The following is an 868225-nucleotide window of genomic DNA, read 5'->3' on the forward strand; positions in this document are numbered from 1 at the left end:
GGCCCAGTCCAGTTGAAGTCCAGTTCAGACTTGAACCGAACCAGTCCAGCCAGTTTTATGCACACCCCTAGTGGCAGCAAGCACGAATTGTCCCCTTTACTAAGCAGGCTCTGCCCTGGTTTGTATTTGAATGGGAGACTACATGTGAGCACTGTAAGATATTCCCCTTAGGGGATGGGGTGCTCTGGGAAGAGCATCTGCATGTTGCATGCAGAAGGTTCCAAGTTCCCTTCCTGACATCTCCAAGACAGAGCTGAGAGAGACTCCTACTTGCAAACTTGGAGAAGCCACTGCCAGTTTGTGTAGACAATACTGAGCTAGCTGGACCAATGGTCTGATATAAGGCAGCTTCCTATTTTCTTATCTTCCTAGCTTTATTCTACATGCCTGACATGTTTCAAGAATGTCCTCTTCTTCAGAGGCAAATATATTTTTATTTTCTTATTGGAAATTATATCCTGCAGGATATATCTATCACTATCACTGGCTTGAAAAGCTCAGGTGATTGGAATAGTCTGTTTGACAAAATACAACTTCAGGCCCCGAAACCCCACACTAGCACTTGATTATGAAGCCAGAGGTTTCCGGTTCGAATCCCCGCTGATATGTTTCCCGGATTATGTTTCCCAGATTATGGGAAAGACCTATATTGGGCAGCAGCAATATAGGAAGATGCTGAAAGGCATCATCTCATCCTGCATGGGAGACGGCAGTGGTAAACCCCTCTTGTATTCTACCAAAGATAACTACAGGGCTGTATGGTCGCCAGGAGTTGAAACCGACTCGACGGCACACTTTACAACATTATTAGCTGGCAAGTATCTTACAAATGCAGTGGATATATCTCATATATAAATTTTGGGAAGATATAGAGAGCGCCTTTTTCTGTATGATCCCCATCACATGTTGAAGTAATTTGGAGAGGTCCGTCTCCAGTTACTACCGGTATGTCTGGTGTTGACTCAGAACTGGGCCTTCTCTGTAGCTCCTCCTAGCTTTTGGAATACACTCCCGAAAGATATCTGCAGTTTAGGCTCAGTTGTTGGCCTTTAGGGAGCCCTAAAAACGTACTTGTTTGGCCTGGCCTTCCAAGGTTTTTAAATTGTTTTTAAGTATTTTAATTGGTTTTAAAGGCTTTTGAATTATTTTAAAATTATTTTTATATTGTTTTAAGCAGTGTGTTTGTTTTTATGTCTTTTTAAACTTGTTGTGCACCGCCCAGAGCCTTTGGATCGGTAGGTCTATAAATGTAATAAATAAATAAATTAATAAATAATAAAATAAGGAAATATATAAGAAGAATGATTGGCCTTGAACTTCAAATGCAACCTAAAGTAAGGTTTCGGAGTTAGCTGATGCAATTCTCAAGCAATAGAAAATAATGGTATCTAATTTATTAACAGAATTGTAGAATCCAGAGGAAGGACCAGCGGTATGTAAGGAAAAGACAGTAGAGCTGAATCAGGAATATTAACAGTTCAATGAGACAGACATTATGTACATGGAGGCAAGTGCAGTCTGCCTTTAGTGCTCTTGCTGCTGACTGTTTGTTAGCCCTGCCTCTACTCCAGGACTGAAATAAAGGTAACTAAAGCACCACAAGCATCAAGATTAGCAATTACTAAAAAATTGAGACATAATTGACTACCTTCCTGTAATGAACTGGTTAATAAATTACAGAATATAGCACAAACATTTACAGAATCAGTCAAGCTAAGGGATGGATTACCAAAAAAATCAGTATATTTTAAACAATGGCAAACTGTTATTGAATATCGGAAGGCAAATATAACATAATATCAACATGTATAAATGTACAATTTTAAGTGTACTCCTCTCTCTCTCTCTCTCTCTCTCTCTCTCTCCCCCTCATGTGATGGCATACTGTATCTTTGTTTTATTAGAATTTTTGAAATGTGATTGATTTTATATATATATATATATATATATATATATATATATATATATATATAACACAATAAATGTTTGGTGGAGTGGGGGAGAGAACCAACACTGTTATGAATTATTATTGAGATAGACATCCTACTTCTAATATGATAGCTCCTGAAACGGTTCAGCAAAAATGCAACTGTACCAGAGAAGTATTTATTTATTTATTTTTACATTTATATCCCGCTCTTCCTCCATTGAGCCCAGAGCGGTGTACTACATACTTGAGTTTCTCCTCACAACAACCCTATGAAGTAGGTTAGGCTGAAAGAGAAGTGACTGGCCCAGAGTCACCCAGCTAGTTTCATGGCTGAATGGGGATTTGAACTTGGGTCTCCCCGGTCCTAGTCCTAGTCCAGCACTCTAACCACTACACCACACTGGCTCACATCATATTGTTCCTAGATTTCTAAGAAAAGATGAGATGCTACCAATGAGAGGAGAGTAATGTTGAAGAGCCTTTGAAAAGTCCTTAATAGGGACATTAAACTAGTGTTTCTGTTCAGGGGCAGCACAGGCAACCATTTACTTCCTAGGAGGAAGTTTTTAAAAAGCACCAGCAGCTTTGAAGGGTTTTTGTGAGTGCCACTTGCAGGTGGTCTAATTAGTCAGGATTGCCAACTCCATTAAGCTCTTATAGAATATTACTGTGTCATTCGACTTAAATCCCTTCCCTAGGAAATGTCCCAGTTGGGCAGGATTCCCCAGTTGTGTGCATGCTGAATAAAGCTTTAGCCCCAAACCTCAGAGCGTTTGGCTAGCACAAGTTCTATTGCTACCTGCTTCCCTTTAGTTTTTTAGTTCCCATAGTTCTGAAGGGAGCGTGCATCTGTTTTTCCTATTAGGTTTATGAAGCTATGGGAAGGGGGCGGGGCTGGGACTATAAGAGGGAGAAGTACCCATACCCCAACAGGTTGGCCTGATGCATATCATTCAAACTTTCATGGAAATAATGTTTGCTCTTCTGATTATTGTAGCTCTATGACAAATTCCAGATTCTGTGTTGAAGATACAGGAACCCAGGCTGGTGTAATCAGTAGTGAAGTAGGTAGTAGAAATGGTGGAGGAGTCATCTCATTTCCATGCTACTGTCCCTTGAGGTCAGAAGAATGTTAATAACTGGAAAGAGGATACACCGCTAGGAGACATCCTAAATCTCTATTGTTACCTTGTCCATTCACTGAATGTGGGAATTATATATATAATCAGAAGGTGGCTTTTAACACTGTTACTGAGAAGTCACTTAGTGGTACTTAGTTATACAGCATTGTAAGAAAAAAACAACATCCATATATTCTGAGGTCCACCCCCACCCACCCCCCTTTCTTATTTCTCTTAGAACGTTGACATAAGTAGGTGATGAAAGGGGAGTAGGTAAACTTCAGACTACAAAGTAGGGAACTGATGAATAGGCTCTGCCAGGTCAAGGCACAGATGAGGGAATGAATGTTAAATATATTGGCACTTTGTTCCAGCAGTTCCTTGGGTATGCTGTTTAAAAGCGACCGGTCTCAGCCTTCAGCCAGGAATGGGTCCCAGAGAATTTAATCAATCAAAGCAAAAACTTCCATTGACTTCTGTCAACCCCATGTTTCAGGGTTTTCACCATATTGCTCATTTGCCTAGTTTGTAACATGAAGATGGCTGCACTAGTGGGTAATGTTTCCCACATGGAGGAAGCAGGGCACACAAGGAGGCAGATGTGGGGACTGGTTTTTCAATGTTTGTAGCAGGCAGAAACAAATCAAAATCTGACAATCATTTCCACGTTTTAAAAAAGCACAGATGTACACTTGTGTATACAAAAATATAATATGAAAATCAAATAGTCTATACGGATGCCATAAGTGAAATTAGGCATTAAGGTCAGCTAATGCTTCAGTTAAATCAACTGCAGAATATGCTTTCAAAGCATAGATTATATTATCTGTTGCACATGGAAAGTCTCATATAGAATCTATTGAAATTAATGGCACTTTTATCTTGACCTTTCCATCCCATGAATTGCCATTTGACTTGCTCTGAGAAACATGTAAACCTCTTAAGTGCAGTTAAGTAGGAAAAAGTTGTCTGGAATGCAGGGCATGTATGTAGTATCTCAACTTTAGGATGCAGGAAATAAACTATATTGAGAAAATAGAAATGTGGACTAACTAGTTGGTGGCGGGAGGAATGAAAACATTTACTCACTCTCTCTTCCCACTGTAGCCCTCAGCCATGAATGTTATGTGCCTGTATAGAACCAGATTTTCTTCTTCTTCTTTAGTTGCTTCTCCTATTAGAGGTTAGCTATTATTAAGGCTACTTGTTCTTTTTGCATTTCTAAATAGTGACGCAGTGCTTCTACCATATCAGTCTCTAAGGTTTCTTGACCATGATGTTTTCCTTGTTCCTGCCCTTCTCCTGCCCTCGATCTTTCCTTGCAATATTAATTAATTAATTGCAGCGACAATATCTCTGTCTCATCACATGCCCCCAATATTCTAGTTTCCTTTCTTTTATTGTTCTTAAAATTTCCTTATTTTTATTAGGGATGTGCATGAACCAGTCCAAAGGCCATGCAAGAGGTCTGCGACGCCAGTGGTGGTCTCCCTTTAAGGGTGGGGGGTTGTACTTACCTTTCCCAGCGTGTTCCCCCCACCAGCGTCAGCAGGAGGGGTAAGTGCAACCCCCCCACCCTTAAAGGGAGACCCCTGCCGGCATCGAACCACACCTCCGCGGTTCCATGCACATCACTAATTTTTATTCATTCTTTGCTGAACTTCTAAATTGGTGCCTCTATCTACACAGGATATTTTCTACATTTTTCTATACATCCGTGTTTTCAAATGCCTCAAGCCTTTGAAACATGGCTTTGGTGAGCGTCCAACTTTCCATTCCATAAAGCAAGACCCAGATCTAGAAAACAATAATTTCAAAGCTGAACATGAAAGACTTGTGTGTGCAACAGAAGACAGCTATGATTTTATGAGGGGGAGGGTGTTCTTGCCCTATATGCATCATTTGCATTACCACCAGCTCTAATTTTCTCAAAGAATTTATTTATTGTTCTCACCATCTCCTGCTGTCATTTTTTAAATTTCCCATCTGTGAGATCCATCTGGCCTTGGCTAATAAAACCAAGAAGTAGTATGGAAGACTGAAAAAAGGTGACACCACTAAATAACCCTTAGACTTGCACTGAATTTCAGGCTACTTTTAGATAGCTTTCTTCCTGGGCCAGGTCCATTCTTTAGCTTTGTAGAACAGGAGCCACTTCTGTGTAGTCCACTCCCACTCTGCTCCAGTAATGGAACATTTGGTGTTGCTGCTGTCGAGGAAGAAAGGCCTAACCTGTAGAGCAGCCCAGTCTGCGGAAATCAACAGACAGAGCTTTTCATGTCATGAAGAGAAGCATTAACTCTTGCTAATATCTACAGATCTTGTTAAAGGCATGGGAGCAGGAGCTATAACAAAACATTGGCAACCTAGGTATGAAAACAAGAAACACTTGAGATGTGGGAGACCTAAGGAAGTGCCTATATCATAGATAACACACAAATTGTACACCAGGCAAAGATCAAATAGATTGTACTCCATTCTAACTAGAATTGCCATCTCTCCCTCTCTGCCCTGCCCCTAACAGGGCTCCATTATCTTTACATAGGGTTTCATAGGAAGTTGCTTTATACCAAGTCAGAACATTGGTCCATTTAGCTCAGTATAGTCTACACTGATTGGAAACAGCTCTCCAGGGTTTCAGACAAGCATTTCGCAGCCCTACCTGGATATGCCAGGGATTGAACCTAGCACGTTCTGCATGCAAAGCAGATGCTCTTCCACTGAACTACAGTCCTTCCCCTAAAAAGAATCCGATTCTCTCCCTCACCCCCATGTTTCACAAATGGTCACATAGGAAGCTGGCTTATACCAGGTCAGAGCTCAGTTCCATTTAACTTGGTATTTTCTACCCAGTCACTGAGTCAGTGGCAGCCAGTGAGGGTGATGCTGGGGGGGGGGCGATGGCGGGAGGTACCCTTGAAAAGTGATTGCTGGAGGTCATTTAAATGGCCAGCAATGCCTTAGTGATCATGCAAATGGCCTCTGTGCATGCGCAGAGGTCAGTTGAGTGCCAGAGCTGCAGCTGGGGAGCATGATTGTGTACAAGGTGGAAGCTGGGTCAGATGGTTTTTCCTGCACTCCCAGTTAAATGCTGGGAAAAGAATATTGGTAGTGCGTGCCCGTCTGATCCAGCTCCCACCTTGCACACAATAATGTTCCTTTCCTCCTACCTTGATCTTGAAGTTTACACAATTGCCAATTAGAAGTGTGCCCAGCTCTTCTACCCCGGCTGGGAGCTCCTCCTACCCAGATTTCAATTGTGTGAAGTAAGTAGCCTAATGTTTTTTTTTTAAAAAAAATTACAATTTTAAATAATGATAGTGATTTTAGTTGACATCCATGTACTATTATTTCCATTGCTAAAAGTTTTTAGGGTAATTGAAAATAAAAAGTTTATCAAAAACAAAAAATTAGTGCTTACCAGCTGAGCACTTATAAGTGTTTGTATTTTTAGCCTACTTCCCAGTAGGCTTATGAGATCACCTGGCATTCCGTGTGTGTGTGTGTGTGTGTGTGTGTCCCCCACCCCAGCTTCCTATGTTCCTATTACACACAGGGACACCTCAACAGTGTATTTTGTGATGATGTCATCCACCTCAATTCAAAATGGTGGATGCAGGGATGTTTGAAGCACAGGTGGGCTAATTTGTGAACTGCCTAACCGATTCAGACCATATTTAGTCCAGTTGTAGAGATAGTGAAAGTAAATTAGGCAGATTAGTTCTTACTAGAACAACTTGTTTAAAAGGCTGTGTTTGATCTGCTGCCCAATTAATCAGATCACGTTTTTAGTCAAGTACCCTTTTAGATAATTTGAGACTTCTAGATTTGCTATTAAGATAACAACTGGGAAACATACATCTTTCTATAGCACAGGGGCTCCCAAGTGTGGAACTCCAGACTACAATTCCCATGATCCTCAACCACAATAGTCTCACCCATTGTGACAGGGAATTTGTAGTCCAAAACATCTGGGGAATGAAGGTTGGGAACCCTTCCTATAGCATATAGCCAATCCTTGGACAGGATATTTGGAAAGGATTTAGCAACATAGTTTGGAAGAAAGGCAATATGAATTCTCAGATTATAGGAATATGACTGCCTATTGGCTAAGGTGGATATTTTCATGATTTGCAGATAATTAAACATCTGGGCTGCTTCACATATTGTGGTTTTTGGCGCGCACCTAAGATTTAAGTACATGCTTAAAAATGTAACATGTCAATGTGACTAACATGTTTGCAACATGTTAAGGGTATTCACACAACTGGGAGGCGGGGTGGGTGGGCAGGCGGGGGGAAAGACTGCATTAAACTTTATTTTCCCCAGACAAGTCCTCAACGTTGGTGGAAAGCGTGGACCATGATCCCACATGATCTGCTCTGCAACACACAGTGCAGATCTCCAGAGACCAAGATTTTATTTATTTATTTTTATTTTTACATTTCTATACCGCCTTTCGTTAAAAGAAAACCCCAAGGCGGTTGGGATTGATGATGTGTCCCAGTCCCTAGATGATGTGTCCCAGTCCCTATGTATCCCATAATGCACCATACGATGAGCACAGTGCACTGGGGGATACCCCCATGAGACGGGCACTCTAGGCATCCTTTTCTGTGTATGTTCGGGCTGCAAGCAGCCTGAGCACACACATGATCCCAGCACTGGGGTTAAGGGTGCACTCATACCTTTAACCTTGGCTAAAAGACAGGCTTAAAAGTGGGGTTAGGCAGGTGGGCAGCGCCGGGATTTGCGCAGATCTTGGTGCTGCACATAAGCAGCCTAACACAGGCTCAGCTGCCCTAACCTGGGTTAGGGTGCTCGTGAGAGCCTTCATATCATAATGGTACACTCAGCAAGGAGCCAAGAACATGGACTGAATTGTTGTTGCGTAACATGTAAAATGGGCCTTAGAGGTAAGGGGGGGGAGGGTCGACTTTTTCTGCTGCCGTTTCCCCCCCCCCCTTCTTAGCAACCAGCAACATCTGTCCAAGACAGGTGGATGCAGTAAATCTCACAGTGTTGTTATATATTATTTATCTCACAGTGTTGGTCTATAGAATTTATATACTGATGTGCAACTCTCACCAAGTGAGAAGTCCTGCTGACATCAAGCTGAACCTCCCAAATATCAAGTTCTATCATGGCAATTAAATGCGGACATCTTCAAAAGATGCACATGTGCACTATTAAAACGATCCAATTACCACTAAGTGGCTTAAAAACGTTATACTATGTAAAAGGTATGAAGGGAATTGTTATCTGAATATTAACAACTTCCATTTGTAGCTCCATTCATTTTTAATGTGCTTTAAAGCATCTAATTGCCTCTTTGTAGAGAAACAGTTTTACTATTGCCATTTACTCAGTGGCAGCCATTTGCTATAATGGTGGTGCCAGTTCAGAGTCTTCCTGGCTTGCAGTATCATTTATTACATTTGTATTCCTCCATAGAACAGAACAGTATTTGGACTCACAGCAAGCCTATGAGGTAGGTGGAAGATGGAGGTCTACTTATGCCCACTTCATGGCTAAAGAGTGATTTTAATTTGTGCTTCCCACATGCAGTCCAACACAGTCTTTTGTTAAACAGTGGTCAGCAACTAGATTGGCCAAATGGATAATCTATGACCAAGCACAGAAAAGTAGAGTCAGGTTTAAGGCTGAGAAGATTTCCACATTTCTGTTCCATTATTATTTATGTGGTTCATTGTGCTCCAAGTTCTACTCCTCCTGAATTCAGGATTAACGATGAGAATTTCTAACGTTAACTTCAAAGTTGGAGAATGTGCATTGGGAGCAAAATTTATTTTTTGTTACTAATATATATATTCCATAATTTAGCATTCAAAATTATACCATATTCAAAAAACAATAACACATTGATTTACCCTTGTCTTCCTCATTAATTGCCACTATTCACTCAGATCATACGTGCAGTTTATACCCATATCCACTACACAAATAAATAACTCCAATATCAATGCCCACCCAAAACAAAGTGTTCGCAGTGTTTTAGCAATGCACAATTGCACTTTGGTAGAACACTACAGAAAAATGTCTTGATAAAGTCATACTTAAGATTACTTTTTACAGTGTGTTGTATTCTATCTAGTTATATTTTATGTTTTGTTGTTGAGAAGTTTGTCGCAGTGGGGATCCTTTAGAGAGTGTGGTGGGTGGGGTGGAGTCAGAAAGGGAAAGGGAGAGGAAGGAGAAGGAGAAAAATGGAGTTGTTTGTGAATAAACTCTTAGTTAAATTTGCACAAGATTACTTTGTGTTTTTGAGGGAAGCAGCTATAAAACATAGTGTTTTATTAAGCGCTGCAAAAAAGCAATCTTGCTCTGGTGATATGCATGATTGTATCAAGATTTTTTCCCTACAGTATTTTATCCGTGTGCATTTGTGCGTTTATGTGCAATTATGTAGATTTGTGTACTAATAAAATCTTGCAAAGAAGTAAACATGCTGTGATTGTGCATATAGTTGCATCATTATTCTTTTTGTGTATGTGTGTCATGTTTTACACATGTGCATAGGTAGTGGAGAGAGGAGCATTTTTTAAATGCTCGGGTCCTTTGCCAACAACTTTGCATTCTTCTGACTCCCTAGATCAGGGAAAAATCTAGACTTGGGTCTCGCAGAGGCCATTTGAGCATGTACGGTGGCCATTTTTGTTTTCAGCAGCCTTTTTTTTTAAATTTAAAAAAATGGCTGCCACACATGCTCAAATGGTCCCTGCGAGATCCTATGCCTTGCCAGGCCTCGCAGAGGGCTATTGTGCATCTGCAGCAATCTCCAAAATCGCCGCAGCACTGATCTTTGTAGGCTCAAACAGGCCTGACAATCAGCCTGGGATGGGCTGCGGCGGTGATCTAAGAGACCAGCGGGGGGAGGGGAAACCTTTACACACACACACACCTGCAGCCTTTAGGAAGCCCCCCGAAGGGGCTACAGGTTGTTGTTGTTTTTTAAAATCCACGAATTTGGGAGGGAGTGGGGGGCATCATAGCACTGGCGCCCCCCCAGTGGCACCTAGGGCATGTGCCCTAGTTTCGCCTATGAATGGCCCCAAGGAGGGACTTCTTCTTCTATGTTGTGTGTCTCTACTGCACTACAGCTCCAGTGTGCAGCCAGCAAGCTCTCGCCACACCAGGAAACTTATGCTTCCCCTATATGCACACCACTGTGGAGGAGAGGCTAATGTTGAACTGTGGAGAAGGGGTGTGCCCCCCGTGGGCCCCCCCCCTGAGATTAAAATGCACCACTTGCTCAATGGGATTCTGTGATCCAAAGGTTATTGATGTTTGAACTGCGTGGAAAGTTACTCTGTGGGAAAGGGTTCTGTGGTGGTTTCCCTCCCCCTTGAAAATGAAAAGAAAATGCACCATTTTTTCCATAGGATCCTGTGATCCAGTCAGAGGAAGGCTGGTGTTTGAACTGTGTGGGGAAAGGGGTGTGTGAGTTGTATTTATTCTCAAATTATCCTGTTTTAGCAACCCTTGCATATATTATACCAATAAGCATATGTATATTTTGTGTGCTCTTTTAATGCAAAGTGGGGACTTTTTTGGTGAACAGTACCGACCATTACCAATTGTTTTGGTAACAGATTTTGAGGCTTTTCTCATGATCCGTGAGAAGAGCCTCAAGGGGGGTTATGGGGAGAGCGGGCTTAGCCCACTCTCCCCACAGACGAGCAGCAGTCTGCTCTGGGCAGCTGCAGCAGCCACCCACATGACTGCCAGCTCCATCATGGAGCCAGCTGGGGAGTTCGGGGGCTGCACGGCCCCTGGAAGCTCCAGCATGCCCTGTGCAAGCACACAGGGCATGCTGGAGAGACCCCCGAGCCAGGAGGCTGCTTTTGAGCCTCTCAGCCAGGGGTCTACTCATGACTTGGAGTCTACTCTACTCAGAGTTGCACCGCGGCAACACACGAGTGAAAAAAACAGGTTTGCTGAGCACTCGCTCCGCAAACCTGGTTGAAGCGCAGGGGCACTGTAGTGGGTTACCCAGTGGTTCACACGATGGGAGAAAATTGGGCTAGCCTCTGCTAGCCCGATTTTCTCCCATTGTGTGAATAGCCTCTTTGACTAGTTTCACCACTTGGACCTGCTACCCCTAGGAAACTGTTCCTTATTTAGGAATAAGACGTAGTGTTTCTTTTCAAGTTAATATGGGGCGGGGGGGGGACCTTTCTTTGGAAAGCAGTCTTCAGCCCTTTGGGCGAGATAGCAGACTGCTGTGTGGGAGGAACTACACCTCCCATGAAGATTTGGAGCCAAAACTTCATCTTCCCTGCAGCCAGTCCTGTAAAGGTGTGGCTCATTCCTAGAAAGACTCTTAAGTCCCTGAAGGGTGTAAAATAGCGTATGGCTGTGTACTGTCATCATGTCGTCTACCAGCAAAATCAGGCAGCCTCCAGCAAAAAAAGGCAGACAACTGCATAAATATTGTGAAGAATGGGGGCAGGAGTTCTGTTGGTTGTATAAAGTGCCTTATAATGCTTTGAAAGCTCATTGCAGTGTGTGTAATAGCAACTTCTCAATTTTGCACGGTGGAGTGTGTGATGATGTGTGTGATCATATTAATCTCCTTATTCTGGAGCTCCCTGAGTGACAAGCCTAATGGAAAATTCTAATGCATTGATTCTACTTTGAAATTAAGACAAATTCATTCAGAACTCCAGAAAACAGCGAATTAAGATAAGAATTTTCCAAGCACCCCATCACTCCATGCCAAGTTTCTTCCACATTTCCCCATGCAATCTGGAATTAATTTAGATAGTGCTCAGTGGCCCCCCCCTCAGGTTGACTTGTGGCTTTAAAAAAAACTTGAACCACACCCTCCTATTTGCTTCAGTATTGATCTAAAGCTTTTAGATCAATACTTACTGTTCTTTCAATCCAGATTTTAAGAGCCAGGGTTGAAAACTCTGGGCTGTAGCCCAAAATTGTGGCAATAATTAGTTCTACAAAACAGCTTCAAAATATAATCGACTCACTAAATGTTGCAGTAGTGATAATTGTGTCAGGTCCTGATGATGTTGGACCAACTTCTTTAGTAACCATTAAAAAATGTAATCAGATGTCATCCTGGTCTTCTGGAAGAAGATGGCATACCCCTTCATTTTACAAAGATGGATACTTGCCCCCATCTCTCTCTCTCTCTCTCTCTCTCTCACACACACACACACACACACACACCATGTTGGTTATGGCTGACTGCTGAATACCAAAGCTGAGCTACACAAGAAAAACATTGCAAGGAAACAGAAGGCAAAACCAAACAAGGCAGTTCAAACACAGGAAAGCACTAACTCTAGTAAGTCTACATAATAAAATATTTGGGAACACATTGTGCTCAGTGTTCGCACACGCCAGAATGACTTAATTTTCACTAAGCTTTTAAATTCAGTTTGCAGACTGAGAAGACCATGTGATAAACACAAGAAGGATGGGAGAATGCAGGGATGTGTCGTTTTATATGTACACAAAGAAATAGTTCCGGTTGTTAGCAGGACTGATAATGCCTCTAGAATTCTCTCAGAGCTTTGCTGCTCTTGTGAGTCATTTCAGATTTATCTGTCTGATGCCCCTATTAAAGTTGGTGCATAATTGTAGCTGAGGTAGACTAGGAACCCACTATCAGGGCTATTTTGATGAATTCCTTTCCCTGAAATGAAATAAAAATTCGCTCAGAATGTAACCTTGAAACCCAAATGCAGCCCAGAATATTCTGAAGGGAGTTAACAAGCAAAGAAAGATGGCAAAAAGATGTGTAATTTCTTTTTGGAAAAGGAATGGAGAATCTAGCTTGTCATTTCTGGTACGGACAAAATATTGAGCTAGGAAGCTTTTCGAAGGTGATTAAGAGCTGGCAATGACATTCTGCAAAAGGAATGAAAAAGCATGGAAGGTAGCCAAAAAAGGGGGTGGGATCAGAGCAGAACCAGCAGGTTGTGAGCCTCCTAACTAGGCACAGTAGTGGCCTGGTATTCATAAAGTGGGATTTAAAACGTGATATTTTGAACTCAGTAACTGCCTTGACAGGGTAGAGGCAGTGACAGGGACAGGATGCATAGATTATACCTTTTGTGTGTGGAGGGATAGATTTACAGCGCTTCATTTGATTCCCCCCGCCTCTCTTTTTACTAGGCAGCAGATTCCTTTGTTGTTTCAACATGATCTGGATTAATCTCGGACATGCACATTGTTCCTGAGAAAAGAGAACACGCTGACTGGAGACTGGAGGGGTGGATTAGATTAGTGAAGGAACTGTTTATTGAGGGGTGCCACTTTTTAACCATCTTGCTCCTGTATAACAGTAGCATGACACTCAGTAATGTAGCAGGTGCAAACTTTTCCCACTTGCATCCATGCCAAGAAAAGATTCACTGGTAAGGTATATAATTACGAAGCCAGTGATGCATTATAATGTTTAACATAGGGAGGATGCATGTTGATGTTTAGCACAATAGAACAAGGTCATTCACACAATCAAAAACTGTGTTCTACTCAGGTTTGGGAGCTGTGTATGCTCCCAGTTTTTGGTTGTGTGGAAGCAAGGTTGCTTCCATACAATCACGTCTACCCACATTTCCCTTTAACCTTGCTTCCACACAACCAAAAACTGGAAGCACACACAGAGCTCCCAACCATGGGTAGAACACAGTGAGGTTATTCACACAATCGAAAACTGAGGCTATTCTCACGACCAGCAAAAACAGGGCTTGAGGTCTGAAGGCGGGGTTAGCACTCCCGTGTGAAACCTTGGCAAGCTCTCAAACAGGGCTCTGTCAAAAGAGGGTCACCCAGTTCCCAGCCCCTCCTCTAAAACCAGGTTCAGCAAGTAGAGGAGGTTGCCTACCCCCTCCCAGTGCTCGTGTAGAGCCACGGGAAGGCTCCCTTCCCTTCTCTTCACCAGGATACCATACAGCCTGGATACCAGAGTGCCCTGCAAAGCAAGCAGAATGTTTGGGGAAAGCCTGGCCAGCCACAGCTATCGGCATCACTCGTTCTAACTTTCTTAAAGTGACAGGCACATTACAAATGAGCCCAAGGGAAAATATGAACATAGGAAGCTGTCTTCCACTGAGTCAGACCATTGGTCCATCTAGCTTAGTACTGTCTACACAGACTGGCAGTGGCTTCCCGAGGCTCTCAGGCAGGATTCCCGCTCAGACCGACTTGGAGATGCCAGGCAGGGAGCTCACCTGTGGCATCGCACCCCTGCAATGCTCTTGCTTGCTCTCGTTGTCCCCGCAATGCTCTTGCTCTCTTTCGTCACCCCCGCAATGCTCTCGCTCCCTCTCGTCACCCCCGCAATGCTCTCATTCACTCTCGTCACCCCGCAACGCTCTTGTTCGCTCTCGTCGCCCTTGCAACGCTTTCGCTTGCTCTCACAGCCCCTGCAATGCTCTCGCACAATCTCACCACCCCCACTATGCACTCACCCCCACTCGCCCCCCCGCAAGTCTCTCCCCCCCCGCAAGTCTCTCCCCCCCCGCTCATGCTCTCTGTCCTCCGTCTTTCTATCTATCTCTGTCTCACAGTCCTTGCTTCCCCCTGCCACTGCCAGAGACTGTCACCTGCTCGCCTGACAGCCTCCGAGCTCCCTGCACCCTGCTGCTTCACGGTGCAGCTCAGCCAACTGTCTGCCACCTGCAGCCCCCAGAGCCAACTGTCCAGCTCCCGAAGCTGTCCCCAGCTTCCGAGATCCCTGCTGCTTCACAGTGCCCCAAACCAACTGTCAAACTGCTTTCCAGCCGCCCCGCAGGGCGCATGGCCCATCTAGAAGAATTAATAATATAGAATATCCCACTCTTCCTCCAAGAAGCCCAGAGCAGTGTACTACATTCACAAATTCCTCCTCACAACAACCCTGTGAAGTAGGTCAGGCTGAGAGTGAAGTGACTGGCCCTGAGTCATCCAGCAAGTATCATGGCTGGATGACCCATTCACCCACTCGCACATGCATGCATGTGTGACTTGCATGCTTCCACAAAAAACATAACATTAGCATTTGATTCCATCCTTTAGAGAAACTACATGCAGGGCCCTCGGAAAGTTGAAAGGATTTGATGTGGTGCGCTATTAATCTAAACCAGTGTGGTGCAGTGGTTAGAGTGTTAGACTAGGACCGGGCAGACCTGAGTTCAAATCCCCATTCAGCCATGTAACTCATTGGGTGACTCTGGGCCAGTCACATATCTCTCTGCCTTACCAACCTAACAGGGTTGTTGTGAGGACAAACATAACCATGTACACCGCTCTGGGCTTCTTGAAGGAAGAGCGGGATTGAAATGTAATAAATAAATAAGTAAATAAATAAATCATTTGTGGTTTTTTTTTTTTTTTTTTTTTTTTAGGAACAAAGGTTTTTTTTACCAGTTTGTTGTGATTTGGAATTGCTCGAGCTGTTTATATACTATTGACATGCGGTGAGCTCATTCACATAATCACATCTAAAAAAGGACATTGTAGAACTGGAAAAAGTGCAGAAGAGGGCAACCAAGTTGATCAGGGGCCTAGAGCACCTTTCTTATGAGGCAAGGCTACAACACCTGAGGCTTTTTAGTTTAGAAAAAAGACTGCGGGGAGACATTGTAGAGGTCTATAAAATCATGCATAGTGTGGAGAAAGTGGATAGAGAGACATTCTTCTCCCTCTCCCATAACACTAGAAACAGGGGTCATCCCATGAAATTGATTGGCAGGAAATCTAGGACCAACAAACAGAAGTACTTTTTCACATAATGCATAATCAGCTTGTGGAATTCTCTGCCACGAGATGTGGTGACAGCCAACAACCTGGATGGCTTTAAGAGGGGTTTGGATAACTTCATGGAGGAGAGGTCTATCAATGGCTACTAGTCGGAGGGTTATAGGCCACCTCCTGTCTCAAAGGCAGGATGCCTCTGCGTACCAGTTGCAGGGGAGTAACAGCAGGAGAGAGGGCATGCCCTCAACTCCTGCCTGTGGCTTCCAGTGGCATCTGGTGGGCCACTGTGTGAAACAGGATGCTGGACTGGATGGGCCTTGGGCCTGATTCAGCAGGGCTCCTCTTATATTCTTAAGAGGCTATTCTCATGTTAACCCTATCCGAGGCTAGGGAAGCCCAGCCTGGTTTAGGCTGCGTGTGAGAACTGCTGGGATCGGGCCTGATCCTGTCGGGGTAGTGCCTCCTAGCCCCACTTTGAAACTCTGCTTGTAGCCAGGGTTAAAGGCTTGAGCAAGCTCTTAACCTGGGCTCCAGGATCATGCGTTTGCTGGGGCTATGTTCAGCCCCAACGGACACACAGACAGGTGCCGTGAGTGCTCATCTCCTGGAGACTCCCCCGATGCATCCCGCATATCGCATGGAAGCAAGGTAGGAGGAAAACCTGGATAGCTTTTCCTCCTACCTTGCTTCCACACAATCACTTCTACCAAGGTTTTCCTCTTACCTTGCTGCCACAAAACCAAAAATTGGGAGCACACACAGCTCCCAAACCCAGACAGAACACAGTTTTTGATTGTGTGAATGACCTCCTGTGGCTTATTTCCTAATAGTATATAAGCATCAATAAGTATATGCACTGTATGATTTGCTCTTACAAGGCATCTGATAGTAAAGGTAAAGTGTGCCGTTGAGTCAGTGTCGACTCCTGGTGACCACAGAGCCCTGTGGTTGTCTTTTGGTAAAATACAGGAGGGGTTTACTATTGCCATCTCCCGCTCAGTATGAGATGATGCCTTTCAGCATCTTCCTATATCGCTGCTGCCTGATATAAGTGTTTGCCATAGTCTGGGAAACATACCAGCAGGGAGTCGAACCGGCAACCTCTGGCTTGCTAGAAAAGTCATTTCCCCACTGCACCATTAGGTACATGGCTCTTATACATTTGTTCTTACTTGGCATCTGATATTACAAGTTCAAAGAAAGGCTTTTCTCTATAATAGAGAAATAATCATATTTTTCTATTATAAAGAAAAGCCTTTCTTTGAACTTGTAATATTAAACTTCTGCCAACTCCTTTTCTCATGATCAGTTCCTTGCCTAGTACCTAGCCTGTGCTGACTTTCAGCTGTTCCCAGCCTGTGCCAAGCTGGCTGTGTACTCACACCACTAGGTGCTAATTTCAATTGTTGGGATGCCATTGTATAACCCACATCCATGCTGGTTTGCCTTCCTGTGCAAAATGTTGGATTTTGCATGTGGAGAAGCTGAATGGACCCAACTGGCTTGGCCTAGAAATACAGGTCTTACCGAACAGCTGCAAAGCAACAGTGGGGAGTACAATTTGAAAAAAATGTTCTGCAAATGTGAGGAGGAATTCTTAAACTCTCCCAGGGGCAGAGCCACCATTGGGCCAATGGGTTCAAAGAACCCGGGCCACGCCCAATCAGGGGCCACGTCTTGTTGCCCCCCCCCCTTTGGGAGCTAAACTAAGGCTGGCGCTGCGTTTGCAGTGCCAGCCAAGAGCGGCTCTTCCCTGCTAAGGCCCCCCCCCCCGCGTGGCCCCTTCGGAAGTTAAACTAAGGCTGGCCTGCTTTCACAGTGCAGCCAGGCCAGAGCCAGTTCACGCCCCCCACTCCCCCTTCTAATGCTGGGGCACGGCTAGCCCCACGTCTGATGTCAAATGCAGGGGGCAGGGTCAGCAGGGCCGCCGCCATGGCCACATACAGGCCGCCGGTGGTCCCACTCTGTGCCTGACCTCTCCCCTTTCCCCCTGCAACTGTAGCCGCTCATCATCCCCCCAGCCCCAGAGATTCTGCACATATGGGCCTGGAATCAGAGCAAAGGTGATGAATGGAGAAAGGGTTAAACTTCCCCTTGCAGTATAGAAGAGATAAGTTAACAGCTCTTGCCCACAAATATTATTTGCTTGCTTGTTTGCTTAAGTACCACTAACATCTGTTATACAAGAGTATATAAATATGGTATAAATACTATAACATTGCATGTATTAAATTGCACTGTTAATAAACATTCCCCATAGCTGAAATTATATATACATACTTATACATATATGAGCACATATATATACACACACACACACTTACTTATTACTTAACTACTGTTTATATATCACTTTTCAATGAAAATGTTTTCAAAGAGGTTTATCATTATTAATATTTAATTATAATATTATTATTCTATTATATTATTTTATAATATAATATAATTAATTATTATTAATATTTAATTACTCATTATTAATATTTAATCGTTATTAATGTTCCCTGCCTCCCAAAGGAGTCACAGTCTAAAAAGAAACACAACGGAAACAGGGCCCATTGCTCTCCCCTGCTTAATACAAAGAGAATAACCACTTTGAACGGTGCTTCTTTGTCTAGGTAGCAGGGGACTTTTGTGTGTGTGTGTACGCTCACTCACACATGCATGCATGTGTGACTTGCATGCTACCACAAAAAATGAGCAGGGGGAGGTCTGCATTAGAGCTGATGTAAAGATTCTCACTGAATAATTTTTGGCCTAGAATTCTGGATGGAGGGCAAAGTTTGTTGGCAACAAAACTGGAGGCAGCTTGGCGGGGGGGGGGCAGAGAAATTCTGAGAATGTTTGCAGGACAGCTTACTATTGGCTGGAAGCAGATGGATGTCCTTTTTTCTTTTAATTTTTTCCTGCTTCTTCTGTAGTGGCAGCAGCAGCAATGGTAATATGGAACTTTCCTCAGAACTGGCTGCCATGAACTTTATTTCACAATGTCCCATGAATGAAGCTATGTCATGATATAATATTATTCTGAGGGGGCTTCTGGGGGGAAAATAGCACTGTCAGTGAACTGAGAAATCACAATTTTTGTGTTGTTAAAAAGCAGTATATACATTTTTTATTCTATAATTATTCTCTTGTTTACATAGTCAGACAGGTGTTATTGACTGGTTTGTTTTATCCAGACATCGAGTCCTTCCCAAGGACCTGGGATGCCAGAATTTTATTGTCAATGTTATTGCTGTTGTTATAGATATCGTCGCAGAATATAGGCTGTTCCCAGTAAAGCTGCTTTTTGTAATTGGCTGATGGTGATTTCTGTGGCCCCTATGGTGTTGAGGTGCTCTTCAAGGTCTTTTGGAACTGCACCCAGGGCGCCAATTACCACTGGGATTATTTTGGTTTTATTCTGCCACAGCCTTTCAACTTCAATTTGTAGATCTTTGTATTTGGTGATTTTTTCTATTTCTTTTTCTTCTATTCTGCTATCCCCTGGTATTGCTATGTCGATTATTTTGACTTGTTATATCTGGTGTATTGCAGATGTTTGTCTGTTTGTAGTCGGAAGTCCCATAATATTTTTAGGTCTTCAATTTCTTCAACTTTTTCAATTTTATGCTCCCACCAATTTTTGGCTACAGGTAGCTTGTATTTTTTGCAGATGTTCCAGTGTATCATCCTTGCTACCTTGTCATGCCTTTGTTTGTAGTCAGTCTGTGCAATCTTTTTACAACAGCTGATTAGGTGGTCCACGGTTTCATCTGCTTCTTTACAAAGGCGGCACTTGCTGTTTTTTGTTGATTTTTTGACTTTTGCTCTTATTGCATTTGTTCTTAGTGCCTGTTCTTGTGCAGCCAGTATTAAACCCTCTGTTTCTTTCTTCAAGTTGCCATTCTTAAGCCATTGCCAGGTCTTGGTGATGTCTGATTTTCCACTTATATTGTGCAAATATTGACCATGCAGTGGCTTATTTTTCCATTTTTCTGCTCGGTTCTTGACTTGTTCTTTCTTGTAGGCCTGCTTTGTTTCATTGGTGTTGAATAGTTTCACATTATTGACCAAGTGTGCTGCATTAATAATGAACAGAGGGAAAATAACAAAAACAGATGGAATAGAACTGCCCAATCGAAGCAACATCAAGAACTGCCCAATGGAAGCAACATCAAGAACGTGGAAGAGAAAGAACATTATACTTGGGCATTCTCCAGGCTGATAACATCGCACACACTGAAGTTAAAAGAAAAATTGGAAGTGAATACATCAGGAGAGTTAGAAAAATCCTCAAGTCCAAACTCAATGGCGGGAACACCATACAAGCCATAAACACCTGGGCTATACCTGTTAACAGATACACTGCAGGAATAATAGACTGGACCCAGGCAGAGCTAGAGACGCTAGATCATAAGACCAGGGAAATCATGACCATCAATCATGCTCTGCACCCCCACAGTGATGTCGATAGGCTACACCTCCCTCGCAGCTCAGGTGGAAGAGGAATGCTGCAAGTCCATCAAACAGTAGAGGAGGAGAAAAGAGGCCTTGAAGAATATATAAAGGACAGTGAAGAAGAAGAAGATTATTATTATTTTAAACAGTCAGACAGGTGTTATTGACTGGTTTGTTTTATCCACACATCGAGTCCTTCCCAAGGACCTGGGATGCCAGAATTTTATTGTCAATGTTGTTGCTGTTGTTATAGATATCGTCACAGAATATAGGCTGTTCCCAGTAAAGCTTCTTTTTGTAACTGGCTGATGGTGATTTCTGTGGCCCCTATGGTGTTGAGGTGCTCTTCAAGGTCTTTTGGAACTGCACCCAGGGCGCCAATTACCACTGGGATTATTTTGGTCTTTTTCTGCCACAGCCTTTCAATTTCAATTTGTAGATCTTTGTATTTGGTGATTTTTTCTATTTCTTTTTCTTCTATTCTGCTATCCCCTGGTATTGCTATGTCGATTATTTTGACTTGTTTTTCTTTCTTCTCGACTTGTTGTTATTGTTATTGTTATTGTTATTATATCCCCCCAACCTACTGAAATAACCTCATTTTCCACTGTTTGCTAATGTGTTGGAGAAAATGGGAGGGTGCCTTTCAGATTAGTCTTCTGGAGCCCCTCTTGATAAAATGCCTGTGCCTATTCTTGTTCTTTGCCTATATCACCAGGTTTTCTCTTTCCACTACTGCCACTGATGGCTGAGTTTGAGATAGCCTCCCAGAGCTACTGCTGATGTGGGCAAGGTGTCAAACTGACTTCCAACAAAGCTTGACAGTGAGATCCTTGACTTTTGTTGTTGTTGTTCAGCAATGAGGAAGCACAGAGGGCAAATATTGCCTTTTCATCTGTGCGTTCAAGTGTAATATTTATTCTTTCCATATATGGTAGTAATATCAGGAAAGAAATGTTCACTGTCTATTTTCAGTGTTATATTAGGGAGGAACGGTAACAGGTTTTGGAGAGTCTAGAAACTGAAGGTTTCCATTCCTTAAGCAAAAAGTACAGAAACAATGGCTGCATTCAGCTAACCACAGTTAAACTTGTGGATAACGACAATTAAACTTGGCTGAAGTTATACCTCAATTATGCCTGAATGCACAGAAACACAGTTACATTCTGAAAGCAATCTCCAGTTTGCCTCGCCAAACTCCAATTTGAACCTTCAGTTATCTCTGAAGTTCACCACCAACAAGTGTGGTTTTGCTGCTGAAGTGTTATGTCCGACTCCTGGTACAGCTATAACCATGATTTTGTGCCAATTTTCAAACCGAAATCACAGACAGTAGCGTAGACCCGAGGACATGGCTGTTCCATGCTTTTGGCACTTCTTGCTGGCAGACCCTTGGAAAACCAGTCCCGCCCTCTCAGGTATGCAGCTATGGAGTTGCCATGGAGTTGGCAACAAGGATGCCACCACATCCCATGGCAGGCTTTCCATCCTCTCAAGAGGGACATTCCCTCTTACCACTCTCTCCCTTGCTGTCCTCAACCCCAGCAAGTGGTAGGGCAAGGACACAAGATGACAGGACGGGCACTAGGTGCTTTGCTCCCCAAGAAGGGAGCAGCAATGATTATGTTCACAAGCACAAACTCTTCAGTTGGGAACACAAGCAGGGCACCCCATCACAGTGCCAGGAGGAGAGCAAATGCCTAGTGGGTAAAGCGGACCCAGGGCCAAGTATAAAAGGCAGAGCCAAGCAGAGAAGCTGGAGCAGCCAAGTTCTTCTTCTTTTTCAGAGATAGGTTGGGGAAGGGGGACCCAGCCTCTTCCCTAGGTGGGGGATATCTCCCTTGTCTTGCTCATGAGAAGAACCATCTGTTAGGACTAAGTGCAAATGCATGGGATGGCATCCCCATTGTATGGAAAATGGACATCACCATGATGTCCGAGCCTGTTATCCCACAAACTGCTCTCTCACAAGAGTGGCAGACTAATGAGAGCGAAGGAGGATGCTCAATACAGGAAAGCGGCTGAGACGGGCACTTGGGTGAGTGCTCTCCTGGTCTCAGTGACTGCTGCCAAGCTGCTGTCAAACCCTGCACCCTGCCAGTCCACATGTGGGGATGTTCACCCCTGCCCACAGCCCCAAAAGGCAAGGCCAATGTCCCAGTCCAGCTGGAAACTGGGACTCTCCTCTCCCGGGAATCCCCACTCCGGGAGATCTGCATATGGCTCCACGCTGGACACAGACCAGGAAATTTGAATGGGTTTAACAGTCTGTGCCTGACCCCTGTGTCTACATCATCCACGAAAGCAGGTATGCCTTGGCAAAGGACCTCCTCATGGCAGGGATAGCCAGCAGGAGCAGGGCATCCCCTCTCCGTCTGGGGAGCAAATATTTGGGGGGGGGGGGTGACACTCCTGTCCAGGTTTGAGGGGCTGCCACAGGCAGGGATTCTGGAGTGTTCAAGTTCTAGCTTTCTCACAGAAAGGCCAGGGAAGGAGAGCCCAGACCCTTCCTATTGGGGGCTTGTGTGCAGTCCCTAGGTTTACTCATGAGCAGGGCTGGGCAGCTGGATCAGAAACATTCCACCATTTGAAAGGAGTCTTCCTTTGTGATGAGGATGGTTACAGACCCAGGGTGACCCGTCTGCTCAAGAGAGTGCCAGGCCATGGGGACACCCCCACACAACCCAAGAGAACCAGCAGAGAGGAGGGGAGAGAATTGCCAAGCAAATTCAGACATGATGCCAGACAGCAAAACATCCCCTTCTCCCATGGACAGCCCTCTTACGAAAGTGTAGGGCCACAGGGGCTCTAAATAGAGAGGGGATGCTAACCCGCTCAACAGCAAGCTGCCAGACAGTGGATTTCGAATGGGGCTGTATGGACTGCTTTGCTGGGGTCACCCTTCACAACACCTTCCCTGGTTATGGTGGGACAGACAGCGTCCTTTGCACTCCCCCATCTGCATATCCCATAATAGCAAATGTAGATTAAATGGTTCCAGATAGCTAGATAAAGTATAACATTTCTTTTAATTCTTTTTGTTGTTGTTTAAAGTTAAATGTTGAAGGGAAATGTTTTCATCCCTAGATCTGGTCCCCAAATTCTCCTATTCTAAGCGCATTCTATTGGTTGTAATTGAAGGACTACCAGGCGCTTTCCAGATTAGACCCTCTAACGGGGTCCCGTCGGATCTATGAAGTGTGCTTCCACACTTTCTGCATTGTGACACCGCAGTCCCTACATGGACAGCAGGGTGCCATTCACATTGCCAGTGCCTTGTCTTGAATTTGATCACTATGATAGAGAGCTAAGACCTCGTTCATCTGGCGTAAGGAAGTTGCTGTTTTTTCGGGTTGTTCGTTGCTGCAATACTGCTTCCCCTGCTGTTCACATTTTCAATGTGTCTTGTCTGAACAGAGGCATTTTGCTGCTGTTGAGCAGCTTGTCTTGTCGCCCAGGAGAGCTGACTAAGTATACTATACACATTACCCAGAGGATACTAAGTAAATTCATAGTTGTTCCTCCTGCCTATTCATTCTGCCTGAGGAGATATGAGAAGTCAAACTTTTGCAAGCTCTCATTATCAGATGCTAACAGAAGGATCCACTTTTTATGTGTTTTCAGTCCCTGACTTTGGCTGCAGATTGCCTGAATCAGACCTATATACCAAACAGTGGTCTTCGTAAGATCAAGCAAACTGGGATGAGTCAAGGGGAAAACTATGGGGTGTTGATTTAAAAAAAGAGAGGCAATGAAGAAAACACTAATGGTGTTTTCATACATGAGACATATTAAAGCAGCTCTTGCTTCAGTGACTTTGAAACAAGACTGAAAAAATCTACACCGACCAGAATGTTAATCCATATTACAAATGTCTCTCCTCCAAAAACCTCTCCTTTCATATCTTCTTCTGCATTAACACTCAGAGAGACCTAAAGCAAACTCACATATGAAAGCAGTTGTGTTCATTTGTCTCGATTCGCATCAGTTCCGTATCACTGAAATATGGATCAGTCCACAAGAATCACCTGATACTGTTTTCGTGGGATTGTGCCACTTCAGAATGCTGGAGGGGAATTAGGTTTTATTGTTCCCATACCTATCAATAGAATGCAAACACGTCAGAAAGAATGGTTCATACCTACCCTTCCACCTGTATGTTTTCTGTATGCAGTGAGGGTGGTATTGAAAGGATCATCCACTTATCCTCCATTTACATTTCAAAGTGTAGGTGGAGGGCAGAGGCGCTATTACTCCTGGACTTCGGGGCTGAGGTGCAGGGCCTCCACCGCCCCTGGGGCCCCCAAAATCCTTTTTAGTCTCTCCTGGGTGATGTGGTCACCCAACCGAGCATGATGGTGTTTAATTTGCAGGGGAGGGGGTGCTTCCAAAGGCCTTTAGATCCAGGCTCCAAAATTACCTAGGTGCACCTCTGGTGGAGGGTGATACCCTATGATTCTCTATGATTCTGTACATCGGCTTTATATAACAGACTGTGAAACAATTAGGCTTGCTTCACACACATACAGGTATAATCAGCACTTGCTGACTACAACATCAATTAATAACTTGCATAACATCACTGCACGTCCATCAGAAGTACGATATCACAGGCAGAATGATCTGATCACCTCAAACACAATGCTTTTCAGTAAAATCAGTTCATATGTTTTGCTTCCAGTCATGGAATTTTCTCTCATCTATTAATAAGTGAACCAACCCATGTGAACATGAGAGAAATGTTATATAAATTGTCTTCTGGATACATTCAGCCCATCACTCACCCAGCTGAAAATAAATGTCTTTCTACAAGAATAGCACAAAATACTAAAGAATAGAAATATATATATTTTCCCCTTGATTAAAGAACAGAAAAGGCAACTTCTTTACTATATCAGGAAATAAAATGTCACAGGCTCTTATAGTAATAGCCCACCTGAGAAGTTTGGATATTCATGTGGAAAATTAGCTTAGGTAGGACTGAGTTGTCAGCATCTGAAAATCCCACATGTTCAGTGAGATTTCTACTACTGGATTTATCCCAAAGCTCATTCTTTTTTATTTTTAAGCATATATTATTGATTGATTGAATGATTGAATGATTGATATACCACTTGGCTCTAAAGGCTCTAGGTGGTTCACAAAGAAAGATATATCCCACATCTCTCCAAGAGGATTTAAAGCAGCCCACAATAAAAATCAAAGGGAAGAGACCCAAAATAGAAAAAAAAATAAAGTGATTTTAAAACACCTACCACATCCATTTATTCACACACACACACACACACACACACACACACACACACACACACACACACAATGGAAATAACCCTGTCAACAGTTATGGGTTTTACTAAAACATCTGAAGAAAGACACCTTGTGTGCAAATATATACAAAGCATAAATATATTTGGAATGAAAAGAGTGTGTAATTTTAAAGAATTGAGAGTCTAGGCAGGCCTGCTGAACCTAGCCCCCCCCCAGCTGTTTTTGGACTACAACCTCCATAATCCTCAGCCACAGTGGCCAATAGCCAGGAATTATGGACGTTGTAGGCCAACATCTGCAGGAGGGCTGAAATTGAGCAGCTCTGGTCCAGGGTCAAATCCAGAAAGCATCTTCTGATATGAAACATTCTTGTCTCTTTTAGGATAGGGTGGGGGTTCCTAAGAGGGTTCTTGAAGGGCTCCCAGCGGGCTCTCAGAGCCCTCCTGTCCCAATGCTGCAGTCACACTGGTTATCCTTTGCTGAGGATTACCAGCTTGAAGCCGATGTGTCCTCAGTGATGTGTCCACTGCAGAAGGGGAGGGAAGAGGATGAAAACCCTCCTTCTCTGCTGCAGAGAAGCTTGGCTGGCTATGTGCTGAAGGTCAACATACCCCTCCTCTCAGGCTCACCGATAGACTTCAGAAAATTAGCACTGAGTACTCCCATCAGCATTAAAAGGACAAGTAAGTTTGTCCTATTAATATTGATGGGAGTACTCATGAGTAACTTAGCCTGGATGTAAGCCAGTGACCTGCGCTGAATGGATATTTCCCACACTCAGTTGTTGGAAATGTACTCAGAGGCAGTGGTTCATTCATTGCAAATCCTAAAAAGCAAAAAGCTGCTGAACACATGAGAATGAGGCCCCAAATGATTTCCTCAGCCATTAGTAGGTAGTGAGTCACTGCACAATCATTTCCATTTCATGTGAGCCGTTTATATCCATATTCCCAACTCTTAAGATTTCATCATCAGAGATTTTAGAGTATTAGATGCTGCTCATAAAGGTTATCAAAATACTGTATGTGCGAATAGGCACTTGCTTTTTCAAAGAAGTACATTTCAACACCTCCTTGAAAAGCTGTGAACTATGTTCCAATTGTCAACTGAAGGCTTAGTACATCAGAAAGCAATACTATTTCTGAGTATTTCCATGTCTGAGATACATTGCCTTGGTTTTGTAGTGCTGCTTGTATATTTTAAAGTTTAGCACAGAGAAGAAAGTGAAGTTTGTACTTTATCCACCCACACATGAAGACAAACATGTTCAAGAATGGCAACTGTGCCATTAAGAATGGAAGATTCATTTAAATATTGGATAAGACAATAGTGGGAGCAATCAAAGAACATTATTATTATTATTTATTTACACAGTCAGACAGGTGTTATTGACTGGTTTGTTTTATCCAGACATCGAGTCCTTCCCAAGGACCTGGGATGGCTGAATTTTATTATCAATGTTCTTGCTGTTATGATAGATATCGTTACAGAATATAGGCTGTTCCCAGTAAAGTTGCTTTTTGTAATTGGCTTATGGTGATTTCTGTGGCTCCAATGGTGTTGAGGTGCTCTTCAAGTTGTTTTGGAATTGCAGCTAGGGCGCCAATTACGACTGGGATTATTTTGGTCTTTTTCTGCAACAGCCTTTCAATTTCAATTTGTAGATCTTTGCATTTGGTGATTTTCTCTAATTCTTTTTCTTCTATTCTGCTATCCCCTGGTATTGCTATGTCGATTATTTTAACTTGTTTTTCTTTCTTCTCAACTACAGTTATATCTGGTGTATTGTGTGGCAGATGTTTGTCTGTTTGTAGTCGGAAGTCCCAAAATATTTTTACATCTTTATTTTCGACAACTTTTTCAATTTTATGGTCCTACCAATTTTTAGCTACAGGTAGCTTGTATTTTTTGCAGATGTTCCAGTGTATCATCTCTGCTAACTTGTCATGCCTTTGTTTGGAGTCTGTCTGTGCGATCTTTTGACAACAGCTGATTAGGTGGTCCACTGTTTCATCTGCTTCCTTACAAAGGAGGCACTTGCTGTTTGTTGTTGACTTTTTGACTTTTGCTCTTATTGCATTTATTCTTAGTGCCTGTTCTTGTGCAGCCAGTATTAAACCCTCTGTTTCTTTCTTCAAGTTCCCATTCGTAAGCCATTTCCAAGTTGTTGTTGTTGTTGTTGTTATATTTTATTATATGCTTTATGTATAAGCAATTAACCACCCCTCAAGCTCCTATGATGGAAGACCGGTATTGCACTGGTTCCAGGGGAGGAGGCAAGCAGGGGTGTAGCAAGGTTGGAGTGGGCCCAGAGACAAGATTTTAAAATGGGCCCCCCTCACTGAAGCTCAGCTCATGAAGTAAAGAAATCTTAAATGAGGCTGAATAGTGGTCATTTTGTAAATTGTGGACGATGCAAGTCATTGAATGGTACTAGAGAAAGACATGCTGTTCTGGTAGCTCCAGGTCTTCACAGTCACATCAGTTTCGGAGGATGAATACAACTGAAGGAGGCCTGGGCGGGTGTGCGTCTGGGGGAGTCAGTCATGTGACTTACCTCTGGGGGGGGCCCCCAAGACAGTGGGCCTCTAGGCAACTGTCTCCCCTTGCCCTATTATAGTTACGCCCCTGGAGGCAAGGGAACTAGAGAAAACATTGCCATGTTGACTGGTTCCTAGCAACTGTCATTCTGCAGCTGTCTTCCCCTACTTGTCTAGATCAATTTTTAAAATAGCAGCCATAGTTGCAGTGAAGGGGGTTAAGAGATCAGCCTTTCGCAGTAGCAGAGTGAGGAGGCAATGGAGTGAAATAGGAAAATGTGCATGCATAGTAGAGGCCTCCATCAGAGGGTGTGCTAGAAGCATGGGAGTGGTAGGAATCCTGAAGTTCCTGAACTATGATTTATTCTTAATGATGCAGTTGTGTGCCACTGGAAGCATGCGTGTACAGGATTCAGTTTCTGGTAGTTCGCAATAGTATGCCAAAGGTAATATCCAACACATGACCCACTTCACATGAGGCAAGGTTTATCAATAGGTATCACATACTGACCTCTCTCAAGACCTTATGTTCTTATAGGTGCGGAGACAGCCAATAACCTGGATGGGTTTAAGAGGGGTTTGGATAACTTCATGGAGGAGAGGTTTATCAACGGCTACTAGTCGGAGGGCTAGAGGTCACCTCCAAGCTCAGAGGCAGGTTGCCTCTGAGTACCAGTTGTAGGGGAGTAACAGCAGGAGAGAGGGCATGCCCTCAACTCCTGCCTGTAGGCTTTCAGCAGCATCTGGTGGGCCACTGTATGAAACAGCATGCTTGACTAGATGAGCCCGAACCATCAGGGCTGTTCTTATGTTCTTAACACATCCTGAGTTCTCAGACTGCAGTTCCCTTGTCTATCAAGATACTTGGCATCTTTGAAAAATTAGGGATCTCTTTGCCAGATATAATAAAAATGCATTATGACAATATTCCTGGCTTCTATAAAGATTTTCAATATGGATGTTTCACTTGAGCCAAGAGGAAGATGTTATTTATGAATTAAAGAAAGGAAATAGGATCCAGATAATGGTAATAGAACTCCTGTTTTGCTTTCTGCTTAAGTCAATTACATAGAGTGGAGGTAGGGATAGGCTCAGAACTACCAATTAAAAATGATTGATCAAGAACATCATTCAACGTTAGCAAGAAAATGACCTGTTTGTCTCTTTCTATCTGTAAGTATTCTTTAATATCCTCCTACATGCATCTGTTTATTTGAAACTCCACCCACATACTGATGTCCATGGAATTGGCAAGTCTCTTTGAAGTCAAAGAAAAAATGATGTCATACACACAAGAAACTACTAGGCATATAAATATGAATGGGGTCCTTCATGGAAAATGCAAGCAGAGATCAGTATATTTAATTAAATCAATTTTTTTTTAGACATGCATTTTGGGAAATCATAGATTCTACAGTCATTTAAAAGATTATAGGTAAGTAGATGAGTCTGGATGCAGTGTACACAATTACATGGGAATTAGTTCAGTTGAATTATGTGGGGCTTTCTTCTGCATAAACATGCATGGAAGCATGTCAAGGACCCCTTCCATAAGCACAATTCGCCTTCCATGAACGGAAGGAGCTCTGTTCATAAAGACATAAGTTAGAATACAACCTGAATGGCTCTAGTTTTGGGGGATGGCAAGAGAATGATTCCTTAAAAAAAAAAAAAAGCTCTCATCATCCCCCGCCACAGTGGACAATGGTCAGGGATGATGGAAGTTGTAGTCCAAGATCTGCAGGAGGGCCAAAGTTGTGCAGCCCTGATCTATGATATCTTAGAGAACTATGCTGTTCACTCCTTATGTAAACCTGTCCACTCATTATGAAAACCTTGGACACTGTATGCTAGAACAACACCAATGGGAGTAAGTAACGTGTAAGTCCCACCCCCATACTGGGTGCCCAGCATTCTTAATCAGGGTAGGATCCTTTACTGAGTATAGTGTTTTTCTCTGCAGGCAAATGCTCTAGTGTGGCGAATAGGGTTGTGGTTTAAGAACACAGCACCCATGAGAGCATGCTGGTAACCACTCCCCCAAGTACAGCATCCAGTTTTTATAATATGTGAAAAGGACTTGTATGATGCTCTGATGTGTAAACATTTGCTCCCTTTAAAATAAACATTTATTCTGAAGTTTCCAGCTGTGGCAAAGGCACACCACGGCACAGTTCTCTTACATATAAGATCTTATGGAGAGATCTGGTTAGGGTTGCCTCCGGCTCATTCGGTGGCGACTTAGGACTGGGCTTTCTCTGTGGCTGCCCCAAGGCTTTGGAAAATGTTCCCTGTTGAAATAAGAGCATCTCCTTCTCTGTTTGTTTTCAGGAAGACCCTCAAGACATACCTGTTTTCGCAGCCTTTTAACTGGATTTAATTTTAATAACCTGTTCTGTGAGATTTGTGGAATTTTAATCTGTTTTTACTCTTTTATGTTGTGCTTTAAATTTTGTACACTGCCTAGAGATGTACGTATCAGGAGGTATAAAAATATGATAAATAAATAAATAAAATATAATAGATTGTGGCCCATTATCACAAATGTTCAGCCTCCACAGTTTTCATAACAAGTGAACGGAGCTGCAGTCACATCCAGATCCAGCAAGGGAAACAGTTTTCCACATACAGATCAATCTTCTAGAGTTCCCTTGCAGATGCAGAAAGGTGTTGCGGGGTTAAAAGAAACATATGAGCACTGATTAATAAATGATCAGTGGTGCTGTTCAACATGTTGTTGCTGGGAAAGGGTTCTGAATCCAGCCACCCCTTTCTCCTAAGATGTGATAAGCACTGTCAGTGCTGTCAGCAACAATAACCTGTTCATCAAAGGAGATTCTTGTATGTGGCAAGGAGCCTGCAGACTGCTGCTGCACATGAGTATTTCTGGATCAGGGCTTTAGTTCTTAGTTCTATTCCTCTGTGCTTCATGTCAGGTTTGGGGTTGTTTCATTGGAGTGTGTGTGTGTGTGTGATGCAGTTTTATGAAAACTGAGATTGCATTGACACCATGATGATTGAGTTACTAGCATCTATCTCTCTGTGCTCGCCTTCCCCTGCAACTTCTAAATAATAAAAAATAGCAGGCATTGCTTCCTTCTCATATTGGCTCTTTCTTCACCCTCAGCATATAGAACTGGTGAGCTGGTTGGTGATATTGGTGCCCCTAAAGAATGAAATCATGGGTGTCGGTGGGAGGCAAGGGGCAGTTGCGCCTCCCCCATCTAGCCAGTTCCATTGAATTCAATGGGGCTTACTCCAAGGTAAGTGTGGGGACATCCATGAATGAGATTGCAACACACCACATCCTATAAACAATGTAAAACACAGGTCAAGCCTGGTGATCTGAACTGAATTCTTGCCGTGTCAGAGCATAGAGAGAACTAACCCACCACATCACTACCACATCAGAATGACTGTGTAAATTGGCTCTGCTCCTTCCCCATGATGCCGAAGACTGGGCTACATATGAACATAGCCATCTGAAGGCTGCTTGAAATAGTCTCCATGCAGCAGCTATGCGCAGTGGTCATAGTATATCGGCACAGCTAGTCATGCTGATTTCCAGAATTGCATGGAGCGTTTCCAGACCATCACAAACTGTATACAACTCTCTCTTTTTGCCCTTGGGTCATGCAGACAGGGCGATCTGTGCTGCGCCTGCTATGGGCCCCTTCTGGGCCATTCATTCAGGCAGGGGGACAGTATGGGATATGTTCAGTGCCTAAGGGTCTGCATAGTCCAGATGTTCTAAATAAGTCTGTCCAGATGTTCTTAAATTCTGTGGTGTGTGTGTGTGTCCAAAGTCCTCTTCCGCCCACCAGCAAGGCTGTTCTCTAAATGTTCTGTGGACATGAGGACAGAGAGATGTAGCACCATGTCACATGTTTTGATATATGAAATCAGGGGTCTCTGACTGGAACAGATATAGCATTGTGAGCCATGATGGGCTGTCATGTTAGTCAGTCAGAATCCTCTCTGCTCTTGCAGTTGTAGCATCACACAGAGAGCAGCCATGGGCCGTCTACTGATTTCAAGGGGAGTGTGTGAACTTACCATCAGAGGTGGTCCTTCCATGAGGCAGAGTGAGGTGGCTAGCTCAGGCACAGCCACAGAGAGTGGAAGAGTGGGCAGTGAGTGCCAGTCCACCACCACCAAGGCTGCTACTCCATAGGCCTCCTTACCACCTGCTGCCACCTTTCCACATCCCACTGGGTCATACTGTTCCCCTGTCACCATGGCATGGCTTAGGAACACACAGCTTGAGCTTGCATGCCTCAACTGACTCAGCAGCATGGCCTGAGAGTGCTACTGAGCAACCCCTGCAAAAGGGGAAGGTATCATATTGTCTGCCTTGGACCATCTCTATTGCCTGGCCTCTTTTGCAGGCATAACACTATGCAGTGCAGGAAATGGGAACAAACCCCGATTTTCAGTTGTCCCTCACCACATCCCACTCTGCCCATTGCTTGCCCCATGCATTGGTGGTGCTCCACCAGCAGAAGGACAGCTAGCATGGTGTAGTGGTTAGAGTATTGGATTAGGGCTGCGGAGAAACAAGTTCAACTTCCCATTGAACTATGAAACACACTCAGTGAGGTCAGTCACACAATCAAAAACTTTGTTCTATCCAGGTTTGGGAGCTGTGTGTGCTCCCAATTTTTGGTTGTGTGGAAGCAAGGTAGCAGGAAAACCTGGGTAGCTTCTCTTCCTACCTTCCTTCCATACATTCACTTCTACCTAGGTTTTCCTCTTACCTTGCTTCCACACATCACAAAATTGGGAGCACACACAGCTCTCAAAACTGGATAGGACATAGTTTTTGATTGTCTGAATGACTGTCTCTGTGTGAGCCTTTTATCTCTCAACCTAACCTACCTCACAGGGTTGTTGTGAGGATACACAGAGAGTATACCATTTTGGCCTCCTTGTAGAAAGAGTGGAATATAAATGTAAATCAAAAATATACTAGCAAAACATTTTTTTTCCAATGTAGTGTTCAACTTCTCCAGCATAAGGGCATTTAGTTATCCTTTTTCACCCAGTAGGTGTGACTTAAAGAAAAGACTGCTCTGTCAGTTCCATTTCATGGGAAATATATCTGCTATTCATATAATATTGCAGCCATTTGAGATTTACAAGTAGGCAAATGTTCCATCTCTGCCTTTCCAATACAGTGGAAAGGTAAAGAAATGAAAAGCTCCAACTTGCCTTTGCCAAATGAATCCACATGTACAGATAGCAGCAGGTCACACATATTTCCTGAAGCAGTCAGGAAAGTGTTATTGGGAACCTGGAATGTATCGTGCTGTGAGCATGATGGTATCTGTAACTGGACCACCCAACATCCTGTTCTCAGAGCTGACCCTTTTCCAACTCTCATTTAACTCAAAGAGATTTATTTAGCTCTTTTCATTATATAATGAAAGAAGCTGTTGGGCCTGGCACTGTATCAAAGTGGAAGTCAGAATGAAAGTGAAAATCTGCTATCTGAATAGCAGGATTTGCATGTTTCTCAGGAAAGTCAGTTGTTCAAAAGTATCCTTTTGCAGGATTACAAGTGCAGATCACCCCTTCAAAATGCTCTTCAAGCTCATAACTGCGTCAAAAGTTGTTTTAATAAGACCAGCAGGCCAGTCAGCTTCACCTTCTGGTGAATGTTAAGAAGACTCTCACTGTGTTTTATATATGCTGATGAATTCCTTGCTCTCTGCCAAGAGCTTGCAGGTGCTCAAAGAGAGTACTGGTGAAGTGACCTTGAAAGGCATAGGGGAGGAGCAATGGGGAGAAATGGTGACATGCAGAAACAGACCTAGACTGTCTGGAAAGGAGCCAGTTCTGAATCTCAGTGCTTCCAAAGCCTGCTGAAGCCTTAGTATCCAGATGGGTCTAGCAACCCAAAAAGAGATTCAGGGTTTAAAAACAAAAAAAGAAAGAAAGAAAAGACAGATGGCCAAGATATGCTTTGAAGAGTAACCTTGTTTTCTGAGCATTTTAAGCTGGTCTGCCAAATTACACACACACACACACACACACACACACACACACACACACACCAAGCACAGGCACACACACACACACACACACACACCAGACACAAAGGCATCCCTTTGAAATTCTGCCTCTAAATCTCTGTTCAAGGTTCCTTAGTTTGGTCAGGGGCGTAGCAAGATTGGAGTGGGCCCAGAGATAAGATTATAAAATGCCCCCCCTCATAGAAGCTCAGCTCATGAAGTAAAGAAATCTTCTTAAATGAGGCGGAATAATGGTAACAAAAAGCATTTTGTGTGTGTGTGTGTGTGTGTGTGTGTTTGTGTATATGCCATATATACCTATATGCCACAATAGAACATCATCCTAAATTATTTTTTAAAGGTTTTGTAAATTGTGGATGATGCAAGTCATTTAATGGTACTAGAGAACGACATGCTGTTCTGGTAGCTCCAGGTCTTAACACTAACATCCATTTTGGAGGATGAATAACACTGAAGGAAGCCTGGGCGGGTGTGCAGCTGGGGGAGTCAGTCATGTGACTTGCCTCTGCCCCCCCTGCAAGGCAGTGGGCCCCCAGACAACTGTCTCCCCTTGCCCTATCATAGTTATACCTCTGAGTTTGGTCCGTTTACCGATGCCCAATTCAGCTCGCCTCTCACAAGAATCCATTTGTGCATCCATAATTGTTCCCATTATCTCCTAAGTCTGGCAGGCTAACAGGACTCTGGTTAAAAGCAAACATAGCATCGGCAGGTGTGCTGCTTCGAACTGCAGCCACTCAAAAATTCTATCAATAGGAGGGCAAAGTTAGATCATCATGTGCTTTCAGAAACAGAACAAAAAGTCACAGAAAACAAAACAAGAGTCTCTTTAAAAATGGAAGCTGGGAGAAAAGGATAATTGTACAGTGGGAATATATCATGTCAAATTTCTCATTCAAAGCAAACTTATAGGTGTCTACTATTGATGACTCAGTCTTTGTTTTTTAATGATCGGTTTTATAAGTGTCCCTAAGGGTCATATGAGCATATCCTTTCTTCTGAGAGGATGCAGACATCTCTGCATATATGTGAATGGGAAAGAATACAAAATGCTGGGTGTGAGAGTGTGCGGACACACATTTTTTTTAGTAGCACACTGGCACATGCAAAATAAGTAGGGGTGTGTTCGAACAGTTCGTGTAGTCTCCCTGCGGCGGGGCAGGGGGTGCCTTTAAAGGACAGGTAAGGTGCTCCTTACCTGGCCACCCCCTCCCCGCTGCTTTTCCCCCACTGGTCCTCAGGTTTGAGACACACAGGGCTGCAGCATTCCTTCCTGGAGCCCCAACTGGTTTCGGCACACACATGGCCAGCGCGGGTGTGCACAGCCATGTGCATGGCAACACCGATTGGGGATGTGGGAAGGAATGCTGCAGCCCCGCACATCTCTTTCAAACTCAAGTGCTGGCAGGGGGAAAGCAGCAGGGAGGGGGCAAACAGGTAAGGAGAGCCTTATCTCTTCTTTAAAGGCACACCCTCCCTGCTGCCCATCGAACTGGCTCGAACGCCAACATTCAATAAGCCGTATGGCCCCCTAGACTTAAATATTTTTCCCACCCCAATGAAAACATAGAGCTTTTTCCAACAACCTGTGTGACTGTAGTTAGAGGATTGGCTATGATCACCAAGCCAGGTGCAGTGCCACAGAACATGATGTGAAAACCTGCACTTCACTAACAATTGTAGTCCTGCTGCCACGGTTAACGAGGATTAAAATATGACCACCAGCTACGATCGGATCTTATTTGCCAATCTTAGTTTAAACCTAGTTTAATTGCAGTGACCGGGACCATGATTGTTTGTAAAGCAAGCATTCTCATGTCATACTTCGCAGGAGCATGCCTGGCTCAGTTATCATAGTTAACTCTTTAACTATTATTCCTCAGGTCATGAGAAAGTGCCCATAATCTGTCTCTTATCTCCTTGAATGCAGATACCCTTATTAACTTTTGGTGAAGATCTCCAGCAGTAGTCCGATAACTAATTTTATTTTTAAATGCATAGATTGATCCATTTAATCACTCAAAGATTTGAATGAAAAAGGCAGACTTTACTCCCTCTTTGATAAAAGTCAAACAAGGCAAATAAGGATATATATAATTAATTATCTTAAACATATCCGTCGCTAATCCCATGTGTGGCAGCTCTCGTGAGAGTTCGGAAAGATGCTGGATAGTGATGGGGATGGGTGGCGGGGTGGGGGGGAGAAAATGGCGGCAGCCAGCCAGCAGGCCAGGAGTTAAATAATAATAATAATAATAATAATAATAATAATAATAATAATAATAATAATAACAACATGGTAATGGCTTAAGAATGGCAACTTGAAGAAAGAAACAGAGGGTTTAATACTGGCTGCACAAGAACAGGCACTAAGAACAAATGCAATAAGAGCAAAAGTAGAAAAGTCAACAACAAACAGCAAGTGCCTCCTTTGTAAAGAAGCAGATGAAACAGTGGACCACCTAATCAGCTGTTGTAAGAAGATCGCACAGACTGACTACAAACAAAAGCATGACAAGGTAGCAGGGATGATACACTGTAACATCTGCAAAAAATACAAGCTACCTGTAGCCAAAAATTGGTAGGACCATAAAATTGAAAAAGTTGAAGAAAATGAAGATGTAAAAATATTATGGGACTTCTTACTACAAACAGACAAACATCTGCCACACAATACACCAGATATCACTGTAGTCGAGAAGCAAGAAAAACAAGTTAAAATAATCGAGATAGCAATACCAGGGGATAGCAGAATAGAAGAAAAAGAAATAGAAAAAATCACAAAATACAAAGACCTACAAATTGAAATTGAAAGGCTGTTGCAGAAAAAGACCAAAATAATCCCAGTCGTAATTGGCGCCCTGGCTGCAATTCCAAAACAACTTGAAGGGCACCTCAACACCATAGGGGCCACAGAAATCACCATAAGCCAATTACAAAAAGCAACTTTACTGGGAACAGTCTATTTTCTGCGACGACATCTAGAACAACAGCAAGAACATTGACAATAATATTCAGCCATCCCAGGTCCTTGGGAAGGACTCAATGTCTGGATAAAACAAACCAGTCAATAACACCTGTCTGACTCTGTAAATAAATAAATAAATAATAAAAAAGTGGTATTTCTGGCTTTGGGTTTTTTTAAAAAATGTTTGTTTGCTTGTTTTTACAATTCTTGGCAAGGGCGATTTCGTGTGGGTGGGTGTTTTTTGCGAGGTGGATAACAGAGGGCTACAGAACCTCCCAATTGATCAGGGGCATAACTATCATAGGGCAAGGGGAGACAGTTGTCTGGGGGCCCACTGCCTTGGGGGGGCCCCAGAAGCAAGTCACATGACTGACCCCCCAGCCGCGCACCCACCCAGGCTTTCAGAATGTCTCCCATATCTTTTGTATCTTCATAAAAGGTCCTAGTGGTTCCTCTTTCTTTGCATTGCATGAAACAGTCATCATAACAGCACTGAAACTCTTAGCTCTCTCCTCACAATTGTTTTGTAGCAAAAGTAGAATTCTATATCCAGTCAGTCTCCATGGTAACTTTATTTCTTATTAAATGGGAAAGGAAATGACATAATTAACTTACGTGACCTCTTGCTTGCCAAAGAGTTCAGCTGTACCTTTGGTGGCAATGTTGCATGCTTGAAGATGCTATTCTTTTTTGATTAATTTTTTTCATTACTGTTCAGCCTAAAAACACTAGCAGCCCTGTGCAAGGAGGGAAAAGGTATATCAAGAGAGAATGCTACATAGGGTATATTCTGCCCTTTTGAGGATCCTTTTAGAGCTTCTCTCAACATTCACATATATAAAAAAATTATTTTACCTTGGCTCTGTGGGAAAGCCCATTATATTCATCATGTTTGGTTTATAGAGATCGAAGTGGTAGGCTTCCAGCAATGATATGTGATGTGAAACAGTTGTGCTGCTTGAATGTCCTCATAGGAAATAAGAAGCGTTTTTGCACTCAACAGAAAAACTAAGACAAAAATCACCTAGCTTATCTTTTAAAAATATGACACAAGCCCCACTTGGATTGGATTGTGCCTATAAACAGCTATAAAAACAGCCCTACATGAATACATCCAGTATGGGTGGATGAGAGAGAGCTATCTCCTTCACCCCACTGATTTTAGAGGTGGGGTCACATAGGCATATGCCTGTAGGAACCTATAGTCATATGCAACATTTAGGCATTGGATCAAATGTGCTCCCCAGGCCTCAGCACTCACTGAATTCACTCATTTGATTTTTGCATTTCTGTGAACAGGACTTACACCGGATGAAAAACCTTGCATATCCAATAATAAACATCCACTCTTTTTGTTTCTGAACTTGCTTATTGAGCTAATTAAAGATGAAGTTAAAACTGTATCTGTTCTGCCACTTGCATCTTTAATTGACTATCCAGAAACAAGACCTCCTGACCTCCCATACAGTTTGTTGCTTTACATGGTTTTAACATATTCCCTCTCAAGGTAATTCCAGGCAGAAAATGTCTCCAGTGCTGAGTAGTCAAGTTTAGTGCCCCTGAGACACACACAAACGCATGCTGATCTCTGCTAATCCAAATGGAAGACCTGGGGATTGGGAAAGTCAGCAAGCACAGATGGTGCAGTTCAAATAATAGATTATGGTGGGATTCTTGTGTGGAATCATAGGAAGCTGCCATATACTGAGTCAGACCATTGGTCCATCTAGGGCAGTATTGTCTACACAGACTGGCAGCAGCTTCTCCAAGGTTGCAGGCAGGAATCTCTCTCATCCCTATCTTGGAGATGCCAGGGAGGAACTTGGAACCTTCTGCATGCAAGCATGCAGATGCTCTTCCCAGAGTGGCCCTATTCCCTAAGGGGAATATCTTACGGTGCTCACATGCAGTCTCCCATTCAAATGCAACGAGGGTAGACCCTGCTTAGCAAAGGGGGCAATTTATGCTTACTACCACAAGACCAGCTCTCCTCCCATCTCAGTGTGACCTGGTTGTCTCTTTTTACTTTTGCCCTCTTAAGTGACTCTTGACTTGCTTCACAGACTGTCCCCAGAGTCTCCCTTCGTTTCTCCTTACTTGTCCCACCCGAGGCTGTTAGAGAGTGTTACAGATGAACTGGTTCTGTTATGCAGCTAAGTGGTGAATGTGCCAGAGCCACAAGGGAGGCAGGAACATCAAAAAATGGTGAATTAGGAGGTAGGTTCATCCGAATTGAACAAGGAAGGACAAATGTCCCTGGGCCAGGGGAGTAGGGTCCATTCGACAAGGGGGTGCAATTGCACCCAGGCCCAGACAGTCAAGACTCACAGACCCATGGCCAGGGTATGACATTGCCTCCAAACGTTTCTCTCCCCACTCCACCGCTCCACCTGCGTGACTCCGAATCACAGCCAGAGAGCTGTTTTTCTTTTCTCAGACAGGAGGATGGTTAAACCCGCCAGGGGCGTAGCTAGCCCGCCGGTGGCCCGTGTGCGGCCGCGGCGGGCGCCCCGATAGCCCCACCCCACCCCCTGTGTCTGATGTCAGACGCAGGGGATAGCCACGCCCCCGCATCTGACGTCAGACGCGGGGGCGTGGTCTGGCTCCCGAATGGAGCCTTGAGCCTCCATTTGGGAGAAGCAGCTTAACTGCTGAAGGGGCCGCGCAGCCGCTTCGACAGTTAGACAAAGGCTGGTGCTGCGTTCGCAGCCCAGCCCAGCCCAGGAGCGGCTCTTCCCTGCAGGGAAGAGACGCTTCTGGGCTGCTTTGCGAACGCAGCACCAGTCTTAGCTCCAGAAGGGGCCACACGGCTCCTTCTGGAGCTAGTTAGGCTGGCGCTGCATTCGCAGCGGCAGCCAGGAGCGACTCTTCCCTGCCTTTGCAGGGAAGAGCCACTCCTGGCTGGTGCTGCGAACACAGCACCAGCCTTTGTTTAGCTCCTGAAGGGGCTGCACGGCCCCCGCTCAGGAGCTAAACTACCACCCCCACGTCTGACTTCAGACGCGGGGGGCATGTCAAGGCCGTGAATGGTGGCTCCTGATTGGGCACGGCACGGGTTCTTTGAACCCGTTCGCCCAATTATAGCTCCACCCCTGAAACCAGACCAGGGATTGGTCTTCCTTCCTTTAGTTGTGCTCCTCCCCTACTTGGCAATTCAATGCAGAGTAGGTGAGGGAGCAGGAAGGGAGCATGATGGCCACAAGGAGAGCTGGAAAGGAAAGTTACACAAACAAACAATCCTTATCTGGTTTTTCTGGGAATGTGATTTCTTCCTTCAGAAGCCAATGTGTGTTTGTCTCCTTCCCACATTCAAGAACTGTGTGTGCGAGAGGGATCTCGTTCCCAACTGAAAGCCTCACTCGGTGTGTCTCTTCCCTATCCCTTGTTTGTGCTTGTGTGAGAGATTTTTAACTTTTAAAAAATGATTTAAAATGACTGAGTTCTTCCCAATAAGCCCTTACCCATGTGAACTTCCCCCTCGGAACTTGCAATGAGTTGCTTTTCTCACTGTGGAAAGGGAGGCAGAAAGTAAGAGAGCAAGTGGAGTGGGGTTTATTGGCTGGTCTGTGGTGGTGGTGGTGGTGGTTGTGAAATATATATTCAATTGTTTTTTCAACCAAACAAGTTCTCAAAACGGTATACACAGCAGAGAGAGATTGAGATTCTTTTAAACTTAAAAAAAAAAAAATTCAAAGCAGCACAACAAGGTGCCAAATGTAAGCCGAAACTATTCTAATACAAACTTGTAATAAACACTCCCGACCCCAATAGTATACCTTCTTGTGAGGAAATTAGTCACTACAAAATGTATTAAAAGCTTTAAAAATAATAAGAGGGAAGAAAAAACTCTCTAACAACATAAATCTTTCTCTGTTTTTCCCCTACCTTTTGGTTTATTAAGTGCTGCTTGTTGGGCTTGAAGACTGCTTGTAGCCTTAATCTGGTTGTGTGTGTGTGTGTTGTGTTTATGTGTGTGTGTGTGTGTGTGGTGTGTGTGTGAGTGAGAGCGAGAGTGAGCGAGCACAAATGGGCAAATAGGGATAGGAACATTGCTAGGGGTTGTATACATGCATATATCAGGTCACAGTAATAGGCATATGTTAAATATGTTCCTGAGCTAGGAGAATCTGTGTGCAGAAGTATGTGTGTGAAAGTATGCATATATGAAGAAGGTGTAATATTATATGTATAGAAGGGAAAGAAATGGACATGCTAAGAATCTTGTTTGCATCATGTCCTTACACAGTTTTTCTGCAAAGAAATATATGGGGAGGGGGGAACAAAGAAGATGGGGAGTAAGGGGGCCCATCTTCACTTTTTGTCCCCGGGCCCACTCCAACCTTCCTATGCCCTTACCTTGGGCCCCAGCTGCAACAGCCTTTGCTTGGGGATTATGGGAGTTGTAGTCAACAACATCTGGTAATCCCTGTTAGAGGAAACACTGGAGGGAGGCTCACTGGCTGGGTGACAACTGAAGCAGTGGCCCATCTTCACTTTTTGGGCCAGGGCCCACTCCAACCCTGCTGTGCCCCTGAGTAGGGTCTACCAGGAATACTGTGCAGCTGGAGATCAGTAGCTGAGATCATAAGATGAGAGCCCTATAATACAGCCTTTGCCAGGAAAGGATTCTGCTTTTGCAGTGCAACTGCAAACACTCACAAAGCAATTACTAAGATCCAGAGTAAATTAATCATGACTAAGCACCATTGAAATAAACAGGGGGGCACATAAGTCATGACTAACTTAGGGCTCATGACTTTCAATGGGACTTAGTCATGCGATTATGAACCCAGTGATCATGTAAATGGGCCTGCAGAATCTCAAGAATGTGGGCCAAGGCGCAAGATATACTGCCAGATCTAATAACTGATTATCAGTCATAAATGTAAAGAAACACATCAGCATCATTTTTGCTTGCGTGCAAATATTCTTCAGATTCTAAAAAAATCCATTCTAATAACTTGTCTGGCTCCTGCCTCCCTTGGCAATTGTAAATAGGATGAACCAGCACAAGCTGCAGTAACAGTGGTCCAGTGCTTATGATAATGTGCAGGAATAATTAACATTCAGTTCAATGAGGGAAATGGTTCCTGAAGTCAGAATGATGACTCAGCAGGCTGAGGAACATGAAGTTTCAGTGTTTGGCATCTGTATGATATCTGTTAGGTTATACATTGCAATTACATTAATGGGGAGATTCTAAGTGTTGATACAGCATGCGAGATCAAATCAGCATTGCTTTCTCTCAGGAACAACTCAAAACAAGATTGCTCTTCCAAATACACCTAGTTTAAAACTATGGCCTGCGAGATAGTACAAGAAAATGTTTCCATCTAGGAAAGACAAACAAAATTATTGTAGGCAAGTCTCTAATGCTAGCAGAGTGGTTTAGTTATGACCGGGCACCTGCAAATTCACTGGCCAGTTTGCAGGGGCAAGCGGCCCCAGCCCTTTGGCAATCAGGACAAGACCACACAAATCTCTTTAATCTCATCTCCAATCCCATTTTTGAGAAGGTAAGACACAGAAGGAGTTTCTTTTGAGTGGTAGGAAAGGAAGGAACTCCTCCATAAATCCACTGGGGTTTTTAAGGTACTTAGGCAGTGACGACTGATGCGGGCTCCACCGAGGAGGTGGCGGGAGGCACCTTTAAGTGTAAATTAGTAGGTGCTTACCTCCCGTATCACCATACCTCAAAGCTCTTCTCAGCAGTGGTGTGCCGCCCAGCACCTCAGGTGGCAGAGGCCATTTGCATGGGAAGTAAATGGCCTCCATGCATGTGCAGAGGCCAGCTGAGTGGTGGAGTCAATCCACTGCCGCAGCAGGTGTGGGGTGGTGCGCCGCTGCTGAGAAGAGCTTTCAGTTGCAGAGGTGCAGGAGGTAAGCACCTAGAAATTTACATTTAAAGGTTAATTAATTTACATGTAAAGGGAAATCCCACCCCCTGCCCCCAGCGGCACTCACACAAGCCACAACTGGATGTTGCAAAAATTCCAAGCATTATTATGCAAACCTTCATGGCGTTTGCCTCTATGTGTCTGTGGCTGTGTTCTGCAGTGAGGAGAAGGGCCGTCAAACATGATGAAAGGCTTTCTTTTCTTTGCTGAGTTCACCTGTGGCTTTTCTTTCTGTTAAGTTCATGCCTTGCCATGTCTGCTTTAAAAGGATCTCAGGTTTCAGTTGTAATTAGGAGGGTGGGGTAAAGTGGGTCTTTGCCCTGAGTGAAAACTAGGTAGGGCTTCATAATGTCCATGAAATATCTTATTTCTGTTATGCAAACAGTGTGGAATAATGTAAAGTTGTGGAATGCACTCCTGGCAGAAATCCGTAATCTGAGTTCATTGTTGGCCTCCAGGAGAGCCCTTAAAACCTATCTGTTTGGCCTGGCCTTCCAGGGTTTTAAAACTATTTTTAAACTGTAAATGTTTGGCCTGAAATGTTTTCCAGGGTTTTTAAAAAAACTGTTTTAATTGTTTGTTTGTTTGTTTGTTTGTTACATTCATAAACCGCCCCATCCAGAAGCTCTGGGCGGTGTACAACAACATTTAAAAAGACATAAAACCCACAATTAAAACAATGCTCATACCAAAGAAGGCGCTCTCTAAGGTAACCTGGACCCAAGCCATTCAAGGCTTTAAAGGTAATAACCAGCACTTTGTATTTTGCCTGGAAACATATCGGCAGCCAGTGCAGCTGTTTTAAGACAGGCATAATATGTTCTGGTTACCCCAGAAACCAATCTGGCTGCTGTATTTTGAACTAACTGAAGTTTCCGAAATACGTACAAAGGCAGCCCCACGTAGAGCACGTAGAGCCTGGAGGTTTCGGTTGGTTTTATGTTGTATTTATAGTGGTTTTATGTTGTTTTTATAGTTTCTGATTTTAACTGTTAATTGATTTTAGTTTTTTTCAATTTTAATGTAAAACGTCCTGAGCCACTTTTGGAAGGGCGGTATAGAAATCAGATCAAATGAATGAATGAACGAACGAATGAATGAGTTATATCCATATGTTTTCAAGATAGCAAATGAAAAGCCCGTCTCAGATTTGATCAGTCGCACAGTGAGGGCAGAGTGGAGCCACTGTAGCTTCTCATGAACCTTATGCTTCCAGCCTAACACAGTAATGCTCATTCAGCCACTGAATAGTGCTGGTGCCAGAGGAGAAAATGGGAGGCATGTGACAGAGAACAGCAGCCACCTCCAGGCTTATTCCACCACAGCTTCTCAGCAAGGATTATCTGAGCACTGGGAACTTGGAATTTCAGCAATACTACCCTTAAGGTTTCACAGAAACGGGACTGGACAAGGCTAAGTGCAATGCTCACATACAACCAGTGCAAAGGGATGGATGGGCACTCCAAACATAAAGGGTACAGCACTAAAAACAACAAAATGTGTTTTATATGAACATAAGTTAATTATAAATTGAGCTATAGACCATGCTGTTCCTGGCAATTTTGACATACCCAAAAATAAAAATAAAAATGACTTTAATTATTATTTTCATTTGAGAATCAAAACCTTATTCCACAACGGCTGAAGAATGAAATCCATGCTGAGTATTTGATTTTTCTGAAAATTCCACAGTCCTGATGGTTTGTAGTCCTATCTCCAGTCTAAAGAGAAAACATGATCATACCAACAGAGCAACTTGATTGTCAGTTTGGAATAGACAATATCAATTTTATTTTTAAAGATCTAGGAGTTCATGCTGTGTTGCAGATTTAAAATGAGTGTATTGATAACTGAGGACAAGAGTTGCTCAATTTTGCACTACATTGGAATTCAAATTACCATAACCCTTCGCATAGAAGAGGATGGATTTTGGCCACTTAATGCTTTATTATTTTGATTCTGCCTCATAAGAACAGCCCTGCTGGATCAGGCCCAAGGCATCCTGTTTCACACAGTGGCCAGCATCCTGTTTCAGCATCCAGCATCCTGTTTCACACAGTGGCCCACCAGATGCCGCTGGGAAGCCCACAGGCAGGAGCTGAGGGCATGCTAACTCTCCTGCTGTCACACCCCTGCAACTGGTATTCAGAGGCATCCTGCCTCTGAGGCTGGCAGTGGCCTATAGGCCTCAAACTAGTAGCTGTTGATAGACCTCTCCTACATAAAGTTATCCAACCCCCTCTTAAAGCCGTCCAGGTTTGCTTTATGGAGAGTAATGGAAGAATAAGTAATGGGAGGATGAAAAGTAAGATATTTTGCTGCCTGAAATGAAGGACAATACAATCACCTCCATCTGCAAGGACTCTCAGGCCTTACTGCCTGAGGCAGTGGCAGCAGCATGCAACCAACAACCTCACCACCAAGCTAGGTAAACTGGGAGGATGAAGAGTATATGAACAAATTGGGGGAAAATTGAATCTGTGTGTGTGTGTCTATCTATCTATCTATCTATCTATCTATCTATCTATCTATCTACACATATATTAAGCTGTGTCCATCAGATTGTTTTATTCAGTGATATTGCACATGTACAAAGCAAATGGAGTAAAATGGTTTTGAAATCTCCTGCTTTTGTTGTCCTGCTAAACCAGGAAAGGAATAATTAAAGATTACATAAGCTTTGACACCTTTAAAAGCAGTTGAATAGTTGCTGATTACAGCAGACTCAGTTCTATCTTATTTGCCATACTAAGTAATATCTTTGTTACTAAGAAACCATCATTGCATTATATACAAAATGGAATATTACAGTGCCCATTTATTTTATAAACATTTGGCTTTTATAAGTGAGGCTTGCTTAAGCTTGCTTAAGGGATTTCTCTTAAAATAGTGTTATAATAAAACCCCATGGAAGGTGCCACATAAATAACTCAGGGAGGAGGGTCTCACGATTGGTGAGACCCACCATAATGGGCTTAGCCCGCTCTCCCCACAGACGATCCCTGCTGCAGCCCTGGGTGGCCTGATCAACCGCCAAAAGGCTGCCAGCTCTGTCACGGAGCCGGCGGGGGCTTGGGAGTTCGGGGGCTGCGTGGCCCCCGGAAGTTCCAGCATGCTCTGCATGAGCGCGCAGAGCATGCTGGAGAGACCCCCGAGCTGGGAGGTTGCGGTTTAGCCTCTTGGTCTGGGGTCTCCTCGTGAGTTGCTGCAGCATGGAGCTGCACTGCAGCAACAGACGATCCGGAAACCCTGGTTAGTGGAGCACTGGCTCCACTAACCTGGGCTAAGGGGAGGGCTTCGCAAGCAAGTTACCCACTTGTAAACCACCGAGCTCACCTGCCGGCCTGGTAGTTTACATGACCAGCTAGGCTAGGCTAGGCTCTCTCCTAGCCCAAGTTTTGCTGGTCATGAGAATAGCCTCTAGGAGTGATCCAGTCCCTATCCTAGGTACTCAGAAGGGATGGTACACAGGAGCGGCCCAAGACATTTTGCTGCCTGAGATGAAGGACAATACAATCACCTCCACCTGTGGAGACTCTCAGGCCTTACTGCCTGAGGTAGTGGCGGCAGCATGCAACCTCACCAACAAGCTAGGCCGTGGCGGTAACCCTCATGGGGGGCTGGGAAGAGGGGAAGGAAGAGGAACATCTCAGTGAGGTGAGGGATAAGCGAGCTGGGGTGGAGGGAAGAACTGCCTGCCCCAGTGGAGTGAGGAAGAGTGATGGTAGCAGTGAAGTGGCACCCACGGTGGTGGGTGTTGGCACTTGCCAACCTCTGCACCTCTTCTAATGCCTGCCTCGCCCTGCCTCATGGAAAGGCCACCCTTCTGTATATTAACATACATACTTGCAGCCAGGAACATGCAGCCGTGCATATTGATTGATTGATTGATTGATTGATTGATTGATTTCTATACAGCCCTTCCAAAAATGGCTCAGGGTGCTTTACACAGAGGAACAATAAATAAATAAATAAATAAGATGGATCCCTGTCCCCAAAGGGCTCACAATCTAAAAGAAACATAAGATAGACACCAGCAACAGTCACTGGAGGTACTGTGCTGGGGGTGGATATCTGCCATCATCCAGCTTCTGTCTGTAGCACCAGTGTAGAGCTCCCCGTCGCCATGCTGTGCCTGTGCCAATCTGTGCTAAGGATTTTGTGGGAGGGATTAATGATACTTGTATACAGGAAATCACCTTAAACTGAGCCAAACCATTGGTTCAAATAGCTCAGTGTTTACACTGACACTTCTAGCCTAGGTGGGGGAGGCTCTGTGCCAATAATACTGTGCCTCAGAGAAACTGTGCCCAACTCCCATTGGCAGTGCTCGGAGATGGGCGCTGCTGCTCTCACACACAATATCACTGGTACAGAGCGTCCTCTACCCGTGCTAGGAGCGGCACAGTGGTGAGTGCTGAGGTGCTAACAAGCCCACATGCCTCTTAAGTACATAACTTGCTGCATTGTCTGTAAGCCATCAGATGGAATCCAGTCTTCAGCATATGTAATAATGGGTTGGGGGCTTGGGCCCAAATCCTTCTGTTATGGAGTCCAGAAGTAGGGCTGTCTGTGTACTCGCTTGGCACCCCTACAGAGGTGCCTAGCCTGACTGGACCTGTGTTTGAGAGGAAGTCGAGGAAGGGGAAAATGTTTGACACCAGGGGCGTAGCAAGGTGGGAGTGGGCCCAGAGACAAGATTTTAAAATGTACCCCCCCCCCCGCTGAGGCTCAGCTCATGAAGTAAAGAAATCTTAAATGAGGCTGAATAGTGGTAACAAAAAGCAGAGTAAAATTTATCTGTATCTATATCTATATCTCCTATGTGCCACAATAGAACATCATCCTAAATTATTTTTTTAAGGGTTTTGTAAATTGTGGACGATGCAAGTCATTTAATGGTACTACAGAAAGACATGCTGTTCTGGTAGTTCCAGGTCTTAACACTCACATCAATTTCGGAAAATGAATACAACTGAAGGAAGCCCAGGCAGATGCGTGGCTGGGGGAATCAATCATGTGACTTGCCTCTGGGGAGCCCCCAAGTCAGTGGGCCCCCAGACAACTGTCTCCCCTTGCCCTCTTATAGTTACGCCCCTGTTTGACATGGATGCTAAGAGCAGCCTAGAGAGTCAGGCAAGGAAGGAAGCATCTTCACGTCCTCTTATCCCCATAAGAGTCCGCACAAGGCTCCTCAACACCCCCAAACAAACCCCCACACATAGCACCCTGAAGCATTTCTGAGACCCCAAACTAAGGCAGCCAGTAAGGCTTTCCTTATTTTGAAGCACTTGGTTGCATTTTTCACCTAGGTATTAAAGCCATTCAGTTATTATCTCTCTGGATCCTTCTAAGCCTGAGTGACTTAGCCTAAGCAACCTCCTAAAACCTAGTTATTGAAATAAGTCCATCTTTATGTCTAGCTCCTCTGACTCCATTGTTTATTGTTCTCAGCTAGAAGCTTCCACAGGAAACTATTAACCCAGAAGCCTCACTTTTACATGCAGCCCTCACTTCCAGAATTATCTTTCTTCTCCTATAAAACAGCCAGTTGCCAGAAAGCCTCAAATTGTTCAGTCTTTGATCCTTCCCAAAGACTGTTGCCCCTCTACGTTTTCCACCACCACACCCCAGCTTCATCACAGAGAACCTGGCTTCCTCCTCCTTCACTTTGGATAGGTCAATAGGGAGCCTTCTCCTCTTTACTCAGCTCCTGGGAATGCAGCCCCATTTGTGAAAAGCTTCAGCCTGCGCTAGTGTCCCAGCCTGGCTGGGAATGCATCTCACTGCCTTTTGAGGCATGGAAAGGTGCTCCAAACCAGCCTGGAAACCCAACGCTGGCTGAAGTGCCTTGGCTGCGTGGCCCCGTTTCTGCATATGGCCATGCCTCCGGCATCTGATGCCACATCCCAGTCAACCCTCATCTTTTGTTGCCTGCAGCAATCCACTTCCCTCCTCACACTCTTTGGCTCTTCCCAATCCACTTCCCTCCTCACACTCTTTGGCTCTTCCCAATCCACTTCCCTCCTCACACTCTTTGGCTCTCAAAATTCCCCCATCATTAGCATAAAATCCCTAGGTAAAAGAAGCTGTTTCCCTTTCCTTAGCCAATTTCTTCAGATTGGTCTCTCTCTGCTTTCTTCACTTTCCCCCTCTGTTCTTTCCACTGCTAGATCTCTGGATTGGCCCTTCCCTCCTTTTCTCACCCAGACTTATTTGGACCTCTTTCCTTCTTACTCTTGTTATTTCCAACTGGGCCCTCCCTCCTCCTCTGCCCAAACTCTGTCAGGTTTCCTCTCCTTTTCACTCCTGGTGCTCCTAACCAGGCCCACCTTCCTTCTTCACCTGATCTCCCTCAGGCTTCGTGCCTGCCTTTCCCCCTATCTCTGTGCCAGTCCCCTAGACCAGGGTTTATTAACCTTGCGCCCCCAGATGTTGTTGGACTACAACTCCCAGAATCCCCAGCCACAAAGGCCATGTCTGGGGATTCTAGGAGTTGTAGTCCAACAACATCTGGGGGCCCAAGGTTAAGAAACCCTGCCAAGGTAAGACACTAACTCTGCCTTCTTCATTTGCTCGAATTCTCTTGGGGCTGGCTCCTGCATCTGTTGGTTCCAAACCTGCTTCTCTCCCTCTTTCCCCCCACCCATCTGGGAGGCCCCTTAGGGGCTGCTAGGTCTCTCAGTTCTCCTGCTTCTGTTTGTCTTTTGTATGATGGTTGCTTTTTATTTGTGTGTTTTATGGTTTTTACTGTTTAACCAATTTTTTAGGTTTTAATTGTGATTTTTTATGGAGTTTTATTGTATTTTAGTTTTTGTAAACCACCTTGAGATGCCTTATGAAAGGCGGTATAAAAACTGAACAATCAATCAATATCTGGAGTAATGTGCTCTGCATACACTTTATTTATGTTTACATTTATCTTTTCCTCCAAGAGCCCAGAGCACATGTACATAATTATGTTTATCCTCAAAACAACCCTGTGAGGTAGGTTAGGCTGAGAGATAAGTGACTGGCCCAGAGTCACCAAGAGAGTTTCATGGCTGAATGGAAACTTGGGCATCCCCAGTCTATTCAACACTCCAATCATGACACCATGCTGGCTTTTTACTACCCGCTTTCCATCTATAACATGCTTGTAGTCAGAATTGTATGCCATGCCCCCTTGGGTTGCTTGGCTATGCTCCCTACACATTCACAGGCATGTCCCTCTTTTCATCAGTTAAATGTTGGAGGGCATGTAGTCTGCAGAGATATAGTATACAATCATATAAAAGGAATGTCCATGATTCAGTCTCTAGTCAATGAGGTAATTCCCAAAGCTTTGTTTGTTTATCTTTCTTCCTTTCAGAATGGCCACATTCACATGTAAAGAAGAGCTGTGGGTCCAATGGATCCTCAGTTTTGCCCCCCCCCCACCGCTCTCCTGTTTGTATTCAGACAAAATGGAGAGCATCCTCCCTGTAGTGACCACAGAGAGGAGGGGGAACTGGCTGTGCAGGCTATCTCCTTGCTTGAAGGACAGCCTGCACTGCCAATCACACAGGGAGACAGGAAGGAGCTTCCTCCCTCAACATCAGTCTGGCTGAATGCAGCCTCCAGTGCTACATCTGGACTCAATGGAGGCTAAGTGGACCCTTGCTTTTGAGCAGCAAAACTCACTACAAACTGAGGGTTCAAATTGGATACTCCAGAGTGAAACCTCGGGTCGCAGAAGGGATAGGACAGGAGTTGCACATGTTCAGACATAACGGTAAGGTAACCTCAAGCCCCTGCAACTCCAGTTCCTCATTATGTGCCAATGTGTCCTCTCTCTCTTTAATATAAAAAACCTGGGGGGAAATCTAGCCTTGGATTCAGGTAAATACAGTATGTCAGCCACTTCCATTGCAATATCACTTTGCAAAGTTGGAAGTAACTATAGCAATCCAGGATACAGCTTCGTATTTTTTATTTTTTAAAAAAAATCCGAAGTCTTTTATCATTACATGGGTATGTACAAAGTACCTTCCATTCTAAATCTTAACCAGCTACCAATGGCTCTCAGATCAAAGGAATGCTCCCCACCACCACTGCAGCCCTGAACAATGTTCTTAGTACACAATTTGATAAATCTTATAAAAATGTATATACATACACTTGGTATGTATCTTTTGAGTAAACACTGAAAATTTGGATTTAGATTAAGCAGCGAGTGTGTGTTTCTTTACATATTAAAATCTTATATTTACTTTAAAAAAACATAAATTCCAGAGTGGAAATGCAACTGCTTCCTATTATCTGCATGGAGCTAAACAAAACCTCTGCTCTCAGCTTATTAAACAAAATGTCATACTCGTATTTCAACCATGAGAAAAAATCACTGTTAATGATAGCAAGTCAGGGGCTTGGCAGCACACTGAATCCGCACCCCCCCATGGTTTTTGCTATACATCCTGTGTCAAGGGTCTTGCCCTGTGTGTTTACATCATACAGTAAGCTCTTCTAGACAGATAAGGACCTGTAATTTCAGCCGCACTAGGGGCTGATTCATATAGTCATTTTTTGCTTTGCCTGCAGCTTGGGCACATATATCAATTATGGTTTCTACATTGCAACCCAGACATCATCCCTCTGCCTTTATTTATTTGTTTATTTATTTATTTTGCATATTTTATACCTTACGTCTCTGGGCATTTTACAAAGATTAGAAAGTAAAACATTAATTGAAAACAAAAACAAAAATTTAAAAGGAAGAAATTTAAAACAATTTAAAATTTTAAAACAATATTCTAAAAACAACATTAAAACAATCAAAACAAAACAATCAAAACAAAACAATATATCAACACTTTAACAATACTCGTATCACCAGTGGGAGCAGATGCCATCACTGGATCTCCCACATCATTCCATCCCAGGTCTCAGCACTCAGACTCCTCCCATATCTGCTGTAAGGTAAAACACCACTTCATTAAACAGATGGCAGAGATAGGTGAGCAATGAGTCCCAGGAGAAATGGGACAGGAGCCACAGTGATGGAAGCCTCCACACTGCTTGTATAATCCCTTTTGTTAACTGATTGGAATTATTTAAAAACAGTATCATTCCACTGTTTGTTCATTCCTATCATTGTGCTCATTGAATTTCATTGAGGTGAGACCACATAAGAGATAAACCAGTTCTTTATGAATCTAGGAGTTTTAAGTAATCCAAATCTGAAAGATAATAAGGAGTCTTCAATATGTTCATAGGCTACAATCATACACCCATTTATTCATTCATAAATCCTGTTGAATTAGATGGGATTTACCCATAGGAACATAGGAAACTGCCTTATACTGAGTCAGATCATTGGTCCATCTAGGGCAGTATTGTCTACACAGACTGGCAGTGGCTTCTCCAAGGATACAGGCAGGAGTCTCTCTCAGCCCTATCTTGGAGATGCCAGGGAGGGAACTTGGAACCTTCTGCATGCAAGAACACAGGTACTCTTCCCAAAGTGGCCCCATCCCCTAAGGAGGATATCTTACAATGCTCACACATGTAGTCTCCCATTCAAATGCAAACCAGGGCAGACCTGCTTAGCAAAGGGGACAATTCATGCTTAGTACCACCAGACCAACTTTCCTCCCAAGAAGGTTTCTTGGCAGCAGTGGGATTCGAATCCACACCATCTACATGACTGGTGCCTAAATCCAGCACCTTAGACCACTTGGCCATGCTACCACTCAGTTACCTATGTGTAACTGAATCTGAACACTTGTTCATTTTCTTATTTCAGTATATAAAAATATCCATAGAAGTACTGGATATCCTGATACTACAACGTATCGGAGGTGGTGGGTGGGATATATTCATCTATGACTGCTGATTGCAGATGCTCAGTGGAATTAAGGAACTCTGACTTTCAGATAGTCGTGACAGAAACATTCAGAATATTATCACATACTAAAGACTTCCCCTTTCAGTTTTCAAGTCATTTTCTCTCTGCTTTTGACTGTAAAAGATATGCTAGCACAATTGGTGCACCATAATAGAAAGTTGTCAGGATACTGCATTGTCTGAGTTGTGTTCATGCCAGAAATAATGCTAGACTCCAGTCTCCTTGGTTGCCTTGATTGGCATTTTTATAAGGAGTTTTTTCAAGTGAAAAATAGATATTATTCTGGTGGTGCAGGTTTAGTTGCACAATTTCTGATTACTGTATTAGATTTCTGATTACTAGCTGACCGGGCGCATAGCATCTGCGCCCCTAGTTCTCCCTGGCTGCCCTGCCTTCAGCCCCTTCTCCCTAACTCTTCCCCCAGGTGTCTCTAACCACCACCCACCCTCTCGCTTCTCTCCCCCCCTCTCCCCGCTTGTGGTTTCTGTCCGGCTTGCTGGCCCGTTTGCTCCTGCTGCTGCTTCCTCACACTGGCAGCACGCATTGCCCGCCATGGCTGGTCCCGCCGCCGTCCGCCCACCCATCCGCCATTTCCCTGGGCAGCAGCTCAACAGTGAGTCTCATGAATCCTGCCATCCTGCCGCGCGTGAGCTCCACCGCCCAGCCAATCCAGCGCTTCGGCTTCCCAGCCAATCCGCTGGGTTGCCAGGACGCATCCCCACAGAGGCACGGCTACGGGGATTAATAATATAGATTAGAAGCAGTACTGGCAACAGCTATTGATATGTAGAGTTTTTAGCTTGAATAAACTTGAGCACAGGCTTGATTAGCAGCTTAAAAATGGTAGGCCATGTTGTGCTGCTTCAGTCTAGAAATGTTTTGCTGTTATTGTGCTGAGAAGTGGTAAACAAGTAGTTATCAAATTTCAATAGAAGCAGAAAAACAAGTCAGCACAACATCCTGTACATTGACGTAGTACATACATTCTTTGGGGCCTGGGCTGAAAAATACGTAAGCAGGGGAGATCCAATCAGACAGCAGTAAACAACTATCATCATTAAAGGGTATACAAATAATTGTATTCGATAGTACAGGGTCCTCAGAGTTCTCTAGAAGTCTGGGCACCTTCAGTTGGCTGGATATCCCTGGTTTGCTGCCTATTTCTCTGACTGTGGTGAGTTCTGAAATAAAGCCTTGCAAATTTGTAAGATACTTATCTTTCTTCCCAATTTCTGAAAAAGCATTGCTTGACAGTAGCACACCTAGTGACTATTATGAAATTTTGCCTAGATTGAATCTATTCTTATTTCATGCGTTTCACTTTGAGCATTGGCCACTGCTCAGGTGAACCATCTGATCTAATTTTAATTAAATTAAATACTCTTACACTGGAAATAAATAGTTTCAAACAAACAAAATACAGAATTGAATAGAGGGTTGTTTCATACAAAAACAAGAATGAATGGTGTCAGCTGCCTTGGCAATTTCTTGCCCCAAATCAGCCATGACATCTCTCATAGAATACGAAATATCATTATCGGGAGACTGATTGTGAATAAATGAGAAAACATATTCTGCCTATTTCATATAGCGGAGACTCTTATCCAACCTTTTACAATACAATCTCACAACTAGACTACTGCTAAATTGTCAAAACCCAGCTTAACAGTATACCCATAGGAAAAAGTGCTGCAGCCTGCCATAAACGCTTATCTCATTCCTCCAATAATGTCATCTGCCATCAGATTGGAGTCTTCCTCTTATTTTTTTTCCATTGTCCATCACATCAGACACAAACTACTTGCCAGCTTTTGAAACAATCTCCCTTGCTTGCTTCTGCTCTGTTTATAGTCAAGTTCTCGTTTGCTTAGAATGCAGTGGACAACCACTTTATTTGTTATGTCATTTTCACTTCAAATATTTGCAGTATAGTTCAGATTTAATAAATTCCAAAGATCTGTGTGGAGCCCCAGTGTTCCACATTACAGGGAGAATCTGCCCATAAGTACAGAGTTTGTCTCTGCAGATACAAATGCTATAACCATGACAAGTGGGAGGGTGGAGTCATGTTAGTGTATCAGTGCAGAGGCAGGTTTGCAGGCACATTCCTAAGGATGCTGTACCTGACTGCAGCATCCCTAGATACAATAGCAACTAAACAGGACTCTCTAGTCACTGACTGAATTGTCATGCCTAGAACTTGATCACCTTTGTGTTCCAGCTTATTCACCAATATTATTAACATACCTGCCCTCATCTTGAGCCCTTGGGAATTCCCCACTCTGAAGACCTCTTGCCTTCTGTTTTCTTTTGTCCAAAATCCCTATAGCTAAGCCAAACACCCAGGACACAGTGTGCTTTGAAATGTGAGACTGCTGCATATCCTCTGACTGCTACTGCTCTGGAAATTCCAGTTAAGCATATGCCTTTTCTGCTCACCCCTGCTCTTCAAATCTGATTGCAGCACACAGGATGTCCAACCCTCACTTCGACCCTGGTACCAGCCTAGTACCTAGAAGCTTTGGACTCCTGGATTTAGCTTCCTGCCCAGCAGTCTTGGTTTATTATTATTTATTTAAAACATCTTCTTCACCATGAGCCCCATCACCTGTTGAGATCATCTGGAGAGGTTCCTCTGTGGTTGCCACCGGCTTGTCTGGTGGCTACTTGGGGACGAAGCCTTCTTTGTTGCTGCCCCTGGGCTTTGGAATGTGCTCCCTGTTGAAATAAGAGCACTGGTGCTGTCTCTGGAAACTTTAAAAGTCACTGAAGACATATCTGTTCACCCGGGCTTTTAATTAGATTTATAGTTTTAATAGTTTTAATGTTAGGTTTTAAATTATTTTAATGTTTTAATCATTTTAATTTTGTTTAACTTGTATTGTTTTTATTGTACACTGCCCAGGGATGCAGGTTTTGGGTGGTGTATAAATATATGTTAAATAAATGAATACATACATAAATAAAGTATTTATATCCTGTCCCTCCAGCACACTGCTGAAATATAAACAAAAACACACAAAATCAATGATAAAAGAATACAAACGTAAAAGACAATAAAATACAACAAACCATTCTAAAACACAATAAAAGACAGAGCAGATAATATTAGACAAGTAGAAGAGCAGCCAGGTTTAAGATGAAATGACAGCCACAGCCAGTCTTTAAAAGCTTCTTTTGAAAAGGAATGTTTTTAAGTTCTTTTAAAAACCAAACAAAGAGGGAGACTGACAAAGCCTTTCTGGGAAGGCATTCCAAGGACGGGGGTGTGGGTGGATGGCTACTACTGAGAAAGCCCTGGTTGCTGCCTCCTCTCCTGAGACATGTGAACAGAAGGCTTTACCACAGCATGAAAGTTGGATCTCTAGCCAATATTTGCCCATCCCTCTGAGCTGACCAAGGGGAGGTATAAACTGTTCTCTTTCCTTCTTCTCTTCTGCCTTCCCTCCTCCATGCTACCTTTAACCATTATGAACTAGCTGTCATTTTTTGAAACAGACCGATATTTTGGTTAGAAAAATTAAATACTGAATTCTTAACAGCTTCATAATAAATTTTGCAGCACAGTTCAAGAGGATAATCTTCTGTGTTTGCTCCACTGAAGTGAATGGAGCCTTCCCTCTGAATTGCACCTTCTGTCAATAAACATTACTATGCTATAGAACAACAGAATCTTTCACAAGTTTGACTTTCTGCTCCTCCTTAGCAAGCTTTATTTCCTGCCCTCTTAACAAACTGTACTAATTCAGTTTACAAATGGAAACTTGGCAGGTTACTAATAAATAATTCTCATGGATTATAGACATTCAGTGGTTAGCAAACACAAGAAGTAATTTGCGACATTGCTCTTTGCTTGTCTTTCAAATATACAGTTCCAAGCACAGCCTTCATATACAGAAAATGTTCTTTCAACATCTTTAAGCTTCATTTTCTGGAGAGTTTCCGGTGACATCAACAGTGTTCTACTAATATAACTGGGTGAGCATTTTAAAACCAGCAAAGTTCCTTTCAGTATCATTCTATTTCCCATGAGGGCAGAAGTGTGAGAGGGAGGGACTTGCTAAAAATTGTTATAATAGTATTATGGCATGTGTTTATTGCATAAATATTGGGGGTCTTCAGACCATACATATCGGGGGTCTTCAGACCAAGGGCTAACCACATGGATAACCTATGCAGGTTGACAACACAAAGGGAGACAAGGCAGGCTTCTAATAAACAATAATATATTTTATTAATGGGTATACTTGTGAATTCAGACAAAGCAAAGAGAAATAATACCTTAAATTCAAATGTTAATTAATGGAAGCTATGCATGCATTTCGAACCACAGAGTTCTTGTGGATGGAACTCCTACTGGTATGAGTTGTTCAAACTATTGTGGAAGCTAGGAGGATGGAATCAGGGGAATCCTAGAGTGGGTAATTTGAGTGGGTTGGAAAGGTCAATAGGAGAAGGAAAGTATTTTTAGAGTAACAGTATTAGCTACAAATCAGTGACTGAGATGGGACCAACAGGAGGAAATAGTCAAAGGTAGGAATGTGAAGTAACAACAGGTTTTAGGGGTTGGGGGGAGAGAAAATAAGGAAGTTTATTGAGAGTTTGGCACAATTGTGGCCTGCACAAATGGATGTTGGATAGTTATGAATATACAGCACCTGGTTGTGTTGTGGCTGGCCCAAGGGAAAAGCCATATTTGGTTGAACCTTGTCACATAAGCTGTGACTAGTAAGTCAGGACAAAGACTTGTGACAGCAAGGCACAACTGGGCTAACTGGTAAAAAGGGGCTCTTTAGCTCCAACTCTTTCAATGAAAGACAGACAGAGGGACAGTGGGATAGGGAAAATGAATCCAACACAGTCTGTAGTGGTTTTATTATATACTCACTCCCCCCCCCCCATACAATCACTGCAATGTTGCTGGGAATGCCAACTGTACTGCCAGACAATCTGGAGGCCAGGACAACATGTCCTGGGCTCTGGATATCCCACAATGCACTACACGGCATGCACGATGGGATTCCCCCAGGAGATGGGCACTCTAGACGCCCATCTCTGTGTCTGCTGGGGCTCAACAACGCCCCAGTAAACACATGATCCTGGAGCCCAGGTGAAGGGCTTGCTCGAGCCTTTAACCCCAGCGAAAAGTTGGGTTAAAAAGCCAGGCAAGACAGCGCTGCCCCTCTGGGATTGGGCCCATTCATTCATTCATTCATTCATTCAAAAATGGCTCAGGATGGTTTACACAGAGAAAGAATAAATAAATAGGATGGATCCCTGTCCCCAAAGGGCTCACAATCTAAAAATAAACATAAGATAGACACCAGCAACAGTCACTGGAGGTACTGTGCTGGGGGTGGATAGAGCCAGTTACTCTCCACCTGCTAAATAAAGTGAATCACCATGTTAAAAGGTGCCTCTTTGCCAAGTTAGCAGGGGTTCTCACATGCAGCCTAACCATACTGGGCTTCCCTAGCCTGGCTTAGGCTGCGCATGAGAATAGCCTCAGGGTCCAGTACCCTGGTTCTTATTCCTTAAACTGTGCCTTGTTAGACAAAGAGATGTCTAAAATACTTCTTGTTTTGTACAACCAGATCTATTGGGATGGGCAGGCTGGAGGAAGTCATGTGTTTTTGCCTTGGACAACAGGTAATTTTGTTTCCTCTGCCCAAGACACTGATTAGGTTAGTCCCTTTCAATGATTAAACATACTGAGGCCAGGATTTGGCCTGATTCTGGTGGGGCAGTGCTGCCTAGCCCAGCTTTTACCCTGGCTTTTGCTGAGGTTAAAGCAGGGCTGCTCAACTTCGGCCCTCCTGCAGATGTTGGCCTACAGCTCCCATAACCCCTGGCTATTGGCCACTGTGGCTGGGGATTTTTGGAATTGTAGTCCAAAAACAGCTTGGGGGTGCCTAAGTTGAGCAGGCCTGGGTTAAAGGCTCAAGCAAGCCCTTAACCCGGGCTCCCGGATTGTGTGTTTGCTGGGGCTGTGTTCAGTCCCAGCGGACACAAAAATGGGTGCCTAGAGCACTTGTCTCCTGTGGGAATCCCCCAATGCACCGCACACACCACGTGGTGCATTGTGGGATATCTGGAGGCTGGGATGAATTGTCCCAGCCTCTGGAGCTCCACGCTGTACCACATGGCATGGATCATCCAGGAATGTGGTCTACATTCCCGGTAACATTCCTGTGATCATCTTGGGTGTGTGTGTGTGTGTGTGTGTGTGTGAGGTGGGCCAGCCTTCTCCCCCACCCACCCACCCGGGCATGTGAATGGCCCCACAGCATATGTGTTAGGAATGTCATAAACCTGAATGGAGTTGTTTCCACAGGTAGAAGAAAGACATTCTGGCTATAGCAAAGACATTTGGCTGAAGGTTGAGGAGGTAAACCAAAAGGATAACTGAAATGAGTTCAGTTAATTATACTCTAATTCTCTTATAGTAAAGATATATAGATTAATTATCATAAACTAATTTCATACGTGATTACTTCTACCAGAATAAGCTACACTGAATTCAGTAGAATATCCCTATGTCCATAACAGGTGAATGAGAAAATATTCTGAGAGTTCCATCAGGTCATAACTAATTATATCCTTGCACAAGAAGAAGAGCTATGATATAATAAATTTGTTCAGAATTAGATGCTATGCATTCCTGAGGTTAGCAGAATGAAATTTATCTACAAGTCCCAACTTTGTTGTAAGATATTATGGGAAACTTAGTTATTAGCTGACATCTTGACTAAATTTACCCAGCCAGTCAGTAGATTTATTGTGGTCAATATGACAAAACAGAATGTGAACAGTGAACAATCCATCATTGTTTTTAAATTGTTTTAAAGTTTTAATTTTGTTTTAGCTGTGCTGTTTTATTGTGGACTGCCTGGAGATGGGAGTTTGGGGTGGTATATAAATATGCTAAATAAATAAATAAACACAAGATATAGCAAAATAATCAATAATGAAATTATATACACACAAAGACATCAGAAGCCCAAGATACTCCTACCACAACCCCAGAACAATCCATCCATTAAGATCTGTTGACCATTTTCTTCCTAATTCTTACCACAACTGACAAGGTCATCCCAGAAATTTTATCTAATTAAATTTAGCAGTGGGGTGGGAGCGGTTTTGAGGTTAGACACGAGCCTCACAACCCAGATTTCCCCGCTGCTGCCCTGCTACAGCTGGTCGTGAGCACAACCTTAGTGTGTAGAAGCAAGGTAGGAGGAAAAGCTACCTAGGTTTTCCTCCTACCTTGCTTCCACATAATCACTTCTGCCCAGGTTTTCCTCTTACCTTGCTTCCACACAACCAAAAATTGTGTGAGGGACCATCCAGGGACTTTTTTGTATGGGGATTATATAAGTGTGAAAAGAAAAGGAAAAGGAAAAGAATTGGGAGCACAAACAGCTCCCAAACCTGGGTAGAACACAGTTTTTGATTGTGTGAATGACCTCATTATTTATGCAAAGGATTATATTTCAGTAGGTGGGACTCTGTGGGGGAAGAGGATACTTGCTGCATTGTTCTCTGGCCTGGTTTTGGCCATATTCAAAATCAAACTACAACAAATAGTGGTTAGTTCATATAAAGCATAATAGCTATCTTCTTTAAACAAAGGAGCTTATATCTTTTGGCAAGTATACCTAGTTCATTATAATTTAATTGCTTCTAAGAAACAGCATCCAAAGGGCTGGTTCAGATGTCACACAGAATCACAATCAAAAACATCTCCCAAGTTTGGGAATGTGTGCTTCCTTCTCCTCTGCAAGCCTCCCAGAATTCTATTTCTAATTTAGGTTCAAAACAAACCAGGATTGGTCATGATGTCCAAACTGACAGAAACACAGGAGCATAGGAAGCTCCTCCTACCGAGTCAGACCATTGGTGCATCTAGCTCAGTATTGTCAACACAGACTGGAAGCATGCAAAAAGGGAATTGTTGTACAGTTGTATCTTTCCAATTTTCAGAGCTGAATACATAGGGGATCAGGAGGACGAAGTCCTCCAGTACCCCAACAATGCATTGCATGGGAAGCCAAGATACTTCCTGAAGCAATGCTGCAGCTCCTGGCTTCCTGGACACTCTTTAACTGGCACTCTGTGGTCCTCAGGGAGCTGGGCTGCTGGGAGCAGCAGAACACAGATGGGGCTTTGGCCCTTTAACCTTAGTTAAAGGGTAGGCTAAAAAACAGGGTAGCCCTGCTTTGGAGCAGTAGGGTGGGAGTGGGTTCTAAGCCTCACAACCAGGTTCTGAGCCTCACAACTGGATGTAGCCAGTGTGCATGCATGATTTGCGCACGCGCACCAGTTACTTCCGGTCCGATGCTGACCAGGGCGGCAAGGAGGTATGCTGCTGCCCCGTGCCAGTGGTTTTGCAGACAGCACCAGCAGGGGAAATGCAGCAGTGGGAGTGAGCACCCTCCCTGCTTCTTAAAGCTGAACTCTGAACTCTGGACCTCCAAACCGGTCTGGTGGTCCAGAAAGGACCACCGAACCAGTTCGTGCACATCCCTATCATCTGCGGAGAGGTAAGCACTTTAGGGCTTCCTCCCCACTAACCCACTTGCCCTTTCTCACTGCTCATGAGAAAGGGCTCCAGAAAACAATCTGAAGTGATCCATTGTGCAGTGCTATAGCCTAAGGTGCAAAAACATTCCTTCCATGAATGAACGACACTTTCCACATGGACCGCTGGATCCAACCTTATGTTTTAGGTGCATATTGAAGTGGGAAGGAATTGCCTTGACCCCAATAGACCATTTAGCAGCATTTCACATAATTAACTGTGAGGATTCCATATGACATGACTGCAGAATTTGGGGAGGGGTTTCAAATGATTTCATTCCCGACAGGGCAACTCCAGAGCATGTGATGGCTGTCTTTCCACTACCTTCCCAGCAGGGCTGATGCATCTCCTATGGCTCCCCAACAACCTTCCTATCCCCTACCACTGACACCACTCCAGGGGACCTTTGCAATGTTTGGAGTGTCCCCTGAATCCCCCAAAAGCAGTTCCCACAAAAAATGGACTCAGTTTCAGAAAAGAAAGAACAAATCAAGCATTTATTTATTATTTACTACATTTATATCTTGCTTTTAGGGACGTAGGGATATAGGAAGCTGCCATATACTGAGTCAGACCATTAGTCTATCTAGCTCAGTATTGTCTTCACAGAATGGCAGTGGCTTCTCCAAGGTGGCAGGCAGGAATCTCAGCCCTATCTTGGAGAAGCCACGGAGGGAACTTGGAACATTCTACTCTTCCCAGAGCAGCTCCATCCCCTGAGGGGAATATCTTCCAGTGCTCACACTTCTAGTCTCCCATTCATATGCAACCCGAGCAGACCCTGCTTAGCTAAGGGGACAAGTCATGCTTGCTACCACAAGACTAGCTCTCCTCTTCCTCCAAGGAACCCTGTGTGGTATACATGATTATATTTATTCTCACAACAACCCTGTGAGCGAGCTTAGACAGAGAGAGAAGTGACGGGCCGAAAGTCAACCAGTGAGTTTCATGGCTAAACAGGGATTTGAACTCTGGGCTCCTTGATACTAGTCTAACACTCTAACCATATGCCACAGCATGCATATTTGCTTCCACATTTCTTGGTTGCATGGAGGATTTTACAAGGAGACTTGTCCAGAAGATCATCTGGCTGAAGAGGCAAGCCCTTTTAAAACTGAAAACCAGCTGGCTCATTTCACCAGGTGCTCAGCTACAATAAATACAACAAAACACTCTCAAAACACTTCCAGATATAGTCACACAGGCTATAATTGGAAATAACAGTCTCTGTGTGAGTAGAGTATATTTCAGTTTTTAAAAGCTTAGATTGTACAAAACTCATTCAGTGTTTGCATTTCCAACATTAACATCTCAACATCTGTCAGATGGCCTCTCTGAAATGCAAGATCGAAAAATAAAAAGATAACTTTAGATTGGTTTTAAGTTTAGAATCTCTGACATATGCACCTGTTTACAATTTGAGCTATAGATTTTGAAGACTAATCGTGAACAAAATTTTGATTGATTTATTAATTATATCAGTGTGATTGTCAGATGCAAGCTCAAATGGCCAGCTATGCAGACCAGGCACATAGTGTGGATTACAATGAGGCTGTGCATCTCAGCAGCCCAACCCAGGCTAGGCAACCCAACCTGGAGCGTGCAGCACCAGGATCAAGGCCGACTCCAGTGCTGCCTCCCCGCTAAGCCCAGAAATTTACCCCAGGTTGTAACCTGGGTTAGAGGCTGCAAGCATGTCCTCTAACCCAGGTTCAGGATTGTGTGTATGCTTGGGATGCACACAGCCCAAGCATACACAGAGTCAGGTGCCTAGAGCACCCACCTCACAGGGGAATCCCTAAATGCACCGTGCTGCATGCATGGTGCATTTAGGGATTCCTGGAGGCCAGGACTCATTTTCCCAGCCTCCAGAGATCTGCACTGCTAGGAGCAGTGTGGATCATGTGGGCACGCAAACAGTGCATCCCACACAACAAACGAGATCGTCTGGGGGGTAAGTTAAGCTGGATGTTGCCTTTCCCCCCGCGCCCTCCCTGCCTGCCAAAAATAGTCGTGTGCATGGCCTTAACGTGTTGCTATTCTCAGCACAGCTAGCAATCCAAGAACCCATGTGAAATAATACAAAATCAGGCCTTTGTCCTTTATGTGGATTCAAGAGGACCATACCCAAATTATTTAATGTGTCCTAAATATCAAAAGCAAAAAAATTAACAAGAGAAGTATATAAGAATTGAAGAGTCATTTTAGAAAATAAAGATCTATCCTATCTAACTAAAGTCATTTCCTTTTGAAAGCAGTGGGGCTTTAGTTAGTGCAATCAATTTGTTCCTTTGACTTCAGTGGGACAAAACTATGGCTCCATGACTACATTTAGCTAGACTGAGGAAAAACCTTTCTATGCAGTTTGAAAATGATCTTTCCAAATTTAATTTGAAGAAATGTGGCCTTGCAGAAAATTAGAAAAAACTTTAAAGATACAAACACTTTGAAATCTAATACCAGAATATACATCCGACATTTTGACCCCAATTTAAATCCAGGTTGGAGCGGGGGGAAGGTGTCCCAGATATCAAAAGCTTGGGAAGCACTAGTGTAAAGCTTGGTGTGAAGGCCAATCTTAATTGCACTTTGAAGAAGAAGCTGAAAATCTCAGAACGGAAATTCATTAGGAATCCCAGATGGTTCCCAGAGATTTTCTGTGCATTGTGCCTTAGATAAAGGGGTTCAATTGGACTATTACTTGTACATGTTGATACAAGTTGTTCAATGAATCTGACCTTTTTATGTTACACTATGTCTCTTGGTTCTTTTTCCCAGGTGCACCCTCTCTACTAGCTGTACAGCCTCTTTTTCATGCTTGTTAAAGGGCTTTTTCTGGCAAGGAAATCCTGATATTGACTACAGTGGCTGTATGATTAGGACCTTTATTAACAACGCTGTGTCCAAAATTGTATTATTTGTCCTGCTGCTCTTGCAAGCAATTTACCATTGCTGATCTAAAAATATAGTCCTAAAATAATATTGGCTTATTCATACAAAGAAGATTATTCACACTTTGTCACCCAGTTACACTGTGTAAAATGTTTCAGTATAGTTATAACTTAAAGAGGCACTTCACACGACTACTGTGAAGTGCCTTGATGAGTTCTGTGGGGAGAGCAGGTTTAACTCTCATGCTGGGAGCCCTGGGCGGCCAGATTGGCCACCCACACTGCTACCGGCTCCGTCATGGCTGCAGGGATCGGGGGCCACCTGTCCCCCAGAAGTCCCAGAATGCCCTGCATACTTGCTTGCAGCCTCCCAGTCAGGGGTCTACTCATGTGTTGCTGTGTGCCATGGTGGAACACAAGCAATAAAATGAGGTTAACGGAGTTCTTGCTCCATTAACCTCATTTAAGGGGAGGGTGAATTAGGCAGCCTAGCCGCTTGGGAACCACTGGGCTCACCGCGAGCCCAGTGGTTCCCACAATCGGTAGAAAGCGGGCTAGGCTCCTTTAGCCTGCTTTCTCCCAATTGTGGGGAAAGCTGCAAAGTGTATTGTTGGGGAGGGGATGAACGGCTAAAGCAAGCATGCCACTCTGTAAAACATCACCAGCTATCAGCAAGTCTGCAACACCTCGACAAAGAACAGCCAGGAAAAACACTCTTTCTAAATATTTTGTTCTTCCGCCTGTACTTGAAATAAAACTACAAAATACAAAGCCACAGAGTCAGTGCTGATTCAGAGTATTTCAGAAGTGTGACATTTTCATAGCAAGTTTAACTTTTCAAATGCAATTGTGCAGGTAGAAAAGTACTTACTGGGATTGTCTTGGAAAGTATATGGCCGTATTCACACGTAACGGCAAACCACCGGTAGCCGAAGCTGAGGTTAATTTTTTAACCATGAATTGCATTGCAGGTGTTTGTCCAACCATAGCTCGGCAACCTCCAGTTTCAGGGCAGGGGAGCCACTTCTGCCTCTTGGCCCACCAAAGCTGCATCTCAGCAAGCTTCATCGTGTTCACGTTGCCAGACTGTGGGCAAGGTGTTGGAACATCTGCAAGGCAGCAGTCATTGGCCACAATCCTTAAGGGGTGTGCTGAGCACAATCGTGCCTTTTCAGAATGGTCAGACTCCTTGTACTCGGCAGGGAAAAGGCATTTAAATCCCTTTAAATGACATTTAAACCCTTCTCCTGACAGCAATTGCACCGCCATATCATAAAAGCCCTATAGCAAAACAGTCCGGCACAAACACAATTACTGGCAACTGGGGAATGGAGAGGGGCACTATTTTTCTGTTACTCCTGGAAGGGATCATGATTACTTCCTTGGAGGGAATATGTATATAAGGGAGGGCAAAGGATCCTGGGGTTGGGTTCACTGTGACGAAGGATGCTTTTGCAATGGCAGGTCCAGTCAAAGCGGTCCAGAAACATCCAAGCACACTCCTGCCCCATGCCAGCTTGCCAGACAGGGATTAGCCTTCTAATGAGAGGGCCAGTCCACTGAGGAGGACCAGAGGCTTGGTGAGTTTCAGGCTGCCATTGCTCTCATGAAGTGAGGCGTTCAAATCAAGGGGGCCCCATTTGTGCAGGGCCGCTGTTCTCTATGTAAATAATATACTGTAACTTGTACACTCTGACCCCCTCCTCTTGTTCCATGTGTCCAGGCAGTCCCAGGTGGGCAGACTAGGGAAACACCAAGACCGGGTATAGATCTTTACTCTCATTCAGATCTCCTGGGTTTGGACCAGCGGTGAGGCGTATGCAGATCGGCTGCCATGGGGAATCATGAGTGAGGAGAGCCCTGTTTATCAGAGATCCCAAGAACGTAGGGTGACTGTTGCAGGCTAAACCAAACATGGACATGTACCAACGGACTACTGGACTGGCAGAAGGACTGCTTGGACTGCTTCTTTGAGACAGTCATCAGAACAGGGAAAGGTGTTGCAGTGGTACCTGTCCTCAGGCTTGCTAGTGTTGAGTAACCAAGTTGGGTAGCAGCTGCCGTCCAACCTGTATATGTCTCCATGGCCTTTCACTCTTATGAGAGAGTGGTCCACTCCGGAACAGCATCCGACATCATCACACAGGAAGAATCTCTTCTCTGACTGGAGGCAATACTGCTCCTGCTAGATGGTTCTTCTCATGAGTAACACCAGAGACAGCATGCTTCTACCCAAGGGGAAGGGGCTCAGACCTTGCCAGAAGAACCATTCAAGAACTGATTGGTGGGGTTGCCTTTTCAACCAAACTCTTGGTGTTGCTGCCTTGCCATATGTTATCTTTGCAGTGGTCTCATCAGGTTGCCCAGTTTATGGTGCCACCGTGACTGCATGTGCTTGTGAACATACCACTTTATCAATTCATTTTTGAAGACTAAAACATATAGTGCCTGTCTTACCATTGTTTCATGATTGCCAGAGGGGTGGAACAGGAGACACTGTTGGAAGCGGGCGTTCCCCAGTGTGACTTTTCACTCTGACAGGCTTAGAAGCTTAGGATGGGCTCAAATGGCATCCCTGTTGCCGGGCAATGGCTTGAGGAGCATGGAGACAGAGAGGTGGGGCAAGTGCTCGAAGAGGCTGCCAGCGACAAGTGAGGTAGGTGTGGAGCAGGTGAATTCCTGGTTGGATCTGAGGTTCCCTCTCTATGATTTCGATTCCAGAAACAACACAAAACCCCAGTTATGGCAGCATCTGCATTCGGACATAATGCTGCCGCCTTCAAATCTCAGGTTCGAGCAGCGAAACTTACTACATACTGAAGGTTCAAACTGGAGTTTGGTGAGGAAAACCACAGGTTGGTTTTGCCATGAAATTGCAGTTTCGCGACATTTGCATCACATCTTTCCTTCACTGAAATATTTAGCTGCAACCGTACATTTTTAGTGACAGGGCAAATAGTAGCTTCAGGGAGTAAACCTTCTTCCCCTTTGCTGTGGTGCAGATTTCCCACTGGTTCCATGGCTGCTATTTTCAGACATTTTGAAGATTCAGAGACAGATTATCTTCTGCATTCCATTTACTGAGAAACACCACAAGAAAGGCGCATTGCCATAATCCCCTGGTTGGTTGTAGGCTTCCCATGAGCCCTGGGGAATGGGATGCTAAACAGACAGGCCTCTGGTTTGATCCAGCAGGACTACTCTTATATAGTTTTTACCCTCAGGATAAACTTGTGAACTAGTTTGTTGTGAAACTTGTGAAGATTATGTGAGATGGCCTGACCTTTTACAGAGGGTTGTCATGTATGCTAATACTTGCAGTTTTCCAAAGAAACATTACCTATCAGATGCTATCTTTAGTAAAATTAATGTATACTTGTTTTTTCTATACTATTTATGCCGAAGTGCACAAAAGAAAATATTACAAAAGCAACAGAATCCACAAAGAATTCAATTCAGCCCAGGAACACACACTTAGGTTTTAAGGGATTATTACTTCAAAATTTAGAATATTTTAAAATGCAATTATAAAATAAAAACCATTTTCAGCCTTCTAGCTTCTGTATACACAGGTGTGGTTTTTTTTGGCATCTACAGAATTTAACAACTGGGATGAGAAGAGAACTTGTTCTATACCAGCAGTTCCCAACTTTTATCAAACCAACATTTTTTTGGAGGGTTTCTCTTGTTAATTTGAGCTTTATGAAAATTCTCAGCAACTTAGAACAATGGAATACATGCCCTGCATACCCCCTGCCCCATTTGGGAGACCCATGTGTGCTAAACACTGACCTTTTAGAAGACACTCAAATGAGGTCAGCTAATGAGTTGCAGTAGGTAGTTGCCTCAGGCAACAGATTTGTACACATGAACAAGGCAACTGGAGGCACCCAGTTTGGTGACCTACCACCTGTTGTTGCTTAAGCCCGAAGCTCTTGAGCCAATGCTTGCAATCTTTGGCACATGAGAAAAGGACAAGGGACTGCTGGGAACAACCTCTCTCATTTGTCTATATTCCTTGCAAAGGCGCCATGGGACATATTCAGTCCTTGCAAGTCTGTACAAGAATGCATGCAAGGATGAGAAGCTAGTCATAGGAACATAGGAAGCTGCCATAAACCTTTTATGATATCATTAGGTTAACATTTGTCTTTGTAGACATATAGGAAACAATAAAAGATGGCCCTTGCAAGAACATATGATACAGTTTCTAAACCCGATACGTGCACACAATTCCTGATATTAATTCAACTTTTTGTTTAGCATGACATTTGCTTCTTTCTTCCTATATTGTCCAGTTATTTAAAAGAAAGCACCATGAACTCAAGACATTGTGGTCTGTATTTGAGCTGTGATTTGTCTTCATCCTGTGGCGCTTGAATTACTCGTGCAGCAGCATTTATGCTGCATACCAACCTTGAAAACTGTTTTGATGCTTGAACTGCTGGCTGCTACTTACTGATAGTCTATATCCATATTTTGGTCTGCTCTTGATTTAGATTTCCTTCTGTAAGGAACAACTACACATTCAAACACTAGTCTTGGTGACATGCTGGAGGCCAAAATGTGACAGAATGAGCTATAAGTCATTGTGGACTACTTACTACATGCTGTGAGTGAAGATGGAACAGTAAGGCCAAGAAAATAGTTGTGCCGTTTTTATTGCAGCTCATCTAAAGGTTTTCCCATTTTGTACTGAACCTTCACAGAAGATAAAAAATACCCTGTCTGGGTGGGATTGCAAAGCATGTTTGTTTACTTGTAGGTGTGCAGGTATCTTTTGTTACCACCTTTTACAAGCAGAACACAACACAAAACTGAAAGAAAATAAGGCTGTTTTGTTAAAGGAAAAAGTTGTTATTTGCTTCATTTCCTTTTTAGCCACCTCATCGATTTTCAGACTTAAAGGCATTAAACATGTAGTTTAAAAGAGAGGGTGTATCGTTCTAGTTCAGCAAGTCCTTGTATTTCAGCTTTTGCCACTTGCAAAGGGCCATTACAGATATGAAAACAAAATAAAAGCATAAAAACCTTTACATATCCAAAACATTTCACCATTGTAAACAGAGACTTTTTTCAAACTATAGATCTCAAGAAGTAGAATATCTTAACAGCAGCAACACCATTTCTTCTAGATTCTAACTAGTGGTGTTGCTAAGTCTCCATCTTAGAAAAGGAATTTCTGTGCATCATGAAGCTCTGATTACAGCTAATAACTTCTCCAGAACTTACCTCTTTACTTGATTTAAATGCATTTTCTTCAGTAAATTATGTTGGTAACATAACATTATGTATGAGAAATGATAAAAGATTATAGTGAATTTCCAGCAAAGCTGCACTACCTATAATTTCACTTAAAGGCTTTGAAATTACACGAGGCGGAAAATATTTTATAAGTGCAACGAGGCCTGATATGAGAAACAAGTAAGCCTGGAACTGATGATTGTTTTTCCCAACTGGAACTAAGAAATTACCAGGACAAAGAGACCAACTGGCAAGGAGTGGCCTGCAGAAAGTTACATTGCCTATTCTTGTGTTGGCAACAGAAAGGAAGGAAGCATGTGGAACATCTAGGCAAGGTGTAGCTAAGAGCAATATGAATAGGCCAGGGTAGGTCCTAATACTGCTTTACGAATGGGGCTTCTAGACAGAGAGGTTATTCACATGTGCATGCAAAACTGGGCTAAGGGAGCCCAGCCCAGTTTTGCACACAAGTGTAAACTGCCAGGATCGGGCCCGATCCTGGTGGTAACATGGCAGCAAACCCGCCTTTGAAGCCACAGGGTTAAGGCAGCGAGCGCCCTCCTAACCCCATTTTGGCAATTGTGTGCCAACTGCGGCTGCTTGCAGCTGTGGCTGGCACACTCGTGGGGGAGGGGATCCCAATAACATTCCGTGCACTTGTGCAGTGCATTATTTGAGCTCTGGGGGCGGAGGAACATGTGGCAGAGCTTCCCTGCACCCCGACCCCCAGAGCTACCAGCAGGAGCCAGTGCTCGTCTGGGCGGGCAATCTGCCTGCCCAAGGAGGGACAGCTGCTCATCTGTGGGGAGGGTGAGTGCAACCCGCTCTCCCTGCAGACTGCCTCAGAGTCCTTCTCACTGATCATGAGAAGAGCTCCAGAGACTTTTGGCCATTTGAATGGTTGCAATCAGAGCCATTGGGATAGGAACAACATTAAGACACCTGTTCGATTAGCCATCCAAATGGTATAGTATAGCCCAACATCTGGAAGGGCCCAAAGTGAAAGCAGCAAATGGAGCAGAGCCTCTATTGCGTTTTCTCCGAGTCCGGGGATGATCTTCCGGAAGAGGTTTGTGGAGGAAAAACAATTTGAGGCTGCATATGAGATAAGCACCTACTGTCCTGAGGAAGCACATTAGCTGACTCCCAACAATCCCGTCCTTGCATTTACTGAAAGCAGGAGGAAGGCAGTAGTGGGATCATGCCTACTAGCCACAGCTTCTGTGCCCACATGTTCAGCATTAGTTTGCAAAGGGCAGTAATGAATGCAGGGAACATTCCTCCAAGTGACTTTTGGTTCTAGCTGGCCAGGTTGGATGTGTGAGTGACTGGGACCATGGCTAGCAGGTACACTGACACCAGGCTCAGCCCGCCACCACAGCCCCCCTAGCCCTGTCCCCTGCGTCAGCATCTGACACAGAGAGCGGTTGGCCATGCCCCCTGTGTCTGATGTTAGATGTGAGGGGCGTGGTTTAGCTCCCAAACAGAGAGCTAAATCCAGTCAGCCTTTAAAAGGCAGGGAGAGCCACTCCAGCCATGCTGCAGATGCAGCACTGGCCGATTTAGCTCCCAAATGGTAGTTTCAAAACTACCACAAAACACAGCATAAGCCTATTAAAGCAGTACATTTGCTAACTGAGCAGAGAGGCACCTTTAAAATTGGTGATGATCTTTATTTAGCAGTGGGGAGAGCAACTGGCCCTATCCATCCCCAGCACAGCGCCCTCCAGTGACTGTTGCTGGTGTCTCTCTTATGATTCTTTTTGGATTGTGAGCCCTTTGGGGGCAGGGATCCGTCCATTCATTCATTTATTCATTCTCTATGTACACTGCTTTGGGAACTTTTGTTGAAAAGCAGCAGCAGTAGTAGTGGTAGTAGTAGTGCATAGAGTTCAATCTTGTGTCCCAAATGCTTGGGAAACAAAAGTGTTCAGCTGGCACCTAAAGGATGGCAAATTGGGCACCAGGTGCATACATTTGGGGAAATCATGCCATAACCAGTGTGACAACAGAAGAGACTGAGTCATTGTGGTGTTTTTGGTTAATCCATTCATTGATCCAGGCTAGCTTTTGATAAATGATAAGAGGGAAACACTGGACCGGGTCTCACGATCAGTGAGACCCAGTTTGGGGCAGTGAGTGGGGAGAGTGTGCTAAGCCTGCTCTCCCCGCAGATGAGCGGGGAGGGAGCCCTGGGTGGCCGGATCGGCCGCCCACACAGTTGCCGGCTCTGTGATGGAGCTGGTGAGATCCCTGGTGCCGGGAGGCGGATTTTTGCCTCCCCTCTGGGGGTATCCTTGTGAGTAGCCACAGCGTAGAGCCACGGTGCGGCTACTCACAGTCAGAAAGCTTGGGTTTGTGGAGCGCTTGCTCTGCAAACCCCAGCTTTAGCGAGGACTACTTGAGCAGGTTGCCCACTCGTAAACCACCGGGCTCGCCTGCGCGCCCAGTGGTTTACACAATCAACAAAAATCGGGCTAGGTACTCCTAGTCCAATTTTTGTTGATCGTGAGAAAAGCCCCACTCTTTAGGAATGCAGATATAGCTCTTTAGAAATGGAAATTGAGCTGGCTTGCCTAACTGCAGGAAGAAATCTCTTTTAAGTTCTAGTTACAAAAGTAAAACCTCTGTGTTTCCTTGAGTTGACTTTTTAAAACAATATTAGTCTGCTTGCTTAAGGTTTTCGCTGGTTAAAACCCGATGCATGTGCTGGAAAAAAGGGAAGAAATCTGTTAGTGTATACAAATGCTCCCAGTCTAGGACACGAGGTTTTGAAGGCAACATTGTGTTCCTACCCAAGGAGCGCGCTCTCTCTTTCTCCCTCCACATTGGCTAGAAGGAAAACACGGAGGCATACAATATGAACCAGCACCAAAAGAAAATCCAAGAGCAGAGGGGAGGAGCTGCTTCTCTCATGCTGCGAGTGTAATTCGAAGTGGCTTTGCTAAACATTTACCCCGAGAGTTTTATCTGCTGTGCGTAAAAGCCCCTGGTGGAAATTCGGAATTGAGCTTTCTCTATAGCACACACACACACCCCCCAAACTATTAGGCTCACTTGAAGTTTTGGCAAAACTGATCTCAGTAAAGTTCTGGATGATTCACTGGTTGAGTAGCAACGCTTCCATTATTGAATCAAGAAACTCAAATTTATTTTCTTATACAGGAAAGGGAGGTATGGTTATAGATTTTATGTATCTTCAGAGTTCCTGATTGTGGACTTCTAATGCTATATACTGCTGCTGGTCTGGCAATTAACAAACAACTAGCCTAGTAAGCTTTGTTAAGGCTCAGTTTAACTTTCTCATTGTTCACCCAGGCTTTTAATTAGAAACTGGGGCTATTCTTACAATCACAAAAATCGGGCTAGGAAATCCTAGCCCGATTTTTGTGATCGTAAGAACCACCAGGCTCGCAGCCGAGCCCGGTGGTTCTGGAGTAGCTAACCCACTCCTGTAGCCCACCCCTTAGCCCCGGTTTGCGGAGCGAGCACTCCGCAAACTCGGGCTATCTGCTCATGAGTAGCCGCGGTGCGGCTCCATGCCGCGGCTACTCATGAGTAGACCCCCAGCCAGGAGGCTTAAAAGCAGCCTCCCAGTTTGGGGGTCTCCCCAGTATGCCCTGCATGCTCACGCAGGGCATACTGGGGCTGCTGGGGGCCCCCGCTGTCTCTGTCTCGGAGCCGGCCATTGTGTGGGCGGCCAATCCGGCTGCCCAGGGCTCCCTGCCCACTCGTGAGCGGGGAGAGCAGGCTTAGCCCGCTCTTCCCATTCACCGCTAGGAACCAGATCTCACTGATCGTGAGACCCGGTCCACTGTTTCAATTGTATTTTTAATAGTTTTAACATTTTAAATTTTAACCTTTTCATTTGTTATTTTTATTGTTTTGTTGTAAATCGCCCAGAAACTTGTGTTTGGGGTGGTATAGAAACGTGTTAAATAAATAGATTAAATAAATAACCCAGTAATCCCACTAGTATTTTTTATTCACAATCCTTTCATTTCATTCATAGCCCTGTTTTGCCTTGCTTAAGTATTCCAAAATGATGTAACTTCCATGAATATTATTACCTCAGAGCTGTCCTAAAGCCAAGTAAAGCTAATTTGATACATTCCAGTGTGGCTATGACAGAAAGGAGGGCAAAACCTCCAAGGGCTCCTCTGGTCACTTATTCAAAAAGCTATTCGGGGTGCTCTTTGTATCTTCTGACTTAAGGATCTAATATATATATACCAACAGCAATTGTGAAAGTCAATGGGTTTATGCGGGGCAGGCAGGGATGACTCAAAGGGGTAGCAGGTGCTCTCTACCAGGTATTTCCTGCTCCCCCTTTGGACTGGAACTTTACAGCAAAGTGTCAGTCAATACAATCATAGTATATTATGTTCCTATATCTTGAATTAATTATTTTTAAAAGCTCCAGTTGTTTAAAGAAGCCTCATCCACTCACTCCTCTACCCCTTTCACTTTCTGTACTGAAGGAGAAGTCCAGGAAGAGATCTAGTCTTGTGGTAGCAACTAGCAAGCATGACTTGTCCCCTTAGCTAAGCAGGGTCTGTCTTGTTCGCATACGAAAGGGAGACTAGAAGTGTAAGCACTATAAGATATTCCCCTCAGGGGATGGAGCCACTCAGGGAAGAACATCTAGGCTCCAAGTTCCTTCCCTGGCATCTCCAAGATAGTGGTGAGAGAGATTCATGCCTGCAACCTTGGAGAAGCTGCTGCCAGTCTGTGTAGACAGTATTGAGCGAGATGGACCTATGGTCTGACTCAGTATATGGCAGCTTCCTATGTCCCTATGTTCCGATGTCAGTCATCTAGAAACATAGGAAGCTGGCATCTACTGAGTCAGACCATAGGTTCATCTAGCTCTGTATTGTCTTCACAGACTGGCAGCGGCTTCTCCAAGGTTGCTGGCAGGAATCTCTCTCAGCACTATCTTGGAGATGCCAGGGAGGGAACTTGGAACCTTCTGCTCTTCCCACAGCGGCTCCATCCCATAAGAGGAATATCTTACAGTGCTCACACATCAAGTCTCCCATTCATATGCAACCAGGGCAGACCCTGCTTAGCTAAGGGGACAAGTCATTCTTGCTACCACAAGACCAGCAGTCCAGCTGGATAGGTAGGAGATAATAAGGGTATTCACACGAACAGCCTAACCCAGACCAGGGCAGCCCTGCCTGGGTTAGGTTGCATGTGTGAAGTGCCTGGAATGAGGCCGCTCCCGGTGCTGCACTCACAACAAGGCTCACTTTCAAACTCAGACTTTAGCCAAGAGTAAGCAAACCTGTGGTTCACTTAACCTTGGATGGCAAACATCTGGGCAATCACCGCCAAATTAAACAGCTCCCCCTGGCCCGTTGCCATTTCCAGCAGTGAGCCAGGAAGGAGAGGCTTTGCAAAGCATGGCAGTTGCTCTAATGAGAGGAGCCACCCCGCTTGTGCCCTGGGGCACCCTGAGATGTGGGAGGGGAGAAGTCCTCCCTCTCCCAGTGTCTCCCTTTGCCACACCACTCGGAGGGGAGACTGCTCAGGGAAGGCAAGCAAGCTTCTGCCTTCCCTGCAGCCTGCCTGCCCTCCCTGGCAAGGTCCTGTGCACAATCTCCTAGAAGGTGATTAAAGTAAGTATTTAAGGTATAGCCAAATCTTCAGTCCCTTAATCACATTGTTTGGTCCCCCTTTGCTTCCTCTGGTTAGATTCTCTAGAGTCACTCCTGGGAGCAGGGGAGCAGAGGGAATAAATATATTACTACCAAGGTAATAATGGTCATGGCTATATAAGGATGCTCCAAATGTATTTTGTATGGTGGTGCTCTTCCAGAACACTTCATGGAAGTATAACCAAACACAAAACAAAACACCCCTAGGGTCATCCCAAAAGGAAGTTCACTTCTGTGACTGTGAGAGAAGGAAGAAGAGCAGGATGGCTCCCAAAGCAACAGAAGGCTACTTAAAATTATAGCTGTGCATTTATTTTCATTTTCATTCACAGGGCATTTAATGTGGCATGCAGCCCAATCCTATGTTAACAGTTCAGTGGAATTCATAGGATAGCTGCTTTAAGGACACTATGCAGGTTCTAAGTAAAGCTCTCTCACCACTTAGAACACATTTCAATGACCACTGTGAAGACATAGCCCACCAGTACCTGGCTGGATTCAGACGTACACTATAACCGCAGTTAGTTGTGAGCAATGTTACAATTCCTAACTCCAATTCCTAACGGGCGGCAGGGAGAAACCCACATTTGCTAGAATGGGATATGCCGATGGGGGAGGACAAAGGATGCTGTGGGTGGGTGGGGTCTGTCCTGCCATGATGAGGGAAGATGTTTCAAAGGGAGACCCTGGTAGAGCGCTCCAGCCAGACCCATTACAAAGCCGCTGTTTGCTGCCCAGTGGGCTCACCCTCTCATGAGAGGGCCAGTCTATTGGGGATATGCCTGTGCCTGCTAAGGTGCTATACCCACCCACGGACTGTGAGCTCATGACCTGAGCTGCCCACTTAACCACCAGGGAATCCAAAATCTCTTTGTGCCCTGTCCACCCCCAGCACAGTACCTCCAGTGACTGTTGCTAGTGTCTATTTTGTGTTTCTTTTTAGATTGTGAGCCCTTTGGGGACAGGGATCCATCTTATTTATTTGTTGTTTCTCTGCATAAACTGCCCTGAGCCATTTTTGGAAGGGTGGTGACCTCGCTACTTCTCTCTCCCTAAATCCCTCTGAAGACTTGTGTGCACCCCAGAGGACATCCCCACACCCTATATGCACCATAGCCTGGCTGCATGCATGGCCATGGGGTCAGCCAACGGGACAGTACATTCACTCGGGTTTTTAAAATCCGGGGTCTGGTCTGTCTGTGTGCCATATGCAGATATGGAGAATTGTGGGAGAGGGCACTTTCCTTTGCTCCTTTGACCCTGGGGCAGCTGGGTTGCCTGCAGGGGCAGCTGGTGATGGTGCACCTGTGCATAGGTGCAAAGGGCCAGACAGAGGGCTGGTTTCTGATGCACTCGACCACTGTCCCTGGGAACAGGAGAGCAGGAATTCCCCTGCACAACACTTCCCAACACACAGCAACATAGCTCTATTTGGAGCACAATGTCCTTAAACTGAATGCATATCTACTGTGGGGTGGGCAGGGGGAGAGCCGGGAGAGGATAGATGGGAGAGGTGAGCCCCCATTCCCTAGCCACCCCTGGAAAGCCGGGTGGCCATTCCAGGGCGATGGCAGGAGTACATGTGGACACATGGACGGGGGTGGGGGGCAGGGCAGCAGGCAGGGGGCACTGCTTCACAGAAGTCCCCAAGACAAGTAATGTGGTCTCTGGGTAGCACTCCCTATTGCAGTGACCCAGAAGCCATCCTTGCTCTATTCAGAGCACCCATGGCTTGACATTCTAGTGAGGGAGGTGTCAGATGGAAAAGGAGATGTTTTACCATCTGGCATCATTACAGATTTGTCTAGGGAATTTGCTTCTCTCCTCTCCACTCTGATGGTCCATCTCATGAGCTGTCTGGGGCTGTCCCTGTGGCCTTTCACTCTCATGCCTAGCCACTGAGCCCTGGGTTGGGTGGCTGGATCCCTGAAGAAGGATCTCAGTTGACCGGAGACTGTCCTTAGTGACTGGTCCTTATTATGAGCAAGCCTTTGGGGGCATGAACCCCCACAAGGGGAAGGGGCTGTGCCCTTCCTGTCATGACCCAGGCCACACGGGGGCCCATTACGCATGTGCAGCAGTCTCCAAAATGGCCACTGTGATGGGGGTGAGACCCAGAATGAGCAGAAGAGTGCCTGAACTGGGCGAGGTGCCTCCGGAGGGCCCCACCCCATGACCACGCTAGCAACTCCTGGAGGCAGTAAGTGACTAAAAATCAAATTTATTTTATTTGCGAACACCCCCAAACAGCTGGGGGTGTTTGATGTAGCGCTGAACCAAACCGGGGGATGTTTGGTCCAGTGTTGGACTGTCGAACCGGTTTGAGGTTGAACCTGTTTGACCTCAAACCTGTTTGCAAACCCCTACGCCAGGCTGTGTCCACTTTTTCATGCCACTGTCCAGATCAGTTCTTATTCCGAACCATCCAGCTTGCCTAACCGCCATAGGAAGATGGCCCCACAGAGGGCCCCTTCATATGGGCACCTCTCCCTCCACCAGTCCCTGCAATCCTCCTGCTTCCAATCATGCTCTCTCAGAGGATGAGTCTCTGCTGCCCTCCCCGGAGTCCTGAGATCCCATCATCCAGATCAGGTGAAGGTGGCCATTTGCCTGGCAACTATTATTATTATTATTATTATTATTATTATTATTATTATTATTATTATTATTTTACATTTATATCCCGCTCTTCCTCCAAGGAGCCCTGAGCGGTGTACTACATACTTGAATTTCTCTTTCACAACAACCATGTGAAGTAGGTTAGGCTGAGAGAGAAGTGACTGGCCCAGAGTCACCCAGCTAGTTTCATGGCTGAATGGGAATTTGAACTCGGGTCTCCCCGGTCCTAGTCCAGCACTCTAACCACTACACTACGCTGGCTCTCGCTAGGCTCAAACTATCTCTTTCTTAAACTATCTCTTTCTTAAATCTAAGCCCCTACCTCTCTTGCAGGACTCTTTCTCTTGCCTGCCTGGGAACTTATACAATTAAACTTTAAGCTAAAACACCTCATAATAGTAGATTTATCTGGAGACGTATTTTTAATAGCTTTAATCAAACAATTCTCTTTTCCGTATCTCCCTCCCTCAAGTAAATATCTTTTTTTTTAATTATCACCTTGTCTCAATCCAGTCATTTCTTGAGTCCAAACATTTGCACAAATTAAAACTGGTGGAGCTGACCACCTTTAAGAGCTAATTCCCCCACAAAGCCCAAACATTGGGGTGCTGACCAAACATCCCAGGGCAGTTCCATTAATAGCTGGTACTGCTTTTTTCTAAAAGCAAAATGTTTGCTTTTATGCTTTAGTGATATATTGGCCAGCTCTACTTTAAGTATTAAGTGAGCTTATCCTGCAGCGTCTTTGTTGTATTTCAATTCTGTACCTATAATCTTCATATATTTGTTTATTTGTTTAGAAATGTATAGCTCACATTTTGATTTGTATTCTCTAAGCAGCTAATCTACTATGTCTCATACTCACATGATGATTGCATTATAAACATCACAATTCTAGTGAGTGTTTACATGACTGTGTCACAAAAACTGAAAACTAGATGGTTCTTCCTAGAGCTGTATTATTTTTAATTCATGGATCAATTATGCTTTTTCATATAAAATATAAAATAAAAGGATCACACTACTTTTAATATGAAGCACATTACTGCCTACATATTTATATGATTCATAACATTATGCCAGATGGCTATAAGAAATACTTGCAGGAAGAAAACTTCAGACGTGTTGCCTTCAGTGTGGTTATGCCCAAGCAACTCTATGTTCAGGGAACTGACTAGGAAAGTTATTTAAAAATATGTTTTAGTTTTTTGAAAATATATACAACACTAGATATTTAGAAGAACTCTGTAAGATACGATAAAATATCCAAGAACTTTGATTATAACAGTGGCCAGCCAGATGCTTCTTGCCCGGGAAATTCACAAGAAGATCACAGAAAGTGATGTCCTTCCCCCCCTGTTTGTCTTCAGAACCTAGGAACATAGGAAGCTGCCATATACTAAGACAGACCATTGGTCCATCTAGCTCAGTATTGTCTTCACAAACTGGAAGCCGCTTCTCCAAGGTTGCAGGCAGGAATCTCTCTCAGCCCTATCTTGGAGAAGCCAGGGAGGGAAAAACTTCTGCTCTTCCCAGAGCGGCTCCATCCACTGAGGGGAACATCTTGCAGTGCTCACACTTCTAGTCTCCCTTTCATATGCAACCAGGGCAGACCCTGCTTAGCTAAGGGGACAGGTCATGCTTGCTCCCACAAGACCAGCTCTCCTCTCCTAGGATGGAATGTATTCCCTCAGGGTGAAATGATGAGGTTATACACACAATCAGAAACTGAGGCTTTCCACACAAGCAGTGTGGAGAGCTGGATGGGGTTAGGTGGGGAGAGTGGGCCAAGCCCACTCTCCCTGCACACAAGCACACAAGGAGCCCTGGGTAGCCAGTAGCCAGTAGGGCCTGCGGGGATTGGGGGCTGCCTGGTTCCCGAAAGTCCCAGGATGCCCCGCGCAAGTGTGCAGGGCATCCTGGGTAGACCCACGAGACCAGGAGGCTTGTTTTAGCCTCCCAGCAGGGGTCTCCTCATGAGTCACAGTGTTGCAGAGCCATGCCGTGGTGACTCATGATTACCAAAATGGGGTTAGCAGAGCGCTTGCTCCGCTAACTTCATTTTAAGTGTGCGTGGGGGGGACATATGAGGGCTAACTGCTGGGAGCCACATGACTTCTGGTGGTAAACTGCAGTAAAGCAGGCTGGGCTACCTTAGCCCACTTTCGTGCGATCGTGAGAATAGCCTTACTGTGTTCTACCCAGGTTTTGGAGCTGTCTGTGCTCCCAATTTTTGGTTGTGTGGAAGCAAGATAGAAGGAAAACCTGGGTAGAAGTGATTGTGTGGAAGCAAGGTAGGAGGAAAACCTGGGTAGCTTTTCCTCCTACCTTGCTTGCACACAATCACTTTTACCCAGGTTTTTCTCTTATTTTGCTTCCACACAACCAAAAATTGGGAGCACACACAGCTCCAAAACCTGGGTAGAACACAGTGGGGCTATTCTCATGATCAGCAAAAAGCGGGTTAGCAGAACCTAGCCCAATTTTTGCTGATCGTGAGAACCACCAGGCTCGGCTGTGAGCCTGGTGTTTCTAGAGCAGGTAACCTGCTCATGTACCCCTCCCCTAAGCCCGGGTTTGTGGAGCGAGCGCTCCGCAAACCTGGGCTATCTGATTGTGAGTAGGCGCGGCTCCGTGTCGCAGCTACTTGTGAGTAGACCCCCGTAGGGGAGGCGAAAAGTCGCTTCCAGGGGTCTCCCCAGTATGCCCTGCATGCCCGCGCAGAGCATAGTGGAGCTTCCGGGGGCTGCGCGCCTCCCGAGCTCCCCAGCCCCCGCCAGTTCCATCATGGAGCCAGCAATCATGTGGGCGGCCAATTGTGTGGGCTCCCGCTGCGATCGTCTGCGGGGAGAACAGGCTTAGCCCGCTCTCCCTGCAATAGTGGCAAAAACGGGTCTCACTGATTGTGAGACCCGCTTCAGTTAGGCTATTCTCACAATGGGGTAAAACTGGGCTAAAGAAGCCCAGCCCGCTTTTTCCCCATGGTGAGAACCAGCGGCTCGTGAGCAAGCCCGCTGGTTCTCTGGAAGCTAGCCTGCCAAAGTAGCCCTCCCCTTGTGCTCCACTAACCTGGGTTTTTTGATCGTGTGCTGCCATGGTGCAATTCCGTGCCATAGCGACACACGAGGAGACCCCTGCTGGGAGGCTGCAAGCAGGGGTTCAGAGGTCTCTCCCCGCTTGCGCGGGGCAACCTGGAACTTCCAGGGGCCATGTGGCCCCCAATCCCCACCACCCATTGACTCTGTAACAGAGCTGGCAGTCATGTGGGCAGCCGATCCGGCCACACAGCTATGAGCAGTTGATCGTCTGCAGAGAGAGCGAGCTAAGCCTGCTCTCCCCGCAGAACCCCCTTTGGCACGTCACACCGATCGTGTGAAGCACCTCTGTTGCTGATTGTGTGAATGGCCTCTATATGAGATATTAAGCCTGTTAAGAGGGAGACTTAAAAAGTGAAGCTATTCACACGATTGCAGAAATTTGGGCTAGCCTCCGCTAGCCCGATTTTCTGCAACTGTGAGAACCACCAGGCTCGGCTCGGAGCCCGGTGGTTCTTGAGCGGGTAACCCGCTCAAGTAGCCCGCCCATAAAACCGGATTTGCAGAGCCAGCGCTCCGCAAACACAGTTTTTTTTAATTGTGAGTAGCCGCGGTATGGCTCTGTGCCACTGCTACTCATGAGGAGACCCCCAGAGGGGAGGCAAAAAGCCGCCTCCCGGCTCCGGGGGTCTCATCAGCATGCCCTGCATGCTTGCATGCTCGATCGGCCCCATGCCTGATCGTCAGCATGCCTGATGGTCTCCCGCTCCCCCCAGCCCCCGTTGGCTCTGTCACGAAGCCGGCAATTGTGTGGGTGGCCAATCCAGCCGCCCAGGACTCCCGCCCTGCTTGTGTGCAGGGAAAGCGGGCTTAGCCTGCTCTCCCTGCTCACTCTCGCAAACCGGATCTCACTGATTGTGAGACCCAGCTCAGTGTCTCTTTCCACAAAGAGCAGCTCCTGGGCAGATGTGGACTAGGGTCATCCACACGAGAGCTGAACTGGGACAGCTGTGCAAGGAGAAGGGTAGTTAATATTTTCCTGCTGAAAATCACCCCCCAAAGTGGCTATTTGCCCCAAAATGGGCATGAAAGAGGCACAGAGGGAACTGGCTATATTTATGTTAATTCCTGAGTTAATGCCCCCCTTCCCATACCATAGTCCTGGTTAGCATTGTGCTCCTGCCTTTTTTTTTTGGCTGCTTTTTGTGGTGGAGACATTTCTGGTTTTAACTTTAATCAGTTTTAGCATCTCTTTAATGGCAAACTTAACATAATCTGTAGTCTGGCTTTGAAGATGTGGTTAGTGTTGGACTAGGACTGGGGAGACGGGGCTAACAGGACAGGTCTACCAATGGCTACTAGTCTGAGGGCTATAGGTTATTTCCAGCCTCAGAGGCAAGCTACCTCTAAATATCATTGCAGGGCAGTAGCAGTAGCAGAGCAGGCATGCGCTCAGCTCTTGCCTGTGGGCTTCCCAGAGGCATCTTGTAGGCTACTGTGTGAGACACGATGCTTCACTAGATGGGCCTTGGGCCTGATCCAACAGGGCTTTTCTTATGTTCTTATGAGACCATGTTCAAACCTTCCATTCAGCCATGAAACTCACTGACTCTGGACCAATCACTTTTTAGCCTAACCTACCTTACATGATTGTTGTGAGGATAAACACAATAATATACAACACTCTGGGTTTCTTGGAGGAAGAGTGGGCTATAGATTTAAATAAATAAATTTAAAATAGTGACAATCACCCTAGATTTGACAATTGTTTCACTTCATGCATTATGTTTTTATTTTGTCTATCCTGTACCTAATGTCAACCAGTTTGATCCTGGTGACCTGGATGTTATGTTAGATAAATGTCGTATTAGCAGAGAGGGAGCAAAAAATCCCCATATAAATTAAAAAAAACCCCTCTATTTACTTTCTCTATGCCTTCCATAATTTATAAACTTCTATGCCTCCTCATAATAAGCCTTTTTTCCTTTTCCTTTTTTAAAGCCCCAAACCACTTTAACATTTCCTCACAGGTAAGGTACTCCATCTTTTTAGTTGTGTGGGTTTTCAAGGGAGAGTGTGTTAAACCAGCAGTTTCAACGGAAGCTTGAAAAAAAGCTGGGAAATTGGTCCTTATACAATTCGATCACTCCAATGTATGTCTTTCCTATTGGAATTCTTGAGTACTTACACAGAAAGGCAGAGGCAAAAAAGCAGTTTTAACGTAAATGTATTGTTTATAAAATTGTGTATAACTTTAGATACATTTATTTCCAAAGTGTTATGATGCTGGATTTGGAGTGTCTGTATAAAATTAATGAAAATCCATGTTTTGCCCCATAGAGGTGACCGATATCCATGATTGTTTTTTACAGAAGACTATGGAGAAGTATCTGAGCTGCAATTTAATGGTAGATTTGGAAGGATGCCGCGTCAAAACTATGCAGACCTATGGTTTTTATGCCACGGTGGTGCCCCAAAGTGCTGGATGATCCACGTTTCTTACAGTACAGTCCTGGGGGCACCTAGCTTAAGAGTGACGTAATTGTGGATTTGGGGGACTCCAGATAAAAACCATGAAGATCCAACCACAGCCAGATCATTGTTTTCACGCCAGAAAACGCTGATTCGCAGTTTATTTTTTACAATGAAAACCATGGATATGGGCTGTTACTTATGGGGAGGCTGGCATTCAAAGTTAAGGGCACCCTTACAGACCCGATTCTTTCCGCTGCCGCCGACCCAGCAATCCGCGCGTTTGGCAAGCAGCTGGATCCAGAGACGTAACCCTCCCGCAGGCAAGCGAGAGGAGAGGCTGCTCCGCCCGCCCAATTCCTCGCTTAGGGCCACACACAGCAAGCAAGGTGGCATTAGCGGGCTCTCTTATCGACACCTTTGCCCAAGTCGTCTCCTCCTCCTCCCGCCGTTGCTGTGTCGACAGGGAGAGGTTGGGATGGCTGTCGCGTGTGGGGAAGCAAAGAAGCTGCGCGTTTTATAAGGCCCCCCCCTTAGCAGCCGTCCGGCTCTGGGCCCCTCACGCCCAGACGAGGGAGAGAGAGGAAGCGGCAGTGGCTCGCTTACTCAACCGGCAAGCAGCAGCAGCAGCAGCAGCAGCATCCACACCTCGCCTGCCTTTTGGGGAGTGAGAGGAAGGAGGGGAAAAGGGGCTGCTGGGGGAGCTCGGCCACTCCCCCTACGGGCTCCGCAGCGCAGGCGCCCTGGCGGCTACCGCAGGCAGGGGGCGGCAACATGGCGGAGTGAGCGGCGGCGGCGGCGGCGGCGGCGGCTTTGGCTGCACAACAACAGCGGGGGCTGCGCGGGGCAGGCTTCCGAGTTCCCGTCGCTTTCTGCACTCCGCGCCTCCTCGGCCGGCTGGCGGGCTCGGCGCGCTCCCGGTCGCTGCTTGAGGGGAGCGGGCGAGGAGCAGCAGCTTCGGCTAACGGGGCAGCAGCGCCCATAATAATCCCTCATTATAGAGCCGAGTGGGGGAGCGGCTGCGGCTCCCGGGACGGTCCTTCGGCGGCGGCGGCGGCGGCTCGGGTCCGCTCCTTGCGGCCCCGCCGGGCGCTGCTGCGGTGTTGCCGCTGCGGCGGATGCGCAGCTCCTCGGCCAGGGCGGAGCGCGGCGGCAGCGGCAGGTACTGTTGGCAGCAGCAGCAGCAGCAGCAGCAGCCAGGGCTAGATGGCGAGCGAGAAGCCGGTGTCGGGGCCGGAGCCGCAGCCTGCTGGGCTCATCGCTGTCGGGGCCAGCAGCAGCGGCGGAGTCGGCGGCGGCGGCGCTGGGGGAGCAGCCACAGCCAGCGCAGCAGTAGCGGTCGCAGCTACAACGACGGGAGGCAGCGGAGGAGGCGGCAGCGGCGGCAGCAGCAGCAGCAGCGGTTCGGCGGCCGTGATGGGGGAGCTGAGGGCGTCGGGCTCCGGGTCTGTCGTGCTGCCGGCGGGGATGATTAATCCGTCCGTGCCCATCCGCAACATCCGCATGAAATTCGCCGTCTTGATCGGGCTCATCCAAGTCGGGGAGGTCAGCAACCGCGACATCGTGGAGACGGTGTTGAACCTGGTAAGGGGGACACGTCCTTCGCCCACGCCACCTGCCGCCGCTCCAGAGAGCTCTGGGGACGGGCAGCCTCTCCTCCGGGGAGGAAGATGCGGGCCCCTCGGGCATCCTCCCCGGCTCTGGAGACTCCTTTGCGCCTTTTCTCCTCCGCACATCCGCTCGTCGCTGGCTCTAGAGGTCCCCAACTACTCTTGGGTCCTCAACGGCTCAGTCGCCCTCTAGCCCACTCTTATGTTTTCTCGCCCCCCATTTTGGTTCTGGTGTTCCTTTTCCTCCGGAGATGTTCCCCTTTACATCCTCTTCCCCGGCACAGAAACTCGGGGGAGGGGCTCTTTCCCTGAGCTACTTTGTCATTTGCCATTAGCCCTGGGAGGTCTCCCTTCATCTTCTGCTGATCCTTGGAGAGCTCCTTAAATCCCTCTGTGTGTGCTCTGTCTTCCTTAACACGCTCTTGTCCCCTCTCCCACTCATAGCATCCTTGGCACCTCCTTCCTCTCCCCCCCACCGCAGATTTCTCACAGCTACCCACTGACCCTTTCCAAGGCCTGAAGCATGCAAATGCCTCACCTCCGGAAGTGACACCTTTTTGTTTTTACTGTGAATCAGTGGTCAGTTTTCTGCCATCAGTGACCTTTCCTTTGTAGAAAGGGTTGCCTCCTCATGCCTTTTTTGTGCAAGCTCCCTTCAAGCCATTGTCATCCACACTTATGACCTCTGTGATTGACACTCACTCCATCCCTATTGGCTCTGTTTAGTTGCTTTTCTTGGTTTGTCCCTGAATGTGTGGAACACTGTTCTCTCACATTTTTTTTAAAAAAGAAAGTGTTCCTATTCTTTGTTTCTTCCAAGTGCCACCTTCCGAAGAAGTGGATTTAATTTTATTCATTATTCTTGTAAGCAGTTCTTAACTTTAGGTGTTCATAGGTAGCTGTATAGTCTTGTGACTGAAGTTGGCTTCCAGGAAGAGGGATTTGATAGTACATCTATTTTTATTGTATAAGATTAAAGAACAGCCCCAGATGGCATCTTTCCTTTGTGGCTGAAATGTGTGAATGATTTAACCCTATTACCTTTCAGCCAGTTGGGTTTGACATGTTGGAGAGATGTTGTGTCTTGCAATCTGTTGATAGGGGTGGGCTTCTGTTACTTCGTCATTGCATTGAGTGGCTCATTTGCCTTATTTATTGTTTGAAATAGCGTTCTTGCCCACACTTCAACTCTAAATGTTGCTGATTCTTCCTTCACCCCTCGATGTTTTATACATGGGGAAAGCAACATTTTATGTTAGTTGAATGTAACTCTGTAATCAATTCATAGTGTCAAAGAGTTACAGCAGAGCTGTATGGCAGTGTTTTAGTACTACCTACTAAAGGCTGGGAAATTTACAGAAGCCAGATGAGAGGAAAAAATGGGATCTGGAAATGAATCACTTCCAATTATGTGCGATTTGTTGCCTCTCCTGAATGCAAGATTTGCTGCGGCAAAGCTGATGAAACAGCTGAATGAATGGGAATAGAGTATCCTATTTTGGGGGTAGAGTTGGTAGCAAAGCTATTGCATGGCAGATGACTAAAAATGCTTTTGTAACTAAAAGTTTTAACCTATGTTAGTTTTGTAGTAAAAGCAGGCACTGAAATAAAGTTACACTGATATGATATACCATTTTGTTATCTGGTAAATATTTACATATGACCTAGCTTTTTAGAATGGCAGAACTGCTGCAAACTGTCAGAGATGGGTTGTTTGATATATGTCACTTTATGGACACTGGTAGCTTCACAAGAGCACTCATTCAAAGCTTGATCAGTTCCTCAACTTTCACACCAAAACTGTTCTTTTAATAAACATTTGTTGTTTGTTGTATTTTGGTAGTTGTATTTAAGGTAATGCTCACATGTTTAAATGTAGCAGTGGAAAAAAGTTGTATTTAAAAATATTTCTTTAAGCATCTTCAAAAAGATTATCCCTAAAAGCAAACAACTTAATCCATTTCCTGGACTTTCTTTTGTTACCATCTATTGTTTTGGTAATTAAAGAAACTTAAACCTCTGGGAACCTGTTGATGTATCAGGAAATACTGTCTGCTTGTCATTAGGCTTGTGGGTCTATACATTTACAACAAGAAATATGTAAATTATTATAAATATGTAAAATATATTCCAGATTTACTCCCATTATGGATTTTGTTGTTGAAATGCACATGCTTGTCTGTGTCTTCAGCACTATCCAGGGGATATGTTTCCAGTAAGTTAGGAGGAGCAGGAATTCAGAAGCAGCTGTGGTAACAGTGCTTTCTGTACTAGCATTAGTGCACAAGTATGGAATGGCATAAGAAAGAAAACTAGGAAAAGATTGTGTAGTCTCCCCCCCCCCATCTTTTGTTACAGCAGATACCCTACTGAGAACATATGCTGCTTTATATCAGAATGAAAGCTAACTCCCTCGCAAGGAAAACACATTAAAGTAAAATTATAAAGGTCTATTTCCAACTATCACAAAATGTCATTTGCTGCTGCATTATTGATTCCAGTTTCATGTAGTTAATGTTAAATTTAATCATTTATATTTGTATAGGGGAAGGAGGCAAGATAGGTAGAAGCCTAAGGACTGGAAAGGCTTAGACTATGAATAGGTATTCTGAAGTTGTAGTGTGAATGGACAGCAATTGAATTGCTGTCCTACATGGTTCCTTTCTGGATTTTTGGAAGATTGTGAGGTCATGTACACAGTCAAAAACTGTGTACCTGGGTTTGGGAACTGTATGTGCTTCTAACTTTCAGTTGTGTGGAAGCAAGCAAACCTGAGTATCTTGTTTCTACACAACTGAAAACTGGGAGAACACACAGCTCCCAAACCTGGGTAGAACACAGTTTTTGATTGTGTGAAGGACCTCTCTATGTGTTTGACTGAGAATCATGTCTTAAATTATCCTACTGATTTCACTGTACTCCAGAATTAATGATATGCAGTGTTTTTGTTGAAGTAGGTATTAGATCAGTCATCCAAAATTTGGGCTTGTGAGAGCTCATAAGTAGCTTTTGAAGCTCATCTGTTTGTGAAAAAATGGCTATTGCTGAATGAATGGGAAATGCAATCTAACAACTTGGAAGCTATGTTTATGAACTGTGTTATCATAATGTCAGATAACCTGGAGGTTAAAAGAACAAAAATTAACACCTCCATATAAAACACTTTCAAATTTCACTGAAATCAGTATTGGTAAGTGTGCTTAGAATAACACACCTACATTTTAATTGCTCTGTGTACTTAAAACTCTCCACACAAAGCCCTAGATACATATTGCATTTGCACTACATACCCAAACTTCATTTGAAGATCTGTGAAAAAATGTTGCTCATCTATTGGGTGTTGGAGTTGAAAATAATATATTAGGTATTCATGTTCAAATGTCTATAAATATCTGAATGTATTCTTTATTTATGGTCAAATCTAGGCAGATGTTTTAATTGCTATTAAACACAATGTTTGCCCATGTCCTAAGTTTTTCAAGTTACAAACTAAACTTGGCCTGGTATTGTCGATTCTGAATAGCACACTTGTGTTTAAATGAGTGACTTAACTGCAACAGATATGGAAGCAAGAGCCTGTGCATTTTGTAGTCACTGTTTTTGTTTTTAAGATAGGAAAATCTGCCCACTTAAATGTGTGTACAGTTGATTGTGCCATTTAATGCTGGGTCCTTTTTTTGGTTGCTCAGGTTCAAAAAGTTAAGCATGAATCTGCAATTAGATTGTTTTGTACAAAATATTTTGTAATTGGTATTGATTTGGTGGTCTTATGGAGCTGTGAGGTCAGAAGTTTTGACAGGACGGGATTAAGTCTAGAATAGGGTTACATTTAGGTCAAATGAAGAACATCAGACAACAAACTTGTAACTTCCTTCCTGGCTCTGATTAAAGTTTAGATGACTGTTAGCCTTTGGACATATCATTTTGCTCTTAGCACTTGTCAATTCTAGGTTAGAAGGAATGGGAATCAAGTCTTTAGCTGTTGCTATGAAACTTTAACATACAGGTTTAAGGTGGATCCAGTGGCAAGTTTAAGGTGGATCCAGTGGGACCTGGCCCATGGTCATTTCAATTAAAGGAAATGGAGAAATTTAAAAGAATACTTTACAGTCCAGAAAAGATGAACCCCTCTATAGTGTGAGGGAGTTGATCAGTAGTTCACTGAATCATTGATCTCATCAATCATTAGTTGAATAATTGATCTCCAAAACTGACACAGCACAAGAGATAGGCAGCTGTCTACATGTGGTTGGGCATTTAATCTCTTGGCCTGAATTCATTCTTACATGAACATAACAAGAATAGTCCTTCTGGATCAGGCCAAGGCCCTTCTAATTGAGCATCCCATTTCCCATGGTTTCAAACCAGATACCTCTGGAAAGCCCACCTGTAGGAAATGAAGATGTTCTCTTCTTCAGAGCCCCTGGTGGCGCAGTGGTAAAACTGCCGCCCTGTAACCAGAAGGTTACAAGTTCGATCCTGACCAGGGGCTCAAGGTTGACTCAGCCTTCCATCCTTCCGAGGTCGGTAAAATGAGTACCCAGAATGTTGGGGGCAATATGCTAAAATCATTGTAAACCGCTTAGAGAGCTCCGGCTATAGAGCGGTATATAAATGTAAGTGCTATTGCTATTGCTATTCTCCTTTACTGCTGTTGCCCCACTGCCACAGGCATCTGAATCTGGAAGTAGTATATAGCTCTCAGGAGGAGTAACCGTTGATAGACTATTTTCCATGAGAATCTAGTCCTCTTTTAAAGTCATCAAAGCTAGTGAACATCACCACATCTTGTGGCAGCAGATTCCTTTAATTAGGTGTTGCACGAAGAAGTTCTGTCCTAAATCTCCTACCACTTTGTTGGTTGACCCCAGTTTTAGTGTTTTGAGAGAGGGAGTATCCTTTTTCTCCGCACTATACATAATTCTATGAGCCTCAATCATGTCCCCCAATTCCTACACTAAAAAACCTGAAATGCTGAAGCCTTTCCTAATTAGTAGAGTGCTCCAGTTTCCTGATCATTGTACTTGCCCTCTTCAGTAACTTTTCTGTTGAGATGTGGCAACTGGAACTGCACTCAGTATTTCAAATGTGACCACACCATAAAAGTGTATAAGGGCAGTGTATAATCCCTGCCATGGATTTGCCTTCTTCACAGCAGCTGCTCATTGAGTTTACATTTTCATTGAGCTGTCCACCATAACCCCAAGGTCACCACAGTTCAGCCTCAGACCTCATCAGTATATATGTGGAGTTGGAATTTTTTACTCCAATGTGTATCACTTCACACTTGTTTATAGTCAACTTCATTTGCCTTTTTGTTGCCTATTCATCCTGTTTGGATAGATCCTTTTGGAGCTCTTCACAGTTAGTTTTGGTTTTTACCACCCTGAATAGTTGGATATCATCTGCAAACCTGGCCAGTTTGCTGCTTATCCTGAACTCCAGGTCATTTATGAACAAGATAAAAAGCACCAATCCCAGTATAGATCCTTTCCTTGTTTACTTGTATCATTTTAATTAGGACTAGTTCAAACAAGGTAGACATTTGTAACTTGTGAATATGGCAGTTATAGACAACTTGCATTGATGCTTTGATTGCAGTGGTTGTAAAATGTATTATTACAAGGAAAGGGAAGACAACCAATACAGTTTCTTGGGGATCCCACTTTTTACTTCCATCCATGGTGAAAATTGTCTGCTTTTTCCAGTTCTGCTTCCTGTTCTTTAAGCAGTTACCAGTTCATAAGTGGGCTTGTGCTCTTATTTCATGGCTGCTAAGTTTATTCAGAAGTCTTCGGTGAGGGATTTTATAAAAAAGATTTTGCAAGTCCAAGTATACAAATTCAACCGGATTGCTATATCCATGTTCTTGTTGTCAAAGAACTCTAAAAGGATAGTGAGGCATGCTGTTTCTCCTTCAGCAAGGCTTGTTCTTCTATATGATTAACAAATTTATCTTTCAATTATGTTTTCCATTGATTAAAATGGGATTAATCTAAGAGAAGCTCATGTCCTCAATAACAGTTTTCTGCTGCACATTGTGAAAATCAGTTCACAACTAGAATGGTAGTTATTCCAGAACAGGTCCATATTTTGCCAACCCACTAGACGGGCATCAAAGGCTAAGCTCCCCTTTCTTTAGATATCCCTTCACTTGCTAGAGCACCTTTCTTATGAGGCAAGGCTACAACACCTGGTGATATTTAGTTTAGAAAAAAGACGACTGTGGGGAGACATGATAGAGGCCTTTAAAATCATGCATGGTGTGGAGAAAGTGGATAGAGAGAAATTTGTCTCCCTCTCATGTAACACTAGAACCAGGGGGTCATCCCATGAAATTGATTGCCAGGAAATTTAGGACCAGCAAACGGAGGTACTTTTTCACACAACTCATAATCAACTTGTGGAATTCTCCGCCACAAGATGTGGTGACAGCCAACAACCTGGATGGCTTTGAGAAGGGTTTGGACAACTTCATGGAGGAGAGGCCTATCAACGGCTAGTAGTCAGAGGGCTATAGGCCACCTCCAGCCTCAAAGGCAGGATGCCTCTGAGTACCAGTTGCAGGGGAGTAACAGCAAGAGAGAGGGCATGCCCTCAACTCCTGCCTGTAGGCTTCCAGTGGCATCTGGTGGGCCACTGTGTGAAACAGGATGCTGGACTAGATGGGCCTTGGGCCTGATCCAGCAGGGCTCTTCTTATGTTCTTACGTTCTTATGTTCTTGCTCTTGTGCTAACACTTGGCAGAAACAGCACCTCTTTTCCCTTGTACCCTTTCCCACAAATATACTAGTAAACCGCCCTGAGCCATTTTGGAAGGGCGGTATATAAATCAATCAATCAATCAATCAATCAATCAATCAAATAAATAAATAAATAAATAAAGCTTCATCCAGTGATAGGAACCCCTCATTTCCTGGAATCATGTATGCTCTGCTTTAAATAAATAAATAAAAATAAAAATGGTTTATATAGGAAAAGGAGTGAGCAGATTATTTCCTATCCCAAAGTAGGCCATACTCTAAAAGCAATATACACTGACATTCACATATATTTTTATTAGTTAGTACAGAATGATATGCTTTTTAAAAACTTCTCCAGAATTTTATTTGTATTTTTACACCAGCTTCCTCCAAGAAGCTGAGGACAGCATATGTCGTAATCTTTTTCCTCCTATTTTTTCACAACTCCTCTTTGAAGCAGGTTGTTCTGAGGAGACTGGCCAAATATTACAAAAGTGATCAGAATGACAGAGTGGAGACTGGACCTCACCCTAGTTTGTTCTTAGTCTCAGGGCAGCACACATCATAGTCTTCTCCTCCCACTCCCCCCCCCCCAACAAATCTGTGGAGTAGAAACTGGCCAAAGATTATCAAGTGAATGGAGATTTGACCTGGTCCTGGTCTGGTTCTCATCTGCGGTGTTAACCACTACACCACACTGGTCCTCATGAAAAGAGAGGCAGCAAGTAAATGAGAAAATGAAAGAGAAGAGGGTGGTGATAGCATAATCAACATTGCTTAACAGGTCTGCTGTTGGGTTGTGCATTTTTTTCCCTGTTTTGTTTTTGGCCCAAATCTGAAACACCTCCATTTTGTTCTTTTTTCGAAATTGCAAAATCCAAACCCGAAATGTTTTGGATTTTTAAAAAATGGCCCTGGGGCAAAACTAGTGGGTGGGGGTGGTAGTGCCCAATGGGTGGAAGCTACCACCCAAATTTCAGAGGAATTGGGCAAAGGGCTGATTTGTGGTGGATTTTTGAAGTTTAAGATTTTTCCCATAGGGAATAATGGAGGTTTCAGCAAAAGTATAGCTTCACATTGGGGGGAAGGGGGTGGCCCAGAGAAGAGTAGGGTGGGTGGCAGTGCCCAGTAGGGGCAAGGAAGCTGCCAGAATTATTTCAAAGGAATTGGTTAGTGGGCTGATTTTTAAAGATTTAATTGAGTTTATGTGTCTTTAAGGTTCTTCCCCATGGGGAATGATGGAGGTTTCAGCAGCCCCATAACTGCACGTGGTGGGCACTGCAGTGGTCCAGAGTGAGTGGTGGTGTAGAGCACATAGGGTGCCAACCACTCCCATGGGTTGCTGGGTTCTGTTGTTTCTGAGATATTTTGATGTAGATTCTCTGGTAACATATGAGAGTGGATTCATGGTTTGTTGTTGAAAATCCCATATGCTACCAGAGAATCTGTACTCAGAACACCTCAGAAACAACAGAACACAGCACCCCATGGGTTAGCAACCCATGGGGTAGTTGGCACCTTATGTGCACTACACCACCACTCGCTCTGGACCACTCCGGTGCCCCCAAGTGGAGTTACGGGGCTGCTGAAACCTCCATTATTTCCTATTGGGAAAAATCTTAAAGATGCATAAACTTCAATGAATCACAAATAATCAGCCTTTTGCCCAATTCCCTTGGAATCTGGGTTGTGGCAGCCTGGCAGACACCCATTGGGGCACTACCACCCCACCCACACTTCTACCCCTGAATCCATTCCCAGACTGGCATGCAGTAGCCATAGCAGGCTGGGCTCAGGCTGGCAAAAAAGCAGGCATAGGCAATGGCATGGCATCATAACAACTTGAGGCATGCAATGCTGCAAACTATTTCTCTCTCTCTCTCTTCAATGAGGCAGAAAGGTAGAATGGTGACTACGAAATTGCTGAATGAATTGAAACCCTCTCCTTGAACTCCCGCCCCCTGACCCTTCCCCTGGTCAATGTGGGGTCAGTAAAGAGTGGCAAGAGGCAAAAGAGCCAATGGGGAACAAGGAGGGAATCTTCAGCTGGTCAGCCCATGCTTTAGGTCACCGATCAGAAGGCTAGAAGGGCGGGAAATTCAAAGAGATGTCAAACACAAAATGGAGACTGACTCAGAGATTGCCACAAAATAGAGGTCTGAAACAACAAAACGTTTTGTAGCCGAAACAGGGTTGTTTGTTTTGTATACAAAACTTTTGTATCTGGAAAATGGGTGTTTTGTTTTGTCTACAAAACACCCAAAATGGGCTGTTTTGGGTACAAAACGTTTTGTATCCGAAACGTTTTGCACATCCCTAGTCCGCTGCCTGTTTCCACAAACTAGATATTTTTCAGTAAGAAAGGGGCCACAAAACATCTTTGTCCAGCAACTGCCATCTGCCCCTTTCCCAATTGCCACAACAGAGGTGAGAATCTTCTTCCCCCAAGTTGCCAGGTCTTTCCTTTTCTGTCAAATATGAAAAAGGTGAAAGCCCTTTCAGTTTCTGTCAAATATGAGATGCCAGCTCATCCTTCTCCTAGTCATCCCTCACATTGTGGTAGATTCTGGAGGAAATTGAAGCATCTTGAGTCTTTCAGTGCTTTGGACTTTTCTCACTGCCTTGAACTAAGTGAGTTATGTCTTACTTGCTATCAGATGTTGTACAAAGCCAGATATAATGAGAGACAAACTACTTCTGACTTCCTCCAAAGACCGATGACATGACACAGGATTTGGAAGTGGTGATGATAGGAAAGTAATGGTTGGCTACTGAGCCTGCAAAAATTTGCCAAACCTGACTGAGTGCCCCTTTTGTCACCTGTTGTCTTTATGCCTTCAGTGTATGTGAGTAATTTGAAATGGGTGCTGAAATTAAGTATTGTTGATTATCTCTCTAAAACAGCGCAAATCTGTCAAGCATCCATATGTCACAGAACTAACATGTACTGGTTAGTATGTATGCTATTGGTCTTCTAGGAACATAGGAAGCTGCCATATACTGAATCAGACCATAGGTCCATCTCGCTCAGTATTGTCTACACAGACTGGCAGTGGCTTCTCCAAGGTTGCAGGCAGGAATCTCTCTCAGCCCTATCTTGGAGAAGCCAGGGAAGGAACTTGGAGCCTAGATGCTTTTCCCAGAGTGGCTCCATCCCCTAAGGATCTTACATCTTACAGTGCTCTTATAGTGCATCTTACAGTGCTCACACTTCTCTAGGAAGTACCAGCCATCATAGTAATTAGTTTCTTGGGCCAGGCAGTTACCAGAATTGGAAGTTTGTTGCTTTAGAGGTGGGTCTTCTGCGGGTCCCAGTCACCCTTCTCCCCTGCAAGCCATAAAGGTCAACATAACTCTTAGGTTATGTAATTGCCATTTGCAGAAAAGGTGATACGTGGAATTTGTTTGCTAGTTTTTACATGCTTTGAAAAATGTTCATTGGCCAAAATGAAAATTTCTTTAACCACAGGAAGCTATTACTTTTTATTAGAGGCTCTGATACTGCTGATGAAATCCGCTGATGACTCATGAGGAATAGCTGATTTCATTACTTATCCAAGATGTATAGAAAACACAGTATCTTCTGAAATAACTTGAGTGACTAATTGACCATTTTGTGACTGATTGCTGAATTTCTAATAACTTTGCATTTTTATAAAATAGTGCACATGCCCAAAAGGAAGTAGAGCCTGTGCACACTGTGTTCTAGACCCAGAAGATCCTGTTTATTAGTCAGGGTTGTCACTGTCTCCTATCATGTATATGTTTTTGCTTAGTGGCCAAGCTCTGTCTAAATTGTCATGTGGATTACATCCTCCCCCTTGGACTGTCAATACTTCTTGCTCAGTGTGTAACTAAAAAGAAACACAACATTCCACATTTCACAAAGAAAAATATTCTTACTGTTGTGTTTTTAACTTTGATGTTTATGTATAAGAAATTAAGCTTGAGCAGAGAAGCGTCCAGTCTTAGCAAATGGTACAACATTAATTTTAAGTTTCAGTTTTAAGTGCCTTTTCCAGAAGCAGCCACTTAATATGCTATATCTGACCAAGAACTGAACCATGGAGCATGAATAAGAAGTGACAAGTCCTATCTAAATTACTGAGGATGTATGCATGCAACATGAATTCTATTTGACAATCTCTTCAAAAGTTGCTTGAAATGTTCAGTTTCTTCTAAAAATGAAACCCTAATTCTTGTGTGGAAAATTGGCAATCCATAAGAAAATGAATATATTAAAATGTGTTTAAAAGTCAACAAGGCAAGTTTCACGCATCATGGAAAATACCATGACAGCAAAGAAATCTTGTTTATATTCATGTGGGAGCAAAATAATTTTGGGGTTTGTTTGTTAGTATTTGCAATGAAATTTCATATTTAAAGCTCTTTGGGATAGCTTGTGATTCATAGATTATGTTGTTCTAAAACTGAGCATATGCCACAGGATATTATTTCACACTGGCTGGCAAGATGCGCAATGTTACAGAGCTGTAAAGCTGTGTTCTGGGGCTGCTTTGCGCATGCATCACGTTAGCCTATTAATCTCTGATGCTGTTGTATGTGAACCAGCCAAATACCTTGGGCTTAATTGGGAGTGATGTACGGGACCTGTTGCAAGATGTCAGTGTCATGGAATCTTTGGGGAGAAGTGACCATAGTGCTATCCATTTGAGCATATATGCATGTGGAGACTTGCTTAGGAAGTTCTACATAGACACCTTGGACTTCAGAACAGGAAACTTCTCTAAAATGAGGGGACTGGTATCAATCAATTCCTTTGTTACGATCACAGACCAGCACAAGGGGACTGGTAAAAAGAAAGCTGAAAGTAAAAATTAGCAGGATCTGTCTTGCTCCAGAAAACATGGAGTTTATATAGAAAGCACAATAATAGAAGCTCAGCTAGAATGTATACCAAAAGGGAGGAAAAGAACCACCAAATCCAGGAGGATACCAGTGTTGCTAATGGGTAGAGAAGCTATAATAGGCAAGAAGACTTCCTTAAGGAAATAGAAGTTCTTCCCAAATAAAGAGAACAGAAAGAAACACAAACTCTGGGAAAAGAAATGCAAAGAGACAAGAAGGGGAACATATAGCTAAAGGCATCAAGGACAATACTAAAAACTTATTTAACTACATCAGAAGCACGAAACCTGCCAGGGAAGGTAGTTAGACTGTGAGATAATAATGGAGTGAAAGGGGTTAAGGAACATATGGAGATTGCAGAGAAGCTGAATGAGTTTTATTTATGTATTTATAATTATAAACCACCTCACACCTAAATCTCAAGGCTGTTTACTCAATTTAAAACAATAAATAAAGCCCTAAGCCATTTTTGGAAGGGCGGGGTAGAAATCAATCAAATAAATAAATAAATAATAAAACTCAATACAAACAATTTAAACAGTTTTAAAATCATAAACATTTTAAATGTTTATGAGTCACATTTGTTCACCCAGTCTTTTAATTGGATTTATAATTTTCATAGTTTTTCATGTTTGGTTTTAAATAATTTTAATGTTTTAATCATTTTAAATTTTGTTTGATTTGTATTGTTTTTGTTGGAATGCAGGTGTTCTTCTGCCCAGAGACACAGGTTTTGGGTTGTATATAAATATGTTAAATAAAATAAATAAATAGTTTTAGCAAAAGGCCTGAATTCAAATGTTAAATAGCTGATCTCCTAGGAGAAATACGTAACTTATCCCTACAATCAGGCTCTGTACCAGAGGAGTGGAAAGTAGCCAGTGTGTGTCTTGGAGATCCTCACCTGAAGCTGAATGCACATTACTACTTGCTTCAATTCTTTCCTACGCAGAGGAGGGCTGCCATGTCTGGTTGGCCTTCTGTTTGGCTGGATCGCCTAACTGTCAGTGAATTTGAGCAAATGATTGCTGTCTTGTCTTTATACTTGGTCAATCCTTCAATCTGAACACAAAGTATTAGGTGCAGTGCAAAATCCATCATGAATCTCCATCTATATATATATTTCTCCTGGGTGTGCCCAGGAGAAATGCGTCCCGGCAGCCCAGCTGATTGGCTGGGCTGCAGGGGCGCCTGATTGGTCCTGGCGGCACAACCCAGGAGAACCAGCGGGCCAGGAGTGTGGGCGGCCATGGTGGCGCGGAGCCGAGGTGGCGGGCCCGGCCGGGCGAGGCGGCAGCGGGCCCAGGCGGAGCCGAGCCAGCGGCTTGCGGGCCCGGCCCGGCCGCGGAGGCAAGGCAGCGGGCCATGCGGCAGCGGCGGGCCCGGCCCAGCTGAGGGGAGGCCGGCGGCGGCGGTGGCGGGCCCGGCCGCGGGGAGGCCGGCTGCGGCAGCGGCGGCGGCGGGCCCAGCCGTGGGGAGGCCGGCGGCGGCGGGCCGGGCGCGGGGAGGCCAGAGGCGGCGGCGGTGAGCCCGGCCTGGCCTGGCCGTGGGGAGGCCAGAGGCGGTGGCGGCGGCGGGCCCGCTTGAGGCACAGATGCTCTGTGCCCGGGCCCACTAGTATGTGTTAATAGTTAAACTGCATACATCTGGCTCTCATGCCAAAGCACATCTTCATTTCAAGGGAAAACCACCCAATAAATCTTATCAAGAAGGAACTGTCTGTTTGTCCTTGCTACAAACATTTCAGGAGGTTAATAACCAAACTCTGCAAACAGCTGCTGTAATTCTTGAGGTGCTTTTCCTGGTTGGGGTCTGAGAAGGGAAGAAGAGGCAATGGGTGTTTCAGGAGATGGCAGCCTAAAACAATTGGTTGCCAGTTTTACCTATCGTGCTGCAAACTAAGCATAATGAAGAAAGCCGTTTCAACAATATATGTGACAAGCATAACAAACTAGGAATGTAATCTATTGTAAGCCAGCCAGGAAGGATGAACATGAGATATACATTAATGCAACAACAGGATGACTTCCTTAGGGGAACACCAGCTAAACATTTACTGTTCTTTGGGTAGATATTTACACACGTGGACAAATTACCCTTCCATGAAAAAAGAACCCACAATTGTCTCTGAAATAATTTGAAACTGACAAATGTAATTGGCACCCATCATTGTTTGTTCCGCATTTAACAAAATTCAGACTGTGCTTTTGAGTTTTGATGCAACAGAATATTTCAAATAATAACACAAATGAAATTGGCATGGACAAAAATGATGGAACCCTTAACCTAATATTTTGTTGCACAACCTTTAGAGGCAATCACTGCAAACAAGTGATTCCTGTAGCTCTCAGCGAGACTTCTGCACTTGTCAACAGGCAGTTTGGCCCACTCTTTCTGAGCAAACTGCTCCAGCTGGGTCAGGTTTGACGGGTGGCTTCTCCAGACTGCATGTTTCAGTTCTTTCCATAGGTGTTCAATAGGATTCAAATCAGGGCTCATAGAAGGCCACTTCAGAATAGTCCAATATTTTGTTCTTAGCCATTCTTGGGTGCTTTTAGCTGTGTGTTTTGGGTCATTATCCTGTTGGAGGATCTGTGACCTGCCACTTAGACAGAGCTTTCTGCCACTGGGCAGTACGTTTCACTCCAGAATGTCTTGATAGTGTTGCTATTCCATTGTTCCCTGCACAGACTCAAGACACCCCATGCCAGACTCAGCAAAGCAGCCCCAAAACATAACTGAGCCTCCTCCATGTTTCACAGTAGGTATGATGTTCTTTTCTTTGAAAGCTTCATTTTTTCATCTGTGGACATAGAGCTGATGTGACTTGCCAAAAAACTCCAGTTTTGTCTCATCTGTCCAAAGGACATTCTCCCAGAAGCATTGTGGCTTGTCAATATGCATTTTAGCAAATTCCAGTCTGGCTTTTTAATGACAAAACTGGAGCGGAATAAACAACAATGGGTGCCAATTACTTTTGTCAGTTTCAAGTTATTTCAGAGACAATTGTGGGTTCTTCTTTTTTTCGTGGAGGGGTACCAACACATTTGTCCACGTATGTACTATTCTTCTGGTACCTTTGGGCACTTTGGGGTAAGTAATTCCCTGTGTGGCAGTTTACTAAGAGTTCAGCATGCCCTATGACCAGAGAGTTTCTGATAAGAAAGTTTAAAATAAATGCAGGCTTAATCTTTAGTTCTTGGTTCTTTAGTTCTGATATAGAGGATATGTTATGGTCAAAACACCTTGGGCTTGATCCAGCAGGTCTGTTCTTATGTTCTTATGAATCTTTTTGGCCTTAGTTCTCTAAAAGAAAGACAAGGCAAACATTAAGAGCAGAATCATATCATTTCAAAGTAGGTATACTTGACAAACTGTATGCTTAAATTCTTTTTTTAAACATTCATGTGGCCATCATTAGTGTTCCTCTTATGCGATGAGTTAATATGAATAATCTTGACATCAAAAATATCAAAGTTAAATAAAGGCACCCCCTTATTAAACTTGTGGCTCACAGCACCCCCTACATTTCAAAGTTTTTTATACGTCTTTTTAAAAAGAAAAGTATTGCTTCTTTACCTTAGTCAGTTTTTTTACATGTATGTTTACTCTTATTTATATGGCTTCATCGATGTTAAAGGGTTTTGCATATGGTTGCCCATAAACTTGTCTGGAAATGTGTTATATAGCTTATTTGTATTTGTCACCTAGCACTCTACTCTCAGGCTGTGAACTGAACAGTACAAGTTCACTGATGGTCATCACTAGCAGAATGCATTTCTGCTGTAGCTTCAATCCATTATTCTTAAATGGTCTCCTTTTGCCCTTAGTTTGGGGCGGGGGTGCTGTTTCCATGCAAGGGTTCCCTACTTGTGAATTTCTTGAGAGGCTTTCAGGTGGTTGTTTGAAATGTTTCCGTGATTAGTGAATTGACTAGTGTCTGGCTGACTAAAATACCCATTTGTTATCAGCTTAACAAATTGTTGCCTTTTCTTAAATTTAAAAGCAGTGTTAGGGGAAACATGGTGATCTGGTGCTTAGGATTTTTTGTTTGTTAGCTAGGCCTGTTTTAAGGCAGCCTTGATTTTTACACAGCAGCAGCACTTGAGAAAAAGCATTTAAATAATATTACAAGTTTGTGTGTCAAGAAATTTGGCGGCAGGGAAAGAAGAAGCATGAATAGACATTGTGTATGTTCTTTAAACTTTTAATTAGATTTGGTTTTTATGTTCCAAATTAATATTTTTGTGTCACTGTTTTGTAGTTTTATATTGTTTTAAATGTTTTGTAAACTGTCTTGAGATTGTTTTAACAATAAATAGGTGATAGAAATAAACTGGGACAGAAAATGGAAAGCATAAATGAGATTCATTGTGGTAGAGTTCAGAGAACTGAAGAAGAAAATAAAGTTAATTAGGACAGGAAAGGGGGGAAAATGATGAATATGAAGGAACTCTAGCACTGAGAGGCAGCTTGTCTCATCCTGCAGACAAGGGCTCACAAGGTCCGGAAAGGGGCAAAGCAAGCTGGGTTGCAGTACTATGGACAGCTCCTTGGGACAAGTTGTTCCAACAGCAGTCAGGTATGACAGCTCTTAAATACCTTTTGAACTCAGGCTGCCATTCCTGGACTACATCTACCGGTCTAGAGAGTGGAGTGAAGCCTTAAAGGAGCAGCATTCTGACTCAGAGCCTAGTACTCCTCTTCTCTGTCTGATTCTGCCTAGCCTTCTGGCATGCAAATATCAAGGAGTGCAAATATGTGGGAGGGCTAGCTCCTTAGGAGGCTCAGGTTCTGAGGATGCCACTTGGGTGTGGACAGGGCTCAGGACCTGATGGCCCTGTTTTGGAAGGCTCTAGCTCTGGAACATTCTCAAGCACTGGCCCAGGACTGGGTCCAGTTCTGGTCCTGCATCCTCAGGGTCAGACTCTACTACTGAGTTACTAGGGCAGGAGTCATGAGAAGAGGCAGGCAATGCTTTTATGATCTGAGAGCCTGTGATCTAATGGAAAATAGTACAGAAAAGACTTGTAGGCTTCAGAATGATCTGGTGCATCTTTAGTCAGATATGAGGCTGCCTCATCCAATGGAAGTTATTTGTAAGTCAGTTTACATACTTAAATAGAATGTAGCCTTGAAGCCATAGAGTTTACATCTTCTCTGTTGAACTTCATCTGGTTGATTTTGACCCAGTATTCAAGCCTGTCCTGATTGGATTGAATCTTGATACTGTCAAGATTTGAGGCACTGTTTTGAGAGTATGTGATCTTCTATTAATAGGTCTAAACAGCAGGAACTACTAGATTTTTGTGGTTAAGGCAGCTGTCTGTCTGCACAGATTCATCATAAGTTTTTAATGGTGAAAAACAGTGATTTCCTAAACCAGTTCTCATCAGTTTAGTTACTAATAGACATGTTATTTTCCAACCATGACATCATTTAACTATCAGATTTCTAGACTATAAGAGGCAAGATACCCATATTTTAACCACAGAGTCTAATATTTTGTATTGATCATAATCAAAAGCATAATATCTCTGCTTGAGACTCTGGAAGTACTTTGCACACAGGTTCCTTTAGCACTTCCAGTTGATGTAGTGATACTGCCAAAAAAGCCATTCCCACCACCTATCAAGTTTATAAATCTAATTCTAGACTATTGGCTGCACAGAACCTCCTTCAGCAGAAAAGACAGTATAAACTCCTGCTGGCTCGTAAGAAAAGAGACTCCATGAAAGATGCCTGGATATGTCTCATACAGGTTATTATATCGAAAGATTCTGCCATGTTTTAGCATCTTACAAAGCACTCTCCCAGCTATGCTGCAAATCCCTTGGATTGTCACATCCACCCAGTAATCTGGGAGAAATACTTTCATGACCTTTACAAAGACCCTGCTGCTGATTGTGGAAGCCCTGTCTGTGCTATTGAGGATACTCCAGCATGGGCTCCTGTTTCATCTTCGGAGATCCACAGTCTAGTTGCCTAATTAAGATCGGGAAAGACTCCAGGGGAGGAACTTATCTGCTGGAGGCTGTAAAAAATAATCTGGACTGGTGGGCCCCTATTCTGGCATCGCTCTTCACCTATATTAATATGAAGGGCTGGATCCCCAAAGACTGTCTCCATATTTAAAAAGGGCAGGAAGGATGACCCTGCCAATTATAGACCCATTAGTTTGCTCAGTACTATAAGTACATTTTACACGAGACACCTATACATGGAATTTAGGGACTGGCTGGAACAGGAAAATCTACTTGCTGAAGAACAAGTGGACTTCAGAGAACTTTGCTCTACCATCAGTCAGTGCCTAGTTCTTTAGCAACTCATTGGGAAATACTCCTCCTGCAATGCAACCTCTCTTTATGCTGCCTTCATTGATCTTAAGGCAGCATTTGATTCCATTTCACATGTCAAACGATGGGAGAAGTTGGACGCCTCCTCCATGGACCGCCATCTGCTACATCGTGCATGTAGACACATCACTTAAGGTGAGGTGTGGCTCCCAAGGTCACCTCTCAAGAGCTGTCACTACTCAGAAGGGCATCAAGCAAGGATGCTTACTGGCCCCACTTCTCTTCAACTTTTACATTAACTCCATGGTGGGCCAGTTCAGCAACCCAGACTTCCACCTTCCAACTGGGCCCCTTCCCCAACTTTGTGACTCTGGAACTTGTGCAGTCTCAATTCCTGCAGGCAGTGCTCCAAGTACCTAGACATGTCTCCAGTGCCACCTTGCGCGGTGGAGGCAGATTGAAACTACTGAGCATGTCATCCTCCACTGTTTGCTCTATAGAGATATTCGTGCCTCCCTCATTCTTCCATTGCTATGCAAGTACCCAGGACAGTTGAGCCAATTTTATAGCTCCTTGCTGCTTTCTGACATTAACCCAGCCATCACATGCAGGGTTGCCGTTTCTGTGTGGCAGCAACCAGCATTCATCGCCAGATGGTAGATCCTGAGTCCTATCAGCCTTAGTCTGACCCCTGGTGACTCAGAGTGGGCTCCACTCTACTCATTCAATACTATCAATAGTATTATTACTTAGTTTTTAATGCATTTTGTTTATTTTATGTCTTTTAATCTTTTTAATATCCTTTTAAACCCCCCTTTATGCCCCCTTGCCTTTTATGCCTTTTCAAGGTTTTTATGCCCTCATGCCTCTTGTGTACTTTCTATTATTTTTATTACCATATGTTTTAATATCTAATCACTCCTTGTGTGTTATGCTGGTCTGTGACCGTAATAAAGATTGGTGATGAATTGAGATAGTGCAACATGTGTTTTTGTGCAGTAGATGTTGTTTAGTTCTTTTACTTATGCCCCATTAAAATCAATAGGATGATTTGTTACACAGATTAGCCAGAGAAATGCAAAAGCTGACTGTAAAATTTATTTCTCTTCTAGGGATGTGCACGGAACCGGATTGCCTAGTTTGGTTTGAGTCTGGATCAGACTTGAACCTGACTGGACCAGTTTGGTCTGGCACCCCCTCAACCCCCCCTCCCACCAGTTCGGTCTGGTCTGGGGGCAGTTTACGAGCATTTTTTGTTTACATTAATAATTTTTTTTAACCTTCTCCCCTTTGGGGAAGATCTTCGAGGCGGGGAGGGGGGTCAGTGGAGTCCCCCCCCCCGCTGGCCTCCATTATCAACCCTTTCGGCTGGTTGTGCTGGTTCCTTGGCACATTCGGGCCTCCGTAGTTCGGCATGGTGGCCGTTTTTTATGCCGCCGCACATACGCAAATGGCCTCTGAGAGTCCTGGCATGACCCAGGGACTCGCAGAGGCCATCTGCGCATGCACATTTTCAAAAATGGCCAACTACAGAGGCCTGAGGGGGTGATAACAAAGAATCGGCTGGAGGGGGTGATAACGAAGGCCAGACGGGGGAGGGGGAACCCCCGTGGACTCCCCTGCCACCTCAAGGATCTTGCTGATTTCATGGACTAGTTAATATGATGGACATCCATCTTCTATATATTTAATTCTCTAAGGCAGGGCTTCTCAACGTGTGGGTCCCCAGATGTTATTGGACTTCAGCTCCCATAATCCCCAGCCCCAGTGGCCTTTGGTTGGGAATTATGGGAGTTGAAGTCTAATTACATCTGGGGACCCACCGGTTGAGAAGCCCTGCTCTAAGGCATACCTGTGGCTAATCCCATGCGTGGCAGCTCTTGCGAGATTTTGGAAAGCTGCTGTATAGGCTAGCCACGGGATGGGTGAGAGGAAAAAAATGGTGGCAGTTGCAGTGGCTGGCCAGCAGGCGGGGGCAGGGAGGAACGGCGCAGATAAAACAGCAGAGATGGGCAGAAGGTGGAGGTGGGGATGGACAGGGGAAGGAGATGGCACCGGTGGGTGACAAAATGGTGACGGTGGGTGGGGGAGTGACAGACGACAAACTAGAGGCACAGATGCTCTGCGCCCAGCCCAGCTAGTTCTTTATATTTGTTCATCGATCAGCTGTTATCCAGCCTTCGTGTAGCCATCTTATTTGGGGAGACCTGTGTTTCCAAGTGGAATTGTGATGCAACCAATGGCAATCCCAACATCTAGCAGAACATCTAGCAGTCTAAAAAGAGTTACTGACCACCTGATGGTTTTATGTTTGCAGATGGTCATGTGGATTAAATGGACCAGGTTATCCACCTCACCTTTTTTATCCTCTCTAATAAAACGCTTGGTGTCCGTCCGTGGACGGACACCAAGCGTGCGTTCGTGCCTCGACTGTTCTGCGCGTGCGCGGAGCGCACGCTCAGAACAGTCCAAGGGAGACACGACCGCCAGCACCCGGCGGCCATCTTGGGCGGCCAGAAGTGGCCGCCCGAAGAAGCCGGATAAGCTGCGGCGGGGGACACTGGCCGAGGCGGCGGCAAAGCTGCTGCCTCGGCCAGAGGACGCGGCGCGGCCAAGGCGGCGGCGGAGCCATGGCCGCGCCGCCGAAGCCGGGCGGGGGGAGGAGGCGGCGGGGGAAGCCGGCCGAGGCGGCGGCAGAGCCGCCACCGAGGCCTGGCGCCGCCGCCACAGCCGGGCGGCTTGGGGCCCTTGCCTGGCCGGGGAGACCGGCCGCAGCATAGAGGCTGGCGGCGGCGCCGCCACAGCCGATATCCACCTTCCCGCCCTCCCAGCTGCCCGACTTACCCTTCCCCGCACCCCCCCCAAAGGAATAAGGGCCTCCGCGGCCGCCGGAACTGCCCTCCCGCCCTCCCAGCTGCCCGAGCCCTACTCACCCGAGTCAGCCCGCAAGAGCCGGGCGAAGTGCAAGCATGTTTTCAAAAGGTCCAGAGAGGAGCTCGCGGACAGAGCTCCTCTCTGTGCTAAGTCTCTTCCCGACAGTTCGGGAAGAGACTTAGCACAGAGAGGAGCTCTGTTTGCGAGCTCCTCTCTGGACCTTTTGAAAACATGCTTGAACTTCGCCCGGCTCTTGCGGGCAGACTCGGGTGAGTAGGGCTCGGGCAGCTGGGAGGGCGGGAGGGCAGTTCCGGCGGCCGCGGAGGCCCTTATTCCTTTGGGGGAGGGTGCGGGGAAGGGTAAGTCGGGCAGCTGGGAGGGCGGGAGGGCGGTTATCGGCCCCTTCCCTTCCTAGCGCCCGTTATTCAACGGGCTAAAATTTACTTGTTTGATATAATCCAGAAGGATGTCCAGTTTCCTGTGCTTCTCACTCACTAATTTGTCATGGTCATGGTTGGCCATCAGTTTATTACCAAGAAAACCAGAATTGGTATGAACGGACATATTCTGGGAAAGAAAGAATACTCAGTGGAAGAGTATCTGCTTTGCATGCAGAATACTCCAAGTTCGGTCCCTGGCACCACCAAGTAGGGCTGGGAAATAGCTGTCTGAAACTGTAGAGTGCCCCTGCCAGTCATTGCAGATTAGGAGTGGGCAGACTTAAGGATCCTAGGAGCTACTTTTTATTTTTTTGCCAGAGCCTTGGGAGCTACAAGCATGAAATAGTGGCTTGTGGAGGCAAAGCCAATTGCAAAATGACAGCTTGTACAAAAATTTACATGGGCAGAATAAGGGATTTTCAATATCAAAGCCCCCAATTACAGGAGAATTTTGCTGCAGGATAGGGAGGAGCTGCAGGATAGGGAGGAGAGGGAGGAAAGAAAGGCTGCTTTGCAGGAAAAGAAACTGGAGATAAATTAGTGGGAGAGAAAGTAAAAACAACCTTGATCACTCAAAAAGGAAGAGAAACAAAGCAGCAATGCCCCCACTTAGCTAACCTATCAGATTTGCAGTACTGCCTGGAAGGTAGTACTGGGGAACTTATTTGAAATAGTTATTGAGGCATTTGGGCTTGCTTTTCCCTCCTTTCCCTAAAGGAGGGAGAAGCAAGCCCAAATGCCTCAATAACTATTTCAAATAAGTTCCCCAGCTACCTAATGTCTGCCCCTAGTGCACACAATACTGAGCTAGATGGATAAAGCAGTTTTCTGTTTTAACTGTGAACTTGCATGCATCCTGAACTACAGTTGAAAATTCTGTCAAATATTTCCAAGCAGTTGTATAAGCAGAAATTGCATTGGGGCAACAAGTTACCCCAGTCATTAAAAGCCCATCATGCCCAGGATACAAAATTACCCAGGGAACCTTTTCATCGACAGAGACCAAATCATTTAGGGTAACTACATTATATTTGGGGTTATTGAATGCTGGGGTTACCAGTGACAGTGTCCTGAAATAACATTACAGAATTAAAAACCTTAGTTATACACAAAGTGTTCAGTTTAACTACAGAGTTACTATGATCTCCATTGAAGGTTTCGCAATGGGGTACCTATAGGGATTTGTTATGTTTTCAAGAAAAGGAATGTAAGTTAAAAAGTTTAATTGAAGTACAACATTTGGTTAGTGACTGGTTTCAGTACCATCAGCTAAATGAAGTTTATAAGAAGGATCTTAAAGTTGGATTTGAGGATCAGATGTCGAGATTTGAGAAGGAGCTGTGTGAAAAGGATGAAAAATTAGTTTCTAAAATGTATAAGCTCTTGCTTTTGGAGGAGACAAGAGATGAAGTGGTTAAAATGACTATGGTAAAATGGGCTCAAGATGTGGGGTATAATATAGAAATGGCAGCCTGGGAAAAATTATGGAAAACTGATTTAAAGTTCACTGCATGCTATGTTTTAAAAGAAAATTATTATAAAATGATGTATAGGTGGTATTTGACACCTAAAAAACTGGCATTAATGTATAAAAATGTTTCATACAAATGTTGGAAATGTGGACACTCTGAAGGAACTTTTTTTAATATGTGGTGGACTTGTAGGAAGGCTAAGGCCTTTTGCGACATGATATATAATGAGCTAAAGAAAATTTTCAAAATGACATTTCCTAAGAAGCCAGAATCCTTCCTGCTGGGAATAACGCAAGGAGTGTTTTCTACAACCAACTTAACATTCTTTATGTACGCTACCACGGCGGCCAGAATAATATATGCACAGAAATGGAAGAGTAATGAACTGCCTTCAAAAGAAGATTGGCTGATAAAAATTTTGGAATATGTGGAGATGGCAAAACTTACAGTACTGATAAGAGACCAAAATTTGGAATGCTTTAAAGAAGATTGGAAACCATTCTTATTATACTTAAATAACTACTTTCCTAATATTGATTTTACAACAGGGTTTGAAATTTAGTAATATTAGCAGGTTGGGTAGATCAAAATCGAGTTTGTAAGGTTTAGATATATGTTTTGAATTATTATCAGGGTGGATTTAAACTGATTTAAATCACGATTTAAATCACTAGCAGGGTGGATAAAAATAAAAAAAATCTGATTTTAATTAAAAAATCCAATTTAAATAAAAAAAATCAGATTTTTGTGATTTAAATCAGATTTTTGTGATTTAAATCAGATTTTTTTGATTTAAATCAGATTTTTTTTATTTTTATCCACCCTGCTAGTGATTTAAATCGTGATTTAAATCGTGATTTAAATCAGTTTGATTTAAATCAAATCCACCCTGATTATTATTATAGGAAGGGTTAATTCTATAGTTGGTGATTCACGAGGAGGTGTGAGCGGGAAGTCAATATTTGTTTAATGTGTTGTGAACGTTAAGATATTGTTAAAATCAATTAAAAAAATTTAAACAGATGATCTCCATTGAAGGTTAACATCTTAAAATATGTACCCTGGATTACAGGGTATTGATTTCCTTAGAGCCTGTCTGTCTCTGCTTCCCTACCTTCCTATATTTTAACTTCTAATTGTTAATTAGAATTCTGTTAAACTCTCCTCTCATTCTATTGCACGCTAGCATGACCAAGAAACGGAACTACCATTGCATTATGCTTATAGGAGCAGGCTTAATTTCTAGTAGTTGGGATTACAAGGGAGCAGATTAACCCGCCTTAACTTTCTTCCGTTGGCATGGGGGAAAGAATGTTTGTTCTTGTGGACAGTGCTGTAATTAGGGCAAAACCCACCAACCATCTCCCATATGAGGAAATTTCCACCTGCAGCAGAGGTTTCCTCACTGCAGCACTCCTGCACATGTTTGCCTACAACTGCCATCATCCTTGGCTACTGGCCATTGTTATTGGGGATGATGGGTGTGGTAGTCTAGCAGTAGCTGGAGGGCTGCAGTTTGAGTTCCCTGACCTACAGGGACCTACATTGGAGAGCATTGTATGTCCGGTTATATTCTGCAAGTACTTGCACATATACAAATAGATCTTTGTAATATATCTACTTTATCTCACCCATTCACCCACATTGAATGGAACCTACATTCCTGGATTCCCCCCCTTTTTTTGTTCTAGTGTGATCCAGAAATGGAATCCAGTGCAAGACTGTAGATGATTTGTTGCAATCAACAAAATTGATTGAAGGTGTAAGACCCACTCCCTACAAGGAACTTGATTTACCAAAGTCAGAAGTTGGCCAGCTTTTCCCAGTGTATTCTAGACTATAAGATGCTGATTCCCATAATATGTCATCATGTGCATATCCTCTAATGACTTTCCCTTTCCAGGGAGGCTCACATGACACCAAACCTGTCTTTTTGGTTCTTTCTTCACTCAGGCCTTTCAGAATGTTATCTAGTTGGTTTTAATATTGTGAACAATTTTTTTATGTAGAGCAGGGGTGGGGAACCTTGGCCCTCCAGCTGTTGTTGAACTACAACTCCCATCATCCCCAGCCACAATTATTGTGGCTGGGGATGGTAGTAGTTCAAAAACAGCTGGAGGGCCAAGGTTCCCCACCCCTGATGTAGAGAGTGCCAACTTTGCAGTATGAACTTTCATTGCAGACAGCAAACTGCTGAACCTGATTCAGATTCCTATAGTAAGTCCCTCACTCAGCTGCTTTCTACTGGGCTCAAAAGCTCACAGCTTTTTATCTGATTCTGTCCCACAATTCAAGCTGCTTTTCCTTCTAGTTAAAGAACATCTCCTTTCAAAGGCAGAGAGAGAAATTTTCAGTCACTTGCTGTTATTCAGGTAACATCATCTGACTATTAGCAGCCAGTTTAACATAGTATGGTTACCCAGCAGTTATAGCAATATGTAATCAGTTATGCTGTGGTTCATAAGTTTTTAGATGAAGACCATAATCTAGATAATTGCACAACTTAGTTCTGTATTCTTACATCTTTAGGGATTAGGACTAATTCTGCAATCCAAGATGTTTCTCATGCTGAATGAGAAACCACTTCTCAAAAATGAGGGAGTTTCATCCAAGTACTACAAGAGAAAGAATAAGTTGTTCTGGTAATAATGAATGTGCCTGCTTTCCTTTCACTATAATCTTAATTGATAATTTACCATTTTCTCAAGTTAGCCCACTTCTGCCTTAAACGTTCACACATCTGCCATCTTGAATTGGGATGAATGGCGTCATAACAAACTACACTGTTGAGGTGTTCCTATGTGTCACTCACTACAACTGTACCAAATTTGATTCAGATTGATTAGGAGGCCCACAAGTTAGCCCACTTGTGCCTCAATCGTTCACGTGTCCACAATCTTGAAACAGGGTGGAAGACAACATTACAAACTATGTGCGTAAGCCATCCCTCTGTGTCCCTGCATTTGTAGCAAATTTGGTTCAAATTGGTTAGGCACTTTACACGTTAGCCCACTTGTGCCTCAACTTTTGACGCATTTGTCATCTTGTGGATGGATGACAACATCACAAACTATGCCACTGAGGTGTCCCTATGTGTCCTTACAACTGTACCAAATATTCTCCAAATTGGTTCCCCCTTGCATTTCAAATGTTCACACATCCACCATCTTGAATCAGGGTAGATGATGACATTACAAACTACGCTCTTGAGTCGACCCTATGTGTCCCTACAGCTGTAGCAAATTTGGTTCAAATTGTTTCAAATTTAGTTAGACAGTTCATAAATTAGATTAGTTACGCCTCAAACTTTCATGCATCTGCCATCTTGAATCAGGGTGGATGACATCATTACAGGCTACAGCACTGAGGTGTCCCTATGTGTCACTCTCTACAACTGTACCAAATTTGGTTCAGATTGGTTAGATGGTCCACAAGTTAGCCCACTTGTGCCTCAAGTGTTTACTCATCCACCATCTTGAATTGGGATGGATGACATCACAGACTATGCTGTTGAGGTGTCACTACATGTTCCTACAGCTATACCCAATTTGATTCAAATTGGTCCAATCATTGTGAAGTTGAGGGGTGGGGGACACATTTACACACACAGAGAATGCCAGGTGATCTCCTATGCTTATTTTCCTTAAAGAAAGTAGGCTAAAACAACAACAATGTGGAAGGTGCACTGGACTTGGCAAAGCCTGGGATTAAAATAACTCCTAGTATTCTTTTTAGCATTCTTTGTATCATTGCAGATAAGGCCTATAATGAGCATAGTTTTGATATACCAATTGGCACGCTGACATTCTAACAGATGGGCATGAGTGTTTCAGTGAGAGAATTATATCCTCACATAGAGTTTAGACTGAGGGCATGATCTCCAGCTGAGAACTGAAACAGCTGTCTTTCCCAGCCTTCTGTCTCTATAGTTAAAGAACTGTGCTATGGCTAATCCATCAGTGGGATTAAATTTGTGAAATAAAAAAACCACCAATCCATGGACACCTGTTTGCCTCATTTTAATAGCTTGCATAAAAGTTCCTAATGGCTCAACATGAAATCTTTTTTCATTAACTGAAAACTTTGAGATGTCCAGAATACTTTCAGGTATTGTTAATGGTTGCATCAGGGTGTTCTTGAGGCATCCCCAGAACTTTGAAATGTTCATGAATCCATATTTGTGATTAAAACTTGACAGAGTGTTGAAGTATTGTGTAATGTTTTAGGATGAGGTCTGCCTGATGAGAAGACTGCAGTGATTCTGTTTTGGACCATGGTTATCATCATTCATGCCCTCCTAACCTTAAATGTAAAGTTATTGATGTGCGGTTCCATATTTCCATTTCAGAAACATAGTAAGAGCTGTATTTTACTGTTGGTAGCTTTGCATAAGAGCTGGTAAGAGAGTGAGGATATTCCATTTGTTTTGTCTAACTGGATTTTATTGGAAGTCTCAAATAGGTTTAATTTGCTAGCCACTGAAAGCTTTTTGGATATGAAAGACTAACTGGCTTTTTGCTTTAGCCACTTTTTGGCTAAAGAGTGATGTGATACTATAAACAAAATAAAACTGATCTTTGTATGTGACAAAGCTAGAAACTAAAAAGTCTCTATGTTATGTCAATGACTTATATGTTGGTAGAGACCATTTAAAAGTTGTTTTTTGTTTGATTAGTGTTTTGCCATTACATGTGGGATCGTTATCAGACTGAATTCTTATAATTTTTGTCCACCACTAATAGGAATCTACAGAACATGTTTTAAATTATCAACTTATGTGTAACCAGCTTTGAGAAAACTTATAATAAACCTTCATTGATGGAGGAAAGGAATAAACTAGAAAATCTTATTTGGAAAAATGGGGAAATAATTTCATTTGCCATTCTAAGTTATATGAATATGAAGTTTTTATATGGAGGTGACTATTTGTTAAGGGTTATACTGTAAGTAATTTTGACTAAAATATTTTTAATCTTGTAGTTTTATACTGTATTGGCAAACTCCATGAACCTTTAATCTAATGCAAATCTAATGAATTTCCTATTAGGACTTTCCTTTTTAGTTATTTAACTTGTAACTTAGTGGCCATGCTCCAATGCATGGGACTTTAAATATAAAGTTTGATCAGCAGCCAAATGAAAATGGTAGATAAATCCTATCTGTAGTTTATACATGGAGAACAAACTGAGTATCCATGTTACTAGGCATTCTTGCAACCATCTATCTGTATAGTTTTCAAAAAATTACATGTGGAAAGGCCTTTCTAATGGAGGCGCATGCACTCCCTCCCCCACTTAAATAGTTGTACTAATTAAATCTCAGGATACTTTCAAGTATCATTAATGGTTGCATGGGTGTCCTTGATAAATTCCCACTTGAGTAATTATATTGTCTATGCAAACTCCCCCCTCAGGTTCTTTGCCAATGTTGGAATCTTCCTTTATTATCTTTAAGAAAGTGTGGAGTATTGCAAATTGCTTAAAGTAGTTGCTGAATTCCTGTTATGATTGTGAAGTGTATTTATGCAGTATAAGTAATATCTCAAATGGATTGTGGGGAGGCAGGCAACTCTGAGAGTCCCAAGTGAACAGAATGTTCAAAGTCTAGACTACTACTACTACTACTATTAACAACATATGACTGTTGAGCTGCAGCATATGATTTATTCACATAAGCAGGATACGAAATAACACCATCCACCTAAATACCTGATTGTAATGCTTTAAAACTTTGAAAAATATCAACACTGCACATAATTGTATTCCCCCCCCCAGTACAATCTTTAAGTCAGTACACATGAATTTAGGTTTAATAACTTTCATAAATTTACAAAATATAGCATTTTTCTGAATAATTTAAATTTTTGAATAATTTTAAAATTGTATTTGTTCAATTTTGTTATAAAATGAGTTGACATTTGAGTTCCTAACGTTTTGGGATAGCCATTTTAGTCACTTGCAAAGAAAACATCAGAGTGTCTTGTGTAGAGGTGTGCATGGACCGTTTGTGGTGGCTTGGTACAAATTGGGACTGAACTGCCACTCTGCAAACTGGTTCAGCTGGATGGCTAGCTGGCCTGGTTGAACTGGTTTGTAGTAGTTTGAGACTGAACCACTCAAATCGTCCTGGTTCGCAGTGGACCAGTTTGGCTCCCTGTCCCAAAAGGCTCACAATCTAAAAAGAAATATAAGATGGACACCAGCAACAGTCACTGGAGGTTACTGTGCTGGGGCTGGATATGGCCAGTTGCTCTGCCCCTGCTCATTAAAGATAACCAACACTTTAAAAAGGTCCTCTTTGCCCAGTTAGCAGGGATTTATCTGAATCCAAGACTAGGCTTTTTCCAATTTTTTTTAATATTAGAAATTGGGAGGTCATCTTAATTTCAGACTCCTGTTCCTTTTGAGTAAATGCAGGTGCAACCTCTACTTTTTAAGGGAGTCATCTTAAATTCAGTGTCTTCAATTTGGGTAAACATGGCATATCTTGTATTGCATTGTAATGTAATGTGAAGGGAACTGTTGGCTTGATTCAAACCTGAACCAATAGAATCAGATTTCTTGATTAAACTCAGGAAGCTTATGCTATGCTAAATGTGTAGGTCTTTGAGGTGCCACAAAACTCTGAGTTCTTAAATGTGCATTATCTTACCGATAAGAGAGTGGAAAGCAATGCAAGTCTGTTATGTTCTCAGTGTTTTATGTAGACCTCATGTGATTTGTTACCTTTGACTCTTCTTCAACTCAGGGAAGGTACTAAAGTGCAATTTTAGGGATCTGTACCAAGATTTATTTTCTAAACTGCTCGAACATAAGAGCAGAGATCAGATTTCCGTGGTATTTTAGCATGTTTACACCTTATTTTACAGTGTTGATACTTTCCTTGAATGTTGACCTGAGTTCAGGATGGATACAAATAAATGATTTAGGATTTTAAATCAACTTGTTTTCATGTTCTAAAATAACTTGATTTAAATTGAAATCTGCATTTAGTATAATATGTTGAGTATGTATATACTTACAGTATTTCAAGACGATTGAGTGAAATGCTGCTTTACTATGTTAGACCATGTAGAAACAGGACTTATGGCTAAGCATTACATTAAAAGTGTGCTGTTGTACATATCTACTCAAAGGTTCCATGGAGCTTAGTGAGAATTATTCCTAGGTTAGTGTGTATAGGATTGTGGGCTTCTTACTGGATCCAGGGCTAGTAGGTCCCAGTGTGGTGACAATGCTCTGTAATCAGGACTCTGGTGATCATTTCTGTCAGCATGTCATCTGTAGAGTCCATTTGATGATTTGTACTCTGATTTAATGTTTTCAGATTACCCAAACAGCATGGACAGGGGCTGCTGATGTCTAGCATGTATGATGAGCTGGAGAGATGGGTGGGGATCTTCCTACAGATGCACATCAGTCCCCACACCTTTCCCAGCTCCATGGTTGGGACTTGGGAGGAAGGCTGGGGGTGTTTCATACACTGTTCTGCTGAGCACTGCAAGCACTTTGGTGGCACAGGGCCAAGCAAGCCACCCCACATCCTTTTCAGCTCTATAAATCTAGAGAGGGGTGTGTGTGTGTGTGTGTGTGTGTGTGTGTGTGTGTGTTGGGGTGGTGGTGTCTGTTGATTGCAATACCTGGAGTTAGGGGTTTGCACAAAACCGGCAAACCTGGTTCAGTTTGAGTAGAACCAGATTTGAACTAGGTCCAGTCTGGTTGTGTGCATACTAGAGCTTGGCCTGGTCCAGCCTGAGTCCAAACCAGTTTTGGCCTGACTTGCGCGGGGGGGGGGAAGGACAAAAAAGGCGTGCTTATCACCCTTGCCAGGGCTTCAGGGGGTGCTGCTGTGGGGTGTGTGTGTGTCCTGAGGTCTCCCCTCCCCCCAGCCATTTTTGTCCTGTTATAGGCCTTTCTGCACTGGCGGTAGCCGTTATGGAGGCTGCCACACATGCACACTAACCATCTGCATGTCACCGGCTTGTCTGGTAATGAATCAAAGGTGAGCCTTCTCTGTATTTCCTCCAGAATGGTGGAACACACTTCCTGCTGAGATTAGAGCTGCTCCATCCCTGTTGGCTTTTAGGAAACTACTAAAGACACATCCTCCAGCCAGGCATTTTAGCTATCTAGTAGTTTTTATGGGCAGCTATTTAAATTTGAACTTTTATAAGTTTTAATTGTGTTAATTTTTGTTGGTTTGTTTAAAGACAACCACAGGGCTCTGTGGTCACCAGGGGTTGACACTGACTTGACGGTACCTTTACCTTTTATTGTTGTAAACCACTTAGAGAGTTTGGTAGTGGGCGGTATACACATATGCTAGATAGATAAATAAATAAATAAAAATAACACAGAACAATTATATAATGCAAAAAGGAGATGGGTGTGGGGAAGAATGGATGGCACAGCTGGTATCACTGGTGAGCATTTTCTACATGTCTGTTAAAATTGGCTGAGCTTATTCAGCCCCTGGTGGAATGGGGCTCTCTAGAGCAGAGATGTTAGGTTTCTGGAAACTTTTGATCTGGAAAATTTTCCCGTGCAAATTTGTCTCATTTACATTAAAATTCTCAGGAATTTTTGCTTAGCAAATTTTCCTGATGCCCCAAACAGATTTTGCATGTTATTTGACCTATATATTTAGTAAACAAAGCTCACCAGATTAACTTCCCACGCAGTATGTCAAAGCTTTTCAAGTCAAACTGAAATATTTGATGGGTGTGCGTGTGATAAATAAATATACTTAATATGGTTGAAAAGTTCTATTAAAACAAATTTAAATCCTTATTTGGAAATAAATTATTTTTATTGAAATACTTGTGAAATGTAAATACAAGACACAATTGTATGTACTTAGATTGTTTAAATGTAAACAAGAAAAATGAAGTCTCTGAGAACTATTGACACTCATTTAGTACACTCAGAGATCTGTGCATAATATGCTATAATTGTCCATCATCCACTTCAACAGAGTTTAAGTTTCCTCCACTGTGATCATTTTTTGCACCTCCATTTGCACTGTTATTATTGGCAGCATCGCTGACGCTACATAGTAGTCTTATTTGAGAACCAGATTGAGCCAAATCTGAACTACTTGAATCACATCCTCTTTTGTTGCACAATGGTTTTACGAGTGAGTATATATGCAGGGGCAACTCACCATCATGCTGCATCTTCTTTACAATAGAGATGTGCACAAACTGTGGTTCGAGCACTTTTGGGGACTGGGGACCGGGAATTTACTTGCTCTCCATCACCCCATGAAGCTTCCTGTTGGGGCAGCATGCACCCCAATAATCCCTGTGCAACCCAAGCGTAAAAACAGCACCCATGCATGCACAGGCACCATGTGTGCTGGTGCCATGTGGGGGGTTATTGGGATGTGTGCTGCCCCAGTATGAAGCTGCATGTGCTGCCCCAGTATGAAGCTGTAAGGACCTGCTCTCCTTTTTCTTAAAGTTCTTGTTCCCAAAAAGTGCTCGGATGTGGTTCGTGCACATCTCTACTTTACAAATTGTGTTTATGACTGATTCTATCGAAGCAAGTTATTCTGAGAAACAGAAACTAACCTAGCAGTATATTCATTTGTGAATATATTCCTTGTTTGTCTTGAATGAATCAAAAGGCTTCCATTTCTGTTTAGAAGAAGTTCCTGTTGGTGGAATGCTTAGCATCCTTAGAACAATCCTGGCTAACAATTGGTGTTACAGTAACACTTCCATCATGTGAGAGGAGAAGACACATTGAGCTAGTTCACATGTACAACTTAATTGTAATGCTAACAGTGATTGTAACAGCAGTACGTCCGAATGTGAAAAACTGCTGTTAAGCCTCAAAAGTTAACTCCAAGTTTCCTCGACTAACTCCAGTTTGTATCCGAGATCTTTCCAGTGGTTCACCACCAATAGCAGTGCTTATGGCCGCCAAAGTTGCACATTCAAACCCAGAACTGGCATTAAGCACCTCTGTCTGACAGCAATCACCTCTGAGTTTGAGCCCCAAGCCATACATCCTTCCTTCTCTTCTCTTTTCTGCCTGACAACAGCAACGTGTGCCGTGAAATTTAAAGAGACACAAACACAAACCTCCTAATAATTACTGCTTCAAGGCTTTGTAAAGTCTATTTTTCCCCAGTAAAGTAAAATCAAAAGCAAGCCACACTTCTGCAGCTGCAATCCTCTGCACATTTACTTAAAAGGAAGCCCATTGCACTGACCCATTTACTTCTGTGCAGTCCCATTTGTTTACTGCAAGGCAACGGAGCAGTCCAGGGCAAGGAGAGAGAGAACTGTCACTTTATTTATTATTTATTTTATTTATTTAACATATTTTTATACCGCCCAAAACTTACATCTCTGGGTGGTTTACAACAAGATTTTTAAAAAGTAAAACATTAATTAAAAACAAACAAATTTAAAACACAATTTAAAATTTTAAAACAATATTCTAAAAACAACATTAAAACAATCAAAACAATATCATTTAAAAGCCTGGGTGAACAGATACATCTTTAAAGACTTTTAAAAAGTTGTCAGAGATGAGGAGGCTCTTATTTCACTAGGGAGCACATTCCAAAGCCTCGGGGCTGCAATGGAGAAGGCTCATCCTTGAGTAGCCACCAGGCGAGTCGGTGGCAAATGCAGACGGATCTCTCCTGATGATCTCAATGGGCGGTGGGTTTCATGAAGAAGAAGACGTTCTCTTAAATACCCAGGGCCCAAGCTGTTATGGGCTTTATAGGTTATGACCAAAACCTTGTATTTTGTCTGGAAACATATCGGCAGCCAGTGTAACTCCTTCAATACAGGAGTAATATGGTCTCTCCTAGATGACCCAGAGACCAGCCTGGCTGCCACATTCTGGACCAGCTGTAGTTTCCAGACTATGTACAAGAGCAGCGCCACATAGAGTGCATTGCAGTAATCCAGTTTGGAGGTTACCAGCAGATTAACCACTGTTTTGAGGTCATCTATCTCAAGAAACGGACGCAACTTAAGAGGAAGCCCACTGAACTGAATCATTTACTTCTGAGTCATCCCAGAAAACTGGGATGACTCTGTTCTCAAAACTCTGAAAAACAGCTACTATTTCATGACACCCATGCCCTTCTCAGCCACAGCCTGTTTTGGATCTTACCTTGAAGTTTCAGGCTTTAAAGGGGCTCCTCTCTCCTTCAGCCAAACTTAGGCTAACGTGAGTTGTATGTCTGCAGCACGAATTGCTTTTAGTGATTTTAACTCCAGTTAGTGCTAATTGCCTACAAAGCACAAAGAAAAGCCTGAATAGCACTATATCTTTCCAGGTTGTGGAGTAGATGATGTCTGATGCCGAACACAAATGTCTCAAATAAGCAATAATGTCTGAAGTGGCATTGGTGGCATAGATAATGGGTTGCAACATCTATTATATTAATTCTCGTCTTACTTTAATTATGAAAGGTTTTGTATGGATTTTGCAACTTATATTACTCTTTAAAGCTACAGGTTTTTGGTTTCATATGTGTGTAGATAAAAGTTTCTGCATCCAGAATAGACTGTACAGATTTGTATCTTAAAGAGAAGTTCAAGTGTTTGTTAAGGAATAAAGAAGGTAGACAAGAATTTTGAGTGTGTTGTTCAGATCTTGAGATTTCATTCTGGAGGTTCTCTCCAAACATGTGGCATCTTTATGTAGTATGCCTTTATTCAGTTTGGCTGGCAGGTGAGTGTGGAGAGTGCTTCAGCTACTGAACACTGTGCTCTTTAGTGCAGGGTTCCAGCTCCAAGCATAGGATATTTAATCATCCACATCTGGATGACTGTATCCATCCTACATCACCAGCATTGTTGTAGTAGTCTCTGTTTTGATATGTATATTTTGGTATATCTGACTCCAATACAATCATTCAAAAAATCCCTTTCCACATTTGTGCCCCACTTTGGCCATGTTTGCACTACAAGATAATTTCCTTCTGTTTTATGATGCTGTTTGTTAATAGTACTTAGAGTGCATTTGTATATAGCTGACAGCTGGTTTGTATGCTTCTGGTGTATTCAGGTCCACAGGGGTTATTCTGGGGCAAATGAGTTATTCCTTTGAATGCATGGTGGGCATGTTGTTCAGAAATGGTTGTACTATACTTTCAAATATTACAGCATATCTTAAAGGGATGTGAATCCCCAAAATACATCTGTGTTAAAAGTAATGTGAGAACTGACATTGATTGATTGATTGATTAAGTGCCTTCAAGTCGGTGTCAGCTCTTAGCAACCACATAGATCAGTGTTTCTCAACCTTTTTGGAGTCAAGGACCGCTAAATTCGTCATGCAGAGTTTCAAGGACCGCTACATTTTTTGTGTGCAGTTTCTAGTCCCAGACCAGCAGTTAGCAAAGGGGTTTCAAGTTTATCTATTAGCACAGGAGTTCACAGGTGTTCATCACTCAAATGTCCTGATGGGCCAAAACTGACCGTGACTTGGCTCATGGGGGCCGAGGTCAATTTTTAGGGTGCTGATTATTAAAATAACACTTAATCAATCAATTAAATCAAAGTGAAATTAATGAAAATGAATTTAATCAATATTAAACTTTTGAAGTTCTGGCTCAAAAGGGGGGAGGGAGGAAAGGATGAGACATCATGGCTCCCTGGCACCTGAGATTTGTCCAGTCCAGATTTAACATTACCATATTTTAAAAATAGGTTGCAACCTTACACTCCATTCTTCCAGTTCTGTCTTTTCTTACTCCTCATCTATCTATTTTGCATATAAACATGCAGGCAGGAACTTGTGTCAAGTTCCTGTATACATAATATCTTGCTTCTTAAATGCATAAAAATAGTAATTTAATATTGCTTTTAAAATAGTACTCTCTCTTACACACACACAGTACTCCCCCTCCAGCTTTCCTCCTCTCTTCATTTGGTAATCACTGCCCTTGCTCTCCTTAGCAAATGGGACAATGCATGTTTGCTACCATAAAACCAACTTATCAACTTAATTGATAGGAAGCTTAAAACATGACATCTCATATCATACTGGAAGTCTGTAAACAAACGTCATCCAAAAAACCTCCAAGCAGTACACTCAGAACTAAAACACTCATTACCTTGAAAAGGTAATGTTATGGTAATGAACTTTACACATCAATATGGCATCCACATTAGGAAAGTAAACCACAGGGAATGGGGTGGGAGATTTAACCCTTCATACCACACATTCATATATATCCAGGTTTTTACAACTGTGATGATTTTTAGGCAGAGGTTTAAGGGAGGGGGGGAGTACTATGTACTCACACATGAATGGGAAGACTTTTAGTGGGTCTCTTCTTCATCCTTCTTTCCCTCCTTCTCTCTCCTCTATTCACTATTTCATACCTTGCTACACCCAGCCCCCTCTCCATCCCCTTTCTCGTGATCTCTTTTTTCCACTGGTTTTCTCAGTTCACACACATTGCACTAGTTCTCTCTCCTGCCTGCATGTTTGCTTTTAAAAATCCCAGTTTATGTTAGCTTCATCCCCTTTTTGGTAAGTCAGTAGCTCACCTTAGCCACCCCTTTCTTCATCTCCCTCATCCCCCCCTCATTTTATTTCTCAGTTCACACAGATTGTACTTGTTCTCTCCTGTATGCTTGCTTTTAAAAATCCCATTTTATTTGATCTTCATCCCCTTTTGTTGAGTCAGTACATGATCAGCCCGCCCCTCACCCCCACCCCTTTCATTCCTCTTATCTTTCCCTTCTTTTTTCATTTGATCAGCACTGTTGCTTACTTTTGTTTGTTTTCTTATCTTTTGCCTGCCTGCCTTCCTCTGTTCCTCCTCTGTAGTAGTTCAGAACAGAGTTTATGCATGCAGCACTCCAGCCAAGCCAAGCACTCCCTCTCACTCGCCCTGCTACCTGCCTCCTGTGTGTTTCACCGGCTGCATACCAGTGATGTCACTCGCTCTCACTATCTCCTCTCATCAAAGAGACTGGAGAGATTAGCTGGGAGTGAGAAAAGGCTGTCTGGGACTCTGGAGAAAGACAGAGCCCTGCAGCGAAGGCTGCCTGGTTAAAGATTAGCTCCAGGGAGCTAATCTCCAGGGTGTTAAAGGACTGGCATGCTTGAAAAGGAGGGGGTGTTAAAGGACCGGCACTCAACCCCCTGGGGACCGGCAGTGGTCCGGGGACGGGCGGTTGAGAAACTGTGACAGAGATCATTTCTCTCCAGGATGATTTGTCTTCAGCTTGGCCTTTTAGGTCTCTCAGTGGTGCATTCATTGCTGTCATATCGAGTCCATCCACCTTGCTGCTGGTTGTCCTCTTCTTCTTTTTCTTTCAACTTTCCCCAGCATTATGGACTTCTCGAGGGAGCTGGGTCTTCGCATAATAAGTCCAAAATATGATAGTTTGAGCCTGGTCATTTGTGTTTCAAGTGAAAATTCTGGATTGATTTGTTCTATGATCCATTTGCTTCGTTTCCTGGCTGTCCATGGTATCCTCAAAAGTCTTCTCCAGTGCCGAAGTTCAAAAGCTTCAATACTTTTTCTGTCTTGCTTCTTCAAAGTCCAGCTTTCACATCCCTAGAGTGTCATGGGAAAAACCATTGTCCAAAGGATTCTAATCTTTGTAGGTATAGACATGTTACGGCATCTAAATATCCTTTCCAAGGCCTTCATTGCAGTCCTACCAAGTGCTGGTCTGCAGCGTATTTCTTGACTACTGGATCTTTTACTGTTGATGGTCAATCCTAAAAGGCAGAAGCTATCTACCACTTCAGTGTCTTCATTATCAGTTCTGAGACTGGTTGCTGTACCCATTGTCATTAGTATAGTATTCTTTACATTTAGTCATAGTCCCATTTTTTCACTGTGGAGAACTGACTTTACTGCAGATAAAAGTAGATTGGAGATGCTGACACTTTTAAAGTTCATTTTTGTGAAAAGAAAAAATACATTGATCATTACTCTTAGAATAGCAATACAGTCATAGTGGACTTATTTTTAATCTTTTTAAAAGATTCTAATTTGAGCTCTACACTGTATCTCCTGAATTTGTCATACTTACATGTAACTTCTTCCTGCTATGGGGCACTGGGACCTACAGTTTTGAATACAGCATTGCTCTACTCTGTACTAACAATAATTGCTGTCTGTGTTTTTGTATCTCATTTTGTTAGTGCTTTTGAATAAGGTTCCAGTTTCTTTCATTTTCATTTTATAAATATGCCAAAAGTCTGAAATGCTAAGTGTCAGAATAATATATTTGTACTAGAATACTCCACATGCCATTGCAGCATTGAAGCCTAGATTAGTTCCCAACTTTGGATTCTCAGATGTTGTTGGACTACAACTCCCATCATCCCCAGCCACAATGGCTAAAGCTCTAGTCCAGCATCTGGGGAACCAAAACTTTCTAGTCCAACATCTGGGGACCCCAAATTGGGAACCCCTGGATTAGATAATTAATTGAAATTTATGCAGTCATATACATGTTCCATCATAGCTGTACTGCATTAATAACTGGATTCTCCTTCCAAATTATGTGTATTGTGGTATTCTAAAATCCTGCTGCTAGATGTAGTAATAGTTCCTGTTCCTTATCATGTGATCTCAGACATCTCAGGAGAGTTGCATCAGCATGCTGAGGGATTTCGGGCATTATTTGCTTAAACAATAGAATGAACATAGATGCTTTTCAACCCTTTCTCCTGTTTTCATATTTCAGTATTTCTGTTTTTATATAGTGGAATATTATTTTATGTTAAACTGTTTTGCCAAGTTTTATGCTTCCAGAAAAGAAGTATCTGAAACTTGTTTCCAATTCATTCATGCTGCTACAGAAATAGGCTTAGTACACACTGGCTAATGTTTATCCACTATCCTGTGGTAATTTTGATAATTGATACCAACACTACAAAAGCAGAAGCTCCCCTGTGTAGACACCACATATAATACCATAAATAAGAGTCCCAGGTTCACAGTGATTGATATTCTTGAGCTCTGACTTGCTTGGTGCTGTAAGTCACAAGACATGCATTGAATGTTAAGGCCCAGATTTATTTATTTTGTTTACTTTAAGGGTTTCTTATATCTGTGTTACGACCCTGTTTGTCAGGAAGTGTTCATAAGGAGCTGATATAGAGGCTAAGATTGAGCTGTGAATCTAGACTTGCCTAGTTATAATTTGGCCATGAGCTTGCTAGGTGGCATTTGACAAGACATGCCTAGTCAGGCACAAATCCCTAGCTCTGATATGATGATGATGATGATGATTGATGATGATACTTAGTTATTTTACAGAGTCATTGTACGGATTACACCAAGGTAATACATGTGAAGTTTTTTGGACACTCAAAAAGCACTATTAATGTTAAAGTATTTTTAAGAAAGAGTTTTACATGTTTGCTTATCCTAATTCAGATGATTAATCTTAATCTATTCATTAGGCATCAGTACCTCTGAAGTTATGTAATAGTTTTTAAACTATTAACTACTTGATTTTATATAGACTTATATTGCTGCCCTTTCTGTGAAACTCTGTTGGTGTGTGTGCAAAGTTCCCCCTTTATGTTGAGTGCCTGCCTTTACATACAAATTCCCTGTTGCCTGTTTGCCCTTTAACACTGATGAACTCACAGTTCAAAAGCCAGAAGGATGGTATACCTATTCCCATGTAGCTTAATTTGTGAGCAGTGTTGCCTTGCTATAAGGCATATATAACTCTGATGCTGTGCTGGTTACTGTGCTAGTTGGGATCCTGTCATCCAGTGTGACTGGCTAGGATGAAGTGGTCATCAGTGACTAGGGGTGTGCAATTCGGATTTTCTGTGTTTTGATTTGTAACCAAATTGAAACATCCCTCATTCGATTTGGATCCAAATCTGACCCATCCAAATCACCCCAAATTCGATTCGGATCCGAATCGCGACTGATCCGAATCGAATCGATTCAGGTTTTGGATCTGTCCTATTAATTTCCCCAGATTCCCAGCTTTCATTTTAAAAAAAAGCTAAGCTCTAGCCCTTATAGAAGTGGAGTTATGGAGCAAAATGTGTGGTCACTATTTTTTAAGTGTCCAGATTCTTTGGTGTATAATAACTTTCACTCAATGAATCCTTATGAGGATTCATTACACACCTTCATTTCTTCTATTCATTTTGACTGTCTCTTTTAGACAGTGCCAATTGTCAACTGCCATGTGCCAACTACACCCCACTCCTACCCACAAGGCAGTGAGGTACTACTCAGTTTAAGTTAAGTGTCTAATGGGTAGAGGCTACCACCCAAATTGCAGAGGAATTGGACAGAGGGCTGATTTTTGGTGAATTGTTGAAGGTTTAGTGTCTTTGAGGCAGATTTGGGGCATAAAGTGGGATCTGGGGTGGAAGAGTGTGGTGAGGTGGTAGTGCCTAATGGGTGGAGGCTACCACCCAAATTATTATTATTATTACATTTATATCCCGCTCTTCCTCCAAGGAGCCCAGAGCGGTGTACTACATACTTGAGTTTCTCTTTCACAACAACCCTGTGAAGTAGGTTAGGCTGAGAGAGAAGTGACTGGCCCAGAGTCACCCAGCTAGTTTCATGGCTGAATGAGGATTTGAACTCGGGTCTCCCCGGTCCTAGTCCAGCACTCTAACCACTACACCACGCTGGTTCTCTAATTGCAGAGGGATTGGGCAAAGGGCTAGTTTTTGGTGAATAGGTGAAGGTTTAGTGTTTTTGAGGCAGATTTGGGGCATAAAATGGTATCTGGGGTGGAAGAGTGTGGTGAGGTGGTAGTGCCTAATGGGTGGAGGTTACCACCCAAATTGCAAAGGGATTGGGCAAAGGGCTGGTTTTTGGTGAATAGTTGAAGTTTACTCATCTTTAAGGTTTTTCCCTATAAGGTATAATGAAGGTTTCAGCAGCCCCATAAGTGCACTTGGAGGGGACTGGGGTGGCCCAGAGTGAGTGGTGGTGTAGTGCACATAGGGTGCCAGCCACTCCCATGGGGTTGCTAACCCATGGGGTACAGGGTTCTGTTGTTTCTGAGGTGGTTTGAGTGTAGATTCTATGGTAGCAAATGAGAGTAGATTCATGGTTTGTATTGAAAATCTCATTTGCTACCAGAGACTCTACTCTCAGAACACCACAGAAACAACAGAACCCTGAACCCCATGGGCTAGAAACCCATGGGGGTGCTGGCACCCTCTGTTCACTACACCACCACTCACTCTGGGCCACCTCAGCACCCCAGCACCTCCTCAGCACCTCAGCACAGTTATGGAGCTGCTGAAACCTACATGATTTCCTATGGAAAACTTCAACAATTCACCAAAAACCAGCCCTTTGCCCAATCCCTCTGCAATTTGGGTAGTAGCCTCTACCCATTAGGCACAACTTAAACTGAGTAGTACCTCACTGCCTTGCAGGTGGAAGTGGGGTGTAGTTGGCACATGGCAGTTGACAATTGGCACTGTCTAAAAGAGACAGTCAAAATGAATAGAAGAAATAAAGGTGTGTAATGAATCCTCATAAGGTGTGTAATGAATCCTCATAATTTATCCCTGAAATCGGGCTCTGTACCAGAGGACTGGAGAGTAGCAAATGTAACACCGATTTTCAAGAAGGGATCCAGGGGCGATCCGGGAAATTACAGGCCGGTTAGCCTAACGTCCATTCCGGGCAAATTGATGGAAAGCATCCTCAAGGATAAAATTGTAAAGCACCTAGAAGAACAGGCCCTGCTGTGAGTGAGCCAGCATGGCTTCCGCAAAGGTAAATCTTGCCTCACCAACCTTTTGGACTTCTTTGAGAGTGTCAACGAGTGTGTGGATCAAGGTGATCCAGTTGACATAGTCTACCTGGAATTCCAAAAAGCTTTTGACAAAGTTCCTCGTCAAAGACTCCTGAGGAAACTTAGCGGTCATGGGATAAGGGGACAAGTACATGTGTGGATTGCTACCTGGTTGAAAGACAGGAAACAGAGGGTAGGTATAAATGGAGAGTTTTCACAATGGAGGGAAGTAAGAAGGGGGGTCCCCCAGGGATCTGTACTGGGACCAGTGCTTTTTAATTTATTCATAAATGATCTAGAAGCTGGGGTAAGCAGCGATGTGGCCAAATTTGCAGATGATACCAAACTCTTCCGGGTAGTGAAATCCTAAACAGATTGTGAGCAGCTCCAAAAGGATCTCTCCAAACTGGGGGAGTGGGCGACAAAATGGCAAATGCGGTTCAATGTTAGCAAGTGTAAAGTGATGCACATTGGAACGAAAACCTCCAACTTCAAGTATACGCTGATGGGATCCGAGCTGTCGGTGACGGACCAGGAGAGGGATCTTGGGGTTGTGGTTGACAGCTCGTTGAAAGTGTCGACTCAATGTGCGGCAGCTGTGAAAAAGGCAAATTCCATGCTAGGGATCATTAGAAAGGGGATTGAAAATAAAACGGCTAACATTATAATGCCCTTATACAAAACTATGGTGCGACCACACTTGGAGTACTGCGTACAGTTCTGGTCACCACATCTTAAAAAGGACATTGTTGAACTGGAGAAGGTACAGAAGAGGGCAACCAAGATGATCAGGGGCCTAGAGCACCTTTCTTATGAGGCAAGACTACAACACTTGGGGCTTTTTAGTTTAGAAAAAAGACGTCTGCGGGGAAACATGATAGAGGTCTATAAAATCATGCATGGCATGGAGAAAGTGGAGAGAGAGAGATTCTTTTCCCTCTCACACAACACTAGAACCAGGGGTCACTCCATGAAATTGATTGCCAGGAGGTCTAGGACCAACAAACGGAAGTACTTTTTCCACACAATGCGTGATCCACTTGTGGAACTCTCTGCCACAGGATGTGGTGACAGCCAACAACCTGGATGGCTTTAAGAGGGGTTTGGATGACTTCATGGAGGAGAGTTCTATCAATGGCTACTAGTCAGAGGGCTGTGGGCCACCTCCAGCCTCAAGGGCAGGGTGCCTCTGAGTACCAGTTGCAGGGGAATAATGGCAGGAGATTGGGCACGCCCTCAACTCCTGTCTGTGGCTTCCAGTGGCATCTGGTGGGCCACTGTGTGAAACAGGATGCTGGACTAGATGGGCCGTGGGCCTGATCCAGCAGGGCTTTTCTTATGTTCTTATAAGGATTCATTGAGTGAAAGTTATTATACACCAAAGAATCCGAACACTTGAAAAATAGTGACCACACATTTTGCTCCATAGCTCCACTTCTATAAGGGCTAGAGCTTAGCTTTTTTTTTTTAATGAAAGCTGGGAATCTGGGGAAATTAATAGGACAGATCCGAAACCCGAATCGATTCGAATCGAATCAGCTGCAATTCGATTTGTACCCGAATCTAGCCAATGGACCACGGGGTGATTCGTTTTGTCTCCGAATCACCCGAATCAGCTAGATTCGCGTACAAATCGATTTGTATCCGAATCGATTCGCACATCCCTATCAGTGACTGGATATGTCAATTTTATTATTTGTTTGTTAACATTTTTATTCTTTTTGGTCTAGAAAAGATCCCAAAGTAGCTAACATTCCAATTTAAAACAACAGATAATTATTCAGGATGGTGAAAACTCAAGTAGAGATCTGAGAAGAAACCTCCAAACTGGATGAAAGGGCAATAAATGACGGCTGAGTGATACACAGTAAAAGTGATACACAGTGGAGGAAAATAAAAACCACTACCTTCACATGTATACTGATAGGATATCATTATATATCAGAGTGTTTCTCCTCTTGATCCTCAAACACATCACAGCACTCTGCCTGGGGATGGGGAGTAGCAAACAAGAAGGAATTTAAGCAGTATCCCTCCTGACCAGTGCTTCTCCCCTATATGTTGGGGACCAGCCACACATTGGTAGCAGATGTTGTTGTTGTTGTTGTTGTTGTTGTTATTAATTATTTTGATTTCTATACTGCCCTTCCAAAAATGGCTCAGGGTGGTTTACACAGAGAATAAATAAATAAGATGGCTCCCTGTCCCCAAAGGGCTCACATTCTAAAACAAAACATAAGATAGACACCAGCAACAGTCACTGGAAGTACTGTGCTTGGGGTGGATAGGGCCAGTTACTCTCCCCCTGCTAAATAAAGAGAATCACCACAGTAAAAGGTGCCTCTTTGCCCAGTTAGCAGGGGTGTAGATATGGGGTTGGAAATCTTGTGTGTGCTGTCAAACATGCCACAAATACCAACAAGGGTTGCATGGGAGATGTAAGGAAGGTAAGTGAGATATCAGCAAACTAGCATTCATATTAGGATATGTGGTACATATTTTGAGTTGACTGAATACTGAGATCAGCAGGATTGCATTTCCATAGTTTGCCTGCAAACCATGGTTTGAACGGAGTTTGTGTTCCTGGTTGGTGGGCAAACTATGAGTTGTGCAAACAGTAGTTTTCCTGATTTTGATGTCGTAGCAAACTCTGGTCTGCTGCTAAATTGTGAGGACACAGTGCAAATACTGTGTGTAAATGCAGGACTTGTTCACATAGCAACAAGCCCTTTGGGATGTGCATGAATCACGATTTGAAGAGTGACTCACAACATAAATACCTGGCACCTTTAAAAGGAAGGAGAGCTGGTCCATACTTGCTCCTCCACTGCTCACCTGCAGTTTTCTGTTCAGGTGGCATGTCCCCCAGTTGCCATAGTGTGCCAGTGGTGCTCTCCCCGGCTGCCCTCACGTGACAGCAGCATGTACGGCGGACCTTTGTGTGGTCAGCAATCATGCTGACCATGCAAATGGCCTCCGTGAAAATTGTTGTTGATGCGGCTGGGCAGAGCATCACTGGTGTGCTAGAGCAGCTGGAATGCACACCCCCTGGACAGGAAGCTGTGGGTGAATGGCGGAGGAGCAGATATGGACCTGCTCTCCTCCCTTTTAAAGGTGCTGAGAGTGTGTTGTGCACATCTCTACAAGCCATAGTTTGGCACTACATCTGAACTGACACTCTCTCTCCACATGAGTATTCTGCACATGAGTATAATGAAAAGGTGTGTGCCTAGGATTTATGCAATAATATTCAGCACTATTAATTATTTTAGTTTATTTTAAAGTGAGTGTGCAATTGCAATAACTGAAATGGCTACTAGCTTCCCTGAAAACATCTGTTCTGTCTACTATGCAATGGTAGCAGCAGACTGCAGTGGTTCCATACTGAGAACTAGGGATGTGCCAATGATGCTGTATGAGCCAACGTCAACCACATTTTTGACCAAGTACACCTTGCAATGGATGCAGATTGCAGAGCAGTGAGTGAAACACAAATTAGTTTCAAGACCAGACATGGAGCTCAATACAGCAATCACCAATAAATATTTTTATACACACACACACACACACACACACACACACACACACACACACAGCTGCCACTATCCATTTCTCTCCACAACACTATCTCACAAACAAAACAAACCACAACTCAAGAAAGGCAGGCATCCAATTTCTGCCTTTGTCAGTCTGAGATCCAGCAAAACCAGATAGTTATAGCAACAATAGCACAGTATATTATAATCAGTGCTGAAAGAAGAGAACTACAAAATCAAACCTTCCTTCCTCCTGCCCTGATGTATCCTCTTCTTTAAGAGAGGCACACTGTCATCCAGGCAGTTTGGGATGACACAGATTATTTAGATCCTTTCCAGACTGGTTTTCGGGTGGACTTATGGGGTTGAGACTGCCTTGGTTGGCCTGATAGATGATCTCTAATTGGCGATCGAAAGAGGGAGTTTGACTCTGCTGATCCTTTTGGATCTCTCGGCGGCTTTTGATACCATTAGCCATGGTATCCTTCTGGGTCACGTGAAGGAGGTGGGATTGGGTGGCACTGTTTTACAGTGGTTCTGTTCCTACCTCTCTGGCAGATTCTAGATGGTGTCACTTGGAGACTATTGCTCTGAAAGATGATAGCTAAAGTGTGGGGTTCCAAAAGGCTCCATACAGTCTCCAATGCATCTACATGAAACCCCTGGGAGAGATCGTCAGGAAGTTTGGTCTGGGATGCTATCAATATGTGGATGACACCCAGATCTATTTCTTTATACGAACTTCTTCAGGAAATGGCATGACCCTCCTAAATGCCTGGCTGGAGGCGATATTGGGCTGGATTAGGGATAACAGGCTGAAGTTGAATCCAAACAAGATGGAGGTACTGTCCGTAGGGGGTCAGGATCTGAGAGATGGTTTAGATTTGCCTGTTCTGGATGAGGTTACGCTCCACCTAAAAGATCAGGTTCGTAGTCTGGGAGTGCTCCCGGATCCTAAACTCTCCCTGGTCTTTCAGGTTGAGGCTGTGGCCAGGAGTGCTTTTTATCAGCTTCAGTTTATATGCCAGATACGTCCATTCTTGGAGACTAGTAACTAGGCTTGAGCCCATTGTAGAGGTCTCCAAGGCCATTTCGGCGTTTTGGCAGCAGCAGGGTTGTTCCATTAAGGGCGGGGGATTTAGTCACAAAATGGGGGCCAGGGCCCCAGATCTTCTAAGTATCTAGTAGCACCCCTACTTCATAAGATATATTACTACAGTGTCTTTGGTTAACTTAACTGAGGATTTCATTATGAGCAGTCACAGAGATAAAACCTTTTAATAATTTAAAAAAAAACACCAGACTTCAGATACATTAAATAATGAGCTCAATGTGGCAACTGAGCATAACAGCATAAAGAGAACCTGGAATTGAGACTCTCTGTTAGGTCTCCTTGAAATTCAGTATTGGCTCGTCAGGTCTTTATCAGAAATTTAGCACTAGAATACCCCTGCTTAGTAAAAGCTCTTCAGAAAACACACACCTATATGGAATTTTATGAACATTTTTTCCCCTTTGAAGTACTCATTCATGATGTTCTGTACAACTGTAAAATACATAAAAACAGTAATCATCATTTCATAAGTCTTAGGACATTTCTCAATTTGCTCAAGTGCCATAACCATTTCCTTATTTCTTGTACTGGCTGTCCACAAGGCAAAGGAGAGGTCCAAGAGAGGAAGCTAACTCAAAGTTGGTCAGAAACACACTAAGTCCTAAAGTGCTTCTGAACCTGGAATACCCCTCCTGGGTTTGGCTTACATACCTGAAAAGGTGCAGCCTTAAAGAGGCAGCCTTCTGAAGTCTGACACTGCTCTATTATCTGTGCTGATGGGGGTTGCCTGTAAAGAATACGGAAGTCATGCAGTGCATGCAGCAGAGGACTGTTTAGAGTAACAGTGTGCCTTGCTCGTAAGGCAGCTCAGAGAAACCAGGGCACTCAATAATTGATCTGGGGCATGTGCCCTAGTGGCCTAGGATTGTCAGTGCCTCTGTTATGAAGCAAGCTTTTGCCCATGATGTTCAGAGGCTATTGAGGAGCTGCTTGTTTATCTCCTGTTTGGTCTACTTTATAAAGCTCCTTCAGAGGAGTTGTTGGTTCCCCTTTAGTCAGAATGGTGGGTGGGTCACCAGTGTATAAGATGACATATTTATTACATTTGTATGGCTAAATATGTAATTTTAAATGGGTTCAGTTTCCTGTGTTATACTTAGACAGGATTTTGTAGGAAGAATATAGCGGATTGTAGGAGTGATTATTAGAATAGCTACGAATTATAAGAATATCTGTTTTCCCCCACCTCCAGAGGCGTATCTAGGGAAAATAGCGCCTAGGGCAAGCACTGAAATTGCACCCACCCCCACCCCTCGTCGAAACATCTGACACCCATCTTTCAGATAACTTTACCATAATATCAGACTCCAGAGACCTTGGAGATCTGCTGCGAGTCAGAGCAGGTAGTACTGGGCTAGATGGAGAAATGATCAGACTCCACAGGAGCCAACTCATTACGAAATAGCTTGCAGTTCTTCCCCAACCTGCAGCTGGCCCTTCCACCAATGTGCCTAACAGTTGGAGTTTTGTCTTCCAGATACCTGGCACTCTTAAAAAAACTCAAGCAAGGGGTAAGAACTAAGGGGAAAGACCAGTACAAGATTGTTTTAAAACTGCAGCAGCCAACGACCATAGTCCATCATCAAAAACCATCAAAGACTCCTGTGACTGATATCCTAAAGACTAAAAAACCCATTGCCTCCTAAGCTCTCACAGGCTAGAAAGCCCCCCAAAAGACAGATCTGACAAATTGCACTCCGCCAGACCCCCAAAACATCTGCCACCAATCTGTTTTTCTCAGGGCACCAATCCAGCCCAAGCTGAAGTGCTTTTGGAAAGTCCCATTCATTTCCAGGACAGGAGAGAGAGGCAGTCATAACATTTACTCTACTTCCCTACTAAAATCAATAAGGACTCATGGATGCTTTCCCCCCTACGGGATCCTTTGGGCAAGCAAGCTCTCACTCCTACCACAGTCAAACTGCAACTATACATGCTTACTCAAGAGTAAGCCTTCCCGATCTCAAGGGGCTTGCCGCTTGCTTCTTGGCAAAGCTGTTCATTTTCAAATGAATCTCAGACGTGAATGCCCCTGACAAGTTTTCCCCATCCCAACGCACATGGGGCCGCAGAAGGATCTTTTGCAAAAGAGAATTAGGGGGCAGGGTGTGTGTGTGTGCCTTTTGTATCATGAAAAAAAAAAGTAGGTTCTTGCATCACCAATTTTTAAAAGAAAATTCTGCATTCCTCCTCTTCCCGTCTCTAGGGTCTTTGGAAAGAAATGCTGCTGTTTGTTTACAAACACAGAGAAGAGCCCCCACCCTGCAGGCAAAATGTACAAAATGTACATTTGTACGAAATGTACGAAATACTGCAGTTGGTGGGTGAAAGGAAATGGGTGTAAACAGCCTGCGCTGTGGCTGTGTGTTGTTTGCTTTATTTTTTATTGATTTTTGCCCTAAGGAATTGGCTGCACACTCAGAGAGGCTTCTCACCCGGTAGCTTTTGAAATCTGCAATCTAAAGTGCACTGCACAGTTAGGAGCCTCATTGAAGCCTGTGAGGTTTACTTCTCAGTAAACATTTCTAAGCAGTAAACGTTTCTAAGCAGTAAAGTAGGCTCTCAGGGGCTCCAACAAGGCTTCCTCCATAGGGAGCAAGGACGAATAGTTGCTCTCAAGTTAGTCCACTGACAGTGATCCTCCGTGAAACCTAATCTGGTGCATAATAATTACTACTCACAAGTAACTGAGGAAATGGGACTGGCTTCCAAGGAAATGCGCCCATGGATAGCAGTCTGCAGCACTGTGCACATCTGAGTTCCCTGCTGACCCTCCGAGGACACTTTTTTAATTTTATCCACATACATTTGGGGGGAAGGGGAGAAGGATTGGAAGATTCATGTGCAAGGGTTGAGGGGTGCTTGCTCACTCAGCTCTCTCTCACACACGACACCCCCCCCCATAGAGAGATTTTGAAAATTACTTAATTTTGGAGTCACTTTGTATGTGTTGTACGAAGAATGAATGCAGCAGCAGGGCAGGCAGTGGTGAAACAGCAGCAGCACCGCACGAATGCAAGGTACGCCCCCAATGGCTGCTTACTGCCCCTCCTGCCCCCTCAATCTCCATGTGCTGCTGAGAATTGGCATGAGGGCGGTCACAGTGGCCTAATCAGATGCCTAATCGCCCCCCCCCGGCTACTAGCCCCTGCCCCCAGCGAGCACTTGCCTTTTATTTCAGGGAGTGTTTGCTGCCTGAAAGTGTCTATTCCCCTTTCTCTCTCTCCAGATGCTTTCAGGCAGCAAGCGTGCCCTGAAATGAGGCTGAAGGGCTCACTCTGGCTCTTTCGAGCTCGAGGCCATGCCCCCTCTGCATGTGATGTCATCATGTGACACATCACATGCAAACAGGGCATGGCCTCAAGCTCTAAAGAGCTGGAGCGAGCTCTTCAGTCCCATTTCAGGGCAGGCTTGCTGCCTGAAAGCATCTATTTTCCCTTTCTCTCCCTCTCTAGAGGAAGAGAAAGGGGAATAGACACTTTCAGGCAGCAAACGCTCCCTGAAATAAAAGGCAAGTGCTCGCTGGGGGCGGGGGTGCTGTGCACATGCTCTCCTGGGAGAGTGCCTGCCCGCCGGTGCTCAGACTCAGAGTGAGTCACTGTGTTGGGGGTGTGGGGGCCAGGCGCGGCGGTAGCCGTTTTAAAAAAATTGTGGTGGTTGGGAGCAGGGAGGGTGGGGCATGGCAGGCATTTTGTTCCCCCCTGCGATGGCGCCTAGGGCATGTGCCCTGCCTGCCCCACCCTCATACATACATACATACTTTATTTATGGTCTTTGACCAAAAAAGAAATAAAAATCTTTACATAGTTAAAAGGAAAAATATTAATAGAAAGTCAGTTACACATAAATGGCTAGCAGCTTTTGATTAATAATAATTACATGTAAAAATAAAATAAAATAACGGCATTGGAAAGGTGTAAGTGTATAGGCATAATTTAAAATTTACAGTAAGAAACCCAAAGCTGTATTCTATTCTTTTGAAGTTCTTAATCTGGTTGACCACATAACAGAATTTAGCCACAACGTATGAAATAGTTGCATCTTTATCTGCTAAAAAATATGCTACAACAAGATCCTCAGGTTGTCCCCTCATATCATTTAACAGTGGGCTGATTAATTGAGATCTCAAGTTTTGGTATATTGAACACTTTAAAAGTATGTGGGCCATGGTTTCGATCGCCTCTCCACAGGGGCATTTCCGTTCTTCATATAAATAGCTTGAAATACTTCCCGTACAGCATTGTAGATTGGAAAGCACTGAACCTAGCCCTGGAGAAGGCCCATCTGAATTTACTCAAAGTGATCATAAATAAATACGTTGCTGGGGCAAGATCCATCTTAGCATATACTTGTTTATAAAAAGATGGTAAACAAGCCTTCTCTTCCTGGATGTCTATATCGACCAATCTCTGTCGTACTAGACTGATGAAGGCTGCATAGAGGGGTGTTTTCCTCTTATGCACGTACCTTTCTATTAAGTGTTGTAATACGATGCAGTGATCCATTACTGACCTACCAGCAGTAAACCCTGACTGTTCCGGTTCTATAATACCCTCCTGATCCATCCACTCACACAGCTTGATACATAAGTGTTTTGCATACAATACTTATTACGCTGAGCAAACTTATTGGTCTATAATTCCCTGGGTCATCCCGTGTTCCTTTTTTGTGTATTGGGACAACAATGGCAAGACCCCAATCTTCAGGGATGTGAGCCGTTTGATCTATATATGTAAATAGTTCTGCCAGAATAGGGGCCCACCAGTCTGTATTAGACAGCAAGAGATCAGGGGGGATATAATCATAGCCAGGCAATTTCCCTCTCTTCAGCTGTGCAATTAAACATTTTATTTCATGGATTGTGACCGGGGGCCAGAGAGGTAAGGATGTCGGTGAAATCTCTAGCAATGGGAGTGATGGTGGTTCATTATAAAGTGCCATAAAATAGGTCTCCCATTGTGCAGCCGAGATTGGAGATTGTATATTGTAGGGATGTGCACGGTCCGGAGAAGTCCGGACCGGCACCGAAGGGGGGCCTTGTTTTTAGGGCGGGGAGGGCTTGCTTAGCCCTCCCGCCTCCTTGCCCCCGCCAGCGCCCGTATTTAACATTATAGGGGCGCTGGAAACCAGCCGCCCCCCCCCCGCCGCCGCCACCGCCGCCGCCGCGAAATCACTCTTAAAAACATCCAGCCCTCCCTCCCTCCCAGCTAGCTGCCCGCCCGCCCCCCACCCACCCACCCACCCAGTCGCTCACCCGGTCGGTAGATACTAAGCGAGAGGAGCTCCGGCACAGAGCTCCTCTCGCTAGGAAGGCCTCCGGGAGAATGGTGGCTTGCGCACGCGCGCATGCGCGCGCCGCAAACCACACCGTTCTCCGGAGGCCTGGTCTACCCGCCGGGAAAGGGCCGGGTAGACCGGGCCTCCGATCGCTGGGTAGACCGGGCCTCCGGCGATCGGAGGCCCGGTCTACCCAGCGATCGGAGGCCCGGTCTACCCGGCCCTTTCCCGGCGGGTAGACTGGGCCTCTGGAGAACGGCGTGGTTTGCGGCGTGCGCATGCGCGCGCGCGCAAGCCACCATTCTCCCGGAGGCCTTCCTAGCGAGAGGAGCTCTGTGCCGGAGCTCCTCTCGCTTAGTATCTACCGACCGGGTGAGCGACTGGGTGGGTGGGTGGGTGGGGGGGCGGGCGGGCAGCTAGCTGGGAGGGAGGGAGGGCTGGATGTTTTTAAGAGTGATTTCGCGGCGGCGGCGGCGGCGGCTGGTTTCCAGCGCCCCTATAATGTTAAATACGGGCGCTGGCGGGGGCAAGGAGGCGGGAGGGCTAAGCAAGCCCTCCCCGCCCTTAAAGATATACCCCCCACCCGGACCCGAACCAGCCCAGTCCGAACCGGTCCGGCAGTTCGGCCATTCTTTGGAATGGCCGCCGGACCGGTTCGGGCACACCACTAGTATATTGGCCTGCCCCACCCACCCTCATTACGCCCCTGCCCACCTCCTTTTCTTTTTTGCTTTTGGTGTTAATCTGTAATTATTGAATATAATACATATTTGTGTATGTTCTAGGTTACATTATTAATGCTTTTAATCTTGTACACTTACATATGTGGGAGGGAGAAGGGAAACTGCCCAAACACCCTCTGAGTGATATGCAGCCAAGCTCATCTAGATTTTTCTTTCATGTATTTTTGATGTACTACAGAATCTGTGCTTTTGAAAGGCATAAACCATTCTTCATTTTTGTACGCTCATTTCCAAATTTCCTGGCTTAGAATAAGATTTTCCCCTCTGTACAATATTTCTTCATTGAATTTGAATGAATTTACAAGTTCTTCGAGGCTTTCTCGTGGATGAATCAAATTAAAATGCATGTGCATTTTCAGTGTACTGAAAGGACATTACCTACATGCTACATACTATTAATTTTGTTGCTGTATTGTTTTTCTATGAGGTCAATGTTCAGCTTGTGCTGAAGTTGGCAGATCATTTGCTTGTGCTCTTGTTTGGTGAAAGCTGGTGTTCACTATGCCTGAGCAAGCTCATTTCTTTGAATTTGGCATGGTGGTGATCAACCTTGTCCATTTTTAATTAATTGTATAAAAGAATCCTGTACCTAAGAAGGATGCTTGTTTATTTGATAGCGTCATAAGAACAAACCTACTGAATCAGGCCCAAGGCCTATCTAGTCTAGTATCCTGTTTCACACAGTGGCCCATCGGATGCCTCTGAGAAGCCCACAGTCAGGTGATAAGGGCTTGCCCTCTCTCCTGCGGTTGCTCCCCTGCAACTGGTATTTAGCAGCATCTTGCCTTTGAAACTGGAGGTAGCCACCAGACTAGTAGCCATTGATAGACCTGTCCTCCATGACTTTGTATAAGTCTTTTTTAAAGCCATCCAAGCTAGGGGCCACACTGTATCCTATGGCAGAGAATTCCATAGGTTCATTATGTGTGGAAAAAGTACTTCCTTTTGTCAGTCCTTCAGTTTCATGGGCTGACCCCTGTTTCCAGTGTTGTGAGAGAGGGAGAAAAAGTTTTCTGTCCACTCTTTGTAGTTGTGTATAATTTTGTACACCCCATCATATCTCTCTGTAGTTGCACTGTTCTCCCTCTGCTCCTCATAGGCTTGTGTCTGCTTGCGACGTTACCTGGATTCCCTGTGCTTCAAATGCCCTTCTTAGACTAAAAACATAGAGTAATAAAAGTTGTCTTGCACTTCTGTTTATGCTACCACCACACAGATTGACTAGGTGGTGTTTTTATTAGCTTATGGTGATGGCTAGGCGTGTAGGTATAGGTGGAAAAGAGGCTTCACCACACTATGTAAAAATAAAATTACTAAAGTTTTTATTTAAAAGTATGATTCATGGCCTCAGAGTATCCATGCTTTACTTGGTTACAAGTATGACTTTGAAACTGGTATTTGATGGCTTGACAGTCACCGATATGCTTGGCGATTATAGGGTTTCTTAAGGGTTTCTTATAGATGGTATAGGCAAACCTCGCTATCCGCAGATCTGACATCTGTGGTTCCGTGTATCTGCGATTGGGTAATTGACACCCAACCTCAGCATATGCAAGGGTGAAAGGGTTAAATTCTGTGTATCTGCGGGTTCAGGGTGGCCACCATTTTGAGGACAAGAGCCATCTTGTGGCTCATTTGCAAGGTTTTTTAAAAATACAATTTTTCAACCAGAAAATGAGGTATTGGGCCTTTTGGGTGGCATTGCTGGACATCTGGAGACCCATAGAACATGTTACAGCACTTTGTTTCTGTTACTACTCAAGATTTCAGCCATTTTTTAGCCTCTTTCCCCCTCCAGGAACCTAACCTCTCCAAGTCCCATTGATGCAATGTCTCATTATCTTCAGTTCAGTTATTCATGGTTGTAATGGAGAATGGAACTCCTGCTGATAACGGGGTTCACCTGTATGCTTGAATATTACTGGACTATGTTTCCCTTGATGTTTCAGATGGAGGCTTTAACAGACTAACTTGTTTACTTTCTTTATACCTTTATGCTTTTATTTCAAGCTCTTTCTTTACTTTAAATAAAGAGCAGACCAAATTCCCTTTCTCCCACACTCCTCCCTGAAGTCCTAAGGTGAATTAGATTCCTCAGAACACTCCCTATGTATGTGCACTTCAGATCTTCCATCCTTAACTGACTTTTGTTTACAACTTAACAGAGAGACTATTAGCTGTTCTACTCCTCCTGACCTTAGCTAGCTAATCCTGTTCCTCTCTTTCTATTCAGAGTTTAACTCAAAAGCCAGCAGGACATTAACTTCTTCTGACTTCTCTTCTTGTGAGTCTTACCCAAAAACTCTCTAACCCTCTTATGACAAAGCATGTTAAATGTCATCTCCTCCCCAACATTCCAAAAAGGATTTCCTGAGCAATTCAGGGGCTGTTCTACTAAAAGGTCCTAGGTGCACGCCTTACACTTTGTTAATTATTTAGTATCCACACTATCCTTACCAAAACTTTATACAGAAACAAACCAGAGCTTCTCACACAGCTATTACAAACCTTATACAAAGTAAACATATTCATTTGTCCACATTGCTTCATGGGATACAAAGGCTATGTGGTACGTGGATCTGGATTATATCTTCCATTTTAAATATCAAGGATGACATAACTGAAAAGGCCACCATTTCATCACAACTGGATGTTACAGAAAGACAGCTCTGAGTTGTTTTTCAGAGGTGAAACTTTTCCATTAATGTGCTGTCATGGATGAACATTCAAAAATGTCAGTTGCATACATGGCTCCTTATCTTACGGGCCTCTATAATGAATAGCATTTTTCTAGAGAAGCAGCACATTTTTCTGTCTAAGCAGGAAGAAAGACCTATGAGGACTTGACTTTTTCTGATATGTGCTGGATAGATCAAAGTCATCACTCTAATTGAATGAAAGTACAGTGGCAGGAGCTAAACATGGTCAAATTGGAATTTTAAAAAAATATTTTGTTTCTGCATAAGAAACTCAATAAACCCTTGTATTTTGAATAATGCAGTTATGCTTAATTGCTCCTTGGCAGAAATCCATGCGTGTTTGTGTATCTATTTATAGTAATCTTGCACCCTTGGGATTCTGTAGTCCTAAACAGTAGGCCACTAACACTTCTATACATTTTGAGAGGGTTTTTTTTAATTTGGTGTATCAGACCTTCTGCAGCTTGGGTGATACACCCACTTGATAAAGTTGGGGACTTTTCTGAGTCTTTGAGCTTCAGGAATGTATAAGAATGTACAGTTGTTGATTAGTTTTTTGTGTTCTGTGTTGCTTAGTGTGAAGGCCATCCTGAAGAACTAGCGGATTAGCAACTTGGGCAACAAAATGAGAGATCTGGATGGGTCAGATTAAAAACTGGAAATTGTTTTTCTCCTGTATCTACTGCTATCAGGCAATGTAGATTAAAGGTCTCTGTGCTTGATATTAGTCCTATCAAGCACAGAGCACTGATTAAAAAGGCTTAATAAATTTTATTTTTAATTTTGAAAAGACTTAGCTTGAACCCTTCAACCTGAACAATTGCAGACCTGTTTCTAACCTCCCCTTTTTGAGCAACGTGATAGAGCGTGTGGTAGCATCTCAGCTTCAGAGTGTCTTGGATGATACGGACTATCTAGGTCCCTTTCATTCTGGCTTCCATCCTGGATTTGGGACTGAAACTGCCTTCGTTGCCCTTGTGGATAACCTATGCCTGGAGCGTGACAAGGGGAATGTGTCCTGCTGGTTCTGCTTTACCTCTCAGCAGCGTTAGATACCATTGACCATGGTAACCTTCTGGACCGTGTCTCGAGTATGGGAATTGGAGGCACTGCTTTTGAATGGCTTTGGTCCTTTCTTGGGGGGAGGGTCCAGAAGGTAGTGCTGGAGTACTACTGTTCGACTCCTTGGCCATTGGCTTGTGGGGTCCTGCAGGGGTTCAGTCTTGTCCCCCATGCTGTTCAACATCTACATGAAACCACTGGGAGAAGTCATCTGGATACATGGACTGCATTGTCAGCAAAATGCGGATGACACTCAGTTCTATCTCTCTTTATCACCTCATTCTAGGGAGGCAGTGGGTGATGTAAATTGGGACTTGGAGGCTGTGATGAGCTGGATGTGGGATGGTAAATTGAGATTGAATCCGGACAAGACAGAGATGCTGTTGGTCAGTAGGAGAGCCAGTTGGAATGAAGGGATCCGACCGCTTCTGGATGGGATTGCACTTTCCTTGAAAGAGCAAGTGCACAGCTTGGGAGTACTGCAGGACCTGGCTCTGCTTTTGGAAGCTCAGGTGGAGGTGGTGGCCAGGAATGCTTTTGCTCAGCTTTGGCTAGTGTGTCAGCTGTGCCCCTTTCTTGAGAAGGCAAATCTGGCCACAGTTACCCACAACCTAGTCGTGGCTGGATTACTGCAATGTGCTTTATGTGGGACTGTCCTTGAAGAATATTTGGAAACTGCAGCTAATGCAAAATGTGGAAGCTAGGATTGAATCCAGAGCTGCCCATTGGGATCATATTACACCCATTCTGAAAGAGCTGCACTGGCTACCAATTTGTTTCTGGGTCCAATTCAAAGTCCTGATTTTGACCTTAAATGGTTTGGGCGCTGGATATCTGAAGGACCACCTGTTCCCAAGGGTTTCTGCCCATTTGCCAAGATCATCAGATTGGGCTCTGCTCCACATGCCGACAGTGGGAGAGGCTTGGTTGTCGAGCACTTGGGGCAGGGACTTCTCAGTCGTTGCCTCCAGACCTTGGAATGCTCTCCTGGCTGGCATCTGTTCCTCAGTCTCCTTGATAGTTTTTAGGAAAAAAGTAAAGATGTGGCTCTTCACCCAGGCTTTTGAATGGAAGTATTGTTTTTACTGCTGCTGCTTTGTGTTTTATGTATTTTTTTAAAAATGGGTTATTAAATTTTTCATATAATAACCCATATAAATTTAACAATAAATAATAGTCACTAAAGAATTTGCATAATTAGACAATATTCCATCAGTCATAAAAATAAAAAAAAATAAGATTGATATTGAAGGAGGAATGTGTGATGTAGAAGAGAAGGATTTTATTGTGGTGCTGTTTGAACTGCCATAGAAGTTGCTAGTTATTTCAATTTATTTACATTTATCTAAATGCTATTTAAGTTACTAAAGTTATCTTGTATGCTAACATTTATCTTGTATGCTAACATTTATCATAACAGAGCTTTTTTGGGTCAGAGTTTTTGTGTGAATATTGCTGTTGGTGACCCTAAGTGCGGCTTCCAGAGTCATTGTTTTTTAGGCCTTTGTGCTGTTTTGGCCAAAGCTGAATACTCTGCCTAATTCCATGCCACCATATGGAGATGACTCTTCTCAACATGCAGTGCTGTGCTTAGCACTGGTGGGAATCCATAAAGGGAAAAAGAATTCTCTTGAGCCTTAGCACCATTTTGAAAGGTGTCCATGGAGTGTTGGGTATAGTCCTTTCCCATGCTCTGCCCACAGAGCTCTTTGGAGTAAGTGCTGGGAAGAATGACACTTCCCAGCACTCCATGCACACCTTTGCAGATGTTATGGGGTGCTGTTTTTCTTAAAAGACTTCCCCCTCTCCCAGCACTGCAAAATGTACAGGACTGTGTGGAGGTCATTGTGGTGGGAAATGTCTCTTGCATTTTTTGCCAAAGTGCCCCCCACCCCGGCCCCTGGAAAGGTCGTTCACTGCATTAAATTCTCACGTGTGCATACATTCACCATTTGAATTCAGGGTAATAGGATCGGGTACAAATATATTTAGTGTACCTTGAGCAGTCTCTCTGTGACTATGATGTAAACTGTGCATGCTGATTGAGAGTGGTATTTTGTTTCAGCAACGTTGTTACGATGTTGCTGAAACCGAACACTGCTCTCAGCCAGCATTCAATATTTACATCTGATCATGTTACCCTGAATTCAAATTGTTTTGAGAGCATGCACAAGAGGTATACCAAATAGTATATCAGTGCATCATTGCAAGGGCCACTAGCTGCTATAGCCAGCCCTGCCCTGTCTGTGGCATGATGTCAGAGTGATTGTGTGGATATAATTAGACAAAGAGGGTTGGGCAGCTCAGTTTGGGAACAGGAGTAGGGACAGGGAGTGATTCAGAACACAGCAAGCTAGAGGTATTCCAGGCACAACAAAAGCACTATATTGGTCAGCTTTACATATCCAGTATGTTTTGCATTTTGACCTTTTTAAAAAAGTGATTAAGAGAAAGCAGATGGTATACCAGTATTCAGGGAATTATAGAATGTGTGTCTAGCTGTTCTCTAGTACAGATTTATGTGTCTTTATAGCTATGATATCCATGTGTATAATTGTTCGGAGAGGCATGTTTTACAATTAAGTGTAGATAACTTCTGGAGCAGGAAAAATAGCAACTACTTTGTATTAACCAAAGTTAATGGAGGGTAAGGTGCCTCCATGCTTGAAGGAGGCAATAATTAGACCATTTCTTAAGAAGCCTTCCCTAGCTCCCTCGGCGATAGATAATTATAGGCCAATCTCTAATCTCCCTTGGTTGGGCAAGGTGATCGAAAGGGTGGTGGCTGACCAGCTCCAGGTGTCTCGCCCTCGATCTCAGATAGCGAGGAGGAAGGGGAAGCTGACAGCCTTTCAGCCGATGCAGGGGTGCCTGAGGGGCAGAACCCGGCTGTCAGTTCCCAAGAGACAGCTGAGGAAGGTCTGGCTGATGTTTCAGAGCAGGCACAGCAGTCAGAGGCAGCAGATACAGTGATGGACAGACTAGAAGATGAGCTATGCAGGCAACCCCCACAGACTCCACAGCAAAGGCGTGTCACAAGGCGAAGAGAACAGCTGGAAAGTATCAGGAGGAGTAGACGCCCCTTGCAGAGGGCTGATAAACCTTGAATCCCTGAGAGTTATCAGCTTGGACTATAAAGCACGTCAACAGCTTTCTGTTAGCCGCTGGAAGACAACATTTGTCAACCTTCGTGTCAACAGCTTTCAGCCCAAGCCAGATATAGAGAACTATTCCGAGCCGTGTTTCGCTTCTGCAGCCCAGTTTGTTTTGTGGACTGTCTTCCTCGACTTCCCTTCTGGGAGGCCAGATTGCTGACACCAAGTGGTTTTGGAGGAAACTGTTTATCTAGACCCATTTCAAACTGGCTTTAGAGCAGGCTATGGGGTTGAGACAGCCTTGGTTGGCCTGATGGATGACCTATACCGGGGAATCAACAGAGGAAGTGTGACTCTGTTGGTTCTCTTGGATCTCTCGGCGGCGTTCGATACCATCGACCATGGTATCCTTCTGGGTCGCCTGGCGGAGTTGAGAATAGGAGGCACTGTTCTGCAGTGGTTCCGCCCCTATCTCTCGGGCAGATCCCAGATAGTGGAGCTTGGTGACAGTTGCTCTGCTCAACGAGAGCAGTTATATGGAGTCCCTCAGGGCTTCATTCTCTCACGAATGGTTTTCAATATTTACATGAAACCGCTGGGTGAGGTCATCAGGAGATTTATTTTATTATTTGTATTATTTTATTTTATTATTATTTTATTATTTATTATTTTATTATAATTTTATTATATTATTATTTATTTATTTATTTATTTATTTTATTTTATTTCTTGTTTACACAGTCAGACAGGTGTTATTGACTGGTTTGTTTTATTCAGACATCGAGTCCTTCCCAAGGACCTGGGATGGCTGAATTTTATTGTCAGTTGTTATAGATATCGTCGCAGAACATAGGCTGTTCCCAGTAAAGCTGCTTTTTGTAATTGGCTGATGGTGATTTATGTGGCCCCTATGGTGTTGAGGTGCTCTTCAAGGTCGTTTGGAACTGCATCCAGGGCGCCAATTACCACTGGGATTATTTGGGTCTTTTTCTGCCACAGCCTTTCAATTTCAGTTTGTAGATCTTTGTATTTGGTGATTTTTTCTATTTCTTTTTCTTCTATTCTGCTATCCCCTGGTATTGCTATGTTGATTATTTTGACTTGTTTTTCTTTCTTCTCTGCTACAGTTATATCTGGTGTATTGTGTGGCAGATGTTTGTCTGTTTGTAGTCGGAAGTCCCATAATATTTTTACATCTTCATTTTCTTCAACTTTTTCAATTTGATGGTCCCACCAATGTTTGGCTACAGGTAGCTTGTATTTTTTGCAGATGTTCCAGTGTATCATCCCAGCTACTTTGTCATGCCTTTGTTTGTAGTCAGTCTGTGCGATCTTTTGACAACAGCTGATTAGGTGGTCCACGGTTTCATCTGCTTCTTTACAAAGGCGGCACTTGCTGTTTGTTGTTGACTTTTCAACTTTTGCTCTTATTGCATTTGTTCTTAGTGCCTGTTCTTGTGCAGCCAATATTAGACCCTCTGTTTCTTTCTTCAAGTTGCCATTCTTAAGCCATTGCCAGGTCTTGGTGATGTCTGATTTTCCACTTATATTGTGCAAATATTGACCATGCAGGGGCTTCTTTTTCCATTTTTCTGCTCGGTTCTTGACTTGTTCTTTCTTGTAGGCCTGCTTTCTTTCATTGGTGTTGAATAGTTTTGCGTTATTGACCATTTTAAGTGCATCTTCTTCACTGTCCTTTCTATATTCTGCAAGACCTCTTTTCTCCTCCTCTACTGTTTGATGGACTTGCAGCATTCCTCTTCCACCTGAGCTGCGAGGGAGGTAGAGCCTATCTACACCACTGCGGGGGTGCAGAGCATGATTGATGGTCATGATTTTCCTGGTCTTACGATCTAGCGTCTCTAGCTCTGCCTGGGTCCAGTCTATTATTCCTGCAGTGTATCTGATAACAGGTATAGCCTAGGTGTTTATGGCTTGTATGGTGTTCCCGCCATTGAGTTTGGACTTGAGGATTTTTCTAACTCTCCTGATGTATTCACTTCCAATTTTTCTTTTAACTTCAGTGTGTGCAGTGTTATCAGCCTGGAGAATGCCCAAGTATTTGTAATGTTCTTTCTCTTCCAAGTTCTTGATGTTGTTTCCATTGGGCAGTTCTATTCCTTCTGTTTTTGTTATTTTTCCTCTTTTCATTATTAATGCAGCACACTTGTCTAGTCCAAACTCCATTGCTATATCGCCACTAAATATACGGACAGTGTTTAGCAGTGATTCGATATCTGACTGGGACTTTCCATACAAGTTCAGATCGGCCATGGAGAGCAGATGGTTTATTTTACTTGATGTTTTAGATGTTTGGTATCCGAGGCCTGTTTTGTTTAGTACTTGTGAAAGTGGGGTCATGGTGATTACAAACAACAGAGGGGATAGTGAGTCCCCTTGGAAAAGGCCTCTTCTAATGCTAACCTGCCCAAGTGTCTCGCCATTGATTGTTAACTGTGTATTCCACATGTTCATTGCTTTTTAAAATAAATATCTGAATGTTTTTGCTGACACCAATTGTTTCTAAACATTTTTAGTATCCATGTGTGAGGCAATGAATCGAAGGCCTTCTTGTAGTTGATCCATGCAACACTTAGATTTGTTTTTCTTCTCTTGCCATTTTCTAAAATCATTTTGTCCATCAGCAGCTGGTCTTTTGTGCCTCTGTTGTTCGGCCAATTTCCTTTCTGTTCAACTGGAAGCTGTTTGTTAGTTAATAAGTGTTGCATCACTTCATCTGCTATTATTCTAGTTAATAATTTCAACATAGTTGGCAGGCAGGTGATCGGTCTATAATTACTTGGAACTGCACCTTTTGCTGGGTCTTTCATTATGAGATGAGTTTTCCAAGTTATTAGCCATTGTTCAACATCACCTCCTTGCAAAATATGATTGAACTGTTTTGATAGTTGTTTATGGAAGCTTGTTGGGTGTTTAAGCCAAAAGCCATGCAGTTCATCGTCGCCTGGCTCAGTCAAAGTTTTAATTTTCTTTTCTCTTTCACTTATTAATTCTGGTGTTATTATTAGATCTTGCATTTGTTGGTTACATTTTTCAACCTCTTTCACCCAGCCTGCTTTTTATTATAATGTATTATTATAATTTATATTTTATTATAATTATAATCATATTTTATTAAAATTTTATATTTTATTATAATTATAATAAAAATATTATTTAATAATGATGATGATGATGATGATAATAATAATAATAATTATTATTATTATTATTACATTTATATCCCGCTCTTCCTCTAAGGAGCCCAGAGTACTACATACTTGAGTTTCTCTTTCACAACAACCCTGTGAAGTAGGTTAGGCTGAGAGAGAAGTGACTGGCCCAGAGTCACCCAGCTAGTTTCATGGCTGAATGGGGATTTGAACTCGGGTCTCCCTGGTCCTAGTCCAGCATTCTAACCACTACACCATGATGGATTTGGTGCTGGGTGTTATCAGTATGCTTATGACACCCAAATCTACTTCTCTCTTTCATCTGCTTCATCCGGAAATGGCATTCGTTCCCTAAATACCTGCCTACAGGCAGTAATGGGCTGGATGAGGGATAACAAATGGAAGCTGAATCCAAGCAAGATGGAGGTGCTCATTTTAGGTGCTCAGAATCTGAGGGATGAGTTAGACCTCCCTGTGCTGGATGGGGTTACACTCCCCCAGAAAGAGGAGGTATGCAGCTTGGGGGTACTCCTGGACCCAGGCCTCACCCTGGTATCTAAGGTGGAGGCCAGGGCCAGGAGTGCTTTCTATCAGCTTTGGCTGATTCAACAGCTGCGCCCATTCCTTGAAGAGGATGACCTCAAAACAGTGGTGCATCAGCTGCTAACCTCCCGGCTCAACTACAGCAATGCGCTCCAGGTGGGGCTGCCTTTGTATGTAGTCCGGAAACTTCAGTTAGTTCAAAATGCGGCAGCAAGGCTGGTCTCCGGGTCAACCCAGAGAGACCATATTATGCCTGTTTTGAAACAGCTGTACTGGCTGCCGATATGTTTCCGAGCAAAATACAAAGTGCTGGTTTTTACCTTTAAAGCCCTGAATGGCTTATGTCCAGGTTACCTTAGAGAGCGCCTTCTTCGGTCTGATCCCCACCGCACGCTAAGATCATCTGAGGAGGTCTGGCTCCAGTTGCCACCAGCTTGTCTGGTTGCGACCCAGAGGCAGGCCTTCTCTGTAGCCGCTCCTAGACTGTGGAATGCGCTCCCTGGAGACATCTGTAATTTGAATTCTTTATTGGCATTTAGGAGAGCCCTAAAGACCTACCTGTTTGGCCTGGTCTTCCAGTGCTCTTAAATTGTTTTAAAGGGTCTGTGATGTTTGTGAACCGCCCTGAGCTATTTTGTAAGGGCAGTCTAAAAATTGAACAAACAAACAAACCAACCAACCAAAATTCAGTATTGCTATTAAGTCTGTGCTTTGGAATGTTTGACCTTCCCCACTATTCTGAACAATTGTTATGATGACCCAGGGTGTGTTGTTACCACTGAGTCAGAAAAATCAAATAGTACCCCAACAGGTAAAAATATAATTAACAACTTGCTGCCATTCATATTGAATATGCCATTCATATTTCCTAAAATCTGTCATCTGAGGTAGTTGCCTCAACTCAACTACATGGTAAAGCCGGCAAAGTTATTTCCCTTCTTGCATTCTCAAAATGTGAGAGGAAAGTGTTCAGAATGGGCTATAATTAATATCTTCAGAATGTGTGAAGATCAGGTACAAGTCCAGAATAAGTGTGTTCCATAGAAGCTCTCTTGAGTCTTGCTTAGTAAATGTCTCAAGGCTGGTTCACACACTACATGACAGTAAATGCCTATTTGCCTCCAGATGTGCACCATTTCTGGAGCTGTGGCTTACTCAGACCATGCACCTTAAACATATGTACACCTAGTTAGGGGTCCATGGCCGGTACATCAACTCAGGCTATGTGGGGGGAATTACTCAACTGTTACAGGAACCCTTTCCCTTTTGCAGTCAGCTGCAGTAGCTCAGCTTGACCTCCACAAAACTAGCAACCATGACTAATTCTGGATAGATCTGAATGGTGAAATGTCACCTTAAGGCACCCCTGGGGAGGGGGCAATTGAAGTCAAGAGGCAAGGATTTCGCAAAAGAAAGAAAAGTTTTATTGCAAGAAATGCAGTAACTTGGCCTCTAGAATTGGTTGCATTAGTGCAGTTTGAAAGCTGTTCCTAGAAAGAGAAGGGGGAAGCAGGTGATGGTGCAGTTAAGCCACTTGTGGGGAAAACGAAAGTAAGATATTAGTGTGTTCCGCTATAACTGAGGCAAAGAAAGGGATGCATCTCAGGCAGGGAGATCTGGGTTCCATGCCACAGATAAGGCCTTCACTATGGGGGCAAGGCAACTTCAAGGCTGTTAGACTGTCACCTTGATCCAAAAGTTCAAATATCTGGACGCTGGGCCAGCACTGGGTTCCAGTCTGACCATGAGCATTGTGGCACAAGCCAAGTTTAAGGAGGAACAGGGATGGATGCAAATCATGTGCTCTGTGGGAGGTTCCAGAGCAGTACTGGGCAAAGTGTCCGCCAGCAGTCACACATCTAGAATCAGTTCAATTATAGGAGTGGTATGATGGAATGGAATGGAAGCAAACAAAAGGACATTGGGTCTCCTGAGTGTAAAATGTTAGAAACTTGGAACAGTAGAGAATAGGTATGTTAATATCTTGTTTTGAGTGTCAGGGGAGCTATAATGGGTGACTTGGGCAGGAACACAAAAATGGCAGGTATGCCAGTTCAGGCAGTGGCTGGAAGCTGCTCATTGCATTAGGGTGTGGTTGGATGGTCCATTGGAATATTTCCATTGTTCCTGGATGCTTACTTGCTCAGTTGGTAGTTTAGTCTCATCAAAAATGCAAAAGCACTGGGTGCTGTTCCTGTCTGTCTTAGGCTCAAAGCACAATACTCCTGCCTACATGACTGTCTCACTTGCTTGAAATGGAGGCCAATTCTCAAAGCACAAACTCCATTTCACTTAGTAATTTGCTACACTAAAATGGAGGATAAATTCCAAGGTGGGATAGCAGGGAGTCATCTGGCAACAATATAATGTGGAAAATAGGTGTCTTTTCTGCATGTATATATTATAGTTTTAAAATATATTAGCAAACACACAGTTAACATGTTGGCCTTCTCTCACATCTGACCATAGTAAAGATAACAAACCTGCAGTCTTTGTGTGTGTGGGGTGGGTGGGGAGGGGCTCCTTCTCTGCATGCATTTTCAAAATGCAAATTAGACCACCAGAAGCAGACCTGGTAAAACTAGCTTCATGTTCAAGTGTGTTCAGTAAGGATTTAGTAATTTAGGTACTTTTTCTGCATCTTGTCAAAATGTAATTAGCAAGTAATCTAACATTTGTATTTTGTTCTGTTTTTCAGCTGGTTGGTGGAGAATTCGATCTAGAGATGAATTTTATAATCCAGGATGCAGAAAGTATAACTTGCATGTCAGAACTTCTAGAGCACTGTGATGTAACATGTCAAGCAGAAATCTGGAGTATGTTCACCGCCATCCTTCGTAAAAGTGTCCGCAATTTACAGACCAGCACAGAAGTCGGTTTAATTGAACAAGTGCTACTGAAGATGAGTACTGTGGATGATATGATTGCAGGTATAAACCACCTAATTGATGAGCATAAATATTTTGGAACTGGATAGTTACCGGTAATCTACATTTTCTGTATTTATGGAGGAGGGATGGAATGAAGACAGAGGAATGGATCCTCCTAAGCAATTAGCAAACAATTGCTTCATTAATTTTATCAGCCATGTTCTTAGTGTCATACAAATGTCAAAGGGTTTGCAGTTAATATAATTGTGTGTGCTTTGAAGAAATATAGTTATATTAATTTTTAGATCCCTTTCTTGAGTATCTTTTTTTTTTAAAGCAAGGATTTCAGAAGTCCCACCATGTCTTTTAAGTAGCAAGCATGACTTGTCCCCTTAGCAAAGCAGGGTCCGCCCTGGTTGCATATGAATGGGAGACTAGAAGTGTGAGCTCTGTAAGACATTCCTCTTAGGGGATGAAGCCGCTTTGGGAAGAGCATCTAGATCCCAAGTTCCCTCCCTGACAGCATCTCCAAGATAGGGCTGAGAGAGATTCCTGCCTGCACCCTTGGAGAAGCTGCTGCCAACCTGTGTCGTCAATAATGAGCTAGATAGACTTAGGGTTCGACTCAGTATGTGGCAACTTCCTCTTAGAGGAGAGCTGGTCTTGTGGTAGCAAGCATGACTTGTCTCCTTAGCTAAGCAGGGTCTGCCCTGGTTGCACATGAAAGGGAGACGTGATGTGTGAGCACTGTAAGATATTCCCCTTAGGGGATAGAGCCGCTCTGGGAAGAGCAGAAAGTTCCAAGTTCCCTCCCTGGCAGCATCTCCAAGATAGGGCTGAAAGATTCCTGCCTGCAACCTTGGAGAAGCTGCTGCTGTTGTCTGTGAAGACAATACTGAGTTAGATAGACCAATGGTCTGATTCAGTATATGACAGCTTCCTATGTTCCTAAGTATAAAATTAATTGTATTTAATTGGAGAGAACGCTTGCCAACTAAAAAACCTTTTTCTGGAAGTTTGTCTTGTGCCAGTGTTCTCAAGACTTTGAGTCACCTTTCCAAATTAAACATAAATAAAATAAAAATGAGAGGGGTATTTGCATGTTCTTTCTTGAATGAAGTAGAACATGGAGCCTTTTTTCTTTTTTCACTTTCATTCTACAAGGTGTTGGTTCCTCTGCTGGTGATTTTTACTGTGGACATACTCTAGCGCGATCATGTATTCGGCAGAAAATATTGCAGCTTTAGCTGAGTTGGAATTGGAGTTTTGTAGTCTGGCCCCACAGGGTGAAGGAAGTTTCTGGAGCAGGGGTTGGGAGGGAGCAAGGACAATGTTTTCCTTGCTCATTTCCCCCAGCTTTGCTATCTATCTACACATGGCGAAGCAGGGAGGGAGGGAGCTGGTTACCAGACCCAAAATGGAATATGTTGCTGCTCTGCCCTGGAGCTGGTCCAGGAGATTGGGGAAGCAGCCAAGCAGGGAAAGGGGCGGCAGGGAGGTATCCTGCCTCCTGATTTCTAAAGGAAAAGGAACCGAGCGGGGAAGGGGGCGGCTGGGAGGTATCCTGCCACCTGATTTCTAAAGTAAATATGGCGCCGGAGTTGGGAAAGTGCGGGAGGAGTAAGTAAACCCTCCCCCTGCCCTTAATGGAACCCCCCACCCCAGTGTTGGACTGCAGCTCCGCGATTCCGTGCACACCCCTAATTAGAGGCTACCATATCTGTGGGAGATATTAGCTTCTTATTCCAGATATTGTCCAGGCCATCTGCAGAGGAATCTTTTATATCTGTGGATTTAAATCAGTTGAATTGCCAGAGATTTCCAGTAATTAATTGGATTGACCAGTCTCTCGGAGCATACCATCCTAATAGGAAACAAAATCATTCTTGGTCTCCATAGTTTATCTCCGGATGGATCAGTTTCTCACTGATTTGATCAGTTGTGTGTAGTATTGGAGAGGTGTGTGTGTGTGTGTGTGTGTGTGTGTGTGTGTGTAGTAAAGATTGATTAAACAAGTTTTTTGCCAATTCTATGAAATCACCTTTGACAACTTTGGGGGCTTGAAAGATGTAATAAGTAGCAATTCTAACTTCATATAGAAGGATGTACAATTTAGCTTATTGTAAAGTTAACTTCAAGGCTGATTCTGCTAAGTACTAACATACATTTTTCCTTGAAATAAAGAAGAAATTATAGAAGAAATAGTGGGTTGTACATCAGTTCATCTATCTCTGACAACATGGAGAGACTGCAACTCAGTGGCCGATTGCATGCTTTTGTATGTGACTTGTGGCAAACGACATGCTTCATTTATCTCCTGGTATTTCCAGTGAAAAGGATATTTAATAGCCTTCAAAGCCTCTTGTCTGAGATCTTGGATAGCCACTGCCAGTTAAAGTACACTAGACAGAGCAAAGAGCAGCAATATATTTCTATGCCCATGACACACTTTTATTAGCTAAGATTTTATTATGATCATAACTGAACCCTGCTAACTTGGCAAAGAGGCACCTTTTAACGTGGTGCTTCTCTTTTATTTAGCAGGGGGAGAGTAACTGGCCCTATCCACCCCCAGCACAGTATCTCCAGTGACTGTTGCTGGTGTCTATCTTAAAACATCTTATGCAGTTTTCAGTTAGACTCCTTAAAGCAAGAAGTTTGCTTTGTGGCTTAGTCATTTAAAAGAAGGCTAATAAACACCAATGAAAACTCAGTGCTATTCATTTTTGCACATGAAGGTAGTACTGAGTGGAGAACATTGTTCAGATATCTTTGTTTTAATAGCTGATACAGCTTGTACTTGTGAACTGATACTTTGACAAAAATTGGAACAAGAGGTAGAGTAATTTTATTTTCCTTTGAAGATCTTCTCGTTGATATGTTGGGGGTTCTTGCCAGCTACAGCATCACTGTCAAGGAGTTGAAGCTTTTGTTCAGCATGCTTCGTGGTGAAAGTGGAATCTGGGTAAGCTGTAGCAAACAAAAATATATTTAGGATTTTCTTTGTCCATAGAGTTGTGTGAAGTTAAAAGTTTTGTTTTTACTAAACATTTTTTTTAGTTTATAATAAAATAACTTTGTTATGTAAGAGCCCCTGGTGGCGCAGTGGTAAAACTGCCGCCCTGTAACCAGAAGGTTACAAGTTCGATCCTGACCAGGGGCTCAAGGTTGACTCAGCCTTCCATCCTTCCGAGGTCGGTAAAATGAGTACCCAGAATGTTGGGGGGCAATATGCTAAATCATTGTAAACCGCTTAGAGAGCTTCCAGCTATAGAGCGGTATATAAATGTAAGTGCTATTGCTATTGCTATTGCTATGTATGTTATTAACTATGTATATACCTCCCAATACATTTATCTCTGGGGGGTGTACATAATTTGCAACAAATATAAAAACAATTACAGTGGTCCCTCGACTTACGAACTACTCGACATAAGTATTTTTCGAGTTACAAACGGCAGTTTTAGATCCAGTTTTAGATGCGGTTTTTTCGACTTACAAATTTTTAGATGGGGTTTCCTCGACTTACGAATTTTACATGCGGTTTCCTTGACTTGCCTGCCTGTTTACTGCCTGTTTATTCTTGAAAAGAAATGTTCCTGTGCAGTTTGCAAGCCTTACTGGGGGTCTGGGTCTTTTTTCTAGGCTCCGGAACGCATTAATCCGTTCCCAATGCATTCCTATGGGAAACCGCTTTTCGACTTACGAACTTTTCGACTTACAAATGTGCATTCGGAACGGATTAATTTCGTAAGTAGAGGGACCACTGTAAAACAATTTCATAGAATAAAGAGTTAAAACAATTTCATGAGATAAAAACTGTTAAAACTAATTTCAGTTAAAAGCCTGAGAAAAGAGGTGTCTTGAGAGTCTACCTAAAAACAACCAGAGGTGGAGATTTTGACAGGGAGCAGATTTCCTTATTTTGACAGGGAGCATATTCCATAGCCCCGGGGCAGCCACAGAGAAAGCCCAGTCCCAAGTCACTACCAAACAAGCCAGTGGCAACCATAACCGGACCTCCTCAGATTATCTTAATAGGCGGCAGGCAGGGTTCATGACAAAGAAGGCACTCTCTTAAGTACTCTGGACCCAAGCCATTGAGGGCTCTATAGGTAATAACCAGCATGCTGTATTTTGCTCAGAAATATAGCAGTAGCTGGTGCAGTTCTTTTAAAATCAATGTTATGTGGTCCCTTTGGATTGTCCTAGAGACGGGTCTGGCTGCCGCATTCTGTATCAATGGTAGTTTCCAAACTATGTACAAAGGCCTGCTCTACATAGAGTATATTACAGTAGTTAGAGTACTACATAGAGTATATTACAGTAGTGGAGGTTACCAGCATATGTACTACTGTTTTAAATCTCCAGCTGATGTATCGACTGAAGCTGATGAAATGTGCTCCTAGCCAGTGCTTCAGCCTGAGAAAACAGAGTGTTTTGGATCCAGGAGCACTCCCAAGCTATGTAGCTGACCTTCCATGGGAGTGTAACCCCATCCAGAACAGGCAGATCTAAACCATCTCTTGGGTCCCGACACCCCGCAGTCAGTACCTCCATCTTACTTGGATTCAGCTTCAGTTTGCTATTCCTCATCCAGCCCATTATCACCTCCAAGCAGGCATTTAGGGAATTTATGCAATTTTCTGATGAGGTCAATGTGGAGAAATAGATTTGAATGTCATCAGCATATTGATAACACCCTGTACCAAAACTCCTGATGATCTCTCCCAGCAGTTTCATGTAGATGTTAAAGAGCATTGGAGGCAGTATGGAGCCTTGTGGAACTCCATACTTTAGTTCTCTCTTTGCAAAGTAGCAGTCTCCAAGTGGCACTATCTGGAATCTACCAGAGAGGTAGGAATGAAACCACTGTAAAACAGTGCCACCCAATCCTGACTCCCTCAGGGGATCCAAAAGGATACCATGGTCAATAGTATCGAAAGGATCTAATTTATAGCTTTATTTTAAAGGTTACTTCAAAATTAATTGTGATATTGGGGAAACTAGCCAGTAGCTACATGTAGTACAAAGATTATCATTAATAAGTGGTTATATTTTACAGTTCTACAATGTTGTTGTTTTGACAGCCTAGACATGCAGTCAAGCTGTTGTCAGTCCTTAATCAGATGCCACAGAGACATGGTCCTGACACTTTTTTCAACTTCCCAGGCTGCAGTGCTGCAGTAAGTTTTAAGCAATACTTCTTTTTAAAGTAAAAATATAAATATCTGTCTACTGGTTAAATTGACTTTGAAGAAATAAGTTTGTGTAATGTTTCTTTCCATCTATGGTAATTACTCTTTTCTGTACTTTAATATGAGATATAGATGGTTTTAATACATTTTCCATATCTATCTATCTTTCTTTCTTTGTTTCTTTCTCTGTCTATCTATCTATCTATCTATCTATCTATCTGTCTATCTATTTAATATTTGTATCCCACCCTTCATCCAAGGAGCCTAGAGTAGTGTGCATGGTTATGCTTATCCTCACAACAACCCTGTGAGGTAGGTTAGGCTGAGGGATAAGTGAGTGGTCCAGAGACATCCATTGAGTTTCATGGCTGGATGGGGGTTTGAACTTGGTTCTTCCAGGTCCCAGTCCAGCACTCTAACCTCTACTCCACACTAGAGCCCATTGCTAACTAGAACTGCTTATGATTCCATTATTTTGTTAGGATTCCATTTGATTTTTTAGGGCTGTGTGATGCTTTTATATTATTATTATTTGGATCTGAATCGAAGTGGGGTGCTTCAGGCAGATCTACTTTGATTGAGACTCCAATCAGCAGCTATCTTAATTAGGCTGATTAAAAAGAAAAGCAAAACTGCCCCAAACACCTTGCTTTGGTTGAAATAAAATTTAGAACTTTGAAGGTTTTTCTTCTTCTTCTCAGTGTGATGTCAAAAGGGAGAAAGAAAAACATTGGTGTCCCTGCACAGACAGCACTGCACCAATTGGTCTGCAGTTTGGCCAGCAGCATACCCTCAGAAGGGGCTATCACCTCTGTCATTTTCACTCCATTCTGCTAAGAACTGAAAAAGTTATAGCTCATTATGATCTTGAAGTATCATTTCTGAATTGGGTCAACCAAAGTGCAATGTCTGATCTAAACAGTAAATCAGATTGGCATTTCGCTCCCCCACCTTTGAAACCCCAAAGTGCCTTCCAAATTGAATCTTTTCTCAATCCAAAGGCCTGCTATGTATAGTGTTTACAGTGCATACAAAAGTGAGAATTTGGGAAGTGGAAAAAGTCAAGCACTAATGTTGGTGTGAGATTAAAAGTTTCATCTGTCCCCTTAACTCCACAGAGCTTATGGGGTGGATTGTGATAGTGGGCAGGTTGGAGTTGTAAATAACTTCATTTTATAAAACAATGTTGAAATGCAGTATAACACATGTTTGTTTTTTACTTCTTATGTAGGCAATTGCATTGCCTCCTATTGCCAAGTGGCCTTATCAGAATGGGTTTACGCTTAACACCTGGTTTCGCATGGATCCATTGAACAATATTAATGTAGATAAGGATAAACCGTATCTCTATTGGTAAGTAGCATCAACATTTTAAGCATAATTCTAAAGGGTTCTTTAAAGAATAAAAATGATGTTTTAATGACTACATTTTGTTAAGTGCTTACTTCTGTGAGTGTTACAGAAGGCTACTAGGACCAAATAAAAATTTAGGGCTCTTAAGATATTGTGGACAGCTTGTGAAAGAATACTTGAAAATAGAAAGTTCCCTGTATTCTTATTTTTATCTCCCATCCTAGAATTCTGTATAATAAATACATTATGTATATAATTTGACTTTTGAGCAAGTAGTTTGGACAGATTATCCCCCTGCCCCCTTAAAAGTGTATCATTTAAAACAATAGGGCTGAGAAATGAAGAATTACTAATGAAGTGATAACTGGTAGAATGTGGCCTGGACCTGGCCTGTCCAGAATTTGATCTGTTCCCAATTTAGCTTACCAAATTTTAATCAAGGTATAGTGTAATGTGTCTTTTAATGTATTTAAAAGTATATTTCAATATATATTTCATATATCTGACCAGTAGGTCAGTTTGTTGTCAGACTTAGCTACTGTTCACAGGAGTAGCCCTACCCAGGCAGAGCTGCTCATGTGGAGCTCTGTGAGCGGCCCGATCCTTGCACTGACCTGCTGGGTAGCCCAGGTCATTGATGCGGGCTTTTATGGAGGTAGACAGGCGCGAGCATGCTCTTCCATCCCAGTCCCTGGTTGTTTGGCTGCTTGGGCTGCCTGCTTTGGGAAATCCCCCAGTGCACTGTGCTCTTTGCACAGTGCATTGTGGGATAAAGGAGGCCGCAGCCTGCTCTCTCTCTACTGCCTCACCAGGCCGAAGCCATTGCATGCTGCTTGAGTGGGCACACGGCAGCTCAGGAGGGGCACTCGTTGGGTGGGGGAAGGCAGGACGGCTCCAATTGTTCCCCCAGGCCGGGTAAGCTTTGGTTGTGTGCACAACCTTTTATTTTGTCTGTCTGAATTTTCCTTGTGAATTCCCCTCCCTCCAACCCCCAAGGACCATTGCTCAAGATCCATTGCGCAGGATCACATGAAATCAAACCCTTTGGAGCAGTGATTAGGGCTTGGAGATACTGCTCCTGCTGAATAACGCTGACATATTCAGATACTTCAGTTAAATATTTAGGGTGTACCTAAAATGTTTTTCATGTATATCCACAATATGCTTGCAAATGTGAGCTAGGTGTGCTAGGAGCTGGAAATTAATGGTAGGCTGTGGCTCCTTGACAAGTCTACACTCTCTGCAAATCAGAGAATTATTGCAAAGTAATTATATATGAAGTGGTCCTGAGTCAGGACAGTTTGAATCCCAGTTATTTTAAGGATGAAGAGTTGTCTTTTTATTCAGTACTAAAAATATTCATGGTTGTCCCCAGTAGAGTTCTCTGTGAGGCAGGCAAGAGGGCAGCTGACCTACAGAAGATGGGCTTTCAGAATGGTTTGGAGCATGGCTAGATATTTCGTATAAAAATAGAATTATTCTGTAAAACACTTTGTGCAAGCCCATCTTCCTTCTCCCACTTTTCTTTGTGGCATGCCACTTACTATACTTTCAACTGTCGCCCTCTCACGTTCTCCATAACTCACTACTTCAAAGTGCTTCTGGACTTCTATAGTCCGCTTTTTCCCTGTGATTTTTGCTATTCCATCTTTATCCTTTAGTAAGCCTTATCTTATCTCCCATCCTTTGTTCTTTTGATCTCCTATTGTAAACCACCTAGGCAGAGGCAATCTTGCTGTGTTCTGAAGAGCACTCAGCATTCTGTAGGTGCCAAAATGTTTATAGTGGTGGGAGTAAAACTGCATTGTGAACCAACCAGAAAGATACAGGCTGTGGCATCAGATATTGTTGGTGTATAGGGCAATTGCTTGCCAGTTGCAGGTATAAATCTTTACAAGACGTCTTCACACTTGGCATTTTCCGTGTTTGGATAGGAGAGAAGTATAAACCCATGTACACAGATATGTGAAAATCGCTGTAGCTTTCAAGGCTGTATTTTATTGATTGATTGATTGATTGATTGATTGCTTTATTGCTTTATTTATTTATTTAATATATTTTTATACCGCACAAAACCTAAGTTCTCTGGGCAGTTTACAAGACCAGCATACTATATATGCAGTCAAAAAGATGCTTGTATAATTTTCATACAAAGAGGTGCATTTTTTTCCTTATGCCTATGCAAGGGGAAAGGTATATGAAGCAGCTCTTAGTATTGATACTGGCTGTTTCCTTTTGGGTCCTGCTTATTTTGACATACAGCAATTCTTCAGAAGTTGACAGTTTGATTTAATTAGAGATTTGCTGCATGTCCTGGAGTGAGATTGTTCCAAAGTCTGGAAATATTTCAAAGCAGAGTGTCAGTTTTCTGCAGCATCTTTTGAGGTGAACAGAGGACATGGTTCTGCTTCCATTCAATGGAGTTAATTCTAACATGAAGGAATATTCACCAAAAGCTCAATCACTAGATGATCAGAGATGGCAGACTTGATATTTAAAAGGTTAGTTAGAGTTGCAGTTCAAGTAAATCTGGCCATTCTTTTTCTTCTTTTTTAAAAAGACCCAGTCATTAGTATTTGGTTTAGCACAGTTTGTGGCATCAAAGATAAAAGAAAAGAAAAACTTCATTTAGACACCTAAAAACCAAGAAAGTGCTGAGGAAGTTTGGAGTGCTTTCTTTCCCCCTTGTGTGTTGGGAAAACATGATATTCCATTTGTTACTTAGATAGCTTATACATATGTGTTTTGCTAAACTTGCAGAGCATTTTTTGTGTGTGCTTTGGTGCACAGTGTATTGGTAACTTGAATGACACAACTTTCTTGTTATATGCAAACTTACTTTGCAAAAATGTTTTACAGTTTTGCATGAAGTGTAACAAAATGAAGAACTATATACAGAACCAAAAAAAATGTGTTTGTAGTTCAGATAATCTGGAAAAAGCAGTAGATGAATTTTTGTTTTGCTGTTTAACAGCTTTGTGTTGTATCCTAACTACTTATAGTGTGAGCAGAAATTCCACTTGTGCGAGGGAGAAGGATTCATTTTCTTCATTCCCTGTGCCCTCTGGAGCCCCCAGTAATCTGCTCCTGAAGATTGGTGGACCCTCTGCAGCAGGCTGGCATGTGGGGCCTGCAGTGGGAAGTGGGATTAGTGGGGGTGAATAGCCCCTCCCCTTCACATAAATAGAACTTTCATTCTTAATATGAGTGCTTGGGACACAACCTTTTGAGTGTGTATATATGGAGAAAAGTAATAACAAATGTTAAATGTAATGTCCTGAATTCATCTTATACAACAGAACTTAATATGAAATATTTAACTGAGTCAAATAGATATTTTTTAAACAAAGGTGGAAAATACTTTAAACACACATCTTTGTTGTGATCTAGTGCACAATCATACCATTGGGTGGTATGCCTACGCAGTAGCCTCATGGATGGAATCCTCAAACGCCTCGTGGTGGCACTCCAGCCCTGCCCATCAAGCTCAGTGTGACTGTTATATTTGGAGCACCCAGTGCTCAGTTCCTTTTTGACTGCCGTTGTGTTGTCCTCGTCAGGGTATCATTTCTCAGCTGGCTTGTTTGTTTCTGTGAGACAAAGCAAAAGTTGTGAATTCATAGTTTGACTTTGGACTAGACTGGTTAATTCTCTGTATTAGGTTCTGGTGAGGCAGGAATATTGGACTAATTCTCGGACTGGCTAACGACCCCCCTTTACCCCCCCAGTGGACGTTAACACATATTTTAAGAAGTGTGGGGTGTGTGGTACAAAATTACCAATTACTACTCGTCACAATATCAGCTTTATTTGTTGGGGAGAGAACCATAACACGAGTGTTTGTGAAATTTGATCTCGTTTTTTTCGACAAACTAAAAAGTGTAGAAGGCTTCATCTGAGAGCTGTCCTATACAAACAGGCTCTCTGTCAACTGATCCCAATGTTGAAGTCTCCTTCATTGATGTCTGCACCCGGTGGGTGACTGCAGCAAATTCTCTGTTGTTGGTGACTGCAGCAAATTATCTGACAAGATCAGATGACTCAACGTCAAAGTATACTTTGAAGGGGTCTGCTCTTACCACTTCATCAACACCTGGTTTCAAAGGTAGTGAGGCTCTTCTCAACATAGATTAGTCCAAAACACAGGCAAGAGATACTGCATGAGCACTACCCAGCTATGTTTAAACACCCACATGATGTCAACAAGGATAGATCTTCAGGGGACCAGTCAAAGAAACACAAAATTAAGAGGAAGTGCCCAGATTCTGGTCATTCCTTGCCTTCTTCCCCGTTGTAGAAGAGGAGGCGTTTGTCATCGTTGGACCATTCAGTGTCGACAACGGAAGCAAGGGCTAATACTCCTTCGCCCAGCTCTTTTGAATGTGTAGAATTCCATATAAAGGGTACAGAAAATGCAGGTTAATTAAGCAGGTCAAGCTGCAGGGTCCTGAACCACAAATGGGAGTCAATTGGAAATATTGACTTACATTCATGGAATGGGGTCAACCAAATGTAGACCTGTTTGTGACAGAATGGAATTTTCCCACTCAGAAGTGGAAAGATTTCTTTCATTTAAGGATTAAATGATTTGTCTCCACCAGATAGGAAACCAGTAGAACAATGGAGTTTGTCTTCAGCACTTCTGACTTTGACAGAAAGTCCCTTTGAACCACTACTGTCAAATTGAATTCCTTTAAAATTACTTTTGATGAAGACCGCATTTTTTATTGTAATTACTATGGTCCATAGAATTAATGCAGTAACGGCTCTGCGTTCAGACTTGCCACTTATACAGTTTTATCTTGATAAGGTAGTCCAAGACCAGATATGTGTTTTACAATAAAAGCTGTAACATACTTGCATATCGGGATCTACCAACCTTCTTCAAGGATCTGTCAGCGATGCTGGAGAGGTCATTTCATTCCCTTGATGTCAGAAGAAACCTTCTTTATTACCTGAATAAAATAAAATCTTTTAGAAAAGACACTCAACTATTCATATCATACAAGGGAAGAAATATTGGCAACACATTTTCAAGATGACTCACTGATTGATGGATCTAATTGCTATTGCTTACCAAAAAACCAGGGAATTGAACCTCCAAAAACATTTTAAATGAGTTCTTTGTGGATAAAAAAAAATCTCTCGTATTCAGGCTGACTTAGATTCAGACTCCACAATTATTGCAGTATATAATGTGGAGATTCCAGCAACTCCACTTATGTGGTTAAGCAACTATAGGCCTGTCTCCAGTTGTCTGTGGCTGGGCAAGGTAACTGAGAAGCTGGTGTCCTCCCAGCTTCAGGCAGTCTTGGAGGAAACTGATTTATCTAGACCCATTTTGAACTGGCTTTCAGACAGGCTATGGGGTGTGACTCTGTTGGTCCTTTTGGATCTCTTGGTGGCTTTCAATACTATTGACCATGGTATCCTTCTGCAGCATCTGAGGGGATTGTGGGAGGGAGGCACTGCTTTGCAATGGTTCCACTCCTACCTCTCAGGCAGATTCCGAATGATGTCCTTTGGAGACTATTGTTCAAAACCTGAACTTCCATATGGTGTTCCTCAGGGCTCCATATTGTCTCAATGTTGTTTTAACATCTCCATGAAACCTCTGGGAGAGATCATCAGGAGATTTGGTGCAGGGTGTTATCAGTATGCTGGGAGAGATCATCAAGAGCAGGCATAATCTCCCTAAATGCCTGTCTGGAGGCAATGATGGGCTGGATGAGCAGAGACTGAATCCAGATAAGGAGTTACTTACTGTGTGGAGTTGGAACGCGGGAGACAATTTTGACTTGCCGGTTCTGGATGGGGTCACACTTCCCCAGAAGGAACAGATACGCTGTCTGGTTGTGTTTCTGGATCCAAACCTCTCCCTGGCATCCCAGGTTGAGGCAGTGGTCAGAGATGCTTTCTATCAGCTATCAGTACACCAGCTGTGTCTGTTTCTTCAGATAAACATTATCAGAACAGTGGTACATCTGCTGGTAGCCTCCAGGCTTTACTACTGCAATGCACTCTTTGTAGAGCTGCCTTTGTACATAGTTTGGGAACTGCAGTTGGTTCAGAATGTGGCAGCCATGTTGGTCTCTGGGTCTTCTTGGAGAGACCATATTACTTCTGTATTGAAAGAGCTACACTGGCTGCTGATGTTTCTGGGCAAAATAGAAGATGCTGGTTATAACCTATAAAGCCCTAAACAGCTTAGGCCCTGGGTATTTAAGAGAACCTTGTCTTTGCCATGAACCTCACTGCCCATTAAGATCATCTGGAGAGGTTAGTCTGCAGTTCCCACTAGCTCGTTGCTGCCCCAGGGCTTTGAAATGCATGCCTTGCTGAAATAAGAGCGCCTCTCTCCCGATCTCTGACAACTTTTAAAAAGGCAGTTAAGACACAGTTGTTCACCCAGGCTTTCAATTAGATTAACATTTTTTAACATGTTGAATTTTAAATTATTTTAATGTTTTAATTTGTATTGTTTTTATTGTAACAATACCCAGAGACATAAGTTTTGGGTGTTATATAAAATTGTTAATCTATCAGTCAGTCAGTCCAATAAAGCTCACTCCACCAGAACAGTTGACATTTCACTTGCAAACTTATCAGGCAAACCAGCAGCTGAAGTCTGCAAAGCAACTTCTTAGTCTTCCGATCAACCTTTTATAGACACTATACCTTAGACATACATTATGTGGCGAAGGCGAATTTTGGGAAGGCAGTACTTAAGAGTGCTGCAGTGACATTCCTACATCCAACTCCAAGAGTGTAGCTTGTTAATAACCCAATAGTGTGATTGTACACCAGATCATGACAAAGATAAAGAGGTTGCTTACCTTTTTAACTGCTGATCTTTGAGTGATCCATGTATATTCACACAGCCCTCCTACCCGTTCCCGCTGAAGTAATTTACTTTGTCAGTCTCACTTACCTCAACACTTTGGAAGGACTGCTCAACACAGCTGTGTAGTTATCCAGGAACCAAGCATTGGGCACTTCAACTGCTGAATATAATAATCACACTGAGCTCGATGGCTAGAGCTGGAGTGACATGAGGAGCTTGACAATTCCCTTCATGAGGGTACTGCGCAGGCACACTATTCAATACTGTGAATGTACACGGATCACACTAAGATCAGTAGTTACAGGTAAGCAACATGTTGTTTTCCTCTGTAAGACTTACTTGATATGAGGTATTGCAAAATGTTTTTATTACAAAATAAGGTTGCAGAAGAAATTGGATGATTTCAGAATAGATGGAAAATTAACCACTCTCTCCTTTGTGAAGAATCAGATTTACTTTGTTTTTAATTATTTCTTGGCAAGATTTGCCAGGATATTGGACTAGGATCATGTGGTTCACATCCTTCCTCTGCCATGAAGTGACCAGTTTTTACTGACAAGTCACCAAAATTTGGCTTTTGTCTGCTAAAGTGAATAGTAGCAATGTAGTTCAGAAGTGGTTACGAGGGCGAACAGTATAAAGAGAGAGCTTTGCTATGTGCATTAAAAGTTAGAGCTTTACGTAAAACATTTTTTGAACAGAAGTGTTGCATTATGTACAGAAAAAAAGACTGTTCAACTCTTCCAGTATTTCAAGTTTTAGTAAACAGCTAAGCAGCTATCGGCCATTTGGAAGATTTTGCTGTGTTTATTGATTGCAATAATAAGTCAAGCTGTATTGATTTTAATGCATGAATGGTCACTTTCAACTCTATTTTTTTTAAAAAAAAATCTAAAATAGATGTAAAATTAACTCCTTGATCTTGATCGTTCCTAGTAAGCTGTATTTCTAGATCATGAGAACTTCCTCTGAGTACTTTTTTAAAGTTCTCTTTATTATTTCAGCTTTCGTACTAGCAAAGGTGTTGGGTACTCTGCTCACTTTGTTGGCAACTGCTTAATAGTCACATCACTGAAGTCAAAAGGCAAAGGTTTTCAACACTGTGTGAAATACGATTTTCAGCCACGCAAGGTAAGCACAAAATACTTATATGATGAATGGCAAAGTGTAATCAGACACCCCCACCATCCATCCAGCTTTTTATAATTGTGATTATACTCATAAAGATAATAATTTTCTTTGTGCAGTTGTACATTAACTGTTCTTGAGATGATTGTTGTATTCTTAATTTTCTGAACTGTTCTAGAAAAAAAGCACTATAAGCTAATTATTTGCATAATGTATATAGTCGGTTACATGTTAGAAAATGTTTCCTATTAAAATAAGTGTTTGCATTATTTTGGGGCTTTTCTACAATAAAATTTTAAATTGGTAGAAAAGGTAAAACAAAACAGTTTCTCATTCAGATTTAAATAGTTTTTGTAGATATTACAATAGCATGAATATATCTCTCATTTGCTACAATAGCATGCATGGTTAGAAGAGCTCATCTGATCTCCCGGTTTACACTGTACAGGCACAAGATCTTGCAGAACCACCCTAAAGAAATGCTGAGGAAGTTTTAAGTTCTGGAACCCGTTCAAAATCTTATTTCAGAACTCACTGGCAGGATTCTGATATAACATAAACTATGGTTTGTTCTTATGAGCCTTGGACTCATCCCCTCTCCCCTTCACATGTGACAGGAAGAAAATGAAAGCTTCTTTTTGCAGTTTGTAACAAGCATATTCCTTGTTTGGATGAAATGCAAACCGGGAACAGTATTTTTTCCCTTCCCTTGTTTATGAGCCTAAGGTTTATGCTATCTTCTGCTAATAATATCAACCCATGGTGAGTTGTTACATCTGAACCTAGCCATTTCGCCCTTCAACCTAACTTCCAGTATTGTTGGGAGATATTTAACATTAATCCTAAAATTTTTACAAATAGGAAAATACAGATATCGGTGCCTGGAATTAGTGCCTTTCTGAAGAAGAATGATTTCTTATGCTAGAATTCATAATGCTTCTCAGGGTGTTAGTTGTATGTCTGTATTTGCTGTTCAGTGACATTTCCAGACTTCAGAAGAATGCAGGGGGGAAATAGTTAAAGGCAGTCTGTAAACAGGATTATCAAAGTCCCACCACTTTTTGGATTATATTGTGGAAAACTTTAAAATGTCAAGGATGTAGAATATAAGGCATATAATGAGGTCTAAATGAATTTTAATATTTCTTTTTCTACAAAGGGTATTGTTCCAAAGAATAATGTAGGCCTTTACAAACAAACCTGGAAACAGAAGGTCAGCTACCTTTCAGTGACACCCCCACCCCCCCTGGATAAAATAGGGCCATGATGAATAACTTCAAATATAAATCTACAACTCATTAAATATGGAGAATTGTTTAACTTCACTATGAGGTGAAAAACTATGACTGTTGTGTAAGAAGCTCAGGATGTGTATAATGGATATTAGGCTGCGATTAAGGATTCAGTTGGCATCACATCTCTTGTGATGCCAACTGAATGAAGTTTGATATTAGAATTACAGTACCTTTTACAAAAAATAAATCACAATCTTGCAATGCATCCATAAGTTACTAGTCTAGTTGTCCTTACAGACTCTTAGCTGCCTCATCTTGAATTTCAGTAAGAGCTCATAGGAATTTGAAACATGTTTCTTGTCCGGATATTACTTTTCAGCATTTACTTCAGATGTTTATTTTCCTGTTTCTGAAATTTGGAAATGTTCAGTTGTGTTGAATATGAGTCATTGAGAGAGATGCTGCAAAGCTTGTGCTTCTGTTGTTCCTAGATCAACTTTTTGTACTGGAGGAACATGGGTCCAGTACTTTGAGAGCTCCTGTGAGGGCCTCCAGTACATTAGGTTCTTCAGGAGACAATGTGCTCTGAGTGTCTGTCTCCTGCAAAGTAGCAAAAGAGAGTATAAGGAGCAGTATATTAACAGGCAGCAGCCTTGGGAAACATATGCATACAAAATATATGCATTTAGTAAAGAAGTGCAAATCTATTCAAGAGAATCGATTCAAGCTCGAATCAGGCAGTTTCAAGTTATTCAAACTCTGATAGAATCAACCTTATAAGAAAGGGCCAGATTCGAGTTCAAAGCGAATCACCACTGATTTGAGCACCATTTTGTCTCCATGTTTTCCCCTTGCTGATTGGTTTCTTCCAATTGGATTGCTTCTTGATTGGCTTGTTACCATACAAATCAAGTGTTGTCATTGGCAACTGTGCCCCCATTGGCTGGCAGCAAGCAGGAAGGAGGGATTTTCAAAATGTATTTAAGAGGCCTGCTTGGAGGCAGAGAGACAGCAATTTTGTGCCTCAAGAGAGGAGAAAGATCAGAGAGAGACTGCAGCAGCTCAGCACTGGTGGTGGCCTGTGGCTTATCTGGTTTTTCTTTCCTTGCAAACCCAGCTGCTTATTTTATTTCTAAATTTTTAGTCTAATTTCCAGTAGGCTTAGGAGATCACCCGGCATTCTGTGTGTGTGTCCCCCCCACCCCCCACATCAACTTCGCAGTGCCTGGACCAATATGAACCAAATTGGGTAGAGTTGTAGGGGCAGATAAGGGTACCTCAAGGGCATATTTGTGATGATGTCATCCACCCCATTCAAGATGGCAGACGCATGAGCATTTGAGGTGTAAGTGGGCAATCTTATGAACTACCTAACTGATTTGAACCAAATTTGCTACAGCTGTAGGGACATATAGGGACAGCTTAAGGGTGTAGTTTGTAATGATGTCATCCACCCTGATTCAAGATGGCAGATTCATGAACATTTGAGGCACAAGTGGGAACCTATTTGGACCAAATTTGGTACAGTCAGGGACGTAACTATAATAGGGCAAGGGGAGACAGTTGTCTGGGGGCCCACTGCCTTGGGGGGGGGAGAAGCAAATTACATGACTGACTCCCCCAGGCGTGCACCCACTCGGGCTTCCTTCAGTTGTATTCATCCTCCGAAATTGATGTGACTGTTAAGACCTGGAGCTACCAGAACAGCATGTCTTTCTCTAGTACCATTAAATGACTTGCATCGTCCACAATTTACAAAACCCTTTAAAAAATAATTTAGGATGATGATCTATTGTGGTACATAGGTTATATTTTACTATGCTTTTTGTTACCACTATTCAGCCCCATTTAAGATTTCTTTACATCATGAGCTGAGCTTCAGTGAGCGGGGGTGCATTTTAAAATCTTGTCTCTGGGCCCATTCCAACCTTGCTACGCCCCTGGGTACAGTTGTTGGGATACCTGATGTTGTCCATTCCAATTCAAGATGGCAGACACATGGATGTTTGAGGCGCAAGTGGACTAACTTGTGAACTGCCTAACCCATTTGGACCAAATTTAGTCTAGTTGTAGAGGACAGTGAAAGGAAAGTAGGCAGATTAATTCTTACTAAACAATTTATTTTTCATTTGTATCAGCAGCCCCAGTGGCTTTAGCTAGGCTCTGCTGCTTTGAATTTTTTCTTCTTCTGTGGATTTCTTCTTGTTTGTATCCAGCCCTCAGCAGCTTTAATAACTGAGGTGATGTGCTGATTCCCCCCCCCACCTCTTTTGCTGTTCCAAGCTGCACTTTTGCTGCTGCCATTGCACTTCACTTTTTTTGTGGTTTTTTTGGTTGCTGTGTTGACATGTGTCTGGAACCTAACCTGCCAGACTCTCTCTGCTTCTCTTCCCCCCCCCCCGAGGGTTTTCTGTTTTGATTTTTGGGTGGGTGGGTGCCTGACTGGTGCCCACTTGCCTTCCCCCCAGCTGTTGAGTCTACTTGGCCCAAGAGTGCCTCTGAGAGAAAACGTGGCAGACTCCAGCCAAAGATGCTGGAAGCCCCAGGCGAAGATGCCAGAAAGTGAACCCCCACGCTGCCTTGGTCAGGATAGAATTCTTTAATAGGGCCTAGTTTGGGGAAGGGACTAGGTGGTGGCAGCAGGAATGTAGGACAGGAGGGGTGGGCTTGTGATAGAGAGGTCACAGGAGTTCCTTGCTCTTTGTCTTCTCTTTGACTTGCCCCATTGTTGCTTGCTGCCCTGCAAACCCTCACCCATAAAGCCTCCTTATTTATTTGGGGGGATTTGATTTTTCTTGCTTTAGACCAGGGAGGGGGAGGTTGATGCTGTTGGTTGTCGGTGATGGCAAGAGTGGCCTACTGCCCAAGTCATCTGCAGTGCTGCATGGGCTCACCTATCCGGAGGAGCCTGGTTCTGCAGCACAGCCGTCTGAGGCAGCTGAGGTAGAATAGGTGTGTGTTGTGTGTGTGCGTTCCTCCCCATCAGGGAAGAAGCTCTTGCTATGACAGTGGAGGAGGAGGTATCATCGGCTGCTAGCCCAGCCAGATCAATTTCTCCATCGCCCGCCCCAATCCCCGTTGGCAGTGAGACCGCCCCTCCCCCCACATCTGAAACTGAGGAGGAGCAGGAAGTGCTTCCTCTTCCTGGGCCTTGGGCTGAGGGTGGTGGTATTGAGGGTGGTGGTATTGGTGGCCCCCAGAACCAGCAGCTCCATTACCACCATCACCGAAACAATCACGGTGACCCACACCATGCTACCTGCATCCACTGCGGGACACAGGTCAACAGCAGTAAGGACCCTGAGCATCTTATGATGTTGGTGATGCTGCAGCACCTGTTATGGCATCACCTGGGAGTACTTGGACCTGTTGGCAGCAATAGGCCAGCAAAAGTATAGAAATCAAATGGATGGATGGATGGATGGATGAATGAATGAATGAATGACCTGGTATGTGCTTTAGTGGCAAGCTATGCTAAGTAGTGGCAAGCTCCCTCTAAGTAATTAGAAGTGGCAAGCTACTACTCATGTTCACAACACATAGTGGCAAGCTCCCTCTAAGGTGCACATGTGAGCGGGCGCACAGAAAACTGCAGTCCTCCATGCAGCTGTCTTTAGCAGCTGCACAGTCTCCTCCTCCCCCTCCTTGCTCCAAGCTTTGCTCCTCTGCTCCCTCCACCTCCAGCTCACTTCCCTGGTAGCCGGAGGCAGAAGGAAATGTGGTGCACCTCCGCTGTCATCCCTTCCCTACCCCATTCCCAGCAGATCTCCCTGCCCCAACTGGCAGCCACCCCTGGGATGTCCCATCCTGAAGAGGCAGGGCTGTGGGAGGGAGGTGGCAGTGGCTCCTTTCTTACTGATGCCTCTTTCTTAGACTCTGGAATGCTCTCCTGGTGGCTATTCGCTCCTCAGTCTCCATCACATTTTTAGAAAGTGTTTGAAATCTTGGCTTTTTACCCAGGCTTTTATATGATTATCTCTGCTGCTGTTTCCTTGTATTTTGTATCATTTTATGTTTGTATTTTAAATATTTTTAGTCAGATCCATGTTTTTATATTTTAGCTTATCTTCATAATTGTGTATTTTTTTTTATAGTCTTGTTTTAATTTCTGTGTGAACCGCCTTGGGATTGTTTTAATGAAAGGCAGCATATAAATTTAACAATAAATAAAATAAATCTCTAAGCCTTGGAATCCAAAATGGCCATGAGGGGAAGGGGAGGTGGAGGGCAAAGGGGCTGCCTGCTGCCAGGGCTCCATTTAGGCCCCTGATTTACACCCACTAAGTATTCCCAGTCACTCATTGTGCACATCAGGGGGAGGAGGTCACCGCCTGGTGGGATCTATACTGGGACTGGTGCTTTTTAATTTATTCATAAATGATCTAGAAGTAGGGGTAAGCAGTGAGGTGGCCAAATTTGCAGATGACACCAAACTACTTAGGGTAGAGAAATTCAAAACAGATTGTGAGGAGCTCCAAAAGGATCTCTCCAAACTGGGTCAGTGTGTGAGAAAGTGGCAAATGCAGTTCAGTGTTGGCAAGTGTTAAGTGATGCACATTGGAATGAAAAACCCCAACTTCAAGTATACGCTGATGGGATCTGAGCTATCAGTGACTGATCAGGAGAAGGATCTTGGGGCTGTGTTGGACAGTTTGTTGAAAGTGCCAACTCAGTGTGCAGCAGCTGTGAAAAAGGCTAATTCCATGCTAGGGATCATTAGGAAGGAGATTGAAAATAAAACTGCTAATATTATAATGCTTTATACAAAACTATGGTGCAACCACATTTGGTGTACTGCATACAATTCTCGTCATCACATCTAAAGAAGGACATTGTAGAACTGGAAAAGGTGCAGAAGAAGGCAACCAAGATGATCAGGGGCCTAGAGCACCTTTCTTATGAGGCAAGGCTACAACATCTGGGGCTTTTCAGTTTAGAAAAAAGACAACTGCGGGGAGATATGATAGAGGTCTATAAAATCATGCATTGTGTGGAGAAAGTGGCTAGAGAGAAATTTTTCTCCCTCTCACATAACACTAGAACCAGTGGTCATCCTATTATGATTGCCAGGAAATTTAGGACCAACAAATGGAAGTACTTTTTCACACAAGGCATAATCAACTTGTGGAATTCTCTGCCACAAGATGTGGTGACAGCCAACAACTTGGATGGCTTTAAGAGGGGTTTGAATAATTTCATGGAGGAGAGATCTATCAATGGCTACAAGTCAGAGGGCTGTGGGCCACCTCCAGCCTCAAAGGCAGGATGCCTCTGAGTACCAGTTGCAGGGGAGTAACAGCAGGAGAGAGGACATGCCCTCAACTCCTGCTGTAGGCTTCTAGTGGCATCTGGTGGGCCACTGTGTGAAATAGGATGCTGGACTAAATCGGGCTGTTCTTATGACAGGCTCCAAGAATAGGCCCTTCCCCCACTGCTGTGTTAACTCTTGGAAGTTAACCATCCCCAACTGTTACGTTCCAAATCGATCAGATTGGGGAAATTGGCACTCTTGTACAAGCAAGAGAACCCATTCTCCGCACTCTGACCATGGCAATACCCCTGTTGGAAATGACAGGTGCATGTGCACCTTTACAATGCCATCAGGGTGCATGTGTGCCTGTTGCGGTTTCCAATCGGCTAACGTGGTGTTGGCAGGGGAAAAGGTGCCTATGGCCATTTCCAATAAGCTAATGTGGTGGCGGCAGCGAGAAAGATGGTCGATTCCATTGTCCTTGCTATATTCTTTAGTGGTTTTCACACATTACTCCGGGTAAGACAAAGTAGTTTCCTTTGTGGAGGAAAAAAATCAAAGCCCAATCTATATCATGACTCAAAGTTTGCATATCAATACATCCTTTAGAATATTTTATGAACAATATCTTTAAACTCCAGTGAATAACTGGCTGGCTATGGTTGCATTTTTAAATGGTTGGAAGGGAAATTCAGTTGGATTCTTGATCAAATTTAGATCTGTTTGAAGTTCATCAATCTCTAAATCAAAATTAATTACATGGATCTTCATTACCAGGAATACATTGTATAACTTTTGGTTTGAACTTAAGAACCCAGAGTCTTAAATCCAAAACACTTCCTTAAATATCATAAGGGTTTTATCTTTGCACATCTTTATAAAGTATATTTCTTCGATGTGGTCTTTTACACTAATGGGCTATGCACCTGTGCAGAGACCTCATTGGAACCTAACAAGCTCAATTCTCCTGCCTTGGGCAGGGACCCCACCCCCAGCTGCCATATGCAGCTGCAACACTCCTCATCCCCTCAGTCTTTCTTCATCCGCGCTTCAGTACATATCGTGGAATCTGCAGCTCGACGACAAGTAGGACTGATCTATCCCCTTATTGTTTTCTCCCTGCTTCTTTGTTCTCTTCCTTAATTTATTTATCTCTTCGCATAGTTAGTGGTTTTTTCTTGGCGTCTTGTTTTCTTATGGTCTTCTTTCAGAGCTCCGATCCCAGCGAAGATGGACCATGGTGGCCGGCTGGCCTTTGGTGTTTATGCCAGGAACAACGAATTTTTAAAAGTGCGTTTGGTGCGGATAGAAGATCCCTTCCCTCGATACTCATACCGAGTGTCTCTTGTGTTTGGGGGAATCCCACATTGTTGAGACCTGCCTTCAGTCAAAAATTAACGAAGCAGGCTCGCAAGAATAGGGCTTCTCACCAGCACACAGCCCTGTGGGACTTGGCTCTCCATTCTTCGGAAGCCCTTTCATTAAAGTGATCCGCGAAAATAGCTTCATCTGTGACAACGGAGCGCTTTGTATCTGCTCCGGTAGAGGCCGAGATTCCGAGCTCGGTACCGGTATCAACGCCCCCTGTGGTTGTCCCTTCAACTATGTTGAGTGAGCAGATGCGTGCAGAAGATCCTGCGGGCAATTGTGGTATCAAAATCGCCTTCGGTCTCTGTGACTTCGATGCCTAAAAACAAAAAGAAGTTGAAGTCGCATCATCATGATCTGCCAGCAGGTCAACATCTTTCCCCAATACCTAAGTGGAAGACTGCCCCATCGGCCCCTGACTTGGAGGCCCCTGTGACCAAGAAATCTAGGATTGATCCTGCATGTCCAGCTCTGAAACCTTCGGTACCAGCCAGACCTACCTCGCCCGATGAGGAGGACTCATTGAATTTAGTACCCACCCGAGTTCGGTCGAGCAGGGAGCGCTTTATACTATCGGATGAACCCAGCTACGCCTCATTGGGCAGGGAAGCATATTCTTCTAGGCGTCATTCACCCCTTCAGAGTCTCCAGGACCACATTCCTCTTAGCGACCACAGCTATCGCTGGGACTCAGTAGAGTTCAAGAGTATTGCTGGAGTACAAGCAAGATCGGGACTGGGACTGTCATGACTCTGTCTGCTCAGATTGCTATCGATCATTAGAGCACTGATCTCCCTCGGTGGTGGTTGAGCCTTCTTATGCACCTTGGCACTGAGTCTCTGGATCATATGGACAGTATCCAGCAGACTATCATTTGAACTATTCCAACTTTGGAAGGCCCAGATACGGCCCCCGTTATTTGGAGGCTCCCTCTTATGAGACACACGGCACTGTAAGGGGATGGCGGCAAACACTGTCTCACTTGGAAGAGAGGCTGCATTCCCACTTGCCCCAGCATCCCCCCCGCCCCCCGGGACTGTACCAAGTGTCACGAACTGCCCCCTTCGACTCTGCTGCAACAGACGGCTGTCCTTATCCCGGTGCAACCAGCGGAGATACCTGCTTCGATACTGAGCGAACCAGCTACCAAGCCAGTCTCTCCAGAAGAATTGATGCCCTTAGATCAGGACTGTCTGGTTCCTCCTGAATCGGAGGATGATAGTGATACCAGCTCGCATGAGTCGGACTGTGCTTCACAATGTTTGTCCCCTCTTGATATCCAGTCGGATCCAGACCAATCTCCCCGTGTGAGGACCTCAAACTCTACTCAGCTTACATGACACATATGGATTCAGCCCTGGATATTAGCCTCGGTACCCAGCAGAAAGGAGAACCGGATCCGCTGTTCAGCATGATCGATTCAGAAGCCAAGATACCGGCTGCACTACCCCTCAGTTCGGCATTACTGAAGATCATGAAGGGCTATTGGAAGAAACTGGTGACTCTTTCTCAACCTAATTGGCACCTGGAAAACTTCTACAAAGTACAGTTACAGGACAATACGGCCTTTTTAAAAAACCACCCCGCACCAAATTCGATCATGGTGGAGGCATCTTTGCTATGCTCCACGGGCCACCGCCAGTTAGCACCCAGTGACAGAGAAGGGAGAAAATTGGACTCCTTTGGGAGATGACTTTATTCAGCTTCAGCCCTCCACTTAAGAGTGGCTAATTATCAGGTGTATAATGCAAGATATAACCACTTTTTGAGGGGGAAAGGTGGGCCCGTTTTTGGATCTCTTACTTCAGGACAAGAGAGATCCGGCCAAGGCGTTCTTTCGAGAGGCTATTCAGGTGGCCAAACAGGAGCTGTACTCAGCCAGGCACGCAGCTGAGTGCGCAGCCAAAGTCATGGCCACAACTGTGGCACTTAGATGGCATGCCTGCCTGTGTTCATTGGGGTTGAACTATGAGGTCCATGCTAGGGTTGAGGACCTGCCCTTCGAGGGCTCCAGCCTGTTGGCAGAAGAAAAGGATGACAAGCTCCAGAAGGTGCAGAAGTTGAAAAGCACAGCACATTTGATGTTCTACCCATCCCTGAAAATGAACCCACAGAAGACTTCCAGGTGGTCACCGTATCAGCAACACAAGGCCCTGTCTCAACAGCACTTTCCATCCAAGCATTCCTTTTGGAGCAACAAATTCCAGCCCAAGTTCAAGTCTGGTTCACAGTCAAGCAAACCTTCCTTCCAAAAGCAATGCCTGGGTTCTTCTCAGAAGAAGCAATGACTCAGGGTGCTTCTGGACTCGCCTAGCCCCATTTTCCGACAACTGGGACAGAGTGAATACGGATCAGTGGGTTCTTACAGTTACACGTTTGGGCTATGCCCTAGAGTTCGATGGCACGCTGCCCGTGTCCGGCATTGTGAGTACTCTATCTACTCCAGAGTTGGATCAAGAGGTCACCAAGCTCCTATTAAAAGATGCAATTGAGAAGGTTGCCAATCTGGACAGTCCCGGTTTCTACTCCCGGTATTTTATAGTGCCAAAACCAGACAGAGGTCGGAGAACTATACTGGATCTCAGGGCCATGAACAGGCATCTGTTGTACAAAACATTTCAGATGCTATCGATACCGACCATCATGTCAATCTTGGTCTCTTTGGACTTAAAAGATGCATATTACCATGTCCCAATTAACCCTCGGCATTGGCTCTTCTTGCGCTTCCAGATAGGGGGGATCCCCTATGAATTCAAAGCTTTGCCGTTCAGTCTTATGACGGCACTGAGGGTTTTTACGAAATGCCTCGCCCCTGTGGTGGCTTTCCAGCAGGGGAGAGGGTTGCAGGTGCTGCCATACTGAGATGATTGGCTCATCATGGCAAGCACCAGGTGGGTGATTCTGAAGGCCCTAGAGTTCATGGTGGACACCCTGAAGGGTTTAGGTTTCCAAATCAATTTTGAGAAATTTCAGTTGGAACCCACCAGCAGGATACAGTTCATAGGGCTGATATTCGATACAGCCTTGGAGAACGTCTTTCTTCCTGACATCCGTATATGTACTTTCAAGAGGCTGGCCATTAATTTCCTGGCAGGAGGTCCACAATCTCTGTACTCAGTACAACACCTGTTGGGTCATGTGGCAGCCACCACATACGTATTGCCACAGACATGTCATCGCATGCAGATTATCCAGAGATGGTTTTTGGATGTGTTCGATCCCCTTCGGGATCCAGGCCATCTAGAATGCACTCCTCCTCTATGAGTACAGGCGACGGCAGAATGTGGACTCAGTTCCAACAACTAAACTTCACTGCCCCCCCTTTGGACTCCCAGTTCCTGTTGGGTGATCATGATGGACGCCTCGGAGCTCGGGTGGGGAGCGCACTTGGAAGGGCTGCTCCTGTTCCCCAGGGAGCACTCCCATCACATCAGTTATTTGGAGCTGTTGGCCATTTTCAATGCCCTCAAGGGCTTCCTGCCTATGATCAGGGTCCACTTGGTGACCATACAAACAGACAATACGATGGCAAAAGCCTTTGTCAACTGAGGGAAGGATGTCTTTGAGGAGTCTTCTGCTTCTGTCTCTGGACCTTTGGCATTGGTGCATGACACATGCGGTGTCACCCCAGGTGGTTCATATACAGGGCTCCTTGAATGTTCAAGTGGACACCCTGAGCAGAATGAAGGTGGTCTCCCACGAGTGGGTGTTGAACCGCAGTGTTCTCAGAAACATTTGTGAAATGGGCTGTTCCCACTCTGGACCTCTTTGCCTCCCAGGGCAATGCTCAATGTGCTCAGTATTGCTCCGGGGGAGGGATAGGCGAGGACTCTCTGGGCGATGCCTCTGTATTATCTTGGGCAGGTCCTCTCTTATATGTGTTTTCCCCATTTCCCCTTCTTCCGAAGGTCCTGAGCATACTACGGGCAGATTGACTAAAGGCCATTCTGATAGCCCCATGGTGGCCCAGGCAGCCATGGTTTCTGACCTTGAGCTGCTTGGCAGTAGACTAGATATGACTGCTGGCCTTACCAGACCTGCTGTCACAGGAGGAGGATCGGGTGTTCTACCTGGATGTTCAGACTCTCCATCTAACGGCATGGAAGGTCTTGCCAACTTCCCGTTGAGACTTAAGGAAGTTTTGGTGGCTGCCAGGAAGCAGTCCACGCACAAGGCTTATGATCACAAGTGGACTCGTTTCTGTTTGTTCGCTTCCCTACATGGGTTTGATGCATGTAATCCATCTGTACAAGATATATGTAATTATCTGTTGTCACTCCAGGAGTCTGGATTAAAGCTTTCCTCCCTTAAGGTGTATTTAGTGGCCGTTGTGGCACATTCTCCTCCTGGCCAGACTTCTTGATTTAAAGACCCAGTAATTAAGTTTCCTAAAAGGTTTAATGAATGTGTTCCCAGATGAATCTGTCATGTCGCCTGACCTGTCAGTGGTGTTGGCTGGTCTGCTGCAAACACGGTTTGAGCCTTTGGCCTCAATTGATCCTCATCTTCTCACCTGGAAGGTCGCATTTTTGGTGGCTATTACCTCCGTCAGGAGAGTCAGTGAGTTCAGAGCCCTGAAGGTTGACTAGCCGTATCTGCAGTTCCATAAGAACAAAGTCGTGCTTAGGCCAGATGTCCAGTTTCTGCTCAAGGTGGTATCTGTGTTTCACTGCTTGTCCCTGCTCACTTTGCCCGTGTTTTTCCCAGATCCTTCTACAGATGCTGAAAGGAGGTTACACCATTTGGACATTCAAAGTGCATTATCCTTCTACTAGAGGGCTGCTGAGTGGAGGAAGTCCCCTGCCTTGTTTGTTTTATACGATGGACCACGTAAAGGTCTATGTAAAGTTTTAGCCCAATCCATGTCTAGGTGGATTGTGTCCACAATTGAGCTTTGTTACTCATAAATAGTTGCCTGCGACAGTTAAGGCACATTCTGTTAGGTCTGTGGCGGCCTCCATAGCCTTTGATCGTGCAGTTGCCTTGGACGCTATATTCCAGGCAGCTACCTGGGCCTCGCCACATTTATTTATACATCAGCTGAGCCCATTTCTCGAGATCAGTGACATCAAAACAGTGGTACATCTGTTGGTAACTTCCAGACTTGACTTCTGTAATGCGCTCTACATGGGGCTGCCTTTGTGCGTAGTCCAGAAACTTCCGTTGGTTCAGAATGCAGCAGGCAGGTTGGTCTCTGGGTCATCTTGGAGAGACCACGTTACTCCTTTACTGATGGAACTACACTGGCTGCCAATAGGTTTCCGGACAAAATACGAAGTGCTAGTTATAACTTATAAAGTCCTAAATGGCTTAGGCCCTGGGTATTTAAGAGAATGTTGTCTTCACTAAGAGCCCCACTGCCCATTGAGGTTATCTGAGGAGGCCCGTCTCCAGTTACCGCCAACTCGTTTGGTGGCTACATAGAGACAGGCCTTCTCGGTCACTGCCCCAAGATTGTGGCATGCGCTCCTTGCTGAGATACAATCCTCTCCATCTCTGGCAATTTTCAAAAAAACACCTGAAAACCCATCTTTTTGCCCAAGCTTTCTCAGCTTCCTAAATTTTTTAAGGTTTTAATCTCTGGTTTATTTTTAAATTGCTAAATTGTTTTAAGTTTTTTGTATGTTTTTAACTTGTTTTATGCTATTGTTAACCGCCCAGAAACTAACATTTGGGGCAGTGTACAAATTAGATAAATAAATAAATAAAAATTATACAATGATGTCAGAGCATGAAATGATGCTGTGTTTGGCAGGAGTGTCCTGCAGTCAGTTTTCAGTTGATATGTTTGTTTATGAAATAAACATTTCTGGCAGATTATATATTGCTTCTGTTTCTTCCTTCCTCCTTGGTTGCTAGCTTGTTATGTGCCCATTAGCGTAAAAGACAGAGACCACATTGAAGAACTACAGGTTACTCACCTGTAACGTTGGTTCTTTTAGTGGTCATCTGTCCTTTTACATGCCCGACCATCCTCCCTGCGGGGTTCACTGAAGCTTGGCTCTGTGACTGAGTGGATGAGGAGTGGAGCAGCCACATATGGTGGCTGGGGTTGGGGTCCCCGCCCCAAGCAGGAGAATTGAGGTTGTTAGATTCCGACAAGGTCTCTGCGCAGGCGCATAGCCCATTAATGTAAAAGGACAGATGACCACTAGAAGAACCAATGTTGCAGGTGAGTAACCTGTAGGTATGCTGCAGAATATATAAAGTGTTGATTTTCAGAGGCTTTTGAAGATTCTTTCTTTAAAAAAAATAGAAGAGATAAAAACTAGTTTAATTTCTTCAACTGAAGCAAGCAGTGAAATAAGACATTGTTTTTGCAGGGCTGTTCATCCTTTGAAAGTATGGTCAGCAAGTATGTTCATCCTTTGAAAGTCTTCAGGGGACAAGATGTTTGATGCATTCTATACTTTAAAGCCTCTAGCAGGAAAAATTAGTCCAGAATCTGTTTCTTGTCAGGGGTGGGGTGGGCTGAGGAGAAAGTGAGACTGCGTGTAACCATTCAGTCTTCAAAAGACCGTAATAGAAAATTGTGGGTTTTTTAAACAGTATTTCCCTTCCATATCATTCTTTCAAATTTACACACTGAAAAAAAGTTGGAGTTTAATCAGTTCAAGAAGTATATATTGTTGCATGCAACTGACTTCATATGAAAGATACAAATGATTTTTGTGTGTGGTGGAATATGAAGCAATATTTACTGAGGACTGACTTTGAGATATCAATATATGTTATAATGTGTGTGTCTGTGGTTACATAAAACATATATCTTGTTCTTGCATGGCTATTACAGTGGTCGCCCATATAAGTAACTGACCAGTTCTACAGCTGCATATCCTTTAAAAAATATTATTATTAAATAATATTAAAACAAATTATGATCCTCCTGATATTGCAACATTTTAAAATGGGTTAATGTCATTAGTTGAATCTTTTCAAGTAAGGTTCTACATTACCTAAATTTTTTAATTATACTTACATTATTTTATAGTGAAAGAAAGTAGTGATGTGCCTGGACCGGTCCAGCACGCATGTTCTCGTTAGTAATCGGGGAGGCAGGATACCTCCCTGCCGCCCCTTTCCCCACTTGGCTGCAAAAGGCTTCAAGAAGCCTTTTGCTCGTGCACAGTTGTCGCATGCGCTTCACGTCTCCGCGACGTGCGTGTGCATGTCACGGAGATGTGAAGCATGTGCATGACGTGCGCACGTGCAAAAGGCTTCTTGAAGCCTTTTGCAGCCAAGCGGGGAAAGGGGCGGCAGGGAGATATCCTGCCACCCCGATTACTAACGTGAATACGCGTGCCAGAGGGGGGAAAGCGGTGAGAGGAGTAAATAAACCCTCCCCTGCCCTTAAAGGAACCCCCCACCCCAATCCATCCGAACCCCAAACTGCCCATGTCCGGACCGGTCCGGAGGCCTGTAGAATGGCCTCCGGACCGGTCCAGGCACATAACTACTTTCTCCGCTGTTCCGTGCACACCCCTGAAAGCAAGTATGGCCGCTGTTTCAATGAATCGATTTGAGTATTTTGCAATTCTATTTGAGCTCAAATCAGATAGCAAAATCTGATTTGTGCACATCTCTAGTAAACAGCCTTTGCACTTTGAATATAGCATTTCTATATAGTATTCAGTGTTCTGTAGAAATATATTATGAATATGTATGTTCTAGAATGATTTCACTTTCAAATGCATTGCCGAAGAAGAACCCATGTGATAAATGCTTGTGCCAGGCTTTAGGAATACTGTCTGTTCAGGGACAGACAGTAAATAAATTGTAGCTGGGGCTCATGGGAGTTGTAGTTCAGCAGTGGTTTGGGAACCACTGGGCTAATGGTTACAATGGTTAAACTCCAATCATCTTTTAAGCACACTCAGTGAGGAATTTCACTTAAAAAAAAACCAAACCAGATTGCCAGACCCTATTGCAAACTATTTTTGAAACACCCCTCAATTTCTATATCTGTTTGTGGGTCTCCTGCAGGAGAAAATTTCTGTAGTAGAGAGATTATTACAGGACAACTTCCTTTTGGGATAGCATTTTCAAGAAAATGCTATTACATTGTATAAGTAATAAAAGGTGATTTTTAAGATTCGTAACATTGTTCCATGTTTAATAATATGTTTACCTTTGCTTTTTAGTGGTACATGATTAGCATTGTACACATCTACAATCGCTGGAGAAACAGTGAAATTCGCTGTTACGTTAATGGTCAGCTAGTATCCTATGGTGACATGGCTTGGCACGTGAACACAAATGATGTATGTTTATTTCTCTTTATTATACTCCTAAATATAAGTAGAGAGCTATTCATAATTTAATTGCCTTCCAGAAATTTGCTCTGAAGTCTAGAGACTATATGTTCATTAGATAACTTGGTGCAATGGAGATGGATCTGTTGGGGCAACATCCCTTTTCATGGCCAAATGGTCCTGAAGGCGGAAGATCCATGATCAGATCTCCTAATTGTTTCTATTTTTACTTTAATATTACAGTACCACCGTTGGGGGCCCCTGTTTTGATCAAAGCAGGAGTACTGAGGAGGGGAGAGTTGATATTTCTGCCACACCATTTTCCAGTTTAAATTATCTTACAAAAAGCTGTTGTTTGTCCCCTTGAATGTCTACAGGTTATTTCCGTTTTTGTTGGCTGCTTAATATATGAAACAAGAAAGAATGTTAACTTTAATAAAGTTTCTGTTAATTAATTTTCAGTTCAGTTATTTGACCATGAGATGTAAAGTTCAAATACTTATACAGAGTGTCTGCTGTATATTGTAATTTATTCTATATACAAACTAGTTACTTTTCAAAGCTGAAAGTGAAACAAAACATTGACATTGGAGAATTCGTAAAAAAGAAAGAATTAGGGATGTGCGATTCAGAAACCGAATCATGGCACATACATTTAAAATGAAGGGATTACACATCCACATTAACATGGAGGAAAGAAGGTCCATACCTGCTGCTCCTCTACTTTACACCACTTTTGTAATCTCAGTGCTCCCCCCAGCTATGATCATGTGCTGGCAGGGCATCGCCTCAGTGTGACACTGGCACATACATGGCCACTGCACATGCATGGGGGCCATGTGTGTTCTGGCGTTGTGCAGGGGCAGGTGGGAAATGCTCTGCCAGCACATGAGCATAGCTGGGGGATTGCTGTGGTTACGAAAGTGGCGGCGAGCGGAGGAGGAGCATGTATGGACCTACTCTCCTCTGTGTTAAAGGGGATGTGTAATCCCTCTGTTTTAAAGGGATATGCCATGATTCAGTTCCTGAATCATGTTTTGTGCACATCGCTATAAAGTATGTTCGTGTGAGAAAATTCAGATTTTTGACTTTCCTTCTGTTCTTTAATTTCATGTTCTTCATCACTCTTATAAAATAGTTTTTTTTCCCCCATACAGAGCTATGATAAATGTTTTCTGGGATCATCTGAAACAGCGGATGCCAATAGAGTGTTTTGTGGTCAACTTGGAGCAGTCTATGTATTCACTGAAGCTCTAAATCCAGCACAGATATTTGCAATACATCAGTTAGGACCTGGATATAAGGTAATAGCTGATAAAATTTTAATTTTAGAAATGAATTGTCTTGAATATATAACACAATTAAATAACTCTTCAGAAGTGTGTTTAAATTGTGACTGCATTTATGTAATACAGTCATATCTTGCCAAGCATGGTTTTACCAACCTCAGTTTTGAGTATATGTGAATGAGAAATTGGGACAGGTCTTGCCAACTGTGACCTGAGTATCCGTGTTTGGTGAGATTTTTTAGTGATTTTGGAGGGGTTTCAGCTATTTGCGGGCGGTTCAGAGGTTTGATCTGCTCATTCCTCTTGCTGACCCTTGCTGAACCTGCTGTCCCTTGCCAATTTAAAATGCCTTTGAATTAATTTGGGGGGGTGGGTGTCAAAAAATGTCCAGGGATTCGATCTGCTCATTCTTCTTGGTGACTCTTGGAGATATTACAAGATTTTTTGAGATTTTTAGCTATTTGTTTTGTATTCCCCCCCCCCCCCTTTATTTTTTGGTCTTTTTTGTGGCCATGGTTCCCCTAACCCTCTGTTTCCTACAGACTTTAATGCCTTGGCAACTGCGAATTTGCCAACGGTGAGGTTTTGACAGAATGGAACCTTGGTGGTTGGCGAGGGGTGACTGCATACAATGCATTATGTAGATCCACCCCAATACTGAAACATTGCACCCAAGGATATCAAATAAATACGTATACTAAGCAAAAGTGATAGAATACTGGAACTAATCCACAGTGGGTAGATTATATTCTTCTAGTAACAGCAATAATCAACTGAGTTGCAGAACATGTCCACTTGTGCATGTAAAAACATTCTAGAGGGCACTTTTTAGGAAAACTTGGGAAGGGTGAAAGATTAAGGAAAATTATGTATGCACAATATTTATTTTATTCTGTTTATATTCTGCATTTTCACTGGCATTTTGGTAACAATCTTATGGCCCCAAACAATTTACTACTATACACTAGAGGCAAGTACCCCTTCTCTCTTTACCGGTTACACTGAGCTCCTCTCTCAGAGATTTTGTTTCCACTGCCATGTTTGGGAAGGTAACAAATAGCAGGAGTCCCTTCTGAACTGTGGGAAAGACTTCTGCTGTACCTTAACATCTCCATTTCCCAGTACAAATAACAGAGCACCCTGTCTCTCTCCGAAGCCTTCTTCATTTCCTGGAGGACTCGGGTGGGGCCAGGGAAGAAAGCAGATTAGTGGCAAAGGCAAATGTTGACTTGTGTGCAGCTGTTACATGTGGACCCCTGAGAATCATTGTATGGAAAATGATTCTCAAAAGAAAATTGAAAACTGCCCACTGTCTGCTGCTGGCTCGATGATCTTTAATGGCTGCAGCAGTCGTGATGACATTCTTAATACTTTTTAAAATGTATACTAAATTTTAAAATGTATACTAAATTTAAAACAGTGTAATGAATAATTTGTGTTGTGAAGTGAGTGTATTTAAAATGATACATTTTGTTTCATATATTCACTTAGATACTTCTAACTTCTTTGTTCATGCCAGATGTTTTGTCTTCTACTATCAGATATTGTAACACACTGAGTAATAAATAAAGCCGTGGTAGTTGCAGAAGATAAATATTTTTCCTTGAGTGCTCTGTCAAGGAAAAAAAATTACCAAAAAATAAGGTTATGAATCACAATGCATTTTATGGAGATGATTTCTGATCTTTATAAGCTAGGATCTAGTGAAGTGTTCAGCTAGTTCTGCTCATCCAGATGAGGTTTCAATTTTTTTCTTTTCTCAAGGTCTTCCCTACTGCATGACAAACTGCTTTTGAAGCTGAAAGGAGTTTCAGAAATTGTTTGTGTAATGGCATGGGGTGTCAGCTATTCATAGATTAAATAGTAATAAATCCTACTGGACATAAGCAAACTCTGGGCCAACCTTGAGTAACTCTTTGCATCTCAGTCAAAGATTCTTAAAAATTTTGGAAGTTGGAAAAAAATTTTTTTTAACATTTCTGTTAGCAAATGGAGCTTGGGGGTGCATGTTGTTTTTCGAAAAATGGAATATAATAAGCAAAAGATACTGCTATATTTATCAGGGATGTGTGGTAGAAGCCCTAACTGCTTAAAAAGAATTCATATGTGTATCTAGAACTCCCTGTTTCCTTGCAAAAACTGGCGTATGTGTGTATCCCCCCTCCCCCGCTTTAGATGTATACATTGCACAGCCCTCCTGGCGCTGTGTCAGGGTGACCATTCCTACTGTACAGTGCTATGCCAGTTGTGACTCCTTTAAGGGAAAGTCAGCCTGCTTGGAAGAGGTCCCAGCACCATCTTGGAAGGCTTGCATGGAGTGCTGGAAAGTGGAAAGTGCTTATTTGCAGCACTTCCATATAAGGAATATGCTGAGAACCCCCACTGCCCACCCCTACCCCTGGTGCTAGGACAAGCACAGCTCTTTATGGAGGCTAATGTGGTGCTTTCAAACTGTAGGTTCTTTTTTGCCAAAGGGTCTCTTGCTTGAAAAATAGTGAAGATCACTGGTTTAGATGATGATGATGGGAACTGGACCTATTCTATTTTGAAGTTTCTGTGAGCACAAGGATGTATTAAACTGCAATGACCGCTTGTACAGAAATATGTAGTATCTTTGGTTACATTCTTGTGAGTCTCTTATTGTATGGATGAAAAGCTGTATCCAGCTCTATATTGTTCCCACAGAAGTCCCATTGGAATGAAGAAGATTTGTGCAGTTGGGATGTGCACAAAATGGATTTTGCATTTTGTTTCAAGCTCGAAACAAAACACAGATGGCCAAAACGTTTTCTCAGAACAGCAGTGAAAGTGGTCAAAACAAAAATCAAAATGTTTCGAGTGTGTTGGCCATAGGGAACAATGGAGAAACTCAAAACACCCCATTGTTCCCCATGGGTAGCTCTTAGGGACACCAAAGTGGGTTGGGTGGTATGGCATGATGGGTGGATCCTATGGCAGTGTGGGGGAAAGGTTAAAATTTTGTTAAAAATCGCTCACTTGCCCATTTATTTTGTAGGTTGGGTGGTAGGTAGCACAGTGCCTTGAAAAACACTGTGGAAACACAAAGTAAAAGGCAATCTGTCTCAACAGAACAACAGAACATTTCAAACACAGCCCCAAAATGGCCAAAAAAGAATCAATGAACCAGAATCCACTGTCAGCCACAGTGCTTGTGGCTCATAGAGCATCATTGGCACAAGTTGCTCTCTCACACACAATTATGATTCCTTACATTACTTTCTAGAATTGCAGCAGCTGCCACAGCAGCATCCTTAGCAGCAAGCATAGCCATAAGCTCAACTAGAGCAACTTCAGCCACATTTTGACTGAGTATACATTGCAGAGCAGACAAGAACAGTGAGTGAAGCACAAGGTAGTCCCAAGGCCAGACATGGAACTTATCACAGCAGTCACCAAGAAGTCTCTCTCTCTCTCGCATACGCATACACCCCTACCTACCTACAACTGACCATTTCTCACCACAACACTATCTCACAAACAAAACAAACCACAGCTCAAGGAAGGCAGGAACCCAAGTTATGCCTTTGTCAGTCTGAGATCTAGCAAAACCAGATAGTTATAGCAGGAATAGCACAACATATTATATTCAGTGCTGAGAAAATCACAAAACCAAATCTTCCTTCCTTTTTTTCCTTATGTCTCCTCTTCAAGAGAGGCACACTATAAGCGCTATCTGTGCCTCCCAGTCCCTGTGAATGAAAATAACTCCTTTTGAGCTCCCTACCCCCCCCCCCCCCAGCTAATGGGGGCACAGTTGCCCATTACAACATGTGCGCTATGTAACAAGCCAACCAAGAAACAAGTGGATCAGAAGCCAATCAGAAGCCAGTGCCAGAAAACCAATCAGCAAGGGAAAAACAGGTCTCCAAATTGGCACTCGAAATGTTTCAAATAAAAACGAGGTTGTTTTGTTCCAAGCTCGAAACAGGCCCTTTTTAAAAGCGTGTTTTGTTTCAAGCTCTAAACTCTCAAAATGGCCCATTTCAAGTCAAAACGTTTTGATGTCGAAATATTTTGCACATCCCTATTGTGCAGCTGCAATGCTTAGTGGCCTTTGTCCTAAATTGCTAGACCTTTAAAAAACAACGTATACTATGTATAGTTAAAACACATTTGACTGTGCCACAAAGGAATACATGCAGCTACATATAGATGAAAAATAATTTGTAGATTTTTCTGCATATTTTGTATGTATGTTTTTTTCGGACAGTTTTTCATTACATTATTAATTCAATTATATCATTAGTGCTTGTTCTCCACATTTTTTATGATTTGTTGCAGTAATTGCATGCATTCCAAATCTTGCTTCTCCCCCCAGAGTACCTTCAAATTTAAATCTGAAAGTGATATACACCTTGCTGAGCACCACAAACAGGTCCTGTATGATGGGAAACTTGCAAGTAGTATTGCCTTTACGTACAATGCTAAGGCTACTGACGCTCAGCTATGCCTTGAATCCTCACCAAAGGAAAACCCTTCAATTTTTGTACATTCCCCACACGCTCTTATGCTTCAGGTTTGTGTTGATTGATTTTATGCTTTATTAATGTCTATAAACCTTAAATGTTGCCAAGTTTTAATTGAGTCTTTTAACATGACGGTTTTTATAACTACTTAATTTGTGTAATTTGATTCCTTTGTGTTTTTAAATAACCCTTGGCATTCATCATTTTATGATTTATTTATTATTATAATTAGTGATCTTGGTTGTGGTAATTATTCCCTTTAAACAGTAATTGTTTTGGGTTTTGTGGCAGGATATGTGTATTTGGGAACGTATATTCTGAACTGAGCTTGTCAAATCTGTATGATCTGTCATAGTAAAAAAAGGTTTCCCGGGGTATGATGAAATGTATTATATGAGCATATGAAACCAGGGGAATGCAGTACCTTACATAGCATCCTACAGTGTTTCTATGTCTGTGTATTGGTTTTACAGATTGCAAGGATCAAATTGCCCCCAACTTTGTTGGGTTGGTTCAGATGCCATATGGAGCTAAGAATATACCTTGGCCTCTGCATGGCATCTCTAGGGCTCAAAAGAATTCTCAATAGAATTCTACTTTTAATTGTACTAGAAACAAGCCAGAATCAGTTGTGATTTTCTGAACCAAATTGGCTTTTTCTAACCAGAGGTCTTAAAATAAACATTTATCTTAACCTGACTACAATAATTGGGTTCAGATTGTGGTTTAAGACTTCTGGTTAGTATTATTCTGGTTATATTTAAACCAGGATTGGTTGGTTTGCATAATGTTGATCCTGATTTTCATTTTTAAGCATTAATTCCATTAAGCAATTATTTGTTTTTAAATTGAAGTAAATGGAACTTGAGCATGCTTAACTTTGACTGGATCATATCTGTTTTTTAAAATATGCTCTTTACAGTTGTACCACTACATCTTAACCCATATACAGTGTCTGACAACCTAACACAATGGCAGGAAGACTTATCCATACTGCTGAAAGCATTTTTATCTGTGCAGCTGTGGCCATGCCATGGTGGTGATTGTAGTGAAATTTCATCAATCTCTGTTTTCCTCCAGAAATGCTCTGCACCACCAGAATATATGTCCTGGAGAGTTGCGCAGCCCTCTCAGAAGCAGGACACTCCTGAGGAAAGCAGAAATTGGTGAAATTGCCCTTGCGCTGTGTGCCCAAACCTGTTGCACTGTTGAAGCTCTCCACAGTGTGGATGCATCTTTCTGGTGTGATGCTACTGCTGTATTAGTTAGCATGTCAGCCTTTTATATTGGAGCGCTAGTGTTATGAATGTGGGATACAAACTGAACTGAATTTTCCCTTTTGACTTAGGATGTGAAAGCTATCGTGACTCATTCAATCCACAGTGCAATTCATTCAATAGGAGGAATCCAAGTTCTTTTCCCTCTCTTTGCCCAATTAGACAATCGGCAACTACATGATAGTCAAGTAGAAACGACTGTCTGGTATGTTTGTTTTCAGAAAATATTTATTAGCAAAACTTATTAACTGAAGTTGTTATAAACTTGTATCAGATGTAATGTATGTGTTGGAGAGCCTTTTCTGACTGTACTATGTACTGTCTTTTCTCCTTCTGCCCCCTTCTCCCATGTTATCTATATTGTGATGAGGAAATAGCCTGCAACCATAAAATTTGAGGGACGCAAAATGTACATTGCAGAATATAAAATATTAAAGTCAAATGAAACCTTCATTTAACTATTTCATATTTGTATTATAAAATATTGTGCAACTGAACTCATTTTATTCTATTAATTAAATTATAATCCATAAATAAAAATATTTGAAAGATTAGTTCCTTGTGACATGTACTGAATTGCGAGAAAATTAATCATCAAACATTTCCTAGCCTGACCTGTAAATCTAACTTCTATCCAGAAATGGTAGAAACAGAATACTAAGAGTAATTACTGGAGGCATTTGTGGTTTTTTAGATTTACTGGTAAATGCCAAAACATGTATTAGAATGTTTGTTTTGGAGACTTATGGCTAGCTAGTGATCCCTTCAGTAAACTTGAATCAAAGTTGTTCATTTATCAGTGGCACTCTGATGGTTTCAATTTAGTGGTAACATTTTAAGTTTTTATGAACATCAACATTAACCAACGCTGACTTAGGCTAGTTTAGTTGGTTTCATTGGTGTTGTTCTCAAATTTGTAGACTTCCCAAAACTTACATTTCTGGGTGGTTTGCAACATAAAACACATTAAAAATGAGAACCTTAAATCAGTTTAAAACCACAGTCAAGTTAAAAAGCTTGGGTGAAAAAATGAATCTTTAGGAACTTTTTAAAAGTTGTCAAAGATGGGGATGCTTATCACAGCATATACACTTTTCAGATTTGTATGGTATAGCTGAGACACCTAGAATAGTTTATTAACTAGAATTGTAGCTGTGCTTAAATAGATACGTAGCTACTCAAAATCCTACAAATGAATATTGATATTAAGGGAACAAGAAGAATTCCAAGAACTGCCTCTAGTTGTCTTCTCACTGTATTCATTAAAAATGCTCTTTTGGATTGGAACGAGCTATCCTTCATGGGCTTTCAAAAGGCAGAGGGTTTAGCATCTGGCTAAATTAACGGTGGTTGAAGTCTGCTGAGATTTCTTTTTTATGACAAGGTCAGATAGATAGAACTTGCAGCCAAAGTCTTCTCTTGCTGTTTGTGGCAACTCTGTCTAAGAAGTTTCCCTTCCCCTGACGAGCCAAGAAACGTAATGGTTCCATCATTCCAGTTTCAACAGCTGCTTCTGTTAGAGGCTATTCTTTCCTCCTCTCTTCACATGGGTAGGCCTTTTTAAAGCTTTTTTAATTTAGGAGAGTCTGCCAATATAGTTGGTCCTTTCCATTGAGTTTTGTTGGTGGTCTAATAGTGATCTCTTTCCATTGGAGTGAGACTTGTATGTGTATGAACGATTGGTTTGTTGCTTAGATGAGTGTTCTGCTGTTTGAGAAGTACAGGAGAACCTTCATATTCATGGGGTTCTGTTCCCCACAATGGGATCATGGAGCTTAGGTTCTCGGAAGCCCACAGATTGCCCCCCAAATGGGGGGGGGGTTTAAAGGGCAAAATAAAGTACCCTACTGTGCTCTTTGGGCCTCCAGTGATCCAACAGTGCCTCCCAGAAGTCAGAAATAGTCCTTTTAGAAGTATTTTTCCACAGGGTTTATTGAGTAAATAAGTCACAAAATGATGGCCAGAAATGACCTCATGGTAATTTCCAGCTGCATCCGACCCATGGATATGCAGAATTAACCCCCTGTGGGCTGGGTTTTTTACACATATGCTGAGGTCAAATGTCAGTGACCCGACCACAGATATGCTAAACTGCAGATGGTGGATCTGCATATAGCGAGCTCCACCTATATAGATATCATTGGATAGTTTAATTACAAATAACTTATTTTCCTCCTAAGAGATATCAGTAGATTTCTCCTGATCTGTTATTTAGTGCAGGGCTTGACAAATCCCAGGTGCCAGAGGAGAGCTGGTCTTGTGGTAGCAAGCATGACTTGTCCCCTTAGCTAAGCAGGGTCCACCCTGGTTGCATATGAATGAGAGACTAGAAGTGTGAGCACTGTGAGATATTCCCCTCAGGAGATGAAGCTGCTCTGGGAAGAGCAGAAGGTTTCAAGTTCCCTCCCTGGCATCTCCAAGATAGGGCTGAGAGAGATTCCTGCCTGCAACCTTGGAGAAGCCACTGCCAGTCTGTGTAGACAATACTGAGCTAGATAGACCAGTGGTCTGACTCAGTATATGGCCGCTTCCTATGTTCCTATGTAACTGTGACACTTAGACTAGGATAGTCAGAGGTATAGATACTTAATACAATCTTTTTGTCCCAGGCAGCCCTCTTTATGTTCTTAGTATGTTACTTGTAAAGGGGATAAGAAAAGCCTGTTTACCCCACCCCCCACTCCATGTCTGTCACTGTCTGGTGGTGGTGGTGATGGTGTTGTTTTTATTATTATTAATAATAATAATTTCAAGAGTTCATTGTCTGGCTCCTAAATTTTTGGATTGGTTCCTAGATCCAAAGAAAATGTGTCAAGGCATGAGCTAATAACCCCTTAGATTTTCACAGGCTTTAGCCTTGTTTACTTCAACATTCTTCAAATTAAATGTTTTTGTTTTTGTTTCCTTATGTGAGTGTTTGCATACAAGTCAATAGTTTTGCCTTCAAACCTCTGATTTATCATGCATTTGCTAGACATGCAAGTGTAGAAATGGTTATAGAATTCAATATTCCACCTTTCCCAGTTCTAATTTGTTCTTTTCGTATAGGTCTGATATCATGACCACTTTCAAGTGTCATTTTGAATGGGTTGGCTTCAAGTTGGTATCAGTGTTTCCTCTAAGGCGTGCACATGTGTGTGTGCTCACTTTTTTTATTATGTCCGCTCAGTTAATTTTAGATCCTGCTTGGGTTGAATCAGGAAGGCCTCATTCTTAATGCATGTGCACACATATTGCCTTGATGCTGCTGTCCAGAACAAAACTCATTCCATGCAGAAATTAGAGAGAACATTGGTTGGTATCCAGCTCCCACCTGGGCTGGAGGGCATAGAGTTCTGCCAGAGAGTATAAAGTAAGATTGCAGTTAAGGCAACCAGGGTGCTGCTGCTGCTTCTGTTGCACTAATTGAAAAAATATTACATGTTGGGAGTTATTTAAACATTTCATGGTGCTTGCTTTAAAATGTTACTCTTTTTGTTTCAAGCTTTGAAAAAAGACTTCTTGCGGTGATTTCATATTAACCTAATTACTACAAGGGTATTTCTGAGACTGAATGAACTTTTTGTATGCTAGACCTGTGGCATTAACACTTGTGTTGTAAATTGAGAACTACTTTGAGCACTCAGAGTAGGGCCTCCAAAGAAGATCTTAAGATCCGAGTCGGGACATATAGGGCAAGGCAGGCAACCCAGTCCCAAACCATTTAGGGCTTTAAAGGTTAAAACCAGCATTTTGAATTGGGCCCAGAAATGGACTGGGAGCCAGTGCAGCTGACAAAGCACTGGCGTGATATGATCAAAACACACAGACACAGTTAATAATCTTGCAGCCCTGTATTGTACTTACTATTTTGTACCAGCTGCAGATTCCAGACTGTTTTCAAATGGCAGGCCATCATCCAAAGGTAGCCCATATACAACACATTGCAGAAATCTAAGTGAGAGGTTATCAGAGCCTGAGTAACTGTGGCCAAGCTATCTCTGTCCAGGTATGGTCACAGTTGGCGTATCAGCTCAGGCCACTTGAGCATCTAGCAATAATGCTAGATTGATGTTCACCCCCAGGCTGCAAATCTGGTCCTTCAGGGGGAGTGCAACCCCATCTAGACCAGTCTGAACATTGTTCATGCAGGCAGAGGAATCACCATCCAACAGTACTTCTGTCTTGTCTGGATTGAGTCTTTATCTCTTTACCTGCATCCAGGCACAGATTGAGGACAGTCACCACCTCACCTGTATCTGATGAAAAAGAGAGGTAGAACTGAGTGTCACCCGCATACTGATAACACCTCAGGCCAAATCTCCAGATGAACTCTCCCAGCGGTTTCAGTTGATGTTAAACAGCATAGGGGAAATAATGGAACCCTGTGGAACCCCAAAGCACAACTTCCAAGAGGTTGAGCAGTAATCCCCCAACACTACCTTTTGGAAACTGGCTTTGAGGCAGGAGTGAAACAGCCTCCAAGCAGTGCCTCTCACACCCAATTTGTCCAGTGCGTCCAAAAGGATACCATGGTCAATGGTACTGAACGCCACTGAGAGGTCCAAGAGAATTAACCATGTTGCGCTCCCCCTGTCTCCCTCTCTCTTGATAGAGGTCGCCCTTTTGGAGACAAAAGCAGTTTCTTTTCCAAAGCCAGGCCTGAAGCCTGACTGAAATTGATCTAGATAATCTGTTTCCTCCAAGAGTGTCTGTTGCTGGTCAGCTATTACACACTCAAGCCCAGTAAGGGAATATTGGCTACAGGCCTATATAGTAATGATATAGCTTATAGTATATATAGCTTATAGTATATAGCTATATAGTAATGATATAGCTTATAGTAATGATCTTGGAGGAGGGAGGATTAGGGTTGCAGGTGTTGCATTCTGTGAAGTTAATAAACATATCTGCCTTTACTAAACATATCTCCCTTTACTAAGAGTGTTTCTTTAGATCTCAGTAGTGCCGATGGTGGGAGTAGAAGTAGTTCTTGTATTGGGAAAATCACCAAAAAATCCAATTTGTTACAGACTTTTGATTCTAAACCAGCTGCTCATTATTGTCCTAAAACCTTCAATCTACTACCCAAATATGAATTGTTATTCTGCAACTTTAAGATAGTGTCAAGGCAGAGAAATAAATGTAAAGATATATAGGATTAGCTCAAGAGTTGCTGTCCACATATAGAAGACATCTTCTATTTATGAAAGAGCTGCTGAACACTTTTAGCTAGTATGTGCTGGCATAGGCACACTAGCCCCCAGACCTTGGGGACCCGGTCCGGTCCTCCAAGGTCCAGGGGCCTCCAGCAGCCAACCCACGCCTGCCAAACCTCCGCTGTTTTTTAAAAATTATTATTATTATTGTTACCATGGCTGTGGGGGGAGTAAAGCAGTCCTTCTCCCTCTCCTCCCCCCAGCAGGGGAGAGACCGGAGCGATGGTCACATCCATTGGGGCCATCATCTTTAACAAACTGTGAGGCGCGCCTGTGCAGTTTAGAGATCGTCGCAAGCCCATGACATCACAGGCTTGCGACGATCTCAGTTGTGCAGGCACACCTTGGAGTTTGTTCAAGACATTGGCCCGAGTGGAAGGGGCCAACATTGCTCCAGTCCCTGCGGCCGCCAGGGGGAGGGGGTTAGAAGGGAGAAGGACTACTCCGCTCCCCCCACCCCCAGAGTCACCCCTCTGCTGCAGTAAGAATTAAAAAAACAAAAAACAAAACAGCAGAGGTTTGGTGGGGCGGGCCCCCCAAAGGTTGTTTTTTTGTGGGGGGGGGCCTCGCAGCTGGGCCCAGATTACCTTGGTATGCCCTTGTGTGTTGGGGAAAAAAGCGAAACTAAATCCAAATAGGTTCTTTCATTTGTACAAATAGAAGTGATGTGGACTTTCAAGTCTATCACCTCACCTACTTCCTTATATGAGTGCACATGTTCTCCTGTGCTATCCCCTGCTCCTGGAAACTGCATATGGTGCTACCCCCTTTTGAGTCCCTCCTATTTTTTTATGGGCTCTTTGCTTTATGCTGTTAAAGCTCAGTTGCAGTTAGGAATGAGGGTTATGTCTGTAGAATGGTATTTGCATATGTTCTTTCGCTACTTCTTGTCCCTCTCTCCGTTTCCTACTGCTTATTCTAGATTGTAAGTTCCTTGAGAACGGAGACTTGGCTATGCCATTTGTGTAAGTGTTTGCTGAACAGCAATTGGGCTTTTTTGTTCTGTGCTCAGTTATTTGCATCCATTCTATTATTATTATATAATTAGATTTGTCAAAGTCCTTCTAGTTATTAGGAAGGAGAATGATATTGAAACCTGTTCAACAAGGATTTTTACATAAGAAGAGATCAGATCAGGCCGAGACCTGTCTAGTCTAGTATCCTGTTTCGTACAGTGGCCCACCAGATGCCTCTAGGAAGCCCACAAGCAGAAGATGAATTTGCCGACATTGCTCATCTGCAGCTGTAATTCTGAACTTGGACATAGCATGCACCTATCATGGCTAGTAATAATCAAAAGAAAGAATTGTATAATTCCCTTTTAAAGCCATCTAAGCTAATGGCCATTACCATATCTTGTGGCAGTGAATTCCATAGATTAATTATACACTGTGTGAAGAAATACTTTCTTTGTCTATCTTAAATCTCTTGCCAATCAGTTTTATTCAGTTCCTCTTGGTTTTGGTGTTGTTGAATGAGCGGGATACTAAGCATGAAGCCTTTTTGTCATGTTGAAGTAGTCAAGTTGAACATAATTTTGATATTTTAGTTGTAGGCTGGGAGCAGTAGAGTGTCCTGATTCTAGGAGTAGTAAAGTTACTCTCATTTAAATATTTGGCCATTTCCATGATGATCATTTTATCCTGGGGTACTTTTGAAAAAAATTGCCAGATCCACAATTTGTGCCAGAGATTATCAAAAGTAAGCCACAACGATTGTAATACTGCTAATTAGAAGTGGCAGAAAATCTAAAAGTGGGGTGTTTCGGAATCTCAGTTGCATTATGAGCCATTCCCAAATCCTGTCTGAAGGCCGGGCCCAGCTCCTAATGAGTTACCTCCCTGTTAGTCTCCCCTATTTTCCTAACCACCTTACCCTTGGGAAAAGCTTGGCTGGTGAAAGACCTTGAGGGCCTCATTCTTAAGGTCTGAACAGTTCTGTACATGTTCTGTTTCAGTCTAGCAAGGCATTTCCTGCCTACAGCAGTACTCCCTGCTTCCAGTTTATTCTATGAAAATAAATTTAATTGTTGGAAGAGTAGCAGGAACATCTGAGGGTTAGCTCCCCTGATCTTTCTGTTTAAAGACTTTGTTGGAAATCTCTTGCAAAGATCCCAGGTTTTTCTGAGAGTTCTCAAAGAGCTTGGAAAATGTTAATTACACGTCGAGGTTGTGGGGAGCTTGTCTGTCACTACTACTTGTGAACAGGCTCATGTAGCATTTGTTTATTGTTACTACTTTACAAACATACTATTATTTTCTAGATGGGACATGGTATAGAGGAGATATAGGAATGGGCTGAAGTATCCTTTTATATTTGCCTTTGTGTCTAGGGGAATTGGAAATAGGCAGCAATGGAAAGAAATTTTGTATGGCAGTGCACAGCATTTTGCAAGTGTAATGTGAACCCTGCAGCAGTCCGATGCAGTTTAGTTTCTGGTAAGTTGAATTCTGTTTGAAAAATCATCTTGAAAGATGACCTTCTCATACATGTTAATTCCCCTCTGTTCAAGAAGTAACCTATTTAAAAAGGTTTAAGTGGAATAAGTTTAAGTCCTGAAAGTCCTCTTACTTGGAATGGCCACATGGGGGTGGATCTACACTTTGTCATGTGATCTCTTAGAATTTTGGTTAGAGCTTGCCTGACTAGTGCTTGTAGAATGTTTTGCATATTGAGAAGTAGGTTAGGAATGAAGAAAAAAGAATCCTGAATCCAGTACAACTGATGGATGATCTTGAATAGTTCAGTGGCTCTTTCTGAATACTAAAATAGGGGCTGTGTTCACGGAAAAACTCATAAGTTTAATTCATGTTCCTTTAAAGAGTCCTGAACTGAAATATAAATGCTGCAATGCTTTTGAAACTCAAGTCAGGCATGTATTATATCCATTCCATGGTGCCTTTTCTCTCTCCTCAAATTACCCTCAAAAGCTTTCTTTTTGAGAAACACATTATGATCCCCAACTAAAATGAAGACTTTCTATATGCCACCATACTTGCTCATATTCAGCCCTACTATTCTTATCTTTCCCTTTCCCTTTGGTCTTCCCTCCTGTCAGAATTTAGGTTGCAAGTTTTGTGTGTTTGTGTGTGTCTTTGTCTTTGTTGATATTACTTTGGAAAGGACCATGTAAATTGCTGCAGTAGTCATGATAATAACCATTCATAGATTATGATCATGATCAAGTGGTGATCATGCTTAGATGGATCCAGGTGTGTCTCCTTTTTATTTCTGTACAATAAAAACTATCTTCATAAATGTTTTTATAAACAAATCTTCCCTATTTGACATCTGTGTGCTGTCCAATAGTGTATTTACTTTAGAAATAGCTAATATTTAGAGCTGAAATTGAAATGATTTAATTTGATCTTTTTGGGGGGGGAGGTTGCAAAAATCCTACAATTTGTTTCATTTGACAGATTTCAGAGAACATAATTACATTTGGAGGCCCCTACACTTTGAAATTAATTTTTCAGGTGTTGATGTTTTCAGGTGTTGGAGCAGAGTAGAAAAAGAGTGTGTGTCGGGGAGAGAGTGATATAAAATTAACAGATGATGAACATTGTAGAGAGTACATATAAGGAACCTTTCCTATTTTCTAATACAACTCTTCCTGATACTTTACAATTGCATATGCATAATTAACTTACAGAATTCATGACTATATGACTCTAAAAAAGGATTAGACACATTCATGCTTAATACATCTATCAGCTGTGATTAGCCATGACAGCTAAATGGAACCTCTGTGTTCAGAGACTTGTTGTTCTGAGTACCCCGTGCAGAAAATAAACAGCTATGACCATTACTTTCATGCTCTGTTAGTGGGCTTTCCAGAGGCATCTGCTGATTGACTCCAAAGGTGACTTGCTTGGGCAGAAAGGTATTTCTGCTCAAACAAATCTGCAGTGGGAAGGAAAAGGTGATAAAGCCCTATTACATGAGAACAGCTCCACTCATACTTCCCTGGATCCAACCTAGCATGCGGGATTTGATGCAAGTCATTTCTTTGTCTTATGCTATCATGATTGTTGATATGTGTTACTGAGTCGATGTTTGTGTTTATGGTTTAGTTTATTGTATTTAACGTAGCTTTTGGTTCTGTGCTCATTGCAGAGACTGTGGTGTAATGTATTTTAAATAAATGACTTGACAAAGGTAATATAGTTGATTGATACAAAAACTGAGATTAGAAATTAGGATTCCTGAAAGCTAGTTCAATTTATATTGTGATTTCTATTTTTGTATAGATAATAGAATTTGATGCAGCATTTATGTGATAGAAAAGTTTCAGGAGAAACTAATGTGGAAAAGATCACAGTTACAAATAAGAGTATGAACAAGAGTTGTAAAGTACTTGTATAACTGGGAAAATGAAATAAATGTCCAGTTAAACACTTGACTTCTGTGAAAATGTATAAAATTTAAAGATTGATGGCTTGATGAATAACAATACAAACATAAAGTTGCTCCAAGAAAAAATAGGAACTCTGAACTCTGTACATTTTCTTAACAATATTCATAACATATTACCTATTCCTTAGTCTCCCTGTACTAGCATTGCACAAATAATGGAGAACTAGAAGTGATACTTTCTGTCAGCATTGGTTAGGAATGCATTATTTAGGATTTCTATTAATTGTGTGTTAGGGATGTCATGTTTAGGAGTTCTGTTAAACATAAAGGCCTGTTTTGTGTTCCCCTGTGGGTTGCAGGTGGCAACTCTGGAGTGTGTGTGTGTGTGTGTGAGAGAGAGAGAGAGAGAGAGAGAGAGATTTAAATCAAGAAACTGATGCAGGGGGAAGGGTTCTTTTCCCTCTCCCCCAGCTACATTTAGCCCTTTTTTCTTTTCTTTTCTCCCTCCCTCCCCCGGCAAAGATTGATCTGATAGTGGCTCTCTTGCTATCTTGTCAGGTTCAACTAAGGGCACAACCAGTCTCTCAGGGTTGAAGTGAGGATTAAATTGGGAGAAATTTGTATTCTACTCCAAGCTCCTTGGAAAATGGGCAGGATAGAAAATGTAATAATGAAATAGTATTGTTGTTTTTATTAGCCTACACTTATGAGATCACCCAAGTGTGTGTGTGTCCCTATCAACTTCGAAATGCCTGGATCGATTTGGACCAAATTTGGTACAGTTGTAGGGACACATAGGGACACCTCAACGTTGTAGTCTGTGATTATGGCATCCACCCCAGTTCAAGATGACAGAAATGTGAATGTTGGAGGTATAACTAGGCTAACTTGTGAACTGCCTAACTGCTTTGAACCAGATTTGTTATAGTTGTAAGGACACATAGGGACACCTCAGTGGCGTAATTTGTGATGATGTCATCCAGCCCAGTTCAAGATGACGGATGTGTGACTGTTTGAGGCAGAAGTGGGTCAACTTGTGAAGATGGTAATTATTAAGATTATAGTGAAAGGAAAGTAGGCAGATCAGTTCTTACCAGGACTTCTTGTATTTTATATTGGTTTTGTAGAATACCCAGAGGTGGGATACAAATTCTGCAAATATATTGTGTATCATTGTTTTTTAAAGAGCAAATGGGTGTGGTGGGGGAAACTGATACATTATTAGCCATCTCTCCATTATTCCATTGTCTTGCTTACACAGGCCTCGGTATCACTGTGAATATTTACATTGGCTGAGATGTTGTGTAATACATATGTACACTTACATATCCTTGGGCACACATTGATATATGTATTTTTGTAAGACAATCAAACATACAAACATGGTGTGCCAATTCAGCTTTCCTATGAGAATCTGTATTTTTAGAATTGTAATTTGAGAATGCAGCCCACCCACCCATGCACACACACTAGTATAGATTGGTTGATTTAAACAAATTTTTTCAAGATATGTTCATTTCCAAGGGAACATCTCAGTTATCTTACTTATCCTGTAAAATAAGGATTTTAAAGGTGAGGGGGATGAAATCCATATATAACTAATAAACATCTTACATTGACTTTTTATAGTCACATAAGATAATGTTTATTGGTGGCAGTGCACATTTTATAGAAAGCCAGTTTATTTTTTATATATATATTTAGTTTGTTTCCATAAATATGCATATCGATGCTTATTTGTGGAAACTTGCGGTGGAGAGAACCTTGTAATTATACATCCAAACATGTCTCAATTTTAAAGGGAAAAAGCTCTTGGAAAATACTAATGCATTCCATTTTCAATAGAAGTTCACTTATTTAAATATGCTTGTCAGTCTTTCGTTTCCACTGTAATACTTTTTTCTTTTTGCATTAGCCAAGGCTCAATACCATTATATGCTTTCTATTGCTTTTAGATAATTATTTTTCCCATGGTATTCCAGCCATCAGTCACTCTTGGATTAGAATAAACCTTTTCTTATAAGCTTTAGTTTGGATTTTTCTAAATCGAGTTCCTTTTGAAATTTGAATTTATTTTTCTTCCAAATTCACCTAAATCTCTCTGTTGCTTTGACTGTCAGGCCCATGCCTCAGGTTTGCATGTGCCCTTCTCTCTTTGCCTGCTCCAGCTTACTGCCCCCACCACTGAGGGGGCTGAGGCAAACCAAAGTTTGCTGTACATCCGAATCATATGAACTAATGTTTGCACAAACAAGTATAGGAAACCAAAATATGGTTTATGATGGTTTGCCATTCCAAATGTAAATAAAAACTATGGTTTGCCTCAACCAGAAAGGGGATGGAGGGGATGGGGATGGAGTAGCCAATGGCTTTGCCATTTCATATAAACCAAGCCACAGAGTACCCTTCCTGCTAATGGCAGACTATTGCCTTCTCTCTCCCACCTCTCTGCCAGCTGTAAACATGACACTGATTCTTGTTCCATGCCATTTTACATTTGACAGAATTGACTTGTCAGATCTCGATTCCTGTGCTTTATCCCCATTCTGTATTAACCAATTCTTAGTCTAATTCTTCTTATTACCTCTGGTGAGATTATACAGAATGATCTCCAAGCAGGATTTTTTTGTGGGCGAAGTAGCAGTGGCTAGAAACTAGACATAACTAATGTTCTGGAGTTAAATTCGTATAAACTATTTGCTTGGATGTCTGCAGCATGATGTATTTAAGTGGACCATTTAAATCTGAAGCAGTACTGGTCAAAATGGATATTGACCAGGATGAATCAATTTGAGTGTGATTGTAATATTGCAAAATAGTCAAAAGAGTGCCTCTTGCAGGATGTTTTGCTGAAGTTTTGTTCTGATTGTAGTAACATAACAAACATAACTTAAATCCAGAATACTTTAAATCTGATTGGTGCTTGTGCTTTAAATGCAGTGCTACCCTTTTGGCTTTCCTGGTGGAACTTCTTAAGAGCTCAGTAGCCATGCAAGAACAAATGCTGGGGGGAAAAGGATTCTTAGTTATTGGCTATCTTCTTGAAAAGGTAAGTAGTACTAATGTTAGTAGTACAGGTGAGTCTTGTTTCCCATGGGGGTTCCGTTCTCATCTACAGCCTTGGATAATGGAACCGCGGATAACAAGACATTGAGGCAATGGGAATGAAGGTGAATTAGATGGGGAAAGAGCCTTTTAAAAGCTTAGAAAGGCAGAGATTAAAGTAGTAACATACCGTGCTATGTTGCACACATCACCAGATGTCCAGCATTGTCCCTCCGAGCTCCATTTATGCCATTTTCCTGCAAAAAATAATGAGGGGGGGCTGTTTTCCAAGAAAGAGCCACAAAATGGCTTCTTTCAGCAAAATTACCTTGGAGGTCATTTCCAGCTAGCTACCTAGATATGCAGATTTTAACCCTTTTAAAACCACATATACCAAAGTTGGGTCTTCATTGCCTAACTGTGGATATGCAAAACCACGTGTGTTTGAACTGTGTGTGACAAGATCCACCTGTACTATCTTAATTGAATGTCAAGATGGCTTCAAATGCAAGAATTAATGCTTTTGCTGAACTAATCTGTATAACATTCAGCATAATATATGTAATTCTCTGCCATGGGATGTGGTGATGGTTGCCAACTTGGATTACTATAAATGGGGCTTAGACAAATTCATGGAGAACAGGTCCAACAATGGCTACTTGATGGTTATAAACTACCTCCAGGTTCAGAGGCAGGATGTCTCTAAATACCAGTTGCAGGGGAGCAACAGCAGGAGAGGGGGCATGCTTTCCCTTTGCCTGTCCAGGATGCTGGACTAGATAGGCATTGGGCCTGATCCAGCAGGGCTGTTCTTATGTTGTTATATCTTGGCACCTAGCAAGTGGAGCTCCATTCTGCCAGAGACCTAGCTGGCTCTTTCATCTGTCACTAGTTAGAAACATATTTATTTATATTTATTCTGTCAAGCTTCTTAAAGTTCTGTAGGTTTTAATGCTGTTTGCGACTCTCCTTCAGTTGCTGAATTGATGAATGGGCAACTCATCAATTTGGGCTGTTCCTGTTAGTTTTAACTGAGCTAATGTTTTTTATTATGGGATTATTCACCACTGTAAATGCCTTTAGACTGGAAGGGAAAGATGTGCTATAACTTTTTTTTTTTAAAGCAGACAATATGTTTTAATTTTATCTTTTATCCTCCCCCACCAGTCATCCAGAATTCATATAACAAGAGCTGTGCTGGAACAATTCTTGTCTTTTGCAAAATATCTGGATGGACTCTCACATGGAGCACCTTTACTAAAGCAATTATGTGATCATATCCTTTTCAACCCTGCTATTTGGATACATACCCCTGCAAAGGTCAGTGTGCTGTTTGTAAGTAAGTAAGTAAATAAATAAATAAATATACTCACTCAGTACTGTGTACCTCCAAAGGTACAATGTAGTATATATTGCTACTAAACTAAACTTGCTTTATACCGCTTGTTTTAATCAACACCCCAAGTTGGTGTTAAAATAAGCAAATGTTTTAACTTTATATTTTCACCATTGTCTCACCAAACCTGTGTAATGAAGATATAAAAATATTTTAAAATACCTATTCTGGGATAGCTACATTTTATAAAATTCAGTATAAGCACAATATATGTAAAGGTTCTTGGCAATGACTGACTTGCTGTCTCTTAGGGATTTCCAGGGTACTGATTTTTTAGCTAGAAAGCTGCAAATTGGTACATGTGTTGCCCAACTGGTTACTAGAAAACTTTAATTACTTGAAAATTCTGAAAATCGTACATTTGCATATAGTGGGCAACATCCAGACTGTTACTCATGACCGAGCCCCAATAAAATTAATGAGAGTTGTTAGTCATGACTATTCTCATTGATTTCAGTGTTGCTTAGTCATGGAATAGGTCTCAGTGTTGCCCACAGGCCTCAAAATGGGAAATAAAAACTATTCTGCAAAAGAATGAAGATATCCTGGAAAGCTAAGATTTGGTACATATGACCCTAGTTACAAGAAAAGTCTGAAAGGGGAGCATTTTTATATTTTACTAATCAAACATGTAACAAAACATTTTCCTCACAGTAGGAGCTTGCATCCCAGAATGTAGTGCTGTGGGTGTTTTGTTCCATCACCACATTTGTATCCAGCTCAAACTAGGATACATAATCCAAGTTGAATTTACGAGTGTATATTGGACCTCGCTGTGTAACTCATGGGTATTTCAGAATTGTCAGAGTACTCCAACAATAAGTGCAATGCTGAAATTGATACATATGCAGTACAAGAAACAATATTCTTCTGAGATTCACAGCAATGGTATCATTCAAACGTAATGCTAAACCATGATTTGACATTATGAGCAATCTTGAGCCTTGAGCTTGCATGCTTCCTTCCCTTCTCCCTTTCTCTGTGCATACTCAGAAACAGAGCACATCAGAAGTTTCTATTCTTGGATTGCAGTAAATTACACTTCCTGTTTTTGTCCAAACCTGGCAAATCATGGTTTGTATAAACCAAAGTGTTTGGGGTTACGTCTGAATTCAGCCAAAGTCTTGCACTAGTACTCCAGCAGGCAACAAACTAAGGCACACCTCTGATACAATACAGCATATGGTATTTTCACTTTCCCCAGTCCAAATCTTATGGAAATAGAGAGAGTTCCAGTTCCAGCCAGGAATGCAAGTTTGGTGAGCTGTAGAGTCAGAGCTGGGAGACAACTGTTGCCCACTCAAAGTCCCAGACCAAATAGGAAACCTCTTATAGCTCTTCCTGCTAGGGATGTGCACGGAACCAGCAGGCCTGGTTCGGTTCGAGTCTGGACCAGACTCAAACCCAACCGGGCCAGTTCAGTCCGGCACCCTGTTGAAACCCCCCCCCAGTTCGGTTCGGTTCGGTTCGGAGGGGGGGGGTGTTGAATGTTTTGCAGTTGTCGGTTTTTAAAAAAATTATTTTTTGTTTTTACCTTGTACTCCCCTTGGGGGAGTTCCTAGAGGCGGCTGGGGGTCTGCAGAGGTCCCCCCCTGCCGGCTTTACTTATGCCCCCCTCCAGCCAGCTTGCCCACTATTCAGCTGCTTTTCAGCCTCCTTCTGGCACCGGGCTGCATGCAGCCATTTTGGGCGTGCCTGCATGATTGGGCTCTGCAGTCTGCATGGACCGGAATGGATTGCTATGAACAAGCCCCAGGAGCGCATTTGAAAGCAGACTGTAGTAGGGTTTCCTTTGGTGTCTAGGCACTCAACAGGTTCATGTAGGGAAACACTGGTAGCTGGTGGGGGAGGGGCAACCTCCACGGACCCGCCGCCACCTCCAGGAACTCCCCTGAGGGAAGTACAAGGTAAAAACAAAAAAAATTTAAAAAACATTTTTTAAATTTTCGGTTTGGGGGTGGGGTTAGCAAACTTCGGGGGTGGTTTTGTCCGGTTTGGGATGAATGGCAATGGGGTTCAGTTTGACCTCGAGCCATCGAACCCCTCGAACCAAAACCATGTACCGGTTTGCACATCCCTACTTCCTGCATAGGAGAACCAGTGACCAACCTGGGTAGGTAGAATGCTTTGCTGTGCAAGATGCTCCAGCTTACGGTCCTGGTGCCTCATTATATGGGTTCATGGTGCTGTGTAATCTAGCTGTCCCTACCCATATGCTCACAAATACCTTGACTCAAAATGTGAGGGGGGGGAATGTGCTACAATTGAGGGCTCTGGGGTTTCTTCCTTGTACATAAACATGGCTTGGTTTGTGGGGAATGCTTGTTTTTTTTAACCATTCAAAGTTAGAATATATTTATTTTTGCACAATGGATTTACTTGGGGGTTTATTATAGAAACAAAGGAATTTGATATTCATTACGCAAAGAGAACAGAAATCAAATCAGTACACTTGAGAATAGAAATAAAATCTCTCTCTCCTTCATTTATGTTTTACAGTCTGTTATACAATCTGTTTTTCACTTAACATTAATATTGGGAATTGGGTTATCTGGTTCATGATCCATTGAATCCATTAGAAATGGGTTCTGCACCTGCACTGAAGCCTATTGGTGTGGGCCACCATGGCTCCTCTCAGTGCTTGCGCCTTGCCCCAAGTGACTCGCAGAAGGAAGCGCCAGCACTTACAGTGAGGGAAATAAGTATTTGATCCCCTGCTGATTTGTCCGTTTGCCCTCTGACACAGAAATGACCAGGCTATAATTGGAATGGTAGGTTTATTGTAGCTGTGAGAGACAGAATAACAACAAACAAACCCTCAAAAGCCCAGTGCCCAAAAGTCAGTGATGGATTTACATTGTAGTGAGGGAAATAAGTATTCGATCCCCTATCAACCAGCAAGATTTCAGGCTCCCAGCTGTCTTTTCACCATATGCAGGTGACAAACTGAGATGAGGAACACCCTCTGTAAGGGAGTGCTCCTAATCCCAGCTTGTTACAGTACCTGTATAAAAGACACCTGTCCATAGAAGCAAGCAATCTCTCAGCTTCCAAACTCACCACCATGCCCAAGACCAAAGAGCTGTCGAAGGATGTCAGGGACAAGGTTGTAGACCTGCACAAGGCTGGACTGCGCTACAAGACTATCGCCAAGCAGCTTGGTGAGAAGGTGACTACAGTTGGCACGATAACTCGCAAATGGAAGAAACACAAAATAACTGTCAATCTCCCTCGGTCTGGGGCTCCATGCAAGATCTCACCTCATGGAGTTGCAATGATCATGAGAACGGTGACAAAGCAGCCCAGAACTACACGGGGGGAACTTGTCAATGATCTCAGGGCAGCTGGAACCATAGTCACCAAGAAAACAATTGGTAACACACTACGCCGTGAAGGACTGAAATCTTGCAGTGCCCGCAAGGTCCCCCTGCTCAAGGCAGCACGTGTACAGGCCCGTCTGCAGTTTGCCAATGCACATCTGAATGATCCAGAGGAGAACTGGGCGAAAGTGTTGTGGTCAGATGAGACCAAAATTGAGCTCTTTGGCATCAACTCAACTTGCCGTGTGTGGAGGAGGAGGAATGCTGCCTATGAGCCCAAGAACACCATCCCCACTGTCAAACATGGAGGTGGACACATGATGCTTTGGGGGTGTTTTTCTGCTAAGGGGACAGGACACCTTCACCGCATCGAAGGGACAATGGACGGGACCATGTACCGTCAGATCTTGGGTAAGCACCTCCTTCCCTCAGCCAGGGCATTGAGAATGGGTCGTGGATGGGTATTCCAGCATGACAATGACCCAAAACACACAGCCAAGGCAACAAAGGAGTGGCTCAAGAAGAAGCACATGAAGGTCCTGGAGTGGCCCAGCCAGTCTCCAGACCTTAATCCCATAGAAAATCTGTGGAGGGAGCTGAAGGTTCGGGTTGCCAAACATCAGCCTCGAAACCTTTCTGACTTGGAGAGGATCTGCAAAGAGGAGTGGGACAACATCCCTCCTGGGTTGTGTGCAAACCTGGTGGCCAACTACAAGAAACGTCTGACCTCTGTGATTGCCAACAAGGGTTTTGCCACCAAGTACTAAGACATCTTTTGTGAAGGGATCATTTCCCTCACTACAATGCAAATCCATCGCTGACTTTTGGGCACTGGGCTTTTGAGGGTTTGTTTGTTATTATTCTGTCTCTCACAGCTACAATAAACCTACCATTCCAATTATAGCCTGGTCATTTCTGTGTCAGAGGGCAAACAGACAAAATCAGCAGGGGATCAAATACTTATTTCCCTCACTGTAAGTTCCTTTGCGACCACTGTAGTGATTGGTTCCTCGGTCACTGTGGCTCCTTCGTATTAGTTCCTTTTTCTTTGTGAGTTCTTGAAAGAGAAAAATATTTATCGGACTGATTAATTGGCTATTGCACTTTGGATTGCTTAAGACTATGTTTTGACTTGTTAATGGACTAACTGAGATGACGGATTACTTGGCTAACTGCCATCGGAACAACTGATGATGGATATGGATAACCCTAAATGGTCAGACAAAAAATAGGACAAAAAACTTTTAAAAGTTGTACTGCATGTAATGCTTAGCTGCCCTCTCAAGATGGGCATGACTTGTGCTTAATATTCCTTGGAGAAGCCCACCAAACTACTTCATGTAGAGTTTGCCAGTCTTTCTCAAAGCAAACCATCGTAATAGGGAGCTTCATTTCTGGGCTGCAGTTTATGATGATGTCTTGAGCCGCCCGGGTCCATCTAAGGAGTGGGCAAAATTGTCTTCTAAACCATCTGGCTCAAGTGCTGAGACTTCAGTGCAGTCTAAACCCTCGAGACCTGTGTTTAAGTCTACCAAACTGCCAGAGAGGCATGGAGACAAAATGATGGAAGCATCAGAGTCTGCCAAAAAGAAGAAGAAAGTGTTGACATCAGGGATACTCATTCTCCTTCATCGGCACAAGATGTTGTAATAATGTCGGTGATGAGACCGCTGACACCGAGCTCTTCAGCTCCAGAACTGTCTACATCGACGCAGCTAGCCTCGACTTCAGCAATGAACAAATCGACATCAAGGGTGACTTCGACAGCATCGACATCAAGAGAGTCGACGTAGATGCATTCAACTACTGTGCTGCCTTAGACACCGAATCCTACTCTCTCCATATCAAGGCCTGTGTCAGCTCAGAGAATGGCCTTTCTTTCCCCAGCACAGACACCAATGAAATCTCCATCTATACGGACAGTGAAAGAGCTACCCTTGATGCTCAACATGCCGATTTTGATGGAAACAGTGACCCCACGTTGTCAGATTCTGATCACGTTCGGGACTGAAGATGCTGACTCAGCGGATGCAGAAGGTGATGGAACTTTGGACCGCAACACAGCACAATCTTTGCTTTCTACATTGGATTCCAATAATACTACCCCTTCAACCTTTAGGGCATTCCCACAGTCTGCAGAGCATAAATCCCATTCATTGCCTTGAGCTCTGTCAGACCCATCTGCTTTTCAACAATATCCAACTTTGTGCTATGCACTTACTGTTGCGCATCTGTCTACTACAATTAGTTGACATACCAGCGGCTTCTTGCACCATACACCTTCCACTACCAACCGTGTGGTTTTGCCCAGGATTCTCTGAGGCTAGCGTATGGTTATCAGGAAGACAGGTCATGGAAGTCCATGTTTGGGAGACAATCCACTGAAAACTGCATACTCCCAGGCTCTTCGGGTGTGGACACTGGCTGCAGGTAATGCTTCTGTGCCTGAGATAGGAAGGTTGTAACTGCTGTGGCAGGTACTCAAACCCAGATGGAGCTGCCTCTCCATCTGCCTAAACTCGTGATGACATCTAAACAAACTCAGACAAGAGTGAGACAACAGACATTGTCTGCTGTACAGATTGATCCTCCAGAGCCTGAGGCTTCCATTCCCTGGAAATTACCTGCATGGGATTATGAGCCAGACACCTCTCCAGCCGCTTCTGGGAGTTATAATGGCGCTTTTGATTTTTAGTCGGATACAGAGACAGTTGACCCAGATCCCTCTCTTGACATTGTGGCACCTTCATATGTATCCCCATCTGAGGAAATGAAGGCCTACCATGTTCAATTTAAAATATATGGCAGAGGCATTGGGACGTAAAAAAAGACAGCTGCTGTCATTGATCCCATGTACAACTTTATGGCCAAGGCAATGTTGGTGCAACCAGTTGCCTTACCTCTACTGCTAGTAATTTCAAAGGTGGCACAGCGTGCGTGGGAAGTGCCACATACATTCACACCTATGTCGAAGAGATTGGAAGGTCTTTACAGTGTGCAAGAAGCTGAAAATACATACCTATTGAAACATCTGATACCCAATTCACTTGTTATACTGTGCTACCTCCTCCAGATCCGGAGCAGACGACACATGAGTCCTGCAGATAAAGAGGGCAGAATGTTAGACATACTTGAGAGAAAAATCTACTCCGCTGCATGCTTATCAGTAAAAATAGCCAATTACTCAGCCTGTATGGCCAAATACAATCATTGTCTGGGATATCTTGGAGCAAGAAATGGACAATCTTACTCCAGAGGAGTTCAAAGTGAGTTTCAAAAAAACCATGAGAAAATCAGCAGCTGTGACACTACTACTACTACTAAGTATGACTAAGCACCTTTCTCAATCTCAGTCCAGGTGAGTGACCACATCAATCACATTAAGGCGTCATTCATGGCTCATTTCGGCCTCCTTTCAATATGACATGAAAGATAAGATTGAAGGGCTACCATTTGATGGAAAGGGTTTGTTCTCAGAACAGATGGACTAGACTATGGAAAAACTTAAAGAAGTTCACAGTGAATAATTTTATGTCCACATCCACGTCCTACAGTACTACAAAATTCAAATCTTATAACAGGCCACATTCCAGTTATAAGCAGCATGACCACAGGGATTTCAGAAAGTCTTTCCAGCCATACAATAAAAAGCATTACCAATCCAAAAATAAAAAAACAGCCAGGGCCAGTGTGATAAACAAGTGGAAGCTCAGAAGCAGCATATTTTGAGGTCAACAACAGCCCAACACACCATTTATCTACAGGGGACTCTAGCCCAGTTCAAACATCAGCCTACCCCAACAACGTAGCTTTGAGGGTAACTGCCTGTGACACCTGCATGCATCCTGATAACACCTTGGTGGCCCCAACAGCCATGGTTTCCATAGCTACTCAGATTGTCCAATCACACATACAGAGGCTTCCGCAGTGCCCAGATCTACTGTCACAGGAAGGAAGGCAGGTGCTGCACCCAGAGTTGCCCATGCTGAGACTTAACAGCCTGGAGAATAGGCTTTTAAAAAAGATCTTGCTTAACCAAAGAAAGCCTTCAACTAGAAAGAAATATGCAAGTAAATGGAAGTGGTTCAGTTGCTATGCAACTTCGAAAGGCTTCCACCCTTTGAAAGCCACAGTGCGCCAGAGCCTGTTATATCTGACTATACTAAAGACCTCCCTGCTTTCTAATGTCTCCATTAAAGTACACCTAGCAGCTACCTCAGCTAAACAGTGGGGCTGGGTTGAAAAGACTGTATTCTCTTACCCCAGCTGCAAGAGCTTCTTGAAAGGTCTCGCCAACCTATATCCGCTGGCTCATCAGCCACTGGAAAAGTGGAGTATATATTTCTGCTCTTACAGTTGCCCCTTTTGAGCCTCTGGCTACCGCTAATCTGAAACTGATCTCCCTTATGACCACCTTTTAAGTGGCAATTACAACTGCCCACAGGTTGAGTGAGCTAACAGCCTTGAGGATGGATGTACCTTACATACGCTTTTCCCCAGATAAGGTTTTACTACACCCTGATATCACATTTTTGCCAAAGGTTGTGACCGATTTCCACATAAACCAAGATATTGTGGTACCTGGAGTGCTAAAGAGCACTCCAACAACTTCTCTTGAAAAGGCCCTTGACACTTCTCTTCTACCGTTCAAGAATAAAGATGATTAGAAAGATGGAAAGATAGTTTTATCCTACAGAGGAAAATCACAAGGCCAGGCTTTATCCAGACAAAGGTTATCCTACTGGCTGGTAGAACTTATCCTTATGACATACAAGTTGCAAAACGTGTAGTCACCAAAATCCATAAAAACGCACTCAACTAGGGAATACAGCGCTTCAGCTGCTCATCTGTCAGACATATCATTCAAGGACATCTGTAAGGTTGCAACCTAGTCTTCAGAGTTGCCCCCCATAAAGCACTATGCCGTTGACTTGTGCTCTGCAGTGGAGGTGAATTTTGGGAAAGGAGTTCTTAAGAGTGTTACAGTGACTACTGCTTCCGCCCCCTAAAGGAGCTAACTAAACACCCATTTCTAATGGAGTCAACGGATCATGAACCAGATAAACAGGTTGCTCACCTGTAATTTATGATCTGGTAGTGATCCATTGACATCCATTAGACTCTCCTGAACCTTCACTCTGCAGTACTGTACAAGTCTACATCATAGAACTCACATGCTACTATAAAGATGATAGCTATTACAAAGATGATAAAAGATTATGCTCTGGCAGTCATCCAGGAACTGGAGTGCTGGTGCTTCCTCCTGCTTTAAGAGAGGAGCTGTAGTAGTCCACACCGATAGTCTTTAGTGTAGGGGCAGAACCCATTTCTAATGTATGTCAACAGATCACTACTGGATCATAAGTTATAAGTGAGCAACCGGGTTTTTTTCATCTTAATACATTCTGCTTATAATGTTCTTCAGGTGCAACTGTCACTGTATACATATTTGTCCGCTGAATTCATTGGCACTGCTACAATCTACACTACGATAAGAAGAGTAGGAACAGTATTACAGCTAATGCACACACTGAAATACTACTACTGGGTGGTTAATCCTGCGGATAGCAGTGGCATTACTCCTAAAGGTTTGGGTAAGCAGAGTCTAATTAGTGATACTAATGAAGTTTGCAAATAATTGAATTGTAATACAAATTTTCATTGCTTGTGTTGGCACACTTGTTCAGGCCTGTGTCGGCTGTCATGATCTGTGATGATGCTTTTACTCAAGTTGGGGCAATTAGCTTCAGAGGCCTATGGATCCTAATGGATTCCTGACAACTCTGGGAGATTTTCCTGTTGAGAGAGTGGGCAATCCTGTTGATGCCCTTGTCTTCCTCCGGTATGAAGAGATGGATTGGGCAATTGACACAGTCACAACTAGGCATCCTCTCCCGACCCGCTGAGTCCAAGTGACTCCCTGGTATACAGGTGAGTTGCTGACAGTGAAGCAGGCTGTTAGACAGCTTGAGCATCATTGGTGGAAAACTCAGAATGAATGTGACCGAGCTTAGACCAGAGCAGACCAGACAAAGGGACTATGACTCTGTTGATTCTCCTGGACCTCTCAGTGGCTTTCAATACAATAAACAAATAAGCTGAGAGTTAATCTAGATAAGATGGAAGTGTTCTGGGTTGGTACAACTGATCATCTGAATAGTGAGGTAAATCTGGTCTTGGATGGGGTTACACTCCCCTGAAAGACAAAGTCTGCAGCTTGGGGATGCTTCTGAACCCAACACTGTTTTGGAGGCATAGGTGGCAGTGGTGTGCATAGGTGCCCTTTACCAGCTATGGCTGGTATGCCAGCTGCGACCTTACTTGGAGAAGTCAGACCTGATCTCAGTCACTCATGCTTTGGTGACATCCACATTACATTTGAGCTACTATTTGTTTTTCATTTATTTCAGAAGGTCCTCGGCCATCACAAAAAGAAATCATATCACTACGAGCATTCATGCTTTTGTTTTTGAAACAGCTTATCTTGAAGGTAAAATTTCAGTATACTAGTGATTACCAGTAAAGAAATGTGAAGATATGACATGGGCATAAATAATGCTATGATGCAAGAATATATTTTATAATTGTTTACTAGTATAAGTGTACCTGCTTTTAATATATAACAAGATAGCAGATTATTGTATATTGAGTGAAGTGAATGTGTATTTTATTTTCTAAATTTGTGATTAATTTTCATTTCTGCTTAGTTAAAAGTGGAAAATTTTTCTGAGCTAAACAGTATTTTTAAATATATAAAGCAAGTAATGCATTCAAAAATCTAAACATCTTCAAAATCAGGAATAGTTTTTTAAAAATGTTTTTAAATTGTTTTGTATTGCATGGGGGGTGGAATTGTGGTTTGATGTGTGTTATGTGTTTTTATTGGATGTTTTAGTGTGTTGTGAGAACAATTTGTTATGGGGCAGCTAACAAAGTTTATTATTACTATTATATATTTTTATTTTGGAATCTATCAGTTTTCATTTATAGATGTTATTAACTACTTTTTCTTAATTAGAGATGTGCACGAATAGGATTTTGGGCTTGAATCAAATTGCAAAATACTTGAATCAATTTGTCAAAATAGCAACCATTGTTGGGTGTTCCAATGAATAAATTCAAATCTGTTTGTTGTTCAGCCATAGGGAACAATGGTGAACTCAAATCACCCCATTGTTCCCCATCGGTAGGTCCCAGGGTCACCAGAGTGGGTTGGGTGGTGTGGCTTGATGGGTGCCAGCTACCACCCATCTCACAAAAGAAATGGGAAAGCGGGTGATTAATTTTTTTCCTTTACTCTTTCCCCCAAACCCTCATAGGATCCCGTGGGGGTTCTGAGGAAAGGTTAACATTTTTTTTAAAATTGCCCACTTTTGTGGGTTGTGTGGTAGGTGGTGGCGCCCATCATGCTGCACCACCTAACACACGTTGGGGTCCCTAGGACCTACCCGGGGGGGGGGGGATGGGGTGTTTTGCATTCCCCATTGTTCCCTATGGGCAAAACAAGCAGAGTGCACAAATTTTGTAACCCTGCCTTAAAAAACATTGTAGAACAGAAGCACACAGTTCCTCCCAACAGAGAACACCACATTTTGCCAAACACACAGTGCAAAAATGGCCAAAAAAAATCACTGACGCAGAATTTACTGCTAGCCACAGTGCTTGCACTGCAGTAACATCATTGGTACAAATTGCTTTCATGCACAATTATGACTGTTTCCTTCAGCATTGCAACAGCTGCCACAGCAGCATCTTCAGCAGCTAGCTAGCATAGCCATAAGCCCACCTAGAACAATGTTTTCAGGCACATTTTGACTGATTACACCTTGCAAAACAGTTTTCAGAGCAGACCAGAGCAGTGAGTGAAGCACAAGTTAGTCTCAAGGCCAGATATGGAGCTCATCACAGCAATCACCAAAGAATATTACGTACACATGCACACATACCCCTGAGCTGCCAGTCCATTTCTCTCCAGAATGCGTTCTCACAAACAGACTGAACCACAACTCAAGAAAGGCAGGTAGGCACCCAAGTTCTGTCTTTGTCAATCTGGGATCCAGCAAAACCAGATAGTTAATAATATAGCAGCAATAGCACAGCGTATTATACTCGGTGCTGAGAAAATAAAACCACAAAATCATATTTTCCTCGATTCCTTTCTTCCTCCTCAACTGATTTATCTTCTTCAAGGGCACACAGAGAGCTCTTTCTGCCTTCCCGGGCCCTTTGAAAACATTTTGAAATTCCTCCATTTTTTGTTCCCCCTCTTCCTAGCAAATGCAAGCGCAGTTGCCCATAACAACACTTGATTTGTATTATAACAAGCCTATCAAGCAGCAAGGAGATCTCAAGCCAATTGGAAACTTGTGCCAGAAAACCAATCAGCAAGGGGGGAAAGCCCACCAGAATGGTACTCGGATCACTCAAATCTATTAGAACTTGAATCTGATTAGATTCAAACTCGAATCAGGCCCTTTATAGTAAGGGCAATTTGATTCAAGTTCAAGTAACTTGAATTGGCCTTATTCAAGCTCAGATCAATTCAAACTGTATTGATTTGCACATCTCTAGTCTTAATTATCCATGCAACTATACAGTGTGCCCTGAACTTAGAACAATGTCTGACATTTGGAGTGGTAACTGTCCAAAAATTGGGATGTTGGTTTAGATTGAACTTGTGGCTTGGTTCTTTGTCACTCATGGATACAGAGTCCCCAGTAACCGTGATATTGTTGTGTAGCCCTTACAAGTTGCATAAAGGGAAGCAGCTTAGGGGTCAGCTCCACTTCCAGTGTGGAAGCCTCACTTTTACCTTTCCTTGGTATTGGAACACTTATTCTTTATCCTGTGAATCACCATGTCTGTATAAATGGTGATGACTAAATCAAAAGATCACAAGTAATTCTTATTTTGTTATATAATATAAAAAATAAATCCCCTCCCTTTTTTTATAAAAAAGTCATTTTCAAGAATTAAGTCTTTATTGTAAATATTATAGTCTGTGTCTCTACTTGTTTTCCTCTATAATAAAATCTTAGTAATTCTTTTTATAGTGTAAAATGGAGGAAGATTCATAGCTGAATAATAGAGCACATGTTTTGCATGCAGAATGTCTGTGGTTCAATCTCTGGAATCTCCAGTGCAAAGGTTCTTGGGTAGTGGTACAGACCAATGCCAGAGACTTTGGAGAGCTGCTGCCAATCAAAGTATACAATACTGGAATAGATGGGCCAGTGATGTGACTTTGTATAATTTATGGCAGTGTTCTTTTTTTTTTTTTTTAAAGCATTTTCTGTTAGTTATGATGAAATCTTGTGTAAGATTTTAATTTGCTCAGAGTGTAATAAAGATAAATCCATTTATCTAGGATCGAGGAGTCAAAGAAGATGAACTACAAAGTATATTAAATTACTTGCTAACAATGCACGAGGTAGGTTTGTACAATTCTAATTGCAATCTTTTAACCCTAATTGATTGTATTAATGTCATGGAAAAATTATTTCTCTAATGTTATCTTGTGTCATGTAGGATGAAAATATTCATGATGTTCTTCAGCTGCTAGTGGCTTTAATGTCTGAACATCCAGCATCTATGATACCTGCTTTTGATCAACGGAATGGGATACGGTAAGATTAAGTGAAAATAATAATCTTCTAGCTCTCCTTTCATGTAAATAAAATTACTTTTTCTTATGTTCACGTTACTTTTTAACAAAAATTTCTTAAAGCAATTCATATAGTAAAAAGAATGAGAAAATGGTTCCCCATCCTAAAAGTCCCTGTCATCTTAAAAAAATACAAGAGAGACACGAGTGACTAATGGTGTGCACGAACCAACATTTGTAGTTCGGTTTGAATTTGGATCAAATTCGAACAGAACCGCTGGTCCATGAACCGGTTCAGTTGAACCGTCAGGCCAGTCCGGTCCATTCAACCGAACCAGTTCAGCAGTTTGGGGGGCTATGCTTGTAAAGGGGGATCCAGTTAGGATTCCCCTTTACAAGCAAAGGGGTAGGGGGATCCTTGAAAAGTCTTCTAAAGGATAGCTGGGCAGTGTGGGGGATGGCAGCGAGTAGGCACCTTTAAAAATAGATTAAGGTTCTTATTGGCCCAGCATTGGTAGCCGCTGCTCCTCAAAGCCCCCCTGGCGCAGCCCAAGCACATGGCGCTCTCTCCAGTCACCCCCCCCCCATGCGGTGGTGTGGTTCCAGACTCCATGCATCTGCAGAGTTGGTAGTTATAATGCATTCTGCATATGTAATAAAGAATTTGAAATGGTAAACTTTTAAAATAAACACCATAATGCCATATTTTCTACTTAAGATATTATGCAGTACATCATGTATAAATAAGCACTAGGTGACATCCAGACCTACGGCACAGCAGTGGGAAACACACAGGAGGGCAGTGGAGGTAGCAAGAATCTGGACAGTGGCAAGCAGCTGGGGAGGGCAGGGTGTCTGTGCTTACTGCCTAGTTGTGCAGTTGTGGTAAATGGGTGCCAATTACTTAATATGCAGGTAGTACTTAGGAATAATGGAACATAGGAAGCTGCCATATACTGAGTCATACTATTGGTCCATCTAGCTCAGTATTGTCTACACAGACTGGCAGCAGCTTCTCCAAGGTTGCAGGCAGGAATCTCTCTCAGCCCTATCTTGGAAAAGCCAGGGAGGGAACTTGGATCCTTCTGCTCTTCCCAGAGCGGCTCCATCCCCTGAGGAGAGTATCTTGCAGTGCTCATACTTCTAGTCTCCCTTTCATATGTAACCAGGGCAAACCCTGCTTAGCCAAGTGGACAAGTCATGCTTGCTACCACAAGACTTGCTACCACAAGACCATTGGGTAAATAAAACCTCTATTTGTATATTAAAAAGTATGGAATCCTAAAAGACATTTGTCTGAATTTACCTGTACTTTAGAAAAACATATTTTTAAAAGGTGATTAACTTTGGAAATCTGTTTTGCCCTTCTTTTTCTAACTCATCCAGAGTGATTTATAAATTACTAGCTTCCAAAAGTGAAAGCATCTGGGTGCAGGCTCTGAAGGTGCTAGGATATTTTCTCAAACATCTGGGTCATAAGTAAGTGTGCTATTTTACTTGCTTTACTTGTTATACAAGCTCCAATGTAAATTTTAAATTTGTTATGAAAGTTTGTTAGTTTAAAAACATAAAACAGCCAATTCACTTGTAAATGTTGATAGATGTAGTTTAACCCTTGGAAGATCACTGCCTGTACTGTATTAATTCAGTTTTGGAGTAAAAATATCCCAAATTATTTAGAAATTTTTATACCTAGGGGATTGCATTAAGCATAACACCAACTGCAGTGCAAAAAACACTTTTACTACTAATATTTTCTACAAAAGAAGTTGAACAAAGAAGTCTTTGGGGCCAGTAATACTCTATTGTGTTAATTTCACCACTAGTACAAAAATGGTTTGGGGTTATAATTACTCCATCTTTTTAAAAACTCTATAAGGACATTATAGCATGAGCATCTTGGAAAAAACCATAACGTCAGTTGTAACAAATTTAACATAACTTTCACACTTAAACGCAGTTGTCATACTGTGTAACTTGGCATACAAATAGTTGACTGCAAACACAGTGCTCCAATGCTTTCTGAATACCTTTGTGTGTACACAGATTTCATTTCCCCTTTGTCTTCAGATGCATTCAAGTTACTAACTTCCCAAAATCTCATTTAGATATATTCTCCAAGGATATCTTAGCAAGTTCTTCTCTAGCAAGCTGTTCTACCATGCTTATTTTGCTTGTCAAAAGCGAAATAGAGATGGAAGAGTAGCATTGACAGCAGCAGGGATACGGAAGAAGCATCCAGCCCACCTGTATGTATATCTGTGACTTACTGGAGAATAAGTTGTGGATTCTGTTTCTTTGAATAAGCTTTGACATGCCCATTCCAATGCATGTCAAGATAGTTTTTATTCTTCAGCCTAAGTGGCTTCAAAAGCCTGCTGAAGGCTTTATAGCGGAAATCAAATTTCATCTAGATGCTTTGCCTCGAAATAATATTTATGTAAACAAGTTGTAAGTGGCCTCTGATGGCTCTTGATTAAGAGGTTCTATTTTTCGTTCTTAAATAGGGCACAGTCTACCCCAATACTGTCAGAAGGTTGAATCTGTCTCAAATTAAAGCCTTATTTGTTTTAAATATATACATAGACTATTTCATGTGTAGTTTGTAAATTGGAAGAATCTTCATATGTTTGAAAGGTCTTCAACAGTAAATGGTACTTAAATATTGCTAATTGCTATGGTGCTTAAATAAGGCTAATTGCTATCTACTGTTGAGCTAAATCTGTTCAACAATGTGTGGTAAATTTTCTATTTGTGTTTTTCCTCTAGGCGAAAAGTTGAAATCATGCATACTCACAGTCTGTTTACTCTTCTCGGAGAGAGGTTGATGTTGCATACGAATACTGTGACCATTACAACTTATAACACACTTTATGAGGTACACTTCACTAAAATCTTAAGTAATATCCCATGTAAAATAATTATTAGAAATGGTGACTTCTTTAAATTTTTATTTTCAGTCCAAGTGCCACTATTAGAGCTTCAACAATAAAATGTTTCTTTTGAATTCAACACCAGTTTATAACTTTTTCAATGCATCGTGAAGAAATAAGACTGATCCTTTGTGTCTAGAAATGTTATACATTTGTAATTTATGTAATTATTTGTATAAAGAATCAGGACACTTAGGAGGCATCCTGGATTTATCTTAAGCCTATCTACTCATTATCTTGAGTCCATGTGTGTTGTCATAGATAAAATGATTAACATCTCATCTGAAATGCAATGCAAGATGTATACATTGGGAAGTGAAGACATTGGTGCTGTTACACATCTTGCAGTACTTCAAGCCTGAGGCTCGGATCTGTATATCAGCTATAGTCGGTTCAGTCAGCAATGTAATTTTGAGGGAAAAATGCTTAAATCTCATTCAAAATCTGTTTTTCTCCTTCTTCTTCTCAGTATATCATGAGAAGAATATGAGGCCTTCAAAGTATTCGTTTGATTCGATATTATTAGAGATGTATGGGTGATTAAGTAATTTGCAAGTACCAAATTTTCAAGCACTGTCACTGAATTTATTTGTGTTAGAATTTTCTTGGTAGAGGGGATTGCCTGTCCTTGCTGATCCCACGGTTGACAGCTAATGGGCTTGTGACTTCTCCAGTCCAATCCCTGCACTGGAAAAAAAACTCCTTTAACCATTTAATATATTTAGAGGTCTTTAGATTACCATAAAGAGGTACAAAACTGTGTACACAACACTTTACAAAGAATGAGAGAACATATCCCTGCTCTGAATGGCTTGCAATCTCATTATTAACCCAAGAGAGATAACAGAGAAAGGAGAAGGAAATCAAACCATGGTAAATTGGTTACATTTCAGTTACACAGACTTATGTTTAGTTTCATTAGAGAACTGAGGTCAAACCCCTCATGTAAAATGTGGCTTTTGAGAAGGAATTAAAAGTAAGAGAGAAGGCATCATGAAGACATTTTGAGGAATACTGTAGATAAATTTAAGTTCAACAAGAAATGTGTATTCTTTACATCCACCCAGTCTAGAAGTGGAGCCCTAAACAGTGATTCCACATGCAATTTGGTGCAAAACAAGTTCTTGTGAGCATATCCTAAGGATTAATTGTCAAAAGAGAAAAATCAGCTGTGAGTAAAATAATACACAAGTAAGCATTGAAGTGGACATGTACTAGGGACTGCTTTAGCTATCCTACCTTTGTACCTTACCTTTGCTCCAAGAAGTATGAGATCAGGTCCAACATTTTATTATTGGTTCTATATTATGGAGGATTTGACTCTTTACAGCTGTTTGAAATTGTTTTTGTGTCTTAATTACTTATCTGTTGTATTTTTATATTTGTTTCTATTAATGTATACTACTTTGTTTTGTCTTGTGAACGAAAAGCAGTGTTATACTATAAAACAAATACACGACATTGTCCATTTTATCTTACAACAGTCTATTCTTGTGAGGTAGGTTAGATTGAGGGTAACTGGCCAAATGTCAAGGTGAGTGAGGATTCAAATCAAGGCCTAGTGTTTTAGCTGCTATACTACATCTGTCCAATTTTAATTTATCCATATCTTATCTGGAGTAAAATAAATGTGGGTCGAGAGGGAGAAGGAAAATTAATCGTTTTGTTTTTTAGATCTTGACGGAACAAGTGTGTACACAAGTTGTTCATAAACCACACCCAGAGCCAGATTCTACAGTGAAAATTCAAAATCCAAGTAAGCAATTCCTTTGAAAATTTGAGTGTATTTAACTGGTAGCCCACAGGCTGTAGCAGATCACCTAAGGCATGCTGTTTGGACAAAAAACCCTGCTCTGTTCTAATGGAAGGAAAGATAGATACTAGGAATGTGTGAATAAGATGAGAATTCCTCCTCCTGTCCTCTCTCACTTCTTGATTTCCTTCTGTCTTAGCTTTCTATTCTTTTCCTCCCTATAAGGAAAAGAGGAGAGACTGTTAAGCATGAGGTGGTGGTTTTTTTAAGCTTTTCCCTTTTCACCATGTGCTCTGGCCTTGTCTTCCATTCAGAATAAGCCAAAGAAAGCTTACACAATGCAACTGCTCTGCCCTCCCCTAAAGTCTCATCTGAGGGATGGGGATGAAATAGAGCTTGTTGAACTTGGGTTAAAATCTGTTGTTTCCTAATGCTCACTGATTGTTTATCCATTGTAGTGTTATAAGTTTTAGAAGCAGCCAGCTTTGTGCAGCTTTTCAGTGGCTAGGACAATGAGGGGAGCAAGGAAATTTAGTGTCTTTGTTGTCTGGTTATTCATACATTTATCTAGTAGTATATTATAACTAGTAGTATATTTGCTCTTTTACAGTGATTCTTAAGGTGGTGGCAACTCTGTTAAAGAATTCTACACCAAGTGCAGAACTGATGGAAGTTCGGCGTTTGTTTTTATCAGATATGATAAAACTTTTCAGCAATAGCCGTGAAAATAGAAGGTATGTTAAGAATACTTTTAATAATGCAAGCTGTGCTTTATGTCAGAAGATCATAGGTATTTGCATAAGATACAAATACCTATGACCTATTACCACTTCAAGGCTAAGCTTTCTAAAGATATTTCTGCGTAATCTCATTTTTACACAATCTCTCACTGAATATAATGAAAGATTATGGTGCAGTCTAGACTTCTAATATTTCTTGTGTCTGGTTAATTTTTTAAACATACTTTCACTTCCTGTCTTTCTTGTGAGAAGATAATCTCATTAAAAAAGTAACCTTCCTGTGATTTTTGTCCACTTAATCTCTTGTGATGTCCCTCACCCCAGCCGTTGTCCTGCACCTTGTCCTTTCATTACTGAAGTCTTTTTTTTACACTTTTCCAACATAGATACCTTACTAATTTCTTCTTCTGATGTCTTTGAGTGATGGATTGTGGGTTGTTTTTCACCTTTCATAACCTTGACTACATTATCTCATGGATTTGTCTTATATTATTATTATTATATTATTATTATTATTATTATTACATTTATATCCCGCTCTTCCTCCAAGGAGCCCAGAGCGGTGTACTACATACTTGAGTTTCTCTTTCACAACAATCCTGTGATGTAGGTTAGGCTGAGAGATGCGTGACTGGCCCAGAGTCACCCAGCTAGTTTTATGGCTGAATGGGGATTTGAACTCGGGTCTCCCCGGTCCTAGTCCAGCACTCTAACCACTATACCACGCTGGCTCTCTATACCACGCTGGCTCTCTATTATATTCTCTCAGTGTCTCATTTTTTCCTCCATAGGTTCAGAATTATTTGTATGTGAGTTCTGGGATGCATAGCTATGGTTGTGTACATTCAGCATTATTGCTACTTTTAAAAGTAATCCAGAATGGTTGTTAGGGTATTTTGGATGATTTTTTTTTTTGAAGCCAATAAAAGAAATTATGAGTTCTACCCATACTTGCATCCCAAAAGTTACATGGTTTTGCTGTCTGAAAGGTGCATTGATTGATTATCTGGAATTTGTACTATCCTTGCTGACACGTCACTAGATTATGTATTGTCTCCTTTTGGAAGTCTTCTGATATGCCATCATTGTTTGCTTGATAAAGGTGTATATTGGATATAGTGTTATTAATGAAGGTTAACATAATGTAGATGAGCAGAAGAAAATGAAGTTGTAGATACATTTTTTAAAAACACTGTATTTGACTTATTTATTTATTTATAGCCTGACTCAAAAGGCTTTCATCATTAGAATGTTGAAATATTTATTATTAGACTGTAAAATGTAATATTCATATGCCTTATTTACTCTTTTAAAATCTGTATGAAAATGGTTTGTTCTTGATTTTTTAAATTGTCAATCCTCATTAAGACTTAACAAAACCAAAGTGCAAACGCATGGGGAAAGTGCAAAGATTTGTAATATAATGGTAAGAACCAAACAAAACAAGAATTAAAAAGAAACATAAGCAGTAATATAATAATTATATTTCAATTCATATTTAGAATGAAATATTGACGCCATCCTGAATTAAATACATTACTGCTGTCCTTGCGCTTAGAAATGCCATGTGATCATATTATAATTTATTTATTTTTTAGATGTTTACTTCAGTGTTCAGTATGGCAGGACTGGATGTTTTCTCTGGGATATATTAACCCTAAGAATGCTGAAGAACAGAAAATTACAGAGATGGTGTACAATATCTTCCGCATTCTTTTGTACCATGCAATCAAGTATGAGTGGGGAGGATGGAGGGTCTGGGTTGATACTCTTTCCATAGCCCATTCTAAGGTAAGCATTCGTTTTGAGCTTCAGTTTAGCTACTATCCTATTAACCAACATAACTCCATAGATAAAACTTAGTGCCATCTTGTGGATAGCATGCAGTGTGACATGTTATCACTTTGCTTGGATTGTTTTCCCTGTAGCCTTTTCGTCAGCTATATTTTTGATACCAGTTAAAACTATCAGTATTGGTTTTTCTCTTGAAATTGTAATGTGCTTGTATTAAGGTCACCTATGAAGCTCACAAGGAATATCTAGCAAAAATGTATGAGGAGTATCAAAGGCAAGAGGAAGAGAATATAAAGAAGGGGAAAAAGGGGAATGTAAGCACTATCTCAGGCCTTTCGTCTCAGACAACTGGAGCAAAAGGTGGATTGGAGATTCGTGAAATTGAAGACCTTTCCCAAAGCCAAAGCCCAGAAAGTGAAACGGACTACCCTGTCAGTACAGATACACGGGATTTACTTATTGCAACAAAAGTCTCTGATGATGTGCTTGGAAGCTCAGATAGACCAGGGGGTGGTGTGCATGTTGAAGTTCATGATCTCTTGGTTGACATAAAAGCAGAAAAGGTAGAAGCCACTGAAGTAAAGTTGGATGATATGGATCTATCTCCAGAGACTTTGGTAACGAGAGAAAATGGTGCCCTTGTGGAAGTAGAATCGTTGTTAGACAATGTGTATAGTGCTGCAGTCGAAAAACTTCAGAACAATGTTCATGGCAGTGTTGGCATAATTAAAAAAAGTGAAGAGAAGGACAATGGCCCCTTAATAACACTGGCTGATGAGAAAGATGAACCTTCTAACAATACCTCATTTCTTTTTGATAAAATACCCAGCCAGGAGGAGAAGCTCCTCCCTGAACTTTCTAGTAATCACATTACTATTGCAAATATGCAAGAGACTCAAATACACCTTGGTGTGAATGATGACCTGGGACTTCTTGCTCATATGACTGGCAGTGCTGACATAGCATGTAGTTCAAGTGTAATAGAGGACAAGGATTTCAAAATTCATACCTCTGTGGATGCAATGGCCACCCTTTCTGAGAGAGAGCTGGCTTCATCATCCAAAGGATTAGAATATGCTGAAATGACTGCTACAACCCTTGAAACTGAGCCTTCTGGTGGTAAAACTGTACCAAATGTAGATGCAGGGAGTATCATATCGGATACAGAAAGATCTGATGATGGGAAAGAAGTAGGGAAAGAGATAAGAAAAATTCAAACCACCACTACAACCCAAGTAAGTTTACACACTGTAATTGTTATTGTACTAATATATATTATACTGTATGTACCTAAAATTTGCTCCTGTATTTTAGATACAGTCTATTTAGTCAGCTTTTATCAAATCGGGGCGGGGGGGGGATGTTGTATTCTGCATAAAGTACTTGGCTGCTATTCCTAGCAGGTTAAAAAAAGAAGTGCAAGCAAGAAAATGATCTCTGTAAAAATTCCTCCAGTAATCCAATGATTAAAGATATTTTACTGACTCAAGGAGGTGGCTTTATATGACTCTTTGGTCCCCAAATGTAATGGGGAAATATACTTCACAAATAATCTGTAAAGTATTGGACAAAAATTAGGAAGGTAGCTGTCATCAAATCCTCTCAGTTAAAGGAGTTGACAAAAGTGGAATAATTCTACCATTATAGTTTATAATAGATATTTGTTAGAGAGAATTTCTTTGTAGAGAATTACTTCCTGAGAACATGTGGCTAATGCACAGGATCCATTTGGGACTTTATCTGTTACAAGGGGTTTTTTGGGGTGCTACCCCACCCCTCTGGGACCAGAAAGGGTGTTATAAAGTAGGCAGATTTGTTCCAAGACAAAAGGACCCAGCAGTATTCCAATCATGACTTTTTATTAAAAATAAGAGGAGGAAAAGTACATAACATGTGGGGTGTTCCCACATGACAGAATACACATGTGTCAACTTGTGTGTCAAAACATTGATTTTCTAGTTTTACCCTTTTCATGAATAAAAACCATAACTGCTACTAAACTGATGTGGATTCTTACATAGCAACTATAAATAGATTCTTTGATGTTAATAAACAGTGTTTAGACTCTGATGTTAACTTAAATGGAAGTAGAAGAACCAAGTGGGTTGTTTGTAGTGCCTGAGAGGCTTGGGGCTTGGGGCCTAGGAAAAGTCGGGGAGAACCAGTTACCTTGAACTCTATGGAAGGGCCTGAGTCTAGCAGGGATATGTATATGAAGGCAGGCAAAAGATTTTGAGTTTGTTCTGGTTCATTGGTTCTCCATGACCAAAGATGCACTTAGGCAACCTGGACTGAGAAGTCATGGAAAGCCAACTTATACTCGGGCTCAAGTTGGCTTGATAGCTGGATACCACCATTCTCATGAGAGGGTTCATTCATGGGAGAAGGGGCATCATGAAGCATTCCCAACTCTCATGAGATGCATCACTTCAGCTGCTAGGCCCCCCCACCCCACTTCTGGTTTACGATAGAATTCACACCCCTTCCCCAACAAAACCAGTTGAAAGGTAGAACACAAAAAATACAAACCAAAGGTCAAATCCTAACGTATGCCCACTAGTCTAGTCCTCTTTGTGTTCGTGCACTCAGTCGCACGCTTGCTCACTCACTCTCTAACACACACTCATTCATGTATGGGGTGGTCTGGGGGAAGGGAAATAACAGTAGTAGAGGTACAACATTTCCCAGAGAAAAGGAAAGGATGGGGTGCCGAATCTCCTGACATACCTGCTGGATGAATAGGCTGGTGTATAGTCACCTAGGTCTGGGAAGTGAGTTTTTGAGGGGGCCCTTTTTATAGGACAAAATCATGTGTATGAAGAATTCAAAAGGATTCTTATTCATTTACTAGCTGCATAATGGATTAAGATTACTGGTAGGAGATATGTAAACGTGCCAACCTTGGTGCCAGGCAAGTGAGGAGCTGCCAGGTGGATTGGAAGGGGGCCCCTTCCATGTACCTAAGGACAGGCAATCCCAAGAGATCTGGGTTAATTAGCCTTTGATGGGCTTTTGGGGAAAGTCTGGAAGGGATGCAATTACAATGTGTTACTGAGCAAACAGAGATGGGCTGTGGGGATTCTGATACATCCGTCTCAGAAGGATTTGGGAGATTTTGATGCGGAAAGTCAATTTCATGATATCAGGCTCTCACAGCATGATGCTTAAGAAATTCTAGGCTTGTGGCCAGGTCCCTTGCATGGTGACTTTTCCAGTTTCTCCCTTGCCCACACATACATGCATCTCTCCTGGTATTTAAAATACAGGTCCTCCATGTTATGCACCGTGTGACGGGGTACAAGAGGGGTTCCCAGGAGTCCCAAAACAGTGACTCCCCCTAACATAACTAGAAGATAAAGTCCCCCCCCCCATGGGGGGGACCCAGTGCTGAGCCCAGTGCTCCATTTCGAGCTTCCCAAAGCCAGCCTAGCAGTTCTTTTCCCTACTTAATTCATTTAGACATAGTAGGTGGGTGTAACAGTGTTGAGATCCAGAATACTGCTGCGCTGACACAAGGGTGGAGGAATGTGATGTTTGCTGATCTCCCCTTCCCTCTGAGGCCCAAAAGAGATAGATAATAGGGTTACGGGATTCTGTTCACATGACTCGCTTTGAGAGTTTCGTGACCAATAAAAACCAATTACTCCCCACACTGCAGACTACCCATAATAAATTCCCACTGTCAAGGTTAGGCATAGCCTTCCTTCTTTCAGTCTGACCCCCCAAAAGATGGAAAATCGGGTTCTGAAAGAGCTCATTTTGTGGCTGTCCCTGATTGATTGATTACTTTATTTACAGTCAATGACCAAAAGAGAGATATACAGTAGTAAATGACATAAAATAGCATAAAATCCTTAAAATAAACGTATACATATACCTAAAAATGGCAGTTTTAAAATACATTCATAAGTTTGAGACTCTTATTTTAAAAACCACATTGTAGTACTTAGCAACTATTCTGGAAATTACTGCATCTTCATCGGCTAATAAATACTTTACAAGGAAATCCCCGGTTTTTCCCTTCAAATTATTTAGCAGGGGATTAATTAAGTGCTGTCTTGCATCCTGGTAAAGTGGGCACTTTAATAGAATATGGGCCATTGACTCGATCTCCGGGCCGCAAGGACATATGCACTTTTCGTAGGGCAGTTTGTTATACTTCCCGTATAAAAGCGCTGATGGGAAGGCATTAAAGCTCGCCCTAGAGCTGTCCCTGACTACCACATCTTTGACTTACATACATATTCCACTCCGTTAGAAAACTTGCTCTTCTCTGCCTGACTAAAAGTTATCTTAACATTAATTTTAACTAGTAGTTTACTGTGAGCATACACCATGTATTATATAGCAATAGCAATAGCAATAGCACTTACATTTATATACCGCTCTATAGCTGGAAGCTCTCTAAGCGGTTTACAATGATTTAGCATATTGCCCCCAACATTCTGGGTACTCATTTTACCGACCTCGGAAGGATGGAAGGCTGAGTCAACCTTGAGCCCCTGGTCAGGATCGATCTTGCAACCTTCTGGTTACAGAGCAGCAGTTTTACCACTGCGCCACCAGTGTATTAAGTATTATATGCCATAATACTTAATGCCATTTAATGTAGTAGTATGCTACTAGGGAGAATGCTGTCTCTTCTTTTAAATAGGCATTGTTGTCCAAATGCTCACCATGTTTTAACGTACATGGGCAAAGCTTTCTTCTCTGGCTGCCAGGCAAATTTTTCTAGCTGACATTTGAGCCTCACACATGGAGACTAAAGAAGCTCTTCATTATTATTGCTTTCAGTGCTAAGAGGTGTAGCAACCTCACTTCCTGTTTGATACATACATAAAAAGAAGCTACTGTTTATAATAGTTACTCTACTTTGCTCTTGGTGATAGCTTTTTCTTCCCTTTTCATCTCCTATCTGCCTCCAATTACAATAAGGAAGTCAGGAATGTGTTTTCTGACCCTTTCAAGTATTCCATATAGTGGCAAGTTTGGATCCTCTGTAGTTAGCCTGCTGTTCAATAGATATATTATCATAATTCAAACGAGTCTCTATTACACTGGCTGTTACATTTTAAATTGTTTAGGTCTATTTACCATGTTAAAATATTGAATTTCTGTAGAAGAAATAACTGTCTGAATTATATAAAGAGAATGCAAGTGCAATTTATGTAAAGTTTATAATTGCCATTTATGGAAAGTTAATTCAACTTTCAAATGTTACTCCACTTGATTGGGTTGATGATAAATGTTCCCTTGGTTTAAGAAATTTAAGCCAATTTATTTTTATTGCATTCAGAGTATTCACAGATAAAAAATCCATAGATCCTTATGTCAATGCATCCCCTCCAAGATTCTGCTCCCAAGCATCTTGAGCAGACTACCACTCTTTTTCTTAGGAAATTAATCTAATTATTAGATTTTGCTTAATATTGAATAATTGCCTGGTAATTATCAGTGCCACCTCATCATCTGTGTACCTGATGGTTCTTTCTCCTTTCTTTAAAAAGCAAATGTAATTATTACTTTGAGAGCAAAACAATATACAGTGATATGATGAGCCAGAAATATCATATGTTAACATTACATCATTCAACAGCAAAACATAGCTGTCAGAATGCCTACTCCAGACAGTTGCTCAGAACTAGATATTTTACCTCTAGCTGGAACTGTGCTAAAATTTGGCTGTAAGGTACTGATGTGTCTAGAAATAAAACTAGTTCAGATTAACTCTGAACAGGCAAAGTGCTGTGTCAGTTCTTTAGGCCATTCAAGTTTTAATTGAGAAAATGCTTCCCTTTCAAAACAACAACACTCAGTAGGACTATCATTTAGCTAGCTAGCTAGCTAGCTTCTATATTAGGGTATGGTTGCTTATTTAATAATAAGCATATTATTGTAATATGCTTATTATATTATAATTATATGAGTGTGTAATATAGAGTGGAGTGCTTTGTTTAGTTTATGTATAAATATTCAATTTTTATCATTTTTAGAACAAGCAAAACCATTTTAATGGGTGAAATACTAAAAGAAAAGAAAAAGGCAACATAATCTGTTAAAAGCCCCAGTTTATTGACCTTGCAAAAGTGGAGTTCGTTGGTTGTTCTAAAGAAAGCCCTTCACTAAGCCAGCTGTACCCAATTAATTATTTATGCCTTCCTCATGTAGGCTGCAAGCATGCATCCTATTTTGATCTGCTTACAGTTCAAGAAGTCATTTCAGAAGCAGAGTACTACTAACAACTCTCTCAAGCAGTAGACATCCTTATTAGTGAATGAAACCAAGTCCACTGTCTTCAAACATGGAAACTAAGGACTCTTTTTTTTCAAAAAACAAAACAAAACTATGTTCTTCACACAAGCTGTCTTCACTTTCCTTGCAATAGTACATTTTACAACTACTGTTATCAAAGGCACTGCTGCAAGCCATATCTATGATTGCCCTATTCACGTGTTACATTTGATTACATGAATGCAAAGAATGAAATTCAGTGTGTGCACTAGTTCTAACTAAAATGATACATGTCAATAGGGAAATGATATTTATTGGGACTGGTGTTTTTTAACTTGCCTGTAAAAAAAATCTGCAATTAGGGGTAAGCAGCATAGTAGTGAGGTTTTGGAGCTAATACCAAACCATTCAGGGTAGTGCAGTTGATTTAATGAAAATTAATTGCGAAGATTAAAAAGGAGTTCTCCAAACTTGGTGAATTGGCAGTGGTAAATGCAATTTAATGTAAATAAATGTAAAGCGAATGGGGCAAAAAACCTCAACTTCACATGCACATTGATGGGGTCTGAACTGTTGGTGACTAACCAGGAAAGAGATCTTGGGATCATCCTTACCCATAAAAGCCTTGGGCGTGCGTCCGTGCCGCCCGTGTCTTTTTCGCCCGATCTGGGCATGCGCGGAGCGCATGCCCAGATCGGGCGAAAAAGATACGGCCGCCCAGAGACGGGCGGCCATGTTGGACCAGGCGGTGGCCGCGGCGGAGCGACTGGCTCCGATGGCGGCCGCCGCCGTTACGGCGAGAGGGCCGGGAGGAGCAGAAGCGGCGGGCCAAGGAGAAGCGGCCGCCGCCAACGGCAGGAGGAGAGTGTGGCCGAGGCGGCGGCGGAGCCACGGCCTCGGCCAAAGGTAGTTGTGGCCGCGGTGGGGCGACTGGCCCCGTTGGCGGCGGCTGCGACGCCACCGAGAGTGCGGGTGAGGCGGTGGCGGGGCGACTAGCCCCGATGGCGGCCGCGGCCTCAGCAAGAGGTGGCAGTAGCTCCCCTTAAGGCTAGCGCCCGTTATTACAACGGGCTAAAAATTACTAGTGGTGGATAAGCAACAAAGTAGCTAAGTTCGAAGACGATACCAAACTCTTCAGGGTAGTGAAAATGCAGACCCAGTGTGCAGCAGCTGTGAAAAGGGCAAATTCCATGCTACGGATCATTAGCGATTGGAAATAAAACTGTTTGTGCTCTTATACAAATCTGTGATGTGGTCATATTTAGAATGTTGGGTTATTAGTAGTGTTATTGTTGTCTAACCACACTCAGGACGACTGCACAGGTGCAGATGACATCACCGGAACCTTCTTAGAGCTAAAAGATTTTCGTCAGTAGCCCCTTTGCCCTTAGCAGTACTTGGCACCCTTGCCTGTCATTTCCCCCTCAGTCTTTCTCTGACCACCACAGTAGCAACATCAGAGAACCTTCTGTCACTTGACACATGAGAGGGCATTAAAAACCACCCTTTTTTCACTTTTCATTTAACGTTTGTTCTCACTTTCTATCCACTTGTTTTTTCCTGTCAGTCAGTTTTGCATTTGCTTTTTGATCAGTCCCTCCCCGCCATCACCGCTTGCAGCCTGCCTATCTATCTATCTATCTATCGATCTATCTATCTATCTATCTATCTATCTATCTATCTATCTATCTATCTATCATCGCAGCCTATGTTCTGCGATGATATCTATAATAACAGCAACAACATTGATAATAAAATTCAGCCATCCCAGGTCCTTGGGAAGGACTCAATGTCTGGTAAAACAATCCAGTCAGTAACACCTGTGTAAATAAATAATAATATCAAGGCTGTATGGCACATAATACGCACTTCCTCCTGGAGAAACAGAGCCATTTGTTAATCAGTTACAAGCCGACTAGAGAGAAGCAGGAATGACTTTCCTTTCCGAGGGCCTCCAGGTCACTAAACAGCTACACTCCACGCGCCGTGAGGAGGATTGCAGTTCATGTAGTTTATAGCAGCAGCTGTAGCTTTATGTAGAGATGCCTGACTGAAGTCTACTTCCTTCACTCTGGAAGTGAAGTTGCATATTAAAGATCTTCCCTTTTGATGGGGAGAACCTTTATGGAAAAGAGACAGACACCTTAGACTGCACAAGATGAGGACAACAGCAAAGTCAATGGGCCTGCAGCCTTACCAACAGTGCCCACCTAAGCACCGTCTACGGTCATCCCAATTCAGTCAGAAACTGGCCTACCAAGCGTTCTGCACACAAGATCAAAGGCAGAACAGATACCAAACCTACAATTCCTTTCAGAAGCCCACAGTGCAATTTTCAAGACCAAACACCAAGCCCAAACCTGCTTACTCCAAACACACCTGACAAGGCATGGTGTGGCTCCACATTACAACGGATCACTGTCTGCTAACCATTGTATGGATGGGATATGCCATAGAGCACAAGGAACTTCCACCATTCTCCATAATTCAGTATACAGATCCTATCCCAGTCTTCATGCAAGAGATGTGCAATTTGTTAGAGAAGGGAGCCATTCAGATCATTTGTAGCAACACCCTTCCAGGTTTTTACTCCCAATACTTCACCATCGCCAAACAGAGTGGTGGGCTTCGGCCCATTTTGGACCTGAGAGGCCTCAACGAATACATCTGTTACTGCTGCTTCCTCAAGGTCAACACATCCTGCAGCTCCTCTTCCAAAATGACGATTTGCATCATAGACCTAAAGGATGTGTATTTCAATATCTCCATCTACCATGTTCACAGGAATTATTTATGCGTCTGCATAGGGGACAAGGTCTATCAATATACGATGTTGCCATTCGGCCTCTCCACTGACCCATGGGTTTTTATAAAATGTATAGCTGAGGTGGTACCTCAGCTATATACCACTGTTGGTACTTATACCAACAGTACTTGTACCAACAGTCCATTCGATTGTTCCTGTCCCTGGACAACTGGCTCCTGGTGGCCCAAACAGAAGAAGACCTTTGGTGCCATACTGCTACGGCCCTACATTTGCTTAAAAAAAAACACCCAAAAAACTTAGACTGTAGGTAAACTGGGAAAAGTCGAAACTGACCCCCACAAGTTCCATAGATTTCATTGGAGCCATCATAGACTCCCACACCGTGCTAGCAACCCTGCCAGAGTGCAGGTTCAACGACAGAGAGATGGCACATCACCTCTTATCATCAGGAGTCCATACGGCATGCTATATTAAAAAACTGCTGGGTTTTATGGCCTCAACAATGGCCATCTTGCCTCTAGCATGTCTGTGTATGTGCCTCCTGCAGATGGTTTCTCTCCATTTTTCCACCTGCAGGTGCACCATCCAGGAGAGACATTTGTGATACCCAACAAACCAAAACAAGCCATCCACTGGTGGGTGAAAAAAAGCGACCTGCAGGAAGGCCACCCATTTGTGGACAAACTGCTAGAGGTCACACTGACATCAGATACTTCCAACTCAGGATGGGGGGGCTCATTGCAGGGGTTGCAGCATATCTGGCTACTGGTCTGGTCATGAAAACACTCTCACATCAATTACCTGGAACTGTTAGTGACATGGAAGGCCATGAGTGCATTCTTGCCCCTTTTCTTGGGCAGATTGGGGTTGGTCTTGACAGAAAATGTGACAGCCAAGGCCTACTTGAACCACCAAAGCGACACTCACTCCATAATACTGAATTGCCTCTCCGTTTCTGTTTGGAACTGGTGCCTCCAATGCAGTATCTGCCCATCAGCAACTTGCAATGCTATCGTTTGGTGGCTATGTAAAGACGGGGTCTTCTCTGTCACTGCCCCGGCTGGAATGCACTCCTTGCTGAGATGAGAGCCTCCCCATCTCGGACAACTTTGAAATTGTCATTATAGACTTACCATTTCATCCAAGCTTTTAAATTTAATTGTGTCTTTAAATTGTTTTGAGGTTTTTATGTTTGTTTTTGGTTTGATTTTATGTTGTTGTAAGCCACCCAGAGACGGACGTTTGGGATGGCATACAAATCAGATAGATAGATAGATAGATAGCAGGAAAACAAAATGTGTGGGCAAACTCTCAATTGCAAGGACTGCTCAGACTCCCACGACTGGTCCCTGGACCAGAAGATTGTGTAAGACCTATTCCAGAAATGGGGTCGGCCAACAGTAGATCTTTTGCTGTGTGAGCAAACACCTACTGTGCCCAGTGGTGCAGTCATGGCAGCCACAACCTGGAGTTCCTAGGGGATGCCTTCCTGCTCCCCGGACATCAGTACTTCTCTATATGTTTTCTCTGATTCCTCTCATACCAAGAGTACTGAGGAAGATATGGATGGAGAACTCAGATTTTATACTGATTGTGCCATAGTGGCTCCACCAAACATGGTTTGCCATCCTCCTGTCACTTAGGGGGAACACAATATGCACCTCTGCCAAATATACCCGATCTACTCACCAGAAAATGGGATGATACTCCACCTAGACATAGAGTATTTCCACCTGACAGCATGGCGGATCTTTCTGAAGTAATAGAGGACTGGTTGGTCTTGTAGGTCATCAAAGCATCCAGGATGCCATCAACCTGAGCATCCTATAAAGCGAAATTGAAATGCTTCACTGTCTTCATAGAGGCTAGACAAGTATGTCCAAAAAGGACTTGGTGAGTTTATATTGACTTACATATTGCACTTGAAAAAGTCAGGTCTATCTGTTGCCTCACTAAAGGTTCATCTGGCAGCTGTTGCAGCCAATTCCATTCTTGTTTGGATTTTTTCAAAGGAACTGGCCCACTGTTTCTTTAAGGGCCTCCTTTGTATCCCCCCAAGCCCAGGTTAGCTCCCCCTTGGGCACCCTAAACTAGTACTTTCCTTATTAATGTACAAGCTGTTTGAGCCAATGGCTGCATGTCCTATCTGTTACCTTACCTTTAAGACTGCCTTTCTCCTCGCCATCATGTTCGCTGACTGCATGTCAGGTCAGAGCTCCGAGCTTTGTGCACTGATCTGCCATACATCTCATTCCAGCAGGATAATGTGCTTCTTCGGCTAGTTGCCACCTACTTCCCCAAGGCAGTATCCCAATATCACATCTCCCAGAACATCTGCTAGACTTAGAGAGCAACTGGCACAACCTGGACATAAAGTGTACATTGCCTTTCTACCTACACCGGACACAAGTCTACAGACAGTCAACTTCCCTCTTCATCTGCTTCGCTAGCCCTAAAAAAGGGAAACAGGTGTCTTGCCAATGCCTGTCAGCCTGGATTACATCCACAATAAAGCTTGTATATGTGCTGCCAAAAGAGACCCACCTAATACCATGCGTGCCCATTCTACAAGGGCCATGGCCGTGTACACCGTCTTCCTCCGTGGGGTAACCTGGAGGCTATCTGTAAGGTGGCAACTTGGAATGGACCACCATCATTCATCTGGCACTATGCCCTTGATGTCCAGTCCCATGATCACTCGCAGTTCGGAGCAGCAGTCCTTGACTCAGTTTTACAGTAGGAGCACCGCAGATACCCGCTTCCCACCATCCAGGTCACTAATACCTTGTTAGTCTCCTGTGGTTGGACAGTTGGACCACTACTGAGAAACTCAGGTTACTTACCTGTAACAGTAGTTCTCGTAGTGGTCCATTGTCCAGTCACATGACCCTCCCTCCTCCCCACTGCAGTGGTCACCTGTATAGTACTATGCGGCGGTCAGGGACTGAGGGGAAAATAGTGGGTAAGTGTGCCAAGTACTGCTGAGGTGGGCGGGGCTTCCACCAACAATCTTTTAGCTCTAGAAGGTTAGAGTGATGTTATCTGCACCTGCACAGAGCTCCTGAGTGTGATTGGACAATGGACCATTATGAGAACTACTGTTAAAGGTAAGTAACCTTACTTTTTGGTTGCTGTATCTCAGAAAGGATTCTGTAGAGTTGGAAAAGGTGCAGAAGGAGGAAGCATAAATTATCAGGGGGATGAAGCGCCTTTCTTGCAATGAAGGGCTACAGCATTTGAGGCTTGTTTGTTTGCAGGGGGAAGCCTAAGGGCAGACATGGTTGAGGCATGTAGAATTATGCATGTTGAGGAGAAAGTGAACAGAGAGAGCTTTTTCTCCCTGATCCACAACACTAAAACTAGGGAATTTTACAACTTATTTATTGATTACATTTATAGATCTTCTAACATCTTAATCTCAAGGCTGTGTACACAACTTAAAACAATAAATAAAACTCAATAGCAATTAAAACAATTTTAAAACCCTAACTTTAAAAAAAAGTTTTAACAAAGGCACTAAAAAGTAGGTTAGCAAAAGGCATGAAAAAACAGGTGTGCCTTGAGTGATTTTCTTGAGGCAGAAAATGAAGGCCAGAGAAGGAGAAGCTCTTATATTGATAAGGAAGCACATTCCAATGCCCTGTGGGGCCACAGAGAAGGCCCAGTCCCACGTCGCCACCAAACGAGCTGGTGGCAGCCATAACCGAATTTCCCCTTGAGCTCATAATAAGTCGTAGGGTTCATGACAAAGAAGGTGGTCTCTTAAATACCCTGGACTCAAGCCCTTAAGGACTTTATAGGTAAAAACCAGCACTGTGCATTTTGCTCAGAAACATATTGGTAGCCAGTGCAGTTCTTTTAAAATTGGTGTTATATGGTCTCTTGGGGATACACCAATATATACTATTTCTTTTTCTCATGGTCTTGGCTTGTATGATAAAAGTTTTGATGATGATGACTGGCAGGATATTTAGGATGGACAAAAGGAAAAAAGTTAAACAGTTTTGTCATGTGTGCAGAGGAGAAACTCAAATGAACATCCCTCACATGCAATTAGAGGATGTGCCAAGCACACATTGAGGCAGGCGCATTCTCACTGCAGCCCCAACATTTCCCTGTGTGCTGGTCACTCTTCATCTGAACTGATCCCTTGTCTTTCCCATCAACTCCTGCCACATAAAATAATAGTCTCCCTCTCCAAAGAGAAGGAAGGTTATAGGAATTTATTAAGATTGAAATGTCATTTAACTTCCTATTTAGTGTTCATAAAACTAAATGTATTTTCTTAACTGCAGAGTTTGGGTAATTCTTAATTCTTCTGTATTCTTTGCTCCATATGTAAAGGTAAAAGGGAAAGTGTGCCATCAAGTCGATTTCAACTCCCGGTGCCCACAGAGCCTCTTTTGGTAGGATACAGGAGGGGTTTACCATTGCCGCCTCCTGCGCAGTATGAGATGATGCCTTTCAGCATCTTCCTGTATTACTGCTGCCCGATATAGTACCAGCAGGGATTTGAACTGGCAACCTTCTGCTTGTTAGTCAAGCATTTCACCACTCCATATGTAGTGACATTAAAAATATTTTTTAAGAGGTATAATAAACTATGAGGAAGTAGAACAAAATTACCTATGTAAGGATAGCTGTAGACTTGCTCATTTGTACCATATCTTTATGAACTATGCCAGATTTTTCATTGCACATTTTAAAAAGATACAAATGTAATTTGCTGCTTACTTAGGCTGTGCAAGGTCGGTCTATTACACAACAGGATAGAGACTTGCGCGTTGACTTGGGATTTCGAGGGATGCCAATGACAGAAGAGCAGAGGCGACAGTTCAGTCCAGGTCCACGAACAACCATGTTTCGCATTCCAGAGTTTAAATGGTCCCCAATGCACCAGAGGCTACTGACAGATTTGCTCTTTGCTTTGGAAACTGATGTGCATGTTTGGAGAAGGTAGGCTGCCATTGGTTCTTTTACATCATTGTTTACTAGCACAGGGAAACCACTGGACGTTAATTGTGCTGGGTAGCTAAGCCTACTACTGTGAATGCTGCTATATATTTTTATATTAGACTTGAGTGGGTGACATGCTTCGAACCATTTATCAAGAGAGAATGCTCTTTAATATGAAGGTGATAAGGTACTTCATGGTTAGTAAAATAGGAGTTTTAAGAACAATGTGATGCATGCCAAACAAACCTTTCCTAGCTTTTATTACATGACCTTTCTTAGCTAGCTTTCTTCTCCTCACTTAACTGATTTGCATCAAAGAGACATTGGAAGCGAAGTTACTCATGAACATCCATCCCCCTTAACACAATACATCCTAAGACTTATTTATTTTTGTCAATTAGAAAGTTGGTTAACCAGCCATTTTTGTATTAATCAAACAATCCTTTAATCCCTGTGCTTGTTCCATTGGTTTATTTGCAATTGTTGGGGGATTTGCATCTCCTTCACCTGTTGCAATGTATGTTCTAGAGATTGTATATACAAATCATTTCTATGAGGAGGAATGTCTAAGTATTCCAATGAAAGGACTCCTGTCATTTCATTTCATGTTCTGGCTATGCCTAAAAAGTGTTAGGTTTTGAGGTGACTTTGTAATTGCTTAGTCAGTGTCAAATTATACTCTCCCTCTCTCTATTTATAATGATAACAGCATGATAGTGCTCATATCTGAATCATGTAGCCCTTGCCATGGTGACTCATGCCCTTGTCACCTCTAATTTAGTCTACTGTAATGCACTCTCTGAAGTGTCTTGCATTCAAAGTGTCTTCTAGACACTTTGGAAACTACAGGTTGTACAGAACACAATGGTGAGGGTCTTAGATGAGTGCTGGATGCTTGAACCATATCACTGTGTAATGCCTCAGTTGCACTGGCTATCAGTGTGCTTCTGGGCAAAGATATGCAGAACATTTCAATATCAAAACATTCTGACTCAAAACAGGCCATTTTGAGTGCTTTGAATGCAAAACAGTTCGAATGAAGGTCTGGTTTTGAGCTTGGAATGGAATGACCTTGTTCCAAGTCTGATCATTTTGAGTGATCCAAGCAACATTTTGAAGGCCTGTTTTTCTCTTGTTGGCTGGTTTTGGCACTGGTTTCCAGTTGGCTTGCAGTCTTCTTGATTCTTGGTTGGCTTTTTGACATTGCTTCACTTTGGCTTCTGCCCTCTGGAATTCTCTTCACCCTGAAATACAGAGGCTCCCCTAAAGCCGCACCCCCCCCCGCAACCTGGGCATGCCTTCTTTTATTAAATGTGTAGCCTGTCAACAGTTTGATTTAAAAAAAAAAACACCTTTTGTGTCTTTAGACAGGTTGTAGAAATACTGGTTTTACTATTTTTCATTTCATTTCATTTAAATACTGCCTAATACGGATGGTTCAAAAAGGTTCACAATAAAATAAAATATTCTATTCACACAAAAAATTCTATTGTTTACAATAGTTAAAAGTATTTTAACTTTTGTAAGCCACCTCGAATTCCTTGGCAGGGTATAAATTCTTAAATAAAATAAAATAAAAATGTTAATATCCAATTTGAATCAGGATAATAGGGGGAGGAATATTTAAGAAGCTGTTGATTCTGAAACTTCTGGTGTGCCCCAGCTGGGGTCTAAAAATGTACCTGGCAGGTTACTAGTGGTAACACATCTTTTGTTCAAGCAGCATATGAGAAGGGTGGTGGGTTTTCAGAGTCACTGTGGTGACAGGTCCCTCCTCCTCTAAGTCTGAGAAGGATGGCAACTCATCACTGTGGATGTACTTGCTTTAGATACACTCAGAGAGCAGCAAGTCTCCAAAGGTCAGCATAATGTTAGAGATAAGAAGTCTCCCTCAATATGAGAAAATGACAGCTGTCTTGCCTCTTGTATTGTGCTCTGTATACCAAGTCCAGACAAAGTTTGTGGTCCCAGCTACACTTTTGCAGCTTTAATCTTCTCCTAAATTGCAACTCTAAAAGTAAAATAAATATACAGCATATCTTAAATTCTGCCCTGCCAACATACAAGTTGGAGAGAAGGAAGCAGGATGACTCTAGAATTTCAGACATGCCTGTATCTGATATGTCAGTAAACATGGGTATATAAATCCTTCCCATGTTCCTTTGTGTTTGAGTGCACACACAAGTTGCTCCCATTTATTACAATTATAGCATGAAATCTGGCCTCCAGGGTGGAATCCATTTCATTTAGTGAAACTGGAAGTTACATTGGACATTATGTGTGAAGGATCAGTGTGAGTTTAACATTTTAATTGTCACAGAAGTACTGAATGTTAATCCTTAATATAGGCTTGTAATAATCTCTTCTAAGTCACCAAGAAGGACATTCCAAAAATTGTTCTGTTTTTTTCTCCTTTCCAGCAAAAGATATGACACTAGTAGGGAATGTATGTGCAGACAAGCAAGTTAAAAAAAAACACCCCAAACTTCTGTGGGATAGTATTATAAATGTCAACTTAGTTCAGTAGTGTTTGGTTTGGGTTTTTTGACATTCACAAATCTTTCAGTTGATTTTGATCTTTGTATTAGCAATCTACTTTAAGTGTTTTCTAACACTTGTTCTGTTTGCTTTTTTTCTAGCCATTCTACAAAGTCTGTTATGGACTTTGTCAATAGCAATGAAAATATTATTTTTGTACATAATACTATCCATCTCATTTCTCAAATGGTAGACAACATTATTATTGCTTGTGGAGGAATTCTGCCATTGTTGTCTGCAGCAACATCCCCAACTGTAAGTACAATATTTCCATCTAGCGGGCAAGTTAAAAATTGCATGTCAGTAACAACATGGCAAATGCATTGTTTTTATTACACTACCTCAGACAGAATTCTGCATTTTTTAAAAGTATTGTAAATGTGTGAACTAAGTTTTTAAATTTGTGTAGATGATACTGTATTAAATGAATAATATATGATTGATTGATTGATTTAAAAATCAGTGCAATTGTTTTCCACTAAATGAGAAAATTAACAGCTTTTAAAGATTGGCCACAAAATTATGCTTCCTAATGCCTGTGTTGTAGCAGAATGTTGTTGTCAGACTTTCACTTCTTCATAGATAATAGTGGACTTTAAATTTCATTGGGAAGAAGTCATATGAATTATTTTCATGTGTGTTGCACAGTTGCTTCTATTAGGTTTGAATCCGAACCACTTCAGTATAGAACTGGTTCAGTTCATGGGTTCAGGGTTGAGCCAAACCACCCCTGGTTTGGCTCAACTCCAGTCCAAACACACACCCCCCAAGATTCTTTTCCCTTTCCCCTTTTAACTTACTTCCTCCGGGGGGCTTCTCCAGGGTGGCAGGGGAAGTCCGTGGAGGTTCCCACCCGCCGACCTTCCTTTTTGTAAAAATCAACCCAGGCCAAAATGGCCACCATGTTGGGAAATAGGCCCAGAAAGGGCCGAAGATGCCCGAACCAGGTGATTTTTACAAAAAGGAAGGCCAGTGGTGGTGGGGACCTCCAAGGATTGCCCACCACCACCTCGGAGCAGCCCCCTGGAGGGAGTAAGTTTTTTAAAAGGGGGAAAGATTTTTTTAAAAAATGTCTGAGCCCCTGAACTGAACCAAATGGGGGGGGGTTCCTATGGGGGTAGCAAAACCAAACTGGCCTGGTCCAGGTACAGTTCGAACTTGAACCGAAGTGGGCCAGGTGGTTTTGTGCACACCCCTAGTTTCTATCCCTTTTAATGAAGGCAGTGGGTGCACATTTGCTGGCTTTATAGAGAACTATATCATTGGTAATCACTGTAACTCTCTTTTTTTTTAAAGTGGGGAAAAACCCCTCACTTTAAACACACACACACACACACACACACACACACACACACACACACACACACCCAAAACCACCCCAAAACCCATAGAGGAAGTAGCACACATTAGGAAAAACAAGTTGCAGCTTTAATTTAAAAAGGAATTCAATGTTAGGCATGTTTTTCAAACCAAAGTGTATAGACCCTAACTGCCATTCAGTGTAAATTACTCATGAATATTCCCATCAAAGTTAATGGGACAAGTTAATCTTGACTGGCTGTATGCAATTAATGGGACTACTCATGAGCAATTTAGTCTGGATATCAGCCATTGAGATGCCCCATGTGGAATTCTTCTGATGCATGCAATATAAAACAGGCATAATTTGGATTCCTTGACTAATTGCTACGTTGTGACACTGATGACATTCTAGAACTCCTGAACATTCAATTTACCGCTAATTGTTACATGATTTATTTCTAATGTTTTACCCAATATTACATTAAACTGTAACTGGTATCCAAACAGGTGTATGGTTGGTTAGGAATATGCAAGTTTTGTTTTGTTTATAATTTCATTATGTCATTTGTCAAAATCTCATTTGTTCTGTTCCTCTTTACTATTTCACTTGTTTCTGAAGCTCCCAGTCATTTTTATTAAGGAGGGCACTTTTACACAGTAGCAGCGGTGGCCTTTTTCTTCTTTACTTGTTTTACACTTTTTCAACAGGCTGCAGTAGTGGTACAGATCCTTTCCCAGTTTCCCTTTTGGCTCCAAATGCCCTGGATGACCTAGGGTTTCAGTTCTGGGGCATTCTGTAGATAAAATGAAATACCACAACACTTTTGTAGTGTCTGCTAATTTCCCCCACAATGTCTTTGAACAACTCTGTGTTCTCAGGGGCACTGGAAAAACAGTTACCAGGAGAGATTACCTTTGCCACTGACATGTCTATTTAAAGCATAAAAATATTAACAAAAACAAGGAACCTTACTACTACTGTACTGAGGTATGCACACACACCCTTAAAGAAAGTGAATGGAGTTCTGAACAAAATGGCATGTGCCATTAATTTCATGTGGACCTCTGTTCAGATTCCTGCAGATACTCATTTCAGAACAAATAATTAAAAAATGAACTGAATTTGGCTGATTCAGTTTTTAAAAATTTGTTCCTAAATGGAGGAATACCTGCCGGTTAGCTTCATGCATGCAGCAGGGTTCCAGATGCCTTTACTCCCTGTAGCAGCTTCTGGTACTGCACACTAAAAAGCATTCCTAAAATATGAGGGTATTCACAAATATTGTCCAGTATAGAATGCTCTTGTGCGGGGAGGGTGGAAGGTAATAAGCTTCACAAGATGCATACAACTCCTTGTGCAAACCTAAAAGGTCCCTAGCTCGTGTATGTTACATAATGCATTATAAATGTCTTGTAATAAGGTGGGGGGTCCATCTATCAGCAACACACACATAAGATACCATAGTTATGATAAAGTATTATTAAAAGTCTTTCCCTTTAGCAAAATGTGATACTGTTTACAATTTTATTTGAAAAACTTTATCATATAAGGGGGAAAAGGTCATTAAGATGAGTTTATTGAAATAGCTTTATTTCTGGCCTGATCAATACTGGATAGATCTTATACATTTCTCCTGGCTTGATGTTTATATTTGGGTTCTCCACACGTGCCCTTTGCTTTTATCTTTAACCTTGCTACTAATTACTTTCTGGTCATCCTTGTGTAGGGATAACAGTTACATATGCATTCAGGTCTTAGTCACTTCATAAAAGAAGTCTTCCTCAAATGTTGCCTCTTTTCTTAAGCAAATTCTTCTTTTTTTAACAAACTGCGCTTCAGAAAAAGCAAGAACTAGTTTCTGTATTTGAGAGAGAGAGTCTAATATTTGGGGGAAAGGAATACTTGAGCAGTCTATAGTTTGTATTTCTATAAAGGATGGCATTTTCTATTCCATTTTTGCAGACAAGCAATATTATATCTTTTTAAAGAAGAGGATTGAGTGTGAGCTGGTGTTTTCCAATGAAGCACAGGTTTTTCATGCTCAATAAGAGGAAGAAAAATTATATTGACCTTTTAAGCTGCCTTGTCAGTCAAGGGTATGATCAATATTTCTGGCAATAAAAAGATAAGCTTGTTTGTTAGGCCCTGTGCATAACACCTGGGAATGTCATACATTCCTAAGAAACATACCTTTGCAGTAAAGATACACAGCCAGAGGGATGGCTATCTAGAAGTGAGCAGATGTTTTTTCTTAATCATGACTTTGTATCAGGTATTGTGATAGTTGAATTTTAAATTTTAAGCTAACAGTTGGTATAGAATAGGGAGCAAAAAAGTGCTCATGAAACAGTGTGGAAGTATATCATTTAGTTTTGTTTTCAGAATAGTGGCTGGAATTGAGAGAACTACTTCAGCAGTACCCAGGAGGATTTTTGACTCACTCTTGTTTCTTGAGCAGTATATGTCCCTTGTCCATGCTGATCATACACGGCTTCTAAACAGTCACTTGAGTTTCAGACGTGGTTTGCCAACTAAGTCCAAAACTTTATCGAGCATACCGAACTAGTTACACAGTTCTTTGGGTCTTGGCTTTTAAAATGTCGCTTAAAATGTAGAAATATTCCAGTGTACCCACAACTGCTACTTTGATAATGAATGTTATATGATAACCATGTAGCATTTTCAGCCAAAGTTAACTTCCTAGTAATGCAGCTGATCTGTGAATGGTCTGCTATGGTGCTTTTTCTTTGCAGTAAGGGGAATGCTCTGTGGAAAATTATTCATGCCTACTGTAAAGGTCGGATCATAAAGCTGGAGGAGCTTTTAGGCCATCTAGTCTGTCCCTTGCATAATGCAGGAAATCCAGAGCTTAACGATCCCCAACATATGGTTGTGTAGTGTTTGCTTGAAGATTTCCAGCAAAGGAGAGACCACCGCCCCACTACATAATTGGTTCAATTGTTAAACTGTTCTTATGGCTAAGAATGTTCTCCGTATGTTCAACCAAAATCTACCCTATTCTAACTTACACCCATTAGATTTAGTCTTGTATTCTGGGCCAGAAAAGAACAACTCGTTGCCTCTTCTGTGTGACAGCTGTTCAGGTATTTGAAGAATGCTATAATGTCTCTCCTCGGTCTTCTCTTTTTCAGTCTAAACATACCGAGTTCCTTCAACCTTTCCTCACAGGACTTCTTTTCCAAACCCCTAATCATCTGTGTTGTCCTTCTCCAAACCTGTTTCAGTTTGTCTACATCCTTCTTAACATACAGTGCCCAGAGCTGTATATAGTACTCCAAGTGAAGTCTGCCTAATGCGGAATAAAGTAGAACTATTAATTTTTATTACTTGGAAATGATAGTTCTGTAGTGCAGGGTAAATTTGTGTTAGCCTTTTTTGCACTGCTGACTTGTGCTCAGCTTATAATGGATTACAATTTTGAGATTCTTTTCACATATGCTACTGCCAAGCCAGGTATCAACCATCCTGTACCTGTGTATTTTAGGGATTTTTGTTTTTTGTTGCTTTTTGACTAAGTGTCAAATTTTGCATTAGCTCTGTTGAATTTTATGTTGTTAATTTCCCTCCATTATTCCATTCTGTCAAGGTCATTTTGAATTTTATTTTTGTATTCTGAAGTGTTAACTATCCTAGTTTTGTGTCACCTGTAAATCTAAAGAGGATTCCTTCCACCCATTCTTCTAACTCACCAATAAAAATGTTCTTGAAGAGTCCAGTCCAGAGGCACCACACTGGAAACCTCCATCTGGTTTGATGAGAAGCCATTAATGGCTTCTTTTCTGTACTCTTTAAGTACAGTTTTTCAGCCATTTGTGAACCTACCTGGTGATATTATCTAACCTACATTTTACAACTTACTAACACAAATATCATGAGGAACTTTGTCAAATGCTTCACTGAAACCAAGTTTAAATGACTTCCAAAGCATTCCCACTATTCACTAAGGTAGTACCTGATCAGAAAAAGAGATAAGAGTCTGGCAAGATGATTACAGATTGTACTTTCCACAGACTGTTCCAGTATCATCTATTATATTAATTCTCCTGGTTGTGCCTTGGAATGTGCATCCCAGCACCCAGCTGATTGGCTGGGTGGCAGACGGGCCTGATTGGCTGAGGCGCACCCAGGAGGATTGGTCGCCGCAGCAGTGGCAGGCCTGGCCGCAGAGGCCAGAGGCAGTGGCAGGCCCAGCCCAGCCACGGAGGCAAGGCCCGGGGGGGAGTGGAAGGTGGGGGAGGAGGTAACCGCCGGCCCCAAAGCGTGCACAGATGCTCTGTGCGGGGTTGGCTAGTTCTTAGTATTAAACTCAAAGGGACAAATCTGTAGTTTCTTGGATCCCTCCCCCACCACCCTTTTCAGGTAGGGACACTTCATCTATTCTCCAGAATTTTTCAAAGATGGCAGACAGAGGTTCAGAGAAGACAAACAATTTATTTTAGTAGCCTAGGATGCCTTGAACTTACTTAAGGTAGTTCCTGACCAACGCCTAATCAGTCTTGAACTGCAATTCTGACCATGCTTTTGTGAGGCTGCCCTTTGGGCAGAAAAGAAGCAAAGCTGGATTTGAGATGATGTACTTTCTCTTCATCACATATTAACATTTCCCCTGTCTCACTAAGCAGCAGGCCTACTGTTTGTTCCCTCTTCCCATAACTTTGGACATACCTAAAAAAATGCCCCTTTTGCATCTTTCACCAGCCTCAGCTCATTCTAAACTTTAGTTTCCCTGACATAACCTCTGCAAATCTGGGCTGCTTTTTTGTAGTCTTCTGTGGTGATCCAGAGCAGCCAGTCTGGGTGGGTGGGTAGCGGGAGGCACCTTTAAGTATAAATTAGAAGGTACTTACCTCCACTCTGGCAGCACCTGCAAGCTGCTCTGAGCTTCAGCATGCTGCCCAGCACTCCCTGCGGTGGGGGATCAGCTCCATGGAGCTGACCCTCTGCCGGCAGACAGCTGAGTGGCAGAGCCAATTCCCTGCCATGGAGAGTGTTGGATGGTGCAATTCAGCTTGGAGCAGCTTGCAGGTACTGCCAGAGCGGAGGTAAGCACCTTCTAATTTACGCTTAAAGATGCCTCTCGCCACTGCCCACCCCCCGGAGGTGCCCCATCGGTCATCTATATCCATATCTATATCTATAAATCTTTTAAGCTAATCATTAAGCTTTTAGTATAAATATATTGGCTTTTTTAGATGCTTACTATTTTTGTTTCTCAGTTTTGAGCAACAGCTGAAGTACACTGGACTTTTCAAAATGTTTCAGATGATGTTTTGAAAAGTAGCAAAATATCACCACACTGTTGACTAATCTAGTTTGTCTTAGATACTGGCTCCTTCTTGATAATCACTTGGCATGTTTCCAGTTCATCTATATATACTGTAGCACTACATGCCTTAGGAATATGAAGCAGGTCTGGGCCTTTTGCCACATGTGTGCATAGCAAAATGACTGTTTGCATTTGTCATGTGTGAACATATATAATGGAAACACAGACATAAAAGTTTCATGTTTCTCCATAAAAGTGATATCCACTCAGACAATGTGGTGTTGCCATTAAAAAATAGAAATGTTCAGAAACTGTTAACGGCACAACAGGAGATCGTTCATTAAGATGTACAGTACATCCTCACAAAGCATGCCATTGACACTGAACATGTGAAAAAGCAGGTATAGTTGTAGAAGAAAACTAGAAGAATAGATGATAAAGTTTCTCTTTCACTCAGTAAGATGTCCATTTGTCACATTTTTACACCACTCTTCCTCAGGACAGCAAATATAAATATACTATCTCATATACAATAATATACAATCTCAAAATCTAAAACCTTAAGAAGTAATAGCAAACCATTGAAGCCTTGATATTTGGCGAATGTCTCAGTTTCAAAATGTCTAGAAACGTACAGTTTTGATGCTTCATATACTTCATGTTACTCTAAGAGAAGACTCATGTCTGAAGAACTAAAGAGTTTTTGGTCATACATACTCATGCTTTGTCAGATGTTCACAAACACAGTGCTGAACTTGTGTTTCTGTATTCAGTTTTGATTATCCAGTTACTAGCTATTTATATAACTACTCTGTAATTTAATCCTAAATGGTCTACATATTTCTTGTATATCTAAGAGGTGTTATTGAATTGCATAGGTCAAATGATAATATTTGTAATCTGAAATTTAGATAGCATGTTTTCTTTTTTAAAATGAAATGATCAATTAAGTATATTATTTTAGGATATTAGTTTCAACTTTGCATTGTATTTCATTTGACTGTAACATTTCTTTTTCTTTTTGTTGTTATCCGTTGTCTGCTTTGTCTATTGCATGTCCAGGGTTCTAAGGTTAGTATTACTGCTACAAGTTTCAGTTCCTAGCTCTTAGAACTGTTGCATTTGTGCACTTTTCAGTTTTTCAGCCCTTTTCTAGAATGGAGTAAATAATATTTTATGAGGATTATTAACTTGTTTCAAAATGTTTTATATTGTAACCTAAACATATTGGCTTGGTTCAGAAATAACACCTTCAAAAAGGACACCAGATGCAGTACATTGAATTAGCTATATCATGATGTGGAATGACACTTTGCATCACCATTATGCTGCATGTTTTCTATTTTTGGAGGCACTCTATAGGGGATTGGCACACCTCAAACTACAATACTGTTTACCAGGGCTCCTCAAATTCGGCCCTCCTGCAGATGTTGGCTTACAATTCCCATAATTCCTTGGTATTCACCACTCTGGCTGGGGATTATGTTAGTCCAAAAACAGCTGGGGGGCCAAATTGAGCAGGCCTGCTGTGTATGTAATTTTTCTACCACATGTGGAAGAGAATTTCTGAATAAGGCAATTGGCTAAGTTAAAATACTATTATTTCAAGGAAATATCCATTCAGGGATAGAATAGCCAAGGCTCTAGTTGAAGAAATATCAAGGATAAATGGGAGAGCTGGTCTGGTGGTAGCAAGCATGACTTGTCCCCTTAGCTAAGCAGGGTCCACCCTGGTTGCATATGAATGGGAGACTAGAAGTGTGAGCATTGTAAGATATTCCCCTCAGGGGATGGAGCCGCTCTGGGGAGAGCAGAAGGTTCCAAGTTCCCTCCCTGGCTTTTCAAAGATAGGGCTGAGAGAGATTCCTGTCTGCAACCTTGGAGAAACTGCTGTCAGTCTGCGAAGACAACACTGAGCTAGATAGACCAATTGTGTGACTCAGTATATGGCAGCTTCCTTGTTCCTAACAGCTCTGGCTGTTGATAGGTAACTGAATTACAGATTATTATTTGGATCATTCCTGTTTACATTGTAAAATACTTATTTTTGTGTCCAGTGGCCAACATCCAGACTAATGTGTGCGATTCAACATGGTTTTTGGCATATACCCATTTTCAGATGCCTGTACCTATCAAAAATATGTTGATGGACCCTGACATATTGTCAGAAGGCACCTGTTGACTGGAGAATCTTCTTGTCCCAGTGTGGCATTAATTTGAATGTTGACTACTGTTTACATGGTTTTATGAAAGGCATGCACAGAATTAACATCAGAGCATAGCCAAAGGACTCAGGAGAGTTTTGCCACTATCATTACCACTACTACCATCCCTCCATAGACACCTATCACTTCTAGGAGAGGGCATTGAAAGGACATGAAATTGTATGTTGGGTTGAGAGAATGTATCCTGATCACTAAGGCAACCATGCTGATTTTCCGTAGCCTTCATCCACCTTTATTTGTACCAGAATGTGGATATATGTCTGAATGTGCATCCCATTTAAAGTTTTGTATTGGATAGACAACATAAATCCAGATGTGCATCCAGGGTGCTCCCTGTCACCTTGTGCTGCACTGCTTTGATACTTCTGCACAGCCCTGTTATCAAGGAAGCATGGTTGCCTCTGTTATGGGAATGTTTCTTGGCCCTGCTGTATCAATTTAAGCCAAAGGGAGAGTACTAACTTATTTTTAATTCAGTAATGTTCATTATGTAGTCCACTCTGATTTTTCTATGGGACACCATAACATCATTGCATTCCCCTACATGATCTGCAATCACTAGGGGAAGAAGAGGGACTGGTGCTCCATGGCACTGGAGTAGCAGCAGAGGGGTAAAAGCAATTGCTAAGAATACCAATGAAAAAGGTACTGTTTGGGAGGAGTTTCAGGGGAGTTAATGCTTTTCAAAAGCTTGCCTTGAAAAATTCTGAGACTGGAAATGTGGCATAGCCCTAATTAACATATGAAATTTGTCCTGTTGGTGAATTGTTTAATTAACTGGACAAAAATTGGAACACTCCCTAAAAGTTGACTTATTTTTAAAATGAGAAAAAAATATCCTTGTAAATTTCTTTATCAAAATAAATATCTTAAGTTTTGTGTGTTGACACTAACTGTGTCACACATGTGGGAAATAATGTGTTTTTGATACACAATTAGGGCAAATGTATTTGGACTTAGTTATGATATAATATTGGTTACTTTTATAGCTCTATATGAATTGGAGCATTATTGTTTATACAATCTACAACATGTCTGTTTTAGGCATATAATGAAGCTAATGTATTTTTATTGGAGTGCTAGCAAATTTAATTGCTGAAACTCACAGCAAATTGTTCTTTAAAGTTATCTTATGATTTTGGGAACATGGATGGATTTTCCAGTCATGAGAGCAGTAGGCCTTTGTGTCAGAATGTCAGATTCCAACAAATGGATACCATTCACACAGAGGCCAGCTTAACACAGTACATGCCATTTCTAGTGCTGGGGAGCCTCTTCTGCATAAATGTCCAGGAAGTCATGTGGGGACATTTGGGAACTATAGTTCCTCCAAGCACTTTCCCTAAACTTCAGCTGGGCACACTGGGGTTGTAGGTCTCTGTGAGCATTGGGGAGGTGGCGGTTATATTTGTTGAAATCACACATTCTGACATACAGGCCTAGTGAACAGGATTTTAGATTTCTGTGTTCTGCTCACAAGTTCACCCTAGCTAAGTTATAGTTCTACTTTAGTTGTAACTTCATCCGTACATCACTGTGAAGACTCATTGGATGAATTACATGAGAGACTTGTGGCAACTTAAAGATTAACAAGTTTATTGTGGCACAGGCTTTCTTGCACCAGGGCACATTTTGTCATATATATAAGAATTGCTGTAGTCTAAACACTGGACTGTATTGTCAATTGTGGCTTTGCCAAGACATTGCCATGCTGGAAATAGTTGTCTTTGTTTCTCTGGGTACTCTGGCAAGTAAAATGAACAGCATTTTGTGTAATATCCACATATTATAAAGAATGGTTTTACCAGTATTTTGCAGAGATGGAGAAAAAAGTCTCTGTTTCATGTGGGCTATGTTGTATTATGCTCCTAGTACCCCAGTGATACAGAAAGATATAGCAGCTCTGTGAGTCCCTCTTATCCTCTTGTGTTACTATCTTTAATGTGAACAATTTTAAATAAAGACACAAAGGAGAATCCTTTCTGCACCCATATTACCATACTCAGTGGTTTGGTTCAGACATAACATGAAACCATGGTTTGTACTGATCATAGTTAAGAACCCTGACCATTATTTTTGCTTCCAAATATGCTATGATTTAGAGCTGCTTGTCTCTTGTTTCCCATCTGCTCAGGACTCTGCTTCACAAGGTCATAAGTTCTCTCCTATTGTCATGGTGCAGCAGCCTCTTGAGGTGGAGTAATAACTCTAACTCTGGTTTATCAGTGGTTTGTGAATTCAAACATCATGTTAAACATGTTAGCACAAACTGTAGTTTGGAAACCAACTTCAACCAGTGGGTTCAGATCATGGTATTTCATCCCAAAATTAAACCATGGTGGTTTGACTGGTACAGGTTTATACAAACTAACCACAGTTATATGAAATAGACCATAGCTCTGTGTTATGCTTGAACCATAGCTCATTTAAATAGCATTAAATGTTTAGTATATTTAGTATATTTTCTGATGTAGGGATTTCATATTGCCTAATGTAGCATGCAAGTATGAATTCATCTCTTCTCATGCTCATTACTATACTATTTTCAATTTCTTCAAAGACAAATGGTGTAGAGGAAATAGAATCATTTTTGTACATTTTATCCATTGACATGTATGATAGATTTAGAAGTCTAATGTGATAATTTTCTTTTAAAGACTGAATTGGAGAATATTGAAGTAACTCAGGGTATGTCGGCAGAGACAGCAGTGACTTTCCTCAGCCGCTTGATGGCCATGGTTGATGTACTAGTATTTGCCAGCTCACTAAATTTTAGTGAAATTGAAGCTGAAAAAAACATGTCTTCTGGAGGCTTAATGCGGCAGTGCCTAAGGCTTGGTAAGTTGCTTGCTCAGTGCATTAATTAATTACTTACAAATCAATGAAATAAGGTGACAGTAAAAAAATACACGTGGAAGCTGACCTGGTTTTCACTCTCATAGAATATTAAAGCTCATTAACATGGCAAAGCTTTTTCTACAAAAATATATTAAAGGAACAGTATATTTAGATATGTTCTCATATTAAATATTTGAGTTCTAGAATAAAATGCTAATGAAGAACAAAATGTGAATGAAGGGAAACGAACTTTGTTTCTCAGTTGTCTAGGGATTTGCTTCTGCTAAGGACTGCCTCCACAGATCCCCACCTTGGAGGAAGTCATTTTCTCTAGCAATTTGAGTTTCCAAAAAACTGGAAGCCAGTAACAACTGAAAATATCTACACATTCTCTTTCACGCCACAATTAACTTTTCCCATGGCAGTTAGCAGTCATTTGTTCCTCACATCTACACTGCAGAATCATTTATAGTCCCTGCTTTTTATGTCATGTTAGTTTATAGTTTTTGAAGAAAACTGAATTCTGCTCATTTGAAAATAGGGCCAATCAAAGAGAGCTAGGAGAACATGTATTTCTCTTGGAAGTAGGACTCTTTGGGCTATTGCTGGAATGTTTTATTCTGTTACACATACTGTTTCTAAATGTGGAACAACTTTAGCATACACCAACAGAAGCTGGGATGATGACTTTGAAAGGAAGAAAATGTATTATACACTATGAGAAAAGGAGGCAAAAGGTGTTGGGTTAAAATTGGGCTTGATTATAGCTTATATTTATAATGTATGTTTTATATCTATTTGAGTACTACTTATTCTGGTAAACTCATAATGATAAAAGAAAGCAAGTTTTGATGAAATTCCAAATAATCCATAAAATCCTACTTCCTGCATCCGCAATTAACAAACTATAAAATAAATTAATGGCCCTATTTAATAATTAGAATTTGTACTCTGCTTTTCACTTTCAAAGAAGACTCAAAGCAGCTAAGAGTATAAGCAAAAACAGTAAATATAAAAATATAAGCAACAAAGAGAACTCACAATATATAAAAGCAGCATTAAAAATAGCAATATAAGCAATCCATATTATACAAACAAATTAGAAGTACAGCCAGCTGGTCAACTAGAAAACTCAGAGAACATACAAGCTGATATATCCCCCGCCCCCGGTAACAAAATATGCTGTCACCCACACCCATAAAAGGGCTAGCCCCCAGTTTAATCAAAGAAAATAATTTGATTCTCAAATAATTTATTTATTATTTATTTATTTGTTCAATTTTTAGAACACCCTTACAACATAGCTCAGGCCAGTTCACAAATATAATATTATAATATAATAAATAATAAGTTTCATGAAAGCAAATAAGAATTATTCAGGCAGGAAACTGATTAACTTTGCACTATAAAGATTTTTTTTAAGTAGGAGGTCTTAAAAAAAAAAAGATGATTCTTAAATGATGTAAGAGACAGCCAAAGGAAGTGGTAGCAGCTGAAGAATCTGTAAAGGTGAAGTGTGCTGTCAGGTTGGTGTCGACTCCTGGTGACCACAGAGCCTTGTGGTTGTCCTTGGTAGAATACAGGAGGAGTTTCGTATCTTCCTATATTGCTGCTGCCTAATATAGTTGTTTCCCATAGTCTGGGAAACATACCAGTGGGGATTCGAACCAGCAACCTCTGGCTTGCTAGTCAAGTCATTTCCCTTTAGCAGTCTCCAAATCTGGTTTATGCATTCCTTTCAAGTAATGATGGTGGCAGTCTCCTGAATCATGCTCTAAAATGAACTTCAGGGGCCATTAAAGACTATCTCACAAGAGAGGCAAACTTTATAAGTTCCCGAAACAATTTCTAGCCTGGATTAAAATCTGAGCAGAAGATGATAAGCTGACTTTCCTCACCCTCTGTTTAATGTAATGAAGTTCTCTAGTACTGTTACATTAAGTGGAAGATGAATTCAGGTGCAGCAAAAAAACTGAGGAAGTAGGGAGAAAAGCCAGTTCCCTGTGGGGGGAATTGCAGGAGATTGCTCCTTCCCTACTGTTTTCCCCCAGTGCATCTTTATTCCCCCTCTTAGTGATGAAACTAGGCTAAGATCCATTACATTAAGCAGGAGAAAATTAAAGAGGCAGGTCATGTTTGGGGGTCTTCAGTAGGCTCAGAAAAATGATCCATGATCTTCTTTCCCCCTCATCCCCAGAAGATCTTGGGTCATCTCTGAGTGAATCCAAGGAGGCCTTGGGAAAGCTCCCCCAATCTCCTAAAGAGATGATGTGCATACACCTGACAGTGCCTTTTGCTATTATGTTTTGATATGGCTACATTCACATCACTATTCTCCTTTAGCCCCTATTTTTGGCTCTGTGTCACATACTATTATCAATATTAAAATGACATCCTCTTCTCCTGACAATATCTTTTCCTCTCTCCATTTCATGCATGCTTTATGAAGCTTCTTAATATTGTCAGACTGTTGGCCCATCGAACTCGGAATAGTGTACTTTGACTAGTAACAGCTCTCCAAAACCTCAGACGTCCTTCCCAGCCCTGTGACTGCTACCATTTTAACTGAAGACACCAGAGTTATAACTTTAGGCCCTTTGTGCGCAAACCATATGCTACACCACTGAGCTATGTCTGCTCACCTACAGACAGTGCCCTTTGTTTCCTTTACCTTGATGCTCCCTGCTTCTTCCTAATGCCTTGTAATCAGGCATCCCACTCTATTTTTCAGGCTTTATCCTTCTCAAAACTTAAAAATCACTTTATTTTCTCCTTGCTTGCTCTTTCTCGGCCATCTGAATTTCTTAGGCCTCATCATACAATTTATGTATCAGTTATCACATTTGCTCAGAAGTTTGATTGTTGCCACACTCTGTCACTGTGCTTTTGGCTGATGTGGGGGGATTAGCTTTAATGGGGTTCAAATGTGCAAACATTTTGTAAGTGATTGGAAAGCTGATCATGAGAAAGGCAAGGCCAGAGTTAGAGTACCCAGAATGTGAGCAATGGACTAAAGGCAGATTTCCTTGAAAACAAAAAGTTAAGTTTATTAAAGAACAAATATACAAGAAAATAGGTAGTTAATGACTTTTCGGGGAAGTATTATTTACTTGGCAGAAGTAAATAATTTAAAAGATGCTGGACCTTAAGTAGAGTACCAAATTCCAGTGGAAAGGAATTTGAGAGGATCCTAATGTAGAGAAATGGGGGAAAGAGATGCTGGGATGATGGAAAAAGTGAGAGACATCTCAAACAAATACTTATTTGAAGTCATCTCCGTAGCTGGCGTGTGATAATAGTAAGGCTATTGTTTTCCTTCTCTGGGTGAAAGAAGGTGGATAGGTGTTCTGATGATGGAAGGGACTGAGAAGTCTGGGCAGTTCAGAGACACGAGTGTGAATCACTCACTGGCCCACTTCAGAAGAACCTCAGTGATGGAAGTTGCAGAGAAGGGACCAAGTCAGCAAGACTTCTTGTGCAGTGAAAAGGCAACTTGGACTTATGCTACCAGTTGTCCCAACATTAAGCTAAAACCTGGGACACAAGAAGGAGTCCAGGAGGATCACAAAAAGCATAAATGCTTGGAGGTTCGCTTGCACACAGATGGAGGGGATTTGAGTACAAGCACTCATTGGACTGGAAAAGAGGTCTTCTTTAAAACATTTTCCTGCCTTCAAGGCAGGGTTAGGTCCATGTCCATAATGGAAATGACCCTTAGTGACCCCAAACAAAAGGTTTGATTAACCTAAGGCTCATGATACTCTCAATTCTATTCAGGACAAAAGGCAGTCAAGTAGCTCCTCTCAGTTCAAGTTCTTGCATTTCTAATGAACAGCAATTCCCTGCCGCGAGCCCCCCCTGCCACCATGAGGCCCCTCCACCGATCTTACCAGTAATTCTAGTCGCCATGTGCGTTACCGGAATGTGTGTGAATTGAGCAGGCACACCCCTCCCCGTCCCGTGGCAGCGGGCAGAGCAGGAGCACCCGCTGGGCCTGGCTGTTCAGCCCAACTGCCCTTGAGAACTGCGAGAATAGAGGCTTTATTCAAACTTTGCATGCATGCTGGAACACCTCGCATTTCTCAAGGGCCACTGGGCCGAATGGCCAGGCCCAGCAGCTGCTCCCACTTTGCCTGCTGCCACCGTGTGTGTGTGGGGGGGGGGGGGTGCCTGCTTGACCCCCAGCCACACACATGGCAGCTAGAATTACTGGCAAGATTGGCAGTTAGGCCTCGTGGCAATGGTGGCAAAGACTGCCCCCCCGACCTTGAAGGCCACAGATCAAGGCACCAAGGTCTGGGGGTAAGAACGCCTCTGCACATGATTAAGAAATGAGTAAAATGTTGACATTATTTTATTCTAATCACAAATAGTTGCTATAGTAAAATTCAGCTTTTTAAAACATTATAGTAAATATGGTGACTTATTAGGACAGATTGTGGCCTCAAATTTTGGCCTGATTATATTATTTCATGGTGGCTTTTTATTAATGCATAAGAAGATGGATACTCAGTAAATTCTTAAATTTTTTTAGTTTGTTGTGTCGCTGTACGAAACTGTTTGGAATGTCGACAACGACAGAGAGAGAGAGTAAACAAATCTTCACTAATCAGCAGTAAAACTCAGGAGACACTTCAAGGTATAAGTGCAACTACTACAGCAAAGGTAAGCTATGTTTCTGTTTAATGCATAAAATACTGTTACATGCTATAAGTGGGCAGATAATAATTCAAACACTGTCATCTAGTATAAGAAAGTAAGCCCGTCTTTACAATTGAAAAAGCTCTTCCTCCTGTTCAGGAAGCAGGTTCAGTCTTCCAATTTCACCAGAGGAAGGTTCCATTCTGTCCTGTATTGTGGTTAGTCAGTATTGAAGCATTTTAGGGACCTACTTTATTTTTATTTTTCTTGGAGTCTGTAAGCAGGGTATAAGAAAAGTTAATGAAGTGTCCGAAAACAGTAAAAGACCTAGTGTGATTTTTAACAAAGCGGGTAGAGAGGGAGCAGGTTAGTGATGTGCACAGAACCTGCCAGCCTAGTTTGGTTCAAATCCGTAACGGAGTCAAACTGCCCCCGGGTGGCTAGCATGATGGTTCAATGCCATACTTGTAAAGAGGAATTCAGCAAGGATTCCCTTTTACAAATAAAGGGCTGCTGAGGGTGGGGGATTGAGGGGAAAATTTGCCATTTTACCTTTTAAAAAATGCAGCTGTACGGTGGGGTGGTGGCAATGGCAGCAAGGGGGAGGTTCCACCCCACCTTTATAAACAGCCACTGTGCGTGGCGGGATGAAGTGACAGCGGGCACAGTGGCTGGAAGGTGGGGCAGGGAGGATGGTGAGAGCTCATTGCACCTCCTCTCATGCCCCCCGATTGACAGCTCAGACTGGTCTGCAACTGGCTTTGGGCCTTTCTGCGTACGTAGCTCAAGGGCAACCTGGCTTGCACATCCCTAGAGCAGGTATGGACCTGCTCTCCTCAGTGTTAAAGGGTATGTGCAAGCCCTCGGTTTAAAAGAGATTGTGCTGTGATTCGGGTGCCAAATTGTGTATCGAGAAGATTCCTAACACTTTCCTCGTGGAAAATCAGCATTATTAATGACCTTATATGTCGGGATCAGCCCAAAGCGTCCCGGCACCTCTTTGGAGAGGCGCCAAAATGCTTTGGCTCCCTGGTGCTGAAACGTTTTGGCGCAGGGTTCCATTAAGAGGAGGTGGGCAGGTCCTACCTGCCCATCCCCCCAAGCCCCTGCCGACCCACCGCTGTGCTATTGTGATGGAAAGACTTCAGTGCAAGAAGCAGCTTGTGCCGCTTGCTCCTGTAAATTGCCATGCGGCGGTGACGGGATGCATCCCTGGTATCCCTCGTGGAGCGCTGGCACTTAAATGGCACGAGGGATGCCGGGGACACATCCCATCGCTACGGCACTACATTTTAGAGGAGCAAGTGGCACAAGCTGCCACTTGCATGGAAGTCTTTCTGTCACAATAGCACTGCAGCGGGCTGGCAGGGGCTTGGAGGACAGGCAGGTAGGATCTGCCCATCTCATTTCTTAAGGGAACCCCGTGTTGCCCTTGGATGTGCAGTGAAGCAATTTGGTGCACATCCCCACTTATATGGTAAATTTGAATCGTAGTAAATTTGAATCTGAGAAAGATCTTCCACTGCTCTTGGACATACATGATGTCAATTTGGAATTATTGATCTGACTGAATGTTAAAATCTGTTGGGAACAATAACAGTTAAAACATGATGATTACACTCAGAATTTTTCCTAAAAGTACAACAAAAAATTATGTAAACCTTTTCTCAGGTTTATTCTATTGTAAAAAGTAGTGCATTCAGCTAATTTCAGTGGTAGGATTGTTCATTCAAAATTTGTTATCTGAGGCTGATCGAGAAGTATGACTTTATTTTGGACCAACCAACCAACCAGTTCGTGTGTGTGTGTGTGCGCGCGCACACACACACACACACACACACAAATTGGTTGGTTGGTTACACACACACAAACACACACACACATATCTCACATGCTCACTCTCACTCGCTCACTCAACTCTCTCCTATTCACACTCCTACCTATCTACCCTGTTATATAGGTGTTGAAAAATCTTATTTGTGTAACCTTTTGAAAGGCAGGTGAAGCTCTTGGTCTTTAACAAGCACGTCTGAGATGCATTTACGGCATTTTGAACATTTGTTTTATGTTACTAGTGTTACTGGTCTTATCCTGCCATTCCATGTCCAAGGAGCATGAGCAGTGTGCATGGCTTCTCTTTTTGTCATCACAATAACCCTCTGAAGTAGGCTAGGCAAAGAGATTGTCACTGGCCCAAGATCATCTAGTAAATTTTTGTGTGACAAAAAGGGAGTTTGAACCAGAGTCTCACCATTCTAAATCCAACCTTCTAATCACTTCACGTCAAGCCCGCTCTCCTGGCAGACGACCAGACGTTGAGCCTTGGGCGGCGGGATCAGCTGCCAACATGACTACCAGCTCTGTCATGGAGCCGGTAGGGCTCAGAGGCTGCTTGGAAGTCCCAGGATGCCTTGCGTCAGTGTGTGGGGCATCCTGGGGAGACCTCCCCTGATGCCAAGAGGCTTATTTTAGCCTCCCGGTTGGGGGTCTCCTCACAACTCACAATCAAAGACATGGGGTTAGTGGAGCACTCGCTAATGCTAACCTCAATTAAGGGGAGGGCTACTTTGACAGCCTAGCCGCTGTTGAACCACTGGGCTTACCCACAAGCCCGGTGGTTCTCATGATGGATGAAAACCGGACTGGGCTCCCTTAGCCCATTTTTCCTCCATCGTGTGAATAGCCTCAGTATGTGATGCTGTGTGTGTTGAAGTTCTTTATCAACCAGCTTTTAAAGTCCACTGCATCAGCACACTACAGGAATAGTAACTTTAATTTTATTAGAATAAAAGAGCCACTTGACATTATTGGTAGATAGACTGTTTGTATGTTCCTGACTTGGGCACAGAATACATTAGTGCAGTTCTAGTAATCATGAATTTATTTACAGAGCCACATTTTATTTGCATATTAAATATAGGGCATATTAAAATCAGCTGAGACATAAAGTGTGTGTTTGTTAGATATATTAAAAAACTGTTTTGGGTCTGTAGCTTTCTGAAACTGTTTAACTATTGTGTGTTTAGACTCCATTGGAAAATGTTCCTGGTAACCTATCTCCTATAAAAGATCCTGATAGACTTCTTCAAGATGTTGACATTAATCGTCTGCGAGCAGTTGTGTTTCGTGATGTGGTGAGTACTAATGAGTGGCAGCTTTTTCTTAAAGCATGCAATATGCCAAGGCACTTTTTCACAATACATTTTCCTTAAAATAGTAATTATGCACATATGTATTCACTTTTTTGAAATACAAGTTGCATGGTGGCCTTCAGTTCACCATGCAAGATTGTACGATTTAGCAAGGGAATAGCATAAACAGGTTGTTTTATTTTAAAGACGGCAGGTCACTATTTTGTTCTCTTATCTGAAACCAGTGCTTTGGACCTCATTATCTTGGTGAGTTGGATCTCATTATCTGCAGGGGTTCTGTTCCCACAAATTACCATGAGTAACTAAACCGTGGATAATGAATAATTGAGTCTATAGAAATGTGGAGGCTAGGTTCCCAGACTCTTAAAAACACACACCAAAACAGGCCATATAAAATGCCCTACCATGCTCCATGGATCTCCTGGCATCCAGCAGTGCCCCCGAAATGTCCAAAATGACACCCTAAATTGTGGATTTCCCCCTCTTTTTTGCTGAAATAAGCCACAAAATGGCTCCCATGGACAAAATGGCGGCTGGAAGTGACCTCCGCAGTAATTTCTGGCCATTTAGGAACCGTGGATACATGGATTTTAACCCTTTTGTATCCATGGATATTGAAATTGGGTGTCAATTAGACACCCATGAATACATGAAACTGCGGATATAGAATCTGTGTATAACGAGGTTCTCCTGTATTTAGTAGAATGTATTCGTTTCATCTGCTAAATTTACTATGGTACTCACTTAAAGTCTCAAACAGCCATAGGAGTATTTGAATTTTTAGGTGGCTTCATCACTTTTAACTCAAGATATCTAACAATTTAAAACTATGAAATACAACTAAAATACCGTCCATTTCTCTACAACCACCAATACGTGTTTTAGGTCTGAGCTTGAAATGATTTTCCAGATAGTGAATAAACTCACATTCTCCCCCCACCCATGCACCCCCACACACATACCCATATACCCTGCCACAAAAGCAGGAATTCCAGAGCACAAGATCAGCCATTGAGAATGGGTCTCCTTTTTATATTTGATGCATATTGAACATTATAAGCTTGGTTACAGTAATAGTAGTGGGACAAAATGCCAGAAGCAGTACTAATTAGAAGTCGATATTTATTTAATTCTTTATAGATGAAAACCAACATGTTGAATTGTGTCTGAGAAATACAGCAGATCCTATACCAGTAATGCAATGTGGGGTTTAGTGACACAATTCTATTAAACAAGCAGGTTATGTTCTTCAATAGTGGCAATCTCAAATTGTTATAAAGTTCCACAGATTTCATTCCAACAGTATTAAGACTGTAACCAGTTCTGAAATGAACTGCAAAGATCTGAAGCTTTTTCACCTGATTGTTGACAGAAGAAGCATCCATTGTTGCAATTTCAGGAGTACTAAAGTGGCCGAACCCCATCTGAGATGGACATCTCAAGCTCTTTTAGTCCAAAGTCTGCAAATACTGCTAACCACCATTAGGTATAGGCCGGGACCAGTCCGGAGGCCATTGAAAAAGCCTCCGGACCAGTCCGGACCTGGGCGGTCCGGTTCAGGGGGGGTAGGTTTAAGAGCGGCGGGAGGGTTTACTTACCACTCCCACCACTTTCCCGCTCTGGCGCCGTAACGCTAAGAGTAATTGGGGCGGCAGGATACCTCCCTGCCACCCCTTCCCCGATGTTGCTGGAAAAAACTCCCAGCAGTCCTTTGCACGCGCGCACATCATGCACATGCTTCACATCTCTGTGACGTGTGCACGCGCAAAGGACTGCTGGGAGTTTTTCCCAGCAACATCGGGAAAGGGGCGGCAGGGACTGATCCTGCCGCCTCAATTACTCTTAGCATTACGGCGCCAGAGCAGGAAAGCGGCGGGAGGGGTAAGTAAACCCTCCCGCCGCTCTTAAAGCTACCCCCCACCCCATTGCCGGACTGCAGTTGGTGGCTCCGTGCACACCCCTAACCACCATCATTACAGTCCTGTAAAACATTTTATTTTTATTTTATGCTATGCTAACAAGTGAACCTTGTTATCCACGCAGATTCCGTTCTCCACTCCAACTGTGGATAATGAGGCATTGTGGCAAGTTCCTGTTGGCTGGAGAAAGGGGCAAAAAATTGTTTTAAAATGGCCTCAAAGAAGAAATAATCTAAGTGCCTACTGTGCTCTGCAGGTCTCCAGCTGTCCAGGAATGTAGCCCACCCAGTCCCAAATCCGTCATTTCCCCACAAAAGATTGTGGGAAAGTTTGTTTTTTAAAAAATGAGTCATAAAAATGGGTTGTAAAAATAAGTCACGAGAGCCAGCTTAGCGTAGTAGTTAGAGTGCTGGACTAGGACCGGGGAGACCCGAGTTCAAATCCCCATTCAGCCATGAGACTTGCTGGGTGACTCTGGGCCAGTCACTTCTCTCTCAGCCTACCCTACTTCACAGGGTTGTTGTGAGGAGAAACTTAAGTATGTAGTACACCGCTCTGGGCTCCTTGGAGGAAGAGTGGGATATAAATGTTAACAACAATAACAATAACAACAACAATAATTCAAGCTACCTGTGGCCAAAAATTGGTGGGACCATAAAATTGAAAAAGTTGTAGAAAATGAAGATGCAAAAATATTATGGGATTTCCAACTACAAAAAGACAAACATCTGCCACACAATACACCAGATATAACTGTAGTCGAGAAGAAAGAAAAACAGGTTAAAATAATCGGCATAGCAATACCAGGGGATAGCAGAATAGAAGAAAAAGAAATAGAAAAAATCACAAAATACAAAGATCTACAAATTGAAATTGAAAGGCTGTGGCAGAAGAAGACCAAAATAATCCCAGTTGAATCCCAGTTGGCACCCTAGGTGCAATTCCAAAAGACCTTGAAGAGCACCTCAACACCATAGGGGCCACAGAAATCACCATTGGCCAATTACAAAAAGCAACTTTACTGGGAACAGCCTATATTCTACGACGATATCTATAATAACAACAACAATATTGATAATAAAATTCAGCCATCCCAGGTCTTTGGGAAGGACTCGATGTCTGGATAAAACAAACCGGTCAATAACACCTGTCTGTGTAAATAAGAAATAATAATAAATGTCTGTTTGACAAAATGCTGGCCAGAAATGACCTCAGAGGTCATTTCCAGCCACCCCAAAACCACGGATGTGTGGAAATTAACTCTTTTCTTTCCGCATACGCTAAGGTTGTGTGTCAATCACCCAACCGCGGATACGTGGAACTGTGAATGTCAGGTCTGCGAATAGTGGGCCTTTCCTGTATTATAATTTAGTTTTTCTGCTAAATATACCCCAAAGTAGCATAAAACATAAAACACTATTTTTTAAAAAATAAAGTGCCCTAACATAACCACTAAAAATCTCATAGCAGCTGTAAAGTATAATCACTCTGGCTTGAGCCACAACAAAATCTTTGTATCTGCCTTGCATGGATGCAGGAATCTGATAGCTAGATGACATTAAAGCTAGTCATGTGCACGGACCGGTTCGGAGGCCATTCTGAAGGCCTCCAGACCGGTCCGGACACGGGGTGGTTTTGGTTTGGGAAGAATGGCTGGGGGGTTCCAAAAAGAATAGGGGGGGCTTTACTTAACCCTCCCAACAACCGCGCCGTATTTCCCCGAGTAATCGGGCGGCAGGATAGCTCCCTGCCGCCCCCTTCAAAGTCCTGCTCGGCTGGCGGCCGCCCACAAGAAGACCCGTGCCGTTCAAACAGATCCATCGTGAAGCAGATCCATCGTTAAGAAGATCCATCGTTAAGAAGATCCGTTCCGTGTAGTTCCCCGCTTGCAAGAAGTCAAGACTGGCAAAGGGGAAGGGCACGGCAAGGCAGTTCTCCCGCCGCCCTCTCTTGCAACTTGGAATGGGAGGGGTTCTTGACTTCTTGCAAGCGGGGAACTACATGGAGCGGATCTTCTTACCGATGGATCTTCTTAACGATGGATCTGCTTCACGATGGGTCTGTTTGAACGGCACGGGTCTTCTTGTGGGCGGCTGCCAGCCGAGCAGGACTTTGAAGGGGGCGCCAGGGAGCTATCCTGCCGCCCTATTACTCGGGGAAATACGGCGCAGTTGTTGGGAGGGTTAAGTAAAGCCCCCCCTATTCTTTTTGGAACCCCCCACCCCAGTGCTGGACCGCAGCTCTGCGGTTCCGTGCACACCCCTAATTAAAGCTGCAAGCATTTATATGCTCCACATCCTTGTAGATGGTAGAATATTTGGGAATAGCTGGATGAGATGGCAACATTGAATTGATTCCTGGCCAGCTATGATCTGGACTTCTCTCTCCTTTTATGGAAATGGTTTTCATCTGAACTTTTAAATGTTTTGCCACTTGGGATTTGATTTATAATTATCCGATATTCTGAAAGACTTCAAATATTTCTGTTTAAATTTTATTAGAAGATTATAAAAACTACATATAAATAGCTTCCAAAAAAGATCTTTAGAATATTTATTACTACTAGCTGGCCCTGCGCAGAACATCTGCGTGCTAGGATTTTATTACTCTCCTTAAAGTCCTGCCACAGCCCCTGCTTTATTGCTCAGTGTCAGACATCCCCTCTCCTCCCATCCACCACTTGCCGCCACCCTAGTTGCAGCCAACCCTCTTCTCCCCATCACCACTTGCAGCCACCCCCTCTCCTCCACCCCTTCGCTCTCTCAGCTCACCCAACCACCGCTCACTCTCTCAGCTCCAACCACTGGCCTCTGACACCCTACCAAGTCTCCCCATGAGGAGGATAGCCAAGCTGGGGTGGGAGAGAGGGCGCTCCATGCAGGCCGGATGGGAAGCCCCGGCTTGGCCGTCCTCCTTGCGAGGAGACTCGGCAAGGCATCAGAGGCTGGCTGTTGGAGTTGAGTGACTGAGTGAGTGATGCTGCTGCTCTTTCTTCAGTCCTCGTGCTCTTCCTCGGCAGCAGTTGCCCCTCCATCCACTCCTCAGCCTCCTCCTCCGTGCCTTCTCTCTCTCTCTCTCTCTCTCTCTCTCTCTCTCTCTCTCTCTCTCTCTCTCTCTCTCTCTCTCTCTCTCTCTCTCATCATGGATTTGTGCCACAGAATTTATTACATAACTCTTAAGACTTTTAAAGAAGATAATATTCTCCTTGAATATATGAAACACTTATTATTAGGAGACTTCCTTAGTTATAGTATTGCATTCCTTTTAATACTTCTTTATTCTTGTTTGTTCATTATTTTGATCACCTTCAGTGTTTCATTCGATCAACTTAGTTACATCTAATAAAACTGTCCCAGTATTAATTTCTCTCCCCACCCCGTTGAACCTATTTTCTTTATATCCTTTTTTGCTTTCCCTTAAACCTCTAGAAATGGCCAACATGTAACTTACAAGGGCATGATTGGGGAGTGGTTCCTTTGTTGGATTGTTTGAAATTCTTGCACTCATCAATCTGCAGCAAGTGCTCCTGGAACCAGTGGATCTGGATAGTGATCCGTTGCACTCATAAGACTGGGTACTGTGCCTGCACAGGACCATTTGAGCAAAATTGACAGGCTCCCCACCCCTTGCACATGGTGCACTTCCTCAGTTTGGACAGGCTAGGGGTTTCTTTTCAGTTCCTTTCTGACCACCATTGTGACAGCACCTTGGACAGTGAGCTCTTTGGATTGAAACAGTTTCGGTGCAGACAAGATAAAAATTATCTCAATTATTGCTTTTTTATCTGACTCGGGATGTGAGACCAGGTTATTCTTTTGACATTTACATTTATTCAGATCGAACAGACTGTTGGATGACTTTACTTGGTTCAGACTTGGAACAGACTCACTACTGTTGGGTATTCTTGTTATTTCCTTTAACTGTAGATAAGAAAATGACTTTTAAACATCGGCTCCTCTGCACTGCCAAGCTCCTCTTGGCAGATGACCACAAACTTGATTTACTTTGTTTGGGGGAGGAACGTAACATCTCCACTTGTAAGATCTGTCCTACATTCTCCCTTCAGACCTGGAAAAATAGAGCCCTTGGTCTGTGGGCCACCCTTTATGATGACACGCTGTACCCCGATACACTGATACCCAGGTCTACTGTTGGTGCTCCTGTACCTTTGACATCAGGTACAGTATCAAAGCTTGGTGTCAAAGTTGGTGTAGGGATCTGCCGTTGCGCAGTTTAAAACCTCAACATGAACTTCCTCAACGTCTATCACTGACATGTTTAAGGCACAGAAGCCGCCCTCTGACTCGTCCCATCGTAAGCAGCACAAGTCTTGACATTGAGGAACCGAAGCTGAAGGGGCTCACCCTGCCAAGAAGCATCAGAATAAGAGTGCCAAGATGGGGCACAAAGAGACTGCCATTGCTTCGCGGTCTACGCCTTCTCCAGCGCCTCTTCAGTCAACTCTGTTGGCTTCCTGATCTTGTCCATTGACACCAGAGATTGTAGAACTCAACTTTTCCATGCCCGTGACTTGGCGCACTAATTCGGCCTTGACATGGATGACTGCTTGACACCGTGAGTGCTCCCTATCGCCCACTATGATACCAAATCAATCTCCGTCTCCAGCCACTCCCTGTGCACAGCATGCTCTCTGCTCTTCGTTTCCCCCCTGTCTCTTTCAGCGTTGATTCTGAGGATGATGATCTGGAGGCCAGCTTGGGACCTGGTGATGCCCAGTGCCTCTTAAATAAGTTGGATTCCACTGAGAGCACCTCAGCAGCATCAACCTTCTACGTCTTCCTTAGCCATGGTCTCGACACCAAAGCAGATGGAGCGGCACTCTCAATACCGAGGACTCCAGGAACTTCACCTTCTTGGGCCCATCTCTCTACTTATTCCACACCTTTGGCTTTCTAGTCTGTCCAGTCGATGCAGAAAGGCCACATCCATGGAAATTCCCAATTGACTATTTTGCCATACAGGGCTGGGTGCACAGAGGCTGTTGGGAAGATGTCTCGCAGGGACAGTGCTGCTCTTCTGGACTTCCGTTGGATTTCCAAGAGTATAAACTCTGGAAGGCCTGTTGCCAGTTATTGGCATTGATGGTGCCTATAGCCATTCAAGTGACACCTCCACTGGAACTACCTAAACCTGTTGCTACTATGGTCTCAATGTTGACTCAAGTCACACTGCTGCCAGTGCCTACTGCAGCCGGGTTCTCGATGTCGACCCAAGTTATGCCACCGAGAAATAATGATGCCTTGGTACCAAAATGCCTAATTCAGCTTGCTTGCACTTCCACACAGTCTGTGGAAATACCTAAGCCACGTCCTCAAAAAAGTCAACCCACCCAGATGGTGTTCCTTGATACCACTTCATCTACTGCTCAGACCGTCTCCAAAAAGAAAGCTTTCTCCCTTTGGGCCACGAACCATAATCTTAACAGATGACTATGACTCCGATTTTTCTTCTACTGGCACAAGTTCCTCTGAACAGCCTGATGACCCCGCTCCCCACCGCTCAAGGTAGTGCCAAGTGACAATGTGTCTTCTAACGAGGAGATGAGTTCCTATCACCGACAGATTTCTGCGATGGCCTCTGCTCTTGGATTGGAATTGAAGAAACAAACTCGAGGTGGATGGCACTGTCTAAGTTCTTTAACTCAGTGGCTACCACGTAACCAGTGCACCTCTCTATGCTGCCTGTGATCTCCAAGGTTGCAAAGTCTGTATGGAAACTCTCCAAACCTCTGCTCCTACCTCCAAGCGTTTGGAAAACTTGTACAGAATTTAAGAGGAACACCATGACCTTTTATTAAAACACCTTTCTCCACACTCTGTCATTGTGGATTGCGCCTCTTCCTCTAAAACCGTCAGGTGACATGCCACACCAGGAGATAAAGGGGGGTCAAAAGTCCTAGGTTGAAACATCTACTCTACTGCCTGCCTGGCTGTGAAAATTGTGATTACACTGCATGTTTTGCAACATATGCTCCCTCCCTCTGAGATCAATTTGTTCAGGAACAGGTGGACCTCTTTGCCTGAAGAATTTCTGGCCAATCTCAATGACATCAATTCCAAGGTTATCCTCCTGACTAGACAGCACTTGAGTAACATCAAGCATCTGGCAGAGACTGAGTCTCAGGCTATAGTAACTCTTGCTACTTTGCGGAGGCACGCTTGGCTTCGCTCCACCATGCTTCAACCAGACATGGAAGATTGTGTAGAGAACTTACCTTTCAGTGGGAAAGGTCTCTTCTGTGAAACCACGGACACCACCATAGAGTCCATCAAGGAATAGAAATTTACAGCTAAGACCTTTTTGGCTCCTTCTCAGACACATAACTCTAAATACCTCTAATAGGGTAGAAGACAATATTCCTACAAGCAGATGGACTGGAGAGATTTCTGAAAGCAGTATCAGTGCTTCAACAGGAAGCCCTTTAACCAGAAGTCCAGGGCCTTGCAAGGCACCCACCCGAAGACTTCTGACCTGGGCAAACAACACCTTTGATCCTGAGGTCAGTCCACCAAATCCCCTCATCCAGGAGTCACCACCATTGACTCCCCTATGACCTTTCATCTTAGCCACCTCCAGCATCAGGGTGGTAAGTCATGCCTTCTCATGGCGCAACATAACATCAGACTGCTGAGTCCTTCATATAGTCCAGATGGGCTACACGATAGAATTCATGACCCTGCCTTTGTTCAACAGGATCAAATACATGCCTGCGTTCTCACTGCTGATGGAAGAAGTCTAGACTCGCTTGGACAAGGAGTGATATCGCCTGTTTGGTGGACAGATCAGTGCTGGGGGTTTTACTCTTGCTACTTCCAGGTCCCAAAGAGGGGCGGGGGCCTATGGCCAATCATGAACCTACGGTGGCTGAACCACCATGTGGATATGCACATGTTTCACATGGTGATGTTGCAGAACATTCTTCCTCTCCTCCATGGGGAGGAGTGCTTCACAACATTGGATCTCCAAGATGCGTAGTTTCATATCCGTATCCAGCACAATCACAGACAATACCTCGGATTCAAGGTGGGGCACCGAATCTACCAGTACGTGTTCCCATTTGGTCTGGCGACGGTACCTCATATATTTACAGAGTGCATGGCCATGATCATAGCGCACCTCTGGTCACAAGAGTTGACAATTTTCTCGTAGCTAAACAACTGGCTTCTAACAGGAATGGAGGAGAAATCAGTTAGCTTCGCAGGTCATGACAGTCCTGAACTTACTCGAGGACCTGGGCATCCAGATCAACTGGACAAAGTCCAAACTCTATGAAGTGCATACACTATATAGGAGCCATTCTTGATATGGAAGCGCAGCAGGCATTTCTGCCCAAGGAGCACTTCTTGCACATCAAGACCCTGATAACCACCTTCATGGCACAACCAAGACAGAAGTTTCACGGGATACAGAAGCAAGTGGACCTCATGGCATCATGCAACTTCACTGTGCACTACACCAAACTCTGTCTCAGACATCTTCAGCTATGGTTTATTTCAGTTTTCCAGCAAAACATGGGCAGCATCCAGATGCTGTTAACAGTTCCTTACCCAATCGTGCTTTCTCTCCAATGATGGACAAAAGAAGTCAACCTTTTGTTGGGAATTCCCTTCCGGGTGCCCCAACTGTCTGTCTGGGTCACAACAGATGTTTCCCTACAAAGTTTTGCAAGAATCTTAAAGCTTAGGGTCTCTGTTCTCCAAATCAGTGCCAAATGCACATCAACCTTTTAGAACTGCTGGCAGTTTTCCAGGTGCTCAAGTCATTCCAACTGTTTCTGACAGGCCAGGTGGTCCAAATTAGCCTGGACAATACTATGGCAATCACATATCTAAATCACCAGGGAGGGACTGTCTCCCACTCCCTTTACATGATAAGTTTGCATTTGGAACTGGGCCATAGCACAGCAGATAACCATGACCTCATTCCATATCAAAGATGTGGAGAACACCTTAGTGGATCATCTCAGTAGGTCAGAACTCTTTCTGCAGCAGCACGAATGGGAGATCAATCTGCAATACCTCCAACCACTGTTCAGGTTCTGGGGGACCCCAGAAATCAACTTATTCCTGAAACTATTGATCCATTGCAGTCATAAGACGCTCCTTCTGGCCCTGCTGCAGTATGTGAAGTGACAAAACATATGTTTTCAGAGTGTAAGACACAGCATCTAACCACTGGGAGAGATCATCAGGAGATTTGGTGCAGGGTGCTATCAGTATGCTGATGACACTCAAATCTATTTCTCCATGTCAGCATCATTGGGAGAGGGCATAACCTCCCTAAATGCCTGCCTGGAGGTGGTGATGGGCTAGATGAAGGATAACAAACTGAGACTGAATCCAGATAAGACAGAGGTACTCATTGTGCCGGGTTGGAACTCGGGAGATGGGTTTGATCTGCCTGTTCTCTATGGGAGTCACACTTCCCCGGAAGGAGCAGATACAAAGTCTGGGGGTGATTCTGGACCCAAGCCTCCCTGGTGTCCTATGAGGCAGAAGGCATTTCTGACCACTATCAGCTATGGCTGATATGCCAGCTGCGTTCATTGCTTGAGATAAACGACCTCAGAACAGTAGTACATATGCTGGTAACCTCCAGACTGGATTACTGCAATGCACTCTCTGTGGGGCTAACCTTGTATGTAGTCCGGAAACTACAGTTGGTCCAGAATGCGGCAGCCGCCGATACGTTTCCGGGCAAAATACAAGGTCTTGGTTATAACCTATAAAGCCCTAAACAGCTTGGGCCCTGGGTATTTAAGAGAAAGTTTTCTTCATCATGAACCCCACTGCCCATTGAGATCATCTCTGACAGTTTTTAAAAAGTCTTTAAAGACACATCTGTTCATCCTGGCTTTTAATTAAATATTAAAACATTTAATCCTGTTTTAAAATATTTTAAAATTTTAAAATTGTTGTAATATTTTAACCTTTTTGTTGTTATTTTGTTTGAACTAATGTTTTACTTTTTCTGTTTTTACTTTGTTGTAAACCACTCAAAGACGTAAGTTTTGGGCAGTATAAAAATATGTTAAATAAATGATTATATCCAAAATGTCGGCCCTTCAGGATCTGAGGAGAAAACCCTAACCAGCCCAAACTGAGGAAGTGCACCCCATGCAGGGGGCGGGGCTAAGTGCTTCGAGGAGCTAGTCAATTCTGCCCAAATGGTCCTGTGCAAGTGCAGTACCCACTCTTATGACTGCAACGGAATAGCACCAGCTTTGAGACAGTGTAAAAGATCACAAAATCAAGCCCCTGTCTGAAAAGGTTAACAAATAGTTATAAGAGATTGTTGTTATATAAAACACCTAAGCCTAACCTTACAAAACTTATGGTCAGCTTATGACTTATGTTTGGTCTAGACCCAAACAGTGCAGTTCTGCTAATACTGAATGAATGTTCATCTTTGTATAATGACATATGTAGACTGCACACTTTTCTTTGATACTTCACCTTCCAATACCTTTCTTTCTCAGCATTCTTTCTCAGTCTTCCACACTACAAATATCTTACCACGTTCCTATCCAATTGTCTCTTTTTTCTCCTTAACTACAAACATCTTTAAAATACATCATTTTTGGAGGAAAATACCCCCAGTATCTTCAGTTTGATTCCATGACCTGCAACTGTTTCATATATCTTATGCAATATTGAATCACTCCATCATAGCCCAGTGGAGGAGAAATACACCTCCCCACCCACCACATGCAACTGTCATCAATTGCTCTACTTTGCTATACCCCAGAGGAAGTGCTAGTGGGGATGAAGAAGAATACAAAATGAGACCTGATGTGGAAGAGCCCTCAGTGAGGGCTGCTAAATATGGTTGTTCTAGTAATTTGTTGTGAGCTGCCTTTAAAACCTATTTCAAGATAGTGTACAAATGCTTCAAATAAATGGATCTGTGCTGGATCAAAGGATCCAGTGGATCATGCATCTCATTTCCAATAGTGATGTGATTTGTCCCTGGGTAGATGAAAAGCAGAGCATCAAGACAACTACGATTTTCTCCAGGCAGCTGTATTCAGAGGCCTACTGGCTCTGAGCATGGAAGAATCCACTGCCATGGCTAATAGTCACTGATAGACTAATCCTCCATGAACCTTCTGTCTTCTTGGTCTATGCAATCATGCTGCTGTTGGCTTTCGTATCTGTGCCAGTACCCAGATTGGGAAACTTCTAGAGCTTTATCTCAACTTTATTCATTTTAAAGCAAGCCATGCCCCACAAGCATTGCCCACCTGTAGCAGCTACTTGATGAGAAGCCTTCTCTCTTAAATCAGGATTTTCTTCCTTTCTAAGATTATTTGCTTTTCCTCCTTACTTTCTTTTTCCTTGTATTTTTTTCTTATCTTTTTATTGTACTTTTGTTGTTGTTCTTTCTATTTTGCATTTATATTTCATTGCATTCTCCCCCACCCCCCATATTGTATTATCCTGTCTGTCCCACTCTAGCTGTGACCAAGGGCTTATGGCATAAAAGCTTTTTCAAAAAGTGTGTGTTTTGTGGGGGCAAGCTCTCAACTTCAGATGAACATGATACATGTCTCTTGCAACTGGGAGGAGGACATAAAGCAGAGACTTGTCAGCATTGCCAAAATGTACAAGGCAAGTGTGTCAGAATCTATCTTCATGATTACTGTCTCTTTTATGGGGGCGGGGGAATCTCTCTATGATCCTGATTCTTTGGCCAGCGACAAGAAGCTTAGTGCTAGACCAAATTCTAATGTCTCTGCCAGTTCCCCTTGAACCCCTGCTATGCTAGAGTAAGAAAATATGAAACCTCTTGCCTTGGTCACAGGACAATCTTCATTGAGCCCAAGTGAGAAGACAAAATTTGTTCCTCAACAACTAAGTGGTGCCTCCGTACCAATAGTACCACCTCTAAATTTTTATTTGATTCTGACAGCCACACAACTAAAAGGAACTTTTCCTAATATTAAAGCCTCTAAAAAGCAGAAATCTCCTCTATGGGAGAAGTGTTGGAAGATTTAAAAAAGAAAAGAGAAAAGACAGGCCCAGAAATCAACTTTGAGAATGAAGACTTCAGATTGGCCAAATAGCTGATCCATACTTCTTACCACACGACTGACCGTGAACCTGAAGTAAGCCTCTTCATAGATTGAGTAGGTTGTGGCAATGGTCAAGACCATTTGCAGCTAAACAATCTTTTCAGCAATCTTGAAATAAATTCCTTTTGGCAGCAGAGGTACCAGTCTAGCAGAGAAAGCAATCCTTCTCATGGAGATTGGCATGCGTCACTCCTATGGGGGCGGGCAATGCTTAGGTATGGCTTATGCCAAAAAATTATTGAGTTTAAATTCTAGACAGTTCTGAATTGAGATACTGCACAGGCACAAAAAAACCCAGCAGTGTGATTGCACAAATGACCAATGGAAGAATTACAATTACAGGTAAGAAACTTGCCTGTTTCATATCATTCCTGCTTCATAAAACCCTTAAGGCAGGGATCCTCAACGTTGGGCCCCCAGATGTTCTTGGACTTCAACTCCTATAATCCCCAGGCCCAGTGGCCTTTGGGTGGGGATTATGGGAGTTGAAGTCCAAGAACATCTGGGGGCCCAACATTGAGGATCCCTGCCTTAATGGACATTATTACTTATTTCCAACCTCAGTCAGAATTACTCTGAGGGAATGTCTCCTTGTATATATTTTTATACCCAATCTCTCTCTGTACAGAACTGATTCTCAGATAGCCTTGAGAATATGCTGGATGAACTACATCTCAGGAAATAGAAAATTTGCGAAACATACTGCATATTTTGTATTTTAATTATATTCTGCCATCTTTTACACAGGATGATAGCAAACAAGCTCAGTTCTTAGCCTTGGCTGTGGTCTACTTCATTTCTGTGTTGATGGTCTCCAAGTATCGGGATATACTTGAACCTCAGCGAGAAACTGCAAGATCTGGAAGTCAGGCAGGTAGAAATATCAGGCAAGAAATAAATTCACCGACAAGTACAGGTACCTCTGTTTTTCAGTTTGTTGCATAATTTTTGGAGAGTAATAGAATAAAATAAAAGTCTGAATGACACTTATTCGCCTATTGTGTTTGTGACTGTTTTATTTCTTGCAACTGCTTTGAAAATATTTCTGCTTTCTCCATCCAGAGCCAGGTTCTCATTCCTAGCATGGCTTGGTCTTTGTCCTGAGCAATAGGAGGCTTAAAACTGTTGCAGGATACAGACATAAGACAGTACAGATGACCAGTTGCTTGACTGTAAAGGGGATAGAGGCAAACTGATTAGGGCACTTTCCTGTCTTGGTTCATTTCAGCTCAGATTTTTTATCAGTTTCTCTAGTCCTTTGTGTTCGAGTGGTTGCCAGCTAGTGTTTTTTATACTGATGCAGGACTTAGCTTGGACACAATCCATCCCCTTTTATCATAGGTGAATATGTAGTATGCTAATGGAAAACTCTAGGTACTTTTCTAATGGGAAGCTCTAGGGCAGGGTTTCTTAACCTTGGGCCCCCAGATGTTGTTGGACTACAACTCCCAGAATCCCCAGCCACAAAGGCCATGTCTGGGGATTCTGGGAGTTGTAGTCCAACAACATCTGGAGGCCCAAGGTTAAGAAACCCTGCTCTAGGGCAGAGACTCGGCAAGACAGAATTTGCCTGTTCTCACTTGAGCCCTGTGCAAAGCAAAACATCACCCAGCAGCAATTTGTAATATACAAAGATGGGGCATCTTCCCCACTGTGTCAATAGCCAGTATCAGGTTGCACAAAAAACATGGCGCAGATCCTGTGTTTCCAGCACGGAACACCCATTAGAAGGTGGAATAAGCAGACAGGCTATCTAATCAGCTGTTAATAAATTAACGTCTCTTCTATGTTGTGTGTACCTTTGATTGAATCAATCCGATTCAATACCCCTGCTAACCTGGCAAAGAGGCACCTTTTAATGTGGTGATTCTCTTTATCTAGCAGGGGGAGAGTAACTGGCCCTATCCACCCTCAGTGCAATACCTCCAGTGACTGTTGCTGCTGTATATCTTGTGTTTCTTTTTAGATTGTGAGCCCTTTGGGGGCAGGGATCCATCTTACTTATTTATTATTTACTTATTATATTATTATTTTATTATTATTATTTGTAAACCGCCCTGAGCCATTTTTGGAAGGGTAGTATAGAAATCAAATGAATGAATGAATATTCATTTTAAATAAGTAGTATGACATTTTGGATTTTGGGAGGCCCCTGAAGATCTATTTGCACAATGCAGGAGTTTATAAAAGACAATACCCTTTTTGTTAACAGTGGGTTGCCATCCAGAAACATAGAGGCCTTTCTTGCCTCCCTGACAAAGATGAAACAAGGTTTCAAGTGTTTTTGATTGTTGATTAGTTAAGGGATTTCTGTTGGCAAGGGGAACAGAATCAAATCAATTCAAATGCCTAATGAAACAAAAATGCATTTATTATGCACTGAAAGTGCAATAAAGAGGAGACGAGACAAGTCTCAGGGGGCAGGGAGTTCCATAATATCAGGGCATGATCCAAAAAGACCTTTCACATGTCTCACCCAGATGGATTTCTGAAAGTAAAGGAACACAGAGCAGGCCTCTAATGATGAATAAAGTAGGTGGACAGATTCATATGGGGAGTCTTAGTCCTCTAAATATCTTGGTCCCAAACCATTAAGGGTTTTAAAGTGAAGCCTGGAAACAAACTGATAGCCAGTGCAGATGAACCAAATGGGAGTCACATGCTCTCAGGCATGGGCCTCAAAAGGATGCTTCCAGTTTCATTCTGTACCACTTGAGGTTTCAGATCACTTGTCAAAGGGTAGCACATGTGGAGTGTTTTGCAATAATGCAAATCTATGAGACTGAGGTATGTGTAACGTGTGATAAGAAGTCAGACCTGCCTTATCTAAGAAGAAACTGGCTGCACCATTCAAAGTTGTGCCAAGGCATTTCTGATACTCTGGGAACAAAGCTGGGTCCAAGAGCACTACCAAACTCTGAATCTTATATTTCAAGAAAAGTACTACAACCAGAGCAAATACATACTCAGAACTATAGTCTTGTTGGCCTATAAGGCATCTAGGGTTTCATCTCTGGAAGTTGTAATGGCTTGCTTTGCTGGTTTGAAGCTTCCAGTCTAACTGCCAAGCTAGATGAGAGATTACTGGGAGCTTTCATCCTTGGGCCAAATAAGTACGGTCTCAGTCCAGGTTAAATCCCTAACCATGTCATAGTCCGCTGGATTGGGAGGCCCTGCACCTTCTGTTTAGATTAAGGTGTGTGTGTGTGTGTGTGTGTGTACAGATACAGTGTTGTGAGTAATGCCACATGACACTATTATTTATTTATTTATTTATTTGATTTGATTTATATACCGCCCTTCCAAAAGGGCTCAGGGCGGTTCACAGCATGATAAAAACAAAACAATTAAAAACTATTTAAACACAATAAAACCAATAAAACAGCTAAAAGCCCTGAAAATCAGGGCAACAATTTAAAACAGTTAATCATTTAAAACCTTAGAAGGCCGAGCCAAAGAGGTAGGTTTTAAGGGCTCTCCTGTAGGACGGCAATGATCCCTAATTACGAATTTCTGCCGGGAGTGCATTCCACAGCCCAGGAGCAGCCACAGAGAAGGCCCGCCTCTGTGTTGCCACCAGACGAACCAGTGTCAACTGGAGACGGACCTCCTCAGATGATCTTAAGGTGCGGTGGGGATCATATAAAAGAAGGCGCTCTCTTATCTTAGATAACTCGGACCTAAGCTGTTCAGAGCTTTAAAGGTAATAACCAGCACTTTGTATTTTGCCCGGAAACATATCGGCAGCCAGTGTAGCTGTTTCAAAACAGGCATAATATGGTCTTTCCGGGTTGCCCAGAAACCAACCTGGCTGCCGCATTCTGAACTAACTGAAGTTTCCGGACTACGTACAAAGGCAGCCCCACGTGGAGCTCATTGCAGTAGTCGAGCTGGGAGGTTAGCAGCTGATGCACCACTGTTTTGAGGTCATCCTCTCCAAGGAACGGGTGCAGCTGTTGAATCAGCCAAAGCTGATAGAAAGCACTCCTGGCCATGGCCCCCACCTGAGATACCAGGGTGAGGCCTGGGTCCAGGAATACTCCCAAGCTGCGCACCTGCTCCTTTTGGGGGAGTGTAACCCCATCCAGCACAGGGAGAACTAACTCATCCCTCAGATTCTGAGCCCCCACAATGAGCACCTCCGTCTTGCTTGGATTCAGTTTCAATTTGTTCTCCCTCATCCAGCCCATTACTGCCTGTAGGCAGGCATTTAGAGAATGAGTGCCATTTCCTGAAGATGAAAAGAAGTAGATTTGGGTGTCATCAGCATACTGATAACACCCAGCACCAAATCTCCTGATGACCTCACCCAGCGGTTTCATGTGGATATTAAAAAGCATTGGTGACAGAATGGAGCCCTGGGGGACTCCATATAGCAGCTCCCGTTTTGAGGAGCAACTGTCACCAAGCTCCACCATCTGGAATCTACCCGAGAGATAGGAGCGGAACCACTGCAAAGCCACTAAGACTGGAAGGAAATTTGCAAGGTAACTGCTTGGTTTCTGTACAGTCATTACAAAGCATGCTGATTACTAGGGTTTTGTAGAAGCTGCATTTAGTTGCAGCAATTGCAGGGAACCTGGATACTTAAGTATACTACAAACTTAAGTATGTGGTACACCGCTCTGGGCTCCTTGGAGGAAGAGCAGGATATAAATGTAATAATAATAATAATAATAATAATAATAATAATAATAATAAAGTCAGCTCTGCTCTGGATTACTTTGCATTATATTTATTTAGAAGCTAATGTGGATTCTTACCTGTCCTGTTAAATCTTTCTCCAGTTGCAGTCTCCTGTCCACTCAGAGTAAGGACACTCTGTAGGGCACAATATAGATTTTCTTAAGACAGCATGGAATGATTGTGTTATGATGGATTCTTGTTCTGTGAACCATGAAAGTAAGACCAGATTTTGATGGCAAAGGTTTTAATTTTGTTTCAGTATTAATTAAGAAAAACAAACTGCAAAGAATTAGGTCCATGGCTCTGCCCCTTAGTTTTGTAGATGTGATAGTCTGCCTCCTATAGCCAGCAACTGTGGGGCCAAACCATCCTAGGAGTGACTCTCAGCTTATGGAAGAGAAAGAAGATTTTCTGGTAAGAATTTATACTCCTGCTTTGATTTGGATATTTGAACAAACCTTAAATGCATATAGGGTCTGTGTCATTTATTTCATTTTATGCATTAATTCAATTTTGCATTCCTTCAAAGAAGATGCTTCTTCAGATTGCAAGTCATGCGAAATGTAAACCTATCAGTAAAACAAACACAAAAAAGGTCACATTTTTGTATCGAGAACACGTTTACATGTCTAATTTTTAAAAAAGTTTCTATAGTAGGCAAATACAGGTGTTTATCTAGGGCAGGGATTCTCAACGTTGCGTCCCCAGATGTTATTGGGCTTCAACTCCTGTAATCCCCAACCAAAGACCACTGTGGCTGGGGATTATGGGAGCTGAAGTCCAATAACATCTGGGGACCCAACGTTGAGAATCCCTGATCTAGGTCAACCTCCAGGCTAGTTAGCCATGAATAAGCACCACTGAAATCAATGAGACGAGTTAGTCGTGAGCTGAAGTTCCATTTCAGTGGGATCTAGGCATCGCCTGGATATTGCCCCTATTTTTTTCCCCTGATGCCGGAAATGTTTTGAAAAGCTATTTATTGCAATGGATATTTTAATATCTTTCTGTCTTGCTCACATATGATAGTGTAGAAATTCCTATGGAAGTCAAATATATAAGAGTTGGCTTTTATGTCTTTAGGGGTTTTTTTTTACCCCCTTAGTTATTTTAAACTAAGTATTTTATTATTTTCAGTTACTACATATACATTAACAGATTTTCCTGGAATAAGTTCAAAGATAAGATTAGTGCGAAGACACTAGTGCAGACATTTATGGCATGATTATTTGCTCTATTTAAAAATACCTGTGCTTCAGTCTTGCAGTCAAAGAAGCTGTCAATTTCATACTAAGATTATTTCTTCATTTTCTACATTATTAGTCTAACAATCATGGCTTTTAAAGGTTCTTCTGAATGTATTTATGGCTATGCCATGTGCATGTTGTTTAGAAAAAGAGTCAAATTTATGAGTGTTCTTAATATACATATTGTTTCACCTACCTATTTATTTGCAGGCATATATTTTTGAACTTCTCATTTTTCCTGTTGTTTATATTGTGAAAGCTTTTGATTTTATAATAAAATTACCACTTCATATAACTAAACTTGAGGTTATTTCTTTTATTCAAATGTCCATATTATGAACTATTACTTATTGTGTATTCTAAGCAAAACCTTGCCTTAACTATTTTAATAACACATACTCAAACCTCTTATCCTCATGGATAACCCTAATTTCTAGGGTTCCAGATTCAAGAAATCTTATGAGCTGTAGTCATTATTTGATTGATTAGATATACATAGATGTGTGTATGGATAAAGCAATACTTCCGAAGAAGTAATCTTCCCTTGTTCATATATGATGGTCACACATGTTGAGGCCATCACCATCTTTGAAGAAGCATTTTCTTATATTTAGAAGATGAGAGAATGCCTCTTCTGAGATGAGGGATAGTACCTACAGTTTGGTTTGAGAGAGAGAGAAAATACAATCTGCTGCCCAGTTAATCAGTACACTTTATAGTCAATTAAAATATTTTAATTGATTTAATTTAACTGATTAATTGACTAAATATTGCAGCCTTCCTAACTTGTGTTTATATTAAATCTGTTTTTCTCATTCATGTATTATGCCACAATGCTGGTATAGCAAACTGCTGGTTTCACTTAACTATTCCAACTGTGCTTGTCTTGTGTATGTATGCCTGTCTTTCCCTTTAAATGTTTCTGAGATGTGTTATTTGCAGGTATGTTTCCTATCCCTTGATTTCTCCCTGAGAAATGCATTGTTGGTGCCATGTCTGCATGTTTCCATGAGATAGGATTTCTGTCATGGATCCACAGTGGACCAAGCCACAGGCAATAAGTAGCTGGCTCACAAATGACTCCATGATTTTCTCCACAGTTGTGGTCATACCATCTATCCCACACCCAAGTTTGAACCATGGATTCCTTGCCAAGTTAATCCCTGAACAGAGCTTTACCCACTCATTTTACAAAGGTAATAATATTAACATAACCTCCTACCTTTTTGGATATACTTATTTCATGTCATGTAATTCAAAACCTTACTCTCTCACACACCTGTTTGATAAATAAGAACATGTTTTGGGTTGCACAGAAATCAGACTTACCTGGTAATGATACCTTTTTATTGAAATATCTTTGCCTAGCTGTATTTACCTTCTGAGATACCTTATTCACTGAGGTATCTTGTTTAGTGACATACTGCAGTAGTTAATAAAAGTATAATGCTGTACAATGAGATACATAAACTATAAAATGTTTTATTTAAGTCCTTTTCTTTTTACAGCATTATATTTTAAAAGAACCTTTCAAAAATCATTCTATAGGACAAAGAAGAGATATAGTATCCTTTCCCCTCATCTTTTTAGCTTTTTCATCTTTTAAGGGTTTTTTAAGCTAAAGTTCTTTATTCAGTACGTATGTGATATGGAATCATTTATTTTAGATTAGAGCATACTCTTTTCATTTGGACAAGGAGGGTGATCTAGCAAGGGTTATTTTCATTCCTGAGATAGTCCTCCAAAGCTGAAAATGTATCAGCAGCAGGGAAGGAGTCACCCTCTTCTTACCTATCCTTTAGCAATAAAACAGAATGTGCACGGTTTTCTTTGTGCTGCTTCTTTTCTTTAGTATTCACAATAGAGTGATGTTTTTCATCACTCCCTTCTGATCATACAACATTGCAGGCATCTAACAATCCAGTTTTTCTACTCTCTTCTCTCCCCGCACCACTTTTTAAAAATAGATATTTTAGATTAATCTTGGTTTTTACCCTACCTGTAAGCTAGAAAGGCTCTCAAAGCAACTAAGGTTAAAAAAACAAGTAAATCATACCTTTTGCTTACTTGTAATCTCTTTTCCACTATAAAAGAGAGGGCTGCTTCTGCAAGGACTTGAGTGGTCTTCCATCAGACCAGGTGAGGGAAGAGGGGGAAGATTAAGACAAGAAAGGAAGCTTATACACTGAAGGGTCAGTAATGGCTCCCTGCCAGCACCTCTTGGAAGCAGAAAATCTAGCCACCAATGCATGTGGTGCAAATAGATGCTTATATATGGAAATTCAGGCAGTGGGTCTCAGCCATAAGAAGCAGGGTAGAGAGCTGTCCTAGGTATGATAGACTTTTAGATAGGAGGCTTCCTACAGTGGTGGTCTTGACAAGTGGTATGTCTTGACTAACAGTGTTCAGGATAGACTCTTAAGACATGGGTGTGATGCTGATCTGCCTAGCTATCCAGGATTTCTGGTCGATTTATTTCAGAGCTCTTGTATTCAGATAAAGACCTGAATTACATTAGACATAGTTCAACAGAAGTTCTTTTCACCGGCAAGCATGCCAAAATCCAGCATGCTACTCCAAAGATTATGGAGACTCAGCAAGTGGATCTAATGGCACTAGTCACAGGGAATCATGATAACTTATTTAAAATCACATTTTAATTCCAGAAAGAATTTGTCAATTAACTGCATTTTAAGATGTGTTCCTTTCAGTGGTGTGTAGTCAAGAAGGATTAAGATGATAGTGCTTCTGCTAGATCCCAACAGACACAAGTGACTGGAGATCTGTGACACTCTGTGAATTAAGAGTGTACATATTGCACTGGCATCTACGTGAATCTGTGGCCACTTGTTTCTATTACAGAACAGGACAGGGCAAAGCTTATTAGTAAAGAGCATGCTTTACATCTAGAGGGACCCAGCTCGATTTTCAGTAACTCCAATTAAGAGTTGATCAGGTACCAACACTAGGAAGAACTACTGTCTCAGATCTAAAAAGCTGCTAATGTTCATAGTAGACAGTATCAGTCTATAAGAACCACTGGTGAGGCAGCTTTCATATATTCACAAACTGAACCCTTCCCAAAATCCTAGTATGGCACCAACATTTGATCTTGGAAATATTTTCCAGCGCACTTTCCATGGGCCTAATTTTATGCTACCATAATTTTTATTTTTTTATTTTATTTTATTTTTACATTTATATCCCGCTCTTCCTCCAAGGAGCCCAGAGCGATGAAACATTTGCAAATTGCCAGGTTCATATGTAATTCAGGGGTAATTAAGTAGTATGTAATTAATATGTAATGTAATGTAATTAATATATGTAATTAAGTAGTAATTTGTACATATTTGCAATAGAAAGAAATTATTGATTCTCTGAGCATAATATTGCCTGCCCAGTGCTTCCACCTAATCCTGAAGTTCTTGTATCTTGAGCTTTCTGAAAAAGAAGAATGTTGCAAGTTAAATCTGGGCAAGAAGACCCTAACAGAGTTATTGCTAGAAACTACTAGGGACACTGGAAATTCTATCAGAGGGACTGATCATGCTACAGAATTATTTATTCACTTACTTGTGACACATCAGTCCTTGTCCTCTTCCATACTCCAAGGAACTTAAAGTGCCACATAGTATTTGAAATGCATGAAAACCATACAAGTTGAAAGTAAAGTAGTCTATACCATCAACAGTGAATTTAAATCCTGATGATGACAGGAAACATCTGCAAAGCCTAGGATATTCCACAAGGAGATTGAACTTCTAATGGCCTCACCCTCTGGTCAACCATGAGAAGAAAGAGACAACTTTGTATCTTCTTGTAAGGTGGTGTTACAAACAAGATTTATTTATTTCGAGATGCATATCCTGTCTTTTTTCAATTAAACTCAAGCTGGCTAGCAAGAAAAAAATTAAATTAAATTAAATACAGCAGTAGACAACAGCAATAAACATGTTTTAAAACTCAGTTTATAAATTGCCAGGGAATATACCACACAAAGATCAGATGACAGGGAATTATGGAGAGAAGGGGCTATCTTTGAGAAGGTTAGTTTGTGCATTCCACCAATTAAACCTCAGAAGAGAATACTTTCACAACCTTCTCTTTCCTCCAGAAAAAGGTGGAATAAAACCTTACCACTAGCATGCTAAATCACAGCAGACTTAGGTACTGTCAGTGGTCAAATGTTGGGCTTCCTTGTATGCAAAGATCTTTTACAAATCCTCAAAATTGACACCATTGGTTGTATGTTTTTTTCTGCTGGAGCTGAATATAAGTTGCTTTGGAATTTTTAAAATTTCCGCTTACTGGCTAGTAAATAAGTAACTGCTTGTAACAGCTTACAGTGACAATCTAAGATCCTGTGTATATTTAGCTAGTGGTTTTTTTTTTTTTTTAATTGACCTGATTTTGATTCGATTTGGTGCCCATAGGTTCTAGGGTGATAATACATTTGAATGCAGGTTCTATAAATTCCATCTAGGGAGATAATACATTAGAATATAATATATATTTTAAAAACCCTATTGATCTTCATGAGCTTCTCATTGAATAATAGGCCACTGATGTTATATCTGCTGCACTATTTGGGCTAAAAGCAAAGCTGAAATAAGCAGCCTGGAGGTTCTCAGTAAAGTAGCAATGATACAAAAGTTCTTTCTATAATCTCCTCCTTTTTGGCTGAAACTTTTCTAAGAGTGGAAACATTGCAGTTATCACCTGTACCTTTGTAACTTAACACATTAATTACTGCAATACGCTACTTGGGGCTGGTCTTGAAGTCAGGTAAGAAATTACAAAGGAGGCAGAATGCAGCAACTCCCATGTTCAAAGAATCTTGTAACAACGTTGTTGGCTACCTACAATTAAGTGGACTGGTTATCATCTAAAAAGTTGTAAATGGCCCAAGGTTAGTTCTCAGGGAGTGCCTCTTTCCCTGTGAACACACCCTTCTCTTCTGCTGGCATCCAAAGGCGTCTCTTGAGCGGGTTATACTCGTCCACCTGGCTCACAAAAGGCAGGACTATGTAAATGAGTTAGTGTTTAATAGCCTGATGAGTATAGCCCCACCCAGTTCTTTTAGTCCTGCACGGCTCCAAGGCAGTTCTTTTTTCAGCTCTTCCTTGCTAATTAATCCTCCCTTTCTCTTTCACTTTTCCAGTCTCCTCTCCTCCTGTTTTTTCCTTTTGTCCTCCAGTCCTGCCTGCTTTGTTTATTATCTCCTTTTATATGTTAGAAGAAGAAAAACAACCTCATCTATGTTTAGTTGTTTGTTCTTTCCTTCCCTCCTCCCTCTCTAGCCCGGCTGGGCAGTTTTCAGCACTTTTCTTTCCCTTCTTGCTTGGACCATGCCCATGTTAGGGTGTCGAAGGGGAAATTGCAAGCAGGCCTTCCTAGGGCTATCCAGGCAGCCAGCAAGCTGCCCCAGAGGCCACAGAGCCAAGCTTGCCGAGGAGGAGGGGAGAGCCCAGAGCAGAGCATGTGCCCCACTCAACAGTTGATGGATGGTGCTCTGAACCTTCCACTTGCTCAATTGGGCATTTTTTTGGCAGGGAGGCGAGCCAAGCCCTGAACATGCTCCCTCCCAGCACCTGCTCCCCGGGCCAAGTGCCCTTGAAAAAGAAGAACTGCTGTTCTCACCCACTCACCAAAGCCTTGCAGAGTATGCAGCTGCTGTGCCCGACCTCCCGCCAGCTCTGATGGCCTCCATAAGTGGCCAGAAGAGCACTCCAGTGGAAAAATGCTGGAACATCTCCCAGCACGCGGTGGCAACAGGGAACGCAGGAACGGAGCAGCAAAGGCCTCCACCACTACCCGAACACCAGGAGTACTTCTGCGGGAGCTGGCGCAAGTGGTGAGCTCAGCCCATGCTGGGTCTATGATTTAATCCCCCCCACCAACAAAGGCCCTCAGGGGGATCCATCCCTTGTCAATCCACTCCAGTGCAATAGTCTTTTGACCAAATGCCCTCTGATATGCCACCTACCTGGTGCTCCTGGTTTTGAGGATATTTTGGTGCATTCTTTTGAGCATTATTATAAACAATGATCGAAATTTTTTAAGAGAGGAAGCGGCCTAGCAGAGACCCTTCCTTTTCCTCCAGCACTTTGTCTTCTGCTTCTGAGAATGCAAAGGAAAAGTGCACACACATTAAAAAGGCCAAAAAAAGGGGGGGGGAGGGGAGTCTAAGTCAAAACAGGGGAAAAGGTGCTCACTCTTGTGAAATCTCAGACCATGACGTACCAGACCCCATGGGGACTATGCCCAGAATGCCAGTGGGACCACCAGGCGGGACTCCTCAGAACCCTCCAAATAAACCTCCATCTTCTCCGGTACCTGTTATTCCTTTGGATGCAGACCCTATACCAAGGGGAGACACCCCAGAAAATCCTGGGGATCTCTTGGGGGGGGGCTGACCCTGACCACCCAGATAAAGTGGGGGAGTGGTCAGATGGGCAAGAAACAGAGGGTGTGGAATCCCCCAGAGACTTTTTCAGTCATTGGATTTTGTCCCATTACTGTCCAAGACCATACATACATTGGGCTTGGCCCAGCCTATCCCTCAGGAATCCCAGCCCGAGTAAAAGGGGCCTAAATCAAACAATACAATGCTTCCAATCCCTAAGCACTTCATTGAGTCTGAAAAAGGGAATGGACCTTTTCCACATCTAATAGGAAGGCTGTGGCAATAGCAAATAATTGTATTTGCTCTTTACTGTTTTAGTGGTTTGTTTTAATTGTAAACCGCCCTGAGCCATTTTGGAAGGGTGGTATACAAATCAAATAAATAATAATCAATAATAATGATAATATTCCTTTCAGCAAGAGGGGAGAGAGAATTTTTATTCCCCCCCCCCCAAACAGATGTTCCAGTGGTCCAGATGATTTTCTTGCTTGGTCATCTCCAGGGATGGGGAGTCTGCACTCAGAGACCCTGCAGACAAACAAATGGAAGGGGCCATGAAAAAGTCACATGAATCCTCTGCCTTAGTGATGAGAACTTTGACAGCTTCCTCTATGATAGCCTAAGCATCTCTCATATGGCTGGATGACCTGATCCAAGACCCCATCTGGGATCCCACCCTTTTGAGACAAATCCTGCTAAAATTACATGACACAGGCGTTTATATCTTATTCCACCCTAGGCAATATTAGATTTGCATTAAGGGCAGGAACTGCTTCAGTTCTGGGCAGTCGAAACCTGTGGTTAAAATATTGGCAGGTGGACACGACCTCTAAGGCCCATCTTACTGCTGTGCCCTTTGATGGGGAAAAGATTTTTTGGGATACAGCCTTAAAGGATCTCCTTGTTGAATCAAAAGATAAGAAAAAGGTGGTGCCCTCTTCAACGCGTAAACAGGATCACACACAGGGGAGGTGTTTTTTCCAACCCTTTTGCTCCTTTCGATCTTCCTTCACTGGCAGAGATAGGGGTTTCAGGTCCTAACGAACCTTCTGGAACAGGTCCAGGGCCTCCAGATGGGTTTGGAAACAGGGCAGTCTTTGCAGCCCAGAATAAGCAAGCCAAACAGCAATCCTGCCAAAGTGCCCCTGGGTGGTCGCCTCTCCTCTCTCTTTCACATCTGGGAGGGCACCACCTCAGACCGTTGGGTACTCGATGTCATCAAGAGGGGTTACTACATAGCACTATCCAAAAATCCTTCTCGCCACTTCCTCCCCACACCAACCTCCCGCCTCCCCTCCAAACACAAGGGTCTCAAGGAGGCAATCCAGCACCTTATATCGATAGAGGCAATAGTACTAGTGCCAGCAGAACAACAGTGAGCAGGAATATATTCCATTATCTTCACAGAGCCCAGGGAAAAATAAAAAATGGCTCCCTGTGGGCAGTTCTTGCCCTAAAATACCTCAACCGCTTCATGAAAAATAGAAAGTTCCAAATGGATTCACTCAGGTTGATTGTGGAAGCCCTATACCATCTCAGCTTTCTAGCCTCAATAGACCTCCAGGAGGCTTATCTGCACATCCCGATTCACCAAGACAGTCGCCCTCTGCTCTGCTTCCTCTGCACAGGAAGGCACTACCAATACAGGGCACTATCTTTTGGCCTATCCTCAGCCCCTCACATATTCACAAAGGCCCTGGCACCAGTTGTAGTACATCTCCAAGTCATAGGATATTTGCTTACCTGGAAGACTTGTTGGTCCAATTTCTTTCCCTACAGTCTGCCCTGAAGGACCTCAACACCACACTAAAGTCAACAGAGAGAAAAGCCAGTTACACCCATCACACCAACTGCTCCATCTGGACATAGTAATAGACACACAAAGGGACAAGCTCTTCCTAACTCCAGAGTGCAGGACCACCCTAGAGATGTAACTCCATCAAGCCCTGGTAAGGAAATCCCTGCCATTGCTCTCCTTATCCAGGATCCTGGGACTGATGGTGACAACCTTGGAATCCATGGGCACGTTCCATGGGCACGTTTCCACCTGAGGCCTTTGCAGTGGTTTCTGCTTCCCTATCACTCAGAAATTGCCGTGAAATCCCAACAGATGGGTGACCCTTCCATCCCCAATACTGCACTCCCTGAGATTGGACTACACCTCCACACCTCTCCATGGGAAAGGAGTTTCTGGACCCTCCTTGGGTCATTGTCACCATGCATGCAAGTGAGCACAGGTGGGGCACCTACATGGATCAGTTCAAGAAATGTGGTCAGCCACTGAAAAACAAGACAGCATCAACTGGCTGGAACTCAGGGCAATACAGATGGCACTTCTGGCATTCCAACACAGTCCACAATTAACATGTGCTGATCCGCACAGACAACGCCATGGCAAAAGTGTATGTAAACTGCTGGGGGGAGAACCAGGTCAAAGTCTCTCCAGGCGGAAGCAGTTTTCCTGTTCCTGTGGACTGAACAACAGCAGCAGCAGCAGCTGCTGCTGCTACTACTACTACTACTACTACTACAAAGTTCCCAAAGCGGTTTACATAGAAAATTAATTAATTGAATTAATATGATGGCTCCCTGTCCCAAAGAACTCACAAGCAAAAAAATAAACATAAGATATACACCAGCAACAGCCACCATTGGGATGCTGTGCTGGGGTTGGATAGGGCCAGTTGCTCCCCCACTGCTAAACAAAAGAGAATCACCACTTTTAAAAGGTGCCTCTTTGCTCAGTTAGCAGGGGACAGCAGCTGGTGTCCATTACTGCACAACACACAACGCACAAGGCGATCTGAACACGGTGGCAGACTGGCTCAGCATGAGGGAAATTCTCCCAGGAGAATAGACTGAACCTGGAGACCTTCCAGTTGATATTAAACCACTTTGGAAAGCCGTCAGTGGACCTGTTTGCAACTCCAGCCAATGCCCAGGTACAATGTTTCTTCACTAGGTTCCCCTGCCCGCAAACTGAAGCAGTGGATGTTCTGTCATCTCCATAGCTGGCAGATCTTCTCTATATATGCTTTCCCACCGACACTACTCCTCGCCAGGCTTCTGCAACGAGTGAAGCTCCTCAGGGCACAGGTCATCCTGGTGGCACCGTTCTGGCCTCGAAGACCCTGGTTTTCAGACATCCAAAACCTGGCAGCAGCAGATCACCTGATATTACTGGTCATGGTGGATCTTTTTCAGCAGGGCCCAGTTCAGCACCCAGATCCCAGCTGGTTACAGCTAGCTGCCTGGAGACTGAATGTCGGCTCCTGAAACAACATGGCTACTCTTCCAAAATGCTTGACACAATGCTGGTCTCCAGATGCTCCTCCACGAACAGGATCTATCAGCACTCTAGGGCATTCTTCAGATGGTCTATGAAGCATGAGGTTCCTAAGGGGGCGGCTACTATGAAACATCTACAATTCTTTCAGGATGGTCTGGACTGGGGCCTTTCTGCAAACACCTTGAAATGGCAGGCCACCTTCCTGGTGGGACTTAACTCAGGGGGATCAAAACATTCCAGGCTGCATCACCCACACTTTGAGTGCTTCCTCAGGGGTCAACAATGATTCCCCCCCACCCCAGCAGTGCACCAATTCCTTACCTGGAATTTTCGTACGATCCTAAAGGCCCTCCAGGGTTCCCCATTTGAGCCAATTCAATCTATCCCTTTACGTCTTCTGCCCCTAAAACTTGCCTTTTTGATAGCTGTAACTTCGGAACACAGGGTGTCTGAACTTCAGGCACGTTCAGTCCTTAAGAACCTTTGCATATTTCCTGAAAACTTTGTGAAGCTCATCTCTGATCCTTTTTTCTGCCCCAAGGTAGCCTCTCATTTTCACTTGTCACAGGATGTAATTTTGCCTTCCTTTTGCCCAAAGCCGGTACATCCGATGGAAAAGGCTTGGCACAGATTGAGTGTCTGTAGGTCCTTGAAGGCGTACATTAAACGCACAAAGCACATTCAGTCTACTGAGTCCTTGTTCATATACTTTTTGCCTCGGAACATGGGCCACGCTGTTACCCCTACCATGAGAGCTCGGTGACCCAAGGCGTGCATAACCCTGGCATATGAAACACAGAGACTTAGGGCCCCCACTAATGTATTTGCCCATTCTATCAGGACCAGCACCCTTCAGCTGCATTCTCCATGAATGCTCCGGTCTGGGACATCTGCAGGCTGGCTACCTGGAGATCTCCATCTACTTTTACCAGGCACTATAAATTGGATTCCTTCGGCTCTGCTCAGGCAGCATTTGGGAGGTGGGTACTCCAGCAGATCCTTCCATCAGAGTAGGTGGAGGTCCTCCCCCACCAGTTGGCCTGAGGGCTGTGGTATGTTCCCCACTCAAGAGATGCCCTTAGATGTTAGCAGCAGAGAATGGGGCATTGGTTCATTTACCGTGAAGGCTTCTTCTTGCTGCTGCATCCAAGGGTGTCTCGACCCACCCTTCAGCACCTGTGCCTATTCCGCAGGGACCTTAGGGGAGTATTGCTGATTTAGCTGGCTGCAGTACAAGAAACATACTGGTTGTTTCCCCTTTTTGTTTGTTCTCTGGACAAACTTTCATTTTTTACTACTCTCTTCCTACAGAATAGTTAGTTGGATGTGTGTGTGTGTTTTAGGAGTGTTGGAATTTTTGAGTATGTTTTACCTCTGTTAGATATGTGTTTTTTATTCTTCACAGTACTCTTGGCTATCTTGGCCTAAAAGAACTGGGTGGGGCTATACTCATCTGGCTGTTAAACACTCTAACTCATTTACATAGTCCTGCCTTTAGTGAACCATGTGGACGAGTATAACCCACTCAAGAGATGCTCTTGGATGCAGCATCAAGAAGAAGCCTTCACGGTAAGTGGACCAATGCTCCAATTATTTAAAATGTCCTTATTACATAGACCTGTAATCTCCTGTGTATGAGGCATTGAGGTCAATTTTGGCTGCTCCCTCTCTTCCCCTTCCCATAAAATCCTTTCCTTAATCTCCCAGAGATTGTTTCTTTTCTCTCTGTATGTGCTGCTAAAACCCTTGTTTATACTCTGGCCAACTGTTGTCTAGACTACTTTAACCTTGTTTGCCTTCACTCCACCTCTACTCTCTCCTCACAGCTCAGAATGCTTCTACTTTCTTTCATCCCTGTTACTATCCCACATGTTGTGCAGCATAATGTGGGCAGTTGTGAACCACTCGCACTGCTGCAGGTTTTGTGCTTTTGCACAAGAGTGCAAATGGTTAAAATAGCGTTCTCATACTCCAGGAGTGCTTCTGATTGGAAACAATGAAAATAGCGCTTCCAGAGTTTGGGCACATCAAGTATTTGTGCTCTTGCACAAAAGTGAAAGATAGCTGTCAGTCGCTGCCATAGTGTGAGCACCTCAGAACCACCTATATTATACTGTGCAACATGTGGGCCACTGTTATTAGGACATGTCTTACCTTGTCATGCAAGAATTCTGTACAATCACTTGTCATACTCACTCTGGTGACTGCCTCTCCCATCTCTGGTGAGTAGAATGAATCGTTCAGTCAAGGAACCAATAATGATGGGCCTCAACAGGCAGGTAGTTTACTATCTGATTGGATCCATAACACAAATTATTATGATGCAGAAAACTGGCCAGGTTTTTGGAGCTGGGACCAATTATCTTTGCTAATCAGAGCTAGCATGGATTCCAGGCCGAGAGAGAGAGAGAGAGAGAGAGAGAGAGAGCACATGCCCTGTAATTGGAAGAGCATGCAGATGAGAGAGGTGGACAGGGGGAAGGAAAGGTATGATGCAGAACAGAACTGGCTTTCTCTCTCAATTTCTTTGGAGCTTCTAGGTCAGAATGAGTCTTTAGAAGAATAGAGCAAGCATTTAGAAATTGTAACAGTTCTTTGCTCTTTAGTGTGTTAGAGATGCAAAGGTTGCTTTGTAGCTGACAAGAGCATTTGTTAAGCGCATCTCAGTGTGTGTTATAGGCCAAGCCTATGATGCTCATTTAAAAGTTAGTCCCAATGATTTAAATAAAGCTTACACCCAGGTGTGTTTTTGAAAAGCTGCAATCTTAGAAAAATATCACAAGATGTCAGTTTGCCATCAGGAACAATAGACAGTATGGAAGTGGGTGATCTCATACGCTTATTTTCCTTAAGGAAACGGCACTAAAAATAAAACCCAGCGTATAGCTCGTCCAAACCTGTAAGCAGAAAGTGTGTGTTTTAGCTTGGAAAAACTGCAAAATAGATTGTAAGATCTGAGCTACCAAAAAACCAACAACTTTAGGATGCCACAAAACTCTTCCTTTTTGGACTATGAATTAAAATAAGCACCTTATTTGCTAAAATATGTACTTACTATACATGTTGGAGTTTGCTGCAAAACATTTAATGTTTATAATATTTGAACTTTAAATATAATTGCTTAATTTCAAAGTGGGAATATTAGCCTTAGAAAGGAGAAAACAGTAGAAAATTGCAGATTAGCAGTAAATAAAAAGATTTTAAGTGGTGTGTGTGTGTATGTGTTTCTGTACACCTAGAGAAAGCCTGAATGATCAGTTTTAAAAAGGCATATAATACTGCTTCAGTGTCTTGGTGGAACCCTAGGGGAGTGTGTGGAAATTATGCTTGAAGGACAGACGGTATGTATGTGTTTGGGAGACTGTTTGATACTGGGACAGGGGATGTGAGGGATAGATCAATGCTTGGCTAGTAAGCCAGGCTTGTTCACATCATGGCCATCTGCCATGATCTTCCTTAATGCCTTGACTTTCCTCAAAGTGATTATTTGAAATCTACTTCTTTACCAAATCTATTCTTGAACTATTCTAGCCTCTCTTTGCCACTACGGTATCTCCAGCTGTCATGTGATTCCCTCAGTTAATCCTCAATGCTTTATTTCTTGGCAATTCCTGCCTACTTTTGCTTCCCTTTCTTTTTCAACAATTGTAGATTGTATTTTTCTGGCAGGAGACATGTTACTTCTGTGTTGTTCACAATGCCTGGCATACTGATGGTGCTACATAAGCATTATAATCCATCTGCTCAATTATAGCTACACCCCTGTGTTCTGGCCTTTATTATAACCCAGGGTAAACTGTTTTACACAGCACTGTACTTAACAGGGGCATAGCCACCATTGTGCAAACAGGTTCAAAGAACCCGGGCCACCAAAGGCAGGGGCCGCTGAAGCTGCCAGGCATGTGTGGCTCGAGCTCCAGAAGAGCCCTGAACAAACCCCCCAGCCCATGCCCAGGTGACTAGGAGCCCTGAGCGAGCGCTTGTCCATCCTCTTCAGACAGTGTTTTGTCCAGGCACGTGACTCACGCTCAAAGTGGGTGTGGCGAGCTCTGAAGAGCCTGAGAGAGCCCTTCCCTGTCATTTCAGTCAGCGGTTGCTGCCTGAAAGCATCTATTCTCCCTTTCTCTCCATCTCTGGAGAGAGAGAAAGGGGAATAGATGCTTCCAGGCAACAAATGCTGCCTGAAAAGGATGGGCAAGTGCTCGCTCCTGAGTGGGGAGGGAATTTCTCTTGGGGCTCAGACACACCCCGTGCACATGACATCATGCGCACGGGACATCGTCAGGCGGGCCACTGGGCGGGGCTGGACCCAGGCCACGGTTCAGCTGGCTCCGCTCATGGTACTTAAACAGGACAATTATCTGTATTTGCCAGGATCAGGGACTGTTTATTCCTTGAATATATTAAAGAGGCAACAAGGCAAAGTTTGGTAATTTGACAATATATGGAAAAGCTGTAAAAATGATAAATCAGATAGCATTAAAAAAAACCCCAGAAAATGAAAAATTGATTCATCATTCCTTTCAGTCTTTTTCATAAAGATATTTTGGGCAGTATAGAAATGTATTCAATGAATGAATGAATGAATGAATGAATGAATGAATAACATATTGGGGTTCTAGTGTTTTTAATGAAGCTTTGTTAAACTACACCATTACAAATTAACTGATAGGATTGTTTCAAGAAAACAATTACTTGAATTTTTTGTAAACCCATTTATGTTTGTTATTTACTGAATATATTTGCATCTCGCCTTTTCTTCATGGAGCACAGGAATCTGGACTTCTTCATTATCAGTCATTTGTTGCCCCATAGCACTGAATTAAGAGATACTGCTGTTCAGTTAAATGCTAAGTCAGTGATGAGTTCACAAACACCCACTCTGAGTACACTGGTAATTCCTGTACATGCAAGATTAACATCATACAATTTTGCTGCATTAGGAATGAGTATTCTATAGGTAGTCTTAATTTCATGCAATCTAAATGACTATAACTTTGGTAGTTTAATGTCCCACCTGCTGGCCACACCAGGATTTGCTTCCAAGTAAACATACTTAGGATTGGGCTGAAAGAGTGTTGATGATTGATCATCCTGTTACGATGGTATGACCTTAACAGCAGAACTGTGAGTCAGGCTAATAGCCAGTTGTTGTAATAATGTTAATTGTGCCATAGAATTAGAACTCTCTTTAAATGTTTACCATTGTCATCCCTCTATTGTTACGTTGTCATTGTGGATGTTTTATTGAATTTAAAGTAAAATTCATTTTCAAATTGTTTTTCTTGATTGACAAAGTACAAATGTTGGGCAATGCAGTGCCTATTGTTAAAACTCATGTTGAGCAATGCAGTGCCTATTGTTAAGGTCTTGAGTAAGACCAATTTCAAAGATTCTGAGATGAAGCCGCTTTCTTTGAAAATGTATTTTTGTTTAGCCAAGTTTAAAAGGTTAAACTACTAAGCACTTGATTTTATAACACTTTCCCTGTTTTTTCAGCACACAGAATAAGCAGCAAAACACTTCATAACTTTTGACTAAGTTGGTCAGTCAGTCAAAGGCTACATTAAGGCTATTCAGGTAGCTTACCAGGCAAAAATAACTGAATGTACTTCACAAATCAAGTAAAATAAAGCATACTAAGAGAGGAGCGTGACAAATGATGTCACTTCAGATACAGTATCATTTATTCAACTAAATGCATTACTTTTCCCTTGGTGTAATAAATGAACTCTTCAGTTATAATGAAAAAAGAGTGAGGAGGAGGCATTTGGTATCCAACCTCTTACTCCTGGACAAGGTTAAAATCACTAAGTTTAGCAATGCTCCTTCCTTTTCTACAGACAAGTCAGTGCTACAATAAACTGAGGTTGCTGAAAATTTAAAAGCCTACTGTCAAAGTTTTTTTTTTTTTAAACCCAGACAGATGTAATTGATTATCATTTTGCTGCTGCCCATCTTTATATACTTAAATAAAAAGAAAGCTGAAATTGATTTTGTGCTAAAAATTTACGGCCAAAAATGATACATATCATGCAGTAGAGGCAATATATATTTGGAGCTGGAATTGTGAAGTTGTAACCCATTCCTACAAGGCTGGAGAGAGGAAAAAAGGGGTTTCCTAGCAACCTGGGAAAGGGAAGAAGACTTCTTGCATGTTGTATGAGCATCTGTCATGTGATCATTCAGTATGCCCAGGTGTTGCAGAATGGAGGGCCCATGCTCTATGGCAGGATACACATTCACATCAGTATAGTGGAGTAAAGGCTCAGAGCAGAGAAGCCTCCACAAGTTCCATATCACAAGAATGTTGAAGAGGAGGGGAGAATAATTGAGGAAAGCAGGGGTAGAATGGAAGGGACTTAGATTGTAATAAGTCCCAGACACACACTCCTTTTCTTTTTTTCTTTTTCGAGTCAGAAGATCCAATGTAATGATTCTACCTACCAAGCTATTGATTCTCCCTATGGGACATCTGCCTGGAAAGCCATACTTAGAGTATTACATTGAACATTTTTAGTTATTTGCTAAATCACTTGTTCTTTCTTTAATCTTATTCAGCTAAACTGATTTATTACTCTGTTTTAGCCCACTTGTTAAGCCAGCAAATAAGTATTTATCTATACTTATGAGTCTTTGCAGAAATGAAGTGTCCTGAAAAAAACACCCCTGTGGAACTTTACCCTAAATATTGACTGGAAATCTGCATTTTTGAAAAACTGTGATCATTCAGAGCTGATGTAACATATTGGTTTAAGGCAATGAGCTGGGAAGCCCCGAATGCAAATTTCATCCCAGTTGCAAACAAGGGTTAGCCTTGGGCAGGTCACTATTCTCCTGACCTCCCACTTCCCATCTGCAATGTGTGGATGAAAACAGGGGACCATCTTACAAGACTTCTTGCAAAGATAAGTGATTAAACACAAGAAAAGTATTATATGATTATTTTTATTCTTAAAATATATTTTAACTAGCTGAACCGGCGCACAGCATCTGCGCCGCTAGTCTCTCCTCGCCGCTTCCTCCCTTCCTTCCACCCGTCTGCTCCCCATCATTTTCACCTGCTGGCCGCCTCCTCTGCCAGGGCCCACCACCTCCTCCTCACCCACCGCCTGCCTCCTCCATTGCTCTCCCCCAGTTGCTGTGCCAGCCTCCGCCCGGCCATTTTTGGGAGCCCGCCACTGCCCACCCACCCAGCCGGGCTCCTCTCGGCAGCGCGGCTCAGCCTCCCGCCTCCTCCTCTCCTCTCGCCACCCTTGCTAGCTGGCCCCCAACCACTGGAGCAGCTCTCCCTCCGGACTCCTCCAACCCCCAAATGATGTTTCCCTCAGTCTCGAACTCTCGCAGCATGTCGTGAGAGTACCGCTGCCAAATCCTGGGCACTCATGCTGGCTAACAGAATTTAATTCATCCATAATTTGAATTCTTTATTGGAATTTAGGAGAGCCCTAAAGACCTACCTGTTTGGCCTGGCCTTCCCGTGCTCTTAAATTGTTTTAAAGGGTCTTTGATGTTTGTGAACCGCCCTGAGCTACCTAGGTACCAGACAGGGACCTTTCCCAGTCCTCCTGCTTGGTGATGCCAGGGATTCAACCTGGGACCTTCTGCATGCAAAGAATGTGCTCAAACACTTCCCCTAGTATTCAGGGTTTAACCTTAACCAAACATTAAATCCTAATTGTTCAATTTTGCTAAAGTTCTACAACAAACCAATGTGACATTGTGGTTAGAATATTGGACTTAGACAGGGAGACACACTTTCAAATTGCCACTCAGCTACAAAGTTTACTCAATGATTCTGACTCTGTGTTTGTCTGAGACTCAGCTACTTCACAGGGTGGTTGTGGGAATAAAGAACGAGAAACTGAGCAATGTGATTCAAGGCATATATCTTAGAACTAAATTTAATTGAAATATGTTTAGATGAATGATGCTGAGTTCTTGTTTTACAAATCATATCTTTAGTCGTTGGTATTACTATAACTTTAATAGTTGGTATTAGGTTGGTGTCAATCCCTGTTGACAGTTGCACAGCGGTAAGTTGCATATATTTCACTGAATTCCCTGGGCTGGATTGGAGCCACTTTGAAATTTAAATATTTTGGAATTGAGAGAAAGCTTCATTTCCCCCCACATCAATTATGTAACAATACTGACCCACATGTTGTACTGTGTTATGTGAGCATTCCCAATCAGTCCGTGCTCCTGCAGACATCTAAGGAAGTGCCAGTGGTCTTGTGCAAATGCATAAATTCTTAAAATTGTGCATCAGCATTGCTTTTCTGCTTTAAATTGTTACATACATCTCACAGTATATGAATTGGAAGGAGTGATCTGTGTTCTGATGCACACAGGTCTGCTGCCATCACTAAGCTAGCTCCTTGGCTTGGCTGGTAAAATGTTTAGTCTACCATTCTAACAGCACTAACAGCTTTGTGGTAAGCATGTTGTATACCTAATGTATAACTGTGGTTTCTTTCTTTTTATCTAGTAGTTGTAGTGAAACTCCCAAATAATAACTCCTATGACTTCAATTATAGTGCTTTTATAAATACACTGGCTGACATGTGCTGTGTAACACAGATAGTTCAGAACCTCCCGTGCTGCCACAGGTGTCTAAAACATTGCAGGTGTACAATCACAGTTGTGCAAAACTATGTCCATTATTTCCATTGCATGTAGTTGTGTGCAAAGGCTAAAAACTTGTTTAAAATTGCCTGCTTGCCCATTTCTTTTATGGGATGGGTGGTAGGTAGCACCCATTGTGCCCTACCAAAAATGGCTAAAAAAGAATCACTGACCCAGGATCCACTGCCAAACCACAGTGCCTGCGCTGCAGTAACATCTCATTGACAGAAGTTGCTCTCTCGCACACAATTATGACTCATCACGTTACTTCCTAGCCGGAAGTATATCTAGGGTAGGGCAGGCAGGGCACATGCCCCGGGCACTGCTTGAAGGTTATTTTTTTTAAAAAAAAGATAGCCGCCGAAAACAAAATGGCCATTGTACATGCTCAAATGGCCTCTGTGAGGCCCTAGGCCATGCCAGGCCTCGCAGAGGCCTTTTGAGCATGCCTGGTGGCCATTTTGTTTTCAGCAGCCATTTTAAAAAATATTGTAAAAAATTGCCACTGCACATGCTCAAATGGTCCCTGAGAGGCCCTAGATAACAGCGGGGGAAGGGGAAACCTTTGCAGACCCCCCACTTTAGGAGTGGCCTTTAGGAAGCCCCCCGAAGGGGCTACAGGTTAAAAAAAATTAAAGCAATTTTAATATAATGTAAGTCACTGTACACATATTCAGTTTGGCACTATGTACAGAGAATCAGGGCTTGTGAACACTTAGCTGAAGCTTATGAGCTAGGATTATATTAATTTGCTCTTACTTTGCTTCTTGTGATAAGTGAGTTAAATGTGATGTCTTAATAATATGGCTATTAATGGTGAGTTTGTCTTTGAATCAGTGTGAAATCCTTAGAATTAAGGCCCACTGGGAGTTTCTTGCTCTCTTTCTCTCATTTTAACTGTCTTTCTGAAATACTAGAATATATTCCAAGCAGTAACACAGTTTACTCTGCATATCCTTTAATTATTTTCGGCGTATCTGGGAATAGTCAAATTCTCCATTTATTTTTAAAACGTATGTAATAGTGACGCTACAATGCATAGTAGAGAATTAGACAAGCACTTCTGTTTAGCAATAGCACTTAGCAATAGCACTTACATTTATATACCGCTCTATAGCCGGAGCTCTCTAAGCGGTTTACAATGATTTAGCATATTGCCCCCAACATTCTGGGTACTCATTTTACCGACCTCGGAAGGATGGAAGGCTGAGTCAACCTTGAGCCCCTGGTCAGGATCAAACTTGTAACCTTCTGGTTACAGGGCAGCAGTTTTACCACTGCGCCACCAGGGGTTTAGTTTTCCAAGTACACCTCCACATAGTATTTGGGTATTACATGAGCCCCAGCATACTATAAGGGCTCTCTCTGCCTCCCAGTCCATTTGAATACATTTTGAATTTGGAATTCAAATTTGGAATTCCCTCCACTCTCCCTCCCTTTCAGCCAATGGGGCCACAGTTGCCCATTACAACACTTCATTTGTATGATAACAAGCCGGCCAAGAAGAAAGGAAATCAGAAGCCAGTGCCAGAAAAAACAATCAGCAAGGGAAAAACAGGTCTCCAAAATGGCACTCAGAACATGGATACACTTAGATCTAAATGGGATTGTTCTGCTCTGAACTCAAAACAGGCCCTTTATTTAAAGGAAGTTCTGTTTTGAGCTCAAAATGCCCTGTTATGAGTTGTAGCATTTTGCCATCAAAAAGTTCTGCCCATCCGTAGCAGGCACTTGTGAACCACCTACATACATTATGCTGCACAATGTCAGCCACATTTTTTGAAAACCAGAACTCGTGTTCATAGATTGAATTGTAGTTACTGTTAGTTTTTTAAAATCTAATCTTATCCTTATGGCATTGAAAAGATTAAAATATATGTTTATAAATAACTCTTCCTGAATAATCTAAATTATCTGGGAGAGTGCTTCCTTCTGCATGATCTCCACTGCACATTAAGATAATCGGGAGAGGTCTATCTCCATATACCGCCAGTTTGCCTGGCGGTGACTCGGGAGTGGGCCTTCTCTGTAGTCACTCCTAGGCTGTGGAATGTGCTCCCTATAGACATTCATGGTTTAGCATCTTTACCAGCTTCAAAAGAGCACTTAAGACACATTTTTTTTAGCCAGGCTTTTAATAATCTCTGAATTTTTTAAATTTGTAATTGCTGTTTAGATGTTTTTTAAATTGCTAAATGTGTTAAATTTCTTAATTCCTTGTCTTTGTTTTTGTGAACTGCCTGCAGCCCTTGGAGTCAGGCAGTATATAAATAAATAAATAAATACACACATTAGATTATTATCTCCCTAAAATATACCAGCACAATATTTCCATTCTTAGCATCTACAAAAGCTTGTAAAAAAAGCAACTGATTTGTTGCAAAAATCAGTTACAAGCATTGATAAAGGGTTAAATTTGAATATCTACAGGTTGTGGATGGCCAGTACGAACCTCCAAGGTCATTTCCACCCACCATTTTGAGAAGAAACATTTTGTGCCCCCCCTTTTTAATCGAACACTATTTTTCTTGGGGAAATGGCACAGTTTGGGCTTGGGGGGCATTGCTTGAGCCTCTAAGAACCTAACCCCAGCTCCCGGTTTCCCATTGATTCAATGACTCAATCCACGTTGTAGAGGAGAACGGAACTCCCCCACAGATACCAGAGTTCACCTGTACTTTAGAAATGGGAACAACTTCATCTCCAGAAAGTTTAGAAACTATTTGAAAGAGATGCAACATAATTTGCATAACTTAGTACAGCAGTTGTATTTAAAAATTTGCTATTTGTTACAAAGCCAGCACTTTGTAAGAGAAATACTAGGATTGTCACTGAATTCTGCAAAAAGCTGAATTTTGCTCAGACTCCGTAATTTTTGTAAATTTGAATATTTTTTTGAAACAGGCTTCTTGGCCTCTTGGCTAAGATCGAGTGTGTGTCTGTCCTGAAACACTTTAACCAGAATTTCAAGCATCACAAAGGTGACAGAGGACAAAAGTGACAGTGCTTTCTTTAGTTCTGCTGCTTTCCAAAGAAAGTCAGAGTTTCCAGGATGGGAGTGGATGGACTCTGCTAACAGGCTAGATGTCTCAATCCATGAGAGCAGGGGCTGTCCTTGGAGAGCCCTGGCTGTGTGCGGGGCCTGGGGCAAATCAGCCAGTGCAGGGCCCCCTTCTAATTAATTCTAATAGGGGTTAAAAGAGCGGGGCCCAGGGCATTTGCCCTGGTTGCTATGCCCTAAGGACAGCCCTGCATGAGAGTGCTGATTCCTTCAAGTACTGAGACAAACTGATGATGTGACTGGACTAGGCTGGCTACTAAGAAGCTTTGGCATATAGTGGTTAGAGTGCTGGACTAGGACCGGGGAGACCCGAGTTCAAATCCCCATTCAGCCATGAGACTTGCTGGATGACATTGGGCCAGTCACTTCTCTCTCAGCCTAACCTAGTTGTGAGGAGAAACTTAAGTATGTAGCACACTGCTCTGGGCTCCTTGGAGGAAGAGCAGATATAAAATGGAAATAATAATAATATAACTGTGGCTTCATATCTCAGACTGAGTCAATCTCTGTCATCTCTTCCTAGTCTCCATCATTCTTTATGGAGCAGAACTATTTATGCATATGTCATGTGAACCAAAGTAGGTAGCTAGCGCACCAGATCATGAGCCTTTTAAAACCGAACTTATAAATGCCCTTTCTTGTTGCTCAACAACTGACGAGAGTTAGAGAGAGACTAAAGTTAGAGAGAGAGAGGTGAGGCTCAACTACATACAAACAAAATAGACTGCTGGCATCTTAAAGTCAACTTCTCCTTTTTGCAATCCTTGAAAGGGCCTAGATACAGTAGGCACTTATTAAGCATTGCACTCCCATATCTGCTTTGGTTTCAGCAGCAGGGGTGAGGGGGCAATGTCAGAAAATATATCTGGCATTGAACATGATTGCCATGGGAATCTGGGAGAGGGGATGAAGGACAGTTAAAGATGGACCACGTGAGTGTGGCTCTTCAGTGCATAGTAGAAAGAGGCCTCCGTGAATGCATCTGCAAAATTGCCTATCTCAATTTCTATTAATAACATTGATATAGCCATATTGATTTCCACACACAACTGTGTTTTAACATTTCTTTTGCAGATACTCCAGCTGTATTTCCAGATAATATCAAAGAAAAAGAAACTCCAACACCAGTTGAAGATATTCAGCTGGAAAGCTCAATTCCTCATACGGACTCTGGAATTGGAGAGGAACAGATGCCCAGTATCTTGAATGGAACAGACTTAGAAACGAGTGCTGGCCCTGATGCTATGAGTGAACTGTTGTCTACTTTGTCTTCTGAAGTGAAGAAATCTCAGGAAAGCTTGACAGAGAGTCCCAGTGATATCCTGAAACCTGCATCCTCAATATCAAGTATCAGCCAAAGCAAGGGCATCAATGTCAAGGAAATCTTGAAAAGTCTAGTGGCAGCTCCTGTTGAGATTGCAGAATGTGGCCCTGATCCAATCCCCTACCCTGACCCTGCACTGAAGAGAGAAGCTCAGCCTATCCTCCCAATGCAGTATCACTCCTTTGACAGGTATATGGCACAGTTGGTTTACTATTTAGTATCATATTAATTAATCTTGTCACTTGAACATATAGATTGTCTGTGAGATATTGATAAAGAGCATGCCATGAAAATACAGCTGCTTTATATCCATTTGCGCTGCCTTAGTATAAGCGGACCATATTGTTTATAGAAAATGTCTCTGGATTGAATTTTGTCTTCTAGCAGCAAATAAAAGTATAATTAGTATTCAGAGAACAGATCTGCTTTACAAAGCTATAACCTTTCTCAGTGTAAAACAATGCTTTTCATCCTGAAATACTTCTGTAACAGAAAACAGATAGACTCAGCAAAATTACTCAGTATTTCCAGTGTCAACTCTTTTAATTTGACTGCCTTTTAGTATGCTTTTTTACCCATCCCACACTTTATGAGAAAAATGAAAACAACCACCATCACCCCCGCCCCAAGTTTGTTTCTACCTAAATTCATTGTGGTCATTTGAAGAACAGTGAACTTGTTTGGCTAAAGTAGGCTAAATTGGAACAGCTACAACTAGAGAGACCATGTTAAGAAGTATAACTGATATGTTCCTAAGAAAAGCAAAGTTACTTTTGTTTTCCAACTTCAAACCTGTGGAAGCAGTCACATTCAAACTATCATGGCAAAACTAGATGTTCTACAGTGAGCCCCCCCCCCCATTAAGATCACATTATGGGTTGTTAGATCATAGTCTAAGTAAATATTGTTCATCAAGTTTTATAATATTAGGTTCCATATAAATAATTATGGTGAAATATATTTAGCTCCAATACAATACTGGAAAGTTGGAGAGAGACTAAATTGTATAATTAACACCACCATATATGATTGGATATCTAACCAGTCCATATTATCATTTGCTTAATTTAATGTGGTTTATTTTCTGAACCAGGCAATTTGGGGTGAGCACTAATGTCCCCAAATGTTTTGGCATCTCTCTAGGGTTAGATTACCTTTATTGCTAGTGGTGGCAGCATCTAATTTACTGAAAATGCCATTCCTCTATGGGTAGTGTGGGATCAGTACATCAAGAGCTGCTTCTTTTCCTGGCAGTTGGCTTTACAAGCTTCCTTTCCAAAAATAGGCCGGGGGAGGGTAGAAAATGGCAGCCAGTAGGAGCCAGCCCTGGTAAAAGCAGCAATACCGTCAGTTCTGATTCTTCTGCTACTCACAAAGGCTTGCATTTTCAGTAAAGTTCAAAGGACACCACTGCCGTTGTTGCCTACAGTAAAGGTAAGCTGCTTGAATGCTGTAATTTTCAGCAGTTTGTGCCCCCCTTCACTTAACTGAACACCTGCCCCCATTTTCATCACCCAGGAGAGTGGTGGTGAAAATGCGGAGGGGGGGGTATTGGGTTGAGCACTAGTCCATACCAGTCATATGATGCCAATGGGGTATATTATTTCTTGTTGTATGGAATGGGGAATTATAGTAAGAAAAGGTCCATTTTATGCATCTCTTTTGGTTTTGTGAAATGTGGGCGAATTAATAAGCTGTGAACACTGAATCTTCAGCAAAGCATTTATCTGGTTCAGGGGCATAACAAAGCTGGAGTAGGCCCAAAGACAAAATTTTAAAATGGGCCCCTCACTGATACACACACACTTCACAATACACTCACACTCACATCCCCATTATGCCAGCTTCTCTAGAAAACTCCACTCCCTCGTTTTAACCCTGTCCCTCCACCCTCCCATGGGGAAGAGTGCTCCCGGCTCAGAGTTGCTTCTGCAGACAAGGATTTTGCTGCATGCATGCAGCCTTTGCTCCAAACTTGGGGTTGGCTTTTCCACGGCACCGAAGCTCTGCGGGTGTTGGGGAGTCATGTGACTTGCCTCTGGGGGGCCCCTAGGCAGCCGCCTCCCCTTGCCTAATGGTAGTTACGCCCCTGATCTGGTTGCATACACGAAGACCCCCTTCACCATACCATCCTAAAGCAACTGAGCAGTGATGTGAAAACAAGGTTCAGCAATAAGAAACTGTAGATCTAAAAAAGATCTTTAAGAAGAGAGATTCTGTATTTAATAGAAAAGAAATACAAAAGGAGATAAAAGCCCAATTGATTGATTTAAGTGCCATCAAGTAGATGTCAACTCTTAGCGACCACATAGATTCTCTCCAGGATGATTTGTCTTCAGCGTGGCCTTTAAGGTCTCTCAGTAGTGCATTCATTACTGTTGTAAAAGCCCAGTACCAACTATAAAACCAAATACTATGGAAAAGGTGCCAAAGACAGAAGCAAAATGGGGCGGGGGTTGAAGTGCGCACTGAGAAATTCACATGTCACTATAGCAAAGAAGCCAGAAGATGGTGATACCCACAGTCTCTTATGTCTGTACATGAATGCAATTTATGGGAAACAAACAGAAGGAACTAGAAATCCTAACACTGGAAGGCAAATATGATCTAATAGATATCACTGAAACTTGGTGGAATGAGACTCATGATTAGAGCATTGTGCTTGAAGGGTATAACTTGTTCAAAACAAATGGACTCAACAGAAAGGGACAAGGGAGTTGCATTGTTTGAAAATAATGTATATGCTTGTACAGAAATCCATGAATCTGAGCATGGAAGCCTAGCTGAGAGTGGGTAGAAATAAAAGGTGAGGGCGAGGGAAAGTAATACCACCATGGGAATTTACTACAGATCATAGGGCCAAGTGGCAGTCATGGACGTTACTGTCCTTAGGCAGATTACCAAATTTTCAGAAGCAGGCATTAATCGTATTGGGGACTTTAACTATCCTGACATCAGCTGGAAATCTAATTTGAGTGAGCGATCCAATAAGATCTTAACTCCCAACCCTAGGTGACAACTTAACCTTTCAGAAGGTGGAATCAACAGGTCAGCCACCAACAAGGGAGATGGGTAGAAGTGAAAGTTGGGACGGGGGAAACCATGAGGGAAAATTACTGTGCTATCTTGGAATTCATATCAAGGAGAAGAAAAACTTCAGGAAGTCAAGACATATACCTGGATTTCAGGAAGGTGGACTTTAATGAGTTGAAAGAAAAAACTAATAGGGTACCATGGCTAAAAATCCTAAAGGTAAAATAAGAAGGAAGGATGGGATATGCTGAAATGTGAATACTCAAGGTACAATCACAAAAAATTCCCATGAAAAGGGGAAATGGGAGACTTCTCGAGAAACTAGCGTGGATGCCCAAAGAAATCTGAAGCAAAAACAAGGCATATAGGAAATGGAGGGAGAGGCATGTAACCAAGGTAGAAAACAAAAGGCTGGTCCTGAACTTGTAGGGATGGTGTGAGAAAAACTAAGGCTCAGATTGAGCTGAGGATTGTGAAGGGTGCCAGAAACAATAAAAAGGAGTTTGCTGAATTTGTCCAGGACAAGAGACAAGACAAAAAAGTGATAGGTCTGTTGCCTGGAGAAAATGGTGCATTGGTAACAGGTGACAGGCAAAGCTGCTTAGTGCCTATTTTGCATCTGTTTTCTCCAACAAGGCAAAACCGGCTCAGCCGTGCAAAAGATGCACATATAAAGGCGGGAAATGTACCTCAAGAGAGGTAAAGAGCTGGCAAGAGAACACTTAGCTGCCATAAGAGTGTAAGTCTCCAGTTCAAGATGAATTACATCCCTGGGTACTGAAGAAAATTTTGCAGACATGGTCTCAGAATCACTGTCTAATCTTGAAGAACTCATGGAGAACATGTGAATTACTGAAACTCTGGAGACAAGCAAATATCCCTGTCTTCAAAAGGTGGCGGGGAGGAGCCAGGAAACTACAGACCTGGCAAGATCCTAAAACAGATTATTAAACTGTCCTTGAGCACTTAGAAAAGAATCTCATAATTAGTAGGAGCCAGCACGGCTTTGTCAAAAACAAGTCATGACTAATCTCATCTCCTTATTTGACAGAGTTACTAGCTGGTAGATCATAGGCATGCTGTAGACATAGTGTATCTTAATCTGCAAAGCATTTGACATAAGTCCCTCCATGATATCCTTGTTGACAAGTTGGCTAGATGATGCTACTGTTGGGTGGATTCACAGCTGGTTGAACAACCATCTCTCTCTCTCTCTCTCTCTCTCTCTCTCTCTCTCAATTTTATACTACCTGATATGTAAATCTCTAGGCAGTGTACAGATGCCAACATTAAAATCACAGGTTAAAATACATTAAACACAATAAAAACAATATAAAACAAATTATTACAATTATTAAAATTCTAATTAAAAGCCTGAGAGAACAGGAAAGTCGTGAGGGTCTTCCTGAAAGCAAAAAGAGAAGGAGATGCTCTTATTTCAGCAGGGAGCATATTCCAAAGCCCTGGGGCAGCCACAGAGAAAGCCTGGTCCCAAGTAGCCACCAGATGAGCTGGTGGCAACCGTAACCGGACCTCTCCAGAAGATTGTAAAAGGCGGGAGGGTTTATAACAAAGGAGGCGCTCTCTTAAATAACCTGATCCCAAGCCATTAAGAGTTGTATAGGTAATAACCAGCACTTTGTATTTCACCCAGAAATATATTGGCAGCCAGTGCAGTTCTTTCAAAACGGGTGTTATGTGGTCCCTTCGTGTTGTTCCAGAGACGAATCTGGCTGCCACATTCTGTACCAATTGTAGCTTCTGGACTATGTACAAAGGCAGCCCCACATAGAGTGCATTCAAGAAGTCAAGTCTGGAGGTTACCAGCATATGTACCACTGTTTTATGGTCATTCACCTCTAGAAATGGGCGTAGCTGACATATCAGCCAAAGCTGATAAAAAGTGCTCCTGGACACTGCCTCAACCTGAGAAGCCAGGGAAAACTTTGAGTCCAGGAGCACTCCTAAGCTACATACCTGATCTTTTAGGGGGAGTTTAACCCCATCCAGAACAGGCAGGTTTAAATCATCTCTCAGGTCCTGACCCCCACAGTCAGTACCTCAGTCTTATTTGGATTCAACTTGAGTTTGTTATCCCTCATCCAGCCCATTACCACCTCCAAGCAGGCATTTAGGGAAGATATGCCATTTCCTGATGAGGTCGACGGAGAAGTAAATCTGAGTTTCATCAGAATATTGATAACACCCAGCACCAAACCTCCTGATAATCTCTCCCAGTGTTTTCATGTCGATGTTAAAGAGCATTGGAGACATTATGGAGCCTTGTGGAACTCCATACATTAGTTCTCGCTTTGCGAGCAACAGTCTCCAAGTGACACCATTTGGAATCTACCAGAGAGGTAGGAGTGGAACCACTGTAAAACAGTGCCACCCAAGCCCACCCCTCTCAGGCGGTCCAGAAGGATACCATGGTCGATGGTATCAAAAGCTGCAGAGAGATCCAAGAGGATCAGCAGAGTCACACTCCCTCTGTCAATAGCCAATTGGAGATCATCCATAAGGCCAACCAAGGTAATCTTGAGCCCATAGCCCACACGAAAGCCAATTTGATATGTCTAGATAATCTGTATCATCCAGAACTGCATGGAGTTCAGAAGCCACCACCCACTCAATCACTTTGCCCAACCATGTAAGGTTAGAAACAGGTCTGTTATTAGCTAACTCTGAGGGATCCAGTGAAGATTTCTTCAAAGGTGGTCTAATAAAAGCCTCCTTAAGACAAGGAGGCATCCTGCCCTCCCTCAGAGAAGCATTTATAATATTTACCAGACCCTCTCTGATAATATAATTATCATATGAGATAAGCCACGTTGGGCAAGGGTCAAGAGAACAGGTTGTAGGGCTCACAGTCCGAAGCAGTCTGTCTGCTTCCTCAGGAGTCACAAACTGAAAATGATCCAAACTAATCCCATAAGAAGAGTTGCTGGATACCTCCACAGAAGACCCTGCAATAACTGTGGAATCCAGCTTGGCCCGAATGTGAGAAATTTTATCCACAGAAAAGTCGCTAAAAATGTCAAAGCAAGAAACGGATGGTTCCAAGTTTAAATTCAAGGGGGGAGAGTACATACTAGCCCCCTCACAACCCTCATCAATTAGTGTGAATATGGAAATAACAAATAAAGAAACTTTACCCCTATGGGAATCCAGGGGTAAGGTTCCTTACTCCAAAAAAAAGGGGGGGGGTTTAAAAAAAAAGCAGGAAGGGAGCAGAAATAAGGGTAGAAAGCATAGTACTTTATTCTCCAGGTTTCCAAGAATGCTCCCCCAACCCCCCATTCCTCTTATTGTTTAATTTTTTAAAACAAAAAAGAACCACAAAATGGCACTGTGCTTCAAAATGGCGGCTGGTAATGACATCAGAAGTCATTTTTGGCCACTCAGGAATCGTGGATAGGCAAAAATTGCCTATATTTCATGCACTGGATAAAGGAACGGAGTTTCTAAGACCCATCATCAGATACATGAAACCACAATCTGTGAAACTGCAGATAACAAAGGTCTCCTGTAATCTTCTTTGTTTTGCACAGCTAGCTCTCTAAAACTTTGTGATTTTTCTTTTTATATGAGGTTTTTTGTTGTTGAGATCTACAGTGATCTACAGTAGCCATCATCTTAGTACAGGATGAAACAATTGGACAAATGCTTTTTTGCTGGTCCAATGTTCATTTCTTGCCAAGGAGGTCATTTCTTACCATAAAGTGAAATTGATCTGAGACACTACCTTAGGTCTCTATCTGTTTCACAAGTTGGAGCCAGGTTTTCAATCCAGGATCTCTTCTCTGGGCCTTGCCACCTCTTGTTTGTGCATAGCTACAGTTATAACTGTAATAGTAGAGAAGGGTTATAATCATTAGTTGCAACCTATGTATACTTAAAGAGATATTCAAAATGTGTGAAAGACTCTTAGTGCAGTATTAATTTTGCATGTTTCTACATGCTTGCAAGTTTCTTATGGATTTTATGGATATTTCTAATGTTCAATATTGCAGTTTGTTATACCATGTAGTACTATGTTTGTGTAAGTATTTTAATGCCTATTTTATTTCAATTTGTAACAAATTGTATAAGAAAAGTTTACTTGAATTTCCAAATTCACCTAGAAAATAAATACTTCTTAATCACAAAAAATAATATTTTTTAAAAGTGGAAGAATAAATGATACAATCTCACAATACTGTCCTATAAGACATGTAGCTCATTTTTAAAACATGCAGAATTATAAATGAAACGTAAAAGCAGAAAACATGTTTCAACACATCTTATGAAATAGGTCTTCTGTGTAGTTAATGTATTCAGCAGTTCAAGTACTATCGAATGTAAATGATGAGGTGATATTGATGAAAGGAGGGATTGAGGTCTCGGGGGGCGCTGATGACGGATTGAACAGAAGCGCCCTTGCACTGCACGTAACTCAAGTCTGTCGTCTTCACTACTCAAAGCCATAATGGAAGGTGGCAGTCTGAAATGAGTTGCCACGGCAAAGAGTATTATTTTTGAAATGCTTTCACACAAATCACTAGGCCCTGCATACAACTTAGTTTCATGCTTTAATGTCATCAGGAGGCACAAATTGGTGTGTCTAATTGTTTGCCACCTGCCAGCAAAATGAGCTGCCAGCTAGCCAGACGGGTTTGATTGTCCGTCAGCCGTTCAATAGATTGAGAGTGACAACATCAAAAATGTCACTTCAAACTCTGAAGCTTTGAGCAGCTTTTCAGAGACCTCTTCCCCACAAGTGCTTCTGGACAACTGCATTTTTCAATCAGTTTCAATATATTGCTGCCTTCTGCCTCATCTGTCTTAAGGTAGCTGTAATTACATTATGAGCTGTATAAACAGATTTCTCAGGCCCTGGAGTCTGGACTGAGTAAGTTATGACTCATCTTAACATCAAACTGAATTTCTTGAAAATAATATGCAGGTGATACCAGTAGAAGTATAAGATGAGGGGTTATTTGTGCTAGACTTGCAATTGTTCTAGAGTGAACATGACAAATAACTTTGTATTCTCTAAATCTGACCAAAAACCCTGCCCAGAACATTTGTGCTAAAAAATTTGACGTCTCTTTTCTGGCGACATCCCATTTTGAGTGGAGTTTATTTACAAGCAAGTACACATACATAATGCATGCATACATACATACATACATACATACATACATACATAGTATTACCACATCCCTGTAAAATTGTGAAACTTTGTGAGATTTGAAATTTCCTGTCTATGGATCATTGCAGGGTATTTACTCAGTACTGTGAGAACATTATTATGTTCTCACATAATAGAAGTGTGAGAACATTCAAGTTTGAGAACATTCTATTAAAATAATTCTTCTTTTTGACAAAATAGCACTGCAGTAGCTACAAATAATAATTTTTAAAAGGCTAAAGTATGATCTAAAATGGTGATCACCAAAGTGTTTTAAAGTGTTAATTTTAATTAATTTTTCTTAATTCATCCCTCCCCATCATTCCTCAAATTGCATTGTAGACTCTGAATTAAATAAGGACTTTGGTTTAGGTCAAATACTGTCCAGAGGAGAGCACAGTAAAATTTAGCATGTGATATTCAGAGACAGTCTCCCTTTCACCATTTCTTGCATTAAACCCCTGAAGTGCTGCTTAAGCTCCAGGGAGTTCTTAAAAGGGGGGGAGAGAAGGGGGAGAAGCTGCTTGTAGTGTATGTGCTAGCCTCTAGATGCCGTAAATGTCAGTTTATTTGAGTATTTAAGAGCTGCAGAATTTGCTGTATGTTTGAAATAAAGGTGCATTTGTATTTTAAGTAGGAACTTGATAGGATGTAATTTTCACTGTACTGATGTAAAAGTCATTTTAAATCAACTGCGTTGAGGGCACCAGTCGGCCTGACTCTGAATTTATTTAAGGTTTTAATCTCTCAATGTATTATTTTTCCTAAATATATTTTTGAGAGTGCAAATGAAATAAGTAAATGAATGATAGATGTGCCTCTACCACATAGCAAAGAGCATTTTAAACCCTGAAGATTTCCAAAAGCCTTTTGAATTGGTGGGGTCAGGAGATAAAAAAGCTCAATGCACAAGCCTGTCTGTCCATCTAAATCTTTGGATTGTGGTCATCATATATTCAGCTCTTTGCAAAATACATAAATGACTCCAAATGCTTGTATTATTTAGCAGGGGAAGAGTAACTGGCCCTATCCACCCCCAGCACAGTACCTCCAGTGACTGTTGCTGGTGTTTCTTTTAAATTGTGAGCCCTTTGGGGACGGGGATCCATCTTATTTATGTATTATTTCTCTCTGTAAACTGCCCTGAGCCATTTTTGGAAGGGTGGTATAGAAATCAAATAAATAAATAAATAGTAATAATAATAATCTAATCGAATTTTAAATGGCTCAGTTTAAATACTACTTTGACCTCTTATTTCCCATTGATATATTTTTTTTTATTTTGTTTGATTTTAAAACAGTAGGATGCTCTGGCATCATCAAAAGATGTCTTACTATTTATCCTCCCCACTGACTTCCTATACTTTGTTATTTATGGTTTACATTTTTCCTGAAACTCTTTTTAACTCTCTGTTGCTGAATATATTTGCACTGACTATTTTAACTAATACAGATAGTTTAGCTCTGTTAGCGGTCATTGAATCATCACTAAGTATGTCTGCTGTGATATGGAACACCTCTGATGCCATAATGATTTAGAATGGGATACCAGAAGATGTGCAATTCAAAAACCAAACAGATGTTCGAAATTCTGGCAGCCTTATGAGATCAAAGACCTGGCTTGAAAGCTTGCTTTTCAGACAGTGGTCTTTAACATCTGATAGACACCACCCCGCAAACACAAACAGTGAAACATCCAAATCTAGACTGTCTTTTCCATATATTTTGGAATCTGAACGGATTACTCATAAACCTTATTCACTATTGCAGGTCAGCCATACATGGACATCTTCCTTTAATGGCTTTTATTTAGCAATGAATTTTCAGATTTAAGATTTATGAAGACATTTTGTGTTCTTCTCATGGCCTTGGTACTTTTGCATCAGAAAAGGTGTCTCCTTTTTTGTGAGCTCTTGATAGTTATATAGAACCTCAGATGCTTGCTTTGTCTTTTCTTTTTCTTTTTTGTCTGTCCTCAGTTGACAAATCATGATGCTCTATTTTTTTAAAAGTCTAGTATATTTCTCTGATTTATTCTATTAAATTTATGATGGTTTTTAAATACTACTCCATTGTTCGGAAATATTCAAAGTTAATGTTATTAGAGCTCTTTGAAACACATTTATCTGGAAGTATCTGACTTTGGTTATTTTGACCAGATCCAATTGATTTTGATTCCTACTACTACTACTGTTATGAATATTTGTATACTACTTTTCAATAAAAGTTCTCAAAGCAGTTTACATAGAAAAATAGCTAAGGTGGTTCTCTGTCTCAAAAGGACTCAAAATCTAAAAGAACATTGGATAGACACCAGCAGCAACCATTGGAGAGATTATTTTCTGGGCAAAATACAAGGTTTTTGTTATAACCTATAAATCCCTAAACAGCTTTGGCCCTGGGTATTTAAGAGAATGTCTTCTTTGCTATGAACCACATCACCCACTGAGATCATCTGGATAGGTTCATCTGCAGTTGCCACCAGCTCATCTGGTGGCTACTTGGGGATAGGCCTTCTCCATTGCTGCCCCAAGACTTTGGAACAAATAAATAAGAATTATGCTGAAATAAGAGCCTCCCTATCTCTTACAACTTTTTAAAAGGCAGTCAAGACTCATTTGTTCACCCAGGCTTTTAATTAGATATTGTTTTAATTGTGTTTTTAATAGTTTTAATGTTTTAAATTTTAATTGTTGAAATGTTTTAATCTTTTTATCTGTTGTTTTTATTGTTTTGTTGTAAACCGCCCAGAGACTTGGGTTTTGGGCAGTATACAAATGTGTTAAATAAAGAAACAAACAAACAAATAAAATTATGTACTGGGTTTGGATAGGGGCTGCATAAGGGCATTTGTTCTCCCCCTGCTAAATAAGAGGGTCACCATTTTTAAAACTGCCCTGCTCAGTTAGCAAGGATTAGACTTTCCTCGGAATAAGCATGCATAGGATTATGGCCTAGTAGACTTCTGGTGTTTTCAAAATGAAGAAATCAAATCTGATGAATAAAGGGATTTTTTTGTTTTGACCAATATGAAGAAATGAACTCCATAAGATTTAATAACCAAATTACATTGATATAGTTACTGCTGTGGTTTTGTCTTAGAATTAAATGCAAACCACATTTCTAGAAAAGGTTGAGTGGTGAAAGAAAACATGAGGTTCTGGAAATTTTGAAAGGATGGTAATCTTTGAAGTTTATTTTCTATGGATTGATATACCATCTACAACTTGCATCTCTAAAAGGTTTACATCCTAAAACAACATAAATTATTTAAAACAATAAATTTAAAGGATAAATTTCTTTATCCTTGCCATTTATTGTATATGGGTAGAGGGACATTTCAAAAGTGGAAAGTCTCTACCCTCTGCCATGGTGCAGGAAGTCCTGATTCACAGTTGAGCCTCCATGCTGAAGCAATATTTGGAGACCTTCCCTTAGATGCCCCTGCTTTCAGATGTGAGGAGGGTAGAGGCTGAGAGAGGGACTTCTCAGTAGTGTACCACTTGTAGGATTATCACCCCAGAACACTTGCCTGGCACCTAATTTATTATTCTTCAGGTGCCAAGAAAAGGCCTCTTTGTTCTCTATGGCCTTTGGGAAACATTTGATCTGTAGCCGCGCCCTGCAAGCATGGAGCACACTGGGTATCTTTGGTTGTTTGACTCAGTTTCTTTCTGTCCAAACTAGTGTGCACTTCCTCAGGGATTCGCTCCTTCGTCCACAGTTCCTGGGGGGGGGGGGCAGTTGTATTCTTGGCTCTTTGGACTTTTGGACTGTCTTTTGACCTCAGTTTTGCCCACCATTTTAGATTTGTTTGCCTCCAGTCTGATGGCCTCAAGAAAAACTTTTAAAAGGTGTTCCTCGTGCTGCTGCACTGTCACCTTGTCTGATCGGCACTTGTGCCTTCTTTGCCTAGGGGAGGACCACATTGTCAAGTCCTGTAAAATGTGTCTTTCCTTTTCAAAACAGACCTGAAGAAGTCAGGTCATCCATTTGAGGGCTGCACTGTACAGAACCACCTTGCACCCACCAACCCCGATGCCATCGTCAATGTTGATGCTTTTGAAGCACAGATCTGCTTACAAGACTCCATCCCAGTCCTTCTCAGGTGCTTTCAGGAAGCCACAGGACCTCCCTAAAGAGTTCCACCATAAGCACCATAAGAAGAGAAAGCACAAGGAGACCAATGCTTCTACACTCCTGAAATGCCAAAAGATGTATTTCGTGTCGATGTCAACACCACCTTCAACTGCTTTGACATTGACCAAACCAGCTTCTCCTTTGCCACTTTCAGGTCCGGCTTTGACATCACCCTCAACTTCGACATCAACAACTGTCGAGCATCACTCCTTGTCCGTGAAGTCTTCTGTGTCACTGAGTCTGTTGCCCTCATTAATATCGTCAGCGCCATCCAAGTATTCTGTTCACACTAATAATTGTCTTCTCCACAGATCGCCAAGAGGTCTTCATTCGTGCCACTGTCAACATCAGGTTACTTGCCAACATTGACATCATTGTTTGCTCCCCTGACTTCAATGTTGGTTTCTACCATCCATCCTTCTCCACGTTCGACTTTGCTACCACCATCGTTCATTGTTGATTAGACCCTTCGACCTTCCTCGACTTTGACTTCGCTGGCCTTCGGCACTGATTTTATGTCAATATTGACAGTGTAGAAAGATTTCCCACCAATTCTGAACTCCGGCTCTGTCTTGGATTCTCCTTTGACTGCATCTGGTTCTACTTTCAAGTGACTTTTGCTACAGAGACTTGACATCAAGGACAAGTCCGACACTGGGATACCACAAGTACCCAGGACATTGACTGTTTCTCCAGCCAGGACTGCCCTGCTGGTTCTCCTTCTCATCTTCCATCTCAATGGAAGGAGTCCTACAGTTTTTTGTTACTGGCTTATTCTCCTTATAGTAGGAAATTGATGCTCTCCTGGCGCTCTTGACCAAGGTTACATCTGTCGACTGGGAATATTTCGGGACCTGATGTATGCTCCCTCGCCTTCTCTTCCCTGTGCTTATGAGGAGTATCAGCTCTGGAAGTTGAAGAAGTTGAGGTCCTCTACTATATCTCAAGGACAGTCTTCTTGCTCTTCTCCATTCAAGCACCTCATGGATCCTTCTCTTGTTCCTCAGCCTCCATTATCTCAATCGGCAGTTCCACTTCCTCCAACTCATATTCCTTTTCCAGCTGAGCACCTTGCTTGTACCATTATCATTTCAGGATGTCCCCTCTGTCCCTGACAGGCACTTCTCAAATGAGGATTATGTTTCAACCTCGGAGTCTGATGGCATCTGAGTTTCTGTCACAGAAACTCACTCAGGCACTTCACCTGATGATATTGTTCCAAACTTCCCTTCAGATTCTCTTGCTTCGTCTCCGAGATGGCTAAATTTCTTGGGCTGGAGCTGAAGTCGCCTATTAAGTTGCCTATAAGCGAACCAGTATACAACTTCATGTCTTTTACCTGTTTTTGTACACCTGCAGCTTTATAACAGTCCTGGTCAATTCGGTGAAGTTTGCTTGGGAGGCTCCTTTTTCTTCTGTGTTTATCTCTCATAGACTGGAAAAATGTTATAGAGTGTTTAGTGACCAGCCACTCCTCCTCCCCTAAACCAGAAGTGAACCCTGTCCTGACTGACAGGCTGGTGAACTCCAGGGTTCAGCCTATCAGCACACCAGGTGGGTTGGACCTAGAGAGCCATGAGGAGGAAGAGAAGGTTCCTTTGTTAGAAGGAGCAGGCTGGGACTGCAAAGGATGACATGCAGCCATAAAGGCTGCAGGAGAATGTCCCTTCAGCAGGTCCTGGGGAAGCCAGGTTGGGCAGGAAGCTTGAATTCCAGGATTTCATGAGTTCAGGACAAAGGAAGCCAGGGCTTTTGGCTTCGGGAAGTACTCTAAGGAAAAATTCATTTAGTCAGACTCGAATGACTTTTGTTTTCTTTCATGTGTTTTGTATATCCCCGAAACTGTCTAGGATTGTTTACCTGTAATGTAAGTAGTCTAAGAAATGCTGGCCTGTACCCATCCAGCCAGGGCATTGCAAAAGACTCTGTAAGCTTTTAAAGGTGCTTTTGTATTTTTCTGCATCCTTGTTCCTAGCAACTGGGGTGCTTTTTGAAGTATTATTGTAACCACTGAGTATTTTTACCTGTAACTAAAATCTGAGGAAGCTTCAGACCAAAGCAGTCTGTAGCATTTGAGTAAAGTCCCCCCCCTTTTGTTCTTTGCATTTTACAAGCCCCTCTGAGTGGATTTTTGACTCAGAAAAGGGGGGGCTGGAAGGGGTTCTCATTATGATGAACACATGCCTCAGACAGTCAACAATCTACCATTTTTCTCACCACGTGTAGGCTTATATGTGAGAGGATTTTTGAGTGTTTTTCCCATAGCAAAAGAAGCGTTTCCCTGGGATTTCCTCCGCAAGCCCAGGGAGGGTCACTCTGAGATGAAAATGGGGTGGTGGTGGCAGCCATTTTTGAAACTACCAGAAGTACAGGAAGGTTTAGGGGAAAGCCTTGCTAGGGAAGCACAGAGGGGATGATTCAGCATTTTTCTTCCTCTCGTGTGCGCTTTCTCTGAGACAAAGACTTTAATTCACTACAGAGTGCAAGAGGAGGACTGTAAATTTTTATTCAAACCCCCCCCACACCTGACTCAGTGGTGTGCACTCTCCTCTAAATCTGGAAAGAAACATTTGGCTCCTGTCGATAAGGAGGGTAGGAAGTTGGATTCTGTGGGATGCAAGAACTATTCAATTTCTTCCCTCTGCATGAAGCTCTCCAACTACATGGCCCATACAGCCAAATTCCATTATTCTGTCTTGGAGAGTTTCAAAACTGATATGAAGAATGCTGCTGCATCACTGCAATCTTAGTTTAATGAGCTTCTCTCAAAGTCTGCGGATATAACCCACCAGTCTCTCAGAATGACTAAACATCTCACCGAGACTGAATCCTGTATGCTGACAATGTCGTTTAACTGCACAGACATTCCTGGCTCCATTCGCTCTCCCTCCAGCAGGATACGTGGGACAAAACTGAAGATTTGCCCTTTGACTAAGGTCATTTCAGCACCGAAACAGGCAATGTCATGGAGCGTATGAAAAACATGTTTACTGCCAGAACTAATAATGAAGAGATTATTGTTGTTCTTTCCCTCAAAGGCAACCATTCTTTCAATGTGCAAAACAAAATCCAAAGCCAAGAGGCCCAGACACCTCTAAACAGAACCTTTGACTCCTTCGTAACCTTGCCCATTGCTCTCACTATGTCCTCTGTCTGGCTTGTCCTCTACTTAGCACCCTGGCATCTTATCACCTCTGACACCTGGGTGCTAAGTATTGTCTCCACTGGCTATGCCATGGAGTTTCTCAATTTACCTCCCTTCCTGGGAATAAAATATACCCCCCAGGATTCCTACACTTCTAGTGGAGGTACAAGAACTCTTATCCAAAGGAGTGATGGAACCAGTCTCACCAGAAACCCAATGGGCAAGGTTCTACTCCTGATACTTTCAAGTTCCGAAAAGGGATGGTGGACTATGTCCTATTCTGAACCTATGCTCTCTGAAAAAGTTTATACACACCAGGAGGTTTCGGATGCTGACAGTGCAGCAACTTCTTCTCCTACTATCTGGAGAATTGTGGTTTGCCACTCTAGACCTGAAGGATGCCTATTTTCACATCACCAGTTTGGAACATTATTTACTCCTTCCACACCAGTTTGACCCAGACCTTGCAATCTTGCAATCTTACAGCACCTCTTAGGCCTAATGGCTTCTTGCACATCATTGATGAATTATGCCAGACTGCATTTGTATTGCCTACAACTATGGCTGCTATCTGTGTTCAAACCGAATGTAGACAACCAGGGTCTACAACTACTGATTCCAGGGATGCTTCCCCTTTGATAGATGTAGTAGAAACTTAATTTTATCTAGAGTAGCTCCCATGGAAGACAGGCCACGTGTGTCATATTTTTGCTAACTTTAAATTGGAATATGTTGTGCAGGTATATCTGATTGGAATTCGTAAAAACAAGCTTCCTTCACCCACAAATATTTTAGTAGTCCCTTCAGTATCCAGGGAGGCACAGCACAGACCCACATTGGTCTGCCCAGATGCTGAATTTGTAAAAAAAGCTTTCCTCCAGGTTTCCCTGCCCTCAATGCTGAGGCAAGTGGTGACTAAGGAGAGGATATTTTTGGTTGTGGCATCCATTTATGGAATGTTGTTCCCAGGGAAGCTCTCCTGATGCCTACTCTGATATCTTTTTTATGCCAGGTGAAAACCTATCTATTTCCACTGACCTTTAAAATTATTTTTAAAAACAACTGAAAATGCACTTTTTAAAAGAGGCTTTTTAATGTTTCGCCTGTTGCTTATATCTGGTAGGTTCTTTAGTTTTTATAATTCTCAGTTTTTAGCTTTTTAAGTAACTTTTAATTTGAAGTGTAAAAAACTGTAGTTCTGATTGTGGTATTAGCTTGGATTTTTGATTGATTGATTGATTGATTAAGTGCCGTCAAGTTGGTGTCGACTCTTAGCGACCACATAGATAGATTCTCTCCAGGATGAACTGTCTTCAACTTGGCCTTTAAGGTCTCTCAGTGGTGCCTTCATTGCTGTTGTAATCGAGTCCATCCACCTTGCTGCTGGTTGTCCTCTTCTTCTCCTTCCTTCAACTTGTCCCAGCATTATGGATTTCTCAAGGGAGCTAGATCTTCACATAATGTGTCCGAAATATGATAGTTAGAGCCTGGTCATTTGTGTCCCGAGTGAAAATTCTGGATTGATTTCTTCTATGATCCATTTGTTTGTTTACCTGGCTGTCCATGGTATCCTCAAAAGTCTTCTTCAGCACTAAAGTTCAAAAGCATCAATGCTTTTTCTGTCTTGTTTCTTCAAAGTCCAGCTTTTGCATCCATAGAGTGTCATGGGGAAAACCATTGTATGGACTATTCTACTCTTTGTAGGTGTAGACACGTCATGGCATCTAAATATCCTTTGCAAGGACTTCATTGTTGCCCTACCAAGTGCTAGTCTGTGGTGTATTTGGATATTTAACTTTAACTTAATTTGGTTAATTTTAACATATCTTTTTAATAAATGCTGTGACCCGCTCCGAGCGCTAGTGTACTGGAGGGATGGGGTATAAATATTTTAAATAAATAAATAAAATTTTGAATAGTTTTATCTGCTGTTTGTTTTCTAGTTTTGTTTATGGTTGTATTTGGATTTTTTTTTTAAAAAAAAATTATTTCAGTTGTGAGGTGGCCTAGAAACACTTAATGTTAGAGGCTGGGATATATGTCTATTAAGGAATAGCCACACCCCATAAGTGTGTTACCTAGCAATCAGGGCTGAGTAGTACAAATGTTTTTTCCCTATGAGGTAGGGTAGCTCTCTGCAGCTCCTGGCTCTGTCTACTGAATTATTTGCTATATGTGTGTTTAAAAGTTCCTCTTGGTTTTGGGTCTGGTGTTCTTTTTGTGCTGATTAGACTTTTTGTAACAGTCTAGGCATCTTTGAATCAATTTTGTACAAATACATTTGTACCCGAATCTAGCTGATTTGGGTGATTTGCGACAGAGCAAATTGTCCCTGTGGTCCGTTGGCTAGATTTGGGTCCAAATTGAATTGTGCCTGATTCGATTCAAAATTTGAATTGCTGCTATCATTTCCCCCAGATTCCTAGCTTTCATTTTTTTTAAAAGCTCTAGCTCTAGCCCTTGTAGAAGTGGAGTTATGGAGAAAAATGTGTGGTCACTATTTTTCAAGTGTTTGGATTCTTTGGTGTATAATAACTTTTCCTCAGTGAATCCCTATGAGGATTCATTACACATCTTCATTTCTTCTATTCATTTTGAGTGCCAACTGTCAACTACTATGTGCCAACTATACCCCCCTCCCTCCCACAAGGCGTCAGGTACTACTCAGTTTATGTTTTAGGAATTTTTTCAAGTGTTTAGACTACTAACCCTAAAGAGTCTAAACAGCTCAAAATTCCTAAAATATAAACTCAGTACCGTGTGGGTTGGGGGGTAGTTGACATAGGGGATGCCACTAATTCTCCACTTGCAAAGCAGTGAGGTCAAAATGAACAGAAAAAATGAAGATGTGTAATGAAGACACAAAAAGATCTCAACACTTCAAAAATTCCTAAAAAATAAACTGTTTATTTCATTAAATCATTAAATATCAATCAAGTGCTCCACTGCCTTGAAATTTGAGTGGTAGGTGGCACGCATGGGGACCTACCCACCACCCAATTCTGGTGCCCCTAGGACCTTTACAAGTGGTCCAAATTAATCAAGATCTGAATTAAATTCAAATCAGATCTGGGGTGATTTGGGGGGACAGATTTGGACACAAAACAAATCGGGTGATTCGATTTGGGCACAAATTGAATAAAAATAAATAAATTTTTACATATCCCTATAACAGTCTGACCTGTTTTATAGCAAGCATCCATTGTGTGTAGTATTTTGAAATCCCACTACTGTAGAGTGAATGCATGTTATGGAATAATATTTGTAGTATAAAGGGTAAATCTCCTCTAGGAGAAGGGCTTGATGATGTCATTTGACCAATATTCACCTAAAATAGTTTGATAAGGGTGGGTATTGTACATAAAACGATGTAATCCAATTTTGAAAGAAAATGTCTGTGAAGGAAAAATTTGAGAGTACAGGCTGAATGTTTATGGCTACAATCCAGGTAATACTTTAAGGATAGCTGAGGGGTTTCACTTTGCTAGTGGAACTTCTAAATAGTGGAGCCAGTGTGGTGTAGTGGTTAGGGTGCTGGACTAGGACCGGGAAGACCCGAGTTCAAATTCGCATTCAGCCATGATAGTAGCTGGGTGACTCTGGGCCGGTCACTTCTCTTTCAGCCTAACCTACTTCACAGGGTTGTTGTGAGGAGAAACTCAAGTATGTAGTACACTGCTCTGGGCTCCTTGGAGGAAGAGCGGGATATAAATACATAACAACAACAACAACAACTTCAGTGCGTGTGGCATTCTCCAGGCAGATAACATCGCACACACTGAAGTTAAAAGAAAAAGTGGAAGTGAATACATCAGGAGAGCTAGAAAAATCCTAAAGTCCAAACTCAATGGCAGGAAAACCATACAAGCCATAACCACCTGGGCTATACCTATTATCAGATACACTGCAGGGATAATAGACTGGACCCAGGCAGAGCTAGAGGCACTAGATCGTAAGACTAGGAAAATAATGACCATCTATCATGCTCTGCACCCCCGCAGTGATGTAGATAGGCTATACCTCCCTCGCAGCTGAGGTGGAAGAGAAATGCTGCAAGTCCATCAAACAGTCAAGGAGGAGAAAAGAGGCCTTGAAGAATATAGAAAGGACAGTGAAGAAGATGCACTTAAAATGGTCAAGAACGAGAAACTATTCAACACCAATGAAACAGAGCAGGCCTACAAGAAAGAACAAGTCACGAACCGAGCAGAAAAATGGAAAAATAAGCCACTGCATGGTCAATATTTGCATAATATAACTGGAAAATCAGACATCACCAAGACCTGGCAATGGCTTAAGAATGGCAACTTGAAGAAAGAAACGGAGAGTTTAATACTGGCTGCACAAGAACAAGCACTAAGAACAAATGAGCAAAAGTCGAAAAATCCACCACAAACAGCAAGTGCCGCCTTTGTAAAGAAGCAGATGAAACAGTGGACCACCTAATCAGCTGCTGTAAAAAGATTGCACAGGCTGACCACAAAAAAAGGCATGACGAGGTAGCAGGGATGATACACTGGAACATCTGCAAAAAATACAAGCTACCTGTAGTCAAAGATTGGTGGGGCCATAAAATTGAGAAAGTTGTAGAAAATGAAGATGCAAAAATATTATGGGACTTCCGACTACAAACAGAGAAGCATCTGCCACACAATACACAAGATATAACTGTAGTTGAGAAAAAAGAAAAACAAGTTAAAATAATCAACATAGCAATACCAGGGGATAGCAGAATAGAAGAAAAAGAATTAGAAAAAATGACAAAATACAAAGATCTACAAATTGAAATGGAAAGGCTGTGGCAGAATAAGACCAAAATAATCCCAGTGGTAATTGGCACCCTAGGTGCAATTTCAAAAGAACTTGAAGAGCACCTCAAAACCACAGGGGCCACAGAAATCACCATCAGCCAATTACAAAAAGCAACTTTACTGAGCACAGTCTATATTTTGGGACGATATCTATAACAACAACAAGAACAATATTGATAACAAAATTCTGACATCCCCAGTCCTTGGGAAGGACTCAATGTTTGGATAAAACAAACCAGTCAATAACACCTGCCTGACTGTGTAAACAAGACATAAAAGTGATGGTGATGATGATGATGATGATGATGATGATGATGATGATGATGATGATAATAGGTTTCATCTGCAGGTTTCATCTGCTTCTTTACACAAACAGCAAGTGCCGCCTTTGTAAAGAAGCAGATGAAACAGTGGACCACCTAATCAGCTGCTGTAAAAAGATTGCACAGGCTGACCACAAAAAAAGGCATGACGAGGTAGCAGGGATGATACACTGGAACATCTGCAAAAAAGACAAGCTACCTGCAGCCAAAAATTGGTGGGACCATCAAATTGAAAAAGTTGTAGAAAATGAAGATGTAAAAATATTATGGGACTTCCAATTACAAACAGACAAACATTTGCTACACAATACACCAGATATAACTGTAGTCAAGAGGAAAGAAAAACAAGTGAAAATAATCGACATAGCAATACCAGGTGATAGCAGAATAGAAGAAAAAGAAATAGAAAAAATCACCAAATACAAAGATCTACAAATTGAAATTGAAAGGCTGTGGCAGAAAAAGACCCAAATAATCCCAGTGGTAATTGGCGCCCTGGGTGCAATTCCAAAAGATCTTGAAGAGCACCATAGGGGCCACAGAAATCACCATCAGCCAGTTACAAAAAGCAACTTTACTGGGAACATCCTATATTCTGTGACGATGTAACAGCAACATATAACAACATATAACTATATACACTATAGTTATATAGTGACTATAACAACAGCAACAACATTGACAATAAAATTCAGCCATCTCAGGTCCTTGGGAAGGACTCGATGTCTGGATAAAACAAACCAGTCAATAACACCTGTCCGACTGTGCAAACAATAACAACAATAATAATAAATAAAAAGATTGCACAGACTGACTACAAACAAAGGCATGACAAAGTAGCAGGGATGATACACTGGAACATCTGCAAAAATTACAAGCTACTTGTAGCCAAACATTGGTGGGACCATCAAATTGAAAAAGTTGAAGAAAATGAAGATGTAAAAATATTATGGGACTTCCAACTACAAACAGACAAACATCTGCCACACAATACACCAGATATCACTGTAGTTGAGAAGAAAGAAAAACAAGTTAAAATAATCAACATAGCAACACCAGGAGATAGCAGAATAGAAGAAAAAGAAATAGAAAAAATCACAAAATACAAAGATCTACAAACTGAAATTGAAAGGCTGTGGCAGAAGAAGACCAACATAATCCCAGTGGTAATTGGCACCCTAGGTGTAATTCCAAAACAACTTGAAGAGCACCTCAACACCATAGGGGCCACAGAAATCACCATCAGCCAATTACAAAAAGCAACTTTACTGGGAACAGCCTATATTCTGTGACGATATTAATAATAATAATAGCAACAACATTGATAATAAAATTCAGCCATCTCAGGTCCTTGGGAAGGACTCAATGTCTGGATAAAACAAACCAGTCAATAACACCTGTCTGTGTAAACAACAACTACAACTACAGTAATAATAATAATAATAATAATAATAATAATAATAATAATAAATAACAACAACAACAATAAACTCTATTTGTTGGCTCCCCCCACTTGTGACACATCCCAAACTGCTTAAAAGTCCACTGTGTTTCATGAGAAGCTCTTTTAGCAAAGCGGATTAGTCAAAAGCATCACTGGAAGGGAGTTATGTGATTTTTTTGAACTGCAGTTTAAGTGAATTAGTTTTATGTAACATTTTATATCTACACATTATTGAAGATTTCCTACACCTTTAAAGGTCTCTGCCTGTTCTCCCCTGCGTGCTTCTGTTTGCTCTCATGCCTGGAAATCTCTCCCAGAAGAACTATGTTGTATCACTTTTGTCTTTTCAGATTTCTCATCAAAACTCACTATTTCCTTGAAGCCATTCATTGGACTACTTAGTGCTTCTTTCCTTCCCAGAGCACCTTATATATGTGCAGCAGAGGCAAGGTGCCAAATGCTGCCGCACCCTTGTGTGCACCATCCTTCCCAGAGGCGTATCTAGGGAAAATAGCGCCTAGGGCAAGCATTGAAATTGCGCCTCCTGTCCAAACATGACACCCATCTTTCAGATAACTTTTTACTATAATATCAGCTGAAAAATACAAGTCTGAAGGTCACATACAAGTCATATATCTGAATATGTGTACAGCGACTTATATTATATTATTATTTAAAAAAACACCTGTAACCCCTTTGGGGGGCTTCATAAAGGCCATGGGGGGGTCTTCAAAGGTTCTCCCTCCCCCCTGCTGGCCTCTAGGACCTTACAGGGACCATTTGAGCATGTGTGGTGGCCATATAAAAAAAATTAAATGTCAGCTGAAAACAAAATGGCCACCACACATGCTCAAATGGCCTCTGTGAGGCCTGGTATGGCCTAGGGCCTCACAGAGGCCATTTGAGCATGCAAGGTGGCCATTTTGTTTTCGGCAGCCTTTAAAAATTTCTTTAAAATATTTTAAGTAATGGCGCCCCCCTTCAAGTGGCGCCCGGGGCACGTGACCTGCCTGCCCCACCCTAGATACACCCCTGGTCCTTCCCCCTTTCCCCCCTATTTTATGAGAGGGTGGGAGGACATCCTATTACCTTGCTGGTACTCCAATAATCTGCTGTCTGAGGGGACCACCATATTTTCATATTTCATACTTCCACCTTGTCTTGTCAAAAGGCCACTTCTGTCATCTTTCCTTCCCTGTTTTTCATCTCCTCTTCTCCTCTGTTGAATTACGTTCTGTCAAAATTTACACTGGGGCAAAGCCGTGTGTGTGTGTGTGATGCGTAAACCAACACGTGCTATAGTGGTAGTGGTGGTACTACTAATACTTAATAATACTTTGCTGCTGCAAATTTGTGTTGGTTGCATCAATACTATCTAAATGGTGACTATTATGCTTCAATGCTGACTGATCTTCCATTAATATGAGCAAAATTAACATAATGTTGCTTATTGTGAAGGTAACCTCATGATTTAGGAATTTCAAGTTATATGTATTTTTAGACCCCCCCACCCCGAAGAACTTTATTTATTTAACTTATGTCTGTAGCACCCAAAACTTGCCTCTTTGAGTGGTTTACATTAAAATCAATTAAACAATTAAAATCAATTAAAACCCAACATTTAAAGTATTAAAACTATAAATCTATTTAAAAGCCTGGGTGGATAAATATGTCTTCAGTGCCTTTTTAAAAGTTGCCAGAGATGGGGAGGCTCTTATTTCAACAGGGAGCACATTCCAAAGCCCAGGGGCAGCAACGGAGAAGGCCTCTCCCTGAGTAGCCGCTAGACGAGGTGGTGGCAACTACAGACTAATCTCTCCAGATGATCTTAACTGGCAATGGGGCTCATGGTGAGGAAGGCATTCTCTTAAATACCCAGGGCCTAAGCTGTTTAAGGCTTTAAAGGTTATGACCAGCACCTTGTATTTTGTCTTAAAACTTATTGGCAGCCAGTGTAGCTCTTTCTACACAGGAGTAATATGGTCTCTCCTGGATGACCCAGAGACCAACCTGGCTGCCACATTCTGTACCAACTGCAGTTTCCAGATTACATACAAAGCCAGCCCCACATAGAACGCATTGCAGTAGTCCAGCTTGGAGGTTACCAGCATATGTACCACCATTCTGAGGTTGATCTCAGCTGGCGTATCAGCCAAAGCTGACAGAAAGCACCTCTGGCCACCGCTTCAACCTGGGACACCAGGGAGAGTTCAGATCCAGAAGCACCCCCAGATTGCCTACCTGTTCTCTCTGGGAGTGCGTGATCCCATCCAGAACTGGCAGATCAAAATAGTCTCCTGAGTTTTGACCCCGCACAATAAGTATCTCCGTCTTATCTGGATTCAGCCTCAGTTTGTTATCCCTCATCCAGCCCATCACTGCCTCCAGGCAGGCATTTAGGGAGGTTATGTATTCATAATTCCAATGCTTATGTCTTGAGATGATGTTATGTTCTTTCAGGAGCAGAGATTTCAACTTATCTCAGAGAAAGTAGACACTCATTGCCATAAACATTAAATGGACATTTCTCCCCCATCCAATGTGGGAAAAGACACCATTACCATACTCACCTTTTCTGATTTTTTGCTGTTTCCTTCCACTACAGAAGTGTTGTAGTACCGGTGAAGAAACCTCCTCCTGGAAGCCTAGCTGTGACCACAGTTGGAGCTGCCACAACTGGAGGTGGACTCCCACCGAGTAGCACACCTAATATATTTGCTGCAACAGGAGCTACACCAAAAAGTATGATTAATACAACAGGTATTGTCTTTAGATATTTTTGTGAACCTTGTGTTTCTTTCTTTCTTTCTTTCTTTCTTTTGTGGCGGGGGGTGGAGAGGTGGTTTGTGTTTGGGGTTTTTTTGGTTTCAAGTATATGTGTAATAAAAACCTACAAGCAATCTCATTCTCCCACAATGCCCAGGGGGACAAATCAGAGAGATTGTCCCATCAAGACCATTCTGTTAAGGAGGTGGATTACATTTTATATTATCCCTGTTTTATCATAAACAAGTAACCAATTTAGTCATAAAGATGGGAATGCTGTGGGTCTCTAGAAACTGTTTATTGTGGCATGGGATGTATCTCTTGCCTCTTAAGATGCCTTAACAATTCTTTTTTTAAAAAAAACAACTGAATTTATGTAAGTTGTTTTATGCCTTAATCCACCTGAATAGATAATCACATTTTCCCATCTTAGAAAGTTTACCAAAATAACTGTATCATAAATATGTGTGCAGTATGGGCTTTCTAGATCTTTAATAACAGAATTGCTAATAAAGGGCACCGTACATGTATTTCATTACAACTGTGGATGATTGCTTGTTCTATGGTCTTTGCTATGTGATAAATTATATTGTTTGCTTTCACGTCTTTCCATTTCCCCTGTACGTGTTCTATGTCAGTTGCAAACATATGCCTTCAATGGTTCCTATAGTAATTTTATCTTGCTTTGGATGGGTTTTCATAGTACATCCATATGCTGTCCAGTTTATAATATTTCTCAATCATTTATACTTCGATCTATGGATAATTTTGTGCAATATGCTCAAGAGGCAAGATTTCACTCAGGTAATTTGAAGACACTAGATGTCTCCCAAATCCTTCTTTCTGTTTCCAGCAGTATTATATGATATTGCAAATATTTTGTAGGACCTAAAGAAATAAATATACTTTAAAAAGTCCACATTATTACTGAGGTTTTGTGGGTGAATGTTTGAAACCCATTTGGAGTAATAGATTGTTGTAGGTTAACTTTTTGCCTTGTTTTTTTCAGTTTAGAGTGATTTTTCTGTCTCAGGGTTTTGGTTTTGTTTTAATCTCCCATGTCAATCACTACATGATCATTAGAAAGATGTGCAGTACACTTTTAGGCATCTTTATTCATAAGTTCCCACTGTGTTCAGTTTAGTCAAATGTGGTAGGGATTGCAGCCCTTTAAAATAAAAATGTGTAAATGTTTATAATGCCATGTTAATCACATAGTCACTACTAGTTAACTATCCAAGATGAAGAGAGATAATAAAATGAAAATGTTTAGAGTACTTTCTGTCTGAATATATTATTTTTAAAGAATTTTTAGGTCATACAGTGGGAAGTCTTGTGTTAGACTGTGATGTGTTCAGTTTTTGTCTCTTTTTATTTTGTTACATGTGAGATATTTGGGGTGGGGGGGACCAGTATGTTTCAGAGTGGTTGGAAAATACATATATTTACTTTAAGAAAGTGTGAAGTTGACACATTGTTTTTCAGACTGAATGTACTCTATTTTGGGGATAGGTGCAGTGGACTCAGGATCTTCATCGTCATCGTCATCATCTAGTTTTGTGAATGGTGCTACAAGTAAGAACCTCCCTGCTGTTCAAACCGTTGCACCAATGCCAGAAGATTCAGCTGAAAACATGAGGTATACTTTAGTCTAGAGATGGAAGGAAGGTGGTCCAAGACCCATTTTCTAGTGGAACACCAAATACCTGCTAGCTGTAGGGTTCTTTCAAAGAGTATAGAACTAAGTGGGTTTTGTGCTATCTAGCAAGACCCTTTGTATATTCTTAAGCATTGATCTGTATTTAGTAATACAGATTAGACTGACTGGCCTTAACTGTTAAGCAATTCTTAATGCACATAATTGCTTTGGAAATTTAAAACACATTGGACCATGGAGGAGTCTGCTAAAAATAGGTAAGATAGGGTTGACATCAGCCCAACTGTGGCAGTCCTTTGCTCAAACACCTGTATTTTATCCTTGTGCATTATTATGTAAAAGTGGTACTGTGTAATAATAATGTCAATATTGTATAGGAAATTAAACTATAAATTATATAATATATAAATTATTTTCTAAATTTAGAAAAACAGGAGTTTCACAAATTCCTCAAGCAAGAACAATTAATTAGCCTCCGCTCGCCCAATTTTCTACCATCGTGAGAACCACCGGGCTCAGCTGCAAGCCCAGTGGTTCTTAAGCGGGTCACCCGCTTAAGTACCCCTGCCCTAAGCCCAGGTTAGTGGAGCGAGCACTCCACTAACCCGGGTTTTCCGATCGTGAGTTGCCGCACAATGGCAACTCATGAGTAGACCCCTGACCGGTAGGCTGAAAAGCAGCCTCCCAGCTCGGAGGTCTCTCCAGCATGCCCTGAGCACTCGCACAGGGCATACTGGAGTTTCCGGGGGCTGCATGGCCCCTGCTCCTCCCAGCCCCTGCTGGTTCCGTAATGGAGCTGGCAGTCATGTGGGCGGCTGCTTCGGCCGCCCGGAGCAGACTGCTGCTCGTATGTGGGAAGACTGGGCTAAGCCCGCTCTCCCCGCTAACCCTCCCCAGGCTCTTCTCACTAATTTTGAGAAGAGCTTCATAGTATCATTACATGTATAGCAATCTTTTTAAAAGATACAAAAGAAATACTGGCTTGGATTCAGAGAACTGCAAGCAGCACGCCACTTGTGGAACATTGCTTTCCTGCCTTCTCCTGCTTCCCGAAGCTCCCAGTACCCCCTGAAAAGCTAATCCTAACTGTTGTCAATAGTGTGATGTACAGTGAAGGGAACTGTCAATGGATGGGGGAAGTCAGTAGAAATCTCGCCTTTCCCTTGCATGAGTGGAAATGCCATTCAGCTCATGCAAAAGCTAATTAGGATCCAACTCATTATCCTTAAAGTTAAACTGTGATTGCCTTAAAGATGAATCTGGAATATGGATGAAAATTGTAGAATCAAAGTAGCAAAAACCATACCACTATTGAACTGACAAAAAAGGGAAAATAGTAGCTTTCTGCTCATCATCAAAAAGGTCTCACTCAAATTCCAGTCTGGCAAAAACTCCTCCACTGATGTTTTGGCAGTGGTTTCCAGGGAATAATTAATTCTACATCTTGTAGTGCCTACAACAAGGAACAAAACTGATTCAAAAAACCTATACATGAAATATTGTTTTTAATGTAAACTCTTTTCTAAGGCATATTCTGCAATTTGCATTGCAGAAAATGTTCCAGACTGTGGGGAGGGGGAGTTTTAAAGAACATTTCCCCATGTTGCTTGTAAGGCTATTTCTTAAAGACAAAGAATTAAATGAAGTTATAGTTATCTTCAATACATAGATGGTTATCACAAAGGTCAATTGTTGCTGAGGATAGGATTCAAGGCAAGAACTTAAGTCATACAAAGGTTAAATATTTATGATGATTTTCCTGATGACTGAACCATGGATCATGTTACCTAGATCAATTACAGAACCTTCTTCATTAGATACTAGTAACAGGAATCAGTGTAAACATTTTTCTACAGTGGTTTCAGTATAGTGAATCCCACTTCTTTGCACAGGGGGTTGGACTCCATGACCTTTTCTTAGAAGTTCTGTAATTGTATGATGTCTTGTACGCAGCAAGTGATCTATTTTTTTCTTAACAATAAATCCTAGCGAACACCTTAGGTTTAAGGGTAATTTTAATAGCTACGATATAGAGAGAGATTCATCTCTGCAGCACCTTTTATTTAGTCTCAAAGGAAGTGGGAAAAGTAGGTGATGTGGGGCAGATGGTTAGCTTTCCCCTGAGATATTCTGTATAAAAGTATTCTTGTTAAAAGCTGCTCCTGATTCTTGATAGCCCATCAGATTTGATAAAGCCCATCCATCTCAGCCTTGTATTTGTAAAAACATAAGCAAATTGGATGCCTACTTTTGTCCTTGCTTGCTTTTCTATCTAGAAACCAGTTGATTTTTTGTTTTGTTTTTTTAAATGGTCAGAGTTGCATTACAGGCGTTTCTTCAGTTCTCTTCAAGTTTCTTTTTCTATCTGCTGCTTTTGGCTATGCAAGTAATTCTATTGCTTAGGGAATACTTGACTGATTCCTTTCTTGTGACTGTTGGAGTGCATTTATTTAAACATTAATTGCAGAAGTGAAGATGTTTATGCGTGCTTCCTCTGTGATCAAGAGGAACCATCCTGAAGGAGTTTCCTCTTCCTATGGCCTCTATATTTGCAGAGTTACATTTAGTTTAAGCAGCAAAATAAGCAGTTCCTAATTCACAGATTTTAAAAGCCTTTCCATGTCTCCAGAGATGCATTAAATCTGTTGTACAATATATTGTCAGCAAAAATCTCTTGTCTACAAGAGGAAGAGTTAAGTAATCTTCATATTTTATTTTTGTTAATGCCAGTTTTAGAATAAGAACATGCATACAATTTTAAAATAATGTATGCCAAAATTCAGAATAATTCTTTGTTCTCTGCTGCTGTTTTGTGCACTTCTGGTTTAAAAAAGTAGAGAGAGCACTACTGTGAAAAGAAGTGCTGCAACATAGAAACATAGGAAGCTGCCATATACTGAGTCAGACCAGTATTGTCTACCCAGACTGGCAGTGGCTTCTCCAAGGTTGCTGCCAGGAATCTCTCTCAGCCCTATCTTGGAGATGCCAGGAAGGGAATTTGGAACCTTTTGCTCTTCCCAGAGCAGCCCCATCCCCTAAGGGGAATATTTTACAGTGCTCACATATAGCCTCACATTCATATGCAACCAGGGCAGACCCAGTTTAGCTAAGGGGACAAGTCATGCTTGCTACCGCAAGACCAGCTTTCCTCCTTCCAACAGAAAACCAAATGCCAGAACCAGCCAGTTGTATATATGTGCTTTTAATCTGTCCCCACTGAAAGGTAATGGAAGATGTCCAGTGAGAACAAAGAATAGAAGTTTTATCTCTCTTCACTCAGTTGGGTACACTGCACATATCTTCTCATACATCATGATAGCGTCTGAGCTTGCCCAGAGGAGAGTAACGAAGGTTTTCTTTGATAATGTCTCGAAGTAAATGTTTGGTCAATCTATTTTGGGGGGTGGGGAAATAGCCTCTTAAGTAGTGTGCCTACTCGGCAAATAGCAAACCCCTGGAAAGCAAGATAAAGTTGTTGTTTAGAAACAATGCCAGAGTTTCCTTTTGTTTGTTCTGGTGTGACGCCGCAATAAGCATGGCTTGAGCTCTTTTCCTTTACCACACACTGTGGACCAGTCCTACTACATGAGTGCCCAATCACATTGATGCCTGGTTTGGTGGTGGTGGTTTTAGAGGCCCTGTGTTACTTAACAATCTGCTTTTGAAATGGAAGGTACTTGCTAAAGCAGATTGTAATGTAATGGACATTTTCTATTCAAAGGGAAACAATAAACATCCTGGCTGAGCGTACCGTTATTTGGATTCTAGTCTCTTAAATATGCAAGGTTGCAAAATAGCTCACTACTTCATTTGCAACAGTTGCTGCCATATCAAATTAATATTTCTTCCATCAGTACAGGTAAGATAGTAGCTATGCAGGAAATTCCACTATTATAATTGACAACAGGAAGAAAGAATAATCCTGCCCCTTTCGTTGCCAGTACATGCTGTGGAGGGAAACAAATCAGGACATCACCCCTTGCACTTTCGGTTACACTAGTGCTTTTGTACTCATTGACCAAAACATTGGAAAGACAGAGGAAGCCGACTAAGCAGCTGTGTGGAATACTCGCTGTTCATAAGCAAACATGCCACACTCCCATCCTTTGGTTTTTAAAGAGGCAATTGGCTTCTTTTTGACATTAGAATTACACAAATTCATTAAAAGTTGTGATAAGCTCCTTTATTGATGGTAGAAAATTTCTAATCTCATGAATGTACAAAATCCTAGACCCTGAGCATACAAGATAGGATTCAACTATGTAGTGAACAGCACTCTGCCATTCCTAAATGTCCAGGCCAATCCTAAATGGGTCAAATCTATGTGAGTCCTTCAAAAAATAACTAGAAAGACTGTCCATTGGTTGTCTTATGTAGGTAGCTCTGACTGGTGTTTAGCTGTTTTAATCAAAGAAACTTTTTTGTGGCCTGTGGTTCAGTGCATCAAGAAAACATTTTTTTAATGAGTTTGAATTGATGGAAGACAGCTTATGGGTAGTGTTAATTTAAATAGATACTTTTATTTTAAAATGGGGGAACCACATGACAGTAGGCATTTTTGCCATTATTAATATCTTTTTTACAATTATTAATTTAAACAAATACTACTACTTGTGCTACTGAGAAATGAGCCGAAATGTGTCCCTTTCCAAGTTGGCCAACATGATCTTTTGGAAAAAATAGTAAGGCCATGATTTAATAATGTGTTAAATGCTTGATTTTATTTTGAATTTGGGATCTGCCTAGAAGAGGTGGAATAGGACTAAAATTTTAAATAAATAAAATGTTGTTGGTCTCATTAATTATTCTTTACATCCCACTCAATTTAGAACAATATTGCTTGCTAATATTTGTGTAGTTCATCACAGTGGGGGAGGGGTGGTGGGAATCCTAGCCAGGCAAAAATAATCCTGGCTGTGGTTTGTAAGGGAATGGCTTAGAATACTCACAAGAATATAAACCGAAAGCTTTCTTTTATATGCTGCATAAATAAATGATTTTATGGATAATGCAACACAAGATTTGAAAGGTAACTTGGGGAAAACAGTAGCTTGCTATGTAACTTGCAGAAAACAAATTTATGTTAATGTATTTATTAGAAACTGTGAAGTGCTCTGAAAGCTTGAGCAAGAACTATGGGTTGATTTTAAAACACTTCTAAGCCATTGAAGATATTTAAACCAATGCAACTTCTTAGCTATTTAATAAGAGGTGAGATGTTTTTTAAGAAGAGGTGAGATGGTTGTACTCTTTAAAATAAAGGAAAATGAAAATACTGGAAAAGCTGGATGTCCCTGAATCTTTTGTAAATCTAGAAGACAGTATTGCTGTTTGAGGTGCTGCTAACTGCCCCTGCCCCCCCCCAAAAAAAACCCCACATTTAATTTAAAAGATAACATTAGACATGGGTAGTACATTCTACTCTGGCATGAGCCAATCCTGACCTTTCTACTAGAGAAGTGTTCTACTTTTGGCTGCATTTTGATTCAAGATTCTGCCCTTGGAATGCAGTAGTGGCAGTGGTTTGCATGAACTTTCCTAGCCAAATACTGTTGGTTTTTTCCTAGTGTAAGCTGCCAACTCACTGCAGTTGGAGCTACAATAATCTTCTGAACACATGCTAGGAAAAAAGGTCGGTATTTTAATCTATGCCTACAATCCAAAATACATTTAATGGGAATTAGGCCCTAAAGAACTCAGTGGCACTTACTTCTGAAAACAATATGGCTAGAATGGAGCTGAAAATATCTTATTGGAGTAGGGCTCACAGGATTCCTGTGGCAAGCCAAGAAGTTGGGTTAAATGTTTAAAATGTTTGGGTTGCATTCCAAAAAAGATAGGTATAACCAAGTTCCCTTGAAATGAATGGAAATCAAGTTTTCATAATTAATTTGTCACATTGATTTCATGAATTATAATTAATTTAGACATGACTAACTTTCTTTGGATATAATCCTTTATAATAAATCCATCAGTAGGAAGTACAAACATATTTTGCATGAATCTACAAGCAGTTAGATAATATCCTTTTGACATCCTTTAAAAATTGAAAATAATAACGGAAAATAAATCAATTCCTATATTATAGATAACATATTATGGTACAGGAGACTGACAGTTTTGATACCATACTAATGATATGGTATCATTGAGAGGAGAGCTGGTCTTGTGATAACAAGCATGACTTAGCTTGTTAGCTAAGCAGAGTCTGCCCTGGTTGCATATGAATGTGAGACTAGAAGTGTAATCACTGTAAGATATTCCCTTCAGAGGGTGGAGCGCTCTGGGAAGAGCAGAAGATTTCAAGTTCCCTCCCTGGCTTCTCCAAGATAGGGCTGAGAGAGATTCCTGCCTGCAACCTTGGAGAAGCCGCTGCCAGTCTGTGAAGACAATACTGGGCTAGATAGACCAATGGTCTGACTCAGTATATGGCAGCTTCCTATGTTCCTAATTATGCTGTACTAACTAAATTATACTTTTAATCACTGTTATCGAACTATTCTATAGTTTGCAGAGTTTTATTGTAAATCATCAATATTATTGTTATTATTATTATTATTATTATTATTATTATTATTAATTCGATTTCTTTGAATTAATGGCTTCCAAAATGACTCAGGGTGGTTTACACAGAGAAATATCAAACAAATAAGATGGATCCCTGTCCTCAAAGGGCTCACAATATGAAAAGAAACATAAGATAGACACCAGCAATAGTCACTGGAGGTACTGTGCTGGGGGTGGGTAGGGCCAGTTACTCTCCCCCTGCTAAATAAAGAGAATCACCACGGTAAAAGGTGCCTCTTTGCCCAGTTAGCAGGGGCAGTATGTTGTTGCATTGTAATTTGTACTGTTTGCTTCTCTGGCCCAAATGTACTTTGTTTTCAACAGCATCACTGCAAAGCTTGAAAGAGCATTGGAAAAAGTGGCCCCACTCCTTCGTGAAATCTTTGTGGACTTTGCCCCTTTCCTGTCTCGAACACTTTTGGGTAGTCATGGACAAGAGCTACTAATAGAAGGTAATAATTTATTTATATTTATTGGCCGGCATTCAGATGTGTTAAATCTGTGCTGTGCTAGCACAGCAAGATTTTTGGTTGGGGGTCAGGGGCAGCATTTGGCAACCCCCTTATTCCTTTGCAGTTGCCTATGCCTCCTGAAAATATGTTTTCAGAAGGCACAGCTGTCTGCAGAAGTAAGGAGAAATCATGCCTCACCATACATAACATCAAACCCACATGCCTCACCATACACAACAACATTCACCCATTAGCCTAAATGTCAGCCATTTGATACGTTAGATTATTCTTAATGTAGGATAAGAACAAATGCAAGTGTGACCATGGACCAATTTTTCAACTTCAGCAGAACTTGTATGTAGTAACTGACACTGATAAATTAAGGAGTGTATATTTTTTACAGTAGTGTGTGAGAGAGGAAACCCTTTATGCAAGTATACCTAAAACTTTTGTCCAGTAATAAAATGGCAGTAGTTTTGCATCCAAAGTTCTTTTTTTGTGGGGGGGGTTGTTTTGTTTGTTGTATTGCTTCTACTGACCATTATACAGTATATCCATGCCTGGTGGATCTGAACTTTTGAAGCTAAGCAAGTTACTTCTGTTGCATCTTTGACTTGTATATCAGACCATTAAATAAATAGTTAGTTTAATGGTACCTGCTCTGTTCAATAAAGAAAAAAAATAAAGTTACTCCCTATGCGGAATTAAGGTTAGATGTGCATTTCAAAATGCACAATATTGAAGAAATGCTTCAAATGAACAAAATATTGCATAACGTTTGCACTGCTGTTGCCTTGCAATAAAGAATAAACATTTGACAGACTTTTCAATGTATACTTAACAAATAACCATCCACCTATTGGCATGGAAGTAATGCAACTTCTTAGCAATTTAATAAGATGTCAGATGGTTGTACTCATTAAAAGAAAAGAAAATGAAAATACTGGAAATGTTGGCTGTCCTGAATCTTTCTTAAATTTTCTATTGCCCAGCATTAAATTTTGTTTATGAGTGCAAAAGGTGGAATTTATAGGCTGGAATAAAAATATCTTCTTCAGCTTGCATCAGGGGCTTACATGAGCAATTGATAATATGTGAAAATTGAATTGTTACACCAGAAAATTAAAACAGTAACATTCAGTTTCCAGTTTTCTTTAGTTCAGAGACTCTGGGTGGATCGTTCATCCTAAATTTCACAGAGATTTCTCAATGGATTTCCCTAAAACAGCAACACCTTTTGAACCTCTTTTTGCATAAAAAATAATTTACCTTGCTTTTAGTTTGTTGGATTATGACCTTGCACTTCATGTGCAGAAGTTCCTTATGCTCAAGGAAAGGAAGGAAAGATTGTGCTCAAGGAACACATTCTTTGATGAGTGGATGGGGTTCCTCCATGAACTGAAGAAGCCTTTGAACAAGGTTAGGATCCAATATATGTTGCACAAAAACAGATTTTATGTTGTAATAATTTTAGGGTTTTTAAAATATAAAAATACATTAATTATAGAAAGTTTTTAAAGTGGTAAATTATTTTAATAAGTTGAGTCACTTTTCTCACTTAAAAATTGATTTCTTCTGTTTTTTATTTTCACTTATCCTGCTGCGGTATTTCAAAATAAGTGGAGATTATTTTTGTTGCCTGATACAAGGAGAAGCTGCCCATTAAGGCAGAAATGAGGTCCTCAGCTCTGTATTATTGCCTATTGCTAATGTGGAGGCTGGATTACATTTACAGAAAACAATTGCTAGGAAGGAAGAGGGCAAAAACAGACTCATGGGCATTTGACCTGTAAATGCTTACCTTTGCACATTCATTTTCTTGACAAACACAGGTTAGTAAAAGTGTGAGGTCATTCACACAATCAAAGGTTTGGGAGCTGTGTGTGCTCCCAGTTTTCAGTTGTGTGCAAGCACAATAGGAGGAAGACCTGGGCAGAAGTGATTGTGTGGAAGCAAGGTAGGAGGAAAACCTAGGTAGCATTTCCTCCTACCTTGCTTCCACACAGTCACTTCTATCAGGTTTTCCTCCTACTTTGCATGCACACAATTGAAAATTGGGAGCACACACTGCTCACAGCACACACAAATTGAGAGTATTGCACAGTTTTTGATTGTGTGGATGGTCATTTTTGTGTGAATGATCATTTTTGTGTTTGCCAAAGCAAACTCTAGTGCCACCCTTAGATACTGATTCAGGTATCCTTAATTTCCAGTGCTTAATTTTTTATTATTTAACCTCATCAAAATAAGGTTAAAAAGTAAACATGTGCCCAGTGTTCAAAACTAGGCCCATATTAATATTGGATTGTATCCCTGCATTCTTATCTCGCTCTTGCAATTGTTTTCTGCTCTTATACATTGTTCTGTAGGGATGTGCATAAAACCGGTTCTCCCGGTTCGGTTCGGGTCCGGACCGGGCCCGGACCGGACCGGGGAGGTTCGGTTCTGGTTTTGCCGGACCACCCCCCCGGTCCGGTTCGGTTTCGAACCGGTTCGGATCCGAACCGAACCGGTTCGGATCACAAAAAGTGGCTGGTTTTGAAGGGGACATTGTGTTCTACCTGTCACCCAAATTTCAAGTCGATTGGACCTTCCTCTGATTTTTTACAAAAAAATTTTTAAAAATTAATTCTTGCCCATAACTCACATTGTGGAGCCCTTAGGGGCAAAAAAGCTGGGGTGGGTGGTAGCCACCCATGGGTGTCCTCCACCCCAAAAATCCCAAGGCAATTGGTTGCTCCTAGTATTATTGGTGAATTTTTGAAGAAAATTTTTTTTCCATTGCCTAGAATGGGGGTTTGGGGCTGCCCCAGACCCGCCTCTGTGGGGTGGCAGCACCCCCAAAGTGGGTCCGGGGCCATGGCAAAAATGCCCTCAGTCCCTCCCTGCAATCCCCGTAGAGATAGGAGTGATGGTTCTGTTGTTTTTCTGAGGTGTTCTGAGTGTAGATTCTATGATAGCTAATGAGATTTCCAATGAGACACCATGAATCCACTCTCATTTGCTATCACAGAATCCACACTCACTCAGAACACCTCAGAAAAACAACAGAACCATCACTCCTATCTCTACGGGGATTGCTGGGAGGGACTGAGGGCATTTTTGCCATGGCCCCGGACCCACTTTGGCGGTGCTGCCACCCCACAGAGGCGGGTCTGGGGCAGCCCCGAACCCCCATTCTAGCCAATGGAAAAAAAATTTTTCTTCAGAAATTCACCAATAATACTAGGAGCAACCCAACAATTGCCACCCCATCTTTTTGGCCCCTCTCTCTGGGCGCCCTAACACGTAACACCTAGTCAGTCCATCTTAATGCCAACCTACTACCACCACTCCTATCCAAGCAAGTAAGAGGAGGACACTCAGAGAGACAACACCCACTCTCTGATCTAACAAAAAGGCCACTGCTGTGCTGCCTGCCAGCACAACAGCAGCAGCGGAGCAGCACACTAAGCACAAGAGCAGCACACAGAGAGAAGAAGCAGGAGGCAGAGCAGCAGAGCAGCAGACCTGCCGCTCTGCATGATGGGTGACGTGATGCCCAAAGAAACCACCGCCTCACTCAGTGCCTGCCACTGACTAGGCCCGACAGACAGAAGCCAGCCAACCTGCTCTGCTCTGCTCTGCTCTGATGCTCCCCATGGATGATGCACACACACCCTACATCTGCATCCCAATGACCAGACCAGACCAGACCAAGTGCGCAGAGTCAGCACAGGCCAGCAGCCACCAGCCCAGAAACAACAACAGCTACTACTGCTACCACCACAACCAGTGTTGCCGCTACAATAACATTCCCAGTCCAGTCACGCACGCCACAGCCTGAGCCTAGCACACAGCCAACAGCTGCTGCCAGCCAGTGCCTGGCAAGCCCAGCCAACATGAGGAGGAGAGAGCTAACAAGTAGACGGCGCACGCACATCACCAACCCATCACGACGGCGCAACTGCAAGGGGAGAGGGCACAATTACAGGCAGGAGGAGGAGGAGGAGGCAAGGCAATCCTAGCACAGATTTGAAAGTTTAAAATCCACCAGGACATCTTCTAGAATCTAGACTTCTGTTTTTTCTACCACCAGCTGTAGTGTCTAGTTAGTCAGTGTGCTGTGCAGCTGAGCTGAGCTGAGCTGAGCTGCATGTGAGGAAGGGTGATTGTAGCTAGTTCTTTAGTTTCAGCAGACTGAGCATTGAGCATGGGCAGTGGCCTTGGGAAGCAACACAATTACACGACACTCACCTGCTGCTGCTGGTTCTAGAAGTTGCCTCTTCTCGTCTTCACCTCTTCGTGTGTGTGTGTGTGTGTGCAGTGAGTGCATGCCTTTTGCCTTGCTGGAAAGAAATGCTTCTCTGGTCCACCACCACATATCTGCTCAAGGACACAGAGGCCCAAGGCAGAGGTGGTGGTGGCACCAGTGTGAGTGCATGTGTGCTGGTGGTGTTTGCCACCACAGGTGTTTTGTGTGTGTATGTGTGCGCTGCTAGCTAGGAGGGGGGAGGGAGGCAGGGAGGGAGGCAGGGAGGCAGGGGGGAGGAAAGGGGAGGGGGAGAGGGATGTAGAGGGGATTGAAGGGGGGAGGGTCCGGCTCAGAGTTGGTCAGCCACATATTTGTGCACACACGTGCTCACGTGTGTGCTTCGGTGGGAGAGACCAGACTCTCATCATCTGCCAGACCGGGGTTGGGGGCAGGTGAGGCGGTGGTGGGCTGGGAGGGAGGATGGAAGGTGGTGAAGAGGAAGGGGAGAGGATGAGAGGGGAAGGATGGAGGGAGGCATGGGGGGGAGGAAAAAAAAATGTAGACAGACACACACCACACTACACACAGAAAGCATCCACACACAGAGACAGTGCTAGGCATCCATTCACACAGACAGACAGACAGACACACAACAGGAAGAGACAGACTGAGCCTGCACCACACACACACACACAGACCCAATTCCCCCCCTGCACAGTTATCAATCAATATGTTGTGTTGGCAGCCAGTTCATTGCTATTCTGATGGTTTTGGGTTTTTTGCCATCAGCCAACATCAACAGTGACCACAATCAAGATGAACATAAGATGATAATAATTCATTCGTTTCATTTCAAAAAATCACCCAATCATTTTCTCCATGTAAACCAAGCCCCCCACACATGATTTCTGGTGACATTTTCAATAAAATCAATTCATTTGGCATTCATCATTTTGTTCTCCCTTTGTCACCTTTTTTTCTTTCTTTTGCATAATTTTGAGGCTTGATTTTGACATGGGGTTTTTAAAGAAAAAATTATTTACATGTTTATTTACTAGTATTTACATATCTACACTGCATTTTTGAACGTATACCCGCCGCTGCCGCTAAGTCTAGTACTCCGTGGGCTGTGCTACTTTGGGGGGGGTGTGCCGTGCCCACGCCAGGTCCCCAAATGCTGACAGGTGGATAGATAAAGGGCCTGTGCTGGTCAGCATTGGGTTTCTTTTTAGGTGGGCGTGGGCATTGTAAACATCTGGCCAGTCGCAGCACTACAACAACTACTACAACTGCATCTCTGTGTGGGCACACTACACGCTGCGACTGGCTGGCACGGCTCAGCATCTGTCACGTCAGCTCAGCTAGAGGTGGAAGGGGGGAGGGTAGGGATAAGCAGAGGTCGAGCCAGGCAGGTGACCAACCATGGGGCAACCCACGGTAATCACTCGCCCGTCTCAAACTGCAGCTTGGGGTAGCCCAACAGGGGGAGGTTCACCTTAAGGAAGACCAGCTGCTCCACCAGACCAGGGTCCAAGCGGGAGCGAGAGGGTGTCACCACGTCCCCGGCACGTGAAAACACCCGCTCGCTCTGGACACTGGTTGGGGGGCAGGAGAGGAGGCGCACAGCCACCACCGCCAGGTCTGGCCAGACTTGGCGGCGGCTCGCCCAGAACTGTGCGCAGTCCATGCCGTCTCCCTCCACAGGCTCCTCCAAGTACTGCGCAACGCATTGCTCAGCACTGGAGGGGGGCCTGGCAGGTCGAGCCTCCCGCATACCAGGCATGGCGCCATAGCAGAACCGCTGAAACCACTGGGCGGATCTCGAGTCGGTAGCAAATGGCTGCTGCGATGGCGCCGCCTGGGATGCCGCGCTGCTGGACTGGGAAGAGGGAGGGGAAGGGGAAGCTGACGCCGGCTGGCCGCCCATGCTGCTGCTGGGTGCGGGTTGGGCCGCGAGGGCTGCCCCCGCACCACTACCACTACCAACACCCTGGTCTCTGCGGGCCCTAGCGGCCTCCTCCTCCCTAACCTTCTCGACCAGGATGCCCTTCCACCTGGGCAAGTCGTCGGCACTCACGGCATTGCCCTTGAGGGCTGGGTGACAGAGACAAGCGAGGACATACTCCTCCCTGTCTCCCAGCACATCAACGAGCCGCTTGTCAACCCCAGACCTCAGCCTCCCAGCCAGAGCACGACCCTCTGGCGTGGTCAGAGAGATATGGAGTCCACCCATCAGCTTCTCGAGACCAACAGCTGTGGGCAGCGCCTGGCTCAAGGGAGTGGTGTCGCCACACAAGCCCTTCGTGGCAAGCTGGAAGGGCTCGAGTGCCGACACCGCCTCGGACATCTGCTTCCACTCTGCGTTTGAGAAGTCGCAGACATCCAAGGACTCGTCCCTCGCCAGGGCGACAAGGGCTCTCTCCTGCTCCAACAGGCGCTGGAACAGGAGGAAGGTGGAGTTCCACCGCGTCTCCACATCCGTAGGGATGAGATGGCGAGGAAGGCCAAGGTCATCCTGCTTCTGGCGAAGCAGTCTCCTGGACTTCTCGCTGCGGTGGAAGTGGGCGGCCAGCTTGCGGGACTTATCCACAAGCGTGGCCGTGGCAGCAACAGCAGCTGCGATGGGGCGGGCCCCCTTCTCCTGGGACGCCTTCAGCTCCTTAAGGCCAAGGGCGTCCCTGACGGTCAGATGGAGCGTGTGTGCCATACACCGTATGTTCACACAGTCCATGACTGTCTCGACAGCGGCGGTAACGTTGGCTCCATTGTCGGTGACAATGAAGCCGCGGGAGAGGTGTGGACACCCGCCAATCCACTCCTCTATCTGGCGGTCGAGTACGGCCGCCACCTCCTCCGCGGTGTGCCTCGTGTCCATCGTCTCCACGTGCAGGACGGCCCACCTGTGCCGTAGTGCAGCGGGAGCCGCGCCGGACCCGGAAGCATCGCCCGCGGAGGTCCCCTCACTCTCCGGTCCCCACCAGTGGGCAGTGAGGGCCAGGAAAGAAGCGTGCATCCCACTGACACTGGTCCAGAGGTCAGTCGTGAAATGCACGCTTGTCCCGGCCGGAGCTGCACGCAGCTCGGCTGACACGAGCTCCCTGCACCGGCGGTACAGGGAGGGGACCACGTTCCGGCTGAACGTCGTCCTTGAGGGGATGACTTATTCGGGAGCCAGGTATTGGAGAATACGGCGGAAGCCGTTGTTCTCGACCACCTGAAACGGCTGGTCATCGGTGGAAATCATCTCCCCTATGAGGCGGGTGAGGTGATGATGGTCCACGCGAACAATACGCTGGCTGCCCGAGGACTGCGTCCACCGCTGGACGGGCAGTGTAGCCTGCCTGCTGGCTGGCACACTGCCGCTGCCCGCCCTAGTGGCAGATGCACAAGGCGCACTAGCGCTGCCAGCCTGTCCCCTGAGACCTGGGTGGTGACGCTCTAGGTGTCTCCACAAAGGCGTCGTACCCAGGTGCGCAGGGTCCCTTCCACAGCTGACAAGCATCCTGCAGTGGACACAGCGGGCGTGGAATGGGTCATCTTGAGGGACCTCAAAATGCACCCATGCACCACTGCCCTTGGCCTCCTGCGCCCTGGGCGCCGTCCTAGGCCGTTTCTCGCAGGGTGGCTGCAGTCCTAGGGGGGGGGCGGCCGCCGCTGCCTGCCCACTGCTGCCACCCAACCCGCCCCTTCCACCCTCCACAGCGGAGGAAGGGCCCAGCTCAACTGGCATCGGAGAGGCAGGCCTCTCCTCCACCACCTCGCCAGACCGCTCCCCACCAGAGTGTCGGGCTTCACGAGGGGGGGCCCCACTGAGCGGCGAAAGGATAGGGGGAAGGGGCCCCAGAGGGAGGGAGAACCTGGCTGCATCGCTGCCAGCCGCACGGTCCTCACCGCCCTCTACCTGCTCTTCCAACTCCACAGTCTCCTCCACCTCAACAACTGGCGGTAGCTCAGCAGCACCTGGTGCCGCCGGCGAGGAGGGACCCGCCACAGCCCTAACGGTGCCTCTGCCTCTGCCGCGATTGGCGGCAGCAGGCGTGGGGAACTGAATCCTGCGCACCAAAGATGGGGCTGGAGCAAAGAATTCTCCAATGGGGAGAACTGGGGTGTCCTCAGGCTCCCCGCGTCCTCTCCCTCCCCATGCCGCAGGCGCACCCCGCACCTGGCCTCTCCCACCTCTGCCTGCCAGCCTTGAGCGAGCCCTGCCCGCCACACGGCGCTCAGACATGCTGCTAGGTCAGAAGGAGGGAGACTTTAGGAGGAAGGCCAGACAGGGTCAGAAAAATAATTTGGAGGGGCTTAGGGGCCAAAAAAAAGGCAGCTGATTTGGAGGCGGCGGGGGGGAAGTTTGTTTTCAAAAAAGGAAGCCAATTGGGGGGAAAGGAAGACTTTTTGATATGGGGGGGGGAAGCCAATCGAAGTGAGGGGGAGGGTGTCCTTTTTGAATTTGGGAGTCAACCACCAAGCCAATTGGGGAGATGGGTCTGGGAGGGGTTTTTTTTAGAAAAATAGGGGGTTAAAGGGTGGAACCCCGGTGTGGGAGGGTGGCACGGGCAGTTGGGTGGAGTAGTTGTGGTGTGGGTGGCAAGTTTTTAGCTTTTTTTGGGGGGGAGAGTGGATGGGGGGAGGGCACAGCACCTACCGGGGGTGGGGGAGGGATGCAGTCAACGCTTGGGAACCTGCAGATCAAAGGAGGAAACCCTTATTTAGTGAACTGGAACACAAAGTGTGGGTTCTGGGGGGTGGTTCTCAAGTAATGCTCCTGTGGGGGGAGCATCAAACTCAATGCAGCCTATTTAGTGACTCTAAATTGCACACAACCAAAACCAGAACCCAGTCACACCAACACAGAGGTTGAACCCACCCACTCTGTGACTCTGCCTGCCCAATGCCATGGCAAGCAAGCAGCAGCAAACACTTGATGGCAGCCTCATGGATTGAACATCATGATCATCATCATACGTGTTGGCCCAGCATGTAGTGGCAGCATCAGAGCCCAGCCAGGACCCCACTCAGACTGCCCCAGAGGCAAGGAAGCACTCTGGCATGGCATGGGCCCAGCATGTAGTGGCAGCATCAGAGCCCAGCCAGGACCCCACTCAGACTGCCCCAGAGGCAAGGAAGCACTCTGGCATGGCATGGGCCCAGCATGTAGTGGCAGCATCAGAGCCCAGCCAGGACCCCACTCAGACTGCCCCAGAGGCAAGGAAGCACTCTGGCATGGCATGGGCCCAGCATGTAGTGGCAGCATCGCATCAGAACCCTGGACCCCACTCAGACTGCCCCAGAGGCAAGGAAGCACTCTGGAAGGCACCTGTTCAAAAACCACCTGCAAGACGCATGCAATGCAACGCAACACACAGCAGCAATTTCTTTACTGGGCATGGGCATGAAGACACAAGTTTTACAACAGTACATCTCCTCTCCAAGGTTCCCTCCCTCCTCCCCACACCCAAATGCATTTCAGAATAGGGGTGTCCCTATTTAAAACCGCCAGCTAGGGAGAGAAAGGGGCAACAAAAGGTGCACAATCGCACACGCACTAACCCCTCTTCTTCCGGTCCTTCTCCTGCCGCTCACTGCTGGTCACGGATTCGCCGCCGCCAGCCAGCCACCCTGGGCTGAGACACAGCAGGGCGGCCGCACGAGGCACACAGGCAACCGGGGTAGTTCAACAACGATGGAGGGGCAGAAGTGAGGAGACAACACTATTTGTGTCGCTCAACTCACCCCCAAGCAGAGACAAAATCAACCAAAAACTATAAAAAGAAAAAAAAAACCGATGGCAGCCGCCAGGTGGGTAGGCTACTGTGTGCGGCTGCAGCTGTGGGAGAGGAGGTGGAAAGTGAATGGGAGCAGAGAGAGAAAAGACTAAGAGAGAGAGAAAAGAGAGGGGGGGCAGGGACAAAGAGAAAGAGAGGAGAGAGAGAGAAAAGAAAGAGAGAGAGAGGAGAAAGAGAGATGATAGAGAGAAAGAGGAGAGAGGAGAGAGGAGAAGCGCAGCGCAGCAGGGAGGGGGGATTCAGGTGTGGGGGGAGGACACAGCAGTAGCAGCGGTCCAAAGAGGTGGGGGGAGCAGAGAGGGTGTGTGTGGTTGGGGGCTAGTGTGTGGCAGGGGGCCTGGGGTAAGTGGAGAGAGTCGGGGGCAAGGAGAAAAAGAGGTGGGGTGGGGGGAGCAGAGAGGGTGTGTGTGGTTGGGGCTAGTGTGTGGCAGGGGGCCTGGGGTAAGTGGAGAGAGTCGGGGGCAAGGAGGAAAAGAGGTGGGGTGGGGGGAGCAGAGAGGGTGTGTGTGGTTGGGGCTAGTGTGTGGCAGGGGGCCTGGGGTAAGTGGAGAGAGTCGGGGGCAAGGAGGAAAAGAGGTGGGGTGGGGGGAGCAGAGAGGGTGTGTGTGGTTGGGGCTAGTGTGTGGCAGGGGGCCTGGGGTAAGTGGAGAGAGTCGGGGGCAAGGAGGAAAAGAGGTGGGGTGGGGGGAGCAGAGAGGGTGTGTGTGGTTGGGGCTAGTGTGTGGCAGGGGGCCTGGGGTAAGTGGAGAGAGTCGGGGGCAAGGAGAAAAAGAGGTGGGGTGGGGGGAGCAGAGAGGGTGTGTGTGGTTGGGGCTAGTGTGTGGCAGGGGGCCTGGGGTAAGTGGAGAGAGTCAGGGGCAAGGAGGAAAAGAGGTGGGGTGGGGGGAGCAGAGAGGGTGTGTGTGGTTGGGGGCTAGTGTGTGGCAGGGGGCCTGGGGTAAGTGGAGAGAGTCAGGGGCAAGGAGGAAAAGAGGTGGGGTGGGGGGAGCAGAGAGGGTGTGTGTGGTTGGGGCTAGTGTGTGGCAGGGGGCCTGGGGTGAGTGGAGAGAGTCAGGGGCAAGGAGGAAAAGAGGTGGGGTGGGGGGAGCAGAGAGGGTGTGTGTGGTTGGGGGCTAGTGTGTGGCAGAGGGGTGTTGGGGGGAAGGGGAGGGGGCAACAACAAACAGCAAAGGAGAAACTGGAACAACTCGGGCAGCAGCAGCGATTAGGCTGGATGGGGTGGTTGGGGGAGGAGCTTGGCCTGGGCTAGGGTCTGGGAGGAGGGAGGGTGGGGGGGGCAGGCAGGGGGGGGAGGAGGAGGAGGAGGGTAGCAAAATATATAAAGCAATATATATCAAGAGAACACAAGCCAGAAGTTTAAAAAAAAATGAAAAGAAAGACTATAACCAGCAGAAAAAACTTGGGGGTGGGGGTGTGGGGAGGGGGAACCAAACACAGACTCTGAGGGGGGCCACTAAGTGAACAGAGACAATTAAACCACAATTGCTGCAAATTAATAATAGCAAATGAATAAGTGGAACCAAGCAAAGAAAACTGGACTCTGTTTGGCAGCAGCAAACTTGGGAGAAGGCTGGATGGGGTGGGGTTGGGGTGGGGTGTGGTTGGACTTGGAGGGGCAAGTTTGGAGCAGGGAACCAAAACTGATTATATGGGACAACAAGAAACAACAACAGAATCCTCTGGGGGTGGGGGGGAGGGATTCAGGGAACCAACTCGCAGGGCAGCAGCAGTCAGCAGAAACAAACAAAATGGTACAATTTAAGCAAAACCAGCAAGCAATATATAAATGAAACCAATGGAATGCAATGTGAAAATCAAAAAGTTGGACAAAAACAAGGCAGGACAAAGAGCAATAATTAATGGAAGAAGATTTAAAGCAATGAGGATGCAGTGGGTGAGAGTGGGGGAGGGGGAGGGTAGGCCCAAAGGATGAGAAGGGAAAGGGGGGGGAGGGGGGAGAAAAGCAGACAGACAAGGAACAGGGAAAATTGGGGGAAATTAAGAAGAAAGTAAAGTGAAGTAACACACAGTATACAGACAAGAGACAGACAGAGAGAGGAGACACACAGAGAGTCACAAAGGGCAGGTGGACAAAGGATTAGACAGAGAGCACACACAGAGAGACACAGGACACAGTCAGGACTCACAGAGACACCAGAGCAGCCAGCAAAGGGCAAGCAGGTCTCAGAGATGATCCCACAACTGCAGCCAAGAGAAGTTTCCAGAGAAGAGGCTTGGGTTTATATAGGTTTGAAATTCCCTCCTTTGGGAGCCCCCACCTTTGCACTCCCCCCACGGCCAACAGGGTGCCAGCTCTCAACAGTGCAACAGCCAAGCAGCCTACCAGACCAAAGGACTCATTCTGGCCAATCAAGGATCAATAGCGCAGCCATTACAATGCCTGGAAATAGCATCACAAAATGGATGCAAGGAGGAGCAATAGTTTCGGGAAGGAGACACAAAATGGAGGACACACTTGGAACTTTAAAGAGACACTCCAGAGACTCAATTTCATTCCCGAACCGGTTCGGGAAACCCGAGCCGGTTCGGTACTGAACTGGCTCGAATTCGGTCCGGCTCGGTCCCCGGAAGGGCCCGATTCGGTCCGGGATCGAGCCGCCGGATCCGGACCGGTTCGGACGAACCGGTCCGGATCCGAACCGAACCGCACATCCCTATTGTTCTGTAATGCTGATAGGTTTCAGTGATGCTTTCTAAGTACAGTGAAATTGATGTGGCTTTAGAGCCCATGGAAGAACACGGAGCGGCCATTCTTAAGGGACTTTCTTTGTTGTCATTCAATTTCAATCACACCCTTGGTCCAAGAAGCTTAGGTCAGCATCCAATTTTATCTTCCCCCATCCATTTTATTCTCACCAACAACCCTAAAAGGAAACTTAGGCTGGAAAGATAGTAACTAGCTAGCCTACAGTCATCCAGTGAGCATCATAGTTGAGTGGGGATTGAATTTAAGTTTTCCTGCTTCTAGTCCAATATTCTAGCCACCACATCAGTGCTCATTTAATACATTACCTTCATACAAAGTGTAATCTGAGTGTAGAAAAATACACTAAAATTTCAAAATTTGAGGAATTTTGCTTTTTCCTCATCTGCATCAATATCACCTATGAGTACCTAAGTGGCCCATCTATTCCTCAGGGGTAGGAGAGTAGAGGAATGTCTTTGTCTTTACAGAGAGTGCAAAATAGCTTCCTTCCCTCCAAAAGTCCTTTTTGCTTGCAGAAATATATCCCTGAGGGTTGTTGAAGGGAGGGAAAGAAACAATTGCTTCCAACTCCCGCTCGGCCCACACTCGGCTGTGGAACAAGGCTTTGCCTCAGTTGTGCTGCAGCTTCTCTGTGAGGGTGCAGCCTTCTGCTCTCCTATGGCTGTGTAACTTGTGGGAGGTGCCCTCCCATAAAATTCCTAGGTACTAGATGTTAGTGTCAATATAAGTGCAAATCAAGGCCTTTTGTACACAACCACCCTGCTCATGGTGACAGCATTTCTCTTTCCCCCTATGACTGCTCTCGGCTTATGTCAAATAACTAGTCTCACTCAGCAGGAAGGCAACTTTCAACCCTTCACTAAACCATCACCCATTGAGATCATCCCGAGAGGTTTGTCTCAGGTTGCCACCATCTTGCCTGGTGGCCACACGGGGATGGGCCTTCTCTGTTGCTGCCCAGAGACTGTAGAATGTGCTCCCTACTGAAATATGAGCCTCTGCATCTCTGAAAACCTTTTAAAAGCACTTGAAAACTTATCTCTTCACACAAGATTTTAAATCTGACTCTGGTTTTAAATTGTTTGCAAGTTTTTATTTTTCTGTGTTTTAACCTGTTTTATGTCACTGTAAACTGCCCAGACATGAAGGCTTGGGGTGGTGTACAATTTTTTTTAAAAATAAACTTTTATTCAGTTTTTCACAACATAAGATACACACACGCACACACCAAAGAGAAAAAAGGAAAGAAAGAAACCACCAAACAAACAAAAAACAAGAGGACTTCCATCTCATCATTTGAATAAGTATCAGTTACAATACCCAAGCCTTGCCTTGTAATTTAATCGTTCTCCCCCTGATAAATCATACGAAAGTCAGCTCTAGGGTACAAATTTGATAAATAAATAAACACACATTGGGGCCATTCACATGAGCTACCGGGCAGGCAGTGGGGGGGAGCTTCCCAAACCTTGCATTCCCCCCAGACAATACTTTGCTGCTTTGTGGGAGTGCACTCCATGCTCCCACCCGATTAACCCTGCTCCATGCAGTGCAGAGAAGGGTGGAGGTCCCAGCCTCCAAGAAACTCAAAGTGCAGTGAATGGGGCAGTGGCAAGCGCAGTGCATGTGGGACTCCCCAGGGGACAGACATTCTAGGCACCCATCTCTGTGTCAGCACGAGGCAGCTCACACTGACACATGACAAGAGGATAAGGACACATTTAACCCTTAAAACCCGGGCTGCAGTGATGGGTTTACACAGCAGCAGCACTGGGATCCGTGGAGATCTTGGTGGTTTTCACAGGTAGGCTTGGCTTCTTAGGCCTGGGCTTGGCTGCTCGCAAGAACAGCCTTATTGAAGATATGCAGTGGTATGCAGGATGTATGTCTACATAATGGCAAACATCTATAGTATTTCTTTGTTATTTACCAATCATATTTATTTGCCGCCTGATCTATGTATCTCTAGGCGGTGTACAAAGTTTTAAAAAACCACAGCAAATGTAACATATAAAACAATTAATATTCACCAATCTCAGAAGATAAAAACACATTAACGGTAACCCGGACCTAACCACAGCAAATGTAACATATAAAACAATTAATATTCACCAATCTCAGAAGATAAAAACACATTAATGGTAACCCGGACCTAAGCCCTGAATGGCTTTGATCCAGGTTACCTTAGAGAGTGCCTTCTTCAGCATGACCCCACGGCACGTTAAGGTCATCTGAGGAGGTCCGTCTCCAGTTACCACCGGTTCATCTGGTGGCGACTCAGAGGTGGGCCTTCTCTGTACTGTAGCTGCTCCTGGGCTGTAGAATGCACTCCTGGAAGAAGTCCATAGCTTGAGTTCATTGTTGGCCTTCAGGAGAGCCTTAAAACCCATCTGTTTGGCTTGGCCTTCCAGGGTTTTTAAACAGTTTAAAATGTTTTAATTGTTCATGATTTTAAGCTTTTGTAATGATTGTTTTTAAAGGACTGATTCACAGGTTTTCTTTTTGCTGCTGTGCACCGCCCAGAGCTATTTAGATGGGCCAGTATATAAATGTAATGAATTTCAGAAGATAAAAACACATTAATGGTAACCTGTTATAATATATTTATTATAAATGTAATTAAAAATAGTATTTAAAATTTCAGTTAAAAGCCTGAGAAAACAGGTACGTCTTGAAGGTTTACCTAAAAGCAAACAGAGAAGGAGATCCTCTTAATTCAATAGGCAGCATATTCCAGAGCTTCAGGGCATCCGCAGAGTTGGCCTGGTCCCGGGTCGCCACCAAATGAGCTGGTGGCAACTGTAACTGGACCTCTCCAAATGATCTTAATAGGCGACAGGGTTCATGACAAGAAGGCAGTCTCTTAAGTACCCTGGACCCAAGCCGTTGAGGGCTTTTTTAATTTATTTATTTATTTATTTAATTTTTACATTTTTATATAAGAAACATTTCAGCAGGCAGTGCAATTCTTTTAGAATTGGTTTAATGTGGTCTATTTGGGTTGACCATAGACTATTCTGTCTGCAGCTTTCTGTACCTGTAGTAGTTTCTGGACTACATACAAAGGCAGCCCCACATAGAGTGCATTACAGTAGTCAAGCCTAGAGATTACCAGCATATGCACCACTGTTTTAAGGTCAGTTACCTCCAGAAATGGATGTAGCTGACATATCAACTGAAGCTGATAAAAAGTGCTCCTGGCTACTGCCTCAACCTGAGAAACCAGAAATAGTTTGGGATCCAGGAGCACTCACAGGCTATGTACCTGATTTCTCAGGGGAAGTGTAACCCCATCCAGAACAGGCAGGTCTAAACCATCTCTTGGGTCCCAACTCCCTACAGTCAGTACCTCCGTCTTATTTGGATTCAACTTCAGTTTGTTATCCCTCATTCAGCCCATTACTGCCTCCAGGCAGGCATTTAGGGAAGTTATGCTATGCCCTGATGAAGTTGGTATGGATAAATAGATCTGGGTGTCATCAGCATATTGATTATACCCTACACCAAACTTCCTGATGATTGCTCCCAGCGGTTTCATGTAGATATTAAAGAGCATTGGAGACAGTATGGAGCCTTGTGGAACTTGACACTTTAGCTCTTGCTTTGCAGAGCAACAGTGTCCAAGTAACACCATCTGGAATCTACCCGAGAGGTAGGAAAGCAACAACTGTAAAACAGTGCCACCCAAGCCCACCTCCCTCAAGCGACCGAGTAAGATACCATGGTTGATAATATCGAAAGCCGACAAGAGATCATACTCCTTCTGTTGATACCCATTTGGAGATCATCCATGAAGCTGACCAAGGCGTTCTCAACCTCATAACTCACTCAAAAGCCAGTTTGAAATGGGTCTAGATAATCTGTATCATTCAAAACTGACTGGAGCTGAGATGCCACCACCTACTCAGTCACTTTGCCCAACCATGGAAGATTAGAAACAGGTCTGTAATTAGCCAACTCTGAGGGATCCAATGCAGGTTTCTTCAAATAAGGTCTAATAATAACCTCCTTAAGACATCCTGCCCTCCCTTAGAGAAGCATTTATAATATTTATCAGACCCTCTCTGGTAATACGATTACCAGATGAAATAAGCCAAGTTGGTCAGGGGTCAAGAGAGCAGGTTGTAGGACGCAGAGTCTGCAGCAGTTGGTCCACATCCTCAGAAGTCACAAACTGAAAGTGATCCAATCTAATCCTATAAGAGGAGTTACTGGACACATCTACAATAGGCCCTGCAATAACTGTGGAATCCAGTTCAGCCCGAATACAAGAGATTTTATCTGCAAAAAAGTCATTAAAGACATCACAGTGAATGAATGATGGTTCCAAGTTCAAATCCAAGGACGAGGTGGCATAAACTAGCCCCCTCACAACCCTAGACAACTCAGTTGGATGTGAATTTGTGGAAGCAATGTGGGCAGGAAAGAACCGCTTCTTTGCTGCCCACACTGCCAGAACATAGATCTTCTAATATGCTCTGTGCTGTGATCTGTTGGATTTGTGCCATGTCTTCTTCCACTAGCACTCTAGTTGTCTACCTCACTGCTTCATCTCCCTTGGTTCTTCTGAATATCATGAGGCTAATTTTGAAGCAGGTCGGAGAGGACACTTTGGAGCAATTGTGTCTACCACTCTAGTGAGTTCATTATTCCATGTTTGCACTAGAGCATCGGTAGAATCACTAGCAGAGCAAACTCCAAACCCTTCCAAGGCTTCTTGGAATCCTGTTGGATCTAATAACCTTCTCAGGCAGATCAGCCTAATGGGTCCTTCACCTTTGCAGAGGTGGGTTGTGATTGCAAGTCCTACCGTAACCAGATGGTGATCCGTCCATGACAATGGGAAGATGACAGGAGTCCCCACCCACGGAACACCACCCTGATCAGAGCATCATGTGCTGATCCAGAAACCAACTGGGATAAGCCCATAGATGTCATGGCCGTTATGAACTCCTGAGCCGCTCCTGATAACATGGTCCCAAAACAAACATTGAAGCCCCCAACAAGAACAACCAGGGCCAATGCCAACTCAGCAAACAGGTCCAATACACATAGTATGTGTGTCTCATTTATGCCAACTTCCTGTTCAGTAGCTTTAAGGCAGGTTTATAACATGTCATACTTTATAGAACTGTGTTGCACAAATGCAAAGAAATATGTAATTACTGAAATCAGCTTCTTAAAAAAAAATACATATGACATTAGGATTCCGCTCTTCTGAGAATGCCTATTTCAAGCACTTCAAGTTTTCATGCTACATGCACAGCAGTTCTTATTAAAGCACTTTACTACTTCAGGAGGTTTAGAGTAGTTCACTTTATATGAGATCTTACAAATCAACAAACAAGTCAGTATCTTTCTGGCCATTGTTAATGTAACCTCTTGGTTCAATTTAAGTTTACATGGGTAACTGATATCAGTCATATTTTTTAATGTTCAACCAGTGTTATCTGCTGCAATTAGCATCTGTCACCACATCATGTATAAAGGTAAAGTTGTGCTGTCAAGGTGGTATCAATTCCTGGCAACCACAGGGCCCTGTGGTTTTCTTTGGTAGAATACAGGAGGGGTTTACCATTGCCTCCTCCTGCGCAGTATGAGATGATGCCTTTCAGCATCTTCCTAGATCGCTGCTGCCCGATATAGGTGTTTCTCATAGTCTGGGAGACATACCAGCAGGGATTCGAACCAGCAACCTCTTGCTCTCTAAGCAAGTTACTTCCCCGCTGTGCCATTAGGTGGCTACATCATGTATATTAATTCCTACATGTATATTAATTCCTAAATTCCAACATTTGTCACAAGTTGTGACAAATGTTGAAACTTATGAAATGAGGAGGATGGCTGTATAGAGATACAGGGGTCTTGTTGTTTTCCCCCCCTTGTTAAATGTGTGTCTTTCCACAAATTTCTCTTTATTTCCGTAAAGTTAGTTTTACATATCTCTGCTGTTTGTATCCTGCATAGTTCATATCTGAAGTGCAGAAATTGTTCTCCCAGGGAGATATTTATTTATTATGTGCCTTTTATACTGTTAAGTACTACTGAATGTGTACTTTTGACCAAAACAACAACTTTTGAATAAAAATGGTAGATATGATCAGAAATAAGGTTAATAAGGAAATTTTATTGTTCTAATTTTTATTAGTAGTATGTTTCCAATATTGTTAAAAAAATTAATTTATTATTATTTAAACTGTTTTAATCATATATACTCTATTTACTGCTGTATAACTGTAATCTTTTTCTTTTGTTTTGGCTTGTGGCCGTAACATTAAAGATTCTATCATTCTATCATGATCAGAAAAACATAAAAACAATATATATAAAAGCCATCAGACCAAGAACAAATTGGTGCCAGATGGGGAATATATACAGATGTTTATACAAATTCTTGTTATCTTTTGGCAAATACATGTTCATTTGAAGCAATGGCTCTTTATGTTTTAATTAATTAATTAAATTAAATTATTTTTATACCACCCAAAACGCAAGAGTGCATTTGGGATGCTGGGAAATGGGAGTGGGGCTACTACAAATGGGAGGTGAAAAAGAATAACCAGCTTTCCCCCACAATGTTACCAAGAGAAAAGTTACTTGAATACAACAAAAAAGAAAAGATACAAGTCCACTTGTTATAATTTACAGCTCTTAGTCCTATATATTTAAAAACATCATAAAAGAACTACAACCCATTATCGAGACTGATCCCTGTCTCAAAGAATCTATAGAGAGTGTGCTATTAGTGTCATACAGACAACTGTCTAATCAGAAGCTCACACTAAGAAACAGCAAATGCACCCTATCAAATATGGCACCAGACCACACAACAACAGATGCCAGCTATGCCCTTTCATCAGTACAAACAATTCTGTATATGGATCCAGTGGTACCATCTACCATATGCAAGGCTCATACACATGAGCATCAATAAATATGGTATTTCTAATATATTGTACCAGATGCTCATCAGCCATTTTGTACAGAGCAAACAGGTCTATCCCTTAGGCAAAGACTGAATGAACAGAAATCCAACATTAGAAGTAAGATTACCAAGAAACCTCTCAGTGAGTATTTTAACATGCATGGGTCACAGTGTCATGGACTTGAGTGTCTGTACTGAAAAATATTCACCCTTGTAATTGTATGGACTGGGAAGTAGTAGAAAAGGAACTTATCAGGAAACTTACTTATATTAGACAAAGATTAAATAGACACTCTGGTTTCCTCTCACCCCGTAAGGATTGTACTAGATGTATTTTAACCTCTTTCCCTTTAACAATCATTTCCATGTTCTGATTTCAACTGCCTATTTTTCCTGTGTTTCTCCAGTAACAACTCATCATCTAAGCAAGTAGCTTGTCACCCATGAAAGCTTATCCTATATTAAACCATCTTATAATCCTCTTTGTTAGTCTCTGACTGCTACCTATATCTTTACAAGCATTTCACAACTTTTCCAGTTTCTCACCTCCTTCTCTGAAGTTGTTAGTCAATCTGCATATTGACGCTGACACAGAATTTTTTAAATAAACATTTTAAAATCTCATCTATAAAGGGGATAGGTCCATTAATGTGTATTAGTCATTATAGTTAAAAATTGAACTTCCAGGTTCATAGACAGTATGCTTATGATTAGCAAATACTGGGGCTGAACAGCAGGGGTTGGGTATATCCATCAAGCCCAAATTGTCAGCTTGCTTTTGGGCTTCAGGCTGGCAATACAAACAGTGAGGACTTAAAGGTCCTTTGGTCTGATCCCCCATGGCAATTTTAATGTTCTTAACCCTAGAGATACTGAGAAGCTACAGGAAAAGTGTATTAAGTACATTAGAGTGAGAATATCTCTAGGGCTCCAGCTATACATCAGACTATATGACAGTCAGACACTGGTCCTGGCTGGATTGTGACAAAGTAGTGTTTCGATTATTACCTCAATTTTTAACTTAACCGTCTTTGGAAGAAGATATGAAGCCTCCTAGAACACTGTCAGCAATTACTGCTAGTAATGATAATGAGTTTTATTACAAATTTCGCAGCAGACATATATGTTATCAGTTGCATACTGGTCCCCTCGTAAGCAGAAGCAAGACATGGATTCTGTTTACTGCGAGTATTCTCCATAGCTGAATGGATTTGATAGATCAGTTCTTCAGGGTTTGTCTTTGTTACTTGATGCTGACAAAAGAGATGTTTGCTGAAAAGGCATACCAGAATATGGCTCTTCAGCTTCTTTATTCTCTGGAATATGGAATGCTTCCTATAGGGAACATCTTGTTCAGTTAAATGTACCTGAAGAAGTGCCACATTACATTAAGTATGCCAGCAGTCTGATCCTGGGCATGATTGAATGTGAATGGTGAAAGGTTAAAGAGATGTTCACAATAGACATTTACATGCTTGCATTCCAGTGGAAGCAGTGTTCAGGGTCATGACAATTTCCATGCCATTTAGCAGAAGAAGCTGTTTGGCAGAGGAGACAGGAAGTATGCTGCCTAGGAGAAACTAAAGAGGAGTTGCTAAAACAGGACCCTCCCCCACCCTCGCATTTTGGCCATAGTACAATATGTTTTTAACATTTGTCCTCTTTCAATTAGTCTAGAATGTCTACAGTACATAGTAGTAAACTTCAGCGATTCATAGTAAGATGAATGATTATTCATATTTGAATAATCAGAAATAAGCTCTAATCTTGGGATAATCTAAAACTTCAAAAATAGTGTGTCTTCGCTTCTTACTGTATGTCTATTTTAAATTACTCAGATTTTTCAAGCTCAACATGTTTGTGATTGACTTCCAGCGCATTAAGAAATGAGAGTCCCAAGCAGGCACAGAGGGAGGCCAGAGGCGGGCCGGGTTCTGCCACCGCCATGGCCCTCGTAGCCCTGTTCCCTGCATGTGTCATGACGTGTGGCCCCGTTTTGGACTTAGATTGGCCAGCGCTGCATTCACAGTGTGGCTGGAGCTACTCTGCCTTTTAAAGGCTGGGAGAGCCGCTCCTGGCTGCACTGCAAAACCACGCCCCCAGCATCTGATGTCAAACGCGGCAGGCATGAATGGGGCATGAGGCACCGCCCCTGAGGGGCGGCGACCTGGGTTCTTTGAACCCGTCTGCTTAATGGTGGCTCCGCCCTGGTCCTAAACTGATATTGGGAAATGTGTAAGATCAAACATTTTGAGAGGGGGAAGACTGAAGAATCACATCACTTCTGAATTAATAGGTATTTTTTTGTTTATTTATTATATTATTGGGATCACCCCAAACCTCAGTCTTTGGGTGTTTTACAACAACATAAAACAAATTAAAACAGACATAAAAACCTTAAAACGATTTAAAACAAATCTAGTTGAAAAGCTTGGGGGAGGGATGTGTCTTTAAAGACTTCTTCAACGTTGTCAGAGATGGGGAGGCTCTTATTTCAGCAGGGAGTGCATTCTTGGGGCAGCAACAGAGAAGGCCCATCCCTCTGTAGCAGGGGCAAGCTGATGGCAGCTGCTTTACTGAGAGAGTTACACTGGCAGCCAATAGGCTTCTGGGCAAAATACAAAGTGCTAGTTATAACTTATATGGCTTAGGCCCTGGGTATCTAAGAGAACATCTTCTTCATTATGAGCCCCACCACCCATTGAGGTAGTCCGGAGTGATCCATCTCCAGTTGCTGCCGGCTCAGCTGGTGGCCACACGGGGACGGGCTGCCCCGAGACTGTGGAATGCACTCCCTACTGAGATACGATCCTTCCCTTCTCTGACAATTTTTAAAAAGCATTTGAAAACCCACCTCTTCACCCAAGCTTTTTCAGTTCTTTAAAATTTTAATGTTTTAATTTGTGGGTGGTTTTTAAATGGTTAAATTGTTTTAAGTTTTTAATATGTTTTAACTTGTTTTATGCTATTGTTAACTGCTCAGAGATGAAAGTTTGGGGCGGTGTACAAATTTGATTAATAATAAATAATTAAACTGCAGGCAAACCTCTCTGGATGATCTCAAAGGGCGATGGGGCTCATGGTGAAGAAGATGTTCTCTTAAATATATGCCATTCATTTTGTTATGGATGTTAATGGGGTGTATGCTTTCTGTTCCAGCTTACACCTATCAATTTTCATGATCAGGCTACATTTAAGAGCTCGGATATCTTGACAAGGCTGACCATTTAAGTTGCCTATATAATAGAAAAGAACTAGTGAAAAAATTAGAATAATATAGCTTTGAAAAACACTAGCCTTTAAAACCCTATGGCAAGGGAGTACATGGAAATGAAAAGGTTTAAGAAAAAATACTTCTATATGCAATTGTATCACTGATGAAAATATTCTAAGTTGCATGCACATCTTTATGTCTAGCCAATGAGAAAAATGTTCCACAATATCAATGAGTGAATTTTTTTTTAATCAGTTGTTGAGATATACATATTTTGGCTGAGTTATTTTCCAGAATATTTCCCCTTCGTTCTTCTGGAACAGAGAGAGAACTACCAGTGCAGAAAAGGGAACAGAAATCTTCTTAGATAACCCCACCTTTAATTTGTAAGTCTTCTCTCTAGCAGGGTTTTGGCAATTTACAGTCTATGGTAGGCCATATAAAGCCTGTTGTGGCCTATTTCAGGTGAGAGTGGATTTCCTGCAATGCAGTGTGCAGAACTATCTGTTGTGGTCCATTAGGTTTGGGGGTATTTTTTAAAATCTTCCAATCAAAACTAAAAATAATGCATGCATTGTGGATTAATGGCATTACACTGCCTGCAAGGTGGAGCTTGTCCCTTGAAAGGCAACTGTATCTCTTGAATGTGGCTTAAATGGTGTCATAGTGGCCCAGACCACAGTACAAAGGAGGCATGAACAGTTAGATCTTCAGACTGATGTTCATCTGTGCTCTATAGAAGAAACAAGGAAAAGTAAAGTAGCTGTCCTTCCACTGCTTGATGGTAGGCTTCATCCAAAATATAGTTATGTTGATTCCAAGGCTCTGTCACATTGAGCATTTTTTGCTAGTGCATTACTGTAAAATAAATGTCAACATGATGTACAGTGTTCCAGGACTGGAATATTCCATGCCAGGACTGCTGCGAACATGCAGGCAGCCCGGTCGCTGTTAAGAATGAGTGCAAGCACCCATTGAGATAAATGAGAATAATTACAGTAGCACTGCTTGTGCCGCTCCTCATTCTTAACTGCAGTGGAGGCTGCCTATGCATCTGCAGCAGCAGCGGCATGGAATGTTCTGGCTCCAGAACACTGCGCACCAAGATAGCCATCAAAATTAAATCCATTTCGTAAATGCTAGAAATTAAATGTGTCCCTGTTTCAAACACTTAAGGTCTTTTCAAAACATTTCAACAAAGAGGCAGCAAAGAAGTCATATTGTTCCAATCACGAATAGTTTATGCTTTTCTGCTTCTTTGGAAAGTCAAAACTCCTCCAGTAAAAAGAATGTACAGTTACTATTTACAGTTGAATACAAACCAAATTCACAGCACATGAGAGGGGATCCTGAGGAACGTGTGTGCCTGTGTCTGATCCAGCCTGCTGGTTCAAGCTGGCAGTCACTCAGTGTACAGGCAACATCCCTTTGTAAGATGGTGGGAGAAGGCCCTAGAGGATCTGATTCCCAACAGGGATATTTTGTTTGCCAATCCACCACTACATATTTTTGTTATTACATATTTAATTATGCCTAAGACTTTGTTGTTGGAATAATGTTAGAAATAAAGCAATGACACTTTCATTTAACACGTATGATCTGAATAACTTCCACCTTAAGACCAACAGAAAAGAGAAGGCATTTTGTTTTTCACACTAATGTTACAATTGATTCCAGTTCCAATAAAGTTTTAGGTTAACATAAAATGAAATTGTTGAAAGAAAATACTACCCAAAGTTGATAAAGTCCAGATGAAATGGTGATGATATCCATTTAGACTCTTGCACACACTGTATTAATAAAAAAAAATCTAAACTGTGATCTGCTTTCATAAAGGTATTTTAAATGGATTTTATCAACCTTCTTGGTATGTACTGAGACACAGAAGCTTCACTGGCATCAGATTGATTTAATATCACAAGTAAAAATTAAAATATTGTTAGAGGAAGATTAGGATTAACCTATTTAAAAGTGAAAGAAAAGGGAGGGGGGTTATATTATTATTATTATTATTATTATTTATTTGATTTCTATACCACCCTTCCAAAAATGGCTCAGGGCAGTTTACACAGAAATAATAAATACATAAGATGGATCTCTGTCCCCAAAGGGCTCACATTCTAAAAGAAACATAAGACAGACACCAGCAACAGTCACTGGAGGTACTGTGCTTGGGGTGAATAGGGCCAGTTACTCTCCCCCTGCTAAATAAAGAGAAATACCACGTTAAAAGGTGCCTCTTTGCCAAGTTAGCAGGGGAATTGTGTCAGCATTAATTTATCCATGAATCAATATCATTGTTCATATATGAGTGACCCTGAGGTTCATGTGCTGGACAATGTCCACATCGACATCCATGTGTTAGCAAGATAAAAGCCAACTTTTCCAATCACTTGTCATTAGATGCTCTGCCTAAGAATTCAGAAAGCAAAGTGCTATAACTAGTTGAAATTTGGCTCACTTGACATAAGATGCTTGGAAGATCATTATGGCCCCCGGCCCTATATAACAAGCCTATTGATAGGTACTGTCCAAATGGTTGGAAAATGGCTGAAAATCATATATTTTTAAGTCTACCAAAGCAGAAAAGAAAACCAGATGGAGGCAAGAAGATAGCAGAGTCCTAAAAGGGAAAGAAAATAGCATACTTGAAGTGAACTAAAATTAATCCTTTGCATCAGTGTTCACCTCAGGAGTTTCTTTTCAGAGAGTGGATATGAAGAATTGTGACAAAGGATAATGTGCTAGAACTAAATGGCAAATTGAAAAATAACAAGTTCCCATGGCCAGATGACATTCAACTAGAAGACCTCAGTTGTGAACTGTTAAATGTGTATCTTACGACCCCAATAAAAAACTGTTCAACAGGAATTAAAGGTGACTCGTATAACAGCAATCAATCAATCAATCAATCAAATAAATAAATAAATAAAAATTAAATCCAAGAATATTTATCAAACTAACCTATTAAACATAATAGAAAGCCTCCGAGCCAGGTTTAGGAAGCGAGTGCTTGGTTGTAAAGAGCTTAGATTACCATAACATAAAACACAGTGGAACAGAGAGAACTGCTGTGATATAGTTATCCCAGAATACAAACTCTATTAAAAAAAAGATGGTGATGTATAATTTGAGGTGGTGTAGCTTTGTAATTCAAAGAGGGCATAACAATAAACTAGAACTCCTAGGAGGAACAGACGTCTCTACAGTAGCACTTTGGGTTATTAATATCAGGCCCAAAATGTAATTTCGTATTGAATGCATAGTATTGTTCCCCCTCCTCAAAATACTGAAGCTGATCTTGAGAAGGAGGAAGAAATCAGGGAGACATCTAAAAGGAGAACGTGCTAAAATCAGAGCAGCATCTAAAATAGAGCATACTAAAATCATGGGTGACTTAACCCTCATAGAGGGTAAGGGTCGCTTTGATTCAGACTGAACCAGCCATCTGCTGACTCAGATCTGAACTGAACTTTTGATGGTCAAATCAGGCAGAATCACTTGAATATTGGTCACTGGAGCTTTGCATGTACACATGTGCAATGCACACAAAGCCTTAGCATGTCTGTAATGAAGCAGCCTGGAAGGCTGCAGTTCGCATAACAGTGGGATGAGAGAGAACAGGAGTGCTTGGTCATTTTTGTGCCCTGCCATGTTTCCATTTTTCTGCTCAAAATTGTCCACCTCAACTGCATTTCCCCTTACAGGGGAAATATTTAATGTGCCAGAGTGTTCCTGAGAAGGTTCCTTAGGTTATAATCCTTGGGATTATAATGTGGGTTATAATGAGGAAGGCAAGAAAGGATGCACCCAGAACAGGAAGCTCTTGTCCTCAGCTCCTGAAAAGACCAACAGCCTGAGACAACATTTTATTAACATTCTGTAATTTGCTTCTTTTAATATTGTAAACCGCTTTGGGTGCCTTTGTCAAGGCAGAAAGGCAGTATAAAAATGTAGTAAATAAATTACCATCGTCCTAGTGTAATGAAATGTATGCATAGGTGAAACGAAGTATGGGCATTTCTCATATGATCAGAAAGGCTTGAAACCTTGTGATTTTACAGCACCCTTCTCCTACATCCTCAGCATTACCTCAGCTGCTTCACTGAACAAAGTTAAGCAATGTACATAATTTTCTGCCCAAACCTGTGTTATTGCATTTTGTGTTGATCTCAGTAGAATATGCACAGTAGGCCTGTGAAGGTGGACAAAGACACAACCAATACACTTTCCTCAGTCTTATCGACCAATCTTACACACAACATATATCCTAACTGAATTTGTTCTAATATATTGGTTAAAAAAAATTGTTCAAGTATTTGTACTAATTGTTTTATTCTGAAGTTGCCCTTTGTCAAGAACAACCCCAATAATTCGTGAAAGAATTATTTGTTTCCCCATACTAGCCGTCGGAAAGTGATGCATGCTCCCAAGGCAGTAGAATATACATCAAATATTCAGCTGCCCTTGCCTATCTGGTTCCCTCCTTAGGAATGACACATTGCCTTCATTGTGTCTATGTTCTTGTGTGAAGCTTTTCACCAGAACATTCTGGTTATGCTACATTTGAATAATTCATCAAGGTTGTGTTTGTGCGTGTGTATGACTGTGTATATGTTACCCCGCTAACTGGCAAAGGGGCACCTTTTAATGTGGTTATTCTCTTTATTTAGGGTTAGGGTTAGTACCTCCAGTGGCTGTTGCTGGTGTCTATCTGATGTTTATTTTTTGGATTGTGAGCCCTTTGGAGACATGGATCCATCTTATATATTTATTATTTTTCTGTGTATACTGATTTTTGGAAGGGCGGTATAGAAAGTGAATTATTATTATTATTATTATTATTATTATTAACAACAACAACAACAACGAGAAACTATTCAACACCAATGAAACAAAGCAGGCCTACAAGAAAGAACAAGTCAAGAACCGAGCAGAAAGATGGAGAAATAAGCCCCTGCATGGTCAATATTTGCACAATATAAGTGGAAAATCAGACATCACCAAGACCTGGCAATGGCTTAAGAATGGCAACTTGAAGAAAGAAACAGAGGGTTTAATACTGGCTGCACAAGAACAGGCACTAAGAACAAATGCAATAAGAGCAAAAGTCGAAAAATCCACAACAGCAAGTGCCGCCTTTGTAAAGAAGCAAATGAAACAGTGGACCACCTGATCAGCTGTTGTAAGAAGATCGCACAGACTGACTACAAACAAAGGCATGACAAGGTAGCAGGGATGATACACTGGAACATCTGCAAAAAATACAAGCTACCTATAGCCAAGAATTGGTGGGACCATAAAATTGAAAAAGTTGAAGAAAATGAAGATGTAAAAATATTATGGGACTTCCGACTACAAACAGACAAACATCTGCCACACAATACACCAGATATCACTGTAGTCAAGAAGAAAGAAAAACAAGTCAAAATAATCGACATAGCAATACCAGGGGATAGCAGAATAGAAGAAAAAGAAATCAAAAAAATTACCAGATACAAAGATCTACAAATTGAAATTGAAAGGCTGTGGCAGAAAAAGACCAAAATAATCCCAGTGGTAATTGGCGCCCTGGGTGCAGTCCCAAAAGACCTTGAAGAGCACCTCAACACCATAGGGGCCACAGAAATGACCATCAGCCAATTACAAAAAGAAGCTTTACTGGGAACAGCCTATATTTTGCGACTATATCTATAATAACCAACAGTATTGATGATAAAATTCAGCCATCCCAGGTCCTTGGGAAGGACTCGATGTCTGGATAAAACAAACCAGTCAATAACACCTGTCTGACTGTGTAAACAAGAAATTAAAAACAAGAAATAATAATAATAAACAAGAAATAATAATAATTAATAATAATAAGCAATTACAAAAAGCAACTTTACTGGCAACAGCCTATATTCTGCAACAATATCTATAATAATAACAGCAACAATATTGATAATAAAATTCAGCCATCCCAGGTCCTTGGAACTGACTCAATGTCTTGGTAAAACAAACCAGTCAATAACACCTATCTTACTGTGTAAACAACAACGACAACAACAATAATAATAAATGAATATGGAAGCATCAGGCAGTGTGAACTGGATTCAGATTCCTACCGCTTATCTCTTTCACTTTGTACCCTGTTTAATTTAGCACTTATCCTTCAGTATTTTATCCTGCAGTTCCTCCTGGCATTCTCCCTTAGGACCTTGCTTTCTCCGTTTCCCATTTTTCATACTCCCCTTGTCTGGGCCTTGTTTTGTTCTTACATTTAAACTTACTGTCCTGTCTCTTTCCTTGAGCATAAATGATTTCTGGAAGTTTATACAGCCCTTAAAGTCTGGGCAGACAAAATCTTCACAGGTTGGGAACTCCTGCTCTAGACTAACCACCGTACTTGTCAGTGATCGTTCCATCACCAATTACTCTGGATCTTTTTTAAACTGCAAAAATGTGAACAAACATCTATTTACTTCACATATTTAAACTCCCTATGTTGTCAGTTGCTGTTTTACTCTTCCTCATCCTTTATTTATCCTCCCTTAAACCCCTTCTGTATTCTGCCGAAGACAACCACAGGGCTCCAGGAGTCGACACCGACTCAATGGCACACTTTTCTTTATATTTGTATCTTGCTCACCTGAAGCCATCCTTTGGGCATATCATGTTGGGTACCACAGTACAATACCTAGCAGGTCATTGGGCTTGGCACACAGAATTAAGGAAAGCATCCAGGAAGCAGGAATATGTAAGGAAGCCATCAAGATTCTGGAATCTCCATTATAATTCAGAGATCTCCTTCCTCCTAACCTGTTTACTGATGCAAGCATGAGGTTCCATAAGAAAACTGAGACACTGTGTTTGGGAAGCTGTGACATTGGGAGAGAGTTCCCAAAAGCCTCAGCCTAAAAAAAGAAGGCAAAGGCTCTGCATTGAAAGAGTCATTTTCATTTAAGCATTAACAGCCAGTAGAGCAATTCTGTTTTCTATTTGTATGTTTGAAAATGTCAAGCTACCAATAACAAGCTAGACCATGCTACAGATTTCACAATATTGCCAGGCAACAACAGATTCTGCAGGATCCTATGTTCATAAGTTATATGTGCTCATATGAGTGATCTAAATTTATTATTTATTTATTTATTTATTTATTTATTTATCATATTTTTATACTGCCTGATGTAAATCTCTAGATGATGTCACAGATGCCAACATTACAATCACAGGTTAAAATACATAAAACACAATAAAAACAATATAAAACAAATTATTACAATTATTAAAATTCTAATTAAAAGCTTGAGAGAGCAGGAAAGTCTTGAGGGTCTTCCTGAAAGCAAAAAGAGAAGGAGATGCTCTTATTTCAGCAGGGAGCATATTCCAAAGCCCTGGGGCAGCCACAGAGAAAGCCTAGTCCCGAATAGCCAACAGACGAGCTGGTGACAACCATAACTGGACCTCTCCAGAAGATTGTAAAAGGCGGGATGGTTCATGACAAAGGAGGCGCTCTCTTAAATAATCTGGTCCCAAGCCGTTAAGGGCTTTATAGGTAATAACCAGTACTTCATATTTCACCCAGAATAGAAACATATTGGCAGCCAGTGCAGTTCTTTCAAAACCAGTCTTATATGGTCCCTTCCTGTTGTCCCAGAGACCAATCTGGCTGCCACATTCTGTACCAATTGTAGTTTCTGGACTAGTTTCTGGAAAGGCAGCCCCATATAGAGCACATTACAGTAGTCAAGTCTGGAGAAATAACAGGACTAGTGTGACATCAGAGGAGGGACTTGGCGCAAGAGGGTGGACCAGATGATGGAGAGGAATTGCAGCATCATGACAAGGAGGCTGGACTGTAAAAAGAGTCCAAGATTAGAGATGAATAGCAGGGTCTTGTAGTAGTAGTAGTAGTTAAAATGATGGTGCTAATTATGGGCGATTTAACTGTATTTTCTTCTATTTAGCTCTTTTTTGTCAGATGTCTAATAGTTGATGATGTTTGCAGGTGATAAATGTCACATTAATCTTTTGATCCTCCAGCACTTGAGCAAGAGAAAAGCTAATCAATTACAGCAATTGTCTCTTTAAATGAGATTTTTACATCTACCTCTTATTTCATTAATTAACTGTCTGCTTGTAAATCTGATAGAGTGGAATTCTAGTGGCTTCCTACAGCTTGTTCTGTCTTACAGTACAATAAGATGGGGTTGTTAGCAAAGTGGGCACAAAAGAGTATTTATCCATTACCTGCAATAAATATACTTATGATTGTGTCGGTGCACTTTTGTCTCCAATAGCTCTTTGTTCATGCCTATTTGAATCAATTTCCTCATTCATCATATTTATCCAAAACTAAAGCTACACATAATGATTTTTGCTCAATTAATTCTATTTGATTTCCAAAAAGAATCTCAGTTTTTGTATATTAAAACATATTCAGTTTGGTTATAACCATCCTATTTAAAGTTCAAATATTAATTGCTGTCTAGATAATAGCTGACACTAAGCAAACTAAACATTAACTACATCTGGGACTTTCAGCACTACTTTCCTTTAAGAGAACCTTCTGTTCTGAAATAGCAAATGCATTTTGGCAATGCTTTGAAATGTTCTCCTAAGTTATGTGTGTTTAATAAGGATGCTACCTTATTTTAACAAAGTATGTTAAATTAATTTAAAACATCTTAAATCTCATTGGCATCTAAAAAGATATGGAGAAATGGGTGTTTTCCATTCACTATAAATAGAGACATGCTTTCCTTTTGGGGAAGATAAAATTGAATGCAACTGCAGGAAAATATTTTGGCACCCCATATATTTGATTCTGTCGTCTAGCAATAATGTTTAGCATGCTGTCGTGAATGTGAACATATTTTATTAATACATATTCATAATGAAATTTTGGAATTTAATATATCATACATTAAAAGATGTTGCTCACTCACTTGAGATTTTGAAATTAAAATACTTGCATATGATTGGAAACTAGAAATTTGGTAAATTTGTAGTCCAGAAAATTTTGATTGCTAGAAACCTCTCTGTGTGGGGCATTGTGTCTCCCCAAAAATGGGATAATTAAGTGTACTGTGGAATTGTTAAGGTACTTTAATGCTAGATACCAAGCTTCAGTTGTCTACATATGTCGCAAAAGGTACTCTGATCACACAAAAAAGTCTGAAAACCACACTTTTTAACACATCCAACAGTCTAAACTTCAGGGATAGCATTTACTTTACGTTAGAGACCAGCACAGACTGAACTGTACATGGAGGTGGAATGCCTGTTTCCATTGTCCCTTCACACACTTTAATCCGCCTTCGGAAGATTTCCAGTTAGCATCCAGGAATGTGTACCTGTTTGGCTGACATTTGTAGGTTTGAGGGAATCTTTATGGGCATGAATGCATCCTAAATAGCTACACTGCTTTCCTACTATCTGGAAAGTTGAAACTTGCTACACAGATGACACAAGACACTCTTCTTATTAGGAAAATGTGAAAATAAGGTGTTTTGTATACATCTTGGGCACGAAAGTATCAGCTGTATCCATGCTACTTTGAAAACTGGCATTTAGGATATATGTAGCAGAAGATACTTAATTATCAGAAATATAATCACAATGAATCATTTTTATATCTAACAGTAAATGCAATGCATGAAGTTGACTTAATAATAGGCCAGGACAAGCTTGCAACCCTTTGCATGTATATTTGGGAGTAAATCACATTGAATTCCTTGGTACGCTTGTTCCTGGGTGAACGTGCATAGGATCAGGTCACCAGCTGATATCCTGATTTCTCACTGATTCATATTATTGTGAAGGAATATTTGCTAGAACGTAGGAAGCTGCCTTATACCAAGTCAGACCATTAGTCAATCTAACTCAGTGTTGTTTATGCAGACTGACTGCAGCTTCTCCAAGGTTACAGGCAGGAGTCTCTCCCAGCCCTAACTTGGAGATGCCAAGGAGGGAACTTCGAATCTTCTGCATGCAAGCATGCAGATGCTCTTTCCACAGTGGCCCCATCCCCAAGGGGAATGTCTTACAGTGTTCACACATGTAGTCTCCCATTGAAGTGCAAACCTGTTTAGCAAAGAGGACAATTCATGCTCACTTCCACCAAAATATGAAGCCATTTCTTTTGGCAGTTTTTAATTCATTCTGAATCATTCCATTTTAAAAACAAATTTTATTATTACTGATATATAAAATAAATCTCTGTGTTCATTTTTGTTTCAGGCCTAGTTTGCATGAAATCAAGCACTTCAGTGGTCGAACTTGTTATGCTTCTTTGTTCACAGGTAAGATTACTCCTGGCTCTGAGTGATTTTGTTTGTTAATTTTAAGTAAAATGAAATTACATGTGCAGGTGTTCTTGCACCTGCACATATAAGCGGTTCTACTTGTTGCTGACACATGCAATGTAATATTTTGCAAGCTGACACTTTTAGAAGATAATGACCTTTATTTTGTTCATATATATTTGTGTGTTTTAAACTTATGACATTTACAGTATGTTTTTAATAGTTCATGATAAGCTTTAATAGAAGCAATTTAGTAACCAATACACTAGTAGCTACATGGATGCTAAAATTAGTAGTACTCATCTTCACTTGATGCTCATGAATTCAACATTTTACATTCTTCTTAATGGGCTGTAAGTTAATTTTCTAGTTGTGTAGTTATTTTGCCAGTATTGCTTCTGCAGACTACATTCCAAGCCAGTTATGCATGTTTTGATATGAGATTGTATACGATTAACATACAATTTTAGTGCGGTCTGATATCTGAAATCTTATGCAATTAACAAATTGACTTCATATGACACAGTATATTGTTGCATCCTGAATATGGGGAAAATGTAACCGGGAGCTGTGCAACTAGCCTATAACAGGATACCCCAGAAACCAAGGGTGGGAAGAGGACGCCCAAGGTTGTGGGTGGTGAAGGTATATTATTGTGGGATCAGCATAACACATGCTCCGTATAAACAGAGATATGGACATGAGATTTTGCTGTAGCTCTAAATGGAGGTTAAAAAATTCTGAATCATTGTATTCAAGGATAAAATGTCTTTTTATCTCTCTCTCTTTCTAACCAAATTAGTATATTTTGGTATACTCCAAATAGTCTAGTATCTTCCCTCCTGAAATCATTTTTGTAACATAAATATTCTGAAGAAATTTGTACACCCAAAGTGATGTTTAAAGTAGACATGTCTGTCTGCACTAAATAAAATGCATTAATCTTCACTGCAAAATTGCTCTTAATTTTGGAGTCAACTCAGATGTCTGTTTTTCTCTTGGATTTTAATATCCAACATGCCTACGAATGGTTAAAATGTTTCAATACTGCTCATAGTTAAAAGTCAGTACTAATTACAACTAGTTCTAGATATTTGCCCTACTTACCTGCTGTATAGTGGTCCATGGGCTGCATTTCTTCACTTTCATCCTACAAGGAAAGAAGTCCTTTTTTTTTTCTTGCTGTAGGACTGGATATTAATAAGGGAAAGACTAAAGGAGAAGCATCCCTGTCAGGAATCCTCATGGGGGTGTTCTGCAGAGAGCTTGAAAAAATGTGATACCTAGTGGTTAAATCCTGGATTCAAGGGTAAATTCAAAATATCCATTAGAGCACTAACTTCTCTTTCAGACGGCTCTTAGGCAGATTCTTAAGTGAAGAAATAACTTACAATACCTTCTTCCATGGCCTTTGTTTTAACTGCAGCTCTCAAGGATAAAGAGGAATGCAGCATTAGGGTCTAGTGTGTTTTGATGGCCTCATCATCTAATCATAGGTTTAACATTACTCATTTGCTGGCTCCAGGAATTCCTGCCATTAAGGACTCTAGAGATGTAACTTACCTCAAATATTGATTGAGGAAAGGAGTGAGAAATTTAAGCTGCTTTGCTATTTTTTCCTTTTCTTTTAGGCATCATAGCAAGGCTTTGCAACAAACTCAGATACATTATGTTCATTTTATGATTTTGAAAGGCAAAGGTAGTTGGCCTGAGACATATTCCCCTTTGTACCCCCACCCACAGAGATTTTGTTTGTAATTTCATTTCATACAAACAACATTTCAATACTCAGAATATCAAACATTTACCCTTTCAGTTCAGAAATGTATACTCCATAATATTTCAGAAATCTCTTATGGTTCTCTCTGCTAATTTTCCTTGCCATTTAAAAATGTAATATAAAAAATGTGTAGAAGGCAATATGTCTATTTTATGTTTTGTAAGGGAGCATGAAATGTTTGTTTCTTCTTATTAGGTATCCTGATGCCTTTATATCATGCTCCTCAATAGTCTAAAGTTAGCTTTGTGGTTTATTATGACTGTTATGATTTTTGAATTTCACTCTATGATGGTCAGGAGAATTGCCGTAGAAAAACAAAATCCAGATAATATACAGTGGTACAACAGAGTTTAAATTAGTTAAATTAGAAAAGCAAGAAAAGAAAAATCTGACAAACTCCACAGTGGTGATCTAAAATGCCTTTCCCCTAAACCAATTGCTTGCCTGGTTTCTACATAATTTAATCCCAGTACCCTACAACCTGAGTCACCTTAAGTGGCGCAGAGGGGAAATGCTTGACTAACAAGCAGAAGGTTGCCGGTTTGAATCCCCGCTGGTATGTTTCCCAGACTACCTGTACTGGGCAGCAGCAATATAGGAAGATGCTGAAAGGCATCAGCTCATACAGGAGGAGGCAATGGTAAACCTCTCCTGTATTCTACCAAAAGAAAACCACAGGGCTCTGTGGGTGCCTTTCGACTTGACGGCACACTTTACCCTACAATCTAGCTTCCTGTCTGATATCCCATTTTTGTATAAGGAGTAATCTGTGGAGTAGCTGATCATTATAATACATAGGACCACTTAGATTATCCAAATTGTGGGCCAGGTATGTGGCTAATCCTGGAAGCAAGCTGGTCCACATTGCCTAGAGAGGAGTTTGTTAGGAGGCAGGATTGGTACTCATTCCCAGTAAGTTGGAGAGGTTCTGCCCTTATGAAAGGGAGTGTCTAAAACACTCTGACATTCCAGATTGTAGATAATCGGCATAGATACTAAATACTGTAGTTTGTGTATGTAACTTCCAGGGCTGCAGGCACAGGTTATCAACTCACTATGCAATATTTGTAAATTAAGTATTAAAAAAATAGGAATACAATCCAATCAAAATTAAGCCCTTCTATCTATCTATCTATCTATCTATCTATCTATCTATCTATCTATCTATCTATTTAAGCCCCATTGATTTCAATGGAGCAGTTAAACATGCATTTATGTTGTGAATAATGGGATTTTAAAAGTTTTCAGCTTTGGCTTGACCATGACTGAAGTAAATTAAGGAGAACATAAGAACAGCCCTGCTGGATCAGGCCCAAGGCCCATCTAGTCCAGCATCCTGTTTCGTACAGTGGCCCACCAGATGCCGCTGGAAACCACAGACAGGAGTTGAGGGCGTGCCCTCTCACCTGCCATTACTCCCCTGCAACTGGTACTTAGAGGCATCCTGCCTTTGAGGCTGGAGGTGGCCCAAGGCCTCCGACTAGTAGCCATTGATAGACCTCTCCTCCATGAAGTCATCCAGACCCCTCTTAAAGCCATCCAGGTTGTTGGCCGTCACCACATCCTGTGGCAGAGAGTTCCACAAGTGGATCACGCGTTGTGTGAAAAAGTACTTCCGTTTGTTGATCCTAGACCTCCTGGCAATCAATTTCATGGAGTGACCCCTGGTTCTAGTGTTGTGTGAGAGGGAAAAGAATTTCTCTCTATCCACTTTCTCCACACCATGCATGATTTTATAGACCTCTATCATGTCTCCCCGCAGTCATCTTTTTTCTAAACTAAAAAGCCCCAGGTGTTGTAGTCTTGCCTCATAAGAAAGGTGCTCTAGGCCTCTGATCATCTTGGTTGCCCTCTTCTGTACCTTCTCCAGTTCAACAATGTCCTTTTTAAGATGTGGTGACCAGAATTGTACGCAGTACTCCAAGTGTGGACACACCATAGTTTTGTATAAGGGCATTATAATGTTAGCCGTTTTATTTTCAATTCCCTTCCTAATGATCCCTGGCATGGAATTTGCCTTTTTCACAGCTGCCGCACATTGAGTCAACACTTTCAACGAGCTGTCCACCACAACCCCAAGATCCCTCTCCTGGTCTGTCACCGACAGCTCGGATCCCATCAGCATATACTTGAAGTTGGGGTTTTTCATCCCAATGTGCATCACTTTACACTTGCTAACATTGAATCACATTTGCCATTTTGTCGCCCACTCCCCCAGTTTGGAGAGATCCTTTTGGAGCTGCTCACAATCCGTTTTGGATTTCACTACCCGAAAGAGTTTGGTATCATCTGCAAATCTGGCCACCTCACTGCTTACCCCTGCTTCTAGATCATTTATGAATAAATTTAAAAGCAGCGGTCCCAGTACAGATCCCTGGGGGACCCCACTTCTTACTTCCCTCCATTGTGAAAACTCTCCATTGATACCTACCCTCTGTTTCCTGCCTTTCAAACAGTTAGCAATCCACACATGTACTTGTCCCCTTATCCCATGACCGCTAAGTTTCCTCAGAAGTCTTTGATGAGGAACTTTGTCAAAGGCTTTTTGAAAGTCCAGGTATACTATGTCCTTTCTATAGAGTACTAAATGAGGGTGGATTCATTTTCAATGATGAACAATGAACCCACTCTCATTTGCTACCAGAGAATCTACACTCAGAACTCCTCAGAAACAACCAAACCCAGTACCCCATGGGCTTGTGGGTATGGGGGTGGTTGGCACCCTATGTGTACTATGCCACCACTCGCTCTGGGCCACTCTGGTGTCCCCCAAGTGGAGTTATGGGGCTGCTGAAATCCTCATTATTCTCTATGGGGGGGAAGCTTAAAGACGCACAAACTTCAGAAATTATTTAAAAATCACCCCTTTGCTCAATTTCTTTGAAATATGGGTGATAGCAGGTACAGGGGTGTAAGAAGGTTGGAGTGGGCCCGGAGACAAGATTTTAAAATGGGGCCCCCCTCACTGAAGCTCAGCTCATGAAGTAAAGAAATCTTAAATGAGGCTGAATACTGGTAACAAAAAGTATGTATGTATACGTGTGTGTGTGTGTGTGTATGCATCTATCTATCTATCTATCTGTCTGTCTATCTATCTATCTATCTATCTATCTCCTATGTGCCACAATAGAACATCATCCTAAATTATTTTTTTAAAGGTTTTGTAAATTGTGGACAATGCAAGTCATTTAATGGTACTGGAGAAAGACATGCTGTTCTGGTAGCTCCAGGTCTTAACAGTCACATCAATTTCGGAGGATGAATATAACTGAAGGAAACCCAGGCAGGTGTGCGGCTGGGGGAGTCAGTCATGTGACTTGCCTCTGGGGGGGCCCCCAAGGCAGTGGGCCCCCAGACAACTGTCTTCCCTTGCCCTATTATAGTTACGCCCCTGAGCAGGTACCCATTGGGGCACTACCACCTGACCCACTCTTCTTCCCTGAAGTTCCTTTTCTGCCCTGAATTTGCCCCAAAGTCAAGCAAACTTCAAAAATTCTTTAAAAATAAATGCTTTGCCCAATTACTCTGAAACCTGGGTGGTAGAGGCACCCATTGGGGCACTACCACCCGACCCACTCTTCTGCCTCAAATCTGCCCCAAAGACATGCAAACTTCAGAAAGTATTTAAAAATCAACCCTTTGCCCAATCACTCTGAAACCTGGTTGGTAGCAGTCCATTGGGGCACTACCACCCGACCTACTGTGGCACTTCTAGGAGGCACCCACAGGCAGAAATGGGCACTGTCTGTCCCCATTGTCCCATAGAGTGAATGCAGCACACATCAACAACAGCAGAGCTTTGCAAAGAACAAGGTTTTCAAAGGTCACACACATCTACTGTGTCACTCACCACATCCACTGTGTCCCACCATCCCCCTCCCACAGAAATGCAATTGATCTACACACAACAGTGTAGAAACATATTTATATTTCTGTTTTAATTGTTGTTGGTTTTAATGGCTTCTGTTTTAATTGTAAACCGCCCTGAGCCTTTTTGGAAGGGCGGTATAAAAATCAAATGAATGAATGAATGAATGAACAGTGTGAAACAACAACAATGAAAGCACTGCCCCATGCACCACCTCCCAATTCAGGGTAACAGCAGCAGCCAGCAACAAGCAAGCAAGCAAGTGTGATATCACAGATGCAGCAGACTGATGCAGCAGACTAGGGCCAACAACAGCATCAAATGTGCCATGCCCTCCCTTCCCCCAAGCATTTTTCATCCACAAGCAACAGACACAGCTACATCTGTGGCACTTGGCCATAAAAGTGTGTTAAGTAAGGAAGGATGCAAAACAACATTCTGCCAGTGGAACAGCGAGGTTTGACCCCCCCCCCCCGATACAAGCAGAAGAGTGATGATGACAATAATAGCAATAGCAATAGCACTTGCATTTATATACCGCTCTATAGCCCGAGCTCTCTAAGCGGTTTACAATGATTTTAGCATATTGCCCCCAAAATTCTGGGTACTCATTTTACCGACCTCGGAAGGATGGAAGGCTGAGTCAACCTTGAGCCCCTGGTCAGGATCGAACTTGTAACCTTCTGGTGCAATTTTTGGTGCATTTTTTTTTTTTTTTTTTACATTTCTGCAATGGATCGGAGCCTGTGCCACCAGCACAAACTATTGTAGAAGCAAGCAATCTAGTCTGAATAAAAATGGTGATGATGATGCTAGAAGTCACAATAAGACCCAATCTTCATTGCAAATAAGTCCAGAGAGAGAGAGAGAGAGAGAGAACCTGTTCGGTGCCCAAAATACAGGCACAACAACAAATCATCCAAGGCATTTGAGTTGCATAATATATATACTGCTAGACTTGAGATTATGTAAGGGGGAAGCATAGTATACCTGTGCTCTGCGAAAGGATTAGTGGGTTTAGGTTTAATTTTTGCCATGGCCTCAGATTGCTGCAGTTGGAGGTGGGGGGTAAATGGGAGCAGGGAGGAGGCTAGAGTCTGTGCCATCCTGCTCACTCAGAGCCTGTAAGCTGCTGGGCAGGGAATATTAATACTGATGCATTATGGGCACAGAGGGCTGGAGGACAGGCTTCTATTTTTTAAAAAAATGCCCAAAAAACCCCGAACTTTGGAATGGGGAAAAAAGACAGAATTGTTTTTTAAAATCATGAGGCTATGCTACCCTTCTAACCACCTACTAGTACTAACTAATGGAGATTCCTCCCACAGACATAATCCATGTTTAAACTTCTTCTAAACTAAACACACAACTTCTTAAATTCAATTGCAAGCCAAAATCTTCCCCCAAACAGGAAAAAACCCCAAGAACACACAATTCCAGAAGTGTGTGTGTGTGTGTGTGTGTGTGTGTGTGTGAGAGAGAGAGAGAGAGAGATATTGGGTACTCACTCAGTCTAGGGCTTCACCCACATTGTGTGTCCAGTTGTCCAATTCTGTGGTCTGGTCTGTGAGTCTACTCTTTCTTCTTCAATCCTCTTCTTCTTCAATCTTCAGATTTGGGCGGGGGGGCGGGCTGGGGCAAAAGCCTGAAAATCTGTGGAGTGTCTGGCTGGCCAGGTGGCCAGTGGCCACAGGTGCTGGGGCTGGTGGCTGGCACAGACACAGCAGGCACAGGCAGGCAGCAATTCTCTCAGCAGCAGGAAGAGGGTGAAAAAAGAATTCTCTTCTTCTTATGAACAAAAAAGCAATGCAACAGATAATCCATTCCCAGTCTGGCATGCAGCAGGTGCAGGCAGGCTGGGTGGCAAGGCAGGCTGGGCTCAGACTGGCAAGGCAGAAGGCAATAGGCAAAGCAAAGCTATCTCGCTCTCTTTTCTCCCACGAGGCAGAAAGGCAGAATGGTGGCTGCTACCTCTTTAAATCTCATTGGAAATCCCTCCTTGAACTCCCCCCACCCTTGCCCCTTCTTCAGCCCTTCCCCTGGCCAATGTGGTGTCAGTCAGGAGTGGCAAGAGCCAAAAGAGCCAATCTGGAACCAGGAGGGAATCGTCAGCAGAGCAGCCCATGCTTTTGTTCACCAATCTGAAGCTTGGAAGGGCAGGAAATTCAAATCGACGTCAAACACAAAATGGAGACTACATGGAGATCATCACAAAATGGAGGTCCAAAACAACAAAACATTCAGCTCCAAAATTCGGGCAATTTGTTTTGGACCCAAATCTTTCCGGGCTTGTAGAGGGGCAATTTTTTTTTAATACAAATCACCCGAAACAGGCAGATTCTGGTACAGATTGTTCTGTACCCGAATCATTTCGCACATCCCTAGTTTCTATTAATACTCTGTCAAAATACTTAAAAAATAATAATCTGCTGACTTTTAAAACAGGCACATTTTAAACAAATTAAATTGTTTTAATCACTTTAACACTGTTAACTGGGCAAAGAGGCACCTTTTACCGTGGTGATTCTCTTTATTTACCAGGGAGAGAGTAACTGGCCCTATCCACCTCCAGCACAGTACCTCCAGTGACTGTTGCTGGTGTCTATCTGATGTTTATTTTTTGGATTGTGAGCCCTTTGGAGACAGGGATCCATCTTATATATTTATTATTTTTCTGTGTAAATTGGTTTTTGGAAGGGCGGTATAGAAATCGAATTCATCATCATCATCATCATCATCATCATCATCAATTAATTGATTAACTAGTTATTTGCCTAGAAGTTCAACCCAACCGCCTTGGGGCTATTTTTTAATGAAAGGCGGTATAAAAATGCAAAAATTAAATAAATAAATAAATAAATAAACAAACAAACAAACCCTAGATGTAAACTTTGTAACTAACTTAGGTGGGGAAGAAAGCTAGTAGCAAAGTACAGAACTAGGAATCAAATGAATATGAATATAGTTTGTGGAAACAAATGTCTCTAAAACTGAAGCATTCATTCTTACCTTTACCATTAAAACATTCATTTCCTATTGCTGTTTTGAGGTCTCCTGGTGTTATATGTGTGTTTGGGGTTTTTTATTTTATTTTGTGGCACAGGTTAAGCAATGTTTGGAGAACATAAGCAGTTTTGATTGTTTGCTCAAAATTAATTACGTTTGCAGTCTGCTGCAGAAGGTTGAAGTGTGTATCATCAAAAAGATAGATGATTGAAAAGGTTTATGAAAAGATTTTGTTTGCATAAACTAGGGTAACAGTAGACACTGAAAAAGGAAAGGGAAATGCAAAGTTTGTTTTCCTTTCATTTGCTACAGCAAATTAGATGCTTTTATGCTCTTTATGTTGGAAATTCCATGTTAACGACTACAGATTAGCAAGGATGTCAGAATTTTTTTCTTATCTGAGCTCCTGAATAAACTTAACATTGCCAGCGGCTCATGTCCAAGGTATGGTCTAAATTTACATGAAATATCACATTACAAACGTCTGAAGGTACATGTCATGGCTAATTCAGTTCATATGGGCAGGTTTTTAGACTCCGAAGGATATGCAATCAAGTCTGTTCCCCCAGAGGAATTTGGGCTTTGTGAAAAATACGTTTTAAGCTTTAGAGGAACTCCTATAGGGATACTGCATTATTTGGCACTGAGAAACGGCTGTTGTTTCTTTGCATTTTTGTTGCTATTGTTCCTTTTTAAAAATACCAATCCTTTATTTTTTGCTAACATTGTGCATTTCACAAATATGAACTTGTAGTTAAGATTAGATTGATTTTGCTTATTGCATTTACAGTGCTCCAATTCCCCCACCCCAGAATATTCATTATATATATATAATCAGTGCATTTGGATGGTTAATTTTTTGGTGGTTGGCCGGGCAGGATTAAGATCTTGTTTTTGACTAGAGTTGTCCTTTATTACGTAGTCTTTGTTCCCTATAGCCTAGTTTTACATGTCACAGCTGTGATACTGTTTTGTGACAGATTTCTCAAATAAACCTTGAAGCTTTTTCTTAAAGTTTGATTTTTCTTTTTACTATAGATGTTTCTTTTGATACAGAGCAGATTTGGTTTTCAGTAATATTGCCTTTCTTTTCTCTATTTTTTTCTATTTAAAATAGCTTTTAACTTTTTCCAGATTGCTATAAAAGTTTCCTCTTCAGAATACTGAATACGTAAGAATACAGAAAACTGAATTGTGCTATTAAATATTATTTTCCCCCATTAACGTTTAACGTGTTCTTCTGATTAGCCAAAAGGGATTCACTATGGTGATGTAAGTTTGATGACGCCCATAATCTTGAGATCTTGAATGAAGGCTTTTTAAATAAAGAACCAGGACTAAAGTGGGAAAAGCCCTGTTCTTATCACCTTTCCTTAGGAACATGTTTACTTTTGAACATTATACACTGAATACATGATCACCCCAGAGGCATTTACTTGGGGATTGATGAAGAGGGATTTGACTTGTTACAAGCAAAAATGATTTCTTTATAGTTAACAGATATGAGTCCCTTGGAGACTCTCATAGGGAGGAGAACATAGCAGAACTCCAGTCCTGTTCCTAAATAAATAGATTTTGGAATGGTGTTTTTACAAGAAACTGTGGTTAATATGTACTTGAAAGAAGTATACAAGTAAAAGAAAACTATGTCTTAAATAGTGAGACTTTAAATATTGATACTTAAGTAATGTCTGCCTCTTTCACATGTTTTTGTTAACCTTGACAAATGAAGAGTAACTGCTGCATTATGAAAATTTATCTTCTAAAATGAGTAATCCACCTAAGCTTAGAAAGAAATAGATTGCCAAAAGCCATCAGAAACAGACTAGCTGAAGTCCTCATGCAGTGCTAATATACAAATGTACATATACAGGGCTAGTTTTCACATGGGCATCTGAACTCAGACTTTGAACTATTAAGGCAGCAGTTTGGGTGCTCCTGAATCTGGCGTTGCTCCTGGATTCCAGGAGGAGAGGTAGCTAAGAGTGGGTTTGGTTTTTGATAGTAGGGATGTGCTTCAGAACATATGAAGCTGGACAAGGCACACCACCCCTTTGGAATTGCACAAAAGCAACTACTTGTAGCAGGCGTTCAGATACCTCCCCAAACACTTAAAGAGGCACCCCCCTCACCAAACTTAATAACTCTCATGCTCAGCCTTACTTTAGAAAAGCAAACATTGAATAAAGTGTGAGTGTGAATTCCATGTATCACTCCTTACTGTTGCACTCCAAAGTGGTTCCAAGGTCAACAGTCAACCTAAATCCATTGCAGTTTGGGGTCGCTCTGTGCAACTTGTGCAGATTTCACATTTTGTGGCTTTCCATGTGTGCTGTTGGTTGTACTGGTGAGCAAAAGTTGGTGGAATAGGGCAAATTTTGACAATACTATCAAATACTATCAATTGACACTACTATCAAATAAGCAAAGTTCCTCTCCCCCCCCCAAAAAGAAAAATCCATAAAATAATAATCTTCCACCAGTTTATATAAGACTAGGGCTAGTGAGTGGAATAACCACCAACCACACTCCTCCAGTTCCAGGCCTACTGGCCTGTGGCCTATGCTGATCTCTAAAGTAGATATCAAATGGATGGATGGCAAATGGCTGTGCTGTTCTTCCTATCTGCTCTGCTTGGGTACGGAGGAAGACCGAGGGCCAAAACAGCCTGGGAGGGAGGGAGTGCTTTTGGAAAAGCCCAAGCTAACTACGCAGAAGACCCTTGAAAGGGCTACACTTCTCCATGCTCCCCACGTGCTTTCCTAGCTGCCACTGGCACAGTATGGGGCTTCCCACAAGGAGACCTGCACCACACTGGAAGCGTGCTGTAGTGCAGGAAGATGCATGCAGTGCAAGTGGCCACCTCCACACAGTTCCAAAGGAATGGTGTGCATTGTTCAGCTTTGGAAGTTTACAGTCCTACTTTTACAGTCCTACTTTTTAGCAGCTTAGGCTGGTATGCCAAGTACACCCTTTCTTTTCTTTGTTTTCTTTTCTTTTTTTGGATAGTGATGACTTAGCCATGGTAATTCATTCTCTAGATTGCAATTCAAAACACACTTGATAGGAAGTCAGCTCCATTGAACTTACTTCTGAGGAAACATGAATAGAATTGTTTTCTTAGTGACATCCAAATTAGATTTCTGTAACAGGCTCAGACATGAGGCTGCCTTTGAAGATTGTTCAGAAACAGCTGGTTCAGAATGCAGTCCAGAATGGTGATGGTCCATGAGGTGGCACAGCAGACATATGATGCCAGTTTTGGCACAGCTACAATGGCTACCAGTTAACTTCCAGGCCAGTTCAAAGCACTATTTTTCATATTTAAAAGCCCTCTACCATCTGGGCCCGACATAAATTGAGGACCACCTTCTCTCAATGGCACCGAGGTTATGGAAGTCCTTTCCTGTGCAACTTTGTCCCACCCTTTTTTGTTCCTGATTTTTAGGTGTTAGGTTAAAGTGGCTCTTAATCTGTTTAAAGGGAACTCTTTGTTTTTGTATCTGCTGGTTTTTAAAGAATTTTGGATTTTACTGAGTATTGATTGAAGTGTTAATTATTTTAAATTTTTGTAAGCTGCTTTGAAGACCCTTTCAGACAATACAGGATAAGAATGTTTTAATAAATTGATGATGAATAATATCCTGCCACATATTTAACCCCAGGGAGCTAAGGACATTTGGATGACACAAACAGAAGTGCAATGGACTGATGTAAAAGTCTTGTATAATTTACCATTTCAGTAAATATAATGTAACTAATATAGAGTGAAGTGGCAGGAGGTTTATGAAAGACTTAGCCAATACCCAAGGCAAATGGGTATTGGAGAAAAATAAAAATAAATACATTCTTAAACAGAAAAAAGGTTTATTCATGGGAAAGCAGTCAAGTATATAAAAACTGGATCCAGCAGATTCCAGGGTATATGATCCATGAGTGGTTTGACTTAACTGTTCAAGAACTCAAATAGTTCTAGTGCAGGGGTTCCCAATCTATGGCACTTCAGATGTTCAACAACATCTGGAGTACCACAGATTGGGAACCCCTGTTCTAGCAAAAGGAAGCTGCTGTTCCTTCTAGTAGCTAAACTGTATTCAGCCAGAAAGCTGAATCAGTCTAAGGTTATTCCATTATTTATGTGTTGGCTGAATAAATGGGGCCTGTGTTGACTCGCCAGAATATGGTGGCACAAAGATAAACTAAACCAGTTGATTTAGAAGTCTGGTTCCCATTGATGTGGATTCATTCAATAAACAAACTTCCCAACCCACTAACTACAACATACATTTACTTATCATAATGGGCTACACGTAGCCTGTGGGAGTGGGCATGCTTGGAAACAGATACTTCTCACAACCATAACTCTTTTTGGGAGAGGGAAGGATGTGTGCGTTCTATTTTTCATTACTTTAGTTTTTGTAATCATAAATAAATTCTACTCCACATAGCTCTGTGGTGGAACACATTCTTTACATGCAGAATCATTGATCTTGAGTAATGGGGTTGAAAGTGTTGTTACTTCCAACAACTCCGTAGTTCTGAACTATGGAGAGGGATTGTCGCTCAATAGTGGAACACATGTTTTGCATGCAGAAGGCCCCAGGTTCAATCCCTGGCATCTTCAGGAAGGCTGGGAAATATCTGTCTGAAACCCTGGAGAGTGGTTGCTAGTCAGTGAAGACAATACTGAGCTAGATGGACCAATGGTCTGACTCAGTACAAAGTACCTCTTTGTTCTTCCAGTGTTAGTCTCCATTTTGTCTCTCCAGAGATAGCTGTTAGTTTTGGTCTCTCTCTTCAGCCATGAGCTACAGCTGGAATTAAGCTGCATGATTTTTCACATTTGTTTGTAACATTTTCTTTAAATAAATCATTGTAGTTCTTCAATCCTCTATAATAAAGAGCTAAAGCGTGATCCTGTGTCTTTCTTTGGCCTGTGTCTTTCGGCCCGTGTCTTTCTCGGCTGTTCTGGGCCTGCGCGGAGCGCAAGCCCAGAACGTCTGAGAAAGATACGGCCGCAGGGACACGGTGGCCATTTTGCAAAGAGCGGGGATCAAAGAATGGGCTATGGGGAGGGCACAGGCAGCAGCATGGAGAACGGGAGGGCAGAGGCGGCTGCGAGGGGACCGGGAGGGCAGAGGGGCAGCAGGGGGAATGGAGAAAAAAACGGCGGCCATGTTGCAAAGAGCGGGGATCAAATAACGGGCTACGGGGAGGGCAGAGGCGGCAGCTGCGGGCCCAGCCCAGCCGATAAAAAGGAGGAAGAGAATCGATGACTTAGGCGTGCGAACTGGATGCTGACTCCCCCGCCTCACTTCAATGTGTGTTGCTCAGCAGCAGGAAAGAGAAGCAGGCAGAACTCAGCGAAAGCGCCGCGCCTGCCTGCCTGCCACACACGTGTGCGTAAAGGCGGCCGGACACAATGCTTCCCCTGCTGGCTGCACTGAGCAGGACGGGACGGCCGCCGTGCCTTCTTCGCTCCCCACAACTTCCTGCCCGCCTCTTCTAGCCAGAGAGCCCGAGCAGCTTCCCCTAGCTCAGCCCGCAGAGGCAGTCGGGCTCCTCCTGCAGCTGCGTTCGCAAGCAGGGAGTCCCCGGGTCCAGGCAGGGCGGCATCAGCTGAGTGGCCACCATGGGGCCACCGGAGCAGGCACTTTAGCTGCGCCTGGAGCAGCACCGCTACAGCGTGTCCGGGCGCTCGCTGCTGGAGCGCTCGCTGCAGCTCTACTGGGCCTGGCTGGTGGAGTGCAGTCCAGGCGCTTCAGCTGCGCCAAGCTCAGGGGCTCCGGGGGGGGGGCGGCGCAGGATGCTGCTGCTGCGAGCGCTGCTTCTTCGTCCTCCTCCTGCAGCTGCAGTGCCTCCGCCCACCTGCCCGCCTCCTGGGCCGTATCCCGACCATGTCTGTGTGGCGGACGGAGCGAATGGAGCCCGGTAGCCCGTCTGAGCGCCAGGAAGGGTGGCTGGCTGGGCTCAGCTCGGCTGCCGCAGACAAGACTGCGCTGGCAGCTGGAAGCTCTGCTCTTCACCCGTCTACCCACAGAAGAAGCCCACCTTGCCTTCGCCGCTCTCTCCCCTCCTGCCTCAGGCCCGAGGAGGAGGCCCGGTCCAGGCCAGCCTCCTGCCGCCCCACGCAGGAGGGAGCCCGCAGGCAAGAGCGGAGCTTGAGAGGCAAAAGAAACAAGGAGGGAGAGAGGGAAAGTAGGAAAGAGAGGAGAAAGGAAAGAAGGAAGAAGAAAGAAAAAGGAGAAAGGAATGAGGGAGAAGGACAAAAAAAAGACAGAAGGGAGGGAGGAGCAGCCAGCCCCAAAGCGCAAGCCCCTTAAAGAAATAAAAGAGGAAAAGAGAAAGAAAACAGAAAGATGGGAGTGAGAAGAGGTGGAAGAAAGGAAGGAAAGGAGAGAGAAGGAGAGGGAGAGAGAAGGAAGGAGAGGAGTGAAAGAGAGAAAGAAAAAGAAAAAATGAAAGGAGGGCGAAGGAGAGAGGGAGAAGGAATAAAGGAGACAACAACAACAAAAAAAGGTACTAGCGCCCGTTATTTTAACAGGCTTAAAAATACTAGTACTAAAGAACTTTCTCAAGACCTCTTGCTTTGCTACTTTCTTGCCAAACTGGTTTTGCTTTGCTAATTTGGTGACTGAACTGCCATTTCCCCCCTACAGATGTCAGTCAGAGGAGACAATACTGGGCAAGAAGAGCTAACATACAAAGACTACTTTGTACGTTCTAGGAGAAAAATCAATCAAGGTTTATGGGGTAGTGTTACAGTAGATACTACTGTAATACAGTTTATACTGGAACTGAATAATCACCCTAAGGTGGTGGGGGGGATACTTCTCCTGGAGGCACAGTAGGTGCTGGAGCAGGGAGCAGAAGGACATCTGTCAAGAACAGAGCAGAGAAACTCAATGCTTTTCTAATTATCACTGCGGGGTGGCAAGTGGTGGTGCTGCTGGAGGTAGCAGCACAGCTCCTATGAATATTTATATACCTCTGTGAAGGTGATGCTATATGGGGTGTGCTGGGGCCCTGTGGTTGGTGGGAAGTGCAGGTGTCCTAGTATGTGTTGGATTGTCTACAGCCACTGGAGGATAGGTTGGAGTCTGAAGTCAGGTCTGAGAGGACTCAGCAGAGAACAAGGAGTGGGTATCAGAGCAAGGACATCAGACCAGAAACAGCAGTGTGAAAGCAAGTTGATAGTAGACATTAGGGATGTACAAAGCTGTTCAAGTGCTCAGAAAGAAAACTGTTACTAGCTTTAAAACTGACCGATACTTTCTGAAACATATTAAAGAAGTCAAAATAATGAAACTAGTTAACATAAATAGTTATGAAAATTGGATTATGATTAAAATTAAAAGAATTGAAGTTTTAACCTTGGCAATTAACATATTCTAATTGAAGCTAAATTAAAGCTCAGTCCGCCATTTAGTAGTCTTGTGTGGATTTTTTGTTAATACTTAGTTAAATGGGATTTCAGTTCTCCTTCATAGTGGAAAATGTATTAAAGGATATTTATTAGAACTAATAATAATGTTATTAACTGGATTAAAATATTTATTAAAATAGAGAGAATCCATTTTAGTTCTGGTTCGTCACATTCCGATGTTGCTTTGTAGAATCTTGTGGCTGTTTTACATATGATATTTTTTTCATTACAGAGACATCAGTTTTGTACACTTTCATGTAAGAATACATAAGTTGGGGTGTGTAAAGGCTTCGTGATCTGTATTTTCATGGCACATGAACACTTGAGCCATATGCCATACCTCTTTACTGTGCAAGCCCTCCCCCTTAACTTCTTGGTGATGGAAGAGTGCAGAGGAACAGAAGTGGTCAAGGAAGCTTGCCCCATTTCCCTTGCAAAAGTCACTCTCACTCGATACACTGGAAAACCCTGTGTTTTCAACCAAACAAAACTGTTGCTTTTAACAATTGAAATATATAAAAGAAAACATTTTAAAATTCCAATTTAAATTACATTGAGCTGGCACAGTCTGTCTAGAGAGCGCTTGAACTCCACAGTCGAGGGACAAGTCAAAGATTGACAAATAAGTAGAATAAGTTCAGTAAAGGCAACACGAAGGTAGTGCTCAAAAAGCAGTATTTGATTATCATTACTGTCAGTTCTGAAAGTTGTAACCCTTCTCATGACTGGTCTAGATACCCATCCCCAGAGGCTGAATACCCACCCCCAGAGGAGAGGGAGAGGGAGAGGGCTTCTTGAAAGTTGTCCCCTCCTCTGATCCCTGAGTAACTTTCTCTTGGGGCTCCCAGCAGCAGCAGCCCTCCACTATGCCTGAGATAAGGCCATCTCTGGCTCATTCCCAATAGGCAGCTGGCAACTCCGCAGGGCATCCTTGTTTGACCCTACACTGGGTCCCTGTCTTTGCTTTCCTCTTGTTTCCCTTTCCTCTCCAAGAATCCCTTTTTATTGAGAGGTGGTACAAACTCATCAGTGTGTGTTACATAAATATAAACTGATGAGAAGATAATATACTTTATAAATTGTTTGAAGAAAACTTGAGCAAATTATTTCTTACCCTGTATTGTCAAAGCTACATTTATAAAAGAAAATATGGCACTTCAATAATGGTAAAATTGTGACAGTTCTTCTTTTATGGGTTTATTGTACACAAAACTTGGTATATTCTAACAAAATTAAAATGAAAGCAAAGAGGCAGTTTGGGAGGTTCTGTCTGTTAGCAATACTGTAAGAGGAGCAACATATAATACAGGAAGAATCTGATGTATTGTGTTTATGTTTGTATGCCTAGCTTATTGCCAGAATGCTGAGGGGGAGGGAGCTCATTTCCTTGTGAAAAATCCCTCTGCCCATCCCTCTTATCCATCAGTGAGGAGAGCAGGGTGAGAGCAACTATCTCGATCCAACTCCAGCACAGCATCCATCCAGTGGCTGTTGCTGGTGTCTACCTTATATTTCTTTTTAGATTGTGACTCCTTTTGGGACAGGGAAACATCTTTATTTTTTTTTCCTACATAAACTGCTCTTGAGAAATTTTGTTGAAAAGTGGAATATAAATATTTGTAGTAGTAGTAGATAGGACTGAACATGACTGAACACTGCCAAAAACTCTAGAATAAATTCTGAATTCTCGAATCCAACTCAGACTTCATTACAGTCTGATATCTCGGTTAAAACTTGTCCACATGCTCAAAGGCTGTGTGTTGTTCTGAAATCCTCTGTGCATGTGTAGAAGGCCAAGCATATCACAAGCAGCAACAGTCGTCTTCTCTGATATGGCATAGTGATGCCTTCCCACCAAATCACCAGTGAAGTTACATCAAGACTGGAAGCCCTCACACTGCAGCCAAGAAGTACAGGACCAGTTCTTCCAAGAAAATGTTCCTCCCCAACCAGAATTCTAAAATGTGGCCCATTTGGGGAGGGATTTGACATCACGTTTTCTTAAACATAGATATTAGCAATTGGCATATTCGTTGGCATATAATTTGCTGTCAGAATATTAGTAACATTGGCAATGGTGGTTTAAGAAATAGGGAATAATTTGAAATAAGATCTGAAAACATCAAGCATGTGGTTATAAGATCGTTTATTTCTCATTCTCTGAGAGAGATTAGAAACCATAGTTGGAAGCAACAGCACCTATTTTAGAAGTTGCAGTAGAGGCTAGGTGAGCACAAAATAATCATTTATTATGCCATTGCCAATGGATATAATTACAGAAGGGCACATTTTTTGATATGAAGAATGACATGACATTTATGAGAGAGACCATAGCTCAGAGGTAGAATGCATGTGTTGCGTGTAGAATATTCCAGGTTAAACACTAACATCTTCATTTAAAAGGAACAGGGAACTGGTCAACTGAAGGACTCCTGCCTCCGTTCATGGGGAGCTGTTCCCAGTCAGAGTGCAGTCTAGACAATAGTGGGCGTGATGGATCAATGGTTTTACTTGATATAAGGTGGCTTTGTATGACATTGACACTACATACTAGATGTTGTGACAATAGGCCCATTCACACTGTTCAACAATCATATGAGTGTACAGTGTACCCAGGTACAGATCTGTACACAGGTACAGTCATTCACAAATTATGTTGAATGAAGGCACAGAAGTATGCTTCCTATCTGTACATGCATTTGAAGGGTCTGTATTCAGGTTCACTTTTAAAATGAACACAGTTACAGTCAAACACATGTACGAGTATACAGACATCTACAGACTCAAAAAGCATAATATCTGAATCGGGCTTCAGCTGCTGTAGTAACCTAATATAGTATTAAAGAGAGCCATAATTTAATCTAGTTCTGAAATTATCCCATAGCTCTGCTACCAAAATAATCTCTAAATGGACTGTGTGATTTAAGAACTAATTCTGAGCTGTTTGCCAGTTAAATGCCTTGCTTTTAACAGTAACTGGTCATTAAAACAATTTTTTTACTGATAGGTGTTAAATCAGTGCTCTAATATTTTGGCAACATACAGTTTACACACGTGTGTATACATAGTTACAGTGGAATGAAAGAACAGAGGCTTTATAAGACAGAGCATATGGAAGCCAGAGGAACCCATATAAAATACTGATGAAATAATCTTTATTCATCACAATGAAATACAGGCATGCTTTCAGAAATAATTGCTACTTTTAAAAAAGGTGTTTTATTCTTTCCCTTTAGGAATGGCAGAATTCTATTCAGAAGAATGCAGGACTTGCTTTTATTGAGCTCATCAATGAAGGAAGGTAATTAATTTTAAAGCTTTTGGACAAGTAGTCATTTTGTATCTAATTCCATTGGGTGATAATACTTTCACCATCTGCTCTAGGAGGACTTGAGGAAAAACTGTTTTAATTAAGCAGTTTTACTGCAGAGAAGCTTTGCATGAGGAATAATAATTTGTTAATGCATAATAAATGTTGAACTAAACATTTATTATATGAAAACACCTATGCAAAGGTTTGAAGTTTTTCTGGGATTTGAGCAACAATCTTACTTTAGCAGCAAGGGGTTTTTTTTGCAGATAGAATCTAAGAAACCCAATCTGCAATTCCATCTGTCACTCCATCTGCTTTGGAGTACCCTGTTCATAGTATAATAAAGTGTGTGTGTGCACTAATGAAGGAGCACCATTTTTATCATAATTCCCAGTGCTAGTTTGAGATACTTCAATATCAGATAGGTACTTTACATATGCTGGTTAGTTGTGAAAACAGCTGAGAATTTGAGTGCGATCCAGTTCAATTATTTTTGCCTTTGAATTCCTGGAATGTGGCATGCACTCCCAACTAATACCATAGACATTTTAATGTTAGTACTAGTGAAGAGTATTTTGCATTTTACAAGAGGGGCAATTTTTATTTATTTTTATTTTGTTAAATTGACAGAGCTATTTAAGGCAGAGAAAGCCATTATCTACTTATACTATTTAAACTGACCTGTTGCATTTAATAGCCTTTTAAACCTGGATTTTCAGGGCTATTTGTAAAATTGAAGAAAACCCTTACTACACTTCAGAAGTTTATTGTTAGTTTCTGGTTTACCACTTGATCTTTTATTCGATGTTGAGGATGTGAGATGAAGAGTGATGCAAAATAATATCTCAAATTTATTTGCTTTGAAAATTTATTACCCATTTTTCACAATAAAACTCCCAGTGTGGTATATGGCAAAACATGAAAGTAAAACAATAAAATAAAATCACACAATCCATAAACGTGATACAGTTGTGTCGTAAAATCATGGAAGATATTGATGAAGCCTACTGTGCTCAAGAAACACATTGATTTGCCATTGTGATAATTTTGTGTCAGTATATTATATAATATATTCCGATTTCATCTAGAGTAAAATCTGTATATTTAGTCATGTTTTGTAAACTTACATACTTGGAACATGCAGCATAAATTTCTTGGTACCATTTTGTGTGAAAAGGTAGGAAGTGCATATTACAGTCTACCCAAATACATTGCTTATGTTTATGGATCTGTTGTAATCTTGGTGGCAAAGGTCAATGACCACACTGGGACTGTAATATAGTCTAGAGTATTTGGACATAGCAGCACAACATAACACTAACTAAGCAAATAAACCAAGAAAACTCTACTCTTCCTTATGTTCTAGAATATACTCAACACTTTTAACATTTGTAGCCTGAAGATCCTTTTGCATAATTTTCAGTTTGCCATGGTATTGCCCAATTATGAGATCAGATATCTTGGTACATTGGTGCTGTTAAGTACTCAGTTCCTGATTATGGATGCTAATAATGGTCTGATCAATAACTTTTCAGACAAAATGTTGCTCCTTTTGTTGATGTGAACATGGATGAATGAACACACAGTCTCTGTAATCACATTTTTTCTATTATGTATATTTGCTAAACATACATATCAGAACATGTGCTTTATATGCATTGCTAAAACACTAGTTTTCTGTATTGAGGTTTGGATTTTGTCCTGATGGCAAAGAGGAAATTGTTATAAATATTTATTCTACTTAATAGCGAAAGTTTTGAATGCAGTTCATCAATCATAGCTAGAGAATGCAATTGTGCAGTTGTCAACAATTAACAGGACATAAACAGTTGATGAATGTGCAGTAGAATTAAAATGCTCCCTTGAACAGCCTGAAATTATAAACTGGATCATTTAAAGGAATCTAACAAAGGAGCTTTATAATTAAAACAAAGCAAGGTTAATGGAATGTAAAATTGCATATAATTGCTATGCAGTTATGATTGAATTTTAAGTTGTGAATTGAAAAAGAGTGCAAACGGATTTGTGAATTGGATTTGAAATTCCATTTCTAGTTGGTTTATCTTCCTTTTTTAAAAAAATTGATGCTAGCTATATTATCAAAATCATTGAAAAATCTGGCATTTGGTTTACAAAATACATTTTTTTCATTAAAGGGCTGAGTTTTGATATGTGGTTTCACACATACTATGCTGATCAAAAAACAGCTTTGCTAGGTTTTTAAGTATGTTAAATGTATAAAGTCCGTGCTGCAATACTATGGCCAAGATCCAAAGAGCTAATTGACATGTGCCCAAGCTGTCTAGCATGCCCAACAGCATTTTTTAAACTTTTATTCTTGAACAGCAGGAACCCATGTCATTTCTCAAACTGCATATGAACCCATCAACCCCTCTTTCAAAAGAAGTTTGCCATTTGGCCCAGGGGTTGAGAGACACTAGTCCAGACTTCCTTGGGTTCATGGAATACATTGCATGGTTTGTTGCTCAGGCCTAGATATCTATAATGCAGCCAAGACTTAACATTTGTTTGATTTCCTAAAAGCAAACTGCAGTAACCAGATTGTTAGAATCTGGTTTGGCCAGATCAGTTCAAACTGGATTTGAACTGACCCAGTCCAGTTCCATGTCTCCCCAAACTGGGTCCAATCTGACCATCGGACCGGGCTGAACCAGTTTGGGGTATATACTTGTAAAGGGGAACCCAGTGAGAATTCCTCTTTACATGTACAGGGGGTGGGGGACCCTTTCAGGGATAAGGAGCAGCCAGGCGGGGGCAGTGAACAAGTAAGTAAGCTGCTTACTTGGCTGGTGCAGCTGCCTGAACTGCCGCTCGCCTTCCTGGCAGCCCGAAGCAGCACCCCCGCTTCTTTTACTGAGCCACTGGCTCAGTGGCAGCTTGGATCTGGCCCCCGCACATGCACGGAGGCCATTTCCGTGGTGCCTGTGCGGAGGTAAGGAAAGTTAAGAATAAACCATTGTAATTAACTTTGTACTAGAAATGATGCTCTTGAACAAAATTGTCCTAGAAATATTGTGCTAGTACAAAGCATTGACTTGTACAGTACTAGAAATATGAGATTTGCGCCCATCAGCCTCATCATGGGATATATCCCAAACCTTTTGCTTTAGCAAAAGGGAAAATAAATTATATTACATATGCTGCCTAGGTAACCAAATGTTTGTTAGAACTAGACTAAACTAGAGCTCTAAAGTGGCATCTGAGATAACAGCACTGGCTGGACTCTATGGCAAACTTGGCCATTTAGGAATCTGCATCAGCAGGAGGAGAAAAAAATGAAGACCTGCTTAAAATTATGGGCTGACATCCAGATTAACCCTGCGCTGATGCACCAGGGTTTTCTGTCATGTGAGTTAAAAAGGGCTATCTCCATTTTTCTCTACAGCTGCCTGTGCCTCCCAAAGCTATTTCCCTGAGAGTTCCCCGACCAGATACCCTTCCCTCTTAGATTTGGATGGCCTCTACATTCTTGATAGATTATCATGGTGCTAAAACATTTTTATTCAGGCAGGTATTTGCCCTGACTTGATGGTTAGATGTTAATGGTTTCACAGCTGTGCTATGTTTTCTAATTTGATATTGTGATTTAATGTAAATTCTGTTTTACTGTTTGATGTTTTCATTATTTTAATAGTTTGCCATTTTGACTGTACTATGGAAAAGTGTGCTATAAAGTCTGTAAAAGAAACATTAAGATGCTTCAAATATACTGAGTGAATTGCCAATTCCTGCTCAAGAGAATAAAAATACACTGTAGGGATGATATGGCAGCCATGGACAAATCACAGCACTAGTATGTCTTACAAGAGGCTCCCTTCTTAACATTCTATCAGACTTGGAGCAGACTACATATTACATAGAAACATATGTAATGAAGCCCAGACAGCAACTTTTTCTGAACAAAATTTGATTTGGAAGGAACCCACTTTGAATGAAGCAGTGGCAGAGATTTCTTACCCCTTTCTCACTTGTTGTTTTTCCATGTCAAATCACTCACCCCAGTTGCTTTTCCCTCTCGTAGGTTTCCAGATATGTGCAAACATGCATCTGGAACCCTGTAGTAGATGGGGGGAGTAGCTGGGGATAGAAATTTGGAGCCAGCAGGGACAGGGTAAATCTTGGAGAACCCCTCATGGAGTTTGCAGTGCTGCTGCTTTGAATGGCCCTCATCCAGCCCTCCCTGATTAAACAGAATGCAACTGAGTGGACAGTAGTTGACATTTATATTTTTTGTGCCTGCCCATCTGTGGCCAACGTGGTCCATTTGATACCAGAGCACAGATTATGGAAAAGGAAGCTTCTAGTAGAAAATAATACTTTTCTTGAAGTTGAGAAATTTTTCCAGAAATGTCTGCCTTTGAAGAACAGATATACAAAGGCAGGATTTTCAAAGCACTCGTCACTTGCTTAAATCTGCTTCTGCTAAAGTCTGTGATAACATATTTATTGTGTTCACTTGGATCAGACTCTTAAGCCAGTATTAAGCACTTATCCAGAGAGAGAGAGAGAGAGAGAGAGTATGTGTGTATGAGGGATGGGGGAAGAAGAGATGATTGCAATCCTGCTCAGCTTTATATGACTCCCCCCACCCAAGTTCAAATCATTAGTTAATAACAATGGATATCAAATAGTCAATTTTTTTAAAGGTATCTTGTGTGCATAATATATTAGTGGCTGCGTCCCAGGACAGATACCAAATAAAACATTTGTTTATAAACCACCCCTGCTTAATTATGCAGTTTGATACTGTGATAAGCCAATATACAATTTCTATTGGTGGTAGATTTTTTTCTTGAATTTACAGAGCAATTTATTATCAAGTAATTATTTTTCTTTAAAACAAGCATATTCAGCTTAAAAGACATTGCATTGAATGTATGAAAAAATTGCCAAGACTGAAATTACTTAACCATTTTCCCCCCAACTCCAGGTTATTGTGTCATGCAATGAAAGACCACATAGTTCGTGTTGCGAATGAGGCAGAGTTTATTTTGAATAGGCAAAGAGCTGAAGATGTACACAAACATGCAGAATTTGAGGTAAGCCTGGCAGCTGACGAATCCTTGCTTTTCTGTTTTCACTCAGCTATCACCTACACTTTCACCCCATAAAATATGGATTTTTAAAAGAGAAATTAGACAGTGGGCATTTCAAAAGCAATATTTTAAAGTGTCGGTAACTGTCAGGCATAAGGAGCTCATTTATTATTATTTTTTCATCCTTTCACTAAAACCCATGAAATTATTTATAGCTTGCCAAGCTTCCTTTATCAGCAGGCCTATTCTCTTGCTGTAGCTATTTTTAAATACACAGTGGTGTTTTGTATTACCAATGCAAGTGACCAGTGCAATTACTTTTTCATAGTGAAGAGGTTTTTGGAAAAAGGTGACATTACAGGAATAATAGCAGTGTTGGATTTAAAGCAAATTGACAAGTCCTAGAATTTTATTTTTACTGCTTTTTAACATAAGCTGAATAAATACTTAACTTTAATAAGAGGACGGGTGGCACTTCAAGGACATAAACTTACATTTTACATTATCCAGTTCATATTGTATATACTGTATATTGGGAATGGACATAGTTTGAATATGTTAACTTGGAGCTGGATGCGTCTTCTCATGTTAATGTAAACAATCTTTTTTTAAAATCTGGGCCTGTTTAGGCATTACATCCTGGAGAGAATTCTCAGCCTGATAACTAGTCTGGGCACCCCTTACCCCTCCCCTTTATTGAGGTAAATAGTTATAATTAACTGGGCTGTACCACAATTGTTTCTTTATATTTGTATTTAACCTTTGCATATCATTCAAGGGACTAAAAGCTGGGTAACAAGATATAAAAATAATCAAATTAACAGCAATTTAAAAGGGAAAACAGATGTTAAAACATAAACCATAAAAACATTAGAGAAAAAAACCCAGCAGGAAACTCAGGGAACAATCAATCAATAAAAAGTTAGGTGGGAGAGGGGAAAAACATTTTTACTGTCTGCTTAAAAACCAGCAAGGCCTGTCAGGCTCTATGGAAAAGGAAGTTCCACAGTCTAGGTGCCACTACCAAGATGGCCTTGTTCTGTAAGCCCACCAACTGCACTTCTGAAAATAATGAGGGACACTTGGTCTGATTACTGAGCAAGTACATCTATGTGGGATAATGTGATTTTTCAAATATTCCGGTCCCAAGCTGAGCAGGACTGTATAGGTAATAATCAATACTTGGAATTGTGCCTAGAAATGTACTGGGAGCCAGTGTAGACTGAACACCACCAGAAAAACATGCTGCATTTTGTACCAGTTGAAGTTCTAGCAGTTAGGTACTATTGGCACACCTGCCAAAGCTGGGCAAATGTGCTCCTGGCCACAGCTGCAACCTGGGCCTAAATGTTCTTATGGACAATAGAACATAGCATACATATGCTACACTTTGCTCCCACTGGTGGAAGGTTCTACACATATTATTTTAAAAATTGAGAGGTATGCTTGTAACAAGAACACATCATAAAGGATAGGAAAAGGAACACATAAAAAGAGATGTATGTGTGCAAAAAACCTCAAAAAACAAGCAAGCACCATTGTATGCTTTGTAGTATCTGACCTCATGCATGGAGAAAAAGTATTTGTGGAATTAGAAAATAAGTAGAGTATAGAGTTGTCTATACATACATTTTGATTATCTATTTCTTTTTAACATTGAAATAATTATGTTTAGACCATCTGTGTGTATGTGTTAGCCAGAATCCAACCGCATAACTAGTTGTGCAATACTAGTTAGAGTTCTTGTGCCATGTTCTTGGGCAAACTATTTTTGAAACTAAGTATGATGTAGAATGGCTGTCTGCTGTTCAAAGGAAAAAAGTAAAAAGATTTCATGGTGAAGTATCTTCATTTTTATTCGTTGACAACTTTGAGGGGACGTTTATTATAGTGTTACTGTATGAAATGTTTAAACTAGGTCTACTTTGATTCAAAATCCAGGCAAGTGACTCCATGGCAAATATTTCTAATTTTACTTCTTAGGTCAGGTAGGCAATGTGTGACTCTTCGGAAGTTGCTGAACTACAACTCTTTATCAGCCCCAGCTGTAATAAATTCTGGCTAGGGGTAATGGGAGGAGTTGTCAGCAAAATCTGGAGAGCCACACATTAGGGATGTGCACAGAACCAGCAGGGGCTGCTTCGACGGCTGTGGGGGGGCGGCTTTAAGGCTGGGGTTGGGTGCAACCCCCCGCCGCATTTCCCCCGCTGGTGTGCAAGTCCATAAGAGCCCATCGGGGTGGCATCGTACCTCCCCACTGCCCTGTTCCGCCATTTACTGGATGTAGCCAAAAGTAGGAAGTGCATCTGCGTGCGTTGCTCAAGCGACACATAAAAGGGCCTCCGAACTGGTTTATTTACATCCCTATCGCACATTACCTACCCCTGGCTTAGGTATTACAATTTTGAAAAATGCTTTTAAAAGCCATTTATATAGGTGGCTTACAGCACAAGCCTCTTTATGCTTACTTGGTAGTATGTTCCACTGTACTCAGTGGGGTTTACTCCCAGGTAGCATAGCACACTGGCTTGCTATACCTGAAGGAACAGGTATATTAATATATATTATTAATTCAGTATCCAAAAACCTTCAGTTCAAAATGAGAGTTAAGCTGGTTTCCATTTTCACTCATGCCCTAAAAAGAATGGAAATTACAAGTTAAGGTGCCCATCTCAACATTCACACCATATAAGATGTAAACTTTGTATCTAAACCCGAGAGATGGTTTAGATCTGCCTGTTCTGGATGGGGTTACACTCCCCCTGAAAGATCAGGTACGTAGCTTGGAAGTGCTCCTGGACCCAAAACTCTCCCTGGTTTCTCAGTTTGAGGTGGTGGCCAGGAGTTTCGGCTGATATGTCAGCTACGTCCATTTCTAGAGGCAAATGACCTTAAAACAGTGGTACATATTGTGGTAATCTCCATGCTTGACTACTGTAATGCACTCTACGTGGGGCTGCCTTTGTATGTAGTCCAGAAACTACAATTGGTACAGAATGTGGCAGCCAGCGTGGTCTCCTGGACAACATGGAGGGACCACATAACACCAGTTTTGAAAGAACTACACTGGCTGAGGATATGTTTCCAGGTGAAATACAAAGTGCTGGTTATTACCTATAAAGCCTTTAATGGCTTAAGTCCAGGCAATTTAAGAGGGTGCCTCCTTTGTCATAAACCCTGTCACCCATTACGATCTTCTGAAAAGGTCCGGTTACTGATGCCACTGGCTCATTTGATGGTGGCCCATGACCGGGCTTCTCTGTGGCTGCCCCAGGCCTTTGGAATATGCTCCCTACTGAAATAAGAGCATATCCTTCTCTGTTTGTTTTTAGGAAGAACCTCAAGACTCTCCTGTTTTCACAGGCTTTTAATTAGAATTAGTTTTAATAATTGTTAAAACCTGTTTTAATAACTATTTATTGTATTGTTTTTATTGTCATTTATTGACTTTAGAATATTTTAAATTTTGTACACCACCTAAAGATGTACTTATCAGACGGTATAGAAATATGATAAATGAATAAATATCAGCTGGTATATGATGATGGTGTTAGAAATGAGGCTCCATGCACCCACACTTTGCCTTGGTCTTTCAGATGGATATTAGGCTGGGGAGGGATGCATCCAGGCAGACATTTAACAGGTACAGTTTCCCTAATCTCTCCCTAGAGATGCCCTTAATGAATTTCTGCCTGAGGCATCTCTGATCAAGGCAATGTGTGGGTGAATGGAGCCTCATTTCTAAAGCTGTAATCATATACCAGACTGTACAAAGTCTTTTGTACAGAAGGAGGTTCCAACCTCAAATTAGTATGTTAAGGGATGCCAAAGGACAGATAGTAACTGATTCAGAGAAGATCAAACAGAGATGGTACTGAAAATCTGTACAGCAGGGATGTCAACATCCAAGATACTCTAGAAGATATTCCCTACTTGCAAGAACCTCTGGTACGGAAAGATGAAATTAGATCGGCACTCTGGTCATTACCAAGTTGGAAGATTACAGAAATTGATGGAATAGCTACAGAAATATGGCAGGCAGCAGAAGAACAATCAATCAAGGCTCTAACCAAATTATGCCAGCAAATCTGGAGAATGAAACAATGGCCAACAGATTGAAAGAGGTCAGTCTACATACCCATACCAAAGAAAGGAGACTTGACAGATTGCACAAACCATCGCACAATATGCTTAATTTCACATGCTAACAAAATAATGCTCAGGATCATCCAAAGCATATTACATCCCTACATGGAAAGGGAAATGCCAGATGTTCAAGCTGGTTTAATAAAAGGTCAAGGAACAAGAGACATTATTGATGATGCACGCTAGATAATTGAGAAAGCCAAGAATACCAAGAAGAAGTCAATATGTGCTTTATTGACTACAGGAAAGCGTTTGATTGCATCAACCATGTCAAGTTGTGGAATACCCTTAGGAAAATGGGTGTCCTAGAACATCTCATGGTTCTCATGAGAAAACTATACACAGGACAGGAAGCCACAGTCCAGTCAGAACATTGTGAAACAGACTGGTTACAGATTGGAAAAGGAATAAGACAAGGCTGTATACTTTCCATTATTTATTCAATTTATATGCTGAACATATACTGAGAGAAGCTGGAGTGGAAGAAGATGAGCGTGGTTTTAAAGTTGGAGGAAAAAACATCAATCACATGTGCTACGCTGATGACACCACTCTGATAGCTGAGAATGCGGATGATCTGCAAGCTCTAGTAATGAAAGTCAAGGAGCACAGTGAAAACTAATGACAATGGGTACAGCAACCAGCCTCAGAATCGATAATGAAGACACTGAAGTGGTGGATAGCTTCTGCCTTCTAGGATTGACCATCAACAGTAAAGGATCCAGCAGTCAAGAAATACGCCCAGACTAACACTTTGTAGGATTTCAATGAAGGCCATGAAAAGGATATTTAGATTCTCTGACGTGTCTATGCCTACAGAGATTAGAATCGTTCAGACAATGGTTCTTCCTGTGACACTCTGTGGATGTGAAAGCTAGACTTTGAAGAAGCAAGATAGAAAAAGTTTTGATGCTTTTGAACTTTGGTGCTGGAGAAGACTTTTGAGGATACCATGGACAGCCAGGAAAACAAACAAAAGGGCCATTTGAACAAATCAATCCAAAATTTTCATTTGAGGCACAAATGACCAGGCTCAAACTATTATACTTTGGACATATTATGCAAAACCCAGCTCCCTTGAGAAGTCAATAGAAGCTTGAGAAAGGTTGAAGGAAAGAGAAGAGGATGACCAGCAGTAAGGTGGATTGACTTGATTATGACAGAAATAAATGCACCACTGAGAGCCCTTAAAGGACAAGTTGAAAACAGGTCATCCTGGAGAGAATCTATCGATGTGGTTGCTAAGAGTTGACACTGACTTGACAGCAGTTAATCAGTCACAAAGTCTTTACCACTTATATGGCCTGGAAGCTAAGATGGACACCTTAACTTGCAGTTTCCATTCTTTTTACAGCATGAATGAAAATGTAAAGCAGGTTAATCTCATTTTAAACCGAAGGTTTTTGAATTACTGAATTTCCAGTGTTTTAAAAAGGGAAATCTGATTAGACACAATGAGGACGAGCTTACCTAGACCCAGGCGCGTAACAACGATAGGGCAAGGGGAGACAGTTGTCTGGGGGCCCCACTGCCTGGAGGGGCCCCCCAGAGGCACCTCACGTGACTCCCCATTGCCCCCTGCCCAGCCCCAAGGCTCCTCAGCCACTTGCCCTGTTCGCCGTATCTCCAGCTTGTTCTCCTGGCCGGCAATCGAGGGAGCAGACAAGCTGCAAAGAGCTCCTTTTCTCCCGCCTCTCAGCTGATCGGCGGGTGGGCGGGGCTTCCACGGAGGTCTGGTGTAGGCCTCTGTGAAGCCTGAACTCCAGTAGGGCCCAAGCCAGCCAGGAAGGAGGAGGCAGCCAGAGAGGCCTCCACTGTTCTCTGCAGCAGAAGACCCCCTGCTGCCAGGTAGAGTGTGAACTCCTTTTTGTGGTTACCTTCCCCACCCCCACCCCCACCCGGATATATAGGGATCTGCTTGCCATAGGGCTTTGATATGGGGGGGGGGGGACTGAGAAGTCTCTGAATATTTATTTTTAAACAGCTTGGAAAATTTGCTGGCTTAAAAAAAACTATCTAAAAGGTCCTATAAGTGGCTTGTTTCATGGCAGAAAATTACAAAAACTTCTGGAAGAAACAGTATTATATTTATTTTATTCATTCATTTATAAATGCACTTATGTTCAAGTTGTTTTGCAACCCAGAAGGTCTGAGTGAGAACTGTGAAGCATGCCTTCTGCTTTTATTTTATTTTATTTTTCTTGTGTGTGAACTGCTCCCCAATAACTTGCAGGGACTTCAGGGTAAATCTGGCCAACATGTGAATGCAGCACCTCCATTCCAGAGGAGATGTGTGTTAAAGGGCTTTAAAAGCCTCCTGTGAAAAACCTCCTGGAATCAAACTTGACTGAATTTGTTCAGAATTCTGAGAAAACAAACATAGGCTCACCCTGCATGGTTGAAAGTCTCCTTGGCTAATCTGCAGCAAGGGGCCCATTTTAATCATTCATCTTTCTAGTGTGTTCTAGGCATTAAAAGTAAAACAAATGTATAGTACTCAATGTATATCACTATATATTGTGACGTGTGTGTGTGTGTATTCAGTGAAATGTATTTCCAGGCAGCATACTTATTTTGGAATATCAGACTTAAATCCTTGGGGGCCTGGGGTGTGTGGAGGCCCTGGACTTTGAGTGGGGGGGCCCCATTTTAAAATCTTGTCTCTGGGCCCACTCCAACCTTGCTACGCCCCTGCCTAGACCACAAGATAGAACTTTCAACTAAGACGAAGTCATACTTCCCTGCAACATCTGAAAAAAATACAAGTAAATTAATTAGTGGATTCAGTAATAGTGACAGTGTGATCCCACCTCATGATTATACAACAGTGAATAAGGACACAGCAAGAAGCAGATAATTTGTATTCACACCACACACACACACAACAACAACAATGATGACTAAAAATATGGGTTCATTTCCCATAATCTTCACAGTTCTGATTGATTTAATTTCATTCAGGATGGTATTATCAGCAAAATATTGTAAATTCACCGGCACAGGCACACACAGGCCCAATCAACTGGGCTGGGACAAGGCACACACTGGAACGGGTGAGGGGCACATGCCAGAAGGCACTGGTGGGTAGGAGTGGTGGCAGCAGCTGACAGGAAAGTTGGCTGCTGTCTGCACATGCATCACCATCTGAGTGTCAGAGACAGCTGGAGGGGCAGAGCGGAGGAGGACACAGCTACACTGGGCCAGTGCTGGAGCGCAGCCCTGAAGGGATTGAGTGGCCATCAGGCAGGAGGAGCAGGGTCGGGACAGCTGGAGGGGCAGAGCAGTGAATCACCCACCATGTTTGTTGTAGGCAGCACTGTGGGCACTGTAGTTTCAAACCTGCTGCTGCATAGACCCCGTTTGCACTAAAAATGCCTTTTTCTGCCCTTTAAATCCCAACTCTGAGGGTCAGTTTTAAATTAACAATCAGGTAGGTCCTGGGGGGATATACAAAAGGCACTTTTCTGACATCCAGTCTGAAGGCTGAAATTGTGCAAATGGACTACAACGTCATTTAAATAGCACCACTTCAGTCCGAAAAAAATGCCGCCAGCTCTTTAAACCCCTGTTCAAAAGAGAAGAACTTTAAACTGCTCTATTTAAGCCATTTTCCAACGGATCATCACCAGATTTGCAGGGCAGATGTCTCTTTTTGCCTAGGGAATGTGTGCTAATGGCCAGGCAGATAGGACATTTTTTAAAAAAGCAATAGAATGTTCAGGGCTTATAATGGTGAGATGTTGGAAACATTCTCTAGCTTAACTATACTGATATGTAGTATACATATCGCATATGTATATTAATATATTGCAGGGTGTTCACACAGGATTGAAGCTAGGGAAAGGGCATATTCTGTGGAATAGGGTTGTTTTTTAAAAAAAATAATAATTTAAATAGCTCCTTAAACTATACTTTGCTATAATATTTTTGTTCTTTTCAATGTAGATTGACAACAGATATTTATGTCTTATATTTTCTTTCTCCGTACATATAACCTTTACTTCATTTTTGTCAGCCCAGACAGTAGTCACTTGTCATATGGGATTGCAACAAATGTATTACCAAGCATATTCTGGATATTTTGAGTCTAGATAAAAAAAATCACATTTACAATTAAGTATATGTCAGAGTGAAGTTTCATATGACTTCAAGAGTAAATAACATTTGATATTTATCAGAGCATCATGCAGTAAACTAAGATGACAGTAGAAGATTGAGTTATCTGCCCTTTGAAGAATTTGTTGTGGTATAGGATCTGTCAGAACCCTAGACAAAATGGGAATATTCAATTAACTTTCAGCTACAGTTAGCAAATACAATTTAGAATATTAACCAAATTCCCTTAAGGGGAAACTTTAAGCTGGTTTTCTAATAAGCAAACCAAGACCTTTGCAAGCATTCCATTTTTCAAATTTTATTGTTACTTTAATATGTAAAAATATGGGTTTGGGGATGGAAAATATACCATCTTTAATTTAAAGCAGTAACAGGTATTAAGAACAGGATCTAATGAATCACAGACAGAGATTCCATGTGTACTCCTGTTTTTCTAAGCCATCTTGCCACCTTTCCACCATGGCCTTTGTGCCCACAGTAAAGCTGTTCCAGAAGGCCAGGAGGACTCTCCAGATGTAGTAAGGGCACTCATACAATTTTGAAGACTGGAGACTGTATTTTAGACACTGATGATCTTGCATTTGTGCCGAATACCTGCATTCATTCTGCATGCTATTTTAAAATAATGCCTATCAATAAGGCTTATCCCTCCCATTGCTCTACGATCCTGATCCTCATCCCCCTGCCCCATAGCTGAATACTAAAAAGCACAAATACAGGGCCAAACTGTGTACCTAAAACAATATTTAGTTTTGCCTTAGGTCTGAGTTCAAATCCATCCTAAGCCATGGAACTCTCTTGTGATCAGTCACTATAGCCCTTTTTAGACATTATATTGTACATACAGAGGCGTATCTAGGGAAAATAACGCCTAGGGCAAGCACTGAAATTGCACCCCCTGTCCAAACATCCAACACCCATCGTTCAGATAACTTTACCATAATATCAGCTCAAAAATAGAAATATTTCAAAAACTATTTAGCAGTGGACGTAGCCGGACCAAAAAATGCTGGAAAACTACAAAATTCAGTATGTTGGGGCTCATGAAATAGCCAAATACTATGTGGAGGTGTACTTGGAAAACTAAACAGAAGTGCCTAATTCTCTACTATGCATTGTAGCATCACTATTACATACGTTTTAAAAATAAATGGAGAATTTGGCTTTTCCCAGATACTCTGAAAATAATTAAAGGATATGCAGAGTAAATGGTGTCACTGCTTGGAGTATAGTCTAGTATTTCAGAAAGACAGTTAAAATGAGAGAAACAGAACAAGAAACTCCCAGTGGCCTTAATACTAAGGATTTCACACTGATTCAAAGACAAACTCACCATTAGTAGCCATATTATTAAGACATCACATTTAACTCACTTATCACAAGAAGCAAAGTAAGAGCAAATGAATACAATCCTAGCTCATAAGCTTCAGCTCAGTATTCACAAGCCCTGATTCTCTGTACATAGTGCCAAACTGAATATGTGTACAGTGACTTATATTATATTAATTTAAAAAAAAAAAAACCTATAGTCCCTTCGGGGAGCCTTCCTAAAGGCTGTGGGGGGTGTCTGTAAAGACACCCCCCCATCGCTGGCCTCTTAATTCACAGCCGCAGCCCATCCTGGGCTGATTGTCAGGCCTGTTTGGGCCTGCAAAGATCAGCGTGGTGGCCATTTTGGAGACTGCGACACATGCTCAAATGGCCTCTGCGAGGCCTGGCAAGGCCTAGGGCCTCGTAGGGACCATTTGAGCATGTGTGGTGGCAATTTTGTTTTCGGTGGCCATTTTTAATTTTTTTTTTAATTTTTGAAAATGGCGCCCCCTTCAAGTGGCATCTGGGGCATGTGCCCTTCCTGCCCCACCCTAGATATGCCCCTGTGCACATATAGATATCTGTATACATTTATATGTTTTTGTGTGAATGACTATATGTGTATTCAGTTTAAAAGTGACCCAGGTATAGGCCCCTTAAAATTCAAGACACAGATCAAATGTATATTTCTGTACATGCGTTCAACTTTTAAAAATGTGAATAACTGTACTTATGTACAGATCTGTATGTACCTTCACTGTGCACAAATTGTATGTGCATTGAACATAATAGGGCTTCTTTCGGAGTCTAATCTACTTCAAGGGTGTACAGATCTGTATGTACCTACCCCACGTGGTTGTGGGGACCACATGGAAAGGAGGGGAAAATAATGTTTGCTATCCAGAGCTTCTTGGGGGAAGGATGGAATTACAGTGTCACAAATAAAAGTGTCAAAAGTTAATATTTGAATACTATATTAGTTATGAAAGTACTGAAAATCTGTGAGAATGTGGTATAAACATATCTATAGGAACTATTGCTTTATAAATGTTATTGAAAAAGTCCAATTATTCTAGAAGTGCTGTTTCACAGTTAACATCCATTCGTTGTGTTAGCCTCTATAATTGCTCAGGATGAAAAATGAAAATTTGATTTAACTGTCCAATGAGCTGATGAAATATTAACCTCATTACTGAAGAAGATCATTGTACTAATTGGTGCTTCTTGGTACAAGAAGATAAATTGAAAAATGAATTAACCCTATAATGTCTATTCTTCTAGAAAAAAATAAATCATGCCTAACCTGGCCTATATAAAAAGAGCTGCTTGGGTTTTTTGTTTGTTTGTTTTAAGGACACCCTAGGAAAAAATATTATAAATTGTAATATGAAACTAGAAGGGATTCAATCCAAATGTATAAGGGCCTCTACTGCAGCATTTCCCCTCCTTAATAAATATGCTTCTTGGACTATAATGCAACCCCTAATTTATTGTGGCTCTGCACTACAAGAAACCTTCCTTTAGTGCTTGTGCAAAAGTTCACAGAAAAGTGCTCAGATAGTTACTCCTTTTACTCTAAACTACACTTTGGATCCAATCTAGTGTCTCCATACTTCAGTATCCAGAAAACTCCAAGTTTACAAACTTGAATATGAAATTAGATTACAGCATGCAAACACTGTAGGCCTCCTGTCTTTACCTGATATAGTGCCTGTGTTTTAATCACAGCTACATAATAAAAATTCATATATCTGTACAAAATACTAAAAGAACTTTATGTATATATTTAATTCATTTATACCCCACTTTCAGTTGTTGTTTTTAAATAGTGGCTTGCAACACATGTTAGAATAAAAAAAAAAGTAAAGTACACCATTCAAATTTTAATAAAATTTTAGTAATTTAACATTAATAAATTAATTTTTTGTTACAACTGGAAACTAGATTACAGTTCAGGGTCACAGGATTCATGACCACAACCCAAATAATTACATGAGTAGCTTTACATGCTCATGGGGTCTTGTGTCTTATGAACAGCAAGCTATCAGGTTGTAACAGAGCAAGCCATTTATTAAAATCAGAGTTTCAAAAGCAACTTGTCAAATTGTAAGTAGTCCAAGAAAAAGAAGTAAAAAGGCCTGCTGTGTGTGCACAACTCTTAGAGTGGTGCCTGAAATTTCTCTCTGGACTACGACCAATATCATTGCTCACAGTATTTATAGTCTCCAAAGGTCCCTGTTTTCTGGGAACTGTCCCTCATAAATCACGATCTCTATTTTCTCCTTATGTTTGCCTCTTGAGGGTGCCTCGGTGTTTTTCATGGGTTTTCTTAGTTGTCATTCTTAAGGATTCAGCTCATTCACCATAATTTCTAGAACTGAATCTCAAAGTACAGTAGATGGGTTGGTGCGTCGTGTCCCTAGTGCACCTGCATGTAAATGGTTGTACAATACTGAAGTGTGCCTCAGTATTGTACAACCATATGCATGCAGGTGCACTCAGGACACGACGCGTCCACCCATCTACTGTACTTTGAGATTCAGTTCTAGAAATATAGAAACTCTGTATGCAGTGCACAGCATATAGTGTGGGTGGGATCCAGTCTTCAGCAATTGGTAATAGTGGATCGGGGGCTTGGGTAGTAATTCCTGAGCCAAGCATTGGTTGTTGCAAGTGTATATCTTTTAATCTGTAAAATCTTGGAAGGGATGGGCTTGGCTCGTCTGCTTTGTTAATCTGGAATAATATGCTCCACATGCAATGTATTAACTACTTTCCATTTGTGGCATAGTCAGAGCAGTCAGAATTGACTACTTTCAGGTTGCTTGGTCACACCCCCTAAACTGTCACAGGCAAGTCCCTATTTTAACCAGTGAAATGTTGTAGGATATGAATAGTATAATATTATTTGGCAATTTAGATTCAAAGAATGTAATGTATTGACTACAGTTAGTATTGTAACTGTACAGTCAGTACAGGAGAACCTCATTATTCGTGGTTCCGCATATCTGCGGGGTGTCTCATTAACAACCTTTTTCAGTATCCGCTGATACAAAGGAGTTAAAACCGATGTATCTTTGGGTGTTAGAGGGCCGGAAGTGACTGTGGAGGTCACTTGCGCATGCCATTTTTTCTTGGGGTTGCCTCCTTTCCTTACAAAATGACTCTTTCCCTTGCAAAAATGGACCTTTTTTACTTTCCCCCAAAAATTTTTGTGGTTTTATTTAAAATAATAATAATTTTTGGTGGGGTATTTTGGCTCATTCCTGGGCACATTGGGGGATTCCTGCCAACATACAGACCCCACAGAGCATGCCACAGTAAGTCAGGTTATTTTGCCATTATTTGGATGTTTCCCCCATTTCCCCTCCATCCTGGAGCCTAACCCCACTTTCCCATAGCAATAATGACCCATTACTCATGGTTCTGTTACTTGCGACAGTAGCCGAGGAATGGAACCCCCATGAGTAACAAGATTATCTTGTATATTGTATTGCAGTTCCAATGTGTGCTGAGAATATGCATACATATCAGAGTTTTGCCTTTCTTCTGTAAGTTCTAACGGGAAAGCATAGTCAATTTTAATACAAAGGTATGGGAAAGGGTGGGGTGATCATTGTAATAAAAAGCAAATCAGCTATTGATGAGGAAGGCATTGCATAACTTGTTGGTTGACTAGCATAATTTTGAACTGCATTCCAGGTTACAGTATTTTCAGTCCAGTTTCTGGCTGAGAAATGCTACATGATGCATAGGCTTTGCTGTGTCTTCTGAATTTAGTCTAAGGCTGAGTGCATAATAGAAGGCAGTACTAGTGCTAGTAGCTGATATACAGAACAAGGATGCTCCAGGGAAGCATGCAGTGTAACAACAGAACTCCCAACTGCACCAATACAGTGGGGAAACCACAATTTTTGACAGCTTCCCTCCCCCAGGAAGCCCTTTGTGTCACCTGAAAATATATCCCTGAGGGATGCACAACTATCAAGGACATATTTCTAGGTGGCAAAGAGAGCTTCCTAGGGAAGGGAAGGGCATAAAAAACTGCTGCTTCCCTCTATTTCAATGCAGTTAGTTGGGAAGTTCTATTAGACTGTTCTCTCACCACACGCGTGCATCCTTGCTCTGTATGACAGCCACTGACTGAAAACACGTTATATGTACTTGTCATCCATTTATAATTCCTCCTCCTATATTAATGAGAGGCATAGGAAGAGGTCTGGAGCCTGTTGTACTTCAGTCATGAGGCAAAGCAGCTTGCTCAATCTCTGGAAATCCTTGCAGTATTCAGATAGAAATAAAGCAGCAATCTCTTTTACGAAGCAGTTGTAAATGGCTAGATGGGAGAACCTTTCCTTCCCCTTGGTGTTTAAAGCTTTATTTAACTGGTTGCGGAGTGAGAGTGAGAAGAGATCCCTGAACTTCCGTTTTCCTTCAAAGAAAAAGTCAGTGGTTGCAAAGGGACTAAGATAATTTGGAATCACATGACATCTACCTTAATTTATTAAATAGCAATCCTTTATTAAGTTATTTTTAATTAGATAATCATTTTTAAAATCATCTACTTAGGGTTTTGTGGTTTTGTTTTGACTAACAATGTCCTCCACCACAAAATAGTTGGCTATTGATATATTTAAAGCAAGTACTCTGCATGAATATGGTTTAATAAATGTTTTGTCACAAGAGACAAAATATTGGGGGAAAATATAAGTTAAGTATTTGAAAATGAGGGCCAGGAGAGGGGAATTTACATTTGAAAGGAATTTGAGCAGTGCTAGAGCACAAGAACCTGCTGACAGATCCAAGAGTTGCTTTGGGGAGCCTTCTGAAGTAGTGTAGGATGCGGTGGGGTGAGTTGGCAGAAATCACGGACCCTGCCTTGTGCGACTAGAAGTGTCTTCCACTCACAGTATGCTCCCTTTGAATCCAACCCAGAGTGTGTCATCACATCTGTCTATGAACTGGTTTATGTGGTGTTTTTAATTTAGTAGTAGATTAATTCAGTTAAGCAAGTATTGTCATTTTGCTCAATTTATGCATATGATGTAATGAATGCTAGAAATACCATTAGCAATGCTCATAGGGAAAATGTAAGCAAGTATCAATCTTAAACTACTTTCCAAAACTATCAACTGAAACAATAAGCAAACCTTTCCTTTCTAGTCACAGTGTGCCCAATATGCTGCCGACAGAAGAGAGGAGGAAAAGATGTGTGACCACCTTATCAGTGCTGCCAAGCATCGAGATCATGTTACTGCAAATCAGCTGAAACAGAAAATACTGAATATCTTAACTAATAAGCATGGTGCTTGGGGAGCTGTCTCACATAGGTATGTTGTTAATCATCATAACATAATTATATGCTTCTGATCTAATATTTTAAATGGATCTGTCATGTATTTATAGTGAGCATTCAAAACTGTAAGGTGATTCACCAAAATCCATTCGTGATCATACCGCTCATCATATGTCATAAGCATAGTCTAGTGACTGAATTAGATCTTACGTTTAGGTTGTCTGCTATCAAATAAAGAATCTGTTGTCAGGGGCTGACATCTGCACTTCAGTATCCCTCCTTTCAGGTTTTGGTTTTTTAAAAAGTTTCTTGTCTGTATGGCAGTGGGGAAAAACCTGAGCTGTATCTAAAAGCCAAAGGGCTCACCAGGAGGTGGATATTCCATTATGTGTTGTTTGCTATCTCCGTATCCTTGCCTTTTCATTTCACACCCAATTTTGTAAAAAAAACAAAAGCAAAAAATCACTCCCAAAACATTTAATCCTAGAAGCAGAATAAATTATATAAAATAAGCAGATATATATCTTTCTCTCTTTTTGATCACATAAGTTTGAGTTTCCTTAGAGTCAAGGAACCATCTGTGTTGAGTTAGTAGATAGCAAGCATGTTAGTATGAAGTAGAATCTAGATTTAACACTTCAATTTCTTAGTTTGTAAATTTGATCATTTTTATTCGCCAATTTCCCTTTGTTCCTCCTTTCCCTTTTCTTATTGTGTCACGTATTTTAAATTGTAATACTTCGGGGAGGATATTTGCTTTGTATGTGCTTGTACGATGCTTAGTAGATTTCAGATGCTATAAAACCCAATAGATGAGCAGAGTGCAGAATAGACGCTTCTCAGCATTTGTCAAATAGGGAAGCAGCTTTAATTCTAGAAGTTGACCCCTAGAAAAGAAGTTGATATATGTTTAACCAAATTCAGGTCTGACAAACATGAGTTGTGCTCTATGGTACTGTGAATGGCAAGCCATCCCCTGCCTCAGCATCCCCCAAATTCATTCTGCAAGGTAAAATTGTGAGATCCTTTCAATTGGCCATTCTTATATTTTTAAATTATATATGGAAGGGGAAACTATACTCTAAACAGAGCAACAACACAAATGGTTATAAAGTCAAATATATAAAATAAACCTTATACAACCTACTGCTAGTCTGAAATACTTCCTAGTGTGCAACTTATTGGCGGGAATGCTTTGTCATTACTGAGACTTGCAAAAGACTATGCTGCTCAACTCAGGCCAGTAAATAAGTTTCCTAACCAGAATTCCTGATTTATTGAGAAGTGTCATACTCTTTGTGGGCCCCTTGTGTCTTCCGGGGTTGTTGGTTTTGGGGGGTTTTGTGGTTTTTTTAAGCTAGAATTATTTTTGAGAACCTTATAACTCTATTTGGGGGAAGTGCTACTGAAAACACAACTTCCCCTAAAAGTTTCTTGTGGTTTATGTAGTTGTAATTCAAATAATTTATTAGCAGTAACAGTTCAGCTCTAAAATATTGGACTCTACATTATACTCACAACAATATAAACTATGTTTAATTTTGATTAGGGTTAGAAATATAGACAGAACTGGGTATAATCTACTCACAAACTATCCAGTTTTCCATCTATGGTTAATGCTGAGATTATGGCCACCTTGTGGTCGTCTCATGGTTCTAGAAACTGACAGCTCATTGTACCACAAGTTCAAATGAAAGAAATGCTGAATACCATACATAAAAGTCATCTGGGAATTGAGCAATATACAAGGAGGATTGAAGAAACTGTTTATGGTCAAGCATGTGTGATCAAATTGAAGATTTGATGCTCATACCAAATATGTCAAAGCTTCAGAAATAGGTTGGGGTGTGTGTGTGTGTGTGTGTGTGTGTGTGTGTGTGAGAGAGAGAGAGAGAGAGAGAGAGAGAGAGAGAGAGAGATGTGATAATAGTAGGAACCAAAACATTCTGAAAGTGGCACATAGAGGGAAGCAGTTCAGGGGGACTGCAGCAGAGAACTGAAATGCCAGGTAGCTGCCATTTTCAGCTCAGTTACAGTAAGACATAGTATGTGTTTATCCCACATTCAGTCTCCTGTGGCAGACAAAATTTGTAGCAGTAAACGTTAAACAGAAATCATACGGACATTTTGTGCATAGGATAGGGAAACACTGCAGGTATATTTAAGAATTGTAATTTAATCCAGAACTAGTATAGCAAGCCAAAATGACTGTTATCATCATGTATTATATACCTTCCAACTGCCTGATTTACCCAGGACAGCCATGAATTCCCACCACATTTCCTGGCTCATGACCACGCAATGGAAAATCCTGATTTCCACCACCCCCACTCCCTTCAGAGAGTCATCTGTGTCTGAGAAACAGCTTTGATGGAGGAGACTGTCGCAGAGGATCATCTCTCTGCAGGGAATTAATTTCTTTAATTTATATAATATATCCCTGCAGAAAAGGGTCAAATTATTTAACAGAGCACTGACTCTGTCAAATAATTTGACCAGGAGCTGGTCTTGTAGTAGCAAGCAAGACTTGTCACCTTAGCTAAGTAGGGTCTGCTCTGGTTGCATAAGAATGGGAGACTAGAAGTGTGAGCACTGTAAGATATTCCCCTTAGGGGATGGGGCCACTCTGGGAAGAGCAGAAGGTTCCAAGTTCCCTCCCTAGCATCTCCAAGATAGGGCTGAGAGAGATTCCTGCCTGCAACCTTGGAGAAGCCACTGCTACTCTGGGTAGACACTACTGAGCTAGAGGGACCTACCTGTATGGTCTGACTCAGTATATGGCAGCTTCCTATGTTCCTATGACTTTGCTTTTCTGAGATCAGATGGTTTCTTTGGCTTCTTGCCATCTACCTATGCACAGTATGCCTGCCTGGTAGTGGTGGGTGGGGTGGTAAAAAAATTAATGTTTAACTGGGAGGGGGGATTTTTTGCACTTCATGCAACACATTGACCCTATTTCTCATTCTGAAATGTTGGCAGGCATGGTATTAATAGATTGGGAGACTGCACAGTTGAAGTGGCTCAGTTCTAACCAGGTTGAAAATCTTCAACAAAATGTTATTACTTCTTCTTGCAGTTAGTTGTTAATATTTTGCTTTCTATAAAAATAAGTTCAGGAAATTGGTTTACAAAGCAAAGAAAATAAGAATATTTGCTGTTCCAAAGCAGTTCACAATCTGAAACATGATCAGGCCTAATCTTAAATCTCTTCACTGACAATAAAAAGTAGAATTATTGTAAAATCCACTAGCATATTTCAGTGGTATGTCATGTTCTTAATATCGTGCACTGGCACAATGGGGGAGAGGCTGTTTTTGCTCTTCTCCTTTTCCCTCTGAAGCCCACTGTGCCCCCCAAAAATATTTCCCTGAGATTTTATACAATATTTGTGAATTTTCTGACAAAGCAAGAATGTTGTTACAAATACAGATGGCCCTCATTATCCACAGGGGTTCCATTCTTGCCAATTTCTGCAGATAATGGAACTGCAAATAACAAGACCTTAAGTCAATGGTAATGGGGGGGCGGGTAGGTTCCTGGAGGACCAAAAAAAAAAGCGATAAAAAAGCAGAAATTGGAGAAATAGTGGAGTGTGCCATCCTCTGCAGGTCCAACAATGCCCCCGAAACCCCTAATTCAGTTGTTTTCCACACAAAAAATCAAGGGAATTGTTTTTTAAACAAAGGAGCCACTAAATGGGTCCGTTTAACAGCAGCACTCCCTCCGCCCCGCAGCTATTACCGTGACGCCAGCAGCACTCTCCCAAACTGCTCTCGTGCGACATCAGCAGCACACGGCAATACAACGGAGCTACTTCAGAGGAGTTCAGTTGAAGTATGCTAGGCTGTACCATCATGGCTTGTAATACTTAAGCAACAGTTCTTGTCATGGATAGTGCATAGATGATGAAGAGATGCTCCCTCCCCCTTTCTAGGAAGGACTAACAAACACTCAGAATAAAGTTTTGACATCTGTGCTGAACATTTTGAAGGCAAGCACTTTGAAAAGGACCACTTTCCCCAAACTGAGCAAAATCCTGGGAAAACAAAACAAACATTTATACCAACTCTGTTCCCCCTACGCCCACCCACACCCTAAAAGTAGTACCAGTACGAGGATGGACTCAGTGCTTTTCATAACAGTTAAATACTCCTCTTCAATCCAAATATATATGGAAGCACAAATACTGAATGTAGAATACTCACAATTGATTGTTAAGGGGCTGGTTCAGATTATCAGGGGTGTTTCACAGCAGATTATCAAGGGTGTCACAGTGATAACGTCAGGACCACTGGCATGAATGCACCTACCCCAATGTCAACAAGGATGTGCTGGCATGATCGAGGCACATCCTTTACTTGTGTGAGAGTGGTTTATATAGGGGTTTCCTGCACATGTAGAGGGGCGATTTCAATAATTACCCTTCTCACGTGAATAATCCTTGAGTGATATCGGGGTAGGGGGCTACGTTCACACCAGTGGCCTTGACATTATTCTGTGTAGGGCTCTTGTAAATCTGGATATGTGCACTTAGAGGAGAATGGCTAAAAAGAAGTGATTAGAGGCAGCCTAGCTGAAAGGAAAGGAAGTACAGATCAAGGAAGAACAGTCTACTCTAAGTGAACAGAAAGACACAAGAAATAAAACCAGAAGTCAAGCTATCCTAAGCAGGACAAGATGCTGAATGTGGGGGGAAAGCTGTCAAATAAAACATCAGATGAAACACATTCTGGCAGATGAAAAGAGAAAATAAAATCTGAAGTAACAGGAATTATTCTAGCACAAAAGGAGAGTTTAAGTAAATCCCAGCTAAAAGTGAAACTGAGTGTTGAATGGAAAGCATGAGACATAAGACTATAGAAAAGAATGGGAAGTAGTAGGAGAGATCATGAAGGAAAGCAATAGGAGAGCACATGAGCTCCGTGAACAAAGAGCAGAATTCAAATGTTAACTTTAAAAACAAAAACAAAAAACCACAACACTGTAGGCTACCTATATAGAAGGCATTTACAGTCCTACATTTGAGCAAGACCATAAGATGTGACTATGGCACAGTGGAAACAATATTGGTATGTTAGAAACAATGAGAGTAGTACTTCACAACTGTCCAGAAGCTCATTTATGTCATTGCACAACTGCTCTTTTATAGTAGTGAAATAATACTGCAATGATTACAAAATAAAATTGAATTTGATGGTATGATTCAGTACAGAGAAGTAGGTAATGAAAAGGTGTGCCCGACCCTGTGAGTCAAGGCAGATTTTTTAATTATTATTTTTACATTTTATATCCCGCTCTTCCTCCAAGGAGCCCAGAGCATGTACTACATACTGAAGTTTCTCCTCACAACAACCCTGTAAAGTAGGTTAGGCTGAGAGAGAAGTGACTGGCCCAGAGTCACCCAGCAAGTATTTGGCTGAATGGGGATTTGAACTCGAGTCTCCCCGGTCCTAGTCCAGCACTCTAACCACTATACCACGATGGCTACTAAGGATAGGGCCCTCTCTTACTTTTGGAGTTCCCATCTCATATCATTTGTCTGGCACCTACTTTCAAGTGACAGGTGAAAATCTTGGGAATAATCAGACTAAATTAGTCATGACTAAGCCCTATTGAAATTAATGGGACTTAAGTGAGTTATAACTAACTTGTCTCATGGACTTAAGTAGTGCTTAATTAGGACTAACAAGTCTGGATGTTGGATTTACAAATGTTGCATTTATTTACCATATGTTGCATGTTACCAAAAGGTAAAATGCTTACTTGGCATTTGGCAGACCTTAGATAGGAACTACTTTATTTTGCTGCGGTTAAATTTTATTCTTTGTGGCTGAGCCTTGTTTTTTATTTTAATAATGACTACTGTCTTTTTAGTCTACTTTCCAGTAGGCTTATGAGATCACCCAGCATTCTGTATATGTGTTTGTGTGTCCATGTGCCTTTGCAATACCTGGACCAATATGAACCAAATTGGGTACAATTGTATAGACATATAGGGACACCTCAACAGTGCAGTTTGTGATTATGTATCCACCTCAATAGTCATGTGCACGGACCGGTTTGGAGGCCATTCTAAAGGCCTCCAGACCGGTCTGGACACGGGGTGGTTTTGGTTCGGGAGGATGGGGTGGGGGGTTCCAATAAGGAATAGGGGGGCTTTAGTTAACCCTCCCAACTACCGCACCGTATTTCACTGAGTAATCGGGCGGCAGGATAGCTCCCTGCCACCCCCTTCAAAGTCCCGCTCGGCTGGTGGCCGCCCCCAAGAAGACCCGCGCCGTTCCAATAACACCCACCCGTGCCGCTCCTGAGGTGATTCCGAAGATCCGCGCCAAGATCCTGAAGTGTAGACCCCTGCCCTGCCGTGAAGACCCCTGCCCTGCAAAAGCCCTCCCATTGCAAAATGGCGGCGGGAGAACTCCCCTGCCGTGCCCTTCCCCTTTGCCGGTCTGGCTGCAAATGGCTTCTAAGAAGCATTTCGCGCATGCGCAAAAGGCTTCTTAGAAGCCATTTGCAGCCAGACCGGCAAAGGGGAAGGGCACGGCAGGGGAGTTCTCCCGCCGCCCTTTTGCAATGGGAGGGCTTTTGCAGGGCAGGGGTCTTCACAGCAGGGCAGGGGTCTACACTTCAGGATCTTGGTGCGGATCTTCGGAATCACCTCAGGAGCGGCACGGGTGGGTGTTATTGGAACGGCGCAGGTCTTCTTGGGGACGGCCGCCAGCCGAGCGGGACTTGGAAGGGGGCGGCAGGGAGCTATCCTGCCGCCCGATTACTCAGTGAAATACGGCGCGGTAGTTGGGAGGGTTAACTAAAGCCCCCCTATCCTTTTTGGAACCCCCCACCCCAGTGCCGGACCGGTTCCATGCACACCCCTACACCTCAATCCAAGATGGCGGACGTGTGAACATTCAAGGCGCAAGTGGGCTAACTTGTGGACTGTCTAACCAATTCGAACCTAGGAACACATAGGGACATCTCAATGGTGTAATTTTGTAATGATGCCATCCTCCCCGACCCAATATGGCAGATGCATAAACATGAGAGGCGCAGAAGGGCTAACTTGTGGACCACCTAACCGATTTGAACCAAATTTGGTACAGTTATAGTGGGTGACACACAGGGACACCTCAGTGGTGTGGCTTGTGATGGTGTCATCCACCCCCATTCAAGATGATGGACACATGAACATTTGAGATGCAATTGGGCTAACTTGTGAACCACCTAATTGATTTGGACCAAATTTGTTACAGGTGTGGGGACACATAGGGACAGCTCAAGGGCATACTTTGACATGATGTCATTCACCCTGATTCAAGATGGCAGACACATGAACATTTGAGGTGCAAGTGGGAGCCAAATTGGACCAAATTTGGTACAGTTGTAGGGACACATATGGACACCTCAAACACATAGTTTGTGATGATGTCATCCACCCCAATTCAAGATGGCAGATGCATAAATGTTTGAGGTACAAATGGGCTAACTTGTGAACTGCCTAACTGATTTGGAACAAATTTAGTCCAGTTGAAGGGATAGCCGAAGGATAGTAGGCAGATTACTAGAGAAACTTTAAAAAAAAATTTTTTTTAGATAAGTTGCAAGCCTAAATATGTTGTAAGCTACCATGGGAAGTGTAGTATTAAGATTTTAAATAAATATAGTGTTTGGTATAAAAGAAGATAGGAAGCTTATTAAACATATCTCCTCTCTGTTGCTAAAAGGTACTTTATTTTGTGATAGTTTTCTTGGTAAACAGAAATGTTGCTAAAGTGTGCTAGGACAATAACCTGATTCAGATGTTTACTGGAGGCTGTACTAAAGTACAACCTCCCAAAAAAAGCCCCAGAAGTCCTGCTTAGCACATCAATAACTTATTTCCCATAATGCTATGCTTTTGGGGAGGCGAGGAGGGAGAGAGAAAGCGAAACTAGTAATGAAAAAATGGGGTTCTGGCATGGGATGGATTCCCCTTTTGGTGCTTTCTGATCCCTAGGCATCTCCCTTTTGATATTTCTGGCAATAACACAGGCCTTGGGTACGCTGTAAACTCCATTGCCCAGGGGTGTTGTATTTTGAAGTTGGCTGTCATGGTTGTTTTGTAGCAGACTATTTATGTTTATGGTGCTTTAAGTTACTCAGTAAAACACTTTCGAATATTCAGAAAATGGCTGTTTACTGTCATCACTGCTGACTTAATCTGTGACCTTGGCATGATAGTCCTCCCATAAAACTCCTTATGGGTATTTCAGTAAAATAGATGCTCTTCAGATTACAATGATGGCTTCGGCTTCAGGAATATTTACTATTTATCATTGTATTTGTTTTGTTTTCAAATGTGATCCAGCTTTTAAATCAAAATTTCCAAAGCGGCTTACAAACTAAATAATGAAACTAAAATACATCAGCAACAAATGCAAAGGGAACTAGTGGGAAATCCTGAAAGCAAGACAAAATAGCAGTTTTCTTTTTTATATGTTCATCACTGTTGGACTGTTGTCTGCAGTTGATTTTTGTTTAGATTTGAAAGAGCAAGAAAGCTCAGCTCAATTTAACATAAATGGTATTAAAATGGTTAGGAATATTTGCAATTAATTTTGGGATGGATTTTGAATGATATATCTGAATGTACTTTCAAAAATAATAATTTTTAAAAAAAACCAACCAGAAAAGAAGAGGGAGAGGTACCAAGTCATTTGACTTTTTAAAAAACAAAATTATATTCTGAATTACTTTCAGCTTAGTTGCTGCAATTATTACAAATATTTTAACATCAGTATTATTTCTGGATGTATATATTTTATATTGGTTTCTTTCAAACAGTTGCATTTTTTTGCTTGATATATTTCCATGAAATGTAGAAAGTTGTCAAGAAGTTGTGATGGTTTTTCAGTTATTTACCAACAATCAGCTATGTTTGAGACTTAGAATATTAAGATCAGACAGGCTTTATCAAGGGACGTCAGATTGCGGACCCTATACATTGTATTTTAAACTGTATGAATTACTCTAGGGGGGTGGGAGTCTCTGCTGGCTATTCTTACTTTAGATATTTTTAAAGCCTTTGACCATCTACAATGGACTTACTTAATTAAATTAGTTGAGAAATTACAAATGGGTACAGGATTTGTCAACATTACTAAACAACTTTAATGTAAATCTTTCCCAATAATTCGCATGAACTCTTGTGATTCTAAACACTTTAGCATATTAAGAGGCACAAAACAAGGTTGTCCCCTTTCCCCTTTATTATTTATACTCTCTATCGAGCCTTTGGCTCAAGCCATCAGACATAACTTGATAATTAAGGGCCTTATTATAAAAGATGTAGAGCATAAAATTAATCAATATGCAGATGATATCACATTAATTTTGACGGACCCTTTGAGATCTATCTTTGCCATACAAGAAGAGTTGGAAAGATATGAGCAAATTGTTGGTTTGAAAATAAATTTGACTAAGTCAGAGCTTTTGTGTTCCAAAATGGGTTCTAAATCTCAAGATTGTTTGGCAAAATCCTTAGGGGTTTCTAAAATTTCTTAAGTTATTCGATATTTAAGGGTATTTATACATTGAAAGGTGCCTCTTTGCCAAGTTAGCAGGGGTTAAGGGCCATCTATCTATAGGTAGATGGCAAAAGATTTTAAACCTTTTTATTTTTGCTGGGAAAAGATCTAGATTTTGTAACAATGTATTATATAGGAAAGTACAGCAGGGTGGTATCGGAGTTCCAAATTTAATGGCCTTCTATGAAGCTTCACATCTAAGGGATATTCTGTGGTTAATAGTAAACCCGGAAGCTTAATACTGGGTGAAGATGGAGGTTCCTGAAGAACATCTCGGTAATATTAACAACTTAGTATTGATATTTGAATTTATTAAGAGTTCTAAATCTGTTATAAATCCATTTTTAAGAACCACTTTTAAGATCTGGGGGAAATGGCATAAAAATTTTGCCCTCCCCCCCATTTCCCCTTGTTATCAATTTGTAGTCATCCTAAATTTCCAACTTTAGACTCACCCTCTAGATTACTTGGTGTCTTTGGAGGTGTTGCAAATAGATTAAAGGATTTTTATTATTTGGATAAGCCAATTGATTTAGAACCAATTCGGGATAAGTTTATGAATAAGCATTAATCTTGGTTAAATTTCCTTTAGTTTCAGTCCTTTATTTTACATCCTGATATAGTTAAGCAGGCTAATAGGAATTTGACTATGTTTGAGGAATTAATACTAAAGGCTTCAGAAGTTTCTAAGGGATTTATTTCTGGATTATATGAGATTCTAATAATTCAAACATCTGATCCATTAATTGGCCTTAAATTGGCCTGGGAAAATGACCCACAACAAACTATTAGCGACTCACAATGGAATGGAATACTGAAATGGAAGCCAGTGTTTCCCAAATTAGGGAGAATTTTGTTAAGCTCTTTCACAGGTGGTTTTTGACTCTTTCTAGATTATTCCACATGAATAAGAGTTTGTCCCCGCTATGCTGGAATGGCTGTGGAAATAGGGGAACATACTTCCATTTATGGTGGTCTTGTCCCAGTATTTTCTGCTTTGGGGCAGTGGTATTTTTAGAAATGGGTAAAATTACACAACAGAGGTTAGATATGAGACCAGAGTTGGCTCTATTAAATGTATTTTTGGGAGCTAACTTGGCATTATTATCTAAGGATCTTATAGTTTTCATGTTAACTGCAGCTAGATTATCCATTGCATAATACTGGAACGTCTTTGACATCTTGCTGTCAGTCTATGTGGCATATTGCCATATCTGAATAACTGACCCATATTATTCATCTTCGAGCGGGTCAAGTTAATTCTAACTATTTTTTCATGATACGGTCAGATTCTATTCTGTTCACAAATCAAGATAATTTTAGTCATTCTCCTCCATCTAATAATTTACATATCTGGAAGGATGGTTAATGGCTGTCCTTATGTATCAGTTTTACTATTCATGTTTATGTATTGTCTTATTAAATAAAAATTAAAAACATTTTTTTTAAAAAAAATGGAAGGGTGGAGGGGAGAAATACCTGAACAATATGGCACTGTTACACTAATATAGAGAGCAGTTTGCATAAATGGTTTGTATTTCAACATCTTATTTACTGAGGCTGTTCTCACGAGCAGCCAAGACTGAGCTAGGGCATCTAAGCCTGGGCTTGGCTGTTCATGAGAACTGGTGGGAGCCAAGTGGCTCCCACTGGCACAGCAGTGGCAAACCCGCCTATGGAGCCTGCCAGTTAGCTGACGTTAAGGGTGCAAGTGCACCCTTAGCACAGGCTAACTGCTCATGTGCAAGCAACAGCTGCTCCCAGCTGGCGCTGGCACAGGAACAGGCTCCCAGCCATCACCGGGGGATCCCCATAATGCACCGCACACTCACACACTGCATTCTGGGCTTTCTGGGGACCGGGGCCATGCATCCCAACCTTTGCACTTCCTGGGGCAGCAGTGGATCATCTGGGCACATAAGCCACGCACCCTAACCTGCTCAGACCCGGCAGCTGGATTGCCTGTGGGGAAGGCGAGCTTTTGCTGTTTTCCCCACTGTCCACCTTCAAGTCCTCTCATGTGATCGTGATAAAGGGCTGACTATTTATTTATTTAAAATATTTCTATTCTGCCCCTCTAGCAAATTGCTTCTTGGGGTGCCTTGCAATAATAAAAATAAAGAGAAAACAATAAAGCAAATAATAATAGTAATAAACTAATAATAATAATAATAATAATAATAATAATAATAATAGACAAACATCTGCCACACAATACACCAGATATAACTGTAGTCGAGAAGAAAGAAAAACAAGTCAAAATAATCGACATAGCAATACCAGGGGATAGCAGAATAGAAGAAAAAGAAATAGAAAAAAAATCACCAAACACAAAGATCTACAAATTGAAATTGAAAGGCTGTGGCAGAAAAAGACCCAAATAATCCCAGTGGTAATTGGCGCCCTTGGTGCAGTTCCAAAAGACCTTGAAGAGCACCTCAGCACCATAGGGGCCACAGAAATCACCATCAGCCAATTACAAAAAGCAGCTTTACTGGGAACAGCCTATATTCTGCGATGATATCTATAACAGCAGCAACAACATTGACAATAAAATTCAGCCCTCCCAGGTCCTTGGGAAGGACTCGATGTCAGGATAAAACAAACCAGTCAATAACACCTGTCTGACGGTGTGAATAAATAATAATAATAATAATAAATTAATTAATTAATAAACCAAATATAAGAACAAAACAGCAAAATAAAATATAAGTACAAAAAGCTGGTCCTCAGCCCAAAGAGTAGTGTAACTTAAGGCAAGAGAAGGAAAAGAGGAACCAGGGGAAAACTGTTACATATTAAGATTTCTATCACTGGGTTTGGGAATTTAAAAAGAACAACAATTAGGAGAATCACAAGGAACTTCTGTTACCCCATTTATGGAATAGCCTCCCCAGTGAGGTTCACCTGGCTTCATCACTTTGTCCTTTTAGATGCCAGGTGAAGACCTTTTTGTTCATTCAGGCCTTTTAAATTTTAAACTTTCTCTTTCTTAAAAGATTTTTTTTTAAAGTCTTTTAAACAGTTTTTATTGTATTTTCTTTTTTTTTCCCTCCCCATTTTTTGTCTGTTAGGATTTAATGTGCTGTGTGTTTTTATCTCATATTTTAATGTGGTGCTGCAAGCTTCTCAGAGAACAATTTTTAATAGGGTGGCTAACAAATACTGTTGTGTTGGGCACCAGCCCTGATTCGCATTCTGCCTATGCTCTGGAGCTAGAGCTGCAAATGGAGACTGGCCACAACCTCACTCTGTTCTTTGGAATGGCAGGCTTGTATGATCCGGAGGAACAAGAGAAAGGAAGGATAGACATGCTCATATAGTTGTTGTTAAAAATTTTATACCGCCCTTCCAAAAGGCTCAGGGCGGTTAAATGTGCTTTATTAAAGAATAATCAATCATTAAAATTAACCGTGCAATCAAACAGGTCATTCGTGCTTCCAGTGTAATGTAGTGCAGTTTCTTAACTAGCATATGTGTTGGCTGCATGTATGGTCAGTGTTATCTGACTAATACACTTAACAAGGACAGAGGAAACCAGAAAGGAAGAGGGGGAGAAGGGGGAATTCTAGGAATGGGTAGCAGAGTACCTGCAGTTAGTGGGAATAATGGGAATTAGGAGGAAAAGGCTGTGGGAGTCTCATATTATCGGATCTTGAAGTGTCAAGGGCATATCTGCTGCTGGTGAATCGGAGCTGACAGTCTTCACATAAACATGTTGAATGCTGATGGAAGAGCAGACAAAGATAGCCTCGCTTCCTTGGCAGGCAGGAAAAAGTGCCAACAATCTTTTGTCTACCAAAAGAACTTCCGCCTTGCTATGCAGCTCAGCAGCAAGCTCTGGCAGGGTCACCAAGCCAGTGAGGCGCAAGCCGAATCCCAGGTAGACGCAGTGCAGGTAGCCAAATCCCCAGGCAGCCTAACCTCTCTCTGCCTGGTGGTGGAGTCTTTTATATCTCTTGGATCTTCTTGAGCTGAACATGGAATCTTCCTTCAAGATATCCCTGTCTGTCATAGAACTCCCAAATTTTCAATAACTTGTCTTTAGGCAACTTCACACTCATGACAGTTTGCTTTGCCAAACCTTGGCATGCAGGATGTTGAGGGCCATCTCTTCGACCTGGGTACTCTGGTATCAGGAATACAGTTTTCTGAATGTTCCCAAACAATTCTGTTTTCCCACTGCTTCTGATCTGCCACTGCTGGCTAGGCAGATTTCTGGCGCCTTTGTGCCTTTGCCCCAAGGATGTTAGGATGACTTTATGGCAGTCATAGAAATTTCCATAGGCAGCAATCAAACATTTACCTTAGAAGGACAGAATTGCTTCTGCCTCTCTCAAAGTCATAAACCAGTGAAGACAACTGACAGGATAGCCTGCCTGTTTGCATAGGGTTACCCAGCTCACTCAGACCCAGAGACTTCTGAAATCAGGAAATTCCTTAATGCTGTGCCAGTATCCAAAATGGGCCAACTCGGGTCCTCTAGGCGAGAAAAGCAGGACCAAGGATCAGGACCTTGGGTCTAACAGTTGTTGTTGTTGTTGTGGCTGCTGCTGCTGCTGTGGTTGTTGTTTGCTCTTCCCATCTATAAGACTGTTATAACAGACATGACAGGAAAGCTTAAAATGTGTGCATTTTAATAAGGGGCCATCATGGAAGCTGCCACTGTGAGCAAAGGGTTTATGAGAACATATAGAAAATTGTGTGGTGGATATAACATGAAAGGGGAAGAGACTTGAAAATGAAGATGATAAATATGAGTTTCAGATTTTTGTAAAAAGCACTATGGTGCTGGAAAGGGGGAAAGTAAAGAAAGTTAACAAGCCAAAATGGCCCCTTGACAGGCAAACCTCGTTACTCACAGGGGTTCTGTTCCTCACCTACCATGAGTAACAAGGCCTTATGCCTATGGGAAAAGGGGTGTTAGGTTTCAGAATTTATTTATTTATTATATATTTAGTATATTTATATACCGCCCCATACAAAAAAGCCCCTGGGCGGTTCACAATATAAAACCATTAAAACATTAACTTAATTAAAACAATTTAAAATACAATAAAAACTCTAAAACTGAAGCTTTAAAACTATAAACTACAAGCCTGACTAAACAGTTATGTTTTTCGGTCCTTCTAAAAAACATTCAGAGAAGGGGAAACACTAATTTCGTTAGGAAGCACGTTCCAGAGTCCCAGGGCACTCTAGAAAAGGCCCGGTTTCGAGTTGCCACCAACCAAACCAGTGGCAACCGCAATCAGACCTCCTCAGATGATTTTTAACAGGTGATGGGCTTGATGAAGAAGAAGGCACTCTCTTAGAATGGACCAAAAAGGTGCAAAGAAGGGCAAAACCCGCAAAAATAATGGAAAGTGTTTACTGTACTATGCTCCCATGTACTCAAGAATGCCCCACAACCTGCAGAATGCCCCCTACACCAGGAAAAATTGCAGGGGGATTTTTTTTTTTTTAAAGAAATGAGCCAGTAAATGGCTCCTCCATCTCTTCCTGGGTGCCTTCTGACAAAATAGTGGCCAGAAGTGACTTCCGTGGTAACTTCCGGGCCTTTAGGAGCCATGAATACATAGATTTAAACCCTTTAGTATCTGCAGATAATGAAAATGGGTGTCAGTTAGACACCCGTGAATATGCGGAACCATGAATAATGAGGTTCTACTGTATATTGGAAATTTAATTGTACATTATGGACAAAATAAAACCAAATTTTGTTTTCCACAAACAAGCAAAGCATGTGTGTTATGGAATATGTTTATTTAATGGCTAAGGCAGTATGTGAAATTAAACAGGCTTATGCTGAGTGGTTTGTATTGTTCACAATAAACTGTTACAGTAGTTGTGTAGGTGTGCTAGTATGCTCCTCAGTGCTAGCTCCAAGCAGTTTGTCACTATAGCTGGTGTATGGTACAGAGCGCAAGCCTGATCCACTGCATTTGTGATGGCATCTCATAATTTACCTGAATTTAACGCCCAGGGAAATGATGCAGGTGTCTTAATCTTCTATAAGTCAAAGGTCAGAATGCACACCCAGTGCGCCATCGACATTGCCACCCCTTACCTTCATGTCATTGTGTTACACACGTGCTGTACTATATGTCTGTAAGAAATGTTTAATCAGTGTCCAGTCTCTGTGTGCTATATGTAAAGTGCAGGTTTTACATTTGTTTCCACCTGCTCTAACATGCACAACTACTTGCTGTGCTATGGTGTGTGTGTGTGTGTGTGTGTGTGTGAGAGAGAGAGAGAGAGAGAGAGAGAGAGAGAGAGAGAGAAGCGGGGGAGGGGGGGAACCTGGTAATGTGATTATAGCATAGGCATTAAATAGTTCTTAATCTGCGTAGTTTTTAGTAGTGCTTGACTTCAGGTTAATGTGTCAAGAGTTGCTGTAGTATTATAAAGTAGTAAATCTCATTTGCTTTAGTGACAAACTGTGAGATTTGGAGGTGAGGGGCGGGGAGAGAGAGACAGACCTCTGGTGTAGCCTGGAAAAGAGGAGTTAAGGATTTGTAGAAAGCAGTTCATGCAGCATCTCAAAAGCTTGTGAGCAGTTCCATATTGAACTATGGACCCACAGATCTATCAAAATAAATTGACTGAGCCCAGTCAGAAGAGAACAGCCACAAGCATGGTGCTGTACAGTATGTCAATCAAAAGCAAAATTGAATCTGCTACTTTCTTTTCAGATTTAGATCAAGATAACTGTCATCACTATGAGTGTGGAAAATTATGGAGGGTCTGTAATAATAATATGACTGAACTAATTATGGGAGACTTCTTTAGGAAAAAAACAATGCTTTCCATCATAAGTTTTCAAACTGATGTAAAACACAGAAGTGGCTTAAAAGTGTGAAACGTATTTGTCATCCAAGAACAATTTATTTATTGTTTCTCTTTGTAAACCACCCTGAGCTATTTTTGGAAGGGCAGTATAGAAATCGAAATAATAATAATAATAACTTGGATTAAAGGTAGTCTATTAAGTTAACCATTAGGTTCTTCAGGTGAAGCCCTGCTACAGATTTCATTCAGTCTTAAATGGACTTGGAGCAGGATCTCATGGATAGGAAGAAGTAGTAACTCAGCTTCGTTTTTCCTCCCGAAGGGAAACTTGCCAAGGTCTGCTATTACAATAAGAGGGCAAAGCCTTCCTTCTTTCAACAGGGTTTTATGGAATCATTGGCTGACCTTTTTTTTAAAGTCATAAATGCTGCAGTGCTATTTTAATTAATACTGTTTTATGGAATTATTTTGTTCACTTTATGGACCTGTAAGCCATGTTGAGCTTTACAAAGAATGGTGAAAGCAAGGTATAAAAAATATAAACAAATTAATGCTGTTCTGCTTTACCATATACATTTAACTGATAGGTTTCTCCTTGGGTTCAATATAACAACAAAAACAAAAAAATTAAGCTGAATATTGTAAGATTAACAGATTTTGAGTTGACTGCAAATATCACAATTGAATGTCTTCACTATAATCAATTGGTAGGATTACAACTAAATTAATCCTGACTATGCACCATTGAAATAAATGAGATGTGACTCACTTTAGTTCTATTAAGTTTAGTGCGACTTAGTCATGACCAGTGTTCTCTCTATTTTTTTTCGTCTGTGTGTGGAATGAGTTTTGTTCTGGGCAGCAGTATCAAGGCAGTGTGTGTGCATGTGCATTCAGAATGGGGCTGTCCCGATTCAACCTGAGTGGGATCTAAAATTAACTGAGTGGACATCCAAAAACTTGTGAGTGTGCACACCTTAGAGGGAACACTAGTCATGACTAACTTAGTCTGGAACTTGCACTGTGAAGATGTAGTTGCTACTGACATACCCAATGTCAAGGAATAAATTCAAGGTTTTCTACACTAAAGAACAAATGGAGTCTTCCAAAGTGTAACTGAGACAAAACCAAGATAATTGGATAAATTGAGCTCACACTAGGCGATGCCAGAATCAAAGCATTAAAAGAGACCCAGTAGAACATGTATTCTGACATAATTAGTTCTATCTAAAACATCTCAAAATTATGCTAGTCTAAAATTCGCTTGAAAACTTTCAGGGAAGAGTCTTCTTCTTTCTGTTTTTAATTCCCACATTCCAACCAGGCTTTCCCATCTGTCTACGGGGTGCAGCTACAGCAGCCTCAGTCTGTCACATAAAAATTCCTTTAACCTTTTACCTCCTGTGCATATTTTCATAGCAGTATAATAAGATTATAGTATAGGTAAAGTGTGCCGTCGGGTCGGTGTTGATTCCTGGCAACCACAGAGCCCTGTGGTTGTCTTTGGTAGATTACAGGAGGGATTCACCATTGCCATCTTCCGCGCAGTGTGTGATGATGCCTTTCAGCATCTTTCCTATATTGCTGCTGCCCAATATAGGAGTTTCCCATAGTCTGGGAAACATACCAGCAGGGATTCAAACCACCAATTTCTGGCTTGCTAATCAAGTCATTTCCCCACTGTGCCATTAGGTGGCTTGCTAGATTATAGCGTACCCAGCTCCATAATATTAAAATACATATATACAACACCTGGAAGCAAACAATACTGTATTGAAAGAAATACAAAACATCACAGTTCTTGCCAGAGTGCCCCCTTTGTTCTCTCCGATAAAGTCTTTTCTTCTCTAATAAGACAAAGTGTAGGAACTCAGTCCAAGGAGGAACATGAGTATAAGCTGGAGCAACCAGCCTATACTTGCTGCAGGTATAGTCTGTGATGCTTTCAGGCAAGAAAACAAACATAGCACACACATTGCTGGTCACTACTATAAAGCCCCCACTGTCTATCTTCTTACCTCTAGTTCACATCATAACCTCTGCGTCTGCTGATGGAATGGCCTTTGCTTCTTCCTTCATGTTTCATATACTGGGTTAGATCAATTGATTGTTGAAGAAAGGGGAGTCATGTCTCTTCAGTAATGATAGGAAAGCAATATGAAGATAAAAGTTGCATTGTTTGGATTGTTAGCCTTTAGTAAACAATTGTTACCAGATTCTCATTATTTTACTTAGCTTACATGAATTGTATGTATAAGTTTGTTTAAACCATTATATCCCACCTTTCCTAAATTGTCTGGATTACAGAAATAAATAAAATATACAATTTTTAAAAATCCACAAGATGGCAACAAATAATAAAACTGTGTACAAACAGAATATTAAAAATATTACATTACCTCATCTCACCATTACAGTCCGGCAGGCAGAGTGCTGGACTGATATCTGGAAATTTTTGGTTAGAATCTCGGTCAAGTAAGATTATGGTCAGTTTCTAAATTTATGCATGCACTGACGTTGAAGGTAGAGTACAGTCATTTAAAGTATATTTTGTGATGATCATTTCTTTTATCAGTAGTGTTCCTTAGACTTTAGTTCCTCAGTTCCTCTTGCATCTATTCTCAAACTGTGATTTTGGTTAGGGTCAACTGATTTTTCAAGATTACATCTTGAACTCATCAGATGCTTTGCATATTTTAGCACTGGCAGAATTTTAACCAGTGCTGGCCAACGTTCCTTCTAATTTTTCCCCCACCTCTGTGCAGAATGAGTTTTATTCTGGGCAGCAGTATCAAGGCAGTGTGTGTGCACGTGCATTCAGAGTGGAGCCTTCCTGATTCAACCTGAAATGAACTGAGCAGACATTTAAAAATAAAATAAGATCTGTGAGCATGAGCACATGCACACACTTTAGAAGGAACACTGGTGCTGGCTAGTGAAAGCAGTTCATTAGTAAGAACTGCTGGCACTGCTCTAAGATCAGCTCTAAGAACTGATTGAAGGGGGACAGAATTTATTAACAGAATGTAGCAGTAGAGCCAAGCAGTGCTTTAGTGAGCACCCTGCACCATTGTTGACTGTGCAGCTGATGCTAACAGCCTGTCCAAGGGGGAGATCCAGGCAGCAACTGTATACTTGCATTGTGCTCATTGGGGCACCTACCTCTGCTGATGCCTCCCATCAGTTTCTGATAAGGAAAGGAATTCCTTACCCCCTTTCATCAGATGACTGTAGAAATAATTGAACAGTTGCATACATTAAATCCCATTTTGTAGTCGTTTACCAGCCCCTAATTTGTTTGGTTTTCCCTAAAGTGCTTACAAGTTTTGCATCTAAAGATTTCTTTCATGGAAGGTTCTGAGATTAGTAATGGGTACTCCTGGATACCTTTGGGGAGGGGGGCCAGGTTGGGCAAATTATAATACTGAAAAGTTTGAAAACTCTATGATAGCAATAGACACAGAACAAAACACAATGCATTATTTTCATGATCTATGTGCTGTGCGGCAGCAGCTGAGCTTCACACTGTTTTCAATGCTACATTAACTTTTCCATTAATGCTGGTGCTGTAAAATATTAAGCCCTTAAGCAATATAAATCTGCTGTCTAGTTTTTGTTGCTTGGTAAATTTGCTATAGTTGCTTGATAGAGCCACCATTATGCTTTCTATTAGAAGGTGGCTTTCCTTTTTGTTTTGACATGACAATAGTAGTGCCTGTAGGAAAGGTGTCATTAGCATCTTCGGTATAAACTGAATCCAATGTCCTTTGATTAAGCTCTGCAGACTGAGAAGAACTGGCTTCATGAACTCATACACTGACCACTGTTAAATTATTTTGATCTGGGAAATCTTATCACTAACCACATGGCTGTAGCTATAACTGAACAAGGGGAGGGGGCAAATGTCCCTGTGCCCTTGAGGGACAGGGGGCCCGCTAGCTGAGCAATACCTTGCTTTTTACTCTCCCCCTCCTGCCTCTCTAAAGAAGATCTGGGGAGACAAGGACCCTTCTTCACTTTTTGTCCCAGGGCCTACTCCAACTTTTCTCCACCCCGATACTGATCATACATTACAGTACCCATTCGGGGTTCTAGAAATATGCACTTACCACATGGGTGGTAAGCCCTGCTAACTTGGCAAAGAGGCACCTTTTAACATGGTGATGCTCTTTATTGAGCAGGCGGGAGAGTAACTGGCCCTATCCACCCCCAGCACAGTACTTCCAGTGACTGTTGCTGGTGTCTATCTGATGTTTCTTTTTAGAATGTGAGCCCTTTGGGGACAGGGTGCCATTTTATTTGTTTGTTATTTCTCTGTGTAAACCACCCTGAACCATTTTTGGAAGGGCGGTATAGAAATCGAATAAACAACAAACAACAACAACTTACAGATACCCACTACGGCTGCAATTTAAGAATACTGCTGCTTAGTTTTTTCTACATTTCCCATGGAAGGATGGTCAATGCCAGCAATGAGGCTCATGGAAGCCCTTTGCCAAAGTACCTTTGTGGGCCCCCTTAGCAGCAGGAGGTATGTAGCCATCCTCTTTGTCATCCCCTGCCCCTAGAATGTGATGCCCCTGCCCTCCTCATTGTATCACTGGACAGTCACTGGGTCACCAGTGCAGCTGCCAATTAGCCATTTGGACTCCTCAACCACTAGAATAAGCCCTCGTAAAGGATTGCCCTGGCACTAACAGCAGCAGCTTGGAGCACTTTTAACAGCCATGCTGGCAGCTGCTATATTTTTATACCAGGGCCTCAGGGATTGTCCATGGTCCCTTTAGCCCTGGACCAGTGCCCAAATTGGCCATCCAACACCAGCGCTGTACCCAACTATCGTTAAGCCTAAACTGTCTCCCTTCCTCACCTGCTTTTACAATTGGAAGTCCTCTATCTCTGTCCTAATGCCTTCATGCTGGTTAAATGCTCTTCTGCCTCCTTCTATTACTACTATTATGAAAAAAAGATGTGATTTGATATGTGAAGAACTGGTTTTTATACCAAGTCTAAGTAATGCCCTTTGGCCATGACATAACTCTAGATTATGCTCTCGGTGGTATTTTCAGTCAGCAGTAGTTTGCACTGAATTAGAAAAAGGGAAATAATTTGTCTTCATTGATGTAAATGTTGCTGCTACTCAGGAGAAATAGAGGGACATGGAATGGTGTGGTGTTATTTGGAGTCTTGAAGGGGCCTGGCAGCAAAGAGCCAGCATAGAGAGACAAGAAATCACCCACTCGGGTCAGAGACAGCATAGCTTAGTGTTAGAGTGTTGGACAAGGACCAGGAAAACCTGAGTTCGAATCCCCATTCAACCATGAAACTCACTGGGTGACTCTGGGCCAGTCATTTATCTCTCAGCCTAACCTACCTCACAGGGTTGTTGTGAGGATAAAAATAAGCATGTACACTGCTCTGAGCTCCTCAGAGGAAGAGTGGGATATAAATGTTATAAATTAATAAATAAAAATAAAATAAGCTCCACATTGGTGAACATAATAAGTGGTTGGAATCTAATTGAGATTTTCTGAAGAGGAATTAAGCTGAGCTGGGAATCCTGGCTGGTAACATCTAGTGGGCATTGCTATGATAACATCACTGTGGGAGTGGTGAGGCAGAAACTCAAGGACATGGTGTTTGGGAAGAGGAAAGTACATATTAATATTTTGCTGAGGGTGCCAAAATGACCCTTAGGGTTGAACTCCATGCTGCTATGACAGTATTGTATGTTGGCACAAAAGGAAAAAAGGTGAGGGACTTATCTATCTTTGGGATCTCTGCCAAATGGGATCTCTTTTCAAAGAGGTGTGCTTGACTCAAATTGTGTCGGTTACCATACATTTGTACTGTATTTGCAAAAGTGCTTGAAGAATTTATTTTTACCTAAGATAAATGGGAATCCTATAAAAATATAAACAAAGAAAGAACAGTTGCTCAGATAGCTTTAGTATTTAGCTGGACAGTACCCCTCTGGAGTGTAATATGGTTATTGTGCATTATGGTGCATGTAATCTGTAAACCAGATATCATTTCTTGTATGAATAAAGTGAATAGGCCATGTGTGGACAAGCAACCTAGAAAAAATCAAAAAAAGGAGGAGAATGCAGTGGCTCCCTTCTGCCAGTTAGGACTCCTGAAGAGGAGTCTTCAGGAGTCTGATAGGGAAATCCTGTGCATAACAGCACTGGCACTGCATGCACAACATATCAGCCTCATTTTTTTTTAAAGAGAAAAAAGCCCCAGGCTCCCAAATTAGCAAGGACCAAGGGTTGCCTCTGTATTCTGTTCTCCTGCTGCCAGTAAATATTGGTAGCAGAAAGCAACATACAGGCATGAGTCCTCAACCAGCCAGGACTAAAGGAATCCACGCTTCTGTCACCTGCTGGTTCAGGCACCATAAATTTAAAATAGATGTGCATTCAAATTCACATCAATTTGTGGATGCTATCTGTGATCCATTACTTTCAAAGGAATACATGCCTAGATACACATCCAAGTACACTTTTCTCTGAAAGCAATGCAATACACACATGGATGAACATTTGGATGTGCTTCTGATTTATGCCCACAGTTCCTGATCAAGCAACTGATATAATGCATGAGAATCTCTTTCTGTGTACAAATCTCTTTAGTAGGATCATGGCAAGAAAGTGTTGGTGGGTGGAAAGGGAGGATAGAAATAAGACAAATCCTCTTCCTTTTTTGCTTTGACCTAGTTGTTTTTGCAGGATGTTTTTGTGGGTCCTCATTTGGTTGTTTGGTTGTTTGTTTATTACATTTCTATACCTTCCCAAATGCAAGTTCTCTGAATGGTTATTATCACAAAATGGTATTATCACAAAATAAAGGCCGGCAAAGGGGAAAATGTGTGCAGACGATCGGCTAAGTTGTGGATGGTAAATAAAAGAATAATAATTTAGTTAGATTTAGTCAAGTTGCTAGGTTAAAACTGGGAAACTTTTCGTTTAAAATGCAATAAACAATGTGTCATTTTTAGACATGTTATGTTTTATATGAATCCTATATAAAACATCAATATCTGTATTCAAAATTTTAAATGAACCAATCCTATGTTACTGTGTACTGTTTGCCAGTAATAATTTTCTCTGTCATCTAAAACGTATTTCACTAGGACTTTTCAATACCTTTTGTTGAATGAAACAAAGTTTATGAAATAAATTTCAAGATTATTTTCAGCAAAGCTGGTGATATATGTTCTCTTACTGAGGTTATATCAGAAAATCAATATTTGTAAAATTGGAACAGTATAGGTTTGTATTGATCTATGTGGCTAAATCAAAACTAAAGGCTTTGTAACAGCTTTCTTAGACAGCCAGCTACCTAGTAGTGGCAAACTATCAATTTTTGCTTTCTACTGATAAATCAGCTTGAAAATTGGATGTCAAATTTTTTCAGTGAAGTAGTGATTTTTTTCATGCCCTTTAACCTTTCCTTATATATTAGATTGGTTTATAAGGCTGAGCTCTACCTTCTGTAGTCAGTTGCCTTCTGTAGTCAGTTGTGTGTGGTGGGGTGGGGGGGTGACGAAAGAAGGAATAAGATTTTTTCAAACAATTCAAAAGTTCTTAAAACTAAATTTTATTACTCTTCTTGTGTTTCCTAGTAGACTTGAAGAATAAATATTTCCAGATTTAAAAAAAACTTTATTTTTCACATAGGTCTCTTGATCCCTGCTCCTTCAAATAAGTTCAAAAAATCTCCCATCTTTTAACCTTCCAGGAGTCATTTGCTTGCATAAAGGAGATTTAAGATTTTGACTTAAAGTATTGGTTTCTTCATCTGTTTTGTTTTTTTTAAACATTTGCCACCACTATTTACCTACCAATCACAATTGCTCAGTAAGAGTTTAGTTTGTATGAGTGTATGTTTGGTTTTCTTTTCTTTTTTCTTTTTTATAATACAACAGATGGTAAATGTAATATACTATGTTATATGCTCTAAAAAAGCTATAAAGCTGTTGACTATAAGGAATACAGACTTGCTCTGAATTTAATGTTATAGTCTTTGATGACATTTGACAGTACTATACCTTTATACTTGTTATTCCAAACCATAAGTTAACTCAAGAGAGAGTCCTGATTGTAAAGTTTTCTGAGATATAATTACTTCTTGGTTGAGAAAAATGTGGTGTATATTGATCTCGATGAAAGCATTTCAGAAGCAGTTTCCGTTGGCTAACAGTGAGTGTCAGCTATGATAAATTGTAGGGGTTTGCATAGGCCATTTTGTGCAGTTCTGTCCAAATTCAGGTCTGCAAACTGGTTACATCAGACCAACTGCTGGCCCGGTCCATTCGACCGAACCAGCTTGAACCAGTTCAGTGGTTTGTGCTGCTATGTAAAGGGGAATTCTTTCAAAAATATTTATAAAGGACTAGCCACTGAGGGCAGCACTGGGGGGCTGGGGCATGAGAAACCTGTAAAAGTAAATGCCAAGGTGCTTACCTGCAGCGGTACCAAGCACTGTTGCTTCCCCCAATCAGCAGCCTCTGTGGCCATGTAGCATGCATGGAGACCATTTGCGTGGCCACGCATGCACAGAGGCCAGGTGAGTGCGGAGATGCGCTGCCTGCTGGCTGGGAGGAGCACCACTGCTTGGTACTGCTGCCAGTAACCACCTTAGCATTTACTTTTACAGGTGCTTCTCACCGCCTGCCCTCCACTCCCAGTACCACGGTCACCGGCAAGCCCTTTAAAAAGAATTTTTAAATAATTTCCCTTTACAAGCAGAAGGGAATCCTCACTACTTAAAGGGAATTCCCCTTTACGTAGCAGCACGAACCGGGCTCAATTGGGCTCTATCATGGACTGCCCCCCCCTTTCCTGAAGGCTGGTCCAGTTTGTGATCAAACCTAGGAACCAGCCTGGTTCGCAGTAGACCAGTTCAGTTCTGAACTGTTTGTGCACACTCCTAATAAATGACAACATTCTGGATCAGTATAGTTACTAATTTGTGGTGAAATGCACCGTTTGTACTTTTCTCCACATCTACTTTCCCCTATCAAGGGACTACCAGAGTCTTCCTCTGAAGGAAGACTCTGATTTACTGAACTAATGATTTACTGAACTAATCACTCTCTTTATCAAATAAAATCTTTTTCAGTAGTGTGGTTTTAAGTATAATTAAGTGAATTGCTTTATTTTGAATTTGTGAATACAGGGAAACCTCATTATCCACAGATTTGAGTATCTGCAGTCAATTAAAAGACACCCAACCTCGGCATACATGGGGGGCGGGGAGACACATGGAAACCTCGTATATCCGCAGCTTGAGGGTGGCTGGGAATGACCATGGAGGTCATTTCTGGCTGCCATTTTGTTTCTCAGACAAATTGGTTTCTGATCCTGGGACACAGAGTGACTCGGGAGGGAGCAGCAAAGCATGGTGAGGAGCTTCCCCCCATGTCCCCCCCCCCATCTGGCAGATTTACGGCAATTTGGGGCAATTTTCCCGATGACCAGAAACCTAACCTCCATGATCTTATACCTTTATATTTATATACCTTTATACCTCCAATGTATACCTTTAATACCTTTATATGATCTTATACCTTTATATTTATATACCTTTATACCTTCAATGCCTTTATATTTACGGTTTACATATTCGTGGTTGTAGCTGGGAACTGAAACCCCGCAAATATCGAGGTCGAATTCACGCCAAAGTCTGTGTGAGATATTGGGGAGCACTTCACACATTATTCAGGTTTTTCATTGTGTGTTAGAGCCTAGTCCAATTTATGTCTGGGGCAAATTCAAACTCGCAGTAAACTTGCGGTAAAGCCTTCTGTCTTGGAAAGCTCCTGGTACACAAATACAATAGCACTGTATCAGTTTTTACACTCAATAGCCCCAGAGCCATAAAGAATACAAGCTAAAATCCAAATACATAGAAAAATGAAAGCCACAGTATCCATTTACATCATAATACCTTTCATTTATATCTATGCGAGTAACGTTGTCCTGTGAAAATAACTCCCAACAAATGCCTTACATTTTATAGGACTACTGATGGTTACAGCTACTACTTCCCCATCAAATTTACTGAAGAACAGGCCTATTATTGTCTTGCTTGTTTCTAAAAGCCATTGTTTGTGTCTAATTCTAAATCAATGACTACTCACATACATGTTCAGATATTTACCAGGAATAGCATCTAGTCTACTGCCAATTGTTTCCACTGTTAATTTTTTCTGATGTTTAACTTAACTTAGCTTCAGGCTATAGCTCTTTCCCCTGTTATTAGCTGACTGAATAATTTAGTTCATTTATATTGTTACCAGGATATTTATAGACTATACCATGACCCCATGTCTCACTACTTATAATCTGTCTAAATTTAGCTGATTTAGTCATTTTCATAAATCACCCTTCATTTTAAGTAGGCATTTGGTTGCTCTTGGTATATTATCCATGTTTGTTCTCTTAGGCTGTTTGATACAGTGTTGTAAGGAGTCCTTCACATTCATAGCTTCAATTTTTAAATATATGTTTATGTGTGCATTAAAGTATGTGGGATTTTGTGGAAGCAAGGAGGAATTATCACACTTCAGCTGTACTGCTTTTCAAAAACAAATACTGTATAACTAAGCCAGTTTCTATTAGAGCTGACACAGGTTTTATGAAAACTGGGAGCAGAGACATTTGTTCAAGTGACTGTGTTGTGGTATGAGTATAGAATTCCCCATCAAAAGAGCCACCTTGAATGTTATACAAAAGTGACAAAATACTAATTGCAGAAAGATGTGGACTGTGGATAATTAATATATAAAGTCTTAGTATCACCAGATTATTCTGACCAGAAAATTGTAATTATTAAACATGAGTATTGTTGGCCAAATGGGCAGGCAAGCATTTTTCTGAGGAGAAAAATAGGCTAAAACTAAACAAGGCTTTTCTCACACGCAGCCAAACCCAGGCTGGGCTCATGGAAGGAAGATAGCCACAAGTCTGCTTAAGGAGTCTTGGCTAGTCTGTGGAGAAGTTAGTTTTGTATGACAGGATTTCATTGGAAAATATTTTGCCCCTCAAGAAGGCTTCGGCCGATACGCATTGGGTGCAATAAACAATTTCACAGCACCATGGGACTTTGGCCTCCCCTTTTTCTGCATCAGCACCACCTAGCCTGACCTTTAGCCTGGGTTAATGCTGCCAGAGTGCCATTAACCCAGCCTCCAGGATCGTGTGTCTCTTTGGGCTACATTCAGCCTGAGGAGTCACAGAGACAAGTGCTTAGAGCACCCGTGTCCTTTGGGAATCCCCAAAAGCACCGCACACAGTGCATTCTGGGATACCTGGAGGCCAGGACGCATCGTCCTGATCTCTGGAGATCAGGCTGTGTGGGAGCGCAGTCAGTACTCCCAGCAAGTATTTTTCGTTCGTCTGGGGGGAAGGACTGCTCAGCCTTCCACCCCCCTCATCGGCTCCCCTGCCCACCCAGACATGTGAGTAGCTCCAACATCTAAAAAACTTTAACTGTTTTAAAGACTGTGTTTTTTCCAGGCTAATAATGATGATTAATAGACCTCTAAAAACATAAGAGCACAATTGAAACCAATGAAACAAGCTAGTCATGACTAACTGAAGTCCCATTAATTTCAATGGGACTTTGTCATAACTAACTTAGTTTGGATGCTGCCCATGGAGTTTTAATACAAGAATTACTACATTTTGAAAGGAAAGGCATGAGAGAGCATTGATAACATTTGTTTATAAGCAGAAAAAAGGGGCAGGGAATCAATCCCTGAGTACAAGAAAAACAAATTAATTCAAGGCCACCCTAGAACAGCTTTCTGTCATATTTGGGTGGGCTTATTTGGAGAGAGTGGGCTTTCTTTGGAAACAGTGTTATGTTTGAATTTTCCCATTCCCCAGAAGTCCTAGAAGCAATTGTTTGGTGGCATGATCTTTGTTGGGCTTGCATTGTTGTTGTTGTTGTGTTTTTAAAAATAGTTGCTTTTGAGTTCATTTATATAGATTTATAACGTAGTTTTCTCTCTCTTCCTTGCTATTGTTGTGATCGTAACAGAAGAAGTGTTCTATTTTTGAGGATGATTGGCATTTATATTTTGATAGTGTTATCTTATCACTAGCCACTTTGAGGTTTCTTTTGAAAATAACAGCAGGATATAAATGAAATGAAATTGAAGCAAAAAAATCCAATGGGTACACCTTTTGACCTATGCTCTTCCTCAGGGACGCTTGTACAAATAGCACAGTATTTGAACCTTTATTTCTGTCAATGGACAAAGACACCAGCTTCTCCATTTACTAGTAACCTTATCAAACAAACATAAGCCCTCTTCAGACGTTGTCAGCATGAGTAGCACTCACACTTACAGCGGGGAAAGTGGGGAGGAAGTCCTGCTGACTCACTGTCACCCCTGCCCTCCCAGCAAACATACTCACTGTGATGCTTGTGTGAAGGGGGAGGCATCGTAAGCGTGTTCTCCGACAATTCTGTGAGCAGTAGTCTCGATCACTCTGAAGACGGATATGTTCAGCAGACAAACTGAGAAAATAAAGAGGAAGAGAAGAACCTTGGTGGGTCTACCTGATAGGACTACTACCAAAACATTGCTTACAACACCATAGCAAGCAGCCCAAGGCGACAGTAGAAAATATGTCAATATGCAATCAAAAGCCTACAAAGAAATAAAGGGTGCTTTCTGAATATGCTATATTCATAGAATGTTCTACTGTTTCTGTTTTTACAGTTTTCCTCGTTCTATTTTTACAGTGTTTGAGGTAATATTTTATTTGTTAATTAGATTTGTCCCCTGCTTTTCAGCCTATAAAATGCAGTCTTTGCTGTACTTAAATTCTGTTCAATATGATATTTGATAGAACTGTGCAGTAGCACATTAGGTATTTGACATTATAATGACGTTTCCACATTTTAAACTATATAGGAATATAACCTCATTTTAATTTAATTGTGAGCCACAAAGGAAAATAAAAGTATTTGAACAAAATTAAAATTGTGTATTTAACTAGCAACTGGTCCATTTGTAAAAGGAACCACTTTATCTATTCTCTTTTTTTCCTTTACAAAATCCAATAAACTGCTATTATATTCCTTTTAAATGGTTCCATTACTAGGATTCTATAACCAACTAATCTCATGATAATTATAAGAAATGCCTATAATCAAAGCAGGAACCATTTAAAATAGGACGAAAGACTGTTTTCCATCAAACACATTGTTGTTCTGTGACCTTTAGAGCATTAAGCTACATCATACGCTACTACCTAGAACTACAATGTAGCTTTTCCAACTTAGCTTGTTCAAATAAAAATAAGTGGTTTAGATCAATGGAAATGTGGATTGACATATTAAGAGGGTTTTTCCAACCTTTCTACAAAGTAGGAAGAATTAAATGGATAATGACACTAGCTTCTTATTGAGTGCAAAATCTATGGAGTTTAGATTGCAAGCCTTGTAATTTGGTTAGAATGTAAAGATTGCTTTGAAAAGAAGATGTATATTAGAAAATTCTGTCTAAATGAGCTGCACATACCACTGCTAAGCTTTAGAAAAGTATTGTTTTCCTTAACACACAAACTGGTATTGTATTCAGATGAACAAACAATCATTTCCAGAGATCATTTAAGTAACTGAAGGCTGATAAAATTACGGGAAATGACTATATGTGATCAGAATGGCTTTCATCTGCATTTTGTTAGACCAAGCATTGATTTCACTTTTCAGCTGTGAACAGCAAGAGGCCAGCTGTGGCCAAAGGAGAGAGCATGCAGTGAATTAGGGTCACAATAGAGGCTGAGCTGTCAGAAAACACAACACTTTAATGATTAGAGCTTGGCAAAAAACCTTCATGTTACAAATGTTTGCAAATTATATATCCAGTGGGTTCACAAACTGTCAAAATTAGTGGATTTAACTTATGGCATAATTAAACCTTTGAACTATAGTTAAGTAAGTAAACAGAATTATAAGAAACAAACAAACCAAGGCACATATAACTTCAAGGCAAATACAACAACATTTTGCTTAGTATTCCCAGATGTGTTAAAGAGCAATTTATGGAAGTATTTTTAAAAGCAAATTCCCATTCTGAAAGCTTTCACAATCAGTGAAACTAACCTTTACCTTCACAGCTGTCCTAAAATGTTCTAAAACTATTGCCATATATTACTTAGCAAACGCTCATTACTCAAAGGCTATATTATACTACTGGTGAACAGAAACAAATCCATTGTTAGCAATCTGATGCAAAATTTCTACCAAAATACTAAATATAGCTTGGGAAGTGGGAAAGAAATATAATTGTATTAGTTTGCAGATTACCAGTGCAGTCTAATTCTTCTTTCTAATAGCATGTTTATTATTTTTGCTTTACATATACAAATGAATTATTTCCAACTATTTCATTTAAAATATATTGTCCCCATCATCTACAGCTTGAGGCAACTCTGCACATATTCAAAATCTAACAGAAATGGTCAGAAATAATAAAATATAAATTTTAAGTAATAGCCATACAAATTCTAGGTCACATTCTAATATAATTACTGCAACCAACAAAAATGTCAGCTCAGTCCTCACTCCCCAAATAACTATATACATGAATGTTCTTGCAGAACCTCCAAAGCTTCAGCAAGGTAGTTCAACATTTCATGTATTTTGAAAGTTCATTTCAAGCCTTGGAATAAACTGCAGAAAATACTCTACTCTTTTCTCCTGCATCTCCTGGGTGCTGGTACATGGAGCAATTCTGTACTTGTAGATCTGAACTGATGGGTAGCAGGGAAGAAGGGCTTCATAAAGGACAGAAATAATATCTTGGGGTATTTGAGTCCTAGACCATTCATATGGGTTACCTTTGAGGATGATCGGAAAGCTACAACGGGTCCAGAATGCAGCAGCTCACCTCCTCTTGTTTGCCAGAAAATATGACAGGGTAACACCTCTCCTGCAGTCATTACACTGGTTGCCTATTCGCTTCCAAGTTCAATTTAAGGTCCTGGTTCTCACCTTCAAAGCCTTGCGGGGCTTGGTGCCTGTCTACCTACAACCCGCCTCGCCCATCCAGTTACATCCCATCCGGTTAGATAATCTCAGATGGCCCTCTTGTCGGTCCCCGATTTCTGAGAGGTTTGGGGCTCTCAGACCTGCGAAAGGGCTTTTTCAGTTGCTGCTCCACTTCTTTGGAACTTTCTTCTCCTCTTTTAGCCCCTTCCTTACTGATCTTCAAATCTCTATAGAAGACTTTTCTTTTTCGCCAGGCTTTTACCCTGTAGTTTACCTATTTGTTTTTTGTTAGTTACTTTAGTTTTTAATTTAGAATGTAATTTTTAATGTTGCCTTGTTTGCGTGTTTTTGTGCACCGCCCGGAGTCTTCGGAGTGGGTGGTATATTAAATGTTTCAAATAAATAAATAAATAAATAAATAAATAAATAAATTCTTTCATTTTAGTTGCAGAGGCATTCTTACCCCCAGACCTTGGGGCCATGGTCCATGGCCTCCTGAGTCTGGTGGGGCCTCCAAATGTCCTGGGGGGCCTCCTACTGCCCCGCCACTGCCCACACTCGCCACACCAGTAGTGTCATTTTTGCCACTACCCTGTGCGGAGCCGAGGAGTGGGGGGTGAGCCGAGCAGGCTCAGCCTCCCCCGTGGTAGCAGTGGCCAGCAGTGGGCGCAGCGGCTGGTGGGCCCGTCCATCTGGTCCTTGAGCACACCTCTGCAGAGTGGGAGTATCAAGCATTGCAAGCCCATTAGAGGGGGGGCCTCCGAAGCCCTTCAGGTCTGGGTGCCAAAATTACCTAGGTGCACCCCTGTTTAGTTGTTTTTGCTTCAAATATCAGCATCAGCACCTTTAACTTGGCCTGGAAACTCCTAGTTAGCTTGTGCCATCATAATACAAATTCAATGTGTTGCTCTTTTTCTACTGTAGTAAGAAGATGGGACATGGCATTCTGCAGATTCTTTTCAAGGGTAGCTCAAAGCTATGTTACAGTCAATGATCCAAGAGGTTACAAAGATATGAATAACTGTAGCGAGATTTTCCTTTTGACTTTGTAGCACCGCATTAACAATATAAATAAATATTCATCAATGATACTTATTTTTGAACAGGAAATATATCCTAAGGATTTCTTTTAAATTACATTCTAAAATTTATTTTTCAATGTCCTGTTAACCTTGAGACCTAGATGGCCTCAGGTTTGCTGAGTTTTTAATGAAGATTCACTTCTTTCAATCATAGCCTTAGGTTGTGTTGTTTTATTTACTTGGAATGAAGCAACATGGGCATCTGGACTTTTGCTTGCAGTTTCTGCCAGTGCTGTTCCCACTGAATGCTTGAGTGACACCACTCAGAACACTAGCTTTTCAGCATTGGAAACTACAGCACCATAAACACCAAATAAATCTCTGTCTATATATGTCATTCTCTTGAGAGTGCACATATGTATTTTTAAGATCATAGTTTACTTACATATTCATATTTTTCTGCTGTTAAATTTTTCTTTCAAATGTTTTTTGAAATTTATCCTCATCAGGAATTCTAAATATCCTGTCATAATAAATACTGTAAGCTGATTCTATCTCAGTTTCATCTCCTGTCTTGTTCGCAAACTGTGGTTAGAAGAAGCCAGGATCTGTCACGTTCAGACAAGTACAACAAACCCCACCCTGTTCTAAGCCAACAACAGAAGTAGAAAACTTCCTTCCTTTGCTCATGAGCAATCATCTTGCCAAACTATGATTAAACCATGGATAGCATTATATCTGAACCAGACCACTCTCTTAAGAAGCTATAACACTCAATGCAGAACAATAAAACGGACTCAGTTAAGTCAATTTTAAAAGACTTAGTTTTTATTTTATCAATAACATTGGAAAACATCCAAAAAGGCCAAACAACTTTTTTTAAATATATGAGCACAACTCATATTGAACCTTCAGTGTAGGCAAATGCTTTTCTTTTTTCCATTTTGTTTAATGTTTTGGGTGGCAAAACATTTTTTAAAATAATACATTTATATCCCACTCTTCCTCCAAGGAGTACAGAGCATTGTACATGGGTACATTTATTATTGGCTATTTTGTGTAGGGTCACATTCCACATATAAATTATAGATACTGTAATCTTTTTATTATAGGGTTATGTAGGACAAAGGCCTGAATAGATTGAGCACTGTGTACAGTAGCTCTCTTGGAAAAGAAAGGAGTCCTCTATTTTGGACCAATGAACATTAGCCAAGTTAGCCCCTGCTAACTTGGCAAAGAGACACCTATTAACGTGGTGATTCTCTTTATTTAGCAGGGGGAGAGTAACTGGCCCTATCCACCCCCAGCACAGTACCTCCAGTGACTGTTGCTGGTGTCTATCTTATGTTTCTTTTTGATTGTGAGCCTTTTGGGGACAGGGATCCATCTTATTTATTTATTATTTCTCTGTGTAAACTGCCCTGAGCTGTTTTTGGAAGGGCGGTATAGAAATCAAACAAACAAACATAGCAGCATGGATAGGAATCGCAAGGTCAGAGTTCAAAATATCTTTATTCAGAATCTATTAGTTTGACCTTTAGCAAAGATTCTCCTAAATCTTCATACACTATCAATAATGAGCAGAAAATGTTGTACACTTACTGACAGTTATGTGCTTTAAACAGAGCATAGAGAGGCACTAGACAAAACTAAATTGCTTGCTTGTAAACCAACAGATGAAAAGTTAAATGGTGCCATTAATAATGACAAAGTTACATGTCTACTTTGATTTTTTTAATGTGCAGAGAGAATATTATTTTAAATGGAATTTCAGCTATATGGCTAATATTTGTATCTACTAAAGTATCTTTCTTATTATTCTGATGTCATTTCTTCATGTTTTGTAGGACTGCTCACTACATTATGATTAGTAGTATTTGTATACATTCTAGCCATTTGATGGAAATCTTTTGATTTTCTCATTTCCCTGTATAGTGTTCCATTCCTTACCCCGCTGCCTGCTGTCAACTCCTAAGCGGTTTTGTATGACCAGAGAGGAGGAAGCTATTCACACAATGGGAGGAAATCAGGCTAGTGGAGGCTAGCCCAATTTCTTCCCATTGTGTGAACCACCGGGCTCGGCTGCAAGCCTGGTGGTTGCTAAGCGGGTAACCCACTGAAGAACCCCTGCGCTTAAACCAGGTTTGTGGAGCGAGCGCTCTGCAAATCCGTGTTGTTGGTTTTTTTACTCATGTGTTGCTGTGGCATGGCTCTGTGCCACAGCAACTCATGAGTAGACCCCCAACTGGGAGGTTGAAAAGCAGCCTCCCAGCTCGGGAGGTCTCTCCAGCATGCCCTGCGCACTTGCGCAGGGCATGCTGGAGCTTCTGGGGGCCACACAGCCCCTGAACTCCCCAGCCCCGGCCAGCTCCATGACTGAGCCGGCAGTCATGTGGGCAGGCACTGTGGTCGGCCACAGCAGACTGCTGCTCATTTGCGGGGAGAGTGGGCTAAGCCCGCTCTCCCCACTAACCCCCTAGAGGCTATTCTCACTAATTGTGAGAAGAGCCCCGAGAGTTATCTTCATGAAACTGAGAGAAAGGGGGAGGTAGACATTATGTTGAGGAAAACTGTAACCTTTCACCTGAAAGAAAACTGATCCCCCCCCCAATATTCCATACTAGGGAGTGCAGTAGAGAAGACTTTGGGTACCTTTTGAGAGCAGCAAACCAATCATCTATCTCTGCCCATATCTGTTTGCATGATTATTTTCATGGGAAAGTAGGTGGATATGTGGCTCTAGGGGTGGAATATTGCTGAGTGGGACTGAAGGGGAGGAAGCAGGGGTCTGCATTAAGAAAGCAGAGACTGCAACAGACCGAGGGATTCAGGTAAATGGCTGGAAGAAGTAGGCATTAGACAACCTAGCAGATTTGGTGTAGAAGAAGAATGCAATGTTGGACAGAGGAGTACTGAATTTATACAAATTGTGAGATAAAATTGTTCAGAATAATAATGGATAATTAAGGAGATAAAGTTCTTGACTTCTATCGCAAACATAGAGTCTATGACAAAAATGAGCAAATCTCATAAATTTTGAAGTTGGTAACTAGTGCTTACAGAAGTTGGGCCACTTTCACCTATGAAAGAAGGCCATGCTTCTAGCTATGATTTGGAAAGAATATACAGAAATGCGTGTTCTATATAACTTGAAAGTGTATTATTCTACCAGTACAGCTGGTTCAATGAAATATGTGAATATTTTTAAATCCTTTAATTCTTGTGAGACTGTTTATAACAAAAATGCTTGTTACTAATGTGACACATGAAGCTACCTAATACTGAGTTAGGCCACTGGTCCATCAAACCCAGTATTGTCTACTTGCTGATTGGCAGCAGTTTTACCATTGCCAGAAAAATGTTTCTTGGTCTTTCTAGCCCTTCTGTCTGAGATTCCTTTTAAGTGAAAATGTGGTGAAATTGAATGAGGACCTACTACATGCAAAACACACACTTTGCTTCTGAACTATGGCCCTTGCCCAATTCTGTGAGAAAGTGTACAATAATCCTTTCTCCCCATACTTTCTCCATTGTTTTCTTATAGTCAGGGGTGCCCTTTCATGGGGCAAAGTGAGGTGATCACCTCAGGTGGTGGATTATTTGGGCCCCACCAGGACAACATGCCCTCTCACTGCCAGTGCCACTGAAACAGCTCTTTGGGACTAATCTGACCCTTGCCAGCTTTGAGAAGAGTATCTCCTCACACTCCTTCCAAAGCTTGCAAGCAGTACAAGGAGACAATCTGAGGCTGCTGGCAAACCTTACAAGGGTTGGTTTTGAAAAGGGGCTGGCTCCACCAGGGGAGCAAGTCAAGGCAGCCTTTGTCACCTCACCTCAGGCGCTGCAAGGTCTTGGGCCACCCCTACGTATAAAGATAAAGTGTGCAGTCCAGTCGGTGTTGACTCCTGTCTACACCCCAATTTATAGGCACCTGTTGGTTTTAGGTGGCTACATCCCAACTTATAGTCCGCACATATTACAGCAAATTTGGTGGGAGACAGCACTTAACAATGGCTTACAACTGCAAACTCAAAATGAACTAACATTTTCACAGTGAGAGTTGTAGATTTGCAGTAGTAAAGGCTGCCTTTTGTATGATGATTTTTCTGCACTGGAAACATATACGTTTCTTGTGGATTTTTATTTAGGTACAGGTCATCAGACATCACATCCATGTCCAGTGTTACTTTAGACTATCCTCAACCTATGCACTGATCTTTAACATTGTGATTTCCCTGTACATCTGTTAGCAATATTCTCCTTTCCAATGTGTCTCATCCATATTTTAAGAGGAGATATATCTGCCTAGAGAGATTTCTGTGTTCAGGTCTTTTTCTTGTGGCAAAGTTCAGTCTTCATCTTTTGAACAGTGGCAGTTTGAGCAGTTCTGCCTCTTTACATTTCCTTAATGTTTATACTCCAGTAAATGTTAACAGCTTTCAGTAGCTTTCATTCCTTTTGAGGATAAAATGTGTGTGGGGGTTTTAAACTCACAATGGCACTCACTTTTTATCAGTATCTCAGTTATTGAAAAGTGAATGGTTTAACATCTCACTAGAAGTTTATTATTTTGTAACTGGTTTGTGGAAGATTTTTTAAAATTATACAATTTACTCCTGAGGTTTAGAAAAGTTTAGTAGTTTCTTCAGATTGTTGTCTTCTCTGGCTGGTATAAATATCCTGTTTTAGGCACTGACTTTTTCTCATCACAGTATATTTTGCTGTGATATTCCATTTGCTAAACTTCAAGACCTTTAAATATCACTTACTATATTTACCCAAATATAAGACAACTCTGAATTTAAGACGACCCTCTTAAAAAATATAGGTTATAGTTGCACTGACCCAAAAGGAAGAGAACCCTGAATTTTAAGACAACCCCACAATTTTTAACATGAAAGAACTTAGGAAAAAATCTAGTCTTGGATTCAGGTAAATACAGTACTTTCCAGGTATTATATACATGTAGAACTCTAAACATTTTGAACTATCCTGGCTCTATCCAGTCATAGAACAATATGTAGAACAATAGCACACTGGTGTGATGTGATGTGACCATGTGAAAAGAATAATTGCTGAAATATATTAAGAATAATAGGAAATGTCCCTGGGCCCATGGGGTGGTGATAGCCAGCTCGATGACAGCTTGTTCTTTGCTTGCCCTTTCATTCCTCTCGAAAGAAAATGGGGAAGGGGCCCATCTTCACTTTTTGTCCTTCAGCCCACTCCAACCTTGCTGCTACTCTGGTGAAATCCTAAGCAAGCTTACTTGGAAGTGAGTTTTACGTAATTCAGTTACTTTTCTGAGATTGCAGTGATCTAATCAGTGATCATGCATATGAGCAAAACTGAGGATTACTAAATCAGCTATCAGGATATCAGATTTCCCCAAAATCATGCTGGATCTTAACTGTGGCTGTAACAAAGTTAATCAAGAAAGATTATTTCAAAGTACAGTGGGCAGCATCTAGTCTAATTAGTCATGATTAAGCACCATTGAAATCAGTAAGACAAGTTAGTCATGATTACCAGTCATGACTAACTTAAGACCCATTAGTCATGACTGACAATGACTGCCTGGATGCTGCCTAGTAGTTTTAATTTATGTACCATAAGCTATAGAAGAGGTAAAATGCATTATAGGAATCAGGGAAGGTAGAATAAAGAGCTAGACTGGCATTCTCCAACCACTAGTACAAGTGAAAAGCCAATGATTAGTCTATGAATAAACTGTGTTTTATTCCACACAAGTGTATTTGTATACTTTGTTCATACTGTGCAATCCTATGCAGGTTTACTTAAAAGTATCTCCCACTGACTTACATGATGCACATTCTCCCATCGACCGAAAGGACCCCTTGGTGCTGCTGTGCAAGATCAAAGGCAGCCCCAACGGTACAGCAATGGGGCTGCTATGAAATGACTAAAAACCGCTTCTGGGCAGCAGCAAAGCACTCCTTCCATTATTTCCCTCTGGATTTGCTTCCAAGGCAGTGTGCATAGGATTGTGGTCTTAGTATTCTACTCATTAGAGGAAGGGGCCCATCTTCACTTTTTGTCCTTTAAGCATCTGACAGAAAAAGTAGCATGTTAATTTTTCTACTAATATTTGCTCCCAAATAATTCATTTTAACATACAATGCAGCAAAATGCAAGTGGTGGAGCACCATCCATGCTCTTGCATGTGTCTAAACCCAGTCTGCACTGCTGCGGAACAGCCCTGTTTTGCTGTGACTTAAAGTTGTGCAAGTGCAATTTTGTGATGCACTGTCCATCTGAAATAATGGACATCACATTACACAACTGTGCTTGCACAGCTTTAAGTCACAGCAGCATTGGTGCGGTTCAGCCACCCATTTCCCTGCACTGTATGTCAGTGAATATTTGTTGGTTCTTGAGAAAATATGTGGTTGTAAACATAAGAATGCTACAGATATTCTTATTTAAATTGGGAATTTGCAGGTTCAGGAACTTGCAGGTTTTCAGTTTGTGGAAGCATAAATAGCAGAGAGAATGAACTTTACTCTGAGATGTTTTCACCAACAATGTGTTGGTCACTCTATATAACAAAAGTTGACATTCATAAGATAGATCTAAAATTATTAGAGGCTTAGGGAATCTGCATACTGAGATTATCCAGGTAGAGTTGCATTCAAAATGAATACTTGTCCTCATTCTAGATGATTTGTATGTTTTAAAAATAGTATAAATGTATAAATACTATATTGAATGTAATATAGAATAGTATGAATGTAGAAATATTATATAGAACATAATTACCTGGTGGGACTTTCAGTATATCACTGAAACAAAGAGAATGGTAAGAATTAAAGGCTTATATGGATGAGATTTGCCTTGATAAGACTGGATAATTATTCTGAAGGAATATTAAATCCTCATGCTTCAGTGCATAAGACAACTGCTAACTGATGTAGGTTAAGTGCAGCCTATCCCTGGTGTGACATTTATTCCATAAATGTCAACTACAAAGTTTCTTGCACCTTCGTTGAAAACATCTGGATCTTGCCTGTTTTCAGACTGACCTAACTGATCCAGCTGTCTGGTCAAATATCTCACTTTCCTTTGTGTAAGATACAAGTGCCATACACTTTAAGTATTTCATTATCAGCAACAGATTTAGCTTTTTGCAATGTGGGTTTCAGAAAAACTGATATAATTCATTTTCACAAAGGAAGAGGAATAGACAGACATTTTCTTAGAGGAACTTCCCATTTTCCCAATTGCATGTCAACACCTGTAAACCTTCTGCCAACAACAGGTTTCGTGATCAGATTCTCACATGCAACTATATACACTAATGTAATGAACAATTAAGGACCAGGGCATGTTTCAGATTACAAACATGGTTCTTTTAAAGAGAAACTATTAAAATTGCTAGATTTTTGTTTCAGACTTTTTTTGTTTTAGGCTTTAAAGTTTGATAAAATAATGACATTCTTTGTCTTTAATTAAACTTTCTTTTCCTTAGTTTCTTTCCATATCAAAGGGATCTTCCTAGGTATATATAAATTTAATTGGGCTAGATGCATGCAACTATTCCTATCCCTGCCAGTGTTTGACTTCTGTTGAATATCTGATGTACATTGCTCACTGCTAAGAGTGTGTGAATAGGCACAGAGCCTCTGCAAGCTCCTGTAATGGGGAGGAGGATTTGAGAGTGCTGGGAAGGGGCACTAGGCTTGCCCCAAATGCTAAATTGGGAAGTGGGGCCCAGTCTCCCCTCTCACAACCAAAGAAATCCCCAAAGAATCATAGAGCACAACATATTCATTGTAGCAATGGAATGCTTGCAGGACGATTCTAAAAGGAGGTGATTCTGTCAGTCAACAAGGTACAGCCAATAACCTTGGAAGTTTGAGGGAGAGAATTTCATTCTGACAAAGCCCTCCTAACCCTACATATCATCTTCCTGTGACCCATCTATGCTCTATTCTGTCCATTCCTCGCCCATATAATGCATGAAATTTCAGATCTAGTGTGAAATATTTGTTGTGGATTCAAAAATGTACCTCTTCAGAATTATTCACCTTATAATTCTGAAGAGGTACACATCAGTCTATGTTTCCGAGTATGGGAAACACCTATATCGGGCAGCAGTGATATAAGAAGATGCTGAAAGACATCATCTCATACTGTGTGGGAGGAGGGAATGGTAAACCCCTCCTGTATTCTACCAAAGACAACCACAGGGCTCTGTGGTTGCCAGGCGTCAACACTGACTCAACGGCACACTTTACCTTTACACACCAGGAGCTTTCCCAGACAGCCGGCTTTACTGCATGTTTACTGAGAGGCTTTACTGCGAGTTCCAAGTTTTCCTCCCAAAAAAGATGCAAAAAGTGAATTTTTTTAAACCCCAGATATGTATCAGGCTACACTCCAATGTGCAATAAAAAATCCGCATTGTGTGTGAAGTGCTCCCTGAGAGCTCGCAGGGACTTGGGGTAAATTTGACCAGTATGTGAAAGCACCTCCTCCATCTCAGAGGGGATGCAAACTAAAATCTGGATGTGAAAAACTTCCTGGACTGGACAGAAAGAGCACACAGCCCCATGAGGAAGCAGACAGAGAAAATGAGAGGAGATTTTGATATTTATTTACAAGATGTAATTTTAAACTAGTGGGCCTGGGCGCAGAGCATCTGTGCCTATAGTTGGGCCCAGATGTCCCTCCCATGCTGCCGCCGTCTCACCCCAGGGGGCCAGGGCCAGGCCGTTTCCACCTTGCTGTCCTCCTCCACCCGTCCTCCTCCCGCCACCCATTGTCCTCTCATCCTCCTCCTCAGAGCACTGCTGCTGCCTCCCTCCGTCTCACCACTCCTTAGGGTGGCGGGGCTTCGCCCACCACCCGTCCTCCTCCCACTGCCCTTTGCCCTCATCCAACCGCCTCCTGGCGCATGCTGCGCCAACCACCCTTGCATGTGTCACCCCCTCTGGGCCCGCCATTGGTCGCAGCTGCAGCGGGAGCAGAGCTTGCCGCATCTCCATTTATCCCTTCTACAGGAATTAATTATATAGATTTTTTTTTAATCATTCCATTCTCCATGGAGTATGCAGATGTTGAACTAGATCTGGATGTAGGCTGTGCTCATAGTGGGGTTGCAGGAGTGGACATTTGGCTCATATGCTCTCCATTTAATTTAAAATGAATGTAGATCCACACTTTAAATATTTAAAGTGAACTAGGATCCACACTTGTAATCTCTTCTACAAGTAACTTTGTTCTTTTGGAATCCAGGTAAAGATCTTTTCTCTTCACTCAGGCTTTTTAAAATTGATTTTTTTTAAAAGTTGCAACATGTTCTGTCTTGTATTTTCTATTTTCTATTGTAATGTGTTTGTTTTGTGTCATGTGTTTTAATTGGATGTTTTTACTGTTGTGTTGTTGTGAGCCTCCCAGAGAACAATATATTACGGGGCTGCTAACAAACAAAGTTGTGTTTATTGCTGCTGTTGTTAATGTTACTAAAGGAGAACTAATGTTGTGAGCACAAACTAGTTACAAATAATTGTGTACATAGGTTCCACTTAACCATGAAGTTTGTCTGATGGGGGAAGAGTGTGTGAACCTGAGACTGACTCCTGTACTCCCACTGTGTGTATAATCTGCACACTGAGGCCATCTGTGAAATAGCCCACAGATGTTACACTTTCCTTATCCCAAAGTCTTATAATCTAAGACAAACAGCTAAACGTTGAAGAAAAAGGGCGTATCAGGAATAAACTAAGTTTAACTGATACCAGAAAGTGTAGAAAGAGGTGTGAGATGCTTATACTTTTGAGGTGGCATTGAATAGTTAATATCCCAAGTATCATGCTTCTCCTCCTATGCCCATTGAGAATATATAGGCTGCAGTATAATAAACAACAAGGAATGTCTTTGATTTTACCTGCCACACGCATTCTTGGCTACTTTGTTCGTATTTATTCCAAATACAACATGGGCATGGTTTAAAACTGGAAAGTTTTGTAAGATTTACTCAGTTCACCATTGCTAATATCTTGAGTTATTCAGAATTATGCAAATACTTAACTGTGTAGAGTAATAGTTGTAGCTGCTGTTACTCAATGAGGCAGTCTTGCACAGCATGGTGACCAGCACATTCTCATTCAATGTCTGATATAGTTAATGTTTGACAGTCTTGACGCATCAAAGATGATCAATAATCCACTGATTCCTAATCCTTGGCTATAGACTCTGAAGCACATCATTTCTATCTTGTCTTGAAAGCATAGGTTTATGTCATTGAAAGCAATGACACAAACTGACAGTTTTCCCTCCCTTCCACACATCAAAGTGTGCAAGGGGCTGAAGGCAACTGGCTCAGGACTGTGTTGCTCTGAGCTGCTCCTGGCAAACTGAAGAGAAACACTTCCCCAAAACAAATATGTACCCTTAAAATTAAACGGAAATCTTTTTTTTTTAAGGGAAAAATCTGCAATGAGAGGTGAGTTACAGGGTTTGGACCATCTGGTTTAGAGAGAGGACAATGTAGATAATCCCAAATTAAGGAACATTTACTTCCTTGGGTTTTTAAAAAAAATTAATATGTTTATATCCTGCTTTTCATTAAAACTCAGAGCAGCTTTCAAATAAAATATAAACCCAAAATATACAGCAAAACATTGTCATAAAAAATAGACAGAAAGCAACAGACAGTAAAAGACAGAAAAGCAGAAGCTAAAAACATAGATACTAGGAAACATAATTTAAAGGGAAAGTGAGAGAGGGGCCATTCAGATCTCTTTAGTAAGGAAGATCTTCTAAGAGAGATCTGAATGACCCACTCTCCGTTTACATTACGTTTCCCCATAACTGTAGGGGAAGAAGATCCTACCAAGATCCAAGAAGATCCTACCCATAGTACCTATTAAACAAATCTCAGGTAATGGTGGGCCAAAGAACAGGGCCTCAGTGGCAGATCTCTCAGTATGATATGTCCTTACAGTAAGTGGATCCTAGGTTTGTAAAAGGTCTTAAACATTCAAACTAGAACTTTTGTTTGGACCCCAAAGCAAACTGGCAGCCGTTAGTTGACACAGGATAGGTGTAATATACTTCTGCAGTTTGCCCCCACTAACCTGCCTGCAGCATTATGAACCAATTGAAGCTTCAAACCATTATCCAAGGCAGTTCCATGAAGAGAGCATTGCTGTAGTCTCATCTGGATGTAACCAGCACATTAATAACTGTGGCCAGATCTAATTCAGATAGGAATACAGCTGTCACACTAGCCTAAGCTGGTAGAATGCATTCCTGGACACAGAAGTCACCTGGGCATCCAGGAGTATCCCCCATGTTTTGTGCTTTCTCTTTCTGATGGAGTGCAATTCAAAACAGATTGAACTTCTCCACCCGGCACATCAGTATTTCCTACCCATATAACTTCGGCCTTGTCTGGATTTAGCTTCAGCTTGTTTGCCTTATCCACGCCCAAACTGCCTCCAAGCACTTGTTCAGGGTTTTCTCTACTTCTCTAGGTTTAGATGGCTGAAATAAAAGGTAGAGCTGTCGTCTGCATACTGATGACACTTCGTCCCAAACCTCCAGATGACCTCACTGATTTCATTTAGATGTTGAAGAATGTGGGGAACAGGACGGATCTTGTGGTACCTCATGACACATCCCCCAGATCCAGATTCTCTGGACTTAATTTGTCACCACCCATGCCCGAATCTTGCCCAAGAATTGTGAGTTAGAGACTGGGATACTGTTATTCAGATCCCCTTGGTTCACTTCAGGTTTTATTTTATTTTTTACTTGACTAGCAAGCCAGAAGTTGCTGGTTCGAATCCCCACTGATGTGTTTCCCAGACTATGGGAAACACCTATATCGGGCAGCAGCAATACAGGAAGATGCTGAAAGGCATCATCTCATACTGCCCAGGAGATGGCAATGGAAAACTACTCCAGTATCCTACCAAAGACAACCACAAGGCTCTGTGGTTGTCAGGAGTCGACACCGACTCGATAGCACAGTTAACTTTTCATGAGCCCCAGCATACTGAAATTGGTAGTTTTCCAGCATTTTTTGGTCTGGCTATATCCACTGCTAAATAGTTTTTGAAATATTACAAGATTAATGACCTTAACTTGTATTTTTCAGCTGATATAATGGTAAAGTTATCTGAAAGATGAGTGTCAGATGTTTGGATGGGGGCAGGGCGCAATTTCATTGCTTGCCCTAGGCACTATTTTCCCTAGATATGCTTCTGTGTGCCTCCAAAACACACATTTACGCAGAAGAACTATATGTTACATAGAGAATATAGAAGAATTGATAGATTCTGTTCATTTTGATACAAATATTCTTGAAGAGCAATTGAAAGTTCAAGCCTATACTAACTGGTTAAAAACCTGGGGATGAGGAGGAAGCAAATGAATTGATACTTTTGAAATTATGCTGTTTATACTAAGATGTAGGGGGATGAAGTAAAATTCTTGGAGTCTGATATGAATTGATTTTTTAAAAGTAAAATGGAGAATATTACATAGATATACATAATTGCTATTTTTTCCCCTTAATCATGTTACGCATTTCAGAGATATTCTGTATTTTTATTTTTACTTTGGTATGTGTGTGTGTGTAGGGGGGCCTCCTTGTTTAAAAGGGTAAAAAAGGGTGGGGGGGGGGTTACATCAACTGATGATAATAGAATCATGTGTTACAATCTCCTGCCCTAATTTTAAAGCAGGGCTTTTCTGCACAGATGGCTAAATAACACCCAATAAGCAACTTTTGGGTTTGAGAGGGGTTAAACTGTTAGGAACAATTTACACAATCCGCAATGGTGGATTGTGACCAGGGATGTAGTTGCAAATTCAGAAGTGCAGGCGCTCTCCATGTCAGCCCCCTGGCCGTGCCCACCCCAACAGCAGAGATGCAGAGAGGTACTGGAGCTCCATCCCTGCGCATCCCCCACTCCACTCCACTCCTGATTGTGATTGAACCAGGGGCAGGATCAGGAAAGTGGGCAGAACTGGCAGAGATAGCAGGGAGGAGTATGGCTGTGCACATGCCCGCTACGCACAGTAGCTTGCCGTGCACGAATTTGTGTGAAAACCAAGAGAGCCAAATTTCTGCTTAACAACATACAGAACTGGCCAAAACAAACAAACAAGTGTGTTGACACTTGATTATTCAGTTGCTGAGTTACAATCCTGCAACTGATAGCTACATCTGAATTACTGTCACCCCAAATCCGACTTGGCTCCTTGCAAACAGCGATGGTGGTAAAGGCTACATATCAGTGTTAACTTCTACGTAAAAGTTATATACAACTTGGGTGGAACTATATGTTATGAGGTAAAACAGGGTTCCCAACTCTTTATTTCCTTTGTAATGGTGATAGGGCCAATGACTGAATGCCATTTACTATATACTAAGCAGTTTTGTGTATTTCTCCCCTTCACTGATAGCGGGGGTTTAAAGCTATTCCATATTATCTATCACAATGCTATTGAAATTGTAGATAAAATAATTGGTGGTGGTGTTCATATCATTATTATTGAGGTTCTTGACAAACCCATATTTAGTAAAGAAATTCAGTTTAATGAGAAATGAATGCATGCATTTGCATTTTCAGTTGAATATGGATTAACAATGGTTTCTGAATCATTCTGTGAAACTTTAATATTGGTTCTGAATGCAAAACAGGCAATGTAACATGAAGATGGCCATGGTTGTTAATGGCTTGTTTTAGCTGGGAGCTATAAAATCATCCAAAGACTCTGTTGGTGTTGGAATAATAATTTACCTAGACAATTACCACATGGTGGAATTTTTTGCAGCTCTAATTCAGTGTTATTAATAATGAATAAAACTGCAATTTTCTCAGGTTGCTGGGGGCAATGGGGAATTATTTCAATGAATATTTCAGCACATTATTTTAATCATAGTTCCACAAAATTCAAGTGGGCAATATTTTATACTTTTAAGTTTAGTCTGCTAAGGGACCATAGTCATTAAATTGCAAACTATTTGCTCTTAGGTCCACTCTATGATTTACAATCCTTTTTAAAAACACTGTAAAAGAAAGCAAGCTGTGTCATTAATACTTGTAATTTGATGCTGCATTTGTTAATGGGCTTGCTCTGATTAATGTTTTTAGCGGTAGGCAGAGCATTTTGAGACAGGGAGGCTGAATCCTTGAATGCCTAAATGCAACGAAAGAAGCATTTGAATACTAAACATTTTAATAATATATAGTTTTGCTTTAATATCAAGAAGGTGCTTACAGAATCATCCCCCTTCTAATAAAAGGCACATAAAGATTATGTATGCCAGTTGGGTAGACACTGATCTTTATTTTTGTTTGTTTCCTTAGCCAACTGCATGATTTCTGGCGCTTAGATTATTGGGAAGATGACCTGCGCCGACGGAGACGGTTTGTTCGCAATGCTTTTGGCTCCACCCATTCTGATGCCTTGCTCAAAGCTGCTGTGGAATATGGTCAGTATTTATTAGACAGTATTCACCCACTGTCTAAAAAGTATTTTTGTCTTATTTGTTTTCTAATACTGAGAACCATCTCATCTCTCTCTCTCTCTCTCTCTCTCTCTCTCTCTCTCTCTCTCATATTTCCATACTATCTTGGCTTTGCATCAAAGATAACAGTAGCTGGTTGCAATACTTCCTTAGAATTGCCTGGCTTTGGCCTGGCTCTGAGGCAGGCTGCAGTTAGGGTGGGGTCCAACTGCAGAGCAGGTGGCTGTGGATCTGAGGCAGCTGATGTGGTTAAGACAGGTTAGGGTCCAGAGTCAAATGGGCTCGACAAGGATCAGAAGGGCGGGAGGCAGAAGACGTTGTTGTGGATGGCCGAATAGTTTATGCAGGCAAGGCAAGTCTGTACAGTTGCTCATTCAAGTGATGATGTTCAGACTGAGGAGCCAAACCTGGATAACCTGTTGTTTAAGGACTGAAGAGCTGCAGTACCACATCTGGCCATTATATGGGTGGTCTGCACTGCAGCAGAGATCAGGCTGATAATTCCCTTTCTCTCTTGGAGCTGCTGTGGTGATGCAGGCAGCAAGGCGCCTGAGCCCTGCTACCAGAGTCCTTGCCTTGAAACTCCAGTAACTTACAAGATCCTACTGATCCCTAGGAAGGATTTTTATTTTATCTAGATTGAAACAGGGCTGTGAATATGACAACTACTTAGGTAAAACGGGATGGGACTTAGAGTGCAGGAACAATCCAATTGCCTAAGGGAAAAAGTTCTGAGCACTTTATTGAATATAGTATCCATAATGGGGTTTTTGTGTGCAAGTTAATTTAAAGGACGCTTCCTGTTGCGTGTTAGGATGATAGGAATAGCAAGAGAAAATAAAAGGAGCGGAAGTGATGCATGCTGGGAGAAAGAAGCAAGCCTTCCATGAAGCAAAGTGAGGCAGTCACCACATGCTGTGGATTATTGGGGCATCAGCAAGGTGGCAAGATGCCCCACACCACCTCATCTGCCTCCTCTCTGCCCTCCCACACTAGAGTGGCTTCTTACAAGCAGTAGCCACAGCATGGCAAAGAGCGGCTGCAAGATGGTTCACTCCTCCTCCGTCTCCGCCTCCTCCTTTGCAGTGGTGGCACCCACTGCTGCCTGCTTTGGGGCACACACTCCCCTTCACCTTCTCTGCCTCCTCCCTCATGTGATGCTGAGCTGGTTATGAAAAGTGGGAGGAAACAGAAGAAGTAATGAGGATCAAGCAAGTAGAGTACTCTACTGCCCTGTTGTTTTTGAGAAATGTTTTGCAGCTCTACTCTGCAGTTAGCTTTAATTGCATCTTCATGGGCCTTTTCCCCTGAGTAACCAAATCTTTAAAACTCATATATATGGTGAGCTACCATTTTGGCAAGAAAAAAAGATGCAGTTGCCACCCTGTGGGGTGCAATTCAACCAAACCTAAGTACTTTAAAGTCCCATTGTTCTTACTGCAAGATATAATGAAGTATTCTGCAATCTGTATGCCCCAAATTGTGCAGGATAGTGAAATTTATGCAAATTCATCCGCTTTGCATAAATGTTCATGCTTTGTGATTTCTTAGTTGAACAATTTGTGGGCAGCATATATTTATATATTTTAAGTGAAGAATGGAAAAACGCAGAGGAAGTAAAGTAAGCCTGCAAAACAATGGACACATGAAGTTGGAGCGATAGGAAAAGCTAGATACCTCTGGCTAATAGAAGCAATACAAATACTACGGATATTTATATATTCAAACAGAAGAAATGCCAGCCACTGGCTACCAAAATCCCTATCATTAAAGTCCAGGCTTTTTTCTGCAACTACAAAAAGGGGTTTTATTTTGCTTCTTATGCAAATTAAGAATCTCAGGGTTCTGCAGAAGCCACAATACTGTATTCCAGTTCAATGCCATATTCCATGCTTCATGAACTTATTACTGCTAGATACATAGAACAGCTAGATACACAGAGCCAGGGGTGTAACTATAATAGGGCAAGGGGAGACAGTTGTCTGGGGGCCCACTGCCTTGGGGGGGCCCCAGAGGCAAGTCACATGACTGACTCCCCCAGGCACGCACCTGCCCGGGCTTCCTTCAGTTGTATTCATCCTCCAAAATTGATGTAAGTGTTAAGACCTGGAGCTACCAGAACAGCATGTCTTTCTCTAGTACCATTAAATGACTTGCACCGTCCACAATTAACAACACCTTTAAAAAAATAATTTAGGAAGTTGTTCTGTTGTGGCACATAGGGTGTGTGTGTGTGTGTGTGTGTGTGTGTGTGTATGTATAATATATAAAATTTTCACTATGCTTTTTGTTACCGCTATTCAGCCTTATTAAAGATTTCTTTAGTTCATGAGCTGAGCTTCAGTGAGGGGGGGCATTTTAAAATCTTGTCTCTGGGCCCACTCCAACCTTGCTATGCCCCTGCACAGAGCATTTACATTAACTTGTTGTAAATTATCTCATGTTAAGGGTTTTATGTATTACAGTCTTAGGCTCCCTCACCTGGTAGGATGGGACCCAAAGTGAGTTGTGAACAATGTACGATGGTACAACCCTCATTTTCTACAAAAGGGGAAAGAGAGGGTAAAGCAGAAAGATGCCCAGCATATAGTTACACAAGGGGGGGAAGTATAGTGGGTCCCATCTAGCAGATTTGCATTAAAGGTGAGTCCTGGTCTGAAATCACTGAAGAGTGCTGGTCTAGACGGTGCAGTCAAAGTACATGGTTTCTTGACAGTTATAGTATCTGACAAGATCTTGCTCTTAGGAGCTTACAGCCTTAGACTAAGCAAAGGTGGCGGGAGCAAGAAGGATGATGTGGAGGGCATGGCTTCATAGCTGCATAAATAAGTGTGCTTACTAAAGTCTAGGAGCCCTCAAGCAAAGAAGGGCACAGAGCTTGCCCTGGGAAATAGCAGAATTAAAAGGAATACAAAATTCAAAACAGCCCCCATCTAGCATAATTAGGTTTCTTTTGCCTGTTACTGCATTTGAATACAAAGGAAAATGAAAGTGACATGCATGAGGAGAAATGTAGGTTGTGTTATCATTGGTTATGTTTCAGATCACAGCAGAAGGAAGCTACCTTGTATGCAGGACTAAAGTAAATGTTTCTGAAGCTTTCAGTATCAAAATTAATGACAGCATTCTAGAGGAATTTAAAAGGGCTTGCACTGAGATTAAACCCCACAAATTTTACCTTGATGTACATTTTTGAGGCTTGTGCTTATGGATTTTAATATTAACACTTTTAGTTGACCTTACTGTATAAGAAAACATCCTTAACACTGATGTTATTTTTATGCCTCTTGGTGATACTAATGAGTTGAATAATTTATGAGGTTGTCATGTGAAAAGGATTTGGTGCAGTTTGATGTATTTTCAGCCTCTGGTGCTGGAATGTGATTAATAAAGAGCTGGAGGCACAGCATTTATTTTTTTAAAAAAAAAATGTGGAGCTTTACTTTCATTAGGGATTTGTCATCTGTGTTGTTTTGGTAATTTTTATATCAGTCTAGTATAATAGCAAAATTACTCATAGTTTTTAGATTGAAAATTACTTCAGAGCAGTTGGATATTTTTTTAAAAAATGTTTGTTTCAATTTACAGATGGTAGTTCATTGGCCTCAAACATATTTTTAGTGGAGAATGAAAGAAAGGTGTTTGTGTGTGTGTGTCTGACTTCCAGTTGTGTCATAAATACTACTTTGGGTATCCGTAACAGTGGAAAACATCTTAGTAGTTTTTTGTTATCTATGTTGACTGTCAGTTATCATTTAGGAGTTTGCACATAAATATTGCAGCAAAGGAATGTTTAGGCAAAGCCTAAGCCAGCAAGCTCCTCTGTGTCTACGATCAAAGGCATCAGCTTAAATAGGTCTGATCAGGCATTGCAGACGAGGGCAGGCAGCTTCAGCCGAGCAAAAAACACAGAGCAAAGATGACAAAATTAATCAGTCATTTCTTTGGCAATAAATAATAAGATATGCTGAGGTCTGCAGATGAGAGAATTTCTAGGTTCTTTGGAGATGTGCTTGCTTAACACCTGATTTATCTCGAGCTTGCACAGCCATCAAGATATGACCTTGATGAATAAAAGAGCACACTCTAACTAATCTAGACTTAAATTGGTATTGATAGCCGATGCTTGGATACAGTAATAATATGATCAAGGAGTAGGGAAGTCGAGAACGGTGAATATGTTTGTGGCTTTTGCACCAGTTAACAGTGGAGTAGTGTCGGGTGTTCCTAGTGAGCCAAAACATAAGTGCGTGCGCACACACACACACACACACACACACACACACACACACTCTGTTACCAAAGTTATTCAGATTACTTGAGAGACTGTTAACCAAAAGGAATTAGAACTTGTTATATTTCTTCATTCATCTGATTCTTTGCTTTGTAAAATGTATCTTATTAAATATTTCCACAGCAACATTGTGCAACAGTTTAATTGCTGGCAGTTTAGCACAGAGAGTGATTTTTTAATATTAAGTATTTTCTTAAGTTTATGGCACAGGGTTGTGTATTAAGACATGCTTTCCCGAAAGCAACTATTTTATGTTTTAATAGTATGCTTCTGTTAATGTTGGCTTCTAAAATCTGGCAAAGTCAGAATCAGCCTGAATCATGTGAGAGCTGCTTACATTAAATGACTGACAATGTGAAGCTCTACATACATTTGACTGTTTTGAATATCATGTGGAACTTGGGTTAGAGCTGGGTTCTGTATGAGGTCCCTAAGCCTTGGGAATGCGTACTCCCCCGCCACCATCCCATCACAAGCACCTGCTTCTTATCTAGGTTAAAATAAGCCGAGATTTGCCTTGTCATCTGAATCCACCAATCTTGGCTTATTCTAACCTACTTGCTTCAAATAACCCAATTTTGGTGCCAAGGTTTGAAGTAAGTTACAGATCTGGATCGTGACCCATTGCATTCGTAATGAATGGGTTCAGTGCCTGTGCAGGAATCTCGCAGATAGATTGACTAGCTCCTTGTGATACGCCCTCTGTCCTGCACGTTCTCTGTGCTTCTGTTATTTTCAGTAGTTGGGGCGTCCTCTTACTCTGTTTCTATCTGACCACCTAAATGTCAACACCTTGTTCTCTAGCTTCTTGATGCAAATAGATTATTTACGTTCAAAGTGAAAATTACTTTTAAACTTTGTTTTTGTTTTTTACCTTTGGACTGCTAAAATGACAATTTTTAAGCTTATTGGACTAAAATTAGGTGAAAGGGAAAATCAAGGGCGGGCTGCAGGCTTGCCAGGCGGTGTGACACTAACTCAAAATGGCATCAAAACCTACAGCAAAAACAATATTCAAACACTGTGTTGAATGGGGAGCAAAGTTGCCGTCGATGGACAACCACAACACGTTTACTGTGCTTAAGAGAGCAACATAAACATTACCTGTCATTGATATGTAAAATTTGTTGCTCGTTCTCCAAACAAACTCAGAAGAATCAAGCACTTCAACTTCAAGCAGCATTATATGATGAAGCACTTCAGTCTCCGATGTGGAGACCGGCTTGCCCGTCAACATCAGGATTGATGTCGAGCATGGTATCGAGCGCAAAGGAAACACCTCAGGTGGATCCTGCAAATGTGCATGTCTAAAATCACCAAAGAACCAGAATTCAAACATCCTGAAACAGTGTTGAAGAAACACCACAGGCATAAAAGGCACGGGCACTCTTCAGGGGAAGGAGAAGAGGGAGGCTGTGAGCCAGTGTGGTGTAGTGGTTAGAGTGCTGGACTAGGACCAGGGAGACCCGAGTTCAAATCCCCATTCAACCATGGTACTAGCTGGGTGACTCGGCCAGTCACTTCTCTCTCAGCCTAACCTACTTCACAGGGTTGTTGTGAGGAGAAACTCAAGTATGTAGTACACCGCTCTGGGCTCCTTGGAGGAAGAGCGGGATATAAAATGTAAAAATAATAATAATAATAATAATAATAATAATTATTATTATTATTATTATTATTATTATTCTCCGCCAAAGAAACACCATTGCAAAACAGGAGTCCTCAGTAGTGACAGCAGTATAGAATAGGGGCACAATGGCTACAATGTCAGTGTCAAGGTCAACATCAAAGAACATAAAAACCTCTGCTAGCATCTATGAGACAGATAAAAGAAAGATGTCACTGCTATCCCCAACACATACACTGATATAATCTCCATCCACAGTTACATCACAGCATAACTATGATGGGGAGATTATGTGGGGTTTGGAGAAGAGACTGCAGAACAGGATGAAGACATCTCCTTAAACCCCAAGATGGCAACTACGTTGTTGGCAAGGTTAGAATAGTCAAATAGCATGCTATTGGAATCCACTTCTCAAGGCTTTCTGAGTGGAGGACTCAACATCGAACACAATACCGAATAGGGGTCCCTCTTGGTACCGAAAACACCATAAATGTCACCAATAAGGGTACTGCCTACAGCATCGAACCCAATATGACTAATGTCTCCTCTGAGACATTCTGAGGATCATGCAGGGGTTTCAAGACTCATTTCTATTTTCTCCAGAACAATAGCAAGTTATGCTCCATTAACATGGACATCACCACTACAATATGTGGACACGCAAGGTTTGACACCATCAGAACCATCTACAAACATACAACACAAATAACCCATTCTTGTGGGTTTAAACACAGCCCAACAGTCTTATACCCAGCTGATTATACAGATTATCAAGTATGGAAACCCCAACAAAGAAATCAGTGCAAAGTACAACAAGGAGCACAATTACAGGTCTGTACACCATCGGTGCCAATCTATTTACCATCAACAGTGCAGGCTGTAACATGCTTGCCAAACGAAGTCACCACAGACACAACCTGTGTAACCAGTACAACCTTCAGCTCCACAACCAAAGGTGCCTTCTCAACCATGGAAACTAGTGAGAAAGAAATCATCTCCTGCAGTGCCTCCAGTGAACAATGATGATGAGGGAGATGGTTACATTATGGATTCCACAGAGACAGATTATGGCGAAGGAGATTATCCTGCTGACCCACCAGCAGAAGTACTACCAAAGACTTCGCTATCACCCTCAGAGGAACTAAAAGCCTATCCTGCTCAGATAAGAGACATGGCTGAGGCATTGGGCTTAGCATTAAAAGAGCCAGAGGTAGATCCTACAATATGATGGCTAAAGCAGGAGCATCACACCCAGTGGTGCTTCCCATGCTGCCTGTTATTACTAAGGCAGCACAGTTGGCATGGGAGGCATCTACAGACATCTACAGCAACATCAAAAAGATTAGAAGGATTATATAGAATTCAGTTATATATAGAATAGTTATATCAATAACCTGCACTACGGTGATGACACCACTCTGATAGCTGAGAATGCGGATGATCTGCAAGCTCTAGTAATGAAAGTCAAGGAGCACAGTGAAAAAATGGGACTACGACTAAATGTAAAGAAGACTAAATTAATGACAACGGGTGCAGTAACCAGCCTCAAAATTGATAATGAAGACATTGAAGTGGTGGATAGCTTCTGCCTTTCAGGATCAACCATCAACAATAAAGGATCCAGCAGTCAAGAAATACGCCACAGACTAGCACGGTAGGGTTGCAATGAAGGCCTTGGAAAGGATATTTAGATGTTGTGACTTGTCTATACCTACAAAGATTATAATCATTCAGACAATGGTTTTTCCTGTGACACCCTATGGATGCTGAAGTTGGATTTTGAAGAAGCAAGATAGAAAAAGTATTGACACTTTTGAACTTTTCCTTGAAAAGGGAGAAAAATAGATGTGTTAGGAAGAAAGATGTATGCCACCTCAAGTCTATCTATAAAGATTGCAAATTATGCTTCATATCTTGTGAGGTAGGGACATTAGTTATGGGGTATACTTTTCTAGGATTCTACCTCAGTGTCACCAAAGGAATTTCAGGATAGGTTTGCACAGACCTATGAAAAAACAACAGCTGTTATGAGACAACTGCGCAGCACATTTAAACACTTAGCAGAGACTGAATCAAGAGCCATGATGACAGCAGTAACACTATGCTGCCATGCATGGTTGCAATCCACCAACTTGAAGCAAGACATGCGATATCGGGTAGAGCGTATGCCATATGATGGGAAAGGGCTGTTCTCAGAAAAAACTGACTCAACAATGGAGTCTTGGGAAAACTCAAAATACACGGCAAAGACTTTTATGGCATCCGCAGCCTCAAATACTACGGCATCCCATTATCGGTCATATGGCCGACAACAGCAGCATTCCACATTTAGGCATCAGGAAAGAAAGGATTTCAGAAGGCAATACCACCCCTATCAAAGGAACAAGAGTTTTTGGACAAAAACAGAAGAGGCAGACTACTAAACCTAATAGGGACCAGAATAAACAGACTCTTTGATGGGCAGATCCATCCACTGCAATTAAAACTAAAGACACTAGTAACATCTCCCAGAGCACACAACATCAGCTTTGTGGTTGCCAACGATTCCATCAAGTTGGCAAGTCATGCTCAAGAATGGCACTATATAACACCAGACTAGCAGGTGCTAAAGATTATAGCAGTAGAGTTTATTTTATTTTATTTATTTAAAAGATTTCTATAGCACCCAAAACTTGCTTCTCTGGGCGGTTTAAAAATTTTTTTAAAACATTAAATCAATTAACAATTAAAATCATTTAAAAGATTAAAAACATTTAAAGCTCAGTATTAAAATTATTTAAAACTATACATCTAATTAAAAGCCTGGGTGAATATGTGTGTCTTCAGTGCCTTTTTTAAAGTTGCCAGAGATGAGGAGGCTCTTATTTCAACAGGGAGCTCATTCCAAAGTCCAGGGTCTGCAACAGAGAAGGCCCATTCCCAAGTAGCTGCCAGGTGAGTTGGTGGCAGCTGCAGGCGAACCTCTCCAGATGATCTTAGCAGGTGGTGAGGCTCATGGCGAAGAAGACATTCTCTTAAATACCCAGGGCCTAAGATGTTTAGGACTTTATAGGTAATGACCAACACTTTGTATTTTGCCTGGAAATGTATCGGTAGCCAGTGCAGTTTCCTTCAACACAGGAGTAATATGGTCTCTCCTAGATAACCCAGAGACCAACCTGGCTGCCACATTCTGAACCAAATGCAGTTTCCGGACTACATACAAAGGCAGCCCCACATAGAGTGCATTGCAGTAATCCAGCCTATAGGTTACCAGCAGATGTACCACTGTTTTGAGGTCATTCATTTCAAGAAAGAGACACAGCTGGCATATCAGCCGAAGCTGATAAAAAGCACCTCTGGCCACCGCCTCAACCTGGGACACCAGGGAGAGGTTCGGATCCAGAAGCACCCCAGACTGCGTATTTGTTCCTTCCGGGGGAGTGTAACGCCATCCAGAACTGGTAGATCAAAATCGTCTCGCAAGTTTTGACCCCGCACAATAATTATCTCCGTCTTATCTGGATTCAGCCTCAGTTTGTTATCCCTCACCTAGTCTCCAGGCAGGCATTTAGGGAGGTTATGCCTTCTCCTGATGAAGTTGACATGGAGAAAAAGATTTGGGTGTCATCAGCTTATTGATAACACCCTGCACTAAATCCCCTGATGATCTCTCCCAGCAGTTTCATGTAGATGTTAAATAACATTGGAAACAAGTTCAAATTTGGAAGAACAACAGTCTCCAAGAGACACCATCTGGAATCTGCCCATGAGGTAGGAGCGGAACCACTGCAAAGCAGTGCATCCCACCCCCAATCCCCTCAGATACTGCTCACGTGCAGGACTCAGTTAGGGTTCTTTGGGCAATGCATTTCAACACATATGGAACAAGGGACTTCTTTACTTATTCCCACCACAACCATTAATAAATCAGATACTGGCACAAATACTGAGAGACAATACATCAGAAATTCTCGTAACTCCATGGTGGCCCAGACAACCATGGTTTGCACCACTTCTCAGGCTCTCGAGGGGGGTCTACCACAGATTTCAACTCTGAATGGACCTACTGGCCCAGGACAGAGGGGCTGTACATCACCCAGTAACAAAAACTCTATGGATAACAAGAAAAAATTACTACAATAAATGGAAAAGGTTCAAGTTGTATGCTAAACAACTTGTATTTTCCCCACATTGAGACACGTCTTGCTTTATATGACAACCTTGAAAATAAAGGGGTTGGCGAATGTGTCTTATCAAGGTACATTTGGCAGCTATTTCTTCAGAACACAAGGGATGGGAAGGTGCAACAGTATTCCCCCACGCAGATTGTGAGGAGTTCTTAAAGGGACTAAACAACTTGTATCCACCAGTTAAAAAACTAGTGGAGCAATGGAGCTTATCACTTATATTGTCATCACTAACAGAACATCCATTTGAACCAATTAAAAAAATGCATCTTTGCAACTGAAAACATTGAAAATAGTTTTCTTAATTGCAATTACTACTGCAAGGCGTGTGAGCGAACTGACTGCGCTGAGAGCAGACAGACCATACACTCAGTTTTATCTGCATAAAGTAGTAATGTACATGGATCCACAATTCTGGCCAAAAGTGCTGACAGAATTCATTTAAATTTAGATATAACACTACCTACCTTCTTCCAAAACCCAGAAATGCCTTTAGATGTAGCACTACATTCCTTGGATGCATGGCGTACATCCGGAAGCCACAAAAGACATGAGAAAAACAAACAGATATTCATTGCATATAAGGGAAAGACCAAAAGACAACTGATATTGAGACAAAGACTGGCCCAGTGGTTAGTGCAACTGATTGTGTTAGCATATAAATAACAGGGGAAGGATCCCCCATGTACCATTTGGGCTAACTTCTGCAGCTCATCTATCAGGAATATCAATGCTTGATATCCATAAAGCTGCCACATGGTCATCTCAGCAGCCATTCATAAAGCATTATGCCATTGACCTGCGATTGGCAAAAGAAGCAGGCTTCGGGAGGAGTGTGTTAAAGCAGGTGTTGCCATAGCTTCAGGGGCTACTGTGCCCACTACTGGTTGAGAATCTGGCTAATCACCCATTCATTGTGAATGCAATGCATCACAATCCAGATAAACAAGTTGCTCACCTGTAACTGATGATCTGGTAGTGATCCGTTGTATTCATAAGACCCACCTTAACCTCCTCACAACATACTTACCTTACAAGGATACTAAAAGATCATCAATACATGGCAGTCTGCAAGAAACTGAGTTAAGAGGATGCCCCAACTGCCAAAAATAATGGAAGTACAGAGCACATACAGGGCAGAGGGGACATCACGAGGAGCTAGTCAATCTATCCATGAAGTTCCTGCACAGGTGCAGAACCCATTCATTATGAATACAACAAATCATTACCAGATCATCAGTGACAGGTGATCAACCTGTTTCTCTCTGGTTATTTGTAGCATGAAGACTCAAGCAATCCAACTTGTTTGTTTGTTTATTCAGTTTCTATACCGCCCTCCCAAAATGGCTCAAGGCGGTTTACAAAACAATTAAAATCAAATTAACAGTTAAAAACAGAGATTATAAAACACTATAAAATAATTTGGTTTTGTTTTATGGATTCAAACTTGGATGCCCAGTTTGAAATGGGCATCAAAATAAATAAATTAATTAAAATAAATAATTGATAAATAAAATAATAATTATAATAATATGGGAAGAGGAAGTGTGCATTCCTGAGATTCAGGGATGTCACACAGAGCCCAGCTCTAACCAAGGTTCTTCATGACATCTGAACCAGCCTAGTATTTTATGCTGCAATCCCCCATATGGTTGTAGTGAGAGATGGTTGACTTTATATATGTGAAGGGCCTCAGGTTTGCATTTTGGCAAGCTTATAGGACAGGGTTGCACAACCCGGGCCCTCCTGCAAGTTGGACTACAACTCCAGTCATCCCTGGCTCTTGGCCACTGTGGTTGTGAATGATGAGAGTTGTAGTCCAACAGCTGGAATTTCATAGCTATGAGGCAGCCACCAAGAATTTGACTGAACATGGCATGTGGCTTATACAACCAAGAAGGCACAGTTCAAGGGCCAGTCAGTCTTTATTATGGTCTTTGACCAATATCAAAACATCTAAAACAATATAAAATTTTAAACATAGCCATATTAATAACATAACTGTACACTGGATCTAGCAATTAGCGAGCAGGGTGCGACGAACTCATATTGCAGAACAACAGAATTTTGCAACTGTCTGTGTGATTGACAAATTCACATCTATTAGCAAATATTTGATGTAGAATTCGTCCGATCAACCTGGCATATTATGTAAAAGAGGGTCACTTAATCTTTGCCTAAGATCTATATAAAAGACACACCGCAGGAGCACATGTGCAACTGACTCAATTTCATCAGAGTTACAGGGGCAATATCTCTGCTCAACTGGAATTCTACTACCTCTACCAGCCAGAAGTTCTAAAGGGAGGGCATTCATGCGGGCCCTCGAGAAAGCCCATCTATGTTTAGGGACAGTAAGGAGGAATAGATAATCTGCTGGCTGAGTTCTCATCCCACCACTGAGCAGGCGGAATGACCTAGATGTCCTTGACAGGTCTTTCTGAATATCCCAGATCCTTCATTTAACACCCAATTTCCAATCTCAGAGTGTCATTAGAAATACATTTGAGGGTCAGAAATGATGTTTTTAAGAACCTGGCTTGGACCCACTCCAGGAGAGAATAGTTAACATAAGGTCCTAGCTGTGCTCCTTATAACTTTTGAGCCATCGACTTTGCCTTGAATAAGTTGATAGCAGACGGAATGAACATCTCTCCTTGCCAACTTCTCAGTGGAAGCTGAGAGTTGCGGATGCACTTCTCTGTGCCTGAGCAGCAGCAAAACTGATTTGGCGGTCTTCATCCCAGATTCCTGAAATACGACCCCCCAAATAATTGAAACATTTAACCTTCTCTATATCGTGATTGTCCATTTATATTTTTTCCTCCTATTGGAGAAGGCCAAGATTTTAGTGTTCTGATAATTAATATCCAGTTGCTCTTCCTTGCAATAAAGGGCTAAGACTTTAAGAGATCGTCTTATCCCCACTTGTGACTGGGACTAAATGACTGCATCATCTGCATATAAAAGGACAGGAAGCCATCTGTCTGCCAACTTTGGGACGTGTATATCTAAGCCCTGCAGGCACTTGATTAAAGAGTTTACATAGATATTGAAGGACCCCACTCCCCAGATGTCCTAATAGGCCTAGATAACTGGCCCTGCTGGTTGCATCTCACTCTAAGGCTTGTATTGTCATACAATTTGATCAGCAGCAGCAAGAGCCCTCTTATCAATCAAGGTGCTACGGAGCCTGGACCATAGGCATACTCTAGAAATTGACTCAAACACTGCTTTAAAATCTATGAATGCAACAAATAAGATTTAGGGGATCTTGTATCTTTCTCAACTAAATGTTCTATGACCAGATAGTGGTCAATTTATTTCAATTTCAATTTCTATACCGCCCTTCCAAAAATGGCTCAGGGTGGTTTACACAGATTGTGAGCTGTGTAAATAAATAAGATGGATCCCTGACCCCAAAGAGCTCACAATATAAAATGAAACATAAGATAGACACCAGCAACAGTCACTGGAGGTACTGTGCTGGGGGTGGATAGGGCCAGTTACTCTCCCCCTGCTAAATAAAGAGAATCACCACGTTAAAAGGTGCCTCTTTGCCAAGTTAGCAGGGGTTGCAATTGTAGAATGCCCTGGTGTAAAACCTGCCTGTTCATCTTCCAGGAATTCCTCCTCTGTTCAAGGATAATGATGGAACATGAAAACTAAAGTTGTCCTTGCGATATATCCATCCCACCATTTTTGCTTTGGTGCTTCAACCAAAAAAATTGTGCCTTTATTTATTTGATAAGCTAAATTCCAACACTGGTAGCATGCAGAGCAAGGTTTCTCAGCTGATCAACAATGCAAGGAGATTCATACACGAGAGCATGATTTAACAGAATTAACAGAGCATGATTCAATTCAAAACAGCTAGCATGTATGCAATATCTGAGGAAGCACTGTCTTTTTCTGAGATGGGGATCAGTTCTTTTGGTTTTTTGTGGGTGAGGAATGAAAATGTCCAGTCTCCATGACCATTTGTAATGAATATAGGATTCCAAAAACTGAAAGCTAACAAATCACCAGGGCCAGATGGTATCCATTGAAGAGTCCTCAAAGAACTCAAATGTGAAATTGCCGACCTCCTTGCTGAAATATTTAACTTATCCCTGAAATCGGGCTCTGTACCAGAGGACTGGAGAGTTGCAAATGTAACACCGATTTTCAAAAAGGGATCCAGGGGCGATCCGGGAAATTACAGGCCGGTTAGCCTAACGTCCGTTCCAGGCAAATTGATGGAAAGCATCCTCAAGGATAAAATTGTAAAGCACCTAGAAGAACAAGCCCTGCTGGGAGTGAGCCAGCATGGCTTTCGCAAAGGTAAATCTTGCCTCACCAACCTTTTGGAGTTCTTTGAGAGTGTCAACGAGTGTGTAGATCAAGGTGATCCAGTTGACATAGTCTACCAGGACTTCCAAAAAGCTTTTGACAAAGTTCCTCATCAAAGACTCCTGAGGAAACTTAGTGGACATTGGATAAGGGGACAAGTACATGTGTGGATTGCTAACTGGTTGAAAGACAGGAAACAGAGGGTAGGTATAAATGGAGAGTTTTCACAATGGAGGGAAGTAAGAAGTGGGGTCCCCCAGGGATCTGTACTGGGACCGGTGCTTTTTAATTTATTCATAAATTATAAATTATAAATGATCTAGAAGCAGGGGTAAGCAGCGATGTGGCCAAATTTGCAGATGATACCAAACTCTTTTGGGTAGTAAAATCCAAAACGGATTGTGAGCAGCTCCAAAAGGATCTCTCCAAACTGGGGGAGTGGGCGACAAAATGGCAAATGAGGTTCAATGTTAGCAAGTTTAAAGTGATGCACATTGGGAAGAAAATCCCTAACTTCAAGTATATGCTGATGGGATCCGAGCTGTTGGTGACAGACCAGGAGAGGGATCTTGGGGTCATGGTGGACAGCTCGTTGAAAGTGTCGACTCAATGTGCGGCAGCTGTGAAAAAGGCAAATTCCATGCTAGGGATCATTAGGAAGGGGATTGAAAATAAAACGGCTAACATTATAATGCCCTTATACAAAACTATGGTGCGACTACACTTGGAGTACTGCGTACAATTCTGGTCACCACATCTTAAAAAGGACATTGTTGAACTGGAGAAGGTACAGAAGAGGGCAACCAAGATGATCAGAGGCCTAGAGCACCTTTCTTATGAGGCAAGACTACAACACCTGGGGCTTTTTAGTTTAGAAAAAAGATGACTGCAGGGTGACATGATAAGAGGTCTATAAAATCATGCATGGTGTGGAGAAAGTGGAGAGAAATTCTTTTCCCTCTCACACAACACTAGAACCAGGGGTCACTCCATGAAATTGATTGCCAGGAGGTCTAGGACCAAGAAACGGAAGTACTTTTTCACACAATGCATGATCCACTTGTGGAACTCTCTGCCACAGGATGTGGTGACAGCCAACAACCTGGATGGCTTTAAGAGGGGTTTGGATGACTTCATGGAAGAAAGGTCTATCAATGGCTACTAGTCAGAGGGCTGTGGGCCACCTCCAGCCTCAAAGGCAGGATGCCTCTGAGTACCAGTTGCAGGGTAGTAATGGCAGGAGAGAGGGCACACCCTCAACTCCTGTCTGTGGCTTCCAGCGGTATCTGGCGGGCCACTGTGCGAAACAGGATGCTGGACTAGATGGGCGTTGGGCCTAATCCAGCAGGGCTGTTCTTATGTTCTTATGTTCAAATTGAAATGAACATAATCCGTACCACCCAATATCCTTGACAGAATGGGTTGGATCTCAAGAAGCACATGGAGCTTTCCCACCTCTCTTTCCCACTATAGCCCTATATGTACCATCTCCAGTATCCAGTTTTGAGGCTTGGGGAACTTCCAGAACAATGAGGGATGGGATAGAGGAGCTTCAGTGTTCAAGAGAGAATTCATAGAAATCAGTGGAGCTGCCTTGAGCAAGCAGAAGTGCCTTTCTGCTCTCACAAACCACCTCTGGACCCCATCCAATATGTTCTCTGTTGTTGTTTTTTAAGGGAAATTCCACATTCCCATAGCAAACAGAGAGAATGCCACCATCTCTTTATCAATTTCAACTAATCACCTGCTCATGCCTTTGCAGTCTTGTGACTTACAATTTAAGTCTGTAATGCTTATTCAAGAACATTACAAGATTGGAAAACAAATATGAATTGCTTTGATCAGCAGTCTATCTGAAATGCCTAAACAAAAGCATTACCATCAATACATGTGTCTTACAGAGTTTCTTGTTAGTGAGTGGAGTGATTTTTTACTAAGTTGCATTACATTCTTTATTTTATTTTCAAATGTAACACATGCACAAAGAAAATGAGAATCATAAAGACCATAACTTCATAACATTCTTTCTCTATTTCATGTTGAACTTTAACTTTTATATAAGTATAAGATGACAATATATTTCTGGAACTTTTAAAGAGCAGCATCCGCTTCATGGACAGAAATTATGTAGATACTAATCTAGATATTACAGTAATGAGCTCTCTAAAAATGTGTATTCAGTGGTAAAGGGCTTCCAGATGTCATCAAATAACTCCCCTCTGTTCTTCAGTCTAAATGTGATGATCTCAGAGGAAGCAATGTAAGAGAGGCATGTAAACCATTCTGCTTCACTAAAAGACCATTGTCTTTCCAGTTTTTCATTTTTTTTGCTGCTTTTGCTCCAAGTATCAACAAAGTCTTCATTTTAACTCTAAATCTGTCAAATTAATTTAAATTCACTATTGCAGTACAGTATCTTTTTTAGCAACAAATATACATTTGTTACTCTAAGCCAGGACTTCACAACCTCAGCCGTCCTGCAGCTGTTGGACTACAGCTCCCATCATCCTGGACTATTGGCCACTGGGGATGATGGGAGTTGTAGTCCAACAGCTGCAGGATAGCTGAGGTTGTGCAGCCCTACTCTAAGTATGAGGTGTTATTCTCTTCTGACAATAGCACACTTTCCAAGTATCCAAAGCACGATACTGTGTATGTGGAAGAATACAAGTTCTTGCCCCAAAATGAAAATAAATTACTGTTGTGATTGGTATGTGAGATGTTCTTGTGCAAATAACACAGGCACCCATTGGATTTTTCCTTTGGAAAAGTAAGTAATGAATATTATATCTTCCTTCTCCTGATGCCAGCACCATAGAGTGAGTGAGCATGTAGATAGATATAGATATAGCCCTAAGAAATTGTAGTCTTTGGAGTGCTTATCCATTTCTCTTATTGCCATGTCATTTTGTGGACTTTAAACCTTCCTGCTTTCATTGCTGGAGCACACATCCATTCTGGTTTTAACGGGAAGAGGATGAGAAAATAATGGTACAGCTAGATCCATTAGATTGCAGGAAATTGGGGGCCTTTTCTCTGATTCTGGTAGCTGTTCTCATGAACAACAGCTTAACTAGGGCTATCGACATGGTCACTCCATAATTGTATTGCTACATATCCTCTTGCTTTATTAATGACCTGAGATTAATGAATTTGAAATGGAGATGAGACACCAAAGACGGCTAGTTGTGACGGTGGCAGTGCCCCCCCTCCCAAAAGAGTTTATGCTGCCATTATGTCTGCAATATTATCCAGTGAAACTTTTATCTGTGATAAATGGCCTTCAATTAAAACACCAGAAACAAATATTCAGGGGAGGCATAAAAGGCAAAAGTGCATTTCTAAGGTGGCAAACCTTTTCCCACACATCAGGTCAAATTTTATTTACGGTCTTAGACCAAAACATTTTCCCACATGTTTTTTTCTCTCTTTCAGATATCTTATATTTTACGTTAACTCTCCCATCCCTAACATTTTCTTTCACTTTAAGTTCTACTAAGTTAGATGGCATTAGAAGTTGTCTCTCCCACCAGCTCTGTGATCGATGAAACTGAACCCAGGGTGAATGGCTTTTTATAGACTGAAAAAGAAAAGCACTCAGTATTTTCAAGTGTCTTTCCTTCAAGTAACTGTGGGGTGGAGGGGAGAGAAGGAATTGGTCTGGAGATGCTTGCTCCTCTCACCCACTTATGATGGCTAGGTGGTCTTCAGCCTGCGATGGAAGTATCTTTTCCCCGCTCTGGTGAATTTGCAATCTACTTTGCAAGCAAAATTGTTTAAATTCACTTCAGTTCAAATGACCAATTATAATACATAATCAGAACAGGAGGCTTGCTAGATCATCTTGCACATCCACAGTATACTATCACATTGAAAGTGCTAAAGTCATATTCCAAATTTAATCACATATAGCAGCTTTTTAATTGCATTTCGGTTGACATATTTTATAAGTAACTTCATTGGTAATAAAATTTAATAAGCTTTTATCTACAAGCAAGAATGAGGTTGCTATAAAATCAAATTTTTTGAACTAGTATTTGGAGGTGTAGGGGGAGTGCTATGAAAATCAAATTGTGAAAACACATTGCCTGGCTTTGAAAGTCCGTACACTCTATTAGCAAACCTGTCAGTATAAAAAGTGCATTCCATTTCCACCTCTTGCTCTAATAACCTTTTCTGTGTTACTCACAGACAGTTCACATAATCAGAGTATATTGTCAGCTTACTGGAGTTGGGGAAGCATGAAATGAAAATCACGTTAATATTGATCCAATTCTCTTTCTTGCAAGTGTCCTTGATGTCCTTTTCCACTGAGCAGTAGCTATTTGTTTTATTTAGGGAAATAACTCCGTTATGACAATTCTTTGTAAACTGTATCCAAGCATAATTACTATTAATATAGTTTTTACTGCTTTTATATTCTCATTTTAAGTGTTCTGGAATATGAGCACTAAATCACAAGTGATCGCTTGGAGTGATCACCTCTTTATTTACTAGACTGTGCTATATAATGAATGTCTGCAACTTGAGACAAGATGTTAACTAATGAAAGAGATGTACAATATGGGTCAAATTATCTGGACGTACCACTCATGAGATTTCCATTGATAAATGCAGCTTACAGGGTCAGATGTCATTGCTCTGTTTGACCGTTACAGTACTGAATTTTCTTAAGTACCTCACCTTTGAAAGTGAAGATAACAGCCAGTATTTGGCATTTTTATTAGGGAATAAACTGAAGATTAAATTTTCTTTAGACTAAATGGAATCAAATATATATTGTTGGATTTTGGAAGCAAAAAGCACTATTGCTATTCTATTTTTAGAGTATGTCTTAACTTTAGGGCTGTTTTTGTTTTAATCTTTATATTATATGGCACCCAATGGTTTTAGGCATGTAACAATCCTTTCTGTTTTACTAGAATTTGAATTTAGAATACATGTTTTCTTCTTAATATTCCCCCTCTTGTTTTCTGTAAGGTTCTTTTCTAAGCTTTGAAAAACATCAAACTGCTTTTGGCAGTTCATTAAGAGACAGGATTCCATTGAAGGATGTGGACCTTATGGGCCTCTAGAAAGATAAATTCTGTATGAACCTGAACATTTTCAGAGTCTGTGATTGTTAAAACAGAGGTCCAATTGCAGATTTCATTTGGGGCTCAAAGGCCCATTCTTGGCTATATTTGAGATTAAATTGAGGGGGAAAGTGTGCATTCATAAAATATACTGCAGACCTTTTTATTAGGGCTGTTTCAACAATAAATCTTACTCAGTTTTCTGAGTTTTGATCAATTTGCATATGCATAAAACCAAAATTAATGCAAATATTTAGCAGCAGAAATAAATACGAGTAATAATTCATTCAAATTTTAAAGAATGTATTGTCCTCTTGATATGCACCTTTCACTTTGTTGTGTACTTTTGCCATATTGTGTAGATGGTTTCAGACTACTTTGATACAGAGAGAGGAAATTCCACCGAGTACTAAAAGTGGCCAGATAGATGCTTCCGAAAAATGTCCAAGCTTTATGCTGGTGCAAGTCCAACTGTAGATTTTGTGCACCTTCAATCATTAAGTTATCCACAGGACTCCTTCCTCTCCCATCACTAGCCTTTTTAAATTACCTTCCCATTTGCAGTCCACCACAGGAAGTGGAGTATGAATTTCGCACTTCTTTGAGCACCATCAGTATGATGCTGCAGGGGCCTCTGGAACAATTTCTCATTTCCTGGCAGTGGAAGAAAACTATTTTCCACTCCTTTGACACTAGCAATGGTAAATACACACACCAAAGAGTTGCATTCTGTTCCTTCCCAGAGGCACTTTTTCCATTGGGAACTGGGAGATCACTCCAGAGGCCCCTGTGACATTACAGTGCAATTTGTGGCAACCTGCCAGTTCTCAGAGGGAGCAGCTCTAGAACAGGAGGAGCATCAACTTCTCTGAATTCCCTAAAGCACTGCCCATACTGGCTTGGCTCTAAAACAATAGTGTCAAAAGAGCCTTTGAGCTGTAAACAGTTGAAGTGAGAGCAGTTCCTGATTAACTGGAATTATAATTGTAATCAGTCCACAGAAAATTAATTGATTGATATTGCCACACAAGTTAATATACCCCATCATAACTATCATCCACACAGGACACTCACTTCCCACACTGGAGGGGCGGGCTATAAATATTTCAAATAAATAATAATAATATATAACCATATTGGGAGAGGTGGGATCTAAAATGCAAGTGGGGAGCAAATGATGCTGATGCCCCACACCTTCCTAATGGTGTGTCTGTATTTAACACTTCTGATGCGCAGGCACTGTCCATCCTAAACAAATGTACTAACTTAAATGTACACAGAAGTAAAGCTGATATGCAAAACAGAGAGGTAGTAATTGTCCCCTAGCCTAAGGAATCTTAAGTATTCTTAAGACAATGCACCCAATGTAGTGGAGAGTGAAGACTTTCTTCATATTTATAAGGCAGAAAATCAAGAAGTCACACTCAGTACAGCCTGGGATGTATGGAGACTTCTGGTGTTGTTTAGGTTAACAGGGTGAGTGTATTACTAAGCATACTGCTTAGAAGATCAATAGTCAAGATCTTAACAGAGACCCAGCTGAACTACTTAAACATGTGTCATGTCTATCCATGTCCAAGCAGGCTATCCAGGAACAAATCCCCAACCTTGTCAAGACAAGCCTCAGAGGTTTAAAACACCACCTATGGCACAGCTGATTATGACTCCAAACAGCCCTCCTGGTGGTGTCTTTACACTGAGTCATAGGGCACTTGCCAGCATAGGACTTCCTCAGTAACTGGCCCCTCATCATTGGCCAGTTCAGCTTTTAATAACCCACAACAGTTCTGGCAAATCTCGCGAGATCTCGGCCTGAAACGAGATCTTGTTCCGAGATCTCACGAAAGCTCCAGCTTACTTAAACTCTCAGCTCCATCACCACATTGGGGCACTCTTCTCTGCTGTGGCCGTTTTGACTTGCGATCACCCCCATTAAGCCCATCATTTGCTACAAGTTCGGGTGGCAGGCGGGGCACACAAAACACTGGCCGGGCTCTCCCCATATTTGGGGTATGTTTCCCTGCTTTTTCCCACCCCACAATTGCCATTCCATGACAAACATATAAATACTGTTGGTAGAAATTGTATAAAATAAAAGATTGTCAATCCAGTCAAGCTCTTGCTTCCTTGGTATTTCTGTCTGTTAACTGGTCAGTGTTAGGGCTGTGGCTGGCTGACTGAGAGACAGAAGATCCAGCAGCTCAAAAGGCATTTAGCAAGACCCAACTTTGGACAGGGCTCAGCAAAGTATCAAGTAAGATGAGGCAAGCCAGAGCTCCCAGGTGCAGCAAGGCAATGCAGAGCCTGAGGAGAGGTTCCGTTATAGGAATCATAAGAACATAAGAATAGCACTGCTGGATCAGGCCCAAGCCCATCTAGTCTTGTATCTTGTTTCACACAGTGGCCCACCAGATACCTCTGGGAAGCCGAAAGGCAAGAGGTGAAGGCATGCCCTCTCTCCTGCTGTTGCTGCTGCTGCTGCTGCTCCCCTGCAACTGGTATTTAGAGTCATCTTGCTCTGAGGTTGGAGGTGGCCAATAGCCCTCAGTCTAGAAGCCATTGATAAATCTGTCCTCTATGAATTTCTCTCTCTTAAAGCCATCCTGGCTGGTGGCCATCACCACATCCTGTGGCAGAGAATTCCACAGATGGATTATGTGCTTTATGGAAAAGTAATTCCATTTGTCAGTCCTAAATTCCTGGCTTTCAATTTCATAGGATGACCCCTGGTTCTAGTGTTATGAGAGAGGGAGAAAAATCTCTCTCTCTCCACTCTCTCCATACTATACATAATTTTATAGACCCCTATCATGTCTCCCCTTAGTCATCTTAGCTAAGCCATCTTTTTCTAAGTTAAAAAGCCCAAGGTGTTTTAGCCTTGCCTTGTAAGGAAGGTGTTCTAGGCTCCTGATAATCTCAGTTGCCCTCTTCTGCACTTTTTCTATTTCTACAATGTCCCTTTTGAGGTTTGGTGACCAAAACTGTACACAGTATTCCAAATGTGTGCTGCGCCATAGATTTCTATAAGGGCAATATCTGCAGTTTTATTTTCAATCCTTTTCCTAACATTTCCGAGCATGAAATTCACCTTTTTCACAACTATTGTACACTGAGTTGATACTTTCAACGAGCTGTCCACCGCAACTCCAAGATCCCTCTACTGGTCAGTCACTGTGACTAAGTCACTACGTTCAGTCACTACGCTCAGACCCCATCAGTGAAGTTGGGGTTTTGTTGCCCCAATATGCATCACTTTACACTTATTTACATTGAAACACATTTGCCTTTTTGTTGCCTGCTCACCCAGTTTGGAGAGATTCTTTTGGAGCTCCTCACAATCTGTTTTGAATTTCATTAGCCTGTTTGAATTTCACTAGTTTGGTGTCATCTGCAAATTTGGTCACCTCACTGCTTAGCCCAGCTTCTAGATGATTTATGAATAAATTAAAATGTGCTGGTCCCAGTTCAGACCCCCGGGGGACCCCGCTTCTTATTTCTCTCCATTTAGAGAACTGTCCATTTATTCCTACCCTTATTCCTGTCCTTATACAGAGCCCCTGGTGGTGCAGTGGTAAAACTGCCGCCCTGTAACCAGAAGGTTACAAGTTCGATCCTGACCAGGGGCTCAAGGTTGACCCATCCTTCCGAGGTCGGTAAAATGAGTACCCAGAATGTTGGGGGCAATATGCTACATCATTGTAAACCGCTTAGAGAGCTCCGGCTATAGAGCGGTATATAAGTGTAAGTGCTATTGCTGTTGCTATTGCTATTCAACCAGTTACAAATCTACACATGAACCTGTCCCCTTATCCCAGACCTGCACAACATAAGGCCCTGGAGCTGGATCCAGCCCACAAGAACGTTTTTAGTGCCCCCCCCCGGGAGGAATAGCCTACAGTATCGTAGGAGCTGGAAACTGCCTTATAGCGCCATTCTATGCACGTTTACTCAGAAATACGTCCCACAGTGTGCCCAGTGAAGCTTACTCCCAAAGCATGACTAGGATTGCAACATGAAAGTGGCAGTGATTTAGGGAGAGGAGAGACCAGTCATTTGAGGCTGCCATGCACTCCAGGTGCTCCACTGACTCGACTGGGAAAAGGCCTACTTTCTGTCCAATATGCTTAGAAAGGATATTTTAAACAATACTTTAAATAATAATTTTAACGTAATAATTAATGTGCTGAAAATTGACTTTGGAACCCATGCACTAAGTCATGGATGGTTCTGGCCCACAGGGGCATTTGAGTTGTGCGGCCCTGCCTTATCCTATGGCTGCTAAGTGTCCTCAAGAGCCTTTGATGAGGAACTTTGTCAAAAACCTTTTGAAAGCCCAAGTATACTATGTCAACCGAATCACTTTTATCTATATGCCTGTTGACACTCTCAAAGAACTCCAAAAGGTTAGTGAGGCAAAATGTACCTTTGCCATAATTGTTCTCCTTCAGCAGAGCTAGTTTTTCCTATGTTTTTTATCCTTGAGAATGTTTTCCATCAATTTCCCCAGCACAGACATTAATAATAGGAACATAGGAAGCTGCCTTCTACCAAGTCAGACCATTGGTCCATCTCGCTCAATATTGTCTACACAGACTGGCTGCAGCTTCTCCAAGGTTGCAGGCAGGAATCTCTCTCAGCCTTATCTTGGAGAAGCCAGGGAGGGAACTTGAAACCTTCTGCTCTTCCCAGAGCAGCTCCATCCCCTAAGGGGAATATCTTACAGTGCTCACACTTCTGGTCTACCATTCATATGCAACCAGGGCAGACCCTGCCTAGCTAAGGGGACAAGTCTACCACAAGACCAGCTCTCCTCTCCATAGAGAGAATCCATAGAGCAGCACAGAGCATCCATAGAGCAGCTTCTATGGCTGACAATGTACATAGAAGTACAATGTACTTCTATGGCTGACAATGAGTGAGAAACCCAGCCTGAAGCAGCAGTTTTATAAGGCCAGTAGGGCCCCTGTTGGCTGGCTAGATCATGTGATCTAACAAGCTGCTGTATACCTTTCAGCCATTATCAGGGTAGTGCAGGAAGGATCTTCTGCCTGTGAGCTACCCTGAAAGATAGAAAGTAAGGCACCTGGACTCGGCTGCCAGGTTGAGCCTACTGGTTCTACATGCATCTTTTAAATAGCTAGCTCTCCAACTGTAGTAATTTTATGCTTAACTTACAATACTAAATATTAATTTTCATCAACAACATTAATTCTGATTAGGGAAGAAGCATAAAGGTTGCATTGTGTTCCTTGCTCTCATTTAATAAATACGTTATCTCTTAAGAGTGATGTAATTAGTACCATTAACTATAAAACTAAAATAGAGAGTTAAGACATTATACTAAAAAGTAACACAGGCTAAGATACTTAAAGTAAGAAGAAACATTGTATAAGTGTCCAGGAGAGTAGAACTTCACAAAAACATCTTTATTCTCTAAAAGATTTTTTAAATTAAGTGCAGCATTTTATTGTGAAGCAGACAGACTTTACTTATGTCAAAACACTCTTTTAGGAGCCACATAAAGCTGTAAAAGACGGTATATGAAAAGGCATTCTTTAAGAAAAGAAATCACCATCCCATGAAGCTGATTTCCAGATGTTTGGAAACATTAGAATTTCCTGTCAGTACATTTAGGTAACACTAAAATGAGTTAACTTTCCATTCTGCCAGCCCTCTTCAAAGATGAAAGAGAACTCTCTGCATAAATTGCCTTATCTATAATTCACTGAAGTAAGCTGTGGAATGAACTCTGAAAGAAGCAGAACTCTCCCTTGGCTTGTATCATGGCTTCTAAGCAAACTTTACTTTTATTTCCACTCTATCTTTAAAATGAAATTAGTGACCTTAAAAGTTTGATGGATGTTAATGAGTGATGATGTTGAGTGGTTTGTTTGAAACTGAGTTATATGTTTTGAATTTTTATTTTTATTTTTTACTTTTACTCTTCAGAAGTGAACCCATGTCTAAAATCAGCCACATTATGAGTACGCATTTATTTAAGTAGCCTTGAACTGACTATGGACACAGCAGGTTATCTTTGAAGCTTAGCTTGCATACCTAGTACCAGCTGTGACCTGCAGAATCCAAAAGAGAATTTACAAGTTTAAATGAAATTTGAGAGGAAAATACGGATGTTATCAAAATAAATTTTGACACGCCAAATGCCATTTTCAAAAGTCTCTGTTTTTATATTTCATGGTTCATGCTGTTTCATTGTGTTTTGTGTATATATAGAGAGAATACTCTTTATAATGAAGCACTGCTTATTCTACTGAATAAGTGTCCCAGTTCCTTGTGATTTCACTGGCTTAATGCAAATCTGTATCTTGGTCTATCTGCTACTTCTAGGTCATTCATTGAGTAGAATTTGTGTATGTTTCAGTGAGAAGAAAGCAACCCAACAGCTATTTCCTATTCCCTTTAAAAGCTAAATAGACAAACCTTGGAAGGGACTTGAATAAATTCCAGTTAATGATATTATGCCCTTGATTTATTTCCAGTGATGATAGTTATTGTATAGTACCATTTCTCCATTGTATCAGATGCATATAACTTAGGAAATTGAGACGTATGTTTTGGGTGGTATAAAAATATGTTAAATAAAAATAATAAATAATTGTGGTTTTAACAATGTAGACTTACGGTACTGATGAACAAAAATAGGCCTGTGAAGAATGGATAAAAAGATGGTCTCTCCTACAAACAACAGCTTAACTAAATTATAATTATATAGGGGGGGTCATTTTAGTCTTGGGGAAAATGTCAGTGTACAACTACTGTTTCCCAAAGAGGGTCTTGTACTAGATCCATAGACCTCCGTGCCATGACACTAATGAAAGTGATTTGTGAATTTCCATCCAGTTCAGGTTTCAAACAGGAAACTGCAGTGTCCTTACCTAAAGTCCTATATACAAGTATGTAGGTCAAAGTTTTAAAGGTGGAATAAAATATGAGAACCTGCATCTGCAAACACTTTAATGTACCAATCATAACTTTGAAAAAAACACTTAGTCAATTGATTAATGTTCTTATCTCTGTTTTAATAATTGCTTGTGTTACACATAATGGGTGTGCTTCCTTTTATGCTCTGTTCTCAAGCTTCAGTCTTTCGGGTTGCTCCTGATCAGACTATAGTTAGAGGTTTCACCAGTGTAACACCAGACTATAGCCAGGGATTCACCAACTTCAGGGGTTAGACTGTATCACCAGCAGTGCTGGACTGTAGCTACGGACTTCGCCAACCACCCCAGTTAGACTATAGCCACAGCGTTCTTCAATGAGACATTAGGCTAGAAGTAATGACTAAGCTGATCCCAAACGACTGGTCTCAGTCCTCGTGCCTTGGGCTGTCGGATTTATCTACGCCCTTTGGGGAGGCTTGCCAAGTACCAAGAAAGGTTGCCTGCAGGACCTTGCCAGCTAGATGATTGGGCTAGAGCCACCACCTGGAGTGCTCAAAGGGTTTACTCCCTCTGGGGAGGTTTACCTACCTTTTTGCATTGTTCCTATCAGGTGTTAGGCTTGCTTCCTCTGGGGAGATTTATCTACCCAGCCCAATTCTTTGGAACTCCGCAATCTGGTATGTAGCAATACTAGAATTAGACAGGATCTTCCCAGTAGACCTGTGAGGAGACACAAGAAACCAAACCCAAGTTGTCTTTTGTAATTTTACTTGAGGAAATAGATTTGGTGAGGTATCCAAAAGGTCCTGGCAAACGAAGCTAATATAAAAAGGTAAAGTTGTGCCATTGAGTCAGTGTCAACTCCTGCAACCACAGAGTCATGTGGTTTTCTTTGGTATAGTACAGGAGTAGTTTACCATTGCCTTCTCCCGCACAGTATGAGATGATGCCTTTCAGCATCTTCCTATATTGCTTCTGCCTGATATAGGTGTTTCCCATAGTCTGGGAAACATACCAGTGGGGATTCGAACCAGCAACCTCTTGCTCCCTAGGCAAGTTACTTCCCCACTGCACCATTAGGTGGCTAAAGCTAATTTACCTAACTCTAGTAACCTGCTTGTATTAGGTGGCTAAAGCTAATTTACCTAACTCTAGTAACCTGCTTGTATTAGAGTTAGGTAAAGCTAACTCTAATACAGGCAGGTTACCTAGCAAGGGAAGGGAAAGGAGATAGGGAGCAGGTAATGTTTGTTACCAAGGTGCAGGGAAACCTTAAATGGCCAGTCCAAAGTTTCTCCCAGCAATTACAGAGAAGATGGGGTGCAGATGATGGGGTGCGGAGATGCTGCTGCATTGGAGAGGGAGAAAACGCATCTTCTGGACCTGCCCTCTGAAATTTGGTTCTGGGTTTTTCTGGTTTGATACTGTTCTTGGCCCTTGATTGCTGTTGGGGTCAGCCCTCACATCCAATTGCCAGCTGTCTGGGCTTGGGTCTTCAGATGTTCTTTAGATGTTCTCCTCTCCCCCTCTTATTCTGTCAGCATACACAGCCTCTTATATTCTGCAACTGAGACATTCAAAATAAGTTGTTTTCACTTTTTCTTAACTAAGTTTTCGGCTCTGGCGGCTATTCACTAATTGTTAAACAGTCATCTCTTTTCCTTTGGTCACAAAGTCTTTATCAGCCTTTCAAAATGGGGATTTGAGGAAAGAAGAGACAGGGTCAAGATTACAATTATGCTAAGTTGCTATATAGAATACATATGCCATGTGTCTTGAATGAAATACAGCAGTACATATATCCTAAGTACAAGGTTTCAGAATGTAAAAGCTCATTATTTCTTAGTCTGTGGATGAGGCTGATACATAAAGGTGGCTAACAAAATATCTGGGACCTTGCTAATCTAGCACTCTTGTCACAGTTCCACCCAGCAAGGCCATTTATAAATCTGTCAGCACGTTCCATGTCTGGTGCCCTTGGCATAGCTTCTGTAGCCACTGATATAGTAGTTCTGCTATTTTTGCCTTTGAAATGTATAGAAAAGAGCTGCAAGAGTGAAATGGTTAGCCAAGAAAATATAACAGGAGCAAGGGTTCAGTACAACAGAATGGCAGAATAGCCAGGAAGACTAGGGGTTCATATCATTTGGCTTGCGATCTGAAATAAATATCTACCAAAAGATCAACACCATAATTTCACCAGCACACACAGGATATGTGCACACAAGCATATTTAAAGAATATGCTTATGTGCTTTGTTAAATATGTAAGAAGGCTGGCATCTGCATTCTTAACATGTTTCACAGAAATAAGTTCAGTTGTAATGTATTAGAATCAGTATGTAATAAGGATGTGCAAAACATTTTGAAATGGAAATGTTTTGAATCAAAACAGGCCGTTTCGAGTGTTTGAGCTTGAAACAACATGCCCTTCAAATAAATGGCCTGTTTTGAGCGCAAAATAAACCAACCCTGTTTCAACTGAAATGTTTCAACATTTTGAGCGCCATTTTGGAAGCCAGTTTTTCCCTTGCTGATAGGTTTTCTGGCACAGGCTTCTGATTGGCTTGTACTCTCCTTGCTTCTTGGCTTGTTGTCATACAAATCAAGTATTGTCATGGGCAAATGTGCCTCCAATGGATGGATGGAAGGAGAAGGGAATAGGGAACACAAAGGGAGGGAATTTCAAAATGTATGGGAGTGGAAGGCAGAGAGAGCACATATGCCTCTCTTGAAAAGGATACATCCGGAGAAGAGGAAGGTAGGTTTGGTTTTGTGGTTTTCTTTTCTCAGCACCGAATATGATATGCTGAATTATTGCTGCTATAACTTGCATAACTTGCGTGCCTGCCTTCCTTGAGCTGTGGTTTGTTTTGTTTTTGAGATAATGTTGTGGTGAGAAATGGACAGTGGTCTGTGTGTGTCTGTGTGAGTTCCATCTCTGGCCTTGAGACTAACTTGTGCTTCACTCGCTGCTCTGGTGTTCTGCAATCTGCATTCATTACAAGGTGCATTCAGTCAAAAATGTGCCTGAAGTTGCTCTAGTTGAGCTTATGGCTCTGCTTGCTGCTAAGTAAGGGTGCTGCTGTGGCAGCTGTTGCAATGCTAGGAAGTAAGAAGTCATAACTGTGTGAGAGAGAGGAACTTGTGCCATGATGTTACTGCAGTGCAGGCACTGTGGGTCAGTGATTAAGTTTTGGCTGATGCTTCTCCTGTTTCATCAGTACTTTGTTAGTCAGGATGTCAGCCAGTGAAAGGACAAAAGTCTTAGGGCATTCGCGGAATCTATGATAACCAGGAGACAATATTCTTGGCCATATTCCTTCATAACAGACAAATACTAAAATAAAATAATTTTATCATGGATGCCTAATTGTTCCGAGGCTGTCACATTTTGGCACCAGTAATTTGGCTCATGTTTTACCATAATATTATAGTGGCACACATAGATAGTGTGGTATAAAAATGTTAACATAAGCATACTTATGATTCTTGCCTTGGTATTCTTATTCTGTGCTAGCAATGCTAACAATACTACATTTAGTTTAATGCCAAATATAAATATAATTGTGCCTATGTATTTCTTAAGAGAAACTGAAAATATTCAGTCTGTATCTTTTCTTTTGAGATCTTTAAAAAACCATTCAGGAATATGTAATTAGAACATCTGTGACAGATCTGTTCTTAACATATTTCGTATTGCAGAATCTAAAGAGATCTGGTGGTCTGTGGAACTTGCTTGTTAATTTTCTGATGAATGGGTAGTGAGGCCAAGAAGTGCACTCAGTACAGCATGTCTTCTGAAGATAGATGATCTCAAATAAATTCTATTCCCAATCAATTTTTGATTTGTTAGGTGTTAAACCACTTCTTTGTAAGGATAGTGTTTATAAGCCTTGTAATGAGACAGCCCTCTGAGACATTACCTCTTCTTTCTGTAATTTTGATAAATGGAACTCTAATTCATAAAGGATACAGTGATTGAAGGGCAACTTTCGGTCTCCCACACTTTCATTTAGATAAATGCTCAGTATATTGTGGCAAACTGAGGTATACTCGACTGAGTGATAAATTTAAAGGATAGCCGAGCCAAGAGCTTCTGTCAAAGCAGGGTAGCCCAGGTTGTTACATTTCTTTTAGATAAATGTATATTTAATATTGTAAAACAAAATTGATTTCAGAAAGATTTATCTAAACCATTGATCTGCATATTTGCCAGATTTACCGACATGTCTATTGCAATATACTTTTTTTGCAGATGCATTGTCAGATTGCTATAGCAAGATAACTACCTGCATTATTATGGGCTAGTAAAACCAGCTTAGAGTCCAGCCTTCTGATTTAAAGTTTTTTTCAGCCTTTATAATATCTTGAGCACACCTTTGTTCTCCATACAAACACAACCCGGTGCATGAAAAGTATTTAAAAGCCTGTTTTGACATTTATTTTTATTTAAAATTTGCATTTCTTAAGAGCAACAGTAAGTCATTGCTTGTATTTTCTTTTGAAATCTTTTAAAAACAATTCAGGAATATATAATTAGAACATCTGTGACAGATCTGATTTTATCAAAGTTTGTACCTTTGCAACGATTCCATTTATTTCTAAATGTGTACTGGAAGCTAAGATTGAGCAAAGCCCAAATAACATTTTACAATATTTTTAACATGTTTATAGGCACTGAAGAAGATGTAGTAAAGTCAAAGAAAACTTTCCGAAGTCAAGCCGTGGTCAATCAGAACGCTGAAACTGAGCTTATGCTAGAAGGGGATGATGATGCTGTTAGTCTGCTCCAAGAGAAGGAAATTGACAATCTTGCAGGTAAAAATCCTGTGTTTATTATTAGTTTAATGTAAATACATGATATGTAAAATTTGAACTGATTTTGAAAACAATTATCTGTCCGCTATACTGGCATTTATTTTAAGATTGGGGGGAGTAGTGTCATTATGGAAGCATTTACAAAGTTCAGCAATTATCTCATTTATCTCCAAACAGCTTCATAAAGTATAGTCAGTATCACTGGATTAATGTGATGACTCGCATCCAAATTCAATTTGCCACCTTTTGCATCACACTGGCATCCAGCACCAAAAACGAAAATGCTCTAGAGGATGGTTTATTGAAAATAAATTAGACATAGCAGAGGGTTTTACTGTGAAAAAAAGAAACAAAATATATGAAGTATTAACTAGCCTCCTTCAATGTGAAAATGTCTTTATGTACACAACCTTGTAATTTTTAAGATTGTTTTAAAAACATTCCCCACTGGAATCAGAAGAGCACCTGTTGAGATTTTGTATTAAGTGCACTCACAAAGAACAATTCCAAGTAATAACTAATAAATGAAATAGTTCCATGGTAAGATGCTGCATCTGAGTTATAACAGGTCACCCTGTTAAACTCTGTATTCTATTTCTCGGGCTAGATAAGAAAGGAAGGGAAACACATGCACTATAGGTCCTTGTTTCTCATAGGTTGTCTACAGATTCAGCTGGCCTTCCAAATATTTCCAACTGGTCTGCCCATTCTCTTTGATTTTGTCTCCCTCTCATAACACTGAATGCCCTTTTGTGTGTCTATACTGCTCCTGGGGGAAGCCAGCACTACAGCTCTGGATTCTGTGTCACTTAAATAATTCTGTAAGGTCATTCACACAATCAAAAACTGTGTTCTACCTGGGTTTGGGAGCCTTCTGTGCTCCCAATTTTTGGTTGTGTGGAAGCAAGTTAAGAGGAATACCTATGTAGAAGTGATTATGTGAAAGCAAGGTAGGAGGAAAAGCTACCCAGGTTTTCCTCCTACCTTGCTTCCACACAACCTAAAATTGGGAGCCCACAGGTAGAACACAGTTTTTGACTGTGTGAATGACCCCTGTGTGTATTACAGTATTACTGAACTTAGCTTGTCACGTGTTTACTCTTTATGATAATGAAAGAGGAAACTGTGTAACCAGTAATAAGAAATGTTGGGCATCTTCAGTGTAGGAGCTTGCCATGAATCTGAGGTTCTTTTCTTCTGACTATGTCTCATATTTAGCATATAATTATACCTTCTCCTTTTGAAGAAGGCTAGTCACTGTGAAAACATTCTGCCCTCCTACCATTTTTCTACATAGGAAAACAAAAAGAAATGTTATCCGCATCAGAGCATGGAGTAGAGCACCATGGCTCTCCAGCAGATGTTGAATTATGATGCCTATCAACCCAGCCACAATTTATTATGGATAGGGAATTGTAGTTCAGTAACAGCTGAATAGCCAAGGTTGTCTATCCCTCCATCAGCGCAAAAACTGTTGTGCTAACTAGTTGTGCAGTACTTGCAGTTGTGCAACAGTAGCACAACTGCAGCATACCCCATTTTTTTCAATGGGGATGTTGGCCCAAGAGCACTATTGCACAATTCTGCAGAACCCTTTTTTGGGGAGCAACTAAGCTAACTTCTTGACCTAGTGCAGATTTGCTCACTCTGTGAGTGGTTTATTACTCTGGATTTTAGACACTATTTTCCAGGTCTTCAGGATTGAACTGTCCCCAGTCTAAGCAACTATTGGTAGATAAACAATAGATAAATCAAAAGCTACATGTGTTCATAAATGTCACTTTAACCAGAGTTCAGTTCTAGCACATCAAACAGCACTAAAATAAATAGTTATATTGAAAAAAGAAATCTCTTTTCATTAAAGTAGTATGGTTGAGAAGATATCCCTCATCTCTCTGTCTTCTTTTACACATTCAGTAACACACTTTATTTCATGATTATTACTCTGGTCAATACTTCATTCTTCCAGTTAATCTAGAAGAGTTTTAGAACAATTCTTAGTGCCTCCCAGAGTGCAGTTGAATGAATTAAGCTGAAGATACTTGACAGTTGTTCAAGATCAAAAGGAAGCTTTCTGCCGTTCTGGTCATTTTAAAGGAATAACCTTTATGCCTATATATTTTATTGCAATCAGGTTTTAGTCTTTTCTCTCAAACTGAATTTTCATGCATGTACTGAAAAAGGCCATGCACAATGTGTGAAAGAAGTCACAAAAGTGACAGTATAAATGCTTAAGAATGTTCTGATACTTTAATATAGAATAACAGTGGAAACAATATTAGATTAACTGTCTTGCATAATATTTATTTAATTATCTGATTTGGGGTAAATGTCTATGCCATGGTTTATTTTAGGCAAATAAAGATTTGCTAGTTTATGGTTTATGAAGATGCATTATGAATATTTTGAACCAAAAAAGAAATAGATCATACACAACTGTCAAAGCTGCCGTCTGATCTGGCATCATGCAATATTCTGTTAGCCCAGAAAATATTGTGTAAAATTACATGGTTGTGCTTCTTGAAATTTGCAGTGGCAAAAATTACATATTGGGATTAATCAGTAGGGGTGTGTGTGTGTGTGTGTGTGTGTGTGTGTGTGTGTGTGTGTGTGTTAAGGAACTGCTAGGAGCATATAATTGTCTTCATAACCAATGCAAAATTTGCATATGTTGGTTTGGTTTCATTTCCCAAGAGATGAACTCAGTAATGACCCTGAGTCTGGGTGCCCAAACTGCCTTGATCTTAAGGGCATTTTAGGTCACTATCCTATTTCAGTTAATGTTCCCCAACAGCCATGGCATGACTCATATAAAAGGAATTGCCAAAGTTCTTAAGAGCTTCATGCAAAAAGGCCATACAGCTTCTTCTTAGGAACATAGGAAACTGCCATATACTGAGTCAGACCATTGGTCTATGTAGCTCAGTATTGTCTTCACAGACTGGCAGCAGGTTCTCCAAGGTTGCAGGCACCAATCTCTCTCAGCCCTATCTTGGAGAAGCCAGGGAGGGAACTTGAAACCTTCTGCTCTTCCCAGAGCGGCTCCACCCCCTGAGGGGAATATCTTGCAGTGCTCACACATCAAGTCTCCCATTCATATGCAACCAGGGCAGTCCCTGCTTAGCTATGGGGACAAGTCATGCTTGCTACCACAAGACCAGCTCTCCTCTCCAACTTCTTCTCTCGCCAACATTTCCTTCACATTTGTGTTGTTGAGATCTTCCATCTTACTCCTACCCACAAGCCAGTGGCAGCTGCTGGCACTTGGGATGGGGTGGACACTAGGCAGGGCAGGTGAAGGGTGTGGCCAGAGGTAGTAAGAGGTGAGGCCAATTGTGGGTGGTGTTGGAGGTGGAGCCAGTTGTGGGTGGCACTGGAGGCATAGCCAGGACTAGGCAGGTACCTTAGTAGTAACGAGCAAAGCCAACTAACTTTTGCTTTCCCCGCTTCCTCCTCCTGTGGAAAAAACAACAACAACAACACTGGGGCTGGGGAGTTGTAGTTTGAGAACCACTGCCATAAGCAAAAAGGAGCCTGCAAACACTAGATTTTTAGCATAATGTATTATATGAGGAACAAAGTGAAATCAATAAGCCACGTGTGACCACGTGTCAGCTGTAGGAGGCTGAGCCACATAATACCATAAGTTCCTTAGAAACCACCAAAGAAAAACATTTTGGTGATGCCTTAAACATCATGTTCCCTTTTGCCATGAAGTCAGCAAGCAGCACAAGGAAAATGATAATCAAAGAAGTCAATTTTTAATTTAAAACAGTTAAGATATTGTTGTAGAGTATTGGACTAAGGAGACCCAAGTTCAAATCCCCATTCAGCTATGAAACACACTGGGTTTCAGGGGCCATCACCTTTCTCTCAGTCTAACCTACCCCACAGGGCTATTGTGAGGATAAACATTAAAAAACAAAACAAAAACCATACACATCACTCAGGTTTCCTTGGATGGGAAGTTGGATATAAATCTAAATAGCTCATCAGCAGGCTCTGCTTGCTTGATCATGTACATATCATGTCACAAAAAAACAAAAGCCCAGAAATGCAGGTTTACCCAACATGTGCACCATCTCCTCTAATCTACTGTTAAAGGAACAAAAGGAGACATAACACCCACAGGGAAAAGGGGAAGCACAAGCAAGGTTGTGGGTCCCCAACACTCCTCTTCTTACACCACTCCCTGCCTGCCTTGGATGCCTGCCTCTCACCAGCCTCTCAGCCCCAATGGTGCAGCTAGGTTTTTGCAGCATCTAGTCTAGAATTCCAATATAGAAGTTTTATTTTAAAAAGGAAGAAGCAGCTATGTTGTTGGTAGTAGAGCAACTAAATTATTCTAGGGCACCCATAGATTTATTCTAGGGTGTCCACAACTATTCCCTACATCGAAGGAAGGAAGGAAGGAGAGGCAAGTGAAAGAAAGACAGGAGAGAGAAAATAAAATAATAGAAAGGAGGGAGGGAGGGAGGGAGGGAGGGAAAGAGAGAAAAAGATGGATGAGTAGAAGGAGGGAGTGAAGGAGGAAGAAAGGAAAGAAGGAGAAAAAGAAGAGAAAGACAAGTGGAAGGAGGGAAAGAGAGCAAGAGAAGAGGAAGGAAGGAGGGAGAGGGGAGAGGAGGAAAGAGAGACAGACAAGGGGAAAGAAGAAAAGAGCCAGCCCGCTAGCAAGCCCAGTGCAGCACAGTTTCCTTTTTGCAAAGCAAACTGCCTCATTTTGGCTGGCCAGCCTGCATACCATCCTCACCCCATCCTGTGGCGCTGGCCCAAGCCTGCCTGGGATGGATTCTCTTCTGGTGGTGGAGGCCCTTCGAACCCAGTCAGAGCAGAGTGCAAGGACTGACTGAGTACCCTGACCACACTCCATAGCCTCCACCTCAGCCTCCCTCCCTCCCTCCCATGCCAGCTGCACCAAGGCAACAGGCCAACAGAGCGAGCGCTCTGCACTCTTGCCAAACTGCTTCCACCTTGGCCTGCTGGCCAGCCCCCATCCCACTTCTCCCCCTGTGCTGCAGCACCAGCAAGGGCCCAAGCCTGCCTAGGAATCTGGGATGTGCTCTCTTTCTCCTGCTGGCTGGGGGCCTGCTGAACCCACCACATGGAGGCAAAGGCTGAGCACTCAACACGTGCTCCATCATGACGCATGAGATGTTTGCATTCAGAGAGAGGCAGCTGCATCACACATTCTCTGCTGCAGCACCTGCAGCCTGCACAGACCCCGGCTCCGAGGCAGCATTGCCCCCAGCATCAGCCAGCAGTAGCAGTTGAGGTGACTGCAGCACCTGTCTCACTGTTTTGTGAAATGAGTGAAATTCATGTTTTAAAGTTTTAAAGTTTTTTTAAAAAACCAAATAAACAAAGACCCAGAAACTCTTCCAGACCAGAGCACTTAGGAATCCCCTATCTCGAACTCCATCCCCCACTTCTGATTAGCACAAAATTAAATAAGCATCATTTTTAAAAAATATTTATTTATTTAACATATTTTTAAATCGTATTTTTATACCGCCCGAAACTTACGTCTCTGGGTGGTTTACAACGAAATAAAAACAGAAAGTAAAACATTAGTTAAAACAAAAACAAAAAGTTTAACACATTACAACAATTAAAAAACAGCATTAAAACCATTAAAATTAATTTTCATTGATGTTAATTAAATTAAGATCAATCATCAACCATGTTTTCACAGCACAGCACAAGAAGGAACACCAACACAACATGGTCTCTCTCATTCACATGGGGCTTCTTGTTCCCTTCTAGACCCATTCAAAAATTGATTGCCTGCAGGCGTTCCTGCTTGGTGGGCAAGTAAATCAGTCATAGCTAAACCTTTCTTAGGAGTCCCCACTGCCACAAGCTCCTCAAACCCCTCCAATGACCATCCTTTCTCCTCCCACTTCCTCCATTTCGCCCCCACCATTTTGCCGTGCTGGATCAGGCCCAAGGCCCGTCTAGTCCAGCATCCTGTTTCGCACAGTGGCCCACCAGATGCCGTTGGAAGCCACAGGCAGGAGTTGAGGGCATGCCCTCTCTCCTGCTGTGACTCTCCCACAACTGGTACTCAGAGGCATCCTGCCTTTGAGGCTGGAAGTGGCCTGTAGCCCTCTGACTAGTAGCCGATCATAGACCTTTCCTCCATGAAGTTATCCAAACCCCTCTTAAAGCCATCCAGGTTGTTGACTGTCACCAGATCTTGTGGCTCCCATTCCTTTCTCCCATTCCCTGTCTTCAGTTGTGATCCCTGGGTAGTGGCAATGTACTACTACTCAGTCCTGCAGTTTTTGCAGCTCTTGCTTCTGCCTCCCAGGCTCCCAACTTGCTATTTTGCATCTGGCACACGTAATGGGAAAGGCCAAACTTCTAGGGTCCATGTACACTGTGGGCTTTCTGGTCACTTTCAGGGATCCCAGTTTGACTACTTTTTATGCAGAACTAAAGTACATAGGAATGTTTGCCTTTACTTTAAAGAGTTAGGATTTCAGCCACACATATTCCTATTACAGTTAAATGGTCTTTAGAATCTGATAAATGTTTTTAAGTTTTTAAGAGCAGCAGTGTAGCTGGCTAATGAAGTATGGTCAGTTTTTAAAAGAACTTTTGTTTGTCATTGTCTTGTTTCATAATGATAAAAGTTTCACAATTTTCTATTTCAGTTATAGCACCTAAATTTCTTCCCAGACTGTTCATTTCACGAGGCAAGTGGCAGTTTTGTATATCTAAAACTGTGAATCAGCAGTATCTCAGCTGACACAATTGTAGCAAATTGATCATTATTAACTCTTCGGTGTTAGTCATTTTATTTATTTATTTGTTTGTTTTATTAATGAATTTAACAAAATTATATACGATTGTCATTAAATTTTTAACAATAATAGTACTAACTTGTACATATTGAGGATGTGTTCCCCCACCCCACCCCATGATAAAAGTGTGCTTCTAATGTGCAATGGGCCTTTACTGGTAGATTGTATTGAGATAATAATAAGCATAAAGGCTTTTTGTTGATTTTCATATTGGGTTAAAGATTCACTAAATAACGAGTAACATCTGTGATAAATGTGGTGACCAGTGTACTACCACAAAAGATATCTCTAAAGAACAGAGGTGTGCTCCCAGTCCCTGCAGCAGATTCAGAAGTATCTATCAAGGCAATCCATAGAACATATGGGAACTTATAAGAATAGCCCTGCTGGATCAGGCCCAAGGCTTATCTAGTCCTGTTTCACACAGTGGGCCATCAGATGCCTTTGAGAAGCCCACAGCAAGAGGTGAGGGCATGCACTCTCTCTTGCTGTTGCTCCCCTGCAGCTGGCATTTATAGGCAACTTATCTCTGAGACTGGAGGTATCTATTAGGGATGTGCAAAAAATTTTGGGCACAGATCGATCTGTGCCCGAAATGAGCAATTTCGGGTGATTCGGGGCCGAACTGAATCACCCCCGATGTCCCCCGATATTTTTCGGGGCCGGGCCGAATCACCCAAATTTCGGGGCCGAAAAATTCGGGTGATTTGGCTCATGGCCGATTTTGGGGGATTTTTTGAAGTTTTAGTGACTTTGGGGAAGTTCGGGGGCATAGAATGTGATCTGGGCAAAAAGAGTGGGGTGGGGTGGTAGTGCCTAGTGGGTGCAGGCTACCACCCCAATTTCAGGGGGATTGGGCAAAGGGGTGATTTTTGGGGAATTTCTGAATTTTTTGTGTCTTTGGGGCAGAAAGTGGGGCTGGGGCAGAAGAGTGGGGTGGGGTGGTAGTGCCTAATTGGTGGAGGCTACCACCCCAATTTCAGGGGGATTGGGCAGAGGGTTGATTTTTTGGGAATTTTTGAAGTTTTTGTGTCTTTGGGGCAGATTGGGGGCAGAAAGTGGATCTGCCCCAAAAGAGTGGGGTGGGCTGGTAGATAGTGCCTAATGGGTGGAGGCTACCACCCGTCCCCAATTTCAGAGTGATTGGCCAGAGGGCTGGATTTTGTTGATTTTCTGAGGTTCTTCTTCATAAAGTGCTTTGTGGTAGATTGATTCATTCATCATATTCATAGTAAATGCAAGTGTGAAAAAGTGAAAGTGGGATCATGAGAGTTCTTTAATTGAAAAAAATCTCATTTGCTTTCATTGAATGAGAATTCACACCTCAGAAAATAAGGGAATAACATCCCTTCAGAAAAACTTCTGAGGTGTGAATTCTCATTCAATGATAGCAAATGAGATTTTTTTCAATTAAAGAACTCTCATGACCCCACTTTCACTTTTTCACACTTGCATTTACTATGAATATGATGAATGAATCAATCTACCACAAAGCACTTTATGAAGAAGAACCTCAGAAAATCAACAAAATCCAGCCCTCTGGCCAATCACTCTGACCACTGAGAGAAATACTGTTTCCACTGAACCCCAAACACTAAGCACATTTACTGCTGGAATATCCATTGTACAAAAGGCCAGTTGGTGAGCCTGAGAGGTAGCACCTTGCCCAAGACTGCAACCTGTGTTCAAGGCAAAGCAGTGGCGTCTGGATGCCAAACACCAACCACCCTGAATCACTACTACTTTGAAAAATGTATGACCGTCCTTGTTTGCCTCAGTTCTGTGAATTCATCTCCTCCCCCAACTTCCCATGCATACAAAGAAAATTCAGGCAGTTTCGCAAAGCACTGCCATAGACATTACTTCTTCACACAGTTGGTACTTCCCCTAGGAATTCACTGCCACAAGGTGTGGTGATGGCCAATGATTTAAGATGCTTTATTTTTAAAAAGGCTTAGGTAAGTTCCTGGAGATTTGGAGGTTGGTATAGCACAAGCACCCATATATAGCACCCATAATAGCTAAATGGAACCTCCATATTGAGAGGCAATATACTTCTAAATACCAGATGCTGAGGCAAACAGAAAAAACCTAGCCCCTCCATAGTTCCTCTGAGCTTCCAGAGGAATCTGTATGGCCCAGGTCCTGAACATTCATTCCTCCCTGATAAATTTTTCTTTCAGCTTCACCCTACCTCCATCACCCCAAATTGCTGTTTTCCTAATCACCAGCCCTGGCTCCCCCAGTGGTCTTTAACCCATGCAATTTGTTCTCCCATTTTTTTCATTCTGCTCAGATTCAAATGCCAGGAGTAGATCTCCCATTCATTCGTCTCCTGTGCCATCTTAATGAATCTGTACAATATTATGTTTCTTATATGGATCAGATTTTGGAAGGGGCAGGAGGTGGACTATTTTGAGGAGCAGTTGGCATATTTTTGAAGGGGTTTGTGGGGGTTTTAGGAGCAGCAGTGGTGGTGGTCTATTTTTCGCCTCTCCTCTCCTCTCCTCTCCTCTCCTCTCCTCTCTATACCTCCTGACTCCAAAGGCTCACAAAAATAAATACAATAAAGACAAAATAAAACAAACTCTTAAAACAACAATGTAAAACAATTTTAAAACATTCAAAGATTACTAAAAGTCACACTAAAAATGTGTCTTAAGGGTTCTTTTAAAGGCTGGTAAAGATGTTAAACCATGGATGTCTATAGGGAGCACATTCCACAGCCCCGGAGCGACTATAGAGAAGGCCCACTCCTGAGTCGCCGCCAGATGAGCTGGCAGCATCTGGAGATGGATCTCCCTTGATGACCTTAATGTGTCTCCCTGATAACTCAGTAACTTTGTTGAGAGTGCTGGAGCATTTCTTGGAGGCTGCCTTAAAACATACACACATGCCACTGGAATTATGCTTTGTCAAAACGTCATTCCAGGGGCCATTCTGGATTTTTTTTTTAAAGTGCAGCTACCAAGGTGCAGTCATGGAGAACAGCTACTACCCTGTTCTTAAAGCTAATAAAACCTCCACCACCGCTTCCAATGTGAGCTTCCTTTTATCTCCCAGGACTTTTTTTTTTTAATCCTCCAAATCAAAATGCCCTCCAGTTTGCTGCCTGTGAATGAATTGATGTATGGGCAGTGTGAGGTGGTGGTGGATTTTGGAACAACCCTATGGACAGTTTTGTTCAGTAAGCAGCCATCCACCAGTTCTCTGCTTCGACCACTCATCCCTTCTCAATGGTGCCACAGTACAGGTGCTGTGCCGATGCCAATGTAGCATTTAAGTAACGTTCTGTAGGGTCAAGCAAGCAGTGCATCCTTTCTCTGCTCTTACATTGGCACATCCTTTGAACTTCAAAAAAGAAATCTGGGTTTTGAAAAATAAAATTGTGCCAGTCACACAAATAGATGTTGATCTTTAAGCATTTTTCCCATTTCCAAAGCTGCAAGTGAGTGTGCTGTGCAAACTAAGTAAGCAGAAGCTGCAGTTGGCTCTGCAGCTGAACAGAGGCTCCTTCTCAAAGCAATTCTAAAACTCTAGAGCCAGCGTGGTGTAGTGGCTAGAGTGCTGGACTAGGACTGGGGAGACCCGAGTTCAAATCCCCATTCAGCCATGAAACTAGCTGGGTGACTCTGGGCCAGTCACTTCTCTCTCAGGCAGAGGCGTATCTAGGGAAAATAGCGCCTAGGGCAAGCACTGAAATTGCGCTCCCTGTCCAAACATCTGGCACTCATCTTTCAGATAACTTTACAATAATATCAGCTGAAAAATATAAGTCAAGCTCGTTAATCTTTTAATCTTTCAAAAAATATTTAGCAGTGGATGTAGCCAGACCAAAAAATGCTGGAAAACTACGAATTTCAGTATGCTGGGGCTCATGAAATACCCAAATACTATGTGGAGGTATACTTGGAAAACTAAGCAGAAGTGCCTGTCTAATTCTCTACTATGCATTGTAGCATAGCTATTACGTAATTTTTTAAAATAAATGGAGAATTTGACTTTTCCCAGATACTCTGAAAATAATTAAAGAATATGCAGAGTAAACTGTGTCACTACTTGGAATATATTCTAGAAAGACAGTTAAAATGAAAGAAAGAGAGCAAGAAACTCCCAGTGGGCCTTAATACTAAGGATTTCACACTGATTCAAAGACAAACTCACCATTAATAGCCATATTATTAAGACATCACATTTAACTCACTTATCACAAGAAGCAAAGTAAGAGCAAATGAATACAATCCTAGCTCATAAGCTTCAGCTCAGTATTCACAAGCCCTGATTCTCTGTACTTAGTGCCAAACTAAATATGTGTACAGTGACTTATATTATATTCTTTTTTTAAAAAAAATTACCTGTAGCCCTTCAGGGGGGGCTTCCTAAAGGCCATGTGTGGGGGTCTGCAAATGTTCCCCCTCCCCCCACTGGCCTCAAGGGCTTTGCAGGGACCATTTGAGTATCTGCGGTGGCTGTTTTTAAAAATAATTTTTTTTAAAAAAATGGCCGCTGATAACAAAATGGCCACCGCACATGCTCAAATGGCCTCTGCAAGGCCTGGCATGGCCTAGGGCCTCACAGAGGCCATTTGAGCATGCACGGTGGCCATTTTGTTTTCAGCAGCCATTTTTAATTTTTTTAATTTTTAAGACTAGCACCCCCCTTCAAGTGGCACCCGGGGCACGTGCCCTGCCTGCCCCACCCTAGATACTCCCATGCTCTCAGCCTAACCTACTTCACAAGGTTGTTGTGAGGAGAAACCTAAGTATGTAGTACACTGCTCTGGGCTCCTTGGAGGAAGAGCGGGATATAAAATGTAAAATAAATAAATAAAATGGTTCACATTTTTTAAAAAAACAATGCTTTTCAAAATCTATCCTTTAATTGACTGTGAGCTAGGTCTTTCCTTTCCTAGGTCAAGGAAAGTTTACTACTGAAATGTGTCCTGGTTTTTTTTAAATTATTATTATTTTAAGTAAAAAGGTTTGGCAACCATTAGTTTGGAAGATATCCTGCTATGGAAAGTTTCCATTTGTATATCAACCCTAAAAACCTTGTGAATGCAACAACAAAACTGTGGCTTTTCTGTTTCAATCTAGTATTGCTCAGGGTAGCATGGTGTGATGTGCACTCCTCCCAGCTTGCAATGATAGTACTTAAGCTGACAGGTTCTTCCAATACTATGGAGCTCCCTCCTTTCTTCCTGACTACCAGCTCCAAGGCAAGGAGGAAGCTGCAATAATAGCTCATTACACTAGTGTGATAATTGCCCATCCTGATAGTACATGGAGAACTGTGGAGAGAGCAGGAGATATGTGACTACTCCCAAATAATTTTAAAAGTGACTTAAATGTCAATATAGTAATATGATTTTTCTCTCTCTCTAAGGATTTCCATACCTCTCTGTCCCTTGGACACAGGACAGGATTTTGCAATCGTAGCAACTTAAATTTAAGAATCAAAGAACTCTATATTTAAAAATGTAGAGTCACACTGGGGTTTTCCTGAATCCTCTATAGCCTCTTGCACCTCCTTAAAAGGCACTTCTGAGGTTCTTGAGGGGACTCTTCAAGATTACATGTGCTGTGGCATGGGGCTAACATGGCAGCCCCATGTGGTAAAATTGGTGGAAATCAGCTTGTTCATGGAAGTGGTGGCCTTTGGGTGCAAGCCAAAGAATGAACAATAAATCACAAAAATTCACCATGGACAACATCCAGACCTTTGGCAGAATGGTGCTCTGTCGGTGGAAGCTCCTTCCAGAAGCAGAAGGAGCTTCCAGCAATGCTGCACTGCTCCCCCAAAGGTTTGGATGTGGCCAAATGTAAAATAGTTTAACAAATATCAGCTAGCTTATAATTTCAGCCTCTCTCTCCTCCCCAATTAAGACAGCTCCTCCTGTTGACAGCCAGTCAAGATGAGAAATTTCTGCAAGCTGATAAATTTCAGAGAACATGCAATTTTATAACTGTGAGACACAACCTCTTAGAATACCTTGCTACATGCACTTTGCTATCTAGACTGTGCATGGACAACATAGTCAGGAGTGGATTCTTGATTGCTTGCAGAGATAGTGACAAAGATAGGTGGAGGCTCTTTCTAGCATGTAAAGCCCAAACTCAATAATATCAAAATATATGTATTTCAGACATACAGTTGCAGATATGAAGAGCTCACATTTGTGTATATCACTGCTTTTTCCTTTTAAAATATGTGTTAGGAGGAAAGAATGGGATCTCTCTTTTATACAGTCTAACTTCATGTGATGGGCAAATGGACACAAAATAGGCACTCTAGTACTTTCCAGAAGGAAACTTTTGGAGAAGAAAAGCAGTATAGGAGAGTGTTTCGCCTTTTCCCCTCATTCAGTTTTTCCCATTCATATCCTTCCAAAAGGGTTGAAAATCTGCATTTGGTGGGGGAAATGCACATTTTGAGCTCTGCAGAAGAAAAGAAAACTGCTTCTTCACTCTCAATTTTTATCTTCCAAAGCCGCTTTTCCTTTTTAAATGGTTGATATTCTCAAATGTTTGCTATCACGTGTGATTAGCCCTTCAATGTAAATGGGAAAAGTAACCATTTGTACACCTGTGTCTCTTTCTTGTCTGAGATGATTTGTATGTATTTGAATGTTGGTATCATACTAGCATTCAGATACAAATAATTAGTTAGAAATGTTCCCTAGATGTAGAAACTGCAACAGAAGTGAATGGGAAGGCAGATCTAGAAGGGAATACCTTGTAAAATATAGTGGAAAGAACGGAGAGACAAATGACTGGTACTTTCCACTAAAAGTTTTTCAGGTACAGAGTCAGACTGAAATCCTGTGCACATGTACCCAGGAGTAAGCCTCACTGAACATAATGGGATTTGCTTTTAAGTAAAATATACGTGATTCTGTTCTCAGCCTCTGAAGATGGAAACACAGATAATACTTTTGTCCAGTATTTTTTTCTTTTTCATGTTATATTTCAGATAGATAGACAGACAGACAGAACAAAAGTATAGGTGCCAATTGTATTAAACTGCAAATATTAGCATTTATGTCACATTTTTACTTTATATAACCCCAAGTAGTTTAGCCTGTGACCCTTCTATTTATGCAAACACTGTTTTATTATATGATTAAAACTAAATGGTAGTCCAGAACAATGTGGGATGTATCAGGAGAATAGTTTTAGGATGACAAAGTGTTCATACCTTGGTGTTCTTTCTCCCAGGGCAGTAGAAAACAGGGGTTTGACAGTAAAAGTGATCCCTAGGAAGTGCCATGCCAATCCTGGCAAGCAAATGGATAGTTGTACACACTTTCCCCAAGTACTTCATATCAGGGTGGCTCTTCCAACTCCTATTTGAACCACTTCATAGATTACTTAGGAGCCACGTTCATGCTTTCTGTTTATAGTAGGAAGTATTGTTGGAACCTCTATGCCACATAAAGTATGAACCAGCTCTTTAAAAACTGCAGGAGGGAATTTTGTTGGTCTGGGGACAGTCCTCATCCTCAAATTCCAAGTTCATCTGCTGAACATAATAGTGGAGAGTGTATGTCCAAATACCCCACAGTGAATTTTATTTCCATGCTTTAGGCTGGCTAGAGCTTAATTTATCCCCAAACAGTAGTGAAGCCGCACCAGTTTAAAATGAAAAGAGAAGCCGACAGTATATAGGACAATCAGTAATCTCTACCAATATCTATATCTGTAGATAGATGTAGTAAATTCTACTATGGATAATCTGCAGAAGATCACTGCTTACTACCATACAGCACGTGAAATGGGCTTTCAAATATACCAGCACATTTAGGACTGCTTCATGTAACAACAGCACCTTAGCTCCATCTGCAGTCCCACAGGCAGTCATGAGTGTAAGCTGTAAAACCTGGATCCAGATTTGATTGACAAGCAAACTGCTGTTTTCTGCCCCAGCCTTAGCTCATCTATCCTCACTTACCAAATGTTTTTAATAAGTATATGGTTTTTTTAATTCATTTCTAATGGCTATACAGAGTGCACAGCCAAAGCAAAACATTGAGGACAAAGGAACAAATCTAGAATCTTTTAGCAAATTCTGTATCTAAAACCATCCCAATCTCTGTGCCAGATGCAGATGATTAAAAGTAGTCTTGGCCATTGCTGATACATGATCACCTGGCATCAGATGAGAGGGGCTTTTAACTTTGTCCACAACCATGTTAAATCCATGTGAACTGTTAGATTTTAGCACAGTTCAAAAGCATTGTTCAGACTTTATCTTCACTAGAGAGCAAGAACCCACATTTTTCACAATGTCGTGGGGAGAAACCATAGTGTATGTTCACTCTGCAGGATGGTTTAAGTTGTTTTAATAGACAAATCATTGAGTTTGCTGTAGGAAAGAAATCCTCACAGTTGACTAAAAGAAGCACAACTCAGTAGATGTCCTGGAGTATATGTTCCAACTTTTTCAGTAAGATAAGTATATACAGGGGAAATGTTTCCTCTGTAAACATGGAGAAAACGCATAAATAAGAAAAATAAAATGCTCCTGGATTTACATATGAGTTATTCTTGAAACTGGGGCTACCCGTATGCCATTTGGTAGACTTTGTCATATCAGGTTAAGCAGTATTTTTGTACATTTTAAAGATCATTGTATCACTGATTTCAATTTTTAATTGTTGTTCATCATTTTATTATTAAAGCATATTATTTTTTACTTATAATACTAGTGGCAAGAACTGGGCTGCTGGTATTGTTTATTTCTTGCTTTGGCAAAGGCGAATGAAAAGAAGTTCTTGAAGTCCTACATTTCAACCATTATGCAAAGGGTCAAATATATTTAATATTCTATTTTACAGTCTTGACAGTATGGTAACTTGGTAAAACCATTAAATACCCTTTATTTTACACTTAAGAACAAAAAGGGAATTTTTGGCATATACATTCTTAATTTCTGTGGCAGGTATTTTATAAATGTTACTTTACAGTTAGCTAACTTTAACGTTCGCAAATGTTACCTCATTTCTGTAGTGGACATTTTTCTTTAAATTATACTGTGGCTCAGTTGACATGGCAAGAGGGTACTCAAGATCATTAAGTAGTTTATGGACTGCAATCATATAAGGCGTTCATATTTGATCATGTAAAATAGCCATAGTTTTACAACCTGCACTGAACACTAGTCATCTCCTTTTACTTTTAGAATATGACAGAATTCCAAAAAATTCTCCTGCTTTAAGTTCAAGTTTAACAGTAGTAAAAATAAAAGAGGATAATCCAATTCTTCTTGGACATGGAAAAAAATTTATAAGCTCAATAGAGCCCTATTTTCCCCATCTGCGTGTTCACAAAAAATGCAAAGAGATGTTAGTGGGGATGGAGCTCTGTGCATATTTTCTACATCTCATTGAGCCCTCACTTCCCCCCACCTCAAACAAGTTACTGATGCACGGGAGTATGAGGGACCTGTGCTAAGCACATGGCAGGGAGGATGCTGAATGGACACTGAAAGCACACATTCCATTGTAATGCACACCCATGTGCATGTGTAAGTGAAGGAAACAGGAAATGCAGCTCTGAGCCTATAGCAATATTTTCTGTATAGATGCTGCACCTGTAGTGGACTGGATTCTATTCTGGGTGGCTACATATTGCAGAATATGCTAAAGCTACTGAGACTTTGGTACATGCTCACCAACACCATCTTTTCGTTCTCACCTTTCTAATTACTGCACTTCACAATAACACCAGTAAAGAATCTTTCTGGTTATGTGTAAATTTACATTCTCAAAATTACTTAGAACTTCCTTGAGAATCCAATCCTATTGCTTCAAGTTAAGTGTGCTTGGAAGGGTTTAGAACACCATCTTCAGTAGGTATCCCATCTGAAAATGGTACATCATTTCTAAAATGGCATTTGGGGAAAATTATCCTCTTTTTAAAAATAGGATTTTTGAATTTTAATTGTTCTAATTGTATGATTTTAACACATTTTAATATGGTAATTTGGGAAAATATGTACCATTTCAGAGGTACTGTGTTGTTGAAGGGATTTATATTTTTTCCTAATTTCTCATGTTTTAGAGTTAATAAATACTTTGGAAATTGTAGTGTTCTTCAGAAACTACCTTCTATGCTGTCTTACTTTTGTTGTATTTCAGTTAAACCTGCTATCAGATTCTTAGTTTAACTTATTAAAGTTATTTTAGCTATTCATTGTTTTATTGTCTTATATTGATTTTTATATAGCAGTTGGTCAAATTTTAAAACTGACAAAACTGTTATGGTGGATTAAAAAGTGTAAAACACTAAAAAAAAAAAGTTTGAAAAGTTCAATAGTAAGAGCATCTAGAAATCCCATATTTCAGTGCAAAAATTTTGTTTGCTTTTTAATGTTCTGAAAACTTCCACTCAGGATGTAAAAGTTCCAGCAGCTATATAAAGCTGTGTTAATCATCTAGCATCAAAAGGGGAGTGACCCAGCAAGCACTGCTCCTGTGCCATCTCCATTTCCATTCAGGGGGACTTGAGCGATTGGACCCCAAGTCCACTGTCTTATTGAAGTCTGGTAAATACTATGAGTTGTAGGATTCACCCAGCAGTAGGATTTTGGTCTTCTCAGGAGCGATTTTTTAAAATAAAAATTTCCCATAAATAATAAAACTGTATGTTGTCAGTTGTATTGTAAATTCCAATACTACTACTACTACTACTACTACTGATTCTGATTCTGATTCTTCTTCTTCTTCTTCTTCCTGGTGAGAAAAGTTTAAATTTGAATACTGTTCAGATCCTTACAAGTGGGAATTTATTTGAAAGGCTCAACCCTGGAGCTGAAATGCCAGTGGCTGTTTCTTTTGTCGATCTGTTGGTTGTTTGGAGGGCAATAACTCCCAACAGGTCAGTGGGACTTCTGCCCCGAACTGCAGCCTTAGTTTAGTACACTGCATTGGGAAATGCTCACCGGGGTTGAATGGGGCTTGCGCTGGAGACTTTCCCTCTGCATTATGCTCTTAAGTAATATGGATTTGTAAAAATGCCATTTCCATTGACCTTCCTTTATATCAGTTGCCCTTCGAAATGGAGATCACATGTTTTTCCGAGGCGGCAGCCTCCAACTAGGTAACTTCTCCGTCCGACCGGATTGGTGTTGTCTGATGATGCTGCCGATAAGACGACGCGGTGCAGGCCAGCGCGGGGTCTGTCGCCTTTCCGTGGCTCGCTCGGTCTCTTCGGGGCTGGTGACGCCCTAAAAGGACCCTGGCTCCGCAGTCCAAGTGCTGCCAGCCGCTGCCCTGGGTCTTTGTTCTGCAGGCGGCGGACAACAAAGCGGCCTCTCCTCCTCGGCACAAGTCGCCGCAAGTGGAGCCGAGCGGGGCGCAGGTGGGAGCATCTTTCGCGCCTCTGGAGCTAAACGAGAGATTTCGCACGGCGGTCCCCAGCTGAATGTAAAGTGGCTCCTAGTTCCCCGCGCAGCGCTCAAGCGTGTGCTGCTGAGGAGATGGCTCCTGCTCTTCTTTTCTGCGCTGGCGAAAAGGGGTGCTCGGAAGAACAGCCCGCTTCCCCAGTGGTGACAGGTCTGCGCTGGCCAAAATCGGCGGCGCTGGCGCTGTCTAGAAAGGGCTCCCATCCCGCCCGCTCCTTCGGGGCGTCAGGTGTGCGCTGCGCTTTTGTCTCGGCCGCCGTTTGGAAACCGAGCCCGCGCTGCCCTTCTATCTCGGGGCCATATGGAGAAGCTGCGCTATTTTGATTGTCTTGTGTAAACATTTTAACATCGGGTCCTTAGAATCCAGAGCCGATCCCAAAGGGGATTAACGCATAATCCTCTCGCTCTATAGCTGTAGTGGATTAATTTCGTATTCTCTCAGTGGCTGGTTTGCTCCCTGAAGGCTCTAACAAAAAGACTCCGCGCTCCTTAAATGCGCCGTGGTATTGGGAGTTGTAATTGGAGATTTCCAAAGGACAAGTGTAAAAATGACACACTATTAAGACTGAACGTTTCATTCTGTGCCTTTTCAAAGAGGGACACAGAGGGGAGAGAGGAGGCTTCAGAGTCTGAGTGGCGGGGGGGGGGGAGAGATGACATTTTCCATCCACGGTTACTTCCAGGTTATGGGGAAACCCTCTACAACATCCCTCTGGTGGGCTCACTGTCCTCACCCCACCAGGAGCAGCGGCGTGTTCCCCCCTTCCCCCCCCCCCCGGTCGCCGATGTCTCCTCTTAGAGACATACTGATGCGAACTGGACCCAGCAAGCTACGGAGGAGGGAGGCGGCTGCAGGAGTAGTGGTGGCTGACCTGCAAGGAGCTGCCACTGCGCCCTCCTCTTGTTTGTTCTCTCCTGGCCCAGTTCTCCTGCTGTGCCACCCAGGGAAGTGGGGGCAGGCCGGGCCAACTGTGCACTCGCTCTCGGGTTTTCTGAGTAGCCTTGCTGGCCTCTCGTCTGCGGGCTAGAGGCGTTGACACATTCTTCCTCTGCGTTGCATGGTCGTGGGAACCGGGTACAACAAGCCCAGTCTTGGCACACACACCCCTCGGCTCGGTTGAGAGCGAGCGAGCAGGCAGCTCCTTGAAGGAGCGCTTGCCACCTACTCTGGCTCCTCCTGCTGCCTTTGACCGTCTCTGTAAGGCACCTCTCCCTGGGAGAAGGCTGGCGAGTCATCAGAGGCGGGTGGCTCCTTCTTGCGCCCCACTCTCTTGCGGATATATGCCGGTGAGGGAGCCCTCTCTCTGAGATTTTCTTGAGAGAATCTCTAAGGATTCACTTTCATTAACCCTCCTAAGCAGCAGGAGAGCACCCCGCTTTCTCCCCTTGTGTGAAAACATGTTAATGGAAACATCCTTACAAAGCTGTTCTTTTGGGGGTAGCTGGATTTGCGTCGATCTAACGTGCATTAGGTTTCACAAGGTCGTTCGGTCAAATCATTTGAAAGTAGGAGGGGTACGTGCGTGCCCTGGAAGCAGAAACGCGCCCCGTTTATATTTAATTTCAGTGGCAGCTTTAGGAATCAAATTCTGTTCATCGTCGCCAGTGTCCCTTCTCTTTCGCCCCCCTGCACGCCTGCTGCTGCCACACAAAAGATTTAGCCGTCCTCTTGCGAAAAAGCTTTCTTGTTAAAGGCTTTGGCCTTCTGACCACGGAGCACCAGCCGCCGCCGCCTCGTTTTTATTTTGCCCATATAACACGCGAGGAACTGGGAAGGTAATTGGGTTAACTACCTGATCTTCCTTCTGGGAACGAGGAGCGAGGCCCACTAAACGCCTCCTATAATGATAGACTATCAAGCGCGGCTCCCGATTTGCATCATCTTTAGCGCCCTTTTATTTCAGCACAGAGGCCTGTAAAGCCATCGCACTGGCAGAGCGGGGAGGCGAGGCGCACCTACAAAGGGTTAAAGAGGAGAGGGAGAGGGACTGGGGCGGTTGCCGGGGGGCGGGTGGAGCAGGGCAGGGAGCTGCTGTCTGGAGAGATCCTCTTGCCATTAAACACAAAGGAGAGGGGCCTTGGGAATCGAAACCCAAATCCACTTGTAATCACACGGAAGAATCGCGCATAATTACTTGAGCAACCTAGATTAAGATTGATGAGCCTTTAAAGCGCCGTTTCGGATCGATCCCCTGCCCTGAGCAGGAGCCCGGCCTATGCGCCGGCCGGCCTCGCGACGCGCCACGACATTGCCCTGCCAAAGTCGGGGTGGGTTGCAGGGGGGGTGGGAGAGAGATGGAGGCAACGCGGGGAGCGAGCCCGGCGCATGTGATCCCGATCAGCTGACTGGGGTCAAGAGGCCAGGCTGGCCTATTAGGCGAGGGAAAAACAAGAAAATGAAAGAAAATAGAGTTTGTATCAATATTATCCAGCCCCTGGTGGGCTTGCTTGAAAGCTGTCAAAGGCAGCAAGCGGAGCGTTTCTTGGGGCTGTGCGGAGAGGGGAGCGGCGGTGCCGGCAGCTGCAGGGCTGGGGAGGAAGTTAACGTTGCAATAATGCCTGAGACGCCACGTCTGGCGAATAGACGGGCTGATGCGGGCTAAGTGGGGAGTGGGAAGTCGGGCCTCTGGCATCTGCTGCTGCTGCTGCTGCTGCTGCTACGTGGGGTGGGGGTAAATCGAGGCCTGGCCGCCCAAGTGCCGCCTGGGTTTACCGCAAGCCGGCTAGCTCGCCCATCAGCTCCCCCAGCATCCTTCCACACTGCGAAGAAGCCGAGGAAGCGGCTGGAAATTCACCAGTCGAAGCACAGGCAGCCACTTACACGAGAGAGACCTAGTTTGTACAGAACATTTTACAAGCTTGGAATGAGCCTCTTTCCTTCCCCGCCCCCACCGCTACCAAGCAATGAACAGCCTCAGTTGGTTTGGATCGTTTGGTAGACTGGGGCTGTAAGATGTCTTGTTTGTCCCGCTTTTAAAACGTGGCGTCAACGTATTATCTGCATTCAAGTATCTTAGATGTGTATCTAAATATTCATTCACACCACGATCTTTGCCTTTACATCCCATTATTTTCAGTTTATGTGTTGTATGTACTCTGCGTAGGCCGTGGAATGGAATTTCCAAGAAATTCATCTAGGATCTGAGTGAAAAGCCTTCCAGATCCAATATGCTGCTGGCAGATCCTGATCCTAAATACCACCATACCTGGCTCTAAAGATGCAATCCAAGGTGGTTTACTAGGTGGTAAGCCCCACTGCACGCAGTGGGGCTTACTTCCGAGTAAACATGTATAGGATTATACCACACGACACGTTCCATTATTAGAAATACATCCCAATTGGTTTGGAGATCTACTTGCAATTGTGCGTGCTAGAGTTGTAATGCTATGCACATTTACTTGGGAGTAAGCCTTACTGAACTAAGTGGAATACACCTCTGAGTAATAGTGCTTACAGGCCAAGTCTGTGCATGCTTACTCCCAGGCAAATGTGAAAATCCGAAGCCCTAGGATCGCTCTGTAATATTTTGTTGGGAATATGTGGTCTTTTGCATTGAGATATTAAAGATTAGAAATCGGATATCGCAAGAGGAGGATAACCAAGAGAGGTTATCTCTGATGTCTTCCTAGTGAACCAAAATAGTTTATTTAAAATCGTCTCTATTCATGTACAATGTGGGACGCTTCCTTACATTACAGACGGAACACTTTCTTTTGTATTGGATGCCTCGCAGGGGATTTTATGTTGTGGGAAACAAAGCAACAACCTGAATAACAACAATATTAAAATGAAATGAAATATATTCGGTATCTTTAATGTCTAATTTGTATTGTAACCTGACCATTCGATACAGTAAAGAAACGCCCAAATAAATGTTCTTGTAAGTCGCCCTGATCTTCAGCGGAACTGATTTCCTGAACCTGCCTTAGATTGCGCCTCAAGAATCGTGTTGTGAAAATAAGCGCCCTCCAAGCCAGCTGGTCCTCACCTATTTAGGCTGCATTGCAATTCTATGGCCATTGACTGAACTCAGTGGCACATTGGGTCCGGCAGAGGAGATATTTTCACCTTTTAGACCGATTATCACCCCACCCCCCAAACTACCAAATTTCCCAAACCAGATCTCCCTGACTTTGGCATAAAGTGGAATCTTAACGAAATCTTTCACAGCCTCGGTCCTTCGGTTGGCTTTGGTTTGAAGGAGCTATGAAATGCCCGCTTCTCCTCTGGACTCCAAAAACGGCAGTTTTAGGCTGAAGTAACGCCCGTCCTTCAGGGAACCCGCTCCTTTGTGAGGCGCTCTCCTTTCCCCGTCTACTTGCAGCGCCGGGCACTTGGAGGAGGTCACTCCCAAAAGTCCAGAGTTCCAAAGGGCAAACAGGCAGGTCTACCCTAGGCGAGTTGCCCGACCCGTTGCCTCATCCTGATGCCACCCCTGTTGTCTTCCAGGCCCTGTGGTCCTCAGCACGCCGGCTCAGCTCATCGCTCCAGTGGTGGTGGCCAAAGGGACTCTCTCCATCACCACGACTGAGATCTACTTCGAGGTGGACGAAGATGACCCGGCCTTCAAGAAGATCGACCCCAAAGTGAGTACACAGGCTCCACAGGGGAGTTGAGGCGGGCGGGGGGAGGTTACTTTAACAGGGAATGGTGGGATGTTAGGAACTGTCTGGAAACCCCCTGAGCGACCCTCCCCCGCTCCTCCCCTTTGCTCTGAGCAGTTGCTATTTTATTAAAAAGCCCAGCGCGTTAATGATGTGAAATCCGCTATTACTCCAGCGTTCGGTTTGTAACAATCTCCCCCCCCCCCGCCTTGAAGGCCTTTGTATGAACGTGGGCAGATTTAGCAGTTAAGCCAATTGCTCTGAAATCCCTCGAGGTAATGGCGGGCCCACACTCCAGCCTTCTTCCTCGGGCACCGCACTGCAGGGGGCTTTCTCTTGAGCGGAGTTAAGCACAATAGTTCAGTACCTGGGGTGCTTTTTTGAGGGGTGCGGTTGATATGGCACAACCGGACTTGTATTTGGAGACGAAGGAAGGCCCATTTTCGAGGGGTGGGAAAACGTCATGTAGGCCTGAGCAGGAGAGATGGGGTGTTAGAAAACGCGGAATCTGCCTTTCTGTCTTTCCTTAACCTATATATTATATAAACAAAAAGGCCTCTCATTCATTTGAAACCAAACATTTTAGGCTTCTGCAACACACCTTTATCAACAGAAATCATATCATTTCGATTCTATTGTTGCCTTGGCTGTCATGGGAAGGTGAGGGAGAGACATGTTAAAGTCACATCCATGTGATTTTAATGTAGCCATAATTGAGAGTGATTTTATCACTACACACACGTAAATATACCATAATTGTGACGTTTCTAGATTGGGACGATCTGCTTGTTTCCCCCTTCATTCTTGACCGGAAGATCGGGATTTAGTGTGCCACCCTGATTTATTTATTTATTTATTTATTTAAGTGGAGTTGGCAACATGGCGACTCTAACGGTTTTTCTACAGCAAGTCCAATGGTAGGCAGAGGAGTTCCTAAAATAGTTGAAGTTTAACGTCGTTACCTGGCCGATTTCAGCTTCTCCTAGCCCCTCCATACTAGCCCGAACTTCTGCCCTTTGGCGTCTAATAGCATCCGGAAGGAATTGCCTACTGCTAGGAAAGGGCATAACTGGAGCTCTGACGGATGCGCCCCATTTGTTCTGGCTGGGTGTTTCGCGAGCCAGGCGCTCGTTTCCCCCCAAATACAACTGGCAACAGCCTTATCGCAAAGCCAGTGTTGATTAGGGCAAAGGTAACCTTATTCACCTTAGAATTGTTGGCTTGAGCTCTGCAACCTATAAATTTTGCAGCTTTCCCTCCCTTCTCCTCCTGAAGCGTTAATTTTCTTCCAAAGTAGGCTTACTCTGCAGTCGTGACTTGGGCTCCGCTCAAAACCTGCCGCGTCAACCTGGTCCAGTAAATCTTTGAAAAGTAGATTTATTTTCTGATGGTTGTAAAAATGTTACTCGGTTAATTACCACACACTGGAGTGTGGCAGTTGTTGATGGCCTCCAGGACCCAATTTTTAGCATATGTGGCAATGACATATGTATGTATGTATTCTCTTAAGCAAACTACTTTAACAGGGGAATAGAAAAAGCTGCAAATGTTTCCAGAATCTAGCAGATTTAGAATGGTTTGCAGAATAAAGCACCAACCCAAACGGAATCCAGCACTGAAACGCTTGACTAATATTTATTTTACTTTATTTATTAGCTTGTAATTAAATAAAATCAGCAACAGAAATGTAAATCTAGGTCACAAAAAGTAATTATCCAGTGTATTTCAAGTGCATTTTTCAAATATATAATTCCAATATTCACAATTATATAAGCAAAATCCAAATTTCTTCTGAATATATTTAAATAACATTTCAAGTATATTTATGGAATGTTAGAAATAGAACAAGCAATATATTTGAAACAAAAATGTAAACTTTTAAGTTTAGACACTTCAAAAGACAATTAACAAAAGTACCATGATAAAATCTACCTTTTTAAATGGTATCTTCTTGAGCAGAAAATGTCTTGAAGTATCCAAAATGGCATTTAACTTCTGTTCACCAAATCACAAAACACTAACATCCACAATTTCAAAGACAATGTGAGATCACAATATTCCAAACAAATTAAAAATGTACATGGGGGAAACAGTTGTGGGTTTGTTTGTTCAGATGGCAAATCCAGATCAGCTTTTACGCACAGAGAAGTTTACATAAAAAATACCGGCCTTGTTATAATCCATTGGTCTGGTTTCTAGGCAGAGTGGTCACAATCAGGCTAAATTACAGCCGATATTGCATTTCCCCAGGTGATAATCATACACTTTTTCAGACAGGATGTTCAGATTGTGATACAGACAAGAGTCATAATACTTGCTGTTGGTTTTGTGTGCGTGTGCGTGTGTCTGTGTGCGTGGACGGCCTCTTTCTTGAACGTGGGACGCTGTTTCCATTGCCGGGTGACGATACTTGACTTTCTCAACAGAATCCTCGGAGCAGGAGAGTTGAATAGTTTTAAGACCGCCCGTTCATCGCCTTCTAAAGTTTTTCCAAACTTTTGGGGTTGGTGAGTATTTCCCTCGCCAGCCGCCACGTTTGTTTGGCCGCATTTTCTAGGGCCGAATGAGGTTTGCCCTGGAAGAGGTCTAAATTGGGCAAGAAGTAATGCGGACATCGCCTGCACTGCAGGCAGGAGATGAGCTGCAGCAAAATCCCGTTGAGGCGGTCGCCCAGGCAAGACTCGTCCCAGTCCGACTCCCGGGGATGCTTCTCACACTCGTACGAAACCAGAGTCTTCATGTGGTAATTGTTGAGGGGTTGCCCAGGTAGCTCCAGGTGGCGGTCCCGCAACGTCTTGAGGATCGAGAGGCACTTCTTTCGGCAGCCGCCCATCTGCAGCCTGTTCTCGGCTTCGGCGAACTGCAAGACCCAGGCGTCGCTCTCGGCCGAGCTCTGCTTGCCCGCCAGCGAATGGCACTCCTTCGACAGGAGGTTGAAGCCTTCGGCTTTGACCTCGGCGACGCGGTTGGGTCCCGGCCAGGGGATGTGGGGCAGGGGCCAGTGGGCAGCGCTCCTGGGCCAGATCCCGGTGCACTTAAACGCCGGCGTGATCTGCACCACGTATCTGTCCCGGATGCGCAGTTTCACCTCGCTGGTGTCCGCCACCATTTTCACCACATCTCGGTAGCTGCATTTGTCCACGGCTTGGGCCACCAGAGTCTGAAACCGCGATCGGATTTTGCGGGCCGAGAGGTAGCCCGAGGCCGTGATGAACTCCACCCAGAGGGACATGCTCCTCTTGCGCCCGTCGCTCAACTTGAGCACCGCGCAGCCGGGCAAAGAGCCGTCGTCCACGAAGTTGAAGACGCCCATCTGGTTCAGATAAAGGACCACCTCGAACTCGGTGGGCGAGATGACCTCCAGGCCCTCGTAGCGGTTGTCCATCTCGTTCAGAGAGCTGATGAAACGCGGCTCCTGCACCTCCACTTCCTTGAGCACGTCCGACACCACTTTGCAGACTTCTCGGATAGTTTTCGCGATGGCCGCTTTCCTGGCTTGGCATTTCTCGTTGTAGTATTTATTCAGATGGTACACCAGCTTGGCCTGGGCCGCGATCATGTTAGGGCAGAGATCCGGATTGTAGACCGGAGTCTCGCAGTAGGCTGTGGGATCCAATGCGGCTGCTAAGGCTGGAGCCAACTTCAGAGGAGAAACAGGCTGCTTTACACTCGAAAACGTAACCAGAGGCTTGGGAAAGGCTCTGGACTGCTGCCGCCGCTGCCGCTGCTCCGCTCCTCCTCAGATGCGTTCTCTTCTTTCAGGCTGCTGGATGAGATCTGTGGGTCTTAACAAAAAAAAAAAAAACACCAAAAAAAAAAAAAGCCCCACCACTGATTTTTTTTTTAAAGAATCCTTCAGTGAGCGGTAAGAAGCATTGAGATCTGTAGGGTTTTGTTTTGCTTTGTTTTAATCAAAGTTTGAACCCAGATACAGCACGGCTCCCAGTAGTCAAAATAATAACACCTCTGGGTATGTATTTATTTATGTTTCTCCTGGAGTAGCCACTGTATGTGCAAGGTTGTTAGACGGTGGGGAAAGTGCTGGGTCTCTCTCTCTCTCTGTCTCAGTGTGTGTATATGTCAGAAGAAGCTGGCTGTTGGTTTGTATAAGAGCCCAGATGCACTCGTGTGGAAATTATAAAGGCAGGGCCAGGCGGGCGGGCGGCCAATCGCCACTGGGCTCGTCACGGCAGCCTCCTTCAGCTCCAGCCCGGTTAATTAATCCCTCTCTTGGAGATAGAGAGAGAAACACACTAACTAAAGGTAGGGGGCTGATGGCAGAAAACCACCGGCCAGGCCACCTACCCATTTGGGAATCGAGCCGGATCTGTTGGCTTAGGTGCGACACACTGACGTTGGGAAAGGGAAGGACCTCGCCCAACTCTCGACTCTGTCTTCAGGCACCCAGAGCCCGTGCATGGCGCAAAACGGGACTGCAAGTGTCAGTAACCGGCATCCTTCGACTGGCGACCTGGAGAGGCACTTCGCTCTTGGGGAAAGAAAGGGGAGAGACCTCTCTTTTCAAAACTTGGCTTCAGCTGGCGCTGCCTGCTAGGCGTTGGGGGGACGACGATGCCTGCAGGGCAGGAGTTTCTCTCTCGTTAACCGGCTAGTCTAGTGTTAGGAACAACATCACCGCTCGTGTGACAGAAAATATCAGGAGAAGCCTCCTCCTCCCTCTTCCTTCCCCCTCCTTCTCCCCAATTAAATAGCAGGAAGGGCGATCTGACGGGTCTTAATCGATTGGATGCAAATGTTTCTGATTTCTACCTGGCTTCTTAGATTGGTAGCAGATGAATGAAGTATCCAGTCGGCGACCGGCTTTGACAGTTTTCCGGATTACGTTTCCGGAGCCCTGCAGCTGGTGGTCAGCCTCAATTGTACTTGCTAGTAATTAGTCGCATTGTTGCCTTTTCTATGTCACACACGTGTTACAAAGGTATCGAGCAGCATACGCCGCCTTTCTCAGCCTTCCTCCAAAATAAATGTCTGTTGGTCCGAAACCAGAAGTTTCATTTTCTCGTGGACTGCATTTGCTATTTGGATGCTTTTGTTTTGCTTTGGATAAGTGGGCTCCCGGGACGCAGGAAGGGGGAGAGGGAGAGTGGGCAGAGAAATCGCAGATGCTGGCAGGCAGCGCTCAGTCCATGCGGACGTTCCATAGTAGGCTTCGCAAGTGGGACCGAGATCACCTCCAGTGCCTTCAGCAGAGCTGCTCGTGGTACTGACCTTACAGCAAGAAACCCTCCCTCCCGCTCCGCTCCCTCGTCTTCTTTTACTCGGAGGACAAAGCACAGCTCAGAATTGTAGGAAAACCCTGCAGGAGCTTTGCCTTGAGTGACTTCAGAGAGCGCCTAAGATCATCTTTAGTTTTAAAATTGATCGGGTGTCACCCAGAGAGAGTTAAACGGGCTTTAGTTCATTCTCAATCCACGCGATTTATGCCTCGATCCTAAAGAAATGATTTGGACCTGCGTTCCCTTGGAATCAGTGGGGCTTTCTTACAAATTATGTGCTTTAAGATTGCAAACCGATGCACACTTCGCTGGGAGGAAGTCCCATTCAACACAATGGGACTTACTTCCGAGTAAACATGCATAGGATTGCGGGGTATGTGTGTATTCTTGAACCAATTTGTTTAATACAGCATTTTCTCCCTAAAATTCCAAATCGCCTTTCACACGGATTCCAAGCACACGACTTCTATACGAACGTTTTAGGATTCGGCTGCCCACATTTTCGGTGCAATAATTAAACGTATTTATAGCTATCACTTTGTCCTAAACACGTTTGATTGGAAGGAAGTCCCTTAGTTTCAGTGAGGCTTTGCTGCTGCGAGGAGGTGTGTTTAGGGTTGCAGTCTGAGATGTTTAGGATCGCGCAGTTCAAGAGTGGAAGCTCTGTTGTGTCGAGTTGGGGCTTGAAAACAACTTCATAGTTATTGATGTTTTGGCTGGATTGTGTGTGTGTGTGTGTGTGTAATATCTGTTAACCCGAAAGCGCTGAAAGTATAGGAATCAGGCCGCCCACGGTGCGCTCAGTGCTTGAGCGTGTGGAGCCCGCGCGCATATCCACGCGCGCCCCTGTACGTGGGGTTTCCGACTGGCTAGGCGTGAGCTGAGAGGGGACAAACTTTCGGTTCCTCGATCCAGTGGGCATTACCCTCTGTCAGCGCCCTCCGCTAGCAACTACGGTATGCCTAGGCGAGGATCGTAAACGGCATCCCGCCCAGGCATATCCAGGCAGCAGTCCTGCGCGCTCCAGCTGTTTTGCTGGATGTGCCCATCTTTCCTGGACGCGGCCTGGCCTGTCCTTGGCTGCAAAAGGGCTCGCAAAGCTGCGCAGGAAGAAGAGCAGCAGGCGAGCAGCGAGCCGCCCCCTCGAGACGGGCCTGCGCTGCCTGCCGTTGACGTCAGGAGAGCACCGCGCAGCCCCCGCACTGCGGCCCAGACTGCCCAGGCCCGCCGACAGGTGGAGGCGCGCGCGAAGATCGCGCCGCGTGGGCCTGGAGGGGACGCCGTTCTCTTCCCTCACAGCCGGCCCTCTGGCCGCGCAGCTCCCGCCTCCCTTCGCACAGGGAGATGGCTTTTGCTCTCCAGCCACAGCCCGGTGGGCTGCGTGGCGAGGCAGGGTGTGGCGTTGCCTTCTCCCTCGCTCCGGCCCGCGCACGCTTTGGGCCAAGATGATGGGGGACTTGAAGCCTGTGGGGGACGGGGGAGGGGCGGGTTCTGAAGCTTCAGTCCCGTTTCGAGGCCCCCGGGACTGCTGCAGAGAGGCCGCCTGGTCCTGGTCCCGCTGAAGCCAGTGGCCATTCCAAGGGCTCTCGCGGCGGCGCTTTGGCCTATTTTAACACGTCCGCAGCTGAAAAGCTCCTGCCTCGACACACGAGCTTAGTTGACAGCAGCACAGAATGCATTCCTATCAAGCCGTCTAATGTGTGGCAGCCTTGATACCTCGAAACACAGCGGAGAGGCCGCTGAACACGCCCGACTGAGGAATCCCCCAGGCTGCTCTCCACCTCCTTCAGACAAAAGCGCCTTCACTCCGCCATCCTTGCGTCCTAGTGGCTGAGACGCCCCAGACAGCAGAGAGCCCTAGAAGTTCTGTTTCGTTTCCTTCCATGAAAGGAAGGCGCAGGCCTAAACACAGGATTAGAAAGAAGTCCCACTCAGTGGGAGTTACTTCTGAGTAAATATGGTTCAAGTGGGCTCTAACTTAGATGAATTATCAGTTGCACTTCTTAGATGCAAATCTTGCAAGTAGAATATTTACAGTAAGTACATTATTATAGCTGAGACAACAATTGCAGTGATTCATAGGCCTGACCAATTGGAGTAGTAAGATTTTGGCATGCCTAAGGCCTCAGTTGTCTGCACAGTTAACTTGAAAGTCAGTTTTGTTGCACTCAGTGGAGTGAATAGGACAGGGCACCATTTCCCACTGATTGGGATTCAGCCAGGTTAAATCAGTTTTTTACAGGCTTGTAGAGGATTGCTATTCTCATAGTGAAAAACCTTTTTGGTTTTTAATTAATTCAATAATTGGCACAGTATCAAGATAAAAGTCTTGAACTGAAATTTATGAACAATATAAAATTTATAGATGAAAGGAAATAATTTAGGGAATATTTAACTATTTTAAGTATTGAATGATATAAAATAAGCTACAGAGTTTAGATCTCTAGCTTTAAAATTAATGTAAAGTTTCAAACATCTTAGAAAATATTAAGGCTTTAATTTTGTTTGTTTTTGAAAGCTTTTTAGCATCCATTGGTAGTAGGAATGCTTTGAAACTGGTACAGTTCAGTGTGAATTTGGTAATTTATTTATTTTTTAAAGAAAACAGCCTGGAAGCTAGTCAGATGTGCTTGGATGTATGCTGAGTTTAATGCTATTGAACCCAAACTGATATGAATTCCAACAGTGCCTCTCTTTAATTAGGTTGTGGATTGGGCTGAATGTTAAGAACTTGCTTTTTGAAATTCATGTTCATAAAATAGTCTTATGTTAGGCAAAAAGATGCAAACTAAGACGCTTGTTTGAGGGTGGTTATGCTTCTGTCTTGAAAAATGTTTTTATTGAATTCTGATACCAGTTGAAAGCCATTTTCAGATTTAAACTTCGAGTTATACAGTTTTATTGGAAGCATAATACTTAAATAATCTAATCAAAATTATAATTGATAATTTTTTATGTAAGGAACTGAAGGTACAGGAAAGACTGAAATTGGACTGCCTTCAGTTTTCCTCTTGTTGTTTAGACCTGCCCACATTTACATCTTTGAAAACAACAACAACCCACAGTTCAAAGACATTCATATAAAATATTTTGTGCAAAATTATTTTATTATGCCAGAAGTCTATCTCAGTTTAAAAAAATGTATTCATACAAATATTTTGTGTTCCAATAAACCTTTTCAAAAATCACTAATATCGTCATAGTTAGTGGGGAAAGTGTTGATTGGTTAGAATAAATACAATTGCTTAAATGCTTAAACTTATATCCCATTTACTTACTGTGTAATTGTGATTCTAGACACTGCTATTCATGAGTTTAGTTTTATTTTTTAATATCTGTCTATAGCACTAGGGAGATGGATTATGAAGTGGGTTTTATTAAATTATTTATCCCTGCTGGTGGAATGGGTTTGAAGGCTCATTGAATATATCTGATATTCTCACGCTTCCCCCCCCCACACACCTTTTCATAACACATCATCTTGCCAGCCAAAATGCATTTCCTTTTTGCATTAGAGAAATTAAACTCATATATTTATTGAGGGTTCACTTTTATTGTCATTTTTATAAAATAAAAAGTCTTTAGTGTCTTCCAGTGTAATAGATGGTAACTTAAAGTTGTATTTCTTTGAATTGTTGCGGCTTTTTCAAAATGAGAAATAAGTAAAAGAAGAAAAGCAAATTTAAAAGGCTAATCTGAATAGCTTCTACAAAGCTTTTTTATGTTTAACTTCCACAGATGGAACACTTTATCTGCAGATAATATGCATTATTACATTACAGATGACTCATATATATGTTTGTATATTTGGTGTTTTGAAGCAGTTTAGGATTGCTTGGAAAGGGATATCAAAAGAGAAGATCCATTATGCTCCTGTGTACATTAATGTTATGAATTCACACTATACAGTTACAGACTTCATTCCACCTCAGGGCTTTCTACATGTGCACTCTAGAAAGAGCTCTGACTGCTCCCCTCTCCCCACCTCCAACTATTAAGGTATTGCAAACTTTTTAGCACTGCCACTCAGTTTTGAAAAAAGTGATCTGAGCTGTCTTCAAAGTGAACATGTAGATTGTGTTTGCAGTTCAGTTAGGGAGAGGGTGCTTTAGTTGCATGCCTGCCACCTGCACTCTGGCTGAGAAATGCCCTCACACCTTTGTGCCTCAGTCCCAGTACTGTAATTATGCATATGGAGGAGAGGTCTATCATCAGCTACTAGTCAGAGGGCTACAGGCCACCTCCAGCCTCAAAGGCAGGATGCCTCTGAGTACCAGTTGTGGGGGAGTAACAGCAGGAGAGAGGGCATGCTCTCAACTCCTGCCTGTAGCTTCCAGCGGTATCTGGTGGGCCACTGTGTGAAACAGGATGCTGGACTAGATGGGCCTTGGGCCTGATCCCACAGGGCTGTTCTTATGTTCTTATGCTAGCTATTGCCTTCCCTCCTCCTTTACCTCCCCCAAGTTGTGTGGACCATCCAGCCTGGCTGAAGATGGGGGGCGGGCGGAATCAGCCTGTATTTCTGCAGCAGATGGGGGTTGGAGAAGAGAATGTTGCTCTCCAACTTCCTCTCCCTGAATATTTGAAATGCAGCTTCTTTCAAACATGTCAAGGATTGGGTATAAGTCCTTTCCCCAGATACACAATCTAGTGCTATGATTCTTAGGAAGCAGTAATTAAACCACCACAAGGAAAATGCACATTTAGACAAAATTCAGGAATTCGTGTCACTTTCAACTCAAGTATGTGTGAACAGCGGTTCATAACCAAAGAACCAAGCTACTTCTTTCCCCTTGGGCTAGCTGTGTGACTGCACCAAATAAAACAAGATATTCAGTATATTTCCAAAACAATATACTAGATACTGCTGTTATGAACATTTGGGAACAGCCACTAAGATTTTTGAGGGTTTTTTTTTTAAAAAAAAACCTCTTATGTGGAATAATTACTTTTAAAAAGATAAATGCACTTTTTTTTTTTTTGCACAAAAACAGGTTGTATTGTGATGCTGAATAAAAGAAGAACAAAATGGGGAAATGCATTGGCTTATTTGTTAGGTTTATTTCTGTATCAACAACTGTATCAAAAGCAAACATTTCCCAGCTTGCCAGATTTTAGTTAAGCAGTCCAACAGTGACATTTTAAGAATCCTACTTTGAGAATGCTCTTTTTTCGCCCCTGAATCCAGAATGGACTGTGGAATCAGAAGGGATTAGCTTCTTTTAATCTACTACATCTGTAGTGGGTCATCCAACAGAACTCTCATTACTGTTTTCTGTTGTATATGATTAAGCAACTAAAATATTCAATACTGACCTTGAAAATAAATCAGCATGTGTTGGATAAACAGCTTTGAAAGCTTAAAGTAATCTCTCCTATAAACAAGATTTCTAAAATGTATTGCTTTAGTGGAGTGAAGATAATTACTAGAAGTGGACATAAGTAAAAATGCAGCCGGATATTAAAATAAATATAAGTGCATATATTATCAGATCAGAGTTATTCAGACTGTTAGTCTGATCTGCAGCCCAAGCTAGTTATGTTAAAGTGTTCATAGTTAAATAGATTTTGATTTAACTTTAAACATATTTATTTGGAAGTAAGTCCCATTGATTTCTGTTTAATTTGCCTCTAAGTAAGGGCAGCTCTAACATGCATTTGTCACAGTTGAAGACATTATATTCCTGCATACTATTCTACAAAAACCCATGTGTGCACATGAGTTTTTCTTTCAGTAGTATGTATCTTCAGGGTGCTACCACAAAAATTTAGAAAAGCAAGTTTCAAATGTATGTATGATACTGAGCACTTTGCAGGACTTTTTTTCTTATTGTACAACCAGACACAAAATGTGCAATTCTTTAACAAATGGGTCCGGGTGGCAGCGGGGGTGGGGTGGGGAGTGTAGTTCTAAAAGAACATTGGTTTAGTTCAAAAATGCAAAGTGGATTTTTTGCAAAAGTGATATTACTGTATGTTAGATGATATTAAAAATGACTAATGATAATGAGAAAAGTGATATGAGTAGTTCAGGCTCCTCTAGAACCCAGACCCTGATCAAGCGTGCCCATTTCTCCTCCCGCTTCCAACGGTACTTCCTTCAGACTCCACTGCTACACCCCACAGAGTCTTCACCAAGGAATACAACACTCTTCTGCAATAGTGCTGTGAAATTTCCAGTTCTGAGGATTCCGCCCCCCCCCCACTCTATGTGGGCTTCTGAATGTCATGGATTCCATGCAACAAAGTTTGTGTGCATAGTTAAGAAAAATGCATAGATGTATGTTGTAGCAGCACATGCTGCACACACGAATTTTAAATTTTCCTTTAAAAAAGCCTTTTTTAAAAGGCACTTTGCATGCAACTCACTTAGCATCTAAACCTCACAGCTTCAAATATATGTATACATGCAAAACCACAATTTTAAGCATAGCTACTTGAGAATAAATCTAGTGCTACTGAAGTCAACTGGCCTAAGTGCACAGTACAAAGGAAGATAGTTGTCAGTCAAGTCCCTTTGAAATCGATGTCATATTTGCAGTTATACCTCATCGAAATCCTTAGGGTATATAGTGTAGATATCTTCCTTCTGATATGCCCCCTTCAGTTTAATAGTGCTGTGGCTCAATCTTCTGTGATGACAGCTGATGCAGAATGTGTCAGTTTGTCCTTTGATATAAGGCAAAGGAAATTGGGAACATACAAGACTGGTATCACAGTAGTTAGTAATAGCAGACTCATAGTACAGTAACACTGATATCCTTATAGTTTGTGGTTCTAATTAAAGATGCTGATGCTGCCCTTAAAACCCTAACCTGTGAGACCTGCATACCTGAGAGAAATACCCCTTTTATGAAGTCCCCACCTGTTAAGATTGGCTGCAGTGGCTTGTCTGCTGTTGACACTTCAGTGGTGTGAGAGAAGGGCTTTTCAGCATAAACCTTGGAGTCCAAATCTGTGGAACTCCCTCTGCAACGAAGGCCACCATTAGCAAATCTTTGTGGTCATCCACTAGGCAAGTGATGGCACTAAGATTAAGCAAGTTTTTTGTAACCTGGACTTCTGTTTCTTGGTTTGTACATAGCTAGGCACTAGCATTATGTATATGTTAGTGTTGTAATTCTTAGGGGGTTTTTAATTTTAATTTTCTCTTTTGTAAAGCCACCTTGGCTTTCTTGTGTGAGAGGCAGGGCCTATGTTTAAGAAAGAAAGCAATGTTATTAATATACATACTTACCACTTTTTAAAAGGGCAAAGACTCAATTAACTCTGCAAATTGTTCAGTTTGCCCAGGCTTCCTTTAGAGTTGTTATCTTGAATAGCATCTCCACCACACCCATATGTGCATGACATAATTCTTTTGAAACACAAGAGAGCTTCAAATAAAGTTTTTTGTATGGCATGAGGGGAGTTCAGCTGTTAAAAGGGGGGGGGGAAACACATTCCACATGGAGACTATAAGCTAAAGTGCCTGTCTAGATCCTAGCCTAGATTTTTAGCATTGTCTAACAAAGACAAATACTATGATTTTCATTAAAGCCGAACAAAAATCCTCATAAATTAGCCTTAATATTTCTTATCTAAAATCTTCTAATTTACAAAAAATGGCTGAATATTACATTATAGTCATACAGCATCCGGGTTTTACGTGCACAACCATTTCTGACTGGTTGAAAAAATTGAATTGTTATGAAGAAACTTAAGTTTTGCAGTACAAAATACACAAATTTTTGTTTTCAGACACTTACATAATTGCAATTCTTACTTAATTGCAATTCTCACTTAAGACAGTAAATAGTAGTACTTTATAACTGAAGTGTTATAAAGTTTCAAAGCAAATTCAGTAGACAGTTTAAAGCAAATTCAAAAGCACTACGTCTAGTCACCTCCATACTGCTGCATCTCATGGGCATCAACAAATCTGGTAAACCTCCTCTGGGCTGCAGATGCCTCAAGGTTTCAAAGTACAGTAGTGACAACTCCCATTTTGAACAAGAGTGCCCCAGAGTTTGTGATGTTTGGTTCCACCTGGGAGGAGTTGTAACTTCTTCAAGTAGTTGCAACAGCACTAGAAAGTGTTGCATGGTTCCTGGACATCAGAGATAGGCTTGGGACTTGATGGATATTGGCTACCGTCACTGGCACTAGCAAGGGGGATTATCGCTGCAACACATACTCTGTGCTGGCATTGCAGAGTTTGGGTAGAAACTAATATTAAAAGAGCAGCTTTATTTTAGTGACTTTACTATACAGTGGTCTAGTATTTTTTCCATTAAAATCAAAAGAAAGGGACTAAAATTTAACAATCCCTATCTGTTATCCAATAACAAAGATTCAATATTTAAAGTCTCAATATTAGGATGTATACTCTTTGTAAGAAAAAACATAACAAGTATGTGGCCTGTGTGTTCCCTAAAAACTATTTTTGCAGCTCAATCCTCTTCATATTTGTTTAGAAGTTCCACTTTAATTCAATGCCTTCCCTAGTAAATGCACTTAGGATCATAGTCTTAGGTTGCAATCTTATGTATACCTACTGAAGAGTAAACTCCATTGAACATAATGGGGAATTCCAAGTAAATATGAATAATATTACAGTGTTTATGTTCTGAATTCTTGTATTTCTGGACTTCAGTTACATTCATGGCATAATTGCTTACATTACTGTAAATTACACCTGTACCAGTTTGATGCAGGATGTCAGATTTATAAAACAGGTATCCACATTTCATCCTTAAATGTGTCTTTCCTCATAATGGTTGGTAGCAGAAACTGTTTTGAGAATTTTGAATCTCTACAATGTGTGCTTTGACACTATTATAAAATGCATCCCTTCTGAAACAAAACTATAAGCATATTCTTAAAATATATATTTCAGATGCTTACTTTCAATCAGAAGATTCTTTAATCATTCAAATAGCTAATACTCAGCATTAAAACTCAAACTCTTCCTGAATGGCATTTTAAATCAGCTGATCAAAAATATGGAAGGTAATCTTCTCCCGCTTCTTTTGCCTGACTGGATGAAGCAGCTGTCCACATTGTATTTTAGTGTGTCAGGATAATGCACAAGTGGACTTGAGGCAGTTGGTTACCTGGACATCAAGAAATTTGACACTAGTTCCAAGAATCTGAAACATGTATTTAGGATGGCATCTAAAGAACTGATACTTTCTCCTAAGAATCTGAGGCTAAGATCTAGGAATTTCTTGCCCTAGTCCTGCACATGAGCATTCTGCAAAATATTAATCAGTTCTTAAAGGTCATCAGTATTTGAATGTCCTACTTATTAGGAACTTCATGATAATATAGTTACTGAATTATTATGATCCAAGCTACAGCATATCATGCTTCCTTTTGCAGGTCCTTTCTTTTCTGCTTTGTGCTGGATAAAATTCACTGTGTCTCTTTGTGATCTGTAGAGTCATACCGTTTCCCACTCTTTCACCTCCTTTTCTCTGTCTCTATTTAAATATTTATTTACTTATTTATTTATTTATTTATTTGGTATTTTAAATTTTTTTTATTTTTGTGTAGATAAACCTTGAAAATTACAGTACACTATTAGAACACACTGCAGATGTTGGAAGGGTGCTCTTGGCTGAACCATTTTTGTCTGGTCATCTGAAGAATTGTGTCAACCTGAAGTTACAAAGAATTCGGTCTAACAAGTAACTGACACTTTAAAGCAAGGCTGGATAGCATTTACCCCCAAAATTCTTAAAGAACTCAGATGTGAAATTTATAAATGATTGAAGTACTATACAGCGAAAATCAGCCTCCTCACAAAAATACTTGAAAGTGATGAATGTAACAAATGATTATTTCTTTTAAGAAAAAGAAATTACAGGCATGTCAGCCTAAACTCTTCCAGGCAAATTAGTGGAAAGCATCACTAAAGCTAGAATGGTTTAGAATATATGACAGACCTTATTGTGGAAAATCAGATGGCTTCTACAAAGGGAAGCTTTGTCTCTCTAACTTTTTAGGGACACATCCCAGTTGTTTTTGTTCTATATGTCCAGAACAACTGAAAAAAATCTGCACCTCACTCCTATAGTATCCTTAATTAAGCTTGATTTGGAAGAGGGGGCTAATGGGAAAGTAAGTATCCTTTGAATGAAATACTTTACTTGCAATAATTATCAGGCGGTCTGTCAAGTGGCAGGCCAGAGTGTGCATACTCGCATGTGTACATCTGCTAGTGAGGAAAGGTTCCAACTAGCCATTGAATACAACAGTCTACAGCTCTTTCCCACAAGTAGATTGCAGGGTACAGACTGCAGTCTTTCCTCTGGAGCTGATTTGCTCATGGAGAAAATGTTCAGTTGCTGTTTCATGTTGCACATGTGCAAAGAATAGCACAGAATCTTACTGGGGCAAGGAATGACACATACCTCTCCTTGTCCCAGAAACAGTGCAGTGCAGGCACAGCCTTCAAATTCTTTGAGGTATGAGTGAAACACTCATTTCCCCAGAGAAGATTAAGCAGACTTGGATTTTTAAGAGGCCTGAAAACAAAGCCTTCACCAATGGCTCCCTAAGGGATAACGTGTCATTTTAATTATCCCATCTTTAAAAGAAAGAAAGACATAGTTGAGTTGAAGAAGATACAGAATAAAACACTTGAAATGATCAGGGATATAGAGAATCTTCCTCATTAAGAATGACATTAAAAGTTGGGATTTTAAAGGCAGAAACCTTTTTTTTTTTTTAAATTAAAGGTAAAGGGACATGCCTGGATGGATGGGTGGGTGGGTGGATGGGTGGTGGGTAAGAAGGAAGCCGACTGAATTATCTCTTTTACAAAACAGTAAAGCTAGGGGTCACGTAATAAAATTCATTGGCAAAAGGTACAGGACAAACAGCAATACAATTAGCTGAATTCATTGTCATCAAATGTTATGATAGCCACCAGCATAGAAAAGGTTTAAGTACATTAGTGGGGCTAGTTCACCTTCTGTTATGATAGCTATGAATTGAACCTCTATGTTCAGAAGCAGCATATTTCTGTTTACCAGGTGCTGGAGAGGAGCACTGAACAAACAATTGCTTGAGGACTTCATGGAGGATGTTTGGTTGACCACTGCTGGAGATGGTGCTGATTTAAATGGACTTTTGGGTTGCCCTAGTCTAGTAGGACAGCTCTTAAGTTAATATCTGTTTTGTTGCTGTTGGAATAGGGTTCTTGGAGTAGGGGCTCTGTTACTTCTGAATAGCACTTAGCATTATGTTAATGCTAAATTCACGCTTTGTAGCAGTATACTGTAATATATGATGCCCCCATCTTAATGTGGCTCTGCATCGTCAGCAAAATGGAACTTGGAGCACTACAGCCAATATTCCTGATATTTGGTGTAGCATGCTAGCCAGTTTTAATTGAATGACCCATAGATCAGGAAGAGTTCCCCCATCCTAAAAAAGAAAAGAAAAGAAAGAAACCTGTTGAAGATAATTCATAAATATTAATTCTGAAAAATAATATTTGACCAATGACTATACCACAGTGAGTTATTTTGTTTAAGCCAGAGTTAAACCTGATTATCATTTTGAACCTTCTTGCCACATTTGCATTCTTACTGTACACTAAATACAGTATTGTCTATTGCAGATGTCATATTACAAAGAGTAATTCAAGAAAATTGCCTCAAAAAATCATCACACCACTAACAAACACACCCTGCTGCTGTATAGTGTTATAGATACAGGTGGCCCTCATTATCCATGGTCCCAGCACCCACAGTTTTGCATATCTGTGGTTGGGTCATAGAGACCCAGTTTCTTTATTCATGTGGAGAAAATGGAGATACTTTCACCTATCCACGGTTCTTGAATGGCCAGAAATGAGTTCTGGTGTCATTTCCTGCCGCCATTATGTAGTGCTAAGCCATTTTGTGGCTCTTTTCTGGGGAGGAACCTACAACCACCCCTATAAAAAAAGAGAACAAAAATAAGAGGATTTGGAAGGCATTGCTGGAGAGCAAGGTACTGTGCTTAGTTCTGCTTCCTCCTGCTTTTTCTTGTGATTTTCAGACTCACACACTTTTCAGTGTGTGATTATCAGTGTGTTTAGGAATGTTAGGAACCCCAGTCCCCATAGGGTTAAGTCCTCTTTATTTGTAGTTTCATTATCTGTGGAAATAGGCAGGAACTGAAACCCTGTGAATAAAGAGGGTCTCCTGTATGTTCTGTATGGTAGTTTCCCCCCTTCAGTAGAAGGTGGCTTTTTAAAATGTGGTGAATACCCCATTTTATGTTCTTTTGGAAAAGCGTGATATATGCGCAGGTCACAAACTAATACTACAATATGAATGTAACATGCAATGAACACACTCACTTTTTGTAAGAAGAGTTGCTTTAATTAGATTTTATTTATTAGAATTGCCAAGTTAATTTCTAGTGTATTAAGAGGTCATGCTAGATCTGTCAACTACAGTGAAAATATAGTTTAGAAAGTTTTAACAATGCATTAAAAAAGTATCTGTGGTCAAGGGAGTAGCAATAGTAGAACCAGGTCTGCAAAAGAGACAATGAGACAATGTGAATTCATAATACATAATAAAATAGGAAAAGGCACCAAAAGGCAGAGTTTCAAATACAAAAATCAAAGTTACTGTTAGGTATAGATATACCTGTCCTGAATAAATTTCATGGCCATAACTCCTGTGGCTTCAGTAGTGATCTTTTCTCTTCCATGACAGAGAAATCAGCACAACTAGAAGAAAATGCTTGTGTGAGTGTGGAAATATTTTCTCCCATTGTGGGAATAGGAAACTTTAACTGAAATTTGAAGCAAATCTGGGGGTTCCTTCTTTGGCAAAACATCAGAGGAATTTCAATGGAAATCACAAATGTTTTGATAAGTCTATCAAATTTTGACCGGGCAGTTTTGCACATTCCTAATTTGGAAATTCTGTGTGTATGGTGCTCATGGTTAGGAGCTAGTGCACTGATGAGAGAAATGTAATTTTCAGAAATATTTGCTATTTTATAAAGCAAGCAAGCCTGTTTATATATTTATATATAAGTGTGCTTGAACATTACAAATGTTATAATTATAAAAGGAAAAACTGGTTCAAATTATATAGTATAATCAGTTGATAGAGTTCATTAAAAAGTCATCCTCACAAGAGATATTTTTGTTCATTTCTTAACCATTTTTCATGTTCTTTGTTTATATCTATATATAAAATGGTTTCTGCTTTAACTTTATAAACTTATTATTTATGGCCAGTTATGGGTGTGTGTGTGTGTGAAAGTACACCCATTCTAACAAACAGCAGAAAAATAATTCATCATGTTGTGATGAATTCTTCTTTTGCCATTTGTTCAAATCCGTATACATTTCTTTTTAGGATTGATAATAAATAATTAGTTGATAAAGTTAAAGCAGACTCACTCTGGTGTATTTTAAGACTATAACGTGGTGTCACTGTAATAGTTTTGAAGCAATTTTACCTGTGAATGTGCTCCAGGAATTCTTAAGTTACCTTTTTAAGCAGAGTACAAAACAGGAAGTTGACTATATCATTTATTTTAGACTTCCTTGGTAATTGCAAGAGAAATTTCAGGCCAAGTTTGTCCATGTTTACAGGCCTATTAGTAGAAAAGTTATTGCTAAGTAAATAATACTGAACAATTTTCATTAACTATTCTACCATATACACATTCTCTCTCCTGCAAATCATTTTTCAAATATATCAAAGGCTTTCTTGGTACCCTACATATTTTTTTAATAACCCTGTAAAACGAAACAGTTAATAAATACAGACTTCTCATTGGCAGTAGGAAGTATATGTAAGTAATATCACATTTGCTAGGTTGTGCCTCAGTGTTTGCAATTTTCAGCTGCACCTCGAGAGATTGTCCCTCACCAATGTAAAAGAACAGAACATATGACGGACACAGTTGCCTCATTGTACTCATTAAACATGTTCATTATTGGTGGCATTATTAGTTTTTAACAGTGAGGATAAACCTTCAGTAATTTATTTTACCCAAGCAGCAGTGTATTTTACCACTATTTGGTATATTCATTTCTACTTTCTAATTTTTGCGCAATATTTCTAATACTTGTTTTGATGGAGTAGATGTAGGATATTTTTTAGACTAAATGTATTATTGACCTAATTTGCACTTTATAGGCAAATGGCATATCTCAATGGAGGAAAAGACTTTCCCCAACAAACTCAGTTCTTCATTTGTTTTGCTCACCATGCCGCATTAGCAGTTTTCCCTTGTGTCCATCTGCCAGTGTACAATTTAGCCACGGGCATCTGCAGACCTTGTGGTGATCAGTATTGCAGGCAAAAGCCATATGTGTTTAAATAATAATAATAATAAAACCCCTCTTTATTTCATTTGCTGTTTTAACTGGATGGGTAACTTTTGTGCCTTAAGTCAGAGCAAGAGAAAATACAGAAATAATTAATTGCCTCTATTCTTGAGGCAGTTTCATTTTGCCTTTCCAATATGGAATGCTTGTCAGCTTTCCTGATAAATGACTGCATGTATTTGCATAGATTTTACATTAACAGAAAAATTAGTTTGTTTGTAAAAAAGTAGTTTACATAATAATGCAAGTGCAGTATTATGAATTATGCTTATAAACCTAGGAGAGGAAACTGTAAAAGCCTGTGCACTGAAACAAAATCAAGTTTTTAATAAAAAGGTTAAATCCTATAACCTCTTATTTTTACCTTCTTTATATTTCTTTTTGGAAGCGATTGTGTTTGAGAGCTTTATAGTCAACTGATTCTACACATTCCTAGGGCCTGGAACTGTTTTTGTTTGTTTGTTTTTAAGTGCCACATATATATTCCTTAAACTCATTTTGGAAAGATCTGTGGGTTGTTTTTAATATTATTTACATCAGCTAATTTTTTATTTAGATGTCTTAATAGAAAACTGCAGTTAGGTTTATGGGCCCTTTCTATCAGGGACCTGGGTGGGAGGGCCCGCGAAGAGGAGGGCTACAGAAGCTTACCTCCCCTGCAGATAACCAGGTCCTACAGGGCGTAGCAAGATTGGAGTGGGCCCAGAGACAAGATTTTAAAATGCCCCCCCCCCACTGATGCTCAGCTCATGAAGTAAAGAAATCTTAAATGAGGCTGAATAGTGATAACAAAAAGCATAGTAAAATTATATATATATATATATATACACACATACATACACACACATACATACATACACACACACACATACATACACACACCTATGTGCCACAATAGAACATCATCCTAAATTATTTTTTAAAAGGTTTTGAAAATTGTGGACGATGCAAGTCATTTAATGGTACTACAGAAAGACATGCTGTTCTGGTAGCTTCAGGTCTTAACACTCACATCAGTTTTGGAGGATGAATACAACTGAAGGAAGCCCGGGTGGGTGTGCGGCTGGGGGAATCAGACAACTGTCTCCCCTTGCCCTATCATAGTTATGCCCTTGAGGTCCTAGTTGCTGGGTGAGCAGATCATGTGCCCAGATGATCCACTGCTGCCCCAAGCAGCGCAGAGTTGCAGGCACCGGGAGACATCATCCCAGCCCCCAGGAATCCCACAATGCACTGCGTGAGTGCACAGTGCATTGTGGGTATCCCCGTGGTGACGGGCAAACGCCCCACAGTTTGACTGGTGGGGCAAATGCCCCTCCAGCTGAAAGTAGTCAGTGCTGACACATGGTCAGTTAAGCAGGGTTAAGGGAGCGCCCGCTCCCTTAATCTCGTTTAACAGCCGTTTTTCATAGCTGGGTCCACTACCAGGAGCGACGCAGCTCCTGGCAGTTCTCACAGGCAGCAAAGTCCGGACTTGGCTCCTTAGCCCTGTCTTGGCTGCTCATGAGAATAGCCTCACTGTCTGCTTGTAAAGTCAATATTAAGAACTTATTTTAAGTTTCTAATCACACTGCTGGTCTGATGCTAACCTGACGCTTTCTTTAAGAGCTTTCAGTTACTGCGTTATCATTTCACAGGTCCATGACAATAAAATATTTTTATTCTCCTGAAGATTATAATGTGTCCCTTTAACACGTTCTCACTGTTGTTTTGAAATCAACTGAAAATTGGCATTTAGTCACAAGTTATCTTTATTTTATTAAAGCATTTTGCATGTAAAAGTGCATTGCCTTCTTGTGAAATAAGGTCCAGTCATTTTGCAGGGGCAACCATTGCTTGTTTAGCTTGCATCTTGCGGCCCAAGGCAAATGCTATTTATGTCACATCAGGGTGTTATTGTACTACAGAAAATGCAGATGTATTCAGGGCTATTGCCTCATGCTGTACTTCAAAATATCTTGTTGCTTATGAAACATGCTTTACCTAATGGCAAGTTAAAGGAAGAGAGTACCTTTGCCACTTCTTGAATCTGGGACACCCTGGGTACCAGCTGTCACAGCTCAGCTAATGATGACAAATACCCCTCTCTATGCATATTGCCGAGTTTGCAGGCTGCTACGAAAGGCAGCCAGATTACCTTTCCTCAGATAGTAACTTAACCTTTTAAACTCAAGTGTCAGAATGAAATTATTAGCTGGGATATTTTCAATAACTATTTATCCCCCCCCCCCTTTTAAGTGTATACAAGAATATATTCACAAATAGTTCACGTTCCTGTTGTGTTATAAGGATAGGAATTTGACGAGATTGTGCCTGTAAGCAGTAAATGCACTTTGCTAGCATGCATTCTTAAAGTGACCTTGGATAGAGCCTATCTGTACTGTCTGAAATAAACACGGAGGACTACATTTATACCCCCACTGGTATCAGAGAGCCTCACAGCCACCTTGCATTCACAGATGTGACTGGTACAGAATTTTGCCTGAAGTTTTAAAATAATCTTCTGGTTTTGTCGGACGTTAATACTGTGACCATGTCTGGGAGCATTCAGTTGTCTAATCCAAATTTCATTTATTTGTCTGAACTTAGCCTTAGGTCTCGGTTCAACAAGGTCTTTAAAATTTCCCTAGTGCAATATGTCTGAATGCCCAAAATCAATTCTGCTGAGTTAGAGGGGTTAAGATTAGAGTTTCAAGGGTAATTATTTTGTCTGTGTGCTCTTAATGGAAACTTTCAAATGAGAAAAGTTTCGGCAAATATGTTTTGCATATATTGAAACATATGCATTTTTGCTATGCAACAGCTCTCTGTTATGAATTCCTACATGAAAGGTTTTCATACAGTAATTGAAAATATAGGAGGTTTTGGAATTGAAGTCTGTTTACTGTGTTGGAGAGTAAAAGGGCTTTTTCAGCAAGAATGGATTTTATTTAAGGAAACAGGTTACATATTCTAACCTGGTTTAATGGGATACTTTAGTGATGTCATTCACATAATCAAAAACTCTATTCTACCTGGGTTTGGGAGCTGTGTGTGCTGCCAATTTTTGGTTGTGTGGAAACAAAGTAAAAGGAAAACCTGGGTAGAAGTGATTGTGTGGAAGCAAGATAGGAAGAAAAGCTACCCAGGATTTCCTCCTGCCTTACTTCCACACAATCACTTTGAGTCGACCCAGGTTTTCCTCCTACCTTGCTTCCACACAATCACTTCTAGCCAGGTTTTCTCCTACCTTGCTTCCACACAATCATTTCTATCCAGGTTTTCCTCCTACCTTTCTTCCACACAACCAAAAATTGGGAGCACACATAGCTCCCAAACCTGTGTAGAACACAGTGAAGCTATTCTCATGATCAGTGGAAAGCGGTTGCTTAGCCTGCTTCCCACTGATCGTGAGACTCACCGGGCTCACAGCTGAGCCCAGTTGAGTCAAAGCGGGTCACCCACTTAAGTAGCCCTCCCTAAGCCCAGGTTAGCAGGCTGAGCGCTCCGCTAACCCAGACTTTCCAATCATGAGTTGCTGCGGCGTGGCTCCATGCCACAGCAACTCATGAGTAGACCCCCGACTGGGAGGCTGAAAAGCAGCCTCCCAGCTTGGGGGTCTCTCCAGCGTGCCCTGCGCACTTGTGCAAGGCATGCTGGAGCTGTCGGGGGCCACGTGGCCCCCGATCCTCACAGCCCCTGCCAGCTCCATAACGGAGCCGCAGTCGTGTGGGCAGCCGCTTCAGCCGCCCAGAGAAGACTGCCTACTCATGTGAGGGAAGAGTGGGCTAAGCCCGCTCTCTTTGCTAACCCTCCCCAGGCTCTTCTCACTGATTGTGAAAAAAGTGTGTGTGTGTGTGTGTGTGTGTGTGTGTGTGTGAGAGAGAGAGAGAGAGAGAGAGAGAGAGAGAGAACGCGCGCGAGCGCGTGCATTTGGGATTTGTCAAGGCCCAGATTTTGACAGACATCCAGACCATGGATTAATATCACTTTATTAATTCTACCAAAGACCTAAGATTCATTAGGGTTTACAGCTGGTTATTGATCAAGCCTGCCAACAGCCCAATTTTGCCCCATCGTGTGAATAGCCTCAGTCAGTATATCCTTATTGTTGTGAGATTTGTCTGCACTCCTCCTGCCTTTCCACAAGAAGGTCATTTACCTCTTCAGGGAGGCTTTGAGACACAGGGGATCCTCCATGGCCTTTGGCATCATAGTAGGTGGAACAAACATGTTGCACAGCCTTCAAGACTGAAGGTCTGCCCAGAAGTGCATCTACCAAGCTGGAGGTTTTGGCTTTGGAGTTGCTATACTTGGTAGGGCAGGACAGAGCCCTGTATCTGCTATGGCTGATTTCAGAAGGATGGAAGGACAGAAACTTGAGTCTGCTTGGCTCCCATTACCCTTTGCAAAACCTCCCAGTCGGCCACATCTTCACTAATTGTGTTTTCTAGAGTGTCTTTGCTGTTAGACCACAGTGAATCTGGGGAAGAAAGGAGTAAACCCCTTTGTCCCAGAAGAGTTACTCTATTTGGAGCTTGATTGCTTTTGTGTAGGAAAAGAAGATCTGGGAAACTGCCAAACCCACATACTTTAAATGGCAAGTATTACCAGAATTGTGATACTTCCCAATGCATAGTTTTAAGAGCTCTGAACCATAAGTGATATCTGTGGAACTGGGTAAGCTGTGTGAATGGTAAGTAAGCAGAAAGTTACTTAAGAATATTATGGATTCTGGGGACAAAATCATTAAAACTATCAAGAATAGTAGGCATGCTAAAACCAGACAATGGAGGAGGAGGAGGAGGAGTACATTGGAATGTGATATAGAAATTAAATAGGAATGTGGTATTTTATTTTTTTTAAATTTATTTATCACATTTGTACACCACCCCAAACCTTTGTCTCTGGGTGGTTAACAATAGCATAAAACAAGTTAAAATATATACAAAAACTTAAAACAATTTAACAATTTAAAAATCTTCCACAAATTAAAACCTTAAAATTTTAAGGAACTGAAAAAGCTTGGGTGAAGAGGTGGGTTTTCAAATGCCGTTAAAAATACTGGGCAGGATTGTGTAGCAGACAGCTGAGCTACAAAAGATATAACTCATGTTCTATGGAGAGTTTGCGGCCTGATCATGGAGGTACATATAGGAATTTCTACCAATTGGGAATAAAGCACAAATAGCCAGTTAGAAACAAGACATGTTAGTTGTGCATCAAAGAATGCCATCTCAAAGGTTGACCAGAGGTTCCATCCTCCAGAGCAACATAGAGGTTCCATCCTCTAAAATGACACAAATTAATCTGAATCCTAATATTTTGTCCTAGCATACACATTAATAGCCCATGATCTTAGTCCCTGATTTAGATGGAACTTCTTGAGTAATTACAATTAGCACAGGCTGAAATTCTGTTGAGTAAGTCAGGAGGGACTTTTTAATTAAGTTGTAATACATTCAAGGGTATCACAAAGTTAACAGAATGTTTGTATATTTCATGAATGTGGACAAACATTATTGTTCTGATGAAGCATATGTATTGTAGTCTAATGGTTTCCTTTTGTAGTCAGATTTTAAAACATAAAATTTAGCAATTAATTTTTGTGTAAAAACCTCACAAGCCGCAGGTGTTCTACGACATATTATTTTATGCAACAGTTACACTGTCTGGGATGTAAAAAGAGCAAAGAGTGTAGTGTTTTGTTCACAGCTTTCTGCCGTTTGTTGCTTGAATAGATACCAATGGCGAAACAAAAGAAGCATTTTCATGTTTGGATTTGCCCCATCTGTGTGATCTGGTGGTTTATGCAGGAGGAGGTTTTATCACATGAATCCAAATGCACAAGCCAGTTGTTTTATGGACTCCTTTCTGTGCTTGAAGGAGTTTATAAGTTGCCTGCTCTATTGTGTGTCACTTCCAGCTGACATGTGTGCATTGTGCTGAGCATATTTGGGGTGTAATTACAACTAATGAAGCCTGGAACACAGCTTGTTCACTGAGTAATTTATTCGTCTCTTGTCTGATTCTTTGAAATTGCTGTAAGATTGTTATATGATGCACAATATTTTGGACATGCCTGGGGGTGTCTGACACTATTTGGTTTCCTTAGGCACATGAGTCAACTTAATTTTTAGAATCTCAACAACTAATTATGAGAATCAGTTTGCTGGACAGGCATTTTTAAAAAAAGAATACAGAGACATAAGAGTGCATGAAAGTTCAATTTACTGGGAAATTGTGTTTATAATTTAATCATGCGGAGGACACTTGATTAATTTTTAAAATAAACTTATGTCTCATCTTTAAATTCGAATTCACAAAGTAGCTCACAACATAGTCAAAATAACAACATACAAATGATAAACAACAAAGCACCACAAAAAACAGTTAAGGAGCAACAATCGAAAGACCCATCAATATAGCAATTAAAAAGCCTTCCAGAATAAAAAGGTCTTCAGCCTTCACCTACAAATGGACAGAGAGGACCAGTCTTATCTTCCTGGGAGAAGGAAGTTCTCAAATAATGATGCCATCACTGAAAAGGCCCTGTCTGTGATACCTACCAACTGGACTTCTGCTACAGATAGGCCAGAGAGCAAGGGTTCAGCATTGATCTCAAGGCACAGGTATGTTCATATGGGTGAAGGTGGTCTTTCAGGTAGTTTTGTTTCCAGACTGTCTAGGACTTTCAAAATCGCCCTTCAGCTGCTCAGAAGCAATTGGAGCAAAAGTGTTGTAATATGCTCTGACTGCTGACCTCCCACTAGCATTCTGGCCTTCGGATGTAATATAAGTGGAAGGTTCCAAACTTCAAAGGCAGCCCCATATGGAAAGCATTGCAGTACTCCCTCCCAGTGGTAACCAGTGCATATACAACTGAGGCCACTTTTGCCATTTTCAGATAGTTGTAGTTGATTTGCCAGCTGAAATTGGAAAAAGGCGCTCCTGGCCACAACAGTTATCTGGACATTCATGGACAATACTGTCACAGATTGCATATGTGCTCTTTCAGGGAGAGTACAAAACAGACCAAATATAGGGACATAGGCAGCTGCCATAGACTGAGTCAGACCACTGGTCCATCTAGCTCAGTATTGTCTACACAGACTGGCAGCAGCTTCTCCAAGGTTGCAGGCAGGAATCTCCCAGAGCAGCCCCATCCCCCCAATGGGGAATATCTTACAGAGCTCACACATGGAGTCTCCCATTAAAGTGCAACCAGGGTGGACTCTGCTTAACAAAAGGGACAATTTGCTTGCTACCACAAGACTAGCTCTCTCCCAGAGTGGTAGATTTCCCCCATCCAATAGAACGTCCACTTTATCTGGATTAAGTTTCAGCCTATTTGCTCTCATCCAAACCAGAGCCTCCCTTGAACACTGGTTTAGGGTTGCCATTGCCTCCCTGGGTCAGAGGTTGGAAACAAGTTGTGCTGCATGTCACCCGCATATTGCCACCTCAGCCCAAACCTCCAGATGAATTCTGCCAGCAGTTTCATGTAGATGTTGAAAAGCATGGGATATAAGATGGAACCCTGAGTTCTCATAGGCTAAATGCCATGGAATAGAACAGTAGTTACCCAGCAGCACCTTCTGGAACTGACCAGCTACTGCAAAAATAGTATCCCTCAGTTCCATCCCAACAAGGTAACCTAGAAGGATACTATGGCCAATCACACAAAAGTCACTGAGAGGTCCAAGAGAATCAATAGGTTTGCATTTCCCCACTACATCTTCCAGTACAGGTTATCCACCATGGCAACTAAGATAATTTCAATCCCAAAACCAGGTTAGAAAATAGACTGGAACAGATATAATTGATTTCATCCAGAGATATCTGGAGTTCAGCTGTTAACACTTGCTCAAAAACCTTGCCCAAATTGCTTCAGTTGAGGGAGGGATTCTGGGTTTTTAAAAGGAGAAAATGCACCACCCTTTCTTCAAGAGAGGCATTAATCATCTCCAACACCCAAATTCACCTGGTACTCTAAATTTAGGCTAGCAGCTTTAATTAGCCAGGATGGGCGAAAGTCCAGAACAGTCGTGGGCCTTAAACTTTTAAGCAGTTCATCCACACCCTCAGGTGTAACAAACTGAAAAATATCCTAGTATGTTGAACAGGCAGAACACTAGTTACATCTGCCACCAACCCTGCTATAACTATGAAGTCTAAGTTGGAGTTTATGCAAGAGATTTTTATCTACAAAATATATTGAAACTTGGAAAGGTGAGAAATAATAGATGGCAGTCATTAATCTCTAAATAGTGGGCAGAAGAACCTATAATTCCAGAGGAGCAGCCATATTATTCTCAAAAAAGACAGAGTGCTGTAGTATTAGTGACTGACAAAGCTAGAGTATGGAGCTATTCCCATGATCACTGGAAAGTGGGCTAAGGGTCCAGTGGTCGTGGGAACCACCGGGCTCTCAGGCGAGCCCAGTGCTCCCAAGGCAGCTAACCCTCCTAAACCACCCTCCCCTTAAATGAGGTTAACAGAGCGAGCACTCTGTTAACCTCATTTCTTTGCTCGTGTGTCCCCACGGTGTGTGTTGACACATGAATAGACCCCCGGTCAGGAGGCTGCACGCAGCCTCCTGGGCTCGGGGGTCTCTCCAGGATGCCCCACATGCTCGCGTGGAGCATCCTGGAATGGATCCCCGCAGACCCTGCCAGCTCTGTGACAGAGCCAGCAGTTGTGTGGGCGGCCAATTCAGCCACCTAGCTATGAGCGGCTGCTCATCTGTGGGGAGAGTGGGCAAAGCCCACTCTCCCCACAGAACCTCATCGGGCACTTCACACGTGTCGTCTGAAGCTCCTCTATTACTTCAAAAGCTTATGCCACAATCAATCAGTAGGTCTTAAAGGAAATTGAAAGTAAAAATGATCATATTAGCTACTAATTCAGTGATATATTATACCAATGAGTTTTTGAAATACTTAGCTCACTCACACAATCAAAAACTCTGTTCTACCGGGGTTTGAGAGCTGTGTGTGATCCCAATTTTCAGTTGTGTGGAAGCAAGGTAAGAAGAAAACCTGGGTTGAAGTGATTGTGTGGAAGCAAGGCAGGAGGAAAAGCCACCCAAGTTTTCCCTCCTATCTTGCTTCCACACAACCAAAAATTGGGAGCACACAGAGCTCCCAAACCCAGGGAGAACACAGTTTTTGATTTTGTGAATGACCTCAATATATTTTAAAGAGTTCTTGGACTTTTTAAAAATATGAAGCTTCAGCATCTTAGATCTGTCAATTAATTCACATAATAGAGATAGTGAAAACATGAACAAAATTGGAAATACTTTGTTTTGTGTAATGACCTCTCAGTTACACAGTTATAGAGTTTTGTTTTCTTATCTTTCTTATTCTCTAAATGATCAGTGATATTGTTCTTGGTCTGAAATCTGAACTAGTTTTTGTTCACACTTGCCAAACAATTATGATAGATTTTCACTTTGTGGGATAAGACTCAAGTTACCTACTTAAACAGGTGTCTAAAACAGGGAAGTACTCAAGGTGGTTATATTACAGGTGATTCAGTAAATCAGTATTATATAATAATCATCAAAGATTCAGTTCAGTAAGCACTAGGTAACTGACCATTTCATTTTACAGCAAAAACATAGTTTATAATTTTCTATAACTTTAAGGAGATATTTAACATTTGTGTGATTCTGTTTTAAAGCATCTGATGTATGTTAATTGAACTGTGATGCCATTTGAAATCACTAAAATGTATTTTTATTAGCACAACATAATATCTTTGGTGGTTTTAAATGGTTTCAACTCTCTTGGGGTACTCTGTTAAAGTACCGCAATTACTGCCTGTAACATGGTATTCTTTCAGATCTGTTTTTGTTTAGTTTGTCAGCTAAACAAAGTATCAAGCATTCTAATAAAATCTCTGGATATTCCATATTGAAGAATTCACAATCAATGGCAGTGGATGTCACAAATAGTATTAATTTTAATTGCTTTTAAAGAAAAAGCACAGTTTGTAGCTTTATATACCTTTCAGTATAGTTGAATATATTGGTTTATGCCAGGATGATTGGGCTACCACTTAGGATGCATGGAAAGACTGAAGGTCTCCGCATCCACCCACCCCCACACATCTTAGGTCATTGTGAAGATTGTGCAAACACAGAGCTGTAACCACCTTCAAAAGACCACATTGTAATCTTCCCTGGAGATATGAAGCAATGCATTTAACACCAAACCACTTAGTTGAAAATAGCAGTGAAATAAATATTCAACAACTCTTTGCTGAGAACCCCTGCAAAGAATGGAATTCCTCCACAACCTCAAATATGTGATGGTCATAAAGCAAAATGGAACCTTCCCAATGATCAGTTTAAACCTTCTGATTATCAGCTCAGACTGAACACCATTATTACTATGTTGTACAAATACTAGTATATGGAATCCAAGGTCCAATCTTGTGACTAAAATTGTGATTAAATTCTGAAAGAAGATAATTCATCCATTTGAAGAAGTAAAATTTTTGGATCTTTTGTACATTAGTAGTGCAGTCTCAAAAATCTATAGCCCTTGGTAGGGAAGATTATGAGTTAAGAAAAGAGGAAGGATTGTGTTCATGTTATAGTGACGTGGATTTGGTTTCAGGAGAAGTGTCCTAAACATAGGATCATTTTGCTAATTTAATAAGTTGGCCTTTGAAAGTGAAAAAAAATCACCTTTCTTAGAACTTTCTAGAAAAAGATGGATAAAATTCAAGAAGCATAATGAGGCTGTTCACACGAGTGTGAAAAACTGAGCTAAGGGAGCCCAGCCCAGTTTTGCACACTTGTGTGAACCACCGGGATCAGGCTCGATCCCAGTGGCTACACGGCAGTAAACCTGCCTAATTAGCCACCCAGTTAAATGAGGTTAAGGGAGTGAGTGCTCCCGTAACTCCATTTTTTTAATTGTGTGGCCGTGGCTGGCACACTTGAGGGAGGGAGGATCCCAGTAATGCACCGTACACTTGCACAGTGCATTATTGGGGCTCCGGGTGGGCAACATGAAGTGGCGCGTCCTGGCACCCTGACCCTGGGAGCTGCAGTGGGAGCCACTGCCCGTCTGGGCGGGTGATCCACCCACCCACGGACTTACAAGAGATCATCTGCGGGGAAGGTATGTTTAAACCTCCTTTCCTAGAGACTGCCTGCGAGCTCTTCTCACGGATCATGAGAAGAGCTCTAATGTTGGCATAGTGAGATTCTTATCACAGCCCACTTGGGGATGGTTTTTGTGATGATTAGAACATGTGGTGGACCAAATAATTACTCCATGTGTATTGATTCATATGACCACCAAAGATCTTTTCTCAAGCTCTACATAGATTGCTAGTATCATCCACTTGTTACTCTGCAGCCTCCATGTCTGTGTGAAATTTGAATTTTTAATTAGAATGTTTCTTTAAAAAATCTCTCAGATTTATTATTAAAAGCTTGACTGTTGGCAGGCTTGATCAATAACCAGCTGTAAACCCTAATGAATCTTAGGTCTTTGGTAGAATTAATGAAGTGATATTAATCCATGGTCTGGATGTCTGTCAAAATCTGGGCCTTGACAAATCCCAAATGCGCTCTCTCTCTCTCTCTCTCTCTCACACACACACACACACACACACCACGTTTTAATTGGAGTTGCATGCAGTGATAGCTTCACTAGATGGGATCCAGAGAACCATCATGAGATCCTATGTTTCGGGGGGCATAGGAAATAAATGAATAAATACATCACAAACAGAAACCCAATTATACAGTGGGGTTTTTCTGCACCCTCTTGCACCTGCCAACCCTCAAAAAGCCACTCATGAGGGCCAGGGGACTCTCCAGAACAGCATAAGATTGGTATAGAGGAGCTGTAGCTAAAGAAGGAATTAACAGAAATAGCCCCCTCCCTTGTGTGATCAGAAATGCCTTTTGCTCTTTAAAGGGGTTCTCTGGATCCACTGTGTGTTTGTTTTGTGTAACCATAGTAGTACAATTGTTACTTCTCTTAGGCCTTTTGAATTAGTGGTTTGTTTTGGCTGGGAGGTTTCACTTTTGTCCCACGCATTGAAAATACATATTTTTACTTATAAGCACAATGGAAACACATCGAGCAGTTTAGTTACTATTTCTGACCTTAGCTCTTGTTCATTAAATCATGTTAATTAGGAGCCAGTCATAATGGCATGTAAGAGACTTGTACTGGGGAAAATAGGCTTGCTGTGGTCTCAAGTCAGAGTCATGCCACTTTGTCTCAAACAAGAGAAAGTGGATGTTATGCTCTGTGCTGTGCTTTTTGCAGAAAGCAGAGTATTTACCTGGTTGAAATTCAAATTGTTTTATTATGGTGTCAATTCTTTGGTTTTGGCAGCACTTCTAAAGTGCCTGTACACAAAAGGACTACCACAAGGAATGAATGCAAGTGTTGACACCACCTAACAAGCAGGGATTATATGTTTACAGAAGAAGTAATATGATAGGTCAAGTATAAGAGGCACTTCTCAAGAGCACTTCACCACATAATGAGTGACTGACTAGAAAGTGCGGAGCTGCCACTCTTGGGCTCCGCTTCGGAGCTGATGCCTGCCTCTCTCCTCCAAAGCCCTCTTGATCATGTTCAGCTGCTCTGTTCTCATGTGGGGAATAATAGTAGAGTAAAGCTGCTTTTCTGTCTCATTTTTCTTGCTAATTTACACATTCAAGCCATTTTTTGTTTGCTATCCTTATTTGCTATTCCCTTTTGTCAAGGCACTGTTCTCTTTTTTGCCTCAGGCCTAGGAACTAATTTGAGCTTCTATAATTACTTCATGTTTTACACCTGTCTGCATATCATGCACTCCTTGTCTCTGTATTTAAGCTGCATATTTCCTTGCAAATAATAAAAAAGTCTAGTTTTTGCAGAGGAGGAATCCTTAGGTTCCCTGCACCCCCTTTCTCTTCCTGCAGAAGAAACACAATTAAACTACTGAGATGTTTTCAGCAATGCAGCTGACCTTTGGGGTTCATGAAAGACGAATGAATGCTGCTTGTTCAGACAGTTTGTGTTAAGACATTGTGGAGCAAAGAGCTTTAAGCTTTATTCCTCTTGAATGAAGCCGTGGTTGTAATCATTTTAAAATAATTAAGATGCTGAACGCACTAGTATCATTCCACAGGGTTTGCTGTACAGCTGCACTTCTACTTTAATAACAGCTTATTAAATTTGGGTCAAACACACTCCAAAGAGTTCCACAATGAAGAAGCTGTTCAAAAAGTTACCTTTAAAAAAAAAAGGCAACTGATTAGATTTTAACTTAAGTGACAGCTGCAGTTGATTGCTTGTTCTTTGGTATCCTGCAGCCAAAGTGGAGGCCTTTTGTAAATTGGTCTTCGTTTGGCAAAAGCATTCTTAAATAATCCAGGGTTGCTTTCCTCTCAGAGCCAGCCTCAATCCAATTAGGAGTTTAACAAGGGTCAAATTAAGGAGACTTTGCACTTCATGTTTGCATCATTAGCCATAAGACTGTTTTCTGTGTGCATGACTGTCAAGGGGCTGGGGGGAGGAAAGGCTGCAAGATGGGATAGATACAAAGCTGTCATCCACCATGTGGTGCATCCTTTAACTGAATGGAGGCACAGCAGGCTAGGAACAACATTTCCAGTTGTCTTTTGGGTCTGTTGTCTTGTAGGTTTCAGCTGGTACGTAGTTGTTTGGAGGTTACAGGTGCGAGCCAGAGCTGATGAAGAAGTGTGTGCTCTACGCCTACTCATTTCTCTCCTGGTAGCCTATTGTTATTGGACAAATGACTGGGAAGACATGAAGTTAGAAATCTCTTGAGAATTCATTATTTTTGACGAGATGACAACTTCCCAGCTTCCTTGTTCTCGTCGTTCATGCTGTTTCCTGGCATTTTTTTTTAAAAAAACATTTTTCTACACGTTAAGGGTATCATACAATCCAAACTTTTAAAATAACAGTAGTTTGAGATCTTGGGGAGATACACTGATAGGATCCAGACTGATTCAGATTATGCATTTAATTGGGCCAACAGCATTCGTAGCATAGGGAAGATGCATGCAGTCAGAACAGCCATCTTACACTTTTATCTGGTAGTAATTTTTGTCTCTGAATAATGGCTTTGCTTGTTCGTGTTTTTCCCAAAAGTGCAAGTGAAATTCCTAACATTGTCATGGGGAGGGAAGGGGGAATGGATAAGACCCTGTTTTCACAGAAGATTATTCTTAACAACAACAAAAAACCTCCTGCTAATCAGTGTTTAGATGTGTGGGATATTGCCAGAGAACTATTGCCGTATCTCCTTAGCAAATGCTTTGTGCTGCTATATACAAAGTAACGATTTATCTAAAAATAACACTTTCATTGTTCCTCCCCCCCCTAAACCCATTAATAGGTACTTTAGTATCATGCGAGTTTTCATAGTTTAATCCCCTTTTCAAAAGCTTTTCAGAATAAAAGCTCTAAATGGTCCTCAGTATTAATTTGATGTGACTTCTGTACAATATGGTTTGAAATTCTCCAAAGCACATATTCTGCGGCTTACTCTTTTCCAGTGGAGCTGTGTGTAGACAACGCCAGCTAAATGTTTAATAGAGTCTCTGCTGCAAGCCTTTCTTCCCAGTCAGATTGCTATTCAGATTGCTATTCATATAATTTATTTACATGAATTAATCTAAAATAGATTAATATAAGTAAATTATATTTTAAAATTCTCAATTTATCAGTTGCCACTTGAAATTCGGTTGAATGTTTGCTACAAAGTTAGCACCCATACTAAAAAAACGAAAAGAAAAAAAAGCACACAAGCAAACTTATTTGAGATCTTTGCATATGTATGACATGCAGATCTTTGTATCTTTGTATACAGAACAAGCTGGTGCTATGTCCACATGTATCTTTAAATAGTATCGATTTATTCATTCATCCCGGCAATTATCCAAAGTGATAAAAATAATTTTTAGCTTGACATGTTAACATTTCTTCCTGAAATGCAGCAATTTTCTATTATCTCAACGCTATCCAACCTCACCTTTTCTTTTGCATCTATGTTTGTTTTGTTGAGAGTTGATTTCAAAAAGTTCGCAGTCAGCACATCATTATAGCATCTACAAGAGAAGCAACTACGAGAGAAGGTGTTTCCTGATTAATGTGTCTCAACACTTTTAGTCCAGTTAGTGTGTCTGGAGAATTCGGTCAGTTTGAGTAAATGAGTGCTATTTAGTGACAGTTTCATAAGGCAAACTATTCTATTTCTAATCACTCAAAGTGAATCTTTCAATAGAAGATAAGACTGAGAAAGTTCTAGATTTGAACTGTGTCACTTACCTTAAAATGTTCATAGTGATCATGGACATTTTTAGGATGTTGTTGCTCTGTGGATTTTGTGGGTACAGACATCTTGCTAATAAAGAAAGCTTGCACTACAGAAACTGCTATGAGGACCAAATAATGCATTTCTAGATAGTCCTCTTGAGGAAGAAAGGCATTCTATCAAGTTTTCACATCTGAGCATTCATTTTACAAAAGTTTGCTTTTTCTTTGTTTCCCTGAGCACAGAGTTCTTCTGTCAATGTACAGAACTACCCACAGAATTCTGTTAAAATAGCAGAAATGTAGGTTAGCAAATGATGTGAATCATAGCAGCATATTATCTAAAAATATCACTTTGTTTCAACCTGTGCTGCAGCATTCTTAGTAAGATTTTATTACTGTTGTTACTGTTGTTGTTAAATTTGTATGCCACCTTTCATTAAAACAATCCCAAGGTGGTTCACACAGAAAATTTAAAACAAGACTATAAAAATTGTATAATTTTTATACAATTAAAAGATTAGGCTAGAATATAAAAACATAGATCTGACTAAACAAAGTGCACATGTAAAGAGAGGTTGTGAAGATGTGACTGGCACCTGCATTGAGCTCTCCCAGTCTCTCTATGTGTGTATTGTTGCACAAGCAGACAAAATGTTCCCGCTGTGCCCATGCTTTGAAAGAGAGGAAACAGATCACTGAGAACCAGCAATGTGTTTCCTCTCTTCCAGAGCACCTTGAGAGTACAGGTGGAGCGGGAGAGTTTCATCTGCTTGCACAACAGCAAGAGGGACTGGGGGAATTATGAATGGGCCCCAGTTGGGTCCCTCCAGTTCCCCTTTAGTGTGCGCTTCATGTGCAGAGTATCAGCAAATGATATTTTAAGGCTTAATTTTTTTAATGTCCTGTTTGATTCCAGTTCAGGCACCCTTGTCTATGAATATGATGAATATTTATATCTTGCTTTTCAACAACAGTTCCCCAAGTGGTTTACATAGACAAATATAAATATTGCCTCAATATTTTTCCTCAATATTTTGGGTCAATATTGGGTCAATATTTTGCCTCAATATTTTGGGTCAAAACTTCCCTCCTATCCTGAAGAAAAAGAGGACTGTGTCAGTTCCTATGTTGGAGGCCCCATTGGCCAAGAAGCCTAAGTTGGACTCAGTAAGGGCTTTGTGCCCCCCCCCCCGCCAGTACCAAAGTCGTCAGTTTCCGTTTGGCCTAGCTCACCGTAGCCTGGGGACTCCTTTGCCTTGGCGCCTGATAGTACACGCACGAGCGGAGAACTGTCAGTGACAACAGACTAACCTGGATACACTTCTTCTGAGGAGGAGATGTATTCACTGGACAAGCCCACAGAAGACGTGTCATTGCTGCCTCGGCGTCATTCGCCCCCTTGGCGACACCAGGAGAGTTTCTCTCCTAGGGATCGGAGTTCCTGTTAGGACTCGGATGATCGCTGCTCTGATTATAGACAAGATTGGGACCGTCATGAGTCTGGGCATGCGGATCAGTACTGTATGACGGACTGCCGCTCCCCCTTGGATGAGGTTGAGCCCTTCTCTTATGGCACTTGGTGCCGGGACTTGGGAGCCTATCGATGATACCAGGAGGACTATCGCTTGGACTACTCAGACTGCGCTAGACCCCGATATGGCTCTTGATACCAGGAAAGTCCTGCATATGGGAGACCCAGAACTGTTCGGGACTGGTGTGAGTCCCCCTCACACTTGGAAGGAAGGCCTCGCTCCAGATCCCCACAATACTCCTCTTGAGAGCGGCCTGAGAGGCGCGATTTGTCTTCTGCAACTTGGGTCACACAACAGGTATCACAGCCTGCCCAGGTACTGCTGACGGAGCCTGCAGCCTCTATACCAAACGTTGTGGGAAACAAGATGGACTCCCCTATGGTTTTGACAGCCTTGGCCCAAGATTCTTTGGCACTTCCTGAATTGGACTATGAGTGCGATCCTAGCTCCCTGGGATCAGAAGTTGCTTCCCCTGGTTTGTCCATGCTAGACATACAGTCGGACTCGAAGCCTGTTTCTCCATTGGAGTATTATAAACAGTACTGTGTGTCTGTGGCCCGCATGGCTTCTGCCCTGGGTGTGAGCCTCGGTACACAGCAGAAAGGGGAATTGGACCCTTTGTTTAGCCTTACTGATGCGGAGGCCAAGGTTCTGGCTGCTTTGCCCTTGAACCCAGCATTGCTGGGGGTCATGCGAGGCCATTGGAAAAAGCCAGACACTCTTTCTCAGCCCAATAGGTGCTTGGAGAACTTTTATAGAGTACAACTGCAGGATGATTCAGCTTTCCTAAAGAATCATCTGACCCCAAATTCTATTGTCATTGAGGCCTCTCTACAGAAGGCTAGAGGTCAAAGCCAGTCGGCTCCGGGTAACAAGGAGGGCAGAAAATTAGATTCCTTTGGGAGGCAGCTTTATTCGGCCTCTGCTCTTCACCTAAGGGTGGCCAACTATCAGGCCTACAATGCCCACTATAGCCACTTTCTGTGGGAGAAGATGGCTCCCTTTTGGGACCTATTACCGCAGGACAAACGCTATCCTGCTAAGGCGTTTCTCTGTGAGGCGATGCAGGTGGCGAAACCAGAGCTCTATTCAGCTAGACACTTGGTAGAGTGCGCAGCCAAGGTAATGGCCACATCTGTGGCTCTCAGGAGGCATGCCTGGCTGCGTTCCTCGGGTCTGACTTATGAGGCCCATATCAGGGTTGAGGACCTCTGCCTTGAAGGTTGCAGCCTCTTTGTGGGACAGACAGACGACATGCTCCAAAAGATCCAGAAGTTGAGGAGCGTGGTGAGGTCCATGTCTTATTTGTTCCTCAGCACCTAAACCGCAGAAGTCTTTCAGGTGGTCCCCATATCAACAGCAGAAGGCCCCCTCTCAGCAGCAAGCTTCGTCTGAGCACTCCTTTCATGGCAACAGGTTCCAGTTCCGATACAAGTTGGACCTCCAGCCTAGTAAGTCGCCCAAATACCTTTCCAAAGAAACAGTGGCTCAGCACACTTTCGGACTCGTCTGGCCCCATTTGCGGCAAGCTGGGACAAGGTGACCATGGACCAGTGTGTTCTCACAGTAGTACATTTGGTCTATGCTCTTGAGTTCAGTGGGACGCTACCCATGTCTGGGGTCGTGACTATTCCATATACTCTGGAATCGGACCAGGAGGTCTCCACTCTCCTGTCAAAAGATGTGATAGAGAGAGTCCCCAATCCAGAGAGTCCCAGTTTCCATTCCAGGTACTTCATTGTGCCAAAACCAGATGACGGTCAGTGTCCAATACTGGACCTCAGGGCCTTGAACAGGCACCTGGTGTACAAACGTTTCTGCATGCTTTCGATACCGATTATACTGACCATCCTGGAAAAGGACATGCGGATGGTCTCCCTAGACTTGAAGGACATGTATTATCATGTCTCGATACGCCCTCAGCATCAGTGCTTCCTGCGCTTCCAGATAAGGGGGATCCCCTATCAATTCATAGCCTTGCCATTTGGTCTCATGATGGTGCCAAGGGTTTTTACAAAATGCCTGGACCCAGTGATGGCTTTCCTGCAGGAACGAGGGTTACAGGTACTGCCTTAATTAGACGATTGGCTCATTCTGGCGAGCACCAGGTGAGCGGTCTTCAATGCCCTTGAGTCGGTCATGGATACCCTGCAGGTTCTGGGCTTCCAGATCAATTTCGAGAAATCTCAGCTGGAACTGACCCATAGGATACAATTTATAGGGCTGATCTTCGATACAGCCTTGGAGGAGGTCTTCCTCCCAGATGCCCGTATACATACTCTCAGGAGGCTGGCTGCCATTTTTCTAGCCGGGGGCCCACAGACTCTGCGCTCAGTGCAGCGCTTGTTGGGGCACATGGCTGCCACCACTTACGTGCTCCCCCAAGTGTGCCTTCGAATGCGCATCATTCAAAGGTGGTTCTTGGATGTATTCGATCCCCTTTGGGATCCAGCTAGTTTGGAGCGCACACCCCCTCAGTCGGTGCGGGAGACTGTGGCATGGTGGGCCGAAATTTACCATCTGAACATCGCCCCTTTCCAGGGTTCCTGGTCACGTTGGGTGATTAAGACTGACATGTTGGAGCTCGGTTGGGGGATGCACTTGGATGGATTTCGCCTGAGTGGACATTGGTCCCCCAGGGAAAGGACCTGGCACATCAATTATTGGGAGTTGTTGGCCATATTTCATGCACTCAAGGGGTTCTTGCCCATGATTGGGGTTGCTCGGTGATGATACAGATGGCCTATACAATGGCAAAAGCCTACGTCAATCGTCAGGGTGGCACGTCCTCAAGGAGCCTTCTGTTCCTGTCACTGGACCTTTGGCACGGGTGCATGGCACATGCGGTGTATAAACAAAAACTATTGGACATGGAATGGCAACAGGAGCTAAGCAAGGCCCCTAAATGACTTAAATTATGGAAACATGCTCTTAGCACTAAGCCAGCTGATTACTGTCAAGCCCTAATAGTCTCTAAATATTGTGGAGCATGTGCGTTAGCCCGCTTTGATGTGCTGCCCTCAGCAGTGTTATATGGCAGATATGGTGGGATTCCCTACTCTGAAGGCTACTGCCCTTGTAGCACACAGGCCATAGAGGATGTGGGTCATGTTTTATTATATGGTAACTTTTACAGAGATTTGCGTGAATCATTAATTTTACCTTTGATTAAGGATTTATCAGGCAGAGGAGATGAAGCATACATTTTATTTCTTTTATCAGATCACCAAACCCATGTTACTCACAATGTGGCTAAATTTTGCTTAATAGCAATGAATATACACCAACAACTAATGACCACTGTAGTGGAATAATTTATCATGCCACTGTGTGTTCGTAAAGCTATATTGTTGCTATGCTGTATGTGTATGATATTGTGTTTTTCTGCTTGCTTCTGTACTGGTCAAAGACCGTAATAAAGCCTATCTATCTATCTATCACATGCGGTGTCTAGTGGTGTGCTTGGTTTTGGTCCGGCCCCATTGGAAAGACCGCTGGACTGGTCCGGAGGTCCGGCGAGGGGGGGGACGACACTGTGACTTTAAGCAGGGGGGTGGTAGTACTTACCCCACCCCGCTGCTCTTCCCCTTCCGGCGCTCGTCCGTTGAAAAATTTTCTTGGGGCGGCAGAGTTCCCCCTGCCACCCCTGCCCCCGTCGTTGTTTGTATTAGGCTGAAAAGAGATGAGTGCTCATGGCGCAAATGCGCCCCGCGCGGTGCGCGCACCTCTGACGCGGCTGCGTGCGCACCGCATACGTCACAGTGACGTATGCAGTGTGCGCGCGGCAGCATCAGAGACGAGTGCATGTGCCACGCAGGGCGCATGTGCACCGCGAGCGCTCGTCTCTTTTCAGCCTAATACAAACAACGACAGGAGCAGGGGCAGCAGGGGGAACTCTGCCGCCCCAAGAAAATTTTTCAACAGACGAGCACCGGAGGGGGAAGAGCGGCGGGGTGGGGTAAGTACTACCACCCCCCCGCTTAAAGCCACAGTCCCGCCCCCGCCGGACCGGGGGGGGGACTCCGGAACATGCACACCCCTAGCGGTGTCACCTCATGCGACCTACATCCAGGGTTCCCTGAATGCCCAGGTGGACACATTGAGCAGGTTGATGACGGTCTCCCACGAGTGGACCTTGGACCACAGGGTTCTCAGGTACCTGTTTGTAAAATGAGGTGTTCCAATTCTGGATCATTTGCTTCCCGGGACAATGCTCAATGTCCCCTCTGTTGCTCCAGGGGAAGGCAAGGCGAGGGCTTGCTAGGTGATGCCTTCGTCTTATCATGACAGGCCCTCTGATGTACATGTTCCCTCTGTTTCCCCTCATTACGAGGGTCCTGCGCAAACTGAGGGTGGATCATGCCAGGGCCATGCTGATAGCCCCATGGTGGCCCAGGAGGCCTTGGTTTCTGACCCTGAGGTGGCTGGCAGTGGCTTGGATGCGCTTCCTTGCCCTTCCAAACCTGTTGTCATGGGAGGAGAGACGGGTGCTCCACCTGGATGTTTGGCCCCTGCACCTGACGGCCTGGAGGGTCATGCCGCCTTCCTGCTAAGACTCAGGGGCATTTTGCTTGTGGCCAGGAAGCAGTCCACTAGATAAAATCCTATGGCCATAAGTGGACTCACTTTTGCTCATTTGCTTCTCTGCATGGGTTTGATGCGTTTAACCCCTCTGTGTAGAATGTCTGTGCATATCTGCTCTCTCTTAAAGAGTCTGGTTTGAAACTCTCGTCCCTTAGGGTCCATTTGGCTGCCATTGTGGCGCATTCCGGAACAACCCAGATTTCTTGGTTAAAGGATCCATTAATTAAAAGCTTCCTGAAAGGTTTGTCCCATGTTTTTCCGGACAACCCTGTTATGTCTCCGGCCTGGGTCCTGTCTGTAGTTTTGTCCAGGTTGCTACGGCCTCCCTTTGAGCCTTTGGCTTCAATTGACCCGTCTCCTGACCTGGAAGGTTGCCTTTCTGGTGGCCGTTACCTCCACTAGGAGGGTGAGTGAATTGCGGGCCCTGAGGGTTGACCCGCCATACCACCAGTTTCACAAGGACAAGGTTGTGCTCAGGCCAGATGTCCAATTCCTTCCTAAGGTAGTCCCTATGTTTCAACATTCCTTGCCACTCACTTTACCTGTGTTTTTCCAAAACCCTTCCTCGGATGCAGAGCACAGGTTACATTGTTTGGACATTAGAAGGGTGTTATCCTTCTGTGTCTAGAGATCTGCTGAGTGGAGAAAAACTCCTTCCCTGTTTGTTCTATGTGATGGGCCCTGTAAAGGTCCTCAAGTGTCTGCCCAATCCATGTCTAGATGGATAGTCTCTGCAATTGAGCTTTACTATCAACTGGTTCATAAGCAGTTGCCTACAACCATTAAGGTGCACTCAGTTAGGTCCATGGTGGCCTCTGTTGCCTTTGCTCATGTGGTCCCCTTGAATGCTATCTGCCAGGCACTTACTTGGGCTTCACCCCACTTGTTTATCTGTCATTATTGCTATTGATGCCAGGGCACGGAATGATGCTGTGTTTGGCAGGAGTGTCCTGCAGTCCATTTTCAGTTGATGTACCTGTTTCTGAAATAAATACTTCTGGCAGAATACACATTGCTTCTATTTCTTCCCTCCTCCTTGGGTGCTAGCTTGTTATGCACCCATTTGTGTAAAAGACAGAGACCACGTCGAAGAACTACAGGTTGCTTACCTATAACTTTGGTTCTTCTAGTGGTCATCTGTCCTTTTACACACCCTCCTGTCCTCCTTGCAGAGTCTCCTGAAGCCAGACTCCGTGACTGAGGGGATGAGGAGTGGCGCAACCACATATAGCAGCTGGGGGCGGGGTTCTCGCCCAAAGCAGGAGAATCGAGCTTGTTAGGTTCTGACGAGGTCTCTGAGCAGGTGAATAGCCCATTTATATAAAGGACAGATGACCACTAGAAGAACCAAAGTTACAGTAAGCAACCTGTAGTTCTCATGTTTCCACTTGCACAAGAAGAAGATTCCCTTTGAATTAGTTTCACTTTTCTTATGCTATACTATAGCATGAAATGTAAAATAGCCTTCTGTGAGCAGAAACTTTGGTTCCAATCTTTTGCTTTTCCTAAAGCTACAAGAATAAAGAAAATAATGAACTCAACCCACAACTTATTTATGTTTATGGAGGATAATCTAAAATAGGACATAATTGCACAAGGTTTTCTTCATATTGAATAATGTTTTTAGAAAGGCATGCAAATAAGGGATAGCTTTTGGTCTTTTGGCAGCTTGCCAGCACTGAACTTAGTTTTGAAAATAATATTCCCTACTGACAGAATTTTTATACAGTCATAAGGGGGAAGATAGTGATATGGTGTGAAGTTGAACTATGTCATTTTCAGTGTGGAATATTCATTTGTAATCTGGGGTTAGTGTCATATATTTCTGCGTACATAAATGACAAAGTATATTAATGGAGTCACTTATGTTTAATAATTTACCATTGTGAAATTATTGTATAATTCTGAAATTTAGAAGCTATATAGCCTGCAGCATTGCATTGGCATCATCATACATTTTTCTAACATTTATATTTTGCAAATGAAAATGCAAGGTTTTGTTAGCTATGAGGATCCTACAGTCATGTACTTTGGGAGTAGATATGTTTATTTGATTGAAATGACAGGACTGGCCAAAAAGTGGCTTTGTCATGATAACCTTTGTATAAAATTGATCATCCAGTTATATATAATTACCAAACCATTTAAAAAATTCTTTTTTCAAGAGTGATCTACTTTTGTATGTGTGTGAGAGAATAGAATTTAGATCTGGATTGACAGCCCTGAAAACTAAAGGGCTTTTATTTATGCATGAGCACTAGCAAGACGGGCTTTCTCACTCTGGCCTGTTGATATGCCTCACTCTTGCTTGACCTGAAAGACCTCATAGTCTGCCCTAGGGATGAAAGCCTAGTATATGATCTATTCATTTAAGCTGCAATCCTGAACTCAATTACACAAGCTTAAGTCCCACTGTATTCAATGGAATTTAAGAGTTCATCCAGACCAGTACTCTTGTCATACTTCACTTCACTTTACTATTGCCCATTCACTGTCTTGAACAAATATATGCATGTTTCCTGTACATATGTACTTCCTACACCTAGAGTTGTGGGTTTGGGATTATAATTTTATTATTTGTAGATGCTAAATTAGCCCAGCTGTATTTATTTATCTGGTATTTATCTTGATAAATTTGATCCAATTGGCCAAAAGAAAAGCAGAGGTGAATTTTGAGAAACAATCATAAACAATCCACTATTAAAAAAATCAATCTATTACAGTATCTAGATCCAAGGAATCGATTTGGTTTACAGAGGTATTTTCAGTGAACAGAAAGTGAATCCAAGCCTAAAGTCTCTTGACTGCCTTGAACCTGAAAAGGACCTGAACCCTTCAACACAAAAATTAGCAACTGGTTCAATAAGTGATACATAAATACAAATAACTGAGCACTTAGAAATTTCTGTGGAGGAGTAGGAGCCTCTCTGCTCTAGCTGTATTTGGCGAAAATGTATTTCCCAGTGAGTCATTTAAAAAGAAGAAGAGGGGGAACAAAATAAACTGGTTGGCAATGCCTAGGATGGACAGTCTCCTAGAGCCCCAGACGCTTACCCACCACAGGCTGTTTTCCAGTAACAATGCCTCAGGGTGAGGATTCTTGTGTTTCTTTGGCACTAAAGTTCCTCCTTGCTGCCATACTACCACTTACTCTAAGCAGGTTATGTTTTCTTTTCTTTCTTTTTTTACAAGAGGTGGAGCTTTTTGAAAGAAAACGGAGTTTTCAGGATCAGTTTCCTGGATCCTTACTACTTTTTTACTTTCCTGGATCCTTGCTATTTTCTTTTCCCCTGCTAACTGACCAAAGAGGCACCCTTTAAAAGTGGTGATTCTCTTTATTTAGCAGGGCAGGGGGAGCAAATTTATTTAGCAAATGGCCCTGTCCACCCCTAGCACAGCATCTCTCCAGTGGCTGTTGCTGGTGTCTATCTTATATTTCTTTTTTTAGATTGTGTGCCCTTTGGGAACAGGGAGCCAGTTTGTTTGTTCGTTCATTTGTTTATATCTATGTAAACCACTTTGGAAACCTTTTTTGAAAAGCAGTATATAAATTTCTGTCAATTTTTTTGTGTCTTGATATTGCACTTTCGTGTTGAAGAAGCTGTTTACTTTGTCTATACCATATAGTTCAATACAGTTAGTACAGGGTTAAGGAAGAATCACAATTCCTTAACTGTAGCTCTCTTAAGCAAAACTTCATAATGGTAAACAGCTGTAGTAGGAGCATACACAGGACTAGCTCCAGGTCTGAGACGGCCTTGAAGAAATTCTCTTTCCAGGGACAGTCCTATGTCGTGGGTCTCATGTAGGTAGGCCCTGGTGAGCTTACCAGATGGCAAGTCCTGGAGCTGCTGCTGCTGTGCAGCTGCAAAACTGGTGATGGTGGCAGGAGCACTTATTTTAGGGTTGGCACAGCTGGAGATGCTATTTTAATTCCCCCACAGGGTCCCAGAGCCTGGTGCAGTGCTGTTCTGGATCCTGAGTATAGGGAAAGGAAGCTTTAAAACATCAACATTGATTTCAGATTTTCTTTTCTTACAGATTTAAATAAATTATAGGGTGTTTTTTAAAATATTCTGGACAAAATGTATCTAAACTGATTCAAAATAGACACAGAGTGTCTAAACCTACACTGAACCGCTGTTTAAGATTAGAGTCTATATTGGAACTGCACCATAAAGTTGCACCAAGAGCAAGCATGGTGTAGTGGTTAGAGTGCTGGACTAAGACCGGGAAGACCTAAGTTCAAATCCCCATTCAGACATGATACTTGCTGGGTGACTCTGGGCCAGTCACTTCTCTCCCAGCCTAACCTACTTCACAGGGTTGTTGTGAGGAGAACTTAAGTATGTAGTACACTGCTCGGGGCTCCTTGGAGGAAGAGCAGGATATATAATTAAGAAAGAAAGAAAGAAAGTTGAAAAACACTGATCAATCTGAACTGGAAATGAACCCAAATTTTGAATGGGCTGACTTCCAGCTTAGGAGCTCCTTGTTCATTAGAACCTTTCCCCAGTAATATTAATGTTAATCAATGAGAGCAGGTATGGTGTAATGACTAGAATGTTAGATCAAGAACGGCGAGATTTGCTCAAATCCCTACTCAGACATAAAGTTCACTTGATGAAACCAAATACTATCTCTCAGTTGAATCTAATCCACAGAGCTCTTGTGAGGATGAAACAGGTTGAGAAAGGCCATGAATGCTGCCCTGAGCTCTGTTGAGAAAGGGCAGGATGAGATCTTTGTGCAGAATACATTAGGAACATAGGTAAACAAGAAGCTGCCTTATACTATTATCTATCCAGCTCAGTATTGTGGACAATGACTGGCAGTGGCTCTCCAAGGTTTCAGGCAGGAATCTCTCCCAGCAGTACCTAGAGATGCAAGAAAGTGAGCCTGGGATCTTCTGTCTGAAAGCCTGCAGATGGTCTTCCACTGAGTAATGGCCCCATCTCCTAAGGGGAATATCTTACAATGTTCCCATGTAGTCACCCATTCAAATGCAAACCAAGGTGGGCCCTGCTAAGTAAAAGGGACAATTCATACTTGCTACCACAAGGGTAGCATGGAGGAAAGTGTTGCTTTCTTTTCTGAAAGGATAAATGCTCACTCTACAGTCCTAGGACTGCTATCAATGCTTGATGAGCTTACTAGAGGTGCGCATGAATCATTTTTTGTGACTTGACCTTGAATTAAGTCACAAAAATTTGAACTGATTCATCAAACCAGCCAGTCATTGCCAGCCAGTTCGAAGAATTGAACCAAAAATATGCAGAAAATTTGTGATTTACCCATAGGGAACAATGGGAAACTCGATTCAACCCATTGTTCCCCATGAGTAGGTCCTAAGGACACTCAAGTGGGTTGGGTAGTAGGGCATGATGAGTGCTACCTACCACCCAACCCACAAAAGAAGCGGACGATTTAAAAAAATACTTTCACAAAAAAACCATGAGATCCTATTAATTACCTGCTTGCCCATTTCATGTGTGTGGGGGCGGGGCAGGGGGGGAGTTAGCACCTATCACATCACACCACCCAACCCACTTTGGTGTCCCTAGGGCCTACCCATGAGGAACAATGGGATAATTCAAGTTTCCTATTGTTCCTCATGGTCAAAACAAGCAGAGTGCAGTGCACAAAATTTGTAACCCTGCCTTGAAAAAAACAACAACACAGCAGAACAGAAACAGAGAGAGTCCCTCCCAACACATTTTGCCAAACACAGTCCAAAGTTGGGCAAAAGAGAATCACTGGCCCAGCTACAATCCCTGTGCTGCAGTAACATCATTGGCACAAATTGCTCACACACACACAGTTATGTCTCAGTCCTTACTTGCAACAGTTGCCACAGGACAGCAGCACCCTTAGCAGCCAGCAAGCATAGCCATAAGCTCAACTACAGCAACATCTCTTCAGTCACATTTTGACTGAGTAAGTACACCATGCAATGCAGATTGCAAAGCAGAGCACAAGTTACTCTCAAAGCTAGATGGAGCTCATCTCACAGCAATCACCAAGAAAATGCCAAACACACACACACACACACACACACACACACACACACACACACACACACAGATATCAGCTGCCACTGTCCATTTCTTGGCACAACACCATCTCACAAACAGACCAAACCAAAACCACAACTCAAGGAAGACAGGCAGGCACCTAAGTTATGTCTTTGTTAATCTGAGATCCAGCAAAACCAGATAGTTAGTTGTTAGAGCAGCAATAGGTAGCACAGCATTATACTCAGTGTTGAGTAATAAAAACCAGAAAATCAAACCTTCCTTGATACCTTCCTCCGCTCCTGATGTAAGAGCTCTCCTCTCTCTCTGCCTCCTAGTCTTTTTGAATATATTTTAAAATCCCCTCCTTTTTTGTTCTTTGTCAATCTGAGATCCAGCAAAACATTTATAGGAGCAACAGGTAGCACAACATATAGTGCTGAGAAAAGAAAACCACAAAATCAAGCCTTCCTTCCTCCTTTCCTGAGGTTTCCTCTTCTTTATAAGGGCTCTCTCTCTCTCTCTCTCTCTCTCTCTGCCTGCCTCCCAGTCTCTTTGAATACATTTTGAAATTTCCCCCAAAAGTGTTCACTCTCTCTCCCCAGTCAACGTAGGCACAGTTGCCCATACCAACATTTTATTTGAATGACAGCAAGCCAGCCAAGAAGCACAGAGATCTCAGGCCAATCAGAAGCCAGTGCCAGAAAACCAATCAACCAAGGGGGAAAGGCCTGCCAAAAATACTGTTCAAATCATGCGAATCAATTTATGTAGAATTGGGGCTGATTCAATTCAACCTCGAATCAGTCCCTTCATTTAAGGGGCAATTCGATTCACAGTCGAATCTGCAAATGGTCTCCAATTCTGCGTGACTCGATTGGCTCACGAATAAATAGCACATCCCTAGCCTTTACCTCCATCTACATAAGTTCCAGTCAAACCCATTGGTATTCCTATCTCTCCATTATGAGGAATATCCTCTTGATTTGGGGGCTGCATGGGCAGGGCCAAGGTAGGTGTCAGGAAGAAAAAGAGGAATTGCAGGCTTCAGTTATAGCTGGACCCCCCTGGGAGTATGCTGTGTTGGCTTACATTCAATTATGTTTCGTAGGCTGTGTTTCATTGCCTGTGACTTGGTTTTGTCTTAGCTACGTGAGTATCACTGGGGAATTTATACCTCTTCGTAGTCTGCTGCATTGGAAGCTAAGAAGTACATTGATCCCAGACAAGGAAATTTGCATCATAGTAGGTCTTCACTATGTGGGCTTGGCTAGGAGCTCAGTCCAAATGTTTCCAAGGTATAAAAGTGCCACAAAGGCACCAAGTTCTGAGTTGGCTGATGCACATGCCAGCAACCAAATCCACATCTTCATGGTGTGTTGCCACTGCCTTGATTAGGATGTCAACCGGTGTCTCTGATCATTCCCTTAATTTAATAGCCTATGCTTAGAGTGAGTCCAGAAGCACTCAAGGCTTTTGCATAAATGACAAGGTTTCTGCATTATCAGTAGCTCATTACCTGTTCACCATCATTATTTTGGTCCCCCTTTCCTCTGTGTAGACTTTCCCCATGTATCTCCCAAGGGGCAAAGTAGAAGAAGCACCCTGCTGAGTTCCTTGAGAAATATGGCAGGTAAAGATAATCCCTCTGCCCCATCCCCTGAGAAATATGGCAGGTTAAGATAATCTCTTTTCCTTTCTATACCCTTTCCTTCTCCTACCACAATGATTAATGAGTCCCCATTAGAATAAGTGCTTGCCTGCACCTTTTTTTAGCAGGGCTTATTAAAGTAGGAATTAAAAAAGCCAAATGTACAGATGTTGAATATCCAATATTTAAGTGTAGTATTGGTTTAATGCACACTTTGCAACTGTAAGGCTAGATGTCACACAACCCGAGAATATAACAAAAATTAATAATGTCCACCAGTGCTTGGAAACTCCCTAATCCCATGTATACTGTTTATTTGCTGATTTTGGCAGGTTGTATATTAGGCTTGAGAGTAGAGAAACACCTTACCTAATGTTTTAAAAGTGTTTTTTAAATCTTCAGTTTATATATTTGTGTATAGACCACCGATTAAGTGGGTAGAAAAATAACAGAAAAGTGTAAAGTAACCTACCAGTCAATAGCAAGTGAGAACAAAATGTATGATAGGACAGCAGACAAACTGAATTTTGCTTGTATTGAGTTTAAGATCTATCCATTTTATTTAAGCATAGAACTCAGCTTTTGTCTCTGAAGTAGGCCTGTTTAATTTGTGACCCACAAAGCTTAACACAATTTTCTAGCTATGTATTATGGCCTTCCAGGCACTCTCCCTACATTCTCCCAGAGAGGCAGCACAACTAAGAAATGTATTAAACCCTGGCCGGCCTGCCAAATATGGTTGGTGGGCTGGGTTAAGCATAGTGAGTCACAAGTAGTGCTGGCCTGCTCTAATTTCTAGCAATCACAATATGAGCAACACACATGTCCTCTTGTATGATCAGTTTTGACACTGCTGGCCACCTGTTTGGGGGGATTGAATCCAGACCTTCCTCTTTCCCTCAGGTGAAGATCATTCTCAAAGCTGGCTGTGCCAGCCATCTGTTCAGTGGGTACATGTGTGTGAATTTTTATGCATACCATGTATCTTTGATTTGGATCAGCAATTATTCATACACTGCATGTTTTTCAAAATGAAATATTCACAAATATGATAAAATACACCTACCCATTAAAACAGATATGAAGCGGAGTTTAAGTTGTTAACTACCTAAATAGAACAAGTATTTAGTGATCAAGAGACTCTGTTAGCAATACAATTGTTTTGAATGTCTTATATTTTATTTAAGGTTTAAGTAGTCATTTTTCAGTCTAAAAAATTGTTACCTTTTCAGAGATTTTAGAAGACAAGTTTGGTTAAAAATCTAAATAAATATATGTGTGACAATGTCTTTCATTGCTGTCTTTATCTTATTCAGAATACTATAACTTGCCAACAATTTATACAGATATCAACTCAAAGGAAGGAAAAACATAAAATCACAGTCACAAATAATATTTTCCCCAAAATGATAAGAAACTGGACAGAAGGTACTGTGGCTGAAAAGGCCACATAACTGTTAATTAACACATCACAGTGATAGATTCATATTGTGTAGAAAAATGAGAGAATCATGTAAAATAAAGTATAGACTGTAACGAAGTCACACAGATATAGAATACTGACTTTTAGTTATTTTTCTCTATATATATTCAACCCCTTTCTGTTTCTTTAACTGGAAAAAAAATCTGGAAAGCAATTTCCTTCCTCCATTTCTGGGCCGTGTTTTTCAGGCCCCCCAAAAGCAGATTTTAATTTTATATCAAAGAAACCCTTGAGGTGGAAAGTTAGGGGAGAATACATGGGTTTGTAGCAGACAAAATGTCGCTTGCATTTTGCTGCTCAGTAGTTTGATATACTCATTTGCTGATGTGAAATGACGAGGGCTTAGAAAGCAAGGTTTTGTTTTTTAGCTGTCTGTAGACCTAGTGGGGCCTTACAGAACCCAGTCAGCAGGTCATTAACTCTGGAGAAAACAGCTTGCATTAATATGCTCTAATCCAGTATAATTAGTCAAATTACTGCACGCCGACCGGCTTGTCATGTGTTGTCAGATTTGGCATGCACGCTGGATAGCCTTGGTCCCTCTGGAATGCCACCCTGAATCAAGGCAAACTGCTTGCTTGTAGTATTGCTGATCTCTTGATGAGGAGAGGAAAGCAAACCAAATCAGTAATAATCTATCTATCTATCTATCTATCTATCTCTTATTTTTGAATAACATAGGAATAGTGCACCAAGAACAATTTGACTGATAATGTTCTTGTTACTACTCCATATCTAATAGACCGAGCAATCTCCTGTAACTCTATGAGATTAGCATTCATAAAAAGATTTGCAATAAATAATTACAAGAGGATCAACTACAAATTACTTACCATGCTATGACATAGATTACCAAACTACTAGTGTGTACGCGCATGCACATGCATGAACTTGTTTTTCTGGAAGGGAAGGGGAGGAGGTTATTAAACTATAAAAGAGCTATATTAGCATAAATTCACAAGAGCTCTTGTTCTGGCGGCATGATAAAAACCTGTGTTACCTTCGCATTAACACTGAATTGCTTGTTGTGCTTTTGGCAATGACAGATAAGTCAGTGTAATTCCCCATCGCAACGGAAATGATGCTCCAGATTCCAAACGCATCCTCAAGATGTCACTGACAATAATCTTCAAAGAACGGCCAGTGAAAGTGGGCTGTATGTTTGCAGGATGATATACTGCAAATGACAGGAAGAATTATGTGAGTGAAGACGAATCTGTAACATATTATTAAGCAATTTCACGAGAATAACAGGGATAAAAGGATAATGGATGAGGGTGTCATTATTACCTTCATGTAGAGGGAAAGCAAAAGCAAAGGTAGAAAGACAAGATTAATTGAGGAAGGGTGAAGCATTCATTGCTCATCAGCTCTTTTGTACTCTGTGCTCCTGAAATTCCAGACAAAAAAAAATTGCCCAGAGCTGCGTTTTAATGCAGCTGGCAAGAGGGAGCAGAAAACTGACAGGGCACTTTTTAGACACCACTCAGTTTCTCTAAGCCTACTCCTGCAGCAGTATCATAAAGCTATTTGTAGGCTTTTTCTTTGTTGTAAATCTCCTGCTTTAAATAGACTTCCATACAAAACACCTTTATATGTGGTATGTTGGAGGGCGGAGGGGGGGAGTGGTTTGCTTATTGTTTCTTTGAATAGGTAACTCCAAGATCTTAGTTAATCTTAGAAGAGTCACTCCTGACCTAAAGGTAGTTTGGGTTCCATAATACTAATGCTAATAGCATTTGAAATGCAAGAATTTAAATTAGGTAGTCAACCTTCTGTGGATCAGCCCTAGGAATGATTCTGTATGGATGACAACATGTTTCAGCCACTGAAGAGTTATAAGGCATGTGGCTCTATGTATGGTTCCTCATTATTTTTTTTTAACGAGTCACTATTGTCAGCTATAACAAAAAGCTCAAACCAGGGAAGTTACTCCTTCTTTTTAACTCAAGGAGTCCAGCCAAATCTGGCCTGAAGAACTTCAAAACCAATTTAGAGGGTTTTATTTTTCAGTGAACTAGACTTGAACTCAAATGTAAAATCTCTCAGTTGCCTTGAACCTCAACCAGAATTAAATCTCACAATAAAAAGAGATGGATGTCATTTTATAATAAGTGGCTCATTAATAAGATATTTCAGTAATCAAGCAATTCTTTTGGGATAGTAGGAACAGATCTCTGTGCTCTAATTCTAGAGAGAGAGAGAGATTCCAAGGAAACCTTTGGAGAAAGAGGAACAAAATAGCCCAGATCCAAATGACAGACTTCTCTCTGAGAGAAGGTGTAGTGTAGTGACTAATAGACTGCACTATATATTAGAACTTTTCTGGTTCAAATCTCACCTCTTTCTTAATCTCACTTATGGAAGCATCTCAGCTTTGGCTCCCTAGCTTCAGTATGGGGATAAGATAATACTTGACCTTACAGATTTGCTGTAAAGATTACAAGGACAATTGTTTTATAACAGCTTCCCTCATAAACACAAAGCAATCTTATGTTTGATTAAGTAAAGCTAAAGTGTGCCATCGAGTTGGTGTCGACTCCTGGTGATCACAGAACACTGTGGTTGTCTTTGGTAGAATACAGGAGGGGGTTACCATTGCCATCTCCTGCTCAGTATGAGATGATGCCTTTCAGCATCTTTCCCTATATCGCTGCTGCCCAATATAGGTGTTTCCCATAGTCCCATAGTCTGGGAAACCATGGGGGTAACTACTCTTTATTCATAAATAACTCAATTTTTTCTCCTCCTCCCTTCTCTCCCTTTCTGACTCCACCCCTGACACTTTCTACAGGATCCCCACAGGGACAAACTTCTAATTAACAAAACATAAAATCTTGTTAGATAGAATACAGTGATAATACATATAAAGAGCTTTGAGAACTCAAAAAGTATACTACTACTACTACTACTAATAATAATAATAATAATAATGTGGCCCCTATGGCGTTGAGGTGAATTCCAAAACACCTTGAAGAGCATCTCAACACCATAGGGGCCACAGAAATCACCATCAGCCAATTACAAAAAGCAACTTTACTGGGAACAGCCTATATTCTGCAACGATATCTATAATAATAACAGCAACAATTCTGATAATAAAATTCAGCCATCCCAGGTACTTGGGAAGGACTCAATGTCTGAATAAAACAAACCAGTCAATAACACCTGTCTGACTGTGATGATGATGATAACAACAACAACAACAACCTCATAAATAATGTTGTATTTTGAGAAGCTTTGTTGAGCTTATCTGTTGTTATCTGCCTTGTACATTTGTTGGAAAGGCGGGATATAAATACTTTAAATAAATGACTTAGGCTCCTGTGTCATCTTAGTGGTTATATTCATAGATTCTCATATGAGCACCCAAAGAATTCTGTGCAATTCCACAGCTTGCAAGATTTCCTCTTCCAACTGCAGCTTCTCATGCTACATCAGATGCTATTCTGGTGAGTTCCCTGACTTTCAGGAACAGCTTTTTGGACTGCATGGAGGCTGCACTAGGAAAAGGCACTTCTGAAGTCCTCATGCACACACTGAATTCCCCTGTATAGACTTTTTGGATCCTAGCCAGCTTCTTTAAAAAATAAGTAATCTTAGTTAACTGTTCATTTTATGAGAAATAAATCTCAAGCCCAAGAGTCTGATATTATCTGCACGAAATGCATCATTACTAGTGGTTGAAGCAATTATGAAACTCACAAAGAAAGAAAGAAAAAATAGTGTCTGAATGAATACTCGGCTAGGTAGAGCATTGGGAATATAATGGCACTTGATGTGGTAATCTAGGCAGGGCTACTTTCCCATTCTATAGGATACTTTGTGTTCCAGAAACATCTTCACACGTTTTTGTCCTGAAGCAAAGCATTTAAATAATGTTCTCTTGCTCCACCCCATCTCTAAACTCCGAACTAGAGCTTTAAAAACAAAGTGATGGAAATGGAACTGCTTTTGTAATGCTGCCCAAAACAACTGCTTCATGGTATGAGTACGCTTGCGGAATCATCTGTTTGAGAATAGGTCTGTAATCGTTTAGGCAGGTATTGTCTTCATGTGCTTGTTTTCCACCTTCACAGCAGGGACATATCTTCTTCTACCTGACACTTTAACATACAATATATATAAAGGCAATACAATTTGAAATTATAACTTCAAAATGAGAATTTCATAGTCCCATTGTATGATGGCTCTAAAGGTACACTTACTTTTATTGTGTTGGTGGTAGCTAAGTAAAATGAAGGTAGCATTCTCAACAGATTATAAAGTAGAGATTAATGTTAACTTTGGGTAGTAGAAACCCAATTGCTTACTATAATGGGGAAAAAAGGTTAATATTTTAAAGCAAGGCTAAAGGTTGACAGGAGAAAAATTGAATTTGTTTGCAAAAAGAAATTTGTTTCTTTAAGTGAAAATTGGGGTCACAAGGTCAGAGCTTTCTTTGCTTCTAGATGAATGAAATGAATTGAATAATGCCACTGTAAGACAGCAATATGTAAGCTAATGACAAAGCAGTACATTAGAAGTTTAAATACAGATACTACTAGAAAATTATACGGTACATATAAATGATATTTTAGCGAGTTTTTTTTAATATGTGTGATTCATCTTTCAAATAGAAGATTAAATAACTTTTTCATTCATTTGTGGTTACTAATATTCCTTTGTTACCATCTTATTTTCAATTAATGGATTTTATTATCCATTAGGAGAAAAGAACCCTGCTGAAGGCTACTTCTGATGGTCAAATCCATCACAACTCAGTTAACGGACAGATTCTGTGGTCCATAATATCCAAAAGCAATATAGGCCATCAAAATAACACATAAAGGACACAATCCAACCAGAAATTAAGCATGCTTAAGCCAATTGGTTTCAGTGGGCTTAAGCATGCTTAACTCTGTGTTGGACTGCAGCCAAAGAGAGCACCGCTATCCTAATTCAACACAAAGATATAAGCAGACAGGTTCTGAAACAGTGTGGAGAAGCTTTAATTGTATCAGTGACCTGCAACAAAATTCTCTCATGCATGCAATCTGTTTTGAAAAGATTTGAACACACACACAAAATAGGGACATAAGAACAGCCCTGGTGAATCAGGCCCAAGGCCTATATAGTCCAGCATCCTGTTTCACACAATGGCCCACCAGATGTCTCTGGGAAACCCACAGGCATGAGCCTAGGGCATGCCCTCTCTCTTGCTGTTGCTCCCCTGCAACTGGTATTTAGAAGCATCTTGCCTCTTGAGCTGGAGGTGACCTATAGCCCTCAGACTAGTAAGCATTGATAGACCCGTCCTCTGTGAATTTCTCTAAGCCCTTCTTAAAGCCATCCAGGCTGGTGGCTGTCACCACATTTTGTGGCAGAGAATTCCACAGGTTAATTATGCATAATGTGAAAAAGTACTTCTTTTTGTCAGTCCTAATTTTCTGGGCATTTTCATGAGATGACCTCTGGTTCTAATGTAATGAGAGAGGGAGAAAAATTGCTCTATCCCCTCTCTCCACACCATGTATCATTTTATAGACCTCTATAATGTCACCCATCAATCATCTTTTTTCTAAACTAAAAGTGTTGGGTGTTGGAGCCTTGCCTCATAAGGAAGGTGCTTTAGGCCCCTGATCATCTTGGTTGCCCTCTTCTGCACCTTCTCCAGGTCCATAATGTCCTTTTTGAGGTATGATAACCAGAACTGTACAAAGTACTCCAAATGTGGCTGCACCATAGATTTGTATAAAGGCATTATGGTATTAGCAGTTTTATTTTCAATCCCCCTCCTAATGATTCTAAGCATGGAATTGGCCTTTTTCACAGCTGCCACACATTTTGTTGACTCTTTCAACGAGCTATCCACCATGACCCCATGATCTCTCTCTTGGTTGGTTACTGACAATTCAAACCAGGGATTCTCAATGTTGGGTCCCCAGAAGTTATTGAACTTCAACTCCCATAATCCCCAACCAACAGCCACTGGGCCTGGGTATTATGGGAGTTGAAGTCCAATAACACCTGGGGACGCAACGTGAGAATCCCTGGTTCAGACCCCATCAGCATATATGTGAAGTTGGGGCTTTTTACACCAATATATGCATCACTTTACAGTTGCTAATACTGAACCGCATCTGCCATTTTGTCACCCACTCCCCCAGTTTGGAGAGATCCTTTTGGAGCTCTTCGCAATCTATTTTGGATTTCACTACCCTAAATAGTTTGGTGTCATCTGCAAATTTGGTCACCTCGCTGTTTATCCCAACTTCTAGATAACTTATGAATAAACTAAAAAGCACTGGTCCCAGTAGAGATCCCCGGGGGACCTCATTTTTGAGAAGTTTCCACTTCTGAAATTCAAGTGTCTGTGTTAATTATTCTTCTGTGTTGGCGATTCTCTTCTTGCATAAATGCTGAATTTGATCAGACTATGGTCACTGTTCCCTAAAGGTTCCACAACAGTGACATCTCTCACCAGGTCCTATGCACTGCTCAGGATTAAGTCCAAGGTCGCCTTCTCTCTGGTTTGTTCTGTGACAAACTTTTCTAGGGCACAGTTGTTTAGCATATCTAGAAATTTGGCCTCTTCCTCATTACTTGAATGTGAATTTTCCCAATCTATGTGTGGGTAATTGAAGTCACCCATTATTACAGCTTTGTCTCTGACGCCTCCCTAATTTGCTTCTGCAACTCTCAGTCACTGTCAGCATTTTGATCAAGAGGGTGATAGCATGCTCCTAGTAGCACATTTCTTTCAGGCCTTGTACTGTCACCCACAGATTTCTGTGGAGGATTCTGGTCTTCCTAGTTTTTCTAGCTTGTTAGATTCTATCCCTTCTATAACACACAGTGCTACTCCACCCCAAATTCACCCCTCCTTGTCCTTTCTATAGAGTTTATATCCAGGAATAACAGTGTCCCACTGGTTGTCACTGTCCCACCATCTTCCCATTACGCCCACTATATCTATGTTTTCATTAGCAACCAAGCACTCCAGCTTGCCCATCTTGGCTCAGAAGCTTCTTGCATTGCCATATAAGCACCTATACATTGAATCTCTTACCTGGTGTATGCTGTCTTTCTTATGGCCATTTCATCTCTTTGACCTTAGAGGTCAAAGCTCTAAGATGGTTTTTGACCATCTCTTAGAGGAGAGCTGGTCTTGTGGTAGCAAGCATGACTTGTCCCCTTAGCTAAGCAGGGTCCACCCTGGTTGCATATGAAAGGGAGACTAGAAGTGTGAGCACTGTAAGATATTCCCCTCAGGGGGTGGAGCCACTCTGGGAAGAGCATCTAGGTTCCAAGTTTCCTCCCTGGCTTCTCCAAGATAGGGCTGACACACATTCCTGCCTGCAACTGTGGAGAAGCCGCTGCTAGTCTGTGAAGACAATACTGAGCTAGATAGACGAATGGTCTGACTTAGTATATGGCGGCTTCCTATATTCCTATGTTCCTATGACTTGCTAGCACATCCTTCTGTGTGCTCATTACTTGATTCTACTCTGTCCCCTTCTGGTTTATCTGAAGCATTTACACCCTCACACCTTATGGGATGGCATTTAATGAATCAGATATTGCCCAGCTCCTGTAAGCTATCCCCAAAGTGTCATTTTAAAAGCTGCTCTGTGACCTTTTTCATTTGAAGTGCCTTCAGTCTGGTTCCACCTTAGTTCAAGTCCCAGTGCCTAACAAATCTAAACTACTCCTCCCAGCACCACCGTCTTATCCACATATTGAGACTCCTCAACTCTGCCTGTCTCACTGGCCCTGCGCATGGAGCAGGTAGCATTTCTGAGAATGCTGCCTTGGGGATCCTGGGCTTCAGTATGCCACCTAGCAGCCTAAATTTTGTTTCCAGGACCTCCCAACTACATTTCCCAACACCGTTGGTGCTGATGAACACTACAACAGCTGGCTCTTCCCCAGCACTGCCTGGAAGCCTATCTTGACATTGCGTGACATCCACTAAGTTGTCTGATTTGCCAGGCAGTCAACTCACCGTGTAGTCTACTCGCAGGTCACAGTCCCATCTCTCCATATCCTAGTGATTGAATCACTCACTACCAGGAGGAATCTACCCCCTGAAGGAGTATGTCCTGTGTGAACTCCACAGAAGGGAGTTCTGTGTGAACTCCTGTGTGAATTCCTGTGTGAACTCCTTCTAAGGGAGCATTTCCATATTCCTCAGATTGATGTCGTCCTTTCCCAAGACCTCAATTCTCCATGACAGCCAAGTAGCCATTAGTCTGGGAGTGGGATGCCTCTATCATATTCCTGAAGGTCTCGTCCATGTATGTATGTATGTATGTATTTATTCAATTATTATACTGCTCTTCCAAAATGGCTCAGGGCGGTTTACAATTAAAACAGAAATATAAATATAAACACCAATTAACAATTAAAACATCTTAAAAAACAATTAAACAATCAGAACAATTAAAACCCTGAAAAACAGGTTACAGCATTAAAACAATTAAAACTAATTAAAAACCCTGGAAGGCCAGGCCAAACAGATAGGTTTTAAGGGCTCTCCTGAAGGTCAATAAAGAATTCAGATTGTGGATTTCTGCTGGGAGTGCATTCCACAGCCCAGGAACAGCTACAGAGAAGGCCCACCTCTGAGTCTCCACCAAACAAACCAGTGGTAACTGGAGACGGACTTCTTCAGATGACCTTAACGTGCGGTGGGGATCATGTAGAAGAAGGCGCTCTCTAAGATAACTCAGACCCAAGCCGTTCAGGGCTTTAAAGATAATAACCAGCACTTTGTATTTTGCCTGGAAACATATCGGCAGCCAGTGTAACAGTTTCAAAACAGGCAAAATATGGTCTCTCCAGGTTGCCCCAGAGAATCTGGCTGCCACATTCTGAACTAACTGAAGTTTCCGGACTACGTACAAAGGCAGCCCCACGTAGAGAGCGTTGCAATAGTCAGGCCGGGAGGTTAGCAGCTGATGCACCACTGTTTTGAGGTCATCCTCTTGAAGGAATGGGCGCAGCTATCAAATCAGCCAAAGCTGATAGAAAGCACTCCTGGCCGTGACCTCCACCTGAGATACCAGGGTGAGGCCTGGGTCCAGGAGTACTCCCAAGCTGCACATCTGCTCCTTCTGGAGGAGTGTAACCCCATCCAGCACAGGAAGATCTAACACACCTCTCAGATTCTGAGTCCCCACAATGAGCACCTCCATCTTGCTTGGATTCAGCTTCAATTTGTTATCCCTCAGCCAGCCCATTACTGTCTGTAGGCAAGCATTTAGAGAATGAGTGCCATTTCCTGAAGATGAAAAGGAGAAGTAGATTTGGGTGTCATCAGCATGCCGATAACATCCAGCACGAAACCTCCTGATGACCTCACCCAGCGGTTTCATGTAGATATTAAAAAGTATTGGTGACAGAATGGAGCCCTGAGGGACTCCATATAACAGCTTCCATTTTGAGGAGCAACTGTCACCAAGCTCCACCATCTGGAATCTACCCAAGAGATAGGAGCAGAACCCCTGCAAGGCAGTGTCCCCTGTCCCCAACTCCCCCAGGTGATCCAGAAGGATACCATGGTCGATGGTATTGAACGCTGCCGAGAGATCCAGAAGAACCGGTAGAGTCACACTCCCTCTGTTGATTCCCTGGTAAAGATCATCCATCAGGCCGACCAAGGCTGTCTCAACCCCATAGCCAGCTCTAAAGCCAGTTTGAAATGGGTCTAGATAATTAGTTTCCTCCAAGACTGCCTGGAGCTGATCGGCCACCACCCTCTCAATCACCTTGCCCAACTAAGGGAGATTGGAGATTGGCCTGTAACTATCCATCGCTGAGAGGTCCAGGGAAGTCTTCTTTAAAAGTGGTCTAACCATTGCCTCCTTCAAAGGAGGCACCCTACCCTCCCTCAGTGATGCATTTATGGTATTAACTAGGCCACCTCCAAGAATCTCCCTGCTAGATAGAAGCAGCCGAGTTGGGCAAGGATTCAGAGAACAGGTAGTAGGCTGCATCACCCCAAGCAGCTTGTCCACATCCTCAGGAGTAACAGATTGAAACTGATCCTATCTAATACTGCAAGAGGGGTATTGCAATTGCAAAAACAGTGGAGTCCAAGTCCAAAAATAGGAGATCTTATTTGCAAAAAAACCCATTAAAGGCATCACAGCAGAGCAACTCCAGGGACTCACTGGAAGTAGAAAGAGCAGAAACTAAACTCCTCACAATCCGGGATAGCTCCACCGAGTGTGAACCTGCAGCCGCAATGTGCGCAGACCAGAATCTCTTTTTCACTGCACACACCACCACCACACAAGTCCTCAAATGGGTCACATGCTGAATCCTGTCAAATTTGAACTGGGTTCTCCTCCACTTGCACTTTAGTAGCCTACCCAACCACTTCATGTACCTATCTGACTCTCTGAGCTTCTAAAGATCAGCCACCTTGGCTTTGAGGGAACAAACCTGTTCCCTGAGAGGCAGGAGCTCCTTGCACCAATTACACACCCGTGACTTCTGACCATCAAGCAGATAGTCATACATGCAGCAATCTGTGCACTGGGAAGCACCCCCCTCCCCTGCTGGCTTTCTACTTTCATGACTGGTTTTGCTGGCTGTTTAGAATATTTATGGATCGTTTGTTTGGAAGTTAGGTTTTAGCTGAAGTTCTCAGCTATTCAACAGTTTAAACTTTCTTTCCTGAGAATATAAAAGAGGAAGTAGTACTAACCTTCTCTTCCCATTCGACTCCATGTGATCAACAGGGGCTCCTTTCAAGCTCTCCCACACACTTCCCCAATAAACTCCATGCAAAACTCCTATGACACCTGTTGCTAAATCTTGTCCGCTAAGCTCTGATACACTCCCTGGCCACCTCCCCTTATGTAGAGAGTAGGCTTCAAACTGAGGCAACTAGGCTCAACAGGAATGTGCCCCCTCCCACCAGGTGTGACTCACCTCAGTCCTAGCTGGTGCCTCCCATTCTCTCTGCCCAGGCAAAAGAGAGAGTGAAACTGAAAGCCAAACAGCCACCAAAAGAAGCCCTGGCAAAAACCAAAACAAACTCTGGCAAAAAACCCCATAAACAAAACAACAAACAAACCACAGGCACACACACTGAGACGTCTCCCCTAAATAAATACCAGCCCCTCAAAATCTTCCCTCTTCTCCTGTTTCTTTGTTTTAAGAAGAAAAAAGTTTTTTTTAAGGTCTTCTCAAGACTGCTTCTCTTCCCAAGATTTTAAGAAAAATGCATTTTCCTATGTGCATGCATATTATTATCATTATTCATATATTTCATTTATATTCCACCTCTCTTTCATTATGAAGCTAAAGATGGCACATCTTGAATTCCCAAACAGTCTCCTAACCTAGCACTTACTAAACTTAGACCGACCCTAAGACAAACCCTTTTCATTATGGAGCCAGTGTGGTGTAGTGGTTAGAGTGTTGAACTAGGACCGGGGACACCTGAGTTCAAATCCCCATTCAGCCATGAAACTCACTGGGTGACTCTGGGCCAGTCACATGTCTCTCCATCTAACCAACCTTACAGGGTTATTGTAAGGATAAACATAACCATGTACTCCTTGGAGGAAGAGCGGGATATAAATGTAAAAACAAACAAACAAACAAATAGTGTCTTTGGGCTGTGTTAGACCCATATACAAACTTCCTCTCTCAATTATCATCACATCCATGATTCCTATTATTTTCTGAGGTTGACTCAATAGGGATTTCCTGATGAAGCTGCACTGTGGCAGTATGTTTGTGTCATGCATAGCCTGCCCACTCCATGTTCTCATGGTGAAATAAACTCTCAGTCTGCTATTATATATCATGGTGTGCACACTTTTTCCTACATAGCAATTATCTTTTTGTAGGGTAAATGGCACACATGAAGTAGCCCTCAATATTGTCACCTTTCAGATAGTAATAATGATTGTGAATAGTGTTATCTCTGTCTTGCCTTTGATAGTAAATTCTCAACCAGCCATAATCATAAACTACTTTAATTATAAGCAGTTATTCAATTTTGCTTCAATTGACAGGAATCATACATGGTTTTTGTACTACAAAAGTAAATTGTTTTCCATTTGGATTTGTAGCACATTTCTGACAAAGTTTTGAGCACTTTGTTTTCCTCTTATTTCCTCTATTCAAATTGCTTTGAATTATCTTCTGTTAACTTGGTTTATATATTTTGCAGATCTTCGTGCTCCAGCTCATGTAACTATTAAAGTAGGCTATTGCCTGTGAACGCTTATGTCACATAAACCCATTAGTAAGATGCAGCCCCATTTGCCACAGACTATCTTGGGTACCCTTCTCAGAATTTTCCTTCTCTTGTTTTCACCAAATGATAACCTGGGAATTTACAACTATAAAATAAAGAAGGAAAATTGAATAGGCTTATATTTTATTTATGATGAAGTGGCCTACGAACAGGTTTGAACACCAGGCAGTTCAAAGGCAGGGGGGATAACTTTAAAGGCAGGGGAGGGTGCATTTACCCCCCCCACGTCTCCCCAACTGACACTCTCTTAAAAAATGGCTTAGTGGGGTGGCAGTGTACCTCCTTGCTGCCCCGTTTGCCTGTGCATGTGTGCTCATTGATCACATGAGCACACACATCATGCTCACTTGTGCACACCTTGGGGGTGTGCGCAACATGCATACACACACACACACGCCGATGTGTACACAGGCTACTTCCGGTCTGAGGAGTGGGCAGGGTGGCAGGGAGGTATACTGCCGCTCCACCAGAATGGTTTTTAAGCGAACACTGGTGGGGGAAATGTGGGGGGGGGGGAGTGCACCCTCCCCTGCCCTTAGGGTTATCCCCCCCACCTTTGGACTGGCCCCCACCAGTTCCGTGAACATTCCTACCAGTAGCAAGTGAGGCAAGGCTGAGGCTGGATGATGCAAAGCAAATGTGTTCTGTTGCTCAAATGAGCGACATTGCTCGGAGTGAGGAACCAAGCCTAAACAAGCAGGTCTATGGACAGCCAGGCCCTTTTTAGTTCTTCTGATCACCTGGTCGGAAGAGCTGCAGTACTGCTTCTAGCCATTAGATCTGGGTGCTGCTGCAGTGCAGCACAGATCAGGCAGTTAATTCCTTCTGCCTGGGAGCTGCTATGGTGGCACAGCCAAGGTGCCTGAGACCTGCTGCCAGGTCCCTGGATTGAGACCCTCAGCACCTTATAAAAGCCTTGTTATCATACTTTCTAACTCAAGAATATTGTGCTTGGACCTGAAAACAGTTATCAAGCTGTTTTCTACCCTTAAAAGATACAGAGAAGCTTATATATGCTAGAAAGCAACTCTTTGGAAATGGGTATTAATATCTGATCAGGTATGCAAAGCACATGAACCAGCTGTTCTAATATATTTCATTAGTATCATTTCCTTGTTTGTGTTATCTACATTTCCCTAGAATCATAGAAATATTTGGAGCAAAGGGGCCATTACATCCAAGTCCCTGTCAATAGCAGGAATTGCAGTAGCAGGAATCTCAGGAATCTTGACTGTTGACTATGTGCCCTTGGCTCATTGATATATGGCTGGAAAATGACCTTCAGTCAATTTTTCTTCCTCAGGGACTGAATCTACTTCAGCTAATCCAACCAAATATAGGTCTCACCTTCCATGCCCCTTGATAGAGAATCTAGCACCCAGGAGACATTCTCCTGGGCCAACTTTCTAGCAACAGAATTGTTGTAATCTTCTGTCTAAATCTCTTTGCCTGCAACTTGAACCCATTATTTCTTGGCTCATCCAAAATAGACAAAAACATTAATTAACCCTGCCCCCGTCTTCCTTAAAAACAGCTCTTAATGTCTTTGAAAACAATCAGCCAATCCCCACTCAATTTTCACTTTTCCCAGCTAAGCAAACCCAAATTTTACTTCATGTCATATTCTGCAATATCTGATAATTTTTGTCCCCACCGCTTTTAAGTTCTCCCCATTTCTCCATGACTTTCTTGAAGTGTGGTAACCTGAACTGACTGTTCAGTACTGATTGTACCACAGAAAGAACCCTCAATGCATTGATCTCTGCTCACTTTAAACTAATGTTAAAGACACCACCACTGGAGGGCATGACCAGAGGGTACATCATCAATGGGGTATAGCTGGCCAGCATGCCCACTTTCACCTCCTGTGTTTGATGAAAGCAGGGGAGAATATGGTGTCAAAAGATTTAGTAAATATCACTTTCGTATAAAAAGGTATTAAATCTGTTTTGTGTTATATTTTTTCTTTTGATTTATGCTAAGGACCTTCATTCATTCATTCAAAATATTTATGCCCTTCCCCTCCAGTACAGTGCTGTTCGGGGTGACTTACAACATTTAATAAAATAGATACAATATAAAACAATAAAATTTAAGAAAATTTAAAACATTAAAAGACCAGGCTAAAATCACATTTAAAAGTTACAAATTAAAAGTTATAAATAAAAGCAAAACCCTAAGAAACCTTCGAGATATAAGCAACAGATGAAATATTAAAAAGCCTCTCTAAAAAGATGTGTCTTCAATGGTTTCTTAAAAACACTGAAGGAAGGAATATGGTTCAAATATGTCTACATAAACTTTTTATATGTTTAGAATCTTTCTTACTACAAGCTGACCCCGCACAGAGCATCTGTTCGCTCTTTGGGGCCGGCTACCTCTCCCCTACCCCCTCCTGCCCCAGCTTCCGGCCAGGCCAAGTGGATGGCCGGGTCCGCCGTCACTGCCTTGTATCCGCGGCCGGGCCAGGCCAGGCCCCCCGCCACCACAACCGCGCTGCTGGGCCGGGCCACCCCCGCCGCTGCCGCTTCACATCTGCGGCCGGGCTGCTCCGCCCGGGCCCGCTGCCGGCCGAGGACTGCTGCTCCACCCGGGCCCACCACCGGCCGGGACCTGCTGCTCCGCCCGGACCCGCCGCCGCCTCGCCTCACCCGGCCTCGTCCGCCGCCACCTCGCCCACCCGGGCCCGCTGCCTCGGCTCTGCGGACGGGCTTGTGGCCACCATGGCCGCCCACAGCCTGGCCCGCCGCTGGTTGAGTTCTCCTGGGTGCGCCTTAGCCAATCAGGCGCCTCCGCAGCCCAGCCAATCAGCTGGGCTTCCGGGACGCACGTTCTAAAGGCACACCCAGGAGAATTATATATATAGATTGAAGTGAGTCTGACTGTATTTCCACTCATCTTCCCATCCTTCCTCCTTTTTTAAAGGAAGGCACCACAGTAAAAACAGGATATTTCCCAGTCTTCTGGGCCTACCCCCATTTCTACTATTTCTTAAGGAATAAAAAGCTATGCAATATTTCAGCCCATTCTTTGAGCAGGCTAAAATGTAAGATATCAGATCTCATTGTTCTCTAGGCTCTCAGAGGATAATTATGCACAGTGAATTATGTGAGGATTCTCTCTGTGTGAAAATTGTATTTAATTATTATGTATCTGATATTATGCATTGATGTTTACAGGTGAAACTCGGAAAATTAGAATATCGTGCAAAAGTCCATTAATTTCAGTAATGCAAATTAAAAGGTGAAACTGATATATGAGACAGACGCATTACATGCAAAGTGAGATAAGTCAAGCCTTAATTTGTTATAATTGTGATGATCATGGCGTACAGCTCATGAAAACCCCAAATCCACAATCTCAGAAAATTAGAATATTACATGGAACCAAGAAGACAAGGATTAAAGAATAGAACAATATCAGACCTCTGAAAAGTATAAGCATGCATATGTATTCAGTACTTGGTTTGGGCCCCTTTTGCAGCAATTACTGCCTCAATGCGGCGTGGCATGGATGCTATCAGCCTGTGGCACTGATGAGGTATTATGGAAGACCAGGATGCTTCATTAGTGGCCTTCAGCAATTCTGCATTGTTTGGTCTCATGTCTCTCATCCTTCTCTTGGCAATGCCCCATAGATTCTCTATGGGGTCAGGTCAGGCGGGTTTGCTGGCCAATCAAGCACAGTACACTGTATACTTTTCAGAGGTCCGATATTGTTCTATTCGTCAATCCTTGTCTTCTTGGTTCCATGTAATATTCTAATTTTCTGAGATTGTGGATTTGGGGTTTTCATGAGCTGTACGCCATGATCATCACAATTATAACAAATTAAGGCTTGACTTATCTCGCTTTGCATGTAATGTGTCTGTCTCATATATCAGTTTCACCTTTTAATTTGCTTTACTGAAATTAATGGACTTTTGCACGATATTCTAATTTTCCGAGTTTCACCTGTATATTCTTTTTTCCAGGGTTTGTAGTTATGTGAGATACAGGGGCGTAACTACCATTAGGCAAGGGGAGGCAGTCATCTTGGGGCCCCACTGCCTCAAGGGGCCCCCCAGAGGCACATCACATGACTCCCCACACGCCCATGTTGCACCCCCTATGCAATTGTCCCACTGAAGAAAAAAGACTGATCCAAATATTGTACCTGTCTTTCCTCCCCCAGCAGGGCTAATAACAGGTTGAAAGGGTGTGTGTGGATTTTTATTGGGAAATTGAAATGGGACAAAGGGTTAACATCCCTCCCACCACTAGCACCACAGCTCTGATATCCCCGCCCCTCCACTTGGCTGCTTTAAGGGAGCAAAATGATTGGGAGCTCCCTTCACAGATCTCATATGTTGCACTTGTTTGACCCTTATTCAACCAATTATAGCCTTCCTTCCTAATATTGCAAATATTTACAAGGAAGTCACACTGGGCTGAGGTAATATGGTGAATATTGATTTAGTAATATTTAGGGTTAGCATTTAGTTCTTAGTATTGTCTGGCAGGACAGGCTCAATATTTTAGAAATATAATTTATTATTATTATTAACGTTTTATATCCCGCTCTTCCTCCAAGGAGCGCAGAGCAGTGTACTACGTACTTAGGTTTCTTCTCACAACAGCCCTGTGAAGTAGGTTAGGCTGAGAGAAAAGTGACTGGCCCAGAGTCACCCAGCTTGTTTCATGGCTCCCCGGTCCTAGTCCAGCACTCTAACCATTACACCACGCTGGCTGGCTTTTATAATTACATGCGGAGATTTTGCAAGGCTGTTGCTTAGTAAAGCATAATTTTCTTCATTTTTTTTCCAGAAATGGGCTTTGTAATATAAAAATAACTGTTAGAGATGTGCTCGAACTGGTTTGACACCTCCTTAGGGAAGCACTGAACTGGCTTGGGCACCCACATCCAGATTGGCAGGTCTTCCACCACCCCACTGCTTTTCCGGACTCGGTGCTCTCTTTCCAAAAGGCCGTGTGCTGCTGCGGTGCTGCTCCCAGCAACCTGCATGCAGTGTCGGTACACACATACAGGGGCGTAGCAAGGTTGGAGTGGGCCCAGAGACAAGATTTTAAAATGGGCCCCCCCCGAAAGTCCAGGGCCTCCGCACACCCCAGGCCCCCAAGGATTTAAGTCTGATATTCCAAAATAAGTATGCTGCCTGCAAATACATTTCACTGAATACACACACACACACATCACAATATATAGTGATATACACTGAGTACTATACATTTGTATTACTTTTAATGCCTAGAACACACTAGAAAGATGAATTATTAAAATGGGCCCCTCGCTGCAGATTAGCAAAGGAGACTTTCAACCATGCAGGGTGAGCCTATGTTTGTTTTCCCAGAATTCTGAACAACTTCAGTCAAGTTTGATTCCAGTAGGTTTTTCACAGGAGGCTTTTAAAGCCCTTTAAGACACATCTCCTCTGGAATGGAGGTGCTGCATTCACATGTTGGCCAGATTTACCCTGAAGTCCCTGCAAGTTATTGGGGAGCAGTTCACACACAAGAAAAATAAAATAAAAGCACCACACATGCTTCACAGTTCTCACTCAGACCTTCTGGGTTGCAAAACAACTTGAACATAAGTGCATTTATAAATGAATGAATGAATAAATAAAATTAATAAAATACTGTTCCAGAAGTTTTTGCAATTTTCTGCCATGAAACAAGCCACGTATAGGACTTTTTAGATAGTTTTTTTTAAGTCAGCAAATTTTCCAAGCTGTTTCAAAATAAATATCCAGAGACTTCTCGGTCCCTCCCCCCCCCATCCAAGCCCTATGGCAAGCAGATCCCTATATATGGGGGGGGGGCGGGAAAGGTAACCACAAAAAGGAGTTCACACTCTACCTGGCAAATGCTGGTCTGGGTTAAGCAGGGCAGCAAAGGGTCTTCTGCTGCAGAGAACACTCTGGCTGCCTCCTCCTTCCTGGCTGGCTTGGGCCCTACTGGAGTTCAGGCTTCACTGCGGCCTACACGGAGGCCTGGAAGCCCCGCCCACCCGCCGATCAGCTGAGAGGCGGGAGAAAAGGAGCTCTTTGCAGCTTGCCTGCTGCTTCGATTGCGGGCCAGCAGAACAAGCAGGAGAGACGGCGAAGAGGGCAAGTGGCTGAGGAGCCTTGGGGCTGGGCAGGGGGCAATGGGGAGTCACATGAGGTGCCCCTGGGGTGCCCCTCCAGGCAGTGGGGCCCCCAGACAACTGTCTCCCCTTGCCCTATCATTGTTACGCGCCTGCACACATAGCTGCCACGCCTGCACGGTGGCCGTGTGCATACTGATGCCACATGCAGGCTGCTGGGGGCAGCGCTGCAGCCAATGTGCGGCCTATTGGAAACCGAGTGTTGCTCCAGGAGAAATGGTGGGGCGGCAGAGGAGCAGGTAAGGACCTGTTTACTTGGTTTTTAAAGGAACCAATTCCCACCCCACCCACGGCTGCCCAAGCCAGTTTGGACACATCCCTTATCACTGTTTAGGATTGATTTTTTAATAGGAATCTTTGTAGCCTGCACAATGAGTTAAGACTGTTGATGAGACATGTACCTCTCTCCTTTTTTAACTAAACCAAATGTTCAGTTATCTAGAGAAGCTCTAGATGTGTGGTGGAGGGTGGTATATACTCCAGTATAACCCGCTCAGAAAAGCCATAATTAGGGTAGAACCATGTGTGACTTCCTGATAAATCATAATGCCTTATTTTTCTTCGAAAGAAATAATTTAAATGGAATTCAGTGGGAAATGCTGGACTTTTCGTTAGCTTAGAATAATTGGTGGTCACTTATTCATATCTCTCTCTATATTATATAGAGACCGAATGTATATAGGCTATTATGTTAGTCAGCCTCTGCAGCTCAGTTAGTAAAGACCGATCAAGACCCTGTTAATATGAACTAGCATGAAAAACATGTACTGATAGCTTCCTTTTAAAATTCTGTCTGCAGAACAATATGTAATTGAACCAAATAGCATTGTTTCCATCTCCAGCCCCCCACCCCCCCGCCCTTCCTTGAGCCCATCTTTTCAGGCTCAAAGCATGAAAAGTTATTTTCTGGTGGTGTGATTAGATTGGGGCTGAACTCTCCAGCTGGCAGGCCTGTCTGTGACTGGCGGCGGCCTGTCCCCAGTGCTTGTCATTTCCTGACATGCCTGACAGGATGGGGACAGCAGCCCCAGACAGGTTCATTAGATGGTGTTTTCTACAGCTGGGTTTAAAATAAAATAAAATAAAATAAAATAAAATAAAATAAAATAAATAAGGCCATGCGTTGCCAAGGCCCAAGCTGTAGGGTTCTTTCTTGTTGGTTTAAACCTAGGCCTTGTTTTGACAAATTTTGATCTGTGCACTTTTTAGATTTTCTGACACATTTTTGTTTCCCTCCCCTTTGGCCTGCACTTTGTGCTCCCTGCCTTGTTGCTGCTTCAAAATCCTAACACAGCCTCCCCCAAGAGAGCAAGGAGCATGCTTACCCAGGGCTTTAAAGAAAAATAGAGCCATACAGTAAACTAACAATAATTGTTCATTTCCATGGTGATCAGCACAGTGACAGGGGGAAGAAAACCTTGGGACTCTCAGTAAGCCAATTACAAGAAGAAGTCGTGAGTTTTTTATGGTGCCAGAAACATGCCATTTACATGAGAACATATCATTACTAGCAATCGACTCTGTCAAATGTATTACTCTGTGGTGCTGCCAGAAATATAAACTGTCTTCATAACTGTATTTTGCTGTGCCAGAGTTGTTGTTGTTTTAATTTTAACAATCTTTACAATTATATAACAAAATTATATGATAGAGGAATAGTTATTTAGGATTGGTCATGGTATACATTTAGAAGAATTATTTCTTCACCATATTTATAGCCCACTCTGTTCTGTTGATAGTATGATGATTATTTCATGTGATGAGCATCATCTTGTGCTGAATAACGTGATTGCCTGACCTGAGGCTCTGGAACAGGGTAGGATATAAACTCAAATAAGTAAACACATGTTGAAAGCCTATATTTTCACAAAGGGCACATTGAAATATATATAAATGGAGCTAAACTCTGTTAATATCATACTTTTCATGCAACTGAAGAAAGGAATTCCCATTTTATATATTCACATGGAAGTAAAGTCTTCTATATTTATTAAATAACTGAATAACCCCATATTGAAATACTGTGCCTAGTAATTATTCTAATCATGTTAAACTAGTAATTAGAAAGTAATTATTGACTTCTTCAATTTACTGACTACTGGCTATTGCCTATATACTACTTTCAGTGCTGATCCTTAGAGAGAGTCTATTAATTTTGAATATTTTAAGTAGTGGAAGAATGTCCACATGCAAAATGCTTGTCTAATTACAGGGTTGCTATCAAGACACAAATGAAATTCTTTACTGGAATCATTTACTTTGCTTCTCTCCGCCAAGCTGCTTGGCATATTACAGTACAGCCTTTTATGTTAGTTGCATTTAATGGCTTGTGGTATATCCAGTGCAGCTGAAAGCCAACCCCTTCATTCATAGAAATCTGAGCACTTACCTTTCCTTTGTATTGTTAGTTACTGCTGCTTTAGTTTGTGGTCTCTATGACAACTGTTTAAATTGGGATGGGCAACTTGTCATCTAGAGTATTACCGAAAGAAAAGTGTTAGAGAGCACACAGTCCCATAGATAGAGCATTTCAATATAATCCAATTTTAATTGAGCTCCAGAGACTTTGATGTGCTGCAGAAGGTTGGGAGAGAGCTATTCCAGAGAGAAATTAAAGCAGCCCAGCAAGGCTCACTACTCCAGACTGTCACCATTTTAAATAAGCATTAGCATCAGACTTAACCTTCCCCTATGGAACATCTCTTTCAGCCTTTTCCTGCTTTTTTGCCATATGTTACAAAGGCAAAGGCACTTTCATCTTTCTATATACATTTTTATACCCTCTTGATTAGGTTTGAAAGGCATGTACTGGACTTGAGATGCTTCAGAGGCTGTCTCTTGGACCTTGCTTTGCAGTTCATAAAAAGAAATAGAAGGCAGGAAAGGGATTAGTTTGCAATTGTCATCTGGTATGTGTTGGATTTTCTCCTTAAGGCTGCTGTGAAATCAACCCAGCCTGATGCTAAAAAGTTAAAGATTATATATTACATTTTATTTTATTTTTTTAGCTTGGGCTTAAGAATTTTTTGTTCCTGTGAGTATGTGGATGCTAGTTTATTTGAGAATAGGATTCTTTGTGCATGTCAAATAAGGAAACCATCTTTAGCCATATGCACAATACCCTTATGTTTGCCAACAGTGTATAGGCAGAGAATAGCCACAGGGGAAAGGCAATCAGCAATGAGACTGGTACTGACTAATAATAGTTGAAGATAAGGAACATAGGCTCTCTAATAGATCATAAACATTGAAAGAAGTTTCTGTTAATTCGAATAATAGTTTTTATTACATTGCCTTAGGCCCAGTGCTTCCATTACTAGTATTAATTATAGCTCTGTGTGCAGTATTAGATAAGACAAAATGCAGCTGCTTTAGTTATTGGGTCTGAACTCCCAAACCTGCTCATAACATGCACTATGCAATCTTCAAGATTTGGAAGGCACACAGATGCAGAAACTCCAAAAGGGGGGAATGAGGGGGGATGTTTAAGATCAGTAGTGCATAAGATGATGCTTTATTCTGATCTCTATTTGTTAACATATGGCAGAATATGCAAACAAGTATAAATAGTGGAAACCAACATTTGTACTCTTTGTTAATTTATTCATATTTCTGGGCCACCCTGTCCCCTGAAAGGCTTAGAATGGATAACAGTTATAATATTGTAATGAGTCCTAAGATGACAGTAGACATAGTGATGAAAGTGGAAGGATGAGTTTGGCCCCTCCCTCTGCTTGGTAAGGCTTGACACCCTCTTGTGACAGCATTAGTGGTGTTATTCTCACACACAGGCAGAGGAACAACATTACATTTCAGTGGTTAAGGTTATAGTAATAAAGGGGCTTCCTGGATGCGTGCCTTGTAGCACCACCCAATCATTGCTCCCTGCTTTGAGTTGTAAGTGGAATTCCATCACTACTTCCACACCGGCATCTTTTTGTGCATTTTTATAGCACTGTGTTCCATCCACACTAGTAGGTGGTCCATAGATGATGTGACTGACCCTCTTCCCACTTTTGCTCCTGTGATTATGTCGTAGCTGGGCATGTGAGATACAGCAGGTAGTCCTGTGTGCATTTCAGCAAGGAATTTTTTTTTGGGGGGGGGGGATGATTTGTGCCCTGTAGACAGTATTGATCCACAGCTGCTTTGATGTCCCCCATCACTCCTGCCCAAATAATCTTAACATGGGTGATAATGCAGTATTATCAGTCAGTTGATACAACATTGTCACAAAACAATTTTGGGTTTTAAAAATAGGACAATGGTATGGTCTCTCCCTGCCCCTGCCCCCGCCCCCCACAAATCTTCTGCTGATGGCAGTCAGGAAGCAAAGGAAATGGAATCATGTCCTCTGGCATAGATATGTAGAAGTGTGATGATGGGGCTCAGTCCCCACTTCACAATGTCACACATCAAAGCCACTCCAAAAAAACAGAATAGTAGCACTAGCAGGAGTTAGGAACATAGGAAACTGCCATATACTGAGTCAGACCATTGGTCTATCTAGCTCAGTATTGTCTTCACAGACTGGCAGCGACTTCTCCAAGGTTGCAGGCAGGAATCTCTCTCAGCCCTATCTTGGAGAAGCCAGGGAGGGAACTTGAAACCTGCTCTTCCCAGAGCGGCTCCATCCCCTGAGGGGAATATCTTGCAGTGTTCACACATCAAGTCTCCCATTCAGATGCAACCAGGGCAGACCCTGCTTAGCTATGGGGACAAGTCATGCTTGCTACCACAAGACCAGCTCTCCTATCCTTGAGACCAGCTCTCCTCTCCTTCGAGTTTACCCATGCAGTCATTGTACAGCTTACCACTGTTCTTCTTTTTGTTTTTAAGTCAGATTTTCTGTATTAATAAATGTGACTATTTAAATGCAGGGCTGTACAGGTTGACAATGGATGGATGACAATGTCATGTGAACCTCCCATCAAGAGTGAGCTAACAAAGTATGACAGTCCTCAACTAAGCTCCTCATCTGGAAGTAAAAATGGTGACAAAAATGAAGGTGCCCTGTATCCCCTGGCTAAATGAGCTTCTGGGAGTTGGTGGCTTCCAGGAAGCCACTTCAGTGGACATGACTTGCAAAGACATGCTACAGGTGTCCTCTCATCTTAGTCTGAGGTGCCTTTCAGCTCTATGAGTCATCTTTTTTAAGTGGTTTACAGACAGTTCTAGTCACCTTAAGTGGTGCAGTGGGGAAATGCTTGACTAATAAGCAGACGGTTGCTGGTTCACATCCCCACTGGTACTATATAGGGCAGCAGCAATATAGGAAGATGCTGAAAGGTGTCATACTGCGCAGGAGGAGGCAATGGCAAACCCCTCCTCTGTTCCACCAAAGAAAACCACAGGGCTCTGTGGGCACCAGGAGTCAAAATTGACTTGATAGCGCGTGCGCGCGCGCACACACACACACACACACAGAGTTCTGCCTGCTGGAGCCAGCAGGGGCTAGGGGGAGCGGGGGCCATGTGGCCCCTGGAAGCCCCTGGAAGCCCTGCGCAAGCACGAAAGGGCATATTAGGGAGACCCCCCGGAGCCAGGAGGTGGCTTTTTGCCTCCCGGTCAGGGGTCTACTCACGAGTTGCCGCGGTGCGGAGCCACGCCGCGGCTACTCACAATCAGGGAGCCCAGTTTTGCGAAGCACTCGCTCTGCTACCCCGGGCTAAGGGCAGGGGCACTTAGGCGGGTTACCCGCCTAGGAACCACCGGGCTCGCAGCCGAGCCCAGTGGTTCCTACGATCGGGAAAAATCGGGCTAGGCTTTCCTAGCCCGATTTTTCCCGATTGTGGGAATAGCCCCAGAGACTGACATCCTGACTAGCAAAGTATATACACCTCAAGGGACTGCAGGGGTGCGACAGGAGACCACCACCCCACAACTCCCCCTTTCCCCCTGTGTGCCCATGATTGCCCAAGAACCATTAGATATCTGAGTGCTGCTCGTGCTCTGCAAGGACTCTGCAACGTCAGAAACACGTTGCTGAGGATCAGTGCCATGTTTCCAATCTTGCCGAACCCTTCCAGAGTGCAAGCAGCTCCCAGAAGTCTAGTGGCTCTTGCACAACAATGTGTGTGCAGGGGGAAAGAGGGAGTTGTGTGAGATCTCATCGTGCCCCTGCAGTCTATCAAAGCACACACACTTCCTAAGGATGTCAATCAGTGCATCCAAATGCAATGTATTTCTTGAATTGCTGAATTTATTGACTGCACAGAAGTCCACAGTTGCTAGTTTATGTGCAGTTCAGTTCACATTTATTTGTGTAAAATCACAACTGATCGGAAACAAAACTAAATGAATCGCAACAATTGTTATGTTTGATTTAAAATATTATAAAATCAAGGCAAAAGAAGCAGAATGATCATGATTATCTCCAATACAGGGAACTACATTAGACTGCATATAGTGTGTCTGCTTTGAAATGATACACCTGAAAATAAATTTGTCCTGTCTGTCTATCTATCTGTCTATCTATCTGTCTATCTGTCTATCTATCTATCTATCTATCTATCTATCTATCTGTCTGTCTGTCTGTCTGTCTGTCTGTCTGTCTAGCAGCTTTGTATACTGCCTTACCCAGATAGCTCTAGGCAGTTTGCAAATAAGTTCAATACAGTAGATGATTCCCACCCCCCTGATCAGACAGAAGGAAACACACTTTTTAAAAATCTGATATCCTAGAATGGGCAAAGACACCAGTAAAAATCCTTCTCTGGGAGCTTTATACAGGGGCCAATTCAACTGACCAATATCCTTCTCCTCTCCTTGATCGCACATCTAAAGGTGCTATAGTTAATGTACAGATATACATACTACAGAACTGAATATTTTGTGCTGCCCTCTCATGTTATCTCATTGGCATGAGAATTGCTTCCCTGTGGCTGTTTAAAGTGGATTTGCGATCCTGGGTTAAAGGAAACCCTGCTTAACATTAATCATGGTTAAAGTCAGTGCCAATGTTTCCCTTAATGGCAGTTAAGCAGGAAGAGGAGAATTAAGTCAAGAGGAAGCATGCGTTCCTGAGATGCTCCAATTTCTTAACTATGGTTAAGGGGAATGAGTATTACATCTGCACCAGCACATAACATTTGAAGGAATTAAAGATGATATAATCAAACCCCTTGTCACAGGGTAGAGACATCCAACCACCAGCGCCCTATCAATCTCTTTGTCTAATCCAGCCCACAATGTAGCATGATGTACAGGGAGCAAGTACAATGAAGAAAGATGCCTACAAGGAGAGTAGTTCAAGATTGCTTTCAAGTCTAAACACTGCAAGAGAAAGCAAAACAGAAAACCCAGGGTCATTGCCAGTCTGACCTGGGGAAAATTCCTTCCTGATACCAAGTATGGCAATTAAACCTTGAGCTGCTATTCAGTTTATATGGTCTTGCTTTCAAGCTAAATATGTTTTCCCCCTTTTAAAAAGGAATTCCAATGTTTATTATTTCCCTGTCTTAAACAAATGAATACGATTTTCACCATCTATGTTTAAGAATGCTGCCACATTTTATCTGCCTATTATGCATTTATGTGGATGTTTCCATATATATATATATATATATATATATATATATATATATATATATATATATAATGCATAACATGAAGAGGTGTATTCCGCACACATTTTATGGAAAGAGAAAATATGTGCCATTTTAAAAAAATTCTGGATCAGCTCTTTTCATTGTTAATATTTGTAGTTTATTCCCTCATTTCTCAACTTTTAAAATGTGTTATATTTTTATTCATTAGTGCACAGTATTTAATTACTTATATAAACTACACTGCATGTCAAGAAATATTCACATCTAACATATCTCTGGATTTTGGTGCTTATCTGCAGCAACAAGGTATTTTTCAGTTGAATTTCTAAGGCTGTTTGCTGTTGTGATATGCAGAATACCATGCACTCCTAGATCTACATTCTTAGCATTTAAAGTCCTTTGGTGTGTGTCTAATTTATTCTAAGGATGTCAAATACTTAGTTTTAACCAAAAAGGAAAAAAACCAAAACACCTTATATATAAGTGAAAAGTTCCTTTTTAAAAAATTACCACAAGTTTTGCATACAGGTATGTGGTATTAAGTTATCATATATCAAAGGAAACAAAAAATCTATCAAAGCATATTGTGAGGTGACATGATCAGTGTGTAATTACAATCACAGGAGAAGATATCTGATGCTAGAAAACTCCTTAATCTAGCAGACAAAGGCCTTGCAAGACCCAGTGACTAGATAGTTAGTTCACTCTGAAATAAGCCACATAGATCAACAACAGTAAGGTCCCTTTACAACAACAACAGTCCCTTTCGGCTGCCCTGTCGGCTCTCAGGCCTCGGGGAGTAATTCCAACTCCCCACTGAACTTAGCCATGCTCCTTTGTAATGCCAGGTCACTACAAAATAAGATCGAAATCAACCACCCAGGGACTTTTTTGTATGGAGCAGTATATAAATGTACTTAAAAAAAAAAAAAAATCCATGATTTGATCATGGATGAAGGACCCGACCTGGCTTTATAACTGAGACCTGGTTAGGGGAGGCTAGTGGTCCTGTGTGGGTCCAATGTCTTTTCCCCAGGGTACTCTGTTGCTGAGTAGGGGTGGTGGAGAGGCTGTGGTCCATAAAAATAACATCTCCTTTACCAGGATCCCTGTGAGAGAATTGACTTATATTGAGTATGTGTACCTTAGGTTGGGGACTCAGACTGGGGATTCTGTTGGGGTACCAGAATGGTCTGCCCGAGAAGGCTGAAGAAGGATAGGAGTCCAAAGGGCCTTGAAGAGTTGGTTCTGCTTGTGATTCTGCCAATGCCCTGGTGGATACCCTGGAACAGGGAACTTGCCAGGGCAAGAGACACAATTGCTTCTAAGCATCCTTTCTGACCCACTTCAAAGTTAGTTCCATGGTATATGGAAGAGCTACAGGAGCTGAAGCAGCAAGGTAGACAACAGGAGCACAAATGGAGGAGAACTCATCTTGAATTTGATAAGATGCAGAATGGAGCCCATTTGAAGGCCTATACTGTGGCAATATGTGCAACAAGGAAGCAATTTTATCCTGTGTATAAGCAAGCAATTTTATCCTGTGTATAAGCATCTGCAAGTTCTCATCCAGCAGAGCTGTTCTGGATTGTTAGGGGTTTAATTTAAAATCCCTAACAAAACTGTTTCAAATCTGTTTCCAGAAACATGTCTCACTGTGATGCATTCAATGGGTTCTATGCAGATGAAATATCTCACATTTGGGCTGATCTGAACTCCAATATTTCTGCAGTGCCAGTTAGGAAGGTGTCCAGCAATCCATCTTGCAAAATAGATTGGCTCAGTTTCAGTTTGTGACACTGGAGGATGTGGACAAGCTTCTTGGAATGGCATGGCCTACCACCTATTCTTTGGATCCTTGCCCAACAGGGCTGATTTAATCTTGCAGGGAGATTGTTGCAACTAGCCTAGTTGATATTAATACCTTACCCATAGTGGGCAGAATGCCACCTTGTTTGAAGGAGGCAATGGTTAGACCTCTTCTTAAGAAGTCCACTCTGGAACCCCTGGTGATGGATAATTATAGGCCAGTTTCCAACCTCCCATGGTTGGGTAAGATGATAGAGAGGGTGGTGGCTGACCAGCTCCAAGCGGTCTTGGAGGAAACTGATTATTTAAACTAGCTTTAAGGCATGCTGTGGGGTTGAGATGGCCTTGGTCGTCCTGCTAGGAACATAGGAAGCTGCCTAATACCAAAGCAGATCATTGGTCCATCTAGCTCAGTATTGTCTAGAATCTAGACAATACTGAGCTAGATGGACCAATGATCTGCCTTGGTATAAGGTAGCTTCCTATGTTCCTTCCAGTCCCTTTAGGATATTTAACTGATTATTCATATGACAGTTCTTCATAGTTTTGGCAGGCAGTTAGCTTTTAATTTGTGATTAAAATTAAAATTTAATTTGTGATATGTTTTCTGTCCAGCAAACATAGAGGAGAGGGGGGAAATGATAATATACCACAGCGTAATTATTCCCTAGAATATCAAGGGAAAATAACTTGCAAACATGTCTTAAATTAAATTGACTTCTACTAGTAGCACCAAAATCAGCTATCAATACATCTTCTTTTATATATCTATATAGGTTCTTGCTTATACAGAAGGCCTTCATGGAAAATGGATGTTCAGCGAAATTCGAGCTGTTTTCTCAAGACGTTACCTTCTTCAGAATACAGCCTTGGAGGTGTTCATGGCAAACAGAAGTATGTTTAATTATTTTACTTATTTAAAGTATTTCTTCATGCAAGGTTTAAAAGAATATTGGTCATGCTGGAAAATGGCATCCTAATTTGGACAGTTTTCCTGTCCAGTTACTAAATTGGACTACATTTTTGTTTCCAAGCAGAAGAAACCTGTAGACTTGGGCCCCCGAGGAGGAAAGGGACTGGTAAATAGCTGTACAAGTAAAGCTCACCAAGAAAATCCCACTCTGCAATTATCACTTGCCCATGTGTTACACAGCCTTAGGAAAGTGGAGCAAGAGATCTGCTCTATCAAGCTCCTACCTGTGCTCAAGACTTGCCTCACAGTGCAGCATGTGGGGAGGGGGATGAAAATGTGATTTTTATTGCCAGAAATATGTCTGTAAGGGCTGAGCATCTCTCAAGGACATATTCCTGGCAATGATAAGGGCATTTTGAAGAGCTAAAGTTCAGTCTCTCGCAAAATGACGATTCCAGATACAGGCCTAAGCTTAGCCTTTTGGGCTCTTAGTGCTGGTCCCAATTCAACCGGGGTGTCCACCACAATATGTCCCTAAGGGCTGAGCATCTCTCAAGGACATATTCCTGGCAATGATAAGGGCTTTTTCAGGAAGGGAAGGGAAGTAAAAATTGTGTCCTCAACCCCTTCCCCGTGTATCGGGCACAGCTAGTTTACTAGTTCCTTGCAAAGATGAAAACCTTGCTCTGCCCCCCTAAACCTGTATAACACATGGGCCACTTCAAGTAATACAATAATTATTGTACAGACGATGATTTTATTGGCAGAAGTTTCCCTGTGATTGAGCCTTAAATAATGACAACATGTGCTACTCCTTGTGCATTCAGGGGCGTAGCAAGGTTGGAGTGGGCTCAGAGACAAGATTTTAAAATGCCCCCCCCCTCCACTGAAGCTCAGCTTATGAAGTAAAGAAATCTTAAATGAGGCTGAATAGTGGTAACAAAAAGCGTGTGTGTGTGTGTGTGTGTGTATCCTATGTGCCACAATAGTTCATCCTAAATTATTTTTTTAAAGGTTTTGTAACTTGTGAACGATGCAAGTCATTCAGTGGTACTAGAGAAAGACATGCTGTTCTGGTAGCTCCAGGTCTTAACACCCACATCAATTCTGGAGGATGAATACAACTGAAGGAAGCCTGGGCGGGTGCGCAGTTGGGGGAGTCAGTCATGTGATTTACCTCTGGGGAGCAACTGTCTCCCCTTGCCCTATTATAGTTACGCCCCTGTGTGCATTATTCACAACTAGGGAAACTCAGGTTTAAATTTCCTCTCGTCCATGAAGCTCACTGGATGACCTTGGGCCTGTTATACTCTCTCAGCCTAATCTATATCACATGCTTGTTGTGAGGGTGCCGGTGGGGGAGGAAGAACCATTTATGCCATTCTGAGTCCTTAGAAGAAGGACTCATATATGTCTCATAAATACATAGTTGCTCATAAACACATATGTCTCATAAATACATAGAACAAAACATTTCCACCAAATGAAATCAAATAACAAATTCCTTCCCCCGCTCCTAATGCCAAACACCCACCTGTACTCATGCAACATTCCGTTTTGTACCAAATAAGGATAATCCAACCAGGTCACCATAAAAGAATATTAAAATGATAATGTAATTCCCCTTCTTAATAGCATTCCTGGTGAGTTTTGAAGCACCTGGCAAGAATTCTGTCCACTGAAAAGTTAAACAGCTGCATTTTTTCCTTTCTTCCAGAAAATGGATTCTCTTGGAACATAGGATAATTAGGGATATGCAAACAGTTCAAGGGGGTTCGGTTCTATGTCTAACCAGTTGAGTTCAACGGTTCTGGGGTCAAACTGAAACCCGCCCCCCCATTCGGTCCGACCTTGTACTGAAACACACACACCTCGACGTTTCGGGGGGTTCGTGATTTTATTATTTTTTTTGTAATTTTTTTTTACCTTTTGCCCCTTCAGGGGGCTTCCTCTAGGCGGAGGTTTGTGAAGGTTCCCCCTCCCCCTGCTGGCCTTGTTCAACACTGCTACGGCCCATTTTAGCCCCTTTCCCAGCTCATTCTGGCCTCCGTATGTTGCTGTGACAGCCATTTTTTCCGCCGCCGCACATGCACAAATGGCCGCTGCAAGACCTGTCATGGCCCAGGGCCTCACAGAGGCCATTTGCACCTGCGTGGTGGCCATTTTTTAAAAAATGGCACAGTGGCCATTTTCTCCGCCACCACGCATGCACAAATGGCCTCTGTGAGACTGGAGAAAATGGCCACCACGCCAACATACGGAGGCCAGAACGAGCTGGAAAAGGGGCTAAAACAGGCCACAGCGGTGATGAACAAGGTCAACACAGGGAGGGGAAAGGGGAGGGGGAACCTTCACGGACCCAGCCCCCCATGGCCCAGAGGAAGCCCCTCGAACCAGACTGGGGTGGGGGTTCTCAGGGGTGCTGGACCGAACTGGTCCAGTCAGGTTCGAGTCCGGTCTGGACTTGAACCGAACTGGGCCAGCCGATTCCGTGCACATCCCTAGGGATATCTCCTGGTTGTATGCAGGGGCTCCAAGTGTGGGCACTGAATTCCAAATCAGCAGGGCTTTCTCATTCTGTTCAGTGTGAACAGACCTTTGCCCAGCATGGAAGTGAATGGGGAAACCCCTGCTTTCATAGAGCTTTTCAAATGCATCAGATCTCCACTGAGCTTTGAATCAGCACTTGAAACAGAAACAAATACCCATAGAGTCATGGTTCATAGGTTAAGCTTGTAGTCAGATTACCTCTTTTTCTTCATATATTCTTCATATATTTTTGACTGGATATTCTGCAATCATACACAAAAAATCTCTTGGCACTTGAGTCATTTTCTAATTTTTGAATTCCTTTTGTATTACAGCCTCCGTAATGTTCAATTTCCCTGACCAAGCAACAGTCAAAAAAGTTGTGTACAGCTTACCTCGTGTTGGAGTGGGAACCAGCTATGGTTTGCCACAAGCAAGGTAATGTAATATACTTTAATTTCTGTTTCTTTATAGCTTATATATATATAGCTGTTATAGCTTTATTCAGAGTGGAGCCCCACAAGATTGCCATGTGATAATTACGCATGAAAGCATGATTATGTGGAACATCTATCATGTGTCATAGACACAGAACCATTGTATTACATTCAAGTAGTACCATTTAAGAGCTTGTGGCTGTCATGTGAATTCACTCTCAGGTGACTTCTTCCTTGGGAATAGTTCATTCAGTTGCGATTGTTAAACAGGATTATTGCTAGGTGTTCTGGCATTGTTATCAGTTTGGAATTAACAGAGCAGATTTTAAAGTTAGTTGTTTGTTGAGCTCTAGGCAGTGTACAAAATGTAAAACAATATTAAAAAGTGTGTGGGTGGGTGGGGGGAACAGATTAAAAGTCCACAACACAATAAAACCGTCTCATAAAACAAGTTATTAAAACAAAGTATTAAAATTAATAATTATATTAATTATTATATAATTATATACAAATAATTATAATTAAGTTACTTATATAATATGATGACTGGCTGACTGCCAGAGCATCCATTGGGGGTCACAGGGGAGCTGCATTCCCACACAGTGAGGCTGTTCTTAAATCCTCTAGATTGTTGTCAAGCAGCAGAACATGCACACAGGAGCAATTTTTGCAAGTGCTTTGGGGCTGCACGACCCAAAGGGACATCTTTTTGGAAGGCAAAGAGCACTTACCGGGGTAAGGGAGAGCATCAGAAATTGCTGCTCCCTCCCCTTGTACACAGCCACTCAGCAACATTTAGGCTGAGTTAAGAGCAGCCTCTCTATGCTGATGACTGCTCTGGATGTCAGCCACTATGTTTTAAACCAGGGGTGGGGAACCTTGGCCCTCTAGCTGTTTTTGAACTACAATTCCCACCATCCCCAGTAATTGTGGCTGGAGATGATGGGAGTTGTAGTTCAAAAACAGCTGGAGGGCCAAGGTTCCCCACCCCATTTCAAACAGTGTATTAAGAGAATCCCAAACCAGCCCGCCATCATCAGTATTGTATGTTAGGATGTTACAGTGGCAATAATTGTGTAAATTGTTAGGTAATACATGACACATTGTGAACTTTTTATTGTTTTAATTGTTACCCTGCTTGCTTGAATCCATGTCCTATACATGTCTACAGCTATGCCTTGAGTGCTGGTTAGAGTGCTGGACTAGGACCGGGGAGACTCGAGTTCAAATCCCCATTCAGCCATGATACTAGCTGGGTGACTCTGGGCCAGTCACTTCTCTCTTAGCCTAACCTACTTCACAGGGTTGTTGTGAGGAGAAACTCAAGTATGTAGTACACCGCTCTGGGCTCCTTGGAGGAAGAGCAGGATATAAATGTAAATAATAATAATAATAATAAACTAAGCAGAGGGGGGAATTGCTCAGGATGCTAGAGGAAGACCTTTCCCTATCATAGCTAACTCTGCTAGTTGGGGAAGCATGTGGCTATCTGCCCTGTAGACTGTGCCCAGAATTACTATCTTTAGTTAATTACTATCTTTAGAATAACTAATTTAGACAGTCAGAGGCAGTGAGTTTGAAAAGACAATAAATAAGGTTTATTTGGTAGAAGCACAATGCAGAACTCGGGTATTTGGTAATAATAATGGATGCAGGACTGAAGGCTGCTAAACAGGGAGGAAGAAAGAGAGGGAAGAGGCTTGAAAAGCCTTGTGGTTGGCTACAAAATCAAAAGTGGGAAATTCAGTAGGAAGGTAGAGAGAGAAGTGATAGCAAACGATACCCTTCCTAAAATCTGTTGCCTTGAGTGCAGTGCCAAAGGAGTGGCTCTTCTCAGGTTGTGCCCTTCTTTCGGTCCCTGGTCTTAGAGAGGTCCATAGTACTAGGACCCATGGAAGGGTCTTCTCTGTTGCTGCCCCCCTGCTCTGGAACTCACCACCACCACCAATTCAGTCTGCCTCCTCCCTTTCAGCCTTTAAATCTTTATGGAAGACATTTCTTTCTGCCAGGTGTTTGCCCTTTAATTTAAATTTTTGTTTTTTGTTTTAATCTTGGATGCTGTTCTTGCCTTGTACATCGCCCTGAGTCTGTGGATTGGGCAGTATATTAAATCTTTTCATACATACATACATACATAACTCATCTGGCAAGTCCGAAGGCCTTATCTGTGAAGATGCTGTCAAAGTGGGAGCCAAAGAGGCAGTGGGGTGCCAGATTGTGATTGGGCTCCAAGGACTGGTGCTTACCCAAAACCTACAGGTGAAACTCGGAAAATTAGAATATCGTGCAGAAGTCCATTAATTTCAGTAATGCAAATTAAAAGGTGAAACTGATATATGAGACAGACGCATTACATGCAAAGCGAGATAAGTCAAGCCTTAATTTGTTATAATTGTGATGATCATGGCGTACAGCTCATGAAAACCCCAAATCCACAATCTCAGAAAATTAGAATATTACATGGAATCAAGAAGACAAGGATTGAAGAATAGAACAATATCGGACCTCTGAAAAGTATAAGCATGCATATGTATTCAGTACTTGGTTTGGGCCCCTTTTGCAGCAATTACTGCCTCAATGCGGCGTGGCATGGATGCTATCAGCCTGTGGCACTGATGAGGTATTATGGAAGACCAGGATGCTTCATTAGTGGCCTTCAGCAATTCTGCATTGTTTGGTCTCATGTCTCTCATCCTTCTCTTGGCAATGCCCCATAGATTCTCTATGGGGTCAGGTCAGGCGAGTTTGCTGGCCAATCAAGCACAGTACACTGTATACTTTTCAGAGGTCCAATATTGTTCTATTCTTCAATCCTTGTCTTCTTGGTTCCATGTAATATTCTAATTTCCTGAGATTGTGGATTTGGGGTTTTCATGAGCTGTACGCCATGATCATCACAATTATAACAAATTAAGGCTTGACTTATCTCGCTTTGCATGTAATGCATCTGTCTCATATATCAGTTTCACCTTTTAATTTGCATTACTGAAATTAATGGACTTCTGCACGATATTCTAATTTTCTGAGTTTCACCTGTAGTTTCAAAACTAGGAGAACACACCAGCACAGTGCTTTTGTGTTATATTACTAAACATAGGAAGCTATCACCAGCACAGTGACCCAACTCCAGTGATTCTGTGAGAGACCAAGGGAGATCCAAGGCAGTCTTGGGCCCACCAACATGTCCACTCAAGGAATCGCCCAAGGATTGTGATTTCATTTCAAGGTTGTGACTCAGCAGTCGTCACAGTGATTCAGTTTAAAGGGTGAAGGGGGTTTGAGGGCAAACACAGGCAGCTGGCCAGGCAAGGCTTCAAGAACAGTAGTGGGCAGACATAGGCATTGGCACACCAAATTTAATTGCCCACATAAGAAGCCACAATATGGGGTTTTGCTTCTGGGAACTTCTACCAAGTTTAAGAAAAGAAAAGTATAAGAAAAGAAGGGTTGCAAATCTTTATTGTGGGGAGTGGGGGGCTGAGGGAGATGTCACACCCATTTTGAAAGAGCTGCACTGGCTACCAGTTTGTTTCCGGGTCCAATTCAAGGTGCTAGTTTTGACCTTTAAAGACCTTAATGGTTTGGGCCCGGGATACCTGAGGAACCACCTGCTCCCAAGAGTTGCTGCCTGCTTGACAAGGTCATCTGAGGGGGCTCTGCTCCAGGTGCCGACAATGAGGGAGGCTTGGCTGTCGTGCATGCGGGACAGGGCCTTCTCTGTTGCTGCCCCCAGACTCTGGAATGCTCTCCCGGTGGCTATTTGTTCCTCGGTCTCCATCACAGTTTTTAGAAAGCGTGTTAAATCTTGGCTTTTTACCCAGGCTTTTATATGATTGTCTCTACTGCTGCTTCTTTGTATTTTGTCCAGTTCTTATGCTTGTATTTTAAATCTTTTTAGTCAGACTTGTTTTATTTTTTAGCTTAATATTTTAATTGTGTCATTTTTATAGTCTTGTTTTTAATTTTTGTGTGAACCGCCTTGGGATTGTTTTAATGAAAGGCGGTATACACATTTAACAATAAATAAAAAATAAAAATAAATGTATGTTTGTGGAGGTTGCTATTCAGCAACCAAATGACTATTCAGATAGAGCACCAAAGAAAAGGGCTCTGGTATGCCAAATTTAATTACTTGTCTTGGTGCTTGCCTTGATTGCATCTTAGGGTGTGGTTACTCAGTCTCTTTGGACATGCCTTCTGTCCTAAAGCCTCTTCCTGTTTGCCTTAAAGGGAAATGCAGCATCATTAAGAATACTAATAGTGCAGGGTATGTATGGTCCCACTTCCCAGGCTGTTTGCACAGACTCTTGGTTGCAAGATTTTTCTTGAACCTAAAATGGATGCATCCACGTAAATGTTATATGCGGGTGACTGCTTGCTGATGCCTACTGTCAGCTGAACAAAAAATGTATGAAGGGGAAATGGCTGGAATATATAGATAGAACTTTGTCTCCGGATTTTGTTGCATGGAAAAAACACACCCCATAAAGGTAGATAATACAGTGGTATAGATCTTTGTTAGTTGGAAGAGATTTTCTTAACTCTCTTAACTCATGGGACACAGTTCACCAACCAATGTTCCCCACTGTCCCATTGAAATGTATGCCACTTGCAGTGGTGCCTTAAGGTTGTGCTTTGAATTGGCCTGCTCATCCGATCCAATTTGGCCAATTTTGTATCAGTTCTGACTGAGTAAATCTGATCCAATGCCAAGTTGTCTGATAGGCTCTGCACTGGATTGAACTGGAGGCCTTACTGAGGATGTTTTTTTCTTTCTTTTGCTAAAGAAATCTGCTGTCTTTGTGGGCTGCAGCAGTGGCATTTAAAAGCACCGTTTTTCTCCTTGGCAGCCATTCCATAATGGCCTGAGGAAGGAAGCAGCATCATGTTCTGTTCTTTCCCTGTGGCATACTTTCCCTGGTGCATTACTACAGTATGGCTATCCCCCCCCGCCCCCCACAAGTAATGTACAGGGGGAAAGGTGCAATGCCAGGACACTGTTTCCTTCCTTGGGCATTATGAGACAGCTGCCAGGGAGAAACTTGGTGCTTGTAAAAGCTGCTGCTGCTACCCACAGAGGCATTAGTTTTTCTTCAGTAAAAGAAAGAAAAACCATACTGCATTGCCACCAAGTAAGACCCCCAAGCCCTCTAGGCCCGTGCATCAAATCAGTCCATTGCTACCCACATTATTGGACTGATTGAATTCATTCAGTGGTTGACTGCTGTGCGGTGAAGTTCTGCACTTAGACTGGGATTGGAACCACTGGTCAGTTCTCACAGACAGCCTTTTGGCACATAAGTGCTTGAGGAATTCCTTGGTCTGCTGAGATGCTGCCCTTCTCTAAAAATAAATATAACATTTCCATATATACTTTTATGGCAGCATATCCAAAAGGTAGTATGACTTGATCAAAGCTGGGCAGATTTAGCAAAACACCATAGCGTTGTGTCCTTCCTACATTATCTGAAACATGCAGGCATGGAACCAATTTACTGTGCATAATTTATTTGACTCTGCCACAGTAATTCACACACTCTGAATTTCTTCAGCTATCCTACCAGTAGGGAGCTTTCTGAAGAGATTTGTTTTGCAACATGTTCCATCAAAACAGAGGTTAGCATACAACAGTAAAATTCCATAAAAGATGCAAACCATGCCTAGAAATAAGTAGGTTGCCCCAATTCTTTTCTGTTCTGAACTGAGCAACGTTATCTACTCTACAACTATCTAATCCACATCCACATTAAATTTATATATACACACATACAGTATTTTACAGTACTGTTTTACTGTATAAAATAGCTTTATTTTATTAATGGGGGGGGTCTCTTGTGAGTGCATGCACTTGCACATGCCTTAGAGGGAACACGGCTTCAACCCAATCCACAGCCATGGAATAGTCTTGTGGAACTCACAGAGACAAGTTCCCTACAGAGGCCAATGTGTGTTGTGCAGTAGTCTTATATAGCATTTTGTTGCACTGGTGTGTAAAGACCGAAAATATGCATTTATAAGTTATTGTTTTACACAAAGATAAGTACATTTTTAACCTATCTCACCAGAAATCTGTATCCACAGCTATGCTTATATGCATTCTGTTTAAAAGGCCTCTTCTTGACAACTGGTTTACGAATTCCACAAATAATGCCACACACCTCAGTTCCAAATACGTATGAACAAGCATTTGAACATACACTTTCAGCTGGCCACTTGCAACAGTATTCAACAAGCATTAGTTTAATCCTCATCTGGATTTGGGGGTGGATTCCCACCCCCATCGGCGTAAAGGTACATAAACAAGCAAGCCGCTGAACTCTCAGCTAGGGATGTGCGAAATGTTTCGGATACAAAACATTTTGTACCCCAAACAGCCTGTTTCGGGTGTTTTGTAGACAAAACAAAACACCCATTTTCCAGATCAAAAAGTTTTGTATATGAAACAAAACATCCGTGTTTCGGCTACAAAACGTTTTGTTGTTTCGGACCTCCATTTTGTGGTGATCTCTGAGTCAGTCTCCATTTTGTGTTTGACATCTCTTTGAATTTCCCACCCTTCCAGCCTTCTGATCAGTGACCTAAATCATGGGCTGACCGGCTGACAATTCCCTCCTTATTCCCCATTGGCTCTTTTGCTTCTTGCCACTCTTTACTGACCCCACATTGGCCAGGGGAAGGGTTGCTAACCCATGGGGTGCTGGGTTCTGTTGTTTCTGTGGTGTTCTGAGTGTAGATTCTCTGGTAGCATATGAGAGTGGGTTCTTGTTTCTCACTGAAAATCTCATATGCTACCAGAGAATCTACAACGAACACCTCAGAAACACAAAACCCAGTACCCCAAGGGCTTTTGGGTATGGAGGTGGTTGGCACCCTATGTGCACTACACAACCCCTCGCTCTGAGAAACCCCAGTGCCCCCCAAGTGGAATTATGGGGCTGCTGAAACCTCCATTATTCCCTATGGGATAAATCTTAAAACACACGTAAACTTCAACAATTCACAAAAGATCAGCCCTTTGCCCAATGGAGAAGAGAACTGGTCTTGTGGTTGAGCATGACTTGTCTCCATAGCTAAGCAGGATCTGCCCTGGTTGCATATGAATGGGAAACTTGATGTGTGAGCACTGCAAGATATTCCCCTCAGGGGATGAAGCCGCTCTGGGAAGAGCAGAAGGTTTCAAGTTCCCTCCCTGGCTTCTCCAAGATAGGGCTGAGAGAGATTGGTGCCTGCAACCTTGGAGAAGCTGCTGCCAGTCTGTGAAGACAATACTGAGCTAGATAGACCAATGGTCTGACTCAGTATATGACAGTTTCCTATGTTCCTAAATCTTTTGAGATAATTCTCAATTAGCCCCCATTGGTCATTACCACCTACCACACTCCTCTCTGGGTCATCCCTTCCCCTTGATTTGAAGTGATACATTTGCTGGAATCTCCATTATTCCCTATGGGAAAATTCTTAAAGATGTGTAAACTTAAAAAATTCACAAAAAATCAGCCCTTTGCCTAATTCCTTTGACATTTGGGTGGTAGCTTCCACCCATTGGACACTACCACCACCACCCACTCTTTTTGCCCTGGGACCCTTTTTAAAAATCCAAATCAATTCAGATTCAGAAAATTCGGCTACAAAACAAAACAGGGCTGATTCGGATTCAGAAAATTTGGGTACAAAATAAAACGGGGGTGTTTTGATTCGGATACAAATCGAAACAAGAAAATTAAAAAATGCACACCCCTACTCTCAGCTATGCTCTTGTTGTCACACTCTTACCTACACTCTGGTACACGATATATCCGCAGTGATGGCCCCTCACTACTAATGATATTTATCTTATTAATAAAAATATGACACAGCTTAGGAAACTACCCCAAAATGAATAGGCTCCCTGTGTTGGGGTGGTGACTATCCCATTCCCATGTTAAGCCCTTTGGAGGTTCCGCTCCCACTGCCGACCTTCCCCAGTATCATAACAGCCCAGTTTGGGCAGTTTTCAGCCCATTCCAGGCCTCTGTGTTCATCATCATCATCATCATCATCATCAATTTTATTACAGCCACTGGCCAGCAAAAATAGAAGTAACAAATATGTCCAATACAACAATCAATAAAACAAGATACAATCACTCATAATAAATTACTTAAAAACTATAAACAGCTCTCGCAATTAAGCGCTTAATTGGGACCTTAACCTAATGGCAATATAGAAAAATTTAGCTACAATTTTTGTAAAGGGCCTCTGTGTTGTTGTTGTGGCCATTTTGGAGGCCGCTGTGCATGCACAATGGACACCTGCATGACCGGGGTGTCCTGGTCTTGAACTGAACTAGACAAACCCCCAGAAGCACATGTAGAGGAGTAATTAAGATGAGCATCCCTCTCTCACAGTTGAAGGATGTGCAAAGAGCGCATTGGCACATCTGCCAGTGACATCAGGGCAAGTTTGTTCTTACCATGGACCTGATGTTCTCATGTGCGCAGGGCAATGTTCGTCTGAACCTACCCTCAGAGAATTGTGGTGGGGGATAATGTTTTCCTGAATGTATAGCTGGCAGAGGCTCTCCTGAGCAAGTGGTTGATGTGTATAGGCACTATGAGACACCAGAAGCCAGACATACCCCCAGAGATTCAACCACATTCACAAAGGAAAGCATTGTAATCTGTGTTTGGTTTCGAAGGACAGAAGACATTATCAGTGTGTGTACTCAGGAACTCTGTGCCCAGGACAGCTGACTAGGAACCAACCAAAAGATGAGATTATTGTGGGTGGCTGGCCTGTAGAATGCACTTGACCAGGTCCCAGATTGCCTTCAGGTCAGTCACAGGGTGTCCTTTCAGCTGAAATGCTGAGAACTGAGATCCTGAAGTATGGATCCTCATTAGTGTGGGGTTTGTTCATTTTTCTTAGCTGAGAACTCACATTGTCAGTGAGCCATGCATGGTACAGGGTGCCATCCTTGAAGTGTGGGAGTCACTACTTCACTTCCCTGGAGTGAAATATTAAATTATTGTGGGTTCTTTGGCCTGCAAAATTTGGGGGGCATCCAATGTAACCAATGGAACTACTTGGGAGTAGGAGGTCCTCCTCATGTGTATAAAAAAATCATGACTCCGGATGAGGCTTAACATGCCCAGCAGTTCCAGATTTATGGTCTTTCATTTCAAGCATCGTTCACACTGCCCTTTGATTTCTGTAACTTGTTAGCATTTTATCTGAAGTCTGTATCTGGACACATACTTATTGAGATTGGCCAGTGCCATGCAGAGTGACTCAATTATTTCATGTATCTTGGATGGAATATATATGAAACCAGAGATGCCATTTTTGGTTTTGCAGCCCACTTTGTTAGCTGAAACTCAGTTTGCATTTGGTTTGAGGAAAGTAGTACAGTATTTCAGCCTGCTTAGGTGCTAAAGCTGATCTATAACTTACTTAAAAGAAACCATAACATTAAGAATTATTTCTAGCTGCCAGGGAAACATAGGTCAGTCTACTGATTTTCTTCCTTATAAGTGAAATAGAGATTAAAATACTTTAATGTGTGGCTGTAAATTAAGTTAAATAGCATCATATTGTTATTAAATTTGTGAGATATACAATAACTCCTTTACAAAACGTCCACGTTTTTGGTGTGGGCATTATAAAGTATTTGGAATGTCCTCCATTTATAGAATTCACTTAAACTAGGCAACGACTTTACATCTAAATTAAGAAGTAGATTTTTTTACATTGCAAGTAGGGATGTGCAAAAATTCATTTTTTCTATTCAATTCGTACCTGAATTGAATCACCCCTGATTTGTTTTGGATCCGAATCTGCACACCCGAATCACCCCAGATTCGGTGTGCACCCCAATTTTCTGAATCTGAATAGATTTGGAAGGAAGCGGGGGGGGGGTTCCAGGTGCAAAAGAGTGGGGGTGGGAGTAATGCCCAAAGGGTGGAAGCTACCACCCAAATTTCAAAGAGATTGAAATTTTTAAAGGGGTGATTTTTAAAGAATTTTTGAAGTTGGCATGTCTTTAAGCTTTTCCTCATAGGGAATAATGGGGATTTCAGCAGCCTTATAGCTCCGCATGGGGGCACCAGGGTGGCCCAGAGCGGGTTGTGGTGGGTGGCAGTGCCCAATGGGTACAAGGAAGCTACCACTCATAGTTCAAAGAAATTGGGCAAAGAGGTGTTTTTAAATAATCTTTTGAAGTCGGTATGTCTTTGTGGCAGATTCAGGGCAGATAAGGGGTTTCGGAGGTAGAAGAGTGGGTCAGGTGGTAGTGCCCCAATGAGTGCTTGCTACCACCCAGATTTCAAATAAATTGGTGAAAGGGGTGATTTTTAATCTCCCCCCTGAACTTTGTGGGTCTTTACACTTCCCCCCATAGGGAATAATGGAGATTTCAGCAGCCCCATAATTCCATGTGGGGGCCACCAGGGTGGCCCAGAGCAGGTTGCGGTGTAGTGCACATAGGGTGCCAACAAACCCACAAGCCTATGGGGCACTGGGTTTTATTGTTTTCAATGTCTGAGGTCTCAGAACACCTCAGACATTGAAAACAACAAAACCCAGTGCCCCCACGGGCTTGTCATTCTGGGGGTGTTTGGCACCCTATGTGCACTACACCACTACCCACTTTGGGCCACCCTGGTGTCCCCTAAGTGGAGCTATGGGGCTGCTGAAATTCCCCATTATTTCCTAAGGGGGAAGCTTTAAAAATGCACAAACTTCAGAAAAAAGTTAAAAAGCACCCCTTTCCCCAATTTCTAGCTTCCACCCATTGGGCACCACCAACCAACCCACTTTGGCCACAAAATGGAGGTCCGAATCTCCAAATTTTTTGGATCAGAATCTGGGGTGATTTGTTTTGTCTCCTCATTCTGAGGAGATACCATTGTCTTTTCATTCTGTTTCAACTGCCTGGCTGGCTAAAAATAGTCGGTAGCATCAGATCCATAGAGGTTTCTCTAGGGCAGCATGATTTGCACAAAATGGCACTGCTCTAAATACACCTCACCCACCTCTCCAAGAGTCTAGCACCATAGACTCATTATTGTACTCCTCAACCAGCCCACATCTTCCACAAGACAGAACTGATATAGAGAAACATGGCCCATGCTTCTAGGATATTGGCACCATAGTTTTTCTCCTCAAGCCAGGTAGATAAAGAGTGAAGAGCAGGAAACAAGGAGGTTGGGAGCAAGCACTGCCGGCCAGTCACGTACTGAAGAGAGTGAGGGAAGTGAGCAGGAAGAGCAGGAGTGGGAGGGGACTTGGGAGCAAGCAGGTGAGCATAAGGGAATGGAAAAGAGGACAGAGGAGGGAAATGGGATATTTTAGTTGGAAGAAGCATTTGGAACTTAGATAGACAAGACAAAAGAGTACAGAAACACTTCAGATTCTGGGGCTCAGCTTTGACACCATTGTAGCCCTGATCACACCTTCACCAGCCAATTACAGAATCCTGCATGAGCATGCCCCCATTTCATATTCACAAGCTTTACTGTCTAATGGAATCCCATTGTATTGATTTTTATTTCCCAAGATTAGTAGCTGAGAAGAGTAGTTGAGAAGTTATGAAGGGAATCCACACTGGGAATGGGGGTGGACTGGTATCAGAATATTCATGTTATAATAATTGTATGTATAATATCAAGTTTCTAGTAACAATAATGTTTTTTAAAATCAGAAATAGAGTGTTTTTCAATACTAGCACAAAAAATGAGTAAATAATCTAGAGTCTGATAATGTTATTAATAAGTTGGCTCTGAAGCATCAATTTAGAAGTAAAGCCCAGAATAATTGGGAGGTTTTTCCACTTAATTCCTAGGCGAATTTCTCTGGCCACTCCCCGCCAACTTTATAAATCATCCAACATGACTCAGCGGTGGCAGAGAAGGGAGATTTCCAATTTTGAATACTTGATGTTTCTCAATACTATAGCAGGTAAGTCTGTCTCTTTAATCCTTCATAATATGTTTATGTTTGTCAAAATCCTGAGTACCATGACTTGATAGAATACACTTATCCCTCTGGAATTCAGCTTCAGCTCTATGATAGATTCTGAAAAACTCACATTAAATTTTATCGGAAAATGCACTAGCTATCACCCAGGCTTTAGATTTATTTATTGTGTTGGTGGTTGTTCTTTGCTCTCCTTCTGCCATTTCCTCTGCTGACAGCTTTGTCTGAAGCTTTATTAGAGTCAACAAACCATTGCCAGTGTGTGTGTCTGGAAATAATAATGGGAAAATGTAATTTTGCTACTTCGTCATTCTTAGCAACAGGAACTAGACAGCAAAATAACAGTAGTATTCTGCCTAATACAGATGTCACCTGGGTGGTGTTATGATTAAACTCCGTCTTACTTGTTTTAGGAATTTGAACTGGAATGTATGAGATTAAGTATTTAAAATTAGACCTAAGATTCATAACCTACCTATGTGTATGAATACAAAAAGTGAATTTTACTGGTGCTTGTCATTAATTAATGAGTGCTATATATAGTAATTTCTTCATTCAGATGTGCTTGAAATGTATGGCTTCAAGATTTTTTTTAGAATTTTTTTACTGTTAGTATATCATTAATGCAGCATACAAAATAACATCAATAAATAGCCATATGTTTTATCAAATGAAAGGAAACTCAGCTGAATGTCCACTGAGCTTTAGTTGGACAGAAAAAGAAAAACCTGGACGTCTAAAGCCAGTCCAAGCATGCTGATTATTTTATGTACTGAGATCAATGAAAAGGTGGTAATGTGTAGGCCTCAGCCAGGCAAACATATACAAACCAATTGTATTGCAGCTTGAAAATCAGTCATTACGATTAATTTGTTTATCTGTGGTGGACCAATTTATTACAGTACTAATACAATACGATATGCAACCATGAATCCCATTTAATGAATTTTCACGAAGATAGTGGATCATGTGTTATGATACAACCATATTCACTTTCTTTTGACAGTGTTCTGTTAATACTTTTAATCACAATAATGGCTAACATTGATGTAGTGCTTTAGAGTGTTTAAAGAGCTTCACGTACATAATCTTAGTAATCCTTACAATAACCTTGTTTAAGTGGAGGGCTAAAGCTAAGAGTTAGTGACTTGCTTGAGGCCACTCAGTGAGCACATGGCTAATACAAAATTTGAACCGCTTGACTTTTTATTTTTTTAACTTTCATTTTATTTTATTTGACTCACGTTAAAGGGTTCCTTCTTAGAGAGGTTTTCCACCTTTAAAAAGGTGGAAGGAAGAGAAATGAAGAGAATGGAAGGGCATGAGAAAAGAATAGGTAAAATGACACCATAAAGTATGGTTATTCTGGAAATGTTTTAAAGGATAATCCTCTTCAGGCATTGTGTTGTATGTATATTCAAGCGTCTATATGAATGTGCATATTTTTGTGTGAATGTTGTGCATGCATTCATTTAAAAAGTGAACCAGGGTTCAGGTCCCTCAAATGCATAGTACAGATAGGAAGTATACTGCCATACATTATTTTATTTTATTTTATTTTATTTCTATACCGCCCTTCCAAAAATGGCTCAGGGTGGTTTACATTAAAATAAAAACATTTAAAATCAATTAACAGTTAAAATCAAAAACTATAAAAACAATACAAAACCAATTAATAATTAAAAGATTTAAAACAGTTTTAAAACCCTGGAAAACCAGGCCAAATATGTACAGTTTAAAGGCAGTTTAAAAAACCCTGGAAGGCCAGGCCAGACAGATAGGTCTTAAGGGCTCTCCTGAAGGCCAATAATGAATTCAGAGTATAGATTTCTGCAGGGAGTGCATTCACAGCCCAGGAGCAGCTACAGAGAAGGCCCGCCTTTGAGTTGCCACCAGACGTGCCGGTGGTAACTGAAGATGGACCTCCTCAGATGACCTTAACGTGCGGTGGGGATCATGTAGGATACATGTGTTTGACATGTGTTAATAATGGTGTGTACATACAGATCTATAAATGTGTGCACTGTACATAGATTGTACGTGCATTGAGCATAACATGTGAATGGAGCTAATGCGTGTTTTTCATCTGGAAATCTCTGCAGAAAAAGCTTAAACAATTGAAATATTTTATTTATTTATTTATTTATTTATTTAACATATTTTTATACCGCCCAACACTTACGTCTCTGGGCGGTTTACAACAAGATAAAAACAACATTAAAACATTAGTTAAAAACAAAAACAAGAAATTTAAAATATGACAATTAAAAATTTTTTAAACAATATTCTAAAACAACATTAAAAACAATCAAAACAGTATCAGTTTTGATACTGTCATTAACAGTAACAGACACAGTTGGCAGTGCAGGCAGCTTCCTGGAGCAGCAAAATTCCAGGGGATCCAGGCTAACTGGAAAGATCCTCTGAGGGAGCACAGTTCTCCCCGCCCTCAAAAAAAACACCTTTGGGTTAACATAGTCAGACATGGGGAGAATCGTGCTTCTATTTTCTCGATTGCAGCCCCTTTCACCTTGTTCCATCCTGACAGTGTAGCAAAGTGAGAGTTTGTTCACTTCAGAACAAGGAAAACGGAACGGGTAAACACAATTGCTTCTACCACATACAAAATGCAGGGTTGTGGGAAGGATTCATTTTTAACTCTGGCAGCAAAAGGGCTTGTGGAAATAGGGAGCTTGCTGCAGGCATGGGAAGAAAATGTATATATTTATTATTTATTTGTAAGATCCATATGCCACTCTTCCACAACAGCACTCAGCACAGCTAAATCAAGTACAATTAAAAACAACTAAAAAAACTATTTTCACAAAAAACAGAGACACAGATGATAATTCCAGCAGAAAACAATTCTAAACGGCCTGGGCAAGTAAAAATGTCTGTATCTGGCACCAGACAGCATATAGGGATGATGTCAGGAGACTTGCTTGGAAAGCGTGTTTAGCAGCTGGAGTGCAGTGCACAACAGAAAAGGGCTGTTTCCATTCTTTGGATCTTTCTGTTTTGGGATCACTTCAGAAAGTAGGGGAGACTCAGAGGAAGGCCTCACTCGTGGGCATGCACATGTGGAAAAATGTGACATTTTGAGTAGCCTCACCTCAAACCTTTAAAGGTTAACACTAGCATTATGAAAGGTGTGAAATAGATGTGGGAGATTATGCTTGCTTAGTACAGAGAGAGCGCTGTTCGTATGTTACCTCAGCTACCTATTCTGTGCATTTATTATTAGCATAAGCTTCCTTTGGTGGGAAATGCTCTGAAATGAGAAATTACTGCACATAAAAGCTGATCTGTGCTTCTCCATACTCCCTCCTTTGGCTGCTCACAGACGTAGACTACACATGTGAGTTGTTAAATATAAAAGAGGTAAATATACTGAGGTAATACATGAAATGACACAAAAGAAGAAGAGAAATGATTGTCAAGGAGTTTAGAAGATCCTTTAAAACAACATTAAATTGTTTACATTTTATCATATTAGAATATTTAAGGCCATGTTGATTTCATATTGTCATCAATTAGGGTTGCCATATTCTGGCTTTCCAAATCTGTGTGCCTAATTTGCATATCATGTAAATTGGCTTGAAAATGGGTTAACAGCTTGATTCACAAGCTCTTGCCCTGACCAGGGCTTCCCCCCACCTCCTGAGCATGTCTTCCAGGAGCTTGCCTCCGCCCAGGGGGAAGAAAAGATCTCGCAACAGCCCTGCTAACAAGAGTCCGGACAATGGCAGTGGAGGACGCATGGGAAAGAAGAAACAAACTAAGCTCAATTCCTTCCTCCCCCTATCAGAGGCAACAGCGGGAGATGCATACGCTGTGAGTACCAAGAATAGATTTATGGCTCTAGGCTCGGAAGCTCCGTCCCACCCCCACCCCACCCCCCAGATAAAGAGGCCTTATCATGCAAGCTGGCTATTAAGCAAGATACACCCAAGCTGTCTTGGAGGGTTGCTCTTAGTAGCTCCCTAGATCGAAGAGATAGGTGCCCAACACTTACCAGCCATGCATCCTGTCCCTCATCTGATCCAGTCACCCAGCAACTTAGTGATATCTACATTATCTCAGCAGAAAGTTTGATAGCCATTCTCAGCTGGATAAACAATTTTAATGAAAAACTGGACAGTCTGAGGCAAGCTTTTGAGCAATTTGTAGCCCAGGAACATCAAGGGATTAAAAACTCCTCGAAGTGTGCCGTCACTGTCCCCTGACCAGCCCCTTCCTTCACTTCTGTCTCCACTTCTTCACATAAGATGATCCTAGATTCTTGGGAAATAATAGCCAAACAAACTTCCATCGTGGGCTTCAAAACAATAAATGTGTCCTTGAAATTCCTCGCAGTGCTCGTCATAGATGGACAAACCACAAGGGGATTACTCGCTCTTTGTCCTACTTGTCAACCACCAAACCAGATTGGCTTAATCTCCTACTTCTTGCTGCCTGCTAGCCCACACCGCAGAAAGCTATTTTTAACCTTCCAAAATGCAGTACTGGTGACAAAACTGACATGCCAGCCAGGTCGCTTGCTCTTTTATGGTTACCAACTTATTCGTGTTTTTGCAGACCCTGTAATTAGAGATCTAATCTCTAAGCAAGAGAGTAATAGTCCTACCATAAAACCCACCAACTCTAAGGACAATAAATCTCCTAGCTGTGACAAAGACAAGCAAGCTGCTACCATTCTGACTGGGGATTTTCAACTGCATAAAGCCATCTAGGATGAACTAAGTCACCTAAAAATCACCTGTTTAGAGCAAAAAAACCCCACCCTGTTGGCTCCAGCTTTGCATTCAGGACACGGGAAGAGCACCACACTTACAGACTCAGACTCTGATATGGATATCCAACCCCAAAAAGCACTCACAAACCACTCCAGCTACCCAGCCCCCAAAATATGCCACGCTTCTGCTATACACACCAAGAGTAAAAGAAAACTGTCAGTACATCTGGCAGATTTATGCTCTAGCTCTGAGAGTGGTCGTGAAACAGATGATGTAGAAGGACCTCTCAACAAGCTCATCATCAACTAGAGTGACTGGCCCTCTAGACCTTGTGGGTTAGCCCTGCAGACATCTGGCATCACAGATACTGTGAAATCCTCTTCTCACATTGCAGTCCCACTCCTGGAATATGCCCAGGAGGAACCCACCCTGGGGGGCAGAGTGCACATGCCCCACAACAGCCCTCAAGAACCCTCTCTCACACCTGCAAACCTCCCAAGTAATGAAGTAGGTGAAGAACTGCTGCCAGGGACTACTACCTCGCAAGAACCACGCCCTGGAATGCTATTTGCCAGTGACCCACTCTTTGACAAGGTCACTGTGCTGTTGATCTCAAATAACTCGTATGTGAAAGCCTCCCCAGGGGAGGGTCCCCATGCCCCACCCATCATCTCCACAACCTGAGGAGCCACAAACCATCTTAGATGCCCCTGAGAGTATGACGTGCCCCCAGCTCCATTTGACCCCCAACTTGAGCCACGATCAACTGGAGGGCTATGCTCCTTCGGGGCAGTCATCTCCTCAGAAGCAACAACAGGTGCATACACCCCTGGAAGTAGGCCGATTGTCAGAGGTAGGGGCCCTCACACTGCCCCCATCAAGCCAGCCCCTCTCTGTAACCGCAAAGGACACCAGCACACAAGGCATGGGCCCAGGATCTCTCCTTGACACCAACCTCTGACACCTTTAACATGCTAACCCCTCCAGCAGGCTCGACTATGTCACAGGGACTTCTAACCCAACCTACAGAGATTTCCTCCCAGGGAGGTCTGATGGTCATAGAGGTGGGTGTCCAGGAACTTGAAAGTGCTCCACCTGCTATCTCTCTCAAGACCTGTCGACATCTCAAGATCCCTCCACACAACCACCACTTTACAGCTCTACACAATGCCATCAAGTAGACTAGCGTAAAGTTGGCCTTTTAATGTGGAATGTGGCCGGGTGGAATTCCTCTGTTATGGACTCATCCTTCAGAGCCTATCTCACTTGCCACAATATTATTCTGATCCAGGAAACCTGGACATCTGGGGAGATATTACTCAATGGCTTTCACTCTTATACAGTTGGAGTTCTACCAGGGGCAGGCCGTGGCAGATGCAAAGGTGGCCTGGGTGTGCTTGTTGCTACCTCTCTACACGCATCCTCGAAGCTGCTTCTACCCCTCAAACAATATGCTATGGCAGTTTTGATTCAATTCAGCCGCTGCAATCTGCTGATAATTAACCTCTATCTCTCTCTGCAATGGAGGAAGCCTCAGGTCAGATCAATGTGGACTGAACTTGATAACTATGAAGTAGATCTCCTCCTCGCTATTCCTAATGCATTTGTGGTGATGGGTGGTGATTTAAACACTAGGCTGGACCCTGATTACCCTACTTTATACACTCAACAGAGGGCTTATCCACCCAATCCCAAGGCAGACAGGCTCCCTCTTATCCATCTTTCAAAGGACCAAAGGTCAAATTATGCAGGTCTCTGCTTGAGTCTAATGACCACCAGACTTAATCTCTTCATTCTGAACGGCCCGCTTGAAAATGACCATTCTGCCGAGTTCACCTATCTGGCCGGTTCTAGAATGAGCTTGATTGACTACTTTATCACCTCAGGGAACCTGCTCCCTCTGGTGATAGGCTTCATTCCTTCCTTATAAATGGAGCTACATGGGAAGAACAGCTAGAGCCATTCCCAACCCACCCATCCCCTTTGCACCAGCAGATCTACTTATAGGAAAGTTCTGCAACCACAGGTTACAGTTGTAATCCTCCCATTGACATATCTTCTTTTGATCTGAAGGATGGCTGCAACAGTGGCATAATGCCAAGGCTGACTCATCCACAAAACAGACTGAGGAAGTAGCCTCAGATGACAGATTAGCAGGGTCTCTGGGGACTGTCACCTGCAGCTGTCTACTATCACGCTTCCTTATCCTCTTCTCCCCACATTTGCTGACTTTAAAAAGGAAGAGGGGAACAGGGAAGAAGGAGTGGTGTCACACAACTTCTCCTAAGAGACACTGTCGCCCACCACTCCTCTCCTCCATACTTCCTCTTCTGCCCCATCCCCTTCTTATTTTCCAAATTCAGAGAGTGCAAGAGGAGGAGAAGGCACGATAGTGGCAGACAGCAGAGATGCTGCTCCTGTGTAAGGGGTGCAGCATTTTCCCCATCTCGACACCCCATCTCAAGCACTGGCCCATCTTGGGTCAACCTTGCATAATGCCATTCTTCCTCAGAGACTGATTGGGGAGAAAGGAGGAAAACAGGGTTTATCTCCCTCCTGCCCACTTGCCTTTGATGCAGATGGCAGCTGCATCAAACATCCCGTGGCTAAGGGTCAGTATTTCTCAAGCTGCCTGTTCAAACATCTTGAGGAACATCATGGGGCAAGCAAGATAATCTTTAACAAGCAACTGAATTTCCCACAACCAAGCCTGCAAGTGAAGCACTAAACAAAAGTTGAAGCATCAGGATTCGGTGTGAACCAGTCATTCTCTGCTGCTGAATGAGGACATCTCACATGGGTTATCCTTCCCACATGCTACAGAGGGCAGGAAAAATCAATTAAGGAAAGTCTTTAAGAGGCCTGCAAGGATAGCCCATCCAAGTTCAGTTTGTCCTGCACCAGCTCCAGAGAAGGTCTCCCTTGGTTCTTCTACCTAAGTTTTCCCTCCATTTGTTTGTTCTCTTACCGTCTAGCCTGTCCCTTCTAATTTCTTGGAATCTCCTTCTTGTTTTTCCCCATTCCTTTCTCCATTGTCTTCTTCCCTTGCTGTGCTCGCTTTTGCAAAAAACAAAAACAAAACAGCTTTATTTTGCCTTTCCTTATCCCCCTCCTCTCCTCCCCCGCCCCTTCGATGGAGCATTCAGGGAGCAACATGCAGCACATTTTCCTTCCAAAAGGAAATAAGACATTTAGTTTTAAGCCTGATGGTAGGCCCCAACACCACCAGGTGCTGGTGCATGCTACCTGTTTTGGCTCACCATGCACCTCTAGGTCCTTGCCAGAGTTGTGCGATGAGGGCCTGGGTACTACTGACCCCAGGGAAGGACCTTCAGGTCATCTGCCAAGAGAAGGCAAGCACACTGGAAAGCGAAAATGCTCCCAAATGCCAACATCACTGGAGGCTAGCCACAATTCTGAAATTGTGCCCGTGCCCCTCGATACTGTTGCAGAAGCCCCACAGGGCCTACAAAACACTTGTCCCTGCGCTGCACAACTGGACGCACCACATGGCAACCATGCAGACCAAGAAGCAGGCAGTAAACAAGGAGCCTCCTACAGGCAGGCCTTCTGGATGGTGGGTTGTGTGATCCCAGAGCAGGTGCAGAGGGCCCCTTCAGAAGGGAGCAAACATCCATTACAGCTTCCAGGCCTTTCTGCTCCAGTGGTGCTACTCTCCCCTGCAGAGATCAGGAGGCCAGCCACCCAGCAGTGGCAATGGGGATCTGCCAGTGCCTGTACAGCCTACGCAGCCAGCAATCCCTACACCAACTGAGGATGAAGGTACAGTTGCTCCAGCTGAACCAGCTGCACCAAAAGCAGCGAGACTGGAGCCCTGTAGTCCCAATTCCCCCGACCACCCCCAGGGGCCTCAAGAGCCAGTGTTGCCCAACTTTCCTGGGGAGCTACTAGTGGCCTGGTAATCTTGGATTAAGAGAATGCTTACTTAATCCCTCCAACAACATGCCAAGCATAACTCCTCTAAAAAACCACTCTTAAGCCAGGGAGGTTTCTTCCTCATCCTCTTCTGAGTCATCTTCCTCATTTGATTCTGATAATCCTCCTAAAAAGACAAGGAAGACGTATAAAAGCATAAGAAATCACAAAAATAAAAAATGTCAACCCCACCCCCCGCCAAGGAACAGGCTAAACACAAAAGGAACCGGGCTTCCTCATCTCAGTCCTCAACGATTTCTGATTATAACTCCCTTGATCCACACCTGGCGAGGCCAGCTGAACCACTGTTGCCCCCAACACCCAGTGACCCTATTGATACCTCTGTGGATGTTCTAGACAACCCTGAACTGCAAGCAGATTCAAGGGAAGAAGAGGAATGGTCTGATGACCAAGCCGCTGAACCTTCCTTAAAGTCACACAGACTATTCCTATCTGATTCCTTTCCCCATCTGTTTCAAAAGGCCATACATACACGGGGGCTCTAGCAAATGCAATCCCAAGAACATGATCTATTGTTTCCTTTCCCCGAGAGTTTTTGTGAGACAGTGAAACATGCATGGCAGTCCCCATCCACTTCCCAAAAGACTACCCCACTTGCAAATAAATTTTACAGCTTTGTTCCCACAGCCTTAGCTATGTTTCAGATTCCACCAGTCAATGCTTCCATGGTGGCTTTGACATTGGCGGCTTGGGCATTGACAAATGGCATTTGACAATACCATTCTACATTGTGATGGGGACTCAACTAGGGATGTGCAAATTGATTCAGGTACACATTGATTTGTACCCAAATTCAGCTGATTCGGGTGATTTGGAGACAAAACAAATTACCCCTGTGGTCCATTGGCTAGATTCGGGTACAAATCGAATTGCGCCTGATTCAGTTTGAATCGACTCGAGATTCAGATCCCTCCTATTAATTTTTCCAGATTCCCAGCTTTCATTAGAAAAAAAAAGCTAAGCTCTAGCCCTTGTAGAAGTGGAGTTATGGAGCAAAATGTGTGCTCACTATTTTTTCAAGTGTTTGGATTCTTTGGTGTATAATAACTTTTCCTCAATGAATCCCCATGAGGATTCATTACATACCTTCATTTCTTCTTTTCATTTTGATTGTCTTTTCGACAGTGCCAACTGTCAACTGCCATGTGCCAACTACACCGCACTCCCTCCCGCAAGGCAGTGGGGTACTACTCAGTTTATGTTCTGGGATTTTTTTCAAATGTTTAAGCTCTTTGTATTTTGTTTATGTTCTAGGATTCCACCCCCCCCAAGTGTTTAAGCTCTCTGTCTAATAACCTTTCCTCATAATGAATCCCTATGAGGATTCATTACACACCAAAGAGTCTAAACACCTCAAAAATTCCTAAAATATAAACTGAGTACCCAGCAGCTTGTGGGGTAGTTGGAACATGGGATCTCACTAATTCCCCATCCCCACCTGCAAAGCAGTGGGGTCAAAATGAATAGAAGAAATGAAGGTGTGTAATGAAGACACCAAAGAATCTAAACACTTCAAAAATACCTAAAAATAAACTGAGTACCCCAGTGTGTGTGTGTGTGTGTGTGTGTGTGTGTGTGTGTGTGTGTGTGTAGCTGGCACATGGCAGTTGACAGTTTGCACTGTCCAATGATAGTCAAAATGAAGAGAGAAGAAATGAAGGCGTATAATGAATCTTCATAGGGATTCATTATGAGGAAAAGTTATTAGACACCAAAGTATCTAAACTTTTCAATATTCCTAAAAATTAAAATTACCCCACTGCCTTGCAGGTGGGTGTGGGTGTGGGGTGTAGTTGGCACATGGCAGTTGACAGTTGTCACTGTCCAGTCACAGACAAAATGAACGGAAGAAATGAAGGTGTGCAATGAATCCTCATAAGGATTCATTATGAGGAAAAGTTATCATACACCAAAGAATCCAAACACTTGAAAAATAATGACTGCACATTTTGCTCCATAACTCCACTTCTACAAGGGCTAGAGCTTAGGTTTTTTGTTTGTTTGTTTGTTTGTTTGTTTTAAATGAAAGCTGGGGATCTGTTTTAAAGTTAGGATATGGCAACTTCGAATCCCCATTGTTTCCTATAACAGAAATGTTCAAAATCAGTAAAAACTAAAATAATTCATTAAAATCAACCAAGTGTTCCACTGCCTTGAAATTTGGATGGTAGGTGGCACCCATAGGGACCTACCCACCAACCAAATTTGTTGCCCCTAGGACTTTTTTAAGTGGTCCAAATTGGTCCAAATCCAAATCGAACCAAAGCAAATACAAATCAAATCTGGGGTGATTTGGAGGGGGTAGATTTGGATACAAAACAAATCAGGGGTGATTTGTTTGGGGCACAAATAGAATCAAAAAAATCGATTTGTGCACACCCCTAGACTCAACACTGAAAGACCCCATGGAGAAAAAACTAGAATCCCAGCTGAAAGAAGGGCATAAAACTGCTTCTTTCTCCATTCATGCCTCCTCAGCAGCCTCCGTTATGGCATGTGTGTCCCTTCTCTGGACAGATGAGTTTCTACAGTCACCACCAGCAGATGCACTTCACCCAAGACAGATCTGCTTAAAATAGAGAAGGCCCAAGCCTTCATTGTAGATACAACACTGGAATCTGTGAGGTTTGTTTCACGATCCACAGCATCCATGTTGGTGGCCAAATGGGCATTATGAAGCTCTGGCAAGTTGACACTGCATCATGCAACAACCTTGCTGCAGTTCTGTATACATCCTCCAAGCTCTTTGGGGACGAGGTGTTGCAAGACGTCCTTGTGGATACTAAGGATGAGAAGAAGGCTCTCCATTCAGCACCACACAGAGAGGACAGGTACCCACCATGAAATTTTCTTCAACCCTTTTGTTCCAACTTCAGATCCAGGGACAGGGACCCAAGACAGGACCTCCCAGTTTGGAACAAGCAGCACACCTTACCAGAACCCAAACCTAAACAGGTCTCCTGACTCATCACCTCAGGGCATGGGAAGCTGACTGTCCTACTTCTTCCACCCCTGGGAGGCCTCCATTTCAGACAAATGGGCTCTGGACACCATTCTCTGTGGAATTGATTGCTCACTCCAGTGACCGTTTCCTCCCCACACTTCAGTCCTGGTCTCCTAGGAATCACAGTGACTTCCTCCTTGAAATACGCCATCTACTGGACATCTCAGCAATAAAGCCAGTTTACCAAAGGGGAAGGGCATCTATATATATAATTCTCCTGGGTGTGCCTGTAGAACGTGCATCCCGGCAGCCCAGCTGATTGGCTGGGCTGCGGGGGCGCCTGATTGGGTAAGGCGCACCCAGGAGAATTGCCTGGCCGGGCGGCTGCGGAGGCAAGGCGGCGGGCCCGGCGGCGGCGGCGGGGGCACGCTCGGCGTGGTGGCGGGGGCACTCTCGGCCTGGCAGCGGCGGGGGCACTCTCGGCCCAGCCGCAGCGACGGCGGTGGGAGCACTCTCGGCCCGGCCGCAGCGGCGGGGCCACTCCCGGCGGCGGTACTCTCGGCCCGGACGCCCACCCGTGGTGGTACTCTAGGGGGGTGTGGAGGGAGGAGGAGGCGGTGGCATGGTGGGGGGGGTGAGGCGGAGGGAGCCGGCGGCAGCGGCATGGCTGGCTCTGCCCCCAGTCCCTAAGACAGCGGGGAACAGCTGTGTCCAGCTAGAGGCGCAGATGTTCTGCGCCCGGGCCCACTAGTATACTCTATTTTGCTTATTGTGCCCCCAAAAGACGGTTCCTTAAGGGCCGTCCTTGATCTAAAGTTCCTCAACAAATGGGTAAAGTGCAAGAAGTTCTGTATGGAGACACTCTGCTCCATCGCTGAGGCGCTATATCACTCAGACCACTTGGCCTCGGTGGACTTAACAGAGGTGTACCTGCACATACCTATCCACCTGACAAGCAGCCACCTACTTCAATCCAGATATGCCAGACAACACTATCAATACAAGGCCCTATCAATTCAGGCTCTCCTCAATTCCAAGGATTTTCACCAGAATCCTTGCATCCTTGATGGTACACCTATGGCTTCGAAAGATATGAATATTTGCAATCTTTGATGACTTCCTGATCCAGTCTCCATCCAAAAAAACTGCAGGATCAAATCTCCAAGTCAGTTTTTGCACCCTCACAGAACACAGGTTTCTTGCCAACAGGACAAAGAGTTGCTTACACCCCTCAGTGCAGATACAGCACCTAGGGGTACTGATAGACACTATCCAGAATCTCCTATTCCTTCCGCAGGATTACATCCTAAAGTTAGAGACCCTCATCCAACAGATTTCCATGAAGTGTATGGTACCACTCCTCCTGCTGGAACAACTGCTTGACCTCATGGTTGTGTCCTTGGAAGTGGTACCCTGGGCACCTTCTTACAACCTCTCCTCCTGCACCATCATGTTTTGATCAGGACCGACAACATCACAGCCAAGGCACACATGAACTGTCAAGGTGGGACCCGTTCAAAATCACTCCATGAGGAAGTGACCCTGCTTCTTCAGTGGGCAGAGACTCACCTCTCATCACTCGTAGCCTGGACCACCAGGTCAACTGGCTCAGCAGACAGGAACTCCACCTGGCGGAATGGAGCCCAAACCAGCTAACATTCGAACTTCTTTCCCAGGAGCTGGGCCATCCCCAGGTGGACCTGTTTGCATACCCAGTCAACAAGAAACTTCCCCTGTTCTTTGCCAAGTTCCCTTGCGTAGGGGCAGAGGCAAGAGCACTATTGATGCCATGGCCCAGTTAACTCCTGTACACATTTCCACTGGTTCCAGACTTCAGCCGTCTACTTCGTTGGATTTGCCTGCTCAGAGCCTGGGTGATCTTAATGGGTCTCTACTGGCCATGCTGGCTGTGGTTCCCAGGTTGTATGGTTGTATGAGTCCCTTGTTTCTCCCGGTGTCTCCTCAGCCAGGGGCAGTACTAACCCACAATCCAGTATGGTTCAGGCTTGCCACCAGGCAACTGAATACAGCATCCTGAAACACCACAGCTATGCTTTCAGGGTCCTCAGCACCATACTGGCTTCCAGCTGGTCTTCTATCAACAGAATATACAAGTCTTTCTGAGTTGGTGCCAGAAATGCAGACTGGTGGTCAACCAGTGTGGCATACCTAAATTCTTGCTGTTCCTTCAAGACGGTCTGGACAAGGGCCTCAGGGTGAATACTATCAAATGTCATGCGGCTGCGCTGGCCAATCTACCCTTTCACTCCAAGAACCGAGGTTTGCACTTGCATCCTCACCTCAAACGATTCTGCAGGGCACAGCTCTATCTTCACTTCTGACTGTTCACAGATTCCCCTCCTGAGATTTTCACAAAGTTGTCAGAGTACTTCATACCCCATCTTTTGAATCTCTTGGCTCGGTTTCACTATGGATCCTATCATTCAAACTGGTGTTCCTGGTGGTGATCATGTCGGCTCGAAGAATTTCTGAATTGCAGACACTCTCTTCCAATGCTAACTTCTCTATTTTCTCCTCTGATGTGGTCAGATTAATTCCTGACCCTTCTTTCCTGCCTAAAGTAGCATCCATTTTCCATCCCTCTCAAGTGCTTCCATCCTTCTGTTCCTATCCAATTCACCCTAAAGAAAGGGAATGGCATACATTGGATGTACGCCGCTGCCTGAAGACTTATCTGTCTAGGACAGCCTCCTTCAGATCCACAAGCTTTTTTCATCTCCTTCCTACCATGTTCCATGGGCCAGCGGGTCTCATCTGCTGCCATCACAAGGTGGATAAAGGACTGTATCGCTCTGGTGTACATCCTGGCATACCAGGACTTGCCTCCTGGTACCTGGTGTACCAAAACCTGCTTCTTCCTCTCAAGTTGACTGCTCACTCCATGAGATCAGCTGCCACTTCCACTGCCTTCTCTACAAACGCACCTTTGAAGGAAAACGGCATAGCGGGCACATGATAATCCCCATCCACATTTACCAGACACTATAAATTGGACATTCATAGGTTCTCCCAGGCCACCTTCAGCAGATGTGTACTTCAGTATGTTCTTCCGCCCCAGCAGCCAGTGACACCCTTGCCCAGGTATGTTTCAGCTGTGGCATGTCCCACATGAGATGTCCTCACCCAGCAGCAGAGAAAGGAGCATTGGTCACTTACCGTGAAGGCTTCTTCTTGTTGCTAGATTTGAGGAGATCTCGACCCACCCATCTGGGCATCCCTGGCTACTGGTTTGATCTTTATTCTGTTATTCTATCTTTATGTTTATCTTTTTTCTGAATCTTGACTTGGCTAAACTGAATTGGGAGTGGCTATCCTTCCAGGCCTCTTAAAGAGTTTCCTTAATTGATTTGTCCTGTGCTCTGGAGCATGTGAGAAGGCTAACTCACATGAGATATCCTCGAATCCAGCATTAAGAAGAAGCCTTCGTGGTAAGTGACCAACGTTCCTTTATCAGGATTTATTCTGGAAAACAAGCCCTTGCAAATACTACTTATAGAGCCATTACCATCCTTATGAACCCTTCTAAATATTCATACAGCCACTACACCTTTGTACAATTTGTTTGCCTATGTAAATTTTTATTTTGCCTGAGTTAATGTCATCATCATCTTCCATTTCTGACATGGAAGGTTATAATAGAGCAGATTTAAACCTGCACTGAGTGAGTTCAGTAGAAGTTATTGATGTGTAAATGAGATGCATCACATGAGTATTCTAGTCTATTTACATGACTCAAAGCAGGATAGGAATAAAACATCACAACATCAATTTAATGAGCTTTCAGGTACTAATTATTATTGCTCCTTGTCCAGAATCTACCTTGCTTGACAGAGTTGTGAGTGTCTTCTCCAATGAACTACAAGCTCCCTGTTGCCTTTTCTGAATTTGGGAATGAAAATTTGGGCAGAAATGAAAATGTGGTACAGCCATACCAGCCTCAAAGCACCTACAGCATTATTTAAAAAACACTCCAGAGCGTTATAGATTTGCAAATATCCCTCAGGTATCTCTGTCATTTAAAAATAATTCACTAAATCACAGAAATGCAAAAACATAGTCATGCATTTAAAAAACCAACAACAAACCAGTGATGGTTTCCTTAAATCAAGTTAATGCAACAGTTCCATCACTTCCCTAACTGTGTCTGCACTTTGGAATCAAAACTGTCCTTCTGAGTCTCAGAACTCTTGTCTTGACAAGCATACTCAGTTGCTTTCTCACCACTTCGTTCCGCTCCTAAGGTCTTCACCTCTTCTCTGCCCCTCTTGTCACTGGACATATTTCATCATGTTTACAGCTCTGTGTGGTTTTTTTCCAAAGGTAAACATGGCACTTCACTACTTATCAGTCAGGCTAAGTTTTATACTCTCTCAGCTCCTGGTTTCTGTCTTCATTTTGTAGACGTAAGACTTCCTGACTGGAATGTTTTTATAAATTATTCTTGCTGTGCTCCAGTCTGAGGGATCTCCTGATTTATAGGAAAGAAGAGGAGACATCATTCCTTTAACTGATTCAACTTCCAATGGGAAAGCTGAGTTAGTCTGAAGCAACAAAAACAGCCAAGTGTCTAGTGATATCTTAAAAACTAACCCATTTTTTGGTAGCACACATTTTTTTGTGAACCACAGTGTCACATTTCACCCTAGAGAGTGAAAGATAATATCAAATACGAACAGAAACTACCTTATTCAGAGCAGCAAGAAATATATTATCACTTTAAATATTATACAAAATAGTTTAAAAAACATCAGGTGGGGGGAAATGGAAGAGCCAGGTTGTTGAAGTTAATATTCACAATTAAGTCTAATTGCAAGACTTGAGTCTGTATGTTATCTGATTATTCATGTCACATACCAGAATATATTTAAAATAAATGCATTTAAAAAGCAATACACCTAATACGTCAAAACTTTGAATGATAAAGGAGAATAAATGTCATTACAGTCTTTGTTGAAAATGATGTGTTATAACAGATAGAAGGAATTTGTGAGCTGCAAATATTTAACATGTAAAAACCTTAATTAGCAAAAAGGAATATTCACATATACAGTTGGCTGAAAATCATATGCTGTGAAGGATGGGGGATATTCCTTTTTTTGGTTTAGGATGGGAAGTATTCGTAACATGTTAGTGGAAAATTGACATATTCAGGTAATGAATTCAGCATCACTTCTTCCCCCTCCTTCCCCCCCCTCCTGTTTAGCATTTTCCACTTTTTTACTCTGTGATGTACAAGCCCTCACTGGTTAATTATGTATATATTTAGCTACTGCATGTGTTGGGCTTATTATTGTCATCTAATTAGATGTAACTCGAACTGCTTGCTTCTAGAAAAACCATTAAAAATTCTTTCCTAATGACCTAGAGATGACAAAATGTCTGTAAAGTGTGAAGAAGCAGACAAGCACAGGAACATCGCTTTTAAAGAGTGTTAATCCAGATGCTGCAATCATCTAATTAAACAATATTTTGCTGTCATTAACATTTTCACCAAGGAATTGCAGTTATAATTTCTTTGTCAGCTGTCTCTATATCATTTTACCTTCAAAACTAAAGTGCCATATAAAAACATTAAATTGGATGGTTTAATTAAAAAGTTATTTTTAATGAAGAAGCATATTCAGTATTTCTGAGATCTCATTTTCTATGCCTCAGTTTTATTGTTCAAGTAGATTAGTGTCATAGGCGTGCAATATTTAAGCCTACTTGGAAGAAAATCTGCTCCCACATACACCATTAAGAGCATGCATTTCTGCAGTTCTATGTTTTGCTAAAAAAAATAAAGGTGAATGCTCTTGTGTACAAGCAGCCATGGACTGTGTGGCAAAAGTTAATTGTCTTCTTATGTCTCAACCAGACAGTGCCTTTTTGCACTTCTGGTAGGCTCAGTGATGCAGCCTACAACTGGGAGTGTACAGAAGCTCCTGAGGAAAAGCCATTTCCTTTTATCATGACACAAACACACAGGGGAATGTGAGAAGCAAGCTGTGCGGATTTCTTTGCCTGCACCTGTTCCTTTCAATGAAAGAGACTGCTGGAGGTTAGGGTAATCTGCCCATCTGAACTTCAAAATATCAAGAGGGCTAAAATGGTTATAGGAGATTCAGGCATGCCCCCTCTCCTACCTTTGCTCCCCTGAAACTGGTTACATCATATAAGGGTACAAGGTAAATCAAGGTCAATTCAGGTCCTTTCAGTCCAGAAACCTGTGATTTTATGACACAAGCATCTAAAATATTATGTTAAAAAACTCAGGGTTGCTGCACATGTGGGGTACGTATAAAAATAGACCAGCAGTGGAAGATAAAGGTAAAGTTTTCCAGTAAAGGGTTTGTGGACTGGATTTCCTATAATCACCTCGGCAATGCTAAGATACTACCACCCCTGCTAACTTGGCAAAGAGGCATGTTTTAACGTGGTGATTCTCTTTATGTAGCAGGGGGAGAGTAACTGGCCCTTTCCACCCCCAGCACAGTACCTCCAGTGACTGTTGCTGGTGCCTATCTTATTTTTCTTTTAGATTGTGAGCCCTTTGGGGACAGGGAGCCATCTTATTTATTTGTTATTTCTCTGTGTAAACTGCCCTGAGCCATTTTTGGAAGGGCAGTATAGAAATCGAATTAATATATTAATGAATATATTATTTCTTGTTTACACAGTCAGACAGGTGTTATTGACTGGTTTGTTTTATCCAGACATCGAGTCCTTCCCAAGGACCTGGGATGCCAGAATTTTATTGTCAATTGTTATAGATATTGTCGCAGAATACAGGCTGTTCCCAGTAAAGCTGCTTTTTGTAATTGGCTGATGGTGATTTCTGTGGCCCCTATGGTGTTGAGGTGCTCTTCAAGGTCTTTTGGAACTGCACCCAGGGCGCCAATTACCACTGGGATTATTTGGGTCTTTTTCTGCCACAGCCTTTCAATTTCAGTTTGTAGATCTTTGTATTTCGTGATTTTTTCTATTTCTTTTTCTTCTATTCTGCTATCCCCTGGTATTGCTATGTCGATTATTTTGACTTGTTTTTCTTTCTTCTCTGCTACAGTTATATCTGGTGTATTTTGTGGCAGATGTTTGTCTGTTTGTAGTCGGAAGTCCCAGAATATTTTTACATCTTCATTTTCTACAACTTTTTCAATTTGATGGTCCCACCAATCTTTGGCTACAGGTAGCTTGTATTTTTTGCAGATGTTCCAGTGTATCATCCCTGCTACTTTGTCATGCCTTTGTTTGTAGTCAGTCTGTGCGATCTTTTTACAACAGCAGATTAGGTGGTCCATGGTTTCAACTGCTTCTTTACAAAGGCGGCACTTGCTGTTTGTTCTTGACTTTTCGACTTTTGCTCTTATTGCATTTGTTCTTAGTGCCTGTTCTTGTGCAGCCAGTATTAAACCCTCTGTTTCTTTCTTCAAGTTGCCGTTCTTAAGCCATTGCCAGGTCTTGCTGAGGTCTGATTTTCCACTTATATTGTGCAAATATTGACCATGCAGTGGATTATTTTTCCATATTTCTGCTCGGTTCTTGACTTGTTCTTTCTTGTAGGCCTGCTTTGTTTCATTGGTGTTGAATAGTTTCGCATTATTGATGATTTTAAGTGCATCTTCTTCACTGTCCTTGATATATTCTTCAAGGCCTCTTTTCTCCTCCTCTACTGTTTGATGGACTTGCAGCATTCCTCTTCCACCTGAGCTGCGAGGGAGGTATAGCCTATCCACATCACTGCGGGGGTGCAGAGCATGATTGATGGTCATGATTTTCCTGGTCTTATGATCTAGCGTCTCTAGCTCTGCCTGGGTCCAGTCTATTATTCCTGCAGTGTATCTGATAATAGGTATAGCCCAGGTGTTTATGGCGTGTATGGTGTTCCCGCCATTGATTTTGGATTTGAGAATTTTTCTAACTCTCCTGATGTATTCACTTCCAATTTTTCTTTTAACCTCAGTGTGTGCGATGTTATCAGCCTGGAGAATGCCCAAGTATTTGTAAGGTTCTTTCTCTTCCAGGTTCTTGATCTTGCTTCCGTTGGACAGTTCTATTCCTTCTGTCTTTCTTATTTTCCCTCTGTTCATTATTAATGCAGCACACTTGTCTAGTCCAAACTCAATTGCTATGTGGCTACTGAATATACGGACAGTGTTTAGCAGTGATTCGATTTCTGACTGGGACTTTCCATACAACTTCAGATCGTCCATGTACAGCAGATGGTTGATTTGACTTGATGTTTTAGATGTTTGGTATCCGAGGCCTGTTTTGTTTAGTATTTGTGAAAGTGGGGTCATGGCGATTACAAACAACAGAGGGGATAGTGAGTCCCCTTGGAAAATGCCTCTTCTAATGCTAACCTGTCCAAGTGTCTCGCCATTGATTGTTAACTGTGTACTCCACATGTTCATTGCTTTTTATATAAATATCTGAATGTTTTTGCTGACACCAGTTGTTTCTAAACATTTTAGTATCCATGTGTGAGGCAATGAATCAAAGGCTTTCTTGTAGTCAATCCATACAACACTTAGATTTGTTTTTCTTCTCTTGCAATTTTCTAAAATCATTTTGTCAATCAGCAGCTGGTCTTTTGTGCCTCTGGTGTTCGGGCAATTTCCTTTCTGTTCAACTGGAAGCTGTTTGTTAGTTAATAATTGTTGCATCACTTCATCTGCTATTATTCCAGTTAATGATTTGAACATGGTTGGCAGACAGGTGATTGGTCTATAATTACTTGGAACTGCACCTTTTGCTGGGTCTTTCATGATGAGATGAGTTTTCCCAGTTGTTAGCCATTGTTCAATATCACCTCCTTGTTTATGAAGGCTTGTTAGGTGTTTAAGCCAAAAGCCATGCAGTTCATCGTCGCCTGGAGCAGTCCAATTTTTAATTTTCTTTGCTTTTCACTTATTAATTCTGGTGTTATTATTAGATCTTGCATTTGTTGGTTACATTTTTTGACCTCTTTCATCCAGCCTGCTTTTTTATTATAATCTATTGGATTGTCTCATAATTTCCCCCAGAATTGCACTGTTTCTTCTTTATTTGGTGTTTCTACGTTTCTTGCAGTTTCTCCTTCTATGCTTTGGTAGAAACGTCTCTGATTCGACTGGAATTGGAGATTCTGCCTGTGTTGTGTAATTCTGGCTTCATATCTGCTAATCTTCTTTGACACTGCTGTTATTTTTTGCTTTATTATTTCCAGGACTTCTCTAATTTTCCTTGAATCTAGGTGGTATTTTTGGATCAGATACTGTTTGGTGTTTTCATTCTTCAGCTTCTTGTCTTTCATATCTTTCAATTTACTAGCATCTGATCTAAGCCTGGAGATTTTATTTTCTAATCTAATCTTCCATTTAGGTGATGTACTACTTTCTTTTTTACAGGTCCATTGATCTTATATCCGAGCTCTTATTGTTGTTGTTGATGATGTTATTATTATTATTATTATTATTATTATTATTATTATTATTACTAAGATATAAACATAATGGGTAAGGCAGACCTGCATAGCTTGTGGCTCATAAAGCTGGTACTTTATGATGTTCTGTATTTGCTGCTTCCCAGGATTGCAAAAATTGCTAGGTGCCTGAGAGAGGTCAGGCCACAATACAGGGGTAGTGGACTGCCCCAAAACTCGTGGTTCACATGTTGTTTTGGGATAAGGCCCAAGTCTGGGATAAATATCTAATCTATCTTCTCTCTATATATTTATCTAAGGCATACCCGTCACTAATCCCATGTGTGGCAGCTCTTGCGAATGTTCGCGAGCAAGCTGTCGGTAGGGGGAGAAAAAAGTTGTGGTGGTGACGGACAGGCTTGCGGGCAATGTGGGAAAGATGTCAGGAGGGAGAAAATGGCAGCAATGTTGGTGGGCGGGGAATAAAACGGTGGTGGCGGGTGGGGAGGGAAAGAAAATGGCGGTGAGCAGGCGGGCGGGGGAGAACTATTTATTATTTATTTATTTAATAATATTTATTTATTAGCTAAACTTATTTTAGTTTATTTATTCGATAAACTTGAGGTGCAGATGCTCTGCACCCTGCCCAGCTAGTCTATATAAATAATTATCCTGGGTGTGCCCAGGAAAAATGCATCCCGGCAGCCCAGCTGATTGGCTGGGCTGCGGGGGCGCCTGATTGGTCCTGGCGGCACACCCAGGAGAACGGCGGCAGTGGCCATGGCCGCTGGTGGGCCTGGCCTGGCAGCAATGGGGACAGGCCGAGGCGCCGGGCCTGGCCGGGCGAGGTGAGGCGGCGGCGGGGGAAGCCGGACGAGGCGGCGGCGGGTCCAGGCAGGCGGAGGAGGAGGCGGGGGAAGCCGGAGGAGGCGGCGGACCCAGGGGAAGCCGGAGGAGGTGGCGGGCCCGGCTGGAGGAGGCAGCGGGGGAAGCCGGGCGAGGCGGTGGCGGGCCCGGCCGGAGCCGCAGGCGGCAGTGGTGGGCCCGGGCAGAGCCCAACTAGAGGCACAGATGCTCTGTGCCCGGGCCCACTAGTATTAAATAATACGCATCAGATGTTCCCACTGCACAGCTTTGTACTGTTCACTTTTTTGTGAATAACATTTTGGAATGCTGACTTCTGAAGTGCAGTTCACTGGACCTAACAGGATAGAATGAATAAATGAATGGTGGGAGTGGGGAGGAAGCAGGATCACAATGGTGGGCCCAAACTCCTGATTGCCATGAGTCCATCAGCTCTTCTACACACAGCCATACACACAATTTGTCCACATGTAGACAGTCTCCACACACTTGGAGACCCCAGGCTCCTGACAGTACAAGAGAGTCTACAAGTGTACTGAAGGCCCAATGAACACATGGAGTTTGTTTGCATGAACAGGGCTTCAGTTGAATATAGTTGGCAGCCTGTGTATCCCTAAAGTTTTGTACAGCGATTTTGCTCCAACAGATGATACTCAAAATATTATGCCACTGATGCAGAGAAAAAATATTGTTTGATTCGTACCTGCTATTCAGCTGTAAAATTATTACACTTAATAACCATTTCATATTAATTAATAATTATTACTCTTAATAACCATTTCAATATTCTCTTATCTTTATCAGGACGCACATATAATGATCTAAACCAATACCCTGTATTTCCATGGGTGTTAACAAATTATGAATCAGAGGAGTTGGACCTAACCCTTCCGGGAAACTTTAGAGATCTTTCAAAGGTATGTTCCAACCATTTGTTTTTTAGCAATGTTTGTTTGTTTGTTTGTTTGGTGGGGGGGGGGAGGAATTAAGGAAAAGGCTGTCTTTCTTAGAAAAACAGTCGTGTTATGTTGTTACTAAGTAACTGGTCCTAGATATGAACTCCGAAATGTAGGGTCATATTGAAAGACCCCCTGCAAGCCACATAAGACCATTGCACATTTATTGCTGATTAGGGCATCTGTTTTAATAGGCCCTTAGGGAGCTCTGCTCCAAATTCCAAGAAGAATTCAAGACAAGAATTCAAAGGCATTTCTGGACTTTGCAGAATGGTAGCTTTTTATTAGGAGAGGAGAGCTGGTCTTATGGTAGCAAGCATGACTTGTCCCCTTAGCTAAGCAGGGTCTGCCCTGGTTGCATATGAATGGGAGACTTGATGTGTGTGCACTGTAAGGTATTTCCCTCAAGGGATGGAGCTGTTCTGAGAAGCACATCTAGGTTCCAAGTACCCTCCCTGGCTTCTCCAAGATAGGGCTGAGAGAGATTTCTGCCTGCAACCTTGGAGAAACTGCTGCCAGTCTGTTTGGTCGATACTGAGCTAGATAGACCAATGGTCTGACTCAGAATATGGCAGCTTCCTATGTTCCTAAGTTCCTATTCTGTATTTGGACAGCCTAAATGAAGATGCTATGGTTCACAAAAATTAAAATACAGTAGAAACTGCATTTAGCAGGCCAGAAATATAGATGCTGAAGAAGAGGAATAACATGTGATCAAAAATGCAGGCATGGGTGGGAATATAGGAGCCAATGTGACTTCAGTGTTGGACTAAGAGACCTGGCTTCAAATCCCCACTCAGCCCTGAAGCTCACTGGATGATCTTGGGATAATCACCCTCTCTCCATCTAACTTAACTCACAGGGCTGTTGTGAGGGTAAAATGAAGAGGAGAACCCATGTATGCCACCCTAATCCCTCTGGAGGAAGGACAGGATAAGACACATAAAATATCCTCCTGCCCTGCCCAAATGAGCTCTCTTTCAGCTCAGCTTGCTACAAATGGCAGGCGACTTTTAAAGCCTACAGTATGTTAAATGCTTATGCTGGACACTGAGGTCATTCACATGACCAGGCCAGGCCAGTGGAAGGGCGGGGCGGGGGAGGCTGGTTGTACTCACTTTTCCCTGAGATGAGCACTGGACTCCTGCTGGAAGTGCAGACCATGCTACCAGATTATTTGTGCTGTGTCCTGCAATCAGCTCTGGAGGCAGGGATGATGCATCTTGGCCTCCAGATATCCCACAATGCCCCATGCGACATGCACAATGTGGCATGCACAATGGATCAGACTAGGTGCCTGACTCTCTGTGTCTGCTGGGGCCTCAGCTAACACACTATCCCAGAGCCCTTAACCCTGGCTAAGAGATGTGTTTCAAAGTGGGGCTAGGTGGCGCTGCCCCGCCAGAACCAGGCCTGATCTTGGCATTTGTCACATACAGCTTAACCCAGGCTAGGCTTCCCTAGCTGAGGTTAGGATGCACATGAGAATAGCCTCACTGTCTTGCAAAGAAACAGCATTATGGGTGTAGGAGTAGATTGTCTTAACTGTTTTTTATTTGGCTGTTACATTGATCAAAGACCGAAATAATGACTATGCCTATGCATTATGGGTGAATCAAAGGATCCATAATAATATGGATTTGTTAGAAACACTTTTGTAGAGACTCATATTTTTGAGGGACTTTCTTACAGCACACAAAAATGTTAAAAACCAAGAAGGGGGGTGGGAAGATTCTCCTTATAGAAACAGATCACCTGATATGGTGCCCTAACTGTATCCCTAAATGTGGTTTCATGCATTTTTATAAGTTAACGAGGCATGTCTAACCTTATAATTGAGTGGGAAACCTATTAAAAGTAGATAGGTGTAACAGGAAATGGTTTGTAAATGTATGAGTCAGCTGTGACTCATTGAATTTATGCTTGTGAAGGTGTGCTTGACTACTTTACTATTCATAGTGATGTTTCTTTTAAAGAATAGTCTCCAAAGTTCTTACCATTTGTAATATGTTGCATTTACTGAAAAGTCCCATACAGTTTCCAGTTTGGATGAGAGAGAGAGAGAGAGAGAGAGAGAGAGAGAGAGAGAGAGAGAGAGAGAGAGATCTGGTGGTATATAAATATGATAGATAGATAGACAGATAGATAGATAACCTTGTTGGATCAGCCTCAAGGTCTGTTTAGTCCAGCATCCTGTTCCTCACAATAGTGCACTAGATGCCTCTGAAAGCCTACAAGCAGGAGATTAAGGCATGCCCCCTTTCCTGCCTTTGCTCCCCTGCAAGTGGTTGCATCCTATAAGTGTACAATGTAGATCAAGTTCAATTCAGGTCCTTTCAGACCAGAAATTTGTGATTTTATGAAACAAATATGTAAAATATTCTGTTAAAAAACTTAGGGTTGCTGTACATATATAAATAGCCCGGCAATGGGAAATACAGGTATTTTCCAGTTAAAGGTTTGTGGATTGGATTTCCTATAATCTTTCCATATAGAGACACCTATATTTAAGATCATTCAAGCCACCACTTGAATGACCTTAAATGACCTTAAGATCTTTCAAGCCACCACTATGGCCATAGATCTTTCAAGCCACCACTATGGCCATAGTGGTGGCATCATCTACCAGGAATTACAGCCTTTTTCATTATAGCACTAGTGCTGTGAAACTCTCTCCAGTGAGATCCAACTCTCTCCAGTAAGATCCAACTCAACAGATGATCTTTGTGATGATCCAGTAACCTTCACTACATGGGTTATGCACCTGCACAGTAGCCCCATGGAAGGATTTTCAGGCTTTCTGAAGTGGTCTGTAGCTCCACCTTTGCACACCAAGCGTGCTTGGTATCTTCAGCATCAGAGCACCTTTTTGCTCAGTTCCTTCTCGACCGCCACTGTGTGTGCTGCTTCTCTCAGGATTCACTCCTCAGTCATGTTTGGTTCCTGAATGTAAATAATATTCCATAGTTTAGATTCTACTGTTTCTTTGACTACAGTTTGCCTTAACTTTACTCTTTGCCTTAGAATTTGAATTAGTTTCCTTGGTGTTTGTACTGATGGATGCCAAAAAGCAGTTTAAGAGGTATTCTTCGTGCTGCAGGACACTACCCTTGTCCAACAAGCACGATCTTTGCTTGCTTTGTATTGCAGAAGACCATATAGTCCAAACCCTCAAAATTTGCTTATCTTTTCCAAAGCAAACTAGGAAAAAAGCAGAGAATTGCATTTAAGAGCTGCTTTGCATGAACAAGCACTGCGCACTCTGACCCCAATGCCATGGTCCCCATTACCAATGATATCAACACCGTCTAACCTTTAACAAACTAAATCACAGTTGGTTTTGGCAACTTCCCTAGCTAAGACCTCTAAAGACCCTCCAAGCCACTCTAAACATCAGAAGACTTTGTCAGCATCAATGCCGACACCATCAACTTCGATGTCAATGTCCTTCCACAGGCCAATACCAATAGTTCAGAAAGAGAAGCATCTGAATCCATTGACATGGGTTTTTACATCACCTATGCCGCACAGGGAGTGAACCCCCTCACCTTCTGTGGTTCAAGTTATTCCCTCAATCCAATGTCAATTCCCTTCTTCTTCACCAGAGATAAATGAGGTCAGTTCTACTGATCCCCGATCTCTTCAGTATCGCATATTCCAGCATTTATACTGACAATGACTCCAGCAACAAGTTTGATGTTGACTGCAACTGCTGCTCCCTCTATGGAACAAACTTCAATGTCATTGATATGGACACCGATGCTGACCAAACCTATGCCTGACTCAGGAAGGCAACCACTTGGTTCCTCAAATGTCTCTGCATCAACTGATTTTAATCTCAACTTTCCTTCCACGCCATCAATGTTAAAGGAGTTTTCTATTCTTCAAGAAATAGGCTATCTCCTGAGATCTCCACATGGATCAACATTTAAGAGTTTTTCTTTGCATGGCCTTGATGTCGAAGATGATATTGGTGCCAGTGCTCTGACTATCCCTAAAACACCATTGTCATGATCAGCTAGAGTGACATCTGCTTGTTTTCCATCTTATTTTCTGAATCACCCTTGGAAAGAAAGATACCATCTCCCCTCCTATAGAAGGAGGATGGACTATTGGAGCTCACCAGGTTATCTTGATCCAGGCTATATTAGGAGGATAGGGAGATTCAAAGATCCTTTCTATATGTCTTCGCCTTCACTACCTTACCAGTATGAAGAGTTTAAACTATGGAAACAGAGTAAGATGAACTCCTCTTTCAATTCACAATCACAAGCCTTGTCTAAAGGGTATGACTCATCTTTCAAGAGGCCACTGGCCCCACCTCCGCTTCCTCAACTGCCTACAGAGCAGATGAGGGAGACGTCCCACCCTTCCTCTTCAAATCTGCAGGTTATTTCTTCCGCCACTATTCAGGAAAAATCTCCTGTTCCTGAAAAAGAAAAATCAGATGATGAATATAAATCCATGTCTGACTCAGATGATGATTCTGCGCACATAGAAAACCCATTAGACCTTTCGCCTGATGAAAATGTTCCAAAGAACCCATCTGATTCTCTCACAGGGGAAACAATATCTCATTGAATCTAAATTGCTGAAAAGGCCAAAGTTCTTGGCTTGGAAGTGAAATCTCTGGTGCCAGAGGTTACAGACCCTATCTATGACTTTATTTCTTCTTCTTGTACCTCTCATCCTGCAGCCCTCCCTATGCTGCCAGTATTAGTAAGCTCAGTGAAGCCAGTATGGGGTGCATCATCTTCTTTGACTCCTAGAAATGCCTTGAAAATGTCTACAGGGTGCAAGAAAAAGATTGCATATTTCTCTTCAAACATCCCATGCCTAATTCCTTGGTGTAGATTGTGCCATGGGAAATAGATCTGGACAGAAGCACTCTGCCCACATAGAAAAGGAGGGCAGGAAGTTGGACTCTGTAGGGTCAAAAGGAAGAGGACATCAAAGATGCTCCAGAAACAATTACCCCTGAAACCACTCTATTCATGAGGATAAAATACACCCATGCAACTTCTACTTTATTAGCAGAAGTGCAGGAACTTCCGGGGAAAGGGGAAGTAGAACCTGTCTCTAAGAAAAAACAAGGGAGGGGGTTCTATTCAAGTTATTTCCAAGTCCCAAAGAGATATGGTGGTCTCCACCCTATTCTGGACTTGCATTTCCTCAATGACTTTATTCACTTTATTCACTATGAAATAAAGTTCATTTCACCTCAGGGGATCAAGCTTACCAATACACAGTTCTCCTATTTGGCCTCTTGACAGCACTTCAAGTCTTTATGGAATGTATGAGCGGTGTTGTTACCCATTTAAGAACCTAGGGTATTTAATAGTTTTTCCATACCTAGATGTCTGGTTGGTGACTTCGACTAACAAAGACTCCCTATGCAATCAGATCAAAATCTATCCTTTCACTTCTGGAAAACCTAGGCATCCAGGTAAAATGGAAAAAGTCCAACCTTCAATCACATAATTCAGTACTCTCCATAGGCACCATTTTGGACACCCAAGCAAAATGGGCCTTCCTTCCAGAGGAAAGAAGACTCAATTATATGCTTAATCTTCTCGTTCAGAGCCAACCTAAAGCAAAGGGCAAGGACCATCCAAAGACTTTTAGGTTTGATGGCATCTTTTACCACCACCATGAGATATTCCAGACTCTGGATGAGACAGCTCCAAATGGTGGTTTCTGTCGGTGTTCAAACCGAATATAGACAGCCAACATTTGTGGCTTCTGAATCCTCAAACAGTCCTAGACTTGCACTCCTGGTAGACTCTTCCAGAGAACCTTGCAATGGGCATTCCCTTTCAACCTCCTTCTCCAGTGATTACTGTAACAGACATGTCTCCCAAAGGATTGGGTGCCCATTGTGCTGGACTCTATGTGCAGAGCCTGTGGAACCAGCCAACTCTACTTATAAATTTCCTGGAGCGCCTGGCTCAAATAGTGCTCAAATCCTTCTAGTGCTCAAATCCTTCTTCCACAACTCAGAAACCAAATGGTTCAAATTCTTTTGGACAGCACCACAACCATTGCTTACATCAAACAACAAGAAGGAACAGTCTCTAGATCCCTGTGCAACCTAGCTATCCAACTTTGGGACTGGAGTATACATCACCAAGTATACCCTCTGGCTCTGTGCATAAATGGCACTGACAACGCCCTTGCAGACAATCTGAACAAAAAAACAGATTCCCCCCATCAGCACAAATGGGAAATCAATCAAGTCGTATCTCTGATCTCTTTCTTTGTTGGAAAACTCACCAGGAAGACCTCTTTGCATCAAGACCTCAAGACCAAGCATGGGGAAGGGGTCTCAGGGGGATTCTATCTCTTTCCTCCCTTCCCTCTACTATCCAGAGTACTCAGTTAAGTGCATCATACATGGTGGCAGAGGCAACCTTGGTTCTCTCTCCTAGGACTATCCCAAGGATTCCATCACAGCCTTCAAACCCTGAACTTGACTGTGTGGAAGTTTAATTAAGGGAAGGGAAGGGAAGGGTGACTGTGTGGAAGTTTAATTTCTAGACAATATCCTATTGCATGAAAGGAAGGCTTCCAAGAGATGAAACTATGACTGTAAATGGAAAAGATTTGCCAATTACACCAAGACCAAAGATTATAATCCCTTATAAGCCTCTATATGACAAGTCCTCCTGTTTCTTACTTCTGAAACACTTGGGCCTTTCCAGTTCATCTATTAAAGTCCATATGGTGGCCCTATCTGCAGTTCATGCAGACTGAGATGCTAAATCACTATTCTCTCAACTGGACTGCAAAAGGTTGCTTAAGAGAATCAACAATTTCTTCCCACCGATTAGAAAATCAATTGAACCTCGGAGTCTCTAAAGACTAAAGACTTTAGAAAGACTCATAGACTCTTTATTGACTTCAGGGGCATGGGCAGGGGCCAACCAATCTCTACACAGAGACTTTCTCATTGGCTTGTTCAGCTTATTTTTACTTGTTACAGGAAACAAGGTGTGCAACCTCCAAACATGGTTCATGCTCATTCTACCAGAGCCATGGCTACCTCTGCTGTTCACTTATCAAGGATAGGTTTTACTGACATCTGTAAGGCTGCCACTTGATCCTCCAACTTACCTTTTATTAAACATTGTGCCTTAGACATCTGAACTGTGGCTGAGGCCAACTTTGGGCAGACTGTACTAAAGGAAGTTCTTTAAGAAACATCCTTCAGCCTTCCTCCTCCTACGGATTGCTCATTGTTCACCCATGTTATGAAGGATACCAGATCACCACAAAGATAAACAAGTTGCTTACCTGTAACAAGTGATCGTTTGGTGATCCAGTATCATTCACAACACCTGCTCGACCTCCCAGCTTATTGGATGTTTCTGCTAATGTACTTATTTAATCATTCAGCTGAAGAAGTTCAGTCTTCACAGCAGTTGATCAGGAACTGAGCAAAAGGGTGCTCTGCCACCAAAGATAATGAGTGTGCTTGCCACAAGAAGGGCAAAGCTACAGGTGCTTCGGGAAGCTTGAAATCCCTTCCATGGAGCTACTGAGCAGGCATATAACTCACATTGTGAATTACACCAGATCACCAAAAGTTCACCTGATAGAGTAAGCAACCTGTTATTGATGTAGATCAATATATACCTCAGTTGAGATAAGCTCACTACTAGTGCTGTTTCATGCTATTAAAATGTCTGTGATGTTATGAGATTAGGCCATGTCATGTAGCATGTGAGCCTGCTGTTCACACATTCAAAATCCCCTTGGATGCATGGAATTGGATACATGGGATGGGTTCAGAAGTCACATGGAACCATGGTTAAATCTTGGTTCTGTGCTACATCTCCAAGCATGGGCAAGAGAAGGGAGTGTTCGCTTCCCTTCTCTTGCCCATGCAAGTGTTGGTAGAATTGCATGACTTCAGAACTGATTGACCTTTGTTTATTCTAATCGAAGTGCTTGAAACAACCCCAATCTAAACCCAAGGTCTGAAGTGGGTTTCATATCATTGCAAGCACTTTGGATAGAATAAACCCAAGGTCAGTCAGGTTCTGACACAACAACCAACCTTGGTTTGTTTCTAACTGCAATCTGAAGTAGAATTCTTCCTGTTTGTGCACAAATGGAAGGAAGGGAGGTGGTTGTGTGAATACCTGAAACTCAGAGACATTGAGGCAAGTCTCACGATCAGTGAGATTTGCTGAAATGAGGTCAGCGGGGAGAGCGGGCTTAGCCCTGGATGGCTGGATCGGCCACCCACATGACTGCTGTCTCCATCACGGAGCCGGCGGGGGCCTGGAGCCGCATGGCCCCCAGAAGTTCCAGGATGCCCCGCGTGAGCGCATGGAGCATACTGGAGAGACCCCTGAGCCCGGGAGGCTGCTTGCAGCCTCCCAGTTGGGGGTCTTCTCGTGTGTTACCACAGTGTGGAGCCATGCCACGGCCGTATACGATTAAGAAATGGGGTTAGTGGAGTGCTCGCTCCGCTAACCTCGTTTAAGGGGAGGGGCATTCAAGTAGTTTACCCACTTTGGAGAAACCAGGCTCGCCTGCAAGCCCGGTGGTTCTCATGGTTGGCTGAAATTGAGCTAGGCTCCCTTAGCCTGATTTTGGCCTATCGTGAGAATCGCCTCACTGAATGGAACCAAATTTAACATTGGTTCTGCATGGTATCTGAATCCACCCAGAATTTTTGGGCCTTGTCCATCACATATTACTAGAGGGAATTGTTAATTCTGAATTAACAGCTAATTAACTGGTAAAAGGTAGCAACTTGATTTATTGTCTGATATTTTTGCCAGATATTAATTTTAACTACTCGCTGTCAGTTTTACCTCTTTGTTTCAGCTAATGAATGCAGTGACGGATCAGGCTACTGACAAATGTTTTAACAGTCATTTGCAACTTTTGGCAGTTTAGTTTAAAGGAGTAATTCATTGTTAAAACTCAACAGTGAATTTTAAAATGTCCATCGACATTTTAAAACTCTACTAGTATTTACTAATCTGTGCTGACTAATTAACAAGATCAAATAAGGAATTCCCTTTCCTTTTTCCCCTCTAGGAAGTGACCTGTAATGGTACTTTTAGAGTAGACAATCCCCCCACCTGCTGTAAATAGTCAAAATAGCTCCAGTAATAGATCTTTCAGACATTAAGGACTTGAAAACTGGACAATACATAAGGCATTTCATTGTCACTGTAAAGAAAGAGCATAATGAGGGCTCCCCCCCAATATATCCAATTGTCCACTTTAAGCAGCAATGTTATTATTGGACAATTAATGCACTGTATTTTCTTTTTAATCAAACATTTGTCATAGTCCCCTCTTTCATATTTAATTATGCATTTTAACTGGAAGTTCAAAAAGCAAGGCACAGTGGCAGTCAAGCTGCTCTATCAGTAAGACATTTCAGGCTTCTCAAGTTTTATTCAAGACATACACAAGGTCAAAGGTTATATTTATTGTTTGACAAGTTGAAAAGCTAATGAAAAAGGCTGTCATAGATACATAGATTATCTCTGCACTAACAAACAATCAGGTGATCTGCTTATTTTCACCTTGATTGGATCTTCCTGTCAAAATATCACTAAGCAGTCATACAAGAAATATTTTTCGCATTATTTACTGCAATGTAGATTGCCTTTAAGAGTAGTTCTTTAATGTGGTTTTCTTGTGTAAAATTATATAATGCTTACTAAGGTGCAGTGAGTACATGACTTTGACATGCTGTATTGTCCCTGCTCATTTAAGTGTAAATGGGATTTCCTCCCCACCCCTTTACTTCCAGTTATGCACCCTGCTAAATAAAGCAGTTCCATCACCAACTGGGGAGTCCAACTAATATTGACATACATCAAAACACATCATACACGCCCATCCGCCAAAGGGAATTTTTTTTTTGGTTAATGTACAAGCTGCTTGACTGGCAGCTGATAGTAAGCATAACCACTTTCTTAAATTACTGTGCCATTTTTTTTAAAAGGAAGCGATAATGCCTCAAGGTTTATAAATGTAATAACACAGATGAATTCATGGAAGTGTGAATTTTTCAAACAAGCAATTCTTAACATGACCAAATGTTTCTGGTTAAGCAACAGTCTTTGGCGACAGCAATGTTGGAGCCTTTTCTGTTTATTTTTTAAATATGCTTTTGTCTTTAATGGAAAAATGTCTGTCTAAGCCAATGTTTTTTGTTTTTTTTAAAATGTAGCTGATTATTGCATTGGGCGATGTTTCAGTGTCAAAACGTATGAGTGCGTTGTGCTGCAAAAGCACATGTTAACTTACTAGCTATAAAGTGAGTGGAAATCTCCTGCTAAAATATTTGCTTGTTACCAAGATACAGTGTTGAATGGTACAATAATTGGCTAGAAGTCCCCAAAAAGGAACATTTGATTGGATGAATGAGTACAGGATCTATTTGGCTTATATATGTTTGAAAGCAGACATTGCAGACTGAAGTGAAGGCAAATCAAGGGGGCACCTTTCTTGTGAGTGGCCAGAGTTAACTCACTTGTCACTGCTGGTAACAGAATGCTGAATTAGATGCACTATGGCTTCACCTGATTCTTCTAGAAATCAGCCAGTTAAATTGCAGATAAACCAGTAAAACATAGCCTTTATATTTCTCAGCAGAGGATGGAAAAATTAGAATGCCTGTGAAAGTGGAATATAAGAGAGTAAATAACAGTCATGTCATATCACCTTGGAAGTCCCTGCTCCGCCCCCAGAATAAAGCAACTAACTATGCTAGTTTCAACTGCAGTGTGGTACACAGCATGATGAGGCTATTCACACACACATGCAAAATTGGGCTAAGAGAGCTCAGCCCAGTTTGGCATACCTGTGTGAACCAGTACCACAGTGGCAATCCTGCCTACGAATGAGGTTACAGGAGCGAGCGCTCCCTTAACCTCCTTTTCCAGATAGTCTATCAGCTGTGGCTGCAAGCACCTGCAGCGACAGACTCCGGGGCTGGGGCAGGATATCCCCATAATGCACTGCACACTCACGTGGTGCATTATTTGAGTTCCAGGGAGCGGGGCGACACATCCTGGCTCCCTGACCCTCTGAGCTGCCAGCAGAAGACAGTGCTTGTTTGGGCAGGCAGTCCACCTGCCCAGGAACATTGCGAGGATCGTCTGAAGGGAAGTAAGCACTTTCAGGCTTCCTCCCCACAAAAATGGGTAGCGCTTTCTCACTGGTCGTGAGAAAGGGCTCATAAAATTACTAACCATGGTTAGCTTAAACCAGAGTTTGCAAGCCTGTTTCTAACAATGGTTACATAGAGTTTCTAAAATATACTATTAAATTGACTGTTCCTTTCTCATAGTAATTTTACAATGGAAAAGCAACAGTCTATTTAATAGTGGAGTTATTCCCACGATCTGCAAAAATCGGGTTAGGAGAGCCTAGCCCAATTTTTGCAGATTGTCAGAACCACCGGGCTCAGCTGCGAGCCCGGTGGTTCTAGAGTGGGTAACCCTCTCAAGAACCCCTGCCTCAAAACCAGGTTTGCGGAGCGAGCACTCCACAAACCTGGTTTTCTGGATCATGAGCAGCCGCGCCACAGCTTTGCGCTGTACCTACTCATGAGTAGACCCCTGGAGGGGAGGCAAAAAGCCGCCTCCTGACTCCAGGGGTCTCCCCAGTATGCCCTGCGCGCTCGCACAGGGCATACTGGGGCTTCCGGGGGCCGCACAGCCCCTGAGCTCCCCAGGCCCCGCCAGCTCCATCACGGAGCCAGCAATCCTGTGGGCAGCTGATCTGGCCGCCCAGGGCTCCCTCTGCACTCATCTGCAGGGAGAGCAGGCTTAGCCCACTCTCCCTGCAGTTTGGGAAAAAGCGGGTCTCACGGATCGTGAGACACGACTCAGTATATTTTAGAAACTCTATGTAACCATGGTTAGAAACAGGCTTGCAAACTCTGATTTAAGCTAACCATAGTTATTTATTTAAACACTGATATGCCACTTTTTCAAAGGTCTGAAGTGGTTTACATAATAAAAGAAAAGCCATTGTAGAATCAAAACAGCCACAGCAACCTCCACAGAGAAAAATCACTTTTCACCAAGGTAAGTGTTAACATCAGTGTGCAGATATAATGCTGTGTTATAGTTAGTTACAAAAAAAGGAAGAGAGATTCACATATAAGAGGTCAGGAAGAAATAGGGGGAGGCACTCCCAGTTTTCTGACCATGGTTGGGGCATACCTGCACACTCGGTGGCCTGTGTAGTCAATCACTGTCCCAGTTAGGCAGTACTAACAAAAGGGTTATGGAACTAACAGTGGGTTATGTTCTGCTTGTTGTTTCACAAGTAGTACAGGCTGAGAATGGGTATGTATTTTTGTATGATAAAAGACTGAATTCAGTCTCCCATAATGATTTTTAATTTGGGCCTCTAACTAAATCTACATATATGATTAAGCAAATAGTAACCTTGTCCCTTGTAATAGCAGTCAGCACTAGATAGCAGGCAGCTATAAAATGAGCTACTTCAAACTATGGGGCCTTTACACATTTATAGTGGTTCCTGTGAGTTTACCTTGTGTATTCCCTTGATTTCATGTATTGTTCATTAGAAGTTGCCCAATTGTACCCAAATTAGTTGAAAAATAAATATTCACATATCTCCTTTGGATGCATTGCAGTTGACATGTCTAACAGTTTAGTCTGTGCTAGGAACCACTGTTTCCAATTACATTATCATCAAAATACCATCCTCTGTATTTTCATGTCTTTGACCTCCTAAGAAATTTTCCCAGACACAGCCTAGTCTTCTTTTGTTTTGGTCCAGCCACTTCTTCTAGCCTGTAGAAGAGTTGTGAATCTGAAAGCTCTCTCTCCCCACCCCATATTTCAGATTTGCCCATTAACAGATATAAACTCTGCTGGGCAGTTTTGTGGTATTGGGCAGCGGGAAGGGATTTTACATGATTAATGAATTTCTGCATAATTGAGAAATTAAGTCTTAAAATGAGATTGTTGTAAAACTGGGTAATTACAAATCAACATTTTTTATATATTGCCAACTCTAGGACTTATAGTAAAATGTAGTAGGAGATAAAACGCATTGTACTTAATGAAGATAATGAAACAAAAGAAATGTATTCAAAATATACACAATACCTAATCTGCCTGTTACCATGGGAGGAAATGAACAACCAAGCTGGGATATCTCACATTTATTTGAATTAGGAATTCTACTTGACCCCTGCAAGATTAAACCTTCTTTCAGGTCTGGAGGTAAATCTCCACTATATTAAGACAGAAAAACCCCAAGATATAATTCAATTTCTATACACTTTTTACCAAATGCAATTAAGGAAATTGTGTAATATCTGCATGGCCTTTTTAAAACCCCAAGAGGCCTGGAGGCAGAATCTTCATTTGAGGGCCCACCACCACTTCTCACTTTATCCTGTATCAGTGTAATTTTTTCTCAGTTTGGGGAAGAGAAATAAGCTAGATATACATATTAGGGCTGCACAGCACTGCTGGATCTGACATTGGACATGTCAAGAAATGGTGGATTAATTATGGTGCAACTTTCCTAGGGTCCTACTGTATAGGAAATGTTGGAATGAAATCTCTATTGTGTCAGATTTTGGTCAGAATTGTAAACATAAGAACAGCGCAAGGCCCATCTAGTCCAGCATCCTGTTTCATACAGTGGCCCACCAGATGCCACTGGAAGCCACAGGCAGGAGTTGAGGGCATGCCATCTCTCCTGCGGTTACTCCCCTGCTACTGGTACTCAGAGGCATCCTGTCCCTGAGGCCGAAGATGGCCTTTAGCCCTCCAACTAGTAGCCAATGACAGACCTCCTCCATGAAGTCATCCAAACTCCTTTTAAAGCCATCCAGGTTGTTGGCTGTCACCATATCTTGTGGCAGAGAATTCTACAAGTAGTTCCATTTGTTGGTCCTAGATTTCCTGGCAGACAATTTCAGGGGATGACCCCTGGTTCTAGTGTTATGTGAGAGGGAGAAGAATTTATCTCTATCCACTTTCTCCACTCCATGCATGATTTTATAGACCTCTATCATGTCTCCCTGCAGTCATCTTTTTTCTAAACTAAAAATCCCCCGGTGTTGTAACCTTGCTTCATAAGAAAGGTGCTCTAGGCTCTAAGCCTGATCATCTTGGTTGCCCTCTTCTGCACCTTTTCCAGTTCTACAATGCCCTTTTTTAGATGTTGTGACCAGAATAGTACGCAGTACTCCAGGTATGGCCGCACCATAGTTTTGTATAAGGGCATTATAATATTAGCAGTTTTATTTTCAAGCCACTTCCTAATCATCCCTGGCATGGAATTGGCCTTTTTCATAGCTGCCGCACATTGAGTCGACACTTTCAACGAACTGTCCACCACGACTCCAAGATCCCTCTCCTGGTCAGTCACCGACAGCTCAGATCCCATCAGCATATACTTGAAGTTGGGGTTCTTCATCCCAATGTGCATCACTTTACACTTGCCAACACTGAACAGCATTTGCCACTTTGTTGTCCATTCACCCAGTTTGGAGAGATCCTTTTGGAGCTGCTCACAATCCGTTTTGGATTTCACTACCTAGAAGAGTTTGGTATCATCTACAAATTCGGCCACCTTGCTGCTTACCCATACTTCTAGATCATTTATGAATAAATTAAAAAACACCGGTCCCAGTACAGATCCCTGGGGACCCCACTTCTTTCTTCCCTCAATTGTGAAAACTCTCCATTTATACCTACCCTCTGTTTCCTGTCTTTCAACCAGTTAGCAATCAATACTTGTACTTGTCCCCTTATCCCATGACTGCTAAGTTTCCTCAGGAGTCTTTGATGAGGAACTTTGTCAAAAGCTTTTTGGAAGTCCAGGTATACTATGTCAACTGAATCACCTTGATCCACACACTCGTTGACAATCTCAAAGAAGTCCAAAAGGTTTGTTGGATCTGTCTGAATTTAAAAGAGCTGTTTGGGGGCTTCTAGAAGCCAAACAAACTATTGACATAACAATTGCCTTTTTTGGAACAGATTGGGGGCAGGGCCACCAAGGCAAGGAGGTAATCACAGGGCTTCTTTTGAGGGACACAGATCCCTATCTTATCTTACTCAACTGCCAGTCTTATCCTTTTGCTCACAATCTCTGTGGAAAGATACCTTCCCTTCCCTTCCCTTCACTTCCCTTCCCTTCCCTTCCCACTTGGATTACCAGTTTTATGACCCATGCCTTAAAAATAATAATAATTAAAAAGCAATTGGTGGGCCGGCATGCTTCAAACTATACACACTGAATGGTGTAGCCATGCAATACCACCATAGGAGATTTCACAATGTTCTGCCCAGCCATTCTGGAGTTATGAGGTGCCCCAAAGGGGCTTCTACTCATTTAATATGACAGCAAGGAGAAATTTCCTTCAAATAAGGCATGATTGCTGATCACAGTCAGAATGGGGGTTTCAGTTCCTGCATTTTTGTTAACATTGTGCCATGAAACAAAGAGGTTATGGCATTTTTAACAAGTGTTTAGAACTTTAAAAAAAAATTATAAAAAATCAGTGAGTTGACTAATCTCCTTCAAAGCCCAAACACTTAATACTATCATCATTTATTAGCATCATGAGAAGCCCGAGAACAATGTGTTAGGGGAGCTGATTCAGTTGCCACACCCTCCAGCCACACTATCAGCCAAGCTAGGAGAGGGCAACAATGTAATGGGCCATATGTTGATTAAATTTAGAGGTCAAACAAGAGAGCCACCATTGCCCATTGAAGTCAATGGTTCAGTAAATGGAGTGGCAAACATACTGAGCAGCCAACCACACACCCAAGAGGGATGCAGGCTCGCAGTCTCCATGGCACTCATCATCACATGGATGCTTCCTACTGATAACAGGCAAAGCTCCCTACATCCTGAGCACTGTGACAGAGCAGCTGTGACTAACCCCCACTGGTAATTTTGGGTCACAGCTGCGCTGATGCAGCTCTTAGGATGCACAGAGGTTCCCCTGTCCTTGGATACGACCATCCACATGATGATGACTGCTACAGAGCCAGTGAGCCCACATCCCTCTTGGATGCATGTCTGTCTGCACAGTATGTTAGCCAATTCATGGATAAACCCAAAATACTGATTTATTTTAACTGATTAGTTATACTGCCTTGAATGAAAAGGATCAATCTGATAATCAAATACTGATCCATACTTTGAATGCCCACCCCTGTTCAGATGTGGGACCCGCAATTGCCCCCTTTCTCCCCCTCCTAAAAAAAAAAAAGATCCTCCTGAATCTTAGGCTTTAGATATTTTGCTTTAAAAAATTTTAATATTGTAAAGGTGCCATTCAAATAAGGGTTTTTAAGGAATGTCATAGTTTCTACTAGAACAATAGTGACATAGTCTGTAGGGAAGAAAGCTCCCACCAACTGTAGCAAAATGATTGAAAATGTTCTGTCCTCTTGTTGACAAACATGGAATGTGCTGACATATAATTAACACATTGTGTTTTCTAAAACAATGAGTTCTTAGCTGTATTAGAAATGCAGAAGTACCAGAACAATACACTTTATTCTGCACATCACAAAGGCAATATCATGGAGCAAGTTGGATAGTACTCTATGCACAAGGAAAACCCAGGTGACTAGCAAGAAGGTTAAGTTCTTCTGAACCTCACTTGAGAGTCTGGCACATTATTTTCTGGATCTAACCTGCTCAGACCAGGACAGGGACAGAACAATAAAGGATATTTGTGTCCCATTACAAGCTTAGTTACAGTATAAGTCTCCTTACTCAACAATCCTGATATCTAATTCTTCTGTTAAACACTAGCTAGAATGTAATTGGGGTTATTCCAGTGTAACATTTAGCATGCTAGAGTCATCATCATGTATACACCAACATAATAATGTTTTGTTAGAACTGAGATAAGTGTTAGAAGCATTTCTAGGCACAATGCACATGAACTGAGGTGTATGCACCACTGTGTATTATATTCACCATCTTCTCCTTTATTTATTTATATTTTATACTGCCCTTTGTCCGAAGAACCCAAAGAGGTTAACAACAATATAAAAACAGTAATAACTCTTCAATAAAAGCAAACTACTAAAATAAAAACATAGCTACATTAAAAAGAGAGACGGGGCCACTCATTGGCTGAACTCATTGGCTGAATTGGGTGGTAGTTATTTCCACCTCATTTGTCTGTTGCCTATATTATTATTTCTTGTTTACACAGTCAGACAGGTGTTATTGACTGGTTTGTTTTATCCAGACATCAAGTCCTCCCCAAGGACTTGGGATGGCTGAATTTTATCATCAATACTGTTGGTTATTATAGATATCATCGCAAAATATAGGCTGTTCCCAGTCCAAGTTACTTTTTGTAATTGACTGATGTTGATTTCTGTGGCTATTATAATATAATATATATATATATATATATATATATATATATATATATATATATATATATAAATTATTTTACATTTATATCCTGCTCTTCCTCAAAGGAGCCCAGAGCAGTGTACTACATACTTAAGTTTCTCCTCACAACAACCCTGTGAAGTAGGTTAGGCTGAGAGAGAAGTGGCTGGCCCAGAGTCACCCAGCAAGTATCATGGCTGAATGGGGATTTGAACTTGGCTTTCCCAGTCCTAGTCCAGCACTCTAACCACTACACCATGCTGACTCTCAGAATCTCTATTGAATTTCATCCTACCACTACAAAGACTAGTATTTAAGGTGATAAATGCCTCCTTGTCTTTTTAGAGGAGGTCATCCATGAAGTGAAGCACACCTTTCCTTGAATCCAGCTACAACTCATAGGATCCTCTGCCAAAGTTGTGTGGCTGGCCCATGGAAATCATCCAAGGAACCATCTTCTGGATGCTAAATGTTAAATGGGAACTGTTGCTTAAGCACAGTTCTAAATCTAATACATAACTTAGAGCTATTCTAGTACAGGGGGTTAGGCTATCTCTTCCACTCTCTACATGTCTGGCCTGACACAGCTGTAGTATGTTTTTTGTTGTTATTTAAAGGTACCATTGCTTTCTATATGTGAATCTGTTTTAGAGGTCATGAAACTGAGAGGGAAGGAAACAAGTTACTCTTTTCTGCAGGGCTATGTACCATCAAAGACAGGAGTAAAACTCTCATCTCATAATTCCCATCCCTGCTGTGATCACTAGACAACATTCCTTTCCTGTCAAGACTAATCACAAACATATTTAAAATAAAATGTTGGTTTGTTCTTCCAAACTCTTATACTAACCTCAAATGCTATTCTGACTTGCTCTAGTGAATGCTATCATCAGCCTCCAGTAGATGAAAACTTCAAAATCCTATCACACCAATTAATGACGATGTTGCAGTTCGTCAAATCAGTTGGAAGGCCAGTGACCTCCCCCCCCCCGCCCCCAGAATGAATAATTCTAGGAAATGCATAAATATATAAATTAAAGGTAGCACATAGAGTCCAAGAATCCAGGACTACTTTTGCCATACACAATGCTTCTGTAAAAGACTGAAAAGGTTGAGTAGCCAATGAAACCTGAGTCAAATGAAAAATGTAAATATTTATTTTATTGTTGTTCCAGTAGTTGGGAAGATGCCTGGAAAAGATTAAGAAATGGGTCATGCTTTCCTTTCAAGAATGTTTTGTGAGGTCTTGCAGTGCAATCTGCATCAGATAAACTTGATCCTGAGGGATTACTAAGATATTTTACACACATGAGAAAACTATTAGCATACCCTTGACACAGCAAAGTATTAAACAATCAGAATGTTTAGGGAAACCAAAATCTTGATATAACATTGACCTAAGCTATAATTACCCACAAGATCGAACTCTTCTACAATAGGGGACATTAGCTAAGATTTTGAATTGTGAAATATAGATGATTATTTTCATATTGAATCAGCCATTTGCCACATAAGAACTCAAATGAAACAATGGATGAAATAAATATTTTACTCAATCTCAAAACAGATTTTATTCATCTATTTTATGGCATTCATGTTGGCTTAGGTTGGTATTATACAAACATTTGCCTGTCAGGAAGTTAAAACAACCTGACTGGGGAAGGAGATGGAATTATACAAACAGTATATAATGGGGTATAACTACCCCAAGCCAAGTTCCAATGCAGTTTGTTAGACTTCCTTAGCAATGCTCTATTTGCATATAAGCTGAATTGGATCACACTATGGCCACTTATTCCCCAATTCTACAACTCCTACCAGGTCCTGGGCACCACTCAGGATCAAGGTCACTGTCTTTCTGGTTGGTTCCATGACCAGCTGTTTTAAGGCACAGTCATTTAGCATGTCTAGAAATTTGGCCTCTCTGTCAATACCCACATGTAAATTTGCCCAGTCTGTGTGAGGGTAATTGAAGTCACCCCCTATTACAGCTCTATCTCTCTTTGACACCTCTTTGATTTTCTTCCCCGACTCCAGCTCATTCTCAGCATTTTGATTTGGAGGGTGATAGCACGTCTCTAGTAACACATTTCCTTTCAGTCCTCATATTGTCGCCCATAATGATTCTGTGGAGGACTCTGGTCCCCCCATTTTATTTATTTATTTATTTATTTATTTGTTTGTTTGTTTGTTTGTTTCCTATCACATTTTTATACAGCTCAAAACGCAAGTTCTCTGGGCAGTTTACAAGACAATAAAAAGCCTGGGTGAACAAATACGTCTTGACTGCCCTTTTAAAAGTTGTAAGAGATGGGGAGGCTCTTATTTCAGCAGGAAGTGTGTTCCAAAGCCTTGGGGCAGCAATGGAGAAGGCCTGTCCCCTGAGTAGCCACCAGATGAGCTGGTGGCAACTGTAGACGAACCTCTCCAGATGATCTCAATAGGCAGTGTGGTTCATAGCAAAGAAAACATTCTCTTAAATACCCAGGCCCTAAGCTGTTTAGGGCTTTATAGGTTATAACCAAAACCTTGTACTTTGCCTGGAAACATATTGGCGGCCCGTGTAGATCTTTTAAGATGAGAGTGATATGGTCTCTCCGAAATGACCCAGAAACCAACCTGGCTGCTGCATTCTGGACTAACTGCAGTTTCTGGTCTACGTACAAAGGCAGCCCCACATAGAGCGCATTGCAGTAGTCAAGTCTGGAGTACCTCAACCTGGGACACCAGGTAGAGTTTTGTATCCAGAAGCACCCCCAGACTGCGTACCTGTTCCTTCTGGGGAAGTGTGATCCCATCCAGAACAGGCAGATCAAAACCATCTCCCAAGTTCTGACCTCACACAATAAGTACCTCCGTCTTATCTGGATTCAGTCTCAGCTTGTTACCTCTCATCCAGCCCATCACTGCCTCCAGGTAGATATTTAGGGAGGTTATGCCTTCTCCTGATGACATTGACATGGAGAAATAGATTTGGGTATCATCAGCATACTGATAACACCCTGCACCAAATCTCCTGATGATCTCTCCCAGCGGTTTCATGTAGATGTTAAACAACATCGGAGAGAATACAGAGCCCTGAGGGACACCATACCAACGTTCAGTTTTTGAAGAACAACAGTCCCCAAGAGACACTATCTGGAATCTGCCTGAGAGGTAGTAGTGGAACCACTGCAAAGCAGTGCTTCCCACCCCCAACCCTTCAGACGCTCCAGAAGGATACTGTGGTTGATAGTATTGAAAGCTGCTGAGAGGTCCAGAAGAACCAACAGAGTCACACTTCCTCTGTCAATTCCCAATTGGAGATCATCCATTAGGCCGACCAAGGCAGTCTCCATCCCATAGCCCACCCGAAAGCCGGTCTGAAACAGGTGTAGATAATCAGTTTCATCCAAGACTGTCTGGAGTTGGGAGACCACCCCCCTCTCAATTACCTTGCTCAGCCATTGAAGGTTGGAGACAGGCCTATAGTTGCTCAACTCTGAGGGAATCCAGGGCAGGCTTCTTCAGAAGTGGTCCAATAATTGCCTCCTTAAGACAAGGAGGTATCCTGCCTTTCCTCAGAGAAGCATTTATGATCTCTACCAGGCCCTTTACAGCAACCTTCCTACCAGATAGTATTAGCCATGTTGGGCAAGGGTCAAGAGAACCTGTGGTAGGCCACATCGTTCCAAGCAGCTTGTCCACATCCTCACGAGTCACAAAGTGAAAATGATTCAGCCTAACCACATAAGAAGAGTCGCTGGACACCTCCGATTCAGACACTGCAGTAATTGCGGAGTTTGAATCCAAGTCAGCCTGAATATGAGATATTTTATCTATAAAGAAATCATTAAACACATCACAGCTGGTAATAGATGATTCCAAATTCTGATTCAAGGGAGGAGGGGCACTCACTAGCCCTCTCTCAACCGTGGACAACTCCACCGGACGTGAACTTGCTGATGCAATACAGGCCGAAAAGAATCGCTTCTTTGCCGCCCTTATTGACAGAGCATAGATCTTCAAATGTGCTCTATGTTGTAATCTGTCAGATTCAAGTCTAGTCTTCCTCCACTTGTGCTCCAGTTGTCTACCTTGCCGCTTCACCCCGCCCCCCATAGTTCTTCCGTATACCAAGGGGCCAATTTTGAAGCAGATCAGAGAGGACGCTTAGGTGCGATCATGTCTATGATCATGGAAGATATATAAATGTATTAGATAGATAGACAGACAGACAGACAGACAGATAGATAGACATGCATACGCCAAGTCTCTTACCTGCTGTTGGCATGAGCTATCTCCCTTACCATCATTTGAACTTTTTGACCAATTGTCATGTGTTTATTTCTGATCTGCTCCTGATTCTACTCTGTCCCCTTCTAGTTTATCCAAAACATTTGCACCCTTGCACCTTAGGGGACCTTGCACCTTAGGGGACTTTGCTGAACCAGGTACCGCCCATTTCCTGTCAGCAATCTCCCAAGCGTCATTTTAAAAGCTGCTTTGCGACCTTTTTTATTTTAAGCACCAGCAGTCTGGTTCCTTCTTGGTCCAAGTATAGCCTGTCCCTTTTCTGTAGGATTTGCCCCAAAATGTATCCCAGTGCCTAACAAATCTAAGCTCCTCCTCATGGCACCACTGTCTCATCCACACATTGAGATCCCTCAACTGTCTTGGTGGAACAGATAGCACGTGGAACAGATAGCACTTCAGAGAATGCTACCCTGAGGGTCCTGGACTTCAATATGCTACCTAGCAACCTAAATTTGGCTTCCAGGACTTCCCGGCTGCATTTCCCAACATAGTTGGTGCTGATGTGCACCATGACAGCTGACTCCTCCCCAGCACTGCCTAACAATCTATCTAGATGCCACGTCATCTCTCCAACCTACTGTCATAAATCTCTTAGCTCAGCTAATCCAATAGGATTTACAACCCCTTCAGCTCACCCCCTGTGAGTTAAACAGAAAGTAGCAGTGAAGCTGCACGAAGGAAAATGAAAGACTCACAAAGAAACATAGTAGTAAACGAATAAAGTCCCCTGAACTGAACTAGGTACCCCCCTCTACAATAACTGAGTAATATCTGAAAAGAAAGCAACAGAGCAAGGAATGAATAGAACAAAGGACAGCAGAGCAAGGAATTTACAGAACAAGAAACAACAGAGCAGGAAAGAACAGAACAAGGGCAAACTGGAACTTGAAAGGTTGAGGAATTCTAAATAGGAACACGGTCTAAATAGGAACGCGGTAAGTGAAAGTTGCTAACAGCAATCTGTGCAACTAACAGACTGCTTAATATAGGGCTCAAGATAACTGGCAGCCAATCAGGCTTTCCTGAGTCAGCACTTCTACTTCTTCTCCTGTGATATCCTGCGCCTGCGTGTCTCCCACTGAGCCTTTCTCTTGAGACATCTTCTCAAGACAAGTGAAATCCCCGACTCCTCCTGATCAGCCTCCTCAGCTCTCATGTCTGGCAGCTGTCCTGATTCCTCAGCTCCAGAGTGTGTTCTCTCTGTCAAATCCTGTTGCTGTGCCTCAGAGCCTGCACTCCCAACCGAGTCCTCCCATTCCTCCTCTGACTCTTCTGAATCAGAGGTCTGAGCCATGACACCTTCACGCGAAGAAGGCAGGTCACCGTGCAGTCCACACAGAGGCGTAACTAGGGAAAATAGCGCCTAGGGCAAGCACAGAAATTGCGACCCTGTCCAAACAGGAATGATGGGACTTGTAGTCAACAATATCTGGAAATCCCTGTTAAAAGGAACACTGTACCATCTAGACATGGTTGTTGATCAAAACCTGAAAACATGAGCCATCTCTGTAAAAGACTTAGAACAACAGTCAGGAGTTATGTGAGGATTCCAAGTGTCATTTTCTCTGTCTCATCTCATTCTTTTTAAAAAACATGACTTTGTCCTAGAGGATCACCTGCCCAAATAGCCACTAGCAAAATAGGGAAAGAAGAAGGTGGGGGGGGGGGGCATAAACCAGTGAATGATTCCTGCCAGCCTTTGTCTTATGATGACTGTTGGCTCATGATGGGGTATACCGTATTTTATGGACTATAAGACTCACTTTTTCCCTCGAAAAATATCCGCCAAAATTCAGGTGCGTCATATGTTTACACAGTTTAATATGTTAAAACTCTGAAAAACTGGATTAAAATTAAGGTGCGTCTTATAGTCCGTAGCGTCTTATAGTCCGTAAAATACGGTATGTGCATTCACCACACCAGTGCTTACTTTGACACCAAGAGGGAGGAGGATACATTAGTTTGCCACACTAGACAGAGGCATTTGCAACAGGAGCAGATAGCCAAGTTCTGCCAGGGCCAAAACCAGCCCCTGCCAGACTAAGAAATCATTGTAATTTGCCCCTTCCTGTCACAAGCAGCTTGCTGTTCTTTTATTATTGACTCTAACTCTCAAATATCCCAGTCATGGATGGAAAATTCAGGGTCAATTTACAAGAGACACATTTTCTACATGGAAGTTTCTTCTGTGCAGGTGTTGTGCAGAAACCCATGTGTAGTGACCGCCAGGGGCATAGCAAGGTTGGAATGGGCCAAGATGAGATTTTAAAATGGGCCCCCAGCCCCTCAAAGTCCAGGGCCTCCACACACCCCAGGCCCCCAAGGATTTAAGTCTGATATTTCAAAATAAGTGTGCTGCCTGGAAATACATTTCACTGAATACACACATGCACACTTCACAGTATATACAGTAGTGATATACATTGAGTACTATATATTTGTGCTTCTTTTAATGCCTAGAACACACTAGCAATGCTAATTATTGAAATGGCCCCCTCGCTGCAGATTAGCCAAGGAGACTTACAACCATGCAGGATGAGCCTATGTTTGTTTTCTCAGATTTCTGAACAAATTCAGTAAAGTTTGATTCCAGGAGGTTTTTCACACGAGGCTTTTAAAGCCCTTTAACATACATCTCCTCTGGAATGGAGGTGCTGCATTCACATGTTGGCCAGATTTACCCTGAAGTCCCTGCAAGTTATTGGAGAGCAGTTCACACACAAGAAAAATAAAATAAAAGCACAACACATGCTTCACAGTTCTCACTCAGACCTTCTGGGTTGCAAAACAACTTGAACATAAGTGCATTTATGAATGAATGAATGAATGAAAGAATGAATGAATGAATGAATAAGTATTTGTTCCAGAAGTGCTTGTAATTTTCTGACATGACACAAGCCACTTATAGGCCTTTTTAGATAGTTTTTGTTTTTAAAGCCAGCACATTTTTCAGTCTGTTTTAAATTAAATATTCAGAGACATCTCAGTCTTGCCCCAACCCCCATATCAAAGCCCTATGGCAAGCAGATCCCTATATTGGGCGGGGGGGGGGTAACCACAAAAAGGAATTCACAGCCTACCTGGCAAAGGCTCTACTGGATGGTCTGGGCAGAGGGTCTGCTGCAGGAAACTCTGTCAGCCTCTTTCCTGGCTTCCTGCCTCCCTTGGGGCCTGCTGAGTTCAGGCTTCAGGGAGGCCTACTCGGAGGCCTCTCTGGAAGCCCCACCCACCCACCAATCAGCTGAGAGGCGGGGAGAGAAGAGCTCTGCAGTTTGTAGGCTGCTCCGATCCTAGGCCGGAGCTGGAGGCAAGTGGCTGAGGGGGTGGGGCTGGGCAGGTGGGCAATGGGGTGGCAGGAACTGGCGTGGCGCCCCCACCTCAGTGGTGCCTAGGGCACGTGCCCTGCCTGCCCCCCCAAGTTCCGCCTATGAGTCCACACATGGGTCACAAACCCATCTCTCTATGCCCCTAATGATCACCCACTACTAGGAGGCCACCAACTGCCAGAGAATTATCCTTTGCAAGACGAAATGGGTGCATCACCCAAATACGGGGTCCCTTCTAAGGGATCATTTCCCTCTTTCACAGACTGATGTCCTCCTTCCCTGTGACCTTCATTCTCCATGACAGCAGAGGATCTGTCAGCCTGGGAGTAGAATGCCTCTATCATATCCCTGAGGGTCTCATCCAGATACTTCTCTGCCTCCCTGAGCTTCCCCAGGTCAGCCATCTTGGCTTCAAGGGAATGAGCTTCTTCCCTGAGTACCAGGAACTCTTTGAATCAAGCAAATACCAATGACTTCTGCACCTCAGGCAGACAGTTCTACATGGAACACTCCACGCAATACAATGGGAAGTACCATCTCCCCTGCTGGCATTGTACCTTCATGACTGGTTTTATTGGCTATTTAGAATACACAGAGCTTGTTTACTTGTAAGTTAGATTTTAGCTGCAGTTGTCAGCTAAATAAAGGTTTTAAGCTCTGTCCTCCAAGAAAATCACAGCTTGTAATTTTTGAATTCAAATACAGCTTGTAATTCAAGCTGTAATTCATGCTAAAAATTATAGCATGAGGATAAGTATAATTATTACTACTACTAATAATAATAATAATAATAATTCAATTTCTATACCACCCTTCCAAAAATGGCTCAAGGTGGTTTACACAGAGAAATAATAAATAAATAAGATTGTTCCCTGTCCCCAAAGGGCTCACAATCTAAAAAGAAACATCAGATAGACACCAGCAACAGTCACTGGAGGTACTGTGCTGGGGTGGACAGGGTTACTTACTCTCCCCCTGCTAAATAAAGAGAATCACCACATTAAAAGGTGCCTCTTTGCCAAGTTAGCAGGGGATTAATTAGCAAGTACTCACCTTCTCCTTATTAGCAAGTACTCACAAGTTAGCAAGTACTCACCTTCTCTTCATGTTGGGTGTCTCCTTTGTGTTAAACGGGGACCACTTGTGTACCTCCCGGCACAGTTCCACATTAAACTACACACAAAAGTCCTTTTATATTTGTTAGCAACTCCTATTCACAAAGCACCAGCTAGCAAATATCCCCACAGGTCTGAGCCTTGTCTTCTCAAGAGTTGCTTCCAAACTGAGCCACCACAGGAATTTGGCCCCTTCCACAAGCTGCATGACTCATCTACTAATCCCCACCTACAGTCTCTCTAGGCACAACTGAAACTGAAAATGCCCTGTCAAAAACAAACCCCTAGCAAGCCAAAAATCAAGCCCCAGAAAGGACTAGCCCTAACAAACTTACTTGGTCTTTTCCCCCTTGCTTTCTTGTTTGTTTGTTTGCTGCTTGCTTCTTTAGGAAAGAAAACAAAAGTTTGCTGCGTCCCCTGGTCTGAGCCTTATCTTCTCAAGAGTTGTGAGCCACCACATAATGTACCCACTACTCAGAACCACTACATAAGATAATTGAGAGAGTGTCCTTTGTAGTCAAACGTGTACATTTGCTGGCACATCCTGTCTTTAAAATGAAGGAGGAAAGTTTAGCTGTAAAATGAAGAGCTACAGCCTGGAGTACGGTCACACGCCTTTCTGCCAGCTTCCCTGGACATTTCTATCATCCCACCCAGCAGAGAGGCCTACACCCAAGGCCAAATATTTTGAAACTAGGGCAGACATTTCCTTTGGCTTTCTTCTCTTGCAAAGTTTCTTTCTTTCCAGATTACTTCTCAGTGCAAACTGTATATATTTCACATCAAGACTACAAAGTAACTAAAGACAGATTGCTTGCAGGCCCTCTGCATGGACAGTGGGAGGGGAGGGCTTGTATTTCTACAGAGCAGTTTCAGGTTTTTTGTGGAGAAAGTATGGGAATTTTTTTATTCCAATGCATTACATTAGCTATGGATTATACAGGGTGCAGCACCCTGCCACGAAAGAGTGGTGTGTGTGTGTGTGTGTGTGTGTTGGTTCTGTGTAACTCCAAACTGTGTCCTGGCTTCTACCAAGCTCTCAGGGGCTCCTTTGCCTACTAAGAATTGCGTCAACAATGCAGCAACAAGCCTCCCTTTGGGAATAATGGGAGGCTCATCACTGAAGTGATGATGTGATTATTAGTACTGGTGGAGTCTCTGCAAACTTATTAGCAGCATGGTTGTGGTATGGACTCACATGGAGCCAGTCTGTGCACTCTGCTTTTCCACTGGCAACTCACTAAGCGGTATGTAAGCCCCCAATAGCAAATTCAATAGAATGCTGGGGTAATGTTGTGTTTTTGTTTACAGAACAAAAAACTGTAAATGGTAAGTAGGTCTTCTGGAACATTGGCTGATATACTGTGCAGTGTCACACACATGGCAAAGTTGTGCACATTACAAAAATTAAGCAAATGGAATTTAGTGACAGTGCACACTGTCACGCAACACAGTCTGTGTCATTTTTGCACTTGTGGAGCAGTGCTCTTGCACAACTGCGTGGACATTATGTTCCACCACCACCTCTGCACAGCTGACATTTGCCTAAAAGGTTTAAGTTTTAGAGCCATTTCTGTGTGAATCCTACAAAGAACAGTGCGCCTGGGGTAGGATTTTACCCCATTTGTCAGGATGATGAACTATGTACTCCACAAAGAAATGCATACTAACATATTTATAGGTCTTGCTTTTACTGTACAAGAGAGAACACTATAAAAATAATAAGATAAAACAATTATTTTATGATATAGTTGTTCTAAAAATAATAAATATGGCCACCAGCATGGATGGCTTTAGAAGGGGCATAGATAAATTCATGGTGGACAGGTCTATCAATGGCTCCTAGTCTTGATGGTTATAAACCACCTTCAGTCTCAGAGGCAGGATGCCTCTAAATACCAGTTACAGGTTAGCAACAGTAGGAGACCAGGCATGCCTTCATTCAGTGTTCCCTTTAAGGCATGTGCATATGCACATGGTCACAAGTTTTTTGATGTCTCCTCGGTTAATTTTAGATCCTGCTCAGATTGAATCAGGAAGGCCCCACTCTGAATGCACATGCACACACACTGCCTTGATACTGCCAATCAGAACAAAACCCATTTCGCACACAGATGAAAATAAATTAGAGAGAACACTGACTTCATTTCTTACCTGTGGGCTTCCCAGAGGTATCTGCTGGGCTACTGTATGAAACAGGCTGCTTGACTAGATAGGCCTTGGGCCTGATCCGGCAGGGCTGTTCTTATGTTCTTATTCAACCTACTTGTCTGCTAAAGCAGCAGAAATTAGTTCAAAACAAAGACAACACAAATGGGAAGGGCTGAAGAAAAGAAGCTTCCTTGGTGAAAAAAGAGTGGGTATGCTAATTTTTGTCATGTGGGACGAATAAGTGAGACGGTTGTTGGTAGGAAACTAAAGTAGGTGGACCCTTGATGAGCCAATCAATCAGAGGCAAGATTAGATTTGACTGCAACTGGATGCCATTGAAAGTGTACCTTTCACTTCTATTGTCCTGGTTGTTCGAGTGCCTGGTGAGGCAACTTCACATTAAATACAAAATGGGTAAATGGTTCCCATCACTACTTAACTATGTGAAAGTCTTATCTATAAAAAATAGATCCTTTGATCCAAAATGGGGCTGCTGTGGCATCAATATCCATATGGGCAAAAGCATGGGAGAAGATTTTACCACAAAGAAGGCCTTGAGTTACATCCCAGCCATGTAGACAGTACTGAGCTAGATGAATCAATGCTCTGACTCAAATTACGACAGAAGCAAATAGAGTTTTCATAAGTCTAGTAAAAGTTCTTGGAGGAACAGGTCCCTATCAAGCCAGCTTAACGTATTTAGATGCGTGTTCTCCTGTTTGCTTCATACAGAAGTACCCTGCAATAGCTGTAGCAAGGGCTGGGAGAAATCAAATTTTCCCATTCTTTGCCAGATAAGCCCAAAATGGGTTTCCTATTCTCTCCTCCTTTCCCCCTCTTAAGAAAGTTGCTTTCAGTGAACATGATTGTGTTTGGAAGTAGCTGCTGTCTTTCCAAACTATGCACGTTTGCAAGAATTTCTGCTTAAGATCACCAAACACCATAAGCTCTTCTGTGTAAAATCTTTTCATCATGAAATGTGCATTACAAAGTACTCTGCTTGAACAGAAGTCACATTTCATTAGCTGTGCCATTATAGTGAATGACAAGTGCAATGTTACTTTGGTTTGAAAGCATTTGAAATGCAGGTTTAGAAGTATACTCCTGGAAGAATATTGCTGAATAAACCGGGAAACCTTTTTTCCCCTCCTGCTTTAAGATTATTTTGAAGATTTGCAGATGTGTACCACATACATTTTTCAGTTTTTAAAAGAAGTCATATGTTTAGTAACTCAAGCCTCTGAAATGAAATTCCCACTCCCATCCTGAACAGTCTAAGCAGATTACCATAACATAGAATGATTTATTAACATTTGGTTGTTGAATGTCTTATATTGTGAATCTTTATTAGTGGATGCAGAATAAAAGTGTGATATAGCCTTCCAAAGCTTTTGTCTCTCCAGCAGTTTATAAAGTTATGCATTTTTATTTTCTTTACAGCCCATCGGTGCTTTGAACCCAAAGAGAGCAGTCTTTTATGCAGAGCGCTATGAGACATGGGAAGATGATCAGACTCCACCTTATCATTATAACACTCATTATTCAACATCTGCTTGTACATTATCCTGGCTTGTTCGCATTGTAAGTATTTTTGCCTCTTGTTTATCACTTGATACTTTCACCTATAATGCCATATCCACTATTTGCTTCTATAATATGTGGTCATTGTGAATGCACAACAATATAGAAATCTTCATTTACATAGTAGTTGCTACTGTAGCCACTTGGACGGGTGTTTTTTTGTTTTTTTTTTAGTTAATGATGCCAGAACTGAAATGCAGGGGGTCAAGTAGGTCAAATCACTAATTTGACAATTCAGTCTAAAGAACACTCATCCTCGCATGATAATATATCCAGTGTGAACGAGCAATGCAGTATGCCTAATTATTATTATTTTAAATCAGAAAGATGGGTGAAAACCTTTAAAAAGTCTCTTGGATGAAAAGAATTAAAAACAAAAGCAGCGATATTTCAAATAATTGACAGAATTCTAAGCAATTTCAAGCTTAATGGAAAATGAACACATTTCAACAACAATGTCAGTATTTGATTTGAGTCTTTACCCTAGGAAAGCCTTACTGAGTAAAGATGTAAAGAAAAAAGTTGATTTCTTCATAAGATTTCAGTCAGTGTAGTAACTAAAACAGTGGGCTTGGAGGTGGCGGGGGGGGGGGGGTTGGGGAGAGAGTTCCGCTCCCCAGACAACTGTGACTATTAGGGTACAACAAGAAAAGATGCTACAGAGCCATCAGCAGCAGACCCTGCATTTTTTAAAAAGTTAAAAACAGAATGGCGCGATTCTCACTGCCAGGGGCTACGGTCCCAATTTTTGTTGGTCGTAAGAACCACTGGGCTCGCAGCCAAGCCCGGTGGTTCTTGAGTGGGTAACCTGCTCGAGAACCCCTGCTAAAAAGCAGGTTTGCGGAGCGAGTGCTCCAGCAAACCTGCTTTTTAGGCTCGTGAGTAGCTGCAGCGTGGCTTCGCACCATGCTTACTCATGAGTAGACCCCCGGCCAGGAGGCGAAAAGCCGCCTCCCGGCTCGGGGGTCTCCCCAGCACACTGGGGCTTGCGGGGGCCACCCGGCCCCCGCTCCCCGCTCCCCCCACCCCCCGCCAGCTCCGTCATAGAGCCAACCATTGTGTGGGCGGCCGATCCAGCTGCCCAGGGCTCTCTTCCCGCTCAGCACCAGAAACCGGTTCTCACTGCTCGTGAGACCCGGTCCAGTGTGGGAGTTCCTGAATCAGATTAAGGGAACAGCGCTGCATGAGGAAAGTTAACTCTTTCCCCCAGTGCCAGTATCCTAATCTAAATTGCAGTGGATCTTTAGGGCATGGGTCTGCATGATTTAGACTGGGAAAACACTTCAGAAGAAAGGCTTAACCTCCCTCTCTGTACTCTGGCCACTGATCTAATTCACCCTCCCACACTTGCTACTAACTTTTAAAAAGTATGTAAGATCCTGATCATGACGCTCCCACATTACCTCTAGTTTGACTTTATTATATATTATTGGCAAGTTACTGCCTCTCAGCCAAGCCTACTTCACATGCTTGTTCTGAGACTAAACCCCAATTCTGTTCTCCTTGGTAGAAGATAGGAATCAAATCCAATAAATACATAGTCAATATATAATACACTGAGGCTATGCACATGATGGGGCGAAATTGGGCTAGCGGAGGCTAGCCCGATTTCGCCCCATTGTGTGAACCACCAGGCTCGGCTGCAAGCCTGGTGGTTCCTAGGCGGGTAACCCGCCTAAGTACCCCTGCCCTAAAACCAGGTTTACGGAGCGAGCGCTCCGCAAACCTGGTTTTAATAATTGTGAGTAGCCGCGGCACAGCTCCGCGCCGCAGCTACTCATGAGTAGACCCCCAGAGGGGAGGTGAAAAGGTCTCACCAGCATGCCCTGCGCACTTGCGCAGGGCATACTGGAGCTTCCGGAGGCCGACCGCTCCCCGCTCCCCGTAGCCCCTGGCAGCAATCGTGTGGTTGGCCAATCCAGCTGCCAAGGGCTCCCGCTCAGCTTGCTCTCCCCGCTCAGCTCACCAAACCGGGTCCCACCAATCGTGAGACCCCGCTCATTGTCTTTCTTACATTGTCTTTCTTACCTGAGCCACCTAATGGAGCAGTGGGGAAATGACTTGACTTGCAAGCCAGAGGTTGCAAGTTTGAATCCCCTCTGGAAACACGTATATCAGGCAGCAGCACTATAAGAAGGCATCTTCTCATACTGCACGGGAGGAGGCAATGGTAAACCCCTCCTGTATTCTACCAAAGACAGCCACAGGGCTCTGTGGTCACCAGGAGTCGACACTGACTTGACAGCACACTTTACCTTTACTTTTCTTAGAGATGGTGGGGTGGGGGCAGAATGTACAATATATATTGATAACTGCTTATACAGAATACAGTTTGTGAGCCTAAGTGTTCTTTTGAATTATAAATTGTAATCTGAGGTAGCAGAAGAGTATTTCTTTTATTTAGGACAATACTAATCAAAGTAAAGTCAAGTTACAAAGTTTTATGATGAAGGACGTCACAAACATATTTGCTAGAATCAAATATTGGTCTCTGCTTTCTAACTCAGGATTGCAATATGAGGTGCTTAATGATTGCCTGAATGCTCTGGATCGTGTTATTTGCTTTTGGCATAATCAGGATTTTGAACCAGAAAGACCAATGACCTTTAAAATCATGGAAGGTTATCTTTTTAGTATAGTCAGTTACATAACTTTACATGGTTGCCAACCATTGTTCAAGGGTAAAATATTGAATTGTATTGTGCTCAGACCAATAACCATCTTCTGCATCTATCTGTCTGTGTTGTATGTTATTTAAATGAACGCCTTTGTTTGTTTATTTGTTTGTTTGTTTGTTTGTTTGTTTGTTGTGCCACTGACTCCAACAACTTTAGGCGGTTCACAAAAACAACCACAGAAATAACAACATAAAACAAACTATTAAAAACAGCCATTTAGAAATGTAAAACATTCAGAGATTACTTTTACACCATGTGTGGTGATAAGTACTGTTCAGACATATGTATAATATATTTTTCTAAACCAAATTGTGTGATATATAATGAGTTAATCACAAAACTTGTTTTCAACATAGTTTTCACTCACAAGTGCAACAGAATGCACATTATATCTGACTGATAGAAAAGTAGTTTGGATTTTTTAAAGACTGAATGTATATCTGCATTTTCAGTCATATAGGCTATGAGGTCTGTAAGAGACAGAGATGTTTTAGCTTAGAATCTCCTCTAAGAGGTTTTCTATAGTTTATGACCCACTGCATGCCTTCCGGCTTCTGCCTTGACTGCACCATCAGCCTGTCAGTCCTGACACTTAAAGGCTTGATATGATGACCCCAGATATTGATTAAAAAGCAGTTCTTATATTTTAGTTATTAGGATATAGTTTTAAATGAATGTGAGTAGGTTAGTTCATGTTGCAATCACACATTCTGTCTTTAAAAAAATGGACATGCCACTTCTAGAAATTGAACGTGTAGTTGTGATCACTGTGAGATATGGTAATTCTCCTCTGATGTCTTTATTTTGATATGGTTAAGCTTTCAAAATTCATTCTTCTTTCGGACCAAGCCTACCCATGTGAGCAACCTGAGTGGTTGCTGGGCCTGGCAGTATCTTCAGCGGTGGCAATTAACCAGCTTGCAATCTTAGAAGTGCACCCAAGAATCCTTTACACACAATCTCAGAGTTGCAGCCCAACATTCATGCATTGTTGCAAGGGAACCTGGGTCACACATCACTGCCTGGCAGCAAAATTTCTGCGGCTGCCTCTAGATTTTCACAGTGGTAAAGCAGGATGTTACCATTATTTTGTGCAATTTTGCAGAGCGTGTTGATCCTGGGATTACACAATTGTCCAGTGCAATCCTAATATCTTTTAGGGCAATGGCCCCATACAGTTGTAGGTAACAGAACCATTTTTCATATTGTTCAGCACACTTCAGGTGTCTCTCTTTAGACAAACAGCATTTCCTTCAAACTACCATGTACCTTTTAAAACACATTATCAGGAAAATTATGAAGGCTGCTTTGCTCCCCTCTACTGCTGGCAAGACTTCTCCCTGACAGCTGCTCCCCAACTGTTGGTCCCAAATGGAACCAGTTTGAAACCCCCTTTCAACATGAGCTCCTTTGGAGCTTTCCACTTGGCACTGGAGTTCTCTGACAGCTCTTTGCACACTTCACAAGTACAAACACCTATTGCTCATATATATCTTTACATGAACTATAGTACTATATAATATGGTATAACATTTTAAAAATTAGAGCACATTATAGAAGGAAGTACTGTGTGCATGTTTATATGCTTATAAAATTATTTTAAATAATGCAGAGGCTATGTGCTAAATGTAGATGAGCTGAAGCATCACTGTTAAGGATTAAAAAAAATCCCAAAGAGAGACACCATAGGTTAGTATAATGGAGCACCCTGCAGTGTTCAACTATTAAAGGCTTAATCCTTGACTATGAATTTTCTTGCTTTTTGTGTTTGTCTCAGACTCTTAAATAATATTGTCATGGAATTTAGGATTATGCTTTAACTATGCTTTAACATAATTTAGTATAATTACATTTTTCTGACTTAAAAAAAAATAATCCCCACTTGCTTCTGATTTTAGAATCACAGCTTCAACCAAAACAGACTACAAGAATAAATAAACATGTAGAGGATTTTTTTAAAAAGAGCTTTCAAACCCCCAAGTTATTTTTATTCCTACTAATAAATTTAAGATTTTTCAGTATCAGCAAGACCGATTATTTAAAGCATCCCTTTTGCTCCGTATACATGATGACTGACAGCCTAATGAAGCTCTTGCAGAGAGATACTGTGCTAGCGCAATGCTTTTGTGCAAGAATCCTTGCGCTTATTCTGGAGCTTGTGTTCCAGACTAACGTTGCTACATCAAGCAAGCTTGTGTTTGGACAATATTGTGCAACTTCTCATTTGTTTTAAATGGAACGTTTGTGCAATTGCACAAACCTTGGGGGGGTGGGTTAGCGCAACTATGCAATCTTCATGGGCTAGTGCAACTTTGTTCATTATGCAAGCACTTCATTGGTAGGATATCAGCCACTGCGTTCTTTTTAATTGAAGGGAACCATAATTAAAACATCAAGCACCACTAACGTGATGCATTTTTTTGCTATATAGATATTTGTCTAATTAATTATGGGTGGTTTTGGAGACCATGTGATAAAGGAGAAGGATTTGTGTCTGCTCTTCCAATGTATGAAAGACTGTTGCTGTCCTGTAAGCCAGGCAGCTTATTTACCAGGCAGCAATAGTCTTTATTAAATTGGAGGAGGGGTGCACATTTCCCCCCTCTACCCATGGCCTCCATAGTCTAAGCCCTTTTATTGAATATAGCAATAGCAATAGCACTTACATTTATATACTGCTTTATAGCCGGAGCTCTCTAAGCGGTTTACAATGATTTAGCATATTGCCCCCAACATTCTGGGTACTCATTTTACCTACCTCGGAAGGATGGAAGGCTGAGTCAACCTTGAGCCCCTGGTCAGGATTGAACTTGTAACCTTCTGGTTACAGGGCAGCAGTTTTACCACTGCGCCACCAGGGGCTCTTTATAAGACTCAGCAACTGAATATATTGACGATCTCACTACATAAGCCACACACAGGAACAGGCATTGTGAATTCCCCCCCAACCCATCACTAGCTGCGATGTACTTATGGGCCACTTCATGCATTATATAGAGGAATATGCTTGTGTCAGGGTGCCCCAACAGTTCCCCTGGTGGTGGGGATGGCAGCACACCCAGAGCATGCCACCTCAACTCCAGAATCTCACCAGAGAGCTGATTGGGTGAAGATAGGCAATGACAGATGGCTGGGAGGCCAGGGAAAGGCTCAGGATGTCCAAAAACCAAGATCTCACAAGGGTTAGAAATCCAGTGCGATGGGATTTCATCCTCTTGTGAAAACTGTGAAGTCTGTCGAGGACTGTTTAAAGACAAGACCCGTGATGGGATAGGCATGGAGGCAGCAGTAGGACTTAGGGGTGTGCAAACAGGTTTGAATTTGAACCGGTTCCGTTTGAAGGTTTGAACTCGAACCAAACAGAGCATTGAATTGGCAATGCCGGTCCGAGTTCAAACCAAACAGAGCCTGGTACTATTCAGACAGGTTTGAACTGGTATGAAGTGGTTTGAGCCTCCAAAACTGGGTTGGGTAGTAGGCACCCATGGGTGCCAACTACCACCCAAACCCCAAAGCAATTGGATACTCCTATAATATTTAATGTTTTAAATGGATTTTTCCCATAGGGTATAATGGGGACTTGGACTGGCCCATTATTCCCTATTCAGAGCACCTAGGGGCACAAAGCCGGGTTAGGTCTATCACCCACCAAACTCCAAAGCAATCAGACACTCATGTGATTATTAATGATTTTTTAAAGATTTTTTCAATTTTTGCATTTTTGCAATTAAAGTCACACACTGTCCATTCATTGCATTGAAACAAGCTAAAATCTTTTTAAAAATTCTTTTAAAAAAACACCCATAAACCCCACCAATTTGGGGCTTCCTGGGGGAGTTCTGGCTCAACCTGCCATGCCTACCACCCACCCCAGTTTTGTGCCCCTAGGTGCTCCACATAGGGAATAATGAGTTGGTTCAAATCCCCATTATACCCTATGTAGAACCTTTTAGAACCGGTTCGAATTGGGTTCAAATTCGAACTGAATCATGGGGGGTGTTCAAGCAAAACCAAAACCAAACCTATCCACCATGGTTCGAAGCTGGTTAGTATTTCAGTAGGTACCACCCTAGTAGGGGTGTGCACAGAACCGGCAGTTCAAGTGCATTGAACCTTTTGTCTCTACTGAAATATGTACACAGCAATTTTGCCTCTATGAACGTGCTTTGCATTGCACTGCATTGCTCATATGATAAATAAATCTTTTGAACCTTTTTGGGTGACTCTGGGCCACTTCTCTCTCAGCCTAAGCTACTTCACAGGGTTGTTGTGAGGAGAAACCTAAGTATGTAGTACACCGCTCTGGGCTTTTTGGAGGAAGAGCGGGATATAAAATGTAAAAAATAAATAAAATAATAAATAACATTCAGTAACATTATTTAAACATTCTCATAACCGTAGCTAGTAACTACACATAGTTGTCAATTTATTTGCAAACCACACTTGAAAATATCTGACAATTTTTAAAATACATTTGAACAATTTAGTGCATATCGTATATACCTACATTGATTTACCATGAAATAAAATTCTCTGCCCAGAACCAGGCTGCTCAGACACAATTGTGTTCCATGTTACTCCATATTTGGCATTATGTTTCAAACTCATCATACTTTCCAGACTATACAATTTCTTCAACTATAGCTGCCAAATATTGTATTTTGGGTACAAGTTTCCTTTTTTTTTTTTTAATGACCACTTGTGTGATTAACAGAACTTAACAGCTCCCAAAGTATTTAATCTAATGACGCAAAGCATTGTAATTACCCTGTTCTCATCACCCAAGAATTGTTGATATTAGAAATGCTCTGGAGTACATCACTATGAATTCATCCATATAACTGAACACATTAAATGCTGATATGAATCTGTTCCCCCTGTTTTATTCTAAGAATGTGATTCAGTAGATATTAAAGAGTTACTGGCTAAAACAATGAATGTGATATAAACATAAGGTTAATTTTGAATTCAGTTAATGCATCTTGGTTTGGTGGATTCTGCAAGCAGAGTAAGAATAGTCTACTGGGAGTATGAGAATTAATTTGGATAACATGAATAAAACTGTTCAGATTTTTGGCATGGACATATCAAGATATATGCCATCACTGATGCTAAGTATAAGTATATCCTATGGTGTTAATTGGTGGGGGAGATGGAGAAGGAGAAAAGCCTGAAGCCACCGTATTAACACTTTCTCTTCTTGTTGAGAAAAAAAATTACATTAAGCATTATTTCTGTATTTCAGAGAGAGTCAGGACATCTGCTCCCTTTAAAGCTATTGCAAGAAGGGAATTTTAATCTGTAATAGCCAAAATTTGATCGAGGCTTGCATATCAATTCCAGCCCATCACTGGCCATCTCCTTTTCCTCCTCCTCAACATATTTATATACCACTTTTCAATAAGTTCTCAAACTGGTTTGCCTAGAAAAATAATAAATAAAATAAAATAAAGCTCCCTGTTCCAAAAGGGCTCATAATCTAAAAATAAGCATGAGGTAGACACTAGCAGTGAGATGAACATCGTTTTAAAATATGCTGCTTTACTCAGTTTGCAGGGGTCTGCACAATTGCTAACATACTTTTTTAAATTAAATTTTTATTAATTTTAACAATATCTTAACATTCACAACATATTGAACAAATATGGACTTCCCGCTCACACCTCCTCATGAATCACCAACTATAAAATTAACCCTTGCTATAATAATAATTCAAAAAATAGATCTAAACCTTACAAACACGATTTTGATCTACCCAACCTGCTAATATTACTAGATTTCAAACCCTGTTGTAAAATCAATATTAGGAAAATAGTTCTTTAAATATAATAAGAATGGTTTCCAATCTTCTTTAAAGCATTCTAAATTTTGGTCTCTTATCAGTACTGTAAGTTTTGCCATCTCCGCATATTCCAAACTTTTTATCAACCAATCTTCTTTTGAAGGCAGTTCATTACTCTTCCATTTCTGTGCATATATTATTCTGGCCGCTGTGGTAGCGTATATAAAGAATGTTAAATTAGTTGTAGAAAACACTCCTTGCGTTATTCCCAGCAGGAAGGATTCTGGCTTCTTAGGAAATGTCATTTTAAATATTTTCTTTAACTCATTATATATCATGTCCCAAAAGGCCTTAGCCTTCCTACAAGTCCACCACATATGAAAAAAGATTCCTTCAGAGTGTCCACATTTCCAACATTTGTTTGAAACATTTTTATACATTAATGCCAAACAATTGCTAACATATTGAGCCCTTTTTCACAATTAGTGAGAAGGGCTTGAGGGCGGGCGGTGGGGGAAGGCTGCTCAAACTTACCTTCCCCACAGACGATCTATCAGTCCTTGCTGGGCATGCTCCCTGTGCACCTAGACAATCCTCCGCTGGCCCAGGCAGTGTGAAGGGTCCAGACCCTGGAAATCCCATGATGCACCCGTGCAAGAGTGCAATGCATTGTGGGTATCTCAGCAGTGATGTGTGGTCACTGCTACAGCACCAGCTAAAAGCAGCCTGCACAGTACACACTAAAAAAGACGGGGCTAACGGAGCGTTCGCTCCCTTAACCTTGTTTAGGAGGCTGGGTCTGCAAGCAGGTTTGCCACCAAAGCACCACCAGGATCAGCCGCAATCCTGCTGGCTCTTACGAGCAGCCAAGAATGGGCTTGGCTGCCTTAGCCCATCCTTGGCTTCATGTGAGAACAGCCTCATTGTGTCACCCCTTTCATATTCTCAACCCTCATACTATTCTGCATGCCAGAGTTACCTGCCACGCCTCTCCCATTGGCAGCCCTTGAAGTGAAGAGCAGTGCTCATATGATCAGGCTGAAACAGGTCCTTGCAGTTTAAAAAACAAAAAACTGGTAATTGCCATATGTAAGGTTTCATGGTAATTCAGCTTCAGTGTGTGATTGTTTACTAATTGTACAAAACTATCTTATTTAGCATATAATACAAAATATGCCGCTCCATGCTAATATTAAAATGCATTTAACGACATAGTTTGATTCATGATCCAGCCACATTTAAGCATTCTCAAGTAGCTTTGACTAGGCAAATTGAGCACTTATTTACATCTCTGCCATTGGAACCAAGGGACTAAAAGTGCTTGACTTTAACTGGAACATTTATTTTATTAGTAACTGTCCTGGATTGGGCACATATCTACTACTATGACTATGAAGGGAAGTAAGAAGTGATGTCCCCCAAGGGACTGTTTAACTTATTCATAAGTGTTCTAGAAGTTGGGGTAATCAGCAAAGTGGCCAGATTTGCAGATGACACTAAACTATTTAGGGTAGTGAAATCCAAAAGAAATTGTGAGGAGTTCCAAAAGGATCTCACCAAACTCAGTGAGCAGGCAACAAAATGGCAGATGCAGTTCAATGTAAGTAAGTGTAAAGTGATGCACATTGGGGAAAATACAAACAAACACCCAACTTCACAAAAATCCACTTTTTGCATCATTGGGTGGGGGGGCGTTAAATCCGAACTCTCAGTAAAGCCACGCTGTCTGGAAATGCTCCACGAGAGAGATCTTGGGGTTATGGTGGACAGCTCGTTGAAAGTGTTGATTCAGTGAGCAGCTGCTGTGAAAAAGGCATATTCCATGCTAGGAATCATTAGGAAAGGGATTTAAAATAAAAATGCTAATATTATAATGCCCTTATACAAATCCATGGTGCAGCCACATCTGGCGTACTGCATGCAGTTCTGGTCACCGTATTTTAAGAAGGACATTGCAGAACTGGAAAAGGTGTAAAAGAGGGCAATCAAGATGACCAGGGGCCTGGAGCACCTTCCTTATGAGGCAAGGCTACAGCATCTGGGGCTTTTTAGGCTGGAAAATAGGTGACTATGGGGAGACATGATAGAGGTGTATAAAATTCTGCATGGAGTAGAGAGAATGGTCAGAGATAAATTTTTCTCCCTCTCTCACAACACTAGAACCAGGGATCATCCCATGAAATTGAAGGCTGGGAATTTTAGGACCAACAAAAGGAAGTACTTTTTCGCACAGAGCATAATTAATCTATGGAATTTTCTGCCACAGGATGTAGTGATGGCCAGAAGCTTGGATGGCTTTAAAAGGAGATTAGACAAATTCACAGAGGACAGGTCTATCTGGTGGCTATAGGTTACTTCCAGCCTCAGAGACAAGATGCCTCTAAATACCAGTTGCAGGGGAGTAACAGCAAGAGAGAGGGCATGCCCCTACCTCTTGCCTGCGGGCTTCTCAGGGGCATCTGGTGGGCCACTGTGTGAAACAGAATGCTTGAATGGATGGGCCTTGGGCCAGATCCAGCAGAGCTGTTCTTATGTTCTTACTCCTATTGCTGCTGCTATACTACAATATGTAATTCATATTTCTGTTATTAGAATCTCTAGCTATATTTCACATGCAAGAAAATATTCCAGAAGTTCCCCAAATTAAAATTATTTTGTAGTCTATCCAATATATGAAACATAAATAGTCTCTGGAATGTTTTGGACATCACGCGTAAATGAATTGTACTCCTCCAGTCTCTTGATGACAGCATTCTCATGTAGACCCAACACATTATATTGTTGTAATTCTTCCACTCCAGGATTTAGATGCTTTTGGTCTGTATTATAATTCATTAATAGTGGTAGTTGCATGAAGAGACTGAAGACATATTTATTCACCCAGGCTTTTAATTAGATTTATAGTTTTAATATTTTAATGGGTTTTTAAAATGAGTTTAATGTTGATAATTTTAATGTTTGAATTATTTTAATTGTTTAATTGATTTCAATGAGTTAAAGAAAATATTTAAAATGACGTTTCCTAAGAGGCCAGAATCCTTCCTGCTGGGAATAATACAAGGTGCAATTTCTACAACTAATTCAATGTTTTTTATGTACGCTTCTACGGCGGCTAGAATTATATATGCACAGAAATGGAAGAGTAATGAACTGCCTTCAAAAGAAGATTGGCTGATTAAAATTTTGGAATATGCGGAGATGGCAAAACTTACAACACTAATAAGAGACCAAAATTTGGAATGCTTCAAAGAAGATTGGAAACCATTCTTGTTGTATCTAAAGAATTATTTTCCTACTATAGACTTTACAGCAGGGTTCGGACTTTAGTAAAAAAAACTGCAGGTTGGGTAGATTAGCTGTGTTTGTAAGGGTTTAAATTTATGTTTTGAACTATTATTATAGCAAGGGTAAACTTTATAGCTGATGATTCACGAAGAGATGTGTGCGGGAAGTCCACTTTTGTCTATTTGTAATCAATGACAATATTATTATTGTTAAAATTAATAAAAATTGAATTTGGAAAAAAAAATTGTTTAATTGATTTAATGTTTAAATGATTTTAACTGTAAACCACCCAGGTTGTGGGCAGTATAAAAATATGTTGGAAGGATCGATGGATGGATGGATAGACAGATAGATAAGCAATGTATTAATGTGAAATGTTAATTAATTCTTTATTAATTCCTTCATTAATTTAAAGCATTAAATCTAGACTGCACTCAGATTAGTGAGTTGTTATATAATCCCTTCACTTGTTACATGTGTCTCGTTTTTTTGGGGGGTGTTTTTTTGGTTGTAGGAGCCTTTTACAACCTTCTTCCTCAATGCAAATGATGGAAAATTTGATCATCCAGATCGAACCTTCTCTTCAGTGGCAAGATCATGGAGAACTAGCCAAAGAGACACTTCAGATGTGAAGGTAGGGTTAAAGTTTTATGTTTGTACATGCAAAAAACCCCACACCAAAAAACCTGAGTAACTGTCAGATGATAAGTTACCATTGGCTCATGTGCATTTCTTACGTTTTGTTTCACATATGAACAAAGGGGAAGGTTGTATCATTACTTTAAAGAGGCAGATTTTATACACTGTAGGAAACAAAGACTCTTCCAATATTCGAGTGCTTAAAACGTCTTTTGTTCCTGCAAAGAAATCTATTCTAATTTAAATCAAATAATCACAAGATAGAGAAAAGCCCAATAAATTGTTCTTCCCTGCTGTTAACTCAATATTTGGCCCATTCCATAAAAACTGCAAGATTGGATTTGACCTTAAAGTGTCATATTGTTATAGCTCGCTGAGCTCTGGCTTTGCATTGCCTGGGGCAATTAATAAAGCATTAATGACAAGACACATTTAAAATGTATGCTTTTCTGTAAGCCTTAGCTTTTACTTCACTGTGCCTGGGGATATTATGCAACAGTACACATCAGATTGAACCAATATCTACACAATACATAGAAACAGCCGGAGAGCAGGTTAATTTCACAATTGTTATTATGCACCCATTGTTGTATATAAATGTTTTTGTGTGTTTACATGGGACTTTATGAAAGTGAACCCTATGTTCATGCTTTATTTTAACAAATAAGATAATTTCCTGCTTATCAATTAGCATAGTATTTCCAGACTGCATTAAACATTAGTAGTGTGATCTTTTTGATTTTAAATCTTCCATTATTGTGTTTTGCTTTTGTACACACACATATATGGAATTAATGTTGCATTATTCTCAAGGAATTGCCTGGGATCTGAAACGGAAGAAGATATTTGAAGTTACTACTTTGTATTTATCCTAGACCTCTTTTTGTCTTTTTAAAATGCACATTCCTAGAGCCTTCTTTTATAGGTACTTATGATCTCAAAATCAATTTATACTTATGTTACTAGGAGTTACATTATTTATATATTGAATTTTTGCTCTGACTTAGGAGGGAGAAATAATTGGTTGAACAAAGAAAAGGTAAACTTAAGAACTGTTACTAGGTCCTTGTATGATTTGGATTCCATTGGAAATCAATGTCATTTGATATATATAATCAGCATTACAGAGAAAGGCATGCTTTTGGCTAGGGAAGCATCAACATGAGCTTACACATTAAATAATTCACATTTTTCTCCAAATGAAAAATAATGGATACTTTTTATGGTTATATCTTCTGTTGCAAAGGAAAAGCACAGTGTAGCATCCCAATCCACTAGGGCAGAATTCCCAGGACTGCACAGCCCTCAAGCACATATTCCTGAAGTCAAGAAGTCCTTTTGTGGGGAGGAGAAAGTATTAAAAATCACTCGCCACTCCCCACATTTCCCTGCTTGGCAGCATGCTGGTCAAAGCTGTGAAGAGGAGACTTCTACCAATGCAGCTCTTGTTACACAATTCTAACACTGAACAGAATGTCAAACAGCAATATTTGTTTGCCAGTCTTATGTTTCAGTTAGACTCCCTCTAGATATATAAAGTACATATTAACTTGAACTGTTCAAATAGCTAGGTCACTTTGCCAGGCCATATTGATGCAGTTACAGTGTGCGAGTTGATTTAATATTAAGTAATATTTCAAGAATACTAGAAGTGCTCCAAATCAGTCTGTATCTTTGTGATCTATGTGTTATAGTTCTTTAGTACATTAGCATACTAATCGTGTAGGGTAATACACCGTATAAACTGAAATAAATACTTTACATTTATATTATTTTGTTTTTGTATATATTATTAATTTTGTATATATTATTGGCTCTCATTAATTTCTATTTGATTTTTGTCAACATCCGTGCTGTCCAGATGCTACACAGAACCTTGGTGTAAACATTGGCTTACATGTTCTGCAGCGTAATGTGGGTGCTGCCAGATCTGCCTCCTCTACTCTACAAACATGGCAACACTTCTCCTCCTCTACAAACATGGCAACACTTCTGCACAAGAGGGCAGTACCACTAGCACTGGTGCAATTGCACTACTTCCATTATTCCCATAGAAGTAACATGCAACATGTGACCACACAAGGGTGCTGTACTGTGATCACACAAGGGTGACAGTACAAGGGTACTGTCCTCTTGCATTGCAGTGTCTCCACATGTCTTACAGCCCCATGGTGACGTGGGCAGGTCTGTCACTGCCCACATTACACTGTGATGTTTTTCAGCACCTGTTGACTTTCTTCACTCTCCACTTGGTGGTGGTCGTTACTATTTTAAGCACCAGCAGTCTTGCTCTGTAGTTTTCCAAAGATGGATGAATGCTTATTCATTTTATGGGAAACCAAAATTATATAGATAGATTTGCCCCGATGCTTCAGTTCCCTCTGCTGAAGAGAAAAAACTTTTTAATACTGGAAAACCATTTGTTTCTAGTGCACCAACATGGCACACCAGGTGATAATGTAATTCTGCCCATGCAGAGTATTCACAAGCTAAAGTTGCACAAGAAGATACTCAGAATTACTGTGTTATGACCTGTGGTCACAACAATAAACATATTACTTACTTACTCGGAATTACGTTTTTATTTCCCTACGTCAGTTAGGAGATGATAGACAGATGTTATCTATGAACATAAAGAATTTGCAATTCTGTCTATCTATCTATCTATCTATCTATCTATCTATCTATCTATCTATCTATCTATCTATCTATTAAAAGAATTATATACCACCTTCAGTGCTGGAGGAACCCCAAGGCACATAATAAATTCATGTAATAGAATATAATTGATATTTACATATTGATGTCCATCAGAAATTGCTTGAACGTGTTTTTTTCTTCTCTTCAGCATATATTTTCTTTCATTTTCAGCGTATATTTTCTTTCATTTTCACATTATGAAATAATGAAAACAAAGCTTCTGGCTGCTTGATAGAACACAACCATCAGTTGGCCCTTGATAATACCCAGTGGATTGTGGCATAAGGTTTTCAAAAACAAGCATTCCCTTAGCATAATATAAACAAAGGCTACATAATGCCATGTTAGACAGATTAGCACATTAACATACGAAGCTGCCATATACTGAGACAACCCATTGGTTCATCTGGCTCTGAATGGTCTACACTGACTGGCAATGGCTCACCAGGGTTTTGAAACAAGGTTCTTGCCCCAGCCCTACCTAGAAATGCCAGTGATTGAATTGGGACCTTCTGCATGTGAAACATGTGCTCTGCCACTGAGCTAGAGCCCTTCCCCATAACACAGTAGTATACAAAGGAGACCTGTGGATAAAAACATGTATTTGTCATTGTACTTTTTAAACGTTGGCTTTTACTTCTAGTAATCAATGAAAAATGAATAATAGTAGAGTGATCCTTCTGCAAGCTGACCGATTGAAAATGACTACAACTTATCCATTTCATTTTTCACATTTCCTACTGTTCCTACTGCTCCCTTTTTATTTCCCTTTTCAATTTGTGTAATTCTGGCACCCAAAGAATGCAGCGTTCAAAAACTAATTTCCTTGAATGCCTCTCATACATACTATATTGCTCTTGGACAAGAGTGTTCAGATGTCAGAAAAGGTAGCTATGACAAAATGTCATTAAGGTGACATATTGTAAATTAATACAGTTAATGGAGGTCCTTATAACTCAATGAACCTCATAAGGTGATTGTGGAAATTAATGGCTACCAGGGGATCAGCCTTTTGTGGGGTGGGGTGGGGGAAAAGAAAAGTAACAGGTAAAGGTAGAAGGATATGGCAGTTTTAAAACCTTGCAGTGAATTATATTAGAAAAATGAAAATGTCTGTAGGGGGTGTGATTTCAGAGGTAGGCCATAAAATGGTGTACTGCTAGCAAAACTTATTAAACTGAAATGTCAGATTGGAGGCTTATGGTATACAATTATGTTAGTGTTAATAGTGGTATTCTATTACACCGAGATGTACTTTTAAAGTTTCATTTTTCAGCAGCTTCAGTTTATTCCAAGCTTATAAATTAGGAAATATGTTTTGGCATTCCCCCCACCCCACCTCCCCGTACAAAGACATAACACATGTAATACTATTAACAATACCTTTGGGTTTTCGCAGAGCTATTAAAATAAACTAGAGATCATATTTAAAGACATAAAATGTATGTTATAATATTCTTTTTTGTCCTTTTAAAACTCCCTGGTAGCTTTGTTGCATTGGTGTTTTTTTTTTTATTTCAGAAAAAAATAAAGAGCACTAAACCACTAAGACCACATGAAAGGTAGTTGCTTATTAAGTAGTAAAAATCGTAGCTATCTGACCAGATAGCAGACTAAAGTGGGAGGAAGAGGTATCATGTGAAAAGTCACAACACATTATTAGGTGGTCAAGAACTTTAGATTGTTCTGTTTGGTATAACTTTAATAATAAACTAGCCAACCCCCACAGAGCATCTGTGTGCTCGTTGGGGCTGGCTATTCCCTTCTCTCTCCTGCCCCACTCTTCCTCCCTCCCTTCTGCCCCACACTCTCGCCTCTCTTCCCCTCCCTCCCACTCCACTCTCTCTTGCCCTCCCTCCCCCTCCCACCCCTCTCTCACCCTCCCCGCCCTCTCACCCTCCTGCCCCAGTCTGTCCTGCCCTCCCTCGCCTCCCCCTGCTCCTCTCTCCTGCCCTCCCCCTGCCCCACTCCCCCTTGCCCTCCCCTCCCCCTACCCCACTCCCTCTTGTCCCTCTCCCCCCTGCCCCCTCCCTCTTGCCCTCCCCCTTGCCCTACTCCCTCTTGCCCTCCCACTGCCCCCTCCCTCTTGCCCTCCCCTCCCCCCTGCCCCACTCCCTCTTGCCCTCCCCTCCCCCTTTCCTTCCCCCTGCATTTTTAAAAGTTCTACTTACCGGGCCACCGCCGCTCCTCCTCCTCCTGTGCGGTAAACAGGAAAGTCCCGCCACCCGGTTCCCTACCACCCCAGTCTCCCAAGGGCTCCTCCTGGCCTCGGCGGCCGGTCATGGCACCACCTGGCCGAGAGCCGCCTCCGCGGCCTGTTCTGCCAGCGGGCCCGCCACAACAAGCACCGCCTCCGCGGCCTGCCGTGCCCGCTGCCGCCGCTTGCCAATCTTTGCAGCCGGCCACAGGCCAGCCACCTCTCCCCACACCCCTACCTTCTGCCCCAGTATCAGGGCCCACTGCCGCCCACCCGCCGCCTCGGCCCTTGGCTGGGCCCGCCACCACTTCACCACAGCCGGGCCCACGGCCACCACCTGTCATCAAGCCGGGCCCGCCAGCGGCCCTGGCTCACAGCCGGCCAATTCTCCTCCTCCTGGGTGTGCCAGCCAATCCGGCGCCTCTGCAGCCCAGCCAATCAGCTGGGCTGCTGGGACGCATTTTCCCTGGCACACCCAGGAGAAATATATAGAGAGAGATGGTGCATTTCACTGGAACTTTGAAATTATCCCTTGACATGATTCAACCAAATTGAAGCACTTCAAAATCTGGAGTTATTGACTTCTTAATGACTTCAGCCTTAGATTTGTAACCAAGGACTGAAGTTGGCTTGACCAGGTTGGTAAAAATTCGGTAACTCTTTCCCTGATCCACCTCAGACGTCACACCCAATGGGAGCACAGGCTCCTAGGGAACCTTTGGTTTCTGCCTTACTGATTTGGCAGCGGTCATATGAAACCACCCATTGAAAGATATTTATTTGTAAGGTTCTTTCAGTAAATGCTTTAGAGAAAGATGGGTTATAATGAAATAGAAATAAGAAATTAAATCTTCCTATGTAGTGTGCAGTACATGCTGGCTTATCTTGATTTATGTGGATTCATGACACTTGTGATTACATGAAAAATAAGGTTTTGTTCCTGAATTTTGGGGGGCATTTTTGAAAAATTAAAGGTTTTGCACAAACCTTTAATTTGAATTAAACCCTTAATTAAAGGTATTAAACGTTAGTACCTCACTGAGGAAGGGCAGGATGTCACCTTGCTTGAGTGAGGCAGTGTTTAGATCTCCTCTTAAGAAGTCCACTCTGGCTCCCCTGATGATGGATAATTATAGGACAGTCACCAAACTCCCATGGTTGAGTAAGAGTATGGTGGCTGACCAGCTCCAAGCAGTCTTGGAGGAAATTGATTATCTAGACCCAATTCAAACAGGCTTTAGGGCAGGCTATGGGGTTGAGATGGTCTTGAGATGGCCTTAGTTGGCCTGATGGATGACCTTTGCCAATGAATTGACAGAGGGAGTGTGACTTTGCTAGTTCTTTTGGATATCTCAGTGGCTTTTGATACTACCAACCATGATATGCTTCTGGGTTGCCTAAGGGATTTGGGGATAGGAGGCACTGTTTTACAGTGGTTCTGCTCCTATGTCTCAGGAAGATTTCAGATGGTCAAGCTTGGTGACAGTTGCTCTTCAAAACAGGAGCAACATTCTCCCACAGGGAACCCCTCAGGGCTCCATTCTGTTACCAATGCCTTTTATTTATTGTGTTTAACACATTTGTATACCACCCAAAAATCAAGTCTCTGAGCAGTTTACAACAAAACAATGAAAACAACAAATAAAAAGGTTAAATCATTACAATAATCTAAAATTTAAAACATTAAAACTATTAAAAACACAATTAAAATATCTAATTAAAAACCTGGGTGAACAAATGCATCTTGACTGCCTCTTTAAAAGTTGTAAGTGATGGGGAGGCTCTTATTTCAGTAGGAAGTATATTCTAAAGCCTCGGGATAGCAACGGAGAAGGCCCGTCCCTGAGTAGCCACCAAACGAGCCGGTGGCAACTGCAGACGAACCTCTTCAAATGATCTCAACGGGCAGTGTGGTTCATAGTGAAGAACGTATTCTCTTAAATACCCAAGGCCCAAGCTGTTTAGGGCTTTATAGGTTATAACAAAAACCTTGTACTTTGCCTGGAAATTTATTGGCAGCCAGTGTAGATCTTTTAAGATAGGAGTGATATGGTCTCTCAAAGATGACCCAGAGACCAACCTGGCTGCCGCATTTTGGACCAACTGCAGTTTCCAGACTACGTATAAAGGCAGCCCCACATAGAGCGCATTGCAGTAATCAAGTCTGGAGGTGACCAGCAGTAGTACTACTGTTCTGAGGTCGTTTATCTTGTTGCAATCTGTCGGATTTGAGTCGAGTCTTCCTTCACTTGCACTCTAGTTGTCTATCTTGCTGCTTCAGCCCCAATAATTCTTTTATATACCACTTTTGAAACAGGTCAGAGAGAATGCTTAGGAGTGATCATGTCTACTGCCCTGGTGAGTTTGCTGTTCTAGTTCTCCACCAGGGCATCTACAGGATCACCAGCAGAACCAAGACTTCTTGGAACCCTATTGGATCCAATAACCTTCTCGGTTATTCTAATGGGCCCCTCACCCCTGTGAAGGTGGGGTGTGACTGTGAGTACAACCTTAACCAGATGGTGGTCCGTCCATGACAATGGGGAAATCATGGAGTCCCCACCCATGGAACACCACCCTGATCAGAGTGAAAGACCAGATCAAGCGTGTGACCAGCAATGTGCGTTGGTCCCGAGAACCTTTGGGATAGGCTCATAGTTGTCATCGCTGCTATGAACTCCTGAGCCAGCCCAGACAAATTGGTCCAAAAGTGGACAGTGAAGTCCCCCAGCACCACAAGCCTGGGGGACTCCTACACCAAACCCGAGATCAAGTCCATCAGCTCAGTTTGCGATCCGGGATCGGGACTCCTCAGTTGCTGCCCCTGGGTTGTGGAACACACTCCTCATGGATATAAGAAGGTTATTTTTCTTGGAGACCTTCAGGAGAGCCTTAAGGACCCTCTTTTTTTTCCCTTTTTTTTTTTGCCTGGCTTTTTATGATATCTAGTTTTTATTTTAATTTTAATCTGGTTTAAATATTTTCTGGGTTTAATTGTTTTATTATGTGGTTTTGATTTTAATGTAAACTTCCCTGAACCACTTTAGGAAGGGTGGTATATAAGTTGAATGAATGAATGAGTTGCCTTCACAAAATTATGCAGTCATTCAACCAGGAGTAAGTCCCTGGAACACAGTGTTTTCAAATAGGTTTTCATAGTATTGGGCTTTTAGCCTTCATAGATGATATGTTTTAAAGATATGGCTTTTACTGTACTTTTCATACCAGTTACTTAAATAATAAGAAACTGCTGAGAACTGGGAGGAAGTGTGGAGCTTCATTCTTATCTTTAAAAGGACATAACACAGAGTTCTAGGCACATAAGAGAGAAGGAGAAAACATCGGAGTCAAGGTAAAAGGACAGAGAGTGGGGGGAGAAAGATGGATGATGTGAGGTGAAAGGGTCATAGAATCGGAAGCCATGGAAGGCAGTAAAGGCAGGATTAGGCGGGAGAGGGAATAAACAGATGAACAATAGTGGAATGCTTGTCATAGAGGGAAAGGGTTCAGAAAAAAGCACCACTGTTTAGAAAAATCAAATTAACATGTGGAGAGGTGAATCACAGTGAGCCAAGCACCAAAATCAGAGAAAAAAGTAGTGCAATGTGAGCAGTAGATTACATCAACATGAAAGTGGGGAGGGGAGATAAAGGCATGGAATGAACTTTAGAGGAAAGAGGGAATGTGAGAAGGGGTTGGAAAGTAGGGATGTGCACACAACTGGTTTGGCCTGTTTGGTTCAAATTCAAACTCAATTCAAACCAGCTTTGAATAGCTTTGGTAGCTTTGGTTTTGGTTTTGCTCAAAGCCCCCTTTGGTTTGTTTCGAATCCAAACTTGGACCAGTTCCAAAAGGTTCAACATAGGGTATGGTATAATGAGGAGTCGAACTGGCCCATTATTCCCTATGCAGAGTACATGGGGGCACAAAAACTGGGGTGAGTGGTAGGCACCCAGGGGTGCCTACCACCCACTGAACCCCAAAGCAATCAGACACTCCGGCGTTTTAAATGATTGTTTGAAGATTTTCCCAATTTTTGCACTTTTCCCATAGGGAATAATGAGGATTGAGGATGCCCCAACTGCCCCCCTGGGGGATGCCTAGGCACCAAAGTGGGTTTGGGTGCAAGGCAGGTATAGCCACAACTCCCCTCAGGAGCACCAAGCCAGTGGGCTCCATCATTTATTTTTTATAAGTTTTAAAAAAGATTTTAGCATGTTTCAATGTAATGAACAGTGTGTAACCTTAATTTCTGTGAACTCTGAGTTCAGAGTTCATAGCAATTAAGGTCACACACTGTTCTACTTATGAATGGGGAAGGAGGGACTCCTATTCATTGCATTGATCCCCCTCCCCCCCAACCCCATTAAATATTTCAGGAGTGTCCATTTGCTTTGGGGTTTGGATGGTAGTTGGCACCCATGGGTACCTACCACCCCAACCCAGTTTTGGAGGCTTGAACCTTCAAACTGATTCAAATAGAACCAGGCTCTGTTTGGTTCAAACTTGGACCGGCATTGCCAATTGAATGCCTGGTCTGGTTCAAGTTCGAACCTTTGAACTGAATAGGTTCAAATTTGAACCAGTTTGAATTCGAACCTGTTTGCACATTCCTAGTGGAAAGGGGGCAAGAAGTCACATAAACTAAATAGAGCATCACCATATCAGGACAGGGAGAAGTAACAAGGACTTGTTTCCCAATGGAAAGCAGAGATTCTAACTCAAAGTGAGATCTGTGTTTCAGTGAAGGCTGAGAGAGATTGTTGATTAAGGCAGATGTTGGAGAGGAGAAGCATTCATGAAAGGCACAAAAAGCCAAGACCAGCCCCATCCAAAGGAAGTGTGAAACTATATGTAAAACCTGAGGCAGGATATTTGGTGGGATCTGGAGAGGAGAGCTGGTCTTGTGATAGTAAGCATGACTTGTCCCCCTAGCAAAGCAGGGTCCGCCCTGGTTGCATTTGAATGGGAGACTAGGGATGTGTGGAGCGGTCCCAAGGTTCGGGGTTTGGGATCAAACCGAACCACCACCATCCCGGTTCTGTCAGGACCAGAACCGAACCTCCGGACAGTTCATGGATTTTTTTTTTAAAATTAAATTAATATAAAAGTACCTTTAGCCCCTTCGGGGGGCTTCCTGTATGCCATGGGGGGGAGGTTCACGAGGGTTCCTCTGCCCCCGCCGGCCTTTGAAATAACTGCCGTGGCCTGGGAATCTCAGCATTTTTGGCCCGTTCGGGCCTCTGTAGTAAGCAGCGGTGGCCATGTTGGCTGCTGCTGCGCATGTGTAATCGGCCTCTGTGAGGCCTGGCATGGTCCACAGCCTTGCAGAGGTCATTTGCGCAAGCATGGCAAAATGGCCACCGTGCATGCGCAAATGACCTCTGTGAGGCTGTGGGCCATGCCAGGCCTCACAGAGGCCATTTATGCATGCGCAGCGGCAGCCAACATAGCCACCGCCGCTTACTACAGAGGCCGGAACGGGCCAAAAATGCTCAGATTCCCAGGCCGCAGCAGTGATTTCAGAGGACCCCCCCCCACACACACGGCATACAGGAAGACCCCCAAAGGGGCTAAAGGTACTTTTATATTATTATTTTTTTAAATTTAAAAATCTGTGAACTGTCTGGACCCAGACCAGACCAGGGGGGGTTCGATGGGGGCCGGGCCGGACTTGGCCGGTCTGGTTCAAGTCCGGCCTAGCTGCTTCTGTGCACACCCCTATGGGATACCACATCTGAGCACTGTAAGATATTCTCCTCAGGGAATGGAGCCACTCTGGGAAGAGCAGAAGGTTTCAAGTTCCCTCTTTGGCATCTCCAAGATAGGGCTGAGAGAGATTGCTGCCTACAACCTCGGAGAAGCTGCTGCCAGTCTGTGAAGACAATACTGAGCTAGATAGACCAATGGTCTGACTCAGTATACAGCAGCTTCCTATGTTCCTGTATCTCACTTGTGCACCACTCAAGAATAAAGTGTCCTGTTCTGATCTTACACTAGGGAGGCTGATCTACAGGAAAACTCAGAGAGCGCACGTTAATCTGGCAGTCCTCCAGCTCCAGTTGAGCCCTCATATGTCTCCTGGCAAGCTCCACTCATCTACCACTTACCTGATGTGTTCTCTGCATCAGCAAGTGGGCACAGAAGGGCCATAGGCTTCTGTTTTGTTCCTTGTGCGAGGGGTGACATAGAAGAGGCTATCTCTAGGGGTTTGGGTTCAGGTTCCCAGGGCTTCTCTCTGCCTGTTTAATCCTTGCTGCAGAGGCCTGGATCATGAACCTAAGCAACTGGTGTCAATGGCAGAGATTTGCTTAGCTCTTTCCCATCCGAATTTCAACCCCTTGCTTGAGGTCAGCACCATGACAAAGAAGTGGAATGGCTTCTACTTCAGTGAGAGCACCTCACTTTCACCAGAATATTCTGATATGCTGTGGAGGAAAACAGGGCTCAGCCCAGTCCTTTTGTTAAGAGAGCAGAAACTGTGATGGCCACTTCCTCCTTTCCTAGGTAGCAGATAACCCTGAAAGCTCCCTCTTATTTTGCTGTCTGCCCACCACCGTCTTCTCTACTGGCTGGAGAGGAGGTGGTATTATTTTCCTTCCCAAGAACCTTGTGTGAAATGAAAAGATCAAGCACTCACCCTCAGGGGCGTAGCAAGGTTGGAGTGGGCCCAGAGACAAGATTTTAAAATGCCCCCCTGCCCCCCACTGAAGAGATAGAGAGATAAGTTTATTGACCAGCAAAACCACTCAAAACCACTCAAACCACTCATTGACCAGCAAAACCACTCAAACTCAACTCATGAAATAAAGAAATCTTAAATGAGGCTGAATAGTTGTAACAAAAAGCATGTCTCTATCTATCTATCTATCTCTCCTGTGTGCCACAATAGAACATCATCCTAAATTATTTTTTTTAAGGTTTTGTAAATTGTGGACAATGCAAGTCATTTAATGGTACTAGAGGAAGACATGCTGTTCTGGTAGCTCCAGGTCTTAACACTCACATCAATTTCGGAGGATGAATACAACTGAAGGAAGCCTGGGCGGGTGTGCGGCTGGGGGAGTCAGTCATGTGACTTGCCTCTGGGGGCCCCCCAAGGCAGTGGGCCCCCAGACAACTGTCTCCCCTTGCCCTGTTATAGTTACGCCACTGCTCACCCTTCCACTGCCTGACCTTGAGATTACCCAGAAAGATTACCCTTCCTTCCATGGTGTACCTTTTGGGCCAAGGGTGGTAATGGCTATCCTTTCGCTTTGCAAAGGATTCCTGAAACTCTTCTCTTGTCGGACAGCTACATAAACATCACAGAAATCACCTTTGCTGTTTCTTCTCTTCCATAGGCTGGAAGACGAAGAGGTAAAAGAGGCAGAAGTAGCAGCTGACTTTTTTGCCTCAAAGCAGTGAAAAAGCCCAGACCGGCTATTTTGAAAGAGAGAGTAGGAATGAAGTGGGGATTAGCAGGGTCATTATGGGGAGCGGGGAACTGGGTTGCGAGATGGGAATTAAGAGATTAAAGAGGAAATAAAGAGACAAACCAAACTGATGAGTGCAGGAGCCATTAAGTAGTCACTTGGATCAGGAAGGCAGGTAATAAAGCATTGGGGTCAGGGCTGGAATATGTGGTTATAACGTTTGTGACAAAACATTAGAGGGAAGCATGGATTATAGGAAGGTTTCCCCAATACAAATCAGCTGTATTGTTATGGAAACCAATGAAGTAGCTAGGCAACGAAAATGCTTCAAACTAATGTAGTAGGAGTGTCACTTGTTAAAATCCTTTCAGACATGACTACGGTTTAAGGTGGTGTATAGTCAGTCACCACAGTACAGCTATCACTAGTCAGCATCATTATTTGCCATCTAGTGGGATGTTTTCTTCAAGTGGGAGAAGTCTTGTGCATGTCTAGTTTCCACAGGTGGGGAAACTGGAAGACTGGTGAGCTAGGCAATCTTATGTATCAAAAGAGAATGTAAAAATATGAACATCTAAAGGATAAAAACATACTACAAGCAACACTTTTCTATGAAAATAATGCATTTCTGAATACTACTGAAGTTATTTAGAGAAGGACATCTAAGGAATTTTCTTTGTAGTAGGCTAGTAGTGGGATGGCTTCTGGATTTATTAATATATAATTTGCTTCTTCCACTACAGGAGTTAATTCCAGAGTTTTACTACCTACCAGAAATGTTTGTCAACAGTAATGGATATAACCTAGGAGTCAGAGAAGATGAAGTGGTTGTAAATGACGTGGAGCTTCCTCCTTGGGCAAAGAAGCCTGAAGATTTTGTTCGGATCAATAGGATGGTAAGATATATTTTGGTTAAGTTTGAGTAACAAGTTGAGTACGTAATTTAACAAGCTGATTTATCTAGTGTTTTTGGCATCCTAGATGAAGTTTGCCTTTTGGGCCTCCCCGCTAGCTGAAAAGTGTGGAACCGCAGCTTTAACTTGAAATGTGTGGGCTGTTCTTTCACTGGGCCAACTAGTGAATGACCAGCCCATGCTAGTTTGGAGATACAGTGGGAGAAGGAAAAGAATTGAGGAGCTTGGAGCCTGCCCAGCACCCACCCTTCCTCTGTTGCCTCTGTGTCCCTGCCCTCAGCAGTGCAGGCCCTGCAATTCCATGGACCAGCCGAACTCTATATCTTTTTGAGAGGCAGCTTTTAATTGTACTGTGCGGAGCTTCCCTCCACAATCAATCAGGCCCAACCACAGCCAAGCCAACCATCACATGCCCCACTTCCTGTTTTGGGTCCAGGCACTTGAGAAACCAAGATGGAGGCTTCCGCTTGAGCAACCACAGCAGTAAGAGAGCAGAAAAGGCATGGAGGAGGCAGGCACATAGCATGCTGAGGTGGCGGGGGGAGGAGGAGGAAAGCAAACCAGACATGCTACGAGGCAGGCCCTGCTTTCTTGGCTTCTACCCAGGGAGCTGTGGTGCCCCCCAAGAACTGGTGCCCTTGGTGACTGTCTGGGTCTGCCTAGTGGATGGGCCTGCCCTGAATCACGGGCTTTTCATTTCTGCAAGGCAACGCTTGAAAATGTAAGGGGGTAAAGCAGACCAAGTGTGTGGTTGAGATTGTATCCGTCCTTACTGTGTTCACTGTTATGCCATGGATTTTTCATAGGCTTTTCTTGAACGAGGGCTCATAATGTAATTGTGATAGTGTGTTGATGGGAGACTGCTAGGTGTCCTGTGTAAGCTACTCTGAGCTTTAAAGGGGGAAGAGCAGGATATTATTTATTTATTTACTTATTAAAAGTATTCCTGTTTTGCCTTTCCATTTAAAAAAATACTCAAGGCAGCTTACAGTATAAATTACAGATATACAGTAAATAAAATGGTTCTTTGCTCCCTCGAAAGAAGCCTTTTAAGAGCCCAGCCCACCAAAATGGTATGGATTTCCTTAAGCACCAAAAACATATAGAAGTGTGAAAGACCTTGTAGGGAGAATAAGCAGTGTCTTACACATTTGTGCAGTGGTGCTGATCTAAGGGAGGAGAGCTGGTCTTGTGGAAGTAAGCATGACTTGCCCCCTTTGCTAAGCAGGGTCTACTCTGGTTTGCATTTGAATGGGAAACTACATGTGTAAGCACTGTAAAATATTCCCTTAAGGGGGATGGGGCTGCTCTTGGAAGAGCACCTGTGTGCTTGTGCATGCAGAAGTTCCAAATTCCCTCCCTGGCATCTCCAAGACAGGACCAAGAGAGACTCCTGCCTGCAACCTTGGAGAAACTGCTGCCAGTCTGAATCCAGATCATGGATTCTCAATGTTGGGTCCCCAGATGTTATTGGACTTCAACTCCCATAATCCCTAGCCCCAGTGGCCTTTGGTTGGGGATTATGGGAGTTGAAGTCCAGTAACATCTGGGGGTCCAACTTTGAGAATGCCTGGTGTAGACAATACTGAGCTAGATGGACCAATGGCCTGACTTGGTAGAAGGCAGCTTCCTATGTTCCTGTGTAATTGTTGCATTGTAATTGTTGCATGTGTGATGCAGCACTGCATTCCACTTTGCTCTGTGCACAATCTCAAAATGGTGCATTACTCTCATGTTTATTGAATTTCATCTATGATACATATCAGTTTGAAGATTATGTCTGATATCCAGACTAATGCTGTGCTTGGTGCCACAGGGGCAGGGCAGTTTTCAACTATTTCCCCTTCCCACATGGGACATATTTTCAGGAGGCACAGTGGGGTTCAGAGGGAAGGAGAGATCAGGGAACATCACCCCTCCCCTGTTGCTCCTCCAGTGCAGCGTTACTCTGGATGTCAGCATATACTTCTGACTGAAAGATCTAAATGCTGATCTAAAGCTAGGATAACCCCTCATTTAAAGAAGCAAATTTATTTATTTCAAAATTATTAAATATTAGTTGTTAAATTATAATACTATTATTAAAATGGTAAATATTATAAGGGATGGTGTGCTGATGCCTCTTGAGGCCCAGAGGTCTTGTACATGGGGCAGGGTCTACTCAGTAATTGCCTGGCTGGCCACCATTAGTCCAGGGCTTGAAATCTCCATGGCTGGCAAGCAGGGGCATAGCAAGGGCAGAGAGCACCCATGTTTAATGCATGAACATGGGTGGCCCCTCTGCCTTCCATGGTGCAGTCCTGCCCCCAGTGGCATGGGCCTCCCTCCCTTCACCAGGTAGGAGCATGGCAATAGGGTAGCATTGAGAGCAAGCGAGTGGGTGGGCAGCGGCAGCACTGGCTGGCTGGTCCCCGGGTGTGTGTGTGTGGGGGGGGCAAGGCAGCCCTGGAGACAAGGCAGTGCGTGTTCTTTGGATGCATCCACCCAATTATTGCTCTGCACCTGCTGGCAAGTCTGTTGTCGTTCCCACAGGCAGTTCCTGACAGGCTGTGTGAACCGCAATCTCTGAATGACCTCTCCTAGTAGTTTCATGTAGACATTAAAAAACAGGGGAATCCTCTGGCATCCCATAAGGCAAAGGCGATGGGGTAAAGCAGTAGATGTCTAGACTACCTTCTAGGATCAACTCTCCAGGAAGGATTAAAGCCACCATAGTGTGGTGCTCCAACTCTAGTCCTTTTACCAGATTTAGTCACCAGATTTAAGCTTCCAGGCAGCTTAAAACATGATTGAATGCTTTTTATAATTTATTCTCAGTTTCAACAAGGGTGGCTTCAGCATATAGATCTTCCCCCCTAGACTGTCTCACCCTGTGCCTGTTGCAAACAGAATCTGGGATTGATGGACTGTTGGGTCTTATAGTCATGAAGACACTTCTTATGTTCCTAGCATTTAGAAAGCATTATACAAATTCGAGGAGAGGTCTATCTACAGCTGTTAGCCATGAAGCTAAACATAACTTCCAGTTTCACAGGCAGTCTCTCTTTTAATTGGGATGTGGAAAAGCTATCTGAGAAAATTCTTTGATATTTTCCTTGGAAGGAAACCTGACATTCTCTTTCAAATTTCAGTTTCCACACTAGTAGAAACATATAGGATAGTTTAATTTCTCCACTGTTCAACGTTAAAAATATGACTGTTTCATAATTCCTTGGCTTGGAATTCATAATGATTGACTTAAAAACAAAGCTAACATTATGACCCTGAATATCTTCTCTAGCTCAGATTTGATGGTTTAGAGTGTTTAGTGTTGACCAAAACACTGGCTGCTCTTCCCATTCACCATGCATTTTGGGTGTTTAGCTGCATTTGAGTGTTTCTGACAAAAAGGAATCCCTTAACTGCTCAACTTTGTGTCCTGCTTGGAGACAAACAACTATCAAAAAGCATTCTCAACTACTAGGTGGCGGTGGCAATAGTGGTTACACAGAATGGTTGCTATTGTTGCTATCTAAGAGAGCGCCTTCTTCTACATGATCCCCACCGCACGTTAAGGTCATTGGAGGAGGTCCGTCTCCAGTTGCCACCAGTTTGTCTGGTGGTGACGCAGAGGCAGGCCATTTCTGTAGCTGCTCCTGGGCTGTGGAATGCACTCCCGGCAGAAATTCATAATTTGAGATCATTGCTGTCCTTCAGGAGAGCCCTGTCCTTCGGGAGAGCCCTTCGGGAGTTTGGCCTGGCCTTACAGGGTTTTAAATGATTGACTGTTTTAAACTGTTTTAAATTGTTGCCCTGATTTCCAGGGTTTTTAGCTGTTTAATTGGTTTTATTGTGTTTGTTAATTTGTTTTAATTTTTTTTTTTTTACTATGCTGTAAACCGCCCTGAGCCATTTTGGAAGGGCAGTATACAAATCTAATAAACAAACAAACAAACAAAGAAACAAACAAATAAATAAATTTAAATAAAATAGCTTATCCAATTCTGCTCAGGATGCTTTACATAAAAATGATACAGCAACCTCCCAACTGAAGCCATTTTCAAAGACGGAAAGGGATACATCTCCACCTGGAGATGTCAGAGATTGAACTGGGGAACTTTTGCATGGAAAGGATGTGCTTGACCATTGAGATACAGCCTCATCTAGGGATATGCATGAGTCAGTTTGGCACCTCCTCTGGCAAGCACCAAACCAGATCGGGCGCTGGCATTTGAACCAGTTTGGCAGGACGGGGAGTGGTTTCCTTAAAAAGCAGGTAAGGAGCTCTTTACCTGCTCATCCCCACCCTGCCGTTTTTCCGACAGCACTGCCTGTTCTCTAAAAGGCCGCGTGCAGCTACGGCACTGTACCCTGCAGCCTCTGTGTGGTGTCGGCACGCACATGGCATGTGCAATGGCCATATGAGTGCCAATACTACATGGCAGCTGCAGGAAACAGGGCCACAGCTACACATGGCCTTTTGGAGAGCAGCAGTAGCGGCCAGTGAGGGCGCTGGTGGAGGGCCAGCGAGAGGCACCTTTAAGAGTAAAAGAACTGGTGCTTACCTCCACTCTCACCACACCTGAACGCTGCTGGGAGAAGCAGCACGCCACCCAGCACCCCCCCCCCCCGCGGCAGGAGATTACCTTCACACCACCACAGGCAGGAGATCGGCTCTGTGGAAGCCAAGTGAGTGGCAGAGGTAATCCCCCACCGCAGGGGGTGCTGGGCAGCACACTTCTTCCCTGAGCAGCATTTAGGTGCGGCAAGAGCGGAGGTAAGCACCAATGCTTTTACACTTAAAGATGCCTCTCGCCACCCCTCTACCAGCACCCTCACCAGCCGCTACTGGAGAGCCAGTACCACCACTGGAAAAGCAGCGGGCCTTACCTGCTTTTTAAGGGAACTGCACCTCACCCCTCCAGCAGCTGCCTGAGCCATTCACGCATATCCCTAGCCTCGTCCCCTAATATAAATACTATAACAAAATATAAACACTTTTAAAAAGATTCAGGAGGACCTCGTTAATCGCGAGTCCAGCACTCGCTGTTTCTCGTATCTGCAGTCAGGTAATTAGCACCCAACCTTGATACACGAAAAAGGGGAGAGGGTTAAACTCGCATATCCGCAGGTCGGGAGTGGCCGGAAATGACCTTGGAGGTCATTTCTGTCTGCCATTTTGTGTTTGGGAGCTATTTTACAGCTCACAGTTGAAAAAATGGGGCAAAATCAGCTTTTTTTGCCCCTGTGGATGCCCTGGACTAATCTGCAGCATGGTAGGGCACTTTGGGGGGTGATTTGGGGGGAAGAAAAGGGGCAAACCCCACAATTTTCAGCCAATTTTTGGCCCCGCGGATGCCCTGGATTACTCTGCAGCATGGTAAGGCACCTTTGGAGGTGATGGGGGGGGGGGGGGGGCAAAAAGCAAGATTTTTGGCCAATTTGGGGCCATTCTGGGCAGTCCAGGAACCAACCTAACCCCCAATTCCCATAGCCCTAATGCCCATTATTTGTGGATTCACTATCCTCAGCCCCCCCATGAAACAGAACCCCCACAAATAACAGGGTTTTCCTGTATAGTGCACTTAATCGAATGTTCACCCAAACCATTTGGAATCTTCATTTGGATTCTCTGTAATTTTGCAGATCATCACATGTGAAAAATAGCACATTTTGACTATTACTGACTTAGTACTACCCCATATAAACTAATAGTGTATATATCAGTACATAAATCTTTATCTGCAACCTGTTTATGCATCCACAGAGGTTATATATAACAGAAGCACTTCCGTCATTGCATGATCAATGACTCCCATCTCATTTAGGATTAACCAGGTATTTGACATTTTGCTGCCAAGTAAATGGGAGAGTATTTTGTGTTTTATAAATATTTGTTCTGAGAGAGAAATAGCCTTTCATTGAAAGAAATGCCTGTGAAAATTGGTCTCATTAGAAAGGCTGGAGAAGTGATTAAGTTGGGTAACTTTTAGGAGATGTTTTAGTAGATTTTAAGAACATTCAATTTATACATCACTGATTGTTGGCCCAGTTTAATTTATCCATAGCAAGCTAGACTGATTACTACTGACATGCCCATGAAACATTAATAAAGCATTGTGTTCAATGCTAACATGATTATGGTCTGACCTCAGTGATGTCACAGAGGACAGAAGCAGTAAGTGTCCCTGCTAACATTACCCTAATGCTGGGCTCATCAATCATAATCTAACAGTTTACGAGAGAGAGAGAGAGAGAGAGAGAGAGAGAGAGAGAGAGAGAGAGCCATCTGCAGATGTGCCTTTGTGGTCTTGCTGAGATTTTTGATCCCAGCAGACTTGAGGTGGTCCTGAGAGCCAGAAATAGAGCACATTCAGCCAGCAAACCAAGCATGTTAAATTGAGGCAAGAAACTGTAGCACACTGAAGCACAGTCTGTATAACAAGCATTCTGTAATTTGAAGATGTGAACTGCCGTAATCCAAGATTAGCGTTGATAACATTTTGATTATTCAGCAGCACACCCATTATGGTGCATTGCAAATAATAGTGCTGAATGAAATAATGACATTTCAGCAACATTTTTGGATTAGAAGGAGCTTAAGCTTTTTGCTTCAGTGACTTGTACGTTTGCTTCATAATCCATGCTTCATAATAGTACTTATTTTTTATTGGCACGCTAGATATGCTCATTCAGGTACCTGTTTTATGGTTGTTTTAAACTATTGTGGATGTTAGGCTTTTATTCTTTTACTGTAAGCCACTCTGAGCAGGGGTGGGATATAATTATTAAATAAATAAAGTGTGCTGTTGAGTCAGTGTCATTTGGTAGAATAGAGGAGGGGTTTACCATTGCCTCCTCCCATGCAGTGCTCCCTTTCAGCATCTTCTGTATCGCTGATGCCCAATATAGGTGTTTCCCATAGTCTGGGAAACATACCATCGAGGATTTGAACCGGCAACCTCTGGCTTGCTAGTCAAGTCATTTTCCCACTGCGCCCATGTCCCACATATTCTGCCTTTTTGTTTGCCATACAACGAACTTGAACAGTACAGCTTGGAAGCATAAAGTCATAGTGGTTTTAAAGGAAGAGCAATGGCAACCCATACTGTTGCACTGGTATTAAATAAGAGATTGATTTGACGACGTCTCATCACACATACATACTGTACATATTTGACATTTATATACCTCTTTTCAACAAAAGTTCCCAAAATGGCTTACATAAGATAAAATAAAAATAAAATAAAATCACCCACATGAGGCTGCTACGTTAGCTTACTAACCTCCAATGCTTTTGGTTTCTGTATGGTTTGAAAGCTCAGAGATTAGCAGGTGTATTGCACCAGAACAATCATGACCCCTGTCCTGAGCAGTAGATCAGAATTCAATTCTGCAGAGGAGTCAGGTCAGAAGGAACAGCCCTGCCCATAGTCCCAGGCCCTTCAAGCCAGAACCTGGGCTGAAGCCTAGTGAAGAGGTCCTGGAGCCTCCAAAGTTGGAAATGTGGTGGTTAAAACCCCTCAGTCTGAGCTCAAGCAACTTGAAGAACTAGTCCTTTCCACAATAAGAATCTCACTTGAGTCTGCACACCAGCACTAGCAACAGATCAGGAGATATGGGGTGGAATGGAGAAGGAATGCAAGACTAAGTCAGAGGACTGCCTCTTTCTCTTTAAGTACTCCCCAGACAGGAAGGGAGAACCTGGGAGAGGTAGTCTGAGCCTGTAGGGATTTAAGGCCTCAGTGCCCCTCTATTGTTTATCAGAGCACATTAATTATTTGGAGCTCTCCATGGTTCTGCAACTCTGACCTATCTTGCAAATCTTGCTGCACATCAGACACTTTGTGGGCCTCTTCACTTTCATGACAGGAGCACAAGGACCAAAACTGGCCCATGCTCAATAAACAGCTCCCCTAACTTTCTTCAGGTCACTGTTTAGGTTCCATAGAGTGTGAATTCCATGGGTGTAAGTGAGAGCATGGAGTGGGAGAATAACCCTTCCTTACACCACAATCCTTGTGCATAGTCACCTAGAAGTAAGTCCCACTGTGTTCAGTGAGGCTTACTCACAGGTAAGTGTGTTTTGGCTAGGCTACACAATCATCCAGGTCTATGCAAGCTAAGTGGCCCCACCTCAGTCTTACTGCTATGTTCTTCTGCTTCCAGCTGTCTCTGATCTTGTTCAGTAAGAAAAAAATGTGAAGATGAACAATTGAAAGAGCTTACTGGCGACTAGTTTTTCTAACAGCCATAGTTCTATTTATTTAGTAGAGAACCAGGCTTGTAGTTTGCAAGCATTCCTTCTGCAGCACAAAATGACCATGCACTCCTTGCTAGTTGATGTCTAGAAGAGTGTATGTATTTAGAAAAAATTACAGGCAAATCTCGCCATTTGCAGACCTGGGTTCCACATATCCGCAGTCAACTAATGTGAGCCCAAGCCCACTGTTCCATAGTTCACCTTGAATCCACAGAAATGGAAAGAATTGCATCAGTTAAAATTCCCATCCAAAGTCAAAATACATTATGGGAGATGATAGATAGATAGATAGATAGATAGATAGATAGATAGATAGATAGATAGATAGATAGATAGATAGATAGATAGATGCATTTCAAGCTTGTAAGGCTCTTCATAAAGTATAATTAGAAAGCATTATATTAATAACAGGGGGTGGGGGGTAGCTGTATATACTTAATATACTTAAATGCTAAGGTGTTTCATGAGCGAAGAAGAGCATGCAGTTCAACCAGGCCATCAAGAGATTGGCTGTTAGGGCCTACTCTGTGTTGGTGATGGCAGTGGATAGATCTTGCTTCTCTACCACCATTGCATTTGTTTAATCAGACTCCGGAGCTTTTCTCAGTGGCAAAACAATTGTTACATACTGCTTCCATGGGAAATCAGCAGGAGAGCCAAAGTTGTGCAGTCCTGTTCTAGATCCAGCTGTGCTCCTGCAAGCTCAGGTGGAACATAGGAAGCTGCCTTATATTGAGTGAGACCATTCATCCATCTTGGTCAGTGTTGTCTACATAGAGTGGTAGCAGCTTCTCTCAAGGTTACAGAAGGAGACTCTCTCAGCCCTATCTTGGAAATGCCAGGGAGGGAACTTGGAACTTTCCACATGCAAGCATACAAATGCTTATCTATAGCTCCATCTTGTAATGCCAGCTGAATTAGCTCCTAATGCCCTGAGAATGTAGATCTGGCCACTATCACTTTGTTGCTGGTTAGATTATTGCAATGTGCTCTGTGTGAGGCTGCCTCTGAAGAGTATATTTGGAGCCAAAACTGGCACAGAATGCTGCTGCCAAGTTAGCATATTTTTTATCATTTGTGTGCTGCCCAATCGAATAGTCATAGGCAGTTTACAACAATTAAAAAAGATGTTTGTTGGCTATCAGTTTGGCTTCTGTTTCTGGATACAATCCAAAGGTGCTAGTTGTTATCAGTAAACCCTTAAGTGGTGTTTGGGATCTAGATAATTTAAGAACTGCCTGCTCTCATGTGAGTCTACCCTTCCATTAGTTCATAAATCAACATACAACATTCAAGGTGCAAATGATCAAACTCTGTTTTATGCAAACTGAAAGTAAGAACTTAACGTCTCAAGAAGTCGATTGTAACTGGTTTTGGTAAGGGTTGGGTTTTGGTAAGGGTGATTACTGTTTTAGCAATCTAGTTTTCTTTCTAATCTTCAGTTTAATTGGTAGCACTATTTTTCAAAAGCTTGCCAGCTAAATTCACTCCATATAGACATACTGAAGGCTCTATTTTCACTGATAAGCTGGACCCAAGACAATTTTATTGTTGTGTTCTAAATAATTTCCATCTGAAGCCTCGGTAGGTTCATGTTCTATGTATAGAATAGTTAATAAAAAGCATTTGAAAATTGGGAAAAATGGCTGAGACAGGAATAAAAGATAAGAGTTCAAAATCTTGCTGCCCACTACTCACCTAAGCTTCTCTGTTGTGATATGAATAACTGGATAATATTGGTTCTGTTTAAAATTCCATATAAAAGTTTAAAGATTGTCCTATAATAAATCATATGTTTTACATATACAACTACTGTATATAGAAGCAGAAAAGCTATATATTGCCAGTATGAAACAACACAAATGGTTTTAACCTGCTGTTGGAAGCCGCAGTGTTCCAGCTTGGTTAATCTGACATTATAGGGTTTATGATTATTTAGTAGGGATGTGCACAAATTGATTTTTTTAAATTTAAATTGTGCCTGAATCGAATCACCCCTGTTTTGTGTCCAAATCTGCACCCCCAAATCAACCCAGATTCGATATGGATTTTATTTTATTTTTATTTTTATTGATTCAGGCCACTTATAAAGGCCCTAGGGGCACCAGATTTGGGTGGTGGGTAGGTCCCCATGGGTGCCACCTGCCACCCAAATTTCAACTTCGTGAGGCACTTGGTTGATTTTTAATTATTTTATTTAGTTTTTACTGATTTTGTATATTTCTGCTATAGGAAATAATTGGGATTTGAAGTCACCCTATCCTAACCCTAACATGGATCCCCAGCTTTAATTTTTTCTTTAAAAAAAAGCTAAGCTCTAGCGCTTGTAGAAGTGGAGTTATTGAGCAAAATGTGCGGTCACTATTTTTCAAGTATTTGGATTCTTTGGCATATAATAATTTCCCCTCATAATGAATCCCTATGAGGATTCATTGCACACCTTCGATTCTTCTGCTCATTTTGATTGTCATTGGACAGTGCCAGCTGTCAACTGCCATGTGCCAACTACACCCCCCCCACACACACACACACCTGCAAGGCAGTGGGGTACTCAGTTTAATTTTTTTAGGAATATTGAAGTGTTTAGATTCTTTGGTGTCTAATAACTTTTCCTCATAATGAATCCCTATGAAGATTCATAATACACCTTCATTTCTTCTGTTCATTTTGACTGTCATTGGACAGTGCCAACTGTCAACTACCAGGTGTCAACTACACCCACCCCACCCCACACACACACTGGGGTACTCACTTCATTTTTTTAAGGAATTTTTGAGGTGTTTAGTTTCTTTGGTGTATTCATTACACATCTTCATTTCTTCTGTTCATTTTGATCCCACTGCTTTGCAAGTGGGGGTGGGGAATTAGTGGCATCCCATGTGCTAACTACCCCCCAACCCCCAAGCCACTGGGTACTCAGTTTATATTTTAGGAATTTTTGAGGTGTTTAGAATCTTTGGTGTGAAATGATTCCTCATAGGGATTCATTATGAGGAAAGCTTATTAGACACCAAAGAGTCTAAATAGTTGAAACAATTCCTAGAACATAAACGGAGTAATACCCCACTGCCTTGTGGGTGGGAGGGGGGTGTAGTAGGCACATGGCAGTTGACAGTTGGCACTGTCCAAAAGACAGTCAAAATGAATAGAAGAAATGAAGGTGTGTAATGAATCCTCATAGAGAGTCATTGAGAAAAAGTTATTATACACCAAAGAATCCAAACACTTGAAAAATAGTGACCACACATTTTGTTCCATAACTCCACTTCTACAAGGGCTAGAGCTTAGCTGCTTTTTTAAAAAAAGAAAGCTGGGAATCTGGGGTAATTAATAGGAGGAATCCGAATCTTGAATATATTCAAATTGAATCTGGCGCAATTCGATTTGGACGATTTGGACGCAATTCGATTTGGATTTGAATCTTGCCCGTGGACCACAGGGGTGATTTGTTCTGTCTCCAAATCACTCCAGCTAGATTTGGGTCCAAATTGATTCGCACATCTCTATTATTTAGTCCCATTGATTCAATTGGCTAGTTTTGACAAATATTTTGATGTAATGCAGATTAAAAGTGCTAGGACATACTGTTGGCTGCTTTTGAAGAATTGTATGCAGAAAGTAAGAATCTGCATCCTTTTTTTCCCCAATTCAATTTTTATTAATTTTAACAATAATCTTATACTTAACATTCACAACAGATAAACAAATATGGACTTCCCGCTCACACCTCTTCGTCAGCTATAAAATTTACCCTTGCTATAATAATAATTCAAAACATAAATTTAAACCTTACAAACATGATTTTAATCTACCCAACCTGCAATTATTACTAGATTTCAAACCCTGCTGTAAGATCCATAGTAGGAAAATAGTTCTTTAGATACAACAAGAATAGTTTCCAATCTTCTTTAAAGCATTCTAAATTTTGGTCTCTTATCAATTTTGTAAGTTTTGCCATCTCCGCATATTCCAAACTTTTTATCAGCCAATCTTCTTTTGAAGGCAGTTCATTACTCTTCCATTTCTGTGCATATATTATTCTGGCCGCCGTAGAAGCACATGAAACATGTTAAATTAATTGTAGAAATTACTCCTTGTGTTATTCCCAGGAGGAAGGATTCTGGCTTCTTAGGGAATGTCATTTTAAATATTTTCTTTTAATTCATTATATATCATATCCCAATAGGCCTTGGCCTTCCTACAGGTCCACCACATATGGAAAAAAGTACCTTCAGAGTGTCCACATTTCCAACATTTGTTTGAAACATTTTTATACATTAATGCCAATTTTTTTGGAGTCAAATACCATCTATACATCATTTTATAATAATTTTCTTTTAAAGCATAACATACAGTAAATTTTAAATCAGTTTTCCATAATTTCTCCCAGGCTGCCATTTCTATATTACACCCCACATCTTGAGCCCACTTTACCATGGTCGTTTTAACTACTTCATCTCTTGTCTCCTCCAGAAGTAAAAGCTTATACATTTTAGAAACTAATTTTTCATCATTTTCACATAATTCCTTCTCAAATCTCGACATCTGGTCCTCAAATCCAACTTTAAGATCCTTCTGATATATTTCATTTAACTGGTGGTACTGAAACCAATCTCTAACATAATTTTGTACTTCAGTTAAACTTTTTAGCTTACAATCCTTTTCTTGAAAATATAACAGATCCCTGTAAGTAGCTCATTGCGATTGCATATTTACTTCTTTACGTGTTAGAGCTTCAATCGGGGATACCCATAATGGAGTTTTAGGTTCCAACCATTTTTTATATTTTAACCACACCCTCATTAGACTCCTTCTTACATAGTGATTCAAAAAGTCTTTATGTATTTTACTTTTTTCATACCACAAATATGAATGCCATCCAAACCTTCTATCAAATCCTTCCAAATCAAAGAACCTGCATCCTTCAAAAGAATGCGTTAGTTTTAAACCATCTTAATGTTAATGGTAGGAAAGATAAACATATATTAAATAAATAAATACAGAAAATATTTTCTGTATATTCAGAAGTATTTCACAGTTACATTTTTCCCCATTTTTTTTCTCATTTAACTTGAATCATACAGAATAGATTGGGAGAAATGTTTTTTTCTTTCCCTTCTGAGCATAAAAATGTATCAAAAATATTGTGGAACAAAATTTGTTTGACAATGTTTGGCTTGATGATTAAACCTATCATTATTTCTGCACTTGAAGAGGAAATTTAATAAGGTTTCAATTTAAATATGTTCCTAAGTAAATCTTGTATTGCCTTATAATTTGAATTGCAAGGCTTTGGGAGAACATTAATTCCATACAATGATTTACTTATCTAGTTATTTATTTAAATACTTATATCCACCTTTCTTACACAATTGAAATCTATGGCAGCTAGCAAGAATTAATAAGGCCAGTGTAAAATTTCAGAACATATAAAATATAATTAATGAAAATATTTTCTGATAACACACCTAAAAAGAATCCAATCTTTAAAAAACAGCAGGACATGTCAGCAACTGTTCTAACATGACATGTGATGACTTTTTTTTTTTAAGAAACAAGAAAAGATATTGATGGAAATACTAAGTCTTGCATCCAAAGAACCATGAGTGGATGGAGAAAATGTGCTAGTGCTTTCCCATGAACTCCAGGGCAAACTGGCAAAAGACTTCTTGCCAGGGGCTTAGTCACCGTTGTGCCAACTGGTTCAAAAAACCCAGGCCACCAATGAAAAGGGCCACTCCAGAGGAGCCCAGAGCGAACTCCCCCTTCCCATGCCCGGGCTGCCGAGAGCCCGGGTGATCTCTCCATCGGTTATTTCAGGCAGCACCATCTGCTCAATAGGACATTTTCCCCTTCCTTTCCCTCTCTGACGAGCGGAGAGCTCACTCAGGCTCTAGGCAGCCCAGGCCACGCCCCCTTTGCAGATGACATCAGCTCTCAGCTCGTCATTTCAGGCAGAGCTGGCTGCCCGATAGGATGTTTTCCCCTTTCTCTCCAGGGAAAGAGGAAAACATCCTATTGGGCAGCCAGTGCTGCCTGAAATAACAGGTGGAGAGTTTGCTCAGGCTCTTGGTAGCCCGGGAGGGAGGGAAGAGTTCTCTCTGGGGTCCTCTGGAGCCCGAGCCATGCTTCCATGCATGTGATGTCACACGCACGGGCGTATGTGGAGGAGGCCACTGAGCGGGGCCGGACCCAGGCCACTGTTTGGCTGGCTCCATGGCTACTTCTTGCAGTGCAGTGCCATAGTGCATCAGGGTTATGAAAAATGTAGTGAATAAGAAAAATACATACATACAAGTCTTATGCAGGACCCTGTGCAAAAAGAAGAAATGCTCTGGATTAGTGGTCACTTTTATCACTCAGCATGTTTCCACTAGGTTGGAAAAAGCCCTCCAGTAAGCCCAAAGTATTTTCCACTAGTAAAAAAGCACCTTTGGGGCAAAGCATAAACTGGCATGGAAATGAGAAATAAAATATATTTTGTGACCCTCGTAACTCTCAATTTCATTTCTAGGCTCTGGAAAGTGAGTTTGTATCATGTCAACTTCACCAGTGGATTGATCTTATATTTGGCTACAAGCAACGAGGACCAGAAGCAGTACGGGCACTTAATGTTTTCCACTACCTAACATATGAAGGCTCTGTTAACCTTGACAGCATCACTGATCCTGTGCTCAGAGAGGTAGGTGTTTCTACCCCTGCCCCAACTTTTAAGCACTACCGAATGTAAATATAAAAGGCTTTCAATTATAAAAGACAAGATACCTCAAGACCAGTTGCAGGGGAACAACAGCAGGAGAGAGGGCATGCCCTCACCTCTTGCCTGTGGCCTTCTCAGAGTCATCTGGTGGGCCACTGTGGAAAACAGCTTGCTGGACTAGATAGGCCTGATCCATCAGGGCTGTTCTTATACATTCTTCATATTTCTTTCACCTCTAGCTTTATTCAGAACATGGCCTTTGTTATCCTTCAAAAGGAAAGGCGACTATGCCAAATATGTATATACATCTCGGCATTTCTTCCCGGGCTACCGAGAGCCTGAGCAAATAAGATAAATTACTTTTAATTACTTGGTAGTCTACATGTTACAGACTAATAGCCAACATCCAAAAGAAAAGTGGAAATAAATGTGGATGCTCACTGAGGCTTTAGACTGGAATTTTTTTAAAAGCAGCTATCATGCTTCATGACATGGCAGCTGACATCCTGACTAACAAAGTGAGAACATAGTACCAGGAGCTGTATCCTCACAGCTGGAGGCTTGCCAGCAGTAGAGCACATGTGGGGCGCAGGGAGTTATTTTTGCTGATCTCCCCTGCCTCCGGAAGTGTTCTGTGCCCTCTAGATATATGTCCCTGAAAGCTGCAAAACCCTCAGGGACATAATTCTGAAAGTCACAGAGCTCTTCTGGAGGCCAGGGAAATCAGAGAAAATTACTACCCCCTCCTAGCATATGCTTGTTCTGCTGCTGGAGAAGCCTCCAGCTGCAACAATGTAACCTCCTTGTTCTGTGTCCTTGTTCTGTTGCTCTGGATATCAGCCAGTATTTAACCTGAGAATACTTTCAAAGTAAGTTTATGATATGAGATGAAGTCCTCATTCCAAAGGAGTGTGTGTGTGTGTGTGTGTGTGAGAGAGAGAGAGAGAGGGGGGGGGGATGCATTATTGGCTAGAAGAGCTTTACTTTTTTCCAATGTGCATATGTAATATATTATATTTGTATTATTTATGAAATGAGATTTGGGTTTGTTGTTCAGTCAAATGTTCATGGAACAAAACAATGGAGAAGCAATAAGGAAAAAAGAAATTAGTTTCTTTGTGTTAGCATTTGTTAGGATTATTTTAAAATATTTATTTTATACATGAGTTACATTATTTTTCCATGTGTCATTTCCAATCTTGTCAACTCCTCTTAGTAAAATAACTATTAAAAGATTACTGTTATAAGTATTAAAGCATTATATAAAATGATTCAATTTGGCTGAAAAGTATGAAGATGCAACAGCTGCTAGATGGGTGTTACTGTGGCGAAGCTACATACACAAGCTTCCATGCCCCATGATATCTGCCATCTGTTGTATGCAAAACAAGTAATAATTTATACATTGCCAGGCAATTGAATACTTGTGGCATTTTTTGCTTAAATCTTGGAAGCTGAAAATGTATCGATTGTTAAATAGCCGCATCCAGAATAATGCTTTAATCCATGTTAATGTTTGTATAACATTGTTAGTGTTAATACGTTTCTAAATACCATGTGATGTTAGAATCCAATCTCATAGTAATAGAAGAACTGCATGAACCACAGCTATTTCTGTGCAGTCTTTGGGGAAATGTGGGGAGAAATGTTTGCTCTTTCACTTTTATGTAATATTTTCCCGCTTGTTTCATGTACAGATTAGCTTTTTCTCTCAGCCTCCCTGATAACCAACAAATCCTAAGTCAGCTGCTATCCTTTAAGAATACTGTGCTATCCTTTGGATGTTTATGCTACTTTTATTATTCATTTATTACTATTTTTTAATGCTGAGGCTAAAATGTTGTTCAATGTATAATACAAAATTATATCTATCTCTATTAGTTCTTCAAAGGAGGATTATAAAAAGGCCTGCACATTAGAGCTACTGGTTTTTATTATTTTTAATATATAGTTTTGCTTCATAATTTACAAACAAAATCAGATACTGCTCAGAGAAGTGAGTTTGGGATCAAATACAAATATAATCGGGCAGCAGTGATATGCGGAGAGGCATCATTTCATGCTGTGCAGGAGATGACAATGGTATATCCCTCTTGTATTGTACCAAAGACAACCACAGGGCTCTGTGGTCACCAGGAGTCAACACTGACTCGACGGCACAATTTAGCTTTGCCTTACTGTCATAACAATCTGGAAACACCTGAATGATAACATTATATCTTCTCCCTTCCCGCTTAAGCTCACTCTACCTCCCAAAAATGCCCCCCTGAGGACTGTGTGATCTTCAGGGACATAATTCTGGGAGGCACAATGCAGAAAGGGTTAACCAAGAAAATCACCACAGTGCTGTGTTATTCTGAATGTCAGCCAGCATTTTTAAACCAACCTTTGTTTGTTTGCATCTGGTAGCAAATGATGAAACTAATGGCTTACAGGAGCATAATACAGGTGCAACTCATGCAGTAATTAATTAATTATATACAGGTGTTGTGTTTGTGTGATTGATTTATCCGTAGCTGACCAACAAATCCTAAGTCAGCTGCTATCCTTTAAGTATACTATGCCATCCTTTGGATGTCTATGCTACTTTTATTATTCATTTATTACATTTTTATTCCACTCCTCTTCCAAGGAAGTCAGTGTGGTGTTCATGGTCCTTCCCATGTTGTCCTCAAACAACCCCTTGTTTCTCAGCCATTTAAGTGAAAGGCCATCGTATATCTTGTGGTGATAAATCAATAGAATGATTATGGCCTGCGTGAAAGGTTATGTACATCCTAGATCAGTTCTGTTGGATGACACCTTGTTCAAGTGTTGTGATAGAGGGAGAAAAATATTTCTCTATCCATTTGCTCCAAATAATGCATAATTTTATAAGACTCAATCATGTCCTACAACCCCCATTTTCACTTTTTTTCTAAACAAAAAACCTTCAAACACTATAGCCTTTCCTTGTAAGGAAAGTACTCTGTACCCTGGATCATTTTGGTTGCCTTCTTCTGCCCTTTTTCCAGCCATACAATATCCTTTTTGAGATGAGGCAACCAGAACTATACACAATCTTCCAAAGGTGGCCACATTATAGATTTGTTTATGGGCCTGCTAATATTAATAGTTTTATTTTCAATCACTTTCCTAATAGTCACCTACATGGGCTCTGACTTTTTTTTACAGCTGTTGCACACTGGGATGACATTTTCATTGAGCTATCCTCCATGATCCCAAGATCTCTTTCCTGAGTAGTCACTAACAGCTGAAACTCCAGAAAATATATGTGAAGGAATTCTTTTTTGCCCCCAGGTGCATCACTTTACATTTATGTTCAGTGAACCACACTTGCCATTTTGTTGTCCATTCCCCCAGTTTAGAGAGATGCCTTTAGAGCTCTTCACAATCCATTTGGTTTTCAACACCCTGAATTGTTTGGTATCATCTGCAAATTAGCACACCTTGCGGCTTACCCCAATTTCTAGATCATTTGTAAACCAGTTTCAAATGTCCCAGTTCAAATCCTTGGGGGATTTCACTTCTTACTTTTCTCCACTGTGAAAATATGCATGTGCATTCTTTTACAAAATAAAATTTCATGGAGATCCCAATGTATACAGAGCACATTTATTTATTTATTTATTTATTTATTTATTTATTTATTTATTTATTTATTTGATATACCACCCACTCCGAAGACTCTGGGCGGTGTACAAAAATATGCAAAACAAGACAGCGTTAAAATTACTTTCTAAATATAACTAAAGTAACTAACAGGGGGTGGGGGGTAGAATAGATTAACTAAAGGGTAAAAGCCTGGCAAAAAAGAAAGGAAAGGTCTTCAGTAAGGATTTAAAAATTGACAAGGAAGGAGCTATATCAGTTCACACATATCTCTCATAGGCCAGATTAATTCGTATGTTTCAATGTATTTATTGTTATCAGTAGGAGAAGCATCACATTTTGAATGCAACACTGGTTGCAAGCAGAGTCACTTCTTAATCAGCTGGCATCGCTGCCTTTATTCTGCATATGTCAAAACTTTGTAGTGTAATTCAATAGTGCATGGGGAAAATCTAACTATTGTCAAACATTTAAAAAAATGGAATGTTGCTAGCTTAGTCTCAGTATATAATATTTGCAGGCATGAATATATTGTAGAGGTTCTTTTTTTTAAAAACTGAGAAATTTAGTAAAGTAAAAGCTAAATTTTAATGAACAGCTCAAGGATATTGATTCATTTTTCCTTGACAGGTGAAATCATGGTTGCAGCACTAACCACAGCAATTATGGCATTAAAATGTCAAGAAATTAGAGGTCAGAATAACAGATAATTTTCTTCCTTGTGTCAGATTAAAAATTGACATTCTTTGACAGCACAGGATCTCTAGCTGAGAAAATTATGACAGCTTAACTCATCTTGCACTTGTAAAGCAGTAATTGATAATGAACTTTACCATGACAGCCTTCTCCTGTGGAGAAACATGACAGAACATCTCTGGTACAAAGCCTGTATCTCTTTTTAATATGTAAACAGCGGTTATATTGGACACTAGATGTTATTTGGAATTGTCTTTACTGTTGGTGTACATCATAATCCAAACCTATTCTTCTAGACTACTTTGGCTGTCTTTGGAGAGCTTATGATAAGACTGCTAATTCATAGAACAATGGCACATTTAAAAGTTACTGCTCCAAAACGCTTTCTTTCCCATGATTTTATTTGAATATAGATACCATAGAATACAAAGTAACTGTGGCAACACTTACTCTCTTTCATGAGCTTTGTATAGTTCCACATATGAAAATTGGTTGGTACAGAATTGTCTGGATTGTCTGGAGCTATTTTAACCCTCCTGGTTTGAAAGTAAAATTTCTAAACATGTTCAGATTATTTGGAGCCTCCTCTACAACATGAAATATATATGAGACACTGACGGGGGCTCATTTTTTTTCTTGCTGGTTACCTGTTTTATAAAACTCCATTTTTATAAATCAGACTCCAAGAGATTGGGTCCCATTTTGTGAAAAGTAACTTTCATAAAAGGTGCGCCTATTCTTACAGTGCATAAATTGTTTGGGTTTCCCCCGCTAAAAAACCAGACATGACATCTGTTTACACTAAAATAATTTAATACAGTGATGTCAATATATCAGTAATAGTTTATTACTCCAGTGCAAGCTAAAATTAAAGTGCTTAAATGGCAATAGTTTGTTTGATGCCTCAAATCTAATTAAATTTGTCAGATTCACCATTGAAAACAGATTTTTTTTGTATATGCTTACAAGTTAGTATTTCAAGTGCACTATTTTTTTTTACTTATTCGTATTTTAAATATTTGTCAGGCCCTCATCTATGTTTGTTAGATGCAGTCTGTTTATTCTTAGTAATGTTTTTAAAAGCTAGTGAAGGATTATATTGGACAATTGATCTTTTGTACACTCCTTCAAAAGCTGTCCTTTTCATTTTCAGTTATATGAATTAAAGGACTGTGCTGTACAATTTCAAATCATGGTATACGCAGATTCAGTAAAAATGTTTTTTCAAGCCAAAGGTGTACTTTTACACATATTCAGGAACTAAACATTATTTATTTATGCCACAATTTCCCAGGAAAATCTCTTGCACACTCCGAACTGAAATCAGGCTATTGCAGAGCTCCTATAATGGCTTCCTAAATGGCAGGAAGAATACCCTTTCTTACTTGTTTCATGCAGCTTCCTGTCAAAAGACCTGATCATACTGGTAACACACATGGCCAATTGGGGAGGAGGGGGGCAGAAATCTGTAAATGAATAGCATTTGACAGTTGATTTCTATGACCATCTCCTAAACCTTAAAAGCTGGTTTCACTGTCAGCTAGCAGAGCATATGGCCTATGCAATATTTATTTCTTTTGAAGGTGTTTGATATCCAGCATATTTAAATTTTTTTAAGTGGCATCACGATGTTTTGGCCTTGATGTTTTCCGTTAGCTTCATTTCTGGATTTTAGTTTTTAGATTTTATTTTCTTCTCTTATCTCTTTCTTTGATCTGACAGGAATAACAAATCATCCCTCAGGATCTGCAATAGTGAAATATGCCCACAGGAAGCATCGTTTTTTACTTTTCCTTCCCCTTGCTGAAAACTCTGTGGTGCTACAGAGAGTTGACATGATAGGGCTGTCAAGACCCAACAAGACAGATATATCTTTAACGAAATAGATGGAACACTAGCCTTCCATAGTGGCTAGCAAGGCCTCAAAGATGCATGTGGGGGGAAACAGCAGTTATTCAAAAAGGCAATATAAGAATATTGTGATAAAACCAAGTGTTATGTTCATCGTTTATCTGAAAAAAGTCACTTCCCCCCCACACATTGGACTTTATTTGTATGTGCTCACTTTCATTCCTACCAATATCCTTTGATTAAATTTTACCAATAATATGAAATGTTCTTAATTGCTCATATGCTTGCATACACAGAGGACTGGATTTCTCTCTAGGGGTAGTTCTATTGAGTATTATGGATGGTTGTGAAATATTTGGATTGCATTCTAGCCTAGTCTAAAACTAACCTTTGTTTAAAAAAAATGCATGCCCATCATTCAGCCTTAGATATCAGTCAGAACTAGGAATGTGCAGAACATTTTGACTGTGAAATGTTTCAACTTGAAATGGGCCATTTTGAGAATTTTGAGCTCAAAATAGAACACCTTCTAAAGAAAGGACCTGTTTCGATCTCAGAGCAGAACAATCCCATTTCAGTCGAAACACTTTGATGTTTTGAGTGCCATTTTGGTGGCCTGTTTTTTCCCTTGCTGATTGATTTTCTGGCACTGGCTTCTGTTTGGCTTGTGATATTCTTGCTTCTTGGTCAGCTTGTAATAGAAATCAAGAGTTGTCATGGGCAACTGTGCCCCCATTGGCTGGGAGGAGGGCGGGGGAACACAAAAGGAGGGAATTTCAAAATATATTCGCAGGGACTGGGAGGCAGAGAGAGCACTTATACCTCACTTGAAGAGGATACATCAGGAGAGGAGGAAGGTAGGTTTGATTTTGTGGGGTTTTTCTCTCAGCACTGAGTATAATATGCTGTACTGTTGCTACTAAAACTGTCTGGTTTGGCTGGTCTCAGATTGACAAAGGCTGGTCTCAGATTGACAAAGGATCTGTTTGTGAGAATAGTATTGTGGTGAGAAATGGGCAGTGGCAGCTGTGTGTATGTATGTACGTGTGTGTGTGTGTGTGTGTGTGAAATATTTCTTGGTGATTGCTGTGATGAACTCCATGTCTGGCCTTGGGACTAACTTGTGCTTCACTCACTGCTCTGGTCTGCTCTGCAATCTGCATTGCAAGGTGTATTCAGTCAAAATGTGGCTGAAGTTGCTCTAGTTGAGCTTATGGCTCTGCTTGCTGCTAAATAAGAGTGCTGCTGTGGCAGCTGTTGCAATGCTAGGAAGTAACATAAGGAGCCATAATTGGTGAGAGAGCAACTTGTGCCAGTGATGTTAGTGTAGTGCAGGCACTGTGGCTGGCAGTGGATTCTGGGCCAGTTATTCTTTTTTGGCCATTTTTGGACTGTGTTTGAAATGTGTGTTCTGTGTTGGGAGGGACAGATTCCCTTTTATGGTGTGCTTCTGCAGTATTTTTCAAGGCAGTTTGCAAAATGCATTGCAAATTGCAATGCAAAACTTGTGTCCAGTACACTCTGTGAGTGCAGCTTGTTCCAGCTATAGGGAACAATGGGGAAATTTGAAATACCCCATTGTTCCCCATGGGTACCTCCTAGAGACACCAAAATGGGTTGTGTGGTAAGGCATGATGAGTGCTATCTACCACCCAGCCCACAAAAGAAATCAGCAAGTGGGCAATTTTAAACATTTTTTTAACCTTTCCTCCAAACCCCCATAGGATTTTCTTATTTGGTCTCTTTATTACCTGGTTGTTCAATTAGCGAGAGAATCGTGTTAATTGTGTTTCTGTTTCTTTGGCTGGAATAGCATATGCAGGCTAGGAAACAAATTATCCTGACAGTAGTCTGTGCTCCCTCTCCTTGAATATGGAGGGGGCTAATCACATATTGTAACTAGGATACATCATCTCTGTTTTCCTCACCTCATTCATTGTTGAAGACAGGTTAGCCATAGCCTAGAAGATCAGGAAGCCTCCCAGAGCCCTCCTTTGTAGTGCAGATCAAATCCATACTAGTAGTATGAATCAGCAAGTGGCCTATTTTAGGTCACAGTTACCATCTTGGGCCAGCCAAGTACAGCAGTATTAATCATAGCCTCAGTACCAGTGGGAAAGTACCAGAGACTACTGGAGAGCATGATCCATTCCCTGGGATTACCTGAAAAACTCCCTTCAGCCATCCTAATCCATTCTGACACACAGACCTAGTAGTTGAGTTTCAAAAGTTAATTGTGGCTGTGAGAAGTAGTTTCTTTTGTCTATCCTGAACCCCCTGTCAGTCCATTCTCTGTGTGTTTGTGATCCTGAGTTCCAGAATTATTAAATTCTATTTACACACTTCACCCCCTTCATAATTTCATAGAGATCTGTCATGTCTCTACGTGTGTGTGTGTGTGTGTGTGCGCGCGCACGCGTGTGTGCATACACACACACACACCGTCCTATCCAAACGCTCATCAATGCAAATAGGACTCTAAATTTAAAGTCTGTATATATTTAGGTAGAACCTCAAATAATATTGTTTTAAATTATGTTTCTAGTCAGTAATGCCTATAGTACTACTGAAAGCTACTGCCTCTTCCCCATCTGCTACTTGAAAAATGTCAAGGATACAACTATTGTTTGTCAAATCTGCTGCTTTATTTTATTTGTTATTGCATTCTGTTTACAGGTAGTAATTTCTGATTTTCAGAAATTAGTAGTAAACATTGCAGCATTCATTTTAAGGTAATATTCTTCTCTAGGGAAGAAGCATGAAAATTACTTGACTGCTGTTTGTAGCAGAAATAGCTGGAAGCCTTTTTTTTTACTCTATTAGCACAGATTTCACTTATATTACACAGTCATTACCTCAGCATAAATTACCTATTATTCCACAATGTTTTCCATTTGTCAACTTATTGCAATGAAGATTGCTAAGCAATTAGCCATTTCTGTTAGAAAATAGCAAGGCTGATCATTTTCACAATATTCAGCATATTGATAATATGCCTCTTTAATGCCCTTTTAAAGCTGATATGTATATGTTCATGATGTTTCATTTTGTCATAATATGCAATGTTGTTCTGATATCCACATTCTCTATCTGAAATGCATTTGAATTTTTTTAAAAATACAATGTAGCTCAACTGAAAAGATTGTATTAATCCTTTATAAAATATATATAAACATGGGATCAGTGCAGATGTAACACTGGCACTCCACTAATCATAGTTAACAAATTGGGATCCAGCTTCCGGAGCACACATTTTGCTTCCTGGTCTCTGCTAGGGTTGTGCATTTTGGTTTTTTTCTGTTTTGTTTTTGGCCCAAATCCGAAACAGCCCCATTTTGTTCTTTGTTCAAAATCAACAAATCCGAAACACCCCCATTTTGTCCTTTCTTCGAAATTGCAAAATCCGAATCTGAAATGTTTTGGATTTTAAAAAATGGTCCCGGGGCAAAACTAGTGGGTGAGGGTGGTAGTGCCCAGTGGGTGGAAGCTATCACCCATGTTTCAGAGGAATTGGGCAACGGGCTGATTTTTGATGAATTTTTGAAGTTTAAGATTTTTCCCATAGGGAATAATGAATATAGCTTCACATCCAGAGGAAAGGGCTGGCCCAGAGCAGAGTAGGGTGGGCGGTAGTGTCCAGTGGTGGCAAGGAAGCTGCCAGAATTATTTCAAAGGAATTGGGCAGAGGGCTGGTTTTTAAAGATTTAATGGAATTTACACATCTTTAAAGTTCTTCCCCATAGGGAATGATGGAGGTTTCAGCAGCCCCATAACTGCACTTGGGGGCACTGGGGTGGCCCAGTGCAAGTGGTGGTGTAGTGCACAGAGGGTGCGAACCACCCCCATAGGTTGCTAACCCATGGGGTACTGGGTTCTGTTGTTTCTGAGATGTTTTGAGTGTAGATTCTCTGGTAGCATATGAGAGTGGATTCATGGTTTGTAGATGAAAATCTCATATGCTACCAGAGAATCTACACTCAGAACACCTCAGAAACAACAAACCCAAGCACCCTATGGGTTAGCAACCCATGGGGGTGGTTGGCACCTTATGTGCACTATACCACCACTCGCTCCCGGCCACCCCAGTGCCTTCTAGGTGGAATTACGGGTCTGCTGAAACCTCAATTATTCCCTGGGGGGGGGACCTTAAAGATGCAGAAACTTCAACAATTGCTAAGAAATCAGCCCTTTGCTGTATTCCTTTGGGATCTGGGTTGTGGCAGGCACCCCTTGGGGCACTGCCACCCAACCCTATGTTTTGCCCCTCAGGCCCCCTGTATGCCCCGAATCTGCCCCAAAGACATATAAACTTCGGAAATTCTTTTTTTTAAGGCCTTTCCCCAATTCCTTTGGAATCTAGGTGGCAGCAGGCACCCATTGGGGCACTACCACCTGACCCACTCTTCTGCCCCCAAAGCCCCTTTTCTGCCCCAAATACACCCCAAATAACATCAACATCACACATCATCATCATCAACAACAGCAGAGCTTTGCAAAGAACCAGGCAGATTTCCGAAGGTCATGCACATCCACATCCCCCTCCCCCAGAAATGCAATTGATCTACACACAACAGTGTGAAACAACAACAATGAAATGCACACTGCCCCACTGGCCAATGGGGGTAAATTTTACCCTTAAATTTCATTAAAAGGAATAAGGAGGATATTTTTCTAATATGGACCTTTCAGCTGGGTTTGAAATATAGTAATAATAGCAGGTAGGGTTGGGTAAAATTGAGTAGCAATGTGGAGTATGTATTTTTTGAATTATTATAGCAGTGGTTTATATGTATAGTTAACGTGAACTGCGCAGACAGGTAAGCGGGAAGTCAATATTTACTTAATCAAATAAATGAAAGTAGTTGGATTGTAAAGTTATTGTAACAGCCAATAAAATTTTAAAATGAAAAAAAAGGGGGGGGGGTATAAGGAAGCAATTGCCAGCAGATCAGCCCATCTGGCCAATCTGCAGGCTGGAAAGGCCAGAAATTCAAACAGATGTCAAAACTCAAAATGGAGACTGAAGGAGAAAGACTTTTCGTGATTGCAAAATGGAGGTCCGAAACAGCCGAAACAACAAAATGTTTTGTATCCAAAACAGGAACATTTTGTTTCGGCTACAAAATTTTCTATTTTGAGCATTGAGCGTTTTGTTTCGGCTACAAAACAGCCAAAATGGCCTGTTTGGGGCACAAAACGTTTTGTATCCGAAACAAAATGCACACCCCTAGTCTCTGCAGTCAAACTGATGGGGTCTGCACCTGCACAAAGCAACTTTGGAAGCTCCTAAAGTTTTCATCAAGGAACTCTTACTTATCCCTCCCTCCGATCCAGAAACAGAACATACTCATCCTGAAAGGGTGGGGCAAGCACCCTCCTGATCAGTTCTCTTCTGACCTCCCAATCAGGTTGCTTTACAACCCTTTTGGAGAACATTCTGCAGCGACGTGCATGCTGTGCCTTTTAGTTTTTCATTCCTTTTCTCTTTTTCTTTTCCAGTTTTCTTTTCCAGGACTACTGTCCTGGTTTCTTTGTTTTCATGGAGCGAGGATTATTTCCCCCTCCTGTCTGATCATGCATCTGTGGTTCAGAGGCCATTTTCTAAGTGATGCCATTCCTGTGGGGAGAACCTCTTCCTTGGACAGTCATAATTGTTACTATTTTGCTACTATTAAGACATCACCAAACTTGTTTGCTTTAATCAACACCTTAACCTTTTGGTTTCCCTTTTTGGAATGTGTCCTGGGCCTTGGAGCTCTCCTGCAGGAAATCGCCACTAGGCTTCTACTTTGGAAATGGCTACTAGGCATCTACTTTGACCTACTTCTGGGGCATTGCTTGCTCCTTTGTCTGAGCACTGTTTCATCATATGTTGGCGTCTGGGGCTTCAGGATCAGAGTACTCTTCTGGGCTTCTGGCTCCAAGCTTCTATTGAAGGACTGTAAATACTCAGTTGTAGGCCTCTGTTATAGAGCTGTAAATACTCATCAACCAAACATGGGGGCTCAGGAAAGCACAAAAAGAATCACTCCACTGTGGTCACTTTGAATGAAGGTGAGCAGCAATGTTCGCTAGCATGTTTGGGCATCCTGCTAGTGTCACCAGGTATTCGAAAGACTTTGAGCCTGCCCTCCTAGACACTCCAACTCTTTCAGGTCTGAAGCTGGCTTCTCATCCTCTGATCCTCAGCCTCCTGGACCTAACAATTCTGGGTTGGGCCCAGTTTCCTGACTGAACCCAACCTGACGGCTCTAGACAGCTCCATCTTCAGACTTAATGGTCCTCTCCCTGGGCCACATTGACAGGGTTTGTTCTATCTATCCAGAACTTCTCCTATCCTAGTCCAGGAACTGGTTCTAGACAGGAGTAGACACCTTTTCTCTGATGCTTTTCACAGTCCCTGTCCTACTTGAACTCACACTCTGGTTCTAATCAGTTTACCTACTTTTATGATGGTGAAATTGAGCATGATATTATTTTCAGAGCCACCAGTCCCCCACCCCACCCCATAATCATGCTTGTTTGGAACCCATACAGGCCTTGTAATTGCATATTCAAAGATACAGTGAAGTGATGGAATAACTCTTTTTGTCCAATTATCTGCCTTCCTTATCTGTAGGGAATGCATGAGAAGCCAGATGGTTCTTTCATAAAGATGCATAGAGCAGTATAGAGTTCAATGGAGATGGCCGTGCATGCAGGTGCAGAGAGCCCCTAAATGGGCCGAAAATGGCCCAGTCTGTCATTTGGGAGGCAGGAGGGCTCAGGGAAGGAGCTCTTGCTGCCACCTCTGACTCCCCCACCTTGGTCTCCCCTCAAGTGGCTACCCTGGTGTCCCCACCATGCAGCAGCAGATGTTTAGAAGTTTTAAAAAAAGATTTAACTGGCATGGTGGGCATGGGGCAGCGGCAGGGCAAGCATGGGGCAGAGGCAGGGCTCTAGGGAGCCCCTCCCCCCAAACATTTGGAAGCTACCCCAGAGACAGGAGACCACAAACCTAATCCCCAAGGTCCATGGCTAAATCTGCCTCTGCCTGCAGTTGCCCATGCTACAGCCCCTGGCATTGGTGAGGATCCCTTGATCCTCAAGGGCTTTTCAGGAACCTCGGGGAGCCTCGGGTGAGGGTGATGGTTGCACCGACTGCATTCCATGGAGTGTCATTCTGTAAGTGAGCCTCTGAGTACAGAATCATGAGATCGTCTGTTATTCCAGACAAATTTACATAGGATGATCAATTTGGGGACAGATCAACAGTAATAGATAATTGGGATGTGCACAAAATAGATTTTGCATTCTGTTTTGAGCTTGAAATGAAATGCAAAATGGCTGAAACGTTTCATCAAAATAGCAGTCGAGCCAGCTGTTTAAACAAAACAACTCAAAACATTTCGAGTGCTTTGGCTATAGGGAGCAATGGGGAAATTCAAAACTCCCAGGGTTACCAAAGTGGGTTCTGTGGTGGGGCATGATGGGTGCTACCAACTGCCCAAACCACAAAAGAAATGGGCAAGTGGATGATTAAAAATTAACAAATATTTAACTTCCTCCCATAGGATCCTATGGGAGTTTGGGGGGAAAGAAACATGCCCATTTCTTTTTTAGGTTGGGTGGTAGATAGCATCCATATTTTGTAGGGGGAAATAAGCAATCCATTTTTAGAACAGAGCAAATTGAGAACTTTTCATATACCAGATTTCACCAGCAAAGAAAAACTGTTTTCACCTATATGTCCAAGTGTTTTTCTAACAGGTTCCTTGAACTGACTGAAAATAAAACCATATTTAAATTTTTAATACAGCTTTATGTATATAAACAAAGAAAAATATGGATATTACATACTTTGATTTACTGAGTGTGTCTGTTTCCGTATCCCAGGCATTAAAAATAATGCCTTACATGATCATGTTTTATTTCTATAATAATCCAGAAACACAAAAACCCACCATTAAAATACATTCTTTCATGATCAAGTGTCTCTCCAGGGTTTGTTTAGTTGTTTCCTTCCCCCGCCCCCAGTCTTCCTACTTGTTTTGTCCCACAGAATGTATTCTTAGCTGTAAAGCAAGGGAAACAAAATACCAAATTGTGTTTATGTCCAATTTACTGCTCCTAAACGTGCAAGTTAAGTTAATTTATATATGAGAAGAAAAGGGCATATGTTATTCATTGTTTCCACTTTGGGAGAGATTTTCTTTGTTAGTGGCAAATGTCCCTTTCGCTCTTAGTCAATATTGGTCGTGCAAAAGAAAATGACCCAAGTTACCACACTGGTGGGAAAGGCAGAGAGAGGAAGTAGTGATGAATTGCTTATATCTACTTACCAAAAATAAGTAATATTCAATTAATGTTAATTTCTATTTAATTTATCTTTGTAGGCTGGGTTCGAATAAATGTACAAGTACTGTGCACCCAAGGGAGCCATGGGCTTCTGTATCATAAGCAGCAGCCCCTAAATGCCAAAGCATGACAACCACGTGTGTGTGTGTGTGTGTGTGTGTGTGTATGTGTGTGTTTTAAATTACCAATATCAAAACCAAGGTGTGGTGTGCCATGGGGTCTGCTGTTCTGTGTAGGAATGGGTGAGCATTCTCCATTCACCTCAGAAACATTCTGGGTTTTGCCATTATTCTTTTGAGTATTCAACATAAATCTCAAGGGGCTTTGTGCGTACATTCTAGGAATGATTAAAAAAAGCTAGATATGTCCCCTTTCACAAGCAAAGTGGGAGGGGGAGTAACCTTTTGAAAGAGGGGAAAAACCTGGACTTCTATACCAATGGTTCATCCCAAGACAAGCGGTTGGACAGTAGTTCAACCCTGACACAATGTAACACTATGTGAACATAAATATGCCCATCTTATTAACCAGAAGAGAATAAAAACTGAACTGTAATGGGGCAATATAAAATATGTCAAAAATTAACGGCTATTCACTAAGCAGAACCAAAATTGCAGGAAATGTTTGGCAATATAAATTTCAAAATGTTTGTATTTAATCATTCTGATGATATACAGAACTGAAGTTTGGTATGCCCATGCCCAATATCAAATACTGCAGAAGACAAACTTATTTACAGGAAAATTAACACAGAACAGAAGTATGAATAAAAATAAAATATAATACAAAAATATGTATATAAAAAGAGAACTATCAGGGTGAGCTTTCAGACTCAATTCATGCAATTTATTAAAGTCTTTCATTATCTCCCAAGTTAAACTGTGGAAGATCAAGAGCTTTGTCATTTGCCGTCACACACTTATCAGTAATTTAGTGCCATTGAGATCTAAGGGACTTGTGTATGCTTAAACCTGTGGCTGCATTCTCTCCTGGTATTGTTTCCCATAATTAAATAGTTAGACATAGCCATAATTTTCAGGCTGAGGCCTAACAAATAAAAATTATATTTATATGTGTAATGAAATTTGAAACAAAAATTTTGGACTGGTGGGGCTAGTTGTTTGTGGGTTTGTAGTTTCCTGGTGATATGTGTCTCTTTCTTTTCCCCCTTTTTGGGTATGTATTATATGGGTCACCAATCATCATGTGAGCAGTAATCCATGACTATGTGAATCTCATGTTGCAATGTTATCCTTCTTCTGACTTGCACAGCTGAAAGTATATACAGTATACATCCATCTGCGGTACCAGATAAAATATTTCCTTAAAAATATTTCCATAAAATATTTCCATTGGCTGACATTCTAACAAAATGTGTGCTTTGCACCCCTGCGAGCACTTAACTGGAGTCTTTGTGCAACTCCTCAGTTTGCTGGCATGCATCCTGTTGCACTAGAGCCTTAATACTTCCATACTTGCATTCGAGGAGCTCTCTGCCAGACCGGGAACATGTCACTAAAGGTCACTAATGTGGTCTCATTCTTGCGGAGTGCACCTGGATCCTGAGCAGTGCTCCGAAGGGCTCTTGCGCAACAGCATGTGCGCTAGAAGACTGAGGGAGTTGTGTGAGGGCCCCTACTGTGTGCCTGCCAGAGCTCAAACCATGGCACACTTGTTTAAAAAGCTCTCAGGATTGCATTTCAGCCTTTAGCCATGATCCAAAAGGTCTGTGTGTCACTTGATTAGGAGTAAAAGGCAAATATACCAAATGTCAGAGGTGTAAGTGTTTTTCAAGCATAAAGAAAAGAAAATAAAAGGAAAGGAAAAAACAGAACCACCACTCAGCGAATATTTGCCTGGAAAGAGAACTCCTCACAATGGCATACATCAGTCTGCTTTAGGCTGGTAATTTTAAAATCCACTTCTTTAAATAAAAACTTAACTAGGCAGCTGTAAGCAATTGCTGTTAAATTTCACGAGCGCCAAAAAGCATTTTTATCAGGCGAGAGGGGGCAGTTTCAAATTCATATTAAAGATTTCTGCTTTCAAGTTATTGAGAACTGCATTTTGCAATTTTAGCATTTAATTTTGAAGGGTTGACAGTTCTTTTTGGACAATGGCTCTGGGTGCCATAAAATAAAATAAAATCCAATGCTGTTTCTTATACAAAGTTTAAAAAAGAAGTGCTTGCTCAGTATACATGGTGGGTGGGCAAAAGGAAACACAGTAAACCCATTCACAAGAAGGAGTTCTGTTATGTAACTCCTGAAAACCATGTTTGAAAAATTGTGTGAATTGCTCTGAAATAAAACTTCTATTCAATACATAAATATGTTAAGCTTTCCTGCAAGTCTGAAGACAAATAAAATGAAAAGGGAAGAACCAGGTGCTCAGCTCTTTTCAGTATTAAAATATAGTAGGTTTAACATGTAATCAAAAGCATTCCCCATTTCAAACACGATGCCCTGATGCTGTTGTAGAGCAGTAGCTACGATAGTTTAGTAGTAGTAAAGGTAAAGTTGTGCTGTTGAGTTGGTGTCGACTCCTGGCGACCACAGAGCCATGTGGTTTTCTTTGGTAGAATACAGGAGGGGTTTACCATTGTCATTTCTCGTGTAGTATGAAATGATGAGGCAGTTCCCACGATCAGTGGGAGCTGCCTCGAGAGGGTCAGCGGGAGCAGGCTTACCCCACTCTCCCCGCACACGAGCAGTCACTCTGCTCCGGGTGGCCGCAGCAGCCGCCCACAGAACTGCCAGCTCTGTCACAGAGCCAGCGAGGGCTTGGGAGTTTGGGGGCCGCATGGCCCCCAGAAACTCCAGCATGCCCTGCACGAGTGCGCAGGGCATGCTGGAGAGACCCCCGAGCCGGGAGGCTGCTTTTATGCCTCCCGGTCGGGAGTCTACTCGTGAGTTGCTGCGGTGTGGGGCTGCACTGCAGCAACACACAATTTTAAAAACCGGGTTTGCAGAGTGCTCCACAAACCTTGTTTAAGGGTAGGGGTAGTCTAGCAGGTTATGCGCTTAAGAACCCGGTGGTTCTCACGATGGGAGAAAATTGGCCTAGCCTCCGCTAGCCCGAATTTCTCCCATCGTGTGAATAGCCTCGATGTCTTTCAGCATCTTTCTATATCGCTGCTGCCCGATATAGGTGTTCCCCATAGTCTGGGAAACATACCAGTGGGAAATCGAAATGGCAACCTCTGGCTTGCTAGTCAAGTCATTTCCCCGCTGCACCATTAGTTGCCTTCAGTAGTAGTAGTAGTAGTAGTGGTAGTAGTAGGTACACTAAAAGCAAACTTATCCATAGCAATTTCATGGTCTTAATCCTCCCTCCCTACTTACTGTCTCATTGCAGTTGTACCATAATAGACTGAGATCATCAAATAATCTTGGTTTTGCCTCAGTTGGGACTTGGAGCCCTTCACTCTCCTAATTTTTCTTACCATTTCTGTATCTCCAGAAGTGCATGCAGAAGTATGTGCTATTTCTCGGGCATACTGATCAACAAGAGCATATGGTTTGGATGTATAACATTATACCCAGCATATCCAGTTGCAAATCATAGGTATCAGGAAAGGAAGAGGCTTCTGGCCGAACCTCTTGATAGCTGGGTATAGGATCCACGGCCAGTAAAGATTAGCAGCTAAGATGTTGCATTCAATGGTGCTCAAACAAAGCAAGCTTAAAGTGAGACAAACACAGGCTTGTTGTTCATAACCTGCATCAACCAAGTGAGCTTATATGAATACGACAAATATAAGTAAATAAATAAATTTAAAAGTGGCTGCCTGTCCTCAGAGGGCTCACAATATAAAAATGAAACATAAGATAGACACCAGCAACATCCACTGGAGGGATGGATAGGGCCAGTTGCTCTCTCCTTGCCAAATAAAGAGAATCACCACTTCTAAAAGGTGCCTCTTTGCTCAGTTAGCAGGGGATAAGTTCAGTTAGCTTGCCCTACCTTGATCTTGAAGTTGCTTTCTCCTCATTCCCTCTCCCCATAAGTGATATTCTTACCTTAGGGGTGGGAGGAGGGAAAGAGTACAATGGATCCTCCAAGGGCTGGAGTGTCTTTTCTCACCAGGGAGATCTTTTCCACCTGGCAGAAAGGCATCTGAAGTGCCTCTTCCTGGCAGATGTGATGCAAATAATGGCAGCAAAGAGAAATAATGTTTTCTGCCAAGGATTCTAAGACAGGTAGTTCAAGTCTCCGTGGGAAAAGGTGCTCCTCTGGGGGCCTGTGAGTACCCGCTCCCGCTGCCTTCCCTTGCCTCAGTCTGAAAGATAGAAATTTCACTTTGGGGGGAAAGAAATGAGGAGGTGGCAGTGGCAGCAGGGGCTTTGTGTTCAATCCTTTGTGAGTGGTTGAACTGATTACTCACAGAGTCTCATGTTTTATGGGAGTTGAAACTGCCTTGGAAAAATGATTCTGATTTTTGGGAGAAGAACTTGGATCAATTCCAAATTAATCCAAGGTGAGCTTGGGGAGCTTACCCATATCTATGATGACAGTTAGCAGCTTCTTCAGAAGGACCATTATAAAGAGGATAAACTGGGGATAAATTGTATGGGGTTAGAGCATCTGTCTAATGCTGCTGCTTAGTTCACAAGTGTTTCCTCTAAGGCGTGCGCATGTGTGTGCACACACAAGTTTTTTTTAATGTGTGCTCACTGCTCAGTTAATGTTAGATCTCACTCAGGTTGAATCAAGAAGGCCCCATTCTGAGTGTGTGTGTGTGTGTGTGTGTGTGTGTGTGTGTGTGTGTGTGTGCGCACGCGCGCACACTGCCTTGATACTACCACCTGGAACAAAACTCATTCTGCACACAGATGAAAAAAATTAGAGGGCACACTGATCACAACACAATACTTTTTAATGTAACTGCATATAAATAGTAGGGGTGTGCAATTCAGATTTTCGGTGATTTGGTTCGGGACCCAAACCGAATCACCCCTGTTCTGTTTTGTGCCCGAATATGGGCCACCCGAATCACCCTTAATTCATTTTGGATTCGGATTTAATCCAAATCTGAATTGATTTGGGGGGGAAGGGGCCCAGGGGCAAAATTTTGGGGTGGGGTGGTAGTGCCCAATGTGTGGTAGCTACCACCCCAATTTCAGGGGGATTGGGCAAAGGGCTGATTTTTGGGGAATTTTTGAAGTTTTAGTGACTTTGGGGCAGTTTGGGGGCATAGCATGGGATCTGGGGGGAAAGGTTGGGGTGGGGTGGTAGTGCCTAATGGGTGCAGACTGCCACCCCAATTTCAGGGGGATTGGGCAAAGTGAAAGTGGGGTCATGCGAGTTCTTTAATTGAAAAAAATCTCATTTGCTATCATTGAATGAGAATTCACACCTCAGAAAATAAGGGAATAACATCCCTTCAGAAAAACTTCTGAGGTGTGAATTCTCATTCAATGATACCAAATGAGATTTTTTTCAATTAAAGAACTCGCATGACCCCACTTTCACTTTTTCACACTCGCATTTACTATGAATATCAATCTAGCACACTGCACCTTATGAAGAAAAACCTCAGAAATTCACCAAAATCCAGCCCTCTGCCCAATCACTCTGAAATTGGGGACGGGTGGTAGCCTCCACCCATTAGACACTATCTACCAGCCCACCCCACTCTTTTGGGGCAGATCCACTTTCTGCCCCCAAACTGCCCCAAAGACACCAAAACTTCAAAAATTCCCAAAAAATCAGCCCTTTGTCCAATCCCCCTTAAATTGGGGTGGTAGCCTCCACCCATTAGGCACTACCACCCCACCCCACTATTCTGCCCCAGGCCCCACTTTCTGCCCCAATCTGCCCCAAAGACACAAAAACTTCAGAAATTTCCCAAAAATCAGCCCTTTGCCCTATCCCCCTGAAATCGGGGTGGTAGCCTGCACCCATTAGGCACTACCACCCCACCCCACTCTTTTTGCCCAGATCCCATTCTATGCCCCCAAAGTTCCCCAAAGTCACTAAAATTTCAAAAAATCCCCCAAAATCGGTCATGAGCCGAATCACCCGAATTTTTCAGCCCCGAAATTCGGGTTGTTCGGCTCGGCCCCCCAAAATATCGGGGGACATCGAAGGTGATTCGGTTCGGCCCCGAATCACCCGAAATTGCTCATTTCGGGCACAGATCGATCTGTGCCCGAAATTTCTTGCACATCCCTAATAAATAGTCCTATTCCTATTGGTTCCCCACAAAAATGGGGTAAAGTTACAGATATTATTGAATAATTAAATACCCTGCTGATTGGAAGAAGAGGTTCCAGAGATGGTAGCTACACTTTTTTGGGGGGGGGTCTATATATGCTTTCACAGATGTACTACTTAACCTTTGATACCATAGACCAGCTCTTACATTTGAAAAGGAATTACAATATTTTATTTATGGTATACCTGTATCAAATAGTCCTAAAAATTTGACTTTTTAGCTTTTACATTGCTTTTAATTTCCACATCTTCATAGCTTAATACCCACGACTGATGACTCCCAACTAGCTGTAGTTGTTGCTTCTCTAGGAAACCTTTTCTGTATTTTTACTTGTATAAAAGTCAAACAAAAATCAATATTCTTCAACTAATTTATCTGAAGTTCTGGAAATATTGATGCTATTTAACAGCTGTAGACAGAAATAAAAAGCTATATCTCACACCATTAGTATGAAGCAATAACATTTTCAAACTGCATGGCCTATCTACCCAGAGGGCTGTCAGTCAGGTCTGTTCTAAAGAACGGAGTGCTTAAGGACTATGCATCATGCTGGCTTTTGTGTGAGAAACAGGATTAAGAATTACAGTCTCAGTGAGCACAAAAATAAAACTTGCAGGAAAATAAAGCAAATTGCTTTGTTGTCAGTTTAATGTTTGTTGTCAATTTAACATTTTAGGGCCTTCTCCTACAACCTTTGCATATATTACCATCTGCATATATTACCAATAATAATTACTTAAAATGCCCAAGGGGGTGACTCTTCAATTTCCCACTCTACTGTGATTTAGCTGGATTAATGTAAGATTATGCTCAGGTTCTTGCCTTAGACTACTTTACTTTGGGGAAAGAAATACACGCAACTGGTAATTGTATACAGATGAAGGCTATTCACATGCTTCCTGCAGGGTGGGGTGCACAAAGGTGGGGGAGGCAGGGTTTCACCTATGCTCCCCTGACTATCTCTTGTTGAATTTTTGGTGTGTCGCCACGCACCCAAATGATCTGTGGACTAGGCTGCACATGTTAACAGCTTCATTCTATCTTTCCAAAAGATGATGTGGCATTTCCTGAGATAATCCTGAGAAAAGGTGCAGAAGAGGGCAACCAAGATGATCAGGGGCCTAGAGCTCCTTTCTTTTGAGGCAAGGCTACAACACCTGGGGCTTTTAAGTTTAGAAAAAAGACAACTGTGTAGAGACATGATAGAGGTCTATAAAATCATGCATGATGTGGAGAAAGTGGATAGTGAGAAATTTATCTCTCTCGCATAACACTAGAACCAGGGATCATTCCATGAAATCCATTGCTAAGAAATTTAGGACCAACAAACAGAAGTACATTTTCACCCAACTCATAATCAACTTGTGGAATTCTCTGTCACAAGATGTGGTGACAGCCAACAACCTGGATGGCTTTAAGAGGGGTTTGGATAACATCATGGAGGAGAGGTCTATCAACGGCTAGTAGTCTGAGGTCTATAGGCCACCTCCAGCCTCAGATGCAGGATGCCTCTGAATACCAGTTGCAGGGGAGTAACAGCAGGAGAGAGGGCATGCCCTCAGTACCTGCCTGTGGGCTTCCTGTGGGCCACTATGTGAAGCAGGATGTTGGACTAGATGGGCCTTGGCCTGATCCAGCAGGGATGTTCTTATGCTTTTTTGTTAATCGCAGTTGGATATTTGTTGTTAATAATAATAATAATAATAATAATAATAATAATAATAATAATAATAATAATAAAAAAATTTGATTTCTATACCGCCCTTCTAAAAATGGCTCAGGGCGGTTTACACAGAGAAATAATAAATAAATAAGATGTTGAATAGGGAGGAGAGGTCTGGGTAAAATTTACCTGAGGAATTTGCAAATATTTGCTTCCAAATATTTGCAAATATTTGCTTCCAAACTTGCTCTGGCTCTGGACAAGCACAACATTCTTCCTGTAGTGGTTCCATAAGGAATATAAAGTAAGCAACAAGGTGCTTACACAACACTCTTAGTGAAGTAAAAAGGGTTCCACTCAAACACATAATTGGTGGGATCTTCCCAGATATTGGGGGGAGGGGGTTGTATGGCTCAGTGTGACCAATGTGCCTTCTGATTTTTTTTCATCTGTGAGCGGAATGAGTTTTGTTCTGGGTGGTAGTATCAAGGCTATGTGTGCACACACACATTCAGAATGGGGCCTTCTTGATTCAACTTGAGCAGGCTCTAACATTAACTGAAACAACATCCCCCCAAAAAGTGTGTGTGTACACATATGCACACGCCTTAGAGCAGGCATCCCCAAACTGCGGCCCTCCAGATGTTGCTGAACTACAACTCCCAGCATCCCTAGACACAATTTTTTGTGGCTGGGTATGCTGGAAGTTGTAGTTCAGCAACATCTGGAGGGCCACAGTTTGGGGATGCCTGCCTTAGAGGAAACACTGGATGTAATTTCATTGCACCCAGAGTTTCCCTGCCCCCCTTAAATGATAGCCAAGGAAGCAGAGTTGAGGTGGGGAAATTGAGAGCATATTGATATCATGTCATATATATTTTTTAATTACTAATATTCACAGGGTGGGAGGGAGAACAGCACACAATGTTGTTGTTTTCATTGGAAGCCATGCATCTCGTTCGAGTCAGAGTATCAAAGTGCGGAGTAACAGAGTAACAAAATGCAGCTTTGTGACAAAGCTGTAGAGTTAACTAACAAGCAATACAATACTTCAGACCAATAGCTATTAAACATCTTGATTGATTGATTGATTGATTTGATTGATTGAATGCTTTCAGGTTGGTGTTGACTCTTAGCGACCACATAGATTCTCTCCAGGATGTTCTGTCTTCAACTTGGCCTTTAAGGCCTCTCAGTGGTGCATTCATAGCTGTCATAATCGAGTCCATCCACCTTGCTGCTAGTTGTCTTCTTTTCTTTCTTTCAACTTTCCCCAGCATTATGGACTTCTCAAGGGAGCTGGGTCTTTGCATAATGTGTCTGAAGTATGATAGTTTATGCATGGTCATTTGTGCCTGGAGTAAAAATTCTGAATTGATTTATTCTATGATCCATTTGTTTGTTTTCTTGGCTGTCCATGGTATCCTTCTTCTCCAGCACCAAAGTTCAAAAGCGTCAATACTTTTTCTATCTTGCTTCTTCAAAGTCCAGCTTTCGCATCCATAGAGTGTCATGGGGAAAACCATTGTCCGAACAGTTCTAATCTTTGTAGGTGTAGACATATCACAGCATTTTAATATCCATTCCAAGGCACTCATTGCATCCCTACCAAGTGCTAGTCTGGGCATATTTCTCGCAGGATCTTTGACTGTTGATGGTCGATCCTAAAAGGCAGAAGCTATCCACCACTTCAATGTCTTTGTTGTCAATTCTGAGGCTGGTTGCTGTACCCATTGTCATTAGTTTAGTTAAAACATCTTACATGGATATATATTGTGGATAATGCAGGTAGAAGATGTTGGGGGGTGGGGTGCAAAATATAGTGGGTCATCAGCTTTGACATTATTGCTCTACTGTGCTTGACCTCTGGTGGCTTGCTGATAGGAACATTTTCACTGGCAAATATTAGCACAGTCCTAAAAACAATGGCAAGTTGGCATATTACTTATAATTTACAATAGTCACACTCAAAATATGTGTCTGTATACTGTATGTTACATTGATTATTTGGTGAATGCTGACAATCTCACACAAATTTTGATTATGTTTGAAAATAGATATCTATTTGCCCACTTTCCAAACATATACCAGTGAATACCGATAAATAACACATCATTCACTGATGTATCTTTGAATTTTCACATTCATAAAATGTGTCTGAAAATGTCAGCATTCACATGCTCATGTTGGCTTTCACCACATTTTGGACTTCTGCTGTTACTGAGTACAGAGGTGCTCTTACACCTGGATCTTGGGGCTGGGGCTTCTGCCACCACCCCGTACCCACCGCTGCTGCCCCGCTGCGAGGCCAAATTGCTGAGTTTTTTTCAATAATTCTAGCTGCTGGGGCATGAGCCAAGCAGGCCTCCGTGGACTCCCCTGTGGCGACGGCAGCAGTTGTGGACCAAGTGGGAGTAGCTGCTGGGCCTGTCTGGCCCAGTGGCCCGTGAGAACTGTAGGGCACTCAGCCATGCCTGCACAGTTGGAATAGAGTTTCTTTCAGTTCTCAGGGGCTGCTGGGATGGACAGTCAGGCCCAGCAGCTGCTCACACTCCATCCGCTACCACCACTGTGATGGGGGAGCCGAGGAGGCCTACTCAGCTCACCCTGCATCCCGGCAGCTAAAATTATTGAAAAAATTGGTGGTTTGACCTCACAGCAGCGGGGAGAACCTCACAGTGGTGGTGGTGGGCCCTCACAGTGGGTGTGGTCTGAGTACCAAAATTACCTAGGTAAACCACTGACTGAGTATTTCCTCCATGCATATTCCCATTGAAATGAATAGTAATTGCAAAGTAAAGAATCTTGGAGTCCAACCATACAATAACTTGCTGATCTTTGGAAAGCAAAGTTGACTGTTCTGTTTCATAAAGTGAAATAAAGATAGATTTAAGTCTAAAAAATAATGGCTGACATATTACGCAGTTTAAAGTGGGTAGCTCCAAGCTGGCCATGTTGCTGCAGGCTCCTAAAGAACCACCACTGGTCTTGCACTTTTGTGCAAGAGTAAAAATACTCTCACTCTAACACTCTGGTGTGGGCACACTGCTTTGTTTTTGCACCCTTGAGCAAAATAGAAAAGCTACCCACAGTTCCTTAGGAGCCTGCAGCACCATGGGTGGTTCAGAACTGTTTGTGTTATGCTGTGCAACATGTTAGCCAGTGTCTTTTGTAGCAATGAAGTCACATGAGCTAATAGGTGAACTCATTCTGATATTTAAATAGCAGTCAGACTTTTCATTTAGAAAGAGGCAGTTGAAGATCAAATGCAGTCCTAGGGTAGAAAAAAGGATGTCAGTAGGGTTCTCTCTACAGAGCCTTTGTGAGTTTACAATTTCTTTCATTTACTTCCTGGCAGCAAATATGACACAGGGGGAAATGTTTCATAATTTTTAAAAGGACTGACAATTGTAGAGGATAAGAGAGATAGATGAGCATTTATTTTTTTCTTTTCTCTAGGTAAATTCATAATATTCCCAGAAGTTCTGACATGCAGATGTTGTCTAATGTGTGATATATCCACAAAGCATCTGGTGTACTGTTTGCCAGATTGATTTCCTCCTATTCCTTATTCAATAACACGAAAGCTGCCATTTATATCTAGTGTTTTGATATAACTTCAGGGCTCAGGGCAGCACCCAAAAGCTGTCCATATGGTTACCAGCCACCATTGTTTACAATGAATGTGTGTAATTCCTCTGGAATTCTTACATAGTATCTTAACCTACCCACTAGGTACAGCAAGTGAAAATTTACTTGGCATGGTAGATTCTTAAGCCATGGGTAGAAATGCTTCAACAGCTATTTCAAGCTTACCTCACACACTAGATTTTTAAGGTGTACCTGTAGAACAATTTATATCTACACCTAAAGATGTAATGTATGAGTGAGACAAATGTGTGGTTTCAGCTGTATGAATCATCAAAGTATACATGCTGTGCAGCCAAAATTTGCTCAGGAGTTGGCTGGGATGGGCACCATACCTGGGACCCAGGGCTATCAAAGGGCCCATATGGTTGGTGCTGGGAGAAGGCAGCAGTGGCAACATGAGTCTACATCCCTGCTGCCAACCTCTCCCAGCACCCTCTCCATCTGCAAATTTCCTTAGTTGTGGCTGGGTGAATGCCAAAAGGAGGCAATGCCAGTGTGGATCTCTTGGTTGAAAGACCCACACCAATGCTGCATTCTCTCCCCTCTCTTTCAACCAGTGTGCTTCCTCCTATGAGCTCTTATAGTGGGATGCAGGGGTCTCTCGGAGGAATTACATTGGCCGATGGGAAAGGAGAAAGAAGGAACAGCCGTGGCTGCCAAATCCCTCTACCGTGGCTTCTCCCCACCCCTCCCCCTCAGCAAATGGAGAGGATAAGGTGGCAGAAGAAGCAGTAGTGCCTGAAAGAGGAGCTGTTGCAGCTGCTGCCTCCCCGTCTGGGAGAAAGAGGAGAAGGGAGTCAACCCACAAAGAAGACTCCACCAAAGTCAGTGCCACCACTTCCTCACCCTCCTGTCAAAGCAGGTGCCCCCAGCACTCTCATGGCCAAGGGCCCCTGATGACCCGAAGCCAGTTCTGATTGTCTCAATTTTTCTGCTGTGCGTATACATGGAAGCAAGTAGTCATTTGCCACTATATAATGAGGCTATTCTAAGGGAGCCCAGCCTAGTTGCTGTGGGTCGTTTGCTGCAACGGGAGTCATGCGGCAAGCCTGTGTAATTGCTCCCCCCTTAAATGAAGTTAGTGGAGCACGCGCTCTGCTAACCCCATTTACCTGATCGTGTGCTACCGTGGCCAAACTCTGTGCCACGGCGACTCACGAGAAGACCGCCGACAGGGAGGCCCCAGAATGCCCCGTGCACTTGTGCAGGGCATTCTGGGATTTCCGGCGGCTGGAAGGCCGCTGATCCCCTCCCCCTCAACCGGCTCCATGACGGATCTGGTAATCGTGTGGCCAGATGATCTGGCTACCCAGGGCTAGCCACCTGATCATTTACGAGGAGAGTAGGACAAGCTAACTCTCCCTGTGAAATCCCTTACAGCTCTCTACACTGCTCATGTGGAGAGCCTCAATGTGTGAAGCCATTATAAACAATGGATGTGTAAAGTCAAAGGAATAAGTGCTGGAATCATTAAGTGTCTCATGTTAATATGGTCTGAACTAACTACATCTCTTTCATTTTAGAGCTCAAGTTTCAAGTATGCATTTTTATTGTATTGACAACATTCAACCATTCAAAATCCATTTAACAAATGAAGAAAAATACTTCTATTAATACTTTAATAATTGCTTTAAATTTGGAGATACTTTGCACATATTTACTCAATGGTTAAAGTGTAGTTGTGAACAGAAATGAAATTTCAAGAATAATTGTATGAAAGATGTAGGTTAATTTATTTTTAAGAGTACCAAGCACGAAACACTTCATATTTAATTAATTAGGTACCTTTAGGGCACATATTTCTACTGAACAATACTTTAAAAAAAAAATTCCCAAACATGCATATTTTGAGGTGCTAAATAATTTGAATGCATTCTTTCTGTAATTTATATATACAGAGTCTAGGGGAATTAACCCATTTAGAAATTGGAAGAGCTTTCATATCTTTAACTTGATAGGGATATTAAACATTTTGTGATCATCTCTTCTTGCTTCATGTTACCTTTTCTGTAAATTTTTATTCAAGAGGTTTATCGACCCTTCTAAAGTATTTTGAGACCTCTTGAGGGACAAGAATTATATGTCCAAATAATTTATGGTGATATCTTTGTAATAGCATGAAGATATTTCATGTGTTTAAAAGGATCGCTTTGTTGCAGAGCTTAATTTTCTTGTACATTCCCTAGCATTTAAACTGCTGTTTTCAAAGAAAAGTATTAATATAACTTATATGGGGTTTGTTGTCTTGCTTGGGGCAGGGTTTAGGAAGGGTTGCACTTAATAGCTTTGCCAGTAGAAGCTGATAGCTACATCCAATAGGATTTGCTGCCTATATATGGATTGAAAATTCAGATGATTGCCATTGACTCCTATATATGGAAGATTAGGTGGTAATACAGCCACTGAGTACATACTAAACAAGATGTATTTAGCTGTAAAATAATGGTTTTCTTTGACAGAAGAAATTTAAGTGCCCATTCCTTATCATCTGAACAAGCCATCTTATTTAGAAATAACGGTTGTTTTCAGCTTCCCTCTTTGTTAACATAAATCTGCTTGAAGTGGGAGGTAAAATCGATAGCATTTGTGTAAACTGAATTTGTAGCTGTATAATCAGAATTTGCCAGGGACTGGTCAAGTTGAAAGCAAATGTGTAAATTAAAACCGGGCAGCACTCTACAAGATTTAATTCATTCCTCTGCTGCATCTGCAAAAGCAAAGAAACATCGCTTAAGCTATTGCTGTAAAAAGTGGCAGATGAATATCCATGATTAATAGAGCTACTAAATAGAACATTTTTGTTTCAAAACGATGCTTTAAGAGCACAAGAAAATTGCCTTAATATTGTCAGAAATACTGAAAAATAGAGGTTATTTGCTTCAGTTGTTTATCAAGAGAGCTTTCCCTGGAAACCACTTAATCCTCCATAGGCACTGTTTGGCGTCAACCATTTGTATGGCCGAATATTTAATGAAGAAAAACAAAAGTAGATCAGTTGCCCAGGGATGAACGTGATAAAATCTTGTAAAAGATGTTTCTGGAAAATATCTTACTTTCATTTTTTTCAGTTATTTTATATACTATATCAGATATTTATGTATATATTGGTATTTAAATCTGTCTTCCTGGAGGTCTGATCAGAAACAATTCTTCTTAATGTGCTTGTCCTGGCACATGGGACAGTAAAAGACCCAATCTAATGCTCGCATAGCACATGGTAAAGCCTTGCACATGCAACACAGCTGGGTTGGATCCCACTACACAGTTTTTTTAAAAGGGCACATTCAAATGTCCATACTGTATGTGCAGGTTGACAATAGATCTATTAGTATGCAGAAAAGAAACCCTGACCCATATGGTGGAAAGCAGACTGATGGGATTGTTGATGGAAATCCATTCCCATATGCAATGCATATGTAAATGCATATCTTTATCTAATGTCTATGATGTGTGATTTCCCACCACCACCACCAGCACCCTACACACACACACACACACACACACACACACACACACACACACACACATCACATCTTTATTGTTACGGTCATTCGACCAGCAACACACACACACACACACACACACACACACACACGTTCTAGTCCCATACTGTATAATGGCTGTTTGTTTCATGTGATTGTCTCTGGATCAAGACTGATGTTGGATATGGTCTTAGATCCAAAAAGCTGCTTCATGATGTTCAGGTGGTGGCTGTAGTCAGAAGCACATTAAACACATTTAGACTGCTTGCAAACCATGCTTATTTCTGGGGGGAAATGACCTAGCCATAGTAATTCATCTCACAACAGTGTCCAGATTAGACTACAGTAATGTGCTGTTTGCAGAGCTAGATACTTTGAGGAGTATCTAGAAACAGCAACTCAAATGCAGCTGCAAGTATATTAACTGGTCCAGGCCACTGGGAACATATAATACCAATCCTCCAACAACTGCATTGCTTTACAGTTAGGGATGTGCATGGGAACCAGTTCTGTGCACTCCCAGGAGGGTGTGGGAATTCTTTAAGGAGCAGGAGAGGCGCTGCCTACCTGCCAGACCCCACCCTTCCACTTTCCCCCCACTGGTGCTCTTGCAAAAAGCAGGTGTGAGGGACTGCAGCATGACTTCCTGTAGTCCCAGTCACTGTCACCACACAAATGGTCGATGCACATGCACACAGCACACACATGCACATGACTGGGGCTGCAGGGAGGCACGCTGCAGCCCTGCGCACCCGCTTTTTGCGAGCGCACCAGCGGGGTGGGGACTGGCAGGTAGGCAGCACCTCCCCTGCCCATTAAAGAAACCCCCCGCCCTCCAAACTGGCTCAAATGCCAGTTGATGGAACTGGTTCGGCACTCCTAGAATGGAGCGCCACATGGTTCTGTACACATCCCTATGTACAGTTAGTTTCCAGATGTAATTCTTGTTTTAACCTTTAAAACTCTAAATAGTCTGGGCTCAGGATACTTGGGTCCATATGCATTCCATATGAACCTATCTGCACATAAAAATCAGAGGGTTGCTCTGGGTGCCTTGCCATCAGACATAGGCCACATTCACATGTAATGCAAAATCACAGTTAAATGGGACAGAGGTTGGAATTTGTGAATGTCCAAATTCACAGAACCGCCGTTTCACAGCAAAAGCAATCTGCAGTTTTCCTCACCAACCTCCAGTTTGAACCTTTTGTTTGTAGTGAGTTTCTCCACCACAACCTGAGATTTGGGGGAAGCAGTGTTACATCCAGATGTGGATGCTGCCATAACCCGGGATCATGCTCGCTCCATGCCTGTGGCGTTCCTTGCTGGCCACCTCTCTGAGCACTTGCCCCACCCTCTGTCTCTGATTTAATAAAGCAATTGCCCGGCAACAGGATGACAGTATGACCCATTCCAAGCTTGTAAGCCTGTCTAATGGGAAAGTCACATGTGGGCATGCCCTCTTCCCACTCTATCTCTTTTACCCCCAATCCTGGCAATCAGGAAAGAAAGAGGACAGGATGGCAAGTTGGGTACCATGTGTGTTGCAGTACGAAAATGAAGTGATAAAGATGTATGTTCAGAAGCACATGCAGTCATGGTGGCACCATAAACTGGGCAACCAATTAGATTGCTGGGAAGGTAACATTTTGCAGGGCAGCGATATCCGGGGTTGGGTTTAAAAGGCAGCCCCACCCAGGAATTCTTGAATGACTCAGGCCCACTTTTTGTACAATGATATTGGGTAAAGGGGGCCCAGGTCCTTCCCTTGGATTAACATGTGTGGTCCCTAGGCTTACTCATGAGAAGAACCGTCCAGCAGGAGCAGCATTGCCTCCTGTGAAAGGAGATATTCTACATGTGTGATGATGATGGATGCTGCTCCGGAGCGGACTGCTCTCTCATGAGAGTGGAAGGCCATGGGGATACCCATACACAACTCATGAGAAGAGCTGTCCAGGGGGAGTCAGGCAAAATTGCTAATAATGTGTAAAGACAACCCTTCTCCAATGGACCACTCTCTCAGGCCATGGAGACATGCATGTGGGCTGGACGGCAGATGCTACCAAGCCTGGTTGCTTCACACAAAGAAGATGCAGTGGCGGGTACCCTGGCAACACCTCTCCCAATCTTGGCAACTGCCGCAAGGGAGCAGTCCAAGCAGGCCCTCTGCCAGCCCGGTTTCCCATCAGGACATATACATTTTTATTTTTGCCCGGCATGGTGACCCCACTCTCATGGGTTCGCTGGTAACTGGGGCTCTCCTCTCCCACGATTCCCCACAGTGGTCGATCTGCATACACTGCAATGCCAGTCCAAACCTGGGAAATTTGAATGAGTTAAGATCTGTCCCTGGTCCTGGTGTTTCCCGGTGTTTCTCCAGTCTGTCCATCTGGCACTGCCTGGACACTTGAATGCCATGGCCAAGGCTGCCGCCCTGCAGATGTTCTAACGCCTTGCCCACAATCTGGTGACGCAAGTGCTACAAAGCTTTCTGGGATGCAGCCTTGGTGGACCAGGAAGACAGAGGGTCTCCCCTGGCCTGAAAATGGAGGTTGCCAGGCTGTGGTTGGATGAACATCTGTGATGCAATTCATGGTTAGAAAAATTAACTGAGGGATCGGCAACCTCCGGTTTCACATTGCCTGCGAATGTGGTCATATAGTAGGTTGCTGCTTGGGACAGGGCATTCTTCGTAATGGTATGCTGGTCCATGACCATAATAAAGATTGATTGATTGGTAATAGTACCCAAATTGTGGGAAACATTTGTTAAATAAGTCTGCCTCTTTTTCCCAGTAAAATTTAGGCAGTTACTAACAGTGGTATTATTCCAGATGGCAGCTGACATCTTGACTGATAATGCAGAGGTGCAGTGTGCAAACCACCTCTGCAGCTTTTAGTAATGCAGAATTGTGCTTCACACAGGGTAGAATTTTCACATCCCCCCCCCGCTCTCCCTGGAAGCACTCCCTGCGACCCAGAGCTAGGTCCTTGAGGGCTTCATGACCCTACTTTCAGGTCACAGTGAGTGCTTCCGGGGCGGGGGGGGGATCAGTGAAAATTCTCTCCCCTCCATGTGCAGCATGACTCTGCATTACTAAATATCATAGAGGTTGTTAGCACGCTGCACACCTTCATCCTTAGTCAAGATATCAGGGGACAGATGAGTTGCCTGACTGTTTTAATGCTGTAGCTGTATCTTGTTTGGCCTGATGATAATTTGTTGTTGTTGTTGTCTCCAAATGGATTTATTATTTGTGATCATTGTTATATTTCTGTTTTTTGGCATTTTAAAAAAATCAGCATGGATTTTAATGATGATTTTAGTCATCTTAGGACTACAATAAATAGCAAGGGAATTATAAATATTGTAATAGATTAATGAACAGTCATCATTTTCTACCCTTAAGTCAAGCATCAAAAATCTTTAAGATTAGTTCTTTGGGTTCTAAAATAAAGTTAAATATGCAATAGGATAGTTGAGAGATTTCAGCCTGAAGGACAAAGTATGCTCTTACTTGATACCTCTGTCTAAAACTATATAAGAATATGGGCCAAACTGTTAAATGTTTTTGTCAACATGAGCACTAATAAATATTGTTGGTGGAGAAAGCATAATAAAAATGCACTAATACTAATTCCTGGAGTATATGAAAATACTTTGATTATCTACAGGTAAATCAGATACCTTTAGTGGCATACCTTATTTCCTGCATGTATGCCTTGAATGGTTAATTTGATGAAATTGTGGTGTTTTCTTTGTTTTCGATTTGCATTATCTCTAATTTTTATTTCTCAATATCTTTTCCCCCCATTTAAGATCCCAGAGGCTTATTTTATTAGAGATCCTCATACTTTCCTCCTTACAATGGACTTTATTAAGGTATACATGCTGTATTTAGTGCCAAGAAATCTCACAGGCCCTTTGCTGCATGTCCTCACAGGTTAACGTTTTCACATGCATTTCCAGCTACTTGAAAGAGGAATGGTTAGTTGGTTAACTGAAGCATGTTTGAAAGGAGAAGCAAAGCTTGTCTACAAAATACTAACACTTGGATAAGTCTGCAGTCTGGGAGAAGAGCACCCGGTGGATTTTCTGGACTTTTTTTCATGGCTGACTTGGGATATGCTTGCATTGTCAAGGAGTGTGTTGACCTATCTCTTTGATGCATATTGATTATGACAATCACTCTCCTTTCCCTGCAGGCCATGGAGGCACAGATACAGAACTTTGGACAGACGCCATCTCAGTTGCTTATTGAGCCACATCCGCCTCGGAGCTCTGCCATGCACCTGGTGAGATATAACTGCTTGCTGGGAATTTATTTCCTCTGAATCTGAAGATCCTTTATAGGTCATAAAATACCAATTTAAGTAACACTTTCTCTTTATATGTCCTGAGTTCCCCGCAAACACTGTATGTTTCACTCTGTGCAAAAACATTGCATACTACAGTATAGAGGTGAATTTGTGGCTTTTTGACGGTCGCTGGCTTTGTTTTGCCAATTCCTTGCTTCTTCTTTTTTTTTTAACAAGCTCCTATAATCATAAATATGTATTTGATGAATACCGTTGTGAGAAATAAAAAGCCTAGAAGATTTTCTTATGGTGAAGATCATATTGCAAGAAGAGAAGGAAGCATTAGGAAATGATTTATGTGATTCATGAACACTGGCTACTTGTCAGGAGTGAGAAATTGTAGTTCAAATCATGTGGGAAACCTGCCCACTCTCTAGAGAGGACACAGTGTGCACTTTAACTTCAGTTTGAACTCTCAAATCATTCCTAATCCATTCTTTTGTGTATTTATTACAGGAGAAAAACATTACTCAGCTAAATTGGAAACAATGAGATCTGTTTCCATTTTTGTTCTTGATTGGAATGTCTTACTAGTAGGAATTTTCTGTAAAGCTTCAGTAAATTCCAGAGTACAGTATTTTTGAAAGTTTTCATTTTTCTGGTCTTCCATTTCACAAAAAACCAACAGCAAGATAGTATAAGTAATAATTTACCTGGAAATTGAGCTTTATTCTCTTTGATTATTATCACACAAATCTGTCTAAAATCTTTAAACTGTGGTTACATAATTAAAAATCCATTTACATTATTGGATTTAAAGGCAATGTTACTACAAATCTTAGGAATAATCTCAGTATACCCGAAAACATGTCTCACATGGAATGCCCTCCTCTTCTTCCTTGACTTGTACTCATATTTCATATTTTAAATGTTTTATTTGTTGTGCTGGAATACAGAAATGAAAACGGCTGCTTATTCATATGTGTGACCCCTAGATGAAGAGCCCATTGATGGATGTAAATGGACATGAGCAGGCACACTGGGGCATATTTATTTTCTTTCCCAAAAGCCGCTACACAAATGTGCATGCAGAAAGCATCCTGCATGAGGAGCTTCTTATTTAAACCCCAGCAATTTGGAATGCATTGTGAATTGAGTCATCCTGTTTGGGAAAGAAATTTTAAACAGCCCATTGTGCAAATAAAAGTGGAGCATGAACACCCCTAGACTAGGGACTGTGATTTTTATCCTGAACACTGGATATACATATGGATATTGTAGTTCAGCTCAGGGTATAAGAAACACAGAACTGCCATTTTGGAATTCCCCCTGCACCATGCAGTACAACTTGTTCCATGCCCTGATGCCATTAGGCTATGTGTTTTCCTGCCTCTGCTTCACATTATTGGTAACTAATGGCAGGGACCGGCAAATGTGTAGAGATTGGCCTGTTGTTGTACTACATTTTTTGGAGGAGGTGACCTTTTTATGGGGCGGCCATTTTCAGCAGCAGGCTTGTGTTACTTCTTATAATGTGTTGCTTTCCCCTCAGTGCCACTGATATCAGTTTTGCTATTGACTTTTATACAGCTATATATGTGTAGAATTCAGTTCCTCCCAGTTTTATTTCAACCACTGTGTTATATAGTATATAAACCTTATGGATGACTTAAGTGGTGCTTATATTTGACTGACATCTTTAGTTTATGAAGTATAATAACCATTTCACTGAGATTTTCTTTCTGTTAATGCTGACTTTGTCATTTCATACCCTGTAATGATAACCTAATGGACCTAAACCATGCCTCTTCTCTGTTTGCCCTTGTGTACCACTCCGGTAATAGCTTTGCTAATTTTGCTGTCTTGTATTTGTAGTGTAGATGTGGAGATAGCATTGTTTCCCCCCGTATGTGCAAATACTTCCTGGCTCTCTTAACCTTATTTTCCCCTCAGACCTCCTCACTAATTGTGTTATCCCTTCTGTTTTCTTCTGCTCTCTTCTCCTTTCTACTCAACAGTGTTTCCTTCCACAGAGTCCACTTATGTTTAAAGATCAGATGCAGCAGGATGTAATAATGGTTCTCAAATTTCCATCAAATTCTCCTGTCACACATGTGGCGGCCAACACGCTTCCCCACCTTACCATTCCTGCCGTGGTAACCGTGACTTGCAGCCGCCTTTTTGCAGTGAATAGATGGCACAACACAGTAGGTATGTGCTCCTTTTGAGATTGTGTGTTCAGCTTTACACAAGGAGTGGATGCTTTTAGTTTCAAATGGATTTGCTTTTGACTGGTACACATTACACAAAAATCTTTTAGAAAATATTTCCCAGCGCATAAAGCTTCTTTTTTTTCTACAGTTCCACTCCATCTCTAAAAGCATCACTGAGGCAGTTAGCTGGCATCTCATTATATTGGAATTTGTTCTAAATATACCGTCTCGTCTTGCTTTAAATTCCATGTTACAGCCCCAATGATTGGGCAGTAGACTGCAGATCATTCCACTAGGTTGCGTGTAAATAACAATTGTGTATGGCTAAGGCCAAACTTGATATGACAGAGATAGCCATGTATGTTTATTCACATGTCTGCCACGTTCAAGTATAAAGCAAGGGCTGTGGTTCAAGAGTCTGCTGTGAAACTCAAGAGAGACACATAGATGGGAACTCTCGCTGACTTATTTTCCTGCATTTTGCCACTTCAGGCACTTTTCTCTCCAACTTGACTCACTTCCAGTATGAAGTTGGTTTTCTCTCCAACTTGACTCACTTCACAGTTGGGCTGTGAGAAAAGTGCCTGAAGCAACAGAGTCTGGGGATACTTCCCCCACCAGCACACCTCTTATGATATAAAAACTATACCCCGCCCCCCGCAACCTTTAACTGCACAGGGGCACATATATGAACCAAGGAGTATAGCAAGGTTGCAGTGGGCCCCTGGGACAAGAAGTGAAGATGAGCCTCTGCCCCTTCCAACTTTCTTCCTAAGAGAGGGAGCAAAGAGCAAACTGTCACTCAGCCAGTGGGGGTGGGGGGTTCCATCAGGGTGCTCTAGGGACATTTGACGCCCTTGTTAAATTGTAGCTACACCCCTGATATAAAGAGCAAACATGGCTGCCTAATGTTTGACCCCCATATACAGAAATATATGAAACAAACGATAAAATAGGAAAGGGGGGAAAGCAGGTAGGTATCACACAAGCAACAGTACAGTAAGAAGAGAAGGGAAACAGGGAGATGAACAGCATAATGGAAGGAGGAGGAGGTGGCAAAGGCAAGAAGGATTCTAGGCTGCACAGAATGAAGGGAGGTATCTGCCTACCATCTTCCCTGCAGCCAGCCAGTCCGCACGTTGTCCCTGCCACAAGCATCTTCCCAATTCTACTCTCGTGCCTGCTGTCCAATCTCTTGCCCATCATAAGGTTGCATTATGTAAGGGAATGCATTCTAGATATATGAAAACTAAAGAAAACAAGGAAAAGTACAAAACATCATCACTGGCACTCTGTCCAGAGCAGAGGTAAACTGGCAGCCATACCTTTGCTTAAGATGGAACATGGCCAAGAAAGGATGTAAAGAAGGTAGTTTCCCATTGAATCACATCGTTGCCATGTGAGATAGAGGACAGGAAACTGCACCTTACCAGGTCACCACAGAGCACTTGATGTAGTAAGATCTCCATCCTCCTCTTCCTCCTTCTCCATGCTCAGTTTATTGACAGGAAACTATGCTGGGCTTAGGGTAGGTAGGTAGGGAGGCTGCTGCATATTTTAAAAGATGCATTTTGCTAGTTTTAAAATAATTATGCACAGTTCTTGGTTTCTCACTTTTGTGTGATTAAAAGCAGGAGACCATCTTTCCCAACTGGCATAGTTCATAAATTTATGGCAGTAGAAATGCTCAAAGTAAAGATGCACCCTCCATAAAAGGTGTGTGGATTTGTGTGCATGCTGTGAAATGCTATACAAGAAGTTGCATCTGGAGGGAACTTGAGGGAGATAAATTTAGGAATTATGATCATCCCACAGTAGAGTCCCATCCTGGTGAGGTAACATAACACATGCATGCCTCTTGTTAGCTTTATCTCATTTTTATTATTTAGGCCTCAGGGGAGCCCCAGGATATTCTTTGGATCAAGCTCATCATCTTCCTATTGAAATGGATCCATTGATTGGTATGTCAAAGAATAAAATGTAGCTATTTATTAGAAATGAATGTGTTCAAATGTGATTGATTATGCTGTGTGTTTATCATTCATCCATTCAATTTATATACTGCCCTTCCTAAAGTGACTCGGGGCAGGTTACATTAAAATAAAAAACACATTTAAAATGTTTTAAAACCATTTAAACCAGATTAAAATTAAAACTAGATATCATTTAAAGCCAGGCTTAAAAGATGGCTCTTTAAGGCTCTCCTGAAGGCCTTCAAGGGAGACAATCCTCTTATATCCACAGAGAGCATGTTCCACAACCTAGAGGTGACAACAGAAAAGGCCTAACGCCGGGTCACCACCAGATGAACTGGTGGCACCCAAAGACGGACCCCTCCTGATGATCTCAGTGAGCGGTGGGGATCTTGTAGAGAAAGGCACTCTCTCAGGTAACCCCAATCTAAGGTATTCAGGGCTTACAAGGTAATAACCAGCACTTTGTACTTTGCCTGGAAACATATCGGCAGCCAGTGCAACTGTTTAAGAACAGGCATAATGTGGTCTCTCCAGGATACCCCAGAGATCAATCTGGCTGCCGCATTTTGAACTAATTGAAGTTTCCAAACTATGTACAAAGGCAGCCCTACATAGAGCACATTAGTCCACACCGCAAAGACCTTTGCGATGAATACAACTACAGAGAAAGGAGCAGGAAACTGTACGCAGTTTCACAGAATTAAAAAGTACCATTATTAATGTCAAAGAAATCGAAATGTAAGAAGATGTCAGTAAAAACACTCAAAGATGCACCCGTCACAAAAGAGGCACCCTTCATAAAGGGTGTGTGGGCTTGTGTGCATGCTGTGAAGTGCTATACTTTGCCAAATGAGAAGCCGCATCTCGAGGGGACTTGAGGGAGATAAAATTAGGAATTATGATCATTCCACAGTAGAGTCCCATCTTGGTGAGGTAAAATAACACATGCATGCTACTTGTTAGTTTTTTCTCATTTTTATTATTTAGGCCTCAGGGAGCCCCAGGATCAGTCCAAGAATCCAGACCTTTCACCAGAGCATATAGTCAACAGCCCTCTCCAATTTTTTTTTGCCTTTAGTATCTGGAGTCAGGAGTGTGCTGCTGATTTCTGAATGTGAATGTTCATAGGAAGCTGCCATATACTTAGTCAGACCATTGATCCATCTAGCTCAGTATTGTCTTCACAGACTGGCAGTGGCTTCTCCAAGGTTGCAGGCAGGAATCTCTCTCATCTCTATCTTGGAGAAGCCAGAGACAGAACTTGGAACCTTCTGCTCTTCCCAGAGCACCTCCATCCCCTGAGGGGAATATCTTACAGTGCTGCTCACACATCAAGTCTCCCATTCAAATGCAACCAGGGCAGACCCTGCTTAGCTAAGGGGACAAGTCATGCTTGCTACCACAAGACCAGCTCTCCTCCTTGCTCTCCTCCTTCCTTTTAGCTACCATGGCCCTTGATAGACCTGTCATCCATGAACTCACTTCATACCCTTTTAAAGCCATCTCAGTAGTCATTACTACACCTTTCAGCGGGGAATTGCCTAAGCTAATTATGCACTGTGCAAAGAATGACTTTTTTTCCATTTCCTTCAGCCAATAACTCTGGTGTGAACAAACGGCAGATTACGGACCTTGTGGATCAAAGCATTCAGATCAATGCTCATTGTTTTGTGGTCACAGCTGATAATCGCTACATTCTTATCTGTGGTTTTTGGGACAAGAGTTTTCGAGTTTATTCAACAGAAACAGGTAGAATTTGCCACACAATCCTATTTTTATCCTCTTGCATTATGCAAGTATTATGTGAAAGCTAATATAGACTGTGTCACCTAATTGATTGTTTTTAAAAGTTGTATAGAAAATGCTGTTATATACACAACAGCTGGCATACTGCACTATGTTCTGTGTGTCTTTTAACTAAACATGCACACAGTTGCACAAGAGTACTCTTGTACAAATAAATGAAATTGTGCAAACAGAGTTGCATGATGGCTGGCCATTGGAAATAATAGCTGTCTATCATGCAACTCTGTGCAATTTTGTGCAAACAGAATGCTTGCTGGTGATGTAATTTCATGGTGATACCAAGTGGATGTGGAATCCAATTCACTGAGGGTTATGAAAACAATTTTTAGGATAAGAGGAGGGAACCCCGAAGGTGGAATGGTTTTCCTTTACGTTCAGATATTGTGGGAAAGAGCTTTTATACAAATTATATGTCTCAATGCCATTATAATGCAATTTGTTAAATAGAAAAAGAGGTAATATGTCCATCACACTAGTGAATTGTTTTTAGGATTGCCGTTCTCCTTTCTGTACCTAGTGCAGCCTGCACATACAACTCTCCAACTTCTAGTGAGTTAGTAAAATCTAAGGTCAGATCCTTTGTATACTGCAGACACTGGCATCAATTGTATAGTCCAGAATTGGGTCTTTTAAAAGACTTGATGCATTTTTAAATGTTAAAAAGTCTTTTTATTGGTATTTTGTATTTAAATTTGCTTTCTTTCATTTGTATTCCTATATTCTGAACCACAAAAATCAGGAAGACATCATTTCTTTGTTGCAGGCAAACTAACTCAGATTGTGTTTGGCCACTGGGATGTAGTCACTTGTCTCGCCAGATCAGAATCTTATATCGGTGGGGATTGCTACATAGTCTCTGGCTCTCGTGATGCTACATTACTGCTGTGGTATTGGAGTGGCCGACATCATATCATTGGTGACAATCCAAATAGCAGTAAGTTCATTAACATCTTTGTATTTGTTCTTTCTTTTTATATTTAGCACTTCTTCTTTCAGCTCCAGTCTTGGCATTTAGAATTTTAAGAAGAATCTGTGTGCAGACTGTAAGCATAATTGTATAGTGCTAATCAATTCTTGTAGGTTGTAAGTTTGTTTATGATGTTTAATTAGTTGTAAAGCAGTCAAGAAATGCAAGTTGTAAACAATTGTGTTGGAAACAGTATGCAGAATATTATAGAGCTGGCTGTTTTGGGAAGACAAAACAAACTGAAACAGAACTTGAGTGTTATGCAAGACTTGTCTTCTAAATAACTCCCCCAAATTGTGTCCAAGAACACTCCATATAAAGGCACAATCCTATGGCTGTTCATCCAAGCATTTTTGAGTACTTGTAACATCCTGTTATTTCAGCATTAACTAAATTGCTTCGGTGGGAGTGACTAGCCATACATGCCCTTTGGGATCTGTGATTGGACTATTATTGGATCATGATTCACATACTTACCTCAAAAGGCCCACTTCTGATTTTGCTCACAAAGGGTCATAAGTGCTGAAGTCATCTGCTAAAGGTGCTTCTTTTTGCTTGCTTGCTTTTGGTTTTCATTCCGTATAAAAACAGAAACTTACTTGATTTGACAGTTTTCCAATTTAGATTTTAGGGACTGAAAGTCAGATTAATGTTGCACATGCCGAATAATGTTTTGTGCATGATACACGGGAGGAGTTGGGGTGTGCACACAACTAGAAAACCCGGTTTGGTTTGAGTAGAACCAGACTCGAACCGAACCAGCTCTGGTCTGGTTTTGTGCTCACTAGCACCTGGCCCAGTAAGTCACTAGCCTGAACTGGTTCGGGCCTGGCTCAGGGTGGGGGGCACGGGGTGCTGCCACAGGGGGTTCCTGATGTTCCCAATACCCCCACTGGCCTCCCACTGATCTCAAATGGCCATTTCTGGCTGTTTTCAGCCCGTTCCAGGCCTCACTGCGCTGGCCGTGGCCATTATGCAGTATGCCGTGCATGCACACTGGCCTCCAAAATGGTCACTACCAGCGCAGAAAGGTACGGAATGGGACAAAAATGGCCCTAAACAGGCCGTTTGAGACCAGGGGAGGCCAGTGTGGGGAGGGGGAACATCAGGAGACACACACACACGCAGCAGTACCCCCCAAGGCCACAGTGGTGGTAAGTCCACAATTTTTCATTTAAAAAAAAAACCAGCCTGGCCCCAGGAGTTCGGCTTGACCTCAAGCCAAACTTGGCCCAGTCTTGCTCAAGGGCAAGCCCTCAAGCTGGGCCAGTTGAGTGAAAGTTGGGCTTGACATTGAGCCAGCTCACACATCCCTAGGAGGGGTAGATCTCCCCTTCCTTCTGCAACCCTCTGTGCTCCCGGAAATATGTCCCTGAGAGTTCCAGGGCTGCTCCACTGTTTCACATGTGAAATGTAATTTGCCTAGTACAATATTCATGTGGATGTTGGCCAGCGTTTTTCGTTTTGTTGTTGATCTATTAATTGATATTTTAGAATCTGTGATTGTTTACATTTGTAAACTGCTTTGAGCACTGATAGTATAAATGTGAGGCTTACCTATTAATAATTTAAAATAGAAGTATATGCTTAATTTAGAACTTCCTCCAGTTCCTATAGGATCTTGTTTGTTAGTGACTAGCTATAAGATGTTGCTATACTAATAGTGTTCTTGTTGTTATAATGTAAGCTTCATAGTCATGAGATATGTTTGTGAGATAGAACTGAAACGTAGGGCTCTGCTTTTCTGTATATGTCGTCATGAGATCACACATGTATTATATATAATGTATGTCCTCAGAATAAGAATAACCTATGGAGTTATTTAATTTTAATCAATCAGTGTATGAGGCCAAGTAGAAATGAGTTCATACTGCTTCTTCCCCTTTCAGGCTTATCAACATTTTGTTAGTGCTGAAAGTCAGTCCCTCAAAAGGCCTAACATCTACATCTGTGTAATTATATTTGTGTCCCACTATTTTAGCATCTGCTAATCTATAATACAAATTATTATCATGATCCAGCCAGAGTTAATCACATCGAAATCCCATAAGTTTAATCAGAAAAGTTAAGCACATCCTTTCTCATTGAAATTAGGGTTGTGCATTTTGTTTGTTTTTTCTGTTTTGCTTTTGGCCCGAATCCTAAATACCCCCTTTTTGTCCTTTGTTCGAAACCAGGCAATCCGAAACATCCCAATTTTGTTCTTTGTTCGAAATTGCAAAATCCGAATCCGAAATGTTTTGGATTTTAAAAAATGGCCCCAGGGAAAAACTAGTAGGTGGGGGTGGTAGTGCCCAATGAGTGGAAACTAGCACCCAAATTTCAGAGGAATTGAGCAAAGGGCTGGGTTTTGGTGAATTTTTGAAGTATAGGATTTTTCCCTTAGGGAGGAATTGAGGTTTTTGCAAAAGTATAGCTTCATGTTGGGGGGAAAGGGGTGGCCCAGAGTAGGGTGGGTGGTAGTGCCCAGTGAGGGCAAGGAAGCTGCCAGAATTATTTCAAAGGAATTGGGCAGAAGGCTGATTTTTCAAGATGTAATGGAGTTTGCATGTCTGTAAAGTTCTTCCCCATAGGGAATGATGGACCTCCATAATTCCTGCCCCATAACTGCACTTGGGGGGCACCAGGGTGGCCCAGAGCGAGTGGTGGTGTAGACCACAAAGGGTGCCAACTACCCCCATGGGTTGCTAATCCATGGGGTACTGGGTTCTGTTGTTTCTGAGATGTTTTGAGTGTAGATTCAGATTCTCTGGTAGCATATGAGAGTGGATTCATGGTTCGTCATTGAAAATCTCATATGCTACCAGAGAATCTACACTCAGAACACCTCAGAAACAACAGAACCCAGCACCCCATGGGTTAGCAACCCATGGGGGTGGTTGGCACCCTATGTGCACTACACCACCACTCACTCCTGGCCACCCCAGTGCCCCCCAGGTGGAGTTATGGGTCTGCTGAAAACTCCATTATTTGGAAAAAATCAGGCAGATTTCCAAAGGTCATGCACATCCACATCTCCCCCGCCCGAAATGCAATTGATCTACACACAACAGTGTGAAACAACAACAATGAAATGCACACTGCCCCACTGGCCAATGAGGGTAAAATTTACCCTTAAATTTGCTTAAAAGGAATAAAGAGGCAATTGCCAGCAGATCAGCCCATGCTTTCGCTGGCCAATCTGCAGGCTGGAAGGGCTGGAAATTCAAACAGATGTCAAAACTAAAAATGGAGACTGAAGGAGAAAGACTTTCTGCGATTGCAAAATGGAGTTCCAAAACAACAAAACATTTTGTATCCAAAACAGGGACGTTTTGTTTTGGCTACAAAATTTTCTGTTTTGAGCACTGGGTGTTTTGTTTTGGCTACAAAACAGCCAAAATGGCCTGTTTTGTTCACAAAATGTTTTGTATCTGAAATGAAACGCACATCCCTAATTGAAATCAATGGAACTGCAAATGCTTAACTTGGCTGAATTCTTTTGCACCCAGAACCCTAAGAAAGACAGGACAAGCATGTATGGATGAAACTAGGGCCACTTTTTAATTGATAACATAACTGGGCAAGGATCTGCAATCAACATAACATCAACATAACACACATAACCTAGAGTACGGGCACTCCACCCTTGCTGGATGCCGGCACACCACCCAACAGCGACGGCACAATAGCCAATTGGTCAGGTCACCCCACGTGACCTGCAGGAAAGATGGCTACATGCCCATCCTGTCCCTGTGGTCCAAGCGCAAAGGTCGCCCCCGCCCCCGCCACACCAGCTGTTGACAGGAGGGATTAGTATTTTGTCTAAGTCATGTATAAATGTTCTGTTTTGATTGTTTCTGTTCAGGCATAATCCTCTACAGAATAATTATTTTTGTAAGGTTTGAGAGAAGGTATTGTGAATTGCTGAAATGTTCTTATCAGCTGGTTGGCAACTATCCCTTTTCAGAAGTAGATGTGTTTGCAGCATTCCTCTGGGTGAAACCTAAGATGAACTGTTTTTTTCTGTAGGCAGTAATATAGGGAATCAAACATGTCCAACATCTGTGTCATCCTCTAGATCTTATAGGCAGAATGCAGGAGAAGGGAAGCTGGCTTGGCTTTAGGGGCTTGCTAAAAGATGTTTATCTTCTGCCTGATGGGACCTCACTCTAGTTTCTTTGTCAGGATGAACTCTCTCTTCTCCCCAGAGATGAAGTCACAAGGCAGTGTGTGCAGCAGATCTATTTATGCTGCATTTCTCCTATCACAGTGTCAGCAAGTATATACTATCCCTGCTAACTTGGCAAAGAAGCACCTTTTAACGTGGTGATTCTCTTTATATAGCAGGGGGAGAGCAACTGGCCCTATCCACCCCCAGCACAGTACCTCCAGTGACTGTTGCTGGGGTCTATCTTATGTTTCTTTTTAGATTGTGAGCCCTTTAGGGATACGGATCCATCTTATTTATTTCTTATGTATTTATTATTTCTCTGTGTAAACCACCCTGAACCATTTTTGGAAGGGCGGTATAGAAATTGAATGAATGAATAAATAAATAAATAAATAAATAAATAAATAAATAAATAGGTTCTTCATGAAGTGGGCCATCGTAGTAGAGCACCTGCTTTGCATGCAGAAGTTCCCATTTCAATACCTGGCATCTCAAGGTTGGGCTTGGAGAGACTTCTGCTGGAAACCTTGGAGAGATGCTTCTAGGCATTGTAGACAATATTGAGCTAGATGGACCAGTGGTCTAACTTAGTATAAGACAGCTTCCTGTATTCCAACGCTCTTCTCGTACCATCAGTGTTAGTCCATGACTGCTTATTCTATCGGTCTTCCCATTTATCCACTATCCAATTCCTGTGAACATACATAGTAGCAGAACAGCTTTACCGGTATTATGTTTTAACTGGGAAGCACAGTGTTAAGTCAACAGAACAGTTCTATTAAGAAATATTTCTTTGTAACATCTACAGTTCCTGTGCATTTACTGCTAGGAGATTAGGGCTTATCTTGTAAGAAAAATGAAAGTGAGATGTACACTGTAGGTTAAATCCAATTAGTTAACATCTTTAAAATGAATCTCTAGAAAGATGCAGATGATATTTTCAAAAAAGGATTAGTTTCTCAAAAGCTGTCATCTGGAGACACAGATAAGATATTTTATATCACAGACCATAAGGACACAAGAAATTCAAAAGAAAAATGTCAGGTTATAGTAATTATGTGGGTTAGGTGCTTGACTTTCTAATGATCCCTTAAGCTGAAAGACAGTTAATTATCAATTTCAGCTTCAGTGCATCCAATTACCAAGAGAAACTTCAGTTGTTTCGGAAAAATCATATAAAGAAAAATCACCCCTTTCCTTATTTTTTTTCCTAGTCAATACTTGCTTATCATATAGTTTGAAATTTCACCTTAATTTTTTTGGTTTTGGTAGAGGATAACTAAATTGCTTGAAATTACACAGGTGAAATGACCCCTTGCTAGTTTTTCTGCCATTTATGGGACTAAGATGTATTAGCTAGAATTCTGGATTAATTACATATGGGACTCTGTGTGTGCGTGCCATAGGCGAATCAGTTAAAAATCCTTTCAAACATTCTTAAATTTTGTACTTGTTAGTCTTCTTGCATATAACATTTTACAGAAAAATGGCATTTTTACTTTTTGAGGGATATCTGGCAAATTTGATACAGAATAAATAGAATGATTCGCATCCTATCACATATACATTCTGGGCAGTGGCAGTCCTTCTGCTTGGCATAGATCCTGGCCTGGGGGGACCCAGAGCCGCATGGGATCCACAAGCCAGGTGGCCGACCAGTAATCCATATTAGCCGCCATAAAAATCTGTTACGACTCTAGTGACCTGCTGCTCAGCTTAGATGCTCAACATCATGCTTGACCCAGTCCTTTCCTTTTTGCCCTGATTCATAGACTGCAACTGTGAGGTCTGTGTTCATGAAGTATAGTATTTGGAATGAGCTCTATTGCGAATAGAAGTTGAGACACATGCAGTGCTGATCATTGTGTCAGGCAATAGAAATGCATATTTGGAGAAACCCATTTTTTATTATGCCATTTACTAAATGGCTTTTCTTCCCTGTGTGGCTTGGAGGCTCTTACCTTGACTGATCATGAATTTGCACAGAGTTTCTTTCTTCTGTACCACTACACTTCTTCATAGAATAGACTACTTGCTGTTATTGTTTCATTTCTATATTTTTCAAATCCTCTGCAAACAAGGGGCTCTGACTGTGAAAAGAATTCTGAATCTTTGAACAGATACTTAAATAGATAGAACTATTTTTTAAAAGTGTGAGACAGATGCTTTCTTCTGAAGGAGACACAAATTCAGAAACTAATTTGGAAGTGATAAAAATTAATTTGCACACTTTAATTGGAACCATCTCCCTGCATGAAAAGGAGAAGGACAGAGCCCACAGTTTGAGCTAAGAGCTGATTGAATTTTTTGTCATGTAGGGATGCTGGACTTGGCCGCTTATCCTCTTGAGCCTATCTTGAGCCTACCCATGCAATATATTGCGTTCAGCCTTTGACTGGTGTTCTTTAAAAGGATCAATGCTATTTCTGTTGTGTCCCCAGAGCCTGAAATTTCATTGATCTTGGGACTTGACATTTCTCATTACATACCAGATAGTCACCAGAGGTGTGAGTTAACATTGCGTTTCCTAGCAATGTTTGCATTGAACACTAGAAGTACATTGTTCCGACCAGCCCAAAGCTAGTTTCTGGGCCAATTACAGCAAATATCCCTTAAAGGCACTAAAGTGCATTTTGTCTCACTTGACACATTTTACATATGCTTAAAGGGAATTTTCAATGCTTCAGTCAATGAGGGTGGTAAACTGCCCTGTGCCTTGAAAATACTAATGTGCCTGTAAGGAGTTCCAGAGAGAGAGAGAGAGTAACATTGATTTTATGAACAATACTTCTGAAGGCATTTTAAGTCACTTGTGGGTAAATATTTCAAATCTAAAAGACTCTCTAAATTAATTGAAAGGAAGAGATCATTCAACTTAAAAACATCCACTGAGTTTCTGTTTTTTATTTAGGCTAGAGTATTTTTATTTTTTATATCGATATGATTTGGACATGTGCATGGGTATATAGTAGGGCTTCTCAAACTTGGATTCCCAGATGTTCTTGGACTTCAACTCCCATTATCTCTAACCACAATGGCCAAAGTCCATTGTGGCCAGGGATGATGAGCGGTACAGTCCAACAACATTTTGGTACCCAAGTTAAGGAACCTTTGATATTGATGCCTTGGTTTGCATATATCACCTGTAACGTGATTGACTGATTGATTAAGTGCCATCAAGTTGGTGTCGACTCTTAGTGACCACATAGATATTCTCTCCAGGATGATCTGTCTTCAACTTGGCCTTTAAGGTCTCTCAGTGGTGCATTCGTTGCTGTTGTAATTGAGTCCATCCACCTTGCTGCTGGTCATCCTCTTCTTCTCTTGCCTTCAACTTTCCCCAGCATTATGGACTTCTCAAGAGAGCTTTCATTCAAATCATATTGTATTGGATCAGCTTCAATGAGAGACCTCTTGATTTACGGAGATATCTAAATGCTAAAATCATTAAAAATAAGTATGCAGTTTGGATGCAGCAAAATCCATAGCACTGCCAATGAAAAAGGTGCCCACAGATATATACTGCACATCCTGTGTGTTTTTATATGATCAGAGTTTATGCCTAATGCCATGTAGATAAGCACAGTTTATTTGAAAACTATACCATTTATATCCCACTGCTTCCTGCTACAAAAATATCATTTGGGTACCATTGCTGAACCTCCCCCTATAAGAGATTTTATGTTTGATTTCTTCGCACACTATCGCTTTGAGCATATATGGCAATATAATATATAATCCCTTTAGAACAGTATGGGGCAGACTATTTTAGGGATTAGTTATTCTTATGGGGCAGATGCAGTCCCAGAATCCAGAAACGTTGTCCCTTCAAGGGCTCAAGAAATAGCCATGCTGTGGGTGTGAGTCCGTTTCATTGCTAGGAAAAAGGCACTGTGTGGTTTTCCTTCTTGTATGTAATGCTAGATTTATTTCAGAGCAGCTTTTCCAATCCCAACATTCACAATGGAAATAGGAAAGATGTACCAACTCCATGAAGAGAGCTGGTGGTAGCTGTAGGTTATGTTCTTCTGTGGTTTCCACTTCCATTTCCTCAAGAAGAAACAACACAGGGAAATTGAGTGGATATCTACCAGTTCTGTGTGAGAAGTATGGAAGTGGTGTAAATATGGGTGATATAGATGAGAATGGGAATAGTAGGGAACACACACACACACACACACACACACACACACACACCATTTCCAGTATGGCGGACTCCATGCCTTTTAAGTGGTTTTACATGGCCAGCCTTTACACTCTATTGCCTAGAACTGAAACAGCTGCACTTCTGAATATCATCAGTATACCAAGGTTTTTTTTCCTGGCCCAGTCAGGCTGATGTCGCCACAATCCGGCTACTTATCCACAAATGAATTGTTCTAGCGAAAAGTGAGGAATAGCATCTGTAGGAAAAGGCCTTGTTAGGACTTGGTCCTCAGGGACATTTGTTGCCTGTGCCTAGTCTCAAGTGATTGCATGAAGACTTAAGCCCTATTCAGATGTTACATTGTATATGCATACAAGTGTCTGTGCAGTGCACATGTTTTTGTATGAATGACTGTACATGTACAGTGTTCATTTTCAAAGTGAACCTGGAAACAGGCCCCCTTCATCATCATCATCATCATCATCATCATTACATTTATATCCCGCTCTTCCTCCAAGGAGCCCAGAGCGGTGTACTACATACTTGAGTTTCTCTTTCACAACAACCCTGTGAAGTAGGTTAGGCTGAGAGCGAAGTGACTGGCCCAGAGTCACCCAGCTAGTCTCATGGCTGAATGGGGATTTGAACTCGGGTCTCCCCGGTCCTAGTCCATCACTCTAACCACTACACCACGCTGGCTCAGTTTGGCCCTTCAAATACAGGGTGGGGATAAGAAGGATACTACTGTACATGTATTAAACAAAACTTATTAAACATAAATGCATGTTCTCAGATCTGTACATGCATGCACCGTACATTGTGCAGGCACTGAACATAATACCTGAGTAGGGCTTTAGTCTCTAGCATTCCTGGCTTTCTTCAGATAAGAAACAGTGAGATGCTGTGATGTCTCCTGCTTTTTAAAATGACTACCCCTCTTGTACTGTTGACAGTGTACCACTGTGCCTGCTAAAACTGAAAAGATGTTTCCATTTCACAAGAAGAAATTGTTTGCAGGGAAACCATCAGAATAAATAATGAGACTATTAATATTTCTTCTTCATTTAAAATCAAAACACATGCTGTTGTCCTCAGAAATGAATCACATACTATGTCAGTTGTAGAGGATAAAAGCGAGCCCCCCCCCCCGTTTTTAAACTATATTGAGAGAACTGAGTTGGTAGCTCAGTCTTGGGTATTTTATCTTTTTGCCCTGAAGTGATTCTGCTGCAGATATAGAGATGCTACATTGGGGAAATTACTGTGAGTTCAAAGTGACGGTGTTTCAATTCACGGTGGTCAAGTTTCACCTGCAGCTCCCTTGGTGCCACAGCCTTTAACCTCTCACTGCATCTATCAGTGGTGATGTGATGGTGACAGAATATTTTGCTAGATTTTGAATGATTGCTAAGGTCCATGACATTCTGTCTTGTGCAGGGAAATGTAATGTGGGTGAGGTTCTCTTCCCCATATGGCAACGTTGCTAGAATAATATATTACGTGTGTGTGTGTGTGTGTGTGTGTGTGTGTGTGTGTGTGTGTGTGTGTGTATACACACACATATACGCACATACATACACACTTGTGTGTGTGTGTGTGTATAATGAGTGTGTGTGTGTGTGTGTGTGTGTGTGTGTATTCTCATTAATCCCTAAAGGGTGAAATGATACAGTTATTGCAAAGCCATGGTTGATTCTAAAAGCTCTGGAAATATAGGATAGCTTGAATTTTTTTTAAAAGCTGCTTTCAGGGACAATCTTGGTCCTCATAGACATTTTCCTTGCCAAATGAAGTGGATCACAGCACAGATTCAATTTAATTATAGATAAGTGAGGACAGTGTGTATGATTTTTCAGAATCATGTGTAATAGAGATAATAGGCTGCTTTGCCTTTCTTTAAACTGTCTAGAAAAACTCTCAAGGTTTTTCAAGGGCTAACTTGGGTAACTTACATTTGAGAACAGCAATTTCAAAATAAGAATATTGGGGAATAAGTTCAAGCCCCCTGCCAGCTACAGTTTTAGCACCTCCAGTGTACAATTTAACTGGGGCCATTTGTCTTTTAATACATTTCCAATATGGCTCTTTGTGTTGAAAAAGTTATGCATCCCTAATCTAAACACACTACTATTAATATTTACTATGAATATTTACGTATCAGTTATCAACAATGCAGTCTACATAGAAAGATAAATAAATAATAAATCATCAAATGAATACAAAATAAGACTCATAATGTCTTTTGAAAAATGCTATCATTCTTTGCTTCATTTTAACAGGGCATTGTGACTAGAAAAGTGAAAAAGATATCACCCAAAAACATTCCTAAAAGGCTTACATTACATTAGATTACATTACATTAGACTTAAAAAAAAAAAATCCACCTCTGCCTCACTCATCCTTGCCATACAGCAGAGCCTAGAAACCATGCACTAAACCAGAGAAACACTTGGCCCCTTGATACCAAAACCTTGCACATTACACAGGGCAGAATCTATAACAGTTTCCTTCCTTCTCTCTCTCTCTCTCTCTCTCTCTCTCTCTCTCTCTCTCTCTGAAATGCCCCAGTCAGAGCTCCTGCTGCTCCCATCCCACCCTCTCCCTCTCTGAACAAAGAAACTGTTCCCAGCATTCTGCATCCTCTCTGTATCCAGCCAAAATGGAATACCCCATGCTCTTTAATAACCTTGTCCTTTTCTGGTTCTTTTCCACATACGTATTTTGGGTCTTTGTTCTCCACAGCCCAAATACATCTGTTAATTTTAAAATGAATGATTGGACTGAGTTTAATTTATTGCCAGTGGTGGATAATCTGGAATACATAATAAATTACAAAACCTGTTTTTAAGCAGCGTTTTTTAGGCTGGAAAGTTATACATTAAAAGTTAGGAATTCCGCATGTACAATTGTACTTGAAAACAATTGTACACTGGATGTCAGCTAATGGTACATTTGCACATACATTTATCACAGATAAATCTGTTGTTTTTCCACATCAGGATGTTCCCAGATGTTCATACAGGAACTCATTTAAAGGACCGGTTTTTAGAAACACACTTCTGAATAACATACCACTGAAAAGCAGTCCCGGGGCTGCCATTGGATGGCATGTTATTGATAATTGTGTCCTTAGAAATGTTTCCTTCATGTGTGCTTCTATATATGTAGTAGACAGCCTTATGGAACTCTCATATATTGGATTCTGGCATGTCAATAAAGAGGATATGGGAATCAACTCTAAAGTATGAAACAAAGTGAATGGAAGTATTCTTAATGTACAAATTCAAATTGGATGGTAATTGATATATCATGGTTTTATATACTGATTTGTTGGGATTGCTTAAACCACTGTCCCCTGGTTTGGACATCACAAGAAATTGTGGTTAAAGAAACCAGGAAGTGTTTGATTTACTTTGGTGTGTAAGGGGAGGAGGAAAGGGCACATTTGGCTTGTTGGCTCATTCACAGTCCAACAAGCCATGGGCTTCATACTGATCATCCTCCCCGAGGCTCTCTTCTAGCCTTTGAGTATACAGAAGTTATCAGAGTACAGATGTCCAGCATCTGAGCTCTTCCATTTGTTGCTCACACATGTGGGCCCTCAAGAATGACCATCGCAACCCAAAGGGCAATGTTTTGTATGAGCCTGAAATGCTGTGTTGGTTCCAGGCCTCTGTTGCTTCTGAGGGCCACACTAGAACCATCAGGTTGAAATGGCAAGGAAGTTTATTTATGCTAGCCATTAGGAAGAATTTCCAAATGTAAGGACCATTCGGCAGTGGAAGTGTCTTCCTTGGACAGTGGTGGGCTCTCCTTTGCTGGAGGTTTTCAAAGAGGCTGGACAGCCATTTCCAAGAATGTGATAGGAGATTCCTGCAGAGGGTTAGACTAGAAGACTTCCAGGGTTCCTTCCAACCGACATTCTATGATTCTAAGAAAATGTTATTTCTCCCCAATTTTCTTGTACACTAGACAAAAGATTCCCTCATCCTTTACATGATTGTGCTTTAATCACAAGGTATACTGTTTTGACACATATAGGGATAATTCTCAGTCTTCTTTTTTCTGACTCTCAAGCAAAACAAAAAGTAAACAAATCCATCCTTGAAACGGGACAGAAGAGGGGTTAATGTAGAGGCACTCCCAACACTGCTAACTTTTAGTCAATTCATATTTAATTAATGGCTGCAGAATTGTTTTATTTAGAATGTCTTATCTTTTTTGTTTGTTTTATTGTAGGTGATTATCCTGCTCCCAGAGCTGTTCTAACTGGTCATGACCATGAAGTTGTCTGTGTATCTGTTTGTGCTGAGCTGGGACTTGTCATAAGTGGTGCTAAAGGTTAGTCATCATTTTAAATCTTACAAATCTGAAATTCCTCATCATGCGTGTGCCTCAAGACATGTATAATTTCATTATCCTACAAGCTACATATTTTAATTTTTGTATCTTCCACAGAGCTTGCCCTGAATAAATTAAACATAAGCTGAAAACTGTTGGTCAACAGCCTGTCTGTTTGTGAACTGTCATTCCGATTGGTTGAACTGTTGTAATCTATTGGACTGTTTAAACACATCTAGCTCTTTGTAAACAGTTCAACTTGTCCTGGGCCGCAAATACCTGAAGGAATGCCTTCTCCCATATAGACCTGCCCATCAGTTAAGATCAGTAGGAGAGGCCCTCTTGGTAGTGCCACCCTTGTCAGCAGTTGAAGGGGTTGGGGCACATGCAAGGGCTTTCTCTGTGGTGGCCCCTGGGTTGCGGAATGCCCTCCCCTCTGAGGTGCGCCAGGCTCTGACATTGTGCACATTCAGGAGAATGGAGAAGACTCACCTCTTTACTCTGGCCTTTGACTAGAGATGTAGTGGTTCTTCCCCTCTCAAGCACTGTATTTTTTACTGTATTTATGATTTTAAGATGCTGAATTTTAGTTATGCTTTATATTGGTTTTATTGTAACCCACTCTGAGACCTTTGGGTATAGGGCGGGCTAGAAATGTAAATAAATAAATAAATAAATAGAAGTGGTCTTAAAGGCTGTATCCAATAATGCACCTAATGGTCATTGTGAATACTGAACTATGTAGATTTAGCGAGTTCATCTGCTGATACAAAGATCAAAGATTCCCATGAGGGATCTTGGAAGTGGGGTGCTCAAGCTGGTTGGGATATGATTCATGTTGCCTACTTTTCAGACACATTTGTACATCTGTTTATTTCATAGACAAATAGTAAAGCCACAATCTATCACAGGACTGGTTCAAATGATATCCCAACCAGCCTTCTCAGTCACATGCAGGAGGGACGTGGAAAAGCCTGTCTCCTCCTCATCTGGTGTTGCCTAATCATGTTGCCTAATCACTGTTGCCTAATCATGTGGGGATGGTTTGCCCAAACCACCCCACACATGTGGATTAAATACCTCTTAGTATTTAACAGAGTAGTATTTATTCTGTGTATTGTGGGAGGCTTCAGACAAAGCATTTCCCCCCCCCCATAAAATTAGTGGGTGATAGGATGGCACATCAGGTGGGGGAGATGTGTTTATTTATGCTCTTCCTGCACATAAATGAGATGGTCAGAGTGTAATCTGAACTAGCCCATATTCAGTATTGCTAAAATGGGTTCATCACAGTTATACAAACAGCTGAATAAAAACAAGCAGAAGAACTAGAATTTAATCAAAATAAAAATTATGCACATATGGAATACTATTAAATGCAGCCTGTGCACATTTACCTGAGAGTGAGCCCCCTGAACTCAGTAGAAGTTACTTCTGAGTAAAAAAAAAAAGCATAGGACTGAGCAGTTACATTATGCGTCTACTGTACTTCAGAAGGTGATGGCAGCCTATAGATGTGGCCAATAGTATATTAAAATGTAATTAGAATGGAAATGAACTAGAATCTCTGGCTTGTTATTCAGGATTTGGCCTCTGCACACTGAATTTTAACTCATCCACACACTATCTCCCTCTTCACATATTCGCTCCCCTCAGCTTCCTCCTCTCTTCCCTTCCTCCTCCCTTCACAGCTGAGCTCTGCTCCCAAGGCTCAGCAAGCAGGGCTTTGTGGTCAGCCACTGGATCCTAGAGAACCTTTACCAAGCAGCCTTGACACAAACAATCTTTTTTGCCTGATAATCCTTGGAAGGGTTCATCTTAGGAGGGGCTTCTGCCCCTTGTGCCAACCACCTTCTGTGATCCATGTGGTACCTCCATCTACTTTATAACATTAATTTTTTGTGGGAAAGCCTAATCAAATGTGTGCATGTGTGCACACATGTATTATAAAATGTAATATTTTTCTTCTCTGAATTTTCTTGCAAGGCTATAAAAATGTGGATACAAGGATACATCTTTTATTGAATATCTGTTTTGTTGTGCTCTGTTGTAGTGAGATGTTCGTTATTTTCATACATACACAGTAGTGATGAACACAACTGTTTCTGAACAACATTAACACCTGATTTATGAATCCTCTGTTGCACAGGAATTAGAAGTCAGATGCTTGATAAGTGCAGACAGAGTGAAATAATCGTCCTATCATGAACAGCTATATTAAGACCTCAGACCTATTGAGGGAAGGATCATTTAAACATTTACATAATGGGAACAGCAACATACACACAATACTTGAAAGCAATTCAAGATTTAAAAGTGTTTTCCACTTCATTCTGGTTCACTTTAGATCAAACAGCATCCTTCGACTCATCCATTTCACTATTTTAGACCATTATGTGCCAATTCTAAACATACCCTGCATACTTTACCTAGACTATGTGCATCTCTAATACTCTGTATTATTTTTCAATATATAGAAGGACCTTGCCTGGTGCATACAATTACTGGAGATTTGCTGAGAGCACTTGAAGGAACAGAAAACTGTTTGTATCCTCGCTTAATTTCAGTATCTAGTGAAGGCCACTGTATCATCTACTACGAACGAGGCAGATTCAGCAATTTCAGCATTAATGGGAAACTCTTGGCTCAGATGGAAATCAGTGACTCTACCAGGGTAAATCTTTCCTCTTGTAACTTAATGAGATCTATTAGCAGTATCGCTTGAGGAAGCTGCACACAAAATTAGTGCGGAGAAGTCAAATGCATAAAAGAAATGTCTCCACTCCATTTTGAGATAGAACTGAACTCTCAATTTTTAAAATGTAGACTAGAAATGGTTTCACACACAATGGTTCCAGGAGATCTGTTTTAGAGTTAAGGATGTTCATGTGCCTGTGCTTTAAAAGCTTACATGGCTTGACATCCGTCCTCCTTTGACTACAAGCCAAGACATGAATACAAGCCCTGAGGAGTCAAATCCATCACTAACACCTCAAGCAGAGTAAAAGGATGCCCGACTTGAGGTGTTAGTGATGACACCTACTGTTGCAGGACAAACCCTGAAACAATATGTGCTGATTTCAAGTGAAACCCTCCTGCCTGCTTTTTTCTCTCTATTCATAACAAAATGGCCATTTCATTAAACATTTTTGGACCTCTAGTTATTTTATTACTTTTAAAAACTGGATGTTGACAAGGAAATATACCACTCATAAAAGCTGTTTGTGATACCATGCATCCATTCCTTCAGTACTGAGTATAGTTTATGTCTTTGACTTTGCAGGCTATCCTCCTGAGCAGTGATGGGCAGAATCTGGTGACTGGTGGTGATAATGGAGTGGTGGAAGTGTGGCAGGCTTGTGACTTCAAGCAACTCTACATTTACCCCGGCTGCGATGCTGGCATTAGAGCAATGGACCTGTCCCATGATCAGAGGTAAAGGGCATCCTGAGGAGCTGTGAGCTTCAACGTGAATTCTTTTCTTATTAACTGAGCCCCTAGCTGAGATATGCAATACAAGCAGCTCACCTCCCCATGAGTTTGGAGTTAATTTGCATGGTGCCTTATTTTATGATTCAACTCTGTGTTACTTAAGCAGACTTTTCATGCAGCATTTTGGATTGAGTTCTCACTTCTATGAGTTTTAAAGGAGAAAATAGTGTTTCACATTTGCATATTCTTTACCGGGGCAGCCTTATCCCGAGGCAGAGTGAGGCATGAGCCTCAGGCAGCAGATTATTGGGACACCAGCAAGATGGCAAGATGTCCTTCTGCCCTCTGCTTTTCCAAAAAAGAGTTGAAGAACAGGAGGAGGGTCACATAAGGAGCAGGCAATATTTGGCACTTTGCCTCGGGTGCACAGAGGCCTTTTGCGGTCACTGTTTTCTACACAACTGAAACAGTGTACATATGTTTGTATCTATTCCCAAATTTAAAAAATGGAGTATGAGAAATCAATGTTGGCTTATCCACTTCAAGAGACCACACCATGAGGGAGCCCAGCTAGTTTTGCATGCACGTGTGGACTGCCAGGATTGGGCCTGATCCCAGCAGCTACTGTACACAGCAGCAAATCCGTTTAATTAGTCTCCCTTCGAAATGAAATTAAGGGAGCAAGCACTCCTTTAACCTCATTTGTTTGATTGTGTGTCAACTGTGGCCAGCACAATTTGGGGGGTGGGGTGGGAGAAGCCCAATATTGCACTGCGCACTCCCCTAGCCCGGTTTTGCTCGCTCATGAGAATTGTCTCAAGTGCTGTTAAAGTTTGCTCTCGCAGCCAGGATTATGACTAGGCTAGTGTCAGTATGGTACAGTAGATAGATTTTTGGCTTGTACAAAGGAGACCTAGATTCAAATCCCTATTAACCCATGAAGTTTACTGGTTAAAACTGCCCCAGTCACCAACTCTTAGTCTACTTTACTTCACAGGGTTTCAGCAAGGATAAAAAGGGGAAAGGGTGTGATACAAATATAATGTTAACATAATGTTCCAGTGTTGGCATGATCTCAGGTGACATCCATCAAGCATGTTCCTTGTATAGCACACAGAGGTGGGAAAGTGAAAACAGGCATTGCCCACTGAAAATCCCTGACTCCAATCATTGTTGCCTATAAAAAAATAGGCCTACATTACACACTCTCTTAGATAAAGTAGTGGCCAGCATCCTGACTAATGCTTGTTGCACTAGCTAGTTACGCTTGTGCTAAGTCTGAAATTTACATTCCAGACTAGTGGGCTAGTACAAACAGGTTTACACGTGAAGCAAAATGTGTAGCCTGTGGCGTGCCTCATCTGTTTTGTAGGAAACTCTGCAATAGTGCGATTTTGAGCATATAACCCCTGTGATTATATGCAGCTACACTATTGTTCATTATTCAAGTGCAGGTTTTAGCCAGGATGCCAGGCAGTATAATTTCCTCTGTGATTTCGTTTGTGTACTATGTTTGGAATTAGCATAAACTATAGTTTTTGGACCCGAAACGTGAATATGAAAATAAAAAAGTTGATCTCTGTATGAACACGTTGTGTCTTTGTCTTCTCCCTTTCAGGACTCTAATTACTGGCATGGCTTCTGGTAGCATTGTAGCTTTTAACATCGATTTTAATCGGTGGCATTATGAGCATCAGAATAGATATTGAACCAGAGTGAAGAACTGAAAGCAGGAGTGAAACTGAGAGCACAAGTGCTACTGTAAGGCATAATCTCTGGTGGAAAAACAAGTCTGCATTGACCTCCGTTGTACATTCCATTACACCCAGCAATAGCTGTACATTGTAGTCAGCAACCATTTTACTTTGTGTGTTTTTTCACAACTGAACACCAGCTGCTGCAAAAGCGAGCTTGTATCATGTAAATTATACTGAATTAGGAGATGTTTTGGTAATTATTTCATATACCTTTGTTTACTGAGAAAAGGTAGTAGAACACGTCACAAGAGACTTTTGAATATTCTGAGGAACCTTGTGTCTGGTTGTTATATTGTTTGGGCCATGAACCTAACATCCATTTCCCATTTCCAGCCTCTTTTCAAGCTGAAAAATAGTTAAAAGAAGAAATACTACGTTTGATACTTTGTACATCAGATGCACATCTTAACTTTAAAGGGATACTTTTGTAAAAGTAAAACCTTGTATAAAGAACAAAAATGTTTCTTAATTTTATTGTGGAGTTACAACTTGCATGTACTTTAAACCTGTTGTCTTGATGAAACAGCCACATCCGCAGGTTGAACTGGACAGCTGCCCGAGGGCCCAGCTTGTATTCAAGAGTTGAAATGTGGCGCAAGCCACTATTTTGTCATTACCACTGAAACATGGTTTGCACTTTTCAATCTCAAGTCACCCCTTCTGAGTGGAGTTTTGCTCATAACATGAAGCATTTGGATATGAAGCCATTGTCTGCCATATTTATACTTTATAAAAAGAAAATTCTTCCCTTTTTAGTTTAAAATAATGTGATAGACAGGCGGGAGCACAGAAGAGATGCTATGCTACAGTGCTTAATGACTCCCACCAAAGCAAGAGTGCTAGACTTCTGGATTCATCACATTTGGCATACTGTACATTGTAGGGAGAGATCAATTAATAGTCTCTCTTCATTTCTTCGGAAATAAAGCTTGGTTAAAAACAACCTTAGCTTCATTGGGGTTGATCTTTTAATTCTTCTGAAAGTAAGTCACACGTTAAGCCACATTCTCCGTTGAAGGCACTTCATTTTTGACAGTACTGTAACGACTATCAGGATAATTTGCCGTACATTCTACAGATCAAGTCACACACCCAGGGGTATATACACTTTACTTCATGTTTCTTCTTTGTATATTTGGTGACTGTATTGTCATAGATGTACATATTGTGTCGGTAGGGCTATGAGGCATGTAACAGGAATGTAATTTTCTCAGACTTTACACTCACTTGCAGTCATTTATTTTAAAAAAGATAAAACAAGGTAATTGATTCTTTGTACTGGCACTTTGCACCAGAAACATATCATTATTTATTGACGTGATTCTTATTTGTTTTCCACCTTGTATTAGTAAGTTTTAGCACTAAATACCTTCTTCATTGTTGTTTGTATTTATAAGATTCTGAAATCAAGGGGAATCAATGTAATGATTAAGTTATTCATCATCGGTTTGTAAGCAATATCTTGAGTTGGTAGCTTAGAATTGGGAGAATATTGAACATCTGGAAGATAAGTTCATTTCATCTCAAGATCATGGTGAAATATTTTGGATATATAAATTCCTTAAGCTATTGTAACCATGTTTTATTGCAAAGATGTAAAATATGCCAGATGTGTGTGAGTTGGAAATCAAAAAGAAAAATAAAATATGCAAAGAATTCATGGGTTGTTTCTCATTTTATTAAACATTTGAACCAAATAAGCATAATCTTGACATTCTAATTTACGATCAGAATAGATCCTGAAAAAATAACTCGGAAGGATGCAACCCTGAGGCCATTAACAAGACTGGGCAACATGATGCTCAGCCCTCCATTGTCCGCAAGAAGACTTCACTGTCCCTGTACTGAAGGCTTCTTTCTACAGAATACTGCAGGGAAAAGGGGAGTGATTTTTGTGTCTCTCCCCTCCTTCCAAAGTCATTTATGTGTAAATAAATCTGTTCCTGAGGATCACATAGCCCTCCTTCCATCAGCAGAGAGCTGCACATCATGTCTCCCACTATCTTCCACAGAATTCAAGTGGCCAAAAGTTAAACACGCATCTAAACCAGTAACCTCTGGTTAGTAGTACATGCTATAACAAAATAAATAAATAAATAAATTGACCTAGTATTAATGTCACATTCTGATTTCTGGAAATTTAAAGCTAAGAGACCCACTAGCCTAAGAGTTTTATTGTATTTCTGTGTGTCTTCCTTGTGGGATTTAAATCCTTTTAATAAGTAAAATAAATAAATACAACTAGCTGATCCTGCACAGAGCATCTGTGCAGCAGTACACTCCCCCCACCTTCTGCCCTACTCCCCTCCCCCCCAGCCTTCTGCCCCAGTCCCCTCCCCCCCAAGCCTTCTGCCCCAGCTTGCTCCCTCCTCCATTTCCCCCTCTTCGTGCTCCCCCCCCCGGCTTTTTAGCATGCTTGTGTTTTCCCTGATGGCCATTGCCGCCTCCTCCTTCCTCCAGCCCCTGGTGTCGGGCAGCCAAGCCTTCAGCCAGCTCCTTCCTGCACAGCCCTCCCTCTAGAAAGCATCTTCCGAGTCGGCCAGCCGTTTGTCTCTGCCCAGACAAACTCCGCCGCTTTCTCTCCCCTCAGCTTCCCCCCTCCCTTCTGCCCCAATCCATTCAGTTCTCTCCACTTGCCCACTTTCCTTCCTTCCCTTTCCTCCCCAAGCGGCCACTTCCCTACGCGGCCAACCACTGCCCAGCCAATCTGGTGTCTCCACTGCCCAGCCAATCCGCTGGGTTGCCGGGACGCATCCCCACAGAGGCACATCTATGAAAATTATAAATACAATATTCATCTTCCCCAAGAATCTGGTCTAGTCCTTTCCCCTAAGGAACTTGAATTATACTTTTGGTCAGCATTATGATTTTCAGCAGTAAGTTCTTTAATAAAGTTTGTGTTCACTTTATTTTGCTCCCATGTTTGTTCTTGGTTCTTCCATGTGTTCTTGTATTACTTGGAAGGATAATGTGTATCCACACTGGCCAACATTCCACACCAGCATTAGGGAGACATCAAGGCTGCTGTGCACATGGCAGCCAGCCCCAACACGGTTACACAAGAGAGCAGTTGTGCAATTGCTTAACACTGCAGCCATGCAGTTGTGCAGCCCTACTTCCATTGTTTCCAGTCATTATCTTTAAATCTCTAAATGACTTGGACCAAGATACCTAAAGGACCCCCCTCATCCCATATGCAGAGGTGTCTATTTATGTAAAATACTTTTATACCCTGCCCTTCCAGTACACTACTGCTCACAGCAGCTAACAAAATCAGTGCCAACATGATTTTCTGGTCTCAGCCCACTGTACATTCACCCCCACACACAATTTATTAGGAGCTGTACAATGGGTTGCCCAAATCAGCTGCCAGGGTTCCCAGTCTACCTGTCTTTCAGCCGTTCTTGAAGAAAGACCCAGTTGTTTCAGCAGGCCGACTAGTGGTGTTTGAGTATGCTCAATTGCTTTCTATTTTTGGGTCTGGGGTTTGTTTTGTTTTTGCTGCTGTTACTGTAGACGTGCTGGTTTAATTTCACTTGGTTATATTTTGTTTTATATTTTATGGCAGCCTTGACCTTTCTGTTCAAATGAAAAGGCAGAATAAATATTTCCTAACTAAATATATGTAACACTTGGGGCAATGAGAAAATTCATGTTCAGTGCTTGAGGTTCCTCTAAAGGAAGAGTTTATGCACAAGTAGGCCTTTCTGCCTTTCACCGGCCAACATCCAGCTCAGCCCTTCAGCGACGGAAGGAGGGCTGCGGATCCACAAGAAGCCTTCAGTGTAGGCAACAGTGAGTCCACTTTGCTTATATTCGGTGGCTGACATCCAGTGCAGCCCTCCAGCGGTGGGGCTGTGGGTCTGCAGAAGTGTTCTGCATCCCTGTGCTGAAAGCCTAGACTGGGCACCGAGGGGGAGATGGGAGCGAATTTTGCATTTCTCCCTTCTCTTTAAAAGCCCTTTACACTTATATAAATATGTCCCCGAGGGCTGCACAACTCTCTCACACACATTTATACAAGTGGGCAGGGCCTTTGGAGGCAGGAGGCAGATGTGAAAATCTCCCATACCCAGTCCACTAAACAAAGAAGCCTTCTGTGCAGGGATGCAGAAGACTTATTGCAGGTCCTCAGCCCCTCCGCTGGAGGGCTGTGCTGCATGTCAGCCATTGGGTACAAGCAAAGTACACTACACAATTGCCTTTAATGTGTTAGTCTAACGATCACAGACGTCGATTACTGATATCCTGTGAAACTGACTGAGAATAACTAAAAGACTGCATAGGGTTAGGATTGCAATAATAATGTGTTGTTGACTTTCTTCAGATTTTGTCTTTAAAATCTCTGAAACAGTATGGAATTGTATTCCCCAAAAATCAGAGGAAAATGTGTTTACTTCCACCAACATCAGGGGGAGGGTGCTCATTTTCCTATTTTATTTAAAGATGCTTTTCCCCCCCTTTTTGCAAGATTCTAATTTCTAAACACAGGCCATTTATTCCATTCTGCTACTTACACACTCTCTCTCTCTCTCTCTCTCTCTCTCTCTCTCTCTCTCTCTCTCTCTCTCTCTCTCTCTCTCTGGCTCTGCCATTCCTGCCCTCCCTAATACTCTTCTCTTCCTAGGAGGAAACAATGACTGTAAGGGAGAAAGTCTAATTAGACCCAGTTTACTGGAACAGCTATTGCAGAAGCATCATAATGCTGGCAAGGAATGTCGCCAGCTGCACATGTAAAAGCTACAAACACTGCCTGTGAACAGTTGTTATGGGAGATGCTTGTTATAATATACTGTATCAGCCCTGCTGACAGGAAAGCAGAATGTTTGAAAAAAAAAACCCTTATGCTGTAGGGATAATAGCATCTGTAACAAACTCACTGAGATAAAGGGGACTTTTGATCCCTTCAAGAGACATTCTTCCTTCTGCATGAAAACTGGTGCATATAAATACATTTATTCTCTCATTTATATATATGAACACCTATTTTTACAGCCCTTGAAATGCAGCATATACCTACATTTTTCAAGGTATTTTGCTGTTAATTCTCAGGAAACTAGAAATTGCTGTCCAGAGTTTTAAATTATGGGCACAATCCAATCAAAGTTAGCACTTTTTACCTCATTGATTCAATGGGAGATTTCGGCACCTGCTTAACTCTCCACCATTGACGCTAATGGGACTTGAACCTGCTTCACTTTCTTCGGGTTGTGCATATCCTGTCATCACCTGCCAGAGCTGCCCAGGTTAGCTTCAGAGGAGATACTGAGATTCACTGAAAGTAGTGCTGTAGGGACTCTCATCGTAGCCAGCAGGTGGATCAACAGTTTCATGTTGTCCAACCTTTGACATCTCTAGAATGAAAGATAATAATTTGCCCTCGCATGAGAAATTCATTGGGGGGCAGGATTTATTTTTGTTTGGTTTTTGAGCAGGTGTGGTCTGACACACTGCACAGTGCGCCACCCAAAGAGGGAGATGTGTGTGCACCATGCCAGCCAGCCAAAAGCCCTTCCTGCGGGCAGCAGAGGCTCTGCATGCTCAGCTGTGCCTAGCTGCTGTGCCTAATCACTACTGCCATTGGAAATAATGGCAGTAGCAGTACAGCAACATTTAAGCACAGGTGAGTGTACCGAATGGGAGAAACTGCAGAGACACTTCTTGCTCAAGCAACACCATCCTCGGTGCCTTCTAAGCCCACAGAAGTGCCACCATATAGATGGCATACCATCTCCGTAACAGTGTACATCATGCCTGCCGGCCGCTATCCCCAGATTCAGATTGTCTATTTTTCAATAACCAATCAAATTCAGTGCACATTTCAAGATACCCAGAAAGGCTATAATATTGTCACATTTCATTTCAAAAGAGGAAACACCTAAAACATAAGAGGATTAATTAAAAAGGAAAATTGAAAAGGAGGGGAAGCAAGGTTAAATCTCTTAGCATGTTTAGGGGAGATTTAAAATCACAATAACAGCAGCTCAACGAGAACAGACATCACAGAGCAGGTACCAACAATTCCAAGAACAAGTCCAGTGTGGTTAACAAACTGAATTTAAAAAGCTTATTTTAAAAAGCTAAACCCTTGCCCAAGAAGAATAAAAAAGGGCATGACCTCTGACAAAAGAAGCGTCAGTTATTAATAAGACAAACAGAGGAGCATATTGCTTCAGACTATACCTAATTTCCCTAGATATGGCAGAAACAGGAAACCAGTTAGGGCTACTAGGACAACAAACACATTAGATTTAATTTAATTTTTATGTATTTATGTATTCATTCATTTGATTTACATACCAGCCTTCCTAAAGTGGCTCAGGGTGGTTTACATCAATATCAAAAAGACATCACAATTAAAATTGAAAAAAACATTTGAACCAGATTAGAATTAAAATTAAAACTAGATCATATTAAAAGCCAGGCTAAAAAGATGGGTCTTTAAGCCTCTCCTCCTCATATCTACAGGGAGCACGTTCCACAGCCTAAGGGCGTCAACTGAGAAGGCCCATTCCCAGGTCCCAACCAGATGAACCCAAAGACGCCCAGATGCTGTGATGAACCAGATGAACTCAAAGACAGACTCCTCCAGATGATCTTAATGAGGGGTGGGGATCTTGTAGAGAAATACACTCTCTTAGATAACCCAGAAGTAAGCCATTCAGGGCTTTAAAGGTAATAACCAGCACTTTGTACTTTGCCCAGAAACATATCGGCAGCCAGTGCAACTGTTTAAGAACAAGCATAATGTTGCCTCTCCAGGATACCCCTGGCTGCCACATTTTGAACTGAAGTTTCCGAACTACATACAAAGGCAGCCCCATGTAGAGTGCATTGCAATAGTCCAGCCTGGCAGTTCCCAGCTGGTGTTTTTAGATCTTTCTCCTCAAGGAATGGGCAGAGTTGTTGAATCAATCGCAGCTGGTAAAGAGCTTTCCTGGCACTGACTCAACCTGAGGCACCAGGGTGAGACCTGGGTCTAAGAGCACTCCCAAGCTACAAACCTGCTCATTCTGGGGGAGTGTAACCTTGTCCACAACAGGAAGTTCTATCCCCAACAATGAGCACTTCAATCTTGCTTGGATTCAGCTTCAATTTATTATCCCTCATCCAGCATATTACTGCTTGTAGGCAGCATTTAAGGGGCTAACACCATTTTCTGATATTGATGACATGGAAAAATAGATTTGGGTGTCATCAGCATATGAATAACATCCAGCACCAAAGCTCCTGATGACCTCACCCAGCGGCTTCATGATGTTAAAAAGCATTGGTGACAAAATGGAGAACTGAGGGACTAGGGGTGTGCAATTCGGATTTTCGGGTGATTCAGCTCGGACCCGAGCCGAATCACCCCCGTTCTGTTTTGTGCCCAAATCTGGGTCACCCGAATCACCCTTGATTCGGTTCGGATTCGGATTTAATCCGAATCCGAATCCGAATCGATTCGGGGGGGTAAAAAGGGGCCCAGGGGCAAAATTTTGGGGTGGGGTGGTAGTGCCCAATGGGTAGAGTCTACCACCCCAATTTCAGGGGGATTGGGCAAAGTCCTGATTTTTTGTGAATTTTTAAAGTTTTAGTGACTTCGGGGCAGTTCGGGGGCATAGCATGGGATTTGGGCAAAAGGAGTGGGGTGGGGTGGTAGCGCCTAATGAGTGCAGGCTACCACCCCAATTTCAGGGGGATTGGGCAAAGGGCTGATTTTTGGTAAATTTCTGAAAATTTCATGTCTTTGGGGCAGATTGGGGCATATTGGGGCAGAAAGTGGGGGCTGGGGCAGAATAGTGGGGTGGGGTGGTAGTGCCTAATGGGTGCAGGCTACCACCCCAATTTCAGGGGGTTTGGACAAAGGGGTGATTTTTTGAGAATTTTTGAAGTTTTGGTGACTTTGGGGCAGTTTGGGGGCAGAAAGTGGATCTGCCCCAAAAGAGTGGGGTGGGGTGGTAGTGCCTAATGGGTGGAGGCTACCACACCCATTTCAGGGGGATTGGGCAGAGGGCTGATTTTTTGAGAATTTTTGAAGTTTGGGTGTCTTTGGGGCAGATTGGGGGCAGAAAGTGGATCTGCCCCAAAGGAGTGGGGTGGGCTGGTAGATAGTGCCTGATGGCTGGAGGCTACCACCCATCCCCAATTTAAGAGTGATTGGGCAGAGGGGTGAATTATGGTGAATTTATTTGTATGAGGTTTGTCTTCATAAGGTGAAGTGTGCTAAAGTGATTACTTCCTCATATTATTCATAGTAAAGGAAAGTGTGAAAAAGTGAAAGTGGGGTCATGAGAGTTGTTTAATTGAAAAAAATCTCATTTGCTATGATAGAATGAGAATTCACACCTCAGAAAAAACTTCTGAGGTGTGAATTCTCATTCTATCATAGCAAATGAGATTTTTTTCAATTAAACAACTCTCATGACCCCACTTTCACTTTTTCACACTTTCCTTTACTGTGAATAATATGAGGAAGTAATCACTTTAGCACACTTCACCTTATGAAGACAAACCTCATAAAAATAAATTCACCAAAATTCACCCCCTGCCCAATCACTCTTAAATTGGGGATGGGTGGTAGCCTCCAGCCATTAGACACTATCTAGCAGCCCACCCCACTCCTTTGGGGCAGATCCACTTTCTGCCCCAATCTGCCCCAAAGACACCCAAACTTCAAAAATTCTCAAAAAATCAGCCCTCTGCCCAATCCCCCTGAAATGGGGGTGGTAGCCTCCACCCATTAGGCACTACCACCCCACCCCACTCTTTTGGGGCAGATCCACTTTCTGCCCCCAAACTGCCCCAAAGTCACCAAAACTTCAAAAATTCTCAAAAAATCACCCCTTTGTCCAAACCCCCTGAAATTGGGGTGGTAGCCTGCACCCATTAGGCACTACCAACCCACACCACTATTCTGCCCCAGGCCCCACTTTCTGCCCCAATATGCCCCAATCTGCCCCAAAGACATGAAATTTTCAGAAATTTACCAAAAATCAGCCCTTTGCCCAATCCCCCTGAAATTGGGGTGGTAGCCTGCACCCATTAGGCACTACCACCCCACCCCACTCCTTTTGCCCAGATCCCATGATATGCCCCTGAACTGCCCCAAAGTCACTAAAACTTTAAAAAATCGCCAAAAATCAACCATAAACCGAATCACCCGAATTTTTTTTGTCCGAAATTCGGGTGATTCGGCTCGTGTCTGAAAAAATTCGGGGGACATCGGGGGTGATTCGGTTCGGCCCCGAATCACCCGAAATTGTTCGTTTCGGGCACAGATCGTTCTGTGCCCGAAATTTTTTGCACATCCCTATGAGGGACCCCATATAGTAGTTCGCATTTTGGAGTTACTATACCACCACCATCTGAAATCTACCCAAGACATAGGAGCGGAACCACTGTAAAACAGTGCCTCCTATCCCCAAATCCCTCAGACAATTCAGAAGGATACCATGGTCCTTAAAACCTATCTGAGAGCCCTTAACACCTATCTGTTTGGCCTGGCCTTCCAGGATTTTTAAATTGTTATAAAGGGTTCTAATGTACCTGGTTTTTCAGGATTTTAAAACTATTTTTATTGTTTAACTGTTGTTTTACAGTATTTTAAAATCTCTGTTTTAATTGTTGATTGACTTTAACTGTTTTTGTTTTATCTGTATTTTACCTGAGCCATTTTGGAAGGGCGGTATAGAAACTGAATAAATAAATAATAAATAAAATAATAATGGTTGGTGGCATCAAAAGCCACTGAAAGATCCAAAAGAACCAGCAGAATCACACTCCCTCTTCAATTCCCTGAAGGTCAATTATCAGGTGACCAAGGCTATCTCAACCCTATAGCTCAACCTAAAGCCAGTTTGAAATGCATCAACATAACCAGTTTCCTCAGAGACTGCTTGGAGCTGAACAGCCACCAACCACCCTCTCAATCATCTTACCCAACCATGGGAGGTTGGAGACTGGCCTATAATTATCTATCACCAAGGGATCCAGAGTAGGCTTCCTGAGAAAGGGGCCAACCACCACCTCCTTCAAACAAGGTTATATACTGCCCTACATCAGTGAGGTATTAATGATATCAACTAGACCAGCTCCAATAACCTCCCTGCAAGATGAAATCAGCCATGTTGGGCAAGGATCCAAAGAACAGGTGGTAGGCCATACCACTCCACGCAGAGAATCCAGATCCTCAGGAGTCACAAACTGAAACTGATCCAATCTAATCTCACAAGAGGGATTGCTGTAGACCTCCCTAACTGGCCCTACAGCAGTATTGGAGTCCAGCTCAACATGAATGCAAGAGATTTTATCTGCAAAGAACCTTTTGAATATGTCACAGTTTCCAGAAACAGATTTGAAACAGAGTTAAACCCTATGTCTTATCAAATTCAAGATGAGTCCTCATCCATTTGCACTCCAGTCGTCTACTTTGCAGCTTCAGCTCCCTTAGCTCTTCCGTATACCATGGAGCTAATTTTGCAGTGGATCCAAACCCTACTTAAACACTGGCAGGGTTTGAACTGGTGTTGACTAACCAGAAAAGAGACCAAATTATTCAGTGTTGAAAACACAAGCAGACTGTGAGACTCTCCAGAAGCATTTCTCTAAACTAAAGCATGTGGAGGAATAAAATAGAAAATGAGATTAAATAATGGGTCATAATGGGTGTCACTTCATGCAATTGCATGCAGAGCACTTACCACGGAGGGCTGCTGTCGTTCAACACAGTCCCATCAGTGGTGCTTACACATGCGCAGGGGTGTAGGCCATGTTTGCAGCTTGCACAGTATGACGACCAATATTTGTACACTCTTTTCAACAACAAAAATTATCAAAGAGGTTTACATATAAAATGGAATAAAATTATGTCCTGTCGCTAAAGGGCTCAGTATCTAAAAAAGGAAATATTCTGTGGCTGACATCCTGACAAACGAAGCACATGTATAATTAGGGCCTGTGCACATCCATGCTCTCATGCTGTTGCACAAGAGGGTTACATTTTGGAGTGGTCCCTGCATTCTGGGAGTGGTTAGTAGGATTGAAAACATGTCATGAAGGGTCCACAATATGGTTTCTGATCTTACTATGCACTTCCGGAGTGCAGGAAGCACAGTGAGGGAGTTGTGCAAGGGGGGCCGCTGCGTGTCCACAGACCCTGCTTATACACATGCCCTACCTAAATACTGGTAGAGTCTGAACACATTGCACTGAAGGATGCCTGAAGACTGGAACAAGTTCTGGATCCCTCCACCGTGCTCCAAGCTTTACAGAGCTGCACAGCACAGGACTGCCCATGTGGGTGCGTGGGAGGTGTGCCGAAGCGGACTTGTTTGGTCATCTGGGAGGATGGTAAGGTGAAAGTAGACTCCCCCCCCATGCCCTCCCCGCCCACCTAGGGCAATTGTGTGAATCACCTCGTTGTTTACCAATGATGCAATGCTCCTGGCCCTACCATTGCATCACTGGACACAACTGTGGGGGAACGGTATTATAGGTCAACAAGATGGTGGCCATCAGTGCAACTGTACCCCCACCCACCAAGGGGATCCATTAAGGCTCTTGGCCAAGGGGCCAGCACTAGATGGACCATTGATCTGATACAACAGGGATCTCTGATCTAAAAGAGCAATGGATTAAAATGTGATTTAGCAACATCCTTCTATTCCATTCAAAGCAATTCAGTTTAGTAGCAATTTAATCTGTCAGAATACACTGAGAGTAAAACATGCCTTTTGTGCAAAAAGAGAGAGAAAGTAAATAGGAATGTTCAATGACGTGATCCTAATTAGCGCTTGGAGCAATGAACCAACTGCACAAATATTCTAATCAACACTCATCACAGTCTCAGCACTAGCTGCTGTGTTCTCGGAGAGTGTATGTGATATTTATGAAGTGTTCTGGCTATTAATCCTTAACAACGAACCTACAGAATTCCCATTCCAGAGAAACATCCACACTGGAAATGTAAAAAATCTGTGTTATATACTATTCATTATGTGTAGACAAAAGAATGTTCATGTATAGGACCATAACAGCCACATAGCCTTATGGTGGATGTTAATAAATATAGTTAAAGACAACTGAAGATCAAGCAGCATATCTTGTTTGGAATTGAACAGAAAAAGGTATTCTCATCCAAAATATAAAATTAGTACGGGCAGAATATTTCTTAAAATCTCAGACTTCTTGTTATGCTAGAATGCAAAAGTAGCAGTAAAGTTGTTTTGTAGATCTTGCACCACAGCATATTAGGTGACAAATTCCAAACAAGCAGCCTATAGTCTGGGAGGCATTATTTTTATGAAGCAGCAGACTCCTGAGGGAGTACCATTTCCCCACCTTCCACCTCAATCAATCTGTGTTAAAACAAAACAAAACAAAAAAACCCAGCATCAATCCAGGGTGTGTGTGTGTGTGTGTGTGTGTGTGTGTGTGTGTGTGTGTGAGAGAGAGAGAGAGAGAGAGAGAGAGAGATGACATTTCATTTTAAGTGCAAAAAAAGACACTTGACATTTCTTCAATTTTTTAAAAAAATCCTGAATTGATCCTTGGAAAGAGGGCAGGGAGTGGGAATAAGGAAATCTCCAGGCAAATGAGAATGCCAGCAGACCCAGAGGAAAAGAACCCCGGGAAAAAGATCCCAGCTACAGGAAAGCAGAAAGGGTAATTGCTGAGCCAGAAGCAGGAACCAAGAGCCATAAATTAAGAGGTGCCTTAGGCAAGTGCCGTAAGCTGCAAGCATTATATGTATGTGTTAGCAGGAGCCAATGGGTACAAGCGATAGCCAAAGATGAGAATGGAGTTCATTACAAAGGAACAGGGAGAGCAGAGTATTCTGATCATCATCCAAGCTCAGGGTGGAGTGCAATAGTGATGCGGTGAATAGCAACAGAGATGGTCACCTTCACCAAGGTTTCCTGTTCAAGTAACTAAAGCCTCAGCACTCCTACTTAGTTAAACACTATATTCATGTTTTGCTCTCCAGTAATTATTTATTCAGGGTTATGATACCATCATGTGCTGAAAGCTGTGTTGTGCACATATACCAGAATGCACTGATGGATCTCTCTCTCTCTCTCTCTCTCTCTCTCTCTCTCTCTCTCTCTCTCTCTCTCTCTCTCTCTCACACACACACACACACACACACACACAAACACACACCCCACTCACCTCAGTTATCATAGGATTGGACTGGGAAATTTACTTCCAAAGGAAAATAATCTGAAATAGCTCAGTTTATTTTATGAGCTAAAGCTAAACCAACCTTGGTGATCACCCACTCTACAGCAATATCCTCTGATCCTGCAAATCCTTCACCCTTCCACCTCTTGTTCATGTGAAAGCTGCAACAGAGACTAATCACAATCCATTTGCCGTTGCGTACAACAACTAGGATTCCAGACTGAGATAAGGATCTCCATGTGCACCCAGCCAATTCAGTGCGGCCCAAATGAGCATCACTATCCAGATGCACACCCAGATGTACACATCTGCATCCAAGTTGGCTGTGCACATGGACAATGCTGGATCAGCCAGGCTGGACAATGGCCCAGGGCCCCATGCCTATCAAAGGGCCCACCTGGTCAGCTGGCCTGTGAATGTTCCTGGTACCAGCAGTGGGGCAAGCTGATTGAGAGACTTTTGCAGCCACAGCTTTGCCTGGAAACATACCCCAAAATGGTGCTAGGCATACCTTACCCCATGATGACCCTGCATCATTATGGGAACACACTCACTGGCCATTATGGAGGGCAGAGGAGGAGATGCTCCACAAATCTCTTACCCAATTATACAGGAACCTTTGGAAGAAAGCACATTGACTGGTGGAGAGGGAAAGAGAAGGAGGAGCTACCACCAAATTTCCTATTCCTTCTGCCCCATCTATGAGAAAGACCTCTGAAGTAGACCTCAGTGCACAGGAAAGAATATATGGTAACTTCTTTCCTACAGAAGTCATGAGTCCCAAGCCATGTAGGGCTTTAAAAATAAGCAGCAGCACTTTCAATTGTGCTGGGAAATTGACCAATAGTCCAGCAATTTAAGCAGTTGCACAATATAGTCTCAAGAATATATCAAGTTAGCAGCATAGCAGCTGTATTCTGAATTCACTACAGTTTACAAACAGTCTTCAAAGACAGATCCACTAAAAATGTAGTATAGTAGTCAGTCCTAGAGGTTACCAAAGCATGGGTAATTGTGACTAGGCCAAAGAGAGCCATCCATTTCATTATTTGGCAAGGTACAACAGAGAAAAACAACTCTAGCGAATGACCACAGTTAGAAAGCAAAGATCTTAAACATTACTATATGAGGGATTCAGACAATGAATTAGACGAAGCTCCAAAAAATCCCTCCACTTATTAAACCATTCTGTTTAATATTTAAATTAAAACTGAATATACTCTTCAGACGTTAGCATTCAGAATGTGGGAAAATGCACTCATTAACACTATTCATAGATTTAATTGAGGACATGCATAAAAACTTGGAAAAGCAAGAATTTTGCTTGCTAATTGTGAGGTTGCTTATGATCATAAATGGGCCTAAAGTGTAATCTTTCAAAAGGATCTTGGGGAGGGGTACAGAATACCTCTCATCTTTTGACCACCATCACGTTTGGCAAGTATTTAAATCATCTTTTTCATGGGTTTGCAGGCTCTTTACTAAAGGGAAAAAAACCCATAGGAAATGTATTTCAGGAGTGATTGGAAAGCAGATAGCTCAGAAGAAAACACTGAAGATATAAAAGGCAATCTTATAAATGCGAAGCAGATAAGCACAACGATATTCAGGACTGAAAATGGCTATTTCCCAGCTTAATATAAGTATCCAAAGTGGTTAAGATGATATATGCAGACAGGAGATCTTATGCACTGGGAATGCTGAAATTTAACATAAGAGAATACCAACAGTTCTACTTATACACATCTTAAACCACCACACACAAATATCTTATGGGGTAGGAATCATGAGGCATCTTTGCATCTCAGCTCCTTAATAATGAACTGCTATTCAAAGGCAAAGGCATATTTTGTCAACTCTGGGACACCACTTTAACTGCACTAGCACAAACAACAAGTACACACTACACAAAGTATAGTGATTAGGGCTGTGCACCCAATGAAAGAGTCACCCAATGAAACCGATTCACAATAGATTCAGGACAGACGAAAGACAATACTTCTTTACACACTGAACAGTTAATTGAGGGGATTTGCTGTCACGAGATACGTGGTTCAGATGCTGTTAAAGGGGGATTGGATAAATGCATGGAAGACAGACAGCTAATAGCCATTGCTAACTAAGCAAAGAGGCACCTTTTAAAGTGGCAGCTCTCTTATAGTTAGCATGGGGAGAGCAACTGGTCGTATCCAACCCTAGCACAGCATTCCTCCAGGGGCTGTTGCTGATGCCTCCCTTGTGTTGGGAGCCCTTTGGAGATCAGGAAACATCTTCTAATCTTTTCCCTACTCTTGATAACTTTTCTGTTGAAAAGTAGTATACAATAAATGCACAATATGCTCCTGCATATCATTAGCTGGGGAGAGCAATAGCAGGTGAGGGTTATTGCCTTCATGCAGTTTGTTTGGGCTCCTCAGAAGCATCTGCCCAACCACTGGGAAGCAGGTTGTTGAACTAGATGGACCATTCATCCAGTGGCCTCTTCTTACTTTCAGACTGCTTCACAGGTTCCCTTTATTACTATACTAGCTTTAAGTGCCTGGTATTGCTCAGGCTTATGGTGCAAGTTTCTCTTTGTTATTGCATCCCTATCCATTTTGTAGATATACCTGTTGTATATCTACCTGTCTGTGCGAGGTGGTTGTCGGAGTTCCCGGGTACCCTATGCTACCCGTAGGGTCCTAGGAAGTCACTTTGTAAAGTTTGGTGCAAGTTTCTATTTATTATTGCATACCTACCCATTTTGTGGATATACCCATTGAATATCTGCCTGTCTGTCTGTGCAAGGTGGTTGTTTGGATTCCTGGGCACCCTATGTGGCTCATAGGGTTCCTTGGTGTGGGTTTCTCTTTGTTATTGCAATCCTATGCATTTTATGGATATACCCATGCATATCTGCCTGCCTGTGTGAGGTGGTTATTTGGGTTCCCAGGTAACCTATGTTACTCGCAGGGTCCTAGGCAGTCATTGTGCCATGTTTGGTGCTGATAGCTCAAAGAGCATGGAAATGCATAGGGAACAGACAGACAAACAGACATTCAATTGTATATATAGAGAGATTAATACCATATAGGAACAAGTAATACCTGAGGTTCATTGCTTGCCTGTTTCATAAACACACCAAGAGTCCAAAACATGTGGGCAAATGTTTTCAACAAGTAATGTGAATAGCAGAGTGGCAGCAGCGGCAACAAAACCAGAGAAGTTGTGTGTAAAAGAGTGAGGAGAGCGTAATCTTTTGTAGCGGTACCTAATGGTGTAAGAGACCTTGACAAAAACAAGAGAACTGAGTTGGGTCTTAATTTATCTTCGGAGAGCTACTGATAAGAGTGGCCACTGGTTATTCTGTGGCTCTCGCCATTGTTTGACATGCTTTTGATGTATTATTCTTTAGCCCTCTTCACAAGTCACCCTCCTCATGTGTGAATTCAGCACTTGTCTGCAAAGGGCAGCCCTAACTGTGGGGAGGATTTTTCCACATTATTCAGAACCCTGGGATGGCCAATCACACAGAGAAATCCTCCTCATGTTCAGCACTGCCCTTCGGAAACAAGCAAGGTTTGGTTGGCACATGGGGCATGTCTAGCGGGCATGCTGTCCTGCTGCTTCCTCCACAAACACAGGAGATTAACTTCTGCACAGGACTTTTGATTGTGCAAACAAACTGAAGGGATGAGCCCGTGAAGGGATCGTTATCCCGAAACAGGCAATCACACAAACCACTTCAGAAGTGTCTACATCATCATTGCAATAACGGCTGTCACACAGTTAGCCTTGACAGTTTATAATTTCATTGAAATATTGCAATAGGGATACTCTCATCAATCTCACATACTTGTGTGGTACTCTTGAGGCCATTTACTCTGTGCTAATGCAACCAAATTTACTGAATCTAATCCAGGATAAGACTATGGTCTTAATATGTCATCAACCAAGGATCGTTCATCACTGTTACTGAATGCGGTCAGCGGCACAACTTTATTCAATATAACCAGCTGGTAAGCCCTTGGAAGACTAGAAGCCAGGATGAGGTTCTTCTGTTTGTTCTTCCTCCTAAGTGATAACACAATTTGGCTCTTCCACCTGAAATTACCTCAGACAGGTGCTCACTAAAGGAAAATCTTGGTCTGACAGCAAAGCGACATAATGCAGCCTATTTCTAACTCTAAATTTATATGAGTGCAGGTCACACCACCAGTCGCCAGCGGTACTCATAAAGCTCCCTTCCTAGCATAACAAACCATCAATATTTGCCCAGCCATGAATGTCTCCACCGAAATCAGCTTTGCCATTCCTTCCGGCATCAGAGCCCCCATGCCAGCCTCTATAGATTTGCTAAAAAGCGAATGGCAATAGATATTGGACTCAGACAGATTTCAGAGGCAATTTTCCTCTGTTGATATATAATGTAATAAAGATTTCCAGTGGGAAGCTGACAAAAAGGTAAATCTCCCCCAGTCCGTTCCCCCCCATACCACCCTTCCAGTATATTTGGAGAATGGAAATAAGAACAAGCTAGAGTCAAAGAGAGGGTTAAAATACAGGCGTATTGATGACAAAAAACTATTTTAATGGTTCAGATGGTTGTCTTTATGTAGCTTAGGGCTTATATTAACATTGATGTTTATTGTGTTTCTTCTGTGCTGTTCTGAACCACTCCGCGCAGGATACAGCTTCAGAAGCTGTTGTGTAAAGTATATTCTTTAGAAGTTGTATAAAGCAGGATACAACTTCTAAAACTAAAATAACCAATGAGGGGGAAGGGTTCATTTTGAGGAATGATAGGCTCTATCCCAGCTAACTGGACCAAGAGGCACCTTTCAAAACGCTGATTCTCTTATATTTAACCCCAGCACAGCATCTTTTCAGTGTCTACTGTGTGTGTCTTTTTAGACTGTGGGCCCTTTGAAAATAGGGCCCCCCCACGCCCGATGTAAACCACTTTCAGAACTTTGTTGTTGTTGTTGAAAAGCAGTACACAAATAATAGTAATAGTTATGTATTCATAGTTAGAAATTGGTGGGGGCTATATTATTAGTCGCCATCATTAACTCAGACTACTGTTGTAGTCACTCACAGAGTACAAGCATAAATAAACTGACTCTCTGGGACTAATTTCTGAGGGATAGGATTGGCTTGCCAACCATGATTGTGATGCCCTCCTGGGTAAAATTCACATGTGATATCAGAGCATAAACACCTCACAGAGACCTGCTCCCACTGCATCTCACTTCTCTTCCTTTGCTTCACAATGTCTATGACTACAATACATGATGTGAGGTCATCGTACTTAGTCATACTTAGCATTTATGCAGTGCTTTCAAGTGCTCAACACACTTTCACACATAATTTTGTTGCAGTCCTTACAAAAGACCTAGAAAGGTGAGTATTACAAGCCCAATATTGTGAATGGGGAGCTGAGGCCAAGGAGCAGTGGCTTGCTTAAGGCCACCAAGTGAGATGAGATTCAAATGGGAGACTTCCTAATTTGTAGTTCAGTCTCTTGGCCACTACACTACATCACTCCAGCTCACAGTCATCAGGCTGTGTACTTTTCTTTCCCTGCTACCAACAGTCAATGATGGACTTGCAATGCACAGCACAATAATGACATGTTGTGTCATACTACACATTATGTAGAAAAAGATGGCGGGGAGAGAAGAGACACAGATCATGACTATGAATATTTACCACTTTTCAATGAAAGTTCTTAAAGCAGTTTTCATAGAAAAAATACGAAACAAACAAACAAGATGCTTCCCTGTCCCAAAGGGACTCACAGTCTAAGCAAAACGTAACAAAACCATAAGGTGGACACCAATAACAACCACTGGAGTGTTGCTGTACTGCCAGATTGGGACAGTTGTTTCCCCCCTGCTAAATATAACGTAACATAAATCTAAAGAATCAGCACTTTAAAAGATGCCTCACTGTCTCTTAATTAGCAGGTGGAGAGCAACACAACTATCAGTGTAGTAGCTTGCAAGGTCAGATTAGAGTCTAATTTGTAATACCACTAGTGTTCAAGTAAGCACATCAATTTTATTCATTAAAGTGATTCAGGCGGTCTTTCAGCCTGACCTTAGAGACCACCATGGCAGTGATACACCTTTCTGAATGCTTTTCTACCCATGTAGGACTTCTCAGGTAACATTCCAGAAAGCAGTGGAGACGTTCCCAGACCTCTGGACAACACTGACCATGTGACTTTCAGTATGCACTTCTGCTTCCCCAAACCACTTTGGAAAGACTATGAACCAGAAGCCTAGGTTTTTTGTACTTATATATTTTTGAAATGTATTAATATAAAATCAGATTTATTTATTTATTGCTTGATTGAAATTCATTTATATTTACTGGTTACCAGAGTAAATGGAGATATGGCAATACCCATGGGTGTGGAATATGCCACAGTGATGGTTAAGTTGTTGCAGTGCTATACAACCCCTTCTGTTTGTCCTGATGTCAAAACAAGTAAGATGTATGAAAGTGAAGTTCCCCATCAATCCTGTTATACACATGTAGTTACTCAGAAGGGTGGATTTCAACTTCTCTGACCCATACTAAATTGTCCTAGAACAAAATGGCTATGGTTTTAATGGTTTTTAATGTTGTTTAAGGTTTTAAATGTAACCTTTATGGAATGTTATTGTATTTATCTTTTGTAAACTGCCTTGAGATACATTATGAAAGGCGGTATAAAAATTGAACAATAAACAATGAATAAATGCTAAATTATAATGCTAGTCGTAGAACAAAATGGCAGCAAATTACATTTATTCCTACAATCATTGATGAAAGAAAAACCTGTTCAATAAAAACTGGAGATTTCCAGTAATAAAAACTAGCCATGGAAGTTAAGGTTTCCTATTACCAAAGATCAGGGCAGCAATGACAAAAACATCTTCATACTAAGGAGGGGGGAGGAATCAAGAAATCATAAAAGCATTGGAAGAAGCTGAGGCTTATTCAGATCTATGAGCTGATGGAAGTTATTCAGACACATAGAAGAAACCTTGACTATCTAGTCAAAGAGAATCAAGATTTTTGCTTCAGCAAAAGTGCAAGGATGTCTTTAGAAAAAAACCAAATTTTTATTCATCATATTTTCAGGAATATAGAAGAGAGACAAGTGCACACACAAAAGCCATTTCCAGAGTAAGGAGCATTAGACCTAAGAACAGAAGAAGTCCTGTAAGAAGAGAGAGGACACTGAGAGGCTGTTCTCACAAGCAGCCAAGACTGGGCAAGGACAGCTAAGCCCGCCAATGGGCTCCCAGCAGCACCTTGGCAGTAAACCCGCCTAGTGAGCCCACTTCTTAAATGAGGTTAAGGGTACAAGGGCTCCCTTAACCCAATTTACCTGTGTCAATGCCGGCTGCTTTCAGCCAGTGCTGAAACACTGATGGGCACCTGCCCATCACAGGGGAGATCCCCACAATGCCCCACGTATTTCCAGGGGCTGGAACAAAGCATTCTGGCCCCTGCACCTCTGTGCTGCTGGGACGGAGTGGAGCATCTGGGTGCACAATTTGCATGCCCAGCACCAACAAGATGGTCATCTGCAGGGGAGGTAGGCTTTCCAAGGGTTCCTCCCTGCCCACCCGCCCTCACACTTCATCCTGAGAAAGGCCCCTGAGGATGCTTGCAAATGGAAATCTCCTTTGTAGAACAATGCAACATTATTCTTGCTATTTTGCAGCAGCCGGGGCAGGGGGCGGGGGACGGCAGACAACAGTTTGTGGACTTCTCCATTTTTGTTTTTGTTTTTAATTTCAATAGCTCTTACACAGTGTAGAGATGCATACTGGCTGAATGGTGGCAACCATGGTTTTGAGGACCAGGGTTGGTTGGTATATAAGGTCAGATTTTAACAGTCTCTGAATAACCCCAAAAGGATTATGGGAGCTGGAATTAAAAAATATCTGAGGACACAAGTTTGAGAACCCCTGAACTAGATTGTTAGAGATACAACTAGCAGCAATTTCCAAAAAACAACAAAGAGTCTTGTGGCACCTTAAAGATAACAGAATTATATAGCACGGGCTTCCGTTAGCTTGAGCCAACCAACACAGATGCATGAAGTGTTATCCTCAATAAGCAGATGATAGATACTTAATTTGTAAAGAATGGCTGACAGTTAGTACAAGCTAATGCAGGCAATTCTGCACTGCCCACATTACTGTGGGCACCTAAAGCAATGTCCATGATGCAAGGTATTCTTGTGCCCAATTGAACAATTTGAGTTGTTCAATGCAGTTGAACAATGCAAGCTCCCTTATTTCCAAAGGGCATGGCGGCATGCAACAATTATTGTGTAAATTTAAGTATCTTCACAAGGGCACTCTTGGGCAGCGCCGTGGGCATTGCTTGAGATGCCTGCAGCAGTAAAAGCCGTGCAGAACTGCCCATGTTAGTAAGTGCTGAATGTCACCTAGTAATTGTAAAGATTACACCAAGGCCAAATGACCATTAGACATAAGAGGTAAAGTTTGTGACTATTCTGTTTAAAGCTCACATGTAAAGAATGGGGCTGTACACTTCAGTCCACCAGCTGTTTTTGGACTGCAACTCCCATCATCCCCAGCCACAATGGCCAATAAGCCAGAGTGATGGGAATCGTAGTCCAGCATCTATAAGAAGGCCACAGTTGTGCAGCCCTCATATAGAAGAAGCACCAAATGACCATTCATGATAGTAGTAAAAGGAGAAAACACAATCTTCCTAGCTTTGTGATACTAATTTAACATATGTACTAGGAAAGGAATCCATTATCTTGACGGAGAGTGGAGTCCTCAATAAATAAAATGAAACTAGTGATCAATTCTAGTTCAGCAGTTTCCTGCTAGAGTGTCCCTTTTGTTAAAGAATGATGAAAGCCTATCTCACTTTGAGGAATGAGTAGGCCTGTAATAGTGTTGCATGAGTGACTCTGGGACCAGAGTTTTAAATGCAGAGCCCCGCAATGAGTTTCATGGTTGAACCGGGATATAATTTCAGATCTCCCCAGTCCAACTCTCTAAGCACTACATCACTCTGGCTCTGAAGTGAGTTGGTAACCAGGGTCTCATCCCTGGCTTCATGTGAACAGTCTATGTGGAAATGTATTCTGTTTGATGTGCTGTGAGGGGATCTGAACACTCTTTCAGTTAGTGTTTGACCCACGTAGGCTGTTCTATACATCACCTGTAGCTGTCATCACTTGATGTTGCATACACAGTGCACATGTGAACTGATCCTACCTTCCAGGTTGTTGGATGCACTTAACAGAAGAAGATGATATTTCTCCAGTGAGAATCACAATGGTAACAATGACAAAGCTGGGTTCTAAGGAATTTCATTATAGTGGAATGTGTCTCAAAATATAAAGTTGCATAAAAGCTAAATATAATGCTGAAACTACAAACACCCTCAACAAAATCTGCCCTGCTTTTATTGAATCTAGAGCACCTTTCTCTGCCTAAATTTGTTCAAAATAGCTTCCTCTCCCATTCACTTCTGCTGTACCCCAAGTCAGAAAATGACTTTTATAATCTTCATGATGTAGTGTAACCTCACAAAAAAATGCACATGCACGAGAACGACTACGTGATTATGCTTTACTTTAAGCCATGGCTCATTGTAACTGTGATTAGGAATGCAGCAGCTGGAAAAGAACCTGTACAGAAGGAGCTAAGATGGCTTACTTCCAAAAGTATGTACATAGCCAACTAGATGTTTCGCTGAAATATCAGAGTGCTCTTAAACACCTTAGCCTAAATATACAAAATCAAATTTGTGGGGGAGGGGGAGGGAAGAGAGTCTACAGAAAAGTTGGAAAGCAACTCCTTACTTTGGAAGTCCTAAAGCAAAAGAGACAGATATCGTGCATGGCAGAAATGAGCCAAGATTCTCCATGGACTTGCAGAACCCAAGTCTGAACAGATAAGATCATCTAGGAACAACAGGCCATGTGCTTGTTGCTTTGTGCCACTGGCAAAGTCAGCAATGCAAAATAAGAATGGTAGGGTAGAAGTCTGCTTTCAGAGATATTTTGATACATTAAATGGATTAGTAAGTTCTAGTGGTGTGCACCTGCTGGTTCAAAGGTGGGGGGATATATTTAAGGATGCGGGAGGGTGCTCTTACTCCTCCCGCCATGTTACCCCACTGGTGCTCTTTTAAAATGGTCCGGTGGGGCAGCAGAATACATCCTTGCCACCCCAGTGCCTTTTTGGACTGGAGGTGGCTGGAAGTGCCCGGTGCACGTGCACACATCGTATGTGCACATGATGTGCATGAGTGTGTGCTGTGTGTGTGCATGTGCAGCGGGCACTTCCAGCCACAGGAGGCACTGGGGTGACAAGGAGGTACGCTGCTGTCCCACCGGACCATTTTAAAAGACAGTGTAGGTGAAGGAAACATGGCAGGAGGGGTAAGAGTACCCTCCTGCATCCTTAAAGATATCCCCGCCACCTTTGAACAAGCCGAAGCACTGGACATTCAAACCAGATTGGAGGCCCGTAAAAGGGCCTCTGAACCAGTTTGTGCACATCCCTAGTAAATTTCTTTTTCCAGGGCAGACTGAATCCTCAGTCATACAGAGGATCCTCAGTACAGTCCAGAATGAAAGCACAATCCTTCAAAAAAAATTACATAGGTTGGGGAAAATTTTCCTTTCCACAGAAAAGGAGAAAGAGAATGGAATGGTGGAGCAGAAATGTCCACACAATCCCCAGCCATTTCACTCTTCACTCTTCCTCCAAAGAGCCCAGAGTACATGGTTATGTTTAGTCCTTGTTTAACTTTCCACCCAGGCGAAAAATGGCCAGATATTTTGTGCCACTGAATAAGTCTTTTAAAAATGGGTAATTAAACTTGTCTTGTTATAACCTAGAAATTTATCCTGTACTTTTAAATCCACTGCTGAAGCAGAAGGAAAGGTAGCTGCAGCTTGTCCCACCTGTTTTCACTTGGCCCTTCACTCCCTCCCTCCCCCCAGCAACTGTGTAGCATAGATTTAGTCCAACTTGCTACAACTGGTGGAGAAGAGAAGCAATCAAAAAGCGTTCAGGGAAAACCAGTGGTATCATGGGAATAACCACTAATTTGAGGGGTAGAATATCACTTTTATTCATTCCAACTTAGGGTTGGGGGTTAAGGGGCAACTAAACCATTAAGGTTGTCAGCTGCTTTTTCTAGCAGGGCTCTTATATTTTAATGAAACCCTTCACTCAGTAGGTGACTTTTTTTTGAGTATGTTTAATAGGAAAAATTCACCTGAAATGCAGCTCTTAAAAGCAGAAGAAGCCCTGTCAGAAAAAAAGTTGGCAACAGTATAATCCATACTACATCATAATTGAATCTGTACTTCTTTCTCCTACATATGAGCAGAAAACATCAAGATCTTGAAACACTGACAGTATCATTAAGTTTAAATGAGCCTTTAAAAACAAAAGATCTAAATTGCTGTATCCTAAATGCCATCTGCATTAATCTTTTAGTTTTCCTCATGGTTTTCTGCCACACCAACCTAAAGCCAGGTGTAGCGAAGAATTAGCCAGTCAGTCCTAGTTTACAGGAGTATGTGCAAAGACAAAAGTAGAATTCATTTAATCAGTTAATCAGGATTCTAACATTCAAATGCCCTATCTGAAGTTTTTGCAAACTGACATTGTGTTGAATGATAGAGCTAATATCACTTGACAGTTTGCCAGAAGCTATTAATTTAAACTCTCCATTTTGTTTCAGGGCCTGTTAATTTTGTTGTGTCCTAAAAAGGAAGGGGAAAATTCCAGTCAAGAATGACAGTGTTCCAAGTTGTGTTTTTACCTTTCCCCACCACAGAAAAAGGTCGTTTATAACTTTTTCCCTATCCCCACCCCATCCGTTTCCCCATCATACACAAATTCTTTAAAAATAAATAGAAATGAAATTAGACCTGTGCTTATACAATTTTTTGCACTGGTCCAGGATTTATTTTTGAAAGTTGGTAAACTCTCCTTCCAATTTAAATTGAATAAGTAGGTGCAGCTGAATAAATGCAGAGGGGGCTGGGATGCACTCATATGTTTTCACTTTAAATTTACATGAAGAGGGACAGAGGAAGAAGTAGGCAGAACAAAGATACTAGAAAGAGGCAGCCATTTTAAAAGGCAAGAAAATCAGGTTTCTGACTGAAGCAAGGTTGGCAAAAGCAGTGCCCACAGCACTTTTCATTTGCACAGCAAACCTAATGGTCAGCTGGAGATGAAACCTGGGTATTTTTGGAGCATGAACTTTTCTACATTATAGTAGTATTTTAATGCAGCTTGCGCATTTGCAAGACAAAATGGCCATTAGCAAAAACTGGTGCATAAGTACTATGCAGCCATAATATTTTTTTAATGAGGGACTCTGGTGACGATTCAATTTCTGTTTTAGGAAATCTCTCCAGTCCCAATAACACACAGCATCTGCAACTCTTCAAACATGGGAATTCTACTTAATTATGCTGGATCCCTATTGCAAGCACGTAGATGGCCAACCACAAATTCCTTTCTGTACATGAGGTAATTAAGTTACAGCATAAAGCAAAATTACTTCAACAACAACAAAAAGCCCAAATATTACACACACAGCAGCAACTTAGAATGTTTATACGAGAGAGAGAGAGAGAGAGAGAGAGAGAGAGAGAGAACGAACGCATGCAGGGTAGAATAGAAGTCAATGTGCAAGAGAATCTTTTCATTTTATTTTAAGACATTTTTGTTTTGCTAGTGGATTATCTTACTTTGCTTGCCAAAGGAAAGAAATCAGAGTAGGCAGAGAACTTGTATTTGAATGACTTCTACCACGACCCTAAGCAAATTACATAATAAATTCCACTAAAATGAATAGGATATGGGAGGAATACAAATGACCATTTATGAAGTGACAACTTACCACAATGTGCATTCAACCATGTGAGGAGGCTCTAGTCAATTGTAGCATTCCCACATGTAGGGAGGAGAACTTTTAATTGCCCAGAATGGTAAGGATGCTGCTGAATTCTTCTCAGGAGCAAGCAACAGGCAGCAGCAAAAAGTTGGGAGGAAAAGGAAGTGGCTAGCCTCAGGTTAGTATTTGAAAATAGCAATTTACAATACTTAATTAATTGGAAAAATGTATACCCTGCCATTCCAATTCTAAATTGGAAGCACTCAAGGTACATACATAACAATGAAACAAATATGTATTTTATTTTATTTTATTATTTAACATATTTTATACCTCCCAAAACATACATCTCTGGGGCAAAATAAATGACAACAGAAAAGTTAAAACATTAGTTAAAACAATATAAATGATAACGGGAAAAGTTAAAACATCACAATTTTAAAAATTCAAAATATTTTAACACCATGTTAAAACTATTAAAACAATTTTTAATTAAAAGCCTGTGTGAACAGATGCGTCTTTAAAGACTTTTAAAAAGTTGTCAGAGATGGGGAGGCTCTTATTTCAGCAGGGAGCATGTTCCAAAGCTTCGGGGCAGCAGCAGTGAAGGCCTGTCCCCAAGTAGCCACCAGACGAGCCGGTGGCAACTGCAGATGAACCTCCCCCGATGATCTTAATGAGCAGTGGGGTTCATGATGAAGAAGTTGTTCTCTTAAATACCCAAGGCCTAATCCTTTAGGGCTTTATAGGTTATAACCAGCATCTTTTATTTTGCCCAGAAACGTATTGGCAGCCAGTGTAGCTCTTTCAATTCAGAAGTAACATGGTCTTTCCAAGATGACCCAGAGACCAACCTGGCTGCCGCATTCTGGACCAACTGTAGTTACCAGACTACATACATGAGCAGCCCCTACATAGAGTGCATTACAGTAATCCAGTCTGGAGGTTACCAGCATACTGTATGTACCACTGTTCTGAGGTCATTTATCTCAAGAAACGGATGCAGCTGGCGTATCAGCCAAAGCTGATAGAAAACACTTCTGGTCATTGCTCAACCTGGGACACCAAGAAGAAGCTTGGATCCAGAAGCACCCCCAGACTGTGTACCTGTTCCTTACAGGGAAGTGTGACCCCATCCAGAACAGGCAGATCAAACTCACCTCCAGAATTTCAACCCCGCACAATGAGTGCCTCTGTCTTATCTGAATTCAGACTCAGTTTGTTATCCCTCATCCAACCCATCACCGCCCCCTTCCCGATGATGTTGACATGGAGAAATAGATTGGGTGTTATCAGTACTGATAGCACCCTGCACCAAATCTCCTGATGATCTCTCCCAGCGGTTTCATGTAGATGTTAAACAACTTTGGGGCCAATACAGAGCCATGAGGGACACCATACAAAAGTTCAGATTTTGAAGAACAACCACCCTCTCAATTACCTTGCCCAGTCACAGAAGGTTGGATACAGGCCTGTAGTTGCTCAACTCTGAGGGATCCAAGGCAGGCTTCTTCAGAAGTGGACTAATACTTGCATCCTTAGGACAAGGAGGCATCCTGCCTTCCCTCAGAGAAGCATTTATAATCTCTACCAGGCCTTCTAAAACTACCCCCCATCCCGCTGGCCAGATAGTATAAGCCATGTTGGACAAGGGTCAAGAGAACAGGTGAAAGTCCACACCGCTCCTATCAGCTTGTCCACATCCTCAGGAGTCACAAACTGGAACTGGTCCAACCTAACCACACAAGAGGAGTCGCTGGACACCTCCACATCAGACACTGAAGTAATTGTGGAGATGGAGTCTAAGTCGGCCCAAATACCATGTTGGATGCATCCACTGCTGTATGTCTCTTGGAAGAGAGAGAATTTGAGGTCATTCACACAATCAAAAACTGCGTTCTACCCAGGTTTGGGAACCATGGGGCTATTCCCTTTATCTGCAAAAATGTGGCTAGGAGAGCCTAGCCCAATTTTTCCTGATCGTAAGAACCACCGGGTTCGGCTGCGGTGAGAACCACCAGGCTCGGCTCCGCAAACCTGGCCCAAAACCAGGTTTGCGGAGCGAGCGCTCCGCAAACCTGTTTTTTAAAATCGTGAGTAGCCGCGGCGTGGCTTCATGCCGTGCCTACTCATGAGGAAACCCCCGGAGGGGAGGCGAAAAGCCGCCTCCCAGCTCTGGGGGTCTCGCCAGCATGCCCTGCGCGCTCATGCAGGGCATGCTGGAGCTTGTGGGGGCTAATCGGCCCCTGCTCCCCCCAGCCCCTGCCGGCTCAGTCACGGAGCCGGCAATCGTATGGGTGGCTGATCCGGCCACCCAAGGCTCCCTCCCCGCTCATGAGCGAGGAGAGCGGGCTTAGGCTGCTCTTTCCGCTCACCACCACAAACCGGTTCTCATGGATCTTGAGACCTGGTCCTGTGTGTGCTCCCAATTTTCAGTTGTGTGGAAGCAAGGCAAGAGGAAAACCTGGGTAGAAGTGATTGTGTGGAAGCAAGCTAGGAAGAAAATCTGGGTAGCTTTTCCTCCCACCTTGCTTCCACACAGTCACTTCTACTCAGGTTTTCCTTCTACCTTGCTTCTGCACAACCAAAAACTGAGAGCACACACAGCTCCTAACCCCGAGTAGAACACAGTTTTTGACTATGTGAATGGATCTTTGTGTGGCATGAATCTCCCTTATGCCACCTATATACAGGTAGTGACATCATCCAGAGGGAGGAAGCAAGGATGCATTGAGATTCCCTGCTGCAGCCTGCAATGCATGCTGTAAGATTTTAATATATCAGAATTCCCTTCTTCCAATTGGAAAAAGAGCAGATCCTACGTAATACTACATAAATCATAGTCCGGGTCTAATTGACCAATTGGTTTATAGGTCAATAGTATGTGGAATTAGGTCTATTACTTTATCTTTGGCTGATTTCTGCCCCCTGGGATCCAAGAATACACACAGACAAGAAGTAAAAATCAAGAATATTTATTCTCACCCAATATCTTGACGATCTCAGAAGTCAGCAACAAAATGCCATTCTCAGGATGCAGGCTGAACACCCTAATAGTAAATTCTAAATTGAGATCTGTCAACAAAACTAGCTGTTCTGAGCCAGAAGTTTGCTTGCCTGTTTCTTCTTGCTTTTCTTCTCCTTCCTTCCCTTGTCTGCCCCACCCTTATATCTTGTCTTGGCATCACCCCCTCAAATTTGTTCCCTTGTTTGTTTTAACATTGATTAACCAAACTAATTCAGCATACTATTGACCTATAAGGTTGACCTATTGACCTATAAGGTTGACTCAGCCTTCCATCCTTCCGAGGTCGGTAAAATGAGTACCCAGAATGTTGGGGGCAATATGCTAAATCACTGTAAACCGCTTAGAGAGCTCCGGCTATAAAGCGGTATATAAATGTAAGTGCTATTGCTATTGCTATAAACCAATTGGTCAATTAGCCTCAGACTATGATTTATGTAGGATTTGCGCAATTTAATACAGGGAAAATTGCATCTTCCATATCAAGTACTTTTGTCAAAAATCTACTTAAAAGGATCTATCATAAGAAAGAGAGACAGGGACTTTTGTGGTCATGCCTCCATCCTGTCATACACTGTCAAATCCTTTCTGCCCTTCAGTTTTACCTTTGATGTAGAATTTCGCCCACGTTGGAAAGCCACTAAGGTGTATTTTCTGAAAAGTGTGTCTTCTGACAATTTGGAAACTGTTTGAAAAACAGACAGCCTGAAAGGCACATTCCTGACTTTGTAGGCCTGAAAGCCTGAATTTTCCTGAAACTTTGGTCAAGTAGTCTGGTCAATTTGGCCATAGAATATACCATAGAAAATGCCCTTCCTAGGTTCTTACATTCCACACACACACACACTCTCATTAAATGGGATATCCCAAAATTCCAATTTAACAAACCTATTCAAATAAATCTGGCAAGTAATACTGAGATACTAGCTTGATAATACTGAGATTACAAATACAAACTTATTCATTACTTAATTTAAAATATTCAATCAATCAAGCATTTTATTTACGGCCGTAAGCCAAACAAAATTAAAACTTTAGACTGTTACCATAGATAAATATACAGCATAAAATAACTAAAAGATACACAATCAGCCTCATAAAACCCCATGACAAGAGGTCAGTTTCATAGCCCCATATAAAAATTTAGCAACCAGCTTACTAATACACACATTAACATCAGCAAGACATAAATTAAGATAAAATGAGTCAGGCCTGCCTGGGAACTGATCAAATAGAGGGGTCAATAATTATTTCCTTGAGTCACGGAACAGAGGGCAGTACAAAAGCACATGAGCAACTGTTTCTAAGCAGCCCTCTCCACAAGAATATAGCCCCAAAACAGGGGAATCCTTGCAAAACATTCTAAGGAGCAAGGCAGAGGGTAAAACATTCAGCCTAGCTCTTGCTCTGTTTTCAGGGGGTGTCGGACTGAACTGGCTCGGTCAGGTTCGGGTCCAGTTCGCACCCAAACCAAACCGGGCCAGCCGGTTCCGTGCACACCCCTACTATCAATGGCTATTAGTCTGGTGGCTGTGGGCCATTTCCAGCCTCAGAGGCATGATGCCTCTCAATACCAGTTGCAGGGGAGCAACAGCAAGAGAGAGGTCGGGCATATACCTCTTGCCTGTGAGCTCCCCAGAGGCATCAGGTGGGCCACTGTGTGAATCTACTTTATTGTTGTGAGCCGCCCTGACTGGTGTTTATCCACATGCCTATTGACACTCTCAAAGAACTCCAAAAGGTTAGTGAGGCAAGACTTTCCCTTGCAGAAGCCATGCTGGATCTACTTCAACAGGGCCTTTTCTTCTATATGCTTAAGAATTTTGTCCTTAAGTATGCTTTCCATCAATTTACCCAGCAACGAAGTTAGGCTGACTGGCCTGTAATTTCCCAGATCCCCCTGGATCCCTTTTTAAAATTGAAGTCATATTGGCTACTTTCCAGTCCTCTGGTACAGAGCCTGACTGTAGGGACAAGTTATATATATTTTGCTAGGAAATCTGCAATTTCACATTTGAGTTCCTTCAGAACTCTTGGGTGGATGCCATCTGGCCCTGGCGATATGTTAATTTTTAGTTATTATTTATTTATTTATTTATTTATTTACACAGTCAGTCAGGTGTTATTGACTGGTTTGTTTTATCCTGACATCGAGTCCTTCCCAAGGACCTGGGATGGCTGAATTTTATTATCAATGTTGTTGCTGTTATTATAGATATTGTCGCAGAATATAGGCTGTTCCCAGTAAAGCTGCTTTTTGTAATTGGTTGATGGTGATTTCTGTGGCCCCTGTGGTGTTGAGGTGCTCTTCAAGGTCTTTTGGGACTGCACCCAGGGCACCAATTACCACTGGGATTATTTTGGTCAATTTCTGCCACAGCCTTTCAATTTCAATTTGTAGATCTTTGTATTTTGTGATTTTTTCTATTTCTTTTTCTTCTATTCTGCTATCCCCTGGTATTGCTATGTCGATTATTTTGACTTGTTTTTCTTTCTTCTCGACTACAGTTATATCTGGTGTATTGTGTGGCAGATGTTTGTCTGTTTGTAGTCGGAAGTCCCATAATATTTTTGCATCTTCTTTTTCTACAACTTTTTCAATTTGATGGTCCCACCAATCTTTGGCTACAGGTAGCTTGTATTTTTTGCAGATGTTCCAGTGTATCATCCCTGCTACCTTGTCATACCTTTGTTTATAGTCAGTCTGTGCGATCTTTTTACAACAGCTGATTAGGTGGTCCACTGTTTCATCTGCTTCCTTACAAAGGAGGCACTTGCTGTTTGTTGTTGACTTTTCTACTTTTGCTCTTATTGCATTTGTTCTTAGTTCCTGTTCTTGTGCAGCCAGTATTAAACCCTCTGATTCTTTCTTCAAGTTGCCATTCTTAAGCCATTTCCAGGTCTTGGTGATGTCTGATTTTCCACTTATTGACCATGCAGTGGCTTATTACTGACGATGCAGTGGCTTATTTCTCCATTTCTCAAATATTGACCATGCAGTGGCTTATTTCTCCATTTCTCTGCTCAGTTCTTGACTTGTTCTTTCTTGTAGGCCTGCTTTGTTTCATTGGTGTTGAATAGTTTCTCATTCTTGACCATTTTAAGTGCATCTTCTTCACTGTCCTTTATATATTCTTCAAGGCCTCTTTTCTCCTCCTCTACTGTTTGATGCAGTATTCCTCTTCCACCTGAGCTGTGAGGCAGGTATAGCCTATCTACATCACTACGGGGGTGCAGAGCATGATTGATTGTCATGATTTTCCTGGTCTTACGATCTAGTGTCTCTAGCTCTGCCTGGGTCCAGTCTATTATTCCTGCACTGTATCTGATAACAGGTATAGCCCAGGTGTTTATGGCTTGTATGGTGTTCCCGCCATTGAGTTTGGACTTTAGGATTTTTCTAACTCTCCTGAGGTATTCACTTCCCATTTTTCTTTTAACTTCAGTGTGTGCAATGTTATCAGCCTGGAGAATGCCCAAGTATTTGTAATGTTCTTTCTCTTCCAGGATCTTGATGTTGCATCCATTGGGCAGTTCTATTCCTTCTGTTTTTCTTATTTTTCCTCTTTTCATTATTAATGCAGCACACTTGTCTAGTCCAAACTCCATTGCTATATCGCTACTGAATATACGGACAGTGTTTAGCAGTGATTCGATTTCTAACTGGGACTTTCCATACCACTTCAGATCGTCCATGTACAGCAGATGGTTGATTTTACTTGATGTTTTAGATGTTTGGTATCCGAGGCCTGTTTTGTTTAGTATTTGTGAAAGTGGAGTCATGGCGATCACAAACAACAGAGGGGATAGTGAGTCCCCTTGGAAAATGCCTCTTCTAATGCTAACCTGTCCAAGTGTCTCACCATTGATTGTTAACTGTGTACTCCACATGCTCATTGCTTTTTTAATATAAATATCTGAATGTTTTTGCTGACACCAGTTGTTTCTAAACATTTTAGTATCCAGGTGTGAGGCAATGAGTCGAAGGCTTTCTTGTAGTCAATCCATGCAACATTTAGATTTGTTTTTCTTCTTTTGCAATTTTCTAAAATCATTTTGTCAATCAGCAGCTGGTCTTTTGTGCCTCTGGTGTTCGGGCAATTTCCTTTCTGTTCAACTGGAAGTTGTTTGTTAGTTAATAAGTGTTGCATCACTTCATCTGCTATTATCCCAGTTAATAATTTGAGCATGGTTGGCAGGCAGGTTATCGGTCTATAATTACTTGGGACTGCACCTTTTGCTGGGTCTTTCATGATGAGATGAGTTTTCCCAGTTTTTAGCCATTGTTCAATATCACCTCCTTGCAAAATGTGATTGAACTGTTTTGATAGTTGTTTATGAAGGCTTGTTAGGTGTTTAAGCCAAAAGCCATGCAGTTCATTGTCACCTGGCGCAGTCCAATTTTTAATTTTCTTTGCTCTTTCACTTATTAATTCTGGTGTTGTTATTAGATCTTGCATTTGTTGGTTACATTTTTCAACCTCTTTCACCCAGCCTGCTTTTTTATTAAAGTCTGTTGGATTGTCCCATAATTTCCCCCAGAATTGCACTGTTTCTTCTTTATTTGGTGTTTCTATGTTTCTTGTAGTTTCTCCTTCTATGCTTTGGTAGAAACGTCTCTGATTCGATTGGAATTGGAGATTCTGCCTGTGTTGTGTAATTCTGGCTTCGTATCTGCTAATCTTCTTTGACACTGTTGTTATTTGCTGCTTTATTATTTCCAGGACTTCTCTAATTTTCCTTGAATCTAGGTGGTATTTTTGGATCAGATACTGTTTGGTGTTTTCATTCTTCAGCTTCTTGTCTTTCATATCTTTCAGTTTACTAGCATCTGATCTAAGCCTGGAGATTTTATTTTCTAATCTAATCTTCCATTTAGGTGATGTACTAGTTTCTTTTTTTACAGGTCCACTGATCTTATATCTGAGCTCTTGTGTTGTCATTGTTGCTGCACTGTACATTAGTTGGTTTGTTTCTTGCAAATTATTGGTTGTTATTTCTGCAAGTGCAGCATTTACATCTTTTAATGCCTGAGCAAGTTGTTTTTTGGCAACTGTTTTTAGAGCTGGAAGTCGAAAGATATTTTTTGCTTTAGTTCTTGTTGCTTTTCTGTAAAATGGCATTTGGGTTTTTGAGGTGAAGGAAAAGGGGAGGTTGCCTGGTTTTGATTTTGAAACAGTTCTGCAACAGTGGTATCCTCTATTTCCAACACTTCCTCCTCTACCTGCGCTTAGCAACTTCTTCAGTTGGTGGTAATTCTTCTTCCATATCTTGAGCCTGTGTTGCTCTTTGCAGTTCTTCCAGCTCAACTTCTGTGAATACTTTATTTCTTATTATGAATCTTCTCTGGTCTGCTAGCCTTTGTTCTGTTATTTCTGCTTCTGGATGCTTCTCTTTCTAAATTTGGTACATTCTTTTAAAAATAACCTCTTCTAGTTGGACTAGACTTGTAATAGCAGATCATTATTTCCTTGTTGGCGTTTTTCATATATATTTTTCGGTTAAGCGACATTTCTTCCAGTAACCTTGCAGTCTCCAGCCCTGGTTGTTCAACTGAAGATCCTGAGTCCTGTTGCCCACTTGCCACCAGATGTCCAGTGACTCCAGCACCTGGTATGGTCCTTGTTGACCCGGGCGACGACCGATCCAGTATAGATTTATTAAAGTTACGTCTCACCATATTGTTGATGGGAGAGGCACTCTTTGTCTGGCTCCTCTGGTGAGACCTGTCCAGTATGGTTGGACCTCTGGCATAGCTCTCACCTTCCTCAGATCATTCAAGCCCCACAACCACGCCAAGGTAGTGCCTCACTTCTTCTTCTTATTATTATTATTAATATTATTATTATTATTTCTATTTCTATACTGCCGTTCAAAAAATGGCTCAGGGCGGTTTTACACAGAGAAATAACAAACAAATAAGATGGAACCCTGTCCCCAAAGGGCTCACATTCTAAAGAGAAACCTAAGATAGACCCCAGCAACAGTCACTGGAAGTCCTGTGCTGGGGGTGGATAGGGCCAGTTACTCTTCCCCTGCTATATAAAGAGAATCACTACGTTAAAAGGTGACTCTTTGCCCAGTTAGCAGGGGTTTTCAAGACAGTTTGTTTTCAAGACAATCTTCCCTTGTCACCTCAAACTGGCCCAGTTCCTTAGCCGCTAAACTGAGGAATTCCCTTCTTCCTACTAGATATACTACTAGAACCTACTAGATATAACCAAAGATGGAGCATTAAAGAGCATCTTTAAAAAGATGTGTTTTAGTTGTTTTTTAAAAACACTGAGGGAGGGAGCATAGTGAAGCTCTTCAGGGAGGGTGTTTCAAAGCCAAGGGGCCACAATCAAAAAGACCCTGTATAATTGATTATAAATGAATATAAATGGCAATACAACATGACGATACATGATTATAAATGAATACATCGATTACAAATGAATACAAAGCAACTGATACACAACCTTGAGCAAGCATGAATGATAAACAAAAATCTAGGCCTTCTGAAGGTATTTTTCCAATTGGAAGAAGGGAATTCTGATAAATTAAAATCTTACAATGCACACTGGAATCCTAGAAGCATTGCTGTCACCCAGAGGGCATGGCTCTTGGTCCTTGTTGAGCAGGCAAAGAGGAAAGCAGGATGGAGGTAATACTGAAAAACTGTCCCAAATATCACAAACGAAACACTGTCTGACATGCAGACTAAGTTACTCAACATTACAACTCAGAAGTTACTCTAAAGGAGTACTTAATTTCAATAGGACTTCCATCGATTAATTTAGTCAGAATGTCAGTCACTGCCTTAAGTATAGTCTTAGCTCTTGAGTCCCACCTTCACATGTCATGCTGGCCTACAGGCATGTGCCCCCAAAAATAAAAATTAAAAAGACACTTTCCAGATGATTTCTCCACTTGACACATATTCACCATCTAGAATAGCTTACCATGTCGGAGGCTGCCATCAGGTGCAAATTCTTCCATGCACTTTCCATTTTCCTGCTTCTTGAATATCTAAAGCAGCTCTGATAAACTTAGGACAACCAACATGCTAGGCACTAGAAATAATAGGGAAGATTCCACGTATTCCTAGAGGAGACAAAAGCAGTAGAGAGTGGAAGTGAAGTATGCATTAACAGTATGCTGTGTTTCCTCTTCATCTGACTTGATCTTGCAATCTTGGCCCTGACTTGGTGTCAGATCTTGGTGACAGATAGAAATAGATTCTATATTTTAATCTGGTATTAGCTGAACTAGTGGCGGAAGATAGGACCACAGAATTGCCTACTGTTGCAAACTAGAACACCTGAGTTTGATGGTGATCTCATAGGAACATAGGAAGGGGCCTTCTACCAAGTCAGAGCATTGGTTCATCTAGCTCAGTGTTGTCTACGCTGGGTGGCAGTGGCTTCTCCAAGGCTGCAGGAAGGAGTCTTATCTTGGATATGCCAGGGAGGGAACCTGGAACCTTCTTCAGGCAAGCAGGTAGATTCCCTTCCCAGAGCGGCTCCATACCCTGAGAGGAATATCTTCTAGTGCTCACACTTCTAGTCTCCCATTCATATGCAACCAGGGCACACCCTGCTTAGCTAAGGGGACAAGTCATGCTTTCTACCACAAGACCAGCTCTCCTCCTTATAGAACAGTTCTCCTCCCTCTCCAGCCACTTGCTTCCTAAACCCAAGTTGATGAAACCGCTAAGATATTAACAATATGGTCAGGTCCAGGGGACAATGGCTCACATTCTCCAAAGAGGAATGCTGAGGGATGAGAGAGGCACCCATCCTGCTGAGAGGCACTCGAAAGCCTGCCAGTGCTGCTACAGAGTCAGGCTGCTCTGTCCCTACTGAGGCTTTCACAATCACCGCTGCGATGCTATTCCTCTGGGAAATAATGGGAGTAGCATCACAGCTGAAACTGGGCAATGCTTAATAGGCACGGAGCAGCCCAGATCTGCAGCAGCACTGATGGGCTTTGGAAAGCCTTACCTCTCTCACCCATCAGAATTTATCTGCGGAGAATATGAGCCAGTGTTGTTTACGTTCCCCAAAAGAAGACATGTAATATAAAGACAGTGGTTATTCCCTCTGCAACAGTCAGGGTGGTCTAGCATGGTAAAACCTGTGGCTATCAGAAAAAATCATTCATGAAAATGTTGGAGGCCATAGAGAGATGAAGAGATTAGCAATAGTGCAGTGTTAAAAGGGAGTGCTGTGACTGAACCCAGCATGCTCGTTCAACACTTGGAGGCAAGCTTTGGATTCTGACAATTATCCGAGCCCTTCCCAAACAATCTTTGTGTAGCTCGCATGGTTCCTTCAGTCTCCAGTGGCATCTAAACAGGTCTTTAGCTTTTATCCAGAGAACATAAAGCCTTTTAAGAAAGTCCATCCATCTTTTATTTCTTGTGACACCAGCACATTAGGTCTGCCTGTGTCCAAGAGAACTATATTAAAATGGTTGTCTTCCTGCATTTCTCACTGCCATTCCCTGTAGAATTGTCACTTGAGGGTCAAATTGGAACTCATTCAACCAGAGCTGCAGCAGTGACAGCATCCAGCCTCAGGTCAGCTCTTACTCCAGAGGTTTACAAGGCAGCCATTTAGAGTTCAAGGTACAATCTTACTAATCTGTGTTGCCTCCACTGTGCATTCCTAAAGTATCCGAAATTTGGCTTTGCTCTAATGAAGCATTTAACTCTGGTCCTTGATGTTTTATGCAGACTGTAACAACATTAAGGCAACTTTCCGGGCATTGACATTTTCAAGCTTTTCTGGGTGGGTGGGTGAATTCTAGCAAAGATAAATGTAAGGTTGAAAATAGGGAATGGAAAATTTGTAGTAATTTTAGAAACCGCATGATTTAAAGTTTAGTTGCTGGGTGAAATTAGCAGCTCCTTTCTTGCCAAAAAAATGTATCATCCATGCTAGAAAGCAAACATAGATCCACTTTCTAGTATCTTGTGTTAGTGACATTATTTAGTCCAGCGGCCAACCAGATACCTCTGGAAGCCTACAGGCAGGAGTTGAGGGCATGCCCTCTATCCTGCTGTTACTCCCCTGCAACTGGTACTCAGAGGCATCCTGCCTCTGAGGCTGGAGGTGGCCTATAGCCCTCTGACTAGTAGCCATTGATAGACCTCTCCTCCATGAAGTTATCCAAACCCCTCTTTGGCTGTCACCACATCTCGTGGTAAAGAATTCCACAAGTGGATTATGTGTTGTGTGAAAAACTTCCATTTGCTGGTCCTAAATTTCCTGGCAATCAATTTCATGGGATGACCCCTGGTTCTAGTGTTATGTGAAAGGGAGAAGAATTTCTCTCTACCTCCACACCATGAATGATTTTATAAACCTCTATCATGTCTCCCTGCAGTTGTCTTTTTTCTAAACTAAATAGCCCCAGGTGTTGTAGCCTTGCCTCATAAGAAAGGTGCTCTAGGCCCTTGATCATCTTGGTTGCACTCTTCTGCACCTTTTCCAGTTCCACAATGTCCTTTTTTAGATGTGGTGACCAGAATTGTATGTAGTAGTCCAGGTGTGGCCGCACCATAGTTTTGTATAAGGGCATTATAATATTAGCTGTTTTATTTTCATTCCCTTTCCTAATGATCCCTAGCATGGAATTGGTCCTTTTCACAGCTGCCAAAAACTGAGTTGACACTTTCAACGCGCTGTCCACCATGACCCCAAGATCCCTCTCCTGGTCCAAACCAGTTCAGTGCCGCGAGGAGGGAAGCAGAGAATGGGAGCTTTAAGAAAGAGGAGAGCAGGTCCTTACCCAGCTTCCTTCTGGGGCAATGCTTGGCCCAAGTTCCCCTGCACAGCGCCAGCACACACATGGCGTCTGCACATGCATGGGTGCCATTTTCATGGTCTGCAACACCACGGTTCAGGCACACCCCTAACTTTTATTCCTGCTTTGCTTCTTGTCCCTCTACCTATTTACTCACACCCAACCGTTTTAAATATAATTAACCATTAATCATGAGTAAGTACTATTGCAATAAAAGACACAACTACCTTAAGCCTATTATTTCAATGGGATTTACTCATGACCAGCTTTACTCATGACCACCCTTGTAGTTTGGCAAGGGTGCTGTACTCTCTGTTGAATCTTGACTATCAAATAAAAGTTGCACACAGGTGTTGGTGATTTCACTGGTTATTAACACAGCTCCTCAGGTAGGCCTGAAGCAAGATATAGTTGGAGGGCTATAGGCCACCTCCAGCCTCGATGCCTCTGAGTACCAGTTGCAGGGGAGTCACAGCAGGAGAGAGGGCATGCCCTCAACTCCTACCTGTAGGCTTCCAGCGGCATCTGGTGGGCCCCTGTGCGAAACAGGATGCTGGACTAGATAGGCCTTGGGCCTGATCCAGCAGGGCTGTTCTTATGTTCTTATGCAAGATGTCTCCTAGTCCCAAAAAACAGAGGGAGGTGAAGTTTGGAGAGTGGGTTGTTTTTAAGGGGCTTTACATATTCATTCACTGTACCTGAATACCTCTGAAGCGTTGAGAATGCTCTTGCAGAGAGTCTATTTTCTGTAACAGAACTATAGTTCCCAGGCATCCCTGGGAAAAGGGAATAACTGTTAACAAGTTTAAGATTGTAACATAGACACACCCTTGGCTGTCTGGAGCTGAAACAGCACTGCCCAGGCACAGCAGGAAACCATTAGAAAAACTGACAGCCAGTGCCATTGTGCAATTCTTTGTTCCAGGGTTTTATTCTTTTAATATTTAGATGATTCTAAATGATCTAAAAAATCAATGTCATGTGAGAGTAGGACTTCCATAGTAGTATCAATATCTACCTATATAGGGAAACTTCACTATTCACGGACTCACCATTCACTGTTTCACGTATCCACGGGTGTCTAATTGGCACTCATTTTCATTATCCACAGATATGAAAGGGTTATAACATATCCGTGGTTCCTAGAGGGTTGGAAGTGACCGCGGAGATCATTTCTGGCCAACCTTTTGTCTACAGGAGCCATTCTGTGGCTTGTTTCGTTTTTAAAAATTGATTTAGCCTTGAGATTGTTTTTAATGAAAGGCAGTACATAACTTTAACAATAAATAAATAAATAAATAAATAAATAAATAAATAAATAAATAAATTTGCCTCATGGTTTTTCGAAGTTTGGGGGAGGGAACATTTTGAGCTTTTGAGGGCATTCCTGGGCACATGCAGACCCCGCAAAGCATGGTAAGCAGTTTTGTGTTTTTATCCCATAGGCATAACGCCTCATTACTCCTGGTTTTGTTACTCGCGGTAGTAGGTGAGGAACGGAACCCTCATGAGTAATGAGGCTTGGCTGTATGTATTGCTTCTGCAAAGACATTTTATTTGATGCTACTGAATATTAACTGCCTCTTTAAAGATTGAAGCCAAATTCTCCCCCTCTGTATAATTCTAAAGAATTTATTTATTGAGCATTGAGACCAGTATGTGTCAGTAGTAACGTTTACTGGCAATGAACTTTCATGCAACACAGAAAGCTGTGTTCTGCTCTGGCCTGCAAAGGCTGCCATACCTCAGAAATGCATCATGCATTTCTAGAACTCAGCTGCCAATCACTTCGGGATTTTAATGTGAACACCATTTGCACCGTCCTCTCTCAAAAGACAGAAGTTAATAGTTACAAATGGATGCCTTGTAAAGCAGTTTTTAATATATATTTTTAAAACAGCACTTTTCAAAGAGGGAGACGTGAGGGAAGGTGCAGGAGAGTTGGCAATTCTCCACAATGTGACCACATGTTGTCAGGGAAACCAGCAAAAGGCTGTTCATGCTATTTTCTTTCAGTGGCGTAAATCTGCCCTCACCTATAGCTTGACCACATGATAGTTCAGGTTCACATTAAAATGATTATTGCTCTCTCAAGTGAATTCACAATATGCTGTCTAATTTGTGCAAAAAATTATTACTGCTGGAAATAACTCCACTTATCTACAGAAATAGATATTTCCTTCTGTCAAAGACCTTTTTATTAATGTATGAGGCGCATTACTATAAGAGAAGCTTGTGCACTCTACTATATGTATGTAACAGACATTAAAATGTCTGGCTAAGAGAAGGCCTGGAATAAGAGTAAAACAAAAAAACAGATCTTAAAGACAAAGGAGAAAACATTGAATTTTTGACTTCTTGCAAATAATATGTTATCTATCTACCATATTTATACACCACCTGATATATGTATCTCTATATTACAATTTTATGTATAATGAGGTAATTATAGATGAAAGTTTGGGCGGTATATAAATTAGATAGATAGATAGATAGATAGATAGATAGATAGATAGATAGATAGATAGATAGATACAATGAAAAACTATGTCCTACCAGGTTTGGGAGTTGTATTTGCTCCCAATTTTCAGCTGGGAGAAAACCTGGGTAGGAGTGATTGTGTGGAACCAAGGTAGGAGAAAAACCGGGGTAGCTTTTCCTCCTACCTTGCTTCCACACAATCACTTCTACCAAGGTTTTCCCCTTACTCTGCTTCCACACAACCAAACATTGGGAGCACACACAGCTCCCAAACCCAGGAAGAACATAATTTTTGATTGTGTGAATGACATCAATGAGGCTATTCACACATGCATCAGAAACCGGGCTAAACCAGCCCAGTTTCTGCTGAGCATGAGAACCGCTAGGAGCCATGTGGATCCGGGCAGTTGCGCTGCAGCGGGCCCTCTTAAGTAGGAACCTAGGAACATAGGAAGCTGCCATATACTGAGTCAGACCATTGGTCTATCTAGCTCAGTATTGTCTTCACAGACTGGCAGAGGCTTCTCCAAGGGTGCAGGCAGGAATCTCTCTCAGCCCTATCTTTGAGAAGCCAGGGAAGAAACTTGAAACCTTCTGCTCTTCTCAGAGCAGCTCCATCCCTTAAGGAGAATATCTTACAGTGCTCACACTTCTAGTCTCCCATTCATATGCAACCAGGGTGGACCCTGCTTAGCTAAGGGGACAAGTCATGCTTGCTACCACATGACCAGCTTTCCTCTCTCCAGACCAGCTCTCCTCTCTCCAGATCAGCCCACCACTTAACTGAGGTTATGGATGCAAGAGTGCCCAAAAACCGGGCTTCACGATCATGTGTCTGCCACAGTTGCTTGCAGTTGTGATGGACACACCCGGGGGGAGGGGCTCCCAGTACTTGGCCTCCGGGGGGTGGGGCACCACAGGGCAGCGATTCCCTGTGCCAAACCCCTGGAACTGCCGGGCAAGTTCATGGCAAGGCATAGACGGCCCAAGGGAAAGCTGCTGCTTCTCTGGGAGGATGATTTACCCACCCAGGGACACAAAACTGATTGTCTGTGGTGGAGGTAAGGTAAACCCTCCTTCCCTGCAGTTAGTCCTGAAGCTCTTCTCATTGATTCTGAGAAGAGTTTCAAGATCTATTTAAATTTCTGTCCCACCTCCATCTGCAAGTCATCTGGTGATAATAATAATAATATGAAGAAAAGACGAATTTTCTACAGGTTTCAGTGAAATGTTTTCTGTATTTCCTGAAATTTTGCACATTTGGGCAGTTAAAATAAAACCCTGCCAGCTGAATGCTAGGGAGAGTACCAAAGCCCTTCTGCTACAACCCTGATAACAGATTTGTGCGTCTATCCTGTGAGAGCCTCCTGTACCATTCAGCATCTAGCCTGGGGCTAACGTTGGCATAATGTACCATAGTTGCAATCATCCGATGCTCTTACAGCAGCCGAGAAACCCACAAGATAGCCATAGTAATAAACATAAGTAAACATAGCAACACCAACAGATCAACACCTACAGAGCCCTTTCTCACGAGCAGTGAGAAAGGGCTACAGAGTTTGTGGAGGCAGAGCCTTAAAGAACTTACCTCCCTGCAGACGATCATTCTGCCTTCCCTGGGCAGACAGATCGCACGCCCAGACAAGCACTGGCTGCTGCCAGCAGCTCTGAGGACCAGGGTGCTGGGACACGTCACCTCCGCCCCCAAGAGCTCCAATAATGTGATGTGTGAGTGTGTGGTGCATTATGGGGGTCCCCCTCCCCTCCCTGAGTCTGCTAGCAGCTGACAGACAGTCATAACAATGTCTGTCAGGTTGCAGCCACAGCGGACAGATGATCATAACAATGAGGTTATAGGAGTGCTTGCTGCCTTAACCTCATTTTAAAGGGAAGCTTCATAGGCAGTTTTGCCACCGTGGTGCTGCCAGGATCATGGGTGTGCAAAACTGGGCTGGGGTCCCTCAGCCCAGTTTTCCATGTGCGTGTGGATAGCCTCTATATGTTGCCAGCCACACACCAATTGCAACATCATGAAATAAAACTCCTGCGTTAAACATGCACTCATTAATGTACAGAAGTTTCACACTGACCAATGCTCTACAAACAACATGCAATCAGTCAGAAAGAGACTTTACCATCTTCCCTGCAAAAGCAGCCATAGAAGAGCAGGATGGATGGATGCATGGAGAAACATGGTTTCAGTGAGAAGGATTTGGGCTTTGCTCTGGGAATAATGCCTCTAATGAAGATAGTTACCATAAAAATGTGCAAAGAATGTTGGGTTTTTTGTTTCGGTGAGGGGAAGCAGCATTTTGCAGGAGGGAAGTATAGAGGGCATATTTATTTATTTATTTATTTATTTAAAATATTTATACCCCCCTCCCCTCCAGTACACTAATGCTCGGGGCGGCTCACAACAATAAAATAAATACAATATACAATAAAAGTAATAAAATTAACCAAATTGAGTAAACAAGTTAAGAGTCAGGTTAAAAACCACAATTAGTATAAAGTTCAAATTTTAAAAATATGTTAAAAGCTAAAAACTGAGAGTTGTGCCCAAGGAAGAATCTTAAAAAGAGACAGGGTGGAGAAGAGAGAAGGAAGGAGTGTTAACTGAGCAAAGTGACACCTTTTAAAGTGGTGATTATCTTATATTTAGCAGGGGGAGAGCAACTGGCCCTATCCAAACCCAGCACAGCATCCCTCCGGTGGCTGTTGCTGGTTTCTGCCTTATGTTTCTTTTTAGATCGTGAGCCCTTTAGGGACGGGGACCATGTTATTTATGTAATATTCATGTTTATATGTAAACTGCTTTGAGAACTTTGTTTAACTTTGGTTGAACAGCAGTATATAAATATCAGTAGTAGTAGTGCTGTTGTTGTTGTTGTTGTTGTTGTTGAAGTATGCTATCAACTGCATTGCTAAAACTCCTACTACCACCATGGTAAGGGAAGGGGGCCAACCTCATCAGGTTGCATGTGGGATAAATCTTTCCCTAGGAACCCCAGAAACAGGCCAAGTGGTAGACGTGGGCCTTCTCAGGGCACCAGAAGGGATAGGGTTTCACATTCTTTTTCACAATCCAGATTATAAGTGCCCATATAAAGGAAAAACAGAGAAAACATGGAACAGTTAAAAAAATCCAAAAGTCAAACAGAAGCAACTAAATTGTCACAAAGTAGGGAGCAAACTTTCAAATTCTCCAGAACTTTTCTTCAAGCTGGATGTTAGGTTTGAAGGGGTCAGGGGAGAGACAAAGCTGAGTTTGGAGTCTATAGCAGTCATAAGATGGAGAGCAGAAGGCTCTATGCAGACTTAATTAGATTAGCCTCTGCTAGGTGCAAGAAACAAAACACGGCCAACCGTTGTGGCAGTAGAAGTCAGTTGCTAAAGATGGCAGGCATCTGGGCAAGGTGAGAGAAGGAATTGGGTGGGAGCTGTGCTGTGTTGTTTTCCCACAAACCTGAGACCAAAGCTGAAAGGGAACAATAGGAAATTGAACTTTTTTCATATTGGGTTTGGTTTGCTTGCACACTGAAGCATCCAGAAATGGAATATATAGGATGCAACACAGTGTACTAGAGGGACTGTTGTGCTGGTTTTACAGACCATCCTCTTTCACAGTTTCAAACAATTGAAAATATCAGCTTATAGCAGATCCTCTCCAGGTATTCTCCTTTGATTCCTAGAAGACAGACATCTCTTCAGGACAGTTGACATATACTGCACAGCCTCATCGGTATCCCAGGTCTCTTGCACACTGTATTTCCTTCAGGGTCTTCAGATGAATACCATATGCTCCTGGCAATTTTCTGTTCTTTACTTTCTCAAGTTAATTCCCCCACAGAGACTTTGGACTCTCTCAAGGCCATGCACTGATTTCTCACAGAGAGTGCCCTTGGAACAAGAATCTCTAGACCATCAATTCTCTTATTTACAATACTTACAAAGTAACTTTGTTCTTATTGATCTTTAAAGCTTTGAGTTTTTCTTTTTCTCAAACAGAATCCTTTCATTTTCTACCACTGAATTTCACACAAGTTAGATAGTTATACAATTGCTGGGTAATTTCCACCTTATTCTTTCATAATAATATATATGGTAATAAAAATCAACTCAGCCATTTTATCTATTTCTTGTTTTTCACAGATCTCCAAAGATATTTTCAAATGTAATATTTTTAAAAGGATACCAAGGAATTGCCTTCCTTGTCCTTTTCACCGTGTGATTGCCCCAAAGAATCGGTATCAATTAAGAATGAATCAAACTATGTGTCATTTTAATCTAAAGAGCATTCTCATTTACCTTGGTTTCAAAATTAGTTGCTTCCTTTCCATCAGTCATTCATGTTTTCATCAAGCTGCTTCTCCAGTCTGCGTTGACATGCTTCCCAATCAGTCAATATTGCTTCCTTAAAATCAGCTTATTTCATTGCAAACATCTGCTTCAAGGTAGTGTGGATGTGATCTGGATGGTGAATTCCCCAATCATAGATGAAAATTAGGAAGCCCTGCACAAAGATCTGCACAAAGGACTGGGGTTGCTGAACTATATTTAAGGTACTTAATATTTCAATTTTTCTTTGTTTATTGAGCAAAGAACTGTCTTCACATGACTGTTTCTAGCCAGGTTTCTAGAAGAAAGCTCAAGCTGAACATAAGAGGTTGTGCATTTTTCCTAAGATCCCCAGTTTCAAGAATTTTGACCAAACTTAATATTACACAAAGAGGCTGTTCTCACACACATTCTAATCCAGGCTAAGGAAGAGAACCACCCAGATAGGACCTGATCCCGACAGGGCCGTGATGCCCAGCCTAGCTTTTAAGCCTGGATCTTAACCTGGGCTCTGGGATTGTGTGTTTGCTGGGGCTATGTTCAGCCCCAGCCGACAGAGATGGGTGCATAGAGCACCTGTCTCATGGAGGAATCACCCAATGCAGCGTATCTGTTGCATGATGGATTGTGGGATATCCAGAGGACAGGTCACATAATCCCAGCCTCCAGAACTCCACACCATGCAGTACGGATTGTTTGGGCGCATGGTCCCCACTTCCAGAAACAGATAAGCGCTTGTCTGGGGAGAAGATGAATTCAACCGCTTTTGCCTGCCTGCCCACCACGTCGTCCGGTTGTGTGAATGACCTCAAAGATGTTGACATTCATTTTTTCAATAAGGTGAAGAAATGTGCACTAGAAAATGCTATTGTGGATGAACACTGTGGAAGATTCTACAGGGACCAGCTGCCATTTGAGATTTTAAATAATGATTTGGATTACAATAAGATGAATAAAGAAAGATTATATACTCTCTTACTACAAAAACTTGGGGGTGTTCAAAGAAATTGATTTACTCTGGTCTAGCTAAGGGTTTCTGTGCACAAATTCCTAGCTGCATGAGAAACCACTCACGCAAACAGGTCCGCACAAGTGGTTCCAATCTATGAGCCAGAATTATTTATGTACATTCTAGTCACATTGTCTGCTTTAATATCAATTAGGGATGTGCAAACCGGTTCCAATTCAAACCAGTTCGATTCGATGGTTTGAATTTGAACCGAACCAGCCATTAGGTTTGAGCTGTCAGTTTGAATTCAAACCAAACTGGGGGTGGGGGGGATTGATTCAAACTGGTTCAAACTGGTTTGAACCTGTTCCAACCTCCCAAAGTGGGTGGGGTGGTACCCAACCCCCAAGCAATCAGGCACTCGTATGATTTTTTTTTGTGAATTTGTGAATTTTTTTTCTCATAAGGTATAATGGAACTTGAACCAGCCCATTATTCCCTATTGTGTAGCATCCATGGGTGCCAAATACCACCCAAACCCCAAAGCAATTGGACACTCCTATAATTTTTATGAATTTTTGAAATATTTTAATTATTTTTTGCATAGGTTATAATGAGATTTAAACCAGCCCATTATCCCTTATTGTAGAGCACCCAGGGGTGCCTACCACCCACCAAACCCCAAGGCAATCGGGCAGTCCTCCGATTATTGGTGAATTTTAAAAATATTTTTGAATTCCCCATAGGGAATAATGAGGATTCCAGCAAATGTATAGCTTCATGTCAGGGATGGCTTAGAGAGGAGTGTGGTGGGTGGCAAGGAAGCTACCAGAATTATTTCAAAGGAATTGGGCAAAGGGCTGATTTTGAAGTGATTTTTGAAGTTTATGCGTCTTTAACATTTTTCTCCATAGGGAAGAATGGAGGTTTCAGCAGCCCCACTTGGGGGGTGCTGGGGGGCACAGAGCGAGTGGCGGTGTAGTGCACAGAGGGTGTCAACCACCCCATAGGTTGCTAACCCATGGGGTACTGGGATTTATTGTTTCCGAGGTGTTCTGAGTGTAGATTCTCTGGAAGCATATGAGATTTTCAGTGACAAATCATGAATCCACTCTCTAAGAGCCCCTGGTGGTGCAGTGGTAAAACTGCTGCCCTGTAACCAGAAGGTTGCAAGTTCGATCCTGACCAGGGGCTCAAGGTTGACTCAGCCTTCCATCCTTCTGAGGTCGGTAAAATGAGTACCCAGAATGTTGGGGGCAATATGCTAAATCATTGTAAACCGCTTAGAGAGCTCTGGCTATAGAGTGGTATATAAATGTAAGTGCTATTGCTATTGCTATTTGCTACCAGAGAATCTACACTCAGAACACCTCAGAAACAACAAAATGGCATCTTTGTTGTTTCTGAGGTGTTCTGAGTGTAGATTCTCTGGTAGCAAATGAGAGTGGATTCCTTATGGGGAATTCCTTTATGGTGAATTCAAAAATATTTTTAAAATCCACCAATAATCGGAGTGACCGATTGCCTTAGGGTTTGGTGGGTCGTAGGCACCCCTGAGTACCTACCACCCACCCCACTTTTGTGCCCCTAGTTGCTCCACAATAGGGGATAATGGGCTGGTTCAAGTCCCATTAAATCTTTTGAGGGAAAAAAAATTCCCTCCCACCCCACCCACTTTGGGAGTTTCAAACCAGTTCAAAATGGTTCGAACCAGTTCAAAATGGTTAGAATTTGAAACAAGCCGGGGGTTCGAGAAAAACCAAAACTGAACCTCCTCCTCCCGGTTTGAACCCAGTTCAAATTCAAACCAAACCGGGCAAACCGGTTTTGTGCATGTCCCTAATATCAACCAGCAGTTTCCCTCATAATACAAGAATTTGGGATCACCCAGTAAAACTGATTGTCAGTAGATTCTGGACAGATGGAAGAAACCACTTCCACAGTACATAATTAACCTATGGAAAGCACTGCCACATGACATGAAGATTTATTATTTTTAAAAGTGATTAAATGAATGAAGAATAGTTGTTTTTTATTCATTGTTCTTATTCAGAATATTTATACACCACTTTTCAACAAGAAAGATCTCAAAGCGGTTTACATAGAACAAAGAATCTGATGATTCCCCATCTCAAAAGGGCTCACAATCTATAAAGACATTAGACAGCAGCAACAACCACTGGAAAGACATTGCACAGGTGCTGCATTACTCTCCCCCTGCTAAAAATAAGAGAGCCACCTCTTGAAAAGGTACCCCTCTGCCAAAGTGGCAGGGGCTCCCTATTATTATAACCACTGCTAACTAAGCAAAGAGGTACCTTTTAAAAGTGGCAATTCTCTTTATATAGCAGGGAGAGAGCAACTGGCCCTATCTAACCCCAGCACAGCATCCCTTCGGTGGCTGTTGCTGGTGTCTTTCTGATGTTTCTTTTTTAGACTGTGAGCCCTTTGGGGACAGGCAGCCATTTAGTTAATTAGTTAGTTAGTTAGTTAGTTTCTGTATGTAAACCGCTTTGGGAACTTTATTTAAAAATCGGTATATAAATACTCGTCATCTTCATATACTTACTAGCTGTTAATTAAGTGGTAAAGGTAAAGTTGTGCCATCGAGTCAGTGTTGACTCCTGGCGACCACAGAGCCATGTGGTTTTCTTCAGTAGAATAGAGAATACTATTGCCATCTCCCACACAGTATGAGATGACGCCTTTCAGCATTTTCCTATATTGCTGCTGCCCGATATATGTGTTTCCCATGCCCGATATAGGTGTTTCCCATAGTCTGGGAAACATGCCAGCAGAGATTCAAACAGGCAACCTCTTGCTCGCTAGGCAAGTTATTTCCCAGCTGCACCATTAGGAGGCTTAATTAAGTGATACCTCCATATTAAGAACAGCCCTGCTGGATCAGGCCTAATGCCTATCCAGTCCAGCATCCCATTTTACACATTGGCCCACCAGATGCCTCTGGGGAACCCACAGGCAAGAGCTGAGGGCATACCCTCTCTCCTGCTGTTGCTCCCCTGCAACTGGTATTTAGAGGCATAAGAACATAAGAACAGCCCTGCTGGATCAGGCCCAAGGCCCATCTAGTCCAGCATCCTGTTTCGCACAGTGGCCCACCAGATGCCACTGGAAGCCACAGACAGGAGTTGAGGGCGTTCCCTCTCTCCTGCTGTTACTCCCCTGCAACTGGTACACAGAGGCATCCTGCCTTTGAGGCTGGAGGTGGCCCACAGCCCTCCGACTAGTAGCCATTGATAGACCTCTCCTCCATGAAGTCATCCAAACCCCTCTTAAAGCCATCCAGGTTGTTGGCTGTCACCACATCCTGTGGCAGAGAGTTCCACGAGTGGATCACACATTGTGTGAAAAAGTACTTCCGTTTGTTGGTTCTAGACCTCCTGGCAATCAATTTCATGGAGTGACCCCTGGTTCTAGTGTTGTGTGAGAGGGAAAAGAATTTCTCTCTCTCCACTTTCTCCACACCATGCATGATTTTATAGACCTCTATCATGTCTCCCCACAGTCGTCTTTTTTCTAAACTAAAAAGCCCCAGGTGTTGTAGTCTTGCCTCATAAGAAAGGTGCTCTAGACCCCTGATCATCTTGTTTGCCTCTTCTGTACCTTCTCCAGTTCAACAATGTCCTTTTAAAGATGTGGTGACCAGAATTGTACGCAGTACTCCAAGTGTGGTCACACCATAGTTTTGTATAAGGGCATTATAATGTTAGCCATTTTATTTTCATTCCCCTTTCTAATGATCCCTAGCATGGAATTTGCCTTTTTCACAGCTGCCACACATTGAGTTGACACTTTCAACGAGCTGTCCGCCACAACCCCAAGATCCCTCTCCTGGTCCGTCACCGACAGCTCGGATCCCATCAGCATATACTTGAAGTTGGGGTTTTTCGTCCCAATGTGCATCACTTTACACTTGCTAACATTGAACTGCATTTGCCATTTCGTCGCCAACTCCCCCAGTTTGGAGACATCCTTTTGGAGCTGCCTACAATCCATTTTGGATATCACTACCCGGAAGAGTTTGGTATCATCTGCAAATTTGACCACATCGCTGCTTACCCCTGCTTCTAGATCATTTATGAATAAATTAAAAAGCACCGGTCCCAGTACAGATCCCTGGGGGACCCCACTTCTTACTTCCCTCCATTGTGAAAACTCTCCATTTATACCTACCCTCTGTTTCCTGTCTTTCAACCAGTTAGCAATCCACACATGTACTTGTCCCCTTATCCCATGACCGCTAAGTTTCCTCAGGAGTCTTTGATGAGGAACTTTGTCAAAAGCTTTTTGGAAGTCCAGGTAGCCTATGTCAACTTGTGGATCACCTTGATCCACACACTCGTTGACAATCTCAAAGAAGTCCAAAAGGTTGGTGAGGCAAGATTTACCTTTGCGGAAGCCATGCTGGCTCACTCACAGCAGGGCCTGTTCTTCTAGGTGCTTTACAATTTTATCCTTGAGGATGTTTTCCATCAATTTGCCTGGAATGGACGTTAGGCTAACCGGCCTGTAATTTCCCGGATCGCCCCTGGATCCCTTTTTGAAAATTGGTGTTACATTTGCTACTCTCCAGTCCTCTTGTACAGAGACCAATTTCAGGGATAAGTTAAATATTTTAGCAAGGAGGTTGGAAATTTCACATTTGATTTCTTTGAGGACTCTTGGATGGATGCCATCTGGCCCTGGTGATTCGTTAGCTTTCAGTTTTTCCAGATAGTTTAGAACATCATCCCTTGTCACTTCTATCTGACTCAGCTCTCCAGCCTCCATCCCAAAAAGCCTGGTTCAGGAACAGATATATACTCAGTATCCTCTGCCGTGAAGACAGATGCAAGGAACTCATTCAGCTTCTCTGCAACCTCCATATCCTCCTTAATAATCCCTTCCACTCCCTCATTGTCTAATGGTCCAACTGCCTCCCTGGCAGGTTTCCTCATCTGATGTACTTAAAGAAGTTTTTGTTATTCCCCTTGATACTTTTGGCTAAATGTTCCTCAAACTCTCCTTTTGCCTCCCTTATTGTCACCTTGCATTTCTTTTGCCAGAGTTTGTGTTCCTTTCTGTTCTCTTTGTTTGGATAGGCCTTCCAATTTTGGAAGGAAGTCTTCTTCCCTTTTATGGCTTCCTTGACGGTACCCGTTAGCCATGCTGGCATCCTCCTGGACTTAGTGGTACCTTTCCTCCTTTTGGGTATACAATCTAACTGGGCTTCTAGTATTGTGGTTTTGAGTCAACTCCATGCACTCTGGAGTGAAGTGACTCTCCTAATTTCCCCCCTCAGCTTTCTTTTCACCATACTCCTCATTTTGGAGAAGTTTCCTCTTCTGAAATTCAAAATGTCTGTGTTAGACATCCTTGGTGATTCTCTCCCCGCATGTATGCTGAATTTGATTGATGGCACTATGGTCACTGTTCCCTAAAGGGTCGATGATGCTAACATCACGCACCAGGTCCTTGGTGTCACTCAGAATTAGATCCAAGGTCGCCTTCTCTCTGGTCGGTTCCATGACCAACTGTTCTAGGGCACAGTCATTTAGCGTATCTAGAAATGTGACCTCTTCATCTTGAATGTGAATTTACCCAGTCTATGTGTGGGTAGTTGAAATCACCCATAATTACAGTCCTGCCTCTCCTTGACACCTCCCTGATTTCCTCCTGCAACTCCCAGTCACTGTCAGCATTTTGATCCAGAGGGCGATGGCACGTCCCCAGTAGCACGTTCCCTTTCCGACCTTGTATAGTCACCTACAGGGTTTCTGTGGAGGACTCCAGTACACCTAGGTTTTCTAGCTTGTTAGATTCTATCCCTTCTTTAACATACAGTGCTACCCCTCCTCCAAGGCGCCCCTCCCTCTCCTTTCTATAGAGTTTATATCCTGGGATAACAGTGTCCCACCGGTTCTCACTGTTCCACCATGTTTCTGTTATGCCCACTATGTATATTTCTGCGTTAGCAACCAAGCACTCCAGCTCACCCATCTTGGCTCGGAGGCTTCTGGCATTAGCATATACAGTAAGCACCCATACACTGAATCTCTCCCCTGATGTATGCTATTCTTTTGACTCTTTGACCTGCTGGCACAGGCTCCTGTCTGCTCTTTGTGCGGTTCTGCTCTGTCCCCTTCTGTTTTATCTGAATTCTTTGCAGCCTCACACTTTAAAGGATGGCTTTTGCCAAATGGGATACTGCCCAGCTCCCATCGGCTGTTCCCCAGGTGTCATTTTAAAAGCTGCTCTGCAACCTTTTTGATTTTAAGCGCCAGCAGTCTGGTTCCATCTTGGTTCAAGTGCAGCCTGTCCCTTTTGTACAGGCCTTGCTTGCCCCAAAATGTGTCCCAGTGCCTAACAAATCTAAACCCCTCCTCCCGGCACCACCGTCTCATCCACGCATTGAAACCCCTCAGCTCTGCCTGTCTCACTGTACTTGCGCGTGGAACAGGTAGCATTTCTGAGAATGCTACCTTGGGGGTCCTGGACTTCAAAATGCTACCTATCAGCCTAAATTTGGCTTCCAGGACCTCCCAACTGCATTTCCCCACATCGTTGGTGCCGACGTGCGCCACGACAGCTGTCTCCTCCCCAGCACTGCCTAGGAGCCTGTCTAGATGCTGCGTAATGTCCGCAACCTTCGCACCAGTCAGGCAAGTCACCATGCGGTCAACATGCGGGTCACAAGCCCATCTCTCTACCCCTCTAATGATTGAATCACCAACTACAAGGAGGCCCCCACCCCCCAGAGGAGTATCCCCTGTGCGTGTGGATATGGGCTCATCATCCACAGAAGGGGTCCCTTCTAAAGGAGCATTTCCTTCTTCCTCAGACCGATGTCCTCCTTGCCCAAGACCTTCATTCTCCCTGACAGCAGAGGAGCTACCAGCCCTGGAGTGGGATGCCTCTATCACATCCCTGAAGGTCTCGTCCACATGCCTCTCTGCCTCTCTGAGCTTCTCCAGATCCGCCACCTTGGTCTCAAGGGAATGGATTTGTTCCCTGAGAGCCAGGAGCTCCTTGCACCGAGCACACACCCATGACTTCTGCCCATGGGGCAAATGGTCGTACATGTGGCACTGTGTGCAATACACTGGGAAGTGCCCCTTCCCCTGCTGACCTTCTATCTTCATACTGTTTTAGTTGGCTGTTTACAGTATTTAGGGAGCTTATTGTCCGTTTATTAGATAGTTTATTAGGATAGGTCTCCGCTGTAATGGTCAGCTATTTAACTGTCCAAACAGTCTTTCCCAAAAATATGAGGGATACGAGGGAGGGATATGTACTTACGTTCTCTTCTCCACCAGGCTCCTTGTGATCCTTGTGATCGCGGGGGCTTGTTCCAGGCTCCCCCGCACACTTCCCGCTAAACTCCTGCAAAACTCCTACGTCCTGTTTGCTATCCCTGTTCACTATGCTCTCGGGCCTTCACCTCATATGTAGAGTAGCCTTCCAACTCTTGCATCTTGCCTCTGAGGCTGGAGGTGGCCTACAGCCACCAGACTAGTAGCCACTGATAGTTCATAGCCAGGGTATCTCTAAACATGAGCTGAGGGGCAACAGCATGGAAGGACTATTGCCTTCATATGCTGCCTGTAGCTGCCCAGAGACGTCTAGCTGGCTGCTATGGGGAACAGGATACTGATCTACAGTAGATGGACTTTCAATCTGATCCAGCAGGGTTCTTATGAATAATCTTTGTCCATGATGCTTTAGAGAGGAACACCCCCGCCCCGCCAAAAAAAAACCCAAAACCCAAAACTGATGTGTAATGTATCCCCAGTTGTTCATTCCCACCTTTTGGCAGTCAGATATCAAGAAGGACGGTTCTGAACAGAAGACTGTGTCTCGTGATCAGCTGTCAGCAGTGCTATTGATGGCCTTGGCCTGCATGTAACAAAACATTTCTCTGAAATTAAATGGTCTAAAAAGTTATAAATAGAAAAACACCATTCACTGTCAAGCATTCCCTCAGCATCAGCCTAGATAAATACGGAAAAGAGATTAACTTTATGGCAGAACTGAAGTATATTAATTAACTGTCTGACAAGGCAGAACATATCTCTAGGGTGAATATGGCCAAGCTGCTATCCTTAGATTGATTTTGTGATCACGTTTGAAATCCAGTGGCTTTTAAATTAAAAAAAAGTTAAGTCTTTTTCATTTAACTAAAATCAGAAAACAAGCATCAAATAGTTCCACAGTGCATATTTCACCAAAAAATGCATTTTACCTTGCAAATCATGATGAGCAACTATTTCTCTCGTTAATGATACTCTTTATTCACTATTAGATGTCACTTTATCATGCCAAGGTTTCATCTCCCTAATTGAAAAGCATTCTATTGCTAAAATGAGGACATGGAATGGAATTATTTACCATAAGATGATGGTGTCCCAACTTTTTTTTTTTTTAAGCTTGCACTTTTAAGAACTTTAGGACTAAAAAGCAATTTTCGGAAAATTGAATATTGGGCTTCAAACTACAAGGAGGGATACACTTTAGAAAAAGCTAGGTATGTTAAGTCCCATGGATCTGTTCAATGGAACTTAAACACTGCTAATTTTATTTTATGACATCTACACCCTGCCTTTCTTCAACAAAACTCAAATCAGAGGGTTCCCTGGTTGGCAGTTAACACATCCAGACTTTCTTAGCTTCAGCAAGTTTGCCCAGATTTATTCCCTTTATTGTTCCAAATCGAAATGACTAAGATTAATTATTTTTTATAATTATAAAAAGCCATATGCAAAAGAAAACAAACTGTGTCCCCTGAAAATGATAGCTAGCTGGTTTGCTACTAGTGTTCTTAAGAAGGTTTGATTATTTAAAGTAAAGTAATGTGTGTTGTTGAGTCGGTGTCGACTCCTGGCAACCACAAAGTCCTCAGGTTGTCTTTGGTAGAATACAGCACCTTCCTATATCACTGCTGCCCAATATAGGTGTTATACCAGCAGGGGATTAGAATCAGCAACTTCTGGCTTGCTAGTCAAGTAATTTCCCCGCTGTGCCAGTAGCCACCTAATGGCGCAGTGGGGAAGTAACTTGCCTAGGGAGTGAATCCCCGCTGGTATGCTTCTCAGACTATGGGAAACACTTATTTTGGGCAGCAGCGATATAGGAAGATGCTGACAGGCATCATCTCATACTGCACAGGAGGAGGCAATGGTAAACCCCTCCTGTATTCTACCAAAGAAAAAACACAGGGCTCTGTGGTCACCAGGAGTCGACACTGACTCGATGGCACAACTTTGCTTATTTAGGGGCATTTATATCTGCAAAGATTGAACATGCCTTTTTAAAAATCTCCAGTCCCTGGGGACCGCACAACACTTGCACACACCTTGTTCTAGTCCCCTACCTGGTGCACTAGAAAGCCACTCTTAAGGCCCAACACAAACAATGCTGTGACACAATGAGACTATTCACACGTGCCCACAAAACTGGCCTAAGGGAGCAAAGGGTGGCAAACCTGCCTACATGTATGGCCTTTAAAATGAGGTTAAGGGAGCAAGAGCTTGTATTCATGTGTCAGCTGTGGCTGCAAGCAGCTGCAGCTGGCAGACTCAGGGAGGGGAGGAGGAATCCCCATAATGCACCACACATTCACATGGTACATTATTGAAGCTCCGGGGGGCGAGGAGGCATGTCTCAGCACCCTGACCCTCTGAACTGCCCGCAGAAGCCAGTGCTCATCTGGGTGGACGATCTCCCACCCAGGGTGTTAATGAAATTTGCATTAGGCACGCATGGGAAAAATTAGCTCAGATTAAATTTGAGCAAAGTTGTGGACCCAGGAAATGACTGGACTGAGAGAAGGTTTAAGTTTCAAAATCAAAAGACAGTCTTTAATGTAAGGAGGGGTACATTGGAAAGAAATGTGTGGTTAAAGCAATATTACTATTAAAGATACATTCAACAGCAATGAGGCATTTTAGCTTAAAATCCTAATTGTATAAATTCCCAGGCAGACAAGAGAAAGAGGCTTTTTAGAGGGGGGTGGCTGGATTTAGGAAAAAGGAATAGGGTTAGAGTTTGGCCCAGCAAGGGGCAAACGTTCATATCACCTGATCTGGACTAAGAGACCTCAGGGCTCCTGGAATAACCGAAGGACCTCGTTCCTCAGGGACAGCTCAGTCAGAGGCAGGGGAGAAAAGGTTGGAGGGGTTAGTTGAGAGAGATGAATCCATGAGGGTGCTTCCTCCGTGGAACCAGCTTCCTATGTTGGCGGGGAAGACTGAGCAGATCAGGCTAGGCAAGAAAGCCAATCTGGAGTGTGGCATGAAGAACTGAACACAGCCTGGCGTGGTGGCCTGTGAACAGTAAACAGCCCAAGCAGCTGGTAACACTAAGGTAGCTAGTACGCAAAGAGCACAATGGATCATGGAATTGGGGCCAGATATACTGAAATTCATGTCCTGGGGGAACATCTCAATTGACATTTTTTGTTGAATAGGTGTATTAGGTGGAACCGGCAAGGATTGCATTGTTGCTAATTGCACTTCCTGGGTGTAACAACGTGGGAATTGCCAAGACATGCCAAGGCTGTTTGACATGAAAATAGAGTGCATAGACTGGTCTGAGAAGAGGAAAGCTGCATGGACGAAGGGTCCAGTAATCCAATCAGTACTTTTAATGGGTGCATCTGGAGGTCCTTATTGCTGACTCAACCCCCTGCTAACTTGGCAAAGAGGCATCTTTTACCATGGTGATTCTCTTTATTTAGCAGGGGGAGAGTAACTGGCCCTATCCACCCCCAGCACAGTACTTCCAGTGACTGTTGCTGGTGTCTATCTTATGTTTCTTTTAGATTGTGAGCCCTTTGGGGACAGGGATCCATCTTATTTATTTATTATTTCTCTATGTAAACCGCCCTGAGCCATTTTTGGAAGGGCAGTATAGAGATTGAATTATTATTATTATTTCTTGTTTACACAGTCAGACAGGTGTTATTGACTGGTTTGTTTTATCCAGACATCGAGTCCTTCAAGGACCTGGGATGGCTGAATTTTATTGTCAATGTTGTTGTTGTTATTATTATCATTATTATTATTTTGCGATATGGGAGATTTACCTCCACAAGCCCTATCTGCATTCTTCCTGCTGAGTTAATTGGCGCATTAGCTTTGCAAAAGAAGGGGAGGGGCCGAGGCAAGTTCACTCCGAATGTAGAGTGGCCTTGGCTGGAAGTTAACTTGCTTTAGTTAACTGCTGGGGGTCTGTTTAGGGTATCCCAGATATGGAGGGTGTGCATCTGCTCCCCTTTCTGATTTGCTTGTTAGGAGCCAAATCTAGGGGCGACTGGCCCACTGTCAACTAAATGTCCTGTCCCCATGTTCCATAAGTGGAGAGCTCACAATGCTGTGAGACTCCTGAGCTTGTCAAGAGTGAGATCTCAAAGCCTGGAGACTCAAACACAAGTGGGGAGGGGGCTCCTGGGAGCCAGCAGGAAAGCATTGCTAGCAACAAGGGAACGAACGTCTGCAGGGAGGTAAGTACTTTTGGGCTTCCTTCCCACAAACCAGGTAGCCCTTTCTCACCGCTCGTGAGAAAGGGCTCATTGAGTAATAAGTGATGTCAACATGAGGTTCTCCTACACAGTTATCTTTCCTGCTTTCTTTGGACTTAGTTCCATATTCCTGGTTTGTTGCAAGAGCACAAGCAGAGAAGGTTGGTAAGCTGCTCTGTTAATTGCAATACAGGAATGAGGTCTCTATGTGTATGTCTTTGTATGAATGGATCTGCTTGATCCATTAAAGTTAGTGACACATTCTGTGTGCTCAGGAGCTAAAGTGCATTTTTGGGTCTGGGTGGGTTTCAGATTGGTCTATTTTCTTTTCAGTTGGGAGAAGCTGTAGAATCTTTTTTACTGGAAATTATTACAGTTTTCTTTATAAACACATTTGGCATACATGTTTCAGGTGCAATTGATGGTTTTGATCTTCTGCATCCTGATGCCCCATACAGTTTTCTGATTGGGTAAAAGTTCTGCCAGAAGTGAAAAGGTTTAACATTTTCATGGTCTCTTCTGCCCTTCACTCCGCCAAATAATCAAGGTAAGATAATGCTTGATAAGTGACCAAAAAAGGAACAAAAAAGGGATGATAACTTACTCATGACAATAGCTTACATGTCCACACCATAATATAGGCAGTCCAGACTGCTCACCCTGCGGCGAGGCTCAAAAATACACAAGGACATTGCTGCACAAGAGGACAATACCAGGACTGCTGATTCCTGCCCAACTGTGTGCTACATGCAATTTCAATTAGCTGGGTCATTGCATAATGTGCGCTAAGTATGATAGTTTGAGCCTGGTCATTTGTGCCTTGAGTGACAATTTCGGATTTACAAGGCCTTAATCTTGGCTATGTCCATATCAATTCTCTTTATATGCATCTGCATATGTAGTTGTGTCTTTTGATACATTGCAGAAAATGGACAACAAAAAGTCTTGCAGCACCTTAAGAAACTAACAAATTTATTTCAGCATACGTTTGGGTGGACTGGAGTCCATCTCATCAAATGCATGAAGTATTGCCCTTCATTGGCAGATACATAGGAACAGAGAAAGAGGGAAACTGGTAAAAGGAGCCCAAAGAGCTATGGGATAGAAAAGGTACAGTCAGTGGAAGGATCTTGCGGTGCAGGGAGCTCATAACTGTAAAGTGCTCACAGCCAGGCGGCAGTGGAACTGGCCACCGAGGCCAGACGCCCACGGGAGGCTGGGGTGGGAGGGAACCGGGCGGCGGGACTTCCGTGTTCACTGCCTGGGCGGAGGAGTGGCAGTGGCTGCCACCGCCTGGTAAGTACTGTAAAATGAAATGCAGGGGGAGGGGGAGGGCAAGAGAGCGGGGGGGAGGGCAAGAGAGCGGGGGGAAGGCAAGAGAGAGTGGGGTGGGGGAGTGCAAGAAGGAGAGGGGAGGGGAGGGCAAGAGGGAGGGGAGGGCAAGAGAGAGTGGGGGAGGGTAAGAGAGTGGGGGAGGGGAGAGGGGAAGTGCAGGAGAGAGGAGCAGGGGAGGGGGAGGGAGGGCAAGAGAGAGTGGGGTGGGGGAGAGGGGAGGGCAGAAGAGAGGAGCAGGGGAGGGCAGGAGAGACTGGGGCAGGAGGGTGAGAGAGGGGGGTGGGAGGGGGAGGGAGGGCAAGAGAGAGTGGGGAGGGAGGGGAGGGGGCAAGAGAGTGGGGTGGGAGGGAGGGGAAGAGGGGCAAGGGTGTGGGGCAGAAGGGAGGGAGGGGGATACAGCCGGCCCCCAAAGAGAGCACAGATGCTCTGTGCGGGTTGGCTAGTGTTAGTTTATTTACTGTATTACTGAAGCTCGCTTGGCACTTTCAAACTTATTCATAAAATAGGTCAGATTCCTTTCAGAAAACACTGTCTCTTGGAATTAGGTCAAACCTTCCGGTCTGCTTTCCAGGCTAGTTTTCTCTAGTTTTCAGGCCTGTCCAAGACCATGTGGTGGGTAAGACTGGAGTGAGGAGAGAGGCCAGCTGAAATCTGAAGGAGAGATGACCCTGTTACCTACTGCACACATGGCAGTTGCTGGCCAGGAAGACCTGGCTCTTGGGAGGCTGGAGGAGTGTTGCTGCACAGGCTTCTGCTGCTTGTTCTGAGACGGAGGAGTGAATTAATGAGGTTTCTTTAAACAACAGAGGCCTTTAAAATAATTAATTCAAGCTATAGGACCATAATATACGATGACTGTATTGTCTGACACTTTGCTGTGAAGTTCCAGTCTAGTGGATGGAGGATAGGGGAATATTGGGGAGAGGGGGGCAGAGCCTGCTACCCTTTGGAGTCATTCCTGGATGTAACCTGGATTTGGGGCACAAAATGCCATTTAACATTGGCACTTATTAAATCAGCACTGGAAGGCTGATTGGTGGGGATGCAGGAGAATTCAGGGAATGCTCTATGGCTGTATGCTGCCCTTTGAAATGTCCTACCCTGGAAAGCCCACTTGCCCCTCTCCCTCGTATCATTTCATTTTCAGACTGGATACTGTTTAATTCCAGCAGGATTTTGACTTGCTAGGTATTTGATTTTCTCTTATTTTCTCTGCCATTATTTCTATTTTTAATTATTTTTATCTGCGGTATTTGTTTACACTATTTGTGGGTTGTTGTTTTTAAATTTGTTTGCCTTTAGTTTAGATTTGGTTGTTTTATTAGCTTTATTTTATTTTATTCCTTATCTTTTAGTTCAATTCATTTAGGCTCAGTTGTGAAGTGCCCAAACTGCCTCATGCTGTGACAGAAAGGAGGGATACACAAGATATTAAAATTACATGATGTAATGTTCCCAGTTTGATTATAATTATTTTTATTTATTTATTTATTTATTTATACATTTATATCCTGCTCTTCCTCCAAGGAGCCCAGAGCGGTGTACTACATACTTGAGTTTCTCTTTCACAACAACCCTGTGAAGTAGGTTAGGCTGAGAGCGAAGTGACTGGCCCAGAGTCACCCAGCTAGTTTCATGGCTGAATGGGGATTTGAACTCAGGTCTCCCCAGTCCTAGTCCAGCACTCTAACTACTACACCACGATATGGTTTCAAAGTGGTTGATAAAAGGTCAACTTGTTCAAGGAGCTCAGAGGCTTAGTGAGGGCAGCCGGGCAGGCAGAGTGGCATGTATTTTTGAAATTTATTTCCCACCACAGGGCTTTTTTTTAAAAAAACCCTCAAAGGGCTAGAACCATTACAGCTGCTCATTGGCTCTGTGTTTGCGGCTTAATCCATTAAAACACATTCAGCCAGTGAATACTACATGTAGGGGAAGAGAGCTGCGACTCTGGCCAGATGCCGCTTATTGGGCAGCAGCAAGCAGAAAGTTGTTTGCCCAACAGTTTCTGTGCTGACTACCAGCAGAGCGGTCTCTTTGAGCCACAAGGACTTGGCACTGCTGCAAAGTCCACAGCTACACTTAATCTGCTCCAGATCTTACCATTCACTCACCGCATGATTATACCCAAACCACATTGTATCATTGTAGCTTCTTTTTGAGGACTGGGCTGTGCTCTTGACAAACTGAGAAAGCTAGCAGGATCATGAACAGAATAGGAGGACTTGGTTATCTTGCTCTATGCAACATTTGTTCTCAGCAAACCTTTCTTCCAGTATCAAGTGATATGTATCCAATGTGGACAGAATAAAGCCTTAAGGTTTTAATTTATAAAGCAATTGTGTGTGTGTGCGCGCGCTAGCAGATCAACTAAAAGGCTTCATGCTCAGGCCAGACTAAATCCCTTGCAGAGTTTCAAAGACAACAAAGGAAGAATTTTACTCACGTTTTAATCCCTCACATGTTGCACAGTGTGGCACGGGTGTTTCCAATCCTCCCGCGCTGCTCCAGGCATCCAAGGAAGTGCCGGCAGTCTTGCACAACTGTGCAAATACTTAAAGCAGCACACCCACGACTTACAGTACACTGCTTTGAGTATCTATGCACTTGTGCTCTTGAACAAGACTGCTGGCACTTCCTTCCAGGCTTAGAGCAGTGTGGGCTGATCAGAAACACCCACATAACGCCGAGGAACGTGTGGGCCAATGTCATGAAGAAAGTTCAGAGAGGAGTTATTGCATCATTCAGTGAACATTAATGGTAGTACGTTTCAGGTCATGTACTGGAAGGATTTGTTTACATGCTACATGATTTGTTTACATGCTACATAATCAGAACAGTGGTACATATGTTGGTAACCTCCAGACTGGACTACTGCAATGCATTCTATATGGGGCTGCCTTTGTATGTAGTCCAGAAACTGCAGTTGGTGCAGAATGAGGCAGCCAGGTTGGTCTCTGGGTCATCTCAAAGAGACCATATTATTCTATACTGAAAGAGCTAAACTGGCTACCAATATGTTTCTGGGCAGAATACAAGGTGCTGGTTATAATCTATAAAGCCCTAAACAGCTTAGGCCCTGGATATTTAAGAGAACATCTTATTTACCATGAACCCCATCACCCTTTGGGATCATCCGGAGAGGTCCGTCTGCAGCTGCCACCAGTTCGTCTGGTGGCTATGTAGGGACGGGCCTTCTCTGTTGCTGCCCCAAGACTCTGGAATGCATTCCCTGACGAGATGAGAGCCTCTCTATCTCTGACAACTTTTTAAAAAACCTTAAAAACCTACCTTTGCACTCAAGCTTTTTGAATTTAATTTTGGTTTTAAAATGTTGTATGTTATTTCTGTGTTTTAACTTTTTATGTTGTGAGACACCAGGAGACGAAAGTTTGGGGCAGCATACAATTACAAAAAAAAATAATTATCTGATTCATGGGATACAAAGATTTGGTTAATTAAGACCAACCTTGAAATGTGAGTTGGTGAATGAGCCCCATGTGGGATGTGGGTAGCATGGGGGGAAAGGCCAAACGTTTGTAGCAGACCTTATAAAATACAAAGTGCTGGCTATCACCTATAAAGCCCTTAATGGCTTGGGTCCAGGCTATTTGAGAGAGCGCCTCTTTTGTCATTATTCCTGCCGCCTGTTACGATCTTCTGGAGAGGTCTTGTTACAGTTGACACTGGCTCGTTTGGTGGCGACCCAGGACCGGGCTTTTTTTGTGGCTGCCCCAGGGCTTTGGAATAAGCTTCCTGCTGAAAATAAGAGCATCTCAATCTCTGTTTGTTTTCTGGAGGAACAACAAGACCCTCATGTTTTCTCAGGCTTTTAATTAGAATTAACTGTAATAATCTTTAAACACTCATTATAATAATTTTATTCTATTGTTTTTATTGTCATGTATTTTAATTTTGTGACTTTTAAATATTTTAAATTTTGTACACCGCCTAGAGATACACATATCAGGCGGTATAAAAATATGATAAATACAATGAATGAATGAATAAATGAATAAAAGTGACCTTATAAAGGTGCTTCACATTTGACAGCTACTTAGAGCTGAGCTCTAAATAGCCATCAAATTCTATCGCCCTCCGGATCAATACGCTGACAGTGATTGGGAGTTGCAGGAGGAAATCAGGGAGGTGTCAAGGAGAGTAAGGGCAGTAATAATGTTCAATTACCCACGCATAGGCTGGGTAAATTCACAGTCAGGTAATCACAAAGTGGTCAAATTTATAGATACACTGAATGACTGTGCCCTAATGCAGTTGGTCTTGGAACCAACCAGAGAGAAGGCGACCTTGGACTTAATCCTGAATGGCACCCAGGACCTTGTCATTATGTCAGTGTCATAGACCCTTTAGGGAACAGTGACCATAGTGCAATCAAATTCAGCATACATGTGGGGAGAGACTCAACAAGGAAGTCTAACACAGACATTTTGAATTTCAGAAGAGGGAACTTCTCCATAATGAGGACTATGGTGAAAAGAAAGCTGAAAGGGAAAATCAGGAGAGTAACTTTGCTCCAGAATGCATGGTGTTTACTCAAAACCACAATACTAGAAGCCCACTTAGATTGTATACCCCAAAGGAGGAAAGGTACCACTAAGTCCAGGAGGATGCCAGCATGGCTAACAGGTAACATCAAGGAAGCCATAAAAAGGAAGAAGACTTCCTTCCAAAATTGGAAGACCTGTCCAAATGAAGAGAACAGAAAGGAACACAAACTCTGGCAAAAGAAATGCAAGGTGACCAATAAGGGAGGCGAAAAGAGAGTCTGAGGAACATTTAGCTAAAAGCATCAAAGGGAATAACAAAAACTTCTTTAAATACATCAGATGAGGAAACCTGCCAGGGAGGCAGTTGGACCATTAGACAATGAGGGAGTGAAAGGGATTATTAAGGAGGATATGCAGAGAAGCTATATGAGTTCTTTACATCTGTCTGCATGGCAGAGGATACTGAGCATATACCTGTTCCTGAACCAGGCTTTTTGGGGATGGAGGCTAAAGAACTGAGTCAGATAGAAGTGACAAGATACAATGTTCTAAACTGTCTGGAAAAACTTAAAACTAGCAAATCACCAGGGCCAGATGGCATCCATCCAGGAGTCGTCCTCAAAGAACTCAAATGTGAAATTGCCAGCATCCTTGCTAAAATATTTAACTTATCCCTGCAAGCAGGCTCTGTACCAGAGAACTGGAAAGTAGCAAATGTAACACCAATTTTCAAAAAGGGATCCAGGGGCGATCCGGGAAATTACAGGCCGGTTAGCTTAACATCCGTTCCAGGCAAATTGATGGAAAGCATCCTAAAGGATAAAATTGTAAAGCACATAAGAAAACAGGCCCTGCTGGGAGAGAACCAGCATGGCTTCTGCATAGGGAAATCTTGCCTCACAAAACTTTTGGAGTTCTTTGAGAGTGTCAACAAGTGTGTGGATCAAGGTGATCCAGTTGACATATATACCTGGACTTCCAAAAAGCTTTTGACAAAGTTCCTCATCAAAGACTCCTGAGAAAACTTAGCAGTCATGGGATAAGGGGACAGGTACATGTGTGGATTGCTAACTGGCTGAAAGACAGGAAACATAGGGTAGGTATAAATGGAGAGTTTTCACAATGGAGGGAAGTAAGAAGTGGAGTCCCCCAGAGATCTGTACTGGGACTAGTGCTTATTCATAAATGATCTAGAAGTAGGAATAAGCAGCGAAGTGGCCAAATTTGCAGACCATGCCAAACTCTTTTGGGTAGTGAAATCCAAAACAGATTGTGAGGAGCTCCAAAGGGATCTCTCCAAAATGAGTGAGTGGGCAACAAAATGGCAAATGCGGTTCAGTGTTGGAGGTTCAGGGTAAAGTGATGCACATCGGGATGTAAAACCCAAACTTCAAGAATATGCTGATGGGATCTGAGCTGTCGGTGAATGACCCAGAGAGGGATCTTGGGGTCATGGTGGACAGCTTGTTGAGAGTGTCAACTCAATTTTTGGCAGCTGTGAAAAAGGCCAATTCCATGCTAGGGATCATTAGGAAGGGGATTGAAAATAAAACAGCTACTATTATAATGCCCTTATACAAAACTATGGTGTGGCCACACCTGGAATACTGCGTACAATTCTGGTCACTATATCTAAAAAAGGACATTGTAGAACTGGAAAAGGTGCAGAAGAGGGCAACCAAGATGATCAGGGGCCTAGAGCACCTTTCTTATAAGACCAAGCTAGGGCCTATTTAGTTTAGAAAACAGACGACTGCAGTGAGACATAATACAGGTCTATAAAATCATGCATGGTGTGGAGAAAGTGGATAGAGAGAAACCAGAGGTCATCCCATGAAATTGATTGCCAGGAAATTTAGGACCAGCAAAGGGAGGTACTTTTTCACACAACATAATCAACTTGTGGAATTCTCTGCCACAAGATGTGGTGACAGCCAACAACCTGGATGGCTTTAAGAGAGGTTTGGATAACTTTGTGGATGAGAGGTCTATATCAATGGCTACTAGTCGGAGGACTATAGGCCACCTCCAGCATCAAAGGCAGGATGCCTCTGAGTACCCATTGCAGGGGAGTAACAGCAGGAGAGAGGGCATGCCCTCAACTCCTGCCTGTAGGTTTCCAGCAGCAACCGGTGGGCCACTGTGTGAAACAGGATGCTGGACTAGATGGGCCCTGGGCCTGATCCAGCAGGGCTGTTCTTATGTTCTCAGGTACCAGGAGATAAGGGCCAAGCCAGGAGTCAGAGCTGAGCACTGGAAGTGGTGAATGAACCAGAGGTGGTAAAATATTTCATTGCTTAGACAAAGTCCCTCATTTGAACAGGAAGCCTTTATAGTCCTTCCTGTTGAATCAAGGCAGTGGCTAGCCTTGATGGGTAGAGTTACTCCATTACCTGGAAACTCACTAGTGCATAGGGAGATGTTCCAAGTTGTAGTCCTTGTTACTTATCATATGGATAACAGTGCACAATGCTGTGCGTTCCCTGTCCCAGTCCTGACACTAACAAAATAAAAACCTTGCACAAAATAAAAGGTTGGACTATTGGCCCTTGATTCTATTACTCAAGGTGCCAGTCCACAAGATTCTCTCAGCTCCAACCTTGTGCCATCATTGAGATAAAAGATGAATAAGAAATAAGAAAGAATAAGAAAATACTCAGAATTTCACCTCGCTTTGCCATATAAAGCCCTGAACAGCTTAGGCCCTGGGTATTTAAGAGAACGTCTTCTTCGCCATGAGCCCCACCGCCTGCTAAGATCATCTGAAGAGGTTCGCCTGCGGCTGCCGCCAACTTATCTGGCAGCTACTTCGAAATGGGCCTTCTCCATTGCAGCCCCTGGACTTTGGAATGCGCTCTCTGCCAAAATAATAGCCTCCCCATCTCTGGCAACTTTTAAAAAGGCACTGAAGACATATTTATTCACCCAGGCTTTTAATTAGATTCATGGTTTAGGTTTTTAATGCTGCTTTTTAATGATTTTAATCTTTTAAATGATTTTAACTGTTAATTGATGTTTTAAATGATTTTAATTGTAAACTGCTCAGAGGCACAAGTTTGGGGCGGTATAGAAATATTTTAAATAAATAAAATTAAAATGAATACAACACCACAGATAATATGTGTCAGGAAGGGAGAGCCCAGGAGAAATTCCTCTCTTTCCCTAGTGACTGTCTTGGTCTCCTGAGGGTGGGGGTCTGCCTTGTAATTTCAAAACTATAGTTCTAAAGCATAGCCTTGTATATGGGGTGGGGACAATAAAAAGAACTTTCTAAAGAAAAGAAAACAAAGGAATGCAAGTTGTAAAACAAACTGGATCTGTGAACTAGGGTTCAATTATTTTGAAAGAGATTTTGAGAGTGAGTTCCATCAGTTGGCTTGCAAGGAGTTCTATAAATAACACATGTCTTGTGGCATGAAATCCCATAGGCAAGAGCCTGCTTCATCAGATGGATGAACTGGACAGTGTAGACCAGCTTGTCTAGCTCTTCAGTTGCTAATGGCTAAAAGAGAAGATTTCTGGGCCACAGCAGGGTGCCAATGGACACCATTCTCTTTCGCACCCCTTAGCAAAATGTTCAAAAACCAATGTGCTGAATTTTAAGTATGGATTGGCAAGGTTTTGTTAAACAATTGCAAGGCTCAGCCAGTGCAGATGTTCATATGTCCAGTGAAAATTTAGAGAGGAAATATGTCAAGTGAAACTTAAAAGAAAAAGGGATTTTGACTAGGTGTCTGCACAATGTTTTTCATGTGGTGTGTAACAGTTATGGAATTAGCTGCCAAGGGAAATGGATCCAAATAATATGATCAAATAATGGCATGTAAACAAATGAATATCTGGAGAGTAATACTTTTACTCAGGGAGTGTTCATCCTTCTACAGGGTGTGGGGTTGACAAGTTGGAGACGTGGTATTCTTGCCTATTTTTTGGATAACAAGAATTGCTTCACTAAAGCCCCCTAAAGCAGAGTGTCCCCTCCAATCTAGAGATCCATAAATGCTCTGAGATATGTGTACTCATACAACCTCCAAGGTTTACAGGGGTATGGCAGGAGATCTTCCCACTATTTGGTATGCATCATTAAAGGTCATAAATGCAGCATTATTCCAGCCAAGCCTAGTGAGCAGGTTCAGATTGCTTTTCTGATCTGGGTGCCAGAATCAAGTATCAGCTTCTGTTGCCATATGGCAGAGGGGAAGAAGGCAGCTTGGCTGATTCCCGGCTGAGTGGTGTCATTGATAAGATAAAGTGGCCTCTCTCTAAATGACCACTTGCAGGTTTGGAAAAACAGAGGGTTTTTTCTCCTCACTCTGGGTAGTTTAATTTTGAATCTGTCCACAGTATTATCTTTATTTAACATATTTCTATAACACCCCAAACCTGCATCTCTAGGTCTCTGATTTTACGATTAAAATCATTTAAACATTAAATCAATTAAACAATTAAAATCATTTAAACAATATAATCATCAACATTAAAATAATTTAAAACACAACATTAAAATATGAAAGCTACTGTATAAATCTAATTAAAAGCCTGGGTGAATAAAAATGTCTTCGATGCCTTTAAAAGTTGCCAGAGATGGGGAGGCTCTTATTTCAACAGGGAGCGTATTCCAAAGTCCCGAGGCAGCAACGGAGAAGGCCCGTTCCCAAGTAGCTGCCAAATGAGTTCGCTGCAACTGGAGATGAACCTCTCCAGATGATATTAACAGGCGATGAGGCTCATGTTGAAGAAGATGTTCACTTAAATACCCAGGGACTATCTTTAAGAAACAACTTTATTTTCTCCTGGCAAGTAAAGTTTCATTTAAAAATTGCAAGGTTCAGCCAATGCAGATGTACAGTATGCTGGTCACAAGCCTAAATATTCAAAGTTAACCATTCTCTGTATACGCTTCCTTTAAATTTAAAAATGTTCATTATACAAAACAGAGAAGTTTGATATGAATGTTGTGTCTGGGGGGGAATTTACATAACTTGTTTTCAAAGCTGGATAATTTCAAACAATCTTTGAGATGAAATTAAGAGTCACTGCACAATGATTTCTCCTATCAGTCTACCTTGGTTCCTATGTTACATTAGTTCCTACAGTGAGAACCAGCATGGTGCAGTGGTCAGAGTGCTGGACTAGGACGAGGGAGACCTCAGTCTAAATCCCCATTCAGCCATGAAGCTCACAGGTTGCTCTGGGCCAGTCACTTATCTCACAGCCTAACCTACATCACAGGGTTGTTGTGAGCTGGGGCGCACCTAGGTAACTTTGGTGCCTGAACCGCCCCCGCCATGAGACCCCCCTGCCGTGAGACCTCCAAAACCTACTTTGGGGGCCCCCTGCCACACTGAACCTCCTCCATTGTTGTTGTTGTTTTAATTTCAGATGCCGCCTGGCCAAGGGGTGGCTGCAAGGGGGTGGTGGTCAGCCAAGCAGTCTTTCTCTCCCCTGGCAGCAGCGGCGCAATTTTGTGCCTGTCCGTTCGGCCTAGCATCTCTTGCTAACTTCGAGGCGAGCCTGCACAGCTGAGAGAGATAATCACAAACCCGTGACATCATGGGCTTGCGGTGAGCTCTCTCAACTCTGCAGGCGTGCCTCACAGTTAGCAAGAGATGCTGGGCCAAATGGACAGGCACAGCGTTGCTCTGGCCACCACCGGGGGACGACTGTTTGGCTGACCCCCCGGTAACCACGCCTCAGCCGCGTGGTGGATGAAATAAAAAACAACAGAGGTTTGGCACGGTGGAGTGGGCAGCCCCCTTGCCATTTGGAGCCCCCCCCAAAAAAACCTTAGAAGCTATGGACCGGGGTCCCAAAATCTGGGGGTTAGAGTACCTCTGGTTATAAGAATAAAGGTAACCATGTAACCACTCTGGGCTCCCTTGAGGAAGAGCAGTATGTAAATAAATGTAAAAATAGATAACATCTGTGTTTCAATTGAAGAAATACAAGCAGAATGTATATAGGTTTTACTTTACTCAGTGTGCAGGCACTCCCCGACTTACAAACACCCGACGTACAAACAACCCATACTTACAAATAAAGTTATATAACAAATTAAATTACTGAAGTCCCCAACTTATAAATGCAGATATTAAATTAACCAAGTTCCCAACTTACAAATGCCAATCCACATATAAAAACAAGTTGTCCCTCATAGGAACTATTTATGTTCTGTGTTATAAACCCCACAACCCGTTTGTAAGTTGTGGACTGCCTCTGTGTGTGTGTGTATGTATGTATATATATATATATATAAAAATACATGCATGCACATGCATGAAAGTAGTATTACTATACTGGAAAAAATGATTTCTTCATCTTTAGCGACCGTGAGTCATATTTTCCTCTTGAAAAAGTATCCTATCCCAGAGTACTCTTCGTTATATCACCCAGCTCCCAATCATTGCCAGATTTTTCCAAAGTGCTCACTATACAAAGTATGCAAACGATGCAGTAACTTGAAAGCGCCGTCTCACAGAAGATGGTGAAAGCTTCTTTCTGAAGAAGTGCTGCTAACTATTATACTACTGTGACATATTTCAATCATCCTTGCCACTTTTACTCATGTTTTCCCAAAAACCATCCCCCCACCCCCCAGCAAATGTCTGTCTAGCCCAACACTTTGATTCCTCACGAAAATCAAAGAAAGAATGTGAGATCACGTTGAGTAAGGGAAATGCACAAGAATACAAACAACGTTCAGTAGTGAAACTGGAACTAATGGCTCCCAGACCAGTGTGCCCAGTCTGAAGAAAGATGTCAGCACAGTGCGCGTTGGAATATGGTTTTGTTTAAACTTGTAACATACCATGAAATGCATTGCACATGAGAGTCCTGAATGAATCCCCGTGAGATTTTTCATAACCACTTATTTAGATGTCTTGGGTATAATTAAATATGATGTTAGTAAATCTTATGGGGTCAAGTTCAACTTAAATGTGGTCTGTTTTGCAATATTTTGTGAACAGCCAAATGCAAACCACCCAAGCTAATAGTTAAATGAGCAACAAAAGAAAATGAAATGGGGGGGATGCCCAAAGCAAGGTCCTTGTCAAACAGGAGGAAGGAATGCAGCATAGTTGGAAGACTATGACAGATGAGACAAGAAGGATCTGTGTCCATTAAGTACTATTCTTCATATCATTCAAGTTTGTATCAGAGCCAAAAGGTGAAGTTCAAAGGTCTATGTATAGAGTGACTTTCTTGCTATACTGACTGGCTGGCTCAAGCCCCTCACAGAACCTGGGATCAGAATTTCTATACCAGGGTGCAAAATACGTACAAATAATTCTTTCCTATTCATATGCTTTAAATGTAAAAACCAAACTTCCTATTCAAATACAGATGAAGCAACAAGAACATTAAAAACTGTCCTTTTTGTCCTGAAACAAATACTATTTATACCCTACCTTTCTTCAGTTTTGTAATTCTAGGCAGCATACACAGGACTTCCAAGGAGTCACCCATCTAAGCACTGACCAGACCTTTAGATTCAGCAAGGTGGCTGTATCATGTGCTCTTGGACCATGATTCCTCAGAAGTCAACCAGATGTTGATGGAACTGCCTCGAGGGTGTTTGGTCATCACCCCCAGTTCAGGCAAATATGGGGAATTTAGCTCAAAAGGCTAAAAAGTTCCAAGCAGTTTTAATTTGTGCAAGCATCTGAACTCAAAAAAACCAGCTTGAGAGATAGATTTTAATTAACAAAAAAGAGTTTATTGGAAGAAAAATAATAAAAGCAATAAGACTAAGTTACTAGGCAGTCCTAACGTAAGAGTAATACAAATATGTTCAAGAATAGAGTGTTGTAAGGCACATTTAGCTTAAAGTTCCATATAATGTGGAAATTTCCTGGTGGGCAAGAAAGAGATGCTAAGAGGGGGAAGGGGGAAGTTTGAATTAAAGTGATAGACTGGGGTCCTGAGAGCCGGACAACCGCCATACTGTTCCTGTCTCTAGGCAACAGGGCTTCAAGCAGCGGGAGACTCACGTCATTCAGGGACAGCGAGGTGGAGGGCAGGAGGGTTGCACAGGTTAGTGAAAGGATGGATGTCCATGAGATAGGTGTCTTGGTGGACTCAGCTCCCTACGCCTGCTAGGGACACTGGCTGGAAGGGCACACAGACCAATCCAGGTAGAGATTTCAGGCTCTTTTGAGGTTGCAAGAAAGCATAGGGAATGTTCAACAAGATCCCAAGTATAGCATACAAGGGAGCACAGAGATGGTCTGGCTGAAGTCCCAATTGCAGTGGAATCCCAAGTGAGAGGCACAAGTGAACATACTTGTTGCAATGTTCTGTAGTTGGAGTCTCCAGTGATGGACATGGGAGAGTACACTGGGTCATGGAGTTAGGGATACTTATATCCCAAAATGTGCCTTGGAGGCATATTTCTTTTGTCATACTTTGCTGAATAGAAGAGCCCAGACGGGCTGGCATGGAATGCATTGTGTCTAATCGCCTTCCTGGGTAGGATGGGGTGTGAATAGCCTATTGTATGCAAGGCTGATCTTCTTCAGTACAAGCCCCACCGTCCATTGAGGTCATCTGAGAAGGTCCATCTCCAGTTGCCGCCAACTCATTTGGTGGCTACACAGAGACAGGCCTTCTCAGCTGCTGCCCCAAGATTGTGGAATGTGCTCCCTAATAAGATATGAGCCTCCCCATCTCTGGCAATTTTTAAGAAACTACTGAAAACGCATCTCTTTAACCAAGCTTTCTCAACTTTTAAAAACTTGTTTTTAAATAGTTTTGGCTATTTAATTGGTGTTTATTATGATGTTTTAATTAATTATTATTTTATGTAGTTTATAATTTTTGTTTTGTTAATTGATTTTAATGGTGTTTTAATGTAAACTGCCCTGAGCCTTTTGGAAGGGTGGTATAAAAATTTTAATAATAAATAAATAATGAAAACAGGTGCGTCAAAAGAGTATCTCTCAATAATTCTATCAAAAGTTTCAATAGGCACAGTTTCAAAGTTATGTCACTGACTCACCCCTTTTGTGATGGAGACTGCTGCAGCACTTGTCTTACCTGCTGTCCCTTCCTAGCCTAATTGCTTCATTAGCAACAGGTGTTATCTCTCTTGCAAGAGGATGAAGGGAGATTTAGAGTTCATCCTAAATGACCCCAGATGCCAGATAACTCGCAATAGCTAGTTCGGGAGTCTGCTTAGCCAGGCTACCACATAGGGAGAAGGTGTGTTACTTGAAGCCCAAATTTAGGGGCATCCAGTCCACTGCCAGCTAAGCAACTTGTCCCCATGTATAACAGAAACTGGGAGCTCATAGTGCGATGCAGCTCCTGAGCATAGCAAAAGTGCAATCTCTAACCTAGAGATGCAGCTGTAAACAGGGATGCTTCTGTGAGCCAGGCAGAATAAGCTCAACTACTAACACATGAAAGGGTTTCTTTTGTGGACCGGCATCTTTAGCATCAGCGAGCATCTGAGGTCACCAGCATCTATCTTTGCTCCCTTACTTGATTAGGAAGTCTGGAACCTGGACTAAGTCTGGACTATATCACTGGCTGACAGGCACCAGAAAAGACACACAGGTATATATCTCTAATGACATTTTACCTTTCTGTGGACTGAAATTGTAAGCCAGTTTGGAAGCCAACCTTGGCTGAAAAGTGGGGTGGGTATTCATGCATGCATGCAAACATACATGTATAAATAAATAATAATAAAAGGAATCCTTGCCAAAATAGAGCTCTATACCCCTTTGAGTAGCACTTTCATATCTCCTGGAGTGCAGTTGCTGAGAAATGTCTTGCGCTCTTTGTTCTGGGGGGACTTCCCAGTTGAAAGTGTTGCACCTGACAGGTTGCAGTTGGTCTGACACATGTGGTTTTCTCCTTAGCAAAAATCCAATGCCCTGGGGGTCATCTATGCTATCTAGTATGTCATTTTAGCAAAGACGTGGAGGAAGAAGAGCTATACAAGAATGTTGATTTCAGGTCAAGCTGTGATACAAAACAAGATGTCAACTTTGTATTTTGAACAGGAAAGCTCCTATATATGTGGACGTCCTTTCTTAGCACATGTCATTTGTACTCAGGAATCCATTTCTGAAAACAAAATGTATCAAGTGATCTTCAGACACTTTCAGTTTTTTAAAAAAGGATGGATTTATTAAATTGACAGCTAGACTTATTTTCTATCCATATTGTCTCTGTTTTTTTTGTTTTTGTTTTTGGTCACTCCAGATTTCATTTGGCAATAAATACATCCATTTGAGAGTCCGAAGAAATCTCAAGATTCCTAGTTTCAAACTGAAGGGTTCATGGTGACTCTGGGCCTTTTTAGAGGGAGGAGAGCTGGTCTTGTGGTAGCAAGCATGACTTGTCCTCTTAGCCAAGCAGGGTCCACCCTGTTTGCATATGAATGGGAAACTTGATGTGTGAGCCCTGTAAGATATTCCCCTTAGGGGATTGTGCACACCAGCACCGATTCACATTGAGGTGATGTGATGGTTTGAAATGGCATGTAAAGCTCGAAGCTAAGACTCTCAGAGAACCCTCCCTATGAGTGCTTGATTTACCACCATGGGATACAGAAAAGACGACTGACACTGTACACCGCCCAGAGCCTTTGGATGAGGTGGTTTATAAATGTAATAAATAATAAATAAAATAATAATAATAATTCACTGTATAAATCAGCCCTCAGTAATTCAGGAAGTGCATGTATGGGAGAACACTCAGAAGTCCACAGTATTTCCCCATCTTTGCAATCAATTTTGTCAAGATAGAATTCACACAAGTAAAGTTTAAGTCAGCTCACAGTCAACACAGAACTCTGATGGTCTGTTAAATTATTGTTAGGACTATTGGCTAGCAGTTCCCTTGGATCTATCTTGACAGCAATTTATTCCAAACTGTGATGAGAGATTTTCCAGGGCATCCAAACAATGTCTAAATATGCTGCACAATTTCTTAGCACCATCTGCTGGCAACCCATGAAAAGCCCATGCGACTTAAACACTATTTTCAAAGTCTAATTTCAGTGGGGCTTTAGTCACCATGAATGTGTATATTTATACATGTAATACATTGGCATCCCACCTTTCCAGTGTGATACTTCACAAAGCCGAAAGCATAAAAACTGGATTGGGCTTTCCGTCTGAATCCCATTGAGTTCAGTGCACAATTAAAGTATTAGCCTAGATCCCAACTATCTGTCTTAGGCATAACCGATTAATGGTTTAAGTCTACCCTTCCAGACTTTAACTTTTTTTTCCTTAGAAGGAATGGTTTCAATAGCCTGCTTCAAACATTAAAAAGAGGGGGGCATCCCAGCCATTGTCTTAATGCTTACAGCATTGTCTCTGCACACAAATGCTGCAAGCTGGACTGTGCAGGGGTGAGGCTGCTGAGTACATTATAGGTGGGGCTTGCTAGTATGTTCTCAGGATGCTGTATGTAGATACCATGTCCCCCAACCTTTATTCTATTTTGCCCCTTAGAAATATTATAGGCTATGCAGTCCTTACTCCCTAGCATTATTCGTAGTGGAGAAAACTTCTTTTCTCCAATTTAAACTACTAGTTAAACTTTAAAAAAACCCACAATATATTTAAATTTTCGAAATTAAGTTAAAACTATGATAGTGTGTATAGCAGCATAACACTGGGATTGCTAGGAAAACAGATACCCAGGTATTAAAACGATCGGGGTGGAACCCCCACTTCCACAAATGGCTGAACTGCAACGGCTTGCAGACCACATGGCAAGCCTGGAATTCCGTTTGAGTTGTTTTGCCTCTGCCTTCCAAGTTTGTCAGTGCTAGCTGAATACATTTCTGTGATTTGTGAACTGTTCGCAGAAAGGAATTTTTGTCATGTGATTCTTTGTGGCTTGGCTTTCTTGTTCTTGGGTCTCACAGACCAATATTCTTCCCACTCTACTAGCTTATAAATTCAAGTGGGTTTTTCCCCACCCCCATATTTAAACACTGAAATCCTGGCCCAAATTGCTTCAGCTCCCCTGCGACACCCAAATAATGGCTCAGCTGTTTATGCAAAGTGTTTGACCACCTTACTGCTGTAAGCCCTTATGGAAAATGAGGGCATGTCTCCATGCTATGCCTAGCAAAGTGCGATGCTGTAAATGAATCACTGGATCTTCATAAGGGTTTGCTATAGTGCCAGTGGAATATGACACTGAAATGATGGGAGAGTAATGTGCAAACAGTTGCCAGCACCAGTTATATTGCTGGTCAGTTAGGGTGGATTAAAAATTGATGACCTTTTAAAAATAAAAATCTGTGTGTGTTTTATTTTATTTATTTATTCATTCATTTATTATTTTAAGTTGCAGCTATAGTAAGTTTCTCTTTTTACAATAACCTGGTTTAAAATGAAATAAAAACTTAATGCAAACATATATTCTTAAAACTGAACTGATGACCCCTTTATGAACTTATGAAAATCTGTTTTCCTTTGTTAGGAAAGAATGGGGAGGGGACATCTTTGCCAGTAATGATGCAGCATAACAGTTCATGTACCAAGGACTGGCAAGTTATTAAAAGGGTTGTCCATGGATCCATCCAGATGATTTCTTTTCTGTCCATAAACTACCTAATCTCTGCAACTGTCTCAGAGTCAGTAACTGATAATAAACACTTATGACTATCTACAAATGTACATGGACATTTATCTTCCATCTCACGGAGAATACTGATCTTCTCAGTAACTACTTTGGAGGGACAGGGAACAGAAAATCAGGGCAGAGCAGTTATATGACAAAGGTAAACTAAAACAGAAAGAAACACTGAGAAGAAGCATTACCTTCTTGTGTTGATTCCAACCAGTACTTGTCTATAGGAACCTGTCAGAGCTGCAGGTCCCAAGAGACACCCTGTTTAGGAATGCTTTTTATATCTATCAATGTGTAACAAAAGAGAAAATGTAGCAAATAGGGGTGTGCTGAACTGGTTCGGTTCGAACCAGGCCAGTTTGACCACAAACTGGATCACCCTAAAAAAATGGCGGCTGGTCCTCAATTGAACCAAATTGGATCGGATTCCATTCAAATTGGTTTGAACCAATTTGATGTTTTGAACGTCAATAGCAACTGCCATTTTGTCTGGTGTGTTTACTAGTTTTTCCCCTTGCTGGTTGGTTTTCTGTTGCTACCTTCTGATTGGTTTGCAATCTCCTTTGCTTTGGTTGGCTTGTTGTCATTCAAAATTTTGAAGAATGTTGTCAGGGCAACTCTGGCCCCATTGGCTGGGGGTGGGGAGAGCAAAGAGGAGGGAGTTTCAAAAAGTATTTAAAGCCAGGTAGTGCCTGCTTGGCTTCACTCTGCCTCTGGTTTCTGGAGGAAGAGAGCTGTCTTACCTTGCTACATTGCTACTGCCTTGCTCTGCTGCCTTGCTCTGCTTCTACTGCCTTGCTTTGCCTGGGCCCCTGCCCTGCTCGGCTGGATGCCTGCTCTGCTAGATAAACTTCTGCTGGGCCTCTGCTGGGCCTTCTTGTTGAGTGCCAGTGTGTACTGCTCAGCCTGATTGCCTCAGCTTCCTGCTGTCAGACTGCAGCTGAAGATGCCAAAAGAAGATGTCAGATTGTTAAACCCCACAACCACAGAGTGATCCCCCCTGGTTTTAGGTTAGAGTACTTTCTTTTAAATAGGACCTCGTTTGGGAGAAGGGATGTCCTCCAAGAGGGTGCAGGCAGAACTAGGAGCAGGGTTGCAGGCAGAGGGAGGGGTGATGCTGGTCGGAGGCACAGGTGGAGAGAGAGGTCTACTCCCCAAGTTGCCTCTGTCCCCCTAGAGGTCATTGTGTGCAGGCTCACCTATACAGTGTGGCCTGGTCCCACAGCACAGCCACCTGTGTAGGCTAAGGTAGAAAGGGGGAGCATCTCCAGTCAGGAAAGAAGCTCTTCCCTTGGTGGGAATGGAGGAGAAGTTGTTGACAGCTGCTAGCCCAGCCAGATCACTCTCTCCATCCTCCCCAATCCCCATTGGTGGTGCAGACCCCTTGCCTCAGACTGAGGAACAAGAGATTGTTCCTGGACCTTCTCTATCCTAGATGGAGGGTGGTGGTGGTGGCTCCCAGCAGGGCCCAACAACCCCAGTATTACCACCACCAAAATTGTCCAGGACTGTCAGCAGCATGGTGTGGGCAGGGCCACTTTGAGCTCTGGAAAGGTGACCCTACTCATGCTGCAGGGCACAGGTCAGCAAGGGTAAGGACCCTAGCCTCTTGGGACATCAGCGATGATGAGGCACTTACAACCTCATCACCTGGGGTCATTGCTCCTGCTAACAGTGCTAGGCCACCTGGTGTGCACTTGACCAACATGTGATCCTGCTGTCAAGCAGGGGATGTCACCAGTTGAGCAGTGTGTGCCATCGTTGGGCAAGTGGTCTAGTAGGTCAGAGTCTCGTCTCGTCACCTGGACCATAGGGGAGATGATGGCTCTGGACAACCAGCCATTCTGGGTGATGGAGAACAATGGCTTCCACCACATTCTCCAACTGCTTGTCCCTGACTACCAGATCCCCTAAAGCACCAACTTCAGCAGGTGGGTGGTGCACTCCCTCTACTGGGCGTAAAGGGAGGTCATATCAGGGCTGCTGCACACAGCACCACCTGACACCAGTGTGCACTTCACTATGGATCTTTGGATCAGCTGTAGTGGGATGCATGCTGCTTTCCTATACCTCATGGTGCTCTTGGGGGGGCAGGAGAGAGAGGGGACATCTGCTACTGGTGGCGTGGCCAGCACCTCCAATGCAGCAGGTGGGCTGTGCTGCATATAGATCCGCTGGACACTGACCACATGGCAGATGAGCTGTCAGCAGCTGTCAGACGCCAGGTGGAGGAATGGCTGGCCAGGCAGCCAAATCTTCAGTGAGGGTTCCTGGTCACCGACAATGGTGCCAACATGGTAAGGAGGGCCTGTCAGCTGCTGTTTGAGTCCATCCGTTGCATGGCACTTACTCTGCACCTGGCTGTGACAGACACGCTTGGCCTCAAAGAGGCCAAGGGCAAGGACAAGGGGCACTGAGGCCTCCCCCCGAAGGCCCTGCTATTACCATGGCTGCTCTTGTGAAGAAGTACCGCAAGATAGCAGGCCACTTCCATCGGAGAGAAAAGGCTAGGGAGAGGCAGCATGAGCTCCGCCTCCCTGAACAACAACAACAATTTATATACATCTTTTCAACAAATGGTTTACACAGAGAAACAACAAATAAATAAATAAGATGGCTCCCTGTCTCCAAAGGGCTCACAATCTAAAAAGAAACACAAGACAGTCACTGGAGGTACTGTGCTGGGGATGGATAGGGCGGTCATATATAGCAGAAGCTCTGCACTAATAATAAAACTTAAGGGATGGAGTTTGTCCGTGTTTTCTGTTAGGTTAATTCTCTCTCAAGTTCCTTAAGTTTCAAAATGTGTGTTTTAGTGGGGGCGGGGAGTGGTTCTGGAGAATGCAAAGAGCATTAACAAGTATTTAATCTTTGAAAATAACAAGTTAAACTAATGGGCAATATGTTTTGTAGAAAAACTATAATGGACAAGTGGTACTGCTTTGTTTTTGTTAGCCACTCTATTATGCAACAATAGTTTCTTTAAAGAGCTATAATTACCAGGAAGTGTCTGTGACCTCTTTTTCAATTACGTATTTAATAATTAAAACAGTGTTATTAGATACCCATTATATTATACTATGGTTGCAATTAGCCTTTTGCCATCTTGCTAATTTTGTCTCACTGCTGTGCTAAATGAATGGGCTGTTCACAATTCACCAGGCTACAGGATGGGCAGCCCTAATTTCTTGAAGAACTTCACTGTCATCTTATGTGAGGTTTTTCCTCTGTCTTCTTCTTTAAGGAACTTGGGAGAGCATATATAGGGTTGTCCCATTTGATCCTGATTGATTGATTAAGTGCTGTCAGGTCGGTGTTGACTCTTAGTGACCACAAAGATAGATTCTTTCCAGGATGATGGCCTTCAACTTGGCCCCAGCAGTGCATTCATTGTTGTTCATTGAGAGTCCATCCACCTTGCTTCTGGTCGTCCTCTTCTTCTCTTTCCTTCAACTTTTTCCAGCATTATGGACTTCTCAAGGGAGCTGGGTCTTCGCATAGTGTCCGAAGTATGATAGTTTGAGCCTGGTCATTTGTGCCTTGAGTGAGAATTCTGGATTGATCTGTTCTACAATCTATTTGTTTGTTTTCCTGGCTGTCCATGGTATCCTCCAAAGTCTTCTCCAGCACCAAAGTTCAGAAGCATCAATACTTTTTCTATCTGGCTTCTTCATGGTCCAACTTTCGCATCCATAGGGTATCACAGGAAAAACCACTGTCTGACTGGTTCTAATCTTTGTAGGTATAGACACATCATGGCATCTAAATATCCTTTCCAAGGAATTCATTGCAACCCTACCAAGTGCTAGGCTGAGGCGTATTTCTTGACTGCTGGATCCCTTACTATTGATGGTCGATCTTAAAAGGCAGAAGCTATCCACCACTTCAATGCCTTCATTTTTAATTCTGCAGCTGGTTGTCATTGACCCATTGTCAGTTTAGTCAACAACAAATATTTATATATCACTTTTCAACAAATATTTCCAAAGCGGTTTACATAGAGAAATGATAGCTAGCTATCTAGCTAGCTAGATAACCACGTCCCCAAAGGTCTCACAATCTGAAAAGAAACGCAAGATAGACGCCAGCAACAGGCACTGGAGGTACTGTCCTGAGGTTGGATACAGCCAGTTACTCTCCCCCTGCTAAATAAAGATAATCACCATGTTAAAAAGGTGTCTCTTTGCCCAGTTAACAGGGGCTTCTTTACATTTAGTTGTAGTCCCATTTTTTAATATGTGCTCCTTGACTTCCATTACTAGAGCTTGCAGATCATCTGCATTCTCAGCTATCAGAGTGGTGTCATCAGTGTAATGCAGGTTATTGATGTTTCTTTCTCCAACTTTAAAACCGTGCTCATCTTCTTCCAATCCAGCTTCTCTCAGGATATGTTCAGCATATAAATTGAATAAATAAGGGGGAAGTATACAGCCTTGTCTTACTCCTTTGCTGATCTGGAACCAGTCTGTTTCACCATGTTCCGTCTGGACTGTGGCTTCCTGTCCTGTGTATAGGTTTCTCATGAGAACTATGAGATGTTCTGGGGTGCCCATTTTCCTAAGGATATTCCACAGCTTGACATGGTTGATGCAATCGAAGGCTTTTCTGTAGTCAATAAACCACATATTGACTTCTTTCTGGTATTCTTTGGCTTTCTCAATTATCCAGTGTGCATCAGCAATAATTTCTCTTGTTCTTCGGCCTTTTCTGAAACCAGCTTGAACATCCGGCATTTCCCTTTCCACGTAGGGCTCTAATCTGCATTGGATGATCCTGAGCCTTATTTTGCTAGCACGTGAAATTAAGGATATTGTGCGATAGTCTGTGCAATCTGTTAAGTCTCCTTTCTTTGGTATGGGTATGTAGACTGACCTCTTCCAATCTCTTGGCCACTGTGTCGTTCTCCAAATTTGCTGGCATAGTTTGGTTAGAGCCTTGACTAATTCTTCTTCTGTTGCTTGCCATATTTCTGTAGCCATTCCATCAATTCCTGCAGCCTCGCAAATTGGTAATGACTGGAGTGCTGATCTAACTTCATCTTCCCATACTAGAGGTTCTTGCAAGTAGGGAATATCATATAGAGTAAACATAGATGTTGACATCTCTGCTGTACAGATTTTCAGTATACTTCTTCCATCTCTGTTTGATCTTCTCTGAATCAGTTGCTATCTGTCCTTTGGCATCCCTTAAGATACCAATTCGAGGGTGGAACCCCCTTCTGAGTTCAGAGATCTTTTGGAAAACCTTCCTTGTTTTTCCATGTCTTTTTCCATCCTCAAGGTCTTTACAGATGTCATTGTAGTACTGCTCCTGTCTCTTCTAACAGCTTTCTGAAATTCCCTATTAAGTTGTTTCCTGAGGTCTTTATCTTTCTTGACTTTGGCTTTTCTCCTCTTGGCAATTTCCACTGTCTGTTCTGACATCCATTTTGCTTTTTTCTATTTCTTGGTCATTGGCAGTATCTTTTCACATTCATCCTTAACAATATTTTAAATTTCATTCCACAGTTCCTCTGGTTCCCCATCAATGAGGTTTAGAACTCTAAAGCGGTTCCTGATGTTCTCTTGAAAATGGTGGGTACATTCTCAAGATCATATCGTGGAAGCTGGATAGCTTTGTTTTTCCGCTTTAGCTTGACTTGGAATTTGTGCATGAGCAGTTCATGATCTGATCCACAATCAACCCCCAGCCATGTCTTTGCTGTTATAACTGTGTGCCAAAAAAGGAAGGCGTGAAAGGAGGTCCCCAGGACAGGGGAGAGCATAACATTGGCCCCCATAGAGACCAGCTCTGACCTATGAGGACCGTTGGGGCAGTCCCTCCCCTGACCTTCCTAGGAGTACTGAAAGACGTGTGTGCCCTGAGAGGAAGGCAAGAAAGGAGGCACCCAGACCAGAGAGCTCTTGTCCTCAGCTCCTGAAAAGACCAACAGCCGGAGACAACTTTTTAAAATCTGCTGTAATTTGCTTCTTTTAATATTGTAAACTGCTTTTGGTGCCTTTGTAAAGAAAACAAACAAACAACAACAACTGAGCTCTTCCACCTCCTTGCACCAATAATGTAATCAATTTGATTTCTGTGTGGACATCTGGTGAAGTCCATCTGTATAGGCACCGCTTTGGTTGTTTGAAGAATGTGTTAGCAATGAAGAGATCATTGGCTTGGAAGGAACTAATGTCGTTCTTCTTCATTTCTGTTTCCTAGGCCATACAGTCCAACTGTGTTTTTCTCCTTACCATTTCTAACTTTGACATTCCAGTCTCCAACCACCAGCATATATCTTGCATGAATGTTCTGTCAATTTCAGAATGAACTTGAGCATGAAACGCATCAACTTCCTCTTCTTCTGCATCTGGAGCATAGACTTGAAAAATTGTCATGTTAAAGGGTTGTCCAAGAAATCTAATTGATATTAGTCGGTCACTGACCGCATTGTACCCAAGTACTGTCATTGCTATACCCTTCCTGACTATGAAAGCAACGCTATTCCTTCTTTGTTTTTCGTGTCCTGATTAGTAAATGGTATGATTTTCTGCCTGAAAGTGTCCAATTCCAGTCCATTTTAATTCGCTGATGCCCAAGATCTTAATCTGTAGTCGATTCATTTCATCTTTCACTATGTCAAGCTTTCCCATATTCATGCTTCTTACATTCCACGTTCCTATTGTAATTCTATCTTTGCAGCTTCAGATTTTCTTTTCCTGCATGGCAACATCAGCCTCTAGACATCCAAAAGGCTTTAGCCTAACTATGTCATAAACACCATCGGTACTCTGAGAGATCCTCAGCTCTTCCTCAGTAGCATGTTGAGTACCATGACTTGCTATGCTGTCTCATCGTGGGGTGTGTGTGTGGGGGGGGTGTTCATGGGAGGGACGAGCGAAGTACGCTGGGAGATATACTCCCAGTAGTGTCACCCAAGACTCAACGGTCATCCCAGCTGCCCAGGTAAAGCAAGCAGGCACCTATATTGGGCAGCAGCAATATAGGAAGGCTGGTCACTTTAGGGACAATGGCAAAGGCATCATTTCATACTGTGAAGGCAATGGTAAACCACTGCTGTATTTTACCAAGAAAACCACATGGATAGACAAGATTTGATCCTAAGAACTCTTAAATATAATAAGCTAATGAAGAAGGCAGGTTCAGATGATATACTGCCATCACACCATCCCCAGAAGCCCACTCCACTACAGAAATACAAGTCCAGCTTAAGTACGTAAAATGTTTGCATGTAGGATAAAATAACTTTTTCTCCCCAAATACAATCAGGTAATTAACCACAGGCTGGTTCAAATGACACCAGAGAGTTCAAATGATACCAGCCCCAGCACTGGAAGAAGGAGGGGGCACTCCAAACCAGTACTGTATTTGGGACATGTTTTTTAGGGGCCATCCACATGAACGTCCTTCACACATGATCAAGAAATACACCAGGGCATCAGGATGTCTATGGAGGACATCCTGAAGGGGCACTCTTGGAGAATCCCCCTCCCCAACTCTCCTCACATGTGCTGGGATTGGTATTGTTTGAACAAGCCTCATGTAATTTTAACTTGCATGTACATTCGGTGTCTATAGGGGTGCAGGGATCTGATGCAATGGATGGTGTTCCTGTGCCTGTATCCACTTGATAGCTGTGGAGTATCACCCACCCCAGCTCACTGTGACTAACCTAAGGACATTCAGTGAGCTTTGTGGCTGAGCAGGGATTTGAACTCAGGTTTCATCAAAGTCTAAGAACTCTACTGACACCCCTACACTGGTTCTCCATCACATTCACATTAATATTAGTATCTGAAACATTCAAAGCGGATGTGTGAAGGAATGAGGCACACACCTCTTCATTATTGTAAATAGTATATGTTAATATGCTTGCAAATCCCTGGCAGGGTCATTTCACATTGATAAAGAACTGCTTGACAGTTTAACTTTGGAGGGAAGGGAAAACTTGAAAAATGGAGGAAACTTTGTGTTGTGAGAATTGCATAGTTTGAAAAGAACTGTTGGAACAATTTATAGGAGGCTGCTTTAGCAGAGAGTTAGTTAGAGTTGGAGAGTCGTCGAAGAAGTCAAAGACATAGTCAAGCAGTCCAGAAGGCAGAGTTGGTGCAGAGCTCTGATTCAGAAGAAGAAGAAGAATTAGTGTAGCTCAGAGTCTGAAGTCACAAGAAGTAGCTGAAAATCACTACAGAGAGTGGAGATTTTCTGAAAGACGCTACTCTCAGAACCACCAGTCTGGATTAAACCCCAGGATGGCAAAAATGCCCCCTCCCCTGGCCTCGTGCTGAGGGGAGGGCGATTTGTCTCAGCCCCTAGCACGGGCCCTAGGAAGCCCCTGATTTGGCCTCAGCTTTTGGTGGGGCGGGGCTAAGGTTGCTACTCCTGTGGCACCCCGCCCCAAACGCTCTGTGCAGAGTTTGGTTCTCTCACCCTCCCTTCCCTAGGAGTAGAGTGGGTCTAGAGGCTGGTCACCCTCCTGGGGGGCCGAGTAGGAATTTTTGGCTCCCAATGCATTGGCCATGTTGGGTTTTTCCCCACCTACTCTGTTCTGCTACCCTAGCGTTAAGGCTTGGCAGGGACAGTGCGGGATGGGTGGTAAGTAGATGGGATGGAACATCGGTGAGCACCCTTGGACAGTTAAAATGGGTGATTGGTCAATCGCTCCCTTGTGGTTTGTGCAGCCCAGGGAGGACGATTCGCCATGAAACCTGCTTCAGGCACTTCACATACCCATGGGCTGCACGGTCCGGGGTGTGCGAAGACCTAGAAGGATCCAGGCCCCCTCGTGGGTTGGCCTTGAAGGGGAGGGAGCAGGTTTTCCACCTGCTGCCTTCCTGAGCCAGGGTGTGTCGCCCAAGCAAGGCGTGGGGGAGGGCACGGTAGTCCGAACCCGGTCATTGCTAGGCCCCGCACTGTCTTGGGGAGGTGGGCTTAACCCTACCCAGTCCGCTCATCCGATTATAGTTTATCAATAAAGCTGTGGCCTTTTTTACCCACTACATTGTTGTCTGTGTCTTCTTGGGGCCGGGGTCTGGGGACAATGACTAAGACTGAAGCTGCAGAAGGAACATGCCAGATAACTGCAGAGGAGTTAGGGACTGTGTTAGGGACCAGGTTAAGTTAGGTTAGTGAATGCATTTCCCCCTCAAGGATTCCTTTTCTCCTTTATGCTCTTTTGGTTGATTTGGGGGGTTTTGTGCTGAATTTGAGGAAGAACTTTAAATTGAACAGATTATAAAGTAATATTACTTGTTTATCTTTGAAAGAAAAATTGTAGCTTCTGTTTACTCCACCCCATGCCTATATGCCTTAGCACTCTACAAAGGTTTGTTTTAGGCAACAAAGGATTGAAAGGCTGTTGTAGTAGACAGCCAAAAGCCTAAAAGTCTGCTTGATGGCAGCAGGTAATCTTGCAAAGGAGATCTGTGTCTCGTGTTAGCAGCAGGGAGGATCCTCCACAGTATGTAATGGATTCCTTCTTACCAGAACTGCCCCCGAGTGCTGGCAGTAATGCTTTTGACTTAGTGTGGGGGAAATAGCTTGGCTTGGGAAACAGTTTGGCTCCCAAATGGTATCAATCGGTATCAATCTGTATCAAATTGTATCAGTATCAATCTGAGCAAGTTTTGACATATTTGCAAAATGAGGAAACAGAAATACAGTTCAAAGGTTTTTATTAAGGCTATATGGGGTACAGAATGCAAGAGTTTAGTTAGGCAAGGCAATAAATTTTGGCTGATATTCTAGGCAAGTGTAAGGCTGGCAATAATTTAGCTTGGAATCTTAATTAAAGGTCAATTGGCTTGGCTAAAGTGCTTTGATCAGAGCCAGGCTTATGGCTTGCCGTGGAAAGTGCTTGAAAGTGGGAAGGTTGAAGGGGGGGGCAAGGAACTTTAAAAGGGCAAGAGGTTGGTTTAGCTACCCTTCCCTGGTTAAGTTGGTGCATTTGTTGCTTGCCTAACAAGTAAAGTTGTGTTGGACGTGTTGAATAGAACTGCTGGGCTGACTATCTCAAGAACAGGATGCCTCCCTCCAGGGGTCTAGATTACATATCTCCAATTTTGATGTACTCATTTCTCGGAGTCCTTGCCAGCTAAATTGTCAATTTTGAATGGGTTAGGAAATGAACCAATTATCTGTGTGCCTCTCAAGGAATGCTTCACTGTTATCTCCTGTGAAAGGGAGGATTCCTCTTTGTTTTGTTTTATTTATATCTATGTAAACTGCTTTGGGAACTTTTGTTGAAAAGCGGTATATAAATAGAACATAGAACACTGAAGCTGACGTATATATGTTGAAACGTCTGTTCTTTGTTGCAGTTCCCTTTTTATGTTTTAACTTGCGGAATTTAAAACAAAAGGTCTGAAGAGAAGTTTTGTAGCTCGTCCATCATGCATATTGTGTTGCCATTATATCAACTAACTCAGTATATAAATATTCAGCGTCATCCTTTCTTGATTAATACATCTTTTGAAATTGGGTCTTCTCGGAGGCTATTGCCTTCTCTCTGAAAGAGAGGGGTGGGGTGTCCCATCCAGCCTTTGCTATCCTAACTTTACGATACGTTGCCCCATGCTTTGCTCATGCTCAGTGACTAGCTGTGAGTCTTGCCATAAGCAGGTGAAAGGTTCACCATAGGGACTACACTCTTGGGCTGTATAGCCTTCCAACATAGTATAGATAGAGCTACCCCAAAAGTGGGCTGTCTGGCAACATCCTGTAGAAGGAAACAGGATCACAGGCCCCACCCTTAACCTGTTAATTTGAACCATGCATGCAACTGTATGTGTGTAGTCCTCTCTCCATGTGATCAGGACTCAAGAGTACTACAAAAGCCGGATTCCAGATTTAACCTAGGAACCTGTACACATGTGCGAAATACAGGTCTTCAAATGAACACATAGTGATGTCAAGTGGGAAGAGTGTGTGTGGATCTCACTCCTCCGAGCCTCCGCATATGCATAACCTGATAGGGGCTAGAGAATTTACTTTTCTTTTTCTCCAACAATTTGGATGACAATAAAAAGTATGAGTGAAAATGACAATTTCTCTGGTTTGTAATGAGAACAGGAAGATATTTTCTAATCTGCAGAGACACAAAGTTAGATGAACACAGTACAAAATACAGCACCATCAGATGTTCGCAGGGGTTTTTTTTCCAGTTAAAAACCCTCAAATGTATAGAAATCATATTGCAAACATCTGAAGATTAAATGTGGAAACAATAGAAGATCTTCCTGACACTATTTTGAAGGAAAGCAACATCCCTGACAAGGTAGGAAGTTTATGTAATATTATTAATTCTCCTGGGTGTGCCTTGGAATGTGCGTCCCAGCGCCCAGCTGATTGGCTGGGCAGCGGAGGCACCTGATAGGCTGAGGCAAACCCAGGAGGATTGGTCGCGGCAGACCAGCCGCAGAGGCCAGAGGCGGCAGCAGGCAAGGCCCAGGAGGAGTGAAAGAAAGTTGGGGGGGAGGGCAGAAGTGGCGGTGGGGAGGAGAGGCGGCTGGGCCCGGCACGGGCCGGCCGTGGTTAGGAAGCAGAGACTGAGGCAGAAGGTGGGGGGGAGAGGTAACCGCCAGCCCCAAAGAGCACACAGATGCTCTGTGCGGGGTCGGCTAGTGTAATATTATTAACATTGAGAATCATCCTGTACAGGGGAATTGCTGCATGAGAAAGAAAGAACATTTCAGAATAAAATATGGAAGCCATTTCAAGATTAAATTGAAGTTGTCTCTATTGTTTCGAGGATGTAACAAGGTAGGGTGTCAGTCCCAGCGAATTCAAAGTCATGTCCACAGTAACTCTCTTATAGGCTGATCCATCATGCCAGCAACGTTTTGTACAATTTTAGACAAAGACACAATACACAAGTCCTAGCAAAATACCAAACCTTTCATAGCACACCAGCATGTGAGCTGACTGGGTTGTTTTTGCTTGGGCTTTGCCATTGCTGGTGAAGATAATGAGTAGAATCACAAGTAGAGGAAAAAAAGAACCAAGAGAGTAAATTGTGGGAGGATTTTATTCTTGTTGCTCTGGATTAGGGGTGTGCACAAATCGGTCCAACCACAAACCGGTCCAACAGCGAACCAGTCTGCAAACCAATTCAAACATGAACTGTTTCAAGCCAGTTTGAGCTGGTTCATCAACTTGACTGGTTCAACTGAACTGGTTCAGGGATCTGAGGTTTGGGCTGAATTCTGTTCAGTTAGGACCAAACAGCCGTCACTGGTAGGTAATAGAGTAGGCACACCCCTACTCTGGATAGGTTTCTCACAATAGATTAGTTGGCAATTCTGTGTCTGGACTGTACATCAGATTGAAGGCTGGGGAAACATCTGACTAAATTTTCCTTTAGACAACAATGGCTCCCAGTCTGCTTCTGGGCCCAATTCAAAGTGCTGATTTTAATCCTTAAAGCCCTAAAGACCTTGAGATCTTCTTCAGGGACCCTGCTCTGAGTACCCCTGCCAAATGAGGTGAGGCAGGTAGCTACTAGAGAGAGGACATTTTTGGTGTTGGCACCCCATTTATGGCATAGCTTCCCCAGTGAGGCTCACCTAGCATCATTACTTTGTTCTTTAAGATGCCAGGTGAAGATATTTCTGTTCACTCAGGCCTTTTAAAAGTTTTTAATTCATTTTAAAAATATTGTTGTATTTTATTGTAACCTATTATTTTAATGTGTTTTAATTGTATGTTTTATTGAATAATCTTATTGTTTTACTTTGTGAGCCACCCAGAGAACAATTATGGGGTGGCCAACAAATAAAGTTAGCATCATCATCTGCACGTCGAAAACTAGCAAGTGAAGGAGAAAGCTCAGCTAGAACTCTTTTGCTGGCATCTAGTTTTCTATATGGAGGTGGGCTCTTTGGGGTATAGAGTAGCATTAAATCATGTTAATGACTCCATCTGCACTTTGTGTAGCCCAGACATAGCTCTGCCACCTCATCTATTGTTTGTGAATTAGGCTGAGCAGTTTAGCATATTAGGGTTTGGGGAAAGGGTTGACTGGATTAGTATTATCTTTCCCAGTGGAAGCGGAAAACATGAAGGTCGGGGGGAGGGAATTCTTTTGAGGTGTGAGAACAAAGCACAAACTAGTGGGAGGTTTAAAATATTTAGCATGTGACTAGAGACCTTCTGTGCTACATAGAGGTTATATAGTGCTATATGAGCAAGAGTAGATAGAGAAGAAAAAAAATGGGACAAGCGGCTCAACACTTGCTTACACTTGGTTAATTCACAATAATTATTCATTCACAAATAATTCACAATAATTATTCATTCAGTCTCCTTTTTATATATTTTATTCCCTTTTTCTTTTCAAAAATCCAAAACAGGGGAGGCGGGGAGGGGGTTGGGCTTGGGACAAGAGGAATCAGAGAATAGGGGAAACATTCAAGACCACCTGAACAGAAAGTTTACAACAGAAGAACGGCCATATATTGAGTCAGACCATTGGTCCATCTAGCTCAGTATTGTCTACACAGACTGGCAGTGGCTTCTCCAAGGTTGCAGGCAGGAACCTCTCGCAGCCCTATCCTGGAGATGCCAGGTAGGGAACTTCTGCTCTTCCCAGAGCAGCTCCATCCCCTAAGGGGAATATCTTACAGTGCTCGCACATCAAGTCTCCCATTCATATGCAACTAGGGCAGAGCCTGCTTAGCTAAGGGGACAAGTCATACTTGCTACCACAAGACCAGCTTTGCTCCAAGCAAAAATGAGCACAGGCATTGGCCAACTTCACAAAGGAGCAGGAAGGGTCATGCAAACCAATCTATGTACGCCTTCCAGATTTGTGGGAATCTGAAACTGCCAGTACATTGTCAATTCAAATAACACCCAAGAGAAGAGATCTTCAGCCCACAAGTGTATATGGGCTGTATCTGCTCTTCCAGTCCTGCAACATATTGCATTTAGTAACCAAAATATTTGGGACACCCACAATCTGTACTTAGGGAAAAGATTCCAAACCACTGGCAGATAGCCTAACAGGACTGCTCTGTCATTACATTTAAGCTCTGCCTCCATCACCAGAGTTGGATTCTTTAGGATTGGGCAGGCTAGAAATCCAAAATATTGTTATCTAATATTGCAGGTATGCAAAATGCATTGCAAAATGGGTGGGGGGAGGTCTTGGTTGGGCATGGGGAATCCATCTAGATGTGACTCTTGGGTCAACTTGCCATTCTTTTGGCCAACAGTGTCAAGAGAAATCTACACACATGATAAATATCTCTGTGCTGTTATAATGAGATTGCAACTGAAGATGAGTATCTGTAAAAAGAAATTCTCACAATGAGGTGTGTGATCCACATATCCATATATGGATATGGATGGTGTGATCCATATATATGCTGACATCATTACAATATTAACAGAGGCTTGAATCCCAATTAGCATCAAATTGCCCAGCTTAATGTAACACTTTGATCCCATTGCTTTTTGATACTGATAAGTATGATCTATTATATTTGAACATCTGCCTCTTTCAGAAATTTTTGTAACGTAGTACATTGAACACATAGATGAAGACATCAAGTTGCTTACTGAATCAGATCATTGGTCCTCCTAGCTCAGTATTGTTTGCTCTGATAGACAGTAGCTGGAACACAGAAAGCTGTCTTCTGCCAAATTAGACCATTGGTCCATCTAGCTCAGTATTGTCTAGTAGTCAATATTACCTGGGAAAAGCTCTCCAGACAGGGTCTCTCTTTCTCTCTCCCCCACACTTGGATATGTGGGACCATCAGCATGCAAAACATGTGGTCTGTCACTGAGCTATGGCTCCTTCCAAGGTCTTCAGCAAACATCATTCCCAGCCATGCTACCTGAGATCCTTTTAATGGCAGATGCTAGAGACTGAACCTGCAAGCTTCAGAATGCAAAGCTGAATGGTAGTGCATCTGCTTTGCATGCAGAAGGCCCCAGGTTCAATCCCTGGCATCTCCAGCCCTACCTGGACTCCTGCCTTAAACCCTGGAGAGCCATAGCCAGTCAGAGTAGACTAGGACTGCACAACTTAGGCCCTCCAGATGTTTCTGGACTACAGCTCCTATCATCCCCAGCTACAGTGGCCAATAACCAGTTGTAGTCCAACATCTGCTGGAGCAGGGCTCAGGAAATCCATTAGTCTACTTGTTGGTGACAGGTGAAAAATGACGCCTGACAATCGAAAAAAGTTCGGAGAAGTAATGTACCAACATAGTTCAAGGAAACAACTGACGAGTAAAATATTTTGTCTGGCCAACATTTCTTGACCCTGTGCAGGAGGGCCAAAGTTGTGCAGCCCTGTAGACAATCCTAAGCCATATGGACCAGTGGTCTGACTCGGGATAAGGCAGCTACCTATGTTTCTCTACCACTGAGCTCAAGCTTCTCCCCACATTTCAAACATGCTAGAACCATGCACCTGCCTGCATTTCTATCTTGCAAAGGCCTCCAAGAAGATAAGTTGACTTCCCAACCAAGTTAGGAATCATTAGCTAGACTGTGTCATTCAGAGACCTGCACCTTTATGAAGGAATCTCTTGATTGTTTAGGCCTCAGTTTAATATCAGACTTTCAATGTAAGAACATATTTAATATTCTTAACAAGGGACCAAGACTGTCAAATGCATTACTTAATCAGGACAATTTAATAAATTAATAGGCAATTTAGAGAAAATAACAAAACCTCTCAGGTGGCACATTAATTATGGACTTACATTTCACTGATCAAGAATAATTGGATTATGAATGTGTCCAGAAGTAAGAAATCTATTTTCAGGGTCAATGGATTTATCTTTCCACAAATGAGAATAACGTCTTTTAGTTTGCATATCCAAGGCCTTCTGTTCAGAAGTCTGAGAAACAATTCACTTGGTTGTTTTTGAAAAATCACCAGAAAGTAACTTTTTCATTTAATGTTATTGTAGGAAAATAGTCTTCTAAAAGGAACTCTACATTGTAAAATCATGTTATTATGTACTGGAAAGTGCTAGAAAAGGCCAATATAGCTCATGATATGGCACATCCTTGAAGGCTCATTCCTTCAGTCAGCTGCCTTTGCTAAAAAATTCTTATCAAATGGCCTTGCACAAGGGCAATTCGTGCATTTCCGTCTCCAAAGATAATGGCTGATTTCTATTTGTTAAAATATGCACATTTACAATTGCCTGTATTGACCTTTTGTGGAAACTGACATGATGGAATTTATATATATGTATGTATGTCTGTCTATCTATCTATCTATCTATCTATCTATCTATCTATCTATCTATCTATCTATCTATCTATCTATCTATCTATCTTCCAACAGAAAATTAGGTTCCAGAGAAATGGCTAGGCTAAAATCTTTGTGCCTGACATCTAAGTCTGATTCAGACACTATGTTGTACAAGTGTACAGATGGATGTACACTCATATACATTTGTGTGTATGACTGTACATTTTTAAAGTGAACCTGGATACAGGCCCTTCAAATGCATGGTACAGATAGGAAGTGTACCTCTGTACCTGTGTTCAACATAACATGGGAATGGCTGCCTGTGTACTGTAAACACTCATTGTATGAGTGTTGAACATAATGTGTAAATTGGCCTCTAGTTTTCTAGACGCAAGTATTATGATTATCATTATTATTTTGGTAGAAGAAACATTCAAGTTATATGAGGCTTCCCCTAAACCAGCGGTAGGCAACTTTAGTTCTCCTTCTGTTGCTAAACTACAGCTGGGGTTCTACAGAGTTCAACAGCAGCTGGGGACCCAATGCTGAGAATGGCAACCCCTGTCCTAAGTCTTAATGGTGTTGCCTCTCGATTGCCTTGTAGGATAACTATCAGACTGTTACAGTGGAGAAGTTACTGCAAAAACATGAAGACAATAGGCAAATCACCCAGCTTAGGTTTTGAAGGCAGTAGTGTCGGCTGGCTCTTAAGAACAAAGGCAACTTGTGTAGCACTACCTCCTAGGATTTCAAAGAAATCATATCATGGCTGGATGGCCCTTAATCGTAGAAAGAGATTGGCCTGAGTAAATAATTTGGATTTAATTCTTGCTTATTAAAGGTTGGTACAAATATAAAGTGCAGTACTAGTGCATCTAATTGACCTTTGCAGGAAGCAGATTCAAACATTATCTACCATGTAAAGAGCCTAACTGCACAGGAGAAATAATTACCAACGTCAGCTTCAGCATACTGTAGCATATAAGATGCAACACCAAGGCAACTGCTAATAAAGAGGGTGGGGTGGCAGGGGAGGTAGGCTAGGACAGGTTCCAGCAGCAAGAAAGATCATCAGAAACCATGAGGATGAGTTCATCCCCCCAACACAGAAGCCTCTAGATTGTTGCTGTAACATGGTGGAGAAGAGCTTGAGCTGTGAGCTGCTGGGTGGGCTACCAACACTTGAATTGGCTTCCATAGCTGTGCTTTCAACCGCAGCTGCATTGGCAGCAGATAGCAGGTGATAATGTTTCATTTCCACACTGTGAAAAGTGTTGGAGATGGAGTTCCAGTGACATCGACCTTTTGCACCAACTATCCTATTGACCAGTAGGGGCATTGGGAGTAGAGGAAATTAGTGAGGATCTCCTTACCTGTCCCTGTTTGCCTCTGCTCTATGGCCCCTGCCTTGACTCCTCAGGTACTTCCGGAGTCGAGTCAGTCCTCTTCCTTTTATCCTAGAAAGAAGATGGAAACATCTCTCTCTCTCCCACTACCTATTCATTATGTAGCTAGTAGACAAGATTAGGCATTCCCTACCCTAAATTCCTAATGTATTTCACCAATAAGCAATTTCGACTCTATAGTGATCTCCATGCATGTTTCTTATATAGCTGCAACAACCATACTCTACACTCTGTACCACTGGAGTGGTAACTTTCCTTGGCACTCTGCTACAATACTTTGTACTTTCCACAAAGGGAAGGGTAAATAATCATAAAGCCCCAACAAAAAGTTTCACTGGCCATTTTATCCAATCAAGCAGCTGCTAAAGGCACAAGAGCAAGCAAAGTCATTTTTCTGGTCAGTTGGCGGCCCTAGCAGGTGGACCCCAGCTGGAATCTGATCTCAACAAGGAGTGCACAGAGTGGTCTCAGGCAAGCACTATCTTCCTACCTTAGTACCATCTGTAAAATGGGAGGTGATAGAAGCCTATTTTATGGGATTGTGAGGATTAGAAAATAACGCAAATTTAAAGCTCTTAGAGCTGCTTCCGAAACAAAATTATAATTATGTTTTAATTATTGCTTCATGTAATGAAAGACTCACATGTGAAAAATCAGATTGTTGTTTTTTGGCCTGTAGATAAATATTTGCAGATGGTTGCTGGGGGGGGGGGGCGGGGGGGGACATTACTTATTTGAACATTAGGGCTCTCTTAATATCCACTGAATTTCCTCTTCTCCACTAAAATAATTACTTACAATGCAAGATAATTAGCTGGCAAAATAAATGTATATTTTGTTGTGAACTAGTCTTTTTATTGTATGTTAGTAATTCTTCAGATCTAGTCATTCTCAATGGATCTTACAGGATTTAATTGAGTTTTGACTATTAAAAAATCTACTCAGATTACTCACAGGAGATTATATGAAGATCACAAAAACTGTCAAAAGTCACTGGCTGTATTTGATTTCCACATGGCCATTCACATTCACCTCCTGTACTGGAAAGTTAATCTATGAAGTGGGAGTTTTTGGAAGAGTAGTTTTTAAAAATCATGTTCATCAAGGATTGCCTTTGATGCAGAAGTTATGTGAGCAAACAATGTGGTTTTGTAATTTTTTTTTTTTAAGATACATGAATAAACTCCCTTGCCAATCCAGCTGCATACAGGCCCTTAGGCTGTATGCTGAAGTAGCAGTCCAGTGAACACTTACCTAAGAATAAACTAACTGAACACAGTAGAACTTATTTCTAGGTATGGTGGACTTCTCCATTCACAAGACCTCCTGTTTTCCTCAGTATTGTTAAGAGCCAAGAGTAGTCAAGCTCCATAATAAAGACTGTGCTGTGCAACTGTTGGAGCTCCATAGTTATGGGTCTGTAATGGATTGTGGGTAGTGGAATTTTTTTCCTTTCCTGACTCAGGCCAGGTTAATGGACAATCTCTCTGACTGGTCTAAACCAGTTCTGCAGCACGAGGGAAGACTCTAGTGCTGACTCATCCCTTTCCTCTTCTGGAGAAGCAGATTGGCTGGCTTAAAAATCTTTAACTTCCCAAAACCCAGAAAGAAAAAGGAAATATTCTGGATGGGTAAATCTCGCGGCCACCAAGCCACCTCTATAGAAAGACTTTCTGAATGGGGTTCAAGGTGACTAGCAATCCCCGTTGTACTCTGCTTCCCCTTGCCAGTAGGCAAGGATAAAACCTCTCTCTCTCCCATGCGTCTGCTTGCACATGGAGTTAATTCTTAATTGTTAATTTGGCCAAGCTATCTTTGAGATGTGTTCTTCACCAAAGAAATTCCCTGCACTTCCCGCACCCACTGGGTTAATAAGCAGCCCACTGAGTCTTGTAAAAAGAACAGAGAAAAAAACCTTTTATTCACTTACTACAGACTGGTTATGTCTGAGGCTTTTAGCTTTTTAGAAATACTTCAAAAATAATTAGTTGGTTACAAGACTACTTCAACAGCGCCTCGATGAATCTAGGGCAGCATACAGAAAAAACTTAGTTGCAAAGAACAGATATTTAGGAAAATGCAAGCGTGCACACAAAAGCAAAATAAATTACTGATGCACTGTCTGACTAAATAAACTGTTCCCTATGCTGGGTTCCCAAAGCCAACAAAGTTCTGGCTTCCCTTTTCCTTGACTTACCAAACTCCTGATGAGAATCAAGCCTCCTGCAGATCTCTCACCCTGAAAGATTACCCTGCAGCTCCGCCATGAGGCATCTGACCTCATGATAGTCTGCACTCTCTGCCCAGACTTCCTTTCTTGTTCCCAGAATTCCCCCCTGCAGCTCTCATATCCCACCCACCTGTTGGACTAATTGGTCTAGCCCTGGAGGTTACCAGCTTGTCAGTCAAGACCGGGTTCACTGCCTGTTAACTCTTTAGAGGGTGGGGAGGCTGGTCACTATAGGGTGCTCCTGCCTTCTGAGGCTGGGTGGGCAGCTACCAGAGAAAGGGGTTTTTCTATGATAAAACCCAAATTATTGAACTTTCCCCTACCCTGAGCAATCTGTCTTTTGATCAAAGTCTATCCTGTTCTCCCATTTCACTGGTATTTGAAGTTTCTTCAGTGGCTTTTAGCTATCTATCTATATAATTCTCTAAGGCATATCCATGGGTAATCTCATGCGTGGCAGCTCTCACGAGAGTTCATGAGCAGAAACACCATGGTGATTGGGCAGTGGAAATGTGATAGGCAGATAGGGAGGAGGGACCTGTGAGAGCAGAAATACCATGGTGATTGGATTCCATATGCAGATAGAGAGGAGGAGCCTGGGCACCGTGGTGATTGGGCAGTGGGGATTCCATATGCAGATAGGGAGAAGGAGCCTGTAGTGGTTAAGGTAAGTTGGAATGCAACGGTTACTTGTCAGAAGATGTTTTTGACTGAAGAGTAGAGGAATCTCTCTATATAAAAGGATAATAGGCCAAGGTCTGCGAAGAGAGTGGTCGTGAGAGAGGAAAGAACCCTTTCAGGAAGAGGCTGCCATTGTGTGAATTAGATGAGGAAACAAGATGAATAAGATCTGTTAACTCAGGAAGTGAGAGAGAGAGAAGGGAGGGGAAGAAAGACAGAGGGGAAGATAGGCTTGTGCATTTCAATTCGGGTACAAAACGTTTTGTGCCCGAAAATGGCAATTTCGGAGGTTTTGTAACCAAAACAAAATCAAGAATTAAAAAACAGAGATTTTTGTTTCAAAATCGAAATGGAAAATGTGTTTCAGACATCAAAATGTGTTTCGGACAGAATGCTTTGTTCTTCGGAAAAGCATTGCAATTCAGATTGACTTCTCTGACTCTCTCCACTCCAGCTGAGACACTGCGTGATTAGCAGAAGATAAAATATGCAAAAAGCTGTTGAGCATGAATGGTTTAGTTAAGTATGTGTTGTATTCGGTGTGATTGAAATGCAAACTGACCTTGCAAAGGGATTTGGAAGACAGCATTTTGAGACAGAAATACCCAAAAATCTTTGGGAGTTCAATGCAATTCCAAAGCTCTTGCTAAAAGCCATGGTATAAATTGTGTGGAGAAGTTTTTCGAGAAGCTGGTTAGGAAAGTTCTGAAATTACACAGGTTTTTCTTTCCAAAGGTTTAGAAAGAATCTCTTGACCTGTTCAGAGGTCTTTTGAAGAGCTATTTTGTTTTGCTTCTGATTTTTATGAGTTATAGTGGTGTCTAAGTTTTGTTGCCCAAGTTGAGCAGTCTAATGTAATTTAGGCCACAATGTAATTTGGTGGGACATGATGTCTAAGCCAGTGGTTCACAACTTTTGCCATTGCAGGGACAGGTCACCCACATGGGACTACAGGAGACAAAAGGAGGGGGTGGGGAATACTCTTGTCAATCTATTGACATCCCCAGGAATCTTAGTTGCTTCTCTCTTTCTTGTAACCATGATCCATGGTTTTGCACTTTCTTAAATGCAGTGATGATAAATCTCAACAATTCTGAACAGCAGGCTGATTTGTTTGGGCTACGGCTCACTCCACTTCAGTTAAATGAACATTTGAAGCTGTTCTATAGTACCAAGGCAGTTCATTGGTCTATCTTGCTATCTCAAATGACCTGTGGTCACTGTTCCATGGGAAGGGAGCGTTTTTATTGAAAGATTGCTTGGATCCACAGATGGGTTGTGCTGCTGTGCTAGTGCCACAGGGACAGGCTCACACCCGCTGCAAAATTCTCAAATAAGTGTGCCCCCCAAAAAAGTGCCGTTGTTCATCATTCTCTTCACTTTTTCAACTTGTTTATGTGGGGCTTCAGGGGCAAAACAATGGATTGGGTGGCAGTGCCCCAAGGGTGGTGCACCCAGATTCCAAATAGGGCAAAGGGCTGATTTCTTAGGAATTTTTGAGGTTCACGCGTCTTTAAGATTTTTCCTCATAGGGAATAATGGAGGTTTCAGCAGACCCATAACTCCACCTGGGGGGCACTGGGATGGCCCGAAGCAAGTGGTGGTGTAGTGCACAGAGGGTGCCAGCCATGCCCCTGGATTGCTAACACGTTGAGGTACTGGGCTTTGTTGTTTCTGAGGTGCTGAGTTTAGATTCTCTGCTAGCAAATGAGATTTTTAATGAAAAACCATGAATCCACTCTCATATGCTACTAGAGAATCTATTCTCAGAACACCTCTAGAATAACAAAACCCTGTGCTTCATGGGTTGGCAACCCATGTGGGTGGTTGGCACCCTATGTGCACTACACCGCCACTTGCTCTGGGCCACCCCAGTGCCCCTCAAGTGGAGTTATGGGACTGCAGAAACCTCCATTATACCCTACGAGGAAAATCTGAAAGATGCGTAACTTCATTAATTCTTTAAAAATCAGTCCTTTGCCAAATTCCTCTGAAAAAATTGTGGTAGCTTCCTTGTATCAACTGGGCACTACCACCAACCACACTCCACTCTGGCCTACCCACCCCCCACATGAAGCTATACTTTTCCTGAAACCTCCATCATACCCTATGAGGAAAATCTGAAAGACGCGCAAACTTCAAAAATTAACCAAAAATCAGCAGTTTGCCCAATTCCTTTGAAGTTTTTGTGGTAGCTTCCACTCATTGGGCACTATAACCCCCACCCACTCTTTTGACCATGTGACCCATTTTTAAAATCTGATTTAATTCGGATTTGGATTTGAATTAATTCGGATACAAAACAAAACTGGTGTGATTCAGAAGGCTTAATTTTGGACAAAATGCAAAATGGGGTTGATTCGGATTTGGTACAAATCGAAACAGAAAAAATACAAAACGTGCAACCCTAGGGGAAGAGCAATTGGAGGAGAGAGAAAGAGAGTAAAAGAAGGGAGAGGAAGAGAGAAAGAAGGAAGGGTGAGGGACGGGCCTGAGCCTGTCAGCAACCTGAGGGGAACAAGCAGCCATGGCGGCACCTATTGGCAGCAATGAAGGGCCCAGTCAACCACTGCTCCTGTTTGGGGCTTCTGAGGCCATTGGTGGAAGGAGGCGGGCAGGCAAAGGACAGGCCTGGGCCTGTCAGCTGCCTGAGGGGAACAAGCGGCCATGGTGGTGGCGGCAGCAAAGAAGGGCCCTGTCAACCCGTGCTGCTCCTCCAGTGGGGAGAGCCACAGCGGGGCTCAGGTGATGGTGGGGAGGTCTCTGGGGATAGGGGGCTGCAGCTTGGGTAACAGCAAAGGTAACAGCAAAGCTGCAGCCGCGACCAAGAGGGGTGAGGGGGATGGAAGCAACTGGATGGAGAAAGAGGAGCAGGAGTGCGGTTCGGATTAGGGTGAAGAGATCTCTGAGGTAAAGGGGGCTGTGGCAGGGTGTGAGGGAAGCAATCAAGTACTAGTGCACAGATGCTCTGTGCGGGTTAAGCTAGTTTCTTAATATTGCTGCAGCCACTTAAACAGCTCTATGTAGCTAAAGGTGGTACATGAATAAAATAAACGTGCAATTTTTAAAGAGTAAAATTGTTAACATTAAACATGTGCACTCTATTTCTTACCATATGAAAAAAAAAATTGGTAGGGCAACAAGATCCAGGTAAATTACTTTAAGTTCTGACTAGGGGTGTGTGAGCTGGCCCTGAATTGAGATGTCTTGGTTCAAAGGCTCGCCCTTGAACCCACCCAGAGGGGAGCCAGTCAAAGGGTGAGCTGAGCCAAGCCCGGCTCGAAAACCCGCTTTGTGAGCCAGCTTGGGGGGTTCAACGGGCATACTTTTAAAGGGGACTCTGGCAGGGCTTCTCCTTCACAAGTAAAGGGCTAAATACAGTGGGTGGAGGGAGAGGAAAATGTAGTCTTAGTCTTTCTTTTATGTTTAAAACAAGTCGTTGGCGGGGATGGCGGAGGCAACTCCTTCCACCATCACCCCAGCTGGCCTCCCAAATGACAAGTGGCCTCCCACACTGCGGCCCATTTCAGGCCTCTGTGCCTGTAACTCTGTGCAATTTTTGTGCAATTACAATTGTGCAATTTTGTGTCACCACACAATCTGAGTCATTTGTGTCACCACGCAAGGAACCACCGCCACCGCCTCTCCCCGCCCCCACTGGCAGCTTGTTTTTAAAGGTAAAAGAAAGACTAAGACTACCTTTCCTCCTCAAACCTCCCCCCCCCCTACATTTAGCCCTTTACAAAGAGGCACCTTTTAAATGTGGTGATTCTCTTTATTGAGCAGGGGGAGAGTAACTGGCCCTATCCACCCCCAGCACAGGACCTCCAGTGACTGTTGCTGGTGTCTATCTGATGTTTCTTTTTAGATTGTGAGCCCTTTGGGGACAGGGATCCACCTTATTTATTATTTCTCTATGTAAACCACTTTGGAAACTTTTGCTGAAAAGCAGTATATAAATATTTGTTGTAGTAGTTTACTTGTAAAGGGGACTCCTTGCCCTGAGTCCCTCAAGCAGACTCACAAGGCAGCCTGGCGGTGGACTGGATGAGGCCCTGGCTCAATTGTGCCAGAGCCGTCCAAGACCGAACTGGGCAAACTGGTTCTGTTCACATTCCTACTTCTGAACCATCCCTGGGTTAACACATTTTTAGATTACTTCAGATATCTAAAAGATGTACTAAGACACCCTAACATGCAGCAAAATATCTCCACAACATGCCACAAGACATACATAAATAAAATAATTTAATACTCACATAAATCCAATGTTAACCTTCTGCTCCCATCATACTCCCAACCCTGATACAGGGTTGTGGCTGCTATTTATTTGTCCTACAATATAAAGCTCTCATCGGCACCAGTTTAAGTTAGGAAACTCAGGTATGCAGATCCCAGTCTCACAATAGGCGTATCACCTAGTTTGACCTTTACATAGGGGAATAGGGTTCTTCTATGGAACAGGTTGGTAGGTTAATCCAAGAGCAGGTAGTTCTTACTCTTTTGAACTCTAACAATATATCTTTTCAGGCTTAACAGCAAAGTGTGGGTCCATTGTTTATTTAGGAAAGGTATGTGCTTTAGACTTTTTAGAGGGAAAATAGGTTTGTACACTCTCAAAGGAAAATGTATGCTAGCTTTTTTTCTTCAAAAACCACAAATGCTTAGTTAATGAATTATCATAACATATCAGATTTCATTTCATATTAACCTGTTTATTGGCAAAAACTGATAGGATTTTTTTTAAATGCCCTTTTGACCAAACTTTGGTTTATGTACAGATAAATATCATTTTGGAAGTTATTTAATTACTATCCTGAACATTAGAGATTAACTCTCTGTCATTTAAGGCATACAGGCAGTGTAAGATTTGAAGGGTTTTTAAAATTAAATTTAATTAATTAACTAATTAATTAAACATTGAATTCATTTGCTTATACATAATCAAAACCACTTGGAAGCTTGTTCCAATTCACACACTTCCTCTGCAGATTTCTTAGCATGCAGCAAAAAAATACTATTTAATTTCACACTCAGCTAATCTTTTAATTATTTTCTTTCACATAGAATAGAAAAGTTTATTAATTCCATAACAAAATATTTTTTAAAAAGCTAGACTACCTCGGACTATCTTTATTTCTCTCTCTCTTTGAGAACATAACCAGATATCAGGGTTGATATTTAGTGATAAATAGCCTTTGTGAGGTTATTCTCTCGCTCTTCCTTCACATCACAATGGAAAATAATCAGCTGGACTTGAGGCACCTTTTTAAAATCACTCATTCATTCAACAGTTATTGTTTTTCAGATTCAGATACCAAAAGGGTTTTCACATAGGGTTTTCACAATAGGGTTTCACTATGCAGCCTTGACTTAATTAAGAGTTGCAACAAATAAATGACATTTACACTATGGTAAACTGAAAAAAGAAGCTTGCATCCCAGTTGCCAAATGTTCATCTTCAAGTGTGTTTGCCTGTCCCAGGAAGCCACTGAACAGAAATTAATTACACATTTTTGAAAGGCCATAAAGCTGAAATTCAATTCTACTTTCCTTGTGTCATGTTCATTTATTAATGGTAATATTGTTAACATCCTCTCTGCGATACAGAAAAGCTTATGTGTACAGAAAAGTTGGATAGAGATAATATGGCATCTTTCTTCTTAGTTCAGTGTCTTGTGGTGTTTTTGGTTAATCCATTCCTTGATCCCGGCCAGCTTTTGAATGGGGCTTTAGTTACTTGTATTCCTTTCCTGGAGTAGAGGTGGGACTAACAAACCACCAGCAGCGAGAGCACAGAAAAGCAGTCTGCCCTTGCCACTCTCTACATACTATCTATTTCATCTATTTCATTAAACTATTAATTTTCCTGATTCCACTCCACTGCCTTGTCCTTGCATACCACAACTCTTTCCCTTGGATTCTACATGTCTCTATTTCATTCATTCATTCATTCATTCATTCAGCATTCCCTTTCTGTGGACAATGCAAGACAAGCAAACTAGGGAACTCTACCTTTTCTGTGATTGGTAGACCTCCTGTTTTTACAAAAGGTGTCTCTGTTTGGGTCAAAGCAGATGGTGGAAAATCAACCTATAACATGCCATTCCTGGGAAAAAAGCTTTGCATGTGTGAACACTCAAAAAATAGTGGATAGGATCACAATCTAACACATGAAAGAAGAAAATGGTAGATCAGAATGTGCCACTTCAGGCAGCTTGGTTTGAAAGGAATGCTTTTGTTTTTATTTCCACAGCAAGCATTCTCTTTATTTAACAGGGGGAGAGCAACTGGCCCTATCCAGCCCTAGTGCAGCATCCCTCCAGTGGCTGTTGGTGTTGTTTCTTTTTTTAGACAGTGAGCCCTTTGAGGACAGGCAGCCATTTAATTGATTAATTAATTTCTGTATGTAAACCACTTTAGGAACTTTGGTTGAAAAGCAGTATATAAGATATTCCCCTCAGGGGATGAAGCCACTTTAGGAAGAGCAAAATGTTTTGCTCCCTGGCTTCTCCAAGATAGGAGAGATTCCTGCCTGCAACCTTGGAGAAGCCACTGCCAGTCTGTGAAGACAATATTGAGCTAGATTGACCAATAGTCTGATTCAGTATATGGCAACTTCCTATGTTCCTAAATACTCATCATATTCTTATTTGTATATTCACTGAGAAGAGACAGCTCACACGCTACGTGCATGTATAGTTGAAGATATTCAGGTCCCTTGTTTTTGCATGGTCATCGATTAGTTATGCAAGACTCACATTCAGTAAGTATTTGATCAGCACTGAGGAATGCTTTCCATTCAGAAGATGTGATCACTCCATGAGTGGATGAAGCTATTTGAGCAATTACAAGTCCTTCAGCCTCATCTTTTGGGATCTCCTCTGGGCCTGGAAGTTGAGATATGTGGTTGTATTCCAAAGATGAGGAAGATATTCCACCTGCAAATCAAAATCCATACGTCTGGTGACCCATTTAGCTATTCTTAGGGTTGCTTGACTTGATCCCCAAGTAGTAAATAAAGCAGATAAGGGTTTATGGTCTGACCATAAAGTGAATTTTGTGCCCACAAGTAAATCTTGAACTGCTTCACTGCCCAGAAACATGTTAGAGCTTCTTTTTTTCAGTGACTGAATACATCTTCTCTGATGCACTAAGCACTCTGAAAAGAAAGGCAACTGTAACTTCCCTGTCCCCCATTTGCTGGGTCAAGACAGCACTCAAACCATATTCAGAAGCATCAATAGTTACAACAGTTTGCCTTTTGGTGTCAAAAGAAGTGAGAGCAGGGCTTTCAGCAATGGCCAATTTGATAGTCTGAAAACTAGCCATGCAGGATGCATCCCAGTTAAATGCTACATTCTTTAGAAAAAGAAGATGCAATGGAGCAACATTTGAGGCAAATTGTCTAACAAATTTAGAGTAATACTCACAGAGTCCCAAAAATGAGTGAAGTGCATCCTTGTTGTGTGGCTCTGGTGCTTCCGGAATACCTTTCACCAAGTCTGTTTTGGGATGCACACCACTCTGAGATATTGTGTATCCCAAGTACGTCACAGAGTATGTGCAAAACTGACATTTCTCTGCGGAGACAGTACGATAAGTTGGTGTTGTCGGAGTTTTGTTAAGACTCTGTCAATTTAGCATCATGCTCCTCAATAGTTTTGCCATACACTAAAATGCCATCCTGAAAGTAAGTAATGCCATCCATAGTCCCCCAAATTGCATGCATAATTCTTTGAAATACCGAAGTTAAGAGGGCTCTTTTTTCTTTTTCTTTTTTGGTATTGAAAAAGACCCTCTGGGATAATGAAGGCTGTGTATTTGCAAGAACTCTTGAGTGGAGGAATTTGATGATAAGCTGAAGACAAGTCCAAAGCTGTGAACACTGGGGCCTCTTTCAGAGTACACAGCATTTCATTGATATTGGTTAATGGGTGACAATCCACTATCATATTGGAGTTCACATCTTTTATATCTATGTGCATTCAAAGTGTACCATTTGTTTTCTGCATGAGGGCAATGGGAGAGACCCATTCTGATGAATCAACAGGCTCTATGATGTCAGCATGCTTTAGTCTTATGCGCTCCTCTTTAAGCGGTTGGTGCAATTGTATGAGTACATTCCTCACTTTTTGTTGTACAGGTATTGCATTTTCCTTCATCTGAATTTTATGTTTGAAACGTATGGCAGTGCCAGGAGTATCTGCAAAAACTTCCAGGAAATCAGCAATCATAACAGCATATAGATTCTCCATCATCTGTAATATGGGTTGTGTGCTATAACACTATCTAGAGGTGCTCAGTATGTCCCAGCAGCCATCAAACTATTTAATGCAAAGGTAAGGGCTCAACTACTGTATGGTGTTCAGTTGGGGCTATACTCCAATTTCGAGAAAGTTGAGGCAATACAATCAACCTTTCTGAAAAACATCTTTCAAGTACCTGGCTGTGTGCCCAGAGTAGTGCTGCGCCTTGAGGCAGGATTGATTAAAGTTGAAGCCTGGGCATGGCTTTTCATTTTGAGCTATTGGCTCAAATTGATGTTTAGGCCTATTGGTATTGTCTCATTGATTTTTCAAGATTCTTATCACTCAGCCTGGTTGGAAGCTATTGAAGCGAGATTGCAGTACTATGGATTTTCACCTGCAGCCATTCTTAGTTTGCCTTATGAGGAGGCTAGGGGCAGACTTAAGGAAAGGATTCTCGATATGGAATCTCAGATTGACAGGAGTTTAATTCCTAGGGGTGTTTTCCTGAATGTCGAAACCGTAAGCTATTCCCCAGCCAGATATGTATCTCTTCTTACAGTACCTAAATTTCGTAGGGCTTTAACTTTGGCCCGTTGTAACGCCTTGAATACAGCTGTGCTGCAGGGGAGATTCCAAAATATTCCTTATCATTGCCGTGTTTGTCCGTGTGGATCAGGAGAAGTTGAGACGACGGCTCATGTTCTTTTGTATTGCCAATTTTACAGTGATATTAGGAAGAAATACATTTCACCTCAACTTATCCTGTTTCCAGGATTAACTGAAACTGATTATTTAAATTTAATTTTAAAGGATTGTAAAGAGGAGAACTTACTCAATGTTGCTAAATTCTGTTATATTTGCGGTGTTATTCGGAATGAAGTTGTTAATTCTAAATGATTTTATTTTTGTAATTCTGGCCATTGGCTGTATTAATAAAGACTGACTGACTGACTGACTGACTATAACACTATCTGCAGATCTTTCTGATGTTTCCAGCCCAATATTGAGACTCCTTTTTGTGATACATACACTTTCCCTTCTGCAGTATGTCCTTTGTATTCCAGGACAGCAGTACATTATCTATTTATGGCAATAGGGGAACCACCATATTCCCATGAGTGGATGTCTGAGTTCTGCAGGAGCAGATCTGATGTAGTAAGGAGTTTCTTGTAAAGTAGATGGGAAATGATAGTGTATGGAGAGCCAGAATCAGCCAGCATCTGCACTCCATGGCCATTAAGGTTAACTTGACAATGTGTAATCAGAAGCAGGCTCTGATTCTGTCACACTTAAAACACTGTCAGGAAGTGGTTCATCTGCTTCCTCCTTACCATATAGTGAATCAGTAATGGAGTGGACAGCAGACTTGTAAACCTTAGCAAAGTGTCCCCTCTCCTTGCATCTGTTTCAAATGACCTTATGCTCAGGACTGTGAACAAAATTGGCCTTGTGAGCAGAGACTCCACCGTCCTAGCCATCTCTATAACTTTATCCAAGGTAAGTTTTTGCTTCAATAGCCGTTTTTTACGCAGTTGGGAGCAGTTTGTTTTCATAACAATCTGATTCCTGACCATCTCATAAGTAAAGTTGGCAAACTCACAGGTTACACTTAAGGCACGTAAATCTGTGACATACTGATCAACACTAGGTTGTCGGGATCTAGAATAGAACTTGTAACATTCAGCAATCACATTCAAAGTAGGGTTGAAATGATCATCTAAGGCTTGAAGAGTAACTTCATAAGAATTAGCATCTCCTTCCAAGTTGGCAGGAAAAGGCAAATGAATCTATATACTTTGACCTTCAGGGCTCAGGCAGTGAAGCAATATAGCCTTCTCCTTTGCTTGAGTAAAATCAGGATTCTGTATGGTGAGGAGGTAATTGCAGAACTAGGACCTCCATTGTTTCCAGGACAGAGCAAGTTCTCCTGGGGTGGAGAAGAAAAAAGGTGCCATGCTGCAGTGGGCATCCAGAGAACAACAGAGCCCAGAATTGATAAGGGGGAAAGTACCTTCAGGGGTTATGCAGGTCAAGAAGCTGGAGAAACAATCAGCAGCAGCAATAGCAGAAAGCCGTTCAGGAATGTAGGTCCAGTAATGCAATGCAATGAAGTTGCAGGAGCTAAATTGAGCAGGCCTGCTCTACAGGATCCCCACTGGGACAAACGTCTAAACAACAAAACACAAAGATACTGAAGAGAGTACAACACTTACTATCAAGAACAACTGGCAAGATAGGTGCTGTGCATCCTAAATCCATATTGGTCACCAAACACTTTATGGATGACACTGTGACGTACTCTGGTGCAAAAGAAGAAAAAATAGGTAAGATGAAGTTTCTGAAGTTTTGAAAAGGATTGGACCTCAGGACTCTTAGGGAGAGAATAGTATGAAGTCACTACTGTAGGCATTGAACTGAAGGCACATCCCCATTGTAAGCTTACCCAAGTATATGTCACTGATGGGGCCTAGCTACAATTGAAGAAAGGGCTCCTGAGAGAGAGGGGGGAGTGAGAGAAAGAGAGAATGTCCCTGGGCTCCTGAGAGAGAGAGGGGGGCCCTGCCAGTTGAGTGACCGTTGGCTCTTTGCTCTTCCCTTTGCATTTCTCTGAAGAAGAAGGTGGGGGGGGAGGCAAGATCCCATATTCACTTATTTCACCAGGGCCAGCTCCGGCTTTGCTACGCCACTGGACACTGAGAAGACCCCATCTGATATGATAAAGATAAATTTACTGAACAACAGATACAATTATCAAAATATGCTTTGAAATAAATGAACTATGTGTTCTGCACCCAGCCCATAAGTGAAATACAAACTACACAAACTCCTTAATTCTAAAATTGTTGGATGACATAATGTGGAAAATTATTCAAAGTAATCCCATTGAATTTTTTTTTTAAAACACAAGTTAGGCAGGACTGCTTTGAGTAATTTCCCTCCTGTCAACCATTTACTCTCATGTTTTACTACTGAGGTCAATAAAGCTTAATCTCAAGTAGTACACATTGTTGTGATGCTGTTTAACAGGAGCCTTTCTAGATGGCGATTTATTCCAACATTTACTCCAACACAACTTGCGACGGGAGAATTTCCAGGGCATTTACATGATGTTTTAATTACAAGCCTGCTCAGCTTCGGCCCTCCTGCAGATGTTGGCCTGCAACTCCCATAATCCCTGGCTATTGGCCACTGTTGCTGGGGATTATAGGAGTTGTAGTCTAAAAACAGCTGGGGGGGGCCAAAGTTGAGCAGGCCTCTTTTAAAATGTCATGTAATTTCATAGCGCCATCTGCTGGCCATTTGCTGACAATCCATTTTTAAAAAAATGCCTTTTAAACACTGTTTTTATTTCAACTTAGAAAAAACATGGATTTTTCAGATTGTCCACAAATGGTGCTAAGAAATTATGTGATGTGTTTAAATATCATATAAACACCCTGTAAAATCTCTGGTCACAATTTGTGTCCATATTGGAATAAATTGCTGGCTAGATAGACCTCCGGTTTCTGATCTCTTATTTAATTTGCATAGTAAAAGTGCAAGACCAAATATGTTAGGTATGTTTGCTTTTCGTGCCTCTGTGTGGATGTTTCTGGACTGGTTCATAGAATTGTCAGGCTACTGAATCCCTTCCTGCAGCAGAGGAGTGTGAGTGCATGTCACCCATCAACCATGCATGTGACACCAGAGCATAGCTGGTGGTCCAATTAGCTGGATTTTTTCCCCTTTTGAGAAGGAAATATCACAAGAACTGGGGCTTCATTTCACATGTTGTGGGAGATGACTATGAGGAATGTGGGGGCAGCCCTTCCATGAGCAGGGCAAGGCAATCCCCTCAGGTGTAGCTGTGAGAAGGGGTGTGGGAGCAGCATGTGCTGGGCCTCTGCCACCACAGGCACTGCCCTGCTGCCCCACCAGCACCCTCCCTTGCTCCACTGGAGTACACTGTTCATGTTCTCCTCCTCTGCTCACTGGGGCACATGTCTTCTTCCCCCTAGTGACTTGAGCTAGGAATGCCCCTGCCTTGGTGGCATAGTCTGAGAGTGCTCATGTATCTTTGCCACTGCCTAGACAGCATGGCCTGAGAATGATGCCTGGGGAATAGTCGACAGGAGCTGGACAGTATCTGGTTTGGCAAATGCCATCCTTTAAAGTGCAAAGGTTCAAAGGATTCAGATAAAACAGAAGGGGACAGAGCAGAACCACATAAAGAGCAGACAGAAGTCTGTGTCAGCTGGTCAAAGAGTCAAAAGAAAGATAGCAGACACCAGGGAAGAGATTCAGTGTATAGGTGCTTATATGCCAGTGCCCGAAGCCTCCGAGCCAAGATGGGTGAGCTGGAGTGCTTGGTTGCTAACACAGAAATAGACATAGAGGCAATTCTCACGATCGCCAAAAAGCAGGCTAAGGGAACCTAGCCCACTTTCTGGAGACCATGAGACGCACCGGGCTTGCAAGTGAGCCCAGTTGCTCTCAAGCGGGTAACGCACTTACGGAGCCCTCCCCTAAGCCCAGGTTAGAGGAGTGAGCACTCTGCTAACCTGGGCTCTATGGTCATGTGTTGCCATGGCGCGGCTCCATGCTGCGACAACACATGAGGAGACCCCCACCAGGAGGCTAAAAGCAGCCTCCCCGGCTCGGGTGTCTCTCCAGCATGCCCCGCTCACTCACGTGGAGCATCCTGGAACTTCTGGGGGCCATGTGGCCCCCAATCCCCACAGCCCCTACCGGCTCCGTGACGGACCTGGCAGTTGTGTGGGTGGCTCATCCAGCTGCCCCAAACTTCAGCCTGCTCGTCTGTGGGGAGAGCGGACTAAACCTGCTCTCCCCGCTAATCCTCTCGAGGTGGGTCTCACTGATCGTGAGACCCGCCTTATAGTGGCATAACAGAAACATGGTGGAACAGTGAGAACCAGTGGGACACGAATATCCCTGGATATAAACTCTATAGAAAGGACAAGGAGGGGTGCCTTGGAGGTGGAGTAGCATTGTATATTAAAGAAGAGATAGAATCTAACACAGTAGAAAACCGAGGTGGACTGGAGTCTTCCACAGAAACCCTGTGGGTGACAATAAAAGGCCTAAAAGGAAATGTGCTATTGGGGACGTACTATCACCCTCCGGATCAAAACACTGACAGTGACTGGGAATTGCAGCACAAAATCAGGGAGGCGTCAAGGAGAAGCAGAGCAGTAATAATGTAATAATAGTGTAATAGTAATGTAATAATAGTGGGTAATAAACAATTACCCACACATAGACTGGGCAAATTCACAGTCAGGTAATGACAAAGAGGTCAAATTTCTAGATACACTGAATGACTGTGCCCTAGAACAGTTGGTCTTGGAACCAACCAGAAAGAGGGCGACCTTGGACTTAATCCTGAATGGCACCCAGGACCTTGTCATTATGTCAGTGTCATAGACTCTTTAGGGAACATTGACCATAGTGTGATCAAATTCAGCACACATGTGGGGAGAGAATCACCAAGGAAGTCTAACATAGACATTTTGAATTTCAGAAGAGGAAACTTCTCCAAAATGAGGAGTATGGTGAAAAGAAAGCTGAAAGGGAAAATCAAGAGAGTCACTTCACTACAGAATGCATGGAGTTTACTCAAAACTGCAATACTAGGAGCCCACTTAGATTGCATACCCCAAAAGAGGAAAGATACCACTAAGTCCAGGAGGATGCCAGCATGGCTAACAGGTACCATCAAGGAAGCCATAAATGTGAAGAAGACTTCCTTCCAAAACTGGAAGACCTGTCCAAATGAAGAGAACAGAAAGGAACACAAACTCTGACAAAAGAAATGCAAGGTGACAAATAAGGGAAGTGAAAAGAGAGTTCGATGAACATTTAGATAAAGGTATCAAGGTGAATAACAAAAACTTCTTTAAATACATCAGATGAAGGAAACCTGCCAGGGAGGTGGTTGGACCATTAGACAATGAGGGAGTGAAAGGAGGATATGGAGGTTGCAGAGAAGCTAAATGAGTTCTTTATGTCTGTCTTCATGGCAGAGGATACTGAGCATATACCTGTTCCTGAACCAGGCTTTTCAGGGATGGAGGCTAAAGAACTGAGTCAGATAGAAGTGACAAGAGATGATGTTCTAAACTATCTGGAAAAACTGAAAACTAGCAAATCGCCAGGGCCAGATGACATCCATCCAAGAATCCTCAAATACGAAATTGCTTTCCTCCTTGCTAAAATATATAACTTATTCCTGCAATCAGGCTCTGTACCGGAGGACTGGAAAGTAGCCAATGTAATACCGATTTTCAAAAAGGGATCCAGGGGCAATCCGGGAAATTGCAGGCCAGTTAGCTTAACGTCTGTTCCAGGCAGATTGATGGGCAGCATCCTCAAGAATAAAATTGTAAAGCACATAGAAGAACAGGTCACATTGGGAGAGAACTAGCATGGCTTCAGCAAAGGTAAATCTTGCCTCACAAACCTTTTGGACTTCTTTGAGATTGTCAACAAGTGTGTGGATCAAGATGATCCAGTTGACATAGTATACCTGGATTTCCAAAAAGCTTTTGACAAAGTTCCTCATCAAAGACTCCTGAGGAAACTTAACGGTCATGGGATAAGGGGACATGGGTGGATTGCTAACTGGTTGATCTGTACTGGGAATGGTTCTTTTTAATTTATTCATAAATGATCTAGAAGTAGGGGTAAGCAGTGAGGTGGCCAAACATGCAGATGATACCAAACTCTTTTGGGGAGTGAAACCCAAAATGGATTGTGGGGAGCTCCAAAACGATCCCTTCAAACTGGGTGAGTGAGCAACAAAATGGCAAATGTGGTTCAGTGTTGGCAAATGTAAAGTGATGCACATTGGGACAAAAGAACTCAACTTCAAGTATACGCTGATGGTATCTGAGCTGTCGGTGACTGACCAGGAGAGGGATCTAGGGGTCGTGGTGGACAGCTTATTGAAAGTGTCCACTCAAGTGCAGCAGCTGTGAAAAAGGCCAACTTCATGCTAGGGATCATTAGGAAGGGGACTGAAAATATAACTGCTTTATAATGCCCTTATACAAATCCATGGTGCGGCCACACCTGGAGTACTGCGTACAGTTCTAGTCACCACATCTAAAAAAGGACATTGTAGAACTGGCAAAGGTGCAGAAGAGGGCAACCAAGATGATCAGGGGCCTAGAGCACCTTTCTTATGAGGCAAGGTCTATAAAATCATGCATGGTATGGAGGAAGTTAGAGAAAAATTCTTCTCCCTCTCGCATAACACTAGAACCAGGGGTCATCCCATGAAACTGATTGCCAGGAAATTTAGGACCATCAAACGGAGGTACTTTTCCACATAACGCATAATCCACTTGTGGAATTCTCTGCCACAAGATGTGGTGACAGCCAACAACCTGGATGGCTTTAAGAGGGGTTTGGATAACTTCATGGTCTATCAATGGCTACTAGTCAGAGGGCTGTCGGCCACCTCCAGCCTCAAAGGCAGGATGCCTCTGAGTACCAGTTGCAGGGGAGTAACAGCAGGAGAGAGGGCATGCTGTCAACTCCTGCCTGTAGGCTTCCAGCGGCATCTGGTGGGCCACCGTGTGAAAGAGGATGCTGGACTAGATGGGCCTTGGGCCTGATCCAACAGGGCTGTTCTTATCTTCTTAATGCTGAGCACCCACTCCCAGACAGGGCAGTGGGGGGAGATCATATTGTCCTTTGTCTCAGGTAGCAAAATATCTTGGACCACCCTTGATGAGGGAGGAGCATTATCTACTGCCTTCTTCCTGCATAAAAGGGCTTGGCAGTTTCATGTATTTCATGAAGAGCCCTGCAGAATCAGCCAAGGCTTCAACGTCCTGTTTTCCATAGTGGCCAACTAGATGCCTTAGGAAGCCCACAAGTAGGAGATGAAGTTAGTTAGTTAGTTAGTTAGTTATATTGTATACCGCCTGATATATAAATCTCTAGGTGGTGTACAAATTGTAATATTAAAAGTCACAGGTTTTATATAACCCTCGCCAGCTGTTGCTCCCCCCACCACTGGTTTTCAGAAGCATCATGCCTCTGGACCTGAATGTAGCATATAGCCACCAAGGCTATGATTGACTTTTCCTCCATGAATGTGTCAAATCCCTTTTCAAAGCCATCTAAGTTAATGGCCTTTACCAAATCTTGTGGCAGTGAATTCCATTGATTATGTGCTATGAACAATAACTTAGAACAAGTCCCCATGGCAGCTTTCTGCACTATTTGGCACATTCATGCTAAAATGGAAGGACAAAAACAGCATTTCTTGTCTCTGCTTTGGGCTTGCCCCCCCCCCCGCCCCACATTTAAAATCCAGCAACACTGTGCATGGTGATGGTGTGAGCTTGCAAGCAGACATCCAACACACAAGTGAATATCTGCTACACATATATGGATGTGTGTGTGGGGGGGGGCAGGGGCTGTGTCACCCATGCCCACCATACCACATGCATTGTAGGTATGGTGGGCAAGTGTACAGGTCTGCCACAGTACTCTTCATCAGTGTCCCTCTAACAGGGATTCCCAGATGTCCCATAATCCCCAAGTAAAGGCTATTGCAGCTAGGAATGCTGGGAGTTGTAGTCAACAACATATGGGAATCCTCGTTAGAATCCCTGTTAGAGGGAACACTGCTCTTCATATATGTTGCTTGATTTAAATATGTGAAATGCTTTCAAGAAATAAAGCCAGTCATACGGATGGCTTGGCTGCTGCTACTGCTTGCTTGATTCTCAGCTGCAGTGGACTGTCAGGAACAGAAAGGGGATCCAATCACTGTACCCTCTAACAGGGGATTCCCAGATGTTATTGACTACAACTTCCAGCATCTCCAACTGCAGTGGCTTTTGGCTGGGGATTCTGGGAGTTGTCAACAGCATCTGTAGTCAACAGCATCTGGGAATCCCTGTTAGAGGGAAAACACTGGATCGCATGTAATACCAGCCACGTCCAAGAATGTGTGTTGCCCGATTTCAGCCCGTTTCCAATACATTAAGAGCCCCTGGTGGCGCAGTGGTAAAACTGCTGCCCTGTAACCAGAAGGTTGCAAGTTCAATCCTGACCAGGGGCTCAAGGTTGACTCAGCCTTCCATCCTTCTGAGGTTGGTAAAATGAGTACCCAGAATGTTGGGGGGCAATATGCTAAATCACTGTAAACCGCTTAGAGAGCTTCCAGCTATAGAGCGGTATATAAATGTAAGTGCTATTGCTATTGCTATTGCTAAGAGCTCTCATTGTTTTGTCAGTCTTATGGTTCAAAATCTTGGGGACATTTCGAGACCAAGCCCCTTCTTTGTTTCCAGTTGCCCACACCATGCTGCCTTGCCCAGGCTGCTCTGGTTCTATTTGTATTTGCAGTACAGCATAAACATCAAAAAGACCAAGCTGATTTCCTTTGAATTTCATGAAAAGAATCACTCTGGGCTGAGGAATTGGATGCCAGATATCTGCCTGTGGACATTTTTACACTATTAAAAAAACAACCTTTGAGAATAGGAGTTTATAATGGAAATACCAACAGGGCCACAGCCATAGCAGCAGCAATAAATATGAAGGAAAGCCGCAGCAGGCCATCTAAAGCAAATACCAGGGAGAAACATGCTGCAGGCCAGCAAAAACAACAGTGCTTTAATGTACTTGACCTGTGGTCATAGGGTAGCATTGCGACCCTCCTGAGCCAATTTTTCTTTAACCACATCTTGCTTTCCATTTCAAAAAAAGGTGGGGGAGCCCTCCAACCCAATGCTTATTTGCAGGAATGCTGCCTCCATATCAAAACGCTTTGGTAAGCCTTCGTGCTTCCAACACACTGCACTGAATACAGACCCACCATCTTTTTTTCAGTAGTTTTATTGACGGGTTTGGCTTTGCATGTTGTATTATGCACCACATTGAAATCAAATGAGGGCTACTTGCAGAATAGTAACATTGTCAATGATTGGAGTCTTACTTTCCCCTCTAACAGTCTGAAACAAATCTATGTATTGGTTGATCATTAACAAGTTTCTGCTACAATGTCAAGGAGAATGGGGAAGGGGGAGTCATCAATATGAACAGTTCTCAGCTACAAGGATGATTTACACAATGGTAAAGCTATTTCCTAACTAGTAACGCTACTCAACCAAAAAGCTGATTATCAGGATTCTCTTGAAAATACAATGCATCATTGGTTTACCAAAAGGAAAAAGTCTCAAAGTGTAACCCTATGCAAATTTACTCAGAAGAAAGCCCACTGAACTCTGTGAAACTCACTTCTGAATAAACATGCATAGGATTAGATTGCCATGAGATTCAGCTATAGTATGTACGCTCTGTATTTAAGTGCTTTCTTTTTTTAAAAAAGGATACCTGGAGTCACTTGTGGTATTAATCAGATTTATAAC

At 42.3% G+C, this 868225-nt stretch overlaps 2 protein-coding genes and 2 long non-coding RNA genes across 16 annotated transcripts; 1 reads left to right on the forward strand and 3 right to left on the reverse strand.

Moving 5' to 3' along the window:
* Positions 1–83997: 83997 nt before the first annotated feature.
* On the forward strand, positions 83998–754091 carry NBEA (neurobeachin). Of its 11 annotated transcripts, none has more exons than XM_053311836.1 (58): positions 83998–84879; positions 150285–150516; positions 153321–153421; positions 155547–155642; positions 156886–157007; positions 164856–164982; positions 180975–181094; positions 182243–182389; positions 186714–186911; positions 188210–188343; positions 200633–200741; positions 201905–202057; positions 210879–211047; positions 211864–211943; positions 214821–214883; positions 214982–215079; positions 216444–216536; positions 217827–217935; positions 219665–219746; positions 220354–220477; positions 222082–222274; positions 222496–223512; positions 236014–236231; positions 238871–239024; positions 250242–250422; positions 254957–255087; positions 258090–258197; positions 271977–272145; positions 278263–278358; positions 299621–300059; positions 324545–324699; positions 326218–326344; positions 333254–333381; positions 366493–366554; positions 385874–385938; positions 390902–391010; positions 405744–405910; positions 452617–452741; positions 483853–483996; positions 490656–490697; positions 506659–506795; positions 585484–585601; positions 588485–588587; positions 600408–600523; positions 623250–623362; positions 653136–653276; positions 665536–665655; positions 678716–678868; positions 693643–693810; positions 727549–727638; positions 729675–729852; positions 731744–731815; positions 733424–733579; positions 734376–734570; positions 747143–747244; positions 749722–749918; positions 750528–750679; positions 752295–754091. In XM_053311836.1, the coding sequence occupies exons 1-58, from the start codon at positions 84502–84504 to the stop codon at positions 752383–752385; spliced, it is 8967 nt and encodes a 2988-aa protein (XP_053167811.1). In that variant the 5' UTR covers positions 83998–84501; the 3' UTR covers positions 752386–754091. The 11 variants fall into 11 exon arrangements, with proteins under 11 accessions (XP_053167811.1, XP_053167812.1, XP_053167810.1 ...); XM_053311837.1 differs by having other exon boundaries at positions 83999–84879; positions 324545–324681; positions 729660–729852; XM_053311835.1 differs by having other exon boundaries at positions 84000–84879; positions 729660–729852.
* LOC128351859 (uncharacterized) lies at positions 153282–157834 on the reverse strand. Its single transcript, XR_008320090.1, has 2 exons — positions 157622–157834; positions 153282–153426 (listed from the first exon to the last, which is right to left on the reverse strand). It is a non-coding gene; the product is annotated as an uncharacterized LOC128351859 (long non-coding RNA).
* Positions 506832–511497, reverse strand: MAB21L1 (mab-21 like 1). 2 transcript variants are annotated; one of them, XR_008320087.1, is made up of 2 exons: positions 507776–508068; positions 506832–507284 (listed from the first exon to the last, which is right to left on the reverse strand). XR_008320087.1 is itself a non-coding variant. In XM_053311846.1 (2 exons), exon 1 carries the CDS (start codon positions 510370–510372, stop codon positions 509293–509295), a length of 1080 nt encoding a protein of 359 aa, XP_053167821.1. In that variant the 5' UTR covers positions 510373–511497; the 3' UTR covers positions 506833–507284; positions 508746–509292. The 2 variants fall into 2 exon arrangements, 1 of the variants encoding a protein (XP_053167821.1); XM_053311846.1 differs by lacking the exon at positions 507776–508068 and adding an exon at positions 508746–511497 and having other exon boundaries at positions 506833–507284.
* Positions 556614–575167, reverse strand: LOC128351858 (uncharacterized). 2 transcript variants are annotated; one of them, XR_008320088.1, is made up of 5 exons: positions 575060–575148; positions 559281–559370; positions 557940–558116; positions 557773–557838; positions 556614–557535 (listed from the first exon to the last, which is right to left on the reverse strand). It is a non-coding gene; the product is annotated as an uncharacterized LOC128351858 (long non-coding RNA). The 2 variants fall into 2 exon arrangements; XR_008320089.1 differs by lacking the exon at positions 559281–559370 and having other exon boundaries at positions 575060–575167.
* Positions 754092–868225: the final 114134 nt, after the last annotated feature.

This window comes from Hemicordylus capensis, chromosome 3 (genome assembly GCF_027244095.1).
Source record: "Hemicordylus capensis ecotype Gifberg chromosome 3, rHemCap1.1.pri, whole genome shotgun sequence".
NCBI classification, from domain to species: Eukaryota; Metazoa; Chordata; class Lepidosauria; order Squamata; family Cordylidae; genus Hemicordylus; species Hemicordylus capensis.

Bases quoted from the DNA above. Each gene is read 5' to 3' on its own strand.
- MAB21L1 (XM_053311846.1), bottom strand. From the start codon at position 510,372: ATGATCGCGGCCCAGGCCAAGCTGGTGTACCATCTGAATAAATACTAC.
- NBEA (XM_053311835.1), top strand. From the start codon at position 84,502: ATGGCGAGCGAGAAGCCGGTGTCGGGGCCGGAGCCGCAGCCTGCTGGG. The intron at 84,880-150,284 runs GTAAGGGGGACA...TCTGTTTTTCAG, and splicing joins TGGAGACGGTGTTGAACCTG to CTGGTTGGTGGAGAATTCGA. The intron at 326,345-333,253 runs GTATACTTTAGT...TGTTTTCAACAG, and splicing joins GATTCAGCTGAAAACATGAG to CATCACTGCAAAGCTTGAAA.